At 46.4% G+C, this 1153433-nt stretch overlaps 2 protein-coding genes across 3 annotated transcripts; both read left to right on the plus strand.

Moving 5' to 3' along the window:
* Nucleotides 1–21775: 21775 nt before the first annotated feature.
* ASTL (astacin like metalloendopeptidase) lies at nt 21776–974044 on the plus strand. Of its 2 annotated transcripts, XM_069619099.1 has the most exons (13): nt 21776–22132; nt 138780–138887; nt 144143–144198; nt 145588–145678; nt 341268–341385; nt 344839–345020; nt 532914–532995; nt 642016–642164; nt 767052–768273; nt 824693–824889; nt 930599–930727; nt 968621–968754; nt 973888–974044. In XM_069619099.1, the coding sequence occupies exons 1-13, from the start codon at nt 22090–22092 to the stop codon at nt 973963–973965; spliced, it is 2589 nt and encodes an 862-aa protein (XP_069475200.1). In that variant the 5' UTR covers nt 21776–22089; the 3' UTR covers nt 973966–974044. The 2 variants fall into 2 exon arrangements, with proteins under 2 accessions (XP_069475200.1, XP_069475201.1); XM_069619100.1 differs by lacking the exon at nt 344839–345020 and having other exon boundaries at nt 21837–22132.
* Nucleotides 974045–1149185: 175141 nt separating this feature from the next.
* Nucleotides 1149186–1152760, plus strand: ADRA2B (adrenoceptor alpha 2B). The gene has a single exon (XM_069619101.1). The coding sequence runs from the start codon at nt 1150482–1150484 to the stop codon at nt 1152216–1152218; it is 1737 nt and encodes a 578-aa protein (XP_069475202.1). The 5' UTR covers nt 1149186–1150481; the 3' UTR covers nt 1152219–1152760.
* Nucleotides 1152761–1153433: the final 673 nt, after the last annotated feature.

A 1153433-nucleotide genomic window follows, 5' to 3' on the forward strand; every position in this document is an offset into this window, starting at 1 on the left:
CTCTCTTTAGGATAGGGACTGAGAGGCCTTTATCCAACCCCTTTTCTTTTTAATAAAGATGTCTGATGTTGAAAATACTACCACTTTATATCAGCCTATCATTTCTGACTCCTCACATATGGCTCAGTTTAACTAATTTCGTCCATTTTGGGGTTCAGAAATATATGTTTTCGTCTCTTATGGGTTAGCATTTAGGGCTATATATCCTTCTAGAATGTTTGGAGGAATACTCATATTGGTAGTTTTGTTGCAATGGCCCGTTCTAGATGGAATTGTCATTATCCTAACTCGGAAGACCCTCTTTTGTGGGAAAATGTTAATACTGAGCTTCAGTTTCATCCATCTGGGAAGTATAATAAGAAGCAAGTTAAGTCTAGCCCTCTGTTTCTTCTGCCTTGTTTCTTTCAACATTAATTGGTTTGACTCTGTTTAGCTCAGAATTCTTGTAAAGGATCACCCTAGGTCCCAGTGCCCTTCCAGGATGGGGATGCTTTTCTCTTACACCCTGCTTTTTGTTTGCTTGTCCATGTCCATCTAGAATCTATATGGTGCCTTTTCTCATCTTAGTAATTACAAGTGGATATGAGTGGTACCTGTTAGGACAGTTTTTCTGAAGTCCAACTAAGGGCTAAGTTAAACCATACAACCAAGACAGCACAAATCTCCACTCTTAGTATAAGGCTGTACCACCTGAGTATTTGGCAGCATAGACAGAGCAGCCAGGCTTATTTTAGGAGGGAGAGCGGTCTGTAGGAAAGTACATAGAACCCATAGCATACACATGGTTCAACAGAACACTTACGCCCAGAAGTATTATGAAAAAATAAAGGTTTATTAAAGATACAAATAGGCCACGGCAACTCTTGGTGGGTAATTACTTTGTCATAGAGCCATGAACACCATATAAAAACTCAGCACAATGCTTGAAGGTACACAGACAAAAGCATAGACCTTGTTCAGAATCACTAACAGTATTTCTAGGCAGGTCTTACCTAATCATATACATTTAGAATAGAACACACCTATTCAGCGGCAGTAAAACCAGACGTTACTCTCAGATTACTTTACATTAAGTCAAGGGTCGTAGACCCTGTCAGTCATGCAGTGACACTCAGTTAAGGAATCACTTAGTAAACCAACCCTGTTACCAGGATACTTTTCTGAATAGTGGAACACAAATTCATGGAACAGTATAAACCTATAACTCCATTCAGGATAACTCTCAGTTATACTAGGTGGGAAAGACCCAATGTTGTAATCAACTATTACAGGTGCTTTTCAGATCAGTGGGAGACAGATTGAGGTAAGCAATAACTCTCTAACTTATTTTAGGATGGCACAAGGCAGACCAAGGTTAGTAAAAGCCACAATACATGTATTAAGAATTGTACACATCTATTAAAAGCTAAGTAAAACCTAAGGCAGACTTATTCAAAACAGGCTATACATCAAGTTAGGGGAAGCAAGACCCATTTGGGGAACGTATACATTAATTTCCTAACAGAAATAATAAAGAAATAGTAAAGTGAAGCCAGGCAAGTAATATTCACCTTATGGAAATCCTAGATAGAGCTGCCTACCTGCAAATTCAACACTATCTGGAAACCAATAAAGTCCTAGGACAAGCCAGTCATCAAAAATCTTTGTACTCAATTTGCCAACTTCAGCACAGATAGCCTGCAGATCCCAGTCTCTGCATCTGTGAAGACTACATTGACTCCTCTCTCTCCCTGACATGCCAGGTCAATTCCATTGCTTCATCATTCATGGTGTAAGGTGCTTTATAAATCAATAAATCAATCAATCAGCCGCTTACATAACAAAACTAATCAATGCTGCAAGACCCCTCGTAGCCCCAGTCAACTGACTCACTATTGCCAGAGCTATCATTGGAGCCAGACTGGACTATTGGAATATCCTTTTCGCTGGCACATCACCACATAACATCAACAAACTACAAGTAATCCAGAATAACGCAATCTGCACAGCTCTTAATATCCCCAAAAGAGAGCATATATATGAGGCAAGAAGAAACGTCCACTGGCTTCCATTCAAGGAAAGGATAATTTTCTAAACGTTATACTTGCAGCCGCCTGTCCAACACAGCTCCTTCATATCTGAATCAATGCTTCAAGAAAGTCCAGGCAACCAGACCAATCAGAAGGGCTTACACCCACAGACCCAAGTGGAGATGCCAGTTGCCCTCCTTGGCGGCCCACCAATGGAACTCACTCCCATCTCATCTATGATCTGAACACTCGTATTGGACCTTCAGAAAAAGTTTGAAAACAAGCCTTAGGCACTGTTTGCTCTCAATGCCATCATTCTGGGTTTTATCCTCCCCCCATTCCTCACAATGCTAAGTGTACCTGGTTGTAACAGTGCCTTGATGTCCGAGGGTTATGTGCGCTTAATAAATGCAAAAATAAATGAATAAATATACACTTTTCAGAATGGCCAAACACATTCAAAGGCAAGTAAGAACTTTTGTAACTGCTCATATCTCAGAGTGACAGTTACCAACCCAACACTATTACCAGTAACTTTTAAAAACTTGTCGCATTTACTAGGCATAATGCCGGTACCTTAGAAGTCTTTCCCTATTCTTGGAGCATGAGTGTTCTCAGTAGCAGAAGCTGGTCACTAGTCTCTAGTGGCCAACAAACAGGTCAGGGCAGGCACAGTTCTAGGAAAAGTCAGAGTTCCTAAGGAAAGCGGTTCAAACAAGTAATGTACTTTACAGTTGCATGGGTGAACTGGATGAGAGGACTCCATATCACAAGAATCACCCCAAAAGCTTTACAGGAATCACAAAATGCTTAAGGTATGTAATACCACAGCCACCACAGTATCTCAGCACAGAAGAGTTTGCAGCAGGACGCCTTCAGGATCTGCAGCCAAAAACCTGGTCGATTAATTCCTTGTTGTGAAGACTGAAGACAGGACACAAGAAGGGAATTTGAAGCAGGGATCAACGGAGAAGACTCCAGGCAAGGGTTTCTTCATGGCTGGATGCAGTTCTGTGGTTTTGGCACCTTTTTTCAGGAGCCAGCGGAAGACTGAATATCACCGGTCAGATTTTCTTCGCTAATCTGGTCCAGCACTCTGTTGAGGGGACTTCAAGAACTCAAATCATGTCTCTGGAGGTCCAGCAGGATGCCCCCAAAGGTTCAACAAGATTTGGAATTCAGAAGACTGTGCACTGCACAATGACTCGAGGTCCCAGTGTATTGGGATATTGCAGCCCAGCAAGGTTGCAGCACGTCATGGGAAGGCTCAAAATACAGGTCTTCTTGAGACTAGTGGATTTCACCAGTCTCTGGTTGATTGGAAGAATGGGTTACAGCAGGCTCTGGTTACACAGCAGGCTCACTGGTCACTGGAAATCGCTACAGTCATCTTTTCTTCACCTTCCACTTTGGATTCAGCTCCAGTGGTCGACTTACCAGCAGCTTCCAGGTTCAGAGTATTTAACAGGAACTATAGCACAACTTTTGCATTCTCACCCTGTCTTTTACCGCAAAGGGTGGTCTGGCTGTCCATTCAGGCAAGGTGAAGACAAAGAGCCGCAGAGTTTGGGACTTGTCCCTTGCTTCCCGCTTTCTCAGACACTCTGGAGCCTGGGCAGGGAATCCAAAGGATTTCCGCGAAAGACAAAATGTCCACTGAGGTTGTTCACACCTAGAATGGCAGGGGAAGACCACAGAAACAGCAAGGACACAAGAAATTCAGAAAGAAGAAGGAGCCCACCATTTTAGCAAAATGTAGGCCCTTCTATGCATTACCGAGGCTGAATAACAGCCTGCGAGTAATAAAGACTAAAAGTCATAAAGGTAAAACCCCTGCCACCGACCATTCATGCAAACTCGTAATTATAAGAAAATGTTTTCAGGCAAGTAAGAAAGGGGATACATTGTATCCCCCCCACAGTGTTAGACCAGAAAAGTAACCCTATAATCGAATGATATGTATAGTATGTTGGCCTGAAACCAATCGCATCATGTGACAAACATTGCGACAAAAGAATCGTCAACGTAACCAAAGGGCGTCCATTTTCTATAAATGTCAGCCATTTGCTTTTGTCAAAGCGCTTTGCAAATATATTCTATGCTTCGAACTCGCACTCCTTGCGAGGCCACGGCCTGAATGCTGAAATACTAACACAGACAGGAATGTCAAACTGTGTAGAAATACATTGGTTTTCTCTCACATTAAGTCCTTGAAGGCGAGCAGAAGCTGCATCTAATCAGCAGACCAGGTGCCGGGTTGTCTTACAAACGCTGTAGTAAAGGCAGTTAAAACATGAATTATATTCCTCTAGCGGTGCTCCTTTGCAGAGAATGGTATTTTTTGCTTCAGAACTATCTGACCCTTAGCTCATGACCCAAGTCATACAGATAACGTAGTAAGGAATGTTTCCCTGCTAAGAACACAATATCCTTGCTCAAAAAGAGGTTCATGTTCCCCATAACAGAAAGCTGTCTCTGCTGCCTTTGCTAGAATAACTATGTTTAGGCTGAATGAAGACTTGTCATAATGTGTCATAATTGTCAATCACTGAACCCTAGCCTGTACGACATGTATGTGGGTGGATCGAATTGCCTTCACAAAGATTATGTCTAATGTATATATATTGCTGCTTGAGCGCTGCTCTCTCTCTCTCGCATCTCACAGTGTTTGGGAACATATGTCGTGAGGCGGTGAGACCCGGTCGGCCGACTGAGAATACTTAGAAATAAACCAGACTTGTTTGGAAAATGAACCTGGTGTCTGACGTGTCACTTTAGTATATGGTTATTGTGCCATAGTTTCCATATGCAGTCTTTATGGCCTAGCAAATATGGCACCCAAACAGGGACCCTCCCACTAATGCTCCATCATATACGTTGAAATTGAAGAAGGCAAAAACGAGTCGAGGACGCCGAGCCGGGATCGGAAGGTGTCGGGGAGCGCCTGTAGAAGTGATGAGACTCCTCTGCAGATCTGTACACAGCCGATCCCTGATCGACGAGCAGCGCCCAGAGAGCATCAAGGTGAGGGTCCTGGAACGAGGCAGATTGAGCCAGACACGCAGTCACGACGATTCTTGGTTGCGTCTGTATACGGGCGAATTGCGCCCTGAGTGATGAATTGATTGATCAGGTGAGTCGTGCCCCGATTCTTAAAAGTCCTGATATTGGTTGAGTGTTGCTCTTGCAAGATCAAACGCCAAGGGTAAGAAAAGGGTAAGAATTAACCATGCTAGGAAATGGTCTTCCTGTTTAGTGTTTTTTTCACTGCGGTAGACAATCTTTGGAAACTGGCCAGGTCGCGCCACCTAAGGGTCGCCAGCACATGAAATGTACATAAAGTATGGTATAGGGGCAATATTGTTTAATGTGATTTGGCATAGGAAGACCAGACGGGTATCAGACCTTCAGTGGCCTAATAATGGGAGCTTTGAATTAGCATGTACAGAACACCTAGAATCGGTATTGCTATGCAAGAGGCCCCGACCAGTAGCGTTCGATGTTGTAAGAGACTGGAGGAAGGAAGCTAATCTCCGATTGAGAAGTAGGGAGAAACACGCGCGCAGACATAAAATGAATGCAGAGAAAGCGCTAGAGCATGACCAACATCAGCAGACAGAAGCCATTAGGAATATGGACAGGGCTTTCGAATTAGATGTACAGAAAATATATCCTCAGCAAGACTTGGATACATCAGACGAACGAATAAACAAAATATATTTCCTCCACCGCCTTCAGAACATGAGTTAGCCGCGTTAGCAGGCAGTTCTACAGAGATGGGGCCTGCGCAAGGAAGCATTAGACAGACTCGTAGTACGATTAGGAAAGAAAGGAAAGTACAACTGAAAGAATGGGCCAAAACATATATTGATGATGGCAATGAAGTGACTGTGCAAAGTTCCATATCTGATCATAGAGGCCTTGGTGAACAACAGGTATTGTAAGAATGCATGGGGAATTAGCTTGTGAAAATGTGGAGTGATTTGACCGATACAGTGGTACCGCAAGAGTTGCGCGATTTGGTTGTTCTTTCGAATTTGCAAGATAATGCGACGAAAGTATGAGAGCACGTAGGACGAATATTTGTGTTTAAGCGAGAACTTGATTGATTGCATAGATAATTATTGAAAAAAGATAAACCGCATATGTCAAGCAACGATTTTTGCCACCGTTGAAACCTGTTATTGAAGAAATGCGGATTTGTACGCGAGATGTGCTTAGATGGATTAAGGATGTCGCCATTTCCCCAATTGAAGTGCATGATACATTTAGTCATTATACACCAGACATGGAGAGAAAGGTATTACTGGTTATGGTAGAGTACCTACAAGATGAATGTATGAAGAATAAGATATGTTGTCCCGCTGATTTAATGACGATTTACAAAAGAGCATTTTCGTCTGAAACTGGAACGACTGCTTTTTCACTCGATTTAGCTTTGCTGCTTAATAGACAAACAAATGTAGAATCTCCTAGTTTACAATTACCCATGAGAGCGGTGCCTCCCACGTTTGTCCCAAAAGTAGAAGTTGCTGCCTCTGGAGGAACTCCAGCGCGAACGATAGAAGCTCATTATATCGCCCAGTTTGTACATGTCCCTTTTTCCAGGCAAGAGGTAAATACTATAAAGCAAACGATCCCTGATATTAGGAAAAACACGTCAGGATTCTATAAGGAAATTGAATCTGTTTTTAATTCATCTGTTTTTACATTGAGTGACATTGATTTATTGTTTCACGTGATTCTTCCTGTAGACATATGGAAACAGGTTAGAAATATAAATGACACACCGATGTTAGGTGATACATGGGAGAATTTGACTAGAATGAATAGTGAGAGAAAGGCTGCACAGAAGCCACTGCAGGTAATGTTGGCCTTACCATCGCGAATAGTAGAGAAATTGAAAACTTTGGTGCCCGAGAAAATAATAGTTTGGGATAAATTGACTGCTTGTTTGCAGGACAAAGAGGAAGGAGCGACGGATTATTTTAATCGTTTTGAAGAAGTATTTGCAGATTTTAGTGGTCAAGATCTAAGTACTGAACCTGGAAAGAGATTGTTTGTTGATAAGTTTGTGCAATGGTTATTACTGAAAATCCAAAGTTTAATAATGACATCTGAAAGTGCATGGCAAGCAAAAACACAAAGTGAAGTACACATGGCCCAGTATTATGAGAACAGAGTAAGTTCGGGAAAGGATAAGGAACTGAGGGACAAAGAGAATTTGAAAACAAGAGTACTGTTACAGCAAGTAGCGAACAATAATAGAGGTGGTGGGAATGCACCGTCCAGAGTCCAATTTGCATTAACGTCCAATATGCAAGGGGGTCCAATAGGGATTAATCAATGTGCCTATTTTAGACAAGAAGGCCATTGGCGAGCACAGTGCCCGCATATACAGAATAGAAATGGGACTTTTCCTTGAAGACAGAATAGAGGTCGTCCGGGAATACAAGGACAGAATAGAATCCAAAGAGCGCCACAATTTCAGGATAACCAGGGTAATCAGAATCAGAACCAAAATCAGAATCAACAATGAAACAATACAAATGGTGGGAATGTTTTTGCCAATCAGTCAAATGTATATTACTCTGGTGACTTTACAGATGATGATGTACTGTTCTACTAGGACAGCCCGAGACAGTAGTTGGAACCAGTATCTATTCCCGTAGACCAGAAAGGGCCCTACGTAGAAATGAATGTTGGGAATAGGGAGCACATTTTTTAGTGGACACAGGTGCACAAAAATGTTCAATTGACCATCAACAGGTTCCAGAAATACCACTCTCAGGGCATAAGAATGTCTCAGTAGGGTTCTCAGGTACGCCAGTAATTAGTCCAGTGTCAAAACCAGTACCTATCATACTAGGTCCATTCACAGAGTCTTGCCCATTTCTTTTGCCGAAAAATTGCGGCAAAAATTTGTTGGCATTAAATTTATTGAAGAAATTGAATGTGGTTATTTATTGTTCTCCTGATGGAGTGTATTTGACAATCTCGCCACAAAAGACTCCTGTATCGCAATTTGTATCTAAGCCACTACCGACTGAATTGAGTAAAGTACCGGCTTTTATATGGGCAGTGAACGACAATGATGTTGGTTGTTTGAAAGTAGAGCCAGTAAAGATTGTTTTGAAAGAAGGAATTACATTGCTGCGTATTTCACAATATAAAATTTCGGCTGAGGGAGAAAAAGCCTTGTATCGGATTTGATTAAAAGAAACGTTATTGAAGAAACTTCTGGTAGTACTTGCAATAGTCTGATTCTTCCGGTTTACAAGAAAGGAGGTAATGATATACCTTACCGTTTTATAATTGATTTACGTGGAGTAAATAAGGTGGTTGATCTTCAATTTCCATTAGTCCCAGATGTGACTACAATCTTGACTATGATTCCAGCCTCTGCTTCATATTTTAGTGTGATTGATGTGAAGAATGCATTTTTTAGTATCCCAGTGCATCCGGGTGGCAGATATTTGTTTGCTTTTACTCTAGGAGGACGTTCATTTACATTCACACGAATTCCGCACGGCTATACTGAAAGTCCAAGTATTTATAGTAGAGCTTTGAAGGAACAATTAGATATGCTTGAACTACCGACAGGCTGCGTATTACTACAGTACATAGACGATTTGTTAATTGCAGCAGACACAGAAGAGATTTGTAAAGAAAGTACAGTTGCATTATTGACACATTTAGCAGCACATGGACACAAAGCATCGTTGAAAAAATTCCAGTATTGGATTCAGAAAGGAAGTAGCCTACTTGGGCTACCTCCTTTCGAAGGAGGGAAGAAGATTGACACCAGAAAGAATAGAAAGCATCTCTGATATGCCTATTTCAAATACGCAGAAAGAAGTCAGAGCTTTAATTGGCATGGCTTCATATTGTAGGCAGTAGATCGCTAACTTTTCGATGATCGTGAAACCAATAGTGGCATTGACAAGGAAAGATGTTACCTTACCTTTGCCATGGAACATGGAATGTCAAGAAGCATTTGACCTGCTTAAAGCTGCATTATGTTGGCACGCCAAATTACGATAAGAGTTTTAAGTTATTTGTGCATGAAAATAATGGATGTGCTTTGGCTGTTTTGACCAAGGACACGGGGAGACAAATAGACGATGCGGTTACTTCTCTTCCACTTTGGATCCTGTTGCATGTGATTTGCCGCGTTGCTTGCGAGCAGTTGCTGCAGCCGCTGCGTCAGTAAAACAAACCGAGGGAATGGTTTTAGGTCACGCTTTAACGGTAATGGTACCTCACTCAGAGGATGTTCTTTTAAATAGAACGCAGACGCGACACCTTACATCAGGCAGATTAACAGGTATGAGATAGTTCTATTTGCAGCGCATATTCAAATTAAAAGGTGTTGCGCTGTAAATCTGGCCGAGTTAATGCCCCCTCCAAATGAGAAAAGGAGTGAAAAACAATTCCCCATTGATTGCTTAATGGTTACTGAACAAAAGACAAAGGGAAGAATAGACCTAACTGACACCCCACCGAAAGAGCCAGATGGAGAACTGTTTTGTGACGTTCTTGTTTTAAATTACCAGATGGCACATCAACTGCTGCTTATGCCATCACTACACTGAAAAGTATTATAGAAAGCAAAAGAATCCCATATAACTCAGCACAAACTGCAGAAATAATAGCGTTGACAAGAGCATGTGAAATCTCTGCAAATCTCAATGTGAACATATATACTGACAGTCAGTATGCCTTTGGGGTGGTACACAATTTTGGTCGATTATGGGCTGAAAGGGGTTACCTGACATCACACGGAACCAAAATCCAACATGGCACTTTGATAGTGAAACTATTGTCAGCACTTGCACTTCCCAAGCGATTAGCAATAATGAAATGTGAAGCACATAATAAAGTAACATGTAATGTTGGAAAGGGAAACGCATTTGCAGACAAAATTGTGAAACAAACTGCCACTGATTTACACACATAAATGTATGTCGAAAAATTTGAAGAAGTACCCTGCATGATAGAGAATGGAATTGCAACAGTTAAGGAAATGCAAGCAGAAGCTACTGTAGATGAAATAAAAAAATTGGTCTGAGGGCCCAGCAAAATTAGATTCTGAAGGTTGTTGGGTGGACAAGAAAAATAACAGATGGATGTTACCAAATGCCTATGTGATGGCAATGGTCACTATGACCCACAGTCCAACACACACATCTGCTAAAAAAATTATACAACACCTGGATTCTGTATGGCAGAATTCACACATTAGAAAAACTGCTGAAAGATTGGTTCAGAACTGCATGACTTGTTTACAACATAACATTGGAAAGGGAACAGTGACAACAGTAGGTAGTTTTAGCCCGCCGTCTATGCCATTTGAAGTCATCCATTTTGATTTCACAGAAATGGAGAGGTGTCAAAACTATAAGTATGTTCTCGTGGTGGTTTGTGCTTTCAGTAAATGGGTAGAGGCCTATCCGCTGGAAGACAGTACAGCTATGTCCACAGCTAAAGCCATGCTAAAAGAATACTTTCCCTGTTTTGGTCTACCCCGTGTCATATGGTCAGATAACGGCCCGCACTTTATTGTGGCCGTGATATTGCAAATCTGTGCAGGTCTCCAGATTGATAAACGATTCCATTTGGCCAGACACCCGATGAGTGCCGGTTTAGTAGAACGTCAGAATTGTATCCTGAAAAACAAACTTAGGAAAGTATGTGCGGGGAGCAATTTGAAATGGCCTGATGCACTACCGCTAGCTTTATTGTGCATGCGAACAACTGTACAGGCGGTGACTGGTCTCTCCCCTTATGAAATCTTGATGGGGAGACCAGCAAATGTTTGGAATGCCCCTCGACCGAAACGGTTGAGAGACATAGAGTACCCATTACTTATTGATTACTGTAAACAGTTAACTCAAAACTTGCGTTTGATTCATCAGCAGGTGCAGGAGGCTCTTCCTGTCAGATACACCAGCCCAGGACATTGTCTGCAGCCTGGGGACTGGACACTTGTCAAAGATTTTGAAAGAAAATCTTCACTTGCACTGCGTTGGGCGCGACCCTTCTAGGTGCTAACGGCTACGCAGACTGCCGTCCGAGTTAATGGACGCAAGCATTGGATCCACGCAACACACACAAAAAGAGTTGTGTTTCCTTTGCCATATGAGAAAGAGCTTGATGATCCTGACATCGAAAGAAAGACAGCTGCACTTTATCACAAAGATATCATCGCCAGTTCTCTGTCAGAAGTGCTTCCTAAACCCGAGAAAGGGCCTGGGGAGGTTGCAACGAAGATTGAAAGGCCAAAGGTGCCTCAACTTTGTCCAACTGCTGCCTCATCATCATCACGCAGTGCATCTCAAACTGGCACTGATCTTGCATCTGGAAATAAGAGTGCATTGTTCATCAATCATACTGTACCTGGAGCTGTGAGGTACAATCTACGTGCGCAAAATCGGAAATGATCAGCTTTTGTTTCGCCTTTGTTCCTAGCTCATGGATGACGCTAGGAATGGAGGCCTAGGGTAAAGGAGCGTGTGAGCTGTATCAAGCTGTATCAAATTGAAAGCTCTGACACGCGGTTTCCCGTGCTACCATTGAAAAGTGAAGGACCAATGCAACCTAGCACGGACAATCTGGGGCATATGGTACCGACACTATCAAATTGATACTTGCTCCTGCCTTTTTGGAGCTCTGTGCAAATTCACATCAGCTTGCTATCATCAATAATCAGGCTAGCCTGGACTGGCCTGAACATTTGTTGCTAACGTGTGTTGCTGTGGAGAACTTTCCCCGACGGACACTGAAAAATCTTTGCCTGAGATTACAGATAATGCCTATATTCGCTCCTGCTCCCTCCTGCACCGATGCTGTTGATGATATAGAAATAGAGATTAAGCCTATTGCAAGAAAGACTGGGTTCAGATGGAATAATATGCTAATGATTATGATACCGCTTTGCATTTTTATTATACTAGTCCCAATATTCTGGTATCTAGAAACTGTGTATCCTTTGAACTCTCTATTGACTGCTACCAATGCTCATACTATGAGCAGCCCAGTGCATGTGCTCTCTTATACTCTCTCCTCACAAGAAGTGAAACATAGAAAAGGGTATGACAGTAATACATTGCTACTGATTATGAATATGACCCATGCTATCTTGATAGGTCCAATTGTTGGGTCTGTTCCCATTTACCCCAGCACGGGGAAAGAGGAATGGGTTGGTATGTACATCCATTGCCACTTAATACAGAGTGTTATGCATCATTAAGAGCGTTATTTTTCGGAAAATGGAATGATAGTGTCACTGGTCAATTCGATGGAACAAACATAAATTCATTTGAATTATTGGTATTGGAACCGTTGGGTTGTTCCGTATTTACAAGCAGAAGCAAAATAAACCCGGTAACAACAAGTCCAGTAGATAGGCTCTCTAGGCCTTACAAATCCCTAATCACTTTTAAAATGGCTCCGGTAGGAAATAACGATGCTGTGCCTCCCTCTTGTACATGCATGAACATTGCTGTGCTTGAGCAAGAAGAAAAACCATTATATATAGGAGGTTCTGTCTATTTCATATGTGGAGATCAGGCCTACCCATGGTTACCTAGAACTTGGGAAGGGACCTGTTATTTAGGTATACTTCTGCCTGGTGTATTTCTTTCCAAAACTTCTGAGATAGCAAAACTATCTAGATTTCGGCCACGTCGAGATGATACCGGCAGGGTAGATCGTAGGGGATATAGCGAAATCATTTATACCATTTTGGGGACAAGCAATACATTTGTGGAATATAAGGAAACTGTCTAGGGTGTTAGGAAAAACAATAAATAGAACTACAGATATACTCTATAATATGACATTGGAACAAAAAGCAATCAGATTGATTGCACTTCAAAATAGAATGGTCCTTGATATAATGTTGGCTGATCGTGGAGGAGTATGCAAATTGGTGGGGTCAGCATGCTGTGTATTCGTAAGTGTCTCCTCCCCCACGATATTTGAAGCAATAAAAAAATTGCATGTCCTAAATTCTGAAATTCATGTTCCCACAGGTGGTTGGAGTCTGAATATAATTTCATGGTTCTGGGAACTGCTCCGATCATGGGGATGGAAACTAATTGCAATTCTGGTCATGATATTGGAATCATCATGGTCTGCTGTTGTTGCATACAATGCCTGCCAGTCCTCTGCTCCCAAATTACAAATGAGTGTGTATATGCAATTAGAACGAAACCTCCTCGCATATTAAGTGAAGGTGCACAACACGAAAATGAAATAATCAAAGAATTTATGGCACTTATTATTTCTGATGATAACAGCAGTATGGGTGTTAGGCAGAATCCTGTGCAGTTCCCTTAGGGACCACTACACACAATTAAGACCACAGGTGGTGATACAAGTTTTACCTTTGGTAAAAGCCTGTACTACTATGTCATAGTGGTAGCAGTAGCGGAGCAGCCAGGCTTATCTCAAGAGTATATGAGCAGTAGCAGAGATTACACAAAGGGACCACAATTACTGTGACTCAAGCAAACACTGACTCAAGGTTTCAGGTAGAAAAATATAAGTACATTTATTTTTAAACCATTCGTTATAAACACAACACTTCTATTAAACTTCAATAAAAAAACACACGTTAAATATACTACAACTAACCAATTCACTTTGTACAGTAAGTCTCAAGGTAAGTACCCTGTGTTGGAATGAACCGGTGTTAGGCACAAAAACACGTTACCGCGTATACGATTGCGATCACTTTTTGACAGTTCGGTCTACTAAACAAACGCATATCCGTGGCATGAAATGCTACCGGGGCAAAAACACACTTAGCACCTGAGATACCCAGAGGGAGTTGGAGGCAAAAATCACAGGCAATATTTTGGTTAGGCAGGCAGAATCAAGAAACACTCAAAGGCAGGAGTTCAAAAGTCAAAGGGCCGGAGCCAGGGTCGAAAGACACCGGGGCCAGTTGCCGAAGATCACACGGTCCGACAGTTCACGATTCAACGTAGCCAAAAGTACTTCGATATTGTCAATGTTCGGAAGCAAAAGTTATAAGAAGGAGGGAAGACAAGGGCAAGCCTTGGAAATGAAGAAGAAAGGGATTCACCCAGTTTCCTCAACAGAACACAGTACCTTGTCCCAATGGTGCAGCTGGTGCCCTGGCAGTTGTTCATGTTGGTTTCCCGCAGACCCACGATTCCTGGAGCTTCTTCGAGAAGGAGGACGTCTGAAGGGGGTCTGCACCACACAGGGATGAGGCCGGCAGCAGTGACACGGAATAAAGGTGCACTCCTTGAAAAGAGGAGAGGCTCTTCAGGTGGCTATCCGGACCACTACAGCAGTGTGCAGCGATTTCGACCATGGAAGAGGATCCTCTGGCTGTAGAAGATGAGCTGGTTATCCCCACCAAGCTCAAGGGAAGAAGACTCCAGACTGGATCTTCTCTGAGTCGTTGAAGGGCAGATAGCTCAGGACTGCAGCAGGGCTTCACCGGGACGGGGTAGTTGCAGCAGCCATCGTTCTCTCCACTTCTCTTTAGTTCCTTGTAGTTCCAGTGGCCACTCTCTGACTTCTAACCCAAGAGACCTGCTGTTTATGCGAAAATCCCCCATTCACGCAGCCTGGCTGTCAATCACCCAGCAGGGGGGTTGTCCAGCCCGGACAACTACCCGGGTCAATCATGACAAAGTGCGACTTGGGTTTCCTATGATACCCTGTGCAGGGGGTGACTACACCCCTCCCTCACATTCAGCCCACCTAGACACCCAGGCACCTTGAGGAGGGCTTCTGAGCAGAAGCCAGCCAAAAGACAGTGAACAAAGAAGGCGAACCTAGTTTGTCGCGCAAAGTAAAACACAAGAAGGACTTTAACAAAAAGAAATGGCGAATAAACCCAACTTGAGCCAAACAAAAGACGATTTGGTCAAGCGGGTTTATGTTCGAGGCTAATATAATAGCCAAGAACAGTACCACTTTATCTAATATAATCGCGGTAGAAAAGTTAGGGTAGATACCACTGCCACCAGCCAAGTCTAAATGTTAAAAGAGCGAAACAATGCTCTAGGAGGTACAGATAAAAAGGGATGCGCGTTAACCCTTTCCAGTACTCCATGGAAGATGGGGTGTACTGGATCTGTGGTAGATTGACAAAGTAAAGTTAATGGTAACTTTACCCTTTTCTGGGGGACAGTAGTCGCCTCAGAAATGGAGTCGAGGGAAGTCTCAAAGAGAACCCTGTGCCATGGCACTGAAGGTGCTGTGTGACACACAAAAAAAGGGGGCTACTGAAGTGGTGTACTTCAGAGTCCACAATCACAAAAACAGGTAGAAACACATAGAAAAACCCAGGTAAGAGTGGGGGAAAAGCTCTCACTCTTACCAAGTGGAAAAAAATAAACTCCAGAAGTCCAGCAAAGCTGCTGGGGGACTCACTAGGTGAGGGAAATTAGCCATAAATGAGAATTCTCCCTAACAATGGGTAGTTCGGAATCAGATACATGGTCCGATGAAGACGCGATGTATGGATGATGCTATTGTTTTACGGCCAAAAGGAGGGTTTGTTAGACCAGAAAAGTAACCCTATAATTGAATGATATGTATAGTATGTTGGCCTGAAACCAATCGCATCATGTGACAAACATCGTGACAAAAGAATCATCAACTTAACCAAAGGGCATCCATTTTGTATAAATGTCGGCCATTTGCTTTTTTCCTTTCTGTCAAAATGCTTTGCAAATATATTCTATGCTTCGAACTCACACACAGTGCGAGGCCACGGCCTGAATGCTGAAATACTAACACAGACAGGAATGTCAAACTGTGCAGAAATACATTGTTTTTCTCTCTCACTAAGTCCTTGAAGGCGAGCAGAAGCTGCATCTAATCAGCAGACCAGGTGCCGGGTTGTCTTACAAACGCTGTAGTAAAAGGCAGTTAAAACATGAATTATATTCCTCTAGTGGTGCTCCTTCGCTGAGAATGGTATTTTCGGCTTCAGAACTATCTGACCCTTAGCTCATGACCCAAGTCATACAGATAACGTAGTAAGGAATGTTTCCCTGCTAAGAACACGATATCCTTACTCAAACAGAGCTCCATGTTCCCCATAACAGAAAGCTGTCTCTGCTGCCTTTGCTAGAATAACTATGCTTAGGCTGAATGAAGACTTGTCATAACGTGTCATAATTGTCATAATTGTCAATCACTGAACCCTAGCCTGTAGGACATGTTTGTGGGCGGATTGAATTGCCTTCACACAGATTATGTCTAATGTATATATATTGCTGCTTGAGCGCTGCTCTCTCTCGCATCTGACAGTGTTTGGAAACACACGTCGTGAGGCGGTGAGACCCGGTCGGCCGACAGAATACTTTGAAATAAACCAGATTTGTTTGGAAAACGAACCTTGTGTCTGACGTGTCACTTAAGTATATGGTTATTGTGCCTTAGTTTTCATATGCAGTCTTTATGGCCTAGCAGCAGCACGCCACATAAGGTGGGGTGTGTGGCTCACTATACAAAATGTTAAGGGGATGCAAATCCCTCTTTACTACTTGGGAACAGTAGTTCACCCAAGTATAGGAAAGAGATATTAACAGGGGAGTCCAAAGGGGCAACAAAGCCTAAGCCCAAAAGTTATGGGAAACTATACCTCCAACCATACACTATGGAGGGACATAAAAAGGTCACCCATACAAAAGAGCAAAAGACTAGGTGTGAGGGGAAAAGACTAGTAATTGGGGAGGTTCACTTTGTTCTCATTAAGATGGGGGTCTTAACAAGGAGTATTATTTCATTTTCAAGGATATGGTTGATCATACCTGTGTCTGTTTCTGTAAAGTTCCCACTGGGAACTCCAACGTCTTCACCGAATTAAACTTCCGATAGTAGCGTTATCTTTTAAAGCGAGAAACTGCTATTGTTCTATACAGGTCGATGTATATTTCCCTTGCTAGTGGGCCATGATATTATTACTATTGTTTCCCTCGTAGGTTACCCGAAGGTGCTGCAATTTATGTATAGTTGCTTTAGTTACTTTCTGTAACTTTGATGTCAGGAGAATACAGTTTGGTGTCATCTGTGCCTGTCACACACTGGATTTTCTTTTTTCACTCAGGTGCCAATATACAAACGGACGCCATGGATCTAAAAACTTCTCTTGGCCTATCACGGGTGAACGAGGTGATGGAACGGTCATGCTGAACAGTCTTCATCTTCATATATAACATTGGGCCTCATTACAAGTGTGCCGGTCCGGTAACACCGGTGCTGCTAAGCCTACCGGCACAGTTGTTACCGGACTGGCACACTACGAGTGGCTGCTGTCCCGCCCGACAGGCCTGACCTGGCAGGCGGGACGGCACCCGCTTGCAGTCTTTCACAGAAGCACCAGCACCGCTATTAACAGTGCTGGTGCTTCCGTCATCCCCCATTGGGAATGGGGATTTACATTTTTTCTGGCGTCTTGACTTCCTAGAATGCCGGGGTCATAATCCCCCGGTCATTCCGGGAAGTCAGGTGCTGGAAAAATTCACGAGTCAGGCGGCTGACTTTTATGGAATGGGCCTGGCTGTGATTGGTTGGTACCGGGGCCATGGACCAAAATGATTGTGGAGCTCTATTTTATGTTCTTAAAATTTTATTTTTCTTTGCTGCTGGATGGGTATTTAAAGAAGATAATGCATAACACTTGCCTCTGTGTCTTTAATAGAATCTAAACACCCACTCACGATAGTAAGGGTGATTGGCCACTGTACGCCACAATAGAGCAGTGGGGAATACATGCAGACAGGGGCATGGGAAGGACAGCATGGGGGAATGCGATCATTAGAAGGGAGGGGCAGTCAACTAAGGGCGGCCTTCCGCAACATTGCTCTTATGTTTGCAGTGTTCAGACTTAGAATCATTATTTTACCACTCTGCAACAAAATGGAAAAAAACATCAATTTACCAAGCAGCAATGAAATAAAAGACACTCTTGAAGGCAACATTTAATGACATTTTCCCAATTTACAGTTGCACTGATTTCTATAAAACGACAGACACTAAACAGAACTTTCATTGTGATCAATTTTCAGTGACTTGACAGAAAGCTAAAGCTTTCTCCACCCAGAACTAAAATCGACACAGCGAGAAGCCTCTGACTTTGGGTCAGCTGAGTACCTTGCACTTATAATGTTATGTTTGGTTAAAGGATATTTATACTGTGCACTAACACCACCGGAGTGGTCGCCTGGCGGATCTGAAAAGAAAGGGGGTAGGGTATGTTAGTAGGACTGAGTGAGAAAAGAGTGCAAGAGAGCTGTGACGTGATGTTGGCAGCTTCAGTTTGGTTTACACCATTTGCTAATATTCCCAATTCTGTCTAGATGTGACACTAACTAATCTTCACAAATCTGTCTAAATGTGACGCTTGCTAATCTTCACAATTCTGTCTGGGTGTGACGTATGCTAACCTTCAAAATTCTGTCTGGATGTGACGCAGGCCAATCTTTACAATTCTGTCTGGATGTGCCACAAGCTAATATTCACAATTCTGTCTAGATGTGCCACAAGCTAATATTCACAATTCTATCTAGTAGTGACACAGGCTAATATTCACAATTCTGTCTAGATGAGACACAGGCTAACACAGGCTATTCACACTTCTACCCCATCCATAACTGCCCAAAATGTAAACTGTGGCTGATTAACCCAATTGGCCTGATGCAAAGTACGGTAATCTTGCACATTGAGGCTAGAATCAGAAAGGCTACCTTATCCAAGTGGGGTAAATGCTGACTATGGCTGATAAGCAGCAATTAGGATGAGTGCCTGGGGAGTAGGATATTGGGTAATGAGACGGGTGGGGTAGTTAATGGAGTACAGTAACGGCTGCAGTGGTCGAAGTGAGCGGGAGTGGTCGGGAGCGGTGCTCCTATACTTTTTTTAATTACCTTGTACAGCTCCTATACTTTTATTTTAAAAAGAAAATGTTCCGGAATGGTTTTATTTTAAAATAAAAGTGTAGGAAGAAGTTGAAACCTTCACTTTCAGCGCACTGCACTGAACATTCCCTTAAACAGCAGGTGCAAGTGTTTGGGGGGTGTATTGTGTGTGGGAGGGGTTGTGGCAATGGGGTTTGTGGGGCGCAGGGGCAGGTCAGCAGGGAACATAGTTCCACTACTTCTTTTCATACACTTTGACCACTGAATGGCTGTTCCCCCCCTTACCTACACCACGTTTACCTTATCAGTCGCTGCTGGTTGACGGCTGTAGGCTTCACTGGCTTCACTGGCAAACACGGCCTGGAGCTGCTTCTTCAGGGGCTGCCCTGGAAGCGCCTCTGAAATACAGCTGTTTCAATCACAGGTGTGGCACAGACCAATCAGAATCAAATGGGCAAAGAGACACCTATTTCAGCCAATTGCAAGGGGTAGGGAGGGGAGAGTAAAAAACCCAGAAACAAACTAAAGGACTACACCACCTAAGGCATTGGAACGACCTTGAATGTTTTAATCATCAACATACTAAAATGCATGGTCAAGGAACAAAAATATAAATCCACTTACATCGCTTCTATTGACCTTGAACAGGCATTTGACTCGGTTGACCTCAGGTTACTGTGGAATAAACTGAGAAAATGGGGTTGCCCAAATGACCTGAGAGAGCCCTTGGAGGCACTGCATAGGGGGACAACCCTTAGAATTAGACTGGATAGAAACGGAACCCTCTCGAACAACATTGATTCACAAAACGGTCTGAAACAGGGGTGTCGCCTGGCAGAGTCGCCAGCAGTATTCTGCCTTTTCATTTCTGACATGTATGAAGCTTTTAATGATACAAGAAGCTTTCCACCAAAGATTGCGGGGACCTCGGTGGACAGGTTGTTGTTTGCAGATGATCTTTTATTGCTGGACCAAATGGTGATAGGTCTCCAGCGACAGCTGACAGCACTAGAAACATACACAAAGGACAATGGTCTAAGAATCAACCCCAAAAAGTCGAAAATCCTGGTACTAGGGACCAACAACATCGTCAAGAAGTCCTTGGTAGGGGAGGTTGTCCCTGTAGTCTCATCTATGATTTATCTTGGGATTTCATTAAACAACAGTATCAACGATGGTCCGGGCGTGGAGAGGCTAAGAAGCAAAGTTAAGAATCTGGCATCGCAAGCGCTCTTGATCAACCAACATTACTGCTCATTTTCCTGTCGTCCATTGATTGATTTCTACAAATTAAAAGTATCACCTATTTTGACCTATGCCGCAGAGGCTAACTTTTTTTTGGCTCCCGAAGTCTGGCGGCTGCTAGAAGGCCTGTTCTGGAAAAGAGTTTTGAGGCTTCCAACTTCTTTACCCATTGAATGTGTGAGGAAAGAACTGGGGCTAACCTCCCTCTACACTGGTATGGTTTGGAAATCTCTGACCCTATACAGCAAATGCCTTCTGCCCCCGGAAAGAAGTGGCTTCCTGCCCATTAATGAAGCGCTGTCCACTAAACAGGTTACTGTCTTAAATACTTGGCAGAAAACTTGCAAGGGCGTCCTGGACAACATTGCCTAATCAGTAAAGCTGTTAGAGGCGAACCCATCCAAGGTGAAGAAAAAACTTCTCGACTGGGACTGGATCTCGACCCAGGAAAAGCTCCATTCCTTTAAGTCCTTGTCCTTGGTACGGGAAGACCTTTATTGCAGAGGTATAGTGCTTCCCTATTTAGACAGATTCCCTTCTCCTAAAGAAAGGTGCCAATTCCTGAGATTTCGCCTGAACCTCTACCCGACAAGAGAAGTTATGGGAAGAAGGACTAAGGGATGATCGGACCCTGTTATGTCGTTGTTGTGGTCAGGAGACTGAAACGCTATACCATTTGATAATGAATTGCACCTCTTTAACACTTCTTAGAGACAAATGGTTGGCAAAACATTTTGAGAATTTTAAACTTACTCCGCCACTAGAGAGGTGTTTTTTTTTAAAGATGGGTAGGAAAAGTTTCCTTGACTTTGGCACTTTTGAACTTTGTGAGAGAATTTTTTTTAACTTTGGACACTTAGTTTTTTGATGATCTGTGAAAGTAATTTTGCATATAGTGGTCCAGCGCCTTTGTTTTTCTGTAGTGCTTTGTCTGAATATCGGGAATTGTTGTTCTTTTTTCACTTTTTCTCCCCTCCCAGAGTTGGTTTATGTCTTTTTTTCTCTTTTTTTCCGTACTATTGACTTTTTTTTCTTTTTACATGTTTGCATTTAAAGTTTTACTATGGAAACTAATTGATGCAATAAAAAATAAAATATTTTTTTTAAAAAAAGGACTACACCACAGAGGCTGCATACCCTAGATGCAGACCAGCTCAGAAAACAGGGTGGGGTCAATAAAAACACAAAATAAACCCCACAGAAAACCACAAGCTAGGCAGAAAACAATTGCAAAAAAACACTAATCCCTCCACAAAGGCACCTAAAACAGGACAAACATTGATTGAAATCACTGTAAAACTACTAATAAAAATTAATTCTACAGGATTGCTAGTTTGGATCACCACGTCAGTCAATTGGTACTGGACGTTGTATATGACCCATTTTCGCCCCACTTGTCTCCTCTGCCACGCCTCCACGCTCACCTACACGTTTTTTTCGACCTGTAGACTATTGGCGCAACACTTCGGCCATTTCCAGGGCACTGCTGACATCGCGTGGCGTAAAGTGGTAAATTCAGACAGCGCTTGTTAGCAGCCACGGCTGCAAGAAGTGTGGATGATATTTTAATACCCGCATTCTCAAAAAGCTGGGTTGGCGCCGCCTGCTGGGGAGCTCAGAAATCCTGGTAGCGGACCGGGAATATACACTGATTGGTGCCAGCTGGGCCTCCTTGCACCTCACGCAGGAGACTGCTTCTGCGACCCACGCTTAGTGCACTGCTTGAAAGGCGTTCCCGAGCTCGGATGGTTTTTTTGCCACTGCACTTTGTGGGGTGCATGTCTTTGCTTTTCGGGTGTGCACCGTGTGCAGCTTCAGCTCCTGGGGTGAACTGACTTCTGCGTTGTTAGCCTCTCGCGGAGGGCCCTTGGTGGCAAATTTGCTCCTGTATTTGGTAGCCGAGTCTGCAGCCCGATTCCTCGATGTTTTGGGACTCGTTCGCCACTCTTCTCCTGGTCGCTGCAGGTAAGCGGCAGGCGATGACTGTTTCTTTGACCCTTTCCCAAGGCGGTTTGGATGTGCAGGTTCGAGTTTTTCAGTCAATGTGTTGATAATTATTTGTATCTGGCCATAAACCAATTAACCCATGTTTAAAAATAATAATAATTTAACCGCATGCAGGTTTCTGAAACCAGAAAATCAATTTAAAAAAAAAAAAAAAGTGGCCAGAAAGCTCTAGTTTTATTTAAAAGGGCCTCGGTCCACACCCAATACTACGGATTTGTGTCTCCGAGTTTTTCGTTGTAAGTACGGGCTTACAAGGTCTAACTTTTTAAACTATTGATGGCCAAATGAGGAGCGCCCGAAGTGCAGGCCTAACATGGAATTGTGGCACCGTTTTTTTGTCAAAGTGGACCATATTGAACAGCTACTTCACTGCGCAGCTAGTAGATGTCACGTGTTCATTCTTTATAATGCACGTTTTGCTAAAGATCTTAACAGAAAACAATGTGAGTTCCACTTTAGATGTTTTTGACAAAAAGAAGCGTGCGTTTTAAAGCACTTTCCTAAACGTAAACGGTGGGTTGCTATCGCGGGCATTTGACACGTTGTCATTTTAAACGTGTAGTTTGCACCACGGCCGTTTTCGTGTTTTTTAATTGCATGTGTGTTGTTAATTGGGGGCTAGGGAGTGGTGGGTGCCTGGGAGAGGTGGTGGGCATGGGCTAGACAGGTGTTTGGTGAGCCATGATTGTCACAGTTCGCAGGGGAACTTCTCTTCTTCAAAAAATCCACGTATCTGAACAAATCCGTGCCCACTGAACCACAAGTTGGTGATTATGGGAAACTTTGTGCGCTATAGAACTTGCGCCGCCACCACCCTTCCAGAAATCCTTCCAACGATAGGTAGCAGCAGGGGAGTTGCTAGGTCTGGAAAAGACCCGGGGCTAAGCTGAAGTCGGAACTGTTGGGACTGGGGGCTAGCTAGTCTTTTGGCTGTAGCTCCTGAGATTCTATCCGGGGCTACAACCAAAAGATCAGGGGCTATAGCCCCCCCCCCCCTAGCAACGCCCCTGGGTAGCAGGTCAGGAGGCCCTGCACCCGTTTTAAATACCGTGCCAGGAGATACAACGAACATCAGTGTTTCTGTGCTAGTGAACAGCCTGTCAGACGTCATGTGTCAAAGACCCATCGGAACTACTATTCCATGCATGTGCACTACTGCCTTTTTCCTGGCTCTTCCATTATGATTCTGAGTACTGTACAAATTTTCCAGGATACTGCCAATAATAACTATCCCCCCCCCCCTCAGTAGCGTGAGAAGGGGATTTAGATTCTATTAAAGACATGGAGGCGAGTATTATGCATTACAATCTTTACTCTGAAACCACAGCAGCAAAGAAAAAACTTTTACAAACAAAAAAGTTTGAAAAAGTTCCACGCATGTTGGTCCAGTTTTAGAATCCCACAAGATGCAGGTGGTGTTACCTTTTTATTGGATTAACTGAAAATATTATACAGAGTTGGAACAAAGCATTTGCTTTCGAAGTTCCTGCACCATCTGACGAAGAAGTCTGTGGGACTTCGAAAGCGAATTATTTGTTCCAATTCTGCATATTATTTTCAGTTAGTCCAATAAAAAGCTATCAAATCCTGCATCCTGTGTGATTTTTACTTTTTTATTCAAAGTAAAGCAGGCCCGGTAAGGATTGCTGATACTCTGTAGTAGCCTCGCTACGAAGTTTTGGGCCCAAACCATTAAAATATTGCAGATTTTTGAAATGCATAATAAATGAACCTAACTTAAATTATTTTCCAAACTAAACCATAGTAGCTTTGTGAGATCTGCCAGCTCTGTCCAAATCGGACAGCTATCTCAGTAGGAATCCAGAATTCTAATTTCCAGGATACACAGGGCAGAATTAAACTTTTGGGGTACTGCAGTCTCATTTTATGAAATCCTTACTCTTTTTGCATTTTCCCTCTTTATTGTTTGGTGTCAAATGTATTGTGGTATTCAGATGGACTTCTTTTGAAGTCCTCCTGCCACCATGCCCTTTTCACATTAAGGCATAAGGCATAGAGTTCCAGAGGGGCCTCCTATTTTGCCATCGGGTGATTGAGTCAATCTTCATCGGTTTTAGCGGTTAGGCTGGTGGCAGCTCATTTTGTTTTGGATTCACTGGATTTACTGCATTGGCAGCCAAATATACCTTTTATGTTAGCCATTGAGATACTAAAGTCCCACTCTCTGCCATTTTGTTTTAGAGGCATCCTTTGCTCAGGGAAACCACGAGGCAGGCGTTAACATGGCAGTTGTGCTCATGTGGGCTCTTTGTGAGCCCAAGATGACAGCCTCACTGGGCATGCCACCGCTCTTCCTTTTGTTTTAAATCCCCTAATGGGATTGGAGGGCTGGCAGAAGCCAGCCCCTGGGAGTGAATGAATATATAGGGGATACGCTGTCCTGTACTCTGTGCTGCTGCATTTTTTTGGACGGTGAGCAGATCATCTTAGCTGCTTGAGGATTTTTGGCAGTTTCCCACCATTGCTGCGTTTGTAGGCTCTCTTCTGGCCAAACTGGCTGGATGCAGTGTTCTGGGCATAGCTTCAGTTTGGGGGGTTTGACTGCTAGGTGTCCTTCCTGCGTTTTCCTCACCCTGCTAGTGGTCCTCCTCTGCTGGGGCCAGTCCTGTGATCGTTTTACTGTCTCTTCCTGCCAGGTTGTGCGCTTTGAGTTTGAAAGCTACCGCTGCCTGAAAAGGTGTTGAACTGTTAACACCCTGCCAGATTTGCTTGTATGGGTCGTCACCACCGTTGTCTTGCTGTAGGGGCTATGTTTGCTGATGTGCCATCAACACTATCCTGCTGAGCTGCGGGTCTCTGCTATGAGCAAGTTCCTCGTGGAACTACCTTTGTTGCTCATTTCACTGCTGGATGGTGGGCCCCACTCCTGGAAAAGACGATTCCTCTTTTTTTGTGGGCAGTTGGGGTCATCGTTGGCTTGGGGTGGCAATCTGAGTGACTGGATCCTTCATTTCGCCATTTGAAAAGAAACCTTTAATCTTCTGGGAACCAGCTTTCTGGAAGCAATCGTTGTAAGTGCCGCTCTCCGGGTCCTGGGTTGGCAGGTTCATCATCACACTCGCCCTCTGGGTTTTTCTGGTTGTTGGGGGTCGGCAGGTCTTCTACTACGTTCACCCTTTGCTTGACTTTGGGGGCTGAATCCTGTCTGCTTTTCTGCTCATGGGGCTCGAACCTTCTATTGGATTTCCTCTTCTGGGTCCCCACTGGTGTTTTCTAGGGTCACTGCATTCTTCTGGGTACATATGAGAAGGAACTGGAACTTAGTTTTTAATCACAACTTCCGATCAGCCTACATAGTTTGTCTTGCTGTTTTCTTAGGCCACATTGTTCAACTTTGTACGCCTACAAGCGATACTGCAAGGTGCCTACCTAGAATGGCATTTTTCTTGGGTTCCTAGTACCCCTCCAAGCCCTGGCGGTTGAGACTGTCTCCAATTTCCTAAGCATTTTTAAAGCTATGTATTGCACTCCTAACTAGTGTCTATGCACGTTGTATCAATGTTTGTTGCTTTTGTTTCCCTCCTTGGTGTTTAATATACACTTCTGGTTTCAGGGACATCTTGAACTTTGGTACCCCTCTGGGCTATGTTGGACATTGTGTTCCCCTATTCGTTACACCCACATGTTAGAAGTGTGTTAGGTGCATGTGGATTATTTATACTACTTGGGTTATAATGTAGCGGGACCCCTTTGCTAAATTCTGTTTGGTTCCCTTGGATCCTGAACATGATGGGGATTACTGAATGTAATCTTGTCTATGGGTCTGGAAGACTCTGCTTGGCAGTCTATATGCGTTGTCCTCCACCAGGTATTGGGCAAACAGTGAGTTGGGCCTGGACTGGTCTCTTCTCTGCTAGTCTTCTGTGTAACCTGAGGACTTATGTTTCCTCTTCTAAATATTGTAATTCTGACCTTGGAAATAGCGTATATATTTTCAGTATGCCAGTGTGGTGTATTCTTTTGTGGTGTCTGTTGGAATGAATTGTACCTCCCTGCCAACCCCTTCCTCCCTCCTAAAGTTAAGCCTGCTCTGTTACAGCTGCAGTTGGAGAGTCTGCTCTTTCCTTTTGAGTGACACCCTGTTCTACCATTAGGTTCGATGATTACACAGTCCTCACAAGAGAGTTGGGCAAAAATCTCCCTAACGTGCATATATCTTTGCAGTAGGCACACTAACCCACTGATGTATTCCACCATAATTTGTGTCCTGGGGCCTGCATTATAAACGCAGATCTCTGAAGCACATCATTAACTGAATGAGATCTAGGTTTCAGCAGGGGCACTCCCAGAAGGTTTATAAGCCACATTGCTGTCTGCAAGGATTACGCTACATAAACATCCGCGTATTCATAGGCTGATGTCTCCGGCAGGCTGAGAAATCAGGAAATGTATGAACTGCCCGATGTCTCCGACAGGCTGGTGGGGCTGAGGCTGTGTCAGTAACATGTCAGGCCTGGGACAGGGAGAGCCTGTATAAAGGTGCTGGATAGGAGCAGAATGTAGTGAAGTCCCCCCCCCCCCGATCCCCCGCCCCTACCATCCTGCAATGCATTCTTTCCGCATTGGCAGTGTGCATCAGAACTGGTCAGCAGGCTAAGAAAGAAGTTCTGAAACGGCCTGTTCAGTCCTTTTTTATATTCTGCTGAGATGGGCAATTGCGTGCTTCTACTGTGCCATTGAAAAGACACCAGCACTTCTACAAAGGACGTGTACTATCCTGTGTAGGTACATGACTTTGCTGCTGTCGAATACTGGTACTGTTCGTTTGTATAGCAGCCCATCTGAGGGGTGCTTGTAAACTACAGTGGTTTATCTCCTAAAATTTCGTCTACATTTCCACAGATGATCGGGGGATTTAAATATCCTGCGTAATTGACTGGGCTGACCATAAGACTGCATGTTGGTTTTAAAATCAAATTTCCCTACGAATTAACTCCTTGTGCCTCTTCAACGTCCCATAAGTTACACATTATTGTGGACCACATTGTTGAACAATTATGTTTGAAAAAAAGTTATCAGATGTTCCACAACAATATGCCATTTAAAAACTCTGGTATTAGGGTTTCCTCCTCACAAGAAGGAGGAGAATCCTGCGTCCCTCCCATCAGAGCCAGCACCTCTCCCGGGTCTTCATCTCCTCCCCCATGATCCTCCCTCCTGACACCACCTCCAGGGTCCGGATAGGGTAGCGGCTGACTTTCCCTGGCCATGCAGGAGGAGACCGACACAGAGAAATCAGTGATGAGGACTCTGCAGGATTCATCACAGTGCTTGGATGACATCCTGGTTTGCTCCAAAACCTCTTCTCAGTACATCGGGGATATCGAGGAAGTCCTGGGAAGTCTGCAGAGCCAGCAACTATTAGTCAAACCAGAAAAATGTCTATTTGATGTCGACGTGCTCTATCTAGGGTTTTGCTTGCCCACTAAATGAGTCTGCATGGATCCATGTGAGATTGAAGCTATCATCTAATGGCCAGAACCCCCATCACCAAGGAAGTTCAACACTTCTGGGGCTCACCAATTCCTACTGCCAATGTATCCCACTTTTCTTCTTTGGTGCTCCCTCACCTCTCCACTCGAAAGTAAAATTGCTTTTCAGAGCTTAAAGCCCACCTTTACTATTGGGCTGATCTTAAGACAACCTGATCATGACAAACTATTTATGGTCGAATGCTGATGCTTCTGACTGTGCCATAGGAGCTGTTCTCAAACCCAGGGAAGGGGATCACTTGGACCACCCAGTGGCATAATATTTGTGCAAGCTATTGGATTACGAGAGGAATTATTTGGTTACAGAAAAGGAACTTTTAGCCCTTAAGTGTAAGGAATGGAGTCTGCATTAATTGGGGCCAAACACACATTTGAGGTTCATTCTGATCATCGTAACCTCCAGGTTCTGCAACAAGCAGAATGAACCAACACCCTCCAAGCCCATTGGGCTTTTTTCTTTGCTCGGCAGACTTTTATTTTGTCGCATGCATCCCTGGGACTGAAAAAGTAGTGGCTGATGACCTTTCATGATGGGACTTGCCAGTTCAGTATGAAGTGACACGACCTGGAAAGGTATTGGAAGGAAAGTGTTTTGTCTACCTAGTTAAAACCTTCTTCCCAAAGTTTGGACCGCTCAAGAATGAGAGTTAGGAAATTTGGAAGGTTATGTTCTTCAACGATGTCAAGGTCTACTGTTCAAAGGAACATGTCTTTTTTTTTAATATAACTAGAGCATCCCTTCAACAACAGGTTTTCTCTGTGCCATGATTCCCCAATGGTAGGATATTCCCCACGCAGGACCTTATATATACTAAAGGGAGATCAGCCCTCCTCATAGGAGAACTGGGACGAAAACCATCTATGGCACAAAAGGGGGTTTGATCCCATTGGAAATTGTTCAGTAAATAATTTGACCACTTATTCACATTCTCCTCAAATGTGTTAATTCAGGCAATCAAGAACAATTATTTCTTCAAATAATGTATACAGCATTATCAATTTTAATTTAAAACCCATTTTAAATGCATATAAGAAATATCAGACCCATCACATCAAAAAACATGACCTAGTGAACAGTGGTCGAAGTGTACAAAAAGAAGTAGTGAAACTATGTTCCCTGCCTGTCTGCCCCCACTCCCCACAAACCCCATTGCCACGTCCCCTCCCACACACAATACACCCTCCCAAACAATTGAACCTGCTGTTTAAGGGAACGTTATGTGCAGCGCACCGAAGTGCAAGTTGCAGCTTCTTCCTACACTTTTATTTTATGACGAAACTGTTCAGAACGGTTTCTTTTTAAAATTAAAAGTATAGGAGCTGTACAACTTAATTTAAAAGAGTAGAGGAGCAACGTTCCCAACCGCTTCCGCTCACTTCGACCACTGGGCAGTTCTGGTCACCGGGTGGCAGCGGACTGGTAATTCTGATCACTGGATACTAGGTCAAGAGGATGGCATGCAGTTAAGGGTATCAGGATGCTTACCAAAACACCACAGCTTTCCCCTTTTTAATGGTAATTTTAGTGGGATTTCATAATTTGGGCCGTGCTGGGATAGGATCAGCAAGGCTTGGGTTTTGCAGTGGGCCCTGGAGTAGTCAGCAATGCTTTGGCCTTGGGCTCTGGAATCTGGATGGATGGAACGTCCGGAAGAGTGTCTGTATAGAGAATTGTCAGGGACTCTTATGCATAGTGACATCATCAAAGTATATGACTGGGGCAGGCTTAACTAAATGCGCCTCTAACAACGGGATTGGACAAGGGTGACAGTCTCCGCCTCGCTCTCAGCTGGTTGGATTTCAGAAAAATTATGTCAGATTTATGATGTGAATTTTACAATGTCCAAAAACCTCCCACAGTTTAACTAAAATCTTATTTTGCCACAAACATACATTTATACAATAGCAATCTCTTAGCAAATTATATACACATGTTACATATTTTGTGCAGCACACTGCAGTCCAATCCTCCAGTCCGTAAGACCTTGTTTCACCCTTCGACCAGTTTTCACGCTTTTCAATGGGATTTATATTACTCAAAATTCTATACATTTATACATGGGTGTGGATTATCATAAGGGATTTATGTACAAAAATTTGCATTTCCAACATGGATGCTTTTCTTGTAATCCGCCATATTTGGCCATTTCTGTCCCCAAGGTGTCAGTGAATTCTACCATGTCTTAAAAGAAAGTCCAAAAATGTACTTTTACACTGCGAAAATTCTACATTTTTACAAAGTCTTGCTGCAGAGATGAGTCTTTAAAGTTTATTTATGAAATAGTCTTTGGAAACAAATGGCAGTCCTTTGTCACTGGGTCTTTTTTTTTCTTTCCATCAACTGCTACCAAATGTAATTTCCTTCAAAGCAAGGTCGGGGTTTCTCAGCTTGATTGAAGGTTTTATTGCCCCTTCACACTTCCTTAGCCTAGATTCTTTCCAACCTAGTAATTATCATTTAGGTGTTAGTGCCTGCTGAGAGTTTATGGTGTGGCTCCCTACCTTAGGGGGAAGCTTATAGCTCTGCCATCTTGAACAACTGGTTTTTGAGATCTTGCAAATTCAGCCCATGTGTTTTAAAAACTTTATTTTCTAATTATTGGTCCTGAATTAAAACAAACCTGTGGAATAAAATAGCCCCTGTGTGCATTATCACCAACCCAACCCCTTCACATTGCTAGGTAATGCATGCTTTCATTCATCAATTTACTTTTTAAATGAGCCATTTTTTTCTTTAGTTTGCAAAAGGCCCATTTTTACATGTTTGATGAAAAGCTAGCATTTCTTTCTTTAAATTCGGTTTGGCAGCTCCATCAGATTCCCACACGGTCTTTGCAGCCATAGTCATTTTCTTGAAAGCAGGAGTTTTGTCTGAAGCACCGATATATTGAAGCTGACCTGGCTCAGATAGTTAGTCTCTTTGAACTGCTGAGCTTTGGATACTTGTGGAAATAAATAAATGTGTGTTCCCGTGCGAGTAAAGAGTGAAGTTCCTGGTTGATTTCCCTCAGAGTTGGTTTGACAGTGCCTGTCATTCAGGAATTGTGCATGGTTTTGCTGAGGCACAATAAAATATCCTGGGCATGGCAGGGCCTTTTTAATCACAGCAGTTTAAGAAAGAACAGATGGAATTAGTGAAAGCAGCATTTATAAAGGGTGAAAAAGTTTCATTTTGATGTGGAATTTTGGATTTTCAGCAAAGCCGTGCTGCCTTTTTTACTTTATTCCATTTATATGTTTCAGAACACACTGGCACGCTCCTTCAGTGTGTCCCCTTGTTCCATCCTGCCTGAAGTGTGCTTGGCAGGACGGTGCAGCCATCTTTTTGTTGCTGCAAAAATGCAGTTTTGTGGTCCTGGTGCACACAGGAGCCAGCACAGCCATTTGCTGTTTTCTGCAGACAGGCAGCTTGGTGATGTGGTGAAATACTGTTGCGTGGGTCAATATATCCCACAATTCCTAAAGGAAGGACACAATTGTACTTAAAATAAGTAAAACTACAATAAAAGAAATATAAGTGAGTTTGAGAAATCAGTGAGCAAAATATTGGATGTACTTTTTTTGCCAAGTGGCTTACAGCCGTACCAGGGATGTTCTCCCTTTTTTGAATCTGAGCGTTTCAGTGCAAGACTCAGTTTGTGTTCTCCATCTAATTCAACCTTGGGTCACTTGTCAGAAATGGTGCCGAAAGAGGCCATGTGCCCATTTTGTCTATGGGAAATAGAATCCATGATGTAGTTTTTTAATGTTCAGTCCAAAATGAACAGATCCATAAGAGATCTTCAGTCCCTGTGCTGATGAATGCTGGCATCTGTGTATTGCTGGCAGGCACATGGACTCCATTGGCAAGTACTGGGAAAGAGCCCATTGAGAGCCAGTAAGAATCTGGCCACGCCCTACCCCTGTTTTGGCCAGGTCTAGTTTAAGCCAATGATTACTTATCCGTTTACTATTGGATGTAAGGCAAGCACAGACACACTAACGTCTTACTCCCGTCCATGCCTCTGCTACACAGACTACGAAATACCTCCCCAAGGCTTCGGCTTTTAACAGCCTTACTACATGCCTAATCGTAGCCAAAGTAGACAACCCCTCAAATGAGCTCTCCTCAATGCAAGTTCTCTGGTGGCTCATGCCATCGACATAGCCGACTTAATCATAGAAGACAGCCTGGACTTCCTCGCCATAACGGAATCCTGGCTACATGATGCTGCAGGACCCGCACTTACGCTAGCCGTCCCAGAAGGATATACCATCTCCAGACAAGACAGAGATGGTTCCCGAGGCGGTGGAATAGCTATCATATCCAGAGAGAGCCTATCTATGAGAATAGCCACTCCCCAAAATTTGCATCTTGCGAATCCCTTTCTATTAAACTACCGTTAAATAACTCCCAATCACTTAGCATGCATGTAATATACAGACCTCCTGGGCCATTGGAACATTTGAGGAGGACCTGCATAATATACTTGCCAGTAATCTCAAACCTACCTCTCAAGTATTACCTCTATCTCTCCCCTATAATAGACTGACCACTCCCTCGTGTCCTTGACTCTATCCACCACGAGACCCATAATCCTAGCTCCACAAGTAGCGCCACCCTGTCTAACCAGAATGAAAAAGAATATCACAGTGGATACTGTGATTCCTAATATTCTACCTACCCTAAATTCTGTGCCAGACAACCTCAACCCAAGTACCTTGGTGCAGGAATACAATAACATTATGCTCTCTACACTGGACAAAGTTGCCCCTCTCAAACTGAGACCAAGTATAGCCAAAGCACAGCTTAATAAGTGGTTCACTCCACAATTAAAGGACCTGCGACTATTAAAAAGAAAATGTGAAACCGCCTGGCGGCTTTGCCCTTCCAATGAGAATAAAAAGAAGCTAAATTCCACTGCATCACACTACAAAAATGAAATCTGCCAGGCAAAACGAAACTCTTATAATGAACGTATTGCCAATTCTAATTCTAGCATGAAATAATTATTTACAATAGTCTCCTATCTCCACACCCGACATCTGTATCAAAAATAAGACATGGTGTTCAGAGATCCAACAAGCCCTAACTAATAAAATAAATGCTCTACAAACCAAAATTAAAAATAAGAAAGACGCCCTGAACCTACCTCAACCAACTAACTCTCCTACGATGAATAAAATAATTCCTGCTCAAAATTCTGTTTCACCAAAACCTCTATCCTAGAAGTGGAAAAAACCATCCTTTCACTTAAACCTTCCAACTGTAAAGGAGATGTCTGCCCAGCTCACATCATAAAAGATGCCGTGAGAGACCTCTCCCCATTCATCTCCAAACTGATCAACACCTCATTTGCCTCTGGCACCGTCCCAGTCAATCTTAAACAATCCTGGGTTCTCCCTCTTCTAAATAAGCAAACTTTAGACCCACTTATCGCCACCAACTACCGCCCCATTACAACGGTACCATTTTTACTAAATTCTGGACAATTTTGCTTACCTGCAGATTCAAAAACACCTGGAACTGCATAAACTCTTAGGGGTCAGACAATCAGAATTCCGCCTGCTACATGGGACGGAAACCGCACTGATAAATTTGAAAACCTAAATCGACGAGTTGAGAGACCAGGGGACGACGGCACTACTGCTGCTACTTGATCTCTCAGCTGCATTCGACTTTGTGGACCATAAGGTCCTCTGTAGGCACCTTGACTCAGCAGCCCATTTCTCCATAGGTGCTGTCAAGTGGATAGAATCATTCCTGAGCGACAGAACCATCAGAGTATTCTCCCCATCAGCAGCTGCTGATCCAACCCCAATCGTGTGCGGGGTCCCCCAGGGCTCATGATTGTCTCCAACTCTGTACAACATATTCACCAAACCATTGTTCGATGATTTGGACTTTCTGGGTGTAACCTACACTAATTACGCAGATGACACTCAGATTCTCCTCCCACTTTCCGGGGACCATGGCAAGGACTTGGCGTTGGTGAATAGGATTTACTTCATCATTCAGGCATGGATGGCCACACACGGCCTATGCTTGAATGATGACAAGACCGAATTGATGATCCGCGGTACCTCCTCCACCATCTCTAAACTAGGTCATGAATGCGCTTCTTTCATCATTGATGGCAACAATACCACAGTCTCTAAGGAGATAAAAACCCTTGCTTTCTACCTGGACGCCACAATGTCTTTCAATAAACAACTGAAATCTCTGGCTTCCACTACAGCCTACACGTGTAAGCTCATCAGAGCTTGTAAACCCTTCCTATCAAATGATAGCTGCATTATATTGGCCAGAGCATTAATTCTCTCCAGATTAGACTACTGTAATGCTCTCTACAGTAGTGCCAACAAAGCCAGTATCCAAAAACCTCAAAGATTACAAAACAACACCCTCAGAGCCGCACTTGGCATTAACAAGAGTGCACACGACTGCAATCAGACGCCAATATAAATGGTTATCCACCCATAACAAAATACAACTAAAAATTGCCTCCCTAACACACAAAGCATTACACAATGCTGCACCTAGCTACCTAATTAACAAATTGTCTAGAAGAACTTCCTGTAGACCTACCAGAACTGTCAATACTAACTGCCTTTTGGTACCAAGATTCAAATCCTCCAAGATTGGCGGCAATAGCTTCCCTGTGAAGGCCGCTAAACTCTGGAACTCCCTGCCACACGAGCTGAGAGCTGACCTACCCTACCCTACGAACAAATTACTCATGTTCTTTTGGAAGAATTATTCTTTATTTATTTTTCACACTTCAGAAAGAACCTCATTACCCACCTTAATCTGACTGAAAACTAGTTTCAACTGAAACTACCGCACGCTTGCACTGTCTGCCTCCTAAGTTTGTAAACCATTGCATACGTTTGTACACTAAGATGTAAATAATTCCGTCCTTTTTTTGAAATTTTACTACTTGTATATTGTACATTGTTATGTAAGCCTTGCATAACCTTGCTGCGCCCTGTTACCTCCGGGTTTGGTGCGCTTTATAAATTCAATGAACCAACAAACAAACATACAGAATAGTATCTGGGTGTCATCCATGTGGGAATAAAACAGAACAACATATTTGTGTATAAGGGTGGCCAGGGAGGAGACGTAGCTATTGGAGTGTGGGGGGAGAGGATGGAACCCTACAGTACCCCACAGTTGAGCAGATATGAGGAGATGGGAGCTATAATAACAACTTTGTTGTGGTCTAACATGAAGGATCCAGATAAGCATTGTGATGAAGTCCAGTGACTGTTCCTTGGGGTCATGATTAGGGTGGCCAAACACCATGCAGCAACACGGGCGGACTGCCCCTAGCCCCACCTAAATGGTGTGTCCTCAACCCTACAAGACGCACGCTCACCTTAAGAAATACAGGTTTTCAAGTCCTTGCAAAAATATAATGTGCTCCACATCACAAACCAGACGGACTAAAACACATTGGTGCAATACCACAAACCAATTGAATGAAAATTGGTACACTTTCATAGAGCATCACCAAATTCTTAATGGCTAATGAGGGAATTACCATCATAGTACTCACAGCCCATGGCAACACATCATGTAACTAAAACACAGCCACAAGTGTGTAATATGAAAATGGTCATCTCATTCAAAGCATATAAAAAAAAGACACTGAAAACAAGCCACACCCATTATCTAAAACGGGTAATCCTTCCATCCATCGGCCGACACTCACTCACACTCCACCCCTGCAAAACTTTGCTTAATAACATTTGATCTGACTGATGTGCCGTTAATCCGTTAAAAAGCCCCTGTACACAAGGGAATAGACTCACAACTACATGTACGCTGTAGGTCCATACTGTATCAGTTGGCACAGAAAAACCACTGAGTCTTTGAGACAGTTGGAGTGTTTATTAAAATGTTGTGGGCCTTAGAACCATCTCTCTCTCATCTCCTGTTGAAATTTCCTCCCTAATCCAGGCATCCATCCCTGGGTAGTGCTACCGACCGTAACCCCTATTCTCTCATTCTAAGCATGGCTCCCTTAATGCAGGCTATCCATACTCCCTACAGGACTTTGTAGCTTTCCCTACTCTAACCAAAGCTTAGTGTTCTAATGAGTTTAATTATTTTGGATTGTTAGATGTACTTTCTCTGTGTAACTCTCATTACCCCAATCATACGTAATCCCCTTCTCTCCTCTATGCTTACCGCTCCTCCCTCCAATCATCTGTCGATTTTGATGTTTCAATCCACCAACCTCTCCCCTTCCACCCATTGGTGTTGCTTCTCCTTCCACACGGCTTCACTACTCCTCCTCCCACTACTTCTCTCTTCCTTCTCTCTTTACCACTCCTGCGCCCCACCACCCACGGATCTATGTGATCACTGCGCCGCCCATAACTGCGACGGACGAAATGCCGATGCCAGTTACGGCGCGGCGCAGTGATCATATAGATCACTGTGCCCGCTTCCCCCGCCTGCTTTTCCCTTCCTACCCTCCACCCCCACACCCCAATTTACCTTTCACAGCAGCACACTTCTGTGTGTGCCGCCTGCACCCTGCTATCCCTGCGGCATCAGCTCCTCCCACTAACGTGGGTTAGAGCTGATGCCGCAGGGTGATTTCCTTTTTGTTTTTCTTTTTTTTTCTTTCGTGTCCCCTGCTTACCAAAATGGTAAACGGGGGACACCCCGCAACCCCCGACTCCCGTTACGGCGCCCAAGCAGAGTGGGGGACACCCCCGCTGTGCTTGGGCGCAGTAAATGCCGCCCTCATTTTGTGCGCCCCCAAAGTCGCAGTAACTGCGGGGGCGCACAAATGAGGGCAACATTCTTGTATGATTTCCCCACCCACTGTACCAGCATACCTTTCTTTCACTTCAGACACTCCTTATGCTAACTATACCTTTTTAACTCCCTTAACATACACACCCACAAAAGAACCCTTGCACTCACTAATCCATCACGCTTCCAACAATAGCCTCCATGCTGCACTACTTCCTCCTTCCGATCCCTTGGTCGTCTTTCTCAACCCTCACCCAAGCAAACCACAACTTCCTGCTTCCTGTTCGCTCATATGTTCCCTCCATGTTGGGGATTGGTTCTCTGCCCCTAGCCAATCCTGACCCATCTTCCCACGTCTGAATACGTCTGTGTGTCTCTCTGTGTGTCTCATAAATGGCGAGCTAAGCCCAGCCAGCGTTGTCTGCACAGGACTGCTGCTGAATAATTGCATAGTACAGAGTTCATTGAGCAGAGTTCATTGAGCAAGTTCAATGGGGTAGGCTTGCCGTTTGCCTTCCCCAAGGTAAGCATTCCAAAAGTGGGAGGTCTTGGGGGCCCTTGTGTGAGTCTCTGATGGTCTTTTGCCTTTTCCCTGGGAGCGCTTCTCGCTTCCACTCAAGAGTTTGCGCCAATGCAAAAGAATGTGCTTCAATTGTGAGAGGGTCAGGGTCATGACCCTGTCAGGTGGTTGGGGGGGGTAAGGAGAAGGTTCCTTCCTGACTCAGATAGGCAGCCTACCAGGGTGTGTGGCAGTCCCACCCCAGAGGTAGTGTGAAGGGGCACGGGGCACTCCCGAGTGTACATTTTTTTGTGAATTATGGATATCGGTCTCTCCCATAATGCCAGTTGGCCTCTTTTTGGGCCAGAGTTCTCGTTTGATTTTTCAGAACTACAATTCCCTGAATGCAACTGGGTGCAACCAAGAAAACCCAGAATGTAACCAGGGAAATGGGATTGATACTGTAAATGGAACGGACTAGGATTGTTCCTGCTCAAAAGCAATGAGCTGCCTACCACTTGCCTTACCAATCCCAGACGGACCCCAGGGGGATGGTAGGGCAATAGAAAATAAACTTCTAGTCATAAGAGACTGCAGGGGAGATGCTGAAAATCTCCTTAAACCGAGTTGAAAACAAAAGTTGCCTGCACATGAGGACAATTGGCAAACATGCATTCTGAGCACATGGCTGCCAGCCTACAAATGGAGATTAAAAAAGGGGGTAGGGGCTAAAAGGCACTTTTTAAAACCTTACAGCAAAGTCCCAACCCCCATGGATAGTTTAGATATTGGCCATGGGAAGTGTCAGACCAATGGGAGCTGGGAAGAGTGTTTGCTGCCTAGGCTTTCCTTGCTCACTCTACCACCTTCATAGAGGAGACTCAATGTTGTTCGGGTACGGTCAGGTGGACCAAGAGACCAGGCGGAGGGCAGATGGTAACGTAGAGTACTGTGGTAAGGTTTAGTGAGAGTGCAGGTGATGATTTTTGTGTGTGATACGAATTGTGTGTACTTTAGTGAGAGTGTGTAATAGGTGAGTGAGAGTTTGTGAAAGGTGGTAGGAGGAATAGTTGGCAAAGCACAGGCAGATGGCATGTAAGGTTAGGAGATGGAGGAGGATGGAAGAGGGGCCCTGGTAACATTGGGCAGTCAACATGCACCAAACGTATCACTTGGAGAGTCCCTGAGGGAGATGAACAAGGCCACAGCTTTAAGGTTTCCCTGCCAAGTTTTGAAAGATCAAGTCTATAGGGGTTACCAGGCTGTAGGGTATGTTTGGGACATCCTGAGGGTTAAGGATGCTTGGGTTTGGGTGGAGGAGGGAGCTCCTAGGCTCTCTATACCAGCCATTTAACATTTTTGTAAGGCACCTTAAGTATACCAACTGTGTGGATTTCTGGGGCCATCTGTGACACAATATTTAAGTTTTGCAAACTGACAAAAGATCCCAACTAACAGTCATCACACCAGCACCTACCCCTACCCCTCACATTAACTCAGGTTTCACATTAAAAAAAAGTCACCATTCCCGAAGTCCTCAAAATCATTGCGTTTCTTAAATCATCTAACTGTAAGGGCGAAAGCTGCCCAGCCCTGATTATAAAGGATGCAGCTAGAGACCTTGTCCCATTCATTACTAAACTTGTAAACTCCTCCTTCACTAACAGCTCTGTCCCTAGTAACCTTAAACAGTCTTGGGTTCTACCACTATTAAAAAAACAGACCCTTGATCCGGCCATACCCACTAACTACTGACCAATTACGACAGTCACCTTTCTACTGAAAATTTTGGACAGAATAGCCTACTTGCAAATACAAGATTACCTTGAAGCCCACAAATTACTTGGCACCCGACAATCTGGCTTCACACCCCAGCACGGAACAGAAACTGCACTTGTCGACCTTAAAAGCCAGATCGATGAATTAAAAGACAAAGGAAAGATGGCCATCCTACTTCTACTCGACCTCTCGGCGGCTTTCGATCTGGTGGATCACTCCATACTTTTCAACCACCTATCCTCAGCGGTCCAGTTCTGCAGTCGCCTGGATCCAATCTTTCCTTGCTAACAGAACTATGCGCGTGTTCTCACCAGCAGCTGCTCACCCCATCCCCTGCAGAGTCCCTCAAGGATCCTGCGTCTCGCCCACTTTGTATAACATCTTTACAAAGCCACTATTTGACAAACTATGCGGATGACACCCAGATACTCCTACCCCTCTCAGGAACCTATGACATAGACGTTGCGCATATTAACAAAGTCTTCATCATCATTCAGGCTTGGATGGCCACACATGGCCTCTGCCTGAATGATAAGAGAGAATTACTCCTAGTCGGATCATCCAACAACTTTCACAAACTAAGTCATCATTACACAAATATCCTCATCGATGAGAACAGTATACCCATTGCCAAACATGTAAAAACTTTAGGTTTCTACTTCGATGCCCAGTCCAACCTAACTAAGCAGATTAACATGACCTCATCGGCCACAGCCTACACAGGCAAGCAGATCAGAGCCTGTAGACCTTTTCTATCCCCCACCAGCTGCCCTACGCTGGCGAGAGCGCTTATACAATCTAAACTGGATTATTGCAACAGCCTTTATCTAGGAGCGAACAAAACCATCCTAAATGAACTCCAGATTATGCAAAATAACGCGCTCAGAGCAGCACTAAATATTCCCAAAAGAGAGCACATATCAGAAACCAGAAAACACTACAGGTGGCTCCCCATACATGACAAAATTGTCCTAAAAACTATCTGCCTAACTCACAAAGTGCTTAACTACCAAGTCCCCCCCATCTCAGAGACAAGTTCACTTGGAAGGTATCCAAAAGAATCACTAGATCATCCAACATACCATGTCTGGCAGTGCCCAGATATAATCTAAAAGAGCCGGAGGCTCCAGCTTCCCGGTATTAGCCGCCCAGCTCTGGAACACTCTTCCTCAGAATATTCAGGCTATTGAAACCTTTAACAAATTCAGGAGCCATGTCATCACATGGATACTCAACAAAACATAAAAGTTTCTGTTACCACTAACCGTGAGATGATCTGTACAACTAGCATGTGTCATCCATCCTATACTACTGCCATGACCTATGTATAATATGCACAATGTCTATGTATATATGTACCATTGTAATTTTTTTCTGTGAATGCTATACTGTGCCATGTAACCATCACCATCCTCTAGCGCCCAATTACCTCCGGGTCAGGTGCGCGATATAAATAAAATAAACAAACAAAGCAAATACCCATATGCTGTTCTTCTGTGAGCATCATTCATGCCACCACTTCAAAGCACACAGCACTGCTGATTCAGACCTATGCATCAGCAAGGAAAAGAAGCAAACAAAACATGTTGGTGTACAAACATATTAATGTACGTGCATTTGCAGAAGCCTATGGCTTTCTGTAAGTTGTCCATTTACAAACTTTAAATTGACACAATGTGAGAAACCTAGGGGTATTCTCCCATTAAGACCCGAGAGAGCCCTCGATTCAGGTGGACACGGGAGGGCCATCTCTCTGGATCCCAACCCTGGGGGTGGACGAGCGAGGAAGGATCACCTGGGTAGAAAATGTCCAGCTCTACTTGGTGAGTTGTCCTCATTACTAATCAAAAGATCGAACTTGTGTAAGGCTTCTCTTGGTTCATCATGCAGGGGTAGAGACTCTTCCAGCAAGATGACATTCAATGTATACCTTTTATTAGTAAGTTGTCTATAATTTTATTGTAGCACAATTGTTATCACTTTGTGGTGGATACCATATTGGGGGGTAGTGGGCCACTGTAGTGAGAATTTCAATGACCGTGATGCGGGATCAGTTATTGGCTGTGGAATCGCCTTAAAATCATAAATTAAACTTTCGATCTGGAAGGGGATAACAAAAATAGTCGATTGATGTTCTCCTTGATTCTAAAAAGGTGCATTTTCCCAGCTGATCAGAGGGCATCCGGCCATTAACCATAAGCCACCCCCAATCGTGTGCATATTTTAATAGAACCAACTAGGGGTGTACCGAAATTCGGCTTCGAGTAATTATACGGCCGAATTTCCAGCTGAAATTAGCTATTCGGCTGAATAATTAATTAATTAATTATTACTCAAAGCCGAAGTGCCACCACAGCAAACAAGCTATATATAATAGGTACAGACAGACGCGAACAGAGGCCCACAATCGGGCGCGAGTAAACACACGTACAGCCACTGAATTACGATGCAGGGCTGAGAGCGGAAGGCGGGTGATGCAGGAAGCCCCAGGGAGGCTGGAGAGGTGCACAGACAAATTAATCATCACTGTTAATAGCCCCAGCATTTACATCGGTTGTATACGAATTGTTCGTTTTACAACTGCTCGAATGACAATTGACCTTTTCACAATTGACTGAATTGTGATGGTCAATTGTACCATATATGTGGGGGGAAACCCCTCACCCAACGCCAAACCCTCCAAAACCCATATATATATATATATATATATATATATATATATATATATATATATATATATATATATATATATATATATATATATATATTCGTTCAATTGTGACCCTTTAAATTCGGTCAATTGTTCATTCGAACAATTGTAAACAAACAATTTGGGTAATACCTTTTTACATCTGAGTGGGATCAAGGGGCAGGGGGCTTCAATAGCACAGAGCTGACCTCTCCTGCAGGTCCCAATCGCAGTGTTTTTGGTGAACAGAGGAGAGGGGCTACTGGGCGCATCAATGGGTGATGTAAGCAGCGCCAGAGTAGCTGCTTGGCACTTGCGCCCTATTGACAGGTCACAGCCGGCAGATCCTGTTTTCTGCTAATGAGGCAGCTTCCCCTATTAAACCACACCCGAGCTTCCCAGCAGTGCCTGCCAAAAGGAATCGGAGAGGCCTTTATCTCCGCCCGCATAAGCATAAGTGGTTAAGAAAGCACGTGTTATATTCTGGACTCTGGTGGGAGCGCAGCGTTTTGGAATTCAGTTTGCATTTTAGATTGATAATATAAAAAAGAGACAATTTTTGTGAAACGGCCGAGCGGGACAGTATGACTGCATATGAAATCGTGTAACTAAGTAAACATTGCTTAATTTGCAATTAAGCAGCGTTTGTGATCATGGAAAGAAAAAAATAAAGCCGCTTCAGGTTAAAGTAAATCGAGGTTTGCCTGGCGAAGAATGTGGTTGGGGAAGTGTGCAAGTGTCTATTTAAAAGGTTCTCCTTCTGTAAAACAGTACGAACCTGGGGGCCTTGTGCAATGCTTTTCAACCAAAGCAGTTGCATAATATGATCGGCTTTTCGTTTGGGAAGCAGTGACATGCCCTGCTAAGCTCTCGTTGGGAGGAATGGACTGCTTACAGTAAACAGTCAGCGTGGGGCCTGGTGAGCTTACTCCTAAATGTGCATCTGGACAAAGAGTTCCTAATGGAGATCGGTCCATCTGATTAAGAGTGGGGAGGTAACCTCCTTTTTGTTACAGTCCAAGGGGACTGGCTGCCAATTGCTGCCGGGTGTCTTTGAAAAGATGCATGGAGGCAAGCCCGCAGGCCTGCCTCAGTCAGCACTTAAGAAGGTGTCAGGAGTCGTATGTTTGTATTGTATTTGTATTTATTGATTTATAAATCGCCTTACACCAAAGTGCTGTTCACTGCTGTTGTGGGGTTGCTTTGTTCCCTCTCTGAGATACTGTAAGATATCCCTTCATTTAGGGGACCTGGTGCAAAAACGCATACAAATAATACATTGTTTGCACTAAGACAATGTATTCCCTTGTGTTAGTATTGTACAAAATGGCACTTGCACCGGTGCAAACGTTTTGCAATTTGGAGAATGTTTGGTATTGACATAGGTCTGTTGCCTGCTGGTGCACTTGTGTTTGCAAAACATATAGGTGGACAGCCCACATTTAGTGGAAAAAACTGTATCTTCCTACCTTTCAAATATACCTTACTCTCCAGTGCTTTAAGTGATATTGGAAATGGGGCCTCTGAGTAACAAAGGAACATCTATTTATAGGGTCCTAAGAATTTTGTGATGTGCCATAAGAAGTAACTAAGGAATCTTTTATTTATTGTGCATTTGTTAGCTATTCTATGATCTATTTATAAGCATGTCCTTCACTGAAGGACTGTTAAAACGAGCATTGGCAAAGCCAACAGTTTTGGCTTGTTATGCATATCTTGACACATTTCTAGTAGTAACCTACTATTTGGTAACTATTTGGTTTTGGCTGAATAGTTTCATTCGGTATTCGGCCGAATAGTAAATTTACTATTCGGTACACCCCTAGAACCAATCCACCATTGTCGATACGTGCAGCTTACAAAATCAGGGAAACCACATTGTCTGTATTTTGATGAGGATGTCATCACTCCTTTCCCTGAGGTAGCCTCTCCCTGTGTGGACTGGGGCAGCAGCCACCACCTGATCCAGACCCTGGCTGTGGCTATATGAGGGTGGACCATCTCGGGGGGAGGCGATCGTCAGGGGATGACATTATTGGAGAAGTCACATGCCCTCCATTCCCTTTTAGGGATGGTTCCTCCATTCCTCATGCCCTAATGGCATATTGTAACACTCTTCCTCCACCTCTTACTAGATCTACATTGAATATTCCCCAACACCCCACAAAGAACAGTTTATTAACAACTGGGATGAGGGAGAGGCAGGGAGCAGTAATGATCACTCACAATAAAATCCATAATAGTCTTCCTTCACGGTATACAAGGAACAACCTGGTAAAAACTGAGATGAGAGAGAATGGAGCATCGAAGATGACGACTGGTAAATCATTGCAACAGTCCAGTCTTTGGAAACTATGTAATCATGGCGGGAAATTTAAAATGGCTACAGCTGACGGGCAGAAGAGGAGAGATCTGTAGACGCTGGGCTGCACCATGACCTGTGCCGATGCAGAGCACCATGCTGAGGAAACGCACCATGGCAAATGGTGTGGAGGCGAGTCCGAACAGCGGAGAGAGAAACCTGAGCGCAGATGATTTGCCGCCTGGGAACACATGGCAGCAGAAATCACGCACTGCAGAAAAGGAGACGGCAAAGGCACAGCGCCTAACTGGACGCATGCTGAGCCAGGAAGTTGAAGGGAACCGAGTTGAAGGAACCCAAGAAGCAACTGGTAAGCCCAGGAGAAACAGATGGGTTACAGGGTTGTCTGAAAGCATGTGCCGCTACATAAAAATAAAGTGAGAGATGCCAAGTGAAGGGAACTGAAGCAAAGGAACGCGAGGAGCAACTGATAAGCCCAGGGAGGACAGATTGGTTACTTGGTTGCTTGAAAGCATGTACCGTTCCATAAGAATTGAGCATAAGAATTGAGCGAGAGATGCAAAGAGAAGCCAATGAAGAAGTTTATTTGTGTAGCATACCATAAATGCCATATTACATCATACATGCCATATCATAAACCACAGCCTAGTTATTGAAGCCATATCTCAGGGGAGAAAGCAAAGAGAATGTTCTTGGCAAAGGGGCAAAGATCCCTTTTGGTGAAAGTGGAAACGAAAATTAAAACCAATACGAAACAAGGTTTGATAAGCCAACGATGGGCCGGTCTCACTGCATTGGTTAAAATGTAAAAAAAAAAGTCCTGGCAGGAGATTACACCAGGCAAACGTGTGTGTGTGTGTGTGTGTGTGTGTGTGTTTGTGTGTGCACAAGCTACAATAAAATGATAATCTCAAGGAAGATCCATGGCCTTGAAATTGTGAGCTATTGTAAATAAGCAAGAAGAGCCTGCAGGGGAATATGCCAGGTGACCTGCAAGTTTGGGACTTGCATCCAAGTTGTAATGTAATAAAAGGAGAATCCCTAGGAAGATGTATACCCTTAGGATTTTAAATCATGTTGAAGGTGGAGAGTAACCTGGGGAAAGGAGCGATTTCCCAGAGTACTCTGAAAGCGCCAAGAGGAGGGATGGATCGTCTTGGATTCAAAGATCTTGACTATTGTATGTTGGAACTTTCAATACTAGTAAAAGGAATCTGGGGAAGGGAGCCATTCCCTGGAACTGTGAACATTGTCAATTGGGAACCTTTTATTTTAATTTATACCATTTGTGTTGGATTTGAACGTTTGTGCACTTTTGCGAATCGGAGACGATGTCCTTTGCAACTTAGAATTCGTTTTAGAGTGTGATGCCAGAATATGATTTTGGACACAGGACATCATTTTGCTTGGACATCTTGACAAAAGACAGAACCCTTTGTTTTTTTTGGTTGCGGTAGGAAACGGCCTCCTGTATTGGGGATTGAGGCATTTTTCCAAACACGTTTTGTTTCATTAAACGTTTATAACCAAAAACCATGAGTCCTCTGTGTCTGGGTCTCATTTATTTGTCTTGATCAGAAATGTCAAGGCACGCATAAGTCCCCCCATCCGCCTCTTCTTATTTTTTTAATTAAAATCACGATGACTCATAATCAAGGGAGCCATAGTTAAGTGAGCATCTCTTTATCAAACAATAACATTGTCTAACAATTCAAAATAAAATGTATCCTATTTGGCCTAAAGTGAAAGGTTCCAATTCATTATCAGCAGTTTCGAGTTTCCAGACATGGATGGTTTCAGCATTTGTAAATCATGTTTGTTTCATAGTACCAAGACGTTGGTAAGCCATTCTAAAGAAACCACTGTGCATAGTCCCTGCATTTCTAACTTGGCTGCATAACAAATGGGGTGTCGCCTTCCAAATGCATAGTATCAATTTACCACTTTCCCTGCAAATGAATCACGTTTGCTAAGCAACAACACAAAATATTTGATTTTTCTGTCCCGGCCCAAACACGGTCCAAGTAAAAAAATAAAATAAAAAAAGAGGCATTAGAGTTCAAATTGGCATCTTCTTAATTGAAAATGGGAGGCAAAAAATGGCCCAGGTGATGATTTGGGGTTAAGCGCTAGTTTGGTGTTTCGAATCCTTCAGAATATTAACTTAGTCAAGAACTATAGCGATTGTGAGGCCTCATTTTCTCCTTCAGTAAGAACAGTGTGACAATGAGTCGGTGCGCGAAGAACATACTTGCTTAAAAGGAGTTTACTTAAAACCTCTTCAGTGACAGTATGGCTGTAGGAAAAGTGCTCCTTGTGGTGCTAGTTATAACAATCTAGTGGTAAAGTTGTGATACCTCTCTCTATTTCGACACACCAAATTAGAGTTTAAAATATAGCAAACAGTCGGTTGGTTGGTAAAAAAGCTGTGCAATAACCTTCCACAGATTTACTTGTGGGCCCAACCCAAAGTGATGCATCTCACCATCTGTACCAATTGAGGATTCTCCAAGCGACCCAAATAGATTGGAGCAATTACAGTGTCTAATTTTGTTTCTAAGGTTAGTTTCCAATTTGGATCCACTAAGTGAAGGAACCTGAGACAAAACCCCAACTAGTGTCTCAAGGGATGGGTGGGAATTAGGGGACAATTCATGCAGTAATCTGGATTCTTATTTGCAGACTTAGGCCAGGAGAGAAAATCCTGGTTATCTGTAGATGCGTTTCTCTCACTATTTTGTGTTGAGGTGCTTCTGTTTGGCCTCTCACTGATTCTGACGTAGTTAAGTACTTTACTTTATTAATAGTTAATGAACCTTTTGGTGCACTAGAAGGAGGAAGGACCCGTAGTTTAGACATAATGGGAGATGAAATACTGCAATTTGAAGTTTTGGATGCATTGCACCTTTTGCTAAAAGCTGTTCAATCACTGAAACCTTGTTGGAGAGACAACTCGGCATTGAAATCTCAAGGGCCAAAGATTTTACGTTGATGGTCTCTAGTTGTAGACCACCTATCATTAACAGATTTTAGGCAGAGTAAATACGGATTTTCCTCACTGCCCAATTGCAAATATTTTGGGGAAATTTACTACCAAGACCAGTTGTAGCCCTACTGCCTTTCAGTGTTGAGACTTGATCTTTGGGAATGAGTTTGGGGTTTACTGGATCCAACGAATTAGTGCTGTTAGGGGGAGGACAAAAGACTCTTAACTTAATGGGTGTTTCACTGTATTTATTGGAGCCTTAACCTCCCTCTTAGGTTCTCTTAAAGTATTGTGACAAATCCTACGTATCCCCCACTAAACCCCTGCCTAAAATTTGCTCCCAGGTGGTCAGGGAAAGGCAGATGCTTCCCGACCTTGGGGGTGATGTACTGTGGGAGGATCACCTGGGGGGAGACAATGCCCAGGGTGGTGAGGAGATTCTGTGGGATGAGACGCAGTATTTGTCCATTAAAAGGGTGAAGCTTTTAAAGTTGCCAAAATAGGTAAAGGCATATTGTCATTATGGTGTATCTGAACCACATATAAGATATGAGGCTCTGGGCACAAAGGCCATAAAACATTAACACACCTTAACAAAAGAAAAACCATTCAAGTTACTTCAGGATACAAATCCTCCCTACTCCCGAAGGTATAATGGAAAGGAATTTAGAAATATTGCCTTAAATAAACTGTCTTCCTCTGTAACCACAAATTCTAATGGGTCCTCCATAATTGACTTTAAGGAAAATAAATCTACCCTTAAAAGCAATAATTTACTCAAAATAAATGATTGTGTTGTTGACTACAAGTTACATAATCCCAAAAGTACTGGGACGAGAAAGAGGGCTGAAGAGGCATGCTGTAGGAGTTGTCAAGCAATTAAGCCTTCTAGCACACACCTGAGGGAAGATGAGAGGTTTAAGAGGCCCCCTCAGATGCAGGCAACTGGAAGGAGCTGGAACTGTGGCTGGAGTGTATGTAGTAGTAGCAGCAGAAGGAAGAAGACACTGTGCTGGCAATCCAGGCAGAAGTGGGAGAAACCAAGGGATTTCATCTGCTTTTTCTGTGAGGGTCTTGTTACCCCAACACTGCATTTAGGAAGGCTGCCTTTTCCCATGTGAGACTAGTTGCTGAGATTGAGCAGCAAGAAGCGTGTCGGAGACCGTGGCGAGCAGCTGATGTGAAGCCGTGGGTCTCAGGAGTGCGAGAGGCTTCTTATTTGAGTGGCTGGACCGGAAACTCCTTCAGCGAGGAAGGGTGTAGGTCCCAAATGAAGTTGTGAAACAAGCAAAGAAAGGAACACAGAAGCCAGTGAGTTAAACCTGGCATTCTGATTCCTTGCGCGGGCACTACCAGCAATGGTACTGTAAGGAAGGCATGGTATTGAAGTAAAAACCGACACAAGTGATGACAATACAAGGGTGTTTATTGAACTGTATAATGGGTGAGATAAACTTACCGCCTGGGTCGTAATGATGTGCAATGTCAAGAAGAAAGCTAAGGGAAGTGAATCCCACATTGTTCAGTCGCCCACACATTCTTTGTTCATATAATGTTTCCATTTGCAACCTTGGGCTCAGCACAGTCCCGTTTACTGTCCGCTCTCAGAAGTACAGCCAAGGACAAGGGTGCGACAAAGTGAAAGAGGTCATCCGAGTGAAGGCAAGAGCCTGCAATGTTCTCTGACAGGCAGAGTGGTAACAAGGAGAAGCAGGAGTTCACTGGGGAAACACAAGAGATGAGGAACTTGTCCCATTACTTATGAAGATTTTCTTACTGTAAACATATGTAATTGGAACTGTATAAAGCTGAGAAAGAGGGGACTGGGTAAACCTGACTTAAAAGCCTATGAAGTTTCCAAGTCAAAACATAATAACATAGGGAAGCTATTATGTGAGCAAGAAGCTGCAACGACAAGTGCAGAAAGTGGTGAGAAAGAGAGAATCCCTAAGCGGGGGACATGGAAATGGGAAAGAAACCCCAGCCAAGCTGAGAGAGCCTGGATCAATAAACTGTGCGAGTCCTAAAAATCCCAACCAACAAAAGTCTACTGAGGAAGGTTAGCGTAAATACGTCGCTAAAAGGATTATCAAACTCCAGGTTGTGAAGGAATTACAAGTGTTAATGATGGAAGTAAAGAGCGACTATCACTGAAGTCCCTACGAGATAATCCAAAAGACATTGATACAAAGAGGCTCTTGGAAAGACTTGTACATCAGGAGAATCGAGTCCATCTCCTGAATATCGTTTAGGTTTAGTTTCTTGGGGGTAGGGTCAGGATAGAACTAGGTTTGGATGAAGGACTTTTCTTCCTTTGGGACTTCCTGACGACAGACACGCACCTTTGTATTCCTTTAGACAGGTCGGACGACCCCTTTTAAAATGGAGAGAACTAGGGTTTTTCTCTGATCATTTTAATGTAAGTAATTTAGAAATGTCCTCAAAGAGTCTGACTCCTTCTTCCAAGGCACCAAAACACATTAGCAATAATCCAAAGAGGAGGGTGAGGTAAGGTTTAAATAAACGTTGGCATTCACAAATTTCATAGCCCTCAACTTATTATGGGTAACCTTAAATGTTGAGAGTAAATAGATGGTCTCAAAGAGAAATCCCTGCTGAACATAAATTGTAAACCAACAACATTTTGCCTGTTTCACTGCATTTTATCAGGGGTGGAGTGGGGTAGAGAGGGCGCTAGAGAGCCACCGAAGATGGCTACTTCCTGAGTGAGCTCAGTGCGGCTCTAATGAATCCTGCGACAGCGCCGCTCCTGTGGTAGACAGATAATCCCAATCCTCTGCTGTGTACATCCACAGTGTCCTGTTGATTAATTTGAGACCAATCTCATCTCTGACACTCGATCACAGCCTGAGATACAAACTTTTGAATCCGAGGCCTGCAGTCCGACGGACAACGTGTGAGAGACCTCCTGGGGACTCGGGCCGTCAGACGAGGCGAGCACCTGGCAAAAACAGTCATCCGGAGCGTGCACTGTGCCGCTCAAGAAGGCGGGTGGACGTGTGCGTTTCGGCACTCGCGAGACGCGGTGGTCTCCGTCCATGCAGCAGCCTGGTGCGGGACCAGCAGTGCAACAGCCCGGGGCGCCGGGGCTCCGTAGCAGTCCAGGTAGGAGAGCGATGTGGTGTGTACGGCCGGCGGCGCGGCGGCTGGGTGGGCCCGCTTCCCCGCCCCGGGCAAACCTCCTGCGGGCTCGGATCCTGACGCAGAGACGCCAAGGCAAGGGAGCGGTCCCTCGCGAGGTCTCCAGACGAGACGTGCCCATCTCCCCCGAGCCCTTCCTGGCGGCATACAGTCGGCGAGGTCCCCCCGGGCCAACGAGCTCTGAACTCTAGCAACAAAAGCACCGAAGTCACTGCCGCTGTACATTGGACTTCTCACGACAACGAGCTCCGTGGAGGCGGGGGGTTGAGGCAGCGGGCGCCGTGGCGTGGGCCAGGCAGGCAGCACGCGGGAAGGCCCACGCTCCAGGCCGCCTACCAACGGCTTGAGTCAGGACACGCAATTCTGCAAAATCACCCCCAGCGTCAATCGGACTCACTGCAACTCTAGCGAGACCCGACCGGGTCATCAAGCAACAGAAAAGTCGACATACCCCAGCTACACGAAACCTGGGGACAATTGGGCAACAGACAGCCTGAAATCGGCTTGCCTCGAACAAAGCCGCACCTCGTAGACGCACAGTTGGGAACTGAAAACCTACTCAAGCACTCCATCCTTCGTCACACAAACTCAGTACCCATGCTGCTCTGATAACCGAAACACGCACTGTTGCCCACTGGCGCTGCTGGAGAGGAGAAAAACAGGTTCAGCCGGAGGCCCCCCCAAGAGGCGCGAAGCACAGAAGGTATTGCCTAATTCAAGTAAAGACACGAGGCTCTCCCTTATCCGCTAAGACCATAGGAAACCCAGGCTAGCCGTGGGACATAAAAAGGCTGCGCCCTACCTGCCGTACACATCCTGCAACGTCCACTGAACAAACTGTACATGCCCCTCGACAAAAGGAACTAAACGCCACTGTCGTCTGGGTCCAACCAGGTGCTGTCATTGATCAGAACAAACAAAACCTAGCTTTCTCCCATGAGCCTCTCCCAAAGCCATCATGGGGAAAACAGATAAGACTCAAACTGAATTTTGAAACTAGCTCCTTGAACAAACCCACAACCAACAGCAGACCTGAATCCCCATACGCTGGATGCGGCGCTAATGGAGGTACAGACCCCACAATCGGATATCTGAGAGATCCTGATGGACCTAAAAGCCGGCATTAGTGGCCTGGGAAGCAAGTTGGACACCTTGTCGACGAAGGTAGATGAACTCCAACACAGACTCGACAAGCAGGCAGATAGACTCGACACCGTTGAACAGCGCGTGTCCGACTTGGACGACGGGACGGCGGCACTGACCTCCCGAGTTTCCGCGCTCCGAACACAGATGAAGGCAGTATGCGCTAAAAATTAAGATTTAGAGGGCCGCTCCCGAAGGAACAACATCAGGATCATCGGAGTAAGAGAGCAACAACTTCCGGGTAAAATGGAAGATCATGTTGAACAGATGTGCATAGCACTCTTCGGAAGAGAAATGCTGTCTCAGCTTTTCGTGGTAGAAAGAGCGCACAGAATCCCGAACACCAGACCAGTGCCAGGTCCAAACCCCCGACCGATTATAGCCAAGCTATTAAACTACAAAGACCGGGATGCGATACTCGAGGCAGCCAGAGACAAAGGGAAGCTCCAGTACGACGGCAACCCCATTCAGCTCTTACCAGACTTTTCCCAGGCAGTACAGTCACAGAGGAGGTTGTACATAACAGTCAAGCGGTGCCTGCAGGATAATCATATCCTTTATTCTATGTTGTACCCAGCGAAACTCCGTATTCAACATGAAGGGAGGGCACACTTCTTCAATACCACCGAGGAGGCCAGCGACTATTTGGACCGGGCCGGCTGCAGGCACTGCGGGAACAATCCGAGACCTCGACGTGAAGATCGAGTGAGAAGAGACCCTCCGTAACCCAGGACTCTAACAATAAGTGGATGATGTCAGCACCCTTCCGTTCTCATTCATGCTAATTACCACAGGAACAAAACCCTGTTGTCAAAGGGAGCCCGGTACCCTCTTGGCGGGCTACTAGCGCCCCTAGCGCAGCAATGTTTACAGTTCTGGTTCTAAAGGAGGGATTTTCGCGGGCCAGTTGGGGGTTGCCCACACTAGGGAGAGAATCGAGTTCTACGCGTCCGCCTTACTCGCCCCACTCTCATTTAACAGCAAGTATGATGCACTCCATTGATGCCCCAGAAGCCAGGCCCTTCAGTCACTTATTCAGTTCAAGATATCAGTCTCACCTTCACATCCTGACGAGTAAGAACCTACCTGGCCACCTGAATGGCAGTAACAACGTTTAAAATCGCCACCTGGAACATTCGGGGTGGTAATCAACCGGCAAAGAAGAGGAGAATCTTCCAGTATCTCCGTAGACATAAGATCAACATCGCCATACTTCAAGAAACCCATCTCCCGCCAGCGTCGGAACTGCAGTGGGCCAAATCCTGGGGATGCCACAGGTACTTCTCGTCGTATTCGTCCTTTGCCAGAGGGGTTGCAATCCTCATTGACAGGAAGTCAAACTTCAGTCTCATCGAGTCGCGGAAAGACACTGAGGGAAGGGCCCTGCTGGTAAGGGGGATAATCGCAGGGAAGGAAGTGGTGATTGACCTGACAATTTCAACTGGCTGATGTCCCAACTTGGCAGGATCAACGCTGAAACCATCATATGGGGAGCTGACCTCAACACGCCAATCAACCCCAAACTCGACAAATCCCATAACACAACCAGGAACCTGTCTAGAGCCAGCATTCAAGTTCGAGAAATATGCAGAGCGTTTGATCTATCTGACACCTGGCGACATCATAACCGCAATGCGAGAGACTTCACATTTTATTCACCTGTTCACAACACTAGCTCCAGGATAGATTACATATGGCATCCACTCACTGTCCGTTCTCCTAGGGAACGAGTCAAATTCTACCTCGCACGTTCTCTGACCACTCGATGGTCACACTCCCTGGCAGGCGCAACAGTTCCCGGACTAAACTGGAGATTCAAGCATGGCTCGCTTTCAGACGCCGTCTTCGCAGATGAATTGCGTCAAGAAATAACCTTCATGCTTTGTACGTGGTATATGCCTTGCTAAAGAAAACAGTATTTTAAAGCGGATCCGTAAAGAACTCTCCGACAGCGAGCGTTGGTTGAAGGAACTAGAGACGAAAACCACCACAGCATCAAACCCTCAAATTCGGGCAGAGCTGAAAGAAGAGCTTCGGAAATTCAGGGAAACCGCCGAAAGGGAACTAAAATTCCTCGGCCGCAAGCATCAGATCCGACAATATGGAGAGGGCCAGAAGCCAGGTGCACTGCTTGCCCGATTACTATCGATAGACCGCACCCCAACCCGCGTGAAATGCATTAAAGACACACATGGACAGCTGGTATACTCGGAAGGAGACATCGCCAACGCATTCCGAGATTTCTATCAGAACCTGTACAGCTCCAGAGGTAACTCGGACCCTGACTCTTTTTACAAGAATATCTCAATGACCCTGAGCTGTACTCGGTGGAGGCAGCCCTGCGAGAGCCATTGAACGTACCAATAACAGCTGAGGAAATAATAATGGCAATAAAATCCCTCCCGAGCTCCAAAGCGCCGGGACCAGACAGTCTCATTCGGGAGTTTTACAAGGCCAACGCGGCCATCTTGGCTCCTCTCCTGCTACGAGTCTATGAAGAATCTATTGAGCGCGGTTGCCTTTCCTCCACACTACGTGAAGCTGTTAGGGAGAATTCTCTCTTTAGGCTGAATTTCCTAACCTAGTGAGTCCCCCAGCAGCTTTGCTGGATTTCTTTTTTTTTTTTTTTTCCCTCCTGCCAAGAGTGAGTCTTTTTTTTTCTCCCACTCTTGGACATGATTCATGGTATTCCTTTGATTGGTAATGTGTTTTATGGGCTATGGGGTCCTTTACTCCATAGGGTCTCATGTGTTTTTTTTTTTCCTATGTGTGTTACACAGCACCCTCCGTGCAGTAACACAGGGGTGTCATAGTGGCACCCCACCATAGATTCCATACCCTGGGACTGACGGTGTCCAGACATTTGGTCGACCTAAAACTGGTCGAATGACATTTGGCCGACGCAATTTGGTCAAACTAAATGGTCGAATTTTTTTTTTTAATTATATATTTATTTTTCGTTTTTTACAAAAATGGGTTTTTAGAAAAAAAAGGCCCCCCCCCCCCAAAAAAAAAGGTGAAAATTAAAAAATTCGACCATTTGGTTTTCGACCAAATTGGTTCGACCATTTGTCTGGTCGACCAATTTTTTTTCGACCAAATGTCTGGTAAGCCGGGACTGACTACTGTCTCCCAGGGCATGTAAAGTCACCATTGGCTTTACTAGTCCCAAATTTGTAACAGAAACCAGTACACACAATCATATTGTGGACGTACTGGTTGGGGCAATTCGTTTGCCCCGGGGTCTGTTAGTCGAGGGGGCACGTCTCCATCCCCCCTGATTGAGTTTTGGCTGGTGGCAGTGGAAACTACTTTTTATATTCGACCGCGAATATTTTCCTATGGGATTTTCCCATTGTTCGAGGCTACCAAATTTTAATTATTTAATTCTCATAGCCTCGAACATACCGCCGGTTTATTTAATGGTGTTTGTGTTCTCTTCTGTGACTCCAACCCAAGTCGAGCCCTTTGTTCCACTCTTTGGCGGGCTTCTCCACAGAAGCCTCCAAAAGTGGTTCCACTCTGTCTGGGTACCACAGGGGATGTGGGAGGGGGTTTAGACACCCTGGACCGAGTTCCCTAGGTAACTCAGGTCGCACTCTTGTGTGATTGGCCCTTAGCATGTTTGATTGACAGCTTGGCTGAGTGAATGGGGGTATGCTGCATAAAAGCAGGGCTTTGGGGACTGAAACTTCAGAAGTTGCCACAGGACCCGAGAATCCGACGAGGGAGAAGCTGAGCCGACATAACACGACGACGCCACTGGTGGAGCCCTGCAGAACCGACTCACCACTTCCCGACGACAGAGAAGATCTCCCGGCTTCTTCCCCTGACTGGTGGGCACAACCAGTTTTCCTTTCTTTCTTCGCACCCCAGCCCAGTTTGTGGTCGAACTGCCCATGCCAAGCACCCCGGCAGCCGGATAGCCACTCACCAGTGAATCACGAACCACCTGACCGCTCCTTGTACCTGAGAAACTCTGCGGCTGGTTTTTTCCCTGGCAGTGCAACGGACTCCTGTCTTCCTCCACGACGAGATCCTCTCTTCCCCCGGCCGAAGCACCGACTTGCACCCGCTGCCAGGAACAACTGCCCCTCTGGAGCGTTCTCACCACTTTAAGGTACTGTGTCCGCCAGGCCTCCCTTTCTAAAGATTGCTACAAGGTAATAATATCTCCTTAACCTTCTGGACTGGGCTGGCCGCCTTGACCCTCTAACTGGTCCCTTTCTGTGGTCCAACTCCTTTTTGAACCTTTACAAGACCTTTGTGCACTGCAACCGTGTGACCTTGGACACATTTCGTTTGGATCCTCCGAAGGTGGATCCGGCCTCTTGAACTCTAACTTCACGGTTTTACTTTGCCTTCCTCCCTCGTTGTGTTCTTGAAAAAGCGTTGTGATCTGTTTCACTTTGTTCTCTGCTTTTCCCTCCCTTTTAAAAACGAACTATTAGAGGGCCATCTACGTTAAGCGCTCACCGCTGTCTGAAAATAAGTGGTGCTTTACTTAAGACTTGTCTAATATTCTTTTAAGGGAGTGTATATCTTTTAGTGACCGTGTTTGGGAATTGCTCATTATTAGTGCCTGTGTGTTTTTTTTTTCTAGATGTGGTTTTTAATAAATAATTATATCTCTTTTACACCAAGCCCTGGTCAGTGTTTACTTGTTCTATTGTGTGCTCCTGACCTATTGTGAATACTCTGTATACTGCCTAACTCTTCTTGAGGGAAGTCTGACTGCTCAGCCACAGCTACCAAGTGAATCTGTGTAGTACAGACTGCTACCAAGTGGGTTTACTGCCAAACACCTGTAGTCCTAAATATTTTGCAGTGGTCCCAGAGGGAACTGCACAGGCTTCTGCCTAAAAGAAACCAACATAATAGTGTTACATAAAGCCGGCAAACCTGCTGATGAATGTGCGTCATACAGGCCGATTTATTTGATCAACCTGGACAATAAAATCCTCGCAAAAATTCTTGCATCACGGCTTCTCCCCCTCATGCCAGCTCTAGCAATCGGAGATCAAGCAGGATTTATCCTGGGACGCAGCACCACCTATGGCATCAGACGGCTGTTCGGCGTCATAGAGGCCCTAGACCCGACACAGCAGGCAAATAGCAGTGCTCCTCGACGCCGAGAAGACATTTGACTCTGTGGAATGGCCTTTTATGATGGCAACGCTTAGACAAATGGGGCTTTGGCAACTTCTTCATTAAGTTAGTGTCCCTGTTATAGAATGACCCACGATCATATGTCACACTTGGAAACACTAGGTCCTTGAGCATATCACCGGAACGAGACCGGGATGCCCACTTTCCGCTCTAATCTTCGCCCTTATTATGGAACCTTTGGCTTTGTGACTACGCGAATTCCAAATACATAGGGGTCTTAAACTAGGTCCACATAAATTGTCTCCCTTTATGCTGATGTCATATTGTTTATCGGCAACCCCCAAGAGAACCTTAACCCGGTAATGCGCGAAGTAATAAGGTTCGGTCAAATGTCAGGTCTAAAAATTAACCACTCCTCCAAATCTGTGTTTTTTCCCCTGACCCCAAACACAGTGGAATTTGTAGACGATCATGGTTTTAAATGGGAGAGCTTGAAGGTGCGCTACCTAGATATATATATGTCTCGCAATCACCACGAAATACATAAAGATAACTGTCACTGCGCTCAATTCCATTCAAGACCAAATACATAGGTGGAAAACGCTCGCGCTAACGCTTTGGGGCAGGGCCTCTCTGACGAAGATGGTCATCCTTCCTAAGCTTCTGTATTTGTTCACAAATATTCCGCTACTCCTCCCCAAATCCTTTCTCCTGAAAGTTAAAGCTGCAGTCTTGGAACTGCTATGGGCAGGCAAACCTGCGCGTGTAGCGTATAACACTAGTTCTACCAACGTCGAAGGGTGGTCTAGCTCTCCCAGATATAGAAAAATTACTGTCACAAACACCTCAGGGGCTACAACGCATGTTGGAGAAGTTGGGGACCTATGCCTGCAAAAACGGCCTGAGTATTAATGTGAGTAAATCCCAGGTATTAACATGTAAACCTTCGATAACTAGTAAGAGGTTTCAAGTCAATCACAAATGGTCAATCCAAGACATAACGTTGGAAAAAGTCTCAGAGTATAAATATCTGGGAACCCTAATCATGGATAGTCAACGTAAGGGTGACGATTGTGCAAGGTCTCTGCGGAAGTTATCGCAGCTGATCTCACAGACCAGAATAATAATTAAAAAGTATGGGAAATTCACGTTAAAACATGCACTTGACTTTTATAAGATGAACGTGTCCCCGATCTTGTTGTATGGGGTGGAAGGAATGGTACTAAATAAATCTCACCCATGGAACGCTCTTGAATCCAAATATTGGAAAGAGACTTTATCAGTACCAAAGGGAGTTCCGATTGCACTGATTAGGTACGAGCTGGGCCTGTTGTCCCTCCACGCACAGGCAAGTTGGAGACAATGTCGTTATTGCGAAAATGCTTATTGGGGGTCAACACGAGTACCATCTTAGAAGTGTTAGCCTCTGCCCTGCTGAAATTAAGAATTAAATTTGCGAGAGAATGGCTCAATTGTGTGTTAAATTGTCTGGCCAAGGCGGAGGTATCACTTACTGCTGAATCCGGACCGGGCTAAAAGAAAGATATATTACGTAGACTGGGCTGAGACGCTTGCTACCTGCAACCTTTTATAAAGACTTTGATATCTGGTCTTTTGGCATAAAACCTTATGGGAGAATGGCATTGTACCTGGTAAAATGTCCATCACCTGAGACCAGGGCTGAATTTCTAAGGTTCAGACTTAATCTGTGGGGCACGCGTGAGGTATTGGCCCAGCGTAAAGTCATAACTGCAGCACAGAACTACTGAAGATATTGCTTAGATACTTCACAAAAGGAAACCCGTCAGCATCTTTTAATTGACTGCCCGGCTTTAAGGGAGGTCCGGAATAGATGCTTTCTTAATATTCTCACTTTTCACATTCATACCTCAAGTGAGAGTAGATGGCAAATAATATTTTCATCTTCAAGAGAAAGTGTCCAAATTGCAGTGGTACAATTCTTTAGAGTGATTCTCCCGAAAGTTGAAGCCACAGGGGGTCAAACTGACATAATCCTTCCTTAGACTCACAAGTCATAAAGTCTGCTGTGAAATAGGATGTTGGTCCCATTTTAGGAGGTTTGAGTGAATTTTATGTTAAGAGGATTGTTTGGACCCTAATATTCCTTTGGCCTAATGGAGCGGGAATAGTTTAAATTGTTAGGGGGAAAACATTTTTACCGGTTCTTTTATATTTGTTATGCAATTTGGATTTATTTGTTGTTTTAGGAAAACTTTTGTGTTGTATGAATTGTGTAATTGTTGTACAAATGGTGATAACATATTTGAAAAGTTGTTATGCAACTAAAACAAAAAAAAAAAAAATTAAAAAAAATATAGAAAAATATTATTGGGCAGCCCAGGCGCATTTTTTAAGCTACTGGTACATGTCCCACTTCGTTCGCCCACATGTGCAGGTGGAACGAGCTCTTGCCTCACCCGACTTGCTCAGTGCCGTTATCATAAGTCAAATCCCAGTCCCGTACAACACACTAAATACGGTCCTATCCACATACACAATCTGGAAAAGGATGGCTGTTAAATACGGCATGACCGTAAGATATTCCCCGCTACTACCAATCAGATTAATTCCTGGCATCCCGCTCACAAATGAAAGTATTCTTAATATGGGCCGATAAGATCAATATCCACTCCTTGGGCGATCTATTCCCAGTGGGCACCTTCCTAACCCCACAAATGGCCAAGGACGGGGGCGGCAACACCTCCCTAGACACCCTCCTTTACTTTAGACTACGCCACACCCTACATAGAATGTTTCCCACATTTCCTGAACAACCCCCTATATGGGATCTGTTACATAACACCATCCAGGCGCAGGGAGAAGGGAGGTTGGTTTCACTGCTCTACAAATCCCTTGTGGCGGACACCGCGTCACCTAATGCTAAAACACAGCAGAAATGGGAGTCAGCCACCCAGGAGTCAATAAACGCTGAAGACTGGTCCTATAGCCTACGCCAAACTCAAAAAGTCGCGGTGAATACACGATATAAACTAATACACTTCAACTTTGTGCACCAAACATACTATACCCCTGCAAAAAAGCATCGGCATCACCCAGAAGCATCAGCCCAGTGTGAAAGATGGGCGGCGGCACACGCAGATTTTTTTCATCTAGCCTGGGAATGTCCAGGAATTCGACGTTTTCTGGGTTTCAGTTTTACAAATCACTGCTGACATTATAGGGGAACAGGTGGCTCTGCTGCCATTGGCAGCCCTTCTTGGCCTCACTAAATACCTACAACCCACTTCCCGTAAACTAGCGGCCCATCTTTTGGTGTTGGCCCAGAGACGAATCGCCATGACATGGAGCAGAGGGCCCCTGCCCAAAATCGAAGACTGGAAAAAAGACATAACATATTGTCAAGATGTGGAGAGTGAATTTATTAGAACCCTACCATTACATGCTCGCCCCCCAGTCATCTGGGGGCCTTATATTGCATATTTGCTAAACTGTACAGAATCATCTGATGCCGAGAGCAACTGAACTTGGCATAGAGCTTTGGAACTGAGGGCTATTACATACTCATGACTTCAATCTGATGGGCATTAAGCAAAGAATGTACTGATATTAGTTGCTGTGGATGATGGGGGAGGGAGTGGCTATACAGACTAACCCAGGCGTGGGGAATGTTGTATGATTTTTTTTTTTTTTTTTTTTTTTTTTTTTGTGTCCTGTCTCCTCCTCCTCCTTCCTTCCCTTCCCCTCCTTTCCTGTTGTCTTAACAATGCACCATGTTGGTGCAATTGTTTTTTGTTGGTATGAAAATCTCAAAAATAAAGTTTAAAAAAAAAGTGGTGGAGTGGGGTATGGGCACATATCATTGTTTTTAAGAATGCTGAGGAGCGAGTATGGGGGCTTGGCCCAATAATTATTTTCCTGCCAAAAAAGTGAAATGGCCACCGCAATGATGTGACCTAGATTGATTGTTACTGATTCGTTACCTATTATTACAGTGCTGCATTTTCAAAATAGCATAATCACCCAAGATTCCATATGGAATATAGAGTGAATGCAATCCTCAGACCTAGACCAAGGTAGACCTAGATCAACAGGTGCAGTCACTGATGTTCCGACTATATGGATTGTAGGAATATTTTGTTTTTCCCTGCATTTAAATACTTGGCTCACTAAGGTGTGGCATACCGGTCTCATGTCCCTGATTTATACAATCCACAATTCTGGGCAAGGATAGTGTGTGGTATTCAGAAATCAAAATGTATTTAAAAGGGTAATGGCCGGAGACCGCCAGGGGGCACAGAGCATGCAAGTCGTGTGAGACTCGCGCTCCTCCTGCCTCGCGGGGCCTAGTGGGCCTTTTCAATCCCCAGCTGGGATTTTCGCATTGAAACCAGGGAGGACCAGCACCTGGGGCGATCTCCCCCGCTGAAGCCCCTGATCAAGGGCCCGGATTCAGCACCGTGGGAGGCCAAAGGGCCAGCCCCCCTGAAGACCGCCAAAGGCGACGAGCTACCAGTGGACTGGCGACGAGCGGGGCCCCACACGCACACCATCTGGCCGCACTGCCGCCTCCCCCTCCTGAGACCGGGGCGCGACTCGGACAGTGGGTGGCCCCCCTACACGCACGGTACATGCCAGGAGACCCGGAGCGGGAGGCGAGGCCCCGGTGCCCGTGGCCCTTGGCGAGTGTCGTAGCAGGACAAGTGCTGCCCGTCGAAGGCCCACGGGGGCCCGGCGACAGAGGGAGCGACACCCCCCCCCCCCCATGTACGAGGGTGCTCAGAAGACGTCGGGCGGAGAGGGAGTCCCCGCCAACCCGTGCACAGCCCTGTGGGCCCCCCCGCAGAGTACTCGTGGGGATGTCGACATTTCGATTCGTCGATCGCTGGGACGCCCCGCACTCCAGAACAGATCCCTCACCCAAGATACAGCCTGGTCCCCATGCCTACGCTCCAAGGACTTGAGACTACGGGACACCCGTCCCCTCAAGCCTAACCCGGGGCGAGGCGGCCCCACGAGACACCGCTTCGTGGCCACCCCAGCGGGAGGAGGAATACGGGCTCTGAGGCCCAGCCTCCCTAAGTACACGGAGGAGGTGAGGAGACGGAGGTGTGAAGGGGACATTTGAGGAAACTGTGGTGCCCCCCCCCACCCCCCTGGCCTCCTGGGGCACCTTCCTGGGACACAACCCCCCCCCCCTTCCCAAAAACAGGCAGAAAAGAAAAGTAACGGAGCAGGGCGGCTCAAGCTCCGCCAGCGGCGCCGCCTTCCTCCCTGCCACCACAGCAGAGGCCCCCAAAACGAAGTGGGCCTAAGCCCTAAAACCTGAGGGCCCCGTAGGCCTTCCTCGGCACCAAGTCGAGGCCTACATACCCGACGCCCCGTCTCCATAGAACCTGACCACCACACGCTGAGAGCACCACGGGCTGGCCTCGTAGATGCATCGCACCATAGGTTACCAATGAAGAGCGACACCCTGGAGAGGCCCTTGACCACTCGGGCAATCCTTTCCCTCCAACGCTTTCGCCGTCCACATACAGCTTCAGCCTCGAGAGAGGATCGCAGTGCCACCATGCCTTCAGGCAGCGACCCGCACCTCACACCATTAACGAAGGAGGGCCTCAAGGACATCCTTCAGGAAATTAAGGCCATTCGCACCGACATACAAGCCTCTATAGTGGAACTCAGGGGAAGAGTGGAAACTTTGGAAGAAAAAATGGATGGAATGGAAAATAACCACCTCCAAACAGACCTGTTGGACATGAAATATGAGGCGAGATTAACAGACCTTGAAATGAGAGATGAGGACATAACTTTGAAGATGGATGATTTGGAAAATAGGGAACGCCGAAATAACCTGCGTATAATGGGCGTCACCCAGCAAAGAGGGGAGACAGCGGCCGATGTGGGAAGGAAGGTTCAAGGACTGAATAACCAACTCTTTGCCTTGGAGGGGTGGGGGGGGGAGGTCCAGCTGGAGGGGGCGGAGGAGGGGCCCCGAGGTCTATAGTGGTACGCTTCCTTCGGTACAGAGAAAAAATTGAGGTCCTGGAGAAGGCAAAAAGGCTCGAGAGCTTCATCTTTGAAGGGGACACAATTAGGATCTACCAAGATCTCTCGACCCTCACGCTCACCCGCAGGAGGGATTGTCGCCCGCTCACTCAGTGGCTCACCAGCCAGGACATAAGATCTAGATGGTCGCTCCCGTTCGCCCTCTCTTTTGAGCAAGCTGGTGTAGGCTACAGGGTGATCAGCGGCAAGGAAGCCACACAAGTCCTCAAGAGCGACTCCCCGGAGGGAGGGAACGAAGGAGGTACACAAATGGAGCTTGATCCCGGGAGACAACTTGAGGGCCCTTAGTCCACGAAGAAGACACAGGGCAGGAGAAAATACAGAAAACCAAACACCCCCACGTCGGAAGCTGGGGAAGACCAGGTGAACAATGACTTTTGATCGGAAAATACAGGGACACCCGTTTTGCAATCCCGGCCGGGGACACAGAGTTCATCGAGAATCCCACGAGGTACGGACACTCTCTCACCCAGGTGGCTTGCCCGTTGGCAGGCGTCTTGATTTGGGAAGGGAGGGGGCAGGGAGGAAGGAAGGGTGAGGTAGTTAGAGGCCCGCGGGCCCAGACCGAACCAAGCTCAACAAGGGAACATGACAATCTCCTCATGACTGGGGAAAAGATGAATGCAAGGCATAGAACTAATGACACAGAATGAGAGGAAGGGCCGGGTCGAGTCCCTCAGAATAGGCTCCCTCAACGTCAAGGGGCTGAACCCCCCCCCCCCCTCCCCCCGACAAAGCCCTCACTTCTGGGGCGGGAAATGAAAAATGCGAGAACCAATATCCTTTTTGTCCAGGAAACTAGACCGGTGAGGGGGGAAGAGAGGGCGATCCCGGGATCCCACGTGGGCCAGACCTTCTGGGCATCCGGCCAGGTTAAGAAGGGGGGTGTCGGAATTATTCTGCATAGGAATCATAAACTGACAGAGGTATCCCGATGGGAGCGGGAAGACGGGAGAGCCATGGTAGTGTCGGGCAACTTGCACAACTCGAAAATCACCCTAGCAGCCATATATTGCCCCAACGTAGGGCAGTTGGGATTCATCCAAGAAGCCCTTGTGGAGGTGTTGACTAGAGCGGAAGGGCTCCTCCTCTTGGGGGGGGGGGGGGGGGGATCTCAACATGTGGGCTGACAGGGAGTTGGACCATAGTGGTGAGGCTGTCCCACCAGGTGGCGGGGGGGGCACGACCTTATGGAGGGCTTCGGGACCTAATGTGGGAGAAGGGTCTGGTGGATATATGGAGAGAGCTCCACCCAACGGAGAGGGCATACACCTTCTACTCAGCCGCCCACGGTACGAGAACCAGGATTGATTACCTCCTTTACGAGACACCAGCACATGAGCAGAATAGAGGCCTCAGAGATCCGCCCAGTCAGCTGGTCAGACCACGACCTCGTCTGGTCTGACATTAGCATCTAAGGGCCTAAAACCTAGGAACTCTCTGTGGAGATGTAATGACTGCATCCTAAGGGATGTGGTCTTTAAAGAGGAGATGATAGAGGCGATTAGAGAATACTTCGAACTAAATGATACTGGAGAAGTTGACCAAGGGATAGTGTGGGAGGCGGCGAAGGCAACCTGGAGGGGCAGGCTGATTAGCGAGGGGGCCTCTAAAAAAAGGGAGAGGATGCTTGTGGCTCATAGACTTAGGTCAGAGATCCTTATACTGGAAAGGTCCGAAGGGAAGGGGGAGGAGGAGAGGGCGAGAGACTTGGGCATTGCAAGAGGGAAAAGGCAGGACCTGAGGGAATTAGAGATGGGCAGGATTGTGGCAGGACTCCAACACTTACGCCAAAGATACTACTAAAAAGGAGACAAGGCAGATGCTATGTTAGAGGCTAAACTCTGTGGCCAACGGGCAGAGAGGTGGGTGTCCAGAGTTGTGTGTGGGGAAGAAGAGGAAACTTCAAAGCCCGAAGGCATAGCCGAGAGCTTTGCCGGCTTCTATGAAACCCTGTATGGGAGCGACCGGGGGGGGCAGAGAAGGAAATGCTTGACGCATACCTCGGTGGGGTCGCCCTCCCCACCATGCGAGCCCCAGAGGCGGAGGCCCTGGACGCCCCAATAACAGAGGAGGAGGTACTCAAGGCAATATCAGGCCTCAAGCTTGGAAGGGTCCCGGGGGAGGATGGGTACACGGTGGGCTTCTACAAGGCATTCTCGGACCACCTAGCAGGATTCCTGGCAAGATTATTCTCCAACATCATGGCCACAGGGAGGGCACCCCCATCATTTGGTAAAGCATTGATCACCGTGATCCCAAAGAAGGGGAAGGACCCAGCAGACTGTCGGTCCTACAGACCAATCTCTCTCCTTAATGTAGATGCGAAGCTGTTTACCAGGATTATTGCCACGAGGATAGATGACCACATGCCGGAGCTGATCCACTCGGACCAGGTGGGCTTTATACAGGGGAGGCAGGGGGCTGATACCCTTCGCAAGACCCTCCACGTCATGAGGGAGGCGGCACGGAAGGGTAATAACCCGCTTCTGGTGTCCAACAACGCTGAAAAAAGGCTTTCGACCGGGTGGACTGGGGATTCCTGCACGGGGTTTTGGAGAAACTAGGCTTCGGGGTGGGGATTAGACAGGCCATTAAAGCCATATACATGGCCCCTTCTGCCAGAGTCAGTCGGCGGCCACCTGTCACGTACTTTCGCCCTACCGAGAGGGACAAGACGGGGCTGTCCCCTCTCCCCACTCCTGTTCGCAATGACCATGGAGATTTTGGCGGAAAGCATCAGAGGCTCCCAGATGGTGAGAGGTATAGAATAGGAGGCCGGATGTTCAAACTGTGCCTTTACGCAGATGACATTTTGCTACACTTGAGGGAACCTACGAGATTGGTCCCGGCCACCCTGCAGGTTATAGAACAATTTGGCCGCTTCTCGAGCTTCAGGGTAAACGTTAGCAAGTCCATGGTCTTCCCTTTTGCTCCTGATGTAGAGAGAAACCTAGCCGAATTGATCCCACTGGGCCTCCAGGTCTGCCCCGAGGGTATAAAGTATTTGGGGATCAATATAGTAAGACCAAACGAAGACTTGAGCCAGGCAAACTACCCCCCTCTGTTCGACAAACTCTTCAGAGACATGGAGGGCTGGGCGAAGGGACACATCTCCTGGATGGGAAGAATTAATGCTATAAAAATGAACCTTCTACCCAGGGTGTTATAAGTCTTCCAGATGCTCCCCTTGGAGGCCCCAGAATCTTACCTTAGCGAAGCCAAAAGACAAATAACTAAATTTATATGGCAGGGCCGGAGACCCAGAATAGGATACGAGACCCTCGCACTCCCCAAGGATAGAGGGGGCTTAGCCCTCCCAGACCAGCGAACATACCATAGAGCAGCTCATCTTGGGCCCTGGCCCCACACCTTAGGGAGGACCCCAATAAACAATGGGTTTTTCTTAAAAATTCCTACCTACATACACCCAGTCAGCATGGGGGAATGGCTATGGGTCCCCCTGAAAAAACTACCCAAAAGAATCGGGGTCAACCCCATCCTTGGGAGTATGTGGAAAGCACTTGCAGGAAAGGGAATCGGAGAAAAGGTGATCACCTGGACCTCGCCCCTGAGCCATATCTGGTCCACACCAGTTCTTGAGCAAATCCCAGGCCACGAACACTACCAGCCCTGGTTCGAGGCTGGTCTGGCCAGAGCCGGTCAGCTGGTGCGAAGGACTCCTTCATTTCTATACAGGAACGTGAGGAGGCCTTGGGAATTGGCACCCTCTCCCCACTCTTATATCTACGTCTCAAGTGTGTCCTAATGAAACCCAAACTAAAGCCCTGCAAACAAAGAAAGCTCACCCCGGTTGAAAAAATCCTAAACTCACACGTAGAAATGAAAGGACTCATCTCCCTCCTCTACGGAACCCTTATGATTCCTCGGGAGGGAACGACCAAAAGCCTCAGAAGGAAATGGGAGAGGGACCTGGGTTGTGGAGTGGGGGACGGGCTATGGGGGCGTATTTGCAGCAGGGCGTTTAAGACATCCATCTCCTGCCAATATAAAACGCATGCTGTCAAACTCCTTCATAGATGGCAGTACGACCCGATCACCCTATCAAGGATGTTCCCGGACATTGACCCAGAGTGCTGACACGGATGTGGGGGAAAAAGCCGACTACTGGCATATGTGGTGGTCGTGCACAAAGGTTCAAGCCTTCTGGTCTGAGGTCCTGAGCTGGTTAAGGGAGGCGGGATAATGTCCTGATAATGCTTGGCCTTCAGCTGAGGGATGAGTGTTGGGAGAAACTTCCTGACCTGACGCACTCGTTGCTCCTGGCAGCTCGAGCAGCTCGGGCTAGGACATGGAAAACGACCGGCCTTCCCACGAAAAGTGAGTGGGTAGCTGTGGCTAAGGATAGCTGTGGCTAAGGATATCTACTTCATGGAAAGACTCACAGCGGCTACGCAGGGCTCGAGCGCCCAGATACAGATGGACTGGCTACAATTTATGGAGGCTTTCGGCCACACAGAGGAAACGCCCTGAGATTCACGGGGTCTCATGACCCGGCCTGAAACCATCCGTAGCATGTAACACTATGCCTTAGTTCTGGAGGAGTCGGTTTAACCACATACGGCCATTAGCCCGGTAAGAGTTGTTCCAGGAGAAGAGTTACGGACGTTCCGTCCCATACCTTGAACTAAGGGGTTTGGGGGAATTGGGGGGGGGGGGGGAATTTCAAGGGATGTATAGTTGGATTGTAAAGTTATGATGGGCATTCGCCCAAAAGTTGACACGCTGTAGAATCCTCTTGTTACTATTAAATGCCAATAAAATTTGATTTAAAAAAAAAAAAAGGCTAATGGCCAGATTTACATCATGGAGATTAATACAGTGTTATAATGAAACCAATATTCATACCAAAAAACCGAATGGCCTGCTTATATGAAGCTCACTATTCTCAGTCCATACACACATTCATTCAAACAGTCTACAAATATATATATTGTATTCTAAAAAAATACTAGACTTAACATTTCTATTTTACATTTGCTTCAGTCTAAGTTAGAACTTGGAATTATGTCCCTAAAATCCCTTTTACTGACGAAGGGAGCGATCCTATATCTTAAGATGCATGCTGAATGGCCATGCACATCTGTTGTTGACCACCCTGGGCAGAGAACAATCTAGACAAAGGTTTAAATACCCCCCCTCAGTAAGGGCATGGATAGTCTGTTCCCCGACATAGGTTGGTATCAAATTTGGGGAGATGACCTTGTTAACATAAGTGTCTCCCTTGGTAACTTAGTAGATCTTTGGGATTGGAATGAGAATATGTTGCATTTAGAGTCATTCAAAGTTACGCTTTTATCTCCGATATCCTGTACTTGTTCAAAAGGGCTCAACCTTATCTGAATATATGCCCCTCGCCCCTTCTTCGTATTAATTATCTGCCATTACTTTAATTGGTGCAGCATGTGAAGTGCCTGTGAAGGATCGTTTTTGCTGTGTCTGTGGTAATAAAGATCACCCGGAGATGGCTAAACATGTCCTGAGTGCCCCCGTTTAGGTAATGTATACATGTTGCATTTAGGCAGATCTTTTGTAACATCTGTTTATTAAAGATTTATCATATACATAAACCGTGGCGTACCACTTATTGCTTCTGAAATTTCTTCCTGAGATGAAACCCATCATTTCATTTCAAACCACCCCCAGATCCCCCCCTCCAGCCTTGAAGAGTGGGTGTAGCCTGTTCCAGAGTCGGTTACCATCGCAAGGCAGGATGCCATTGCACAAAGTGTCGTTGATTCAGTGTTCTAGTCCAGCTTGTCCCCGCATTTAGGCAGATTTGTTCACTGTTTGGATACCACCAAGGATCGTTATTTTTGGAAACAAGTTATTAACTCTAATAAAAAGGGCCTCCAGATTGCTTTGTATAGAATCTGGAAGGAGGTAGAAAGGTGTATATCTGTGACAGAATAAAAACAGAGGCATCTTCTTTTTGATCAATTATGAACTGTCGCTATGCGATCGGTGATCTAATAGATGATAAACTACAATTGATATGGCGGTCTCCTTTTTTAATTGGTATGGCTACGTTTTAAATGTTTTGGAATGTTTTAGGAAGATGAATTGGGAAGATGAATAAGTAATTTATTTGGAGTAGTTTAATTTAATTGATATATAAGATGGAGGACTAACAAACGCATTATGAATTGAGGGTAATTTGGACTCTGAAGCATCAATTGATCAATGTAATAATTACATTTGGCTGCCTATGTCTAATTTATATACATTGTTTTTGTCTAATTTATATGCACTGTTCTTCTTCTTTGCCTTATCTATTGTACTATTTCTTTTTCATGTGTAAAGTTTTTTTTCCTAAACTGAATAAAAAACGAGCTTCAGTCTAAACACCAACTTTTTCAATTATGCCATTCCAACATGAGGCAAGTGTCTATAAAACATTTGATTTGCTAGAATTGTTTTGGAGTGTGGGGTTGTGATTGTATTGGCTATGCGTAGGCCATTTCAATGTAGACTGTGGTCCGCTTGCATTTGTCTCCTGTAGATTTGAATTCAAAGTAATGCTCTTGGAGGGGGGAGAGGGATAGGGGGAGGGAGGGAAGGGGAGTCAGAGGGGGAGGGAGAGCTGACAGAAGATGGTGATTTCCCCATATACAGCCAGCCAGTGAGAGAAGCGCACCAGTTCCTGTGGAGGAGCAGTACTTGAAAGCACTATGTGGAGGCAGCTGATGAAAGCCTGGACCCTGAACTTTCAAGTCTCAGCTGTTGCATTCCATTCGCTCCAGGTTTTAGTCCATAATTCTCCTTACTCCCTTACCTTCTTGCTCTAACTGTCTTATCCTGCCTGTTTTCTGACTCTATTGGAGCCCTTTGCTACTTATCCTGTGACCAAACGTCAAGCAGGGTGGATCTCAATACCTACCTTGGCCTTTCATCCAATCTAGAGGTGTTTCCTTCCCAAGAGCAGGCTTTCCTCTCATGCTGGCTGCTGCTTCCAGAGGTCCACTATCACAGCTGCTTCATTCTTGTCACCAGGGTGCCTTTATAGAGAGAATGGCCTTGTCCGCTCCGCTCTTACTCCAAACGTCTGGTCTAGGTAAGATCAGTCCCTGACAGACTGCAACAAGAGCAGATGGAGCAAGCCCATGATTTGACTGCTGTGGCCCAGTCACTCACTACCAAGTTACTGGCCTTGCGCTTAAAAAATGCAAGCTTGTGGGGTGGAGCCAAGTGCCACACAGGACACAAATGATGGGAGCTCTGTGACCAGCCCGGGAGTAACAGGGCCACCACCAAACTGCGTCCCATGGTCCAGACTCTGGCGGGGGGGGGGGGCGAAGTTGTGGCCCGACCGCACTGATTCCTTCAGCTTTCGGTTTCTGACCCGCGATGCACAAGCCCCTCGGCTGGAGTCTGCCTACCTTGACATACGATGGCACCCGAGGCCTGGAGCCCAGACTCCTCTGGCAATGGATGCTCTCGCAGGGTTATTGGTCTCTCTCCCCGAGGAGAGCGTTTTGCTTTTTGAGGTGCAAGGGGGAAACAAAGAACCTGCACAGAACCTGCACACAGGGCACAATTTGTGGGCTTTTGCCATCTTGGGAACAATGCTTGTTGCTGTCCTCAGTCAAGACGAAGCTTGAGGTGCAACTTCCCTGGCTGGAGGCCCTAATTTATGATGATGTCCCAGAAGTTGGCCAAGGGCGTCAAGAGTGGGGATGTTGGGTTCACCCAAAGAGAATTATAAATTATTTGAATGCATGATTTGGGCGAATTTCAGCCGTTTGAAAATTCTGAACAGCTGAAAAGTTGGACCAAACCACGCATTCGGTGCTGGGGGTTTTGGGGGTATCCCCCGCACTCTTGCTCACTATATTGTGTGCAGTCATCCCAAAACAAAGGAAAGGACCCTGCAGCGCCTATTCCCAATCAGGGAAGTGAAAGGGAACGTGCGTCGTGGGGACTAGCAAGTCGGAGGCAAGATAAGTAGAGTGGTGGGGCACGTGGACAGGGGTGTGGGTGTGGGCAGGGGTTTGGCCAAGGCAGAAATGTAAAGGGGAGAAAAGACTGAAGGTTATTTCGAAAAAATATACTTCAGTCTTTTCTCCCTCTAACATTTCTAACTCAGTCTTTCAACCCCAATCAGGGATGTTCTGGTACTAATGCACAACCAGGAGGGAGCCAAAAGAACCAAACTCTGTCGACGCCCAGGTCAACGCGAAAGCTGAGACAGGTCGTGATAAGACAATTCCTGCCTCTAGAACCAATCTCCTATTAATGTTGGTGGAAATCAAGAAGAAGGAAATCCAGGCCTTCGTAAGCGAATTGGCTCAAAGTGGTTGAGATTAACAAATGGGTGCAGTCCACTGAATCGCATATTGACAACCTGGAAAATGGTGCTTGTAAGTCCTTCCTATGAGCTCTCACTTAACCAACTGTCAAGCCTGAATCACATGTTCAGCTACAGCTGTGGTAGAAGCACTCCGAAAGAAGATCCAGGTGGAACAATATGCGTCTAAGGGGGGAGGTTTGGGGGGGGGGTTAGTCCCCGACTCAGAAACAGGATGCTGACCTGAAATCGTATGTTCTAGAACTCTTTAGGTCTCTTTTGCAATGGCTGGATGATCAAAACTTTGAACTTCACCGTACTCGCCAGGTGTACTCCTGAGTCCAGGTTCATAACTGTGGACCCCTGATTTGCGGACCAGGGTGCATTACTTTCATATTTTGGAGGAGATCATGACTGCCTCTATAGCGGCTCCGGATCTGGAGTTTCGCAGTTCCAGGATAATGTTCCTACAAGATCTGGCTCCGTCCACTTTGGCCAAGGGTGGACTCTTCGGGACTTCACACTTTGGCTATGGGACAAAGGCCTGAAATATTGCTGAGGCTTCCCATGTGCCATCATCTGCTCCCTTAATATGGAAAGGAAGCCATTTATGATGCAAGAGGTGACTATCATGAACCCTTATACATGTCTCCCTCGAATTCGACCACAACGGGGACCAGCGTGGTGATTGCCCATCCTGGGCTGCCACTTAGTCCAAAGTCCTTAGGTCAAGGGGCCGCAGGGCACTGGTTGTCCCTAACGCTCCATCTCGGGCCACCATACTCTAGCTTGCTGATTGGCTCAACTTTCTGAGCCCCAAAGCCCCTTTTGTCTTGTTGGTCCGATTCCTCCTGACCACATGTCTGTATGCCTGCCTGGTTTCTGGCCCGTTCAGGGACCTATTACTGATCAGGAGTCCCCCTTTCTCCTTCACTCTACCCTTTCGGTCATTGCTTAGCTGAAGTAGTTTATCTCTGTTAATGTGGCCTTGCCGATCTCCCTCTCGGAATACTGGGTCCACGTGACCGAGGCAGAAAAACTTACTATAGCAACTCTCAACACGCAGGGCCTGAATTCTCCTGTTAAGAGGAGGTCTTTGTTGGGCAGACTCCAGACATCCTGTGTGGATTTGATTATGATTCAAGAAACCCACCTGATTCCGCAGAACAGAATCGGGTTGAAAAGCAGGTAATTTTCAAAATGATACTTTGTCTCCGCTTTGAGAGTGTGCCAATCTTGATAGGAAAAGATACCCCTTTTTTAAAAAAAGGACTTCCTGAATCACCCTGATGAACGAGTCCTCCCCCGAAAAGGGTCACTCTGGCTTCCTTGTACCTCCTAAATAATGATCAACACAGGTCTCCGAAGTCTCTACTTCCCATCCTGTGGCTTTCGTGGAGGGCAAACTGATAATTGGCATGGATTTCAATCTGATTCCAAATCCCATGCTGGCCAAGGCACTCACCTACACCTCATCAACCCCCATCCGCCAATGGCTGTAGGAACGATCCTGCTTTGCTGAATGTTCTGCGTGTGTTGGCACTGGTGGATGTCTAGAGGCTTCTCCACAGGATGATAGGAGTACTCCTTCTGTTCCAATGTCCATAAAGGCTTCTCCCAGAGTGACCTCTTCACCCTTTCATCTAACTAGTTTCCCTATGTCTATGTATTTGTATTTTAATTCCATTTATGTAGAGCTTTACGCCAAATTGATTCACAAAGTTATTATGGTACAACATAAAAGAAAATGACAAAACTTAAAGGAAATAATATTATGACGAAAGCAAATGATGATTGAGGTGAGAGTAGGACAAGAGAGCACGAAGAGAAAGGGGAGCCGTGTTCCAATGAAGAGGTGCGAGTAAAGAACAAGAGCAAAAGCGAGAAGAGGCACAGTGAGGAGGAATAGATTCAGAGCAAAAAGAGCGATTAGAAAGAAATAAGTGAGGATAGATGCAGAGGAGCAAGACTGAAAGGATTTGAAGACCATACAAAGGAAGTTGAAGAGCAGGCCAGAATGGAAAGTGACCGACTGCGGATTGGTCACTCATAGATCGAAAAATTAGTGTACAACTATACAGGACTCATAAATTGATATTGCAAGGAAAATTGCTCCTTACCTATATGCAAATGTACACCAGTTACTAACACGCACCAGTCTGTCCTGCTTTGCTCTTGTTGCAGAATTCCCTGGATGGGGAACAAAATTGTTTATCTTTTTGTAATTAATGCAAATGTACCTCTGCTGTTTTTGGTAAAGAATTTTACCACTCAAGCGATGTTACGCAGAGATTTGGTCTAAAATTTATTATCACTATCTAGTTAATTTGTTTTTTTGGTTACTTTATTTCTTTGCTTACTGAACAGGTCTGAGACTTATGCTCTATTGTTGCCTGTACCTTTTTGCTTTCCCAATTTGATTTTGGCTTTTACTGTTTTGATAAAGAAAATGGAGTGCAATAATAATTAAATAAAACTGTACCTTAATAGAGTGGGCTCTCTTAAATAACATGGATCATACCCATACAATACAATTTACATTGTCTTGTCCACACCTCCCCAGGGGGTTCTAGATTACATCACTAGGATTAATCATTGGTGAAATGTTGTATACACCAAGTTTAATATAACTAACTACATACAGAAGTTATAGTATGTCTCAACTAGTCGGCTACCCCTCCTTGTGACGAACAGAGTGGAAAGTAAGCCAGTGAATTTATTATTTTTTAATTTTTTATTTGATTTAGTTGAAATTACAACTTTACAAATATTCATCAGTAAAAAGGAGAAAAAACACATGTATCAATAGACACTAAGTTTACATGTTTTCTTATTGTTCATTGTGCAATTATTACTTCTTGTTCATTGTGCGATCATTTCTTAAAAACAAGAGATCAGGAAGATCCTTATGGCAAAGTATAAAAGCATTTTCCATTTTCCCCTCAAAATATGCTTATAGTATGTTTCATTTTAGAGCAGTGAGAGACTTTCCTTCAAAAGGAAAAGCGGCATCAAGGATTTGTATTGTTGCAATCCTTACAGATCTTTTTCTAGAACCAAACATTTCAGCCCATATTTCATCATAAGAGCGATCTGCATATTTCTGAGTCAAGCATTTATCAAGTTTAGTTTGTTGTAAGATAAAGGCTTTACAGTGCATTATAATGTGACCAAGTGTTTAAATGGAGGATAGGTCTTTGCAGAAATGACAGAAACTCAGTTCCTTGGTAACAAGTCCACGTCTTAGCAAAACTTGATTGACCGGCCAAAGATTAAGACAAAACCTTAGAATTTTTAGTCTCAAATATGGTGATGGCCATCTAACAAGGTAATCTGCCATGCTGCGGAATTGTTTGTGACCAAAGAGAGTTCTGTTAAAGTCCTTTAATTCAAGGCTTCTTTCTTGCGTGAAAGACAATCAGCTTGGTAAAGTTTGATCTTTGCACGATTCGGATTGGTAACAAGTAGATCAATCGAGATATTTGCCTCTTCAAGGGCATTTGAGTTGCGTGTTCTCCATTTTAAGGGAAACGTCTGAGACAAGGTCAGCAAATAATTGGCTAGAATGGCTAGACTGTCTCGATTAGATGTGCCCATAATACATTTCCTTAATAGGGTACACATTTTCCAAGTGACTTGGACATGTATTGACAATAACCCAGTTTACATTTTAAGAGCATATTCGGAGTGCTTTGTGGAAGCCCAAGTATGCTCTTCCAAAATTTAGCTTCTAGGACATTCCAGAATTTGGAGGTTCTGGCTAACAAAGATTGTAACCCGTATGTAATAACGGGTAGCACTTTTTGCTGGTAAAAGCTCATAATCGGAGTGCAAGTAAATTTACCGAATTTTGCATGAATGATTTTAGCTTGGGAAATGAGCCTGGTTAATTTAAGTCGAATTGTTAATTCAAGCGATTTTTCTGAAATGGAATTTTTAAAGTGTAGCCCCAAATATTTATATTCAGATGCAACTTGTAATGTGTTATTACATATCAGCGATTGGCATTTATTTTGAGTTGATACTTTGGGCTTGCCAAGAATAACAATTTAAGTTTTGTTTTGGTTCACAGTGAGATTTACTGAGGCATACCGGCCAAGCACATTGAGCAAAGTTTGGAGTCCAGATGGAGTTTGGGAAATCAAGACTCGATCATCCGCATAGAGGAGTCATGCAATAGCTTGATTTCCGAGCTTTGGGGGATCAGATTAACAGCTGCAAATTCATCAGCTATATCCAGTAGAAATAAGTTGAACAGGGTTGAAGCAAGTATTCAGCCTTGCTTCAATCCTCTAGCAGTCTTGTACGTATGTATTTGAGTGTCACAGGCTCCCAATTTTTATCAGTTCTTTAGGACAGCCATAATTCACCAATTTCCTCAAAAGCAAAATGCGATCTACAGAATCAAACGCCATGCGAGTCCACGAATGGTACATATAGTGGTTGCTTCCGCGTAGCATAAGAGGATTTAATGGCATTGAGGATTGTTCGGTTAATACTAGTAGCAAGACCTGCCACAAACCCAGTTTGAAACGGGTCTCTTCGTTTGTGTAGGAGAGATCAGGTGTTTAAGTCTCACAGGACTAGTCTGCAGAAGATGTTTCCAGAGACATCCAAAAGCGCTATAGGACGATAGCTCATTGGGTTTTGCCTATTTCCTTTTTTGTGAATTGGAACAATGATAGAGTGGGTCCAAGATTTCGGAATTTCTTGATAACGGATGATTTGTCGAAATAGTGAATATAAAATAGGAACCCATAGATCAATGTTCTTCTTTAATACAGCATTTGAAAGTCCATCCGGACCTGGGGCTCTGGACATGCTAGCTGTGTTAATAAAGTAATAAATGTCGTCCTCATCAAATTTAAGATCAAAGGAAGTAGAGCATGTCCAGGGTCCCGGGTGAAGTTGGAGAAGCATACAGAGAAGTAAAATGGAGTGACCAGTCATTTTCTGACACCCAATTTATGTGCGAAGAGAGTTGAGTCGCATTGGTGACAGAGTTGAGTAATTGCCAAATTTGCGCTGTGTTTTTACCTTGGATCTGATAGAGCATGGTTTCTCCATCTTTTTGGTATTTTGTGGATTTGTATTCCAATAGCCAGTTTCTATAAGCAGTTTTGATGGATCTTAATGCAGCAATTTTCAGAGCTGGTAATACATTTCGAACTTGCTTTTCTGTTTTTTAAACTGAGCCTTCCTGATACGGACTGCATTGTCAGATACTTGTGGTATATTCAGGTTAACATTCTGCTTGGAGGCATATAGTTGCATTAGATCGAAAGGAGCCACATTATTTACTTTAGCAGGTGCACTAATTGTATCTTCATAAGTCTTTAAATGGTCACGATAGCATAGTAAAGACTGGTTTGACCATTTTAGCTTATTTAGAGAATTGTTAATTTCGAACACGCCTTAAGTGAGTGTCTCTTCGCAGCTGGAGCAAGAAACAACACCATTTTAAGAGTTAGCGGGCGATGGTCACTATGTTCAGATGGTTTAACCGCGAAATCGGTGGTATGTTCAAAAAGGCCTCTTGAGACAAAAATAAAGTCAATAGTGGCTGACTGTTTTTGTCTAGATCAGGTTGGAAGCTTGATAAGGATAGGTCATGTCGACAAGTGAGTGTCAAAGGATGTCTATTTTCTGCTTTAGCCAAGATCTTCTTAGAGGATGGTGTGCTCTGTTTGCGAGGCGAGTTGCCCAATGGGGCATCTACGCGAATGTCTGGATATTGTAAGCTTGATTGATTTTTACCAGACTTTTTGTTTGGTGGAGACCCAAGATGCGATTTAGTATTGAGCATCCACAGGCGAGCAATGGAATCTTTAATTTCATCCAGATCTGTTTGCGAGAGGGAGTTGTTAGAGATGCAAGCCTGAGCTGGGCTCTCCACAGCATTAGGTACCGACTCAGCAAAGGAGACTTGCTTCGCAGTGATATTTTGAGTATCTCTGGGAAACAGCTTTGGTAGTAATTCAGAGGAGGAAACAATGGTGGATTTAGCTGGGCCATTGGTTATAATGGGAAACATTAGGGGTTCAAATTTTCGAGTTTCAAGGTACAGATCAATTTCGTGTCTTAAGGTTTGCCTTGATACTACAGCATCTTTGGAAGGTTCAGTGTTGTCACCTCCAGAATCACGAGAAGGCATTGATGTAGTTTCAAAGATACACTCACAGATTTACTATGTTTGGGTGGGAGATGACTTTCGGCCAGTTCAATCAATTCATCTAGCGGAGGGTGATCTAATATTACTCTTGGGGAGGGGCAAGACTCCAGATGCTTACTTTTTTGAGATTGGCTAGAGCAAGATATTTTTTAGTTATGAGGCTCGAGGCCACTATCGATCTGCTATTAGCCCGTGTTAAGTTGTTAATGAATTGTTTGGTGGAGGATGAGATCACCAGCTTCGAAGCTTTCACATTTTTTGATATTTTCTTTTTTGTGCTGGCTGTTGACACTATTTTTTGGAGTTTGTCTTTCCTGCAGCCTGGTTTGCATCTCTTAAATCAAAAACGGAGTATGTCGATTTGGACGCTTGATCCACATTTTAAAAAATGTCTGTTTGATTTGACTGGCGATTATTAGATGGAGCCATATAAGAGGAGGTAGACGCAATTTTTTCCATTATAATGCCTGCAACAAAAGGGATGGCTGTCTCTGTATTATGTGTGTGAGTAGTTGGAGATAAATGCTGATGTGTTTGTGAATCCGGAATAATTTCTACAATTTGGCAGTCTGGATCCTCAAGTGTTTGAGTGAACACATTTACATATGTCGCATTATCTTTCATTTTTGGAAGTTGTTTCTGGGCCAGAGACTGGGCTATTTCTTTTTGTAGGTTGACTACATTATTTAATTTTGTGTTGGTATCACCACATAAATGGTTAACACTGATTGACAGTTTCATTTGATCGGATTTGAGTGAGTCAAAATTGTCAGACACTTCAGTGTGCTATCAACCGAATCAAATAGCTTAGCAAGGGCCATAAGGGCGATGTTCATTACCTCAAGCGTCAAATGAGAGCTTTTATGTGAATGAGAAGTTTTTGCCGGGATCGCTGGATCATCGCGTGTTCTCCGAGGAGTCGGAGGGATGTAGGACACGTCCAGCACTGATTTTACAGTCAGAGCGCCGGAACATATCAGGTGATTGAGAAAGGTTAGAGCCATCTGTCCTGGCCGAGAAACACGAGTTATTGGTGTCAAGTTCAATTACAGCCTCTTTAGAGGTTTCAAGCATTACGGGAACCACTGAGCGTGGTACCCCCGATGGTGCATTTCGTAAAAGCATGCTGTCTGTCAGAGAGAGAGACATTTTGGATGTCTTAGAATTTTCTTCCGGGTGTGTGTCAATATTCGAAATGGGCAAAGCACAGTCATCCATGCACATATCAGGGTTCAAAGCAATAGTGCCATTATTTGTGGCGACTTGAGACGCATCAATAAAGGCCAAGGCTGCTGAGACGGCATTATTCACAATGCCAAAACCATATTTTCGAATGTCCACATTGTCCTTGGGAGCCATTTTTGTCTTGTCCTTAGATTTAGATTTGGTTTGGGAGGAACACTGTATGGGGGTTGAACACAGGTTGGCTGCTGTGCTTTCTGCAGGACAATCCTCCTGTAGCGACTGGGATTCGGTCATGATCCGTTGCCGTATGTTAGAAGGCATGGCTGTCGTAAGGCGATAAGGACCGCTTGGTTTGAAAACCATGAGATCAAAAGGGAACGGAGTGCCGCCAAGTAATAAGTCAGTCACAAACTCAGTGTTTTCTAACCTTAGCACGAGAGGAACAAAGGCAGCTTTCTGGGTCCCGTTGAGCCCCAAACGCCGCGGCAAAGCGGGGCTCAACGGGACTCGCTCGGGTGCACGCGCGTGGTGTGCACGGTTTTCTCCTTTTAAGCACCTGCCTCCTGAGCGATACCAGAGAGCCTAAACAAAGGTAAACAGAGTATGAGTGGAGGAGCTCAGTTAGTAAAATAAAAATGAATGCAGTTTCTTTGGTTCTCAGGTTCACCTGCTGGTAAACGTAGTCACAAGTCCACAGGGTTGAAGCAGAGCGTCACGGCAAAGCGGGACTCAACGGGACTCGCTCGGGTGCGTGCGCGGGTGATTATTCTTAAATTGTGTAATGCGCTGAAAACCTCAAGGCACCAAAGTGAAAGACAAAAAGCATGATTGAAAATCAAATGATGAATATAGCAGAGGTTGGAATAGGGGAAAATACTAACAAAAGTGCAGCGTCTTAAGTCTCTTCTTAAAGGTAGGTAACTATGCTATCAGTCTTAATTCAAGGAGGTGCTAGAGAAGGGCAAATAGATTCTCGAAGATAGAAGAGATGGTGGATGGAAGAGTTGTAGATGGAGCAGAGAGAAGCAAGATGGGGAAGCCGGAATGCCAAGAAGAAGAGTGGACTTGTAGAAGAAGCGAGAAAAAACAAGGGAGAAGACCAGTCGTTTCGTAGCAGAAAAGAGAGACACTGTCTAGCTTTCGGGAGGTTGAAAAGATGAAATCAACGTGAAAGTGCAGAGATATGAAAAGGTAAGGGAGGAATCAATGTATGCACCAAGATTGCGAGTGGAGGATAAAATGGAGAGTTGGGAGAAAACAAGATGAATTCAGGAGGAACCAGAGGATGTGGGAAAGAGAACCTCAGCCTTGGAAGAGTTAAGATAAAGGAAATGGTGCAAAATCCTAGACTAGATGGTAAGAAGGCAGGATGAGTCTCGTGAATAGCAGGTGTGAAAGAAGAGAAAGAAAGAAAAAGCTGTCCACTTAGAAATGGTGGTATAGACCAAATGAGGTGGTACTAGAGGAAAGTGGATTGTATACAAAGAAAAGGGAAGGGGACCAAGACAGAACCCTGAGATATACACCATGTTGAAGGGGGAAGGTAGTGTGACTCCAGCCCAAGAAAAATAATCTGTATGATTACAGAGATAGGAGAGAAATAAGTCAAGAATTACGTTTTTGGAACCAAGAGGAGCAAGTGATGTGAGTAAACCAGAGTGGTCGACAGTATCCAAGGCTGCTGACAGATCTAGAAGTACCAGGAGAAAACAATGTTTGGTATAACAAGCCAACAGAAGTGAGTTAGTGACAGAAAGGAGTGCGGTCTAGGTAGAGTGACACGGGCAAAAGCCAGATTGGAAGCGAGGAAGGAGAGAGTGGAGATCAAGGTAGGTCTAGACCAGCGAATACACAATTTGCAGAAGAAGATCTCTTGTGCCCTTCGAATGGATTGTGTTTGCCAACGTATTCCACATCTTTGGCATGTAATGTCCACATCTGTGTTACATTGGACATTTTTCAGCAGAGGGCGTCCTGCGTCGATGATGTCGGACTGATGTCCCTCGAAGGCCTCAGTCGAGGGCGACGGCACCGGATGTTATAAATAGGATGCACGGCGCACGTAGCCTCGGTTCTGTTTTTTTCCACAAATGTGTTTGCTTCGGAGACTTGGAGTGCTTTGTGTATTCCTCGTGAATGTCTTCTTCTTTGAACCCTCCGAATCCGCAGTCTGACTTGCCGGGACTGCAAGTCTAAGATGTCGCTTACGGACTGGCATAGCATTTGTTTGTGGTGTCTGGGAGAGATTCATGACACCGACGACTGTTCCAAATGCCAGTCGCTGATGGCTAAGCGTAAGGGGAAGTTACAGGCAGGTAGGGGTTCTAAACCCAGTAAGTCCCGTAAAGCTGCTAAGGGGGATGTCCATCGACTATTCGAGGGGCGACTCTCCTGGTTGGAAGGAGTCCCGGGGATCTCGTGGTTCCTGCCATTCGTTTTCCTCGTCTCTGCATTCTCGGAAGTGCCGTCGCCGGTCGCCTTCCCCCGTCCTCCTCGGAGGATGGTGCCGCGAGGAAAGAGTCCTTGACTCCAGAGGAATGGGCAGCCTTCACGGAGCAGATGCTGGTGATTTTTCAATCGCAGGGCACAGTTCGTCCACGCCTTTGGAAGAAGCCGGCAAGGAACGGTCTTGGTCCGTGACTCGTGCGCCTTCGGGATCGGGTCCTCGGCGCCATTCTCATCGGGAACCTTCGAGGTCCCGTTTGGACAAGGTTCAGGTTGATCACCAGAGACGTGCTGCTTCCAGATCTCGGTCTTCGTCCACGGCAAACATCAAAAATCTGGTAGGGGCTCGAGGTCGGTGTCTACTCGGTCTGCGCTGTGTCCTTCAGATACGGATGTCTAAGCTTTACCTTCACACCAGCCCTCGGTGCTGTCGGCGCCTTTGTCGAGGCCAAAGCCGTCCGTGCCCTCGATGCCTTTGGGGCCTTTTGGCCAAAATTTGCCAATGGAGGTCCTGGTACTGTGGATCCTCCAAGGAAGGGTAATTCCTAGTCTGTGAGGCCTGTTATGGATTCCAGTCCCTCTTCTGTCCCGAGGCAGGGGTTCTTTCTCCTCTGGATGATATCTATGAGAATGAAGAGGGGTCAGATTTGGAATTTGACACTGAGCCTGATGTAGCTCCTGTCTGGTCCGGGGACAGTCGGGTGGAAGAGTTATGCCAATCTCTTCATGATGCCAGTGGCTTGGACAATTCTCCTGAGGTGGATTTTGGCAGACCTGAGCCTGGGGCTCATGCTGAGTCATCCTATAGGAGACTGATGGCTAGGGTCACTGAGTATCTTGGTTGGTGTAGTCCTCCGGAAGCTTTTCTTCAGGATGATTTAACTGATATTTTGAATCAGTGTACGTCCTCTGACCCAGTATTACCTTTTCCTTTGATGTTGCAGAAAAGGGTGGCGGCTGCTTGGCAGACACCGGAATCTCTTCCAGCGGTTAACAAGTCGTTAACTAAAAAATACTGCCCTCCAGTAGCGACCCCAGCTACCTTTCCTCTCACCCCACTCCCAAGAGTTTGGTGGTTCAGGCGGCTACGTCCACCTCGAGGCAGGCGGCGTACCCTATCATCCCTCCTGATAGGGATGACAAACGCTTCGATGGTTGGGCACGCAAAGTGTTTTCTGCGGGGAGTATGGCGCTGAAGTCGGCCAACTCCACTTTTGCCTTCGCAAGATTTTCACACACTCTGTGGAATTGTTTCTCTAGTGGCTGAGCATATTCCTGAAGGGGAAGAAAGGGATAGGTTCCTACAAGATGGGAAGGATGCCATGTGTGAATCTCTTCAGTCTGGATTGGACACGGCCGACCGCGTTAGCCGGTCCATGGCTGCGAGTACCGTTATAGGCAGATTTGCAAGGTTGCGGTTGTGCAAGCCTGTCTTTTGAACATGCCCTTTGATGGCACGCATTTGTGTGGCAGCAAGGCTGACGAGAGCCTTGAGAGGGTGCAGACCTCAAAAGCTGCGGCTAAATCTTTGAGCGCAGCTGTGCGTCAACCTCCCCCTTTTCGTCCTAGGGGACAGCAGTGGAGGGGAGGTTCCTTTCCCTACTACTCTTTTGGTAGGATGAAAGGAGCCGCCAGTCAAAGGGGTCAACGTAAAAGTACCTGTGGTGGTCGAGGAAATGGGGGTGCCAAAGCCGCTCAGGCAGCTGCCTCTTTGCCTTCAGGCGCTGCCACAGCCACTCCAAAACTATGAGGCCATGTTCCATTGTTCGCCGGTTGGGGGCAGACTGTCTTAGCATCTCTAAGAATGGCGAGCTATTACTTCGGATGCGTGGGTTCTGGATACAATAGCCCACCGCTACTGCCTTCCCTTCCTAAAGCGGCTTTACGACAATCCACCGGGGAATGTCTCTTAGAAGCTTCTGTATCCACTCCTTGTGGAGGAAATCTTGACCCTGCTGGAGAAAGGCGCTATAGAACTGTTGCCTGTTGCGGAGAGGAACAAGGGATGGTATTCCCCATATTTTTTTGTTTCCAAAGAAAGACCGGGGATTGAGACCCATTTGGACTCGCGTTGGTTGAAGTTCAAGATGGTCACTCTTCTCAAGTCCTCCAGGCCCTTCGACTTCAGGATTGGTTGGTGTCTCTGGGCCTACAGGATGCTTACTTTCATGTGCTGATTCATCCAAAGAACAGAAAGTACCTGAGGTTTGATGCTGGCAGCTCGCACTTTCAATTTCGGATCCTGCCATTTGGATTGACCTCCGCCCGAAGGTCTTCAGCAAGCTAATGATGGTGGTGGCTGCTTATTTCAGGCGAAGGGGAGGGGGGCTTCGCGTCTACCCCTACCTGGACGACTGGATGATCCGAGCAAGGGATAGATCATCTGTCTCACCTGGTGCTCCCTCCACAAGCTGGGCTTCTCCGTCAATTTCACGCAGTCTCATCTGACACATTCCCAACAGCTTCAGTACATCTGTGCTGTGTTGGACATGTCCTTGGGAAAGGTGAGGGCTCATCACATTGTGCAGATGGTGGAAAAATGTCAACATGCCCAGTCTCTCCTGGCTTTTTCGAATTCTTAAGGTTGCTCGGCCTCATGGCATCCTGCAGTGTTCTGGTGCCAGAGGCCGGGCTGAGGATGAGATCCCTGCAATGGGTCCTCAAGATGCAGTGGTCACGATTCGCAGGCCAGATGTCGGATCCCATTCAGATTCCACTCTGTCTCACAGGATATTCTGTGGTGGGCCAGCGAGGGGAACCTGATGAAGGGGGAGCCGTTTTGGCAACTGTGGCCAGAGGTGACTGTAGTGACGGACGCTTCCCTCACAGGATGGGGAGCTCATGCTGACGATTTTGACAGCCAGCGGTTGTTGGTCTCCGTCGGAGTCCAAACTCCACATCAACCTGTTAGAGGGTTCATAGACATAATTTCGAATACAAAATATTCGAAAGTCAAAAAGTCGAAAAAAAACCGTCGAAAAAAAAAATCGAATTTTTTTTTAATGATGTTTTTTTTTCGAAATGGGGGGGTTCCCCCCCAACCCCCCTTTTTTTTTATTTTTACCTATTTTCACAGAAACTAGAGCCCAAAAAAAATATCGAAAAAAAAAACAATTCGACATTTTTTTTTTCGACATTTTTGATTCGACTTTTTTGACTTTCGAAATTATGTTTTCGAAATTATGACTGGACACCCTGTTAGAGCTGTGGGCCATCAGGCTGGCCCTCAAGGCTTTTCTGCCGTCTGTGCGGGGGGGGGGGGGGAGTGTCCTGATCATGACAGACAACGCAAAAACAAAAAAAGTGGGTGGAGTGTAGGGTCACTCCCATTGTGCATAGAGGCAATGCAGCTCTGGTTAGGGGCAATCCAACAGGGAATATCACTCTCGGCAGTACATCTGGCCGGAGAGGAGAATGCGGCGGCGGACGCTCCGAGCAGGCAGAGCGTGATCTCTCATGAGTGGGAGTTGGCTCAGAAAGTCCTTCTGGAGATCTTTTCCCTTTGGGGAACCCCACAAGTGTATCTCTACGCAGCCAGTGCCAACCGGAAGTGCGAGAGATTCTGCTCAAGGGAATTTCCTCCGAGAGGAGCCTTGGGAGACGCCTCAGTTGTGGATTGGTCATTCCCGCTTCTGTACGCGTTTCCTCCAGTCCCCATCATTCTTCAAGTGTTAAGGAGGTTGCAGAGGTTCGGATCGCACATGATCCTCATTGCTCCGGATTGGGCCAGGAGAGCTTGGTAGCCAGACCTTCTAGTAATGTCCATCTGGCCTCCACGCCTTCTTCCCTACTGAGAGGATCTTCTCTTGCACGAGGGGGGAGAGGGGGTTCTGGTTCTCCATCCAGAGGTCAAGACTCTCAACCTTCACGCTTGGTATCTGAAAGGTTGAGATCTAAGGATTGGGACCTCCCGGATGACGTGATGGGTGTTGCTTTCGGCCAGGCGGCCTGCAACCAAATCCCTGTACCGTTGGTGTAGGTTTTGTGACTGGTGCAGAGGACACAATGTCGATCCTTTTCAGTGTTCCATTCCTATGGTTCTGTCTTTCTTGCTTTCTTTGGCCCACAGGGGCCTTCAAGTGGGTACCATTAAAGGTGACCTGGCGGCGCTGTCTATCTTCAAGTGCTCGTCTAAAGAATGTTCTTATTTTAAGATTCCATTGATTTCCCAATTTCTAAAAGGGCTCACTAATGTGTTCCCGCCGTCTCCGTTTCAGGTGCCAGTTTGGGATCTGAATATGGTCTTGAAATTCCTGATGGGTGCTCCTTTTGAATCTTTGCACTCTTGTCCTTTGAGACTCTTGTCTTTCTTTTTTTTAAACTTTTCTTTATTGGCAAGAAGTAGCAGACAGTACAGTGCATATTAAGACAGTGACACACATTTCATATTGTAGCATGGATGATGAAGCATAAGTACTACAGAAGGTCAGATACAATCCCAACAGAGGTACGATACATTAGAGGCGTGCATCACATGGCGAGATCAGCCCCCAGATCAGGAGAAGGAGGGGATGATAGTTCCAAGTCCACCTTACTGTTCAAGTAACTACAAAATTCTGTCCATATATGTTTAGGACGAGCGTTGCTAGGCAGCATGTTGACGTAGTCTTCTTCGCAGGATTGTGTCCAGGTGAGGGCCTTCAGCCACATCTCCAGGGAGGGGTGGGGACCTGCGCTTCCAGCATTGCAGAATGCATTTCTTGGCCACACTCGCCGCCACATTCAAAAACTTAGCTACCCGTTTCGCTTCAGTCCCCTCCCAGAGCCCAAACAGAAGACATGGGTTCAGGGTCTACGCAGAACCCAACAATTTCAGAGAGGGTTTCAAGCACTGCGTTCCAGAACGGGGCCAATGCCCCACAGGACCAGAACATGTGTGCGTGGTCCGCTTCGTTAGATCTGCATCTTTGGCAGGGGTGGGATTGATCCCGGGCAAATTTTCCAATCGCATAGGGGGTGTAATATAGGCGATTGAGCAGCTTGTATTGGATACATCTAATTCTAGAATTGAGAGAGACCTTGTGAGTATGTATGCACATCTTGGACCACATATCATCTGTGATGTCCAATCCCAGATCCCGGCTCCAGGCATCACGAGCAGTGTGGGGGGGATTCACTCGCATGGGCCATCAGCATTTTATACAAGGAGGAGACAATACCCCTGGCACCAGCAGAATTGGCTATGTAGCAGACCTCTGGGGACTCAGGGGGTTCGTTTGGGTATGAGGGCCACATGTCCTGAACTGCCGCTCTAATGCGGAAGTATTGTAGCAGCTCGAGTGGGGATCTGGAGTGCCCAGGCCTCCACGTATCTGGGGTGATGAATTTCCCATCAGGGAACAGGTCGGAGAATGATCTGTATCCCAAGTCCGACCAGTGGCGTATGAGGAGCTTATCCTGTGTGGGGGTGAGGCCTGGGAAAGACCAGAGGGGAAGCCATTTGTAGTACGGGGGGAGCGCGAGCCAGGCGGCAGAATCTGCGGCCATGCCTTAATCGTGGAGGCCACTGGATCAGCTGGAGCTTGCGTTCGGTATGAGTGAAATAGAATCAAGGACATGACATTCACCTCCTCGGTCGCTAGTATTTCAAGTTTGACATGCGGGGGAGGAGTTCCTGGTGGTGCTACCAATATGTAGCGTGCTGGGCCTGAACGGCCGTCCAGTACCGGGTGAGATCAGGTGCACTGAAGCCACCCCTCTCGTAAGGAAGGGTCATGTGCTGCCACTTCCTGCGCATCGCCCCTGAGTGCCAAAGAAAACGGGCAAACTCTGAGTGCAGGCCCGCAAAGTATTGTTTCCCGGGCCAAAGAGGAATGTTGGCGAATACGTACAGAAGTTTAGGGACGATAATCATCTTTATTAGGGACAGTCTCCCTGATAGAGGGGGAGGTTACGCCATCTTGGTGTGGGCGTATTGTGCGGCAGCCCCGTAGTTACCAGACAATAAAGAGGATTTTGAGAGGGACACCTGGACCCCTAAGTATTTGATACCCTCGGGAGCCCATTTGAGAGGGATTTTGCATGCTGGCTGGGAGGTTGCGGGAGTGAGGGGAAAGATTTCTGATTTAGAGTAATTTATGGTGAAGCCCGAGAATGTGCCGATTTTGATAATTTCACACATGATCGGGTCGAGGTGGACCGAGGGGTCTCTGATATATAAAAGCACGTCATCGGCGTACAGTGATAAAATTTCGGAGTATCCCGCAGGCGGATCCTTTTACGACCGTGGTTGTTTCGTACACTATCAGCCATGGGCTCGATGGCCATAGCGAATAACAAGGGGGAGAAGGGGCACCCCTGTCGCGTCCCTCTGTGGAGGCAGAAGGGAGCCGACAGACGAGAATTAACCAGGACTCTGGCCACTGGGTCAGTGTATAGTAGTTTAATGCAGGACATCATATATGGGCCAACCCCCATCTTTCCCAAGACCGCCCACAGATATTGCCACGAAACCATGTTGAACGCTTTTTGGGCGTCTAATGTCACGGCCACCGCGTTGGCTTGGGGATCAATTCTAGAGATGACGTTGAATAGCCGCCGGATGTTTAAGGCAGTGGAGCGGGCGGGAACAAATCCGCTCTGGTCTGGGTGAATCAAGTATTTCATGATAGGGAGGAACCTATTTGCTATGATTTTGGCGAAGATCTTGGTGTCGGTATTGATAAGGGATAGAGGTCTGTAAGAGCCGCACTCATCCGGGGGCTTGCCCGGCTTAGGAAGCACAGTGATGACAGCCTCGCGCAGGGACCGGGGGAGGGTGGAAAGGCGCAGCGACTCCTCCCAAACCTCATGAAGGCGCGGGGCAAGGAGAGCAACATGTTCTTGATAGAACTCGGCGGACAGGCCATCTGGGCCGGGGGCTTCCCCTTAGGGAGGGCCGAAATGACAGCGGTGATCTCTTCAAGAGTGAAGGGAGCATCTAGTTGTTCTTTAGTGGCAAGGGATACAAGGGACTTTGGGATACGGTTCAGAAGGTCGTCCAACTCTCGCGGGCTGTGATCTGGTTGGTGGGCATAGAGGGTTGCATAGAACCCTGCAAAGGTCTCGAGAATGGGCCGGTCAGACCAGTGTCGCACTCCGTCGTTGTCAATGACACAATTAATTCGAGCCCTGCCTCCCTTGGCACGGGCGAGGCGGGCAAGACTACGGCCTGGTCTCTCTCCTTCACTGTACTTTCGGGCCATCCTGGGGCGGGCAAGGTATCTTATCTCGCTGTGGGCGAAGGCCTCGAACGAGTCCAGTTCAGTTCTAATTTGTGCCAGTATGGACGGAGAGGGAGTGGCCGCATATTCGCGCTCTAGCTCCCCAAGCCTGGACTCAGAACGGCGCAGAGAGTTTCTAATATCTTTCAGGACCCCGGCCTCTCTGGAGATGCACATGCCCCTGATGAAAACCTTAAAGGCCTCCCATCTCACCCCGTCCGTTGTGTCATGGCGTTTGTTGCTATCGAAAAACAAGGTGATGTCTGCAAGAATGTCAGCCTTGAAGACTGTCGTGTAGTGCGTCAGATTTGAACCTCCAGTTAGAATGCAGAGGGAGGGCTGGGTGTAGGGAGATGTCCAACGTGATCGGGGAGTGATCGGAGAGTGTGCGAGGGAGAATCTGTGAGGTGAGTGTTTTGCCCATGAGCCCCGCAGAGAGAAGGAAAAGATCAATCCTCGAGTGACTGTCATGGACGGAGGAGTAAAATGTGAACTCTTTTGACATAGGGTGGAGTGCCCGCCAGGCGTCCACCGGTCCACCGGTCCGGCAGTGAGCATGTGTGCATGGAGGCAGCGAGCGGCCCTGGACAATGTTCTGGGTGCAACACCGGGGTCTAGGATCAGGTTCATGTCTCCCCCCCCCCCATATGATGGGAACCCCAACATAGCCAAGGTGGATATCAAGGATGTGATCAAAAAAATCGGGTGCATCCATGCAAGGGGCGTATGTGTTGACCAGCAGGCACTCCGCATTGGCGAGGAAACGGTGTAGTATCACATATCTACCCTGGGTGTCTATGTGGCTGGTGCGAAGGGAGAACTCCAAGGACTTGTGAATCAAGGTGAGGACACCTCTGGATTGTGAGGAGAACGCAGTGTAATATTTGTTAGGGCCCCATGACGGGGCAAGAGAGGATGATAATTGTGCGAGGGCATGGGTTTCCTGTAAGAAAAGAATCTTGACCCCGTGCCTCTGGACGTAGGCGATGACCCTGCGTGCCTTCGTGTAGTTACTGAGCCCTCTGATATTCGAAGACATTAGCCTAATGGCCATTCCGAGACTGTTGTCTTTCAAGACTGTTTTCTTGGTTGCGGTTACATCCACTTGCAGACTGAGTGAATTGCAGGCACTTTCATCTAAGCCACCCTTTACTGTGTTCCTAAGGATAGGGTTGTACTGAGGGTATGGTACTTCCATCCTTTCTACCTAAGGTAGTGTCTGAGTTTCATCAGAGCCAGAAAGTGGTACTTCCTGCTTTCTATCCTCCTCCTCATCCTGGTAAGGAAGAGGAGCGACTCCATAGTTTGTACCCTAGGAGAGCTCTGTGCTTTTATATTCCTAGAATGTCCAGGGTCAGAGTGGATGATCAACTCCTTGTGGGGTATGCTGGACACTGATTGGGCCAGGCTGTTACCAAACAGACCTTGTCCAGGTGGATTATCCTCACCATTACTGAATGTTACAGATTACGGGTAAGGACCCTCTTGAAGGGTTGCAAGCTCATTCCACTAGGGGTGTGGCTACTTCCACAGCCCTGCCGCGGGGAGTTCCTATTAGGAATATTTGTGACGCAGCGACATGGGCTTTTATCCATACCTTTGTCAAACATTACTCCCTGGATATGCTGCATGGTCAAGATATGGCCTTTGGTAAACTGGTTCTTTATTAAGCCACCTGGTTGGGTATTGTACATTATTATTTTCCCTCCTCCATTTTCTGGTACTGCTTTGGGAGTCTGTCAAAGATGTGGAATACATTGGGGGACACAATCCATTCGAAGAACAAGTTACTTACCAACTGGTAACGTTGTTTTGACTGGATGTTTCTCCAACACATTCCACATCACCCTCACAGCCTGCCCCTCTGGAGAATTTCCTATGCTGTTGCAGCTTACGTTCCCTCAATGCTATGTGCAGTCAAGCAGGCATTGTATACAAGCATGTCACACGTTATGGAGGAAAAATCATAAACTGAGGCTACGGGTGCCGTGCGTCCTGTTAATAACATCTGGTGATGTCACCCTTGACGGAGGCCTTCGAGGAACATCGACCCGACGTCATTGACGCAGGATGCCCTCAGCCCCCTTTTCTCGCTAGCCCCTCTCTGCCTCGCCCCTCTGCCTCGCCCCTCTGCCTCGTCCCCTTTTTCTTTCTCTGCCTCGTCCCCTTTTTCTTTCTCTGCCTCGTCCCCTTTTTCTTTCTCTGCCTCGTCCCCTTTTTCTTTCTCTGCCTCGTCCCCTTTTTCTTTCTCTGCCTCGTCCCCTTTTTCTTTCTCTGCCTCGTCCCCTTTTTCTTTCTCTGCCTCGTCCCCTTTTTCTTTCTCTGCCTCGCCCCTTTTTCTTTCTCTGGCTCGCCCAGGCCCCTTGCTCTCGCTTGCCCCCCAAAACTAACATAGAAAAGTCCTGTTTTTGGTTTGTGCATTTTAGTCAAAATCAAATCTTCTTTCCAACTGTAGCAAGTAATGCAGACGACTGTCAGATTGTTCTTCACAGCAAGAACTTACCACTGCAACACATCTCCACCATTGCTGATAAGTCTCTAAAGTAGTTGAGTTGGAGGTAAGGGGTTTATATGGGTGAATTCTGAAAAATTTCAGTTTCTGTACACTTGCTGTCGACCAACATATCGTATTTTCTCAATCCACCTCCCACCCCCGCCACCCAGCAGCACTGAAAACGTGTACCGATTGGGGATGCTAAGAATTTCAACAGCAACCTGTGCTAGTAGCTAGGGCCACACAACATTACTGTTTTCCCAGTTCTGAATGGACTACCCTTATGCACACAGAGAATTTACCTTGGCATGAGCTGCTAAAGTCTGAGGCCCTACGGCCATGCTCTTAAGCATGAGACCAGCAAAGAGGCCTATCCTTGAAAGATGGCACTCGCGCCAGAGGCTTTTGCAGCCACGTGCACAGGGAGACCCTCCACCACCCATCACTCCTAAGGTAGGAGTGGGCCCACTGTCTGTCATTTAAGACTTCCTGTAATTCTTTTTTTCTTTTTCTGAATTGAAGCAAACTGCTGATCCAATACAAGCAGAGACGGGCAATCGCAGACACATGAGTCCAGAAAAGGTATGAGTTATTGTTTTATATTCAACCCATCCATGGGTCCACCCAAAATCACATCCACATTTTCTTACATAGGGTACCCACTTCCTTACCCTATGCATCATCTTGCACTGTGCCCCCACTTCCCATGTTGTCCAGGCAATTCTCCAGAAGGGAAATGAGTGGCAGGATTTCACCGAGGCCTGGGTCATGACTCGTCCTCACATTTGCCTCATCGAACAGCTGAAGTGACTTGCAGACTAGGGAAATCAAGGGCACTGACTCTCAAACTGAGCAGTGCCACCAAATGCCTTGGCTTGCATAGTAGTTCTACGTATTGAAATTGGAGTCCAACTTGTTGCCTGGTATACTCTTCTTCCAGGGTTTCTTGTATTCTCACACTTGTTATTACCTGGAATACTCTCCTGCCAGGACCTCTTGTATTCACGCACTTGTAATTGCCTGGTATACTCTCCTGCCAGGGCTTCTGTTCATATGGGGTCTGTGCCCTCTCCCAAAGTTGCACATCTACTTGGTTTGGTATGTCCTCCGGATATATTATCCTGTCTGAGTTTCCCCTATACTTGCACAGTATATTTGTTGTAAGGGTTTTGCTTGTTTAATTTCCTATTTAACATTAAATTAATTTGCTCTTTCTCTCCGTTGCTTGTGGTGTAATTGCTAGCATTCGGCATGGCCACCAATATGCCTGGGTCCCCACTGTCTCTGGATGGACTCACCGGCTCTTGTTGGTTTTCCTAGATTCTCCCGCAGTCAACTGGAGAAGTGTTTGCTTCCTTCTCGCGACCACTTCCTCTTGGTTTCCTCGTCTCTCACATTTTACACTTGACACATCTGCTTTGTTTCAGGATCTGGTAAGTGAATTGCTGCTCTGCACATGCAAACCCCAGGAGTCTCTTGCCAGCGCCTGGCATTCCTGCAGCATGTCCTTCTCGCACATCAGCTGCTTTCTCCTTCGTTAGTGAGACACCTGGCTCCACCACCCCTGTTTCAGCCTTTCTGTTCCTTGAACCTCTTGGAGAGGTGCAGCTCCCTCCCTTCTTCCAGCAGCAGACTTCCATCTTATTACCATAAACTTCAACAGGCCCTATCCCAGCTGGGTAAGGAAACAACCTCTCCCTGGTTTCCCCCTCCATGAGGGTTTCCCCCTCCATGAGGGAGTTTGCAGTTTCCTTTTGATCTTTTGCACTCTGCTGATGCCCAGGGGTTCCCCTTCTTTCGGAAGGGGGTAGACTGGTCCCCTTCGCTCCTCCAGTGCGTCCCAGCTCCCCATAGGTTGTTGTGGTGCAAGGATTCCCCCTTCCTTCTGTCACAGCTGTCCAAAGCCCTTCTCTCTGCAACATGGGATTCCTCTAGCCAGGTCCTCCAGGGCGGGCCTCTCTCACACTTCCTGAGTCTACCTTACTTTTATATTGGTTCTAGGCAATAGGATTTTGCGGGAAGGACTTGACTGCTCACAGCGATTCTCATGGGGAGTGATCACCATTGCTCCTCTACTCTTTCTCGTCCCAGTACTGGGAAGGTGATCTTCAGTCAGAATACTCCTATTCTTTCTTCTTGCAGTACTTTTGAGGGGAATGGCAGGAGAAGTACAACCCATAAGTCCATTAGGGAGGAGATTGTTCTTGGTTGTAGAAAGGGGGTCTAAGTTCCCTTAATAGGCAGGGATACTGCATCTCACTCAAAGTCAGGATCCTTCACCAGAGGCTGTCTTAAATTATCCCTGCCCCCATTTGCTCCTCCCTCATATAGCACCGCCAAAGTCAAGATCAGGTAGTGCCTGCCATCCCCTGGCCACATGGGGGGGGAAGGTCACAGCTGGGAAAACGGATGACTCTATCGCATTCGTCATAGTGCACATATTTTATGATCATTCTGCAGCAGTTCTGCAAGAAATATGTCTCTTAGAAACTGTCTTGCAAGGTTAGTCACATGCACAAATATGAAATGTGGATTTTCTCACCCTGGTTCAGGGCTGCCGGAACATTGCGGCCACTGTCTGTGATGACAGAGCCAAGTTTGAGAGCATGAACCAAGCCACTCTGATAGGTTTTGTGAAAATATTGGATCCCTTGTGACTAGCAGGACATTGCATGTTGGCATTATTGATTGTAAGAAATGACGGCAGGACGTAGTATGCTTCAGAACCCATTGTCGCAGCTTGCTGTCTGTACAGTGTGTGGCTTTGCACCGGAGCCTAGTGCGCTGTTACCGTGATGCAAGGCAGTGCTCTGCACCCTTGTCTGCATGTCCATGGTGCACATTCTCTGCCTTGGAGTCTTGCAATGGCTTGTGCTGCTCTCCAATGACCTTTTGATGGAGCTCTGAAACTGACATTTGAGAAATAATAATGGCTCTAAATCTTCAACCTTAGTAGCACACACACTGTTAGGACAAAAAAGTCCTACAAAGACTTCATAAAAACCATACCTGAGGCAGTACATAAGCTCCACTCTTAGCATAAGGCAGTACCGCCTGATGATGGGGTGCGTAGCATAGACAGAGCAGCCAGGCTAATCTTAGTAGGGCGAGAGGGCTATAGCTTGGTACAAAGAAATTGTACCATACAAATGGTCCAAAGAAACCCTGAAATGCTATACGTTGTCAAAATAAAGGGTTTATTATTTTTTTATTTTTTATTTATTGATATGGTTGTTTAATAGTTCAACTTTTCAATATTTACAACAAATTTCAATTTACAAATGTCGTGATGCATCATTTATATATTAAAAAGAGGGAAAAAGGTTCAGTGTAACAATTATTTAACAAGTAAAAATGAACAGGTAGGACTCAAATCATTATTTACATTTAAAACAATTCTCATTCAATAGATTAATTATATTGTTAATGCGAAAGCAAGTAATTCTAAAAATGTCATTGCTGCTTAAATGACGGATAGACGTCAACCGCTGAAGATGGAGCACCATTTTTCTTCAGGAGTTAAACCTTTACTGTCTTCAAACAAATGTTGAAGATACAATTTTCTTAAATCGAGCAGCGCTGGGCAATCTACCAAAAGGATCTGGTTAAGACTTTTAATGAATACCAGACATTGTAAATCTCTGAATAGATCAGTGATCCTTGGGGTTTTAAAAAAAGGAAATAATCTTTATCTTCTCTCCTGAAATGACATCGAGAATGTAAGTTTTCCCTTTGCACAAGATCCTCATTTTGCGGAAGTAGCTCTTACCTCGATGAGAGCAAAGGCAGCTATCCTGAATGCATCGAGGGAGCTAGAGTCGCAGGGCTTGCAGGTTTCCATTAATGAGTCAAGGGCCAGTGCCCAGGTTCTCCCTCAGAGCAAAGGGGCAACAAGGTTTGAACATCACAGGGCGGGGGGAACCGCAAATTGGGGGAATCAAACACAAAAAGAAGGGACTCTATAGGTCCCAAGTCTCGGGAGAATTCCCTAACCCTCCTACCGGAAATCCTTTCCCAGGTTCTGCAGAGCTTCGGTGTGGGAACACAGCAGCTTTAGAAGAAAGGGTTTAAATTTAGTGAGTTGGAACACGCGGGGCTCCAGCACTTTTAAAGCCAGGGTTATGAGAGACTGTTTGATTTCAGTGACATTGTACTATTGCAGGAAACCTGGTTGGTAAATCCTATCAATATTGAAAGTTTTACAATGTTTTTTCTTCCAGCCCTTCAAAAAGCAAAAGGGAGACCCTCGGGTGGTCTCCTGATGGCCTTTAATAGCCAAGTAATAAGTGTCACTCCAATCTTCATGAATACCAATGGAATTCAGGCCTGCAGAGTACGTTTAAACTGTGACTCCTTTGATCCAATATGGGTGATCATTAAAATGTATTGGAACCCCGCCTGCTCAGAACTCCATCCATTTCTTATGATTCTGGCTTCTTTGCTGGAAACAATTAATGGATCTTTGGGGGGGGGGGGAACTCTTATTGTGCTAACAGGGGATCTAAATACAGAATGTGTACAGCCAAGGAGAGGCACAGAAAAATCACCTACTCAAAAAAATGGGAACATTTGGTTGAGATTTTTGAAGTCCTGGGTTTTGAGGATGGTGAATGGAAGCTCAGAGGGTGACTTGGGTCCATCCACGACTTGGCACAGAGGGAAATCTTCCTCGGTTTTGGATTATATTTTTTTTTATCTCAGCCCCTCCATTCGAGCCCTTCTATCCTGGCAATAAAGCATGATGAAGGGAGCGACCATTGTAGACTAGAGCCATCCTTTACTGATCTCTCCTCCCTGCCATTAAATCTAGACCAGCAGGCCTTAATAGGACTGAAAGGGAAAATGACTCGTGAAATATCGGGGAGAGGGTGCTAAATTGAATACACAATTGAAAAAGGTACCCAAATTCATATGGGAGACCCAATGTACCCAACAATTTTATCAAATTCATCTGCGCCACCTCATCTCCCAGGGATACAGGGGTAAGAAACTCACAAATACACCTGCATTGTTTTGATGAGGAGACACAGATAAGGAAAAGAGATTTTAGCAAAACCTTCCGCAAATTGAAATCACCCGGGTTAGATGCAGCAAAGTATACGGCAGAAGTAAAAAGTGAAAATATAACTACCAATCGTGGTCATGAAACCATAGAGCCTCTAGATTGCAAAGAAATGGGGAACAGATGTTGAAGCTTTTAAAAGAAAAGACTACTAGAAATATTTGGTAAGTATTTGGCTAGTTAGAATCTGGAGCGAATAGTTCTCTGTGCAACTTAGTTCCGGAGTCTGGGTAGGTGGAGCATCTAACGAAATCTTTAGGGACCCGAAGGATACCCATTTTAGTCTCAGTCCTAGTGTCCCCTGGAAACTTACCTTCAATGAGGAGGTCATTGAAGACGACATACTTAAATCGTCTTCATCTAAGGCGGTTGGCCCAAGCGGTCTCGCCTATCAAATTCTTAAGTGAGCGATATTATGGTCTCACTTGCTTTTTCGTCTCTTCGAAGAGATCCTAATGAACCAAACATTCCCACCCTCTTGGAAGATTGCCTTGGTTATAACTCTTTTCAAGGGAGGTGATCATCGAGCAGCAGCAAATTATCGCCCAATTGCGCTGCTCGACATCGAAAATAAGATCTTTATGAAACTCCTATTAAATTAAATACTGGCTTGGCTGGATGGGCAAATTATTCTGTCTCGTTACCAGACAGGCTTCAGACAGGGCTTATGAACAATCCTGAATGGTCTGGTATTAAACTTGCCAGCGAACAAACCATGGTAAGGGGAGGGGTACTACCATTGTGTGAGGCTTGGGTCGACCTTTCTAAAGGGTTCGACCAGGTCAACAGAACATTGCTTTGGAATAAACTAAGGAGCTGGGGTATGCCTGTCACATTATTAGCAATGCTAATGGAATTGCACAAGAGATACCTCCATAAGGGTTCGCCTAAAAGAACATGGTCACCTGTCGGAGCTTATTTGGGTGGAGAGGGGGGGGGGGGTCAAGCAAGGTTGTCTGGGGGCCCCTGTCTTCTTTAACCTTTTTTCAGCGTACATGGGCATTTTCATGGAATCTTCTGCATTGGCCAGCCCGGACTGAATGGAAGGAAGATCAATTGGCTGGCCTATGCAGACAACATTGTCTTGCTAGATAGAACAGCTATAGGTCTCCAGCGTCTTTCGACCAAGTTGGGCGAATATGCAGGAGCAAACCATCTTTCCATAAATCCCCTCAAATCCAGAATTGTGATCTTCATACATCCGCAGAAGACGATCCACTACTCAAATTGGTTTCTCGAGGGCCAAATGATTCAAATGGTGGAGGATGTGAAATATCTAGGATATTATATCTATGCCTTTCCAGCCCGCCACAAAGTAGAAGAGGATGTGGCCGCAAAGAATTCACAGATTGCTTCACAAATGCTCAAGCTGAACTCCAAATACTGTAGGTTTTCTATCTTGCCGCTGATAACATTCTATCTGGCAAAAGCTGTTCCTATGATTCTGTTCTGGAGGCAAAACCTCTGCTTTTGCCTACAAATTGGAGCGTTGGAGAGGGACAATTATGGAAGAGGACCCTAGGTCTCCCTTCTTGTACCCCAAGTTGGAGCCTCGGATTCAAACTCGGTCTTGAATCTCTAGGATGCATGGCAAACTATAAATTGGTGTCGCTCTACCGGGAGATCATCACTGGGCAAATGACCTCTTATATGGGGATATTAGACACCACTTGGAACAATCCAGATCACCCATGCTGATCGATCACAAAAGCAGAGTGAAGGCGATGTTTGCCAAGGTAGACTTTGAGGTTGAGAACCTTATAACCAATCCGCTAAAGGTTAAGCATGATCTAGAAACTGGCGATTGGATAGAAACCATCGCAAAAGTAAGAGTCATCCTTAACCCTTCAAGTGCCATGGGTTTTTTCCCCCCAGTGCCCAGGCCTTTTCTGGTAGTTTCGGTATGTCGCCATTCAATGCCTTGTAACTTTTTTGTTACATGAGATAGATATATTGGCCAAACTTGGCTCCTTTCTTTCCCCCAGATGTAGGCGGTCGTAACGGCACCCAGGAATCCTAGGTTTCTGTAGGGGGGTGTCACCAAGACGCACAGCCCTTCACAACATCTATGCCACTATCCAAGCTTGGATGGCAATCAATGGCCTGTGTCTTAACGGGGAGAAGACCGAAATCCTCATCCTTGGCCTCCCTAACACAATAACCAAGCTAAGCCCCCAATACGCTAACTTCAACATAGACAACACTACTATCCCTGTATCATCCTCTGTCAAGACTCTAGGTGTTCACATTGACGCTAATCTATCAATGAACAAACAAGTTAGCGCCATAGCCTCTGCATCTGCCTTCAGCACCAAACTCATCAATGCCATTAAACCCTACCTATCCATACCCAACTGCCTTTCCATAGCTAGAGCAACTATAGGAGCCAAACTGGACTATTGCAATGCTCTCTTAGCTGGCACCTCGGCCAAGAACATTCAAAGACTGAAAACTACACAAAACAATGCAATCAGAGCCGCTATGAGCATGCCTAGAGGAGACCATATATCCCACGCCAGACGTGAAGCACGTTGGCTCCAGGTCAAAGACCGTATCACTCTGAAAATCCTTACCATCACTCACAGATGTATACACAAAACTGCCCCAACATACCTATCTGAAGCACTATCCAGGACCACATCCACACGCCCCACCAGAGCTCAGTACACCAACCAACTACACATACCACACATAAAGAGAGCTACAGCTGGAGGTCTAGGCTTCTCTTACATTGCACCAAAACTATGGAACTCTCTCCCAGCCACCCTTAGAGCTGAACATTCCATCTGTCTTCTGCAACAACCTCAAGGCCACGTTCCTCAACTAGCAGTGCCATCTCCCCTCCTGCCATCCTTATTGTAATATAATACAAATGTATACATTTACTGTAACCTGTGCATATGCTACCAATGACTATATAACCATTCTGTACCCTGTGTATGTGTGTGTGTGTATATATATATATATATATATATATATATATATATATATATATTGCTAATGACTATGTAACTAAGATTTGTACCGTAACAAGTGCCACGATGTCCTCGGACTGTTGCAGGCTGAATAAATACGAATAAAACAAAGAGAAAATAACCATAAAGGGCGAAAATTGTGTGTTTTTTCAAAAATGCCAATAAAATGATGTACAGAGAAGCCTGTGGTTTTTTCCTTGTAAGAGCTAGGAAAAAAATGTTTGCTGTGCTGAGTTCCCCAATTTCCTGGCTTTCAAGAACAGTCTGAGTGGAAACCAAACAAAAAATTATTTTGATATGGTTTGTTAGGCAGAAACCTGTGCAGTTCCCTTAGGGACCACTGCAAAAAGTTTAGGACTACAGGAGTTAGCAGTAAACCCAATTGGTAGCAGTCTGCACCACCCAGATTTACCTGGTAGCTGTGGCTGAGCAGTCAGACTTCTCTCAAGAAGAGTTAGGCAGTATACAGCGCATACACAATAGGGCAGGTAAACACAGTAGAACAAGCAAACACTGACCAGAGCTTTGGTATAAAAGATATATAATTATTTAAAAACACATCTATGAAAACACACTGGCACTAATATCAAGCAAGTTCAAAAACATTCACCAAAGTATATACACTCCCTTAAAAGAATATTAGACAAGTCTTAAGTAAAGCACCACTTATTTCCACACAGCGGTGAGCGCTTAACGCAGATGGCACTCTAATAATTCGGTTTAAAAGGGAGAGAAAGTCAGAGCATAAATTGAAACAGATCCCAACACTTTCAAAAGAACACAGCAAGAGAGGAAGGCAGAATCAAACCGCGAAGTTAGAGTTCAGAAAGCCGGATCCACTTTAAGAGGATCAGAACGAAATGTGTCCAAGGTCACACGGTTGAAAAGTGCACAAAAGTCTCAAAGGTTCAGAAAGAAGTTGGACCAAAGGAAAGGGACCAGTTAGATGGTCAAGAGGCCAGCCCAGTCTAGAAGGTTAAGGACTTACTCCTTGTAGCAATCTATAGAAAGGGAGGCCAGGCGGACACACTACCTTGAAATGGTGAGAACACTCCAGCGGGGGCAGTTATTCTGGCAGCGGTTGCGAGTCGGTGCTTCGTCCGGCAGAAGAGAAGATCTTGTCGGGGAGGAAAGCAGGAGGTCGTTGTGCTGCCAGGGAAGAAACCAGCCGCAGGGTTTCTCGATTCAAAGGAGCGGTCCTTTCTTTCGCGGTTCAGTGGTAAGTGGCCATCCGGTTGCCGGAGTGCTTGGCACGGGCAATTCGACCACTAGACGTCCTGGTAGGCAAAAAGGAAAGCGAACTGGTTGTCCCCACCAGCTCAAGAGGAAGAGACTCTCCGGCAAGAAGATCTGTCGTCGGGACGTGGTGAGACGGTTCAGCAGGGCTCCACCGGTGGGGTCGTCGTTGCAGGTCGGCTCAGCTTCTCCCTCTTCGGATTCTCAGGTCCTGTGGCGACTTCTGAAGTTTCCAGTCCCAAAAGCCCTGCTTTTATGCAAGAAACCCCCATTCATTCAGCTTAGCTGTCAATCAAACATGCTAAGTGGTGAGCTGGCCGGCTCACCACTTGGGCCAATCACACGAGTGCGACTTGAGTTGCCGCGGCAACTCAGTCCAGGGTGCCTAAACCCCCCTCCCACACCCCCTCTTGTACCCAGACAGAAGCCCGCCAAAAAGTGGAACAAAGGGCTCGACTTGGGTTGGAGTCACAGAAGAGAACACAAACGCCATTTTAGAATCGAGTTCGGGCAAAAAATACCAACCGGCGAATTAATATTAAATAAATAACCCGGCGGTATGTTCGAGGCTAGAGGAATTAAATAATTAAAGTTGGTAGCCTCGAACAATGGGAAAATCCCATAGAGATATATTCGCGGTCGAATATAAAAAGTGGTATCCACTGCCACCAGCCAAAACTCGATCAGGGGGGATGGAGACGTGCCCCCTCGAATAACAGACCCCGGGGCAATCAAATTGCCCCGGCCAGTACGTCCACAATATGATGGTTTGTACTGGTTTCTGTTCGAAATTTAGGACTAGTAAAGCCAATGGTGACTTTACATGCCCTGGGAGACGGTAGTCAGTCCCAGGGTATGGAGTCTATGGTGGGGTGTCACTATGACACCCCTGTGTCACTGCACTGAGGGTGCTGTGTAACACACATAGTAAAAACACATGAGACCCTATGGAGTGAAAGACCCCATAGCCCATAAAACACATTAACAGTCAAAGAACCCCTCAAATCATGTCCAAGAGTGTGAGGAAAAGCATCTCACTCTTGGCAGGAGAAAAAAACAAACTCCAGTAATCCAGCAAAGCTGCTGGGGGACTCACTATGTTAGGAAATTCAGCCTAAAAAGCGAATTCTCCCTAACATGGTTATCAACCGTTTTGTGAGAGGTAGGCGATTTTGGCCATTTTTTGGCAATTGGACATGCATGGACAGAATGGAAGAAAAGGGTAGGAAAGCCGAATTGGAGGACAGAAAGGCATACATTTCTGAAAAGTAGACACAATTCCAAGTTTAGGAAGAGGTGATTTGCGCAGGTCGGGCAACAACTAGGTAGGGGAAAATGCCATAGTTTGGGGGAAAAGCGGGAAAATGACTGAAAAAAAGGTATCTGGTGGACATGGTTGGCTTGGTACGGCAATGGCTTTTATGAATTTTGAGAAAAACAATGCTCTGCTACATTCCCCGACTCTTGCAGTTAGAAAGGCACACTTTTTTTAGTGTTTCACAAAACCAGCAATACCACAAGCCAAACACTGAGCCATGGTACACAGGAGTTTTATGCTTATGGCCTGAACAGACATATTTAGCATGTGTAAATCAGGAAAACCAATGTGGTGAGGAACAGCAAGCATCAATTTTTTTGAAAGGGCTCAGGCAGACCTTTTCAAGGGTAGGTGACTTGTGCAGGTTACAAAAGCGTATGGCAGCTAAAGCAGCGACTAAATGTGGGTCACATTTGGGAAATGAAAGGGTTGTGTGACAAAGGGCACAAGCAAATGGGTCAAAACGTTATGAAAACCACACAACAAATGTCATACCTTCCTGCGTTCCCACATGTGCTCCGATGAAAACGGTACCTCGTGTGGTGCACCTACCTGGGCGCCAGGGGGAAAGCCGAACACACCCCTAACCCCAAGTCTTTTCCGACATCTGACTTTCACGATTTTTCCAGATGGGCACACCATACAGATATGGGCCTCGGGTGCCCAAGCCACCAAGGAAAACAGGGAACCCCATGCATTTCCGAAAAGAGGACACCCATGGAAATCCACAGAGGTCTGACTTGAGCAAATCGGCCCAGAATTTATTACCCAGAAACCCCATCAAAGTCCGAAATGTGGCAAATAAACGCATTTTCCACACATTTCACTCGGCTCACCCACCGAGACACGCCGCCAACACATGGCCTACCATCCCGCGTTCCCACAGGTGTCCCGATGAAAACGGTACCTCACATGTGTGGGTGCACCTACCTGGGCACCGAGAGGAAAGCCTAAAACACTGGTAACCCCAACTCTTTTCGCACAGCAGGATTTTGACTAATGTGCACACCATACAGATTTGGGCCTAGGGTGTCCAAGCCACCAAGGAAAACTCGGAACACCATGCATTTCTGAAAAGAGGACACCCGTGGGAATGCACAGAGGTCTGACTTGTGCGAAGCGGCCAAGAATTTATTAACCACAATCCCTGACAAAGTGTAATATTTGGTGGGGGAGGAAAACACAATTTTCACTTTGTCGGGGATTCTGGATAATAAATTCTGGCCAGCTTCGCGCAAGTCAGACCTCTGTGTATTCCCACGGGTGTCTTCTTTTCAGAAATGCATGGGGTTCCCTGTTTTCCTTGGTGGCTTGGACACCCTAGGCCCAAATCTGTAGGGTGTACGCATGAGCAGAATTCCTGAAATGATGCTGTGCCAAAAGACTTGGGGTTACCTGTGTTTTAGGCTTTACCCTTGGTGCCCAGGTAGGTACACCCACACATGTGAGGTACCGTTTTCATTGGGACACCTGTGGGAACGCGGTACGGTAGGCCATGTGGTGTTGGCGCCGTGTTTCGGTGGGCGAGCAGAGTGAAATGTCTGAAAATTGTGGGGTTTTTTTACCCCCAAATTTGGAATTTTCCAGGGACTCTGGGTAATAAATTCTGGGCCGCTTTGTGCAAGTCAGACCTCTGTGCATTCCCACGGGTGTCCTCTTTTGGGAAATGCATGGGGTTCCCTGTTTTCCTTGCTGGTTTCGTCACCTTAGGCCCAAATCTGAAGGTTGCCCACATGAACAAAATGTGCTGTGCCGAAAGGCTTGGGGTTACCAGTGGGTTACCCTTTTCCTTTTGTGCCCGGTAGGTGCACCCACACCTGTGAGGTACCATGTTCGTGGGCAATCTATCCACTCAGTTTTACTATCTGGTACACGATTCGATATTTTTGATAAAGAGGGTATCTTCAGTATTCCATATTTTGGGGCACGACTCCTAACTATGCGTACATACATCATAGAGTTGTTCATAATATTTGACCCAGCATGACTCTTGTACAGCATTCACTTGGAGGGGCAGTTGGTTAGTTAAGTACTATTCAAAGTTGCCCAGGTTTGGCCACTATTCTTTGAAACAATATTGTTCAACATGTGTTCACCATCTAGCTGGTGAAATCTAGCTCGCTGGGCTTAACACCAATATGTCATCTTAAGTTGACACATCTTACTTATTTTTAAGGGTGAATCATAATAAGCAGCTGCTGTAATATCAGGGAGTCCCTGTAATAGCTGCTGTAATATCGGCTCATAGTTGTGTTTTTTTGGCAATCTGCTCGGGGTCAAACGCATGATTATGCATATAGCATGGTTTTAATTTATTCGATGGCTGCAGTTTAAATAGACTCATTATGGCCACATATCGGCCTTCCAAGTCAGCTATATCCGAGTCAAGCTTTACATTTTGGGTACACCTATATTTGTCAAACTTTGCTAAGGTTTCATCAGTCCATCTGAATCTATTCATACCTCCTGTTAGGAGCTTCTTGGTTCGATAAAATTGTACATTATTTATTATCTGCCATTTCCAAGTACATGCTAGCAGGTCATGCTCAAGTTGTTCAATTACCTCAAAGTGTAGAATATCATTTAACATATCATTTGGCTAAAAAGAAAATCTATAGTGGATGTCTATGTACCACACCTCCAAGTTGCCTTAGGTGGGATTCACCTTTCATTGGTCCATTCAACATTAAAATGTGCCTCTTTCATCAGGTCTATTCAATTTCTTCGCAGAATCTGTAAAATCTGCCTTTTTATCAGTTATACATTTTATATTCAGGTCTCCTGCAATCACTATACCAATAATGGAAGGTTCATTGTTTATTAGATCTAACATCTGCATATACTTAATGACACTTTGTAACGTCTTCTTTCACAAAGATACTGTTACCACACTAACTTCTTTAGCAAGTAAGTACTTTTACACTTGTTATACTTTCAAGACAGAATCCTTTTCTTATCGAGTCCTTACCTAGTCTATTGTATGAGTTCTCTCAGAGGCAAAAGAGGGACCCTGCTGGTCTAGGTGCCAACTATGGGCAGGTTGAGATAGGGTTCAGTTGTAGGAAAGTCAAAGTTCCAGAGGATATCTCCTCAATAAGTAAGTATTAGCAGTGCCTTTCATTAGGAGGATCTTTTCTAAACAGGAAGAGGAACCTGTGACATATCTTGGAAGATTAAGATCTGAGTACCTTATCAGGACTTAAGAAGAGAAGTCAAAACATTAACTAAAAGGCACAAAAGTAACAATTGGGCATTCTTCTGTTTGTTTGTAAAAATTGTAATCAATTAAATGAAAAAAAGTATTAGCTTCAGGGTTAAACTGTTCAGGGACTTCACAAAAGGCTCTCCATGTGCGTTCCAGCATTGTGCCTGAGCAAGTCGTATGGGCAGACTCCCAACCCCATGAATCACCCATTCAGCCTCACAGGATGCACACCAGACTTAACATAAGTATTACCCTAGCCCACCCAGTACCTTGGGAGAAAAGAGCTTTGGAGTGGATGCCTTCAGGATGCAGCATCACAGGACCGGCTCCTTGGATTCTTCGTCTGGAGACGAAACAACTGGACACTGGATGGGAACTTGCAGCAGCAGTCGCCAGAGGAGGCTTCCAATTAAGGTTTCTTCATGGATTCCTATGGCTCTGGGGATTTGGTGCCTTTTCACAGCAGCCAGATGAAGAATGAATATCGCCAGTTGGATTCTCTTCACTCTCTCGGTCCTGCACTCTGTTGAGGGGACTTTATCGAATCGTGTCTCTGGAGGTCCAGCAGGACTCCACCAAAGTTTTAGCCAATTCAGACTTCAGAAGAGCATGCACTGCACTCGGGCTTGAGGTCCCAGGGTATTAGCAGTGTGCATTCCAGCAAGGTTGCAGCATGTCTTGGGATGGCTCAAAATACAGGTCATCTTGAGACTGGTGGATCTAACTAGCCTCTGGGTAGGAGTGATCGTATTCGGGACCCTCCGGTCGATTGGAAGGAAGGGTTGCATCGGACTGTGGTTACACAGCAGGCTCTCTGTTCGCTGGAGAACGCCACAGGTGTCCTTTCTTCCTCTTCGGTTTCAACTCCAGTGGTGGACTTGTCAGCAGCTTCCAGGTTCAGAGTATCTATCAGGAACTACAGCACTGCTTCTGCTCTCTCTCTGCTGTTTACAGTTTGGGACGAGCTGGCAGGCCAATCGGGGCAGCCAGCCCACCACTGGGAGTTGGTTCCTTTCAAGCAAGGTGTAAGAGACAAAGGGCTGCAGAGTTTTGCACTCCTCCCTCGCTTCCTGCCTTCACAGATACTTTGGAGTCTAGGCGGTTAATAAAAATGATTTGCGCCGAAGACAAAGCTTCCACTGAGGTTGTTCCCACCTAGAATGGCAGGGAAAGACCACAGAAACAAAAATTACACTTAAGAATGCTGTAAATTATGGAACCCACCTTTCTAGCAGAATGGTGTCCCTTCTGTGTATTACCGAGGATGAATTAACAGCCTGCGAGTAAGACTAAAAAGTCACAAAGGTAAAACCACTGCCACCAGCCACTCAAACTTGCAATTGTAACAAAAATGCTACCGGTAAGTAAGCAAGGGGATGCATTGTATTTCTTCCCCCCACGCCCCCCAAGCACTCCACATAAGGTGGAGTGTGCTGGCTCACTATATAAAATTCAAAGGGGGATGAAAATCCCTCTTTACCCCTTGGGAACAGTAGTTTACCGAAGTACCTTTAAGAGAAATTAACAAGGAAGCCCAAAGGGGCAACCCCGCCTAAACCCAAAAGTTATAGGAAACTATAACTCCAACCATACACTAAGGTGAGACATAAAAAGGTCACCCATAAAAAGAGTAAAAAAACTAGGTCAGAGGGAGAAAAAGATTACCATTCGCCTAGCGACAAGTAGAAATAATAACCAAGCCCAAGCTAAAAGTTCTGGGGTTGACACAGGTCAGGAAGTTTGATCTCAAATATGAAAATGTTACCTGACACAAGCCATTCGTTTTTGGAAGCTATGGCTCTCAAAAGAGAAGGACAACAGATCCACAGTAAGTATCTTTGCTATCACTATCGAATTTCTGGTCAATGGTGGTGTGTGGTGTTGCAAGCATTGCTTTTCCAAAGACTAATTTAGTGGCGACTGGCACACGTTTCCTGTTCTCCTGAGCCTTGTAGTTGGCGTGGTACTCTCCCTTGTTTGCTTCTGAACTTAGCAGCCCAGAAGTGCTGTTTCTGTTCTTGCCTACTTGACTCCATACCCACTTGGGCCATCTGGCATGATGTACCCGGGAGGATAGCTTGGGGGCAACGTGCTCACCTTGGAAGCAAGACGACATGGAACAACACAGGGTCGATCCCCGTGTCCACACTTAGAAACCTCTGGGTATTAAGCGTGTTATAAATAACCTATATATCATACCCAGATGTGACTCCCAACTTGCCCCAGCTCATTTTTTGCACAAGGAGAAATCAGCAGTATTGCTTCTTGCTTTGTCAACAGTGCAGTAGTTCCACGCTGCTGCTGTTCTTGAATGGGATGGCAGTCTACATTCGCTTTGAGGGCTGTGGACGGGGTTTGTGATTGGTGCCAGGTAAGATAAGGTAAGGTAAGGTGCAGACTTGCTTTTGTGACTATGGTTGAGGCAGGTTCCTTGTAAACCTACCAAAACCGTAATGCATTAAGGACTGTTTATTGCCTATTGGCGTGGGTGGTTTGCTGCAAAGGTTAGCAAATTCTGATCAAAGTTTTTTTTCGTATTTCACAATCCCAGAATAGTTCCCACACCAGGTCTGAGTTCTCTTCCACGGTGCATGCAGAGTCCCATCACTGTCTTTTTGGCAAGCTCCATGGGCTGACCTCTGTTCCCGCACTGTTTCTCATGGCACACCACCACTCGGCAGTGCCACTGGCAGAACCTGTGATGGCCCAGAGGAGTCGGCTGCAGCAACCAATGGGTTGATTATATGTTCAAAAGCAAATGCAGCTGAACTCTGGTGCCTCTTGGAGCGATGGTGTTTGCTTTTGCTCTGTGAAAAAGCAACATATAAACAATACTGGCACATCGAGGGATCCTGTCATGTGCCCTATACTGTTTAGGTAAGATGACGTAGGAATGCAGACACAATTCATTGCATGTGCAAACATGAGATATAACAATACAAGCAGACCCTGTTCCACTGCATCTATTTCCGTGCAAGGTATTTTAAGTTCTGCCCCCAAATGCATATCCATATTAATTAGTGAAACAATAATTCAGCTTGTTCCCTCCCTTGCAATATGCTGCTCCATCAGAGGTCTTGAAGTGACTGGGGAGTGTATATAAATGCAACCATTCCTAAGTGGTCTGTAAAGGTTCCCATTAAGGCTTGAGTAAACAAATAAAATTGCAAAGTTCACTTTTTTTCTTGTCGCCCCATTGCAATTGACTCAATTAGTGAAACGTGGTGCACGAAGAGGGGAGCGTGAACTATCCAAACAGGCCATTGGATGCATAAAACTGGTGGAAGAGGTGCATATATTTGCATAGTCTGAAACAGACGAGAGTCAGAGAAGACTTTAACTTCCATGTAGCATACAGAAGTAAATTAGAATTCAAATGTTCCTGCTCTTCCTTTAGGAAATTGTGCCCAACCTTTCAGAAGAGTATCGTTGTGGGATATGTTGGTGTATAGCGAAGTTAAATCAAAGTAGCCAAGATAGGCTTTTCATCAAAAAGGCTGCTTTGGTTTATTTTTTCAGTAATCGATTGGAAATGATTGGGATCATCAATTATTGGTAGTTCCTGGACAATAGGCTGGTGAAGCCGGTCGACAAAAGATATTCTCTCTGTGGCTTTGTCGTTGGCAGAGATGATTGGCCTGCCAGCATTGTTTGTCTTATGAACATTTGGCATCCTATTAAAACCTTCCACGTCTTGGTCTGGGATGAACAAGTATTTCTGCTATTGTGTCTTCATTGAGATTAGGTCTGCTGTATTTCATGATCACTTTATTGCCGACTTGATTCAAGTCATCCGTGTGATCTGTTTTCAGAGGTTTGTGGGCGGTGTCAACCCTTGGTGGTGGTTATTATTGTATTGAGACAGTACATAGCTTCGAGAAACGGAGCACTTGGTCGTAGCGGGAAGTACACAATGAGGGAAGTAGAGATGCAACTGGGGATAGGGAGGGCGGGCAATTAGGCGGCAAGGGATCTACAAGCAAACTGGAGGAACAAGGGGGGGGCAGAGATTGTGCAGTCTTAGGTTATTTTGTTTAAAATATAAAGCCCAGACCTAGCTCGAGAGCCAGTCCAGAGGGTGGGTGCATGACTGGTGAAGGATTGTTTGCGGGTCCTCTGCTCACGAGTTGTGATTCAAGCCGGTTGATCAATTTTGCTGCGTGAGAATCGTGTACCACCAGATATGTTTCAGGAAGTTTAGGCGGAAGGTTAGGTGGAGGGAGTGCAGGGTGTGTCGGCCTGGGTGATAATAGGGAGCCATTCCTTGAAGAGAAGGGGGCTCCTTCAAGAAATGTGAAAGCAAAGAGGCGTGTCTTGTGTGGAAGTGAAGGACATTTCAGTCTGGGGTCCTAGTCCGAGAAGACATGGCTTCTGGTTCTTTCCTTCCCCCACCTGCAGACTTAAAGACTAAAGATGTTCTTATTTCTGGTGGATCATAGGCCTCCAGAGATGCTGAGCTTCTCGGTGAGGTAGCACAGGTGACTTGAAGGCCACAGGCTCGTAGATGATGCAGCAGGATTTGAAGGTGATGCATGCTTGCAGTAGGAGCCAGTTCAGTTTGTTGAGGCTTGGGGTGAAGTGGTCATAATTGTGGAATCTTTTGAGTCATGCTGCAGCATGTGTGACACATTTATCTCAGGGGTGCCAGGAAGAGTGCTGGAAGGCTTTCGAGAAGGGAATTGAGACCATTTGGTAGGAGAGGACCAAGTCTTTGACCGCAGATCTGAAGTTGTTTGTCGGAATGAATGGCTTTTTTCCACCAGAGGAACAATTGTCTCCAAGCAGTTTTTGCCTTCCTTGCCATTTGCTCCTTGAAGGGAGACATATCTGTTGTAGAACCCAAGAAACATGGCACAGTGGGCCAACTGGGGTGTGAAGGACATTAAGTTCATATTGGGGAGCCAGATCTGGATGTCAGAAAGTCAGGCGGTGTTGTTGGTCAGCAATAGGAATTTGGTTTTAAAGAGCTTGAACTTCAGGTAAGCATTGGAAATCCAGGACTGGATCAATATAAGGCAGGCCTTGAGCCTGTGGATGTCTTCGATGGGGAATGTCTTGAGGTTGACACACGTCATCCGCGTATTTGTGGATGTGGCTGTTGTGTGGTGCTAGGAGGATTCCGAGTGGTTCCATGTAAAGGTTGAAAATTAAAGGATGGACCCTTGCACGGCTCCACAGATGATGGGTAGAATTGGTGATTTTATTTAATCCATTTGACCAAATTGGTGGTAGTTAGCAAGCTAGGATTTGAACCAGCAGAGCACCTTCTCACTGATTCCCATGCAGTGATGTAGAATGTTGTGAGGAATCTGAGGGCATCCTCCCTTCTTTCCCCAACATATCCTGCTCCCAGGTGGCCAGGGAAAGGCCATTGCTTTCTGATCCTGATCCTGACCCTGGACGTGGATATGAGAGGGAGGTTCACCTGGGTGGAGTAGATTTGGCGAGTGAGGCATGAGGCACCCGTGGGTGAAACATGGTATCCCCCATTTCCCTTTTCCAATGAGCTTAATATTCCCCCGCCTTGGTAGGGTATTATTAATACCTTCCTTATTTTTCTAGATAACCTTCTCTCAACATACACCACTTACGTACTGAGACGAGGAGGCCACCTTTGAAACAGAAGAAATACTCGAATAAGTGGTTTAGTTGGTCTCCTTATCATGGAGCTGGGAACTTTAAAACTGGCTCAGCTGAGAGGTATCTGGGGAAGCACACAAGTTTGAAGGAGAGTTCCAGGGCAGAATCTGTGGTGGCGAGAAGGCCCCTTCACGAGACATTGGGAGGTTTATGCAGTGTGATCCAGTCCAGCGAGCGAGAGGTGCTCATTGAGAGTCTGAGGCAGAGCGGAAAAAGCAGTGTGGCACAGAGCAAAGGTAATGGGAGCATTGGAGAGGCTCCCGAACGCTCATCCATGCAGAACCACTAAATGCAGCGGACCAGAGCTCCACAGTAAGCAGCGAGGAAGCTGTGGAGAACGCAGAGCACCAGAGGGAACCAAAGCAGGCAGACTCTGAACGGAGAGGAGTCTCCAGAAAGCCGGCAAAAGAATAAATCCAACCATAAGGAAGCCGCTGAGTCCGCTTGGGTGAAAAGGGGGCACTGGACTCTGTGGATGGTCTGTTGTGAGGCCAAAGACATTTGGTTTTGAATATCTGAATTGAATATAAGGAAAACATGAATGGAAAGCAAGAATTGTCAAGATTCAAATAAGCCAGCATTACTAAGAATCAAATAAGCTAACATTGGTAAAAGTTCAAGAGTCCAGCATTGCCAAGAGAACTAAAATATTAGCAGAACCGGTATGCAAGAGAATACGTTTCCTAGCAGGAGTGTGTACTGGGAAGCTTATGATGGATTGTGCAACCTGAACTTTAATGGCAACAGTGTTTCCTAGCAGAAGAGTGTACTGGGAAGCCTATGTTGATTTTTTTGCAAGTGAAAGCTACTGGAAAAGTGAATGGTAACAAAATCTATGATACTAAAGCTTCAAAGGCAGTTGAAAGGATAAATGAGTCAAGCCTTCTTGGGAAGCTGAAACTGTGGCAAGAAACCTATGAAACAGAACCAATTAAGGTGTATCGGTTGCATGCCCGATAATGGGGTGTGGGGGGTATGGACAGTGTGGTCGACGACTGCACCTAGACTGTACACCCACCTAAGGAAAAGCCACACAGTGATTGAATAAAGAAAGCCTATGTGAACTGAGATTGCTAATCTGAACTTTAGAAAGTGGTGACAAGTAACCAAACTCAGAGAGCTGGGGAAACATCCCAGGGAACTGTCTTATGTTGGAACATTAACTATCCCGAGGAATTGTGGTGTTTTGAAACCTTGGAAGATTTGAAAGGCAGGGGAAGGGAACACCTTTGTGGTAAAGTGAAATATTTGAATCTTGGGGAAGGGCAAACCCTTTTCCACTTCAGAGCTGGAAGAAGCTCTCAACTATTATTTGGAAACTTCTTATTTGATGTTGACATTCCTACACATTCTATTCAGTTAGATGTAAGTGCAAGTATCGGTTTTGGACACAGACAGACATTTGCTTTGGACTTCCTGACACAGACTATCATACGTTTAATTTAGTGGGAAATCCCACCTTAGTTTAGGACAAGTTGAGCATTTTTCACAACCCTCTTTTTAGTTAATAAAGGTTTGTACTTCAAACTTCTATCTCATTGTATGTGTCTCATTCATGATGCCTTCAGTGTTTACTGGCTTACTGATCTAGGAAGGGAAGATGACTGACAGGGATATATTAGTTAAGGTTGTCTGTTTCAGTGTTGGCTTGTTGTGAAGCTGGAGGTTTTGTCCAGTCTTGAGGATCGAGGGGAAGGTGTCTTGAATGAGGGAGCTGTAGAGCATTGCCAGTTAAGGCTGGAGTGCCACAGTCAGAAGGGTCTTGAATATGAAGGCAGGAAGAATGTTGTCCGCATGTGATGGGGTCTTGAAGGATACTAGGGCGGCAGTCCGGTCCTCCATGGTGATTGTCTTGAAAGTTGTTCATGCAGTGGTGGTTTTGTGAGGTGGGATGTGTGGTGCGCTGATACTAAGGCGGCTGTCTGTATGCTAGTGGATCATGAGGTTGTAGGTGGATATTTCGATGCAGTATGGTAAGGGTGTCTCAGGCAGAGGCTTAATTCAGTGCTTGATGGCATTGAAGAGGGTTCTACTTTCATTTGTGGCCTCGGTTATTGTGTTGGGATTGTAGTTGGCCTTGGCTGTGGTTAGAAGTAATCTGCTGCATGTAGCATAGATTTCCTTGAGCAGGGTGAGGTCTGATATTCTGCAGGATTGTCACCAAGTAGTTTCTTGTTTTCTGATGATTCTTTTGTTGAGGTTGAGTTTTTGAGCATACCATGGTACAGAAGATTTATGGCTTGATGGTGTGTGTCACTGGGGCACAGAGGTTAATGTTGGATTGCAAGAGTGGTTTTGAGTTCTTTGAGCCAGAATCCTGGTTTGTCTGAGGTAGATAATTCCACGTGAGGTGTAGGTCGACCAGGTGTCGGTGAAAGCTTCCACTGAAAGTTCTTGAATGATCTGAAGGCATGATTTCCGATGTGTGTGCTTGACTGGTGTGGTGTGACTAATGTCAAAGGGGTTTGCCAGAGGGTCCAACAAGTCGAGTAGAATTGGCGAGCTTGACTTGAATTCCACTTCTCTTGATTTCAACCTCCTGCCTTAAAGGCGAGCAACTCTTATTCAAGACGAAGATCACAAAATCCTTTGAAAAAAATGGAAAGCTCTCAAGGTTTTTAATGTTTGTCTGCTTGACTTATCTGGGGTCTCTGCTCGGAGAAAAGTCCCATTCCAAATCTAAAATGTAGCTATAGTCAAGTACAACTGCGTGATTCTGTAGGTTTTTTTTGTGTCTCTACTTCTTATTCTATACATTTTACATTGTGTACCATGCTGCTCTTTCAGGCTTTACATCTAATTCTGGGAGGAAAAGGTTCTGTCTCAGGATATTTGCATGTGCATATTGACAACAAATAGATCAATTTTAGCTTAGACACTGTTGTAAGAATAGCAAGCTAGTATATTATAAAAGGGATTTATTAAATGATAATCATGGTTTTGATAACCTGCCTAATCAACATAAACAAAATACATCTTAGGTTGATTCACTTTCCAAAAGATATCCAATCCTCATGAATTCCTTTACAATACAAATAGTATACAATGGTTTGCAATTGTTTGTTATTCTTTTAAAACATGTGTGTCTGTGTTTGAAATACAAAAGTGTGGTGTGAACAAAATATGCGGTCATGTATTGTTCGCACAATTAATGTGTAGATCTGAACTGAATCTTGCCTAGTGTATTGGTCTCAATCAAGAATGAAATGTAGGTCTCTCTTGGTATGTCTGTAATGTAAACCTTTGCGACTTCAAACTAACATGCTTGATATTGCTCCTTCTATCTCCAGACTCAGTGTATTGTGTAATCACAAAGAGAATGATATTCAAGTAGAACATTTTAAAATGCTCCCTTGCATTCTCACTAGGAACTTTTCAAAATGCCTTTCCTGGTACCTGTTTGAATAATGTTAATTATTAATTTAATTGCAACAGCACACGTGTGCTTCTAAAAAGATCATTCTAAAGAATTACTTTCTGTGTTGGCTTAGCTTGATCATACCCATGCCTTCAGTTGCTGGCAGCTGGCATTGTTTTTCTTGGATGTTTCAGCTCTCTAGATCATCTGGGCATCTCTGTATTTATCCGACGATGTGGGGCAGCACATCTCCCCTCTTAGGTTTGTTCAGCTTAAGAGGAGCATCAGATCTTCTGTCCTCTTTGTATACTGTTTTTGGGGTTCATTAAATGAGTATTACATTACCTCATCTTTTTAAGGACCAATTAAATGTAATCTCAAGTGCTAATTGATGAGTTAACATTCCCTCACTGGGCAGTAACTGGGCAGTAACACATTTGCCACATCTTGTCTTCTTGATGCCTGCATAATCGGGTCTTAATAGGGTCTTCTATTACCTCATGAGACTGTTGATGTTATTCCAGTGTCATGTCTCCTGCTAGTTATCGTATTTGCTAAAACCTTTCCTACACTAATTGGAACCTTGCCCTTCCCTTATTTATGTAGCTACTCCTCATAGTCCACCTTGCTTGGCCTAATTGGTCCATGAGATTAGAGAAGGGACTTTCCAAATTTGGTATTTCCTGGCTGTGCATCATAAAATTGCAAAATAACCTTTTGGATCTTCTAATTAATCAAAGTAAAATTATGGCTTTGCATTTGTCTGTTAAGGCCTTTCTCTGTAAATCAAACCTTAATATATGTATTGTGGGGTGGCATGTTGATTGACAAAGACTTACATCAACAACATAAATTTGGTTGGGGGAGTTGGAGGAAATCCATATTCCCCCTACCTTTGAGTGGGTTCCCTGCCTCAACAAAACTAGCTAATGAAATTGTCTGTCAGAATGTCCAAAGTAAAGTTTGCCGTCCTGTGTCCAAATCCTAACCTATCCCTCACAAGCTAAACTTGATATAAGGTGTAAAGGGAAATGTCTTTTGGCTGCCGACCTGCAGGCTAGCTTTGTAGTTCAAAACAAAGGCTCCAAAAAGGTGTAGGAACACAAACCAGAGTTACACAAGACTCGAGCGGTTGGTGCTCTTTCCCCAGAGTCTTTCCAGCTTTACACAAAGTGATTTCTGTATCTTCAGTGGTCAAGGTAGATATTTCTCTTGGTAGGCCTGACTCCTAGGCCCTGCGACAAAGAAGAATGGCCTGGACACTTTCACCAAGCCGTGGAGAGGGTCCCAGAACCTTTGTGAGCAGACCCAGCTCCCAAGGACTGCAACAAGGAAGAATAGACTGGTTCTCTTTCCCAAGCCGTGCTGGGTTTTCTTGACCCCTTTTCTCAGTACACTCTTCTTGGTCCACTCTCCTGACAAGTAGGGTACTCAACGATCTTGTTCCGACGGTCTTCTCTCTCTGACTTTACTCCCAGCCACAGCCTTGGTTTAGTCTCCTGCCAAGGTCTCAAGTGTCACTTGTGCACATCAACTTTGTACTCCTCTGTACTGTTATTTTGGGTGCACTTCCCCGTTGTGGGTCCCAGTCCCCCTTCAGTTGGTCAATTCCACAGTTCTCTTTATCTGGTTTTACTTCCACCCACAGCCTTGGTTTATTTCCCTGCCAAGGTCTGTGCGGACTATTTGTGAATGCAAAGTTTGGATTCCTTCTTTTTACAGTTGGGGATATATTTCCCCCTCATGGGTCCCAGAACCTTGTTGGCAGACTTGCCCATTTCAGAGCCAGTTACAGTGCCTAGGAGGCTGAACCCGTATGCTCCACCCGGTCTGTAGCTGCTCCCCTGTCTTTTTCACCTTTTGGGGTCCCATAACCTCTATTTATTTAGCTCCCTTGTGGGTGTGTGTCCCAGACTCGTAGTCCACCCAGATGTTGGCTTGGTTTACTTTTCTGCCAAGAGTCCCAGACCCTCTTAATAGTTCCTTCCAGGAGGTTGCAGGTGCCCCAGGACCACCCCTTCCATCTGCATATCTTTTTGCTTGGTCTGCGATGGTCTCGGGTAGTCATCGTGGCCTGCTGACTGCAGCTGGGCTTCCTGCTCTACTCCTGTTCCTTCTCTCTGGCCAGCTGCTTTGTTGAGGCAGTACAAAGCTCCACTCTTAGTATGAGGCTATACCACCTGAGAATATTTGGTAGCGCAGACGGAGCAGCCAGGCTTATCTTAGGAAGGAGAGAGGGCTGTAGCTTGGTACAAAGAAATTGTAGCATCCATATGGTCCAAAGAGAAACAAACACTATGTATTGTAAAATAAATGGTTTATTTAAATACAAGTAGGCCAAAATAAATCTTGGGAAAGGTAAGTACTATCACATATCATAAAAAACAATTATAAAAACCAACTCCATACTTTTGGCATACAAACCAAAGTATAACCTTATTTAGATTACAATCAGCAGTCAAGGTGAGTGAAACCTATAACATGTTCAGAATGGCATTAAGCTATTCTTGGGGATTAAAACCACACTTGTTAGACATTTAGAATACCATAAGTAATTCAAGGGCAGCAGACCCTATTGGTCAGAATATATAGTGTTATACAGTTACAGAATCACCACCCTGATCTTGCAAGTTACACAGGTGGGCTCCCCACATCTGTTATCGCACTTAAACAGGATCACATTATAAGACCACGAATAAGACAAAGGCTTAAGGAGAACCCATAATCTTAGAAAATAAATAATAATAAGGGTCCTAAGGAGTAGTGTTTCCCTTTATGCACAGTAGTCCGAAAGGAACGCTCGTCCTTATAGACTGGAGTACATGGGTAGGAATCAATGTATTAATTAAATCCTAATACATCAGTGGATAGAATAACCTAATAATAACACATAGTAACTAAAAGGACCAATAAAAACGTAGAGGTCTCATAGGAGTTAACAGTGCAAAATGGATGTACCTTCATAAAATAGATAATAAAAAGCACTTGAAAATATATACAACAGAAAAACAATACCTTGCTTATAAAAAATGAACATGTTTTAGCCTGAGTTTTGATAGAGACACTGTACAATGAACTAGTGTGGGAATTCTCTTGGTATATGGGATTACGCAGGGAGTGATTGCAAAGGCGGGTCTAGGCTGACTATGAAGTAAATCTCATTGCAGATCTATGTTGAAAAAAAAAAGTTGCATTATTTTAGTGGGGTAATTTTGTGTTGTATCTTCCCCTATTAACCATCTGTTGGCCTATCTGTCTGTTCGGTGCGATGTTTCAGCATCAGTCTATTACTGGACTATTGCCTTCTTCAGGACCATATTCAATTTTTTTGGGGGTGGGGGGACACTGCATGGAAACATAATCTAGGATTTGTATGTTTCTTAGAGATGAATGTGATTCAATGTATTACCAGAGAGTTGGAACAGCTAGAATGAAGAGTCATACTAACCTCTGGTGCTACTTGACTGAGGTGAGGGGGGGGGGTCATATGCATGGGCCTCGCCATGTGTCTGGTAAGAGTGGGCATTCAAATCTACTTCTGGGCATTCCTGCATGTAAAGCAAAGAGATAGAATATATGCTTATGTATTTGTCTACCTGCAGGAAAAAGATCTCTGTATCTAGGCTAACAATAGCCTGGTATATGGTAGGGGCTCGCGCCCTGTGTTGGCGTTTCCTACCCGTAAGTAAGTCTTCAATACAAAGTTGTAAGGTGCAGTTCCCCAGGAGGAACAATGTCTTGTGGATGGGAATGGTCACTCTGTAGAGAAAATATGTGATGGATATTGCTAAATTAAAGTCACCGGCATTCAGCATGCTTATGGTACTGATGTGCAAATATATACATATATATGTGCAAGAGGTACATGTGTTCTCACTGGTTAATCTACAATCACGTGCCCACACATGGAAAGAACTCTGTGCAGCTGCCAGTCGAATTCTCTTACCTGCAGATGTATATTGACCTTCAAAACGTGCGCTAGTCCCAGACGGATTTGAATGGGTTAGCTCTGTTGTAAAAGACCATTACTAGAAGTCCCTGCTCGAGGGGACTCAGTCTGCCTCTCCCGCTGCTAAAGTGGTGTCTTGCATACAAGGCTGTGGAGGAGACAAATATGGTTGAAGTACAGGTTGTCAAATCAAATTCTTTAATGTGATATAGTATGAAAATAAATTCAAACTTTACACATATATTAATAAACATAAACAAAAAAAATCATACATATATATATAAAATCATACACATAAAATCAACACATCTAAAAATCACTATTAATAACATCTGAGGCAGAATGCAAATGAAATAAGAGAAAATGTGCGTCTAAATAGAAGAGAGATAGATATGGTCACTGGAGACCTTCATATTATTAATTACATGCTTTTAAATGGCTTTGCCGGGTTTGCAGACACCCTCAAGTTACTACGTAGAGATCAATGTTAAAGTTCACTCAATTTTCCACTTCATGTTCTATCTGTTGCCAGACATTGTATAGGGCTATGAATAAATGCATGTTCGATGTGTTGGTACAGTACTGCCAGAATCTGAATTTGGGTATATAAAGCAGATCATGCACAAATTCACCCAAAAAATTAACAATAGTCTTCTTGAGTGCTCTGCATTGTGTTAATACATGTCTAGCGGTCTCTAGGCACACAGGAGATTTACATATTCGGCAAGTTCGCTCTGCTGCAGGTATATTTTCCCTTGCTCCTATTTTAGTCAAAGTAGGCAGTTGTTCCAGTCTAAATAGAATAATGAAACGGCGGAGTCTTCTAGTTGGGCAGAGAAAAAGATAGTCCTGTGGTTTCATGAACTTATATACTCTGTAGTTCACAAAATAATAAGATTTAAGGGAGTCTAGATGGGCAAAGTTCTCTAGCCAGTCCCAATGGTCCACCTTTTTCCCCAGTGCATTTAGTATTTCTTTAGTCACACTTGTCCTTCTCTGCGTCCAGCCAATTTCGTTTAGAAATTTTCCCATATCTTTATACAGGCATGAGGTGGTGAGTTTTTTGCTTAGTTCCTGGTGTAGGGCCGTTAGTAGGGGATTTGGGAAGCCACTTGTCATTTTCAGGTAGAACCCAGTTCTTTTTTTCAACACCATAGCCTTAAGTGACGGAAGGCCCAGCTCCAATCTTATCAGGGCCATTGGCACTCCCTGGGGAAGCCCCAACATACGCCGCCAGAACTTTCCCTCTAGCACTTGTAGCCACGCCAGATTTACCGTCAGCAGTGATTCCAGGCCATAAATAACCATGTGGGCAAAAACTTGCATGTAGAGGTGGCGAGTTCCCCATAGAGTAAAGCCCCCTTGTTTGTTGGTGAAAGATGCAATGAGTGCAATCACTTGAAGGGCCCTGGTGTTACGGCCCTGTTTACAGAGCGCATAATCTCCTAGGGGCTCTATTTCTACTCCCAGGTAGCGATAGGAAGGGGCGTACAAAATTATCTGTTTATGTATTATTAGATTCACACGGGTAACTCTTTTCTTAGTGAATCTTAATACGTTGGTCTTCTGCAGATTGATGGTCAGGCCATTGGTTTTAGCATATTCCCAAAGGACATGTGCAGAACGCCTGAGGCCACCAATGGTGTTATCAAGGACCACCAAATCATCTGCATACGCCAAGACTGCACACGTCACCTCGCCTAGTTTTGGTGGACAATTATTAGCCTTCGCAAGTGTTGCCGGGATGTCGTGTACATATAGGTTATAGACGAGAGGGGCTGTGACACAACCCTGTTTCACCCCTCTATTTTGGATCACATTTTGGGTTGCCTGCCCCTCCTGATTGAGTCGGAGGCTTACCGATGTGTCTCGGTGAAGCAGTCCAAGATAATATAACAGACCTGTGGGACAGCCCAGTGCTTCCAATTTATTCCAAAGCCTCGCTCTAGGGATTGAATCAAAAGCGGCCTTGAAGTCTATGAACAATGCGTACATTGGGGGCTGCTTCTTACTAAGTGCTCTCGTACGCAGTACGTCCATTACAAAAAGGTTATGTGAAGTCGAAAATTCCCTCCTGAAACCGCATTGAAATCTGCTGAGTATTTGTTTATCTTCCACCCACTTTTGCATTTCGCTAAGTAGGAGGGAGGCAAACAATTTCCCGGACACATCCAGCATGGATAGTCTATAATTACTAGGATCTGTACGGTTGCCTTTTTTATACACCGGGATCAAAATAGCCTTTTGCCAAGATTGTGGAATTTCCCCCCGTGCAAATACCTTATTAAAAAGTACAGAGAAGAACTCTGCCCAAAAAGACGAGTTACTTTTTACTACCACATTCGCTAGCCCGTTGGGTCCGGGGGCTCTGGAAGATTTAAGGGTAACAATTTTGTTAAGTATTACCCCAGGTGAAACATCAAAGGGTTGAATGATCGGCGGTTTCCCCATAGGCCGGCTAACCGACCCCTCTAATTCCATATTACGGTTTTGAAGAAATTGCTCCCATACTTTCTTACTTATTGGGTTAGCGACTAAGCCTTTGGCCTTAGTTCTATTTTCATTTAAGAGTGCCCAGATGCTTCGGGAGTTTCTGGAGCAGATTGTTTCAATGAGTCGCCGATAGCAGCCGTTCCTCTCCGCTGATTTGATGCTCTTCACCTCCGACCTGTATCGATTTTTAATTGATCTTAGTTTCTGTTGGTATAGGGTTTCAGAGAGATTCTGACCTTTTATGCTACGTATCGTTCTTCTCAGTCCTCTCTTGGCATCTCTAATTTTCCCGTTATATGGGAGAGGTTAATTTCCTTCTTTCATAACATATCTCTTTTTGGTTGCTGCGTGATGGCCTGAAAAACCTGATATCCACTCTTCTATTTCATTAGCAGACATATCCAGGAAATCCCTTCCGCTCTCTTCTGTATCCCACTTTAGCGCTTCTGATGCCGCTTTAACATTCTTCTCAGACCAAATAATTCTGTTTCCTGCACCATTGGTTGCGATACTTCCGATGTTGAGCTTGGGAGTGTCCGGTATCGAGTCCTAAATGAGCATAATATTGCCGCATGGTCACTCCAGCTGTTGGGCTTTACCCACATGTCAGCCACTCTAGTTTGCATCCGGGGGCACATAAATATATAGTCCAATGTACTCCGTGATGATCCATTGGACCAAGTGTGCTTCCCCGGCCTATCTCCCATGGTGCGACCGTTGATCATAGCCAGGTCCCAAGCATCAAATAATTGCAACCACCCTAGGCCTTCCTTTTCTCTCTTTCCATGGGTCATCCTACATCTAGCGCTGAGATCTGGATTAGTGGAAATAGTAGTTACATCTTCCATGTGACCATTAAAATCCCCCGCTATCATGACTGCAGCATTATTTGGTCCCATTGCCCAGGTGGACAGTAAGTCCGCTATAGCCTCTTGAAGATCGTCTTACACCTGCGCCGGGGGGATTGTAGAGGTTGATAAGCAGGAGCTTACCACTTCCCTTGTCTTGAGGGTAAGCTACCTCTACGGCCAACAATTGGTCCTCAGCTCGGCATTGAATTTTGCGTGACAGCATGTAGTTTGCAATCCCCGTAAGTAAGCCGCCAAACGGGCGTCCTTTGCTTCCCCGGTGTGCCGGTGATTGGTGTATAACATAACCATCAAAGAAGAGGGGTTCCCGGGCCCAGGTCTCTTGTAGGCATATAAAGCTATGCTGGAATAGAAGATCTGCCGATCCCTCTGCCCTGAGTAGATGGGAGAAGCCTCTGCAATTCCAAGATATTAATGATAGGCTTCAATGCTTGTGCACCAGCTGCGGCAGTGTCTCCAATAGGGACTTGATTGCTTGTTGTACTTCAGCCAGGAGAGGGTTTTCCCCTACCATCCAGCAGGAGTCTTTTTCCAGGTTCGGAGTTATATCTGGGATTTCAGGAATTGCTGTGAGATCTTTCTCCTGCAGGTCCACATCAATAGCGATGTCCACAGCTTTCAGCTCTTCCTCATGTTTTCTGAGTAGTTGGGCGGTGTTCAGGAACACGCAGTGTAGAGCAGAGACATTAGGATTAGGGCCCGATAGTGGCTCAACAAATAGGAAATCCTCTGATTTTAATACTCGGAGTTGAGGGATATGATATAACCTGGTCAGTAGCTCCGATCGTGCCAGCCAGGAGTGGTTATCCCTTGGGTATAGGTTCTTTATAAGGCAGATGCGATTCGTATGGTTAATCTGAGTATCCTTCGTTTTCTCTGGCAATATAGGTTCTGATGATTCTCTTAATGACCGTCTCTCGTATGAGGTATCATGTTGAGTTATTATACTTGCTTCACATTTCAGAGATCTCCCCGGTAGTGAGATCGAGGTTCTCCTCATTTTGCTTCACTTTGGGTTTCAACCAATCCGCGAGGGGGCCTTTTTTCTCTGCCATTCGAACCGCCGCTCTCCTCATCCTTTTCTGGGCTTTTTTAGAGCGAGTCTCCCTCGCCGGGCCACTTCTCCCCGAAAGCGGCAGAGAACCTGTTGTAGGGGGGCAATTTATATGAGCCTTTTTTGCCAGTCTCCGTTGTTTCCGTGTGAGGGGGCCCCGAGGACTATGGTTCTGCTCCCGCTCTGCTTCCTCGATGAGTACCTCTTCAATCGAGATACTAGTCTCCAGTTCCTCCTGTGCCACACTTTCCTCTCTCTCATCTGCCTTATCTTCCATCTCCTTGGCAATTTGAAGGGCTTCTGCTAACTTTTCTTCCGTATCCTCTTTTGGTAAGTTCTTCAATTCCAATGCTAATGAGATGGCGTTGGAATTCTCCAGGATGCGACCCGTCATCTGAAGCAGGATTTTTAGAGCAAATTGGAGGGCACCCACGGACGTTTGCAGCTCAGCTAATTGAATAGAGCCAGATATAGATCCCATATCCCCCATCGTCTCATTGTCTGGCTCATCTTCCATTGAAGCCACTGCAAGATTCGGGGAGATGGATAGACGCTCGCGGTGACCTGTCGCGTTATATTCCCCCACTGCAGGATTCCCGCTATTATCTTTCAGGGTCGGTGAGCCACTTGGAGTAGTCTGTGGGGTATAAGATTGCATTTCTCTTTGTATTGTCAAACACAAGTCCAAGAGGGATTTATTGTCAATATCGTCAAACTTAGAAGAATTGATAGAATGACTGACCCTAGGCACTTGCGCCAGCCCCTCACTCTGCACAGGCTCTTCATCAATTGTAGTGGAGTTTATCTCAGGTGGTGGATTCACCGGAAAAAACTTAGTGATGGCACCTTGTGCTACCGGGAGTTCATATTTGGCGTTCTTCCTTCGTTTGCCCCCTTTTTTATTGGGCTCCTTGGACTCTTTCTGAGTTTGTGTCTTATTATTCCTCAGATTATATATAGAGTGTGGCGCTCTCTTCCCCCGCTGCATCATGATTATTCTGGCGCCTTAATGTGCTTGAGGAATTCGTGGGGTCTGCCAATTACAGATAGCTGCACAATTTATTGCAAATAAAAAACTCACTCGTGGCCTTTCCCCTTGCAGAATATAGACTCACATCAATGCCCAGCAAGCCATATAGCATTAGTGAGGTCTCCACAATCTTGAGGCTGCTCCGTTTTTATCCCACAGGCAGCTCAGTCAATGGGCTGCCCTAGCAACAGGCACATAGATCTATGCCCAGCAAGCCCTGTTCAAAGACCCCTTCTTCCACCAGGCCCAGTGACCCCTTCACTTACGTGTACCCTCGTAAGCCGCTGGACTTGATGTTGTCCAACGCTGTCCTTCTATTACACTGCCTCCGAAAATGGGGGCTGCCTCCACACACTCGGGATTCCGCTCCCAATGCAGAGTGCCGTGTGCCGTGTGTGCTTGAGTCTTCCTTCCGCTTTATTCCCGCGGGCCCCTCGTCCAGATACAGCGGGTGCCGCGGGTACCGCAGGGAAAAATCCCCACAGTCCGCACCCTCCGCACAGTCCGCACGGTTACCAAAGGTAACCCGCCGTACTCACGGACCACTCCCCGTCTCTCTCTTCGCGCTCGCCTCGCCTCGTTAGTTTGAGGAAAGGACCCGCACGTTCTGCTCACGCTCGTGTCAAGCCGCACCTCCTCCTCTGCGTCTACGTCTCTGAGGCCGCTTCCGACACTCCTCAATCAGTACAGGTTGTGCCTTAGTAGAACTGAAGGGTACACATAGTGTACTGGCAGTGTAACAGTATAGTCTGAGTTAATACGCTGTTCTTACCAGGAGGTGATTAACTTGCCTGCCGAACTGTGCTGTATCCAGTGGCACTGGCGTCTCAATATCGGAAAACCGTGCGCGGCGTCCCAGCGTCTATATATGCAGCTGTTAGAAGCGAATGCCAGGTGGTTCCATGGTAGCTTTGTGGGGGCCCGGGATGTGCCCTCCTCTCTGAGTGGTGCCCCGTGCGCTTAGCATGATGGCCTCATGGCGCCTATGCTCTGGCAGCTGTGTGAGGGGTGTGTCTTTGGAGGTTAGTTGCTAGGAGCCCTGAACTGATGTAGCTGGGCATATAAGAGGGAGGTGGCTGGAGTTACGAGAGGTACCCAGTCATCCTGTATTGTTGCCTGGCACACTCTGTGTCTCCAGGAATATCCTTCAATGACGGTCCAGGACGTGTATGATCTTTTCAGAGGCGCCTCGGTTCCGTAAGTTATAACTGGGACAAACTTTTGCTTGTAATAAATTATCGGGACCAAAGAGAACTTACAATACTTGGCCTTAATTAGACGGGCCTGCGACACTGCTGTTACCTTTTGTTTTACACAATGATCATCAGCATTGGAATTCGAATTGTGTGACAAAGGTGCCTAGGTATATGTATGATGACACGGTTTCCAAGGTTGTACGTTGTAAGGGCCATTGATGGGCATCACATCGCTGCTTTCTAGTACCAAATTGGATTACCTTGGTTTTCGCTATGTCTATATTTATGCAATTTTCCATAGTATAATGGTCTAAAGCTTTCAATAAGACGTAGAGGCCATTCGCAGTCTTTGAAAGTAACACCATGTCATCTGCATATAACAAATGTTTAATTTTGATATCATTGATTTTCCGAGAATCTGTGATTATTGAAGCAAATTTCTGTCCTACGTCTGAAATGAAAAAATTAAATGTGGCTGATACCAGTAAACAGCCCTGTTAAGGCCACGTGCAGTCTCTGTTGGTTCCGATAATAAGCCTTAATTGTTCAGTCTGATCTGTATGGTGGTACCTGTAATAAACCAGGGGCAGCTTTTATCCATGAGTTTTTTTATATATTAGCTCACGGGGATTGCGTCAAACGCCATGCGAAAGTCAACGAATGCCATGTGTAATGTTTGGTGTTGTTGACGGGCGTGATGGATGATTGAGTTTAGAGTGATGACATTTACTGCGGTACCTAAACCAGGTAAAAATCCTGTTTTAAATGGGTCCCGCAATTCACTCGAGTCAAGTCATGAGTTAAATTGTTTTAAGACAAGGCGGGCAAAGATTTTGCCCGGACAGTCAAGAAGGGGCGATAGGGCAATAGGCTGTAGGAAAAATTGGAAGAATGATTGAACGCCTCCATGAATCAGTTATTTCGCCCACATCGAAGATGTTGTTTAAAGATTTCAAAGAGGATGGATGTCCATTCATGGGGGTGATATTTTAACATATTATGTAGACCGTCCGGGCCAATCGCTCTTGAGCGACTAAGATTTTTTATGCAGTCTAATATGTCTGCATATTCTAGCCGAAAAACATGAGATGAAATTATGTTCAAGGTTCCCCATGAGAAGTCCGGAAAAGGGAACGATAGAGCAGTCTAAAGTGCTCACACCATTTGTCATTTGAGACCGCAGAAGTAAGTACAGCAGACTGCACAAAGGGTGGCCACATTAAGGCAGTTCCAAATGCCACTAGTTGATTTAGTGATCATCTGCCTCAACATTGCCTCACCATCTTTCTAATATTGCAGGCACTTCTGACCTTTCAGCCAGTGTCTATATCTGGCTTTCAGGTGCCTTTTTAATGCTGGTCTGTTGAGGGCTGGCTCGTCTCTTAGATTACGTATGTCCTGCCTTAGCTTTGTCTTTCTTTGCTGAAGTTCGTAACTATGTAAGTGCTTATGTCTGATGCTAGAGTCGGGCATTTTTATTTGCTTGAAAATTTGCATCATATTGACATAGCATTTGGAGGCATTAGGTGACGATGCTCTATAAGAATCAATCAGATTGTGTTTGAAGTGATTCAGTGTCATCTGGTTCCATCGTAAGCGGGTGCCACTATTATTCACTTGGAAGGAATGTAAGTAAGTGCTTTTATTTAACAGCTGTTGTTCGGCTGGGAAATCAAAATGCATAATAAGCTTGTTATGATCACTCACAGATGATGGTATCACGTTCATGGACTGCACCTTTGATGAACCTTTCTTGTTTATATAGATATAATCTGATTGCCTGCCGCATACCACAAGACCAGGTTGTACGTGCAGGCACATCACCGGACACAGTATTATTCACCATAACAAACCCCCTTTCTCGCATGATGTTACACCACATTCGTTCTTCGGGCCTATACCTGCCATTGGCAGTTGGTAAAATATGCAGGTTTAGGTCACAGAGAATGATGGACCACATGATGCTAGAATCAGCAATTATTTTAGCCAGATAAGTTAGATGCATAAAAAACGTTTCATCTCTTAGATTCTGTCTGCTCCAATATATATTGATGACCGCTAAGCTCGGCATGCCTTGAGTTAATTTCACTGCTTGGAAATATGGGGATAAGGAGGGATATTGCACAGCATTAAAACAGCTGTCATGCTTGACAGCTAGAAGTAGGCCGTCAGAGGGACGCCCCATAGATTTTTTAACAGCAAAAGAGGACATGATTTTATGCGAGGCGCAGATTGGGGTAGTCATGAGCCACGTTTCCTGCAAAACTATAATGTCAAATCGGTGCAAATCACTTGTGGCTGAGTTTATAAAATGAGTGTGGCCTCTAGTATTCCAACACAGAAGAGTGACAGCATCTTTTCGAGAGATGAGTTATGATTTGACCCCATACTCTTGGATTCCCGACGCTATGGATACCTGGTGAGGAGTTATTCTTGGAGAAGTGTCATTCTGTTGTGACTGATATGCCATTATTTGAGCTTTTTCTGCTTTGTGAGTGTTTGGGTTAATATCTTGGGACAAAACAAATCCCAAATCAAATAATGGCATTCTCGCCTGCCAAAGCGTATTGAACACTAGACCTGAGCGTATGTATATCTTGACTTCTGATAAGTCATTTTGATTGACAAACTCTACGAATTCAATATCGGTGGTGGATAGATCTTTTAGGGTTGCAACATCAGTACAAATGTTCAATATGCTTGTTCTATTGAGAACATATGTTGGGAATGGTGCAGCACGACACTTCATATAAATGAATAAAATGGTGGTTTACCGGTGGTACACAGACTTTGGTGAGTCATGGATAACTTTTGTGTGTGTCACAAGTCGTGGGTGTATTCATTGTAAGACTCAGCTGTTCGTTTGCCATCTTGAGAGTTTGGAGAAGCATGTTTGTCTCAGGGAATGCAGCTGATTGTTTTAGGGTCCTGATTGATAGATTTAAATTCGGAGAGATAAGAATCGATGGAAGACCTAATATACCCTCTTAGATCTTGTGTCGAAGTTGTAAATTGAGGGACGGGCTCTACGTGCATATCGCATGTCATTGCAGAATTCAATGGAGGACTCGCTTGAGTCTGTAGATGTTTTAGGGAATCAGTTATAGAAGGTTGCACATGTTCTATGTGGTTGTCAATAGAAGTCCAAGCAGTTATAATGTGTGGGATCGTTTCAACAACAGGTTTGTCAATCTGGTTCATGGGTAACCTCGTAGTTGTATTCAATATGCCTTGAGTGGCTTCTGTTTGAGGTGGGAAGATTGATTGTGATGTCGGGGGAGAGTGTAGGGTGTAAGCATTAATGGAAGCTCTTATTTCTTCTCGAAGTTGCGAGATGATTGATTCAACATGAATCCTCGGATCTGGCTGAGATGTTGAAGATGTTAAAGGCATGGTACCGGCTGGGACGTGAGAATCGGCCTCGTAACCATCCCAACACTGGACTTAGATGGGATCATGGATAAGAATGGAATATTTGAGTCAGTAGTCTGTTTTGATAAGGTTACTAGGTCATCAAGTGGTTTGTATGGTATTACCAATGGAATCACATTAGTGAGGGCTTCAGAAGTTGATGACACAAGGTTTTTCCAATCGGGAAGGGATTTTGATGAACTTTCGTAAATTATACTTTGATTTTGGGTAGAATTTCTTTCTTTATTTAGTCGCTTTTTTCATTCTTTTCCAGTCTTTCCTCGAGGGATGAGAGGTACACGGTTTAGACGATAATGTGGGTACGGATGATGTGAATAGTTCGAAGATATTAGCAGGGTCTTTGGAATGCAGTTTGGGGTCCGAGGTCAGACCAGGCTCAATCGATGATTGTATTACATCATCGGTAGCGAGCTGGAGTAGCGCTGGATGGCAAACATCAGTTGAGTCTAATGAAATGATAGGCTGTATAATTTCGACCATTGGAAGTTTCATGGTTTGATGTGGCCTATTGTCATTTATGGGGTTAGTAAGGTCTGTGGCCATTGGATTGTTGGAGTCTTTAGGAATAGTGTCGGTATGATTTTCATATACAACAGTAGAGTCCCTGCTGAGATGTTGTTCTAAGAGCATGGATTGATGGGTCACTTTGTTATCCAATGCCTTTTACAATTTCGCTATGGTTAATAATGCAGTGTTCATTGCACTCGGTGTGTTGTTCAAAGCTGGCGCCTCTGGGAATGAGAAGCGCTTGTCCTGGGCCCTTTGTATAAAGAATTCTGATGTTTGATAGACTTCTCGAAATCTTGTGCACCAAGGAGTGGGCGCTATAAAAGATGGTGATTCATTTACAATTTCATTGTGGGATTTATCCGACATTGCTGATACTACAGAGTTAAGATGAGTGGATTGGGGAGAGGAGTTTTTAGCAGGTATGATGATGGTGGTATTGTGAGAGATCTTCCTGTAATTGTATCAAATCACCAATATTTGAACAAATATATAACACATCAGACGCGGGACAAGGAGAGTTGTTAGACAAATTCATAAATTCTAAGGCATCCTCATCCACTTCACCCATTACACATAGTTGCTCGTAGGCTTGGTGTAATTTCACTTGGGCTCCCACCGAGCACTGTACGGGTTCCATGATTATGTCCGGGGTTGGTATGGTCTGCAGGACGCTATTGGTATGTGTAACAATAGCTGAGTTACCTATTTGAGTGGAAGAATAGGAAGAATAACTGATTGGTTTCATGTGAGCATCGGCTTGCAGTTCCCCTGTGAGGCAGGCGGATTCTAAAGTTGTGTCAGTGACCTCTTCGGGGCAACAAGTACTCACTATGCTCTCGGGGCTGGGACAATTTGTCTCGACTCCGGAAGGAGGACGGAGGCCCTCTGATCGAGTGGACGTATGAGCGGCAGCCACCCTAAAATTAGGGTCGGCCGTTGAGGGTGGTAACTGTGATCCCCCACCAACGTCCATAAATGATGGAGCCAATATGCCGTTGTCCGTCAACGCCATTACATGCGAGACAGTCAGTGATTCGCTTGCTAGGGTGTCATGGTTTCGATGGTGACGTAAATGAGATGTGAGAGACATAGAACGTTGTAACTTTGTGCCATTAGGAATGGCAAAAGGTAGAACTGATTGTTTTAGGAAGGGACGGGCTGCCGCACTGGGCTGTCCCAAAATGATTCCCGGCATGCCGGTTTTCAAAGTGTATTTGCGGGCAACCATTATATTTACACAAAAGAGAAAATGGCATTTTGTTGGTAATACTCACACGGTGTTGATTATGGCCCCGCCTGTGAAGGGGTGCTACCTTTGCTGTGCGCTAGTTCGCTAGACAGCAAGCCAGCACCACACTTAGCACCGCACTTCACCACTGCGCGCGCATGCTCGTGAAGTAGGATACTGGGAAGGGGGCGGGCACAAGCCTCAGTTGCATCCGTCCAATCACGTCGCGCAAAAGTCCGTTGTTACAGGAAACGTAGTTTGAGCAAGATAGTCCAAGTCACGTAGGTAGAACAGTGTAGAGTGGCGGGACAGCAAGACAGCACCACACTTAGCGCCACACTTCACTACAGGATGCAGTTATGAAATTCCCAAAATTATTTTAGAGGTGAAGGAAATAAAATACTGAACCTGGGCAAAATATCTGGATCCAAACCGATGCAGCGAGTGACAAAGTAATCACAAATCCAAAATTAGAAATTTCTCGAACAAATAAATCCATTGTTGAACATAAGATATTTTTTTACTGCTTGCCGTTCTCGGGTAGTTTAAGAGATCGCTCTGTGACCTGTGATGAATCTAGCAACATCGTCACCGATTCCCTGCAGGGAAGCTACTCTTACATGGGCAGGGAAAGGCAGAAGCTACCTGACTCTGAGGTTGGCTATCTGTGGGAGAACCACGCAGGGGAGGACAAACTCTAGGGAGACAGAAACATGCTAAATCCGAATAATCCTTCAGCTGTAGTTCTTGATGACACCCATGTACCTTTGCAACATTCCCGTTTGACTTATTGTGATATAGATGGAGAATTCCTGTTTTTTTATGGCCAAGATTTACCTCCCCTTGCCCTCTTGTATAGTACTGGGAAGAGAGATGGAGTAATGAGGATGACTGGAAGCGGTAAGCCAATGCTGTCTTCTAGTCTTTGGAAAATGCTAACCAATGCCGGGACATTTAAAACCGACACAGCTGAACAAAAACAGTTAGAGAGAGGGAGACTGCTGCTGAATCCAACTTGTTCTGATACTGGTTGGGACACCAGAGGCAAGCAGACTGCAGGATGTAGCATGGAGGCAGACGAGAACGGCATGCAGAGAAACCGTGCCGAGAGAAGTTTGCCGCATTATTGCCATGGGCATCTGGAGCCGTCAAAAGCAGAGGAAGGCAAAGCGGGAACCAAGCGGCTAACAGGATGGACTCCCAGTCGGCGGGCTGAGAGCAAAACGGATGGTGAGACACAAGGAGCGCCGAAGCCGCCAGTGAAGACCGGTAAGGCCAGTGAGAGCGAATGGGACATTGGGGCGCTTCAGGGCGAATGATGCATACCATTGTCAGCGCGAGAGAGCCTAATTAAAGGAACTGGAGTAGTTCATACAAACACAAACCTTGTTATTGGGTCGGTGACCCAATACTTGAAAAGCATTATTTTCTGGATGCAAGAGTGAATGGAGAACGGAAAAGCTCTGGCAGGATAGTGAACCAGGAAAACGGTGAGTCTGGAACTCGCACCCATGAGAGGACATAACAATCCCTGGCAGGAAAGTAAACAAGGGGTAAAAACTCTGTCCTGAAATTGTGGACTAGTGATGACCAATATAAAAAGGGAAGAATCATACCCCTTTTAAGGATAAGTCACAAAGTTGTGAACCTGGAAGGAGAGTACACCAGAGGTGGAAAAAGGATCAAAGCTCAGGGGTCGAAACCCCTCCTTGAAATTGTGAAACAGTGACCATTAATGGAAAAAAGGAAGAACCATACCCGTTTAAGGATAACTGGGATTCAAAGAGTGAGAGACTGAAACGTTCAAAAGAACTGTGTGCTTGAGGGAGAATCGAGAAAAGAGTCGCCCCCGCCCCTTGAAATGGTGAAGTAAAACATTGCATGAAAGGAGAAACGCAGGGGGAAGAGTCTCTCCCCCTCTCCCACCCCCCTGTGAAGCAGTGGAACATTGACTCATTGAGGAAGTACTGGATAGATAGCGGAAGACCAGAAGGAGCATTGGGGTATAGGAGGACCCCTTTTCCTGGTGGAACTTGATTTCTTTTCTTTTGTGCACCTTGGAACTTTGTTTTAGAACTTTGAAAGAAAGCGATGAGTTTAGCTTACAGAGATTCCTGTGTTGCACACTATATTAAGTTAAGCATGTAAGGGTCAGTTTAAGGTTTTTGGACACCGGACAGAGGACGCTTTTTGGTTGAACATCCCGACACAGGTGGCCCTTAGTTTTGTTGAGGCAGGGAAACCCCTCGTATAGTTAGGGCAAAGTAGGATATTCACAGTGCTTAATTTAAAAAAAGGTGTATGTGCTTGTGGCCAGGCACTTCTAGATGTATTAATCTAATTGACACCTATAAAATAAATGCCTTTTGAGATTCAACTGAAATGTTTTTTAAGCACAAACACAATAGACCGATTGCCCTTCGTTCGACTCCCACGTATGCCTTTCTTGACCAAACTTGCATGATCAAAATGTTCTACATTAACAAAATAAACGTGTGGCTGTGGGGAGGGGAAAGGGTGCCAAACAATCTTTGTAGGTAGAGGAAGTCAAGAATGTGGATTTTCTTTTTTTTTTTTTTTTTACACACTCGTTATCGTGTTCTGCGCACACAGCTGTACACGTGGCACTGATGTCCGTTTCTGTTGGGAGTGAGGGGGTGTGGGTGGCGGCAAGGGGTTTCCTAAGATTTGCACAACTCGGGGAGTTCAATGGTCGTGCCCCCTTTTTGATATGCATTTTTATTCAGACCGCAAAGACCACAATAGGACAATACATAGAACATCTTTGATCCTAGACAATTTGTACAGTTCATACAGAACCCTTGGTGTACCATGGGATTACAACTAATTAATGATTGCATAGCTCAATTTTAAAAAAGCAGAAAAACATTATTTTTTTAAAAATAGTAAACCTTAATATAATCAACATACAGCTTAATTCGCCGTCCAATATTCCCCAAAGGGGAGTAAATTTCATAGCCATTTCTTACAATTCTCTATTGCTTTTAAAACACAAAAAAACTCTTGGCTCCTGGATTCTCCTCCTTGTATTAATGTTAGACTTCACTACAAGAAATGCGTTATAACACTGAAGAGCAGTTCAGAGTTGAAGAAATGCCTTTCCTGTAATGAACTCTTTGTAATGAGAATCTGGCAAACACCTTAGTATTAAACACATGTTGTAAAGAATTGCTCGACAGTGTATTTTTACAGAGGGAAAACGAGGACCCATTTTTATTTTCTTTTTTAAGACGGTTGTACAGGTCTTGCTGTTCTACGGTTCAAATGGTGATTTTTTTTAAAAAAATGTTTAATTTTTATTTAATTTTCGAAAACGAAATATACATGAGCGTGCCCCTCTGTCTACAAAGCAATGTATATCTTTAGCTTGGTGTGGTGGTGCCTAAGTGTCAATCTTCCAGTGTGGGATCCCTTGCAGTTGTTGACAACCTGTCGTTGCTAAGCATGTTGATTTGAGCACAAGCTACTCCTAGATGCATTATGCAAAAGGGGCGAGAGATTACATTGCAACCAATGTTGTTCATATTTACTACCTGGGATAATCCAAAAGCTGATGTAACAACACTGATACCTGAAGTCAGCAAAATACCTCATTCGGCTAATTTCTCATGCCATGCCTGTGTAAAAGGAGAATGTGCGAACCTGTGTCGGGAGAATTGGCTTCTTGCCACCTCCATTTTCCCACCTAGTGCACAGGGTGTCCCCAAATAAGCATGTAAACAATTCGGGGATGACTATAGTGAGTTATGACTACAGTGAGTTCGCTGTGCTGTATGTGCAAACTATGGGTGCCTGTGTTGTACCGAACTCTGGGGTAGGTCTTGAGCACTACTTTGGGTGGTTAACCAATAAGAGGGCCAACCCTTCCCTTTACACCAACGATGTAATGAGTTTGGTCTTCACTTTTGGTAAGGCCTGTTGGTAAAATACAGACACCTCCCATTAATTTTGTAACGGAACTAAACTCCTCTAAAGTAGCGACACTGCTATAATCTTTACGTTTTGTTCATATTGTTCTATTAGGCAAACGTGTACATTTCTAATCTGAATGTAATCCTGATGTTTGTGATGAGAGAAGTCCTTGTAGTTTTTACACCAAAACATGTTCTTAAGAGTTATGATAAATTCCTATAACAGTTGTTGGCTATAGCAGGCATTACCATTGTTAATTTATTTTATGTTGCTCTGTCTATGTCTTTAGGCTTATAACGCGCCGTAAGCCCGCGAGCATCAGGGCGCGGGGAAAGCAGAGATGTTAAATTCACGCATGGAGACTTTAAGATTTCAAAGTGTCTCCACTGCACTGATAATATTGTAGTGATGCTTCAAGGCTATTGGAAAAGAGAGGTTTTCAGGGCCTTCTTGAAGCTGAGATAATTTCCTTCTTCTCTCAGGATCGCCGGTAACCCATTCCAATATTTTGCCGCCTTTACAGGGAAAGATCTTCCCCTACCTGTTGCCCTTTTGGCCTCTGGCATATTTAATAAACCTGTGTCTGCTGATCTTAGGAATCTTTGGGGCACATACATGGAGAATTGTTTTTTAAAGTAGGCCAGTGCCTCCCCGAATAGACATCTATGGACTATCGTCATCACCTTAAACTTGACTGTCCTCTATTTTAAGCCAATGCAATTCTTTTCTGCCTTCTGATATGTGGTCTGTGTTTTTTTCTTTCTAATGATGCAAACTGCATCATTTTGCATTACTTGGCATTTTGTTAACTCCCTCTTTGAGGCTCCCAATAGCAATGTATTTCCGTAATCCAAATGAGACAGCAAAATTGCTCTAGCAATGGTAGCCAAATTTGTCTTGTTAATGAAGGGTCTAATTGCTCTCAGAAGACGCAGGTGGTACGTGTTGTTTTTGTACAGGTAGTTTGTTACAATGAGAGTTTCCTCTCGTGTGTCTTCCCTGCAGTGGTGATGTCAGTGGAATGTGGTGAGGTCCCTGTTCTGAGAGTGTTGTGATATGACTGGTGTTCCATGGGGGACAGTTGGAGATAGAGAGCTGGCTGGCAAGGATGTGCCGGTGTTTCCTGCTGTGTATGTAACTAATAAACCCTTATAACTTACCTGCTGGCTCAGGTGTGTTGATGACGGGTCCACTTTGTTACACTGGCGACGAGGATGGGATTCTGTCGTGGCGGGGACAGCAGCTGATCAGGACACCGCCCTCCAAGTGTCCACATCCTGGGAAGCAGTCCAGCTGTGCAGCTCTGGAGGTCCGGACCGGAGTTGCACCCCAGCAGGCCGGGTGGTGCTGGAGCGAATTGGAGGCTCCTTTGTAGTTGGAGCCTGGTCCTGGTAATGAAGGAGGTACCGGGGGACTTTGGCATCGCGCCCTGTGGATTGGTACCAAAGCTGTCTGAAGCGGAGGTCTGTGAGGTTCAGAGTGCCTCCGGGTCCAGCGGTTGGTGCGCGTGACCCCTGTGGGAGAGCCCTGTGAGCACCGAGGGCAGCAACTTTTGGCTGGCGTTGTCTCCCCACATGGTTCGTGTCTGGGGTTGTTGCAGGTGGGCAGTGTTGGACATTGCCCAGAGTCTGGTATTGCTGGACCAAGGAGGACGGCTGTAAGAAGCAGATCCTTTATGGCAGTGTGTGTGGACTACCTGTTGGCTGCCGTGGAATGTGCTGGGAAGCAGGTTTGCGGGTGCCGGGTATTGGCATCTAATGCCCGGCATTCGATCAGCAGGAGAACTGAACTGAACTGTGCCTTGTTTTTGAAGTGATGACGTTTTTTTCTCATCGCGGAACGTTCCCGTGCGGAGTACTGGAGCGCATGGGGATTCCAGAATGCACTGCCTGCGCAGTACGCAGGCGACGTGACTACAGCGTTGTTCCTGACAGCCTTGTTTCTGATTCCGGAAGTCGGTCAGAACTTCTAGTGTCCGCGGCCAATACGGATCGCATTGCTTTATATGGGGAGCGAATGAGTGAAGAGCGCCTTGTCTCTGTGGAATCCTGTGCGTTTGTAGAAGACAACAACATGGATTTCCTTCCACGAAAGTGCGGCGCTGGAAGGTCTCTGCAGGATACTTGTCCACCTGGCGGCGGAGAGGACTTTCTTCAGTCCGGGTGGCACTGTGTGGGCTGCGGAAAGAGGATGTTCTGGTCAAAGTAGGACGTTTCCATTGATGCTGGAACATATTAGTAGTAAGGCCAGTGGGTTGTTGTCTCGTGTACTGATTGTGGCCTGCTCATTGTTAACTCATTGTCATGTGTTGGGCCAGTATGGTGAGAATGTACATGTTGTGGCCTCGTAAGAGTTATGCTACAGTTGTTTTACAGTTTGTTTTAAACTGCTTTTGTGCTTAACATGGTTTTCTTGCAGGTGGGACTGGTCAGATCTGGGGACGGGGGTCGTACTTTTACCCCTTTTTGCTTGTAATTAATTTGGTTCCGTATTACGGCTTAATTGCTGGAACTTGTGGGAGGGGAGTGTCCGTGCCTTTCGGATTTGCCCACCTTTGCTACTTTCGTTGCTGACATTCCATGGATTATCGGAAAAAAAATGCAAGAATGTTATTGTAGCATTGGGATTTTAATTGCTATGTGTTTGGGACGGGCAGTTTTCAATTGGATTAGTACTTTACAATGTTGGTGTGTCCTTAAATTGAATTAAGGGAGGGAGAAGTGTTCTAATGAGGGTTTCCTCTCGTGTCTTCCCTGCAGCGGTGATGTCAGTGGAATGTGGTGAAGTCACTGTTCTGAGAGTGTTGTGATATGACTGGTGTTCCATGGGGGACAGTTGGAGATAGAGAGCTGGCTGGCAAGGATGTGCCAGTGTTTCCTGCTGTGTATGTAACTAATAAACCCTTATAACTTACCTGCTGGCTCAGGTGTGTTGATGATGGGTCCACTTTGTTACATAGTTAACCTGTGCTCTGGAGCCTAAAGAGGCTTCCACCATCATACCCAGAGTTTTTACCTTAGATACTACTGGTATGATGGCTTCTTTAATGTGGAAAGCCTTGTATTGGGCGTTCAGCTTGGACCTAGCCTGTTTTGATCCAAACACCATTCATTCAGTTTTTCTGTTTAGGCACATCCAGTGTGTCTGCATCCAGGTGTCAATGATATTATATATTTCTTCTATTTTCGCGCTGTCCACTGCATAGTCTCCTGTCAGTTCGAAGATCAGTTGCCTGTCATCGGCGTAGTTGGTGAAAAACACGCTGATGTTTTCTAGCAGGAAGCAGAGACTTCTTATATAAAGATTAAAGAGTAGAGGAGACAGGCTAGCTCCTTGAGGGGCTCCAAATAGTATAGGGGTAGCTTCTGAGGTTTTCACCCCAGTGTATTCTCGCCTTCCTATCCTTCAGGAAGGATGCTAACCAGGCCAGTGCTGTTGGCGATCACCCCACTAATTTATCTAATGCTGATTGAAGTAACTTGTGGTCTACCAGGTCAAACGCAGCGCTAAGGTGCAGCAGCATGAGTAACCCGGGTTTGGCTTTCTCTATCAGCTCCAGCATGTGAGTCTGTAAATCCAGCATGGCTGACTCTGTGCTGTGAGCCGCCCTGAAACCTGATTGTTGTACATGTAATACACCTTCAATTTGCACATATTTTTGTAGCTGATTAGCTATTTTATCTAAGATTTTCAAAATAAAATTAGTGTTCGTAATAGGGCGGAGATTGCTAGGATCCTTGGATCCAAACCTGCCTTCTTTACTAACGGGGTTATCGTAACAATTTTTTATAACATCTGGTACTGATCCCTCAGAGAAGGAAGAATTGACTAACCTAGTCAGGATAGGTGCGCAAAGTTCTTTATGATCCAGAATGATCTTAGTTGGAAGGATGTTTTCGGCACAGGAGGTGGGTTTCATTTTGGACATCACCTTACATAGATCTTCCTAGGAAACAGCTGAGAAATTAAATCTCTCCCTCTCGTTAACAGTGGGATTTTCTCCCGGGAGGGTCTCTATGCTGGTGGTGTCTTTAGCTAATATGGTGTTAGTCCTAGCTTTTAATATTTTAGCAGCGAAACCCTCCTGTACCCTGTCAGTCTTCCTTTGAGGGAATATGTGGAGGAGAGAGAATCTTTGGGTTTTCCAAGTCCTAGAGTATTTCAAAGAGATTGCTAGTCGAGTTTGGGGCTGCCTCTATTTCTTATAATAATTAGACTTTGCTTCTTTGACTGCCTTTCTATACACATGATACTTTTCCAATCCTCCCTACTTTCCTGGGTTTGGTTCTTTTACTTGGTAAAGTTTATCGGTATGCTCATTGTACCAATGGCCATTCTTTTTGTTTTTCCTTATCAACTTTCTTTTTAATGGTGCATACTTCTCTATCATTGCCTGCATATGATGGGTGTATTTGTTAAGCTGTGTGTCCCGTGATCGGGTAGTACCTGGGCTTCTGGACGACGTCCGAGCTGGAGAGGCCAGACTGGCAATCAGGATCCGCCGGTTGATTGTGGGACACAAGGTAGCAGCTCCTGCCCAACCCTGATGGAACAGGGATAGAGAGGAACCACCCCCCAACGCCACAGTCTCTTCTTCCCTGTGGATTTACGTGGCGCCAAGACAGTCAGCACTGACAGGGACGGGGGTGCTGAAGATGGTCAATCCAAGGACCTCAGTAGCTGAAGGAGTCCTTAGGCTCTGGTGGTGAGAGGACCAGCACAGTCCAATATGCCTAAGGTAGCGTCAGGTGGCAGGAAAATACTGAAGCAGTAGAAGCAAAAAACACCTGGTAATGGCAGTTCAGTCGTGTTCCGGGAAGAACAGGTAATGCAACTCAGATGGGTGGTTGGCTCAGGAGAGCAAGGCCAAAGGGGTAAGGCAGGGCTGGTTCCCAGCGCGATAGTCAATAAGGGAGACCCAGGGGAGAACCAGAGGAACCACAGGGATGGCACTCCTAGGGAAAGGAGAGACCCCGGAGGAGACGGGGAACACCAAGGAAGGGAGGCAAGCAGAACCCACAGATCCAGCAAGGTAAGGCTAGGAACAGGAAAAAAGCTGGAACCAAGGAAGCGGGCAAGAGCTAGGAACGAGCGTAACTACGGCGAGTCAGGAACGAATCACGTTAAAACGCGATCCGTTCCTGTGCTCGTCCGCTATTTATGGTCCTCGGCATGAAACCGAGGCTTGAGGCGCGGGCTGGCCCGCGCATGCGCAGGGCCCTGCTGGTGACGGAAACGAGGCTAGACACGCAAGCTGCCGGTCTCGTGTCCCGCAGTGCATGCGCGCGCCCGGAAGCAAAACGGGAGGGCAAGTGCGGACGTCGGGAGACTAGTCTCCCGGCAAATCGAAATCTAGGATAAACCCACCAGGACTGGCAGCATCCCGCTGTCCTCTAGGTGGGTCCCTAACAGTATTTCAGTAGCATATGTTCGCAGTCATCATTGACTGAAATGGATTCGAGGATCTGTTGGAGGCATGGTTTTAGTTGCTCTGCTCCAATGTCTTTAAAGTTCCTGCTCAAAATGTTCACATGTGGGTTTTCTAACTGCTTAGAAGGGGCAGTTAGGAATGTCTCTAGAGTCACCAGACTATGGTCAGACCATATAAATGGCGCTGTCATTACCTGTGCTGATTGTAAATTGTTAGTGCAGATCCAGTCCAACTGGTTTCCCTGCAGGGTGGTGGGTTCGTTATTTATTATTTGGAAATCCAGATTATTCATGGCACTTTCCAGGGCCATGGCCTCTTTATCATCGGGATTCCCTTTCCACCTATTCATATCCCCCACTAATGGGGTCGATGAGTTGTCGGAGATCAATTTGCTTATTTGCAAGGCTACCTCATTTTCGAAATCCGATGTCCATGAAGGAGGTCTGTATATCACAATGATATTCAAACAATCATTAGGTTTGTGAGTTAACTTTAATTGGATAGTATCACACCCTGTACATTCAAAATTTGCTTTAAAGAGATGCAGGGCTTCTTTGGCTATGACTGCTACTCCTCTGCCCTGACCATGGTCTCTATTTATATTATATAGTATGTATCCCTCTGTGACTGCATTTATACCTACAGGACCAATGGGGTCTTTTAATCATGTTTCGGTGATGCACATAATGTCCAGATCCCTCTCAATAATTCGGTCATGGACACCATGTGCATGCTTATTTAGAGAGCGTTAAGGGGCAATCCAGCCCGGCATCTAACATTACTGTTCTTTATACATCAGTTGTTGGTCATAGCAGCTGTTTGTATTGTCTAGCGCATAACGCATGGTGTTCAGCTGACTCCCACTGTTCTTTAGGTTCTCTAATAGGTTCCTGCAGAGGATGGCCATTCACTAGACCTACTCCATTGCGGGATGCGGAGACTGACCAGCCAGACGTAGATGTGATCCTGCACATCAACAGGGGTATGTTTATTGTGTTCTGTTTTATTTTCCATCATTGAAGGTCTGCGTGGGTACAGTGTGTGTGTTTGTGAAATGGGTCTCTCGCATGTAGTGAGGCTGGAGCATGGTATCTTGTGCAGTGTCTCTTTGGGAGTTAGTGGAGACATGGCAAGTTATTGAAGCGGGCAGTGTGAGGAACTGGAATGTCACCTTCCCACCCGTGCACAGTCAATGTGAAACTTATGTAGCAGTGCCCCACCAGTACAATAGACGCCTAACATTATGTGAGCTTCTTCTTTTAGCATTGTTATAATACCCAAACACTATCCTCTTCTTTCAGGGCATTTTCTGCGATATAGCCCCCACTAGTGTGAGCATCCTTGTGCACAGCCAGGCGCGTAATAGAGGACCTCAGCTTGTGTGAGGTCCTCCTCCACTTCCCCACGCCTCCTCTCAATGCCCTCCCCCACGGTGTACTGTTGATGTGTGCCCCCTTCCAGAAGTGGCCATCGGGTCTAGAGATGTCCGATGTGTGCTTTCATCTGGAGTGCAATCTCGGTATTGCGGGACCCAACGAGTTTGAGCTTTCTCCATTCTTGCCATCTCTGTGCCATAGGCAAATTGTGCTTCCTCCTGCATGGCACCGTGGAGCTATATAACTCTGGCAGTGCAAGCATCTTGCAGTTGTGCCTTCATCGTTTTTATAGGATACAGAGTGTTTACATTTCTCCTAACAGTGAAGTGTCGGTTTATTAGGCACCTAGAAGTGATGTATTCGTGATGTGCTTGTGCTATAAAATTCCAGTGGGTGGATGGGAGAGTTTCAATGGGGTGGGGGGCAGTGCGTGTTTGTGTGCGCATTTTTTACAGCATGGGCAACGATGCTTGGCTTTTGTGATGGGGGAAATGTGTTATTTGGGGTCTGGGGGCTGCTGTGCTTTTTTGTGGAGTTAAGGCGGTTACTATGCGTTTAGTCAGTCGAACAGTCTCGCTTGATCCAAACAAATCTTCAGAAATGAACTAACCACTGAAAGAATGCGTGCTAATCTCACCCACAAACCTAGAATGTTGGCCTTGCAATCACCAAACGCACTATAATGTATTCATTAATTTATGTTTGAGTGGTGTGGCGGGTCGGAAGGAGTCGGGCACACTATGGACAAGTCTTTCTTTTTAATAAAATGATGAAGAAAAGGCCCATCTCCCAAGAGGGGATTTCACTACCTGACTAACTAAAGGTGCTTGTCCGTCGTCGTCAAAGCAAAATGTCCTCCGTCTAAACCGAACGTTATCTGAACCTACGACTAATCTGAACTACACCAAATGGCCCAAAAGAATGTCTTTCTTCTTCTGGTCGCTTCCCTTGAGGTCTTCTCTCCTGCGGCTTTATTTCAGGGTTTTTATTTGGCCTCTGATGTATTGTCTGTATGCAAAATGTCTCTGTTTGAAAATATTTTAGGAGGATCTTCTTTGACACTCTCTTGGATTTGTAGTCGTGAGCTGGTGTAGCTTCTCCCAAAAATTCATGGGTCTTTTACTCTCCTTAATGTTAAGCTTATAATGATTCTCCTTGAAATGCTGTCTCGCACTTTCCCGTGGTTTTTATATTTCTCACTTTCTTGAGCTCAACCTTTCTGGTGTTTTGTGCGACTTTATCCAACTCGGGAATTCCCCTCTCCTCGGTTCTCTCTACTAGATTGTTTCTTGTATTTGTTTCACTTGCCAGTCTTTATTCACAACACTTATTTTATTTATCTGTTTCTAACGCGCCAAATCCCACGGGCCTCAGGGCGCGGATAAAGGTCTTGGGTCACATAGCAATGTAGTCAGGAAAGATTAGGCTGATTTAACATTGAGAAGAGAATAGTTGTCATGGTTTTTTAAAGGTAAATTGATTTATTTTGCATTGTCGACCTGTAGGTAGTTTCTTCCATGTGATAGCTGCTCTCAAAGAGTAAAAACTTTCTTTCCCCTTGACTCTGAGATTTGGGGCATTGCAGATGCATAGTGTCTTTTGATCTACTGTTCCGAATTGATGTTTGGATGTTGATGCTCGTTTTGAGGTAGCTAGGTGCATTACCAGACATTTGTGTGTCAAGATTTTGGTTATAAACTCTAATCTTATTTCCACAGGAAGCCAATGGATGTCTCTCCTAAGCTGCGAGATATGGTCATATTTTGACACACATTTTTTACTACTCACAGCGTCGTTTTGTAAGATCTGTAACCTCTTAATACAGCCTTTACTTGCTCCGCCAAGTAGTGCATTACAGTAGTCTTATCTTGATAGGACCAATGCCCTTACTAGTGTAGCACAATTCACTGTAGAACTGAAAGGTTTTATCAGGCTTGTTAGCCTGAGGTAGCAGTGAACGCTCTTAGTCACACTAGCAACCTGACCATCTGCCTTAAGTGATGCCTCAATAGTAACCCCTAATGTTTTTACTTGGTTGACTACTTCATTTTCATGATGGTCAATATATAATTTTTTTGTATGCTGTTCCAAAAATCAGAAGTTCTGTCTTCTGACCGTTTAAACCGAGACCATTGTCCATCATCCAGATACAAATATTTTCGTATACGGACGTGATCATGCATGCATCTTTTTTTGGATACTTCCAGTTAGTCTAAACAAGAGCTGGGTATTGTCAGCGTAATTAGTAAAATATAGACCCATCGACTCCAATATTGATCACATGGGGATCTGCAGAAAACATTAAACCATGCAGAGGATAGGCAAGCTCCCTGTGGAACTCCACATGTGGTCTGTTATGTGCCTGAGGACACATTTTGCCAAGTAATTTTAGATTTCCTGTTACTTAGAAAAGATTGGAACCATTTTACAGAATCGGGAGAGCACTTTCCATTTTCGTTTATAAGTTTTGCATGATCTACAAGATCAAATGCCGCTGGGAGATATAAAAGCATCAGTAGGACGGCTTTACCGTCATCTACTATCTCTAGCATTTCCGATTGTAGGTCTACCATAGCGGTTTCAGTCCTAAAACCAGACTGCTGACTATGTAGAATGTTAGATTTTTCAATATGATGTTGGAACTGACCGGCTGCAATCTTATCAACTATCTTTAGTAAAAATGGTGGATTCGTGATAGGACTGTAGTTGGAGAACACTGTGGGATCAAGGTTGGGTTTTTTCAACAGTGGTGTGACTGACGCTTTTCAAGAGGTCTGGTACATAATTGTGCATGGAAGAGGCATTTATAAAAACAAGTTAAAACGGCGCAAAGATCTCCAGGTGTTGTAAAACAATCTTAGAAGGTAAAATGTCCCTTTGACAAGAAGTAGGATGCATCTTTTTCAAGGTTTTAATCAAAGAGTATGTAGTTAAAGGTTCAAAAGAAAAAGGAGAATTGGTAAAAGTTTTAGGTTGAGTAGTAAAATTTTGGGCGTCACAAGTGTTGTGTATCTCTCTTGTGGAGTATATAGAATATTGTGCAGTGTGTACTTTGTGCAGGCTTTTTGTACTGCTTCGCAGTCTGCGTTAGTTGTGTTAAACTGTTGTTTTTGGGCCTGTGGTTTTTCTAAAGTTTTAACAATCTCAAACAGTTTTTTTATGTCGTTAGTTGGATTCGTAATTTGAACGTCATAGAAGTCTTTTTTGGCTTGGAACGTTTGCAGTCGGTAGATTTTTCTAGGATTTTCCATTTCTCTTTGTCTGCTGGAAATTGAGTTTTCATCCATGCTCGTTCTGCTTTTGTCTTTTCTCGTTTCAAGGAGGTAAGTTGTGGTGTGTACCATTTTTGTTTTCTTTTATTCTGACTTTCTTCTCGGTTAGCGGTGCCACTTGATGATCAGTTTGCTTAGGTTATTAGGATATTTTGAAACTAATGTGGTTGGTGTATCTAGATCTGATGTAGAGGTCATGAACTCCTCGATAAATGTCTGTATTTTCTCAGATGAGATTCTTGAAGTTCCTTCTCTTAGCTAGTTGTATTTTGTTGGATTTCTGAGGTTTCTTTATAGGAAGGGTTAATTCAAAGGTTACCATATGGTGGTCTGTTGTTTACCCCAATCTTCCACACAGTTCTTAAAACTTTTCCCCTCCTTCCTAGGGTGCACGTTTCCACTTTACTTTAGTTTCCCATGCAGCTTTAACCATCACGTTATTTAACTGTTTCTCATTTTGTTTCTCATCTTTCCAGTTATGCTGGTATATTGTTCAAATGTTGCCCTTGTGGCTTTGAGTTTCTCTCATAACTGTTTGCCCCGGCAGCCTCCCTCTTCTCCTGTTCCCACAGTACCTTTGGTTGTCATGGGGAACCTCGCAGGGATCGGCACTCGCACGGGTAATCGACTTTGATTTCTGGCTTCTCCAGCTTTGCATGTGTTCCGCGCTTGGCTTCTCTTCAGGATACTGCCATCTACAAATGCTGGCAGATGGGAGCTGACAGCATTCCCAGCTGAAATGGTCTTGGCATTGTCCGACACGCACCTGGCCCACCACGGTACGGCTGTGGTAACACCAGCACGTTCCACGGGCCTTCTATTTCCTTCTCTACATCGGGCCTCCTGTTGTCTGCTTCGCCGGGCCTCCGGCTTCTTGAGCTTGCGTACTCTTTCTGAATTGTCACGGCTCTGAGGCTTCGTTCTGGTCTGCCTCCCCTAGGGGTGATTACGTCAGGAGGCTTCCCCTGTGTACCATACACTCTCCTCCTTAGTAATCCACTCATCTCACTTGTGTAAAATGCTCTTCTTAAAGGGAGATCCCCTTTTCCTTTGGATGGCTTGTTTGGGTTCAGCATTGCCTGGAGCCAAATAGGAGTACACAGTATTCTTCATGGCAGGCAGTCCCATATAGGCAAATAGGGTTATTGGTCTAGGGAGTTCCTTGTGCGAATGAGTCTTTGCCCCCTAAGGGGGAGTCACTCCCAGTGAGGCCCCACTTGCCCAGACCCCTAGGCTAGGGAGAGTCTTGCAGAGTGGGGATCACCTTCCTATCCTCAGAGGGGGTTGCTCTCCTCTGTGTGTGTGTGTGTGTGTGTGTGTGTGTGTGTGTGTGTGTGTGTGTGTGGCGTGGGAGTTGGTGTCAAAGGTTTTTGTGTCTAGGGGTGTAGTGATCATTGTGTTGAGGTGGTGTAGTGTGTGGCATTGTTAGGCGACTGGTGAGATGTGCATTTTATGAAGTTATGGCAATTTATGTATTTCTTGGGATGCTGGTGTGCATCTTTTAATCGGGAGGATCACACAATAGTTGCTAATATACATAATGGCCTGTCTCGCACCCACCCTCTATTGTCTTTTCATTGCATTTTTAGAGCTATTATCTGCTTCGGAGAGGAGTCTGTTACTGGAGGGGGACATCCTAAGGCCGGTGAGTGATGGGTCCACAACGAGTGGAGTGGGGTTTCCTTTTTTGCTAAAAGGTGAAAGGGTGAGTGGGAGCATCTCTAGATAATTAGGGGGCAGGCACTGTAGGCTGAGTAGTCAGTGAACAGGAAGTACTAAATTGCTAGGAGTAACTTCAACACATCTGAATATGCCCAAAGGTTTTACACAGGTTTGTCTGTGAATGTTATGAAGACTACCACATGGATTGCCTCTGTATATGCTTTAGGCAGAACCAAGTGAGGACACGAGTCTGGTCACATTTCTGCTTGTGTCATGATCTGCACATAGGCTGTGGGTTACTACTGAGAGAAACATAACTGTACCACATTGTCTGAATATTCTTCAGAGATTTATACAGAGCCAATTGTGAGTACTGTCAATCATGGTTTGAGCCAGTCCCTTCTCAGATCATAGATTAAAGGGCACAGCTTGAGGAGCTAGGAGGTCACATTTAGAGCAGTGCCTGTGTGTTTACTTATAAACACTACCACCTCATCCATGAGGGGCCTGAAGTGGCAGCCAACCTTTATTTTGAATAAAACAAGTCATGAGGAACTTCATACATAGGCCTTAGCCCACATGGACCTCCTCTGCTGCATACTAGAATGCCCTGGGGATAGGGGCTTGCAACGGGTGTTATATCCTGTAAAAGGTTAAATGAAAAGATGAGACCCCATGAACAGCTTATTCTTGGATGTGGTTGGCCCCTTGTAGTCTTCCATAGATCCTTTGTGATACTCCTCATCTTCATTCACTGCTATTGGTGTTCTTTGTTTGATCTAGGTCCTCCTCATTTTCTCACTCTTTGATATATGGGTTTCCTGGCCCAAAAAACGGAGGTTCCTTCTCATCACTTTCGTTGTTGTTGGTTCTCCAATTACTGTGTTTGTCATTGTTACTCTTTACTTCTGTTATTGTTCTTTGAACCTTAGGATCCAGCCCCCTTACTGTCTACATTGACTATTTTCTGTATTTTCAATGTTTGTCCTTTTCTACATACCCTTCGTACATGATACTCTTAGCCCTCTTTCGCCTTTGTTCACGTTCCCTGTACCATAGGTTCTCATTGTGTCTCTTAGAACAGTGTCCTGTAACATAATGCACAGGATCCCCCACATTGCCTTTCACTCTTGTTGATGTTCCCTGAATCTTAGGACCTCTGTCCTCCTGTATTTATGTTACTGTTCCCAATTTTTTCCAACATGGGGTCAGTTGCCCTCATCCTCTGGTGTTGTCCCCTACCCGTTGATCGATATCTGTTGCTGATTATCCCTTGGCCCTTGGAGGAGGGGTCATCAATGTCTGCCTTTGCTACTGTTTCTTCATGCTTCTCTGAATCCGGATTCTCATGGCTGTACTCCAATTCTCCTAGAGCCGCCTCCGCACTTTTGCAATGAAAGATCCAAAATGGCCAAAGATAAATGGCTTTGTTACAGTGCCATACTCCCTGTCTGAGTCGTACGGTAAGAAAGATGTTTTTATATACCTTTGTTTACCTATGTTGACCATGTCATCCTGCTTTATATCCTCTTCATCATTTTGGGGTGGATTCTGATGTCAAATGTTATCAGGTGAAAGGTGAAACACAGCTATCACATTTTCAGATTAAATCGGGCAACCGAAAAGTGAAACTAGATGGAACGAGGGAGCAAGTGAGTTCTGTTGAACGTTGAGCAAACCTATGAATATCCATGCATTGTGACCTTTGGGGAGGGTGGTGCCTCCCTGAGGTCTTCAGAAATGCTTTTTATTTCTACCACCACATCTTGGTCTCATGCAAACGTGAGCATATTTCATCGAAGCAATAAAAACTGTGCCTTTCTGCTAGACGTTCCCTTCTGCTTTTGACCAGACCATAGGGTGAAGGTTGACCTTTCGCTTCCGCTGCATCATGGACCAACTTGCCTCAACATTGCGATTGTGTCTTGGAATCTAGCAGATGGAGGTGAGTAAGGCTTGGGGTTGGAAGAGTGTGAAGTGAAAATCCAAGGAGAAATAACAACGCAAAAGGGGTTAATAGGGTCATCACCCATGTAATATGAAGATGGGAAATGGAATAAATGGAGAAGCATATTTTTCTCTTCCTCCACTCCCAGGGAAAATGATCTGTCAGCTAATGCAGCAGTGCGGTGCAATGCCTCCAAGAGAAAACAAAAAGAAAAAGCATACATAGGTATTGCAGAAAGATACAGATGTGGGAGCAGGTGGGGCAGCTGTGCCAGGAGCGCCACTCACATTTCAGGGACTGTAGTTTGATTTTGGTTAGAGCCAGTGGTATAATGCAAAAATGCTGGGTGCCCCCTAGAAGTCCTGCTGGGGGACCTCTCCAAGCTCCATGAAGGGCATGCTGTGCCATAGACTCCCAGGTCAGCTTTGGCCACCATGCATGCGCAGTGCTTATGTTTGTTTGATATTTATTAGGCCCACCAGACCCGAAGGTATCGAGGTGCAGGCATTAAGAAGTCATACTTAGTACTTAGATACTTACATACTTAGCTTAGTACAAAGTTACATAGTTACAAAGTTAACAGGGGTGGTGGAGAGACAATTAAAATAACTGTTATACACATATTACATGCATATACACATAGTATATGTACAGGCAATAACAGTGGTTGAAAATATAATCTCATATATAGTAAATGTACAGTGGGTCACAAGTATGGTCTGGTCATGCTGACTTATTTAGGATGGTTCGCGATGAGCCATATAATCAAATTTTGCCTAAATTTAACGAAGGCTTGGTCCATCCTGAGTGAACTCGGTAAGGAATTCCACAGTTGAGCAGCTTTAACTGGGAAGCTAGTACCCCCAATAGTGGATAGTTTAAAGCGAGGCATCTGGAGGCAGTTGAAGTTTGCTGATCTCAATGGTCTACTGGAAGATTTTCTAGAAAATCTTGCTATTAGGTATCATGGTGCTTTATTATTGAGGCATATTTATAGGTCAGGGATGCTGTTTTTAGTCTAATTATCTCCAGAGTGGATAGCCATTTGTGCTTTCTTCTAGTGTAAGAGATGTGTTCTTTCCTAGAGATGCTAAGTGCAGCTCTCAGGGCATTGTTTTGGAGAATCTGTATTTTATTAGTAATGTATTTATTGGCTCCAATGTATAGTGCGTTGCAATAATCTAGTTTGGAAATAATTAGAGCTCTCGGTAAGATCATACAGCTGTTAGATGTGAGGAATTGTTTACCGGCTCTGATTAATTTGCATGTGTATGCTGCAGAGGAGGCTAAGGAAGGTGGAGTCTATGTAAAAACCAAAAGTTTTTACTTCCTTGGCAACCTTGATGAGGTTCCCGTCTATGATAAAAGATGAGTATTCTGTGCTACGTCTAGTAAGAAGTGGTGTAGAACCCAGGATGAGAAGTTCAGTTTTGTCATCATTCAGACAGAGGCCATGCATGGACATCCATGCCTGAACTATGCTGAAGATTCTGTTCACCAATGCTAAATCCGAGCTATAGCCCCTGTAAGTGGAAGGAGGATCTGGGTATCATCTGCATAGTTGCATAGTTTGTGTAGGTGATACCCAGATGGTCCAGATCATCAAACGGGGGCTTGATGAAAATATTATACAGGGTTGGAGAGACACAGGAGCCTTGGGGCACCCTGCAAATGATGGGGTCCACAGCTGCAGATGGCAAGAAGACCCTCATAATTTGGTTGCTGAGGAAAGATTGTATCCACGCTATAGCCTCGCTGGAAAAGTGGGCAGCTGAATCCAAGTGGCTACATAAAACATTGATACACTAGATCGAAAGCCGCCGACAGGTCCAGGAGGAGTAGTGCAAGTTTGCCATTGTCTCTTAGTTGGTCTATTTGGGCTGTTTCTGTACCGTGTAATGGCCGGAAACCAGATTGGCGGCAGGCTAGTAATTGGTTAAGTTCTAGAAAGTTCTGGATTTGGATATAGGCAACCTTATGTAGGGTCTTCAACAAAAATGGTACAGTAGTGATAGGCCTTTAGTTTGTCGGGATAGAGGGATCTAGTGTTTGCTTCTTAAGGAGTGAGAGTACCCAAGATTCCTTAAGGTTACCAGGTATTGTGCCAGTTGTAAAAGAACTATTGATAAGTTTGGTAATGAATGGTGCTAGGTCCCTAGCGGCATCCTTGCTGAGTTGTGCAGGACATTGATCACCCTTACAGTTAGAAGGTTTGAGACCCAGTATAACTTTCTTGACCTCTATAATAGACTTTAGTAAAAATGGAACTGAATGGTGTGTTTGTTTTTAGGCAATGCCCTATTGTTGGAGGGTATCACAGGAGTTAGTGATGCTTTCTTTATTGCTATTTTGCTTTGTAGGTCAGCAACTTTGTTGGCAAGCGCATGCTGGATATCAGCGCAGCATATTTTATCTTTGATGCAGTTATCATGGGATATGATGGTCGTTTGTAACTCTTTTAGAGTAGTGAAAAGCTCTTTTGTGCTAGAATTCGCTTGTGTGATTCTGTTATGTTTCTTGTTTGGCCAGGAGAATATCCTTCTTGTATTGGGAAGAGATATTGATTAGCTTTAGTTTATTTTCCGTGGTGGGATGAAGTTGCCAGGCGTTTTCACATTTCCTTTTGTCTAGTCTTGGTTTTTTTTAGCTGAGGAGTAAACCAGTTATTCAGGTGACTTTTAGGTTTGCTGTTTCTAAGTTTTTGTTGGGCAATAATGTCCAGGGTTTTGTTCATAATTTGTTATATTCTTCAACTAGAAGGCTAGGATCCAAGTTATCAGGTAATGAATTGAGGGTGGGCTAGATACGAGGTAGTAGATTGTTTACTGTGATATTTTTCTTGTTTCTAGTGAGTGTGGGAGGTGCTGGGGTGACTGAGGAGCGGATCTTTTAGTTGCTAATGTAAAGGATATCAGGTGATGGTCCGTCCAAATTTGAGGTGAGATGGAAGTGATGGAGGCATTGCAATTATGATCGGCAACCCAGTCGAGAGTTCTCCCTTTGTTGTGGGTGGATTGGTTCACACTCTGGGTGAAGGCAAGTTCTGTCAGTCTATTAGATGTGGCAGTAGCATGTTGGTTGTTAGTATTGTTAAAGCATATATTAAGGTCTCCTAGTAGTAGAGTTTGGGATGTATCCTTTAGGTGTTCAGATACGATCATTGAGAGGTCTTCAATGAAAGTATTGATAGGGCCAGCGGGTCTATATATAAGGTGGATATTTATGTTTGCGAATTAGCTGTAGGGAGTTTTATTGATATAACTTCACATGATTTGATAGTAGACGTGGGTGCTATTCTGCTAGAGATTTGCTTTGGCTATGATAGCTAGTCCTCCGCCTCGAGCTTCGCATCGATCAGCTCTAAGGATAGTGTAATCATTTGGTACTGCTAAGGTTAGTGCTGGGCCTGCTGCCTCGTGAAGCCAGGATTCTGTAACTGCAATGAAATCAAAGTCTTCTGTTAAAATTACTTCGGCTATTTCTGTGGCATGAGCAACTAAAGACCTAGCATTTATTAAGGCTCTTTTAAGGTTAGATAGGGGCTTATGTGGAGCAGGTGTAGTAGAGCTGGTAGGAATCGCTAGATGGGTCCTGTTTCTTGATGAGTTAGGCTTATTATTACTACTTTTAGTAGTAGGGCTAGATTTGGGAGAGAGGTTCAGAGATTTTTCTTTGGTTAACAGAAGTCTCAAATCTAATGGGTGGGTCAAATATTGTGGGTAATCGTGCTCAGAGTCTGAGCAAGATTTCATAAGCAAGCTTATGATCATGAAGCTTCCGGGGAATGTAACGCTGCACTAGATGAAATGCACCTTTTCGAATCAAACTGTACATCTTTCACCTAGCATAGAAACGAGGGTGGGTGGTGCCTGGCCCCTGACGCCTGATGATCCAGCAAACGCTGTGCACAGCCAATAATATCCTTATGCACATGCCAGTGGCGGAGGCAGATTTTGTTGCCGGGGGATGCGGGGTGTAAGAAGGTATGGTATCAACAGCAAGACAGACAAGTGACACAGTTGAAGGGTGTTTATTGAACTTCAACAATGGTGTGATAAAGGCATATCTAGCCCTAAATATACAGATGGGAGCAAGCTACGACCATCAAATAATAATGAAGTCTTAGTGGAGTCTCGCCAAAGTAAAAAGGCCTATAACATAAAAACTTATTTACAATCCTTACTTCTAAATACAAAATAGTGTGGGGGGTATGTTCATGAAAAAGAAATGTGTTCACAAAATATGTTCGCATGTTCAGGCGGTTGGCCTCCCTTCCCCACGTTTCCAGCACGGAACACGGCGGTTCAGTCGAGCAGAGCACACACTCCGGCTTCTTCAGAACGAGGATACAGTTCTGTTACCAGAATTAGGGCCTTCTATACCCAAGACTCTTTACTTCAAAATCTATTGATTCAGAGGACCTGATTTACCCAAAAAGAATGTCCTTTCCTCTTATTCATACTCCATTCTTGTGATTCACCCTGGATGTCCCTCAGCTGTGCTCAGATCCCTTTTCTATAACAATTGATACTGTGGATCCCCCTCTTCTGGGCTCAGAACCCCCTTTTCACAATGTTAAGAGAATATTCGTTCTCGGGTGACTAACGGTTCACCCTGGACCTCCCTGACCCGGGCTCAGATCCTTCCTCTTTCACAATTGGTCTCCCTCAGCTGGGCTTGGACCAATTTCAGTTCGCATTAAACTATCAAAGACTTTCGCATGTGCACAGGTTTAGCTTGAGCCGTTGCAGGACCACTTCGATCTCCAGTTTACCTTTTCCAAATTGCCAACCCGTTGACCTTCAAATGAGCACCCACGTGGCGGCGGACCACTCATCAGTATCTTTCTTGGCTTCCAAAAGTTAAGTCACTTCTCTGGTTTTCAATTATATTCATGTTGCTCATTACATACTTTTCACACACGGTTCTCTTTAGGTTTCTTCATACAATGTTACCGCTTGCAACCTTGGTTCTAACACAGGCTGGTCTGGTATCAGTCTGTTATGTTATTGAATTTTCTAAACCGCGAACGTTCGCCCATGGGTATCTTGGCACTAAGAGAGAAACAACTCCATGAAGAGGAACATAAAAGAGAGACTGGGAGGGGCCACTTTCAGAAAAGATGTGTTTTCATCGCTTTCCTGAAGGCAAGATTTTGGAATTGGATCTTTTTTTTATGGAAGATAGTAATTCATTCCATACAGTAGCAGCAGCTACAGAAAAAGCCATGCCTCCTATCCATGCTCACCGGTAAGGCGGCACAATAAAGTCTGCAGTTGTAGAATGCAGCTGGCGAGTAGGAGCATAGCGCGCAAATTTAACTTGCAAAAACACTGCTCCCAAATTGTGCACATCCCTATGAACAATACACATGGCTTTAAACCCGATACGTTGTTTTACAGGCAGCCAATGAAGGGACTGTAGAACTGGAGAAATGGAGCTCCATAAGGGGAGCCTGTAGCCACCCTCTCAGCCAGGTTTTGTAAATGCTGCAGTCTCTGAATAAGACCCTTCGGTTGAGCCAAATCTAAATAATTACAATAGTGCAGACGTGATAGTATAAGAGCTTCTACCACCGGTGGACGAAGAGGCTCAGGAATCAAAGGGAGTACTTTCTTCAGGACTCTGAGCTGAAAGTGGCCAGCTTGACAAACGGCCTTGATTTGACTCACCATAGAAAGAGAAGCCGATAATGTTACACTTGGGGAGGTTACCAAAAGAAATGGGCCAGAAAGAAGACACCCAGAGTGAAGGATCAGGGGGACACCCCACCACCAAGACCTCCGCCCTGTCTCCGTTCAGTTTGAGCCAGTTGTCATTCATCCACTTACCAGCATCTTCGCAGGCACAACACCAACTCAGTCTGTTCTAGATCTAGACGTATCGGGATCGGAGCATCGTCGCCATACGACTAACACCTGACACCGAAGGAACGGATGAGACAGACAACTGCCCAAATGTAGATGTTAAAAAGGATCGGAGACGGGGAGGAACCCTGCGGTACTCACCAGCTCGGAGGGCAGGGAGTGCATAGAAAAGGTGGCATAGAGAGAGTCTGAGTGCGATACGCCAGGAACAAGGTGAATCATGCTAGTACTTGGCCAGATATGCCCATCTGGGCAAGGCGAGACAACAGGATGAGGTGGTCGACTGTGTCGAAGGCTGCTGATGGATCTAGCAGAATCGGGGCCCCCACCCCACCTGAGTCCACCAGTCTGGCCATATCGTCCTGGAACGAGAGCAGAACACACTCATTTCCTAAAGCTGGACTGTGCAGTGTCGAGAAGAGGGGATGATTCTGTAAAGGGGATACCAGGGACTCCCAACAGTTTAGCAAGAAAAAGGAGGAGAGAAATAGGCCGAAAGTTAGCAATAACAGTGGGGTGAAGTGATTGCTTCTTTAAGAGAGCAATCACTCTAGCAGCTTTCAGCTCAGATGGAATTAGCCCAGATTGGAAGGAATTATTAATTGCTGCAGTGATTTCCGCTAAAAGATTAGGGGTGATCGTTTTCATAATGGCTCTAGGGATGGCATCAGACGGGGATCAAGATTTGATCTTATGAATAGCTGCTAGAACAGCTTCTTCGGAAAAAATAGGAAAAAATTGACCATTTAGAGGGTTCAGTGAGCTCTGCCGTTATATTGAAGGCATCATTCTTAATGTCCACCGTAATGGAAACAGCATCTGCAATATTTTGGTGGATTCTGCTGATTTTTGGTGATGGAAAAAATGTGAGAGATCATCACACAGCTGTTGTGTCGGTCTGACACTTATGGTCAGGTTTTCAGAAGATGAAAGGACTTTGACAGCAGTAAATGGGGCCTTAGGTTTACAAAGAGCTGTTTCAATTTTCTCAAAAATATAGTGTGTCTTGGCTGACTTTGCCAGCTAACAGCTTATTCTATAGCTGTTAGCTAGCAACTAAATAATAATTTAAGGTCGTAAGTTTTATGCCAGCTGCGCTCAGCCTGTCTTAAGTTTCTGTCTTTTGACTTTAAGAGAGGCCGAATACCAGGGCTCAGAGGGTAGCCTGCGTGGTAGTATAAGTTTAAGTGGGGCAACCTTATCTGCCACCTCCTGAATAGATTGAGCTAATACAGATAGAGAGTTACAGGAGGACATGTTGCATTTGGCTGCTACCTGGGAGATCAAGCCTTGTATGTCGACAGAACGCCATGAGCAGACCCAGATTTTAGGCACTGTAGACTTGGCGCATGGAGCAGGTCCGTTGATCTTACATGTTGTTAAAAAATGATCAGACCATACTACATGCTCAATTAATTGCAATGACAAAGTTATCATTCACAAAAATCTGGTCCAATATATATTATCTAAATTGTGAGTAGGAGTAGATACGATTTGGTTCATATCGGGATCACTTACACTATCGAAGAGAGAATTCAAAGCTGTAGGCCTAGATGGGTTAGATTTTAAATTAAAATCCGCTAAAACTGCCAGAATGGTATGTCTCATCTGTAAGTCAGCTACCAAGTCCGTCAGGAGTTCCCCAGTGGACCGGGGGGGCAGGAGATGGCATGAGCATGTTGGAGACAAGATGCATTTGACCAGACAAGCTTCGATGTCAAGGCCATGTTGGAAACTTAATTGGTTGATCATAAATTCTCACCTATAGATAATTGCAATACTGCCCCCCCCTGTCAAGGGGGAGGGCTATCGAGATGCACAATACAATAGTTGGGTGGAATAGCCTGTACCAGGGACGGTGCTGGCCTGGGAACAACCAAGTTTCCGTCGGGCAGAGCACGAACGGGCAGCGTTCCGAGATCAAATGATGTATTTCGGCAGCATGCGCCGGTAGAGAACGGATGTTTTGTAACATTGTTAGGAGGCAGAGATATGATGTCATCAATGGGAGCCGTGCTATCAGTATCTGGCATCCTGCTAAATGGCACATGATTCCATCCGTACAGTATGATAGTATGACATGGTGAAAGCGCCATCAGCTGGTCCCTCGATAGGCCTCCCTCCAACCCTGCTTCAGCACGGAAGGGCACAGACTGGCTTGCTTTAAGCCCACATTTGGCACGCTGACGCCGCGTCCGCTGTGCGGGATGCTCTATATGGCACATAAATGCTGAGGCCGAACGAAAATGCGGTGGAAACCCCGCCTACTGTAGACAGACAGAGGACTAACCTCGAACTCTGCTTCAGCCTCTAATGAATTGGATGTCTCGGAGCAATCAACACCGACCGCGATGCAGCAGTATAGTAAAATGACACCGGATCAATTCATGTTCAGTTCAAGTATAAAAAAATCACATTTAGTCAGCATATTTAAGTCTTCCACTGTGCTGTCTTTACTGGCGCTGCTTTGTTGTAGGAACCAAGGACAGTACCACAGCAGCAATCGTTCCTCCCCGCCTTGGTTATAGATGCGGGAGAGCCCGGGGTACCTCCGACACACAATTCAGGTTTGTTCAGCTTTAGTCCCTGGTCTTAGGTTTCTTATTTTCCAAGGTTCACAAAAGTTGGAAACGGTCAAGGGCACTTCCCTCCTTGTAACCCTCTCTGGTCTTTCTCCTTGTATTAAACTGCGATCTTGGAACTGCTGCTTTCTCGTGCATTTTGCCTTGCTCTGAGTGCGCTTTCGCGCTCCTCCTTTTATCTGTGTGGGGAAGTGTGATTAAGTCAGGTCTGTGTAAAAAGTAATTGCCTGACCTTGCCTGACCATTGCATTGGGACATGTCAGGTATACGGCTCTGGTGTTAATCCGTTTTTGCTCATGGTGAGCTGTCTGTGAGAAAGCGTTTGTGTCGGGAAAGGGGGTGGGGTTGCGTTGCTAAGTATCCAACCTGGTAGGATGGGGAAAAAGGTGTTATAGGGAAGAGGATATCAGTGTCCCACTCCCCAAAGACCGGGTGATCCTCCCGCACTGGTCAACCCCTAGGAACTGGATCCAAAAGCGGTGGAAGTGTCCTGGCCATCTGGATGACAGATATCCGGGTACTAGCGGGTGAGACACCTTCAGGTTTCTGACAGCGGTAGTACGAGTAGCTTCCGAGGGCAGACTGGCATTGCAACAAATTCAAGATCCAAGGTTAGTGGAGGGGCATTAATCTCTCACAAATTAGTGTGAATGACTAGCGTACAGAGAGAGCAGTGTGTAATGTTGGGATGTTTGGGGGTTTTCAACACCGAAACACTTAAGAAATCTGGTAAATTAGTTCATTTTGCAGCAAATATTTGGCAATGGTGGGGTAAAACGCCACAGTTTATAAATGACTCTCTAGGGTAACACATGAACAAATTCAGTAGATGTCATTTCACCAACAGTCACAGGAGCATCTTACAAAACGTTCATGGTGCGTGTCCACAGTATATGCTAGCATTCCCATTTAACGTTCTTTTTATGCCACTGTGCCCATGGTCTATGCAAACATTGCCACTGTAAATCACTTCATGAAGCTGTGCCTATTATACATGCCAACATACTCCTTCTTAATTATCAGATGCGTGGGTGGTCCCACGCAGGCGCTTCCCCATCCTAAAGGATAATGTGCACCAGACCCACCAATCATTACTTAGCTCACATAAACTCACCACTCCTCCCACCTCCCAGTCTGCCTCACAAAATCCAACATCACACTGTTCCTTCTCCTGCCTCTCACCCCGTCACCTCCCAGCAAAGCCTTCCCACTCAGCTCAGCCACACCCAGCGCAGACAACGGAACCCTCATTAATTCTCTCTCTCCTCAACATGTCTCTCACCTAAGCAGAAAATGTCCCACAGTCTCAGGCACCCCACACACCACACAATCCCTCGACTCACGCTTCCCTACTCGAAAAAGACAGTCATTCAGCCTCACATGTCCTATCTTCAACCGATTCAGCATCACCTCCTCCTCCCCCCCTCCTCCATTCCAGGCACCCTGCATCCACCTTCACCGACACTTTCCCACGAACACCGAACATCCACCTGCCCTTCACCCCACTCTCCCACCTCTCCTGCCACTCTTCCATGACCCGTCTCACCACCACAGCATTTACCTCAACCACACTCAAAGGCAGCCTCACATCAATTGCTCCCCTTCTCATACCCTCACCCGCCGCCCGATCCACCAACTCATTACCCAAAATGACACTGTGACTGGGAACCCATGCCAACTCCAAATCCATTCCCCCATGCACGCATCGATCAATCTTCCTCCTGATGTCCATAATCACATCCTTCTTATCACCATCCCCTGCCACAATCGCCTGCAACCCACTTAATGAATCTGAAAACATCACCACCTTCTCTAACCCCAACTGGCACACCCTATCAATCGCCAATGCAATCGCCACCAACTCAGCCGTACAACTCACACACTCACTAAATTGAGACCCTGGGTCACTCAGCATGGTCCAGATGGACTTGTTGGTCTACTGTAAATCTATTTCTGCGGCTCAGTTTATAAATACATGGATGCTTTTATATAGAGGTTTATTTTTCTATCTGTAAATAAATCCCCTATGAGAAAATGTGTGGGGGATAAACGGCCTAATAGCTTCGGGCTGCTTTGCATAAAATCGAAGAGCATTTTGGGAAAATAAGAATGACTACACATTTTTATATTTAAGAAATGTGTGTGGTAGTGATTCAAGCATGAAACCCTTTTGAGCATTTAATGTACACTGAGCCTGATGCAGATTTCATTTGTCTCAACACTCATCTTAATAGTAAAATGTCTACAAATTATCGGACATGGATACACCTTTGGACAGCCTTAGCTTTTGGGTGTGAAGATTGAGCTGCAATGCTTGTTCAGAGAACTAATCCTCATTCCCTGACTGTGGTGTGCTTGGAATACTGTTATGACCTTTCTAGTAGGTAGTGGGCGAGTCTGCAGTCCTCCGTTCGATTCCTCTGAATACATTTAGTTGCAGTGTACTTGGAGTGTAGTTGAAAAGAGTTAATTGGTATTTTGTCGTCTGCAAACAAAACCAAAATAAACCTCAAATAACTGCACCTGAAATCCGATGATGGGGAAACACGAATAAATATAGTTCTACAAAATCAATAAGCAACTCGACACATGAAATATTAATTACAGTAAACATTGATATGACTAAGTCACTAAATCACAAAAGGATAACAGATGAAGATGGGCATTGGAAGAATTGAGATAAATTTCTTATAGGAATCTAAATCTCTCTACATTGGAGTCAATGTAGAGAGAATCCAGAATCGCAGCATATGAACTGATAGTTTTGTATCCTTATGCATTGCATGGTTTTGATGGCCATGAAATGCATATCAAACCATTGTTTTTGCAATGCAATGGATTGCTAAATAATAGTGTAATGTAGAGTATCTTTTTAATTAACTGGGTACATTTCTGCAATAATGTTCCAAATTCCTCCTTTAACGGTTTATAATGTGCAGCATTCAAACATTCTCGAATGCCCAAAAGAAACTTTACATTGCTAAAATGTTTTTTTTATTGGAAAGCTTAGCTTTAAACAATTTCTAATGCGTCCTAAAGAGCTTGTGTGCAATAAATACATTTCATTGGTATAATAAGACGGCCAAGAAGCTGGCATTATGGGCCAAATCTCCTCCCACTAAGTTTGTGATGGATTGGATTGTAGATTTTGTGACGTTTTGTCATGCCATGGACGCCTCCATGTACATCTCCCATGCAGCACACTTTTCTGCCAGCCTGGTGCCCCCATTTTAGGGTTCTGCCTACTCCATCCTGCTGCCGGGGCTGGCACATGTCCTGAACCGCCCTAAACTTGCTTGTCTCTTCTATGGTTTCCTGTCCTTCATTGTGCTTCTTCTGGTCTTACTCTCCTTGCATTCTCTTCTGCCCTAGCGCTCCTGGTTTTTCAAATTTGCTTTTAATCAGGTCTTTAGCTCTACAGACTTCTCTGTAAAAAATCATCGACTTGTCGTCCTGCTGTCAAGGGCAACATTTGTCCTTGTCAGTTGGTTGATTGTCTTTGGACTTTGTGCTGAATTAAGTCTTCTTCTCTGCTTCTCCTGAACTCGTTGATGCTGCCCGTGGGAGTCTTGCTTAATCCATCGATATCCCCAGGAAAGACTTTTCCTCTATTGTGTTTAGCATTGCATTAAAATATTTTTTAAGTTAACCATTTTACTGTGATCAAACTGATATAAACAATACTTACAATGACCATATAAGAACATATATAAGAACATATATATATCATATATATACAGGTCATGAAATGAAGGTATTTGACATGACACTTTGCAAACACTCTTAAAGATAATGGTTCAAAATGTAATAACAAAAAAGTTAATAAAATGTAACGCCTCATAAAAACTATTAACTCAAACCTTTATAATGGATTTATAGTACTACGCATCAGTTATAGCTATGAGATATGTACCATTAAAATACAATGCAATGTGCAATTAAAATATGTATATCTTAAATATCAGCAAAAAGTGAAAGGAAACCTGATTGCATATAACAAGGCAAACAAAAACAGGGGAGGGAAAATAAAAATAGGGGAAGGGAGATGGGAAAGAATATAGTTTACGGTAAATGATATCAAGCAAGCAGGGAGAATCCCACTGATAACAGCCTTATTGAACTAGATTAGATCATTAATAAACATAAGCCACTTCATTTCCCATTTCTTCATAAGATTAGCTGATGTAGCAAGACAATTTTCCAGTCTATGTACATTACAAATGGCATTACATCACATTCGAATACTAATGTTTTGAAGTTGCTTCCAATTTGCAGTAATCGTTGGAATAGCAATTGACACAAAAAGATGAAAAATAATTCAAAAGGCTTTATCAGCAGAAATGTCCAATGCAAGACAACCCAGAAAAAGTTTTTCATATGTAACGGGGAGCCTAATCTTGAATATGGATTCCAATTGTTTCCAGACCTGACCCAAAATAATCTAACAAATCAATGGTACCCTCAGTTTCTAAAAAGTACCAACCACTATTATCATTAATGAGTTTAGGGCCCTATGAAGAAGGAGGGGAGGGGACAGGGTTAAATTAGCTGAAACGGATAAGTGTCATTCTACCCTAGTTAAAGGGACCATACATTCCCATTCCACACTGTGTAACAATCAGATTTCCTATTAATTTCCAAGGACCACTTATCCAGGATCTATCCGTGTTCAGAATTGAATAAATCATTGGGGCCTTAATCCAAAATAGATTGATACATAAATGATTAATAAATTGAGAGGAACACATCAGAACAAATTGGTATGCAAATGAAATACCTTTTTGTTAGTGAGGTTTCCAAACAATGGCTTTCCCAGTCTTCTTGTCACGCCTCTGCCTCCTGCTTGAAGGGACGCTGCCCAATGCTGACTGCACCATTGCCGCCTCTATCACCCATGAACTCCCCAGCTCCCTTCTTTGGAGCATAGCCATCGCTCTCCACCACCATGGTGGTGTGGTCACATGATGCTGAGCATAATTACCTGCAGCCGGTATGACCTCACGGGTGGTCCTCTAGTAACTAGTCTTCTGCTTGAAGGGATGGTGCCCGAGGGCCCCAACACGTTCGCTGCCTCTGCGAACCAGGATCTCCCCTGCTCCCTTCCTACTTTGTAGCCCCACTGCCACGCTCTTCCACTGCAGCATGGTCACGTGACTGATCGTGTGCTACCTACTGCTCTTATTTACTCTTCTCTTAAGGGTGTTCTCTCCCTGGGCATCCATCAAAGGGTCCCTGTTGCCCCTGTTCACGCCTGCATGTGCCTTATCTTGCGACTTCACTTTTGTTTTCTCCATCTAACTTCATCTAGCCTCTCTTCTATTACACTTCTTAACTATTTCTATTTTAATCTCTCACTTCCTATTATAGTTCTGCCTCATGACCTTATCACTTTTTTCCTATTCGATCCTCCTTCTCCCCCTCTAATATTCCCTACTTCTTTCCATCTCCTCCACTAATCCAATGCAATTTCCAATCCCTACCCACTTTATCAGAAGACCGCCTGCGCTTTACCAGAATGTAGCTACACTTATCTATCCTACCATTTCTTCCTCTCCTCTATCTGGAGTTTCTATATGTCTCTGGAAAGCCAGCTCTATATTTAATTTGCTCTTTTTCTGCTGCAATGTACTTTTTCTCTGTTTTATGGAAACTTGGATTACCCAGTCTAATGCATCCTATGCTGCCTCCCTCTGTTCTTCCCTTACTAAATTTTCTCACTCCCTTCATCGCTGTGGCAAAGGTGGCAGTGCTGGTTTTCTTTAATTTAAGGAGTGGGAAGAAAGGGTTTAGTGTGGGTTAGTAGGGTGAGGTGAGGTGGGTAGGAGTGCTACCAAAGGAACAGAGGTAGACGGAGAGGAGGAATGCAGAGGTGGGGTCTGTTGAGTGTGAGCGAGAGTGGAGAAGTAGGAGATGCTAGTGAGTGGTAGCAGAGGTAGTAGAATTGGTTGGCAGTGGTGGGAGAGTAGTGGTTGGAAGAAGAGATGGTAGTAACCATCACACTAGTGAAGTGGTAGAATTGGTAGTAAGGAGAATAGTTAGTGGAGCAGAAGTAGCATTGGTAGAGAGATAGTGATAGGAAAACAGTGAGGTAGTGTTAGGTGGAGTAGCAAGAACGCAAGAGGTAGAGGTAGTGAGTGGAGAAGGGAAAAAAGTCAGTCAAAGGAGGGGGATAACATCTAAGGGTGGAGGTAGGAAGGCATAGTGTAATATCAGAAGGACAGTAGCAAGGAGGGGGAGGAGAGCAACTTGAGATACCTCTGCGCTCTGAAACACTTGTGTATGTATGAGTGCGATAAAAAATAAAATATCAATTCAATACCATACCAGTGTAGAAGGACAAGGTGAGGATGGGCATGCTTTGTGAGAGGTTCCAACTGAGAGGCGAAGGCACCGTCCCCTAAACCTCAAAAACACTAAGCGGGTCAGGCAAGGGAAAGTTAGAAGACCCCTAGGGTGTCGGCAAGCCATTGCATGAGGGAAATCCCTACAGCTTGAGACGGGGCACTCGGTGGTAGAACTAACCAAAGTTATGTATGCCTGGGCTAGGGTGGGGGTAACCGAAGAGACACTAGAGGGAGGGACGGCTCTAGCGCCACAATCCCTGATAACCCATTGTCTCTACCTTTTAGACTTTTGATGAATCACCAAAGCCCATCATATTTGTGGAACCCCAAATAAACCACCTTAGAAGACAGCCCCTTGTCTGCATGATTTTTAGTGATGCTCAAACTCATCTTTCTCAACTGATCAAGCTGCCAGTACCCTAAATCTCCGTACTACCCTATATTCTTTTTTCCCCTCATTAGCCTTTTTTACCTTTTTCTCGCAAACCACCTCAACCTTGGCTTTCTTCTATTTTTAATTTTAGACCAGTCTCTTTAAAGCTTCACATTGTTGGACTCCATTTCTCTCACTGACCCTCCCTCACTGACCCTCCCTTCATTCTTCCAAAGGCACCTTCTTGCTTAACGCAAAAAAATGCATTTTCTTTACCCTCACTCTTACCTTCTCTCGCAATACAAAGCTGTCTTTTTCAAATGTTCAATAGCATCTCATCACCTTGCCTACTGACCCTTCCCTACTTTCCCCTCTCTTCCAGTGATTTCTTTGCCATGTTAATTTCTTCATACTTCTTCCTTTTACCACACCCTCCCCCGCTTTGTATATCTAGTGCTCATCCTTCTCCCTTACTCAGAAATGGCTTTTTTCAGATCTCCACTCCACCCTATCGCTTCTCCTCTTGATCCTGCCCCCTCCTCATTGATTACTTAGTTTATCCTCACCTCATTCCTTACTAAACCATGTCTCCGCTCTCTCCCTCTCCCCACCCTTCCCCCTCTGGCCCCTCCCCCTCTTTCTTTCTCTTTCCCTTTCTTTCTTTGTCTTTCTCTCCCTCTTTCTCTCTCCCTCTCTCTCTTTCACTCTCTCCGGCTCTTCTTCTCCCTCTCCCCCTCTTCCCATTGTCTCCACCTTAACCTCGCCAAAACTGATTTTTTTTATTTTCTGCCTCATCCATTCATCCACCTGTTCCCAACGTACTTGCATTTTTTTGCGGGTAAAAACATGGAGTGTGATTGCTTGAGTATGAAAGTAGATTGATCAAATTTAAAATTGAGAAATGTAACTGCACCACTAGATTTAGTGTTTTTAATTTGCTTGGGCAAATTCAAGTTTTTATTTCCCTATACCCAAAGCAATTTGACCAATATGGATCAATTATTTTAAAGAGAGAATCCGCAAAAGTGGGTTGGGGTAGAAGGTAAAGCACAAATAGTACAACGGGGAAATCCTCCTTTTAATCGCCTCTAAACGGCACTACCAAGTTAAATGCAATGGGGATCATGATCTAATGAGAGTTTTGAGCCTAGAAAAGAAGTACGAAAAGTTCTGCTTAATGATTTCTCGTATTGATGACTCCATGTCATACCTGAATTAAGAAAATCTTGTTTAAGGCCGTATGGATTTAAGGGGATCTCAGATTTTGCTACATTTAACTTGTAACCAGAAGCGAAAGAAAAGAGTAGTTGAATCAAAAAGGCTCTGGAGATTTCTATCAAGATTTTTCTAGAAAATTAGAATATCTGCAAATGCTGCAAGTTTGATCTCAAAATCCTTATATTTAATACCCAAAATGTATAATTTCAAGACATAAATTAGTTGTAAAAAATTGATCCGCAGACTTTGATAATTAAAATTATCATGATTAGCAAACATGCGTATTTGATTAGCGATGTTGTACTAATATTTCTAATGCCACCTGAAGTTTTTTGTACCCAAGACATAAAATGAGCAATATAGCATTTTTGTGTACCTCTGAAGTAAGACCTTTGTGAGTTGAGTTTCTGCAAAATGTTTAGGTTATTTGCATGAATGGACACATAATTAGATACAATATAAAAGGCTCTGAAAACAGTTTCACTGCAAGGCTCTGTGCAACTGGGTGCTATTGGTGTTGCATAGGACAGTCCTGAATAGTTGCCCTATCATTTGCTGTGTAGAGAGATGTTCAGAATTTCCCTAAATCAAAAGGTTCATACTATTAAAAGGAAAGTCATCGGTGGAGTCTAGGTACATAGTATGGTGTTGTAGCAGGCAGGTTAATTGTCAACTTCAGGTGTACAAGAAGTCCCTTGCCCGTCATTGTCAGCAACTATTTTTTTTAAAACATATTTTTATAGTTTTTTCACCCTTAAAAAACGTGCATTTTAGCTGAGTAACATCCCTCAAGCCCCCCATCTCCCCTCCTCCCCCCAACTCCCGGAAGAATTGCCCGATGTTGCTTTAGTTCTCGGGAATGTCTATGAACTGTATATGTTCCGATATTGTGCGGGCCCCATTGTTCCATATAGTCTGATTGTAGATATTCCAACCCCCGCCCCATTCCTTCATGAAAGATTCGTTTGAGCCTTGTAAGATATGTGTAATCTTTTCCATGGTCATTTGTGACCAGACCTTCTGCAGCCATGCGTATAGTAGAGGTGGATCTTGCTTTTTCCAGTTTTGGGCAATTGTTGCCCATGCCGCTATGACCAGGCCCATAAACCTCCTCCATTGTACCCTACTATAATTCTTGGCCTGTTGATCTTTCATTCCACAGAGCCACACTTTCTCCCCCAGCTGTTCCACCTCTGGGAACATCTTTTTCATCTCTGCCTTTACTTCAGACCAAAAACCTTTTAACCACTTGGCAGTCCCACCATATGTGCTTCCACGTACCTGCCTCTGAGCATCCCCTCCAGCAGCGATCGGAGGATTCCAGATACATAGCGCGGAGCCTTTCGGGTGTGTAGTGCCATTGGGTAACTATTTTTAATCGCATTTCCCTAGTTTGCACAGCCTGGGTCAGTTTTGGTATGCTAGTCCACAACTCCACCCACTGCTGTTTTGGAATCTCTTCCCCAAGTGTTCTCCCCCATCTGATCATGTAGGCCCATTTGACTTCTTCATCCTGTGTATTGATAATTATAGAGAGAGGAAACTAACTTCTTGGATCCGGAGTTGGTTAGTAGGTACCATTCGAATGGAGTTAAGTCCCTTGTAGCTGCTTGAAAGACCTCTGGTGTCGCCGGCCAATGTTTGAGCTGTTCATGTTTGTGCCTGTCCACCTCTGTCAGTGCAACATGATTTTACATTCCTTGAATGATCTTATTTCTTTGTCCTGGAACATTTCCCCAATTTTCTTGTACCCTGTGCCTTCCCATTTCTCAAAGGCCCCACGCTCCAAACCTGGCGGGAATTGGGGTTTCCGACAAATGGGTGTGAAGGGAGTTGCTACTGTGGTCATCACGCCTTTCTGCGTTTCATCGTCCCATGCTTCCAGTGTGGTTTTCATGATCTTGCTGATGCGGAGATTTGGGTGTCTATGTACGAGTTTCCATAGAACATCCTGTAATGGAGTTCTGGCGACCGCCCTATCTTGAGTTACCCATATTGTTTGTTGATCTTCCCCGAGGCATTCCTTCAGTACCCATAATTGTGCCGCTTGGTAATATTTTCGGAATTGTGGAAGGGACATTCCCCCCGCTCTGATAGGTGCCGTGAGGGTGGCTCTGGCGACCCTTGGGGGTTTCCTCTTCCAGATATAGGACGAGATTGCTTTAGACAGTGCCTTGAAGAATGAACCTGGGACTGTTATTGGGAGAGCGTGAAAGTAGTAACCGGGGGTGTATATTCATTTTCACCAATTGGATTCTACCCCACCATGAGACCATTAGCGGGCACCATCGTTCCAAATCCCTCTTCACTCGCTCCAGGAGTGGAGGATAATTTCCCTTTTTTATATAGCAAGTCCACTTTGTGTCTGAGTGTTATACCCAGTAATTTGATACCCTCATTTGCAATTTTTAAGCCTAGAGATGCTGCCTCCCTTTCCAGTGCCCCTCTCTCACCAGCTAAATACAGTATCTCCGATTTTTTTTTTTTTTTTTTTTTTTTTTTTTTTTTTTTTTCCCTGTTTATTTTTAGGCCAGACATCGCCCCGAAAGCCTCCAATTCTTTTAAGATTTGCAGAAGGGTCCTCCCGGGTCTTCTAGGGCCAACACGTCATCTGCATAGGCTATTACTTTGTGTTGTCTGCCTGCCATCTTGATTTCCCCCTTACCTGAGTGGATTCCCTGATTCTAATTAGTAGTGGCTCCAGAAAAATGGCATAAAGGAGGGGGGAAAGAGGGCATCCCTGTTTGGTTCCCCTTGTTATCCTTACCCTGTCTGTGACATCACCGTCTATTGCTATTCTTATTGATGGGGAGTTGTAATTGGCTCTAACCATGTTTATGTAGTGTTCTCCCAATCCCATGTGCTTCAGTGTTTTAAAAAGTATAGACCACTCAACCCGGTTTGTATTTGTTTTATTTATATAGCACAGGCCAGGCCCAAGGGGAACCAGGCGCATATCTTAGTAGAGCAGTTACATTGTATTTACAAGTAAGGGAGCAGTAGATTACGTATCATCACAATAATCCCGACAAATTGAAACAAGTAAACAGTAGACGTTACAAATCAGGCATCGATCATCAATGCAAGAAGGGTCCCAGGTGGCCCGTTCAGTAAAGAGTTGTTAGTAGGAAGTAACTAACCAAAGCTTGATTTTGTGTTTGAATTGGTTGAATGAAGGCAGGGTTCTGATCAGGACTGGTACGGTGTTCCAGAGCTTGGCTGCCAAGACAGGGAAGCTGGCGCCTCCAGCAGATTGAAGCTTGAATCTAGGGATCGCAAGACCTTGGTTTTGTGCAGATCTGAGTGCTCGTGCTGGTGTATATTGAGTGAAGCGCGAGGCTAGGTATGAGGGAGCCTGGTGGTTGACGCATTTTTAGGTGAGGGCCAGTGCTTTCAGGGAGATACTTTGGGGGACTGAGAGCCAGCTGAGGTTCTTCCTGGTTTCTGAAATGTGGGAAGATCTGGGGATTTTGAGGACTGCGCTAATGGCATTATTTTGGGTCGTCTGGAGTTTATTAAGATTACCCTGGTACAATGCATTGCAGTAGTCCAGTTTGGACATGACCAAGGTCCTGGCCAGGGTGATGCAGTTCTGGGCCGTGAGGAAAGGGCGGCAGGCAGAGATCAATTTGCAAGTGTAAGCAGACGCGGAGGCCACTGCATTGGTTTGTCTAGTCCGTGTCAAGGAGGCGTCCAAGTATATACCCAGAGTTTTGGTGTCTTTGGATACTTTAATCAGATTGCCATCAATGTTGAAGGAACCGAACAGGTGGCTTAGTTTATTAAGTCTCTGTTGTGTGCCTAAGATGAGAAGCTCAGTCTTGTCATCATTGAGGCACAGTTCATGCTGGGCCATCCAAGCCTGTATGACGAGGTAAATGTCATTAAGGGCTTTGGAATCTGCAATGTAGTCACCAGTGATGGGAATGAGTATCTGGGTGTCATCAGCGTAGTTGGTGTAGGTGACACCCAGATAGTCAAGCACGTCAAATAAAGGTTTGGTGAAGACATTGTAGAGAGTGGGGGAAACACAAGAACCCTGCGGGAATCCACAAGGGACTGGTGTGGGTTCGGCCGATGCAGTCGGAGAAAAAACTCTCGTGCCTATTGTCAAGGAATGACCTGATCCAGTTGGATGCATTGTCAGAGAAGTGGGCCGCTGACTTCAGATGCCTGCATAGTATTTGGTGATTGACCAAATCAAAGGTAGTTGAAAGATCCAGTAATAGTAGAAGGGCCAATTTACCGTTGTCTTTAAGGTCATCAATTTGAGTTTTGAGATCAAGTAAAGCTGTTTCAGTCCCGTGCTTAGGTCTGAAGCCAGATTGTCTTGAGTCAAGGAGGTTATTGGTTTCTAAGTAGTTCTGAATCTGCAAGTAAGCTGCTCTGTCAAGTATTTTAAGTAGGAACGGTATGGTGGTAATAGGTCTATAGTTAGTTGGTATTTCGGGGTCTAATTTGGTTTTTTTTTTAGGAGGGGGATAACCCACGCGTCCTGTAAGTTGTTAGGTACCGTGCCCGTTAGGAATGAGGAGTTAATGAAGGCGGTTTTAAAGGGAGCAAGGTCATGTGCTGCTTCCTTGATGATAGGTGCTGGGCAGGAGTCACCTTGGCAGTTAGGTTTTAGATTGCAAATGATGTTTTCAACCTCAAGAGTGGTGAGTGGGGTGAAGCTAAAAGGGGTGTGAGTAAATGAGGCCGTCGGAGTATCGGAAGGTTTGGTGGGGGGGTTGGTAAGTAAGGTATTTTGTTTGGCGTTAATTTTAGATTGCAATGTAGTAATTTTGGTGAGGAGGGCGTTTTGGATGTTATTGCACCATTTACTATCTTTAGTGCAAGTGTCAGGCGCAGGGGATGGTGATTCCAATTCTTTAAGGATTTTAAATAATTCCTTGGTGTTGGATTCCGCTTGAGTGATGCAATGGTTATAGGACTCCTTTTTGGCTTGTAGAATCGCTTCTTTGTAGTTATGGGTAGTAATGATGAGGCGATCTTTGTTAGAGTCACATGGGTGACTCTTCCAAAGTGATTCAGCCTTACGTTTTTCTTTGCGTAGAATTCTTAGTTGTGGTGTGAACCAAGAGTTCAGGTGGGCCTGTTTGGCTTTCCGTAGTTTGAGTGGTGCTATATTGTCAATGGCTTTAAGCAGTGTTTGTTTGAAGATGCCTACTAGAACTGTGGGGTCGTTATGTTGGGATACGCATTTGTTCAGGATGGGAAGGATGAGAGGGAGGAGTTTATCCTTAGTGATGTCTTTTTTGTTTCTAGTGGGAATGGCTGGAGCTATGGTAGGAGCAGTGTGGGGGTTGGTCGCTGGTAGGTGGAAGATAATGTGATGGTCGGACCAGGCGCAAGCGTGGTTGGAGCGAATGGATGTGTTGCAGTTAAGGTCAGTCATCCAATCGAGCGTCCTGCCCTTAATATGGGTGGGTTCGTTAATGCGCTGTTGGAAGCCTAAGTTAGCTAATGTGGTAGCTACTTCAGAGGCCAGGTGATCCTTAGTGTCGAGAAGGCCCAGGTTGAGGTCACCTAGAAGCAATACCTTCGAGTTGGGTTTGGTATTGACGGTCAGAATGGCCGTGATCTCATCTAAGAAAGAGCTAAGTGGTCCTGGAGGTCTGTAGATAAGGTGGATGGTGGCAGTGTTAGTTGGAGATAGGGTGAGTTTCACAGAGAGGGATTCTGCGGAACTGAGCTCAGTGTTGGGGATGGTTCTAAGTGTAATGTTATTTCTGTGTATAAATGCGACTCCACCTCCTTTAGATGTAGTTTGGCGGTCCGGTCTAGTGATAGAGTAACCGATGGGGATGGCGAAGGCAAGGAGTGGGCCAGAGGCAGCGTGTAGCCAGGTTTCCGTAATGGCTATGAAGTCGAGGTTTTGAGTGGTGATAAGGTCGGAGATGTCCAACGCGTGGGCCGTGATAGATCTGGCATTGATGAGGGCGCCCTTGAGTTCTCTGGCAGAGAAGGTACAAGGGGTTGGGGGTGTATTCTGTTTAGTGGAGGTGTTGAGTGTGTGCTGGGTGCTCGCGGCGCAAGGGGCACGCGGCAATCTGGATCCCAGTCTGAGATTCCTGACTTGGAGCGTGCACGGTTGATTGGGTGTAGGTTTGGTGGCAAAATGTTGGAGCCATAGGGCAGGGTCATTAAGGTATGGGCTGCTAAGGGGCATAGTGGGAGAGAGTGGGGTGGTGTGACAGTAGTTAGTCTTAGCAGTACTGGGAGTAGGGGGGCAGAGCAATGTGGCAATCGTGAACCCTACGATAGTGGCAAGAGTTGGGTGGCTGACAGATGGCAGTGGCCGTATATCGTGAGCCAGGTGTCCTGACCGTGCCATGAGCAATCAATGACTCAATGCCGAGGTTCAGTTAGTCTAGCAAGGCAAGGTAGGTACATGAGCAAATGCAATCAGTGATTCAATGCAGAGGTGCAGCTAGTCTGGCAAGGCAATATAGGTACATGAGCAAATGCAAACAGTGACTCAATGCAGAGGTTCAGCTAGTCTGGCAAGGTAGGTACATGAGCAAATGCTGGGTGCTTTGTTGTTTGAGAGTCCTGCAATTGCCCTCTTCACTTCTTCTACACTAATCCGGGTCTCCAGTGCCAGTTTGTCTTCCACAGATATTTTTGGAACGGGGAGGGATTGTAGGAACCTGTCTTGGTTGCCTTCATCTGGGCCTTCCGTAGCATACAACTTTTGGTAGAATGCCTGAAAGACCTCCCCTACATCCTTGGTGCTCGTTTGTGTCTCTCCTTGTGCATTTTTGATGTTTATGATGGTCATTGATTTTTGTTTTGCGCAGAATTGTCTTGCTAGGTATCTGTCTGCCTTATTGGCTTTGATGTAGTATCGTTGTTTAAGATAGAGGAGGGATTTCTCTGCCTTTTTATTACGCAACATTTCCAGTTGCCCATGCACATGTCTCAAAGCTTTGCTGAGACTTCAGGTGGGGAGAGTCATTAGTTCCTCTCGGATGTCCGTTACTTTCTTTTCCAGTTCTTTCCCAGCCGTGCCTCTGCTTGTCCTTAGAGGCTTTCAGTGCTATCCTATGTCCCCGGATCACCGCTTTGAAAGCTTCCCATACAGTTCCTAGAGGGACATCACTTGTATCGTTTTGTGTAAAATATTCTATGATTTTGTCCCGTATTGCTTCTCCCATTACCGGGTCTAAGAGAAGATCTTGTGGTAGCCTCCACCTCCAGAGTCCTCCCCGCTTCCCTGGGGTCTGCACTTCCAACCATAGCGGGGCATGATCGGACATCGCTACGAGTCCTATTTCCATTCCTTGAATTTTGACCATCAGCCCCACCGACACACAGAAATAGTCAATTCTCGACATTGTGTTATGTACATGCGAGCAATATGTGAATCCACTGTTTTGGCCCTTCAATTCCCTCCTTACATCACATAGCACCATCTGGTCCATATTTTGCCTTGAGATGATTGGACGGTGTCCCCTGACCATGGGGTCCCCCCCCGTGCTCCGATCTAATTGTGGTTGCCAGGCAAAATTTAGATATCCCCCCAGTATTACCTCTCCTTTTGCAAAACCCTCGAGCTTCCCCATCGTGTCCCGCAAAAAGCCCTCTTGTCACGTGTTTGGTGCATATATCGTTGCCAGGGTGAGACGGCTACCGTCTAGCATAAAGTTGGCAGACGCAAACCTCCCTTCCTTATCTGTTAGCTCATCAAGGAGTGCTGCGTCCGCTCCCCCTTCTATTGCTATCAGCACCAAAGCCCTTCTATCCATGACATTAGATTGTGCCCATATCTTGTACCCTCTGATATATACTTTATTTTTATCCTGGGCTCTTATGTGTGTTTCTTGAAGCAGCAGGATGTCCTCCTTCTCACTCTTGAGCATGCTCTCTAACTTTTTCCTCTTCACAGGAGAGTTCAGGCCCCCCCTTACATTATATGTTAAAATTCTAAGTTTTCCCCATCTCATTTAGCCTGGATTAGATGTCCTAAAATCCCGAGTGCTGTGAGCCCTTCTTTCTTCCGGATTACCCTCCCCCACTCCCTGTCCCCCCCCCCCCAAACTAGGAACTTTGAACCAACTATGATCCCGAGGAGGGCCCGGGTACCTAAGGATGCTAGGGCATTGAGCCCATCGCTCCCTGCCCTCAGTGAACTCGGGATAAACTCTGCAAGGAATCCTAAGCCCTGCATCTTCCTCAGACCTTACTATGTACCCGTTCCTCGTCGCCTGCCGGAACGCTGGGTATTGCATTCTCCGAACTGCCTTCATTGTTCACCTCTCCAGTCTCCTGTAGTTAGATTCTGTCCCCTGCGACTCCCTCTTGCCTGTACTTCCCCTCTACTCGCTTGTTGTCGTCTTGGAGTGTCCCCTTCCATTTTATTTCTTTTGTCATACCTCTTCCCATCCTCTCTGCCTCTTGTGAAATTCCCCCCTTGCCCTGCTGCCCCTGCTTTTTGCCCCCTCTACTTGTAGGTCCATAATGTGGAGCCCTTCTTCACAGGTTGTCACTCTTCTTTGTTTGCCTTCCCACTCGAACAGCAGACCAAATGGGAACGTCCATTTGTACCTTTTTTCCTTCGCCACCAGCTCCTTTATCAGTGGGGCCATCTCTCTCCTTTTTAGTAATGTCACTGAAGCCAGGTCCTGGTATAGCTGAATGTCTACCCCGTTCATCCTTATGTGGTCTACCTGCCTCGCCGTCCTAAAGATTTGTTCTTTTTGCAGGGTACGAGGAGAGGGCTACCAGCACATCTCTATGATTTTCCCCGTGGGCGCCAGTTCTTTTTGGGCCCACTCTGTGCACTCTGTCGATCCCAATGGAATCCACTTCTTGCGCCTCTGTCTCTGAACACTTCCTGGACTGCATTTTTAAGATCCTTATCCTGACCCGACTCTGGCATATTCTTGTTACGGATATTAGATCTGCGGGATCGGTTTTCAAGATCCTCGCATTGGATCTTTAAGGTGTGGGTCAGCTGCACCAGGTGTTTCCGCGTCTCGCTGTTTTGCAGTGCTTCTTCTGCGTTTTGAACAATTCTCTCGAGCGTGTCTTCCTTTCTTCCAGTTTGGCCATGTCTAACTTCAGTTCTTGGACCACCTGGTTCATGTCATTCCTCATCGTGGCAAATTGGTCCTGCACCGTTGACATAAACTTGTCTTGCAGTTCCACAAACCATGTGTACATGTCCTCCCTTGAAGGAGGAAGGTTGCACGTGTTGGGGGGGGGGGGGGGGTGTATTGTCACCTGTGGGGTCTTCCAGTGTCCTTCCCCTGGTGTTTACCGGGGTATTGGACGACCACATTTGGAGCAAGTTCGCGTCTTGTTTGTTAGATTGTGTTTGATTGGTTTGAGCCCCTTTTCCCCTTTGCCTTTGACATAGCCGCAGTGTCGAGGTCCCCCATCTCTGTGATGCCCTTGGATTATTGTCTTGGTTGCCCTCCTCCAGCTGTGATGGGGGGGGGACTGTGGTGGGGCAGGCCTTCATGCCTTCAGTGGTTGTGGAGAGGGTACAGTCTTGCCTGCCCCTTGAAAGCGCTGGGCCTGCGGATCAAACCTGGGGGCTGCGGTTCTGGGGCCTTGATGGTGGATTTTGGGGGTCGGGGGGGGGGGGGGGGAAGAGTCTCTCCCCAGGTATGGCTGAAGGCTTTTTGTATTTATTTGGGGGGGGGGTGTCACCCGCCGGATAGTTTCCCCTTAGCCTTCTCTGCGGAGGGAGGGGCAGCAGGGGAAGAGCAGCTTAACTGACTCGAGATCGAAGCTCCGCTTCCTCCACCTACGGCGCTGCAAGCTTCCCAGGCTCAGTCAGCTGGCTGCCGTAGCGGCCGCAGGATCTCCGCAGCCAAGGGGGGGAGATGGGCTGCTCCTCGTGGGTGGGTGCCAATCTGTGCTCACCGCGCTGCTTGGGCTTCCTCCTCCGCTCCCTGTCGCTTCTCTCAGCGGCGCGGCTCCAGGTACAATCCTCGGAGGGGCGCCCTTGTCAAGGCGCTTCGTGTCTCCTCAGTTCTCTCCACGCTGCTTGGGCTTCCTCCTCCGCTCCCTGTCGCTTCTCTCAGTGGCACGGCTCCAGGTACAATCCTCGGAGGGGCGCCCTTGTCAAGGCGCTTCGTGTCTCCTCAGTTCTCTCCGCGGGGACGTTTTCCCCTCTCCTCAGCGCCGGTGGCCTTTGCAGGTAATTGGCTGGTTATATTGATAAATTTACATTCGGATCATCAGCTTAATGAGGTGCTTTACTGTGGCCCGGCAGGAACGAGACTCAGACGCGTCTCCCTGCTCCGGCGGCCATCTTGGAATCAACTGTTTTTAATATAACATTAAATACCACTTTCAGAGCCAGGCGGGAGCGTTAACGGCCCTGAAGACCAAGTCAGGTAAACCCAAGCACAGCATTCCAGCACAGTGCACCCAGAAAATCAATATTTTTCCCAGTCTGCACACCCAACCACCATCTGGGGTGCTGATCCTTTTTGTTTGTTTTCATGTGAACCAGGCTTTGCGGAATTCAAGGTTCTGTTAAAAAGACATTACACATAGGTACATTTGTAATTCACTATTTCCAGGACCTGGAGGATCGCATTTCAGTGGGCAGGAGGGCCAAGGTGATGCACTACAGTTAATACTCAGCCTAATACTCAGCCTGGGACACTGCATCACAGGTCAAGGTGAAGGCTGGTGTAATGAATCCAACAATGTCATCACTTCTTTCTCTGACGTATCCTTCCCTCGCTAGTGTGAGGCGGATGCTTTCTGATCCAACCCCTGAGGGCGGCTATTTGAGGGAAGATCGCATAGAAGGTGATCCTCTAGGAGAGGGCACTGCATCATTGGAAGAATACTCATACCCCCATTTCCTTTTGAGGATATTCCTTATCTTCCCCAGGCCCTGATGGCCTATTGTAGTAATCTCCCTCAACCTATTCCACCTCCAATACTCCCCCACGTGACCTAGGGAACAATATATCCACGGCTGGAGCAAGCATGAGGTAGGGTGCGGTAATGATTAACCCCACTAAGGGCCAACATCCGCTTCCCCAAAATCGCATGTTAAACATGCTTGGTAATATCAACATGAACCTTTGTGACTTTAAAGCTATTGAACTTCTAAAACCAAACCTTTGCAGTAATACCAACGTTTCTGTCCATAAGTATAGAAAGGAACAGCAGAATCTTAATTGGATACCAAGTACTGACTACCATTCCCATAAGCACCATACTGGGACGAGGAAGAGGGGGTCGAGCAGTGCAAAACAAGGAGGGCCACTCGCACAGCGGGCACTCTAGTTCTTATACACATGTGCACAGGAGATTTAAAGACCAAAGGCAAAGTCTTCGAGGCTGCTGTTGTTTGGGAGAAGTTGTCTCGCCTTTCTGCAAGGCTTGTGGAGCTGGGAAGCACCAACCGGTGTGGCAGAGCCGAGCAGCTTAAAAAAATGGCTGAGGAGGAGGGGAGGGGCACTACTAAGTTCCAAGCGGTAAGTCTAATGTACTTCCAAGTAACTAAGAAAAAATTTAAGTATTCCAAATAGTGACATGTAGGTATGTTTCAGGTGCACAGGGACTGAATATGTCTCAAGACCACCAGAGACAAAACAAAATAATAAACAAACACAGAACCTATCATATGTGGACAGGTAGGCCCTAAAGTCCCTAGAGCCGAGCAGCTTGCCAGCAAGGGAGCAGTGAAATGCTGCGAGGACAGGGTGTGCCACAGACCCGCCAGGAGCCAGTGGAAGACTCCTGGGCATTTGGCAACTAAAAGCAGTGTTTTACTTGGAGCTGGGTCAAGACTGGTGTGCTGCGGCAAAGCCACAGGAGACAGCAGAACAATGTGAGAGCAGTCCAGAGTGGAATGCAGGAGGTACACTTTTGCCACGTAAGGGCGAATGGGACTGAGGACCCCAAACGGAGCCGATGGGTCTACTCGAGAATAGTGGGGAAACCAGGGCGTTTTGGCGACCGCACTAAGTACGAACTATAATGATTAAAGTTGTAGTTGGTTAGTTATCTGGGTCGGGACTCGGTCTACTGCGCACCTTATTTATGAAGTAATTGTAAGTTAGCCTGCAGCCTGACTCCTGGTTTGTCTGGGGACCAACTCTGGGGTTCCCAATTGGCTGAATGAGTAGGTGAGATGGCAAACCTGTGGATGTTAGGCGCTGGGAGGATTCAATAGTCCAAGGATTTAGCTGATTTGCTAGTGGTTTCGGTTCATCATCAGGTCAGAAAAGTCATGTTGGTGTCTAAAAATTGTCGCTTTATTATTGGTTTCAAAATACACCAGAGCATCTAAAAACATTCATATGGCAGATAATGCCAGTTGTTCAACATAGGTGAGTGCACACAGCCGACGCGCGTTTCAGGGCTGTGAGTAGTGCATGTGGTTGAGTGGTTTATAGTGCAGTGAATGACGCAGTGACATTGTTGTGGACCACAGTTTGATTGGCAAAATTTGAACATAGAAGCATGATCATGAAAGGTCACATGATAATTGTATGGTATGCAGGCAAAATTTATAACGAGGCAGATAAAGGAGCAAAGTTGGTTAAGTTGGAGAGTGGTGAGGGTGAGGTGATTTATAGAAGGCAGATAATGTGTTACAGTAGTTCGTAATCATATTCAAATTATTGCATATTAATAATTGATTCAGCAGTAAGCAATCATACATAGAAACCAAACAAGCAAGGTACCAAGAAGGAGAGAGAATGTTAGTCAGTTGGTAGGGGGAGCCATTTAAGAATATTAGGGCAACGAGTTAGAGTGAAAGGGTGGTGTGGTTTACCCAATTGAGTAGCGATTAGGCTCTTGATAGAGCTGAAGGCTGGTCCTCCCGGGTCAGGGTGCCAGTAAGGCTAGATAGCCAATTCTGGGGAGAATAAGGAGAAGGACTTGAGTCTATGGGCCGAGATGGTGGTGTGAGAGAGCACCTGTGTAGGGGGCGCAGGTGTCTAGGGGGTGGAAGGCGGAGGATGAGTTGAACGGTAGGATGCCTGGAGGACGGAAAAGTGGGGCTGATAAGCCGTGGATTAGGGACGGAGAGGCTCAATGAGCCATTACACTTGATGACGTGGTTGCCAGGTGTGCAGCCCATGGATGAGGCTAATGCGTGAGTGACGAATGTAAAAGCGGGCCTGAGAGGCGGTGTGACTCCGGGTCCTGGTGAGGAACCAAGTGCTGGCTTCGGGGGTGCCCGCATGCGATGCGGTGCAGTGTTCCGATGCGATTCTGAAAGGAAGAAGGGCGGGATGTGTCAGATCGTGATCCTTGAGGAAGGGGAGGAGTGGGTGAGGAGGTGAACCTGTGTAGGGGGTAGCGGAGGCCTGTGTAAGGTAGCTCACAAAGGCCAAGTGGCACTGCTGGCGAAGGAGCGGGTGGTGCAAGAGGGAAGGGAGGTCCAGTGGACACGAGCGAGGGGACTCAGTAAAAGGGGTAGTGGCATCGCGCTGGTGCGGCGGGCATCAGTCAAAGCCCGGACTTACCTAGTGCTGCATCGGCTTAGGAGCGCCGTGGATCCTGTGTCACTTGGCTGTGAGGACTTCCTGATTAAATAAAAGGCTCGTTACGATTGGTAGTCGTGGGGAGCCTGCTGATTGGGAGCTGCAAGAGGGATCCTGATTGGTTGACCTGCAATTGCATGCTAGCAGGGGAACCCAGTGATTTCTGATGCATGACGGTGTAAAGGGGTGATTCCCTAGTTTAGAACGGGGCAGAAAGTGGATTAATGAGTTCAGGTGCAGAGCTGCTGCAAGGAACCTGATAGCTGATCAAAAGTTCAGAAAAATAAAATAAGGACACTGCCACATGGGTATCTGTAGCAGGGGCCGGTAGGTGTGGTGGAAAAGCAAAAATGGAGACGGAAAGGAGGGAGATGTGGTGTTGCAGGGCAGTAGTACGTTAGCTGGATCAGGGAATCCAGGCCCCCATGGGGTGTTTATATATAGCTGATCCGGTGAGGCTAACATGTGGTGAAAAAGCCCCCAACCCCCGGAGGGAGGGTGGTATGGGGAGCCTACCCCCTAATAGGGGCCCTGAGATTGGCTGGTACGAAGGTGATCCAGTCTAAGAGTGGGGAGGGAGGAATTAACCCATGTTGAATGGCTACGTGGGTGGGTGTGTAAGAGTCAGAGTACTTCAGGAAGGGCCAGGAAGGCAAAACTAAGTGCTATATTGGTAATGCGAAGGGCCCAATAACCCATGAGGTAAAAATGGGGGACACAAGCAATGACATATACCTGAATTGGAACAGCCCCAATCGATTTGGGAGGGGTGCAGGCGAGATGCCAAGGGGGCGCAAGGCGCCAATTTGTGAGGATGAATGGGGGCTGGAGAGAGGTCACATGGTGTACAGCATCCCATGGGGGATGATCATGTAGAGGATGGCGAAGGGCCAGACCTGTGGTGGAGACATTAAGTACAGGTCGTGAAATGAGGCCCGGGTGGACCTGTTTAGAAAGCCCAGTTATATTCACAAGAAAACATGGAAATCATGATCACTATTTAGACCGTTGGTGATGGTTCTGTATTTGCATGTTAGCCGAGCCTCTTTTTGTCGAAGCAGTAGTTCTGTCGCCTCCCCTTGCGTGCGTTGGTATTGATTCCAATCCCACGAAGGTGATGTTTTCCTTGTTATCCAGCTGGTGGTGTTCTTGCCAATGGACGGCCAGTGGGTATTTGCTTTCTTGAGAGTGCAGGGAGCTGAGGTGTTCCCTGAATCTGGTTCTGAGTTCTTTCTTGGTACTTACGATGTATTTTCGATTGCATACACATGTAATAGTATAGATTGCATATTTGGATTTGCAATTAATATATTGTTTAATTACATATGTATTAGTTTCGCTAAATTGGACATTCTTAGTAGTTGTGGCAAATTTACAAATGGAGCACATTGCTCATTTATAAAAACCTACTGGTTTATTGCTCTTGAGCCAGTTGTCGTTAGTATAGGGATCAGTTCCATAAAGGATGGGCTTAGCATGGTTTTAAGTATTCTGGCCATGGTTTAGGTCATACTGGGTTGGTCAGGTATCCATGCGCTGATGTCTTCATCAATTGATAGGATATGCCAATGTTTCTTCAAGATCCTCTGTACTTTGTTGCTGTCACTGCAGTATTGAGTGATATATCTTGGTTGGTTGTCATTCAATGTTGGACCTCTGGTATGTTCCTTGGGGGTCAGTAGGGTGCAACGTTCTCTTTTTTTTTTTTGCCATTGCTTCAGCTGCTTTTATCACTTGTTCAGGGTAGCCCCTCTGAGAAACGTTTGGTGAGGACTGTGCATTCATCTCTGTAAGCAGGCAGAGTGCTACAGTTCCTTTTAGCTCGTAGGAATTCTCCTTTTGGGATATTGTTAATGACTGATTTTTTTTGTGGCAACTGGATGCGTGTAATACTGAGTTCACTTCTGTAGGTTTCCTGTAGGTTGTTGTGAGTTCAGTTCCTACTGGCCTGATGGTAATGTCCAAAAAATCAATGGAGGTGTTACTTGAGATTCCTGTTAGTTCGATGCCAAAGTTGTTTTTGTTCAGGTATTGTTTGAATGATTCAAGATGTTCTATAGTTCCGCACCAAATCATCAGGGTGTCATCTATATAGCGCATCCAGGTGTGAATCTGTTTGTAGAAGTCGTTGTTGGCAAAGGCGTGCACCTGTTCAAAGTGATGCATAAATAGGTTGGCCATTGATGGCGCATAGGTAGCCCCCATGGCAATGCCTTTGGTTTGTCTGTAGTATTGCTGGTTGAATAGAAAGACAGTGTTGGTTAGTGAAAATTCCAAAAGTTCTTTGGTAAGTTGCAAGTGTGGCCAAAAAGAGGCTGATGCTTTTGAAAAAGCAAATTCTATGGCTTTGAGTGCTAGTTTGTGGTCTATGGAAGTATAGAGAGCTTTGACGTCCAGGGTTACTAAAAAGATGTCTGTTTTCCACTTGATATTTTGTAAGACCAAGAGGGTGCGCATGGTGTCACGCAAGAAGGTAGGTATCTTGGGTACTTCTGGAGCTAGGACGTTATTGATGTATTGGTTAAGCGGCTCTGTTATCCATCCCATTCCACTCAATATGGGTCGCCTTCTGGTATGGTGTCGAATTCTTTGTGTATCTTTGGGAGAAAATATATGGTTGGCATCCTGGGATCTCCTAGGTGAAGATATTTCCTTTCCTCGTCAGATAGGAGTCCACTTTTGTGCCATTTGGTCAACAGGATGTTGACTTGTGTTAGGATTTCCTTGGTAGGGTTGATATTGATAATGCCATAGTATCCCTATGTGGTGAGATGGATGAGGGCCATTTGTATGTAATCTCCTCTGTCCATGATGACCACATTGCCACCTTTGTCGGCTTCCTTGATTATGATTTGGTGATTCTCTTGTAGTTCTTTCAGTGCCAGTCTCTCGTGATTGGTAATGTTGTCTGTTCCTTTCAGGTGTTTGCATCTCCTCTGGTCTTCCAATGCCTGGAGGTCACGTGTGATTGCCTGGCTAAAGATTTCAATTGCATTCTCACCTTGTAGGTTTGGAGTAAATTTGGATTTGGGCTTCATTTCAGGTATTTTCAAGTTTCTTTCTTCAATGTCCAGTTCTTGCAAGGTCTGGTGCATGGTCTGTTTCCTTGTTCGGTGGTTGTTCAAGAGTAGTTAGGTTTGTGTGTTCCAGGTGTTCCATGTCTATGGTACTCAATGGTACTGGTATGGTCCTAGTAGGCTTCCATTTGATTTGTTTGGCACATTTTTTTTTGAGTTTCCTGGTATATTTAAAAAGGTCTATCTGTGCATTCACATATTTGGAGTTATTGGCTGGAGCGAATGAGAGACCTTTATTCAGGATTTCAATGTCATGATCCGAAAGGATATGCTTGGAAAGGTTGGTTACTAGGTGCGTTGTCTTGGTGCTGTCTGTTGTGTTTTGGATCTTGTCAATCTGATAGCACTTTCTTGTTCTTCTTGCGTATTTCTTGGTGCCCGCTCTTGTGCCTCTCTTGGTTCTAATCTTGGTGGTATGTTGCCCTTGGTAGAGTCTAAAAAACAAACCTGCTTTTTTTGTTGTTGTTGTTGGGGGGCGCGTGATCCTTTTTTTATAACGTCTAATCTCATCAATAATCTCAGTACCGTTCTCCTTTAGGGTAGTCTGCCCCAGGTGGGTAGTAAGTGATTGTGCGCAGCGCGCCATATTGAAACTTCTCACTGCTTAAATACTGACTGTTGAATAAGTTTAATTTGTTCTTTAAACTGTGTGCCTTTGTAACTGCAACTCGCACCAGAAATAGAAGCTAAACCCCATGAGGAAGGAAGCACTTGTATTGTATCGGAAATTGTTTTTGTCTATCTGCATACGTTCTGAAATCTGACTGGAAGCCAGCACCTCAGCAAAACACTTATCGCTGCGTGGCTATTGCTTGAATAATTCAGCTCTTTGTCTCTGCTGATCTGAAGTGTTCTGTTATAGAACAGACTTCAAGACATTGCAGACGTTATTTCCTGCTTTTTTTTAGTGCATCTCGGCAGATTAACCGACGCAGGCATCACCGAGGAACTACAGTTCCCAGAATCCTCCAACGTCGCCTTAAGGAAACGTCAGGTGCTTCAGCGACGAAGCCGGTCTACGTCGGTCCACGGCGTACCACGGCATACAGCAAGAAACGCTGCTGGAAAATAAACACAGCCATTCCCATCTAAAACTCGGGTATCGGTTACCCAAATCTTTATGATTTACTGTCCCAAGCCACCATATTACAACAAGGGTTGGTCCAAGACTTTCTCAGACACAGGCCAGATCCACCCGTACAACCTGTAATACAGAATACAAGCACACCACCTAAACCAGACCCCTACATATAATAGCAGCCCAGGAGACAGCAGCAGAATATACTAACCTCAAAATCGCATTACTTAACACCAGGTCAATGCCCAAACATGCACAAGAGATCCACGACTACATTGTAGATGAGAAACTAGACATTTTATGCCCGACAGAAACATGGCTACAAGAACCTGTAGGACCCACTATAGGTACTGCAATACCAACTAACTACAACATATACTCAAGAAACAGAGAATCGGGCAAGGGCGGAGGTGTGGCGATAATCGCTAGAAATTCTCTCAAACTCTTTTCCACCCCTATTCAGTGCACAGGATGCAAAGTCATTCACCTCAAACTGACCCCTACTCAAAACAACTATCAACATGATTGTTATATACAGACCCCCATCCCTTACATCTGAGTTTAACGACAAGATTATAACCATTTTAAATAACCTCAAATCATCCAACACGGACACCATACTGATGGGTGACCTAAACAGATGGAGGGGTAATCAAAAAGACCAGCAAGCTATAACCCTTGAAGAGGACCTAGAGAATAGCGCTTTTACCATCATCAACAAGGGTCCCACGGCACCCACAGGGAACCAGCTCGACTGGATTGTCACAAATAGCCCCAATGTAAGCGTACTCGGAACTTATCCCTTTCATCTGGTCAGACCATTTCAAAATTGAAATATCCCTGACAATCAACTTCAAAAAGGTAAAACCTGACAATACACCTAAATCAGTTCTTGACAGGAATCTGAAAAAAATCACGTGCAGTATGCTTTCGGAGGAAATGCATAAAATCATGACTGACAATAAAGATGAGGATTCATGCGAATATATAATTTCGATGTACAATCAAGGCATGAAAAAATTACTTGATCTCCAAGCCCCTCTAAAAAACAAGAAAGTCAGACCTAATTCCAGTCACCAAAAATGGTTCAACTCAGAAGCTATTGAGCTCAAGAAAGACAAAAGGAACCTTGAAAGGAAATGGCTAAAAGAACCCACTGAAATAAACAAAATAAACTGTAAGAATGCCGACCGCATTTATAAATCCAAACTTAAAGATCTGAAGAAAAATTATTACGACAACATCAGCAGCGCGGCTAACTCCACAGGAAAACTTTTTCAAATTCTCAAATCCATAAACAAACCCATAACACTCACTCCACCTTTCCAGCCTACCGAATCAGATTGTGAGAAGGTCCAAACTGCATTTCCAATAAAATCACTAAAGCCACAGAGACCATTATCAACTGCCAGACCACGAATATCCCAACTAAGATCAATCCAACAGAAAATAAGAATGAGTCAGAAAATCCTAAATTCCAATTTAGGCCCATCACACTAGACGAAATGAAAAAAATACTCTCTAACATGAGATGCACCTCGTGCTCAGAAAATATACGATCACCTAAACTCATCTTAGACAATCCCGATATTTTCGCTCCTTTCTTCAGAAGAATGGTGAATGCCTCTTTTAGGGATCAAACAGTACCTACCATCATTAAAACGGTCACGGTCACTCCCTTACCCAAGAAACCTGATCTAAACCAACAAGACCAAGCTAATCTCAGACCCATAACAAACTGCAATTTTCTGTTGAAAATCTTGGACAAAACAGCTACTGAACAACTTCAAAACTATGTGGATGAAAACAATCTATTACACCCACAAAAGTCCGGATTTAGGTCCAGTCATAGTACCGAGTCTGCTTTGTTAGATCTTCAAACCGAAATGTTATCCATCCTGGACAAAGGTAAATCAGGTCTGCTCATTTTATTGGACCTCTCGGCAGCCTTTGATCTGCTAGATCACACAAAACTCTGAGAAGCCCTCAAACTCAGGAAATTGCTCACCAGGAGCAACTGAGTGGATAACCTCATTTCGAAGGGATTGTGTCCTCCGACGTATTCCTTATCTTAGATATCTCTTTCCAGCTTTGCTGGCCTCGGAAATTTTTTCTCTAGAGGGCGCTGCGCGTCGACGTCCGCCGAGTCGATGTGCCTCGACAGCCGCCGTATCGACGTCATCCTGCCTATAAAGGCCGCACGCAGCGTCCGCTGCTCAGTTCAGTTTTTCCGCGCTTACTCAGTGCCTCGGAATATCGTTGCTCAGTTTCGTAGAGAATTATTCCTATTTCCTCGAGATATTCGATCCATACTCGATGACTTCCTCGTCTGAACCGACGACCCCTCGGTCCGGCTTTAAAAAATGCCGAGACTGTGGAAAAAAGATGTCGCTGACTGACCCTCAGTTTGTCTGTGGTGTTTGGGAGCTGAACACCATTGTTCGGAGTGCGAGGACTGTATGTCCATGACAGCTACGGCCCTGAAGGAGCGTAGGGGGAAGCTGGAAAAAGGTAAGACTTCTAAAGCTGCTTCTTCCTCGACGAAGTCGAGATATTCGTCTCCTCGTCACCATTCACGCTCCAGGTCTCGAAGCGGGTCCCATCACTCCTCGAGATCGAAGCACTCGAAGAGGAGATGTCGAAGATCCCCTTCTTCGTCCTCCTCTTCCTCTGTTTCACCTAAGAGAATCCCTTGCCCCACGAAACATAGTTCCCGGGCTGAATGGGAGGAATTCCGAAAAAATATGATGAGCGTCTTCGAGAAAGTGGCCTCGACCCCCTCGAAGACTGCCGAGAGCGATGCTCTGGTCGAAAGACCCGAAGGTCCAAAACGCCGCGAGTCGCAGTACCCGGCGAAGGAAGCTTCTCGAGCGCGTCACAAACCCTCGAGTAAAGCAAAGACCTCGAATCCTTCTTCGAAGGTTCTGTCGACGAAGGTTCCGCCGAGGTCGGAGTCTTCGACGCCGTTGTCGAAGGGACCTTCAAAAATCGGGTCTGTCGACTCGACGCCATCCTCAACACCGGCGTCGACGCCAAGAAAAGTCACGGTTGCGGCGCACCCAGTGGCTATTCCCAGGTCTTCGATGACGATGTTGTCGAGATTGTCGACATCCACAAGTAGAATTCCAATTCTATCGAGGACCTCGAGGCCTCCGCCTTTGTTTTCGACGCCACGTTCGAAGCCGTCGACGACATCGACGTTTTCGAGGCCGATTACAAGTTTGGCACCCTCTGCCTTGGAGATGGGTTTCACACCCTTTGTGAGTTCGGACCAATTGAGAACAATGTCTTCAATTATGGAAGAGGGAGAACTATCTGACCAAGAAGAGACATTTGAGTTGCAGGGATCTGCAACCCCAGTTCAAGAGGAGTTATCCTCAGAGGAACGCAGATCAAAGGAACTCCATGATTCCTTACATGAGGCAAGTGGTTTAGACACTTCCCCAGAGGTGGAGTTCGCTAGGCCAGACCCGGGGGAGCATGCTGAAACCCCTTATAGAGCCTTAATGGCCAGGATCACAGAATTTATGGGGTGGTCAACACCTTCACAGGCTTTCCAACAGGATGAACTCGCGGATATTCTTGATAAAGGTCCACAGGAGGATCCTGTAGTACCTTTTCATAAAGCTCTTCAAAGGAAAATCATGACGAACTGGGAAACCCCAGATGCCGTCCCGGCAGTAAATAAAAAACTGTCTACTAAATACAGGGTATCTTCTGCAGACCCAGAGTTTTTGTCCAAACACCCATCCCCAGAAAGTCTGGTGGTACAGGCAGCATCTTCTACTGACATCAAGACTGCTTACCCTACCATCCCACAAGACAGGGATGATACAAAATATGATGCTATGGCTAAGAAAGTCTTTTCAGCATGTAGCATGGCGTTAAAATCTATTAATGCTACTTGCACCCTTGCTAGATTTAGCCATACACTTTGGGAGTGTGCTTCTACAGCGGCTGACTGCATCCCGGAGGGAGAAGAAAGGGAGGCGTTCCTAAATATCATAAAGGACGGTAAAGACCCTATGTGCGAATCCCTCCAGATGGGCATTGATTCGGCTGACAGTATCAGCAGAGCAATGGTGGCAAGTACAACAACCAGGAGATTTGCTTGGTTGAGAAAGTCTGGTTTTGCCCCAGATGTGCAAGCCAGGCTCTTGAACATGCCATTTGATGGCTCTTCTTTGTTTGGGAAAAAGGCGGATGACCGTTTAGAAAAACTGCAAACATCAAAGGCAGCAGCAAAATCCCTAGGCGCTGCAATCCGTCAGACACCTTTTCGTCCCACAGGAACCTCTGCGAGAGGCAAGTCCTTTCGCTTCTACTCCGCATTCGGAAGAGGTAGAGGACGACCGGCTCAAAGGGGACAAAGAAGAACTACCCGAGGTGGACGGGGTAGATATTCAAAAGCCGCAGCAACACCATCTGCCTCTTTACCATCTGCATCAGCCGCCCCAAAACCACTCTGAGGACTTCCCTCACAAGACACCTGTAGGAGGCAGGTTAACTCAACATCTGGCGGAATGGCAGGCTATCACGTCAGATGCTTGGGCATTGGAGACAGTTGCACAAGGTTACTGCCTGCCTCTCCTACGCATACCTCAGAGTCATCCACCGGGGATCAGCTCTCAAAAAGCTCCAGATCCGCTCCTCTTGCAGGAAATTTTAGACCTGCTAGAGAAAGGTGCCATAGAACCGGTACCTGTAGCGGAGAGGAACAAGGGCTGGTACACTCCTTACTTTCTCATTCCAAAGAAAGACGGAGGACTGAGACCCATCTTGGACTTGCGAGAATTGAACAAATTGCTCAGGAAAGACAAATTCAAGATGGTAACTCTTTCTCAGATCTTTCAGGCCCTTCAGTTCCAGGACTGGTTGGTATCTCTGGACCTTCAGGACGCTTATTTAGATGTGCCAATCCATCTCACACACAGGAAATACCCGAGGTTCGCAATTGGCAACTCTCATTATCAATTTCGAGTGCTGCCATTTGGGTTGACCTCCGCCCCGAGGGTCTTCACCAAGTTAATGTCGGTAGTGGCTGCAAGTCTAAGGAGGGAAGGGATTCACGTCTACCCCTACCTGGACGATTGGTTGATCAGAGCTGTATCTTCGGAACAAGCTCAGATCCAGCTAGATCATGTTTGCCACTCCCTTCACAGACTGGGCTTCTCCCTCAATTTAAAGAAGTCACAAATGATACCATCTCAGAGACTCCAGTTCATCGGAGCGATCCTGGACACGTCCCTGGGAAAAGCCTCGCCACCAGAGGTGAGGGCTCAAGATATTCTACAGATGGTTACCAAGTTTCAAAATGCCCAACGTCTCCCAGCCTTCGACTTTTTGAGGTTGCTAGGCCTCATGGCATCCTGCATTTTCCTAGTGCCAGAGGCTCGCCTGAGAATGAGATCCCTCCAGTGGGCACTGAGAACTCCGTGGTCACAATTCTCAGGGAGAATGACAGATCTTCAGGTTCCCGACAGGGTGGCTCAAGACCTTCAGTGGTGGGCCTGTCAGGAGAACATTTTGAAAGGAGTGCAGTTTTGGCAACCCTGGCCGGAGATAATGGTAGTCACGAATGCCTCACTCACGGGGTGGGGAGCCCACGCCAACGACTTGACCATCAGCGGTTGTTGGTCTCCATCGGAGTCCAGACTACATATGAACCTGTTAGAGCTGAGGGCCATCAGACTTGCGCTGAAGGCTTTTCTGCCATCTGTACAAGGAAAGAATGTCCTGATAATGACGGACAACACAGTGGCCATGCATTACCTCAACAAAAGAGGAGGCGTAGGATCACTACCTCTGTGCAGAGAGGCGATGCAGCTCTGGTTTTGGGCAATCCAAGAAGGAATCTCTCTATCGGCAGCTCACCTAGCCGGAGAGAAGAACTTGACAGCGGACGCTCTGAGCAGGCAGAGCAGTCTCCCACGAGTGGGAACTAGCTCAGGAAGTCCTTCAAGAGATCTTCGCCCTTTGGGGAACCCCTCAGGTGGATCTGTTCGCTATCAGTGTCAACAGGAAGTGCGATCTGTTCTGTTCAAGGGAATTTCCCCCGAGAGGAGCTCTGGGAGACGCGTTGATAGTGGACTGGGAGTTTCCGCTTCTGTACGCGTTTCCACAGGTCCCTGTTATTCCTCAAATGATCAGGAGGTTGAGAAGATTCTGGAAAACCATGATCCTAATTGCCCCGGATTGGGCCAGGAGAACGTGGTACCCGGACCTTCTAGATTTGTCCATCTGCCCTCCAATTCGACTTCCACTCAGAGAGAATCTGCTCTCACAGAAGGAAGGTCAGGTTCTCCATCCAGACATCAAAACCTTCACGCTTGGCTTCTGAAAGGCTGAGGTACAAGGATTGGGACCTCCCTGATGATGATATGGAGGTGTTGCTTTCAGCAAGAAGGCCAGCAACAAAATCTTTATACCGCTGCCGTTGGAACAGATTTTGCAGCTGGTTTAGAGAAAAGAATATCGATCCCTTTTCATGTGGTACACCAATGGTTTTGTCCTTCCTACTTTATTTAGAGAATTCAGGCCTTCAAGTTGGCACCATCAAGGGCTATCTCGCAGCGCTATCCATATTTAAGCGCACTGCGGAAGAACCATCCTATTTCAAGTTACCCTTGGTAATACAGTTTCTAAAGGGGTTAACTAACGTGTATCCCCCAAGACCATTCCAGGTTGCCCTATGGGATTTAAACTTAGTCCTAACTTTCCTGATGGGCACACCTTTCGAACCACTCCACTCTTATTCGTTAAGATTTCTTACCCTTAAGACTGTTTTATTAGTAGCACTTACATCTGCTAGAAGGGTGAGCGAGTTACAAGCTCTTTCTTGTAAACCCCCTCATACAATCTTTCACAAAGACAAAGTTGTTCTGCAAGTGAAGCCTAACTTCGTCCCAAAGGTGGTTTCTGAATTTCATATCACTCAAAAGATTACCCTTCCATCTTTCTATCCTCCTCCCCATCCGGGGAAAGAGGAAGAGAGGTTACACAGGCTGGACCCAAGAAGGGCTTTAAGTTTTTACATTAGTAGACTGGCTAGGATAAGACAAGCAGACCAGCTGTTTGTAGGCTACGCAGGTCACAAGCTGGGGTTACCAATAACTAAGCAGACCATTTCCAGATGGATCATTTTAGCCATTTTGGAAGTTATAAACTGGCAGGAAAAGAGCCCCCTCAAAATCTTAGGGCTCATTCGACCAGAGGTATCGCAGCTTCATCGGCCCACAAAAGAGGAGTGCCAGTTAGAGACATATGTGCGGCTGCCACATGGTTGTCCGTCCATACCTTTACACGGTTTTACAACTTGGATTCCTCCTCCAGTCAAGAGACTAGGTTTGGAAGGGCAGTATTGCACTCTATTCATCAATAAGAGGAAGCATGAAGTCAGTACTCCCACCTCCAATAACAGAATACTGCTATGGGAGCCTATCTAAGATAAGGAATACGTCGGAGGACACAATCCCTTCGAAGAACAAGTTACTTCTTACCTTGTAACGTTCTTTCGATGGGATGTTCCTCCGACGTATTCCTCATCGACCCTCCCATCCATCCCTGCAGTACTACTTCCCTTGTTGTTGCAGCTTACGCTCCTTCAGGGTGATTAGTCTAGTCCAGAAAGAATTATTGTGGGCTACAAAACGGAACTGAGCAACGGACGCTGCGCGCGGCCTTTATAGGCAGGATGACGTCGACGTCGATACGGCGGCTGTCGAGAGACATCGACTAGGCGGACGTCGACGTGCAGCGCCCTCTAGAGAAAAAATTTCCGAGGCCAGCAAAGCTGGAAAGAGATATCTAAGATAAGGAATGCGTCGGAGGAACATCCCATCGAAAGAACGTTACAAGGTAAGAAGTAACTTGTTCTTCTACAAAATAGGCAATCTAGGATCGTCTGGGGAAATAAAGCATCAAACACAAAACCGGTGGACTGTGGAGTTCCACAAGGTGCCAGCTTCTCCCCTCTGCTTTTCAATCTTTACATGCGCTGCCTCTGCACCATGTTATCCCAATTGGGTATATTTTTTACGAACTTTGCCGACGATACCCAATTAGTTTTCGAACTTAGCAGGGATCACAAAATGGACAGCGACAAACTCTCATCCTTATACAACACTATTGAGTGTTGGATGAAAGAAAATTGGATGTGTCTAACTGGCTCCAAGACCGAGCTCATGATCTTCGGATCCTCACAGGCCAGAAAGAAACTGAGTCCACTTTATTCTTCATTCTGTATTAAAAAAACTCAAATTCCCATATCAGAAAAAGTGAAAACTCTAGGAGTATATCTTCAAGCCTCTCTAGGAGCTGAGGCACATACAGCCTATTTAAAGAAAAATTGCCAATACCACCAAATTCTCCTGAAAATAATTAGACCTCTGCTTGATCAAAAAAACAGCACCACCATCGCCAGAGCAACAATTTTATCTAGACTGGACTATGGAAACTCCCTACTACTAGGAGCAAGCAATAAATGTTTGAAACGATGTCAGGTAATTCAAAACAATGCCATCAGGACTACCTCAAGCAGATCTAGGAGGGAACATATCACTGGAGACAGGAAAGCTCCTCATTGGTTGGCCATGGAAGAGAGAATTATCTTCAAATCACTCGTCATGCTCCGTCGCTGCCTTTATGGCAAAGCCCGGGATTATCTCAAACCATTCAAGTGGCATGAGACATCTAGGTGCCTCAGATCTTCCAACATAGGCCTACTGCAAACTACCACAACAAAAAAGCAACACGGCCTAGGCAAGGCTTTCCCGACCATAAGCATCAAAAAATGAAACGAACTACCTACCTCACTGAAGCTCGAATCCAACTACATTCAATTCAGGAAGAAACTGAAAACACTACTATTCAAATAAATCCTGGAATCGGGTTAACTTGATCACTACGAATAAGGATCCATTTCACACTTTGTCCTGTTTGAAAATCTGTTGTCCTGTCTATTCGTAAGCGCTCCGATGCCTGCGGGCTTTAGCGCTATACAAACAAATAAATAAATCAAGGAAATTGTAGCCTATGAAGGTCGACCCATATTGAGTGGAATGGGATGGATAACAGAGCCGCTTAACCAATACATCAATAACGTCCTAGCTCCAGAAGTACCCAAGATACCTACCTTCTTGAGTGACACCATGCACACCCTCTTGGTCTTACAAAATATCAAGTGGAAAACAGACATCTTTTTAGTAACCCTGGACGTCAAAGCTCTCTATACTTCCATAGACCACAAACTAGCACTCAAAGCCATAGAATTTGCTTTTTCAAAAGCATCAGCCTCTTTTTGGCCACACTTGGAACTTACCAAAGAACTTTTGGAATTTTCACTAACCAACACTGTCTTTCTATTCAACCAGCAATACTACAGACAAACCAAAGGCATTGCCATGGGGGCTACCTATGCGCCATCAATGGCCAACCTATTTATGCATCACTATGAACAGGTGCACGCCTTTGCCAACAACGACTTCTACAAACAGATTCACACCTGGATGCGCTATATAGATGACATCCTGATGATTTGGTGCGGAACTATAGAACAACTTGAATCATTCAAACAATACCTGAACAAAAACAACTTTGGCATCGAACTAACAGGAATCTCAAGTAACACCTCCATTTGATTTTTTTTTTTGTGGACATTACCATCAGGCCAGTAGGAACTGAACTCACAACAACCACCTACAGGAAACCTACGGAAGTGAACTCGGTATTACACGCATCCAGTTGCCACAAAAAATCAGTCATTAACAATATCCCAAAAAGAGAATTCCTACAAGCTAAAAGGAACTGTAGCACTCTGCCTGCTTACGGAGATGAATGCACGGTCCTCACCAAACGTTTCACGGAGAGGGGCTACCCTGAACAAGCGATAAAAGCAGCTGAAGCAATTGCAAACAAAAGAGAACGTTGCACCCTACTGACCCCAAGGAACATACCAGAGGTCCAACATTGAATGACAACCAACCAAGATATATCACTCAATACTGCAGTGACAGCAACAAAGTACAGAGGATCTTGAAGAAACATTGGCATATCCTATCAATTGATGAAGACATCAGAGCATGGATACCTGACCAACCCAGTATGACCTAAACCATGGCCAGAACACTTAAAACCATGCTAAACCCATCCTTTATGGAACTGATCCCTAATACTAACGACAACTGGCTCAAGAGCAATAAACCAGTAGGTTTTTATAAATGTGGAATGTGCTCCATGTGTAAATTTGCCACAACTACTAAGAATGTCAAATTTAGCGAAACCAATACACATGTAATTAAACAATATATTAATTGCAAATCCAAATATGTAATCTATACTATATGTGTATGCAATCGAAAATACATCGGAAGTACCAAGAGAACTCAGAACCAGATTCAGGGAACACCTCAGCTCCCTGCACTCTCAAGAAAGCAAATGCCCACTGGCCGTTCACTGGCAAGAACACCACCAGCTGGATAACAAGGAAAACATCACCTTCGTGGGATCGGAATCAATACAAACGCACGCAAGGGGAGGCGACAGAGAACTACTGCTTCGACAAAAAGAGGCTCGGCTAATAACTATCGCCAACGGTCTAAATAGTGATCATGATTTCCATGTTTACTTGTGAATATAACTGGGCTTTCTAAACATGTCCACCCGGGCCTCATTTCACGACCTGTACTTAATGTCTCCACCACAGGTCTGGCCCTTCGCCATTCTCCTCTACGTGATCATCCCCCGCGGGATGCTGTACACCATGTGACCTTCTCTCTCCAGCCCCCATTCATCCTCACAAATTGCCGCCTTGCGCTCCCTTGACTTCTCGCCCGCACCCCTCCCAAATCGATTGGGGCTGTTCCAATTCAGGTATATGTAGTTGCTTGCGCCCCCCATTTTTACCTCATGGGTTATTGGGCCCTTCGCATTACCAATATAGAACTTTGTTTTGCCTTCCTGAAGTACTCAGACTCTTACACACCCACCCACGTAGCCATTCAACACGGGTTAATTCCTCCCTCCCCACTCTTAGACTGGATCACCTTCGTACCAGCCAAACTCAGGGCCCCTATTAGGGGGTAGGCTCCCCATACCACCCTCCCTCCGTGGGTTGGGGGCTTTTTCAACACGTTAGCCTCACCGGATCAGCTGTATATAAACACCCCATGGGGGCCTGAATTCCCTGATCCAGCGAATTTACTACCGCCCTGCAACAACACATCTCCCTCCTTTCTGACTCCATTTTTGCTTTTCCACCACACCTACCGGCCCCTGTTAGATACCCATGTGGCAGTGTCCTTATTTTATTTTTCTGCACTTTTGATCAGCTATCTAGTTCCTTGCAGCCGCTCTGCACCTGAGCTCATTAATCCACTTTCTGCCCCGTTCTAAACTAAGGAATCACCCCTTTACACCGTCATGCATCAGAAATCACTGGGTTCCCCTGCTAGCATGCAATTGCAGGTCAACCAATCAGGATCCCTCTAGCAGCTCCCAATCAGCAGGCTCCCCACGACTACCAATCGGAACAAGCCTTTTATTTAATCAGGAAGTCCTCAGTCTTCCTCACGCACTGCCAAGTGACACAGGATCCACGGCGCTCCTAAGCCAATGCGGCACTAGGTAAGTCCAGGCTTTGACTGATGCATGCCGCACCAGCGCGATGCCACTACCCCTTTTACTGAGTCCCCTCGCTCGTGTCCACTGGACCTCCCTTCCCTCTTGCACCACCCGCTCCTTCGCCAGCAGTGCCACTTGGCCTTTGCAAGCTACCTTACACAGGCCTCCGCTACCCCCTACACGGGTTCACCTCCTCACCCACTCCTCCCCTTCCTCAAGGATCACGATCCGACACATCCCGCCCTTCTTCCCTGCCGAATCGCATCGGAACACTGCACCGCATCGCATGCGGGCAATCCCGACGCCAGCACTTGGTTCCTCACCAGGACCCGGGGTCACACCGCCTCTCGGGCCCGCTTTTACATTCGTCACTCACGCATTAGTCTCATCCATGGGCTGCACACCTGGCAACCACATCAAGTGTAATGGCTCATTGAGCCTCTCCGTCCCGAATCCACGGCTTATCAGCCCCACTTTTCCGTCCTCCAGGCATCCTACCGTTCAACCCAACCTCCGCCTTCCACCCCTTAGACGCCTGCGCCCCCTACACAGGTGCTCTCTCACACCACCATCTCGGCCCATAGACTCAAGTCCTTCTCCTTATTCTCCCCAGAAATGGCTATCCAGCCTTACTGGCACCCTGAGCCGGTAGGACCAGCCTTCAGCTATATCAAGAGCCTAATCTCGACTCAATTGGGTAAGCCACACCACCCGTTCACTCTAACTCATTGCCCTAATATTCTTAAATGGCTCCCCCTACCAACTGACTAACATTCTCTCTCCTTCTCTCCCTTGGTACCTTGCTCGTTTGGTTTCTATGTATGATTGCTTACTGCTGAATCGATTATTAATATGCAATAATTTGAATATGATTACAAACTACTGTAACACATTACCTGCCTTCTATAAATCACCTCACCCTCACTATCACCACTCTACAACTTAACCAACTCTGCTCCTTTATCTGCCTTGTTATAAATTTTGGCTGCATACCATACAATTATCATGTGACCTTTCATGATCATGCTTCTGTGTTCAAATTTTGCCAATCAAACTGTGGTCCACAACAATGTCACTGCGTCATTCACTGAACTATAAACCACTCAACCACATGCACTACTCACAGCCCTGAAAAAGAATTAGGTCGAAACGTGCGTCGGCTGTGTGCACTCGCCTATGTTGAGCAACTGGCATTATCTGCCACATGAATGTTTTTAGATGCTCTGGTGTATTTTGAAACCAATAATAAAGCGACAATTTTTAGACACCAACATGACTTTTCTGACCTGATGATGAACCGAAACCACTAGCAAATCAGCTAAATCCTTGGACTATTGAATCCTCCCAGCGCCTAACATCATCCACAGGTTTGACATCTCACCTATTATGATTATAGCCACAGAAGGAGATTGAAAACCAAGAAGGACACAAAGAACTGTTCTACAAGAAGTCATAAAAATAATTGAATATATTGTGAATATAAGAAGTCCTGGCTGGAGAGTAAACGAGGCAATCACCGGTGCATAAGAGGTCCTGGCAGGGGAGTATACCAGGCATTTGTAAAGCTATAAGAAGTCACTAGAAAAGACATAGACTTGTGTTTATGAGACAAGAAGGAACTTTTAAAAGAAGTGGAACTAAAAGGCTGAGCAGCTTTGTAAATAACAGTACTGTTGTGGGCCAGGAAATGCACAAAGAACAGTTAGAGAAAGAATCCTTTGTATTGAGGGAGAATCCAGTGGAAGGGAGCCATCCTCTGGAACCAAGCCTCTTCGACCTTGGAAAACTGGTTTTGGAGCTTTCCATTTTCCTTTATAAACTTTTGCAATAACCTAATGTTAAAGACATTTCCCTTTTCACCTTCTAGTTTAGTTTATAGTGTGAGGGTCAGAATAGAACTTGGCCACAAGGACTGTTTTGATTTTGACATCCTGACAGACCGATCCATAGTTTTTGTTTTTGGTAGGGAAATACCTCTTAGAGCTGGGTCACAGAGGCATTTTCCCAACTCTTTTGTTTTCAGTAAAGCTCTTTAACCTAAAACATTGCTAGCTTGTGTTCGAGTTTCATTCCTGGCTCTTCACACTGGGCCGAGGCGCAGCATGAAATGTGGACCGTTAATTGTGGATTCCGCTTGTGTTCCCAGCCTCCTGATTTGCCAGTACTGTCCACTAAGTGCTAATATATAATGCAATCATAATCGTAGAGCAAAGCAAGCTTTGGAGACTAACTATAGTGTATTGTATGCAGTAGGTCCATAGAAGTACAGACTGTGTGTAAGCTTTGTGTATTCATTATATAAGATGAAATGAAGTATGAGACTAAGCCGAGTGGATGATGTAGAAGGCATAAAGCTGAGCAAACTAGGTGGAATATTGTAGTTTAAAGACATCTCATTTTAAGGGTAGCTGATATAACTCAACAGCGTGTCGAGATAGAATGTCATTGAGTTTGGGATCAGCTCATGTACATTTTCAAAAGTGTTTACTCGTCAATATGAAGGACCTTAACCTACAAAATGAAACCTAGTGACGCTACCAAATTTAGATACACTATCCTAAACTTTACTGAAAATCAAAGACAATATATTTTGTGTTTTTGTATTTTATTTGTGTTTTGTAAAGCACCTTAAGCCAAGGTGCTGTACAGAGAACAATGAATGGTACAATATAATGGATAAACACAAAATTCAGAAAACAATCGGTCAAGGATGTTGCAGCAAATCCACAAAATAAAGAATAGACAGAAATAGAACGAAGCGAGCAGGGAAGAGCATTCCAATAAAGAAATAGAAATACTGTTCTTATGCATCATGTAACAACTTACATGGAATTGCAGGACTGCCTTTAAAAAAATAAAATATAACAAATACTGTTCTTTGCCAAACAGAGAAACAGAATGTTAACTTAATAAAAGTATCACCCTGATTACTTCGGGGTTGCAATTATTTGAAAAATAAAGAACTTTCGTGGCTAACACTCCCACACAAGCCTTTGTCACTTAAGACTGGAGGAAATTATTACTGTTGCACTCTCTCTCCATTAGACCCTTTGAACATGCAGCACACAGAATTGGGTAGCAGGAGCCCCAAGGGCAAGAGAGGAATGCAGGATGAGCTGTTTTCTTTGGACAAGGTAATTTACATCTCCAGATATGCCACAAGAGTCAATTTGATTAGCATATCTACAGAATTGCATAGCAAATTGCTATGCAACACTGCTTATTTTATCCTGTGAATTACATCGTATTAGTTCTTTAAACTGTTCCATAAGATGTGAGATTGGGAGGGGGGGGGGGGGGTTTGGCGGCGGATTCCCTCCCTGATAATCCTAGATAAGGAAAATGAGCTGGACAATTGAGCATTTATAAAAATAGAAGTTTTAGAGTTGGAATGTGAAAGCTTACTTAATCAAATAAATTGAGACCCAAATCCATGCAATTGTAACATCTCAAATAGTCCCATTCCAACCAGTCCAATGCTTTTTAAACATTAAAGACGAAGGTACCAAAACTATCAGATTGCATGGCAATAATGCTGAGAATGCCCAGGAAGACTCTAGAATTGACAGAGGTAGATGACCCTTAAAAAACCTGTCTTGTTGACCTAAACCTATCTGGAAAAAAAAGGTGTACATTCTATTTGCAATGGCTTTAGAAAAGATTTTGCAGTTTAAATTGAGGGTTTAGGTTTCACGTCTTTTGGAAGCTCAGTCTTTATCAGATTTAGGAAAGGGTATAAGCTTTGCCTCTGGAAACAAACCCTCAGATTTGCCATCATCGATTTTAGAAGCTACGATATCAAGAAAATGTGGAAAAAACATTTTATCTACCTTTCATAAACAGAGTAACATAAAAATCTTACAGTATTTAGAACAATGTAAACATTATAAATAAAAATATTGTCTTGAGAATTAAGATGAATAGGTAACACTAGCAGCAATAAAAATACAAAAGGGGCGACATCTAAAAGGAAAGGAAGACGAACAATAAACTAACTTGGAACATCATCTCATGAAGTAAACAGTTAATGAAGAAAGTGGCAAAAATATACAGCCACAAAGACCCAACCTAAGAAGGAATTGAACAGAGAGACGAGAGTCAAAAAGTAGCTGACTACCAATGTCATAGCCCACTCTATATTGACACTAATATTTCAGTATCTAAGGGCCAAAACTGATAAGGAGGCAAGCGGTTCCATTAATGTGCCAAGTGTTTTAAGTCAAGTCGCTTGAAGTAGATTACACTAGAATTCCTAAAGGTAGTGATATTTCCATTTATTCCATTTTGCATGAGCAGATGAAGGGCCCGATTCATGGAAGTGTGTTATAATGGCGCAATCCCATAGGAAAACGTTCCATGAATCCGGCGCATGCTGTTTAAAATCCATAGGTTCTTCAAATGTGGAGGTATGACCTTAAAGGGTTACCTTTAAAAGAGAATGGCTGGACAATGCCATAGCGAGCATTAGCCGTTTCAAAGCAGGACGAAAAGCAAGACCTTTCTTTCACTGTATAGCACTGGCTTTTGATATATCTTGTGTAATGTAGACTTTTTTATACCCATTCCAAAGTGGTTATTAGGATGCTTGTACTTTGTTCTTTATCGGCTGCAGCCGAATATTCAAGTGAAGTGAAGTGAAGATCAACATGCTAGACCCTTGTTTTCTACCTGTGGATGACATTTCTGGACCCACTCTGAGCTCTTTGGATCGTAAGACCAGTAGTCTTAGGCAAGGTTAGGAGTTTTAACAACAAAGTTTCTTAAAAAAAATATATTGATGTTTCACAAACCAGGCAAAGATCCAATAAACCCCGCATCATACAGACCAATCTCCCTAATCAATCTAGATGCAAAAATATATACGAAAATCCTGGCAACAAGGTTATCCCCGCTCCTCCCTAAACTGATAAGCGGGGATCAATCAGGCTTTATCCCCGGCAGGCAAACCCACGATAACACTAGGAGGCAAGCCCACCTGGTCGAAAAAATAGGGATAACCCACACCCCAGCGATACTTCTGTCAGTAGACGCTGAGAAGGCTTTTGATAGTGGAGTGGTCAATACTGTTTAGGGTTCTGGAATCCATGGGGTTTGGGGAACAATTTATCGCGAGCATTAGAGCAAACTACAACTCCCCATCTAGCAGAATAGTCATTAATGGCAAGCTTACTGGCAAGGTGACGATAACGAGAGGAACGAAACAGGGTTGCCCCCTATCACCACTATTGTACGCTCTTTTCCTAGAACCCCTCCTAATTAAAATACGGGAGTCAATACACATCAAAGGGATAGAAATGGCAGGTCAGCAACACAAAGTAATTGCGTATGCGGACGATATGTTAATAACCTTAGAGGACCCTGAATCCACATTATCAGCTACAGTTAGAGAATTAGAAAACTATGGGACCATCTCGGGTCTAAAAATTAATAGAAAGAAATCAGAGATCCTCATCCTGGCAGGGGATAGAACGAACATAGAAAGGGAAGCAAAAATACTGGACCTCAAGGTAGTACAGGAAGGTATAAAATATCTGGGAATAATTGTACCTCCAAAAATAGAACAATTCTATGGGGAAAACTACCCGTCGCTAATTACAAAAATCCGAAGGGAATTAAATAGATGGAATCCACTACAGATATCCTGGTGGGGCAGAATACAATCAGTCAAGATGACCATCCTCCCAAAGGTACTATATTATTTTCAGGCTCTCCCGGTGGGTGTCCCAGACACGTTCTTCAAAACCTTAACAAAATTGGTATCGTCCTTTATATGGAAAGGAAAAACGCCGAGAATAGCCAGGATGGTCCTCACGGCCCCAACCAGAGAAGGAGGAATGGCGCTCCCCCATTTTAGAAAATACTACCAGGCAGCACAGCTTAAAGTTTTGAGGGAGTGGGTGGGGGAGAATCCCCAACAGATATGGGCCAAACAAGACAGAGCAGTAGCGAGGACCCCACTGGTAGAACTCCTCTGGAAACAGAGGCAGCACAGGCACGAAAATTTAAGATTAAGCGAAATCATGAAAACCACGCTGGAAGCATGGGATAGTCAAACAAGAAAAGGCACAATGACCACGGCGATGGGACCCTTTACACCCATCTGTAGAAATCCACTATTTCCACCGGGGATGGAACAAGGGGCATATGACAGCTGGGAGAAGGTGGGCATTACTAAAATAGGCGAGATGTTTGAGGACAAGGAAATCATCTCCCTAGAGTCGTGCTTGGCAGGTAGGAGAATCCCCAAAAGCGATAGATATAGATATGAACAGCTAAAGCACTGGCTTAACTCACCGATAATCACCGAGGCAGCAACCAGGGACCTTACAGGGTTCGAATCATACATCACATCCAACACGGGGGGAAAAAAAGTGGGTATCAACTTTATACAAATACATAAACTCACAAGGGGAAAGCATTAAATGGTCATACAGAATAAAATGGGGCAGAACATTGAGGGAGGAGCCAACGGATAAACAATGGGAAGACCTATGGAAGCAGATCCCCAGAATGACCCGATCGGCACAAACTAGAGAGATGTGGGTCAAAGTTATGACACAGTGGCACTACACTCCAGAGAGGCTCCATTCAATGTACCCAAACACACCCAATCACTGCTGGAGAGGATGTGAGAAGCGGGAACATGGAGACACATATGGTGGGACTGTAAAGGCATTAGACCCTTTTGGGAAGAAGTGAAAAATGAGATGGGCAAAATATTCCCGGATGTGGGGTTGATGGGGGATGAGGTGTGGCTCTGTGGAATTAGAGACGATACAGCGAGGCAATACAGCAAAACGCAATGGAGAACTTTCATGGGACTACTTATAGCAGCATGGACCACCATTGCACAGAACTGGAAAAACAAAAATACCCCACTGACCTACACCTGGCTTCAGAAAGTATGGGCCCATATAACAATGGAGAAAATTACTCACAAACTTCAAGGAACAGGAGACCAATTTGTAAGAGAATGGGAAGGGACCCTGCAATACCTCCAGTCAGACTTTATGGAGCAATGGTGCCCCCATAACATAAAAGTCTCAGTCATATTCAACGCATAACAGGAACCCGGGACAAAATGACTCCATCCGACCCGAGGGGAGGGAGGGGGGAGGGGGAAGGGAAAGTTATAAGTTTCAATGTTATCTTCTTTATGTAATATCGATGTAAAACTAATAAATGCAAGTTTTAAAAAAAATATATATATATTGGGTCATCCCTCTCTACTACCTCCAAAATCCGAAAAATCCACAGACCACTATTTATTGTTTATGGTTAAAAGAAACCTTTACAAATTACCTAACAAGAACATAAAAACTTTTCAGATCGAAATGTAAATGCATATAGCTCAAAAACATCCACATTAAACCCAAAACACACAATTGACAATATAAAAATACACCCGTAACACCAATATACAAAACACCATCTCATAAAACAGAATACATCTCAAAAGTATAACATCAATATTTCATTATCAATAACCCATTAAAACCACTTAAAGAAAAAGAAAGAAAGAGATAAACAGTGAAGATTGAAATCCATCATCCGCAGACCTCATGGTCAATGGTTATGAAATTCTAGACCCAATAACATCATTCGTATGAAGTCTAGATCACAAAAGCAAAAGTACAAATTCAGCTGATATACTCTACCAATTCACGGTCCTCATCAATAAAATTCTTGACTTTTCAATCAGTTTTTCTTCAATGATTAGCAGAAAATGTGTTAAACTTAGAATAAGAGTTTGACTCCTTCCCCACATACGTCTTTGCCAAAGCGTCTCTCTACTCATACTTAAGTCTGAGTAAAGATATTCGCCAAGTAAATGTTTCCTTTCAGATTCAATATACAGACAATACACAGTAAGATGTTTCAAGGTTTCAATAGTCATATTAGTTTTGCAGAATCTACATTTCCCTCTGTTTGACTTGTTTTTTATACTGATTCCACGACATCAGTTTCTCATTTGTGAGTAGCTGATTCAAGCGAAATCGCAATTAAGATTTCCTAGCTACTTTGCATGGGAAAATTTCCTGGTACTTTGGATGAAAACCCCACAGACGACTATACCTACGTGGATTTTAACATTTTTAGGGCTGTTTCAAGCTGTATAACTTTATTGGCAATGTCCTCAGCATTACTAATCCTTCTATCCATGTCATCTAGCCTGTGTTCCAAGGAAGACCATCTGTCATCATTTTGCTGTAATTTAGTATAAGTAACCTCCATAAAATGTTTGAGAGCTCTTAAATCTGTAAATATAGATTGCATTGTGCGATCTGAAGCAGGATTCTTTGGAGAGTCCCTTTTGGACCTTTTAAGAGCACACATCTGACATAAATTCCCATTTGTGTGTCCATATTATAACCTATCTAGCCCCTAGACACCTGGACATGCCACACACGGATGATGGGACTAACCAGCAAGACACTTGTAAACCACAATGTTATGGTAATATTTAGCTGGAAAGGGATTTATATGTACCTAGCCATCAGTAAAAAGGTACTGGCTAGAACAATATACAACCCAGTTATATCATTAATAAAACAAATGGCAGCCAAGGATAAGGATCAAGAGCACAGAGTGAGCTGTTCAGCTCGGCGCCGAGCTGAACAGCTCACGCTGTGTTCCCAGGGCTCACCAAATCACCACAACTTCAGTGCCCTTCCTTTTTCCTCCAGGCCCATGAAAATATCTGCAGAGTTGGAGCCAGCCATTTAGGTGCACATCACACATGTTCCCACACCATGACGCCCCCGTAAGTAATTTTTCTTCTTTGCGTATCAACTTGGGGAAGTGACAATTACCATTTCTTCTGTTCTATTCGAAAGCATGTGGGGGCAGGGAAGTCTGTGGGCGGCAGTGCTTTAAATTGGCCGGTCCTACCCAGCCCTCAGTACCTGAACTTCTTATTTTTTAGTATTTGAGTACCTGCACTTCGCAATGCCTGAACGAGAGTGCCGGTACTCCACTATGGGGCGAGGTGAAAATGAAAGCTTTTAATTTCACTTTATTGCAAATGAAAGGACTAAGCTTTTGCAGCCTTTGCAGTTGAAAGCAGCACTCCCTCCTCTTTCCACCACCTGCAGTGCCCTTAACGTCTCCTTCAGAGCCCACTGTGCAGAACAAAAGGAGAGACAAACATGCATCTGTTTCGCTAAGTGGGCTTCACCTGTTACCATTGATGTCCTTTAATAGAGCAGGGATAGATTTGGAAAGCCTGGGAAATTACTTTAAATTGTTTCTTTGTTATTAGCAGTGCCTAGTCTAATATGTAAACACTTAACTAATTTGAATTGTGATGGAATGTTTTTGACTGAAAACACACACACAGCTTCAATTACCTTCCGAATTTCTTATTAGCAAATGAAAGCGAGCTATACTAAAACTCACCTTCTAAAGCTTAGTTTACAGCTATGACATGTGCTTGTTTGATATGCAAAAAATAATCTCATTGAATATAGATATTCAAACTTTCTTAACTCAATGCATATTAACTGGAAGTATGTGTGGAAGGATCTCAGATACACTGCTTTACCAAAGTGTGTGATCCATGGCACATTAATCTCACTGGGCATTGCCTGCAAACAGGGTGTGCCTAAAGGGGACCCTGTGCTCAAGGTGCTGCGCCGAAAGCGCTGTGCCAGAATCCCCGGCTTTGTAGCTTGGTGAGTACCTGCACTTATGTTTCCTTTTAAAGCATTGGTTGGAGGCTAGATGAATAAACTCTTTAAATAGAGTTACATGGCTGAAGTATAGATTGTTGGGCACAATTAGTAAAGGCATTATGATTTGATGGTAGTAAGAGCCTATAGTTATCCTCAGTCTAATGGGAAGATCAAATTTAAGGTGTGGATGTTTAACGCTTTGAAAAATGCAACCTGAAGAAAGACTGTTAAAGACAAATGTCAGTTATTTAAGACATTCCAGCACTTTAACTTGTGGTGAATCTTTATTTTAGGGTTATTACATAACACAATCATTTTACTCGCTTCATTACCAATAGGAATGTTTGATTACATTCATGTGAGGCCTCTTTAGTAAGTCTAATTATAAAATAACAATTTATGTGGTAAGTATTCTTTCGGGTTATAACCGCAGAGGAAGGAGATGGGATTCGCTCAACTTGTAACTATACAGGGAGAGGTAAATTTGGAGGATTCAGAGAACTAATAAACTCCCGATCTAACAAGGAAGGCCTTATGATGGAGAGAAGAATTGGTTACTGTTGCATTATCAAACAGTTCACGGGCCCCAAGTCTGCACTTTTTATTGTCCCATATAAATTTGAAGACCAGTGGATCAACTAACTTAAAGCTTTTAGGGAATGATAACCTTTATATACAATAACTTCAGTGCTAACATATACTTATGACTAGGTCACTCCCCAACACTCAGTACACCTCAAAAATATCAAGAAGGATGTAATAGTGATGATTCTTTGAACTAGTTCTCTACAGTTTGAACATTTCAGTTACTATATTACTTATTTGTTGCCCTATAAAACATTTGAAGTATTTAAATGTGTTGTACATAGAGGCCAACCTTTACAGTTTTTCACTGTTCAATAACTGTCTAGCATGTGTGTTTGTTTATATTTATATTTCAATGTTTATTTACTAGTGTTTTGAATACACCTGTGGTGCATTTTTCTTTTCTTTTTCTTCATAAAATGTTTGTCAATGATATGCAGATCCTGTTGTTTCCCTGATATAGGAACCACTTGAACAGGGAAATAAAAATATAATGCAGAATTGAGCCCGCAACTTTCTGAAATTGGCTAAATTAAAAAGCTAAAGCTCACTCAACGTGTTTTTTGCTCTCCTTTCAATTAATGCAAACGAGCTAAATCACATAGCTCTACACATACTAAGCATGCAAAATGTTGTAATCTTTACAGAAAATGTATATGTAAAGTAACAAAAATCTTTGTGGTAGGATACCACACCTTTGTTTCAATAACATATACTTGGCAGCCTCTAACGTACCCCACCAGGTCATGTAGAGGGGTGACCGTCATTGTATTGCATCTTTAGATAACATGGCTGCACAAACAAGGGGAACCAATTTCTTGAAAGGATCTGCAAACAAGACTCGCAAATATGTTGTCTGCCTGCCGAGCATAACTGGTATCTTTTTTTTGTAAAATAGCTTTATTCACCTTTTACACATTAACACCAATACCATCCTTAATTGCATCAATTGGCATATCATTTCTATACAAAAATAAAATGCAAAAAAAGTCAACCATCCTCCCAACTCAACCTAAACATTAACACCTACCCACCCAAACCTAACTCCAGGTCATGTATACAATACACACAATTCTACAAAACTGTAGTTTTATCTATCACACTAGTGTCCATCTGAACTGTTCCACCCTAATGTTGATCAACAGTCCGCATACCAGACGCATCTTCATTGGGGGCTTACATCAAAAGGGTACAACAGTCCATCCAACAATATTTTCCATTCTGTTTGACAATACTGTATTGTCATACATGGATTCAATTCTGATCAACATTGCCAATTCTGCTCTTGCCCACTTCAGTAGGTGAAACGAGAACCAGTCTAATATTTTAAGTCCTTTAGGGCTATATCATGACACGGCTATGCGACTATTGGCCAATATTAGGACTAGGTCAACAATTGTATTTAGTTGTTTCACTGCTTTACTTCTGGGTTATGCCACAGTAGGAACATAAATGGTGCCCATTATATCAGTGTTGCTCCCATGTCCTGAACTCTGATCAATATGGCAATTGGAAATTGCTGCAGTCTCCATATCATATGAAGGAAGAAGGCTTCTGCCTCACCACATCTCGGGCAATTTATATCCTTAATCCGATTTGTTGTAAAATATTATGGGTGAATGAGATCTGTCCTGTTTGTTTAGTGATTATGCAGACACTGATGGGTGGCTATAAATAATATTTACAAACACTCTAATTGAGTTTCTAGAGTCTAATGTACACATCAGGATGTAATCCGAGTAGCCAGATCACTTGAACTGTTTCTCTATAATTATAGTTTTGACACAAACAGATTGACTTAATTGTACATGAATGTGGTTCGAGAGTCTGAGAGAGCAAGAGTACCAGAGAGACCGACCCTGCTGAACCCTTTATGAAGGGAAAATTGATCTGAGCAAGAGCCTTAAATTAATAAACTAGCAGTTGTGCTAACATATAAAACTTTAACCATATTAATAAAGGGGCTTTTGAAATCAAATATCTCCATGGTTCTGAAAAGAAATGTTCCACCATATTTTATTAAAAAGCTTTGTATGTGTCGAGACAAAATAAGCTCATGGGAATGTTAGTCGACTTAGCATGTGAAACCACATAGCAAACTTGTATTATCTGAAAATCTCCCTTTGTATTCTGATTGGCCCCAGTGGATAATGGTATTAATAACTTTAGAAAGATGAGTCGCTTGTACATATCAATTTTTCTCCCTCAGTAGCAATGCTCATCTTTGTGAACAATTCTAGCAATAAAAAACAAAAACAATTTAATATGACTAATGTGACTGGGCATAGAACTGCAGATGTGGAGTGCCCCTCATCAAGGTAAGTTGTCGAAATCATGAACACAAAGCAATAGAAAAACAAAGCCTAGGCTCCCTTTATTTCTGCATTCCTGTAGTCGTCTAAAAATGAAAAAACTGTTTGTAGTCAACGTGTGCTTATGCTTGGTTTTCATTCAAAGATATGTACCATGGTGCTTGCTTACTCTTTTATGACATAATGAAGATACTTAAAGTTGGATGATGCTTTTTCAAATCAATCATACTGCTTAAGCACAATGTAAAAATAGTTATAAATGCACATAGTTGTGGGAATTATTAAATGGATATAGTAAGTACTTTGGCATACTCTGTACAAAACAGTGACTGGAATCACCATTCCAAGATGGTGGCCAATATTCTGGAAGTTCTTTTCCATTCTGTTTTTGACAGGGCAGCATGAAAATAAATAAATAAGCTGAATGCGCTGGGAGAGATATGCAGCCAATCTCATTGCAGCCAAGGGCACGTTTCATCTGGACTGAGGTCATGTTGCTGACGAATAGAGTACTATAAATCTTACAAGTTTGGTTCAAGAGTGAAATTGGCCTAGATCTGGAAACCAGTTAAACATCCTTATCTTGTTTAGGAATAAGAATCTGTGCATCGTATAAGGAGACACTAATTTGCACATTATTTGAGAATAAATTGAGTAAAAGATATAGTTATGGCAAAAGGTGTAATGATACATTTTATGAAAATCACAAGGAAAAACCTCTGGCCCAGTTGCCGGATTAGATGCAAAAGAGTTCAATACATCTAGTATTTCAGATATTCTAATACATAGACTCTGTTTAGGGCTGACAGATACTTTTGCAAGATTCGATGCATTCATTGATCAGCCGCTCATCTATCAAAATGGTAGTAAATCTCCACAAATTGATTCATAAAGGCCTTCATAAGTTACTGATGAGCCATACAAGCTTTTAAGTGGCTATTTCTGCTCGATTTTCCTTAGTGCAAAGATAATTTGCCATCCCATTGCCACTGAAGTAACACTTTTACCTTTAATTAGCAATATAGTATCCAATTATTTGACAGTGATGAATGACTATATTCATACCTAAACTTCTGCAAGTTAAATACATGCACATGAGATGTCTTGCAAAGCCTCTCGGAACCTGCTGTCCTTCTCCAATTTGACAATTCTAACATTAGTAACTTTAATGTTATGATCCATAGTTGAAAGGACTCCACCCCTTAGGTCTGTTTAGGGAATGATGTTTGATCTACATCATTAAGACTGCAATAGTCTTCCATAACATTTACAAGCATTGGCCTATTCTCAGTTGAGAGACCCCAAAGTTCAGCCTCCATGTAGTCCTCCTCCCACCTGACTTTTCAGAACCTTGATCTGAACGGAAATCATTGCATGATGACATAATGTAATTTCATTTGTACATCTAGATATAGCTTCTCATACATCTCTATCTATTAAAAGTGTGTCCTCTTTTTCTATAGGATGCTCCAATCTCCAATGGCCAATAAATCTTGTACTGTTAATAAAGGATCAAAGAGGGCTCTGGGCCATAGGTCTGTCCTCTGTAAAACTGATCCATAATAAGGTTAAAATCTCCACCAAAATGTATGGGCTACCTACCAACACACTTTCAGCCAAAACCTTCTTCCAGAAAAGTGCATCAGTAGCTGTGGGAGCATAGATCAGACCCTCACAATCTTAATTGATGCAAAACCTGGATTTGAAGCAACTTGGCATAAAATAGCAATCCTACCGTTTTCCATTTTGAGGCCAAGGTAAATGAGAATCAATGTAAGAATCTAGATTAGGGCACTAGAATGCAGAGACTGCTGCTCTGATCAATAGATGTTTATAAGTGGACCCTGCTCCGTGTTAAGGGGTTGAAGAGAGGCGGTACCCTTCCGTCTCAAGTTAGGTTTGAACAGTAGTGAGGGGGAGAACCCTAATCAATCATGTGGGCCATTTTATCGACCATATTTCTTATCAGGTCCGGTCTTTGCGTCAGGCAGGCTCTAGGGGGCGCTGCATCAGCAGTCCACAGTGCCAGTGCAAGAATACAGGTGTAACACGTTTGTTTCCGAACATTATAAAAATGAATATGCCTGTTAATTTTTATAATGTTCGGAAACAAACGTGTTACACCTGTATTCTACCACTGGCACTGCTGCAGGCTGTGGTCTTGGCCAGGGCAGGTTCTAGTCCCTTTGGTGCCCAGGGCGAAACACCAGGAATGCGCCCCCCCCGCACCCCATCCCATGCGCCACCCCACCGCACCCCATGCTCCACTACCGCTGAACCGCGCGCACCACTCCCACTGCACCCGGCGCACCACTCCCACCGCACCCCGCGCGCCATTCCCAAACTACACCGTTGAGGAACTCCTACCCAAAGTCAAACAGTCCGTCACACAAGGAATGAATTGTCATTTGCAACTGTGGGCCACCTTTTCACTGGTGCCCAAGACAATTTTATGCCCCAGTCCCACTTAGGCTGCAGATAATGAGGACTGAGCACACCAAGAGACCATGAATATGGCATAGGATGCAGTATATACAACCAACAAAGAACACAAGATGCTGAAGGGGGTTTGGAGGCAACCTAAGCCAAAAGGGCAATGACAAGGAGACACCTGAACCCAATAAACAATCACTTTAACATTCTTTGAATGGGAATCAAGTGTATGCTTTGATACAGTAAAGTCTTGACTGTTGTAAGGATACATGGACCAGGATTATTTATTTATTCATGCAATGTTTGTCGGGTACCTGCATATTTATTTATGCAATGTGCGTCGGATACAGGTACCCAACAAACATTGCATAAATAAACCGGTTCGTGGCTTAAAGAATATTTACTCAGCAACACTGGTCAAAACTATTATCCGCATAGTGAAGTAACTCCTCACCAGTGCCATGGAAGTGGTTTAAAGTGTAATTGATATATAGTTTGGAAAAGAAGCGGCTTTAAAGAAATAGCGCCGCTTTAAACTATTTTGGCCATTTTCTGGGCTTGCAAGGACGCACCATGGGCCCAAACGGGTCTCCGTTTGTACCGTGTCGGGGCCCACTGTGCGTCCTACTCCCCACTGCACCTCTGCTCCCATCTCCATGCCAGCACGAAACCATTTAGTGACTAATGGGCCACCATTAGCAGTTTCCTGCTGGCATTGTGAAGAAAGGGGCTGGTCTTAGCTGCAGGGGAACCTAAAGTGTTTTTATTGGTGTGTTTATGCCCCCCACCCCAAGTGTCGTGAAAGTGGTCAGAGGGAGCCTCTGACTTCTGTAATGTCACGTAGTACTTTTGTACTATGTGACATTACAGTCGGAAGGAGCAGCACCTGACCTGCGGAACTTTCCCCAGATCAATGCACCACCCCACAAACTGGGGAATTCCATCCCCTCCAGAGGCTCCAGGGACCGGGGCAATTGCACCCCGGGCAGTTGCCCGCCTCGCCTGGGCCAAGAAACTGTCCTGGCCTCGGCCCTCAGGCAGGAGAGGGCAATTGGCAAATAAATTAGCAACATTTGTTGCTTTATTACCTCCCCCCAGCCCCGGGTGGCGCTGGTGCCGCTGGCGCCATCCAGGCCCATGGGCGCACGTGCGGTGTGCCCTCCTCCAGGCTATGGGCGCGCACTGACACTGAAGTGTGGATCGATTGGTAGTGGCTGGTGTTGTCGGCCCCTGCCATTACAGAAAAGAGGAGCGATTGGGTCACTAAATCCTGAAGTTGTTCCCATCACAAGCACACACTGCCAAGCAGCAGCAGAATTAGCAAATACAAACAGTTGCCGCATCCTGCCCTCACTGATTGGGCCTTGTTTCAGGAAATCCGGCAGTAACTACAGCCTGCCGAGGCAAGCACACTTCTTTCCTCCTGCTCCCGTTCTCGCAGGTGAGGCCTATTGCTGCATAGGTGTTTTATTTATTTTAAAATGGTATTGCGGAGATGACTGGGCCAACCTCTGGAGGCCACAAAGCTAGACACTTTTGTCAAGGCTCAGGTAGTCATGAAAAAGGAAGCGAGCACTGGTGGTGGATTCTCCTCAGGAGATCAAAATCGGTCTTCCTGGTGGTTTTTCAGTTTTAGATGATTAACTCCACCCCACCATTCCAGCATTCTATCTGTTGCCAAAGGTACATAAGAACAGTGAAAAACCACCAGGAAGACCGATTGTGTCTGCAATAGATTCCATTCTTGAACCCATGTCCATATATGTAGATTGGTTTCTAAGACCGTGGGTGTTGAAAATGAAATCCTACATTAAAGACACTACTAGCATGATCAATACTTTGGAAAATATACAAATTGAAAACGGTGATATCTTGGTCACGCTTGATGTAGTAGCCCTGTATACTAGTATTCCACAAGCAGAATGTCTTCAAATTCTAGAACAATATCTCAACCTACGGAATATAAACAACAAGACTGTGCCCACCGCCTTCATCCTTGAATGCGCAAGGCTGGCTCTCACGGAAAACTACTTCCTATATGAGGATATTTTTTACAACCAAAAACATGGAACAAGTATGGGTGCAACATTTGCACCAGATATAGCCAACCTATACATGGACTACGTGGAAAACAATTCTATCTACCACAGCGACAAACCTTATACCACCAACATCAAAGCCTGGCACAGATATATAGATGACTGCTTCATGATATGGAGAGGCTCGGTGACACTCCTAGCAGAATTCCATCAATGGCTAAACCAATGCAACTGCAACATCAGCTTTACAATGGCCCATAGTATGAAAGTGATCCCCTTTCTAGATCTAGAAATTAGAACACAAAATGACGGCACGTTAATTACCAATCTGTTCAGAAAGGAAACCGATAAAAACACCCTGCTGGAATATCAAAGCTTTCATCCAGCCAGTTTAAAAGCGAATCTACCCATCGGCCAATTCCTGAGAGTCAGGAGAAATTGCACCCGTCTGGAAGATTACGAAACACATGGTAAACAATTAAAACAACGACTCAAACAAAGAGGATATCCCAAAAAACAAATAAATGTGGCATACAAATGGGCAAAAAATCAAAACCGAGAGATGGGTCTTCACCCGGCTAAAAGTAAAACAATGGAAAAAATGACCTGTGACAACTTTCAGTCCAATAAGTCATCATGTACGTAAATTAGTACTGAAAAACTGGCACATTATAAAAACGGAAGATTTTTCACCAGCACCACCGAGATTTGCCTTAAAAAGACAAAACTTAAGAGACAACCTTGTACACACATATCCTAAAGAAAACAAAAAAATTGACACACAAAGAACACTGTGGAATCTACCAGCTGTCACCGGACACTTTAGATGTGGCAATTGTTCAGTCTGCCCCTAACCAAAAATTTGAAAAACATCACATTAAATGGTAAACCTTGGCTTTTCAAAACATTTACAAATTGTTGTTCTCAATGGGTTGTGTATGCCAGCCAGTGTCCATGCCAATTATTGTATATTGGCAAAACCAAAAGACAAATAAAAATCAGAATCGGAGAACATAGAGGTAACATCAGAAATCAAAACCCCAACAAACCTCTGGTGGCTCACTACATGCAGTGTAAACACAAACCAAACGAAATGTTTTGGTTCATAATTCAAACAATCCAAGCATCAAAAAGAGGAGGAGACAGAGATTTGGTTCTTCGCAAATGCGAACAAAAATGGATTTTCAATTTAGACACTGTCAAACACGGCTTAAATTCAGCAGTCGAGTGGGGAATGGTTACACCACACTTATTTTCAGGGTGGTTTCTTAAAAAGGGTAAAATTTACTAGGGTATCATACCCGCAACGCATTTGAAAAACTAGTTACGTTATAAGCAAGTTTTCAAACAAACAAGTTGTGCTAACGAACACCGTCCCAAGATGGTGGATTTGGAAGCAATTCAGCAACTATTGGATCGCTGCATTATGCCTTCTATAATAAAGACAGACACAGAAGTTCACCAACTCCACTCCAAGATGGTGGTATTGGGATTGAGTTGGAAATCAACAGATCTAAGGAAGCAGGCCTCAGGAGACGCCGCCTCTATAATACGACATCACGCAAGTTCGCGATCACATGATCGTTTTAAAACATAACCGCGGTCATTTCGCGGCACCTTCGATTTACTCGGATTTGGAAGGCGAAGCGCAGAGGATTCATAACTACGCCCGTCCACTTGAATCAGAAAAATGAGGAAAAACAGGTAAACAAACGAAATCGCTGTATGTGCAACCTTCACATTTAGAAGAAAAACCCGAAAGAGGGAAACAATGCATATTATGCGGACATTTGTTGTTGAAAGGCAGGACTAACAAAAATAGCAAAACATGCACGCTAACTATTGACCTAGCATGCATGGCAAATAGAAAAATTAAAAGTTTGTGTCTGATTGCATCCATAGGTGGATGTCGACACAGCATTAAAGCTGCTGAACGAAGGGCAAGAGAACGGCTCTGTCAAGAAAACGGCACACTAAAACGTGCATGAAACAACTGGGAAGAGGTAGGCTAATACCAGAATCGTTGATTTTAAAAGCAGGTTACTAAACTACAAGGTTCTAAACATATTGTACAAATGCCTGCTTCCATCCCATGGGTCCCATGCATTAAAACATTTCAGCAAGAAGAAAAGCCTTTTTCTACAAAAGGGAAACAGATCCAAAAGCAACCGAGTGGATTATTTACTCCAATCTAAAAACAAGTAATCGGGAATTAACCGCCTGAAGAAAATTGATAGACTTTAGTCTAACCAACAATAAGACCAAAAGGTCAGTGAAACTCTTTGTATACAGGAACTAAAACAGTCCTAAGACATATGAACGTTGCCTAAGAAAGTTATTTTTAACATGTCTGTTTTTAAAACATTACTTTTGACAATCCATTATAATTTTATGAATTTATTTTTTGTTTTATAGTCTCCCATTGAAATTTGACAAACGGACTGGAGCCTATGAATGTATCGTCATCCCATTAAAACAACATTTTGTCCTGAAGAGGGCTCTTAATAACAACAGCGGAACATCAGGGAAGGTGTTCACGAGACTGTTTAGCCGAAACATATGTAGACATCCCACTGACACCCTAAATAACGTTGTCTTTCTACAAATAACATCTGCTTAAACTGTCATCTGTATTTAGTTTGCTCCTTTGTCAAAAATTCTGGCATTAATATCGTACTTGTATATTGATAATATGATTGTCACTTACTAACCCTAGCCACCACTGGCATTAATTCTGAAGCATCGAGAATTGGGTTTCTTTAACTTGTATGTCACAAATTCTTAATTTTTCTAAAAATAGTGGTAATGCCTTGTGGAAAGCATATACCACATTATGTATTGAACTTAATTGTTGATTAAAATGTGTTTTTATACATACTTCTCTGGCACGACAAATTTTTGTCAATACATATGATACATGGGTAAAGATTTCTATCCTTTTGTTGAGTTTCTATCTGACCACCTTATTAGGTAGACTAAGAGAGAGGTAATTGAGCATTCCCTTCATTGTGTAACACATTATAAGTAGTCCCAATAGTGCTCAATCCCCCTATAACAAAAACTCCTGGGACTTACCCCTTTTTTTTTTCTCCCATGACTAGCTAACGCCACATTAATCAAAGCCAGGTTTCTAAAGAATGGTTCAAGTGTTGGGGAATCACCTGCTTTTTTTTTTCCCCCCCGTTGTGTGACCAACCAGTGCGCAAAAGGTGTTTCAGAGCGTGGGGCTCGTGATGCCACCCATTTCTGCATTTGATACACCAGCAGCTAAACACACCCTGGGGAGGCAGCTCCTTCTGCATAGTCCATTTCTCTCCCAAGCTCGGGACAATGTTCTTTACCATAATGGAGAATGTGCAAAAGCGCAGGGCTGCAAGGCTGGGGGATGAGGGTGGAGGGCAAAGTGCACTACGCTTAGGGTACACTGCAGATGCTTCCCCTAATACCTGCAGTACTCCAAGTCCCTTGAACTGAAATGCATCTATACACTGCACAATGTGCAAGGGCTGCTGTTATTCAAGCAGCACGCGACTAGTAATTTGCAAAAAGTAAACTTAACGAGTCCCAAGAAAAGGTTGCCTTCCACCCTTTAAGAATTTGATTGTTTTTGTTTTTATGTTGGGATGGTAGACATTGTTTTTCTTTGCGATCTTACAGTTTCATGGTGCTGTCGGGAGCTAAAATGAGTGATCACGAAGGAAACATTTAAGAATTTCGAGAGTTCACGAGCATGAGCGAAACATACCCCAATACTCAAACTGCCATTTCTCTGCCGCGGTAATGCACTGCAGTGTTTCAATGTAAAGTCCACATTGTAATGTCATAATTTTAGAACGCCACCTCTCCAACATTAACATTGGGAGATGTGTTGAATTGTACATGCATGTCAACTCTCTGCATATGCTTAAAGTAGACTTTACCACTCACATGGAGTAGTGATATTGTTTACCTGTGTCCCTCCTAAATATATTTAACTTCCCGTGAAATATTTAATTCAATACATATTGCATAAATGCATGTATTTTAATGCTGAGATAGACAGGCTTGTACAGCTATCGATGGGTATGTTGCTGGTGCTTGTTCTTGGAGGTTCGAGTAACACTGTTCAAAACCAGTTCAAGATCAGTTCATCACCTTTTAAGAGTGGCTAAATGTTTGAGGTCATACGAATGACATTGATGTAGATCTGAAATTGGCGATTCTCTGACCTGAGTCACAGCAGCAAACTGGTCATTGTTACTAAAAATGAAGAGCACAAGCAGACTAACATAACCAGGCCTGTTCGGGTTCGAACCTCTTATTGCTGTTTTCTGAGGTTCATGAAATTCAGCAGATGTCAGCATTGACAATTTTATTAACTCATAGTCCCCACTCCTGCTGCTCAGCCCATGACACATGCATGAGATCACAGCTCGGGGGAAGGGGGACGCCAACGATGCTTCCCGCCTGGGGTGTAATCTGTTGTAAGACCGGCCCTGTTTCTTATTTGCATCCTTATAGAGCAGTGTTTAATAGCATAATTTTCCCCAACAGGTGAAGGGTTCACACATCCAATGATGGAAGTTACTAAAACACAGGAAATTCTTTCAGGATGTAATCATCTGTTGCCCATGTAGGTATTCCCAATTTCAGGCTATAGACATCGCCACATATGGCATCCAATAATTTGGATCCGCATTAATTAAAGTTTGCACCAATGTAACATACTCGCCTGCTGCCCCTGTGTCCCCCTTCCTAGGTTGACTCACCGCTTGTTGCCGACTTGGAAGTTCTGCATTGCTCTTGCTTGCCACCTCCACGTCCCAGTACATAACTGTATTTTATTGGGAAATGATTAATGGGAAAAGTAGGGAAGGGATTGACAACCTATAGAGGCTCTGGTGAAAGGGAAATGGGGGGGAGACCATGTCCCACCCAAGGATGCATCATCTCCAGTCCCCAAGTCTCCACCACCCAGGTAGTCCTCCCTCACATATCCAGCCCCAGGGTCAAGATCCAATAGCGATGGCCTTTCCCTAGCTACCTGAGTGGAAGTTATATTGGGGAAAGAATTGAGGACGCCCTCAGATTCCTCACAGCACTGCAAGGAAGACATGGTATCAACAGTAAGACGGACACAAGTGACCACAGTTCAAGGGTGTTTATTGAACTTTCACAAGGGTGTGATAAACGCCTATCTAAGCCTAAATCTACAGATTGGAGCAAGCTACGACCATCAAAATAATAATAATGCAGTCCTAGTGGAGTCTTGTCAAAATAAAAAGGACATATACAAAAAAAAATCTATTGCCGTCACTACTAATTTACAAACAATGTTGGGTGATGTTCACAAAATGTTAAGTCAGAATGTTCGGGCCTTTGGCCTCCCTTTCCCATGTTTTCAGCACGGGGCAAGGCGGGTCACTCGAGCAAAGCGCACACTCTGGCTTCTGCGGCACGAGGATACAGTTCGGTTTTCACAGTTCAGGACCTTGTGTGTCCAAGTCTCTTTACTTCTTGCAAGTCTCTTGACTGGGCCTTATGTACAAAAGAGAAATAACACGCAAACATTATTTTCCTTTTTCCGTGTTCCATTTGAATGTTCACCCTGGTCCCCCTCCTGGATCACCCTCCTCCGGGCTCAGATCCCTTTCACTCACTCATTTAGTCTCCCTCAGCCGGGCTCGGACCAAGTGTGATGTACATTAAACTACCGAAGACTTTTGAATGTGCACAGGGTTTGGCTTAACCCGCTGCATGACCACTTCGATCTTAATATTCCTTTTTCTCACATCAGTTGTATACCTAACGGAGACTTTCGAATGAGAGCCAATGCTGCGCCGGGCCACTCTGTGTATTGTATCTCTTCTTGGCCTCCCAAAGTTCAATTACAATGTTTGGCTACTGCTTTTGGTTTCCAATTATTTGCGTTGCTCCTTACAAACACATCACACACTGTTCACTTTACACAATGTTGCCGTTTGCAACCTTGGTTCAGTAGACAAGCTAGTTCGATATCAGTCTGTCAGACTCACCGGCTGTACTGTCCTTTCTGATGCTGCTTTGTTGTAAGAGCCAAGGACCTTACCACAGCGGCAATCACTCCGCCCTGCCTTGGTTATCGATGCGGGAGAGCCCCGGGTACCTCCGATACACTGTACAGGTTTGATCAGCCTTAATTCCTGGTCTTAGGTTTCTCACTTTCCAAGGCTCACGAAAGTAACGGTCCTTAAAGGTCATGGGTACGTCTCTCCTTGCAACCCTCTCCGGTCTTGCCGTCTTTCTCCTTGTATTAAACTGCCATCTTGGAACTGCTGTTTCCTCGTGTGTCTCGCCTCGTTCAGAGTGTGCTTTCGTGCTCAGCCTTTTTTCCATGTGGGAAAGTGTGATGGAAATCAGGTGTGTAATGATCCGTAATTGCCTGACCTTGCCTGACTGTGGTGTTGGGACATATCTGATATACAGCTCTGGTATTATTCTGTTGTCAATCACGGTGAACTGTCTGTGAGAAGGTGTTCGGGGAAAAGGGGGGAAGGGGGGGGTTGAGTTCCAAGGTATCCTACCTGGTAGGATGAGGAAAAGGTGTCGCAGGTAAGGGGATACTGCGTTTCACCCTCCAGTGTCCGACTTACATACACTCCTCAAGACCCCTCATCCAGGTGATCCTCCGGCACTGGTCCACCCCCAGGAACTGGATCCAAAAACGATGGACGTGTCCAGGTCACCTGTATGATGGATCCCCGGGGACTAGCAGGTGAGACACCTTTAGGTTTCTCACAGCACCCACTGTAAGCACAGCTTCTTGGCACCTCCAAAGCAAAATGGTGGGGGATGAAGGACATGAGAACTTGTGGTATGATTTATTTGTTTTTGTATTTATATATTAGTCTCATGCATCTGATGGCACAAGGTAAGATGCTTGTCCAATACCACTCTTAAGATGAACAATAAGGGAAGCAACCTCCCGGTCTGCCATATCATAAGTAGTTCAATATTACAAGCCAATTGGCACTATCCAGCATGTTCAGGGAAGCCTCATCAGAAATGTCCCATTTGAAAAACAGAAAATGAAAAACAAAGACCACTGCAAACCAGATGACCACGTCCTCAAATCTGGAGAATGAGGCAACCAACATTATTACTTAAATTGTACATGAAAAGGTGACGCCTAGCTCACAAAGGCAAATTCTATCCATAGGAGATTAAAAATAAAATGCAGAATCAGTTATGAAAGCCTGTGCAGGCATTTTCATAGGGCAGATTGCATGTAGTCCTTCCAAACGAGCGAATGGGTTAAGGCGATGCATTCCTGTAAAAGCAGCTCAGATTTGGAATGGATTACCGATGAATTTAAAACAAGAGGAAAACTACATTACTTTCAGGAAAACATTGAAACCAGGCATTTTCAAATAGGCAAACAGTATTTGATTTAGCAATCTGATGTCCTGTCAAACTTTGTATGTCTGTGTCTAAATGTGAGTGCCTTGATGCCCGCAGGCTTTGGCGCGATATAAATTAATAAAATAAGATAGGCATATTCTGACCTATAAAAGCAACAAAAACATTGGGGCTATGAAATGACTTGGAGGCATCATCTTTAAAAAAAAACATTCTCATAGTCCATGATCTTTAAATCCACACTAGTTAGTTTTTTCATGATAGCCATGAATAAATAACATTTATTTCCATTAATTAGGTTATGTAAGGGTGCAGAAGTAAATTTCAGACACGAAGGTGACATAGTTTTGGTTATACCCTTTTATTAATCAGTAAAAGGGTTGGATAAATGACCTCTGTCCCCAACGCTAAGAGCAGGTGTCCCCGCCTGAAAGAAATCTAAGGAAAACGTCAGGATGTCAAATAGTCACTCTCATGTCCAAAAACCCTACTTCTGACCCTAACGCTAATAACTTTAATTTAATGTGCAAGGATCCTATATTCAAAACTAAAGTGCTGACAGTTCTTGCCAACAGAAAGTTCCCAATGTCTTGAGTTCTCAATAAACAAAGCAAATGTTCCTTTTCCACAAAGTTAATATTTCAATGACCAGTGATTAGCTCCTTTCCCCTGGATTCCTTCTTGTTCCACTTAACAAGTTAGGAGCTTGTCTCCTCCTTATGTGGTTTCCTGTATTTTCAAAAGGTAAACACATTATTCACTCTGACCAGAGGACTTCTCTCCATTTCCCTCGGCTTTCCCTAGCTTCACCTTCTTTTTAGACTTTCAAATGGGTCCGGGTCCCAGACTTGCACTGAGGCATTATACCAGCTTGGTCCACTCTCCACAGGTGCCTCCCGTGCCTGTCTGTTTCTCTTCGGGTCCTAGCCCCTCTTATTCTCTGGCTTTCATATGGGTGCATGTCCCAGACTCGCAATGCAGTTTCACAATAGCTATATTTATTTCCGGAATGTTTCTTTTCTCTCCTGGTCCCAGACCCTCTTATCTTGTGTTCTGTAGTTGTTCCCCCGATTCCTCCCGGAACTATAGCACCTCTCGGTCTGCCCGCGTACCTGTTTGTGTGGTTTGTGTCTTCCGAGTGGTGGTGCTCCGTTGTGAGGGTGTGGCAGCATTCAGGTGTTTTCTCTGGACAGTGGCAGCTCCTCCGGTTACTGTTTCTTTCTCGGGCTGTGGTTTCAGTTTCCAGCAGCTTGCGGGTTTCTTCCCTCAACTGCGGTTGCTCCGCTGGTCACTGCTTCCTTCTCGAGCTACGGTTTTGGTATCCAGCAGCTTCCCAGACTTTGGGATGCCCAGAGGGTTTCTTGTGCACCGGTCAGCATAGTCCCTACTTTCTGGTCTAACTTCATTCTCCCATGTGCCTCCGTCCACAGCGGCTCATGGTGCGCCTCCCTACTCGTCGGGACCGCGTCTCCCGGGTTTCTTCCTCAGAGGATGGCTCTCTCCATGTTGGTTTCTCTCTATTTTGTATCACCTTTCACCAGTCAAGTGCCGTGAGAGGCGAGACCATTCACTCCAGTTCTCTAGAGGGATCTTTGTACTTCGGGTCATCATCTTCACAGTAGTTGCATTGGAACTATATGGAAAGCAAATGGAATTCTCTGGTGCCTTAGTCGGGTCTAACATATTAGGTTGGCTGATTTATAACAAAAGATATTGGGACTGGAGGGAATTAGGGGAGAGGTTTTTGGCTTTGGAAAAGAGGGAGGATGTACTAAAGTTGATGTATACAGAGTTCTCAAGGGATGGCCGTCCCTAATCCCATAAGGGGCTTCCCCTCCTATGCAATCTTCCGCCTGTGGACCATGCCTAGGGGGACTGTTGTCCTGTGGATGCACTGCCCTGGCCCCATGGGAAAGGTCCCCCGGTAATGGCGAAGGGATGACATTCTCACATCCGTCAGTTAGGAATCGCCCCGTACGTTGCAGATTTATCAATAGGTTTTTATATATTAAAACTTTAAACAGTTATTGGTCTCTGCTTCTGTTGATTTAGCTTATTTATTGCTGCCATTTTATGAGCCTTATCATTTTCAAACGGATGTGAGCAGATCTATTCAAAAGAGATGGAATCGTTTTCTCTAGAGAGGTTCTGTAGTCCTCCCCATTGATGATGATAGTAAATTAACTACACGTGCCTGGAATTGTTCTCAAGTTCAAGTAGTTTTTGTTTTTTTATGGGTTCAACCAAAGTGCAGGTTGGTTCCAAGCATCGACTATGTCCTTAATGTCACTTACTCTAAGTGTCAGAGCCCCCCCTACTAAGGTTAACCATTTCTCTTTTTAGTTGAGTCACATCTGTTTCAATGAGATCCATTTTCTCTCGAAAGCTTTTTTGACAACAGCTGATAAAGTACATGACTTTCAACGTCTGCCGGCTTAATTATGGCTTGTTAACCTGTGCAGTTTTAACTTCTGCATTATTTTCTGCCATAAAACTACTTCACAATTGATCTGAAGCCTGTGCTGAATGGGCCGAGTTGTAAATATAGTACTCCTACGTCCCGTCCCCTTTCCTCCATACTTATGGGACATCTCTCCGTCCTGTGGGATGGGACCGGAGCACTTTGTAAAAAGCATCCAAATTTTTTTCAAAAATGTGTCCAACCCTCTTTCCTGTGCGGGGCCCGGCACGCGGCCGTAACCCTCCCCCCCCCACCTTGGCTCCGCATCACCCATCAGTCCTTTTCTCCGCACGATCGGGGCCGGACGCACTTGCATCCTCAGAAGTTTTTCTTCTGTTTTTCCCCTCTCTGGCTCTCGCTAGCGTTCGTTTACTAGTCTGTCAATGTCTTTTAAACTAGATTTTCCAGTCTGTTCATCGTGTCACTGTCGCTTCGCGAGGGCGGATCCCCATCCTCTTTGTTTAAAGTGTTTGGGTCCGGAACACCGTTGGGACTCCTGTTTTTACTGTGACTCCCTTTCGGTCCGGGCTCTTCAACGTCGGTTGGAGCGGTGGGGGGTGGTGTTCGGTCGGACTCCTCCTTCGCATTTTCAAGCGTTCATCGACGAGAAGAAAAAACGCCCGGTAAGTTCTTTGATTTTCAGAGCACCCCGGCCGGGGGATACCTTCCCGGATTCCTCTCGAGCCGCGAGGGGCATTGATCGCTCTGTTACCGGGGTTCGCCCTGAGGTGCCTGTCGGGCCTAATAATTCTACCAGAGTTTTCTCAGAGGGTCTCCGTAAGGGGCCTGTGTTCACCGGAGTACACTCCGAGGCCCCTCCTGTGGGGGCTGTGTGTAGACCCAGTTCTACTGAGTCGTGGGGTACCGGAGCTTGCTCTGAGTCCGCTCTTTCGGCTTCCCTCAAAAACAAAACCAGGGTATGCCCCGAGGTCTTGGCTGGGCTTGAGGTTACCGAATGCATGTTCGAGGCCCGTGCCGATAAGGCTTCTACCGGGCCTAGGTCCGAGGTTCCTCGTACCGAGGCTAAGGCTACCAACAGTTCTGAGGGGCCGGGCAAGGCCCTGTGGGTGACAGCGCACCGTTCCCGCTCTTGTGGTGACACCAGATTTGTTGAGGGGGCAAAGAAGGTTTCTTCTTTTACCGGCAGTGCCGAGGCTCTTCCTTCGAAGGCTCAGTTGACGGTTGGTATGTCGCAGAAACATTCCAGGCCTCATAGTACCGGCTCTGCCGAGGTTCCTTACGTTAAGGCTAAAATTAAGACCCCTGATCCATCGACGGGGACCCCTGCCTCACTTCCTCACGTGCCGCAGTTCCCCTCAGATGAGGACAAAATGGCGCCCGTTCCCGCCACGACCACTGCGGCCATTTTAGGTACTACCCCTACAACTATGCCATCGGCCCCTGGTGTAGGGTTCGGTCCTTCGGGTGAACCGAAGGTCCCTTGTGTGCATCCTTACCGGCCAGTTTTTGATTGGTACGCCCGGATGCCTCTTCCGCACAATGTTTCGTTGCCCGCAGGGGCGGCTCCCTTGATTTATGTGGATACATCGGCGGAGGGGCCGGTGTGGCACTCTGTCCCCGGTTTTGTCCACCTCATGAGAGGCCTTCTCAGGTTCCGAAACAATCTCCTGAGGACGCCTTTTCAGTAAGTTTCAAGCGCTTATGCGCACCGACCCCATGAGGGAATATTTCAAGGGGCTTTTCAAGGAGATATGTCCACCCGCGCCTCCGGCTCCAACCGTCCCGTCGGTGGTTCAGCCGGCACCTCCCTTGCCCGTGGTGCCTCCCCCTGCGCTTCCGCCTGTGCCACCATTGTCCCCAGTGGACAAGGCAGTGCCTGACTCGGCTCAGCAGGAGCCAGGCCTGTCAGATGACCCTCAAGGCGATCAAGACAACAAGGACCTGCACCGCTCTACCAGAGCTTTCCATGACCGGGTACTGGACATGATGAGCTTCTTGGATGTTCTGGTGCCCGAGGAGGGCGTGCTTTCTGGGGCGTTCACCTTGTCTCCTTCGGAGCGTACCGGCCTGTTCTTGCAGAAGGATGTTCTGGCCGAGGTCTGAAGAGTTTGGGAAAAGCCACACTCGGGAATTTTTGTAAATAAAAAGATTGTGATGGCGAGGTACAGGCTACATTCCTTTGGAAGAAGTGGCCTTGTCGTCATGTCCGCCTCCCTCCTCCACAGTGGTGGCTGCGGCCACGTTGCAATCCAGACCTGCAGCTTCCTCCTCCGCGACGGCAACTCAGGTCTTGGGAAAGGAGGACAAGCTCCTGGACTCCCTAGGGAGGAAAATCTTTGCCAATTCGGCCTTGCAGCTCTGGCAGGCCAATGCAGAATTGATTTTGGCGGGAGCTAACATGCAGATGTGGAGAGCTCTGTCGGAGTTTGAGGAGCATATCCCGGTCGAGAAGCTGGAGTATTTCAGAGGAGGCCTTTCCAATGCCAGGGTCTTGGCCCAGGATCTCCTGGAGGCTGCGGCTCATCACGTAGACACCTCGGCTCGGGGTCTGATATTAGGGGTTGATACCTCGCGGCAAGCATGGCTGCATGCCACTAAGTTCTCGAAAGAGGTGCAAGACAAGGTCCTGGGCCTTCCATTTGATGGTAAGGAACTTTTTCACTCTTCTACTGATGTAGAGCTCACCAAAACCAAAGACAGCACTCAGACGGCTAAATCTTTGTCTGTTCTGGTTAAACCTCCCTTCAAGACTCAAAGGCCGTTGTCGCAAGGTCGACCTTCCTCTGGTTTTAGGGGCTTCCTCGACCGCAAAAATCACAGAGTGGATACTCCTGCGGGGAATAACCGCCGTAGAAAACAGGGTACGTGGTATTTCTCCCGCTCCTCAGCCTCCTCATCAGGTTCAGGTGGCACCACCACCGATAAACCTGCCAAATGAGGGTTTTCCGTGCTCGCACGAGACCCCGGTGGGAGGACGCATTGCGTCTCATTGGGAGGCGTGACAGATGGGTCTTGTCAGTTGCTCGAGCGGGCTTCCGCTTACCTTTACCCCCTACCCCACCCCTCAACCCTCCTTTTCAGCTGTCAGGCTCACCCTCCCTCAAGGCCGAGGTTCAGAAACTTCTGCTCCTCAGAGCTGTGGAACCCGTTCCCCTTGGGGAGCGAGGGGTGGGCTTCTACTCCAGGCTGTTGACGGTGCCCAAACCCAACCAGGCTGGCCTGCGCACCATCCTAGACCTTTTCCTAGTTCAATCTTTCCCTACCCCAAGAGGAATTCAAGATGATCACGCCCGGCCAAATTCGCTCCTCTTTGCAGGCGGGCGATGGGCTCAGTGTGGTGGATCTTCAGGATGCGTACATGCATATCCTGATTTGGCACCCACACAGAAGATATCTCTGTTTCTCTCTGGGAGAGGAGCACTTCCAGTTTCGGGTGCTTCCTTTTGGCCTCAGTTCGTCGCTGCGTATCTTCACGAAGATGTCGGTGATCGCGGCCCATCTTCGTCTCCAGGGTATCCATGTGTATCCCTATTTGGACGTTGGCAGCCGTGGGCAACCTCCAGTCTCTCCTTCAGCTCCTGTTCCATCTTGGGCTGTCGGTGAACTGGCGGAAATCCTCCATGACAGTCTCACAGGACCTGACTTTCCTGGGTTTTCGTTGGAACACGATAGACTGCTGTGTGTATCTGACCGGGGACAGAATGGCTGATCTGTTGGCCACGTGTCAGATGTTTACGCAGTCGGAGAGCATGTCGGCCTGGTGGTTCCAGAGGCTTCTGGGCCTCATGGCCCCGTGTGTGCTGGCTCTTCCTCTTGCTTGTCTCAAAATGAGGCGGACCCAGATGGCTCTTCGGAGTTCCTGGCGTCAGGCTGTGGACACGGATTCCAAACTGATAATGATTCCATGAGAGTGGACCTGGACAGGTGGTCTTCTCTCAGCAACCTGTCAGTGGGTGTCGGGTTCCAGGACCCAAGCCCCATGGTGACGATCACAACAGACTCCTCCCTTTTCGGGTGGGGCACGACGTTAGATCTTCAGGTTTCGGACCTCTGGTCACCTCAGGACAAGCTCCTGCACATAAATCAATTGGAGCTTCTGGAGATTTTTCTGGCGCTCAAGGCGTTCAGACCTCTAATTGTCAACAAGGTGGTCCGCATAAGAACGGAAAATGTGGTGTCAATGTACTACATAAACAAGCAGGGGGGGGACGAAGGCTCCCCCTCTCGTGGATCTGGCCATTCAGATTTGGGAGTGGGCCGTGCTTCATGGGGTCTGGCTGCTTGCAGTGCACATCCCGGGCCGGCTGAATGTCACCGCGGATGCCCTCAGCCGGCACAGTGGCCAGCTACGAGTGGGAATTCAAGGTGGAGATCCTATCATGGATTTTCTGGCGTTGGGGCACACCAGAGGTGGACCTCTTCGCCACGGCGATGAACAAGAAGCTTCCTCAGTAATGCTCCAGAGGGGGGCTGGGAGCCTTCTCTCTGGGGGACGCACTCGAGATCCCATGGCACAACATGAGAGCTTACGCCTTCCCGCCTCTTCCTCTGGTTCATGGAACAATTTGGAAGTTGAAAAGTTCTGTCAACTGTTCTCTTCTACTGATAGCTCCGTGGTGGCCTGCCAGGTTTTGGTTCTCAGAACTTCAACACCTGTCGGCGTGTCCGCCGATCAGGTTACCAGTAACTCCCGATCTTCTTCACCAAGGGGAACAGCAGATGTGGCACCCCACCCCACAATCGCTCCACTTGGCGGCATGGTGCCTGAGTTCACGGCGCTAGAGCCTTTGGGTTTGTCTGCGGATAACATGCGCATTATCTAGGCAGCCAGGAAACCCTCGACCAGATCCCAATACAAGAGTAAATGGCTCAGGTTCTGAGGACCCGAGGGTGGCGACGATTGACACGGTGCTGTCCTTTGTCTCCTCTCTAGCAGAGTCAGGGGTTCATGTCTTGTCCTGCAGGACTTATCTCTCGGCGATTTACGCCTACCTCTCTACAGACCGGTATTCTTATTTGTTAACTAACCCGGTAGTGAAGAGACATTTTGCTGGTTTGACACGCATCTACCCTCCAGTTCGTACTCTGCACCCGCCCTGGGACTTAAACGTAGTCCTGACGGCGCTGTGCCATAAACCTTTCGAGCCAATGGCTACGGTTCACCTCAAGTACGTGTCCTGGAAAGTGTCCTTTCTGGTCGCCGTTACGTCAGCGAGGAGAGTGAGTGAGCTCCAGGCATTGTCGGTGGAGCATCCTTTCCTGGTTTTTCACAAGGGCAAGGTAGTCCTTCGGACGAACCCAGCTTTCCTACCAAAGGTAGTGACCGAGTTCCATCTGAATTAGTCGATTTCCCTTCCGGTCTTTTTTTCCGAACCCTGCCTCGGAGGCGGAAATGGTTCTACACTGCCTGGATGTCCGAAGAGCTCTTAAATTCTACCTGGACAGGACTGCCGAGCTTCGGAGCTCTTCCCAACTGTTTGTGACCTTCGGTAAACCCCAGGGCAGGCTGGTGTCTTAGGCATCCATTTCCAGACGGATTGCTGCCTGTATCACGGAATCTTTCACCGTCCAAGAGCTGAAACCACCTAAGGGTATTCACGTGCATCAGGTGCGGGGCAAGGCAGCTGCGGTTGCTTTTCAGAAGTATGTTCCCTGGGAGTCCATCGCTAGAGCTGCTACCTGGGCCTCCCCATCTGCTTTCTGTAAGCATTACTGCCTCGATATGAGCGCTAGGGCCGACGCTCAGTTCGGCCAGGCTGTGCTGAAGAACCTGTTTCAGTAAGGGGTATTTCCATCCACCCATAGTTCCTGTAAGGAGTGCTTGGGAATCTCCCATAAGTATGGAGGAAAGGGGACGGGACGTGGAGTATTACCAGGTTACTCACTGTAATGACCACCTTACTCCTAGTCCATAGTCCCCTTTCCTCCATACGCCCGCCGTCCCCTCTAATAAGGTTCCTCTGTTATTGCTAATGGGTCTTGGACCCTGCGATAGAAAAGGACTGATGGGCGATGCGCGGGGCGGAGCCAAGGTGGGCGGGGTTACAGCCGCGTGCCGGGCCCCGTGCAGGAAACAGAGGAGGGACACATTTTTGAAAATGTTGGTAATTATCTACGGATGGTTTGATCCACCCACTAAAAAATGTTATAGGAATTGTACATTTATTCATCCTTCGTTCAATCTTGAATAATTTGAATCATGATCCAGTCTTTGAGAGTATAATGGCTCATTTTACTGCATATGCTCCATTGATATTATATATGATCCTTTGTTCTGCTTATTGTTCAAATTTATACTATCATTTTCAAAACCTAATGCGAAGTGACGTCATCACAATAACAAGTGACATGCTCCTTGTCAAGACTTATTGAAACACAGTAAAATGAAGTGTCCTCAATGTACAGCTATATTATGCCATAAATACATTTCAATATACACTAAATCTAGCAAAGAAAAGACACTGTTGAAAAGCAAACATATGCCTAATTACATAGAAGTCATTGTGTATTTTACAATTTCTGAGACATCCCAATCATCAGTATTATAAAGTGCTGGTCTAGAATGCCAGAGACTGCTGTGGTTCTATATATCGGAAAACACATGCAGATTAATGGCATAGCCTACATCATTACTGATAATATATCACTGAATGTTAAGGCAACTGTTGTGTCTTTTAAAATCACTTGCCACCAAAACTTGTACTTAACCGTTCACTGATAATGCAGTAATAGAATATTCTTGCGCAAATTTCACTTAGAAAATTCTAAAATGCATTGGCTTTCTTCAGCAATCCATGTATATAGCGTGGGTTCCTCTGGCAATCCACTAAATCGACACCATATCCCGAATAGTTTTAATGCACCACTCCCATAACTTCCAGATCACTTGTAAACTATGGATTTTGAGAAAATACTATTGCATGTGTGTTCCATTATTTTACCTGACTTCTTCAAGGTAAACGAAAAATGGTTCAACTTGCATCTCTTGGAAAGTCCTGTGGTCTGTTCTATGACTAGTCCAAAAGCAACTTGTGATAGAATAGACGAACTACAATAATTAGTGTGGACACATGTAGATCTGATTAGCGACTGACAAAAAAGAGTTAACTAACAAAGGCCCCATTATCAAAACTGTACAGTCTACAATAGTTCAAAGGGAATGCTCGGTTGCACTCTAGATAAATGTATACGTACACCTGGATGAATTTCATAGTTTGGTTTTTGAGATTTGACATACTCTGGCACAATGAGTCAATGACTCAATGTTTTGGTGGCAGGGTCTAAAAAAACTGGTTCAGTTTATTTTAATGATGTAGGGACTTTTTACTAGTGAGTGGCACCAGCAGTGGTGTTGGTGAATTCTTCATTTGCAAAGCATTTTTGAGTGACAAGGGGTTTGCTGTGCATTATTAGTTCCTGTCCATCACGAATGAAGTCTGTTGTAACACTGCTAAACCGAAGGTTGTCTCCACAGTCCTTTGACAGCCAAGTGCAGGAAATGGATAAGTGTCATTCTTATCTTACCAACCACCCCCAAGCCTGCTTAGTGACTGGTAAAAGGGCATCCCTGGTTGGGGTGGGGAAACTGATAATCCCTTCCGGAAAGTACTGCTCGCACAAATTATACAAGGATGTAGGAATACCGTGAGCCATGCCCAAGCCCTTTGGCAGCAATAACATGTAGTTTCAGTCACATAAATATCCTAATCTGTTGCTATATCAGTCAGTTGTCTGCAGTCTGGACTGTCACTGGGTTTGGTGAGGCCTGGGGCAAAAATTATGGCGAGACCCCCTTTTATTTTTTGGACTGGGCCAGCAGCATAATGAAACGAACGCAAAAACTCTCCTTTTGAGCTTTTGTGGAGGGCATAGATATGTTAATGAGGCCCATTGGGCAACGCTGGACTAAGTTTAAAATCTTGCTGTCGGTTCATCACACTAGCCATCAAAAAGCTTTGTAACGTAAATCTGGAGAGTGAACACACTGGAAATCTCTCAAAGATCATACCCTAGTCGCCCATGATATTTCAATTTACAGCAGTCTCTTGGTTCATGAACCAGCATTATAAGCCACATTTCCTTTACAATTCCCCCCTGCCAGAAGCCTTACACGTTTCACTGGTGTTTTATTAACTTTCATTTATGGGCTATGTTCTATGATAAGTCAGCAGCAGGAGACTGGCACAGAGGCATGATTCTACAACTTTTATTCAACGGAAAAAGACCAAATCGTTCCCTAAATCTGTGATCCTAAGCCCTACCCTATACCACAGAAAAGGAAAATTTGTGCTCGTCAAGATGTCGAATATCAATGCAGTCTTCCGCCCGGAATACTATTTGAACATAGTTTCTTTCCCTACCTCTCAAAAGGAAAACCCAAAAGAAAACCACCAAAGCATACTGTTGGGCTAATTGCCAAATTTACAGGAATGGTGGTTAGCTTCTGACCCCACCCTTTTGTCTCTTTACTATACGCCCTAGCCTATCATAATCCCAAGTATACAGTTTGTGAATTTCGTCTGTCTTGTTCCCCCCAATCCGGGTTGTTTCCTCCCCACTCTGCGGCTCCACTCCTTCCCACTCCCCACCCCATGGTTTCTCTCTTCTCTACCCACTTGGGGGAAGTGGGGGGGGGGGAGATTTTTTTTAATCCCCCTCTCTCCACTCTGGTATGTTTGTCCTCCCCACCACATCCCCCAACCAAGGAGTGTCTTTCTTCCCGCTCTATTTGTTTCCTCAATCCGGGGCTTCTCTTTCTCCCCACTCTATGGTTCTTCTAGCTTCTTTTGCAGCTCGCATCCCATTCCTCAGGAGCCACTCTGTACCTGTCTGTGCTAATCAGGAGGGGCATGTAGACAGCCCAACCTCCCTCCCTCCCTCTCTCTCACTGTGTAGACGCTTGCGTGACTCATCTGGACTCTGCTCTGGCTAGCTGTCCTCTGGCTTCTGCGGCACTCTCTTGGTGCATGCTGGAGAAACTGATTGCCATGTCTGGCCTTTTCTTTCTGACCACATCTGTGTGCATTGCAGCTCAGTTAAACACTGCAGGCTTCTCCAAGATGCTCTCCTGATTGGTGCTTCAAATGACATTCTTCCTGGAGGCTGGTCTTCTCGTCTCACTGCCGTCTTCCATAGGGATTTGGTAAAGTTTGGGTGAGAAGCCGAACCAGCCATTATTGAAGGGGTTATAGGGTTACAAAATACCTTGGCTCCTGCTTAGTGTTAGTCTCTGGGCGAAAGTGATGTTGACATGAATCCCTCTCTGGGGTTTTCCTGTCCTCTAAGGGTCGTCTCCTCTAGAGGGATCCCACTTCCCCTTTTCCCTAGGGGGGTATTAAGCATATCAGGCTCACCTCCATAGTCCCAAAGGAGGTGGCTACCCTGGGGGGAGGTGAAGATGATCTCAGCTGTATCTTTGCCAACTGTGACAGATCTGAGGAGAAGTGTTTGTCTACACAGGTCGGGCAGACTGGATGCCCTAGACATAGAGCTTCCTATCTGAAGTCAACTTGTTTGTTGACATGTATTTATTCATTGATTTATTAGGCACCCACTGGGAGCTCAGCTTCTTGGCGCCTGGAAAGCAAAAGGGTGGGGGATGCAGGACATCAGAACTTGTAGTCGAAAATGTGATTTATTTGTTTGTGTTTTTTTGCCTCATGCATCTGATGGGAGAAGGTAAAAAAAATATCAAAAACCACTCCCAATGTTTTTGCTGAAGCAGGCAGAGGGTGCCGTACTCCTAGCAATGGGAAGTGTGGGAGGGATGGAGGAACCAAAGCAAATATCAGCTTTAGATGCATTTAGACAATCAATCCTCAATTCCTGGATTTTAGCAAACATGAGGATATGCAATGTTGGTGCACAGCCAAGTTTAAAATCAATCTAGGAATCGCGTATATTCGTTTTGTAAAGTGTCCGAAAATGTGGAGCTGCTAAACATTAAAATGCCAGGGAGAGCGGCTACCACCCTGATGCTGCAACTGAAGATGGTAGGTTTAGAGGGGTAGAGTCCAGAACCAGCTTGGAATGCCCAGTCTGCCAGTAAGGATGCTGTTTTTTAGGTGGTTAGATAATGTGGAATGGTTAACTGTCAAAAGTCAAAATCCACCAAGTGATCTAAGAGGATGGGAATGTCAGCGTTTGTGATGTTTGGGGTCTTTAGGCTCCCATCCCTTATGTAGAGAATAGCGGACCCTGTACCTCTCATTGGTCTGAACCCCAACTGTTGGTTTTGTAGGAGACTGTTGGATTCCGATAGCTCAAATTGCTGCTGAGTTGCACCTTTTTTGAGAATACTACCAATTTTTGGGGTATTGGCTTTAGCTGGTAGGTATCCAGGATGTTAGCGGTTGGCTTTTTTTAGTAGAGGCAAGATAAATCTTGACGGTCATCTTGAGACAAGGAACTGTTCACCTGGGATGTTCGTTCCAGAGGTATGAAGGCATTGTACTAAGTTTTTGCTAGGCAGGAGTGGGGATGTTCTGAGAAGGCAATCATGCATTTGACCATATGGATAAGATCATATTGTGACACTGATTTGAAAGTAGTGAAAAGGGCCTCCGTTTGGTTCCAAGCTGGGGGTGGGCAGGGACCTGGTTAGACAGATAGTGTCACCTGTTCAGCCAATCTTGGTTGGTAATTCTTTGCATTATGGTCCTTGTTGTCCTACTTTTATGAGGGAAAATAACACAAAATTATAACACGATTTAAAATGAGCCAAGAGCCAGGATATGCAGTATATCACATAGAATGTGCTGTGTGTGTTTAAGAAATTGTCAATTATTGAGGAGTGATGCTCAGTGAAAACAGTGAGCAGTAATCGGTCCACATTACTAGGTTCGTTGGACTTAGCATTTTCTCCTAAGCAACTGCTTTGCATGGGGATCACCAAGGTGTGGCATTATAGAAAACTTACTAACGTCAATCAAGTGAATTTATTCCAAGGCATCATGTACACCGCATACCCAGTATAGAGCTGGCATTGTCTTTTTTGCACTCTCATCCTCAGACTTCACTACTAGAGCCCAACCATTGCCCCATATCAAACAACCACTATGTTGGTGACCCCATACAGAGGGGCTGGGGCGACCATGAGCAGCTTAGTTTATTATTGTGAGGAAATCGCTGCCGAGTGTACGACTCGGTTACTGGGTCTCATTTTGAATATAAATTACTTGTGCATCAAAGCGTTCATCCCATGGGGCATCCGTGCAGTGAATCATCTGCACACGGGGCAAAATCTTTTTCTTCATGCTCTGAATACTGGATGAGTACACCTTCAAAGATGGCTGCATCACCTAGTGCACACAAGTCTTCCTCATCTTGGCAGCCTGGCCCCCTCTACCATTGTCTGCCTCACTGTTTATGGGCCAATCGGAGGCACCGGGAGGCAGGAGCCGGCCTCTACATCAAAGGCCCTGTCTGGGCCTGACTGGAATTGGCTTGCCCCCTACTCTATTAGATGCAAAGATTGTGCCATCCTGCTGGAAACTTCGAACACTCTCCCTTGGACTGCTTCCTTCTGCCTTAAGGGGAGTGCTGCTGATGCTCCATTTGCCTGCCTAAGCTATCCTTCGCACGGTATCTGTACCATTCCTGACTTTCTGACTGATGTACCTCAGCTGGCACTTCTCCCCCCTATACCTCTGGTCAAATGTTATTTTGATTGTCTTGGCCTCATTAGCTCTGTTATTATTTGTTCCATCCACTCTGTACTGCAGTGCTGTGTCTTAAAATGATTGCACCTAGGTGTGCTCAGATCCTGCGTTTGTGAGTTTTGCTTTTAAAATCGAATTTAGGTGTGCTCACATCTTGCATTTGTGACTGTTGCTTTTAAAATTTATTTTAGGTGTCCTTAGATCCTGGATTTGTTACTGTTGCTTTTAAAATTGAATTTGTGTGCTTGCATCCTGCATTGCTTTCACTGTTATTGTTTTTTTTTTTTAAACTTCTTTTTATTATTCAGCGTGGCAGCAAAACACAGGCGAACAGCATGAGGCGTTACAACATGAATACCGTATACATAATGTAGGTGCACAGAGGTTATTTCACATAATATCACAATCAATGGGTACAATCACAGCATGGATTGGGGAACAGAAGCCCGCGACAGGGGTGAGGACCTGGGCAGGCGGGGGGAAGAGGGCGGGGTGGGGAGGTATCCGGTGTCGCGATTAGATCGGACATATAAGAGCGGAACTTAAGCCATACATTTCTGGGTCTGGAGTGGGCAGGTTGTATATGGGACCAGGCTTCCTCAGTGTCCGAGGCCCAAGTAACAGCCCTCAGCCATTGAGCGTGAGTGGGAGGCGAGGGGCGAAGCCAACAAAGCAGGATGGAGCGCACCGCCAGCAGGAGGCAAAGGCCGGCTAATTTTTGGGAATCACGGGAAAGGCCGGGGAGATCATGAAAGACACATACCAACGGGGAAGGAACTGTTATTCTTAACATCCACTTGCCCACATAGTCAGAACTGTGCACTGCAGCACCCCTCCTCCCCTTTTTATCTCTCTGCCTCTCGCATCTTTCCTCTTGCTTTGAGATGGCACTCTCCTATCTACTCCAACTGCTACACTATCACCTATCCACCCTCGCTCACATAATCTGGTCGGAAAATGCATAAAAAAGACATCCTTGCTGCAAACCCTGCCCTCCCAATTGCAGATACCTATGTCCAGAGAAGTATTTACTGACATCCTTGTCTCTTTCCCATCTCCAGACCTATGGACTTCTCATCTATACTCCCCCCCCAACCCCCTCCTTAACTCTTCCCCTCGACGGGCTGCTTCTCATCTCACTGCATCATTAATGTCTACCAGACTAGCACTATCCTTGTTCAAGGCCCTCAGGCCAACCTCCTTCTCTTTGATCAGATCCTGCCGTCTCTCAAATTCCTTCCTTATCCTGCCACTCGCCCTACCCTCCCCCCTGTGCTCCGCCAACTCTGACTGAAGTATCACGCCCCTGTACTCCACCTCAAAAACTTTCAAAGGCAGCAATTGTCTCCATCTGGCAGCCCTCAACGCACGCTCAACCAACAAAAACTCTGACATCTGCCTTCTTGACGTCACCAACCTTGACATTCACTCACTGAAACTTGATTCAATCCCAGCTCATTCACTTCCTTTGACTCTTACCCGACGGCTTTAAGATCGCCTCGACCTCACCGGGCTGGCAGTGGGGTTGCCTTAATCTTCTCTGAGTGGATTCCTTTTTCTATCCTACCCACTCAGCTCTTTGTACTTTGAGAGCCAAGTTTGCAAAAGGCTCCCTCCTCCACCCTGACCATTGCTACCATTTACTGGCCTCCAGGCGCGCTTACTCGGTTTCTCCGAGTGGGCTGATTTCTCTTCCTCCATACTCAACCACCTCCAACCTGATGCTCCTGGGTGACTTTAACATCCAATTAGACTGCCCATGCACAGCATCCACCCTCTTCATTGACCTCTGCACCTCTCCATCCCCTTCTTCCTTTTGGTCCAACCCACTCTGCCAGACCTACCCTGGATGCCATCATCCACTCCGACCAACCTCTCATCTCCTCTGTTCACCCCTCTTTCTTGGTCCTACCCCTCTCTTGTCTCCTCCGACCTGGGTTCCTGTGGCCCTGTGACCACTCCTCCAAAAGCCCTGCAAGCCTCACACACAACCAACGGTCCGATGAAACTAGTGTCAGTTGCTGCCTTCACATCCACCTTCATAACCCCTTGTCCACCCACCTCAGACTCTACCTCTGCTCTTAGCAACCTCTATCCTTCCGTTACCAACACCTGCAATCTGCCTCGCAAAACACCTGGTATGACTCTGAACTTGCAGACCGAAAACCTAAATGCAGGGCTGCAGAACGGAAGTGGCAAACCTCAGGTTCACCCTCTGACAAACTTGCCTGCTCCAAAGGCATTACAGACTATATCTGTGCCAAATAAAGGGCCCACATTCAGGCATGAGTATCTGGAGCATCCAACAACACAGCTGAACTCTTCAAAATCTGCAGGGAACTTGCCAACCCATCCACAGTATCCTCTGCCCCTAATACTTCCCAGGCCTTTTGCCATGCAATCGCCACTCACTTCACCTCCAAAACCCAGGACATGCTAAACAACCTTGCCCACACTTCTCCAACCCATACCTCCCCCTTGCCTCCCTACTCCACTCGCCCTCCTTCGATTCTGTCTCTCTGGAAGAGGTCACCAGAGATGCCAACTCCACGAAGGTCTTTTCCAAAGACCTTTGCTCACCCAGAACCATCAAGGACAGCATTTCCTCTGTCGCCAATGCTGTCGCTGATCTTGCTACTGGTTCTTTTCCATCCTCCCTCAAGCACTCCCTTGTGTGCCCCCTCTTTCAAAAACCGTCAGTAGACCTTTCTGCCGAGCCAACTATTGCCCTATCTCAATCACCTAATTCCTGGAAACACTGCTTGAGAAGGTGGCCCTGCCCCAACTTAACTTTCACACTGAACCTGTTGGCGGTCTTCACAACCATCAGTCTGGATTGCGAGCATCCAGAGGCATGGAAACTGCTCTTCTGAACACCGGTGAAGAATTGCTTGCATCCCTTGATTCCGACTTGCCTGCTGTCCTCATGCTCCCTGATCTCTATTCTGCATTTGACATAGTGAACCACTCCATCCTCATGAAAAGGCTCCATGACACCCTTGGTATCTCGGAGCGGGCACTGGACTGGCTGACCTCCTTCCTAACTGACCACTCTTCCAAAGTTATACTGGGCACCTTCTCCTACCCTACTTCCTTCTCCACCTGTGGAGTCCCCCAGGGTTCCATTCTTTCACCATGGCTCTTTAACATCTACCTTACTCTGCTGGCACACCTCATTTCCTCTTCCTGCCCCAATTTCCAGTTCTATGCTGATGACGCACAACTCTTCTTCAAACTTCCTACATACTTCCTTACACCCTCCATCGTCCCTGGCTGTGTCTCAACCATCCAGGCCTGGTGTACATCTAATGATCTCTGCCTCAATGCCAGCAAAACAGAGGTACTTCTTATTGAGACACCTGCACCCGACATCTTCCTTTCACTCTGGCCTTCTTCCATGGGCTCTCCCCTACCACGTCTCGGAAACAAGAAACCTCTTCTCTTCGACTCCTCTCTCTCCTGCCTCCCTCAAACTCAGGACATTGCCAAGAAGTCCCACTTTCAGCTTTTCTTTCTGAAAGGAATTCTACCTTTCCTCACCTTCCCCCAGAGACTCAATGTTAGCTGGGCTCTGGTTCTCTAGGCTTGACCATTGCAATATCCTCCTCCTTAATCTACCTTTGTGCACTCTGCAACCCCTTCAGCCAATCCAGAATAGGGCAGCAAGACTTATCCTTGACCTCAAGCACAGGGACCACATCTCTCCTGCCCTACAAAGTCTTCACCTGCTCCTAGTCGCAGCACAGATTAAATTCAAATCCCTCTGCATCATCCACAAGGCTGTCTGGAGCTGTGAACTACTCTATCTGCAACTCTTTCTGACTAAATATTCCCCCTCTAGACACCTGCGCTCCTCTGGCACCACCTCCCTGTGTGTAAAGCGGTTTGCCAAATGGAGGGCAGGTGGTCGATTGCTTTCCTCAGCGGGCTTCCTACTTTGGAACGGCCTCCCTATTCGTCTTGAGCAGGACCCCATTAAGTTCCAGAAAGCCTTGTTGGGGTAGTTTTTACCAGGTATACAATTGGATGGCTGTGGGGTCCGCCTGACTCTCAAGGGCCCAACTCCCTTCCCCAGGACTCGGCCAACAGCAAGTTAGAACTGCGGTTTATTGCAAAAACCAGCAGGGATCATACAAGACAATAAAGATTCTCTGGTACTTCTCAGTCTCCATAGCGTGCACTCCCTTATTGTAAAAGTATTGCATCATAACCTGGGCTTTCCCCGAAAAACCTATCACCACAGAGGAATGGGTATCGTAAGTGCTATTACCTATGGAGGTACCCTATAGAGGTTATTCTACTGGCCCTTGCATGTCAGGTGGCTGGCCTATTCCATCCCCAAGAAACTATCTATTACATTGTGGCAGAGTAATGGGCTTACCATTGGTTCTTGCACCCTGCCATTCACCCCTGATTTTCTATGCTATGATTGGTTAGAGTGGATTCCCCCCCCCACCCCAAAACTCCCTCCCCCCAGCAGGCCAGGGACTCTATTCGGGTCTCAGCCCTCTATGCACCTCTTCAAGGTGACGTTAACGATTGTGTCTGTATTGTAACTTGAATTGTACCACTGTTGCCTATGAGAGTGTGTTCCGACGTTTGCAATACTTGTTGCTTTCTTCGTCTGGCTTTGCTGGGACCGGCTCTGCTTTCCCATCACAGCTGAATGCCCATTGTCTCGTCTGGCTGCATCACGTGCTTAGGGACCACAAAATCAGACTCTCAAGTTTGCATTTAGGAGGATTTATTCAGTTTCTCTGCAGCTACTTCCCTTTGGAGATTGGAATTTGACTTTGTATCTCTGACCCTGGCTGTGAACCTGCTTTGGGCTCCATGCAGCCTGAATCGGCTCTGCTTGTCTCGGGCTCTGTGACTTTGAGGCCTTCTGTAATGTTCCTTAAACTTCATAATATGATTTCTATATGCTCTTATTATGCTAGGTAACCTATAGGTTAGTCACAGTTGGTCCTACCAGGTTCCATATATACTCCTGTAGTCCCATAGGGTTATTCGCTTTAAGCATCTGTAAACTTGCTCGGGATCTCGTTTGCCTTGCGTTTCTGCTTTACTGCATTTGGCTAATGAGCGAAAATAATGAAGGCTTTGACAGTATGTATATGTATCCGTCCTCTGGCTGTATCCATCCTCTGTGTAAGCATGTTGTTTGTGTATGCGAGTGTGTCTGTGTAATGCGGTGCAGGACTGCGATTGTGCATCAGGACTAACGCTGCTACATTGTGGTGTCACTAATGACATTGGCATTGTGGCTTCTTGGTGCTTAATCGAGACTGTCCATCAGGATGTTCCCAGCCACGACCTCCGTGGTCTTCCCCTATACCTGTGAAGACATGTACTTGATTCAGTCTGTATGGCTGTATACCGTTCTGTGTATTTGTCAATCATTGGTGCACTTGGGCTTCGTCCAAAATAAGATGGGTGGCTGAAAGCATTTGACTCTTCATCCTGTCATGAATCTGGAGGTGTGAAGGGGCATTCTCGGGACCCTCTCTTCAGCCTTAAGATCTTCTTCTTTACCTCTTCCTTCCCTCTCCCCCTTGATAATTGTTCAGTAGCTTGACTGATGTGCAGGGCCCTTATGCATCATCGGGGCCCTGACCTCCCGCATTTTATCATCCCAGCTGCTGTATATCCTCTGCACTTGCCTTGGCTCACCCTCCACCAATGGAGGTTGCACTTACCTTCTTCGTAGCACTTTACCTACTGCTCTGCATGAGCACCACTGCCCCTATCCCATACCCCTCTCCCCGCTGCACTTGCACGTTCTGAACGCTCACAAGGCATAGTAGGTTAGTCTTCCCCTACTGTCTCTTCTTATACTTTTGTATTAATTGTTTAACATTGTTGTAATTAAATTGTCTATCATCCCCTGTGCCATCCCTGTTGCCCGATGGGCACTTTGAAATAGTATTTTATTCCTGTATAAGCGCAAAAACAAGTGAACAATGAGTAGTGTCCAAATGAATTTGTTTTATTTGTTATATATATTTCGAATGGATTGTGTCCTCCAACGTATTCCACATCTTTGACACAGCTGTGCACTTGGAAACTTTTTCAGCAGAGGGCGTCCTGCGTCAATGACGTCAGGTCGATGTCCCTCGAAGGCCTCCATCAAGGGTGATGTCACTGGATGTTATAAATAGGACACACGGCGCCCGTAGCCTCAGTTCCGTTTTTTCCACAAACGTTGTTGCTTTGAGAACTCAGTGCACCTCGTGTATTTCTTTGAAGATAGCTTCCTCTTCGACCTCTCCGACTGCGCAGTCTGGCTTCAAGACCTGCCGGGACTGCAAGTCTAAAATGTCGATCACCGACCTGCATCGCATTTGTTTGTGGTGCTTGGGCGAGAGTCACGACACAATGACTGTTCCAAATGCCAGTCGCTGACTGCTAAGGCCTTGCAGGAACGTAAGGGGAAGCTTCAGGTAGGTAGGGGTTCCAAACCTAGTAAGGCTCGTAAGTCCAAGTGCAAGGGTATGCCCACCGACGAGTCGAGGGTGACTCTCTGCATCAGAAGGAATCCCGGTGGTCTTGGTCCCGGAGTGGTTCCCGCCATTCGTCGTCCTTGTCTCAGCATTCTAGGAAGCCCTGTCACCGGTCACCTTCCCCATCCTCCTCAGAAGATGGCATCACGAGGAAAGTGGCTTGCCCGACTAAGTCCTCGACCCCGGAGGAATGGGCTGCTTTTTGGGAGCAGATGTTGGCAATTTTCCAATCGCAGGGCACAGTTCCGTCCACGCCTTCTGACGAAGCCGGCATGGAACTGTCTCAATCCGTGGGCCGCACCCCTTCGGGCTCGGGTCCACGGCACGATCCTCATCGGGAACCTTAGAGGTCCCGTTCGGACAAGGCTCAGGATGGTCGCAAGAGACGTGCTTCTAGGTCTCGGTCCTTGTCCCCAGCGAGACCGCAGAAACCTGCGCCGTGTCTGTCTTTTTCATATCAGCCTACAGCGCCCTCAACGCCGAAATCATCGGTGCCCTCGATGACTTCAAGGCCTTTTGGCCGAAGTTTTACCATCAGAGATCCCTACTGCTGTAGATGCTCGTAGGAAGGCTACTGCCAAGTCTGTAAGGCCTCTTATGGACTCCAGGCCCTTGGCTGTTCCGAGTCAGGACTTTTTCCTCCCTCTGGATGACATCTGAGGAGGAGGAGTGGTCAGATTTTGAGCTTGAGCCTGATGGGGCTCCTGTTTTTTCAGGGGATAGCCAACTGGAAGAGTTGAGAAAGACTCTTCATGACGCCACTGGCCTGGACACTTGGCAGGCCTGAGTCTGGGGCTCATGCTGAGTCATCCTACAGGTGACTTATGGCTTGGGTCTTGGAGTATCTGGGCTGGTCCAGTCCTCCTGAAGATTTTGTTCAAGATGATCTCGGACATTTTAGATCAGGGTCCGTCCTCTGACCCGGTGTTACCTTTTCACCTTACCTTACAGAAAAGAGTGGCGGCTGCTTAGCAGTCACTGGAATCTCTTCCGGCTGTCAACAAATCATTAACCAAGAAATACCACCCATCCGGTAAAGACCCCAGCTACTTGTCCACTCACCCCACTCCCGAGAATGAGGTGGTTCAGGCGGCTATGGCCACCTCGAGGCAGGCGGCGTACCCTACCATACCTCCTGATGGGGACAACAACCGCTTCGACGGTTGGACCGCAAGGTGTTTTCTGCGGGGAGTATGGCGCTGAAGTCGGCCAACTCCACATGTGCCTTAGCAAGATTCTCACACACTGTGTGGAATTGTTTCTCTTGCGGCTGAGCATATTCCCTAGGGGGGAAGAAAGGGATGGGTTCCTGGCTCTCGTGCAAGATGGCAAGGATGCCATGTGTGAATCCCTTCAGACGGGTTTGGACATGACCGACAGTGTTAGCCGGTCCATGGCTGCAAACGCTGTTATACGCAGATTTGCATGGTTGCGGAAGTCGGGTTTTGCTCCGAACGTGCAAGCCCGTCTTTTGAACATGCCCTTTGATGGCGTGCATTTGTTTGGCAGCAAGGCTGACGAAAGCTTTGAGAGGTTGCAGACTTCAAAGGCTGCGGCAAAATCTTTAAGCGCAGCCGTGCATCAACCTCCGCCTTTTTGTCCTTGGGGACAGCAGTGGAGGGGAGGTTCTTTTCGTTACGACTCCTCCTTTGTTAGAACGAGAGGAGACACCAGTCAAAGGGGTCGGCGTAAAAGTATCTGTGGTGGTCGGGGAAATAGAGGTGCCAAAGCCACTCACGCAGCTGCCTCTTTGCCTTCAGGCACTGTCGCAGCTGCCCCTAAACAGTCCTGAGTCCATGTTCGATGGTTCGCCAGTTGGGGGCAGGCTGTCTCATCATCTCGAAGAGTGGCGAGCCATTACTTTGGATGCGTGGGTTCTGGATATAATTGCCCATGGCTACTGCCTTCTCTTCCGAAAGCGGCCTCACGACAATCCACCGGGGAATCTCTTTGAAGCTTCCAGATCCGCTCCTTGTGCAGGAGATGTTGACCCTGCTAGAGAAAGGCGCTATAGAACTGGTGCCTATAGCAGAGAGGAACAAGAAATGGTATTCCCCTTATTTTTTGATGCCAAAGAAAAACTGGGGATTGAGACCCATCCTCGACTTGCGTTGGTTGAACAAACGTCTGTGGAAGGACAAGTTCAAGATGGCACTCTTTCTCAAGTCTTCCAGGCCCTTCAACTTCAGGATTGGTTGGTGTCCCTGGACCTACAGGATGCTTACTTTCTTGTGCCGATTAATCCCAAGCACAGAAAGTACCTGAGGTTTGCGGCTAGCGACTCGCACTTTCAGTTTCGGGTCCTGCCATTCGGAATTGACCTCCGCCTGATGGTCTTCACCAAGCTAATGGTGGTGGTGGCAGCGTATCTCAGGCGAGGGGGGGGGGGGAAATTCACATCTACCCCTACCTGGATGACTGGCTGATCCGTGCACACTCTCCGGAGCAAGCATTGGCTCACTTCGGTCTCACCTACCGCTCCCTCCACAGGCTGGGCTTCTCCCTCAATTTCAAGAAGTCACATCTGACACCTTCCCAACAGCTCCATTACATCGGGGCTGTGTTGGACACGTCCTTGGAAGTGCTCGCCTCCCAAGTTGAGGGGTCATCACATTGTGCCGATGGTGGACAGGTTTCAACGTGCCCAGAGTCTCCTGGCTTTCGAATCCTTAAGGTTGCTTGGCCTCATTGGCCTCATGGCATCCTGCATTTTTCTGGTGCCAGAGGCCAGGCTGAGGATGAGATCCCTGCAATGGGTCCTCAAGATGCAGTGGTCACAGTTCTAAGGCAAGATGTCGGATCCTGTTCAGATTCCACTCTTGGTCTCCCAGGATCTTCTTTGGTGGGCCAATGAAGGGAACCTGATGAAGGGGGAGTCATTTTGGCAACCATGGCCGGAGGTGACTGTAGTGACGGATGCTTCCCTCACAGGATGGGTCGCTCATGCCAATGCGTTGACCGCCAGCGGTCGGTCTCTGTCGGAGTCCAAACTCCACATCAACCTGTTAGTGCTGAGGGCCATCAGGCTAGCCCTGAAGGCTTTTCTGACGTCTGTGCGGTGAAAGTGTGTCCTGATCCTGACGGACAACACAGTGGCCATGCATTACATGAACAAAAAAAGGGGGGTAGGGTCACTACCTTTTGGGCGGAGAGGCAGTGTTGCTCTGGTTCTGGGCCATCCAGCAGGGAATTTTGCTCTCGGCAGTTCATCTGGCCAGATAGGAAATTCGGCGGCAGACGCTCTGAGCAGGCAGAGCACGATCTCTCACGAGTGGGACCTAGCTCAGGAACACCTTCTGGAGATCTTGGCCCTTTAGGGAACCCCCACAAGTGGATCTCTTCACCACCGGTGCCAACCGGAAGTGAGTGATTCTGCTCAAGGGAATTTCCTCCGGTCCCCGTCATTCCTCAAGTGTTAGAGGTTACGGAGGTTCGGATCCTGCATGATCCTCATTGCTCCGGATTGGGCCAAGAGAGCATGGTACCTAGACCTTCTAGAAATGTCCATTTACCCTCCACGCCATCTTCCCTACCGAGAGGATCCGCTCTCGCGAGACTGAGTTCAGTATCTCCATCCAGAGGCCAGGACTCTCAACCTTCACGCTTGATATCTGAAAGTTTGAGATATAAGGATTGAGACCTCCCGGATGATGTGATGGAGGTGTTGCTTTCGCCCAGAAGGCCAGCAACAAAATCCCTGTACCGTTGCCGGCATAAGTTTTGCGACTGGTGCAGAGGACAAAATGTTGATACTTTTCAGTGTTCCATTCCTATGGTTTTGTCTTACTTTCTTTGGCCCACAGGAGCCTTCGTGTTGGTACCATTAAAGGTTACCTGGCGGGGCTGTCTATATTTAAATGCTCGTCTGAAGAATGTTCTTACTTTAAGATTACTTTGATTTCTCAATTTCTTAAAGGACTGACTAATGTGTTCCCGCCGCCCCCTTTTCAGGTGCCGGTTTGGGATTTGAATTTGGTTTTGAAATTTCTAATGGCTGCTCCATTTGAACCTTTGCAATCTTGTCCTTTTGAGATTGTCCTTCAAGACCGTATTCTTGGTTGGGGTTACTTCCGCTTGCAGAGTGAATGAATTGCATGCACTTTCATCTAAGCCGCCCTTTACTATATTCCACAAGGACAGGTTTGTAATACAGTTACGTCCTTCCTTTCTACCTAAGGTGGTATCTGAATTTCATTTCAGCCAGAAAGTGGTTCTTTCTTCCTTTTTATCCTCCTCCTCATCCTGGTAAGGAAGAGGAGAGACTCCATAGGTTGGATCCTAGGAGAGCTCTGAACTTTTACATTTCTAGGATGTTCAGGGTCAGAGTGGATGATCAACTCTTTGTGGGATATGCTGGACACCGATTGGGACAGGCTGTTACCAAACAAACCTTGTCCAGGTGAATTATCCTCCCCATTACGGAGTGTTACCGATTGGCGGGTAAGGACCCTCCTGAAGGGTTGCGAGCTCATTCCACTAGGGGCGTGGCTACTTCCACCGCCCTCCAACAGGGAGTTCCTATTAGGAATATTTGTAATGCAGCCACATTGGCTTCCATCCACACCCTGGATACGACCCTCTAGCTATGGATAGCCTTTGGTAAGGCGGTTCTTTATTGCGCTATCTGATTGGATATTCTAAATTCTTTTCCCTACTCCATTTTTTCTGGTACTGCTTTGGGAGTACATTGGAGGACACAATCCATTAGAAGAAAGTAACTTGTCAACTGGTAACTTTCTTTCGATTGGATGTTCCTCCAACGTATTCCACGTCACCCTCCCAGCCTGCCCCTCTGGAGTATTTCCTATGCGATTGCAGCTTACGTTTCTGCAAGGCTATGTGCAGTCCTGCAGGCATTGGCTTGGTGCCATACGTTTTGAGGGAAAAAACATAAACTGAGGCTACGGGCGCCGTGCGTCCTATTTATAACATCCGGTGATGTCGCCCTCGGCAGAGGCCTTCGAGGTACATCGACCCGACATCATCGACTCAGGACGCCCTCTGCCGAAAAAGTTTCAGAAGTGCACAGCTGTGGACATTACACGTCAAAGATGTGGAATACGTTCGAGGAACATCCACGAAAGAACGTTACCAGTTGGTAAGTAACTTGTTCTTCTCAAACATGTTTGTATTTCCCTTGATAGCTGTGCTAAAGGGAGTTGTTGACTAACCTGCACTTTCCGTTCTGATCAATGTAATTCATTTGATGCATGTTGATTGGGGATAGTTGATTCCACTTCTATTTGAAATAGTTTTCATATGTTGTTTTCGGAACTCCAGTTCTGGCTGCAGGTGTACAGCTTTTGGGGTTTTATGACATTGGCTACTCAAAGGCATTATCTAGGGAACTGAAATGTTCGATTGGGTCTTTGTCCAGGGCATTGTAGTGATTTGATTTTCTGTGTGGGTGACTATAAAGAGTTTTGAGGCTCTCAAAGTCTCAGGAAAAGACAATTGTGTTACTTTTGGAGCAGCGCGTCAAAGACCCCTTCCCTTTATTACTGCCATAGGTAGAAGGCACTTGGGGTGTATGTTCTTATCTGCAAGTGCTCCCCTGAATGTTGTTCCATGAACAACAAAGAGTTGCCCCAATTAACCAGAATGATTGTTTATTGAATTTATTATGGGTATTAATCGAACACAGACCTAGCTCCAAGAAGCGGTGGAGCCCTGAAGTACAGAAGTTAACGACATTGTACATTAGGGGGCAATGTTAGAGCAGGGCTGTTTCACATTCCAGTTAAGCAACATGATCAGTAATAGATGTGAGGAGTCCTACATTAATTTTTGGCAGGTTCCCTTTAATTGAAATTGCACCCACATTCGAGGACAAAAGATTGCTAATTCCCTGACTATCCCATGTTAAAAGTTAGTTCTTGTTAGTTTGCATGCATGCATTCCTTAGTACATGTTGTTGATTCTTGGTCTCTCCCAAGGTGTTATTTGGACTGTCACTAATTGTTTGCCCTCCCTTGGTTGGGATAGTATCCTCTTCCTTGCTAGTTTTCTTCTTGTTGCACTTCCTCATCTTCTGCTTTGTATTTTCTTTTTAGTGTCTCTTAATAGTTTAGACATTGATACATTTCCTCCCCACACCCCATCATTTGTTTTTTCAATACGTCTTCTGCCTTCCTACAATTACATAGATTCTTCATTGATAACTGTACCATCCTGCCACCTTCCCATTACATCTAGACTCATTAACCATGTTTCCACTAGGCCCCCCCCCCATATCAATATCTTATTTATGGTTCCATCATCTTGATCCATATACAGGGATTTCCCTAGGGCACAATAATTCTCCTCTGAACCTTGGTGAATAGAAACGATTTTAAAATATATTTTCCAATGGTCCTTTACCTTAAGATCGTTTAGAAGAATCTTATGTAATTTCTATTTTCACGATTATTCTCAAACAAGTGAAACCAGGACGGCAGGACCATATCGAGAGCATGCAAGGAAGTGGGGGCAGGAGGGGGCAAGTTCTCATTTGAATTGGATTCTTCTGAATTAAACCCATCTCTAAGAAATGCGCTTTTGTTCAGAGAGCCTTCCCCAGGCTCTTTTTGTTCTAAAAACAAAGCACACACCTTTAAGTAACTGGTGCTCCCATTGGTTTCTTGCTGATTCAGTTCCTCCACCTCAGAATTCTCTGCAGCAACTCTTCTGTCTCCTTTTGTATGTTCAAACACACCTAGAAAATGGGCTATCTTTTGAGCCTTTCGTCTGCTCATGTTGGTTGCCCACCAGGCTACAAGGACACTCAACATTCTGCGGCATCCAGTGGTGCCCGCAGCCTCAGCAGTGTGAAGGGGGAAGGGCAGAACCAGGTGGGGGCCCCTAAAAGACACCAGAGTAACTACCTACTTTCCCCCCTCTCATCTCAACCAGATAGTGTTACCATGCCCAACGACTGCAGCAGCGAAATTAGTTTTCTGCTCAGTACCAGCTCCACCCCTCTCTAGGAGCGCATGCCATTGATGTCCACAATCTCCTTCTGGAACATCGCCTTCTCATCCTAGCCATTACAGAATCCTGGCTGCATAATGCATCAGGCCCACTTCTCTCCTTAGCCATCCCGCCTAACTATACTATCTTTAGGACGGATTGCCTTAACGCCATAGGAGGTGGGGTAGCCCTCATAGCAAAATCCTTCCCACAGATCAGGTCCTCACCCATTTCCTCCACTTCAGGGTTCAAAATGCTGCTACTCAAGCTTTCTACTCACACACAGAGATCACATACAACCTTCTACTACACTCTCGCCAGCCAAATGGACTTAACTGCGCTCTCCTGATCACACCACTCATGAATCCCACTACCAAATGTATCATCCTGGGTGATTTCAATCTTGGTTGCAAAGATGCCTCAGACCCCAAAGCCACTGCACTTGCACTAAATGACCTGAACTTCACCCAACTAATTGATTCACCTACCCACTGATTGATTCACCTACCCACATCAAGGGATGAACGCTGGATTGGATTCTTGCAGCCAACGTTTCCATTGATATCACACCCTTTATCGGGATCCCCTGGGCAGACCACTTCCTTATCCACTTTAACTTACCCCTCGACTCTCATAAAACCTTTTCTCCAGCTCCAAGCCCAGTACTAGGCTGTAACACCTGTAAACTGACACACAAGGAACTGAAGCCTACTTCGTCCAACATGAACCCCCAAGAACTAGCGAACCACTACCACGTCTGCCTCCTCCACACTATGGATCTGCATGCACCAATCCAAGCCTAAGTTCACAAACCACACATGCCAAACAACTCTTGGTTCTCTGAGGAACTTGTCACCTTACACAGGAACAAAAGAGCACTTGAATATCTTTGTAGAAAGCACCCTTCTCCAAGCCACCGCAAATCTTTTGACACTGCCATCCACTCCTACAAGAAAGTGATTGTCCCCGCTAAAGCCACCTCCTACACTGAAAGGATCTACAAGGCGGGTTCCAACACTAAAGAGCTATTTACTATTCTGAGAGAACTGGTGGCACCGCTACCCATTACTACCACGATCCGCACTGACAAAGCTTGGTGTACTACAATACAAGATGCCCTTTCCTCCAAAATTAAGACACACATCGGAAAAATCATTGCTAAAAAAGCATTGCTCGCAGCCAAAGCACCCATGCAGACCACTGCTAACCACTCTGCCGTGACCCCTCCCTTCAAGTTCAACCATGTTGCACAAGATCACATTTTGGCTCCCATCTTATCTCTAAAACCCTCCAACTGCAAAGGTGACGCGTGCCCCGCTCACATTGTCAAGCTCTGCGCACCTACTTTGCCAACGCCTCCTTACTGACCTGTGAGGTACCCTTCGCTATCAAATCAGCCTAGATCACCCCACTCCTCAAAAAACCCTCCCTGGACCCCTCCATCCCCACTAACTATCACCCCATTACGACAGGTCCTTTTCTACTAAAAATACTTGACCAACTAGCTTACACACAAGTCCAACAATTCCTAGAGCAAAATCATATGCTCGGCACTAGACAATCGGGATTCCGCCCGGAACATAGCATGGAAACGGCCCTTCTTAATCTGAAAATTCACAAGGACAAAATCTGTGACGCGGGCAATCTTGCTATCCTCCTCCTAGTAGACCTGTTCGCTGCAATTGACCTAGTGGACCACGACACCCTCTGCAATCACCTTAGTCATCGCTTCCACTCCTCAACAGGAGCCACCTCACGGATCAAGTCTTCCCTCTGTGAACGTACAACCAGAGTATTCATCGGTGAGAACGCAACTGACCCCATCCCTGCTCCACAAGGCTCTTGCCTTTCTCCTACACTGTACAAGACATGCACCAAGCTACTGTTCGTCCTCCTAGACTTACCGGGGAATCATCTACACCAACTGTACAGATATCGAAATACTCCTCCCCATCACAGGTGACTACCGCCGGGACACTGCCACAATCAATATCTATAGCACCATACAAAACTGAATGGCTACTCACAACCTGTCTTAATGACGATAAGACAGAGCTCTTCATGTTGGGCTCCCCCTATCACCTAAAAGAACCTTAACTCCTCATTCCTCACATTCTGCATCAATGGATTGATCATCCCAGTTCATAAACGGGTCAAAGCGCTGGGCGTTCACCTTGAAGCTGATTTAACTATTACAAGGCACATTAACGCTCTAGCATCCTCCACCGCCAACACATCCAGGATCATCTCGCTAAGTAGGCAGTTCCTGTACCTGATTAACTGCCTCACTCTCGCAAGAGCTCTTATACTCTCTAGACTTACTCCAACGTGCTACTGATGGGCACTTCGGCATCTAACCGGGCCAAATATGAACTTCTGCAGAATAAAGTCCTACGCGCCACCCTTGTTCTTCAGTGATTAGACGCAAAGTCCACTGGTTAGAGGATTGACTTTAAAACACAGACTATAGCATATCTGCATTTACAATGAAGCACCCTATTACCTCAACAACAGTATCACCAAGAAACTCCCAGATCAAGCATCACTCTACTCACTCCTTGCTTTAAGAACAAAAGAGCTGGAGGGGTCTGCTTTCTTGTCACTGCCCCAACACTCTGGAACTCTCTACCGGCCAACACTAGAAATTAACTATCCTATCTGCATTTAAAAAGCTTGCGAAAAACCTGGCTGTTTGACAAATCTGATTAATCCTACTTGTTACCGTATGCCACTGTCTCTTGTACCAAATGCTGTGATAGACATGTGTCTGGGCGTTACCAAAATGTTATTGAATTGTTTATATACTGATGGAGAGAATACTTTATTTATAAATGGCAATGTATTTGCAAACTGGGCCAGAAATGTACTTGCAGCATGCCGACTGGATACAAACAAGATCACCTGAGAAAATGCGAAGTGACCCAAAATGCACATTTGCAGTGTCTCATTTTGTATTCTATTTATTTATTTATTTATTGCTATACAAGTGACCAGAGGAGGAAACAAGGGGGAGCAAATTGCTCAGTCTCGGGTTAGGTGCAGAGTGGGTTGCCATAGGTATTGGAGAGAGGCCATTCCTTGAAAAGAAGGGTCTTGTGCCCCATCCCAAAATGTAAAAGTGAGGGGGCACATCTGGTGTTTCCAGGGAGGATGTTCCAGCATCTGGGATGTAGACGGAGAAGGCCTGTATTATGGTTCTTTCATTCCTACACTGGTGGAATTAAAGTCTGAACATGTCCTTTCTTGAGATTTATTTTGTGAATGTGTGTGGGGACGGTGCTATGAGTGATGAGTGGGTGTGCGCAACGCGTCTGTCTGGCGGCGAGGGACTGCAGAATGCACGTGATCGATGGTGAAACTGTTAGCTTATAGTGTTTGTGCAACAAAATCCAATTTGCTATGTTGGCAATTTTGGAATAGATTGTGGCTGCATCTTCCTCAACGTAATTTACAGTGACAATAAACGTCTAGATTGTTTGCGCAGCTTCAGAAGTTATTTAGTGACCATAATCGCATACTGTGGCCACAAAATCAAAGCTATTTGCACTAGGAATGCTGGAATTTGTTATGGACACTGCTTCATGAAATGGTTTTACCCTGGCAATGCTGGGATATACCATGGATGCAGTTGCATTAAAACGACTTACAATGGCAATATGACTTTTAACCAATTTTTCTATTTTTCCATTTCAGCAGATGTAAAAAAAAATATTCTCGTAACACCTTATGTCCCCTACATTACTTGGGGCTCTCTTGATATGCTTGCTCACTTGTGCTAATTTGTGGACAATGTTAATGCTGCTGCACTAAAGTGATAAGCATGCCGCCACTGTCTTTAAATTGTTTACAATGCCAGGGCCCCCGCAGGAGCCCCACAATCCCCCCAACCCCCAAACCCACCCCCTACTGCCATGATCTTAATAATGGAACAGCCTTGCATAGTGGCGGCTGGAACATTTGGGTGGCAAGTGCCAGGCGCTGCCACTCTTGTTTCTAAGTTAGGTGTAAGATTTGATTCAAAACTTTAAATCTTTCACATAGTGCTGTGCACATCTTTTAAGTCATGAAATATGACTTTAAACATTTCAAGTTATGATATTTCATAGAGAGCTCAAGGATGACCTAAGAAAAAACTCATGTGGTCTCCCCACCAAGAGATGGGGGAGTAAGCACTTTGTTTAAATGTAAGAAATACACACCAATGCAGTCACTAGTCCTGAAACTATTCAGTTGGGGTGCAGTACTGGTGCAGTAATTGCAGACAAAAGGGATAGACATTGTCTTAATCTGATTTTATTGCAGGGAATCCCGTCACCCAGTGTAATCGCGCCCCAGGGAGGACTGCACTAAACCAGAAAACTACAGTCAAGGGTTAAATGTAAGCCTAAAAAGATCAGTTCTGACCCCTCTGCTGAGTTCCTTGGCACAGGGGAATAATAATAATAATCTATACATGGGGGCAATGTAATTCCCTGTGTCCCCACACACACTAGCCATTCCCAAGGTCTCTACAAGTGGCTCAGAATCCATTTAGTCTTTTGACTGGTATCCATCTCGAGCCAGTCTAGCTGGTAAGTCTGTGTGTTTGGGGTGGGGGAAAAAGAGAGGTGCTAGAGTGTTGGTGTTTTATGTTTTAATCAATCTCTTCTCCAACTCTCATATGCCACAATAATGTAATGCAGGTGAAGATTTATTTATTTGATTTCATTTCGTTTTAAGTAATACAGGCGGGGGTGGTGTTGCACGGCTGCAAAATGGCGCATTCCTGAGAGCACCCCGACGGAAGGCTCGCACATCCTGTTAAAATATTCTCCCTCTTCAGTGTTTCTACACGAAGCAAACCGATCCCTTGCAACCCGAAGCCTTGCTGCGCCAGGTGTACCTAGTCTCTAGTCAGGAGGCAGCTGTCGCGTGGGGCGACCCAGTGGGTCCTTCCATAGTCACAAGGCACTCTTGTGCCTGGTGGCCTATACTGATGCTGAGTGCCCAAAAACCTATGCATTGCGCATTGGGGAGCTATCCTTTGCCTGTCGGAGGCTTGCTGTACTTTGCCCTGGGCTTCGTGCCGTGCCTGGGTCTGCGACTGGTGAGGTGCCTCTACTTTGCTCACTTCGTGGAGATGGCAGGTATCGGGCTGAGCTGACAGCTGGATCAGTAGCACCCTGACCAGTCTCCCGCGTTAGCTGGTGCTGCCACTGGTGGTGGTTGACAGCCCCGCTGTGACCCGTGATGTCAATGCTGTGGCGAGAAATGCCCATCGTCCAGGACAAATTGCAGCAGTGAGACCTTCCCACTAGACATTTGCAGACAGCGGGTGCGGGGGCAGCGAGATGGCCCTGTCTGCTGCATATTCTACCCCTGGCTGTTGTGCGGCAGGGTTGAATTCATACTGCGGGTGGGGGACTCCAGTCATACTGAGCTGTGCTGCGCACTCTGCTGGGAGGTAACCACAAGCATCGCTTCTGTATGGACACTAAATCGATTGCGATCCTCCTGGTACTGTTGTGCTGATAACACAATTGCGTGGAGTGCCACGAGGGTGCGACGCATGATGGAGCGGTCTTGAGGGTCCCTGCCCTAAAGCTGTGCTCCTCTTTTGTCGTCGGTCTAGGGGCCTGCCATGCTACTACGCGGGGTGCACCTTCAGTGCAACACAGATGTGCCCTCTCAAAATTGTGGCTGAATCCTCCTCGCTGCTGGAAATAAACATGATCTCAGGTGAGATTGATCTGGGGATGGTGAGCCCCCTGTACATGTGGCCCCTTCCTGTTGTGTGGGTCTGCAGATCTTCCTTCAGGGATACACTTGCTTAGTGACCTCACTGCAACACAAACCCCAAGAGGATTGATACAGGCTTCAAGGTGAGCTGGGTCTGGCTCCCTGCCTGGTGCAGCGGATCAAGCTGGAAGAAAAGGAGCGGTGATCTCCTGAGAGGATATTGTTCCTGCCCCATCTCTTATTTATCCCCTAAAGGCCCAAAATGATGTCCAGTATGGTCACTGCCAAGAAACAAGCCAAGATGGACTAGTTTGCTAGAGCGGACCATCCCTCGCAGGTGTCCCTTTCCCCGGGCCCATCTCAGCTCGATGTCACCACCCTCAACTATACACTATTGCGATTAAAAAAGCAGCACGGATAACCTTGTGGAGAAGATGGATGCCCTACCTGTAGGTCGACGTCAGAGATGTGCTGCTTAAAGCTGCCGCAGAGAAAGACGATCTGCATTGGGCCTCCGTGACAATTATTCTCTTTCCTGATTTTAGCCCACAGTTACAGGAGCAAAGGAAAACCTTTCAGGTGATGAAGAACATCCTGAGGGAAGGCGGTCAGATATGCAATGTTATTCCTGGTCAAATTGAGAGTGATGCACAATGGTAAAGTCATGTTTCTTACATCCCCTGAGTTTCCTGAATGTTTTGCCTCTGGACTACCTAAGACTGGGTGCTCTCCACGTCGATCGACTCGCTGATTCCCGCTCTGTACTTGTTATGATGAAGATGTGTGGCGATCCACCGGTTGCAGGTTCCTGATTTGGAGGTGCAGTGTTCCGGTGGCTGCTTCCTAACCCATGGAAAGTGAATGTTCTGACTGTGCATTCTGTTACTAGGCGCCAGTGAAGCTGACTGCGGCTCCCTGTTTCCGCAGTAACTGTGGGTGTTGAAGTGTGTTGTGGTGTTTTGTTTGGTTGGTTGGGGGGGTGGGTGGTGTCCGGTGTCAGGGAGGGGGCTGCTGTCGGTATGTTTGTGTTTCTGGCATGGGTGAGATAAGGGATGTTTTGATGTATTTGAAGACCGCACTGATTCTTGCACCTTCTTTCGACTTGAATACCACCAAAAATCCCTTTCCTTGTGGCCGTTGCTGCAGTCTAGGGGTGGTCTGTTGGGTTCCTAACAACTATAGATTAAGGCAGTATATTGCTGATGCTGGCAGTGGATAGTCCGACAGTTGAGCGTATCACATTGATGACCTGGTACATATGGGGGTTCAGCAACAAAATTTAGATTGATCATGAACCATGTGAAAAAACATTGGCGAATGTACTGTTTTTTGCACGAGACCAATCTGGCCAGGGACGACAGGCTTCCTGATGTCCCAGGGTGGGGGGGGATACATGGGTATGGCTCCTCCTCCCACTCCAGAGGGATGGCTACGTATATTCAATGGTCTTTTGACTTCTGGCTCCATGAACAAATTGGCGACGAGCTATATCTTTCTGGCAGGGGAATGCAGGGAGCTACAGGTCCTTCTTAGCAATATTTATGCTCCGAATCTTGACTCCCCCGATAATTTTTTTTTATTTCCATCCATGTGCCAACTATCTCCATACATTCTCAACTTATGAGGTCACTTGGGTGGGGGATTTCAGCGTCGCTCTGTCCTTGGATCTGGATCGGTCCTTTACCACCCAACACGTGCTGCCTAGAGCTGCTGCCAGTTGGGGTGCTATAGCTGAATATCATGGGTTGATTGATGCATGGCGATTCAGGAACCCCACATTTTGGGAATATTCCTTTTACTCTGGGGTGCATGGCAGCTCATCCAGAATAGAATAGGTTGGACCACTCCTGGGTGGTAGTCTGGGTAACGTTTAACGTTTCTTATTAGAAGGTGCTGTTTTTCCGAGGAGGGAGGTGTTCTCAAAGTGCGTCATAGATCTATGGCATTGCTTGAAGATATTAAAGATCTGGAAAAGCAGCAGTAGAGAAGAGCGGTTCCTCAGGGACCCAGTTGTGGTTGCTGCATATGGGGAAGGTGACCAACCCAGCTACATGTTAGCATGGGTGATTAGATGTGGACGACAACATAGATCTATACTAGAGATTGAGAGCCCCACAGGGACACAAATCGGAGACTTTACAGGGATTCATTCAGTTATTTGCGATTTCCATGATCGCTTATATTCCTCTCAAACTCTGAGCACGGCTCCATCACACAGTATCTGGGTAGGGTGGCCATGGGATGGCTAGATCTTGTGCAGGCGCATAAGTTAAACAAGTGATACTCTCTCTCTACCCCCAAAGGTAAAGCCCCAGGGCAGGATGGGATAATGGTGGAAATGTACAAGGATAATGCTGACCTGCTCGTACCTCATTTACGTAATCTTTGAGTTTGCATTGGCATCTGGAGTGCTACTCAAATCTACTAGAACTGCCCTGGTAACAGTGCTGCTGAATCCCAAGAAGAATCCCTGGTGGTGTGCCTTGTACAAACAAGTGTGCCTAATCAACACAGATAGCAGTTACTGGCACTGATGCCACATTTCCCGTCTTTGGTCCTCCCTAACCAAGCAGGTTTCGTCCCTGGGAGGTCCACCCAAAACAATATACAGCACCTGTTCACCCCCTTATGCATAACGTAGACCTTGAGGTCCTGATTATCATAGTCGCTCTGGAGACCAAAAAGGCCTTTGACACAGTTGAGTGGCCCTTTCTCTTCAAGGTTTTGAGGCGATCTGGATTGGGACTGACGCTCCTTCATTGGGTTTGGCTGCTCTATGCTGCGCCCAGAGGTGCAGTTCTTACTCACCAGGTGTGTCAGACTACATCATGCCCAAACCGTGTGCCAGACAGGGATTTCCCCTATTTTCCATCCTCTTTGCCCTCGCAGTTGAACCATTAGCCTGCTGTTTTAGGGCCTACCATGCCCATAGAGGGTTTACAATCTATTCTCGTGTCTCAACCATCTCTCTAAATGCAGATGACATGCTTTTGTATGTTAAAAATCCCAACCGCAACCTCCAACGCTGGTGCAGGAGATTTGCTGCTTTGTTTAGCTCTCCGAACTAAAGATCAATTGGTCATCAATCCCGGAGTGCAACAAGCATATGTTGGGGATGACTTCAGATGGTGCCCTCAGGGTTTTCGTTATTTGGGAATACTGATTGCGACGACCACGTCAGGGCTTTATGTTGTGAACTATGAATCTGCAATTGAGCAGATGGAAAATAAGGTGGAAGCATGAATCCTTCTCCCCTTATCACAGGCCACTTGGATTTCTCTTGCTAAAATGGTGGTTCTCCTGAAATTACTGTATATATTACATAACGTACTGATCTCCCCCCGCGGACCCCACGCTAACTTCTGGTCACGCTTGAGACGTTTGATGGTGCGATAAGTGTGGGCAGACAAACAGGCTAGAATATTGTAGGACACACTGACCCAACCATATGAAAAGGGGGGCTTGGAATACCCCGACATTTATGCATACTATCTGGCTGTGCAATTACAATACTCCGTTTGGTGGTGGTCTTCTTCCCTGGATCTTCCACACATCATGTTGGAAAGGGCGGCAACCTACACGAAGGATTTAAGGGGTCTGCTGTAGGGAGGATAGACTCTTGGGAGGAGGTTGTAAATTCAACCCATGGAATCCACATTTAGGATATGGGACTGTGTGAGGAGATTGGTGGGGAACGGAAAGCTTTATACCCCAGGGTTTTCCATGTTCGGAGTGTGGACATTACCTTTGAAAAGATATTTCAAATTCACTTTGAGAAGCTGTGTATGTATACACTGGGAGATCTCATACAAGATAGTAAATTTGTCACATGGGATATTCTTAAGGGTAGAGGTGAGTGGACGGCTTTGAGAATGTTGCTATATTTCATACTGTGGGAAGTGGTGCAGGCTAGGTGGCCGAGCTATCCTAATGTCCCTTCTGTCCCCTCTGTCTCCTACCTGGTCCAGTTTATTACTGAACCTCTGAGATACACCAAACGTGTGTCCTCACTGTATAGGATCATTAAGCAGCAGACAATTGACAAGCAGATAACATTCCTGGCTAGGTGGGGGACCACGTTGGGGAGGGAACTATGACTCGCAATGGAAATCTATATTTATGCAGTCGAGTAAGCTATCCTTGAATGCCTGTTTCCGATTAACCCACATCAAATTGTTACACCAGGTTTACTACCACCTGCCTGGATTCGTAGGTATTACCTTGATGGATCTGCTCAATGCCGTAGGTGTTTTTATGACTCTGCTGATTTCCTTCATGTGGTCTGGGATTGTCCACAGATACATCCGTTGTGGTACCAGATTGGTGTGGCCATGGCCCAGATGCTGCATAGTGTGCAAAACCAGACGGTGTCTCACCCACTAGTCCCCGGCATCTGTCACCCAGGTATCCAGGAAACGGCCATCACTTTTGGATCCAGTTCCTGGGGGGTGGTCCAGTGCGGGAGGATCACCTGGGTGAGAGGTCTTCAGGGACTGGGACATCGGATTGTGAGACGCAGTATCCCCTTCCCTATAACTCCTTTACCCCATCCTACCAGGTAGGATATTTAGGAAATCTACCCCCCCCTTTTTACAACATGAACACTTTCTCACAGACAGCCTGCTATGAGAGAAAACCGACCGACACCAGAGAAGTATACCTGATGTGTCCCAATGCAATGGTCAGGCAAGGTCTGGCCATTACTGACCATCACACACCTAACTTCTATTAAGCTTCTCTACACGGATAACAGGCGGAGCACGAGAGCACACTCTGAGCGAGGCAAAGTACACACGGAAATGGCCGTTTCGAGACGGAAGCTGAACGAGCGAGGAAAGACGGCTAAATAGGAGATTGCAAGGAGGGATTCCCCTGACCTTTTCGACAAGGAACAGTTACTTTCCAGAAACCTCGCTAATGGAAAGCATAAGACCAGGAAACTAGGCTGAAGAATCCTGCATTATGTGTCGGAGATACCTGGGGTCCTCCCGCGTCAATCAAGGTGGGGATAATCGCCAGAAGCTGTGGTACCGTCCTTGGCTCCAAGAACAAAGTAGCGTCCGTGAAATCAACACAGCCGGTGAGTTGGGACGACGATTCAAGACCAGTCTGTGTTGAAGCCAAGGTTGCAAGCAGCTGCAACTAACATTTTTAAAACCCGTGTGGTAAGAGACGCAAGTGAAGTTGAACTGCAGATGAGTGACACTGGTCCGGCACCGCATGATTGTTCAATCGAATGTCTCTGTAAGGTAGCCAGCTGAGAAGTGGCAACAGTGAAAGTAATAAAAAGGTTTTATCAAGAAGAAAACAAGTAGTTGTCAATCGAAGTGGTCTTGCGACAGGTCAAGCAAAATCAGGCGCAGTTGAAAGTCTTCGCTTTTGATGAAGTAGAGAAAGTTTGGAAAAGTAGATAAAATTGGTCTGAGCCCGGCCGAGGAGAACCCGGGGTGAACAGTAAATCACCTCAGAAGTTGTATATGTGAAATCCTAAGAAGAAAGGAACTTTAACGTTTTGTCGTGTTACATGGGGCCCTCTGAAATAACAGACTTTGAATAGCAAAGAGACTTTGGCACAGAAGGCACTAATGTTGAAGTTTAGAACTGCATCCTCGTGCTAGAGAAGTGAGAGTGTGTGCTAAGTTAGAGTGTGCCGCCTTGTCCCGTGTTGAAAACGTGGGGAAGGGAAGCCAACGGCTTGAATATCCTGACATATCATTTCTTGAACACTTTTCTTTTGCATAACATTGTTTCCCACACTATTTGTATTTGGAAGTAAGGATTGGCAATAAGTTTATTAGTATAGGCCCTTTTATTTTGACAGGCTCGACTAGGACTGCGTTATTAATATTTGATGGTCTTAGCTTGCTCCCATCTTTAGATTTAGGATTAGATGGGCATTTTTCAAACCCAATTGAAGTTCAATAAACACCCTCGAACTGTGATCTCTTGTCTGTTTTACTGTTTGATACAATGCCATCCTTACAATAGTCAGACACAACTCCCCCCAGAGCTGTGGTTAGTGTCACTAGTTGTAACGGGGTCCCGTGCTGAGAAATGCCTGTTGGGCATAGCGTCTATTGTGGCATGACATTGATTGCTAGAGCTTGGGGGAAGCACAGAGCACCATGTTTTCAGTAATGGTTGAACTGTATGAATATATGTGAGAATCGCGAGACACAAAATGCGTTAACTTTACCAAGTAGGAGCAGACCATTGGACTATTGGCGTCCCTTATGAGTCTACATGGCCCTGGATGGTTCCATGTAATGTCCCTGCAAAAATGTTGCCTGGCAAAAAAGTCACCAAAAAATGGCAGTTTTTTGCAGGGACATTTTTACATTGAAACTGCGGGGTCACCCCTGCAACTCTCCCTCCCCTTGACCCCATATATAATGTCGCCACTGTAAGGAAGGCATGATATCAAAGTAATACAGACACAAGTGACCACAGTTCAAGGGTGTTTATTGAACTTTATCAAGTATGTGATAAACGCCTATCTAAAGCTAAATCTAAAGATGGGAGCAAGCTACGACCATCGAGTAATAACGCAGTCCTTGTGGAGTCTTGTCAAAATAAAAAAATAAAAATGCCTATACTAAAAATATCTATTGCCAATCCTTACTGCTAATTTGCAAATATTGTGGGGTAATTTTCATGAAAAAAAAAGTCAGGACGTTTAGGCCTTGGGCCTCCCTTCCTCACGTTTTCAGCACACCACAAGGCAGTTCACTCGAGCATAGCTCGCTCTTGGGCTTCTTTGGCACGAGGACAGAGTTCCATTACCAACATCAGGGCCTCTGTCCCAACGTCTCTTAAGTTATCAAAGTCTCTTGATTCAGAGGACCTGATGTACCAAAACAACAAAGTTCCTTTATAAATATTGAAGTCAGGTGATTCACTCTTCACCCTGGATCACCCTGAGCCGGGATCAGATCCCTTTTCTACCACAATCTTTAGTTTGAATCCCCCTCTTCCGGGTTCAGATCCTCTTCTACAATGCTTATAGAATATCTTTTCTCAGGTGACTCACGGTTCACCCCGGATCCCCCTCAGCCGGGCTCAGATGCTTTTTCCTTTTTCCACAATTAGTCTCCCTCAGCTGGGCCCGGTCCAATTACAGTTTGTATTAGCTATCAAAGACTTTTGAATGTGCACAGGGTTTGGCTTGACCTGTTGCAGGACCACTTAGATTTCACAGTAACATTTTTACATTCTCAGTTGTCTACTAAATGGAGACCTTCGAATGAGCATCCACGTGGTGCCGGACCACTCTGTATATGGCATCTACCTTGGTTTCAAAAGTTCAGGTACTCCTTGGATATTCAATTATATTTGCGTTGCTCATCACATACACCTTGCACTCTGTACTTTGCAGATTTCTTCATACCATGTTGCAGCTTGCAACTTTGGTTCTAATACAGACTGGTCTATCAGTCTCCCAGACTCTCCGGCTGTGCTGACTTTACTGGAGCGGCTTTGTTGTAGGAGCCAAGGACAGTACCACAGCAGCAATTGCTCCTCCCTGTCTTGGCTATCAATGCATGAGAGCTACGGATACCTTCGACGCACAATCACCTTTCTTCAGCTTTAATTCCTGGTCTTATGTTTCTTATCCTCGAGGGCTCGTGAAAGTAGCAGTTTTTTACCTCTCAAAAGCCATGGGAAATTCCCTCCTTGCAACCCTTTCTGGTCTTGCCATCTTTCTCCTCGTATTAAACTGCCATCTTGGAACTGCTGCTTCTTCGTGTTTTTTGCCTTGCCCAGAGTGTGCTTTCGTGCTCCACCTTTTATCCGAGTGGGGAAGTGTGATGGAAGTCGGGTGTGTGTAATTATCAGTAATTGCCTGACTCTGACCCTTGTGTTGGGACATGTCAGGTAAATGGCTCGGGTGTTGGTCTGTTTTCTCTCACAGTGAGCTATCTGTGAAAAAGTGTTTGTCGGGAAAGGGGGGGGCGGTTAAGTTGCTAGGTATCCTAGGGAGGGGAAAAGGTGTTATTGGGGAGGGGATATCGCATCTCACCCTTCAGTGTCCCACTTCCACTCTCTGAGGACCCCTCATCCAGGTGAACCTCCTGCACTGGTGCACTGGATCACCCACAGGAACTGTATGCAAAAGTGATTAACGTGTCATGGCCACCTGGATGACAGATCCCTGGGGACCAGCGGGTGAGACACCTTCAGGTGTCTCACACCACAACCTTTTCCCGGCGACATGTATGGCGACCATTGGGTATAATATTACTGGATACCCCCTGGATGCCAAGGTCACAGACAAAGACGCCCTGCCTAATTTCTGTATGGCCTTAGCAGGCTATATTGTCAAAGGTGTACTCTTTGAGATGCATGCATGGGGGGATTGCCTTCAGGACTGTTGGGGGGGTGGGGGGGAGTTGGGACAATGTTCTCTCTTATGGTGTGGTTCGTCTACTGACTGGTTCGGTGGAGGTGACAATTTTTTGTCACTTATTTTGAATTGGATGTGCTTTTTGACTGTCTAGCGGTGCTGTTTTGTCTTTTTTGCGGGGCAATTTGGGGTGGAAGCGTGTTTGTCATTTTGTTTATTGGTTTTTAATGAAAAACAATGTTTTTTAAAAACAAATTTCAAGTAATACATAAGTAGCACAACTGTAACAATGCTCCGTGGGTGAGGCAAGATATAAAGCCAACCACAGCTATCATGCAAAGGTAAATATTCAGTATATCATAGATCATTGCACACTAGTATTCTATAGCAGATCATTCTAATGCACCAGAGATTCATTTTTCCATGAAAACCTTCATCTTAATTGATTTTATACATAAATAAAAACATATAACTTGCATAGATTGAGAAACCTGAAGGTGTCACCCACTAGTCCCTGGAGATCTGTCGTCCAGGTCGCCAGGACACAGCCATCGCTATTGGATCCAGTTCATGGGGGTGGACCCGTGGGGGGAGGATCACCTGGATGAGGGGTCTTCTGGGAGTGGAAGTTGGACTCCAAAGGTTGAGATGCAGAACCCCCTTCCTTGTAACACCTTTTCCCCATCCTACCCGGTAGGATATTTAGAAGCTCCAACTCCCCCCATTTTCCACCACAAACACTTACTTACACCGTAACAGACAATGGACTAACACTAGAACACACGGATCAGGCAGTGTCAGGCAATTGACAATAACCATGCACACCTGACAGCCCTTTACCTTCCCCACAGGGATAAATGGTGGAGCACGAGGGCACACTACGAGCAAGGTGGAACGCACAAGGAGACAGCTACACTAAACCGGCAGTTGAAACGGAGGAGAAAGGAAGGACGGCGAAGAGGAACTGCCCTTGCACTTTTCAACTCCTTTTCAAAGCCTCTGAGAGGGATATCATGAGACCGGGAGCTGACTTGTGGAGGAACAGATGTCAACGGTGCACAGTGGCCTCCCGCATTGAAAGCACAAGCGGGGATGCATGCTGGCTACTGTGGTACCGTCCTTGACTCCAGAGGCAAGACAAGCAAACAGGTTCAACACAGCCGGTGAGTTGGAGGAAGCTGATAGCAAACAGACATGTGTTGATCCCAAGGTTGCAAGAGGCTTGTGTGTGTTTGAACTTTTGCGAAAGCCTGGAGAAGGGCCAGCTGCAGAGTGATCTGGCGTTGCAGGAGTGCCCAGTCGAAGGACTCTCGCTGGTCCCTTTTGGTTTTGTGTTGAAAACTGCAAGTACCAGAAGACACTAGGAAAGGGTGGCATGAGATGTCAGTGGTTTTACAAGGGTCACGTCAAATCCCTTGTACAATCGCAAGTCTTTGACCCATTGCCGAGAGAAAGGTAGGGTAAGGGAACCCTGCTTTCTGATAAGGTTGTGAACTGTGGAATAAGGCAAGTGTGAAGCCGGCAGAGGGATGCCGAAAGAAAGCTAGGAGAAGGGAATCCACACTTTATGATGAAAATGAGCAAATTATGAAATGTGTTAGAAATTCATGAACTGTGTTAAAGAAGGCCGTAGTGAACCCGACCGAGGGAGGCCTACTTTGCAAGGAGGATTCGAGCCCAGCGGAGGGAGATCCTAGGGGCAAAGAGCAATTGCCCAGGTGCAAGACCACCAAAGGAACCTTTTCTTTGTTTATTTGTTGTTTTGAACCAGCAGGCCTTCCAAGTCAAATGAGATTTTGAGATAAGAGTCTTAGTCCCTGACGGTTCAGGTATCGTTGAACTGGAATTGAGCCTTGTGGTGGAGGGTCCACGAGGGTGTGCTGTGCTCAGTTCTGCCTTGTCCCGTGCTTGAAACGTGGGGAAGGGAGACCCAGCCATACCATGCTGACTTATCATTTTGAGAACACTGATTTCTTTTTTTGTTGAACATTGTCCCACACTCCTTTTGTAACTTAGTGGTAAGGATTGGCAATATTTTTTTTTTTTTAGTATAGGCCTTTTTTATTTGACAAGACGCTACTAGGACTGCCTTATTGTTTGATGGTCGTAGCTTGCTTCCATCTTAGCTTTAAGTTTAGATAGGCGTTTTTCTCACCCATGCATATAGTTTACCCTTGAACTGTGATCACGTGTCTGTCTTTGCTGTTGCCACCATCAGTTCCTTACAATAGGCACCACCAGACAGCACGCCTACTTACATATGCAATAATTATACATTAACGTCATTTTGTATCTTATTTTTCAATCGTCAGATCGGAGGATAATAGTACATTTAACTCCCTCTGCAGACCTTCATAATCAAATTGTCACCCATATAGTTAATTGACTGATGCCCACATATCCAAATAGAAGTCTGTTTTTTTTATACATCAAATTTAATCTGGATTTGATAAAGTGAAGGTCTGTAATCCAATCCTCTACTTTTGTCCTTGCTTTTCAGACCTTCAAGGTCTGTTTTCTTACCATTACCAAGGCTTTATTGATCCAACTACTTTGGCCTTTGTCAAAGACTGATACTTTCATGTTTGATCCATCTGCACTATACCTGGAAGAACAGCTGCTAAGCAGGCTGTGGGGACCTTAGAATAGATACAGGAATCATAATTCAGAACTGCAATAGAGCGATATGACGTGCAAGGGGTGGGGTCCTTATCCGGCTTGCCAAACGGCGAGAGCAAGGATTCAACCATAGTGGGCGTAGTTACCGCTGTATCAGTAAAGCTGTTCAAAAGAGAGACTAATTGGGAGGCAAGAAGGTCTATACATTTCTTATTTGGAAAAAAAAGCCAAAGAACCATTTGGCCCTGGGGCCTTATTGTTAGGAAGGGACCGTATAACCCGGGTCAATTCCTCCTATATGATCAGATTCTCTAGTATCTGCCGATCTTCCGCGTAGATGGGAGATAAGTTGGCCTCTAATGAACCTTTCCTGGCTCTCCTCATCCCACCCATCAGCACTAAAGAGATTTATAATACTCCTCCAGAATATGCATTTTAGAGTCCATCTTTCAAGTGCCCTGCATTGTCCTGCAGCTTAGTAATAGCGTTTTTGGTCTCTTGGGACTTCCATTTGTATGCCAGGAGAACTGAGGCCCTGTTAGAGGTGCTAAAATAAAATGTTTGGTCTGGAGTAGTTTGTGCAATATATCTGCTGCCCATAGAGCTTTGATCTCAGCTCTGGCTTCCTGAAGCTGCCTGTAGACCCTACAAGCCCTTCCCCTTTTGTATAAAGTCTCTATTTCCATCACACGCCTCCATTTCTTTCTGTTGGGCCGCTAGAAGTAGTTTTCTAGTGGAGGCCAAACTAATAAGCTCTCCGCGCAGTGTGGGCTTCAGTGCATCCCAGATGGTTGAAATTGGCAGTTACCCAGTAAGGTTGCCCTGAAAATGCAAGACTATGCATTCAGAAATAGCGGTGCAACAGGTCATTTATCTTCCATAGGAAGCCCTCCTGGTGCCATTATATCCATCTGGAGCGTCACTGGGACATGGCCAGAAACCACTTTCAAGCCAAAAGGGGTATGAGATACTTTTGGAATTGGGGAGCGCGGGACCCCAAAAAGAATTCAAGCAGGGAGTGACTGTGGTGTACACGGGGGAGGTGAGTATAAACCCTCTTGAGGGTGTTGCAAACTCTAGATGGCCACCAATAGTAAGTAGTCAATGGCTTGCTTAAGTGATTCAGACCTAGTTGTATCCGCCCCACCCACCGAGCCAGACCTGTCCAGCCTGCTGTCATGTACTACAGTAAAATCCCTCCACCCCACGATAAGTTTGCCCACCTGGAATCGAGCAATGTGCGGGGGCGTTTGATCGTAAAATGCATCTTGTGAGAGGTTGGGACCATAAACCGAGAAAAAAGTAAGGTCTACATCCCCCATCCGAACATGCAAGCCCAAATATCGTCCCTGTGGATCATTCCGTGATTTCACCACTGCAACATTTAGAGTGAGCAAAATGAATAGCAATGTCTGCCCGTTTAGTTGGGGAAGATGAAAATATTGGTGAGGGAACCATTTAGAGCAAAGCCTTGGCCAATCTACCCTCAGTAGATGCGTTTCCTGTAGCCGGATGGCTTTCAATTCTATAAGTTTAGCCAGCACGCTCTTTCTCTTCCTGGGGGATTGAAACCCCTGTACATTTAGTGAAATCACTCTAAGATCACCCATTCACCCAGTTGTTCCACAACTCCTCTTCTGAACTCCAAACCAAGAAACGACTCCCCCTCGTCGACAGCCCCTGCTCCATATGAACCATCTGAACAAAAGGGAGCCACATAGAACAAACCCCAGCATAGTAGTGATAAAAAAACATAAAAATCAAAGACAGAAAAACACTATCACGTACTAGACTTACATCGGGTCACCAATGAACCCAAGGAGGGTGGGGTACTGCTGTTACCCTGCCCCTGTGTACATGAAGGCAAAGAGATAAAGCAGCTTCACGAGCGCCCCCAAACAAAACCAACTAAGAAGTATCAACAGTAAAACAGCCTCCAACCAGTAGACCCTAAACAACGGAGGGAAGATTAGATGCAAATCAAATCGTCACAACCAGTCATGTTGGACCCTCCGAGATCCCACTCCTTTCTAGTCTGTCCATAGGGCGCCTTTTATGCTCCCTGTGTCTACTCTTTCTAGAGCGCACCTTGTACCGAGGGATGTCATGTTAGGACTCCTCTGAGAGTTGTAGCTCTGCAAGAGGGATCTTTAACACCTCCAACGCTGCGGCCAATGAAGTACATTTGTGCTGGACTCCCTGATTAGCTAAACATAATATGAAGGGAGTACCCCGCTCTGTACTGAACTCCTTTCTGCAACAGCCATTGATTAAGCGGCTTCATCTGACAGTGCCTCTGAAACAGGTCCTGAAATATTTGCAGTTCAACACCCCTGAATGTAATGCTACTCTAAATCCTGGCTTTTTGAAAAATTAGTTCCTTGGCACGGAAGAAGTGCATTCTGGATAGCACATCCGGAAGGAGATTATTGTGCCGCTGAAAGTTTGAATTCACTCTGTGGGTCCAGTCTAGAGTCAAATCTACTTGATCCATTTCTCCCAGGATACTGCATGAGAGATCACTCACATATGCCGCCAGATCTCGGTTTTTCTGTTGGATCCCATGAATCAGGGATTATTTCTTCGGGAACCGATCTCGGTATCCTCTAGCTGCTCATCTGTAACTGCTTTATGCCACTCCAACGCTGCCACTCGCGCTAATGTTGGTCCTGGGAGTTGACCTAATCACAGAAGGCGGTCTCAAGATAACTCAAACGATGCTCTGCCTGTTGAACATTGTGACAACTCCTGGAATGATCACTTTATTTCTTGCAAAGTGGGCGCCATCTCCTTTTGAATTCACTGCAAGAGCTGCGCAATATCCCCTTTGGTAGCTAGCTGTGAGTCCTGGTCCCATGCAGGGGGTACATCCATACCCACCAGCCCGGATGTGGCCGGCTTGGATGATTGTAGCAAGTCCTTAATAGAGGCAGCAGACTTCTCTTTAGATTTGACTGACTGATTTCATGGTCGAATGAGCCTTGTTCAACGCCTCCCAAGCTTGCCTCGTGGTGCCTAGCTCCCCACGCCTCAAGTATAAGCACCAAGCCAGGGAAGGGATGGGCAGCGAAACCAGTATCGGCCCGTTGGCCCTCTGAAATCCTGATTGTGCCCCACAAAGGTAATTTAATTCTGGGTGGATAGGCAGTCCAAGAGTGAGAACTGCAGGGGCCTAACAGTGCACAGCCTCCCAGCTGAGTATACAGAACAGTGTCCGCTCACAGCACAATCTATAGGATGAGTGGACCAATTGTTCACCATGCAAGTGGCACCAGAGGCAAAGTGCCAGCCAGGATTTACAAATGGAATTAACTAAGGGGTCATCCCACTCACATGACCTGCATAAAGCTTGCCATGCAGATAAAATCAGGAGCAAACCTCCCAATGTGTCTGAACCTGCAGTACTCCACGATGACAGAACAGTGCCCAGAGCCCCCTCATGCTTGTATACAGTCATGGTGCGCCGTGACTTCGTGTAGATTTTGAAGATTTAGTGAGGGCATTGGGTGCAAGCAGTACTGCTACTCTTGTGCTGTCTGTGGGTGCAGCAGTGCCACCTGAACCAGGTGTACAATGTACACCAGACATAGGCAGTATTGCTGTTGTCCTATATATACACCTTGCAGAGTTAGTATTGCTGCTCTCACAATGTACTGCTTCTTCCAAACTATTTGCACACCAGGCGCAGGAGCTACCATCACTGGCACCCTGTGCACCTGGTGCAGTTAGTACCGTTGCTGCCTCTCTCTCCGTACAGAAGTTGCAGGCAATGGCGCTAGTGAGGGCGGCCTGAGTCCAACAGTTGCTGCACTCCACTGCAGGGGCCGTGGTATGAGACCCTCTGCTCCACCTTGCATCAGCACGCAAGCAGATCTCCTAGGGAGCTGCATGCAGACAGAACCTCCCTTGCTCCACAGTCATCTGCTGCTTGCGTATACCGCATCCATTCCCGGGAGGCTGCCTCTTCCTCCACCTGGTCTTTAAAAGGTTGGCACAAACAGGTCCACCGGCACCCGCAGCTTGCTCCGATACCTCACAGAAAGGATCACGGCTGGATGCCACCAAGGTGAGTTTGCTGTCCTCGCTGGTGATAAGGGAGATACCGCCATCTTGGGCTTCCCGCTCTCAGCGGGAAGCACCGAGACCCCGGCCGCAGCCATTACCCCACCACCAGATGTTACTGGAATTTTACTGCACTCTCTCCAGGGTCCACTGGATCGGGGCCCGATGTCTTGGGGGTCTAAAATGTCTGCAGGACAACACAAAGCTGCGTAGTGCTTGGCAGGACTGAGAATCCTGCGGGTCCTAGGACTCCATCAGCTGCCACGCCCCCTACTTTGAACCATTTTAATGGAGCAGGGTCAAAACCCCATTTTACCTGATGTAAATTCCAAAAATGCCCAAATAACCCTATCAAATGCTTTTTCCGCATCTACAATGTTAACCCAGTGTTTTCCTGCTATTTAATCCTGGTATGTCAATTAGGGTCCTTGTGTTATCGTACCCATATCTGTCAGATAAAACCTGTTTCTGATTTGAATATCATCACCTATGCAATTCTCTAGCCGATTTGCAAATATATTACAAAATATATTAATGTGAACAATCAGTTGTAATAACGGATGGTTGTTCTTGCATCCCGTGCAATCTGGTCTGTTAGGAATCGGCATTAGCAGTTCCTCCTTCATAGTGGGACATACCTCATCTCAAATGTAATTATATAACTTACATTAAATAGGAGCTAGGTGTGTAGAAAAAACAGATACAATTCCATTTTTAGCCCATCCAGGCATGGTCATTTTCCAATATTTAGTTGGCCAATGGCAGTATTTACTTCATCTAGTGACACTTGCCTGACCCATACCTTTGTTCTCAATACTAAGACTCGCAATGGAACTCTTTCCCAAAAGAAATATGAATCTGAATTTGTGGATTGGATCTCTTCTGAGAATGATTCCTAAAATATTCAGATAGTCATTTGCTGCTTTCATCCACTACATTTGTAGTCGTATGTTAAAGTATTCCCTTTAATTTTCTATTCAGTAATTTGCCTACTTTATCCTCATTCCCCCAGAATGCCTGAGTTCACTTTAATTTCTAGGTGCCCCTTAAGTCTTTTTTGCTTCGTTTCTATTCTTATCCCTTCCCAATTATTCATTTATTCTGCGTTTTCTGCAGATTGTTTAGGAAATTACAGTTGAGTCAATGCCTTTTTAACATTACATGTGCAACTAATAGATTTGCTCATTATAACTGCCTTGAAACTGTGCCATGCCATACTATGTACTTGTCGTACCTTCCTTTTCCCAGACGTAACACTCTGTCCCTCGCCAGAGCCTCTGTAAGATCAGTGTCCTTTAAAAATTCCAGTTTGAGCCGCCATCTCATAATTCCTGTCTTTTATATGCAATTCTTCTGTAACAGAAGGTATGTACAGTCCAATATTCCTCTCGTCTGTATTTCAAACGATATCACACTGTCAATAAGTGTATCTAAAATCCTAATATAATCCAACCTAGATTGCGAATCATGAACCAGTGAATAAAGGGTATATTCACTTTCCTTTGGGTATCTAATTATACAAATGGCGAATTGTGGTGTTTGGAGTAGTTTACTGTGGGGGATACCCTGCCTCAGTCTGTCTACCGTGTTTCTACCTGTGCATCACGCCAGAACAACTGTATAAAAAGCTAATCGCCGCACAGAGGGAAGAGTGGTGCTTGGAGTGGTTTACAGTGATAAACAATTACACGGCCAACGTAGGCCTTTAACTGTAAACGGCTAATTCAGTGACTCTGAGCAGGGGAAAAGGTGTTCTGTATAAAAGAGTGTATGGCTACAATATTTGGACTCTGTAGTCTTTCAAAACACTCTATGACCTTACGAGAACAAATGTTGGAAATGGCAAAGGAGTTACCATTACCCCCGCCGGCAAACATTGTAACCAAACCCAGTATAGACCTATCACTACTGTCCAGTTTATGCTCAAAATATTAGATCAAGCAGCCTACCTTCAGATCCAGGAATACCTCGAAGTCAACAATCTTCTTGGTTTAAGATAATCTGGTTTCCGCCCTAGGTATGGGACTGAAACGGCTCTGATTGACAAAAGACAATGTGAAATTAGCTTTGCTCTTACTACTTTCTCTCCGCTGCTTTTGATTTGGTCAATCACCAAATCCTGTGCCAGCACCTCACATCAGCTGGCCACTTCTCTGATTCTGCCACTGCTTGGAGGATTAGTTCCTTCTTAAACAATAGATCCATGCAGGTTTTTTCCCCTTCAGCTGCCGCAGACCCTGCTCCCCTTCATTGTGGTGTCCCTCAGGGCTCGTGTGTGTCCCCTACACTGTGCAATGTTTTTACCAAACCACTCCTTGATGTTCGTGACTATCTGGGTGTCTCATACACTAATTATGCCGATGACACCCAGATACTCATCCCCATCACGGGTGATTATACAGTGGACACGAAATCCTTGAACGACGTTTACATGGTCATTCAGTCTTGGATGGCCCAACATGAACTTTGCCTCAATGATGACAAGACGGAACTCCTCATTCTGGGTTCCACTCAACGTCTTAATAAACTAGACCAAGCCTTCAAGTCTTTCATCATTGACGGCAATGTCATCAAGGTCTCCAAGGATACAAAAACGCTCGGAATGTATCTAGACTCCACACTATCACTGACCAGACAAACTAATGCAGTCAGGTCTGCGTCGGCCTACACATGTAAATTGATCACAGCCTGCAGACCATTTCTGTCCACCCTTGACTGCATCATACTGGCCAGAACTCTTACCATGTCTAAAATAGACTATTGCAGTGCCCTCTATCTAGGGACGAGCCAGTCCAACATTAACAAACTACAAACCCAGAACAATGCTATTCAAGCGGCTTTAAACATCCAGAGAAACCAACACATCTCAAGACCACAGAAGCAACCTTCATTGGCTGGCTGTCAAGCACAGAATCTCTGAAAGCTCTTGCCCTGACGCACAAGTGCCTGGCTAACAAGGCCCCATCCTACCTTGCCAATTGCCTTACACTCCACACAACCTTTGAGAGCAGCCCAAACTTACACTCTCTCCCTTCCTAGATTCAAACTACAAAAAGCAGGTGGGGCGAGCTTTCCTGTCCTGGCTACCAAGTTATGGAATTCCCTCCCTAATGACATTAGAACAGAGCCATCATTCTACTCTTTTAAGAACAAAACCAAATCATGGCTCATCGCACAAAACTAATATACCTCTTGTGCTACGTCTGACATGGCCTTGCGGCCCGAGCTTTGAGTAACTCACCATACTGCCTCACTTGTCCTATTGTATTTACTGCCCGGTACCAAACTTATGTTGTCAACATTCGCCCTGTTCTTAATTTTACCTCACCTTATTGCTATCTAGTTCATACCAATATGTGTCTGTAAATTGGCTGAGCCTTGTTCTGCTCCTTACTGTATGTAACTGTAATTTTTAATCCACAAGATTACACGCCCAGTTGCCCGGTGCGCTTTATAAATAAATAAAATACAAAATACAAATAGTACGCGAATATCCTAACACGCCTGGAACTGAAATAGATTTGATGCCGGAGGAGGGAACTGACCAAGTCTGATGCAAAACTGAATGAAGCAAGAAACCGCAAAGCTGGGCAAGCCTTGACAGGACAAGTATCTCCCTCATTGTCTGAAGAGGAATTGAGGAGAGCCGCGGAAAGGCAGGAGGAGGGAGCTGCGCATGGCAGTGCTTTCTCGCCCTCTTTCTGTTCGGAAGAAGACGTCTGAGAAAGGCAGGATGATTCAAGTACTTTGTATGTCTCTACGCCTCGACCTGCCTCAAGACAAAGCTCCTTTTGTCCCCAATACCACCAGACAGTGTAAAGTGACTGCCCTGACAACTTTGAACCATGTGATATCAACTTTTACAGCATTATACGAAGACATAAAAGCAGAGGTGAGATAACATACAATTGTCTTGGGAGTAATCAAGACAAACTGGATTGAGCAACCTTGTTGGTTTTATGGGTGCTTTGCCACCAACTCATATTCCCAAAAGCTCAGACTTGTCACAAGCTGTGTTCATGTGGAAAAATGGTACTACAGAGACTGATGAACAATGCACAGCCTTTTAGTAGTAAAAGACTATGCGGACCGGGTGGGTCTGTAGCCTTGCATTCATGTAGTTCAAATATGATAAGTGAAACGGAGACTACGGACTTGACATTGATAGCTGAGGCGGTTGAGGATCCAAATTACTGTGGTGGGGGGGTAAGAAGGTGTCTGAGAAAAAGAAAAATATTGGATCGCCTGGGGAAAAAATAAAAATATGAGTAGGAAAAAATTATCTGAAGCTTCTTCTCGTAATATTTTGAGAAATGTAACTATCCCGAGGACTTGGCGGCTAATAAACAAAGGAAAACGCCCAAAGAAAAAGGAGAGCAGGTGGGTGCTCCCACTATCGTCATTGACAATTTCAAGGGGATTGGGTCCTCCGACGTATTCCAGATCTATGACATGTAATCACCACAGCTGTGCTGCTTCGGAAACTTTTGTCTGCGTCCTGCGTCGATGACGTCGATGCGCCGTCGTCTAGGACCTCCTCCGACGTCCAACGTCATCCGATGTGATAAGTAGGACGCACGACGCCCGTAGCCTCCGTTCCGTTTTTTCCGCGAACGTGTTGCTTCGTGAATCTCGGTTAACGCCTCGACTCTTTGGAGTTCTGTTCTTCTCGGTTCTTCGAACCTGTTAGTTTTTGTGAAATCCTTTGTGTGAAGATGTCTTCTACTTCGTCTTCGACCCTGCGTCTGGGCTTCAAGAAGTGCGGGGAGTGTGGGTCCAAGATGTCGGTGATGGACTCGCACGACGCCTGGCTCTGGTGCCTCGGGGAGGCCCACGACACGGATGACTGTATCGACTGCCAGTCGCTCACGTCCAAAGCCTTACGCGAACGTAAGAAGTTGTTGTCGGTAGGTCGGGTGTCCAAGCCCCGGAAGTCAAAGTCTGCGGGGCTTTCGACTGATGATTCGAGAGGTGACTCTCCGCGTCATCGTCGGAAGTCTCGTGGGTCTCCTTCTAGGAGTTGGTCTCGCCACTCCTCAGCCTCTTCGAGGCATTCTCGGAAGCGCCGACACCGGTCGTCTTCCAGGTCCTCTTTGGAGGACTCTGCCCGGCACGTCGCTTACCCCACCAGCCGTGCGACGCCGTAGGAATGGGCTTCCTTCGGGAAGAAAATGCTGGCGATTCTTGAGTCGCAGGGTACTAAGCCGTCCACGCCCCCGAGTGGGGTCGGTCATGAGAGGTCGAGAGACACCGCTCGCAAGATTGGTCGGCACGAGTCACGGCAGAGGTCCCGTTCGGACAAGGGAACTCGTTCTCGACGTACCCGTTCCAGGTCCCGGTCCTCGACGCGTTTGAGACCGAGTGCACCTGTGATGTCTTCGAAGAAGACATCGACGTCCGAGACGTCGAGGGCGTCGACAGGCTTTCTCGAGGCTCCGGCTCTGAGGAAGTCGTCGAAGCCGTCGACGCTCAGGTCGTCGAAGGACACGCTCGGAGCTCCGGCTTCGAGGACTGTGTCGACGCCGCCGATGCTGGCGGCGCTGCATCTGACGTCGACGCCGATTTACTCGACGTCGACACCGATCCTCTCGACGCCAATGCCTGTTCTCTCGACGCCGGCGTCGATTCACTCGACGCCTTTCGAGGCCGGGGTGTTGGAGTACCCCGTGGCACGGGGGAGCCCCCTAGGAAGGCTCTGGTTAAGAGCAAGCACTCTCGGGTGCCTTCTTTTCGCCACCTGGAATATATTTCAGAGGCGGATGAGGATTCTGATGGCCTGGTTCCTAGTCAGGTTCCAGATGAAATTGTCTCGAGCCATAGTCAGTTTGACGATTTGAGGCAGTCACTGCATGATGCCAGTGGACTGGACACCTCTCCGGAGGTGGAGTTTTGTAGGCCTGAGCCTGGCTCTCATGCCGATTCCTTGTACCGGCGCCTTATGGCTAGGGTTTCTGAGTACTTGGGATGGTCTGCTCCCCCAGGGGAGTTTGTGCAGGATGATCTAACGGACATCCTTGATGTTGGTCCCCCAACTGACCCGGTACTGCCGTTCCATATGGCTTTACAGAGAAGGGTGGCGGCGGCTTGGACTGCTCCGGAGAGTCTCCCGGCGGTGGGCAGGTCCTTGTCGCGAAAATACCATCCAGCCAGTAGCAACCCCTGCTACTTGACCAGGCACCCCACTCCGGAGAGTTTGGTGGTGCAGGTGGCCACGGCCCCGGCAAAGCAGGCGTCGTACCCTACCATCCCTCCTGATAGGGACGACAAATGTTTTGATGGCTGGGCGAAGAAAGTGTTTTCTTCTGGTGGTATGGCGCTTCAGGCGGCCAACTCCATTTGTGCCTCGTCTCGTTTCACACACACTCTGTGGAACTGTGTTGCGTTAGCGGCTGAACATATTCCCGAAGGGGAGGAACGGGATGGTTTCCTTGCTATGGTCCAGGATGGTAAGGATGCCGTGTGAGTCCGTTCAGTCGGGTTTGGACTTGGCTGAATGCGTCAGCAGGTCCATGGCGGCGAGCCCCGTGATACGCAGGTTTGCGTGGTTGCGGAAGTCGGGGTTTGCTCCAGATGAGCAGTCCCGGCTCCTCAACATGCCCTTTGACGGTGAGCACCTTTTTGGCAGTAAGGCTGACGAGAGCCTTGAGAGGTTGCAGACCTCAAAAGCTGCAGCAAAGTCGTTGGGCGCTGCAGTTCGCCAACCTCCACCTTTTCGTCCTAGGGGACAGCAATGGAGGGGTGGTTCCTTTCGCTATTACTCGTCCTTCAGTAAAGCGAGAGGAGCTGGCAGTCAAAGAGGCCAACGCAGGGGTACCAGAGGTGGACGACAGGGTACCCGTGGTGCCAAGGCCGCTCGGGCAGTTGCCTCTTTGCCCTCAGGTAACGCCGCAGCCGCTACCACTCAGTCGTGAGGCCATGCCCCATGGTTCGCCGGTTGGGTGAAGGCTGGCGCAGCATCTTGTAGAGTGGCGTGCCATTACTTCAGATGTGTGGGTTCTGGAGATCATAACCCACGGCTACTGTCTTCCCTTTTGGCACAGGCCTCACGACAATCCACCGGGGAACCTCTCTTTGCAGAGTCCGGATCCGCTCCTTGCGCAGGAAATTCAAGCCCTGCTGGAGAAAGGCGCCATAGAACTGGTGCCTGTAGCGGAGAGGAACAAGGGATGGTATTCCCCTTATTTTTTGATTTAGAAGAAAGACGGGGGATTGAGACCCATCATGGACTTGCGCGGTTTGAACAAACTCCTCAGGAAGGACAAGTTCAAGATGGTTACTCTCTCTCAAGTCCTCCAGGCCCTTCAGCTTCAGGATTGGTTGGTGTCACTCGACTTCAAGGATGCTTACTTCATGTGCCGATCCATCCCAAGCACAAGAAGTACCTGAGGTTCGCGGTTGACGACTCGCACTTTGTTTCGGGTCCTGCCGTTCGGATTGACCTCCGCCCCGAGGGTTTTCACCAAGCTCATGGTGGTGGTGGCAGCGCATCTCAGGCAAGGGGGGGATTCACGTCTACCCCTACCTGGACGATTGGTTGATCAGGGGGAGCTCTCCCGAGCAAGTCCTGGATCATCTGTCCGTCACCTGCCACTCCCTTCACAGGCTGGGCTTCTCCCTCAATTTAAAGAAGTCCCATTTGACGCCAACACAGCAGCTCCAGTACATCGGAGCAGTGCTCGACACTTCCCTGGGGCAGTGTTTTCCTCCCCAGGTGAGGGCTCTTCACATTCAGCAGATGGTGCACAAGTTTCAGCATGCCCAGACGCTCCCAGCGTTCGAGTTCTTGAGGTTGCTCGGCCTCATGGCATCCTGCATTCTTCTGGTGCCAGAGGCTCGCCTGCGGATGAGATCTTTGCAGTGGGCACTCAAGACGCAATGGTCGCAGTCCTCCGGCAGGATGTCGGACCTGGTTCAGGTGCCGCCCTCGGTCGCCCGGGACCTTATGTGGTGGGCCGTCGAAGGCAACTTGATGAAGGGGGCTCCATTTTGGCTTCCCCGGCCGGAGGTGACGATCGTGACGGATGCATCCCTCCCGGGATGGGGAGCTCATGCCAACGGGCTGACAGTCAGCGGTCATTGGTCTCCGTCGGAGTCCAGACTCCATATCAATCTGTTGGAGCTGAGGGCCGTCAGGCTAGCCCTGAAGGCTTTTCTGCCGACTGTGCGAGGAAAGAGTGTCCTGACCCTGACGGACAACACAGTGGCCAGGCACTACCTCAACAAAAAGGGGGGGGGGGGGGCAGGGTCACTTCCTCTGTGCAGGGAGGCGATGCAGCTCGAGTTCTGGGCCATCCAGCAGGAAGTTTCGATCTCGGCAGTTCATCTGGCCGGAGACGAAAACGTGACGGCGGACGCTCTGAGCAGGCAGAGCGCGATCTCTCACGAGTGGGAGTTGGCTCAGGAGATTCTCCTGGAGATCTTCGCCCTTTGGGGGACCCCTCAAGTGGATCTCTTTGCCTCCAGTGTCAACCGGAAGTGCGAAAGGTTTTGCTCGTGGGAATTTCCTCCAAAAGGAGCCTTAGGAGACGCGTTCGTGGTGGAGTGGTCATTCCCGCTGCTGTACGCGTTTCCTCCAGTCCCCGTCATCCCGCAAGTGCTGCAGAGGTTACGGAAGTTCGGTTCCCGGATGATCCTCATTGCTCCAGCGTGGGCTCAGAGGACGTGGTACCCGGACCTTCTCTACTTGTCCATCAGCCCTCCACGTCGTCTTCCCTACCGAGACGATCTGCTCTCATGGGAGGGGGGTCAGGTTCTCCATCCAGAGGTCAGATCCCTCAACCTTCACGCTTGGCTTCTGAAAGGGTGAGGTAGAAGGATTGGGACCTCCCTGAAGACGTGATGGAGGTGTTGCTTTCGGCCCGAAGGCCAGCAACAAAGTCTCTGTACCGTTGGCGGAAGTTCTGCGACTGGTGCAGAGTTCAGAATGTGGATCCTTTTGCATGTGACATCCCCATGGTTCTGTCTTTTTTACTTTCTTTGGCGCACAGGGGCTTGCATGTGGGTACCATTAAAGGTTACCTGGCGGCGCTGTCCATCTTTAAGCGCTCGTCTGAAGAGTGTTCTTACTTTAAAATCCCTTTTTAATTTCACAGTTTCTGAAAGGGCTCACTAATGTGTTCCCTCCGTCACCTTTCCTGGTGCCAGGTTGGGATTTAAACCTTGTTCTTAAGTTTCTTATGGGTGCTCCGTTTGAGCCTTTACATTCTTGCCCTTTAAGGCTGTTAACTCTGAAAACTGTGTTTTTAGTTGCGGTTACTTCCGCTCGCAGAGTGTGAGTTACAGGCACTTTCAGTTAAGCCACCCTTCACTGTATTTCACAAGGACAGGGTTGTCCTTAGCGTTCGTCCTTCTTTTCTTCCGAAGGTAGTGACGGAATTTCATTTGGCCCAGAAGGTTGTTCTTCCGGCATTCTATCCTCCTCCGCATCCTGGTAAGGAAGAGGAGAGGCTCCATAGGCTTGATCCTAAGAGAGCTTTAAGCTTTTATGTTTCACGCATGTCCCGGGTCAGAGTGGACGATCAACTCTTTATTGGTTACGCTGGAAAGCGTTTGGGGCAAGCTGTGAAGAAACGGACTTTGTCTCGCTGGATTATTTTGGCCATCTCGGAGTGTTACCGCTTGGCGGGTAAGGACCCACAGGCTGGCTTGCGGGCCCATTCTACTAGGGGTATGGCTGCATCTACTGCCCTGCAGAGGGGTGTTCCTATTCGCAACATCTGTGACGCTGCCACCTGGGCTTCTGTGCATACATTTGTACGTCACTATTCCCTCGATTCCATCAGAGGACAGGATCTGGTCTTTGGCAAGGCGGTCCTTTGCTCTGCTATTCGATTGGCTATTCTAAATTTTGATTCTAAATTCTTTCCCTCCTCCTTGCTCTGGTACTGCTTTGGGAGTCTGTCATAGATATGGAATACGTCGGAGGACCCAATCCCCTCGAAGAACAAGTTACTTTCTTACCTGGTAACGTTCTTTCGATGGGATGGTCCGACAACGTATTCCATATTGCTCCCGCCCTGCCTTCCCCGCTGCAGAATTTCTTTTGCAATTGCAGCTTACGTTCCGCAAGGCTTTGTGTCTGACTGGCAGTTGACTAATGTCTCATGTTCTGGGGGGAAAAAACTACAACTGAGGCTACGGGCGTCGTGCGTCCTACTTATCACATCGGATGACGTTGGACGTCGGAGGAGGTCCTCGATGACGGTGCATCGACGTCATCGACGCAGACGCCGAAAAGTTTCCGAAGCAGCACAGCTGTGGTGATTACATGTCATAGGTATGGAATACGTCGGAGGACCCAATCCCCTCGAAAGAACGTTACCAGGTAAGAAAGTAACTTGTTCTTCTCGGACGAGGAGGAGTTGCTTCCCAAGACGTATCCGGATGTATGTCATGGATAGGTGGGCGCGAATATGGCAGCGTCTTCTGAGCTCAGCTCCCCCTCGGAAGTGCTCATGATATGTTCCTCGTATACCCAGTGTGATGGAGTATTCAGTGAGGGAGTGTCTCCGGAGCTGCAAGTGAATGTCGGCCAAACCGGGCCTGGGGCAGGTTAACTGGTGAAAGAAGTTCACTCATGTCACATGCAGTATAATGCACCCCATAATGGAGTGATGCAGAAGCCTCTGGTGAAAGTTTGCATTAAATGGCCGGTAGCGGGGCCCTCTTCATTCTTAGGTGCCAAATCTATTTTACCTGAAATTCAATGTGGCAGCTCTTGCAGTGCGTGGAGTAAGGGTAGTAGTAACTGTCATAGGGTGAGGGGGTTTGATGAGGGCGGTCCCTCAGTGCTTCTAAATGGGACCCATCTATCTTCCCCTCTCACGTCGAATAAATTGGTTTAGTACAATGCTTCACTGCCCAGCAAAATCCAATCTAGTTATAACGGACACAAATGCAGTGCTATATATCCATGAGAAGTTATGTGCAAGAGGAATTTCCTCTCTTAAAGGATATCTGGAATCTGGTCCCAGCTGTACACTAAGAACATTTTCTGTCGTGAAAGGGGCAAAGGGCAGAGAAGCAAGTAATCCCCCAAGAAGGACAGCTCAGGAAAAGGAGAACAAGAAGAAAAACACAAATTATACCAGACCACAACAGTTGGACATAACAAGGAAACCACTTTTTAAAATTTCCTTTGAAAGCATTTTTTACATTTGTGGTCAACTTATATTAAATCGATTGGGGGTTATCGTTGTTTTCACAAATTGTAAATTTCAGGATTTCTATGTGGGATATTGATGACGTAGAATTTATGGATCCACAGAGAACTGATTAGGTGGTGCTTTGTTTTGAATCCAGAGTTGTTTATGAATTGTTGTTGCAGGAATTAATAACTTTAAGACACAGTGGGTTCTTCATGACTCCTCTGGAATCTGGGTTGGCACCCGTTAGAGTTAGAAAGGATTGCAATTTTTTTAATGAACACTGGAAACTCGACCACCCTCACTTTCAAGAATTATAACGTAAGTATGAAAAGGCGTGTTGATTTTGATAATAAGAAGACAGGATATGGAAATTTGCATCATGAATGGTCTTGGGTGGCTTCTTCGTTAAATACCCGTCACCTCCCAGGGGTTTCCAATAGAAGGCTTTAGCATCAACTCATCTTAATCTAGCTAGTGTCCTGGAACTCCAGGGGTCATGCCCACCTGTTCTCAAACCCTGAGGTGAGGCTCATGTTACGAAACTTGGAACTGATTTGTATTCAGGAGACCTGACTGATGGAAACCCCATTGTGGGACGCTTATTCAGTAGTATCCCAAGTCGCGACAAAAGGCCTAAAAGGGAGACCTAAAGGGAGTATCATTACTATGTTGAAATCCGAGTGTGGTTTTGTTGATGTCAAGAAATACGACGACAGGGAAGGATTGTTGGAAACGGAATAGGGGTGTCCCCGAACAGGGTGTTCTATTTTATTTTCTAATTAGCAATATTTACTGGCATGAAGGGATTTGTCAACTGGAAATCTTTTTGGATACCTTAGTGAAATTTATAATGGGATGGACGAAGAAGCATGCTAATGATCACGTGATTGTGCTCGGCAACCTTAATTCCACTTGCATTCAGATAGAAGATAGTACAATGAGCAGTGCCTCCTTGATATTTAACAAGTCCATTACTAGTTGCCCGGACAATTTGAATGGAAGTAAATGGCAAATCTGCTTCAATAACTTGGGTCTGTTGGGTGTCCTGACCCACGTTTGGACTATTATGCTGCAACAGTTGGTCCTGTGGGCTTAGAAAATCCAAGATGGCCGAAAAAGCCCACATTGCACCAGAATCCAGGAAAACCGCGCAGTTTTGGCGCACCCCAAAATGTTCCCCTGACCTGCCACCCACCAGTGCGAGCGTGATGGGCCAGGAATGCCATGGGTGAAATGTGTGCCAAAGGAAAAACAGCAGTGCCGGTTAGCTCAGAAAGTGCTTTGAAATCACCTTTGTTTCTCTGAAATGCAAACTAAAAATGCCTATTTTAAACATTGCAAGATATTAAAAAATCTCAATGAACACCAGCAGACATTTGGCAAAAGGTAGACTTGTGTGCATACACAATCTGGAAAGAGAAAGAGCCCAAAATAATGTTCATAATGAAACTGGCTGAGCTGTGGATGTCAGCAGCTGAAGTGAAATTGGACTTAAAGCCACTAAAATCGAAATGTTTAAAAGAAATGAGTGACCTACTGTGGAGTGTCACATAGTTTGCAACTGTTAAATGTCATAGTTTTGAACTTGGAATCTGCATTCTAGCTGCATGTGTAAAAATTGTAAGTTTGTTTTGAATGAAGAAAAACTGGGAACAAAAGTGACATTTAGCTGAAGCCTAGCTTAAAGAGATTGAATTCTGCCTGGCAACTACCCCCGACAGGAGTTGAAACTTGCTCAGCCACTCTTCCCAGGCCTGGCCTGCATTCTCCTGCCCTCACCAAAGGGAGATGACACCTCTCTGATTGGATTAGGGAAGGAGCACCTAGGACTGGAGGGAAACTGAACAATGAGCCTTCCTTGGCTCAGGCAAATGTTAAATTAGGGGGGGTCATAAATGGCTTCCTCTTGAGAAAAACGGGGAGGGGCAGTGCCTCTGTGAGCAACTTAAGTTGGAGGAAGTGGACAAACCAGAAATTCCACCATGTGCTTTGGGAAACCACACCCCTCTGGGCCAGAGCATAATTTTAAAAAGATGGATAATTCATACTACGCACTTGTCAATTATATAATTAATATCATTATTCTTGTGATTTTTCTGTGCACATTTGAAGAGGTGTTAGAGCTCTGTACCATGTTCTGAGGCAAAACCCCATGAATTATGGAGATTGCACACACAGGGTTCACGCTAGGAAAATGAAAATTTACTGGAATATGTGTAGAAAGGCAGTGTACATCTGTCATTTTTGGTAAAAATCCAATATTGGTAGACCAACCAAAAAGCGCAAAATGTTGTCATTTCTTAATCCAAGCTCTTAGAAACATCAGAGTTGGAACAGAGACCTACCCGAAGTAATATGATATATACATGTAATGTCAACCACTTGTGTATTTGGGGAAATAGGTTTAGTTATGAAAATGATTTTCTAAGGTAAAAGCAAAGGGGAGTGTTCTTTCTGTATGCCATAAAGATGACACCTGATGACTCACTGCTCCCTTCTCAAATCAGGTCAAAGAGAAATCCTTGACCTATTAAATCATGAGTGGGGTAGGCACAGAAAGTTAGCATCCACACCCAATTTCAAAAGACATACAAAGAGCCACTGGAAGCCAGACGGGGACATTCATTTTTCCAACCTTCAACTGAATTCGTGCGCAGCACTCTGACGGAGAACTCCAGAATCCAGAACTTCACTCCAGAACTTAAAGCAGAGAGGCCCGGACCACCAGCTAAATCCTTTTTCAGCAGGCCTTCAGAATCCAGCAATCCAACCAAACTATTCTACAGCCGGGCGAGCTGTTGGATTCTTTCCAAGAACTTTTGCCAGAACCGGTAGCAGACCCATAAAGCAGTGCTGTATCCAGAGAGACCAGACCCAGATCGCTGTGAGCAGAACCAGAGATCCAGACCAGACCCGCAGAGCAGAGCTGACCCAGATAGCTGTGACTTCAGAACCAACCGCCTGGAGTCCAGTCCCAACCTGACCAGACCCTGACACACTATTTCAAATTCATAGTGTGAGTACTCAGCCAGAACTGTGCAAAACCAATCTCTTAGCTTAAAATAATCTGATTCAAAACATTTGAACCTGTCCAGAACTGCATCATAGGAATCGTGTATCCCTTCTCCGATTTTAAACCTGTAAAAGTGTAATTTTGCCATTTTGAATCATTTCATTTCTGAAAATATACCTTCACGAAATCGTCTGTATCTCTTGAATCGTTTGTGCTAGAAGCGAGATTTAACTTACATTTTAAAGCTAAGATTCTAGGCTTTCAACAAACCCAGAACCAACTTTCTATTCATTATACTTTTTCCGTAATCGCGCTTGACGCACTCGGAAAAAGTGCCGCGATTTGGCTCAAATTTCTTCACTTGTCAAAATAGCAGCTTCTTGCTTTCCTTTGCTGAAATTCGTTTGCAACCTGACAATCATTCATAGAGCATTGCTAAAGTGATCCTGAACTAATTTAAAGTAGCTATCACCCATCCTGAATCTCTTGTAGGGAATTAAAAACCATTTTTAGCATATTTTACTTCATTGCCACCACATTTAAAAGGATTTTGCCTGTGTTTTAAAATCATCCTTGTGATCTAAGCTTGCTAGGGGGGAACTGAACTACATTTGATTGTATTCCTGACAACTGTGTGCTCTCCCTTCCATCTTATATTGCATAGGGGGGGAGTGAATTGCCACCAGGGGAAAAGTGAACATATTATCTCTTGTGAAACCCTACCAGTTATTTCTGTACTGCATTCTTTCCATCATTGTTTTTCCTTGAAACCATAAAAGCATTGTTACCTTTTCATCCCTATACTAACTCTTAGATAATTAAATCAGTGTGCTAGTGTAACATCACCCAGTGTTGATCAGTCATATTCATAAGTGTGATATCAAATATTAATTTATTATAAAAGTGTAATATATATATTGTTTAATTTTTCCAATAAATCTTTTAAATTGCAAAACAAACCTACTTCTTGGCTCAGTGAGGTCAGTGGGATTCAAAGAGAGGGGCGTTATATAAGGGTTTATCATCCAGAGTATAACTTGTCATAAAAATATATAAATAAGGGCTTCCCTTGGGCGTCCCAGACGAGGCACTGACTTAGTGGGATTGCTGAATTGAAGTCATTTAACAGGTCTTTATTACCTAAATGGGGTTGTCCTCCCCACTTGGAATAGAGGCTCACAAAGCTCAACTCTGGACTATAATTTTGTAGACTATTTTATTCTGTGGAAATGTAAATGTTTTGAGATCCCCTGTAATAATTGGAGTCACCATAGCATGTTAAGGTGTTTATTTGCTTGTGAGCAGTTTCCAGGGAGCATGTACTGTGAGGAGAGTGTGTCCACCAACGTAGCAATAAAAATAATTTTATGGAAACAGGGTAACATTGAGCAGATTAATCATATTGGGGGGAGTGTGGTGTGGTGTGGTGTTATAGAGTTATAATGGGAAGTTGCTCACATGTGAACACGATGACGTTGGCCATTTTATTAGATTCCATTACTCTATTGCCAGGGGGTTCAAATAAGACGAAAGGACACAAGCACCCAGTTTATAAGAAGTCTCACGGGTATGATGAGGCCTTGGCAAGGCAGAAAAGGGAAACCAGGGACAGCATCAGAGCCATTAATATGACAAAAATCTATGATGCAGCCAATTTAGTGAGAATTAAAAAGATTAGGCAGAAATATAGAAATTGGGTGAAAAATCATGGGGCCCAATTGCTTGAAACAGATGCAGAGGAAATGCTGGATTGTTGGAAATAGGATTCTAGATCTTTTTGGTTGCTGGTGAATGGCCATGGTAAGGGAAGTGGTGAGCAAGCTATTAATGCTGTGGCAGAAGTAGACTGGGTGAAGTACCTCCAAGAATGATATGCAGATTCTAAACCCAAACCTTAGTAGGCGGCTGGCAGTAAAATGGAGCAAACCAGTTTGAAGTGTTCTGTTGTCTGGCATGGCTGATGTGTATAAGATAATTATGGGAGCTAGCAATTTGAGAGCCCCAGGTCCAAACCAGACTTCCAATCGACTTCTTAAAGGAGTATACAAAGTATGGGCAGGAATTTAATAAATGCTCTTTGATGATTTCTTGAACACTATCTTTCCTACCTCTTGGCAGACAGCTTACATTATTCCTATATATAACAATGTCTGTACATTTATCTGACCCCAAATATTATCGCCTTATTTCAATACTCTATTCTGATGGCAACATTTTTGCAAGTCTGATCCTGAAACATTTACAAAGTTGAGCGTATGATAAAGGCTTGATAAAGAAAAACCAAACTGGGTTTCGCAAGCTCCATGATACGAACCTAAATGGGTTTATTTTGGGATGTTATCAGCATTTTATAGTGAAAGGAAAATATGTTGTTATACCTTTGGGAGCCATTGATTTGTCATAAGTTTTTAACAGTGTTGATATCTCAACTATAGGAAAAACGGTTGTATTGGGGAATCCCTGCAGGTTTATTAAAGCTCATTATTAAACTGCATGATGGTTCAACAGACTTGGACAGGGGTGCATTTTGGCCCCATACTTTTTTAGTTCATTGCTGATGCGGGTAGGACTTTAAAACCATCAGATTTTGTTACCCCTAAACTCAGAAACCTATCGGTATGTTGGTTGGCTTATGCCAATGACTTCTTGCTGATTGTACGGCCAAAGGGTTGCAATGATCATTGACTGCTTTTGGAGTCTTTGCCAGTGAAAATGGTCTAAAGCTGAACCCCTGGAAAACTAAGATACTGTCACTATTGAAAAGGAAAAGTAAAGTAATATTATGTTGGCTGTTAAATTACTCAAATCTGAGTAGGGTAAATTCTCTAGTTTTTTTGGGCTTTCCTATTAATGGCACTCTTTATAAAGCACATATTAGCCATTTGAGAGGGAAAGCGGAAGCTTTCATATGCATTAAGAGTCACTATTCCTAATTTTAGCTTATCCCCTTAAGTACTTTGAGGGGAAACTAGGTCCTAAACTCTTGCATTGCATTGAGTTGTGGAAAGATTTGGCACTGGATTATTTAATTGTGCTAGGTGTTATCTGGCGTAGGGTGCTTGGTGTCCTGAACGTTGTTCCAATTGCAGCTATAAGACACAAAGTGGGGCCATATTCTCAGAAAGTTAAAGGTCAGGGCGCATCCTGCTATTATATCGGAAATATTTGGAATCCCCAGATAATACATTATACCGTGACATCTGTGCCATTGTGGAGAATAGAGTAGTTCCAACCTTGGTGGAATATGAAGAACGTTGTTCTGCTGGGTAATGGTTTTCTAAAGATGACCTGCTGAATGATCCAACTAGGGTAAAAGGTTCTGTGCTCAAACAGGATTGGTGTAACAATTTACAACTAATGCGTGGTTACACTAGCTCGAGCCACCTACAGGATTATTTCCCATTATTTAGAAACCTTTCCCTGTGCAAGAATCAGGAGGGACTGTCTCTGCTTTTGTTGGAACCAAGACGCAAGCTTGTACAGGAGCCTTGGCCAGAATGTAGATTTTGCAAGCCAAAGTAAACTGGTTGAAACCCTTGAGCATTTATTGGTTGAGCGTCCTAGTTTTAGGACGCAGAAATATCAGTATTTGAAGACTTTTTTTTTTTTTTTTTTACTCTTGAAACAGTATTAATTGAGTCGTTTTGGTAAAAATGTGTACTTAGTTACCCAACATTGATTGTTATCAGTGTTGAACATTTTTAATAGTCTACAATAAGTTAATCGTGTGTTTTTAATATTGTTGGGTACTACTTGCCTGGGAGCTTTAATGCTGTTATGAATGATGTTCATGATTTGTTTGTGAATATTCTGAATGAAATATGTATTTTTATCTATAGTGGTTTTATCTGTTTGATGATTTTTATTAATTGTATACCCTTGTAATTTTTTATCGATTGTAGCTTGAATACCTTTTTAAACCATAAAAGGAATTATCCAAATGTCAGCCGAAAAATTCTCATCCTATTTATTTTATTTTTTTTATTTTGAGAGTTCTTTAATAGCTTCCTCCTCTTTGTATCTACAATCTGATGAGCAGTCTATTGTGGGATTTTATTGACCAGGCCTTTCTTGATCACATGTCCATCGGACCATCAACTCTTCATCCTCTCGTACATTCGGAGCACAAATCAGGGGGCTGCTTAGGTATAGGTGTGTGTACAACCATTGTTTCTGGGGACAACTTGCATATACCAGATGAGATCTTCTAAGATGCCATTAGATTATCTTTCTATTCAAGCGAAAGATTACTTGTGATCGTGGATGTTTTAATTGTTTTTATTTTTGCGAAATGAAAGGTTTTTGTATAAACCAAACACTAAAATAAAAATGTGCTGTGAGGACTGCTGGGAGGACACACTTCTGTGCAGGCAAGTGGACACCAGGAGAGCACAAACTGCAGTTGTGCAAGCTCCCAGCGACCTGCTCACTGGCTTAATATAGTGGCTTTAGAGTAATGTAATGTCGGGCTGGCAACATGTGAAAGGTGTGTCAAATCTGAGGATGCCGTCCCTTCTCCCCTTTAGAGTAATGTAAGGTCCTTAACTAGTTGGTTTGGCGGGCTGGCAACATGTGAAAGGTGTGACAAATCTGAGGATGTCGTCACTTCTCCCCTAGGGGGAGACCTTTCCCATGAGGCCAAGGTGATGCATCTGCAGTACAATAGTCCCCCTGGGGGTGGTGCACCGAGGAGGATCACATGGGGAAGCAATCCCCCTATGGGATTGGGGAGGATCATCAACAGAGAAAGCGCTATCATGCCCCTTTTAATACTTCCAACCCATTCTCCAACAATGAATCATGCTTCCCCCTTACTAGATAGAACTGATATGTTTTGTTGATAACTCTGGTCCACCTAACTTACATGACCACACTGAAAATTCAGGAAAGACACAATATCATGTATATAGCTTTAAGGCTGGTACTGGGATGAAGAAGATGGCCACAAATCCAAGGATCACTCATGAGAAGCAGAACGAGCAGTCTAGCTTTTGGATGCCAGTGATTGGCCCAAAGCAGTACATCAATCCCACACAGGAGTTTCAGAGGGGTTCAAGCTCAGGCTCAAACCGAACTGCACGAGAGTGAGAGGGGGAGAGGGCCATCTCCCAAAGAGGAATAGTGGGAGTTGTGCATGGAAGCAGCTGGCGCAAGCCGGAGGACCCCATGAAGCGCGGAAGAGTCGGACCACACAACAGGAGCTGCTGCAGACCCGCTCGATGTGCAAACCCTACTGGAGCCTTCAGAAGGGATGCAGCTGCCTGGGATCCGCCAGTACAGCCGAGAAGGAAGTAAACAAGTATGCAGGTTGCCCGATGGCTGTAAGAGGTCAGCGGAAGCAACTGGCGAGTGTCGGGGTCCCACATTACACTGTCAGGTTTCCATATTACACTTCACGATTTAAACATTCTAACTGGATGTTTAGGAGTAGTGATCTGTAGTAATCTTGGCTGGTAGCTGGGAATAAGTATTGCTTCTGGTGGTTATGATTTGGGTATATGAAATTCTTCCTTAATGTTTCTGCCAGGAAGCCATTGTTTCCCCAGGGCAAGCTGGAGGCACAGCTTAGCAGCATTGATTGGCTGGGGCAGGTGGTGAGGTAGTTTGGATTTATTTTAAGAGTTCTAAACTGCCTTTCATTCTAGTTACCAAAGAAGCAGGTCGCAGTTTCGATAATTCCAGTAATTTAAGTAAATAATAAGTAAAATCTGAAGAAGAATCTGAGTGAACCCAAAGACAACTACAGAGAAGCAAGAGTCAAATATTCAAGCAGTTACAGATGAAGAAAGCTAAGTCCAATCAATCCAAGTTGTTTAAACGTTTAATTTGATTATAGGAGTTAAGAGTAGAAGTTTATTGAACTCTTTCAAGCATTGAATTGTATAGATTGCTTGTTATACTTCTAATAAGGAAATGATATACGTTTAAAGCAATTAATAGTAAGCAGTCTGCTTCGCGCTGTTTGAAAAAGCAGTTTGTTTCTGCGTTTGGGCTTTGCTGAGTAATGTACTAATAAGGCGTGGAGACGGATGCTGCTGTGTAAATACTAATCTTTTAGAGTAAGCTGTTCTTCAGTTTCCTTCATTCGGGTTGTACGCATAGCTCGTCGGCCTTCACATTAAAGGAAAGGACTCTAGGACATAAGCGTATGGGCCGCGCGTCCCTTACTGTGAGAGGATTTTAATCATATGGCAAACGGCTGTTACGCGGCGAGCTGACGGCGAACGTTGAAGGGGATTAATTTTGTTAAAATAGTTTAAAGTTAAGAAGTTAAATGTCAGCGCGGACCCGCGCAATGTAGTGTACTCATCTTAACGCAATAAAACAGCGCAAATTCACACAGTTGTACTTTTGAACTCAATTTAATTGAACCAAGGCAAGAAAACAGGTTCCAGTGCAAAGGTGTATACACTTTCATAAGAGGATAAAACAAAAGACTAAGGTTTAGCTGTAAGTGTGTAACATGCATATCCTTCAAGAAAAACACAAGAGGAAATATTTGTTCAGTCACCAATGTGAAGACTCCATTAGATTTAAATACATAAATAAGATATCATTTTGAGACTTTACAGGCTTCTTAATGACTGCTAAGCCACCAATCTGAAGACTTGAGGAGAACCAAAAGAGACTTTTAAATAATTTTACTGCAATAGTCCAGTTAAGCAAAAGCCTATGAACACTAAAAGCATAGGCTGCAGGTAATTAAGGGAAGTGGGTGGCAATAGGAAATCAGACTTAATGAGAGTAAGAGACAGAGCAGATAGTAATGTGTTGTGATTCCTTTCCAGGTCTAAACAGAATTACACAGTCCAAGAAGGAAGCAGGAGGGAAGGAGACGAGGGTGTTGCAGAAGATCTGCGTTTGTTTTATTTTCCACTTCCCCTTTCCCCTTGGGTTTGCCAGGGGGGGGGGGCTTGCTTGCCCTACTCTACTGAGGAATTGCCTATCTAGTCTAAAGGCACAAAGTCTAAAGTCTAATGTGGGTAAACTGGCCCTCACTCTTACAACAAACATTCAAGAAAATTATAAAAAATAAGACCATAACCAATATTGAACAGTATTTGGATGACCTTCACCTACCCTCAGTATAATCCTTTTCCCAGGATTTAGTCTGCTTCAAAATGTTCAAAGGAAAAGAACCAATGCTTATCAGTTCCAAGTCAAAACAAAAGTTCATCAAACAAAAATCTACTGGTAACACTCCTCTGCTTTTGGTTGCAAATATCCTCTTTCAATTCCTTCCCTAAAAAAGCACCAATGGTAGTACTGGTTATCTTCAAAATTATTTTTCACAGTTCAAAAGAATAATTGCTTTTAAGACTTCTCCAGCTACAACTTTGCAATAGGTTCAAAATTCTGCAGCACGTTTGGTATATTTGTCCGGATGCTTCTCTTTGGGTTGCTGCTTTCTTTTAACAACCACTCGTGTACTGTTATTGCTATAAGAACAGTCAGATTTGTTCTATAGAATACTACTACTTCAAACCACTAATGTGACATCTGCTGACGACTTTATATACCACCACAGTTTTGATACTCGTAACACTTGTTAGAATTGGAGACTGGAGAGCTCACCTGAGGTTTGGGTTGAGGAGATGGAGGTGAAGTAGCAGTCTTTAATGTTTTCTTTTGGTTCTAGAATCTTGAAGGCACGGACGAGACTCTCCTGAAGCCACCCTTCCCGCGTATCGGAGCACTGACCGGATGAACCTGGGAGGAACCTGCTAAGTGTATCATGAGAAAAAACCCTGCAGCCTGGGCAGTCTCCTGATTGCAGGATAGGTTTCAAGGAGCAACCGGCAGGATCAACAGACTCCCAGAGGAACAAGAAAGAAAGAAAGAAAGGAAGGAACAGGAGTCAAGGGACGATGGGGAACCAGACTGACCGCACAGAAGTCAGAGCTTGTTGACGAAAGGATGGTGAAAAAAAGGCCAGGGGGAACATGGAAGGCAGGTTCCAGGAACAAAGGAAGTCAATGGGAGGCAGGGGTTAGAACGAGCGCTGAGCCAAGAGACCGTTTTAGCATTGAGACCCGAAGAGTGAGAAGCCTGCGCGGATTGCATACAGTGAAAACCGGAAACTAACTGGCAGCTGGAAGCCAAAACACTAGAGCAGCACACACTAGAGCTGGGTGCAGCGCTGCAAGATGCCATCTTAGAGGGGGCTGGGCAACGCCGCAACCCAGGTGACAAACACCAAGTAGACCACAATGGCCAGGTATTGCGGATCTTGGCAGTATGTCTCCTGCGATACCAGAGTCCTCACGTTTGCCTAGGTGATTTGATTTTGACATTTCTAACGCGCGTACCCCACAGGGTCCAAACAGAACTGCATCTAGGTGCAGATGTAATTTTAGTAGTCAAACATAGTTTGTTAAACTGTGGCTCAATATCTGAAGAGGTGATGGAATGGTTATATAAAGAGAAGTTTTTAATCGCTTTCTAAACATGGGAAGCGACTCAATCCGTCGCAGTTTCAGTGGTAGGCTATTCCAGGATCTAGGACCAAATGACGAGAAACTTCTTTCGCCCCATGTGGATGTCTTGATAAGAGGGACTACCAAAAGGTTCTGTCCCATAAATCGAAGTGATCGAGTTGGGTGATTTTATAATTTTCGTCAAGTAGGCTGGTGCTAGTCTATGAATGCACTTAAAGACCATGCACAACACTTTAAATAATATCCTCTGCTTTACTGGAAGCCAATGAAGGCTTCTCCGATGTTGCAAAACAGTTGACCTTCTTGACAAATTGAAGATCAGCCTGCTTGCTGGATTCTGTGCAGCAGGCAATCTCTGTGATTGACATTTTTGGACCCCATGAGGAGGGCATTGCAGTAATGTAATTTTGAATTTGTAAGTACACCAACCACCATTGAGCAGTCCTTCTCTTCAATAAGCGGCAGCAGGGGCTTAATCAATTTGAGTTAATGGACAGCCTTGACCATCTGGTTAATCTTTAGATTGCAGTCCATACTCGACTGCCAGATACAGTCACGATTATTTACTTTGGTGAAGGTGGTGAAACCGTCGCAGGAGCAAGGGAGCATTGATGTGACCCAGTGGCTCCCTCGTTCTCTCACTGGGAGGATACCCCTTCCATTCCACCGAATAGTAGAGGCGGCCCGCCGATATATGGAATCACAAATCCGGGACACCTCGTATTCCAACTGAAGATCCAGAGACAGAATTGGAGGTAGAACAGGGCGTGAAAAGGATCCTGAAGCTATGTATGGTTTCAATGGAGAGGTGTGGAACTCTGGATGGATCATTTCCAGGTTGCAGGTAGGGATAAACTATAGGCCACAGGATTAATCACCTGTCTGATGGAAAAGGGGCCATAGAATTGAGGAGAACATTTGGTCGGGCATAAATATTTTGGCAGGTATTTAGGGGCGAGCCATATGAAATTCCCCACAGAATATTGTGGTCCTTGCTTCTTTTTCCTGTCAGCAAAGCGCTTCGTAGCTTACTCCTATGTCCCGTCCCCATTCCTCCATACTGCATGGGCGCCCCTTCCAAGTGACTGGAGACGTAACCTTTTTCACCAGAAAAAACCTTCTTTCCCTTTAAATTTAGAGGCGCGCAGCCCAGGGAGCACGTGCCGCCCCGACTCCATCCCCTGGTGCCACACCCCAGTCCCCTTTTCCACGTCGACTGGAACAGGCCAAATTCACCAGCGCTCCTGGGTTTGGCTTCGGCCATGTAATTCCAGGTGCAGATGCTTCTTCTTTGTCTTTTTTTGTCTATCATTCAGGTACTCGGTCCTCAGGCGTCCTGCTCCTCTCTGGCGCATGTCGACTTCCACAGGGTTCAGCAGGTGTCCATCCTGCAACAGGCTCTTCCCAACTTCAGATCCCCACGCCCTCTGCCTAAGTTGCCTTGGCCCAGACCACGGTTGGCAAGCTTGTACCGCGTGCGACACACTGTCATCGAAAGTGCTGAATAAGACTAGCCAGGTGGAAGGAGCCCTTCCAGAAGTCTCCTCCAGAGGACCTCAAAAACTTTGTGAAACATTGAGCCAGTGTGATGATTCTCCTGCCCCTCACGTCCCCAGCCCTCCAAGATGTCAGGCTGGAGCCAGGCCACGATCACCTACATGGCCCTCAAAGGCCTCTCCATCCCTCAAAGACCCACTTGGAGTCAGACTTGGCGCTTGTGGCACCAGACTCACTCACTCCCATAGAATAACATTGGGGATTGGACTTGTAGTGCATTGATGGGGACAAGATGGATGCCCCCACATATTTCGGTTCCCAGAACTGCATGAGCAGTCTAGTCTTTTGGGTGTGGTTCAGCCCAGAGATACCTGGGATACCCAGAGACTATTTAAGCCACGCCCAGGCTGAGAAACATGCTTTGTGTTTTCTGCACCTGCAGCGTGACACTCGCCGTGTTCGGATCGGTCTCCAATAGGTCTGCATCTTTCTTCTGCGCTCAGATCCTGCAAGAACAAGAACACTGTTAGGAACAGCCTTACCTTGCGGCGCTTCTGCCCATCATTCATCGCTTCTTCTGTTCTTCAGGCATCTTCGACGGTGTCATTCCCATCCCGGCACGCTGCTTCCTAGGGAAAAGAACAGAAAAAAGGCATTAGTAAGCATTCAGCAAATCTTCGCTTATTTTTAAAGACTGTATGAGCTTCAAACGCTTACCTGAATCCCAGACGCTCTGGGGGAAGTCTGTCTCCGGAACTTCCCATCCATCTGCAAGAGAGAAAAGACACTCCAGGTTAGCGTGGAAACATCTAGAGGCGCCGCATACCGAGCTTACTCGCCGCATTTCTTTTTCATAACCGGCATCCATGCTGAAAACGTCGCAGCACCTAAAAGACACAGGAAAAGAACTCTGTTCAATACAAATACGAAAGGGTCGCATCGCGCTCTCACTCGCCTTCAGCGTTACTCATCTCAGCAGCACATCGCCATCCCTGGACGCCGGCCATCATCTAAGGAAGGAAAGGAATGAAGTTAGAGAACTGTTCAAAAGACTCATACTTACCTGTCAGACTCTTGCCAGTGAAGTAACTAGGCAGCAACGAGCCCGCACCAATCAACGCGCCCCTGCGCTGAAAGCAGGGCGGAGAGCACACTTTCCAAGAAAACAAGGCCCAGTCTCCAGTCGAGTAGACTCCAGGGAAGGGTTTGGGGTCGTAAGAGGTCAGAACAGGCTGAGTGACGTCCCCGCGGATACCAGGTGAGTGTTACAGCCAGGCCCAAGGTAGGGCCGCTATTTTCCATCGCACCCCGCAAAGCAGATGTCTTCACCAAGGACTCTTCCGCGCGGGAGGGACCGGTCAGGTCCTTGTACCAGCATGTGCACCGAGGCTGCTGCAGCCACCGGCGTTCGGGCCGAGGGATCCTTGGATCCTCCTGGTGTTACTGTTGAGGGACCGGAAGGTTCTTGTACCGGATTGTCATCCGAGGGCCTCCGCCCTTGTATCAGCAATATAGCCGAGGGTCTATGCCCTAACACCAGCAATACGTCCGAGGGGGGGGTTGCCTAAACGCAGCTCTACCGACCCCCGGGTCGAGGGTGTCAGACCTACCGTGCCTAGGCCAGAGGAGCAGGGTAGGCCTTGTGATCCACACACAAGTCCTGGATGAGGCTTGGCCGAGCAACACGTTGCAGGCACGTGGCAGGCAGCTCGATAAGATGGCTGCCGTGCCAGACGGAGGCACTCGTCCAACGTCATTCCAGGTGTTTGGTGAAGAACAAGTGTTGAGGTGGGACTGGCCTCAACCAGGTACATGGCCTACAGCCTATCCTTCTTATGCGCAGGGAAGCTTCCCACTGCGTCCATACGGGCAGGGTATGCAGTGGCTCTAGCAGCCACCAGCTACTCCGTCAGTACCCCTAACCCCCCTCAGACCAGTGAAGATGGTTTCTTCGAGAGGTTCCTCTGGCTCATGAAGTCACCTTCGATTGGGGGGGGTTTATCCTCAAGGATGCCATCAGGGAAGTCCTCCCGACTATGCTAGCGGCACCACAAGCGCCTCCACCTGCACCCCCGGTGCAGCTGCTGGTCCCGGCTCCCCAGCCGACGCATCAGGCGGTTCCGTACCAGCCTCCTCAGCCCCCGGCTGCGGTCCCGATGCCCCAGCCTCTGGCTCCAGCTACTCCTCCACCTCTGCAGGATCCCCCTGATCTGTAGGACACGAATGACGAGGAGGATCCAGACACGCCATCCTCAGCCAGGGCCTTCCACAAGCGTCTTGCTGGGCTGGTGGAATACCTGGGCCTCCCCCATTCTGAGGTCGAGCAGCCGGCAGAGGGGCTCCTGGCTGAAGTCCTCACGTGATGCCCCTGTGCAAAGACAGGGTTCCTCTGCCGAACGATGTAGTCGCCCTGGCCAAGAAGGGTTGGCTTAAACCCCACTCGGCCCAGCTGGTCAATCAACGCCTGGACGCTAAGTACAGGCAGATGGAGGGGGATACACTCTTGCTCTCAGCCCATCCTCAACCACACTCCTTGGTGATCGCTGTGGCCTCACTATACTGTGTTAGGCAGAATTTCATGCAGTACCCTTTGGGAACACTACACACAATTAAGACTACAGGTGCAAGCACATTCTCACCTTTGGTACAAGCCTGTACTACAGTTATGTGGTAGCAGTGGCTGAGCAGCCAGACTTATCTCAAGAGGGATGTGAGCAGTACAAGATGTTACACAAAGTACTTGCAATCACAGTTCAAACAACACTTACTCATGGTTTCTTGGTAAAGTAATATACATTTATTTACACATTTAGTAAGAAAAACATTCCACTAGTAATAAGCAGCTCAATATCACACTATAATACACTACATTACACAACCAATAAGTTTCTGAACAAGTTAAGCTGCCCTGAAGTGGTAGCAAAATGGCACTTCAGTAACTTTCAAAAGGAGTAGAAGGACAAAGTTTATAAGAATTAAAGCACAATTACTTTCGGAGGCAGGGCAAACAGTTTCAGTTCACTACAAGAGGCAATTCAATTTGATAGGCCTGGGCCAAAGTCAATGGTTCAGTGTCTTGGATAGCATAGCACAGTTCTGGTAGTAAGTCTTTGCCAATGTTCTTCGAAGTAGTTTGCTAGAAAAAGTTATATGTTGGATTAGGAGTGAACAAGACTCCAAAGTTGGGAAAGTTTCACAAACTTTCACTGCGGCAGAAAGGATTTCTACACCGCGTTTGCACAGTACCTTATTGACGAAGAAAAGCTGTAGCTGAGGCAGTTGTTCCTGGCAGTTCCTGCAGATCTCGCTGTTCCTGAGCTTCAGTCGTGGGGACAAGGAGGACGTCGGGAGGTTGCTGCACTGCCCAGGGAAGAAGCCACAAGCTTGGCAAAACATCGGTTTTAAAGTGCGAGTGCCTTAAAGTCCACAAACTGGTATCCTTCTCACTGGCTATCTGGTTTTCAACAGCACTCTGATGAAAATTCGACCAGTATGGAGACAGTGTCCAGGTGGCTTGTGAGTTGGTTGTTCCCACCAGCTCAAGGGAAGAAGTAGTCCTTGAAGGGGCTTCTCTGTCGAGGGAGTTTCAGGCAATTCAGACCTGCAGCAGAGATTCACCTGGCAAACCAACGGTCCAGCAGTTGCAGCAGTTGTCTTCCCTCAGCTCCTCTTCGGTTCTTTCGTTGCAATGGTCGACTCTGCCTTCCAAGTCCCAGAGACCTGCTTTTAAACAGTTTTCTCCCATTCATTCCAGCCTAGCTGTCACTCACTCAGCAGGGTCGCTGTCCTTGCTAGACAGTCAGCCAGCCAATCACGCCAGAGTGAATTCAGGTCTCCTAGGAGACTAAGCACAGGGAGTTTCGGGCACCTCCCTCACATCCTGTCCACCCCAGACACGCGGGCGCCAGAGGAGGGCTTCAGCACTGAAGCCCGCCAAAGGCCATCGAACAAAGGGACCAAACCTGGTTTGGCGTGCAGAGCCAAACACTAGAAGGACTTTTCCTAAAAGAAATGGTGAAAAAAAGATGACAAGTCTGTTTTTACAGAGGGGTTTTGGATGCCATAGTGAAAAAAACATGGCTGACCCGATTTTTAGCTACCGGTGTTCTCGTCAGGAATAATCATGGTAGTTCGTTCTAAAACCACTGCCACCCGCCATTTCAAGAGGAAAGGGTAACATTTGACTGTTACATGAGTGTTTAGACACATGGCATGCTAGACAACCCCTCCAGCACTCAATAGGAAGATAGTGTGTGCTTGGTCTATAAATTTAAAAAGACTAGCAAAGTCAATTTAACTTTACATGCTCTGGGAGACAGTAGTCAATCCTAGAGAAGGTATTTAAACCTTGGTAAGTCTGAAAGACATCCCTGTGCCACTGCACTGAAGGTGCTGTGTGAGATGATGCCTATGGAGTTGTGTAAAACACATACCCAAAGAACATAAAAGTAAAACGCACATCAAAATACATGAGTGGGGGAAAAAAGGCGCACACTCTTTCCAGGTGAAAATTACAATCCTAGAAATCCAGCAAAGTTGCTGGGGGTCTCAAAAGGTAAGGGAAATTAGCACATTTATGAGAATTCTCCCCAACATACTCCAGGCCTCTCGGAACTCACTATGCAGAGCCAATGGGCTGGCAGAGGCCAAGCTGGTGGCGCATGACCTCATGGAATCCACCGTGACCCATACCGACACCTATGGCAGTGCCATCTGTATCGTCATGGACATGAGAAGGACAGCCTGGCTCCGGGCCACGAAATTCAACCCGAACGTCCAGGAACGCATATAAGATCTACCGTTCGAGGGAGCGGGGGGGGGGGACCTCTTCCACTCCACCACGGACGAAGAGCTGGACAAGAAGAAAAACGGCTCACAAACGGCCAAGTCTTTATCCATCTTGACAAAGACCGTGCCCAAGTCGTACACCCAGTGACAGCAGCGCTCCGACAGGGGGCGTATATATGAATGGTTCTACGCCTTCCAGGAACGGAGATCCAGGCTGCTGGACTGCTCACTGTCTCAGAACCGGCGCAAAGCAACAAAAAGGGGGGAGGGGTAAGGGCTTTTTCCAGTCCCCCCCCTCCTCTGCGACAGCCTCTGAGTGAAAGAAGGCATGACATGCCCCTTCGGGTCCACGTGTTGCTCTCCATGCACATTTCTGGTGCTAGAATGTTGCAGACTCCTGGATCCTCTCCACAGTATCCATGGGGTACTGCCTCCCTATCCCAGCCTCTCCTCCTACCTCCCCTCCCACAGGTCTGGACAGCAACTCTTTTGGCAGAGATCCAGTCACTCGTAGAGAGCCAGGCAGTGGAGGAAGTCCCAGCCCCCCAGCGAGTCTTACTCCAAGATTTTCACCATTCAGAAAAAGAACCAGGAGGGCCTGAGAGTTGTGTTGGACCTTTCCACCCTCAACCGCTCCTTACCCCTACACAATTCAAGATGTTAACGCCAGCTTTTATAGCGGAGACATTGTGCAAGGGAGACTGGATGTGCTCCCTGGATCTGAAGGACACTTACCTATACGTCCCGATTTTGCAGCCCCATTGTTTTTTCCTACGGTTCAGGATCATGGGCTATTATTTTCAATACAAGGTCCTTCCTTATGGCCTCCACTCGGCCCACAGGCTAATGAATACGGTGGCTGTCTTCCTGAGAGCGCAAGGCCTCCACATCTACCCATACCTCGACGACTGGCTCAACATGGCTACATCTCCGGAAGCGGTTCACCGCTCTTCCCAGGCCCTTATGAACACACTGCATGATCTGGGCTTCTCGCTCAATCTCAAGAAGTCACAGCTGCAGCCCACGCAGACTGACACTCTTGGGCCTCATCTGAGACACGTGCTCCGAGAAGGTATTTCCGTCGGAGGACAAGATCTCGGCCATCAAGAGGGCCACCGCCCACTTCCTCAGCAGGGAGGTGACCTCGGCTTGGTGGTACCAGCATCTCCTGAGTCTCTTGGCGGCAGTCCTATTTGCCGTCCCACACACGAGACTGAGGATGAGGAGGATTCAGCTGCGCTTTGCGGACTCATTGAACCAGGAGCGGGCTCTCAATCCGAGATGATCAACGTTCCTCCATCTCTCCACCCGGACCTAACATGGTGGTCCAGGGACTGCAACCTACGGATGGGTAGGCCCTTTCGGCCACCCACCTCGAAGGCCACCATCGCCAGACTCCTCGCTCGAGGGCTAGGGAGCCACCCTGGATGATCTCTCAGTCCACGGCACCTGGACTCGACAGGAGCAGGAATACCGCATCAATTGGTTAGAGCTGAACGCCATCTGGCTAGCGCTCAGAGCATTCCTACCACTTCTCGGGGGCAAGGATTTCCTCATCCAGACAGACAACTCGACCAGCATGTACTACCTCAACAAGCAGGGAAGCACCAGATCACCTCCTCTGTGCAGACTAGCAATCCGCATGTGGGAGTGGGCCCTGTTAAAAATCTACCTCACGACAGTCCACCTCCCGGGGTAAGCCAACTTGGAGGCGGACCAGCACAGCAAGTTAGGAGCAGACAATTACGAGTGACTGCTAAATGACCTCGTCATTCAGGAGATTTTCATCAGGTGGGTCTTCCCCAGGTGGATCTCTTTGCCACCTGGCACAACAAGAAGTGCCTTCAGTTCGTCTCGTGGCAGGGACAGGGCCCCAGCTTCCTGGGCGATGCATTTCGGTTTCAGTGGAACGGCATGAAGGCGTACGCCTTCCCGCCCACTCCATTGATTCACAGAGTGATCTGCAAGATCAAGGAGTCTCGACAAATCTGCATCTTTCTAATAGCTCCATGGTGGCTAGCCAGGCCAGGGTTTTCGGAGCTGGTCCGCCTGTCGGAGATGCCTCCAATTCACCTTCTGACAGGCACAGCACATCTTCTGTTGCAGCAGGGTCATCAACCCTGCGCCACAGAATAGCCCTCACAGCGTGGTACCTGAGCAGGTAAAGCTGCAGCACCTCAGCCTCTCACAGGCTAATGTGGAAATCATAAAGGGTGCAAGGGGCAAGGCTACCAGGGCCCAGTATAAAAGTAAATGGACCAGGTTCTGCCACTGGGCAGACTCCAAGGAAATCGACCTCCCTGGCATGTACTTTGGACGACGTGCTCTCCTTCTCGGCACACCTCACCCACTCTGGTGTGCAGGTGGACACCTGTCGTAAATACCTCGCAGCCATCGGGGCTTACAGGAACTCGGAAGAGGGGAATCTTCTCCTCCTCCAATCCTATCATCAAACATTTGACGGGGCTCGCAAGGCTCTACCCGCCCGTCAATTGGCTGCACCCCGTGTGGGACCTGAACATAGTCTTGGGCGCCCTCGCACACAAACCGTTGGAGCCAATGGCGTCCGCAGGCATCAGGCTGGTCCCGACCAAAACTGACTTAATAGTCGGCCTCACCTCGGCTCGTAGAGTCAGCAAAATACAGGTGCTGGTAGCCTCTGAACCATATACTACCTTTCACAGGGACAAAGTAGTCCTGCAGACACACCCTACATTTCTGTCCTAGGTGCGGTCTGCTTGAACAAGGAAATGGTCTTTCCTACGTTCTTTGCCGATCGCAAGGACGAAGCAGAGAGTGCCCTGAAGTTTTACTTGGACAGGACCAAGGGCTTCCGCAAATCTGACGTCTTGTTTGTCACTTTCGAATGCTCAAGGCCAGGCTATCGGGCCTCAAAGGCCTCCATATCCTGCTGGATGGTCTCGGCCATCAAGGAAGCGTACGAGGGCCAGCACAAACCGCTTCCGGCCAACATGCACGCCCACACAATCAGGGACAAGGCAACGTCCATCGCATTCCAGTGCCATGTCCCTTGGCAAGTCATAAGCAGGGCCGCCCCTTGGGCCACCCCCTTGGCTTTCTGCGAGCCCACCCCCTTGGCTTTCTGCAAGCATTACTGTTTGGATGCCGGCTCCAGATCTGATACGGCTTTCAGGCAGGCAGTTCTCAGGAACCTGTTTGCTTGAGGAGGGTCTCCTCTCCACCCTGTGGTACATTCAGTTGTAATCGCCCATGCAGTATGGAGGAAAGGAGATGGGACGTAAGAGTAATTATAAGTTACTCACCGTAGTGATTAACATACTTAGTCCCCTTTCCTCCATACATCCCACTAACCGCCCCCCTAATAATGCTGGTGTCATTAGGCAATGTTAAATCTATTGTCGATGCGTCAGTGGGGACTGGGGTGTGGTGGCGGAGTCAGGGCGGCGCGTGCTCCTGGGCCATGCCACATGGCACCTCTAGATTTAAAGGGGACAACGATTTTTTCTAGTGAAAAAGGTTCTGTCTCCCGTCCCTTGGAAGAGACATCCATGCAGTATGGAGGAAAGGGACTGAGTACATTAAACACTACGGTGAGTAACTTATGTTTGTGCAATTTCCAGATGTGTCTTGGTGGCCTTGTGTAGCATGCAGAGATCAGCAATCCATTGATCTACAGATGGAACAAAGGAATTACTGAGAACAACTGAGGGAAACATAGTGGGATGAAAACCATATGAGCAATGGAATGGAGAAGTATTGAGTGCAGAATGAATAGAGTTGTTATAGGAGAACTCAGCTATGGGTAACAGACCTTGCCAGTCCTCATGTACCTGTGAGGAGAAGCATCAGAGGTATTGCTTTAGGGTTTGATTAATCCTTTCAGTGACCCCTGTTGGTCTGTGGATGGTACCCCGAAGACATTGCTCTTTGTATACCCAATTGTTTACATCGTTGACTCGAGGATTTGGACACATTAAATTCCTCTGTCTCAGATTATAGTCATTGGGAGCCCATGTAGATGCAAGACTTCAGTAAGAAACACTGTTGCAATCTGGAAAGCTGTGGTAGTTTGGCCAGAGACGAGAAATGCGACATTCTGGAAAATAAACCAATAGTGACCATGATCATCGTACAACCCCGCAGTGGGGGAAGGTCTACAATGAAATCTGTAGCAATGGTTTAACATGGTCTGTCGGGGAGTCCTGGCTGCTGTAGGAGGCCCACTGGTTTCCATGAGAGTTCTTATTTTGGGCATAGATGTTGCATGAGGAGACGTACTCCTTTACATCAGTAACCATAGTAGGCCACCAGAGTTGCCGCCAGAGTGTGTGCAAGGTAGTCCTGATGCCTCTATGCCCTCCAGGCAGTGAGTCAAGGCAGAGCTGTAAAGTCACATCTTGGGTCTTTTTAGTGGGGAGGAACAATAAACCTTCCCGAAAGAGATAACCATCCCTTTTTGCCTAACACTGGTGTTGAAGTGAAGGAGACGCTAGTATTCCACGTGTATCATCCTTTACTATGTGTAGGAATTGGTCTAAGTGACTGTTAGGGAGAATTCTCTGTTTAGGCTGAATTTCCCTACCTAGTGAGTCCCCCAGCAGCTTTGCTGGATTTCTGGGGTTTCTTTTTTTCTCCTGCCAAGAGTGAGACTCTTTTACCCTCACTCTTGGACATGTTGAAGTGTGTTTTCTTGGTTAAACCTTGTGTTGAATGGGCTATGGGGTCTTTTACTCCATAGGGCCTCATGTACTTTTGTGATGTGGGTTACACAGCACCCTCTGTGCCGTGACCCAGGGGTGTCCTAGGGACTCCCCAACATAGACTCCATACCCTGGGACTGACTACTGTCTCCCAGGGCATGTAAAGTCACCAAAGACTTTGCTAGTCTTGAATCCTGAACAGAACCAGTACAAACCATCATATTGTGGACGTACTGGCTGGGGCAATTCAATTGCCCCAGGGTCTGTTAGTCGAGGGGGCACGTCTCCGTCCCCCCTGATCGAGTTTTGGCTGGTGGCAGTGGAAACTACTTTTTATATTCGACCGCGAATATTTTCCTATGGGATTTCCCATTGTTTTAGGCTAACACATTTAATTATTTATTTACGGTAGCCTTAAACATACCGCCGGTTTATATATTTATTATTATAACTCCGGTTGGGACTTTTTGCCAAAACTTGATCCTAAAATGGCGTTGGCGTTCGCCTCTGTAACTCTGACCCAAAGTGGAGCCCTTTGTTCCACTTTTGGCGGGCTTCTCCACAGAAGCCCTCCAAAGTGGTGCCACTCTGTCTGGGGTACTTAGGAGGGGTGGAGGGGGATTTAGGCACCCTGGACTGAGTTACCTTGGTAACTCAAGTCGCACTCCGTCCTGATTGGCCCAAGTGGTGAGCCGGCCGGCTCACCACTTAGCATGTTTGAGTGACAGCTAGGCTGGGTGAATGGGGGTTTGCTGCATAAAAGCAGGGCTTTGGGGACTGGAACTTCAGAAGTCGCCACAGGACCAAGAATCCGACGAGGGAAGAGCTGAGCCGACCTGCTTCGACGACACCACCCGGTGGAGCCCTGCTGAACCGTCTCACCACTTTTCCCGACGACCGAGGAGAACTCTTAACGGAGTGGCTCCTTCCCTTGACTGGTGGGGACAACCAGTTTTCACCTTCTTTTCGCTTCTCGAGGTATCCCGTGGCCGCCTTGCCCGTGCCAAGCACCCCGGCAACCGGAATACCACATTTTTACCCCTAACCGCGAAAGTCGGTACAACCCTTTAACCGGAGGACTCCGCGGTTGGTTTCTTCCCGGGCAGTGCAACGACCTTCTTCTTCTGCTCTTCAGCGAGAACTTCTTCTCCCCTGACCGACGTCGAGCCTTGCTGCCACTGCCTGGAACAACTGCCACCGCTGGAGGACCCTTTCCGCTTAAGGTACCGTGTTCCGCCTGGCTTCCCTTGCCACCGACTGTACGGGGTAGATTTAGCCCCCGGCTTTCGAACCTGGGAGTGCCTGGGACACCCTGGCTAAACTTTCTAAGCCACTCTAAACTCTTTCTAACTCTTTGCAAGACTTTGAATCCCTAATAACAGTGTGATCTTGGGCACATTTTTTCGCTCCGGCTACTCTAAGAGTGGGCCCTGCCTAGTGACTTTTGCTCACCTGTGACTTGGTACTTCTTTGAGCCTATTGCAAGTGTACTGGACCTTAGAGTGGTGTGTTTAACCTAATTCTGCTCCTTCTCCCTTCTTTTTACCTACTAGAGTGTCATCTAACGTTAAGCGCTCACCTCTGTTTGAATTATGTGGTGTTAACCTAGAGTTGTCTAGATAGGAATAAGGATTGGGACTGCTTTCCATATAACTGTGTTTAGAGTGTTTTACTATATTTTTGCTAGAGTGTTTTCAACTTATATGTTCTAGAAAATAAATAACTATATACTTTTGAAACCAAGCTCTGGTCAGTGTTTGCTTGTGCTATTGTGTCTGAGTACATATTGTGTATACTTTGCATACTGCCTAACTCTTCTTGAGGGAAGTCTGACTGCTCAGCCACAGCTACCAGGTAAATCTGGGTGGTGCGGACTGCTACCAAGTGGGTTTACTGCTATACCTGTGGTCTTAAATCTTTTGCAGTGTTCCCCAAGGGAACTGCACAGGTTTCTGCCTAACACTGGTGTACAGCGGTGGGATTTGTATTGAGTATACATTTTATTGTGCTTTGAATACCTTAGTGCAACTAACCACAAAGCTTAGCACTGTAAAAGTAATCCCCTAACATGTCAGTTATAGAAAGCTATAGTCAAGAGTCCCTTGCAGCCAAAACTGCTGACTGTTTAAGAGTGCTCTGTAAACATAAGGATCTCCTGACTAAGGGAAAGAAAATGGAGCTGATTGAAAGATTGTTAGCTAACCAAAGTCTGGGTGATGGTTCAGAGGAACCTACCACTCCAGCAACTGTAGATGACAGTATTGAAGTTAACATGGAGCAAAATGTTGATGATTCTGAGGAAGAGTCAGAAGAGGAGGGTGAGGCTGTTGTAACTGTCCCCCCTAGGCCTCTGCCTGCTCTACCTGATGTACCTATTGGACCTTTACCAGGTCCCACATTTAGTCCTCAGTACTTTGAACTGGAGAAAATGAAACTAGAATTGGAGTATAAGAAACTTAATGCTCAAACTGACAAAGAACTAAGGCTAAGGGAAATGGAGCTCAAGTATGACTTGGAAATGAAGAAATTATCTGTTGAGAATGTTTCTCTCTCTGGCTCCTCTAGAAGTTCCAGTCCTAAAAGACCCCGGATGCCTAAAGAATTGATTGGTATGTATGAGCCTAAGTTGGATGTGTTGGATTGGTTGTCTCTGTTTGAATATAATCATGGGCTCCAGAACATCACAGGAAATGACTTACTCACCTGGTTGTTCTCTAGGCTTCCCCCTGTTGCAACTGATGTGGTAATGGAGATGGGGGAGGAGGATAGGAAGGACTATGAATGTGTGAAACTAGCTTTGATAGCTAGGTTTGGGAAGACCCCTTCCCAGTATCTTAAGAGGTTTAGGAGCCTCAAAAAGCATGATGGTACCCCTTGGGCTACCTGGGTGAGTGAATGTTTGAAAAACTTAGAGGGATGGATTAAGGGTTACAAGGTGAACACTTATGAAGGTATGAAGAATTTGTTTATGTTGGAGACTATTTATGATGCCTGCTCTCCTGAGCTCAGACAACACTTGGCTGATTCCAGGGAATTAGATTCCCGGAAACTAGCTAAGGCTGCTGACTTGTGGGTTGCCAACAGGGCCACTCACAAGGATTCTGGGGTCACTCAGAAGAAGGATGGGGAGAAACAGCCTAAAAAGGACTCCAAGGAGAATTCTAATACTACAAATTCCAAAGAGGGCCCCAAACAAAACTATAAGGGTAAGCCACAAGGGAAACCAAATCAGGCTAGTGTACCTCCTGGTCCCAGACCAGAAGGAGGTCAGAACAAGCCCCCATTCCAGCGAGCCTTTGGCTCATGCTTTGTTTGTAAGGCTACTGACCATGTGAAAGGAGATCCCAGATGTAAGGGTAAACCTTCAGGGGTCCAGCTTGCCTCCTTAGCCTTCGCTCCAGAAGAGGAAGTACATATGGCAAGTGGAAACTTTCTATTACTAGCTGATGAACCCACTGGAGTCTCAGCTAGTGTTTCTTTAGTCTCTCTGGGGTTGTGGGAACAACAGAATTTAGATGTCTATAACTCTATCCCAGATAATACTAAAGAGTATTATAAGGACAGTGTCCAGGTGAATGGTCAGGAGACTCCTGCCATTAGGGACACTGGAGCCAGCATAACTGTGGTGGATGAATCATTTTTCAAGGCAGAGGATGTTGCTAAGGCACCCAAATGCCTCACCAAGTTAGCTGGTGGGCCTGTGCAGATGTGTCCCCAGTCACCAGTTCTCATCCAATGTAATGATATGGCTGTAAAAATACCTGTCAGTGTACAATGTGAAGTGCCAGGTAGGGTTCTGTTGGGTAATGACCTCAAAGCTCTTGGAGTTGTATCACATACCCCCAGACCCCCTAGCAAAAGGTTACAGGAGCTCACAAAACCTGCAAGAGAGAAAACCCTGAGAGGGTTATCTCAGGAGATGATGACAGAAATCACTCCTCTCCCACTGGAGCAACTTACTGCAGTAACAACCAGATCAGGAGCAAAGGGGCAACCCAAGACTCCTAGGAAAAAGCCAGCAGCAAGCACTCCAGTGCTTCCAACAAGGACTTCCCCTAGGTTGTCCAAAGTTACACCTGTAACTCCACCTCCAGCTGAGGCTGAGAGGGAGGTACAACCCTGTGTGGTTGAGCTAGACTCTGAGGAAGAGCTAGAAGGAGGCCCCAACCTTATTGGAGATTTGGACCCTGAGGACCATCCTGAGCTGCAGTCTTTACTGGCAGAAGGTGGGCCTAGCAGGGCAGCTTTTCGTAAGGGGCAAAGAGAATGTCCAACTCTGGAAGGTCTCCGCCACCAGGCAGCTTCTCAGGCTGATGGGCAAGAGCCTGGGAAGTATAGGTTACACTGGGAAGATGGCCTCTTCTACAGTGAACCGACTGAGTCTGAACCTGGAGACTACAAACGCCTTGTAGTCCCACAAGAGAACAGACAACAGTTCTTACAACTAGCCCATGAGATACCTTTGGCTGGTCACTTGAGTTTCAAGAAGACCAAGGAAAGGCTCTCACTCTACTTTTATTGGCCAAAGATGGGGGCTGAAGTAGATAGATATTGTAAGAGCTGCCATACCTGCCAGACTTCTGGTAAGGTTGGTTCCAAGAATGTGGCACCTTTAGTGCCTCTCCCAGTTGTGGGAGTCCCATTTGAGAGGGTAGGGATTGACATTGTTGGTCCCCTTGATCCTCCAACCTCCTCAGGCAACAGGTTTATCCTTGTTGTAGTAGACCATGCTACTAGGTACCCTGAGGCAATTCCTATGAGGACTGTTACAGCTCCGGCTGTGGCTAAGGCCCTCCTTGGTATTTTTACCAGGGTTGGGTTTCCTAAGGAGGTAATCTCTGACAGGGGGTCAAACTTTATGTCCCACTACATGAAAGCCATGTGGAAAACCTGTGGAGTTACTTACAAGTTCTCAACCGCCTACCACCCACAGACAAACGGGTTGGTTGAAAGGTTTAACAGAACCATGAAGAGCATGATAGGTGCTTTAGAAGAACCCCTTAAGAAAAAGTGGGACCTTCTACTGCCGTGCCTTCTCTTTGCTTATAGAGAAGTCCCTCAGGAGGGAGTAGGTTATTCTCCCTTTGAGCTTCTCTATGGCCATCCAGTCAGAGGCCCTTTGGCCCTGATTAAGGAGGGATTGGAAGGTGCTCCTCCCCTCAAGCCAGTCAGAGTGACTGACTATGTGATAGGTCTCCGGAGGAGAATGTCACACATGATGGCAGAAGCAAGTGACAACTTGAAAGCTGGTCAAGCTCTGGTCAAACATTGGCACGACCAGAAGGCTAACATGGTTGAATTTACTCAAGACCAGCTAGTTCTAGTTATGCTCCCAACAAGGCAGAGGGCCTTGCAAGACAAATGGATGGGACCCTTCAAGATTGTGGGAAAACTTGGAGAGGTCAACTATCTGGTGGATCTGGGCAGACCCAGGGAAGCTCCTAGAGTCTTCCACACCAACCGACTAAAAGCATACATCTCCAGGCCTGATGTAGGAGCCTTGCTTCTAGCTTCAGCTGCAGAGGAAGAAGAGAGTGAATCTCTCCCTGATCTCCTCAGAGGTGTGCCTTTAGATGAAAAAGTTGAAGGAGTCAACCTCTCTTCAGACCTGACACCTGAGCAACAAGAGGAGTGCAAATCTATGTTAAATCAGTTTGCCTCCCTGTTCTCACTGTCACCAGGCTTGACCCCTTGGGGCCAGCATGAGATACTCACTGGTGACTGTCTGCCAGTCAAAAGCAGAGGATACAGAATGTCAGAACATATCAGAGCCCACATCAAAGGAGAGGTCAAGAAGATGCTTGATCTCGGGGTAATAGAGCCCTCTACTAGTCCATGGTCTAGCCCAGTGGTGTTAGTACCAAAGGCAGGATCCAAAGACTTGAGATTCTGCGTGGACTATAGAGCTCTAAATGCAGTCACCAAGACTGATGCCCACCCTTTGCCCAGGACAGATGAGTTGGTGGATAAACTTGGTGCAGCCAAGTACCTCAGCACATTTGACCTGACGTCAGGCTATTGGCAAATAGCCCTGACAGACCATGCCAAGGAGAAAACTGCATTTTCAACCCCAGTTGGCTTGTACCAGTTTAAGGTCATGCCTTTTGGACTAAAAAATGCACCTGCCACATTCCAAAGGATGGTGAACCAAGTTCTGGCTGGGATGGAAGATTTCTGCATGGCATACTTGGATGACATTGCAGTCTTCAGCCACTCCTGGGAAGAACATGTGAACCACCTAGGACATGTGTTGCAGGCTCTGAAAAAGGCCCATTTGACAATCAAAGCCAGTAAGTGCCAGATTGGTCAAAGTAAAGTGGTCTACCTTGGACATGAGGTAGGAGGTGGAGAAATAAGGCCTTTGCCCAGCAAGATTGAAGCTGTGCAAAATTGGACAACACCAACTACTCAAACCCAAGTGAGAGCTTTTCTAGGCCTCACTGGATATTACAGGAATTTCATTGAGAACTATGGGACCATAGCTTCTCCACTGAATGTAATCTCCTCTCCCAAATTCCCTAAAAAGGTAAAATGGAATGAGGAGTGCAATCAGGCCTTTGAAAAACTGAAGAGAGCTCTTTGCCAAGCTCCAGTACTGAGAGCTCCTGACTACCACCAACCTTTCATTGTACAAACTGATGCTTCCAATGTAGGTATAGGTGCAGTTCTAAGCCAACTGGATGAGAAGGGTAGGGAGCACCCCATTTGCTTCATCAGTAGGAAACTGAAGGATCCTGAGACAAGGTGGGCAACTATCGAAAGAGAATGCTTTGCTATTGTGTGGGCACTGAAGAAGTTTAGGCCATACTTGTATGGTTCTACTTTTGTTATTCAGACTGACCACCAACCCTTGAGATGGTTAATGCAAATGAAAGGGGAAAATCCAAAACTATTGAGATGGTCAATCTGCCTGCAAGGGTTTGATTTCACCATTGAGCACAGGTCAGGGTGTCACCATCAAAATGCTGATGGACTCTCTAGGATGTATATCATCGACTAGAGGTATGAGGTTCATCCAGGAGTGGATTAAATCCTCCTGTCCCTTAGTCTGGGGGGGGCGAGTGTTAGGGAGAATTCTCTGTTTAGGCTGAATTTCCCTACCTAGTGAGTCCCCCAGCAGCTTTGCTGGATTTCTGGGGTTTCTTTTTTTCTCCTGCCAAGAGTGAGACTCTTTTACCCTCACTCTTGGACATGTTGAAGTGTGTTTTCTTGGTTAAACCTTGTGTTGAATGGGCTATGGGGTCTTTTACTCCATAGGGCCTCATGTACTTTTGTGATGTGGGTTACACAGCACCCTCTGTGCCGTGACCCAGGGGTGTCCTAGGGACTCCCCAACATAGACTCCATACCCTGGGACTGACTACTGTCTCCCAGGGCATGTAAAGTCACCAAAGACTTTGTAAGTCTTGAATCCTGAACAGAACCAGTACAAACCATCATATTGTGGACGTACTGGCTGGGGCAATTCAATTGCCCCAGGGTCTGTTAGTCGAGGGGGCACGTCTCCGTCCCCCCTGATCGAGTTTTGGCTGGTGGCAGTGGAAACTACTTTTTATATTCGACCGCGAATATTTTCCTATGGGATTTCCCATTGTTTTAGGCTAACACATTTATTTATTTACGGTAGCCTTAAACATACCGCCGGTTTATATATTTATTATTATAACTCCGGTTGGGACTTTTTGCCAAAACTTGATCCTAAAATGGCGTTGGCGTTCGCCTCTGTAACTCTGACCCAAAGTGGAGCCCTTTGTTCCACTTTTGGCGGGCTTCTCCACAGAAGCCCTCCAAAGTGGTGCCACTCTGTCTGGGGTACTTAGGAGGGGTGGAGGGGGATTTAGGCACCCTGGACTGAGTTACCTTGGTAACTCAAGTCGCACTCCGTCCTGATTGGCCCAAGTGGTGAGCCGGCCGGCTCACCACTTAGCATGTTTGAGTGACAGCTAGGCTGGGTGAATGGGGGTTTGCTGCATAAAAGCAGGGCTTTGGGGACTGGAACTTCAGAAGTCGCCACAGGACCAAGAATCCGACGAGGGAAGAGCTGAGCCGACCTGCTTCGACGACACCACCCGGTGGAGCCCTGCTGAACCGTCTCACCACTTTTCCCGACGACCGAGGAGAACTCTTAAAGGAGTGGCTCCTTCCCTTGACTGGTGGGGACAACCAGTTTTCACCTTCTTTTCGCTTCTCGAGGTATCCCGTGGCCGCCTTGCCCGTGCCAAGCACCCCGGCAACCGGAATACCACATTTTTACCCCTAACCGCGAAAGTCGGTACAACCCTTTAACCGGAGGACTCCGCGGTTGGTTTCTTCCCGGGCAGTGCAACGACCTTCTTCTGCTCTTCAGCGAGAACTTCTTCTCCCCTGACCGACGTCGAGCCTTGCTGCCACTGCCTGGAACAACTGCCACCGCTGGAGGACCCTTTCCACTTAAGGTACCGTGTTCCGCCTGGCTTCCCTTGCCACCGACTGTACGGGGTAGATTTAGCCCCCGGCTTTCGAACCTGGGAGTGCCTGGGACACCCTGGCTAAACTTTCTAAGCCACTCTAAACTCTTTCTAACTCTTTGCAAGACTTTGAATCCCTAATAACAGTGTGATCTTGGGCACATTTTTTCGCTCCGGCTACTCTAAGAGTGGGCCCTGCCTAGTGACTTTTGCTCACCTGTGACTTGGTACTTCTTTGAGCCTATTGCAAGTGTACTGGACCTTAGAGTGGTGTGTTTAACCTAATTCTGCTCCTTCTCCCTTCTTTTTACCTACTAGAGTGTCATCTAACGTTAAGCGCTCACCTCTGTTTGAATTATGTGGTGTTAACCTAGAGTTGTCTAGATAGGAATAAGGATTGGGACTGCTTTCCATATAACTGTGTTTAGAGTGTTTTACTATATTTTTGCTAGAGTGTTTTCAACTTATATGTTCTAGAAAATAAATAACTATATACTTTTGAAACCAAGCTCTGGTCAGTGTTTGCTTGTGCTATTGTGTCTGAGTACATATTGTGTATACTTTGCATACTGCCTAACTCTTCTTGAGGGAAGTCTGACTGCTCAGCCACAGCTACCAGGTAAATCTGGGTGGTGCGGACTGCTACCAAGTGGGTTTACTGCTATACCTGTGGTCTTAAATCTTTTGCAGTGTTCCCCAAGGGAACTGCACAGGTTTCTGCCTAACAGTGACAGATAACAACTTTGTCTTGAAATAGGTGAGGGGGAACAGAAATCCAAGGCGTGCAATGATCCGTTCGTCTAGATAAAGCGTCTGCCAAGCAATTAGAGGATCTGGGGATGTATGGGGCTGTGAATTGGTATTGTGCAAAAACGTATGCCCATCTTGCTTGCCTACTATTCCTACACTCCAGTGACTGAAGGACACGCAAATTCTGATGATCAGTTCAGATAGTTGCTGGAAACAAGGCACCTAACAATAGGTGACTCCACTGCAGGAATGCTTGGTCGTTACCTCTTTTTCCAGGGCTGTATGGTTCCTTGTAGCGGGACTAAGATTTTTGGATAGGTACGCCATTGGATGTTCCAAATCATCAACTTGCTGTTGTTTAAGGACTGCTCCTAAGGCTGCTTCTGAAGCATCTGTTTCAACTAGAAACTGTTTGGTAGTGTCTGGCTGTGACAATATAGGGGCTGATGTAAACTGACTTTTGAGCTGTTGAAAGGCTTCGTCTTGTTCCTTAGCCCAAACAAAAGGAATGTCCCTATTTAAGAGATAATTAATAGGTATCATCAGATGGGAAAATCCTGGAATACATTTCTGTAAAAATGGACCATTCCTGTGTGGCCATTCCACGATTGCCAGCACCTTTTGGGATTTCATGGAAATTCCAGATGGGATCAGTAAGTCCTCGAGGCATTGTATCTCTGTCTGGTTGACTGCCATTTTTCAGATTTTTGCCAATAATTGATGTTGCCGAAGTCAGGACTTGAATGATCATCCTTATGGGAGGAATATACCAAGATATCGTCTAAATATATTATAACGGTTTGGAAGATAAGGTCAGAAAATACCCGATCCATAATCCTATGGAAGACTACAGGGGCATTCATCAACCCGAAAGGCATCACTAGATATTCAAAGTTACCAAACAGGGTTCTGAATGCCGTCTTCCCCTCATCCCCAGCCTGGATACGAACAAGATGGTAGGCTCCTCTAAGGTACAGTTTGGAAAATATTACTGCAGCTTGTACAACTTCCAGAATTTCTGTGATAAGCGGCAAGGGATATTTGTCCTTTATAGTAACTTGATTGAGTCCTCAATAATCTAGGCATGGGCGGAGCTTTGAGGTGTCTTTTTTGGGTGCAAACAAACAATAAAGCTCCAGTCAGTGATTTAGACGGTCGAATAAGACCATTTCTTTGGTTCAAGTCGAGGTACTCACGAAGGGCTGCTCTGTCTGGTGTGGAACGGATAAACAACCTGCCAAAAGGTACAATGGCATTTTGAATAGTTTATATGGCACAAGCCTCTGGTCGATGAGGTGGAAGGATCTTTTCTTGGGATGAAGAGAAGACATCAATTAACTCTATATAGTCTTCTGGAATCCTTTGTACATGAGCCAATGAATTTTGATTCTGGGATTCCCTGGGTCCAATGATACTAATAATGGCCTCCTATGAATTCTGCAGTCAGTGAGTAGTGCAAAACTCAGAACCAAGGAAAAGGGTTCCCACCGCCCAATTTATATACACTGGTTGTGGCGGTGCAACCACGGAACTCCTAGGACCACTGGATAGTGTGTTTCCCTGATGATATTGAAATGGAGAAGGTCAGAATGACAGTCAATCCGCATTCCTATGTGTTTGGTGGTCTGTTATGGGACCCGAGGACAAAGGCTGACCATCGATACCTTCTACTGTTTGCTTGGTGGGCTTGGTTTATCGTGGTATCTTGTGTTTTTGAGCCCATTCATCATCCATAAATGGTTCCATTGCTCCGCATCAACTAAAGACTGGATGGGTTCTGTCTCGGGTAGGAAAATGAAAATGTTGAGCATCCCTAGTGAGGATCTGTCCGGAACCTGGGTGGTTTGAATACTAGAGCTATAGGATGCCTCCCATGTCCTGGCTCCATTCTGGAACGGGGGGTAGTGTTTCCCGATCTCCGAGGTGGAGCGACGGGACAGTTCCGGAGCAAGTAATTAAGCGAAACTTAGTACAGGCACAGACCCTTTCCATTTGCCTGTTCCCCTCTTTCTTTGAGAGTGGTCCTCACAGGTTGCCTAGTTGCATGGGTTCAGCGTTGGGTGCACCAGAGACTCCTGGGGTGGCTATAGGAGAAGACAGAAGAGGTGATAAAGGGAATCCTGGGACCAACACCCTTGTTTTGTTTTTCTTCTTTCTAAATTCCTCTCCTGGGAACGAAAGTCTATATTTAGTGCCATATCAAGAACGGCTTAAAAACATGTGGAATCCGTCCTAATTTGTCCTTAACGTCCTCATGTAAACCTCTGCGGAACAAAGTGAAACAAGCCTCCTGGGCCAAGTCAGCTTCCTTGGCCAACTGTTTGAATTTGGTTACATAGGTAAGCATGTCCTGGTTACCCTTTTGGAAGTACAACAGTTTTTCTTGTACTATGAAGGCAATATCTGGGCGATCAAACGTGGCCCTGAAGGCTGTCGCGAATCCGGCATTATTAGCCAAAGAGAATTCGAAGAAGAAACTAGAGGTTTGGCCCATGTTGAGGCATTACTGAGCAAATGGGGTATCAGAAACCCCACCTTTGCCCGGTCTGAGGCATATAAATGGGTTTTAAAGGTCAATTAAATCATGCATGTATTCAAAAAAGGGTGTAGTTTGCTTGGAGTGCCATCGTATTTCTCAATCACTGCATCCCTGGTTAGCACCAGTTGGCACAGTGCAGCTTTTTCGGCTTTTAAATTATGGACTTTGGAATTTAATTCCTGCATAACCCTCATGAACTCCTGTACTTGCTCCATCTCGTGTGTATCTGGGTGCCGTTTCAAACTGTCAGCATTAGAGACTGGAGAGCTCACCTTAGGTGTGGGCTGAGGAGACGGCGGAGAAGTGGCAGTCTTTCAGGGTTTTCGTTTGGTTCTAGAATCTTGAAGGTACGGACGAGACTCTCCTGAAGCCAACCTGCCCATTTTTCAGAGCACTGACAGGATGACCCCGGGAGAAACCCGCCAAGTGTTTCAGGAGAAAAAACCCTCCAACTGAAGGGGGGGCGGGGGGAGAGACTTGATGTCCGAAGTGGATGTTGCAATGGTAAAAGTTGGCTCCAATGTACTCATAGTCCAATGGAAATGTGTGTAGGAGTAGTGCACCGGATGGATGGGGTAGCACTTCGAAGATAATCTGGGCAGTCTCCTGACTGCAGGATAGGTTTCAAGGAGTGAACAGCAGGATCAGCAGACTCCCAGAGGAACAAGGAAGGGAGGAACAAGAGGCAGATAAGGATGGGGAACAAGACTGCACACACAGAAGGAAGAGCTTAGTGACAAAAGGATGGAATGACACAGCCAGGGGGAATCCAGAAGGCAGGTTCCAGGAATTAATTTTTCAAATCAAGAGTGTCACCTATCCGTAAATTGCTTTAGTAGTGCCCCTCCTCTATTTAAGTGAGGCACAATCTTATTCGTTCCTTGTCCTTGCTTCTAACGTCGGACAATTGAGGGCAAGGAAACTATTAATGGGCTTATCAAACTTCTATATACTCATTTTACCGGAGTCAAAAAAATTAAAGCAAATTCAGCCAAACATACAATTGTGTGTTTTTATATATAAACAGAAAAACAAGGCAGAAAAAAATCAAACCGGTAAAATGTATAGTGCAACAACAATTATTCACAATGGCACATACATGGAGTGTAGACAAAATATCACATTCATCTTCTGATGCTCAATTCCTAGTCAGAAACCCTAATTAGTTACAGTAACATATTTACAGTAACATATAGAAAGAAAGGTAAAGTAAAAATCCACATTCGTCTTGTGGAGGATCTCCTAGATCATCTCAGATGTAACATGTTGTGTGACTTAATTATTTCTGGAAGCGAAAACCAAAACAATTTTGAATTTTCACAGATGCTTCTAAGCTACATATATTCCCACAGTCACTGTCCTCCTAATTTTAATAATCTATGGAGTCTGGGTCTTGGACTTACAAGATATCTTTGTTTGCCTACGTGTCAAAAGTCAAAGTTTCACACTATATAGAAAAGAGGGCAATTCGACCATATTTATCTTCAATATTGCTTATAGTGTGTTCACGTTTCGGTGGGTTATGTATAAATGTTCTAAAACCACCTTCTTCAGGGCGTCCAGTTGATAGACCCTGTTTAAAGTATAAGAGAAAAAGAAGTGTGAGTGGTCATCAATTTAGAATGCTATTAATTCAGCATATATATTACTTAATAATTTTTGCTCAAGTTACCGGCTGTATTTCAAAAATGTTGGTGACCAAATCCCAAGGTCCTTGGACTGATCAGAGTTGAGAGGCAGTACTCTATTGTGCTTTTTCTCAAAATAGGGTTGGGGATCTTGCATCCTCCTTTGTTGCACCCATCTGTTAGGGCGGTGCTAAAGTGGTGAAAACATAGAAAAAGGAAGAAGATATAAAGGACTTGATGGTTTGTTTAATTGGTTCCCGACATGTCTGTACACGTTGGAAAATCATAAGGGATTGATATATATATATATATATATATATATATATATATATATATCGCCTCTATTCCAGGTCCCAGGTTGTCGGATGGTATTCTCCTGTGACTTGTAGTTTCAACCCGGCTTTTTTTGTGTGGGGAACCTCTTCTTTGTGTAGATCATCTTGATTCGTGCGCCATATCTGTGTGTATAAACAAGTTTTCAGTGGGTGGGTAACCCTCAGGTAGTCTCAGACATGGGGGTAGTCTAAAGCGTATGAGTGAAATTATCCTGGGATAGACAATACGGTGCGATTCTTTTTCTTAAATTTTTTATATATATATATATATATATATATATTGCACCATTTGGGGCCATGAGCGTCCAGGACCATTTATTTGGCAAAGTACCACAGGTTGTGTGTATCCTGGCTCACCCTTGCAGTGTCCCACGTGTTTTGAAGTGACGCATGCTGGGAAGAGTATGCCGGTCCCCTTCACCCCCGTTCATGGCAGGGCAAGTGGCCCAACGCGGCCGAGCCCTAACTGGGTGTGCATTGCTTTGAAGTGCACTAGTGTGCATCTCGAGTTAGGAATATGGTATTTGGCTCACCTCCGATAATAATGGCCATACACTTGCTTGTGTAGGCGCGGCTCCCATGCTCTTCGTCCCCGTCCTCCGTCTTCAGTGTGTCTTTGCTTGGCGTGTTGCTTCCGGGGATGCGGAATGGTGGTTATGGATATCGTGTCACCCGGTGCAGAGCCCATTGGTTTATCGAAGTCATGCGGAATGACGTAGTCGGGGCTGCATCGTCATGGGCTGCTTCTGCATTGTCAAGGAAACTGACTATGCTTTTCGTCCCGTAGCTACGTGGCTGACTCTGAGGTCTGGAAAGCAACGTAATTATGTGTAGTCTCGAGCTGGGAGGGGGCTCAAAGATTTAGCGAGCGCTGTGTCCCAAGTATTTGGAGCACGAATGGTGGAGCGGATGATCACGACCGTGGGAAGCGTGGTATCGTATATTGAACAGATCATGTGTATGCGCCATACGGGGGGGGGGGGTCAAGGGAACACTATATGCTTGCTTGTACTGTCCGTGTTGTAATGTCTAATGATACTTGTTCTAATGGGATATTGAACGAACTGGTGTTAGGTAGGGTATTTTAGGAGCCTATCTTGTTGTATAAAAGAGGGATGGAACATCCTGAGTATTAATTAGCTAGAATATTCTGGCATGATCAAAAAGTGCAATGTAAACCTACATTTACTGCAGTCGGGATCGCCATCATCCAGCCGAGTAATTTAGTCATCAAAAATTATGAATAAGAATAGTATATTCAATTGTTCCATAGCTATAGATCTGTGGACAAAAAATGGCACAGGATTGGTTGTATATCCCTACCATCTGTTGGACCAATGTGGGGCCCTCTGTGTAGGGGCATGCTGCATGTGTGTGGGTCAGTGAATGGTCGGTTGGAAGCATTCATTGAGACCGTGATGGTACGTGTCCAGGCGGTGTATCCATCTGGATTCTGTATATTAGGCTCTTAGATAAATCCGGTCCTCCTTTTACTTTCTCCAAGACCCACCATATTAGATCATTTGGGGAGTGTCTGGCTTCCAGATAGTGTCACCAAAGGAGCTGTTAGGTTCTTGCATCTTATCCGGGATTGGTGTTCTGGTATTCTCAGATTCCCTGCCCGAGTTGTCTGGCCCACATATATGAGGCCACATGGACACTGCATGCAGTAGACCACATTTTCACTTTTACAGTTCGTGATGTCTCGCAGGAACCATTCGCGTTGGGCTATTTTGAATGATTTGAGTTTAGTGGTGAATTTACAAGCCACACAATTGCCACATGGATAATGCCCTTGCATGGGTCGCAGCGTTCTTTGTGCCTGGTGTCTCAAGTCTGGTTGGAAGAGAGAATGCACCAAGGCTTCTTTAATATTCTTGCCCCGTTTGTATGCAAAGCGGGGTGGTGGGTCATCCGGTAGATTCAGTCTGGCTATGTGCCAATGTTTCCGAAATCGCTTTTTTCATCTGGGATATGTGTGTTCCGTGGGATTACACATGTCAGGTGTTCCTCTCCTTCGTTGTTTGTTGTGTTTAGGGGTTGTAGCAAGACGTCCCTATTGATGTTCAGGGCTCTTTTTGCCGCTTGATCTAGTAGTGATTTTGGATAACCCCGGGTTCTTAGTCTGGTGGAGAGGTCTTTAAAGTGTTTCTTGAAATCCTCTTTTGACGTGCAGTTCCACCGTATTCTTAAAAATTGTCCATGTGGTAAGTTGGCTTTGGTGTGCCTTGGATGTTCGCAATACTTTATTATACCATACCAGCAATCTGTGGGTTTGCGATGCAGGTCACATTCTAGGGTTCCATCTTTGTGTCTAATGATCAGATCCAGAAATGGGATTTGGTTGATACTGTGTTCTATTGTGAACTGGATGTCCGGATTGCATGTATTGAGCCATTGCCAGAATTATAACAGGTGAGTGAGTTCTCCCGTCCATATGAAGATGACGTCGATGTATCTGTACCAGGAACTAGCCTGGTCATGCCACTGATTCGTCTGGGATAACACGTATTCTTCAAAGTTCACCATGTATAATATCGCCATACTGGGGGCAAAAGCAGCCCCCTTGATGTGTAGGTAAATTTGGCCATCGAAGGTGAAGACGTTTTTTCGTAATGCTATAGACAATTCTTCCAAAATGAAATTGGTAGGTACCCTTTGCTGTAGGGGGGTTCTTCGTAAGCCATTTGCGTACGCATTCTATACCCGCGTCTTGCGAGATGTTAGAATACAATGCTTTGATGTCCATAGTAACTAGGATCTGTGTTTGTGGGTCAATGGCTTTCCCCTCCATGATGGTAATGGTGTGTCTTGTCACTTAGATACGTGGTTGTTTGCATACTCGGGGGTTGTAGAAAAGTATCTACAAATGTACACAGTGGCTCCAAAATGGAGCCATATCCTGACACTATTAGTCGGCCCGGTGGGTTTGTAGGGTCTTTATGGATTTTGGGTAACGCATAGAAACAGGGAGTACGACCCCCTTTCCTTATTAGGAATTCTGCTTCTTTTTGGGTTATCCACTCCCGTTGTATTGCAAAATCGACCTTTTCCGCGATCTCTTGTTCCAGACTTTTGGTGGGCTTGGTGCGGAGAATAGAGGAACATTCTCTGTCGTCCAGTATCGCAAGTGTCATTTTTTTGTATTGGGGTATGGACATAATGACTATTGCACCTCCCTTATCTGCTGGTTTTATTATTATGCCTTTGTTGTTCTGGAGTTGACAGGGCTTGCTTTTCCTTCCAAGTGAGGTTGTACTTCAATTTCATCTTTCTGGTTTTCAATTTCTCTAGGTCTTTAAGGAGGCATTTTTCAAAAGTTAAGAGTTCCGATGGCACTTGGTTGTCTGTTGGGGTAAAGTTTGATGGTTTATGTAGACCTGTGTCTAACGTTACTTCTTGTGAGTCTTGCTCGTGTTCTCTGAAAAAGGTACGGAGCCTGACTTATCGTAGGAAAGTGCATGTCTCCATCTCTAAATCATACCAATCGGTCTGTTTGACCGGGACAAATGTTAATCCTTTATTTAAGACAGAGTTTTGTGCTTCAGTGAGCTCAATTTTGGCCAGGTTAAACACTGGTGTCGTTAATGTTTCAGAAGGAGGTGTTAATACCTCGGTCTCCTCCGGCGTGGTTGGGTCTGCCTCCTCTGGGTGGGGGGGCCCCACTGTCGGTTTCCCCATTGTTGGTTGCCGAAACCACCACCTCCTAAAAAAGGAAAAAAATGAGGTGGTGGATAAGGGTAGTTTGGCTGAGGTTCATTTGCCTGTTTTAGTAGATCATCCGATGATGGCCCATTACTTGAGCCTGAAAAGTTGACCCCGATTTTTCTGTGTTCTTGACGTGGATGTACCTGGTGAGCCTCCCTAGTTGGAGTTAGGGACGTAGTTGTCTGCGATATAAGGGTAAACGACTTCCAATTGGAAGTCTTTTATATCTTTTTGAGGTTTTTTGGTTTTTCTGGCTAGGGTGGCAGTCTTAAAGTCCTCAAATTGTTTCTTAAGATCGACTAGTATGTTTTTAGCATCTATGATCGTGGTGTTTTCTTGAAATTTCATCTCTTCTATGTCCAATTCTTGTTGCATCTGGTTGCTCCTTCTCTGTGCTGTCGTGATCGTCGATACCATGAGGTCACGGCTGCATTTCGTGGCGATGAAGCTAAAATTGGTTACATGTTTATCGTCCAAAAATAGACAAGGGGTGTTTCTTACGACAAGCCCTGTTGGTATAATGCTAGCCCTCAAGTATTCTCGTAAGAAATGAGCATGTAATTCTGTGTGGAATGTTTTCTTTTTTAAACGTAAAATGTTATCTCCAGTATTTGTTGAGCTTGTTGGAGAGTTATTGCCTGCTGAGTCAAAAAAAGCAGGTCCTGATAGGATATCCTGAATTTGTTTTTCAGTAAAGCTTAATGCCTCAAAAGGGTGATCTTACATATGTCTCTGCCGCTATTCGTGTCTATGTCTTGCCTCAGAGAACTGTGTCGTCCTTTCCGGGTTTGTCCAGGGAAAATATTTCCCTAGGGAGAGTCCAAAGAAAGTTTTGTTGGACTGGTTTAAATGGGATCCAGGAATTAAGTCAACGGGAGGCAGGGGTTAGAATGAGCAGTGAACTAAGAGAAATTCTTTGCGTTCAGATGCGAATAGCGAGAAGCCTGCGCGGAGTGCCTACCGTGAAAACCGGAAGTGGAAACGAATCGGCAGCTGGAACCCAAAACACTAGAGTGGCACATACTAGAGCTGCATGCAGGGCTGCAAGACGCCATCTTAGCGGGGGCCGGGCCATACCGCAACCCAGATGACCAACCCCTAGTAGACGACAATGACCAGAGATTGCAAATCTTGACACCACTGCTTTGTACTTCTTTATTATCACGCAAATCTGACAAGACACTTCAACCTCCTCAGGTAGGCAAAGCACTCATCCCTTAATGACTTTCTACAAGGGGGCAGCCTCTTTGCCTCTTCCATCTGACGGCTATAAAAATATAACTACAACTATTGAATATTTTAGAATCAGTAGGCAAGTATTGACCAGACACTTCAACCTCTTCAGGTAGGCAAAGCACTCTTCCTTTTGTTGAATTCCTAAAAAGGGGCAGCCTCTTCTATCTGTCCACTGCCCTAAGGATAGACTGCTTCTGCACACAAGACTTACTTCCTTTCAGCTTCAGCAGTCTTCAGCATTATAGGTTAACAAGCACCCAACTCCGCTTCCCAGATTTCTCACACCTTTTCTGCCCAAGTAATTACCTAGAAGTCGTAGCACCACTCTTTCAGCTTCAGTTAACAATGCCACACTTATTATTGAGGCCACTGGGCTGATAGCAACTTCACAGATTAGGTGGATGGGTTTAACCAAGACTTGCTTCACTGTGCAAAGGGATCGCCTCTTGGCTTGGGTAATGCATGTTCTTCTCTTCATTAGGTTAACTTCTTGAAATAATAAAGGTCAATTCAGGATAATACAAGATTCAGTTTTCAAAGTTAAAACATAGACACGCGCAACCACTCTTAAGGTAGATTTCTAACCTTGAACTGTTGAAGGTAATTGATATATGATGTGATAGTTTATTTATATAGCGCCTATACACAATGTGTTTCAAAACTCTTCAAAGCAAGGGATGGAAAAAGGGAAAATACAATGACATTCGTACAGGCCATGAACAGTAAGGATGTGAAATTAACTATCATACTCAGCCTGACGACATTTCAGATAGTGCAAGTGCTAAGACATAGATAAGGAAGGGAAGGGAAGGGAAGGGGAGAGTGGGAAAGAAATGGAAACAGACAGGTGACTACTGTACTAGGCCTGATGACACTTCCAGTAGAGCCAGAGAAAACCAAAAAGTGAGGGGGGAGAGGGGTGCAGAAAGGCAGGGGAGGAACAAAACAAGCGGCTATCATACAAGGCCTGACAACATTTCAGATCGTGCTGGGGGACTGGGGGGGGTACAAGCAAGGGGAAGGGGGAGGAAACAGACGAGGTTGTTATCATACTAGGTCCAGGGACAATTCTGAGAGCAAGTGCATAGAAGAAAGTTAGGGGAGGAGATAGGAAAAGGGAGAGGAAGAGAGAACCAAGAACCGAGAGTAAGTAGTCAAAAAGAGTGGAGAAGCAAGAGGGGAGAGGGAATACAATTGCAGAAGTAAGTAGTAAAACATAATGTTCCAAGCCAGGATACGAGATAAAGATGGGAATCATCGTTTTTGTGAGAAAATCCTTTGTGTGAAGATGTCTTCTACTTTGTCTTCGACCGGGCTTTAAGAAGTGCGGGGAGTGTGGGTCCAAGATGTCGGTGACTGACTCGCACGACGCCTGCCTCTGGTGCCTCGGGGAGGCCCAAGACACGGATGACTGTATCGACTGCCAGTCGCTCACGTCCAAAGCCTTACGGGAACGTAAGAAGAACTTGTCGGTAGGCCGGGTGTCGAAGCCCCGGAAGTCGAAGTCTGCGGGGCTTTCGACGGATGATTCGAGAGGTGACTCTCCGCGTCATCTTCGGAAGTCTCGTGGGTCTCCTTCTAGGAGTCGGTCTCGCCACTCCTCGGCCTCTTCGAGGCATTCTCAGAAGCGCCGACAGCGGTAGTCTTCCAGGTCCTCTTGTGAGGACTCTGCCCGGCACGTCGCTTACCCCACCAGCCGTGCGACGCCAGAGGAATGGGCTTCCTTCGGGAAGAAAATGCTGGCGATTCTCGAGTCGCAGGGTACTAAGCCGTCCGCGCCCCCGAGTGAGGTCGGCCATGAGAGGTCTAGAGACACCGCTCGCAAGAGTGGTCGGCACGAGTCACGGGAGAGGTCCCGTTCGGACAAGGGGACTCGTTCTCGACGTACCCGTTCCAGGGCCCGGTCCTCGATGCGTTCGAGACCGTGTGCCCCTGTGATTTCTTCGAGGAAGACATCGGCGCCTGAGGCGTCAAGGGCGTGGACAGGCTTTCTCGAGGCTCCGGCTCCGAGGAAGTCGTTGAAGCCGTTGACGCTCAGGTCGTCGAAGGACACGCTCGGAGCTCGGGCTTCGAGGACTGTGTCGACGCCGTCGATGCTGGTGGCGCTGCATCTGATGTTGTCGCCGATGACGCCGATCCTCTCGGCGCTGATGCCTGTTCTCTCGACGCCGGCGCCGATTCACTCGACGCCTTTCAAGGCCGGGGTGTCGGAGGTACCCCGTGGCACGGGGGAACCTCCTAGGAAGGCTCTGGTTAAGAGCAAGCATTCGCGGGTGCCTTCTTTTCACCACCTGGAATATATTTCGCAGGTGGATGAGGATTCTGATGGCCTGGTTCCTAGTCCGGTTCCAAATGAGATGGTCTCGGGCCATAGCCAATTTGACGATTTGAGGCAGTCACTGCATGATGCCAGTGGACTGGACACCTCTCCGGAGGCAGAGTTTTGTAGGCCTGAGCCTGGCTTTCATGCCGAGTCCTTGTACCGGCGCCTTATGGCTAGGGTCTCCAAGTACTTGGGATGGTCTGCTCCCCCAGGGGAGTTTGTGCAGGATGATCTCACGGACACCCTTGATGTTGGTCCCCCAACTGACCCAGTACTGCCGTTTCATATGGCTCTACAGAGAAGGGTGGCGGCGGCTTGGACTGCTCCGGAGAGTGTCCCGGCGGTGGGCAGGTCCTTGTCGCGAAAATACCATCCAGCCAGTAGCAACCCCTGCTACTTGACCAGGCACCCCACTCCGGAGGGTTTGGTGGTACAGGCGGCCACGGCCCCGGCAAAGCAGGCGTCGTACCCTACCATCCCTCCTGATAGGGACGACAAACGTTTTGATGGCTGGGCGAAGAAAGTGTTTTCTTCAGGTGGTATGGCAGTTCAGGCGGCCAACTCCATTTGTGCCTTGTCTCGTTTCACACACACACACTGTGGAACTGTGTTGCGTTAGCGGCTGAACATATTCCCGAAGGGGACGAACGGGATGGTTACCTTGCTATGGTCCAGGATGGTACGGATGCCATGTGTGAGTCCGTTCAGTCGGGTTTGGACATGGCTGAATGCGTCAGCAGGTCCATGGCGACGAGCACCGTGATACACAGGTTTGCGTGGTTGCGGAAGTCGGGGTTTGCTCCTGATGTGCAGTCCCGGCTCCTCAACATGCCCTTTGACGATGAACACCTTTTTGGCAGCAAGGCTGACGAGAGCTTTGAGAGGTTGTAGACCTCCAAAGCTGCAGCAAAGTCGTTGGGCGCTGCAGTTCGCCAACCTCTGCCTTTTCGTCCTAGGGGACAGCAATGGAGGGGTTGTTCCTTTCGCTATTACTCGTCCTTCATAAAGCGAGAGGAGCTGGCAGTCAAAGAGGCCAACGCAGGGGTATCAGAGGTGGACGACAGGGTACCCGTGGTGCCAAGGCCGCTCGGGCAGTTGCCTCTTTGCCCTCAGGTAACGCTGCAGCCGCTACCACTCAGTCATGAGGCCATGTCCCATGGTTCGCCAGTTGGGGGGAAGGCTGGCGCAGCATCTAGTAGAGTGGCGTGCCATTACTTTAGATGTGTGGGTTCTGGAGATCATAACCAACGGCTACTGTCTTCCCTTTCGGCAGAGGCCTCACAACAATCCACCAGGGAACCTCTTTGCAGAGTCCGGATCCGCTCCTTGCGCAGGAAATTCAAGCCCTGCTGGAGAAAGGCGCCATAGAACTGGTGCCTGTAGCGGAGAGGAACAAGGGATGGTATTCCCCTTATTTTTTGATTTAGAAGAAAGACGGGGGATTGAGACCCATCATGGACTTGCGCGGTTTGAACAAACTCCTCAGGAAGGACAAGTTCAAGATGGTTACTCTCAAGTCCTCCAGGCCCTTCAGCTTCAGGACTGGTTGGTGTCTCTCGACCTCAACGATGCTTCCATGTGCCGATCCATCCCAAGCACAAGAAGTACCTGAGGTTCGCGGTTGGCGACTCGCACTTTCAGTTTCGGGTCCTGCCGTTCGGATTGACCTCCGCCCCGAGGGTTTTCACCAAGCTCATGGTGGTGGTGGCAGCGCATCTCAGGCAAGGGGGGATTCACGTCTACCCCTACCTGGACGATTGGTTGATCAGGGGGAGCTCTCCCGAGCAAGTCCTGGTTCATCTGTCCATCACCTGCCACTCCCTTCACAGGCTGGGCTTCTCCCTCAATTTAAAGAAGTCCCATTTGACGCCAACACAGCAGCTCCAGTACATCGGAGCAGTGCTAGACACTTCCCTGGGGCAGTGTTTTTCCTCCCCAGGTGAGGGCTCTTCACATTCAGCAGATGGTGCACAAGTTTCAGCATGCCCAGATGCTCCCAGCGTTCGAGTTCTTGAGGTTGCTCGGCCTCATGGCATCCTTCATTCTTCTGGTGCCAGAGGCTTGCCTGCAGATGAGATCTTTGCAGTCGGCACTCAAGATGCAATGTTCGCAGTCCTCCGGCAGGATGTCGGACCCGGTTCAGGTGCCGCCCTCAGTCGCCCAGGACCTTCTGTGGTGGGCCGTCGAAGGCAACTTGATGAAGGGGGCTCCATTTTGGCTTCCCTGGCCGGAGGTGACGATCGTGATGGATGCATACCTCACGGGATGGGGAGCTCATGCCAACGAGCTGACAGTCAGCGGTCGTTGGTCTCCGTCGGAGTCCCGACTCCATATCAATCTGTTGGAGCTGAGGGCCATCAGGCTAGCCCTGAAGGCTTTTCTGCCGACTGTGCAAGGAAAGAATGTCCTGATCCTGACGGACAACACAGTGGCCATGCACTACCTCAACAAAAAGGGGGGGGGGCAGGGTCACTTCCTCTGTGCAGGGAGGCGATGCAGCTCGAGTTCTGGGCCATCCAGCAGGAAGTTTCGATCTCGGCAGTTCATCTGGCCGGAGACGAAAACGTGACAGCGGACGCTTTGAGCAGGCAGAGTACCATCTCTCACGAGTGGGAGTTGGCTCAGGAGATTCTCCTGGAGATCTTCGGCCTTTGGGGGACCCCTCAAGTGGATCTCTTTGCCTCCAGTGTCAACCGCAAGTGCGAGAGGTTCTGCTTGCGGGAATTTCCTCCAAAAGGATCCTTAGGAGACGCGTTCGTGGTGGAGTGGTCATTCCCGCTACTGCTGTACGCGTTTCCTCCAGTCCCCGTCATCCCCCAAGTGCTGCAGAGGTTACGGAAGTTCGGTTCCCGGATGATCCTCATTGCTCCGGCGTGGGCTCGGAGGACGTGGTACCCGGACCTTCTCGACTTGTCCATCTGTCCTCCACGTCGTCTTCCCTACCGAGACGATCTGCTCTCACGGGAGGGGGGGGTCAGGTTCTCCATCCGGAGGTCAGATCCCTCAACCTTCACGCTTGGCTTCTGAAAGGTTGAGGTATAAGGATTGGGACCTCCCTGGAGGTGTTGCTCTCGGCCCGACGGCCAGCAACAAAGTCTCTGTACCATTGGCGTAAATTCTGCGACTGGTGCAGAGTTCTGAATGTGGATCCTTTTGCATGTGGCATCCCCATGGTTCTGTCCTTTTTACTTTCTTTGGCCCAGAAGGGGCTTGCAAGTGGGTACCATTAAAGGTTACCTGGAGGCGCTGTCCATCTTTAAGCGCTCGTCTGAAGAGTGTTCCTACTTTAAAATCCCTTTAATTTTACAGTTTCTTAAAGGGCTCACTAATGTGTTCCCTCCGTCGCCTTTCCTGGTGCCCGGTTGGGATTTAAACCTTGTTCTTAAGTTTCTTATGGGTGCTCCGTTTGAGCCTTTACATTCTTGCCCTTTGAGGCTGTTAACTCTGAAAATTGTGTTTTTAGTTGCGGTTACTTCCGCTCGCAGAGTGAGTGAATTACAGGCACTTTCAGTTAAGCCACCCTTCACTGTTTTCCATAAGGACAGGGTTGTCCTTAGAGATCGTCCTTCTTTTCTTCCGAAAGTAGTGACGGAATTTCATTTGGCCCAGAAGGTTGTTCTTCCGGCATTATATCATCCTCCGCTTCCTGGTAAGGAAGAGGAGAGGCTCCATAGGCTTGATCCTAGGGGAGCTTTAAGCGTTTCTGTTTCACGCATGTCCCGGGTCCGAGTGGACGATCAACTCTTTATTGGTTACGCTGGAAAGCGTTTGGGACAAGCTGTGACGAAACCGACTTTGTCTCGCTGGACTATTTTGGCTATCTCGGAGTGTTACCGCTTGGCGGGTAAGGACCCTCCGGCTGGCTTGCGGGCCCATTCTACCAGGGGTATGGCTGCATCTACTGCCCTGCAGAGGGGTGTTCCTATTCGCCACATCTGTGATGCAGCCACCTGGGCTTCAGTACATACATTTGTACGTCACTATTCCCTCGATTCCATCCGAGGACAGGATCTGGCCTTTGGCAAGGCGGTCCTTTGCTCTGCTATTTGGCAATTCTAAATTTTGATTCTAAATTCTTTCCCTCCTCCTTGCTCTGGTACTGCTTTGGGAATCTGTCATAGATATGGAATAGGTCGGAGAACCCAATCCCCTCGAAGAACAAGTTACTTTCTTACCTGGTAACGTTCTTTCGATGGGATGGTCCGACGACGTATTCCATATCGCTCCCTCCCTACCTTCCCCGCTGCAGAATTTCTTTTTCGATTGCAGCTTACGTTCCGCAAGGCTTTGTGTCTGACTGGCAGTAGACTAATGTGTCACGTTCTGGGGGAAAAATATAGAACTGAGGCTACGGGCGTCGTGCATCCTATTTATCACATCGGATGACGTCGGACGTCGGAGGAGGTCCACGACGACGGCGCATCGACGTCATCGACGCAGGACGCAGACGCCGAAAAAAGTTTCCGAAGCAGCACAGCTGTGGTGATTACCTGTCATAGATATGGAATACGTCGTCGGACCACCTCCATCCAGTGTAATGATGTCGGGGGGGGGGTGGCTTCCCCTGCGCATCAGGGTTCTCCTCCTTTCTCTACAGCAGTTATGTATGCATCTCACATTAAAGAGACATCTTCCTTTTCTGGTGCCATTAGGTTTCGTCTTGAATTGCCTTCAGCCAAAGATAAGGATGCCACATTCTGAGGCTCATCAGGTAGTCCCATCTGTGCAATTACATTTGTTGGTGTAAGGAGTTCCTCAAAGGAAGAAGAGTCCTTGTCCCCAAAGGGTGGTTCTCTCCCAATAACTTTTAATTGAAATTAGAGACTGGCTGATCAGTGCTGAAGAAATGCTGATCACTGTGATCACCTTGGAATTCTGTACATGGCAGTGCCAAAATCCATTTCGTCCTTTACAGAAAAAAATGTAAATTTAAATACTTCAACTGTTGCCTCATTGATGCTAAAGACATGCAGAAAAATGCAGAGGAAATTCAGAGCTGTACACATGTAAAAAGAGTGCGTTTACCACATCCAAGAGAAATGAGCATGTGATGACATGTATTCAGAGCTTTACAACCTCACAGAACAATTTAAGGATGTTATCACTGGTGCTATGTTCCTGGATCTCCACTTGTGTATTACAAACCTGTCTTATGTTTTAATATGTTGCATATGTTTTAATTTTAAGCAAAATAATTTGAAATGTAGGGTAGAACCGAAATCTCAGTTAAAAGGCTAGTGCCTTTGCCATGTTTTCACTTCACTTTGAATAATGCTGTGATTTATTTAAAGCTTGAAAGGAACATTGCCGAACATCTTGCTGATGTAACTTGGCGTAAATCAAAACTGTCTGCGAATGTCCCTTTATAAAGCCTAACCCCAGTTCAGGAATTCACATCACAAGACACAGGCCACATAGAATATTGGAATCTATCGTGTACAAACCACTTCTGAAATCCCAGCTCCTAAAAATTGTCATATGGCTGGAATAATGGATAAACTTCAAAGAGACCTGTCACTTATATCACACTCTAGGGGCCTCATTACAAGTCTGGCGGTAGCCGTGCCAGAAAAACCGTCAGGCTGCCGCCAGATCCATAATACCATTCCGCCTCCGTGATTGCCGGAATCACCCGGGTATTACAACCCTGGTGACCTGATAATTCCGGAGGTGGAATCCTGTAAATCCCCATTCCCATGGAGTCCGATAGGACTCCATGGGATGGGGACCTTGGAAACACTGGTTCCGTCTGACAGAGCCAGTGTTTCCATGTCCGCCTGCAGGTGGGTGGTGTTAATCCCACCAGGTCAGACCTGGTGGGAGTTACACGTCCCACCTGCAGGACTCTGAATCAGCCGGTCTGGAAACAACGGTGGCAGCGGTTTTACCACCACCGTTGGTGCCGGACCGGCATGGTCATAAAGAGGCCCTTGGACCCTCCTAAAATCCATTATGTAAAGGACACATGACTGTTATCTGGTATTCTGTGCAGAGCAAAAGAAACCCAACCTTAATGTGTATTCATATCAGGAAGGAGATTGTGATGGTGATGTGTCAACAGTGACCTCGATTGACGGGAGCCAGTATCTCTTTGCTTGCAAATTGACGGAAAAGTTATTTGTATGCCTTTGAAATATAAATATAATTGTTTAAAAAATCATATCTTGTGAAAGCAGGGTCCTATTAACGTGGGACCAGTTGCAAATTGAAGATAGAACATGTTTTAACCCATATGCTTGGGGTGTTGTAGAATGATTTGGAGCTAAATGGGGGGAAACGCTCATCTCAAGATATGTAACACATATGTAACGCACAATGATACTGATTTTATTAATCTTGCACATTTACATCGAAAGTTATGTCCCAAAAAGAAAATTGCCATTTTACGTTAGGAGGTAGTTTACCACTCTGCTTGAGGACATGGACCTGGTGTAAACCACACCTAGTAGCAAGGCTTTGGAGGAGTCAAGGATATATAATAGCACACATCCAAAAAAGAGGGGAATTTATTAATATGGGGAGATGAACGTTGAAGATGTTCTTGATACAACTGGAGAAAATGGCCAAGGAGAAGATGACCGAATCATCCGGATGACTGATCCCCATGCAGACCAGAGACCAAAGCCAGCCATTGAGAGGGATGATCAGCCCAGGTTTTAAATTGGTTTTAAGACCGACATCTGAAAAGAGAGCTTGCTGATGGACTACTTGCAGACTGATTGGGTCCCTGCTAATTCTGCAGAAATGAAAAGTCACATTTAAAAATAAGTAGAACCCTGAGCTAATCCCAGACTGTCCCTATATTATCCATAATGAAGCCCCAGGAATCAAAGGTGCTGGGAATCAAGGAAAATGTTAATTTGTCAAAGACACAGGCATAGTGTTTGGTATAATGCCCTGTATGCCCAATTTACATTGAATACTCGGCGAGGCGTCTTTTACTTAAATCCCAATGCATGTTGTATTGAGGCACAATTTAAAACTAAATACCTTTTGGTGCAACACAAATGCAGTCTATTTTTCTAAACTTAAGCACCATTCAATAGAATCCTCGACTCATGCCGGTGTAGACTCACAGAGGCCATATTGTAAATTGTCATGATTATGGACCTGGCAGGCCTCGGCACTACAACTCCTTCCTTCTCTACCATATGCAATCACCAGGTTGCACACACTTCACCCCCATCAGTACCCATAACATGAGTAGGTAAAAAGGAGGCTGGACTACCCTAATGTATTGCTGGTGCCTCTGCAAGTTATTCACCCAGTGAAATGAGAGAAACAAGAACTTTCCAAGATAATCGCCACGTTCTCATGTAGCCAGATTTCCAAGATGGCCACTGAGGGATCCACAGAGGAGAATTGGGGAACTCGCTCTAGAATTTCAAGGAGGCTCTCACTATATAAACCACACTCTTGTGCTTTCACCTCTCTTTGTGTTTCATCTGTTCTATGCAGCTGAATGCTTATCACAAGCTCAGGGTCTACTTTCTCCGATGCCCTGGAGCACCTGCACAGGAATGGAAAAGGGCATGATTAAAGATGTAAACCACGTTACGAGTCAAAGAAATCAGTTTTGCAGCATCAGCAATTCTTACTAAGGCCTCAGGAAGTGCTTAGGCCCACGGCCGATCCGCTGCAACAGGAGTTTTTTCTGACATCTCCACTACACCGCGTCAGGAACGCCTGTGTGGACCTGGAAGAGGTGGAAAAGATGAGGACATTAGTCAACAAGTAGGAAATTAAATGAAAGGAAAGAACAAAGCAAGAAAGGACACTGCAGGAACATAACCAGTAGCAAGCAAGAAAACAAAAGAGCAAAGCAAGAGAGAACGCTACAAAAAGTAATAGAAACATTAAAGACAGAAGGAAATGCAAAGAATCCACCTCCAGCACCTGCCAATCCGCAGCTGGTCTGGGCAACCACATACCAGTGAAGTAACGGGCAATGGGTGCATCAACAGTTCACCTACCTCCTTCTCAAAACCCAGGTGTGTCCAGCCTTCCCGGGGAGGGGGAACATTAGAAGCCTAGGGGGAACTGGGTTTGGGAACATCTTGTGAGAGCAATGTTTTGGTTTTGTATTGCGATTCATCCTTTGCTGGTCCCAACACGGCTCAACGCATCTGCCCGAGGGGTATTGTTATCAACCAACATCTCATCCCTTCCTCCCCAAGTTCGGTGGTGCGTTACAGCATAACACTGCACAAGCTTTGGGTGGTAAGTGGTGTGGGTTATACAGCAGAGAATCCAGGTGCTTCTGCAGAGTTCCGAGGTAAGCGTTAGATCATGACACACTATCGTCTAATGTGATAAGTGGGTGTTCCGTACCTAGTCATAAATCAGATATTTGCGCACCCAAAATTAGCAAAGCAAATTCATTGTATTCATAGAAAATCGTGCAATGTGATTAAATCCCTGCAGTCCCTTATCTTGAAATACACAAGCAGACGTGTAATGTGACAGGCAAGGGTGCTGTAAAATGTTATTTACAACAAATGTGTATTCACAACACCACATGGATATAGGGGAATTAAGTTGTATGAATATGTTTGCAAAAATTGCTTGTTAATGAACTTTTCTCCGATACCGTTCTTGTTACGATAATGGAGAAAATAGTGTTTTGAGATAAAGGCCTTCGCTGTCCGAAAAGCATCAATGTTCTAATTGAATTAAATTGTGTTGCCTAAGTGTAGAAACAATCATAGGAGTGTATTTAAATGCATAGTACTTGGAGTGTTTTTTTATATATATAAATAGAGCCATGTACATTTTAAGTTGCATCTCCAGACCAAACTTAAGTTGAAGGAAAATTCAATAGGAATAGATTGAAAGCACCACAGACATACACGCACACACACATACACATACATGTATATTTAAAGCTGCACACAAGTATTTAAAGGGACAGTCTCATACTCGCATATACATTAAGTTATCTACACATTTTCAGAGAAAGCTGCACAAACATTCTGAAAAGAAGACGCACCCATGTTCAGAGAAGAGTGCACTAATTCTGAGAACATTATTTTTCTAATTCAAACCTGTAGGAGTCGGTTGTAATCTGTTCTAGTCTACATTTAAATGATTTGTGCACAGCCAATACATTCACAACCCCACACTTGTGTAGAGGAATCAAGTTGAACGAATATATGTTTTTAAATGTTTGTTCAAGTAATTTATTTTCCGATTCCATACTTGTTTTGATACTGGAGAAAATCGAGTGTTTGAGATAAATGCCTACACTGGGGGCTGCTTTGACACATTGGGCCTGATTCACAGAAGCAATTTACAATTGCACAATCCCATTGAAAAATGCCCTGTGAATCAGGCCCATTATAGCTATAACCTAATGGTGATTTCCTTGGTAAAGCTATAGACCACCTTGGTTTAAATGTTATGTTCATTCTTTAAATGCATACAAATTGTGTGGTGGGACCGTAAATCAGGGGGCATTAAATCAGTCGTGCCCCCTAGCAGAACCTATAAATAAATCAATACAATCATTTTTCTACAAATCTAGCTGGGCCAAGCTACTGAAGGGTCATTATTTGGATAAGGCAATTTGTGTATACTTTGACACTTTGGGCGTTCAGCGACTAGGAAAAGGATAATCGCAAACGCTAGACCTTGTAGACTGTAAAATAATCCTACATTTTACTGAATACGCAATTATGTATTCACGGTGGAACGCTCTAAAGCTCTGTGTAGTAATGTAGTGCTTCCTCATTACAAGTACTTTTAGGCTCTATCCTGAACTATGATTAAATGACTATGCTGTAAAAGCATAGTATACTCCTACATCTGTGAACACCTAATTACAAAGCATTCACTTAGGTCTACTTTCGACTGGACTATAGCGCTTGGAGATTAATGAAACATAAGACAAATACTTTTTCTACTGTTTGGTAAACCCTCTGTGCATTGCTAGTCTGAGTCATGCTTATATTACATATGTTAATATTATGGGGTCTTGTACCATATGCAAGAACACAGTCCAATGTTCCTGTAAGAGTGTTCATGCAAATGTTCAGTTAGTGGTCAAAATGCCATTTAAGTGACACTTAACACATTCTCAGTTTGTAGTCCATAAATGGTGTGAAGTACTCCAATTACCTTAACATTAGATTCCCTGGATCTGAACTTAGTCCAATTACTGTTTTTATAGTGTAGAAATCCATTTGGCAAATTGGGAGGTCTGCATTTTACTGAATATTGCGAATGATGACCAAGCTTTTGAATCTGTTGAATGTAGTGAAGCAAAATGTGCATTCCCATTTACTTATGAGAGCGGTTTCAGTTTATATTTAATTTGGATTAATTTAAACAGCAGAAGTGTAGATTGGTCATTTTCCAATTGGCTAGCTGTTTACTTCTATCTGAGATAGAATGGTATAAATATTGAAACATCTTTGCACAGGCAAAGCGAAGTGAACACAAGCCACATTGAAATATGTTCTGCTGATGAAGCCTGGGTTGTCACTGCAATGCCTCTGGGATAGCTGTTCCTTGTTGGCCATTGATGAGAACCACCCATGTTAACGGCAGATGCTGGATAGGCAGTTGTCCTCATTTTTCGATCATGTGGGCATGTAGATGGAGTCTTTGCTAGCAGGCTTCTTTTTCCACTGGTGGATGAATAGCCGAGTGTAGGTTATTGAAGTATGAAATGTTACGAGCTTATCAGGCAAACTTGACAGACCATGACTGACAGTGATTGACAGAAAAGATTATTTAGTTTACATATCATTAACTGTTGTTAAATATTGTTTAAGCCAATTGCTGTACCATTCACATACATTTTTAGATCTGCATACTCTTTAAGAATACATGAGTTAATATTAACCCATGCTAGATGTTGACACGTGTATAATAATTAGTTCATTTTAACCACCTGTACGACTAGAAGCTCATTTATTTTAAACAATGCTAGTTTATGAAGGATGCATTTTAGTTAACGGAATAGACAAGATATTGTAAACAATTGGAACCTTTGATTCGAGGGGATTGGGTCCTCCGACGTATTCCATATCTATGACAGTAATCACCACAGCTGTGCTGATTACTGTCATAGATATGGAATACGTCGTCGGACCATTCCATCGAAAGAACGTTACCAGGTAAGAGAGTAACTTGTTCTTCTATTTAATTTATGAGTTGAGTATTGGGATCACCCCGTATAGTGATTATTTTGTGGAGAGATCATTTTAAAGATGTTTTAATGAAGGAGTGTCTATGTTTTTATAAATTGATGAAGATACAAAATGGTGTTTACAATTTTAAATGCCAAGTAAATTAACTTTTTTTAAATGATTCCTGCTCTATAAGATGATGTATTATTCATGTTTTCCTTTAAAAAAAGAAATACATGAATAATACGCACATGCCTCTTCTGCGAATAAATGCATGCTCAGAATATTTATGAATCTCGTACCCTTAATCTTATTTTTTTTTTTGCCATTGCACCTAATTTGACACCCTAAAGGGGTTGATGGTTCTAAATCCTTGAAAAACTTAGAACTTTAGCAACTAAAACTCTGGAGAATAAATGTGCGATCTAAAATGGATATTAGTGTGTAAAATCACCTTAACGCTGAAACGTTTTATAAACCACCTTTGAGAACTGGGCTGAAGTAGATTTTTTTATTTTTTAGTTTACAAAAACTGACACTTGATGGTTGCCAAGAGTGTACCTGATTGAGAATATTAGGTCTGAGGTTGGTCTAGTTTTATTTTTAACACATGCAAAAACACGTGCAACCTCATTATGTGAACATTCAATGGGCTAGAAAAAGTACATTACTGTCAATAATGGAGATGAAATGAATAACATCAATAAAATTGCCTGTTCAAACATTGGGCATGTGTTGGACATTTTTTACAAAGGTTCAAAATAGATATTCTGTTAGCGGAACCTTTCCCATTACCTAATTTTCAATACAAAACACTTTTACAGTTTGGCTGAATTGGATAATGAAAACTACTATTGTTCATTTTTGCATAAGACACAATCCTAAGAATATATTGAAGAACTATGCAGCTATTGGGACCATACTTTTTATAAAGATCAATTTCCCTCAAAAATCGCAGTTGTTTTCATGCAATTTACATTACTTTTATTTGGAACGGATAGGTTTTAGAATGTTGGATTTAGCATAAGGATTTGGCTAAGATTTTAGATCTGTTTAAACATTTGTTTAATGTGTCGGTGTTGGTATGAGACAGTATGTATTTGAGTAGATTAGTTGAAAATAGTCAAGGTAAATAGAGTATTTTTCATTAAAATGTTTGGTCAGATCAGGGAGGGACTTTACTGAATTCTTTCAGGATTAAATGGTGTGACAATAGAAGAGCGCTTAAATTCAGTTAATCCCATAGAACATGAGATCTAGGGAATTAATGTACTAGCTTAGAATGCTTTGCTCACTTGGGAACAAATCAAACTGGTACGGTTGGGACGTTAAACGGGTGTAGAAATTATGATTGTAAAATAAGTCGTAGTAAGAATGGACATTTTATACTGATGTGATTTGTTAGTAACTGATTTTACAGCTTTTCAATTAAGTGTTGCTGTAAAGCCATAACGTATGAGAAAAACAAACTGCAGAGGACGAGATTCCTCATCCTCCGCACTGCTTACTTCTGGGAGGGCAGATTTCACCCCTAACCCGCCTGCAGCACTGGTGTCCCCGATCCCCAGGCTGTGAAGGGGAAGAACACCTGTTTCATGCCTGGGGGTTGGGGTGCAGCCGTTCTGATGTCAACGCACACTAAGTGTGCCAACACCATCAGGAAATTAAATTAACATGCTGAAGCCAAAAGGCTTTAGCATGTAAACTTCGCAGTCACACATTGCTTGCTGCCAGGGCATTTTTTGCCCAATTTCCTTGAGTGAGGGCTTGTTGGAGAGGGGTGAGCCCTTACTCAAGGAGATTTCTGATCATTGATCACTAGATCACCAGCAAATTAATTTTGGGGGTGGAGGGGGCCCCCGCCAGGACAAAAAGCCACCAACCAACACAAAAAGGCACCATGTTTTTTCTTTGGGGCCCCAAGGAAGGCAAAAAAACAGCGCACTTTGAAAGGAGGCACACTTTGGGGCATCAGGGGGCTGGCCCTGTGCCTGTGGGGGCAGCTCTTTTAGGAATACCCCAAGGAGGGGCAGTTACTTTCTGCTTCCCTGGGGGTCAAAACTGAGGGTCTGGTCCAATTGTGCCACCCCAGGAAAGCAGAAGGGAGTCCTAGGCCACCAGGGAAATGGGGCATCCCCCGGGCAAACATCCCCCAACCTAAAAAAAAAAATAAGGTGGCACAATGTTTTGCCTTCTTTGGGCAGTAAAGTGGTGCTGTTTTACATGGATTTGTCCCCAAGGAAGGCAAAGCAACATTCCACTACATTGTTGGTGGCAAACATGAGTCCATCGGGGGGTGGCCCAGTGCCTGGGGGCCAGCCTTCTCAGGAATCCTCCCACAGAGGGGCAGATCCTTTCAGCTTCAATGGGGGGGGGGGCAAAATTGAGGACATGGCCCCATTTTTCTACCCCAGGGAAGAAGAAAAGGGCATTAGGCCACCAGGGAAAGGATGTTGGGTGTGGGGAACTGTTTGGTTTGTTGCTCGTCACAGCACCTCCGGCCCTCCTGGATCTGTGGTTGAACCACATTGGTGCTTTTCTGCCTGGTGTGCAATGGGTACCCCTGGCCATCTTAGAGCTCTGGCCGGGCTGCGTTACAGCTTTTCCCTCTGGGTAGGGGTGGTGACCCTGCCAGGGCTCCCTGGCACCGCTGCCTGGCTTGCCGACTGTCGATGCTCATGGGAGACAGGCACCCAAGGCTGGGGCAAGCACCCTGGACGTCCTAGCGCTCTGGCCAGGCTGCATTACAGCTTTTCCCTCCGGGGAGGGACGGGGACCCCGGTCGCACCATGATTGCTGCTGAGCTGGGGGATGGTCAACACATGTGCGAGGCAGACACCCAAGGCTGGGGGCAGCACCCCGGCCAGGCTGCATTATAGCTTTTCCCTCTGGGGAGGGGTAGGGGACCCTGCCGGGGCTCCCTGGCACCGCTGCCTGGCTTGCCGACTGTCAAACGCACATGGGAGACAGGCGCCCAATGCTCGGAGCAGCACTCTCTGCCGTCCTAGAGCTCTGGCCGGGCTGTTACAGCTTTTCCCTTGTGGGAGGGACAGGCACCCCATTGGGTCGCCCCATGATATGATATATTTATAACATTTGCATTTATTGTGGTTTTGTATAGCGCTTTTAACCAAAGCGCTTTACAGAAAACAATTTGCAGTACATATAATAAGCAATGTAAATTGATGTTCATAAACAGCGAGTAAATGGGAACAATTAGCAGAGAACAATTAGCAATACATAAGATAGGCAGTCTAAATCGATGATCAGAATCGGCCAGTAACGATTAAACAGACGACTGAAGTAGGTGCATTTTTAAAGAAGAGCGGAACGACGAATAGGAATTAATGGATTGGAGAGGGAGAACGGTCCAGTGAAGAGGAGCAAGAAGTTGGAAGGATCGTAAAAGGGATTGTGCACAAGGGGCGGGTGGAACAGTAAGTAGAAAGTGATTAGCAGAGCGAAGAGACCGAGAGGGACAATAGAAGGGGAGGAGAGATGCAAGATAGTTATGGGCGATACCGTAGAGAGATTTGAAGACGAGACAAAGGAAGTTGTACTTGAGTTGAGAGTGAAAAGAAAGCCAACCCATTGAGGTAAGGGATGAGGAGATTGAGTCCTGACCGAGAATGGATGGAAGAATGATAGATTGATTTGAGACAAGCAAGACGTGAGGAAGGAAGACCAAAGAGAACAGAGAAGTAGAAAAGTCGAGAGAAGATTAAGGAAGATACTAGAAGCTTTTTGGCGTGGAAAGTAAGAAAAGGGCAAATTTTGCGTATATTGTAGGGATGAAATCGGCAGGCATGGGAAGTAAGAGATGTGGTGAGCAAAGGAAAGATTAGTGTCAAAGTGGAGACCAAGATTGCAGGCAGAATGGGAGATAGTGATATAGGAGGGAGGAAAGAAAATGGAAGGCGGAGGAGATGGAGGTGGGAGGACATTAGCAGGAAAAAATAGAACTTCTGTTTTCTCAGCATTCAGAGTAAGAAATTGCGAGGCCATCCAGGATTTGATGGCAGTGAGGCAGGATGAGAGTGTGTGATGGATGTCGGGGGTGAAGGATGAGAAAGAAAAAGCTTAGTGTCATCAGCATAGAAGTGGTGTGAGATTCCAAAGGATGATATGATGGGAGCAAGAAGGGAGGTGTACATAGAGTAAACGGAAGGACCAAGAACGGAGCCTTGGGTGACGCCGTGGGCGAGAGGAAAGGAAGAAGAGGTGCTACCGCCCCAAGGGACGGCAAAGGTGTGGTTAGATAAATAGGATATGAACCAGGCAAGAACAGAACCACAGAAGCTAAAGGAAGAGAGCGAGTCAAGTAACAAAGAGTGGGGGGGGCGCTGTTGCGCACAAGAGAAGATGGCCACTCATGTGTGTGCTCCGGCGATGACTAGGGCCGCGATGCCCATATAAGCATTTCCAGCGACCGGTTCTGCGAATAAAGAACACGAATCGAACCCCAATCCCCAAGGATCAAAATGGCGAAATTATAAGGACGCCGGTTGCAGACATAGCGAGTAACGGCGCCATCCAAATCCCGCGGGCTGCGGGTAGCAAAGCCTGGAAACGTGCTGAGACCTGAGGGGAGGAGCCCGGTGAGAGAACGCGAGCGGAGGCAGGAAGACAAACGGCCCGCTGATATCCAGACACAGAGCGGGCGCTCCAGTCCTCGTAGAGCACCTGCAGCCCCCCACCCCACGACACTGGGAGGAGCGGGCCGAGCTGGGTCCCCGACTGCGCCGAGAGAGGAAGGCGTAGACCACGCGGCCATCGGAACCACGGATGTAGCTTTGCGGGCCCTAGACGGGCACAAAACAGATAAGTGGCGTGAGGCGGAACTGAAAGGGAGCGCGGCTGAGCGTGAAATTTGGGCCGCAAGCAAGAACGAGGTCTCCCTGCCCCCCCTCTCCCTGAGGAATACTAACGGCGAGGGACTTGGATGAGAATCCCAGCCCCGTGTCAGGGCTGTGCGTCGGAAGTGAAGCCCCCACAGGGGGCAGCAGGGACGGCTCCGGAGCCCCATAAAAACACACATTGGACAGGAAGGACGTCGAAGCTGGCCCTCTGCACCAACCCCTGGCACATAAGTGAAATAACACATGGCCATACAGCGAAATCAATACAGGAGAACTGCATGATCCCAGTGAACCAAGACCAGCTGTGTGCTTTCCTAGTCAAGCAACCGACATATGAGACCAAGTGCCACGGAAGAAGCCAAATAGTAAAGGCGGCTGCATCCTGTGGATGCTGGGGACCACAAAGGGAGGAAGGTGGAGTATATAGGCAGTTAGCTGGCACACCACTCCGTGGGAGCACAGGGGGTAACTCGCCGAAGACGGGGACACTTCGGATAAGCCTCTTAACACCCCCGTGATAAACAACCCACGCTTGAGATCAACTTAAGCTCCAACTACAATAAAGGCACCGAAACACAGACCGCCCCCCCCCCCCCAGTGGGGATTGATGTGAACTGCTGGGAACAGAACAGAGAAGATGTAAACACAACCACCAGAGAGCGGGCTTGTACTGTCCAGCTGCAGGCGCTACACGATGGAAGTCTGAATCATACCTCGCACCACCCTATCATAGAGAAAGCTAATAGGCACATAACGAGCCCAGCTAGTTGGAGAACCAACCAGAACATAAACAATGCCCAAGAGCTTTGGACACAAGAAAGGTAAAGGGGCCATTGATAAGTATATGACACTAATACAGAAAGAGAAGGAGGTCGAGATGGAGGAAGGAACATTACCACAAGATCAACAGGCACCAACGGCCGCGATGATGGACCCCCAGGAGGTCTTCCTCGCCATGCAGCAGGGTTTCCCAGCCCTCAATGACCACCTGAACGGAATAACTGCAAACATGGCGTCCATCAAAACGAAACTAGACAAGACAACATCACGCATGACGGAAGCAGAAACTAGAATATCGGGCACTGAAGATGCCCTTGAAGCCCTGAAAAGCAGTCTCTACGATGGCAATAGAGCTAGGGACGGTGAAATCCAAATGCGAAGACTTGGAAGCGAGGTCACGACGCAATAACATCCGTATTGTTCCGGAAGAAGCAATGAAAGGCTCCATGGAAAAGGCAGTGGAGAACCTGCTGCGTACCCTTCTGGGAGACCCGGGATGGTCCCAGATGTTCATCATTGAACGTGCTCGTAGGTTGTTGGCCCTGAAACCAGGAGCTTACCCTAACCAATCGTAGCCAGGGTGATGAACTATAGGGACAGGGACTTAATCTTGAAAACGGCAAGGGAGAAACAGGAGCTCAGATGGGAAGCCGTCATATACGGATCTTCCCGGACTTCACTCTGGCGGTACAGCAAGAACGAAAACTCTTCAATGGGGTCAAAAAATTATTACGGGAACGCCAGATCCAGTATGCTATGCTATACCCAGCGAGACTTAAAATCCAATATCAGAACAAGATCCATTTCTTCACTTTTCCTGAGGAGGCAGCAAACTTTGTCGAGACGCATATCCCTACCCCACCCGGGCAACCTGGTGTGGAGGGGACTGAATAATCTTCATAGTCATGCAATAACAAACATGTTATAAAATGTATATTCAGAAGTGACGGCTCCCCTATGGGCACCCCTCTCAGGGGATAAATGTTTCGTCCTGCGAGTTACGATATAATGAGATGCCCTCCACAGGTGTCAATATGTGAGAGACAACAAATTGAACCGGTCCACTCTAAATAAGACCCAAAAGGGCATGGGCACTGGGAATCGCTGCAGGCCCCCCTGTAGCAAGTGCACATTGATGAAGGGAGGGAGGAGATGGGATCCACAAAACACGGTTAAAGTTATGGGAACTGTGAGGGAGGGGGGGAAGAGGGTGAGTTGGGAATGTTTGGGGGGGAGTTATGAAAGGGAAGGCAGAAAAACTAAAAGCACACAGGTAATGCACACCAGGAACATCAGGAATACAGTAACAATATACTTGCAGACACAAAAAAGAAAAGGGTAGTTGCACTCTCTCTTTTATGTGCCAACTTGAACGAAGAAAACTCCACTCAATTGGAATATAGAATACATTTCTGTATCGGTGAGGTTAAGTGCCCTTTGTGATGCCACGTGTTTCAACGGACTACGCCGTCTTTTTCAAATCAGGGCTAATTGGTTGAAAAATAATACAATACAAAGAATAAATAAAAAAGTTGAAGTCCAAAAAGAACAATTCAAAAGAATCAATGTGTCAAGTGTAGCACAGACAGAGGGTGGGAAATGGGAAGGATTAATTGGGATGAACAGTGTGCCATTAAGCATCAAAGCAGAAATTGAAACATTGTGTAATGCCATTCAATAAACAAATTGAGACAAAAGCGGGATAGGAATGGAAATTTAATTTAACATGTTTAAAATTAGTGCTCTTATTTTCAATCTTATTTTATCCATCCAGAACATTAACGTCCAGGATAAACGTTCTTCAGACGGAATTATATTTGTTTTGTATTTTGGTGACATTTCTTATCTTCACTTCACAAATACCTTGAATACACGTTATGTAATTGTATTAATCTGAAAGCAAGATCACACGTAATCGTGGACAATAGGCGGTATGTTTACACAACACTAAAAGATGGCGCTCATATTAGTAACTAACAAACGACCATTGCGGTTGCTGTGACAACCACACCAACACCTTTTTAAAGCCGCCATTTTGGATTCTTTGGCGAACGCGGACAGAATCATACGGAGGTGTTAATGCGGTACTGCAGAGGTAAGACCTGCTTAAGGGATTTTCTCGCTGCCCCAGTTCGCACGGCATGGGAGAAGACCGATCTAATGAACACACGTAGCACAAGGAGATATAGAAGCACACTCTCTAGGCAGCTCTTTGTTAAATTGAATGGTACAACTACTTAACCAGACACCCGGAATCTTTTACTCTCTCGTTTGCTAGGAGCACGAAAGATGTGCTTTGTTCTTGTATTTACAAATCGACACAATCGAACAGAGATACTTTATCATATTAAAAGATAAACATGATGCATTTACCGGTCAATTACACTCTATATGAACGTAACCATACCTTTTAAGAACACCAACTAGACAACCATAAGCTAACAGATGTGCCAATACAGAATATAATAACCCTAATTTTGTTTGGCAGGCTGGGATTGATCCCGTGAATCTTTTTGTTAAGCTGAAAAGCAACGTTCCAAATTAAGCAATTTATAATATTGGGTAAGATTCATTTATTCCGAAAAAACGATCTTCTATTTAATTTGCATACTCAAGTTTTCAGAGACAAATGAACTCGTGGCATTTTATTTGTTTTTTCTTTCCAACCAAACCCTTTTCCATTCCTATCCCGCTTTTCTCAATTTGTTTATTAAATGGCATTGCGTAATGTTTTAATTTCTGCTTTGATGCTTAATGGCACACTGTTCATCCCAATTAATCCTTCCCATTTCCCACCCTCTCTGTCTGTGCTACACTTGACACATTGATTCTTTTGAATTGTTCTTTTTGGACTTCAACTTTTTTATTTATTCTTTGTATTGTATTATTTTTTAACCAATTAGCCCTGATTTGAAAAAGACGGCGTAGTCTGTTGAAACACGTGGCATCACAAGGGCACTTACCCTCACCGATACAGAAATGTATTCTATATTCCAATTGAGTGGAGTTTTCTTTGTTCAAGTTGGCGCATGAAAGAGAGAGTGCAACTACCCTTTTCTTTTTTGATTTACAAAGCCGAGTGGAGGAACCACATTTTCTCCGCTGTTGCGCAACTTATGGGACACAAAATATCTCTGCAATAGATCATAGGGCGCTGAGGTCTATTTTGATAAGTGTCCCTTGGAGAAAGGTTCCTCGTCAGGATTTACTTGCAGACACATGTGTACGAGTGCTTCATGGTGTTTTGGTGATTTCCTGGTGGCAAATATGTCAAATTGTGGGTTTTTAAAATGTATTTATTTTGTACCTACATATTGGACTTTGCGGGCCATGTGGGTAATAAATTGTTGAGCCATTCATGCAAGTGAGTCCTCGTTGTATTACTACAGGTGTATTCTTTTCAGAAATGCATGGGGTTTCCTGTTTTCCTGGGTGTGTGCGACACCGGAGGTCCAAATCAGTGGGTTGTCCACAAGGCCAAATACAGTACAAATTTGGTCTTCCCAGCACGTTTGGTGTAACAGTGGTTTAGCCTTTTCCCTTTGCGCCCAGGTCAGTGCACCCGCACATGTGAGGTACCGTTTTCATCCGGACACATGTGGCAAGGTAGAACATGTGTTGCCTGGGTATTTCAATCGTTACCTGGTGGCAAATGTCTCAAAATTGAGTTTTTTTTCCCCCCATACATTTGGACTTTACCAGGATTGTGGCTAATGCATTTTAGGCTGATTCACGCAAGTCAGACCTCTTTGGATTCCCACGTGTGTCTTATTTTCAGAAATGCATAGGGTTCCATGTTTTCCTTGTTGGCTGCGACACCCCCGGCTCAAATCTGTGGATTGGCCACAAAGCCAATTTAGTCTTCCGCAGGGCGTTTGATGTACCAGTGGTTTAGCCGGTTCCCTTTACGCCTAGTCGGTGCACCCCCACATGTGAGGTACCATTTTTATCGGGATACCTGTGGGAAGGTAGACATTTGTTGTTTTCTCTTGGTTGTGAGAACACTTTCATACATTTCCTATTGCGGTTTGTTACACAACCCTTTTATTTCCCAAATGTGGCCTACATTTAGTCACAGCTTTAGGCACTGCATGCTTTTGTAACCTGCGCAAGTCACCTATCCTTCAAAAGGTCTGCCTGTGCTCTTTCAAAAAATGTATGCTTGCCATTCTTCACCATTCATTTTTGTTATTTTCAAATGCAAAGTACTTCTGTTTATGCCGTCGGCATAAAAATCCTCTGTACCATGGCTCAGTTTTTGGCCCGTGGTATTGCATGTTTTGTGAAACATGAAAATTGTGTGATTTCCTAACTAGAGTCGTCTGTGGAATGCAGCGGTGCATTGCTTTTCTCAATATTCAGAGAAGCCATTATCTTGCAAGTGCAAACATGTCCAGCACATAATACTCTTCCCTGTTTTTTTCATGTTTTCCAAAACTATGGGAATTTTAGGTACGTAGTTGTTGCCTGATCCGAGCAAATGACCCCTTCCTGAACTTGGAATTTTGTCTACTTTTCAGAAATGTCTGCCTTTCTGTGTTCTCATTGAGCCTTCCTACCCTCCTCTTCCATTCCGTGCAAGCAAACCTCTTCTTTTTTTTTTTTTAAGGGAAAAATCACCTACCTCTCACAAAATTGATGGTAAACTTTATGAAAAAATATTTTCTTTTTGTTTCCACTCATCCTGTTCCTGGAAGCTTGGAAATTGGCAAATTCGTAACTGCAAACCTTTTGTTCCTAGCTCTTAAGGGGAAAAAACACAGGCTTCTTTGTACATCATTTTCTGAAAAAACACACCGTTTTGTCACTTTTTTGTAATATTCTCACAGCCCCTTACAGCAAACCACACCTCTTTGGTGGCATTTTAACCACCTACACGTGAGAAGAAAAGGGTGCAAATCTGGTTGGAATCTCATTTATAACAAAAAAAGTTACAAGGGATTGAATGCTGACATACCGAAATGTCCAAAAAAAGGGCTCGGTACTTGGAGGGAAAACCCCCAGCAGTTAAAGGGTTAAAGTATTGCAATGTTTCATGTGTTCTCCTATGGAACTGCTGGTAAATTCTATGGCTTTTGCAATATATAATTCTACCCACAAATTGAGGTGTACAAGCACAATTTCAAGCCATTTTTTAAACTTGGGGGTGGGGGGGGGGGAGAAACACTATCTCCTCACTGAGCCCCTGACCCGATTGGGTTTGAGCCTGCAAGCTCTATTACCACCAAATCGAGAACCATGTGATTCACACTCGGTGCTTTCACAATTGGCCAGGCCACCACAGCCCTCGCCATTCTCCCCCTCCCTATGTACACCCACATCCGGCTCCTATACTTTCTAGTTGTCCCTCGCTCCCCTCTCTTTCCTCCTTTACTCTTCCACATCCCACTTTCTGGCTCGGTTTCTGTAAATGTTCTGTTCCGGTTTCTTTCACTCCTATCCTCTACATTCACTCTCATTTGTTTTCCTGCAGATAATGCCACAAAGAATCTTGTGCTGGAAGCATTTGCAGATTTTGGGGCCTCCACCTGCATTCGATTTGTTGAGCGCAAGAGCCAAAAGGATTACATCTCAATCGTACCTCTGCTTGGGTGAGGAAGTGGTCAAGTTCTTTCTGCACCAGATTTGCCCATTCTACTGCTTTTTATGTTTTTCTTGGCGGATATGTTCCTAGTGGTGCTAATTCAAAATCTTACAATGTCCATTTTGTGGGCCCCAATTTCTTCTGTGCCGCTAGGCTCCTTCTTAGCCATATGCCCCATCTCTCTACACCTAAGAAGTGTTAGGAGGTGTTGTCCTCCTGGTAGTGCTGTCTTTCATGCTCTGCACATGTGGTGTTCCTTACAAACCTTGAAAACAAAACATCCACAATCATTCATTAATACAGTGAAAAAGGATTCAATTTATTCATAGTATTTTTTTTTTTAAAACTGTTAGAATCTATTATTTCTAAATACATGACATATAGTCTCTACATACCATAAGTACTAGTGACGCAAAAAAAAAAAAAACATCCTTTAGTGACAGGAATTCAAAGCAGATACTGATGTAGTAAAAAACACCTTCAGGATAGAAACTCAATATACAATTTCACTGGTGTAAGATCTACTGTGATCCAAATGTTATTCTAATACAAACGGGTACTAGATCTCGCCCTCAACACGTTTCGGTTCACCGTTTTCATCTGGAACCTTCTTCACGAGGGGATGGTAAGGGATCACTTTGACTTTCAGGTAGATCTTAGATCTATTCTGTTGCACCACGCTGTGTGCGTTAAAAAATTGATGGCTGTTGATAAAAGATAAAAAGAAAGGTTTCAGCTCGATTTGCTTAATAACCTGACTGCAAAAACTCTACAACAGGCTGGGGTAAGGAGGGAAGCCTTACCTCGCCTTTGAGTGGGAGTAGTCTACACAGGTAACCTGGAATAGTCAATATTCCGTGGGTTACACTGGAGTCCACACTGGACGAAGTAATCTAAAGAATACATATAAATTGAACTATCAGTGCAGCCTCTTGCGGAGTCAGTGGTTAAAGTGTCCTCTAGATGGGCCGGTCATGCCTTGACCGTTATCTGTAAAAAATAACAGACAGCAGTCCCGTAGTACTACAGGTGATCGATAGTGACCCATCCAAATACTGACAATGCATCGTGTTCGGCACTCCTCCAAATTGAGCACCTACTCGGAACATGCTTTAATGTTACTTTACTAGCATTTTAGTAGACTTGGCTCACAAGCCAGGCTAATTTCTAATTTGTCCGCCGTGTTATTGAAAGACGGAGGTCCTCTTACCTGCTGCATGAAAATCGCAGTATTGAGCACAGGCTTATAATTAGGTCCGCTCCGACCCGCAAAAAAAGGGTCTCTCCCCTCTGGCAAAGTAGTCGCTCGCAACCGGTATCTCGTCCCTTATTTAAATTCTTATTAAAAGCCATTTCCGGTCAAACACTGGAAAAGGCTGAAAAGGCGCCAGCCAAAATATGGCAGCCATGTTGGAATGGACCAGCCCGTGGTGTCCACACCCATCTACCCTTGTTAAAACTAAGCCTCGTTTATATGATTTAATACTACATGTACCTTACAGGTCTGGCTGTCCAGTTCAGTCTTTTATTTTACCAGAAAACAGCCGGTGTTTTTGACCAGAAATGGCTGTTGGTAATAAGAATTTAAATAAGGGACAAGTAGACGGTTGCGAGTGACACTTTGCTGGAGGGGAGAGACCCTTTCTTTGCGAGTCGGAGCGGACCCAATTAATAAGCCTGTGCTCAATTCTGCAATTTGCACCCAGCAGGTTAAAGGACATCTGTCTTTCAATAACGCGGCGGACAAATTAGAAATTAGCCTGGCTTGTGAGCCGACTCTACTAAAATAATAGTAAAGTAACATTAAAGCATGTTATGAGTAGGTGCTCAATTTGGAGGAGTGCCAAACATGATGCATTGTCATTATTTGGATGTGTTAATATCGATCACCTGTAGTAATACGGGACTGCTGTCTGTTATTCTTTACAGATAACGGTCAAGGCATGACCCGTCCATCTAGAGGGCTCTTTAACCTCTGATTCTGGGAGAGGCTGTACTAATAGTTAGGTTTAGTATTTCTACACCGAGAGAACGGTAAGCCTCCTTAAGGTTTTATGATGGTTGACATTATGACTAGAGAGCACTCTGTTGTGGGATCATTTTCACCACAATAATTGATTGATGTTTTTCCATCTGACAGACATTACGTTGTTCCGATGAGCAAGACTAGATCAGAATCTAGATTCACTAGGAGAAGATTTAACAACCTAAAAGGCCAGAGTCAACAAATGATGAGTCGAGATTAGGTAAGCAGTAGTTGATCTGTATTTGTAATGATTTTTAAATGGAGAGCAGGGTGAATCTCGATACCAGTTTGACTATGTAGTCTGATACAATTTATATGTATCTCCAGATTACTTAGTCCAGTGTGGACTCAAGTCTAACCCAAGGAATATTGACTATTCCAGGTTACCTGTGTAGACTAGTCCCACTCAAAGGCGAGGTAAGGCTTCCCGCCTTACCCTAGCCAATTGCAGACTTTTTGCTGCCGGGTAATTAAGCAAGTCGAGCTGAAACATGTCTTTTTATCTTTTATCAACAGTCATCCATTTTTTAACGCACATAGCGTGGTGCAACAGAATAAATCATCTAAGATCTACATGAGAGTATAAATGACCCCTTACTATCCTCCTAAGAAGGTTCCAGATGAAAACAGTGAACCGAAACATGTTGAGGGCGAGCTCTAGTAACTGTATTAGAATAACATTTGAATCATAGTAGATCTTACACCAGTGAAATAGTATATCCTAAAGGTGTTTTTTGCTACAATGGTATCTGCTTTGAATTCCTGTCACTAAAGGATATACGTTTTTTTTTGTGTCACTAGTACTTTATTTTAAATTTCTTTTATGATGTGTAGAGACTGTCATGTATTTAGAAATTATTGATTCTAACATTGTTTTAAAAATAAATTCTATGAATAAATTGAAACCTTTTTTACTGTATTAATGAATGATTGTGGATGTTTGTTTTGAATGTATCCCATTCCCAAAGTAAGGTAGAGATTCCTATCCTATCCATTCTATAGTGGTCTTTGGGCTTCCCTTTATCATAGATGCATTCCTGACAAACCAGCATGCTGCTTTGAGATTCTGGATTATAACCCTAAACGTAGCATGAATTGGTGGTTGTATGTCTGATAGTTTGTATTTTTTGGTCAAACTATTTTGTTTCAAATTTTGTTTTTTTAAATGATAGAACGTGGGGGAGGAGGGAAGCATCCTCCCCTGACCCCCATGTACCCCCCAAAAACAGATTATGTAACCCCCAACGTGCTATCTTCATTTTCTGGCCAAAAATTGAGCAGAAAGATGTGTACTAAAATAGTTTGACCAAAAATAATTTGATCAATAGACCTACTTCCGAATGAGTGCTCCACATGTTTAGGGGCTCTGATTTTGAAGTTGATACAAATGTTCTGGCACTGATCAGTCCCTTTTTTTTCTTCTTTCTGATCCAGCTGTTACTCCAATATTGGACGAGTTGGTGGCATGCAGATACTCTCTTTGAGCCAGAAATGTTTCAGTGTGGGGAAGGGGCCAGTACTGCATGAACTTATGCACGTCCTGGGTTTCTGGCACGAGCATTCAAGAGCTGACCGTGGGCGATACATTGACATTATCTGGTCAGAGATTATGAATGGTGCGTACCAATTGACTTGAGGGTGAATTTGAGTTCTCGTTGTGGCATTGAAACCTTCTTTGGAGAGGGGATGTGCTGTGGTTGGTCTTAGATTAGAGCTATCTGTGGGAAGACTATTGGCGGAGTGGATCAGCAGGGGAATTGCCAGAGGTTATAGTAAACTGGGTATGGGTAAGATGTGAGGGCAGGGTTCTTGATTGTTTCTGCAGCTGTTCCAAATTCATGTTGGGTCAGTATCATTGTGGGGTAGCTGTGCATTGAGTGGACTGATTGAGTGAGCAACCCAAATTCCTATTAATGGTTAAGTGGGTTTATGGGCTCTTATTTTTCCTCACAATTTGACTTCAATAAAGGAAAATGTCATTGCTTGGTTTCTCTTTCCTGGTCACATTTGGTGTCTGTTCTTGACTTCATAGCTGCCCCTGCTTGTGGACCACATTTCCTAGAATGTGTATTGTTTTAGCTTGTTGGGTTAAACCGGTGTTAAGGTGTTTCTGCATTACATGAGTTTCCCTCCTAAAGATGTGGGATATTTGAGGCCACTCGTAAGATCATTTATTGTTCCTGACTAACAAATTGTGGACCTGGCAGTTCCTTCCTTTATGTATGTATGATCTGTTTTTGAATAGTACAATACAATTCACGTATACAAAAATGAATACGAAAATCAATCCTGTAAATGGGTAGCATAACATAAGAATCACTGAGATCAGTCACAATTGTCATGAATACATGGTAATGCTCTTCATGTGTACAAAGATGCAGAGCCCTCCTTACGAAAGTATTTGTGATAGACAAAACCCAGGGTTAATTACAAGTTATTATAAAATATAAAATGTCTTTGTTTCCTGACATTAGAACATTTCAAAATATGTACCAAATAAAAGGGCTGCAACTGGGCATATTGCGGGCATACAAACTTAAAATGTATATTGGGTTCGTCCTTGTCTGAGCAGAATGGACAACACCTTTTATGACTGAAATTGCAGTTCTTCCAAGTAGATATGCATAAAACAGTGGAGATGCCCTTGAATACCTTTTGGTTGAGATGACTAGGTAGTCTACAATCTTCAGACTTGGGGCAGCATCAAACTCCCTAAGCCCTCTTGCAGTAACCCATAACTTCGAGTTTGGGTGTTTGACCACTGTTTTGGAATATCCAAAGTTAATGGGGCATGAAGAGGTGGCTTGAACCGCGGCGAAATATTTTAAAACATGGTTACACCAAGGGATCTTTCGGTTTGTGGGGCAGGAGGAAAGAATCCAAAATTAAATTTGAGACTAAAGCTTATTAGAGAGAGTTGAAAGCCACATCTTAAGCTGTGCTCTGTACCATGATTGAAACATTGGTGAGATGCCCCGTTTACTATACTTTATAACCCGGGGCACAGATTGGCAAGCTCAATAGCCCAAGGAGGAAATAGTTTTCGATTATAATTTAGAAGGGCCTTCGAAGCCCAAGAGCTCTGCTTCAAATATCCCATCGCCTTGACTCCTGCCTCATAAATATTCATAATCATCTGGATAGGATGACGTTTAAAAGCTTTAGCAAATTTGTTAACTATGCCCACATTTTGAGTCTTCTTTTTGGCAGTCGTACACGTGTTCAAAATCCTCACCGGGTTTTTTTTGGAAAGGTCACTCCCAAATAAGAGAAGGAGTCTTTCATGTATAATTTCACTTGGCTCAGCAGTATAAATGAAGCGCTTTTAGTGGTTTTCTTGGTGCTGAAACTAACGCTCACTGATTCAATGGCATTCACTTAAGTCGAATGAAGCAATAAACGTATCTAGTAATCAACTTTTGTAGGGATAGGGGGGTTCTGGCAATAAAGTCAACATCATTCTCATAGGCCCGGACCAGTATTTTTTCTTGTGCCAAAAACAAGTACATCCACTGGGCCCGGCAGGAGTACGTTTTCTAGGCGGTTTGTATATAATGAAAACGGAGGCGCCATAACGCACCCCTGTTTGGATCCACCGGGTGCGTTTCCTACGTGCCCAATTTGTTTCCGCAACCCAATTAACATTGTGATGTGCCATAAGCACCTTTTAACAGGTATTCCGGCAGACCCTGCTATCACAGTACCCTGCACAGTTTTGACCTATTAATTAAGCCAAAAACTGTGGAGAAATCTGTGAACACCACAAAGATTGTTTTTTGCTTGATGTAATAAGAATTTACTAGGATCAAATAAAGATTTAGGACCTGATTTGCAGTGCCCAAACCATCCCTGAAGACAAGTTGGGCATCCGATAAAAAGTTATTGGACTCAACCCATTCAGTTAGATGGAACAATAAGGTGTAAGCTAGTAATTAATACAAACTATCTAAGAGGGAGATGGGGGCGATAAGCGGTGGTAAGAGCAGATTTGCCTTTTTTGTAAATTGGTGATAATAGTGCATCACTCAAAGATGAGGTGTATGTTTGAAATCAACATTGTGTTAAATAGAAAGTACGGGATGACAGCCTAAAGATGTGGGTCATAGTTAAATAAATCGGTGGGTAGCCCACCCAGGCCTGAACTTTACCTGATCTTTGAAGCAGCTGGATTGCCTTCGATATATAAGTCCATGATAAGGTCATGCTGGGATTGGATGGTATATCCTGAATTGTTTACCAGTTCAAGATTTCCCAAAGAGGTGGAGCATCCCTTATCCCAGGAGGAGAGGAGGCCTATGGATAGCTTCCATATAGTTCCTTACCCAAACATCAGCCATGATGGTACTGGCTGGTTCAAAGCAAACACTCTGGGGGGGGGGAATCAGCCGGTGTTCACCAGTTCCCAAAGTGTTTGACTATCCTTTGCCTGGGAGGCATCCTGAAGCTTATCCCAGACATTTGTTTTCTTCTTCTGATGCCTACCCTCTGTCAAGACTGACTTCACCATAATAGAAAAGACCATCAAATCACAAGGATCTATCTTCTCAGGCAACTTGCCTTATTATTTATCTGATTTTTGATTTGCGTTTTTAGCTTGGCTGTAACTGGATTCTCAGTGTACTTCCTCTACTGAAAGATTACTTTGTCAGCCTTTTCTTTAGCTTTAGCTGCAAATGACTCTTTGGCGAGTTCTTTAGCTAGAATGTATTCCTTGCTTCAGTCTGACTGAATTAATCAGACCCTAGGCAGCAGCACCTTTCCTGTCCTTTCAATCCAGACAAGCAATCCTTATAAACATTGGCCATGGTTCACCTGCCAGTATGATATATAATATGGCCTTTATAACACGCCCGTACACAAGTGTTTTCTAGGTGCGACAAGACAAGGAGGTGGAAAAAAGAGTGAGGACAAAACAACGATCGTCCTAGGCTTTGTCATTCAGATCTCTCAAAGCGCGCAGGCAGGGGAGAAGTGCAAAGGGGTAGGGGAAGTGCAGATAATCGGGAAGTGCAGCCAACGGGTGGCTCATAAGTGTAGAGAGAGGGGCCTGTAGGGTTACAGATACAGACCACAAGTGCCGGGGGAGCCAAGAGGCAGTGCAAGGTGCAACTGGACAGACAGGGACCTGGGCCCAAGTTCAGAGGATGGCCAGGTGACCAGTGCGTGAAACAGACGGGCCATCAGCAGGGGAGAGGAAGAGGGGAAGGTCTTGAGTTGCTTCCGGAATCAGAGATGGTTCTGCTAATGTTTGAGAGGGGCAAGTCTGTTCCAGATGGAGGCACCAGCCAAAGAAAGAGACATGCCCCCCAACTGTCTGCTTTGGAAAAGCGACTGACCCTCAGAGTTGGAGGTGGATGAGCGGAGAGCTTGAGATGGGAGATACTTGGATAGAGAGAGTTGGAGGTTACCATAGTCCCATGCCCCACAAAGCCTTGTGGACAATGCAGAGGTTCTTAAACTTGATCCTTGCTGCCACTGGGAGCCAAAGAAGAGATTGCAGAGCTGGAGAAATACGATCCCTGTGAGTCTTGCAGTCCTGTTCTGGATTAGTTGTAGACTATGGAGAGTAGAGGCAGTAAGATTTAGAAAGAGGTTGTTGCAGTAGTCTAGTCTAGAGAGGACTAGCGCTCTGGAGACAGTGAGCTTCTGGGGGAAGTGAGGAAAGGAAGAATACCTCTGAGGAGGTGCAGCTGATAGTTTGTCGTCTTAGAGACGTCGGAGATGAGAGGAGAGAAGGAGAGGGTGGAGTTGAAGATGACTCCAAGGTTCTAAGCCTCACACGTAGGAGCGGGAAGAGGACCCAGAGTGGGTGGCCCGAGAGAAGAAAGGAGGGAACTGATGTTCCAATGAGGAGGATCTCCGTCTTACTGGCATTAAGGCAGAGATCATTGGTGGCACACCACTCCTGTATAGCAGAAAGTCAGGAATGAGAGAAGGAGAAGCGAGTGACCGAGGGGAGCCTGAAAGAGAGATGGGTGTCATCTGCATAACACTGAAAGTTGGAGCAGCGATGCGGTGGGCAAGAGGTGCCAGGTATTGTTTCAACAGCCAGGGAGAGAGGTTAGACCCATGGGGAGCGCCACAGTATGAAAGAGAGAGAGAAGAGAGGACGGAACCCAGGTGGACCAGTAATTTTGTAAAGCAGATCTAACATGCAATCTCAGATCCCAATTCCTGCACACCCTACTGATTTGAATCCATGCACTGTAAAAAGGGACACCATGGACCCGACAAGCAAGCATGTAGTTGCTACCCCAATGTCAGACATGCTGCAGACTGCCACCAGGCCAACCCTTGCCGCCTCTTTCTGGATCATACAAAAAGCCTTGCTGTGTAGCAGATGTGAGGTGCAAATAACAAGGGGGGTCGTAAGAGTCCCTCTGCCAGACATTAGTCCTGGTTTACGAGAGCCTTACCCAGAGTCTTTAGCTCACTATCGTTCACAGAGGAGAAATATCCAAAACATATCGGTCTTTGTCAAGCGCCGAAATGCTAGGCAATTATCCTCTGAACAAGAGTGCGAACAGCAACCCCAGACACGTGTTTCGGTCTGGTTGGACCTTATCAGTAGAGTGTTGCTGTGCCTCTCTAATAATAGTGAGCTGCTATAAGGTGTCAGAAATATGAGGCAGACAACCTTGTAAAGGTTTTTCATAAGATACAATTTTATTAACTCAAATTGGGGTTTGACAAAAGGGAAATATATATGCAAAGGAAAATCGGTCTTAGAAAATAATCACTTTTCACTTCACTTTTATAATCTTGTATTTGGCATTCAAGCCATAAAAGAACATCCCCACATTATACATCATTACATATCAATACATTGATTACAAATTCATATATCAAAAAGAAATAACATTCAATGCATCCACATTCTAAAAAAAATCATTCTAAAATCTGATAAGACAATGACTCAAGGGGATTCCGCTTGCATATCATATAATTTAAAGCGTGCAATCCCCCAAAAGAACAAATAAAAAAATCATCAGTAATCCTATAAAAAAGGGTCGGCAACATCTTTCCATGTTTCATTAGCCCCAACATTTAATTTGTAGGACCTGACAAGACATGGACTCCTGAGGAGAAGAGTGACCAATAATGGGTCATAAAATGGAAAGCTCATGGCCTCCCTAACTTTAAATGGAGGGTCATCACTTTACGACCAGAACAACATCTCACACCTTAATCCTCAACAACCAGGCCCTGTATATACATTGCGATACTTTATAAACCCTTCCTGGATCGTCTGTTTTACATAACTCCAAGGCTTCAATTACTTTGTGTACATCAGCTTGTCTCAGTAACGAATTTAGGTATAACTTTCTCAGTCCCTGGGTAGCAGAGCAGAAAAACATAATGTATAACAGATTCCTCACTTGCGCTACACAGGGGGCACTCACTCGTATTTTCTGGCCTCCATGAAGCGGTGAATTTTGCCACATTCAATTAGCCCAATCTAAAATTAATAAAAAGTGCACGTGCAAGCAGAGGGTTAATCCAGTCCATACATTTTTCAAACCCAAAATCTGATTTGGCTAAGACATAGTCGGGTGCAGACTTTAGGTTCCTGCATGCTATAACCATACTTCCTCTATATAATTCCTCCCATATCTTTGCCGTTATACATTTAGTTTCATATTCAACTGGGGTTGGCTCCATGCTTCCTGCTCATTTAGATCAGAGAGGCTTTTTCTGACATGCGCCGGGCATGGCAATTTCATCGCTCCCTCCAGGCTCATCAGGTTGATCATATTCGCCCTGTAAGAATCAAGTTCAGGAGTCCCCCAAAGCCGGAGCCAATAGAAAATTGGTTTGGCTGCAGCAATTGCATCAATTGGGCATACGTCCAGTTCGAGATGCAACAACCCTTTAGGCATAGATAAAGGGAGACGCAATAGTCTCTTGAGAAACTTTATTTTCCACCGTTCTCTGTGACTTCCGGCCTACAAACTCCCATAGTTCTGCGCTGAATAGGGCAGCTGCTGTGGCCTGCTTCTTATATAAATCGAGGGCAGGAGAAACCGCACCCCTGCCATGATCGTTGAGAAAAGCATGGGTGACGCCACTTTACCTTTTGTAGCGTGACTGTGGCTTGGCAATTTGACTTAACCAGTTGCCACTATCAGAAAAGCGTGTGCCCAGGTAATCATAATGCCTTACTTGTTCTAGTAGCGTCCCCCCTGCACTAATGCCAAGGTTCACTATTGTACCAAAGCTGGGCCTAAAGACCATTGTTTTTGTTTTCTCTGTGTTCAAAGACAGTTTTAGCTCCTCAAATTTTTCCAAGAAAGCTGACAATTACTGTTTTAATCCCTCGGTGGTGGTTGACAAAATCACAGCATGATCAGATTGCGCAGCTTTGGCGGGTCCTTGCCATCGGCCAGCAACTGTTTTACCACTTCCTGTATATATCTGCAAAACGAGGAGCCGGGGCAGCCCTGCTTTACTCCTTTTGGTGACATCAAATGTGTCAGTGACCTCACCCCCGAGGCCCACTTTGACTTCTGCCTTATTCTCTTTGTAAAGGGATTTGATGGCCCTCAATAATCCCTCTCTGGCAGTCCTCTTTTCCATAAGATTTCCCATAGATTTCGTGGGACGCAGTCGAAAGCCGTCCTAAGGTCCACAAAAGTGGCATAAAGTCTCATCTCCCTAAGGACGGTATATTTTTTAATTATATTATAGCGGTGGTAGCTCTGATCTACTGTGCCCTACCCCCTCTGGAAGCCTTCCTGAGGCATGCTCATAATCTGATTTTCTGAGTTCCATGCCTGTACTTGCACTAATAGTACCTTTGCAAAAATGTTACCTGCACTATTTAACAAGGAAATTGGGTGATAGTTTGAGGGCACTCCTCCCCCCCACCCCCCCTTCTTGTAAATGGGCACAATTTCTGCCATCCGCTATGAATCGGGGACAGAATCAATAATAACGCATGCTTCAAAGAGCTTCCAGAGGATCAGGGCCCAAATAGCTGGTTCTTATTTGTATAGGTCTATCGGCACATGTCGGGGCCTGCCTCCTTCCCAGCCTTTTGTAACTTTATGGCAATTGCCACATCGTTGATGCTAAATGGTCCCTCGGGATCCTCTCAGATGGCCGTGGTAGCCCTTAAAGGTTCATCCTTCCTCTCTCCCCCATAGCGACATGAAATGGTCCATACATGTCTCTGCAGTTATACTACACTGGATCTCTACATTTCCTCTCAACCCAGCATCCAGAATGTAACATAGTACCTCGAGTCAAGTGCAGCGGCCAGAGACTCCATTTTGTACCTACAGTAAAGATCCTTTTTAAACTGGACCATTGATTTATATACAGACCTTTTTTTTCCTGGAGTTGTGCTTGATCTGTTGCCTTACCCTTTACAAGTGCTCTTAGCATCTCTTGTTTTGCTGTCTAATAGTCCTGGTCATACCATTCAACCCTTGATGAGGCTTTTCGTTTTGTCTGCTAATGCTGGTTACAAATGGGACCATTCCTGTGACCACTTCCCCAAAAGTTCTCATCACCTCGGGAGCTTCCACATCATTCAGGCAGATCTTCTCGAGGGGAGGGATAATGTTATCATAAAGGTGTGGTCTGAAGTCCCCCTCGTTCAGTTTCACCCATTTAACGGCCCTGCGGCCATGACCGGTGACGGAAATGACCTGGTTCGTACATCCCTATCTTGTGATGGTAGAATGGGGCACTTGCATTCAGGGGTTAATACTAACGGCTTATTATCACTTTCAAATGTTTCCAAAACCTTGAAGTTATTTATTTTAGACCATACATCGACTGACACAAATATGTAATCAATTAGCGTAGAGCCCATTGGCCCTACATGTGTTATGTTTGCCAAGTGATCATTAGTGAAGCGCCCATTACATGCTCTTGTGTCCATCTCGAATGGTACCCTAAAAGTGTTGGCTAGTCTATGGGTTTTCTTAGGATGCGAGGCTCTTACCAGCAGAATATCCCATGCCTCATCTTGGCCATCCCATATACCTTCCAGGTCAACCCAGCTGCATGTTAAAATCCCCTGCTACGATTTTGGGTCCACCGCCCCCTGACCTCCATTTAGTGTATCCAGTTCATGAAGACCAACCAGGATATTAGGCCTGTTATACACATTCAAATTTGAGATTTCCTGCCCCAACGGGGTCCTTACAATCAGGAATTGAAGGTCTACTAAATGGCAGGCACGAGGGTCTATCTTCCAGTTTAGTTCTACATCCACCCAAATTAACAGTCCACCATGGGGGCGGCCTCTCTGGCCTTTAGTAGCGGGGATATAATGGGTCTGATAACCTTGCATGTCCACCAGTCTTGTGGCCCAGGTTTCCTGCAGAAGCACCAACTGAATTCCCTAATGAAGGAAATCTAGCTAGGGGAAACTATATTCCATGATAACATTCTTAGTGGCCTGCTTTTGCTTGCTTCCCTGGTGTTTGCTCGTGGTCATTCGACGTCTTCCAGTCCCTCACCCCCAATGGGGGCACCCATTGGGTGGGTACACCGCCTACCAGCCTCTTCACTATGTCCAGACCCCCACCAGTAGAGCTATAGTCGCCTTATTGGTTACTATGTTTGACATGCTTGTTTGGATACTACCCAGGCTAAGATTAAGTTATAAAAAATTGCTGGGAACATACCAGTATCCCTACGCCCCTGGGAGGTATTCCCTGCAGGTCTATACCTAATATTCCCTCCACAAGAACCCACAAATTCAGCTGTACATCAATGCAGTCGAACCTGGTGTTCGGCAATGGGCCTCGCGCACAATCAATATTTTTCCTAATGACCGATAGAGCCCCCTCACCTCCCTGAAATGCATACTTATTTTTTAGGCCCTCAACGTCCGCAAATACACCTGTTGACAAACGAGACACATTTGTTAAATAGATCAGCGGCAGTCCAGAACTTTCAAGCCCCTGTCTCCCGTCATAACATCGAGTTACTCATATCTGCCCTCCCAAGGGCTGTAAATTGGACCCTGATAAGGGGACCTAAACCCCCCCCTCGACGCCTAATGATAGGGCCATACCACCAGTCTGGATAACTAGGATCTTTGTGCTGATTCTGTAAGTCATGCACATGTGAACGCCAGATAGGTATATGCCCCTCAAAGGGCATTCTAGCTACTCCACCATTCCCAGGGACGCTCATTGTCTGGCCCACTGGTGCACGGTTGCTGCCACCATTATTCTCCCTTGTGTAGAGGAGCAGGTGAATGCAGTCTACCTCCCATATGTTGGAAACATGAGATTATGCCTCCATTGTGCCAATTCCGCAGCGAATATTCAAAAGAAGATACCCACCGAGAAAACCCTATCTGATGTATTCGAAGACACGATCATTTGAGGAAGGAACTCCCTGAAGGAATATCAGAAGGGGAGAAAGAGGAGCTGGTGACGTCACAAGAGATAATCTGAGAAGACTGGTTGAAGAGAATGCATGGATTTTATAGAAACTGATGACGAGGTTAAGAATCTAGTAAACTTGTACGTGAAGAAAATTACATATGTAGGATGCACTGAACGAAAGACAAGCCGTTCAGTAACTGTACAGATGCTGTAACGCAAGTACACTAAGTAATCTTAGAAGCTGGCTATGTGTAGTGAATAGACTGCAGGTAGAGCTGCCATTGTATAGAAACATCAGTGTCATCAATTTAGTAAGCCCGGACCCACGGAGAGGAAAGAACTGTGGCGCAGCAAAGAATGAGCTGAGATTGTGGATAGGAATGGCGAGGCTGTCTGGCCTGGTACCAAAGCTGAAGTGGCCAAGGCCGGTTATCTATTCTTGAAGGTAGTGGACGTGGGAAGCTGAATCATCCCTTGTTAAGGTGCAAAGAAAGAACACCAAGTGTGCCAAGTTGTATTCATTTAAATGCTGCAAAATTGACCAAATTGTGGTCTATCACGTGAACCAAGGATGGAAGTAGAGTTGGGCTTGGAGTCCCAGAACGACGATAGTGCGTGCCCGCACTCCCTTATATTCCCAGAGACAAGAAAACTCTGCAAGGCCAAGTTCAAAGACCATCTGCATGGCAGAAGGCTTGAGTGATGAGACACATTGGGCTAATTGGGTGGGGAGGTGAAGTCAAGTCCACCTCCTGGGACCTGGGTATGAGTTTACGTGCTGCTAAGTGAATCGAATGTTCCAGATATGGCAAGAGCATGCCTACCAAGTGTAGAGGGCTGTATAATGAAGGGCCGTATAGTTTGAGAGCCGATGAAATACTGTGTACTTAATAGTGCTGAAGATGACCCATTTTAGAGGTAGGCATAAGTTGTCCACCAGACAGTAGATATCCAATCACAATCCCGTCCTTTTATAGAAAGTATAGATGTTCCCCTTGAGTCTATCGCAACCCCTCATAGCTTTTTCTCATTTGCCATGTTTTATGATGTCACGTATGACAATTTGTTTGTATAAAAATGTGTTTTTATGCAAAATTCATGGATAGAACTGAGCAAACGTCTGTTGATGTCCGTTGTAACTCCCTGTTTTAGATGATAATTGATATAAAACAGTAAACTTTGCCATCTTCCTGAATTGGTTAGATTATTTGGTATCTGAGTTCTTCTGCACCCCATCCATTGCATGCATGTTATCCAAAGGGCTCTAAGCTCACTTGTGCCTCCCATTTCGTGCTGGTTTTGGTCTACCCCCAATTTATGCCCCTCAGTGTTTAGGGGGGCATACTAGAAAATGAGAGGTCCCTGCTTTAGTTGCAGTCTGCAAAACCCTGGGCTTTTCTGTTAGCTATTTCCATCAATCCCTTGAGATCCTTCAAGTGACCCAGGAGGGGGCCCATATGCCCGTCAAACATAGCTGACATTTCCTCCTTGAGGTAGGAGATGCTTTTACTAACCATACTGGCTAATTCACTTACTTGGTTACCTTCAAGCCCTCCCCTAATGTCTGTCTGGGAACCCATGTCCCGGGACCCCAGCAATGACCCCCCCCTTTAGTCTTCAGTGCTGCCATTCTACAGTAGGCGCCCCTTATAGGCTTGCTTTTGTTGCCGCAGGATCCTCTCTCCACACCCTCCCAAGCGCCCACCTCCTGCCCCATCCTCCCCATATCTTGGCTCAGTGGGACATGAGTCTCTATTATGTTAGCCCCTGCAGCATGCTTGTTAACCCTCTTGTCTGTGGTTAGGGGGGGGGGTTAGGAAGGATATAAAATGGTCCTCTTTGACTGACTGTTTAGCCACCGCCCGCAATCCCTTGGCAGGGGAGTTATCACAAACAGAAATCACATCATCTTGTCCACTGTATACACAATTGGAAGCAGAACCCTGGGAGCATTAACACCCCCATCTCGTTAGTTCCTGTGGAGCCTTCAAGTGAATCAATAGTCTTAGCTGGACCATCTATATCATATCAAAAACCTTGATTTCTGATATCAACTGGTTTACATCATTAATTGGTTTAAATAATTTATAGATCTTGCTCTGCCTCCCCCTCCAACCCCCAAAGTATTGTAGTCTCGGCCTTCCTTTTTCCCGTCTTGTTTTAAAAGTAAACTGGTTTTAAAAAGAAAATCTCTTAAAACCAACTCTTAAAGCAATTAAAAAACAATTAAAATTCAATGTGAGTTAAGAAATGTGGGTAAAAATACACAGTACACAACTACACACTCAACCCGTCTTCTCCGATTACAGTACGTTAATCGGGAAAACCGGTGACGGAGCAAGGCACGCCCGATGGGTAAAGGGGCTGCCATATTCAGTCTCCCCTTCCTCACTCCCAGCACTGAGGATAATAAAGAATCAATGTGGCTGAGTCAGCTCTCCTTCCCAAATTGGACAGCAAGGAGTAAGGTGGTTACTGTAGACAGGATGGCGCACGCTGGCTCAGTTTCTCCAAACAAAGGCAGTTCAAAACATGGATTGAGGCCCATCAGGCTCTAATTCAACAAAAAGTTTACAGTTCAATACAAAGTGCACGTAGGTCTCCCTCTGTCAGGCTAGGATCTTTTAATCATTGGGTAAGGGGTTCCCTTACTCAAGCTTAATTCACCTTCTTTAAGCGTTCCCTTTCCCTAACTTTATCACACTTTTGGTCTCCCTCAATCGGGCTCAGACCTTTTCCTGATGTCGAAGCTTTTCGAATGTGCGAGGCTTTTATTATAGACCTCTGCAGAACCACTTCGCCTTTCCCTTCAGCTCACACTCTTGTTATCCGCGCCAGTGTCTCTTGGTCTGGGTAGATCAATATCAGATGCACAAGTTCAACATTCGCCTTTTTCTTCCCCTTTTCCCCGGGGTTAATCTTGATTATTATGCCTTTTTTAAAGTTCGCCTCCCCAACTCTGTCGTTCACCCGGAAGGGTCGCTGGCGCCCTTGAAACACAATGCAGTCTTCTTGTATGCGATTTGGTCTTCTCCATGTATCTTTCACAGCTCTTTGGAGGCAAAGACCCCCTGCAGGGAACTCCTGGGTTTATCTACCCTTTTCTCTAATCCCTTTGTCTGTCGCTCTCCTCCCGTCTGTTTGCCTTTTCCCCAGAAGTTCTGCTCATTCTCGAGTTCTGCTTTGCTCAGCGTGTGCCTTTATGTTCTGCCTTTTATCCGTGTGGGGAGAGCTAATAGGTATCAGATGTAGGTGATTAAAGTCAAGTGCCTGACTTTGCCTGACCCGATTAGCGGGACATGTCCAATGAGATATTTACCGGTTAGCCTCGTTATTCTCAGTCTCCCTTGGCCCAGTGTTTGTGTAGAAAGGGGGAAGGGAGTTGGGACATTGGAGAATCCTATAAAATAGGATGTGTCATGGGTATGGGAAAGGGGGAATACCACATCTCACCATCAGTCGTCTCACCCCCCACTCTCCGAAGACCCCTCACCCAGGTGTTCCTTTGTACTGGTCCACCCCCAGGGTCTGGATCTAAACGTGATGGCCGTGCCCTGGCCACAGAGAGACAGATTCCCGGGACTAGTAGGTGAGACACCCTTTGGTTTCACACTCATGCAATGCAGGTTATGCTCCTCTCCTCTTGAACACTTTCTATCAGGAGGGCAGCTTTCCCGCTGCTCTGGTCTTCCCTCCTCCTCCTATTTTAACCAAGTGCAGATAATGCTTGCTTCTCACATTCGCTCTTCCTTGGTTTAGACCATGCTTATTTAGGTCAGTTCCAATTATTGCTTCATTATCACTCTGGCAATAGGGTTTCGTAGTGATAGAGAACCTGCACCCCCCCTGGGATCCAGCCCTTTGTGCAAAGTAAATCACTCCTACTTACCTTCCCACACAAGTAAGGTTTATGACGCAAGATGAGCTCAGTCTGGAAGAAAGCCAATCACACAGAATATATGATGCTTGCATTTATTATCTACAGTGTCTAATGAGAACTAAGCAGCAATTTACAATAATATGGAAATAGAAAGTGCAAGCTGTATAATGCCAATTGTCAATCACAGATGAATATGCAATTATTTTGTCTTACGCTCCTAATAAAATGTAGATGAAGGTACGATCAGATCACACCCGGGACCCTCGCCGCTACAGGTGCCCGGCACTCCTCGAGAGAGGAAGCGAGGACTGGCCAAGCCCCCACAGTCCTACACCAGAGCGGGGGTGTGATGCTAGGAGTCTCGGCCCAGATAGTGCACAGCTGGTCGTCCAGGCACTGTTCCTCTTGGTACGCGCGTCTCACCAACAGCCCAGGATGAGTCCCTACCTCACTGGTCCAAGTATAGTTCTCTTATTAGGGGCTGCACGTCAATCATCATGACGTTTCAGCTCTTCGAGAAGCTTCTAGACTCACCCTTCCGGGCAGTAAACATGTTTTCGCTTGGAAAGTTACAAGACTGGAAACAGCCAGTCTTGGCTCCCAGGCTTCGTGCACTGTGTTTTGGGAAGATCTGACATTCTTGCCTTATCAGTGCACCTGACTCGCAGAGCGAAGATGAGCAAAGCTGTGCAAAGCTCTGCCTGGTTCCCAAGGGCTGCGTAGAGCCTCTTGCAAATGCTAGATGGTTTATGTCTTCAGAAAAGGCCTTCGCAATTAACCCCTTACAAGCATGCAGGCTCACCCAGTTCGAGAGGCCTGGTTGATGTCAGCATTTTCCTCCACGCTTCGGATAGGCTCTAATACACACAAGATAGCTCAGTGGGTTAGTGCAAGTGCAAGTTACTGCAAGCGCCTAGAAGCTTATCACGACAGGTTTATAAACAACTTGCTTCATAATTGCCCTCTCTTGGCTTTGGCAATCTAGGTTCTTATTGACTTGCTTTATTATTGCTCTTTCTTGACTTGGGGAATTATTCTGGCCTTGGTAAATACAATGACATCTTTCTTGTCTGTTCCCAAAGTTCTTATTATTCAGCCACCTTAGCTTCGTATCAGTTTGATTTTCAAAGTGAGTATAATTCTGCCACCTCACTTTGTTTTATATCAGTTCGATATTCAAAAGGATTAAGCCAGGTCAGCGGGCGATCACGGAGTGTTCTGGGGTCACACAACACTAGTGAACTCATTGGGTACAGCATATGTGTCCGCTCTCTCCACTGCCTCCTGGTCTTCTGCTTCCTCTACTTTACTCGGTAGGGTAAGCTGCTTCGTTCTACTTCCCGGGGCCCACCAGGTTGGGAAAGGAGCTCTCCTCGGACCCAGGACACTCTGGTGCTCGCCTGCCATCGGAGTCAACTTCGAATGGGGAAGCTTTGCAACTTAAGGCTTTCCACTGCACAACCTCTGCATTCAAGGTCTTTGAAGGTAGAGGCCCTCTTAGGACCGGCATACGCTTGACAAACAATGGTGGCTCCTGCGTCTCTGTTCTCCTTCAGCTGCTACTGCAACATGGAATTACTACACTCACTCCACCTTCCATTACTGTTCTCTCTGGCCTGCACCTAAGGGGGCTTTTTATACCTCCCAGTCTCCCTCGGGTGTGGGTCATTAACACTATTAAGCTGCAACTTGAAGTGCCTCTGCTGCCCTCTTCTTCGTCTCAGTACTTTGGCCATTGTGGGACTTGAAGTCCCCAATGTTCAAATTACTCTTTTCAATGGTAATGTTGTTTCAAAATTTAACAACCTCATTTCTATCTTAAATTACATCTTCTAAATGATGATTATAAGGAATTAATTAGTTCTGCTTTACATGAGATTTAGAATGTTCAGAATCTAATATGTTATGGTTTTGAGATTTGCATATAACATTCCCCTGTGAATCCAAGGAGCCTTTTCAATCGTAAATGAGGGTGACTTTGTTGAGGGGGGAGAGGGGGCTTACTCACAATTAATGATTGTCAGCTTACACCCCCGTCGGTATAATTAGCTTTAGGAAAGAAATCCTCTCCACGACAGCAAACCATTACATATTTTGGCATCACTGACATTTCTTCCTCTGAGGAAGACAAATACAGCGTCTCGCACAGCAGAGTCCTCCTGTCTCTCTAGGGCCCTTTTCCTCCCAGGTGATGCTGAATACCAGCCCTCAGGATCAGGTAGCGGCTGCCTTCCCCTGACCACCTGAGAGAGGAGACTTTAGGTAGGGTCTTTGTGTGGACTCCGCAGGATTTATCACACTCCATTCTCACTAGGTAAGAAGGGATTAGAGGAGCATTGAGGCCAACCTGGGTCAGCTCAGGTTTATTAGGGACCAGTGACCCATTTCCTATTAAGAGCGGTACAACGTCCTTTCATTGCGGGATGTTTTTTTGGAGGGTTTTTTACTGAGATTTTTTTTTTGGAGGGTGGGGGGTTGGAAAAATATATGAGTGTGGTTGTTCGGGAATATATAAGAAATTAAAGGGGATGGGGGATTAGGGAGGATCCCTCCAAAAAATAAAAAATTCAATTCGTTTTTTCATTAAAAAATCCACAGTAAAAGTCAGCGAAAAAACATCCTGCGATGAAATGACATGGAACCTTAAGAGCATGTGGTCTCCTCCTATCTGCTGCTGCTGACACTTCCATAGGCTCTTTCCTCCAGGTTTACAGGCAAAAAGTGACTCAATGCTGGACTCCTCGCTGTGTAGCTTCAGTATCTTATGGCCTCTGGTCCAGCTCCCAGTGTCCATTCCACATGCTTGCACCCTAATCACTTACCTGATGTTTGGGTAGAGGATATTGTTATCCGAAGTGCCTCTTCTCCATAGACATCACTGGACAACATGGTGGTTGCACATCTTCGGTTATCTGTGCTCATGAACTACTTCACTGACTATACTGGCTGCAGCTGAAGGGGATTGTTTAATTTTATTGTTTTTAAAATGCAAACCTAGCTTGAGATCAGCAGAGCACTGTGCATGGTTTGAGTAACCCAATGTTTGGGCTGGTTTCTTTTAACAGAAGCACAGTATTGTGAGTTGCTTTGGGATTAGTTATCGGTGAGGTGTTACTGAAAAAGCCACATGTTGAAAGATTTGGAAAATTGTGGAGGCATTCCGAGACGATACCGGGGCCAAATTCCAGAGGGTGGATGACAAGAGGGTGATTGTTTGTGGGTCTTCTCTTTGTGGACGAGTTGTGATTTGGGTGCTAAGTGAACAAATCGATTACTGAAAATCGATGTGTTAAAAGACCAATTTAGAAAGGCCACTGTTAGCAGTCATTCTAAATCGGACCGTCAGCCCCTGCAACACACACAAGTGAACCCAGGGTCTGGCGGGCACAGCGGAACCAAGAGGAGTCATCGCAGTAGACAGAGGTGAGTGTGTAGGTGCCTGTATGTTGGTGTTTGTGTGTAAAAGGAATGAGAAGGGGAGGAGGTAAATGTTTGTGTGTGTGTGTGTGTGTGTGTGTGTGTGTGTATAGAGGGTGATTGAGTGTATATGCCTGTGGTGAGAGGAGGCAGTGGGGGGTATAAAGGAGGAAAGGGCTTATGGGGGTCAAACCCCCACACCCCCAATTCATGAAATTTAGGCCTTTTGAGGGCCACACATAAACAACTGCGATAAATCGGTATTTTTCTATTTTTTCAGCCTTCAAAAAGTGGAAAATTGACATAGAACCGTCATTTTTAGCAGGTTGGTCTATTTGCTGGGCAAGGACTATGTGCCAACAGCTATATCTCACTTTGCCAGTTATGCTGGTGTGTAACTTGTGACTACTTTGTAGATGATACATTCAGTCTTGAGCAATATCCTGACATGAAGAGGAATCCAATGTAGTTTGCATAGGATGGAGTGATTCAGCCAAATTTCCATGCACCGATAAAAAGATGTGCTGCAGCATGGTGGACTGCTTTTAGGCGAGCCAACTGAACAGTGGAGTCCTGTCAGAAGGTGCGAGATAACAAGGGTCTGCTCTACGGTCCAGAAGTCTTGTGACTGGATGAAGGGGTTGGTTTTGCAAAGTGTGGAGATTTGGATCCATGCCATTTGGGGCTTCTTGACAATATGTTTTGGGAAGGACATGCTTCGGTCAATGGTGAAGCCCAAGGATTATGCTGATTACGAGCGCTGCAGATCTAATTCTAGTCGCATACATCATTGACGCATTATTGGACGAGTTGTTTAGCGGGAGGACCCATAATGACGAATTCGGTCTTGGAGTGGCTTTGAGGTAAGCAGTCCAGGACTAGATGATGGCTAGTGTGAGACAGACATGGTATCAAGAGAGACAGACTTAAATGCCAAGTTTTAAAACCTTTATTATCAAACTGTGGGGTTGGTGTAATGCCTATCTGGCCCTAACTCTAAGGGTTATTTTCCCTCAACTGATGTTTCTAAGGGCCGTCGATGTCCGTAAGTCCAAAACCAAACTTTGTCTGTGTTCAAACCTATACTTGCCCTCACTCTTAAACCATGTGTGAAAGGGGGGTCTTCTTAAAGGAAAAATGGTGATTCAAAAGAAAATGTAAACCACAGTTGGTTTCAGGTAGTCTTACCAAAAGGTGTAGTTCTGCCAGATGCCCTTGGAATCTTCCACGTAGGGCTCTTGCAACAAATCAATAAAGTTCACAAGGTCTCTGGGTCTCTTGGGGTTCCCTTTGGAAAGCTTTGATCCTTCCAGTTGCAAACAAAAATACAGTTCCTGTTAGGCCTATCAGGGTTCCCTTCCCCATTCTGGGCCTCTCTTCACAAAGTTCAACAATGTCTTTAGTGGGCCTCTTGGGGTTCCCTTGTCCAAGTCTAGGCCCCTCTGGTTTCACACAAACAAAAGGTTCCTCTTGTCAGGATGTACTTTTCACTGTACAGTTCTTTTATGGGGGTAGTATCAGACTTTTGAGAACGCTGGGTTCTTTGCTCCTCCCAGGCGCAACCACTTTGACCTCTAGCCCCCGCTTTCTTCTTTGGCACCTTTTCCTCTTCTCTGCCTCTTTCACTCTGTCCTTTCTTTACTTTGTTGTGTGCCCTGAATACCTTCTTTTCCTGTTGTGCACACTTGCACCTTCTTGCCACCTTTCAGTGCCTCTTGCACACTTGTCTTTACTTTCCATCCTGCTCCCTTGCACTCTGTTGCCTGTGGGTCTCTTGCACCCTTTTCTCATGTTCTGGTTACTTTCACCCTCTCTTCATTGTCCATTTCCTTTTTAATGTGTCTTTGCTGTCTCTCTCTCTGTTTTGGGCTGCTTGTGCCCCTCTCCTTATTTTCGGGTCTCTCGCACCCCCTCTTAGCTGCTTTTGCACCTCCAGCACACCTGCTCTGTCTTTCTCTGCTTCCGTGCCTCTAGAGCACCTTTTACTTACTTTGCGCTTTCTTTCTCTTGGTGCTTTCCAGCTTTCCCCTGCTTCGCTTTTGCCTTTACTCTTTCTCGCTTTGATTTGCTTTCATCCCGCTTTCGCTCACCAGGCTTTTCTTTTCCCAGTGCTCCTGCTCCAGCCACCAGCACGCTATGGAGTTAAACCCAGCTTCACGAAACTCGTCAGCAGTAGCGCGGCTCCTGTGATCCGGTCAAATCAGTCCAAATGGGTATGGGTCGTGGTCAGGGTCTCACCCACCTGCCCCTCAGACATCCCTGGGACCCGCACACATCCCAGGGGAACAAGCACTGGCCTAAACAAGGCCAATAGACTGCCTTTCGTCTGACTCCGGCTCCCTAGAGACATGGCTCCCTCGCCACGCTGCAGCCCTTCACACACATTAGGCCAGTGTCTCAGCGTACTGCACTTCACCGGTCTTCCTCTGTTCTGTACCCAGCCTGCTGATCCTTGGCCTTCTAGTTCCATCCAGCAACCCCAGCTAGCTCAATGACCCTGACTGTATTACTCTTTATATGTTGCAGGTGAGAGTCAATTGGGGCCAGGTGTACACAGTGGGGGGGGGGGCTTGGAGTACCTGACCTTGCCTGACTCTATTAACAGGACAATTCAAAGGCGTTAGATGGGAAGCCTCACTGTGTATCCCTATGGTGTTGGAAATGGGAAGGGGGAGACGGGGCAAGATGAACATTGATATTGAGGCACCATATAAGTATAAGATGGGTGATGGAGGAAAGAGGGGAGTCCCCTGGCCCAGTCCAGTCTGTGTATGCCTGGGGTGATTTCCTTTCTCTCTGGCCTAGGCCAGGGGAAGATAAGTAGGTGTTTAAAGTTCAGCGCTGAGATACATGAGGGTTTGTAGCACTATATAAATGTGAAATTAAAAATAAAGTTAAAACTATGCGTTCGTCTTATCTGATCCTCCTCCTTGTCTGTTTTTGTTATACTGCAACACTTCCACCTCCTTCTTGGATTAGGGACCGTGGTACCTAAATACCCCACGAAGGCTTCTGGGACTTCCTCCTCCTTGCCTGCTGTTCCGTTGGAATACCGCGCCTAACCTGGGGTGCTCTCATGAGAACAACCCTGGGCTCCCCTGCCCAGGTGGTCCTCCCTCAATTGTCCACCCCCAGGGTTGGGATCGGAACGCCATGGCCCACCCCTGGCCACCTGAATAGAGGATACTCAGAGTCTAAATGTGGGAATACCCAAGGTTTCTCATACTAGGTAATCTCAGAGACGGCTGATGTCCTGTGGGCTTTTTTCTCTCATGTACAATTGAGTATCGTCTGCATATTGTGTGGCTATATTGGGATCTTTGAGGAGTGTGCCCAGATGCTCCATTTGAGGGTTAAAAAGGATCTGATGGGTGGTGGAACCTTGGGGACTCTACTGGAGGCTGGGGGTCAGTTGCAATGCAATATGTTTAATGGGATGGCGTGATGTCTGCCCGAGGTGAACAAATTCAGGCCTGTGCCAGAATATCCCATCCAGTCGGCGAGGAGGGGAAAGGTGGATGCCGTGTCAATGGGGTCGAATTCAGCAGAAAGATCAAGGACGGCGAGGTGGCACCACCTGGATGTTGACTGTCTCAATGCCAAACCTGTTGACACTACACATAGTTTATAATGTATAGTTGTTCGATTCTGGCACGTAGTTGTGCGACTTCTACCTTTTTCCAAGATTTTGCAGCTCAACGGGAGGTTCATAATGGGCTGGTAGTTATTTTGTATTAATACTTATTTGAAAAGAGACCTCATGTAGACTGAACTACGTCCTGGCGCATAACTCTCAGTACTAGCCCCATGGATGTATAGATTAACAAAACAGATAAGTCTTCAAGGATTTAAGGAAAACCAAATCATTATCGATCTTCCTGAGATTCAAGGGTAAATCATGCCATAGGCTAGCTGCTACCACCACAGAAGAACTTGTATTATCCTCGGTCTTAAATGTAACTTTTGAAATCTCAAAATATAGCAGATTTTCTGACTGTAGGTATCGGCATGTCTTGTATGGGCAAATCTTAACTTGCATGTACGCTGGGGCCATGCAATCCGAAGATTTAAAAACCATACATAAAATCTTCAATTTAATTCTGCAGTTGACAGGGAGCCAGAGCAAAGAACCTCAAGCAGTGGGCACAGACGAAAGCCTAGGAAGGCTTCAAGCCAACTGAAGAGCCGCATTCTGCAATCTTTGCAGATTTGAGCTGATAATCCCCATATACAGGACATTACAGTAATCCAGTCTGCAGTTAATTAAGGTTCCAGTGACTGTTTTGGCATGCTTCTTCAGATAAGGGAGAACGTGATTCATGAGACATAGTTTATAAAAATGCAATTTTAGTAACTTCTCCAATATGATAATTTCAATCCTGATTAGTTTGCAAGTAGACTCATACATTTTTTAAGTTCAATGTGATCTCATAAGGGACGGTGCAGTGTACAGTTATTTGGCTTTGTGAAGATTGTGTTTAGAACCCAGAAGAACCATTGGATTTCTCTGTGTTCAACTGGAACCTGTTATGTTGTATCCAACTCTCTACCTCTGCCAGACAGGTGGTAATGGTGTCAATCTTGCTCCGGGTTCTGTACTATAAAGTAGACCTGTTTATCATAGGCATACGATTGATGCATTAAACCTTATTCGGAAATTGGCGATAGTGGGCGCATGTGTATATTGAAAAGATTTGAGTGACAATGGAGAAGCCTGAGGGACACCAGTAGAAATTCTTAGTACTAGCTATTCTTGGCGTAACATATGCCGTTCTAGCATATCTTGAAGGTCAATATCAGTCGGTAATTCATAGGGTCACTTATGCCCCCCTTCTTAAATATCGTAATTACCACCGGGCGTAGGTCCCTGTGACTTATTAAGGGTCATTGCAAGTGCTAAACCTATCAGATGGAATCACAGGTATGTATAAGAACAGTATCTAAGTTCCATCGAACACATGGGCCTCTATGATGTGTCTTGGAAGACACATAATTGTCAACCTTGTTCCATTGCAGAGTCCCCGTGATGGCATAAGATTGTGTAGTAGTATAATTACAGCACCTACTTTCAATTTTAGCTTCTGAGAAGGCATTTGTCAGCTCATGTGGAGGCATTTGTCCTGCAGCATTTTGCTCTGTTTAAATGATAGCTGTTGTTGAAGTGGGTGCACTTTGCCATTTGGACAGCAGAGGACAACCCAACACTGATAAATTGCATCAGCGGAGTATGGAAACATACCTAAGTGTGTGTGTGTGTGTTTGTATGTATGTGTATATATATTTTATTGAATAAACCATGCGCAACACCTGGTTGCTAGTTCGCAATTACCTCACCACTTCATCACAACAAGTTATCCATACACTGAAAGTATTTGAAATGCCCCATGTGACAGGATATACAACATAGAAAGGAGACTGACTGGCTAACTGGCTTTGTATCGGCCATCTTGGAATGGGTCAGTTTGTTTGATATTAAATATCAATAGTCCTCCTATGCTTACATTGTGCAATAATTGTTATTGCCCCACTTTCATTATGGGGGCCCATTTCATGTGTGAAAAATCATGCACTTTTTCAAGTGTGTAATGCCAATATTAAAGTGCATAGTGCATCTAAGATTTTTTGGTCACTTGTATATATTGCATGATTTTGACAAGTTTGTTGAGGGCAATACTCAATACTGATGCACATCGTTCTATCAGAGTTAATGTATGTACAACGGATAGCATCAAATAACCAATTCAAAGGACCCTTTTAAGATGTATGTCTATCAATCCATTTAAATATTCTAATCTAATCTATCGTATAGTTCATGTGTATATATATCGGTATATTTTAATATAAACATCACGTACCACCCCGCAATTCCCTGCTGTAGATAGTCGTATTGCATGCTTCTTCCTGGCTCGGTCTACCGTAAAATACATAATAATAGCAGAGTTAAAATGCATAGTGCATATTTATATTCCTATATCTGAATACCCCCTATTTTAAAGTGCATAGTACTTAGATTGTTAAAATTCTTAATACCTATTCAGGCCGGCCTGCTGTTGTGGATAATTTGTTCATCCGACTCAGGTCTAAAAATCAACGTTATAGACCGAGCTTTAAATTTGTCATGTCTAGGAAGAAAATCAATTTCTAATTGACTACTAAAAAGTGTGTTTTGTTAATATTCGGCTAAAGGTTGGTTCTGATGTTTAGATCACTGGTACCTGATGAACCTACATAAATATGCAAAATAAAATCGGTATATACTAATCATGGAGTTTAGGTATAAAAGTCTCCACTGCCAAAAGTACATTAGCAAAGCCACCCTTTCTCCAAAACGTATCGCATGACTCACCATTAAAAAACAAAGGATCACCCCAAGTGTATTTATCAAAAAAAGGAGACCACAATGAGTGTCTCCAAATTGATTCAAGCAACAACTTCCTCAATTGTATCCATATGGATAACGGACATACCATCAAGGTTATGAAGAAAGAAGAAAAAAGGGGAAGAAGGAAGAAAGGGAGAGAAAGGGGGAATGAAGAGAGAGGATGAGAGAGTTGGAAGGTATAAAGTGGAATTGTAAAACAAGAAAATTGGCAGAGAAAGGACCCTAAAGGGTGCAGCGCATGGATGGCAAGTTTGGGTGCTTGCTGGTGGGCTGCGGATGAGAGCGATAGTGGGAACCTGCCAAATTACCCACAGAGTAAAAGATAAGGGAAGACTGGGTTTGCTCTCACACTACACAATATCAAATAGCGACCGTGCAACTGCAAGTTATTGGGAGCCCACGTATTACTTTTCAATTCTATTTAAGGTTCAATACCTGCACGAGATTTGCAGATTGACCAAGATTAAGCCTCAGTAGAAGAGCATGAAGCTCGAAACACGTGTCAGGCTGCAACGTTGTTGATTAAAATCACTCAATATAATCAGCAAATTGTGCTTTCTATTTGATATTGTGTGCGCAGTGTGAGAGCAAACCCAGTCTTCCCATAAAGTGGAATTGGTGTGGATTATATTGTGTAGAGGCATAGACATTTTTCATCAAGATGAGATATAAGGTGTATAAAGTCTCACAGTGAGAAAAGTGATGAAAAGGTGGAGGACTAAGAGAATACCAGATGAAAAGGGAAAAGAAGATTAACATTGTTTCAAATTACTGTCCCAAGAATGTGTACATTTCTTGGTCCATATTGTGACCAATTGGATATTTTGTTTCAAAGTCCAAAATACAACATGTCTCTTTCTGACAGACTTTATTTTCCAGATCCTCTCCTCTTGGTTCCTTGTTGATTTTATACATACCAAAAAAGTAGAAACTCTGCATGTTGTTTTCATGATGATCACTGAACTTCTTGGCCATTGGGTAGTTTGGGTCTTGATGTCAAATGGCCCTCACGTGTTGCTGAATTTGTATCTTCAGCTTGCATTTGGTGCTGCCTATATACCATTTCTGGCAGGCACACCCCAATGCATACATTACGTATTCGGTTTCACACGTGATTGTAACCATGATCTTGATTGTATTACCCAAAATTGGGTGTTCATAAATTGCAGTTTTTCGCATATCTGCAAATATTACATCTTGTGCATTTGTGAAAACCCGTTCGAGGGGATTGGGTCCTCTGACGTATTCCATATCTATGACGGGTAATCACCACAGCTGTGCTGCTTCAGAACTTTTTTTTCTGCTCTTGCGTCGATGACGTCGATGCGCCGTCGTCGAGGACCTCCTCCGACGTCATCCGATGTGATAAGTAGGACGCACGACGCCTGTAGCCTCAGTTCCGTTTTTTCCGCGAATGTGTTGCTTTGTGAATCTCGGTTACGCCTCGACTCTTTGGAGTTCTGTTCTTCTCGGTTTTTCGAACCTGTTAGTTTTTGTGTGAAAATCCTTCGTAAGAAGATGTCTTCTACTTCGTCTTCGACCCCGCATCCGGCCTTCAAGAAGTGCGGGGAGTGTGGGTCCAAGATGTCGGTGACGGACTCGCACGATGCCTGCCTCTGGTGCCTCGTGGAGGCCCACGACACGGATGACTGTATCGACTGCCAGTCGCTCACGTCCAAAGCCTTACGGGAATGTAAGAAGAAGTTGTCGGTAGGTCGGGTGTCCAAGCCCTGGAAGTCGAAGTCTGCGGGGCTTTCGACGGATGATTCGAGAGGTGACTCTCCGCGTCATCGTCGGAAGTCTCGTGGGTCTCCTTCTAGGAGTCGGTCTCGTCACTCCTCGGTCTCTTCGAGGCATTCTCAGAAGCACCGACGGCGGTCGTCTTCCAGGTCCTCTTCTGAGGACTCTGCCCGGCATGTCGCTTACCCCACCAGCCGTGCGACGCCGGAGAAATGGGCTTCCTTCGGGAGGAAAATGCTGGCGATTCTCGAGTCACAGGGTACTAAGCCGTCCGCACCCCCGAGTGGGGTCGGCCGTGAGAGGTCGAGAGACACCGCTCACAAGAGTGGTTGGCACGAGTCACGGGAGAGGTCCCGTTCGGACAAGGGGACTCGTTCTCGACGTACCCGTTCCAGGTCCCGGTCCTCGACTCGTTCGAGACCGTGTGCACCTGTGATGTCTTCGAGGAAGACATCGACGCCTGAGGCGTCAAGGGCATCCACAGGCGTTCTCGAGGCTCCGGCTCCGAGGAAGTCGTCGAAGCCGTCGACGCTCAGGTCATCGAAGGACACGCTCGGAGCTCCGGCTTCGAGGACTGTGTCGACGCCGTCGATGCTGGCGGCGCTGCATCTGACGTCAACGCCGATTTACTCGACATAGACGCCAATCCTCTCGGCGCCGGTTGTCTCGGCGCCGGTTCTCTCGACGCTGGCGCCGATTCAATCGACGCCCTCGACGCCTTTCGGGGCCGGGGTGTCGGAGGTACCCCGTGGCACGGGGGAACCCCCTAGAAAGGCTCTAGTTAAGAGTAAGCACTCTCGGGTGCCTTCTTTTCACCACCTGGATTATATTTCGGAGGTGGATGAGGATTCTGATGGCCTGGTTCCTAGTCAGGTTCCAAATGAGATGGTCTCGGGCCATAGTCAACTTGATGATTTGAGGCAGTCACTGCATGATACCAGTGGACTGGACACCTCTCCGGAGGTGGAGTTTTGTAGGCCTGAGCCTGGCTCTCATGCCGATTCCTCGTACCAGCGCCTTATGGCTAGGGTCTCCGAGTACTTGGGATGGTCTGCTCCCCCAGGGGAGTTTGTGCAGGATGATCTCACGGACATCCTTGATGCTGGTCCCCCAACCGACCCGGTACTGCCGTTTCATATGGCTCTACAGAGAAGGGTGACGGCGGCTTAGACTGCTCCCGGCGGTAGGCAGGTCCTTGTCGCGAAAATACCGTCCAGCCAGTAGCAACCCCTGCTACTTGACCAGGCACCCCACTCCGGAGAGTTTGGTGGTGCAGGCGGCCACGGCCCCGGCAAAGCAGGCGTCGTACCCTACCATCCCTCCTGATAGGGACGACAAACGTTTTGATGGCTGGGCGAAGAAAGTGTTTTCTTCTGGTGGTATGGCGCTTCAGGCGGCCAACTCCATATGTGCCTTGTCTCATTTCACACACACTCTGTGGAACTGTGTTGCGTTAGCGGCTGAACATATTCCCGAAGGGGAGGAACGGGATGGTTTACTTGCTATGGTCCAGGATGGTAAGGATGCCATGTGAGTCCGTTCAGTCGGGTTTGGACATGGCTGAATGCGTCAGCAGGTCCATGGCGGTGAGCACCGTGATACGCAGGTTTGCGTGGTTGCGGAAGTCGGGGTTTGCTCCTGATGTGCAGTCCCAGCTCCTCAACATGCCCTTTGACGGTGAACACCTTTTTGGCAGCAAGGCTGACGAGAGCCTTGAGAGGTTGCAGACCTCCAAAGCTGCAGCGAAGTCGTTGGCCGCTGCAGTTCGCCAACCTCTGCCTTTTCGTCCTAGGGGACAGCAATGGAGGGGTGGTTCCTTTCGCTATTACTCGTCCTTCAGTAAAGCGAGAGGAGCTAGCAGTCGAAGAGGCCAACGCAGGGATACCAGAGGTGGACGACAGGGTACCCGTGGTGCCAAGGCCGCTCGGGCAGTTGCCTCTTTGCCCTCAGGCAACGCCGCAGCCGCTATCACTCAGTCATGAGGCCAGGTCCCATGTTCCGCCGGTTGGGGGAAGGCTGGCGCAGTATCTTGTGGAGTGGCGTGCCATTACTTCAGATGTGTGGGTTCTGGAGATCATAACCCACGATTACTGTCTTCCCTTTCGGCAGAGGCCTCACGACAATCCACCAGGGAACCTCTTTGAAGAGTCTGGATCCGCTCCTTGCGCAGGAAATTCAAGCCCTGCTGGAGAAAGGTGCCATAGAACTGGTGCCTGTAGCGGAGAGGAACAAGGGATGGTATTCCCCTTATTTTTTGATTTCGAAGAAAGACTGGGGATTGAGACCCATCATGGACTTGCGCGGTTTGAACAAACTCCTCAGGAAGGACAAGTTCAAGATGGTTACTCTCTCTCAAGTCCTCCAGGCCCTTCAGCTTCAGGACTGGTTGGTGTCTCTCGACCTCAAAGATGCTTACTTCCATGTGCCGATCCATCCCAAGCACAAGAAGTACCTGAGGTTCGCGGTTGGCGACTCGCACTTTGTTTCGGGTCCTGCCGTTCGGATTGACCTCCGCCCGAGGGTTTTCACCAAGCTCATGGTGGTGGTGGCAGCGCATCTCAGGCAAGGGGGGATTCACGTCTACCCCTACCTGGACGATTGGTTGATCAGGGGGAGCTCTCCCGAGCAAGTCCTGGATCATCTGTCCGTTACCTGCCACTCCCTTCACAGGCTGGGCTTCTCCCTCAACTTAAAGAAGTCCCATTTGACGCCAACACAGCGGCTCCAGTACATCGGAGCAGTGCTCGACACTTCCCTGGGGCAGTGTTTTCCTCCCCAGGTGAGGGCTCTTCACATTCAGCAGATGGTGCACAAGTTTCAGCATGCCCAGACGCTCCCAGCGTTCGGGTTCTTGAGGTTGCTCGGCCTCATGGCATCCTGCATTCTTCTGGTGCCAGAGGCTCGCCTGCGGATGAGATCTTTGCAGTGGGCACTTAAGATGCAATGGTTGCAGTCCTCCGGCAGGATGTCGGACCCGGTTCAGGTGCCGCCCTCGGTCGCCCAGGACCTTCTGCGGTGGGCCGTCGAAGGCAACTTGATGAAGGGGGCTCCGTTTTGGCTTCCCTGGCCGGAGGTGACGATCGTGACGGATGCATCCCTCACGGGATGGGGAGCTCATGCCAACGAGCTGACAGTCCGCGGTCGTTGGTCTCCGTCGGAGTCCAGACTCCATATCAATCTGTTGGAGCTGAGGGCCGTCAGGCTAGCCCTGTGCGAGGAAAGAATGTCCTGATCCTGACGGACAACACAGTGGCCATGCACTACCTCAACAAAAAGGGGGGGGGGGGCAGGGTCACTTCCTCTGTTCAGGGAGGCGATGCAGCTCGAGTTCTGGACCATCCAGCAGGAAGTTTTGATCTCGCCAGTTCATCTGGCCGGAGACGAAAACGTGACGGCGGACGCTCTGAGCAGGCAGAGCACGATCTCTCACGAGTGGGAGTTGGCTCAGGAGATTCTTCCGGAGATCTTCGCCCTTTGGGGGACCCCTCAAGTGGATTTCTTCGCCTCCACTGTCAACCGGAAGTGCGAGAGGTTCTGCTTGCGGGAATTTCCTCCAAAAGGAGCCTTAGGAGACGCGTTCTTGGTGGAGTGGTCATTCCCACTGCTGTACGCGTTTCCTCCCGTCCCCGTCATCCCGCAAGTGCTGCAGAGGTTACAGAAGTTCGGTTCCCGGATGATCCTCATTGCTCCGGCGTGGGCTCAGAGGACGTGGTACCCGGACCTTCTCGACTTGTCCATCTGCCCTCCACGTCGTCTTCCCTACCAAGACGATCTGCTCTCACGGGAGGGGGGTCAGGTTCTCCATCCAGAGGTCAGATCCCTCAACCTTCACGCTTGGCTTCTGAAAGGTTGAGGTATAAGGATTGGGACCTCCCTGAAGACGTGATGGCGGTGTTGCTCTCGGCGCGACGGCCTGCAACAAAGTCTCTGTACCGTTGCCGTTGGCGAAAGTTCTGCGACTGGTGCAGAGTTCAGAATGTGGATCCTTTTGCATGGGACATCCCCATGGTTCTGTCCTTTTTACTTTCTTTGGCCCACAGGGGCTTGCAAGTGGGTACCATTAAAGGTTACCTGGCGGCCTTGTCCATCTTTAAGCGCTCGTCTGAAGAGTGTTCCTACTTTAAAATCCCTTTAATTTCGCAGTTTCTGAAAGGGCTCACTAATGTGTTCCCTCTGTCACCTTTCCTGGTGCCCGGTTTGGATTTAAACCTTGTTCTTAAGTTTCTTATGGGTGCTCCGTTTGAGCCTTTACATTCTTGCCCTTTGAGGATGTTAACTCTGAAAACTGTTTTTAGTTGCGGTTACTTCCGCTCGCAGAGTGAGTGAGTTACAGGCACTTTCAGTTAAGCCACCCTTCACTGTATTTCGCAAGGACGGGGTTGTCCTTAGAGTTCGTCCTTCTTTTCTTCCAAAGGTGGTTTCGGAATTTCATTTGGCCCAGAAGGTTGTTCTTCCGGCATTCTATCCTCCTCTGCATCCTGGTAAGGAAGAGGAGAGGCTCCATAGGCTTGATCCTAGGAGAGCTTTAAGCTTTTATGTTTCACGCATGTCCCGGGTCAGAGTGGACGATCAACTCTTTATTGGTTACGCTGGAAAGCGTTTGGGGCAAGCTGTGACGAAACAGACTTTGTCTCGCTGGATTATTTTGGCCATCTCGAAGTGTTACCGCTTGGCGGGTAAGGACCCACCGGCTGGCTTGCGGGTCCAGTCTACCAGGGGTATGGCTGCATCTATTGCCCTGCAGAGGGGTGTTCCTATTCGCAACATCTGTGATGCAGCCACCTGGGCTTCAGTACATACATTTGTACGCCACTATTCCCTCGATTCCATCCGAGGACAGGATCTGGCCTTTGGCAAGGCGGTCCTTTGCTCTGCTATTTGATTGGCAATTCTAAATTTTAATTCTAAATTCTTTCCCTCCTCCTTGCTCTGGTACTGCTTTGGGAGTCTGTCGTAGATATGGAATACGTCAGAGGACCCAATCCCCTCGAAGAACAAGTTACTTTCTTACCTGGTAACGTTCTTTCGATGGGATGGTCCGACGACGTATTCCATATCGCTCCCTCCCTACCTTCCCCGCTGCAGAATTTCTTATGCGATTGCAGCTTACGTTCCGCAAGGCTTGGTGTCTGACTGGCAGTGGACTAATGTCACACTTTTTCTGGGGGAAAAAACTACAACTGAGGCTACGTGCGTCCTACTTATCACATCGGATGACGTCGGAGGAGGTCCTCGACGACGCCGCATCGACGTCATCGACACAGGACGCAGACGCCGAAAAAAGTTTCCGAAGCAGCACAGCTGTGGTGATTACCGGTCATAGATATGGAATACATCGTCGGACCATCCCATCGAAAGAACGTTACCAGGTAAGAAAGTAACTTCTTCATCACTGTGTTGTAAGCCACATCTCTTTTGTTGATGTTTCATCATTCCTCATAAAACTTTGAACCAGGGTATCCTTCAGGGAACAATTGTGTCTAAGACTTATTTCTGGATACAATTTCAGATTTCTTGCAAGGTCTTTGTCTGCTAGTAAAATCTTCCAATGTCTGCGAAGTATACGTATGATTTCCGATGTCTCATTGTCAAAGGTCAAAATGAATCGCGTATCTTTCTCCATCTGTGTTCTGGCTTTTGTATGGGATCCTGTAAGGAGGCTGGATCTCTCCTGTTTTCTAGTTTTTATGTAAGCTTTCTCAATGACTTTTTTCGGGCAACAGTGATTAAGAAACCCCTTTGCTGCAATCTTGCTATCTAAATCATATGCCTTCAAAGTGGAACTATTTCGTCTGATCCTTATGAATTCTCCATACGGTTTCCTCCAGATCAAAGTCTTTGAATGGCTGCTAGTTGCATGCAAGGGTGTGTTTGTTCCAGTCGGTTTCCTGTGAAGTTCTGTTGTCAATGTTTGATCCACAATTCTAATATTCACATCCAAAAAGGTTAAGTACAGCTGTGTGTTTTCCTGAATCTAAGATTGTGCTTGTTGCCATTGAGAAGTTTTACAAACTCGACCCAACCCTTCTCTGATCCCTTTCAGATTATAAAAAGATCATCAATGTATCCTAGCCAATGTACGACGTTCTCAGTTAGCATGCGATTTTGGTCAGACCACACATTGGAAGCTTCCCATTACTCCCATTGTAAGATTCGCATAGGATGGAGCGAAGGTTGTGCCCATCGCAGTGCCTTGCACTTGTCTGAAAAATTCATTATTAAAAATAAACATTATTGGTTAGGCATAAATCGATAATTTCCAAGATCTGTGTATGTTCCAAATGATTGAGTGATCTCATATTCAAAAATTTCTCACATGCCTTCTTGCCATATTCGTGCCCAATGGATGTGTACAGTGACACCACGTCCATTGTTGCCATAATGTATTTCGATTCCCAGGACATATTCTCGATATGTTTAAAAAAAAATCTGTAGTGTCTTTGAGGTACGATGGGAGGGTGGACACAAAGGGAAAAAGCACCTTGTCTATATATTTAAACATACTTTCCAAGACCAAGCCCATCGATGAAACTATTCGTCTCCCCTGTGGTTTCTATGTCTTTATGCACCATGGGGAGAAAATAAATTGTGGGTATAACTGAGTTAGATGTTGAAAGAAACTTGCAATTGTCTTCAGTGAGGATGCCTTTGCTTACTCCCACTTCGTTAGGGAATTCTTGACCTCGTCTTCCAGCTCTTCGATAGGATTATTTCCAATTCTTTCATAACCTTTTTTGTCATTCAGCTGTTTATATGCCCCCTTGATGTAATCATCTTTATTCATAAGGACTATATTTCGTCCTTTATCCGAGGGCTTAATGACACAATTAGTGAGGGTTTGTAATTCTTTCAAGGCCATCCTGTCCTTTGACAAATTGTCTTTAAATCTTGGTTTCTTGACCCTTTGATACTATTTCAGATCCTCGATCTAAAGGGTTTGAAATGCTTTGATGTTGCCCAAATTAGCCATTGGATTAAACTTAGATTTTAGTTTGAGCTTACTCTTTGTAGTCCAGCCTGTCCTTGTATTTAGATCCTCGAGGTCTATCGTATTCTCCTCTTGATCTTTGTCGGGCTCAATCTCTTTTTCTAAAGTAGCCAAATCTGTTAATGCTTCTAGATAATTGATGGTTAGATCCGTTTTGCCTCCTTTAGTTATCTTTTTGGTGGTGATTTAGTTTGTTGCAAAGAATTGTTTCAGATGCAGTTTCCGCACAAAGTGTTTAAAGTCAATGCGGGTCTGAAAATAATTAAAAGGTGCAGCTGGGCAAAAATTCAGACCAAGATTTAAAACCCTTTCTTGATGGCTGGTTAGGGTATGGTTTGACAGATTGATTTTTTGACCTTCATCTTTTACTGTGTCATCTACTTTCCAGAGCGTAGCAATCTGTCCGGGATGTTGTTTGTGGCATTGGTTACCCCTGTGCCTCCTCCTCATTTTGCCCGCCCTCCTCTGCTTCTTCACCGATTTTGATTCCCCCCTCTTGACAGTTTTTTTTTTTGCCATCTTGGCGCAAAAGTCTCATTTTTTCTAAAAAAATGTAAACGTATGATTGGCTCGTCGTTCTCACTTGCTGTGGCATCCGACTCAGATGCTGAAGATTCTGTATTACACTCCTTTTCATTTTCTTCCATAGGTATAAGTGGTTTGTTGGCAGAAGTTTTTAATTGTTTGAATCTACGAGCAAACGTGTAGACACTGCCTCTCTCATAGTCCTCCTTATCGCGCAAAAGTTTGCGCTGTTTTCATTGTTTTATTTCGTCCTCGTAACTCATGAGATTTTTCTCCATATTTTTCTTCAATTTTTTCCCTCCTCACTTTCAGGCACCTCTGCCAGTCTCTTCTCAACATCATCGATCCTCTCCAATATATTCTTCCTATCGGCTCCCGCATATTTTAACAAGAGCTGCAGAAAGGTATTCGAGCAAGTGTTTGTTGCATCGCTCCATTCGTTGAACATTTCGGGGTCTTGTTCCTCCAAGGACGGAATAGTCCGAATTTTAAGACCTCATGGGATTCTCTCTACTTCCATGTAGTTGTTCAGTGAGTGCTCCTTGCACCATTTGCTCACTTCTTTTTTGGGAGTTTTTCCATTTCCTTTAGGAGTCCAATCTCACTGTTGCTCTCTACTACTTTGCTGCTGCTTGGTGCCATTTTTCTTTGTTTCAATATTTTGTTAAAACGAGGCAGCCTGTGCCTTTCTCGTTGCTTCTTTGTTGGCCTTGGAGCTGGCTATTGCTGCGCAGGGAAAAGATTTTGGTTCCTGGTCTGCCCACACTGTATTAGAGCATTCACTTTCAAATCATAATGATTTGTTCAATGTTTAAGTTTTCATGAGCAGGAAGTCAATTCGCACCTAATAGTATGTTGCGCAAGTTGTGGGTGACAAAGGATTGCATGCTTTAATATTGCATGAAACTTCAATGCTGTAAATGTCAGAAAGGTGGTCGCGGCCGACACTCACCCGGCTTCGTCTCCCCGACTAACAAAACAGCCGTCTCCACTCCACTCTGCCGTGCCATGTGTCACCGCGGCTCTGCTTGCCAGCAATAGTCAGCAATACGTTCAGGGCAATCCGAGCTGCAGCGGAACTTTTCTTTCTCCAGTGTGAAAAAACTGCACGCTCTGCTGTCCAAACTTACACTGGTGCACTCTCTACGCTGTCATGTTGCAACGTTCAGGTATATTTCTAGACTGTTGTTCCTACAGTCAAAGTGAGAGGCACTCACCCATTCTTCACAAATTTTCCAGGAAACAGTATTTGTAGAAATGTTTCTTTTTATTGAACTAACCATGCGCAACACCTGGCTGCTAGTAAATTCCACACATATTGTGGTGCTCCCACGACGTATGGTTCAAAATCGATGCGTTTCACAGTTACCTCACCGCTTGATCACAACAAGTGATCATACACTGAATACATTTGAAATGCCCCATGTGACAGGATATACAACATAGAAAGGAGACTGAGTGGCTAACTGGCTTTGTATCGTCCATCTTGGAATGGGTCTGTTTGTTTGGTTTAAATATCAATAGTCATCCTAAACTCACATTGTACAATAATTGTTAGTGCCCCACTTTCGTTGTGGGGGCCCAATTCATGTGTGAAAAATCATGCCATTTTTTACGTGCGTAATGCCAATATTAAAGTGCCTAGTGCTAGCAATTCACTTAAAGTGCCTAGTTCATCCGAAATTTCCCTGGTCCCTTATGATCACAGGGGCTCCTTCCATGTGCAAAATTCAGCAATTTTAAAGTGCAAAATTCCAACATCAAAGTGCATAGTGCTAACAGTTCACTTAAATATATATATCAAAAAACCTTTGTACCAAGTACGGAGAGCGGAATGCACTCCTGAGAGCAGCTGGGGATCAGGTGTCCTTTCAGCAAAAAGAGGTCATCACTGCAAATCCAGGTCACAGAAAATGTCTTTATTAATAAATGTGCCTTGGAGAAAAAGAAACCTAGTAAAATAACAACGCGTTTCGTGGTATTCCAACCACTTGATCACGTAATTATGGGAAACACAGATGATGGACAACATTATGTACCCTGACAACTCTATAGTTACATTTGGAATGTCAACATATACAAAGCAATTCATGGCTTGACTATGCGGTCGGCCATGTTTGAATAAGATGCCTTTTGATTCAAGCATATGTTAAAAGCATTGCATCTCTCAAAGCTTGCATTCGGTCTGGCAAAGGCCGCTGCCGCTAATGGAGTTCTGCTTCCTAAGATTGATAGTGTGCTGACATGAAACACAAGGGAGTTGTAAAACCGTCATAAAATAGTCAGTGTAATTTGTAGGCTGCTTTTAAAACGTAGCCTTGCAGTATGCAATTGTGAAGCAGGTTTAGACACAAGTGGCCATTAGTGTAAAGATCTGCTGGATCGAATTGCCAGCTCTTCATTGTCACTGCTCTCATAAAGTCAGCTGTTTAAAATACAACCTACACTGGGCATAGTGCATATCCTCCATGTTTAGCACGGCAGTCTCCACTACCCCCAATGCATGAGCAATTCATTACCAATTATCCATGGAATCAAGCATTCAAATTGCTGTAAAATGACATCTGGGAGGAAACGATTGCAAAGGGAAAGTGCAAATACGCAAAACATAAATATAAGAACCGTGCAAAATAAGCATAAAGTAGCAATTCTAAAGTGCATAGTGCTCTCCATCCATGCATGCATCTCCTTAATCCATAAGTATGTGCATCCCATATCTGTGAGTAACCATATTGATTGCAATCTAGTAAGATGCAGATGAAAGTGTATCTGTTTCCTAACGGTATTATATTACAAGAGAAATTGTATTTTTTATATATACAAATACCTCAAAAGCAGGCATATACCCCACAGATACGTGGATGCATGCAAGGGCTGCTAGATGTTAAAATCTCTCAATAGTAAAGTGCATATATATACACACTAAAAAAAAACATTGTTAAAGGGACGTTATGGCTAAGTTGCGCTACTAAAAACCTATCAAATTCAGTGAAAAAAGTTGTTAAAGGGACATTATGGTTACAAGTAAAACCGAAAAAACACTGAAATTCGCCAGCTATGGTAAGCTAAGCATCCATAACTCACGCCACCACCGTGCACTGCTAAGACTAATACCCATGACATCAAAGATGCCATCACAAATGTCATTCATGCCATCAATGATGACATCACATGTCTGGCTACCCTTTCTTTGGAGTTCACGAACATATCTAGGGCAGGTGGTTTTCTTCAGTGACCGGAAGTAAAAATGCAAAAGGTGCTATGTTTGTAGACCTTACTCATCTCATATGTACTTGCACTACTCTCATTAGAACTAGCTTGCATCATAAAATACATATACATTGGGGAAGAAGCAGTCTTGAGACACAGCAATCATGTCTGTGCATGAACTGAAGTACTTGGGTCACGAACACTTTCTGGTAACGCTGCTGGTTTCTTGCTTAATTTTCCCTGTATATGCTCATATTTTGTATGCATTGTGGTCTTCGTTTTGTGTGTAGTAGTTCAATTATGAAGTAAGGGAGGCATTGTTATGTACTTATTACATGTGTCACAGTGCACAAAACTATGAAACAAAAGGATTTGTTGTTACTATCCAACATAGTGAGGTTTTGAATACTGCAGCTCTATGGCGCATGATGCACAGAATGCCTACATTTGTATAGTACGTTCGTTCATGTACTGGAATGAAGTCAGTAACACAATGGTGTTTATAGCAAAGTATCACCTAATGAACTATTTGGCGCATGATACTTCTTCCAATGATGGACATTTTTCTGTCAACATTATAGTGACAATCCCTTGTAGAGGCTATGCATAAACTAAATGCACATGTTATGTCATCAGTGATGTCATGAATGACATTTTTGATGTCATCTTTGATGCCATGGGTATTAGTCTTAGCAGTGCACGGTGGTGGCGTGAGTTATGGTTGCTTAGCTTACCAAAACTGGCGAATTTCAGGGGGTTTTTGGTTTTACTTGTAACCATATTGTCCCTTTAACAATGTTTTTTCACTTAATTTGATAGGTGTTTAGTAGCGCAACTTAACCATAACGTCCCTTTAACAATGTTTTTTGTTACTGAATTTCATAGGTTTTTAGTAGAGTACAGTGACGGGAACATTGCTTTAGCATAGTGTTGGCAGTAAAGGTAATATGTTTGTAGTATCGCACCTTCACCATAACGTCCCCTTAAAAAGGTTGTCAGTGATGGCTTGTCTGCTGTTCTCATGAACTTGTGGAAAGCCCAAATTCCCCTGTGTATGCATCCATGTGTGCTACCACCCCCCCTTCCCTTGCCTAATAGTGTCGGTGTATCTGACAAATGAAAGGTGTGCATGTTAAGTGTTGGTCCAATTGTGCATGGTGTTTCTTTTTGTGTTAACATAGCATGGTGGTTCTGTACCGCAAATTAGTAGCCGAGATAGCTGCAGGTAAGCAACGTGGAGGTTTCCTATGCAGACTGCACCTGGCTGGCGTATCTGGAGGCCCAATGCAGGTATCCATAGGACTGCAGTACTGGCTGCAAGTGTGGAAGCACCATGAATTGCTTGTTGGAGCGCACGTTTATCCGTTGTACAACTATGACCATGCCTAGGGCATCCTCTGTGTGCTGGTAAGAACGGCCCAGTCGCCAGCCCTACGGATTCATACGGTAGGCTATGACATTTCAAGTACTCTGCATGACTACGTGGGTTGCTCTGCAAACCTACCAATTTGTCCCCGCACCACGCCTGCATGAGGCCCACTTGAAAACGGGTAACGGCAATGTCGAGTGTACGCTGGGCGTGCTAAATGTCACAATAGTTTGATGTGCTGCTTGCCTTTCTATGACCCGTGAAACAGACACACCGTGTCTGCACTGAGCACTGTGCCGGAAAGTGTGAAGGGTTCGCCTGCGGTTCATACAGTTGGAGATAATGTTTGACTGCAGGTATGACAGTTTGTAGTGAGTCTGCAAAATGGCAAAGCTGTTGCGGCTTGGTCGCCAACATAGTAGTGCATGTTTGTAACAGAAGTACGTAAACAGCACATTCTTCAGAGAGCAAACAATATTACTGTTGCTTAAAATAGTAGAGTAGCTGCATGGGTCGCGCTTAAGAATTAGCTTCCTCCTGTACGTATAGAAGCTGCGTTTCTCCTTGTTGTAAGCATTCTTCTATTTCATAAATCAGTCATGTCCGCACATCCTAGTTCTACGGCTAATGGCATACTATGAAGTGTCCGTACCGCATGTGGCGAGAACAGCAATGCAAGCATAAGGGACCAGTGGGCGGGGTAATTTCATGTACAGCATTCTCCACAAAGGCTACGGCCCACCACAGGGAAGGCACCAGAGCTTTCCAACACCCTTGTAGACCATATGCTGCGCTAAGGACCCTTACCTTCCAATGGGCATTGTACTGTGCATGTACTGCTACCCGGTACTCTACAGAGGGAAGTTACTTTGAAGTGCTTGGGGATACTCCATCCGGAGCATGTCAATGAGTGGTGTCTATTGAAGTGAGGGCCACCCAACATTTTCCGCTCTCTGCACATCCCCTATGGTATCCCTGTAGGTGCTGGCCCTACCATGCTGGCCCTTGCCTTTCGTTCCTTCGGTGGCGTGTGTTATAAGACCAAAAGAAATATAAATGTACTTGAAAAGGAAAAAAGGTAAGTAAACAAAGCTTCTTTCAGAGTTCAATAATGGAAGTGGCAACGAAGGGAGGCAGGGCGCCGCGCATCATATACCCTCCACAGATTGTGCACTAAATAAAAGTAGCTGGGTACTATGGAAAACACTGCAATGGAATCTTGTACATATGCCTCGCTGTTGAAAGATTGTTTTGCGTGTGACAGTGTGTTTTCAAGACCTGAAGTGCTCAACACCTACCACAAACATTCTTCCTATACTTTGTTTAGCTGATTGCAGTCCCTGTCAGCTTTGTTTTCCTATTTCGGCGATATCAATTAGTGTGCCAAAAAGATTAATATGTTTACCTAGATTCTGCACCCTAAGTGCTTATATTGCGACTGCAGCAATATTCTGAATCAATTTTCTTTTTGAAAAAACACTTTTGTGGTTTGCTCTTCTGATAGAAACAATATAGATAACACATTAATTGTTGTTCCATTAATAATATTTCTTCTTTGCATTAATTATCATGCACCTCTGATTTTCGTTCAGCTGTTTGTCAATTTCCAAATGTTCACATTTGTTTCTCTGTTCACATTTGTTACTCTCAACACGTGTTTCCCCACGGTATATGTCCGTGGTTCTTCAGGAGAGATACTAAGAGAGTGAAAAGATGAAAATAAAATAGTGTTCAGAAGTAAGTCCGAGATAAATGGTAGAAGTAATAGGGTGGGAGAATAACCTAGTCAGGTTATGTGGCCTGTCTAATACTCACCTAAATTTCAATTATTTTTGTTGTAAACTTTCTTCTCTCTGAATTCTCATATATCTTTTATCATTATTTCTCATTTTTTCTTGTTTTCAGAAATATTCCAATTGTTTTTATTTGAAAACCCAAAGATTTAAACCAAAAATATGGATCGTACAAGAAGTCTGTAAGCTTGCTTATCAGGAATGTCATTCTTTTTAAGAGGCTTCTACTTTTTTCCCCAAAGAATGAAATGAAGTAATAAGGCAGGGGAACCAGGGCTTCTAGCATCTCCCTCCCCTTAAATCAAATGAGAGAGAGTGCCAGAAGGAACACTTCCTAGCTCCTTTCTAAAAGAATTACCTTCAGATTCTGTTTTCCTTTGGTTCGATTGCCTTCAGGACGCCAGGATCTGCGCTGACGGATTATCTGACTTTCTTTTTTCTTTAAAAGCTTTCGTTGCGTTCAAAGGCTGATTGCTGTTACTATCTCATAGATATTGTGCCGCAACCTCCCCTTTATGTGTGAGGAAGAGGGATTGGTAATTAAGGTGATCTGCATGTGTGGTTTATAACAAGAAAGAGAATTATATTGAATGAAGGGTATGTTTTAAGATGAGAAAAGTATATAAGATTGATGGGGGGATAGTATAAATTTTGAAGGGTAAGATAAGAAAGGAAGAGAAAAAAGAATCCATATATAATAACATCAATTAATTGCACTTAAGTATATTGGCAAAAAATAACTAAGTTATTTGAACCCACAGTGTTGGTAGCAGTTCAGAGTGCAACATTCATAAGATGAATCAATGTATCGCTCTAATCATAAACAATATAAATATACAATATGAAAATTAAATCATAATTGAACAAAAATTGGATATTTATAGCCAGTTGGCCATCTAATTTTCCAAGTTCAGGCCAGAGTGACACGTGTCCAGAGTACATATCCATTTTGCTTCTCTCCTTCTTAACAGGAGTTTGCTGTTTCCTCCTCTCTCCGGTGTGTCAACTCTTTCTAGGCCCAGAAATTAGATTTTTTTTTTTATTTAAAAAGGTTGGTGTTATTGATTGAAGTGTATTGACATTGGATATCTTGTGTCATTGTTTTTGATGGCTCTTAAATGTTCTTGAAATCTGATATTTAATGATTGGATGGTACTTCCGACGTATCTTTTCCCACAGTTACAAGTGATTGCATAAATTACATATTTTGTATTACAGTTAATGTACTGTTTGATTTTTTGAAATCTTCTATTTGGCAACATAATTTCTTTTATTCCATACAGATTGCACAATTTCCACAACTGTGGGTTCCTGTTAGTGCCGGCACTTGAAATTGGCTGAGAGTTTCAGTTCTATCTTCTTTTATGTGGCTAGGACTGATTTTTTTTGTTTCACTGTAGGAGCTCTTCGGTAGATTATCCTTGGTTTGACTTCTATATTTTGTTTTATTGTTTCATCACTTTGTAAGATGTTCCAATGCTTTGTCAGAACCTTCTTAAGGACAAATGCTTCACTATTGTAAGTCGTAATAAAGTCTACCTTTGTCTGTGTATTTCTAATTTTTGGTCAATCTTTTATCAGCTGTTATTGGTATTTTTTTTAGCTTTTCTTATTGCTCTTTCCGCTTCTTCTGTTTTGTAGCCTCTTTATGAACTTTTCTTTGAGATTTGATACATGTTCATCAAATTTGTCTTTTGAACTACAATTCCGTTTTGTTCTTAATATTTCACCATAGGGTATGCTCTTAATTATATGCCTCACATGGTTGCTTTCCGCATGAAGAACCTTTTTACTGCAGTAGGTTTAATAAACAGATCAGTCAGTTTTTTTTTCTCCATCTGTATAGATTTCTAAATCCAAAAACTCAATACTCTCTGGACTGATTTTATCTGTGAATTTTATGTTATAGTTATTTTTATTTAGGTATCCGATATAGTCTTCCAATATCTTTTTGTCTCCATTCCAAATCATTAATATATCGTCGCTGTAACGACCCCAAAATGCTAAGTGTTGCCACGCATGATTAATCTCAAAGTGTCCCATGAACAGGTTGGCGTAAGAGGGCGCAGATTTTGCCCCCATCAACCTTGATTTCAAAAAGAATTCTGTTTCCCTTTTAGGTGCTCTATAATGGTGTAAAGAGACACCACATCAAGAGTCACAAAAACAAAGTTTCTTTCCCATGGTATTTCTTTCTTACCATGGGAAAGAAACTTTGTTTCTGTGACTCTTGATGTGGGGTCTCTTTACACCAGTATAGAGCACCTAAAAGGGATAGAAACAACAGAATTATTTTGAAATCAAGGTCGATTTCGTTTCTGCAACAAAATAAAATGATTTTGGAAATGTTACATTTTGCATTAACTAACAACATTTTCATGTTCAACAAAACCATCTACCAACAAGAGCAAGGTACTGCGATGGGGGCAAAATTTGCTCCCCCTTACGCCAACCTGTTCATGGGACACTTTGAGATTAATAATGCGGAAAAATGTTGGGTGGCCCTCACTTCAATAGACACCACTCATTGACATGCTCTGGATGGAGTATCCCCAAGCACTTCAAGGTAACTTCCCTCTGTAGAGTACCGGGTAGCAGTACATGCACAGTACAATGCCCTTTGGAAGGTAAGGGTCCTTAGCGCAGCATATGGTCTACAAGGGTGTTGTAAAGCTCTGGTGCCTTACAGGAGTGTCCCTGTTGTGGGCCGTATCCTTTGTGGAGAATGCTGTACATGACATTACCCTACATTGCATTTTTGGCAGGGTAGTACCCTGCCCACTGGTCCCTTATGCTTGCTCAAAAAGAAAATATTCTTCCTATACATCCAAAAAGGGCAGCAATACAATTTATGCAGGGCGTGCAAAATTGGAAATGCAGTAATGTTAATACAAACGCTATTTGTGGGGAAAATCTTCATGCTGTGAAACGTCAGATTCCTATTTGTAAAGTACGACATTGGCACAAGTTGTAAAAAGGCACAAATAGACTTCTTCTCAATGTACTACGCTTTCTCCATTTCCTGACCAAATGAAAAATAATGCGGCGACATGGGTGTCTGCGTAGTGGCATAACAATGTATGCAGGAGATCGCAAACACTCATGACCTGGCCAAGTGCCTCCTTCAGCACAAACGGTGCTAAAAATTGTTACATGTGCTGCAATTTTCCCTTCACAATGAAGAACAATAATATGGTCCTGATTGCACGTCACCCAGACAAACCAAAATCAATCACTTCATTGTAGATACTCCATACAATTACAAATCCACATGATCCAATCCACAATGACCTGCCACTACACATTGTCTTCCATTCACTGTCAATCAATGTATTTACAACTCCCCCACAAAGCATACACTGTGGCTTGTGCAACACAGAACCATAAGCTCACACTCTGTGGTACACAGTGTACTTGTCGAGCAAAATACAGTCTGTGCGTGCCATCCACACTCAGAAACCTTATTGACCAATCCTGTCTCCTCCACAGACTCAATGCTATGGCTGCCATCTGCAAAAGGGGCGTATGTCACATGTACAACCCTGCAACTGCTGCGATGTTCGCAGACTTTTCGAGTTCTGCACGCGCGGGAAAGGGGGAATACATTTCAACCAGGGTAGGGGACCTCGCAGTAGTGGCTCCCTCCAAGAGCCTTTTTAAAAAAATATATATATTTTTTTAGAGGTGCTGCCTTAGAAACACCAATTTTCGCGAATGATTTTTTTGTTAAGTATTTTTCTGTCTTGAGCTTGAGCTCACATGCTTACAGTAATGTCTTCAGTGCAGCCTGTATATTGGAAAACCAAAATATAATTGCCACTGCTCGACAAAGAAATTCCATTAGCATTGAAAAGGTGTACGTATCGAGAATCATTGTTGTCGTTATCACAGAAGAACATCCCAGCAGTACTCCAGAAGTTGCACATGCTTTGGTTGATTAGAACCCTTCTGACCTCTGGCTGGTGAAAACAATTATTGGAATAGTCCCATACTATTCGTGGTGGGATACATGAGAAAAGCACCTTGGCAGTGGGAAAAATGTGCTTCACTGCTTTTATCAACTTCTTGAATTGACGGTACACACGGGAACAAGGCATGGAACCCAAATGGAACGCTCCATAATGTACGACCACAGCATACACAGTTGCCAAAGTGCCCATTCGTCGACATTCTCTAAAGAGACCGCCGAAAATGCGCACATCGCCACAGCACCGCAAAGCGTCCACTGCTTCCAAGACGAAATCACAATGAAAACCTTTTTCAACAGCATACTGGAACAGATCTTTCACAAACTCATCACCGACTACCAACACAATGCGTCTGTCCATCTCTCTGCCACCCTCACTGCACAGAGTAATGGAACAAAATGTTGTCGCCCTTTCCTGTGATGCACACCCAGAGCACCTGATTGGACAAATCCCACAGTCCCATTCCCATTGGACAGCATGATGAGAAGAGCACAATATGGCACGTGCGCTTTCCCAAAAACCGCTATGGTCGTGCCCCAGCAACGCAGGAGTAGTCCTTCTTCCCTTTCCACTACTGTTGCTCCACCACTACCTCATTGGCTACTATTCAATAGTGACACACGCATCCACCAATCGCATCCAAGCCGCCATCATGCAACCGTGTCACTCCTATACAACACTTCACTTGTGCCGTTACACATTCACAGTGCAAGTGTCGTGCCTTTCCAAGGCACGTCCCCTACAAAGTTCAGTGAAAGTATGCACAAGTTCTCCATTCGCATACATCCACATGCCCACCCACAATATGGCACGTGTAATCCTGACAGTACTGCGGAATCTGCTACCTTTTCCTGATATTTAGGGGTGGGATTGGGGCGGGGGAAGCAATTTCAAGCAGGGTAGGGGATTGGATCTTGCAGTGTGGCTGTGAAAATGTTTCCTTTGTTTGTTTTTTTTTTTTGTTAAGTGCGTGGGAGCAACTTTTTTTTCCTTTTTATACCCATTTCTATAACCATTTCTGTTTGCCTCAAATGCAATTTCTGCGAAACCATTGGATATTTTGCGACCTCATCATCTCATAGTGGGTGGCGAACATCCGAGCAGTCTGCATAAATTTGCACATTCTTCTGTTTACAACAAACGTTACGACCTGTGGCTGTGGACAAATTACAACGGCATGGTTCCATAATCCTCTGGTGTTATGCATGATTAGACGACCATGGCAGTAGAAAAAATCTGCATCACTGCGTTCAGCAACCTCTTCAGGTAACAGATTAAATGTCCACATGACATGTAACCCAAATGTAGACTTCCATAGTGACAGAGGCCACATATCTGCAAAGGCGAACCATTCCGCCAAAACTGCACTCATACTGACAGCCCCAGAGAGGGTCCACTCCTTCCAACCCAAAATTACCAGCAACGCCACTTTGCACACAACACCTGTGCAAATGGCACACAAAGGTATCACCGACGATGAGCACTGTGCGTCTCTCCATCTCTACCAACCTCACGACGCAGTAGTGGCCAGCAAAGATACCGGCCCTTCCTATCAACCACAACCTAAACACGTGATTGCCTAATTCGCACAGTTCTATTTCTATCCCCATCATGCTCATAATGGCAGGATGTGGCATGTGTGCATTCTCAGCTACAGTGAGGGCCACACCCCCCTAAATGAGGCACAATACTTTTGCCCTTTCCACTGGCATTTTTCCACCACTCCCTCATTCGGTGCTGTGAAAGTTTCACTCATGCATGCACCAACCACATAACAAAAGCTATGCATTGCACACTAGCATTTCTGTACACCATTCCATATTTACCCTTCAATACTCTCAATACACGTCGCTTTGCTTCCACCTCCACCAGAACCTTCTGCTAAACCATCCACGATTTCAGCATCCACAAAGATTGTGAGCGGCACCCAGCACACATTTGGCATGCACATCAGTCTAGACCTGCCCACATCCAGCACAGCACTATGGATCCATGCATGCAACCATGTGCGCAGCTAACATTATCCACAAATGTAACATACGCAGCGGCACTTCCACCCAACTCTCCCACATCATAACAGTCATCCACCAAAAAATATCAGTTAGTAGAATCCACAAACATACCACAGCTTCAGCCACCCCACCCCCTTCCATTCACAAACTATTGTGTCACTGCCAACCTACCCACACCATCTTCACAACATAGGGTGTACTACAACAAATCTGCACATATCACAGTAATCAAGCACATATAAGCTGCACTTGACCCATACGCTCTTCCATACTCTCATTATGCAAACACTTCACCCTGTGGCCACACTGCACAACTTCTCACTGCACCATCTCCAGCCATACACCAAATACTGTAGCATATTCCAACTATCACCTCAACCATGGAACAAACAATACACACTTTTTACTCCCTTCTGCTGCTGTTGCACAATGCTCCACAACCATTCTCCAAAGATCACCACCCTCTAACTGATGCAGAGTAAAAAAGGCATTACTGCCGTGGGTGTGCTCAAGCCCTAGGCTTTTGAGTGCATGGCCCAGGGCCCAGGTATCATATTCTTTGGGATGTACATTTCAGTCCTTTGCAACAAAACTATTGGTCGGATTTCCACCAAACACACAAAAGCATGCTTTCTGACCCAAGCCCTGGTTCCTACTGCAAATCTGGTGCAAATCCGTCCAGCCGTTCGGCCTGTAGCCATGCGCAAAGTTTTTCCCCATTCAGTCTATGGAAGAAAACAAAAATGTGGGACCCCCCTATAACTTTGTCCCCCATGCACAAAACCTCACCCAACGTGGTGAAATAATTCAGAGCCAGCCATATACTTTTTTTTTTGCAAAGTTTGGTGACGATTCCTCTAGGGAGAGCAAAGTTATAAGCCACCGAAAAAGTGCTCTTACTATGTGTTTAGCAACTTAATCAGTAGCGGGCGTGTAGTTATGGTTAAGTTGCTAAACTCATATGAAGAGCACTTTTTCGGCGGCTTATAACTTCGCTCCCCCTGGATGAATCCTTGTGAGTGTCAGTGTGTAGGGGTGGCGAGGCTGTGGTATGTTTGTGTATTCTGCTAAGTGAGACACGTTTTTGTGAATGGGTGTTTTATGGTGTGGGGGGAGTTGGGTGGAAGTACGTATGTTACGTTTGTGCATAATGTTAGGTGCCCACATGTTTGCTTGCTTGGATGTATAGTTTTGTGGAGGGTGTGGAAAAGGCTGCAATGGTGTGTCCATGGCCAAAGGTGTGCTGGGTGAATCTTAGGATCTTTGTGGATGCTGCAATTATTTAGCAGAGGTTTCTGGTGGAGGTGCTTTGCAATCAATTGTAACGTGTACTAAGAGTGTTTAACAGTAAATATGGAGTGGTGTATAGAAATTACAGTGTGAAATGCAGAGGTTTTGTATGCGATTGCGGCATGCGTGTTTGAAAATTTGAGAGCACCCAATGAGGGAGTGCTGCAAAATGTTACCTTGCAATGGAAAGAAGTATTGTGTGAGCTGTACTGGGCCGCAGCATTCATTGTAGATGGGAAAGCGTATGCGCACATCCTGCCATTATGAGCAGGGTGGAAAGGCAAATGGAATTGTTGGAAATAGGCCAATAGATATGATTTGTAACGCGCCTATACACAAGTGTTTATAGGAGTTATAGGAGTTTAGGGCGTGGTTGACAGGAAGAGGCGGTACCATTTTGTCCCAATACTGTGTCGTGAGGGTGGTCGAGATGGAGAGATGCACAGTGCTTATCATTGGTGGTACCTTTGTGCGCCATCTGTACAGATGTTATGTGCAAAAAGGCATTGCTGGTAATTTCGGGTTGAAAGGATTGGACGCTTTTTGGGCCTGTCAAGGTGACTGCAGTTTCGGCGTGATGGTTCTCCTGTGCAGATATGGGGTGTCCATCATGAACGTTGACTTTGTTGTGCAGAACTATGGAAGTCTACATTTGGTTTACATGTGTGGATGATTAATCAGTCACCTGAAGAGGTTGCTGACCGCAGTGATGTGTATTTTTCCTACTCCCAAAGTCCTTTTCTGATGCATAACGCCAAGAGGAGTATGGGTCCATGACGGTGTAATTTGTCCCCAGCCAGAGGTCGGAAGGTGTGCTATAAACAGAATTATGCATGAGTTTATGCAGACTGCTGGCATTTTCTCCTCCCACTATGAGATCGCAAAATATGCAGTGGCTCCATAGAAATGGCATTTATTTGAGCACCTTTAAAAATGCTGTTTTCTTTTACAATGTGCAAGAAGCATTGACCAGAATGGGGTAAAAGTGGCAGGAGAGGCAAACAAACGCACGCATATAAATAGAAAATCCAAAACTGCTTGCTCGCACGCACATCAACAAAAAAAAAAATGTTCCCTTACCGAGTTTGATATTCTTTATCCCCCCACCCCCACTCACCATCATCATGGGTGGCTATGTGGATGTGTGCGGATGGAGAAATTGTGCAGACTTTTATTGAACTTTGTAGTGGACATGCTTTGGAATGGTACGAACCTTGTACTGTAACTGTGTAGCGGCACATTTAAAGTGTTGTACAGGAGTGACAGTGTTGGGTGATGGCAGCTTCGATGCGATTGGTGTATGCGTGTGCACGAATTTACGCGCAACCCAATGAAAAAGAGCTGCAGAGAAGATGGTGCATAGGGAAGGAGGACTGTCCATCTTTACATGGGTGCGGCCCTCGCCCTACTTTGGGAGGCACACGTGCCAAAATCTGCCCTTTACACCACCTTGCCCAATTGCCATGGCACTGTGGGGATTAGCCAATCGGGTAGTGTGGGTGTGGTTAACTGGAAGGGAAGGTGAAACTCTTCTACATTATACTCTGCGTACTGAGGGTGGCTGACGTGGTGAAACGCATTGTGTTGACTGTAGGTGATCCCTTTGTCATAGATCGGCACAACTATGCCCTGCTAAGACACTTTGATGGCAATTTTGGTTTGGAAGGAGTGGAATTTCGGCGATATGAATGCACTTTGCAAAGACCTTGCCAGTTTTCCAGTAGTAGATGTTATCGTCCTCCATTACGGTGGCATGCATATGGGTTAACTGGCTTGCTTAGATTTGTTACGTAGACTGAGGAGATTGCTAGATGTCATGAGGACGGTTTTCCCCACCATCAAGGTGCTTTTCTCAACCATAATACCATGAAGAGTATGGCCCCCCTGCTCATGGATGTTCCGAGCCAGACACAGGAAGGTGTCTCAGCAACAGAAGCAGGTCTACTTTTTTGTCAGCTCGTGGAATGCTCTTCTGCAACAACAACCTCATTAGTTGTGGAAATGCAGTTTTCCCAAGAAAATGGCATTTTGTTGTCACCCATTGGCGATGCAGTTTGTTTGCTTGTCTACAGGATGCGGTGAAGAGTTTATGGTACTAATGTGAGCATAAGAAAACACAAAAGCTAATAAAACCGAAAAAAGTTTCTGTAGAAGCATCTAAGCAACAAAAAAACAGGATCTTTTAAGAGTCGCCCCTTACCACGAAGTCCCCCTACCCTGGTTACAAGTTATTCCCGCACGCAGCAGAAAAGCCACATCCAGGGATTTTGCGGGTGGCAGCCATGAAAATGGAACTGTGGGGATTGTCCAATCAGATGCTTAGGGTGTGTGGCAATAGGAAGCGGGACTCCTGCTTTTCCTTCGGGCACGTGCCACATTCGGCGCTTCTCACCATGCTGGCCTATGGAAATGGGACTGTAGCGATTGTCATATCGGGTGGTGTTCAGTGTGCATCACAGGGAAACATGCCAATAGGAAAAAGGACTCATCCTGCTTTACTGGGGCGCGGTACTTACAGAAAGGCACGTGCCACATTCTACACTTCTCGGCACTCTGGCCAATGGAAATGGGGCAATCAGGTGCTCTGGGTGTGCGTCACAGGAAAGGGCGGCATTCACCTTTTCAATTACTTTGTGTACTGCGGCTGGCAAACCTGGCAAGATGCACAGTTTTTGTCATGGGTGATGGCTTTGTGGAAGATCTGTACGTGTATGCCTTCGAAGAAGACTTGTCTGGCCATTTCGGTTTGGAGGGAGTGGACGCTTTGTGGTGTGGTGTTGAATTGTGCTGTTTTGGCAGACTGCTTGTAGAATGTTGACGTGTGGCCTCTTCGGCAACTATACATTTTGTGATCGTTCACTTTGGAGCCTTCTTTTTGGGTTGCATGCCTTTTTCCTGTGTGTTTAGTCAACTGAAGATCCTGTTGAAAGCAGTGCAGCACATTTTTCCTACTGCCAAGGTGCTTTTCTCATGTATACCCCAGAGAATAGTGTGGAAGTATTCCAATGATTTGTGTCGCCAGCCAGAGGTCGGAAGGTGTCTAATCAACAGAAGCATGTGACTTCTTGAGTGATGCTGGGAGGTTCTCTTGTGAGAATGAGAACATTGGTTCACAATACATACACCTTTTCATGGCAAATGGCATGTCTTTGTCACACAGTGGCAATGAAATGTTTCACAATCTGCAAACTGCACTAAAGACCCTATTGTAAGAATGTGAGCTGACGTTGAAAACGCACATTTATGTATCAAAATCGCAAAATATTTGTTTCTAGGGAAGCACCTTTAAAAATGTTTTTTAAAAAACTAAAAACCCCAAAGGCTTTTTTATTTAAGAGCTACCACAACGAAGGACGTCCGCTCCCCTGTTTGAAACTTATTCCCCCACTCCTGCACACGCTCAGCACGAAAAGTCTGCGAATATCACGATAGTTGTAGGGTGGCACGTGTTACATACGCCCCTTTTGAAGATGGCCATAGAATTGGACCTGCAGAGGCTACGGAATTGGGCAATAAAGTTGGTGGGTGTGGTGTGTACGGACAGACTGTGCTACACAGTGTATTTGTCAACAGAAATGCAGAGGGTGCGGTTATGGCTGTGTGTCACGCGGCACAGTGTGCAGGTTTTAGGGGATTCAGCCATACATTGACTGAAAGTGAATGGAAAACACTGTGCAGTGGCTACTCATTTTGCAATCTATAATGTGGATGTGTAGTGCTATGGAGTACCTACAATGAAGTGCCTGATTTTAGTTTTTCAGTGAGACTCTTTGCTGACACGCAATCATGCCGACATTCTTGTTGTTCATTGTAGAGGGAAAATTGCACAACATGTTACACAAGTTTCAGAACCGTTTGCGATGAAGGAGGCACTTGGCCAGTTCATGGGTTTGTTTCTGATGCCTTGCATACGTTTTTATCGCATTATGCAGCCACCGATGTGGCAGTGTCATTTCCTTTTTGGTCCGTGAATGCAGACAGCGTGGTACATTGCAAAGAAGTGTATTTGTGCCTTTGTTCTACATGTGCCTATGGCATACTTTACCCATGGGAATATGACGTTTGACAGCACTAATACTTTTCCCCAGCTATAACGTTCATTTTACTATGCCTGCCATCCCGATTTCTACACACCCCATCTAAAGTGGTTTGGTGCCCTTCTTGAAAGTAGTGATTTTTTTTTTGTAGTACGTGTTGCTCACTGACTCTTGAAAACACTCTGCAGTACGTACAGAAACCTCTTTGTACAGCGACCCCCTTTCTACCACACTGCCACGCCTCCCGCCCTGCATGCGTGCATTGACAATTCAGTTGTTGATCTGTGAAAGGTGCTTTCTTTATTTACCTTTTTTCCTTTCCCAGTAAATTTTCATTTATTATGTTGTTCACACAGGCACACGCCACAGATGGAACAGCAGGAAAGGTCAGGTGCAAAAGGGGCAGCACCTGTATGGATACTATAGGGGACATGCCGGGAGACGGAATTATTGGGTGGCCCTCGCCTACATAGGCGGCAGTCATTACGTGCAGCAGTAAGCCATTTATTTTGTGCGACCTATGCAGCTACATCGCTTTTGTAACCACCACTAAGATTGTTTGCTCTCTCTATATTCTGCCGTTTCCTTACTTGCCTTTACATGCACTAGTATGTGCGTGAGGAAGGGGCACCAGCTTTGCCATTTTGCAGACTTACTATAAACTGTCCCACCTGCAGTTACATGTTTTCTTCAACTGTACGACCGGCAGGCGCCTCTTGATACTTTGTCACACTGCTGAGTGCAGACAAAATGTATCTGTTTCACGGGTCGGCAGCAGTTCTTTAAAAGCGGTAGCCTACTGCATGAATCCGTAGGACTGGCGACAGGGGCGGTGTAACCAGCATACAGTGGATGCCCTATGCATGGGCCTAGGTGTGTAACGGAAACACGTACGCTTCCACAACTACTTAAAAGTGCATTCGAAGATGCGGACATGCGATACTTGCAGTGTTATTGCACATACGCCAACCAGGTGCAGTCCCCCTAGGAAATGTCCATATTGCTCATCTGTAGTCATCTCGGCCAGTAGTGTGCGGCACAGATTTATCATGCACTGTTAATACAAAAAGAGAGCCTACTGTCACTAAACAACACTTACTATGTACATCTGTAATTGCTACGATGCACCAACAGTATTTGGTAAAGTAAGGGGTAGCGCAAATGGATACATACACCACAAAATGTGCCCTGTCTACACGTTTGTCATGAGGGCAGCCAAGGAATCGGTAACAAACCATTGTTAACAAACAGGACGTTATGGTTCTGTTGCCGTACCAAATACCTATCCTCTTTACAGAAAACGCTATGCTAAAGGAACATTCTGCTTACAGTGCCCTACTGAAAGCCTATGAAATTCACTAACGCAAACATTGTTAAAGGGACGTTATGGTTAGGTTGCACTAGCAAACACTGATGAAATTCAATGGAAAAATGTTGTTACTGGGACGTGCTGGTTACAGGTAAAACCGGAAAAGAAACGAAATTCGACAGTAATGGTAAGCTAAGCAACCATAACTTGTGCCACTAGTGTACACTGTAAGGACTAACACCCATGACATCAAAGATGCCATCACAAATCTCATTCATGACATCACTGAATTTCATAGGTTTTTGCTAGTGCAACTTAACCATAACGTCCCTTTAACAATGTTTTTGTTAGTGATCTATTTTTATTTCTGAGGCTTGTGGAATCTGCTTAGATCACATGCTGTGCATAGGCCGACATCTAGTGGAAGCTGCGGAGTATTACAGTTTGTTTTTCGAAACTCGAAAATGGGTGTCGACACAGGGCGTGCCAGTAATACTATCCCTAGTGTGACGTCCACTGTACCCATGATCCCTCACACGTCTAGGACCCTCCGATTGGTTTTTTTCCACCATACTGGTCGGAAGCATCCCACAGAGTTCCCTGGCTTTAGCCATAATTTTGCAAAATATCATAATATTTCCCCATTTTCTCCATCCCAACGTTGAGTCACCGAAGTTCGACGCCGGCCCAGAGAACAATACAACCATCGAGAGCTGCACAACGGACTTTGGGCCTCGGAATGCCACTGGCTTCGGCCCGGGCCTTGGAAGGCCTCTGGACTCGGCCCTGCAAGTAGGGAGAGTGGGGGGGTGGTACATACTCTACTATATATCTACACACACTAGCCCGCTGCCACAGGGTGCGTATGGAGGGTACCCCTTTCCAATTTTTCCTCAAGTGCAACCGCAAGTACCCTTGGGTTGACGGACACGCCACCTGTAACCTCTGCTTGCCGAGGGACCACCACGAGGTGAACTGCAGAGCGTGTAGTTGGTTTAAGCCGAAGACTCTAAAGGACCGTTCAATCAAACTTTGGGCCCACCACGCCAGGCAACGAGAGGCCATGTAAGCGGAGGGCGCCTTCAGTGATGGCAGCGACGCCGTGCTATCGTACGGTGAGGGCAACGTGGCATCGAGAGACAGCCAAGCGCAAGTCCCTGACCTCGGAAGGTTGTCCGGCAGGGCAGCTAAAGGGAACACCCCCGGCGACACGAGCGCTAACCACACCACTTCCACTAAATACTCGAAGTCCAACCGAGACTCAACACGTGTGTCGAGTTCCCGGAACGAGGCACACAGAGAACGGTCCACCGAATCAGTGTCCTCTGGGCGTTCTCGATCAAGATCGCCGCATGACACCAGGCAACCATCCACTGTTGCCAGGAGTGCCTCGCTCACTAAAGTAAGAGGTTCGATCATCGGAAGACAAAGCTGACCACCATCCCCAGGCCGCACTCCAGGAGTCGGCGTCAGCAGACCGCGTGACGGTTACTCCCGTGTCCCGACCTCCAGGAAAGGGACACTACCCCCGAATCTCGACGCCAGTGTCCCGACCTCCAGGAAAGGAACACTACCCCCGAATCTCGACGCCAGACGTCGAAAAGCTCTGAAAAGGTGAAAACACCCACTGGGAGGAGGGAAAGCAGCAGCAGAAACATTCTCAGCCTTCATCTGCACCACAACATAAAGACAGGTCACAGTCTTCTGTAAAAATATCCAAGACCCCTGCACAATGCCATAGGTCCAGGCAGGATATAGCAGGGACACCCTCCCAGGAAAGGGTAAACCCCAGCTCTAAAGAATGGTCAAGTGAGGATATAGACAGTTAGGTCTAGAATGGCATCCCTAGCAGACTTCTATGCCAAGAATCCAGAGCACTTCCTCTCCTATACCCCTGATGGGGCTACTCCCTCAGGGTCTAGGGACCCGCAACCCCCTGGTAAGAAACCTCGACTTGAGGCGCCAATGCAAAGTCAGTCTTCTGACCCTTTCTACGTACAGCCATACTCTCAGTATGATGAGGATCCATTAGATGTAGATTCAGAATTGGCCACGTTGGACTACCAAACTGGGATGGATTACTATGGGGATGACGAGGACCAAGAGGAGGATGAGGATGACCCAGGAGCCTACAGAGTAGACTCCCCAGTAGGCAAAGAATCTTTGGTTACCGACTCTCCTGTCGACAACCAACCTCTCTTAAATGAGGTTTTGTCTAGAGCGGCAGAACACATCCGCATAGATACTCAGGGAGCACAGGAGGAGAGGGACTTTGCCGAGGAACTAGTGGGAGAAAAGAGACCTGTTGCCCAGGCCATCCCTATTCTCAAGTCTATACAAAGGAGAATAGATCCTTCCCTTCTCAATCCCAACCTCACCAGGGCAGTAAACCCCAGGATCGAAAAACTGTTCAAGGCAGCCCAGTCAGACCCGCGGTACATAAGGGGGCAACTGACACCTGACTCCCTGGTAGTGACTAATACCCGAAAGAGGGCGGGAACACCAAGGAGAGCAAAAAGATCTATGGGTTGGGAAGGAAGGTAGCCTCCACTTCCGCCTACCAGGCAAGGATTGCCAACTCCACCACCCTGCTGGCGAGTTACAACTGCCACCAGTGGGAAGAAGTTGGGGCACTCATCGACTCTGCACCGGAACCTTTAAAAAGCCAGCTGGCACAGGTTGCGTCGGAGGGAAGAGCTGTGTCCGGTTGCATCCTTAAAGCAACCTTTGATGCCGCGGATAACGCCGGCAGGCTGATAGCAGAGAGCACTGTTATCAAATGGCATGCTTGGATAAGACAATATGAGTTTAAACTCAAACACAAGCATTCTTGATAGACAAACCGGTGGAGCCTGATCTACTGTTTGGTAAGGCGGTAGAGGACGCATTAAAAAATGCCAAAGATGAGTATGAGACTTTCGAATCCCTGGGCCAGTTAACCAACAAACCTCCTAATCAAAGAGGGAATGGCAATTTTCATCTCCCACGCGGCCAAAATTCACAAAGATGCTCCAACTATTCCCAGGGGCAGGGTGCACCATGGAATAACAAACAGCAGTCTACCCAAAATTATGGTAGGGGTTACAAAAGGGTACGCGGTAAGGGTAGAGGCAGCCCCAATAAAGGTGGCGGCAAGCTTCCCGCAAAGCAGTGACATTCGTTCAGGGTCCCTTCTCACGCATCCCCAGCAGGGGGACGCATTTCCAACTTCGCCCAAGCTTGGGAAGGGATCACATCAGACAGATGGGTGCTGTCCACAGTGTCCGCAGTATACTGCATAGAACTGTTAGAGCGTTCCCAAAACCACCCTCCACGTCAAAAGGTCATTCCTTAGACCACTAGAAGAGATCGCCAGTCTTCTAGCAAAGGACGCGATAGAACTCTTCCCGGGACACCAGGCAAACAAGGGTATTTATTCAACTTACTTCCTTGTGCCAAAAAAAGATTTGACAATGCGCCCAGTATTGGATTTACGGCCTGCAAACAAGTATGTCAAGCCCCAAAAAATTCGCATGACTACTCTCCAAGAGGTAATCCCCCTCCTAAAAAAGGGGATTACATGGCAACATTGGACATGAAAGATGCCTATTTTCAGATTTCCATGTTCCCAGCGCACAGAAGATTCTTGCGCTTCAAGGTGGACAGTCGGCACAACCAGTTCTAGGTACTGCCCTTCGGTATAGCCTCGGCTCCAAGGGTATTCACCAAAGTACTGGTGGTGGCGGTGGCACACCTACGCAGGGAGGCAATCCCAGTGTACCCTTACCTGGACGACTGGCTCATCACGGGGGAGACCCCAGTAATTTGCAGATCAAACATTCAGAGAACTATCGACCTCCTCTTCGAATTGGGTTTCTCCATAAACGATGAAGTCAAGTCTGGTGCCAAGCACCTCCAAACAGTTCCTAGGAGCTGTACTCAACACACAAGAGGGGGTTGGCCTTTCCATCAGAGGAAATAATTTGGAATCTACTGCTGCAAATTCCGCTATATCACGCCGGTCACCAGATAACAGTGCGCAAAGTGATGCGTTTGCTGGGCATGATGGCGTCATGTATTTACCTGGTCCCCCACGCGCGCCTGCGCATGCGTCCCATGCAAGAATGGTTGGCAAAACAGTGGTCTCAGGCAAATGGTCCGTGGGATGATCTAGTGGTTGTTTAGCCAACACTTGTACAAAGTCTTCACTGGTGGACAAGAGAAAACCTGTCAAAGGGGAAACCCTTTTACGATCCCGAGATACAGGCTGTAGTCACAACAGACACATCCCTGTCAGGGTGGGGAGCACACCACCTCCACCACACAGCTCAGGGTCTCTGGTCTCACTCAGTGGCCAAGAATCATATCAATCTGCTAGAGGTTCTGGCAGTATTCAGAGCGCTTCAAGCGTCCGAGCCCACCTGTTGAACATGTCAGTGCAGATCCTGACAGACAGCACAACAGCAATGTTTTACCTGAACAAGCGGGGAGGGACTCGTTTGCCAAATCTGTCCAAGCTTGCCTAGAAAATTTGGATATGGGCACTCAGACGGAACATCTACCTGTCATCTCAACATGTTCCAGGGGATCTCAATTCTCTGGCGGACGCTTTGAGCAGATATCCCCTCCCAGAAGAACACAAATGGTGTCTACACAGAGAAATCGTAGAAGATGTCTTCTCTCAGTGGGGTTTCCCCACTATAGACCTATTCGCCACAAGCGAAAACAGACAGTGCCCAGGATTCGCATGCAGGTTCCCCCAACCAGACTCCCAGGGGAACGCCCTATGGATGAACTGGTCAGGGATGTTTGCGTACGCTTTTCCACCAACCCCTCATCAGGAAGGCGGTCAACAAGATGCACAGGGAATCGATGACGCTCGTCCTAGTTGCTCCCATGTGGGCGAGCCAACCGTGGTTCCCACACTTATGCAGACTAGCGGTGTGCGAACCCATCAAACTCCCGTGCTGGTACAACCTACTGTCCCAGCACCGAGGTCAGACAGTCTATCCTCAACCCAACTCAATGAACCTGGCAGCATGGCTCCTGAGGTCATAGAGTTCGGACATCTCAATTTACCTCAGCGATGTATGGACATCCTAAAAGAATCTAGGAAGCCTAACACGAGGCACTGCTACTTTGACAAATGGAAAAGATTTGTTATCTGGTGCTAGAATAAGCACATCAACCCAGTTGATTGCACTCCATCCACTATTGTCACCTACATGCTCCACCTGGTGGACGCAGGGTTGGTATTTAATTCACTGAAGGTACACCTGGCAGCTCTGTCAGCATACACCACCTCCATAACTAGGTCTTGTGGTGGAAAGTACCAGTGGTTAAAGCCTTCATGGAAGGAGTAAAGAGACTTCACCCTCCAATTTCTAACCCACCACCAGGATGGGACCTTAATGTGGTGCTATCTAAACTCATGGGCCCCCCCTTTGGAGTCCATGCATAAAAGCAGTCTCAAACACCTGACTTATAAGACTGCCTTCTTAGTAGCCATTACATCTATAAGAAGGGTCAGTGAAATTCAGGCTCTGTCAGTGCAGGATCCTTTCTTTACTGTTCATAAAGATAAACTGGTTTTACGTACACACCCTAGGTTCTCACCTAAGTTTATTTCTGAATTCCACGTTGACCAGTCCATTGAGCTTCTGGCTTTCTTCCAAGACCCCCAAAGCTCGGCTGAGGTGAAACTACACACCCTAGATGTGCGTCAGGCGGTCCTATACTAGGTAAACAAAACCAGACAGCTAAGGAAAACAGACCAACTGTCTCCGTAGCTACAGGCAGAGAGGGAGATCGCGTCTCTAAAGGTGCCATCTCTAAGTGGATTATAAATTTTATCCAGCCTTTCTGCAAAAAACCCTGCCTTTCACGCCAAGAGCCCACTCTACGAGAGGCATTGGGGCCACTCTGGCTTTCATTGCAAATGTACCCCTTGACACCATTTGCAAAGCAGCTACTTGGAGCTCTATTCACACTTTTACTCAGCACTACTGCATTGACACCCATTCCAAGACAGATACAAAAGTGGGACAAGCGGTTCTAAGACATTTATTTGCTCATGACCCTTCTCACATCCCACCTCCTCCTTCTAACACTGCTCGCTAATCTATGCACAGCATGTGATCTAAGCAGATTCCACAAGCCTCAGAAGGGATACATTACTCACCGTAATCGTATTTCTGATGTTTGTATCTGCTTAGATTCACATGCGACCCACCGTTCCTCCCCTCTGAGAGAAGGCGCATGGATGCTTGTAGTTTTATCCTTCTATCTATCTGCTTGGATAATCTGTACTCGCGCTACTCCTCATGCTACCTCATGTCAGAAAAAATACAATCTGAGGGTCCTAGACGTGTGAGGGATCATGGGTACAGTGGACGTCACACTAGGGATAGTATTACTGGCACGCCCTGTGCCGACGCCCATTTTCGAGTTTCGAAAAACAAACTATAATACTCTGAAGCTTCCACTAGATGTCGGCCTATGCACAGCATGTAAATCTAAGCAGATGCAAGCATCAGAAATAAGATTACGGTGAGTAATGTATCCCATATCTATAGAGAGAGAGAGAGAGATTGCAAATGTATATGGGCCCAGTTTAACCTGCTGAGTCCATCCTTTAAGAAAAGATTGAACCCATTGGGAGAAAGACCTGGGAACCCCCATCACGGAGGAGGAGTGGGGACAAATTTGGAAAAGGGCTCAAAGCATCCAAATGCACCACAATCAAGGAAACCTCATATAAACTACACACAAGATGGTACCTAACGCCACACAGACTGAACGAAATGAACCCAGCCTACCTCCCCAACTGTTGGAGACAATGTGGCAACAGAGGGGACCTATACCACATGTGGTGGACCTGCCCTAAAGCTGAAATATACTGGAAAGAAATACTGGGACACACAAGAGAAATCACTGGGAGACAACTCCCTTACGACCCAAAGGTAATTCTGTTAGGCGCCGCAGTGGAAGGCATCTACGCAGAGACAGGTAACAACGCAGCTCTGATCACGCAACTACTAACCGCGGCAAAAACAACCCTGGCCCAAGGATGGAAAAACTCAAAGCCCAATGGTCGCGTGCTGGTGGGTCAAAATATGGCACAAACTGGCAATGGAAAAGGTAGGGGCCATAAAAGACAACAAGTACTTGAAATTCAGAGAAGTGTGGGACCCATTCATAGACTACGTCACAGACAGGGAAGCCTACTTCCACAGACCTAACCTGCTGAGAACGATCCTGAACTAAGGCCCCCGGTAAGACGGAACCTCAAAGGGGCCCACAGCAACCACTAACTCAGGCAAACCATGCCCAAATCGCAATTGCACAAGCTAACTGAGTAGGACACGGAACCAGACCAGTTGGAGGGGGAGGGAAGCTTGAAAGGGGACATGTTACTACAGACAAAAAGAGGGCGGGGGGGGGGGAGTTATAAAAGTTGAAACTCATGGACTTCCTACAGACTTGGAAAAGAGAAATGGGGGGAGGGAAAGGGTAGAAGTTTAATGGAAAATTTCTGTATGTTACCTCCCACATATAAGCTTGTAACTTGAGTCCATGAGATGAAAATAAAGTTGGTAAAAAAAAAAGATTGAACCCATTTTAATGTATTTTCTGGCACACACATGGTATGTGATGGGCGATCTACACAGTGGTCCATGATATTCTTCTTGAACATTGCACATAGGTGAAGCATAAACATGTTTACAAAACCATTGTCTGCATTCAACAAAATGTTGTCCCAAACTGTTAATAGTGCTGACTCAGTGTTGTGATGGGGATGAAAACCTGATTGACTATCTAGTAAAGAATGGGTCTCGAAGCCTTGTAATTGTGTAGTCACCACCTGCTATAGCACCTTTTGAGGCCCATGACGGGACAACTAAAGGCATATAATTCTTAAATAATGTCGGATCAAATGAAGGCTTCTTAACCAGTGGTGAGGTTATGGATTCTTTAAGCAGATCCGGGACACAAAAACTGATTTCGAGGGGATTGGGTCCTCCGACGTATTCCATATCTATGATGGGTAATGTCCACAGCTATGCTGCTTTGGAAAATCTTTGGCGCCTGCGTCGATGCGCCGTCCCCGAGGACCTCCTCCGATGCTCCACGTCACCCGATGTGACAAGTAGGACGCACGACGCCCATAGCCTCAGTTCCGTTTTTTCCGCGAACGTGTTCGCTTCATGAATCTCGGTACGCTTCGACTCGTTGAAGTTTGCTGTTTTCAATTCTCGGTTCGTTGAACCTGTTCGGTTTGTTGTGAAAACCTGTTTGTTGCGATGTCTTTCTCATCTTCCACCCCGCGTCCGGGCTTCAAGAACTGCGGAGACTGTGGATCCAAGATGTCGGTCACGGACTCGCACGACGCCTGCCTCTGGTGCCTCGGGGAGGCCCACGATACGGACGACTGTGTCGACTGCCAGTCGCTCACGCAAAGGCCTTGTGTGAACGCAAAAAGAAGCTGTCGGTAGGCCGGCTGTCTAAGCCCCGGATGTCGGGGTCTGCGGGGCTTTTGACGGGTGACTCGAGGGGTGACTCTCCGCGTCATCTTCGGAAGTCCAGTGGGTCTCCTTCCAGGAGTCGGTCTCGCCACTCCTCCGCCTCTTTGAGGCATTCCCGGAAGCGCCGGCATAGGTCGCCTTCCCCGTCCTCTTCTGAGGACTCCGCCCGTCATCGGGTCGCTTATCCCTCCATGCAAGCGACACCGGAGGAATGGGCTTCCTTCGGGAAGCAGATGCTAGCGATTCTTGAATCGCAGGGCACTGGTCCGTCCATGCCTCAGAGTGGGGTCGGTCGGCACCGGTCGAGACACCACCCGTACGCCTTTGGGCTCGGGTGGTCGGCACGGTTTCCGGGAGAGGTCCCGCTCGGACAAGGGTAGCCGTTCTCGCCATGCACGTTCCAGGTCCCGGTCCTTGACACGCTCGAGACCGCGTGATCCTGTGCCGTCTTCGAAGGAGACGTCAACGCCTGTGGCGCCGAGGTCGTCGACTAATTCTCTCGAGGCTCTGCCTCAGAGGGGGTCGTCGACGCCGTCAGTGCCTAGGTCGTCGAGAGACACGCTCGGGGATTCGAGGCCTGTGTCGACGCCGCTGATGCTGGCGGCGCTGCAGCTGACGTCGACGCCGATTCGCTCGGCGCCGACTCGTTCGGCGCCCTCAACGCCTTTCGAGGCGGTGGTGTCGGAGGGGCCCCGTGGCACAGGGTTTGCCCCTAGAAAGGCTATGGCTAAGGTCAGGCACTGCTTTGGTCCACAGAAGTCTTCCTCTCCCCACCTGGAGTACATTTCAGAGGGTGATGAAGGCTCTGATGGGGGCTTGGTTCCGGTTACGGTTCCAGATGACCTTATCTCGGGCCATAGCCAGTTTGATGATCTGCAGCAGTCGCTGCATGATGCCAGTGGACTGGACACCTCTCCGGAGGTGGAGTTTTGTAGGCCGGAGCCTGGCACTCATGCCGAATCTTCATATCGGTGCCTTATGTCTCGGGTCATCGAGTACATGGGTTGGTCAGCTCCCCCAGGGGAGTTCGTTCAGGATGATCACATGGACATCCTTGATCTCGATCCCCCCCACTGACCCGGTTTTGCCTTTTCATATGGCTCTGCAGAGAAGGGTGGCAGCGGCTTGGACTGCTCCGTAGAGTCTCCCGGCAGTGGGCAAGTCTTTGTCGCGAAAATACCGTCCAGCCAGTAGCGACCCCTGCTACTCGTCTAGGCACCCTACTCTGGAGAGTTTGGTGGTGCAGGCGGCTACGGCCCTGGCAAAGCAGGCGTCGTATCCTACCATCCCTCCAGATAGGGACGACAAACGTTTTGACGGCTGGGCGAAGAAAGTGTTTTCTTCAGGGGGTATGGCGCTTCAGGCGGCCAACTCCATATGTGCCTTGTCTCGGTTCACACACACTCTGTGGAACTGTGTTGCATTAGCGGCTGAACATATTCCCGAAGGGGACGAACGGGATGGTTTCCTTGCTATGGTTCAGGATGGCAAGGATGCTATGTGTGAGGCCGTTCAGTCGGGTTTGGACTTGGCGGATTGTGTCAGCCGGTTCATGGCGGCGAGCACCGTAATGCGCAGGTTTGCGTGGTTGCGTAAGTCTGGGTTCTCTCCTGATGTGCAGTCCCGGCTCCTCAACATGCCCTTTGACGGTGAACACCTTTTTGGCAGCAAGGCTAACGAGAGCCTTGAGAGGTTGCAGACCTCCAAAGCTGCAGCGAAGTCGTTGGGCGCTGCAGTTCGCCAACCTCCGCCTTTTCGTCCTAGGGGACTGCAATGGAGGGGAGGTTCCTTTTGCTATTACTCGTCCTTCAGTAAAGCGAGGGGAGCTAGCAGTCAAAGAGGCCATCGTAAGAGTGCCAGAGGTGGAAATAAAGGTACTCGAGGTGCCAAGGCCGCTCGGGCAGTTGCCTCTTTACCCGCAAGGAAACGCCGCAGCCGCTAACACTCAGTCAAGTGGCCAGTTCCCATGGTTCGCTCATTGGGGGAAGGCTGGCGCAGCATCTTGTAGAGTGGCAAGCCATTACTTCGGATGTGTGGGTTCTGGAGATCATAACCCACGGCTGCTGTCTTCCTTTTCGGCAGACGACGGATGCCTGTAGCGGAGAGGAACAAGGGATGGTATTCCCCTTATTTTTTGATTTCAAAGAAAGACAGGGGATTGAGACCCATCATGGAGTTGCGCGGTTTGAACAAACTCCTCAGGAAGGACAAGTTCAAGATGGTGACTCTTTCTCAAGTCCTCCACAGGCCCTTCAACTTCAGGACTGGTTGGTGTTTCTCGACCTCAAGGATGCTTACTTCCATGTGCCGATCCATCCTAAGCACAAGAAGTACCTGAAGTTCGCGGTTGGCGATTCGCACTTTCAGTTTCGGGTCCTGCCGTTGGGATTGACCTCCGCCCCGAGGGTTTTCACCAAGCTCATGGTGGTGGTGGCAGCGCATCTCAGGAAAGGGGGATTCACGTCTACCCCTACCTGGACGATTGGTTGATCAGGGGGAGCTCTCCAGAGCAAGTCCTGGATCATCTGTCTGTCACCTGCCACTCCCTTCACAGGCTGGGCTTCTCCATCAATTTAAAGAAGTCCCATTTGACACCAACGCAGCGGCTCCAGTACATCGGAGCAGTGCTCGACACGTCCCTGGGGCAGTGTTTTCCTCCTCAGGTGAGGGCTCATGGCATCCTGCATTCTTCTGGTGCCAGAGGCTCGTCTGCGGATGAGATCTTTGCAGTGGGCACTCAAGCTCCAGTGGTCTGTCCTCCGGCAGGCTGTCGGACCCTGTTCAGGTGCTGTCCTCGGTAGCCCGGGACCTTCTGTGCTGGGCCGTCGAGGGCAATCTGATGAAGGGGGCCCCATTTTGGCTGACCTGGCCGGAGGTGACGATCGTGACGGACGCATCCCTCACGGGATGGGGAGCTCATGCCAACGAGTTGACAGTCAACGGTCGTTGGTCTCCGTCGGAGTCCAGACTCCATATCAATCTGTTGGAGCTGAGGGCCGTCAGGCTAGCCCTGAAGGCTTTTCTGCCGACTGTGCGTGGAAAGAGTGTCCTGATTCTGACGGACAACACGGTGGCCATGCACTACCTCAACAAAAAGGGGGGGGGGGGCAGGGTCACTTCCGCTGTGCTGGGAGGCGATGCAGCTCGAGTTCTGGGCCATCCAGCAGGAAGTTTCAATCTCAGCGGTTCATCTGGCCGGAGACAACGAGACGGCAGACGCTCTGAGCAGGCAGAGCACAATCTCTCACGAGTGGGAGTTGGATCAGGAGATTCTCCTGGAGATCTTCGCCCTTTGGGGGACCCCTGAAGTGGATCTCTTCGCCTCCAGTGTCAACCGGAAGTGCAAAAGGTTTTGCTCGTGGGAATTTCCTCCAAAAGGAGCCTTAGGAGACACGTTCGTGGTGGAGTGGTCGTTCCCTCTGCTGTTTGCGTTTTCTCCAGTCCCCACCATCCCGCAAGTGCTGCGGAGGTTCGGTTCCCGGATGATCCTCATTGCTCCGGCGTGGGCCCGGAGGACGTGGTATCCGGACCTTCTAGACTTGTCCATCTGCCCTCCACGTCGTCTTCCCTACCGAGACGATCTGCTCTCATGGGAGGGGGGTCAGGTTCTCCATCCAGAGGTCAGATCCCTCAATCTTCACGCTTTGCTTCTGAAAGGTTGAGGTATAAGGATTGGGACCTCCCTGAAGGCGTGATGGAGGTGTTGCTCTCGGCCAGGCGGCCGGCAACAAAGTCTCTGTACCGTTGCCTTTGGAGAAAGTTCTGCGACTGGTGCAGAGTTCAGAATGTGGATCCTTTTGAATGTGACGGTTTTGTATTTTTTGCTTTCTTTGGCCCACAGGGGCTTGCAAGTGGGGACCATTAAAGGTTACCTGGCGGCGCTGTCCATATTTAAGCGCTCGTCTGAAGAGTGTTCCTATTTTAAGATTCCTTTAGTTTCTTATGGGTGCTCCGTTTGAGCCTTTACATTCTTGCCCTTTGAGGCTGTTGACTCTGAAAACTGTGTTTGGTTGCGGTTACTTCCGCTCGCAGAGAGAGTGAGTTACAGGCACTTTCAGTTAAGCCGCCCTTCACTGTGTTTCATAAGGACAGGGTTGTCCTTAGAATTCGTCCTTCTTTTCTTCCGAAGGTGGTTTCGGAATTTCATTTGAGCCAGAAGGTTGTTCTTCCGGCGTTCTATCCTCCTCCACGTCCTGGTAAGGAAGAGGAGAGGCTCCATAGGCTTGATCCTAGGAGAGAGTTGAGCTTTTATATTTCGCGCATGTCCCGGGTCAGAGTGGACGATCAACTTTTCATTGGTTATGCTGGAAAGCGTTTGGGACAAGCTGTGACGAAACAGACTTTGTCTCGCTGGATTATTTTGGCCATCTCGGAGTGTTACCGCTTGGCGGGTAAGGACCCGCTGGCTTGCGGGCCCATTCTACCAGGGGTATGGCTGCATCTACTGCCCTGCAGAGGGGTGTTCCTATTCGCAACATCTGTGATGCAGCCACCTGGGCTTCTGTACATACATTTATACGTCACTATTCCCTCGATTCCATCCGGGGACAGGATCTGGCCTTTGGCAAGGCGGTCCTTTGCTCTGCTATTTGATTGGCAATTCTAAATTTTGGTTCTAAATTCTTTCCCTCCTCCTTGCTCTGGTACTGCTTTGGGAGTCTGTCATAGATATGGAATACGTCGGAGGATCCAATCCCCTCGAAGAACAAGTTACTTTCTTACCTGGTAACATTCTTTCGATGGGATGGTCCGACGACGTATTCCATATCATTCCCTCCCTGCCTTCCCCGCTGCAGAATTTCTTTTGTGATTGCAGCTTGCGTTCCGCAAGGCCTTGTGTGTCTGACTGGCAGAAAACTGGTGGCACACGTTCTGGGAAAAAACTAGAACTGAGGCTATGGGCGTCGTGCGTCCTACTTATCACATCGGGTGACGTCGGCCGTCGGAGGAGGTCCTCGGGGACGGCGCATCGATGTCATGGACGCAGGCGCCAAAGATTTTCCGAAGCAGCACAGCTGTGGACATTACCTGTCATAGATATGGAATACGTTGTCGACCATCCCATCGAAAGAACGTTACCAGGTAAGAAAGTAACTTCATCTAAAACAAGGCCTCGAGTTTAGGCCAAAGTGTTGAGGGTATGTTTGGCATTGCGTCGGCTCCATAAGTCAGCGTAGGTACCACCTTCATCTTATAAAAATCCAGGACCGGAATCGGGGAGAAGCGGCCAAATTTCTAATCAATCGCCTTCCCTTGTGCCGCCAGTTTTTTCTCTTAAAGAATCATGCATGGCTGTCTTGTGCTTTGAGCTGTCTAGTATTACCCCAAGGTACCTGAACTCTTGCACCTTTTCTACAGGTTTGCCGGCCAGCCCCAATAAGATCATTTTATTTTTTTCTTAGTAGTTGCTGACAGGATCATGAATTTAGTGGTTTTTTTCATTTATCTCCAGGTTGTTGTTTGAGATGTACCCCTGTAGATTGTTCATTTGTCGCTGCCGGACAATTGGGGTGTGGTCAAGAAGAATTAGATGGTCTGCATACAAGAGGCAGGGTTTTGCCCATTTTTGGCGGAAATTAACGGACCGTTGTACCTGAGTCTCTGATGTCCCCTTTGAAGGCTAAGACTACCGCCGGTGCCAGCGGGCAACCCTGCTTCATTCCTCGTGACATAGGTATCTCGAAAGAGAGGAGCCCTTGGTGGTTTAGTCAACTCTCATGCTTGTGTCAGTGTAGAGGGCTTTGATCTGGTCCAAGAGTGGTGGTGGCCAGTTCCAGGCCTCTAGCTTCGCCCAGAGGCAAGACCTGTCCCCCGATCAAAGGCCCGGGTAAGGTCGATGAAGGTGATGAAGAGCCTTGGGCCCCCTTCCAAAACTTTGCTCTTCAGGGTGCTTATCAAGATTTTTGCTGCTGTTTATAAGTCTTTCTTGAAACCGGTTTGGAGGTAACCGTTGCACAGAGCGTTTTTGGCCCGTTCTTTGAAGTCTCAGAGGAGCAAAGTGCCGAATACCTTCCAGATGGTATCGAGCAAGGCGATCGGCCGATAGTTTGTCGGGTCGCTCTTGTTTCCCTTTTTAAAGATCGGAACCACTATAGCGGATTTCCACGACGGGGGGGGGGGGGGTCGACTTCAATTCCGAAAGATTTTGCCCAGGATGTTCACCCATTTCGACGGGATGGCTTTAAGGTCCACGTTTTTAAGTCCGTCCGGACCTGGGGCTCTTGAGTTCTTCAGTTTGTTGATTAGAATAGTTATTTTGCTGTGTGGCACCGTGGCAAGATTGACAGTGTGTGCTTGTGCGCAGTGACTGTGCTATCTCTCCTTCTGGCCCCCCTTTCCATCTAAGTGCTGCGGCGCGGCGAGGTGCGGGTGAGGACGGCCGCCGTGAGCCGGAGGAAGAAGAGGCGGTCCCGCTTTATCGGACTTGCTACTGGTAATGCTCACGAGCGGCTCAGCACCTGAGGGAGGCGGTCAGGTCGGTCTTCGGTCCTGTAAGTAAAGCCTCGCTGCCGCGTAACGCAACATTGCTGTGGCTATTGGTGAATATACCGCGATATAGTGACTGTGCACCGTGAGCGGCGAAGGTGTGCAGTGATTGCTGGCGAACCTGGCCATCAATTAGTGGAGGCGCCTTGAACCGATTTCTGGTGCACTTCCATCAAGCTTTTAGGGGGAATTTCCGGGTGTACCCAAGAGTTGGTGGTGCTAAAGTGTGAATCGGATACCTCTTTGATCGCAGCTTGCTACCTCTTTCTGATTTTAGTAGTGGGGGTGGCCTACCTGATTGTAATAAAAGCGAACACATCGGGTGCACCAGTCACCACTGTCATCTATACCGTCTGTGACCTTCTCCCTATAAATTTGCTGGATTGGGGAGACTTTAATGGCAACCTAAGCCATTGATTTCAAAGGAGTCAGGGGGGGGGGGATTTTCCCATTAACTACGTAATTGGATTAATTTAGCCTGTGGGCTCCAGAATACTGTGGATGGCTCCCTCTAAAAAAATCTGCCATATCCAAATACAATCTAAGGAAGAAACATCAGGAACCAGCTATGATGCCCATAATGGAAGAATCCAAAAATAAGAGTAACAAAGGCAAGAAGGCAATTCCCATAGACCAAGGAAAGATTACAGGCTTTTTTCCTTTAAATTTACCAGTCGATGTCAATTCTACAGCCCTCGAGACACCTTTGGAACCAGCGATCAACACTTCTAATCTTGGTAGTTCGATTAATTTTGAAGATATCGACAATAATTCCCTATTGGACTTATGCTTAAACATACAGAGGGGCATGACTCCTCAGACAGTAGTCCCCTCGGAGAACACTGATCTTCCTGTGACAGAGAGTCAGACCAAAGTCAGTGATAAAATATTCCATCAAGCTGTGACACTGGAGAGACTATCTACATCACCTAACCTAGTCATAGATACATCCTTGGACAGGGAAACAGAGAAGGCCAGCAGGAATTACCCTGACTTGCCAGAAATTGCTGAATTACAAGCTTCTGTGGCATCCCTGCAGTTTGCACTAAAAATATTATTGCAGATGTCGGGACGCATATTGGCAAATACAAATACATTGATGAGTGTCAATGAGCAGAGACGGAATCTGGTTGAAGAGGCAGATGGTAACTTATCCGAAGCCATCTTAATAGCAAATGAATTGCATGAATGCCAACTCCCTGATCCCAATATTGCTATAACAGCAAATACACCCTCTACTCGCAAGCAGCATAGAGTGGCTAAGCAAGCAACTGGTGGGGTTAGATCAAGTAGCCACGGATCTCCCACATCAGTGACGGATAACCCTACCCATCGCTCTAAAAAAGCAAAAAAAAGAGCCGCCCGGACGAAGAAACGAAGGACTATAGGAAATGGCCGCTTAACGAGTTGGCTGATTGCAGAGAACGTAGAAGCCCCTGACGGGGCAATGGAACTCGAAAATTCAATAACTGAAACCATACCTGATGACGATGTTATCACAGAGAAGGCACTTAAGATAGCGAGTGAACAAGGTAGTCCCCACAATTCAGCTTTTATTGATACAGATACTATAAAAGAGAACGATGTAGTATGGGGAAATCGCACTTGCATTATCAAAAATTTATATCAAACTGACAAAAGCGCCTGGCTCTCACGTTCTGAATTCTTGAAGAGACTGTTCTCTGTTCCTCAATTGAGAGTATTGCAATCAGAAGACTTTCAATTTCTTGAGCCCTTGACAGGATCATATCCTAAGGTTTCAGCTCTGCATTGTAAATTCATATCTACTGCCCAATTATTAAGGACATATAAAAAAGAATTGAAAACAGTAGACATTGAGGTTGATGCTGAACTGAAATACAATGAGCCCGGTTGTCCAAAGACTGAAAATGTTACTGACAGTCTAGCAAATGCCTGTCCCAATTTGCAAATTGGAAAAAAGATGGACAAGATCGAGATCCAATCTGTATTGAAATGGTTGACGGAGGCTTTATCTAAGGTTGAATATGACCACTGAAAATTAACGCTGGCATCATGGAATTGCAGGGGTTTTTCCCATCTCTTAAATGAAGCGGGTTCAATTGCCCAATTATCTCGCTACAACTGTATTTGTCTACAAGAAACATTTGCAATGAACCCCTTATTTTTGGATGGGTATAAGGGATACCAGGTTTATGCTAAACGAGGTGTAAGAGGACGGCCCTTTGGGGAGCTATGGATTGGTGTCGCTAATTGGCTAGGGTCAACGAGGATTGATGGGAGGCAAGATGATCAAATGGTGGCCGTCGAGATAGTATATAAAGACAGGAAGCCTATTGCAAAGTATTTGGTTGTGTGTTTATACAATCCACCGGGGGCAGCATGTCGAGAGTCCCTACAGGAAGCGTTACATGAGCTATTAGCCAGCTGGTCAACCATTGAAGGGAATGTAGATATCTGTGTAGTTGGAGACTTTAACACCCATATGTCGGGGGGAGAATGGAAAACGGCCAACCCAAAGCTGTATGAAAAATGTGTTATGGAACATAATAAAATAGAGGGTGAAGGTCTAGATTGGGAGCACTTTTTCTATAACTGGGACTTTGCGATGGTAAACGGCCGCACTAAAAGTGATCATCCTGGCAGACATACATGGAGTAATGGCTCCGTGAGCAGTACCCTGGATTATATTTTTGTTTCATCTAGTATGATGCTCCATGTGGACGATATGATAGTAATTCCAAACAATTGGAGTGACCATGCTATTATGGCATGTTTTTTTGACTTCCATGTAGCACATACTCAGTTGAGTTATATAGGTGACCTAAAAGTTAATCATGCCGGGACATGTATTCGATGGTCAGATAAGAATGTGTTACGTGCTGACGAAGCCATACATAAAAACTGCTATCCCAATCTGGAAGAATTTAAGAGGATGTCCATTAATGGAGTCGAGAATTGGATCCACCTGTTCTCTGACAAGTATGCTTCTACTCCGGCTAGAACTATGATAAGTGAACAGGAAAAATTGCCCACTTACGATAGATTCATCCGTGATGCTAAAAGAACTTTGAGGGCTCAATTAAGAAGAGCTAAACTCTCTAGCTCAACCTGGAACAATTATAATATTATTTCTAAGAAATTGAAGAATAAATACAGGGCCATTATTAAGGCAAAAAAAAGCTCTGACAGAAATAAATCCTGGCAAAGGTTAGTACAGACTATCTGCGCTCGTAAAACTCGAAGCATATGGGCACTTCTTAATGAAGCCAGAGGGAACAAAACTCGGCAAATAGTTAATCCCATTTCCAGTGATGAATGGACCAGGTTCCTGGAAATTCGCAATCTAGTGCGCAGAAACGTGGAGACAATCCCACTGGGCAATATACCAACTGAGCCCACGATAGATATCTCCTATGATTCCATTCTTACTACAATTAAACTGCTGAAATCTTCCAGGGCACCTGGACCAAACGGGCTGGCTAACGTCGTAATTAAGAGTAACCTGGACTTCTGGGCCACTCTAATGAATATACTTTTCTCGAAGATTCTGAGGGAAGGGAAAGTCCCTTGCTCTTGGCAATCGGCCATCTTAATACCTATATATAAAAAAGGCAATCGAATGGACCCCAACAATTATAGATTACTTTCTATGCTGGATAGCACAAGTAAAATATTCGCCTCTCTCTTACTGAAAAAACTTCAGCTTTGGGTTGAGCGGGCTAATATCCTATGTAAATTCCAATGTGGCTTTAGGCAAGATTATTCTACTTCCCATAATCTTTTGGTTATGGACTATATGCGTACTAGAGCCCTACAAAGTGGACAACCTCCCCTATATGCACTATATATAGATTTTAAAGCAGCATTTGATTCCATTCCCCGAGAAAAACTCTGGCTGAAGCTACAAAAACTCGGTTGCCCAGATGACCTATTATACTACCTTAGACTTTTACATCAGAATACCAAGGTGAAACTAAAATTAGATCACAGAGGCCATATGTCGAATGAAGTTGAACAGAATAGAGGGGTTAAACAGGGATGTGTGACTGCCCCCTTAGTATTTAACATATACGTACACGACATCCCTGCGATTATTGCCCTGGTAAAGAACTGCCCACCTAGTATTGGCAAACCCCCTGCTCTGTGCTTGCATATGCTGATGATTTGGTGATCTTAGATCACACAATCAGTGGCCTACGTAGATCAGCCACAGCCCTCTGGGATTACTCTGAACAAAATGGGCTTACTATCAATGTTGAGAAAACACACGTGATGAGATACACAAGTAAGAGATCCGCTCGTGTCTCGCTCCGCATCGATAGTGTCGTAATCTCTTATGTGCCGGAATATAAATATCTGGGGATAGAATTCGAACCCAGAGGTGACTATTATATATGTAAACGCAACCGAAAAATAAGAGCAGCACAAATTACGGCTCTATTTAAAAATTTTACAACTAAACAGGGTGGTTTTACCTTATGGGGTACTCGGCATCTTTATATACAAGTATTAGCGCCCATGATGATATATGGCCTGGAATCCCTGACTAAGATGGACTTAAATTGGCTACAAATCATTGAGGGAAAGTTTTGGAGAAAGATACTGGGACTTCCGGCATGTATCCCTATGTCTCTGCTAAGACTAGAGCTGGGACTAATATCATTAAAAGCACAGATACTAAGGAAGAGAGCCGGGATTTACCTAAAAATGATGAATGATACGGGCAATGCCCTATTAACGGCATTTGCCCTGAGTAATAATGAAGATCATACCATTAGTGAATTTAAAAAACAAATGGAACAATTGCTCAGTGAAATCTGTTGGAAACAACGTGAAGGGATCTACACGGAGGCTATGCAGGCTTGCATGGGGAGACGGGTAGAGCTTTGGGACTGGCTTGAGAACTACGAACATCTTCGTAAATTAAAAAGGTATTCATTTGTGCAAAACAGGTTATTTACGTTTAAGAAACCACAGAAATATCTGATGATCTGTCCGTCCCATAGGCTCAGAAGGTTCATATTATTACTGAGAATAGCATACCTCCCCACAATGACGACCAAGGGTGTAATAGATAAGATCCCCAGAGAACAACGCTATTGCCGTCTCTGTAAGAACCAGGAAATCCTCGAGACAGCCAAGCATGTCCTCACTGAATGCCAGGTTATGAATGATGATATAAAATTTTACTTGGGAAAGTATGTACACAATTGGGAAACCATAGGGAGCATGTTGTTTTGGAACTACTGTGTTAACACTAATAGTATATGTTTGCTAATCGCATTATACTCTATTTGGCTGAGAGTGGAAGACAAACTGGACATATCTATATGAGGAAAGTTAGTCTTCGGCTAGACCCGGGTTTCATAGGGAAATGGAGTCTGTTTTAAAGAGGCCAGACCCTACTATTTAATATGTTATGTTTACTTGATTAGAAAGCACATTACGTGTATCTTAAATTGTTAATAACATAAGAGACAATGAAGGAACTATACTCGAGTATAATCGTACTGTATTGACCTATTTGTAGATTCTTAAAACATTTTTTTTTATATTGTTGTGGATAATGTTTAATCTTTTTATTGCATTATATTGTATGTTATTAAAATGTATATGTGTAAAGTTTATTATTTAAACTAAAACACATTAAAGATATTATTAGTTATTTTTTCTGTGTCGTCGAAACATACCCAGTTCTAAGGTTCCAAGCGAGGTTTCACCGTGAGCGAGTTGGTTGAGTTTTGGAATAAGGTCTTGAAAAACCGTACCCATGTCGCTTCTCCAATGTTGGTAACAATGGAGGACTCTCATGCTGGAAAGGTCGACTTCAGTAAGGACCGAAATTCTCAGCTGTTGTGGCCACTTAAGGCCCTCAGTATATTTTCGGCATCTTGTTGATATAAAGCAGAGTGGTGGTTTTTTAAGCCACGCTTTGTATACACGAGTGGCCACCGTGGCTGCGAGTACTGCCGAAGGAGTCCACGACACATTTGGTTTCTGCTTTAATTTTCTTAGTTATTTTCATTTAGTAACCAAGGTTTTGTCATACACGTTTTCTTTGATGCCGGGGCACGCTTTTTGTGTGATGATTGTTTATAGGTCGTCAGCACGGGTAGGTAGTCGATCTGCATTTCTATTTGTGTGGTCCTGGACTAGGTATTTAGACATCGGGTCTCTTATTGATGTTGCTGACATTTTAAGTCTCGTGCATTGGTTGTTGACTGCCAGCTGGTGGTGAGAGTTGGCGAATGGAGTCAATTTGGTGGGCCAAGAAGTTGTAAGAACGCTGTGGTCACATGCGTGAGTGCGTATTACTTCAAATGATGTCATGACTTGAAGTAACGGAGTCGAAGCAAAAATGTAGTCGATAGTAACTCGTGAGGCTTTGTGTTCCCACGTAGGCAGGCGGTTGATGTCAGGAAATGCCTCGTCTAGGTTGTGAAGTTCACAGGAGGTCATCCACTTCGTCCATGCAACACCTCTCTGAGCTGCCGCCAAGACTGTTGGCAGAGAGGTAAGCTGGTTAGATTGAACAGAGGTGGTCGCATTGATGTCTCTACAAATAAAAAAATAGGCCATCACGTGGACCATGATTGCCTCGTCTATAGCTTGTTCTATCATATCATTTCTAGATGGAGACGAGCGTCGATCACTGCAGGGTTCCAGTATGTGTTAGCAACGATGATTGATGATGTGGTATCTGAAGGTCTGATGGAGTCTGTAGGTGTCCGTTTTGCTTTAACCATGAGTAAGGATTGGTTGTTAATGAGCGTCGCTTCCATAGAGATTCCACTTCCATGGTGACAAGCTGTCAAGATGCCAGAGGATGGGGGCCCAAGGGCCCCATTTTTGCTGGAGACAGGGTGATTTTGTAACCGTATAGCGTTGGGGATTGTCAGTCAGGTCTCCAGTAGACACAGTATGTCGTAGTCGCCCAACTTTGTCACCGGGAGTGGCCCCTCGTGTTCCATGAGCCCAGCCTTATAGAGTTCTTGTACACTTTGCCCTTTACGATGGCTTGTTGGCTGTGCCCAGGGTCTGGGCATTGCTATTTTTTTTCTGGATTGCTAGGGTCTACGGGAGCCAGGGCCATAGACTTTGTGTGGCAGAGGCATTGGTTGGTGTCTCCAAAGTGACTTGTTTTTCAGGCACTTTTTGCATTGTCGTCCTTGTGATGTAAGAGCAGGTACTAGGATGTTTATTTTTGTTAGGTTCACAGGTATTTGTCCTATCTGGCACTGGATGTCTGGGTATGTTGTCTCTTTGCTCCTTGTCTAACACTTGTGTGTGGCTCTACTCACGACTAACCTATAGATTCGAAGAGGAGATGACAACAGAGTGGTTTGTGGTGTCTTTGTTTTGGAATTGCAACAACCTCCTAGTCTCACGTCAGAGGTGGAGGTGGTCAGGGCTTTGTCTCGCCGAGGCAGAGGAATTGGCTTGCGACAGTTGTCTTGTGACTTGTGAGGTCATAGCCCATTCTTAGCAATGCCTTTGTTTCCTCTTTTAGCAACATTTTTTATTGTTTTTGAGGTGATGTACAGGTGGGCTACAGATTTGTGATGTCTCTGGCTAGGATCAACAATAAGTAGATCTAGCTATTTAATCCGACGCAGGTTTGGGATGAAGCTAAATAACCTTGGCACTGAACTACGATTGAGGATAACTTCGTCATCATTACCTGGAATTTGTTTCAACTTAAGGATCCATTTGGTTTCGTCCTGCTTCTTAGCCACCTTGTTTTAGATGTTTGTTCTGGATGTGTAGTGCTCTCTTTCGTTTCTATTGGCGATGGATGAGTGTTTTGTAGGAGCTCTCTAAAAGTTGAGGCTCTTATTGTTGTTTTTGCTGGAACTGGTTTTCTTTGAGCCACTGGTGTGTTCCTGTCTACCATCTGGGGTAAGATTTTGGGGGCCCGTTTACTGTTTGTCAGAGATCGAGTATTCGTGTTTTGAGGCGCTAGAGTTGAGGGAGAGTTGTTCCACGTTGCCCTTTGGAATAGCTTTTTACATCGGTCCTCCAAGGTATTGAAGCTGGGTTCTGCTCCCTCCACCTCGCTGACTGGAGTTAGGTTGCGAAGACAAATGGAAGTATCCAAAAGCGATGTAGGTTCTTTTGCTGATTTCTCTTCAGAAGACGTGAGGATGTTCAGATGTTGACTGATATTCATCAGGACTTCACTCTCGGAATTGTCAATTGTCTTCGGTGAGGTGGCAGGGGACATTGTTTTATCGTTTGACCAGGTTGGCTCTACACAGGCCTCTTGAGGGAAGTTTTGCAGCCATGAAGACAGATCGAGAGGAATCTTTAGTGGTTACGTTGATAGGGCCAAGCAAAGGTCGAATGTACAGACCGACCGACTCCAGGAGCTTTTTTTTATTGGGCCCCGATGTTGTTGCTGGTTTTTTGTTCGCGTTCACTTTGGTGGTTCTAAAGGCGGGCTTCTCTTTGGTGTTGTGTAAAACAGTTTGCAGTGGATGGTCCTCGCCTCTGTTGTTTCTCAGTGGGACCGTCATGGGAGTCGCCGCTGGTTTATGCGACTGGTCTATGTTTGTGTCATTCGGGGTGCTTAACACTGGTTGTCAACTGTAAGGTCAATCGTTGTCAGTGTTTGAGTACCAGTGGCCTTTGTTGTTGCCTCTGAGGTGGCCGAGACCAGTGGCGCTAAAGGGGCCGTTGATGCGAGGATGACTTTGTCCCTTTCTCTTCCCTCGCCATGATGTAAGACTCAAGAAAAATGAGTTTGCTGTACATCATGGCTTGTATGGATGTGTGATCTTTTAAGGTGTTGCTGACATCTTCATATAACTTATTGAAGGGGGCAAGTGCTATCGTGACAGCCGACATTATGGAGAGGATATCTGTTTTCTTTGTCGGAGTCTCCACCAGCGTCGGGTCTGTAGGGCAAAGGGGTCTTCCTTTCAGCGGCGTGTCGGTCCAAAGGGGCTGCCGCAGTGGACGCTGTGGGTCACTGGGTCTGTGAGAGTCCAAAGAGTTTCTTCGAGTTGAGGCCAAATTCAAAGGGCCACGTAAAAGTTGAACTGAGGGATCTATCTCGAGGCTGTCATTCTCTTGTCCTAGGCTTCCAGGGTTCTGAGGAGTTTCTTTAAGAGGCATTTCGTTAGTGCTTGTCACTTACCTCGGAGGCGCTTCTCTTGGTAGAACCAAGGCGTCTACTCAAGGTCTCAGGCTTGCTTGATGGGCATATTGAGGCTCCGAGTCCTCTTTTGCTTCTTGGTCAGGGTTAAGGTCACTGAAGTTTGGTCCTGGTTTCCAGGGGTAGCCACTTCGGGCGCCTCTGTAGGAGGTACGTCGTTTATGCCAATGACCTGCCCGCCTGAGGGGAAGTCAGGCGTCAGTGCTGCAGAAGGAACCCCTTCGTTGATTGGTAAGCTGGGCAAGGTATTAACTGTTTCCCTCTCGACGGAGTCTGCAGATATGGTGGGTGTCTGCGTAAAGGGTCAGGTGTCTAAGGGCAATGTTAGCGAACATGGAGTAGAACCGCCCTCAATCCTGCGGGATTTTGTTAAGGGGAGGCATTCTTTAATTGCCTCTAAAATTCCTGCATCTGAAAGTTCACTCAGACAGGATTTCTTGACGTTCGGTCTGATTTGAAAAAAGTCCTTAAGGCGGTTACCCCGCTCAGGGGGCTTGGTGCCCTTTGTTGTTCTTGCAGATGTTGTAATGGACCTCCCTCTGAGAGGAAGGGTTTTGATGATCGGATACCCTGCTGTTGTTTTTTCTTTCCGTGACCCTTGGAGGGGCCACTGCGTCTTGTTGTAATCACTAGCGTCCGGGCAATGTCCTTGTTTCTTTGGCACAAAACACATCCCAAATGGAAAAAAAGACAGTGGCAAGGCAGCTGGATCCCCCCACCATGGGGCTTTCCAGCATTGGGTTTCCTTGAAGGTTCGAGTTGTCACGATGCACCAGCACCTTCACGGTTAATGTTGCTCAAGATGAGCGCTCCGCGCCTCCAGTGGGTGGAGCCATCAGTAGCTGTTCCTGGGGCTGCTGTGCTTGCAGTACCCCGTTGTCAGCAGCACGTCGAGGACCATCGCGGCTTAATAGGAGTCCTCTCCCGGACGCAAGGCCTCTCTGCAGGGGGATCGCCTCTGCTCCTCATTTGGCCCCCTGTCCAGAAACAAGCCAGCGCCGCAGCTCCAAGCAGAGTCAAAGCCCACCCTGGCCCTGCCTGTGGCATCACACGAGGGCTCCCCTTCGGGAGCCGCCGGAGAGTAAGCAGGTCCGGGTAGCCTGGAGCGGGTGGGCTCGGACAGTCAGAAGTAGAAGCGGAATAGACTGCCGGAGACTGGAGGGAGGACAGCGTGGCAAAAGGACTCCTGTCAATGTTTGGCGACGGGTTTAGGCTCTCGGCTGACTGCAGGTCAGGTGAATTGGTGTTATGTGGCAATTAACATTCTAAGAGTTTACCTCTGGCTGTAGTTATCAACCGCTCTCCTTTCTTGGAAGTTGATATCTTCGGGTCATCTGACAAAGTGCACTCAGCAGTAGGGCGGAGGCGCAAACGCCTCAAACGGCAGCAGTCATCTTCGTCTTGGAGGGAGCTAGGATGGAGTGCTGTCCTGTCAGTCCTGCCAGTTATGACTGCAGGACTGCCACTCTACGTCCGCTCCGCGGTCTGGAAGGGCTTTTGTGTGGGTCCTCCCACACACAGTAGAAAGCACAAAGACTCTCAGGTGGCCAGGAAAGAAATAATAGACTGCAGGACTGCCACTCTACGTCCGCTCTCAAGAAAGCTCTCATCTGTTTTGGTGGTGTGAGCCGAAGTGTTTTGAACTGCCCCTACTTTGGAGATCTGGGGTTGAATGGCTCAGTGCCCACTGGGATAAACTAGAAGGTGTCCCACCCGCTAGTCCCCGAGGACATGTCATCCAGGTAGCTAGGACACGGCCATCGCTTTTGGATCCAGTGCCTGGGGGTGGAACAGTGCGGGAGGATCACCTGGGTGAGGGGTCCTCGGATAGGGGCTGTGGGATACCGGATGGTGAGAGGCGGTATCCCTCTCTTCTCCAGCATTGGATCTTTCATGGATTCACATGCTTAGAATATTCCCCGTCGACAGACTGGGAACCCTCGGTAAGCTTATAATACTTTTGTGTCCTATCTACGTCGTTTTGGGCCGTGCACACACGCCCCACTAGGACGTACTAGGACGTACCGGTATAAATGCCCCGCCCCCGCGGCTCCCTTCAGATTTCAACTGTCTCCAAAGTAGTGGGAGCACCTCGTGTAGTCTACTATTTTGTTTAGGTTGCGCTGTTGCTACGTGCGGGTTGAAGGTGTACGAGGGGGACGAACATATGGACTGCATATACTGTCTCCACCCTCATCATTCGGCAGACAAGTGCGACATATGTAAGGGCTTCTCCCAGAAGACTCTTAAAGATCGGAGTCGAAGACTTGTGGCTTGGTTGAACGACGGAGCGGGGGCATACCTGCCTTCGGAGGTGGGCTCCCTGCGCAGCGCGACCTCAGTGTCAAAATTTTCAGGGGCCCTGTGCCGCTCAACATTGTCGGAACCCCTGGTGAAGAAATAGCGACCGGCGGAGAAAGTATCATCGGAAGGCCATTCCATGGACTCTTCGTCGAAGAAGGCCTTGTCATCCTCCTCTTCAACGAGGAAAGACAGAAAAGAAAAATCTAAATCCTCCTCGAGCGATCGTCCTAGATCGGCCTCGGGTTGAGATGCAGAAAAACGCAGGTCGAGTTCAGAAAAGGCGGGAACGTCTCATAGGCCTGCACAACGACCACCGCCGTCGACGGTAGGGCAGTCGTCGATTACTTCTCTGCCGCTGATGCAGTTGGCCTCAACCGTTCCTGGACCGCAGACGACGACGTCGATGACGGAGCAGACTATCGCTTCGTCGACGGAGATCCCGCAAGGGGCCTGGCGTCCAGAGGTATACAACCCAATTTTGCCAGACACTTCTGCAGCAAGAGCCTTGTTGGTGTCCTCGGGAGACGAGGATGTGAGAATAGCTGGCCCTGCAGACCTAGGGTTACAAGGGGTTAACAGGCCTTTCTCCGGGAGCATTCCGGGTTCTACCCCTCTGCTCAATCCGCAGTCACTTTTGTCATTGGAAGTCTTATCCACGTTGCAAACGTTGCTGAAGACACTGGATGACGGACTACCTCGAACAACTCCGGCTAGGTCGGTCATCGACGACCCGGGCCCATCTCGTCGACCACCGCCGTCAACCCCCGCGGCAGTGCCATCGGATGCAAACCTCTCGGCTCCACGCCGCGAGGAAGGGGAGCTGATGGATTCGGACTCGGACAGCAGAGCCTCGTCAGTTGTCTCCCTCTTCCCCTCCAGGGATCCAACCTGGGAGTCCGAAGCAGAATTGGAAACCCTGAGAAGCCCGGCTCAGCCGTCTTCCCCCAGACGACATTGGGTCATTTCACACCATGATGGCCAGGGCTTGTACAGAATTCAGGCTGGCCCAGGAAGAAGAGAAAAAGGACTGTTTTCTGTTCGACCACATGGGGAAAAGAAGGTCGGTGTTTTCAGTACCCATCCTGGATCATGTGTGGAAAGAAGGATTGCAGACCATGCGCCACCCTTTCTCGGAACCAGCGATAAAGGGTCATCTAGAGAAAAAATGTAAGGCCCTGGACTCTACTCCCAAGTGCCTTTCCTCCCAACCAACTCCTGACTCAGTGGTATCGGCGTCGGCGAGGAAGGCGAGGGCCCAGCACAAGTGCACGACCCCACCGGAAAGTGATGCCAGACGGCAGGATGCTTTCGGCAAAAAAGTGCTGTCGGTAGGTGCTACCACAGTGAAAGCGGCTAATTATCTAGCCATAGTTGCCAGATAAGACATGGAGATGTGGCACCGGCTGGCTCCTATACTGGAACACCTTCCGGATGAACATAGCAAAGCAACTATGCTGCTGGTCAGGGAAGGTGAAGAGGCTTCCAATCATGCCATAAACATCGCAGTGGACCTCGTGGAGTCGGGGTTTAAGCATGTGAATAACGGTGTGGTTCTCCGACGGCAGGCATGGCTAAAATGCACCAACTTCTGACCAGAGGTGCGGTACAAGGTACTGGATATGTCTTTTGAAGGAGACCTCTTCGGCGAGAAGGTGGACGAAGCCCTGAAGGGCATGAAAAAGGACTCTGACACGGCGCGTTCCTTGGGGGCCCTCCAGAGTGGTCGGAGTTTCCAGTCTTTTCGTCCCTTCAGGGTAGGATCGGGAAATTCCAGATTCTCGGCATCGAGGGACAGATCCTTCAATAGGCCAGCATACCCCTCCCAGGGATACAGACAGACTTTGCAAGCGGCTAAACGTCGCCGGGACTACCAGGCCCCCAAGAAGAGAGCAGGTTACTCGTCGACGAGGGATAAGCAGACCAAGGACCAGCAATGACGGGCATCGGAACGTTCTGGGGGGCAGAGTATCATGTTACATCAACGAATGGGAGCAAATAACAGATCAATGGGTATTGGACACTGTAAGATACGGACATTCCCTGCAATTCAAAAGCAACCCTCCGCACATTCCACCGGCGTTTGTAGCTCAATCTCATCTGAGCGTGTTGCTGCTGGAAGTACCACTTAGGCTACAAAAAGGGGCTATAGAATTGGTTCTGTCGTCACAAAAGGGTCAAGGGGTTAATTCCCAATACTTTGTGGTGAAAAAGCCAAACGGAAAGTGTCAGCCCATCCTAGACCTGCGCGAGCTAAACAAATCGTTGAAAAACAAAGTTCAAGATGCTCACGCTCCAAGAAGTGATCCGGTCAGTTCAAGAAGATGATTTTCTGGCGTCTCTGGACCTGCATGACGCGTACTTCCACATACCGATGTGTCGTCGACACAAGAAGTTCCTAAGGTTTGTGGTAGGGCGGACTCACTACCAGTTCACAGTACTTCCCTTTAGACTGAAATCTTCTCCCAGAACGTTCACAAAATGTTTGGCCCCGGTGGCAGCCTGGCTGAAAAGGCAAGGCCATCATGTATACCCGTATCTCGACGACTGGTTGGTGAGGGGGTTCCTCCCCTATGTTGACGCACAGAAGTCGGCAGGCCACCATGAACCTCTTACAACGGCTGGAGTTTGCGATAAACTTTGAGAAATCCTTGTTGACACCGTCAAGAAGCTTGGTGTTCCTAGGCGCACAGTTCGAGACCCAGGCAGGGTTAGTGAGGCCATCCCCCGACAGGATCACCAAACTCAGTCGATTGGCAGGTCAATTGAAAATCAATACCAGACTGTCAGTGAGAAAATATACGTCGATCCTGGGTGCTATGGCGTCCTGCATTCCTCTGGTGGGCAACTGCCGCCTGTTCATGAGGCCATGCAACAGTTTCTGGCGGACCGATGGACGCAGGCTCAAGGCCTCTGGTCAGACAAACTGGACGACGAGCTCCTACTAGCTCTTCAGTGGTGGAAAAGCATCCAGAATCTATCCAAAGTAGTACCCCTACAGGAGCCGGAGTTTCGGTTAACCATAGTGACGGACGCGTCCCTAACTGGCTGGGGGGCACACATGGGCACTCTGCAAACACAAGGCCGTTGGTCTCAGAGGGAATCTCTCCTGCACATCAACGTTCTGGAACTGAGAGCAGTGCGCTGGGCCCTGAGGGCGTTCCTGCCTCACATCAGAGGGTCCACGGTGAGAGTTTTGACAGACAACACCACAGCGATGTTTTACTTGAGGAAGCAAGGCGGCACACGATCCAGAACCCTTTCCATCGAGGCTCAGAAGGTGTGGCACTGGGCTCTGAAACACGATATATCCATCGTAGCTCATCAGCTTCCAGGAGTAGGGAACGAACAGGCGGACTCGCTCAGCAGAAATATGGACCGGATTCACGAGTGGGAAATATACACCGGTCAATTGTCGAAGGTCTTCGAGAAATGGGGGCTGCCTCCGCTGGATCTCTTCGCCACGAAGAGGAACAGGAAGTGCGAGATGTATGCCAGCAGGTGGCCACAGGAGGGTTCGCTAGGGGAAGCTTTCTCCTTCCCGTGGACGGACAAGTTCCTCTACTCCTTCCCTCCGTTTCCTCTGATACGGAGAACTCTGCAGTGGATACGCAGGTACAGGTGCCGAGTCATCCTGGTGGCACCGTGTTGGCCAAGGCAGCCGCGCTTTTCCAACCTGCTTCACCTGTCAGCAGATCATCCGATAAGGTTCTCAACCTCCTGTCCCGGGACGAGGGAACAGTGTGGCATCACAATCCAGACAGTCTCAATCTCACAGCTTGGCTCCTGACTTTTCAGAATTTGGTGCCTTGAACATTTCCTCGGACTGTCGGAGGATCTTACAAGCTGCGTGAGCCCCTTCCATCAACAAGTCCTACAGGTGTAAGTGGAGAAGATTCTGTGTGTGGTGTCAAGGACAGACGGGAGTGCAACCTCTGAGGGTTACTCCGGAACAGCTTCTTCCGTATCTGCTACACCTAGCAAAAAGCGGATTGTCCTTTTCATCATTAAAGGTTCACCTGGCGACCATCTCTAGGTTCACAAGAAGAAGGAAGTCCTCTCCCTTGTTTAGCGACAGCTTAGTGAAACACTTCATGAGAGGTTTGTTCCGGACATTCCCTCCGGTTAAACGTTTTCCACCTACGTGGAGCCTGAATATAGTGCTAGCAGGGTTAATGAAACCACCCTTTGAGCCAATGGCCACATCGTCGATGAAGTTCTTGTCATGGAAAGTGGCTTTTCTAATAGCTATAACATCAGCTAGACGGATCTCGGAGTTGCAAGCGTTGGTCATAGACCCTCCATACCTAAGATTTTTCAAGGACAGTGATTCTGTCAAGTCCTCGTTTGATCCCAAAAGTTCCTACAACTTATCATAAGCACTCACCCATTGACCTGCCCACCTTCTTCGCGACCCCCTCATCGGCTGCGGAAAAGGTCCTACATACCTTAGATGTCAAGAGAGCTCTAAAATGTTACCTTCATCGAACTCAACAACTTCGATCTACGCAGCAACTCTTCGTTGCATATGGCCATTCGGCAAAAGGGAAGGCAATTTCAAAACAGGGACTGGCCCGATGGGTCTCGTCGACGATTGCCTTCTGTCATTCAAAAGCGGGAAAACCGCTACAAGGACGTCCGAGAGCTCATTCAACCAGGGCGACTTCGTCGACGGCGTTGTGGTCCGGGGTACTACTGACAGACATTTGCCAGGCGGCAGCATGGTCAGTGCCTCACACATTTACCCGCCACTACTGCCTCGAACGACAGCATGCGGACGAAATACAAATGGGAAGAGCAGTCTTGTGACATCGATTTCAATAAGGTAAGCCCTTTTTCAAGAAGGGTCTATGCTGATTTGGACATATATATGCATGGAGATATATATATAAATATATAAATGTATGTTTATGTATACTGTTATAGCTTTATATGGATATTGTTCTGTGCAGTTACTATGGCACACTTTAAATTCGAATCTTATGTAAGTGTGGTTCGCTATACGCAGGATTGGGTGGGTGCCGGATTGCATTCACACCGCCTCCTTTTTTCAGGATCACTGCTGTGCATTCTATTCTAAGCATGTGAATCCATGAAAGATCCAATGCTGGAGAAGGGAATAGTTTCTTACCTGTAACTCCATTTCTCCAGCATTGGTATCTTTCATGGATTCACATGCGCCCGCCGGCCTCCCCTAAATGCAATCGTCTTGTAGTTCTTGGTTTCACCCCATTCTGCTTTGGAGGGGTCGAAATCTGAAGGGAGCCGCGGCGGCGGGGCATTTATACCGCTACGTACTACTGGGGCTAGCGTGCGAGGCCCAAAACAACGTAGATAGGACACAAAAGTGTCAAAAGTTTTCCTATGGGAAACAGCTTTATAAGCTTACCTAGGGTTCCCAGTCTGTCGACGGGGAATATTCTAAGCATGTGAATCCATGAAAGATACCAATGCTGGAGAAATGGAGTTACAGGTAAGAAACTATTCCCTTCCCTGTAACACCTTTATCTCATCCGACTGAGATATTTAGAAATTCGACCCCCGCCCCTTTTCCTGCATGTACACTTTCTCACGGCCAGCCTGCTCTGGGAGACAACGGACTCTCACCCAAGCAGTGTACATGACATCTCCCAATACTATGATCAGGTAAGGTCAGGCAATTATCGACAATCACTTACACCTGACTCACATTACACTTCCCCACATGGATAAAAGGCATAGCACAAGAGCACACTCTGAGCGAGTCAAAAAACAAATGTACAGCAATTCGAGTTGTCAGTTGAATGATGGGAGAAAGACGGACAGGCACGAGAAAGTTGTGAGAGGGACATCACCCTTGACCTCATTGACGGGAAGCTGTTAATTTCAAGAAACCTTCAAGGCCGGAAACGTAAGACCAGGCAACAACGCTAAAGAATCCAGCTTTGTGTGTCAGAGATATTGAGGGTCCTCCTGCGTAACTGACCAAGACTGGGAGGAGCAGCAGATGCCACTGTATTGTCATTGGCTCCAAGAACCAAGAAGTGACCAAGAACAATACAGCCGGTGAGTTGGAGAGACTGGTCTGTGTTGAAGTCAAGGATGCAAGCAGCAACATTGTAAAGTGAACGCTGGAAGGAACATTGTTAACCCCGTGCGATATGAAAGTCGCAAAGTGAAGCTAAATTGCTGGTGAATATTTAAACATTAGAAGAAAAGAAACAATACCATTTTACAGAGTGGTCTGACACTGAGTGTGCTCAATCAAAGGTCTCTCTATGCTATCTTGGCGAAAGGAAACGAAAGCAGAAGATACATGTGAAGTGTAAATAGTGTTAAGTGAATCGAAGTGGTCCTGCGACGGTTTAAGCAAAACACATTGCACATTCGAAAGTGTTTGATTCTGGTATCAAAAGGGGATATGAGCCCAGATGAGGGGATCCATGGTCCAAGCCAGAACGAGGGAGACCAAGTTGTGAATATTGGGGGAGGGAGAGGGAGAAGGGATCCGAGCCCGAAAGAGGGGGTTCCATGGTGCGAGCCCGAAATAGGGAGACCAAACTGTGAACATTGTAGAACAGGGATGGTCCGAGCATGAAGGAGGTAGACCAGTCTTGAAAGTGAAACCTTGACAAAGGAAAGGAACCTTTTGTGTTTTTGTTTGATGCGTCAGGCCCTCTGCATTAAGAGACTGTCATTGCGAGAGAGATTTTGGTGGAAGGCCCTGATGCCTATGTGTTGAACTGTTACCTCGTGGCCAAGAAGCTAGAATGTGGGCAAAGCCCGCACGTGCCACCTTGCCCCGTGCTGAAAACATGGGTTGGGGAAGGGAAGAAAACTGCTCAAATCCTGACGTATCATTTCTTCAACACTTTTCTTCTGCGTACATTGTTATCCCACACCATTTTGTATTTCGAAGTAAGGATTGACAATAGTTTTATTAGTATATGCCCTTTTATTTTGACAGATTCCACCAGGACTGCCTTATTATTATTTGACGGTCATAGCTTGCTCCCATCCTTAGATTTAGGTTTAGATGGGCGTTTTACTAACCCATTGAAGTTAAAAAAACACCCTTGAACTGTGATCACTTGTCTGTCTTCACTGTTTGATACCATGCCTTTCTTACACCACATAATAACTGAGATATTGTGCCAGCCTTCTTGTAAAGCACATTTGCTTGGTTTGGCAGGGAGGTTGGCTCCCTTTAGAGTAGGACAAGCAGCTCATAGATGTTTCATGTGAGTAGTTAACTGAGGGCTATTATTGACACTGGTGTCCAGGTATGTTCCTTAATATACGCTATGTTGTAGCAGCTTATCTATAAAAAGCTGAAATGTGGTTGGTGCCGCATGTAATCCAAAGGGTAGTGTTAAAAATTATTGTGGAAGTCCTTTTGGGTTTGAAATGGTTGTCTTCTTGTCTTGTCAAGATGAAGAGAACCTGCTAATAGCCTTTGATGAAATCCAGTCTAGCCTTTGAATCAATTAAAGGAAGGCAAAGAACATGATCAGCCAGAAATCAGTTACCTTTCCAAAGGCTACACATTGTCTCAAACTTCCATCCATATAGTTTGGGTATTAAACCTATTGGTGAGAACCATTCTCTATATGACTTCAATAACTAACATCTCCAACATGTGTCCTTCTTCCTGATTATAGCTGGTTTTGGAGCCTCCAGGAGCTGTTGCAGTTTTCATGTGGCTACCTTTTAATTGGGGTTTGCATATGGGATGATGGATGCTTTGAACATACCCTAGTTTCTCTATGAGTGTTGTAACATGATACATCGCTTACTGATCTGATTGACCTAATCAGTAGTTTAAATCTCCTGTTGAACCAATCACCCACTTGTTGATCTATTATGTTGCAGTGTGCTACTGCATTGGTGCACTTTCAGTGTGCATATGTGGTGAAATGTAGAAACATCCCCCTTCCTGGCAACACCTGGCAATGGCACCTGCCCTATCTCCTGTGCCCCCCCCTCCCCACCCCATGCGCCACGTCCCTTCTACTTTAAGGGCTTGTCCCCGATCAGGCAACTGGAAGCAGCAGTGGACACCAACTGAAAAGGTGAATGGAACAACATACCCATCCTTCAACCACACCCACCATGTGCTGCAAGCAGTGCTGCAGCAAGTTCCTAGTTTCCATTATTTGGCAAGAGTACTAGGACTTTTCGACCTACTTCGGGGGTTGGGAGTTTGCAGTTTGTTTTTTCTTGTCATGAAATGTCTGTTTCACTTGAGGACCTTTCTTTCTCTATTAGTAGCACTGGTCAGATCTGTTTCACATCGGCTCAAAATGTGACATCTGCTAGAGAAACACTGCCACATTTTGACTTGGTGTTTCATGTTTTTCCCACCATTCTCTCAACAGGTCTAGTACATCTTTGGGGTTTATTCCATATACCATTTCAAACAGCGAGGACACAGTAGAGGCTTGTGGTGTTTCTCTTACAGTGAACAAAACTCTGGGCCCCTAATTCAAATGTGTCTTGTATCGATCAAGCATTTTCTTTTTGTTGTTTTATTGAACCTCCTGTGGTAGTCCAAATGAGGATGAGAAAAATAGATGTATTTAAGTCTTGCATTATTCTGTACATTCTGTTCCTCAGTCAAATCTTATTCAGCAACCCTACCCGAGTAAAGCATGGGATTTATACCTGCAGGCATTCCTCATGGTACTTTGAGGCATAATCCAGGATCTCCAAGATGTATCGGAATCCCCTCTTGTATGGTTGTAATGGACCCATAATGTTCATTGCAATTCTTTAAAAACTAGCCTATGTCATTGTGAGCAGTTGTAATGGGGTGCCGCAACATCTTTGTCGCTGGTTTTCTGATGGCACAGGTTTGACACGAACTCTTGAACTATTTTTTTTATCATTTCAGATTGCAAACTGTTTCATTAGCAACTCATTACTCAGTGTCTCCACCAGTATGTCCTTCTCTTAGAGGGTTAATTGTCATTTTTTCTCTATCTGTATTCAAAGTCTTTTTCTCCAGTTTGACTTAAGTTCTACTAGTTGCTTGTCAGTTTCTCAACACCAAGTTCCAGGCACTTTTCAGAGATTTCAGGAGGTTCTTAAGCCCTCCCCGCTTGGGTGCCTGGTAGTAGGAATACATATTTCAGCAGTGCAGCTTGATACTTCATCCTCCAGCTCCAGACGATGACTACATCTTAGAACTCTTCTCCTTCTAGTCCCAAATCTGTATTTGGATTAGTAGGGCATTTTCTTTGGTTTGTCTCTGCCGCCTCATTGGCCTAAGTGAGGCTGGGCCCACAGTCCTTATCATGCTATGTGTTTTTAACTCTGTCAAATGGGTTTGGAAGTTCTGGTGCTAATAGCAAGCTGGCAATATGGAACTATTTTCATGTTGGTGGTTCCAGTGCATCAGCAAGCTGAGATGAAACCATGTGGAGGGGAAATGCTGCTATTGTAGTAGATCTTCACTAATGCTTGATGTCTGTTTCAGGTTGATTTATTGCATATGACCTGAAGCATTAATCCGAATATACAACACTTAGCTTTAGCCAATATTTTGTGATGAGGTGTATCAGAGGAATCCTTGTAGAACTTTGCACAGCCTAGCACAAAAGGATGCAGTGTAGAAAGGTAGACATAGAAACTAACATATTCCATCCTATTACATTTGGTTTGTTGAGTTCCTCTTTTTACAGTGAGATGCTGCATGATGGATGTGGGCAGGCTGCATGGGATGTCAATGCATTGTAGTGAGCAAGTGTGGGTGCACTTGGTTAGTGGTCTAGAGCTTAATGTACACAGTGCTTTTACTGATTGAAGGAAGGATGCTGCATGGGGTGCCCAACCCAGCAAGAATACTCTGACTTCATTACCTATAAGACAACCAGAGCTTGCATACATGCCTACCTAGCTGCAAAATACTGAAGCTCAGGTGGGCTGTGCCCCTCCTTAAACCAGGCCATCGCTAGGCTTGAGATAAAAATGAACACACACGGATAAAAAACAGGAAATGTGCATTCTCTTGCTCCTGTGTACTGGAGCACCATGCCAGTGGCTGTCCATACTGCAGAAACCCTTTCATAGTCCAGGAAAGAACTCAATAACTGCTACTCTATAACTGCTACAAACATACACATTGGTGAACTTGGCTATACTCACTGAAAGTCGATTCAATTATGTACATAGCTTAAGACTAGACAATCGTGCTGATAACTGTTTATACATAGGTGATCTATGTCGCATTATACATCTTGAACTTAGATATAAATCTATCTAGTCCATATCTACATATCTCATAGTCACATATTTGCTTAGCTGAACCGGTGTCAACATATCTGAAGTCTGTTACTATATTTGCTCCATACATTCATTCCGCCCAGACCACTTTCCTAGACACTGACCCACTGTACCTTACACCCCACACCATGCACCTGATACTGCCCAACTTAGTACACTTGTGCATCTCACTCACATTAGCTAAATTCTTTACAATGTCTTCCTCAGGAGACATATCAAACACCTTCAAAAACCACCTTCCACTTCCTAAACCAATCAACCTTCAGTATACTCTTTCACACCAAACCTCACCTTGCAACACAGTTCTCAGAAATGTTAGACTACGGGCACGATTACCTAGAATCTTCGACCCACTCATCAGATATGAGGCTAACACCCACCGAACAAAAACTACCCCGGATGCGACACCTAAATTGAACCTCTGTAATCGCAACAGCCAGAATAACCCACAGGCTAAAAAATGTAGAATTACCAGCCATCCAACAGGCCCATCCACGCAAGCTAAATCTATACCTAAACTCAATGGCGCTCTAATAAATGCCAGATCACTAGCTGCCCACGCTATAGAAATATCCGAAGTTATCTCCACCGAAGACTATGATTTCTTAGCGATTACTGAATCTTGGCTCCATGAAGCATCAGGCCCAGCATTGTCCTTAGCTGTTCCAAACAATTACACAATCCTCAGAGTGGATAGACGCGAAGCTAGAGGTGGCGGCCTAGCCATCATTGCCAAAACTAAGCTTGGCATGAGACTTACCCCTTCACCGATTGTGGATTCCTGTGAAATACTGTCTATTAAAATACCCACAGCCAACTCCCAAACACTGAACATTCATCTGATATATAGAACCCCTGGTCCCATCAAGACCTTTATAGAAGACCTATCCTCTATACTCTCAGAAAACCTAAGTTACATCCCAGACATTACTGCTTGGCGACCTTAATATTGGTTTCAACAACATTAATGACCAGCAAGCCACAGCAGCATCTAATATTCTGGCAGAACTGGGCTTCACCCAAAGAGTGAATGAGCCAACCCACAACCAAGGGAGAATTTTAGACTGGGTTGCCGACCACAATTGCAACATCTCCTCCCTAACCAGTTCAAGCCAAATCTGGACAGACCACCACCTGATATCTTTTGCAGTAGATACTAAAACTCCCACCCCACAAAAACTCTTTGCGCCACCCATACTTACAAGAAACAAAAAAAAATGACAGTAGACAAATTACTCCCTGGTATCTTGCCTACCCTCAACGCCCTACCTGCTAATTCAGATCCTAATCTGCTAGTTGAAGAATATAACAAAATTATGATTGAAACTCTTGATAACATCGCCCCTTTAAAACTCAGAAATAGTGAACCTCACACTCACCTGAACAATTGGTTCACCCCCCACCTAAAAAACCTCAGAACTGAAAAAAGAAAATGTGATAATACCTGGAAGCTTTACCCTACTCCAGAAAACAAACTGAAACTAACCAATCTCTCATCCCAATATAAGAAAGAGATCCTATTGGCAAAACAAGAGACCTATAATGATAGAATCACACAAGCCAAATCCAGCATGAAAGAGCTGTTCTCCATACTCGGAGAACTTGAGAACCCTATAACAGCCCAAGATAATTGTGTCAAAGACAAAACATTGTGCTCTGACATTCAGCATGCGCTAGCAAATAAAGTCCTAAACCTCTAAAAGAAAATAGAAGTAAAGAAAGAGTCACTAGCCACTACCTCATTGCCTAAAATTATGGCACCGTCCAAAACTAAACCCCATACCCAATTTCACTTCTCTAAAGTCTCCACAATTGAGGTTGAGAAAGTAATACTGGGACTCAAACCTTCCAATTGCAAAGGTGATTTATGTCCAGCTCAACTGATTAAAGATGCCGCTAGGGACCTAGCACCTTTTATCACTAAGCTGATCAATGCCTCCATCACCACTGGCACTATTCCCAGCAACCTTAAGGAATCATGGGTACTCCCACTCCTTAAAAAGCAAACCTTAGACCCGGCTATACCTACCAACTATAGACCGATTACTACTGTGCCATTCTTGCTGAAGATTCTGGACAAGGTGGCATACATCCAAATCCAGAACTTCCTAGAATCCAACCAACTATTAGGCTCTCGCCAATCTGGCTTCCGTCCCCTACATGTCACTGAAACCGCACTTATTGATCTTAAAACCCAAATAGATAAACTAAGAGACAATGGAAAACCTGCACTACTTCTCCTCCTAGACCTATCTGCGGCATTTGACCTAGTGGATCACAAAGTCTTATGTAACCACTTGGACTCAGCAGCCCACTTCTCCAATGAGGCTATAGCGTGGATTCAATCATTTCTCAGCGACCGTACCATGAGGGTCTTCTCACCTTCTGCAGCTGCTGACCCCATTCCCATCACTTGTGGAGTGCCACAGGGCTCATGTGTTCCTCCAACATTATATAATATTTTCACTAAACCCTTGTTTGATGACTTGGACCATCTGGGTATCACCTACACTAATTATGCAGATGATACCCAGATCCTCATCCCACTCACCGGGGACTACAGTGAGGACTTAGTTATGGTGAACAGAATCTACAGCATCGTTCAGGCATGGATGGCCACCCATGGTCTCTGCCTGAACGATGATAAAACTGAGCTGCTCATCTTGGGCACTACTCCACTTCTCAACAAACTAGGAGCGAGCTACTCTTCTTTCATCATTGATGAGAACCTTATCCAAGTAGCCAAGGAAGTAAAAACATTGGGCATTTACTTAGACTCCACCCTATCATTCACCAAACAGGTAAACACTCTAGCCTCATCAACAGTTTATACATGTAAACTTATTAGAGCAGGTAAACAATTCTTATCCCTGAACAGTTGCATGACCTTAGCCAGAGCTTTGATTATTTCAAAACTAGACTATTGCAACGCCCTCTAGGTTGGAGCGACCAAATCCACCATCAACAAAATACAGATTCAGCAAAACAATGCTCTTCGAGCTGCACTGAATATCCCTAAGAGAGAACATATCTCTGAAACTAGAAGGACGCACAAATGGCTCTCCAGCTATGAGAAAATTAGACTTAAAACCGCTTCCCTCACATACAAAAGTCTAAATAACAAAGCACCACAATACCTAGCAAACAGATTCTCTAGAACAGCATCTTCCAGAGTAACCAGACTAGCTAATACCAATTGCCTCCAGGTACCGTGATTCAAACTCTCCACTATTGGAGGCTCCCGTTTCCCTGTCAAAGCGTCCCAACTGTGGAACAAGCTACCTACGCCACTGAGAATGGAACAATCCTTTTCCAAATTCAGGCATAACGTGATCAGCTGGTTAATAGAATCAAATGATAAATGAATGCACAAATCTGTTTTGGATGTATATACTGCTGAACCTGCTCAATTGCTACTCCTATATTGCTAATTTATACTGTCATACTGCTTAATCCTTGCTCACAACTAACACTATGTAAATTGCAACTTGCACCAAGCTGTACGTTTTCTTATGCCTTTGCGCCCTTATACTCTCGGGTCCGGTGCGCATAATAAATACTAAACAAACAAACGAGACCTTACTCTTCAGTCAATACCAAGGTGAGATCTAGTTGCCTTGCTTCCTGCCTTTACAGCTGTCTGACAGCACTCAAATTGGCATATTTTTTCCTCTTCTGCTTTTCATTCATTGTTTCTTGTAGTTGGTGTTTGATTTGGCCCTGGTGGTCGTTTAGTTGATTTCTTTGTCTTAGCGGTGGCTTTTCAGAGCACCTAGCTTCTTCCAGTTAGGATTCTAGTCTTTGACTGTTCTTATAAAAAGATTGGTTTTGAGTGTTTTTACAAAGAGGTCATCCTGCTGGGATCGGATTGTCAGTTGTAGAGAGCCGAGTAGTGACTATTAAAAATGCATTTCTTCCATAGAATCCATGAATGTACAATAAACTAATGTGTATGCCACAGAAGAAAGTGTCCAATGCATATTGTGCCTCAACTGTAACGCTCACCTGATTCTCGCAGAGGCGCCGGTCTTGACTGGGCGACTACCGTATCTTCAAAGGTGATGTGTAGCACCCGGTTGGCTCTTTGGGCTGGACCTCTGTGCACTGTATGCCTGACGTGTAGAGTAAGATGTCTGCAGATAGAAAATATGGGGTTAATGAACTGGGGTTATTGGGGTGTCCCTATCTCTTTCCTCTTCACCTCTCCTGTAGACCCCCAAAGGTTAACGCTCTCACCTTAGGTAAGTGAATGCCGAGCTCTCCATCTGCCTCAGGGCAGGGTGCTGTAACCAGTTTCTTCACTGGATAGGTAGCGCAGGCCTCTTGACTTCAGAGGACTGCTGTCCGTCGTTTACTGCACGAACGGTAAGTTTCGAGTCATTCAAATGTCTTTAAAGTCTTTAGTAATGATGTCTCTTGTTTTGCAGGGTTCCGGCGATGGCGGATGACGGGCTGAAGTGAGTTGAAGATGGAGCCCGTGTGATGAATAGAAGCGCCTGGAAGCACGTAAGTAAGCGCTTGTTGCCTGCTTCACTATGCGCTCTAACTGTCTTTTTATTTTGCAGGTACGAGTTCGGAGCGGCTGCAGGGTGCCGGAATACCCACTGGATTAGATGTGGAAAGGAGTAATGGCACGTGAGTATTAAAGTTCCCCAATGTCTTTAAACGCACCTTGTTTTGTCTTTCAGATGCCGGAATGCAGTGTGAAGACCTCCGGAGCGTGCGAAGAGTTGGTAAACTTTTGTCTTTCAGATGCCGGAATGCTAACCTGTTCTTTCTTGTCTTTATAGGTGTTGCTGAAGACTGGATTCAGGATGGTAAGCCTTTGCCTTTCAGATGCCGGAATGCTAACCTGTTCTTTCTTGTCTTTATAGGTGTTGCTGAAGACTGGATTCAGGATGGTAAGCCTTTTTCCTTAGGCCCAGGACCGGATGCAGAAGACACGATGAGCGTTCTGCTGCAGAGGTTGCAGAATAACGCAAAGCAAGATTCATCCACCGGGTGTGGTTTAAATAGCCTCCTGTAGTGCTTAGGTGTCTCCTTCCACAGCCACGCCCAAGTAAGAAAAGAGTTCCTGGTAAGAAAAGAGTTCCTGCCTTCCAGAAGAGTTCCAGTGTTCTGAATCTAGGGAGTGGCTCCAGCCCCACCCAACAGGAAAAGTAGTTCCAAACATAAGAGGATCAGAGGCTCAACTGGCAGGCAAGTAAGCAGCATGGTCTGCTGAAGGTAAGTCCACCCAAGCATTATGAGCCCGGCGCTTCCAGCGCTGGGACTGGGCATATTTATGAGCCTGGTGCCACTGGCGCCAGGACTGGGTCCAAAAGGTCCCAATTGGGACTGGTTGGCACTCGGAACCTGGGTTATGGATCTGCTTCCAAGGGAGTTGGGAAAACCCTGACCTTTTGGAAGCAGAGATCATGACATCAACAGAAAAAATGGCCAGCATTATTCCGTTGCCTGGACAAATTACCCCAATTTAAAAGATGTATAGAGCCCATCACTTTTCCTGCGTTGAGGGATTAACATTGAAATTCTGGTGGTTAACAACAATTCTGATCCTATATTAAAACCGAGGGTGGTGGGGAGGTTGGGGGTGTGAGAAAGATGATCCTGCTTCCTGCATGTAGGATTCAAGGAATGTAATGGAAATTGTGGTATCAACTGTGAGGGGTCAGAAATGAGAGTTGGACACTAGGTAGTCATAATCTCAAGTATAGACATTTATTGAAACAAAATGAGTTGAGAAACTGTCTAACTGGCCCTATTCTAAGAAGAATGTCCCTACCTAAAAATTAAAACTAAGGATCTGTCTGTCAGGACGTTCGTAACTGAAAAGCTGTCCTTGTGTCCAAAACTTCCTATCCTGACTCTCACACTAAAACAAAACAAAGGGCACAAGGAAATGTCTTTTTCTGGATGTTAGAAAAAGTGTTCAAAACCAAAGTGTAATAATGACTCCAACAAAAATGTTCTCCAAGGTAAGGATCCTTGGATCCATGGGGTGGTTCCCTTTTCCTAGTTTCTTGAATGGGATGTAGAAAGTGCCACTTCATTTAAATTACTTTGTTTCTATACTGAACTCACAACGTTCTTGTTTAAATCACAAGTTTTGCAAGAGTCTTTCTGTAAGATCTCCTTTAACTCTGCAGATTTCCTGCTGTACTCCCCTGCCAGGGATCTCCATTCAATCTCATCCACCTGGTATACTCACCTGCTAGGGTTTCTCTTATAGTTCCTTTCAGATCCCCAGGTATACTCTCCTGCCATGAATCTTTACATTGCATGCTGAACATGCCTGGCAGGACTTCTCTTAATTGATTTTACAGTTCTTTGGTTATACAAAATGGCCTATATCGTGAAGTACTTGGTATATTTGCCTACGGTAGCATTTGCTCAAACCTCTCCTCCACAATGGCATCTCGTGAACCTATATTGGATTGGGGTCTGTCTTGGTACTGTGCCTTGTCTGCATACATTCTTTCTATTGGGTATTGCAATAATACTTTATCTTGCCTGCATTCCAATATTCTTCTTATGCTTTTTCCATCATTAAGACTCATATTTATCAAATGCGGGATGGGGTCTTTTTGGAATGTCCCGGGGTCCCCAGCTGCTTTAGGTGGACTCATCGGTCTCTTCCTGAATCTCCGATTATGTCCACGCCTTTGTTGTACAGCTTCTTGGTTCGCTTTTCACCCTGGGTTCATAGGTCTCCCCAGCGTTCTGTGCAGCTCCACTGTCACACGCTGGCTTCCTCTCTCATTCTGAATGGATGAACGCTGCTTTCACGAGCGACCTACACTCAGGAACTTATGCATAGCTCCTCTAGTCACCACGGCTTTTTCTGCAAGTCTGCGGTGTTAGGCAGAATCATACGCAGTAGCCTTTGGGAACACCACACACAATTAAGACTACAAGTGACAGTACAAATTCACCTTTGGGACAAGACTGTACTACACAGTAAAGTGGTAGTGATGGCTTAGCAGCCAGACTTCTCCCAAGAGTAAAGTGAGCCGTACCAATAGTTAAACAAAAGACAGCAATTACTAGGGTTCAAACAAACACGGACTCAAGGTTTCTGAATAAAAGAATATACATTTATTTAAACATCAGTTATAAAACATTTCACTATTATCAAGCAGTTGAAAAATCACAATCTTAATACACTACACCACACCCAATAGATTCTGGACAAGTTAAGCTCAAAATGAAGTGTGAGCAAAATGGCACTCCAGTAATTTAAAAGGGAGGGAAAGACAAAGTTAGACAGAAATTGAGCAGCACCAACAAGTAAGTAGTGCAATCTAGAAAAAGTAACTACAGTGAGGAAATCAAATCAAGAGGCCAGGGCCAAGTCAGTGGACCAAAGTCTTTGCAGAGGACCACACAGTTCAGAGTAGTTTGCGGTTAAGTCTTTTGTACAAGAGTTCAGAACGAAGTTGGTCGGACGAAAAGTTACTTTAAAGAATTGAGTCGGACAAGCCCTCGGATTGGCAAAGAGTTAAAACACTTTTACCGTGGCCGGACAGAACAAACGACTGGATTTGAACAGTACTTTTAAATGGAGAAGAAGGCAGTAGCTGAGGCAGATGTTTCTGGCAGGTCCTGCAGGCTCACGGTTCCTGAAGTGACTGTCGGACTGACACGAAGTAGGAAGACTGGAGGGTCCTGCACTGCCCAGGGAAGAAACCAGCAGCGGAGCAAAACAACAAATAAAAGGTGCACTCCTTAAAACCCAAGCAGGGTCTGATCCTCATGGCTATCCGGTTTACTGTAGCTGTGCACAGCAAATTCGAACAGAGGGAGGGAGGGAGGCCTGGCTTGCAGTTTGGCGAACTGGTTGTTCCCACCAGCTCAAGAGGAGAAGATTCCTTGCAGATCTTCCCTATCGTCAAAGTTTGAAGATTCGGATCCGCAGCAGGGCTTCACCGTGAGGTTCAGTTGTGGTAGAGGTCCTCTTCTGTCAGCTTCTATTAGGTTTCTCTCGAGCCAGTGGCGACTCTGCCTTCTCAGACTCAGAGACCTGCTTTTATGCAGTTTTCCCCCATTTACACAGCCTGGCTGTCAATCGCACAGCAGGATGGCTTTCTCGGCCGGACAGTCACCACAGCCAGTCACACAGTGTGACATGGGTCTCCAAGGAGACTGTGTGCAGGGAGTCTCAAACCCCTCCCTCACATCCTGTCCCCCTACAGACATTCAGGCGCCGAAGGATGGCTTCTGTGCAGAAGCCCGCCATAGGTCAGTGAACAAAGGAACCAAACTTGGTTTGGCTCGCAGAGTAAAACACAAAGACTTTTACAAAAAGAAATGGCGAATAAACCCAGCCGGAACCAAATAAAAGTAAATATGGTCAAGCGGGTTTAAGTTCGAGGCTGCTAAGATGGCCTAAAACAATACCAAGGCTATTCAAAATAACCGCGGTAGGAAAAATAGGGTAGATACCACTGCCACCAGCCAAATCTTAATGAAAAGGGAATGAAATAATGTCCCATGAGAAAAAGACAAAAAGGGATAACTATGAACCCTTTCCAGAACTGTATGTAAGATAGTTTTGTAATGGGTCTGTGGATTTAAAAAGACTAAGTCAATGGCAATTTTACATGTTCCGGGAGACAGTAGTCCGTCCCAGAAAATGGAGTTCAGAGTGGGAAGTCTGAAAAAGACAACCCTGTGTCACTGCACTAAAGGCTCTGTGTAACACACAGTAAAAAGATGATGCCTATGGAGTAGATGAGGTTCCAGAGTCTATGAACACAAACAATGTTAAACACAAACAGCAAAACACATGTAAGAGTGGGAAAAAAGGCTCAGTCTTACCAGGTGAAAAAAAAAAATCCTAGAAATCCAGCAAAGCTGCTGAGGGGCTCAGTAAGTAAGGGAAATTAGCTATTTTGGAGAATTCTCCCTAACATGCGGCATACTTCTTCTGTCCCAGTAAGCTTTTGTGTGTCACACGTTCGCAAGTCTCTGCCTGGAGTGTACCATCCTCTCCTACACTGCTGCTCGACTTCTGAGTGCAGATACCATATTTAAATGCACACAATGTAGGCTTTGAAAGACAACTAGCCTGCGCATTGTACTTTGGCCACTGGTCACTCTGCACAAACTCTCTCATCCTCCTCTTCGTCTCAATACCTGAGTGATTATGGGAGTTGGAGCACATGGATATTATTGGGCTTCTACTTTTCAATTGTTTTTACTCAGGATGTTTATAACACAGCATATTAGAAATAAAAGGTGGCATGTGTAGGTTGTAGGTGTTTTAGTTAAAGGTAGGGGCCTGACTTAAATGCTTTGAGGACAAGGTTTCTTGATTCCCTCTAAAAGAGGGAGTGTTAAATGACAATATGCCATTGATGTGTTGGGTGTCAGTCTTCGTTACGGAAAAGGGGATGATACTGTACTTCATTCAATGAAGTCATAACATCTCCCCGGCAGTAGTCTCCTCCCATGTTAATCTCCCTCATAAAGCTGCCGCCAGGGTCAGGATCAAGTAGCGGCTGCCTTTACCTGGCCACATAGGAGGCGAAATTCTGGGGAGTCAGTGATGACTCCACTGGATTCATCACACAACCTGTTACTGCTCATATCATTACTGCGCATATGTAAATACTTTTTTTTTTATTTTACAATTAATGCATGCAAAAATATTGATGGGGTGGGGTTAGGGTACTCGTTAAAGTGGATGGATGTGAAGGGTGAGAGGTGCAAGGGGTAGACCCCTGCATCTCTTTTTGCATAAATTAATTGCTAAAAATGCTGTATTTGCACATTTGCAGTAACGTATGCGATATTATCACGTAGGTCCGAAGTTGTGACCTATGCGCAAGCTATTTGTGTATTCACACCTGTATATAGCCATAGAGAAAGAGTTTTGTCCTCCAATACATACTGTCTGTCAAGTAATCAAACCAGTATGGGTTACTGTCAAGTAATCAAACCAGTAAAGGTCAAACGGGTGCTTTACATGATTGGTGCTATACGGAGGAGAAATATCATGGTTTTGAATCCGTGGTTCATCTTCGATTAGAGCGCACACAATTAGGTACTATGGTGCCTTATTTGAAGATCTTTCTGAGCCCGAGGGGACGGTCTGATTTCATACAATACAGATGGAATTTACTCCCCTCTACGGAAATCCTTCTGAGGTGTAAGGAAATTGACCCTGAGGAAGCGTATTCACAATTTGGAATTAGAAACTTTAAAGCATTTATTAATCTTTTGCCCCAAACTGCAATCAATTTGTGTTTTGTATTTTAATTCACATTCGCATAACTTGACCTAATCAAGAATGATCATTTTTGGCTGACATGTACCCCCAACTCCATGACTCTGGCAATCCTTGTTTTTTAAACAACCTGAAGTTGGATGTTGTGGATGGTAAAATGTATTGAGTTTTTAAATGTGTATGTTCTTAAATGTTTATGATAACTTCTACTTTAGATGTATGAAATCCACACTTCTATGGCTATTGCAGTTTTTTTTGTTTCTAAATTAGCTGAATCTAGAGTATGTGGGTGCATATTAGTAATACGTTTTTAGATTGTGCATTTTTTTAACTTCTGTGTATTGATGCCTTGGCTTTATGGAATGAGTTTTAACTTTTCTTTTTTCGATTATGATAAGAATGTGATTTCTGTATCTTGTACTGCTAAGGTTGAAATTTTTTTTTTTAACTTTAGTTTTTATTGGCATTTTGAAAATCAAAAAACAGAAAAAGAGGTATTGCAGTACCCCCGATTCCCCCCCCCCCCCCTTGTCCAAACCCAACAAAACAACAGTAAGGAGACCAAACTTTCACATCTTTTTCTAGTTCTTTAGAGCATCGCGACATGTGACCAACTCCATTGCGGCTTGAGGCCGATGTTGTCCCGGGCCGTGAGGACCCCCTGCTGGGAGCTATCTTTCTCGGTGGCGACCCCGCCCCGACTGTCAGGGGGTACGATCTCAGAACTAATGTACATCCCATCCCCATGTCTGCTGGACCCCATACCAGTCAGCGAGGAATGAGCACAAGTCCTTGTTTACCAGGGCGGTCAGTTTGTCCATCAAAAACATATTAAGTTTTTTCGTCCAATCTTCTTTGGAAGGGGTTTCCGGGCTCTTCCACCTCTGGGCTAGGGCCACTCTGCCCGCTCTCAACATAGTTTCCCACATCCTTGGGTACCGGTGTATTTCCGCATCCTCCGGGGGGAGGCCCAGCAGCATGGTCAACGGGCTGAGGGGCAGAGGGACCTCCGTTACCTCCGCTATCCAGTCTCTCACTGATTCCCAGTAGGTCTGCACCTTCGGACATAGCCACCAAATGTGACCTCTAGGCCCTATCTGGCCACAGCCTCTCAGGCATTCTGGTGATACCCCTGCAAACATTTTCGAGAGTTTTGCCGGGTCCCTGTGCCACCCCTGCAGGATCTTAGTTATGTTCCATATCCGCAGTGAAAAGATTGCCATGAAACGATATCTTAAAAATACGAGCCCAGGCATCCCCTGATATCTCCTCCCCCGCCAGATCATTCCAAAATCCCCGGAAGCCCCTCCTAACCTGAAGGTCATGGGTGTTTAGGACAGTGTATATACTGGAGACCGCTCCCTTTCTGGAGGTTGCTAAGTCAAGGAGTTTCTCGAAGGGAGTTCGTTGTCTCTGCAAATTTGGGCCCCATGCAGGATCGTTGAGGATACCCTTAAGACGTAGGTATTAAAAAATGGAGAGGTTACCACCTCCCAGTCCCTCCCGGAGGTCCTCGTAGCTCAAGAATTCACCCTCCCTGAACAGCTGGCCCGCCCATTCCAGTCCCGCATCGGACCAACACTGGGATTGTCCGAACCCTCTACTGCCCAGTTTCAGGGGGGGCCCCCCCACAAGGAGGTCATGGGGGACGGCCAGGAGGAAAGGTGGGCTGTTCGGGGGCACTCCCTCCAGACGTCCCAGAGAACGCCCAGGGTTGGGTGAGATAGTACTTGTTTCGGTATGGATTTGCGAGGGGCCCACAGGAGATCGCGGACTTTAAGGGGGTGGACATCCATGTCCTCCAAGTATGACCAATATGTTTGCAAGTCTTCCTTCATATGTTCTAGGAGGACCAGCAATTGTGCTGCGTGATAGTACAATTGGAAATCTGGGAATTCAAATCCCCCTCCTCTCTTGGAAGCGTTAGGGTGGCCCTGCCAATCTGTGGGGTTTTCCCCTGCCAAATGAAATCTCGGACCCCCTTGTGCAAATCTATGAAGGTTTGAGCGGGTACCCGGGTAGGGAGGGCTGTAAAGAGGTACAAAAGCCGGTGCAGAATGTTCATTTTAACTGCTGTCATTCGGCCATACCACGAGAGGATCATTCCTCCCCATCTCCTCAAGTCGGAGGCTATCTCGGACAGCATGGGCTCGTAATTGGAAGCCCCCAGTTTTGATAAGTCCCTAGTGAGGAGGACACCCAGGTATTTTATGGTGTTCTTGCCCACAGCTATCCCGTGAAACCTGGTCAGGGGGTCTAGTACTGGGTCCACAAGGCGCATCGGGAGGACAGACTTAGCGGTGTTGATTTTCAGGCCTGAGAAACGCCCAAATGAGCTGACCAGGGACAAGAGGGGGGGAAGCGAAGAGCCCGGGTCCACCAGGTATGCCAGGATGTCAGCGGCAAACAGGGAGAGTTTGAATTCCACTTCTCCCCTTCTTATGCCCCTGATGTCTGGGTGGGACCTGACCGCTATGGCCAAGGCCTCCATTATGAGGACATATATTAGGGGGCAGCCCTGTCTAGTCCCTCGGGTGAGGGGGAAAGATTCTGACAGCACTCCATTCACCTGGACTCTTGCGGTGGGGGCTCTATAGAGGGCAGCAACCCAGTTCAGGATGTGCGTCCCAAAGCCCATTCGTTGGAGGAGGATCATGTATCTCCACTCTACTCTGTCGAAAGCTTTTTCCGAGTCCTGGGACAGTATGCATGCTTCGAGATTTGAGTTTTGGGCGAAATGTACCAAGTCTATCATTTTGCGGATATTATCCGATCCCTGTCTGCCCCTAATGAACCCCACCTGGTCCCCATGGACTAACTTCTGCATTATCCCCTCCATTCGCCTACCCACCACCTTGGCCAAGATTTTGACATCGATGTTGAGCAATGATATGGGTCGGTAGGATGAGCATTCCCTCGGGTCTTTACCTTCCTTGGGGAGGACCACTATAATGGCACCCATCATGGAATCAGGGAGGGTGCCCCCTTCCAAAACCATGTTGAAGACCCTCCTAGGGAGACAGGGAGGACGGAACCTCTTATAAAAATAGACCGAGAAGCCATCTTCCCCCGGGGAGGTCCCCACCTTCATCCCGCTGATCGCCTTCTCCACCTCCTCCTCGGTCACCCGACCCTCCAGCCCCTCTGCCAGTTCCCGTGAAAGGGACAGTATCTGTATGGACCCGAGAAAATCCTCAATTTGGGCATCGCCGCCGTCCTATTCGGAGGCGTATAGTGATTCGTAGTATTGGCGGAAGGCTTTGCTTATGTGGGGGTGTCACAGCCTAGTGTTCCCCTGCTATCCCTCACCTCCCTCACCATCCTGCTTCCTAACCTCCCTCAATTTCCAGGCCAGGATCTTGTCCGCTCTGTCCCCCTTCTCGTAATATTTCTGTTTAACCATTTGGAGGTTCCTCTCCGTTTTGTGGAGGAGAAGATCCTTCAATTGGAGCCTACAGTCCTCCAGGGCGGCCACGCGGTCTCGCTCCAGGGTCCGTGCCGAGGAGCTCCCCAGTTGGAGATGAGCTATTTTTTCCCCTCAAAATCCTCTCCTGGGTTTCCCTTTCCCTCTTCTGTCGGGAACCTATTTTTATGAGCACTCCTCTTAGGGTCGCCTTAAAGGCGTCCCAGAGGGTGTGCGTCCCCACCTCCCCGTTGTCATTGAGCTCGAAGAACTCGAACGGCATCCAGGACAGTTTGGGCATGTACCTCGTCCCTCAGGATGGCGTCGTTGCATCTCCAACGTCCCCTCCGTTCTCTACACCAGTCCCCCGCCAGGGTGACCCTAACCAAGTCGTGGTCCGACCAGGGGATGGGGTCTATCCTGTAACCCGCTATGTGAGGTCGGAGTACCACGTCCACGAGGATATAGTCTATCCTTGAGAAGGCTTTGTGGGCGGAGGAATAGTACAAGAAAGAGGGAGTCCCTGCCCGGGGGGTAGGTAGTGTATCCGCCAGGTTCAGGTCTTCATTTACCCTCTGAAAGCAACCTGCCGAGGCGTCTCCAGCGGGTCTGGGGTTTGGTGGACCCACCCGTTTATCTCTGGAGGGTCTAGGACCATATTGAAGTCGCCTCCCACCACCAATGGGCCCTGGACAAAGGTTTTCAGCCTTTCCCCCACTCCCTCCCAGAATTGGGCCTGGCTCTCGTTTGGGGCATATACTACTGCCAAGGTTATGGGTGATCCCTGTAGGGAGCCTCGTACGAAGAGGAAGCGGCCTTCGGGGGGTCCCTCAGGACGGAGTCTTTTTCGAAAGCCAACCCTCTGGCGATCAGAATTGCAACCCCTCTTTTCTTTCCTTTTTGGGATGCATGGAAAACCTCCTCGATTCCGCCTCCCCGCAACCTGGGCTCCCTCCCCCTCGCCCAGTGTGTTTCCTGCACGAAAAGTAGATCTAGCTTCGCCCTCCTAAACTCCCTGCTGATTAGGGATCTTTTCGTGGGAGTGTTCAAGCCCCGTACGTTTAGGGTTCCCACCCCCAGGGCCGGTCGGTCATCAGCCATAATCGCCGTCACCTTTAACGCTCACCTGGCTCCCACGGAGGCGCTGGTCTAGTCTGGGTTGCTGTGGCCTCTTCAAGCGTGATGCGCAGAACTCGGACCACCGATTGAACAGGACCCCCAAATCTTGCTTGTCTGGCCCGTAGGAATATCCTTCTGCAGATGAGAAAAGGGGATTAACTGTCTGCAGAATAGTGTGCTTGCTCCCCCCTTTCCCCCTTCGTTCTTCTCGGACTTCCTCCAAAACCCCCGGTTTAAGCTCACTTTATGGTTTGGAAGGATGAACTCTCAATCCTGCTTCTGGTGCAGGGGCGCGCGTTCGTCCAGTTACTTCACTGGTTTTCAGAATGGCGCTGGCAAAATCCACTTGACTTTTCAGAGCGATACACCGTAAGTATGAAGATTCAAAAGTTCAAGTGTGAGCCTCTTTTTATGTTGTCTTCCTAACCTGTGATCTGTCGATGGTAAAATCAGGTGAGTTAGTGATGAGGGCGACCCCTCTAAATGTCTTTATAATTCCCCAGTAATGTCTTTTGTCCTTTCCCCATAGGGGCCGGGGTGCGGTACCTGCCAAAGAAGCGGCGCCGACCCGAAATGTGGAATGGTTCACCAAGAAAAGCCGGTAAGTATTATGGCTGAAAATTCGGTTTTCCTCCTGTGTTCCCTCTGCTCACCTTTTGTCTCTTCTTCTCTCCCCTAGGTGCAGAGATGTGGCGACCGGTGCTGACAACAGCGATGGAGCCGGGAGATGTCTCGAGGACAGGTGAGTGAAGCACGGCGCTGCAGCAAGCAACGCAATGCTTTTAAATGATAGTCTTTATTCAAGAATGCTGGCGTGAAGATTCCGGATGCAGGTAAGAAGTTTGAATAAGTTCTTGGATTTCACCTTTCTCTTCTCTTCTTTCCTTACAGGTGTTCCAGGTTCGAGACGGGCGTGGCTGGAGTCCAGGTGCAGGAGCAGACACGGTGAGCGTTCAGCTGCTGGGATGCAGAACAACGCGAAGCACGTGTGGCTGTCCGGGCGTGGCTTAAATAGCCTTGGAAGAAGTCCCAGGTAAGTATTCTTCCACAGCCCCACCCAAGTAACAAAATAGTCCCTTCAGTAAAATAGTCCCTCCTAAGCCTCATTTGGCTTGGGTCTTCATGCAGCATGGTCTGCATCAGGTGAGTATGCAGCATGGTCTGCATCAGGTAAGTGCACCAAACCCTTTCCTTTATGAGCCTGGCGCCTATGGCGCCAAGGCTGATGTCCAACATGAGCCTGGCGCCAGGACAGAGTGCAAAGAGCCCCTATAAGGGGCCGCTGGGCTTTTACCCGGGGGCATGATGCCTGCTCCCAGGGGTGCTGGGCCTGGCCTGGTGCGCCGGGGGGGTAGGCATCATGACATCACCTTTCCCCTTGGCCACTGATGTCGCATGGTCGCTCCCACCCTGCTTACTGTGTTTTTTTGTTTGGGCCTCTTTAAAACGTTTTCCCATTTTACCCCTCAACAATTTTCCCGCCCTAAAACCCCCAACTTGTAAACAAACCCCCAACCCCCTCCCCGGCGTCCAGCCATGTAGTTCTTCCATTCCTGGATTATTGGCTGGACCACCAGCCGGATCCCCCCGGCCAGGCTTCACTTACAAATCTCGTTAACGTGAGCCCCCTGCCCCCTCACCCCCCATCTCAACTCTCCCCCAAACCTCTCCGTTTGGGCACTCTCCTGGATACTACCCTCGGTTCCCTCAGTTGTGTTTTCCCCCTTTAAGCCCCCATGTACTTGCAGTTCGAGGGGGTGCAGTGAGCAGAGCGACCCCAGGGTCCTCCTGCTTTTCGATCTCTGTGATCTGCATGGGGTCGCAGGTGTCACCCCTCTGAGTCGGCACGGTCGTCCTCCATTGGTGCTGGTGGTGTGTTCAGTTTCTTGAACTTTCTCGTGCTGGTTTTTCTCCTTCTGCAGTTGGGCTGCCCGGGGGTGCACCTGCTGATGCCCTCCGGACCCACTGGTCCCCTCCGGGGGGTGGGTGCTTCCACATCGTCTTGAATAGCACCCTTAATGTCTTCTTCCGTTACCAGCATCGTGCGTTGGCCTTGGTATTCAAAGGACAGAGAGAAGGGATATCCCCATCTGTATCGGATGCCCTTCTCTTTCAGTTGTTGTGTCAGGGGGCGGCACATCCTTCGTTTAGCTAGGGTATAAGCTGAGAGGTCTTGAAAAATGGCGATTTGTGCGCCGTTATAAGTTATTGCCCCCGCCTTCCTCGCCGCCTCCTGAACTTTAGCTTTCTCCGTGTAATAGTGGAAACGAGCTAGAACCGATCTGGGGCTCCCCGATCTTCCCCCGGCCCTGTGCACCCTGTCGAACATGAGTTTCGTCATTTCCTCGGCAAACAGGAGGGTGATGATGTCTCTCACCACTCGGGTTAGCTCCCTCTCCGTCTCGCCCTCCGTCTCCGGGATCCCAAAGAACCTTAGATTGTTTCGCCTTTACGTATTTTCATAGTCGTTCATAATCCTGGTTCTCCCTTCGTCCCTCTTTTCCAGAGCAACAGGCCGTGTATCGAATTGGATTTCCTGAGATGTAGAGGACGATTGATAATTTTCCACTTGTAGGACTCTGTCCTCAATTTTGTCTACCCTTTGGTCCAGTTTCTCGAACTTCTGGGCAATGTCGGATCTCATTTCTCTAATCTCCTGGAGGATGGAGGCAAAGCCCCTCTCCATCGCCGCCGCGGATTGGTCCTTGGATTCAGCGTGGGCCATGGTTCCGGAGGTAGTGGGGACCTCGGTGGAGTTCTGTTTCTTGGAAACGAAACGTTTGTAGGGCCTTCTTCCAGCTCATGGGATGTTGCTGATCCCCTGCCGTGGGGTCCGCTGCAGTCCGAGGGGCCTTTGGGGAGAGCACCGTGCCGTCCCGGGACCAGTCCGTAGTGCGTCGCTCCGATGGGGATTGTAGGCAATGGATTGTCACCTGCGGGGTGTGGGGTAGTCCTTCAGGCGGGCACTCGCCCCGCCAGCTGAGGACGGGGGCCTCTCACCTGGTTCGCGGGCCGCTTGCGTGATCAGGGTGGGCCTGGGGTCCAATGATATGAGGGACGCCAAAGGTGTGTTCCAATGCCCTTGAGCAGCATGGTCGTGGGGTCTCCCTTCAGGTCTGAATTGTTCAACGACTCCCAGCTGCGTGGTGCGTCGTGGCCCTGTGGGCCCCTGGAGCTGTGCTGCGCTGACCTGAGCCTGCGGTATTGCGGATGTCTCCGGGGTGTGGGCTTTAGCCCTTATGAATGGTGGGCCAGCCCCGCAGGCGGGCACTCGCCCTGCTTTGCCAAGAGCGGGGGCCTCTCACCTGGACTGCCGGTCCACTGTTTCCCCCTGGGGCGGTGTCCCCGGGGACCTCCTTTGTCCAGCGGGTTCTCGCTCCAGGGCGCGGCCCTGGGGGTCTACCCCTGCGGTGCCCACAGTCGTGGGGGGTCTGCGCCGTCCGCACTCTGGCTGGGGGCCACTATTGTGACCCAGGGTGGGGAGATCCGGCTGGCGTGGATGGTGGATGACTCGGTTCTCGTGGGGGGAGCGACTCAGCCCCCCACCCGAGTCGAAGCGTCGCTGGAGATCGTCCTCACCTGGGCCTCCTCTGGCGGGGCCTGGCCTCCCGCGCCGTCTCCACAGGCCCGCACCGCCTTGCCGCAGTATCCGGAGCAGCGCCGGGAAGGAGTCTGTCTCCCCCCTCTGAGGACGGGGGGAGGTCGCTGCTGGGGCCCGCACGGGGAACGCCGTCCCCCCGACACTCGCCTTTCACCTCCTGGGCCCGGGGGAGGACCCGGCTCCTCTCCTTGGCTCCCGAGACACGGAGGGATCCTCGTTTCCTGCGCCGACGGACGCGACGCTGTCCCAGTTGCGCTCCGGCACTCGTGGTTCTCCGGTTCCGCTTGGCGCTGGAGGACCGTCTCTTCGAGCGGGGGCGTCCCTGGGGGGTCGCCAGCTCCCGCCGCTCGTTACACTTGTTGGGGGGGACTTGGGGGCGGGGGGGCTCAATCCCCTGGATGGGCCCAGCTTCGGCGGGAGCTCCGCAATCAGGCTGCCATTGCCTGTGCGCCCCCTGGTGGCCTCATCTGAAATAATTATTTTAACCAACACACAATAAAACACTTTAAAAAGAAAAAAGAAATCGGTATGCCTGGAGAAAGACCTGATTCCTGAGAACATTGTGGAAAGTGCTGCCACTGTCTGGTGGCATCACAATATCAGTAATGCTATGCACAACTACATGTGAGGGGAATATGGTGTGGACGCATAATTGGAAGTCCAAAATATGACGGAGCCACAAGCCACATGTTGTCAATCCAAATTGCGAACTCTGAAGAAAAGTTTGTAGGTTTGACAAATGTACTGGGTATATCCAGTGGGCATAATGGAACTGGGGAAGGCATGAGTGGAAGATTGGACAACTCCCCTTCTTCCACCGCCCATATGCCTTAAGAGAAACTGGTTTATAAACGAATTTCCATGGCAGACCTATAGAAAAGCCTAGGGGTTAAGTCTTGTTTTGAAAAAGGGATACTCTACTAAGTTGGTCCCCCCCATCTCTAGGAAAATCTTGCTCGAGTTCTAATTACTGCAGTTCTTATAATATATATAGGAATATAGAAAAGTACCTTTTTTTTCTAGATCTTTTGATCGGTTGTTGAACACCAGTAAGCAAATGGCCTTGTCCATACTCCATGTCACATACAACCATTCATAAGGATGCAGTCTCCACCCCCCACACTCCCTGTGAACTAGAAAGTCAATACCAAGAGACACGCATGTTGCCCAACTGTATTGGAGGGTTGGGGGGTGGCAGGTGGGAAGGAGGCTGAAAAAGCTAAACGTTGGAAGAAAAGGCATAGAACACCACAGGAGGAAGGAAGAAAAGGCTGGGAAAATAGAGTGGAAAGTAGGGAAAGCCTAGAACAGAACAAATAGCAAGAATGAGAAGGAAATAAAAGGGGTAGGGTAAACCTATAGAGCGGAAATTGGTGAACAAACGGAGCATTATAACCCCTTGAAATCTTCACAAACCATTCTGTTTGTTCAACTACCATTTTTGCAAATGCAGCAACCAGGAGAAAAAATTGGTCATGATGATGGAAAATCTCACAGAGGGGCATTATTAATTAATGAGCTTCTATACTGTGCCGATTACCACTGTAGTGGTCTTAAAGTGCATATCCGTGTCTCACATTATAGGGTGTATCATGTCCCCACCCATGGATCGCTAAGCGTGGTCCAACAGCGTGGCGGCATTCCGATGCTGAAATTCAGCATCGGAACGCCACTGCACTGTTGGACTAAGCTCACTGCTACAATACCAGGACCCAAAAAGGGAACACTAAATGTTTCCCGGGATGCTCTATTGTGAGCACCCCTGGTTGGAAGCTAAATGTCAATCTTCTGCCTTAGGACTGCCACGTGAGGGGAATCCTAATATGAGGGTGGGGCCTCCTGAAAACAGCCGAAACATGCTGAAACAGAATAAGAAGACAGCACACGAGTACGGTGCCAGTCTAAAAAAGCCCTGATGAAAGTCGGTCAATGACTTCATCACTGACACCGGTAGGCTTTACTCTGTGCCCTGGCAAGTGCAAATGAAACACCAGGATCTTTAAGCCAGGATACAGATTGATCCTCCCACGAACCAAGTGAGAGGACCACGATATTTTTTACACTGGGAATGGAGTCCAAGAAATTATAACCACTCCTGTTCCGAGAGTACAGGAGAATCTACAGAGCAATCTCGGTCCATTCATTCACTTTTTAATTGTGTTTATAGCAAGATGCACACTACCGTTCTCTCGCAGAACTATTTCTTGTTTAAAAGTCTTAATTCCATAGAAATCGAATAAAGGTAGTCTGTTTCACTTGGAAAGCAGTCAATACACATGGGAAAAGGGCAAGAAAAACAAAACCAAAAATACTGGTGGATCTATAACTTACTACAAACTAACTCACCTTAAGCTATTATGAAACATCAAACAAAATAAAAAAAAGACATTGTTGGAACCACAACACCCCTTCACGGATTAGTCAAAAGCGAGATCAGAATGTGTGTCACATTAATGCAAACATCAAGACATAATATGTGTAACAAAAGGTACAATAGAGTCGGAAACCCCTGTTTACAATTTAAAACAATAATCATTGTGTACAGTACAAGAATAGGTGTTCTAATATACACAAGATGTTTCTCACAAAAACATACTCTTACTACCAGCTTTATACTACGTTTCATACCAAGAAGTAATTTACATGAGAAGTGCAAACAAGCTCACGTACAACAGCAATGCACAAATTCACCTTATTAACACATAACCCACCCTTTAGTTATGGATTGTGGTGTGGTAAAGGTTCCAGGGGTTGTAGACTTGCATCATAGACAGTAACCTTAACTTTTAACTAAATAAATCATTAATGTTTCCCACTGAGATAGATATAAATGCTCTTAAGTAAGTCTATGCATTGGGAAAGGAGCACTTCTGTATTTTATCTTAGCGCCTGACAGAGCAGCTAAGATTCTTCATGGGGAAATTAAACATCTCTAGCTGACGCTTGCACCTAAAGAAGTGACTAATATTGCAATCATTCCATCCTCTCATTCATATTTTGAGATGGTTTTGGTCGTTTTGACCGAATCTAATGGTTCGCATGATGGAGTAATGTCGTTCGCACCACCACACCCTTGGTACCCTAAACCCAAAGGTCATGCCAGCAGAAAGTATCGCCTCTCACCCATTTGTGCTCCAGGCACAGTGTGTCACTCACCTACACACACGGGGCCTATTCAGCACACACTACCTCCCAAGAACTTACTGAACATTGAAGAGTCCAAACAAATAAAAAGGCGAATCCTAGAATTAATAACCTTAAAAGTAACCTATACCTTGTGGTAACTATGAACCCAATCATTCAAGACAACATTGTTCCTGTGGCTGAAGAGCTCCTGAGAAGACATATCCTTACTGACTTAAAGACCAAACTACGACCTTCGACATTTAAATAAAAAAAATTAGGAACCACAGGAGGGCCACCACAAGCCTAAATCTATTATTCACTGGATTGAAATCTCTTAAACCCAACAAGGGGCACGGCAACCCATACTGCTCTAATTTTACACAGTTTGGCCCAGTCTACCATTTACCTACACTAGCACCCTGTGGGAGATGTCTGCAATCTTTGGCTCTCCAGGTGTTTTGGACTGCAACTCCCATTGGCCCTTGACAGCATAGTCAATGGTGAGGGATCATAGCAGTTGCAGTCCAGAACATATGGAGAGCCAATGGTTGCAGACATGTGCCCTATGGCTAAACAAAACAGAAGATCATTGAATTTTGGTGACTCATTACTGAGATACTGCATAAGCTCATTGGCAAATTGCTAAAGGCTGGTGCCACTTCAACAGCACCACCAGCTGTTGCATAAGAGCCTGTGTGCCCTTTCTTGTGGCCATGAAGCAAGTTATCATGTACTCTTTAACATGTTGCAGGAAGCCATATTGTCTTATTCTCTGCACTAAACATATAGAAATATGAATGCACCTTCCAGTGCCACAGAGACTCTATAAAAAGCCGTTGCATTCCTGCACACGTGGCAAGCACAAGGGTATTACCAATAATCTCCTCAGGATAGTTGTATAGTGTATTGTGGTGTTTATTGGGGCAATCTAAAAATGTGACACCAGTGCCCATTAAGTAAGGTTCCACCTGAAAGAGAGATTTGCCATTTTTGTTCCTCTAATTCATTGTGCTGTACACATGTGGGTTTGTATCCCAGATGTATGTGATTTCTTCGAAAATATTTCACCTAATGGAGATTTCTTTTTATTGTTTAATAGTTGTTTTATTTATGAGATTGATTACAGCCTGAATAACAGCAGATGTAACATCAAATACATATTGAAGTAAATATTAGCAGGCAGTAGAACAATAAAAGAGGAAAAAACAGTAATCATTTTAGAACGATTAACAATGTATACTAGATTAACCATAGTCTGAAATATGTTTAAAAAAGAACAGAATATTTTGCGTACCGACTTAACAGGGGGAAACAAATACAAGGAAGACAGACAAGAGAACACAGGGTAAAAGGGGAGGGGAGGAAGTATATGTGCTAGTATACATTTAATAATAAGACCATGGAAATACATTCTAAGCAATAATGGTTGGAAAGCAGAGATGTTTGAGCCATCGGTGGAAGCATTGAAGTTGTCAAGATAATGTATGAAGAATGACCATTTAGCGTTGTATTTGGGGGTAGTACCTTGCAATCTGGCCATGCAGTGCTCCGTTCTGTGAATGACAGATATTATTTCACCAACCTCTGCTACTTAGGGAATGAGTATTTTTCCAATTAGCAGTTATAAGTTTAAGAGCAATAATTATGACTAAATCATACAAATTTCCTCTTGCAGTTTGCATTCTATGACTGTGCATTGCAAGGCTGCCTAAAACAATATTCAAAAAAGAAAGAGGCATGTCGAATTTAAAGATTAAATTAAGATACTTCCAGACGTCCTGCCAAAAAGAAAAAACAAAAGAGCATTTAAAAAACATATGTTCATATGAGGCAAGGGCAGAACCACAGGACCAACCTTCATCACTGAGCCCCTTCTTAGATTTGGAGAGTTTAGCAGCAGGAATGAACGCCCTGTGAATGAAAAATAGGTAGTGTTGCGTAATGTTAGCCGGAACTGAAATGTTATTGATTCTTGAGAAGATTAGGGAACAAGTATGTTTGTTTAGGGATGTACCAAGATCATTTTCTTAAGCTCGACAAACTGACGTTGCTAAAGATTTAGCGTTGAGAGCTGTATAATATGCTGGAGGCATTGAGGGTGGATGATGTTAATAGCAGCATTCTTAGGGCGTTCGGCGAGAGGATGTTGTTGGAAAAATGGTGACAGCATGCAGTCAAGCGTTGACCAATTCATTATGAAACTTGATATCGGAGGCCACCAGGGGGCGCAGGCAATATGGCTGCCTGATCTGTTAGCTCCCCGAATGGCCCCGGGAGAATCGTGGAGTTCGTTGTGAAAATGGAGCATTCGCTTCCCCATTCTTGAAGAAACAGTTGTGGGAAGCCCTCAGGACCCAGGCGACACCTCTTTGAGGCTCCAGGGTGCCGCACAGCGGGAGATATTCAGTTAGGAGCGTTTGCGCTTCCCCTCCCCCCTCCAAAGCCGGCGTCGCGGGCCGCTCGGCAGAGCAGAGCCACCCACCTCCCCAAGGCGGGCTGGCCTGGAATGGCAATCAGCGGACCGGCCATACGCTGCACTCGCAAACGCAGACGAGCTGGGAATCGGAGTGCCTGAGGTAACGCGTCCCGCTCGCCGGCCCGGGGCGGCCCCACACGTGTGAGAGATACTGCACGGTGGAGCGGCTGGAGAGGAACTTGGACGCGGACCACGAGGAGCGCTGCTGAACCCACCACACACCCTCCAGACCCCCCCATGGCGACCCCAGCAATCGGTCCGGGCCGTCGCGGGAGCGCGCCCCGGCCCCTCTTCCTCCCCCCCACCTCGGGCCACCACACTCAGCACCGGCTGGTCCCCGGGGGAAGCCCACCCGGACCGGCACGGCTCTCCAGGAACCCGCGAGAAGACCCACATAGACACAGACCAGCACGAGAGAACACCGGGGCCCTCCTGACCACCCATAGCCCCCAGCAGAGCTTGTCACAACAGGGTAAGTGGTACCCCACTACACAGCAACGAGGGGCACGTTAATCCTGCCCCCTCGTGGGGCTGGGCCGACGCGGGAGCGCGCCCGAGCTCCTCCCTGACAATCCAGTGCTTACCACGGAACCGGCCACCAAGAGGTTCTAGACATAGGGGTGTAATTGCGTGGGGGACGCCCCCTCCTGCACTCCCCCACAGAGCTTGCCACAACGGGGTAGGTGGCACCTCGCAACTCAGCATCGAGGGGCACGTTGGTCCGGGGCGGCCCTCCGTGGGACCGGGCCGACGCAGGAGCACGCTTGGGCCTCCCCCAACACATCGGTGCCCATCTCAGAACCGGCGATCAGGACACCTGAGATATAGGGGCACAATTGCTTGGGGACCACCCCCCCTTCCACAAGACCTGGGACTCCCTCCTCGAGAAACTCTCAGATATAGTTTCCCGAGCCCACGGCTGGATCAGGACAGGGGACGGGAAGCTGGGTAACGGGGGGGGGGGTCACGGGAACCTGCCCACCAAGCAGCACCGCACCACTGTGACCCAGGTAACTGCTAAGCACACTGCCACTCCCAGAAGGTACCACCAAAGACACCCGAAACCGGTGGATATCTGAAGAGGGTAACACCATATGAGCTGGAAAGGAACCCTAGCGAAAAACCACTTTACCCCAGGGGCTCCGAAGATGGAGACAGGCACCTCTGCCGCCTCTGCCCCAGACATGAACACCATGTAAAACAATTTCCAGACGATTCTAGATGAAATCAGGGGCAAGAGGACAGACATGGGTGCTAAACTGGCAGACCTCACCGCCAACGTCTCCACACTTGAAGACCGAATGGAGGGAGTAGAGAATAACCAGGCATCTACAGACCTACTAGAGACACAAATGGAGATGCGGTTCAGAGATATGCAGAGACGGGAGGACGAGCTTCGCCTCAAGGTATACGACATGGAAAACCGGGAACGGGGAAGCAACCTGTGGATCTTTGGCCTGACAGAAGCGGAGGACGAGACCCAGGCCAGTCTAGAGAACAAAGTGCAGGAAATCATCAGAATAGTCTTGGGAACCGACTCTGGGGAAACCGTTCTAATCGACAGGGTCCATAGAGCTGGCAGAGGAGGGAGAGGCCTGCGATCGGTTCTGGCAAAGTTCCACTACTACAGAGACAAGGCAAGGATACTGGAGAGAGCGAGAACCTTAAGAGACCTAAAATACAACAACTCAAACGTGGCAATCTACCAGGACCTGTCCGCACTCACGCTACAACTGCGGAAAAAATGTGGGGCAATCACCAGGTGGCTACAGGAGAAGGGAGTCAGATACCGTTGGGGTCACCCCTTCTATCTGGCGTTCGAATGGCAGGGTGAGAAATACAAACTTGTGACCGAGGACGATATTCGGAGAACCGCGGAAGAGCTGGATGGGGACCCCTCAAACCCATCGGGGTCACGCACGGGGTCGGACAGAGACCCTGCCCAGGGCCTGCGAGGTCCAGATCCAAGTCAAGGAAAGCATAAAGTGAAAGGCACCCACAAATTTCAGAAAACCAGACACCCCTCGAGGAGCCGAGATGAACCCATTTGATCACAGAGGGAGGCCGGGGGAATGAGATAGAGGAAAAAATGATGGTGATTGTTCAGAATGTGGTTGCTTTTGTGGCCCAGGGGGACTCCCCTTTGTGCAGGGTAAACATACGCCACTACAGGATGTTGCCACAGTTGGCGAAGTTTTGGTTTAAATGATATAATGGAAAAAGTTTAAAATTCGCCCCACAAAGGGTTGGAGGGGTGCGGATCCATCCGGAGGTAACCCGCGATGGTTATCCGATCTGGGGTGATCCCCTTCGGTCCTGTATTGAAAGTCAAGGTACAAGCAGTCCCATGGTTTCTTTAGAAGCGGTTTTTGTTGTTGGATGGGAGGGAGGGGAGACTCAAAAGAAAGGTCCCATGAAGCGACCTAACACCCAACGGGTAAGGGAGACAGGGGCCGGGGCGGAGGGAGGAGGGACAGGGGAGATATTCATACCATACCATGGAACGGGGGCTTGATCACAAGATTAACACAAGGGGTACTTACTTTGACTCTACAGGGCATGGGCTGCAATGATCATGGTTGAGGGACGGGTTGGCACACTCAACGTCAAGGGTCTTAACTCACAGAATAAACGATCTCTCACAAGTAATATGTTCCGCAAACAAAAATTGCTAATCCTCTTCCTACAAGAAACACACTATAGGAGGGGGGCCGAGTCAACAATAAGGGGAAAAGAAATTGGCAGTAACTTCTGGGCTTCACACAAGTCATCAAAGAAGGAAGGAGTGGGGATCCTCCTTAGCAAATCACTTCACCTTACAGATATTGAGACGAAAAGGGGCTTCAGGGGCAGATTTCTGGGGATCAAGGGACTATTCCAAGGCACACGGATTACTTTGGCCACCCTGTATGCACCAAACGCCGGCCAAACCAAATTCATTCATAAAATCCTCAAGGTCATGGACGAATGGGCCACGATCCTGGAGGGGGGACTTTCACCTCATTCAAGACCCCCAACTAGACTGGTGGTCCGCCAAGGGGACATGACCGAAGGCCCCCGCTAAAGATAACCTAGCCATGGGTGACCTGCGGCGGGAATACTGTTGGGTAGACGTGTGGCGAAAAATGCTGGCAGACCCCAGGGGGCTACACGTTCCCCCCCCCCCCACCACCAGACATACACCAGGATTGACCTACTACTGATATCGGAGGAGGGCGGAGGGGAGGTCAGTGGCCCCACGGTCGAACCAATAACCTGGTCAGACCACAAACTTCTAGTCAGGGGATGGTGTTTACAAGATGTCCCCAAATCATACAGGTGGCGCTGCAACAACACTCTCATAAGGGACCAGGTGTTCAGGGAATTCCTACGGATGGAAATTGAAGCCTTCTTTGAAACAAACGATAGGGGAGAGGTCCCCATGGCTACCGTCTGGGAGGCAGCAAAGGCAACCTTTAGGGGTCTCCTTATTGCGGAGGGCTCACGTAAGAAACGAGAGAGAGCCCTAATAGAATCCAAACTCCGAGACGACCTAAGGGCCTTGAGGGCACAGCTCACCAAAGACACCGTAGACCGTGAAAGCCTCCTCAGCGAAATGAGAGATAAAAGACAGGCCCTACACACGACTCTAATTGGAGAGGTAGTCAAGAAAATGAGATACACTAAAAAACGATACTATGAAAGGGGAGACAAGGTTGGAACACTATTAGCACATAGGCTTAGAGGTAACAGAGCTGACAGGCGGATAGAGAAGGTTAGAGATGGATTGGGTACAGTCCATTCGACAGCCAAACATATAGTCACGTCCTTTGCGGGCTTCTACGAAACGCTCTATACCGCACAAGAGGGAGAACCACTAGAAGGCATCCATAGCTATCTTAAAAACCACCCCCTACCCAAGCTTACAGACCTAGAGAGGGAGACTTTGGAAAGGGAAATAACGGAAGAAGTGGAGGAGGCCATTAAAAAATTGAAATTCGGTAAGACCCCCGGGGACGATGGCTATACAGCCGACTTCTACAAACATTATCAACCGGTACTGACACCACCACTTGCCAAACTCTTCAACCAGATTAAAACCCCAAAAACTATCCCACCAACATTCCTACATGCCCTGATTACGGTAATCCCCAAACCTGGCAGGGACCCGACGGAATGTGGCTCATACAGGCCCATTTCGCTCCTTAACACAGATGTGAAGATCTTTACGAGGATCCTAGCGACACGCCTAGAAAACTACCTCCCTAAACTGATACATCCAGATCAAGTCGGCTTTGTGATGAATAGACAGGGGGCTGACAGCATGCGCAAGACGCTGCATATACTGAGCTCAAAAAAAGTTAAAACCGAGGGCGCCCTTCTCTTGTCGCTGGACGCGGAGAAGGCATTTGATAGGGTGAGCTGGGCCTTCATGGAGGGTGTCTTGTCGTCCCTGGGGATGGGACCAAAGTGGCGGGGTTGGTTGTTAGCGCTCTACTCCAACCCTACAGCAAAAGTGGTAGTGAATGGGTATGAATCGGAAGCCCTCCCATTGGGAAGAGGTACTAGACAAGGGTGCCCACTGTCCCCCCTTGTTTACGCCCTTGTAATGGAGCCCTGGGCTATAGCAATCAGGAGCAACGACAAGATCCAAGGCATCAGGATGGGGGAAACCGACCACAAAATAACCTCATTCGCAGATGACGTACTACTATACCTCTCCAACCCATCCCAATCAGTCCCAGAAGTGCTGCACAGCCTAGAACAATACGGGACCCTGGTGGGCTATAAGGTAAATTTAGATAAATCAATCGCATTCTCAGTAGGTCGCCTCAACGAGGTAGAGAAGCAGTACATTGAAATCCTCCCATTTCGTAAGCAACCCAAGGGGTTCTGCCATCTGGGGATCCAGATACCATCGGACCTAGCAGATCTTTTTAGAGCAAATTATCCCCCCCTCTGGTCGGCAATCAAGCATGACCTCAAACGCTGGGCAAAATCCGGTCTCTCATGGATGGCACGCCTCAACTCCATTAAGATGGTGATCCTCCCTAAATTTCTGTATCTCTTCCAGATGCTCCCGACTCAAATACCAAAGTCATTCCTTCTAGAGATCAAACGGGCCCTCCTCCATTACCTCTGGGGGGGGGGGAATCCCATAGAATCACATATGACACTCCAATACGACCCAAAGACGAGGGTGGAGTCAACTTCCCAGACCTGGACACATACTACAAGGCATCACAGCTCCGAATTCTGGTGGATCACTTGACGATGGGCCAGAAAAAGCAGTGGGTAGGACTAGATAACCTGCCCTTCTCCCCACTCACACTGGATGAATGGTTGTGGGTCCCTAAGGCCAGTATCCCCAAAACAATTCTGAGACACCAGGTCCTGGGGGTCTTGTGGTCCATATGGAAGGAAGGGGGTTACCTTAGATGGCTCACAACATGGCCCTCACCCCTGAGCTGCATCTGGGCTCCTCCACTCTGGGAAGGGATCAACGAGCCACTGGCGTTTCAGCAATGGTACGAAGCGGGACTCTGTACAGCTGGGCAGCTCTGGTGGGAGGGGGTGTTCATATCATTGGGGGACTTGAAGGAAGCCCTGGATCTTCCCAACCTCTCCCCCTTTCACTACCTACAACTTAAGGGGGCCTTGACCGAAAGCAGATGGGGTGACACGCTTAGACGAGACCTAACGGACTTTGAGAAGTTCCTCATCACACACAAGGGAACCAGAGGGGTGATATCACGACTCTATAGCTTTCTGCTACTCTCTGTCCCGCGGGACCCTACGCCTGCCCAGCTCCAATGGGAGAGGGACCTGGGTGCACCCATTGCCGAAAAAAGGTGGCTCAAGATATGTAGACGGGCCAACCACTCCACGACTGCACCCCAATACCGCCACCAGGCTCTTAAGCTAATCCATAGATGGCATTACCTCCCACAGAGGATAGCCAGAATGAGAAAGGGATACAACCCACACTGCTGGAAATGTCATGCTGAAAATGGAGACTATATACATATGTGGTGGAAGTGTCGGGTGGTACAAACTTACTGGAATGAGGTTCTGTCCTGGATAAAGGAGGTGGATGGGATGGAGAGGACCTTATCCCCCTGGCTGATGTTGTTTGGCATTGAAGTGGAAGGGGGTCCGAAGGTTAAACATGACCATATGCTACAGGTGATGTTGGTAGACGCCAGAAGTTGCTGGGACCAAAGGTGGAAGTCGCCCCAACCCCCTGGGGAGAAGGAATGGGTATCAAAAACACGGGCAATATGACATGGAATTTTTGACCCACCTGCTCGATGAATCCAAGTCAAACATAGAGTCCCTATGGCTTCCCTTTTTTGACAAATATGGGAAAGCACCATAAGACATCCACCTCACCTGAACTGTGAAGATATAGCCCAGACCGGGAACAGCCCCCTGGACGCGTGGGCCCTGACGCGTTGAGTCATCCACACCCATCCTGATTTCGCCCTATGCCCGTGTCTCACCTTTCTCAGACACCGAAGTAGACTCTATTGTTATTACTGCTCTCTGAACCATGGTATGGGAGAGGGAGGGGGAGGGAGGGAGGAAGGGAGGAAGGGAGGGAAAGGCTGGAATAGGGTGTATTACACATTTTTCTTTTTTCATCTGTAATGTACACTTTGCTAAATTCAAGCTTGCATTATTTGTTATGAAAATGAAAACCTTAATAAAAACTAAATTTTCAAAAAAAACTTTATCTGTATTTGGAATGGAAAATAAACGCCTAAGCTGCTGAAATGGTAAAATGATGGGACCATTGATTTATTGAATGAATCTTAAACCTTTTGATATCCATGATTTGCGACTTAAAGATCCATAATTAATAACAATATTTTTGTTATGCCAAAGCAACTGAGACAAATATTTATTAGTTTTATTATGGGGAAAAGACCTTCAAAGCAGTGGTGGTAGATTTGATTGGATCAGAAATAGCTAAAGAGGAGTAATTAAACCTATATAAGAGAGCAGCTGGATCATACAGGAAAACCATATTATCCTCCAATTCATCGCAATTGTTTAATTAGGAAGGACATCTGATATAGTTTGTAGTCTGGGTATTTGACTCTACCTTTATCATATGGAGCTTTTAATTTGGTTAAAGCAATCCTTTTACATTTGCCTTGACCCCATAGAAAATTAAGTAATAAGGAATTGATAGGTTTAAAAAAAAGACAGAGGAACATTAGAATGTCTGAATCAGTGAAGTAATGAGAGCATCACTGTAGTTATGGAATAAGACAACGAGAAAATACATTTTGAGAATTGACCCAGCCCCCTTTCTGCCAATACGTGGGAATCCGGAATTCCAACCAGAAATGGAGAAGGGTACGTTCCAAAAATGTGACGAGGCCGACTGCACAAAGATAGGGGATATGTTCAATGTCCAACAGATTAGATCCTTTGCAGAATGTCGAACTACTCGGCCTCTCAGAAAAGGACAAGTACACATACGACCAGTTACACCACTGACTATCCACCCCGCGGATCACACAGGCGGCAACCAGGGCTCTAACTCCATTTGAGACGTACATAATGACACATTCAGGATCGAAGGTTTGTCTCAGCCACATACAAATTCCTCAGCGTGCCAACAGAAGACGTCAAGTGGCAATATATGAATAGATGGGGAAACAACGCTCGGGAAAGCAGTGATGAAATCGCAATGGGAATATGTCTGGCACATCATCCCCAAATGGTTGAGAGCTATACAGATAAGGGAATCATGGACAAAAATGTTGATCTAATGGCACTACACTTCAGAAAGGCTACATACTATGTACCACACCACCCAGAATAAATGCTGGAGAGGATGTGACGCAGCAGGTAACTGGAGACACATCTGGTGGGACTGCCCGATATTACTTCAATTCTGGACAGATATAAAGACCCACATGCAAGCGATGTTCAAAGGCACAGAAAATGTGAACGAAGATGTATGGATGTGTGGTATGTGGCAGCCCAGGGACAGAGCACTGACAAAAACCCAGAAAAGGAACTTTATGGGGCTCCAAACAGCGGCCTGGGTAGCACAGAAATGGAAGCCAAAAACACCTCCATCCAATCTGAATTGGCTCCAGAGAGTCTGGTCCCACATGGCGATGGAGCGCATCACTTATAGCATCCATGGGGAACGCAAAAGCTTTCTTACAGACTGGGTAACGGCACTGGAATATATGCAGAGTGATTATATTGTACTGTGGTGCCCACACAAAATGCGCATTTTGGACATGTTCAGATAAACTAAAAGAAGTTGGTGATTCCTCACTCATGGACAGGAGAACAATTACACCGGTGGGGAAGCGGGGGGAGGGAAGGGGAGGGAAAGGGCATGGGACCGAGGTTAAAGTCCCATTGTTGATGTTTAAGAAAAATGTAGTAACAAATGAAAAAAAAGAAAGAGGGAGCAAAACTGGAAGAAGTTGACGATAATATAAGATTATAGGAGATAACATTATTTTTATTGTGTCCAGTCTACCCCACCAGGATAAGTACAGGGGGCACCATTTAGGTGTGAGATTTTTAAGTTTGTTGAGTAATATGTGCAAATTCAGTTTAATTGTGTCATGTATCGTGGGTGCAAAATTGATGCCCAGATATTTAATAGTCTTTGCACCATTTTAAGCCGAAAGAATCTAACTCCTGCTTAAGGCAATATGAGTTAAGAGGAAGTATTTCAGATTTTTCTTTAAGTTTATACCCTGAAACTAGACTAAATTGGTGAAGCATATCAAGCAGCTGTGAAAGGTGATGCTCGGGATTCTTGATAAATATAAGTCCGTCGTCAGCATATGCAGCAATTTGACAATGTGTGGAACCCCTTTCTATTCCTTGTAAATCTTTATTACCTCTAATAAGTTCAAGTAAAGGTTCCAACGCAAGGATGTTTAAGAACGGAGAAAGGAACACCCCTGCCTCGTTCCTCTCAGTAGAGGGAAGAAGGCGGATGATTGGCCATTCATACAAATAGATGATTTGGGACGGGAATAAATCAATTTAACTAAGGAGATACATTTTTCGCCACAACCATACCAGTGGAGAGATTGGAACATAAAATCCCAACTAACCCAGTCGAATGCCTTTTGTGCATCGAGGGCAATAGCCGCATATCCCTGTCTATCCTTTTTGCTCTTGGAGACAATGTGAGTGACGTCCAGGAATAGTCTAGCTTTGGAGGAGATATTATGACCTTTAAAATATCCAACTTGTTCAGATTTTATCAAAGCAGGAAGGGAGGATTCAATTTTATTGGCTAGAATTTTAGCAAAAACTTTGCATTCCACGTTAAAGAGCGATATGGGGTGGTAATTACTAGGGTTGGAAGGGTCCTTATCAGGTTTAGGGAATAGTATGAGCAGAACCTCAGCAAAAGAACCAGAAGATGATTTGTTTGATGCAAAGAAAGAGAATAAGGGCAAGCGTTTAGGAGCAAGAGAATGGGCAAGAGTTAAAAAATTCCACAGAAAAACCACCCAGACCTGGGGCTTTATTTCTTCCCAAATTCCTTATAGCTTGTATCATGTCCGAAGTTGTAATATCTTTGTCTAGATGGGAAAGATCAATCCGTAGATAAGATCTATCCATTTTATTAAGTAAGAATTTGATCTTATCAATGGGTATTGGGGAGTCGGGAGTGTATAGGTTTTCATAGAATTCTTTAAAGCAGTTAAGAATATCCTTGGGGTGTTCAAATTCCTTGCCCGAAGAGTCTTTTATATGAGAAACTTGTGACCTTTCCTTCTTTGTTTTAAGATGAGGCAAGCGACCTGCCTGCCTTGTTAGTGGTTTGATACATTTTAGTTTTGTATTTAAGTATGGTAACGGCAGCAAAATCAGTTATTTCCTTATTGATCAGACAAAGTAGTGATATCACATGATGTAAATTTGCAGAATTAGGGTTTTGATAGTAACAGTGTTTTAAGGATGTTAATTGAGAATATAAATCCTCAAGGTGTTTTTTACACCTTTTTTTCCTTCCCGAGAATGCCATGATATGGCCCCTAAGAGCAGCTTTGAATGAATCCCAATTATTAACAATGCTAGTATCTTCATCTATATTCTGTTCATAATATTGTTGTAAAAAGGTTTGGGCTGAGGTAATGAATTGTTTATCCTAGAGTAAATAATTATTGAACTTCCACCTAGAAGTAGGTTGACTGATATCATTGAATATAAGGGATGTACTAATAGGGGCATGGTCAGAGATGAGTATATTAGAAATGGTGGAGTCAACTATTGTACGAGTGAGGGTTTTAGAAGTGAAAATATAATCAAGACGGGAAAATGTATTGTGCGGAAGTGAATAAAATGTATAGTCAAGTTGTGAGGGGTGTGAAAGTCTGCATGAGTCAATTAAACCAGATTCAGAAATGCAACCTAAAAAAGATTTGAGACTTAGATGTTTTAAATATGCAGTTGGATTTTCTATCTAAAAACGGTTCCATAACTTGATTCGTGTCACCACACATAACTAGGTTAACAAAATTGTTTGTAAGAATGATTTTTTTGATAGAGGTCCAACATGCGGGATCAGGATGCGTAGGACCATAGACATTTAAAATAGAAACAATATTGATTAGTAGTTTGACCCAAGCCCAGCGACCATTAGTCAACATCTTGATCTAAAATTTTAAAGGACAATTTCTCACCTAGCAGTATAGCAACACCATTTTTTTGGCAACAGGAGGGCTTGCAATAACCTCTTTAACCCGTGAGGATTTAAATTTCTTAGCTTCGATAGATGATGGATGTGTTTCTTGTAAGCATACTACAGAGGGTTTAAAGTTATTTAAATGAGAGAATTTTGCACCTCTTGATGGGATTATTGCATCCCTTAATGTTCCAAGTCACACATTTAAATGTCATTTAAAAGGATGTTTATCAGTATATGAAGCATTGCCTAAGACTAATTAATTTATTAGTACAGAAGCTAACAACATAATGCAGTGACCAAGATTTGGGGGAGGGACACATAAGGGAGACGCAGAGGGTAACGGAAAACGGGAAGGAAGGCCGAAAATTAGGTGATATCAACATAGATGAACAAACATGGAGATGTATGTAGAGCCAGAACAATAGAGATCCAACATTAAGACCTTTACCAAATCGGCCAGGGAGCTGGGAAAAAAGGAAGAAAAATGTAATGGGAGCTGGAGGCACCTAGCGGGCTGTCAAAAAGCAGCAGGAGACAGCACTCGGCGAAAGAAGGGCACCACATCAGCACCAATCTCAAAATTCAAAAAGAATAGATCTATGAACGGCATGTAGCAAAGAACAAAATGAGGCAAAGCATGGGAAAAACACTCAACAAGAAAACTTATGATCCAGCTGAGGTCGAAGGGTTCACAGGGGATGATGTGTCCATATTCTCAGTTTTGATGGTGCGAATGAAAACTTTCAGATCAGCAGGATCGTCAAAAACTGCAGTGTCCATTGTGTGTGACAATAAATGAGCATGGATGATATAAACCGTACCTGATATTAAGTTGTTTCAATGCAGGACAATAGGTCAAATTCCTTCCTATGTAGCACAGTACTTTTGGCAACATCCTGGGAGATGTATAGTTTGCTTCCAAGCCAGAACAAATCCTTTTTTTCTTTTACAGATGCCATAATGCTTAGAAGTTGCGTAAATTCAAGTAGATAAAAAATGAGTGTACGAGGAGGAGAACGAGATGATCCTACATTAGTGTGTTGCCCCACCCTGTGAGCTCATTGTATGTTGAAAGAGGTGTCGGAGGGCAAGTGAAGAATAGCAGGTAGTAGCTTTTATAGAAAAGTAATTGGGTCAGAACCCTTGCATCCTTTCGGTAAACCACATATATGTAGGTTATTGCGTCTACTCCTGTTTTCTAAGTCCTCGTTGTGTCTTTGGAGGGCTTTAACTGATTTCTCCAGCTGAGCCATCCTGTGGGATACATCTTTAGCAATCCTTACTCTCCTCTCCACCTCTTCCATCCGCTCTTCAAAACCTTTCCATTGATCATCAAGGTGTTGTAGCTTTTGATTTGTAGTCTCAATTAAGGGTCGCAAAGCTCTCATTTCTGATGGAATTGCTTCTAAAGCAGGGTCAGATGAGTGTACTGGTGGTGGTGAGTCACTCTTGGGCCTTTTCAAGTTTGTTGAGGAAGGCGTAGTCTTTTGTAACTCGTGTGGTTTTCTGGTTGTTTTTATTAGAATCCATTGCACCTTATGACAGAAGTCAGTATGATAGTTGGGAATACAGTTGATCAAAATATTATCTGGTATCTTGAAGTAACTGCAGATCGCCAAAATGTTCAGTAAACTTTTGGTGCTTGGTGCCAGATATGTTAATATTGAGGTACTAGACTCATTGTTGTAGCATATAAATTGAATTCTTTTCTGTATAGCGTGGCACTGAGTATTGAATGCACCAACAGTGTGGGCAAGTACTTAGTGCACTGGAGCATAAACCGCTGCCAATATGAACATGAAATGAAGAGTGTACTTGAGGTGACTTTAGATGAGAAAGCACATGAAAGATTGACTGAGCATGAGATTTTTACTACTTTTCATTGTTGCCAGCAATTCAACATAAAAGTGGATTCAACAGCTTTAGCAAAGATACTTACAATATAGCTGTTATAGTTGAGGGAGCCAGTACTTGCCTTAAAAGTAGTGGTAGCGCGAGTACCAGACTGTTTTATTGCACTTTGGTCCTATGTTTATAAAAGATGTAACTGCTTTCTCATAGATGTGCATACAAAGGTTTCACCAGTGTTCCAGTAAACTCCTCATTCAAAATTTTGAAGAAAAAGAAAACAAAACAGAGCAGCAGTGTCTGAGAAACAAAAAAATTGTATTTCTTACTGCACTTGTAGCAAAGAACAGACAGTGGTGCTGTTAAAATGAAAGCCGCAAAGGCCGCAGCACACGAGTTACCATAGAAGGCTCACCGGAATTCTCCTCATGAAGGCGGCGCATCAGGAGCCAGCAGACGACCACACGGAGAACACGCTGCGTGGGCTCCAGAAAAGGAAAACAAGTCATTCTTCCACAAGCAGCGATGTCCGGAAATGCAGGGCTTTGTGAGCAGAGGTATGTGGAAGGAATAAGAAAACGAAACCATCAGGAAAAATGCCTTTAGTGTGAATGAGACAGAGCGAAGGATCAGGCAGCCATCTTTCGCGCGCGAAACCAAGCCCCCGCTAATGGAGAGTTCACCAAATCCATTTCACAGAAAAACGAAACCTACTTTTTACCTTTTCTACTTTTTTTTATTTATAATGCAGGGTTAGTCTCCCCTTGCCCCTCCCTACCTTAATTTATACCCTTACCCCACACCCCACCTATTATGCATTACACATATACCATTTCCCCAACCATTTTCAGTGAAATAAATTCAGTGAAATCTTTATTAGGTGAAATGGTATTCAAAGAAATCTACGGTAACGTTGTATCCCATCCTCTTTGTCACTGTTGCCACCTAACTGACGTCTGATAGTTCCCTTGTTTAGCGAACCAGAAGAAGGACTCAGACCAACGACTGACATGTTTCAGTGGTGTTTATTAAAAATAAAAAATAAACTCCTAGCTTGCCCCATCTCTGAGGGAAGTTCCCTACCTCGAAACTAAAACAAATGGTGATCATCAAAAGAAAACAGTTTGTGTCCAGAATCCTATCCAACTAATCTGGCCATACAACTTTGGAAAACTTGGCTAAAAAAGAGAGGCCGGAGGAAAGGCCTCAATCTTCGTCTTCTGCCTGGCACAATCACTTGGATGGTTTGTCATTCACTTTAAGTTCGGCAATATGATTAAACAGTTCACAAATTTCTTGCAGACTTTGCTGGTCAAAGGAAAATATCCTCCGTATGGTTCCCTCATCCTCTTGAAAACAAGGGTTTTTCTCAGAAGCACTCCTGATTTCTTTTTAACACGGTTCTCTTCATAACCGTTTTGTGGCTCTTGGGCTCCCCGGAGTTCTACGGCCCTCTGGCAGACACGCTTTCTCTCAATTAACGTAATTCACAAAGGGTACTTGCCCACCCAGGTTTCTCAGGGTCCCGTAACCTTGTTGGCTTTCCCAGCCCTGATTCAAAGAGTTTGTACTGCTTTCATTCTGATTCACATGGGGCGATTTCCCGCTTGGATTTCCAAGGTCCGGTAACCTTGTTGGCTTTGCCAGCCTTGATTCAAAGTGTTCGTACCTCTCTGTGGGAGTGTTCACTTCCCTGTTCCTGCTGGTCTCTGCAGCGAATATCCTTTGGGTATAGAGCTCAGGGATCTGGGCTAACCCCAGCGATCTGGTCTCGGCATCGGATACCGGGACTCGGGCCCCATGGATTACCTGTGATCATGTCACCAGAGGTAATTGGCGGTTCTCTGTCTCCACCTCTTCCCTCGACCTTGGCTTCTTGCTCGGATAGGATGCCAGCCTTCCAGCGTCCGGCTAGCATTGGTCTCACTCTACATGCTAGCGCATGCTCCACGCTTCAGCGTGGCTTCACCCCTCCAAAACGTCTCCACTGCAGAAGCTTGCCTCTGCGTAGGGATCACTCCGCTCCCTGCTTGGGCGTTTTCTCCCTATGTAACCGTTCCTTCTGGATTTATGTACATCATCACGCATAAGAAGGGTGTTTCCTTCTTCGTTGACTGGTGCTCAGATGAAACCCAGCCTTCTCTGAAGTCAATGGGGCTGGAAGGGATGGCACTGGTTGATGGAGTCTAAACAGAAGTAAAATGCTTTTCCAAGTCCCATGCAGGCAGACAATGTATTCCGGACTGGGCGGTGCTTATCGTACTGGGAGTTCTCGTCTTCGAGATGGGAGTCACTCCCAGTGAGGTCCTACTTGCCCAGAAACCCAGGGAAGGTCTTGTCTAGCGGGCTCCCCTCCCTAGCTTCAAAGGGGCTGGCCCCCCTCCGCGGACGAATTGACCAGATTCGTCAAACTTGTCAGTGAAGTGTGAGCCTCTTGTTAAAAAAGTTTAATTTCCTCAGTTCTACACTACTTAAAAGGTACATGATTTATCCTGCAATTTTGAGGATAGTAGTGGAGGATAGATTGCATTCTTTTACTGAGAGCAAATTGGCAGAGACTTTTCTAACAGACCTGGATCTGGACCCGATGGAAGGTACTTCTTCAGGTTTGGAGCCTAAGGAAAGACTGAGGAGGAAGAAAGGAAGACCTGATTCACATTAGAAAGTGCTCCTGTACAGTGGCCCTGTTGATTGTTATCCTTTTTTAAAATTTACTTCTGCAACTGTTTACATTGAAAAAAATGGCCGCCGCCACCTATCCTCCGTTAATTGCAACTAAAGATAAACCATGACTGCCTGAGCTTTCCGTGTTACTTTATTGAGGAAAGCACCTTTTTGATTTTCTCACGTTACGTGAGATGTAACGGGGAGGGAGCGTCTACTTCCTGATTCCAAGCCCTCTTCGCTTTCCGTGAGCGGCCGGGGCGGCAAACATGGTATGGATTGCAACAAGGTCATTCTGCGAGTCTGCGCCGTCTGAGCGGCAATCGCAGGCTTTGTTGTGTTCAATCACCTGCAGGTAACGCTCATTGCAGCTTAGAGACTTCGATACTGATCGCGTTCTCAGCTTCGTTCAGGCGTGTGGAGCGTGCCGTTTTTGGTCCGCTCCTCTGGAACTTGGGGGTATGCTGAATGACGCCATTGCCTCGATTAACTCTATGCTCGGAAGGTGTGCCGCATGCTTCCCTGCCTACTGCCGGTGCTGGCTTCAGTTATGGAGTCTCCATTGCCCACATTTCCCGTTTTTGTTAATTAACAAAGGTACTGCATCTTATTGTGTCTGTTGTGAAACTACCTATGCGTGTTTATTGCATATCTGATGTGGGAGCTCCCTTCCTAGGCCCTTCTCTGGGTCTGCAGACTCACACAAATCTATGAACCATCTGAAATTGTCTGCATTGAAGGCCTTCCCTCCTTCCCTTCAACCTGACATTCTTGGCGATTAAACAAAGGTTTTCATGATTACCATCTAACGGGACATGATACTCATGAAAGGCTGCCCGTGAATCTGTCTGGTCTGCGTAAGCCTGGTTGATCGAGTACTGTAAACCTGTAGTAGTGGACTACTTGCAGTCACCTTCAGCATGGGATTGGAACCGGGGTGAGCACCCTGTTCTGCTGGCGCTGTGCACTATTTACGAATGAGAGTGCAGGTTATTATGTGTAGCACATATTTACCAGTGGGCGGGACGCCAACGGGGCTGTAGATACCCATTCTGGACCTATTGCAAGTGTTCTACATCTGACCTTGTAACCTTGTTTTGCCAGTACAAGCAGAGCAATATTGGCTGTTATTTCAAGGTTGTGTGGAATCCAGTTTCCTATCCTCACGCCAGGTCACATTGGGATTTAGTAATCCATGCTCAGCACACCAGACTGTCTTCCCATTTTAATAACATTCACTTTGTGGACTGTGATGGGTCTTGCTGCGGGAGGTTGGCAAGAGTTGCTGCATGGACTTTGGGACATTGGGCCAGTAATGAAAGTCAGGGATTGTTACGGTCTGGAGCTATTTCTGAAAAAAATATATATATTTTTTTTGAGGACGCAAACATTAGTTGTGACTTGTTATTCCCGCACACGTGTTCTACTGTCTGGAACTCCGGCATTCAGGCAAGAACAGTTTTGGAATGTGTTTCTTGACTCTTGATGTGTTCGCAGTAGTGGGTGTTCCGCACTGTACATACATGTCCCCTTTCTGGTGTAATTACCACTGTTGTATACTCTGCTGGGCAGACTTCGTCCACTTGGCTGCAGTGCTTTTATGACAATTGACATTTATATGGGCTTGGGTGGACATTGATATGTATTAGGGGAAGGGAAGATATCATGACTTTATACTGTCGTTACTCCTGTGTTAGGTAGTGGAACTGTCTGCAGACATGACACTGATGTGTGACTTTGTCATGAGGTCATTTGTAGAAATTTCATCTGGTTCAATTTCAATGCTTTTTGGGGTTGGCTATGTGTTTGCAGTTGCTGTTTTTTTTTTTTATTGACCTTGCCAGGGTGGTGGGTTTGTGTGTGAGAGGGGAGTGGTGTGTGTTGGTTGCTTCATGTGTAAGGGGGGGGGATTAGCCTTTTATATTCTTATGCATTGGTGGTTTCCATGGTCGCATGACATGTCCTCATTAGTTCATGTTATTATATGTTTAGCTCTATGGGTCTTCTTTGGATTTGACCTAAGGTGGTGAGATTATTATATGCGTGCTGTATCTGCTTACATTTAGTTTTGACATTATAAGTTAGTCAGGGGGGTTCTCAGTCTATGCTATCTATGTTTGACTGGTGGGTCTGATGAATGAATGCGGAAAATTGATGTGCAAGGGGTGCAGTTGTGGCGGGCATGGGCACTATGTACTGGTCCTTGCCTATACTTGAACATTGAAAATTGTTGTAATGCATTTAAATATTGTAGTGCTTGTCTCATTTTGCATATGGGGTTAGGGGTGAACTTCACTGATTTTATTTCAGGGAAGGTAGATTGGGGGGGGTTCTATTTCAATAGGAATTTGGCGTGTTAGTGGATGGGTTAGCATGGGCCTTGAGATTATTGGTCTATGGGGTTTTGTATATTTTTTTGTGTTTAATGTTCTGAGAGGCGGATGATTCGGGTTGGGTTTAGGTGACATTTGTGTTGATAAGTTAGATGGTTGGTTGTGGGGTGAATCGTATGGTTGTGATTGACGTGAAGCATTGCATGTTGGATATATTTGGTGAGCAGATATTTACTTGCTATGGACATGAATTATTAGTGGAGATAAGGGATTTGCATGGTTCATATTAATATCATAGGGATGATATCATTGTAATATATATAAGTTTTGGGCATAGAGTTTCGTTTCTGGTGGGTATGGTTCAGAATATTGTACTTGTTGTTTCTATTTATGCGTATTTTAAGTCTGCTGTTTTCCAGACTGAAATTTTATGCAATACTTTTGCTTTCTTTGTTGGTTCGTGTGTCTTTGTTGTTGTGGTTTTTTTTTCGTTTTTTTTTCTTTGGAGCCCTGCTTTTGGCCTCGTTGGTTACTGCATACACTGTTCTGACCTGTATTGAGAAGTTATGGTTGCGCTGACTTTTGTCTCATGGAATGTTAAGGGGATCGGAAATGTTGTGAAAAGACGCAAGGTTTTGGCGAGATTGTGGAGAAGTAGAACTGATGTGGTTTTCCTTCAAGAGACCCATCTTGATGAACAAACTGAACAATACTTGGCCAATTCGAGATATACTAAGGTTGTCTCTAATTGCTATGATTCTAGATCTAGGGGGGGTGAGTATATTGTTTAGGAAAGGCCTAATGGTTACGATTGAAAAGACGGTTGCGGATGAAGAAGGTAGGATCATGTTGCTTGATATCCTCCTTGATGGGGAAAAAATTGACGATTGGTTCAGTTTATGCACCGTGCTCGCCAGCAGTATCTTTTCTTAATTAGGCTTTTTGCTGGATGGTATGGAAGGTGAATCGTTTGTGTTGGGTGTTGACTTTAATCTAGTGATGAATAGTGGGTTGGATCGGAAATCGGAATGTAGATATTATAATGAGAAGCTTAGTGAGGAATTGAAGGCGTTCGTGTTTAAGTACAATCTTATAGACATATGGAGGGAACTTCGTCATGATGAGTTGTTCTCCTTTCATTCACCTGTCCATGATTCTTTCTCCAGATTTGATTATTTCTTTATTAGTGATACCTTGAGTAGTCGGACAGTGTCGACGAATATACTGGAAAGGGGTATTTCTGATCATGCTTTATTGGACCTGCAATTAATTTTGGACAATGTACGTGCCAAATCAAGAAGATGGAGAATGCAAGCCAGTGCACTGAAGGATGATGTGGTTACAGTGGGTTTAGATGCATTTATTGGACATTACTTTGTGGAAAATATTGGCTCGGCTGATATTAAGTCTGTTTGGGATTGTTTTAAGGCAGTCTTGTGGGGAGAACTGATGAGTAGGTCTGCCCACATGAAGAAGAATAATCAGAAGTTGATCAGTGATCTAGAGGCAGAGATCAATGACTTGGAGGGTTTGTGCTACTGATAGTTCCATTTCGAATAAGCTAAAATTGCATAAATTAGAAGCGGAATTGAGGACTCATGCTCAAAACCTAGCAAATAAAAGTTTTATTCGAGGCAGAAATTTTGGGAATCAGGGGATCTTAATGGCAAACTGTTGGCTTACAAGCTTAAGGGGTTGGTGTCAGATTCCTGTGTCTCTTCTATTCAAACGGAGGGTGGCATCACATTACATAGGAATGGGGACATTTCTGGATATTTTAAGGATTTTTATTAGTCACTGTATAGGGAAGATATTGACCTTACTGTTGAAAGATTGGAGGCATTTTTTGCGAAAATTCACTCTCCAAGCTGGCTCTAGAGAAGCAGACTTTACTTGACTCTGCAATTGAGGTTGCTGAAGTTAGTGTGGCTATTTCACAAATGAAAGAGGGGAAATCGCCGGGTCCTGACGGTATTGTCTCGGAATTTTATAAAAAATGTGATGTTCAGTTGGCACCTATTTTGTGTGACCTTTTTAATGAGTTTATAACATCGGGAATGATGTGTGATTCGATGAGGCGTTGATTGTGGTGATCCCGAAGCCTAATAAGGATCACACTAGGTGTGGGAATTACAGACCTATTTCAATGTTGCATGTGGATCTTAAAATTTTCACTAAAATTTGGGCTAACAGGCTGAGATTGTATGTGGGGGATCTGGTAGATGGGTCCCAGGTGGGTTTCATTCCAAGGCGTTATGGTTATGATAATATCAGAACTGTGTTAAATGTGGTTGGTGAGCGTTTTGGGAAAGATACGAATTAAGTCATTGGGTTTTTTGATGCTGAAAAAGCCTTTGATGCGGTTAACTAGAAGTTTCTGGAATTCACTTTACTGAAAATGGGCTTTGGCCCAATTTTCATGAAAATTGTGAAGTGTATTCATAGAGATGTTAGAGCCCGAGTGTTGGTTAATGGGGTAATTTCAGACTCATTTCAGTTGAGGGGCACGAGACAAGGCTGTCCGTTGTCACCTTTTTTGTACGATTTGGCGTTAGAACCACTTGCTACTTATATTAGATAATGTGAGACTATTGCAAGAATTATGGTTGGGAAAGTTGAAGTTAAAGTTTTATCTTATGCTGCTGATATGCTTATGTTGTCGAATCCTGAAGTATGTCGGGACGTGATGAAGGCGATGTTTCAAGAAGTGGGTGACTTATCAGGGCATAAGGTGAATTGGGATAAAACTGAGGTGTACCCCTTGTCTGGCCAATGTGAGTGTAATGTTTTACGTTCTTGGAACTGTAAGTGGTCACCAGGGGGTGTTAAGTATTTAGGGATTCATATTAATGGGGATTTAAAGAAATTGCTACAATTTTATTTGGATCTGGTAACTGCGAATTTGTCACTATTGATTAAAAGATGGGAGAGATTGACATTGAATCTGTGGGCAAAGATCAATGCGATTAAAATGGTTCTTTTGCCAAAGATCTTATATGTTCTCCAGTCCATCCCGTTGTTATTTAAAAAAACAGCTATTCAAAGTTCAAAAAAGAAGATGGGTGAGGCGCGCACTCCCGGTCCTGGTCAATTAAACCTGTTGCAAAAAGTAAGTAGCTGGGTCACATCCCAAAATGGACAAATATCCACAGGGTTAGATCCCTTCTGCTGCAAATCAGGTACTCAGTATTAACAGGGTTAGATCCCTTGTTGCAAATCAGGTACTCAGTATTAACGAGGTTAGATCCCTCAGCTGCAGTTCTGTGGTCTGTAGTTGTTCTCCTCCTAGCGCTTTCTTATCTCAAAAATAACCCTCAGGGAGGCTGTTGAGCAGCTGTGTCTAATTAGACTCAAAGGATTCTGGTAGCTGTAGTGAACGTTTTTTTCTGTTTAGGTGACCAGCAACCGAAAAAGATCAAGAACTAGCTAGTTATGTAGAACGCCAGGATCTTTCTTGGAAGAAAGACTACCAGGAGAGCTATTTTGTCTGGTAACCTGGCCCAGACATTTCACCCCACACCCCCTGGCTTAAACTACTCACGGAGACAGGGCACCCCTATTGGGAAAGACGCACAAGGGTGAGGGTCAGAATCCAACCACCATAATTTGCCCTGGGCCAAGCCCTAACTGTGCCTTTGTTGAAATTATTTCTAGTATAGTCGTACAGAGAGAAGTCTGGTAATCCAAAGATTCTGGACAGAGGACTTTCCTGTTGGTAACGGACAACCTGACAAGCATCCTTTTATATGTTTTGTTAGAGTAGGGCCAAGAATCTGACAGTTGTAGACAGTAACTGTTTTTTGTGTGATCCATAATAAAGAAAGTTCAATTACAACGCCACCTTGCCCATCTCCTGATTCTGATCTACCACAGAATATAAGTGAAAAACCTGCTGCCTGGAGAAAGGAAAAAACGGTTGGGGTACCCTTTGTGAATGATGGCTGGCTTACAGCTGTATAATCATGCCAATGCCTGGTTGATCTGGTCCTCTGACCTGCCCCATATGTTAATGGTGCAGGGTCCAGTATTTGAATCTATGCTTAAAGCACAGGATTCTCATACTGCACTACTGCAAAGCGCTCAGTAGTGCTGTTGCCCGATGCAAAACCTGCACACTGATGCTGTTGTCTGGTTTGCTTAACTGCTCACTGCCTCTGCAGGTACTCGTGGCCTCAATAAGGTTTACCAAGTCCAGTTCCTCAGACGCTACAGGTTTAGTGCATTTGTAGTCACTAACACTGAAACCTCAAACTGTAGTGAAGAATTGGAGGTGATCAGCTGTCTGAGGACAATATGGAATGTGAATCTCCAAACCCGGATCAACTATATTCTTAGGTGATCCCCTCCAGAAGCCTGAGCTGTATGTCCAGTCTTTGTTTCTCCTCAGAATACCATTGGCTCATGCTCAAAAACTATGGTGTGGGCAACACCACCTGCTTCCTCCAAGTGGGGACATCCTAAAATGGTGTTAATGTGTTAATACCCTAAAATAATAATTTTACAAAATGACATTCACACTAATACATATTTTCCCACATGCCTCATGAGTATGTTACATTAAGACTATTTTTATTAGAACACTGTGAATAGACGCTACGACCATGAGGTTTCTAGGCGCTCAACTGAACAAAGATGGGGATAAGAATGATCAATGACATTCAAATATCTATATTTTTCGTTTCTGTCTAACTCAGTCGCTTCTGCCCGGGTATCCGGAGGTAGGTTGTTCCATAAGTTGGCACCCAATGCTGTGCTGGAACATCCTGATGCCCTGGATTTATTACACCTAGGAATTTCCAGCTTTAGACTGAGATGATCTTAACAGTCTGTTGGTACATTGCAAGGCTAAACACCCATTTCATGTAGGTGGGGACATGTCATAAATGGTGCTCTGCGTAAGGGCCAATAATGTAAACGTAAACCTAGCTTGTATACAGAGCCAATGAACTTTATGGGTGCCCTTCATAGAGGCAATTGAACTAGTCTTATTTGGCCCCTATAATAGCCCAGGAAAGAAAGGCACAGTCATCTTCTGATATCGGAGGCCTTGTTTGTTTTAAAATCATGTTTTATTATATTGTATTTCCTGCCTGTAACCGATGCACAAGGAGGAAGATTGTGCTTTTTGTAAAGAGATGCTGCCTCACACGCTGAAGGATCGGCATAGGTGGCTGAAAGAGTGGCTACAGGCCAAGGCCTCTACTCTGGGTGGGTCCCAGGAGCATGCCTGATCCAAGAAAGCTAAGCAGGCCTCTAAGGCTTTTGAGGGCGCCCCCCACTGCGGGGGTCCAACAAAAGGCTAAGCACTGAGAGTCCACTGCCACCGATCAGGATCTTTGTCCAAGAGGAAATCTGACCATCCGGGCAAACTCAAGGTGGTTCCGGAGATTGCCAAGGAGAAGTCCAAGTTCAGCCTGCCCTTGCTGGAGAAGGCAAAAGGGGACAAAGGCTCCGACTAGCCCGCTAAGGAGAAGGCCAAACAGGACAAAGCGCCTGGATCGACTACAAAGACCAAGCAGAACAAGGGACCGGTCCTGACCGTCAATGCCCAGGTACACCCGACGAAGACCCTGCATTCCATCGAAGTAGTGGTGGCGTTCCTTTTGAAGGGCGTGGAGGCGGACCCGCAGGGTGCACTTCCGAAGGCTAGAGTATTCCCCCCCCCACCCCTCCACTTGAAGGGAGGATATGTTCCAGCCCATCCAGAAGACCCCGGAGAAGATGATGCTGGTAATCTCCCCATGACCGTCCCCTCTGGAAACGAAGAAAGGACGGGGGATGCAGAGGTTCTCCAGGGCATGGATATCTCCTGAGAGGAGGAGCTCACTTATCGTCAGACAATCCAGGAGGTCAATGAGGATGAGGGGAACGTTGGATATGCGCCCTACGATGAGGGCACTGACGAAGGGATGATGAGGGGGACAACCACGAGAATACAGTCGATGAAGGCGACGGAGAGCCCCAGGACGATGGGGGCCTTGACCCGCTCCTTACGCCCTGGCCTCCTACATGCCCACTACCTCAACTACCCCCTAGAGACTTCTCAGCGGACATTCTCTGTACTCTACACACTCTGGTATTCGAGATTCAGAGGGGGATGCTGGTTATCCCCCCCCCATCCTGCCTGCGGCCACACCCGCAGCTCCGGTGCCGGCCGAACTGCTGGAGATGGGGGAACCACTGGCTAGGAGGAGGAAGATGCACCCTTTGCCTCCTTGCCATCCTTCACTACCGTCTGTCCCTCCGAGAGATGAGTCGGAGCCTGACACGGCGACAACTACGGGCATGGACGACGACGGCAGGAGTGGGCACCTCCTGTCGTCTCCGCCCAGGTCGTCCCCTCCAGACGAGATTGGGTCTTTAATGCCATGATCTCCAGGGTGTCGGAGCTGTTCCAACTCACGCCAGAGGAGAAGGAGGGATTCCTATACCAAAGACGTGAAGCGAAGAGGAAAACCATCCATTCGGTCCCCCTCTTGGATGATATTTGGGACAAAGGATTAGTGCTCATGAAGAACCCTTCTACGGATCTGGCGAAGAGGGACCGCCTGGAGAAAAAGTACAGGGTACTGGACTCTGCACCCAAGTGCTTGTGGGCCCAACCGTCACTTGACTCAGTGGTCTCGGCAGTGGCCAGGAAGAAGTCTTCAGGCTCTACGTCTTCGGATGCATCCACCCCTGCCGACAACAAGGGGCAGAAGTGGGATGCGATGGGTAGGCGAGTGATCTATTCTGCTGCAATGACTATTAAGGCCTCCAACGCCCTCGCTATTGTGGTGCGTTATGACCGGGAGCTGTGGTTCAAGCTCGCCCCTCTGCTGGATTTCCTTCCAAAGATAAGTGGGCAGATCTTCAGGAAGGTGAAGTGGCGTCGGACCATGCCATCACGGTGGCCACAGACATCGCGGACGCAAGATTCCGCCAGATGGGTAACAGCGTTTGCCTTCGCCACCGTGGTTGGCTCAAGGCCACCAACTTTCATCAGGAGGTCCAGGCCAGGGTTTTGAACATGCCCTTTGATGGCGACAATCTCTTCGGGAAAGCTGTGGATGAGTCGCTACCGGCCATTAAGGCGGACATAGAGACGGCACGTGCCCTAGGCCTTCTACAGCAACGACGGCCGTCCTTTCGACCGTCCTTTTGGTCATCAGGAGGCAGGTCTACCCGGTCCTCAAAGGGCTTCGGCGGAGGAGCTTCTGCTAACTGTCAACCTTCCTGTTCCTCGGCCAAGGAGAACTGTGGCTGCTCCAAGAATTTCAGAGGATACCATCGTCGTCCGGGACCTCCAAGCAGGAATGAACCGGCCGTGACGTCGGGCCCCCACCTGTTATGCTCACTTGGCTCCCACAGAGGCATCGATCGGAACTGGACAGCTGCTGCCTCCACCAATGTGATGTGTAGGGCCGAGATGACGGACTGGACTGGCCCACCTAGCTTCGTTTGCTTGGCCCGTAGGAATATTCTTCTGCAAATGGAGAAAGGGAATTAACCACCCGTGGAGTTGAGCGTAAATCCCCCCACCTCCGCTCTTCTCCCCACAGATCACCTTTGATGTCCCCTCTTATAGTCTCACCTGATGGTTTGAAAAGATGAGCTCTCCATCCTGCTTTGAGCGCAGGGGCGCGTTGATAACCAGTTGCTTCACTGGCTCAAAGGAATTGGTGAGTTCCAGAACAATATTGACTCCGAGATTCCCGGCAAGACGCCGTAAGTATAAAGTTCGTAAGAGTTCAAATGCCCGACTTTCACTCTTGTCCGATTCCTTGCAGGTTGCAGCTTGACCCTAATGAAGAGTTCCTCGTGGCAACCGGTAGTATTCTGGTAAGGATTTGTATTTTCCAACACAGTTCGATAAAATAATGTCAATATGTAACCTGTTGCTTTGTCCCTTAGGGCGCTGAGAGAAAGTATGACGTCTCTGGGAATAATACCTCCGGCGGTAAAATCAGGTAAGTCTATTGTGGGCAGGAGGGTTCCCCTTGTTAGTCCCTTTGTTTCACCTTGCTGTCCTTTTGTTTCCCCTTAGGGGCTGGGGTTTGGCGAAGATGCAGTGGAAGCTGTGCTGACCCGTGAAGAGGAATAGTGCCCCCAGTGGTAAAATCAGTTAAGTCTATGGGGTGGTAACTAATATTCCTCTGTGTATTCCCTTGGCTCACCTTGCTGTTCTTGTCCTCTCCTTAGGTGCCGGAGTGCCGGTGGGAACATGCAGGAGGATGCGGTGGAATGTGAAGATGCTGCGAAGGCCGGTGAGTTGAGCGCGGCGCTGCAGCAGGCGAGGCGCCGCGCATAAAATAACTTCTTTCTTCCAGCTCGAAGGCGCGATGGATCGGGAATTCAGGTAACCATCAAAGGTATTGCTCTTGTTCTAACCTTTTCTCCTTCTTTCTCCCTTTTTCTAGGAGCTCTGGATTCGAGGTGGGCGTGGCAGAAGGCTGGATGCAGACTTGCAGGCACAGTGAGCGTTACGCTGCTGGATGCAGAATAACGCGAAGCGTGTGCTGCTCTTCGGGCGTGGTTTAAATAGCCTCCAAAGTAGTCCCAGGTAAGTATTCCTCCCCAGCCCCGCCCGAGTAAAAAAATAGTCCCTAAGTAAAGTAGTCCCTTCCAAGCCTCCTTTGGCTTGGAGCTCTTGCAGCATGGTCTGCATCAGGTAAGTTTGCAGCATGGTCTGCATCAGGTAAGTTTTAATCTATGAGCCTGGCGCCATAGGTGCCAGGACTGGACCCAAATAGCCCCTAGCAGGGGTTGTTGGGCTTGCTTAGGATAACTTGATGCCTGGTTCCAGGGTTGCTGGACTTGTATGGGTCCCCGGGGGTAGGCATTATGACACCCGTGCACACCGGCTGCCAAACTTCGTCAGCACATGGCAGTCCATCTCCACTGACCGATTGGTGCTGGATGCTCTTGCCGACGGACACACTCTAAAATTCCATCAAAAGTGCCCGCGGATACCACCACTGGCCCAGCAGGAAAACCACATACCTCAGCTGCTACTGGTGGTCCGGACCATGTTAAAGAAATGGGTGATAGAGTTGGTCCCACAACGGCTCCGGGGCTCTGGAGTGTACTCAAGATACTTCCTCGTACAAAAGAAGACTGGGGCTGGAGGCCCATTCTCGACCTGCGACAACTAAACAAATTCATAAAGTCCCAGAAGTTCTGCATGGTCACTCTTCAACACATGCTCAGACAACTGGAAGAGGGAGACTTTGTCATCACTAGACCTGGAGGATGCGTACTTCCGCATCCCCATTCACAAGGGTCACCGCAAGATCCTGTGCGTCGTTGTTCAATGGGCACATTACCAGTTTAAGGCCTTTCCCTTTGAGCTGAAGTAGACATCCTGAGTCTTCACAAAGTGCCTGGCGCCAGTGGCGGCCCACCTGTGACTGCAAGGGATTCACGTCTACTTCTACCTGGACAACTGGCTCATCTGTACCAGATTGAGGGAAGTCACCGTCGACCACATAGCGAGGACCATTCGCCTGCTGATGGATCTGGGGTTCTCAGTGAACTATGCAAAGTCCTGCTTGACTTCTTCGCAGGATACGCTGTTCATGGGATCCCGACTCAACAGGGTGTCGTGCCTGAGTTCACCGTTGGAGGAAAGGATAGCGGCCATCTTGGGCAAGATGCAAAGGCTGTTGGCACTGAAGGTCACCACAGTGAGGACCATCAAGTCTCTGCTCGGCATGATGCCGTCCTGCATCGATCTCATCCGGCTCTGCAGACTGCAGATGCGCCCACTGCAGGAGTTCCTCCACGACTGTTGGATACAAGTGTCGGGAAGCTTCAAGGACAAGATCACATTCAACAAGAGCTTCTGTCTAGCGATAAGGTGGTGGGGAGTGTGCTCTCATCTGTCCGGAGAAGTGGATTTCTAGACCCCACCACACCAGGAGACCGTCACAAGGGACCCTTCCCTGGAAGGATGGGGAGCTCACACTGGAAGTCTTCACGCCAGAGGCCTGTGGCTGCCGGAGGAGAAGACTTTGCACATCAACGTGCTTGAGCTTCTGGCGGTGTTTTGGGCCCTCCAGTCCTTCCCTCCATCCCTGAAGGGCAAGGTGGTGTGGGTTTTCACAGACAATACCACCACATTGTTTTACATTAGGAAGCAGGGGGGCACCAGATCCCCGGCGCACTCCAAAGAGGCGCAGGACCTATGGATATTCCTCATTCTGTTTCATCTGGCAGGAGTAAAGAAAACCGTTGCCGACTTCCTCAGCAGGGAGCTATGCTCTTGCCACGAGTGGGAGCTTCGGCAGGACCAAGTGAACCACCTGTTCCACTGATGGGGCAATCCCCAAATCAATCTGTTTGCCATGGCGATGAACACCATGTGCCGGAGGTTCACCAGCAGGTTTCCCAAGCTGGGGAGCATGGGGGACGCATTCTCATTCCCCTTGGATGGCCCATTTCTGTATGTGTTCCCTCTGTTGCTGTTGCTTTTTCGACTCATCAATCAACTCACAGTCCCAGTGCAGGATGATCCTCGTCGCACCAGTGTGGCTGAGGCAGATCTGGTACCTTCTCAGCATCCCCTCCAGTCAAGCTTCCAGTGGTCGCAGATCTTCTCGGCAGGGAAGGGGGCGCAATCCTGCACCACGTCCCAGGATTGCTGAACCTGAAGGCCTGGCTCCTGCAGCATTAGAGTTCAGGGGTTGCAATCTCCCAGCGGACTGCAAGGAGGTGGTGCTTGCCAAGGTCAGGGCATTGCCTACTCTAAAATGCTACAGACATAAATAGAAGAGGTTTGCCATTTGGTGCTGTGCATAGAAGATCAACCCTTTACGGATCACGGCTCTGCAGGTTCTACCATATTTGCTGTCGTTGGCCAAGGCGGGACTGGCCCATGCCTCCAAGGTTCATCTAGCGGCCATCACCCGCTACCAGATCTCCGGAGCAGTCGTTATGGTCACACTGTCTGGTTAAGGAGTTTGTCAAAGGACTGTTCTGTTCCCACCGGTGAAGGCTCCAGCCCCGGCGTGGGAACTAATGTGGTCCTGACTAGGCTCATGGTCACTCCATTCGAACCTATGCAGACTGTTCCACTGATGTTCTTGTCGTGGAAGACCGCGTTCCTCGTGGCCATCACTTCTGCACGACGAGTGGGTGATATTCAGGCCCTGTCCTGCAAGCCACCTTATTTGACTTTTCACGACACGAGGATGGTGCTACGGATGTACCCCTCCTTCATGCCCAAGGTGCCGTCGGTCTTTCATCTTAACAAGCCCCTGGTGTTACCTGTGTTTTTTTCCGACGCCTTCGTCGCCAGCTGAAAGGACTTTGCACTTGCTGGATGTGGCTAAAGCGCTTAAGTTCTATGTGGACCGCACAAAGAGTTTCTGGAAGACATTGCAACTTTTTGTGAACTTTGGCCCTGTGAACCATGGGAAGGCCCTCTCCAATGCTTCCATTTCCAGGTGGTTCTCCGGCTGCATCACCCATTGCCACTGGTTGGCAAACCCACCGTTGCCTGAGCGTCCGAGAGCCCATTCGAGCAGAGCGATCGCTGCTACTACGGCGTTCCTGTCTGGTGGGCCCCTGCTGGACAGCTGCAGGGCTGCTATGTGGAGGTCGACGCACACCTTCACGAAATTCTACTGCTTCGACTGAGATTCCAGAGTTGGCCAAGCAGTGCTGCGCAACCTGTTCGCCTGAAGGTGAGGAAGAGGTAAGAGATGCTTATGGTGAGCCTTGCCACCTCCCGTGGTTGTGCATGTGTGTACTGCTATGTATTCTTTATTCTTGAGCATGTGAATCCATGCCAGACCCCATGCTGGAGAAGGAACAAGTTACTTACCTGTAACTACTGTTCTCCAGCATGGGTCTGGCATGGACTCACATCCTAACCTTCCCTCCTGCCCCTATGCATCTCTTCTCTTGGTCCTACTGCCACTTTACGTGCTACCAAATCTGAAGATTGCTGCCAGAGGAAGGGCTTAGGTAGAGGGCAGTCATTGGGTGCGGGCGTATGACCCTGAGCTCAGTGATTGGTTGTTTGGAAATACAGTTCAGAAATGAAACTGAAACAGATTTTTTTCTGTTACTGTGGATTCCCAGCCTGACAACGGGGAATATTCATGAGCATGTGAATCCATGCTGGAGAACAGTTACAGGTAAGTAATTTGATCCTTATCCTTCTTGATAACCTGAAACTACTTGAGGGACTGAAATACTGGTACTGATGCTTCTGATTTTAGTGCTGACATTTGATTGTATTGATTGCACCATTCAGCGCAAAACAAAGTTTTATTTTTTGCTTGTGTAAGAATTTAAAAAGGGCCTTTGCTGAATTAGGAGAACTTGTTATTTTCTCATACAAAAAGTGGTTTTGCCTAAATAATAGCTGATTTGATTTTGGCTTGCAAGCACTTCAAATGTAGGCAGTTTACCTGATTGGAATTTCTTTTCCATGTGTGCTCCATTCATCTGACCTCCCTTTTCATTTAGCCCAATGACTTACTGAACCATTTGTATCAAAATGCTTGCTTTCAATAACTTTATTTTTAATGGGTGCAATCTCATCTATAATTTTAAAGATATTATAAACTTGCACTAGATTCCCTACCTCCATGTCCACTAAAGGTGCAGCGAGTACTTGCATGCTAGAAAAAAGAGGATTAAGCACCTCTGCGCTCAATTTACTATCGTCTCTGTACTGGATGACCAGTTTATCATTTGTAATCCAAGGTGCACAATAGCATTACAGTGGTGTAGTAAAGGATATAATAGTATGTCAGTGGACCGTCATTCATTTGAATGTTATGGGCAAACACCCAATCCAGGAAACGTCCCTTAACGTGAGTATGCTCCATATCCACGACTGGGAGCACAACAGCACAGCTTGAATATAGTATTATTTAACCTGAAAATGGACAGGCATGTACGCCGTCAGGAATAAATATACTGCTCTAAAGTTAGTACTTCTAAGTTCTTACCTGGCAAAATGTTACCCTGCCCTTAGGTTTTCATGTAATCAGCCCTGTTGTCAGAGGTGGATGTTACACATACGCAAACATCTCTGTTTTAAAGTTGACAGTACACTGCAACAGAGGGATCTGATCCTTCTGGTTGGTGTTTCATGGGCCCCTTCTTCACAGAAGCCTTTCCTTTGCATTGAGGCTGTCGAATTGCGATATCCCAGGTGAATTTATAACTGTCCCTAAGTACCGGCGAGAGAGTTATGGTTTGTACAGTCATTGAAATAACAGGTGGGACAGGAAGCTGCAGCGCCGGACCCTGGATGGCCTAAAGGGGAAAGGGGTCAGTGGGTAATCTATAGTACAAAACACCTCATTAGCAAGTTACCAAATGCCACCTACTTAGTGCAGAGGAATAGTAGCACATTGTTGGAAAGAACCCCGGACCCAGGGAGATGTAAAGAGCCTTTGCCGAACGGCACGAGGGGCGCATCTGATGATATATTTTGCAGTTCCAGTGATAAGTAAATCCCACCAAGGTTGAAGAAGAACACGTGCCCAGAAAGTCAACTTTCCAACAAGGTTAATAAATCCAATAAACTTGGTTTAAAAGTCCCAATAATCGAGAAAAGGTCCAAAACTGCCAAAACATAGGGTAATCCGAGCACAATCCATAAGAGAAAAAGCCAGAGGTCACAAATGTCATAAAAAGGTAATCCAGATAAGCAGGAGCACAGAAAACTAAACGCCGCTAGCAGGAACGCTGAGAAGCGCTGTTGCCAGGTATTTTGATACTTGTGGCTTCCTGGTTCCTGTTGTCACTTGACACATACAGGTCACGTGAGGGTTCCGCTGAGATTGATGCTGGTGCCTCGGTCATAGCTCTCAACTCACCCGCTTTTGGCGGGTGTCACCCGCCTTGCAAAGGGCTGACTCACCCGCCAAGTCTCCTGCACGCCCATTCATTTCAATGGACGTCTCACCCGCCAGAAACAAAATCGGGTGATTTCACCCGCCTTTGCGAGACAAATGGTTGAGAGCTATGGCCTCGGTGGTACAATGTCTTTGAGGCGCCATGGCAACCTCCATTCACATCGCAGGAAGCACTGCGTGAGTTGTCCCCTGGAGGAACAGAAAGAAGGCGTCTGGCTGCAGAGTGGTGGCGTGGCATCACCAACACATGTCCCGGCCACCTCCACTCATGCTCCGGGAAGTGCTGTGTGAGCTGGTATCTGGAGGAAAGGGAGGAACGTCCCCGGACCCAGAGCGACGGGGAGTGCGCAACAGAGCCACATACTCCATTCCTGCTAGAATCTACAGAGAAGGTATCTAAGGTGTTAGCGTGTAATGAGGTAAAAACGCTGGGCCACTATTGGAATGCCTTAGCTGTCTCTTACTTGGGTCACCAGTCATACTTCCAGATGGAAAAAGGGGTGTTGGGGCTTATCTGAGATGAGGCAATGGATCATTGTTGGGATTATGTCAAACTAACCGATGGTGGAAGTTCGGTAAATCTGTGCCATAACTGATTTTTGGTAATCCTCATATGATGGCAGCCTCCATGGGGATAGTTTCCCTATTAATGCATGTATTTTGAACTTTTCCGCCCTGGCAGCATTTGGTGGGGGAACACTATCCGCTCTCAGATAACTGCTTGCTCCCATATTCCACACCTGGTCCCGATTTTTCTATCCCCTGCCTTGAGCTTTTGAAAAAACAACTCCACTGTGGTTTATTCATTAGGCTATGCCTCTTCACCTTCTCCCTGCCTCAAACCATGTTTCACTTCGGTGAGCTTCGAGCAAGCTTGAGAAGTGTGTCCATATTCCCCACAGTCCTAATCCATGAGAAGAGATGTTATTTTGGTAGGGGTTGTGATGAGCTTCATGGATTGCATTTTCCCTCCTCATGTGGGTGTAACAGAGAAAGGTTTACTAGGCTCTGCAGGGCGGGGTCAAGAAACAAAAATCTGCTACAAGCTGAGGCCACAGCTGGGATATGATGTTCCCTACTTCTTGACATCCCTGAGTGAGAATTTGAGCAGTGGTGGCTGGTGGTCTAGGAGCATATGTATCCTCCCCTCTCTAACTCCTGTTTATTCTGACAGATCGTAGTGCTACCTGCATATATGTATTAGGATATTAGACTAATGTCTAAGATCTTTGTTTTACCTTGTCAAATGACACAAAATCAACGTGCACATAGTGTAAAATTGCATTGTCGCCACGTATTAGAGCAATAGCTTCCTTTATTATTATTATGGGGCAGCTCACACCCAGTTTCACTCGTGAGCCAAATTTTGCATTGTGAATCAAGTGTTTTTTATTTTTCTGTTGAAAGATTTTGTTGAGAAAAAATGATGAGTCAGAAGTTGATAATTGGAAAATATTCAGCCGACCACAACATACAATGTGGAGTCCACGGGTTTCACTTTATGAAGTAAACAATGACTTCATAATAAATGACTGTACATCATATTTGCTCCATAGGTAAAGGCAAAATAAATGCAGCCCAGTTCATTTTATTTTCTTCCCATTACCTACTTGAGAGTCCTCTTTTGAGATAATCTGCCTTACTCCAAAAACACCAATAATATCAGGTGGTGCAACCTATTTCCACACGTTGTAGGATCCCTGTGGGGCCACCCATTTCCATTACCTATTTTTGGTCCCAGACATTAAAACTGGCTGCCACCAGTATGTATGAAAAGCAAGTGTAAATGTCATACATCTGATACCAAAGGTGCAAACCGGTCATAATATCTACCCTGTGCGTACCTATGAGGTGTGCAAAACATTAAGGTCTCAGACTAGACACTGAAAATCTCCCAATTTGTTATGCTAGTACGATAAACATTTAAACTATCCATTGGAGCCTAGGAGTACAGCAGGTTTACAAGCTCATGCCCCTATTTCCACCACTGTGGCTCAATCCAAAGTCACTTAACAAACAAAAAAAACAGCATTCATCAAGTCATGTCTTCCTAGAATATGAGTATCAAAGCACTCACTAAGTCCCTCATTCTGGCCTAAAATATGAACTAGCCTCCTCAGTTGATTTGCTTCATTATTCTAGGAGCCACACAATGACAGGGGTCCTTGTATTGTAGTTTGGTCTACCGCCTACCCCAATTTAGGGGACTTTGGAGCTAAGGACTTCAAAGAAAAACCCTTTAGTTTAGGGACATTTATCAACCCTTCCCTCACCCGAAATAGATGTCTTGTCTCTCACTCTCTGGTCCCCTTTTTCCCTCGCATAGAATCTGTTCCTCGGTCTCTGCACTTTTCTGTCCAAGTCCTCAGTCATTGGTCAAGTTCGCTGTCAGTCATGCAGCCACTTGGATGCAGTGACTGCCTTCCAGCATTTTTGGGGACACCCTCTGCCATGTCCTGCCAGCCACCGCTCACCGCAGTTCAGTCCAGCCAGTGAACAGCATAACCTCACAAACGGGTGCAGCTGTACTGAAAGCTTAGTCCCTTCTGTCGCGGGCAGCTTTTTACCCTATCCACTGACGCTTAAACCGGAAATGTTTTCGGCTAAAATGAAATGGTGGCTGCACTTAGGCCCTCTGATACTCACTAGAGGTCTGAATGGCTGCTTTCAGACTATACGAACAAGCAGACCACGTTTTGTAGTTGGGAGCCAAAAGGTTTGTAAATTGCTTGCATACTATGGTAGCCTTCACTTCCTCCAAATTGTCTGTTCTGACCATTTGTTGACAGTCCTTAATACAATTGGAAGGGTTTCATGGAATTTCCACTGCTTTTCAATGGTCTCCAAGTTTTTGGCAATGGTATTCTGGGTCTGGCCTGGTCTCTACAATGCACCTTTTGTTTATATCCGCAAATTTCAGGATCTCTGAAAATCATCCTAAAACTCCACGGTTAATAACTGGGCCACATAATTTAATTAACTGTCTTTGAGACACCCTGCCGTGGCAAGAACAGGTGCCCGTGTCCTCTCCTGTAATCTAAACGTCCGGCAGGATCGCTCAGGGACAAAGTTCTCGCCTTGGAAGCAAGACAACGTGGGGCAGCACAGTTTCAATCCCCGGGTCCACGCTTAGAAACACCTGGGTATTAAGCATGTTATAAATAACCAATTACACTAATGTCAGAGGGGTGTGGTTGTGGTGGGTCAGGTTAATCATGATTGCCTTTAGCTGTGTTCTCTGCACTAATCTGATTTTTAAAAATCTGTTAAACAAGTTTTCTAATGTCCCTTTTCATAGTATTCTTCTCTTTCCACACTCACTGTCCCAGATCTTACACTGTATTTGTTGTAGGTGCCAGGGATATGGGGCCCTCTGTCTTTGGTAACGTCTTCTGATAGAACTGGTGAATCTCTGTCCAGGGATAAAGAGGTGGAGGTTTATCTAGAGACTATGAAATTTGGAAGTGGGGCGGTCCATATTTCTTTTAACTTCCATTTGTCAGGAAAGTGAGTGTAGGGCGTCTGACTCTCATCTGACTTACCAAGATGTCCCTCTGAATCATCAAGCTCCTTATGATCCGATTCCTCTAGATTCTGATGTCCCCTCCTCACAGGAAGTTTAGGGAAAGGACAGGCTGGATTCTGTGCAATGCAATGCTCACACTTCAGAGTCTGCATCTGGTGTAACATCCTGAATCGGTCACAAAACCGAAGTGTAGGGTTCTGGGTCCACGTTATGTTTAGGTCTGAAACCTGTGAGTGTATCAGGAACAAATTGAGGAGTCAATGGGACCTAATTCCCATGCTTTTTGAACCCCCAAGGTGAGTGTCAATAGGTCTCGCCTTGCTCTTTAATCTAGGATTTTTTTGATAAGGCATGGTGATCCTCGTGGGCCATGTTGCATTGATTCTACTCCTGACACCACTTCTGATAATGGGAGATCTGCAGAAAATTTGTGACATTTAGAATGTAGTTCAACACTTTTGTTTTGATGAGACGCCAAGGCGGGGTTGAATGAACGCCTATTGGGTAGATTAATCTTTCAAAGCACAAACCAGGATTGGCGCTCTCAGACAGGAATGGCTCAATAAAAGGAAATGGTATCCATATTTGGTAAAACAATAGGTGCTCCACAGTTTATAAGATCCTAGCTGAAGAACGACACCTTTGTTTGACCTTCTGGCTTTATTGTTCTACAAGGTATGGGAAGGACTGTACACCTATAGGATGTTGGGGCTCTATTTCTAATAAAGAGTGAATAACTATGCTATAAGTGTTGGGTTGGATGAATTGATTTAATCAAAGGACCCATCTAAATGGTGTCCTAGTTTGAGTGAATCAATCCAAGGTATATAGCATCCTGGACAATCCTTAGTTTCCCATTCAAGGGATAAAGTTCCCTGGGTTTCGATACTGCCACCCTCTAGCTGTGGGTTGCCTTCCCAGGCTCCTTGGTATGTCTGTACACACCTACCAGCAAGCACGTATTGATCCTCTTACCTTTGGGGATATCTTACCTGCTAGAGTCGTCACCTCTCACCCCTAGGACCTTCTTGCCCTGGTATTAGCTTGACAGAAAGTATCCCCCTTTCTTTTGGCAGGGTTGTTCTCAAGCTGAAGTTATCACCCACAAACCAGGAGTAGCCCTCCAGTGTGGTGGCACTTCAGCTGCCTTGACATTCTTTATTGCAGGCAAATATTCTGTTAGTCCCTCCAAACTCATAAGACTCTGCCTCAACTGAACTCCAGGGTTGCCTGTGACAAGAGCAGTAACCAAGTTCATGGTTTTGTCATAGTTGATATATTCTGTCTTTGCCCTTGTACTTCTATCAGCCAGGGAGAGATGTTCACTATACATCAAGGGGTAGCTCTATATTCTGTCTCTCAGCTTTTTGTCTCAGCTTTGAGACCAGATTGCTTTGTTTGAGACATGCCCTGTAGATTGATGTAGGTGCTTTGCAGCTCCCACCCTCTACCACCACCATGTAGCATATGGTTCTGGGTACATAGCCTAGGAAGGCATACTTTCCTAGGTTGCAGAGTCCCCTCCTGACCATGAGGTGGAGCAAGGGACCTGACTTCATCAGGATTGACCATTGATTTGGTGGGTTTCATCACTCAGGTCTTTAACAATACATTGGAAACGCACTAATTTTAATGTTAAGGCCCCAGATATACAAAGCAGCTAGCCCCTTAAACAGGGTGGGTCTTTTTTTTTTTTTAATTGATTCATTTGATTTAATAAAATGCCCCACCCTGGTTAAGGGGTTAAACCAGTTTTGATTCTTTGTATATTTGGGGCCTTAACATTAAAATGAGTGGGCTTCCTATGTTTGGAGGACTTAGTCTCCAGCTCCGAATAACAAGGTACCATTAACATAAATGGTATGTTTGTAAAGCACACATTCAACCACATATTTCTTGGCACTGAATGAAATATTTGTCTTCCCAACTCAATGGGGATGATGTTCTCAACCTTAGAAGGATGACCGGCTGAGTGAACCTGCCAGGATGCCAGCCTGTGTGAGGGTGTAGAAGACGACAGTGGTCTTTAAGCACTCCCTCGCAGAAAACTTGGATTAGTCTCTTTAACTCCTTGCAGGAAGATGAACAACTCATAGCCTTACTTGGTTTTCATTTAACACTCTGATGATGGATATCTTTTCCAGGGTTCTCTGTCTTTCTTGTATGTCTCTCTACTGGTTTCCATATCACAATGAGGGCATTGTTTCCCAAAGCTCTCAGACTTTCTAATGACGTTTGTTGTGCCACAGCGATGAGGGAGCCAACTCCAGATGCCCTCTGATTCAACAGAGGTATTTGGTGAATCCCTGTGATGAGGGAGATGGCTCCCATTTCACTCTGCTTGATCAGTGGTATTGGATAAACCACTGAAACGAGGGAGAGGACTCTGGATGCGCTCTGCTTGAGCAGTGGCATTGGATTGGCCACTGTGATGGGGTAGATGGCTCTTGATGCACTCTGTTTGAGTTAGGCCTCTTCCTGGACCCCACCTGGTCTTCCCACCATTCTGGTTACCTGCCGTATTTGGGGGACACAGCTCCGCTTCTTCACAGGGTCACAGAGGCCTCTCCTCCTTACTTCCTACGTGGCCGTCTGATAGTCTGTGTAGTTTCTGGACTCAATGGTCCACCTTTCTGCAGTCACATCACCACCAATTCAGTCTGTTCATTGCTGTCTCCCAGGACGCTCCCGCAACATCGTGTTCTTGTCTCCCTCCTGGAGAGACACACCTGCTTCAGCTGCACCGTTCCAAGTTTCTGCAGTGAGATCTCCTTAGTCCGTTCTTGCTTTCTACTTTCTACTGTTGACTCCGCCCTGGTGTAACGTCCGCACCAGCTTAAAGTCCTTTTGGCACTCTTCATGCCTCGAGTAGTGGCCTCACCTCCTTAACCTCATAAGAAAGGGTTTCCTTCTGGGGAGAAGTGACGAGACCTGGTGAATTGTCACATGCCCTTCCTCTAATGGTTTCGTCTTCCCCCCATCTCCCGCCAAGGGAAATCGAGATAGAAAGTCAACATTCCCCTGTTATTTGCTTTTTCTATTCTCAACGCTGAAACAAAAAGTTTGGAGGTCTAAGAACCAACGCATTATCCAGGGGTTTGTATCCTTTCTTAAGCTAAGCCATGTTGGAAGAGAATGGACCATCACTAATTAGAATGTATGACCAGTAAGATAATATCGTTAAAATCCTACAGCACGTTTGATGGCAAGGGCCTCCAGTTCAATGGTAGTGTAGTTTCTCTCGAGAGGAGGGATGCTTGGGGACGGGGGAGTAACTTTCTGCTTGTATACAAAACCGGATGTTCTATGCCATCATATTCCTGGGAAAGCACAGCCCCCAAACCGACCTTGGATGCATCGATCTGTAGTGTAAATTCTTTGTTGAAATTAGGGACTTTCAACACTGGCTCACTACAGACAATGGGCCTCATTACGAGTCCGGTGGTAGCCGTGCTGGAAAAACCTGCAGGCTGCCGCCAGACCCGAAATACCATTCCGCCTCTATGATTGCCGGTATCACTGGGGTATTACAACCCCGGCGACCCAGTAATTCCAGAGGCGGAATTCCGCAAAATCCCCATTCCCATGTAGTCTCATAGGACTCCATGGGGATGGGAACAATGGAAGCACTGGTTCCGTCTACGACGGAGCCAGTGTTTCCATTTCTGCCTGCAGGCGGGTGGCGTTACTCCTGCCAGATCTGCAGGTGGGAGATGTCTGAACTCTGAATCAGCTGGTCAACAACGGTGGCGGCGGATTTATTGCCACTGTTTCCGGACCGGCAGAGTCATAATGAGGCCCAATGTGTTTTAAATCATCAAAGCTGGCCTGATCTTGTTTCTGCCAATGCAATTTTTGGGGTTCTGCATTTTTCAACTTATCGGTTAAGTAGGTTGTTATAGCCGAATAGTTGGGGATAAATCTTCTATAATATCCTGTGGGCCCCAAAAATGCCAGATCTCGTCATTTTCGAGTTGGGCATCTCCTGAGCTGCCTTGACCTTTTCAAGTTGGGGTTGTACCAGACAATTCCCCACAACAAACCTGAAGTATGTCACAGCTGGCTGTGCCAAATGTTATTTTCTTGGGTTGACGGTCAAACTGGCTTGTCGAAGGGATTCTGTGACTTCATGTAAATGGAACAAATGTTCCTTCCAGGTTTGACTGTGGATCAATATATTATCAAGGTATGCCCCACAGAAGTGGGAAAAGGGTCGACTACCTTGTCCATCAGTCTTTGAAATGTTGCTGGTGCCCCGTGAAGCCCGAATGGGAAAGATTTTTTTACTGGAATAATCTGAGTAGTAGAGAAAGCTGTCTTCTCCTTGCCGGTGGGATTCATTGGCACCTGCCAATAGCCCTTCATCATATAAAGCATGGAGATAGACAGCCGATCCGAGTCTGACAATCAGATCATGAATCCATGGCATTGGATAATTGTCAAACTGGGATACAGCATTCAGTTTTCTGAAGTATATACAAAATCTCCACAACTGATCTGGCTTGGAAACCAGGACGATTGGCGAGGACCATGGACTTTCCAATGGTTGTATTTTGTCTGCCTCAAGCATCTTCGCCACCTCCTGAGGGTCACTGCTTTTATTACCTCTGGGATCGTATATAGGGCTTTAGGTTAATTACCTTTCCGGGAGGTGTACAGCTATAGTGTAGGAATCCTTCCAGGCTCACTGCTGGAGACATCTGGGAATTGGTCTAATAAGCCCTGCATGTCTTGTTGTTGGTGATAGGGCAAGTCTGAGGGAACTAGGTCAATTTCGACTGTTTCCTTTGATAATAGTGTGGCCATCAGAATGGAAGAGGTTTCCACTGGGTCCTCCTACCTCTTCAAGAGGTTCACATGATGGATATGGGTGTTGGACTTTCGGTCAGGTTGAGACACCTTATTACATGGACCAGTTCTTTCTAATATTATATATGGTCCATACCATCATGAGTGCATCTTGTGCTTGTGGTGGGCAAAGGTAAAAGTACTTTTTGACCAATAGATAATGATCTATGTACTGCTTTCTGACTATATTGAGCCTTTTGGTTTTCCTGTGCGCATCCCAGATGTTTCTGTACCAAGTCGCGTATAAAAGCCATTTGTTTTTTTAGGCGTTGCGCTGTTTGTGACATGGGAAGAACAGCCTCTTCTCTTTCTTACCAAGTCTCCCGGAGCATGTCAAAAACATCTCCTGGATCATGTCCATAAAGGAGTTCAAAAGGGGAAAAAAACCTAAAGAAGCCTGTGGGATTTCCAAATGGCAAGAACAACCCAGGGCATCATGGTATCCCAGTTATATCCATCCGCTTCCACCAACTTCTTGAACGTTTTTCAATGTTTGGTTAAAACCTTCCACCAAACCATCTGTCTGCAGGTAGTATACGGAAGTGCGGAAATTCTTAATCTGTAGGATGTGTCTAACCTCTGCCATCAACTTGGACAAAAACCATACTGCCCTGATCTGTTAGAATAACTTTTGGAAATCCCGCCCGGGATAAGAAAGGAATCGAAATCCCGCCCGGGATAAGCAAGGAATCAAATGTTTAAGAATTTGTTTGGACGTCATGTTCTTTAAAGGAACAACTTCCTGATACCGGGTAGCATAATCTACGATTACCAGGATGTACTTATTTCTCAGTTTCGAAGGCTCTAATGACCCTGTAATGTCCATCCCAATTCTCGAAAAGGGTACCTCGATGATAGGAAGAAGTTGTAATGGTGCTTGTGGTATTTAATGCACAGCTGTTTTCTGTGACAAAGTTCTTAATGTCTGCATTTACTCCTGGCCAATAAAACCTTTGTATAATCTAGCTTTGTGTATTTGCCATACTGAAATGTCCTGATGTTAAATGCGCATGTACCATCTCTAGAACGGTCCTTCTATGGCTCAGAGGAACCACTGAGTTCTAGATTTCCTTCCTGGTGAAGTGTCCCCTTAGTACAAGAGGCCTTGTTTAGTGGGAAAAAAGACCCTCAGTGATATTCCTTCATCTTCGAAGATTACCTTTTTCAAATGCCTCTCAGAGGATTGGATCGTTAAGCTGTGCGAAAGCCAAATCTGGGATGACATCTGTTTCTTCCCTGGCTGGTTTACTTATTACAGACAGTGTCTCTTCTGGTAGACTTTTGTCGGCCTCGCCAAAACCCCTAATGCCTCTTTCTGTCAGTTCTTGTTCCTGAACCTCTAGGGGTTTGGAAAAGAGCTCACACTCTAGGATTCCATGTTTTGCCGGTCTTCACATGATAGGTCTGTTTCCCATGGTTATGAAGCAGTATTTTTATATCACCCAGATAGTCTGGGTCTATCACCACTGCCATTACATCCAAGCTGTTTCCCCTCGCTAGGCATTGCTTGGATACCCTTTGAGGGGGATAAAATTAATCCAGTAAGGACTAGTTGGCATTCTCCCACCTCTATGGTAACATCCCTACTACTAGGTAAATCGAATTCAATGGATTCAGTGGTGGCATTAGTGTGGCTCGAAGCTTTATTGCTTAGTTTGGAATACTTAAGGGTCCTGCAGTCTAGATCAGTTAGGCCACATCCCACCTCTGACACCATATGTGAGTGTGTAGGAGACTGACGGAGTCATTTTGTGGGCTGTAAACATTTATTGTGTAACTTATGAAAACCTACGTTTCCCTACTTCCAAGGGGCTTGCCCTGCCTCAACCTAGGAAAACCTTAGTGAGCTGTCAGATCTCAGTCAAAAATGAATGTTGTCCGTCCTCTGTCAGAAACCAACTAATCTAACCCTAAGTGAAGTTTGTGTTTCCTTCACCAGGAGAAGGACTCCCTTCTCTTGACTTCTTCAGTCTTCTAGTAGAAGTAACTTCTCCTATGTCCCATCACAAGGGACCAGGGTGATGACTTTCTTCTCCTGGTCCTTCTATAAAAGTTTTCTGCAAAGGGGCCTTACCCCAGTCATAATTCAATAAAAGCCTTTCAGAGACAGTATTGTGCAAACAGCACAGGTTTCATTTTCAGCCAGCTGGGAGCAGTTACATAAGCCATAGTTGGTCATGAAGTAAGGCAACGACTCAAAGCCTGTCCATTTTAAACACGCGTTTATAGAAAATACAGCATTGCACAATAATTTTATGCTAATCTGAACCCTATGTTTCAATGGGGTTTTCATTGGTCATTTTACTTAAAGGTCAAATACATCACTTGATTTCTATTGGACATAAACACTTCCTGAAACATTTGACTTGTATGCTAATCTAGCAAGACTAGGTAGTTTCCCAAATTTTCTAAATCATCATGTGTTGTCACCTTAAAGCTGGACAAAAGCAAGTTTCTTGAAATGACGACTTCAGACCTTGTAGCACACTGTGTTCAAGGCCTAAATAACAGTCTGGTTTTCTATTGGTTAAAGGGGAAGTTTGCTCAGAAATTGTATTGTCCAATCGATGGGACATGATTTTTTAAGCTTACTGTAATCGATCTTTAAAAAATTTCATAAGTGTTTTACTTTAGTTATTCTCACATTCACACATGCGAAAACAACGGGTTGGGTGCCGCCATCTTGTGCTCATCTTATCCATTGATACATCGCCTTAAGTTCAAGTGCCCTTACGGCAAGAATATAGATTGCCTGCCCCTCAAACTGACATCACCAGATGCCTATGCCCCTTTTCACAATGCCAATGCACGTCTCAAGTCAACATCCTCTGTGCGCAATCGATTGATGTGTCTCCATGAAAATGCCAAGTCACCTCGTTCCTCAAAGTGTAAACAAACCCTTTCTGATAACACAACATTTTTTTTTTCATCATGTTGGTGTATTTCATTTTGCGCCTCTGTCTTGTTTCTGCTCTGTTCAGCGATCTTCCTAGTTCGACGCCCTGCGAACAAACAGGTACTTAGAACTCAGTAGTTGCTTTTTATTTAAACCGTTCTTATATTATGTTAATGTTAAAGCTATTTAACTGCGCACCGTCACCAATGGAATTGATCCCCAGGCGCTCAGGCGGATCTGCAAACAAGAAGGCGGGGTGGGGTTAGTCAGGTGAAGAGGGAGTAGGAAAGTGAGAAAGGTGAGATCCTGTTGGCAGCCTCAGTTCGGTTTTCACTGTACGCTGAGCTTGGGTGTGAATTTCGGATCGATGCGAGTACTCATGTGCTGTTGGTGCGACTTGTGTGTTTGCAACAAAAAACAATGTGGTGAAGTGCGTGTGGTTTGCTGTGAGAAGGTGGTTGTGTAGATTTTTGTGTGAGTTAAGTATGAAGAAATTTGAGCTTTTTGATTAGTGGGTTATATGTCTCAATTCTTTGCCAAACCATATTTAAATTGTACTTTTACAATGCTTATTTTTTCCATGTGTGAATGCGAAATTTCATAATTTCAAAGTGTGTGCCTTTTGTTCATGTGTTTGCACTATGGGTCTTGTAATGAGGCCCGATATTTCTTTAAATCACAAACTGTGCTTGTTTCAATGGGCGTTCACATTTGTTATTTTTCAATACTTCAAATGGCGTTTCAAACTAAATAGGTACAGGTATTTAGTTTATTCTAGTAAAAAATGTCTTTCGAGGGGATTGGGTCCTCCAACGTATTCCATATCTTTGACGGTAATCGCCACAGCTGTGCTGATTCAGAAAGTTTCCTGCGTCGATGACGTCGATGCGCCGTCCCCGAGGACCTCCTCCGACGGCCGATGTCACCCGATGAGATAAGTAGGACGCACGACGCCTGTAGCCTCAGTTCCTTTTTTTCCGCAAACGTGTTCACTTTGTGAATCTCGTTACTCCTCGACTCTTTGGAGTTTCTGTTGTATTCTTCTCGGTTCTTTGAACCTGTTCGGTTTTTGTGAAAAGCCTGTTCGTGACAATGTCTACCTCGTCTTCAACCCCGCGTCCGGGCTTCAAGAAATGCAGGGACTGTGGGTCCAAGATGTCAGTAACGGACTCGCACAACGCCTGCCTCTGGTGCCTCTGGGAGGCCCACGACACGGACGACTGTGTCGACTGTCAGTCGCTCACGGCCAAGGCCTTGCAGGAGCGCAAGAAGTTGTCAGTAGGTAGGGTGTCTAAGCCCTGGAAGTCGAGGTCTGTGGGGCTTTCGACGGATGATTTGAGAGGCGACTCTCGGCGTCATCGTCAGAGGTCCAGTGGGTCTCCTTCCAGGAGTCGATCTCGCCACTCCTCTGCCTCGGTGTCCAGTCAAAGGATCTAATATAAAGGATCGAATGACCTTTTGCTCGAATGCAAAAGGAACGGGAAAAAAAAGGGTCGAATTTTTTTTATTTATATATATATATATTTTTTTTTGTTTGGGTTGGTAAAAAAGTTTTTAATAAAGAAAACAGGGGGTTGGGGGGGAACCCCCCCCCATAAAAAAAAGGAATTTACCCTTTTTTTCGGTCCTTTTGACTGTCGATCAAAAGGCATTCGATCCTTTTGTTTTCGACCCTATGACTGGCAACCCTCTGCCTCTTCGAGGCATACCTGGAAGCGCTGGCATCGGTCGCCTTCCCGTCCTCTTCCGAGGACTCCGCCCGTCGGCGGGTCGCTTATCCCACCATGCAAGCGACACCGGAGGAATGGGCTTCCTTCGGGAAGAAGATGTTAGCGATTCTCTAATCGCAGGGCACCGGTTCGTCCGCGCCTCCGAGTGGGGTCGGTCGTGATCGGTCGAGATACACCACTCGCACGCCTTCGGGCACAGTTCGCGGGAGAGGTCCCGCTGGGACTAGGGTAACCGTTCTCGCCATGCCCGTTCCAAGTCTCGGTCCTCGACGTGCTCGAGACCATGTGATCCTCTGCAGTTTTCGAGGAAGACGAGGACGTCTGTGGTGCCGAGGTAGTAGGCTACCTCTCTCGAGGCTCCGCCACTGAGGGGGTCGTCGGCGCCTAGGTCGTCGAAGGACACGCTCGGAGCTCTGGCTTCGAGGCCTGTGTCGACGCTGCCGATGCTGGCAGCGCTGCGGCTGACGTCGACGCCGATTCGCTCGATGCCGATTCTCTCGATGCCGACTCGTTCGGCGCCCTCGCCTCCTTTCGGGGCGGTGGAGTCAGAGGGGCCCCGTGGCAAGGGGGTAGGCCCTAGAAAGGCTCTGGCTAAGGTCAGGCATAGCTTTGGTGCCCAGGTGTCTTCCTCTCACCGCCTGGAGTAAATTTCAGAGGGTGATGAGGGCTCCAATGAGGGCTTGGTTCCGGTTACGGTGCCAGATGAGCTTCTCTTGAGCCATAGCCAATTTTATGACCTGAGGCAGTCGCTGCATGATGCCAGTAGACGGACACCTCTCCGGAGGTGGAGTTTTGTAGGCCTGAGTCTGGCACTCATGTCGATTATTCGTACCGGCGCCTTATGTCTCGGGTCACTGAGTACTTGGGATGGTCGGCTCCCCCAGGGGAGTTTGTTCAGGATGATCTCACGGACATCCTCGATCTTGGTCCCCCCACTGACCCGGTACTGCGTTTCATATGGCTGTGCAGAGAAGGGTGGCGGCGGCTTGGACTGCTCCGGAGAGTCTCCCGGCAGTGGGCAAGTCTTTATCGTGAAAATACCGTCCAGCCAGTAGCGACCCCTGCTACTTGTCCAGGCACCCCACTCAGGAGAGTTTGGTGGTGCAGGCGGCTACGGCCCCGGCAAAGCAGGCGTTGTATCGTACCATCCCTCCGGATAGGGACGACAAACGTTTTGATGGCTGGGCAAAGAAAGTGTTTTCTTCAGGGAGTATGGCGCTTCAGGCGGCCAACTCCGTATGTGCCTTGTCTCGTTTCGCACACACTCTGTGGAATTGTGTTGCAATAGCGGGAGAACATATTCCCAAAGGGGACGAACGGAATGGTTTCCTTGCTATGGTTCAGGATGGCAAGGATGCCATGTGTGAGGCCATTCAGTCTGGTTTGGACCTGGCAGATTGTGTCAGCCGGTCCATGGCGGCGAGCACTTTAATACGCAGGTTTGCGTGGTTGTGGAAGTCAGGGTTCGCTCCTGATGTGCAGTCCCAGCTCCTTAATATGCCCTTTGACGGTGAACATCTTTTTGGCAGCAAGGCTGACGAGAGCCTTGAGAGGTTGCAGACCTCCAAAGCTGTAGCGAAGTCGTTGGGCGCTGCAGTTCGACAACCTCTGCCTTTTGGTCCTAGGGGACAACAATGGAGGGGAGGTTCCTTTCGCTATTACTCGTCCTTAAGTAAAGCGAGAGGAGCTGTCAGTCACAGAGGCCACCGTAAGAGTCCCAGTGGTGGAAAACGGGATACTCGAGGTGCCAAGGCCGCTCGGGCAGTTGCCTCTTTGCCCTCAGGCAACGCCGCAGCCGCTACCACTCAGTCATGAGGCCAGGTCCCATGGTTCGCCGGTTGGGGGAAGGCTGGCGCAGCATCTTGTAGAGTGGCGTGCCATTACTTCAGATGTGTGGGTTCTGGAGATCATAACCCACGGCTACTGTCTTCCCTTTCGCAGGAGGCCTCACGACAATCCACCTGGGAACCTCTTTGAAGAGTCCGGATCCGCTCCTTGTGCACGAAATTCAAGCCCTGCTAGAGAAAGGCTCCGTAGAACTTGGGCCTGTAGCGGAGAGGAACAAGGGATGGTATTCCCCTTATTTTTTGATTTCGAAGAAAGACGGGGGATTGAGACCCATCATGGACTTGCGCGGTTTGATCAAACTCCTCAGGAAGGACAAGTTCAAGATGGTAACTCTCTCTAAAGTCCTCCAGGCCCTTCAACTTCAGGACTGGTTGGTGTCTCTCGACCTCAAGGACGCTTACTTCCATGTGCCGATCCATCCCAAGCACAAGAAGTACCTGAGGTTCGCGGTTGGCGACTCGCACTTTCAGTTTCAGGTCCTGCCGTTCGGATTGACCTCCGCCCCGAGGGTTTTCACCAAGCTCATGGTGGTGGTGGCAGCGAATCTCAGGAAAGGGGGGATTCACGTCTACCCCTACCTGGTTGATCAGGGGGAGCTCACCCGAGCAAGTCCTGGATCATCTGTCCGTCACCTGCCACTCCCTTCACAAGCTGCTCTTCTCCCTCAATTTAAAGAAGTCCCATTTGACGGCAACACAGCAGCTCCAGTACATCGGAGCAGTGCTCGACACATCCCTGGGGCTGTGTTTTCCTCCCCAGGTGAGGGCTCGTCACATTCAGCAGAGGGTGCACAAGTTTCAACTTGCCCAGACGCTCCCGGCGTTTGAGTTCTTGAGGTTGCTCGGCCTCATGGCATCATGCATTCTTCTGGTGCCAGAGGCTCGTCTGCAGATGAGATCTTTGCAGTGGGCACTCAAGATGCAGTGGTCGCACTCTTCCGGCAGGATGTCGGACCCTGTTCAGGTGCCGCCCTCGGTCGCCCAGGACCTTCTGTGGTGGGCCGTCAAAGGCAATCTGATGAAGGGGGCCCCATTTTGGCTGCCCTGGCCGGAGGTGATGATCGTGACGGACGCATCCCTGACGGGATGGGGAGCTCATGCCAACGAGTTGACAGTCAGCGGTCGTTGGTCTCCGTCGGAGTCCTTACTCCATATCAAGCTTTTGGAGCTGAGGGCCGTCAGGCTAGCCCTGAAGGCTTTTCTGCCGACTGTGCAAGGAAAGAGTGTCCTGATTGTAACAGACAACACGGTGGCCATGCACTACCTCAACAAAAGAGGGGGGGGGGCAGAGTCACTTCCTCTGTGCAGGGAGGCGATGCAGCTCGAGTTCTGGGCCATCCAGCAGGAAGTTTCAATCTTGGCTGTTCATCTGGCCGGAGACGACAACGAGACGGTGGACGCTCTGAGCAGGCAGAGCACGATCTCTCACGAGTGGGAGCTGGCTCAGGAGATTCTCCTGGAGATCTTCACCCTTTGAGGGACCCCTCAAGTGGATCTGTTCGCCTCCAGTGTGTTAGGGAGAATTCTCTGGTTAGGCTGAATTTCCTAACCTAGTGAGTCCCCCAGAAGCTTTGCTGGATTTTTGGGGTTTATTTGTTTCTCCTACCAAGAGTGAGACATTTACCCTCACTCTTGGGCATGATTTGAGTGTGTTCCTTTGAATCTAGAGGTGCTTAATGGGCTATGGGGTCTTTTACCCCATAGGGTTTCATGTGTTTTTGTGATGTGTGTTACACAACACCCTCAATGCAGTAACACAGGGGTGTCATAGTGACCCCCCAGTATAGACTCCATACCCTGGGACTGACTACTGTCTCCCAGGGCATGTAAAGTCACCATTGACTTTACTAGTCTTAAATTCTGAACAGAACCAGTACAAACCATCATATTGTGGACGTATTGCCCCGTGGTCTGTTAGCCGAAGGGGCACTTCTCCGTCCCCCCTGATCGAGTATTGGCTGGTGGCAGTGGAAACTACTTTTTATATTCAACCGCGAATATTTCCCTATGGGATTTTCCCATTGTTCGAGGCTACCAACTTTAATTATTTAATTCTCATAGCCTCGAACATACCACCGGTTTATTTAATTAATATTAATTCTCCGGTTGGTATTTTTTGGCAAAACTTGATTCTAAAATGGCGTTTGTGTTCTCTTCTGTGACTCCAACCCAAGTCGAGCCCTTTTTTTCCACTTTTTGGCAGGCTTCTCCACAGAAGCCCTCCAAAGTGGTGCCACTCTGTCTGGGGTACTTAGGAGGGGTGGAGGGGGATTTAGGCACCCTGGACTGAGTTGCCTAGGCAACTCAAGTCGCACTCCATCCTGATAGGCCCAAGTGGTGAGCCGGCCAGCTCACCACTTAGCATGTTTGAGTGACAGCTAGGCTGAGTGAATGGGGTTTTCTGGATAAAAGCAGGGCTTTGAGGACTGGAACTTCGGAAGTCGCCACAGGACCTAAGAATCCGACGAGGGAGAAGCTGAGCCGACCTGCCACGACACCACCACCGGTGGAGGCCTGCTGGACCGTCTCACCACTTTTCCCAACGATAGAGGAGATCTCCCGCCGGAGTGTCTTCTTCCTTTGACTGGTGGGGATAACCAGTTTCACCATCTTTTTGGCCTTCCCGATGTACCTCGTGGCCGCCTTGCCTGTGCCAAGTCCCCGGCAACCGGGGTACCACGCGTTACCGCGAACAAAGGTACCACCTTTAACCGGAAAACCCAGCGGCTGGTTTCTTCCCTGGTAGAGCAACGACCTTCATCTTTCCTCCAAGTCGAGATCTTCTCTTCTCCTGGACGACGACGTGACTTGCACCCACTGCCAGGAACAACTGCCACCGCTGGAGGATCCTTCCCACTTAAGGTACTGTGTCCCGCCTGGTTTCCCTTGCTACCGATTGTACGGGGTAGATTTAGCCCCCGGCTTTCGAACCTGGGTTAGCCTGGGACACCCTGGCTAAACTTTCCTAAAGCCTCTCAACTCTTTTTTTGAACTCTCTGCAAGACTTTCAAAGCCTAGTGTAACTGTGTGATCTTGGGCGCATTTGTGCTCTGCTCTCTCTAAGAGTGGGCCCAGCCTTTGGACTTTGGCTCACCAGTGACTTTTGCTCTTCTGCCTTGCTAACAGTGTTCCTGAATCTTAGAGTGGTGTACCTTTCCATATTCTGTCTTTTTCCCTCCCTTTCTCACAAACTTATTGGAGTGCCATCTAGTTAAGCGGTTACCTCTGTATGAAAATAAGTGGTGTTTTACTGTGACTTATCTGATGAGGAAAAGGGGTGTATATATTACAATAGTAACTGTGTTTAGAATATTTTACAATAAGAGTGCTGGAGTGTTTCAAACAGTGTGTTTTTAAATAAATAATTATATACTTTGATACCAAAGCTCTGGTCAGTGTTTGCTTGTATTGGTGTGTCTGAGTGCCTATTGTGTATACGTTGCATACTGCCTATCTCTTCTTGAGAGAAGTCTGACTGCTCAGCCACAGCTACCAGGTAAATCTGGGTGGTACAGACTGCTACCAAGTGGGTTTACTGCTAACACCTGTAGTCTTAAATCTTTTGCAGTGTTCCCTAAGGGAACTGCACAGGTTTCTGCCTAACAGTGTCAACCGGAAGTGCAAAAGGTTCTGCTCGCAGGAATTTCCTCCAAAAGGAGCCTTAGGAGACGCGTTTGTGGTGGAGTGGTCATTCCCACTGCTGTACGCGTTTCCTCCAGACCCCGTCATCCCGCAAGTTCTGCAGAGGTTACGGAGGTTCGGTTCCCGGACCTTCTCGACTTGTCCATCTGCCCTCCACGTTGTCTTCCCTACCGAGACGATCTGCTCTCACGGGAGGAGGGGTCAGGTTCTCCATCCAGAGGTCAGATCCCTCAACCTTCACGCTTGGCTTCTGAAAGGTTGAGGTATAAGGATTGGGACCTCCATGAAGACGTAATGGAGGAGTTGCTCTCGGCCAGACGGCCGGCAACAAAGTCTCTGTACCGTTGGTGTAAATTCTGCGACTGGTGCAGAGTTAAGAATGTGGATCCTTTTGAGTGTGACATTCCCATGGTTCTATCTTTTTTGCTTTGCTTGGCCCACAGAGGGTACCATTAAAGGTTACCTGGCGGCACTGTCCATATTTAAGCGCTCGTCTGAAGAATGTTCCTATTTTAAGATTCCTTTAATTTGTCAGTTTTTGAAAGGGCTCACTAATGTGTTCCCTCCGTCACCCTTTCTGGTGCCCGGTTGGGATTTGAACATTAAGTTTCTTATGGGGGCTCCGTTTGAGCCTTTGCATTCTTGCCCTTTGAGACTGTTAACTCTGAAAACTGTGTTTTTGGTTGCGGTTACTTCCGCTCGCAGAGAGTGAGTTACAGGCACTTTCAGTTAAGCCACCCTTCACTGTGTTTTATAAGGACAGGGTTGTCCTTAGAGTTCATCCTTCCTTTCTTCCGAAGGGGGTTTCGGAATTTCATTTGGGTCAGAAGGTTGTTCTTCCGGCATTCTATCCTCCTCCGCATCCTGGTAAGGAAGAGGAGAGGCTCCGTAGGCTTGAGCCTAGGAGAGCGTTGAGCTTTTGTATGTCGCGCATGTCCCGGGTCAGAGTGGATGATCAACTCTTCATTGGTTACGCTGGAAAGCGTTTGGGACAAGCTGTGACGAAACAGACTTTGTCTTGTTGGATTATTTTGGCGATCTCCGAGTGTTACCGCTCGGCAGGTAAGGACCCACCGGCTGGCTTGCGGGCCCATTCTACCAGGGGTATGGCTGCATCTATTGCCCTACAGAGGGGTGTTCCTATTCATCACATCTGTGATGCAGCCACCTGGGCTTCTGTACATACTTTTGTACGTCACTACTCCCTCGATTCCATCCGAGGACAGGATCTGGCCTTTGGCAAGGCAGTCCTTTATTCCGCAATTTGATTGGGCATGCTAAATTTGTGTTCTAAATTCTTTTCCCACCTCCTTGCTTTGGTACTGCTTTGGGAGTCTGTCAAAGATATGGAATACATCGGAGGACCCAATCCCCTCGAAGAACAAGTTACTCTCTTACCTGGTAACGTTCTTTCGATGGGATGGTCCGACGACGTATTCCATATCACTCTCTCCCTACCTTCCCCGCTGCAGAATTTCTTATGCGATTGCAGTTTACGTTTCCGCAAGGCCTTGTGTGTCTGACTGGCAGAAGACTGGTGTCTCACGTTCTGGGGGAGAAAACTACAACTGAGGCTACAGCGTCGTGCGTCTTACTTATCACATCGGGTGACGTCGGCCGTCCGAGGAAGTCCTCGGGGACGTCATCGACGCAGGTCGCAGACGCTGAACATTTTCCGAAGCAGCACAGCTGTGGTGATTACTGTCAGAGATATGGAATACGTCGTCGGACCATCGCATCGAAAGAACGTTACCAGGTAAGAGAGTAACTTGTTCTTCTCATTCAAAGGTTGTACAGGCTTTTGGCCCATCGTGCGTTTACATGGTGGATTCATGGAAGGTTGTGATTCCGCATTCAACGAGTAATACTTCCCTGTGTCGTTCGAGCCATTCACGTGAAATTCCCCAATGACTGTGGACAATGCAGGGGATTTTTACACGCGTACCACAATCGCATCAATAGAATTTGTAGTTTGTGCCATCTACATTACCAAAGTAAATTAGTTAATATGCATAGTTAGAATTTTTCAGTCAGTCAACAACACGTCCAATCATCTAAGAGGTTCATGAAAGAAGTTTGGTGTTTTACGTTCGCCTCCTGCCCATCCACACCCTTCCAGTATCAATGGCAGTTCACACCTATGACCGTGCACTCCCAAGGGGGCTGGGTGGATGAGAACACTCAAGGTGCCTAACACCATGTACACCTCCAAGGAATCTTCTGCACTGCGACCATTGTCCAAATGTCCTCCCCAAACCCGGTGTCTCCAGACTCCCCTTTGCAGACCCCGTCCCTGCAATGAACATATGCATGCATCCCTTGAACATTGTTCCGGACCATTTGTGCTCTCCTCACACCCATCCATCCCCCTCCAGTATCGATGGCAGTTCACACGTATGACCATGCGCTCCCTAGGGGGCTGGGTGCATGGGTACGAGGATGTCAAACATTGGCATCAAGGCTTGGTGGGTGTCAACGAACACGTTGCACACTCGCATACAAACCCACTTTTCTAAGCCTTTATAAACACCTTGATAGTTCACTAAGGAACATCTCTGCAATCCACAAGGTAAATTGGCATCGATCTATTTGTTACCAGGCTTGCTCAATCATCTCATCTGTGCGTCCAAGTAAGGGTTGGTCAACTATTTCATTCTGTAGTTTCATCGATCACTGCTCGTAAAGTTTGTATTGCTTTATACCCAATGTACACCGTATTCTCATTTTAATTTCTCAGAGTTCGCCATTATGGAAGGTTTTATGTATTTTTATCTGTGGAATTAGGACATTTCATTGCAGAGCATTGTTTCAGAATGTAATGTTTCGTAGTCCATGTTTTCTTTTGGTTGCTCAGTTTATTGAACGGACTAGTAATATGTTACAATTTGCAGTATAACAATGAGTTATGACTAATTTGATTGCTGTGATAATTCGACAGTCACAGATTTAAAAATAAATGTAAAACAAAGTTTACAAACAAATCTATGTGATTGTTGCTTTGCTCACAGCGATACCTTATTTTTAATAATTATTTATATTTCTTTAACAAATCTTCGACATTTCAAGAATGCCTTCTTGTATCGTTTTTGGATTGCCCTTCTGTGAGCCATGTCAAAACTCCTTGCACAGTCCTGCATGTATTCCCAAAGGATTTAGATTTAATAAGAAAATGGCTTTCCATTGTCCGAGATTGAAAGCGGATCCAAGGATGTCTTGGAAGACAGGAGGGGCAATCGATTCCAGGTCTGCAGCATGCAGTTCTCAGACTATCTTTTTATCTATCTATTTATTTGTTTATATAGCGCCAGAAGCTTGCAAGCATCAGGGCACTACATGAAGATGTAGGGACAAAACACATATAATCACAGGACAAGGCGCTCAGTAAGTCATTGGGGGTATCAGTTTCCTAGGACCGGTTTGTCATTTGAACAAATGTTTTCTTCGGAAATGTGTGTATTTCTGTTCTAGTCTTAAAGAGAAGGGTAGTTTGTTCCACATCATGGCTCCTTTTACATGGAATGCTTTTCCGAGCTTGTTAGCCTTTTTGAATCTGGCAATTTCGATTTGACCTTTTGAGTCCGATCTGAGAGCCCGTTTTGGAACGTTCGTGACCAATTTGCTTTTCAGGTAGGACGGGGCAGTCCCGTGGATGCATCTGTGTGTCAGTGTCATAGCCTTAAAAGCAATTCTTTCCTCAATGGCTAGCCAGTGTAGATTCCTTCTATCCTCACTTAGGTGTTCCTTTTTGGATTTCTTTTTTATAATCCTTACCGCATTATTTTGGATAGTTTGGTATTTGGCGATATGACGCTTATTTGCTCCCAGCATGAGGGCATTGCCGTAATTCAGCCTTGATAGGATGGTGGCTCGGGCTATTGTTGAACAACTGTCTTCACTCGGGTAGGGGCGGATTGATTTGAGGACACAAAAGTGGTATGCGCAGGTCTTATTTAATTGGAGAACATGGGCTTCGGCACTCATGGACGAATCCATATACATTCCTAATGTTTTTACTCTACCACTTTGATTTGGATGTTTATGCAGAAGGATTGATATGAGCTGTTAAGTTTGGCTCTGGCAAGGCTTGGACTGAAAACCAATAGCTCTGTCTTATTTGCATTTATGTTATGTTACTTTGCATTTATAAAGCGCCTTATGTATCATTGGTATGATCTCAAAGCGCTGGTACGTTGAATGCCCTCGGGAAACGTAGTTCAAGTCAGTAGAGAGAGTCCTAAGGTGCGTGGGTGCACCGAATAGGTGTGCAAATGGTGTGGCACTTGCATGATAGCTGCATCTTGGTGGTTAGTGTGGTGGTTGGGAGTTCAGGAATATGTGTTCATCCTGAAGGTTTCACATTCAGACTGATTTCTGGCTGTTAGGCCTGAGGAGACGCTTAGGCTAGCGGTGTGTGTATATGAGAACAGCTATACCGAATGTGTCGTAGTATCGCTGTGTTCTATTTGAGTGGTGGTGTATAGTAGAGAGTAAGCGTGGTAGTGTGCTATGGTGGTTTTCAGTAAGGCAGTTCCAGCCGCTCTATCCGTTCCATCCACTCCATCCGTTCCATCCACTCCACCCGTTCCATTCACTCCATGCACTCTATCCGTTCCATCCACTCCATCCGTTCCATCCACTCCATGCACTCTATCCGTTCCATCCACTCCATGCGCTCTATCCGTTCCATCCACTCCATGCGCTCTATCCGTTCCATCCACTCCATGCGCTCTATCCGTTCCATCCACTCCATGCGCTCTATCCGTTCCATCCACTCCATGCGCTCTATCCGTTCCATCCACTCCATGCGCTCGATCCGTTCCATCCACTCCATGCGCTCGATCCGTTCCATCCACTCCATGCGCTCGATCCGTTCCATCCACTCCATGCGCTCGATCCGTTCCATCCACTCCATGCGCTCGATCCGTTCCATCCACTCCATGCGCTCGATTCGTTCCATGCGCTCTATTGATTCATCTACTACATCTTTTCCATCTACTCAATCCCCTCCATTTGTTCCATCCCCTCCATTTGTTCCATCCCCTCCATTTGTTCCATCCCCTCGTTCTGTTCTGTTCCATCCACTCGTTCTGTTCTGTTCCATCCACTCGTTCTGTTCTGTTCCATCCACTCGTTCTGTTCTGTTCCATCCACTCGTTCTGTTCTGTTCCATCCACTCGTTCTGTTCTGTTCCATCCCCTCCATTTGTTCCATCCCCTCCATTTGTTCCATCCCCTCCATTTGTTCCATCCCCTCCATTTGTTCCATCCCCTCCATTTGTTCCATCCCCTCCATTTGTTCCATCCCCTCGTTCTGTTCTGTTCCATCCACTCGTTCTGTTCTGTTCCATCCACTCGTTCTGTTCTGTTCCATCCACTCGTTCTGTTCTGTTCCATCCACTCGTTCTGTTCTGTTCCATCCACTCGTTCTGTTCTGTTCCATCCACTCGTTCTGTTCTGTTCCATCCACTCGTTCTCTTCTGTTCCATCCACTCGTTCTCTTCTGTTCCATCCACTCGTTCTCTTCTGTTCCATCCACTCGTTCTCTTCTGTTCCATCCACTCGTTCTCTTCTGTTCCATCCACTCGTTCTCTTCTGTTCCATCCACTCGTTCTCTTCTGTTCCATCCACTCGTTCTCTTCTGTTCCATCCACTCGTTCTCTTCTGTTCCATCCACTCGTTCTCTTCTGTTCCATCCACTCGTTCTCTTCTGTTCCATCCACTCGTTCTCTTCTGTTCCATCCACTCGTTCTCTTCTGTTCCATCCACTCGTTCTCTTCTGTTCCATCCACTCGTTCTCTTCTGTTCCATCCACTCGTTCTCTTCTGTTCCATCCACTCGTTCTCTTCTGTTCCATCCACTCGTTCTCTTCTGTTCCATCCACTCGTTCTCTTCTGTTCCATCCACTCGTTCTCTTCTGTTCCATCCACTCGTTCTCTTCTGTTCCATCCACTCGTTCTCTTCTGTTCCATCCACTCGTTCTCTTCTGTTCCATCCACTCGTTCTCTTCTGTTCCATCCACTCGTTCTCTTCTGTTCCATCCACTCGTTCTCTTCTGTTCCATCCACTCGTTCTCTTCTGTTCCATCCACTCGTTCTCTTCTGTTCCATCCACTCGTTCTCTTCTGTTCCATCCACTCGTTCTCTTCTGTTCCATCCACTCGTTCTCTTCTGTTCCATCCACTCGTTCTCTTCTGTTCCATCCACTCGTTCTCTTCTGTTCCATCCACTCCTTCTGTTCTGTTCCATCCACTTCCTCCCTTCCATCCGTTTCATGCATTGCATCCACTGCATCTGTTTCACACATTGCATCCGTTTCGTTCGTTTCATCCACTTCATTCGTTCTGTTCAGTTTATCTGTTTTAATTTACACTGGCTGTTTTAGTTTTCCATTTTTCTCGATCAGGTCTCGATGTTGGATTGTTATTTTTGATTCAGCAACCCTGGGTTACTGTTTATTGTCGCTTTTTATACTGTTTGTGTTAATAGATTTTTAGGGGAAGAGCCACGTTTTCAGTAATTTGCGGAAAGACATAAGGACTTTGGTGAGTCGGATGGAAGTGAGTTCCACAGAGTGGGGGCCAGGGCTGAGAAAGATAATCCACCTAACTGAGTTGGTTTTTGGTGTCACTAGGGGGTGGGCAGAGCTTGAGCTCAGAGTGCGTGGTGGATTGTAGGGTCTTAGTTTGTCCCGAAGATGTTGAGGTCCGGTTTTATGCATTGCTCTGTGCGAGATGCATAAGGTTTTGAAGGTCACCCTTCGGCCAACCGGGAGCCAGTGTAGAATTGTGAGAACTGGGGAGGTGTGATCTCTTGAGAAGTGTTAGTAGCAGTTTCGCTGCAGCATTTTGTGCTCTTTGTAGTTTAGTCAGGTGGTACTCGTGGACTCCTGAGATAGAGGGAGTTAGCATAGTCTAGTCTTGATATTAGTTGGTTGGACCGCGGTGAGTCTGTTGGGAAAGAAGAGGTATGGAAAAATGCACCTAAGAATCTTGAGGTGGTAGTGTCAGGACTTAGAGACGTTGACTTGGTCGGAGAGGGTTAGGTCAGAGTCGAGAGTGCATCCAAGGTTTTTTACTGAGGTTGAGGTTATCAGGGGCGGGGGGGGGGGCGAATTGCCCATGGCAGATGGCCAGGGTAGAGGGTGCGGGAGAAGTTCAGTGTTGCCACACACCATGATTTCAGTTTTTGAGGGGTTTAAAAGGAGGTGGTTTGTGGTCATCCAGTGATCAATGTCAAGGAGGCAGACAGCAAGGTCGCGTTGGCAGCTGGGGTTTGAGTTGAGGTGTTTTAGGATTAGTTGGGTGTCGTCTGCGTAGTTGTAGCACAGGATATTGTGCGAGTGGATTATTTGTGAGAGGGTGGAAATATAGAGGTTGTACACGAGGGCTGATAGGCACGCTCCTTGTGGAACTCCGGTATTGATTGGTCGGCGGCAGAAGTAGAGGAGGAGAGGAGGGTTATTTGGTTCCTATTGTTGAGGAAGGATGCTATCCACTTGAGAGCATTTCCTCGGATTCCTAGGGAGTGGAGGCGGTCAAGGAGGATTGAGTGGTTGATTGTGTCAAAGGCGGCGGATAGGTCAAGAAGGATTAGTGCAGCACATCCCGCAGAGTCTGTAGTGTTTTTAAGGTCATCCCAGATTGAGGTTAGGGTGGTTTTGGTTCCGTGTTTGGGGTCTGAAACCTGATTGAGCGGGGTCTAGGAGATTGTAAGCTTCGACAAAGGCATTTAGTTCAGAGTAAGCGGTTTGGCAAGGAACCTGGTGTTTGAGATGGGTCAGTATTTTTTTGGGTCGTGAGGGTCGAGGGAAGGTTTTTTCTTTTTTAGAAGAGGCTTCACATGAGCAGTTTTGAACGCGTCAGGAAAAATTCCTGAGGAGCGGGAGGCTTTTATGATGATTCTTGCGTGTTCTCCTGCGCAGGTAGATGTGAATATTTCTTTGAGGGTTGAGGCTGGGCAGGGGTCTAGCGGGAGCCGGATGGTTTGCGGGCGGAGAGAAGTTTGAGAAATTGGCCAATTGATATTGGTGTGAAAGAGTCAAAAGTCAGGTGGGTCGCAGTTACAGGTGGTGGGTTGGCAGGTGGGGTGGGTGGATTGTGTGGTGGGTGCAAAAGGGCCAGTTTGTTGATTAGAGTATTTGTTCTTTCAAGAGCAGGGATGTAGAAGAGAGTGAGTCGCAGAGTGATTGAGAGGGGCTCGATTGGGTGGTGGTACATGATGGTTTGATGAATTCAGAGATGATATTGTGGAGTTCTTTGCTGGGGTTTTCACAGTTCAGGATTCAGGAGTTGTAATGGGCTTTTTTTGCTTTCCGGATTTCGGTTTTGTAGTGGCGATGGTGCCGTGCCAAGGTGGATCTGCTCAGGGTGGTTTTGTCTTTCCGCCATTTGCGTTAGAGGGATTTATATAGTAGTTTTGCAGTCTTCAGTTCTGGTGTAAACCATCTAGGAAAAGGACCATGACGAGCGAATGATTTGCATTTGGGGGTGATTAGGATTAATGAGTTATTGAGCCATGAGTCAAAGGCGTTCGAGGTTAAGTGTTCATTGCGTGGGCAGGTAGGGGGATACTGAAGGAGCGCGTCAGCTAGGTCAGGAAGGATTTTTAGTTTCTTCCAGCATTTGCGTAGATTTGGAGGTTCTGGTTCGGGGAGGGGGGGGTGAGCGAATGGTGAAAGAGATAATGAAGTGATCGGACCAGATGATAGGGGCTGGGGGGGGGGTTTAAATGTATCTGGTCATGGGAGCTGAAGGTGGCATCAAGGGTGTATCCTTTATAGTGAGTTGGCCTGTTTATGTGGGTATGGAGGTTAATCGCGTCTAGGCAGTCGACCAGAGTGTGGGTCATAGGCAGTGTCGGACTGGGACAAGAAATATGCCCGGTCACCCAAAAAAAAAGTATCCCACCCTCGCCTCAAAAAAAGTGGCCCACCCCTCGCCTCATTGCCCTGCACCTCTGATGACATCACCGGAAGTGATGTCATTTGACCCCACCCCAAAGTGACATCCCGGGAAGCGATGAAACATGACCTCTCACCTCTTAACAAAACAGAAAGTGGCATCAAATAGCATTGTTCCCAAGTACACTAAATTACTGGGAATCCAAACAAAAAATGTACAATACTGTTGGAACAATGCAAAAATGTCAATCAACCTTGTTTTATTTATCGCCCATAGACATGCAACAATGAACGTAAAACCTCCTCAAAAACTTTCTACCCAAAGTAGAATACATTGAAATGAAAACATTCCAGTGCAAACTAATTTGAGACAACATTTTAATCACTATGTTTTGCAGGATATCACATCAACTCTGTGAGATCTCAGAAGGTTATCGGGTCAAATGTAAAATATAGATGTTTAAAAGTCAGTGTGTTTAGTTTGAAACAAACTTTTACAATCTTAACATTTCAAAAATTTGCATCATGTTATAGCTCGTCATAATTATCTCAGAGATGTTATACACAAGTATAAAAACTGCAAAACAATTATATATACATACATTACATTTGAATTTATATAATTTCACCTTAACATAAAAGATTACTGCACTATCATGTTGCTTCTTGTGCAAATAGCAAATGTGCAATATTTCAGATCAATACAAGGATAAGCATATAAAATGTAGCATATTGTCAATAGTGCAATTTCTTTTTTTTTTTTTTTTTAACTGAAGAGTATTGATAATTCTGCAATTTACCACATTACAATTCAATTGATGAGAGTGACTACATGATACTTAGTTGGTCTGCAACCTACAAATGGTATGGCATACCTTCATACTTTTCGATAGACGAATATACATATTTATACATAACAGCTAATTAAAGCTTTTCAAGTGCCACTAACAATCTGCGATGCTCCATTACAAAGTTCTAATTTACTTGCAACCACGTATAAGACCACAGGTATAACCGCTAGCTGAAACACTACTCCTTTGTCTATAGTTACAGTATTTGTGTTTTTTTATTTCTCTAAAGGTTCTTGATTAATAATTACTAGTAGTCACGTTCACGCGAGAATTAGAGCAGTGTTCGTTCCGGTCATGCATCTCGCCCACAGCCATTCCCTTGATAGTATAGTACTGCCAGGATTGGCTCTAGCAAGAATTACAATTTTTTGTACTTCAACATATTCACAGAATTTAACCAGGTGTTTTAGGGTATCTATCTAGGGAGGCACAAAAACGGCATACTCCGACTCGGTCCCCACTACTATTCAAATGCCAATACATCATTTTTTCATTTGTATAAAATTGGTTAAGTTTAAATCTAAGGTTTGTATCACAGGCCTTCTCTCAAGGAAACCTAGTGAGATATAACTGAGTGCTATTTTGGTTATGAAGCCTGCACTTTCTTTATAGTTGGTATAAGTACTTAGGGTCTCCATAGTATGACACCAATCAAATACATACAATTTCTTTTTGACACATACAGGCCTCAATATAGGATCATCAGTGTTTGACTCTATGGCATTGAGCAAATTTCATTTTTGCATCGTATACCGCCATGGACACTGGATGTGCTTCCTTGAGCATGCTTCGAAGGTCCTCATCTAGGGACTGGATGCGGGGGAAGTACATTCATTTTAGCGTAAGTGTTAAGTAGTCTCCACTTAAATCTAGTAGTCTCCACTTAAATCTAGTAGACAAGGGCAACATGCCTAATTCATGCCGCAATATTGCATTAGGAAGTTAGTTCGCTAATCTCAATACCCGCTTCCTAATGCGCCTTTGAAGTTGGGCAAGAAAGTAGTCTATATTAGCCAGGCACATATCCAAACCGTACAGAATAATTGCTTCAACTTTTAACATGTAAAAGTCAAACAGCGGAATCATAGAAAATGTACAATATTTTCTGTAAACAATTTTCATTTGTGAAATTAAAGGATTGGCTTTGCTATTTAATTTATGTTTCCATATTGCGACTGATTTTATGTCGCACAAATTGTAGCCCAAATATCGGATAGACGCTGCACGTTCCAAGTGGTAGCCCATCAATAGACCATATAAAGGATGTGGTTTTCTTTTTCAGATTATTGAATATTACAATCCTGGATTTACCAGGATTAGAATGAACATTTAGGCCATTTGCATACTGCGCAAAGAGAAGTAACTTCACCTGCAGTCCAAAGGGTGTTCTATCAAATAATAAGATATCAGCAAATGCTAACCAGTGAAGTTTAAGCTTGCTGAGTCTCACAGGAAAACTAACCTTCAAGTCCCATAATTTGTCCATATCACTTAAGGTCAAGTTAAACAGTGTGGACGCTAAATGACATCCCTGCTAAACACCCACATACGTGGGAAAGGGCTTAGTAATGGCTCCCTGTTCATTAACTCTAACCATATAACTAGTGTCGGAATGTAATTTAGAAAGTAAGGACATGATTTGAGAGGAAAACCCAAGACTAGTCATCTTAGCCCATAAAAGACTGCGAATGACGCAGTCGAACGCAGCCAACATGTCAAGTGATACCATGAAAACCGGACCGGTGTTGACCAGTTTGGTCTTTTGTAAGATGTGCGCTAAAATAGTGGCATTTAGGGCTGTCACCATTTGTTTACGGAACCAAACCTGATAACGGGATAGGATGTTATAATTCTTTGACACTCTCCAGTTCACTTAAGGTCAAAATAGCAAAACCTTTGCGGAGATGTCCAACAAAGAAATTGGATGAAAGTTTGCTGGATTATCAGCATATCAGCATATGTAGCATCCTTTTATCATTACGCGACATATAGTGCTTAGGCTTTCATCGTCCTGTTCATCTAAGACCACTCAATCTGCATTATCAGTATCAATTACCTCTTTCTGTTGATTCATAAGCTCAATCAAGGCAGTGGGACTATCCAGGTGATCACATACTGAGAACATCTCTATGGCAGCTTCCATGATTTGAATGCTTCCATTGGATGAATTGGATGTTTCAGGCAATTTTGAACTCATCATTTGTCTTTCTAATTTACCAATTTTAGCTGGATTAGAGTACATTAAACCATATGTCCCCCTCGATTCATCGCCCTCTCGGCCTGAATGTGAGGGGGCTGAGTCCTTGAGAGCCTGTGCGTATGATTTGTTAGAAAACCTATCCAAATCTACATGACTAGAGGTCTGAGTTAAGCTAACACTTACAACAGGTCCCGTGGTTTGAGATGCAGTTGCTCTCAATGATACTTTGTTAGAGATATTTTTTGCTGTACCTAGAGCCAGAATGGTTTCCTGTGCGCACATAAAGCCTTCAAGCTTGGTTCAATTTGGTCAGAATGTCCGCCATTGATGCTTTTACATCCCTTAACTCATAATGAGTCATATCATAGCTCTTGCCCAACAGGTTTAGGATTTGTGTTAAAGCAGGGAATGCATATTCAGTGTTGTTTAAATCATGGTAGATAAGAGAATCAACCACTGCTGCATTCAAGTGAGGTTCATGACATTTAAGTAGTGTCTGCTTGGCACTTGTGTGGTCATGAATGTCTTGATGTTCGCGTATATGGCTACATTCATCCTTTGTTTCATTCATAATATTTGATTTAAGGGAACTTGCTCTAGGGATGAATGCTTTAGTGAAATTCGGCATAGTGAGGGGAGTGTTAACTGTCGCACAGTCTTGTCTATACCTTTTATTGTAAATGTGAACTTCATCAAAACCACCTATGGGTGCAACAACTGGAGTAGACGGCCCAAGAGATAGGTGCATTATTTTACCCAATTTAGCCATTACTGGTGGGGCTAGCATTGAATCATCAGATATTGATTTGCCACACAAGTCAGCAGGATTCAAAAGTAACTCAGAATTATTCCAATTTTCCATACCTAAAGGTACTGTGAACTCCAAATCGTGAGCCTCTTGAATGGCAAAAGAGTGAGTGCTGTGTTTTGCATTAAACGGATTGTGAATTTGCGCATGTTCATGCACTCATTGTTTTGTGCATTGGGTGATACGCTTATGATGCACTAAGCAATCATTTTTTACTCGCGTTACAGTGTAGGGCCAACAATGCAATCACTGACATGCAAAAAGAGCCAGCAGCTTAATATATGCTAATGTTGCTAGGGAATTCAATAGAGTTACATCTAATTTACACCTATTCAGTGTGCATCCACTAGGACCAAATAGTGTGGTGTTAGTACCACAGGTTCATTAGGTACAAAAACATTACAGATGTCATGTGCTTACCTAGGATGCAGCATAAAAGTCAATACAACTCGTCTCTCAACCTCGCTAGAAGTTGCTGGTAGTCCTCTATATTTAAATTAAGTCAGATGTTCTTACCTCAAACAGTTAAGTTACGCAGGCGTCTGTGCCGCCAAACACAAACGCATGTAGGGGATTTATCGTAATGAACTATATCACTGCGCACTGACCGCTCAGCCAAACAGCCATCATCTTGGCGATCGACTGCGCAATTCAGCGTACGCGCTGATGCTCGCAGTGCTCAGCTGATAAAGGCGCCTGGGAAATAGGGCCGGGGCCGCAGCTCTGAAATGGAGAAAAATAGCAGTTAAATATCTATGGATATTATAAAAGTGTCTGTAAGATAACTACAAAAGGCTAGAGGCATCCATATGCAGAGTGAAATTCGGATGCCATATAAAAGATCGTACCAAGAGAAAGTCCTCAATTTAAATCCTTGGTAAGCGTTGTCCTCCAGCAAACAGCGATCACCTTGGCGATCGGCTTTGCTGGCTTTATACATTGTAAACTTTGTTTTTTCAGCTTGGCCTGATAGAAGTCCACTGTTTTAAAGAATATAAAGAAAACAAGGGTAAAGAACAAACCTGTTTAAGAGAAGCTTTTAAGCAGATATTTTGCTGATATTACGTTTCTAGTTGTTAAATCATATCTTCTGTATGTGAGCTATAAATTGAGCATGTTTTTATTTCAATCTGTTGGAGGCCCAGGAGGAAGAGGAGCAAAAAGACTCAGACAAAAACAGAAACTAATGATGTTGCGTGCCAAACAGATCACTATGCAGCAATTGCTTTTTGAGGCACAGCATGGTCCAGTCAAGATTCAGTCGTAATGCAGATGTCCAGTGGCCGGAATATGAATGTAATCTCACTAGCAAGCCATGGAAAGTAACCACGGATAATTGCTACGAATCACTGCAACATTGCAAAACATTGCCTAGATGAAACTGAAGAGACAGAAGATATATCGGAAATGTTTGCAGACCCAATGACCCAATCAACACCCTCTAAAAAATGCCCACCGACGAAGCATTCAATTATGCCTGTTTCTCCAATTCATGCAGAAATATCTCAGCCGGAAATAACTGAAGCATCTCTGCAATTTATTGACGAATCTGCTCATCATCTCAACTTCAGTATTCCTACTTTGGGGGACTTGTACACCACCATCGAATTGCAAACCACAGTACTGCAGGACGATTGGCTTTTAAAGGAACAAAAATGCATTGTATTTGGCTGCTGCCTGCTAGAGATTATGCAAATGATTAAATGTGATTGTAAATTACATAGGAGGATATGTAGGGAGCCATTTGTGAATTTTACTTGTGTAGTCAAAGGCACCAACCTGAAAATCCAGGCCAGCTGTGTCCACAACCATAACACATTTTCATGGCCAGCACAACCTGTGCTTGGAAAAGTGCCTGCTGGAAATGTATTTTGTTCATCTGCTTTGCTGTTCAGTGAATCAGCATTCAGTAAAATTTCAAGTTTCTGTCAACTTGAATTCCTTGCTAAAACACAGCACTACAAATATCAGAACGATTTCCTGTTCCCCCGCTATTAGCCATGCCTGGAAACACAGATATCAATTGACAGTGCACTCGCTAGCAAAAGGGTAATGCTTGCTGGCGACAGACAGTGCGACAGTCCAGGATTTTCCGCTAAATACACTTTCAAGACATGGAAAGTAAGAAAATGGTTTGTTTGGTCATCGTGCAGGTGTCTGAATGTACATCGTCTGTTGCCATGGAAAACATGCTTTCATTAAATCAATCGAATTTCTGTAATCCAGAGCAATGCAAGTAGACTAGATAGCCACTGATGAGCACGCTGGAATAGCAAAGGCCATGCAAGACCAGTTCCCACACATACAGCATCAATCTGATATATGGCATGTTGCAAAATCAATTCCTAAAAATAATACAACTGCTGGTAAAATGTTTTTTTAACCCTTTTTTAAAGTGGTCTATCGACAACCATCTCAAAAACTTGTAATGAATCTGTAGAAATTCTATTTCAAAATTGGCGTTCATTGATGCACCATTGTTCCAACATACACTCTTGAAGAGAAAACAAACATTTCCACGAATGTGGACATAGACCTTTTACTAAGGAGCAGGAGCGTAAGAAGTGGTGGTTGGTGTCGGGTTCCCCTCCTCACGCAGCACTGGAGAAAACTGTGTACGACAAATGCTTTCAAAAGACCTGAAGGGATTCGCCAAATTTTGGCGATTGAGGTGTTCCATAATATGTGCATAAAATACAGGCCAAAAAGGTAGCATTTTGGCATAAAGGGTATGGAGGCCAGAACAAAACTTGCTGTACTTGCGCACAACGAGAACGTTGAGAGGGAACAAGAAATAACTGCAGGAACTTTTGGGATGCTTTGTTACCAAATGGTGTTTTCAAAACAAAGCAAACAGTGGGTGGCCAAGACAATATTCCAGGAAATGGATTTTGAATTTGTGAAAGGTCTAACATTAACTCTGCTAGCCATGCATATGCATGCGTGGAATGGCTCCAGAGTTTGTTTCCAGGGCCCGGAATAGGCCACACACCATTGCAAAAGAGGCTTGTCCTCCAAAACAAACTTATTGAGAGGTTGACTTCCAGATTTAAATGATTTGTAGCTGTCTTCACAAATTTTCAATATGTTACCCAATGTTTCGACACTGTATTGATTAAAAAAATAATGTAATGGTAGAGCACTTATATCATATTGCACATTTTAAACAAACTACCTTACCGTCATTGATGAGGGTAGCTTTTGACTCCAATTTCTTTTGATATATTTGCCTATATCCTCCGGAGTCAGGCCCCCATCAAAAAAGAGGGTTCCTTGCCCTTACTTTACACTTCTATGGTAGAGTACTTGTAATGTTAATGTTCAATAATGTATTTTTATTTATTTTTGGCCATGTAATCCTGTTAAATATGCATACATGGTTTCATTTTACCCTTCCTGTCTTTATATTGCTTTTCCTCTGTCATTGTATATGTATTAAAACCTTAAAATGTAAATGTGATTATTTGAAGTATGTGCCTTTTATTTCAAAATCATGGAAAGGTTTTTGGGGATTAAAATTCTTGAGACATATGCTTTTCGGTTCTCTAAATCTTTTTGTCACTCCCTCTCTGGATATATGGACTCTGCCCTCTCTTGTTTCTCTTTGTTGCCCATTAATAATAGCACCAGATGCAAAGTACTATCAGAATGGGCCCCTCTGGTGGACCCTCACCCCCTGCAACCCATGTAGTCCCTGGCACTTGCGCGCACATGGCCTAGCCCCTGTTGCCGTCTCTCCCCGCTCCACCCTTCCACCTGCACGCTCGCCTCTTTACTTTGAACTTCTATTCCCACACTAGCACTGTGCATTTAGCCAACTGGCACTCACCTACACCTCCTCCTCGCACTTCTTACTAATGCACTTGGACTATCCAAATTTCAAATGGACTAGTAGATAGGACTGCTATTGTTTTCTTTCTCCCTTGTCCTGAAACCCCCTGCCAACTTGTCGATCTTGTGGATCCTTGAAAAGCCATTAGTTGTATAGGCACATTACAAACATCCCAAATAATAAATGAAAATAAATACAATTCAAACAAGGATCGACAGAACAGTAACCATTAGTTGCGTGGTTGATATTAATCAAGCAATCTTACCAGGCAGAAGTGGTAGGGGTGCTACTGTTTGTACGGATTAGCCCAACTGCATTTGCCTACATAGCTCGTCGGCCCTTTGCTTGCAAGTCACCACCCGCCATTGTCCTGGTTTGGTTGACATGTACATGGTAGATCACATATATTTACCACTCGTTTTACGTGATACACGAGAAGAAGTTGTGGTTGTGCACTTGATGGTAATTGTATCTATGGGGACCACCCACAAACTGAGCTAAAGAAACTCAGTGCACTTGAGTTTTTGTACAGACATATGACCCATTGTTCTAAATTTTGATGCATATTCCAATCATTGAAGCATACGTAACCACGTGTAATGTCATCAGTGGATATGGCGATGCAGAGGGAATACGTATGACCAATACATTATTTTTTTTTATCTGTACGAAGTGGAGGTGCGTTCCTCGAGTAAACGTTTTCTGAAATGGCCATGGAAAGTGGTGAAAAGGTTGGCATCCCAGATGCGCATATTCATAATATAATCAAACAAAGGCCTATGTTCCTAATTGCCTCATTGGGACACCCCTGCCCTCTTTTCCTGCTACCCTCTGCCCACCATCTTTGGGCACTCGACCCCAACCATCTTGTAAGGCACAAAACCTTGGGGCCATCTTCGACTCAACTCTCCCTCACCCCACACATCATGGACCCTACCAAGAAGTCCCACTTCCAGCTCCACCTATCATAGGCATTCTTCCTTTTCTCACCTTCCCCCAGAAGCTCATGTCTCCAGAGCTCTGGCCCCCTCCAGGCTGGACTACTGCAACAGCCTCTTTCTCAATTTCCCTCTTTACTCCCTTCGCCCCCTCAAGCTAATCCAGAATAGGGCTGGAAGCCTTATTCTTGTCCTCAAGCCCAGGTATCGCATCTGTCCAGCCCTAACATCTCTGCACTTCCTTCTGGTGGCTGCAAGGATCGAATTCAAGACCACCTTCATCATCCATAAGGCCCTCTTTCGCTTTCACATCATCCGTTATTTGCGTCACCGCTAATCACCCCACTGCGACTGGTGGCCTGATGATCATGTTGTCACAGGATCCCAGGACCATCCTCCCAGTCAATACCAGCACCCCTCCACCCCGCCCCACTTCACTGTCCTGTGGTCCCTGCTTGACGGCTCACATACCACCCTTGAGAACCGTCTGTACTAGCAATGAGCCCAAGGTTCTCCTCCTTGGCTCCCCTTAGCACTTCCCTCCCGGACCCTCCTCCAGCACTTGTCCACCCCTCTGCTCCTCCTTCCATCCCCTTCACCAGCACCTTTCCACAGTGCAATTGCACGGGCAAATGCCACAAGGCCTAGTAGGACAACGACAGTATGTTACTTTTTTGCCATTGTTATTTCCCATGTTCTGTTCCCATCGAGCATTGTGGCACTTTGAAACACAATTCTAAAGCGCCTTACAAATGCTCAATAAAATAAAAAACAAGATCAATACACACACCACATTGAATTCCCGGCTAGCAGAAATGGTCCCTTCAAGTGTGATAAAAGGCTGGAGGCGCAATAGTTTTAAAGCCTCAACTCGTGGTGCGTGTGGCTACTTGACATGAGAATAAACACATGGGAGACATGTGTAGTGTGAGCACGGAATCTCACCCAGTATCACCTGATGGTACACAGGGCTGCTTCAGTCGCACAAGTGAGCATGACCGGACATGCAGGAATTACAGTAAGAGGCGTACAATATATGCCAGAAATGTAGGTAGATTACAAAGGAATCTAGGGTGGAACAGGGACTTAGTAATGAAGGTCTGTAGGTTTATAGGAGATTAGGCGCAGTGTTATGCTTTGGGCCATGAAAGAATGCAGGACGAGCAAGAAGGGGGTATGGATCTCCTATTCTAACAGCACAGAGATAGCCCTATAGGTAACAGCAATACATAATTTTCTGGTGTTATCGCTCCCTGTTGAGGCACATATTATAAATCTGTTTTTAACTGTCCTTCGTTTTCTGAACCATGTGTCAGAAGCAAGGTCTTGTCCTGTATCTTTTTTTGTGGCATTCTTTCTCCAAAACGTAACCTACGCCTTGCTTGCTTAGATCACTGAAATACAGGCTGGCATTATTTGTCCTTGAATGAAATGCACTAATAGTTCTAAGGACACAATGTGTCGAATAGTCATAGAAAATTGATAACATTGACTATATTGGAAGTGGACATACGAAACTTCAGTTTCTGTTTATGGGATCTGTTGTTCGGATCGGTTGTTCTGCTTGACATCGAGAGAATGGAACACCCTGAAGTTATGCAAGCATAACTTTACATATTTGGGAGATTGAAAATGACATGTGTGCTGTGCGCTTGATGACCAACTATGTGACAGACTAATGTACTTTTGTTGCCAAAAAGAATGCACATTGTACGTTGAATATTTATGCTGCACATTATAATCCCCTCCCCCCGCCCCCCCCAAGTGTTGCGACTGCGATTTCTTGTGCCTTTTGCAATCATATATTGTGTGCAGAGTTGTGGGTTGTTGGGTGACCTTTATTGTGGTGATGACTCCCCCAACACCTGCACCCAAAACCTGTGCTCAGGCTAATGTCCACACCGCTTTGTCCTGTGGCATATCCCGTTGTGCAGCCACCATCGCACACCTGGGCACCATCAAGGCGGAGAGGAGAGCCTCTTCCCTGTGCCCTTGGGCTCCCTGGGCCCCGGGGGCTATTTGTTTGCTTGCTACTCTTTCCACTTCAGTTATAATGCCCTCTGTCTGTGGTTCAACCTAAGACGTTACTATCTCTGTCTTTAGATTTCGGTAGGGGCTGCTATAGGAAACAGGTACACCTGGGTCTGCCTCCCATTCAGTGGTCTGACTACTTCTGTGCACTTCCCTGCTCATTGTGGTGTGACCTACTCCCCCGTATTGACATCTGTGTTCATTCCGTGTGGTGTGTGTGTTGCTCATCGTTTTCGTTTGGTACTGAATTATAACGAAACATATTTTAATGTGTATATTTGATTATAAAACGGGTACTGAAATATATTCTTTTATTCTTAACATAGCTATATTTTACCATTCTGTGCATGCCATAGTTTTCAGCTCCTGTCTGACTCTCCAATCAACAATGGACGATAATCATCAACGCGGCATTATGTTGGACGATCGCCAGGGACCAATCTGTCCTTTAGCGGTAGCAGCAATAAGGAGCAACCTGTCTGCGATTATGATGTGAAAATGAGCTGATGTGAAGGTGTTGCGTTTGAAAGTCAAACGACTCCTTATCTTCTGACTAACGGAACAGCATGTGGGTTCAATAAACATTTGCGATGTAACATAACGTCACAAGGAACATAGAAGGAATGAAACACAGAGATTAATCAATCGCTGAACGCGATCAACATTTCATGAGGCACTTATAAAACATTCAAAGCATGCTATTTTCGCTAGCTATAACTTCTATTGGCTAACATTATAATTTTTTGTTGGACATAATCTTCTACTTTGAGTGTTATGTGATAAATAAAAGTACTTGTTACATTGCAGACTATTGTTACTTTCTTCAAAATAAATATTTTTTTCTCCTCTTTATCAAAATAAAGAAATGTTTCACGCTGTGAGAGGATATGTGCATTTATCTTCCTGGTTCTGCGTTGGGTAACGTTAGGGATTAGGTGATGATAGGGTATGTTTGGCCACGCTGGCCACTAACGGCATGAAAATAGGGGGAGCATATCTTTTGGACAAGTGATGTCAGTTTGAGCGGCAGACTATCTATATTCTTGCCGCAAGGACACTTGAACTTGGGGTGATGTATCAACAGATAGGATTAGCATAAAATGGCAGCCCCCAAATCATTCTTTTTACATGTATAAATGTGAGGAAAACTAAGTTAAGATGCATAGGAAATGTTTTTAAGATCAATTACAATATGCTTAAAAAAACATGCCCAATCGATTGGGACAATCACATTTCTGAGTGAACTTCCCCTTTAATTTCCCCATCTTCTCTTTTCTGACTGTAAGCCAGTTTTGTGTAATGAGTCACACCACTGAAAATCACATTCCAGATAGATCCTATGCAGATACTTTTCTATGTTTTCGCTTAAATCTGCTACCTACTAAATCCCAAAAGGCACTTTATGCCGAAGATCTGGCTCTGTCGACTGAATGTAGATTCTGTAAACTTGTGAATCATCCTGAGACTAGACTCCCAATGCACTCTGCTTGGACAGTGTTCCTGGATTGGCTACTGCGACGAGGGATATGACTCCCGATGCAGTCTGAGTTGGACCTCTTCCATGAACCCTCATGGTCTTCCTGCTGTTCCCGTTACTCGCGGTATCTTGAAAACGCAGCCCTGATTCTTCACAGGGTTGCATGTGCCTCGCCTCTGCCTTCTTGCTTCCTGCACGGCCCCGTAGCAGGCTGGTGCTCTCAGCGTAGCTTCAGGACCCGCCGGTCCACCTTTCTGCAATCATGCCACCACCAAGTGAGTTGGTTCCATGCCAGCTCACAGTACGCTCCAGCAATGTTCTGTTCTTCTTGTCCCCTTCATGGAGAGATGCACCTGCTTTAGTTGCAGCATTCCAAGTTTGAGCTTTCAGGGACTAGTTTGCGTACTCCTGGCTTCTGCAGTTAGATCCCCTTAATCGGTTCTTGCTTTCTACTTTATACTGTTGAATCCTCCCTGATGTAACGTGAACACCATCTTGGAAAGTCTCTTTGGCACTCTTCATGCCTCCAGTGAGCCACCTTGTTACAGTACTTGACAGACTTTGCATATGGTTATTCCATATGCTTCTCATCATGTTCTTCATCCCAGTATGTTTCATTTCAGTCATGGCTTTACAATAACACATGGTTCCACCATTAATGGAGGGAGACAATGGTGACCAGAAGGGTAGGGGTTTATGCGACAGGGTTTAGGAGGCTTTTATCCAGGTCGATGTCCTTACCCCCCGAAGGAGAGTCCCTCCCTATGAGGTCCTTGCGCATATTACCCCTAGAGGGACTATTGGGTAGAGTCTTCACCTCCCTAGCCTCATAGGAAAGTGCTCCCCTCTGGGGAGAAGTGATGAGACCTGGTGAATCGTCACACCTGTGACCGTGCGGCCAAACACTGATCACTGTAGTGGATGCACTAGTCCACTGAGCCGCAGGTATGTCTGTATTAACAATGAAATCTTCAGACCCAAGAGGTAATCTGGAGACTTCCCTAGCACTGCAGGAGTCTGGAGATACAGTATAAATTTGATCACTCGGTTTACTCCGTATGACGGATCTGGACGATTGGTCCCTTCCCCCAAATGGGAGCCATCCCCTTTGAGGCTAGGGAGTTGAGCCCGCTTTGCTTGACCCTCCCTAGGAGTATGGGCTAGTGGGACCTCACTGGGAGTGACTCTCCTCTTGGGGACAATGACTCTGAATCCAGCATGGAACTCCCTGTCCAAAGCACTATTTCTGCATATATGGGTGTCGGAAAAAATTGTTGCATTCCCTGTTACATCTACAATGCACAAAGTTTCTTCATTTAGTCTATTGCCTTCAGGAAATGGTGAACCTCGCATGAGGGCCATGATCAAGGATGATGGACATCATTTAATTGATCCTAATGATTTAGAACGAACTGTGAATGGAGGAGGTGCTCCCCCCGCTGGGAGGAGAGAAAGTGCTATGCAGAGGTGAGCCGTTGGAGCACCAATGTCTTGGAGGGGTGGAGCCACATCGAGCTGTGGAGCCAGCAGTAACATGCTGAGCAAGAGGCCCACTAGCTGGGGGCTGGAAGAATGGCAGCATGACCGAGCAAGAGGCTGCGGTCAAGGGGAAGGAGAAGGATAGAAAGCCAACCGTCTTTGTGGGTGGCCTGACCACTGAGGAGCAGTGGTGGGCCTGGTGCCCAGCAACCAATGCTGAGAACCAAAAGAAGAGAGGAGCCAGAGGTCCCGAGCTCCTGTCAGCAATTGCTGTTCCCGCTGCGAGAGGTATAGACGTGAAAAGATACGCTGTGACTGTGTGGAGGCAAGCAAGACATACAACTGCGGGTTCCCAGGAGGCACGAAATTGGCACGGGTACAAAATACAAAGTGAATGTGAAGGACACCCTGCCCCATTAACACAGAGAAAAAGGGTTACAAACGGCATGAGTCAAGGGTGGAACAGCCACCAAACGTATGAAAGGTTAGAAAACTAAACGGGCACCCGGCCCCACTAAATCAATATGAGCACTGTAATCTTTAAGCGTTCACACTCGATCTGGTGGGCCAGATCGTGTGTGATCGGCCTGGGCACGAGTTAAAGGCCTGAGCAAAGGGAGGCAGTTTAATAAGGGTTTGCAGGCCGATAACACCCGATCTGGCATGGAGGAGAGTATGTTAACTCTATTTGCACCCTGGGTTGCCAATCCCGTAACCCGGGGTGCTGCAAGCAGTGTTTTTTGTTTGAATGAATGGGACACCGTGCAGCGTCCTGTTCATTCAAACAAAATACTGTACTAAGATGGCCACCACAGAGATGGATGGTGGGGCTCCTTATGGATCCCCTTTTCCATTTCTGTGGTGGCCTGGAGGGGAGCAGGGCGGCAGCAGGGGTGCTGCAGAAACAAAAGCTAAGTAGGGCAGTGGGAGGAATTAAAAAGAAAATGATGGGAAGGGGAGGGTGGGGGCAAGATGGTGGTGCAGGGTATGGGCAGCAGCCAGCAGGCTGCTTGGAATGCAGGCTGAGATTAGTTTCAGCCCACGTTCCGAGCAACCTGATTGGTTGGCTCCCCCACCCTGGGTGCTTATAGGCTAGAAAAGCATACAAAAGTATGAGGTGAAGAAAATGAGACGGGCACAACAGCCCCAAAAATGATAGTGGAAAAGATGGAGACTGTGTATACGAGCCAAAAGAACCTCAAAGTATCAGAAGCAGAGACACGGCATATGTTGAAACAGAGTGAAAGGAAGATGAAAGCTCAGTAACTCTGACGGCAAAGTGCATGAAATCCTGGGAGGCTGTATTCCCCGAATGGGCAGAATCCCTAAGCAAAGCTTGTACTGAGAAATACGAGAGCTACCGGACTTTGGGGAGTCGCTACGCTACGACGATGGGAAAGGAAGTCGAATGTCAAGACATCCTGATGGGATTAGAACATTTAAGAAAACCAGAAAAGGTTTCCTTATCAAAAGGAGAGAGAAACCCAGACTGCCGATATTAGTTAATTCTCTGAAAGGATTTGATATTCAAGCTGTGATGTTCATTTGCAAGCACTGTTCGACTGAGAATATGTCGAACACATGTGTGCCAGGTAGAAGTCTGTACCAAGGCCATTATACAAGCCTCCCTTTTCTTTTAGTTAGATCTTTTTGTAAAGTGCTATGGCCAGTTATGCACTTAGGATTCGGACAGAAGACTTTTGTTTGGACTTTACGTGCACCCTTAGTTTTCCTTTTGTTAGGTAGGGAACTTCCATTGTACCAATAAGGCAAGTTAGGAGTTTTCTTTTGAATTGAAATAAAACTCTTTTTGAACATGTCACTAAGTTGTCCAACGCCGCCTTCTGGTTCATTACACCTGTTAATCTACAAGACAAGCAACGGAATGTGTGCCACCAATTTTCAACCACCTAGCCTGCGTTGATGCTCGGGCCCTGGCCCATACATTGTACTGAGGAGTTGTATTAATCTGACTGACAGCTGGTGCTCTAATCATGCAAAGGACGTCTTAAAAGCCATTCCAGAAGTTGACTTTGCTAGAAGTGCTGCTGTTATTGTTGTTGTGCCAAACCTGAGGCTGTCTATTGGCATCCTAGATTGGTCTTCTCTCCCCCACAGTGGAGCCCAGCCGAATGAAAGATTTAGTTCCTTATAAACTATTGGATCTACGTTTTGAAATTCATGTCCATTCCACTAAATAAAGCAGAAGTTTCCCTACTCTTGAACTCATTGGAACACCTTTCTCTACGTCTAAAGGATCTTTGCTTGTTGCCGTGGTCCAAGGTTGCTTTGAGAAAACTGTGAGCCTGATGTTGACAACCAGAAGTGAAATCTCCTTTTGAAGCTCTATTTCTGTGACACTGGGAAGGTTGCTTTAATCACTGTTGTGATCTTTGATTTCAGGTCCATGAATTGTCTTTCCATTAGTGCACTTAGCAATAGGATCTTATATTACTTAAACCAATCTTTGTCTGAACATGCTTAGTTTCTCAGTACGGTGGTACTGTTATAGTGCATCTTGCCCAACATACAGTTCAGAGAGCCTCTTACTGGGAGTGGACCATATCACTGGGCATAAGGGAGTTTGAATAGTACACTTAAGGGACCAGCTAATCTTTCACAAGGTTAACAGCCGACCACCTCCAGTGTGCTAACCCAATGTTTTGACATCACTTTCTACCAGTTTGGCTTCCTTAGAAGCATATATACTTTCATGCCCCAAGCAAGATGGTGGGGTCATTCTGAGTTTGCTGTGTTCCCTACATCAACCGCAGTTCACATGTTCCCCTTTCACTTAATGCTAGACAAACCTAATAGGCATGCTCTAGTGTGGGGGCCATTTTACATGGGTTTGGCAGTAGTGACTTTGTCTACCCTAAGTTCTATCACTTTATTGATCTTGGCATTGGATGCAAAAAGGTGTTCTCTCCTGTTAAGGACTCTATAAGGATCTAACCAACATTTAGAAAGGGGTTTGTAAGCAAACACGTCCAGAAATACAGTAAAGATCAGGAAACCCACTTTTAATGGTTTGTCTTAACTGCCTATTTGTGAATACCCTTCAGTGAAAGCAGTAAGAGGTATATGAATGGACCTGATGAGTATTTTTCTTCGCCTTACCTAGAGAGGAGGAGTAGTAGTCCGTTGTCATCCACCGACTCTACATTATGCATGCCTGTTTCTGTTTTTCACTAAAGTGTGTGTTTACTTTCAGGCTATTTGAGAGACTTCTGTATGTACAACACGACTAACCTGATTGTGTCCTACGACTTGCTGTCCATCCTGCACTACTCCAGGTAAGATCTGTCGTGACTCTTTATGGGTCAGATGGGGTTTCAGGTAATCTGCCCTCCCCCCCCCTCTCCCCCAAGTCTCATTGCAAGATATGATTTTTTCATCTGTTTTATCTTCCCATGTTCTTTGATTTCTTTAGCAGTATTAGAAGCAACATACTCTTGTATTTGTGTGTGTATTTTTAAAGCACGGATATTAGCTCAAAGTGATCTTGATGATATAGAAGGTACCAACTGATGTCAAAAAGCTTGGAAATGCAGTCTATAGTCATGGAAACCGCAAGTTCCTTAATCATTTTCAAAACCTCTTGTGATTGTTTTAATGTCTTATGTACAGGAAGAATGTCAGGCAGCAAATTGCTGCCTATCTATAGTTAGGACTAGGGTCTGAAACCTTTGGTTCTCCATAGATTTTGGACTGCAACTCCCACCTGCCTTAGGACACATAGCCAAAGGTGAGGAATTATGGGAATTGTAGTTAAAAACATCTGGAGATCCACAGGTTGCAGACCCCTGTGGCCTGGCCTGTGATGCCATTCACCTTTGTGCCAGGGAGACTTGTACTCCCTTTCCCATGATATGTGTGTTATATATATGTCATTTGTGCTTCCTATGCTGGGTCTCTTTTGTATATATGGGAAGCACTCAGCCTCCCTGAGTGTCACTATAAATTGCCCTTCTTTTGTTGCCTTTAGAGGGGCACTGATGTTCTGAAAAGGTTTTGAGATCTTTAAAGGCCTTAACTGAAGATCTTTGTTTAAGACATATGCTGGATTCACAATAGGTTTATTTACAGCGATCTCCTCTTTTCTTATGTTCCGACTTTCCCTGCTAATCGAACAATTTTAAGACTTGGTTTAGGATAAGAGTTCGTTATTTTTGTGAATATCCCATAAGAAGACAGGAGCTGTAAATCCAGAGGCCATGTATGTATAGAAGACTTCTCCAAATTCAAAACAGGCACGCTAGAAACAATTTTATTCAATTGATCAGGTATGAATAAAATTTTAGGCACCACAGCAATAGTACAGCTTGTTTTAGAGTTATCTATTCAATACCTTTCAATCTGTTCGCTTCGTCAAACTTTGTTTTAACTAAAGAATTTTGCAGAATTTGTGAATCTGTTTCTTTCTATAAAAGGGTCTTTATTATTCGCTGTCTGAAGCACTGAAGTTGGTCTCTGATTTATTAACAAGGAGGCTCTCCTGTTCTCCTTTTCCTTTATAAGGGGCTCAAGAGTATTTCTCAAAAAGGTTGTAATCCTTTCCAAGCTTTTATCTTCATTTTCCTTTAAAGCAGTAATGAAGCCTTAAATGAAGATGGTTTTAGAATGTAGCATAGCTAGAAGCGTGTTTTGATACCGAATTTGTTCCGCCATCCCTTCATACAGCTTCATAAAAGGAGCCATAGTTAGAGAAATGGATGTAATCATATTAGCACCTATAATAGAAACAATGGTGGCTTGCTTCTCTATCTCAGAGGCTGCAAAGTCTAAAAGTAGATCATCTGTTTTCTGGATATTTTTAGAAACATTTAGGTCTTCGGAACAGGATGTCATCCGTCTACGTTTGGAAGCCTGAGTAGGCCGGCTATGCCCCTGTCCGCAGTTTACGTTTGATGCAGCCAAAGCATTTGCTTTATCCAAATCCTTTTTCTGTAATTTGTTGTCAGGTTGACTTATAGACTGTACTTTCTACCCAGATTCCGGCAACCTCCCCTGCTGAGTAGTGCCCAAACTGGCTGCACCTTCAATGGGTATTTGTGCAGGTTTGTCTATTTCCTGTATATGGATAGGATTCGGCACAGATTGAATAGATGTCTTCCTCGGGCGTCACTTCTTCCTACTATTGGAGACACAATAATGTCTGTTGTGAAATCAAAAGTAATTTTGATCAAAATTAAAATGTGTGTCCTGCATCATTGTCACTTCTGGAGCTTAGAGACAACTTTATCCAAGGATAAATAAAGTTTCCTTTGAAGGAGGCAAACTAGGTTTTAACCCTCTTGGCTTCCATATTGACACTCCTACAGAAGGGCATGACTGTTTATTTGATTTGTTGTGTTTTAACAAACCAAACAAATAAGGTTTAGAGGAATTGGATGTTATTCCCCTGGGCTCCTTTTCTTGATATTCCCCACTGCCTTCTACCGGGCCATGATTGGAAACTTCAACGTGCGATGTGCTGGAGTCCAACTTGCACAAGTGCTCAGATGAAAGAGCCACCGAAACTTTCTTAATTATGAATTTTTTAATAGTGTTTCCACTTGAAGACGGTAGGAGCTCATTAGCAGGGAAGGGCTCCAAGATGTTACGGGGCGAGAGGTTTTGCTAGAACCTCGACCCGTATGTCAAGCGGGCATGAATTATGTGCTTCTTGGAGGTGCAATATAACTGAATCAAGCAGTGTCTCTTGTGACATATTGCATTTTTCAGTGGGCCGGTCACTCATGTCCTCTAGTGCTACCGGACCCAGATTGATGATCAGCATTTGATGTAAAAGCAGTCCCCTCCCCTTTCCTGTTCCAACCATAATCTGAGTGAAGCTCGTGGATCAACAGGTGCAGAAGAAAAGACACTCCAGTCTCCACAATTGAGAAATAAAGGATACTATGTAGATTGCAGCAATGGAAGTCTCTCATAGAATAGGTCCAACTGACCGTTACCGCACAGAGAAGGAAAGTATTTTAGTAAAGAACGGTCCTGCCCCTCCCCTCCCCTGCTCACTGCAGGTCTTTGGTATTACAGCACCCTTTGAAGCATGCAGACTAACACAAAGGCCAGTACGTTACTTATTTTACGCAGTGTTCTTCCTCACGATCAATGATCAACAGGACCAATAGTCCAATCGGATCTCTGACCACCAACCCACCAAAACACTCGGCCGCACTCTACGTCGTTCCACTTGCTGGAGGATTCTTTATGCCACTCAGTAGTGGAGATGAAAAGAGGACTGCTTCTGGTTCTCGCCATCGGGCACTTCCAGACGTGGAAATGCTTATCACAGTTCACAATAGTGTTACCCAAGCTCAGCCGGATAGTTGCTCAGGAAACAAAGCGGCTGTGGACACCAAAACACCCAGCCTCACTAAGGGACGATTTATGTCTGAATAGAGAAAATGTTCTGAGGCTCTTCAGTAGCATTTCTGCCTTGACGCAAATTCAATCAAAGGACATTGATTTTATTGAATTTCCCAATAAACAAAAGAAAGACAGGGTGTTCTTATACCTGTATGCTAACAAGATTAAATATATACTCATGGGAGAACTTCAACAACTAGCCCTTAGGGGATTCTCTATCCAAGATGTAGATAGATGTTCATATGAAAGCTCTAACGAACATGCTGTGTCAAGAAAACATTTGCTGAAAGGCCCCATTGGGCTAAAGTCCTCTGTTCCCATGAGAAATGAATCTGTCTTCATTAAAAACTTGAGACTTGTGGTTGAAAATCCACAACTTATAAATATGACTTATTATTCTCGAAAGGGTGATTCGTCAAAGCAACAAAATGATTCATGAAGATTTCTGGAGCTTTGGCACAAAAATCCTAATGCCCAAAGAGCGAAGATAGTGAATGCTGAAAGGATATCGTTCTTATGTCTTGGAACACCAGGGGCTTCAGACATTTATTAGGGGAAGGTAGCAGGCATTTTGAGTTTATAGACCTTGTGTGTCTCCAGGCGACATGGTTGAGGGAAATTACAACCCTTAATGGCTTTACACCATATCTAAATTCAGCCATTAAAGGTAAAAATAGTTGTCCAAAGGCGGGCCTACTCTTCCTACTGAATGTTGATTTTAGCCTTAAGGTAGTCTGGACAAGAAACGTTTCTCATTTAATACAAATTGTGTTGCTGGAAAAATAAATCCCTGATGATACTGGTCATGGTGATTGGTTAATCTGTAACCTTTACTGGAATTCAAACTCGGACATGGCCAAGAAATGAATTGATCAAGTGATGGATGAAATAGATGAATTAAGAGCCAACAGGTTGAATTTAAAAATTATAATATGTGGTGATCTTAATATACATTTCTTTGGGAAAGATCGATATTGGTGGAAAAGGCTTCACCGAACATGGACAAAGCCACCCTTAAGAAGTTGAAATGGAGAAAGGAACTTATCTCCAGAAGCATCGAGATTCTAAATGGCTGTACATTTGGTGATATTCTAGCTAGTGAAATGTGGAAAAGGAGACCGGAGAGGCAGACTCTTGATAACATTTTTCATCAGGAAATCAAAAGTCGTACGTAAAATCCCTAGTTGTCAAATCAACAGACTTTAATGATCACAATCCCTTGATGTTAGTAATGGCGGGTCCTGGTAAGAATTCAGATCAGCCCAGGCCAAGTAACATAACAGTATTACCTGGCAGAAATTGTATTAGACTTACAGCAACAAATATAATGGCTTTAAGAGCGGATCTGGATTACCCTCATTTCCTCTGCTGGTTTGCAGAGAAAAACAACATGGGGGGGGGGGGGAAATGGGATTCCGCCATAAACATCAATTCGATTCTGTGGTTTTTGAAAGAAAAAAGAAATTGAACCAACTAAAAAGAGCTTGTTATAAAACGCCATCTAGCAACTCTGGTGAAGCCTTTAAAAAGGCAATACAAAATCACAAAAAAAATGCCTGAAATCTTAAACATTTTATAATCCAAAAGGATGCAGAGTATATGCTTCAATTAATAACTACTAGAAACACAGGCAGATGTGGAGGATTTATAATTCTCTGAAGGCCCCACAGCTATCTCTGCAGGCCAAACCCCATTTCAGTAGCTGATTGGACTTCTCACTTTGGCAATCTCTTTTCAAATAAAGATAAAATCACCACTGGTATTGACCTTAACTCTGTGAAAAGTAATCCTTGGATTTTTGATACAAGTAGAGAAAAGATTCTGTGCTTGATTAAATTTGCAATTTCTTTAAGTGCGGATGGCCCAGATGGGCTAACTAATATGACTCTGAAAAAGAAATCCAGAGGAATGGGCATCCTTCATGTTCGACTTGTTCGAAATCATAAAGCTGTGCAAGGAAATACCGGCTTCGTGGAGGTCTTCTATTATAGTACCCATTTTCAAGAAGGGGGATAGGTCCCTACCAGGGAATTATAGGCCTCTCGCTCTTCTTGGTGTTATGTGAAAGATATTTTCAGCCATAGTGTTGAAGCAATTAACACATTGGCTGTAAGTTACTAAACATCGTGACCCGTGGCAATCTGGTTTTGAAAGAGGTGTTGGAACAGCGTTAAACTTGTTTCTCAAACCTACAGAAATTGAGAGCTGTACAGAAAAACAGTAAGAAACTATATGTAGCATCAGTAGACCTATCTAGGGCTTTTGATTCAGTAAATCGCTTAACTCTTTGGAATGCATTGTGAGCTTGCGGCTGCCCTAATGACATTTTGGAAGCCATAATGAGCCTTCACACTGGGATGACCGTGTGTATAAGACTGAATAAAGCAGGAGATTTAACTGATCCAATTATGACCCTAACTGGCTTAAAAGAAGGCTGCTGATTAGCACCAGCTATTTTTAACCTGTATATTTCAGATATTGAAGATTCTTTTGTAGACATATGATGTTTCCCTCCAATTATATCAGGAATACAGGTTAATAGATTGCTATATGTGGATGATCTAATCATAATGGATGAAACTCCTATAGGATTGCAGTGTCAATTGGATGCATTAACCAAATTCCTAGCTGCAAATGACCTGAAGATAAATCCTTCAAAATCGAGTACTTATTTTTTGTAGAAAATCGGGAATGAAAGGGAAATTAAGTTGGTGGTTCATTGAAGGATCACAGATACCTGTGATAACTGAAATAATAATTGACAGTATTGCAGATACCCATCATGCAATGGAGTTAAAGAGGAAAACCAAATGTTTGGTTGTGTAGGCTAAGGTTATTAAACGCTTCTGCAAATTTACATTTATTCCCATTATTACCTTCTACCGCACAAAAGTATCTCCAATATTGACATATGGCTCTGAAAGCTCCTTATCTCTTCATTGGGAAATCTGGAATGAACTGGATGGAACATTTTGGAGATATGTTTTAACATTACCTAAATTCATGCCAGTTGCTATTATTAGAAGAGAGTTGGGCCGATCTTCTTTGTATGTACAAACAGTTTGGAAGAGCCTCTCCTATCGAACATTTTTGGTTCCGCCAATTGATGGAGGGTTTATATTACTTAACCAAGCAATTCATTCAGAAGGTGATCGATTTTTGAAGGAATGGTGTTCAAATGTACTGCAGTTCTGAGGAATATTGGCAGGAGTAAGAGTGTCTAATAGAAAATTCAGAGAATGTTAAAATAAAAGCCCTATTCGATCGAGATTGGATTGACACACAAGATGCTGTATGTAAATATAAGTTACATGGTAAACACTGCAATGAAAGTAAAAGACGAGGGACTATGTTAATCTATCTTCAAAAATTCCCATCTGATTCTGCTCGTAATCAATTTTTGAGAATACGGTTGAACTTGTTACCAACGAAGGAGCTGCTGGAGGCCAGGAAACCAACCAAAGGCCAGTAGGGATTATCGATGTAGACTATGCTTTTACCCACATGAGTCGCTTTTACATCTCATCATGAACTGCTGAGGATTGGAGGATGCTAGAGCAAATTTGATGAAAAGATTTTTTGTAAAAAATATGACGTTAACAGAGTTAGAAATCTGTTCTTATTTATTAGGGACCAGAGTTTCAGTGACTTTTGCTCTGCTGGAGTTTTAATTATTTTTACTAAAATAGAAAATAGTTACTTTCTAAAGCTTTGCTAATTATGGAAATGTTGGACTATTCTGCCTTGGTGCTTTTTTACTCAATTGTATTCAAGTGTGTGTTCTTTCTTCTTTTTTTTCATTTGTATGTGGTTTTTTTATCTTTACTGTTTTTTCTTTTTAATATGGAAATGTATAGCTCAAAGGTTTCAATTCGAAACTAGATGCTAATAAAAAAATATATATATTTTTTTTGTTAGCATCTAGTTTCGAATTGAAACCTTTGAGCTATACATTTCCATATTAAAAAGAAAAAACATGTTAAAAATATATAATATGAATCTTGTACTAAATTTGCTTTCACTGCTGTGGGGGGGGGGGCATACGTTGCTGTACCTATTCTGTGTGCATGGCATTCATGTAAGAATTCTGGTTCTACTGGACTTTTTGAAGATGTTTGTAGTGCTGGCTGTGTTGTACTGGTTTGCGTGAGGGAGACCTACACAAATTACCATTGGACCATGCTGTACCTGTTCTGTTCGTGAGGGAGGTTTTCATTGCTGCTAGCTCCATAACTAGACACAATCCTCTCATCCTCTGGGTGGAGCCTTTCTATGAGACTGTTTTTTTCTGCTGGTTGTGCTACCTGTGGTGCCAGATAACCTTGTGCTTGCTCTCCTTATGCCTTATGACAGTCATCTGACACGCTAAGCCAAAGTTACTGTAGGGCTCTATTGAAGGGGCCACTCAGATATCATTGTCTCAGGCTCCTTAAAATGTAATGGTAATGGTGAGGTCTCTTAAGTTATAAGCGCCTCAGTGAGCGTCCTTCAGATGTGAAGCGTCTTCATCATGCAATCTCAGACTTTAGGGTATAGTTCACTCCCTGTGAGAAACACAAAGGTGTCTCCCTAGCTAGGCCCCGCGGATCTGTCATCCAGGTGGCCAGGACACAGCCATCGCTATTGAATCCAGTTCCTGTGGGTGGACCAGTGAGGGAGGATCACCTGGATGGGGGGGTCATTGGGAAGGGGACACCGACAGGCGAGACACAGTAGCCCTCTCTTTCTTTCAACACCTTTTCCCCATCCTACCATGTAGTACATTCCAAAACACTGCCCCCCTTTCTTCCCACAAAAACACTTTCGCACAACATGAAAGACAGCAGACAAATACCAGGGTCAGGCAAAGTCAGGCAATAGACCTGAATCACGCACACCTGACGGCCCTTCCCTACAGGGATAAAAGATGGAGCACAAGACGAGCGAGGCAGACCGCACAACGAGAAAGCTATCTAGACCCGGCAGCTTAAAAGGAGGACAAAGGCGGCAAATATCGAGAGGCTTGCAAGGAGAGAGACGACCTTGCCCTTTTTGACTCAGACCCCATTAACCTCTGCAGAGGTAATCGTAAGACCGTCGACAATAGCCCAAGTGTCTTGCAGCAGATATCCACAGTACACAGAGCGTGCCTATGCTGATAAGCTGGAGCGAGAGAAACTCGTGGTACCGGGCTTGACTTCAGATCCAAGGAAAGCTAAGCGGTTCATCACAGCTGGTGAGTCGAAGGGAGAACCGATAAGAACCGGGCTGTGTTGAATGAAAGTTGCAAATTGGCATATGGAGAAGAGTGTAAAAGTGTTAGGGGAAGATCAGCGGCAGAGAGAACCGGTATGACTACAGATACCAGAAGGCCGTAGGAGAGCTGTCAATCTAGGTCAAAGTGGTCATACACGAGGTCTAGCAAAATCCCTGTACAATCGAAAGTCTTTGACAAACTGTTCAGAAAGCAAGGGAAGCGAATCCCACATGGTGAAAAGTTAGTACATGAACTGTTTATCGGTAAAGTCAGTGAGTGAACCCGACGGAGGGAAACCTGTTTAAAAAGACATTAAGATTTTTGAAAGCAAGTTGTATTGCAAGACAAGGGGAAGGAAAATGTCCCCCTTGTCATTTGGGATGCAAGCCCAGCTGAAGGGAGATCCAGGGGTGGAAAGCTGGAAAGCTATCACCTATAGTTCACTGAGAAGGGAACTGGTTTGTGAATTTGCTGAAAGTGATATTGTGAAGATTATGCTCCCGGAAGAGGGTGGGACCCAGGGGTGAAGGCGTCACCCAAAGTCTATGTGAAGCAGAACTTTGTGTTTGTTTGTTGGATGCATCAGGCCTCAAAGGAAAGCGACTTCTATTCAAAAGAGATTTTAACATTGAAGAACCTGATAGCTGGAACGGAACTGTCAGCTCGTGCTGGAAAGGCTCGAGCATGTGCTGTGCTCTGTACCATGCTAAAAACGTGGGGAAGGGGGACCTCAAGGCAATTACATCCTGACATATTTGAAAACTGTTTCATTTACTTTGATACCCTATCCCACACTTTCTGTAGTTGGTTGTAAGGAATTGGCAATCGTTTTTTTTTTTTATAGTATAGCCCCTTTTTATTTTGACACAAAGCCACTAGGAATGCCTTATTTTTCATTGTGATGGTCTATTCTTGCTCCCATCTTAGATTTAGAGTTAGGTTAGGCGTTTTTCCATCCCACATTTCTAGTTCAATAAACACACTTGAACTGTGATCACTTACTGTTGCCACCATGAGTTCCTTACAGCCCGCAAAGATTTTAGAGTGTTGGTCAAGCCCTTCAAATGTCAGGATATGTATCTGAATGTGAGAATTGATCAGGACCTCTTCAGATCTTTGGCAGGGCCACTATATGTAAGGATGTCCGGAAAGATCCCTTCAACTTGTGTGTGCTGTTCTCAGACATAAGTGTCTCAATCATGTCCACTCAGATCTGAGGATGTCTGGCAAGACCTCTGACAAGAGGGCTTGAGTCAGGATCTGTCAGATTTTAAGGTTGTTATGGAGAATGCTCATAAATATGCAAATTCCCTTTACTTTAGAGACCCCCAGCAACTTTGCTGAATTTTGAGGACTTGATTTTTTTTACCTGGAAAGAGTGAGCCTTTTTTCCCTCTGTTTCATGTATTTTGATGTGTGTTTTTCGCTTGTGTTCTTTGATTATGGAGTTTTAGATAACTCCATAGGCATCCTCTTCATGTGTTACACAGCACCCTCAGTGCAGTGACACGGGTGTCTTTTAGACTTACCAAAGGTTTAAATATCTTCTCTGGGATAAACTACTGTTTCCCAGAGAATGTAAAGTGAAATTGACTTTACTAGTCTTTCCAAATTCCCAGACCCAGCACACACCATCTCACAATGGAGTGCTGGAGGGATTACATAATATCTCTTGTGTCTAAATACTCATGTAGCAGTCAAATGTGACCCTTTCCTATTGAAAAGGCTGGTGGCAGTGGTTTTACAATGAACTACCATGCTTTTTCCCAACCGCGAACAACGGTAGCTTAAAATCAAGATGGCGCCGTAAGCCCCTTTGTTTAAACATGTCCCTGTCTTCTTTTTTCGCCGTTTCTTTTTGGAAAGGTCCTTCTAGTGTTTCTCTGCTCGCCAAACCAGGTTTGGTCCCTTTGTTCGTGTGCCTTTGGTGGGCTTCAGAACTGAAGACCGCCTCTGGTGTCGGAGTGTCTGGGGTGGGAAGGAAGTGAGGGAGGTGCACGAAACTCCCTGTGCTTCGTCTCCTAGGAGACCCAAATGCACTCTGGCATGATTGGCTGGCTGACAGTCCAGCAAGGACAGCCACCCTGCTGGGTGAGTGACAGCTAGGCTGGAATGAAAGGGAGAAAACTGTTTAAAAGGCGAGTCTCTTGGACTGGAAAGTCGGGTCGACCCCTGGAACAAAAGAACTGACGAAGAGCTAGAAAGAGGACTACTCCTGGACCATTGGTTTGCCCAGTGAAGCTTTGCTCCAGGTCCGAATTCCCAAGTTCATCTTGACAGAAAAGCCCCTTCAAGGATGACGTTGGTGGGACCAATCAACTCGTAAGCCACCTGGATACCATTCTCAAGGCTTGTTAGGATTAACCAGGGAGAGGGATACCACCTTGTGTGCTTGAAGCTACAGCTACTGTAACTGAAGTGACTCCATCTTGTTTGCTTTTTTGACGATCCCGCGCAGTGCAGGAGTCCCCTGACGTCCTCCATCTTGGCCCCACGATTGAGGCTCAGGAACCGTGAGATCTGCAGGACCTGCCAGGAACCAACATCTTGAGCTGCATTTTGTTCTTCATATTAAGGTACTGTGCCAACCCGATTGAGAGAACGCCACTCTTGCAGTGAAAGTTCGTGAAACTTTCCCAATTTACAGGCTTGATCAGCTTGTGACCCGACATGATTCTTTTTTGCCTAAACTACTTCTGAGAACTTTTGCAAAGACTTTACCGTTTGATACCAGAACTGCTCTTTCCTATCCTGAACACTAGCCCATTGACTTTGGCCTGGCCTATTGACTTGCATTGAACTCCTCTGGTGAACTGAAACGATTTGCACTGTCTAACAGGTATATGTGATCTATTCTACTTACTCTGGCCTTTTTGCTCACTTCTAAGTAACTGAACTGTCATTTGGCTCCTATTTCAGGGGAGCTCAAACTCTCTCAAAATCTCTTGTACTGAAGTGTATTGGTATATAATAATAATAAGTTGTCTTCTGCTAGTGAAATGTTTTCTATATGATTGTGTAATAAATTAATAAGTTTTACCCAGAAACCTTGAGTATAAGTGTTTACTTGAACCACTGTGATTGAAATTCCTCTGTGTAACCACATTCACTCTTGAGATAACCCTGGCTGCTCACCTCGCTACCAAAATCTGTGTAGTACAGACTTATATCAAAGGTTGGTTGGACTAACAGCTGTAGTCCTAATTGTGTGTAGTGGTCCCAGAGGGTACTGCATGGAATTCTGCCTAACAAAGGTGTTTGTTGGGATTGATAAAATATGAAGATAATGCTTTGAGCTGCTCAAACACGGTATTTTCACAGCTAGGCACCATTTGATGCAAAGGTATCATTAAGGGACCCTCAGATGTGAATATGAAATGGATCAAAATACATTTCCGATCACAAAGTAAAAACCTTTTTAATGTATATCTTATTAGCAGTCAAAGACCAATCCAGCAGTAAAGGGGATTACTGCTATGCGAGAGTACTGTGGCGAGATGGAGTAAGGAGGCTGACAAGGTGGTATATTTTTGGCTATAGACTTTTACTGTCGAAATAAAGCTTATGAATTGAAAAAGAGAACATTATTTGCCTCCCTATTTCTAGAGGGGGTTTCCCTACCTCAACACAGAATAATCAGGTGCTCGTCAGGAAGTAAGTCAATACTGTCCTCTCTCCAAACCAACTACTCTATTCCTACCACTAATACATAAGAAGTGAAGGGTTCAAGCCAGTCTTGAGCTGACTTAACAATTGCACCCGGGAAAGAGCCATTGACCAATCAGGTGGCTGGAACAGCGGGCGAGAATATACATTCTCTGCACGCTGTTAAAGCCACCCAAGGCCCTTTCCTGGGTGGAACAATTTTTTTATGTGGGCAGGCAACGGGGAGCCTCTCCCTGTTGCCTCATATCCCCCAACCAAACAAAACCTCTCCCACTAACCCCTTCCTTCCTCCCCACTTACCTGCAGGACTGATGTGCGACACCTCCCACTCCGTTCACCACCATAGAAATGGAACAGGGACTTAATCCCCTTTTCTTATGGTGTCCGACAACTTTTTTGTTGTATCCCTTCAGATATTGGTCTTTCCCTGTTTTAAGGAAGAAAGTAAACCAGAGGAAACTGAGCGAGGTAACTTAGACTTTGGAAAGGCTGATGAAATCCCTATCACTGAGACGGAGGGAAGAACTACTATCCATCCTTCCCAATCTATCCTTTGCCCAGGAAAATGATCCAGCACTCAGAGGCTTTTCTAGAATTGATTCCCGAGGGGGGAAGGACTAGAAAAGGGGAACCTCTTTACCTTCCTGAAACGGGGATTACTATATAGAAAGGAAACCTCCAGAGAATGCCTAGTAAAACTCAGTAATCCCCAAAACCCATTGCAAGATCGTGCTAGAGATTGCACATTCTCATTTGACAGAGGGACATTTAGGACAATCTAAAACCCAAGCTCACATTAGTGGGAAAATCTACTGGCCAGGTAATCCATGCTTACATAAAGAACTTCATTCAGACATGTGAACTAAGACAGAAAACCAGCACACACACAAAACCAGCACACATGTTCCCTTACCTGCTAAACCCCTTAGCAATAATAGAAAACCCTTTCTCCCGAATTGGAAGGGATATCATTAAACTGTTGGAAATCTCTAGACTGGGTAACAAATATGTTCTCGTAATCATTGATTATGCTACCAGGTACCCAGAGGCTTTCTCCATGTAGAACAGTACAACCAAGCAAATCCTAAAACGCCTACTAGCGTTCTTTTCTTGGGTTGGTTTCCACAAGGAAAATTCTAACTGATCAGGGATCCAATTTTAGGAGTAAACTCATCTGTGAAGTCAAGGAATTATTACACATTACCACCTTAAGAACCTCAGTTTACCATGCCCAAACAGACGGATTGGTAGAGAGATTTAACAAAACCCTTAAAATGATTTTGAGAAAATTGGTAGATAAGGATGGGAAGGACTGGGATTTCATGATACCTTGGTCTCTATTTGCAGTAGGAAAGACCCCTCGGGCATCCACTGGATTCTCTCCTTTTGAACTACGTTACGGTAGAGAAACAAGAGATGTCTTAGACATGCTCCGGGAGACCTGGTAAGAAAGAGATGAGGCACCTATTCCCCTCTCACAAACAGCTACCTGATTCCAAGAGCACATGAAACTCGTTCGGAATCTAGTGCACACTTGCATGTAAAAATCTCAAGCCCAACAGAACTCCACCTATGACAAGAAGGTGAATTTAAGATCCTTTTCGGTAGGGCAAAAGGTATTAGTCCTCTTACCTACCTCTTAAAATAAACTCATCTCAAAGTGCCATGGGCCATATTAGGTACTAGAGCAAACGGGGACCTGTACCTATAAAATAGCCCAACCTGATAGGAAGCAACGTAATCTTGTAAAGGAGGGGAAAGGAAATCCTTTCGCTACCACTGCCTCAATATTGTCTTGTCTAGTACCGGAGGAGATGGACAATGCTGAGATTAATAAGGAGGGAGATGCAGGATAAGGGGAGCATGCTGATGCTATAGATTGGATAGGTAAAGGAGCTAGAAGAAGGAACAAGATAGAGGGTGCAAAATAAGCATGGTTGTCTATACTCCAGTATAACAGGACAGGTAGAGAGAAAGCATGTGGATTGTATGAGCGCACAGAGCACAAACAGGAGGTGTAGAAGCCCTTGAATTCATCACCTATCAACGTAGATGCCCAGGGCAGAGACACCCCTTTGCAGAGGCGTCCAAGAAGATGGGAATATGACATTGCAGTGGTGCGCCTGGATCCTTTTCTTGCTGGTGAGCGGGCGGCAGGGAGGGCCAGATGGGGGCAGCTCCAGCCCCACGGGCATCGGCTCCTGCTCAGCACTGGGGCAAAGTTGTGGCCAACGCCCACAAACAGTCATGGCAGTCCTGGAATGATTGTGGTCACAGAGCCAGTCACGTGACCGTGTAGTGGCACGGCTGGTTCCTTTCCTTGCAGGTGAGCGGGCAGCTGGGAGGGCCAGATGATGGGGGCCTTAAGCAGCTCCGTGGAAGTGGTATCAGACCGTGTTTCTCTGTGCTCCTAATAGAATCTGGTATCACTATGCTCACTCGCAAAAATCGGTAATGGTCTTACAGAGCGTACTGGCCCTAATGGAAATAGGCCTAGCACTACACACTGTGAATAATGTTATTTGATCTTACGACCCTTACTGTCCCTGTTGGAATTGGGCCTTACTGATTTAACTGGGAATGATATCTGACCTTACTGTGCTTGCAGTACCGAATAGAAGCAGTCTTATCAGTGATGGTTCAGAGTATAAATATATTTTTTCTTCATATGGTGATGTGATGAATTCGATAATGTCATCACGCCTTTCCCAGAGGTAGCCTCTCCTCATATGTGCAGGGGACGGCAGCCACTACCTAACCCTGACCCTATGGGTGCCTATTTGAGGGATGACCACATGGGGTGGGGGGGCGGCCTTTGGGGGGGTGAAGTGACATCATTGGATGAGACATGGTATCGCCCATTCCCTTTTAGGGATGCCCCTTCAGCACCTCATGCCCTCAAGGTATATTGTGGCAGTAAATCTCAATATTCTCCAACACCTACTCCTAGCACTTTGAAACATTGTGCCTCATTACGACCCAGGCGGTAAGTTACCGCCTGGGTCGTACCTTTACCGCCATGGCGTAAACTATGTTTACGCCATGGTGGTTGGCGGATTTACCGCCCCATTCCAAGGTGAGTGGGGCGGTAAATCCCCATTTCCCATTTACCCTTCCCCATTCTTGCCCCATAGGGCATAATGGGAGTGGGGAAGGAGATAATTACGCCACCGTAAATTACGGTGCTGTAATTATCTCCAAGGTCCCTTAGCGCCATGGATTTTAACGCCTGCAAAAAGCAGGCCTTAAACTCACCATGGCGCTAAGGGGCCTTGTAATCAGGCGTTAAGCGTCGGCGCCGTTTACGGCGCCGTAAACCCCTTAACGCCTGACTCGTAATGAGGCCCATTATGTAGTTTCATCAGTAGCCAAGACTAACACGAGGAAGAGAGCAACAAGAATAAAGATTGCTCAACTAGACTGGAGTGAGCGGTCTAGCCGATTGGCTCCAAACGACTCCCTTCAGTAACGCAGGAGTTCAAAGAAGAAGCGACAGAGAAATGCTGGCTAGATGCTGCTGGGAAAGCCCAGCTGTCAGGTGGACACGCAAGTGTGGAGGCGAGGCAGAGGCGTGGCAGAGAGAGAAGACGAGGTGACGTCTGGACCAGAGACTCATTCCCACCAGCAGAAGATGCCGAAGCGGGACTTGAGGCAAAAGGAGCTTTGTGCCTGCATGGGAAGGTGGAGCATTGGGAGACACGCCACCCGAAATAGAGAGAGCGCGGAAGCCACAAAGGACCAAGCTGGGTCATAGAAGCTATGGCAGCTGTCCTAAAGCGGGTGAGCCCACAGTGAAATGTCCGGGACCCAGCCGGGGGGGGCTGGAGAAGGCATTCCTGGTCCCTAACTGAAATGGGAGGCACATTTTCTACGGCTTACATCCTGAACCAAACTGATTTATAAAGTCCCAATATTTGGGGACATGCAAATGCACCAGTGATGAGAGGAACGTCAGGGAACAAAATATGCCCTAGATTCGGGGAAGGGAGTAATTTCCCCCTGGAGTGAATTGCAACACCAAGAGGAGGGGGGGGGGTTACCCTCTTGGGCTACAAAGTGCTTGTTTTTCTTTCTTTTGAACTTTTGTTTTGGTGGAGAGAACCTTGGGAAAGAAGCCATTCCCCGGAACTGTGAATATTATCCATTTGGAACTTTTGTTAGAGTTCTACCTTTTTGTTGAACTTCAAGCCAGAGACAATACCCTTGGAGTTTCTTTTAGAATGTGAGGGCTAGGATAGGATTTCGGACACAGGACATTTGTCCTTTGGACTTCTTGACACAGGACATACCCTTAGTTTTTGGTTGAGGTAGGGAAATGCCTCCTAGATTAGGGACAGTGAGGCATTTTCCAACTCCTCTATCATTTCAATAAATGTTTATAGCAATCATCATGAGTCCTCTGTGTCCATGTCTCATTTGTGGTTCCTCTCAGTGAGAACTGCCGATGCTGGTGTCCTAGGAACATGTGGTGCGCAGCGTAGAAGCACCAAACTTTTTGGTGGGAAGGAACATCCACTATAATGCAGGTGCAAACTATTGAAACAAAAATGTCATCAAATTCATCCCCCTTAAGACGAAAACGTATAACTAAGAAAGATTAACATGTGCAGCAGTGGATAATAGGCTCCAATATGACCCGTTTTAGAAGAAGACCTACTTACAGAAGCGGACCGTCCTGAAGAATGCGACTGAATGTTTTGTGTTGCAGAAACCGTAGGACTAAAAAGTAGGAATATCCTTTATTTAGTTGTGATACCCTTAAAGAAAACACAGAATTCAATTCCCTTTTAATTTGAAATACTTATTTAGATGTGGGAAGAATAAAGTGAGTTAGAAAGTCCCCACCTACAAGTATTTCCTGTTTTACAAATATATTTGACAGCTGATGGTTTCAGTCAGTGTAGATGGTCCTTTTTCACAAACAAATTTAAAATTTGCTTGTGATAAAACATCTTTTGAAAAAGAAAATGAAGACTGGATCCAGTCAAGGATTTTTTCAGAATGTTTGCTTTCCCTTTTAGATAGGTGGCACACCACTGTCACCTAGGGCTAGCCTTTTAACCAATAGGGAACGCTGAGTGTTTTCTGTGGGGAAACATAGTGACTGGAAGCACCAAATCTCATTATTTTATTGTTCATTTATAATGTGCTTTATACCAGCGAGTGTTTTCCAAGCGCGGGATCGGGACTCAAACCTGTATTGCGTCAATGTTGTCTTGCGTCCAAGACAATGTGTTGCCTCTGAACTATCCTTCGTCCCTATTAAAATGGTTATTTCTATTCTATGCGCTGAAATGGTCATTTTGAGTATAAGAATCATTTCACGCTACTTGAACATTTTCTGTTTTATTAATGCTGGTATCTGGCTAGGCTATAAGCCACTCAGTGCATGCAAAAACGTGGTTCCTGGAAGGCCTGTGCATTAACATGGCAGAATGGCTCCTGTCCAGGGGATATTAAGCCTTACTATGCTAGCTGGGCATATTTATACCAAACCTTATTGGAGTTATTGGCCTCTGTCGAGGCTTCTTGTGCTTACTGACCGTAATGGGATATGGCCCTGCTCTTCTACCCAGACTTAATGAAGGCATTATTTATTGTGCAAAGTGGGCATACAAAAATGTAGCACTGCAGTCTGTTGTGATTAACTTTGCATGCACCTTGTGCAAGTGACTAGAGTCTTGAAATGGAATGCAGGGCTTAGAATGTTTATCTATGAGTGTGTTCCAGGTTTCTCAGTTTCAAGGATGTAAGCCCTGAGAGAGGATGCTGGTGGGTGTCCTATATCCCCTTTTACTTACCTGACTCTAAGAAATGTATTTGATGTACCTGAACTTAAGTAAATAAGTTAACAGTTCACTGGAGTGTCAGTCATTTATGGCCAGACCCTGAATTCAACACTGGCGACGAGGATGAAGCTGGCTGTGCTGGGGGACAGCACCAAAGGGAGACACCCACCGCCCCCCTAAGAGGTGATCCTCTCTCAGGTAAGAGCGATGGAAGGCTGTGAGGTGCTGCAGGCGCAGTGATCGCAATCGCGGCCCAGACAGAGGTGCTACAGAGGCAGAGGCGCAAGAAAGGCCCAGACAGAGGCGCTGCGAAGGCACTGGAATCAGAGAGCAGCCATGGCTGTCAAGAGGTGCTGCAGAGGCAGTGGAGCGCTGTTATGTGCAATGAGGCGCTGCAGAGGCAGTGAGGTGCTGCATGAGGCAGTGAAGGAGCGCTGCTTGAGGCAGTAAAGAGGTGCTGCGAGGGCAGTGAGACGCTGCAGAGGCAGTGAGGTGCTTCATGAGGCAGTGAACAGGTGCAGTGAAATGATGCTGCAAGGGCAGTGAGGCGCTGCAAGATGCAGTGAAGAGTCGCTGCATATGGGGTGCTGCAGAGGCAGCAAGGCACTGTATGGCAGTGAGGTGCAGTGAGGGGCTGCAACAGGCAGTAAAGATGTGCTGCATGAGGCAGTGAAGAGGTCCTGCGAGGGCAGTGAGGCACTGCATGGGGCAGTGAAGGAGCGCTGCATGAGGCAGTGAAGAGGTGCTGCGAGGACAGTGAGGCGCTGCAACAGGCAGTGAAGAGGCACTGCAGAGGCAGCGAGGTGCTGCTTGAGGCAGTGAACAGGTGCTGCTTGAGGCAGTGAAGTGATGCTGCAAGGGCAGTGAGGTGCTGCAAGATGCAGTGAAGAGTCGCTGCATAAGGGGTGCTGCAGAGGCAGCAAGGCGCTGTATGGCACAGTGAGGTGCTGCAAATGTGAAGAGGCGCTGCAGATGTGAAGAGATGCTTTGCTGAAGTGTAGCGCTTTGCTGAAGTGAAGAGGCACTTTAGTAAGGGCAAGTGAGCCCCTATGTGATGTGCTGCAGTGTGCAGTGAAGCGCTGCAAGAGGCTGTCAAGAGGCGCTGCAGAGTAAAAGTAATTGGACAGGAGGTCCAAGGGAGCTGCTTAAAAGTGCCAGTGGAAAGTCAAGAGGTCCATTGGTTAGGAATGGCAGAGGCTGGAGTGTCAAGGAAGCGCTACAGGGAGCTGTGAGGAGCTGCAGTCGACTGGAGCTCAGTGTAGCGCTACAGGCGCTGTGAGGAGCTGAAAATTGAAGTGACTTTGGTTAAAGTTTAAATGAGAAAATGCTGTGTCAGGGAGTCATGTAGATGAACATTGCGGCGGTTGATGGGAGAAAGGTGCAATGGAAGTACCTTTGTTATGTGGCTGTATTACAGAAGGGGCTGTCGGAAATCCACGGCTATGAGTTGGGCATGTTCCGGAAAAGTTTGTTGGAGCTGGGAGCTCCGCTCTCATGGGTGTCTCAACCTGAATGATGACGTCATTCAGAATACAGGGGTTGATGGCGATGACTACAGCGGAGCGAAGGCGTCACTAGTATCAGCGTTTGCTTCTTTGGAACATTGAAGTGAGGATCTGTAAAGGAAAAGAAAAAGGAACCCAGGTTATGTGTCGAGTCGTCATGACGTGGCATCTGCATGTGATTAAGTTCTGTTCTTCGATACGTGCCGAGGCGAAACGCCTTGCTGGGCCAGATGATGCTGTTTTGTTAGGGCAAAAAGGAGCCGGAAGAGAGGAATGTCGTGGAGCACTAGCAGTTGTGGCTAGCAATGAGGAGGAAGCCAGTGAAGGTATTGGGGAAAGTTTAAGTTAGTGACTTGTGTCCGTGTTGGTACTGCATTTCCACAAGAATGACAGCTGGGGCGGTGATCTCCATTCCTGAAGATTTTTGCTGCAGATGCCAACGGATACGTTTCATGGAAAGGGGGTGCACAATTTCATTTTGATGGAAATGTTGTTGCTCCATTGATGTTTGGAGTTAACAACCAATAATGCATATCTGTGATGATGAGGCCTATTAATGTTTTCTTAATTGGTGGTTGGATGTCTGTTTTGGGAACCTCAAGTAACCTACCAGGAGGGTGATGTATGGTTTATCACTATCTGGTGGAAGGTTCTAGTGTTCATTGTGGTTGGGCCACACTTCAAGTTTGGTGAGTCATGCTATTGCCATATGGGTGAAATTCGCTAAAGAAGTTCAATACATGTGTTTGAGTAACTTAACCATGCATTTCTCCACAGGATCTTAACATTAAGACTCTGCAGGCTTAAAGTATGGTATCGTGATGCGATGTTTGTTATTTTAAACCATTTTTAAATCTCAATTCGTCATTTTGGTATGTGTGGTGTAGAGCATGGTGCGGGACTCATACTTGAGTTTTGCAGGGGCTGACATGTACTGTCTAAGGTTGGGGACTAGTGGTCCTTAGTTGTGCTGTGACACAAATTTGGTGGGACATGGCTCCTGAGTAGCTGGCTGTGGTAGCACAGTTTTGTGGTGAACTAGGTAGTTCCTGGTTATGTGGTGCCTTTGTATTTGGCATATGTGGTCAGACATGTGTGCAGACATTTGTGTGAGTCTGGCTGTGCATGATCCAATGTTCAAAGTAGATATGCATGACTATGTATCCTAACCTAACAATTATGTCCACAGGTACACTCCAAGATCAACTCTGCAAGTTTAAGCTATGGACTCTAATCTGGCGTTTTTGTTTTACTGTTAACCATGTTTATACTAAATACGTTGTTATGGGTGTTGTGGAGTAGAATTGTGTGTGGGTTCAGTGTGGGTTCAGTGTGCAAGTCTGAGTGGATAGCATAGCATTGTGTTGGATCAAAGGGTGCAATTTACGTGCTCTCTTCATGGTTTAAGTCAAGCTGTTTGACAAATTGGTGTCAAGGTTGTGTGGTACCAGTGGTGCCAACGTGACTGACTTAATCTCAGTGGGTGTATGATAGGGCACAATTGGTGTTCTCTCATGTAGTGAGGTCGAGTTGTGTGAGGTAATGGTGTCTAGTTTGGTGTGTTAGTGGCGCCAATGTGACTAGAACTTATTCTCAGTGGGTGTGTTAGGCTAAGTGCTATAATCTTTATGCAAGTTCATGCAAATGGATTTCTGGTGGAGTGTTGTGGGTTTGATGTTGGTTGAGTTTGGGGTTGACATTGGTTGGGGGCTAGCTCCCTGTTTTGAAGTTTGGTGGTATTGGCCTGCCACTTGGCGGTTGCTCGGTTCAGTATATTCAGTACAATGATTGCTAGTAGGAATGTTGTGTCTAACAAGTTTTCTTCCACAGGTGACTTTAAAGTTTAAAAGTGCCGATTTCACATGGAGATAAAACGTTTTGACAGCATGCAATTGGTTAGGTTACGATAGGAATTAGGTGTCATGATAGGTCTATAGTATCGGAATTTTGAGCAGGAGTGCAAGAGGCCATAGCAGTAAGTTTTGAAAATGGAGTGCAAGCTGGCCACAGTTATATGTTGTGGCCTTTATCAGGGATGCATTTAGCGAAATGGATGTTTGTGAGTTTAACGCTAAAAAAAATGTTTAGCTGTTCCATGTAGGTAGATTAATATGTTCTCTCCACAGGTGGACTTTAAAGCTTAAAAGTTGGTGCACTATTTACTTTTTGCTTTGACACACGTGTGATGTTGGATGAGTTTCAAAACATGTGTTTTGGTTCTTTAACTCTACATTTTCCCACAGGCACATTATCAGTATGGGCCCTGTAGGCTTGAAGTTTGGACATTGATGGGGCATGTCTTTTACTTGGTTACCAAGTTCAATGCTCAATTGGCCTATATAGTATGTGTGTGGGGAATGGTGATTGTTGACTCAGGTGCAATGTCAATGTTGTAGTGTTTATCTCTTGCAAGAACAGTGTGGTTTTAAATTCAGCTAGAACAATGTGATATATACGGCAATGCAAATGTAAAACTACTTACTGGTGATGTAGCAGGAGTAGGGAGTGGTGCTGTGCATGGATTTTAGATCTAAGTGTATGAGGTGTAGCTTTAGTGGATGCGGTGTGAAGGGAGTGAGATGAGATATTAGTGTCATGAGTTGATTATTTCTTCATTACAGTTATTAAGTTGATAAAAGTGTTCATCATTAGCTGTTCCATGTAGGTAGATTAATATGTTCTCTCCACAGGTGGACTTTTAATTTTATTCCACAGGTGGACATTAATGTTAATAGATTTTTGAAGTGGTGACAAGGTCTAAACTTTTTGGAGTTGTTTTTGGTTATTGTGGAATGCTTTCTTTAATCTTTTGTTTTTCAGGTGGGACTTTACTGGACTAATTTTTTTGTTGAAATATTGATCTTGTCACTCAAATTTTACTGCTGTTGTTTTTGTCCCTATAGGGGGAAGATGTGTTGTGATTAACTTTGCATGCACCTTGTGCAAGTGACTAGAGTCTTGAAATGGAATGCAGGGCTTAGAATGTTTATCTATGAGTGTGTTCCAGGTTTCTCAGTTTCAAGGATGTGAGCCCTGAGAGAGGATGCTGGTGGGTGTCCTATGTCCCCTTTTACTTACCTGACTCTAAGAAATGTATTTGATGTACCTGAACTTAAGTAAATAAGTTAACAGTTCACTGGAGTGTCAGTCATTTATGGCCGGACCCTGAATTCAACACAGTCCTAACTGTCATAATGGAATCTGCCACTGCAAACCTAATTGGCATAATGGAACTTGGGAGTGGTATTCAACCTCACATTATGCAATCTGACACATAAGCTCCTGCCTAGATAAATGCCAGGCACGTATAGTCATTCTAGTCCTTTTTTGCATTCTGGAACTTGCAGTTTTGCATTTCTATTTATAAATGCAGGGGCTACAAGTTCAGAAGGACAAGAACAAAGCAAGACAAGATGGGCGACGCCTGCTTGCCACGGCTCACATTGAGAGCTTGGCCCGAATCTGTTCTGGCTGTTATCATTTGGCATATTGGAATCTACCATTGCTGTGCAATCGGGGATAATGTTAATGTTAAAGGACATTTGTACCGCGTACTATCACCACCGGAGTGGTCCCTTGGCGTTCTGGCGGCTCTGAAACAGGAGGGGAGGTTGAGTTAGTGGGAGGAAGCAGGAAAAGTGCACGAGAGCAGTGATGTGCTGTTGGCGGCCTCAGCCCGGTGGGTCCGTTGGCTGGGCATGGGGTGTTTGCAGCCGGTAGTCGTCGTGTACTGTTGTGCAAGGCTATGTGTAATTTTGTTTTGTTGTTGCAGTGTAGTGAAGTTTGTGCGGTTTGTTGTGCTGTAGGTTCTGGTTGTGTTTGGTTTGTAGTTTGAGAGGTGTATGCAACAGGGGAAATTGTTAGTCGGGGTTGGTTAGTTTGCGTCTCTGTCCTGAATTGAAGCGCTCGGCTTGCGTTGTCTCCCCTGTTGCGGCTCTGTCCTGATCTGGGTCTGACTGGCATACAGGTTCCTTACTCCTCTAGCTCCCGCCTCTAACATGCTCTCTCATAGCTCCCCTTATCTTCCATTCATACTCCTGTGGCCATTGCACCTGCCAATGACAACCTCTCAGGTAGTGGGGTGATTGTCAATAGCTCGATAATTCCACACCCATGTGGTACTTGGCGGTAAATAATTAACGGGCGGGCGAAAGTGTTGGTGGGATTGTCTGGGGTAGTTGACTCAGTCTCTGTGCGTATCGCCTGTGTTCCGGTCTAGCCGGTGTCACCCGTCCAGGTGCGGTGGGCGTTACTCTGAGAGGAAATGGTTGGGTACTTGATAGACACGTGTTGCGATGTAAGGTACATCTCATAAATTTGAGATGTCATGATGGTTGGTGCGTGGAACATACCCAAGTATGTTGCAACCTCTCTCCCCCCCCTCAGCAGTTTCTTTATCAAGTCTACTTAAGATGGCCATGTTGGAGAAAACGTACCTGGGGCCCATTCTTGCTCATTCTGCACGAACGGTGAGGGTGATTTGTGCAAGTTAGTAGCAATATATTTTGGCCCATTAAATATAGGTGTAGGGACATACTTCTCTAACACTGTAGTAAATGCCTACTTCTTTGGGTTTTTGTCATGGTTTACGTCTCAGGTGAGCTAAGGAGCCTTCTTCCCTGAAGATCAGCCAGAGAAGACTGAAACTAGGACTCCCTGGCCAACCGATGGGGCAAAAGGGTGTAACATGCTGGAGTGCCGCCAAGTCCAGGTAGCTGTAAACAAAAGAAGAAAGCAGTGGTGTAACAACACGCTCAAATACCAGGATTGCCAACCCCGCCCTTTAATGCCGCCTACTTCTGGAGAGCTTGCAGGGCAGGGCGGCCAAAAGTAGGAGGATGAAGGCGAATCCGAATAGGGAAAGGGTTACTGTACCTGGGTAGAATGAGGGCATGACTAGAGGGAAGGTTCTCCCGGGCGGCACAAGGTTGCAACTAAAGGGGAGGGAAGTAAGGGATCAGGGTTCAAGGTACAAGGTGCCAAATCCAAGTAGGAAGTCCAGAAACGGTTCCAAAGTCTGAATCCAAAATACCATCACCTCTCTGGCTCTCAGGTTGCACCTTCTTACTGGATCACTGTCCCACCTCTGCCAAAAGCTGTTCCCTTCCCCGTCATGGCATCTCTGCAGCTCTGCACTTTGGCAACCCTTTGCAACTGTGATGATGAAATAAATTGCTGTCTAACGGTGACTGATAATCATGCCAAATTACAAAAATTAGATCCCCCCCCTCCCACCTGGGCAACCTGTAAAATAAAGATATAGCACAAGCCCAGTCCATATATTGCTCAATAGTCTTATTCTCTCCTATAATGTTTCTAACCCCCCAATGTACCTGGTGGAGCAGAGTTCTTCGAAGAAGCGTTGATGGATCCTTCTTGAGTGACTCCCTTTAAAGCAGGATTCACGGATCGTTGAGAGGCGTCGAAGAAGGTGAACTTGGTGTCGACGAGAAGTTCGAGGGTGCCGAGGCCACGGCATTGATCCAGGCAGTGCTCCTTGGTGACGTCCTGCGAGGATGAGGTGTGCGGGGCACCTCGGTGATTGATTGTTCAGGTCCACAAAGAGTTTCTGAAGAACTGTAGACCGACAAGGGCGTCGAGTCGTCGAAGTCTTAGTGGTCTCTGGGTGGCGGGACACCCACTGGCAGATTCTCCTCGGCACGTCGGCATCCTCGACTTTCTCTGGCGGGAGTAAGTGGTTGTCGGTGCGGACAAGGGAGTCCTTTGATTCAACAGTCTTAGGCAAAGGAGCGGGCGGCTCCGGTCATCAGAGAAACGGCGTCAAGCGGTCCCCTCTTCTGGGGCAACATGGCTTTGACGGGCCACCAGCGGTTACGGCGATACTCCGAACCCTGGGCAACGGCAATGGACTTCGGCGGCGATGTCCGGGTGCTTCACTTTGTTCTCCTCGGCGGTCCCATCTCGGGTCGGCAGCCTTTCGAGGGTCTGACTTCCAGGGAACTTTGGCAAAGGTTAGCGGTGCTCGATGGTCCCTCGGAGCACGGGAAGGGGGTGCCTTACCAGGTCCTCTCTCGGATCAGTGGTTGACGAATTCGGCAGCTTTCAGAACGGGTCGAAGCAAATGCAGCAGCAAGTCTTCTTCCAGCTGGATGTCGAGGATCCGCAGTTCCAGTTACTCTTCAAGTGTGGACACAGCTTCTGAACAATTTCCAGTGGTGAGAGGTCCCCAGGGCAGAAAACAATACAGAACACAATGAAAAAGGACTACAGGACAAGGACAGGGAGGCCCTGTCCCTCCAATGCATTTCCAGCATCACACCGTCTCCGATTTGTTTTCAGGAGGGAAGGGTGTTCACAGAATGTAGTTATAGACCATGGGACTCAACTTTCCTCCTGGGAGATGGAGAGCTTCTATGGTAGGTGTGGTATGCAGCATATTTAAACTTCTGTGTATCATCCCTCCAACAATGGGCAGGTAGAGAGATTCAAGAGAGTTCTTAAAGAGGCATTAGAAACCACCCTCAGTGAGGGAGAACAGTGGGAGCTGGCAGTCCAACAGATGCTGCAGAGTTACCGCAACACAGCACAAACTACAGCAGGTTAGTACCATTTGAGGCTATGAGGGGCAAAATTCCGAGCATGAAATTGAAGCCCGGTGGCTGTTTGGAAGGTGCAGGGGTTCACTGAAAGGTGAGAGCGAGAAGGTGGTGAGGAAACAAGTTGCTATGAAGGAGATATGCGATCGTCACAAAGATGTACAAGACAGTGGAGTATAAATTAGGAGTTGGGTTCCAATCAAATTACCATACTCTGTCCTAGGAAACTGAACATTTTCTTCCTCCCTGTGGGTAGACGTGCAGGGTTCCTCTGTTGGAATGAATGATGGTAGAGTTTGGAACATGGTGAGGTTGGTGATAGTTATTGGTTCAGTTGTTCATGAAAGTGTTAGAGGAGGGGAGTAAGGTCCAGGTGCCCCAATTGCCCGTGAGGAGTCAGTGGGAAGGAGAGCGAAGCATAACCAGAGGGCTGTGTCGATGTCGCACAGGTTCTTCTACTGCGGTCTCCCTGGATCATCAGTTTAAAGTATTTTATTCATAACACTGAGGGAAAACTGCAGCTGTGACAGCAGCCTCCACCAACTCCCTTCTCAGGAGCTCTACTTCAGCAGCCTTCCAATCTGGCACTTCAGTACAATAATGTCTATTGGTACCCAGCATAGGTGTGGTTCCGGCCTCCCAACCAATGAGGAAGCTCAGAACGGGTGCTTTACCACATGGTAACGTCCCCGCTCTGAGCCGCCTCTGAGCTGGGGGCTGCCATCTTCCCCTGCGGTGTCTCAAGTAAGTGCTCCTCTGCGTCCCCATCCTCCCCAACTCGCGCACCCCCTTTGACATATGTTTAACCCCCACCCATCTTACCTGCCACTGCCGTGTCCCTTGCCTGTGCCGGGAACAGTAGTATTCCCGGCACGTCCCTGACACGCAAATTGCCACCATGGATCAGTGAGAAGGGAACTAAATCTAGTCCCTTCTCCCTGGCCTATGGCAGCCATCTTTTTTGTATTTTCTTTAAAAGTTGAGAAAAGGCAAACGGTTGCGTACCTTACCATAACTGGCAAATTTCTAGGGTTTTTTGGTTTTACCTGTAACCATACTCCTACTACATTACCTAGAATTACCATATACATATTACTACTGTGGTGGTTGTGCCCAGTGCACATGTTCTTGGGGCCATGGCCTGCGGCCATGCCTCCAGAATGTGGCCACTGACCACAACCATCACAATACAATTAACTAAATAACAAATACGTACCATACACCGTCAAGTAATACAACTAGCCCTGACCCCCCCCCCTTCAATCCAAATGATGTCAGTGGACGGTGAAATTGATAGCGGACTTGGCAGCATTTCCAAACCCTTTTTTCACCTATAAAAACAGCTCTACATTACCTTCATTCCCCTTCCTTACCGTTTATATGCCCTCTTCCAGCCATAAAATAACCCCAAATGTCTTTCCCAAGCTGTCCGTTCACGGCACGGTCTGCAATCTACTGCAGTGTCCACAGACAGCTAAGACACCTGCCCGGCCTTTTTCAACCTACAAAAACAGCCCCATATGATATTTTTCCCACTCCCCCACCAATCCCAGACCCTCTTTCCACCAACAAATGACACAAAATATGTTTTCCAGACTTTTCCTACACTGTGCTGTCAGCAGTCAGCTGTGACCTGTCCGTGGATCCAACATGGAGGGCATTTCCAAAAATATGACGTACCTCACACTCATCACCATCCAATCAGCATGTGCCTCCGATGTCCGCGGACCTCATGCCGCCCTCTGGGCCAATCAGAGGCCGGTCGACAGACCAAACAAGGAAGTGAGTCCGCAGACGAAACCCAAATAGCACTAATTTTATTACATCCAAGTGTCGCCAAGTGTGCTGTTTGGCGTTTGGACTGGACTCTGATGGGACCCTGTGTTTAACTAGGACTTTCCTATCTGCAAAAGGCTGTATGCACAAGAGGGAGCCCTTTCTTTTTCTATGCGGCGAAACGCTGCCTTCTGGACTTGTGCTTAAGGACTACAAAAACAACAATGCACGGCGTGTCAGACACACCCCCTTCATCAAGCCATTCCCAGAAACCTCTATAAAACCTGCGTGCGCATCCAAGTTTCGCCAAGTGTGCTGTTTGGCGTTTGGACCGGACTCTGATGAGACCCTGTGTTTAACTAGGACTTTCCGATCTGCAAAAGGCTGTATGCGCAAGAGGAAGCCCTTTCTTTTTCTATGTGGCGAAACGCTGCCTTCTGGACTTGTGCTTACGGACTACAAAAACAGTAATTATTTTTACAAGCAAATAAGTGTGTTACGTGACTGTGGGCTGGGCTGGGTTCCAGTGAGCTCATAGTAAGTCTGGGCTGGGCTGGTGATTCCTCCCTGGCTATTACAACCCGCCTGCAAGCCCTTCAGAATTCAAACACCTCGCCTCTGACAAGTTTTCTTTTCTTTCTTTCTCTACCTAGATGCACGGCGTGTCATAGACACACCCCCTTCATCAAGCCATTCCCAGAAACCTCTATAAAACCTGCATGCACGCGCATCCTGCACGCGCATCCAAGTGTCACCAAGTGTGCTGTTTGACTGTTCGGGTGGGCGGGTGAGGCACGGTGAGTGGGCTAAATAACTTGGGTAAATACAGTCATTAACAACTTTTTCATTTATTTTTCTACTGGCGCGTGATTATCCTTTCTCAGAGTGCCATTAATTTTAAAGTGTGAGCCTTTTTTTTTCTGTTTTCCCTCGTTTTTGTTTTTGTTTTTTTCCCATTCACTGAACTCGTAGAATCCCCCCTCCCTGTTTTGCTCCCAGCCCTCCCCCAGATATAGTTACTGCCTGAACTCAGAGGTGTGGGCTTTTGGGTGGCTGTGTGGAGGTGAGGTGCTGGTTAATGGGAAAAGTGTGTTTCCTGTAATTTTCCGACATGGCCACAGTCTTAAGAAATGGGAAATTCCAAAAAACCCTAACACTGATCCATCAAATGAGGGCCAACGCTCCCCTGTATTAAATAACGGAAATAATATGGCCAAACTCAAGGCTGAGAGGGAGATAGGATGTGATACAAATGAACAAAAAGAGAGCTTTATGGATGTGAGTCGGGAGGTGGGGGTAGACAATGACCTTTTGGGGAATGTGGCAGTGAATAATCACATAAAAACAGGCATTATACAGGAAGTGGACTATCTCACATAATCGCACAGGTACATGCAAGGGACAGGGGAAATGTGTCAGAGGATGAGTATGACAAATCTACTCCAGTGGGTTTATCGTTTGACTCACAAGTTCCCATTCAGACAAGTTTCTTGAGTATTCGAGAGACTCCGCCTGAACAACCGTCTGTGGAGCAACTGGTTGAGTCGGAGGACACAAAACTGGATGTATCAATGATGTCACAAACTGTGAAATTAGAACTGAGCAAACGTGTAATGCTCTCAAGAGGACCCTCCGCCCCTGTCAACGCAGCGCGTAATGGTGTTGACAAGGTTCATCTCTTTAATACCCTTCCTCGAATACAGACCCTAACTCCACACAGAATATTCTCTGCCAATGCGAAATTCCCTCTCCCCTCAGCATTATTTTTTTCTGAGGACATATAGTTCTATAGTTTAGCAGTAGCAACAACTAAATCAACAATGACTGATTTTGCTTCTGCAAACAGTCTAAAAACATGTGACGAAGGGGAAAAACAAATTCGTACAGTAATGAAGGAACTCTACCAAAAAATGAATAAAGTAGAACAGGGAGTATCTACTCTGATTCAGTCCTCTTCCCTCAAAACAACTGGCGGGGAGGGTGAAAAGAACGTGGTGACACTAAAATCCCCTCCTGATCCTCCAGACAGCCCATCAGTCTTAACAGATCTTCTGGAAAAGTCCAAAGATGTAAACAACTCACTTGCGGGCTCTCAAAATACAGAAGATGCATCAATGCAAGAATGGGAGGGCTATTCGCTTTCAAGATGCCAAAAACGATTGGCCCTGAAAGCAAAAAAAAAGGCAGCTAAAGAAAAATCAATTTCCGGACAAGGTACAAATAAAAACCAAAGAATGCAAAGTCCTGACAAACGAGGTGGCACTGTCGGACTTGATACAGCTTAATGAAGAAAGTCGAAATTGCTTTGCAGGTGCACAATGTAAGCCCTGTCCCAAACCCTCCGAGTCCAGTCTTGGATAATAAAAAAAATAAAAAATCATAAATATAAGACCCCTACATGTTCATATCTATGATCCTATGGTAAGGGCGAAAAAAAATGACACTAATCGACAAATCGGAGCAATCCAAAAATCCAACCAACAACAGGATATAAAGTTGGCAATCAGGTCTATTAAACAAGCAAAAAAAAAATGGTTGAAACGCCACAGGATGTATATGCTGGAGAAAGACAACACAGCAATGCTAACGGCGCTAAGGGATCCATCTGCCCGCCTTTTCTGGACATTAATTAACTCGTTGGAAAAAACACAGGTTATGCAACAAACTGTGTGTGTACAAGAGGATGTCTGGGCCACTCATTTCTCCACCTTGTATGAAGGAAAGTTCGCTATGACCAATAGCCTTGAAACAACTAAAATGGGAAACTGGCTATGTAACTTCGATGTCGAAGACCTAGAAAAACAGATTAAGGCTTCTAATACCTCTCGAGCTGCAGGCCCGAACGGGCTTTCTAATAGTACTCTCAAGAGAAACCCAGAACTGTTGGCTAAGGCTCTTTATATATTATTCTCTGACATCATGCTGACAGGCACCATTCCTTCCTCCTGGAGGATCTCCTATATTGTCCCGATATATAAAAAAGGGGACAGAAGATGCCCATATAATTACCGTCCGATATATATCATGCATGCAGATGCAAAAGTATTTGCAGGAATAGTCCTTCTGAAAATCGAGGAATGGATGGTAGAAAATAGGATACTTTGCGTGCAGCAATTTGGTTTCCGAAAAGGGATGGGCACCGAAATAGGGGGCTTAATCTTTACTCTTTTTTTGGAAAAAGCGTGTAAGAAAGTCGCCACCCCCATATATTTAGCCTCAATCGATCTTTCCCTTGCGTTTGACAAGGTGGATCGGGTAAGACTGTGGTCCAAGTTGGCTTTAATGGGTATTCCTTCTGGACTCCTTACCATACTCATCAATTTACATGAAGACTCTTCCATTCAAATTCGATTAAACCTTTCAGGGGATCTGTCACAGCCAATACAAACAGGTAATGGTTTACAACAGGCATGCCTGTTTTGTCCCACTCTCTGTAACCTATACATAAGAGATGTGGATGGGCCCATAACCGCAGCATCGCTCGTGACACAGAGGATAGAGGGTGGGAAAATACCTTGGACAACCTATGCTGACAATATACTTTTGATTGATTCTACCCCTGTGGGTCTCCAGCGGAAACTGCTGGTGTTTTTAAAATACGTGGATAACAATGGCCTGTCTATTAATGGGAAAGAATCAGTTGTAATTACACTAACTAATCGGAAAAAACTCCCCACTTTCAGATGGAAGATAGAGGGATGCCCATTGCTTAAAGTCAGATGACTTTGTTATCTGGGCTTTCCTATCTTCAGTGGCTCTACTGTCCACATGTATTGGAATTACTACCTTGATAAAGCAGACAAACTGATTTATCAAATGCAAAAGGTTGCTACTAAATATTGTAAGTATTCAGTGACCCCGGTAATCAAGTTTTACAGTCTTAAAGTCTTACCTAAATTACTATATGGTTTTGAAATCTTACCATTTCCGACACACTGGCAGCTAAATTGGAATCCAAAATCTGGCAGAAAATACTGTACTGTCTACCGAAGGGAGTTCCAATGTCAGCTATCCGCTTCGAGCTGGGTATTCTGTCACTAGACAATAAAATCAAGTTGAAAAGGCTAAACCTTTATCGGAATTTAATCATTGCTAAAGAAAACACCTTCTATGCACTGATGGGTTGTAGACTGAGAACCGGTTCTTTGACTTCGTAGTGGTTGTTGAACCTTCAAACAGATTGTTTGAATTGTCTTGATTCAGTCTGTCTAATACTGGAGACTTTGATCCTTAACCCCCTGAGAGTTCAGGAAAAACTTCAATCCTTGGATTGGATACAGTCTTTGGAAAGGGTGGAGGCCTCCAGGGTCTACTATCAGATCATTTATGAAGGAAAAAAAATGGGTACACCGGAGTCCTATCTAATTAAATTCCCTGACCCTAAAATGAGGGCCGCTCATATGAGATTCCGTTTCAATGTTTTGCCGACAGGGGAAATCTTAGAAATCCACTCAGGTACTACACAGAGAATCACCTGTCGTTTTTGCCACAGTAAAGATGTACCTGAAACATTGAAGCATTTGTTGTTAAACTGTCAGGCACTGGTAATCCTTGCAATCTTTGGTAAATTTGTTCATGATCCGTCCAGAGTAGACATTGAAGATCTTTGGTGGAGTATGCTTTATGGTAAACTGAATGCACTGAATTTGGCTACTGTGAAATTCTTGGCTGACGTCTGTAATTTGCCTGTAGCCAAATAATTTCTACAATTGAACAAATGTAAAAAGGAAAACTTGCTTGAAGAGATAATTTCTATAGGTATGTTTGTAAATGTTCATATATTTTAGATAGGAATGGTAGAACATCAGCTCGGATGTATATTTTTGTGTTGGAAATAGGGTTTTTAACCGATCTGGAATCTTTTTGTAGAAAAAATGTATTTTGTGTTCTTTTGTAAAGGTTTATATTCTGTAAACCAAACACAAATAAACATTTTTTTTAAAAACTAATTTTATTTTACCTTTATTTACTTGACAGATGTACAAAACGTTTACAAAAGCACGATTTTGGGGCTTAGCTGCCGCTCCTGCCGCAAATTTGGTTAAAATCCATCCAGCGGTTTGGGCTGTAGGCGCGAGCAACATTTTTTTTCCATTGCATCTATGGGAAAATCCACACATTTTGGGACCGTCCTAAAACTTTGCTTCCCCTTGACGAAACCTCACCAAACAGGGCAGGATCAATCTGATTGGGTCATATATTTTTTTTTTGCAAAGTTTCGTGAGAATTGGTCCAGGGGGGACGAAGTTATAAGCCACCCACAAAGTGCTTTGCCTGTGGGTTGTGCAACAAACCATAACTATAGGGCCGCTACCACAGGCCCTGCAATATTATATGGTGGTGCTATATGCCCTATAGTTAAGGTCAAACTTATCCATAGGAAATACACAAATTCTATGTTTAATAACTTTTGATCTGTAGGACGAATAAGCACAACATTTGATATTCCTATTCTGGGTTGTGGGATCCCCAGAACTGGAAAATATAATGGAAATCCATTTTATCAGCCCTACAGATAAGGGGTCTTTTGGCCGTTTTTAATCTGTAAAAATTGACAAATTCTCCCCCAAAAAATAGCGAGTAAAAATACCCCCGACAAAAAATAGGAAACCTAAACATAAATCTATTCCCCCTGCTTTCACCCACAAAGCTCCATGGATATGTTTGAATCAGTAGTGCATGTAGTATGACTGGAAGAGACACTATTACTTCCTGATCAAAGGAAGTAAACATGTATATTTTAATGTACATGAATAACTAGGTGCAAAGAAATAATTATTACAAAAACAATTCTGCTTTCCAGTTAAATCCCATGTTTACCAGCTTATAAAAAACTCCCATTGGTAAATGGCCATACATTTTTACTCCCTAAAAATCATTTTACTCCCACTTTAAAAAAGGGGGGGGGGAGTAAAATGCTCCAGCATCCAAATCTTATCTGTAGCACCGCGTATTATGGTTCAAGAGATATATTCTGGATTGTGGGTCCTTTGGCTAGACAGAAGAAGACTTAGTACTGCACTAGGCACAAACCCGATTTCAACACTGTATACCGTAAATTGAACAGACCACACAATATACCATCATGCAGGCTCACAATCTATACTTTTATATAAAAAAGGTAGATCTGTTAACAAGATGATCGTTTTTCTATTTGCATTAGTCATAGGTAAGAAAATAAAACATGTCTGAAATGTAAAATGAAACACATTCCAAAATCAAGAAGCAAAACATAAAATCGACCATGCATGTTGAGAAGCGAGAAAACAGAAAACAAAATATGAAATTTTACACTGACAGTTTTCTTTTGATTCTAGAAACCCTAATTAGCACTCATTGATGTGTGTACCATGGAATAACATCCTTAGCTTCTTTCTCTCGGTTTACTATTTGTAGATTGGGAATTAAGTTATCACACACCCTGGTGAGCACTTAAATTGGTTTTTGAAAGCAAATAAACTTCAGAACCAGCCTCCACTCTAATTTACCCGTTGCCCCTTAACTAAGGTCAGATTAGGCTGAGATTAGAGATAATGGACTCTGTTGTATAGCAGAATTATTCCCCCAAAACCAATTTTTATTTGTGACTTCCTTGATCCCCGTCTACCATGGAGATAGGAGCTATGCCTTCTCAGTCTGTTTGACCTGTCCAAATCACCCCTTGCAAGACATTCCATTTAATTTGAAACCTATGAATACTCCCCTTGATACCCTTGTACAGCCAGCCCTTTGGCCTGCAAATAGTTTCAGTGCCTTACTCAGCACTAGGCCACAGCCCCCACTGTTCAGCCCAGGCCTCTGCGGAACACTGCCTTGGAATTCTGACATGTAGCCAGCCAGCCAGATATTGCCTTGCTCACAGTCCTCCTTCAAGGCCCAAGCAAGAATTGGCAAGATGCCTTTATGTTCAAAAGCACAGCCACAAACGACAGCTCAGCTTTCTCACGTTGATGATCTTTTTCCAAAATATAGAAAACACAGTCCAGGCCTTGCTCGCAATCAGTGGTTGAGATATCTCAGCCATGTTTTAAAGCCCATGCAAAAAGTCAGAATAGATTAATGGCTGGTAGACAACGATATCTTGTCATGGGCTTATCTACCGCAGGACGTATTCAGATCACTCACCAATACAACTAACACTGCAAATCCCCGGTAGTTAGGTGTACAGACTTCCATGGAGATTCAAGCCGGCAGCCCTGCGGGACCTGGTCTATAAGAACACGATGATGCAGCAAATACAAGAATACTTTGAAATAAAGGCAAATTCAGTTACCAATCAGGCTACTTTATGGCAAGCATTTAAGGTATGCATCAGAGGTAACTCAATATCCACGGAATGTGGAATCCTTAAAGATATCAGGGGTAGATTGGAGCGTTTAGAGTCACAAATAAACGCACTACAAGCTCAATACGCACGTACCCCATCGACTCAGCTCAGAAATAAAGACTAAACTAGATGAATACATTGAGGCCGCGGATCAAGAGATCCGATACTTCGACAGACCTACTACAGCGCACCGATACAGGGAGGGTGAACGCCCATGGAGTCTATTGGCCAGGGCAGTAAGAGGGGAAAGAGGTCCATCAACCATGCCATGCATATACATGCCGGACGGCACGGTGACCACTGAACGTAGCAAGGTGGAAGAGACATTCTACAAAAAACTGTACTCTCCTCAGTGCAACGTCACCGATGAGATTCAACATTATCTCTCTCAGATTCCGACGACACTCCTGGCCGACACCACAAGGGACTCATTAGAAAGCTCGATCAAAGAGACTGAAATAATGGAGGCGATCAAAGCACTTCCTATCAGGAAAGCCCCAGGAACAGATGGCCTTGGGGCAGAATTCTATAAAGAGTTCAGTCAGGTGCTAACCCCTAGATTACACGCAGTATGGGAGGAAGCCTTAGACAAGGGAGAGCTCCCTGAAACCACTAGGGAGGCAGTGATTACACTACTCAACCGGGGAAATACCCAGAAGATTGCGGCTCGTATAGGCCGTTGTCCTTGATAAAATGGATGTGAAGATTTTCGCAAAAATTCTAGCTACCAGATTCACACCACTGATGCCCTATATGATACATGAAGACCAGGCAGGGTTCATCAATGGCAGATCCACAGCAATGAATATTAGAAAATGCCACAACATTTTGGCCACAGTCCCTCCCGAAACTCAAGGGATAGCGTTATCTCTAGATATGCGAAAAGCATTCGGCACTGTCTCATGGCCCTTTCTATTTGGAGTACTGCGGAACTATGGGTTTGGCCCTAATTTTATATAATGGATACAAATATTATATGCATGTCCCCACGCCAAGATTAGAGTTAACGGAAACTTAACAGACAAGCTAGAACTACGGGGAGGCACCCGACAGGGCTGCCCATTATCACCTTTACTGTTTGCCCTAATAATAGAACCCCAGGCAGATATACTTGGGTCATGTTACAGCTCTTATGGTCTATCTCTAGATGGCAACCCACAAATTGTAACTCTATATGCCGATGATATCCTATTGTATCTTAAGAATCCAGATCGCTCACTGGGCAGGGTCCTGGCTGAGGTTGAGAGATTTGGAGAATACTCAGGCCTGCGACTAAACCCCTACAAAGTTGTTCCCACTGACGGAAAATACAACGCAACCTAAAGAGTTATATGGTCTCATCTGGAGTCCGACACACATACTGCACCTAGGTGCATACATCGCCAGAACACCCAACTATCCCGAGCCCTGAACTATAGTGCATTGGCTGACACATTATGCACTAAGATAAAACGCTGGAGCGCCCTACCCATTTTAATGATGGGAAGAATAGCAGTAATCAAAATGGTAATACTACCGAAACTATTCTACCTATTCAGCACAGTACCGGTTTGGCCAGGGCGTGCCCTGTTCACAAAAATGAACAGCCCCTGCATCGAGTTTGTTTGGGGAGAACATCCTAGACTGAGCTGGAAAACATTAACAGATACGTTCCCGGGGGGTGAGGGGTTGATGGCTCTGGAACTGGAATTATATTATCTTGCGGCACAGGCACACCACGCCACCCAGTGGGCCACACTTTTTCTCAACCCAGGGACCCCACCTCCTGCGCAGAGAGAACGGGAGGCAATTACATTGCTGCACAAGTTGACTAGACCAACCCCCAAGCACTATAACACCATAGATCCCGCAAAGGTAACAACCACGGCATGGGCTAAAATAGCAGATGGATATGGCACGGACAGGCTATACCACCCGAGCATACCAATCTGGGGGGACCCCCAATCACCTTTCACCTTAGATGAGGAATTAGCTATGCATTGGAGTGCTAGGGGCATTGCTCAATGGGGACAGGTATTTTCAGAAAAATGCTTCGTCCAATGGGATGATATAAAAGATGTAGTGGGAAACACAAACAAACATAAACAACAATATATGCTTGTCAGAAACGCCATACAAAAGGAATGCCCCACATTCCCAAATGAACCAGAGATAAATATGGGGCTTGGATACATGTTTACCGGGGCGACACAGAAAATCACAGCTTCAGCATTGTATAAAGTTATAGTGCAGACACGCCCAGCAATTACACACACTGCAAGGAGCAAATGGGAAATGATCTGGGACAAAAAATAGAGGATCTGGAATGGCCCCAAATCTGTGCGCTAACTAAACAGATTTTGTGCAATTCTAGATATAAACAAATTCATTATAAAATAGTACACAGGACCCATTATACCCACGCAAAACTCAAACGGATTTATCCGGACACCCCGGGAACATGCCCGAGATGTAATAAAGAAGACGCTAATATATACCACATACTCTGGGCATGCATAAAGCTGAAAGATTACTGGGCTAAGGGGTGTGAGGCACTTGACGAGATGGCAGACCAGCCGGTGGAATGGTCCCCCCGGATATGTCTGCTAGGGGTGGTGGAGAAACTGAATCCAACATGGAGAAAATTGTTAAATCTGAGCCTTTTAATAGCCAAAAGGGCAATATTAATGAAGTGGAAAAATGCAATCCCGCCAACCAGGGTGGATTGGGACAGAGATATGGTATGAACAAACAACACAGAAGAACTATATATAGACTCTGAGCTGTCCCCATCCAAACCTAGGAATATATGGGCAAGATGCAAACAATATTTGTCCGATAAGGCCGAAAACGCAGATTCTGAGTGAGAATAATTGTATATGATGTAATGTAATGAAGTAATGTGAAACAGACCTATGCATGTGCTAACCCTGTGTGTAATAATAAAGTTTTTTTAAAAAAAAGTCCATGCAAAAAATCTTGCCTTCCAGCTCAATCGATTATACGCCTTCTCAGAACCCAGCCCAGAACATATAGATTCTGCACATTTCTATCCACTTCTCTGGTGATGTCACTTCCTTCAATCCATTCTTTTGTGTCACTCTACATTTTAAGACGTGACAGAGCCTTTGAGAAAAATCCAATTCTTTCTCAGTTCACCCATCTCGTATAATTTTCCAGCTCAGCGTTCAATGACCTTTGAACAGCTTTTGGCTAACCCGATAATGTAACACAATTTCTTCCTTCCTCTTTTCCACCCATAACAATAAACCTTTGATAAACTCTAATCTTCACACTGCAGCCTCACAGACACCCAGCCTGCAAATGCATTTTGCACTCCTCTAACCATTTTAACTGGCAAGCTACACCAAATGTTTTTGAATGCTGTAATGTCAAGCCACACATCTAACCCCTACATTAGAGGTTTGGTTCAAAATCACCCCTTTCAGTTCCTAATCCTACAGTCACGCGCCCTCCCCGTTAGTAAACCATTTTAGTTGATTCATGTTAGCTACCCATGCAATACATGACGGAGAACTCGGCATATGCATCACTATTAGGATATGTCTAAATCAATGGCTCACAACGTCCCTACATATGTGCCATGAAGCTTTTTTATTTCTGGTATGAGTAGGGCTGGTTTGAGGCCAGGGGGCATGTGGGCAGGCTAAGACAGGATGATGTGTGAAGGTTTCGGACTTGAGGAGGTTGTAGTTTTGTATCTTTTTTAAATCATTTTTCTGAGGTCAAGAATTGCCATGAAAAGCTACCGAAATGATTTTTTGTAAAACTCTTTTCTGATTAAATACAAATAAAACATTTTAAAAAAATTATCTTAAAATGTGTGGTATGGTATTTGGGGCTGAAGGTGTTTGCAGGGTTTGACTGTGCTAATTAGGCTTATATTTACTTAATTAGGGGATACAAAAGTGATCAATGCATAAATGGACAAAGCCAATGCTTTTTGACTATATTCTTTGTTGTGACTGGACAAGCTGTTCACATAAATTATGTGGAGATCTCGAATCATACCTGATGTCAGGCAAGGAGATATCTACATGATTGTACCTCCGTCTTTGTCAAAGTACCTCACTAACTTCAACTCACTCTTCCTCGTTGCAGTACATGTCACTTATAATGCCATTTCAGATGTAATGAAGGTGCTTACGAGCTGCACAATGCAGGCCTCATAGTCAAGGTGGCAAAGTTTCCAGCACCTTCCGAATTTCAGGGGGTTTGCGCCATTAAATTGGCACCTTGATGTCACTCCAACTAAGGTTTATTCACTGAATGTTATCATTTTTTTGTTTTGCATCATACTTTTTCACCTTAACAGAGTTTCAACTAAAGTTCTGTCACTGAAATATATATATCTATCTCACAAATCAGTTATGGTTGACTTAAAAAGCCTTGAAAAACCCTTTCAACTGATATGTGAAGGTAGCATAGTCCATTTGAGCCAAGTCAAACATTCCACAACGCCACCTAGTAGCCATCATTGGAAGTTCACCTCCAGTTCTAAGCAATATCGACAAGGCATTGCGGTTATGCAAATTAGCTCAAATGTAACCCTTTTTCTACAGGAAAGGGTCTGTTTTATAGGGCAGTGCTACTTCATACATAGCTTAATCAACCCACGACAGACATTTTGCAAGGCTGTCGGGACAACTACATACCTGGTTTCACCCTTATTGGGGACCATCAGTGCTATGCATATCCACAATACCTTGCTGATATGGCCCAGAATGGAGTTGACCTTCCACAAAGACAATAATAACCTACTGCACCATATTGACCTGGACAATGTGAGACCTGCAACAGTCCTCTGATTTTATAAATCCTTGCTGCTTAGGGAAAACACAGGTCTTTATTTCATTTCTAAATATAACTGTATCTGTAGTTTGGAGATATTTTGACTGACGAGCAGCAGAATTATGATTAGAACACCTATTGCTATTCAAAATTTAGCATAAAGAGATGTGATTTTGTAAAAGGATGTTTGTGTCGAAAAATAGTGATATTCAAGCAAGCAGGTTTTTTTCGTTTTTGTAGACAGGATGCTTGTGATAGAGTAAGTTTGATAAAGTTTGAGACCAACTTTTATTTATTTAAATAAATTTAAGTTTTGATCAAGTCACCTTTTTTATGCCCAGAATCGATTGTGGGGTGTAACTGAATACAATGGGGCTTTAGATCAGGGGTTCCCACTTATTGAAGATGCCAAACATTATCCAAAACATATCATGCAAAATATAACATAGACCGTAAAAACAAACAAAACAATTGTAAAGCTGAATACTTTATTAGATAGTACTTTATTGTTAACATTGGACCACCCCATGTGCACTCTGTTGTCAGTTGTCGGTAATTACTTAAATTTTTCCCAGCAGAATTACTGTCATGATGCGCGCTCCCAGGGAGCCGATTCAAGCCCTGCGTCCCCGAAAGCGGACATCCAGTCCCCAAGGTAGGACCCAGCAACCCCATATAGGGGCCCTTTGGACAGTGTCCTGGCTCCATAGGCGCCAGGCTCATTATGGGAGTGCTTGGGTGCACTTACCTGATGCAGACCATGCTGCAGGATCTCGGCCTCCTTGAGGCCTGAAAGGAACTACTTTACCTGTGGGACTAATTTACCATCCGGGCGTGGTCGGGGAAGGATACATACCTGATTGGAGGAAGGATACATACCTGGAACTTCTTCCAAGGCGATTTAAACCCCACCCGAATAGCCACACGTGCTTCACGTTGTTCTGCATCTAGCAGCTGGACTCTCACCGTGTCTGCTCCTGCATCCTGATTTCTGCCACGCCTGCCAGCATCCTGGATCACCTGCAAAGGAAGAGAAGAAGAGAACAGAAGAAGGAAAAGTCCTTACCTGCTAAAATCCGCATCCCGCAGACATCTCGCCGACAATCCTGAAAAGGAAGACTTTTATTTAAAAGCTCATTGCGTCGATCGCTGCAGCGCCGCATTCCACTCACCTTTTCAGGGCGCCTCCATGTTCAGCAGCGATCATCCGGATTCGCAGTCACGCCCCAGCGCCTAGGGAGAAAAAGACCAGAACAAAAGGTGAGAGAGAAGGGAATAAGGAAAGCTAAATGTCCATGTTAAGACTCACCAGTTGATTCATTCTCTCTTCATTTCGGGTCCGCGCCGCATTCTGGCATTTCCGGACCCCGGCCCCTAAGGGGAAAAAAAGACATCAGCGTTAATGAGCGAATGAAAAGACATTACCAAAAAACGCTCATTAAAGACTTACATGATTCCTACAAGGATTTAACCTCTCATCTCGGGTCGGTGCCTGTTCCCTGGCATTCCGTACCCCGGCCCCTATGGGGAAAAAGACACTAGCATTAGTACATTAATGCATGGACACAAGGGGAACCTCTTATCAAAAAACTTACCTGGAAGCCAAGCAAGTTTGGTTCTCACCAATCCGAAAATCCAGTGAAGTAACTGGATACCAACGCGCCCCTGCATCAGAAGCAGGATGGAGAGCTCGTCCTTCCAGACCCTAAGGTGAGACGCTACGAGGAATCACAGAAGGGTTTCGAGGAGGGTGAGAGGGGAAAGTGGGAGTCCCTATTTTCACCTACAGAAGGATACTTCTGCGGGCCAGACAAGTCAGATTTGGGGGCCCGGTCCAGTCCGTCTTCCGAACCCTGCGCATCACCTTAGGAGAGGTCACAGCAGCGCGAACCAGGCCAGCGCCTCCGTGGGAGTCAGGTGAGCGTTACAATTACTGTTACCTGCATAAGTAGAGGAATTACCGATTCCGACAGCAGATTTACAGCTGAATGGAACTAGCAATATGCTGCTAGTGGGAAGCTATCTTTAAAAATTCAATACATTTGAAATCCCCCACTTTGTGTAGCCATCCATACCCCATGCAGACAGGAGGAAAGATGCCAGGAGACAAGGCGATGGGCAAGGTACCAGAAATGCAGGCCAGCAAGTGCAAATTTAGTGAGGTGAAACTGCAAGTGTTAGCTGAGGACGTGGTGGCCAATGCTGAGAAGCTGATGGCCAGCGATGTAAGACTACCATACAAAGGTAAAACACCATCTGGCACGACATCAGGGATAAGATGTTGGTGGTGCACACAGTGCAGAATGATACTGAAGACTGCAGAATATGCTGGAATGACTTGAAGTCACATGTGCCAACTCTGCTTGACAACCTATGCCAAGAAACAGCCACAGGAAGATGAACTTTGGAGCCTTTACACCTCACACCCTGGGTAGAGAAAGTTGCCAGTATCAAAGACATGGGTATCAAAGACATGGCTTGCATAGAAGAAGTTGGAACAGCAGACTGGAGATGGCAGTTGAGTTTACCCAGGTGAGAATAAATGAGGGCACAGTGTACATATGAGGACAAAACGCATGAGTGTCATATGTGCAGCTGCAGGCTACACAGAAGACAAAAAAATGTGGTTGTCCAATACGCTGCAGTGGGTGAAAATGGCAGTACACTCAGCCCCTCCTAGAATGTGCCCACAAAAATTGCATGATGAAAGCCCACAAAGAATTCTGTGGTATACCAACGACTGCAATGTAGAAATCCTGCCAAAAAACTGGATCCCCTCACAGGTAAACACTTCCAAAACACCAATGTATTGTCATGGGCCCTAAAATGGAGAGAACTGAAATACTGCCACTCTAATTTCAGAAATGATGTGGTCCATTTTGAGTGGTAGTCATGGCAACCAAGTGTCAGACTGACCACAGTAAAACTATAGTATTGCTTGCAAACATGGAAAGATACCCTATAGAAAGAAGGGAGATTGTGGTACATTTTCCACAGGAATCGTCTAGTGAACACATGACACATTGAACAAAAGCACACATCCACCTAACATGGATCAATGGAATGGCTCCATGCCCCTAAGTGAGTGTCACCACCAGTGGCGGCTGGTGAGTTTGAAAGCTGGTGGGGCGTAAATTTCCCAGGGCGAATTTAGTAGCCAGTGCGCTCAGCACGTGAGTAAGGGAAGTGCGGGGGGGTTCACCCCCTGCGAAATCTTTGGAAAAATGGCCTACAAAATGTGCAATTTACTGTCCAAAAAACCCACAGAAATATGAAAAAAGCACTTGGTTTTACATATTAATGGTGGTACACTATTCTTACGTGTACAAGTGTGATGGTGTATTTTACAGCAGGTTCTATTGAGAATAGCTGGTACTATGGTTTAGGCATAAAGAAATTCATTATATAGTCAGTTATGATGGAAACATATGTTTGTCATGCTGTTACTGGCATTCACATGCGTTCATCCTCTTACTAAGGTGGGATTTTAGGCATTTTCTGAAAAGGGGAAACTAAGGTAAAATATTACTTTAGCTTTTAACCACTTAATTAATGCGACATTTGTCCTACCTCTAATGGCGCAAATATCAAACTGGTGCAGAGGCGGGGGTGGTGATATGGGGGGGCCTTTGCCACATCTCTTCTGTTGTCTAAAGTCTTTACATCTGCACTGAAAACACGCTGCACATTTATCACCGGCCGGGGAAGTAAAATGCATCCCCTTGGCCCCCATGGCGGCAGAATATGTAGGCTTTTTCCCATCAGTGCTCCCCAAAAGATGTTTGTGTTTGACAGATTTTCCTCCGTGAACAAAAACAGAAATAATCAGTTGGAAGTGGTGTATGGAAACGTTGCTGCAACCTCTCGTCGCATCCAAGCAAAATCCATTTACTTAGCACTGCTCACCCCGCTCTATTAAAAACAAATCCATTTTTATCAGCTTTGCACCGTTGTAACATTTATAGTCAAACAGATTCACAGTTTTACACCCAGTAAAACGTCAATATTGGCTTAATGGCTACATTAACAGTTGGCCTGAGTTTTCAATAAAAAAAATAGTATTTAGTTTAGGCCTTGTTTTTTGCAATCCATAAAGGTTGTCCTGTTATCAAACAGCACATTTAGCACAGAGTTTTATGGCATGTCCTGTAGAAATGGAGTGCTGTGTACACATGGAGAACTTTGGGGGGCAAGTGACTTAAATGCCTATCTAGAAGCTTGTAACTGGAGTAACTGGAAATCATTAAGCCTGGACTTCAAATCAAACATTGCAATCTAATGAGAACTACAGCAGATTACAGATGAACCCATATCCATTCATCCTATGATTAAATAGGAGGGGACACTGCAAAGAACCTTTGTGGATCCCACAAACAGAATCCGCCATGAACTGACACACTGTGGGGAGTAAAAAGGAATTCATCTAAACAAAAAAGGTCTCTGCACTCTGGTGACAAACCATGAATTAAAAGGAAATTAACAGGGTGTTAGGAAATTCTCTATTTTACAGGGCTGCGCCATTTTATACATGGTGTTATTAATCAGACAGCTCTCAAAGATGCAGACAACCACATGCATGTCACCAATTTTCTGGAGCAAAAAAAGCATGATTCTTTTTAGCTAGTTTTCAAACACACAATTCATTGTTCAGCAGCTCATGAATGTGGTGACATGTGTGGGTTGTTAGCTGGAAATCCATATTCTACTCTCACATTTCAAGTTATAGTAGAATGTTTTTATGGTTTTCTAAACCCACATTAGCAATGATGGTGTTTAGAGGCTAGAGCATTGGGGTATGTTCAGCAATCACAGTCAGACTATACCCCAATGAGAGAAACACATATGTGGTTGTCCCGTCCATATCCTTAATGCTAGCGGTGTTCGGTGCTAGCGGTGTTCATTAATCTACATTAATGCTAGCGGTGTTCACTTTAAAGAGAAGCACACTAGTGCAGGATTTTGAAAGTAAGGATACACACTAGCAAAGTTAACACAATGAGATTTCTTAGAAATCTCATTGTGTTAACTTTGCTAGCGTTTTTTTAAAGAGATAATGCAAGTATATACGTCATGTTCAATCATCCTTCTCTTTAAGAGAAGGATGATTGAACTTTGAACATGACTCCAAACTAAACACGTTTTATTTTGGCAGGCATACTTGCATTTTCATGAAGCGGAAACGCATCTCGAGTGAGGTGAGGTGTAAAAACGAGGATGCGGTGCCAGCCGCGGCCTGGAACCACTCCCCGCATCATGCTAGATACTAGGCCTCAGGCAATGCGAGTTATTGTTTTTCTCATTCGTCGGCAGAACCACTAACCAACCTGTAAATGTTCGAATCGAGAGTGCAAAAGAGTGTGTGTTTCCTTAGCTGTTTTAACCAATGCCGGCGTACCACCCATCACGCCTTTTCATACAACAATATTTCTAAATTAACACAGGACTGCCTGCGATGCCGATGCAGACCGCAGACTGAACAACCTGTCCCGGTTTAAGCGGCAAGCTTTGCTGGAGGGAAAGCGGAGGACCGCGGCGGAGTAGTGGTCACCCGCTCTGCCAGCCGGGCTGCAAACCGAGGTGCTGACATAGCCTGTCGGCAAGCAGAGGGCTGCAAAGGCTGGGAGGCTGAGGGTCGCGCCTGGCCACCAGCCGTGCCGGGCCTCTCACTCGCGCTGCCAGGGGCAGGGCTCTCCCTGGTGACTTGTGCCATTTTTTGTCAAAAAATGCCGAAAATATAAAACGGCACATTTTGGAGATTCTAGTATGTGGGCAGCAGCAGCACGCCTGCCTGGGCCTTGTGGATCGGTCCGTGGCCCAAGGCCCAGTTGACGTTGGGCCATGGCACGGACCGGTCCGGGGGTAAAGAAAGGCCCAGCCAGGCGGCCCCCGCCTTGGTGGTAGCGGGCGGCCCGCAGCGCTACCACCAAGCCCCGGCCCCCGGGGAGTGGGACAAAAGGCCCCAAGTTGACAGCAGTCAGCAACACTGAAGACGTGTAGGCCCTGGCCTACACGTCTTTCAGTGTTGCTGACTGGGCCTGGGCCGTGGGCGCACAGTGTTACTCCCCGGGCCCAAACATGCAGATTAGAAACAACACAAGTTAAACAACATCTGGGTACTTACCGCAGCGCTTGCACCTTCAAGCAAGCTCGTGGTGTGGTGGACCAGGCCGTCTCTGCTGGGCTGGTGGCAGTCGCGTCGAGTGGTCGTCAGACTCGTCCTCAAAGAATCAGGGACTGGAGAGACGTGTGAAGGTGGCGCAGGCGCCCGCACACACCCTGCACCAGTGATCTGAGATACAGCAATGTCATTGGCTGTTTGCCAGCCAATGCAAGGGTTGTCATTGGCTGGCAAACAGCCAATGACATTACTGTATCCATGCGTGCAGGGGAGGGACTCGAGGAATTTCATTTCCTTAGTGCGCTGTTTGCGCACATGATTTTATTGGCGGGGCCACCCCTGAAGCGCCCTGCCAGCCTGCTAAATTAAAGGGGCTTACGTAGAGTGCGTGGAGCTACGAGCTCCACGCACTCTACGATTGAAGAAAGAAGAGTAAATTGGGAAGCGCCCCGCTGTGGAAAGCCGGGCCCGGCCCTATACACATGAATCCTCATGATGATGACATTGTTGGCTTGCCACAGCGCCCCCGCGCTGTTGGTAAAGGAAATGCATCATCTCCTAGAAGCTAAAAGAGATTCAATCAGAGAAGTTCTCTGATTGAATCTCTTTTAGCTTCTCTCTTTATTTTCTGGGGGGGCGGCGCCCGGCCGCCCTAGGATAGCAGCCGCCACTGGTGGTCACGTGCAATCATGGGAGCCATTGCTCCACGTAGGCCATGACCTCTCACCTCAATGTAATTGGTTTCATCCAACAACATACCATCACATGAAGTCAGCGGGGCATATGAGCCTTCAGCATTTTGGACCCATACAAATGGCAGCAACCCTTCATGACTGATGTAGTATTGAAACAACCCCAGAGAGCCGTACTGGTTCCAATATATATGATGGCAAAGTGAACTCTGGGATGGCAGTTGAATGCTACCATCATGAATGACATCCTAAATCTTCATTTTGAAGTACATCTTGAAGCCATTAATTTTTTACGGACAAAATTACTGTAACCCCAACAAAAATAACGGTCAGGCTATGTGCATTATAGCACCAAAACCTACTGCAAGTTCGCCCAGAAAATGCTTCACAAGTCGCTTACTAAGTGACTTTTTGCTGTGGAGAGATGCTGCTCAACACTGCTGCTGCTTTATTTTGCCCGTATGGATGCAACATTGGCAACTTTAAACTGTGTGGTACGGACATTTGGGGATTTTTCAACAATTGTTTGTTAGCTTTAGCTAACATACATTTATCTCGGTTTGTTGTAGGGCGGTTCCTTCCTGTGTGATCCCGCCTTTAGTTTGAGCCAGCCTACATTACGTTGGTGAACACGCTTCAGCGCGCGCTTCACAAGCCGCTTACAAAGTGGCTGTTTGTTAGCAAATTACACAGCTTTCACCTTTTATGCATATTTACTAGAGTATTATAATTGAGTATTTGGATAGCAAACCGCTCTCGATTTGTTTATTAATCATTCCCTGAATCTATTAAGCTGGACATAGTAATTGTCTACACCTACGTTTCAGTAAAGAAGCGACCTATCTCTGATTGTTGCTCATGTGCATAGTTATAAATACCCTAAAATCATCTATGCCTGAGCACAAGTGCCCCGTGATTGTGGATTCTAAAAGAAAACAAATGGGCAGCACGCCACATAGACGTGCCAATTAAACAAAGCAAGCTAGTATACACGCCTGCTCTAAACAAAAGAGAAAATCGGGAAACGTACAACAATTATTATTCAAGCCGACAGGTGCCTCTCAGTCATATCACCACGGCGGTGTTACCCTTCTTATTGGCTTCTGACAAGCTAGCATCAGTGTTGGATCTGTCGTCCCATGTCAATGTCTCGGACGCCACCTTGTTTAAAGAATGTAAACCCCCTCTACCTATCACACCAAGGGCCCCTAATCCGAAAGGATCCCTTGATGCTATTCGTGACATTGAGGAGAAGGGTAATGTTGCTGTGGCCTCACACCTGCCAGCTTGTACTCTTCCCACTGAGGTGCTACTGCTGGCTCCCTCGGATCAAGGTGCCCGTCCAACTTCTGTAACGACCTCCCTTAGCCGGGGAATGAACATGCTATCATCAAATTGAATTCCAACTCCTACTTCATTGTAGATGGCAGCGATCGGGAAACTGCTTTTCATTTGCCTGAAGTGTCCTACATCTACTCAGAGGATACTTTTGTTGTAGCGTCCTCATATATCGCCCTAACTCCCAGACATTCAGCACCCCCAGTGCCCTGTTCCCCCACTCCACAACCTAATATTTCCTCTCCAATTTTAATTGAGACTACTTTGAGCTTAGCAATATCATCGCTTTTTAAACTTTTTGAAAGCATAGACACTAAGTTGACATTGCAGGCTAAACAAATAGTTGTTGTTCTTGTCATTTAGTCAATTTATCTATCTGCTTTCTGTGCAAACCAGGAGTACAAAAACGAGGTTGCAAAAATTGCTGCTGCCGCAATGCAAAGTGTCTCAAGTAAAGTTGATTTGCTTCCTGCGAATAGTTTGAACACACTTCCCTCTTTTCCACAAGTAATATGAGGAATGCAGTTCTTTGCCGAAAACAAATGAGGTTACTATTGGCCCTATTCCACCAGCCAACCCCCCGAATGATGCTACGGTACCCTCTCCTTCACCGCTGAAACAAACATACACTATTTTTACAACGAGAGATCCCAAAAAAACTGATAAGACAAAAAAGAATAAGCCGATGAATCTGGAGAAAAAATCTAAAAATCGCATTCGCTCTCAGATCTCCTCTTTGGCTACCAAGTCATTCATTTGAGTGATCCAGTTACTGAGAAAAAAGGTCACCAAGGCAGCTAAAGCTGTCCAATTAAAATATTCACAAATGGCACTAGTCAAAAAAGATAAAGAAGTAATGCCTCTTAAATTGCCAATGTCCTATGCCCCTTGGAATGAACTGGTTGCTGTGGTAGAAAAGGAGCAAATTGCCTCGACCAATCTGAAAAAAGGACACGATCCTCCCTCCGCCTAGGGCTAATTATGAGGATGAAGCAAATTTGAGCCATACGCGCTTTGAAATATGAAAAGAGATTGACCTTTATATGTCTGCACATCATACTAACTCGTTACCCAACTCCACTAATTCTGTGAATCCAATGAAGAATGATAATTTGATAGCTTCCACCTCACCCCAGGCGATTGAATTCCGACTCAAATCAGTTGAATTAGTGAACCCGGCTGTCATCATTGATTTTACACTAAAAATTGCAGACTCAAGCCAGTCGAACCCAACACTTGCACAACCACCCCTCGAACATGCCATACGAAGAGCTGTTGAACAATATATGTCTGACTATTACTCTAACGCACAAACGCTCCCATTATGCCATGATGAGCACAGGGGCAAGCAGTTCTCAGAAAGCACGCGGAAGATGACCATCGAGGAACTCCCGTCAGTGCCTGAATTACAGACAGACCATACTGAGTTATTGTGTGAATCTGCCTTACGTCATCCAAAGGCACAAGTAGTCAGCTAATCATTACCCAAAATGGATGCAGCCAGACATCTCCTGCATTCATTAATCATTAGATGTAGAGAGCCTCCGCATACAAAATATGATCTTAATCGAGGTAGTATCTTGGTACTTTTCGCAGATACCCTCTCGCTTGAAGATATCGAATCTTCTGACATCGACCAGGTGGAATTTCTGTATGAAACAGATCTATCTGTTGCCAGGATTTGGTTACGATCTACAGTCATTCTTAACACCTTATGGGCAGCACAGTTAGACTTATACAAATTAGGATTTGAATTGCTGATTGACAACATAAGATCTGATAACCAAGGCTTTGCCTCTAGTACCTTGACTAGTGGCCAAAGTACGGTGGGACCTAAAATGAATGACGCTCCCCAAAATAGTGCAATTCAAAACCAACCCTGATGTAAATGCTCGTGTACAAAGGCATAACTAAAACCCTCTGCCTCCACTATGCCCATTTCACTTTTAAGCTGGAATACGAGTGGGCACAGACATCTACTTTTGGGCTCTTCCGGTGGTCTAGCTGACTAGGACGTAATTCTTTTTCAAGAGACCTGGTTATTGGAATGCCCATCCTGGGATAACCACTACATCATTCTAAATCCAGCGATTAGCTACGGAAAGGGTCATGCCTTTTGATTGCTTTAAAAACCACCCCTATATCATTCCTGACACTCATTATGCTCAATCTGTATATGCAACAAGTCCAGTTTAAGATTAACCAAACCAACTACTCCAATATTAATGTGTATTGGAACCCGGCTGCAATAACATTGGACTTATTTTTCAGAGAACTTGAATTTCGAGGGGATTGGGTCCTCCGACGTAATCTATATCTATGACAGGTAATGTCCACAGCTGTGCTGCTTCGGAAAATCTTCGGCGTCTGCGTCCTGCGTCGATGACGTCGATGCGCCGTCCTCGAGGACCTCCTCCGACAGCCGACGACACCCGATGTGATGAGTAGGACGCACGATGCCCGTAGCCTCAGTTCCGTTTTTTCGGCGAACTTGTTAGCTTCGAGAATCTCGGTACGCCTCGACTCTTTGGAGTTTGCTGTATTCTTCTTCGGTTCGTTGAACCTGTTCAGTATTTGTGAAAACCTGTTTGTGACGATGTCTACTTCATGTTCAACCCCGCGTCCAGGTTTCAAGAAATGCGAGGACTGTGGGTCCAAGATGTCGGTTACGGACTCGCACGACGCCTGCCTCTGGTGCCTCGGGGAGGCCCACGATACGGACGACTGTGTCAACTGCCAGTCGCTCACAGCCAAGGCCTTGCGGGAGCGCAAGAAGAAGCTGTTGGTAGGTCGGGTGTCTAAGCCCCGGAAGTCGAGGTCTACGGGGCTTTCGACGGATGACTCGAGAGGCGACTCTGTGTCATCGTAGGAAGTCCAGTGGGTCTCCTTCCAGGAGTCGGTCTCGCCACTCCTGCGCCTCTTCGAGGCATTCCCGGAAGCGCCGGCATCGGTCGGCTTCCCCGTCCTCTTCCGAGGACTCTGCCCGTCGGCGAGTCACTTATCCCACCATGCAAGCGACACCGGAGGAATGGGCTTCCTTCGGGAAACAGATGTTGGCGATTCTTGAATCGCAGGGCACGGGTCTGTCCGCGCCTCCGAGTGGGGTCGGTCGGCACCGGTCGAGAGACACCACTCGTACGCCTTCGGGCTCTGGTGGTCGGCACGGCTCGTGGGAAAGGTCCCGCTCGGACAAGGGTAGCCGTTCTCGCCATGCCCGTTCCAGGTCCTCGACGCGCTCGAGACCGCGTGATCCTGTGCCGTCTTCGTGGAAGACGTCGACTCCTGTGACGCCGAGGTTGTAGACGATTTCTCTCGAGGCTCCGCATCCAAGGGGGTCGTTAATGCTGTCGGTGCCTAGGTCTTCGAGAGACACGCTCTGAGCTCCGGCTTCGAGGCCTGTGTCGATGCCATTGATGCTGGCGGCGCTGCAGCTGACATTGACGCTGATTCGCTCGATGCCGATTCTCTCGATGCGGGCGCCGACTCGTTCGCCGCCCTCGATGCCTTTCGAGGCGGTGGTGTCAGAGGGGCCCCGTGGCACGGGGTTGGCCCCTAGGAAGGCTCTGGCTAAGATCCGGCATAGCTTTGGTCCCCAGGTGTCTTCCTCTCACCACCTGGAGTACATTTCAGAGGGTGATGAAGGCTCTGATGAAGGCTTGGTTCCGGTTACGGTACCAGATGAACTTCTCTCGGGCCATAGCCAGTTTGATGACCTGAGGTAGTCACTGCATGATGCCAGTGGACTGGACACCTCTCCGGAGGTGGAGTTTTGTAGGCCTGAGCCTGGCACTCATGCCGATTCTTCATACCGGCGCCTTATGTCTCGGGTCAGCGAGTACTTGGGATGGTCGGCTCCCCCAGGGGAGTTCGTTCAGGATGATCTCACGGACATCCTTGATCTTGGTCCCCCCACTGACCCGGTACTGCCGTTTCATATGGCTCTGCAGAGAAGGGTGGCGGCGGCTTGGACTGCTCCGGAGAGTCTCCCGGCAGTGGGCAAGTCTTTGTCGCAAAAATACCGTCCAGCCAGTAGGGACCCCTGCTAATTGTCCAGGCACCCCACTCCGGAGAGTTTGGTGGTGCAGGCGGCTACGGCCCCGGCAAAGCAGGCGTCGTATCCTACCATCCCTCTGGATAGGGACGACAAACGTTTTGACGGCTGGGCGAAGAAAGTGTTTTCTTCAGGGGGTATGGTGCTTCAGGTGGCCAACTCCATATCTGCCTTGTCTCGTTTCACACACACTTTGGAACTGTTCCATTAGCGGCTGAACATATTCCCGAAGGGGATGGTTTATTTGCTATGGTTCAGGATGGCAAGGATGCCATGTGTGAGGCCGTTCAGTCGGGTTTGGACATGGCTGATTGTGTCAGCCGGTCCATGGTGGCGAGCATCGTAATACGCAGGTTTGTGTGGTTGCGGAAGTCTGGGTTCGCTCCTGATGTGCTGTCCCGGCTCCTCAACATGCCCTTTGACGGTGAACATCTTTTTGGCAGCAAGGCTGACGAGAGCCTTGAGAGGTTGCAGACCTCCAAAGCTGCAGCAAAGTCGTTGGGCTCTGTAGTTCGACATACTCCGCCTTTTCATCCTAGGGGACAACAATGGAGGGGAGGTTCCTTTTGCTATTACTCGTCCTTCAGTAAAGCAAGAGGAGCGGTCAGTCAAAGAGGCCACCATAAGAGTGGCAGAGGTCGAAAACAAGGTACTCTAGGTGCCAAGACTGCTCGGGCAGTTGCCTCTTTGCCCTCAGGCAACGCCGCAGCCGCTACCACTCAGTCATGAGGCCAGGTCCCATGGTTCGCCGGTTGGGGGAAGGCTGGCACAGCATCTTGTAGAGTGACGTGCCATTACTTCAAATGTGTTGGTTCTGGAGATCATAACCCACGGCTACTGTCTTCCTTTTCAGCAGACGCCTCACGACAATCCACCTGGGAACCTCTTTGAAGATTCCGGATCCACTCCTGCTGGAGAAAGGCGCCATAGAACTGGTGCCTGTAGCGGAGAGGAACAAGGGATGGTATTCCACTTTATTTTTTGATTTTGAAGTAAGACGGAGGATTGAGACCCATCATGGACTTGCTCGGTTTGAAAAAACTCCTCAGGAAGGACAAGTTCAAGATGGTTACTCTCTCTCAAGTCCTCCAGGCCCTTTAACTTCAGGATTGGTTGGTGTCTCTCGACCTCAAGGACGCTTACTTCCATGTGCCGATCCATCCCAAGCACAAGTACCGAGGTTCGCGGTTGGCGACTCGCACTTTAAGTTTCAGGTCCTGCCGTTCGGATTGACCTCCGCCCCGAGGGTTTTCACCAAGCTCATGGTGGTGGTGGCAGCGCATCTCAGGAAAGGGGGATTCACATCTACCCCTACCTGGACGATTGGTTGATCAGGGGGAGCTCTCCCGAGCAAGTCCTGGATCATCTGTCCGTCACCTGCCACTCCCTTCACAAGCTGGGCTTCTCCCTCAATTTAAAGAAGTCCCATTTGACGCCAACACAGCGGCTCCAGTACATCGGAGCAGTGCTCGACACATCCCTGGGGCTGTGTTTTCCTCCCCAGGTGAGGGCTCTTCACATTTAGCAGATGGTGCACAAGTTTCAACTTGCCCAGGCTCTCCCAGCGTGCGAGTTCTTGAGACTGCTCGGCCTCATGGCATCCTGCATTCTTCTGGTGCCAGAGGCCAGGTTGCGGATGAGATCTTTGCAATGGGCACTCAAGCTCCAGTGGTCTCAGTCCTCCGGCAGGTTGTCCGACCCTGTTCAGGTGCTGCCCTTGGTCGCCCAGGACCTACTGTGGCGGGCCGTTGAAGGCAATCTGATGAAGGGGGGCCCCATTTTGGCTGCTCGTGATGATCGTGATGGACGCATCCCTCACAGGATGGGGAGCTCATGCCAACGAGTTGACAGTCAGCGGTCGTTGGTCTCCGTCGGAGTCCAGACTCCATATCAAACTGTTGGAACTGAGGGCCGTCAGGCTAGCCCTGAAGGCTTTTCTGCCGACTGTGCGAGGAAAGAGTGTCCTGATTCTAACGGACAACACAGTGGCCATGCAATACCCAACAAAAAGGGGGGGGCAGGGTCACTTCCTCTGTGCAGGGAGGCGATGCAGCTCGAGTTCTGGGGCATCCAGCAGGAGGTTTCGATCTCGGCTGTTCATCTGGCCAGAGACGACAACGAGACGGCGGACGCTCTGAGCAGGCAGAGCGCAATCTCTCATGAGTGGGAACTGGCTCAGGAGATTCTCCTGGAGATCTTTGCCCTTTGGGGGACCCTTCAAGTGGATCTCTTCACCTCCAGTGTCAAACGGAAGTGCGAAAGGTTCTGCTTGCGGGAATTTCCTCCAAAAGGAGCCTTAGGAGACGCGTTCGTGGTGGAGTGGTCATTCCCAGTGCTGTATGCGTTTCCTCCAGTCCCTGTCATCCCGCAAGTACTGCGGAGGTTACGGAGGTTAGCTTCCCGGATGATCCTCATTGCTCCGGCGTGGGCCCGGAGGACGTGGTACCCGGACCTTCTCGACTTGTCCATCTGCCCTCCACGTCGTCTTCCCTACCGAGACGATCTGCTGTCACGGGAGGGGGGGTCAGGTTCTCCATCCAGAGGTCAGATCCCTCAACCTTCACGCTTGGCTTCTGAAAGGTTGAGGTATAAGGATTGGAACCTCCCTGAAGATGTGATGGAGGTGTTGCTCTCAGCCAGGCGGCCGGCAACAAAGTCTCTGTACCGTTGCCGTTGGAGAAAGTTATGCGACTGGTGCAGAGTTAAGAATGTGGATCCTTTTGAGTGTGACATTCCCATGGTTCTGTCTTTTTTGCTTTCCTTGGCTCACAGGGGCTTGCAAGTGGGGACCATTAAAGTTTACCTGGCGGCGCTGTCCATATTTAAGAGCTCGTCTGAAGAATATTCCTATTTTAAGATTCCTTTAATTTCTCTGTTTTTGAAAGGGCTCACAAATGTGTTCTCTCCGTCTCCTTTTCTGGTGCCCGGTTGGGATTTGAACCTTGTTCTTAGGTTTTTTATGGGTGCTCCGTTTGAGCCTTTGCATTCTTGCCCTTTGAGACTGTTAACTCTGAAAACTGTGTTTTTGGTTGCGGTTACTTCCGCTCGCAGAGTGAGTGAGTTACAGGCACTTTCAGTTAAGCCACCCTCACTGTGTTTCATAAGGACAGGGTTGTCCTTGGAGTTCGTCCTTCCTTTCTTCCAAAGGTGGTTTCGGAATTTCATTTGAGCCAGAAGGTTGTTCTTCCAGCGTTCTATCCTCCACATCCTGGTAAGGAAGAGGAGAGGCTCCATAGGCTTGATCCTAGGAGAACGTTGAGCTTTTATATTTCGCGCATGTCCCGGGTCAGAGTGGATGATCAACTTTTCATTGGTTACGCTGGAAAGCGTTTGGGACAAGCTGTGACGAAACAGACTTTGTCTCGTTGGATTATTTTAGCTATCTCCGAGTGTTACCGCTTGGCGGTTAAGGACCCTCCGGCTGGCTTGCGGACCCATGCTCCCAGAGGAGTGGCTGCATCTATTGCCCTGCAGAGGGGTGTTCCTATTCGTCACATCTGTGAGGCAGCCACCTGGGCTTCAGTACATACTTTTGTAAGTCACTACTCCCTCGATTCCATCCGAGGGCAGGATCTGGCCTTTGGCAAGGCAGTCCTTTATTCCGCAATTTGATTGGGCATGCTAAATTTGTGTTCTAAATTCTTTTCCCACCCCCTTGCTTGGTACTGCTTCGGGAGTCTGTCATAGATATGGAATACGTCGGAGGACCCAATACCCTCGAAGAACAAGTTACTTTCTTACCTGGTAACGTTCTTTCGATGGGATGGTCTGATGACGTATTCCATATTGCTCCCTCCCTACCTTCCCCGCTGCAGAATTTCTTTTGCGATTGCAGCTTGCGCTCCGCAAGGCCTTGTGTGTCTGACTGGCAGAAAACTGGTGTCACACGTTGTGGACATTACCTGTCATAGATATGGAATACGTCGTCGGACCATCCCATCGAAAGAACGTTACCAGGTAAGAAAGTAACTTGTTCGTCTATGGCAGAGAATACTCAAATCTAGCTTGTTCCCTTAAGTTATACTAGCGTGTGATTTTAAATTTACATTGCTTAGATAATTGCAATGCTCACAACAACATTAAGCTGAGGCACTGGAACAGTTTTGTTGACTCAAAGAATCTGGTTATGGTCAATGGGACTACCCTCAATGACTCCCCGCCGCATCACACATGGAAAACCATTGATTTCATTTATGTCAACAGAGAACTGTTTGCCTCTATAGCTCATTTTCAAGTATTACCGACCATAGAGAGTGATCACGAAATGTTGAACCTTCAATGGCACATTAATGCAATTGCTCTGAAATAATCAATACCAGAATGTCCGGTACGGTGTTGGTAAACAGTGCCCAGAATAGATTACGTTGGTCAGAACACAACCTAATCCAATTTGGTATCCTGCTGAAAGACTCAACCTTAAACAATCCAGACTCTGATCAATAACGAATTTGAATACAGCAATCTGTTGCAATTGTTAAGCACTGGCACCAAAACAAAAAAATGGCATGCAACTAAGAATACATTTGATTCTGCTATCCAGAATAAGAAAACCGCGTTTAGAAGAGATTAAAAACTGGCCTATTACTTCCTACTGAGTCCAGATGGCATAACCTAAAATTGATAAAAGCAAGACATATGAATTGGAAAAGAGCCTATAGAGCTACTTTGTGTCAAAGAGAAGGCAAATTCATGTTAAAGCAAATATGCTCCAAAAATACCTCTCAAATTTGGGCACTAATTAGTAAAACCAACAACAATTCGGAAGGTTTAATGCAAACTAATGACGTTTCCACCATTCAATGGATTGCTAATTTTTCCAAATTATATGCAAAATCGGATTCCAACTCGTTGTTTTGTTTTGCCCAATTAGAGGGGAGCTTTGGCATAACATTCTCTGTCGAAGATATCATCTATTACATTCATAAAGCCAGCCGTTCGAGGGCCCCTGGCCCTGACGTTCTCTCTAATCTGATGCTCAAACAGTTCCCCAAATTGTGGGACTCTATTCTCTTTGATCTTTTCTTTCAAGTTGTTACTGCTCAAAAAAGTCTTGGTGCCATTCTGTCTTTATCCCGGTATTCAAGAAGGGTGATTGGCACAATGCAGCTAATTGCAGGCCAATCGCCCTTCTCGATACCCCGGGCAAGATTTTTGCATCTTTGATTTTGACAGTTTTGCAATATTGGATCAAATCTAAAAACATGCAAGACAGATTCCAAACCGTATTTGTTGCGGGCAAAGGCACGACAATTAATATTGCAACCATTACTGCCATTAAATCACTGTCATCAACAAAAACAGCCATTATTATTGGCTTTGGTTGACTTCAGAGAAGCCTTTGATTCCATTGACAGGGCTTTAATGCTGCCGGAATTGGTTAAGATGGGTTGTCCACCTTCGTTGGTCAAACTGATCGCTCTACTCCACTCGGACAGCTCCATTCACATTAGACTTGCCCTTGATGGACAAATTACAATGGCATTCCTCACATATCGTAGGCCTCAAACAGGGGTGCAACCTGACCTCTACAATTTTTAACCTATTTATTTTAGATATGGGAGAAAAATATGTTAATATTAATTCTGATGCCCCCAAGTTAGAAACACACCAGATTGCATGGGTTCTTTAGGCAGATTACCTTATTTTACTTTCTAAAACACAAGGTGGACTGCAAAGACTCATCAGAGACTTATCAATCTACTTTCAAGAGAATGCCATGGCTATTAATTTAGCTAAGACCCAAGTTATGGAATGCTTTAAATCCAAGACTGAGGCACATAATTTGTTTGGTCATTTCACAAAGAACGCATTTTAACTACCTCATGTTACAAATACCTAGGGTTCATGATCAATAACTGCAAGAACGATGCACCCTATGTTGACGATCTTAAAATGAACTGCATACTTTAATCTCACAAGCCAAAGTGATACTGTACAGATTTTGCAAATGTACTTGTACCCCTGTTCTAACGTTTTATTCTCTGAAGGTGATACCTATTATCCCCTATGGCTCATAATCTAGAGTCCCTAAATATCCTTTTTGGGACAGAATGGAGGGCACGTATTTAAATTACCCAACTCTGTGCCATTTGAATTAGGAGCTCTATCATTGGATATCCTGTATGCTTGGAAATTTTGTTCGCTACTAAGAAAATGTATGATCTAATTGCACTTTCAGGACATTTTGTATATTTTAGCTAGGCATTTGTAACAATCTGTTCAACAATTTCCAACAAAATGGAGAAATTTCTTGATAAACCTTCTCATTGATGCTGACATCACAATTGAACACTTAATTAACAATCCGAGGTGGGCCCAGCTCAAACCATACCAATGAGATTGGATCCATACAATAGAACAGTGCCATTCTTACAAAGATTGGGATGTGGCTCACTTCGGGCACAAAAGATTCAGATCGTTGGAGCCATATTTATTTAAATATCCCTCTGCCAAGTTTAGGCACCACTTGAAGAGGTTTCATCTGAACCTATGGCCGACGAGCGAGATTTTATGTAGATGAGACGTTTTGGCGAATCATGAGAATATTTGTCGTTTTTGTAAATTGACCGAACAACCTGAAACCCTAAAACATATTGTTGCTTTTTGTACTAGAGTTTATACTCAACGTTGGAACTATTTTGGTCATCAATTTAACACTATGAGAAGTATTTGGTGCCAGACAGATGACTATAAGAATAGTCACTATTGGATTTTTATTGGAGTTAGGACTGAATGATGCGGAAGAACAAGCGGTATTATATCAGTTGACATGTGCTGATGAGGTTATCAGCTAATTTTGTGACATTGTGCATTTTTATATGTAATTTGTAAATGATGGTTCTAAAATTAGAAGGTTGATTCATCAGCCAATCAATAAACAAAAAAAATAAGAAATCCCATTTGATGGCTCTTTGGGATTTTGATGATGTAAATCACACTAACTCCATATCTCAAATATAGCCTTTATCTTAGGCTGTGAAATTGAGTAAGTGAAATTGGCATCATCAAAGTGCCTTTGATGCAACCAGAAAGTTTTTCTGTGGACATCTCAGGTGGTTGAGCATCCCTGTCCTAATAACTGAAGTAGGGAGCATCCACTTCCAGTGAAATGCATAATCAAGCCATCATATCATTCAATTCTAGAGACATGTCACAGCATCTTGTACCAGATGCATGTGGAAGAGCCAATAGATTGCATTGTTGAACTTAATGTGAACAGCCACCTGGCATGCCACTGGGCACTGCTCTTTTTACCTAAACAGGTTTCCAAAGCATCCAGGCAGTTTAAGAAAGCAGCATTGCAGTTGGACCTTCACTGGCTAATGCCACAAGTGAGGCTCAGCAAACAACTGCCAGAAAAAGTGTCTCATCCACCAATGCTGTTCAAAGTCTGGCAACCCACAAAACACCAGACAAAAAAAACTTTATTCACCAGGAAAGCGGTTTCCATGACATCAGCCAGCACTACAACTGCTGCATCAGCAGTGCACACTACCACCAATGCCGGTAAGGGAACAGGCACTCATGAGACTGCACCGGTCACCAGCATCATTGCCAGCACACTGGTGGGTGCATCCTTGGGGGATGACTTGCCTGAACATGACCATCTTCCCAGCACTGAACACCCTGCCTCTGCCTCTTTGTTCCTCAGTTGCTCGGGGTCCACTGTGACATCCCCATATAGACACAGATATTTTCACAGAGGGGGAAGAGACTGAAGCTGATTGGGATGACGGAAGTGGCATATACTTCCTAGGTAACACTTGCTACCCTATTCACCCACCAGATCAGCTACCACAAGAAACAGGGATGCCATACGGGAAATGCTCACAAGGATGGAGCAATAGAAGCAATGAATGGTGAAGATCATAGACCTCCATGCATGCCCAAGCACTCTGAATCTCACCAGGTGGCAAGGCAACTTGGCCAACATTGGAGACACCTCACTGATGCCACTGCTACCAAATCTGTGGTTGGCCAGAGAGTACGAGAACTTACAGACCATATCTGCAGGCAATAAATCCATCCAGCATGCTCTGCTGATGACACTGCAGCACATCTGTGGACTTGGCTCCATTAGCTCACCTTCTGCCACTCCAACAGAGGGATCCCTTGCAGGAAGTCTAAGACACAAGTCTGAAAGCACTGCCATGCATGTACCAAAGTCTCCCTCTGGACGAGGGAAGCACATCAAGGAGTAAAGAAACCGTCTTGGGACATTGAGTTCTGCGTTAGGGTGGAGGGTGGAGGTGTCCCAGATTTAATACTTGGAGGTTGCATCACAAGTAAAAATCTGTTAGTCTTTTGAGTTGTCCTACATTTTACTACAGCGATTTCTCTGTTTACATTATGCAGTGTGTGTGTTATTTTGGAAAAAAAATGTCAGTTGCGGATGCTGAATGCACCCATCCCTTCCTTCTGCACCACCTTCCTGTGCTGGTGTGCCAGCCCATGTCTTGTCACCCTCTTCCTCCAAGTCTTTCTGTGCCACATCCTCCTCAGCAGGCAATGGAACATTGTTCTTGATGCACATATTATGCAGCATCACATACAAGATAATTACAATTCTAACCATATGGAGACTATACATAAGTGCCCCTCAGGTCACCTTACAGTCGGTGGAGGGACACATTGCGCTTTATGCACACCCTGGTGCTTGTGTGTGCCTTGTTGGAGGCAATCTGCTGTGGCTTATCAGGGTTCCTTATCAGGGCCAATGCACCCAATGGGAATGGATACGTATTGGTCCCTGCCCCCTGCAGCTCGGGATCTGGCGCTAATAGCACCAGACCGAGTTGCGGTAACACAATTTGTGGTGGGCGGTATCCTGGCGGATGTACGACAGGATACAGCCCAAGTTGTGATGAGGCCCTATGTCATTTGCACATAAGTAATGGTCATACCTCCCCATCCTGACTAAGCGGTGCATGCTTTTCACTTCCATGCAGTTGTTTGAGTACACTCTAGTGTCATCGGGTTGCGTTTCCCTTGCAATTGACAATGCACAATGACTTGTTCCCATCCTATTCTGCAGAATTTGTACGTAACCCCAGATTCTGCATTCCCCTATTGTTCCTGCACATCCCAAGGGGCACTTGGCATATTGCTGCCTTTCTATTTGCAATTGTGGTGTATTTGATCTGTTCCTATGGCAGTATTAAATGGGATATTGTATGTCTCTGGACAGTTGTGTGCTACTGGGATAGGTGGGGTGCTTACCTTTCTGCTTCCATGGGTGGCCTCCTTGGCCCTTCATCAGATCTGAGGGGTGGCAGTGTGTGCACTCTACCACTAATATATATTTTCCGTTATGGTGTCCAACGTATTCTGAGAATTGTGATCAATTTACTCCGACTGCTTAAGTGTTGAGTGAGCATGTCATAGGGTGTTTGCAAGGCCATGTGGATCATGACACGGAATACTTTGTGCTACATGTAGAGGGAGGATATTTGGCATCCCACCCCTTTCACTTCTACATTCACTTTGTGGATACATGCCCAGGATCTAAATGTGCAGTCCTCTGTGGGTCTCCGGTTACACAGGCATGATGCTGCTTATGGTGACATGGTGTCATATTTTGAAGCAGGGAAACAAGCACAGAGTGAGGACTATGTTGCATGTGCATTTTAAATTTAGGGAATGGTACTGTCTCCAATTTCGAAACACATGCTCTAATAACTGGGGTGCCACCAACGCCACATGTGTGCAGTCCAGAGTTGCTATTGCATTGGGGTAGTGGGCAGTAGCATCAAATCTGGCTTTTGTGGCATACACTTCTGCAGATGAGATGGTCAAACAGATGTGCTGGTGCTCATGTTTCAGTAGTGCACCCAGCACTTGTCCTGGAACTTTTGAAAATGTTGGTTGTGACAGACCATGCAGCATGCCTGTGGTCTGCTGATTTCTGCCTCTGGCACAAAACTGCTGAACTGATACCAGCTTCAGTAGTAGTGGTATGGTTGTTTGTATATTGATGACACTCTCAATGTCTGGCTGGATAAGGGTGAGGAGGCCTGCAATGGTTTGGCGTTTGAGGCAATAGTGTTATCAACTGCATCTGTCAGCGCCCAGATCGATGGTCTGACTCTGGGAATAGATGCCCTCCTGCCATATGTCTGCATTGGTCCTGGTGGAATTCCATTTACAATTAGAATTAATGTTGCCTTTAGAGAATAGGTGAATTTGTGGTTTTCCACCATAAATATTGTAGCCTGGGATGGGCTTGTTGAGTTGTTTTTTTCAGTTCAGTCCCATGGAGCTGTCTCACATTCTCCTGGACATATTTGCAAATAAAAATCAGTTTTTTCTTCCAAGATGTGCACTCCATTTTTGATTACTTTTACATACTTTTTCTGGATTACCTTGGGGGGACTGCACCTTTACATTGGCTTAATTTCCCCTCCTGGATGTAACTGCGCACATTTTATGGCAGAATTACCCTTTTTTGGCGTTACTTCAGCTGTATTTCCACTTGTAATCCAGTGGAATTGCCATTTGCATTTCTAACACTGCTTCCACTGGTGGAATTAGCACTAGTGCCATTTCTGCCATGTTAAAGCGTTATTTTCGCCTGAGGTAATTACTCCAGTGCTAAACCCCCCCCCCCGTGGAATTAGCACCAATTTTATCTGATGCTTAATTTGGCAGAGCTGTAACAGTGATGTTAATTCCGTTACTACCACTTTTTCCACTTACTGCTGTGCTTGTAATGAGGCCCTTTGTGTATAAAAGCTATTAGTGAAATGTTCACCAACTCCTCATAAAATATACATATGAACCTCCAAGACTGACATGCAACCATATCCAGTGGCTACTTTGGCAGGTTCTTTGTTACTGCCTTCAGTTCCCCCAAGTCATGAGATAATCCCACTTGGCATGGAAGCAGGTGCAGCATGTCCCACAACGCCAAGGCCCACATAGTGGACTTGTGGCCAAGGCAGTAATCACACAACTATACACTGAACAAATCTTTAGATGACTGGATGTATGAATTTTATTAAAGTAGTTTAATCCTAGATGCATCGGATGAAGTGTTTTTTCACAGACCTTTGATTTTATGATGGAAGCTAAAACACCCACAGTGCCCAATGGGTATGGCCTGTAGCAAAATAAAGTAGACCGTTTACCAGTACATGGTCTTTGCTCATTTCATGGGCATCTACTGAAAATAGACTATGGCCATGCCCTTTGATCACTGTGAGATGCCTCTTACAAGAACACTAATGTTTCCATTGCTCATGGGTTGCGAGCATGCTCAGCAGTGGGCAATTTTCATTCAAGGACAAGCTATTAGGCCTTGCACCAGGCACATCCTAGCCCTCCACTCTGTCATTAGGGCAATGGCTGGGAAGAGCGAGAGAAGATGAGAGGTGGGTGAAGCAAAAAGAAAGTTGACATTGTGGAACAACATGGTGGATGAGAATGGTAAAGTTGATAGGAAGTAGAAGAAGAGAACAGATGCATGGCAGAATGGCAAAGAGGCACAGAGGGAAGGAAGAAAAACAAAGGAAAGAAAGGAGAGAAGAGGAAGATGTGGGGAAATAAGAGAGGGAAACTGCCCAGCAGAAGTTTAAAGTTCCTACAACCTGAGAGTAAGAGCGAAGAGAAGTTCACTAAGCAAAGAATGGGGAAGGAGGCAGAAGAAACCTGACAATAATACCCCACAAAGAACAATGAGGAAGGCATTACAAAGGTGTACATGAAGAGGTTACAAAGCCCACCATGAGAAGGGAACATGTGCCAGTTTAGAAGGCAGTGAAAAGTGAATTTCATAAGGAGAAGGGGAGAAATGTCAGCAGGAGACAGGAAAGACATCTGGAGAAAAGGACAGATGGGTCATTAACAAGAGGAAGACAGTAGTCCTCAAGAGAGGACAGGGTATACAATTGATTCTGGGACATCCCTACCACTCCTGATCGCAGAGAAAGAGATTGGCTTGGAAAGAGAAGAAAAGGCACAGCCCCGATGTAAGAGTGTCTTTCCACGACGTCATAGACAGCTGGAGCTAGAGAAAGGCAATGTGTTGAAACCAGGAGAGATTTACAAAATATTCCTTGATGGAAAGAGAGGTGTAAGGCTGCTGGGATTTTGGAATCCACAGCCTCGGAGAGAAGTGGGACTATGTTTAGAGGAAAATGTAGACAACCACTTTTTGATACCAGTGTCAAAACAGAGAAACGCAAAAACGTCTGGGCATATCAAATGTTAAGTGCAACTGCAGTCACAAAGAAACCTGGACCAGAAAGCACTTCCAGAGACTGTAAGAATAAGGAAGCTGTACAAAGGGCTGTTCTGACAGTGCACCCATGAGCACAAGCATTCCACAACCCTTGGAGTTCCAACCAGTTGAGCCCAGCAATAACTGGAGACTCTCTGCACCCTGGGGTCCAACATTTTGGAAATGATTCTGATACCTAACTCCATCAAACGGATACAATACACTATGGGTTGTAGTGCAGGATATATTGTAAATCAAGAAGGATCAACTATTAATATTATATATTATATTTCACAAACCTAGCTTGGGTTCAATTGATGCTGTACAGGTCACATATAAAGCAATTGAATATGAATTATAATGAACACAGTACAATATATGGATGTGTTTTTGCAAAAGATAGCTAGAATCTAGGTTATACCAAGATAGTGTGGCAAGAGCCATGTCTTCAGTTCTACTTAAACTGAAGGAGACTTGGATCAGTCCAGATTGCCACAGGAGCAGCATTCCAGAGGACCAGAGCTGAGCATAAGAAAGACTATGTCCTAGTTTTTTGCTTGCGCGGCAGTCTAGTTTCCAGTCTGGTGATGGCTTACTGTGAGATTACCGATTGCTGCCCAATGTTTTTAGGTTGGCCATCAGGTAAGCTGACGTACTGGCAGTGGTTTCTGTTTTTAATCACATTTTAGATGGCATTGGCACTTAGTGTAATTGGCAGAAGGTGGGGGTGATGTGGCCAAGTTTCCTAAAGCCAGAGATGCAACAAGCTGCAGAGTGATGGGCAACTTTGAGAGGGCAGAGCAGGTGAGAATCCTGGAGCCCTGTGAATTGGGTGTCACTGTCATTGATTTGCAAGATCGGTAGGCCTGCACCACCATTTGGAAGTCCTAGAGTGGGAGGAGGTGCCTGATCTTGCAGAATTGAGAGATCTGTTACCAATCCCTTTTCACAATGCATTGTTAGAAAGAATGATTAATTTCCATAATGAACCTTCACCTCTGAGTGGTTGAGGTGAAGGTTGTACCTGTTAAAGTGAATTTAATTAACACATCTTTGAATGGGTTCCTTCTTTGAGGTGTGAGCCAGGAGTAGACATTTGTTCTTGGTGTGGATACATTTTAAGGAGGCACTTTTCATCCATGTTGAAATAGTTGCAAGACATGAGAAAAGGTAAGCAATATATTGTGGGCTCTTTACCTTTAGATGCCACTGTGTCTCATCTGTGTACTGGTGTATTGTAATGTATGGTCTTGAGGCGGTATGCCCTGAGGTGGCGTGCCCATCCTGTAGGTAACAGCCGCTGCCCCAGTTAAGGGCCCAAGCACAGTAAGGGTCCCTTAACGAGGGTGGTGGGTCATTACCTACAGGGTGGGCCCAGCCACCAAGAGGCATATCACCATTTTGTTTTTGTGTAAAATTTAGTTTACATTAAACTTTTATCACACTTTATCCCTTTAGCTCCATTTCATGACCTTCTTCAAAACAAAAAAAATAATCTTTTCGACCACCTTGCTTCAATGTTCTTAACAACACAAGTCTTTTTCTGTAAGTTCTCTTGCTGCTTCATTGTCCTTGTCTCTTAATATTTTTTCCAGAAAGTTTATACCTGCACACGAGAATCTGGAATTGTGTCCTTGAATAAAATAATCCCATCTATCCTCGGCATTTCTTTGTGTCATTGTGGCCACATGACTTGTCAGCATTTGATTTCTTACTTTTGTTACAGCTCTGCAATTCATGAGAAGATGTGAAGGTGTCTCCTGTTGGTTATTTGTGCAGAATCTGCAGCATCCTTCGATAGTTCCTCTGCCACCAGTTCTGTTTTTATAGTCATTGGTCGGGTAAACTCCTAACCAAATTTTCATTAGTAGACCTCTATGAATATTTGACGGAAATCTTGTCAGGTACACAGGGAGCATTTTTCTCCTCCGATGCTCCACAGCCATATTTTTTGTTTTTTTAGTTTCATTTTGGCTTCTCTTGTAGATATCCAGTCTTGTCTGAACAATTTTTCTTTTACTTTGTTAGTATTTGAGACTAGTTCTTCTGTCGATTCCAAATCTAATAGGACTTGGGTCCATTCCCTTTTCCAATGGTTTAAATAAGTTGAGCTCTTTCCTAAACCTTTCTTTGCTAGGATTTTATAGCCCACAGCTGGACTTCCTTCTAGTATTTTCCTCAGCAGACTTAGTGACTTCCATTTCATGGTGGCCTCTAGTGACTCTAGCCCAAGCTCCGCTCTTATTGCTACTATCGGTGTGTTAGTCGGTAGCCTCAGTATGGGTTTCCAAAACCCACTTTCCAACTTGGACCAGATTTTATGGGAAAGATTCACTCCGGCTTCGCTACCGTAGGTTAGAGATGTTAGTACTTTTTGTACATAGAACAGCATCACGGGCGCCAGGGAGAATTTTCCATATTTCCCATTCACAACTCTGCCTTGCGCACTTAAGTTCTTAACTTTTGCTACCAGAATTTCTTCCCAGTTTTTTTCCACACTTGAATTGTTGATTCCGACTCCCAGATATCTTATTTTGGAGACTCTTTCTAATATATCTCCTCCTATCTTCCATGTGAATTTTTTCATAGTGGCGTTGTTCTTGCCACTTACTGTCATGATCTTTGATTTTTCAACGTTGATGATCAAGTCGTTCTTTACCATGTAATTCTGAAGATTGTTAAGAAGTCACTGTAGTCCGATTCTAGTTTTGTCCATTAGGACTATATCATCGGTGTAGCATATTAACGCCACTTCTTGATCATTTATTTTCAGGCTGAAAGTTCTTATATTAGTTGTTATTTCCGGTAGGTCAGAGAAGTACAGTTTGAACAGCGTGGCGGCGAGCGGACACCCTTGTTTCACGCCCTTCATAATTGTGGTGATGTTCGTCAAGTCTCCTTTTTCGTTCAGCCGGATTTGTGTTGTATTTTGATGAAGAGCTCTTATTGGATTCATCATCTCTGTTGGACAATTTAATGTTTTCAGCTTTTCCCAAAGCTTTCATCTGTTAACCGTGTCAAATGCTTAACTTAAGTCAATAAATGTGAGATGTAATTCCCTTTTTATGTTCTACAGCATTTGTTTTAAGCATTGACAGGATGAAGAGAATTAAATCAGTACTGGTTCGCTTCTTGAATCCTGTTTGTCGTGGGTCTATGTTGCTGTTTATTTCTGCCCACTTAGTCAATTTCTTCTGTAGATGAGATGCAAAGAGCTTTCCAATTGTGGCCAATAGTGAAATTGGTCGATAATTGATCGGCAAGTCTCGTTGGCCCTTTTTATAGATAGGTACTGTTATACTTTTGTTTCAAATGTCGGGAATCTTTCTTTGAGTCTCTATTGTTTTAAACAGTTTGCTTATTATTGCCGCCCATGATTGTGGATCTTTTTTCAGATGGATATTTGTTACCCCATCTGGTCCGGCTGCGGAGGAGTCTTTCAGTTTTTGAATTACAGACTCTATTTCCGCCTCGTCCATCATTGTCGACCAGGCATGCTCGGTAGTTGCCTCAGGAAGGTCCGCGTCTTCTAATCTGGCTGAAAATACTTTGGTGTAATGCTTTATCCAATCTTGTTCAGAAACCCCTCCACACAATCTACTTTGTTGGTTTAATGTACAATTAATTAAGTCCCATGTGTCTCTGGTGTTGGTCTTCTGTAAGGTCTTTAGCATTACCTCCCCTTGTTCTTGTTGCCTCATGTTTCTAAATTCTAATAACCAGTTTTTATATTGGGATTGACTTGTCTTGATCTTTCTCATTCTTTCCTCTGCCGTGTCTTTTTTGTTCTTCTGTTACAATCTCTTATTTCCTTTCTGAGTTATTTCCTTCTTTCAACTAGTTGACTACTATAGCTGTGTTTATTGTACAATGGGGTCATTTTTTAGCCCTGATTTCTTTATTGTAAAGACCTCCAAGAGAGTTTCATAGTTAAGGTGTCCGGACCCAGTGGTATCTGTTTCACTGATGATCCCTTTCAATAATCGAATGTCTTTCTTTGATAACCTTATTCGATTTATCGACGGGTTCAATTCCACATTATGTACTTTAAGTTTTTCTCTTTCTTTACACTGCTCCATGTCGCTTTAAGGATTTTATGATCGCTGTCTTCCTGTTCGATGATTTTGAGGCTTTTTGTTTCTTTTTGTATGATTGAAGATACCCATATGTAGTCAACTGTGGATGATACTTGACCATTTCACCACGTATGGGCTCCCGGAATGTCCCCCGCTGTTTGACCATTTAACATATGCAGGTTAAAGCCTTTTGTCATTTGTATCCATCTGGAGGCGTTTGAATTTCCTAACCTTAACGCATCCTGCTGAGATGTCCCAATTTTGTTTAGGCATTTTATATTGAGGTCTCCACATATGATTATTTGTGTTTGCGCATTGACTTCCAATCTGTCAACTATTGTTTACGTGATTGCTTCTAGAAATTGATCAGTTGTTATACCTGCTGGATTCCAGTAAACATTTAGCACCATAATGGTCGATGTTTCCTCCTGCTCATTGACACTGTTTTCTAGTATTGACCATTGTAAAAAATCTGTCAAGTTGCCTTTATCAGTTAACATCCATCTGCTCCTTTTTCTTATTAGGGTTAGTAACCCCGCTGATGGCATCCCTTCATTTCCTCTTTTCGCAGGATTCATGGATATGTCAAAGTTTCTGCTTGCGGGGAGTTCACTTATCCAGGTCTATTGAAGACAAATTATTGTTAGTGTTTAATAGGGGGTTTTCTTTGTTCAGCTGGTGTTTGAACCCCCTTGTATTCCAGGAGATCATTATTTCCTCATTTGTTGAAACCTTCTTTTTTTGCTATTGGTCGGATCTTTGTCACTAAGGAACTTGCCAGCCATTGCCAATCTTTTTGAAGCTCTACTTCTCTCTTCAAGTTGTCTTTTCTATTTCTTATTTTTTCCTCTCTGAATCTTGAGGCATCTAGTTCTTCATCTGTCAACTTGGAGTTTGAGTTTGCCACAGTTATTCTGAAGTTTTCTTTTTGTTGATTATCTGCCGTTCTATTCAATATTTTGGAAGTCTTTAGCGTCTTTCTCTGATTATGAATGGGTGAGTCGGCTTTCTTAACCTCCCCTTTTTTTTGTTTGAGAATTTCACGAGCTTCGTAGCCGCGTTTTAGCAGCTCTTTCCCGTCTCTTAGAATTAGTTCTTTGTCTGAGTTTGACTTCAGATGTAATACCACTGTGTCTACTCGATTTTCGTCTGTGTACTCGACCACTGCTATATCTTGATTTCTTATTTTTTTTAGTCTTGCCACACAATGAAGTAGAGACATCTCGTTTTTTCGGTTCAGGTTTTTATCCCCGTTTTCTCTGAGCACGTTTTCTATTGATATCTTGTTAAACGAATTGCCCGTTTCTTCTTTTTCTAAATCGTTTGTGTGTCTCCTTTCGTGGACAACGCGCTGACTCGTACAGGGTTGCTTTGGATTCCATATTTTGGTGTTCTTTCTAGAGGGTTCAAGCTTCAATACTGTCTCCTTTTTCAGAGCCGTTATCTTGTTAATTAGTTTTCTTTTTTCGTCCATTGTTAGAAATCCTGGATTTTCTGTGGACTCTTCTTCCTCGTGACCCAAATGCGACATCTCACTGTCGCTTTTCTCTCTTTGTATAGTCCTTGTTGCTTTCTGACTAAATTGAGGTCGCTCATTGTCTTCCGTTGGGTTAGGTAATGAGTTATTAGCTGCCTCTTTGATGAAGGAGGCATCTTCTATCAAGTCTTTTGATCCATTTAAGGACTCAGATTCACCTTCATCCTCGTTGTTTATAATCTTTACCAATCTATCACTTTGTTTCAAGACATCTTGTGGAGGTAGGCCTTTTTGTTCGCTCGTGAGTTGTCTTGCATTATCTGTCTCAAGGTTGATATTCCGGAAGACTGTACGTGCACTTTGTTGGTTACTTTTACCAGTTATTTTAATTTTCAGGTTATTCGATTCTTTTCCCGTCTTTTTTCCTTAGTGATGGTCTCGAGCAAGGACCCTTGGTTTTTTGTGACCCCTGCCCTTGAGCCGGACCAAACACGGGATACAGATCGTCATTGATCGTGCAGATTTTTTTTTTCCGTTTGCTCCCAATTCAATTAGGGAGTCCTCGATATTGTTGCTCGTTTTACTATTTAACAGATCTGATTTTTGATCGTTCATGACCTTTCCCTGTGGATTTGGCTTTTCATCTCCAGATATAGGGCTTGGTTCTTTAGAAATTCCATTGGTGCTTGCATCAGGCCCCTCGCAGATTACATTTTTGTTAACTTTTTTCCGGATTGTAGTCTTCACATTGTGGTGACAAATTTGCGTTTTTTTGGGAAAGATTTCATGCTGAGCTTGTGTATCATTTCTGGCGTCTGTTGTGGCTGTATTAATACACTCTGCGATTGTTCATTACGCTCAGCATTTTCTACAGTTTTCCGCATCCATTTTAGAGACTCTACCATTGCGTTAGTCAGTTGCTCTTTCCCCTGTTTTTCGCCGCTCGCCAGATCGAATAGTCTTGGTTGCCATGTGGCTGAGGTTTCTGCTTCGTGATTTAACCTTCTATTTTTAAAGCTGTGATTTCCTGTGCTGTTAACTTTGTTAGCATCAATGCTAAAAGTGCGTTGTTATCCTTTACATTTTCACTTATCGCCTCATACAATTTCATATACGGGGCCAATGAGATAGTTAGGGCAGCCATAACGGTATTTTGTAATTGGAATCCGATTTCCACTGGCGAGTTGCAGTGGATCGTAGGTGAATCTTTGTTGTGCATACTCGCTTTATCTATTTCTGGTAATTTTTTATTGTTACTAATATTGGATTCTCCATTTGGGCCCATTCTTTGAGGCAAATGGTCCAGTTCGTCTGTTTGTGTAAAGATTGTTTCATGCTGGACCCTTGTGCAGGATCTTTCTCCATCTTTGATGCATACTGTAGGAAGACGGCTCTTGGAGGCAAAAGTTGAATGCAGACATCTTTTGTCTAGTGGTGAAGATATCAATGTGTCTGCGTCGTCTGTATTATATACCAACCAGCCGAAGACCTACTCCCTCAATAGGGCTTTTCCCCAGTTGACTTGGTTGTGAATTTCTGTGGGTTTTTGGTCTAACTCCAAGATCTTTGGGTAAACCTCTTGATGGTGTTTGGCTGTTTTGTAGGCCAGGTATGTATCTTTTTTCAATTGATGAACCCTTTATTGTATTTACTTCCAATGTTTTTATAAATTGTTCCCTCCATTCTTGTTCACCAATCTCTTCTGCTATTGAAATTTCATGACTTTGCCTTTTATCGTTGAATCTTTTCCCTATTAGGGGCGAATGTTGTTTGCTCTTTGCTAATTGACGTAGGCGGTTCACCTGTTTGTGTGGTTCAGTCTCATCATTCTGGGTATTATATCTTTTCTGTGCTCTCTGTTTTAATAAGGACTCCAATTCTATATTCCTTTTCATTTGGGCCTGTATCCGTTAGTGACTTCTTGTTCTTTTTGGTCTTATCATCCTTAACATTCATTCCTGTTATTGACGTTGGAAGAGTAGAGTGATCCCCGCTTGTATCTCGAGAGGATCCTTCTTTTTCTTTCATGTTGTTCCCGATCTCTTGTCTACTTATATTATTTGCTGTCATGATTTTCTCCTTTATCACTTGTTAGCATTAATTCTGATGCATCAGAATAAATTGATTCATCTAGGTCTTCGCCGCATGACTGCTTATTGGTTTCCCCGTGGTTTACACCTTTTTCACTCTTATCGTTGATAGTTCTTTTTTCTTTCCTGTTTTTTTTGGACAAAGTTTGAGTTTCAGGTGATTAACTTTTGTCGTTCTCTCTGTGTAAGGAGTTATCACCGTCATTTCTTTCTAAATTAGAACTTCTTGATGTGGTCTCATTTAGATCAATTATGAAGTCACTTCTATTTTCTTGTTGCGCTTCTACCATCAGACCAATGTCAGTAAGTTTTGCGTCTGTCACATTTAAATGGTCTGGAGTTAAGGCGGCCAACTGGATCAATACCTCTTGGTTTTTGTCTATTTCATTGGCTGTCTGCCTATCCCTTTCTATGTTGTCTGAAGGCGGGGTCATTTTTGAATCCCAAGTGAATTCTGATAATATAGCTATACTTGGTAACACTGAGGAGGCTTGATCTTTGGCTATTTCCACCATGACTTCCTTCCTCCATCCAACCCACCTATCTTTTGTCTCTCGTTATTATCCTGCAGGGGCATCACAGGTGATTTAGGGCTGACAGTTGTCTTCTTTCTTTTAATGATTCTTGGACTTTACCGGGTCTCTCTCGCTGATGTCGGGGGAGTCTGGAGGTCGCTCTTGTTTGGGGCAAGCTGTTAATCCTCCAAGTGTGGTGTTAATGTCAGCATCTTTCGTTGTTGCTGTAGCAGCCATGCTTCCAGGCAGCTCCTTGGACGTCACGTTATGCACTAATTGAGGGAATGAGGTAGAGACGCCGAATCTCCTCTCCACACTTCTCTTGGGGATCGATGTCGCTAGGGCTTGCTCACTACCTGGCGAGCTGTACAAAGGGGGTAGGTCCGAGTATTTGTGGTCGTATTCACCGCACGTGCAGCCTTTGTGTCAATACACGGATACGATCCTGAAATTATGGTGCTTGCGCGCCAAAGCCGCCAAACAGCTTAACAGTCACAAATCCAGCCCTTCTGCCTCAGGGCTTGCGCCGCAAGGGCACAGGGAGTGTGCCTATGAAGGCTGCAGAAAAGTCACGTGAGCACCGTAGCAGATCCCGAGCACGGTGTATTGTTGTGATTAAAGCCCCAGGCGTCCTTTTCACCTGTTCGCTTGTAAGCTCCCTCGAAGCGTGCAGACAAAGTAAAGTTGATGCCCTTTCTCAGCTGCTGCTGTGTAGTCTCTCCTCTCCTTCTGCAATGTACGAGTGTTGACAGAATAACACACTCAAGATGCCGCCACAGCCTAACGGTCACAAATCCAGCCCTTCTGCCTCACCATTAGCTCCTGTCTAGATCTCTACATGGTGCTATTTATTTTTTGAAAATGTGTAAAAAGAAACCAAAATGTACCTATATCTCACCCACCGAGGCTGCACAGTGCCTTCAGCCAGGAAGTCCATTTTCAATGTTGATGACTGATGTCATCAACATTGAAACGGGTCTTGCCTGGCTGAAGACAATGTACGGATATGGCGTTGAGATTAAGGTGAGTTTTGCTTTCATTTTACAAAATAACATAAAAATATTAGCACCTGTATAGGGATCTGATCAGGTGCTATAGGGAAGGGGGAGCGGGGAGCCGGAAAGGGAAGCGCCCGACACTAATGAAAGTGCTCGGAATGCGGGATTTCTTTTGTGAATACACCCAGCATTCTGAGCATTTTCAGTGGCAATGGGCCCCTCCCAGGGTGCTAATGGTTGTTCCATCAGTTCCATATAGAAGATAAAGATGACTGGGGATAGAATGGAACCAAGAGGAACTCCACTGAAGATGTGGTGGCATCTGAATGAGTGAGCCCATATTGGCAGCCTGTTGTCTGCCAGATAGGAAGGAGGTGCACCATTTCAGGGCAGCTCCATTGAAGCCCATCCTGTCTGCAAGCTGAATAGTGTGTGTGTCACCTGAACATTTTTCGACGACTTTGCTGATACATTAGATCTTTGTGGTTTGACGGTGGGTTGCCAGTTCTAGGTCAAGGATGTTTTATTTCAGGAGTGGGCTTATAAACCCTGATTTTACTATATCTGAGGGAGGTGTTGACTATCCTAAGTAGCGCAGAAAGGCTAAGACCTGCACATTTCTAAGCATGATGTCCTGAAGGATGTTGATAGCTTACTAGGTTGGTTTTAAGGATGCAAGTGTGTAGGAGATGTCCTCAATGAGAGGGAAGAAAAGTCAGTCCAGGTTCGAATGACCCATGGGGAGGGCATAGAGACTGCTGCAAGAGAATGTAGGGCTCTCAGTGTGGAGCTGGATGGTATTGATCTTGTTGGTAAAGAACCTATTGGCCTCAGGCGACTCCTAGGATTCTAGTACATCTGTCTAGTGTGGTGTTTAAGCATTTTTGACTGCTGCGATAAGGGCTTTCCTACTGTAAGATGCTACCGTAAGTAAGAAGCCTTGGCTTCAGATGTCAGAATATGCTTTGTGGAATGTAAGGCTTAAGGAATAGAAGGTGCTCTTGTTTATGGGCCTCGTGCCAACATTCACAAGAGCTCTAATTGACCATTTGTTGAGAAAGAGCTCTTAAGTGTGAAAGGGGGTGAATGGTTTAGTTCTGCCAAGGCCCAATCTCTGCAGAGAAAAGGTATATGCCTAAACTCCTTTGTGATGTGGCTAGTGGTTTCTGATACTGAGGATATTTTCTCAGATGTGGGGAAGTTGGACAAACTGTTGAGAAGTGCCTACACTGGAAGGTTTTTGAAGGAGTGATGGAGTGATGTACCACCATGGGGCATTTTTTCAACCCCTTGTGGGCTATCATGGAGTATGAAAAGGAGGAAGAGATGGATGCAGGGTCTGTGCACTCAAGAACAATGGGGTTTATGCAGTTTAGGAGGGGAAGAGGATAAGATGAGACTAAACCCTAATTTTTGTGTGTGCTATTATGCATTGGGGTATGTCCAGTGATTCTACCATGGACAGAAATTCATCTCTGTTCTTTTTGGTTGCTCGATCCAACATAGGTTGAGGTCTCCAAAGAAGATTTTGGTCGTACGTGAGAATGAAGCTGTAGATAGTCTGAAATCTCATCTTGTAAGGTACCACAGCTGTGAGGTGGTCTATAAATGAGATGGTAACTGACTGAGTCCTTGTGTGTTAGAGCAAATTGGCAAGTCAGGAATTTCCACTGATCAAGACTACTGTACCTTCGAGACACTGCCATAGCGCAATGCAAGACAGACCCCAATATTATGGATGATTAGTTCCTAACAATCAGGGAAACTTGCTTGCAGAAAGAAAGAACTGAGGACCGGGATCCCAGGGGAATAAATGAAGGGTGGGGATGCTGTAAGGGCTTTCTTGAGGCTTTGTTGACTCCTGGTGTGTTGGAATTTCATCACAACTACTCTGTCTGTGGAACTGCTCAAGTCCTCTTCGGATACCAACTGTTTTGTGACAGTGCTCCAACTTGATCATGTGCTGAGAGGTCGACCACTCTTCTATGGGTGGCACCTATTTTCACGGTTAGAGCTTTGTAATCTATGTCAGCAACATTTATCAACATCCCTAACTAGACCCATCTGTGATAAGGAGATCAATCAGACTGTGGTCTGCTCTTGCTTGCCCAATTTAAACTTTAAAAATTGACAAAGTCCAAGGTAGATTTTGCCTGCTGCCCCAACCACCTACCTCGGCTTATCTTGGGAACTGGTCCTACCAAAAACACTTTAATGACACTGAAAAGATGTTTAGGTAATTACTTAATTCTGAAATTCCATGGTCATTCCTTGAGCACCCCACCCCCATTAAAGTGTTAGCTGATTAATTCCCGCTTTGAGTAAGACCATTTGTATATAAAGGGTTGGTGGTCTAGCACACAATGGACCTCATTCCAAGTCCGGCGGTAACCAAGCCGGAAAAACCAGCAGGTTGCTGCCAGACTTGGAATTAATTAATGCCTCCGAGATTGCCAGAATTACTGGGGCATTACAGCCCTGGCGGTCTGGTAATTCTGGAGGCAGAATAACGTTCCTCCCCATTCCCATGGTGTCCTACAGGACTCGATGGGGACAATGGAAACACTGGTTCCATCTATGATGGAGCCGGTGTTTCCATTCCCGTCTGCAGGTGGGTGGCGTTACTCCCGCCAGGTCCGACCTGGCGGGAGTGACCCCTCCTGCCTGCAGAACTCATTATCTGCCGGTCCGGAATCAACGGTGGCGGCGGGTTTACCGCCACTGTTGTTTCCAGACTGGCAGGCTTGCAATGATGCCCAATGTATATTTCGAGCTGGCAAACTGTACCTGGAAGTAGTAAAACGTCTTGACTATTTTCAGCATGGTCTGGTGTGTAGACGATCTATTTCCCGCAAAAGCTTGCCACATGTGTTAGTGAGAATTCTCAAAAATGTGTTAATTCCCTCCACCTTAGAGACCCCCAGCAACTTTGCTGGATTTTGAGGACTTGGTTTTTTTACCGGGAGAGAGTGAGACCCTTTTTCCCACTCATGTATTGGTATAACCCAACTCCATAGGCATCATCTTTTACAATTGTGTCACAAAGCACCTTCAGTGCAATGCCACAGGGAAGTCTGCCAGATTTCCCAAGGTTTAAATATCTTCTCAGGGATCAGCTACTTTCCCAGAACAGTAAAGTGAAATTGGCTTTACTTAGCATTGTACTTGCTAGACCCATCACACCCTATCTTACAATAGAGTGCTGGAGAGGTTACTTAGTATCCCCTGTGTCTAAATGCTCATGTAACATTTTGTATGTTAACCTTTCCTCAATTGACTGGCTGGTGGCAGTGGTTTCATTTTGAACTACCTAGGTTTGCATTTACCATGACCGTTCACGGACCCGCTAACGTTAACCGCGGGAGTAATCTTTTTCAAAATGGCATCCAGCCACCCTTGCAAAAATGATGCCCGGTCTTCTTTTTTCGCCAGGTCTTTGTGGAAAGGTCCTTCTAGAAAGTTTATTTGTGCGCCAAACCAGGTTTGGTCTCTTTGCTCATTCCACCTTTGGCAGGGTTTCTGAGAGAGACCCACCTCTGGCGCCCGATTATCTAGGGTAGGCAGGAAGTGAGGGAGGTGCCCGAAACTCCCTATGCTTAGTCGCCTATGTATGTGACCCAAATGCACTCTGTGGTGATTGGCTGGCTGATTGTCCGGCAAGGACAGCCACCCTCCTGGGTGAGTGACAGCTAGGCTGGAATTAATGGTACAGAACTGAATAAAAGGTGAGTCTTTTGGCTAGGAATGCAGAGTCAACCACTGGACGAAGGAACCAAATAAGAGATTGAAGAGGACACCTGCACCTCCTGGACCGTTGGTTTGCTCGGTGAAGCCCTGCTGCAGTGATTACTTGCTAAGTTTGCATCGACAGAGAAGCGCTGCAAGGACGACTTCTCACTTTGTTGGTGGGAGTTGCTGCAGGAAACCGTAGAGCCAGGGAGAGGGACACCAGATTGTGTGCGTTGCTTGTAAGCTGGCCTAAAAGCTTTTGGAAGATCCTCTGGACGCCCACGAAGCAGGACTGACCAAGCCTGACCCTCATCAGTCGAGTGCGGGACCTCAGATGTGAGAAAAGTCCACCTTGACAGCCAGGAACCGCGCTTATTGCTATTTGCTGTACCACAATGAGCCGAAACTCAAAACAGCCACTGAAAGTAAAGTTTGCCGGTTGCCAGTTTTGACAGTAGTGGTGTAGTGCAGGAGTCCCCTGCCATCCTCCCTCTTTTCCCCACGACTGAGGCCCAGGAACAGTGAGATCTGCAGAACTGCACAGGAACAGAAGTCATCAGCTGCATCTTTTCTTCTTTACCAAGGTACTGTAAAACAAGAAGTCTAAGAGAGCCTACCTCTTACTGTATAAGTGCTTGCAACTTCCACAAGTCTAATCGGCTTGTGGCCCTACAATTGATTCTTCTTTTCTTCTAAGACTCCTAAGAGCTCATGCAAAGACTTTTCCATTACTTACCAGAAGTGCTTTTTCCTATCCAAGACTTTTGCCCATTGACTTTTGCTTAGCCTATTGAATTGACGCCTCTTCTAGTGAACTCAAGAAGTATCTGCACTGTTTAAGAATATTTGTGGTCTCTTGTGTTCTAGTAACATTTGCCTTTTACCAACTTTTAAAGAATATTCTGAATACCAACAGTAAGGTATTAATGTCCCCAGCATTCTTGTTACTGAAGTCACCTGTGGGTGTAGGTTGTGTCTGTGGGCCATCCCAAAAGGGCCTTGTCTGATTCAGAAACTCAAAGTGGACAGTATTGAAGTATATTTGTGTGTTACTATTCTATTGCTCCCTTCTGAAGAAGCCTTTATAACTGACTGATAAATTATTAATTGTTTATGCAAGAAACCTTGATTTTAAGAGTTTATTTGAATACCTGTAAATGTGAATCTTTGTAACTCCACTACAACTACCATTTCCCTTCTTGAGATAAGCCTGGCTGCTCAACACGCTACCAATTTTGTGTAGTACAAGCTTATAGCAAAGGTTGGGCTGCGTATACCTGTAGTAATGGTTGTTCGTAGTGTTCCCAGAGGGTACTGCATTCAAACTTTGCCTAACAACATACACTAGAAATATAGTAGCCCTAGTCTATTTTCACGGCAGGCAGTCACACTAGACATATTTCTAGTGTCTGCATGTTGTTTGGCTAGAAAGTCAATGGGCCTCATTATGAGGAAGGCGGTAGGGGGTTAACGGTGCCGGTAGGGCTGCCGGCCCTGTTAACCCCCTACTGCCTCATTACGAGGTCTGCTAGCGGGACCCGCTAAGGACACCTGGTAAAAGCCATTCCGACCTTGGAAGGCCCGGTATTTCCCCATTCAAGGAACCCGGACCGGGTACATCCCCATTCCCATTGAGCCCTATGGGGCTGAAATGGGACTGGGGATGTACTGAGTCCGGGTTCCTTGAATGGGGAAATACCGGGCCCTCCAAGATCGGAATGGCCCGGTATTTCCCCATTCAGGGAACCCGGAATAGGGGTAGCCATGCCACAAAAAGCGGCATGGTTACCTCCAGGGTTGTAATGATGCCCAACGTATTTTCTACTTAGAGTGAACAGGCCTATCCAGGCTAAAATAGCAAGTCTATTTAACCACCACCTTGTAAGTCCACATCAGGCATGAATTGCACCTGTAAACAAGTCCGTCATGTATGAAATAATTAAAAATAAAATGCATCAAAACGCGTATAAAATACGTGTTTAACACGTTACATTTTTAAAATGACAAAACTGAAATATTGGAACACCTTTTTTTTTTTTAGAATGCTTGCCGTCTTCATCCATGTTATCAAATCTCGGGCACAACTTTTTAAAAGCAGAAGCAAGCAAGATTTCATTCTTCACCCATCCCATAAAACAGTATTGATCCTTTTGTACCGATGGGAGAGCGTTCTACTTATCTTGATTGTTTTATATTTAAGAACAGTATTTCTTTCTGAAAGGCAGCTGAAAGGCAGCTGGGATTCCCTGCTGACATCTTCGGCTAGCAATGCTATCTGACGGGGATGACCTGCCCACGTGGAGCAGGTCGCATACACTTTGAGTATTAGCATCCCTGTGGATCCTCCTGGTGTCACTGCAGCAAAGCGGGGTTAAGTCCTAATAGGGCATACTACTTCCTAACGTTCATCCGCTAAATGTAGATTTCATGATCGTCTGGTTTTGCTCTGCTTTTGGCTGATGCTTTGGAAGTACATAACAGGGAGTTAAAACATATAAATGCAGCAATTGAGATGCCGAGGAGGACATCGCCATTTCTACAGTCTGCACCCCAAAACAGAACATCGGACATTCATTCATAAATAACCTGAGAGAAAAGTGACATCAAAATGTTCCTCCCGAACCTTTGTGCCAAATGTGCACGTGTCCCAAAGAAACCGGTTTAAAATGCTTGCAACCTTCCTCCATATTTGAGCCAAATGTTCCTGCACTGAAATGAAACTCGCCATTTGAGCACGAAGTTTGTGCGAACACAAATCGTTAGTTGCAATAACAAATGCGCAATGCAAAACATGGCGCAGTGTATTTTCCATAAATGTAGCTAATTCCAACAAAAGTATAAAACAATCAATTATGCTACATCAAGCAACCTACAGACACACAGCAGCGGAGGGGACCTGTTAGGTTTACACTTTGACATGCACAGGCCCATTTTGTGCTACTTTCCATTATTGCACAATGGAGTGCAAAGAGGGCGTGTGAAAATGGTGGCATATTCGCCTGTATGCGACCCTTTGCACTCCGTTCTGCAGATGGAGTAAATACTGTCCCCTGTTTACGCATGGCAGTAAGCTTTTATAGTGGATTTCTACGGAATGTGGCTGCTTTTTGCTGTTGTGAAATGCAGATGGATGCCACAGGAATCCACATTATTGACCCAAACAAGAAATAGCATGCTGGCCTAAATGCCACACCATATGTATGGCAGAGAGGAAGGGGGAGCAATTTTAATGTATGATCCGCACCTCCTCTCCACCCTACCAAAGAATGAAAATGAGGAAGAACATGCATTCAATGCGTAAAGGTTTTACACATTCATTTTACACATTGAATTCATATTACGCCTGGAGCTAAATGAACTCCACAATATATTTACAGCAGCTGCTGTCACCGAAATGAATTTTCAACTCAAACTGAATCTCATATTTGGGATTCACCAGCCTTGCAAGCTCCCTTAAGCCTCATCTGCACCTCCAAGTCAAGCCCACGCTCTCAAAAATGCATCAAACTCGATCTCCTCCATGTCAAAACAAGATGACTCGTGTCACAGAGACTGTCCACCTTCAACCAAGCAAGATGTCCTTCTACCTGGCACTCACTAACAACACATGTCATGTGTGTATGTCAGTCAAGGTGATAGGCCACCGATTCTCTCCTTGCTAGTAGTCACACATGTGCTTCATTCTCATTTCCAGCCATTCAATATAATCGTCTGCCTCCAATCAACTCAGGGATTTTCCTCTCCATAGTAAGAACTGACCAAAACATTCTCATCTGTGTATGTCATGCACGACATTCAGTAGCTTTCTCTCCTCCCCAGTAGGCATAAAAAGGTGGCACGTTCAGTTACATTGACTGCATGAGACGCCTATTCCCGTTTCCGGCAAAAAATTGGATTTTTTGGAAAGAACAAGCTATCCTACTTCAATTTTCTATCTCTGCCCGAAATGTACTTCAATGTAAAGGCCTGTCTCTACTCACCTGTGCTATTCAAGTCACTAGCAACCTCCTACTTCTTTCTCCACGTGCAAGTCTGGTCATATACTCCAACTGAGTGTGCCCCCTACAGTAAATAGACTCAAGTTCAGCTTGCAAGAACCCCAAATCCGAACCGTGAAGGAAGATGGAGAGAGTGTTTGTTCTGACTGAAGCCCACTATTTCTAGAAGATATGCTGACTATAAACCCCGAAGTGGAGTAGCACATTTCACATTTTCACCATCCTACAGATCGAAATAAGGGCGATGTAAGACACAAAGTGGACTAAACCGCACACTATGAAAGTATGCATATTGCAAATGGTCCATTCATACATAAAATACACATGCAAGTTGTTAACATGAAATAAGTAGAATGGTATATACAATGCCATGCCCATCAAATTTATAATTGCCACATATGAACACAAAGTAATATTAACATAAAAAAATTAACAATAATTCAAAACAATAGCAATTGGTAAGGGAAATTAGCCATTCTGGAGAATTCTCCCCGAGTCCCTCAGCAGCTTTGCTGGATTTTTAGGATTTATTTTTTCACCTGATAAGAGTGAGCGCCTTTTTTCCCACTCTTACATGTGTTATGCTGTGTGTGTTTAACATTTTCTTGTGTTCATAGACTGTGGAGCCTCACCTACTCCATAGGCATCATCTGTTTACTGTGTGTTACACGGCACCTTCAGTGCAGTAACAGTGTTGTCTTTTAGACTTCCCAACTCAGACTCCATTTTCTGGGACTGACTACTGTCTCCCAGAACATGTAAAGTTGCCATTAACTTTTAGTCTTTTAAATGCACAGACCCAGTAGATACAATCCTACATAGAGCACTGGAAAGAGTTAATACTTATTCCTTTTTGTCTGTTTCTCTTGGAGCATGGTTTCGCTCCCTTTTCATCAAGACTTTGCTGGTGGCAGTGGTAACTACCCTATTTTTCCTACCGCGGTTATCTTAAATAACGTTGGTAGTGTTTTAGGCTATCGTGGTAGCCTCGAACTTAAACCCGCTACACCATATACATTTTTATGTGGTTCCGGCTGAGTTTATTCGCCATTTCTTTTTGAAAATGTCTTTCTCATGTTTTAATCCGCACACCAAACCAGGTTTGGTTCCTTTGTTCACCATCTTTTTGCAGGCTTCTACACAGAAGCCCTCCTTGGGCGCCTGAAAGTCTTGGTTGGCAGGATGTGAGGGAGGGGTTTTAGGACCCCTGCCATGGGTTCCCTTGGTAACCCCAAGTCGCACTTCTGTTTGATTGGCTAGGTGACTGTCCCGCCAGGACAGCCACTCTGCTGTGTGATTGACAGCCAGGCTGTGTGAATGGGGGAAACTGCATAAAAAGCAGGTCTCTGGGATTGGAAAGGCAGAGTCGCCACTGGAACAAAAGAACCGACGAGGAGCTGGTGGAAGAGGACCCCTACGACTGAACCGCCCGGTAAAGCCCTGCTGCAGGTCTGATTCTTCAGACTCTAACGACAGAGGAGATCTACCAGGAATCTTCTTCCCCTGAGCTGGTGGGACAAACCAGTTCGCCCAAACTGCAAGCCAGGACTCCCTCCTGTGGTCGAATTTGCTGTACAGAGCTACAGTGAACCGGATAGCCAGGAAGGTCGGACCCTGCTTGGGTTTGAAGGAGCACACCTTTTATTCGTTGCTTTGCTCTGCTGCTGGTTTCTTCCCTGAGCAGTGCAGGACCCTCCAGTCTTCCTACGTCATGTCAGTCCGACAGTCGCTTCAGGAACCGTGAGCCTGCAGGAATTTCCAGGAACATCCGCCTCAGCTACAGCTTCTTCATTTAAAGGTACTGAGCAAATCCGGTTGTTTCGTCCAGCCGCGGTGAAGGTGTGTGAAACCTTTTGCCAATTTGAGGGCTTGTCCTTCTCTACTCTTTAAACTAAACTAACTTTTCTGCCGACCAACTTCGTCCGGTACTCTTGCCAAAGAATTAACCGCAAACTACCCTGAACTGTGTGATCTTGAGCAAAAGACTTTTGTCCTATTGACTTTGGCCCTAAGCCTTTTTTGATTTGATTCCATCACTGCAGTTCCTCTTTCTAGATTGCCCTGCTTACTTACCTGTTGGTACTGCTCAATTTTAGTCTAACTTTGTTTTTCCCTCCCTTTTTAAATTGCTGGAGTGCCATTTTGCTCATACTTGGTTTTGACTTTAACTTGGCCAGAATCTATTGGGAGTGGTGTATTAAGAGTGTGATTTTTCAACTGCTTTACTTTAGTGATATGTTTTACAACTGATGTGTAAATAAATGTATATTCTTTTACTCAGAAACCTTGAGTCAGTGTTCGTTTGAATCATAGTAATTGCTGTCCTTTGTGTAACTATTGATACTGCTCACTTGCTCTTGAGATGAGTCTGGCTGCTCAGCCATTGCTACCACTTTACTGTGTAGTACAGGCTTGTACCAAAGGTGAATTTGTACTGTCTCTTGTAGTCTTAATTGTGTGTGGTGAGGGTACTGCATATAATTCTGCCTAACACTGGTGTACAGCGGTGAGGATCAAGTATAGTGATTACACTTTGGATCAACTAACCACAAGGCTAAATATCACTAAAAAGCAATATAAATCATGTCTGATATGGAAAGCTACAGTCAGGAGACCCTCCTTAGTTAGACTGTGGATTATTTAAAAAATCTGTATAGAGAAAGGAATCTCTCTGTTAAAGGCAAAAAATTTGAATTGATTGAAATGTTGTTAGATAAACAAAGTCTGGACGGTGGGTCTGAAATACCTGACCTCTCAGCAAATGTGGAAAATAATGAGGATGATAATGTGTCTATTATTGACGAGTTAGAGGAAGTAGATGTCTCATAATGTAGGCCCCACTGCTCCCTTACCTACTCAACAACCTCAACCTTTGTCCACTGGGACCCCACCAGGTCCTACACTCAGTCCTGAATTCATTGCTCTAGAAAAGATTAGGCTTGAATTGGAATTCAAACGTTTAAATGCTCAAACTGAACAAAAGCACCAAGAAATTTAGCTCAGAGAAATGGAGTTGAATCATGAACTAGAAATGAAAAGGTTATCTCTTGAAAATGCTTCTCTCCCGGAGTCTTCTAGGTCTTCCAGTCCTAAGAGACCCCATATGCCTAAAGAAATTGTGGGTATGTATGAGGTTAAGCTTGATATTTTGGATTGGTTGGCAATGTTTGAATATATCCATGGGATTCAAGGTCTTCTAGGGAATCTGTTGCTTCCCTGGCTTTTTTCTAGGCTACCCACTGTTGCATCTGATGTTGTGATGGAGTTGGGGGAGGTGGATAGGATGGATTATGAGTGTGTGAAGCTAGCTTTAATTGCTAGATTTGGGAAGAACCCTTCCCAGTACCTTTAAGAGGTTTAGGACCCTCAAAAAGCACGATGGTACCCCTTGGGTACCTGGGTGTGTGACCGTTTGAAAAACTTAGATGGTTGGATTAAGGGTTACAGAGTAAAGACTTATGAAGGTATGACGAATCTAGTTATGTTGGAGTCAATTTATGATGCCTGCTCTCCTGAGCTCAGACAGCACTTGGCTGATTCTAAGGAGATGGATCCAAAAATGTTAGCTAAGGCTACTGACTTGTGGGTTGCCAACAGGGCTACTCACAAGGATTCTGGGGCAACTCAGAAGAAGGATGAGGAAAAGCAGCTTTTTGATTGATATTTTATTTCTATCTCGCTCGTACACAAGTGTTTCAGAGCACGACAAGGCAAGGGAGGGGAACAGGGGAGAACAAAACAGCGATCTTACTAGGCCCAGTGACATTGAGAACGCGTAAGTGCATGGGAGAGGGGGAGGGGAAAAGTGCATGGAAGGGGGGAGCGGTGGAAAGTGCGAAGCAGAGGAGAAACAGATAAATAACAATAAATAAATAATAAAGGCAACAAACAGTGGTAATGCAGCCAGCAATTTGCAAGTGCTAGGTTTTAGGTAGCAGACAGGGTATGAAAGAAAGATAACTAAGAATTCTGATACCTCCAATCCAAACGAGGGCCACAGACAGCACCATAAGGGTAAACCACAGGGAAAACCGAATCAGGCTAGTGCACCTCCTGGACCCAAACCAGATGGAGGTCAGAACAACCCCCATTCATCAAGACATTTGGGAAATGTTATGTTTGTGGGTCAACTGACCATGTGAAAGGGGATCCCAGATGTAAGGGTAAACCTTCAGGAGTCCACACTGTCTCCTTAGCCTTCTCCCCAGAGGAAGAAGTACCTATGGCAAGTGGAAACTTTCACCTACTGGCTGATGAACCCATGAGAGTCTCAGCTAGTGTTTCTTTAGTGTCCCTGGGCTTGTGGGAACAACAGAACATAGATGTCTATAATTCCATCCCAGATAATACAAAAGAGTTTTATAAAGATAGTGTTCTTGTAAATGTACAGGAGACCCCTGCCATCCGAGACACTGGAGCCAGCATAACTGTGGTGGATGAATCATTTTTCAAGGTGGAGGATGTTGCTAAGGCACCCAAATGCCTCACCAAGTTAGCTGGAGGCCCTGTGCAAATGCTTCCCCTGTTACCAGCTCTCCTCCAGTTTAATGATATGACTGTCAAAATACCAGTTAGTGTGCAGAGTGAAGTGCCTGGGAGAGTTCTGCTGGGTAATGACTTGAAAACTCTTGGAGTTGTCTAGTACCCCTAGACCTCCCAGTAAGAGGAGACGGGAGCTCACTAGGCCTGCAAGGGAGAGGACCTTGAGAGGCTCTCCAGAGGAGTTGATGGAGGAAACTATCACTCCCACTCCACAGGAGTTGTTCACTGCTATTTTTGGAAAGAAAGAGGCAAAGGGGAAACCCAAGACCTCAAGGAAAAAGTCAGTCAGCACCCCTGTGCTTCCAACAAGGACATCTCCTAGATTGTCCAAGATAACACCTGTGATCCCTCCACCTGCTGAGGCAGAGTGTGAGGTACAACCTTGTGTGGTTGAGCCAGTTTCTGAAGAGTCAGATCTGGAAGAAGACACTGTTCTGGTTGGAGATCTTAACCCTGTTGACCATCCTGAGCTGCATTCTTTACTGGTAGAAGGTGCACCATACAGGGCAGACTTAAGCAGAGGACAAAGAGTGTGTCCTACTCTCGAGGGTCTTCGATAACAGGCTGCTAACCCACTTGATGGGCAAGAAGTTGGAAAGCATAGGTTAAGCTGGGAAGATGGCCTCGTCTACATTGAACCAATAGAGTCTATCCCTGGGACTGCAAAAAAATTGTAGTGCCCTTTGCTAACAGACTCCAGTTCCTACAGTTGGCCCATGAGATACCTTTGGCTGGTCATTTGAGCTTCAAAAAGACCAAGGAAAGGCTCTCCTTATACTTCTACTGGCCTAAAATGGGTTCAGAAGTTGACAAATTCTAGGAGCTGTCACACTTGCCAAACCTCTGGCAAGAGTGGATGGAGCCAAGAATGTGGCATCCCTGGTGCCTCTCCCAGTGGTGGGAGTTCCTTTTGAAGGGGTGGGCATCGACATTGTTGGTCCCCTTGACCCTCCCACATCTTCAGGGAACAGGTTTATCCTGGTTGTAGTAGACCATGCTACAAGATACCCCAAAGCCATACCTATGAGACCTGTTACGGCTCAGGCTGTGGATAAGTCTCTATTTGGTATTTTCTACCAGAGTAGGTTTTCCTAAGTAAGTGATATCCGACAGGGGATCCAATTTTAGGTCCCACTACATGCAAGCCATGCGGAATAACTGTGGTGTCACTTACAAGTTCTCTACAGCCTACCATCCACAAACAAATGGACTGGTAGAGCGGTTTAATCGTACTATGAAGAGCATGATGGGTGCTTTAGAGGAACCCCTTAAGAGAAAGTGGGACCTTCTAATGCCATGCCTTCTCTTTGCTTATAGAGAAGTCCCTCAGGAGTGAGTTGGTTAGTCCCTTTGAACTTCTCTATGGCCATCCATCAGAGGTCTATTGGCCCTGATCAAGGAGGGGTTGGAGAGGCTTCTTCCCCCAAGCCAGTCGGAGTGACTGACTGTGATAGGTCTCCGGAGGAGAATGTCACACGTGATGGCAGAAGCTAGTGATAACTTAAAAGCAGGTCAGGCTCTGGTCAAACTTTGGCATGACCAGAAGGCCAGCATGTTTGAGTTTACTTAAGACCATCTTGTATTAGTTATGATGCCAACAAGGCAGAGGGCCTTGCAGGACAAATGGATAGGACCCTTCAAGGTTGTGGGCAAACTTGGAGAGGCGAACTATTTGGTGGACTTAGGCAGACGTAAGGAGGCTCCCAGAGTCTTTCACACCAACCGTTTGAAGGCATATGTCTCGAGACCAGAAGTAGGAGCCTTGCTTCTAGCTTCAGCTCAAGAGAAGGAGGGGCGTGAGCCTCTACCTGACCTCCTCAGAGGCCAACCTTTGGATGAGAAAATAGGAGTTAATCTCTCTTCTCAGCTGACTTCTGAGCAACAGGAGGAGTTCAAAATTCTGTTAAATCAGTTTGCCTCCCTGTTTTCACTCTCACCAGGCTTGACCCCTTGGGGGCAGCATGATATTCTCACTGGTGACTGTTTACCTGTGAAAAGCAGAGGTTACAGAAAGTCGGAACATGTGAGATCCCACATCAAAGAAGAGGTCAACAAGATGCTTGATCTCGGGATTATAGAGCCCTCTACCAGTCCATGGTCTAGTCCAGTTGTTCTAGTACCAAAGGCAGGATCCAAGGAGTTGAGATTCTGTGTGGACTATAGAGCTCTAAATGCAGTCACCAAGACTGATGCCCATCCTCTGCCAAGGACAGATGAGCTGGTGGATAGACTTGGTTCAGCCAAGTACCTCGGTACATTTGATCTGACATCAGGCTATTGGCAAATAGCCCTGACAGACCATGCCAAGGAGAAAATTGTATTCGAGGGGATTGGGTCCTCCGACGTATTCCATATCTATGACAGTAATCACCACAGCTGTGCTGCTTCGGAAAACCTTTCTGCGTCCTGCGTCGATGACGTCGATATGCCGCCCTCGAGGACCTCCTCCGACGGCCAATGTCACTGAATGTTATAAGTAGGATGCACGACTCCCGTAGCCACAGTTCCGTTTTTTCTGCGAACGTGTTCGTGTCGGAGATCTCGGCGCGCCTCGACTCTTTGGAGTTCCTGTTCTTTCTCGGTTCTTTGAACCTGTTCGTATTGTGAAGTATATTCTTCGTGAAGCTTCCGCCCCGCGTCCGGGCTTCAAGAAGTGTGGGGACTGCGGGTCCAAGATGTCGGTGACGGACTCGCACGACGCCTGCCTCTGGTGCCTCGGGGAGGCCCACGACACGGATGATTGTGTCGACTGCCAGTCGCTTACGTCCAAGGCCTTGCTGGAACGTAAGAAGAAGCTGTCGGTCAGTAAGGTGTCCAAGCCCCGGAAGGCGAGGTCCACTGGGCTTTCAACGGATGATTTGAGGGGCGACTCTCAGCATCGTAGTCGTAAGTCTAGGGCGTCTTGGTCCCGGAGTGGGTCGCGGCACTCCTCTGCCTCTTCGAGGCACTCCCGGAAGCGCAGTCATCGGTCGTCTTCCCCGTCCTCTTCCGAGGACTCCGCCCGTCGGCGGGTTTCTTATCCCACCAAGCAATCCTCTCCGGAGGAGTGGGCTTCCTTCGGGAAGACAATGTTGGTGATTCTTGTATCGCAGGGCTCCGGTCCGTCCGCGCATCCGAGAGGGGTCGGTAGTGACCATACTGGGGACACCGCTCATATGCCTTCAGGCTCGGGTGGTGGCACGATTTGCGGGAGAGGTCCCACTCGGACAAGGGGAATCGTTCCAGTCATGCCCATTCCAGGTCCCGGTCCTTGACAGGCTCGAGCCCGTGTGCACCTGTGAAGTCTTCGAAGAAGACGTCGACGCCGAGGTCATCGACGGACTCAATCGAGGCTCTGCCTCCTAGGAAGTCGTCAACGCCATCGGCACCCAGGCTGTCGAAGGACATGCTCGGGGCTCCGCCCTCGAGGCCTGTGTCGAAGCCGTTGATGTTGTCGGCGCCGCGCTCAATGTCGACGTCGATTCACTGGACGCCGTTTTGCTCGATGCCTTTCGAGGCTGTGGTGTCAGTCACTGCATGACGCCAGTGGTCTGCACACCTCTCCGGAGGTGGAGTTCTGTAGGCCTGAGCCTGGCACCCATGCCGAGTCATCATACCGGCGCCTTATGTCGAGGGTCACCAACTACTTGGGGTGGTTGGCACCCGTAGTTGATTTTGTGCAGGATGACCTTACGGATATCCTCGATCAAGGTCCACCCACTGACCCGGTACTGCCATTCCATATGGCTCTGCAAAGAAGGGTGGCAGCGGCTTGGACTGCTCCGGGGAGTCTTCCCTGTAGTGGGCAAGTCTTTGCCGTGAAAATACCGCCCAGCCAGTAGTGACCCCTGCTACTTGATCACGCACCCCACTCCGGAGAGTTTGGTGGTGCAGGTTGCTACGGCCCCAGCAAAGCAGGCGTCGTATCCTACCATCCCTCCTGATAGGGAAGACAAGCGTTTGGATGGCTGGGCGATGAAGGTGTTTTCTTCAGGGGGTATGGCTCTTCAGGCTGCCAACTCTGTATGTTCCTTGTCACGTTTAACGCACACTCTGTGGAACTGTGTTTCCTTAGCGGCTGAACATATTCCCGAAGGGGACGAACGGGATGGTTTTCTTGCTATGGTCCAGGATGGTAAGGATGCCATGTGTGAGGCCGTTCAGGTTTGGACATGGCAGATTGCGTCAGCCGGTCCATGGTGGCAAGCACCGTAATACGCAGGTTTGCGTGGTTGCGGAAGTCGGGGTTTGCTCCTGATGTGCATGCCCGGCTCCTCAACATGCCCTTTGATGTCCATCTTTTTGGCAGCAAGGCTGACGAGAGCCTTGAGAGGTTGCTGTCCTTCAAAGCTGCAGCAAAGTCGTTGGGCGCTGCAGTTCGCCAACCTCCACCTTTTCGTCCTAGGGGACAGCGATGGAGGGGAGGTTCCTTTCGTTTTACTCATCCTTTGGTAAAACGAGAGGAGCTGCCAGTCAGAGGGGCCACCGTAGGAGTGCCAGAGGTGGAAAACAGGGTACTCGAGGTGCCAAGGCGCTCGGGCTGTTGCCTCTTTGCCCTCAGGCAACGCCACAGCCGCTTCAGCTCAGTCATGAGGCCATGTCCCATGGTTCGCCGTTTGGGGGAAGGCTGGCGCAGCATCTTGCAGAGTGGCGCGCCATTACTTCAGATATGTGGGTTCTGGAGATCATAACCCACGGCTGCTGTCTTCCTTTCCGGCAGAGGCCTCAAGACAATCTACCGGGGAATCTCTCTTTGAAGAGTCCGGATCTGCTCCTTGCGCAGGAAATTCAATCCCTGCTGGAGAAAGGCGCCATAGAACTGGTGCCTGTAGCGGAGAGGAACAAGGGATGGTATTCCCCTTATTTTTTGATTTCCAAGAAAGACGGGGGATTGAGACCCATCATGGACTTGCGCGGTTTGAACAAACTCCTCAGGAAGGACAAGTTCAAGATGGTTACTCTCTCTGAAGTCCTCCAGGCCCTTCAACTTCAGGACTGGTTGGTGTCTCTCGACCCCAAGGGCGCTTATTTTCATGTGCCGATACATCCAAAGCACAAGAAGTATCTGAGGTTTGCGGTTGGCAACTCGCACGTTCAGTTTCGGTTCCTGCCTTTCGGATTGACCTCCGCCCTGAGGGTTTTCATCAAGCTCATGGGGGATTCACGTCTACCCCTACCTGGACGATTGGTTGATCAGGGCGCGCTCTCCCGAGCAAGTCCTGGATCATCTGTCACTGCCACTCCCTCCACAAGCTGGGCTTCTCCCTCAACTTGAAGTCCCATTTGACACCAACTCAGAGGCTCCAGTACATCGGAGCAGTGCTCGACACGTCCCTGGGGCAGTGTTTTCCTCCCCAGGTGAGGGCTCATCACATTCAGCAGATGGTGCACAAGTTTCAGCTTGCCCAGAGTCTCCCAGCGTTTGAGTTCTTGAGATTGCTGGGCCTCATGGCATCCTGCATTCTTCTGGTGCCGGAGGCCAGGTTGCGGTTGAGTTCTTTGCAATGGGCACTCAAGCTCCAGTGGTCTGTCCTCTGGCCGGATATCAGACCCTGTTCAGGTGCCGTCCTCGGTCGCCCAGGACCTTCTGTGGTGGGCCGTCGAAGACAATCTGAGGAAGGGGGCTCCATTTTGGCTACCGTGGCTGGAGATGACGATCGTGACGGACGCATCCCTCACTGGATGGGGAGCTCATGCCAACGAGTTGACAGTCAGCGGTCGTTGGTCTCCGTCGGAGTCCAGACTCCATATCAATCTGTTGGAGCTGAGGGCCGTCAGGCTAGCCCTGAAGGCTTTTCTGCCGACTGTGCGAGGGGAGAATGTCCTGATCCTGACGGACAACACGGTGGCCATGCACTACCTCAACAAAAAGGGGGGGCAGGGTCACTTCCTCTGTGCAGGGAGGCAATGCAGCTCTGGTTCTGGGCAATCCAGCAGGAAGTTTCGATCTCGGCAGTTCATCTGGCCGGAGATGAAAACGAGACGGCGGACGCTCTGAGCAGGCAGAGCGCGATTTCTCACAAGTGGGAGTTGGCTCAGGAGATTCTCCTGGAGATCTTCACCCTTTGGGGGACCCCTCAAGTGGATCTCTTCACCTCCAGTGTCAACCGGATGTGCGAGAGGTTTTGCTCGCGGGAATTTCCTCCGAAAGGAGCCTTAGGAGACACGTTCGTGGTCGAGTGGTCATTCCCACTGCTGTACGTGTTTCCTCCAGTCCCCGTCATTCCGCAAGTGCTGCGGAGGTTACTGAGGTTCGGTTCCCGGATGATCCTCATTGCTCCGGCGTGGGCCCGGAGGATGTGGTACCCGGACCTTCTCGACTTGTCCATCTGCCCTCCACGTCGTCTTCCCTACCGAGACGATCTGCTCTTACGGGAGGGGGTCAGTTTCTCCATCCAGAGGTCGGATCCCTCAACCTTCACGCTTGGTTTCTGAAAGGTTGAGGTATAAGGATTGGGACCTCCCTGAAGACGTGATGGAGGTGTTGCTCTCGGCCAGACGGCCAGCAACAAAGTCCCTGTACCGTTGCCGTAAGTTCTGCGACTGATGCAGGGTTAAGAATGTGGATCCTTTTTCATGTGACATTCCTGTAATTCTGTCTTTTTTGCTTTCTTTGGCCCACAGGGGCCTGCAAGTGGGTACCGTTAAAGGCTACCTGGTGGCGCTGTCCATATTTAAGCGCTCGTCTGAAGTGTGTTCCTATTTTAATATTCCTTTAATTTCTCAGTTTCTGAAAGGGCTCACTAATGTGTTCCCTCCGTCACCTGTCCAGGTACCCGGTTGGGATTTGAACCTTGTTCTCATGTTTCTGATGGGTGCTCCGTTTGAGCCTTTGCATTCTTGGCCTTTGAGACTGCTAACTCTTAAAACTGTATTTTTGGTTGCGGTCACTTCCGCTCGCAGAGTGGGTGAGTTACAGGCACTTTCAGTTAAGCCACCCTTCACTGTGTTTCATAAGGACAGGGTTGTCCTAGAGTTCGTCCTTCTTTTCTTCCGAAGGTGGTGTTGGAATTTCATTTAGGCCAGAAGGTTGTTATTCCAGCGTTTTATCCTCCTCCACATCCTGGTAAGGAAGAGGAGAGGCTCCTTAGCCTTGATCCTAGGAGAGCGTTAATCTTTTATATTTCACGCATGTCCCGGGTCAGAGTGGACGATCAACTCTTCATTGGTTATGCTGGAAAGCGTTTGGGACAAGCTGTGACGGAACAGACTGTCTCGCTGGATTATTTTGGCTATCTCTGAGTGTTACCGCTTGGCGGGTAAGGACCCACCGGTCGGTTTACGGGCCCATTCTTCCAGGGGTATGGCTGCCTCTACTGCCCTACAGAGGGGTGTTCCTATTCGTAACATCTGTGATGCAGCCACCTGGGCTTCGGTACATACTTTTGTACGTCACTACTCCCTCGATTCCATCCGGGGGCAGGATCTGGCTTTTGGCAAGGCGGTCCTTTACTCCGCGATTTGATTGGGCATTCTAAATTTCTGTTTTCTAAATTCTTTTCCCACCTCCTTGCATTGGTACTGCTTTGGGAGTCTGTCATTGATATGGAATACGTCGGAGGACCCAATCCCCTCGAAGAACAAGTTAATCTCTTACCTGGTAACGTTCTTTCAATGGGATGGTCCGACGACGTATTCCTTATCGCTCCCTCCCTGCCTTCCCCGCTACAGAATTTCTTGTGTGATTGCAGCTTACGTTTCCGCAAGGCTTTGTGTGGTCAGACTGGCAGAAGACTGGTGCCACACGTTCTGGGGAAAAAACTCCAACTGAGGCTACGGGCGTCGTGCGTCCTACTTATAACATCCAGTGACGTCGGCCGTCGGAGGAGGTCCTCGAGGGCGGCGTATCGACGTCATCGACGCAGACGCTAAAAGATTTTCTGACGCAGCACAGCTGTGGTGATTACTGTCATAGATGTGGAATACATCGTCGGACCATCCCATTGAAAGAACGTTACCAGGTAAGAGTAACTTGTTCTTCTCAACCGCAGCAGGCCTCTACCAGTTCCAGGTTATGCCTTTTGGATTAAAGAATGCACCTGCTGCATTCCAGAGGATGGTCAATCAAGTTCTGAATGGGATGGAGGACTTCTGCATGGCATACTTGGATGACATTGCAGTGTTCAGCCTTACATGGAAATATCACATTGATCACTTAGGGTATGTTTTGCAGGCTCTTGAGCAGGCCCATCTGACCATAAAGGCAAACAAATGTCAAATTGGTCAGAGCAAAGTGGTCTACCTTGGTCATGAGGTAGGAGGAGGTGAAATAAGGCAATTGCCTAGCAAAGTACAAGCTGTACAAAATTGGGCCACCCCTACTACTCGAACCCAAGTGAGAGCTTGCCTAGGTCTCACTGGGTACTACAGGAATTTCATAGAGAACTATGGAACCATAGCTTCTCCCTTGAATGTGATCTCCTCTCCGAAATTCCCTAAAAAGGTTAAATGGAATGAGGAGTGCACTCAAGCCTTTGGAAACCTGAAGAAATCCCTTTGTCAAGCTCCAGTACGAACAGCTCTCCTGATTATCACCAACCCTTCATTGTGCAGACAGATGCATCCAATACAGGTATAGGTGCAGTCCTTAGTCAACTGGATGCGAAAGGTAGGGAGCACCCCATTTGCTTCATCAGTAGGAAACTGAAGCAACCAGAAACAAGGTGGACAACCATAGAGCTTGAATGTTTTGCCATTGTCATTACCACCAAAATGCTGATCGTCTCTCTAGGATGTTTTTAAGCAACTAGACGTTATTTCTCAATTTAAAAAAATAACACTATTAGTATCCCGGTACACCGTGACGGGATACTAGTATCAATATAACCCATGCAGTGGGGGCATTACCAGGGCGGGTAATGCCCCAGGCTATCGTTAAAGCCCTCGCTTCACTCAGGCTTCTAAGTGGCCCTGGGCATTACTTAGCCCGGTAATGCTCCCCCACCCTGTATGGGTTATATGGTTTAAATAACTAGGTTTAACACACTCACTTGAAATGTAAATAATCAAGGATCACAATGCAACACCTCCCCATGATTATTTACATTTGAAGTGAATGTGTCCATTTAGTGGACGCTTTTCACAAGTACTGCAGTCTTCCCTCTGTGTAATAAACAAAATAGTTAAAACTTTGATCGATGTCTTGTGCGTGTTGCCTGCAGTTAAGAGAGGACGGTTCGATCTTTTACTACGCCCGGAGAGGATCAGGCCTGACTAAAAGGACAGGGAGTGTAAGTGAGGGTTATACCAGATGGAAGATCCCCCTGCTCAAAGGCCCCCCTTCTACTTGCATCATTGCGTTTTCATTTGCCAGTGCTATTTCTTTTTTTTTTTAACATGTTTATTTTTGTTTGACACACAGGAGAATCATACTTTACAGCAAATAACAACTTTAGCCATTTATCAAGCCCATTAGTCCCCTTACTTTGAGCTAACCCTTCTCCCTCCTCCCTAAAACCCTCAGTCCCCATCCAACTCTTGCCCTTCCGCTCGCTGTATCATGTCCGTGCCCTCGAACCGTAGGGCGTTTGCCACCGCATGTGGCTTGAATGTCAGGGCCGGATAGTTCTGGTCGTAGTCTATCAACGGGGACCATATGTTCATGAAGCGATGGAGGCCTCTGCTTGCCGCTGTAATTTTCTCCGCTATGAAGATGCCCCACAGTTTCAGCCACCACAAGACCATCAGGGGGCCTTCCGGAGATTTCCATGTTCGGGCCACCGTGATCTTAGCTGCTAGGAGTAGTTGAGTTAGGAGGGTAGCCGTTCTGCCAGATCTTGGGTATATGCCCGGGATTGGAGCTCCTAGTAGAATTGATTCTGGCTCCAGAGGCAATGTGATCTTCGTTATGTCCTCTATGGCCATAATGCATTGGGACCAGAAATTTGCGACCACTGGGCAAGACCACCACATATGAATGAATGATCCCGGGATGCCACATTGGTGCCAACATCGGAGGTCTAAGATTGATTGATGTGGTGTAGTCGGAGCGGCGGATAGTACCATCGTAAGAGTAGTTTGTGAGCACACTCCCGATTAGTAATGCAGTAGGAGGAGGATCGGGTAAGAGACCAAATATCTATCCATGTCTGGTCCTCTATTGAATGTCCCAGGTCCGTTTCCCATTGGGCCATGTAGGTTGCTCTGGTAACGAGAGAGTTTGTCTGCAACAGCTTGTAAATCGCCGAGATTCGTCCTTGGTGTGAGGGGTCTGCGAGAGTCAGTTCTGTAGGGTCCAACTCCCGTGTAGCTGCCAGGCGAATTGATGGATGGGAGCACCAATGTCGTAGTTGCGCATATGAGAACCTGTCCGTTTCTGTTAAGCCAAAGGCGCTTTTACATTGTTCAAAGGTGAGTGGCCGATCTCTCTCAAAGAGCTGACCTAAGGAGCTTAGACCTCCCACGATCCAGTTTTTAAAATTCGCGGGGTGGGCTCCTGGTGAAAACATCGGGTTATGAAAAACTAGGGCGGATGGGCCCAGGTCTCTCGGGATGCCCCATGCCTACGTGTCCATTCCCATGCTTTTAAGGTATGCTTGGTGGAGGATAGAATGGCCGGCCATGTTCTCCGTGAGGCGGGAGGCAGATGTAAGAGAAAGCAGAGGGGAAGGGGTAAACGGGATTGTTCGATCTCTGCCCATCTTGGTCGATTCAAGCTAATCGTCCAGGCTTGTGTGCGGGCTAATTGAGCCGCTATCTGATATTTCTGGAGATCCGGGATTCCTAGACCTCCTAGGTTTGGACTGGTCAGCATTGTTTTCAGCGGGATCCTCTATTTTTTTTTTTTTTTACCCCTCCAGATAAAATGTAGCATCTTCCTCTGGAGGCGCTGAAGCAGGGGCCTGGGGATCATGATAGGAAGGGCCGAGCAAGCATAAAGGAGTCGCGGGAGGAGGTTCATCTTACACCCCGCTATGCGGCCCAATAGCGAGATCTCCTGTAAACGCCAGCGATCAAGGTCTTCTTCCAGGGACTTGAATAACGGTTGGAAGTTGGCCCGATAGGTGTCTTCGGGACGGGCTGTGATCTGGACTCCTAGGTAGGGTATCGCCTTTTCAGTCAGTTGGATCGAGCAGTGGGTTCTGAAGGACACTTTTTCTGGGTCTAGTCTCACCCCTAGGGCTGATGATTTCGTGAAGTTTATCGCGAATCCCGACACTCTACCAAAGGAGTGAATTTCCGCCAGGGCGGACACCAACGATTGGGCGGTATCTGTTATGGTCAGCATCACATCATCCACGTAAAACGCTATTTTATGTTGGGTCGGGCCCACTTGCAGGCCTTTGATACTGGGGTTAAGGCAGATTCGTTGGGCCAGGGGTTCCATGACTAGGGCGAAGAGCAGGGGGGGATAGGGGACATCCCTGCCTGGTTCCACATGATGGGGGGGGGGGATCGGGTTAGATAGGAGGCCGTTGACTCGAAGCAGGGTCTTCGGAGCTTGATAGTTCGCCAGGATGAATTTCTGAAATGTGGGGCCAAAGTGAAAGGACTCTAGGGTGAGCTGGAGGAACGACCAGTCCACCTTATCGAAGGCCTTAGCCGCATCCAAAGCCAGCACTGCCAATTTTCGGGAGTCTCGCTGCGCAATTTTGACCAAATTCAGGACTCTGCGAATGTTGTCTGGAACAGATCTGTTCATTATAAAACCCGTTTGATCAGGCTTTATAATGTCTGGGAGCACCTTCGCTAACCGATTAGCCAAGACTTTAGAGTATATGTTAGCGTCTAGGTTCAATAGGGAGATCGGTCTATATGCCATAACATCTCTAGGGTCTTTTCCTGGTTTCAATGCGAGGACTGTAATCGATTCTTGCATCGATGGGGTAATTGTTCCAGAGACGGAGAAGGAGTTAAAAAGGGTCGTCAGAGGGGCTACCAGCTGGGGGCGGAAGATTTTGTAGAAGCGGGTCGAGAACCCGCCCGGGGCCCTTGGTTTGAGGCTCTTGATGGCTTTGTCAACCTCCTCACTTGAGATCGGGGACTCTAGCTCGTCTCTAATCGCAGGGGAGATCTGGGGGAAGTGCTGAGTCTCGGAGGTACGATTGTTGGTCTCCAGGCGATCTCAAGGACGCCGTCAATGTGTCTAAGATGTGCTACTGCAATATGCTGCTTGTCTCCCTCTGCAAATTGGACTCTACCCTGGGGATCACAGAGGCCTAGAATTGCGTTCCTCTTCCTGATCTTTGCCAGCTTTTCCACCAGGAATTTGTTAGCCTTGTTTCCTTTGGCATAGCTTTGTTTCGTTCTAGCTAGGATCTGGGCTGTATCTTCCGCATAGTGTGCTTCCAGCTTCTTTCGGGCTACCTGGAGGGCCTGGTGAGTTCTAGGTGTCCAGTTCTTTGCATTGCATATCGCTTCCGTTTTCTCTACTTCTTCTTGAAGGGCCTGGCGAATTTGCCGCTTCTTTTTATGATAAGCTGCTCCTTGCGAGATCAAGACCCCTCTCACCACTGCCTTCCTTGCGTCCCATGTGGTAGCGGGGGAAGTGTCCTCATTTTTATTTTCTTTAAAGAAATCTTTGATAGCTTTCGATGTCGCGTCCCTCAGAGACATGTCACCCAAAATCGGGTCGTACAGCGACCACTTGCGTTTTGGGAGCGGTTCAGGATCATGGGCTCTCATCGAGAGAATGATTGGGGCGTGATCAGACAGGATCCTAGGGCCAATGATTACATCATCTTTGAAGGCCAACGCTTGGGGAGAAGCCAGCAGCAAGTCGTTACGGGAGTAGGTTCTGTGTACATAGTAGAATGAGTAATCGCGGGTCACTGGATTTAGGACTCTCCAGGTGTCCACCACATCCAAAGTTCGGAATAATTTAAGCAAGGCCGTAGCAATGCTATAGTCTTTATGAGCTGGGGGGGGGTGAGACTTATCCTTGATTGGGTCTGGGGCCCCATTAAAGTACCCTCCAATTATTGTCTGGCCTTCTATAAATTGTCAAGGCTTCTTCTAGTGCCGAGTAGAACTCTTCCTGCTTTTCATTTGGGGCGTAGACCGAAACCAGAGAGTATATACATTTGATCGCTACGAAGCGGCCTTCCGGACAGAGTACGGTGTCTAAGATTTGTGGTCGAAGACCCTTGGCGAAGAGTATTGGTGCCCCACCTTTCTTGGTGCCATTCGATGCCAGAAACTGTAACGGGAATTGTCTGTCGCGGAGCCTGGTGAAGTCCACTGGGATCAGGTGGGTTTCCTGGAGGAATACTACTGAGGCCTCTTCGTTTTGCAACCGCCGTAGCATGGATTTCCTCTTCTGCGGCGCGTTCAAGCCTCTGACGTTGATCGTCAGGAATCTGTTTCCGATGTGGTTGTGGGGTCTCATGCTCTTCCCTCAACAGCTGAGGCGACGTTTGAGGGGAGGGGCGGTTGGTTTCAGGCATCATCTATGGACTTGATAACGATGTAGTTCTCCAGTGGTCGAGTTTTATGATCCCTCCAACGGGAGGGTAAAATTGTCATTTTGGGTGAGGCTGAACATTTCTCGTTAGGCGATCTCCCTGGCCAACCGGGCCTTTTTTGTCCCTTTAGCCAACAGGGCTTGGACCGTCCACCATAACTGAGTTTGTCTCCAAGGGTGGGACGATGGCATACACCTTGGAGTGGGGATATGGACCGCGTGGGTCCCGCAGCATCATTATTAACTTTCATCCCTCATCGGGCAGATGACCTATAAACTGAAGGCTTCATGGGTCCGTTTCATCTACGGCGTGTCTGCGCCTTTGACCAAGCCGGTTGAGACTGCTTCCGGGTAGGCTGGTTCAGGTCGTCAGGAGTGGAGGTCGGACTACGAGAGGGCGAGGTTCCCGGGGAAGCCGGGTGAAGAATAGATTCAGCGTCTTCTAGATGACTTATCGAGCGCTGAGTCCTTGGATATGTAAATTGAAGGGCCATGGGGAATAGCCATCGGTATCGGATCTTCTGGCTCTGGAGAAATAGGGTCAGGGGCTTGAGAGCTCTTCTTTTTTTGTAGGGTCATCAGGGAGAGATCCTGGTAGATCTGGAGCGGGGTGCTCATGAAGGAGAGTTGGTCTTTGGTGCGGCTTATTGCTGAAAGCGGTTCTTTAGTAGTATAAAAATGGACCCTAGTTATCACATCCGGTGGGGAATCAGCATTCACCCCCCGTCTCGGACGTAGTCTATGGGTGCGATCAAGGATCAGTTGGGTCTGGTCCATCTGTGGGAGTAGGGTTTGGAAGAAGTTTCCTATGTATTCTGGGAGGTCTTTATCTTTTATCGACGAAGGCACCCCTCGGATGCGAAGATTGTTCCTTCGACCCCTATTTTCCAGGTCCTCCTGCTTAAATTCTAGCACCTCACTCCTGTTCTGAAGAGCCTGGATCGCTCGTTGCATCTCCATTAGGGTTGCATCATGACTCTGAGTCAAGTCCTCGACCTCACCCAGTCTCTGCTCTGTCTCTGTGACTCGTTGGTCTGTATGTTCAAGTTTCGTGGTGAATTCGGCTATGCATGATCTGAATTCTTCTTTGATGTCTAGCATAAAGGCCTCAATGTCCCCCTTTGTTGCCAACTTTCCCTGCTCCTCTGAGATTTTCTTTGGGGTGAGTTTCAGAGGGTCCGATTTCTTGGTCTTGTCTGTTGCTAACAGCATCGTGGAGATATCAGTGTTTGGTTCCCTTAACGGTCTTCGTCATTGCAGCGGCCTCAGGGCTAGGTATTGGCTGTCCGGAGAGGGGGCCTGTAATGGGCCACTCTGTAAGCTCTTAACTGGCTGAAGAACTGATGACTAGTGAAGAGAGGCGCTTTCACGACAGTCAGCAGGAGCTCCTCCGGGTGAGATCCTTCGTGTTGCTTGTCTGATCTTGGCGACAGGGGAAGACTTAGCGTCTATTGGTGTGGCTTGCTTCCATATGCGGCAGCCTGGAGGGGAGAAAAGTGGGCCGGGGCGCCCCAGGAAGTTGTTGGGCTGGGAGGTCCAACCTGAGCACCATGCAGAGGGTTCGGGCGATCAGGGGGATGGGACAGCTCGGGCCCGCTGTGAAATGGGTGACAGGATGGCCAGGATACGTCACCTCAGCTGGGGTCTCACTGTGAAAAGGACGGGCTCAGGCAGCAGCTATCACTGGGGTGGCCCGAGCAGCAAGGAGTCCCCCCATTCAGAGGCTTCACTGGTGCAGGGGTCTCAAAGTGGCGGCCGGCTGGCGGCACAGTGATCCCTGCCACCTGCTAAGGGGGAAAGTCCAGGGCCCCCCCAGAGTCACTTCGTTGTTGGTCTCCCCCTCTGTCCAGGCAGCTCAGCACAGCAGCAGCCCCTCGAGGACTTGGAGCGGGGCCCACCGGTGTCGAACGCTTACCCCACCAGCAGCATAAGACGAGCCACAGGCGAGGGCTGAGTAACGTGATGTAGGCGCCTACCTGGATCCAGGAGCAGCCACCGGTCTCTCATCCAGGCGTCGGGTGGTTGTTTCTTCCCATGCATCGCGATGGTGCTGTCTCCCTGGGCTTCAGCGCCCTTCCCTGCTTCTTGGCCGCTCCCCGAGTGGCGCGGGACTACGGCGTCTCGAGGCTCAGCCCGACTCAGGTAAGGGAGAGGGCCAGGGCTCTCCAGAGCCGATCTGCCGTCTGCCCTCTCCGCTTCTCTGGCTTCACCGCCTTCTGCTGGGCTCCCGAGGCGCGGGCATGGGGGTCGCCGGGGCCCGGGCACCACCTTGCCTGCTGCAACAGCTCTCGGGCTCAGCCAGCCCCGCCTCCGGCGCGGGCCGAATATCGCTCCGGAAAAGTCCACTGGGACCTCGGAGCGGCTCCCGCCGCGGCGGCCCCACGCAGGGGGTCTCAAAGGAGTCGCCTCCCTGGACTCGCTGCTCCGCTATTCCTCCTGTAGGTCCCCCGGTGGCGGGGGTTCGATGTTCTTCGGGGTCTCGCTCCCGCTTGTGTCAGGTGCGAGAGAGACAGAGAGCCCGCAGCCCTGCTGGTCCGCCAGTCCCTCTCCGATGCTACGAGGACTGTTCATTTGACAGCTCCTCTCTTCAGACAGCCACTCACGCCGCTGGACGGGTGAAGCCTCCTCCGTCGGCCATCTTGAAAGCGGAGCCCCAGGTCAGGAGAGGGGGGCAGCACTACTCTGGCATGTTTCGGGGGTTCAAGAGGAATTAGGAGCCTCATAAAACCATTGTGGGTGCCACTGCCTCTTATGTGCCATAGATGTGAAACTTATTGCTGGATGCCCGCAGTAAGATCAGCTTCACTTCGGATGCCGTGGGACTCGAACGGAGGCCATTAGAGGAGTAGCCACATCGATGGGGATCCAGGCCACGCCCCCCTTGCCAGTGCTATTTCTAAGTATCGTAGAGAAGCTTTCACGTGGATAGGTTTGAAGGAACCTGACAAGATGAGAATGACATGACTGTTATTCAACCCTACCATGTTTCAGTGATCACTTGCCTTTCATGAAATCACAAGCTTTCCCCATAGGATACTCAATCTCTTCTGTTGCACACTACTTTTCACTGTAGTCTGTGCAATGCCCTTTTAGCCCTTCTTTCCTTTCTCCCACATTCAAGACAATGAGTTACTTAATGACAGCAGAAGCAGCAGTGGCACCTTCCACATCTTCCACCAAAGGGTAGGTCAGATGCCCTTTGCTTCTTTCTTTTTTTTTTTTCTTTTTTTTATTTGCTTTTAGTTCATTTACAGAAAAACGAACCTTTGCAAAGATATACAATTCAAATACAAAAAGTTCATTATATCTAGATTTAAAATTCTAATACAAAACAATAATTATCTTTACATATAAAATATAAACAATTCATGTTGACATTTATGCCATACACTTGTGAAAGTCATCATTTACATAGTTCATGAGTAAGCCTCTTTAATTTGATTTCCACTATCACTAATTAAATATGAGGTATTATCAAATTTGTCCACTAAATATTAGTTCAATTTTCAAGACAGTGCAAGTTCCTTTTCAATATGCTTACAAAAGCTACCACTGCATAGATTAAGGCACTAAGCTCCTTGCATCATTCGAGACCATAGGGACTCTAAACAATCTTCATAATCAATATGAACAAAATTCATCAATCGATCAGTCCTAATTCTTTTAAAAAGAGGACAGTAAAGTATAAGGTGCTTCAATGTTTCAAGTGGTGCATTGCAGTCATCAAATCGACACCCCACTACGTCTTTTGTATTATTTATATTCCAATTCTTGGTCCTTTCTCTAGTATGATAGAGATTGAGTCTAAATCGAATATGTTTTCCTAGTAATTTCACAAGAAAATAGTCTAATCAGATCGTCAAATACGTTTTTTAAAAAATACACTGTATTCTTGATATAATTTATAAGTCCTAATTCGATCAATAGTTATATACCAATCTAAATCAAAAAGCTTTTTTTTCACATAGCCAGGGCGATAATATGCATCATGTACTGTGATGTTTGCTTCACTCAAAAGATGTTGCATTTTCATCTGATATTTGCGAAATGAGTCTGGAATGTGTGAGTCTAAATATAACATCTTATTCATGTCTACATATAACGAATTTATAGGTGGGTAATGCATTTTCACATAATTCGAAAGCTGTCTCCATTTCCACCGGGTCGATAATGAAACCAATCCCAATTCGTGTCGAATGATGGCATTGGGTATCGACATCGGTAAGTACATTGCAGCCTTCAACAATGAACTCTGAAGGCAATCTAGCGTAACCGTCAAATCACATAAACAAATGTCAAGTGCATAAAGGATAACCCGCTCGGTCTTCAGTTCCATAAATTCAATTAGTGGTAATAGTGAGAATTTGCAAAACCGTGAAAAAATCTTTTTCATTTGTGAAAGAAGCGGTCTAGTCTTACTCTTTAGAATATCCATCCATGAGTTTACGGAACTCTGAGCCGAGAGATAATACCCTAGATAGATTGAAGTATTAGTACATGTTAACTGAATGTCCATGATATGCCATCTAAAATTGCCTTTTTTCTGTTTTGGTCCAAAATGCATAATAGCAGTTTTTGCCAGATTTGGAGTCAAATTATGTTCATTTGCAAATTCAACAAAGAGTGTTATTTTACTTTGTAACCCCGCCGGAGTTGGGTCAAACAGGATTATGTCATCTGCAAAGGCCATCCACTTCAAAGAAATAGTCCCGACCTTCACAGAGAACATGCTCCTGATTTCCCAATCTTTGTCAAGATCTGATATATAAAGGTTGAACAGGGTTGCTGCTAGATTGCATCCCTGTTTTAGCCCTAATGCTGTTTTTATCGGAACTGTGATGCCTCCATCCGTTGAAACTTTTATTCTATATGATGTATTTGTATGGAGTTTCATAATCCAAAACATCAAAGCACTCGGAATTCCCTTATACAACATTTTCCTCCACAACAGATTGCGGACTACATTGTCAAAAGCTGCACTCATATCTATCATTGCAATGTATACTGGGTTCGAATTCCTGTTCTTTGCTCCAGCTATGGCATGGGCAAGAGTAACTGCATTTAAGGTTGTGCTCATGTTTTTCCTGAAACCAGTTTGGTATTTAGAATATAAGCCTTTTGCTTCAATTATTTTCTCCAGATCTTGTAGAAGTAGAATTGCAAAAATGTTTGCCTCCGTATCGATTAAAGAAATAGGGCGATAATTTTCAGGCAGAGATGGATCTCCCCTTTTAAATATCGGAACTATATTGGCCGTTAGCCAAGATGGTGGAATTTCCCCAGATGCAAAGATGGAATCAAATTTCATAATGACGATTTCTGCCCACATTGCAGGGTCCGCCTTATAAAGACAAGGGGGAAGTCCATCAGGACCTGCAGCCTTAGAATAGGACAGCCGTGAGATTGCCCAGATGATATCACTAAGACTCCACTTTGGCCGTGGTATTTTAACAGTATCTACTGATACACTCATATCAGTCCGAAACTTATTTGGCAGTTGGTATTTAGCAGTAATATACTTTATCCACGTTGGCTCTGAAATACAATTTGGCATAGTTAGTGAAACACTTTTTGAGTCTGCATTTATGGTGCGCCAAATGACGCGAGTGTCATATGACACAATAGCTCGTATTAATGCACAGTTCTCTCATTGTGTCTCGATATACGCGCAAATTTTAAATTGTGTTTATAAAGCGACATAATTTGGCGTCGTTTTTCCAAAGTGTTTCTATTACCTAATTTGCCTTGTTTCAATTTTCTTAAGGATTTATTTTTTTCCCTATTTAATAACTTACATTTTTGATCATAAATGTGAGTATGTTGTACTAAGATTTGATTTTTTCGAAATCTATTCAATACTATTGCAACTATTTCTGAATATGCAGTGCTAGACAGTCTTTTAGAGTTTACGCGGTCCTGCCTCCCTGCTTCCATCGATATCTGTTTGACAATTTGATTGCATATCCCATTATTCCATCTAATGGAATGTTGTGTACGATTAATTTCCACCATTGCCAGTGTACTATTTGCTCCGAGCTGTTGACATTTCAGTTTCAAGGATATAGTTAATTGTGCATGATCACTGATGAAAATATTGTTTATTTCTAGAGGAGCCATAAAAGTAATAAGATTATGAGTGGCATAAATAAAATCTATCATTGATTTATTCTCTCCTCTTTCCCATGTTGTTCTCAAATTAATTTCATTGGTCACTAGGAGATCAAAGTCCCAATCAGTTAAAAGTTCTCTGAACTTGGCTCCTCTCCTAGACGATACATTTGATAACTTGGCAGAGCCTATTTCGTTCGCATTTCTACAATCACAATTAAAATCCCCCCCTAAAATAATCTCATACAACTGATACCTATCAGCAATAAATTCTAAACATGTATCCAAGTCATCAAGCATTTCGTCTAATGTTGTATTCGCAGGATTCCAGTATAAAGAAATCGCAATCAATGAGGAATATCTGCTAAAAGGTGTCTCCAGGCGAATGCCTAATAAACTTGCAGAATCCCAAAGTAATGTGGATTGGAGTTTAAGTGAAGTGTGAATTGCAATTGCTAACCCCCCAGAGGGGCGTCCCTTTAAAGGTTTTTTAGCTAATGAACTAAAAGTGGAGTAACCCGCCATTGTCAAGGATTCAGTTTTCATGGTTTCCTGTATAATAATTATCATAGGTATTTCATCTTTATTTAAATTGTGATGCCAACTCATTAAATTCCCAAATCCACATGAATTCCAAGACATGATTTTAAGGTTTGTGTAGTTGGATGGCTATGTAACAGGTGTTTTAATTGTAGATGAAGAATTAGGATTCAAAATGGCCGAGAGCATAGGCTCCAACCATGTTAGTCCTTTTGATTTGGCAACGGCATTAAGGAGCTCAAATATATCCACATCTGAACCTTCCTTCAATTTCATGGTCGGGACACTCAAATTGCTGCAGTTTTCCTCTGAGGGTCTAGGGGGTTGTAAGAAAACGGCAGCATCCTCCTCCGTCTCAAAAGTAAACAGTGCTAAACCTTCCCTTTTTATATCATCACGACAGAACCAAATTTCATTATAGCCTCTGAACTAAGATAGCATAGGGCTTTATAGTTATTTGATCTGGCCATAGATACCCTAGAAATATCCTCTGAGTTCACCATTCGCAGTTGGGGAATTCTAGAGAATAACGAGAAGATAAATGATCGAATAATATGTCTATCCATCAATTCTGCAGCATTCCCCTCAAACCCAATTATATACTGCCTTGTGACATCTGGTTGTGGGGGTCTCATGTGACTTGAATTTGAGACTGGAATATCCCCCATTCTTCCTCTCAGAGATTGATTTTGTAAGACTGCACTATTAGTAGTTGCTTTGTGATTCTCTAAATGCAGCATTTTACTAGGTGTGTTATGACTTTCATCAGGGTTGAACAAAGTATTGATATTATTAAGACTGTGTAAATCTAATCTACCTTGTGAAGGACCGTGAATGGGTATACATATTTGTGACTGAAGAATACCACCTAAGTCTACATGCGACAAATGATTAGTGTTAAGGGTTTCAGTGAAGCAATTCTTTGATGGATCAACCAATATAGTTTTTTTGTCGATACCATGTACTGTCATTATTGACTTGATCGTATCCAACCCATCAGCTGTTATATTGGTGGTCTCGACAGCCTCTACTTCTGTACTTTTACCCATACCATTTACTTCAGTTATAAACATTTTTTTACTCTGATCACCTTTGTTGTTCATAATTGATTCCCTACACACCATATGCAAACATATTTCGCTATAAGATTTTCTTAATGGCGGATGCGGATCTGCACACCTTGAAACACCATATTGTATGTTATCGGCATTCTTCGTGCAGATTCTTCCTATTGTTGGGAAATAGCTGTTCAAATTAGTTTTGACCTCAGTACCTATTATTAATTTACTTACAGATGTCCCACCTTCTTTCACATCATTTTCTGAGGCCTTCAAGGGAATCTTGTATGTTTGAGCTCTACTAGGGGGTTAAGAATTGAATGCATCATATGAAAAATTCTTCACAAGCTTTATACTACGAGACTTCAAAGTTTGAGTCTTGGAGGGAACTACTGGTTTTATTTCTGAATCGATTTTATTGCTATTTTGGTTCTCTTCCTCTACCAAAGTAATGACTGAAGTCAAGGTATCCTGACTTTCTTTGGACAATTGTTCTACATCGATGTGTTAATCATCAGTTAGTTCTAGCTTTGGAATAGCTCCATTGTCCTTACCTAAATCTCTTGCCTTTTGAACCATTGCTTCCTTCCTTCGCTTAGCATATCTCTTCACAGCGCGCATATGCATTCTTTTTGCTCGACGAGACATAAAAGCAGAAGTCTCATTAGATGCAACATTTTCAAGCTCCATCTTTTTTTTGTTGTTCAATTATTTCAACTAATGTAGATGGGCTATCAGGTAACGGTAAGGATGCCGATACTGACGGATTCCTTTTTAACCGATGAGTTGCGATGGTGTTCAGTATTTCAACTGATGCTTTGATCTCTCTCAGATCATTTTCGCAATTACACTTTACTGGTTCTATTAAGGAAGCATGGTTACTCCATTTTAGGCAGTTTGAACATTTATCAGAACTCCCTATAATTACATCGCTAGATCCTTGTTCACCAATTTTGGACTTAAGAGATCTAAGGGTATCAAGTGCATTAATAAACCCCTCAATTCTGTCCATTTTAGAACATAGATGATATAAAATAGCCTTGGTCTCCCTGAGTTCAAGGTGTGTAAGTTCATGACCCTTGTCAAGGAGATCCAAGATTTTGGTAATCACCGGAAGAGAAGTTGGTGAGTGTTCGCTTCCGTCCTCATTAATACCCACCACCGATTCATCCCGTAAGCACTTACTTTGGGCTTTGATCTGTTCGGGGGAATGAAAAAGTGCATGCTGGGTTCTTCTCAATTGTTTTTCATTTACTACATGGTCATCAATCTTAGTAAATTGCCTACCATTAGGTTCACTAGGATTGCCCATGTTTGTTGTGTTATGTACTAAGGGAGTCATCATGCTGATAGAATGAATAATTTGTGCATCTAGTGCAGCCATTCTCTGCATGGTGGTGTTAAATTGCTCTTTAATGGGGGTACATAAGGCTGATACAATCAGATAATCACTCGTGTTCATATCTACAGGGTCACTTGCTGCATCCTGTGTATGAACATCCATAGACTCAGATGATGCAGCATGAACTTGAGCTAGGTGAGTGTTTTGATTTGAATACTCTGTGTCGGTCAATGGCTCAATCAGAGTACCCCCTGTCAGAGCATCCATTAATAAGGGTTGCTGATATGAAGTGTAGCCTTTACATACCATGGAATCTATACTAGATGTTGTTAGAGCTTTATTAGTAACCTCCGTGCAACGGCCACTCCGCAATCCTTGGGCCATTGTTAATTAAGCTACACTTGGTTAGAATAAAGTGTACACAATAATATTAAAAAAAAATCCTACATTTTTTTTTTCCAAGTTAAGCAACTACACAGAGGACTGCCTCGCCCCCTTGTTCAAACAAACCAACAAACGGACAATAATACTTATCGTGCGCTTCGCAAATGCGAAGCAGGTGTGTGGCAGGTAGATTGGTCCGGAATAAATAACACGTGATGATCCAAAAGCACCTAGGCAGGATCAAAGAGGAAAAACCTCCGCAGTCTCCTGCTAAGCACCAACAGCGCCTAACAGCCGCACAACAGCCAGAGGGCTTATCTCCGGAGGGCTTTACGCCGCAAGGGTGGCTGTGGTCCGTTTAAAAAGCACGAGAAAAGGTCACGTGAGCAGTCACGTGATCTAAGCAGTACCTGCCCCCTCCAGGAAGCAAAGCACAACAAGAGCGTCCCTCGCTCGCAGTGTTGTGCACAATTCTAATTATGTGCCGGTTCCACCAACGTCCAGGTAAGCAGACAGCCAATTTTGCTGTGCCTCAAAGAGTATGAGGGTGATTTGTTGAAAAGAAAATGTTATTTTGTTTGTTGCATGTCATTGCACTTGTTTTTTTATAGATAGGATTTTTGGTATTCTTTTCTTTCGCCAGGTTTGCATTCAGCAGGACCGGAGCTCAAACCATTGTCCCAAAGTACCCAAACAAAAACGCTGCCATCGGTCAAAGGATTGCCCTCAGCGCATCTGATGTCCTGCGGGTGAATAAGTATTACCAGTGTCCGCAAGCAGGATCTCAAGCAGGTAAGCGACACTAGTGCAGAGGGGATGGAGAAGGGGTGTTTTTCAGAAAGATTGTCTGCATTTGGAGCTAATTCTGGGATCCCAAGATGTCCAAGGACGTTCTGCATGCCACATTGCTATGAGTGACATTTTGTGTGTGTCAACAGGGAGCATAACGGGTAGTAAGACATACACTTTTACCTACAATGTCAACCCATTTCAGAGTAGTTTGTTTTCCATGTGCATCTGCAACATGGTGTAGGAGGGTTAGTGATCATCTTTGTGAGTGTCTGAGATGTGCTTAGTCAATTAGCAGAGTTCCTCTGTGTTTGGCAGTGTTGTCCGATTTGAGCATCTCTAACCCCCTTGGTTACCTCATGAGCCAAATCGCAGTAATAGCCTTTCAAAGTTTGTGTGGTGTGAGATCAGAGTATTTAGGTTATTTTGCCATAAAGTCTTTGCAAATTGCAGAGAGGAACACTTCTTGGGGATTTGTTGGCAATCCCAAAGGAGGGGGGGTGGGGTCATTTCTTGCTTTTACTTTGAGCAGATGTGCTGGAGTAGAAATAAGTGGTGATGAACCAAGATGTCCAAATGAAATGGAGGCTTTGTGGTCAGAATAGTTAATTGCCTGGGGTTGTTCAATGGAAAATGGGAGAAAAAAGGAGTAAATCTGGACTAAACTGACTTTTTCATTTCATTGCCATGGCACATGTAAGTTGAGCAACTTTGAAGTGTGCACACATATAGAAGTACCCATTGTTTCCTTACTGTGCATGTGCTAATGGCGACCCAGGAGAAATGTAACCAACACGCCTTATATGCAAGTTGCTCTTTAAATTCTGTTATTCATTTTGTAATGTAGTGCTCATGTGTTATCATTGCTTGGGAAAGCTCAAGTATATGAACGCGTATAAATGAGTTGGAGGACATAACAAATACCAATGCATTCACTGGACCCATCAATTCGTGATTAGGCAGTAGTGTAACAGCATGCGGGAGGTGGAGGGGAGTGGAGCAGAAAATGCCCTAATTGGTAAGAGTAAAACATTATGATCATGTGTTGCTAGGTAAAAACAATGGTGCGAATTCAGGGAAATCAATAAAAGAAAGGTACAACCATGGATAAGTTAACTTTGAAATGTAAAAAGCTAAAACATAACAAAAACCTGGTAAAAGATCATAAGAAAATAGTAAGTGGAAATAGTTTTCATGTCTTGGCAAAATATGGCAACTGATCAATTTGAAGGAACAGCTAAGACAAGTTCAAAATAATCAAATATCAAAGATGACCTGGAAAGTGTACATAGCATATTTTAATGCATATTCTATATACACCATAGTTGTAACCAACGTTATAGAATCGGGCTAGCAATTGATATGAAAGTTAAGCCTATGATCTGGTCAGGTTTTAGCAAGCCTATTCTCAAAGATCATTAAAAAAAACTTTAAAACAACCTAAGCTACTTGAAACAAAGTGCACTTTGTTCTGATTTGTAAAAAGGGGTAACCATGAGGATCCACACATTTATCGGTTGACCGCGTTGTTAGATGTTGCCAGCAAGATCTTTGCCACATATTTCCTACAAGAACTTAACAAGTGGGCCAATAAAATAATAGTTAGCTTACATTTTCAAATTTCTTTAGAAAAGAATGCACACCACACACAATGGTATGACTGTGCATACCCTAAAGCAAAGGGCTCTGAGAAAACCCAATCCTCCCATTAGTCTGTCTGTATTTGACCGAGTTGATAGGGGTTGCTTGTATGTCAGACGAAATCGCAGCAAGCTTGATAAGGAGGTCCTCCAGTGTATCTATCTTCATACAAATGCAGAGGGCCAGAGCCGACAACATAATTAGGGCTGTTTTTCAAAAGAAATGTTAACTAATATAAGGTTAAAGCAAGGTTGCTTGTTAGCCTCGTCTCTTCAAACTCTATTCGATCTGGCTGAATCTCTGCGGTCAGTGAAAAATTATTTGCACACCGGGGAAGGGCCATCAGCCAATATGGTGGCTGGAACAGCCAGTCAAGAATAGCTGCTTCCTGTCGACTGAGGCTCTGCTCCCCCCCCCACCACCAGGTGGTGCCATTTTGGGGAACCTCTCGTTGTTGCCTCCTCACCACCCACCTCTGCCCAAAATCCTCCGATTCCCTTCCCCACTTAACTATGGGACAGGAGCTTTGTGCTCCAGTCCCTGCGCTGCTCCTGTCCGCTGTAGACATGGAAAAGGGACTTAGTCCCTTTTCGATAGGGCGGCTGCCGTCTTTTTATTTTCTTTTTTTCCCACTCAGAAGATGAGCAGCATGAATCTCCTGAGGAAAAAATGTGAAATCCATTTGCACTCAGGATGAACCCCGGGATGCGAATGGCTTTCATGCCCACTGTGGGTGCAGACATGGCCTTTAACGTCCCACAGTCCGGGCCTACCATGGCTCGGGCTGGCGGGCCTTTCAAGGCCATGTTCGCCCCCCACAGCGGGCATTAAAGCCATATTCACCTAACATCTGAGAAACCTGGGTCGACTGGTTGGCTTATGCCGATAATTGAACTCTTCTTGATTAAATGCAAAGCAGACTACACCATAGTTTAATAGCATGGAGTAATTGTTCTACTAAAAACCTTTTAAAAATCAATACAGACTAAACTCTAAATGATTGATAGATTTAGAAATGAAAGCAAGATTCCTTTAGATAGTATTTAAGCAATCACAAGAGGAAGGAACATTAGGGTTTCATTTGAGCAACTCCCCAGCAGAAGGTGTTTAATGAAAATTATTGCATAGAACGCTGTGAGTAGTAGCATCTGAGGTGTACTTATCTTCGTTATAGGGGATTTTCTTTAAGTCCGATGATGAAAGTTTATAACCAAAAAGTCATCCTAACATTACTATATCGTATAGAATCAATAACTGAATCTTTTGTGAATTGGCTCCAACAGATAGAGGGGCAGGTATAGAGGCACTATTGGGTCTCTCCCGGCCCACTACCATCCACACGCTATGTGTTGAACTAAATTTGCCATCGTTGTGTAGACTGGGAATACTGAGACATGTAAGTCTTTTTGTAAAAGTCAGACCGCTAGACTGGGCAAATGCCCTGCTTATTTAAAAGAAGCACTGATTGAGGGTGGTCCTATTTTAGGCCAGTTTTAGATGCACTATCTGAAACTTTTCACATGATTGGCTTTATTCATTTATTTATTCTGTTTCAAAGCACCCACAGGGCAACGCAAAGGGAAATGGGATTGCAGTACAGTTAAAATATACAAACAATCATAAAACACAGTGGTGGGAAGGGACGGCCAAACCTACTGTACCTTGTGAGTATTCAGAATGTGCAAGTTCAGCAAGGAAGAGGGCAGTGGGATAGGTTCTGGAGTGTCTGTACTAGAGGGTGAGCCACAGATGAAGTGCAAGGTATGTTACGTGCTATGTGCCAGGAGCAGAGTTGGATGGAAAAGTGAGTCTCCAGTGCGGAGGATGTGACAAGGCAACAGCTGAGGGTAGACCGAAGCTGGGGAAGATTGGGTCTCAGTGGTCAGGGGCCAAGTGGATGCATAAGGATCCAAGATGCCAATCACAGCAAATGTGAAATTAGCAGATGAGGGAAGAAGGGAAGGAGGAGGAAAATGGGAGCATTGAGGTGCTTTTGGAACTTAACATGGTCCTGCTCAAGATGTAGAGGGAGGAAGCTCGATAGGAGGGATTCAGCTGAGGAAAGCAAGCAACCTCCTCCTCTCTGTTTAGCGAAACACTTTATACACAGGGAGTTGTTGCCAAAGGAGTGTAGAGTAAAGGAAGGAGAGTATTTAGTCAGAGAGATGCAGTTGGTGGGTCCCTGGCCCCAGACAGCCTTGTGGATGATGCAGATGGATTTGAATTTGATCCGTGCAGCAACCGGTAGCCAGTGGAGACTGTTTAGGGCAGGTGAGATGCGGTCCCTGCGCTTAAGCCCAAGGATAAATCTTGCTGCTCTATTCTGGATTAGCTAAAGGGGGTCACAAAGTGGAAGAAGGTAGATTGAGGAGGAGGCTGTCGCAATAGTCAAACCTAGAGCGCACCAGGGCTTGGGAAATGTTGAGCTTCTGGGGGAAAGTGAAAAAAGGGAGAATTCCTTTGAGAAGGAAGAGTTGAAAGTGTGACCTCTTTGCAATGTCCTGAGTGTGAGGGAGAAAGGTGTGAGGAGAGTCAAAGATGACTCCAAGGTTCCTGGCTTCAGAAGGAGCAGGGGGAGAGCCCAAGGTGGGAGGCCAGAGAGTAGGGAAGGATGAGGGGGTCAGGGGTCCCAATCGGAAGGATCTCAGTTTTGCTGGCATTGAGGCAGAGATCGTTGGAAGTGCACCTGGACGGCAAGCAGTCAGGGATGAAGGAAGGTGTGAGTGAGTCAGCAGGAAGTCTGAAAAAGAGTTGATTGTGCTCAGCAGAATACTGGAAGTTGGGGAAGGAGGAGATTAGGAGTGCCAGCTGAGCAAGGTAGATGTTAAAGAGCCAGGGGGAGAGGATAGATCCCTGGGGGACATCACATGTGGAGAAGGAGGTATGAGTCAGAGAAGGTGCCCAAGATGACTTGGGAAGAGCGGTCAGTTAGGAAAGAGGTCAGCCATTCCAGTGCCAGTTCTGAGTTACCAGGGGTATCGTGGAGCCTTTGTATGAGGATGGAATGGCTGGCAGTGTTGAAGGCAGAGGAGAGATCAAGTAGAATGAGGACAGCAGGGGAGTTGGAGTCCAGGAATGCAAGCACGAAGGGGGTGATTGAAATAGGCCAGTAGTTGGATGGACAGGTAGGGTCTTCTGAAGGTTTTTTCAAGAGCGGGCGCATCAGGTAGTGCTTGAGGGAGGAGGGGAAGAACCAGTCTCAAAAGAGTGGTTGCAGAAATCAGTGTGGGGGCAAGAGAGCCAATGTTGTACTTGATGGTTCTGGATGAGCAGAGGGGAACCTGTTTGGAAGAAGTCTTCATAGAGTGGACAACTCTGGTAACTTCTTCAGGTTTGATAGGGGTGAAGGGGGAGAAGGCGGATGGAGGAGGGTGAGTGGCCAAAGGAGGCAAGGGAGTGTGGGATGGATTTAGGAAGTCCTGAGTTTTGGTGGCAAAGCGTGTGGCCAGTGCGTTGCAGAGGGCCCGGGAAGGAAATGCGGAGGAGGAGACTGCAGAAGGTATGGCTAGCTCCTTGAAGATTTTGCCCTTGGAGAAGGTGGCATGCCATTTTGTCAGAGGGTGAACCTGCGATTTGCCACTTCTGTTCCGCTGCTCTGCAGTTTTGTTTCAGGGCTGCAAGTTCAGAGTCATACCAGGCGTTATGCTTAGAGACAGGTTTCAGGCGGAACCTCATGACTGGGGCAAGGATGTCAAGAGAATTGGTAATGGCCGAGGGAAGGTTGCTGAGAGCAGAGTTGGTGGTAGTCTGTGGTAGGGGAGATGAAGGTAAAAGCAAAGGCAGCAGCTGACACTCGTTTCATCGGTCGGATGTACGAGAACAAGGTTGGCAGGGCGTTTGAGGGTGGAGTAGGAGTGTCAATGGGACAGAGGTTGGAGGAGAGGATGCTTTGACCAAGAGTGAGGGGTGACCAGCGGGGGAGCGAGAGAGAGGCCAGAGTGGATGATGGCGTCCAGGGTGTGTCCAGCCGAGTGGGTTGGACCAGAGGGGAGAATGGAGAGGGAAGGTGAGGTGCAGAGGTCAATGGAAAGAGTGGATGCTGCGACACGGGAATCAAATTGGATGTTGAAGTCACCCAAGAGGAGGCTGTTGGAGGTGGTTGAAAGAAGGAGGAGCAGAAATCAGCCCATTCAGAAAGGAACGGGGTGGGTAGTGCCTGGAGGCCAGTAAATGATAGCAATGGCCAGAGTGGAGGAGGGAGAGATGACCAACTTGCAAACAGGCTCTCAAAGGAAGAATGGGGCTGGGTGGGTACAATGGAAGAAGGAACCCACTCAGGATAGATTAAAGCAACCCCAGTGCCGGCACAGTGAGGTTGAGGCTTGGAAATGTCTTAAAGCCTTCAGTGAGGAGGGAGTCAAAAGCAGTAAGTGAGGTGGCATTGAACCAAGTCTCAGTGAAAGCGAGAATGTCATGGTCAGCGTCTTCAAGATGGAAGCAGATGTCAACAGTGTTTGTTGGCTGAGTGGGCATTAAGAGTCGCTAGGTGGAGGCGGTCTCTGCCTTTGAAGGTTTTCTGAGGAGGAGTACAGGGAGGGGCTGTGAGAGGGGTGGGGGAGAGGCCGCAGAAGGAAGTTAATGAGGGAAGGCAAGATCCAGTCAAAGAGAAGGACATTGGGTTGAGGACCCTGAACCAGGATAGTGCCAGTGTGGTAGACATTAAAGATGCAACGTGAGGATGAGAAGCCAACCAAGAGGACTTCCCACTTGGTGCCACTATTAATGGGAGAGGAAGTGAAAGGGGAGAGAGTAGAGATAAGATTGGGAGTCCATAGATCTGGAGAGGGGACAGAGAAAAGGATATCTGTGCAGACTTAAGTGTCTGGGATGGGAAGGGCAGGGTTTGCATGCGGGATCTCGTAGAAAAAAAATAAATTTTTTTTTTTTTTTTTGCTTTTTCATTCCATACTTCGTGAGAGAGGGGGGGTCGGAGATCGAATAGCAGTTAGAGAAGCTAAGAGAGATGGTGAGTGCCATTAGGGTGGCGGAGGGAAGTTGAAAGGAGAAGGGTAACTGCACCGCACAGTTCTGGCCTAATCTGACAGGTGGCCTAGTAGTAATAAGGGAGAACAAAAAGCAATGCAAGTGAGAGCGCAGCATGGAAAAAGCACAAATGGAGTGAAATAGGGGTGCAGTGTGTAAAATTCACACAGCTAGATTCGGTTTCCAATGAAAAGGCACAAATGCAGTGAAATTAGTGTGCAGTATGTAAAATGCACACAGCTAGATTCGATTTCCAATGAAAAGGCACAAATGCAGTGAAAATAGGGTGCAGGATGTAAAATACAAACAGCTAAACCCGGTTTCCAATACGATTGTGCTACAGTGCCTTTTGAACTTTTATGTTAACTTTTGGTGACGTATGGCCATCGCCACCCCCTACTTTTGCACACGCTGCTAACCAAGGTAGAAATTTACTAAGAGAAGCGTTACAATGCCCTCCACCCTGGTGATTTTTGTAATCCACATCACAATTTAAAAAAATACAATTTCTTGATGGATTGGGAGCAATTTAGGAGGGATAATTTCTCTTATGACGGGGTATGGACGACACCATTGTGATTGACGATTGACTCACTGGGAAGTGGAAATCTAGGAAATGATACTTTATCTGGATGTCTGTTAGGTTTGGAGGGATGGTTTTACAGTGAAAGGAGATTATCCTAGGTTACAGTTGGAAAAGCTCATGGAGGAATGGTGCATCATGGATCAAGTTAAACAAGAGATAAATAGCTAGAGTTTACACAACAGTTATAATCATTAAACGTCAACTGTTAGTTAAGACACATTAAGTATTTTAATAAAGACATAAAAAATTTCAAATTAATCAAATATCACTTGATAAAACACTTTAAAAAGGTGACAAACCGTGACCATATAGGTAAGATTAACATCAATGTAAATCTGATCAATAGTATTCCAGAGAGCCTAAAGTTTTTAGTCTCTGGTCTAGTATTGTCCTTATCTAGACAGTTAACATCTCACAGTGGTTGTATAATTAGCCATTGTTATTGTCTTGACATGTTTCTGTTCTTTATCAATTAGTATAGAACTTTCATCAGGAGTATTGTCACTTAAATTAAAAACCCACAAAATATACTTTGAATATATTGAGCCGAAGTTTCTTCTGACTGATTGTGGAACGTGTACACGCTAATTCTGGCGTGTTTTGGGGTAGTTGTAACTGTTGGTAAAAAGACAAGAGAGAGAAAAGCTATTATTGCTATAGTCTCATACAGAGAATTATCTCTAGAGGGGACAAGGAATACCAATTACCTTGTCCAATCTGTCAGAAGCGGGCTTGGTTAAAGCACGATTAGGGCTTCTGTAGATGAAGATTCCCAAGTTTGGGGTATCCACCCTGCAAAAAATTTCAATCAATTTAGAAATATCCTAAGAGGTTGTAAGAAGTAGCCCATGGTGAAAGGGTCACTCTAGTAGTTTTAAAATTTCGAATGTATTAGAAGATCTCCGACGTATAATTAATTACCTGCGGGATACGGCTGGCTGAGAATTACAGATCCTAAAGAGGATCTGGATTGATAGGGCTCACTGTATAGCCGTCATTCTACTTCATTCGGCCATTGGAGCTGTTAGGAAAGGAGAGGGAGTTACTCCTTCATGTCCTAGTAGTTGCAGAGCAAGTAGCATGGCTAAAACTATACCAAATAATCTTAAGTCTTACCGTGCGTAGGTTTAATGAGACCCCGTGTTCGCTAGTATAAGCTGCAAAAAGGCTGGATTTTGTGTCCGAGCTTCCTTTCAGTGAAGCGTCCTGTTTATACCTGGAGGGATAGGCAAGGGGGGGATTTTGTAAAAAAAGTTGATAACGCTAGTCGTTATGCTCGCGTTCGCTGCTAGTTCAAAGTGAATTTCTGGTTGCGCTCGAGCTAGTACTAAAGTTAGTACTAAAGTTCCCCCGACAGCGAAAAGCGAAAAAATGATAGATCTTACCTGATGTTGGTGTCCGGAGGCGTCTTGTCCGTTTAGGATTCTCGCTCCGTCTCTCTGCATTAACTCTCGTATTCTGGAGAGTAGGCGGCCGCCATCTTGAGTGGGGGCTTTTAAATGAACGTTAGACCTTTGTTTATGTTGGTTTCGCGTTAGCTCGGGTTAGATGTCTATGGCTTGTCCTTAGGCACTCTAGGTGTATAAAATACGATGGCTAACCCTGTGGTCCCTATCGTAGTGGTAAATATAGTACAGCACACAGATATTATTAGTCGGAAGACTATTGCAGATAAACATTGCAGTCAGTGAAATTATCACAAGAATATTGAGCTTATAATGTTACTTGGAAGCTATTTACATATGTCGAGAAACAGGTGAAAGGGGCTGGAGCCTAAATGCCCCTTATTATAAAATGGGGTGACTCCTATTCTGATAAGTTGGGTCAATGAGAATTATAGGGTCCATTTATTCGTCGGTTGGAAAATAAAGGCAGTAGGTGGGATGTGTAAAAATAGCGCTTAAATTTAATTCGATTTTACCCCTCTACTGCGTCATGTAATCAGGGCTTGTTTCTTTTTATTAGTATCGGTGCCTGTCATGATGTAGAGAACCGTCCATCTCAGATATTCTCCTGTATGGTTATCGGCAAAATGTTTGACCATTGGGGCTGTAAGTACTGTATTATTAATACAACTCCGGTGTTCTATGATCCGGGTTTTAACCTTTCTGTTGGTTTTCCCTATATATCTTTTCCCACATCGGCACGTGATTATATAGATCACAAATTCTGTATTGCAGTTAGAGAATTTAGTCTGCTGCCATTTTTTGTTCAGGCCTATCTCGACTTCTTTAGATTTAACAGTGTATTTACAGACGCTGCAGTTTCCACATAGATGATGTGTCCAGTCAAATGGTCGAAAATGAAGGACCGAATGACCATTTGATCGACAGTCAAATGGTCGAAGAAAGGTCGATTTATTTTTTTATTCTTTTTTTTATTTTTATTTTTTTTTAATTTATTTATATATATTTTTTAGTTTGGGTTGGTAGAAAAATGTTTTTAATAAAGAAAACAGAGGGTTTGGGGGGGAACCCCCCCATAAAAAAATCGACCATTTTTTTTCGATAATTTTAGTGTCGATCAAAAGGCATTCGATCCTTTTGTTTTCGACCATATGACCTACAACCGGATGATGACCTATAATAGGGTTAAGACCCCAACTTTCAGTGAGTGTTTCACCTTTTCTTAAATTAGTTTTGAGCTTGCTGCTGCTTATGTGATTACCAATGGTCGTGGATTTTCTGTAGGCGAATAGTGGACAGGGTAACTGGATGGTTGAGTTATTAAATATTTTCCAGTGTTTCCGAACTATGTTAGTGATAGTGAGGCTCAAATTGGTGAAAGTGTTCACACTTACAATTCTGTCATCCCTGTTTTTTTTTTACTTTATCTTCTAGAAGGGCTTGACGATTGTCATTATAAACCCTTTTAGCTGCTCGACGTATTCATTTTTTCGGGTATTCCCTTTCTCTGAGTTTGTCTGTCAAGATATTAGCTTCTTTCTCGTAGGCCTCTTTCTGACTACTGTTCCTTTTTAGCCGTAGAAATTGGCCAAATGGTAAATTATCTTTTAAATGTTTGACATGGTGGCTATGATAATGAAGTAGCGAGTTTCTATCGGTGTTCTTAGGGTACGGTTGTACTAAGAGTGCCCGAGTCATGAAAAATGGTGACATCCAAAAAATGTATACTATTTTGGTCGATGGTCATGGTGAACTGCAGTTGGCGGTTCCTCTGGTTTAACCAATTAAGGAAGTCTTCTGCCTCTTGTCTAGCCTTTCCATACCACTATGACATCGTCAATATAGCGTGCCCAAGGCATAAGATTAGCCGTATAGGGATGGTCTATATAGATGTACAATTTCTCGAAACATTCCACATAAAGATTAGCCACACTCTGGACCATAGTGGCTCCCATTGCGGTACCTTCTATCTGTTGATAGTACACTCCTTGAAATCCGAAGAAGTTCTGAGTGAGCCATTTCTAGGCACCACATTATAAAAGAAGTTGGAACTGGTTCTTTATCAGTACGAGTTAGGAGAATTTCTTCGATAGTTTCAATAGTGGCCGCTCGTGGTATATTGGTGTACAGAGAGATTATATCAAAGGTGATCAAAAGATGAGTGGTGTTATCAAATGGTTGATGTTCAAACCTCTTTATGACATCTTTAGTATCCTTTATATAGGATTTTATTAGTACAACATTGTTTTTCAAATAGTGATCCACAAATTTAGATAAGGGTTCTAAGATGGAATTGATCCCTGCCACTATCAGTCGACCCGGGGGATTGAGGAGAGTTTTGTGTACTTTAGGAAGACAGTAGAAGGTAGGTGTGGACGCTTCTTTGTTCACCAGGAATTCGCTCTCTTGTTTACTAATTCAATTTCTTTCTTTGGCCTTAGTAACTTTCCGGTCAATGGCTTCTAGAAGTTTGGCACTCAGATTTTCTTTCAAAAATTTGTAGTATTGGGTGTTGTTCAATTGGCTAAGGCATTCATTGACATAGTTTTCAGTGTCTTGAATAACTATGCTACCGCCCTTGTCGGCTCTTTTAATTGTTATTTTTTCGTTTTTGGCCAGTGCTTTTAGAGCTTCTGTTTCCATTTTACTTAGATTATGGAAACTCTGGGTTTTCTTTTTTTCTAGTGTTTCTATTTCTGCGAGGACTCTTTTTTCAAAGATTCTAGACTCAGCTGAGAAAGTAGAGCTTGGTGGACAAAAGAGAGACGGATTTTTGAGTCCTGTATGGTTCATTTTTTGTGTCGGGCCTGCAATGTTAGTATCATCGGCAAAATATTCTTTGAGATGAATCTTCCGCATCATTTTTTGAAAGTCTAACCGAAACTCGAACGGGTCATGTTGGTTAGAGATCACATATCCCAAGCCTTTATTTAAAACTTGTTCTTCTAGGGCTGTAGGTATATACTGTGATATATTCACTACGAGCGATTCCCGCTCCTTAGTTGGCGTAGGTCGCTGATTTTTTGGCCCCGTGTTGGGCCTTGATATAATAAAATTCCTGGATCTGTTGCCCTGGTTGTTAGGTCCTCTTCTGGGGTTTCCTCTTCCTCGTGTAGGTTGATTACCTGGAGTGGAGTTATCGGAATCATTGCTACTATTACTGGAGCTGAAGGATGTAGGTCGAAATCTCACTCTCCGGTTCTGTTTCATCATGGATCAAGGAAGCAGAAAAGCGACTGGAGACTCAGTTGGATATTGTGTAATTGGAGGGAAAGGGTGGATCTTCTGAAGTGCAGGGTGAACTTCTGCCTTGCTGAACTTGCAAGACAAGCCGAATTCCATAGTCTGAATTTGGCTCCTCACAAGAACTTGCAAGCGCTGTTGGCTACTAAAAATTCCATCTGGGGATAAAGTTCTGAGACCATTTGAAACGGATGAGCCTCTTGAAGAGATTTACCAGGGCAATCTGAGAAATAGGGCCTCATTATAACCTTGGCAGTAGCTGCCGCCAGAGTTGCAATTTTTCCAGCACCCGGCAATGAGAAATTACCGGGTAATTCCAAAATTGCCAGATCTGGTTATTCCTGCATTGCCGATGCATGGCAGTCCCCATTCCCATTGAGCGCCATAACGACGGTGCCGGTGCATCCGACATGCTGCGCTTGGGGATGCCGCTCTGTCTGCCAGGCCAGACCTGGCAGGCTGACGGGCACCTGCGAGCACAGCTCATAGCATGGTGGTCTGGGAACTATGGTACCGGCATGCTTACCAGTACCGTAGTTCCTGGACCTCTACGCTTATAATGAGGCCCATAGACTCTCTAAAGAGGCTTTGTGGCCATATAAAAGGCCAAGCACACTTCCTGTTTCTGTGTGTGTTTGGCTTAATTATTGGGGGCAGAAACGGGGCTGATTCACTAGGGCAAGGCAGGAGAGCTTGTGCATTAGCCAGACGTGTCATTCCCTGTTTGACATTTCATGTCTTATTGAGCGGGTTTTCTCAAGCATCTGTCATTTTTACTGCCCCTTTCAGAAAAGCAGAACACGATGTCCTTGACCGCCTGCGCATATACCCTAATTTCCACGTTCGTCCTAATTACATAGTGAGCAATTTAAAAAAGTGGCGACAGGATGTCAATGTGTCTCTTTTAATGTTGATGCGTCGATAGTGTGCCAACACGTGTTTTGACCCTCACACGGGGTCATCAGGGTGTTACTTGATCCTTATGGCCCTTGCACAATCAAGTGGTGTGTGAAATACAACAGCATATGGCCTCGTTAGAATCAATAAACACCTGTTGTCCGGTAATCTTAACCCCGCAAAAGCAGAAAATTAACTGGAGGAGCCAAGAGACAAAGCAGCTGGATGTCTCGGGTAATATAAGAATAACGCTTATTAGAGCAATTGACAAGGTTTCATGGGCAGATAGTGAAGTTGTAAATGTAATACAGAGAATAGTGTTGAATTGTAGTTAATGCGCCTGTCCTAAAGAGATTGTTTGAAAGACCAAAGCATTGAAGCTGGCTACCTAGCTCACCACAGAACGATAAGTAAGTTATGAACAATCAAGTTAATAGAAAAGTTTGAAAGCCGGAAAAGTAATACCAGAAAACTAATGAATAATCCAAAAAGAATAGTGGCAGGTCTAGCAGAGTACTGTAAAGATGTTATGGAGTGTTGTGTATTCAGGAAAAGGGCTGTAAGGAAATAGTAAGTACATAAAATAGAAATGTATACAGTTGATGGGAAAGATGGATAAAGAAATGTAAGACCAATGTGGGCAAGTGAACATGAAAACGAAAGTGAAAATCTAGTTCTTGTGGAAACTGAAGGACCAACAAATAAGTGATGTTCCAAATAAACAGTCCAATGTAAGAAAGATTATAAAAATACAATCTCAAAATAAATTGTACATTATAATCAGACTTGTACATATCTGATTATAGTGTTCAAAGTTAGAATAGCGGAGCAACAAATGGGAGTTTCATCAATTCTCAATGTGTTTTGTGGAAAATGAAGCCGACGAATAGCTGTAGATATTGGACGATGAAGAAATGATGGACCACACATAACAGCTATGTCTTGGCTATAACAGTAAGGCAGTGAAGCCCGTTTTATGGACACCAACCCTTAAACAGTACTAAAACATTAGCTCTACTAAATGAAAGGCCAGCAATCTTGAGGGTTCTAAACACAAAGGGCATTCACTCGATTGGATTTATGGACTCCGACTGTAACAAGTGTCCAAATACATCGATCTACATTTAGAGTCTTTACAATAATGTTGAACCATATGGAAGATGCTCACGTACTAGGCTACAGCATTCTGCCGGTATTGGATGATGATCTAAAACAAAAAGAATTGGAGAAAGGAAGTCCCCCTGAGCAAATTGGATATTTTAATCAGGAAGATGGGCCATTTAGAGACTCTTTTTTCCAACTCTCAAAGGTGGGTGCACTTTCTTTATTGAAATACCTGGGAGCAAAGACACCTTTTTAATAATTCATATATTTTAGAATGCTCTTTCTGAAGATTAATTTTTTGCAAGAGATGTGATTACTTTGCTTCCCAAGAATTGATTATTTTATAACCCATATTGGACATGCAGAAAAGGTCATAGGGGATGCTCTAAGGGTGGGCTTCTTATTTGGCATGAGAATCAGTTTTTCCCCTTTCCAGATTTAAGAATGTTTAAAATATCACCATCTACTAGAAATTGGGGTTCAGTTTAGGAAAGGGATCTTTGGGAAGGAGAGTGCTTTGTTTCACAAAAACCAGGGAGCTCATATATCCTCAAAGTAACTCTCTATATTAGTAAGTAGTGTATTGATTGAATGGCATGCGCTGAACCCTGCAGGACTTGTACTGATGGGAAGGGATTTTAACGTGAGATGTCCAGATGAATAAGGAAGACAATCAGATGGTGGGTATTCCTACTGCTTTTTTACATGAGAGGCTCCACTAAAGCAGGGAACTTCTGAACACATATTTAGGTAGTTAGGGTTGGGGAATGTTAAATGGAAGTGTTTCTGATGATATACTTGGAAGATATCCTAGATTTGTCCCCCACCATCTGATACTTTTGGACCTACCGGAACTCCTATACTACTGCGAACTATGCCTAGTGTCTCCTCGGCTTCATAGTGGCCTGCCACTTGTATACTCATCTTGACGCAGAGCTGGCGTTGTGCCCTCATCCCACCCGCTTCTCTTTCCCACTCTGTCGCTGGCCCTGTTTGCACCCCATGGGCTCGCCCCTAGCGTTCCTACATCACCTGCAGACTAATATCACCAAACTCCTTTGAGCTATTCTACCCATCTCCTCATATCTTCTGACATCTCCTGAACAAACTGTCCACCTAAAACCACTCCAAATTATCTAAATTGTGCACTAAACTGATGTTGCTTATTACCAAACAGTATCCGCATATTTTGATGTAGTACCCCGTACCATGAGTTGAGGCTTTCCAAATTGTGCGCCAAATTGATGTTGCTTTATCCGCATATTTTGATGTAGTACCCCGTACCATGAGGTGAGGCTTTCCAAATTGTGCGCCAAACTGATGTTGCTTATTACCAAATAGTATCCGCATATTTTGATGTAGTACCCCGTACCATGAGGTGAGGCTGTCCAAATTTTAAACCAAACTTATGTATGCTAGTAACCAATGTAACCGCCCTAAATTGAGACAGTCTATGAAACTTGACTGTAACTTTCTTCACTGTAAGAAACCAATGTAACCACCTGCTTAAGAATAAGCGCCTGGATGCCCTGGGCTTTGTGCGCTAGACAAATGACAAAATAAATAAATTTAATTCATTCTCAAAAAAAATTAATTTCTTGGTGAAAGCAGATTGTTATGACTTTGAACTTTAAAAATTAAATACAAAATAAAAAACGATGTCAAAGATCATCCTTTCCTGTAAGTATTATCACACTCCTTATCAATAAGAAAGAGCTTTCTCAAGGGGCTCCAAGGTGCAGTAAACAGGATTGTCTGGTCTGATGGGAATGTAAAAGCTATTTTTAAATATGTACAACATCTAAATATATTTGAAGGTTAGAAAATAAATGCATGTTAAGCAGTGTAGACTAACAAGTGTATGTGGTTTGGATAAAACTGGTGACAAAATCCTTTGGTAGCATGCGGTTGCACTGTGTCCTTCCCAAGATGACCAGGAGCCAGGTGTAGAAAAGAAAAGACCCTTCATTTTGTTACAGTAACAGGAGAGCTCATCCTTTAAAAATATACTGGACCCCAGACTCTGGTAAAGGGAAGAACTCCACCGGCACACCCTCTCACTCATCTGGCCCCTTTCCACCTGTCCTACATCAAACACTCTGCAGTCCACTTCACACTCTACACTCAGAACTCTTACGACATCACCATTCAGAATGAAAGGAAAGCAGAAAGAACACAACATAACACATACCAGGAAAGAGGGGCACCTCACATGATGATGGGGCGATGAAGTTTTGAGACACAAACCTAAAATTAGAAGGCTTTGAGAAGGGAAATTAAATATGTATTAAAAACAGTGCATATAATACACTGAGCATAGCAGCTTCCAGCCAACAAGTGTTTCGACCTTGTATTTTTTTTCAAGGCTAATCTGGGCTCATACAACATTATTATATTCCTATATCGTGCCTTTTGTACACGCTGCAATGATACGCATGAATATCCAGTCAACGTTGTGGTCCTCTAGGGTCTGCAAATAAAGAGATATCAGGGAGGGTTGTTGAAAGGTCTGTGGTTAGTATTGGTAAATTCATCCTTTATTGTGACTTGTAATGACCTAAATATTCCAAATCCTATCTTACCTAAAAGTTTTTTTGTGGGGATGTATGTTGGTACAACCTCTTCTGTTGGCGACCTTAGATTAGTTATTAAGGCTTTTCAGCCGTGTCGCATCCGTGTGGCAAAGGTTGGAGGAACCAATCCCCTACCTCCTTGGTTAGAAAACAGATCAAAGTGGTCTGCCACTCAAAGATTGCGCCACACAAGTTTTTTCAAAGTCACAAAGCCCTTTATTCTTAGGTAAAGGAATAAAGGGTTTCGTGACTTTGAAAAAACATGTGTGGCGCAATCTTTGAGTGGCAGACCACTTTGATCTGTTACCTATTATTGTAGTGTGCTCTTTAGCATCCGATTGCCAATTTTGTCTTTCATCTACCAGTCTGTGGGGTAAAAACCATAGACCACACTGGTTGTGATATTCTGCACATTCTTTATCTCAGGTAATTTATATGTATATAAAAATGAACATGCAATACCCTTAGCTTACCTCTTTAGTTAATAATTATATATTCCTTTCTTACCGTTTCCATTCTTTTCATTGTAACAACACCACAAAAATAATATGCATTGTATTGTGGGTAATCTAACCCTCCATTTCTGTTAAAAATATTGAGATTAGATAGTTGTCCATAGTCTTAGATCCCTTATTTATGGGGGCTGTTTTTAAAACTTCAGCTCCATAGGCGTACTGTGTGGATTTCTCAATTGCCGCCATTTTGGATACGGAAAAAATACTGTGTGACACATCATGCGTAGTATGCTGGGCGTTACTGCAATGTGCTATGTTTCCAATTCTGGCATCTCTGGTGTGCAAAACAGCTGCTCTGGCTGATGTATAAATGATCGCTCCAGCCACGTGCCTCCCTCTCCCACTTTCTTGTGGTCCAGACATCTTTACACTCACGATTTTCACTTTTCCTTCCTAGCCACAAGTGGTTTGAACTTGTGTTGTACAATCAGTTAATGCTACTGAATGTGGTCGCCTGCCGCCAACCAACTCTAGGATCTGATTGTCGGTCTTCATATTCTTCCCTAAGTATTTACAGTAAGATGGCATACTTGGCTACAGCCACTAAATGGCCATCTGCAGGATTTTCTCCTCCCTACTCGCTAACATGAAATGTCATGTGAGTGTATGCCATACTATTCAGCCACTGGGATTCTCCGCTCCCTAGTACAAGCCACAAAAGTATGGGGCTTCAAATTAAAGTAACTGAATGGTTATCTATTATCTACCTCCAACCAACTCTGGGATTTTCTCATTCATAGTCTTTAACAAGGTCATGTCTGTATAGCTCATACAAGAGGGGGGTCACTGGGATTCCCTACTCCTTAGTAGGAATCACACAAAGATACCACTTCATCCCTGGAATCAGCTACACAACCTGTGCTGCATCGAAGTGTAGCAGCAGTCACTGCAGTGGACAGTCTTTTTTCACTCCCAAAAAAAGTGTGGTGATCTTCGCTTTGCTCCTGGATCGGCTGTAAAAACTGTGCGGCACAAAGCGCAGTCGATGCAGAGCTTTATGGAGTGCAGAGTCCATGCTCCAGGTACTTTTTAATTTGTATTTTATGGAATCTCCCCTGTCTTCACCCCTAATTGTACTGTTAAAATTGCAGAATCGCTGTCAGGCCTATTCTCTATTTCCCATACTGTTTTTCCAAATGTACTTTATGCACTTACTCTGCCTGTGCAAACTATTATAGTCTCAGATTTTCAAGGGCTCTGTGTGACTGTTGTATTTTCCCCGTGTTCCCACCCTCCTTGAGCGCTGTGAAACACTTGTCTGTGTATAGGCGCTATATAAATAAATAATACAATACCATACCATCTGTATATGCAAACCTGTAATTGTGATTTAGATATGTTCCCATTGATAGAATTACACTTGAGTGGCTGTTTAAATATTAATATTAATTTGTTACTGATTTTCATTGTAGAGTACATGCCTTTTGATTATGTTTGAGTCTAGTGGTTTGGTGGATTTAGACTGCTATAGCCTCAGTAGAAAGGCAGGCAAGTGGCCCAATGTTTATCAGAGTCGAATATGGAGGACATAAATGTGGAAATCCCTACCTGTTGGTCAAATACTGGCTGCTTTCACACAGCAAGTGGTGGCTCTACCCCCTGTATTAATCCTGAAATGAACTCCTTACTCATGAATAAGGTAACATATTTTAAAAGACGAGACCCTGACTGTTAGTGAATAATTTAAAGATGGCCAAATTGAAACAAGACAAATAACGCTATCCTTGTCAGTCACTTAATATCTGTTCCTTGTTGAATTATAGTATTTCTACAGCGGAACCAAGGTTCTTACTATGACAAAATGAGTACTGTATGCAGTAGTACAGGGATGTGTAGTACCTAACCCACCTACTCGGCTCCACACTACTTCTACACCAGCAGTAATCCCAATCATAACGGTAAAACGGGCACAGCCTGTTCCTCTATTTTGTTTGGTAACATGGGTTGATTGGAGGCTTTACTCTACAAGAAGGGTGTGAAATGATAATTGTAGCAACCCAAACAATTTAAGTGCAACGGTTCCAAATTAAAAGAATCTCCAATCGGGGTTCTACAAAATTATAGATCATTAATCGACCAATAAAATGCAAACTACACAGGGAACACTAGCAAAACCCACCCATGGAAAGGAAATGCAGAGAATGTAGACTTTTATGAAAGGGCACTCTGGGTAGATGAGCTAGGGTGTTCAGGCAAAGGATGGTAACAATGTCACTGTTAAAGGATATGTCTTTGAAGAACAAGGTATGGAAGGGGAGTGACGTAAAACGGACACTGGTCCCCAACATCATTGAGCCAGACTTTTCACAACATCAAACCAGGAGTGTGGACACTTTCAGCTCTGGTCAGCGTCAGGGTGGGGGCCACTCCCTCAGTCCATAGCCCACCTTCCTTCCTGGCTACTCTAACTCTGCCCCTTCCCATGCCTGCTGACTTTAAAGGCTTTTGTTTTCTGTGCTGCCTTTAAAGCACTGGTTACCAGTAGACCTCCTGGGACAACTTGCTGTTCTTGGGGGAAGATCCTGTGCCGTCGAAGGAAGGTTTGTTTTGGCCTTCCTCAGGGAAATCAGATGCAGCTGCCAAAGGCTCCGTCCTCAACTGGCTCTCTTCTTACATCTCCCACCGCTCTTTTTCCATATCATGGTGCGGTCGTACCTCTTCTACGCTTCCACTGGACTATGGTGTTCCCAAGGCTCTATCCTTGGCCCCTTTCTTTTCTCCCTTTACACCTCGCTTCTCGCACCTATCATCTCCTCTTTCAGCATTTCTCATCACTTCTATGCTGATGACACCCAGCTTTTCCTCTCATTCTCTTCCTTCACTCCGGACCTCCATCTTAAGCTCTCTTCTTGTCTTACTGCCATTAAAAATTGGATGTCATCCCACTTTCTGTCTCTTAATACAGACAAGACTGAAGTCTTATTTTTTCCCTCCAACACTAATCCTCCTCCATCTCCCCCTCCTTCTATTCACTTTCCTCCCACTAATCTTCCTCTCTCTGCCCATGCTCGTAACCTTGGCATTCACTTCGAATCCTCCCTTTCCTTCACCCACCACATCTCTCATCCCGCACATGTCGCTACCACCTTTTCAATATCCGCAAAATACGTTCCTCTCTAACCTTCCACGCCACTAAACTTTTAATATCCTCCCTTCTTTTCTCTCGTCTTTTCTTCTGCTCCTCTCTCCTCTTCGGACTCCCTGCATCTTATCTTGCCCCCCTAAAATCCCTCTTCAACTCTGCCATCCGCACCCTCTGTTTACTTTCACCTAAAGTCTCCTCCTCGCTCTCACAGCTTGGCTGCCTTTCCTTTCATTCCCAACTCAAATTCCACTTCCTCTGTCTCGTCTTTAAATCTCTCCATGAACTTGCTCCCCCTTATCTCTCCTCTCATCTCATTCTATACTCCCTCCCGTTCCCTCAGATCTGCAGATCACTTCCTTCTCCTTGTTCCCCCGTCCCCATGTGCCTTCTCTCATTTTCGCTCCTTTCAGCTCCTTGCCCCCCTCCACTGGAACTCCCTTCCCCTCTCTATCTGCTCCATCCCCACCTATTCCTCCTTTCGCCTCTCCTTAAAATCTCTCCTCCTCCACCCCCCTCCCTGATACTCTGATCCTCCCCCCGCCCTCCCCCCACCCGTCTATTATACTCCTCCGGTCTCTCTATCCCTTCCTTGTCTCTTCTTTATCCCCTCTTTCCCCCCCCTCTTGCCTTCACCTCATCTCACTTCCTCTTCCCCACTCCATTCAACTCTACACCATTTTCCCTCATTTATCTCCGCTTGCAAATTGTTCTAGTTGATGTATTGATGGTGTGACTCATATTTGTATCTGCTTCTACTGCTATTGTATTGTTATAATGTACTGCGCTTTGGCGTAAAGCGCTATATAAATAAAATAAACATAACATAAGATCGGTAACCCCTGACCACTCTGGTCCGATTGGCGCTTGTCACCGTGTCTGTGGTTTTCCTTTGCCCTTCCCAAAATGGTTTCCATTTGTTCCATTCAGCACTCTTGTCTTTTGAATACTGCCTGTCCTATCGGTTTCACTTCCGGTGAATGCTCTCTAATGCCTGCGGAGGGAACTGCTTCTTCGCGTCTCAATGTTAGGCTTAAATCCTAGCTCAGAGCGCTCCCTCCTCGTTTGCTACTTGATCTACTTTGTGGTCACTAGTTCTGAGCCCTTGTATGTTCCCTGTTTGTGCCACCTCTGGGTGCTCCTAGTTTTCCTGCCTGGTTTTCTGTTTTATTATGTCCAACCTGTCTTCCTCTGTGGATCATTTCTCCTTCCTGTTTTCATTTTCCCCTGTATTCGTTGCCTGCTCCTAATTCCTTCTCATTTTCGTACTTCTCCAGCATTGAATCTTTCATGGATTCACATGCTGTGAATATTCCCCGTCGTCGGGCCTATGGAAAACTTTGATACTTCAGTGTCCTATCGACATTCTTTTTGGGTGCTTTAGGCTACACCAATAGGTCGTCTGGTATAAATAGCCCCGCCCCTGCGGCTTCCCTTCAGATTTTAACCTCCAAAGTAGAGTGAACCCGAACCAAGTTTTGCCTGCAGTGGTGGCCGGCGGGCACATTTGAATCCATGAAAGATACCAACGCTGGAGAAATGAAGTTAAAAGGTAAGAAACTACTCCCATCTCCAGCATTGGATCTTTCATGGATTCACATTTCAACCGTCTCTAAACTGTTGGGATTGCCTCGTGTTGCTTTCTGTGTTTTGCATGTGCTTTTTGTATTGGGCCAATATGTCGCTTGTGGCCCCGAAAAAATCTCTTTCGAGGGGATTGGGTCCTCCGACGTATTCCATATCTATGACAGGTAATGTCCACAGCTGTGCTGCTTCGGAAAATCTTTGGCACCTGCGTCGATGACGTAGATGCGCCGTCCCCGAGGACCTCCTTCGACGGTCGACGGTCGACGTCGCCAGATGTGATAAGTAGGACGCACGACGCCCATAGCCTCAGTTCCGTTTTTTCCGCGAACGTGTTAGCTTCCTGAATCTCGGTACGCCTCGACTCGTTGGAGTTTGCTGTTTTCAATTCTCGGTTCGTTGAACCTGTTCGGTTTGTTGTGAAGACCTGTTCGTTGCGATGTCTTTCTCATCTTCAACCCCGCGTCCGGGCTTCAAGAACTGCGGGGACTGTGGGTCCAAGATGTTGGTCACGGACTCGCACAATGCCTACCTCTGGTGCCTCGGGGAGGCCCACGATACGGATGACTGTGTTGACTGCCAGTCGCTCACGGCAAAGGCCTTGCGGGAACGCAAAAAGAAGCTTTCGGTAGGCCGGGTGTCTAAGCCCCGGAAGTCGAGGTCTGCAGGGCTTTCGACGGATGACTCGAGGGGTGACTCTCCGCGTCATCGTCGGAAGTCCAGTGGGTCTCCTTCCAGGAGTCAGTCTCGCCACTCCTCCGCCTCTTCGAGGCATTCCCAGAAGCACTGGCATAGGTCACCTTCCCCGTCATCTTCCGAGGACTCCGCCCGTCGGCGGGTCGCTTATCCCTCCATGCAAGCGACACCGGAGCAATGGGCTTCCTTCGGGAAGCAGATGCTAGCGATTCTTGAATCGCAGGGCACCGGTCCGTCCGCGCCTCCGAGTGGGGTCGGTCGGCACCGGTCGAGAGACACCGCCCGTACGCCTTCGGGCTCGGGTGGTCGGCACGGCTCGCGGGAAAGGTCCCGCTCGGACAAGGGTAGCCATTCTCACCATGCCCGTTCCAGGTCCCGGTCCTCGAAGCGCTCGAGACCATGTGATCCTGTGCTGTCTTCGAAGAAGACATCGACGCCTGTGGCGCGGAGCTCGTCGACGATTTCTCTCGAGGCTCCGCCTCCGCGGGGGTTGTCGACGCCGTCGGCGCCTAGGTCGTTGAGAGACATGCTCGGAGCTCCGGCTTCGAGGCCCGTGTCGATGCCGCCGATGCTGGCGCTGCAGCTGACGTTGACGCTGATTCGCTCAACGTCGACGCCTTTTCTGTCGGCGCCCTCGACGCCTTTCGAGGCGGTGGTGTCGGAGGGGCCCTATGGCACGGGGTTGGCCCCTAGAAAGGCTATGGCTAAGGTCAGGCACTGCTTTGCCACAGAGGTCTTCCTCTCCCCGCCTGGAGTACATTTCAGAGGGTGATGAAGGCTCTGATGGGGGCTTGGTTCCGGTTCCAGATGACCTTATCTCGGGCCATAGTCAGTTTGATGATCTGTGGCAGTCGCTGCATGATGCCAGTGGACTGGACACCTCTCCGGAGGTTGAGTTTTGTAGGCCGGAGCCTGGCACTCATGCCGATTCTTCATATCGGCGCCTTATGTCTCGGGTCACCGAGTACTTGGGTTGGTCAGCTCCCCCAGGGGAGTTCGTTCAGGATGATCTCAGACATCCTTGATATCGGTCCCCCCACTGACCCGCTTTTGCCTTTTCATATGGCCCTGCAGAGAAGGGTGGCGGCGGCTTGGACTGCTCCGGAGAGTCTCCCGGCAGTGGGCAAGTCTTTGTCACGAAAATACCGTCCAGCCAGTAGCGACCCCTGCTACTTGTCTAGGCACCCCACTCCGGAGAGTTTGGTGGTGCAGGCGGCTACGGCCCTGGCAAAGCAGGCGTCGTATCCTACCATCCTTCCAGATAGGGACGACAAACGTTTTGACGGCTGGGCGAAGAAAGTGTTTTCTTCAGGGGGTATGGCGCTTCAGGCGGCCAACTCCATATGTGCCTTGTCTCGTTTCACACACTCTGTGGAACTGTGTTGCATTAGCGGCTGAACATATTCCCGAAGGGGACGAACGGGATGGTTTCCTTGCTATGGTTCCGGATGACAAGGCTGTTCAGTCGGGTTTGGACTTGGCGGATTGGGTCAGCCGGTCCATGGCGGCGACCACCGTAATGCGCAGGTTGGCGTGGTTGCGGAAGTCTGGGTTCGCTCCTGATGTGCAGTCCCGGCGCCTCAACATGCCCTTTGACGGTGAACACCTTTTTGGCAGCAAGGCTGACGAGAGCCTTCAGAGGTTGCAGACCTCCAACGCTGCAGCGAAGTCGTTGGGCGCTGCAGTTCGCCAACCTCTGCCTTTTTGTCCTAGGGGACAGCAATGGAGGAGAGGTTCCTTTCGCTATTACTCGTCCTTCAGTAAAGCGAGGGGAGCTAGCAGTCAAAGAGGCCATCGTAAGAGTGCCAGAGGTGGAAATAAAGGTACTCAAGGTGGCAAGGCCGCTCAGGTAGTTGCCTCTTTACCCTCAGGCAACGCCGCAGCCGCTACCACTCAGTCATGAGGCCAGGTCACATGGTTCGCCGGTTGGGGGGAAGGCTGGCGCAGCATCTTGTAGAGTGGCAAGCCATTACTTCGGATGTGTGGGTTCTGGAGATCATAACCCACGGCTACTGTCTTCCTTTTTCGGCAGAGGCCTCACGACAATCCACCAGGGAACCTCTCTTTGAAGTGTCCGGATCCGCTCCTTGCACAGGAAATTCAAGCCCTGCTGGAGAAAGGCGCCATAGAACTGGTGCCTGTAGCGGAGAGGAACAAGGGATGGTATTCCCCTTATTTTTTGATTTCGAAGAAAGACTCTGGATTGAGACCCATCATGGACTTGCGCGGTTTGAACAAACTCCTCGGGAAGGACAAGTTCAAGATGGTGACTCTTTCTCAAGTCCTCCAGGCCCTTCAACTTCAGGACTGGTTGGTGTCTCTCAACCTCAAGGATGCTTATTTCCATGTGCCGATCCATCCCAAGCACAAGTACCTGAGGTTCGCGGTTGGCGACTCGCACTTTCAGTTTCGGGTCCTGCCGTTCGGATTGACCTCCGCCCCGAGAGTTTTCACCAAGCTCATGGTGGTGGTGGCAGCGCATCTCAGGAAAGGGGGGATTCACGTCTACCCCTACCTGGGTGATTGGTTGATCAGGGGGGAGCTCTCCCGAGCAAGTCCTGGATCATGTCTGTCTGTCACCTGCCACTCCCTTCACAGGCTGGGCTTCTCCCTCAATTTAAAGAAGTCCCATTTGACACCAACCCAGCGGCTCCAGTACATCGGAGCAGTGCTCGACACATCCCTGGGGCAGTGTTTTCCTCCTCAGGTGAGGGCTCTTCACATTCAGCAGATGGTACACAAGTTTGTTTGCCCAGGATCTCCCAGCGTCAGAGTTCTTGAGACTGCTCGGCCTCATGGCATCCTGCATTCTTCTGGTGCCAGAGGCTCGTCTGTGGATGAGATCTTTACAGTGGGCACTCAAGCTCCAGTGGTCTCAGTCCTCCGGCAGGCTGTCGGGCCCTGTTCAGGTGCCGCCCTCGGTGGCCCGGGACCTTCTGTGGTGGGCCGTCGAGGGCAATCTGATGAAGGGGGCCCCATTTTGGCTGCCCTGGCCGGAGGTGACGATCGTGACGAACGCATCCCTCACGGGATGGGGAGCTCATGCCAACGAGTTGACAGTCAACAGTCGTTGGTCTCCATCGGGAGTCCAGACTCCATATAAATCTATGGGAGCTGAGGGTCGTCAGGCTAGCCCTGAAGGCTTTTCTGCCGACTGTGCGCGGAAAGAGTGTCCTGATTCTAACGGACAACACGGTGACCATGCACTACCTCAACAAAAAGGGGGGGCAGGGTCTCTTCCGCTGTGCAGGGAGGCGATGCAGCTCGAATTCTGGGCCATCCAGCAGGAAGTTTCGATCTCGGCTCTTCATCTGGCCGGAGACGACAACGAGAAGGCGGACGCTCTGAGCAGGCAGAGCTCGAGCTCTCACGAGTGGGAGCTTGCTCAGGAGATTCTCCTGGAGATCTTTGCCCTTTGGGGGACCCCTCAAGTGGATCTCTTTGCCTCCAGTGTCAACCGGAAGTGCGAAAGGTTTTGCCCGCGGGAATTTCCTCCAAAAGGAGCCTTAGGAGACGCGTTCGTGGTGGAGTGGTCATTCCCACTGCTGTACGCGTTTCCCCCATTCCCCGTCATCCCGCAAGTGCTGCGGAGGTTACAGAGTTTCGGTTCCCGGATGACCCTCATTACTCTGGCGTGGGCCCAAAGCACGTGGTACCCAGACCTTCTAGACTTGTCCATCTGCCCTCCACGTCGTCTTTCCTACCGAGACGATCTGCTCTCACAGGAGGGGGGGGTCAGGTTCTCCACCCAGAGGTCAGATCCCTCAATCTTCACCCTTGCCTTCTGAAAGGTTGAGGTATAAGGATTGGGACCTCCCTGAAGACGTAATAGAGGTGTTGCTCTCGGCCAACGGCTGGCAACTAAGTGTCTCTACCGTTGCCGTTGGAGAAAGTTCTGCGACTGGTGCAGAGTTAAGAATGTGGATCCTTTTGAATGTGACATTCCCATGCTTCTGTCTTTTTTGCTTTCTTTGGCAAACAGGGGCTTGCAAGTGGGGACCATTAAAGGTTACCTGGCGGCGCTGTCCATATTTAAGCGCTCGTCTGAGGAGTGTTCCTATTTTAAGATTTCTTTAATTTCGCAGTTTTTGAAAGGGCTCACTAATGTGTTCCCTCCGTCACCTTTTCTGGTGCCAGGTTGGGATTTGAACCTTGTTCTTAAGTTTCTAATGGGTGCTCCGTTTGAGCCTTTACATTCTTGCTCTTTGAGGCTGTTGACTCTGAAAACTGTGTTTTTGGTTGCGGTTACTTCCGCTCACAGAGTGAGTTACAGGCACTTTCAGTTAAGCCACCCTTCACTGCGTTTCAGAAGGACAGGGTTGTCCTTAGAGTTCGTACTTCTTTTCTGCCGAAGGTGGTTTCGGAATTTCATTTGAGCCAGAAGGTTGTTCTATCCTCCTCCACATCCTGGTAAGGAAGAGGAGAGGCTCCATAGGCTTGACCCTAGGAGAGTGCTGAGCTTTTATATTTCGCGCATGACCCGGGTCAGAGTGGACGATCAACTTTTCATTGGTTACGCTGGAAAGCGTTTGGGACAAGCTGTGACGAAACAGACTTTGTCTCGTTGGATTATTTTAGCTATCTCCGAGTGTTACCGCTTGGCGGGTAAGGACCCTCCGGCTGGCTTACGGGCCCATTTTACCAGTGGAGTGGCTGCGTCTACTGCCCTGCAGAGGGGAGTTCCTATTCGTCACATCTGTGATGCAGCCACCTGGGCCACATACTTATTTATTTTAAAAATATTTTTTATTTTCAAAATAAAACATTACAAACCAAACTTGCAGCATTATACATTACACACTGTAAACATCAATTAATGCCATGTTACTGCACTGCAAACCCTCCCCCCTCCCCCCAAGAGCTTATCAACCTTACAGTTCTGTGTACGCTTGGTGGGGCCGGGCGTCGCCCCTCTCAGAAGCAGCAGGGTCCATCTCCGTGCCAAACAGTCCCGTAATTAACATTCTCCAAGCCGCCAGGTTGCCCACTTCTTCCTCCCCACAATTACCACACGCTTCCTGCCATACCACCGTTTCATCCTCCGCCCACTTCTGCAGGTCCCGCCACCATATCTCTATTCTTGGCCCATGGCGTTGCTTCCAGCTCATAGCTATCCTTCTCTTAGCAAGTACATACGCCAGGTCTCTCAGTTTCCCGAGATGTTTGGTGTTCCGTGGTCTGGGGAACCCTCCCAGGAGGCAGGCCCAGGCCGTGCCAATGCTTAGCAGAACCCCCTTATCTGCTAATTTCTGTGCCACTTCCCCCCAGAAGCCTTCAATCACTGGGCAGGACCAGAACATATGTGTCATACCTGCGTCTTCTTCATCGCATTTCGGGCATGCTTGTCTACCTGCGCTCGCAAACTTGGCGATTTTCTTCGGGGTCATATATGCTCTGTGCGTGATGTACAGCTGTATTTGCTGCAATCTAGCATTCCTAGACACTTTCTTATGATATCCCATGGCCTGTTCCCACATCCCATCAGTCATCTGTGCCCCCACTTCCGCTTCCCAATTGAGCCTCAAATCCATCAAGTCCTTCCCCACCCGGGTCATCACCACCTCATATAATCTGGAGATCTCATGCCCGCCCTCTGATATATCATATATTGTTCCGATCAATGCGTCCGGATCTTCCGCTAGCACCGTCTCCGGCCAAGTCTTGCGGATGATCTGTACCAGCCTTAGATATGTAACATATTGGCCCACGTGCAGCCCTGTTTCTTCGCCCAGGTCTACAAATTCTCTAATGGCCCCATCCTGCCATATGTCTCCCAATGTGTCCAGCCCAACCGTTTCCCAATATGTCCTGATAATTTTCCTGAGCTGGCTGTCCCCCGTAGTTAGGGCGGCCAGTGGCACATGCGGGGAACACGGGCACGGGTTCTCAATCAACTGACACATTCTGCGCCAAATTCTCCACCCCAACAGCAACATACATGGGCGTCCTTGCAAGTCCGACCTAGGGACCCAGGCGACCTCCTTTAGATAAAACGGGGCGCAGTCCCTCCCAACCAGCCTAGACTCAGGAGTTTCCTCATCAGAGAGCCATTTGGTCATGTATTGCAGCTGGCTGGCCACATAATAGGCCTCAAAGTTCGGCAGCTTGATGCCTCCCCTATCGTAGAAATTTTGCAGTTTCCACAAGGCCACCCTGTTACGGATGCCGTGCCACAGGAAGTCCCTACATACACTATCAAGTTTGACAAAGAACTTCCTGGGTATCAAGTATGGTATATTGCTGAAAAAGTGCAAAAGCCTGGGCAGGACCACCATTTTGAGCATCGCCCCCCGGCCCACCATTGCCAGCGGCAGCTTCTCCCAAAACCGCATACTATCGCGGATTTTCTTTACCGCCGCCTCGGTTTTGTGCAAGTGTTCTTCCTTCACAGCATGATATACATCAATTCCGAGGTAACGGAAAGACTCAGTTGCCCAGGGCACGGGCAACATCGGCAACCGTTCCAGAGGGACCCCAATGAAGCTCCCCAACGGGAACATGCTCGATTTACTGGGATTAACCGCTATGCTGGACAGCTCCGCATACTTTTCCATGACCTCTAAAATGTACTGGAGGTTTTCCTCCGGATACCTCAGGTACAACAACAGGTCGTCAGCATATAGGGATATCAAATGGTTCTCTCCTCCCACCTCGATGCCAACCAAGTCATATTGTTGTCTGAGGTACACCGCCAGGGGCTCCAGGGCTAATATGTACAGCATCGGGGACCAGGGGCATCCCTGTCTGGTGCCTCTGCTAAGTCGCCACCTTTCGGATATCACGGATCCCGTGCGCACCCTGGCCAGTGGCTCGCTGTACAGTAGTTTCACCCACCTCACGTAGCCAGGCCCAAACCCGTACCTCTCCAAGGCCGCCAGCAACCACGGCCTCACTGAATCAAATGCCTTAACTGCATCTAGGGACACCACCACCATCTCTTCATCACTTCTGTTCCCCTCTTCAATCACCCGGTGAAGTCGCCTGTGATTGTGAGTTATGTTTCTGTTGGGGACATAGCCCGTCTGATCCGGGTGTATCAGTTTACTGATGACCCTTCGTAGCCTGTTGGCCAGGACCGCCGTCAGGATCTTGCTGTCCTGGTTCAACATCGACAGTGGCCTATACGATCCACAGCTTTGTCGGGGTTTATTAGGCTTGGGGAGCGGCACTATCAGCGCTTCTCTGAGCGTTTCCGGTAACCGACCCTTCTCGAAAGATTCATTGAACATTTCTAGCATCGGGGGGAGTATCTCTGCCCCATACACTTTATAAAACTCACTCGGGAGTCCGTCCGTGCCCGGAGTCTTACAAGTGGGCAATCCCTTCACTACCTCCTCCAGTTCCTCTAGTGTGATAGGTGCGTCCAGCTCCTCTCTTTCTTCATCACTAATCTTGGGCAGCTCTATGTCTTCCAATGTAGTTCTGATCTCTGCCTGATATTCTCCCCCTTTGTCCTCATACAGTGCTCTATAATAATCAAGGAAGGCTGCATTGACTCCTTCCTGGGTGTCTACCTCCTCTCCGTCCTCTCCAACTATCATTCTGATCGGGGGCCTAGGGGTTTCTCTCTTATATAGCCATGTTAGTAGGCGGCCAGTTTTGTCTCCACCCGCATGCTGCCTCTCAACATATTTCCTATAGTTAAGGTTACAGAGCCTTTCCCAAAGCTCCGAACATCGCTGCTGCAGCGCAAGTACTAGGTCTGCGTCCCCTCCTGCTTCGCTACATTCGCGCTCCAATTGTCTCTCCGCCTTCTCTAGCTCCATCAGAACCCCACCCTGCAGGCCCTTCGACTTAGCAATAGCGTCCCCTCGTAACACAACCTTGAATGCCTCCCAAAGTGTACCAGCCGAATCTACACTGCCCGTGTTAACCTCAAAGTACCGCTGGATCGCCTCCCTAATATCCTCCCTAAAAACCGTGTCCCTAAGCGCCTCCGCACGGAGGCGCCATGTAGGTATCCGTGCACGAGGGCGGCCATACTGCCAGGTCAACACTAAGGGCGAGTGGTCTGACAGGACCCTCGCTTTATATTCAATTTGAGTGGTCGCCATCACCACTTCTGACGTGGCAAAGAAGTAATCCAATCTCGTGTGTAGGCACTGTGGAGCAGAGTAGTGAGAATACTGCGAGGTATCGGGGTATTTCAGTCGCCAAACATCCGCCAGCCCAAAGTCGCCCAGCAGCGTCTGTAATACTCTGGCCGCCGGGGTGGGCCGATCAATCCTATCATCGGATCTATCTGCCCTTCGGTCGAGAACACAGTTAAAGTCCCCTCCCCAAATGATCGCTCCCCCCACGCATGTGCCCAGACGGGTGCATAGGGTCCTGAAGTATGCAGCAGCATTTTGATTGGGGGCGTATGTGTTAATAATACAAACCTCTCTATCCTCAACCAGGGCTCTGAGCATAACCAGCCTGCCCTCCGTGTCCACCTCCTGCCACGTGACTCTGAACGGAACGTGCGTTGCTACCCAGATTAGCACTCCCCTGGCATAGGCAGAGTACGGGGAGCCCACCACCATGCCACTCCACTTTTTCTCAACCAGTTCTAACTTGTGCCGGTTCAGGTGTGTTTCTTGCAATAGTGCAATGTCAATCCTCTGCCTTTTGAGGTACAAAACTTTATTCCTTTTTAAATAACTATTAAGTCCCCTGACATTCCAGGTGACAATCTTAAGGTCTCCCATGGCAAGTGCGTACCTCCCTGCCTCCCATGTAGCAACCCCCAACCGCCCACCTGACACAGATAGAGTTTCGGTCCAGTAACTCCTCATATAAGCTCAAACTCCCTTCAACTATATACACAACTAAACCCCAACTTCCCTCCCCTCCCCCCACCCGTGCCTTCCCCAACATCACACACCCCAACTGCTGCCCAGCTCCATCATCAGAGCTCAGGCACCCCCAAATCTAGCTCCGCAAGCACCAGTCGGCGAACGGAGCCCAGTAGGGTGAGGTCACCCTAACGGCCACCCAACTAAAACTATCGTGGGGTAGAGAGTATCGCCCCGTAGGGCTCCCGATCAGATAAACATTCACAGTGTCTTGACAAAATAGTGCAATCATCTGACCTTCTTTACCGAAGGTGTCACACCGACTATATTCAAGTCCCTCGAGCCACACCATCTTGCGACGCCATTTTACGATTCCCGTATCTCTTCAGAGCCCTTTCTGGGCCGAACTTCCGATTCCTGGGGGCATCCTTGCGCATCGAGCCACCCCATAGCATCCTCCGGGGTTTCAAAAAACAAAGTTTTATGTGCATGGAGGACTTTCAATTTTGCTGGATAGAGTAACATATATTTGTGGCCCGCTTCTCTCAGCCTTCGCTTTACAGACCCGAAGTTCATGCGACTGCGTTGTACAGTCAGAGTATAATCTGGATAAGCCGTGATGTTTGCCGCTCCTCTCGTGATCGTCCCTCCTTTACGGAAGTATTCCAGTATCCTCTCCCGGTCGCGGTAGTTAAGGATTTTAGCGATCACAGGCCTAGGCGGGTTCCCCGGAGGTGGCCTCCTAGTTAGGGCTCTATGTGCTCTTTCTACTGCAAATCCTTGAGATAGGGCCCCTCCAGGTATCTCCTGTAAGAACATGGATTCGATGAAATCCGTAGGGTCACGGCCCTCTATCCCCTCCGGTAGGCCCACGATGCGGATGTTGCAACAGGCTCGTCCCTCAGCCTCCTCCGCTCTGCTCTCCAAGTTGCCAATCCTTTGTGTCAGGGCATGCAAATCGGCCTTATGAGCGGCGCAATCTGCTGTATTCGGGCCAACTTCTTTTTCAAGGGACTCCGTGCGCTCCGCCAGGGCCCTGACATCTTGTCGTAGCAGATTAACGTCCTCCTGGACCTCCCCAACCTTGCGGTCCAGTGCAGTCTTTAATTCAGTAACGGCCAGTTCCAGCTTTGATTCCCAGGCCGCCCTCAGTTCCACAATCGCCGCCAGGATTTCTTGGTTGGTGCACGAGGACGTCGTGCCGCTCCCAGCCAGCGCATCCTTACTTTTGGTAGTGTCCTGGTTCGGGGGAGTTTTAGTGAAATCGTCTAAGGTAGGCTGTTTCACCTTCGGCCGCACCGACCTGTTCGACATGACTCAGGAAATCGATCGGTTGCTAAAATAGCAAGTTTGTGTACAGTGCACCTTCACAGCCAGGCCATCGTTCAACTCGCTCCTATTCGAGTCCCGGGCCCTGGTCGGCCATTTTGAGTCGCCCTTTGTTCGCGGGGTCTTTTAACTCGTAGCCGCCGATCTCCGTCGCCGTTGATCCCATTCTCTCCAGAAGTTCACAATGCGTGGCCAATACCTTCACACACCATCATGTGTATCGTCGGTGGTCAGCGATCCGTCGTACCGCACATATTTGCCCGGATCGTTGCAGGATCTCGGGAGCTCCTCCAGAACGCGTCCTCCTACATGGCTCTCGTAGCCACGCCCCCACCTGGGCCACATACTTTTGTACGTCACTACTCCCTCTATTCCATCAGAGGGCAAGATCTGGCCTTTGGCAAGGCAGTTCTCTATTCCGCAATTTGATTGGGCATGCTAAATTTGTATTCTAAATTCTTTCCCACCTCCTTGCTTGGTACTGCTTTGGGAGTCTGTCATAGATATGGAATACGTCGGAGGACCCAATCCCCTCGAAGAACAAGTTACTTTCTTACCTGGTAACGTTCTTTCGATGGGATGGTCCGACGACGTATCCCATATCGCTCCCTCCTGCCTTCCCCGCTGCAGAATTTCTTTTGCGATTGCAGCTTGCGTTCCGCAAGGCCTTGTGTGTCTGACTGGCAGAAAACTGGTGGCACACGTTCTGGGAAAAAACTATAACTGAGGCTACGGGCGTCGTGCGTCCTACTTATCACATCGGGTGACGTCGGCCGTCGGAGGAGGTCCTCGGGGACGGCGCATCGACGTCATCGACGCAGGACGCAGACGCCAAAGATTTTCCGAAGCAGCACAGCTGTGGACATTACCTGTCATAGATATGGAATATGTCGTCGGACCATCCCATCAAAAGAATGTTACCAGGTAAGAAAGTAACTTGTTCTTAGGCCTTGTGCTACTTGCGGCCTGAAGGTCTTCGAAGGGGATGGTCATACAGACTGTCTCTACTGTCTTTACCCCCACTATTCGCAGATGCTTGCGAGATATGCCAGGGGTTTTCGCAGAAGACTTTGAAAGACCGTAAACCCCAGGCTCATCTGTTGGTTAAATGAGGGCACTTACCCAGCATCAGAAGTGGCTTCGGCCCGGGGGAGCCAGTTTTCGGTGAGGGCAGGGAAGGCCACTGAACATCGACGAGCAGCGTCGGCGCATCCCCACGTGAAGAAGCATCATACAGAGTTGCCTGCGTCGAAGGTGGGGAGAGGTAGCAAGTCTTATACATCCAGGTTGCATCATTCGAAGGGGGCAAATGGTTCCTCGATATCCAAGTCAGAACGGCCTGACAAATCCAAAGGGTTGTGTGGTAGGCCCCACAAGTCAAAGGTGTCGGACAAAGGACCGGCGTAGCTGAAGCATTCTTCCTCGAAGCATTCGTCGTCATCTAAGGATCATCATAGGTCATCGTCCAGCTGGGATTCTTCAAAGCACCGTTCCGGTTCTTTGTCCAGAAAGTCCGGGTCACCGGTGAAGGCTAAGACTGTGGAGGCCGTGGTTCCGACGACGGGGATGGTGCAGTCTGTTTTTTCCATCGTCGATGGTGGTGTCGTCGGCTCCGTCCACGAATGACTGACAGTGGTCCGCTGTTATTGACGCAGATGGAGTCAGAAGGTTTGTTGTCGACGGGTGGGCCGTGTCAGTCGGCCGGCGGGCTTTGAACCCATGCTTCCAGTGGACATTATGCAGTATCCGGCAGCGTATTCCGTTTCCTCAGGGATGGAGGAGGAACATTAGCTGCTTTTTGAACTGTCGGCTCTGGGTCTGCAGAGTGCACGGCCGTCGACGTCGAGTGAGGTAGGGGCAGCGCCGCCCCTTTTACCCATTGGTTAATTCTCAATTCCATACTATCCTTGCAGGTGCTCAACACGCTCCAGTCATGGTTGGGGCAACTGGATGCAAGGCTGCCACCACCTCCGTCTCCATCATTTCTGGTGATGGGAAGTTTGCCTGGTGAGGCCACTAGGAAGTCTCCTCCGGCACGGTTGCCTTTGCCATTGCCGGTGGGTTTGGACCGTCCACGGAGTCATCCTGAAGAGGGGCAATTGCCTGAGTCAGACCCGGAGAGTGCTCCGCTTGATACCCTGTCAACAGTGTCTTTGTCGCCGATGAGGGACGATGCTTGGGACACGGATCCTGAGGTGGAACCGCCCAGTAGCCCGGCACAACCATCTCCGCCGGATGATATTGGGGCGTTCCACGCCATTATGGCGAAGACTTGTCAGGAGTTTGGTCGGGTCCCTGAGGAGGAGCGTAAGGACTGCTTTCCCTTCGACCATATGGGAAAGCGTTGGAAGGCGGTCTTCTCGGTTCAGATTCTCGAACACGTGTGGCAGGAGGGCTTGCGCACGATGCGCCACCCTTTTTCTGAGCCTGCGGTGAAAGGCCGTCTCAAAGAAATTCAAGGCTCCTGAGTCCACCCCCAGATGTCTTGTCACAGCCCAAGTCGGTGGCGGCGGCGAGCCGTAAGGCCAGAAGCCAACCCAAATGTGTCACACCCCCGGACAGCGAAGCCAGGAAGCAGGATGCATTTGGGAAGAAGGTCCTGACGGTAGGGGCTACTACCATAAAAGCTGCGAACTCCTTGGCCCTTATGGCCAGATATGACTGGGAAATGTGGCACATGCTGGCTCCGATTATCGATCATCTCCCGGAGCAGCACTGTAAGGAGGCAATGCTGTTGGTTAGAGAAGGTGAGGCGGCCTCCAACCACAGCAACAATATCGCAGTGGACTTGGCAGAGTCAGGGTTTAAGCAGATCAATAATGGTTTGGTGCTCCGACGGCGGGCCTGGCTGAAGTGTACAGATTTTTGCTCTGAAGTCCAGTACAAGGTTGTCGATATGCCCTGTGAGGGTGAATGCTTGTTTGGGGAGAAGATTGATGAGGCCCTGAAGGGGATGAAAGAGGATACTGAGACGGCAGTCTTTAGGTTCCTTGCAGAGTGGCCAGCTGTTTCGGGGAGCCGCGGGTAAGGCCCGGTTTGCCTCCTCCAGAGATAGTTAAGGGTGCTATGGCTATTCATCACAGGGATATAGGCGCTCGGCCCAGTCAGCGCAGAAGAGCAGAGACTTTCAAGCTCAATGCAAGAAAGGTTTGCAAGCCTCGGGTGCTAAAGGAAGACAGTCAAAGTCCCAACAATGACTGCCATGTGGGCAGTCTGCCGGGAGCAGGGTGGTGACCCGTGGCGAAGAATGGCGACTTATAACATCAGATCGCTGAGTGCTAGACACAGTAAGTCTAGGCCACTCGTTGGAGTTTTGGCGTCCTCCGGTCCCTATTCCGCTGAAGTATGTGATGCAGTCGCATCTTCCAGTTTTGCGATAGGAGGTGGTACTCATGCTAGAAAAAGGGGCGATAGAACAAGTTCCGGTGGCGGAGCGGGGCCAGGGGTTGTACTCCTGGTATTTCGTCATGAAAAAGCTCAACGGCTAGTGGAGGCCTATTCTGGATCTCTGGGCACTTAACAAGAATCTGCAGCGCCTGAAGTTTAAGATGCTCTACACTTCAGGATGTAATCTTTTCGGTGCAACCAGGCAAGTTCCTGGTATCATTGGATCTGCAAGATGAATATTTTCACATCCCAAGGAGGCCGAAACACTGCAGGTTCCTGCGTTTTGTGGTTGGCGAGGATCATTACCACTTCCAGGTCCTTCCATTTGGCCTGAAGTCGTCTCCCAGGACGTTTACAAAGTGTCTGGCTCCAATAGCTGCTTTCCTCCACAGGGAGGGCCATCATGTGTACCCCTACCTGGACGACTGGTTGGTAAGGGGTTGGTCGCCGGAGCGGGCAAGGGAGTCTTTCATGGCGACTATGGGCCTGTTACAATGGCTGGGATTTGCCATCAACTTTGAAAAATCCTGTTTGACGCCGTCCAGGGAATTTGTGTTTCTCAGGGCGCAGTTTCTCACCCAAGACAACCTGGTGAAACCCTCCAACGAGACGGTGGTGAAGTTGCGCGCCTAAGCAGGCGATTGGAGAAGGGGTACGGTGGTCTCGTTCTGAAGCTACATGTCACTGTTGGGGGCCATGGCGTGATATATCCCGCTCCTTCCCAATTGCCGCCTTTTCATGAGACCAGTCCAGGAGTTCCTCGCAGACAGGTGGTCGCAGAGTCGAGGGTTATGGTCGGACAAGCTGGGGTCGCGAGGGATTGGTGGATGCCCTTTGGGTGATGGACTTGCGCGACCAATCGCATGAGGGCTATGCCCCCTGCTGGAACCGGAGTTTCAGTTCACAATCATGGCAGACGCTTCCCAGGCAGGGTGGGGGGGGCACATGTCAACAAGTTGCAGGTACAAGGCCTATGGTCTCGGGAGGAGATGGCATTGTATATCAATGTGCTGAATTTGCGAAAACAGGGGGGCACGCATTCTCGGGTCCTGTCAAAAAAAGCACAGGAGGTTTGGCATTTGGTTCTGGCTCAAGGGATCCATATTTTAGCTTTCTATCTGCCAGGGGTTCTGAATGTTCAGGAAGACGCGCTCAGCAGAGGCGCCAGTCAGCTGCACAAGTGGAGGTTGAAGACGCAGCAGGTGGAAGAAATCTTCCAATGGTGGGGGTCTCCACCGGTAGACTATGACGGAGAACAAAGTGTCTGGAATTTGCCAGCAGAAAGGCTCATCCAGAGTCAATGGGGGACGCATTCTCGGTCCTGTGGACAGACCTCTTAACAAATGCTTCCCCCCTTTCCACTGATTTGGAGGACCATCCATTGGGTGAGAAAGTATTGGTGCAGGGTAATCCTGGTTGTCCCGTTCTGGCTCAGGCAGACGTAGTTTTCGGATCTCCTTCATCTAGCGGTGGACGAGTCGTTTCATCTCAGGGCGGACCAAAATCTTCTGTTTCAGGATGACGGCAGAGTGTGGCACCACGATCTGGTGTCTCTCAGCCTGGCGGTGTGGCTCCTGATCACTGAGTTCGGTCACCTAGGTATCTCTGGAGAGTGCCGCTGGATCTTGGAAGCGGCAAGGGCCCCTGCTACCAATGTATCGTATGGTCTGAAATGGGGGAGATTTTGTGCCTGGTGTGAGGACCATCCAGGGGTGCAGCAGTTGGACGTCTCTCTGGTCCAGGTTCTCCGGTATTTGTTACATCTTGCTAAAGGGGGCCTGGCATTATCATCCATCAAGGTTCATTTGGCAGCGATTTCTAGGTTCACGAGAAGGCGCCATGCTGCTCCTCTGTTTAGTGATCACTTGGTGAAACATTTTTTGAAGGGACTTTTTCGGACGTCCCCGCCACTCCCCCTCCCCGGAGAAGAGGTTTGCACCGGTGTGGAGCCTCAATGTGGTTCTCTCTGCTCTGATGAGACCTCTGTTTGAACCGATGTTGACTGCTTCTTTGAAGTTTCTCTCGTGGAAGGTGGCTTTTTTAGTGGCAATTACCTCGGCCAGACGGGTGTCGGAATTGCAAGCACTGGTCATTGATCTGCCTTATCTGAGATTTCTGAAGGACAAGGTTATCTTGGCTACTAACCCGCACTTTATTCCAAAAGTTCTGTCAGAGCTTCACAACCTGGCTTCTATTGCTTTGCCGGCATTCTTTGCTAATGCGTCCACGCTGGCAGAAAATGCCCTGCATACTCTGGATGGAAAGAGGGTGCTGAAATTTACTCTGAACCGTACCCAAGACTTCTGGAAGTTAAAGCAGCTGTTTGTGGCATTTTGTCCCTCCAACAAGGGGCATTCTATTTCAAAGCAAGGACTTTCCTGGTGGGGTCTCCTCTACAATTCCATTTTGTCACACGAAAGCTGGCAGGCCTTTTGGGGGGCACTCTGAAGGCTCATTCTACGTGGTCCACGGCATCATCGGGTGGCGCTATGATCTGGTGTGCCGCTTGTGGACATTTGTTAGGTGGATTCATGGGCGGTGCCGCTTACCTTCACCAGGCACTGCTGTCTGGGACAGAAACATGTGGAAGATGTGCAGGTGGGACAGGCGGTCCTCCAGCGGCTGTTTCAGTAAGGTAGGCCCCGCAGCAGCTTTGGGGGTTTTTGTTACTTTATTACTTGCTGGTTTGTCTTCTCATGCATGTAAAAGAGTGTTATTGGTTGGTTTGCCTGTGATACACTGCTACACCTTGATCATACAGCTATGTAATCTATTCATCAGCATGTGAATCCATGAAAGATCCAATGCTGGAGATGGGAGTAGTTTCTTACCTTTTAACTCCATTTCTCCAGCGTTGGTATCTTTCATGGATTCACATGCGCCCGCCGGCCACACCTGCAGGCTAAACTTGGTTCGGGGTTCACTCTACTTTGGAGGTTAAAATCTGAATGGAAGCTGTGGGGGCGGGGCTATTTATACCAGACGTCCTATTGGTGTAGCCTAAGTCGCCCAAAAAGAACGTCGATAGGACACTGAAGTGTCGAGGTTTTCCATAGGAAACCATTAAGTTAAAGTTTCCTGAGGTTTCCCAGCCTGACAGGGAATATTCACAGCATGTGAATCCATGAAAGATACCAACGCTGGAGAAATGGAGTTACAGGTAAGAAACTACTCCCTTCCTGTGTGTTTCCTGACACTTCTGCAAGGAGACTATTCTGTGTTCCCTACCCCATATCATCGGAATCCTCTGTATCCGGATACCCCTGCAACCTTGTACTTCTCCTACAGTGAAGCTCAAATGGACGTCGAACTTACTCTGGACCCTTTTTTGTATCAGTTTTGAATCTGCCCCAGCATCTAAAAGACCTGTTTTTTTTTTCCTCGGCTAGAGGGGTTTTTATGAACCGATTTGGCGGTTTCGTCCAGGGTTATCCTGCCAGTATTTTGATTACATGGGCAGGGTGGCTTAGGCTGGGGCACACCCCTATCTACAGTCCAAGAGAAGATCCAAAAAGACCCTGTCTCCAGTTCCATCTCCACAGCAATAATCAAAGGTGAGCCCATTCATTGATCAAACTGACAGCAGCGTCCTAGCCGTTGTTCCACATGACAGTAGTGTAGACAGTCGGACCAGATGCCAAGAGACATCAGGCCTGTAATCGCTGGCCCTGCTCACAGCTGACACTAGTGTGATATCAAATTACGGTGGGTGTATAATTGTGTGCTTTTAGCTGTTGGCATGCCACCCAGACACGGCTTATATTTAAAGATTTACATTCCAAAAGACTAAGATGCACAATTATTCGGTTCATCATCAGAGGTGCAGAAGATTAAAATGCCACCCCTACCTGATGTCACTTTGTGTTCCAGCAGCTGTCATAAATGCACATGTGACCTCCAATGGGTTAGTTGCTAGGGTGTTAAGTTGGATTTCTAAACTCTGACCTGGTGGGCAGAAGTTTAGAAGGCCATCCTAGTTTAGTGGAACAGGGGAACCTTCTGGACAAACCAGACCAATCTACGGTAGCTTGGCAGGCAGTCAATATAAGTCTCAGGAGGGGTGAGGGTCATCAGAAGCTCACAATGCGCGCACAGTAAAACTCCACAAAATACTCTGACAAGTGTACCCACGGGCCTCATGTGACTGGTTTTTGCTCAAGCGCCTCGATGGCCAAGGATTTGCCCGCGCTATACAAATGTGAAAAATAAATAAAAGTAAATATCAAAAAATACATTTATTATAGACCTTATAATTAAACACAAACCACAGTAATAATAAACAGTAACCCCACACGCCTTTCACTGTTTACCATATATACAAATGTGTTTCGCCTAATGTGGATAAGGGGGAGAACACAACCACAACCTGCAACAGAAGAAGTAAGTTAACACAAATATCGCATTAGGCAGTTATTTCGCGTCAATCCCTAATTTATGCAGTCCAGCCCTACGAAGTGGGGAGCCTTATGCTCAAACTTACAGCGGTGCGTTAACGTGCGATCGTGCATAAAAGCAAAATCGGGTCTTCAGGGAGCTCTTGCAGTTAATGAAGGGGTTTGAGGTGATGAAGGACAATGTCCTATAATTCGAGGAGGGTCTACCCTTACAGGTAGAGCGACTTTCCAGTTTCTGGAATAGCTAGGCAGCGTAGGCTAGCACAGCTAAGGTGACTATCTTTTCAGGGATTCTCGTGCTTCAAGAACGATGGCTGTGCCAGGGGGCTACCGGTAAGTGATGCAAGCACTCAACGACCCTCAACAGAATCCAGGCCAAACTTTGCCAGTCTTGTCCAGGTTGCTTGTAGGTTAAACCCTTGCAGTTACACATCGCTCTTGATCTCAGCGGCTGTGGGATGGGACAAGCCTTTTTTCAGCTCTCAAAGATAAGACTGTTCTAGTGAAGGACGTCTGTCGGGACAACAGCGGGGTCAGGGTGCTAAACCTTCCAGCACATCTCTGGCGGTTCCACAGGTCTGGTCTTTCTTTTCAGGATACTTTGCTCTTCTGTATTTCATTGTGAACTTCTGTTGTCAACCTGGAATGGATGAAGTTCCCCTTCTCTTATCCAATTTTCGTTTCGCACTCATCTAAAATAGCCAATGGAAAATCTGATCTCTTGCATTCACACCAGGCATGGGCCAATCATGGCCCACGGTGGTTCCAGTCGGTTTATAGTCATAATGTCGAAAAAAAAATGTCGACAAACAAAAATGTCGAAAAAAAATGTCGAAAATAATGTCGACATCCTATACTTATAATGTAAAAAGTCATTTTTTCGAAAAAAAATGTCGACAAAAAAATGTCACTTAAAACTATCAACACCCCCCCACACCCCCCACCACCACCCTCCCACCCCTCATACTCAACACATTCTAATTATATATTTATTTATTTTTTTCAATAAATAAATAACCAAAAAGAGTATCATTTACTATTGGGGGGGTCCCCCACAACCCCCCCTCACCCAACACCCCCTGGCACCCCCCCACACCCTCCCCAACCACCCTCCCACCCCTCATACTCAACACATTCTAATTATATATTTATTTATTTTTCAATAAATAAATAACCAAAAAGAGTATCATTTACTATTGGGGGGGTCCCCCCCAACCACCCCTCACCCAACACCCCCCTGCCACCCCCCCCACACCCCTCCAACCACCCTCCCACCCCTCATACTCAACACATTCTAATTATATATTTATTTATTCTTAGAATAAATACAAAATTTCGAAAAAATATCGAAAAAATGTCGACATTTTTGTTTGTCGACATTTTTGTTTGTCGACATTTTTGTTTGTCGACATTTTGACTGTCGACATTTTGACTGTCGACATTATGACTGCCCACCGTTCCAGTCATACAGGCATACCAAAGATACTGGCACCGGTAGTGTGGATTGGGGCCAGTCAGTCCCAACCCTCTTCCTGGCACTAGCACACGTGACCTGCAGGGGCACGCAAAAGATGTGGCTTTCACAGTCGGCTGCATGCCCAAATAAGGAATACCTGGGTCACTCGACCCGGGGGATGCAAAGGGACAAAATGGCCAAAGAACAGAACAAAAGATTTTGTGGCACAGCCCTTTCTGGCACTGGCCAGTGTCTTAAGACAAACACGGTAAATGCGTTTTGGTTAAAAAAAAGTTACATTTGTTTAAAAGTAAACTGCTGCCACCAGTTTGTCCTAGGCACACTTGTACAATCACCAAAAAAATCCTTAGAAGGTGGCTAGGGCCATAAAACAAAAGGACCCCTATGCGCTGTACTGTAAGGTACTTGGCACATAGTTAAAAAGTTACCAAGAAATGCCAACTTAGTCAAGACTAAGGGAATCATAGTTTCCCAGTACTAACAGCCTGAAGGAAGTGTCAGTTTCCCCATAACAGATGAGCAAAAGCCCAGAGGAGTGCAGCTGAAGTCTGTGCTCCACTGGAAAGTCAGATTAGGTAAGCCAAATGAAAGCAAAACGTTTGGGGGGTCCATAAATGGAGGGAAAATTGCACCGATGGGAAATCTTTCCCAACAGCGTGCTTGAGCAGAGTTGCTGTAGGATAGTCCTCTAATCCATTAAGAATCACATTGGTGCATACACTGACTAATGTGACTACTGATGACGTTCCTGTGATTGAGGTCTTTGGTGCCGCCAATAAGTCCCTGTAGCAGTTCCGAAGATCGGGGAAATGAAGCTTCTAAAGCCCAAAAGAAGCAAAAGTCACAAAGGAAAAGGGTGGAGAAAATGTGTGTGCATGATTAAAATATAAAGCCCTCAAAGGAAATTTGTGGTCTTCCGAATATTGGTGACAATAAATGATTCTTTCAGATTTACAATCTAGTGAGCCTTGGAGTTTAGCTAACCATCCGAACCACCAAAATAAACCAGAGAAACATGCTTAGGTAAAAAACGAATTAAAGTCAACAGTTTTTGGTGAAGCAGGGACTGGGTAGATCTGAGGAAGAATTCCTGTCTAATTCTAATCTGACATTATTAAAAAAAAGTGTCACAAGACATTTGCACTTCTGATCAAGATGTAGATGCCCGTAAACATATTTAGGCCAATTATTAGTTATTTGTCATCCCTCATGACTATGGAGAAATTCACAGGACCACACACTGATGCATATTATAGTAATGATCTGGAGAGATTGTTTAATGGCTCGCCTCATCAACCAAGTTGGAGCTGGCCTCAAAATCTGCCATGTATATATAGGCCACACTGGGTGCAAAAATGCCCCTATCGCAGTCCCTTTAACCTGCCACTATATATGTCCTTTCCAAAGGTGAGAAAATTCTTAGAGAGCGATCTCTAACAGCTCTAAGACAATATACACCAGAACTTGCTATAGCTGCGTTTTTAAACTATCTTTAATAAACCAAATTGAATCCGGTATTGATATTTTGTACTACATTTTAGGAGCTTCCATTCTGTTTACTGCATCCATTTTTCTTGAATTATAGGAGTTTGTGTAGGGGTTGCCCTCTTCTCTGTTGATATTACTGGAAGCATATAGTCACCATACAGAGGAATTCTGCCCAGGCGTCAATGGAACCCCCGGGAGCAACATATCTCATTTCACCCACATGAGATAGTGGCTCCATGGCCAAGGAGAAAAGCATTGAGGAGAATGGGCAGCCCTAGCGGCTGCCTCTGCCTAGTGAACTACTGAGACTTGCCTGTTAATCTTAAACACTTCTGTGGATCTGTGAACATCCTCACCCAACCTAGAAACTCTGGTCTAGCCCCATTGTGCCCAGTACCACCCAAAGGGACAAGCCCACTGAGTTAAAGAATTTGAGAGTCCAGGGACAGCAACACCAGCTCTGGATTATGGAAGTGCGCCCGAATAGACCAATGCATTAAAGACCCTTCTCTGCTTCTTCTGCATGAACCTACCGGGAACAAATCTGCATTCATCTAGGTGAATCGGCAAAGCAATGCCTCCAGGCAGTCGGTTTGCCAACACTTTGCTAATATTTTTGCCTCACTGTTGAAGAGTGAGATAGGCCTGTAAGAGTCACATGTGTCTAGCAGTTTACTGTTCTAACTACATTTGTTGCCAGTGTTTGATCTAGCAGAATATTACTGTCCTTCGCAATGACCATGTTTATTAAGCAGGTGTAGCGGCGAGATGGTTCCAACGCACTTACGAGGAGACCGGTGTAGGCAGGCACATCAATATACTTTTTACTACGCATACTTGACCCACTTCTTGCCTGTCTCCAACCCATGCTTACCTGAGTTTGGGATAACCTTGATGCACCTCTGTGGGAAATGGACATGGGATGAAAAGGTAAAGGTTAGGATTGGATTTCCCCTTTTTGTATCAAACTATAAAAAAAGCTGCTGCTATATTTGGAGAAATGAAAAAACTAATCGAACACCTAAATAAACCGTACACCAGCATTTTGTTGTCTGCCTTTCCTTTCGTGTGTTAAGCTATTATAACCCTATGCTTCTTCCTTCAGGAATTTAGGGATATCCAATCCTAACCTTTGCTTTTTCGTCTGACGTTACACTTCCCATAGAGGTGTTCCAAGGTGATTTAGAACTCTGGTAAGCAGGAGTTGGAGACACTTAAGATGCAGGTCAAGTTTCTAAAAGTAATATAAGTGCAATAAAAAGTACATTGCTGTGCCTGCCTTCACTTGTCTCTCAGTACGTTTTGTGGAACCTTCTCCACACTACATTTTTGGAGGCACTGCTGAGAGCACCTTTGGTGTGCCTAAACCTACTCTACCTTACATACTTACCTATGTAAACCTACCCCTTTTTTCTTCCCAGGGTTAGTGAAGAGATGGTTGTGTAAGTTTCAATTTTTTGTAAAAGTTATTTTGTGCAAATTTGCGGGTGATTTCTATGTAGTTATAATAATTCTTGGTTTTACTGGAATTGCCACCACAGCTAATATACAGGCACCATCCTCAAGGATTGGCTTCAGGTAGTCAGCTGGACAGAGGGTGAGCGGATTAAACCTGAACATTGCTTCGCAGTAGGTGATGTCACATGGAGTGCACCCTTCCATTGGGTGCTCAAGTGGACACAGTTCCTCACTGGCCAAGTCATGTGCCCGGATAAAGGCCCGGCCTAGTGGGGATCAGTATCCTGGTCTGCTATGGCCCTAAGGAAGTTGACCCTGTGGTATTGCCCTTACCATCCCAGAGGGAGACCAAATAGTGCATTGAAAAAATAGACCGGGTTGAAGACTAGCACACCATTTATTTGTAGCGCCCAAGCCCTGCCTTTCCCAGTGCTTGCCTGGTCATCCCACAGGGTCTGCTGTAGGTGCCACCATAGCTGTATCTGCAAGTACCCCCAGTTCCTCCAGGCCTAGCGTGCACACCAGTTCTACACCAGAGGATAGAGGCACCAGAATGATTGATTGCTTTCACCATGTGGACGCTGTTACACAAGGCCATCCCCACACCATCCGAACATGGTCCCTATATCCACCCGAGATCCTTCTCAGGGGAGAAGCCTACCGTTAGAGGTAAAGAGCAATAGCAGATATGGGGCGGACCAGACAAACCAGTTGATCCACGCCTGGAAAGCTCCAGTGATTACAGGTGGTATCATTGTGAGTCTGCAAGGTCCTGCAATGAGTCATCCGGGCACTCTGGATCACATCCAGAACCCACAGTGAAGGACATAAAGTACTTACTGGATGGAGTCGTTAGACACACTGAGTCAGATGAGGAGTTAATGGTAAAGTACTAAGCCCCCTGACTCCAACAGGGTGAGAGGCTCTCAAATATCTGGCCAGTGTTGAGCCAATTTTGTAACTGGCTTTCCAGCGGAAGGGGGTTGAGCCACACAGCCTGAACCTGGTCAGGCTGCAACAAGTGATGCACAGAACAAGATCACTGCCTCTGATGCTTCTGCAGCTATGACTCAGAAAACAGACCCAGAAACCATCTTCTTTAATGAACTGGTCCAGGAGGAGAGTACCCCGGAAGGAGAGGTGGAGGACCCAGTGTATAGCCTCCCCAGCCAACTGGTGTACCCACTGTAGCGAACCAGAAGCAGGAGACATACTCAGGAATGACATCTTAAATGTGCTTTTACAAAACTAAAGGAAAAATGCCTTGCTCTCCTTATTGCTATGAGGGATTCCCCTACTTGTATAGTAAACTAAGGATGCTTGTCAGTCATAAAAAAGGCAGTCCTCAGGCTGTTATCTATCTGCTACAGGTGTCGAAGAAAGGATTTGTGGAGCAGGAGCTAAAAGCAGCTGTTGGGTATCCGGCATCACCCAGAAAGTAGGAGCTACATTTTAGAAACTGGGAGCTAGTACATAGGGGTTGGAAATGTAACTTCCACATATGTGGCCAATTTTAAATGTATGCCCATTGTATATGGTCCATAGTTTACATGTCTTCTATATGTGTTCTAATGCTCCTACAGACAAATTTCCAAATGCAAAGATTTAGAATCCCATATCTTTGTTTCTGTAGGACCTGTCTGCCTGGGGAGTATAAAGTAGCTCCTAGGGGCTGTTGGCATCAAGCTAACAAGGCTCTACTAGGCTACAGGCAGAAGCTAATTAGCTCCTATCTCTTGGCAATTTTCGAACCGTGCTGTTATCTAGCCCTACCCCTATGCTCAAATGACATAAAATGAGCCCAGGTGATGGCCTTCTCACTCAGGCTTTCTTGGGACAATGTTCAGGGAATATCCAGAAGGATTTCGGATCTCCTGCTAAACTCTTCAGGAAAAGCTGCAAATCTCTCTAACTTAAATGTCTCTAGTCCTTGACATTTTGGACTAATTTACTTAGCCTTTCCCTACCACTTTAGTCACTTTGTCTTCCTTGGCTTTGTCTTGATTCACCTGTTTGATCCCTCCAGGTTCCCTTTCTTTTGGATTTCCCCAAATGTCTCTCTGGGGTTATATTGTGACCCCTGATTGAATCCTCCAGATTCCCTTCTCTTTGGGGTTTCCCAAATGTCTCCCATCTGTCTTGGGCCCTCCAGACCCCTTTTGGCATTTTGTGTTCCTTAAACGTTGTGCTGGTTTCAATGCTCACATATTCATCTCTCTGGTTTCTGAGGCACCCATAACTCTTTCTCTCCGTTTCTGTTTGTGTGGCACCGCTTGCCTGTCTCTGCCCTTGGCAACCCTGGTACCTTCTGTATATCTGGCCGTGCTCCATTGGGGTAGCGTCCCAGTGGGGTTGTGGCCATTCAGCTCCATTCTTGGCCTGTAAGTGTCTGCATCTCGAATACTGCCCAGCATGGCAGGCTCCCCGGTTCTTGTATCCAGCACAGAGGATGCTTTCTTTTGTTCCTTCCTGGTCTCTGAGATGTTTCTTGGATCCTGACCCACCATTGTCACACCACTAAGGAAGACTGTTTTCCTGTCTGTTTCTCATTCTGCTGTGTCACTTTTTCCGAGGCCAGCCTTGTGGCGCTTGTGGCGTATCCACTTCCTCGCTTCTCTCCACACTACTGCAGGCTACACTGTCTAGCCTGGCTCTGACCTGGAGGGCATCAGTACACTCACGACTCGCCTCTGGTAGGATTCTCTTTTCCATTCAGGATTTTTTACATATATATTCACGCTCGAGTATGTCAAGGGGGTGTGTTTGTGTACACCCAGAACTGACTTCAACTGGTCTCCAACATTATCTTGAGCCAATAGACAAGTGATGTCAGTCTTGGTTGCAGGACACAGTCATAACATTAGTTTCTTCTATTCCGATTTAGGCAAAAATTTAGTTTTTTGTAGGGAGTTCCTTAAAGGAAGGGGAGTCACTCCCAGTGAGGTCCCACTTTTCTTGACCCCCAGTGGAGAGCCTTGTTTAGCAGGCTCACCTCCCTCGCCTCAAATTGGGGTGGCTCTGCCCTTGGGATAAGGGACAAATTGCCTAGATTTGTCATACCATATACAGTCTGAAAGTATTACCTGAGACATCCAGTTGCAAAAGACCATTCGGGCAAGGCAGCTGCAGAGGGTGACAGCCAAGCCACCACCTTTAGTGACACCCATGCTACCAGAGGAGGCAAGAGGCTCTATGCCGTCATCCAGGGAGAGGGAAGACCAGCTCTTGCAGCACACTCAAGAGCTACGACCACCCCGAGAGTACCAACAGAGTACCGCACTGCTCCAGCCCTGGCAGTTCTGCCACAGGTGTGGGTAGGAGAGATAAACCTTCTATATGTGCACAAACCCACAGGATTCCATCAGTGTAGCAGAGAGGTTGCAGGCCTTAAACACTCCAGCACGCACAATGGTGGAAAATGCCAATGAGGACAAGGAAGCATAGCATCAGAATCCTCACAATTGCTATACTCCGACCAAAGAAAAACAGAGAACAAGTCTTCACCACCAGACAGGACCAAGGCTGCAGTGAACCCACCAGTGGACAAGTCATCTGGGAACCAGCAGCTGCCCAGACCGGCTAGTCCAACAGAGAGGAAGATCCCCTGTAGTCTCACTACCAGCAAGCACACTACCCGAACACCTTGGGTAGTTCTTGACAGGCTTGTAGAACTACCAGCCACTGTGACAGTTACCATCGCCTAATAACAGGCACAAGCACTACTGGATAGTGGCGCACTAGTAACCGTTCTACATGAAACACCTGGTGCACATTATGTTGCAACGCTTGGCTGGACTGAACGTTCAGCGATGGAGACAACCCCATGCAAATATCTGGGTTACATCCAGGTCAAACTGCAATTCCCACGCAATGTAACTGTAGTTAGCACCACCCATCGACACTTAGGCTCTAGTCTGCAGCAGCTTGAGTGAAGAACCTGCAACACCGGTGGTGATGAGAACCAATTTCTTAATGTGCGGTGCATTGACTACACTATGTCAGAATATGGCTAGACCCCGATAAACCAGCATGTTGTCCATGCACCCTATTGGCCAGCAGACGTACTCGCAGAGATCTGGTTCGGAGCAACGCCTGATGGACCTGTGGCAGACCTATGCACCACCCGGTGCACTATTTCTGGCATAGTAACTCGGCAAGGAGCAGTGCCCAAGGCGTCTGGTGATGTAGGCACCAGAAAATTGGGAACTCCCAAGGGGTTTACATTTAAAGTGGACGACTCTGGTGATGATGGATGACACAGACCTGAAGCCCATCAAGGTACAAGCTATTACTGTGACCAATTGGACCATCCACCTACCAGGATGCACCATCATTGCACAGTTTTACCTGACTGCATCTGCTGCCTCAAGTGTTGACACCAGCCCACCCGAGATGGCACTGGATTCGAAGACCCTGGACTTTGGAGACTCCCCAATCTCGGAAAGTGTCAAGAACCAACTGAGGGAGCAGCTCACCCTGCACGCTGAGGCTTTCTCTACGAGCCCCTTGGACATCGGCAATGCCAACAGAGTAGAACATCGGATCTGTATGGACGATGAGACCCTTCGGAGAGCAGTTGCAATGCCTGGCCCCAGGAGACGTGTAGGATGTATTCCACCACCTGGAAGATATTCTACAGGCATGGATCTTCCAGGAGCCCCTATGCTTCTCCCATTGTCATCACCCGGAAGAATGGGGATGTCGGGATGTACATTGATTATCAATGACTAAACACCTGCACTATTCCGGACCAATACACCATGCCTCAGGTAGACAAGGCATTGAACTGCCTTACAAGGAGTAATTGATTTATGGTCCCTGGACCTGCGGAGTAGGTACTACCAGATCCAATGCATCTGCTGGATTGTGAGAAGAGTGCTTTTATCTGCCTGCTTGGATCTAGAAGTTTGTGAGGATGCCACTTTAGTTCTTCGGTGCACCAGTGACTTTCCAGCACCTCATGGAAAAGACGATTGGGAGCATGAACCTCCAGGAGGTACTTTTGTACCTGGATGATATTGTACTAAGGACGTTCGTGAAGGAACACAACACGAGGGTCATGAAGGTGCTGGATAGACTGCAGGAGCCAAGAGCTAAAGGTCAGTGTGGACAAGTGCCAGATGTGCATCAAATATATCCAACACATCTCCGCAAATGCAATCGGCATGGATCCGTCAAAGATGGACCCCCTCCTCACCTAGCAAATATCTCGGTCCCTGAAGTAGTTGGTTTCTTAGGATTCTGTAACTACTGCTGGTGGATTGTCGTAGGATATGCCAACATTGCTCGACCACTTGTGAACCTCACCAAAGGATCCCTGCCTAGCCAGAAGAGCCAGAGGACTACCATCAACTCTGCAGACCACGTGTACTATTCACAGATGTTCTTTGGTGAGAGGTGGGCTGACCAATGTCAGTAAGCCTTTGAGGGGATCAAGTGGACCCTCACCAAAGCACCTGTCCTGGCCTACGTGGACCCTCAGTTGTTTTACGTCTTCCACAAGGACCAAGTCTGGAAGGATTGGGAGCTTTGCTTTACCAGTATACAGACAGTGAGGTGAGACTGGTCGCTGAGGCCTGTATGTTGCAGAAAGGAACTACCCAGTCCACAAGTTGGAGTTTCTGGCATTGAAGTGGGACATCACAGAAGTTCCAAGATTACCTCTATGGGGCCTCTTTCACAGCAATGACGGATAACCCTCTTATGTATGTTTGGTATGCAAAGCTGGATGCAACCGGACAGCGATGGCTCGCCACATTGTCCACATAAAATGTCTATTTACAGTACCGACCTGGACACACTAACGTTGATGCCTATGGCCTCTCTTGGAGGCCTCCTGCTCAACCGGATGATGTAGCTGGATCCACCTCATGGAAGGAGTTGTCTTCAGCAGGCATCAGAGCTATCTGCCATGCTGCAAGTCAGCAGGAGCCAGACAGAGCCTGGGATTTGGACTGCTTAGGATCCTCAGCTGAGTTGGTACCAGCCGTTTACTGCAACATCACCAGTCTGGAGATATCCAAGCTACCTCATTTGATACCAGTTCAAGCTAGTGAATCATAGCAGTGCTCTGTTCCCGAACACCAGACCACAGGAGTGGATCCCAGTGGTGTCTCTCATAACCTAGAACAGACTGCAATGCTGAGGGAGTGGAAGATGCTTGAGCAGAAAAGGTGGAATCCTATATTAAGTGACAAGGCCTCCTTCCAGGCCCTGTCAAGGGCAAGAAGGAGCACTAGCACAAGATGCCACATGGAGGACATGGCAGGATGCTGTGAAGACACCCCCACTGCTGCATCACGGGCCAACTGCTCTGCTGCAGCGGGAAGCCCACAGAGAGCAGGCGACGGGAAGGACGGTCGCTCCAGTCGGCCCTGCACCGCACCACGTCACCAGGCAGCCATGAGGGGCATGGCTCCAACGGAGAGTCTCTACTGGAGCCCACAAAGGAGGGAGTGGAGCCAGAACTTGAACAACCACCCTGGCAAGGCATTTGACCAAGGCTGCAGTTGTGGCACAGAGCTCCAGCAGACACCGTCTGTTGGAGCCCGCTCTCCAAGGAAAGTGAAATCTCCACTAGCCCACCAGCGATATGTTATATTAAATAAAAGCCTGCAGGAAAGCCATCATAATACCACTAGCCCAGCAGAGAATTGTAAAATAAAACTATTCCTACCCCCAGGCTTAGAAGGGAACAGAAGTTTCCTTTAAGCCATTACAAGGCCTTTGTGAGAAATATGGCATGAAGGGAGTCACATTACAAGCCCTTAATGAGCTAAGCTTCCTTGTCCCATCCCCAATCACATCCCTGGAAGCCAGGTAGGTCATATTACACGGTAAATAACCAATCCTGGGAGGGCTGTGTAATTTAAGAAGGTGTGTGTGTGTGTGTGTGTGTGTGTGTGTGTGAATGGTTTAGTGTGCGTTAGTTGGGTGAGGACAGGAGGCGGATGAGGAAGTCTGAGACCAAAGGAGGAAAGTGTGACAGGAGTGCAGAGGTTATTGGCGAGAGGGGGTCTGTAGAGTGTTTGTGCGTGAGAGTAAGGAGTATGTAAGTTAGCGATAGGAGGTGTAGAAAGGAGGTACTGGTAGTAGGAGTAGTAGAGTAGCCTTTAGAGTGGGGGTAGTAAGTAGTAGTACTAGCCATGAAGAGTGAGACCAGAGAGAGCAGAGGTAGAGTAGTAGTGTTAATAGAAAAGCAATATCAGCAACATGGGGCGAAGCAGGAGTAGGTAGCAAAGGAGGGGGCCAGGAGCAGAAGATACCATCTGAGATGGTAGATATTCAGAAGTAAGAAGAGAGGTAAGATCAAAAGGTGGAGGAAGGAAGGTGAAGTGTGAGACTTCAGTGATAGCAGATGGTTGGGAGGAGAATAACATTGGGACACAGTATATGAGAAGGACAGGTGAAGTTGTGCATGTATGGCGATTAGGTGGTACATTGCGGAAGAAGACAACATCCTCACAACAGCCTTAAAGTACTAAGCCAGCCTAGGTTGGGGACATATAGAAGACCCCAGCCACCATTTTAGGGATAACTGTCATAGACCAAGACAGAGAAAAGATAGTAGAGGTAACCTAATCATTAGTACCAATGTTTAAGGATGCCTGGCTAGGGAGAAGGAAAAGACCGGTGAAGTGTAGAAAGAGGGAGAGGGACAGCCCTAGCATCAAAGACCCCAAGAACCCAGCAGGCACTAAAGATCTTTTTTTTACAACCTAATTGCCACTGTCTGTTGTAAAACAACAATAAACACCCTTGGAACTATATCGGAGAGTCAGAGTGGTTATTGGTGGCGGGTGCCCAGTCACAAAAAGGAAAGACCACTAGAGACCGGCCACTACATCACTTCGTGTTACTGTAGCAATTCCGCTGAGCTGTATTGTATGTCCTCCACGACCAGCATGGACATCTTTGCAGCGACAGAACCTTTGAGTCTGTTTGCGCAAGGTTTTTTTGGCCTAGACTAGTAGCCAATGTGGAGTATTATTGTCAGCACAGCACTGTGCCAGGTTTGTCACTAGGAAAACAGCAGCTTGTCCTACAGCACATCTGCATCACCTGTAGAGCACATGGATGTTGTCTGCATCGACGTCCTAAAGTTGGAGATGGTCAGGCAGGGTGTGCAGAACATCCTGGGATGTGACAGACCAGTTTACTAGCTACGCGCGGGCATTCCCTACCAAATATCGGCGCACTGCCACTGTTGCCCACGTGATGTGGGAGAAATACTTTGTGTACTTTGGTTGGCCGTCCAGGATACATTTCGACCAGGGACCGGATTTTGAGTCAACACATCAAACAGATGCTGGTGCTGGTTTGCATCACAAAGACCTGATGAACTCCATACCACTCTCAGGAAGAGGGTGCTTGACACCGTGAGGCTGGAGGAAAACAGGTGGGGTCAGCATCTGGGTACTCTGACCGATGCTTACAACTGCACCATGCCACCGGGTTAACACCTCACTTCTTGATGGCTGCCTGTAGACCTGTGTTGTGGAATGTCTGCAGGTGAAACAGGCAGTGCAAATTATGCCAGCCATGTGTGAAGCAGCTTAAAAATCAACTACAGCAGGCCTATCCGCTCACCCAGGCTGCCGCGGAGAAGACGGCAGAGGAAAACAAACTCTGCAACAATGCTAGGCCAAGTGTCATGCTCTTAAGCCTGGCAATCGTGTGTTGATCCGCAGCCTGGGAAAGAGGACGCAACAATCTAGGCGACAGGTGGGCGTCTCAACCTTTATCATTGAGCATCAATTGGAAGATCTCTCAAATTTCTTCCAAATCTGAGAGGAAGGACTTCTAAGGAACATCAAAGCCTTGCAGGTGAAATACCTGCTCCCAGTTGGGGATGACATTGAGCCGAACTGGCAGGAATCGACTAGACAGCAGCGACTTTGCACTGAAAAGCCCAAAGAGGAAGACCCTTTGATTGCTCAATTTCCGGAGCATCCTCAAGCTACCCAGCAGAAGGCTATTCGGAAGCCAGTGACGATGCTTATGCCGAGGGCAACCAGTTTGATCGGAAAAAGGATTGTGGCAGACGCCAGACATTTGTGTGGGTCCCGATCACACTCCTAGTGAACTGATCTCCAACCTCAAAGTATTCCTTCCGAGTCTAATCCTGCTCCCATTGCCCCTGCTACACTGGACATGGCTGAGGAATCCTTACCCTGCCCTCCACTGTTGGTTAGGCACCCTGACTTGATACAGCGTATGTCGTGGGGTTGGCGGGGGTAACCCTTGGTGAGGTGCCAGATTTTCTCTGTTGTTTCACCAGGGATGTCGGGCCTGTCATGGAATTGACCTATGATTCACTGGGGATCCAGTGTGAGGTTCCCATTGCCCGGTATTCAGTTTTCTGTTCCTCTTTCTTTAGAGCAAGTTCCTGGGAGTTCATGGGAACTGTGATACGCCTGAGATTTCGGGTACTGGGTGGCAAGCGGTGGCCTGTAGCTCTCAATCAGGATTACAGTATAGATAAAGCCAAGGCTGTCCTCTGGGCCATGGATATTTCAAATTGGGAGAGCATGTAAACCCCACCCCCTGCCCCCTGCGGGCAAGGGAGGAATAAATAGAAGAGAAAGGAAAAAGGGGAATCCCATGCGAGTGAAGCTGTGCAGGGGATTCCTAAAAACAAAACTAACAAGAAGTTATTATTGACTGAACCTCCAATTTTACACCTATTAACGATACCCTGGCCTCCAGTAAAACACCAGCCTCTTTACAAGAGCCTTCTATATGGAAGCAGAAGCAATCTTTTTGTCTGGCGATTAGATGTCTTGTGTGCAAAACCAGCATTAGATGAGCTCAATATGCACTTGCTAAACATTAATTAAAACACTGCAGTAATTGGTCAATTTCACATAAAACACTGAAAACCACCCACAAATTGGGAAAATGAATAGTCTTTAAGGTCAACAGGTACAGAGAAAACATGCAAACCTTGATAAATTCTGGGAAATTAATTGGGCTTTTTTACAAAACACTGCGTTTGTTTTTAACCCATGACTTTCTTTAGAGATGAATTTGAAAAACCTAAAAAAGGCAATTAAATGGGACTGGCATGAGAATTGGGTGGTGGTTACAACTAAGTTGTTTTTAAGAGAATTTTGTAACGTTCCACTACCGGATGGCACTCATGAATATAAACAGCATTTTCCATCCCTAGACACAGGTATATTTATGTAAGGTTTTGGCTTAATCTGCTTGAAACGTTGGGGTTTATGGCCCCCTGGTTGGGGAGTTCTAAAGCCTATTAGACTTTGAAGGCTATATAAAAATGAAATGGAAAACCCAAAACATCTAAATCTATACTGCCTGGCTTTAGTAGAAGCTAGAACTGAGATCTTGGGATAGTTTGCATGATATAAGAACTCAATGAGGATTTTGAACGGTCGTCAGTGAATTTATTGTTAGCAGTTACTAGATTTTCAAAGTCAAAGGTGCTTTATTCGGCAAATTTGCCATCTGCATACACAACATTAAACATTTCTGTGATAGTCCCACACTCGATCTCCATTCCCTGCAAAATGCGATGTCAGAAACACAAGCACCTCGTAAAATCAAATGGATAACACTGTAAATTAAAGACTGTGTCATAACAGTTAAGATTCCTACGAAGCCAGGCATGATGAATAAATTTAGCGGCAAAATACACATTTTAAAATGAGTCGATCGGCATAAAACAGCTGCTTCAGAGGTGGTTTTTACATAGGTTTTCCTAAATAGTGGAACCAAGTAAAGCCTCCACAAGTCCTTGTAACATTCACAAAAAAGCAAAAAATGTACAACACGCTCTGATGCCTTACCACAGACCAGACAAACTTCAGGATTACCATTCCACCATCCTTGGGTGAAGATCGCAACCGGAAGGATGCCAACCCTAAATTTGATGTATAATGCTCGTCAATAGGCGGAAGTTAGTAACTTTCCCCGCCTTGAATTGGCTTTGAGGAAAGGTAATCCAGCACTGATTTCAATTTCAAGCACAAGATGAATAGGCATTCCTGATTCCCCCATTTAGCAAGCCGCTTAACTACACATTTTGCATTGCACGGCATCCTTCATGGGTTGTCCCAGAGGGCTCCCAGACCCACCGACCCCAATTGGTATTTTACAATGCTAGGCTATTGTAAGGAACAACCTCCCGTATAGTTTAGTAGGTCGGAGAGAGCGTCTGGGTATTTTTTCAGGACCATAGAACCCCAGAGTCGCACCCAGTAAAACACTTGTTACCAGGACAAGTGGTGGGTTATCAGTTCAAGACCGCACTCCATTAAAATCGGTACAGATGGGGAACTACATGGCGACCTAAGTAGTTTTTAAAAGAAAAGTGTTCTCAGCCAACCCCAAATTATAACCATTACGATGGCCCCATGTCTCGCCTCCATACAATACAGCTGATGCTACCTGACTTGTATGGACACTAATTGCAGGTGAGATAGATTGCTCGCCATGGAAGGAGGCAAACTTCCTAAGGCCACCACTATTCTTCTCTAAAATTGACTGTGATCTACTGGACTGACCTGCCCATGATCCAGAACCTTATCCCCAAATAATCATAATACAAAACTTGTTCAAGTGCAGCCCCCTCAATCTCAAGGAAGGACGACAAGATTCTTACCCATCTTGGCCTAAATACCATAACCTCGGTCTTGCTCCTGTTGACAGACGGTCCCAAGAGAGAGCATTTGCAAATAAAACACTCTCCAGTCCCTGTTTGATCCCCAAAGGTGACGTAGATAACAGAACTGAGTCATCAGCAAAGAAAAGGGGCGGGCCAGTAACCATCAACGCCAGGTTTCAGAGCATCTAGTACCCCCCCACCCCCCGGCACTCTGCCACCAGGTCCGAGATAATCTATTCTGTTTATACATCAACAAGAAGTGGAGCAAGGACACAGCCTTGCCTCACGTCTCTATCAACAGGAAATTGGCTTGTGGATTCTCCTGCCAGGCCCCATCTCACAGTTGCAGAAATTATCAGAATAGAGCTAGGCAATCGAGGATACCACCTCCCTTTTCAGCAAGACCTGCCACAGCTGGGCCCTGGGGACACTGTTAAAAGCAGGTCTGGAGGTCAATGAAAACCACTAGACACGCATTCTTTTCAGTAGTGTACTTCTGTGGGTTGATTGACAAACGAAAACACTGATCAACAGTGCTCACTCATTTTTTGAAACCCAGCCTGGAGGTGCGAAATGAGGCCCCTTGATGTTACCCAGTCCAGGAGTTGTTGTAATAGGACTTTAGCAAATAGTTTCCCCTATGCGTCGAGTAGCGAGATTGGTCTATAATTACTTGTTTTTTCTCTCCCACCCTTTTCATAGATTGGGATGATCTGCGCACAATGCCATGAATGATGGACCTTATTAAGGCACGCCACTGCTTGGAATAATCTCATTAACACAGTCACCCAGACGTCTGACTCGTCTTTCAAAAAATCAACGGCAATTTTGTCCGGACTGGTGCCTTTTGACTTTTTGTGCTCAGTAGAGCATTCTTTACGGCAGACATGCTGATATTAATACTTGGCCAACTATTGTTGGTTAAGGTCCGGTCAATTTCACCTGGCCTTTCTTTCTGGGGACTTAGTCTCCCTCCTCCTGATAGAGATCACAGAACTGGGTAAACCATTCCTCTTCTGTAATCATACAGTGTAGAATATTATCATAGGGTATGCTTGCGATCCGCAATAATAGCCCAGAAAGTCTTACTGTGTCTATTTGAAGCTGCCTGTTAAGGTTGTCCCACTTGGCTTTAAGGAATTCCGTCTTTTTCTGCTTTACTAAGTTCTTACACCTGCTCCTCTTCTGTTGGAGAATTTCCCTATACATCTTCCCCGAAACCACCAATGTACTGTTTAAGATCTTCCTTGGCGAACTTGCATTCTGAATCAAACCATACAGCCTTCCGTGAGTGACCCTGTTTTTGCGTGGACACTGAGCTGGTAAACCAGGGATTAAGGTCACCAATCAAATCACCGTACTCAACCATAACTTCACCATCTTCAAGGTTATATACGCAAACATTTTCAATAAAATGAAGGGATGAGGAGCATATCAAATGTTTGAGACCCGCTGTTATAATATCGTCCCACTTAAGTTTGTCTCCCATCCCCACTAATTACAATCGGTGCAGTTGGAGTAATACCACCCTGGGTCTTCCCTTCCCATCTCACTTTTACCAGGAGGAGATTATGATCACTATCTGTTTGATGTATTATTTTTTTTTTAACATGTTTATTTTTGTTCGATACACAGAAGGACGTACATTATAACAAGCAATTCTTAGACATTTATCAAGCCCCTTAGTCTTTTGTCTTTCAGCCATCCCTCCACCCTCCTCTCGTTAACTCTTCTTCAGACTTCACCCCATTCTCGTTCCTCGTCTCGCTGTATCAAGTCCAGGCGCTCGGCCGCTAGGGCGTTTACAATCGCCCGCAGCTTAAATGTTAGAGCCGGATAGCTCTCATCATAGTCCACCAGAGGTGACCAAATGTTCATGAAGCGATGAAGCTGGCCCCTACTTGCCGCAGTGATTTTCTCTGCAATAAAAATATCCCACACTTTTAGCCACCACAAGATCATCTGAGGGCCTTCTGGCGATTTCCACATCCGTGCTACCGTGATCTTGGCAGCTAATAGTAGCTGAGTCAGGAGGGCTGCCATCCTACCAGATCTTGAGTACAAGCCTGGGATCGGGGCTCCTAGTAGGATTGATTCTGGTTCCAGAGGCAACATGATCCTTGTTATCTCCGCGATTGCCAGCGTGCATTGGGACCAGAATTTTGCAACCACTGGGCATGACCACCACATATGTATGAATGATCCCTGGAGGCCACATTGGCGCCAACATTGGGGGTCTAGGGATTGGTTAATGCGGTGTAGTCGAAGTGGTGGGTAGTACCATCGTAGGAGCAATTTATGGGCGCACTCTCGATTAGTGATGCAGTATGAAGAGGAGCGGGTGCAAGACCAAATGTCTATCCACGTCTGATCCTCTATTGGATGATCTAGGTCTGTTTCCCATTGTGTCATGTAGGTCGCTCTGGTAGTGAGAGTTCGTCTGCAATAGCTTGTATATCGTCGAGATTCGACCTTTATGCGGGGGGTCTGCGAGTGTCAGCTCCACGGGGTCCAACTCTCGAGTTGCTGCCAGACGGATTGATGGGTGGGAGCACCAGTGTCGTAGCTGAGCATATGAGAATCTGTCCGTTTCCCTTAGGCTGAAGGCGCTCTTACATTGTTCAGAGGCGAGGGGGCAGTTCCCTACAAAAAGCTGGCCCAGGGTGCTGAGACCCCCAGCGATCCAGTTGTTAAAATTTGCGGGGTGGGCTCCTGGTGAAAACGCCGGGTTATCGAAGACTGGAGCAGATGTGCCCAGGTCCCTCGGGATGCCCCTATGTTTGTGTCCATTCCCAGGCTTTTAGGGTGAACTTGGTGGAGGATAGGGTGGCTGGCCATGTTCTCCTTGAGGTGGGGGGCAGGTGTAGGAGGAAGCAGAGGGGGAGGGGTAAGCGGGATTGTTCCATTTCTGTCCATCTTGGTCAATTCGAGCTAATGAACCAGGCTTGCGTGTGGGCCAATTGCGCCGCTATCTGGTATTTCTGTAGATCTGGGACTCCCAGGCCTCCTAGATTCGAACTGGCCAACATTGTTTTCAGTGGGATTCTTGGCTTTTTGCCATTCCATATCAAATGCAGCATTTGTCTCTGGAGACGTTGAAGTGGGGGCTGCGGGATCATAATAGGAAGGGCTGAGCAAGCATACAGGAGATGAGGGAGTAGGTTTATTTTACACGCCGCTATACGGCCCAGAAGTGAGATTTCCTGTGAGCGCCATCGTTCGAGGTCTTCTTCCAAGGACTTAAATAACGGTCGAAAGTTCGCCCGATAGGTGTCTTCCCGGCGGGCTGTGATCTGGACTCCTAGGTATGGAATCGCCTCTTCAGACAGCCGGATCGAGCAAAGGGCCCCGAAGGATGTTTTATCCTCCTGAATTCAGTCTCACCCCTAGGGCAGACGATTTTGTGATGTTTATAGCGAAGCCTGTTGCCTTGCCGGAGCAGTGAATTTCTACCAGGGAGGACCTCAGTGATTGGGCGGTGTCTGTTATGGTCAGCATCACATCATCAGCGTATAACGCTATTTTATGTTGGGTGGGGCCTACCTGGAGGCCTTTAATTCTGGGGTTAAGGCGGATTCGTTGGGCCAAGGGTTCCATAATTAAGGCGAAGAGCAGATGGGATAGAGGACATCCCTGTCTGGTCCCACAGGATAGAGGGATTGGATTAGACAGGTAGCCATTGACTCGGGGCATAGTTTTAGGGGATTGATAATTCGCCAGGATGTATTTCTGAAATGCGGGGCCAAAGTGAAAGGACTCGAGTGAGTCGGAGAAAAGTCCAGTCTACTTTGTCGAAGGCCTTAGTCGCATCTAGAGCCATCACTGCCAATTTTTGAGTCTCGCTGCGTTATCTCAACCAAGTTTAGGACTCTGCGTATGTTGTCCAGGGCCGATCTGTTCATTATAAAGCCGGTCTGGTCCGGGTCGATAATGTCTGGGAGAACCTTCGCCAATCGGTTGGCCAGGACTTTTGAGTATATGTTGGCATCTAGATTTAACAGAGAGATCGGCCTGTATGCCGTGATATCTTTCGGGTCCTTTCCTGGTTTCAGTGCAAGGACTGTGATCGACTCTTGCATCAATGGGGTAGTTCCAGAGCTAGCGAAGGAGTTGAACAGAATTGTCAAGGGGGTCACCAGCTGGGGGCGTAAGATTTTATAGAAGCGGGTTGAGAACCCATCCGGGCCTGAGGCTCTCGGTTTAAGACTCTTGATGACTTTATCCACTTCTTCACATGAGATCGGGGTCTCTAAATCGTCTCTGGTCGCTTGGGATATCTCGGGAAATGCTGCGTCTTGGAGGTAAGCTTGTTGGTCTCGCAGGGATCTAGCGGACGCCGTCATCGTGTCCGTGAGATAGGCCACTGCCATATGCTGCTTATCCTTCTCTGCGAATTGGACTGTACCTTGCGAGTCCCGCAGGTCTAAGATTACGTTTCTCTTCCTTATCCTTGCCAGCTTCTCCACCAGGAATTTATTCGCTTTGCTTCCTTTAGCATAGTAACTTTGTTTAGTTCTGGCTAGCATCTGGGCTGTGCCTTCCGCATAGTGTGCTTCCAGCTTCTTCCGGGCTATCTGGAGGGCCTGGTGGGTTTTAGGCGTCCAGTTCTTTCTCTACTTGAACTTGTAGGTCCTGACAGATTTGATGCTTCTTTCTGTGATAAGCCGCCCCTTGTGAGATCAGGACCCCTCTGACCACCGCCTTCATCGCATCCCATGTATTGGCCGGTGAGGTGTCCTCATTCTTATTTTCGCTAAAGAAGTCTTTGATGGCTTTTGCTGTCACATCTCGTAGTGCCATGTCGCCCAAGATCGGGTCGTAGAGTGACCATTTGCGCTTTGGGGGTGGTTCCGAGTCATGGGCTCTCATCGTTAATGACTGGGGCATGATCAGAAAGGATTCTAGGGCCAATGATTGCATCGTCCGTGAAGGCCAGCGCTTGAGGAGAGGCTAGCAGGAGATCGATGCGCGAGTAGGTTCTGTGCACATAAGAGTAAAATGAGTAGTCATGGGCTTCCGGGTGTAGGACTCTCCACGTATCCACCACATCTAGGGTTCGAAAACATTTGAGCAAGGCTGTCGCCATGCTATAATCTTTGTGAGCCGGGTGGTAAGATTTATCTCTAATTGGGTCTGGGACCCCGTTGAAGTCTCCGCCGATAATAAGTTGCGATAAGGCTTCTTCTAGGGTTGAGTAAAATTCATCCTGTTTTTCGTTCGGGGCATAGACCGAGATCAGAGAATATAATTGGCCAAATAGCCGGCATTTGATCACTACAAATCGGCCTTCCGGGCACAGTAAGGAGTCTAAGATTTCGGGTCGGAGGTCCTTGGCGAACAGTATCGCTGTCCCCCCTTTCCTGGTGCCATTCGATGCTAGAAACTGCAACGGGAATTGTCTGCTAATGAGTCTAGTGAAAACCGCTGGGATCAGATGGGTTTCCTGGAGGAATACCACTGAGGCCTCCTCGTTCTGGATACGTTGTAGGATAGATTTTCTTTTCTGGGGCGCGTTCAGGCCTCTGACATTGATCGTCAGTAATCACACTTTCCGGTGTGGTGGTGGGGACTCCCGCTCTTCGTCGAGTGGGTGGGTCGCTTTTGGAGGGGAGGGAAGGTGTGGGTCAGGCATCATCTGTGGGCTTGATTTCAGTGTCGCTCTCCAGTGGTCGTGTTTTATTTTCTCTCCAACTGGAGGCCAAATTTAACATTTTAGCGGAGGCCAGGGTTTCCTTTCCGGCGAATCCATTGGCCAACAGGGCCAATTCCACCCCAAGAGCCAACAGGGCTAGGGCCATCAACCAGGACTGGGTTTGTCTCCAAGGGTGGGAAGAAGGCATACACCTTGGAGTGGGGGAATGGACCGCGAGGGCCCCGCAGCATTCCTATTGTTTCTCATATTGTAGCAGGCAGAAGCTTCTGAGCTGAGGTTTCTGTAGTGCGGTCTTATTTTCGGCGTCTCTGCGTCTTTGACCAGGCTGGATGAGCCTGTTTCCGAGGAGGCTGGCTTAAATCATCAGGGGTGGAAGTTGGGCTGCGGGAGGGCGAAGATCTCGTAGAAGCTGGGTGGAGGGTAGACTCGGCGTCTTCCAGGCGACTTATCGAGCTCTGAGTTCCTTGGTTGGTGAATTGGAGGGCGTCGGGAATAGCCATCGGTAACGGATCTTCTGGCACTGCAGGAACTGGGTGAGGGGTTTGAGAGCTCTTCTTTTCTGCAAGGTCGTTAGGAAGAGATCTTGGTAGATCTGCAGCGGGGAGCTCATGAAGGACAGTTCGTCTTTGGTGCGGCTGATCGCTGCCAGTGCTTCTTCGGTAGAGTAAAAATGTACCCTAGTTATCACGTCTGGCGGGGGATCCGTGGATACCCCCCGTCTAGGGCGCAGCCTATGGGTTCGGTCAAGAATCAGTTGGGTCTGGTTCATTTGTGGGAGTAGGGTTTGAAAGAAGTTTCCTATATATTCTGGGAGATCTTTATCTGGGACGGATGAGGGCACTCCGCGGATGCGCAGATTACTTCTTCGGGCCCTGTTTTCCAGATCTTCCTGCTTAAATTCCAGCAGGTCATTTCTATTCTGGAGGGTTTGAATCGCTTGCCGGATCTCTATTATGGTAGCATCATGGCTTTGAGTCAAATCCTCGATCTCACCCAGTCTCTGCTCAGCATCTGTGACTGGCTGGTCCATACGTTCTAGTTTTGCAGTGAATTCGGCTATGCAAGATCTGAATTCTTCTTTAATGTCCAGCAAGAAGGCCTGTATATCCCCCTTAGTTGCCAATTGCCCCTGCCCCTCAGAGGACTTCTGCGGAGTTAGTTTCGGGAGGGGTCTGATTTCTTGGGCTTGTCTGTCGCTAGCAGCATCGCGGAGATGTCGGCGGTTTTGGTTCCCTTTACGGCCTTCACCATTGCAGTGATCGCAGAGCCCTGTCTTGGTTGACCAGCTAGGGGCCGTGAAGGGATGATCTGTAGATCCTTCACTTAGGTGGGGATCTGTAGCTCCATAAGGGTGGTGATACAGCGTTAGGGAGCAGGGGCCCCTCTGGGCGAGATCCTTCAGATTTTTTGTGTGGAGTCAGCGACAGCTGGAAAAGTCAGGGGTCTCCAGGGGGGGCAACCTTCAAGTGTGGGTCGTCTAGCAGTAAGGAAAGTGGGCAGGGGTGCCCCAGGAAGTTGTTGGGCCAGAGGATTGACTCGAGCACTGTGTGGCAGACTTGGCTGTTTATAGGGTGGGCCCTCTCAGCACCGCAGCTCTGGGGTTGGCAGGCAGCCAGGCTGGTCTCTCTACCTCGCCAATGTTCCACTGCAGATGGAGCTCCGGGAGTAGCTAGGTCCCAGGGCTAGGGTGGCAGGGGGAGGGGGGACTCTATGCTGCTGCTTCGCCGGCTTTGAGCCCCGAGAGGAGGGAGGGGGGGCCAGTTGCAGGCCCAATGGACCCCTTCTCCCTCCCAGGTGAAAAGGTCTCGGGTCGTTCCGGGTAGTAGGTTTTCAGCCTGACCAGGGAGTTTCGTGCCTCGGCAGTTCTTTAGGGGTCTGGGACGGGGCCCATCAGAACCGCAGCCCCTCTCGATTTGGCGCAGGCGGTAGACATTGGGCGTGAGTCGCGCAATGCCTCAAAAGTGTCTACCTGGGTCCCGGCGAGTCGCGCAGCTCTTTTCACCGCTGTGCTGCCTTTCTCCTCCCGCAAGGCTCGGAGGGCCGGCGCGGATGCCGGAGCCACCAAGGCCAGCTCTCCGCTCATTTGCGTCTGACCCTCCCGGCTCTGTGGCTCCGTCTCGGGCGCGGGACATGTCCCGCTTCATGGAAGGTCGCTGAGTTCTCGGAGGAGCTCCGCCGCCTCTCTCTGATGGTGTGTCGGCTCCGCGTAGGAGGGGAGCGTTGGGATCGCTTCCTTGGGATCCACAGGTACGCCCCACTTCCAGCGCCGCCGGTTCATCCGTTGTGGGGGAACGCCACTCTCCGGGTCACCCGTGCCGCACCCGCTTTTGCTCGGGGCGGGAGTGGGAGGGAGCCCAGAGATCCGCCGATCTGCCAGGTTGACTCCGACTCCACGTGGGTCGAATATTCCGCTCACCCTCTGTTCTTCTTCCGCCCGTCACTCACTGCATCGGGCTGGGGCTGTAGCTGCTGGCGGCCATCTTGAGAGCACAGCCGTGGGCCCAGCGGGGGAACATTAATCTGGAATATTTCAGGGATTCCACGGAGTTCAGCCGCCTCAAAAGCCGGACATGGGTGCCTCAGTCTCTTGTGATTTCAGGGTTAGGAAGTTATAGTCGGATGCCTGCTGCAAGGGCTGTATTTCGCCGGACGCCGCGGGGCTCGCACGGGGCCATTAAAGGAGCAGCCACATCGGTGGCGATCCAGGCCACGCCCCTCCTGTTCGATGTATTATTGAGAATTCTTCAATTTCCTCGCAGTCACCCATCTCCTTCAATACATAATCTATCCTAGATGACTGATCGGGTCCACGAAAAGTGTTTTTTCCCGCCCTATCCTCAAAACGTCTACCATTGCAGGCCTTCAGGTTCAACCATACATGATCCTAGCTGTTTCCAGGGCATGTTTGTGAGTCAGCACGGGAAAGCTAGCTTCCACTGACAGTATCTCCCAGGTCATATCCACATTGTCCCATATTCCCTCTGTTTATTTTTAATGGTTCAAACTGAATGTTGAAGTCTCCTCCAACAATAACGTGGAGATGGCTCGGGAGTCGAGACTCCCAATTGCTACTAGATGGGGAAACGTATTGAAAAGAAGGTATAAACTCCAGATTGATTTTTCTTATGTAGGAAAGACACAATAAGGTTATGTTATGGGGCATTTGTATAGCGCCTTTTTACCATTGGGATGATTTCAAAGTGCTGTGGGTTGAACGCCCTTGGGGACCGTAGTCCAGATCAGTGGAGAGAGCAGTGTAGTTATTAGTGCTTGGGTGCACTCAGTATGTATGCAGCCTGTGCTGATTAAGTGGTGTGTAGCTGTATTCTAGTTCTTGGCATGGTGCAGTGGTTGTGTGAGATCAGTAGAATGTGTGAAGCAAGGCCAATTGGACTTGAGTAGCTGCATTCTTGCGACGGCAGAGTTTGTGAATGGGATTCTGTGCAGGTAGGCCGATTTTATCATGAGGTATAGCTGCGTTCTAAAGACTGTCGAGGTGTTCATGGAGGTGTATAAGTATGTGTGCAGCTAGGCCAAATGAATCAAGGGGTACAGCTGCATTCTACTGTTTGTTGGTGCAGAGGAGATAGTTAGCATATTGGAGTGTTTGTGTGGATTGGACGGAGACCTTGTTCCTGATGACCTTCCAGTGCCTCTCGAGGTGACAGTATCTCCTTTTGAGGTTCAGGCTATTAGGCTATGGTCATTCCTGTGTCTTATTGGGTCTGCAATTGCTTATTGGAGTACAGCTGCATCCCGTTCAGTTCTACCGGTCCAACTACTTAATCCTAGAAATTATGGCTGGTTCTTGTGAGCCCTGCCCAACATCAGCATCTATGCTCATCCCAGTGACTTGTTAGTGGCACCTTCCTGTTGTGTGGTTGCATCCCGTACATACGAGTACTTTGTAGCTATGAAGACTGGTACTCTGTGTACCAGAAGGTCCAGCATCAGGCCAGGCCTTTTTGTTAGTGCTGTGTCTGACTAACAGTTATTGCTCTTGGTCCAGTGTCCAGTTTATTGATAGGTTTCCCCAGCTTTCATTTCATCATATTCTTCCGCTCTTTATTCAGCTTTGGCTTGAAGGTGACAACACACTGATATGCCTTGCTGGTGCTTGCCTCGCCAGTTTAGTTTTCTGATTTCTAGAGCGTGTTCCCTTGAAGGTGGAACTAAAGCTGGAGCATAAGTGCAAATAGATCAAACATTTTGGGGCCCGGGTAATTGATTACAGTGGGTGGTCAGGAATTCCTATCCTAATTTATGGTTTGAATTGTGAGATTGTGCTGCATCAAAGTCCTTTGCGAGAGCTGGGTTTGCTAGATCGCTTATCGGATAGGAGAGCGTTGTGAATAACCGCAAGAGACAAGACCAAGCGCAATAAAGCATCAGAATCCACATGATACTGCACCCCACATGAATGTTGTTCTGGGATAAATTCTCAGATGGATCAGGTTAAGCGTCACATGATCCAAAAACTTTTCATGTCTGTTAGATGATGACAACCAGATCTGGCCCAAATCCTATTGTTTCAATGTAGGTGCTAGAAGGCCCAATGTACGTAGTTCTGCACAATACTTTCCCCGATAAGGATTACCAGAGATGTAAGTGCTAGTAGGCCCTCGGTATCTAGTTCAATAGATTTCCAGATAAGTAAGATTAGCCAGGATAGACCTCTCCTGTACTGATAACCTGATCAAACTCTGTCATGGCGTATTAGTACTCGGGTTACGAGTTTAGGGCAAATGATCAAGATACTAGGAGATTGATATCTCTTGGCCTGAGAGCCTAGTGTATACCTGGTGAAGGAAGGCTGTGATCCAACTCCTTTCATGGCATAAGTATATAAGTGTTATTAGGATTCGGGTTTAAGACTAGCGCAATGGTTTGAAATAGTTGGAGGTAGATCTGGCCTGGCCTGAGAGCATAGTGTATACTGGTTTAGGTCGAAATTACCTAAACAGAAAATGGTCGCATTGACAAAAAGTTCTAAAAATTCTACCACCAAAGGTTCGAACACCAAAAGTTTGAACATTTGGTGGTAGCGTTGGAAAAAAAAAAGGCGGCTGCGGGGGTGTCCCCCACATCGCCCCTATACTTTATGGTATAGTAAGCGGGGGCTGCGGCGACACCCCTGCAGCCTTCCGTTACAAAAGAAAAGAAAAGGACCCTGCAGCGCCGGTTCCCGATCACGGAAGTGAAAGGGAACTGGCGCTGCAGGGAACCCAGCGTGAAGATGAAGTTAAGTGGGGTTTGTTTATGTTGGGGGTGTGGGTGGGGCTGTGCTGAGGGTGTGGATGGGGGTGTTGTGGGTGTGTTGTGTGTGTGTGTGTGAGAATGTATGTGTGCTCGCATGAGAAAGATGCAAACTTTTGATAGTTTGCACCTTTCTCATGTGAACAATTTGCCCGCAGTACTTTCAGCCGTGGGCAAATTACTCGGATTCGTGTATACCTAGTGGAGGACAAAGGACAGACAGGCCCAGTCATAACATAGGGCATAAGTGCTATTATACCAACGGTTTGGAGTTCTGGCTATTAAATTCTAGGCTGGGTAGGGGTAGCACAATCAACCGCAGTGGCTTGTGAGAGCGACAGTGTTTTGCCGAGCATATAGGGGGCCACCCTGTGCATAGCATTGACATTTAATTGATCATTGGAGCTAGTTCCTGTGTCCCAGTTTTCTTACCTGCCCATATTGAAATGGTTACCAAGCCATTTCTTAGCCGTGGTGGCGGGTCTAGTGGTAAGAACTGTCTCTTACTTGATATTAGGAGAAGAGCCCAGTTTTGAGAGCCTTACGGAAGACCATATAGTCTTGGCTATGTCAAATGCACGGACGGAGGCAGTGCGTGCCACAAAGTTGTCGCCTGGGTTGAGCAGGCCGACCCTCCAATCCTGACCAAATTTAAGGCAGGGAGCACTAGGAGGAAAGCAGTGCTCGACATTAGGCATTAGGGTGCGGGTTGGGAGATGAGGCATGATCCTTTTTTTTAATTTTTTTCTTTTTTTTAATGTATTTTGAGGCCCAATTTGTTCAGCGATTGGTGAGAAATGCACAAGATTTTGAATGTGGCCCTACATCCAATTGGGAGCCAATGTAGGGTGCCGAGAGCAGGTGAGATGTGATCCCAGTGTAGGAAGCATGGTTGGTGCCGAATTTTGGACTCTTTGGAGTTTGTCGGTATGCTGATGCACCCAGGTAGAGGGAGTTTGCATAATCAAGTCTGGACATGGCAATGGACATAATTGCAGCCAGTCTACTGGTAAGGGAAGATACGCGTCAGAAGCCGGAGGTGGAAATTGAAGGATTTGGATTCATTGTTGATGTGGTGTGACAGATTTCGGTCCAGGTCCATTGTGGAGCTGAGGTTTTTGACGGTGGTGGTGGGGGTGAGGGCCAAGTGACAGTGGCCAGGAAGTCGGTTGGGGGAACAGAGTTGTTTTGCCACATACCATGATCTTAATTTTTCCTGGGTTCAGAAGGAGATGGTTAGTCGTCATCCAGAGGTCAATGTCAGTGAGACATGCTGCTAGGTTAGGACGAGAATTGATTTAAGAATTCTCAAGATGATTTGTGTCATCAGCATAGTTATAGCAGGTGAGGTTGTGTGAGCAGATGATTCTGGGCAAGAGGGGTCATGTAAAGGTTGAATAGAAGGGGTCAGAGGCAGGCACTTTGGGGTACTCCAGTGTTCACTGGGTGTGGGGTGGAGAGGAAAGGGTGATTTGCTTTCTGTTGGTGAGGAATGAAGCGATTCAGTTGAGCGCTGAATCTCATTTTCCTAGGGAGTGCAGTCTGTCAAGGAGGATCATGTGGTTAACGGTGTCAAGCACTGCTGAGAGATCAAGGAGAACTAGTTGGAGATCAGTGTGGTTTTGGTTCCGTGGTGTGGACGGAACACTGATTTAGCGGGGTCTCTGAGATTTCTGGATTCCAATAAACAGTTGAGCTGTGTGTGAGTACGCAGTGCGATTGATGAGCTTTGCCAAGAATCGGGTGTTGGAAATGGACCTGTAGTTGATGGGTAGGAGCGTGTCTAGGGATGCTTTTTTAAGAAGAGGTTTGGCGTGTGTGGTTTTGAAGGGTTCTGGGAATTTGCCAGAGGTGAGGGAGTCATTAAGGATGGACCTTGGCAGTTCTCCTGCACAAGTGGAGGTGACGATTTCTTTAGGTGAGAGGCGGGTCCAGGGTCAAGTGGAGAGCCGAGGGTCAGCTGTTGGATAGTAATTTGGCAAACTCCTTGCTTGAGATAGGGTTGAAAGAGAAGAACAAAGGGTTCTCGGAGGGCAGGACGGTTGATTCTTGTAAAGCGGGAGTTGGCTGGACGGACAGGTTGAAGAGTTTGGCATTGAGGGTGTTCGTCCTGCCTAGGGCTGTTTTGGGGAAATGTTCAGAGTGGGAGTTGCAGAGCGTCCATGAAGAGGCAGTCAGGGCAGTGTTGTAGGAAGGGTTCAGGAATTCTGTGATGATCCTGTGGAGCTCTTTGCTGCTGCTACGACAGCTCAGGATTATTTTATTGTAGTAGGCTTTTTTGGCCTTTCGGAACTCAGATTTGTAATTTCGGTGATGGTGGGTGAGCACTGATTTGCTTTGCGGGGTTCTGGATGCTCACCATTTGTACTGGAGGGAGCGGTTATGGGTTTTGAGTGCCTTCAGGTGGGGAGGTGAACCATTTGGGAGCAGGTCCTTTGCAGGAAGTAGTGAACTTGGTGGGGGTGAGAAGGAGTGAGTCATTTTCTCAAGAGTCAAAAGGTCTGTGGCCGGGTGTGAGAGGAGGGCCCGTTGCAGCGCTTTGGTCAGGTCAGGTAGTACCTTGACATTGTTGCAGCACTTGTACTGAGATGTAGGGATAGGGGAAGCCTTTGGAGGTGGGGGCGGTGTGAGGAGAGAGAAAGGTATGGCTGTGGGGTCTGTCCAGATGAGGAATTCAGGGATGGACGTGGAAATGAGGTAGGAGGAGCTGCCAGCAGTGTGCATTGGTCCTGTTATATACTGGGTAAGGTTGAGTGCCTCTAGACTATCGACCAGCGGTAAAGTCATGGAGTTGTTGGACACATCGAACCAGATATTGAAATCCCCCCAGTAGGGTGAGTGCAGGGTGATTAATGTGGCCGCTAGCGAGTCGCATAGGCTGTTGGCTAAAAGTCTGTTGTATCTGTGTGGGGGGGCTGTAGATGGGTAGGAAGCTGTGCGAGACAGTGGCCAGAAGAGAGAGTTCAACTAGAATTGATTTGCAGTCAACTGTGCAGGGTTGCGTTTCGGTGAAGGTGATGGAGATGTGTCATTTGTGGAGGACGGCTAATCCGCCTCCTCTAGAGGGTCTGTTGTGGGCGACAAGTGAGTAGTCAGGTGGGAATGCTTTGTGTGTTATTTGAAGTTGTCCGAGAAGCAGGTTTCCGTGATGAAGATGCGATCAGGATTGTCAGAGGTTAGGAGCTCATAGATGCTGTCCATCTTTGGCCACAGAGCAGGCATTGAATAGGAGTCGGGTGGCTTTGTGGAAAGTTGTGGGGCAGTCCTTTCCTGGGTGTCCGGGGATGGCAGGGATGGGTTGGTCAGTGTGGATGGTGGGTTGATGGTGGTGGCAGGGAAAGGGTGGATTAGGTTGGGCACCGTGACTGGTGAGATGGAGTTGGTCGGGGCGGGGATAGTGTTGGTCAGTTCGTAGAAGGTGGCGTGTGGTTTGGGGCCAGGAAGAGAAGGGAGGCGGGCACAGGTATTCGGAAGAGAAGTGGCATGGGATGGGCGGATAGGTTGGTAACCATTGGCTTGAAGGTTTGAAGGGGGTGGTGAGAGGAGCTCGGCTGTTCGGAGGTGTCGGGCTTGGTGCTGTTATGGATTGGTGCCAGGGGTTAGATAAAGAGATGAAAAAAAAATACGCGATACAATTTAACATTTTAATGAAGGATGTAAAGGAATGTGAACCAGCATTTCACATGATAGTATCTATGCATTTTATATTTTTGCATGATATTTATATTATATTGTATATATTGTGTTTTAGGTTACCTGTATAACCAGGTATAACCAAGAAACATGCATTAAATTACAAATATTAGGTATGAAAAACTCTTAATTAAATTTTTTTTGACATTGTTGGAAGATGACTTCAAAAAGCAAAACCAATTCCAGATTAATCCAATTAATACGGACATCTGGGTCAATGGTAATTGTATGCAAAATATTCCTGCGCCTCTTCTCCAGACTTGGATGAACATTTATTATGGAAGTTATACAATCCATGTGAATTGGAGATCTGAATCTCTGGGACTTAAGAGCCAAGCTAATTTGATGCTTAAAGCCCAACCACAATTAAGGGCAAACATTCTGTATGTTTTGTATGGGAAAATAAGTATTTCTCTTCTTGCTATGTGCCCCAAATGCCATGTCATTCCCATTTTTAAATAAATTATTTGTGATGGCCCAAATAATTAGACCGGTAGCGCTCCTTGGTGTAACTGGTAAAATCTTTTCAGCCTTGTGATTTAAAGCGCTTATGGTTTGGGTCGAAGAAAATAATATTTTACATATCTTTTAAACTGGTGTTGGGCATGGGGACCCACATTAAACTTTTATTCTGAATTTGATGAAGCCCCAGGCTGTGTTTTAGACAAATGCACCAAATGATGGGATGTACCTGGACTACACAGCAGTTTCTGATATGGTAGACTGAAGTCGGCTCATCAATGACATATTCCACAAGGTCTTTTGAAGCTATTAATGCTATTGCATACAAATGCAGAAATTAATGTTCTACTAAATACTGAGAGAAATGAAATGATATTTTATTTATGTGGCGCCCGTACACAAGTGTTTCAGAGCACGACCAGGCAAAAATGGAGGGGAACAAGGGTGAGAAAAACAGAAAAAATCTGCGATCTTACTAGGCCCAGTGACATTTAAGAAAGCGCAAGAGCAATTATTTTCAATATATTTGTACTGCCAGGGACATAGAGCAGGGTTGCATGCTCACTCCCTGCTTATGTAACCTCTTATTACAGACCTGTAACGCTCTTAAGGAATGTGAACAACTTTGTATTGGGAAGCTTATGCAGTCACTTATCCTGAAAATGGTTATCAAAACAAGGTGGTTTGGTTGCAGCTAATTTAGAGGGCAGGCCATCATTTAAACACGTGTGGGAGGAGAGATTGGGGATGTCCATCAATGACTCTACATGGGTTCTGTTTTTGGGTCTATCTTTAAGGGGCGTCTCTACACAGCAGCTATGGAACATAATTTTAAAATTCTCCATTCTTGGCATCGGTCTCCTGTCACACTGTCTAAGATGTGTCCCAACGTGTCCCCTATGTGTCCTAGAGCTTGTGCTGGTAGTGCAACTTGGTTCCACATGTGGTGGGAGTGCCCCGTCATTCAGGTCTATTGGGCAGAGTTACTAAGTTGAATTAAGGACATCCTGGGGACGTGTCCCTCCCTCCACCCTCTGGAGATCCTTTTGGGTACCCCCATACCAGAGAGTAATGACTCGCCCTTCTCCAGTGTGGAGGGGGCGATGCTGAGGGCTGGGAGAATGGCCTTGGCTCAGAAATGGAAGTGCCCTCAGGCCCCAACGAAAGCGGAATGGTTTAATAAGCTCTTCACTATTTTTACATACGAGAAGTTAACTGCTATCGCCAATGATTAATATGTCTTCTTTTTTACAGGATTGGACAATTGTAGTATTAAGTGAGGACTGTAAAGCCTTAACGCTCTAATTTTTCTTGAGCTCTGATCAGAGTGTATTAATGCGAGGGGAGAGATCGAACTGTGGATGTATTGCATGTTTCTACTGCTTTTGGGGGACTTTGCCGATATAAAGGGGTTATTGTTTAGCCTTTTCTGGTATATTGCAGTGGCTCTTCCTCTTGTGCACTTTCGTAATTTAGTAAAAATGTTTTCGTTCTGTTGATTCCTCTGTAGCTCATCGGTTGGGGGGGCAGGGGCAGGGTTGGGTAGGGCAGGGGGCGTGGGTTCTTTTTTGTCTGTCAACTTGGTTGTGGTGGTTCAGTCTCTTTTTGATGCTTCTGTTATTGAAAAAGTTTTAATAAATATAAAGTGTAAAAAAAAAAAAGGTGGTTGAAGGTAGGGGGCATATTATCCTTATTAGGGTATTCAGGAGCGCGGACTTAGCTTCAGGAAGCAACAGACTGCTTTACAATCATAGGGGTAAAGAACATGGTGAAAACATGATGAGGGAATCAGAGGAGCAAGGGACCTGGAAGCTAATGGCAGTTTGGTAGCAAGGAATCTACAAACAGTCAGTGGAGGAATAATGAGAAGCAGACCACCAATCGTGGGTAGTGTGGGGAGTGGAGGGGGTGTGGACATAGCTATTAGGGAGGAGCCATTCCTTGAAGGAGGGTCTTGAGCTTCTTCATGAACTTTAAAAGTGAAGGGGCAAATCTGATGTTGACTGGGAGGAGGTTGCAGAGTCTTGGGGTGTAGACAGAGAAGGCCTATCTTCTGGTTCTTTCCTTCCTGCACCGGCAGAGTTAAATCTGCACATGTCCTTACTTCTGGTGGATCATAGGCTTTTGGAGATGCTGAGTGAGGTAGCTTGAGGACTTCAGGGTGACATTCTTATAGATGAAGTATTTGAAGAGGATTTCAAGAAGTTTAGAACCAGGGGTGGACTGGGAACTGAAAGAGGCCCTGGAAATATTTACTGGGGACCAAAAGAGGCCCTGCAAATAATGTTAAAAGTGGCCCCATATGACACATTTTTAGCAAACCCAATGCTTTTCCTATGATAAAATTTAAAAATACCACACAAAAGAGGCCCAGGGTGCAGAGGCCCACCGGGAAATCTCCAGAGTTCCCTATAGACCAGTCCACACCTGCTTAGAACACATTATACTTTAAAAAATGTATTTCCTTCATTATTTTATAAATAGAGCTAAACCATTTAGCCTAAAAATTGAATGGTCTTCTGACCTCCACTACATTTGTGCATTAGTTCGCTTCAGCACCTGCATGGATTCGTTTTCTTTCACTAAATTTCCCAGCGGGCTTGAAGTGATGCAGACTTTTGTGTCATCTGATTGGGCCCCTTAGGCTTATTGGGCCCGCATCAAGTCTGTTGAGCCTGTTGCGCCTGGGGTGACTGGGGCATGTTGCTCTGCTCCCCCCCTATATGGCGGCTCTAGGTTCTGGCTACTGCTCCTGGGTAAGTGACTTTTTTGTAAAAGCTCTTTTATGTTGTTTAAGGACTCTCGTGTCATGAACTACATAACACGTCCCTTTTGGACTTCCTGGTCCTTGTCACAACGCGGCTTGCACTCCATAATACTCCCAACATGGTCGTCCAGCGTAAAACCCCTTTCTCGCTCCACCCGCTGGACGTTACGTATTCTATTAATAGACCACGCCTTCCGCGGCTCCGCGCGTCTCAATGCTATTGCAAAGTAGCAATCCGGCGTGTGTCCCGTAGCTTGCGGTATTGTTTCCTTGTACCTGTCTGTCTACCCGTTCCTTGCCCCTCCCTTTCCTCCTATTTCCTGGACTCGTGTGCTAGTTGCACCTTTCCTAGTTACCCGGATTCCTGGATCCGCGTCCCGTAAACTGAACGCACTCTGGAGTCGGAAGAGACTCGGGCAGCCTTGTTTAAGACCAGTTCTGTCCGCAAGAAGGCAGCGACCAAGGACTCCAGCAAAGAACAGACCTAGGTGAGAAGGGGGGGGGGGGGGGGACTCCTTAACAGTTTGAGACGACACCCGACCGAACTCGATAGCGACATGGAAGCCGCCGTTCAGGACCTGATGCGCCGCATGCAAGAACTATCTACCGAGGTCCAAAATCTAAAGGCGGAAAACGCTGCACTCAAACAATTGGTCCTATTCCGGGATTCGGCCACAAAAGAAAGTGGCCCTCATTAGGACCCTGGCGCTAAGGGGTTTGCGCCAGCGTTAGCTGCGCCGACCCCTTACCGCCAACTACGAGTTCACATAGCGCCATGGTCATTTTTCCGCCCGCTTTTTGCGGGCGTAAAAATCCATGGCGCTATGGGACCTTGGTGTTAATTACGCCACCGTAATTTACGGTGGCGTAATTAACTCCTTCCCCACTCCCATTATACCCTATGGGGCCGAAATGGGAATGGGGAAGGGTAAATGGGTCAATGGGGACTTACCGCCCCGCCGACCTCGGAATGGGGCGGTAAGTCCACCATCCGCCATGGCGTAAACGGACTTTACGCCATGGCCGGAAAGTCCGTCGATGGCGGAAAAAATCCGCCAGGGTCGTAATGAGGGCCAGTGTCTTGTTGGGCGGCATTGTTGACAAATACGATGGGTCGGCAAAAACCCTTTGTGTATTCCTGGATTCATGTTTGGTCCACTTTACATTTAAGCATTATTACTTTTCGACTCCCAGGGCTAAGGTGGGTTTAATATTTTCCCACCTTTCCGGGAATGCCTTAACCTGAGCTACACCCCTCGTTAACTCCGGCGATGCCCTCCTAGATGACTATGATGGGTTCATACAGGCCCTTGAAAACATGTTTGATCGCCCTCAGCAGGTCTATAGTGCCCAGGAACGTCTGTTAGACTTTCAGCAGGGTTCCCAGGATATGCTCACTTATGTGACCCGATTCAAACAATTGGCCAAGGAAGCTGATTGGTCCTCTGAGGCGAGTTTCACCCTGTTCAGGAGAGGACTGAATGATGAGATTAAGGATGAGTTGGCAAGAGTGGCTCAACCAAACTCATTCCAGGCACTAATGGACCTTGCCATGCAAATAGACTTCCGTATCCAGGAAAGAAAGGCTGAAAAGAAGAAAGCCAGGGGAAATTCTTCCAAGGTGTCCTTTGAGCCTGGGTTTGTGTCCGTTCTAACAGTGCTCTCCGTCACACAACCAGAACTCATGCAGATAGGAGCCTTCCGTGGACCCATATCCCCGCAAGAAAGGATGAGGAGGATTCACACGGGGTTGTGTATGTATTGTGCTAAGGACAAACTTTTGGTTAGGGAATGTCCTCTAGCCACTCCTCGGCGTTCGTGAAACGCCAGCTCCCGATCCTAGATGGAGCAGAGCTTCGGGAGGGAGATGTTTGCTCCACATCAATTCCATCCTTGAACTCTCCTGTACAAAACAAATTGGTCATACTACAGGCATTTCTATCACCCTCCAAGAGCAAGACCTATCCCATTTTGACCTTGGTAGACTGCGGAGCTATGGGGATCTGGGGATCTTCATTGATCATGATTGGGTTGCTAGTCATCAGATTCCGTACGAGACACTAAGTACCTTGCAGCCTTTGGGGGCCATCGACAGAAGACCCCTCACTTCAGGGCCCATAAGCCTGCAGACCAAGGTGATCCAGCTCTCAATAAATCATCATCAAGAGCTGATTAGGTTCGACATCATTAAGTCAGCCCACTACCCCATGGTATTGGGTATGCCCTGGTTACAAAAAACACAATCCGTATATCAACTGGACAGCAGGATCACTATTCCTAGGCTCAGAGTTTTGTATGTCTCGCTGTCTATTCCTGGAACCTTCATTAACACCCCCTAAAGAACTGCATAAAGACCAAGAAACACCACTCATGGTTTCCAATATCATACAAGTCCCTGAGGCCTACCAAGGTTACGCTGATGTGTTTTCGACTGTCATAGTCCAGGCCTTAGCCCCACACAGGCTTGAAGACTGCGCAATAGAAACGGAACCCTCAGCAGTGATTCCCTTCGGCAGGATGTTCATCCTTTCTGAACCCGAGAAAAAGGCCCTCAAAGAATACCTGGATACCAACCTTGAAAATGGCACCATAAGACCTTCAAAATCTCCAGCAGGTGCTTTGTTATTCTTTGTTCCCAAAAAGGATACCCAGGAGCTCAGACCCTGCCTCCATTATCGTGGCCTAAATCAATGCACCCTCAAAGACCGATACCCACTACCCTTGATTTTGGATATCCTGGAAGCCGCAAGAGACGCAGTAATATTCACCAAGTTGGATCTCCGGGGTGCTTATCATTTGATCCGTATCCGGGAAGGAGACGAGTGGAAAACCGCCTTTAGAACTGTAACGCTCACCTGATTCCCGTAGAGGCGCCGGTCTTGACTGGGCGTATACCGTATCTTCAAAGGTGATGTGTAACACACGGCTGGCTCTTTGGGCTGGACCTCTGTGCACTGTATGTCTGGCTCGAAGGGTAAGATGTCTGCAGATAGAAAATGTGGGATTAATGAACTGGGTTATTGAATGTCTCTCTCTTCTTCCCTTTCTCTTCTCCTGTAGAACCCCAAAGGTTAACGCTCTCACCTTAGGTAAGTGAACGCCGTGCTCTCCATCTGCCTCGAGGCAGGGTGCTGTAACCAGTTTCTTCACTGGATAAGGGGAGCAGGCCTCTTGACTTCAGAGGACTGCTGTCCGTCGTTTACTGCACGAACGGTAAGTTTCGAGTAATTCTAATGTCTTTAAAGTCTTTAGTAATGATGTCTCTTGTTTTGCAGGGTTCCGGCGATGGCGGATGGCGGGCTGAAGTGAGTTGAAGATGGAGCCCGTGTGATGAATAGAAGCGCCTGGAAGCACGTAAGTAAGCGCTTGTTGCCTGCTTCACGATGCACTCTAACTGTCTTTTTATTTTGCAGGTACAAGTTCGGGGCGGCTGCAGGGTGCCGGAATACCCACTGGGTTAGATGTGGAAAGGAGTAATGGCACGTGAGTATTAAAGTTCCCCAATGTCTTTAAACGCACCTTGTTTTGTCTTTCAGATGCGGGATGCAGCGCCGAAGGCCTCCGGAGCGTGCGAAGAGTTGGTAAGCTTTTGTCTTTCAGATGCCGGAATGCAGTGTGAAGACCTCCGGAGCGCACGAAGAGTAGGTAAGCCTTTGTCTTTCAGATGCCGGAATGCAGCGCGAGGCGTTGGCGACAGCCGATGGACTAGGTAAGTGAAGAGCTGTCACTGAAGACCGTAATGCTAACCTGTTCTTTCTTGTCTTTATAGGTGTTGCTGAAGACTGGATTCAGAATGGTAAGCCTTTTTCCTTAGGCCCAGGATCAGATGCAGAAGACACGATGAGCGTTCTGCTGCTGAGGATGCAGAATAACGCAAAGCAAGATTCATCCATCGGGTGTGGTTTAAATAGCCTCCTGTAGTGCTTAGATGTCTCCTTCCACAGCCACGCCTAAGAAAAGAGTTCCTGCTTTCCAGAAGAGTTCCAGTGTTCTGAATCTAGGGAGTGGCTCCTGCCCCACCCAACCAGGAAAAGTAGTTCCAAACAGAAGAGGATCAGAGACTCAACTGGCAGGCAAGTAAGCAGCATGGTCTGCTGCAGGTAAGTCCACCCAAGCATTATGAGCCCGGCGCTTCCAGCGCTGGGACTGGGCATATTTATGAGCCTGGTGCCACTGGCGCCAGGACTGGGTCCAAAAGGTCCCAATTGGGACTGGTTGGCACTCGGAACCTGGGTTATGGATCTGCTTCCAAGGGAGTTGGGAAAACCCTGACCTTTTGGAAGCAGAGATCATGACAAGAACACCCTTTGGTCATTACAAATACCTGGTCATGCCCTTTGGACTAGCTAATGCCCCGGCAGTCTTCCACCGTTTTATGGATGGGGTGTTCTCTGACATGTTCTTCCTCTTCGTCACTGTATATCTGGATGACATATTGATCTTTTCCAAGGACCCTCAAAAGCATGAAGAACACGTAAAGGCAGTACTACAAAGACTCAGTGAACACCAACTCTTAGCCAAACCCGTAAAATGCTCGTTTCACGTTACCTCTGTTCACTACCTAGGATTTATCCTTAGCCCAGAGGGAATTGGTATGGACCCTTCAAAGGTAAAGGCTATACTGGCATGGCCTGCTCCCACGTCAGTGAAGCAAGTTCAATCCTTCTTGGGGCTTGCCAATTTCTACTGAAAGTTCATATCCACCTTTTCTGAGATTATTCAAACGAGCGTTGCTCTTAAAGAAGGCCATCCCTTTTATCTGGTCCACACAGCGTTTCAGCGTTTGAAGACCGAGTTTACACAAGCTCCTATTTTAGCCCAACCCGACATAAGCCAACCATTTCTAGTGGAAACGGATGCCTCTAATTACGCCATAGGAGCAGTGTTGAAACAGAAATTAGAAGATAAACTGAAACACCCCATTGCTTATCTTTCACAAACCCTGACTCTGAGTGAAACACACTACTCCGTCCTGGAAAAGGAATTGTTAGCCATCCGCCAAGCCTTCACTGAATGGCGGCATCTACTTCTGGGAGCTAGACATCCAGTCCAAGTCCGTACGGACCATCGGAATCTTCAGATTCTACAGTCATTGGAATGTGGAAATAGTCGTCAGGCGCGTTGGGCCTACTTTTTTGCCCAGTACCAGTTCCACATCACTCATGTTCCAGGATCACATAACCTGATTACTGACGCCTTGTCTCGACATCCTGACTACGTAACCACTGAAGATAAGGCATATCCTAAGATGTTTTCTACCCACGATCTTCGTAGCTCAAGCAGTCAACCTCCTGGAAGAAATCCGAGCGCAAACCCAATCCTCTGAGTTATGGAAGGATATCTCAAGGAAAAATCAATGGAATCTAAGAGCCAAGGAAGGATATTTATTCAAGGACAATGCACTGCTAATTCCTACACAGAAATTACAACAGAAAATAATAAATCTCTGTCATGACACACTTTACTCCGGGCATCGTGGCATCACCAATACCCTCTGTCTTATACAGAGACAGTTCTGGTGGCCTAAGATGAAGACTGACGTACAGCAGTACGTCCAAGCTTGCGTTGTCTGTGCTCAAAATAAGCATGATAACAAGAGACCGGCGGGTCTTCTACTGCAACCAACACTGCCAACTAGGCCATGGGAATTCATCGCTACAGACTTCAATGTGGAACTACCACCATCTCGAGGATACACTACTATAATGGTTACCATAGACTTGTTCACTCATATGGCTCATTTTACGCCGCTCAGTAAACTACCATCCTCCTCCGAACTAGCTGTAATCTTTCTGGAACACATATTCCGCCTGCATGGACTTCCTTCCAAGATCATATCTGATAGAAGACCTCAATACGTCTCTCAATTCTGGAAACCTCTGTAGAATTCTGGGAATTCAGCCTGCCCTCTCTTCAGGGTATAACCCCCAAACCAATGGAGCCACAGAGCGTGCAAATCAGACCCTGGAACAGTATCTTCGATGTTTCGCCACCAAGGTCCAGGATGACTGGTCACTCCTGATGCCCGTTGCTGAATTCGCCTACAACGACTCCGAACATTCAGCGCTCAAAACCAGTCCTTTTTGTTGTAGTCAAGGGTTCCATCCATCGGTTTTACCCTCTGTTCTTCCTCATTCTACACCGGTACCTACTGTTGACTCCTGGATGGAAACCCTCATCAACATACACCAGGAGGCCAAGGAATACTTGGAGAAGGCCAGAACACAGACCAAGAGATATGCAGATTCCAAAAGAAGACCAGGCCCCTCTTATGCAGTCGGTGACCAAGTATGGTTGTCATCAAAATTACTACCCCGACATCTACGACCAAACAAATTGGCTCCCCAGTACTATGGTCCATTTCCCATCAAGGAAATTATTAACCCCGTCTCATACCGGATCAAACTACCAGACTCCTGGAAGAAAATTCATCCAGATTTTCATACCTCCTTATTGAAACCCGACATTCCATCCTCCCGGAAATCCTGTAGACGACCTCCTCTGCTGGTCGACAACCAACTGGAATATGGGGTATCCCGGGTTTGCGATTCCATGTATAAACTGGGCCAGCTTCAATACCTGGTTGAATGGAAAGGATACCCTCCTAGTGAAAGAACCTGGGAACCTATTTCTAATATCAAGGCCCCTTGGTTGCTCAGAAGATTTCACCTTATACACCCGGGCAAACCTGGAGGAAAGGGTCTTTGGAAGAGGCATGCTGTCATGAACTACAGAACACGTCCCTTTTGGACTTCCTGGTCCTTGTCACAACAGGGCGTGCACTCCATAATACTCCCAACATGGTCGTCCAGCGTAAAACCCCTTTCTCGCTCCATGTAACGTATTCTATTAATAGACCACGCTTCCGCGGCTCTGCGCGTCTCAATGCTATTGCAAAGTAGCGATCCGACGTATGTCCCGTAGCTCGCGGTATTGTTTCCTTGTACCTGTCTATCTACCCATTCCTTGCCCCTTCCTTTCCTCCTATTTCCTGGACTCGTGTACTAGTTGCACCTTTCCTAGTTCCCCGGATTCCTGGATCCGCGTCCCGGAAACTGAACGCACTCTGGAGTCGGAAAAGACTCGGGCAGCCTTGTTCAAGACCAGGTCCGTCCGCAAGAAGGCAGCAACCAAGGACTCCAGCAAAGAACATACCCAGGTGAGAAGGGGGGGGCTCCTTGACATCTCGTGTAGCCATGGTCGTTACTAAATATCTCAATATGGCTCAAAATGACACCTGTGGATTAGACGTTTGCATTCATTATATGGCTAGGCCTGAATACATGCGCTGGGGTCAGGGAAACTGGTTCTGATAACTTCTAATGGCAAAATGCCCAACATCGATCTGGTATTCATGAGGCTCATGTAAGCACCAACATAGCCTGGCAATCCCCTAAACTGGTTCCTCTCCTTGATTATAAGAGACATTCCATTAGAACTTCAATTCCTTTAATACCCTTCATTCCAGAACCAAAAGGAACCTGGAACCTAAGGGCTAATATTGATAAACCTGCACTACTCAATAAAGACTACCTCATCTCTGGTCCAACAAGGGGAATTAATGATTTTAACGTAGAAGAGCACCCCTCCCCCTAAGGGGGAAAGATGGGATTCCATAAACCAATAAGCATTTTAAATGTGCTCTCATTAGTGCACGCTCAATCCCAGAAGATGCAAAAGAAATTCACTATCTGATATTAGAACTTAATCTCGATCTTCTAGCAATTAGAGAGTCATGGCTTCGAGACTATTCAGAGCCATCCACTGCAGCCATTTTGCCTTTCGGGTATTCTATTATTAATCAGAATAGGACCGAAGATAGATAAGGGGCGCAGGGTTGATCTGATATATCGGGATGTGTTTATAGTTAAAACACACTCGCTACCCATGTTTCATAGGGCTGAGATTCTAAAAATTTCAGTACACCCACATCTATCCTCCAGTATTGATGTAATCATTCTTCATCGTTCTCCGAAATATGATCTGGTTTTTAGGGATAACATTACTAATCTAATTCTTTCTCCATCAAATATCAAGAACCCTTTTCCCCCCTCCTTATTTTGGGATACTTCTATCTTGATTTCTATGGTGCGGAAGATGCCTTAGCACTCCCACTCAGACAAGAATTATTAGCTCTTGGGCTCTCTCATCTCGACTTTCTGCAAACCCATATGATGGGCTGATCACTTGACTTGGTCTTTTTCTTGAACATCATTTTGACACATTCTTCTGCTAGATAGATAGAATGGACAGATAATGCCATCCTCTCTTACCTCCTTAGTGCCTTCTCCAATGGTGGTACAATCAAATAAATGAAAGTGTATCTCCTTTAGGAATAAATGTAGGTTAACGGCTAATGAACTGAATCCTGTATTCCACAATCTGGTAACATTGCCATTTTGGTTAGAATGTACAGAGACGGCTTTGGTAGAATCTTATCATTCTATGATTAAGTCAACCATTGAGAAGATTGCTCCTATGAAAACTAAAGTTATCAAAACAAAATATATGGGGCCTTATTTCGAGTTTGGAGGTAACCATGGTGCTATTTGCGCCATGGCTGCCTCCAAAACCGGTTCCGACTCCGACCTTTTTCAATGGGGACTTACCGGTCTAGTCCGACCTTTGCGGGACCGGTAAGTCCCCATTGAAAAAGGCAATCCCCATTCCCATTTGAGCCCCCTTAATGGGGAATGGGGAGGGAGCTAATAACGGTACCGCGATTTGCGGTACCGTTATTAGCTCTGAAGTCCCTTAACGGGCCCCGTCCATAACGCCTGGTAAAACCAGGAGTTAAGGAAGGGACCCGCTAAGGGACCTCGTAATAGGGCACAAAGGGATTACCGGCACCGAAGTCCTTAATTGTGCCCTGGTATCCCTTTGCGCCCACCTCATAATGCGGCCCACCGTTTAATATAGATGAAGAAGCGATTAAATCAGAAATAAAAAGATTTGAGTGCAAATGGAGATGAAAATCCAAGCCAATCTAATTGCCTCAAATTAAAATGCCTGACGGCAAAATATAAAGTAGCCATCACAGAAGCCAAGAAAAAGGCTTTCACACAAAATATATGTTCTACAGCTAAACTAGATATTACATGAGCTAATAAACAGTTCTTAAATCAGAGACCACCTTCCATTCGAGTGAACGGTATAAGGAGATGCAAGTATATTTTGACACTAAAATCTAAACTATTAGGGACCTCATCTCGGTCTTGTCCTTTCACCTAGATCCTGACGGGATCTCGTCTTTAGATCTGCCCGGTGTTGAAATGACTAACATATCTTCGTCTTCGATTGAATGCCACAATCCCGATGAAATTTCAGCATCCTTCAGCTATTTGAGCGTTCCAGCGCTGGGCATGTCCAATGCAGAATTATCCTCGAGTGACCTTTCAGTGTCAGATAATTAATATCATAACATGCCTAAATCCTACAAATTGTCCAAGTGATCCATGCAATTCTAAATTAATATTTGTGGAGGCGATATCGCCTGCTATCTCAAGTATTATAAACGCATCTTTCAGAACAGCTGTCATCCCAGAGAATTTCAAACTGGCATGGGTGACTCCAATCTTGAAAAAAAAACCTTTTTGGATACAGAGATTTTTTATCAACTATGGGTCCATCTCTAATGTTTCCTTTTTGCTTGAAATCCTAGATTAAGCTGCCAAACGACAACTACAGACAAACTTAGAAAATCAGGCCTTGCTTGGTGACAGTCTGGCCTTTCGACCATGTCAGAGTACCGATTTTCTTTTTTTCTTTGTTATGACATGTTATTGAAAATTATTTTATTGTTTTGGTTTGTTTATAAACCTTTACAAAAAAAAGTACAAAAGAAGTAAATTTTCAATTCAGTACATACAGAACTTTCAACAATAATAAAACAGATTCACATAGCAATATATTTACATATCTAAAAATATAATATCATGAAAATAAAACAAGTTTTCGGAGAGATCACAAAGTGTTTTAAGAAAGCTGTTACCCGTATGATCATAGTACTTGAATTTGGATGCATCATATTGTGCCACGGCCATGCTCTATTCACACAGGCGGTTGAATGTACAAATTTTGCAAAGTATTCAATTTGCTAGGTCATAAGAGCAGGGCAAGCCAATAAAATATGATGGTGTTTCTATAACTTGCTCCTTTTTGCAGAAACGGCACCGTTGCCAACCTTCATCAATCTTTCTTATGTCCCTAATTTGATTGGTTAACATTATGTTCATTCTGCAACGCATACATTCATTTTGACTTATCCTGGAGGGATATTTACACAAATAATTCTCCATTACCAGAAAGAAATTTCACAGATAATAAATCTGTTTATACAGTTTCGAGTTAGACACCATATTTACAGTTCCAGACCAATCATAACCCCTAATAATAAGCTTGATCTTGTTAGGTTTGTTAATCAGGGTGCAACGTACTATTCCCAATTTCTCTAATGGCATTTCCGACTCAACTTGTAGCTTTTGAGTAAAAGGACAGGATGATGCATTACTAGCAATTACATACAAATCGTTTTCCTGACACATTATACATTTTCTCCATAGAAGAAGTCTTCTACCGCTCGCAAATGAGTGTATCGATCGATGTCCAAATTCATATCGAATCACTTCAATCGGTAAACATTTCGGTAGAAAATACAAAATTCCCCTCCATAATCTACATTCCAAGACTTTTAAAAACTCCATTAAATCGGGCAAAAAATGCCAGCCCATAAAGGACCCTGGGCATCACTTTCTTCATATAGAATTCCTTCATAGATTCCATAGTAAATTTCTCAAACCTCATTTGTCTCAAAGCAACATCGATTTTTTAGCATTCAGCTGTATTTTCGTAACAGAGTGTGAACCTGAGAAGCAATAACCTAAATATTTAAATGCATGTTGACATTTTATGTGTTTGCCTTCACAAACCCAGGTGTAGGCTTTCTCAGCCTTGCGTTGCTTACCCATCCAAATGATAACCGTTTTTGACGGGTTAATCTTTAGATGTAGTTGGCAAATGAATTTTTCAAATTCTTTAATAAGGCGCTGCAAACCAACCTTTGTATTGTCCAAAAGTAAGAAATCCTCAGCGTAAGCTAGCCATGAAATGCAAACGTTACTGAGCTTTGGTGTTACCAAACCTTTACTAAGTGCTTTCTCTGCCCCACTTAAATACAAATTGAAAATTGTCGGCCCAAACATGCATCCCTGACGTAGACCATTGAGAATAGGAATCTCTGCTGATAGCCGACCCTCCAAATTTAAACTAATTGCGAGCTTGGTGTCGGTGTAAACAATATCAAGAAGATGGGGTGGCATACCCAATTCTCTCATTTTGTTCGATAGGGTGGGACTATCTACAAAATCAAAGGCCATACTCTGGTCCATTGAGGCAACAAATGTTGATTTTCCACCCTCTCTCATGGCCTGACTTTGTAGACATCATAATATAAGACCGCCGGAGTCTGTCCCACAGTTTTTCTTAAAGCCGATTTGTTTTGTATCAAGTATATGATTTGTCTGGATCCATTCTTGCCATTAGGGCAACATTTTTGGATTCGGTGTCCGAAATAGCTATCAGTCTATAACTTGAAGGGCACATATGTGAGCCTTTCTTAAAAATTGGTAAAACAATCGATGTTCTCCAATGTGAGGGATGCATTTGGTAAGCAACACATCATTAAACAAAACACAATATTCTGTCCCAATATATTGGATTCATTTTCAGCATTTTATTCGAAAGATTATTGCGTCCCTGAGCACCTGAAGTTTTAGATTTGCCAATTAGTGCCCTCACTTTCTCAACCGTGTTGACAATGGACCACAAATGCAAAATATTCACTGGGGGTGTAAACCTTGTTACACCCACTTTGTATATACTAGAAAAGTGAATCATCCACACCTCTTCTGAAATGGGATTTAGGGCCATCTCTTTTTCGTTGGATTCGGTACTGTTGATCAGCTTCCAAAAGTTGGCCAAATTATTGTCCCTTAGTGATTTTAACATCAGTTCACCATCTAATTGAGCAGTTATGCTTTTGTGGCCAACCAGCCAATTTTTGTAATGCTGCTTGATTTTATTTTTTATAGCTTTCAGGGCATCTGGATCATATATCCCCTGTTTGCAGAGTCTCCTTAAGTCTTTCTGCATTAAGGTTTTATTTTTTTGTACCTCTGTCGTTACAATGTCTGTTCCCTTTCTTGTGTCTGTCCACCCTTATATTCTCTAACATAGTAAGAATGGAATTTATGTAAGCTTCAAAATTATTCACTGAGTATCGTTTTATGCGTTGGTACAAGGAAGTCCCATCATACTCCTTGATCATTGTGGAGGTACATTTTTGAATTTGGAATAAGACAATGGGCCTCATTACGAGTCCGGCGGTAACCGCGGCAGTAAAACCGCCTGGTTACCGCCAGGCTCTTATTACCATTCCGCCTCCGTGATTCACGGAATTACCGGGGCATTACAACCCCGGTTTTCCAGGAATCACAGAGGCGGAATGGTGTTAATCCCCATTCCCATCGAGTCCTATGGGACTCGATGGGAATGGGGATCATGGAAACACCGGCAGCATCTCGTAATGCTGCTGGTGTTTCCTCGTCCGCCTGCAGGCAGGCGGTGTTAAAGCCGCCAGGTCAGACCTGGCGGGAACATCACCTCCCGCCTGCAGGAGTTGTGATCGCCCGGCATGGAAAACAACGGTGGCGGCGGGTTTACCGCCACCGTTGTTTCCATACCGGGCGATTTGTAATGAGGCCCAATGTAATTCTGTTCCCTTTATCGTTAACCAGAATTTCTTCAGTGTAGTAACTCTGTCTTGAGAGATGACTCTTACTCTCAATTTCTATACATAGCATAAAATGATCACTAACATCAACTGCTCAAACTTCAAAATTGCAGATAGTATTACTAAGATCCAAAGATAGGAATATGCAATCAAGTACTGATGTCAGACCTCTTCCATGCTATGTATAATGATCGTTTTATACCGGTTCCAAACCTCTAAGTTCACAAAAATGTAACCAAAGATTGCCTCTTAACTTTGGGTTCCCTGCCCTAGGAGTATAAATATTCTTATTCGAAAGAAGAGCATCACCCACAACCCTGTCCACTATACAGTCAGCATTCAGGTCCCCTGCGACAATGACTTGCCCTCCATATTTTCCATTAACCACATGTCAATCTTCTCACCAAAAATGGACAATTCGTTCTCCAGTTGCACATCCGTTGATGTCATCGGATTCCAGTAAATATTAGCTATTAGTAGGGGATACCAGTCATAAACCCCCCTACCATAAACGTGACCACCTGGATTGACTGCTCATTATTCCACCCACCCCCGTTTCTTTGATATTTTCTGAGTTCTTCTCAGCCAAGAGCAACCCACCTTTTGGTCTTCCTTTTGCATCTCTATTTGCACAAATTGCATCAACCACAAAGTTTATCCCAGCACAGCTTTTCACAAACCCAGGTTTCCTGAAGTAGGACAAAATCAAAGTTTGTTAGCCTATCGGTTATACTCTCATTGTTCAATATATGAAAACAGCCCCTCGAGTTCCAACTTACTAGCCGCAGCACTAACCTGCATGCTAAAGTGGTTTACCCAATTGTTTCAAGGTGTTGATGGATTCTCTCAGTGAGCGAGCCAACCATCCCCAGTCCTGATTATCTGCATTGTCTCTGCCAGCATTTCATTAATTTCCCATTTTAGCCTCATATTCAAGGGGATTGGGTCCTCTGACATATTCCATATCTATGACCGTAATCACCACAGCTGTGCTGCTTCGGAAAATCTTTGGCGTCTGCGTCCTGCGTTGATGACGTCGATACGCCGCCTTCGAGGACCTCCTCCGACGTCACTAGATGTTATAAGTAGGACGCACGACGCCCGTAGTCTCAGTTCCGTTTTTTCCGCAAACGTGTTCGCTTCGGAGATCTCGGCGCGCCTTGACTCTTTGGAGTTTCTGTTCTTTCTCGGTTCTTCGAAGTATATTCTTCGTGAAGATGTCTACCTCGTCTTCCACCCCGTGTCCGGGCTTTAAGAAGCGCGGCGACTGTGGGTCCAAGATGTCGGTGACGGACTTGCACGACACCTGCCTCTGGTGCCTCGGGGAGGCCCATGACACGGATGACTGTGTCGACTGCCAGTCGCTCATGTCCAAAGCCTTGCGGGAGCGCAAGACGTTGTTGTTGGTAGGTAAGGTGTCCAAGCCACGGAAGACGAGGTCTGCGGGGCTTTCGACGGATGATTCGAGGGGCAACTCTCCGCATCGTTGTCGGAAGTCCAGTGGGTCTCGGTCCCGGAGTCAGTCCCGCCACTCCTCTGCCTCTTCGAGGAACTCCCGGAAGTGCCGTCATCGGTCGCCTTCCCCGTTCTCATCCGAGGACTCCGCCCGTCGGCGGGTCGCTTATTCCACCAAGCATGAGACGCTGGAGGAATGGGCTTCCTTCAGGAAGAAAATGTTAGCGATTCTCGAATCGCAGGCACTGGTCCGTCCACGCCTCCGAGTGGGGTCGGTCGTGATCAGTCAAGAGACACTGCTCGCACGCCTTCGGGCTCAGGTGGTCGGTACGATTCGCGGGAGAGGTCCCGCTCGGTCAAGGGGAATCGTTCTCGTCATCCCTGGTCCAGGTCCCGGTCCTCGATGCGCTCAAGACCGTGTGCACCTGTGGTGTCTTCAAGGAAGACGTCGACGCCAGGGGCGCCGAGGTCGTCGACTGACTCTTTCGAGGCCCTGCCTCCGAAGAAGTCGACACCATTGGCGCCCAGGCTGTCGAGGGACACGCTCGGGGCTCCGACCTCGAGGCCTTTGTCGACACCATCGATGATGTCGGCGCCACGTTCGACGCCGATTCAATCGACGCCGATTCAATCGACGCCTTTCGAGGCTGTTTCGACAGGGGTACCCAGGGGCTTGGCTGATCCCCCCCCATCCCCCCCATCCCCCCCCCCTAGAAAGGTTCTGGCCAAGGTCAAGCTTGAGTTTATTTCAAAGGTGGATGAGGGCTCTGATGATGGCATGGTTCTGTCTTTTTTGCTTTCTTTGGCCCACGGGGGCTTGCAAGTGGGTATCATTAAAGGTTACCTGGCGGCACTGTGCATATTTAAGCACTCGTCTGGAGTGTTCCTATTTTTAAAATTCCTTTAATTTCTCAGTTTCTGAAAGGGTTCACTAATGTTTTCCCTCTGTCACCTTTCCAGGTGCCCGTTTGGGATTTGAACCTTGTTCTCAAGTTTCTGATGGGTGCTCCATTTAAGTCTTTGCATTCATGCCCTTTGAGACTGTTAACTCTTAAAACTGTATTTTTGGTTGCGGTCACTTCCGCTCGCAGAGTGGGTGAGTTACAGGCACTTTCAGTTAAGCCACCCTTCACTGTGTTTCATAAGGACAGGGTTGTCCTTAGAGTTCGTCCTTCCTTTCTTCCGAAGGTGGTGTCGGAATTTCATTTAGGCCAGAATGTTGTTCTTCCGGCATTTTATCCTCCTCCACATCCTGGTAAGGAAGAGGAGAGGCTCCATAGGCTTGATCTTAGGAGAGCGTTAAGCTTTTATATTTCACGCATGTCCCGTGTCAGAGTGAACGATCAACTCTTCATTGGTTACGCTGGAAAGCGTTTGGGACAAGCTGTGACGAAACAGACTTTGTCTCGCTGGATTATTCTGGCTATTTCTGAGTGTTACCATTTGGTGGGTAAGGACCCACCGGTCGGCTTGCGGGCCCATTCTACCAGGGGTTTGGCTGCCTCTACTGCCCTTCAGAGGGGTGTTCCTATTCGTAACATCTGTGATGCAGCCACCTAGGCTTCGGTCCATACTTTTGTACGTCACTACTCCCTCGATTCCATCCGTGGGCCGGATCTGGCCTTTGGCAAGGTGGTCCTTTACTCTGCAATTTGATTGGGCATTCTAAATTTCTGTTTTTAAATTCTTTTCCCACCTCCTTGCATTGGTACTGCTTTGGGAATCTGTCATAGATATGGAATACGTCGGAGGACCCAATCCCCTCGAAGAACAAGTTTCTCTCTTACCTGGTAACGTTCTTTCGATGGGATGGTCCGACGACGTATTCCATATCGCTCCCTCCCTGCCTTCCCCGCTACAGAATTTCTTATGCGATTGCAGCTAATGTTTCCGCAAGGCTTTGTGTGTCAGACTGGCAGAAGACTGGTGCCACACGTTCTGAGAAAAAACTACAAGTGAGGCTACGGGTGTCTTGCGTCCTACTTATAACATCTAGTGACGTTGGACGTCGGAGGAGGTCCTCGAGGGCGGTGTATCGACGTCATGGACGCAGATGCCGAAGATTTTCCAAAGCAGCACAGCTGTGGTGATTACTGTCATAGATATGGAATACGTTGTCGGACCATCCCATCGAAAGAGTGTTACCAGGTAAGAGAGTAACTTGTTCTTCTGCTTCAACGCCTTTATTATGTCCTGGTTCCTGTGTTCTAGTTGAGGACTCGGGCGTTTTAACGGTAAAGAGATCAAAACCTCTACATTGCAAGCTTTCTGCTTCTTTCAGTAGTAGTGATCTTATCATCTGAGACGGAATGACTAATCTGACATAATCATTTCTAAACCGGTGGATGAAATCAACCAGCATAATATCTGCAGAGGCTATTAGCTTCAACTCTGTTATAGATGACAATAATGAAAGAATAAAGGATCTATTCAATGGTTGCTTCCCCCCTTCATTGAACATCGTATGAGACCTGGCATCTCCGGATATACTGGTTTTCTCAGATTGACTGAGGAATCGTACCATAATTCATTCCTCTCTCCACCCTCTGTAAAATTAACCGGGGCGATCGTCTCTGAAAGGTTGGCTTCCATTCTACGGATCAATTCAGAGCTCTGGCGCACACCATGGATAATTGGTTTATTCACCAAATCATCATAGTCATGATTTTCGCCCATTACCTTCTGAACCATTCTTATCAGAGCGTCTTCGCTCAACCCTCTGCCTACAGTTGATTTGTTCTCTAGGCCTTTCATGTCACTCCTCAACCCCTCTACATTTGATTTATCTGTACTCGTAGCTAACTGAGTTTGACTTTGATTTTCAGCTAACACCTTCCGAACAACATGAAACAATACATCTTCACTCATATGTCTAACAATGGTATTATTGCTTACTAACTCATCCATCTCCTTGTTATTGTCTATTTTTTTTGTAATCGAAACCTGATTTCTGACACCGGTGGCCTCTTCCTCCAAGTTTATTGTGAAAGACGACGACCCAATGACTTTGATTTGAACTTTCTTTGGGACCCAAATATGGTCCTTTCCCTGATTGGTACTATTTTCAATAATTTGCAACTCCTTTCCAGTATCAATTACAGGGTTTTAAAAAATGTCAGATATCATTCAACCCGTTTTCCAACGATTTGAGTTGCAAAACGATACTGGCCGGGTCTCTTCTTTTTCAAAATATTCTCCAACTTATCCTCAGCTTCAAAGTATTCACTCTGAGTGGCTTGATCATTGGAATTGGGTGTATCCATTTGCCCATTTGCCTCTACCGCAGTTGCGTGATCTTTAGCCTGGGAAACAAGGTCCTCTACAGAGGTCATCAAATCTCTCTTTTCCTCTTCATATGTTTGAACATATAGTCTCGCAAGAATTTTCTTGATGATTTGTTGTTCGTATCCATCTTTTTTTGTTTTGTCTGTTTTTGTCAGCCTTTTTATTAGTTTTCAAGCTGTGATCAAAAGGAGACTCCTGGGGATCCAGCCTTGGCCTTTCGGAGTCCTTCAGGCTTTCTGGATTACCAGTATTTTCTACTACCTTGGGCACCAAGGGGACTTTTTCAGTAATGGAATCTGGTATAGTAATCACATCCCCAGGATCGATAACAACTTGGGCGTTATTAACCTTCATATGCATATCCCCCCATGAGCCCCAATTAGATGAGACCATTAGGGCGTTAGCCAGCCTAGAAGGCAACGTTTCAGAATCCTCCACTATTTTATTTGGGGTTTCAGTGTGTTTATGTAGTTCTGCCAGAATTAGTCTGTTGAAAATACTCAACATCATTGACACATCACCATCCAAGCCTCCCCCTGTAGTTTCCTCACCACATAGCCCCAGAGACTGGACAGGATTGATATTGTCTGGAAGAAAGTTAACTGGCGTGTCATTAAAGCATGAGTCTTTACCAAAATCACTTGCAGGATAACTTACAGCGGCAGATAGCTGGTGTTTCGACCTGTCAGCCATTTCACCCATTGGTATCTCTTCCAGAAAAAGGGATTGTGAAGGATCAAGGGTCTCCTCACTACCTCTCAAAGCAGCTGAGCATGCCTGCGCGCACTGCAGTAGCTCCTCCTCCTCTGCTCCTGGCAGAGGAAGGGGGAGCGCCGCCTCCCGCGCAAGACTGGCCCGTCTAGTATTGACGGCTGCAAAGAAGTCCGCCCCCGTCTCCTTCCTCAGCACCAGCATTTTGTTTCGTTTCATTGATCACCCTTTATTGCTTTTTAGTTACTTAAATCAGTCAAGTCAAAAGGTTGTAAATTCAATACCTGTTCAGTAAAAAATAATCACTGAAGGTCGCTAAACCCCCAAACAGCCAAGCATCACACTATGGTAGGTACCAACAGGACAACAGCAAGAGAGAAGACTACCACCTTCTTCAGATACAAAGAACTTAATGAATAAAAAGCCTGTCCTATATAGGTTCAGGAAAAATGATACTTGCTGCCTTAAATCTGCACATACAGCATCAATGAATATTAGGAATCCCAAATAGACCCCCCCTATCCCTCTCACCCTCTCAACCTAACAGCCCAACAGCACCTTACTTCCACCTTACTTCATGCGCGTGCACCGCACGCGAGACCCTCTGCTTTAGTAAGCAGAACGCAGGAAGCGGGGAGGTTGGGGGCATGGCCAGAGCGTGCACAGGATCTACAGTAATGGAAACAAAGGAAGGCCTTGTTAGGTCCTCAATAACTCAGTTCCTTCACTTTGCTCCAGAGCCCAACCCACAAGTGCAGAGCCCAACCCACACACTGCAAGTGAAGAAAACTTCAGAGGTAACGAAAAAAGCTCCCTGTAACCAAGATATTTACTATTGTATGTGTAGTCCAAAATGAGCGAGCAGACCAGCGTTCGTTTCGCTGCAAAAAGAAGCCTGCACTTCCTCTTCTCCTTACAGGGCGCCGACAAATGAAGTCCAAAACACAGTCCTGGGCAGAGTTTCCAGCTCAACAGCACCTTACTTCCACCTTACTTCGTGCGTGTGAAACTATTAAGAACCGTAAAGAACTGCAGCAAATTCAAGAAAGAATTGAAGCGCTCTTTTTCCAAAAAGCCTTCCCAGACCCTTAACAACAAGGCATGTGGGTCTTTGCCAAGGACTGCCTCATCCTGGACCCACCTCTTAGAAGAGGATGAGACTATTCCTACTGCCCCCCGCTTTGTGAGATATTCACTGCTGGGATAAATGAAATGTGTTATTGAAAATAGCCAATGAGGGTCAGGTGGGCTTGTTGAAGTTGCTGGACCTCTCGGTAGCATTCAACACTATAGACCACGACATTCTGCTGAGGCACATGAGTTCTGGCGTTGGTCTTGGACACAGCGACAAGGGGGTTTGTTTTCTTTCGTAAAAAGAATGTCTAGAGTCAACGCCAATAACTTCTTAACATCTGCAGGGTTCATGCCTCTCCCCTATGCTGTTCAATATACATATGAAGCCTCTGCGCGACTTGTTGAACCATAGGGTTGTGTTTTCAAATTTATGCTGTTGGCACACGATCATTTTTAAATTGTCACGTCACTACGAAAATAATTTAGTCCATTTACAGTCCATGTTCTAAGACCTCTCTAAGTGGATGTCTGCTAATTGGCCATGATTGAATCACACAAACTGAGATTCTGCTCATTCCCCCTTGCACAAGCTGTTAAAAGAACTACCTAAATGTTTAGACTTGTCAAAGTCCAACTGTTGGGTGGAAACAGTGCCGAAAGTAAAATCTTTGGGTGTTTATCTTGACTCTTCAAACTACCTTTGGATTCTAAGACACCTACCTCCACTGCTGTCTGCCTCAGACTGTGCCACGATAGGTAGGGTTTTTATAGACACCAAATTGGACTATTGCAACAGCCTCTATCTGGGCATAAACAAACATCAGATCACCCGCCTTCAAAGGCTTCAAAATATGGCTGTCCAGATTGTCTATAATGTTGGCCGTCTAAACCATGTAACCTCTCTGTCAGAAGTTTCACTGACTCCCTATCCAGGCCAGAATTAATTTAAGATCTTAACATTAATCCATGAAACTCAAAATGGTTCGGCCTTCATATGTGAAATGGTTTGCTTGGAATAGTACAGACAGACCGACCACTTGGATCATCACTTCCCTTGTCAATCCAAGTTCCCATATATCAGAAAACCAGGGTGTTTGGGAGGTCCAGTACGGTAATGGTGAGTTAACTGTGGAGTAGCCCGCCCAGGTACATTAATACAATTTCAGACCTGCAACAATTTAGAAACATACTGAAAACCCACCTATTTGAGGGCTAATGTTATGTGGTCTTGTACCGTACACTACTGCCACTTGAATTGTCTCTTGGCGCTCTGGTGGATCTGCAATGGAAGACAGGTTTTGGGGGCAGTTTGTTACTGGGATTGAGAGGGAGAAGAGCAAGAGACCTTTGATGTGCTGTTGGCAGCTTCAGTTCGGAAAAAATGGTCACTGAACGTTGGTGTGTTTTTGGTTGGTAGCTGTCATGTGGTGTTGGGGAATTATTGTACAGGGGTGCTTTGTGTGTGAAGTATAAAGGATCACTCAGTTTACTTGGTCTTGAGTTGTCAATTCAATTTTCAGATCAGCTTTTAACGATTAAGTTTCTTGAAAACATTTTTTGTATAGCTGGATGCTATCACATTCCAATCATTTTGACACATAAATTGTGTAGTCTGGAAACAAAGTTCACCATTTAAAGGGTTAGATCCTACGTGGGATGTGCTTTGTGTGTGCTTGTGTTTTTTTATGTTTGGTATTGTAAAGTGTTTGCAGTTTGTGGTGTGGTAGAGATAGGGTTATGTTTAGTTTGGAATTTGAGGGTAAGTATACAGAATATTAAATGTTTAGTATGGTTAGTTAAGTGCAACACATTTCCTACCCCCAAATGACATCAAAGTGCTGCATACTGATAACTTTCAATAATTCTATCAGGCTTTCTAGGGGGTGAAGCAAATAATCTACATAGTGTTATAATATGATGGTGGTAATGTAGCAGTGGCAGGGTTTAAATTGAGTACAGTAGTGGCTGTGTTCACCACCTGTGCCACCTTACCTTAAATGTAGCTGTAGGGTGCTTTGTCGGTCCTCCATGGGTGAGCAGAGGCAACCAGGGAGATGAACTGCCCAGAAACTCGTCAAACATGTCATACTACGTGGAAAATAAGAAAAATCTACGGGGGGTTGTGATAGACTCAAGGGGAACATCGAAGTTTACTTTCTGTGGGGGATCGGGTTGTTATTGGGTCTCTACAGTCAGGTTGAAAACGTATGCTCACCCCTAGTGCAAGTCATCTGTAACACTTATTAGATACACAGTATATCATTGGCTCTTAACCTATAAGGCCCTTCGTTATATGGCCTTCTATAATTTGTTGGCCCACTCATGCCCTTCTGGAACATTCGGCTCACTAGCAGCACGTAAGCTAGTACCCCAGGTGTCAGTGGGTGGATTTGACCATGTCTCCACACCCAAATTTGCCCAACATCTCATCACCCATGCCTTCTTCCATGCAGATTTCCCTTTGAATTTGGCCTTGCAATGTATTCTCATCCCTGGAAATATATGGGAGTGTGAGCATGTGCTATCTTAAGTCTGGAGCTGCATGCCCAACTTCTATTTCCATCCATAGCCCACGTGACAGGAGAACACAATTCTGCCCATTACCTAGCATTTACTTGTCTTAAATGAATAAAACTTGCCACTCATGGTGTTCTTTCTTTGCACCTTAACAAGGTATGACTCAGCCTCTCACGTTCACTGTTCTTCAAGGATAGATAACCAGTTATTGGCTACTCCAGCCTTTGACACCAGGCCAGACAGCCTTTCTCGGTCCTTCCATGATTCCAGCTGCTTTCTTGCTGCGACACAGCTTTCAGCCATCTTCTCCATGGGCTTGAGCTTACTGAAGTTGCGATACCGATGTTCAGATTCTATATAATGGCGGCACCTCCTGCAGTCTATTCACTAGGTATAGGTGGCTTCTATGATCACTTGCTCTACTTGCATTGCTGCGTCTGTACAGTTATTAAACCGCTTGCACTTTCTGCTGTGCTCTTCACACATGCAATCTTCACTTAGCATATGAAAGTTTACTCAATTCTTTACTTCGTCATTACATTTTATAAGGTCCATACATCCTCTTCTTCAGCCCCTCTTCTCAGTGTGTCACGCTCATCTATTTTGACGTCACCAACGTCTCTTTCCCTCATCTTCATATTCCTTCAGGGACCTCCTCCAAGAGATTACCACCTCTCTGAGGATACATCAAATAGGGGTTTCTTAGGGGATACCTTTTCTCAGACTCTCAGCAGGCTAGTCACAGTCACTGGTGTTAAGCATGGCATGACTTCTGGCTTTCAGTATAAAGGCGTGAAGGGGCAGGACTTCCTTCCGGGACACTCAGCTGCTCCTCTACACTCCCCCTATCTGGTTGATTCATCGACCACTCCTTCATTAATCTCCACATTTTGATTTCTTCTCTTGAAGAAATGCTTCTTCGGGGTCCAAATCTTCACTACACCCTTCAGGGATACTGCTGATTTTACATGTTCATCTACACTCCAGGTCATGTAACTGCACTGTCCATTCGGATTACAATAGATCCATTGTCCCACATACATCTTGTGATTCCTTGGATGCAGGAACTCTGTTCCCGCAGGTGCTAAGATACTGGCCTCCATATGTTTTCTGATATCTTCATCTGTCAACTCCTTGGGTCCAAACCCTGATCATGGTCTTCAGTCCTACTGCCTTCTTCGTTGCCTTCTTGCATGGTGTAATTATTATCTTGATCACACAGAAGCCAAACATTATCAACACTAATACTGCTCCAAGAAACTTGAAGATGTTTGCCATCCATTGTGGAACCCATGAAAAGATCGATGCAAACCAACCTTCATCTGCAATGGCCTCTGTCTCATCTTCCATCTGATGGTGCAGTTACGTCAGCAATGTTATGGCCTCTGTCAAGGTCCCGTTTTCACCATCGTGAGAAGGTATGAACGTGCAACATGAGGGCCCGATTTTGGTGCAAATTCCTCCATACATTGCTGTGATCATATCAAGAACATATCTATTCTCCAGGGTCATCAGTCGTATGGCCCTCAACTCTTCCTTGATGGCATTGAATCCCTTTATGGTGGTGTTGATAGTTATTTTTAACTACTTACCATTTGCCATCATCTGGATCCCTGGCATAAAGATAGTCGTGACTATTGCAGCAGTCTGGCTAAACAACCTGTGCTCATATGGAATAGCATCAAAGGCTTCCGTCTATTTCGCTTAGAAATAGTTCTCCCTCTTAGTTCGATTGAGAAATTCGAGCGCTCTTCTCCTTCTCAAGTGGCCATCTGCTTTTGAAAATTAACCAATGTTCCGGTCACTCTGTGGAATGGCTAATGCTGGAATATGAATGAGACAACAAACAAGTCCCTCCACAGTCCTTGGGTAGCTTCATTTAGGCCCTGGACCCACAAGCCCAATAATAATCCATCAGGACTGCTGTTCCTTCCTTCATGCTTGGTACATAAAAAAATTCAGCCACACTGGTGATTCTCTCCAACTTTCCTTGTCTCATTATTTCTGAAACATAATGACGCACTCTTCAGTGGTAGTATCTGCAATGGTCCTCCTTTATCGTCGACCCATGTCAACCTTCTTGCAATCTTTGGCCGTTGATCCTTGCATTCTTTTTCTGCATTTTCCACAACTGCTTCCCATTGTCCGGTTAATCCTGCTGCTTTGCACACAACTAGTCAATCAACCCATCCTCCATTAGTAAGCACTGTTCCTTTGATTTGTAGTTGACCTCTCTCCAAGCATTCACATATTTCCTTCCCATCTTTATCTTTGCATTGCAGAATCTTGTTTTCTTCCATCTTGATTCCTGCTCCATTTATTCCAGGCTGTTCATATCTTATTACTTGATGCTTTTCGCTTGTCTTTAAATCTTGCACATAATTATCTTCTCTGATTTGTCGCTTTATTCATCACACTATGGATGCTGTTCTGCCTTGGAACTGTCATCTCATGCAAAGTGCGAGATATGTCAGCCAATGGACTCTTTTTGCTGATACTTCTGAGTCTATGAATATTTTAGAGGTTTCCATAGTATAAGGTACTAGGGAACACATGTAGCAAATCTTCTTAGATACTCTCTCTCCCACCTTTCTCATGTGCTGGTATCACATGTTATTACCCAGGTGTACTGTATTGTCTAGATATGCATTTATCCCACAATCATTGTCTTCTGCATTTCTCTTATGTCTCCCATGCACAAAATAAGCGCTTGCACAGTAGTCAAGAAGTATATCAGAAAGAGTTCTCTTTGTGGGGGGACCATAGGAGCCTCTACCTTTAGTGGAAGTAAACAAACCAAGAGTAGTTCATGTAATAGAAATCATAGTAGTCTCTATCTCAACAGGAGCATCAATATAACAACGAATGCTAAACGGGGGAAACAGAAAGACACAAAGTATAGTCGCACATATGTATATCACCAACTAACTTATTAATCCAAACCACTTTTGGCATTCTGGAATTGGTTGGGCTTGCTCATTCTCCAAACATTTCTCATTTTCACTACAATTTGTTTAAGAAAAAAACATTTTTAATCTGGCAACTGCAATACTTACTCTGCTATTGCTACAAGCAGTCTTCTGAATACAGGGACATTCTTAGGATCCTGTAAAAAAGTGTGAATATAAACGTCTCTTCTGACAAGAGCAGGATAAGCTTGAAGGATAAATGCAAAAACAGCAAATATAAGTTTGTGGACAACTACGTCTGCTAAAACCATAGATTCAACCAAACAGATAATCGGTGAGAAACGATTCGCGATACTGTTCCGGTTTCCAGTTTTTTAATTCAAAATTGAGCTCAGGCATGTTTGTAATACATCAATATCATTCTAAAGTTAATTTTTCAAAAGATTCTTGTGACCCTGAGCAAGGGTTTGCACTCCCGCTATAATATCTATAAGGAGTGTCCGAACGAGCCACAGTCCATATGCAAAATCTGCATTTATCAGTTGGTCGCTTTATTGTCCTACTTCTTTGTCATTGATCGAGTCTGCACATGCCGAAATTCTTCTTCTCGTCTTGCTGCTGAATCAACAGCTGGGGGTGGTGCGGTCTCACCGGTGTATAATTTCACGTCTTTTAATTGAATCCAAGCTTGGCTGGCTTGGACTTTTATTGCAGAGGGAGTGACATTTTCAACACAAAAGGGGCCAATAAATGTTGGCTCATGCCACTTCCTAGTGAAGTTTTTAATTAGCACGGTATCGCCAACAAATAGTCTAGGTGCTGATGATAATAATTCAAGAGATCCGGTTGCTGAATGGTCTTCATCGGTGTTCTGAGACCGACCCCCCCCCCTGCCGCTTGAGTTGATCTGAAATGAGAGAGATGCTAGAGGTCATACATGTCAAATAATTGTGAAGCTTGTCACCTAGCAATTTTGCAGTACTCATATTGCTTCTACTCCTCGATGGAGGTGTAAGAGGCATTCTCATTCGCCTCCCTTTTGCTAGTTTGTGGGTTGTGAGGTGGTGGTCCGACCCAGGCTGATTCCTTAGGGCATGTAAATCTAAGAGCAAGCAATATAGCCACCCCTTTTTCAAAGTTAGCTTGAGTTTGGCAATCCTTTCTTTAAGGAGGCCATTGAGTCTATCACATATTCCGTTCGCTTGTGGGTGATAAGCAGAAGAAAACGTGTGCTTAATGCTCAACAATAGTCCTATCTGTTCAAATACTGCTTTGATAAAATGTGGCCCCATAATCAGATCTCAGTACTTCACACACACACCCCATCTTGGAAATACTTAACGTACTAAAACCTTTGCTGCGGAAGTGGCGTCAGGGTGTGTACATGGACCTGCTTTGATCCACCTAGAGAAGGGACACACCACCAGTATCAGATACCTGTATCCATTACACACCTGTAGCATATCAACATAATCGATTTTTAAATGCTGAAAAGGACCATTTGGTCGAGGAATAACTCCTCTAATAATTCTCAGTGTATGCCCAGCAGTAAACTTCTGACACACAATGCAATTCACTACATAGAATGCAATGTGTTCTAACAAATTCGTAATGAACCAGTCTTCCGCAATCTTTGTAGCAAGACTCTCCCTAGTCACATGCGCAGGCTAATGCAGCTGTTCTAGCATGACCTTTAATAATGCTACTAGCATTACTGGCTTTCCAGTGCTATCCTGTCACCATAATGCTTCTGTGGGGGTTAAAGAACACCCCCTTCGTTTCCATAATTCCTGCACTTCCTATGGTGCACTTCCTGGAATCTCCATTAATTGGGTCTCTGGCAAATGACTAAACCCTTCTCCCTTTACCATAGTCGTGGTTACTCCCTTAAACTTGATATATCTGTAGAACATGCAACCCTTTTGGCTTCTGCGGTTTTGTGCTGAAAAGTGAGATGGTAGCCTTATGCTCACTACAACCTCAAATTCTCCATTTGCTTTATGCCTTACTACAGCTGCACCAGAATGCCTTTCTCCACATGTCTGATCAGTTTTTGAAGAACCGTCAAAGAGAATTCCCCCCTGACAAGGCATTTTCTTTCACATGCGATATATCATAATACTCAACATAATTTGCACATTCACGCACATGATCACTCCCTGCCACTGGCTCAGCTACAAATGTGGCAGGATTCACTATTTTACATCAGACAATTTTAATCATTGGATTCAAAATCATTACTTCATAAGCAGGAGCTCTCTGGGATGTCAATGTACCTTTGGGTTTCTCTAAAATGGCAAACAAAGCATGTTCCACAAAAAGCGTCCTAGAGCAGCCCATTGCAATATGTGTAGACTTCTCAACTGCGAACGCGGCGGCTACCAATGACTGTTCGCACACAAAGTGTCCTTTTCATAACTTTATCTAAAATCCCACTGTAATACGCTAGAGGTTTGTACCCCAATGTAGTCCTCTTTGTAAGCACTGCTGTCATAGACTGTCCCATTTGTATGGGAGAATAATAAACAGTCCTCCGCATAATTGGGGATTTCCAAAACAGGAGCTGTGCAAATTGCTTTAAACTCCTTAAATCCTTCCTCCGTTTCCTCAGTCCATTCTATTTTCTCCTTGTTCACCTGTGCTTTCTTTAAAGCCTGCAAAAGGAGTCTTGTGTATGAACTGTAGTCAAACAGCCAGGCTCTAACATAATTCCATAGCCCCAAAAATGTTTGCATCTGTTGCTCTGGTTGCGGTTTTGCAGTTTTCATAATTGCCCCAGCCCTCTCAGGTGTCACCTTTTTTCTCTCGTGCAAAATCACCTTGTGCAACGGGATTGAGAAAAATGCATTTTTCAAATCAATCACTCCGAAATATCGGTCTTCCACTGGGATACTGCATAGTATCGTCTCTTGGTTAGGAACTAAAGGAAACTCTGCCTCTACAATCTGGTTAATCAGTCTTGTATCCTGTATGAATCTCCATGACCCTCCCTTTGATTTTTTTCCAGGATACACCGAAGTATTACACAATGGTCTGATGGCACCAGAATACCTTTTTTCATCAGTGCTGAGAGAGCCTTGAATATACCCTCATCTGCCTCTCAAGACATGGGGTACTGTCTTGCTCAAGGTAAAATTGCCCCTGGCTTCAGCTTTATTTTTACTTGCCCTATTCCCTTCAATAGTCTTATGTCATAAGGGCCTGTAGTCCATAAGACGATGGGCACCTACTCTAAGTTTCATTTAAAAATGCTGGACGCCAGACCACCAGGGGACGCAGAAGGCAGAAGGCAAAAGTAATTTTATGAAAAAAGCAGAAGACCGACATGGGGAAAAAGAGAGGGAGAATGTGTCCTAGAGACTCGGTTGAAGCTAGAAATAACCGAGAGAAAAACGAGGCGCCCCTTCACCACAGCGCTCTAAACATGCGGTGAGAGGCGCCGACGTGAAAGCGGTGAAATGGGACAGTGGTGAGCCCGGATAAATGCAAGACAATCCCCTATGGGCCAGCCGAGACCCCAGAGACACGCTCGCAACACACTCGATTGAAGCTGAGCTGTCAGAGCGGTGGAGACCCGAACCGCACAGCCTGGGGCCCGGAGCAAGGAAGAAAGCTGCAAGTGGGCAAAGGCCAGCTTGCATCATAGTGCGCATCACCCCTTTGAGCTCCTGATGTGAAATGGTGGGGGCTCAGTGGCCAGAGACGAGAGTCCAATGCCCCCTTACCAACAGACGAGTGGAGCCTCAAACGAGATCAGACACTGAGGGGCATAGGAGGAGGACTATCACCACGAGCCAGGGTAGGACTGCAGGAAGGAGAGAGCCCCCCACCATCCGCTGGGTCCCGGACAGCGAGACGCTAAGGCAAAAGGCACAGTACTAACGGTGTAAAGGCACATTACCACCGGGGCCAGCAATAGCCCCCCGACAAGTGGGGAAAGACAGCCCAGAGAAGTGACAAGGCCACAAATAAAAGCTACCAGCTTCCTCTGCTACCCTGGAGCACCCAGAAGAAGAAAAAAAGAAGCAGATAACCAGTGTGTGGCCAGACTCCCAGCGGGGAGGCAGCTTGTGAGAGCCACCTCCCGAGCTGTAACTAAATCCAAGAGGGCCCAGTCAGGGCCCCAACCCAAGAGGAAGAGACCCGGAAACCTAATAAGGGGGGGGGCCCCTCACTGAGAGACCGGTGGAAGACTGACTCCCCGGATTATGCCCGCTGCTAACCTAACCTACCGATCCCTTGGACACATTTGCGGGTACAATCATTATGCACTGGCAATGCCCATCCTCTCTGCCCAATCACTTCACTCTGTGTCTCCTCTTCAAGTTATTAGAATTGACTGAGGTATCCTCTTTTTATCTTTACTCCCTACCTGCAGCCCTATCACACACTTGGACGCACGTGCATCCATTGTGCCCCGCAACTAACGTTCATTATTCCTCCCACCTCACATACACAAAGCCCTAACACTACTGATCAACCTGCAGCACCCCCCTATCTCAGCTATGGCCACCCTTACTCATTCTACCAACCCATACCTTAATTCCCCAGCCCTCTGGTTCGAAAACTTTGCCACCAGACCTATACCCAACCAACCATGTACGGTGCCTGCGAGGAACTTCAGACTTATCTCTAGACTCTCTCGCGCCTCCCACCACCATACAAACTCTATCCGACATACTAACCCTTCAACTCCACCTGTAACAGCTCACACCACCACTCTACCTATACTTATCACGGACACCAACCGCGATGAGAGTACCCCTCCTGCTCCCAAAACCAGAATCAAGGGGGCACTGATTAATGCCAGAACCCTTACTGCACATGCACTAGATATGGCAGATTTGATCATAACACATGACCTTGACTTCATTGCCATCACAGAAACTTGGCTCCACGCTTCCTCAGGTCCGTTACTCTCATTAGCTATTTCTACAGGCTACACCATCATCAGATGCGATTGTAATACCAGCCAAACCAAAGGAGGTGGTATTGCCATCATACATAAAAATTCTATCAACTTCTGCATTTCCCCTGTGCATCAAATCACATCAGCAGAAGTACTATTACATTCAACTTTATCTTTAGGCCCCCTGTGCCCATATCCACTTTTGCCAAAGACCTATCCTGCATTCTTGCCGATAACAAAACTAAATCTCAAATAATTTGTATTAGGAAACTTCAACTTGGGTCTCCAAGACACTAATGATGCCCCAGCCTACGATATCAATAACTTCTTCTCTAATTTAGGCTTTATGCAATATATCAATGAGCCTACACACTCCAAGGGTAAAATCCTGGACTGTATAGCTGACCTAAATTGTGAAATCAATGTGGATTCTAACCAACCATGTGTGTGGACAGACCACCACTTAATAACCTTTAGTATCCCTGCCAGAATTATCAGTACCACTCTAGGCGTTGCACCTGCGATCTCCATAAGAAATAAGCAAGACATAACATGTGAAGAACTACTCCCACCAATCCTCCCAGCTCTCAGTGAACACACTTCCTCTTGCACTGATCCAACTGTCCTGGTAGACCCATTCAATCAGACTATGCTGAAAGCCCTTGAACACATTGCTCCCACTAAATCTAGAAAGCCTAAACCACAGGCTCACCTCAACTCTTGGTTTACACCACAGCCGAGAATCTTGCGCAAAGAAAAACGGAATCTAGAAGCGTGCTGGAAAAGTAATCCCACTGAAACAAATAAAGCAAGCATTACCCTTCCCACTCTGAACTACAAAGAGGCCATACTTCGGGCAAAAAATGACTCCTATAACAAGGGTATCGAACAAGCTAAATCAAATACTAAAGAGCTATTCAGAATACTAAAAGAATTGGAATCCCCTGTCACCCCACCTGACACCTGTACCAAAGACAGTACTTGGTGCGCCAACATTCAAAAGGCGCTTCTTGGGAAAATAGCTACTCTCCAAACTAAAATCAATAACAAAAAAACTGCCTGCAGATTTGACCCGCAACCTAAAATCCCTATGGTCAAAAACACTAATCTCGACTCGCTAAAACCATTCAGCTTTTCACCCCTCTCCATCATTGAAGTTACCAGGGTAACCTATGCCCTGCTCCTATTATTAATGAGGCCTCTCATAATCTAGCTCCTTTCATTACTACTCTCATAAATTCCTCATTTAGCTCTGGGATGGTCCCTGACAACCTGAAGGACGCCTGGGTCATCCCGCTCCTTAAATAAACCATCACTGGATGCAAATATACCAACCAATTACAGGCCCATCACTACGGTGCCATTTTTCCTAAAAAATTTTGATCGAGCTGCCTATTTGCAGATCCAAGATTACTTGGAACCCAACAAACTCCTGGGACTGAGGCAATTTGGGTTCCGTCTGCGGCACGGTACTGAACCTGCCCTTATTGATCTTAAAACACAGATTGAAGACCTAAAAGTTAAGGGTAAACTGGCCCTACTACTTCTACTAGATCTATCTGCTGCGTTTGACCGTGTAAATCACCAAATACTTTGTCACCGCAAACTAGCTGCCCACTTTTCTAACAAAGCAACGGCCTGGAACAGTTCATTCCTGGATAACAGATCCATGAGGGTTTTCTCTTCCTCTGCGGCTGCGGAACCCTCGCCAGTCACATGTGGGTACCACAAGGATCGTGTGTTTCCCCTACACTGTACAACATGTTTACGAAGCCACTATTAGATATCCTGGATTATCTGGGTGTCTCCTACACTAATTATGCAGATGACACCCAGATACTCATCCCCATTACAGGTGATCTCGCTGTTAACTCCATCTACCAAGTCATCCAAGCCTGGATGGCGCAACATGAACTTTATCTGAATTACAAAAAGACAGAGCTTCTCATCCTAGACTCTCACCAAAGACTCAACAAACTAGACCCCTCGTTTAAATCTTTCATCATTGATATCATCATCATCAAGGTTACAAAGGATACTAAAATGTTAGGCATCTATATTGACTCCACCGTCTCTCTTGCTCCGCTGCAGCATACATGTAAGCTCATCACGGCATGCCGTCCATTCCCATCACCAGCCAACTGTACCACACTAGCCAGGACACTGGTTATGTCCAGAATTGACTATTGCAATGCCCTCTATCTTGGTACCAACCTTTGCAATATCAATAAGTTACAGATCATACAAAACAATGCCATTAGAGCTGCACTAAATATCCCCAGGAACCAACACATTTCTGACACCAGACGGAGCTTCTGATGGCTTTCAGTAACACAAAGAATCTCTCTAAAAGCACTCGCTCTAACTCATAAATGCCTCGCCAACCAAACACCCAGCTATCTGGCCAATAGATTCTCTATCCACACTACCAACAGACCCCTCAGAAGTGCCCAGATCAACTGCCTCTCCATACCCCGTTTCAACCTTCAGAGATCTGGCGGGATCAGTTTCTCAGTCATGGCGGGGAACTTTTGGAACTCGCTCCCCAACCCACTTAGAGCAGAACCCTCCTTCCTGGCATTCAAGAGCAAGGCCAAAACCTGGTTGTCTGCCCAAGACCTGCCCTTGATTCAGACCGCTCGCTAGCGACCTCTTATGCTCTTGCCTACGGCATACTCTTGTGTAAATATGTAATTTACTGTCCTTACAATCTGCATATGTATATAATTCTGTAAATGCTCTTGTTTATGCTTATACTCTGTTGTAACCTAAGTGATGCGCCTGGATGCCCTTGGGCCTGGTGCACTATATAAATAAATAAAATACAAATAGCGGAGGAGCCGCCGAGAGGGATAGCGCAAAAGGAGCTCAAGGTGAGAGAAGCTCTAGTCCCTGACTTCCCAAGCAATATAAAGGGGGGAGAAAGATGATGCAGAGGTGAGGGGGCCACAGCTCATACCTAACCAGGACAACCGTAGACCTAGTCTTGCCACAGACAGAGCCAACAGGGCCCACAAATAACGAGCAGCAAGGGGAAAAAATAATAATGAAAAAGAAAAAGAAAAAAAAAGAAAAAGGGCATCCCCCAGCAACAAGAGGTGGGGGGGAGAACTAAAACAAGCATCAAGGGGAGTGAGTGGTGGCGGCTGGGGAGTGAGAGAAAAGACAAGCAAGGACTTAACAATTGGTCCGGGGGAACCAGGCGCCTCCTGAAGGAAGGGTGAAACCAGCCCTAGAGCCCTCAACAGAACCAATAATATGAATACGATCCAGAAGAGTGTGGGTCAATCAAGACAATCCTCAAAGCACCTCACCAGAGAAGAACATAAAGGGATGTGGGGGCCACCTCCTGCCTGGCCGAGAAGCAATCCTCCTAAATAACAAAAAAAGGCATCTATAGGAACCCCCTCGCAAGAGAGCACTTAGACAGACTCTGCACCCCTGAGCCCAGCCTACCATAACAAAACAGAACCCTGGCAAAGGAGAATCCTGGAAAGTGGAACAAAGGCCTCTGGGGAACATCATACCATCAGTGCAAGAGCGCCAGGAGGGGAATCCTACAGAACGCGACCCCCCCCCCCCCCCCTTTGAGAGGAACCTCGACAAGCTACAACAATCCAGAAGAAAAGACCCTCATAAATCAGAGACCCCCACTGGAGGCATCTCCACAATGAGCGCTGCGTCCATGAAGGAGGATCTTGCCGGAATCGTGCCAGCAATCAGGGCGTTGCAATGTGATATTCAAACCTACACATCGGAAATAAGAGGGAAGGTGGAACACATGGAAGGAAAAGTTGAGAACCTGGAACATAACCAGATAGATATGGATTTAGTAGAATTGAAGTTAAATGCCAGAATGCCAGATATAGAACTAAGAGAAGAACTAATGCTAAAAATGGACAATATGGAAAATATGGAAAGGAGGTCAAACCTGTGGATACTTGGATTGGAGGAAAAAGGAGATACATTGCAACAAGTCGAAAGAAAGGTCCAGGACATAATAAACCAACTTTTCAAAGAGAAGGGTGGCAAAAAAGTGCAAATTAAGGGCCCATAGGGGAGGAAGAGCCTTTGGAGGAGGGCCACACTGAATAGTCATGAAATTCCTCCGCTACAAAGAGAAATCAGAAATTGTTAAAGCAAAGCAGAAACAAGACATTGAGTTCCAAGGCTCATAAATAAAAATATTCCAGGACCTGTCAAGCTTCGCGCTGTAAAGAAGAGCATGCAGGCCACTCACCACGTGGCTCACATAGCAGGCTATCAATACAGATGGGGCTATCCCTTCGACCTGACCTTTGAGTTTAAGGGAGAGGACTACAGGATAACCACACCTGAGGAATCAAAACGTGTTCTGAAACTCTTGATAGAGCAAAACGACACCAGAGGCCCCACTGGCCCTCAACGGGCCCTCTCCCCCCTCCCCCGCGAGAGCAACATGTGGAGGAGCTGCCACATAGGCGAAAAAGGAGCAAGATGGGGAGAGAATACGTCAGGCTGAACCCAGCATTGCCAACAAAACCTCCATGAAAAGGTATGGGGGAGGTGGACACTATGAACACAAGACACACACACACTAACCAACACAAGGATCGGTAACATGCTATACACACAAGTGACAAAAACAAGGGATGGGATTAACTGAAGAAGTCCCTAACGAGGGATGAGTTTCAACCCTAGTGGCCCTCGGTTTTAAGAGGGCGTCTCAACCCAATGGACCTGGGACATTCATGACGACTGTGGTTGTTAGTAGGTTCAGTTATACTTACAGTAAACGGGCGGGGGTGAAGAAAGACAAACAGGCGGGCGAAACAAAAAGGGATAATGTGTCAACTAAAACAAAGGGGGGAAAAAGGGGAATGAATGGGCCTAAAAATGGGGCCCAGCATAGGGACGGAAGAGCCCGCTAAAGTACGACCAGTGAGAACAACACTAAAGATGGGCACGCTCAACATCAAGGGGCTTAACTTCCCTACCAAGAGGTCCCTGGTGACAAGGGAATTCGATAGGGCTGCCCTGGATGTCCGCTTAATACAAGAAACTAGGCTCAAATCAGGGGAGGAGAAACCATTGAGGCGGAGAGGGGAGGGACAAACATTCTGCCCGTCTGCAGATCATAAAAGGGGAGTGGGCCTCATACTGTACAAGCGAATCAGATTAAACAACCCAGTAGTGAAGGTATCAATGGAAGGTATACTCCTAGCGGTTCAGGGTGAATGGGAAGCCACTCAGACCACCTTTGCGCCCAATCAAGGTCATGGGGCATTCAACGAGAAAGCCTTGTCCACTATAATGGGAAGTAATAGAGGCCCAGTGGTGATAGGGGAAGATTTTAACACTTGGGCTGATCCACAAATAGATGGGTAGTCATCAGTGGTGGTAACCAAAAGCTACTTCAGGGAGGAAGCCAGAAAGTTCCTAACCACCCTCAACATGGAAGGCCTGGTGGATGTCTGGAGATCTTTTAACCCGGACATGAAGGGATGTACATTCAAGTCAGACGTCCATGATACATTCACGAGAATGTACTATTTATTGGTCAAGAAAGAAACCAGACCTATAATTAATGATTGCGCTATCCGCCCCATAGGCTGGTCGGACCACGATATGGTCACAGCATCGATGGAAATGGAAGGGCTAAACCACCGAGACTCCAGATGGAGGTGCAACGACCTGGAAGGACAAACTCTACGCCCAGCAACTAAAGGCCACAATAGAAGAATATTTTCAGATAAACAATAATGGGGAATTGAACATTACCATGGTATGGGAAGCTGGGAAAGCAGTATGGAAAGGTCATTTGATGAGGTAAGGAGCTAAGCCTAAAAGGGAGTGGAGGCTACAGGAGGACAAATTGAGGGAGGAAATCACAAAGCTCGAGGGGAATCTACATGCCCAAGGGTCCTATCGCAAAGACCACTTAGAAACTCTCATACAAAGGAGGGAGTAGCTTAAAGCACTCGTAAAGGGAGACATAATAAGAAAACTAAAGCTATTAAAGCAAAAATTCTACAAAAAGGGCGATAAAGCGGACAAAATTCTAGCCGCTAGATTGAGAGGTCAAAGAGCAGAAAGATGGGTCGAAGGAGTTAAAACGGAGGAGGGGGGGGTGGGCACAATCCTCAGAGGAAATGGCCAACCAATTTGCCAAATACTATAACAACCTATACACTACAGAGGGAAACTGGCCCGAAAAGGAAATGGGAGAATACATTGTGAGGGCGGGACTCACACACTTAAAGGGCTCAGAGCAGACTCTACTGGATTCTGCCATAACCCCAGAGGAAGTGAAAGCAGCAATAAAGAGGATCCCCAAGGGAGGGGCCTCCGGAGAGGACAGTTATGGAATGGGATTCTGCAAGCACTTTACTGAAACCCTGTCCCCCACCTAGCTAGCCTATTTAATTCTATACGAGAATCTAGCCATTCACCCCCATCATTTTCGGAGGCGCACATAGTAGTAATTCCCAAGGAAGGAAAAGACCCTGCATGCTGTAAATCCTACTGACCGATCTGTTGAACACAGATGCCAAGAGTCCTAGCCAAATATATGGAAGAGATAATGCCTCACCTGATCCACTCTGATCAGGTGGGCTTCATAAAAGGCAGACAAGGAGCGGACGCCATGCGGAAAACCTTGGACATCATGGAGCACTCCAGGCGACTAGGCGGGGACCAAGCGCTTCTCAGCATGGACTCTGAGAAAGCGTTTGATAGGGTGGAGTGGTGCTTCCTATGGGCCAGGAACATGCGCTTCGGAGAACGATTCATATGCGGGATACAGGCTCTGTATAAAGCCCAATAGGGAAAAATGGCAGTGAATAACATAATCGGGGAAGCAAACACAAACAAGGGGATTATGGTGGGTGAAACAGAATACAAACTGGCTATGTTCGCTGATGACATACTACTGTACCTGCAGACCCCCAGACCGCCATACCAAGGGTGCTACAGACAATACAAGAATTTGGCAAATGGGCCGGGCTAAAAGTTAATGTGGAAAAATCAACACTCTTCCCGTACAAGACACCCAACCACTCATGCGCTAGAAATGCGACTTCATCGGGAATACAGACGACATATCAAACCCTAAAATACCTAGGAATCGACAACACGAAAGAGACAAAGGAGTTATACGAGGCAAATCTCCTGCTGCTACTATCAGAAATAGCCAAGGACCTGGAGAGAAGCTAACAATATCCTGGCTGGGCCGTCTGAATGCCATACAAATGGTAGTACTCCCCAAAATGATCTACCATTACCAGATGATTCCAATCGGTATACCACAAACCCACTTCACAGACATGAAAGCCATGATCCTTAAATTTTTATGGCAGGGGAAAAAACAGCGGATAGCCTATAATCCCCTACTCCGACCAAAAGATGAACAGGGCTCCCGGACCTATACTTACTATCGAGCAGCCCAGTTCAGGGCCCTAGTGCCACACCTGAGAGGAGATAAACAAAAACAATGGGTTGCCATCGAAAACCACCTGCTAAGGTCAGTAACACTCGGCGAATGGCTCTGGGCACCAAAGAAGACCTTCTCCAAAAGCGTAATTAATCACTTTGCGATGGGAGTACTCCTGCAGCTATGGTGGAACAAGGGAGACATGAAGGGACTCATGACATGTCCATCCCTGATGAGTTGTATATGGGGCCCCCCCATATCAGAAATGAAATCCAAGATCCTCAGCGCTACCAAAGATGGTATGAGGCAGGGCTGGAAAGAGTGGGACAAGTCATTTTTGCTTTGCTTACTTCATCGACGTGATGATATTATTTTGATTTGCCTCAGCGCCATTCCCAGATGGCCGCCCGGCAACTATAGGCACTACTCCTACTGTGCCTGGACCCTCCTGGACCCGCCTACACTCCCATTGGCCACCCACTGCTACTTCTGGGCCAATAGCAGACCGGGCGGAGTAAGCCGGCTTCTGCTCGAAGGCCTGCTCCAAGGCTGTATTCCTGTCCCAGCCTTTCTTTGCCGTCGGCTGAAAACTCTGCTGGATTCTGGGCCGGGCAATAAACTATACGGTACTGTTCAATTCCGTGCTACAACACTCTCCCTTAGTCCGCTCCCATCTGGTGTCTCAATCCCCCCCTCTAATACTACCTGTCTAAATGCAAGCCCCTCATCCGCCTATACAGCCCTATATTGCATTGCAACAGAATCACATGCACTCGCATGTACCCGATCAACTATCAATAGACTCGTAACCCTACGGCCAGCTCGCCGTGCACTGCAGTCTTCCTGCACCCGTATCTATCTATAATTAAACACACCAACACTGCTGTCTGCCTTCCGAATACTCAATGAATCACTGTGGACTCAGAATGCTACAACGTGTGCCCCAAATGCAGTGCTCACTGATGAAATTACTTTAAACTGTGCCCATATACCGTTTCACAACCCTACGAATGTATACCTATTTTGATCCCGCTAGAATAACAGCTTGATGTATATTTAGCAGTTGTACTCAACGATGCGTTTACCTCGTCACCTGAAAGACTTGGGACCATGCCGTTTCACATAAATGTAGCCACCTGATGCTTACCGCAGACAATGTTGATTCCGCCTAATGTGTGCGCCCTAGCCAAGGTTGACCACATTCATTGTGTGCACACTAGCCAATCTTTCTTGCTTATGCTCATTGTGTGTATTTTAGCCACCGTTGACACTGTTTAATGTGTGCACCTTAGCTACTGCTTATCCGTTCATTGGTGTGCAGCTTAGCTAATGTTGATTCTGTTTAATGTGTGTACCCTAGCCACTGCTGATCCGTACACTATGTGCATCTTACCCAATGCTGATCCCGTTTATCCTGTGCACCTGCAGTCACGCTGCACTTAGTAGCTACCTGCTTTGCCAATTGATTGCTAGCCAATTGCTATTTGACTACTACATTCTGTACCTAGCTGCCCTGCCCTTTGTGTACCACCTAGCTATCTATGCAGTATCTAGTAGCCACCTGCCCTCCTTTTGATTGTCGCATACACAACCCTGATCAGCCTTGCCATTTGATTTCCACAGCCCACTTACGGCCAACAAAATGTATCTACCAGGCATCTACTCGGTACTGCTGAGAGTAATTTTTCACCTCACCAATTCTTCCAGCTCTCCCAGCTTTACCTCTAGCTCGGCCTCCATAGGCACCACTCCATCACCCCCCATTATGCCCTACATCACAACCACTCTGCCCCACCCCTCATTAGCATGTATCCTCTCTGCGAGAAATACCAGACTACGTGCCAGACTACCTAAACTATACGAGCCTCGAGCCAGGGACGCCATCCAGTCTAAACTAACCGCTCCCCAACTATGCATACGATCACTCGCACCAACCCTCCTTTGGAAAGACCCAAGCATAGCCCAACCAATATTACGACCAAGCACAAGGCTCACAACACAGGCTCCATTCCTACCCACACCAAAATTACTGGCCCTAATCAATGCGCGCTCTATAGTAGCCCATGCCACAGACAAAGCAGACCACATTCTAGCAGAAGATCTAGATTTCATAGCTATTACCGAGTCCTGGCTCCATGCAGCCGCAGGCCCAGCCCTCTCGCTAGCCATCCTCGACGACTACATCATCCTCTGAGTGGATAGAACAGAATCTAGAGGTGGTGGCCTGGCCATAATTGCCAAAACACACCTCAACATTAGACTTGACTCCTGCAACCACCTCCCATCATGTGAATCACTCACAGCTAAGCTGCCTACTGCCAATTCCCAAACTATATCCATTCACTTATTCTACAGACCTCCTGGACCCTTAGGTTCTTTCGAGGAAGACCTCACCACCATCCTCACCAATAACCTAAAAATACCTCCCAGAGCCTCCTCCTAGGGGACTTCAACTTAGGCCATAAAGACCCCAAAGACCTCCGGGCCACCCTCATCAACAATACACTGTCAGAACCTAGGCTTCACCCAAAGAGTGTCCACCCCCACCCATAACAAACGGAGAAACCTTGACTGGGTAGCAGACCATAACTGTTCGGCCTCCATCACCGCAAACTCCCCTCAACAATGGTCTGACCACCATCTCCTTTCCTTTGCCCTCAAAGCCTCAAGCTCCATCACCAATAACGTGCTAGCCTACGCCATCCCTACGAGAAGCAAGAAAAATATCACAGTGGAAAAACTGATCCCCCTCATCCTCCCGACTCTAAACCAACTCCCAGCTACCTCCAACCCCCACGACCTCGTAGGTTACAAAAAAATCATGCGCTCGGCCTTACACACTATTGCACCGCTAAAACTAAGAAAATGCAAGCCGAAAAAATACCTGAACTCCTGGTTCTCTACTCACCTTAAAGCTCTTAGATTAGAGAAACGCAAAAAGGAACAAGCCTGGAGACAATCACGCACACACAATAACAAGCTGATTCTCAATAAAATAACTTCCACTTATAAAAAAGAAATTATAGTCGCTAAACAAGAGTCTTACAACCAGAGAATAACACAAGCCAATTCTAGTATCAAAGAATTGTTCACTATCATCAAAGAGCTGGAAACACCTGTCTTAATCACAGACACATGCGTGAAAGACAAACGATGCTGCACCAGTGTCCAAAATGCCCTGTGCAACAAAGTCGCAGGCCTACAAACTAAAATTAACAAGAAAGTATCCATAACTAATTTGAATAACTCCACTAACAATGCCCCGCTGCCCACGCCCCAACACCCTATACCCAACCCACTTACCCGCTTCAGCTTTTCCAAAGTCTCCATTCTAGAAGTGGAAAAAATAATTCTCAGCCTTAAATCATCAAACTGCCAGGGTGACCCTTGCCCTTCACAAATCATTAAAGATGCGGCAAGAGACCTCTCACCGTTCATTACCAAACTCATTAACTCCTCCTTTTCTTCAGGTACCATCCCCAGCAACCTTACAGTCCTGGGTCCTCCCTCTACTTAAAAAAACCTCTCTTGACCCTTCTATACCTACCAATTACAGACCCATTACCACGCCCCATTCTTGCTCAAAATACTAGACAAGACAGCCTACCAACAAATGCAAAAATACCTCGAGCAAAACCATCTCCTGGGTATCCGGCAATCAGGCTTTAGACCCCAACATGTGACAGAAACGACCCTCATCGATCTGAAGGCTCAAATTGACACCCTGAGAGACAATGGGAAAACTGCTTTACTGCTCCTCCTGGACCTCTCTGCAGCTTTCGATCTAGTATATCACAAAATTCTATGCAACCACTTGGATTCAGCTGCCCACTTCTCCCAAGAAGCCATCGGCTGGATCGAGTCATTCCTAAGCAACAGATCTATGCGTGTCTTCTCCACCTCAGCCGCCGCCGACCCCATCCTCATCACATGTGGAGGCCCTCAGGGATCATGTGTCTCCCCCACACTGTACAACGTGTTGACTCTCTCCTTCCACAAACAGGTTAGCTCCATGGCATCCTCTACGGCATACACATGTAAGCTAATAAGAGCAGCCAAACCCTTCCTATCCATCCAGAGTTGCATCACTCTAGCCAGATCCCTTGTACTATCAACACTGGAATACTGCAACGCCCTTTACATAGGAGCCAACAAACAAATTACTAACAAAATCCAGACACTGCAAAACAATGCTCTCAGAGCAGCGTTCTGCATCCCCAAGAGAGAACATATTTCCAACATCAGGAGAACCCATGATAGGCTCACCACTACAGACAAAATCCTGCTCAAAGTAGCCTCCCTAACACACAAATGACTCAACAATATGTATACCTGTAAATTGTATAGCACTGCTTCTATCGCAACTGTTTCAACCAATGTACTCACTAATTACTGCACAGCATTGTAACTAGGCTGAGAACCTTGTTGCTCCTGCGCCCTCTTATCCTCGGGTCTGGCGCGCAATATAAATGAATAAACATAAACATTAAAGCTAATGGATGTGGAACTATCCAAGACTTGCAATCAGGCTGGCAAACCGGACCCGTGGGAGTGTTGTTATTACAACTAAAAGGGGCTCTGCTGACCTCAAAGTGGAAGGAGAAACTCCAGAGAGACCTCACGCCATTTGAGAAAATACTAAGTGAATCCCTCCAAACCAAGGGCCTCATCTCACAGCTGTATACATCCCTGCTAAACGCGAGAGGAAACCGAATTGACGGCCTTAAAAAAAAAAAATGGGAAAAGGACATGGGCCCCATGATGTCGGACCGCCTATGGTCCCAAATCTGCAGATCAGCATACAAAACCTCAATCTCAGCCCAATATAAACTCCACAGAATAAAATTGCTGCACAGGTGGCAGCACAACCCCAAAAGACTCTCCAAAATGTTTGATCAAACAAGCCCCCAATGTTGGAGAGGATGCAGCGCCCAGGCTGACTACTGGCATATGTGGTGGTCATGCCCAAAAGCCCTAGCATATTGGAAAGAGGTGCTGGCCTGGATCAAAAAGGTGGATAGAATTTCCTGAGAGAGCATCCCCAGACTAGTACTATTCGGCTTGGAGAAGCAGGAAGATCGGTGGAAACGGGTCTCCCATATGATACTTCTTGCTACTCGCAGCAAGGGCCTGTATCACCATAAGCTGGAAATTGGAGACCCTCACATCGGAATCAACCTGGGCCAGGAAAGCCAGAGATCTCTATGAAATGGAGAACATCACAGGCGCCCTCCACGAAATAACCCCGAGTAGAGAAATAGAGTGGGCCCCCTTCCTCAAAGCCTACAAATGACTGGAGATGAACTCGGCGAGACCATGCCCCAAAGAAAGGAAAGGAACTGCCCTGATGACGGACACCCAAGACTTGTTCTGTCTCTAAGGGGGGAGAGGGAAGGGGGCGGGAGTTCTAGTTTAAACAAAAAAATAATTTGAAAAATGTTCTTTTTCAAACCCTTGCAATGCAAATACATGTAGTAGACAATTGATATCTGTATGCTAAGAAGATGCTCAATAAAATAAATAAAACATAAAAAAATGCTGGACGCTGCTGCATTATCGACATTCACTTTGGGATTTCCCTTCTCTCTATTCTTATCCAGTATGTAATGCTCATCAAGACCACTACTTCGTCTGTTGGATCGTCTATAAACTTGTCATCAGTAATATCAGTCAGCCTGTACCCTTCTTCAATAACTATTACTGTTCTCCATGGTCTGCCCTCATTGTCCGTTCCTTCGAGCATCGCCATTTCCCTTCGTACTATGGCTGCTTCAAATTCTAGGGGGATAGTCTGTCCCCCCTCTTCGTCCATAGGTATCTGTGGTCTAAATAAGAATGTGTCAGGTATCCTCAGTCCTTCCCACTAAGCCAGGTAGCCATGTCAATATAATGCTGAGCCCATAAAGAAAAACCTCTGGTTCTACTGGTATACCTTGCAGGGCCACTTGCCCTGTGAATGCCAATATAAGTTCTCCCACGTTTAAATAGTGTGTTCCGGGAGTGCAACACACTATACCTTTGTCAGTAAATGAAATCATCATGTTAGGTTTTGTCATCAAATCTCTTCCCAAAATGTTAACTGGCATCTGTCGTGAATACAACAATGGAACAGACATGTCGCACTCTCCTGTAGAGACTGGTAATTAGTCAGTAAAAAGAACTTGACTCCTAGCTCCAGAGAACCCTTGAGCATTCATGGCAATTCCTGACATTGGATATTTTCCCTCTCGTATACATGAACGAGTAGCCCGAGTGTCTACTAGACAAGAAAAAGATTTGCTTCCTATCGTCACTTCAACCCTTGGTTCCTCTTGGGGGTCTGGCGTCACTGATAGTACTCAACACATCAAGTCGCCCTGTGAGCTGTCCTATTGTGGATACATGCATACCCCTCTACCTGTGAAAGGATTTCCTCCCACCACAGTGGCACCTCCTATTCTGGGTGTCAGTAATTGTCCCGTGTTTGCATACCTTTATGCCTGCATGGGGGTGTGTTGCGACTGCCCTTGCGGTGCATTCATTCGCACTTGTTGTGGTTGCTGTGCTGTTGCATTTGCGACGCTTGTGTCTGATACACTGTCTGATCTTGGGCAAACCCTTCCGTAGTTTGTGCGCTATATGGTGGAGGATAAGCTGACCCCCTCTTGAGAATTGACCATTCTGTACATTCCCTTGGTTCCCACATATGGTGCAATGTGTCCCGTCATCCCACAAGTCCAACATATAGGAGGAGCCCGCCTGACTGGTCCACCTTGTTTGAATCCTCCTTGCACATTCTGATTCTCATTCTGTGCATTCTGAAACCCACCTTGATTGTTTTGGAATCCAACCATTCCTCTATAGCCCATGCCTATTTCTTGTGGCATGAACTCATTCCCTCCTAGGTCCATTAGGCTCTGATTATTCACTTGCAGTGTACCCACTGCTTGCTGTATTCCCAACCCTTCTCCGCTTGTCAATACCGCCCCTTCTATGGCATATTTTGACCATTTCTTCTGAACTAATTTGGCTTCCTCAATTTTCCTCGCCTCATCCTTCTTGTTTTTCCCCCCTGCAATAGCCGTCAGTGATGCACTATCGTCAGCTTTATTTCAGCCGATGGCTTCGCTTCTTCATTTGCCTCTGTACTTGCTCGGGCAACCCGTGACATAAAATGTGGTAAAATAATGCCACATTTTTTTCCAATGGCTCCCTCGTTTCAAGAGTCCAATGCTCTTGAATGGCCTGAATGTAAGCAATAGGGTCCTCATCTTTTTTCATCTGTCATAATTGCACCCATATCTGATGTATCTGGATACTGAACCGTGAGAGCTCTCCAAACATCTGCTCTGCAATTATTAAATGGCGCTCCATTGTGCGCTGTGTTCTGTGCTGTCCCATTTGAATAGCCTGCTCTCCTCCATATGTCATCAGCTTTTTCCCCAAGAGTGGCTGCTAGGAGACCATTAATTTCCCCTATAGCCAATGTATTTCCTCCTGTCATTTTTACCAATAAAATCAATTTTTCCACACCCGATGGCAAACTCAGGAGTTTGCATCTTAAATTATCATTATCCATCTGTGGCCATGGAATATACTGTGGCCTTGTGCCCCCTTTTTCCAATAAGGGAAACTGCGTAAACCCTAATACGCAATCAGCTCCCATCGTCTGCCTTTCCATGGTAGGGACAATTGTCCCTGTCCGTCTACTTGTCGGTAATTACCTTAACTTGTTCACACTTAGAATTCTGAACCCTAGCTTGCGTCGCATCTAGATAGAAATGTGAATGTCAGCATGTACCGCACCTAGATGGAATCCCACAATTGCAAGGACAGCAATGCCAACTAACCAACCAACTAACAACTTCACAACAATGCAACAACAAAACAAGCCACACATAGACTTGCACAACAGCACACAATGGCTACCGACCGTAAAACACCCCAAGCCCAGCCAACAGACCCACCGGGCTGAGGCTGCCAACAGCACATCGCTGCTCTCTTGCACTTTTCCAGCTTATTCCCACTAACCCACCCCCGTCTCCTCCCCTTTTCAGAGCCGCCAGGAGACCACTTAGGTGCTGATAGTGCGCGGTACAAATGTCCTTTAACATTTACATTAACATATGGTGGCAATTCTCCTTTCTCACTAGACGATCATGCTCTGGGATATTCTGGTTATGTTATGGGATCTGGCGTCCTTTCCTTAGGTTGCTCTAGATCGGACCATCTTACCTCCTTATGCGCCTGTAGGCTTCCTTCATGGGCACATGCACCTCCTCCCTCTTCGCCACAGAAGGATTTGCTCTCCTCATCTGACATGTCTAATCCCCAACTAGTGTGACTCTGGTCTCCTTCACCCTTATGTAGGTTCAGTCTGCTCAAGGATAAGGCTTTGTGGTCGAGGCTGAACAGATTTTCTCCTTCGTCTCGTTATTGAAATACTAAGGATTGATCTCCCTTCCCTCGGCTAGGCGATTTGTTACTTTCCTTTAAATCTTGATAGGATTTATCGATCCTGTCTCTGATACTTCCCATATCAAAGTTCTCTTCGTTGAGTGCTACTCCAGATGCCCCTGACCTTGCTCCTTTTAACTGAAGGAACTCTTCCATTCTGTCCCATCGTATTGCTGGCTTGGCCCCATTAGCTCTTTTTAATATCAAGCTCCCACTGTCTTCTCTTACGTTCTAACTCATCTACTTCTCTATGCTTTCTTGTCTCCCTTCTAATTCTCTCCTCCTCTTGTCTTTGTTCTTTTCTCCTTACGTCTGCTTTCCTTTCTTCCTCTTCTCTTCGACTCTGTATTCTTGTCTCTTAATTTTTGTGTTTCCTCTTCCTTTCTCGTTTGTCCCTATCTTCTATGGTTCTCTGCCTGTTGTCCCACAGTCTTTCCTCTTCTGCCTGTTCCTGTTTTTTCTCTTGCTTCTCTTGATACATCTTTTCTCGTCACTCTCTGCTCTTTAATTTGTGCTCATCTTCCTTCAATCTTTTTTCTCGTTCCCTGTCTTTTCTATCCTGTTCGTCTTGATCTTCTCTTTGCCTTACTTTCTCGATGCTTTTCCCACCTAGCTTGCGTAATATCCATCCTCCCATCCATTCGTTCTGCACAAGCGTTACCTCGTCAGCTTTATCTTTCTCTCCTTTCCATCTCTTAATCTCTCATTCTATTTCTGTCGATACATTGGATCGCACACTTTTCTCTAACTTGTTTTGTATGATCTTCAAGATCTCTTCTTTTCTCGTACTCTCCTCTGGACTATCGTCACTGCTATAAGTGGGCGTTTCATATACCGGAATACTATGCCCCGTCGCCGCTTTCTGTTCCTTTAAAAGATACAACCCTACTTCTTCCGCGCTAGTGTTTTTCACTTTTGGCGAGGTAAGGGGAGCTGAGGGCTCAACACTTTGCTCCTTACACTGCTTAAGCATCCACTCTTCGGGTGGCGGATCTTCCCTATCTTCCTGATAGATTTTCCAAAGCCCTAAAATAGCTAGCCTTTTCTCCAATGTCTTCCCCAGTGTACTCAGCGTGAATGTTCACGTGTATGTGGTCATGTGCTGCAATACTGCTTTTGACAATGATTCCCCTTGTGGCCACTGCATGAACATCTTATCTGCCTGCCTTTTACCCATTCCGCACTATACTGTTTGAGCTTGGGCATGTGCTTTGGCATGGTCTTCCATAAATTCATCAGAGGAGTGTCCCCCATTGTGACGAGTCTCAATTGATTGTCAATACTTACCAGACTTTATAAAGTACTTTCACCACTTTTAAAACAACAAATAAAAGCGCGCTCCAACAATTGCCGCTCAAACCTCTATTTTTTCAATGATCTCAGTCTACCCCTGGATTGCCTAGATAGTATAACTCCTTGACTTTATCTCAATTCTTTCACAACATATATCACTCCAACTCCTTTTCTTCACACAAATACACAGACAGAGTAGTCGACTTTGCACATAAAAACCACAGTGATCACCCATTTTCCTCTCGCCTCTAATTAATACTCTGATCAGATCTTAGCTCATCTCCTTATGTGAAGCTGTTCACACGTGTTCTAGTGACCCCCGCTGAGACAACCTCTTCTGGACCCTCTTGGGTCAGGCTTCTAGGCGCTATCTCGATCCCTATCTTCACACAATATTTCCTGTTACTCCTGTTACTTTACAATTATCAGAACCCTGTCCCCTTAGTTTGCCATTCCCCTCAATCTACTCACCATTCGCTCATTTCACTCAAGGCACTCGGTATCGTCTCCTCCTCCAGACGACCACTTTGGCCTTCCGTCCGCAAAGCGCCTGTGGAAACCAGCTAGGGATTTCGTCAGAGTGACCCTTCCCACCATCTCGATTCGTCTTGCAAGATTTCTATTCGCACGCTCTCCACAGAAAACCATGCAATCTTCCGGCTAGATGTCGGAGAATGTCCGATCGTCCGAAATACTGGAGTTTAACAGATCGATGGGTCTTAAACCATCCTGTCACTGCTAACACATGAGCTTATGGCCCTTAAATAAGTAGCATATCACGCAATAGATGGGATGCAGAGTAACTCTTACACCAAATAATCAAACCAGCTCAGGAAGAAGGCAAAGTTGTTTTACTGTTTTAATATCAATTATCTAAAACGGGGAGTTAAAACGGACATCGCACAGTAATATCTTTCTCAAAGCATTTCATAGGAAATATTTTTATAGTAAAAACATCATACGTGACATCGTACTACGTGGCAAATAAGAAAAACCTATGGGGGGTTGTGATAGGCTCAAGGGGAACATCTAAGTATACTTTCTATAGGGGATCGGGTTGTGATTGGGTCTCTACAGTCAGGTGGATAACTTATGCCCACGTGGATAACTTATGCCCACCCCTACTGCAAGGCATCTGTGACTCTTATTAGATACATGGTATATAATTGGCTCTCAACCTAGATGGCCCTTCATTATATGGCCTTCTATAATTGGTTGGCACGCTCATGCCCTTCTGGAACATTTGGCTCACTAGCAGCATGTAAGCTAGTACCCCAGGTGTCGGTGGGTGGATTTAACCTTGTCTTCCCCACCCAATTAGCCCAAAATCTCATCACCCATACCTTCTGCCATGCAGATTTGCCTATGAACTTTGCCTTGCAATTTATTCTCATCCCTGGGAATATATGGGAGTGTGAGCATGCGCTATCTTATGTCTGGAGCTGCATACCCAACTTCTATTTCCATCCATAGCCCACGTGACCGGAGACCGCAATTCGGCCCATTTTCTAGCATTTAATTGTCTTAAATGAATACAACTTGGCAGTCATGGTGTTCTTTCTTTGCACCTTAACAAGGGATGACTCAGCCTCTCACATTCACTGTTCTTCAAGGATAGATAACCAGTTCTTGGCTACTGCAGCCTTTGACACCAGACCAGACAGCCTGTCTTGGTCCTTCCACAATTGCAGCTGCTTGCTTGCTGCGACACCGCATTCAGCCATCTTCTCCATGGGCTTGAGCTTACTAAAGTTGATACCGATGTCCAGATTCTATATAATGGCGGCACCGCCTGCATTCTATTCACTACATATAACTAGCTTCTATGATCTACTTGCATTGCTGCATCTGTACAGTTATTAAACGGCTTGCATTTTCTGCTGTGCTCTTCACAAGTGCAATCTTCACTTCACATATGAAAGTTTACTCGATTCTTTACGTCATTACATTCTATAAGATCTATACATTCGCTTCTTCAGCCCCTCTTCTCACGCTCATCTCTTTTGACGTCACCAACTTCTCTTTCTCTCCTCTTCATATTTCTTCAGGGACCTCCTCCAGGAGACTATCAGCTCTCCGGGGATACATCAGATAGGGTTTTCTTAGTGGATACCTTTTCTCGAAGACTCTCCGCGGGCTAGTCAGTTACTGGTGTCAAGCACGGCATGACTTCTGGCTTTCAGCATATAGGCGTGAAGGTGGCAGGACATCCTGCAGGGGCACTCGGCTACCCCTCTACACTAGTGAGTAGGTAGAATGATTTGAGGGTTGTTGGTTGGTTCAAGAATTGTTGTCACCCTCGCGCTCAGTCAGGTTCAAGCACTCCCTACCCACAGGATACACCTGAATACATTACCATGGCCCTCCACAGTTACATCCAGATTCCACACAAAGTTTACCGCATTGGTCATCCTCAGCCATAATGGGAACTTTGTTCCGTCACCTCACATACCATACCCGTTGCTGCTCTTATTCTTTTCTTGCTTCGTGCGCCTGATTGAGATTGCTTTAAAATCATGATGGTAGTAGCGCTTGACCCCTCCATTAAATAGAAATAGCAATAGAAATTATGCAGGTTTGCATCGGGAGCCAGTTCGATGAGGGTCGGGGTGATGTGGTTGAACTTGACAACTCTATTGAGTCAAGCTGTAGTATGCAGTACACATCACAGGGGAGGCAGGGTGGTAGCCGGAAGGCCTTGCAAAAGAGCATGTCACCACCACCACCCAGGTTGGAGAGGAGCAAGGCTTGGACAGCAGATCTGAAGTGGTTTTCTGGGATGAAGGGCTTGTTTTTCCACAGGAGTGAAAGTTGATACCGGGCTGTTTGTGTCTTTCTTGCTATGTGCTACTTGAAGGAGAGGTGTCTGTTGATGTGGAACCCAAGGGACTTTGAGCAGGTGGCCCACTCAGGTGTGATGCCCTTGAGGTTCATAGCAGAGAGCCGGGTCTAATGTCAGGGCGTTTGGGGTTTCACAGGGCATGATCTATTTTAGTGCATGTTTTCTCCTCTTTAGACAATGTGTGTCTGATTCAAGCTCTAACCACAAAAGAAGCCTATAATATATGCTTCATTTGTTCTTCTCACAGCTTCAGACTCTTTAGCCAATCAGCAAGTTTGAAATGTAGAATTGATACCTGCATACTAAGGTTTGGTTGGTAATGTCCTGATAGCCTGAGCACTCTGTCCTCTGAAATGTAAGCAGGTGCACTACATGGAGCCTCTTCCATTTCACTGATGGGATTGTGCCAGGCGAGGGTCGAGTGTGGCTGCCATGCCACAAAAGGAAGCCACGATGTGCAGAGAGTAGAGGCAGGCAGGTCACGGCATGGCAAGGAAGGGGAAAAAGTGGGTCACAAGGGAGGTCCATGGGTGGGTACCTACATAGGTGGCAGCGGGATGAGTTTGAGAGAAATGGAGACACGCACTGCAAGGTGCCAGCAGTCAGGAGTGAATGTGGTCTTATCCTGGCGAACGCAGCCTGCGCTTTACTGCTTCCGATTGGCTGGTGCCATAGACCACGGTGCTAATGCAGGCTTTATCCTCCTGTAAAGGCTGCATTCTATGCTTTCCTTTTTGATGTGTACACATTGGGCTCTGGTTAAGGAGATGGGGACAAGCTGTGGTAGGAATCACTGGGTAAGGCTGCCCACCCTCTCTCTTGCACAAGCTCTAATAGGGTTGGTTCCCTTACCACCTGGCTCTATTCAGTCCTGGGTGACTTTTGCTCTTGTTGGAGGTCCTCTCCTTTGGCTCGGGACCAGTTGGGAGGAGGTCACCTACTATTCAAGAGTTCCCTCTGGTACAGGATCTAATGCTTCAGTAGTTCCTGCCTGCGTTGGGTGTTTGAAAAGAGAGTAATTTCAATCAAAGCCTTGCGCTCTTAATTTTTCCCACGAGGGGGTATTGATATAAATGTCTTCACATTCTGTCATTAGACCCAAGACAACTGCTACATGGACTCAGTCAAAAAAGGGAAGGTTGTTGATTGAGTAAACTAACTCTTATTTCTATCTTCAGATGTTGGCGACCTAGACATGGATCTACCAGCTGTTCCAGACTATACCTGTACAGATGGAAAGGTTAATATCGTGCCTTCAGAAGGACCTCCATATGAAATCACCTTTATTGAAAATGCAGATCTACGTGGACCCACTGTTCAGAGTGCCTTGCCAATTGGGGGACCCTCTGTTCCTTCATCGATGCCTGTAACAATGCCCACTGCATCTACCACCATACTAGCGGAGGAACTTACTGTTACCACCACCATGCCGGAAAAAGTATCTAGCGTTCTTACTGGCATGTCTTTAGAGGGGCTTGTGGTGAGAAACTCTGTTCCCAGTAATTCCTTCAGCAAGATGGCCTTTTTTACTGCCAGGCAAGGGTCCAATGTTACCACTGCCATGGCTATGGTGAAATACATAGCTTCGCAAAGTATGCGGAAAAGTGTGATTTCCCATAAAAGATCTCCACAGGTGCCCACAGTTGGTAATTTTGAACCTCAACTGGCACACACTAATCCTTTTCCATTGTCCTCCTTGGAAGTCCCCATAAGTACTACTATTTATACTCTGGAAGACTCTGTTCATGCAGCTGCAACTGTGGAGAAATTTCCTGTTCTAATGACTGCACCAACACAAGGATTGCTTGCATCATCTGTTGGATTCTCCATCCCCTCAGCCACATTTAAAGAAGGAGCTACAAACTCTGTAGCAGCAAATTCGGATAGCCACAGCATACGACGAAGAGCTGTGGGACAGCATAGTTCTCTGAGACTTCCAAACACTGAGGTCAACAATACTTTAAAAGCTCTTTGGGCATTGGGGGGTACATACTGGCCCCTGGAGGAGCCAATCGCACAGAATCGGAAATGTGTTGAACATTTGAGTCGAAACATGGTGTCAGAATTCAGCACCATTAAAGATCAAGGGCTAAAACATTTCATGGTGTTGGGATCTTGCGTTACAAAGAGGGAAAGTGGCCAGAATAGGAAATTTGGCCATGTCAGGAAGCACCAACGACTGCACTCCTCCCCTCATTGGAAGGACCAGGAGTTCTCATCTGTGAGAGACAAATCTGATCTCTTCAAGGTGTTTCCTCATAAGGAGGATCTTACTACTTCTCTTGAATCCACAAAGCTGCCAGTCTATAAGTTAGCGGCTGCAAGTGTTGCACCAGCAGACCATGTGAGGAAGAGGTCTCCTGTGGTTCAGCGGACTGTACCGCACCACGCACATCCCAGGTAAGCAACATCACACCTTGACTGCCTTCAGCCACATGGTCTCCCTGAATTTTGCTTGTGATTAGCTCTTCGATTGCACCCTTGTGAGATTAACCCCTCGATTGCTGCTTGTGATATTTATTCCTTGATTGCATACTTCTATTGTCTTTCTTGATTCCACCCTGTGATACTTGCCCCATTGACTGCACCCTCATAACATGTGTTTCTTGATTGCCCTCATACTATTAGCTCCTTCATTGCACCCTGGTGATTCTTTTTCTCTTGTGATACTTGCTCCCACATGACATTTACTACTTTCTTGAACCCTAATGAAATTATCTCCTTTGTTTCTGTGCATGAAGTTCCCGCCATATTTTTACCCTCCTGAGATTTGCTTGAATGCATCCCTTTTTGATATTCAGTGCTTATATTTTGCTCCTCGGCTTGACTCTTATGGTAGTTGCTTCTTGATTGTACTCCATGTGTTATTTGCTAATTGATTGCACCCTTGTTATAATCACTCCATTTATGGCACCTTGGCAGATTTGCTCCTTGAATGCACGCACCCTTGTGATATGTGGCCTTAGACTTTGCTCATGTGAAACTTGCTTATGTGATCATACTCCTATGATATTAACTCCTTCCTTGCTGGTTTATGAAATGTGTTCGCTGTATGCTGCTAGGTGACGCGCCCCATGCATCCTCTGGATAGCTGATCTTTGATTCCTTTAATTATCTGCAATTTAATGATATTTGTTTGACTGTTTCCTTGCGTGATGTGCTCCTTGCATGCATCCTCTTGAAATGTGCTGCATGTGTGCTGCTTAAGTGATTCACTGATTTGATCTTTGATTGAACCCTTATGATGTTTGCCCCTGGACCCCTCCTTTTGTGATAGCTTTTCCATTAACTGCAACTGCCGTGTTTGCGGAGTGTGCCTGCAAATTCCTGCTGTTTCTGGCATGCAGTCTGTCCTCCATTGCCATCTGAGGGAGGAGCTGCTGGAAAAAAACACTCAAAAGGGTCACCCCTACGCAGAGCATTGCAGAGTTTACGAGCATGGTTGCTGAAAAAGGGACTTAGAGGCTGTGGCTGATTCTTCCACCCGTGACCGGAAGGTGGTGCCGTCCACGCCTAAAAGGAACATCCAGCCGCTAGTTTCGGCCTTTAAGGGGTCGCGTGAAATGAGTGACCCTTCTCTACGCCCCAATCGCTCAATCCATTCAAGCGTTTTGGCTACTGCTCCTGTAACTTCAGGAGGGGAAGTGGGTGTATACCAGGGGGTGGCCGCGAGATCGAGCTTTGTGCCGGCAGTTGTGGGGGAGGAAATCTTTACCTCGTACTTGCCTCCCCCCAAATAAAACCTTGCTGAACTCTGTACTCCTATCAGGCATCCTGATGGGCAACCCCAGGAGCTGTTCAAATGATCTCGACCTGACCCCGACTATTAAAAAAAAATCTAAATCTGTGGCGGATTCGGGACCCTTGAAAGGACATTTCAAACGCCCAGGAGGTGATCCCACTACAAAATCAACTTTCACTCCCGCGTTGGGGAGAAGAATGACACTGGTGGTGTGTGTGAGGGATGGGGAATTTACCGGACAAAGCCCTCCTACACTCCGTGGAGCTTTCAACCCATGCCCCCTTACTGGCCCTTCCAATGCTCTCCCCGAAGAAGTTCCCGAGTGTGAATTTACCCCTGCTTTATATTTGGGGACGGTCGGGGGGGACCGACCAGTTATGATGACCTCTCAAACCCAGAGCTGGATCCGGATTTTCAGCAAACTCCTCAACGAATGGGAGACTGGGGATCCACGACGCTTGAGGATGGCACGGATCAGACAACCCTTACTGGCCCTGTGCCTGAATTATGTAGGGGTGAGGAAGCTCCATTAATATTGAGCTGTGCCACTCTGTAAAATGGGCAACTTTGCCATCTTGCTACTGTTGGATCTATCCGCAGCTTTTGACTTAGTTGACCACCAAATTCTCACCCAACACCTTTCCGAGGCTTCCGCATTCTCACAGAATGCCACCAATCCTTCTTGTCCGATAGGTCGACTAGGGTCTTCGCACCTGCAGCTGACCCTGTCCCAATCCAATGTGGAGTACCCCAAGGATCCTGTATTTCCCCCACGCTTTATGACATCTTTACCAAGCTCCTCTTTGACCGACTCGATGAACTGGGTGTCACATATACCAATTACATGGACGACACCCAGGTCCTCATCACACTCACTGGGAGCTATGCGAAAGATGCTGCAAAACTTAATGAAATCTAACTTAAAATTCAAGCAAGGATGGCCACCCACAGCCTCTGCTTGAACGACGACAAGACGGAATTGCTCATCGTAGGATCACATGCACGTTTTAACAAACTCGACCCTAGGTACCAATCATTTACCATTGATGGCAATATCATAAAAGTCTCAAAAGAAGTCAAAACACTGGGCGTGTATCTTGATTCCACACTACCGCTCAAAAAAACGAATAAACGCCACTATCTCATCCACGGTCTATACTAATAAACACATTAATGCATGTAGGCCATTTCCTTCAACCACTAGCTGCCTCACACTGTAGAGCATTGATACTGTCCAGATTAGACTACTGCAATACTCTCTTCCTGGGCTCCACGAATCGCAACCTAAACAGACTTCAGGTCTTGCAGAACAATGCCCTTACATGTGCCCTTAACCTTCCTCACAAGGCCCACATCTCTACCTTCAGTAAGGAAGTTCACTGGCTCCCTATCCATGATAGAATCAAACTAAGATTGCTTGTCATCACACACAAATGCCTCTCACTGACTGCCCCATGTTACCTATTGGACAAATTCTCCAGACACAGCTCATCCAGACCCACCAGATCCTTTTGGATACACCAACTGAACATTCCCAAATTCAATCTGAAAAAAGCAGGGGCATCCAGTTTCCCTGTGCTAGCAGGGAAATGCTGGAACACACTTCCCATGATGATCAGGGCCAAAGAGGTGAAAACATGGCTCACATCTCAGTAGGAATACAATACTTACATGCATGTACTGCAATCTGTAACCGGTCCTCATGCTACTGTCATGGGCACAGAGCAAGGATCACAAGCTCCATCACATAAAGGGTCCAGTTGGACCCAGTCCTGGCGCCTTTGGTGCCAGGCTCATGAGAAAGTGTGCTCTGGACACTTTTATTCTGGTGCACATGCCATTTCCTCCTCTGCAGGGCCTCCACGTGCATCCAGGTCGGGCGTGGGAATACATTGGGCTGCACGTGCAGCCGCTTCTGGCAGTGGCAGAGTGGGGCCACAAGGCAGAGCAAAGAGTCGGGGCTGGGACCAGGCTATTTAAGCTTGCCCCGCCTGCATGCAAGCGCTTCGCGTTATTCTGCTTATAGCAGCGTAATGCTCCCTGCAGCGCATTTTACCTGATTCCAGCAATACCATCACCTGAAGCGCATCTTACCTGATTTCAGCAGCAACCGTAGTCTGAGCGCATCCTTACCTGATTCCAGCAGCCAGCGCAGTCGGAGCACATCCTTACCTGATCCCGGTTTCCAACACTCACTCGGGAAGGCCCATCTTCAGCCAGCATCCTTGCGGATCAGGCATCCATCACCCGCAAGCAGATCTTCGGATAGCAGCAGTCCTGTCTGACTTCGCCAGATCATTCCTGCAAGAGAAAAGGACAAACAAGGTAAGAAACAACATAAAGACTTTACGCTAAGGTCATGCGCAACACAATCTTCGCGCTTAACCTTTGAACCAAACTTAACTTATCACCTAATGGGACCTCGTAAAACTCCTCAGGCCTCGATTGAGGCTCGCTCCCAGCACCGGAATTCTGCTGGGCCTCTCATCACCTATTGAGGAGAAGGAAAGACATTACAAGGGATATGGACAATTATCACAGAAAACAGACATTACAAAAGAATACAAACAATCATTGTTGAAGAACACTTACCTTTGAAGTGGCTCAGCCACAGCCGGTCTGGGCTGCCACGCACATAGACCAGTGAAGAAACTAGGTCTATCTAAGGCACCCCTGCAGTGAGAAGCAGGACGGAGAGCTCACCATCATAAATAAACAGGTGAGCCTATATGGGTAGGTGCATGCTCACCACATTCTGGGAAGAAGGGTTCAAGGGGAAACCACAGTCCTATCACAGCATTCTTATAGTCTCTCATATTCTCGCAGGGACAGTACCAACAACCAGCGCAGCCCACAACACAGTAGCAGGGGAAGAAGCCTGACCCAGGGGAGCCAGTTCCAGGGAGGGCTGCAACCATGCCCAAATGTCCCTGCAGCGACCAGGTGAGCGTAACAGCTACCTACTGTATTATCCTTTTATGTATTTCGTATGTGCAACCTTCTGTAACCTATGTTGCTCCTCAAGTCTAATGCCCTAGTTACCCCAGGGTTTGGATGTGCTATATAAATAAAAAACTAAACTAAACCCGAATGACGGTGCCTCCCCTGATTTGATTAGTGAAGTTTGTATGGGTGTGGAAGCCCCTTCAACACTTGTAGTAAGTCCCCCACAAGACACCCCAAGTCTGATCCCTTGTTCAGTCAGCAAGGCCCATGGACGCCTAGAGATGTGTACCTTGAGAGATCTCACAGAAGACAGCTCTGCTGACTCCCGGATGCCAGCCAAACAGAGAAGAAGTGCGTTCCACTCAGAAGAATCTTTGATTCTTCTGTGAGAAATACCAGCTACCCATTCCATGCCTGGCCCTTCAAAGGGATCGCCAAATCAAGAGGAGCTTAAAAGAGTGTCTGGCCGGGGCAACCTTGCTATTAGATGGAATAAGTCCATTGAAGACTGAGTCCGACTCGTTGTCGGACGCCTCAAGTGTCCTTGAAACCAGGCTCCCCTCCCACCAAAGAGCGTCTTGGAATATCCTATTAACCAAACCCCAAACTTTATCTGCTAAAACATCAGAGGGGGCCAGGGGTCCTGACTGGCTGACTCGGCTGCAATCATCTATTCTTTCATCTGTTACTATCGTGCTGAGCCCAGAACTGAAGCTCTACGGGAACCTGAATGACAATTCTAAGGACTTGAATACTTTGATGGCATTAATGTGCACTAAGATTACACATGTGGTGGAGGCTTTCATAACTGCCATTAAGGAAAAAAGCTCCAGAGAAAAAGAGCTGGAAGGTGTGATTCTAAAGACATTGATTAACCTAACCCAAGAAGCCCGGACGGAGATTATCTTTTTAGAAGGCGTTTGAGATATTGTGCAATGTTTACATTGTCCGGAATCTAGCAAGGAAAAGATAACCCAGAACCCCAACGCCCATGCAGCATTGACTCCAACCGTGGCTCAAAATCCATCTACAAGCCAGGTGGATACTCTTGGAAATGTGCCTCTCAAGGAGTTTAGGCCTCAATGTCACCTCGAGATGGTCTTTGTAACTGTCAGGGATGGCCCTCTATTAAGAGTGGCACAGGACACCCAGAAAGGGTTTGGGTGGTTGTGCCAAATAAAGTGGACAGACAAGAACACACACAGCGGCAAGGAAAGAGAACGAAGAGTAGGCAAGAGTAGCAAGGGAAAAGATACAGAATGAATACCCTCTTGGGGTTTATGCAGATATAGGAAAAGAGTATTCCACGAACCTTGGAAATACTCTTGCCTTCTGCACAGTTTGCTATAACGGAGGCCCACGCTGTTTGCTCATGACTTGGAACAGCAGCTCTGGGTGTCTGTAATGTAGAAACGAGACAAGGGAAGGGGCAGAGGTTGACTGATGGGAACCAAGAGTCAAGCTCTGTACAAAAGGGTCTACAAACAGTACAAGAGAAGATACTACAGACAAATCCAGGGAAGGAGGTGATAGCAAACTAGCAGAAGGAAATGAAGGGAAAGTCGTGTAACAGGATAGGATAGCAGAGAACAGTAAGGAACAAGGTTGAGAGCTCAGAGGAGCAGGAAAGCAATGAGTAAGCCCACAGGAGTGGGACTGTAAGGTAGAAAGCCCAGAGGAAAAGGGCTTAGGGCAGCAGAGTAAAGCAGACTGCACGGCAAGGATCCCAAAAAGGGCCAGGCAGTAAGGAGTGAACCCTGAGGGACAGGGCCGCTGAACGTAGAAGGTAGCAGAGGACTGTAGAGGGCTGCTAGGCCGAGAACCCAGCGGAAAAGGTAGGTAGTAGGCAGCGGAGCGTGATAAGCTGCAAAGTAGGAAGGCCCAGAGGACAAGGGCTGTAGGTAGCCAGAGTGAGGTAGGCTGCAGAGCAGGGAGCCCAGAGGACAAGGGCTAAGGCAGCCGGAGTGAGGCAGGCTGCAGAGCAGGGAGCCCAGAAGACAAGGGCTGGAGGCAGCCGGAGTGAGGCAGGCTGCAGAGCAGGGAGCCCAGAGGACAAGGGCTGAGGCTGGAAGGCAGCAGAGCGTGATCGGCTGGAAGGCAGCAGAGCGTGATCGGCTGCAATGTGGAGAGCCCGGCAGGGCAAGGGCGGAGGCTGGAAGGCAGCAGAGCGTGATCGGCTGCAATGTGGAGAGCCCGGCAGGGCAAGGGCGGAGGCTGTAAGGAAGCAGAGCGTGATCGGCTGCAATGTGGAGAGCCCGGCAGGGCAAGGGCGGAGGCTGTAAGGCAGCAGAGCGTGATCGGCTGCAATGTGGAGAGCCCGGCAGGGCAAGGGCGGAGGCTGGAAGGCAGCAGAGCGTGATCAGCTGCAGTGTGGAGAGCCCAGAGGAGCAGGGCTGTGAGGCAGGGAGCCTGGAAGGCTATGGCTGGAGGCAGCAGGGTGGAGCAAGCAACAAGGCAGGGTCCCAGCAGGAGTGAAGGTAAACAGCATACAAGATCCGTAGGAAGACGCAAAAGGTGGAGGAAGGACTCTCATATGCAAGAGGCTGAGCCACTGCAGGCAGCAGCCTTTATACTGCCTAGCCCAGCACAGAGGCAGGCTAATTGGTTGCACCTGGCTAAGCACACCTGCAGGCAATCGGCCACCTCCCTTTCTGTTCCTGGGCTGGTGGAAGCAGGGCAAGTCTCTAGGGCTTCTGGGGGGTGTAGTTCCTTTGATAACCAATAGGAACAGCCAGGAATCGATGCTTGTAGCCAGGTGCATTATGGTATGCGTAGTTTGTTGGAAATAATAATAAAGCACCAAAGTCTCGCAAATGGGAAATAAAGTTCCCAAAGTAAATATAGATGGATCCAAGAGTCTGTTGTAAGTAAATGATAAATATATAGTCCAAATTGAGCGTAAATGGATGCGCCCATGGCGCAGGCATGACAGTAACCCCTATAGAGAGACTGCTTCCAGGAATACCCGAAGGAGGGCCAATACCCTTGACAAAGAAACTGTAATGATCCACCGTCCCTGGAAATTGTGGAATCAATGGAGGAAGCATTGATCCATTTCTGTTTAGGCGGAAGTGCATGCAGCGGTCTAGTGTTTCTGCCTTGAGCTTGATGCGTTTAAATATGTGCTGGAAGGTTCGCTCGTTGCGTTGCAACCCTGCGTTTCTTTTGGGTTAACATGCTATTCGAGTGTACCGTCCTGCCTTCTGCTGCGTCCCTTCATCCCTCTCCTTTGTTACCCTTCCCTGTCCCGCCTCCCTTCTTGTTTGTGTTTCCCGCTGTGTGTGGAGCATTTCCCACCCTCTGCGTTCCTTAGGGAGCGCTCATTGTGCACGCTGTGCTCCAGTGACCACTGTGGAACCGCGGTCTGGCGTAACTCCTTCCATCAGACTCTTCCTTCGGATCGGCTCGTTTGCCCTACCTGGATTGCCTTGGGTAAACTGCTTTCTGGGAGAGAGTTCCTGTTAACTTTAGCTAATTGCATTGCTTACCTCACAGATCCATATAGCTACCAACCACCTGGCTGTTGTATCTCGGAGCCAGAATCTCACTACCCTCACTCACCCAGTGCATGTTGGGAGATGTTGTTTTCTCAGTTTACCTGCACAACCCATCTGTCCGTACTTGGAGTCGTCTGGAGTCCATGTCTTCTACATCAACAGGACAATCCATCCCATTCAGGGTTTTTCAGCAAGGCTAGTCCCTGATTGTGGGGTCGGCTCACTGGGGGTCCCACTGCCGGGCTAATTGCTATTTAGGCAAGGTGGCTTCCAGACGAGCTCATCCTAAGATCCACAAAAGAAAGCTCGACTCTGCCTGGAGAGCGAGAAGAGAGTTATCTATTTAAGGATCCTCTGACAACGTGTCCACAGGTGAGGAGGAGGAAGAGGAGGAGGAGCAGGAGGAGGAGGAGGAGCGTGACAAGAATATTGTACCAGTTTGTTTACAATCAGAGCTTGAGAGAAACATGTAACATCTACAGAACAGTCAATCTTAGATTCTTTGGGAGAGGATTGCTTGTCAATAACAAATCTACCAGAAAACGAGAGAAGAGCAGAGGAATTTATTGATGAAGGGGGAGCTTTGTTGGGCCCGATGCAAGTTTCTGGGTCTCACGCAGTCTCCCAGCCAGTTGAAAAGCCAAACATGTTCCCAATCTTTGATCAAAGCAGAGTAACCCCTTCCTCTGCTACGGTGATACACAAAAAGAAAGACTGGATAAAGAAATATGCAACAATGAAAACGGGAAAGCTTGTGGTTCACAAATTTTTAAAAACGTTTTAAATCTGTCTTGGCCACTGCACTTCCCTGGCAGAGCAAACCCAATGATAGGTTCCGTTTAAACAAAAAAGCCTGCGATGTCCCGGCAAATGACATCACCGTCATAAGCAGCAGTGCAGGAATATCAACTGATTTGGACCCAGTGGAAGATCAGTTAGTGCAACTATCAACTTATGAAATTACAGATGAGGTCATTCATACAAACGTGACGTCTGTAAATGTTGCAGCACTCAATGAAGATAAAGAGAATTCCCAGAAATCTGTCGAACGAACCAACAATAGACCAGTGGAGATAACGCCACTGAGATTACCTAGTGCTTTTCAGACCCTGGAGGAAAGGAAAGCCAGGGTCAGCGGTGCAGCACTTGCCACCGTCAAGCCCCCAGTTGAGATAATGCAGACGTTGATTGAAAACTCAAGGCTAGAGTCCATCAATGCGACAACAAAATGAAAGAATCAAGATGGAAACCCCAGGGGTGCTTATGAAACATCAAAGGACTTGAAAAACACTGCCTCACAACAAAAAACAGAAGTGTGTTGAATTCCTTGGGTCACACGATTGAGCTGGAAAGAATTCTAAAAACGAATGATTGACTCATTTTAAAATATTTAACACTGTGTTTGGTCCACCATGTCCCGAAACTCAGGGTTATCGATACTGAAGATCTTTGGCTTTATAAACAGAAAGGAAACAGATCGAGTGCGGCTTTATATGAAATTAAACCTTCTGATCACATTACTTCTGGATTGCAGAGATGAACTGTGTTCCCTGGGTTTCGAGTTGCGGGACCCCGAGAATGCTTCAGATCAAAGATTCAAGGGTGGTAGCCCCTTGGAAAAAAGACATGAGCTGGAGTCGACGAAGACCAGGGTTTCGTGGAATAGAAGACCTAGCCCGGACAGATACGCCTCTGCAAACTTAGAAGATCTTGAAGAATCATCTTTTATAAGTAAGGTGAACAGACCAAAAGCAGCTCGACCCTCTGATCTAAATCACCTACAAATAACGATCAGAAAAGATGTCTCACTGACAGTCAAAAAAAGTTGCGCTATCATTTAACTGGGTTGCATGTGCCCTGGTTTTGAAGCCTCAGATATAGAGCCAAATCCGGTGACCTATTGGAACCTGGAGGATTGGCTCATGGAATACCAGAGGCTTCGCCCTCCTCTTTTAAAAACTGGACCCTGCGACTGCCAGTCTTGATATACTGTGTTTACAAGAGACTTGGTTATCGGACCTCCCTATGTTAGGGGGGTTCTCAGTTCATCAAAATGAAGCATTGAAAGGAACCCACGGCAGGCTGTCGGCTGGTCTACTAACCATAAGAAAATAAACAAATCTGGAAGTCATTGAATTCTTCAATCCAAATTCTCACATCCAGATCTTGGTCCTATCCTTTGTTGATATTGAGACTAATACGCCGAGACGCATGAAACTTCAATTTATACTGTCATCCAGTCGTAGCAGATTCCAATTTCTTCATTGATGACTTGGATAGAGCTGGTGTACCAATCAAACGCAAAGCCAGCCGTGATCTTCTGTGTGGAATATAGACTACTTAAAATAGAGCAGCCTAGAAGTAAGATGTGAAAGTGAGTGAAAAAATTGCAAAACAAAAAGAACGAATGATTGGCTTCAAACAATGGAACGTGGTGCCTTGAAACACTTGTATAGAGGTGCGTTACAAATGCCATATCATATCATATATATCATATCATAAGGTCTATAATGCTGATTGGCCAAACTCAGGGTGATATCCCGGGGGCCCCGACTGGGAAAAACTGCCTCGTCAGAGCAACACTTAATTACTTCTTTGTTTCGAGTAATATGTGCTCTCACATACAGCAACTTAATGTCTCTCCCACCATTCACAGTGATCATGATCTGATCATGTTAACGATAATGACTGGAAACAGCAAGAAAAAACAAGCTGGACTCAAAAGGTGGAGGTGAAAGGGGGCCGAATTAGACGAAGACTGAAACCTGAGGAGATTCCACAACTAAACGGACACCTTAAGCTGTGGTAGACGAGCAACAAACTAGAGGTACAATACGATTCTATCCTAGTATCATTTAGAGAATAATCTGTTAAGAACTCCAGACCACTTTTTAAACTAGCACACTCTTATAAGGAGGTGGCTGCGCAGAAGTGACAACTACAGTGGGACCTGAGGAATCTCAGGGAATGTCCAGTTCTGAAAAGATACGAGTTGATCAATAAGAGGAAACAATTATAAAAATTGGTTAATTTTGCACAAAATTCAAATGCATCAGAATAACGCAGAAAAAATGCTGAGGGCCCTAAATAAGAAAACTCCTAGAACTTTATGGCAAATTATCAATGAAGAAGGTGCACCTACTCATGCCTTGCAGTCAAACCCAATACCAGAAAACACCTGGGTGACTTACTTCAGGAAGCTGTTTGCTCCATACCGCCAACACAAAGATTTCTCACTGACTACTAAAAGGCATGGATGGATCATCGCATTTGATAGGGAAGAAATTCTAACCCAAATTAAGGTGAGCAGATGCCACACTCCTGGCCCTGACGGTCTGACCAACTTGATATCTGCCCCGAGGACTGGGCTGATTTCTGTGAGTTGCTGTTTAGGAGAATTTTGTAGAGAGGCCAGATCCCACTGTCTTGGAAAACTGCTATAGTGGTGACAATCTTGAAAAAGGGAGATAGAAATGACCCCAAGAACTACCAGCCAATTGTGCTATTAGACGTTCTGGGGAAACTCTTTGCCTCCCTCCTGCTCAACCATCTAAATGAGTGGACCACTGAAGTGGGCTGCTACGATTGTCGACAGATGGGATTCGTCAAGGAAGTTGGATGCAGCCTGAACCTCCTACTAATAAATCTGCTAAAGATGAGAGCAATCGGGATCTACCGAAATATATCTAGCATGTGTCGATTTGGAATACGCCTTTGACAGTATAAATCGAGAGACTCGGTGATCAAAATTGGAAAGCAGAGGTTGCCCAAACACCCTGCTTGCGGCAATAAAAGATCTATATACCGGCACTTCCATGCAAGTCAGAATCGATCAAGCTGGATTGTTGACAAAATCGATATCCACTTTCAAAGGCTTGAAACAGGGCTGCCAGATGGCGCGTGCACTATTCAAATTCTTCATAGAAGACCTGAAAGAAACTTTAAATCAGAGCCGGTCCTGTTCCCTGAGCATAAAAGACAGAGGTGGGCTGGCTAAACTACGCTGACAATTTAGTTTTGCTAGATCTTACGCCAATCGGTCTCCAGCGAAAGCTCGATATCTTACAGGTTCTGGCCGTAGTCTTGCGAGAAATACTTTGGCTGAGATAGATGGGGGCGTTGTCAGAGATGCATTTATGGGTGATAAGAGTTTTGTGGAGAATTCTAGCTTGCACTGGAAGCCAGTGGGCATCTCTTCTGTGTTGAGATATGTGCTCTCTTCTGTGTTGAGATATGTGCTCTCTTCTGTTAATGCCCCGAGCTGCTCTAAGGGCTTTGTTTTGGAGGAGTTGCAGTTTAAGTTCTTTTTGGAGGTGCCTAACAGTAGAATGTTGCAGTAGTCCATCTTTGTTAGGATAAGGGCTCTGGCAAGTGTGAGGCAGTTTTCGCCGGAGAGGAAAGGCCTGCTTAGTGTGATGAATTTGGCTGTATATGATGTGGAGGAGGCAAGTGCACTAATATGCTTACTCCTGGTGAGACTAGTGGCAAGGTTAACTCCTAGAGTTTTGACTTTGTGGAATATAGAAATAGGGGTACCATCTATCACTAAGGATGTGTAGTCGGGGTGGAGTTTGCGGAGTTTGGCTGGGGAGACGACTATGAGGATCTCAGTTTTTTTTCTCCATTGAGACAGAGACTGTTTTTAGACATCCAGTTTTGGATGAGGGAGTAGATTTTGTTAATGCATGCCGTGTCCTGTTCGAGGTTACCTGTAATAGATATAAGTATTTGTGTCATCGGTGAAGTTCGTATAAATTACTCCCATAGCATCTAGTGCCGCGAAGAGTAGTTTTGTGTAGGAATTGTAAAGCGTAGGGGAGAGACAGGATCCTTGCAATACTCCCAAGGGTACTGGGATGTGATCAGCTGCTTCATCACCTAGGGTGACTCTTGAGGTGTGGTCGGAGAGGAAGGATTTTATCCACATAGTGGGTTTCTTGGAGAAGCAAAAATTAGTGGTTAAGGTTTGGCATAGTTTGTCATGGTCGATTAAATCAAAGGCCGCAGAGAGTTCTAGAAGTAGTAAAATGCACAGTTTACCTGAATCCCTGATGGAGTCCATCTGGTTTTTTAGGTCTAGAAGGGCAGTCTCAGTACTGTCTGGGATGGAAACCTGAATGTCTATCTCCTAGCAAGTAGTTCTGTTCTAGGTGGGTTTGTACTTGGGTGTATGCTATTTTGTCAATGATTTTAAGGAGAAATGGCACTGTTGTAATGGGCTTGTAATTCATAGGGATTGCTGGGTCTAAGGAGGGTTTTTTAAGAAGGGGTGTGACCCATGCTACTTTTGATGCTGGTATTTCACTAGAATTAAATGACACATTAACAAATTTGGTAATTATGGGTGCGAGTGTGGAGGCGCAGTCTTTGACTGTTTTAGCAGGGAAGCTGTCGCCTTTGCAGTTTGATGGCTTAAGAGATGGTATTGTTTTAAAGACCTGGTCTTTGGTAACTTGAGCGAAGTGGAATTTGGGTACATCAGACCTTGTAGTTGTACTTAAAGTGTGAGGTGGGTTGGCTGTGAGTTCTAGGAGCTTTTTTTGCGAGGCTATTTTGCTTTGGAGTGTATTCACTTTAGAGGACAGAGCATCCTGAACAGTAGTGCACCAGGCTTTGCTAGTATTGATGGTGCAGGAGGGTAAGATAGGGGATTCTAGTTCTCTGATAATAGTGAATAGTTCTTTGGTATTAGAAGCCACGTTGGAGATGCGTTTGTTAAACGATTCAGCTTTGTGGGAAAGTACACTAAATTTATAGGCTTTGGATAGTTGTTGGAGTTTGATTTGGACTTCAGGGGAGTGATTTTTTTCAGGATAAGTGTTCTAAGGCTCTTTTATTCCTTCTGAGTTCTATGAGTTAATCATTGAACCAGGGGGAACTACGTTTGGGCTCAGGCAGCTTCGTTTTGAGAGGGGCTACTTCTTCTATAGCGGTTTTCAGGCATTGATGGTAATGATCCGAGATGCTAGCTGTGTTAATACTGTTTAGCGGTTTGGCATTTATCAGGTCATAGAGTAATGGATTTAGGTTCTTAGGGGTGAGTTTGCGTGGGTTCCTGACCTATATAGGTTTTGGGCTGCATGTTTTAGCTATTGGGTCAGTATCCAGGTTTGTTAAATTTGATTAGGCAGTGGTCTGTCCATTGCATCTTGAGGATGTCTACTACGGTTACTGCGGTATTGAAAGTGAGTATCCAATCAAGGATTCTGCCTTTTGGAGTGGGTGGGGGCATTCAAAATTTGAGTGAATTGCATCTCTTGGAATGCATTGTGGCAGGCTGTTGCTTTGCTGTCCATGGGGTCACTGCAGCCTAGGTTAAGGTCTCCTAGGAGGATTTACTTGGTTTTGGGTTTGAGAAAGGGTGTAATTAAGAGATGTAGGTATATGTCTGGATTATTTGAGGCACTCGGCGCTCTGTATATTATTAGGAAGTTAATTGTTACTTTAGGGCTGATGGCTAACTTGAGAGAGAGAGGAGTTTGTAGCCTGTAAGCGATTCCATTTTACATTCCCTAAATTGTAGTGAGGTTTTGTAGATGATTGCCACCCCACCACCTATGCCATCTAGGCTTTCTGCTCTTAGGAGGGTATACTCGGAGGGGACGGCTAGTGTGATCTTTGTGCCTGAGGCTGTATGTAGCCATGTTTCGGTGAGCACTAAGAGTCAAGTTTGAATTCTAGTATGCTATTGTGTATATCGATGGCATGGGCCCCAAGGGACCTGACATTTAGTAGGGCTCCCGATAAAGGTTGGCTGGTTTTGGGTGGGCTCGAGGTCTGATTTAAATTGGCCTTACGGAGGGTCGCTGTCATGCTGGGTGAACTTTGTGGGGTCTCATTACTGGTGATGGTCCACTGGGAGCTGATGTCGGGGTTCTCCTGTGTCACACCGGTTAAATAAAACCCACACTCTAAAAGCCATGGAAGCCTTCAACGCTGCCAATAAAATGTACAAAACAGCCATCATTGCCCATAAAGCAAATGCCTTCAATACAAGAATTAGAAATACATCATCGGATTCTAAAGAACTATTCACCATACTTAAGGAGTTAGAGAATCCGATCCCTATCATCAACCCTGTCCAACCAAGTAAAGAATGGTGTATTGTGAATGCCTCGTTCAACTCCAATCTAGTCCCAGTCAGTATTAAAGCGGCTTGGGTCACCCCACTACTAAAAAAAAAAATAAACACTAGATCCACTAGCACCCACGAAATTACCAACCCATAACGACGGTCCCCTTCTTATTTAAAATTGACAAAATTGCCCACAACCAAATTCAAACCCACCTTGAACAAAACAACGTACTAGGACATAGACAATCTGGCTTTAGGCCCAACCACAGTACTGAGACGGCCCTCTTGGACCTGAAAATCCAATTGGACACTATCAGAGACTCAGGCAAACTAGCCACCCTATTGCTATTGGACCTATCAGCAGCATTCGACCTGGTAGACCATGAAAAAGTATGTGACGCACTAAAAAAAGACTTTAACTTCTCAAACAATGCCACTCTTGGGATCAAATCCTTCTTATCGGACCATACATCCAGGGTTACCATCGTAAACTATTCAGCTGACCCGATAGTAGTCCCCATAGGAGTCCCCCAGAGATCCTGCCTCTCCCCCACTCTCTACAATGCATATACCAAACTCCTATTCTCGGCCCTTGATGACATGGGTGTCATCTACACTAACTTTGCAGATGACGCACAGATCCTTATCCCCGTTACAGGTGACTACACCCAAGACACACTCACCATCAACGGAGTATACGCCATCATTCAAAATTGGATGGCCCTAAACAGCCTTTGCCTCAATGACGAGAAAACAGAGGTTCGCATTGTGGGCTCTCAAAGAAGAATAAGCACCCTCCACCTGACTACTCACATATCAACATTGACGGTACACAGATCCCAGTACTCAAGCAAGTCAAAACTCTTGGAGTATATATAGATGCTAACCTCACCATGCACAAACAAATATCAGCCCTCTCCTCCTCCACAGCTAAACTAATTGCACTCAGCTGCCAATTTCTTACTCCCACTAATTGTATTACTTTGGCCAGAGCGCTGATCTTAACGAAACTTGACTATTGCAACATCCTCTTTTTAGGAACACCCAAGACTAATATCAATAAGATCCAATTACTTCAAAACAAAGCCCTTAGAGCGGCTTTAGGCATCAAGAAATCTGAACACACATCCAGTATTAGGAGAGAAAAGCATTGGCTGCCAATTGAAGCCAGAATCATCTTCAAAACACTTAGTGTTGTCCATAAATGCATCACAAACAAAGCACCTAGCTACCTCAACAACGCCATCAAGAAAAAAAAGGCCTGCAGAACACTTAGATCAAATAAATTGGGCCTCCTGGAAGTACCCCAAAACAAATACAGGAGAGCAGGTGGGAGTAGCTTCAAAGTCCTAGCCCCATCGCATTGGAATGCATTACCTATCGGTATTAAAAATGAGGACACCCTACTAGGTTTAAAAAAAGCAGTGAAAATCTGGTTATTCAACAAATATTAACCTCAGTTAGTCCCATTCCACTCGGGCATCAAGATGCACGGACTCTCTGCCCTTTAACTGAACCGAAATACCAATGTACCCCCTATGGTCCACATGATTGTCCAGCGGTCTCTTTTAGACTTTCATCTAGTTTCTTAAAAGAATTGTGACTCACTACGTGAACCAACTGGAAGATAATACAAGAAAGTTGACTATACTGTAACTGTAACATAGCATTAAATGTGTTTATATGACTGTAACTGTAACAATGTATAATAATGCAATATCTCGCCTGTACTTTTCGCCTTGATACCTTAGGGTCTGGGCGAGTAACAAATGTAATAAATAAAATAAATAAATAAACATGTGGTTTAGGCATAGTAGTGGAGTTGGGACACGGAGAGGTGTGCTGATTTTTGATATGGGGGTGTTGTTGATGGGTGACAGCTGAGAGTATGTTTCTTTTAGGTGCAGGGATGGGTCTTGTTTGGGTAATATTGTGTCTAGTTCTAGAGGAGAGGCGCGTGCATCGTGTTCTGCCTAGTAGCGGCAGGGTTTGGATGTAGGGATGTAGTGAGGTTGGGAAGGAATGGTGTGGGGCAGGGCAGGGGATGATGTCTGGGGCAATGTAGCCGGGCCAGGCCTGTATAGAGGAAGATAAATGCACCTTTAGAACAAAATGTATTGTCGATGGACATGACTGCTGGATGACCAGAAGTAGTATTGCAGAGACTGATGTTATTGGCACTGGCGGTGAGAGCTAGGTGAGTTGAAGCACTATGTAGTAGGAGGAGATGACTGATGATAGAGAGGGTTATGTAGCTTGCAGTTGAGACTCTGGGGTGTCGGGTGCCCAAACCTGTTGCTAGGTGGCTCTATGGTCTGAGCGTACACCAACGCAGCGCGAGGCGTGTGTTTGCATTAGGGCGGGCGCTCTGGCGCGGTGCATGGGGTGCTGTAAGGATACAACGTTAGCACAGAGGAGCGTGAGCATATGCTATAAGCAGAGCTATGCGCACTCCACTTAACAGTTAAACAGTTAGGTATGAGTCAAATGTGCAGTAATATGAATGCATGCAGCAATGGTGGCAACAATCCACTCAGCAATAGTTGCTGCAACTAAATTGGTAGTGTTCTGCGGATATTGGTGGGCCTCCTATAATGTTGGTGTCCACGCTCAGCAGGTAGCGTTAATAGATGCATGAGATGGGCATTCAAAAATAGGGCATGATGTCGGATAGATTTACATTGCAGTCATAGCAAAACAGGAATAATACATATCACGGATAAGCAATATTGTAGTTCCATATGAGGAGCATGCGTCAGCGCTGGTGTGCTGCAGACCGTGTCTGAGCTGTAGAGATAAATGCAAAAGAATCGGAGATCATGATTTTGGAAAACCGAAAAAGGAGGAAAAGAAAAACAGAGTTGGAGGCTGAACGAAAATCAGATGAGACCCACCGATAGTGTAAAATACCCCGGAGCTATAATAAGTGCCAGCTCTTGTGATGCCTTACGGGTAGATCATTTAAGGATAAAAGTAAAAACTCTTACAGCGCAAGCAATGGTGATTGGGCACACGTATTGTAAGTTCTCGCTTGTCCCAATCATCAGATTCTACAACCAGAAGGTTGCTCTGGCGCTGGCTTATGCAGCTGAGGTCTGTCTAGTTCTCCCTTGGGAAATCTGGTAGGTCCTAGAAGGTCTCTTGTGGAAAAAAGGTCTTGAGACTTCCTGTGTGTATTCCTAAGGCTGGAATTGGGCATGAAGTGGGTCTCCTATCACTCTATGTACGAGTGGTTTGGAACTCGCTTCTATTTAGAAAGATGAAATTACCAACTTATCCACCCCAATTTAGAGTACTGGTGGTGAAACAACCCAGAAGAAAAGACCTAGTTTTGGCTGTATGGGAGAATCCATGCCAAACTATTCTAGCGAACCTGGGGATGACCACAGAAATGCTGTGTAAAAACCCTTTGTTGGTAAAAAAAGATCTTGAAGGGAGATGAATGGAGTAAAATTGAGTTAAAAAATCAAAGTCAAGAGTGCACACACTTTCTGGATTCTTAACAGCTGCCCCGGACCTGCATTTGTCCTACCTGAAGAAGTTCCCTAGCGTGGGGCAGAGAGACCTACTTCTTAGGTTTCGGTTAAATATCTTGTGCACGAGGGAAACTCTTCGCAGATATGGAAAGGGGGACTTGGATGCCTGCTGCCGCCTCTGTAAAACGGGTCAGGAAACACTTAAACATTTACTTCTTTTCTGCCCAAAATTGAGAACTCTGAGAACGCTCATCCTTTTTGAGCGAATGAAAGGGGAATGTGGGGTGGATGCAGACTCTTGGTGGGAAGCTCTGTATGGTGTGACAAATCCCAAACTTAGCTTGGCTCTTGCAGAAATTTCTGGAAATGGCACTGAAAAGAATAAGTGAATCAGAAGTTTGACTTACCAACCTGCTTCTTATGGAGCCCGCTATATACACTTTTGTGCCTCTCTTCTAGACTAGGCTATGGACCCTGTCTACTTTCTTGGGTTCTATTGGTGTGCACTATTGTATTACTTTTAAATTTCCAAATTTGTTGTGAACAGGATACCATCTGGTTTTTATGTAATTTGTACTTTTACCGGATAGACTGGACTTGTCTTTGGACTGGATGAAAGAAATTGGCAAAGGAATAAATAAACTAAATGCCTAATAAAAATAAAAAATTGACTGCAACTTTACGTTAACGGCTTCTCAGTAACGTCCTCATGAAATTTGCTCCTTGACTGAGTACCAATTAAATGTGCTTCTTGATTGCTGATTGGAATTTGATCCTTGTTTGCACCCTCGTGAGAGTTGCTTTGATTGCGGCGTGTGGTATTAGTTCATTGATTACATCCTCGATTCAGGAATGGTGTGTCTCTAACCATCTCTGCCTGAATGCCGGTAAGACTGAGATCCTTATCATTGGGACCCCTGCTCCCGCTTTCCCTCTTTCAGTCCGGCTGTCCCCCTTGGACCTTCTACATGCACCTTCCTGCAATGCAAAAAATCTTGGTGTCATTTTCAATTCCACCCTCTCCTTCTTTCCTCCCATCACGGACGTCTCTAAGGAGTCCCACTACCAGCCGCACCTCCTTAGAGGTATTCTTCCTTTTCTCACTTTCCCCCAGAAGCTCACTGTCTCCAGAGCCCTCTATTCTGGACTACTGCAAAAACCTCTTTCTAAATCTGCCTGCCTCTACCCTTCGCCCTCTGCAACTAATCCAGAACAGGACTGCAAGTCTCGTCATTGGCATTAAGCCCAGGGATCCAGCCTTGAAATCTCCCCACTGGCTCCCCGTGGCTGCAAGGATCAAGTTCAAGACGTTCTGCATTGTCCACAAGGCTTTCTGGTGCCGGGGGCCACTCCACATCTAACTCTTCCTAAGCACTTTCCTTCTCGAGCCGTCTGCTCATCCACCGCCAACTCTGTGCAGGTCAGACCCTTCTCCAGGCAGAGAGTGGGGGTAGATCTCTCCCGTCAGCTGGTTCCCCCGTCTGGGACAACCTCCCTGCTTCTCTCAAACTTGAGCAGGTACCGGAATGAATGAATGAATCTCTCTCTCTCTCTCTCTCTCTGTCTCTCTCTCAGGTGCATTATAAATTACTTATATCATATCCTGATGAAAGCAACGTGCTTGATTGCACTCTTATGAGATGTGTTGCTTAGTTGATTCCCTCCTTAATTGCACTCCTATTTTATTTAGTTTTGGATTGCCCACCAAATTAATAATTTCAATTTCGAGGGGATTGGGTCCTCCGACGTATTCCATATCTATGACATGTAATCACCACAGCTGTGCTGCTTCGGAAACTTTTTTCTGCGTCCTGCGTCGATGACGTCGATGCGCCGTCGTCGAGGACCTCCTCCGACGTCATCCGATGTGATAAGTAGGACGCACGACGCCCGTAGCCTCAGTTCCGTTTTTTCCGCGAACGTGTTGCTTCGTGAATCTCGATTAACGCCTCAACTCTTTGGAGTTCTCTTCTTCTCGGTTCTTCGAACCTGTTCATTTTTGTGAAAATCCTTCGTGTGAAGATGTTTTTTACTTAGTCTTCGACCCCGCGTCTGGGCTTCAAGAAGTGCGGGGAGTGTGGGTCCAAGATGTCGGTGACGGACTCGCACGACGCCTGCCTCTGGTGCCTCGGGGAGGCCCACGGCACGGATGACTGTATCGACTGCCAGTCGCTCACGTCCAAAGCCTTACGCGAACGTAAGAAGAAGTTGTCGGTAAGTCGGGTGTCCAAGCCCCGGAAGTCGAAGTCTGCGGGGCTTTCGACGGATGATTCGAGGGGTGACTCTCCGCGTCATTGTCGGAAGTCTTGTGGGTCTCCTTCTAGGAGTCGGTCTCGCCACTCCTCAGCCTCTTCGAGGCATTCTCGGAAGCGCCGACACGGTCGTCTTCCAGGTCCTCTTCGGAGGACTCTGCCCGGCACGTCGCTTACCCCACCAGCCGTGCGACGCCGGAGGAATGGGCTTCCTTCGGGAAGAAAATGCTGGCGATTCTCGAGTCGCAGGGTACTAAGCCGTCTGCGCACCCGAGTGGGGTCGGTCGTGAGAGGTCGAGACACACCGCTCGCAAGAGTGGTCGGCACGAGTCACGGGAGAGGTCCCGTTCGGACAAGGAGACTCGTTCTCGACGTACCCGTTCCAGGTCCCGGTCCTTGACGCGTTCGAGACCATGTGCACCTGTGAGGTCTTCGAGGAAGACATCGACGTCTGAGGCGTCGAGGGTGTCGACAGGCTTTCTCAAGGCTCCGGCTCCGAGTAAGTCGTCGAAGGACACGCTCGGGGCTCCGGCTTCGAGGGCTGTGTCGACACCGCCGATGTTGGCGGCGCTGCATCTGACGTCGACGCCGATTTTCTCGGCGCGGATGCCTGTTCTCTCGACGCCGGCGCCGATTCGCTCGACGCCTTTCGTGTCGGAGGTACCCCGTGGCACGGGGGAACCCCCTAGGAAGGCTCTGGTTAAGAGCAAGTACTCTCGGGTGCCTTCTTTTCGCCACCTGGAATATATTTCAGAGGCGGATGAGGATTCTGATGGCCTAGTTCCTAGTCAGGTTCCAGATGAAATTGTCTCGGGCCATAGTCAGTTTGACGATTTGAGGCAGTCACTGCATGATGGCAGTGGACTGGACACCTCTCCGGAGGTGGAGTTTTGTAGGCCTGAGCCTGGCTCTCATGCCGATTCCTCGTACCGGCGCCTTATGGCTTGGGATGGTCTGCTCCCCCAGGGGAGTTTGTGCAGGATGATCTAACGGACATCCTTGATGTTGGTCCCCCAACTGACCCGGTACTGCTGTTCCATATGGCTTTACAGAGAAGGGTGGCGGCGGCTTGGACTGCTCCGGAGAGTCTCCCGGCGGTGGGCAGGTCCTTGTCGCGAAAATACCGTCCAGCCAGTAGCGACCCCTGCTACTTGACCAGGCACCCCACTACGGAGAGTTTGGTGGTGCAGGCGGCCACGGCCCCGGCAAAGCAGGCGTCGTACCCTACCATCCCTCCTGATAGGGACGACAAACGTTTTGATGGCTGGGCGAAGAAAGTGTTTTCTTCAGGTGGTATGGCGCTTCAGGCGGCCAACTCCATTTGTGCCTTGTCTCGTTTCACACACACTCTGTGGAACTGTGTTGCGTTAGCGGCTGAACATATTCCCGAAGGGGACGAACGGGATGGTTTCCTTGCTATGGTCCAGGATGGTAAGGATGCCATGTGTGAGTCCGTTCAGTCGGGTTTGGACTTAGCTGAATGCGTCAGTAGGTCCATGGCGGTGAGAACCGTGATACGCAGGTTTGCGTGGTTGCGGAAGTCGGGGTTTGCTCCTGATGTGCAGTCCCGGCTTCTCAACATGCCCTTTGACGGTGAACACCTTTTTGGCAGCAAGGCTGACGAGAGCCTTGAGAGGTTGCAGACGTCAAAAGCTGCAGCGAAGTCGTTGGGCGCTGCAGTTCACCAACCTCCGCCTTTTCGTCCTAGGGGACAGCAGTGGAGGGGTGGTTCCTTTCGCTATTACTCGTCCTTCAGTAAAGCGAGAGGAGCTGGCAGTCAAAGAGGCCAGTGCAGGGGTACCAGAGGTGGACGACGGGGTACCCGTGGTGCCAAGGCCGCTCGGACAGTTGCCTCTTTGCGGCCATGTCCCATGGTTCGCCGGTTGGGGGAAGGCTGGCGCAGCATCTTGTAGAGTTGCAAGCCATTACTTCAGATGTGTGGGTTCTGGAGATCTTAACCCACGGCTACTGTCTTCCCTTTCGGCACAGGCCTCGCTACAATCCACCGGGGAACCCCTCTTTGCAGAGTCCGGATCCGCTCCTTGCGCAGAAAATTCAAGCCCTGCTGGAGAAAGGCGCCATAGAACTGGTGCCTGTAGCGGAGAGGAACAAGGGATGGTATTCCCCTTATTTTTTGATTTCGAAGAAAGACGGGGGATTGAGACCCATCATGGACTTGCGCGGTTTGAACAAACTCCTCAGGAAGGACAAGTTCAAGATGGTTACTCTCTCTCAAGTCCTCCAGGCCCTTCAGCTTCAGGACTGGTTGGTGTCACGCGACCTCAAGGATGCTTACTTCCATGTGCCGATCCATCCCAAGCACAAGAAGTACCTGAGGTTCGCGGTTGGCGACTCGCACTTTCAGTTTCGGGTCCTGCCGTTCCGATTGACCTCCGCCCCGAGGGTTTTCACCAAGCTCATGGTGGTGGTGGCAGCGCATCTCAGGCAAGGGGGGGATTCACGTCTACCCCTACCTGGACGATTGGTTGATCAGGGGGAAGCTCTCCCGAGCAAGTCCTGGATCATCTGTCCGTCACCTGCCACTCACTTCACAGGCTGGGCTTCTCCCTCAATTTAAAGAAGTCCCATTTGACGCCACCACAGCGGCTCCAGTACATCGGAGCAGTGCTCGACACTTCCCTGGGGCAGTGTTTTCCTCCCCAGGTGAGGGCTCTTCACATTCAGCAGATGGTGCACAAGTTTCAGCATGCCCAGACGCTCCCAGCGTTCGAGTTCTTGAGGTTGCTCGGCCTCATGGCATCCTGCATTCTTCTGGTGCCAGAGGCTCGCCTGCGGATGAGATCTTTGCAGTGGGCACTCAAGACGCAATGGTCGCAGTCATCCGGCAGGATGTCGGACCCGGTTCAGGTGCCGCCCTCGGTCGCCCGGGACCTTCTGTGGTGGGCGGTCAAAGGCAACTTGATGAAGGGGGCTCCATTTTGGCTTCCCTGGCCATAGGTGACGATCGTGACGGATGCATCCCTCCCGGGATGGGGAGCTCATGCCAACGGGCTGACAGTCAGCGGTCGTTGGTCTCCGTCGGAGTCCAGACTCCATATCAATCTGTTGGAGCTGAGGGCCGTCAGGCTAGCCCTGAAGGCTTTTCTGCCGACTGTGCGAGGGGAGAATGTCCTGATCCTGACAGACAACACAGTGGCCATGCACTACCTCAACAAAAAGGGGGGGGCAGGGTCACTTCCTCTGTGCAGAGAGGCGATGCAGCTCGAGTTCTGGGCCATCCAGCAGGAAGTTTCGATCTCGGCAGTTCATCTGGCCGGAGACGAAAACGTGACGGCGGACACTCTGAGCAGGCAGAGCGCGATCTCTCACGAGTGGGAGTTGGCTCAGGAGATTCTCCTGGAGAACTTCGCCCTTTGGGGGACCCCTCAAGTGGATCTCTTCGCCTCCAGTGTCAACCGGAAGTGCGAAAGGTTTTGCTCGCGGGAATTTCCTCCAAAAGGAGCCTCGTTCGTGGTGGAGTGGTCATTCCCGCTGCTGTACGCGTTTCCTCCAGTCCCCGTCATCCCGCAAGTGCTGCGGAGGTCACGGAAGTTCGGTTCCCGGATGATCCTCATTGCTCTGGCGTGGGCTCGGAGGACGTGGTACCCGGACCTTCTCGACTTGTCCATCTGCCCTCCACGTCTTCCCTACCGAGACGATCTGCTCTCACGGGAGGGGGGTCAGGTTCTCCATCCAGAGGTCAGATCCCTCAACCTTCACGCTTGGCTTCTGAAAGGTTGAGGTATAAGGATTGGGACCTCCCTGAAGACGTGATGGAGGTGTTGCTTTCGGCCCAAAGGCCAGCAACAAAGTCTCTGTACCGTTGCCATTGGCGTAAGTTCTGCGACTGGTGCAGAGTTCAGAATGTGGATCCTTTTGCATGTGACATCCCCATGGTTCTGTCCTTTTTACTTTCTTTGGCCCACAGTGGCTTGCAAGTGGGGGTACCATTAAAGGTTACCTGGCGGCGCTGTCCACCTTTAAGCGCTCGTCTGAGGAGTGTTCTTATTTAAAATCCCTTTAATTTCACAGTTTCTGAAAGGGCTCACTAATGTGTTCCCTCCGTCACCTTTCCTGGTGCCCGGTTGGGATTTAAACTTTGTTCTTAAGTTTCTTATGGGTGCTCCGTTTGAGCCTTTACATTCTTGCCCTTTGAGGCTGTTAACTCTGAAAACTGTGTTTTTAGTTGCGGTTACTTCTGCTCGCAGAGTGAGTGAGTTACAGGCACTTCCAGTTAAGCCACCCTTCACTGTATTTCACAAGGACAGGGTTGTCCTTAGAGTTCGTCCTCCTTTTCTTCCGAAGGTAGTTACGGAATTTCATTTGGCCCAGAAGGTTGTTCTTCCGGCATTCTATCCTCCTCCGCATCCTGGTAAGGAAGAGGAGAGGCTCCATAGGCTTGATCCTAGGAGAGCTTTAAGCTTTTATGTTTCACGCATGTCCCGGGTCAGAGTGGACGATCAACTCTTTATTGGTTACGCTGGAAAGCGTTTGGGGCAAGCTGTGACGAAACGGACTTTGTCTCGCTGGATTATTTTGGCCATCTCGGAGTGTTACCGCTTGGCGGGTAAGGACCCACCGGCTGGCTTGCGGGCCCATTCTACCAGGGGTATGGCTGCATCTACTGCCCTGCAGAGGAGTGTTCCTATTCGCAACATCTGTGATGCAGCCACCTGGGCTTCAGTACATACATTTGTACGTCACTATTCCCTCGATTCCATCCGAGGACAGGATCTGGCCTTTGGCAAGGCGGTCCTTTGCTCTGCTATTTGATTGGCTATTCTAAATTTTGATTCTAAATTCTTTCCCTCCTCCTTGCTCTGGTACTGCTTTGGGAGTCTGTCATAGATATGGAATACGTCGGAGGACCCAATCCCTTCGAAGAACAAGTTACTTTCTTACCTGGTAACGTTCTTTCGATGGGATGGTCCGACGACGTATTCCATATCTCTCCCGCCCTGCCTTCTCCGCTGCAGAATTTCTTTTGCGATTGCAGCTTACGTTCCGCAAGGCTTTGTGTCTGACTGGCAGTTGCCTAATGTCACACGTTCTGGGGGAAAAAACTACAACTGAGGCTACGGGCGTCGTGCGTCCTACTTATCACATCGGATGACGTCGGACGAGGTCCTCGACGACGGCGCATCAACATCATCGACGCAGGACGCAGACGCCGAAAAAAGTTTCCGAAGCAGCACAGCTGTGGTGATTACATGTCATAGATATGAAATACGTCGTCGGACCATCCCATCGAAAGAACGTTACCAGGTAAGAAAGTAACTTGTTCTTCTCCCTCAATTCGCTATCATCTGCATATTCCAGAACCGGCAGAGACAGTCAACCCATCCTAGGTACATTGGAGGATGATCTCAGTAGGTGTTCATGTAAGCCATTGAAATACAGAAGTCACACTCCAAGTTCCACTGCAAAAGAACCCCTACAACGACCATTAGCACCACTCCTAACACTAGCCTGTGTTGAGGTATGCAGTCTGGCCAGGAGGCTCACCAGAGCGAGGGTGGGGAGGAGGGGCAGGCAATTCATGGACCTGAGCATGTCACATAACCCAGCTAGATTGGCCCTGTGAAAGCCATGCACAGATCCATGAATGCCAAATAGATAGTTTCTCCTTTATATATAGGGAGTGTGCAATTACTAGATAACTGTTAAGGGACTGCTCGGCCGTACCCAAACCTGGCCGGAATCCCAACTGCACCAGTGCGAGTGCCCCACTACCTGTGACCCACTCCTCTAACCTAGCAAGGATAGCAGAACCCAAAATCTTGAAAAAGGAATCCAATAATGATTTTGGCCTATATGTGGCCCCTACTACTATTAAAATTGCTCCTGGGTGCTTTATTATATTTGCTACTTGGTTCACACCTTATAAAATGTGTTCCTTGATGATGTTTTACAGAATTGACTCCTTGAATGATTTCTACCTCAGACCTGTCTGAGCTCCTATCTGTACCCACAGATATGTCTTAACGAGAGGACAAATGTCTGATGATGGTCAGTGGTCTCTTGAGAATCATGCAGGATGGCCACGTTTCCACAGAAAAGATCTCTTCTCCAGACAGGAGAATGTTCTAGATTGCGTCCCATGGTTAGCTATTCATGAATATTCATGAATTGGGGGTCAGAAGCTGCATACGGTGATAACAGGAATAATTGCTACATAAAGATAATGATCTCCACCCAACCTTGTACTTGCAGTCCCCCAAAGATGAAACCCACTTGGCGTTTTTCTTGGAGCCTTCTTAGAACTACCTGTTTAGCTGGTCCATGATGCTTCACGTGGCTTTTTAGAATATTCACTGAGTTGGTCCGAAAAGAGCCAGCATACACACTGTGGCCCATATACATGGTTCCCACCTTTTGTAGAAGGAATATAAACACTAGATTAAATTATCTACAGGATAGCTGGAATAGCAGAAGGAGACCCTCCGCAGCATAACGATTGTGAGACACGGTTTGTGGCTCACATCTTCCTTGGGACTATGGGAATCCATGAAGTGACGTTTGGTGTGTTGCGTCCTGGTGTTCCTGCCTTGGCAGCCATTTTGAAGTGGGACTGTCCTCTGTAATCAGCGGCAGTCCTTGCAGGAACCCCTGTTGCAGGCACATAACGACGTGTCCATTGAGGCTTCCAGAATCGGCCAGGTAGGAGGTGCGCATGTACCTGTGATGCAGGGATAACCCTGACAAAAAGATATATGCCCCCGGATTGTTGTTTGCAATGAATTCAGTTCTGATTTAAAAAAAAAAAAAAACATGAATACAATTTGGCATGTTATTGAATAGTGTGCTGCTATGGCTGAGCCTGCTGTCTGGTAATTGTTGACAACCCAAGTTTCCATCTGTCAGATTAATCCTTCAACACTTTGTGGCAAATGTCGTACATTCAATTTGTGTGTTTATTGTAGCACTACTTGTGTATAGTGTGTTCACCTTTATTTGGAGACATGTGCCAGAACCAAAGTTAAAATGAATATTGACGAGTCGACGGCCACCATAGTGCAGAAGATAGCTCAGTGTGTTAAGCAGTTTTTCTAAGACTTCATTCACATGCCAGATCACAGTACCAAATCATTGCTAGACAGATTTGTCCTTTTCTCCTTGAGGTTGGGAAACCCGAGTATACAAACTTTGGTGGTAGTCAAAACCTAGTGTGCTATAAAACAATGTGCCTGCCCCAGAAAGTGCTAGTTATGAAAGCTACGATATTGCCAGTCTGCGGTAGGCCTAGATTGTGGTCTCTTCGAATGAAGGTTGTTAAAAAAATATATGTATATTTTAAAAAAGCTAACCATCCCCAATGAATAACACACATGTTCATAAGTCAAGGACATTAAATAGCCATATTCGAGAGAGTAAAACTTGAGAAGCTAATATTTGGATTTTTCCACCAGACAATACTCTGACATTAGACCGATCATCTTAGCTTGCTGCATAGTACTCTGCTGTCTTTGAAAATACTGCATTCTTATCATCTACTTGCATTATTTAGCCAATTTTCTGTTTTCTCTTTTCATGTAGTCTGCTTGAGTGGAAGGGGGTCCTACAAAGGAGAGAGCAATGCCAATGTCACAGAATTCTGGCAAACCTATTTTTAGGTATACTTATTTGACACAAAAAAGACTTAATTTTTAGCCACAATATTCTTCACAGCTTGAACAATCGTCTACAAGGCTGTGTCAAACGGCGACTATAAGCACCCTGTTGCATTGTCCACCATGGCACCGGGTAGAAGTCACCTTGAAGTTGATTTCATATGTTCCGGAAAAGATTCTGGATAATTTTGAGATTGGGCGTGGCCAAAACCCAAGGACAGCTGGTTCTGTGACGATAAACAGGACAGGAGGTTGGAGCAAAGATGGCCCGCTCGGAACAGCTCTGAAAGAAAATTCCAGTTCAATTAAATTTGCTTAACCAAAGCAGTTGGGCATAGTGGGGAGCACGCTGGGAAGCCTTGGTAACCCCCATAGCAGATTATTCATGTGGTGCATTCTGGTGTGGTGAGGGATGAGCAGAGATTCTCACCCGGCACCCTTGGGAGGCTTTATGCACTGCTGCTGACATGTGGAGACTGGCAATCAAGGAAGTTCTGCCCTCCTACTCCTCCCCTCCCGCATTGTGTGGACAGCTGATCTTGCTTCTTGTGGTGGGAGTACAGTGGTTTGTCCGCCGGTGTGCTGAGTGAGCCCCCAGAGGGATGTGCCTGTCAGGGTGCAGAGGTGCCTGGGGTCTATCCAATGCAGAGCACACAGGGAGGCCATGGTGGAGATCCTGCTAAGATGTCAAGATAAAGTAAAATTACCTGCAGTGTATAAACATGGAGTTATGCATTTTAATGACTCCAAGTCCTTTTACCGGGATTTTAGGTTGGAGACACAGAGGAACCGTAAAGCATTTGATGAAGTTTAGAAGGTACTGGGAAGTACGAATATTTTATAGGTTCTCCTACCACACCAGTGAGAGTGCAGATTGAGGTGAATACCAAACGACTGGTTTTCGATAATCCAGAAAATGCTTTGCACTATGTAGATCTTTTAACTTGATCCGTGAATGGGTAATCTGCATAGTTTCCATTTGACTGTGTGAATGATTACATTTTCTTTGGCTACTTTCTTGTTTTATCTCACCCTCACTAAGGTAATTGGTGCACAGGAGTGGTCTGTTTTAGTGGGTTGCCTCTTGCCAACCAGTGCCCTCTATTTGGGGTAGGATATTTGTGGGGCAGATCCCTGCAACCAGTTGGATAATTTGCTTGGGGGTTGGGAGGTATTCTTTCTTCTGTCAAAGCCGCAGAGGGGCTTCGGCTCCTCGTTCGCTGCTGATCCCTCTCCAGATTGTACGCACTAAGTGGATAGCCCAAGACCTAGAAAAGTCACGTAGGAGCTCTGGCTCTCTTTTTTGAGGTTCCTATTCAGCTGGCTTGCATGGGGATCTGATGGTTTAATTTGTGGGTGGTCAGTTGCTTCTCTGGTGTTTCTAGAAAAGAGACCTAACTTGGCCAGCATCTTTGTCACAAGGTAGGGGGTGGTGCAAAGTGGTAATACACATATAAAGACTTGGAATTAGGGAAAACACAGAAAATAGGGCCCTCATAACTGCCATCGTCCCTCGGGGGCTGGGGTAGGACTGTCTCTGGATTCCTCCCTGGTAGGCCTCTCACCACAGGCCAAGGGGGGGTTCCCCACCCCTTCTTGCCAAGTTCAGGTTATTGACCTTGTTACATATATAGGTGGTCGGAGATATTGTTTACATATTTGAATTGTCTTTATCCTTTGAGTGACACATGTATACTGTACCATTCAGTGCATTGAATAAGTATGCATTACTATCTTGGAATGTTAAAAGCATTAATGTGTCGTGAAAAGAGCCATAATAATTGTGTCCACTTGTCACAGAAAGGTCTGAATAATGACGTTAAGAGACCCACCTCACTGTAAGGAAACATCATAAACTAGCTCCCAAATGGGAAAGGCAAGCAATCCGCTCTTATTTTGATCCTCAGCCAGTCGAGTTGCAATAGGGATAAATGCTGCTATTACCTTTTTATTAAATAAAGTGATTGAGGATCCAAATGATCGCTATGTTGGAGCTGTGGGTACCCTGTGTGCTAGACCAATACTGCTGCTCGGCACGTATGCATCTAATATTGACAAGTTGTTCTTTTGCGATTCAATTTACGATTTAATCAAATCGTACCCGGATTATTCACTACTCTGGAGAGGAGGTTTTAATAGTATTTTTGATGGCCAATTAGACACGTCAGGGACTGTGGAACAATCTTTGGTTAATACATCTGGGGCTCTACTACACCACATAGATGCCTTGGGTCCAGGAGATGTATGGCATATTCTGTTACCATGAGGGCACAGTAAGGAAACAGTACACCTCAAGTAACTATATGTGGGATTTGTATATCCACATCCTATGGGGGTCAGGCGAGCTCCCTAAAAGAAAATTTGGATTTTGAAAGTTGAGCGAGCCACATTAAAAAGGACATGTCCGATCTGGGAGAACAGTTGATGGCATGTAAAGCAGATCTTTACAATGCATTGGAAGAGTGTGGGGAAAAGGACTATAAAACCGCCTGCATACCCGAAAAACTCGAAGTAGGCAAAGCAGGATGTACCTTGGCATGGTTAGTGAATAGAGAATAGGGGAACCAAAATTCTTTTCCAAGTGGAGAATGCTGAAGGCTAATTGGCGCGAGATCCTTTTAAAGTTAAGCAGGTATTTACTTCATATTGTAAAATGCTTTATTCAGAGTACATCATGGTCGTGCCTGAACGGGTGTAAAGTTAAAATAGACACCAAAGCGTGGCCCAGAAGAAGGGCAATTGAGTCATGATGTATCTAACATCAAGTCTCTACCTTCACTGAACTTGTGCACAGACCTGAAGCAGTACACGTTGAGAGCAGTGTTTAGTGGCAAGATAAATCCAGCAGCTAGCAGGAGGCTTTTGATAATGGCACAATTAAAGCTACTCCCTCTTACTAAAGGGATGTGATGGTTGAATGCCTCACAAAAATGTCCTTTCAGTATGACGCTTGATGAAGACTTGGGTCATTTCCTACTGATTTGCGCTTACTAGAGTAATGAGCAGAAGAAATGGCTAAAACCAATCTTTCTAAAATGGCGCATCAGGTCATTGTACAAGTTACGTATTTTTTTTTAATTAACTGCGACGATCTATGGTTTTTATATATTGCTGTGTTCAATAATGGAGATTGTTTATCTGAGATTGCATATCAACTAAGGCTTTGGGAATATTGGTTTTACTGTGTGTAGCAACTAAGTGCCAACAGTAACATTTACAATGTTATCATACATTTACAATTCATGTAGTCAAGGCTGCCGTGAGTGTTAGTCTTTGAGTCTCTTGGATTTGTATGTGCATTATGTGCATTAATTTAATTGTTAATGGATTTCATTGTTAATGGAGAAATCCAAAATACAATTTTAAGAAGAATGGCTGTCTGAACCGTTGCATGAAGCTTCTGTCTCAATGTTGGAACCAAATGACATTGCATTGCTAGGTGTCCCGATACAAATATCTGAGATTGAATGAGTGGTAAGTAATATGCACAGGGGCAAGACCCCTGGAAGTGACTGCTTGCCTGCCAAGCTTTATCAGAAGCACATAAATGTATTAACACCCAGGCTCTTTGCAATTTATAATAAAGCTTTTGAGAAAGGATGTCTACCAGAGAGCAAAGGAGAAGCCAGAATAGTTATATTACCCAAATCTGATAAAGAAGCTGACATTTGTCTCGGGAGGATAGCTCAGGGGCAATGTGCTCGCCTTGGAAACAAAAACGACACAGAGCACCACAGGTTTGATCCCCGGGTCCACGCTTGGAAACCTCTGTGTATTAAGCGCGTTATAAATAACCTATCATATCATAAGCTACTAAATGTGATTTATATGGCCTCTGTTGATGATAAATCTAGATAATACAATTCTGGTTAAGAACCTGGATATCGAGACTTGTGTACTATTAGGAAAATAATTCATGCAGATCAGTGCAAATTTGTTCCCCACCAGAATACAATGGCACATATTCCGAGGATATTTTTGATAATAGATGGTATGATTTATTTATTTATTAGCATTTATATAGCACCTAACGGCCCTGAGGCATTGTGGCGGTGTTGCAGAAGGCTTTGCTTAAAACACATGGTACCTAACAATCAAGCAGTATTCAGTCAGTAATACAGATGGGCAGTAGTACGTACAGTTACAGAAATAAGGTAAAGACAGGACAATTTCCAGAGTTGCATGGGAAGCTCAGTTTTTACGTGGCAGGGCTTGAAAGGGGCCCCTAGGGGTCCCTCACGTCTATGGGAACAAGGCAGGTCACTACACATGATAGATTCGCCAGACACAAGGTTGTATTCCCAAAGTTAGGGTTTATTGCAAAGCAAATAGTCTCAGTTGGCCAACTCGGTCTCACGCCCCGCGACGTGTATCTCTAGACCTCGAGGGACGCAAGAGAGCGAATTACGTACATCAGTTACATCTATACAAAATGCATATCATACAATCAGCTGTGACATGTTTAACACCCCCTTTATTGGGTTTCTTTGAACTCGGTTTGATGATGGACACTTTCGACGAATATGACACCTTCAAATTTCTATTCTAGTAACAATATGCAACTTTGCAAGTGCGGAGACATCTTTTCTTTGTTGAACAGAACACAGTGCTTCTGTTCTTGGAAGCAAGCTACATATGGGGGAAGAGTCACATTCCAGACCTTGCTATCTATGAGGTGCTATTCGTGTCCTGGGAGCCGACACGCTCTACAGGGCTCGGAAAAGGGGGGGGCCGTAAGAAGAGCATAATTCAAGCCTTTAGCTGCTTTATTCTAACATATTCTACCATATAACGAGACTGGCTGGCAGCTGTGAAATGATTAAATGCCCTGCGGCTCTGCTTCAAGGCTACATTCGGGAGGGAGCCGGGCAATCCTCCCCGGAGCTGCCTATGTTGTGTTTCAACGAACTCTTATTAGCCTCGCTGCCCTGTGGCCTTGTCCTTTCACGTTCAGACAACAATGTTAACAGTCAAGCAGTGTAAGCAGAAAATGTGCTGCGAAGCAATGTGAACAGAAAGCAATGAGCAATTGAAAGAAAACAAAATGGCGATCCTTGTTACATCAAAATGGCCGTTCATTGGTAAACTCGGAAACCTATATTTCTATTGTTTCGTACATGAGACGGTTGGCCTTCGGCCACCCAAATAGGTTTGCCGTCAATCATGAGAGGTATCCATTTTTCTAGACTGACAGGCTAGTTAAAGAGCTTGGTTTTGAGCGCTCTACGGAATGCTGTGAATGAGGCCTCCTTCCTAAGTGAAGGCGGTAGAGCATTCCAATTCTTGGGGGCCAAGAAAGGGAAGCTTGTGCCCCCGGCTTTGGCTCTATTAAACGTAGGGATTGAGAGCTGATCGGAGTGCTGGGTCCACTTGGGTCTGTTTGACGTGGCGCAGTGAATTCTTTCTGATAGTTAAGGAGGAGCAGAGAGTGAGAAGCCACATTTGTGTGATGGACAGGGTTTTAGAGTATCCGCTCTTTAACTGGGAGTCAGTGGGCGTCAGTTCTGGCTTGGGATATGTGCTCCCTTTTTGGAATGCTTAATGCCGCTCTAAGGGCGTTATTTGGGGTAATTTGCAGTTTTCTAAGGTTTTTGGATGAAGTATCTAGAAGCAGGGCGTTGCAGTAGTCTAACTTGGCCCCAATGGTAGCTCTGGCTATGTTAACAGTTTTTGGAGGAGAGCTACGGTTTTACTGCATTTATGATCTTGGTAGTAAGTGCAGCTAATGAAGAGATGGCGTTGACTTGCTGTGACATGGAGAGGGTGGAGTCCAGGAAGACTCCCAGTGTTTTGACTGCTGTCGAGGCAGTGATTACGGTGTTCTCAATGCTGAAGGAGTTGTATTGACTGTCGAGTTTGCTGAGAATTTCTTTGGGGCCTACCAAGAGGCGTTCTTTTTTGTCCCCCTTGAGGCAGAGACCATTGGCTGCCATCCATGCCTGGATAAGGGCATGTTTCAATGTGTGGCTGCGTCCTGTTCATAGGAACCTGAGAGGGGGAAGAAAACTTGAGTATCATCGGCATAGTTGGTATATGCTATGCTGTGATCGTCTAGGTCATTGAACAGTTGTGGGGTAAAGATGTTGTACAAAGTGGGCGAGGTACAGGAACCCTGGGGGACTCCGCAACGGATGGGAGTAAGGGTGGCACAGGCCTGGTCAGAAAACAACTCTCATAAGTCTTCCTTCGAGGAAGGAGGTGACCCATGATGTGGCTTTCTGGGAGAAATGAGCAGCATCCCGGAGGTGTCTGCAGATGATCTGTGATCTACTAGATCAAAAGCTGCAGACAGATCTAGGAGTAGGAGCAGCGCTGGCTTACCTTTGTCCATAGTGTCCCCAAGCTGGTTTTTAAGGTCGAGTAGGGCAGTCTGAGTACCGTGATGAGGACAGAAACGCCTAGTATGTTATTGCAATCGAGAAAGTGTTGAATTTGTAAATATACAGCTTTGTCTAATATCTTTGGTGAAAAAGGAACGTTAGTTATGGGTCTGTAGTAATTCGTTGAGTCAGGATCAAGGGAGGGCGTACCCACGACTCTTTTAGGGCAGGGGGGATGATACCCGTTGAGAATGAAGCATTGATAAAAGCTGTGAGGAATGGGCTAGAGAATCTGCGCAGTCTTTAATAAGTACAGCGGGGCAGATATCCCCCTTGCATGAGGACGGCTTGATGTGTTTCGTGATGTCTAGGACTTCGGTTTTAGTTACTTCTCTTCATGATAATGGGAGTTGATTTATTTCCTGGAGGGTGTTTATTTTATTCAGCATGGCAGTTTGGATATTGGTGCACCAGGTTTCATCTTTCACGGTTTCCTGCATGTTAGTTGGTGGGGTGGCCAGTTCTTTGAATATTGCAGAGAGTTCTTTAGACTCAGATTTTGCATTAGAGATCCTGGAGTTGTATGAGGAGGATTTAGCTAGAGTGATTGCCTTTTTATAAAGTGTGGCGAGAGTTTTGTAGGCCTGTAAAGTCGAGTCCATGAGGGCAGGTTTACCATTTGGTGAGTGCGGATCGCATGAGGGAGCTAAAATAGAGTAGGTCTTGAGTGAACCATGAGTTGGAGTGTGTTTTAGTGTTAGCTTTTTTTCTCTCTAGAAGGGCAATGGCGTCTACAGCAGTTCTGATGGTGGAGTTGTAGAGTTCTACCAGAGACAGGGGGTCATTGGAGAACAGGGGTTTAAGGGCCGAGGCCTCTGAGAGGAAGGATCCTTTCTTTGGTAAGGAGCCGAGAGGATCTGACCAGAGCAGGGGGTGTGAAGGTATTGGGTTTGATGGTGTTTTTAGTGGGGATGTGAAAGTGTATGAGTTGGTGGTCGGTCCAGGGGAGGGGGGGTATTAGAACTGATATCTATGTTGCAGTTGTGGTCAGCTATCCAATCTAGAATGTAACCTTTTATGTGAGTGGGGTCAATGACTCTTTGGAGAAAGCCCATGTCGTGGAGTGCCTTAGCAAAGGTTTTGCTTTGCTTGTCTTTAGGGTCTTTGAAGCCGAGGTTGAAGTCACCCAGGAGGATGGCTTTGGTGTTATATTTGATGTTGTCTGCTAACTGGTGAAGAAGATTTACTTGAAAGTCTAGTAGGCGGCCAGGGGGGCGATAGTGTCATGATGCCTACCCCCGGGCATCCGGATCTAGTCCATCAGCCCCGGGAGCAGGCATCCAGATACTCATTAAAACCCCAACAGCCCCTTAGGCGCCAGGCTCATCATAGAAATCAGTCCTGGCGCCATAGGCGCCAGGCTCATAGACTTTGCTTACCTTATGCAGACCATGCTGCAAATGAGTCCAAGCCAACGTGAGGCCTGGATTGGGACTATTTTATTGCAGGGAATATTTTTTACTCGAGTGTGGTTCTGGGGAACTTGTTACCTGGGACTACCTTGCAGGCTATTTAAACCACGCCCGAACAGCAGCTCATGCTTAGTGTTATTCTGCATCCAGCAGCGTAACGCTCACCGTGTCTGCAAGTCAGCATCCAGTCTTCTGTCACGCCCGCCTCGAATCCGGAGCTCCTAGACAAAAGGAAAAGAAAGAAGAAGAGGTTAGATCACAGGTTAGATCATGGACATTATTTGATTCCTTACCCGATTCCGGACCCAGCACATCTCCAAGCTTGGAAAGGACATTATTTCAGCACGCGTCGCTTCGCCAGCAGCAGCGCCACGTTATACTCACCAGTCCACCGCATCTTTCAACTCGGCGCTGCCTCCATCATTTTCTTCGTCGAAACCCAGCACATGGGTGCAAAACAAAAGGAATTACAAGGTGAGCCGAGAAAACCGACAAAGACAATCTCTTTGCCACCATAGGCTTACCTGCTTTACCACCGGAGGTATTATCCTTTAATTCGCTGCATCTTTCTATGCCGCACCTATAAAGGGAGAGAAAACAGCAAGTTAAACTCAAGCAACTTTTACCGGACAGTGTTTGGTAATACAGACTCTTACCTGAACGCCATCAGCTGCCTCCAGGCAATATTCTTTTGGACCTAGCTGCAACCTAACGAGGGAATGGAACAAAAGTGAACATCGGACATATTGAACTCTTTGAACTTTATAGACACTGGAGTCAATATTTCTCCGGAACTCCTCCAGTACCTTCAACCCAGTGAAGTAACTGGTATCTACGCGCCGCTGCATGCCATGCAGGATGGAGAGATCATCATTTAAAAACATAAGGTGAGGTTACCAAGAGGGGATATCAGAGGTGATTAGTGGGGAGAAAGAGAACAGTTGGTGGGGGCCATCACTAAAGTCCACGGGTGTCTAAATCCCTTTCTCCACTTGCAGGAGAATACTTCTACGAGTCCAGCAGACAAGATTAGGCGGGCCAGTCCCGTCTGTCATCTCTTCACTACGCATCATGTTGGTGGAGACTGCAGCTGTCCGGGTCCGATCGACGCCCCTGTGGGAACCAGGTGAGCGTAACAGAACACGAAGCCTATCTACAAATCCCCACCCGGGCGTAATGGAGACCTCAGAAACCGACCAACTAGCCCAATTGTTAGGAGAACCTAGGGCAGAAGTGCACTCCGCGCGCCAAGAAACTAATGCCCTCAGGAGAGAACTGATTGTATCAAAGGAGCACACTGATGATCTTGCCAGTCAACTGCTGCAAAACCAAGCCGGGCAAACACCACTACCTGGACTTGGGGGGAATTCAACCCCCGTTTCATCGAGCAGCCCTGTGCAAGTGGTTCTACCAGGGAGCATTTCTTTAGCTTCACCCGAACGCTTTGCTGGGGACCCGAAAAGGTTCGCCGTGTTCATGAACCAATGCCGCTTGCACTTTTTATGCAGACCGGGAGCTTTACAAACGACCAAGCCAAAGTAGCCTTTGTACTGTCATACCTTAGTGGCAGCGCAGCGGATTGGTCAATTCCATTAGTCAACCAGGATGACCCTCTTCTTCGGGATTTTCAGGGTTTTCAATTGGGCATGGAAAGACTATTTGCCAGACATTCACAGGGACAGGCCCTGAATAACGAACTTCTATCCCTACGACAAGGAAACCAGGACCTGCTAACTTATATCGCAACCTTCAATAGGTTGGTGGTGGAAACCGGATGGCCAGAGGTAAAGCAAATTACATTATTTCAACGTGGATTTCGTGGTGAACTCAAAGATGTTTTGGCCCAAGTTGTGAACCCACCTCTGGATTGCGCAGAATATATAGACTTAGTGGTTCAGCTAGACCACCGACTTCAGAATACAAAAACTGATCGAGCTAAGTTCGAGAATCGGGTATTGGTTAAACCCAATGTTACTCCCAAAGGAACAGATGCATCAGAACCAATGCAGATCGGGGGGGGTTAAGGGACCCTTAACTCAAAAAGAAAGAGAAAGGAGACAGATGCAGTTGTCTGTACTGTGAGGCCTCAGGACATTTTCTACGGGATTGCCCTATAAAACCATCCAAGAAAGTAGTTGGAGTTGCTGATAGAAATCAAACAGAGCCTGATTCGGGAAACGACCACGCCCGACAAGCATAGAGGTCCGCTTCCGGAGCTTAAAGAAGGACACTCGGACCTCGCACCTAATCATACCAATGGTCCTTATTGATCCAAGGCAGCCATCACGTATGCACGCAGTTAGGGCATACATTGATAGCTGGGCCGTAGGAAACTATGTGGACCACGAATTGGCTTCTAGGATGAATCTACCTCTCTGCAAAAAGACCACTTCGGATGTTATCACCACAGTCGAAGGAACTGAAATTGCCTTTGGGCCTGTAACTCATTCCACCACAGAGATGACACTGTTGGGTCAAGATGGGCATCGAGAGACTATTGTGTTTGACTTAATCAAAGCCCCGCAGTTCCAAATAATACTGGGGATACCTTGGTTGGAAACACATAATCCTTGTATTGATTGGCGAGAGAAGAGAGTAACCTTCCCGGAGTGTGCACACACCTGTTACCTGGAAAAAACCTTGCACAAAAGCCTGGCCACAGTCGCTAATCCAGTTATGCAGTTACCTCAGGAATATCAAGAATTCCAGGATGTTTTCCAAAAAGATTAGGCAAACACCTTACCACCTCATAGATCATATGATTGTCAAATCGACCTCATACCCGGTGCACAACCTCCATGCAGTAGAATCTATGCCCTTACGGAACCCGAAAACCGTCACCTATGACAATACTTGGACCAATACCTTGCTAATGGCTTCATTCGTCCATCTAAGTACCCTGCATCTTCAGCTTTATTCTTCGTGCCCAAAAAGGAAAGTGACCTCAGAACGTGCATAGACTACCACGCATTAAACCAGAGCACGGTGAAGAACCGATATCCATTGCCGCCGATCCCCGAACTACCAGACCAAGTAAAGGATGCTTGCATCTACACTAAATTAGTTCTCCAAGGGGCATATCATCTGGTACGTGTAAAGAAGGGCGACAAATGGAAGACCGCTTTTCGCACCAAGTACAGATTATTCGAATATCAGGTGATGCCCTTTGGGTTGTGCAATGCACCAGCAGCCTTCCATTATTTTATGAACAATGTCCTTCGTGAACTCATTGACGTCTGTGTTGTCGTATACATAGACGATATTCCAGTGTACTCCTCCTCAGAATCAGACCATGTTAAGCACGTTTGTGCAGTCCTTGAGAAACTACGCCAGCACAAGTTATATGCAAAATTGGAAACATTTGTTTTTCATGCTACAGAAGTTGAATTCCTTGGATTTATCCTGACTCCTGAATTCCTTGGATTTATCCTGACTCCAAAAGGAGTCTGAATGGACTCTCGAAAGGTAGACTCAATTCTCAAGTGGCCATCACCCAGTTCAGGTAAAGGGGTGCAAAGCATGCTTGGATTTGCTAATTTCTACCGCAGATTTATTCCTGACTTCTCATGTTGTACACCCATCACAGCACTTTTGTGAAAAAACAACGCTTCTTGTGGACCGAAGAGGCTGAAAAAGCCTTCCAAGAACTGAAATTGAAATTCACGGCGGCACCTGTCTTAAAGCATCCTCACCCTGAGCTCCCATACCTAGTTGAAACTGATGCATCCAGTTTAGCCATGGGAGCTGTCCTGTCCCAGAAGGATCCGGAAACCGGTCAACTTCATCCAGTAGCATTTTGGTCCAGAAAATTCTCAGCCCCCGAATTAAACTATGCGGTTACCGATAGAGTTGTTTGCCATCAAATCCGCCTTCAAAGCTTGGCGGCTTTAGCCATCAAATCCGCCTTCAAGGCTTGGCGGCTTTAGCCATTAAATCGGCCTTCAAGGCTTGGCGGCATTATCTTCTCTGTGCCAGGCATACCATTACTGTAATCACCGATCACAGGAACTTGCAGTATTTAAAAACAGCCAAGGCCCAATCATCGCGTCAACTTCGATGGGCCTTATTCCTTGCCGAATTCGATTTCGTGATCACTTATCGACCAGGTTGTAAGAATGGTAAGGCAGACGCTTTATCCCGAATTGGGATAGGAGAAGCATATTCGAACCCGGAACCGGTGCCCATAATTCCTGAACAAAGAATTCTTGGGATAACTACTCTACAGACCTTAGAAGATATTCATTTAAAGATCCAACAACTTTTCGATTCAGCAGCCCTGCAGGACTGGGTTAAAAAGGGCCCAGATTATTCAGTTGTCAATGACCTACCTTACTATCAAGGGCGTCTATTTCTACCACACAAGGAACTACAAGAACAAGTCATCTCCAATTAGCATGAAGCTCTGATAGAAGGGCACCCAGGTATTGCAAAAACTGAAGCTAAAATTAAAAGACAATTCTGGTGGCCCACCTGGTGAAAAGATGTAAAGTCATTTGTACTGTCTTGTGGCATCTGCGCCCAGAACAAAAGTCAAAAGAAGAAACCAGTTGGTCTTTTACAACCTTTAGATATTCCACCCACACCATGGGACACTTTGTCTTTAGACTTTATTACAGATCTACCACCATGTAATGGATTCAACACCATTCTAGTTATTGTGGATCTTTTTTCCATGATGGCCCACTTTATTCCTTTAAAAGGTCTACCTTCTGCTTCAATCTTGGCCAAGGAATTTCTCGAAAATGTTGTTCGAATACATGGATTTCCTTCCGTATTGATCTCTGACCGAGGTAGTCAGTTCATTTCGCAATTTTGGCAGAAGTGTTGTCAATTGCCACAAATCGACGTAAGGTTATCAACCAGTCACCATCCCCAAACCGATGGTCAGACGGAGAGAACAAACCAGACTCTTGAACAATACCTAGGTTGTATGCTCCACCAAACCGAAAGTAATTGGAAGGACATTTTATGGATTTCTGACTACGCATACAATAACTCTGTACATTCAGGAACCGGACAAAGCCCCTTTTGTACGATATATGGACATCATCCTCGAACCTCAGAACTCGATTCGCCCCAGCATTTAGAAATGCCGGCAGTAACTCTTCTGCATTCTACTATTACATGAGCTTTTAAAGAGGCAATAAAACATTTGAAACAAGCAAAAGAGCAATACAAGAAAAATGCTGATCAACATAGAAGTGAGACCCCACCATATCGAATCGGAGACCAGGTTTGGCTAGCTACAAGACATATACCTCTGAAAGGAACTCTGACTTTTAATCCTAGATATTTGGGACCTTACACCATTAAGGCCATTATCAACCCGGTGGCCGTCAAATTAGAATTACCATCTAATGTGCAGATTCATCCTGTCTTTCATGTTTCACTTCTAAAACCAGTTCAACCCGGGACAAGATTAACCAAACCACCTGACCCCATCCTAATAGATGGAGAACCTGAATTCGAGGTAAAAAACATCCTGGACTCTAAAATGGTTAAATCAAGACTTTTTTAGTTAATCGACTGGAAGGGTTACGGAACATAAGAAAGGTCATGGGAACCTAGTGACCACGTTCATGCTCCTCGACTGGTGAAAAAATTCCATCGGGACTTCCCAGACAAGCCAGGGCCAAGGGGAAGAACAACTTTAGGAGGGGCCTTGGGGTGGAGTGCTGTCATGATGCCTACCCCCGGGCATCCGGATCGAGTCCATCAGCCCTGGGAGCAGGCATCCAGATACTCATTAAAACCCCAACGGCCCCGGCTGGGGACTGTTTGGATTCAGTCCTGGCGCCTTAGGCGCCAGGCTCATAGACTTTACTTACCTTATGCAGACCATGCTGCAAATGAGTCCACGCCAACGTGAGGCGTGGATGGGACTATTTTATTACAGGGACTATTTTTTTACTCGGGTGTGGTTCTGGGGAACTTCTTACCTGGGACTACTTTGCAGCCTATTTAAACCACGCCCAAACAGCAGTTTATGCTTCGTGTTATTCTACATCCAGCAGCGTAACGCTCACCGTGTCTGCAAGTCAGCATCCAGTCTTCTGCCACGCCCGCCTCAAATCCGGAGCTCCTAGACAAAAGGAAAAGAAAGGAGAAGAGGTTAGATCACGGACATTATTTGATTCCTTACCCGATTCCGGAACCAGCACATCTCCAAGCCTGGAAAGGACATTATTTCAGCACGCGTTGCTTCGCCAGCAGCAGCGGCACGTTATACTCACCAGTCCACCGCATATTTCAACTCGGCGCTGCCTCCATAATTTTCTTCGTCGAAACCCAGCACCTGGGGGGAAAACAAAAGGAATAACAAGGTGAGCCGAGAAAACCGACAAAGACAATCTCATTGCCACCATAGGCTTACCTGCTTTACCACCGGAGTTATTATCCTTTAATTCGCTGCATCTTTCTATGCCGCACATATAAAGGGAGAGAAAACAGCAAGTTAAACTCATGCAACTTTTACCGGACAGTGTTTGGTAATACAGAATCTTACCTGAACGCCATCAGCTGCCTCCAGGCAATATTCTTTTGGACCCAGCTGCAACCTAACGAGGGAATGGAACAAGAGTGAACATCGGACATATTGAACTCTTTGAACTTTATAGACACTGGAGTCAATATTCCTCTGGAACTCCTCCAGTACCTTCAAACCAGTGAAGTAACTGGTATCTACGCGCCCCTGCATGCCATCATTTAAAAACATAAGGTGAGGTTACCAAGAGGGGTTATCGGAGGTGATTAGTGGGGAGAATGAGAACAGTTGGGGGGGGGGGGGGGGGCATCACTAAAGTCCACGGGTGTCTAAATCCCTTTCTCCACTTGCAGGAGAATACTTCTACGAGTCCAGCAGACCAGATTAGGCAGGCCAGTCCTGACTGTCATCTCTTCACTACGCATCACGTTGGTGGAGACCGCAGCTGTCCGGGTCCAATCGACGCCCCTGTGGGAACCAGGTGAGCGTACCAGATAGATAATGGGGAGGGAGATAGTATTATTCGGTGAGAAGGCGAGTTTCGGAGCTAGTGCATCTGAGTTGTCATCTGAGGAGGAATTTACTTGTCGGATAGCAAACAAGTCTTTAGTGATGAGGGCCACACTGTCACAATCTCTATCTATGACCACCTCAGAGGCAACAGCCCCCTGACAGCAGTGAGGCTACACCACCCCCAAAAGACTCCAAGGGCCTTAAAGACCCATCAGCAGAGGACATGGAGTCAGTCCTGGCGCCTTTGGCGCCAGGCTCATTATTCAGAATGAAGCAAGCACCGCTTGGGACCTTAATCCAACATGGAGGTCCTTATTTGAACTCAGCCCCAAGAACTGAACTTGGCAGTCTAGTGTTTTGGGTGTGGTCGATCTTCAGGTGTGGCTGGCTATATAAGCCACGCCCAAACTGGGATTCACGCTTCACGTTATTCTGCACTCCTGCAGCGTAACGCTTACTGTGTCCAGCTCCAGCTCATCAGCTTCTTCCGGCGGCTTACATCTGGAGTCGTCAACCTTGATCCCATCGGGAACCTGCAAGAACAAGGACCGCATTAAAGGAAGCTTACCTGTGATACTCCCATCCGCACTTCCATCGGTGCTCGGCAGTCTCGCCATCTCCGGAGCTCTTCGCAGCCTGCAAGAACAAGAACAGCATTACCAAAGGGAGCTTACCTGTGAGGGGCAGTTCCACGTTCATCCGCACCTCCATCAGCGCTCGATGGTTTCGCCATCTCCGGAGTGCTCCGCAACCTGCAAAATAAAAGGACAACAGATTAATAACCCACACTCAGCGAGCAACGATTTCCGCATTGCGCCACGATTCCTGCAAAGGTGAGAAACTAAAAACACCAAAGTTCACTCGCCTGAATAACCGGTCATTGGTTTAACTTCACTCTGGATCGTCTGCGCACTGCATCCTGAAAAAGGCGAGAAAGAAAGAAAGGCAGGTTAGCAACTAAATCACATTGAGCGGCGCAGCGCTTCGTGCTAAACCACTTCCGCATTATTCATCCGGCACAGCAGCTCCGCATTCAATAACTCTGCTGCATTCAATAACTCCTGTGGAAGACAGAAAGAGACTTTAAGCAACATCAAAAAGACAGGAAACGAAGAAAAGACAGGCGAAGGAACAGAACTAAAAGACTTACCTGAACTCTATAAGCAGATTAACCGAGTCAGTGTCAGAGCCGGACTGGACCCGACACAAGGGGCACCGGACCAGTGAAGTAACTAGGCCCTCTGAAAGCCCCCAACTACCACGTGCCTCTGTGCAGACACGCAGGACGGGGGGCTCAACATAGAAGAAACCAAGGTGAGGCAGAACCTCCAAGGGAAGGGGTTTGGTCAGTGGGAGTTGGGGGTCTCCATCACAGACTCGGTACCTAACCTCCATTCTCCTGTCATAGGACCTGTCCACCATCCAACATACAAACAAGCAGAAGAGGTCCAGGACAGTGCACAGCCTCTCATCCGGTGTCGTGTGGCGCCGGTTGGTTATCACGTGAGCGTAACACACACCACCTCCTTTGTTGGATGTTCTGTCCTTGTAGAGTATGGTGTAACCTGGTGGGAGGGCTAGACTGATGGAGGGTCCTGAGGCCTCATGCAGCCAAGTTTCGGTGATGGCGAGAAGATCAAGATCCAGGTGATGCGTAGGTCTCGAATTTCGGTGGCATGTGCTGGGAGTGATCGTACATTAATAAGGGTGCATTTGAGTTGGGTGGTGGGGGCCGTGGGTATGTTTTAGGTCTTGATGGGGCATGGTATATTGGTAGCCTTGTTGGTGCTTAGCGGAGCTGTAGGCTTGTGTGTAGGTGGGAGCACGGGTCTTGGAGTTACTTCCTTGGGTTTGGCAATGGTAGTCGTATGACCAGACCGGGCTCCTAGTAGTTGGTTTCTCAGGTGGGTGGGCCTGGTCGTGAGATGTACTGGTGGGGTTCTGGACACCCATGCACCTTAGTTGGTTTGATGCTTGGCAGGTGTGAAAAGTGGTCTGGAGCAGTTGGTGTCAAGCTGTGTGTGGCATGTACGGTACAGAAAAAGGAGGGCAGGAAAGGCGTATGGGATATCTTTTTCTGTTCGGCAACTTGTGATGCATCTTAAAGAGCGAGTGGAAGCTGGCTAGGCAATAGCTGCCAGTGAGGAGATGATCAGTGTAGAGAGAAGGGGGGGCAGGTGCTGGGTGGACTTATGCACTGGACAGACTGATGATTCAGGCAAGCAGGTCAGCGTATATTGGACAGCCAACTCTAAGGTGGCTAACAAGGTATAATAACACCAGACATTGAGCCAGAATTACATCTGCGATAATACACGGTAATGGCAATACAATCACTTATCATTTAGTACAACAGAGTACGTGGGTCGTATGACACGTGGGTAGGCGTATGCATAGTAGGGCATGTGGCGTGTGGGCAGGTTAGAAGTGGCTACACAAAGTAGTTACGTGTTAGGCACGGTTGTCATGCACTGAGCGTACAGAGGCTAAGCACACTGAGGCGACCGATTGGCTACGCCGGTGTGCGGGCAAAATGTTAAAGTCCCAAACCAGGGGCAGAGGGCTTGTAGGGAGCCACTGAGCAGGCAATTGCAGTAGATGATGCATGGTAACAAAATGAGTCCCTGGTCGGAGGGGGATCACTAGAGTAGTAGTGTTAGTACTTAGTCAGGTTGGAGGAGCAAAGTTCCTGGCTGAAGGCATGAACGGCCTGGACAGGCACAGACGGGCCCTTTAGCTGCGGCCCTTCGGCTGCGTTACTGGCTTCCGCCTACCGGCTTAGCCAATGGGTTTTGGCTGGTGCGGGGCCCAATCAGAGAAGTGTGAAGAACAAGCGAAGATGCACCTACAGGGGTGTGAGTAATGGTGCGGCCATTTGGAGTGTGCCGATCTCGCTATGAAGCGTGGTATGCATGGTGCTCTTTGTGCAGTGGGCGTTGTTAGCCGCGGATGACGGCTAAGAAATAACGGGGGAGCCAGCGTCGGTTTTGCATAACCTTTTTTATTAACTTCTTTTCAGCAACCCCTGCGCTTCTCCCCACTCTCTCCTCTAAACGTCACTTCCCGCGTGACGCTTTCCCCCGCCGTGTCCTTCCCTTAAGGGGACAGTACACGGTAACAACACCCCCGGACAAATGTCCTTGCAACTATAACATTGAATTGTCCTTTTATCAACAGCTTCGAATGTTCATTAACTTTCAACACTCCTCCACTAACCTTGGAGGTTTCTTGATTGTTCTTTGGGGTCGTCCTCGCAACTCTTGACGGTAGTCACCATCAACCTCTGGTGCGAGACTTGGTTGACGAAGAGCTTGTGACTTGAGGGGGACCCACTCTTCATCCCGAGTGTCACCTTCTTCTGGGTCTGGATCAATGGGCGGCAGCACTTCTTCCGCTCCTTTCACAGCATGCTTGAATAGTGAGCTGTTCCTCGTCACTTCTTTACCTTTGTGTGCTGCAGTGACCATTGTCCCCTTCACAGCTATGACTTGGAGTGGCTCTGTTAAGAATAGAGGGTCTGTCTTCTTGCGCACGGTTTGTTGCACCCAAACCTCATCTCCTATCTGGAAGTCTTTTGGTTGCGTTCTCCTTCTCTGATCAGTCTGTTCACGTGCCTTTTCTTTCCTTGCTTCATCCCGTCGGGCAACTTCTGGGTCTGGTTTTGGCCTCAGCGCCGGGTTGTTTACGACCCTGGTTCTGACTCTGTGCTTCACCATGAGCTCCGCTGGGGTCTTGTTGGTGGCTTCATGGGGCATGTTCCGATAGTCCCTCGGCATTCTGCATAACGCTTGATGGGGGTCACACCCTTCAAGGTGTGCTATTTGCATGGTCTTCTTGATTGAGGCCAAGAATCTTTCGGCCATGCCATTTGCCTGCGGCCTTCTGGTGTCGAAACCCCATATGTTTAGCAAATACGCCAAATTCATGGCCACTGAACGGTGGTCTGTTGTCCGACTTTATCATGTCAGGGATCCCCCACTCGCTGATGACTTCATCAAATGTTGCTGCCACATGTGCAAACGCTGTGGATTTCACTCGCTTCACTATGGGAAAGCGGGCGTGTTCATCAATTAGAAGCAATATGTAATCTCCAGCTTCTGTTGGGCCGTAGAAATCTGTTGCGACTCGTTCCCACGGGTGGTCCGGAATCGTTGTTGCCCTTAGAGGGAGTGGTGGCTCTGGTCTGGCAGTGCATTGGCATGCTATGCAATTGCGTACCCACCGGTCAACCATGTCATCCATGAACGGGAACCACACGTGGCATCGCAGCAGTCTTAGTATTTTCTGTTCCTCTGTGACCTTTGTGAGCTGTTTTGATGACTTCAGCTCGCAGTGTGTTTGGAACAACTATTTTGCACCCTCTTAGTAGAATGACCATCTTGCACCGCTAGTTCCGTGTGTACTCTTGCCAGTCTCTTGAGCTTGTCTCGACTGGCTCCAGGATGTGTCTGGACCGCTCTTCTGAAGTCTTTCCACTTGTAGTTGCGTGTCAGACTGATGGCTAGGGCGATCGATGGGTCTGCCGCTGAGGCTGCTGCTACAGTTTCAATGGAGATGGCCGGGGTTATGGCTTTTGCGGTGATGAGGCTGATGTATTCTGCGTCTCCAATCCTCTGGGCTGGGATGCCAACAGGGTGTCGGGACAGATAATCTGCCGGGTTGTTCTCACCTCCCGGTCTGTGGATGATTTCGAAGTTCTATTCTTGCAGGCGTATTCCCCACCGCTCAATCCTCGGGGGCATCTTTGTTCTGGGGTTGCCAAACAGGAATAGGAGTGCCTGGTGGTCCGTGATGAGTGTAAACTTTTTGCTGATGACAAAGTGGTGGAAATGTTTGCAGGCCCAGACGGCTGGCAGGCTCTCTTTTTCTGCTTGGGAGTAGGCTGATTCTGGGGGAGCCAAAGCTCTGCTGGCGTAGGCGACCACGTGCTGTGCGTGTGTGTCCTGGCCATTGGTTTGGGCGAGGATCACACCCAAATCCACAGGGCTGGCCTCAACCACGATTTCATTGTGCCATCCGGGTCAAAGTACGCCAGTTTCCTGGCTTCCGCCAATGAGTGTTTGATGTCGTCGAATGCTCCTTGGCATTCCTCCGTCCAGTGGAATGGGACATCCTTCTGCAGCAGGCGTCTCAAAGGTTCTGTAATGGTTGCCAATTGCGGAATGTAGCGAGCACAGTACCCCGGTATGCCCAGGAACGATCTGATGTCTGCTGCTTGGTTGAGTTTGTCCAGGTGGAGAATGGTCGCAACTTTGTCAGGGTCAGGGGTCATCCCGTCAGCCGAGAAGATGTGGCTGAAAAACTTGAGTTTGGCTTTACCGAACCGACATTACGTTGAGGGTCAGACCCGCTTTTTGCAGTGCACCACAGGTGGCTCTTAGCGCCTCATCATGTTCACGCCGAGTCTTCCCAAAGACGAGGATATCGTCACTATAATTTAATGTCTCTTTGATGGGTCTAATGATTTGCCGAATCGTTTCGTGGAAAATTTCGGCGGCGGATGATATCCCAAAGGTGAGTCTTTTGTATCGAAATAGCCCTCCATAGGACGTAAAAGTGGTGATTTGCCGCGAGTCCGGGTGGAGAACTAACTGGTGGTACCCTTGATTGAGGTCCAGCTTCAAAAACAGGACTGCCTTGTTTAGCTGAACTATCATGTCCTCAATTTTTGGACCCGGATGCCGTTCCCGTTGTATGGCAGTGTTGGCCACCCTCATGTGTTAGGGAGAATTCTCTGTTTAGGCTGAATTTCCCTACCTAGTGAGTCCCCCAGCAGCTTTGCTGGATTTCTGGGGTTTCTTTTTTCTCCTGCCAAGAGTGAGACTCTTTTACCCTCACTCTTGGGCATGTTTGAAGTGTGTTTTCTTGGTTAAACCTTGTGTTGGATGGGCTATGGGGTCTTTTACTCCATAGGGCCTCATGTATTTTTTTGATGTGGGTTACACAGCACCCTCTGTGCAGTAACCCAGGGGTGTCCTAGGGACTCCCCAACATAGACTCCATACCCTGGGACTGACTACTGTCTCCCAGGGCATGTAAAGTCACCAAAGACTTTACTAGTCTTAAATCCTGAACAGAACCAGTACAAACCATCATATTGTGGACGTACTGGCTGGGGCAATTCGATTGCCCCAGGGTCTGTTAGTCGAAGGGGCACGTCTCCGCCCCCCCTGATCGAGTTTTGGCTGGTGGCAGTGGAAACTACTTTTTATATTCAACCGCGAATATTTTCCTATGGGATTTCCCATTGTTTTAGGCTAACACATTTAATTATTTATTTACGGTAGCCTCAAACACACCGCCGGTTTATATATTTATTATTATAACTCCGGTTGGGATTTTTTGCCAAAACTTGATTCTAAAATGGCGTTGGCGTTCGCCTCTGTAACTCTGACCCAAAGTGGAGCCCTTTGTTCCACTTTTGGCGGGCTTCTCCACAGAAGCCCTCCAAAGTGGTGCCACTCTGTCTCGGGTACTTAGGAGGGGTGGAGGGGGATTTAGGCACCCTGGACTGAGTTACCTTGGTAACTCAAGTCGCACTCCGTCCTGATTGGCCCAAGTGGTGAGCCGGCCGGCTCACCACTTAGCATGTTTGAGTGACAGCTAGGCTGGGTGAATGGGGGTTTGCTGCATAAAAGCAGGGCTTTGGGGACTGGAACTTTAGAAGTCGCCACAGGACCAAGAATCCGACGAGGGAAGAGCTGAGCCGACCTGCTATGACGACACCACCCGGTGGAGCCCTGCTGAACCGTCTCACCACTTTTCCCAACGACCGAGGAGAACTCTTAACGGAGTGGCTCCTTCCCTTGACTGGTGGGGACAACCAGTTTTCACCTTCTTTCCGCTTCTTCGAGGTATCTCGTGGCCGCCTTGCCCGTGCCAAGCACCCCGGCAACCGGAATACCACACTTTTACCACATCCGCGAAAGTCGGTACAACCCTTTAACCGGAGGACTCCGCGGCTGGTTTCTTCCCGGGCAGTGCAACGACCTTCGTCTTCTGCTCTTCAGCGAGAACAACTTCTTCCCTGACCGACGTCGAGCCTTGCTGCCACTGCCTGGAACAACTGCCACCGCTGGAGGATCCTTCCCGTTTAAGGTACCGTGTTCCGCCTGGCTTCCCTTGCCACCGACTGTACGGGGTAGTTTTAGCCCCCGGCTTTCGAACCTGGGAGTGCCTGGGACACTCTGGCTAAACTTTCTAAGCCTCTCTAAACTCTGTCTGAACTCTTTTGCAAGACTCTGAATCCCTAATAACTGTGTGATCTTGGGCACATTTTCACTCTGTCTGCTCTAAGAGTGGGCCCTGCCTAGTGACTTTTGCTCACCTGTGACTTTGTGCTTCTTTGAGCCTACTGAAAGTGTTCTTGACCTTAGAGTGGTGTGTTTATCCTAATTCTGCTCTTTTTCCCTCCCTTCTTTGAACCACTAGAGTGTCATCTAACGTTAAGCACTCACCTCTGTTTGAATTATGTGGTGTTAACCAAGAGTTGTCTAGTTAGGAATAAGGGTTGGGACTGCTTTCCATATAACTGTGTTTGAAGTGTTTTACTATATATTGCTAGAGTGTTTTCAACTTATGTGTTCTTAAAATAAATAACTATATACTTTTGAAACCAAGCTCTGGTCAGTGTTTGCTTGTACTATTGTGTTTGAGTACCTATTGTGTATACTTTGCATACTGCCTAACTCTTCTTGAGGGAAGTCTGACTGCTCAGCCACAGCTACCAGGTAAATCTGGGTGGTGCGGACTACTACCAAGTGGGTTTACTGCTATACCTGTAGTCTTAAATCTTTTGCAGTGTTCCCTAAGGGAACTGCACAGGTTTCTGCCTAACATCATGTCCACACACAACCTGAGCCGTCCATCCTCTTTCGGTACAATTACAAGGGGAGACACCCATGGAGTGGGTCCAGTGGCCGGTTCAATAATGTCATCACTCAGGAGTTGATGTAGTTCTTTCGAGACGGCTTCTTGTAGATGAAATCCTACCTTCCGTGGGTGTTGTGGCACCGGGTGAATTTCTGGGTCAATGTGTAGCTTGATGGGCGGGCCATTCAGTTTGCCCAGGCCACGGCAAATGTCCGGAAATTCCTTTGATGTCCTCTTTTGTGAGGATAACGGGCTTGGGAGCTCCTTGATCTATGTGGCAAATTTGAGCTTGTGGTGTTTGTGGTTCGGCTGAGTTGATGAGATCACCTTTGTGGACCATTATGTTTATCAGGCCCAGCTGTGCCGCTGTTTTGTAGCTTAATAAGCATCACCCTTTTGTTGGGCTCCTAATAACATGGATTATGGTAGTCGTGGCTTTGCCACCAAATGTGAGGTGTCTTTTGAATGATCCAACGCAGCATAGGTGCGTCAGCGCCCCATTGGTATATCTTAGATGCGGTCTGAGTTAGCAAGGGCTTGTAAAGTAGCTGTTGGAATTCCTTTTCACACATGTTAACTGTTGCTCCAGAGTCAAGTAGGAAGCAGAGTTGTTGGTTGCAGATCTCGACTTGTAACTTGGGTGCTTCCCGCGCTACTTCATCTATTATGAGGTTAACGAATTCATCGTGGTTGTGTGAGTCATATTGGTTGCCCTCATAATCTGCGTAGAATTGAGGTGCTGTGTACGACATTTGCCTGGTCGGAGGTGGTCCGTCGTACTCGTCTTGTATGTGTGGTTCTGGTTCCAATGTCTCGTATTGCCGATATTTGTCTTCGGGATATACTGCCTCCACCACCCTGACGTATCTTCGTGGTCCTTGTTGGTAAGGGCAGGTTTGGTATGGCTGACTTGGTCGTTGGATTGACCTGAATGGGGGATTGCTGGGGGAGCCATGGGCAAAGGTCTCCCTTCTCTGCATACTATTTGAAAATGACCTTCCCTACCACAATTTCCGCATTTCTGCGTGAGGGAATGTGCCTGCGTGCGGGAATGTCATCCCACATCTGTAGCATTGCCTCTGCATTCTTGGGGTCGCTGTGGCACCGTACCCTCCCGTCCTTTCGTTGTACTTGTTGTTGGTCCCTTGGACCACTGCGATGTCACCCTTGTCTTGTTTGGCGGCGGCGGTGCTGGACATGTGCGTTGCTTGTTTATCCACTCTCTCTCGTATTCGCGCCATCTCACTCACCTCTTCAATAGTGATGGGTTTTTTGAGTAGTTGTTTCTTCAAAGCAGGCGAGACACATCCCTCAATCACTCTTAGTCGGATGGCTTCGTCTAGTGAGAAGGCGTCAAACTGACAATGCGCACCCTTTATCCTGAGTCTCGTAATGAACTAGTCAACAGTTTCTTCCATGCGTTGCGTGCACTGATTGAAAATGTACCTTTCATAATCCCTGTTGGGGGCAATCACAAGTCTTTTGTTTAGAGCTGTTATGAGGCTTGCAAAATCAGTGAGTTCTGCTGGGGGGGATTGTCTTAATCAATGTTTTATCTCATTCCCAGCCGTGTTGATGAACATGCTGCGCAGTCGTGGGGATGTTTCTTCTCCCGCAGCGTCAATAAAATTGTTAAAATCTTCAAGCCATTCAACCCACCTTACCCCTTTATCAGCTTGAGGAGTCATGGAGAACTGGGGGCGGCATGCGCCATGCCGTGGCCGTGGATCTGGTGACTGGTGCAGCTGGTGGCTTGCTTTGGTCCGCTTGAGTAGCTGACGTGCTGGCTGTCGTGCTCATATTGGTGTCGTGCAATTTCGGTGTGTATGTTCTCAGTCACTGTTGTGGGCCTCTAGGGTAGATCTCCTGCGGGTGGTAATGCTCTTTGCGGGAGGCGTGCTGGCAGCTTAGTGGACCTTTGGGCCTGGTAGTGGATGTGGCCTCCTTTCAGCCACTGTGTTCCTTGTGGAATGTGGAGCCGTAGGTGTAGGAAGAAGGATTCTAGAAAAGGTGGAATATAAAAATGTTATTTTTTTTTTTGGGGCCCCCTATCGGACTGGGGGGGCCCGCTGTCTTTGCGCGGCTTCTGGGAGGCACTGGAAACAGGAGAAGCCGAGCAGCGAGCTCGCTGCATGCACACGTGCTCTGCCAGCACGCAGGACTGCCGGAGTGGCTGGGGAGGGCCTCTGGATGATGGGCCGTGCCCTGGTGGATTCGCCCGTGAGCACAAGGACGACGACGGGATCACCGTCTATCAGCTGCGGGCACGTAGTGGGATCACTCGTGCTCCGCAAGGAGGACCGCTGGCTGGACGAAGCTCATCGCCAGTTGTTAGCCGCGGTTGACGGCTAAGAAATAACGGAGGAGCCAGCGTCTGTTTTGCATAACCTTCTTTATTAACTTCTTTTCAGCAACCCCCGCGCTTCTCCCCACTCCCTCCTCTAAACGTCACTTCCCGTGTGATGCTTTCCCACGCCGTGTCCTTCCTTTAAGGGGACAGTACACGGTAACAGGCGTCTATGCTTCTGATGGTGCTCGTTACAGGGGTAATGGAACTAGTTGTCTGGTGCAGCTGATAGATGCTGCTGGAGTGAACGTGGCTCAGAGGCCTATCTTGCTGCAAACAACGTCAGGGCTAACACAGCCTTTCCAAAATTGCGGCGAGGGGTGGGTACATCGGTGTTGCTGCAGGGTGCTGGGTCCAGGGTGCGAGAGGACTTCAGCCCTCTCACAGACAGCCGAAACGAAGTACAATGGGCACCAGCAGGCACAGACAGGCCCTTTTGCTGCGGCCTTTCGGCTGCATTACCGGCTTCCGCCTACCGGCTTAGCCAATGGGTTTTGGCTGGTGCGGGCCGTATCGGGTAACGGTGAAGAACACGCGAAGATGCACCTACAGGGGAGCAAGTAATGGTGTGGCCAATTTCGAGTGTGCCGATCTTGCCGTGAAATGTGGTATGCACGGTGCTCTTTGTGCAGTGTGCGCGATGCTTCTGATGGCACTTGTTACAGGGGTAATGGATGCACGCAGGGGCCTGTGGACAATTTGCTTGGATGCACACGCATTTTCGTTGGCATTGAATGGTTATATTTGGCTGAAGCATTAAAATGGTTTAGCATCCAAGGTCCTTTTCTTAGATGGGTCACCTTATCGCACAAGGGCCCAATAGCTAGTGTCAAAGCAAACCAGAATATTTTGCCTAGCTCGAAAATAAGCAATGAAATAAGACACGGATGCCCCTTTTCAACACTCCATCACTCCCATGATTAAACCCTTAGTAAGCCTGATTGGGAAGAAATTCCAAGAAATGGGGTTTCAGATAGGATTCCTATCACATGTTCTACCACTAAGCACCAATAACATTGTATTATAAGTGAGGAACCTTGTAATATCATTCCTTGCAATCCTTGTAGAGATTGAGGAATTTGGGCTTGTTCAGGGTTAAGTATATGTTGTTTTAAATCAATACTATATCCTATTCCAGTGGGCTCCACGATTACTCCAAGCAATCTTCCTGTTCAGTTAAGTTTGCCCCTTTTCGTTATCCTGGAATTATACATGGTGCAAATATGCATTTCGTAGAAAGGGAGAACCTAGACCACCTCTTAAATTGGCTTGAAAACATTATAGCAAGATGGCGGAAATTCCCAAAGCTATTGCTGGGTCGTAGTTCCTTACCCAAATTGATTGCCATCCAGTGCTTTCTCAGTTTTGCAGGCCAGGCCTATGGTGATGTCTAACACAATGTCTTTAAGGTGCTGAATCGTCTCACTCTTTAATTACGCTTGCGCTGAGGCTCACCTAAGATTACTTTGGATGCACTGAAGCTCCCACACTAAAACAGAGTAGTAGAGGCCCCAGACTTTGAAACATACTGCAAGGTTGCACAACTACGTAATGTTATTCCGTGGTTAGACAATGCAAAAGGTTTTGGTAACAAAGCTCATTGCAGATTTGCGATCTTCCTTCCAATTCCTAAATGTACCCCTTTTAGGTTGGGGCGATAAACAACTTTTTCCTCTACATGTCTCTGCACTTCTGAATATTTCAATACAGTGAAATTCCAGAGAAATGTACCAGCTGAATACCCTCTTGTGGAAGAATGTTTCTTTACCGAACTACTTCAACTGCAAGAGGCGACAATTCTATGAAGATGGCAGGTTTTGCAAACCAAAGAATGTGTAGAGAAATGGCAACTGGATTCAAAGTAATTTTATAGAGTATGAATAAATTAATGCAAAGTTCTGACGTGCCTGGTTTGGTTTTGTACAAGACCCAGAAATGCATATTGTAAATGGAACTTTACATGATTTTGTGTATGAGGGAAGCAAGCTCTCAGCACTATACAAGATCTGTTTTGTTCCAAGTCAAACTGCATTAGGGAGAGCAGATGGGAGAGCACGTGGCAGATGGGAAAGGGATTTGGATGAGTCAATTGAGGACAAGCAGTGAGCCACAAAAATGTTTCATCTGAAAACATTATCCAGAAATGAGATTCAGCCTTATTGCTTACAAATGTCTACAGCAGGCTTATAGGACCCGAGCTGGATTGCACAAATCCAATCCTAATGGATCTGGTGCATGTCCTAAATGTGACTTAGGCCCGCAAATATTTTTTTCTACATATGTGGTGGGGCTGCACTTTTGGGAAATTTTGGGAAGCTGATGTGCAACAGCTCCAGGAGAATGGCTATCAAACCCATCTATAAAGCTGTGTTTATTTGGTATAATCCCTACTAGGAATCCTGGGAAATTAACTTTCCTAATGTATCAGTCGTGGCTTCGTTTTGGCAAAAGGAGAAATAGCTATGCAATGGAAATCCACAAAGGAGTTGAAGATTATTAGATGGTATGCTGATATGAGAAAATGGGTGGGGAGGCTTCATGGGACTTGCAAATCTGGAAGGAGGAATAGGAGGAGGGTGATGAAGCATACTGTATTTGGGGCATATTTTTATTGGATTGTGACCGAGATTCTGATCACTGTTTGTCATGCTTGTACTACCTCAACAATTTGGGCTGCTAATGGAATATATAGGTTATTGGCCAGCTCGTGGGATGTTTGAAGATGATTATGTGCACGTTTTTCAATAACTATTGTTTATAATGTTGTTTTTTCCCCAGTTGCTGTACTGATGAAGAGAACAGGGAGGCAATCTTTCTTAATCAGTGGCCTGCTGTTACTGAAAGTTTTAGCATTTCCGGCTGGTTAATAAAAAGATGCAAATAGAAAAAAACACCTGGAGCCTCCCCTCCAACCCCACAACACACACCCCACATCACCTAACCTAACTCGCAATGTTATGAACACACAGAGAGCGGGTCCTTGAGCACCTTAGTTCTGCATGTTGCCTCTCCCTCTCTTCCCACAAATGCCAACAATTCACTTTATTGCAGTACCTAGCACTGAAATCCCATCCAAATGGCAGATGCCACACTATACTATACAAAAGCCAGATAAATTACATCATTGTTGTTGTGCTCCAGGCTTGGCCGATCCACTGGCTAGGCCTTCAGCATGTTTGAGGGATCTGACTCTGAAATACTGGTTACTTACAGAAGAACTAGGAAACTCGCCGGGGAGAGGCTGCTGCCAGTACCTCCAAGGTTGTTCTGTAACTTTGAAGATGGTTTATGTGGATGGAAGCTGAAGCAGAATGCTCACTCACAACGGATATGCAGGAAGGAACGCTTGATCTTTGGAGGACCTGAAAGAGACAGAGATCACCCAAGAATCAATGACTCCTTTCCTGCAGGTACGCTATGCGGTACTCTTCTTTCTTGCATTCCTCCTTTTTTCTTTCTATTTGCTTCTTTCTCTTTGTCTACATTGCTTACTCATTCCCTCTGTCTTGCCTCTTTTTCGTTCTCTCACGTGTTGCTGTTCACAGAACATGTAGCTCCATTCCTTGCACGGCTTAGTTGCCCACCATGTAACCTTTTTCATTCTATTTCCACCGTCATTCCCAGCTGCTCTCCTTTTGGCGTAACTATTCCTTCTCATTAGTGTAATTTCCTTCTATTTCTCACCAGTCTCAATGTAATTTTATTAATTTATTTTCATCATGAATATATCAAATGGCCTGTATTGTTTTACCTTTACTTTCAGGCAAGGTCATTATTCCAAATTGTCAGAATGTTTTGATTTATTGCATTGATCTTCTCTGTACAATAATAATTTCAAATTACACTGTGCATAGATTAAAGAAACAAAAAAATACAAGACTGGGAGAAGGAAGAAGAAACAAGGGGAGTTGAGCAGGAAGTGTTGAGACCTAAATGAATAGGTAGTGAAATAAATGCTCGATTGAGGGAAACGCAGAAGAAAGCGGTCTGAAGACCAATCAAATCCAATTTGATTATATTAATCCATGATCCTGAAGTGTAACAGTTCTTTGTTTCCCACGTGTTTTTAGAATGACTTGTAATTTTTCAGAACATGGGCCCGTCTGTATCACTCACCTAGGAAGGGTGATTGGAGAGGGGTAGATGTTAGGGCCTGGGTTTCTTTTCGGTGGAAAAAGTAGTCTATTTTGTAAATCTTTAAGACATACAGATTACTTAAAGAGCCTTAAGTGAGGGCTGGACCAACCACGGTTGTTACAACCATTGTGCCTCCACGAAATTGTCGCGGAGTGAAAAAGGGTAACCCGATCAATGTTCCTGAGTTTCAATCATCGCTGCAGATGGGATAACTACTGTGCAAACCTCACTAATGGGGGCTCCTGGAGGTGGGTCAGAAGGGAACTGGGGACATCGGTGTACCATTGGTGATCAAATGGGCTATGACAAGCCAATGCAAAATTATTGTAGCAAATGAAACAGATTCATAATGAGACTAAATACACAAGACTAGCCGTAGACCCCATGCAAACATTGCTGACACTACGAATTGCCAGTCAGAACTTAGTTTTAGTCACACTGAATTTGAAGAATACAAAGCAAAATACGTATAAATATTATACAGAATGGCAGAATAAAATAAAAGGTAAATGCAAATGATATACACCAAGCCAGAATAATAGCAGCTTACTCTGACATGTATGAGATGCTATGAAAGTAGTATTTACATAGTTCAATGGAGAAAGCTTTTAAGTTGGGTTGACTATTACACAGGTGGAATAATTGCAGACAGTTAAAAATATGTATGAAGGGTCAACAAACTCTTAAAATGAAATAATACGCCCTTTAACTTCACACACAAGATCATTTTTAAAACTGCAGCACTCAGTATTGCATCAAAACGGTCACTAGGTGATACTGTTAACTATGCAGTGCTTGGTATATTTTCACACAATAAAAACACAGCTTCAAAATATATGTACCCAAAAGTAGCTATGCTGAGGAACTGATTAACTTCATACTCATCATGAGCGGGGAATAAGCGGACCCACACATTTATCACCTCTTTTTATTCCTCTACAACTTAAGTGCTGAAGATCATCAAATGGGGATTGCTTTCAATAGCTTCACTTATTTACGCTATCTTTTAGAGCCATATGGGAGTAACCTGAACAGTACTTAAAGGGGACTACTAGCTGTGTCAAGGGCTATGTTACTGTGGGCATGATCATCCATGGGTTTACATAGGGCTTTTATGGCAGGTGGGAGTGAAGCTCTACTACAGGCCCTCCCGCCGAGTGGGGAAGAACCTTACCAGGCCCCTAGTGCGCAGGAGATCATCCTTTATTTCTTCTGGTCTTCGGACCATGCAGCTCTCAAGGGTTCAAGGGGTTTTGGAGTTCTGAGCCGAGGAAAGTTCCAGTCAATGACCATTGAAACTCATTGTAGCCCATTCATAGACATGGGCTGTACAGCTAGTTCAAAGTACATTATAACCACATGGTTTCTCATTCTTTTAATGTGAAAACAGCTATTTTTGCAAACCCAAATGGTTCCTTTGCTACCTGCTCTGAGGGCAGGCCTTGCGTGACTGCAGTTTCAGGCTGTACTAGCAGCGCTGTATGTCGAGCCTGCCAGAGTCTGGGGGCTCCCAGCTTACTGTCTGTGTTGCAGATGCTTTTTTCTCATACCATTTGTATTTTGCAGGGGCCTACCCATAGTATTTGCTTTTGGTTTGCGCCACTTACTTCATAAACTGTTTTGTCTCACTTCCATTGCTGTTAACAGAAATCATGCCACCACTTTTGCCCCCCTCCTGAAAGTGATGACTGTGAAGGATTACGGCCATCTCTCTGAAGTCTTTGGTCAATGACTGTTCCATTGTCAACATGGGGATTCTCTTTCTCACAGTGGTATACCTAGGATGGAAGAAAGCACGTGGTTTGGCATATTGATCTGGATCTATGCTGATCCATAGTCTTCATGAATTTCACATTTACAAATGTGCATTTTCTCTACACTTTCCTGTAGTGGGGGCTTGTGGGTGCCACCCGATTTATTCACTTTCCCTCTCCCTCAAACGACAATGCAGTACAGTTAACCCTTTATCACCCTGTTATTTGGGCACGTTTTATCGACAAATAGCATTTTTGCTAAAATGTACTAAAATGCAAATACGTAACTGTCTAAGGATGGTTTGCATTTGGGTAGAGGATGCAGGGCAGCGAACGATGCATACAACACAATAGGCATTTTCAGGTTATTTGCTTTGATCAGGATAGAGGGGGAGGGTTTAAATGTACTCCTGTGTAGGATGGCTTCTCCTTGGGTTAAACAACAAAGCCTCTGTGTGTAGTCAAATCTCAGTGTTCCATGAAGTCGCTGGTCCACAAACACCTCAATGCAGGGATCCATTTCCAGGATTTATTGTGCCTTCTCTATTAATAAATCTTGAGAGGTGATGGATTTCCGAGTGTCCTCCCACGTTGTCCTTGGCTTGTTTTTCCAAGAGTCTGACCATCTGAGATTTTTTTTACAGGTTGGCTCAGCTTGCCTTCTTCACTTCTCTTTCTTGATGTGCTGACTTGCGTCCCAATACTGTGGCCTAGATTACTTCCTTGATGAACCCTAACAGTCTGGTACCTACGGGTACCTTTCCTGCACCTCTTTCTCACCTCTGATCTCTGTCCTACTTTCACTTTGTCATACCCCTTAACATCTTCCCCTCAGACTCCTCAGTATTAGTGCAGATCTGCGCTTATCTAACCTTCCCCTGGTTGCCTACTCGAACCTTCATTTGACTAGTTTTATCCCCCTCAACTCTTCTTTTAACCTCCTAATACACATCTTCTCTTCTCCTTTGTTGTCCCCTCTAACAACCTCCTTAACACACTCCTCCACCTGTCTGCCAATTGCACCTCAATTGTCATCTGTTCTCGTTCCCTGTTCCTCCTCTTCTTTTAACCACACAACTCCATCGGTTCACCTTTAGCAACTGCTTAATCTACACCATCGCCTCATTTTTAACCATGATACTTTTCTCCACCTCCAACCTCCTTTTGTGCTTTTGGGCCATCTTTCTCCAGCCTTCTTCCTTGTGCTTCTAACTCCAACACACCACCTCCACCTTCAAGCTCTGACTTTGAACCTTGTCAGCTCTGAACTATTCTCTTTCCCTGTGTTGCTGGAATTTTTCTCATATAGTTTGAGCTCAAGGTGCAACATTTCTTTCTGATTATCTAGAGGGATTGGGTGACCTGTCCAAGCATGCTCAGTCATTGGGGTGCTTTGTAGTTCTGATCCCTGGGAGGAAGCTTTCAATGGGCCAGCAGCCATCTTGAATATCTTTCCAAAATGTTCTCACTGGTGGATGGGCTGCAGAAGCAGTGTTTCTCCCTACCTGTTTCTGTAACAATCCTCCCTTTTGGTGAATTGTCTCTCTCTCTGGGTCCAGGCGGTCAGTCTTTGAACTTCCCTTGAGTGCTTGGAAGACTGTAAACATTTTCTCCTGCATGTGGTTTGCTTCTCACTTTTGATTTTACTGCAGGGAGTGGTTGCAGGGGATTCCTTCTCCTTCGTGATTGCAGTGGTGAGGGAGTCCTGAGCTTTCTTCTCCACAGTAGTCGCTGTAGTGTGGGAAAGAAGTGGAGTTCTTGCTAGGTGTTCCTCATGACGGTCTTCTTTTGGAAGTAGAAAGCACTTCTGTGGGGCACTCTGGTCCGTCCCATAGTCTACTTGCCTTCAAATCTGTAAGTTTGTTTTTGTTGTCCGGTCCAGGTTTTCCTCCTGTAGAGGCTAGTGAATGGGTGATACAGTTCTTCTTATGGTCCGTTAGCCGTGTCTGGATACCTTTTGGGCTTGGATCATGGTTTCTCCCAACCCTCCTGACCTTAGGGACTTGACTTAGGTTTTTCCATAGTCCTCTTCTACCCTGACGATACTGGACTCTCAAGCACCAAAGAGAATTTTGGGAGGTGCAATTTATATGTTGGATTTCTAAAAATGGGTGGGATGAAACTGCGTGGGAACAGCAAAATTCAAACCCGCTGCCGTCTTTGTATTATTTTTCGGTCATTAATTCACATAGTCTTACTTGCCATTGCCTTCTCAGACCACATAATCTTAAACCCACAACCTTATCTCCTTTGAAGCCCATAAAAACCCTGGGCCCCCATGTGGCTTATTAACAGACCCTTCCTTCACCCTGCCATGCAAGAACCTACGTGCCTTTAAGAAAATTGCCTCTTGTATCTACAATTCAATCAACCATAGAAACTCTGAAAAAATAGTTTTGCATCTTGCTCTCCTCTGCGATATTATCACAGCCGGTCTATGCGGCTCGACCTCATCCACCTATTGCAACCGAGGTCATCTAGCTCTCTGAACCAGTGAAAAAACCTATTCCTGCGAATCCAGGAACTCTGCGGCCTATTAAAAATATCAGCAGATAAAAATACTCTGCAATGTCTCGATGTACTCACAACAAACCCCATATTTCCCAATGCCCTGAATGGGTCTGCAATTTAAACCATTGTTGAATTCCCACATGTGTCTTATCCATGTATCTACATTGTATCCATGCCACTGCTATTCATGTTGCTGCCCACTGTGACTCAAATTTTTTTTCCATCTAAAGCAAAAAGTAACCCTAATTTCAATTCTTCTAACTATATTGAACACACATTTAGTTGCAACATTACATCTAACCCAACCACACCATAGCCCAGTACAATCCATGCAGTGTCGGGACTCAAAACATCCACTCCCACATTCCTTTCTTTAGATAATTTATGAACTTCCAAATTCATTACTTGCTCCTTGACAGAACTACCTTTGTGGACCCAAACCTTACAGACATACTGCATGCCCTTTCCACTTCGAGCATATTTCTCGTGTGTACAAGACAAAAACAACCACCCACCGTTTTTCCCACAATCTACCCAACGCTCCACATAACTATCTGGATCGGGTGGAGGACAAAAAACAACACCTGGAGGCCCACTCAACTCTCACTCAGTCTGCATGTCTATATGGTTTTAAAAGGCAGTGGCACTACCTGTGGACAGCGTGACCAACATAATAGCTGTTTGAGGTAAATTAGCAGAACAGCATCTTAAAAGTACTTGGCAGGAACAGAACAGGTAGAAAAACAAAAAGTGGCATCAATATCTTCACAATCGGACTCGGCTATGATGGAACGCAGGCAAAGAATGAATTGAACCAAGTGTCATTGGTTCCACCCTCTCTCTTAATGGTCTCACTCAGATTATGCAGGAATTTGCGCAGGGCCCTCATCTCCTCACGTATGGCATTAAATGCAGTCTCTGTATGATTAACCAATTGAATGAATTCATACTGGCTGACCTGGAACGATCTAGCGTTGACAATGGCTTGGACACCCAGCGCCAGAAGAGAGGCGAAGACCTTTTCTGTCCTACTAAAAGGTCTGAAGTGCTCAGGTACCTTCTTTAATGCTTCTGACGAAGCCGATGAGACAATTGCTACTAGTAGATTGTCTCCAAAGTTCAGCCTTTTTATGTCCTTCAACAGTTTCAAGTCCAGGTGCACCCAACGAGGAAGGGGATACAGGGGTCACAAAGGTAGCTTGAGACGGCACTTTAAAAACTACCAAATGGCTTTTGGAGACGACTAGGACTGGAGAATGTAAGTTAGCAATACTGCACACACTCTTCCAGGCCGGGGGAAGTTGAAGCTAAGCTAAGGTTCTGCAGACCCAGTAGTAAGTGAGGATGGCAGAGGTTCCACCGGCCAAGTCTTCTGGTATAGTTAGTATTTAGTCCGAACTGGTATGATGCCATTGCCCCTAAAACACAAGGAAAAATGTGTAAGTAACTGAATCTTAAACAGGTCTTCGTTGTGGCTTCAGGCATGTCAATTTCTTTTCTTTTTTTTTTACATATACATTCCATATCTCTCAACAATTTGCATTAATGTTCTCAGCTTGTTGTTCAATAAAATTCTCATTCCTCCCACTTTACTGCTCCTCGCTCCCATTGTTGCGTAAAAAAACAAAACCATATAATCAACTGGGATCGCAGTCTACATCTTATATCTTCATGCTCCTTTTTCTCTTTTTCCACACATTCATGTTCTATTGGTATGATAGTAGCCTAAACAGTTTGTCCCTGAAATAAGCCCTGCACTCTGCACAAAGATTGGTGCACCACAAATTGTAATATTTGTGGAGACAATTCATCGGGAATAAAACTTCTTGGGATACAGAAGCATAGGGAATGAGCAAACGGACATAGCATGGGTCTGCCGCCTTTTCCTTCACCACCCTCGTTATATGCCAACCACAGATTATCGGGAGCAAAGCCATGTCCATTCACCATCTGGTCCAAACCCACCTCTACAGTACGCGGCACACCGCATTGGAGGGAGGACCTGGAATAATGTGACTAAACCTACTGCTCCTTACAGGAATGGTGAGGATACCTAAACAGATGAACTTGCATATCATTTTTCCACAATCATAAAGACATTAATTTAAATGGCTTCGCCCTATAACCGTAGTCACCGGAATACTTAAACTAAGGGAGAGGCGTTTATGGTTTGGACACTGATGAGAATATATAATGATTGGATCACTAAACCCAACAAATTAAGAAGGTTTAAACATTCACCATAATACAGCAAATGTGTTAGTGACAATTGATTCAGATCGTATACTGTAACACGGCAATCTTGCTATTATAAATTGTGTACAGAAAAGCCCAATCTTGAGAAAGAGCTAAGGTTGAAATATGTGTTGGCGCATGGGCGATGTAAGGTTACAAAAACAGTGATTACTAGATATTTTGTGATTTAGAACAAGGAGTAACTATTGCTGTATATTATTTATGATGGACAATAGGAGTTTGTGCACACTACTGAGACTATAACAAAACAATGGGAATCTTGTGACTCAAACAAATGACATCCGAGAATTGTATATCTTACTCTGCGATGATCAACAGGGAATCAATTGAAATAGTGATTGGTATATGACAACCCTACACCGTGAATATAATAATGAGGTAAGAGCTTTGTGATTAAAAGAGTGTGGTACCAGTACCTCAATTATTCTGGTGTCATTAGGATCATCTAAACTTGATAATATAACCTATACTGTGGGAGTTGTTACAATATTGAGGCTGTTGCGCATGGTGTATTGTGCAATGAAACATGTTCCAGGTATATGAGAGGTTTGCACGCATATGCCTATCACTGATTACTATGATGTACAATTATAATCTGCCCCCAGCTAATACAAACAAAATACATATTCATTACCTTCAATAATGCACAACATAAAGACAGCATATGCTCATAATGTGATAACAAAATTATTGTACCTGTTATCCATAAATCTCCCTCCATGTTCTTAAAGTATGACTGAAAAAATACTTCTAGTATGTTTTTTTTTTTTAAACTGCTATACCTGCAATATTTCTTCAATGTCTTCCTTCACATTCATGTGCTGAAAAATGTGATTGATCCTAATGCCACCCTATATACAGTTCTAGGAGTGAGAGTGAGTACTGTACCTGTGCTTCACTTTTATTTTATTTTTGGTTTTCCAAATAAAAACCCGTAGGGGACATTGCATATTTTATTAAACCCAGAATGTACTGTGCGTGTCTCATATGCAAGATCTGTATGTACCAAACCATGTATTTTGCACGAAATGCCACTCTTCTCCCCCATTCTCATAGCAACATAATGGTCTGCTATATGCCCCCATTGGTTACCTTTGACACTACCTTACTCTTGATATAATCACACCTGGCGTCAATTTAATCTTAACTTGTTTTTAAAAGTCCTGCATTATGGAGATTATTTATCCAGACGTGTGCTGACACTTCCAAGAGGCCTTCCTGCTGTTGCTGTGTCATTGTTTGTGCTAAAAAGCATTGTATCAGAAGTACTGCTGGATATTCAATAGAGCTAAATATGAAACTCCATTCATTCGCGCTGGTTGGAAATACTGCTGTGAGCAAGCAGAGACACTTTTAGGCTCTGGGTTACATCCCTGCACACCTAGGCCTATGTCCAACAGTGGTGTTCTGCTCTGTCCCTGGAGTACATTAATCCTACTGAGAAGGATGTAGTGGGTAGCTTTTTGCATGCGAGAGAGGAGTTAATTGAAGGGGAAACTAACATGTGGGAATTCAACAATGGTTTAAATTGCAGACACATTCAGTGCATTGGGAAATATGGGGTATAACCTGTTCAGAAATGAAAGGAAAACCTGAGACATTGCTGGCCAAAACATGCAATGCAACACCGAACAAAACTAAACAGAACACAAAAGTAACAGACTAAACAGAGCTTACCAGTAGGTGTGCAGAAACTGAACAGCATTTAACGCAATTCCGCAATCTTGAGCATTTTGATGGTTGATCAGATATAAAATAATACAATAAAATTGTGTGGAAATGGATTTAGATAGTAGAGGGGGTCTACTGCCCAAAAAAGGTTCACATATCTCATACCTTTACATTTTTTTTTATTTATAGAAAATCACAGGGAAAACAATGCATTTTTGGCACAAAAACGCTTACAGAATGGACCATTGATAACAGAACAGAAGACTTTGGTCCTTTACAATGGGTTGAGAGAATATGACTTGAAGACCAGTTGGTGCAGGGAAAGGTGCAAACATAAACCAGGTATGAGGGGAGGACAGAATGGAATAGGAATGGGATGATGGAGAACGTTTTCAGTTAAGGATGGAGTGCTGATGGAAAAGTCCTGTAGGGTTTTCCATGAAGGGTATGGAGAGAGGAACAACTGGGTGATGCAGTAGCGTAATGTGCTAGTAAACGGGTTCTTCAGAAAGGAGAGCTTTGAGGTTGGATTTAAATAGTGGTAGAGTTGGAGCAGTACAGCGAGGAAGAGGAAGAGCATTCCGAGCAGGAGAGCGAGGAGAGGGAGCACGGAAACGAGATGGAGCATGGGGGGGCAGAGGATGCAAAGGTTGTAAAGAGTGCGGACTGCAAAGTTGAGGACTTTGCTCAGAGGTGAAAAAGCATAGTTGGGAAGGCCATAGAGGAGACTGGTCACAGTAGTTAGATCTAGAAAGGACCAAGGAGGAGATTAGCTGTTCAGCAGTATTGAAAGGAAGATGATGAAGGATTTATCTGATATTGAGGAGGTGGCTACACTGGCATATTTGGAGATGAAGAGCGAGATGTTGTGATGGGTCAAAGATGACACCAAGGTTATGAGTGGAAGTAGAGCAAGGAAGGTTGTCAAGAGAGAAGAATAGGAGGAGAGCGAGATATCGCCTGTTTGGCTGGGAAGTAGAGAACTTCAGTCTTAGTGGAATTGAGCATGAGCGAGTGAGAAAACATCCAAGATTTGATGGCGGAGAGACAGTTTGAAATTTCTGACAACTGCTCTTCGCATACGGAGTGAAAGGAGAAGAATATGTGGTTGTCATCAATGAAGAGTTGATAGGAGAAGCAGTAAGTGGCGATCAGGGCGCCAAGAGCTGAACTATAGTCCTCAAAGTTGGACTTTGCAATATTCCATGAGAAGTACAAGATCATCCTCAAACTATGCATCCTGAACACCAGGTGTGTCTACATCCTCAACTAGGTACACAGAAGGAGATGTTCATATGTTTCAAGTGGTAAACATTGCAGATGTTAATGGACTAAGAAACAAGCTTTGTAGCCAATATGTATCAGGAACTAATACCCTCCACCTCTTTCAGTGCTTCTGGATCCTCCAATAACTGTGCATTATGAAGCCATGGACGTTACTAGTAGCCATAAGCCAGGAGATATAGTGCACACAGAACACATTACGGAAGGTTTCATTTGTGGTGGGAAAAGTCATCTTAAATTTGAAGGACCAAGTTATTTACTGGTTTAATTTATTTGGGTCTTGTAACAAGCTACATGCTGAAGAGTTGCTTATGAGTGTTAAGATCGAAAGGATGGTGGAGGGGGAAGAAAGGGAGAAATGGGAAAACAAAAGATGCAGCAAAAAGACACAGGATCATTATGTATCATTCACAATATTTGGTAAACATGCCTTCCTGATAACCAGATTCTTTTTAGGGTCTATTGACCTAATTAAAGTCAATTTAGTACTGAAAGGATAATTTTGTATTACAAAATGCCTATGTTCTCATGGAATTAACGTTTCAAGGGTTTAAACCGGTTCAATTTGTTATATGCTGCCTCTCAATTAGCAGTTTGAATGCTTATTGCTTTGCCATGGACAACAAAAACAGGGTCCTGACTGAGACAAGATGGATAAGTGAACAAGACTGGATGGCCACTCTCCCCATCCTTCAGTAATTTAATTATGGAAACCATTAAAGTGGCAATCAGAAAAAAACTCAGATACCGGGTATAAAGTAGAGACATGGAAGGCAAGGTCCAAATGTTAACAAATAATGGGCTTTGGACCGTCAGAAACCTGCTGCTTTCCATGCCAATTTGGAGAATATGGCAATTTCTTTGTATTTTATTGAAAGTTTGATTTAGCTTTTTCGACATACACCTTCACAACTCAGTAACATAGTACAATAAATATGCAATAATGTATTGAGGATTTGTTAGGCGCCTATACAATAGAATTGTTTCAAGGCACCACAAGGCTAAGTGGGGAGGGAACAAGGGGAATTAATAGCATTGGCAAAACACAAATACACATTTGTGGTCCTACTAGGCCTTGTGGCATTCAGATGTGCAAGTGCAGTGAAGAGAAATGCAAGAAATGGGGGTGGGGGGAGGGCAAGAAATGGACAAGTGTTGGTGGGTGCCTGGGAGGGAAGTACCAATGGGAGCCAAGGAGGAGGCCTCAGGTTAAGTGCTAGGACAAATCCCAAGGGTGGGGGATGAACAGCCGCCAAGCAGGGGCCTGCAGGGGGCAGTGCAGTGGGGTAAGGGACAGTGCTGGTGTCGACTGGGTAGAGGACCTGGTAACCTGTGAGATTCATGAGGACCAGACCACCGGTCTCGCCGGCAGTGGGATAGTTAGCAAGGTAGGGTGAGGGGGAAAGAGGTCAAGAAGAGCAGAGCTTTGAGAAGTTTCCAGAACTTCAGGACGTTTGGTTCAAGTCTGAAAGGGGCAGGGAGTCTGTTCCAAAGGGAGGCACCAACCCGAAGAGAGAGACCTGCCCCCCACTCTCTGCTTGGAGAAATGTTTGACAATGGCATTAGAGGAGCGGAGAGCTCTAGCAGGGTAGTATTTAGGGAGGGAAAGCTGGAGATAGCGTGGTCCCAAGCCCCAGAAAGGCTTGTGGATGATGCAGAGCATCATGAATTTGATCCTCGCGGCCAAAGGGAGCCAGTGGAGAGATTTTAGGGCTGGAGACATACAGTTCCCTAGGCTTGGGGCCAAGGAGAAATCTTGCAGCCCTATTCTGGATTGGCTGAAGGGGGCGTAGGGAGGAGAGGGGGTGATCGTGGAAGAGGCTGTTGCAGTATTCCAGCCTAGATAGAACCAGGGCACCAGAGACATTGAGCTTCCGGGGGGGAAGGTGAGGGAAGGGAGAATGCCTCTGAGGAGGTGACCAAGAGCAGTGAATACAATTCATGAGTCAGAAAGGAGAGGGAGAAGAAGAGATCTAAGGCGAGTCTGGAAGACGCAGAGCAATGTAGAATACTGGATACATTGTGACAATGAATTCCAGTGCTCAGGAGCTAAGACTGAAAAGTGCCATCCTTGAAAGTTGTGAACAAAGATTGATGCAACAACGTGCGGCTGTTATGTGGTGGGGAGCATTCAAATACTTAGGCACACTCGTCCCTGAAAACAAAATAACCTAGGTAAAGTGGTTTTCGAGATGGAACAGTGCCTGGACAAATGACAGTTTAAGCTTTCGGGTAGTACTGAATAGCATGGAAAGGACGATAGTACCTCAGATTTTGTAAATCCTGAATAACATTTGCGAGCGGGGCAAAAATGCTCGCTATGGCACCATGCTAAAAAGGTTTTTGTGGCACCCCACATCCATGTCGTAACCCTCAGACAAGACACAAGACAGCAAGAGATAAAGGAGGTATTGAGTTCCTGTGTACTAAGGAATATCCTCACGCTTTCTTCTTAAACCAAGTGAAACAGATCTTGGTGAAATATCTTCACGAAAATGCCCAAATGGGTGTAACTGGAGAAATATGATGGAACGGTTTCTCTACAACTGCATCTACTTGGGAAACTTCTCTCATCATTGCAAGAATGCTAAAAATGATGAAAGTGCTAATTAAGATATTCAAACAAATGTTTTCTCAAAATGCAGAGTGATCACAACCAGTTACCTAACTCCCCTATTTGGATCTCTCCAGCAATTACAATCCACTTTGAGAAGGTGTGGTGGGAGTCTTGCATCTTAAGACATGTTTGATTTCCCCCAAGCCATCAAAGAAAGGGTGGTCCGCTGCTTCAAAAGGCTGGCCTGCATCTTTGGACTACATCGATCAGAAATGTGGAATTCTCCATCTCTTTAAGCGAGTAATGAATCATTGATGATGCAATATTCTATTCAAATGGAGTCAGTGAGCCTCAAAACGATATTATCGACAGTCTGTTCTGGTAAGGGGAAGTTGTGGCAGATCAAAAAGGACATGAGCCCCAAGAAAGAACAGTCTCTCTAAATGTAAGAGAGACTGGGAATGTTAACTGAAAATAGAGCTCAGCAAAAATTAATGTGTACATATATTGGTTGATTCCCAATGCATTAGTCCCGACTTTCAAACAACAAATATTGCTGAGGATGTGCCAGTCTCCCCAAAGGAAGCACTTAATGAAAATGATGACAGATAAAGTGCAGGATTGCTTGAGATGTGGTTGTCCATATGCAACACTAACCCATCTGTTAGTCATCGGTGAAAAGCTAAGTGGGTGGTGGGACTAACTCATAGAAAGAAAGGCTCTAACATTTAGCCTGGACATTACTCTCTCAGAACAGAAAATCACTCTGAAAGATCTGCTCAGACTTTTAGCCTTTCTGAACAGATTAAACAAAATTTGGCCCAAACAATGCCTAATAGTGGCAACAAAATTAGCCCTGCATCATTGGAAGGCTAAAACCGTGCTGAATGTTGATGCATGGAAAATGGAGATCTAAAAACTTACCTCAATGGAAAAAAATGTCATTTCGACTACGTGATCAGGAAGAACTCTACGATCCTATCTGGCATCCGTTCATGGAAGTATATGCATGACAATTCTGTTCTGAAACATTGCTTTAGTTGAACTATACATTTATGTGATACAATGCAAACTTATATTCTTGTGCGACTGAATCCTCAGGACTGTAATAAGAGTTTATACAAGTTTACTCCGATTCCTCTGATTCGCTTGGACACATATGCACTCGCCCTTGTTTGACTCCGAGTGTAGTTTGAGCAATGGATGATAAAGGTTTATTAAAATAAAATAGCTGAGAATGTGAATTATGCTCTAAACCTTGACAGTAACACTGTGCTGAGAGATCAAAATTAATCTTTTGAGGCATGACTAAATAAGGAGGATTATAATAGCAGTACTTTGTTCTATTCAAACTTGGGGAAGACCAAGGAGGGAAACCAGAGAGAGACATTGCATGTTGAACCATGATGAAAAAGTCTACCGAATATTTGTAAAACAAGCTGAATGAACAGATGAAAGGTAATGAACATGCATTGAATTATTGATAGTATGAACAGAAGACAAGAACCGATACCCACTGTTGAATATAAATAAGCATTTGCAAGGAAATGTCCACAAGTCCGTGCAGGAGGTTAAACCAGGCAAAGTCAAGTGTTGAAACCACATGCAAGCAAATCCTGGCAGGAGAGTACACCAGGCAAAGCGACTTATATGAAAAGCAATGAAAGAGACTATATCCAACACCTGACAGGAGAGTACACTGGGCATATTCCAGATTGTGTGATGAACTGGTGTAGAAAGAAAGCCTAAGGAAGAATCACACACATGAGACGTTGAGCTGTTGTAAATCTGGAAAGAACCTGGCAGGTGACCTGCAAGTCTAGTACCCGCACCCAATTTGTGAAACCGTAAAAGGAGAATTCTAAGGAGCCCTCGTACCCATAGGATTGTAACCTACTTTTGATTGTGAAGAGAAACCTCTGGAAGGAAGCCATTTCCCTAGGAGTGGATTGCAGTATCCAAAGGGGAGAGTTATCCTTTTGAACTTTAAGAAACGTGACTATTCTTAATTTGAACTTTTTAGTAGTGGTAAAAGAAACATGGGGTAGGGAGCCATCTCCTAGACCTGTAAACATTGGGTAATTGGAACGTTTTAGTTTGGATTTATACCTTTTTATGTGTTGCATTAGAACATGTACACACTTTTGAAAGCAAGAGACAATATCCCTTTCTCCTTAGTTAGTTTTAGAGTATGAGGGCCTGAATAGGATTTCTGACACAGGATGTATTCTTACTTTGGGACATCTTGACAAAGGACAGACCCCTTAGCTTTGGTTGAGGTAAGGAAACACCTCCTAGATTAGGGATAGTGAGGCATTTTCCACCCCTCTATTCATTTATTAAATGTTTGCAAACAAAACTATGGGCCTTATTACGGGTCCGGTGGTAACTGTGCGGGTGCTACTGGCAGGTTGCCGCCAGACCTGTAAATATTTACCAGCGCCTGACTTCCCGTTACCACCAGGAGATTACAACTCCAGCGGCCCAGAAAATCGGGCGGCGGCAAATTTTAAGTCCTCATTCTGGGGACCACGGAAGCACCGGCACCGTTGACTGTGCCGGTGCTTCCGTGACGGGTCAGCCTACCATGGGCGCTGTGCCTGGCAAGGTCAGACCTGTTGGGCGGCGGCTCCGGCAGGCAAACTGTAGTTTGCTGGTCTGGAAACAATGGTGCCGTAAGCTTACCGCCACCGTTGTTTCTGGACTGGCAAACTTAGAATGAGGCCCAATGAGTCCTCTATGTCCACGTCTGATTTCTGTCTCCTAACAAAGCAGACTGCACTTGGCTTCCTCATTGTGTCCTCTGCGTCTCCTTTCAACTTCCCAGGTTGGATTGTCATCCATGCTTGTAGGCTGTACGCTTGTTTAGTTTTTGTGTTTCTCAGGACCACTCCCCCGCATATGTCTATACTGTTCCTGTATCTTCTCTGTGCCATTCTTCATGGCTCCCGGGGTCCACCTCATCTCAGTACTGGCCTTGCTGGTGATCTTCATGCTTTGGGTTGTCTTTTTTTCCGTATTCATACTTGAGTTAGACATCCTATCTGTATTATCAGTAATCTTTTTAAAAGTCACTGGTATAATGTCACGTTAACAAATAGAAGTCCTATCGGGGGGGGGGGGGACTGGTGGAAAGTTGGCAACGGTCTTGAGAGGGTTAGGTTTGGGGTGATGTGCCGACTTTTACCCAGGTTGTCGTCCCTGTCCCCAGGATGGGATCCCCTCCCCATGCGGTCCTCCCACATTGAACCACCCCTAGGGGGGAATATTGGGTAGCGGCCTCACCTCAATAGCCTTGTGGAAAAGCATCCCCCACCCCCTGGGGAAGACGTGATGACACCTAGTAAATCATCACACATACCTCTTGGTTATCAGATAATACATGGTGGGGTGATTTAAAGAAGCAAAAAAAAAAACAAAGAACATATTCAGGCAATGACTACAACACTATCAGAATTTTTGCCAGAGGTTAAAATGATGGCTCTTTAAATTACAGGGCTGAATGCATGATCCAGTGGTGTTTCAGATGTGACAATTCAGGATGGAACGCTACTAGATAAATCAGCTGCAGCCTTTGCATGCCACCGGCCGCAGTTGAAAGATTTTGAAATACAAAAAGGAGGTAAAATCAAAACAAATGAAGAAATTAAGTGGACTTTGAGTGTTCACACCGCAAAATATATAGAACTTGATTGTCAAAAGCTTCTACAGAACTCTAAAAATGGCCAACACAATACTCTGAAAATCCACTTGTAGACACACCCCTGTCTTCACTCACATAGGGTTCTCGACTGCCAGCTACTTCTCACTTAGAACAGTTTTTGTTGGAAAACCCTGTTTCCTGTCGCCCACGGTCCCATTCTCAGAAAACCGCAACATCCTATGCTCACCACACATCCTTTCAGTTACGTTGGGGGTTACCATGAAAACGTTGGTAATCTGCCATAGTCTACGACGCACGCCGCGACTGAGGTATCGCACTCGGTGTCGTCATGTGACTTGCTCCATTAAAGCTCTGCCCTAGCAGTGTGACGGTGCTTCCAATTGCTTTCCAGTAGCTACTTTGTACCTTGTGCCCATTGTTTCCATGCTTTCTTGTGTATCGACCTTGTGCCTGTTCTATCGGACTTGCCTTGCCTATTCCCTGGTCTAGTTCTTGAATTCCCTGGTCTTCAATTCTGTTTTGTTTCACGGACTCTGCAGCCTCTCGTCTTGTGCCACGATACCTGCAGCCCGCCGACTCAGACTTCTAGTAACGATTGCCTACGTCTTCCCTCTGTTCATGAAATCGTCTGCACGTTGCCGACCTCACCTTCCTTCTGGACTGCTAGTTTTCCTGTCCCTCTCGCCAGCCACCAGTACCCTATTCATCACGGATAAAGCACACAGACTAGAGACTACCTCTTGTGCTTTGTATTACCATTTCTAGGCTTCCTTGTGCCGTTGTGAATGGGTGGACTCTGGTTGGATTGTTTGGACTTTTTCTTTCTAGGCGTCCTCATGCCGGTGGGTTAATTCCCTCTTGATCTACGTACTGCATGGAAGACTACCTACTACCTACACCTGTTGGTAAGATTCATCTCAGAATTGTTGTACTCCTCCCTATCATTGTTAGTGTTACCCAACTTACCTGGGTTTATCCGTTACAGGGGGAACACCACTTCCATGGTAACTCAGGGCTCCACTTGTATCACAACCAATCATCGAAATAACCAGGTTAGATTCCATTGGATTTCCATTTTCACTCACTTATACAGTACTCTGGCTTGTATTGATTCTGTGCCTTTTTCCTTTCTGCAGCCAGTGCTGTCCAGTGTGCGTCCTCCACATCTTTTGATTAATAGATCCCTCTGGTGGTACATTTAAGCACACCAGAGGGGTACATGGGTAGGAAGAATTCTTCTCCTACACTACGTGGTCAACTGCCAGACCCAGGACACCAATACCCTTCTTGGTCCGGTTGGGGCGCAATTTGACAAGTTTATGCTGAGATATTTAAATAGAATTATAATAATTATAATTGGTTATTTAGAATGCGCTCAATACTCACAGGTTTCTAAGCACGGACCCGGGGATCGAACCTGTGTTGCTTCACGTCTAGTTTCCAAGGAAAGTGCGTTGCCCCTGAGCTATCCTCCCGGGACACATAGTACAAAATAGAGCGTGCATTTCATCCCTGCCTGTAGTGGCCTCAGGTACAATGTGCCAGTTGTGATTGTGGACTTAAAGATGTGAAGAAATTGTCTGACCGGCCTAATCCTAGGACAGTGGAGAATATGGTTGTAGATCTTTAGTGAGAAACTATAATTTTTGCGTTGCTTACCATGGGAGGTTTTTTAGATTGCAATCTCTTCCCCTACTATTTGTTTTCAGTTGGCTTGAACCGTCCACCTGTTGGGAGGTCAAGCAATGACACACAAGACTCCCGTTAAGTGGGGTTTAATAAGTGGTATATTTAGTATTGAGTCCAGGAGGGGGTAGACAAATGTCTATAGGAAACTAGGGAAATATCTACAAATAATAAGGATGTTCCTAATGAGTGTCAGGGATGGGTCAATGCAAGGTGCAATATTTCAGTCTTTTTACCACGTACCTTTGCACTCATGTCAAGAAATCGGACTACCATAGACCGCATCTGAAGCCCGCTCTCTGCAATGTGCACTGGTGATAGGGAGCACCAGGAAGTCTTTGCAGCGGGAGTGGGCTTCAGACACCGTATTTGTGGGGGATTAGACCAAGCTAATGCATGCAATCTTGCCCATACGTCTAGTCCAAGCAGAAATGAGATAAGGCTAAAAATGTACTCATGCCTAGGCGCAAAGCCTATTTTCTTTTCCAGCGATTGCTATAACATGTACAGCTAATGAAATCCATGTATACTTGATACAAACTGCATGACGAAATTGCTTACCAATATGGACATTGGGTATTTACATTTTCATTTATATATTTTTTCTCTCCTTTCTCTTTGTGTTTGTTTTTCCACCACCCTTCCAGCCTTTCCTGTTTACCAAAAGGAGTTGCTAATAAGCACTATAACTAAAAAAGCAATGTAAATATTGTATGAATACACTACTACCGTTACACCCTGAAGACGGCCTAGTCGGGTTGAAACATGTGTTGGCATGACGTAGTTTTCTTTAAGATCAATGAGATAATTCCGCAGCTGCATTTGTGTATTATTTCAAGGTTGAGATGTTGTACAGTTACTGAAAAGACATTCACTTATTTTCAGTTGAGACCATGCACAGTCACTAGGAAACTTATGTTATATCTACACACCGACTAAGCAGTGTTTTGCTCAAACTTGTATGAATTTAATACTTACATGATCAGAATTTTATGAGTTGAACATCATTTTTCCAATTGTGGTTTTCACCAGACAGGTGCCTGAATGCTAATACAAAAACTTTAGTTAATCACTTTTTGGCACTTTTTGGCTCCAAGTTGGAATTATTTCAATCAAATTAAACCCATACTCCAATATGGAAAGATTAGTTGGTTTATCTGAACGCAGTCTGTCGGGTTAGCACCTTTTACACATTTTCGTTACTTTTACAGGTGATAGTGGAAAATCACCAGGCTGCAGCTACTTACCCTACATATTAGGCATTACTTTACTTTAGCAGTGCACATTTGCGAATATTGGGCCGTGTTTCCACAAAGTTCAGACCCTTATAATAACTATGCTGGTCATTGTATGAATTGGTGGCATATTGTTGCCTATTTGGGGGCTCTGGCTGGATCAGAGCTAACAAATGTATTCATATCCCTAGGCCGCCTCCCTCCCCTCTGTGCCATTCCTGATGTCTACTACTTTCTTTTAGGAGAGTTGGAGTTACTTAATCTGTGACACCATTAGCTAGGTTTCAGTAGCCTCTTTCTATCTTACTGCCTGCTCAGGAAAATGCTGCATGGTTAACACAACTTCAGTTAAATTCTTTCCTTCCCAACCTATGAGTACTGTGAAGAACTCGAGGGCGTCCTTCCACTCCACCCTCCCGCACACAACTGTTACAATGCTCTGACTTGATCAAGATTGGGGTAGAGTCTGATTGGCCGATCAGGGAATTTGAGCGATGTCATTAACTCTGGTCTGCAGCCCAGTCGCTTTTCACACATCTACAAATGCAGAGCCTGGGTCATTTCAAAGCCCTGCAATGGACCCAGACTAACTCGGAGACGAAGTGCAGACCAGAAGACAGCACAGACCACAAACCAAAACGCTAGGCCCTGAAGACCCTCGAATATGGAAACTAAGACACAATCACCATATACTTAGTGATACGACAGGCACAAGGTTCGATTTTCCTAGTACTATGGTTTATTACAAAACAAAAATGCTCAGTCGGCCGACTGGGTCTAACGTCTTGCAACGTGTGTCACCCAGACCTCGTGAGACGCAAGAGAGCGAACATCATCCAAACAGTTACATATATACAAAATAACAGCCTTCAAGGCACATTGAAACCACCCATAATGTATCTTCTTGAGCTAGGGTTCGGTGATTGACAATTATGACAAATGAGACATTATGACAAGTTTCATATACTTCGCAACTGCTGCAGACAGTTCTTTTTTATTAGGAACACAAAGCACTTGTTCATCTAGGATATCATGTTCGCGATAAAGACACATTCCAAAGCACGTTATCTACCAGTTTCTATTTGTGAACTAGGGGTCAGCCTGTTCTAAGGAATATCCGCGAAGGAGGACCGCTATAAAAGTATAATTCATGCTTTAACTGCCTATTGCTACAGCTTCAATGAGACAGGCCGGCACCTGGTATGTTGATTAAATGCCGTTTCTGCTTGCTCTCAAGGACTTAGTGAGGGATGAAAGAAAATTATTTCTGTACTGCTTGGCATTCCTGTCTGGGTCAATCTATCAACAAGCATGCCTCGTACCGTGTATGAGCTTTCAGAGCATTGTACATTTTGCAAAAGTGTTTGAGAGAAAAGGATAAGAAAACAAGATGGCTAATGTTAGACAAAATGGACGCCCTATGGTTATACTGACAAATCAGTATTCGTGGTGTTGGTTAGGTGATGCGATTGGTTTACGGCCAACACAATATACCTTCTATACTTAGGGTCGTTTTCTAGATTTACATACCCTCCTTTTGGCCGTAAGCCAAGAGCATCATCCATACATCTCGTCTTCACCTGTCCATGTATCTAATTCCGAACCATGCATGCTACCGTAATCATCATCTTCAATATTAATTGACATGAATTCCTTCATTGTTTCCATTTTGTTATTTACATTCTTATTCAACCTGGGAGTTCCTTTTTCTGTCATTACATGTACACATTCATTTGTTATCTCAGAGCAAAAGATTGGTAGACAGTGTATGCAACAACAGCAGAACATGAGGATTCCGAGTAATGTTACTGCAATTGCAATTAGTTTCCATCACCATGAACGCAGCAGTTCTCAGAACCATGAAGTTATATTCAGATTCCAACTGCCTGTCGGCGTATGAATGTCAGAACTCAGAATGTGCAATTTCCTAATTGCTTCAAAAATCGTAGGAGAGGAGTTACTTACAAATACAATACTCAGCATGCTGACCCCACGATTTTGCACACACCTCCACGATCGTCCAAATTTATATCAAGAGCCATCCTATTCTGAAGTGTCATTAACCTCACTGCCCTCTCTTCTAATGTCATATTATATAACATATCAGTCGTTCCGTTTATCGTTTTTTCTAACACCCTTGACAGTTTTCTTATATTCCATGAATTGCTTGTCCCCAGAATGGTATAAATGATTTTGCTATATCCTCTGCAATTAATCCTGTATCATCTCGCCGTGGCCTGGATCTGGATAATTTAGATATGTCTGACGTTTTGGAAAGGAATACACCGGGAAAAAGGATCCCTAATTAACATGTACCTCTCCAATTTCTAGGTAACCAGGGATAAGCTTGTTCCCCACATATAAAATAAACAGGATCGCCTACATATATTGGTTCTTCTTCTTTCTCATTTACCGCAATATTCATGCATCTAGTGAATGTTCCTACTGAATAAGAGCCTCTTTTCCGTAAGCAGAATGGGACAGTACGTGGACTGTAATTAATAGTATTCGAGGGGGGCACAATGTCCTTGTTCCCTACTGGTTTCATGTGGAAAGTGATTACAGATGATTTATAGGGCACATAGTCTATCTACTGGTCTTGCCACGGGTTTTATTATTCTTGCCCTATTACATATGGAACAACCTACTGGTTCCATTACCACCCTTTCAAACTCATCTGTTTGTCCCATCCAGTTGACCCGTATCACTCTTATTCCATTTCCCAAAGAATAGGGCACTTAATGACACAAAACATGCCGTATTAAGAGGTAATGGCTGTACGTACCAACCCATTCCTTTTCCACCATGCTGGGGTAAATGGGAGCAGACCCAACAATTTGTTCTATTGAGGATAGTGTGAGTCATGTTCATAATCAAAAGCAATGTGTTATTATCATACCCTCTTCTGTGTGTCTCCTTTTTTTTTTTACCAACTTTATTTTCTTCTCATGGAGTCTTACTTACAAGCATTCAGGTAAGGAACAGTATACTTCAACCTTAATATTGTTCTTGTCCCTCTTTTCCCCCAGTCCGTTTTCAAATTTGTAGTACGTCCATGAGTTTTAACATTTATAACTCCCCCGCCCCCTCTTCTCTCGAACTTCAGTATATTTCCCCTTTCACCCCCCCCCCCCCCCCGATGAAAAACAAACACAAAAACAACAAAGCTGGGATGGTTCTGCATCCGTCCACCGTTGGGCAGTTTTGTTAGAGTCCGGGCCTTGACTGCCTCTGTTGACTGGAGGCCTGGGCCCCCTCATGTTTCCTCCTTGTCAAGGGCCTTAGTTCAAGATTGATCTCAGCAGGTTAGGTCTATGAAAGTGAGCTTCCCTGTCTGTGACAGTCTATGAATGGGTCCCACACCGCCCTGAATTTCAGATATTTGTTATCCTTTAGGGCCCCTACTTTCTCCATCGCCAGGATGTGCCATATCTTGACCCACCAACATGCGACTATTGGGCCTTCGGGGTTCTTCATCCCTGGGCCAGAGTTATTCTTGCCGCGTTTAGTAGTTGAGTAATCAGGGTAGCGTTGTTGCCCGTCTCTGCATAGACGTCTTCGACTGCGGTCCCCAGGAGTATTACCTTTGGCTCGTGTGGGAGTTGTTTCCCCGTGATCTCTCTTATGTGCCCCAGTATCTCTTTCTAATATATTTCAGCCTTGGGGCAGGTCCACCACGTGTGGTAAAGATCCCCTCGATTGCCGCATTGTCTCCAGCAGCTAGGAGGGTAGGCTGGATTCATTTTGTTTAACCTGTGTGGGGTTAGGTACCATCTTGTGAATAGTTTATATGATGTCTCTTTGATCGTGGTGCATTTGGAGGATTTCTGGGCCCTTTTCCAGATCTGGCCCCATTAATCTTCCGTGCTAGGGGTCCCCAGATCCCTCTCCCAGTTATCCCTGTAAGATATTCGGTCCTCCATTCGCGCCTTGTCTAGGAGCTTATATATCCTCGTTATTGCTTTATGGGTCTGGCCTTCCTGCAGTGTGAGCTCGAGACCTATGGGAGTCCTAGTGGCCGCTTTCTTCACCCCTCCCTGGGAGATCCAATGCCTGATTTGAATATACTTAAATCTCTCCCTTTCTCCTATGCTGAATTTCTGTTTGCATTCTTCAAATTGTAATGGGGACCCTTCGTGGTAGAGATCTTTGAGGAAGGTCGGGTGTGTCTGCCCCCAGCTTGCCCAGAAACTATCCTGTTTACCCGGGGTGAAGTCTTGGTTGTGTGCCACCAGTGTGAAGGGCCCCAACCCAGGGGCTATGTGGTGTTTTCTGAGTGCTGTGTCCCATGCTTTTAGTGAGGAATGGGTAGAGTCCAGTAGGTGGCCCTCTGCTCCTCTGGTCCCCGGCCGTAGAGCGTGTAGTGTCCCAATCGGGATATTAGTTTCTCCCTGTTCTATTCCCACCCATCCCTTGTGGGGGGTGTCTCCCATCCATTTCAGCATGGGGGCTATCCATGATGCCAGTGCGTATCTTTCGATGTCGGGGAGTCCCAGCCCTCCCAGTAGGGGTGGTCTAGTCAGGATTTTTTTCTGTATTCTTGGCTTCTTTCTGTTCCATACGAAGGTCAGCATGTCCTTCTGTAACTTTCTACATGTTTTGAGGGGGATCTCTATCGGGAGAGAGCTAATTGTGTACAAGAGGCGAGGCAGGAGAGTCATCTTGAGTGCGGTTATATGCGTAAACCATGAGAGTTCTTGGGCTTCCCATCTCAAAAGGTCCTCCTTTAGTTGTTTGCACAGAGGGACTATATTCTCCCCATATAGGTGTTTATATTCACATGTTAGTTGGACTCCTAAGTAGTCTATCACCTTGGTTTTACCAGGTCAGTGGGTGCTGGGCTGACATTCTTTGGGGTATCGTTTCTTCTTCAGTTATGTTAAGGGCTTTAGATTTTGTGAAGTTAATGGTGAACCCTGACGCTTTAGCAAATTCCTGGAGTCTTCCCAGGGCCTTGGGTAGTGACTTGGCGGTGTCGCATATGAACAGTAGGATATCATCCACGTATAGGGCTACTTTATGTTCTACCCCTCCTGCTAGTACTCCTTTTATTTCCCGGTCCTGTCTTATAGTTTGTGCCACTGGCTCCATAGGCATTGCGAATATGAGGGGGGTTAGTGGGCATCCTTGCCGTGTACCTCTACGGATTTGTATGTTCGTGGTGGATCTGCCATTGATTATGAATGTGGTGGAGGGAAGTCTATAATTTGCAAGGACCATCTTTGCAAAGGTGGGGTCACAACTGTATTTTTTAAGGGTTAGCTCCAGGTATGCCCAGTCTATGCTGTCGAATGCCCTGTGTGCGTCCAGAGCCTCTATGGAGAATTTTTGTTTTGTTCCCTACTTCTATAATGTCCACCGCCCGTCTAATGTTGTCCTGTGTGTCTCTCCCTATGATGAATCCCGCTTGGTCTTCGTGGATTATTTGGGGTAGAACCATCGCTAGCCTGTTTGCTAGGATCTTTGCATATAGTTTGGCATCGCTATTGAGTAGGGATATTGGTCTGTAACTTGTGCAGTCTGTGGGGTCTTTTCCCGGCTTCAAGATGAGGACTGTGGTTGATCTACCCATGTCTGGCGAGATTATCCCGGTTTCCCTAATGTAGTTGAAAAGGTTAGTTAGCGGCCCCAGTAACTGGTTCCTGAAGGTTTTGTAATGCCCATTCCCGAATCAGTCTGGCCCAGGTGTTTTATTATGTGGGAGGTGCGTTATGGCGTCGCTTATTTCTTCGGTTGTTATGGGGGCCTGGAGATTTAAATTATCTTCTACCATTATCTGGGGAGGGTTATTTTGGCCATGTAATCTAGTTGGAACTGCTGGGACAGGTCCTCTTTCCCAAGGAGTTCTCGGTGGAACTCTTCCATGATATTTAGCTTTGCCTCTTCCGATGTGCTTGTCCCCCCCTTTAGGATTCTTGAGGCTGGCAATATAGTTTCGTGTTTTTTGTTTGAGTTTAGCTGCTAGGAATTTATTGGGCTTGCCGCTGTGTGCGTAATAGGATTGTTTAGTGCTTAGAATGGATTGTGCGGTGTCATCTGCCATGTGGGTTTCTAGTTGGGCTCTCACTTTCCGAAGGTTCCTCACTGTTTTGGGTGTTTGTTTGGCCTTGTGTTGTGTTTCCGCCTCCTTCAGTTCTAGTTCCAGTTTTTGTTTGAGTAGCTTCCTTTCCCGTGTGTTTGCTGTGGTTTGTGATATGAATTCCCCCCTCATGACTGCTTTTCCTGCGTCCCAGATCACCCCCCAGTTTGTTTCCCCGTTAGCGTTGTCTCAAATAGTTATCCAGCACTGTTTCCATATGGGCTCTAAGGGCTATGTCTCCGAGTATGATTTTGTTCAGTTTCCAGGTTCTGTGGGGGCAGGGTGTCTCTTTCATGGGGGCCATTTTTAGGATAACTGGGGCATGGTCTGTGGGGTATTGTACCCCTATTTGCACCTCTTCTACTTGTGGGATGAGGGTGGGCGAGATCGGGATCCTGTCAATCCTCGAGTAGCCCCTGTGTACTGGCGAGTAGTGGGTGTATTCCCTTTCTGTGCTATGAAAAAACCTCCACGACTCTATTACCTCTAGGTCCCTGAACAGTTTACCTAGTGCTTGTCTGTTCCTGCCATCATGGGGGGGAGGGTTTTCTTGAACGGTAAATTGGCATTAAGTAGAATTTAAAGGAGAAAATGAAAAACAGATTGACTACCCCTCTCTTTTAGTCTTGTATGGATCTTAAGTGAGAGTTAAAGGCCACCTAACTGCGTCATTGGTTAGGAAGTCGCTGGTGGAGAAAAATTGCACTGAACGCTGCAACTTGTAACAAAAGTTCTATCTCTTTAATGATTATAAAACATCTTAAAAAACATTTCTAAATGGATTCTCAATCATATCATTCATTCTACATTCATCTCATCTAACAGGGGAGTTCTAAAGTGGAAAAAAGTCTTTGGTGGCATAACATTTTAGTCAGAGTATGCATTTTTGACATGGGGAAAAAAACATTGGATTTTCCTTAAACAGTCAACATATGTTTCGGCCCGTTATAATATACCACTTTTGTCAGCAGTGGTCACTAGAATAAGTATAGGGCCATCTTCAGGACACCAATTGCTTTGTGGTTGATCAATCCTGTGCCCCTTTAGTACACACACACACACATATGTCCACATCTTGTATTTGTGTGACTAGGATTCTTTCTTGACTGCACTGCGATTGTCTCGCTGTCTGGGCTTGTTATACTCAAACCTCCTCTCAAAGGTAACTTGAGTTAACCTCTGCGGTGTTGACACAGTTTGGCATCAGCTGTTTGTGCATCGGAGGTCCTTATTGCTATTGCTGAATACTGCCAGGTTCCTTTTGATGGATTAGTATGAACCAGAAGGCCATAAATGGGTTTGTTTCCTTATAATGCGCAAAACGTGCGCTGGGAAGAGGACTTGTCTCCGTCAACGGGCAGCAATATCAGCATTGGTGCAGGAGGGAGCAGGAGTTAGTATAGGCAATGGGCCTCATTACACGGTAGGCGGTGAAACATGGCGTTATTAGCGCCATGGTTCATACCGGTAAAATACCGGCACCGCCTTGGTGGGAAGGGGAATTACTGCCCCATTCCAAGGTTGGCGGGGCGGTAATTCCCCCTTCCACCATTGCCCTTCCCCATTCCCATTTTTGCCCCAAAGGGCTCTATGGGAATGGGGAAGGCGCTAATTACGGTACCGCAAATTGCGGTACCGTAATTAGCTACACTGGTCCCTTTGTGAGTTGGTTTTTAACAGCTGCAAAAAGCTGGCGTTAAATTCCCCAACCCGCAAAGGGACCTCATAGTAAGGCGGTAAGGATTTACCGGTGCCGGTAAAATACCAGTACCGGTAAACCCTTACCGCTTACCGTGTAATGAGGCCCATTGTCTGCAATGTCTATTGCGGCAATGTTCGTCATAAAGAATTTATTCACAGCAGCACACGTTGGGTAGCAAAGTGTTCAAAGAGCAGCAAAGTGTTCAAAATAGCAGCAGAGCGTTCAGATCAATTCTGTTTAGCCTGCTTGATAAATAAGCAGCAAGCTTATGTGATTCTGCACAGCGCTCCAAAACGATGGAGCAAGCATCAGTTGTGTTGGTACCATATGCCTCCCCTCTTGTCTCCACAGGCTCACATTGGTCATTCACTTTCTAAAGGTAGCACTGAGAAGCCGCGTTCCAGAGCTTTCAATTTGATGCAGATTGATACAGCTCCCACGCTCCACTTTCCTAGGCCTCCGACTCCCAATTCATCAGTGTTTGGAACGGAGGCCAGACAAACACGCAGATCAGGTCACTTCCTGTTTTGAGAACATAGATTGTGCCTTATTGCTCCAGGTACTGTGATATCTATGAATAATGCGTTTTTGTTTCCAGAGGCAAGCTTCGTGTCAGCCTGCGATGCAATAAGTGATGATGCAGCAGCTGTAGGATGAGGCTGGGGCACCTTTTTCCCTTCGATCCTGGCTGCAATCTCCCCAGGCCCTTTCTCAAGTTTAGGAGACACTTCTGGCAGAGTACTGGCGATGGTGTCTTTGCGATCGAGTGCAGCTGTTTCACTTTCGCCGTCCGGATCAGGCAGTTCCTTTAGAGGGAATGGAATTCTTTTCGTGTGCGTAGCATGGACCCACGCCTTGCGACCATCCACTCTGACTGCAGTCTGTGTTACCAGGAGGACCTGATGGGGGCCCTTCCACCTTGGTGCGAGTGAAGATTTTCGTTCAAAATTCTTAGTCAGCACCCAGTCTCGTGGCTGCAGACAATGCCCTGTGCCGGTATAGCTGACAGGAAGAGCCTCCTGCACCTGCTGATGAATCAAATGCAATTTCTGAGTTAACAGTTTACAATAATTGCTGAGCAAGGTGTATTCTGTTTCACGTAGACGCTTAGGCTGCGGAGCGCTCCATACATTTGCTGGTCTCCCCATCACAATCTCATATGGGGAGAGTCCAGACTTTGCCTGTACAGACGTTCTCATGCATAGCAAGGCTAATGGTAATGCATCAGGCCACTTCAACTGACTCCCTGAGCATACTTTGCTAAGTTTATTCTTCAAAATACCATTCTGGCGTTCCACAAGGCCGGCACTCATCGGGTGTCTGGCCCAGTGGAATCTTTTGTCGGTTTTAAGGCCTGCACAAATCTGTAATATCACGGCGGCAACAAAATGCGGGCTGTTCTCTGACCATATAACACGTGGCAAACCAAACCGAGAAAAGTACTCTTTTAGCATCACCTTCGCTGTGCTCATTGCCGTGCAATCTTTAAGCGGATAGGCCTCCACCCATTTACTAAATGCACAGACCACCACAAGGACGTACTTGAGATTGTTACACCTTTCCATTTCTATAAAATCAAAATGGATCACTTCAAATGGCATGGGGGGGGGGGGCAAAACTACCTACGGGAGTTGTGGTTCCTTTTCCAATGTTATGTTGCAAACAGGTCATGCAGTTTTGGACTAGTCTCTCAGCATTTTTCCTAATGTGTGGGTTCTGCCATCCTGTGTCTAGATGCTGGATCATTTTCTTAGCACATACATGTGTAGGGCTATGGGCCATAGTGACCATCGCTGTTACATAGGCATTGGGCAACATCAATTTTTTACTCATTTTGTCCACCCAGCAACCCTCTGTCTAATTCTGCTGTACCCTATGACCAGGCTTTTTTCATCTGCAGTTGCTTCTGCTTGCATCTCTAACTGTGAAAACTCAATTTTCTACCATGCATAGGGTACCTCTATTGATCTTTTAATCCACATTTTCGTATGCAAATCAGTGGCAGTTTGTTTTGCAATTTTGTCTGCAAATGCATTTCCTTTTCCCACGTTATAGGTTACCTTTTTATGCGCTTCACACTTCATTATTGCTAATCGTTTAGGGAGTGCAAGAGCAGACAACAATCTTACTATCAAAGTGCCATGTTGGATCTTTGTTCCATGTGATGTTTGGAACCCCCTCTCAGCCCAGAGTTGGACAAAATTGTGTACCACCCCAAACGCGTACTGACTGTCAGTATATAGGTTTACATTTAGGTTTTCAGAAATTTCACATGCTCTGGTTAACACTATTATCTCTGCAGCCTGTGCTGAATTGTATGGTATCGTTTTGCTCTCAACGATACATTTTAGTGTCGTGATGGCATATGCAGCAGTTGATGTACCATCAGGTAATTTGAAACAAGAACCGTCGCAAAACAGTTCTCCATCTGGCTCTTTCTGTGGTGCATCCGTTAGATCAATTCTTCCTTTCGTTTCTTGTTCAGTAATCATTATACAATCATGGGGGAATTCTTTTTCAACCGTCTTTTCATTGGGAGGAGGCATTACCTCGGCCGGATTCAATGCGCAACACATCATAATTTGAATATGCGGTGCAAATAGAACTATTTCATATCTCGTCAGCCTGGCTGATGTGAGGTGTTGCGTCTGCGTTCTATTTAAAAGAACGTCTACTGCGTGAGGCACCATTATGGTTAAAGCGTGACCCAAAACCATCCCCTCGGTTTGTTTTACTGATGCAGCAGCCACAGCAACAGCTTGCAAACAGCGCGGCAAAGCGCATGCAACAGGATCCAGCGCGGAAGAAAAATGACTGCATGGTCTATTTCTTCCTCCTTGTTCCTGGGTCAAAACCGCCAAAGCACAACCATTGTTCTCATGCACAAATAACTTAAAATTCTTCTCATAATTTAGTGTGCCCAAAACTGGAGCTGAGCACAATGCAGCTTTGAGCAGATCAAATGCTTTTTGCAATTTCATGCTCCATGGCAAAGGCAAAGCAACATCCTTCTTTGTTAATGCCACCATTGGTTTCCCAATCCACTGCCTACAATATGAAGCCATGCCTATTATAGCTCTGACTTCCTTCTGTGTTTTTGGAATAGGCATACCAGAGATGCTTTCTATTCTTTCTGGTGTCAATCTTCTTCCTTCCTTCGAAAGTAGGTAGCCCAAATAGGCCACCTCCTTTCGACAATACTGGAATTTTTTCAATGAAGCTTTGTGCCAATGTGCTGCTAAATGTGTCAAGAATGTAACGGTACTCTTTGCAAATGTCTTCTGTGTCTGCGGCAATTAGTAAGTCATCAATGTACTGCAATAATACACAACCGGTTTGTAGCTCTAGCGTGTCCAGTTGTTCTTTTAATGCCCAACTATAAATACTCGGGCTTTCAGTATAACCTTGTGGAATTCGTGTGAATGTAAATGAACGTCCTCCTAGAGTAAAAGCAAATTAATATCTGCTGTCTTGATGCACTGGAATGCTGAAAAACGCATTCTACAAGTCTACAACACTAAAATACGATGCAGATGGTGGAATCATAGTTACAATGGTAGTCACATCTGGGATTAATGGAAATTGGGGATCCACTACTTTATTCAATCAGCGCAAATCAATTATGAATCGATACGGTATCTCATTACCTCCTTTTTTATAAACTGTAAGAATTGGGCTATTGCAAGTACTACCCGAAATCTCTTCAATTACGTCTCGTTTAATTAAATCAGAAACAATGCTTTTCAATGCTTTCTCCCCTTCCACCGAGATCTTATATTGTTGAATACGTGGTAATGAAATCCCTTCTTTCAACACAATTTTCACTGGCTCTATTTTTAAACAGCCAACATCGTTATCATTCATTGCCCATATACATGTTGGTACTCTACTCAGTTCTGTCGGTAATGGTTTGGACAAAAATTGTGATACTGGAGCTTTTTGTGGTGATATCGTCAAAAACACTCCATCAGGAGAACACTGAATAACTGCACTCAATTTTTTCAACAAATTTAAACCCAATACATTTTTGCTGCAGTTTTGTGTCAAGAGAAATGGGCAAGACTCAGTGAATGGACCAAGTGTTCTAGGTACTGACTGTGACTCTCGACTAATTACTAGTGTACCTTCAAACCCTACTGAGACATTATTTTGCCCTGACAGTGGTATATCTGGAACCAGATGGTGGTCAATTGAACATTCCTGTGCACCTGTGTCCACTAGAAAAGTGTGCTCCCTATTCCCAACCTTCATTTCTACGTAGGGTCCTTTCTCGTCTACGGGAATAGATACTGGTTCCAACCCCTGTCTTGGGCTGTCCTAGTAAAATAATACCTCATTGGATGTAAAGTCGCTGGAGTAGTATGCATTGGCCTGGTTATCGAAAACATTTCCATCTCACGTACTATTCTGCTGCTGGTTCTGGTTGTGACTACCACCCTGGTGGTTCTGGCTTTGTGGCGTCCTCACATTTCTGTTCTGTCCTTGTGTTCCCGGACGACCTCGATTCTGTCTTCTTGGGAAATTCCCATTCCGGTTCTGTATCTGCGGGCACTGTGCTCGCCAATGGCCTTCTTGTCTACAATAGGCACATCGATTACGTCCAATTGGACCCCCATGCATGTTGGAGAAATTAGATCTTGTTTGTGCGTTCCCACTACCTCTGTTATTGTTTGCTGCTTGTTGCATCAATACCCTGGTTTTCAAATTCCCTTTGTCCCTTATTTCTTTCTCCTTCTCTGCATTTACTCTATTCTCATAGTATTGGGCCATGTGTAACACTTCACTCTGTGATTTTGCTTGCCATGCACTCTCAGATGTCATTAAATTTTGAATTTTTGGTAACGACCCATGTACATACTTAACAAACAACCTCTTTCCTGGCTCAGTACTCAAATCTTGACCACTGAAATTTGCAAATACTACTTCAAATCTATTAAAGTAATCTGTTGCAACTTCATCTTTACCCTGCACACAAGCCGTTAATTTGTCCCATTCAATCCTTCTCTCGGGTACCAAGATTTTCAATTTCTGTACTATCCGCGCTGGTAGGGCCAACATAACCGATGGTGGTTTCTCGTCAGCTTTTCTGTCCTTATCACTTATAATCAAATGTTGCCATGTATCACCCAGAATATCAATGTCATGTATTCCTAATCTGTTTCCATATGTCTACAGGAAGAATCAGGGGAAATAGGTCAATATCACTCATTGTAAAAACAGACGAATTCAAAACTGACTTAATTTCCTTATAAAATCCTGCAGAATTTTTCCTAAAATCATGGATCGTTTGCTTTATATTATTTACCTCCTGTCTTGAAAACGGGACATGCACGAACTGTGCAGTATACTGGGCTTCTATCACCTGCGCCGGATTTCCATTAGCGGCAGCAATCTCTACTTTCGGGACAAACGTCTGGGCAGTTCTTTCATGGGCAATTGCAAACTAGGTGTTTCCTCAGCTGTTTGTTTGCTAAGCAATAGAGCTAAATCGAGAGAGAGCAGCCTTCCCAGTTTCAGGCAAGAATGCTCTTTTGTATATTGTCATTAAATCGGGGGGCATCATAACTTTTTCCTCAAACACTCATCTTGCAAATACTCAACCATTACCTGCAATACCTTCCTTTGCATTTCTAATGTATATTCACTAAACATATCATGCACCTGCATTGGGGTAATGGTGACATCTGTAATCCATCTAAGCGCCTCTCCCGTACACATTTTCATCTCTTCAGTAACAGGTTTTAACAGCGGCAAAAATCGTTGCTGGACATATGACACTACCTGCTGTTTTCTTCTCTTTATTTCTTCAGTCAATTGCTCAAGCTCACTTTTAAACACAAATAGCCAGCCTATATGTTCCGCTATCTCTGACGCACTATTCTGCATGCGGGAAAAAACATTTAGATCCCGCACCTCCTGTTCTGCCAATGTACCAGTCAATCTTTTCCATTCCTCTACCAGATACTCCCCCTTGCATTCCAACAGTACCTGCTGTTCATTGTGCTTCTTATAAACATACATGGAACTCTGCACGGACCCCTCAACTTTGCCTTCAATATACATCTCAGCCCATTCTTTCAGCTGCTCTTTCCTCTCTCTGCTAACCATACTACGTGTTACTCTGGTGCTTCCTTTCAGTGCAGGCCCCACCTCTCTGAAACTATCTCCTGCGGCAGCTGCTAACTCATGCTCTGTCGGCAATGAAGGAAATTGTGTCGCGTGTACAGCGGGGGGCTGGTGCCGACGGAACAGGAGTAGGGGGTGGCAACGGGGGTGAAGGCGGAGGAGCAATAGGCAGAGGTGCAATTGGATCAGTACTACCTCGAGGATGTTCATTTCTACGTTCATTCAGAATTTTATTTATTAGCGCATGTGATGTGTGCAAATCTTGTTGTGGATATATTTTTTGTACACCTATTTGAAATGCCCTATCCATTCTTCTTAGATCCTCAGTTATTTTAAGCTTGTCAAGCTCTAGCGCTTTCTCTGTTCGACCTGTGGCTACGTGCATGTTTCTCCCTACTTTTCAGGCGGAGATTAGCTTCCTTCCTCCAATCTCTCACGACATCGAACGCCGCTGGGCATGCTTTCTTGCATAGCAATACTGATTCTAAGTGTTCTATACGTGCCGATTCAAAACTCCCATCATTAGGCCACTGCAAGTCTTCTACATGTCTGGTCTGCTTATGCCAAATTGCGGTAAACATTATTGCCCCTATTACATACTTCACATACATTTCAAACGCTGGCAACCCTACGGGTGGCACAACCTGGCCAGTTTCCAAAGATTGTCTACCGCAGTGGAAAAATCCCACTAGACAGGAAGACAATTTCCCAGGCATAATTGATCTTTTACTTGTACCTTACCCTGGGCATTTGACCTTCAAGAGCAACACTCAATCAATATCCGGGCGATTAAAAATCGGGGCACGACTCACCTGATCAATCAATTTGTCACTCAAGACGCAATTCGTCCGTATACAGACGCAACCAAGAATCGTTGTGACTGCGTATCTGGCTCAATCTGCCTCATTTTGGGACCCTCCCCTCGATGCTCTCTGGACACTGCTCGTCGATCAGGGATCGGCTGTGTACAGATCTGCAAAGGAGTCTCATCACTTTCACAGGGGCGCCACAAACAACTTTCGATCCCGGCTCGACGGCCTCGTCCTCGATTCGTTATCGCCTTCTTCAACTCTATATATACGATGGAGCAAAAGGGGGAGGGTCCCTATTCAGGCACCATTTTTTGCTACGCCCTGAAGACCCTCGCATATGGAAACTAAGGCACAATCACCATATACTTAGTGATACGACAGACACGAGGTTCGATTTTCCAAGTACTATGGTTTATTGCAAAACAAAAATGCTCAGTCGGCCGACTGGGTCTAACGTCTCGCAACGTGTGTCACCCAGACCTTGTGAGACGCAAGAGAGCGAACATCATCCAAACAGTTACATATATACCAAATAACAGCCTTCAAGGCCACATTGGAACTGCCCATAATGTATCTTCTTGAGCTAGGGTTCGGTGATTGACAAATATGACCCATTATGACAAGTTTCTTATACTTTGCAACTACTGCAGACAGTTCTTTGTTATTAGGAACACAAAGCACTTGTTCATCTAGGATATCATGTTCGCGAGAAAGACACATTCCAAAGCACGTAATCTACCAGTTTCTTTTTGTGAACTAGGGGTCAGCCTGTTCTAAGGAAGATCTGCGAAGGAGGACTGCTAAAAATGTAAAATTCATGCTTTAACTGCCCATTGTTATAGCTTCAGTGAGACAGGCTGACACCTGGTCTGTTGATTAAATGCCGTTTCTGCTTGCTCTCAAGGACTTGGTGAGAGAGGAAAACAATGTATTTCTGTACTGCTTGGCATTCCTGTCTGGGTCAATCTATCAACAAGCATGCTGTGGTCTCGTACCGTGTATGAGCTTTCAGAGCATTGTACATTTTGCAAACGCGTTTGGGAGAAAAGGATAAGAAAACAAGATGGCGAATGTAACACAAAATGGAAGCCCTATAGTTATACTGACAAATCTGTATTCGTGGTGTTGGTTAGGTGATGCGATTGGTTTACGGCCAACACAATATACCTTCTATACTTTGTTAGGGTCGTTTTCTAGATTTACAAAAACCAGGATCAGCCTTGATGCAGCCCACAGCTCAAAAATAAACAAGCCACCTTTGGAATCCAGCCCTGCCTGGACCCTAATCCTCCTGTAGATCAGTTGCCCATCCCATAGCAGCCCACCCCTACCCCATAGCACTGCCCAAAACTCAGCTCAGTCTAGCCCAACTTGGAGTCCAGTTGAGCACAAAGCCCTGATAACATCTACTCCCTAGGCCCAGCCAAAATCTCAGGTTGACCTGCCCATCCTTTTTCATAGCCCAGCCCAGCCCCTTTAGGATAATATTTCTTGGTATTCCACACAGTAATCCTGCCACTGAGGCTAGCTATCCGTTTGGTAGAAAGTCAACTTTTTACCTGCTGGAGTCCTCTGTACTGTTTGCTGAGATGTCTTTTGTTATGCTCTGCCTTAAGAGTTCTTATGACTCCCAATGCAGAGTCCCAAAGGTCTCTCCTAGTGTTCCATAGGGGGTACTCCCTCTCGGTCAGTCATGTGGCTTAGTTGGTGTTAGCTTTTCCTTTTGGTAATATGGCATAGACTTTGTTTAAAAATATTACCTTGCTGAGTTCTGTTTTAACCCCCTTCTCTATTGATAAATTGGAAGTCGCTTTTGTTTGCCTCACAGAGCTGGGAGGTCACATATATTGATATTGATATTTTATTTGTATTGCGCTCGTACACAAGTGTTTCAGAGCGCGACAAGGCAAGGGAGGGGAACAAGGGAGAACAAAAACAGCAATCTTACTAGACCCAGTTTCGTTGAGAATGCGCAAGTGCATAGGAGAGGGAAAAAGGGAAAGTGCAAGGGGGGGGGGAGTGGTAGAAAGTGCTGGACAAAAGGAAATACAAATAAATACATAAATACAACATAAATAAATAATAAAAGCAGCAAACAGTGGAAGTGCAGCCAGCAAGAGGCAAGTGCTAGGTTGAAGGCAGAGGGTGTGTCTGATAAGTGCAGAAAAACAAAGGGGGTTGGGGAGTACTGTAGGCTAACAGATACAGACCCCAGTACAAGGGATTGCCAGGAGGTAGTGCGGGTGGGTGGCAAGGTGAACAGGTACCTGGGCCCGAAAGTCAGAGGATGACCAGGTGGACAATGCCGGGACAGAACAGATCAACAGGGGAGAGAAGGCAGAGGCAAATAGGAAGTTCTTGAGGTGCTTCCGGAAACGGAGATGGTTCTTCTCAAGTTTGAGTGGCAGGGAGGCTGTTCCAGAGGGAGGCCTCAGCCGAAGACGGAGATCTACCCCCAGCTTGTTTCTTTGAAAAACGACTGACCCTGAGGCAGTTGGAGGTGGAGGAGCAAAGAGCTCGGGAAGGAAGGTATTTGTAGAGGGACAGCTGAAGGTATTTTGGACCCAGGGCCCAGAAATCCTTGTGGACAATGCAAAGGGTTTTGAATTTAATCCTTGCAGCCACTGGGAGCCAATGGAGAGATTTCAGGACTGGAGAGATACGATGCAAGGGCTTGAGGCCAAGGACAAGTCTTGCAGCCTCTTCTGGATACGTTGCAAAGGGCGAAAGAAGGCGGCTCACAGAAATCCTGGGGCTGCCATTTTGGCATGCCGGGGGCAGTGTAGAAGGGCTGTTTCACATGCAGTAAAAACACACAATTAATTGCTAGAAAAGCAGTTTGAAACACAATGGAGATTTCAGGGCGCGCGTGTGAGTGTAGAGCGAATTAAAATGAAAAAATCTAATTTTCGAGTGGGACGCTGAACCGGCGTCCAGATGAATACAGCTAATCACAGGCTTACCCTGTATCAGCTGTTTAGGAAGCCACAGATGAAGATTCAGCCAATGTCACGCTGCGGAGCGAGGCACGTCCGTAGTTGAAGATGCAGTGGAGAAGAATGACACAAATGTCCCTCTTTGTGTATATGGGAGAAATTGACAATGTGTAGTCGCACTGGACTGCAGCCAACCGAAAACCAGTTCTGACTGGCCTATTCAGAGGCCTGTCTGGGATAGTTTGGAGTGTGTGTGTGTTTGTGTAATTGGGTGCTGTTTACTCACTGCCACCCATGGGTGATAAAAGCAGACCCCTTATCCACTCACCTTGTCTACTGCTACAACACAGAACCTGCAACTCCTGAAAGGCCTACTGCTCGAGGAAGGACTGAAGCTCTACACCAGCACACATTGATCCTCCACTGATTCAGACCGCAAAGCTCTGTGTCCTGTGACAAATCAAGTGTATTCTTCCCTTCTCCCTGAGGGGGAACCTCCATCTTTGAGGCTAGGGAGGTGAGGCTGCTCTGTAAGACCCTTCCTAGGGTTCTGGGCAAGTGGGCCCTCACTGGGAGAGACTCCCCTTTAGGGGACAAGGACTCCCTTTCCTGTGAGGAACTCACTAGGCCACACACCATAGCAGCATATATGGGACTACCTATTGTGAAGAGTAATGTGATCTCTGTATATTTGGCTGAAGGCAATGCTGAAACAAACCAATTTGGAAAAGGAAAAGATGATGTCTCTTTCATATAGGCTCCTGGTGTCTAAACAGTGAGAATTTCCAGAAAGTTAAAAGAGCAGTGAACTTGGAACCGCAGCAGTCCACGAGACCACGAATATCTACCAATCATGGGTCCGATCCCACAGATGGAAACTTTATCAACAGGATGCTGAATCTATTCTCAAGGATATCTGTGGCAACAATGCCAGGGACTTTTGGTCCCTTTTGAAAACTACTTCACCAGTAAATAGAGATGCAATTCTGAATAGCCTCTTGGATCAACTACTTCAAAACCCTTTTCCAACTCCCCCCGTGTTTGCCTCCTATGAGACCGATGGCTTCACTGGCTGAAGGGGAGATCCACCCGCATTATACTGTTTCTGAATGGGTGAAATTTGACGACCAAGAGAAAATTTCCGAGCTATTAAAAAAATTGAAAAACTCGAGGGCATCAGGACCAGATGGCATCACCAATTTGGATCTTAAGACTTACCTCGAAGAATGGTCTAAGTTTATAAGATCTGTTTTCATCAGAGGCACTGAGTCGCAGTCTATTCCACCTTCATGGTCATCTGCCATCGTGGTGCCGATCTATAAGAAAGGGAATACCACTGACCCTTCAAATCATCGCCCGATCGCATTGTTAGACCCCATTGGGAAGGTTTTCGGCTCTATGCTCTTGAAGAAATTTCGAAACTGGGCTATTCAAGCACCCTGCAATGACCACTTCCAATCGGGATTCAAGAAGAACATAGGCACATCTATAAACATTCTCCTGCTTAGCACTCTGAACAGCAAGGTGATGGAGGGCAGCCCAAGGCTGTTTGCCACATTTATTGATCTATCCCAGGCTTTTGATCGGGGCGATGGAGCAAGTCTATGGGAAAAGCTTCAAACCTGGGAGTGTCCAAGTGATATTCTGGAGCCTATAAAAGCACTACACACAAATACCAACATTAGAGTGTGCCTGAACCAACAAGGAATTCTGTCATCAATCATTCCAACGCAAAGAGGAGTGAAGCAAGGATGTCCCTTGGCTCTGGCTCTTTTCATGTCCTATATATGGGACTATAAGTGTACAGAAGAGTCTGTCAGATAATTTCCACCGAAGCTAGCCCAAACAAAAGTCAGCAGACTATTATACACTGACGATTTCATTCCATTTGATCAAACCCCCATTGGGCTGCAGCGCCAGCTGGATAACTTCTACAAGTACACAACGGAAAACAACTTAGAAATTAACATTGATAAAACCAAAATTTTGATTCTGGAGCAGTCAGCCAAGAAACTTGAAAAATTAAAATGGTCCATGAACAACACTGATGTCGACAAGGTGGAAAAGTTTAAATACCTTGGTGTTTTATTGGACAGTTCAAAAAAAGAAGCCGCCATGCAAGATTCTCTATCAAAAACCAGGAAAATGGCAACACAAGGAAAGGCGATCGACAGAAAATTCGGACGTTTTTCCTCTAGCCCAGTATTCAACTTTTACAAGTTGAAGGTCGTCCCTGCGATCAAATATGGAGCTGAAGCAATGCTGGACCTACCTAAAACGATATGGCCCAGACTTGAGGCCCACTTTTGGCGGACAGTGCTGGGTTTGCCAAATTCGACATCGGCACCTCTGATCAGACACAAACTGAGCCTGCTTTCCTTACAAGGTACACTAAATTGTAATTCACTGATGCTTTATAGGAAATGTGTAATCCCGAACAGTACTTTTCTTCATAACTTGATCCACAGAGAAATCAGAGACTCAAACTGCAAAATGTTAACACAAATTGAGAGAAGACAAAATAGCCCTCCTGAAAACAGTTGAGTGTGTGGAAGAGGATCTGATCCACAACCCTGTAAGTGATAAAAAAAGGTAAAGGAGCTGGATTGGATTGACACACTATCTTCGGCAAGTAACAGCAAACTTGCGTCCCATTTACCTAAAAACACGAAAAAAACAGAATGAACTCCAGAGCTATATCAAAAAGTTCCCCAGCAGACCAGCGCGAAATTTCATATTAAGGATCAGGCTGAACCTCTTTGATACCAACAAAATTCGGGCAATTCGTGGCCTCTCGGCAACCAACAATTGCAGAATATGTAAGGTGAGCAACGAAAAAGAGACTATTCGCCATCTTCTTTTGTCTTGTCCAGGTACGTGATTAGGACCTCATATATGCAACATTTCTTCATACACTCCGTAATGGCAAACGAAGGAATCTGGTGGTCAAGGATGATCTACTAAAACAACCCTACCTGGCAAACAGCTACCTTTTTAAAATTCTTCAACAAATAATGGCAATGCTGACAAACATATCGACACCGCCTACACAAGTTGCAGTGGTCCTGTAAACTGAGTCTGACTGTTTAAAGATCTAATGGAAAAGATCCTTAGTAGAAAAATAAAAGCAGAAACGTAGAAAGGACATTTGCTGAGGATGTTGTAAAAAAAATCAAATTTATGATTAAAATCAACAATAAAAAATGTAAAGAAAGTTTCTTTAAGGAGAAATATACATTTAACTGAGATGAATGGAGTAACGAGAGAGAGTGTTGTATGCGGGGAAGCTCCCTGACAGAATCATGCCTGGGAGAGGCGGAGCAGAGAAGAGCCCAGGACTTTTGAGGAAGCGAACTCAAGAAATCCTGTAACAGGTAGCACGCTGGGACCATCACAGCGAGAGTGTGAGCAGCTCCCTATCACCATTACCGGTACTGGAAATAACGCCATCACCGGAACAGGAAATGTACCGGCGGCCATTACAAAAACACAATCCATTGCAATCCTCAGTGCACAGGAGTGCGAGTGAAAAACTGAGCAGCTGCCAACACCCAGAGACGTGTCTGCAAGGCAACCTGCAGTCCGTCAATGCAAGCCAAGGTTCAGTGATCCTGAACTCAACATGCTTGTTGACACCCTGGTTGAGCACTCCGATGAGGTGCTCTGCATCAATCTGCAGCGCCAAACGCAAATCCGTAAGGAGGCAATGTGGGAGGAGGTTGCCCGTAAAGTTTCGACAGTGGGCACAACATCCTGGACTGTGCGAGACTGCAAGAATAGGTGGGACGACTTGCGTCTCTGTGTGCGCATGCCTCCTGGCCGCACAGCGCAGCCAGAGCATGGCCACAGGAGGGGGACCACCATCCCCTATCAAACTGCAGGCGTGGGAGGAAATGTGCAGTACCATCCTGCACATGGAGGCGATAGAGGGAGTTGGAGAGGCGGAGGCGGGAGATGTGACATCCGATGATGCCGGTGAGTCCCCCGTAAGCCCAAAGTCACATCACACACCTTGTAGCCCCAATGCAAATGGCTAGGTCAATATGTCAAGTTTGTGGAACCTTATCCCTGCTACCATTCCACCCACCGTCACCCCTGTTGCACACATGCACAATATACTTGCCTGCAACCCGAAAACAAACACCACTGACACATCCCACATGTCCACTGTATCGACCACGCAAGTAGCATCTGCATGCACACACACACATCACCCAGACAATGCCCAACTGCTGTCGTCACTGCCGTGCTATCACATGCCCAAAGCCACGTCATAAGATGCACACATCAATGACACGTGGCACACTTGTCACACCCGTCATGTCCCTTCACGCTGAATCACCATCAACACAGCAGTCCCAAGTGAAACGCATTCGTTTCACAATCAAACACATGTCGCACAGCTCGTGTGGCATGGCCATAAAACCTAAAACTGTAAACACCACTACCCCAGTCAACCGACCACACCATGGCCGCACACCAAACATGTACCCACACTGCATCCCCCACCCATGCATGTGTGCACCATGCCATGCCCTACACCATGTCCTTGTAATGCACATGATTCTGAAAGTACTAGCATTGATGTCTGCCTGATGGATCCACACCCATCACTGATGCCCTGCCTCATTGTCCCCCACAGGCACAACATCTTACAATAACTGGGAAGAGGCAACCATATCCCAAGCCAGGAAGCCAGCACATCCACCACCAGATCGGAGCGTGCTACAACACCTTTGGGCCACCCCCCGCCAGCAGGAGGCACCTGCAGCCAAGCTGCCCCACCAGCAGGATGAACCTGTTTCCCAGCCCTTCCTCCTCCCCCCAGCAGTATGAAGCTGTTTCCCCGGCACCCCCCAGCCGTATGAACCGGCGCCACTTGCACAAGGGTTTGGAGCCGAAAACATTGTGGAGGGCAGTGTGCACGACATACACAGCGACCCTAACTATGGGGATGGTGCTGATTTCAGGCCCATGGGCCCTCCGAGCCCACCACCCATACCACAACCTGACCAAGTAATGTACATGACATTGAGGGGCACCTCACCAGGATGGAGGAACAGCAGCAGGCAATGCACGCAATGGTGCAGCAATACGTTGCTGAGGCACAACTCACGCGCCATATGATGTAGGACACCGCAGGAATGCTGGGTAGAGTCACAGAGGGGGTGTACCACCTGGCGAGGCGTATGTGGGCGGGCAATGGTACCATCTCATCCCTGGTGGAGTCAATCAACATGTTGGTTCAGGCAATTGCCGAACAATGCCACATCACCACGCCACTGGCCCCATCCCCGAGCACAACACCCTCATGCAGCCCTGTGCATAATTCCCAGCGGCTCAGCCCGGCAGAGGGACACCCCCCCCCCTCCTACTAAAAGGGGGCGTAAATAGGTAAAGGTTCTTGTGCGTGTGGGGAGGGAGTAGTTTGGGAGGGGGTGTTGAGATAGTTGGGGAGGGGGTGTGGGGTCAGTATTACGGGATTGTAGTGGTAGGCAATGACAATCACATTTGTACATGGTTATTCATGTCACAATACACCTGGTGTTTCAAAAAAACCTCACTGGACATTGCTTATTCAGTGTGAGTGCATTTATTCATGTACAGTGTCCAGTGCCCAGTGTGATCCATGTCCCGTGCCGTGTATGAAATAGTTCATAAAAAGTAGTGTTGAATTAATTCTTGCTGTGTGGCACGTCCATCATTGCCATTGTGGCGCTGTGCATTATACCCAGGCTCATCATCCTCAGCTTCTGGTGGCAGCATGTCCATGTCAGGGGGCAGAGGGACGTTGTGCCAGATGCACATCATGTGCAACATTGCACATACCAGCCCAATTTTGCCCACCTTCTCTGGGCCGTAAATGAGGGCTCCCCCAGATCTGCTGAGGCAGTAGAACCTAGCCTTCAACAGGCCAAATGCCTGCTCAATGGTGCATCAAGTGTGTACATGTGCACGGTTGTATGCCTCTTTGTGCCTGTTGTGGGGTTGTCTGATGGGGGTCATGAGCCATGCCATCAGGGGATACCCGGCATCACCTGCACGGGAGCAAGGGAAAAGGTACATGTTATTTTTGTGGTCATTCCATGTTGGCACAGGCTGTACAGTGTTTAGTTGAGAAGACTACCATCCACAGGGAATTATTACTTTACATGGAATAGGTTATTTCCTATGTACCCCTAAGAGAACCTAGGCCAGATGCATGTGGGGGGTGGGTTTTGTGCAGTTGCTGTCACATGGACCATTCACTGTCAACCTGCCCTCTGACTAATTCCTTACAACTGACACCAATGGATGTAAATGTCATTAATGTGTTACCAATGAAAGTGGACTGTGCCTATACAGTGGGACTTAAGACATTCACATGATTCAAATGTGTTATTTAGTGGTATTCACGGTATGCAGTCTACATCTACAGGACTTCATGGACACATCTAAATCGTAACACATGACCAGGTCAAATATTGATTGGTAGTAACATTACGGCTGGGTGGGTCTTTTCATGGATGATTGAAGCTTAATTGGGTGAGGCCGCCGGGTCTCAATAGTGTATTGGTGCTAGTTAAGGATTGTTGCATTTAGCAAATTTGGAGTGAATGCCTTCTACTTGAGGGTGTCCCTTAAGGAGACATGACAAGTGTACTGACCAGCGGTGTACCTGTGTAATGTATGTGCAGTCACAAATCTTTTGAGTGCGCTAGATAGTTTTATCTCTGGCTGACCATCATGACTTATGTATTTACTTTACTGTGTTTTTGAATGTCATTCGTTGTCACTAATGTGTGGTGCATTCAGGTACATGTGGTTTGAGTTTTCTGCAGGCCCAAATACACCTATGCAGTTAACTGCCCCCACTCCACAATGCAACACTCCTCATGGCCTTGTGGTTAGACACACCCAGCAGCCAGGTTGCGTAAACTGTTAACCGCCCACCCACCACCCCACTTCAACACTACTGATGGCCTTGTTGTTAGACTCACCCAGCAGCCAGGTACGAAGTCCAGCGTGTCATCCCATTTAGCGAGGCAGCGTGGAGTTGCGCAGCACCATGGAGTCATGTGTGTAGCCAGGGAATCTTGCACAGCAATGTGTGATTATTTTGCGGGCATCGCACACCATCTGTACCTTTTAGGGAATGATACAGCTTCCTGTTGCAGTACACTACCTCCACAGCATACTGGACAACCAGCTCCACATGTGTGCAGTTGACAGCACCTATTACATTAGGCATGCCTGCAAGTGCATGTAATGCTATTTTTGCTGCTTTCCCCTCCTCCACAGTCCGTGGTAAGCTGATGTGGTCGCGTACGTGGGACAGGAGTGCATCTAGCACCTGGGAGAGCACACATGAGAAACAGGGTTGGGAGATTCCATGCAGCTGCCTCATTGTGTGCTGATACGTGCCTGTGGCAAGGAAGTGTAGCACAGACACTACCCTCAGAAAGAGGGTGATGGCTATCTGGATATTTTTTAGGCTCACCAGGTCATCATGTATCAGGTCCACTATAGTGGTGATGGTGTCCCTGTCCAACCGGTACAGGGTGTGGATCTGAACTGGGTTGAGATTGAATGGGGTGACCCTTAGGAGAGGGATTTGTGGCTGCCTGCGGGTACAACCGGCTGCACATCGAGTATCTGCTGGGCTATGATGGCCCTCCTTCTCCTCATGCGCCTCTGCTGCGTCCTCCGCCTCACTGCCTCCTCAATGAGTAGCTCTGCAGGCATGTCCTCCAGCTCCAGTACTGCTAGTGCTAATGGTAGATAGCATTGTGGATTTGAAATGGGTGTGGGGTGTAAGAGTGGTCCTTTTGTGCTGTGCCACCGACCATGGGCTCCACCTGTGCCGATTGTGAGTCCTTTGGCAGGTTTCTGCACACCAGAATCCTCTTAATGACTTCGCCGCGATGCCTGTGTTTCCGGCATCATTGTACACATTCTTACCGGCATGTACATGCCGGTGGTTGCATGTCCATGCACCTCTTAAGGTGGACTTATGCCATGCCGGTATCACTGGCACGGATGTCGTGTGTCAACGCTGATACCAGCAATGGTGTTGCCGGGAAGGCGGATCCCTGCTATGCCGGTAACACCGGCATCGTGACTCTGACTACACACGTCCGAAAAAGATTGCCTATACGGAAATAACGGCAAAGCTATTTCCAGACCAGCATACTATTAATGAGGCCCATAGACTGGAAACAAATACCATGCGAGGAAGTAAAAGTGCTCTGAGTTTAAAGTGGAGAAAGCCCAATATAAAATACTGTAATGAGGTATGCGAAAAGACAGCAAAGTGAACAAGATAAAGACAGTTCTAGAGAGAGGACACAGGAAAGGAGAATTATCAAATTGGATTATGTTCCGCCCAATCTAGGAAAGCCTGGGTTAAAAGATTGTGAAAGATCTACAAGTGTAGACAAGATTGTGGGAAAGTATCTCAAGGAGAATTATCACAAGTATATCAGTAAAGAGACCATAAGACCTAAGAGCATTGTGGAAGAGCTACAAGACCTTCTCAAGGAGATTTCCAGAGTCTATTCTATAAGATTGTATTCAGAAACATGGAGTGAAAGAGAGACTTTTGAAACACCAGAAGATTAAAGAAGGCCAGGGGAAGAAAGACATTCTGTTGACCTCATTTGAGTTGGTTATGTTAGTGGTAGGGTCAGGTAGAGTTAGGTTTGGACTAAGGACATTTTATTTTGGGACTTCCTGTTTAGGCTGAATTTCCTAACCTAGTGAGTCCCCCAGCAGCTTTGCTGGATTTTTGGGGTTTATTTTTTTCTCCTGCCAAGAGTGGGACTCTTTTACCCTCACTCTTGGGCATGATTTGAGTGTGTTTCTTTGAATCTAGATGTGTTTAATGGGCTATGGGGTCTTTTACTCCATAGGGCTTCATGTGTTTTTGTGATGTGTGTTACACAGCACCCTCCGTGCAGTAACACAGGGGTGTCATAGTGACACCCCACCATAGACTCCATACCCTGGGACTGACTACTGTCTCCCAGGGCATGTAAAGTCACCATTGGCTTTACTAGTCCCAAATTCTGAACAGAACCAGTACAAACCATCATATTGTGGACGTACTGGTTGGGGCAATTCGATTGCCCCGGGGTCTGTTAGTCGAGGGGGCACGTCTCCGTCCCCCCTGATCGAGTTTTGGCTGGTGGCAGTGGAAACTACTTTTTATATTCGACCGCAAATATTTTCCTATGGGATTTTCCTATTGTTCGAGGCTACCAACTTTAATTATTTAATTCTCATAGCCTCGAACATACCGCCGGCTTATTTAATTAATATTAATTCTCCGGTTGGTATTTTTTGCCAAGACTCAATTCTAAAATGGCGTTTGTTCTCTTCTGTGACTCCAACACAAGTCGAGCCCTTTGTTCCACTTTTTGGCGGGCTTCTCCACAGAAGCCTCCAAAGGTGGTGCCACTCTGTCTGGGTACTACAGGGGGTGTAGGAGGGGCTTTAGGCACCCTGGACTGAGTTACCTTGGTAACTCAAGTCGCACTCTTGTGTTATTGGCCCAAGTGGTGATCCGGCTGGCTCACCACTTAGCATGTTTGAGTGACAGCTAGGCTGAGTGAATGGGGGTTTTCTGCATAAAAGCAGTGCTTTGGGGACTGGAACTTCAGAAGTCGCCACAGGACCTGAGAATCCGACGAGGAAGAAGCTGAGCCGACCTACCATGACAACACCACCGGTGGAGCCCTGCAGAACCGACTCGCCACTTCCCGACGACAGAGAAGATCTCCCGGCTGGAGAGGCTTCTTCCCCTGACTGGTGGGCACAACCAGTTTACCTTTCTTTCTTCGCACCCCAGCCCGGTTTGTGGTCGAACTGCCCCTGCCAAGCACCCCGGCAGCCGGATAGCCACACACCACTGAACCGCGAATCACCGGACCGCTCCTTGTGCCTGAGAAACTCCGCGGCTGGTTTCTTCCCTGGCATTGCAACAGACTCCTGTCTTCCTCTATGACGAGATCCTCTCTTCCCCCGGACGAAGCACTGACTTGCATCTGCTGCCAGGAACAACTGCCCCCGCTGGAGCGTTCTCACCACGTTAAGGTACCGTGTCCACCAGGCCTCCCTTTCTAAAGATTGCTACAAGGTAATAATAACCCCTTAACCTTCTGGACTGGGTTGGCCGCCTTGACCCTCTAACTGGTCCCTCTCCTTGGTCCAACTCCTTTTTGAACCTTTACAAGACTTTGGTGCACTGCAACCGTATGACCTTGGACACATTTCGTTTGGATCCGCTAAAAGTGGGTCCGGCCTCTTGAACTCTAACTTCAGTTTTACTTTGCCTTCCTCTCTTGTTATGTTCTGGTAAAAGTGTTGGGATCTGTTCAACTTGTTCTCTGCTCTTCTCTCACTTTTTAAAACAAACTATTAGAGTGCCATCTACGTTAAGCGCTCACCGCTGTCTGAAAATAAGTGGAGCTTTACTTAAGACTTGTCTAATATTCTTTTAAGGGAGTGTATATCTTTTAGTGACCGTGTTTTTGAATTGCTTACTATTAGTGCCTGTGTGTTTTTTCTAGATGTGGTTTTAAATAAATAATTATATCTCTTTTACACCAAGCCCTGGTCAGTGTTTACTTGTTCTACTGTGTTCTCTTGACCTATTGTGAATACTCTGTATACTGCCTAACTCTTCTTGAGGGAAGTCTGACTGCTCAGCCACAGCCACCAAGTGAATCGGTGTGGTACAGACTGCTACCAAGTGGGTTTACTGCCAAACACCTGTAGTCCTAAATCTTTTGCAGTGGTCCCAGAGGGAACTGCACAGGTTTCTGCCTAACAGGCGGGTACCACAAAGTTGGCAAGGAGCATGTCTTTTCCCAATATTTAAAAAGGGAAACTGTGACCTCCACAAAATGATCAGCCAATTTCATTATTGGAATCACTTGGGAATGTCTTCAGCAAGAGGATTCAGCAAATGTTGGCGGAATGGTGTAAAACCAATAGGCTACTTTCTCCTATGCAAGCAGGGTTATTGGAAGGTATTGGCACCATTGACCGATCCATAGGTTGTTACTAGTTCTGTATAAATGTTATCCTGCTGAAAAGACAGCTGATTTATATGGCCTTTATAAATTTCCAGGGTCTGTCCAGATGTGGGTCCCATTCCTGCTGGGCCAAGAGACCCAAGCTACTCCTGACTGATGAAGCCCAACAAGGCTGAAACATGCTTGTGGTCTTGTGCAGAAGGGATGTGACCAAGCCTGATTTGCATATGGTCTTTTGTAATGGCTTGCCAAATGAAGAACAATGTTCTGGTGGATTGCCCAGAGCAATGCCAGAGGTTAGGATTCATTCCAAATCTTCCATAAATCAACTCTTTTGTTTTGCGTAAGTCACCCCAAGTGGGACGGGTATGCCCAGACGTGGGGGCCTGTACCTGCTGGGCCTAGAGACCCAAGTTATTCCTCGCTGAAGAGGCCCAAAAAGGTTGAAACATGTTTGGGGATTGTGAGAAACCTGCAGGTATCTCCCTACCTAGTCCCCGGGGATCTGTCATCCAGGTGACCAGGACATGACCATCATTGTTGGATCCAGTTCCTGGGGTTGGACCAGCGAGGGAGGATCACCTGAATGGTGGGTCCTTGGGGAGGGACGCAATATCCCCTTCTTTCAACAGCTTTTCCCCATCTTACCAGGTAGGACGTTTAAAAACACGACGCCCCGCCCCCCTTTCCGATACGAAAACTTTCACACAAATGAGAATGACTAACTCCAGACCCGTTTACCTGACGTGTCCCAATACAAGGGTCAAGAAAAGTCAGGCAATTGACCAGAATCACGCATACCCAACGGCCCTTTCCCTTCCCCACAGGGATAAAAAGGTGGAGCACGAGAGCACAGTACGAGCGGGGCAGACCGCACAACGAGACAGCTAATCCAGTCCGGCAATTCAAGAGGCTGAGAAAGGTGGCGAGCATCGAAGGGGTCACGAGGAGAGAAACGACCTTGCCATTTCCAATCCAGACCCACAGAACCTCCTGGCAAAGAAGTGTATGACAATGGACAATAGCTGATGTGTGTAGCGGCAGATGTCAATGGTACACAGAGCCTGCCTATGCAGATGAGCAGGACAGAGAGAGACGCCTGCTACCGTGGTACCATCTTTGACTCACGATGCTAAAGAAGCCAAGCAGTTCATCACAGTGGGTGAGTCGAGGGGAGAGCTGATAAGGAGACCGAACTGTGTTGAATTAGAGTTGCAAAGTGGCTAAAGAAGGGAAGTTCAAAGAACATTTAACATTATGGGAAAATCCAGCTGCAAGAGGGGTCCAGCACCACTTGGGTGCTCACTCGAGAGAGACTGGTGAATCCTGCACTTTTGGAACTATCGATACCAGAAGGCCTTGGGAAGGCTGTAAAGGAACGCTTGGTCTTGCAAAATCCTCTGTATGTTCGAAAGACTTTGGGCGACAGGTCATTAAGAAAGGCATGATTGATGAAGTTGGCAAGAGTGAATCCAGAAAAGGGATGCTGATATAAAGGGGCAAGTCCCGGAGAACTGTATGTTGACAGAAGTGAACCCGATCGTGGGAGGTCCAAAGTGAACTGTTCAGCAAAAGTGGCACGAGTGAACACGAAGAAGGGATGCCGATAAAGAGAGGCAAAGTCTAAAGTCCCAAGAAACGGTGTGTTGACAAAGGTGAACCTGGCAGAGGGATGTCCACAGGAGCTGTTTAAAAAGACATTAAGATTTGTGCAGGAGAGGAAAGCCATAGTGAACCAGGCAGAGGTAGGCTGAGATTTAAGAGGGGTCTGCGTCCGGAATAGGGGGACCCAAGGGTGAGAAATCAACACCACAAGTACACAAAGGGAACTAAACCTTTCTTTTGTTATCGTTGAGACATCAGGCCCTCCAAGGCAAGAGACTTTTGAAAGTAAAGAGACTTGTCCCTTGAAAGCCCGATAGCTGAAACGGAACTGTTAACTCATGCTGGGAAGGCTTGAGTGTGTGCTGCGCTAAGGGGGCCCGCCTTATCCTGTGCACAAAACGTGGGGATGAGAGACCCATGTCAATCACATCCTGACATATTATTTGTGAACACTTCTTTCTTTTGAAAACCCTATCCCACACTTTCTATATTTAGTTGTAAGGATTTGGCAATCGTTTTTTTTTTTTTTATTTAGGCCATTTATTTTGACAAGACTCCACAAGGACTGCCTTATTTTCATTTGATGGTCGAATCTTGCTCCCATCTTAGATTTAGGTTGGGCTTTTTCACCCTGCATTTACAGTTTAATAAACACCCTTGAACTGTGATCACTTGTCTCTCTCTTTACTGTTGCCACCATGAGTTCCTTACAGGATGCTTGTGCAGAAGAGATGTGACTGAGCATTTCGGACTGGACTGCCCCTTTTGGGGTTTGACCAAGCCTCATTTGCATATGGTCGTTCCCCCTTTGTAATGGCTTAGCAGGCAAAGAACGAATGTCTGCAGGGTGGCCCAGAGCAAGGCCAGAGGTTATGATTAATTACAAACTTTCGAGCCATCACCTCTTTTGTTTTGCTTTATAGACCTCCAAACAGCCTTTGATTTGTGACCAAAGTTGTGGAAAGTCTTGGAAGTGCTGCCAATCCTGGACAAGATCATTTCTCTGATTAAGCTCTTGTTTTCTGGCAGTTATGAAGTCATTATAGGAGGGCAAAGGCGGGGCTATACAGCACCTTTTGAAATCAGCGTGGGGGTAAAACATGTGTGTATTGGCCCCCATGATGTTTTCCTTCTATACTAATGGCTTGATATTGTTATGAGCCTAGATGCTGATGCACCCAAGATGTGCAGACTCAAGATAGCAGTCCTCTTTGCAGATGACACGATTTTGATTTCCAAAACCTGTAGAGGACTGCAGAGGTTAATAATGTTCTTTGCTGATGCTGCTAAAGACAGAGGCCTGAAACTGAATACCACTAAGACCAAGGTGATGGTCTGTCAGCCACCAAGGTCAAGAAGGGTACTTCAAGCTGTATTTATAGCCGATGGGAATATTATAGAAACTGTATAATCATTTGACTATCTGGGCTTAAGAATAGATAAGTTAATGAGCTTGGAATTCGCAAGTGGAAAAGAGCAGTAACATCCTAGCTCCAAGAAGGAAGCAGTTCTTAAATTCTCCAATCAGCATGGATGAAGGGTTAACTCCAGTGCTTTTGAGGTGTACAGGGCACAAGCAGCAATCACGTTGGCTTATGGGGCAGAGCTTTGGGTGCGCTGCAAATTGAACATACTAGAAATGAAACAAAAGAATATCTTTGAGGTGGTTTGGAACTTCCTCTTAGCTGTCCGTTGCTGGCGACTAGAATGGGGTTATGGTATAAAGGGATTATTCATATATTAAGATTAAAACCCCCTGTTTAGTGGGTCGGATTATGGAAAAATTAGGAGTTGAAACCATACTGCCTGATTTTACAGTGCAAGAGATTTCCTTGCTTAATATATAATGGAGCTATGTCATTAACAATTTGGCTACCCGAATTATGGGACAATCTCCGCTGCTACGGCCAACATTTTAGGTACATAGTGAAAGGTGTATAAGGCTAGGGCACGTCATAAATCCTGTGAGCAAGAGGTTGGTGCTCTATAGAGTACACAGAGTTCAAATGTATATTTAATTTGGAAACTATGTCGATAGCCTGGAGGTCGAGGAAATAGGCCCCCTATTGAGATTAAGGCTTGGGATACTTCCCCTTTTAAGCCTATGCTTCAAATTGGTGTCAGAAACCAAAGGGTGTCTGACCTGCTAGTCCTCAGGGATCTATCTCTCAGATGGCTAGGGCACGGCCATCGCCTTTGGATCCAGACCCTGGGGGTGAACCAGTGCGGGAGGATCACTTGGGCGAGGGGTCTTCAGGGAGTGGGGGTGAGGCAACCGATAGTGGGATGCAGTATTCCACCCTTTCCAGTACCCATGCCCCATCCTATTTTATAGTATTCTCCAATGTCCCAACTCCATCCCACCGCCCCCCTTTCTGCACAAATACTAGGCAGAGGACAAGGGTGACTGAGTATAGAGGCTAACCCTTACATATCTCAATGCACATGTCTTGCTAATCGGGTCACACAAAGTCAGGCACTTGACTTTAATCACATACATCTGATACCCATTAGCTCTCCCCACATGGATAAAAGGCGGAAACATAGAGATGCACTCAGAGCAAGGTGGAACACGAGAAAGAGAAGATCTTCCGGGCCGAGGGCAAACCCACTGGAGCAGAACGACCGATCGAGGGATGAAAGAAAAGGGTAGGGAAACCCAGGAGATCCCTGCCAGAGCTTGTTGCCTCTGAAGAGCCATGAAAGATGTGCAGAGAAGGCCAAATCCCAAACAAGAAGACTGCATTGTATTTCTTACGGGTGAACGACTGAGTAGAGGAGGCGAAGCCAAGCCTGTGGTATTAACCTTGACTCATGAATTAAAGCCGCAAAGACAAGAAAGGAATGTACACAGCCTGCGAGTTAGCAAACAACATGAAAGGCCAGTGTGTGTTAAGGAGAGTGTGAGCTGAAGAGAAAGTCAAAGTGGTCCTGCAGTGGTCTATAGTAAAAGCCTTGTACAGTCGAAAGTCTTCGACATCCGTGAAAGGTCTGAGCCCGACTGAGGGAGACCGGAAGTGTGAGAAGTTGGGTAAAGGGAACCCTTAATGAATGTGAATAAAGCTTTGGGAAGAGAACCCCTGCTAGTGCTGTGATTGCATGGTCCGAGCCCGGCTGAGGAGTATCTACGTGAGATGTTGCCTTGAGAGGTCCAGACCCGATAGAGGGAGGCCTCCGTGAACAACTGTTGAACTGTGAAAGAACGTTTGTAAACTGAAATAAGAGACTCTAATGTGAAAGGCCAAGCGGGCCTCGTTCCATGTTTTTAACTGCCATGTTTTGGAAACCTGAGCCAGAGTGTCTCATCCTGTTTACAGATTTCTGCCTTAATCCGTGCTGTCCAACGTGGGAAGGAGAGCTGACTCAGCCACATTGATTCTTTAACACTGACTTTCCTTTGCATACATATTCGCCTTTACACACTTTTTGCATAAGAGATAGGGCAGGCATTAGTTTTTGTTAGTATAGACCATTTTGATTTGATTTGACATAGACTGACTAGGACTGTATTTTCATTATTATTTGATGGTAGAGACGATTCCCATCTTAACTATAGGGCCATGTAGGAGTTTCTCCAAACCCCAAAAAGATTAAGGTTTTGAAACTTGTAACTCTTATCGGTGTCATACTTGATACCATGCATCCCTTACAGTGGGCAGTTTGCTGGCCCACGAAATGCCAATTCTGTCTTAAATCGGACTATACAGTATCCCATTTTCTATTGTCGTGCTCCTTGTATAAAACATTAAGAGCAAAATGGCTAAAACCCATCTTCAAGGCAAGAGGATTCGGGATTGTGAAAGACCTAGTACTCTTTTGTAAGGTGGCAGAAACCATGTAGAATTAAAACACATAGCCCCATATCTAGTGGCAGCCTGGCAAAAGAGGAGAATGCTTAGTGGCAAAATATATTTAATGGTGTTTTTACTGCATGCAAAAAGATTATTTTAATTTATACAAGCTATAATCTTGACTTGGCAAATATTTTGGAAACACTGTAATGCACAAGCAACCCCTGGCATATAAACATTGACACTTTTACTAACTTCACCTTTTGGGAATTTTTGAAATATCTGGTCGCCAAAGTTTATGGTTGTGCATTAAGTATTATACAGCTATTGGAAATAATGGTGTAATTTTAGTATTCATGCACTTGGACTTTTGACCCCTAGTTTCTACTTCAGGGAGATAACAATAGATCTACAACCCGTTGCTCAAATAAGCAACTGTATTTCATGTGCGCGAATATTGTAAACATATTTTAGCTTAATGAATACTTCTACATTTGGAATGTGTATTTTACTGATTGCATATTAGGGAATCAAGGACATAGCGGACCAATGAAAATTGATATATTTTCATTTTATAAGTTATTGATAATTGTCTTGGATTATAGTATGTAATTTTGTTGGAATTGATTGTACACGGTTTAATGTCAAGAAGGCGATTTTAATCTATTCAATTATTGTGAGAAACCTGAGGGTCTTCCCACTCCTAGACCACCTTGGATCCTATGCGGAGGAGGCCAGGGAACGGCCATGGCTTTTGGATCCTGACCCTGGGCGCGCAGAAGCGAGGTTCAATCACCTGGGTGGAGTTTACTTGGGGGCTAGGAGTGGGATGAAATCAGGCGTGACATGGTAGCCCCCTTTTCCTAATGACAACAAACCTAACCCTCCCCTGACCTTTATGGATTATTGCAAATCCGCTCCCTTCAGTTCAACATGTGGGACACTTGGCAGTACTGGGAAGAGGCAACTGAGAATAATGAACACCATACACACACACACACACCACTTTGGTACTGGGACAAAGAAGATGCGTGCAAAGTGGTGTGAAGGCCAGGCATGTCTTCCTAATCGGGGTCAGGCAAGGTTGATTGAGAGAACACACCTGCAACCTTTTTTAGTGAGTTGCAGGTGTATAAAAGGAGGGGGAAAGGCAATAAGGCGAGCAGCATGGAGGCCTGTGTAAGCAGCAGCATGGAGGCCTGTGTAAGCAGCAGCATGGAGGCCTGTGTAAGCAGCAGCAGGGAAACCAGTGTGACAGATAGAACCTTGTTGGAAGAGAAGTGAGCCATGAGAAGTTCTGAGGTGCACAGCACACCAAGACGCTGATGACTGCAGGGAGATGTGACCTGATACAGCCCAGCGTGGGAGCAAGCGCTCCGTGAAGCGGACTGGCAGCAGGAAAGGGAGCCGGGTGGAAAGGCTGCCCTTTTCCCTTTCAACTAAGGTGCTTGTTCCCCATTGCCGAGAGGCCGTACCCAGGGTATCTGAGCAGCAGAGGTTGGACCCCAAGCAGTAGAGGCTGCAGATTGTGTGCTCCACACTGCGAGGGCAGCTTCATGAGGCCATCGAGTTTCTGTACAATAAACTCAGTGCGTGAAGCGTGAGTGATTGAACATTCTATTTGGCTAAAATATTTTATAGCCAACAGCAGAGTGGTCCTGTGCATTACGAAGGCACATTTTCAAAGGACTCCGCTCCTAGCCTTTTTCCATTGTTGAGCTTGGAAGAACTGGAAATACTTTGTATCAGAATGGTCGCATCTCTTAGAGTGGAACGGTTTCAAAAGTCTTAATGAAACAAGTGTGTGTGTCTAATTAATACCCAGAGAGCACCGAATTGAATATGAACGTAATCAGTTTTTTAAAAAAAATCAGATTTTATTAGCATTTTTGTCATAACACAATTTAACAATAACTTCATATTTACTCTACCTGATTACATTTCTCCGCCCCCCTACCCACCCTTTGTCATGGATCCTTCAAATGTGAATGTCCTCAGAGATCAGGCACATTGAGGTGTCCCTTTGTCCAAAATCAAAATGCCTCTACTGTGCACGCTAGAACCTTGAGCCCATGATTCGATCATCTCCCTCCTATCCCCCCAACCAGCAGTTCGTCCCAGTCTTTCTGGCCCCTCCAGAAACCCCCACCGTACAGACCCTCATATCACCTCCTACCCACCCTGTCAGGTCAGCTGCCCGTAATTTTCAAAAAACGGAAGCCAGTGCCCCTCAATGTTGGACCGAGATTCATTTATGAGGTGGGTCAGATACTCCATATCATATATCGGGCAGACATTGGTGTTCCATTCCTTTTCCCCTGGCATTTGTGGAATTTCCACCTCTGGGCTAGGCAACACCTAGCCACCACCATCATCACCTGAAACATGTGACCTTGTGCTGCTTCGGCCTCCCCCTGTACACTCACACCAAACAGAACAAGCCATGATGAGAGTTCCCTCTGGATCCTGTCTACCTCTTTTATCCATGACAGGGCTTCTCCCCAATATGTCTGCACCGTTGGGCATTTCCACCACATGTGTACCAAATCTCCCTTTCAGTACGGCATTTCCAACAGTTTGGGCTGTAACCCTCCCTCATTCGAGTTATGCACGTTCGAGGGTAATGCCATCTGTGGAGCAATTTCAGTGCCTGGTGTCGGTACTGGAGTGACGTGGTAGAGAGGTTAGCCTGCTTGCACATTTTAGCCCACCTTACGTCATCAATATCACCACCTAGGTCCTGTCCCCACTTTGTTCTTGCAGAGGGCGGTTCCCTCTGGCTGCCAGGAGGAGCTGTTTTTAGAGCCTAGATATCAGACCCTTGGATCCCTTTTTGGAAATCAGAAACTTTTTCGAAATCCTTCAGCTCCCTTTTGAGGTTCTCTCCCCATCTTTCCTCCTTTAGTTGTAGATAGCGAAAAGGCGATAGTTTGTCCAAAGCCAGAGCCTCCTCCAATCCATGTAGCGATATAAAGGCTTCCGCGTCCCACATCTGACCCACCCTGCTGAGTCCGGCTTCATACCATTGTTGGAACGCTTGTGGCTCCTCAATCCCGTCTCTAAGAGGGGGAGCCCACATGCAGCTTTGGGGCGAGTGCCATGATGTAACCCACCTATTTTCACCATTCTCTTTCCAGACGGACCAAAGGACCCCCAGCACAGGTTGTCTCGGGACTCTCCCTGGGATGCGGGCTTTGGGGACCCAGAGCCACTCGTCTAACATGACCGGGAAGAGTGCCTGTCCTTTGCCACCCACTGTTTCCCTGTCCCTGGTGTAAAGTGGTCTACTAGAATTCGTAGCTGGGATGCTTTATAGTACAATTCCATATCGTGAAGGCCCACTCCTCCCTCCTGCTTTGGTCTTATCAGGGTGTCATATGAGATCCTATGTGTTTTCCCCACCCAGAGGTATCGCAGCAGAGTTCACCTCACCTCCGGAAAAAATTACTTAGGTACTGGTGTTGGAAGTATTTGGAACAAGAACAGGAACTTTGGGAGAACCACCATTTTTATTGATTTAAGGCGCCCCATCCACGAGAACCCCAGTCCAGCCCACCTCTCAATGTCCCTCTTTACTGCTGACCAAAGGGGGAGGAAGTTACCAGCAAATAGGTCTTCAGGGTTCTGTGTGACCTGAATCCCCAAATAATGGAACGCATCTCTCTGTATCTTGAAGGGTAGTCCCGCCACAAATTCTCCCTCAGTGTCCGATAGTGTCCCTGCTATTAATGCCACACATTTCCCCAAATTGACCTTGAAACCTGACATTGTCCCATAATACTCCAAGCTGCGCAGCACATGTGGTATGGATTGAGATTCGGCCACATAGAGGAGTGCGTCGTCTGCAAACAGGTTTATCTTAGTGCGCTTCCCCTACCATAATGCCTCTGATCCCTGCGTTTTCCCTGACCAATGCCGCCCATAGCTCCATAACCAGCGCGTAAATGAGCAGGGATAGGGGCACCCCTGTCGTGTACCTCTCCCCAATGGGAACGGTCCAGACTCCCTTTCATTTACCACTACCCTCGCCACTGGTTTGGAGTAAAGGGCTGATATCAAGCCCATCCACCTCCGTCCTATCCCCATGGACAAGAAAACTTCCTCCTTAAATGCCCAGCTTAACCTATCGAAAGCCTTCTCTGCATCTCGAGACAGTAGGAGCGCCCCTTCCTCTCGTACCATTCTTGAGCTCAGCACATGAAGAGTCTTTCGCATGCTGTCTGCCCCTGTCTATTTAGCACAAATCCCACCTGGTCTGGGTGGATCAGTCGCGGAAGGTGTGTCTCCAACCGCGTCGCCAGAATCCTGTCGAAGATCTTGGCATCTACGTTTAAGAGGGAGATAGGCCTGTAGGAGGCACATAGGGGTATTCTGTCTCGCCCCTGTATCTGATTAAACAACTTGGCCATGGGTTTCAGCAGCGAGGACTGATACTGCTTATAGAAGTCGGCCGTGAAGCCGTCTTCCCCTGGGACCTTTCCTGTCTTTAAATTTTTAATAGCCTCCCCGACCTCCTCTCGAGTTATCGTTCCTTCCAGGCCCTCCAATTCCTCCTCAGCGAGCTTAGGGTGGTTCTGCCCTGCCAAGTAGCACTGCATGTCTTCTACATTCCCCATTCTGCTTGGTGTAAAATTCTTGATAGTAATTTGAAAAGCATTCCGAGACCTCACTCCCACCCGTCTGTCTCCTCCCACCCATATCACGAATGTCTGTAAACCTCTTATCTGCCCGAGAGCCTCTTGCCCTGTGCGCCAGTAGGGTCCCCACCTTATCTCCCCCCTCGTACTATCTTTGCCATGTGTACCTCATCCTCTTGACCACTTCCCTAATTAGGACTGTGTGCAGTGCTGTCTCTTCTTCCTCATTTCAGCTAGGAGAGCCTCCCTGTCCACCCCCCTCCGGGTGAGTTGCGTCCGCAATGCTCTCAATTCTTTGCTGAGGTTGTTCGCAATCGGCACCCTTTCGCGGTTCTTACGAGAGCCCTCTGCAATGAGCATGTGCCGGAAGGTAGCCTTCGCTGCCTCCCACACCATTGTGAGGTCGGTTTCCCCAGTATCATTCGTCTCGAAGTAGGCCCTTATTTCCTCCCTCAAAAACTCCCTGAACACTTGATCTCTCAGCAGAGTGTCATTACATCAGCATCTACTATTCCTCTGGGCCCTGGGGAGCCTCCACTCCGTCACCATGGGCTCATGGTCCGACCATGTGATGAAATCCACAGTTGGCACCCCAACCTCCCCTCCTCTGATACCAGAAGGAGGTCTATTCTCGTATATGACTGATGCGGGGGAGAAAAGAATGTGTATCCCCGGGGCCCGGCCATGACCTGCGCCATACATCAATCCAGCAGTACTCTTGTAAAAGGTTGCATAAGGCTAGATTATCCTTAGTTGCCCCCCCCGATCCCCTTCGCCGACCACCAATCCAGATGGGGGTCCATATCAGGTTAAAGTCCCCACCCAGAACCATGGCTCCCTCCGCCCATTCATCCATCGCGTTGAACACCTGACGCATGAATTAGATCTGGCCTACATTGGGCGCGTAGAGAATAGCCAGCGTGACCCGTATCCCCTCACATGTTCCCTTTATTTCCCAAAACCTACCGCCAAAGCCTCTTTTGATCACAATGTCTGTAAACTGGAGGGATTTACCCAGGAGTATACCAACCCCTTCTTTTTTGGATGATTTATGGGAAGCCCAGAAGTTTGTACCTATTTCTTTCCCCTTGATGGGCAACTCCATCCCCTGTCGGTAGTGTGTTTCTTGCAAGAAGAGGGCCTCCAGGTTTTATTTGCGGAACTTGTTGCTCATGAGGGATCATTTATTTTGGGAGTTTAGGCCCTTGACGTTCAGCGTGCAAACCCGTCCCTCAACCATCACCTCTTCGGTGCACCCCTTGAACTCCAGATGCCCGGTCGGCCGTGGGTCCGCCCTTAGAGTAAGGATCCATGACATTGACCAGACCCACCTCCCGCTCACTTCCTCCCCTTCCCTCCACTCCTCCCCATCCATCCCTGTTGAGGCGTCAGTCTCCATTTCCCAGGAAAACTGGGTTCCGTAGACGAACCACCAGGGGCTTGTCCCCTGCCTCGGGTTATTAGTATAGCAGGGTTTTAACTCCTTCACCCCTTAATCAGACCTTGAATATTCAATGTGTCCTACTTTACTCTGGGTAGGATCCACGCATCTTCCCCCCAGAATCCCCCCTCCCCTCGTATCAAACCAGCTCAAGGAACCCCTCAGCGGGTCCAGTAAACCACAACAATAATAACCCCACAAACAGTGCTTCACCAGCCCCAACCGCGTAAGTGCAAACCAAGAGAACCCAATACACCGATACACTGACCAACCGTGGCTATACGTTAGACCAATTTACTCCCACTGCAGCCATCCGGGCGCCCGAGAGCACAACAGAGTGTGTGCAAGTGTGCTGCTCATTTGCGGAGGGACTTCTCACTTCAGGTGCCCCCCGAAGGCGGCCGGGGGGGGGGTGTTTAGTTTTCTGGAATTTTCAAGTTCCTTTCACCCTATGTTTCTCCCTGGCTGAGTCTGGGCCTCTAGGACCCCCTGTGGGATCCATGTCGTCGTCGCCACATTTAGCTGAGGGGCCTGGGTGGCCACCCACCAAGTCCTCTGTGACCTTCTGGATGTCCTCTTAGGCCACAAGATGATGCCTCTTCCCCTGCCACTCGAAGGCCAAATAAAATGGGTGTCCCCAGCGGTATCAGACTCCCTTTTCTTGCAGCCATTTAGTGAGGGTCCCACATTTTCTCCTAATCAGCAATGTAAGGGCAGAGAGTTCCTCAAAAATGGCCACTCTAGAGTCCCCTTATTGTATTTCCCGGAGACCCTTCGCCTTCTCCAATATCCTGGCTTTGTCTCTGTAGTAGTGCAGGCGTGCCAGCACCGAACGAGGGCCTTTTGCGCCCCCCTCTGGCCCGGTGGACTCTGTCCATCATGATCCCCTCTCCAGCGTCTGCCCCAAGGGAAATCCGTATTATGTCCTGCACTTTACCTTCCAGACTGAGTGGGGTCTCGCCCTCTGCTTCCGCCAGAGCAAGAAATCGTAGATTTCTCCTCTCACGGTTCTCCATGTCCTCTACGTTGAGGCAGGGCTCCTCCTCCAGGCGTTGCACCTCCAGGAATCTAGCCTCCATCTGTGTCTCTAGGAGGCCCGTGGACATTTGATTGGTTTTGACACCTTCCATATGATCCTCCAGCGGGGATACTTTAGCCGTGAGGTCTGCAATCTTGGACCTCATGTCCGTCCTTATCCCCCTTATCTCCTCGAGGATAGTCTGGATGTTGTTTTGGATGGAGCTCATTTCCGCAGAGGTCCCAGGGGGGCCTCCAGTCTCCATCCCAGTGTCCTCTGCCTGGAACTGGTACTCACCCCCCCGTCACTCCTCCGCCCACCTGATGGGCGTAGTGCAGAACTGCTGAGGTGCAGGTCCGTCTCAGAGGGCCAGGTTCAGCGATTGCAAGCATTGATTCGTATCGTTTGAGGGGAGGCTTGGCTTGAATGGAGCTGGCCTGCCACCCCAGGAAGCCCTCCACTGCGGGTGTTCTTTCTATGGGGTGGATCGCCACTGGTCCCTCATCCCTCAAGAAGTGTTGGGGGGGTTACCTGCAGCCTCCCCGTAGTGTGCTCCTCATGGGGGGGGGGGCTGTTCCTTGGTCTAAATCACGCAAGCCTGCCCCCTCAACATGCATAGGGTGAGTGTTTTTATGTACGTCAGCCACCTGAAGACTCTTGGAGTGGGTACCCTTATGGTGTATCTCCCACGTAGCCCTGTGGATGTTGTACGGCACTGCCGTGAATCCGGAATGTCCTTCCGGGCCTTGATCTGGTGGCCACCCCCGCTATTCACCGCCTCTGTGGGGGCACTCGCCACCTCCCTGCAGCACCTATGAGCTGACCTCCTGGTTCACTGCGGTTCCTTAATCCGGAGCCTCTGGGCATCGGATGGGGCTAGATCTGGTCTCGGGTTTGTGTCTCCTGTCTCCCTCACTGCTCTTCATTCAGTTCCAGTGGTCAAAGTGAGCGGGAGCGGTCGGGAGCAGTGCTCCTCTACTTTTCTAAATGACCATTTACAGCTCCTATACTTTTTATTTTAAAAAGAAACCGTTCTGGAATGGTTTCGCTTTAAAATAAAAGTGTAGAAAGAAGTTGAAACTTGCACTTTCAGTGCACTGCACTGAACGTTCCCTTAAACAGCAGGTGCAAGTGTCTGGGTGTGTGTATTGTGTGTGCGAGGGGATGTGATGAAGGGGTTTGTGGGGAGTGGGTGCAGGCATGCAGGGAACATAGTTCCACTACTTCTTTTCGTACACTTCGACCACTGTTCAGTTCACCTTGCAGGGTGCTTTCCGGAGGGAGAAGGGTGTTGGTTCTACTTTTGAACCCCTCTGCCTGCGTTGCCGCTTCTTACCCTTCCCGCCGTGTCCTCCCGGGGATGCTGGTGCACCAGGTCCCGAGGCTCTACCCCCTCAGTGCTGGCTGCTAAGTCTCTTGGCCTGGGGCCCCTTGGAAATGATAAGGTCCCCAGTGTCTCCAGTTTGGCCCCCTGAGAGAGGAGGGGGATGTCCCACGCCTCTCTGGTCACCTTTAGTGCAGCTCCTGATTGTGTCCTCCCAGCCTGCGGTGAAATGGGCGCGCTCCCGCATCCGCCCCTGCAGGGAAGGCCTGGGAGAGCCCGGGGGTTCCTCCGGTGGTGCTATAGGGCCCGTGTGAGTATCCCTATGCCAGTGGCCCTGCGTGGGCGAAGCCTTCCATAGGCCTGAGGGGTGGCAGCTCGGGTGCCTCTATTCCCAGTGATGGGTCCACCTCTGGGCCACCGCTGTTCCGTGCTTCTTCTGCCACTTTCAGGCTGGAGGCGCTGCTGTTGGGGGCTGTTCCCACATAGTCTATGTGGTCTCGCTGGGGGACTGGGGCGCCCACTGCATCCTGGCTGCTCTCTCTATCAAGGGGCCCTTGACCGGGCCTGCTGCGCACCTATCGTCTTTCCCAGGGAGTGCCTGTAGGTGGCTTTGCCTCGGGTCTGCTCTTTCAGTGGCTCGGGCGGGGTAGTCACCCTGGAGGAGGCGGCCAGCCTCCCGCTGCAGACAGTCTCCCGCAGCTTCCCCCAGCACAATGAGGCACAGCCGGAGTCGCCCGCTGTGGACCGCTGTATCTGCAGCGCAGTCTGCTGTCTCCTGTTGCTCCGTAGGGCTGGGACCCAGCAGGCTGAGGCTCACATTCTGCTGCCTGCGACACATGCGAGCGAGGGGGGGAGGATGGCCCTAATGCCCAGGCCGCCTCGTCCGTCAATGGGGGCACCTCTGCCCTACTGCAGCGTGTTTCTATGCCAGCACCCCGGCCTTCACGACGCCGCAGCACTCGTTGTGTGGGCCACTGCCGTCTCGCCGCCTCTGGCCGGGGATCTTGCAGCACAGCCTGCTTTCGTCTTCCACACACTGTGTCAGCTGGGGGAGGGGCAGCCTCAAGGCCACAGTAGGATTTCTAGGTCTAGGGGGCACTGTGCAGTGTCGGGAGTGCACCCCCAGTTAGGTCCTGGGTTCCGCAGGTGGTGTGTTCACCTCAGCTATGAGGTGGACCCCTCTCTCCGCATGAACTCATGAAATTTCCTGGGGCTAGGGACAGATCTAACAGCTCAGGCAGCCATCTTGCCTGTGCCACCTGGTGGCCAGAACATAACATGGTAGCGGCAGAGTAGCGGTCTCAGGCAAGGGACTGCAAGCTACTCTCTAATTCCTGTTCCAGACAGTCTGTCTTCAGTGTTTTATTGCCAGAGACCAGTCAAAACCTCCATTCAACCGCGGAGCGACTGCGGAGTAGCGACAGAGTAGCAGTCTCAGGCAGCAGTCTATGGCAGCCATGGACGCCGAGGACGCTACTCTGCTCTGCTCAGCCCAGCGGGCCAAGACGATGGCCCTCATCAGAGGAGCTCGCGTTCACATACACGAGCTGAAGTCAAGAAGAAACGGCCCCCCGGCATCCAAAAGATGGACTCTTTTCACCTAATCTCGGTTGATTCTACCAGCTGAGAATTTATATGCCCAGGGGAGCTGCCGGTCCAAGACCACGCTACAGTGGCTCCCACGAACCGTGGGGGTGCCGGTCCGAAGATCAGCAAGACCCAGGGATCGATTTTCGTCAAGGCTCGTTATGACCCCACAGCAGCTCTGGGAACCCAGTCTACACTGCCCAGCCTTGACTCGGAGGACGAGCGGTTCGAAGACAGAAACCCTAAATCGTCCGCCCGCCCAAACATGGCCGTGACGAACCATGACTCACCTGTGGCCGGATGAGACAGTTTTGCATCGCCTCACGCGTCCTGCAGCGGCTCCCCAGCGTCCGGCGCCTCCCCGCCATCTGCGGTCAATTCACGCGGAGAGGGGAGGGTGTTAGGGAGAATTCTCTGTTTAGGCTGAATTTCCTAACCTAGTGAGTCCCCCAGCAGCTTTGCTGGATTTCTGGAGTTTGTTTTTTTCTCCTGCCAAGAGTGAGACTCTTTTTCTCCCACTCTTGGACATGATTTATGGTGTTCCTTTGACTGTTAATGTGTTTTATGGGCTATGGGGTCCTTTACTCCATAGGGTCTCGTGTTTTTTTACTATGTGTGTTACACAGCACCCTCCGTGCAGTGACAAAGGGGTGTCATAGTGACACCCCACCATAGACTCCACACCCTGGGACTGACTACTGTCTCCCAGGGCATGTAAAGTCACCATTGGCTTTACTAGTCCCAAATTATGAACAGAAACCAGTACAAACTATCATATTGTGGACGTACTGGTCGGGGCAATTCAATTGCCCCGGGGTCTGTTAGTCGAGGGGGCACGTCTCCGTCCCCCCTGATCGAGTTTTGGCTGGTGGCAGTGGATACTACTTTTTATATTCGACCGCGAATCTATCCCTATGGGATTTTCCCATTGTTCGAGGCTACCAACTTTAATTATTTAATTCTCATAGCCTCGAACATACCGCCGGTTTATTTATTTAATATTAATTCGCCGGTTGGTATTTTTTGCCAGGACTCGATTCTAAAATGGCGTTTGTGTTCTCTTCTGTGACTCCAACCCAAGTCGAGCCCTTTGTTCCACTTTTTGGCGGGCTTCTCCACAGAAGCCTCCAAAAGTGGTGCCACTCTGTCTGGGTACCACAGGGGGTGTGGGAGGGGGTTTAGGCACCCTGGACTGAGTTACCTTGGTAACTCAAGTCGCACTCTTGTGTGATTGGACCAAGTGGTGAGCCGGCCGGCTCACCACTTAGCATGTTTGATTGACAGCTAGGCTGAGTGAATGGGGGTGTGCTGCATAAAAGCAGGGCTTTGGGGACTGGAACTTCAGAAGTCGACACAGGACCTGAGAATCCGACGAGGGAGAAGCTGAGCCGACCTACCACGACGACACCACCGGTGGAGCCCTGCAGAACCGACTCGCCACTTCCCGACGACAGAGAAGATCTCCCGGCTGGAGAGGCTTCTTCCCCTGACTGGTGGGCAGAACCTTCTTTTCCTCGCATCCCAGGACGTCTTGTGGTCGAATTGCCCGTGCCAAGCACCCCAGCAACCGGATAGCCACTTACCACTGGACCGCGAATAAAAGGACCGCTCCTTTTACCTGAGAACTCCGCGGCTGGTTTCTTCCCTGGCAGTGCAACGGACTCCTGTCTTCCTCCCCGACGAGATCCTCTCTTCCCCCGGACGAAGCACCGACTTGCATCCGCTGCCAGGAACAACTGTCCCCGCTGGAGTATTCTCACCACTTTAAGGTACCGTGTCCGCCAGGCCTCCCTTTTCAAAGATTGCTACAAGGTAATAATAATCCCTTAACCTTCTGGACTGGGCTGGCCACCTTGACCATCTAACTGGTCCCTTTCTTTTGGTCCAACTCTTTCTGAACCTTTTCAAGACTTTTGTGCACTTCAACCGTGTGACCTTGGACACATTTTGTTCTGATCCTCTTAAAGTGGATCCGGCCTTCTGAACTCTAACTTCACGGTTTTACTTTGCCTTCCTCTCTTGTTGTGTTCTTGTGAAAGTGTTGGGGATCTGTTTCAAATTATACTCTGCTTTACTCTCCCTTTTAAAAACAAATTATTAGAGTGCCATCTGCGTTAAGCGCTCACCGCTGTCTGAAAATAAGTGGGGCTTTACTTAAGACTTGTCTAATATTCTTTTAAGGGAGTGTATATCTTTTAGTGACCGTATTTTTGAACTGCTAAACATTAGTGCCTGTGTGTTTTACTAGATGTGGTTTTAAATAAATAATTATATCTCTTTTCCACCAAGCTCTGGTCAGTGTTTACTTGTTCTACTGTGTTCTTTTGACCTATTGTGAATACTCTGTATACTGCCTAACTCTTCTTGAGGGAAGTCTGACTGCTCAGCCACAGGTACCAAGTGAATCTGTGTGGTACAGACTGCTACCAAGTGGGTTTACTGCCAAACACCTGTAGTCTTAAATCTTTTGCAGTGGTCCCAGAGGGAACTGCAAAGGTTTCTGCCTAACGGAGGGGCCGGCTCGAGAGAGCGGGCGGTGGAGCGGGAAGCTGACACGGAACGAGTGCCGGCTGACGCAGCAGTGCTCCCCCTGGAGGGGTCTAACTAGACAGTTTTGCATCTCCTCACGCGTCCTGCAGCGGCTCCCCAGCGTCTGGAGGGGTCTCATGGCCTAGGACCCGGGTCGGACGAGGCAGGAGCCCCAACGTTTGATGCCCAAGAGGGCACCATAGCGGCCGAGCAGACCAACACACAGCCGGTCAACAACCTAGCTGTGAGCAATCGGGGAGCCTCGCACACAGGAGGTTTGGCCTCAAGACAATCTTTAAGGGTGGACGTGGAAATCCACCCATTGCCTCTCTATGAACGCCCGTCAATTCTGCAACTGGACACCAAAAAGGATATGACACCAGCTACGAACATCGATCCAGACCCAATTGAGGAGGGGGAGAATCTGGATGACCTGAGGCTCCCTGCAGATTCCTCCCCAACAAGAGTGCCCACTGCAAATATAGAGGAAGGGTCGTGCCCTAAAAAATCGAAAACAACCTTAAAAAATAAAAAAAACTTGCCCAGCTCAGTCTGGTGGACAATTCGCCCATCCTAGTAGGATCATAAGAAACAAAGGTGACGAACCCAACATTGCGAAAAAACAGCAAGAAAAACGTACAATAAGGCGAATTTTGAAACCTACGGAAAACAAAAAACTAACGGAAAACAACACTTCCTCATCACAAACCTTGACAGATTTCTTTGGGAAGCGTTGCAAAAAGAATTACGAAAACATCTGTGAAATAAGTGACAGATGTTGGAAGTAGTATTCAGTTCTGAGATTCCCTTGGTGGGAAAAAACAATGAAATAATGGGAAGTACCTTCCCCACCCCAGAGGGCCAAAAAGCCCTAATACAAAAGGACTTTGTTAGTCCATCTGAAGTGACCGATGGAACACAGTTAACTCCAAGGAATACAGCCAAACAAATTTGAGGCGCAACCCTGATAACACCACTAGTCGACTTGAACAGGTCTTCCAGTCTGGAAATTCCATATACTGTTATGGAGAAAAAGCAAAAGGAGCAACATGCGGAAGATGAAATCACCAAGGAACCTAAAGAAAAGGAAAAAGCTGCCACCTTGACCATTACTCCAGCTTGTCTAAGACCAGCAAAAAAAGACAAACGCATACCAACGGCATCTACTCCACTTAAGAATAGAAGACGAAGTGACCTCTCTGAATCTACCACTGCAGAATCACCTAAAAAAAACTTGACCTTCTGACAATTATGTCAGCAGTTACTGTTGCCTTGGCGCCTTTTACAAAATTGTATGAGGCCATAAACGACACATTAAAAGACCACAGCACTATATCTGCAATGATGCACTCCAAGTTGCTTTACTTGGAGGGCTACATTGCAGCTGTAGAAAAAGAAAAATCAAGAGATCACCGCAGTTTACATCGGTCAGCGTTCATAGACGAACCATCATCTGTACTTCCAACTGCCACTAACGAGGTGTGGTGTCTGAGCATGGAGTCTAAACTTAACCAACCAGCCTCTAGACTAACTGTTGGATCAGAAAAGCCCACAAACAAGCCAAACTCTGCCTCTCAACCTGTTGTCAAAACGTCTAAGACCATCAGCATGCCCTCGAGTAATGCCGAAGTGAAGGGCAGCGGCCGCAGTGTGCATGGGGGGGAAGAACCTCCATAACTGTGTATGTGAAAATAACGACTCAGTACTCCTGATTGATTCTGAGAAACATCCTGGGAAGGGCAAGGAGCCAGCGACAAACAAAGACTTTTCGATCTTTGCAGACTGCAAAACAATTAACACGCTCACACCCAGTATTGAGAAACAACTGGTCTTCTGTCTATCAGTCCCGGAAAAGAGCGTGTCCCCCAAAGCTGGCAGGAAGATGGATCAAAATGGGGGACCAACAGTAGCCACAAACTCAAGTAGCTCAACCCCCAATCAAATAGAGAAAGGCTCGACACCTATCTGCATTGATTTAATGGAGACATCTAGTTCTTCAAATACTTCAAAATCCACCGAAGACCTCCTGATGAAGCCCTAGAAAACCTGAGCCAACACGGTGAGGAAACCCCTTCGGCTACCACCGATGAGATCTCGCCGAAAGTGAAGCAGGACGAGCAAAAGCTTGAACCCCAGAGGACCACCCAAGATGGCGGCTCATCTGTGAGCTCCCCGTGGGCTCAGAATTAATACTGATAAATCGCTGCAATCCTGTCATTTCGGCAAGAATTCCTGACAACTGCAAATTGCTGGGAACCTCTCGAGCAGTTTATGCCCAAAATCGCAAGAGTTGCTCGGAGGGCACTACGGTGGCCTGTGTTGGATTGAGCCTGTGGAGCCGAGACCCACACCCTCCCCCACCACCTGGGGATCGCCGGGGATCGCTGTGGCAGAATCTCGGCGCGCGGGTGCTGGCGGGCCCACGCACCCAGCAAGGAACACCCGCGTCAAGGGACCGGGTGCGGGGCGCGGGTCTAGTCTGCGGCGCCGCGGCAATCCCGAAGCTGCGAGGTGGTGGAGGAGTAAGCCGGCGGACTCCACGGCCGGCGCTGGCGAGGGCCGCTCGCCGAAGGTGAGGGGTGCGGGGGGGCGTCAGAGACATCCTTGACATTTACGGGGGTGGACAGAGCCGTCGGAGCGTGGCGGTCGCGCAGCAGGAAGGCGGGTCAGGGTGGCCTCCCCGTGGTGCTCCGCCACACTTGCATGTACACCGGCATCTGGACGCGGCGCAGGGGGGAAAAGCTAAGATCGCGTGGCTCTCTCCTACCCTGAACAAAGCTGCTCGCGGGGCACCCGTCGACCGGGTCAGGACCTCGCATCTAAACTGCAGCTGGCGTTGTCCCCCTGAGGTTGTCCCCTGATAATCGGCCCGGATTCTCCGCTCAACCACGGCGAATTGGAAGTTGATAGCGGCAGATTGACATCCGCAAGACCCTCCTGGAACTCAAATCGGGGATTGGGAGTCTGGACAGCAAAATGGACACGCTGTCGTCCAAGGTTGATCTTCTTCAGCACCGCCTAGATAAACATAAAGATAGACTGGACAGCGCTGAACAGAGAATCTTGGACCTGGACTACAAGGCCGCTTCACTAACTACGAGAGTCGCTGCTCTTGAAAACCAAATGAAAACAGTCATGGCGAAGAATGAGGATTTAGAAGGGCGCTCCCGTCGAAACAACATAAGAGAGTTGGGAATGCGGGAAAAAGCATCTCCCAACAAAATGGAAGACCACATGGAGACAATGTGTAGAGACCCACAGTAGTTTATTTGGCGACACAGCGCTTTCCCAATTATTTGTAGTCGAAAGGGCTCACAGGATCCCGAGTTCCAGGCCGGTCACCGGGGCACCCCCGCGCCCGATTATAGTCAAGCTGCTGAATTATAAGGATCGAGACACCATCCTGAGGCTGGCGAGGGAGAAAGGGAAGCTTCAATATGATGGAGACACAATACAATTCTTCCCCAACTTCTCCCCAGCAGTTCAAGCCCAAAGAAGATCCTTTATGGTGGTTAAACATCGACTGCGGGAAAACCAAATCACTTATTCAATGTTTTTCCCGGCAAAACTCTGCATCCAGTTTGAAGGTAAAGCCCACTTCTTCAATTCATCCGAAGAGACCACCCTATTTCGAGACGGACATTGTAGAGCTGCAAATGGTGGTCGGGAATTTGCCCGAAAGGAGCAAACCGAAAGAAATTCATCATGACTCAAAAAGCGTTGTAATAAAAGGCAGATGATCAACATTTAAAAGTCAGGATTTAACACATCAAAGGAAAAGGAGCACCTTCCCGTGGGGGGTCGCTGGCGCCCCATGCACAGCAGCAATATGTTTACTTCGGGGGGGAGACCTAACGGACAAGTTGGGGGTTGTCCGTGCGAGGTACTGTTGGACAATGTTGTTAAGGTTGCGCACCGGCTGATCCCGGCTCGACTCTTTTCCCTATGCCGCGAGCTGCACCCATTTTAGCAAAAATACACGCTTCTACAGACAGACTGCGTACCCACCACATGCCACCCCAGTGCCGCTCCCAGCCCATGCATTGTGAACAACGATACCTCCCGTCTGCTTCAAGGTAGCAACGTGGAACATTAGGAGTGGCAACATCCCCGCAAAAACAAGGAAAATCCTGCAGTTTCTCAAACGTCACAAGGTGGACGTGGCAATGATCCAGGAAACGCATCTTACCCCACAAAAAGAACGTTCCTGGGCCCGCAACTGGGGTTGCCACCGCTACTTCTCATCCTACTCGTACGCTAGGGGAGTGGCCACCCTCATTAACCCCAAAGTTGGCTTCCGCATGAAGAAAGTGGAAAAAGGCAGCAAGGGCAGAGGCCTCCTGGTGCAGGGTGCTATAGCCGGGAAAGATGCCACGTTCATAAACTCATACGGCCCCAATGTAGATGGAGCAAATACTTTCGATTGGGTCTTTTCTCGACTCTCACAGTGCGGTCCAACAACCATCATCTGGGGTGGCGACCTTAACACTCACCTAGACCCGCAAAAAGATAAATCGCAGACCACCACCATACAAGCATCCAAGGCGAGCCTTCAATTGCAGGAGATCAGCAAAGCATTCAACCTGGGTGATATATGGAGGCGCCAAAATTGGGAGAATCGCGAGTATACTTTCCATTCCAAAGTTCACCATTCTGATTCACGCATAGACTACCTGCTTGACTCTGCGCAAAGCGCATTCCAATGGGATGGCTGTCAGATCCTCCCAAAAACATTTTCAGACCAAGCCACAGTGACACTCGAATGTAACCTCCCCAATACAAAACCTACGGCACCTCACTGGCACTTTAAACTAGGCGCGCTGTCTGACCAAACATTCGCAGCCGAGCTGCGCGAGGAGATCATTGCCTTCGTAGACACCAACCAGGGCCCAGTCTCCTCGGCAGGGATGCTGTGGGAAGTGTTTAAATGCTACAGAAGAGGAGTGTGCATCGCTAAAGAAAATGTAATCCTAAAGACAATACGTCGTGAGTTAACGATCAGCGAAGAGCGTCTGAAAGTCCTGGAACAACAGAACACGGTTGCTTCTTCCCGCCACACCGAGGTCACCAGATTCTCCAATATGGGGAGGGGCAACGTCCTGGGGCGCTCTTAGCCCACTTAATCGCCGCTGACAGAAAACCCACTCTGGTAGAAAGAATCTGCACCTCTCAGGGGACACTAGTTCACACAGAGCCAGAAATAACAGACACCTTTCGCACTTTCTACCAAAACCTATACAATTCGCAATACGCAAACGACTCTGAACACCTACACAACTATTCAACAGACACTGAGCTATACTGGGTGGAGCACGAATTACGCGAACCACTAAATGACTCCATCATGCTGGAAGAGATCCTTGAAGCGATAAAGAGCCTGCCCAACACCAAAGCTCCCGGGCCTGACGGCCTAACTGGAGAATTTTATAAATCTTTCGCCCCATTGGTAGCCCCCTCCTGCTGAAAGTTTACGAAGAGGCAACTGAGAAAGGTATTCTCCCACATCCTAAGGGAAGCAAATGTAATTTTACTGCATAAAAAAGACAAACCGCCCGAGGAATGTGGTTCTTACAGGCCAATTTCCCTAATAAACCTAGATAATAAAATATTCTCCAAGATTCTGTCCTCCAGGTTAATCTCTCTGAAGCCAGCACTGATCCTTGCCGACCAAGCCGGTTTTGCACCCAGACGAAACACCACATTCGGCATCAGGAGAATGTTCGGAGCCATCGCAGCAGTAGAGCCCACACAACAGGCAGTGGTGGTCCTCTTAGACACCGAGAAGGCCTTCGACTCTATCGAATGGCTCTTCATGTTTGCAGTTCTCGGGCAGCACGGTCTGGGAAACTAGTTTATAAAGCTAGTGGCCTTACTATACAATAAACCCCAATCCACCATTATTTTAGGCTCTTCGAAATCTGCGCCTGTCTATCTCCAACGCGGGACTAGACAAGGGTGCCCTCTGTCGGCACTAATAATCGCACTCATGATGGAACCACTGGCCTCCAGCCTGCGCTCCCGGCATCTCCACAGAGGACTCTCTATAGGCCCCCACAAAGTAGTTATCTCCCTCTACGCCGATGACGTAATGCAATTCATCCAAAACCCCATTGAAAATCTAAATCCAATAATGCAAGAGATAATTAAATTCAGTCGAGTCTCTGGCCTAAAAATCAACCACTCCAAATCGATAATCTTTCCTCTAACACAGTGGACTAGTGAATTCGCAGACGAATTTGATTTTAAGTAGGAATATGCCCACTTACGCTACCTAGGGATTCTCTTGTCTCTAACCCACCGAGATATCTTGCAGGATAATTATGAAATCACATTTAAATCTCTTCAGGAGAGGGTGGCCAGATCGAAATCTCTCCCATTGACGCTTTGTGGTAGAGTATCCCTGGTGAAGATGATAATCCTGCCTAAACACCTTTACCTGTTCACCAACATACCACTCTTGCTCCCTCAGCACTTCCTGGGGAAACTAAAGAGCCTCATTCTAGAGCTGGTCTGGGCCGGCAAACCAGCAAGAGTGGCTTATTGATTCTCATACCACCAATTACTAGGGGCGGACTCGCACTTCCCGACTTAGAACGGTATTACTGGGCCGCACAAGCACACTTCCTCAGCCATTGGTATTCCACTCAGTTTATCAGACCCCACGTACAAATAGAGCGGGCTCTGGCATTGCCTAATCTATTGAGAGCAGTGATCATTAGTCAACAGCGGTAATCGCATACCACATTAAATGGGGTGCTCACCACATATGCAATATGGAAGAAAATTGCCCAAAAATAGAGAGTAATAGTCAGATACTCTCCGCTACTACCCATTAGGTTTATTACAGGGGTACCTCTAACGAATGATGAGGTGTTCCTCCAATGGGCGGACAATACACAAATTCAATCACTTGGCAACCTTTTTGTTGATGGGCCATTCTTATCGCCCCAACAGGCCAAGGAGAGGGATAGCACTTCGTCTCTAGATGTATTCATATATTTCAGACTGCGTTACGCTTTACAGGGTATCTTCCCACCCTTCCCACAGCAACCTCCAACATGGTCACTGCTCCACGATACCAGACAAGCACAGGGGCAGGGTAGGCTGGTATCCTCAATATATGAATCCCTCCTAACAGACACGGCTCCCGTAAGCACGCACACGAAAGCCCGCTGGGAAAAAGCATTGCAAACGCCCATCCCTGATGAAGAATGGTCATACATACTCCACCAAACTCAGGGTAGCGCTGAACTCGAGGTTCAAACTTATACATTTTCACTAGCTACCTCAGTCTTATTACACCCCAGCCAAGAAGAGCAAGCACAATCCACACTCTGAGGCAAAATGCGAAAGGTGTGGTTACCCAGCAGCAGACTTCTTTCATCTGGCCTGGAGTTGCCTGGAACTGTCCAAATTCTGCTCGCAAGTCACACAGGAGGTAGAGGCGATTATTGGTGAAGGGCTAACACCCATTCCCGCAGTTGCACTGCTGGGACTGGCTAAACATCTATCTCCTGCAGTGAGGAGTCTAGCAAATATTTTACTGGTCCTGGCATGCAGAAGGGTGGCCATGGCTTGGGGTCGGGGCTCTCCTCCCTCTTTCGTGAAGTGGCAGAAAGACGTGCTTTACTGTTGGGACATGGAGACTGAGTTTATTAAAACGCTGCCCTTGCACGCACGTCCTCCAGACATTTGGGGTCCAAATGTAACATTTGATTTCCAAAAGTGATTCCTCACCCGCCTCATCCCCAGGTTGAACTTCTGGTTGGGCACTAATGGGCAGACGGTATGAGAGAAGCTCTGGGAGCGAACATCGCCTGTCATTAAAGTATATTGCAGGGACATGGTGTCGCGGTGGGTGGGGGGGAGGCGGGATGGGGGTGGATTGGTTGTTACGGTGCACGTTACTCGTTTCACGGTTGGGCAGAGAGAGTTTTCAACTTGCAACTGCGTTCTTTCTTTGTCCTTTGCTTTCTATATGTGAAAACTTAAAGTTTAAAAAAAAAAAGCTTGAACCCCAACCAGATGCAGATGCAACTTGTATAGGAGATGAACCCCTCTTCCTGTCACTGGATGATCGTTGCAAGAAGATAGCCCGAATCGCTAAATGGGGTACAGATCAGACGCTCCTGAAGGAAAATAACAAACCCAGTGAAGGCTCACAAACGCATTACCAATCCAAAGCAATAAACTCCCCTAACTGTAGCCCACAGATAAAACCAAATGACATTAAAGAGAAACGGGAGCAGGCTCGTGAACGGCAGAAAAAAGTCTCTTGGAGAGAAGATGGTAGAGAGAACAAAGGATCGACTAGGTTTGAAAAGGGAACACGAGGAAGTGGCGTCTCACCCAAATTCAGATCCCACTTAACAAAGAGAGGAAACCCTGCATTCAAACTGGAACAAATATACAACAGCCAAGAATATGTTATCCTTAACAGAAGAACCGTGATGGAATTGCTACACAGCATTCCCAAACTTAGATCTGTAGAATCTAGCGACCTGCAAATAGTAGAGCCAATTCACGAAGGACGTCTGGCTACCACCTACTTATACATCACCTCCCGGTCTGTTAAACAGAAACTACGTGATTCCTTGAACCATCTGTTAAAGTTGGGATGCGACTTAAGAGAACTTGATAACGACAGATACACACAATACGAGGAACCGCAGAAGACAAGTTCAAGGAAAACAAAAGAAAATACCAAGCCCACCAGATCTCCACAGGCCGATACTCAGAATAATTTTTATGAGCAGCGTCACAATGCAAAACATCTAGCACCACTGACGGAGACGGCAGGTTTCCCGCATATGGCGAGAAGTTACTCAGCTCCAACAGGAAAATCAGAAAGATTACCATCCACCTCGGAAAAACATAAAGAACGACAAGAGGAGGTGGACAAGAAAAACGAACAAACTCCTTGTGGCCCTCTAACATCTATTAAAAGAACTTGCACGCAGAACATCCCAAAAGACCAAAATCACAACGTGGACAAGGAAAAACTCAATCCCTTACAAAACCTTTGGGCTTGGCTTCCGAAAGCCTTGGCTCTTAAAAAAAAAAAAAAATAGCAATCCAAGCCCGTCCAGAAACACGCCAAAGAAACTACGCGTTCCCCAACTAACTTTACTATTAAGCTAGGCTCTTGGAATACATAAGGGTTTGCACATCTGCCGGGATACGTAAACCTGGCGTCCTTTGACATCTTGTGTCTTCAGGAAACATGGGTCACAACCAAGCCTGTTCTGGACAGGTTCGAAATGGCTTTTGCCCCGGCCAAAAAATGGCCAAAAGGGAGACCGTCTTCGGGTCTGTTAACTGCGATCAGAATTGGGAAGGAGATGAAACTGATCAAATTCCTGACAGTGTCTGTCTTTATGTTAACAGTCCAAGTGAAATGGAATTACTGGAACGAAATTTTGAACAACACAGTGTCTATATCAGCGATAATTATAAATGTCTATTGGAATCCAGATGCCATTTGAACTCAAGACTTCCTGGACATGATGGAAAAAGAAATCGACAGTGCCTACATCGATCACTCGGAACCTCACCTGTATGTCTGTGGAGACCTGAACGCAGTCTGCGCCAAGAAATCCACTGGGCCTTCTGGAACTGAGGCCGAATTGCGTGGCAAAAAATTGACTTTGCTGACGAACTCCAAAGATCTTGTCAACCTGGATACTACATTCACCAATACAAAACGCATCCCAACATGGGAAGGACGCGCCACGTCGGCCACTATAGATGTCTATGTTTCATCTTCCCTGCTGTCGATCATTGCGTCCTTCTGCATTGTTAAAACCAAGGCAAGTGACCACAACTTACTATGCACAACATGGCCAGACACTTCATTTGAAAAAACAACGTTCACCTCAAAGGTGGAGGCTAACCCGAAAGGTAACAGTCTATCATTTAGCCGAAATAACGTCATCTCTCTGACAAATACGCCCTGCTAGGGTCACTGGAAGATGCCCACATCCTACCTGACTATGGCATACTGCTCAACATCTTTAAGAAACCAAGATCGAAAGGTGTAACACATCAACAAACCAGTTCACAATTGCGATCAAACTTTGATTACCCGACGACGCCTACTCAGAAAAGTAAAGAGAACATTTGTGAGAGACAGTTCTGCTGTAAACAAACAAGCACTGATCCTCGAGACGAGGAATTATAAGTCCTGGCTAAAACACCACCGCCACTCCCTGTATCAAAGAGAGTCGGAGGAAATGTTGAGACTTGTGTGTGGTAAAAACCCCCACGAATTTTGGGCCCTGATCAACTCGATTGAACAAACCACTACTGACTCTCTAATCAATGGCATTGGTGAAGACACCTGGATCTTGCACTTCAAAACTCTCTTTCACGATTCCTCTGCGTTGCCCACCACTATACAGGACCTAAGTACATCGCCCTGGGTTGAGCTCCACGATTATGAAGATATCGTAGAAATCTTGAAAAAACTGAAAAACTCAAGGGCTCCCGGCCCGGACGGCCTGAGAAACGTACACCTACCTGAAAGAGCATCCTGAGGCTTGGGCAGGGTTCATTAGCGAAGTGTTCCAAAGAGTAACAACAGCGAAGGTATTACCTGAGTCTGGCCCAACACAGTAGTGGGCCCATTGCACTCTTAAATGTTATCGGCAAAGTTTATGGATCATTGCTCCTCCGCCACTTTCAAAGGTGGGCACGTGGGGCTCCCTGTAATGATCCGTTTCAATCCGGCTTTCAAAAGAACGTGGGGACAACCATCAACATCCTAACACTGAGCATCTTAAAAAGCAAGTCTCTAGCGGGGGACCTCAAACCTATATGGCTTTCATCGACCTAAGCCAAGCGTTTGACCAAGTGGGCAGAACAAGACTATGGGAGAAGCTAAGGTCTTGGAACTGCCCAGCGGCGATATTACAACCTCTAATAGCACTCCATATGGATACTAGAATCCAAATGCGCATTGACCACCAAGGTTCCTTAACTGAAGAAATTACGACAAACCGGGGGGGTCAAGCAAGGCTGCCCACTGGCTCCTGCACTTTTCCTGAGCTTCATAGGCTACTACAAGGAAACGGAGCAAAAGGCTAGAGCCTTCCCGCCTCAACTTGGAAATAAAAAAATCTCGAGAATTCTGTACGCGGACGATATCATCCTAGTCGACCAAACAGCTATAGGGCTACAGAGACAGCTTACCAACTTTGCCGAATACATTTCAGAAAACGGCCTTGAAATTAACAAGCCAAAAACCAAAATTCTATTCTTTGGAAAGGGGAGAGAAAAAGCGATACTTTTGCATGGTTCATGGAGGGAGAAGGCATTGAGAAGGTTGCCGAATTCAAATACTTGGGCATTATGGTTGACAACTCGCAACATTAAAATGCAATGCAAAAACATCTGCAGGCGAAAACAAAGAGCCTAACCTCTCAGGCAAAAGCGATAGATAATAAATTGTTGCTTCTCTCTAACACCCATCGTGGACTATTACAAAGCTAAGGTTGTTCCCACACTTGTCTATGGTGCTGAAGCTATGCCAGGGCTACCTAAAAAAAAAACCTGGCTTAAACTGGAAAGCTACTACTGGAGGGAAGTTCTGAACTTACCCAGCTCCATGCCGATGGTCTTAATGAGACGAGAACTGAGCCAGCTCTCACTTCTATCGATAGTGGAAAGAAACACCATGATGCTGTTTAGGAAGCTTCAGTTGGAAAATCGCCCAGAGTTACTAGAAGCCGTAAACAAGGAGGCAGAGGGAGGTCGATGCACAGTCCTAAATCAATGGTATAAAGAACAAGAAGCTAAACTGGAATTAATTCAATGCTCCAAAAAAGAGCTAATGGAGAGCCCTATGAAAATCCACAAAAGACTAAATGAACTTGATTGGATTACCACCTTGTACCAGGCTGCATCTTACAAACTGGTCTCACACAAACCACAAACTCCATGTGCTTCAACCATTTGTGGAAAAATATCCTAAACGGAAGATGAGGAGCACTTTTTTAAGATCCCGCCTTAATCTACTGCACATCAACGAAATTCTGAAGATTCGTGGCATGGCACACTCAAATAAATGCAGATTCTGTAAAGATCCAGCTGTAGTCGAAACAACAAGACATCTTCTGCTATCATGCCCAGGAGTGGAATCTATCAGAAAACCGTATCTGAAGCCTGTTCTAGCTGCAGCTCACATTTTGATGAGATCATCTGGTGGTCGAGGCTAATTGGGGGTGGACGAACAATTTGGGTTACGGCCACAGTGAACATTTTCGATGCAATTCTCTCAACGTGAGACAGAAAAGAATTAGTCAACAGACTAGGAATCTGATAGACAAGATAATGCAACACAAAATCTTTTAAAAACCCTTGGGTTAAATAAATAAATAAATAATTTTGCAGAAAATATTTCATGTTGGCTTTAGCAGTGAAAGGAACTGTGTAACCATTACGACTCACTGCATTTTGAAACAACTGAACTTTCCAGATTAAATCAATCACAGAATGCTAGGAAATAAATCCCATTAATTATATGCAATCCTTGGAATAACTTTATTATTATATGGAAGGTTTTAAAGCAATGCTGAATGATTGCAATATTGCATACCGTAGGCTTTACTCTGTCAGGGGTATCCATTTCAGATAACCTCTTAAGCGAAAGCCTTAACATCACTGGTCACTTAGTATTTTTAAGTCCTTGTCCAAACAGCAAGTCCACTCTGCACTTAGTAAACTCCAATACGGGATACACCATTTTGAGCGTGGTGATGGTGTACACCTTTTGCATGAAGGACTGAATTACACGTTTGCTTTCTATAAAGACAAGTTACGTTTGTCTCATTCTCCACCTGGATACACCTATTCAAGAAAGGGATTTTACTGGTGCTTATTTCAAATGTACTATGCTGCTTTTTGGATGTCATACAGTGCTTCAGAAGGTTCTGATCACCATGTCTGTTAGTATACACATTGTCAGGGTATTCGAGCCATAATACAAAGCCTCAACCATCGACATACAACTTCATAGAAGGCCCACGTTAGCAAAACCTGAGCTCATCGCTGTTTACTGTGTTATGGCTTCATGTAACGCTTCACACGATATTTCAGGTAACGTGATCAACATTGCTCATGAATTAAATAAATACAGCAGGCAGTTGCTTCACTGCTACACATGCAACATATGGTCTTGGATGAATGATACTGTGCTGTGGGTTGGACTAAAGATTAGGCCTTTAGCCTGGAGGAGCGCCAGGGTGCATCCACTTTCTGCACTGGCCGCTCTGTGATTCTCTGAGCGCATGCGCACTGTCCCTTTCATTTTGTCGAGCGACTTGGTACTACTCCACCACAAAGTCTTTATACTTAACCAGTCTTTACCCTTCGCGCAGGGGACGATTCTCATTTGGCGATTTTATCAATAATGCTGACTGCGCTCCCTCTGAACTTTCTGGCTTGTATCGACATGTCCCATTCACCTTGCAAGTCTCTCACATTACTCCTGATGTCTCCTGTTGCAGCCGCCTCTTTAATATCCTCCGGTCTCCGTCTGTTCTCTCCTGCTCCTTGTAGACTTCTTGCTCCCATCTCTTGTTCTCTCATGGACTCTTCTCTTGACTCAGTAGCCGTCTCCTGAATAACGCAAATCTTTTACCATCTTGGGTGCATACATGATTAGTGCCTTTTTGCACCACTTCTACGGGTTGACTGTACCTGGATTCTGTTATTTGATCCTTGTGTGGCAACTTTGTTTTCACCATGTCACCATCATTTACCTCAATCCTCAGTGTGTGTTCTTTTTGAATTTGCCACACCATGTCCTTCATGTTGGTGTCATTGTGCCTCACTTTGGATAGCCATGGGGATACCAGAGTGGAGGTGGCCCTCCTTCCTATCAACATGTGAAAGGGAGACACATTAGTGGTGGCATTGGTAATGAGACAGTGGGCCACTACTGCTTGTTTAACCCTTTGGAGGGGTCCATACCCGAAGACACAGCCAAGTGCAGGGCCCCTTTAATAAACCTATTGGTCCATTCTGTTGGCTTGGGGATGATGGAGCCTTGCTTTTAGTTGTTTGATATTATGGTCTTTTAAAAATGTTTACATTTCTCTTGATACTAGCTGGACTCCGTTGTTGGTCACTCTTTCTGTCAGCAGACCTTCCCTCTGAAAAACTGCATTTAGCACTTCTATAACTGTGGCGATGTTGGGCACAAATTCTGCCTCTACCGACTTGGATAGGTAGTCTATCATTACCACTACATACCTGTGGTCGGCTTACATTGCTTTGAGTGGTCCAATGAAATTGAGGCAGATCTTGTGCCACACCCCTTCTGGAATCTCAGTGGGGATTAATGGTGCTTACCGTACTTTGAGTCTCATCACTTTTGATGCATTCATGGCATTTTTCCATAATTACTCTGTCTTGGTCCATGCAGGACCACCAGTATGACTCCCAGACTCTGCATCTGGTCATATTACCCCCAAATGTCCTGAGCTGTTCTGCACAGAATCACTTTTCTCATTCCCAAGGGCAGTATCACTTGATCCCCCTCTCATTAGCAACCAGTCAGCTTTGTACATCGCGTTGCTTACTTTCCATTATGGCCTCAACCCTTCAGGAATGGTTCTTTCACTGGGCCACCCATTTGGGGCTCATTCAGTTACTCTTCCCAAAGTTGCGTCTTTGGTTGACTCTTGGTTGACTCTCCTGCCAATGTTTTTCACTCAATTCACTGCTTTTTAAATCACCCACCAATGCCACCACGCATGCATGGTTGCTGACTCTGTGCTTTCTGGTAGATGCGACATGTGGTCTGTTTGTGCGTTCTCCCACCCATGTTGTGTGCATTATCTCCTTGGTATATTCTTGGAGTTTGGCTGCTATGTGTGCCAGCCTAGGAGGGGACGTCTTAGTGCCTCCAGGGCTTGACATGTGAATCAGTGGTTTATGGTCCATGACCAAATGGAACTTGGTGCCCCACACGTAAATCCTGAAATAATCCACTGCCGATGCACAGACTAGCATTTCTTTTTCTACAGAGGAATAGTTTTTTTTTCTGCTTCAAACAGTGCTTTAGATGCAAATGACACTATATACTCTGTCGCCTTTCCTTTGAATCAGAGTGGCTCCTAGTCCATATGCACTACCATCTGTGGTTATGTAGGTTTCCCATAGCGAGTTGAACGGTTTCAAGCATGGGGAATTTACTATTCTCTTTGTGACTTCCTCAAATGCATCTTTTTACCCCGGTCGCCAGTCATGTTCTGCTCCTTTCTTCAGGAGTCCTCTGCGCTGGGGTACATTTTGCAAAGTACTCTGCCAGCCCTAGAAAGGACCTTGGTTCTTCTCTTGAGGTCGGGCTGGTGCTTTAGCTATGGCTTGTAGGATATTCTTCTTGGGACTGATACCTTTGTGATATTTTATACATCAGGTTTTCCACCACACTCTTTGAGCTTGCACTATCTCGAGCATACTCCTGCCTCCTGAAGTCTCAAAAGTACCTTCCTCAGGACCACATCATGAGACTCTGCATCTTCCGCATAGATAAGGATGTCGTCTTGAAAATAAGACACTTTACTTATATTGCGCTGCACTGAGTCCATCATCCAAAGAAACGCCAAAGTGGCTGAAGACAACCTAAACGGCATGCAGGTTAATTGGTAGGTGCCAAACGGGGTGATGAAAGCGTTTAGTGGTCATGACTCTTTATGTAAGCTTATCTGAGGGTACACATCTTGCATATCTAATTTTGAAAAGAACTTGGCTTCCTTCATCTTGAGTATTAGTTCATTTATGCAGGGAAGCAGGTAACTGTCCATCATTACTTCCATGTTTAGACTGCGCAGGCGATGTGCACCCTGATGTCGTTTGACTGTTATTTCTTGCTTAGGCATTCGGAGGACTCCAATGTTTCGATGGTGCCTTCACTAACCAATATCATGAGTTGGGCCTGCAGAGCACTTCTTGTGGTTGCGGACACGGGCCTCACCTTGTGCTTGACCGGGACTGCATTTTGTCTCAGAAGAATTTTGTGTACATAGTTCTTGATTTTTCCTGGTATCTTGTAAAATAATGTGGGAAATTCACCTCTCGGGACACCAACGCTCATCCTGATCTGATTGAGAGTACTTGATCCTCGGTGCTGGGATCCAGCCTAATGTTCAGTTTGCAAAACAAGGGGTTTTCTGGGAATCTCTCTACCAGCACGAACACAGCCCATTGACCTGTTCTTGGGTGGATGTCCCCTGTGAGAGAGACTACCAAGACTGTAGCTCACTGTCCCTTTCACAGAGAAGAAATGTCCATGTATATCAGTCTTTGTCCTGCCCAGGGGCAGTCCAGCACCGAAATACTAGGCAATTCTCCTCTGGACAAGAGTACCAACAGCAACCCCATACACGTGTTTCAGCTTTGTTGGGCATCATCAGTGAGGTGGAGCTGTGCCTCTCTAAGAACAGTGAGCGGTTTGGCCTGCTCATCCCACCCCAATACTGCCCTACCCTCTTCGGAAGAATATTCTCTGGTCGTAGTCAGTCTGACTTTAAACTCAATGACTGCATTGATGTAGCCCAATAGCTTCAATAAGACTCCTCCAAATGCAGTGGGCCTGTTTTAGGTCTTTCTTACTTCCACTTTGTCCTGTCCCACCATGTCCTTGTACATTTGAATGGAGAGGATTTTTAAATATGACCCAGTCAGCCATCACCCTCGTTTCATTACCATACACCTTAAATACAGTGTGTTTTCCCTTCTCACTCTTGAACTGTTCTGTAGGCCTATCTTCCTCGAATGCATCATTGCCACTCATGTCCATATCACCAATGTAGGTATCTTTCTTTCTCCACCATTTGCAGGCTATCATGGTATGTCCATACCTCCTGCACTTTGAGCATTCTTTACTCCTAGCAGGATATTCTTTGTCATTGGACAAGTGACATGTGCTGTCAATTCTGTGGCATGTCAGGGATTCTTTCTTCCCTCCCCTTTCATCTTTGCTCTCATACCTGAGTTTGTTCTCTTGGAACTTTCCAATGTACCGCATGGACGTCGGCGGCCTGCGTGGTTCCTAACATTTCTTTGCTCCTGCACATGGTCGCTTCCTCTGCTCTGGCTATCTGAAGTGCTTTATCCAATTGCAATTCCTTTTCGAGTATGACCTTGTCCTGCACGTTTCATTAGTTGGTATTCATCGCCAACACGTCACATATCATATTCTCCCCAAACGCGCACAGTGCAGCACTCCATCAATCTGGTGATCTAGTCATCCACCGGTTCCGTGCTCTCCTGCTTTCTAGTGTAAAACCTTAATTGATGGAGCACGGTATTCTCCCTAGTGGAAAATCTTTTAACTATCCTCAGAAAAGCCTGTTTAAAATAGTCATTGTCCTCCCCATCGACCAGTTCAGGCTTGAAGCCGGTGAATATCCTTTGGCCTTCTACCCCCATGGCATTGAGTAACATGGCCTTCTTACTTGCAGCAGCATATTCTGTGCCACCCATGGCCTCTTGATACATAGTAAACAAAGGTTCCCATTGTGGCCATGGAATCGCATGCCTACCTGGGTACTGCAGAAATGCTGGGGGAGACATCACACCTTTCATTGCGGAGAAGGTGGGTTGTCGCCTTGATCCTAGTCACAAATTCTGTTATAGCTTCATGTAACACTTCACTCGATATTTCAGGTAACTTGTTTAATACGGCACATTAATTAAATAAATGCAGCATCCAGATGTTTCACTGCTTCACCTGTAACATATGGCCCTGGATAAATGATACTGTACTGTAGGTTGGACTAAGGATTAGGCCTTTAGCCTGGAAGAGCGCCAGGGTGCATCCACTTGCTGCACCTGCCGCTCTGTCAATGTTTCTCTGCGCGCACTGGGTTTGCACATGCCCACTGTCCCTCTCACGAGGCAATGGCAGGTGCTGTGTCTTGTGAGAGCGCGTCCTCACACCTAGTGTGTCGCGCAATCATGGAGCAGAAGTTGTTTTGAAATTAAATGCATGTTTAATAAATACAACTAACCAAACTATATATAACCTTTAGACAATACCTTAAGTGGCACTGGAAAATGAGCTGGGGTTCATCAAGGGGGAGTTACCTAACGGCAGGGGTCACCTCTGGCTCGTTAGGCCCTGCCTGCTTGACAAGTCCTAGCTTAATGGGCTACAGGCATCCCTTTGTAGAGATCAGCATCCTCTTCCCCATGTTGGAGAGGGTGCTGATCTCTGCATTCATTTACTAATGGCTTGCCTGGCATTGGACAGCGCCTCGCCTTTTCATCCTTAAAAGCGACGCTGCCCTTCGCCAGGCATCATGCCTGGGGAGAAACAGCAGCACCATAAAGGCTGAAAAGGTGAAAGCCTGAAGCGCCTGCAAAGGCGTGGGAGCTTCAGGCTTTAGAAGACAAGGCCTCTACTTCCAGCAGCCACACCTTTTCTTCGATAATGATGGCGCCGGCACACGGGCATCTCTTGATTGAAGGGATGCTTCGCAGGTTCCAGTGATAGGGGAGTTTTCCAAAAGTCCACTTTATGTAAGACTTCATAAAACTATTCCTATGGCATACAGGTCCCCAACTCTTAGTATAAGCTTGTACTACTCAAGGAACCTTGGTAGAGTGGCAGAGCAGTCAGGCTTATCATAGGAGGAAGATGTGAGCTGTGTAGCTAAGTACAATGAACCCAATTAGCACAGTAGTCCAAAGAAACACACCAATAAAGTTATATTAAAATATATATTTATTATATTCACAAATGGAATGTCCTAAAATACTTAGATCGCTTAACCAACACACATCAGATTGCTTATAAATTCTTTCCAAAGGCCACTGCTTATTTAGTAGTTTCTCGAGGTACAGTTATTAGTTTGGCATTTATGAAAGTTCTAAGGTATTATTGGTAGGACCGCGCACACGCGTTAAGACAAAGATATATGGTAATTGTATGTAGTTAGCAAAATCACATAAGATGAAGTCTTTTAGGAAGAAAAAAGGCTAGTTAGTCATACAGTAGCAGAGCTTCAGATTCTAGAGGGGTTTTCTCAGCAAACTATAAAGCTTTTAAAGTCTGATCCCTAACCTTATGCAAAAGTCAGTCCAGAGAGGGCTCAAAGTCTTATGAAGCAGCAGTACAGCAAAGGTATCTGTGGATACTTTCAGTCTCTAGGATGAGATGCTACAAGAGTTAACACAACAATGGAGACCCTGTTAAAGGACTCTCAAAAAGGAACACAATCCGACAGGTTGGGTCAGAGGTAAGAGTGGACACCTTTTGCACTCCAACACTCTGGAGGCACTTCTTGGTTTAAGGTAAGAAATACCTTTTCAGGCCACAGTACTTTAGCTTAGAAGAAATCTTTGTGGCTGGATTCTCCTCTGTGTAGCAGTGACTGACCCGGTCTCCGGATTCCTCTGTCTGGTGTCGGCAGCAGTCTCGACAGAGGACCCTTGGCACGGATTTCTTCAGCTTCTTTGGTCAGTCTGCAGCTTTTGCTCCTTTTTCTCAGCACCAACAAAGGACACTATTCGTCCGCTCAAACTTCTTTGATTCCTGCAGTCCTTCACTCTGGTGAGGGGACTTGGATGAGTCAGATATTGTCTTTGGAGGTTCACCTGGAACTCAGCAAAGACTTGAAAGGATTCAGCCTCTCAAAGACTATGCACTGCAATTGGGCCGAACGTCTCTTGGTATTCGCGGTCTGCAGCTCTGGCAAGGTACAGCACCTCCGGAGATGGCTCAGATTGTAGTTTGTCTTAGGGCTGGCTGGTCCGAGAAGCCAAAGGGAAGGAGTCGTCCTCTTCGGAGCTCCTCTATTGAGTAGAAATCGAGGTCTGGACAGCAGTGGTCGCTTGATGGTGATGCAAAGGGTCAGGCATCTCAGGTCATCTTATTCGGTTACTTCAGTTTCCAGTGGTCGACGTGTCGGTAGCTTCCAGGTTTGGAGTATTTATCAGGGACTACAGCACAACTTCTGCAATCTCTCCTTGCAGTTTACAGAAAGGGTTGGCTGTCCAATCAGGACAGCCAGCCCACCACTGGGAGTTGGTTTATTTTATGCAAGGTAAAAGACAAAGGGCTGCAGAGCTTTGAACTCCTCCCACACTTCATGCATTTTCAGACGCTCTGGAGCCTGGGCGTGGAATACAAAGGATTCCTGCCAAAGACAAAACATCCACTGAGGTCATTTCTGCTTAGAATGGCAGGAGAAGACCTAAGAAACAACAAGCACACAAGAAATTGGGGAAAAAAGAAGCCCACCATTTTAGCAGGATGGTGGCCTTTCAGTGCATTACCAAGGCTGATTTAACAGCGTGCGAGTAATAAGACAAAAAAGTCACTAAGGTAAAACCACTTTCACCAGCCATTCATGTAAACTTGCAATTGTAACAAAAATGTTACCAGGTAAGTAGGAAAGGGGATACGTTGTATCCCCCTCAGCTGTCAGGCAAATGGCGGGGCATGCTTGGGGCATGTTGTGGGCATCATTTGTGGCTGCAGCCACCAGACCAAACTGTGTCCTCCCCCACTGGCTGCCTCGTGGTTACCTGTGATACTAAAATCAAGAACCTGTGCCAACCGTGTGGGAGGGTCGTTTCCATTCAGCTTCTGTGGTTCGGGAGCACGTGTTGATACTCCTCCCTTGCTAGTTTGTGACATAATGATCCACCCCCATACAGGTGTTTTCTCACCACCCGAGCCAAATGGACCCGACAACTCCCCCTTTAGCCGAGGTACTGAAGGACCTGCAAAAGATTGAGGTAGAGTTAGCACAAGCTAGGCAGGAGACTACTGCTTTAAAGGCACAGGTGCAGGGTTTAGTGGCACAAGGAACACCTTTACAGTTAGCCAGTTCGGCTTCCTCAAATGGATCAGCCAGACGACCTCCCACTGTAGTTGTGCAACCACCCAGTAATGTGCCGTTAGCTCCTCCAGAGAGATTTGCCAGCGACCCCTAGAAATATTTGACTTTCTTGACACAATGCCGGTTACTTTTGTTGTGCAAACCTGCAGCTTTCGAAAGTACGCAGGAGCAGACAGCTTTCGTTATTTCCTATTTAATGGGGGATTCAGCCGCTTGGGCTATGCGGTTAGTACAAAAGGATGATCCTATGCTGTATGACTGGGTCCCCATTTTGGCAGAATTTGGGAGGCTTTTTGATGGATAAGTGCCATTGGCTCAGGATAAGGAACTGTTGGCTTTGCGACGGGGAGTATGTGATTTGGTAACCTACGTAACCCGATTAGTGATTGAGACAGATTAGCCTAAAGTGTAACAGATGGTGCAATTCTATCAGGTTTCACAAGAAGAATTAAAGGATGCCATTTCAAAGGTAGAACCACAGCACACTACGTACACTGCTATGATTTATCTGGCTTTATGTTTGGATCATCACATGAATGAACGAAAAGGGGAGAATAAAAGGCCAGAAGTGCTACCTTTTCCACGTCTGGATAGGGGCAGAGGGCCAAGACTGTTGGAGGGAAAACCCATGTAGATTGGGAGTGTGGCCCTTTGTCGACGGAGGAGTAGGAGAACAGAAAGGCAAATAATCTGTGTTTGTATTGTAGTCAGTATGGACACTTTATTAGAACTTGACCCAACACTCCCCGGAAAAGTTTAGGAATTGAGAAGGGCAAGATTGAGGCAGGAAAAGGACTGGCTCGAACCTAGTGAGAACATAGGTGTCGGGCCAAATTGAATGTAAGTTCCCTAGTTTAGTGGCGAATACTATGCAGGGTAAGACCCCACATTTGTGTATATTCGTGACATTGTTTTTTGCATTGACAAAACAAGTGGTGTCAGTAATGGTGGACTCGGAGGTTGGGGGGGGAACACCGGTAACTTTATTGATATAGCACTAGCAGAGAAGTTGGGACTTCCATTAAAGGAAAAACAAAGAGCAGAGGGGGTACAATCAGTTGATGGGTCTCCCTCAGTTTCAGGGTAAATTACTCGACAGTCAGTCATTGAGGATGGTATGTGGGTCGGGACATCGAGAGAAAATACATTTAACTTGATTGGTGGCACCTCGGTTTGGGCTCAGTCTGGGTATGCCATGGCTGGTTAAGCACAACCCAGTGATCAATTTGGCTGAGCAGGTAGTGTCCTTTGATCCTCATTGTTGTAGATCTCAGGTGTCGGACATGGGGGGTCCAGCCACTAACTTGGCAGAGAGTAACCGAGTATCCCAAATGGTGGGAGCGGTAGAGGGAATGCTTCCACCACAAAGTTGAAAAGTATGCATCAGTATTTGATAAGGGGAAGGCAGAGAAATTGCCTCCTCGCCAAATGTATGATTGTGTAATGGAGTTGGAACCAGGTGCTCGGCTATCATGCAGTAGGATTTATGCACTTACGGAGGCAGAGAACCAACATTTGAAAGAATATGTTGGCAAAGGGATTTATTCTACATTCTACATCTACAGTATTGTCTCCCATAGTTTTGTACCTAAAAAAGGAAAGGACGCTCAGAACGTGTATTGATTATCGCGTCCTGCACAGGATTATGATAAAAAAATGTTTCCCGTTACCACTAATTGATGCAGCAGTAATTTACACTAAATTGGATTTATTTGGCGATTACCACTTGATCAGAGTCAAGAAAGGAAATGAGTGGAAGACTACTTTCAGGACAAAGTTTGGACTCTTGGAATATTTATTCATGCTGGCTTGTGCAATGCACCCTCATCCTTTCAGCATTTTATGCAGGAGGTGTTGCAGGACAATATTGACGTTTTTGTCATTGTGTACATTGTGGAAATTTTGATTTATTCTGACTCTGAAGAACATCATGAGGGGCATGTGAACGCAGTGTTGCAAAGATTGCAGGAATACCAGTTCTGTGCTAAACTGGCGACATTTGTATTTCATACGACTAGGGTGGAGTTTTTGGGCTTCATTTTAACACCAGTTGGCATAATCATGCATAGCAAGCAGGGGAAAGTGGTGGTGGACTGGCCCTCACCCCATCACATTTTTCTCCATCCCAGACAAGGAACTATTGGCCATCATGGTGGCATTTCTGGAGTGGAGACATTATTTGTTGGGAGCACAACATCAGGTGACAGTGGTAAGAGACCATAAGAATTTGCAATACTTAAAACGGCTCAGACATTAAGTCCAAGACAACTAAGATGGTCTCAGTATTTTAATGAATTCGATTTTGTGGTAACGTACTGACCCGGGAGAAAGACTGGTAAAGCGGATGAGTTGACCTGGCAGCAGCATCTAGAAACTGCTGTGCCTGAGGTTAGGGCCATTATCCCCCAAAGAAGAGTATTGGGGCAGTAACAGAGCATTTGTTGGGCCAAGTACGCAAGAGAGAGAAAGAGTTGCAGTTATGGGTCGCAGGACATGCCTCTCAGACTACTCGAGAAGGGCTTCCTCGTCACTCAGGACGACTGTATCTACCCACCAGGGAATTGCAGAAGACGGCTCTGTATTGGTGTCACACATCACCTTTGGCAGGGCATTCCGTGGAGCAAAAACAAATACATCCTGGGAAAATATTTTTGGTGGCTAGCAATTAATAAACATATGCACATCTATATTCAAGAATGTGAAACTTGTATGTGGAATAAGGCAGACCATTCCTAAAGAATGGGATTGTTACAAACCTTGCCGACACCCAAGGTTCCATGGACTCATGTCTCTATGGATTTCATCACAGACCTTCCACCAACTAAAAAATATGACACCATTCTGGTTTTAGTAGATTATTTTCCCAAGCATGCTCATTTCATTCCTTGTAAGGGGATTCCTAAGGCAAGTCAATTGGCTGAGTTATTCTTGCAACATATTGTGCGATTACATGGTCTTCCGAAAAGTGTTGTATCAGATCGGGCCCACAGTTTACTTCTAGATTTTGGCGTGCCTTCTGCGGTATGTTGGGAATCGGTTGTGCACTGTCGACATTTTATCACCCACGGACAAACGGGTAGTCTGAAAGGGTCAACCAGATGTTGGAGCAGTATATTTGAGGGATGGTATGTCCTCATGGGGACGGGCCTTATGGCTGGCAGAATTCATATACAACACTGAGCATGCATCGTTGGGAAATGATTTATGTTGGGGGCTATGATAGAACGTTGCTGAGCCGCGAACCAGGTGCAAGGAAGTGCACGTGTGGCGTGGTGATTAACACAATGCACAGATGCAGGCTCAGGAGTTGAACTTTGGAACAGTTCCCTGTTGGTAATTTGCAAATTTGTCTGGTGCATGAACGCTTGTAGTAAGAGAACAGGTGGAAAACTGAACTTGGAGGGAACTCCGTAGGAACTGTTTGTTTGTGTTCCATTTCGCGCTTAGCCAAAAAGGCAATGAGTCTTGTTTTTTCATGTTTGTTCATTATAACACCATGCTCTAATGTTTATTTCATTACGCCATCATGTTTTCTGTTTACCATTATTTCCACAATTAATGAGCTATACATGACTCTGAGTTCTAGTGAACTCTTAAAGGCATCAGATGTCAATGTGGAGACAGCATTTATGACTTAAGCTAATGTTTTGGAAGTATTGGGGTTTTCAGGATTAGGATTTCAGGTGTAGGAATATAGAGAGTGCGCTATATTGTACTAGTAGTAGGTTGGGCAGGACTTTAGGTTGCCAGGTTTTTTCAGGTATGTTTCCCAAACTCCCTACCTATCCAATCTTGCCTCCCTAATCCTCTCCACGGTTTTCCCTCATTCCCCCTCCCTATCCACAACTTCTCCCTAATCCTTCTCCCCCACACCCCCCACTGGCTGCCCCGTGGTTAGCTGTAATACTAAAATCAGGAACCCGTGCCAACCACAGGGTAGGGTCCATTCCGTTTGTCTTCTGTGGTTCAGGAGCGTGTGTTGATACTCCTCCCTTGCTTTGTGACACCAGCACTGCACAGAAGGTGGGGTGTGCTGGCTCACTATATAAAATGTAAAGGGGATGACAATTTCTTTAACCTTTTGGAAACAGCAGTTCACCCAAGTATATCAAAGATAAATTAACAGGGAAGCCCAAAGGGGTAACCCAGCTTAAGCCCAAAAGTTATAGGAAACTATAACTCCAACCATACACTATGGAGAGACATAAAAAGGTCACACACAAAAATAGTAGACTAGGTGAGAGGGGGAAAAAGATTCCCCTTCACCTACTGACAAGGGAAAATAATCACTAAGTCCAAGCAAAATGTTCTGGAGTTGACACAGGTCAGGACGATTTATCACAAATATGAAAATCTTACCCAACACCTGGCGCCACCATTATGGATTAAAGGCATTTTTGTCTGAAGCCCGAAGCTCTCGCACATGGGTAAGTGCTTCAGGCTTTAGAAGAAAAATCTTGTCCTCTATCTGCCGGGGCACGGCCCCAACTAACCTTGGCACACTTAAAGCCCTGCCTTTTGGACCTGTGACAATTCTTGAACCCATCCAAAGGCCTGGAGGAGGAGTCTGCGGCCAGCTACAACTATCAAGGGGTTTTGGCCAGAGCCATGGGCTACCCAGCGATGGTCCATGGTGGGATTTACACGGTCCCCTTGTCTACTAGAGAGCGTACTGGTTGCGATCTCCCTTAAAGAAATGAGCTGATTGTGTTTGGGGAGGGAATCTGGAGTGGAGCTATTTGTTGAGAAGACGGACATTTTTTTGTTAGCAAAAGTCACTATTTAGTGCAGGAGAACAAGAAAAATCTTGTCCTCTATCTGCCGGGGCACGGCCCCAGCTAACCTTGGCACACTTAAAGCCCTGCCTTTTGGACCTGTGACAATTCTTGAACCCATCCAAAGGCCTGGAGGAGGAGTCTGCGGCCAGCTACAACTATCAAGGGGTTTTGGCCAGAGCCATGGGCTACCCAGCGATGGTCCATGGTGGGATTTACACGGTCCCCTTGTCTACTAGAGAGCGTACTGGTTGCGATCTCCCTTAAAGAAATGAGCTGATTGTGTTTGGGGAGGGAATCTGGAGTGGAGCTATTTGTTGAGAAGACGGACATTTTTTTGTTAGCAAAAGTCACTATTTAGTGCAGGAGAACAAGAAAAATCTTGTCCTCTATCTGCCGGGGCACGGCCCCAGCTAACCTTGGCACACTTAAAGCCCTGCCTTTTGGACCTGTGACAATTCTTGAACCCATCCAAAGGCCTGGAGGAGGAGTCTGCGGCCAGCTACAACTATCAAGGGCTTTTGGCCAGAGCCATGGGCTACCCAGCGATGGTCCATGGTGGGATTTACACGGTCCCCTTGTCTACTAGAGAGCGTACTGGTTGCGATCTCCCTTAAAGAAATGAGCTGATTGTGTTTGGGGAGGGAATCTGGAGTGGAGCTATTTGTTGAGAAGACGGACATTTTTTTGTTAGCAAAAGTCACTATTTAGTGCAGGAGAACATTAAATGGTTTGAAGTATCAAAGGTGCACCGGCAATACAAAGACCTTTCAATGTTAAAAAATATAGCTCCTCGTATGAAGATACTTCTAGCGTGAATATGATTCGTCGCCGAAATGTTCACTGATTATCTGCGTAATGAGATCCAACATTCCAATGCTGCGTTTTTGGTATAAATTCCGTGTGTCGTGGAATTATACTGCCCTCCAGTGGACATTCTTAGATCAGTAGCGGTCAATACAATGCTGCAATACAATCTCTCTAATAGTTAAATGATGGCTAGATAAAGTATCTCAAACTAAGATGCTCACACATAACAAGGCCGTTTATGCACGTTAAAAGCTTCCCCCTAAATTACATTAAAAAGTTATATTGCAATCATAATCCAGCCAAGAGGGACACACTTGTATTCACCAGTCACTACATACCAGAGGGAAAGTTATATCAAAGACCCCTAGGTAGAGAGGTCGCTCCAAAGGAAACGCGCGTCCAGAGTTAGTATGCAAGCGTTCCACAGAATTCATTACATGTTTCCTAACCCTTAGTTACATTAGTAAATGCCTACAAATGGATATAGATACTAGTCCACATATTCAGGTGCCCTCTCCAGATCAGAGCCTAAGTTGGCACTTTTGAAATTTTGGATAAAAAAAATGAATAGATTTGTTTGGGAAAATGATACTACATTAAATTATTGGGCCCTGATTTTTAAACACCCATTCAGTGTGCGTTTCAACAAGTCCGTCTCAGTAGGACTCTTATTCAGTTTTGTGTTACCCGCAGGATCTTTTAGGGGTGTCCCGAATAGTAGGTTCTTCTGTAGCTAAATACGGAGCTGAATAGTTGGCTTTTGAATAAAGTTATGCAGACAAGAAAAACACTGTGTAAATTAAATACACACTTTAAAACATGTATATCAGTTCTTAATTGCATGTCTTTCTTTGTTGTCTATGGAAGATGTTTGTGTCAACCATGCACATTAGTACTCGGAGCGGATTATGTTTAATAAAACAAATGCACCAATTCCTGTGTTTGCAAGCCTTACCTCGCGGTAAGCCTGCGCGTCTCCTCGCCAGTCGTCAGTGTTTTTTTCTTCCTTCAGGCCACCATGGAAGGGAGAAGGGACTATACATAGTCCCTTCACCATTTCCATGGCACCATTTTCTTTGTTTACTTTTTTCCATTCACGTGAATGGCCGACATGGAAAGGGAGAAGGGACTATGTGTAGTTCCTTTTCCCCTTACATGGTGGATATTTTCTTTGTTTACTATGGCCACCACAGAAAGAGAAAACAGACTACATTTTCCTGGCCGTGGTGGCCATATTTGTAACCTTTTCTTTTTTTGGCTGCAAAACACAACGTGCCTTGCAGCCGAAAAAAAACCCCACCATTAGTACCACAGTCTAACGGGCCGGGGTACTAATTGTAAGGTAATGCCTCGGGGCCTTCGTTAAGGCCTTCACTACGCTCTGGCCTGTAACTTATGCAGTAATGGCCCACAGGCTCGAGGCTTATTGCTTAAATAACAACACAGTTGGTATTTTTGTGCATTCATAGGTGTTGCTTGTTGGTCAGGGCCCAAGTAACTAAGACTGGCCCAAAGGTACAATATGCATGTATGCAATCACTGTTAGTGGAGACTAAAGTGTGTCTACTTGTACTTTCAAATTATCCCTTTGGGCATGCCTATCTTTATCCTTCTGACTCCAGCAAGGCACTGAAACACAAAAGGAGTGATTACATCAATTAGCCCACTGCTGAAGTGCTACTGAACACAAACATTTGGGATGCTAAAGCCATGTTTTCTCCCTGTGGTACTTAGTGGGGGTGAGGCATTTGAAAAATGTTTTTCATTAATAGATTGTATTTTATTCTTTCTTTTTGTGGCATAGTAAGACACCAGACAAAATATATAGGTTATGCTGAGTCCTCCATGGTTTTCAGCGGACCCTATAGGGAACGGACAGTGTGGAATGTGCATGTTTGTTTTATTTATTTGCTTCACTTGTATATCAATTTGGTCCAATGTTTCTAAATTTTAAAATTGTATCTCCTTGTTGCTAGTATAAAAATATCCCTCTTTTTTAGTCTCTAATATGTGAGGAATATTTCTGCTGTTAGACTGGGGCATTTTGGTTACAGTAAATGTAGTCCCGTTCTTTTGTAACATCTATCACTTTTACTCAATGCAAAGGGACTCATTGTGGCCACGGGTGGACTGGGAACCAAAAGAGGCACTGGATATAATTTTCACAGTGGCTCCAAATTACACTTTTTAAGCAAGTCAAAACCTTTTCCTATGAGAAAATGTGGAAATAAAATGGGTTACCACACAAAAGATGCCCAGGGTACAGAGGCCTACTGGGAAATCTCCATAGTTCCCTATAGTCCACCCCACCCCTGATGTTGGCAACATGATAAAGTTGGAGGGCAGGAATTGGAACCTAGGTTTTGATATTACAAACACATCCCTGCCGCAGGCACACTTCCCACTGAGCCATCTTACTTGCTTCATAACCTTTACCTGCAGGCTGAATACAGTTCTTTGCTGCAGGTACACTACCCCTTAGCTCTTTAACTCAGGGTTTGAAAGGTACTGAGATCTCTGCAACTGCTATATTAATCCACTTCATTATATTATTTGGATTGGGAATTAGTGGGATTGGAACCTGTAACATTCAGATTTCGCACACAGGTCAACAGCAAATTAATCAGTCCCTAGAGAAAATAACATTCGAGGGGAATGGGTCCTCCTCCGTATTCCATATCTATGACAGTAATCGCCACAGCTGTGCTGCTTCGGAAAATCTTTCTGCGTCGATGAGGTCGATACCCTGCCCTCGAGGACCTACTCCGACGGCCGACGTCACTGGATGTTATAAGCAGGACGCACGATGCCCGTAGCCTCAGTTCTGTTTTTTCCGTAAACGTGTTCGCTTGGGAGATCTCAGCGTGCCTCAACTCTTTGGAGTTTCTGTTCTTTATCGGTTCTTCGAACCTGTTTGTTTGTTAAGTTATCCTTCGGGATGTCTACCTCGTCTTCCACAAAATAATAATGAACAGAAATCAAGTCAGCGGGAAATAGGAGTTCACCTTAAAGACCTAGTCCTACAATTGTGGAAATGGACACAGTACTGCCGGTCATAAAGCAGATCACCATACAACAATTAATATACACTAAAAAATGACATATTTATTGAATTTCATTTAGATTTATTTCAATGTGTTAAAACACATAATTAAATAGCTTACAAAAACCTGTGCAATGCATAAGGTTATATCATATAATTTAAGAAAATAAAGTGCATACTGTGGTAAAGTGCTAATGCCAATTGTAAACCTCAGAAAAATATACATATATATCAACAGGAAATAAATCAATCTGAATAAATTCCCACAAATGAAAAGAACAGGAGTGACTGGGGGGTATCCATGGGTGAATGAAGGGGATCACTCAACCGGGGAAGCCCACAGAGACTCGGGGATGATTCAAATGTGCAAACTGCAAATGGATGTCAATGGCACATTCTTAAACAATATAAAGAAATCAAAATAAACTCAATTATAATGATAATCAAACAAGAGGACCAATTGAACAAAAACTCAAAACCAGAGTAAAAACACATCTAAAAGACATATACATAAAAGTACAAAAAAATGTATATACAAATTATGGATGCTGTGTGTCAACTACTGCGATGTCATGCAAAAAAAACAATCAAACGAGCATGGCATCATAAAGGATAAAGTAGTTTCGATGGAAGAAGTGCATCTTGCAGGAAGGTGCAGATGGAATCCATCTTCATCAGGACAGAGCGTTCCCATAAATTCAATCTTTTCTGAGTTGTTAAACTGCATCATAATGAACGTACTCAGGTTAAGAAAAACATTCGCATCATGATCTCTACCCTATCTGGGGCTGGTCTCGGGATCCTGTCGAAGAGTCCAGGAAATAACAGCTCAGCCACGCCAAAATAAGATCTCATAAAAATCAGATCTCCGTATTTGGTCAATTGTACTAATGTTCAACAACTCGCAATGCCAGCAACTCTCTCAAACATGGTTACCTCGTTTTCCACCCCGCGTCCGGGCTTTAAGAAGTGTGGGGACTGTGGGTCCAAGATGTAGGTGACAGACTTGCACAACGCCTGCCTCTGGTGCCCCGGGGAGGCCCATGACACGGATGATTGTGTCGACTACCAGTCGCTTACGTCCAAAGCCTTGCAGGAGCGCAAGAAGAAACTGTCGGTAGTTAAGGTGTCCAAACCACGGAAGTGGAGGTATGTGGGGCTTTCGATGGACGATTCGAGGGGCGACTCTCTGCATCGTCGTCGAAGTCCAGTGGGTCTCAGTCCCGGAGTAGGTCCCGCCACTCCTCTGCCTCTTTGAGGCACTCCCGGAAGCGCCATCATCGGTCGCCTTCCCAGTCCTCATCCGAGGACTCTGCCCGTCGGCGGGTCGCTTATCCCACCAAGCATGCAACGCCGGAGGAATGGGCTTCCTTCGGTAAGAAAATGCTAGCGATTCTCAAATCGCAGGGCACTGGTACGTGCGCGCCTCCGAGTGGGGTCTGTCGTGATCGGTCGAGAGACACCGCTCGTACGCCTTCGGACTCGGGTGGTCGGCACGATTTGCAGGAAAGGTCCCGCTCGGACAAGGGGAATTGTTCTCGTCATGCCCATTCCAGGTCCCGGGCCTCGACGCGCTCGAGACCGTGTGCATCTGTGGTGTCTTTGAGGAAGACGTCGACGCCTGTGGCGCCGAGGTCGTCGACGGACTCTTTCGAGGTTCGCCTCTGAAGAAGTCGTCGACGCCATCGGCGCCCAGGCTGTCGAGGGACACACTCGGGGCTCCGCCCTCGAGGCCTTTGTCGACGCCGTCGATGCTGTCGGCGCCGCGTTCGACGCCGATTCGCTCGACGCCTTTCTAGGCTGTTTCGACTGGGGTACCCCGGGGCGCGGTGGAACCCCCCTAGAAAGGCTCTGGCCAAGGTCAAGCATGGCTTTGTTCGCCATTCTGTGCCTTCTTCCCGCCATCTTGAATACATTTCAGAGATGGATGAGGGCTCTGATGATGGCATGGTTCCTGATACAGTGCCAGATGAGATTCTCTCGGGCCATAGCCAAATTGATGACCTGCGTCAGCCCCTGCACGACGCCAGTGGTCTGGACACCTCTACGGAGGTGGAGTTTTGTAGGCCTGAGCCTGGCACGCATGCCGACTCCTCGTACCGGCGCCTTATGTCTAGGGTCACAGAGTACTTGGGGTGGGCTGCTCCCCCAGGGGGTTTTCTTCAGGATGACCTTACGGATATCCTCGACCAAGGTCCACCAACTGACCCGGTACTGCCGTTCCATATGGCTCTACAGAGGAGGGTGGTGGCGGCTTGGACTGCTCTGGAGAGTCTCCCGGCAGTGGGCAAGTCTTTGCCGCGAAAATACCGCCCAGCCAGTAGCAACCCCTACTACTTGACCAAGCACCCCACTCCGGAGAGTTTGGTGGTGCAGGCGGCTACGGCCCCAGCAAAGCAGGCGTCGTATCCTACCATCCCTCCTGATGGGGACGACAAGCGTTTTGATGGTTGGGTGAAGAAAGTGTTTTCTTCAGGGGTTATGGCGCTTCAGCCGGCCAACTCCGTGTGTGCCTTGTCTCATTTCCTGTACACTCTGTGGAACTGTTTCTCCTTAGCGGCTGAACATATTCCCGAAGGGGACGAACGGGATGGTTTCCTTGCTATGGTCCAGGATGGCAAGGATGCCATGTGTGAGGCCATTCAGTCGGATTTGGACATGGCAGATTGCGTAATACGCAGGTTTGCGTGGTTGCGGAAGTCGGGGTTTGCTCCTGATGTGCAGGCCCAGCTCCTCAACATGCCCTTTGACGGGGAACATCTTTTTGGCAGCAAGGCTGACGAGAGCCTTGAGAGGTTGCAGACCTCTAAAGCTGCAGCGAAGTCGTTGGGTGCTGCAGTTCGACAACCTCTGCCTTTTCGTCCTAGGGGACAGCAATGGAGGGGAGGTTCCTTTCGTTATTACTCATCCTTTGGTAAAGCGAGAGGAGCTGCAAGTCAAAGGGGCCACCGTAGGAGTGCCAGAGATGGAAAACAAGGTACTCGAGGTGCCAAGGCCACTCGGGCAGTTGCCTCTTTGCCCTCAGGCAATGCCGTAGCCGCTTCAGCTCAGTCATGAGGCCATGTCCCATGGTTCGCCGGTTGGGGGAAGGCTGGCGCAGCATCTTGTAGAGGGGAGGGCCATTACTTCAGATGTGTGGGTTCTGGAGATCATAGCCCACGGCTACTGTCTTCCTTTCTGGCAGAGGCCTCGCGACAATCCCCCGGGGAATCTCTCTTTGAAGAGTCCCGATCTGCTCCTTGTGCAGGAAATTCAATCCCTACTGGAGAAAGGCGCCATAGAACTGGTGCCTGTAGCGGAGTGGAACAAGGGATGGTATTCCCCTTATATTTTGATTTCCAAGAAAGACGGGGATTGAGACCCATCATGGACTTGCGCGGTTTGAACAAACTCCTCAGGAAGGACAAGTTCAAGATGGTTACTCTCTCTCAAGTCCTCCAGGCCCTTCAACTTCAGGACTGGTTGGTGTCTCTCGACCTCAAGGACACTTATTTTCATGTGCTGATCCATCCAAAGCACAAGATGTACCTGAGGTTCGCGGTTGGCAACTCGCACTTTCAGTTTCGGGTCTTGCCCTTCGGATTGACCTCCGCCCCGAGGGTCTTCACCAAGCTCATGGTTGTGGTGGCAGCGCATCTCAGGAAAGGGGGGGATTCACGTCTACCCCTACCTGGACGATTGGTTGATCAGGGCGTGCTCTCCTGAGCAAGTCCTGGAGCATCTGTCGGTCACCTGCCACTCCCTCCACAAGCTGGGCTTCTCCCTCAACTTAAAGAAGTCCCACTTGACACCAATTCAGAGGCTTCAGTACATCGGAGCAGTGCTCGACACGTCCCTGGGGCAGTGTTTTCCTCCCCAGGTGAGGGCTCATCACATTCAGCAGATGGTGCACAAGTTTCAGCTTGCCCAGAGTCTCCCAGCATTTGAGTTCTTGAGATTGCTCGGCCTCATGGCATCCTGCATTCTTCTGGTGCCAGAGGCCAGGTTGCGGATGAGATCTTTGCAATGGGCACTCAAGCTCCAGTGGTCTCAGTCCTCTGGCAGGATGTCGGACCCTGTTCAGGTGCCGTCCTCGGTGGCCAAGGCCTTCTGTGGTGGGCCGTCGAAGGCAATCTGATGGAAGGGGGCTCCGTTTTGGCTACCCTGGCCAGAGGTGACGATCGTGACAGACGCATCCCTCATGGGATGGGCAGCTCATGCCAACGAGTTGACAGTCAGCGTCGTTGGTCTCCGTCGGAGTCTAGACTCCATATCAATCTGTTGGAGCTGAGGGCCGTCAGGCTTGCCTTGAAGGCTCTTCTGCCGACTGTGCGAGGAAAGAATGTCCTGAATCTGATGGACAACATAGTGGCCATGCACTACCTCAACAAAAGGGGGGGGGGCAGGGTCACTTCCTCTGTGCAGGGAGGCGATGCAGCACTGGTTCTGGGCAATCCAGCAGGAAGTTTCGATCTCGGCAGTTCATCGGGCCAGAGACGAAAACGAGACGGTCGACGCTCTGAGCAGGCAGATCGCGATCTCTCATGAGTGGGAGTTGGCTCAGGAGATTCTCCTGGAGATCTTCGGCCTTTGTGGGACCCCTCAAGTGGATCTCTTCGCCTCCAGTGTGAACCGGAAGTGCGAAAGGTTCTGCTCGTGGGAATTTCCTCTGGAGCCTTAGGAGACGCGTTTGTGGTGGAGTGGTCTTACCCACTGCTGTACGCGTTTCCTGCAGTCCCTGTCATCCCGCAAGTGCTGCGGAGGTTACGAATGTTTGGTTCCCGGATGATCCTCATTGATCCGGCGTGGGCCCGGAGGACGTGGTACCCGGACCTTCTCGACTTGTCCATCTGCCCTCCACGTCGTCTTCCCTACCGAGACGATCTGCTCTCAAGGGAGGGGGGTCGGGTTCTCCATCCAGAGGTCGGATCCTTCAACCTTCACGTTTGGTTTCTGAAAGGTTGAGGTATAAGGATTGGGACCTCCCTGAAGACGTGATGGAGGTGTTGCTTTCGGCCAGAAGGCCCGCAACTAAGTCCCTGTGCCGTTGGTGAAAGTTCTGCGACTGGTGCAGGGTTATGAATGTGGATCCTTTTGCGTGTGACATTCCTGTGGTTCTGTCTTTTTTTTCTTTCTTTAGCCCACAGGGGCTTGCAAGTGGGTACGGTTAAAGGTTACCTGGCGGCGCTGTCCATATTTAAGCGCTTGTCTGAAGAGTGTTCTTATTTTAAAATTCCTTTAATTTCTCCGTTTCAAAAAGGGCTCACTAATGTGTTCCCTCTGTCACCTTTCCAGGTGCCCGGTTGGGATTTGAACCTTGTCCTCAAGTTTCTGATGGGTGCTCCATTTGAGCCTTTGCATTCTTGCCCTTTGAGACTGTTAACTCTTAAAACTGTATTTTTGGTTGCGGTCACGTCCGCTCGCAGAGTGAGTGAGTTACAGGCACTTTCAGTTAAGCCACCCTTTACTGTATTTCATAAGGACAGGGTTGCCCTTAGAGTTCGTCCTTCCTTTCTTCCGAAGGTGGTGTCGGAATTTCATTTAGGCCAGAAGGTTGTTCTTCCGGCATTTCATCCTCTTCCACATCCTGGTAAGGAAGAGGAGAGGCTCCATAGGCTCGATCCTAGGAGAGCGTTAAGCTTTTATGTTTCACGCATGTCCCGGGTCAGAGTGGACGATCAACTCTTCATTGGTTACGCTGGTAAGCGTTTTGGAACAAGCTGTGACTAAGCAGACTTTGTTTCGCTGGATTATTCTGGCTATTTTGTTACTGCTTGGTGGGTATGGATCCACCGGTCGGCTTGCGGGCCCATTCGACCACTGGTGTGGCTACCTCTACTGCCCTACAGACGGGTGTTCCTATTCGTAACATCTGTGATGCAGCCACCTGGGCTTCGGTCCATACTTTTGTACGTCACTACTCCCTCGATTCCATTCATGGGCAGGATCTGGCCTTTGGCAAGGCGGTCCTTTGCTCTGCAATTTGATTGGGCATTCTAAATTTCTTTTGCTAAATTCTTTTCCCTCCTTCTTGCATTGGTACTGCTTTGGGAGTCTGTCATAGATATGGAATACGTCGGAGGACCCAATCCACTCGAAGAACAAGTTACTCTCTTACCTGGTAATGTTCTTTCGATGGGATGGTCCGACGACGTATTCCATATCGCTAACTCCCTGCCTTCCCCGCTACAGAATTTCTTATGCGATTGCAGCTTATGTTTCCGCAAGGCTTTGTGTGGTCAGACTGGCAGAAGACTGGTGCCACACGTTCTGGGCGAAAAAAGTACAACTGAGGTTACGGGCGTCGTGCGTCCTACTTATAACATCCAGTGACGTCGGCCGTTGGAGGAGGTCCTCGAGGGCAGCGTATCGACGTAATCGACGCAGGACGCAGACGCCGAAAGATTTTCCGATGCAGCACAGCTGTGGCGATTACTGTCATAGATATGGAATATGTCGTCGGACCATCCCATCGAAAGAATGTTACCAGGTAAAAGAGTAACTTGTTCTTTTTCATTAGCAACATCCTAAATTACTGTTCCAGCTCAATGGTTTTCAACTGTAAAATAGAGTTGAGATTAGAGATTCACCTAATGAGATTTCACCGAAAATGGTAGGGGAAATAATATATGTGTAATGCATAATAGGAGGTGTGTGGGTTAAGGGCATAAGTTAGAGAGGGATGGGGGGGTGTCTCCCCGCATTAAAAAAAAGTAGAAAAAGTAAAAAGTAGATTTTGTTTTTTGGTGACATGAATTCCGTGAAATCTCCATTAGGTGAATTCTTTTCGAAGAAATCTCATACATCCTCACCAGCAAGCCGCCAGATGAAAGTCTGTCCAGCACATGAAGGGTAGGAACTTTGCATATTCACTCCCCTGCGACAAATGTGTCAATCATGTTTTATTGCCTTACTTTACTCCACCCCATTGTATAATGGGAATTGCAGTCGAAAAAGTATATGGAAAATGACTTGTTTTACCATGGTAAGTGAAAGTATATTTCAGGTGGGCAGCATGCACTATAAAAGCACAACGTTTGGCATGATCTTGCTTCGTTTCTGCAGAACTTTGGCCTATACTAGACCCACACTAATGCAATTATGGTTGCAATTCTGCTTCTTTAAACGTTTAGGGGTCATCTGTACTGTAAGTTTGAACAGGTATGGTTGCCAACTTTTGAAGATTACCACTGGGCAGAGCCCCCCCCAAACCCTCCTAAACCGCGCTCAGTGTGCAGACAATAAACTGACTGGTGCCTAATCCCTCACACTAGGTGAACACTACAGCACATTTTTCAGAATGAATTGGGAAAAGGCTGTCGGCCTTACTGCCATCTCTGAATATGCATAATTTCAACAACATTCACTAAAACTGCTGAGCTACATTTGGAGATCTCTGCTTTAGGACGCCTCACTCCGTTCCCAAAGAATCCAGCTCGGATTTGAATCCTTGGTACTGCTAAAAATAATAGTCCTAAATCCAACCACTCTCAAAATGAAATTCTGAAGGTTGGATTGGATTCAAACTATAAGGAAGTGCAAAGAGCACAAGTTTAGTTCCAATGTCATGCTGGATTCGAAAGAATTTAACTTGCCGGCATATTTGATTAATTTCCCCATGCTCGTTGGAGGTTGTACTTTCTAAGGGTTCTAGTAAATCTTCTTCACACAAATGACATTTTAGGAGCGAATTGAAATCCATCAGCATTTGCTTCTCGAATGTATTAATTTTAGTCAGGCCAGGCATCTGTTTTAGGACGCCTTCTTGCTGGATTTGGAGCCTGCTCTCCAGACGAACTGCGGCATAAATCTCTTGACGGTGCAGAATTATGTAGGAAGCTGGCTCTAGTAAGATTTGTTAAAATACTGTTCCACTCACATTTATTTTGACCCGAAAATATTTGTTAGTGTGTTATGATTTAAGCTTTTTCTTTTAAAAGATTGTGATTAAATATTTGTATTCGCAATGTCTTATATTCATGAATGTATGGTTATATCCAATACGATTCAATTCATGTAATTGTTTTCCTTTAAACTTGTTTATTTAATTGTTTTATTCTTCTGTAATTTTTCATTGTGAAAAGCTCATTGTTTGAGCGAAAACACAAATAAATAAAAAAAAAACTGCCTTAAGAACTGTGCATCTAATGTACATAACCTCCAAGCAATTCATGTTTGATTTCCAGCACATCGACACTGCATATATGGTTAGACACAACTATGAGGTGTCATTTTTACAGGGGCAAAGTGTGGTTTGGGCCGCGTTGTTAAATAACTATTGGGACAGTTCCCCTTTTGCCCCCTTTATCTCTCTAACTCTGTGAGCATGGACCCATCATTCTGGAGATGGCGCTGACGCATTGATTGATGTTTACTGTCTGTGGAGTTGCACAGTTTAAAGACAAATCTGATTTCTTAAAATGTACTGATGTAGAACGTTAGTAGTTTACTGTTTTGCGGAATTATACAAAATGGAGTTGGATTACACAAATAACAGAAGCACATATTTTACAAAAGGATCTGGATGCTTTCCAGAATGGGAGGTGAGAAGCACATTAGTTCTAGGCCAAGTACAGAATCCAAGCAAGAAACCAAACCAGGGGACACTGCAGGGTTCTTGCCCGGGAAAAGCAGAGCGTGCTAATAGAAGGTGGAACAGGAAGGGATAGTGTTAAACAGACATTTTATAAGGTTAGTAGGGGTTTACGCTAGAGGAGCCTGCGTTTTAGCAGCGAGCGAGGCCTTAGTCAGTTAGAAGTGAGTTTTGTGTTCAGTGACCTGAAAAGGGATATGCGAAGAACAGAAGCTGTGAGAGACTTGATCGCTTACAGAAAATTTGCTGAACAATTCTGTGGTTGTTTCCATGAAAATATGTCTAGGTGGAACCATCTAGAACTCAACAGCACACTGTAATAGCCGATACTCCTCACAAGTGATAACCAACAATATGGACCCTACCACCTGTTTACCAACGCCTGACAAGGATCCTTTACAACACCCTACGCGTTTCGGGACAATGTCCCATCTTCAGGGGTTCACCCTTGCCAAGTTCCTATACCAAAAGTAAAAATTATCGTGTCCCAGTAAGAATGGGAAGCACAAACGCCTTTGAAATCGGGGGTGTTGCTAGGTCTGTAAAAGATCCGGGGCTATGCTAATTTTGAGACTCTCTGGACTGGGGGCTAGCTAGCCTTTTTGGTTGTAACCCCTGAGCTTCTATCCGGGGCTACAACCAAAAGACCTGGGGCTAAAGTCCCCTAAGCCCCGCCCCCCCAGCAATGCCTCTGTTTGAAAAATCATTGCTTTCCCCCTAGTAACAGGTCCCGCACAATTTAACAGCACAGTGTACTGACCTCAATCAGCGAATCCTCAATAACGGTCTTAACGGTGACATTAGGCTGGCCATCCTGGTCGAAATCCCGATGGTTCAAACCCTTTGCAGGTCAGAAGGGAACTCCAGATCCTCCTCTTCAGGTAATAACTTGGGGTCCCCTAGTATCTGCCACTACTGGATATGGACACCACCCCTGTAATATGGGATATTAAAGCTACTGTGAACCACCCTCTTCCACCAACGTCTGTTAACCCCAGATTATTTGTACACCCCGCCACTGCTTTCTAGGAGGGTTGCCATTTAAAAGCCCAAATACAAATAAGTGTCTAGCCTATTAAAACAGGGAAAAAGACATGGAGGGGAGAGCAGGAAGCTTTGTGTAGGCTCAAACTCCTGAAGTGTAGAGTAAGTCACAGAAGCTAAAAACCTAGATTGCAAACGTAAGGCAGGCTGGCCATCACAGGCCTCCCAATCCAGAAGAATTGGAGAGTAATTCAAAGTAAAAGATGACCTGCCGAGGAGCCTCAAACCCGCACACAGCCTTTATGTAGTTCCAAATGTTCTCCTAGACTTTCCTTCCAAGCACAGCAATGACAGCCAGGCGTCTTTTTGCTCCCAAAGTTGAAACCTACCTGACCTGTATAGCTATCAAACCCAGTTAGTGCAATGGTTGTAGGGCAATAGTCAACCAGCCCCTATTCGGTGGGCCAAGTGTCTCCATTGACCTCTCTGGCCAAAGATCTTGATGATTTTCTTGAATATGCTTTGTTGTATGAGGGGCATCACTCTCAAACCGGAAGTGTGGTATGTGGTGTATTAAAATATCCCCATAAGACATAACATGACGTTGTTGCAGGTACATCACAATTCCTTTCACATCTGGTAACTCTGGTGTAGGCCATTTTGACAAAGGGACTTTAGAGTACCACAACTGATTCAAAGGATTCTGTCTTTTTGTAATAGGATGCTACGTTTCTCTGAAGACTTCCTCTGATGGGCATGCAGATGGACAAAGGGCTTCGCTGGTCAGTCCACTCCTGAGAGGAATTTGGTGTCTCTCATTCTGGCACAAATTGCATGGATCCAACACAGGTAGGTTATCCCATCTGTTCAGGTGTTGGGTTATGTTGTGCACATATACTTAGGGGTGCTTCGAAGCTGGTCACCAGTGGGATGTTGAGGGGGAGATGGTAGGATCAAGGGGAAAAGGCAAAACTGAGAGAGAATTCAAAATATCTACCTTAATGTTAATGATCTTCATCTCACAGACCCCATCTTTTGAAACCGCTTCAGGCTCAGGGTGGGCCCAGAAAACTGTAATATGCTAATGGTACAGCTTCTGATCGGGTCTGTCCTGGGCACCACTGGTGCCGGAAGTGACATAGCTGGTGTATGCATATGGAGCTGAATGTGTCGCCACCCTCATATCCTAGTTGCACCCAATTTCCCATTCAAAGAAGGTCCAATGAGAGCTGCTGAAGCTTTCTTAGTGTGCTGGAATAGTAGCCATCCGAAAGATGGTCTTCAGAGTGAAGAGCCATGGGGGATAGGGGGAAATGCACAGGCTTGAAGGAGCCTCCATCAAGAAAGCTAACCTGTTCAAGTTTCACTGCTGCCACCGCCCCCAGGAGCCAACATTCTACCCCGTAGTTACCCTGCAGTAAGGTGTTGGAGGCATAACAATGTGATACACCCCTTATCTGTAGGGCTGGGTGGGAGGGAGTATCAGCCACTTTTACTCCCTAAAATAGGCAAATGCTACCAAAAAATAAAACATTTCTGTTTCCCAATTAAAACATTTTTACTCGCGGGCCTGGTGCGCTTTATAAATACATTTAAAAAAAATACAAATACAAATATAAAATACTCCCATTAATTGGACTTACTCCCTAAAAACTCATTTTGCTCCCAACTTAAAAGAAAATAGTCAGTAAATCACTCCCATTTCAAAATCTTCTCTCTAGCCCTGCTTCCACCCATGGGACCCACCCCGAGGAGAGGCTGTAGTCTACACCCCCCCATTACCCTCCCTCGCCATGCTACCCAACAGCTGGCAAGGCTGGTGCATTGAACTCTTCTCCCACAGCAAGTGACCTTCCGGCACTGCTGGAAGGAGATGCCTCCAGTCACTGCTACGGCGCCATCCCGACTGTCTCTTCTCAAGCCGTTATCACAGTAACAATGCGCGGGAAAATATCACTCCCCTTTCGCGATTTTCCCCAAACACGGGAGTCAGCATTCCACAGGTTTACCAGCAGAGTTCTACCACATCAGTTAAAGGAGAGTTCCGGGACTTTTTTTTTATTGTCCCTACGGGTCGGCCATGTGTTTGTAAGCATAAATCGGTAGATCGTAGGAAACTTTCCTATGGACCTTACCCGACTTTTCGCCCCTTATCGCACTCGAAATCAGCCTCCATTTTGTGATAATCCTATCATTCCGCCGCATCGACCTGGCTCACCTGCCTTTGCGGCACTAAATCAAATCCCCCGCCCCTGAGCCTGACATCAGCAGACGCGTACTGCCCATTTCAAGCACGTCTCGTGTCAACAATCGCTGCGCCTCAGCTATTGACGTGTTGCCATGGAAATGGCAGGACGCCTCTTTCCCCAATAAGTATAAACAGACCGTTTCACAACATACAGCAGCAGATTTTCGATTCCATTCCTCTCTCTGTGTTACTTTGAGTATTCTGTGACTCGTTTCAGTGCTCTGGTCAGCTACCTTCGCCGCTTGTAGCCCGTGTGAACAGATACCAGTACCACCGCTATAAATTATTTTACTATCTTTACCGCACAATGGCCACAATAATGCCGTATATGTACGAGCCCGAGTACACCGAGGAAGAACTACTGGAAAGGCAAGCACGCGAAAACGATGGGGATTCGGACGGCAGTTGGGAGGACCAGTCAACGGATGAAGAGCCTGGACCATGTCGCATGGACGGCGTCTCCACCTGGTGCACGTGCAATCGGTGCGAGCTAATGCCAACTGAGGAGGAGAACTGCTGCTGCCGTGAAAATTCCGGGTGCTTGGCCTACATTTCGGAAAGCGAGCAAAGTCAGCAGGAAGGCGAGCAAAGTCCGCAATGCATCACCGAGCTGCCAGAGTTCAGGGAAGCCTGCCTCTCACGGACAGTGTTGAGGATGATGATGGTGCTTATGCACGAACTTCGTGGCACTGTTCGTCCGCGTAATCCGAGTAACGAGTAAGTATACTCTGTTTGTGATGTCAGTGATGCCACCACTATTTCATGGTCGTCTCCCACATATAAAATTACATTTACATATCATTGGAACGCATGTAAATTGGTTCCATATAGTGCATTTTCTAGATATAATTTTTTTCTAAGAAAAATGACATGTGTTACCTGAATCGACATTGATAAGAAAGTTTGGTCAGTTTAATACAGTTTGCATCTTTTTTTTTCACAGGTGGTACAGGCTGGTGGCCTATCGTTGCTTCACTTGGTGGCTTCACGGGAGGCTCGGACACCGCGTTCGGAGAGTAATACCTGCCTGTGCGGTACTTGCCATTAGACAACATTTCCCCAGTGACAGTGGACAATACCGCGGATTTTCCCTCGATGTGCTGCAACCTCAACTTTACAATGTGTAATGTTTATTATTTATGTTTAATTAAAATCTAAAATAAAGCCCAACATATATTTTAACAATGGTTGTTTTGATTTTTTAAATGAATCTAGTGTATATTCTCCTGGGAGGGTGAGGTATTTATAAACTCACCCCCCTGCCTTCCATGTAGTAGATCCTGCAGCCATCCTCTTACATTCAGTTAGATGGCCTCTCCTTGGTGAGGCCCTGCGGCAAACGGGTCTTGTCTGCACGACCACCGCCCCGATCCACCCCCCGCCTTATCAAAGGCAGTTCGCACCGGGGTACTTGAGCTGCTGGCAAGTGGAGCTGTCAGGGAGCGATAAAGGCCAAGAGGTGCCAAAGACCATGTACACTTCAAAGTGGTCTATAGAGCATGGGTTTGTTGTTCCCATGTCTACCTCCAGACCCCGTGTCTCCTGCCAAGCATCCCCCTCACGCTGGACGGCCCCCTGCAATCCACATAAGTGTGTCTCCATTCACGAGTCTTCCTGTGTCTTGTCTGCACGACCACCGCCCCGATCCACCCCCCGCCCTATCAAAGGCAGTTCGCACCGGGGTACTTGAGCTGCTGGCAAGTGGAGCTGTCAGGGAGCGATAAAGGCCAAGAGGTGCCAAAGACCATGTACACTTCAAAGTGGTCTATAGAGCATGGGTTTGTTGTTCCCATGTCTACCTCCAGACCCCGTGTCTCCTGCCAAGCATCCCCCTCACGCTGGACGGCCCCCTGCAATCCACATAAGTGTGTCTCCATTCACGAGTCTTCCTGTGTCTTGTCTGCACGACCACCGCCCCGATCCACCCCCCGCCCTATCAAAGGCAGTTCGCACCGGGGTACTTGAGCTGCTGGCAAGTGGAGCTGTCAGGGAGCGATAAAGGCCAAGAGGTGCCAAAGACCATGTACACTTCAAAGTGGTCTATAGAGCATGGGTTTGTTGTTCCCATGTCTACCTCCAGACCCCGTGTCTCCTGCCAAGCATCCCCCTCACGCTGGACGGCCCCCTGCAATCCACATAAGTGTGTCTCCATTCACGAGTCTTCCTGTGTCTTGTCTGCACGACCACCGCCCCGATCCACCCCCCGCCCTATCAAAGGCAGTTCGCACCGGGGTACTTGAGCTGCTGGCAAGTGGAGCTGTCAGGGAGCGATAAAGGCCAAGAGGTGCCAAAGACCATGTACACTTCAAAGTGGTCTATAGAGCATGGGTTTGTTGTTCCCATGTCTACCTCCAGACCCCGTGTCTCCTGCCAAGCATCCCCCTCACGCTGGACGGCCCCCTGCAATCCACATAAGTGTGTCTCCATTCACGAGTCTTCCTGTGTCTTGTCTGCACGACCACCGCCCCGATCCACCCCCCGCCCTATCAAAGGCAGTTCGCACCGGGGTACTTGAGCTGCTGGCAAGTGGAGCTGTCAGGGAGCGATAAAGGCCAAGAGGTGCCAAAGACCATGTACACTTCAAAGTGGTCTATAGAGCATGGGTTTGTTGTTCCCATGTCTACCTCCAGACCCCGTGTCTCCTGCCAAGCATCCCCCTCACGCTGGACGGCCCCCTGCAATCCACATAATGCCACGACATATACACGTCATTCATTCACAAACACACCCCTGGTTCGAATTCTTTATAACCCACCTCATATTTCTAATGAGAACTTCTTTGCGCTTTGCTAGTCAACCCGTGAAGGTGCTGGTTATCTGCTCTTCGTCTCTGTGAACTTCCGTGACCACTTTGAGCAAACTCGTCAGTTTGCAACCTGTGAACTGCTCCCTGTTCTACGACAAGAAACTACTCTGATCCCTGCATCTAACTGTTTGTTCGTCAAGGTAAGTCCATGTACCATAATCATTTTGCGTCCAATTTTTTAATTTATATCTATTTGCTAGTAGTCATCAAATTGCATCCATGTTTTCTTTTCGTTCACGACAGTACATGCAAGGAACTAGTCACATGTTCTGAGTTTAGTCAAATTACTTTTTCTATTTTTTGAAAGTTATTGAAATACTTATCCGCATGTGAATAACGTGTATAGTTCCAAGAACCAAAACGGACCTTGCATTGAACCTTTTATGTGTCATTTACTGTTTTAACACATTGGTATTCATAGAGAATTGTTGATCTTTACTTTTCAGAACTTTCCATAATGCCTGCCTGTTCCATTGGCGGTTGCCCTTCGAAGACCCATAACAAATCTGAAGGTACTATAATGCATGTTTTCCCTAAGACAATAGATCAGATAAGAGGATGGGTCCGATATTGCGGATATCCAGCCTCTGAGCTAGAAAGTAGAGTCCTAGAAGTCTTTGCGGACAAGAGGGGTGATCGATACCGCATCTGCAGCAGGCACTTTAGCCCAGACATGTACTCCACATCATTGCTAATAAAGAAGAAAACACCGCGAGCGAGGCGAAAATTGCTCTCAACCGCTATTCCCACTCTATTCGTCCACATGCCTCCACTGGTGAGTCAAGTTTACGGATCTAGTTCTCGGCCTTGCGGTAGTGTGTAGCAGTAGCTAACAATAATTTCCCCATTTATGTATCCACTCAATATGAAGGCGGAAGATTCTCCATCCGTGTCGTTATTGCAGTCATCAGCCACTTCAAGCGCCTATCGGGTAATCTTACTTAGCTATTCTGACACTGACTTGTTTTAGGCATGTAAATCAATAGTTTTAATTGATCGTGTAATTATTTTACCTAATGGTACACCCTTGTACTCGTCCTCTAGTCTTTGTTTTCAGTTATAATTATTGTTATCCAAAATAATGCAAGTACTGTCTTTCAGGGAGATGCTGAGGAGTCCAACGCATTGACGACAACCGTAGATGTCACTCAGATGCTCGAGGTACGTTTCCGGACAGTTCCATCGATGGAGATCATCAGATCTTGCATTCTTGTAGCGTGATTGTTACACACAATGTTTCTTTCGTTTTTAGCCATTGATATGTCCTTCTGTCGTCGCCCTCCTATTTGTCTTCTTTTTTCAATATTGTGTTCATTACTAATGAAAGTCCTATGTTTCAGGGAGTCGATGGAGCATTAGTCCAAGTAGAAGGGGGAGCATGCAGTTACGGGTCGGCGCAACAGCTTGCAGAAGTGTGCACCGCAGTTACATCGTCCCTTGATGTTCTTATGCATTTCGAGGTATGGATACTGACAGTTCGATCAAGCGAAATCATATGACGTGATTACATCCGCTATACTTCCTTCTTTATTAACGCAAGTACTATGTTTCAGGGAGATGACGGAGCTTCTTCTACAAGAACATCACCCCTAGTAGTTGATGCAGATCTCTGGGTGGTGACACTTCCAACGATCGAGCAAATCGAATCATATTTACATATCCATTATTTATTTTAGACAACTGATCATTTGTGCAGGTCTATTTAGATGAGCCGTTGACGCCTGCTCAAAGTTTATGTTCTTTTTAACAAAATAGAAAAGCATACTAATGCAATTACTGTGTTTCAGGGAGTTGCTGAAGCGTCATCTTCAATAATATCATCAATGGAAGTCTATGCGGAGCCCGAGGTATGGATCTTGACAGTTCAATCTAACTAGATCAACAATGCGTGAACTATTGTCGTTTGAATGTTCTACACAATGCGTTCATTCGTGTTTTGCTATTGAGATGTACGTATGGGTATTGGTCCCCAAGTACATTTTGTGTTTTCAATATTATTATACATACTAATGAAAGTTCTATGTTTCAGGGAGTCGATGGAGCCTCAGTGAGTGATGGATGTGCTTATCATGAAAATATAGTCGTTGCAGCGCGAGAGGAAGTGGAGACATGCACACACGAGTCGGAGCAACAGCGTCCAGATGTTGAAGTTCGAGGCAAGAAAGTTTCAAAGAAAAGAAAGCAAAAGAAGGTTAGTGTCCTGTTCACTATATTATGTTGTCTTTCACTGTCAATAGTTCAATACTGTAAGTTGTGTTTAAACTGAACATCCCTTTTCTAATCTGTCCTCTAGTTGCGAGTGGGTGTAAGAACTAAATCTACACAGACAGTGAAGCGAACGAGAGATGTTGCTTGTCAAACCTTTTGGCAGGGACTTGAGACTGGAGATGCATCGTGCCAATGGGAAGAATATGAAGTGATTGACAACGGAGCTATACCACCACCAGCCATTGATAGTGAATGTCCTCCTGGTAGTTTGGATGCAGTCGGAGATCAATTCACAGAATCCACACCCGCAAAAAATAAGAGCGCGCGAAAGTTGAAGACATTGTTTTTTTCTCCCATCTCCGGACAAGGAACAGATGTTGCAATGGAAGAGAATGACGTGGACGACAATGAAACACCATCAATATCACTCAGCATAGCGGAAGACGATATCAGAGATTGTACCTTTCATGCGAGTGACATGTCCTCAACGTTACAGGCCGAACCAGCTGGGATGCAGAGTGAAAGTATAAGGAAAGAGGCCAAATTCATTGTATTCGATAGCTGTTTGATGGATATTATTATGATGATGAAATGTGGGCATTCGGTTGGTGGGGAAGTATGTGGGGAGCCATTGATTAATGTGACTCGTGCAATTCGAGGCACTAACCTTAAAATACATGCCACCTGTACACAATATCATCCGTTCGCATGGTCTGCACAACCCATGCTGGGGCAACTGCCAGCAGGCAATCTACTTTGTGCAGCGGCCGCACTTTTTAGTGGTTCAAGTTTTAAAAAGTTACAGTATTTCTTTCAGTTTGTGGGAATCCATTTCATTGCGAAAAGTCAGTTCTACAAATACCAAACCGATTATCTATTTCCAGCCATCAGCGAAGCTTGGAGAATGGAAAAAATGTCAATGGAAAGTACATTCGCGGGCAAACGCTTCAGGCTAGCCGGTGATGGACAGTGCGACAGCCCAGGATTTTCAGCCAAGTACTGCACCTACCACTTTCAGGACATGGAAAGTAAGAAAATTGTGAGTTCGGTGGTCGTGCAGGTGTCACAAAGTACATCCTCAGTGGCCATGGAGAAAGTTGGCTTTGTAGCATCATTGCAAGAACTACAATCGCGGGGAATGGTGATCGACCTGATAGCCACGGACAGACACGTTTCAATTGCCAAGACAATGAGAGAACAGTACAAAAATATAAATCACCAATTTGACGTTTGGCATCTTGCAAAATCAATCAATAAAAAATTGTCTGCTGCAGGTAAAAAAAAAGAATTGCAAGGTATTTCACAGTGGTCCAAGTCAATCAGCAACCATCTTTGGTGGAGCTCAAAAACATGTGAAGGGTCGTTGGAAATTCTACTGGAAAAATGGCGGTCAGTAATGTTGCACTGTAGCAACGTACATCGATGGTCGACAAATGAGCATTTCCACAAATGTGAACATGGCCATTTGTCCACAGAGGAGGCACGGAAGAAGAAGTGGTTGATTCCTTCATCACCCACTCACAAAGCCATTGAAAAGATTGTATTTGATAAAACTATAACAAAAGCTTTGAGGGGACTCACGGAATTCTGCCACACAGGAGATTTGGAGGTGTTCCACAATATGTGCCTCAAGTACAGGCCCAAAAGATTGCATTTTGGCATGGAAGGCATGATAAATCGGACTCTTTTAGCGGTCTTGGCACATAACCATAATGTTGGCCGTCAACAAAGTAGGACGACCGGAACTTTAGGGACGCTTCGCTACAATAAGGCCTTCACTAAAAGAAGTAAACAATGGGTGATCAAACCAGTGTTTGAGGATATGCAATATGAGTTTATTGAGAGACTTATCGTAGATGTCCTCGATAGGCACATACATGGAGTGGTGAACGAACCTATGCAGGGGACAACTGCATTGCCACCCAACATTGCCTCTGTTCCATGTCCACCTAAAGCAGAGCTCATTGAGAAATACACATCACGGTTTAAATGATTGTAATTTGATTGTCTGTTCTCTCGAGTCTCCTCATGTTGCAGGCCCATTGCAATTAAACCAAACAGTAATATAAATCATTTTTACAAAAATTATAGAATGTTTCCGTATTGCAAAAACATGGCCGACCCATAGGGACAATAAAAAAAAAGGCACGCAGACAAGATGTCCCTAAAACTAACTGCAGCTAACTAGAAATGTGTGCTCGCTCAAAGTGAAGGTCAGCTGCTTTGATGTTTTGCTCGGGTGGCGGAACGGCCCACGACCCAATATAAGGTTCTATTGTGATTTGACCTTGACAGGCCGGGACCATCCTGAAAGACTAAGAAAAGATAATGAATAAAATTTCAGAAACGAAACGATGAGCCACGTTCATTAGAAGAAGTAACGTCGGCAAAGAAGGAGTGGTGTTTCGGGTCTGCCCTACACAGAGACACAATGGAAAATGCAAATATAATGTAAGTAACTTTTGATGAGTTTATACCGCAATTTCATTACTATACAGTGGCTTTAAAGACGGGTTCAGTTGTACTTGTTCGTTCTATGTGGCATATTGTTTTCTACCGCGCACTATCTTGAGGAGAAACATCTGCTTTTACTGAAGCACCTCAAAACCTTCCTCTTTGCTTCTGCTTTCTCTCTCCCTCTCCCCTGCTACAACTGGTCCACTGTCTGCGACCTCAGTCCTGGGCCCTTCCACTCTCCACCTGCACTCCCCCCCCCCTCCATGCCTCGCCACGCCTTTAAACACTTGTGTACACCCAGTAGCGCTGTCCTCGCTATGAAATGAATAATTTTAATAAGGATCTGATGGTGAGACTAATTTCATTTTTTATGTTTTTAGGTACATCATTCACTACTGTCTGTGTCACGAGTACCAGACACCGGCGGACGGCTTCTACAGCCGCCAGTTGCTTCTCCGCGTGAACAACGTTACCACCCTGACCATTTTATGGGACGATCGCCAAGTACAAGTATGCCCTTACGCGGTACTAACGGTTAGATGCAACATACCTACCATTGTGGTGGCCTAGTGCCTCGTTGTTGGAACAGCCATGCGATTATCAGTGCGACAGAAGAGCTTATTTTTATCGTAAACCAACACCCTGTGTACTGCACACGAACATCGCTTCCCTCAAGACGAACTAATTTGGATCGAGAGCAAAGAAAAATGCAAATCGCTGAATATTCTCTAAACATTTGATGTCCAATAAACGTACTTTGCCAAATGTACAATCTTGCCGTTTGCTTTTAAACCACGGTTTCACATTCCGAATTGTGGTGCTGTATTGTGAGATGCTCTAAGACCCTGTGTACAGCAAAGGACCATCGCGTTCCTCAATACGAACTTTTTGGAACATGAGCAAATAAAAATGCAAATCGCTGAATATTCTCTAAACATTTGATGTCAAATAAATGTACTTTACCACATTTACAATCTTGCGGTTTGATTTCAAAGTACAGTTTCATATTCCGAATTGTGGTGCGCTGTATTGTGAGCTGATCTGTGTTGATTTCCGGGGTCTGTGTGGAGTCGCGTAGAAGACGCCTGGGCGCGTTTGCCTACGCAGCACAGTCACGTCACGGATAGAGGCGGGGAATATGAATGTTTTGATAAAGTCTGTTTCAGGGGCGGGGGATTTGATTTAGTGCCGCAAAGGCAGGTGAGCCAGGTCGATGCGGCGGAATGATAGGATTATCACAAAATGGAGGCTGATTTCGAGTGCGATAAGGGGCGAAAAGTCGGGTAAGGTCCATAGGAAAGTTTCCTACGATCTACCGATTTATGCTTACAAACACATGGCCGACCCGTAGGGACAATAAAAAAAAAGTCCCGGAACTCTCCTTTAAGGAGAGCCACGTCTCCTGACATCTGCACATGTTCCTGACGCAACGTGACAATAAGCCTATTTAATAATGTAGTAATACTTCTCCAAGACATGAGCCCACGCCTCCAGACTTTCTTGGATACATTTGCTTTTAATCTGCTCCTTCCTGTGACTAACGTTCCCAGCACCCCACCCCAGCTCTTTTTTTTTTTTTTTGGTCGATCCTCACCAGGGGAATAAAGCCATAGCACTAGACGAGGGTTGCCCATGTCCACAGTGACACTAACTTGCATCCTCTACAGTGCGCATGACAAGCGGTGAACCTTAAACTAAGCGCCTTGATCACAACTTCCAGCTTGCACCAGTAGGTAGGGTAACCCCCATAAGCGCCCTCCCCCTAGTCCCTCCGAGACTGAACTTCACAATTACTACCGCCTATATTTCCCCCCCCTTGGTTGTGCTAATCACACTAAATCTTCACAAAGGTCAATTGCACACAATCTTTAAGCTTTATACCCCATCTCAGCTTAAACATATCCTTGTCATGGTTTGACATATGGAAAAGAGGAGGTCCCAGGGTATTGGGCCCTCCAGTATATGAGAGTGAATTAACATTCCAAGTGAAGACCACTTTACTCTTTTAAAAAGTGTGTTGCCTATCTTTATTAGATGGGTTCTCTTGTTTTTACCTTCCACCTTGATCCTGGGGTGCTGCACCCCAAATACAGGCAACAACTAGAGGTAGGCTGTCTTCCTCTGCCTTGTGGGCTGGAATGGAAGGACTCGTACATCAGTGAGCACTGGGGTTTGCAGGAGAACACAGCACCTCAACTTGAATTTAGTTACATTGGGCCTCATTCCAAGTGTGGCGGGCCGGGAACAAGTTGTTTCCGGACCACTACACTACGAGTCTGCCTCCAGGGGCCATTATGCCAGGCAGGGTCAGACTTGCCAGGCGCAATAGCCCCTGCAGGCAGACTTTTCACAGTAGCACCAACACCGTTGGCAACAGTGCTGGTGCTTCCGTCTCCCTACACCCATGGAGTCCTATGGGACTCCGCAGGAATGGGGAGTTACCGAATCTGCCGCCTGCCTTCCGGCGCTACCGGGTCTTGTAATGTTCCGGTGGCACCAGGAAGTCAGGCAGTGGATTCATTGTTTCTGGGTTACCGCCGATTTACCGCTGACCTCGGAATGAGGCCCATAGTCTAATATGTAATTAATAAAAACAAATAGCATGTTTGACGCCCCCTGCTGCCCGGTGCCCTAAACAGCTTAGTTTGCCTAGTGCTTGCACTGGCCCGGAGTACCACTGATTGTATATGCATTCTTAAAGTCTTGGATTACACGCCTAACTATGAAGAATGCCTGGTTATGATGCATTACTGCAAAGTGTTACTGTATCTATTTTCCGAGGAGTGTAATGAGACTTGGTGGCGTAAACCTAATGTGTCGTGACTTTTGGTCGCCTATTTGTATTCTAAAAGTAATGACCCCTTTTTCCTTCCTTACTGTGCAGTGTGCATTTGTATTTTTTATAAGTCTGTCGTAGAGGTGTAGGAATAGCGTGACTATTTTCAGTGTTGGCATTTTGGGTCCTGTTCATGACTTAAATTAGTGTGTATTTTAAATGTCTAGAGTTCCATTTTTTTCCCAGCCCTTAGCCTATATGTACTGTCTATCGCCAGCTAGTGAACATATATTTTAGTGTTAGGAGTGGATTAGGTATTGACTGGCCATTACTGGTTTTTACATGCATTGTGTTTTTAATAGGTGTTATATATTGCATATTGTACATGCTCGAGATTTTCACTTTGTAATATTGCATATTTTTTGGTATACCATATATTGTGTGGAACAACTGTACTTCACTACCTCGTCCCTCTCGAGTTAAGCCAGACTGCTCAGCTACAACTTTAGAAAGTCTGGTCTTTCCTTTTGGTGAGAAACTGTTTCACCTTCAAGTTAGAATATTACCCAGCCCTCGCCAGAGGGCTCTGGAAATATCTCCCGAACAATATGTCTGTTTAGCTCAGAAGACATGTCCAGTAAAGGTCTAGTTCTCCCGTGGTAGGGTCTGAATCATACACACCCTGTATGTTTGATCCATAGTACTCTGCTCGTACCCTACATCACCAATTTAAGTGCAGACATGCTGGGTCTCCTCATCAAAAACCTTCATAAAGTGGGAGAAGACCAGTTGCCTTTCGATGTTGAACAGGGGAGAAATTTCTTTAGGACCCAATGAACAAGAATAGCATCTCTCTAGGCCCGAAGATGGGGCTATTTCTGGCACCGGTGGCAAATCATAAAAGGAGTTTTGTGAAAACAAGATTGGTGTTGCACCTCTTAAACTATTTCTGCAGAATTGCATCTTTTATAGATTCACAAGCTATTTGAATATTCCCGGTTGTTGGGTTGGGAATCTGCAGGAACATTAAGCAGGTTCAAAGAAAATTGAAGACTGCATTCACTTTAGTATTCTGTTAGTGTTTTGAGTCATTTACTCTTCAGCCAATAGGCAGTGTCTCCCTTAGGTCCTCCCCTGGAGGCCATATTCAGATTCTTTATTGCAGTCCCGGGTGAGTCCCAGTTTGCCCAGAGTCTCTGTGTGTGTAACACTGTGAGGAGCTGCAGCGACTTGTGAGTCCCTTTTCTGCCTTTACTAGTGGATTTGCATAAAGACTGCATTGCCGCGCGGAGCGCGGCGCGGAGTCCCGGCTGAGTCCCAGTTTGCCCAGTTCGCCCGAGTGCGTCCGAGGGCCGGGACCAACTTTATATTCAAGGGCCGATGGCTGCAATGCAGAAGGCCCCTGCGTCGGGGGGGCCTCAGACACGTCATAAGACTTTGCTACAGCGTCGGATGCTTAATCCATGGACTCATCTGACAAACAATGCAGTGGTCGGCCAGAAGACACAAGGTAAGCCGGCTACTTGCTCGAAGGAGGCCCCCTCAGCACTTGCGAATCCTTCGGCAGCGCCTGTCCAATTGATACAAACAACTGCACAGGTCCATCATGACGTTGCCTCTTTGGTTGAAAGCTGTGCGGTCAATGTCATCGATGCAGCGGCGTCTGCAAGCACTAGTCTGGACCACAATAGGCTTAGTGTGACTACACATAAGCCCTTGGTAAAACCACTATCTATGCTTTCTCTTGCTGACCTTGTGCCGATGCCACTCCCGCTGCTGAAGTCGCCGTCAACAGAGCATGTGTTATCAAAAGTGGCCCCAGCCACGCATTCTCATCCTTTCAAAATGTTTTCGCCATTTGATTTGACGGATGCAGAAATAATAAGTGCGATTTCTGCCACACAGGAAAAGCTCAATGTAAATGAGAGCCCGCCGGTTCGAGCGCACACTTCAACTATGCAACAAAAGACTACTGGACACGCTGTCCTTCCAATACAGAAGATCGCTAACTCCATGGGAGGCCGCTCTTCGACTGACTCTGTCCCTAGTGCTGCAAGCACTGGAGTTTTCAGTGTCCCTAGTGAACATCAGGAAAGTGGAACGGCCTCGCTGGAGCAATCTGAGGTGTCTCCAGAAAGTTTAGTGCCATGCCTAATAAACAAAGAAGGTGTCGGTCACTCTGAACTCAAGCTCAATGCCCCCTTAATTTCACAAAAGTCAACTCTGACGACACGGGTTGGTAGTGCTTCGAGCAAAGCCCCTGAAGGGCTAAAAATGACCGATGAAGACTTGAATCTAACGTCTTCTAGCGATTCCTGCACCACTTCAACACGGTCCCCTAATGATAAGCTTGCTTGCGCAATCGCCCAAAACAAGATAGCACAAGATACTTCTTTGCTGCAGCTTTCGATCAATGACCGTCTGAAGTGCAGTGCCAGTCCGTCCTGCCCGCCGCAGAAAAAGCAGGTGCTCTTGTCTTCCATGAGGTCAGCGACGCCATCACTAAAATCACGACTGGAACTCTCTGGAGCGCAGGACCAAGGGTTAGTTCGTCACTCTTTAGGAACGGTGAACATATCTGAAGACAACAGCACCACAAAAAGGCACAACGCAACTGATATCCTGCTAAAAAAGAATGCCCCATCAATAGCGCCAGCTACTCCTGCAAAAAGCACAACTTCTGTGAATGAGTCCTCACTTAATCAAACTCCGGGCAAAGACTTTTTGAAAACACCGACCTCAAAAATAAACTTGTCTGCAGGTGCAGCCATTCAACTACACAATAATGTTCTTGCTGCATCATCTCAAGCGATGATTCCGTTCGTAAAGCTCTACGAGACCTTAAACGAGACTATAAGAGACCAAGGCGCTCTCATTCTGAATCTTTCGACGAAATTGGATCAAATAGAGTCTTTTACCAAGCTTATCCAACTTGATGTTCAAGCTGGTAAAGACACAAGTTCATTCTGGCAATCTCGTCTTAATGATCTAGTGACCTCTGTTAAAGTCAGGTTATAGTCCTAACCGGCCCAAATCCGATGAACAATGTTTCGCCCCATTACAAAATTCTGAGCAAGGGTCCAGGCCTACGATGCAGACTATCGAACAATTGGTCACAACTACAGGCCAAACGGTTGGTGCAACACATAAATCGACGAGCTGTCACAGCGCCAAACCATTGTCTGTGGTCTGTGATGCTAATTCATCTGATTGCGTCCTCCTACATGTCTCCTCTGACATAGACACCCCAATAGGTGCCGCAATGGTACCCTCAGCTGATGCTACTCAGGCACACAAAGCAACAACACAAGCTCTTTCTCAGGATGGTGCGCCGTCCACATTTGGCATCTTTGTAGGCACGGCAAAATCTTTTGCACCGAATGGTACGGCCAAGTTGAAGGAGAAAGTGAAGCCCACCAAAACGACGTCTACAACCAAGAAAACAAAATTAGCAACTCATGCTGCAACAAAGAGCTTTATAAGAAACCTGTCGACTCCACCAAGGCCGGGGCTGTTCAAGCGCCCATCGAATGGAGCAAAGGTGCCCCCCTCATCACAGCATACTGAACCATCTTTATCTCTGAACCACGGTGTCAAGCGTAGACGTTTAAATTCGAGTGACAGCACGATAGCCAGTATGGTGGCAGCTGACGTTCATGATTTGTGTGACATTACTATATATTCCCATCGTAGCGACGAGGAGTCATTGCAACACTCTATTGAAGAACAGCCACTGGATTTAAATCTGCCTATGAAATTTGACAATAGAAGACCAAGCTGCCCGCCCTCAGAGTGGCAAGCAGTCCAAGGGCGCCGTGCCTCCACTATGAAAAAGGAAGTTTTGCCTTCAAAGGTTATTTCTTCAAAACTGAACCCAAAATTCACATCTAATCAACGTAGCAAACAGCGCTGCTCCCCACCGAGGTCACAGGAGCAGCTGCTGCACCGCACAAAGGATAACAGATGTAAGTTGAGACTGTAAAACATACTTAAGGATGACAATGATTTGAATCTCAACCGTGCAAATGTTCTGCGGTTATTTAAGCATATTCCACCTCTTCGACTGATTGAATCAGATGACATTAAAATAGTCGAGTATGTGACAGAAAGCGCCTCTGATGCTGTGCTCCTTCATATTGATGCCGTTGGGGTACGTAACACTCTTCTCAAGGCAGCTGAAGATTTTCTGTTATTCGGCTTTGACATCTCAGTTGAACCAGACGTGGCCAGGAGAAGCTCAAATCCGGTGCAGATAACTTCTGGTCCAAAATCGAAAAAACAAACAGTTGTGACATCTGTTCGCCACAGCATGACTTCTGAAATACGTCAAGACGACTCTCGTCGGTCCGAGAAACAGCTGGGGCGGCAGAGACTGCCGAAGCAGGAACAGCCATGATTGGATCCGCAGGAATCAATCTGCTCGATCCTTTCATGGAACACTCGTGGCTCTCAACATTTGTTTCGGGACTTTGACATCCCATTGGACGATGTGTTTGTAATTTGTCTGCAGGAGACCTGGTTAGTTGATGCGCCAATCAGAGATGGCTTCAATATTTTTATTAATCCTGCAATACAAAATACTCAGGGCCGACCCTCGGCAGGCCTCTTGACAATGGTTCGAATCTCACGAGTATGGTCTACTCCTATCTGTCGTAATCCTAATCCCTACGTCCAAGGTTTAATTATGCAAGCATGTTCAGATACTTTAAATACAATTGCAACTCTGTTGATCATAAATTGTTACTGGAATCCGGCCAAAATAAATGTCAGAGTTCACCACAACAATCAGCTGTCTAATGGAAGAGACAGCCATGCAACATAATAACTTAAGCATTATATGCTGTGGTGACCTCAATGGCTCGTGGTTTAATTACGATCTCCCCAATCAAGTTTACAGCCAGATTCCATATGTAGACTTAGGCGAGAAAGAACAACGTTGGTCAGATATTATGGAGACGTTTGACTGCGTTTTGTTGAACGGCAATGTGCGTGGCGATATTCCAGCTCAGGCCACTTGGCATCGTGAATCCACGCACAGTATAATTGATTATTTCTGGGTGTCTAGTAACCTGGGGTCAAAGATTCTGACACTGCATTCACTGACAACGACTAAGAGCGATCATTCGCTGTTGAAAGTGAAATGTCTTCTGGCGGTGTCTGATACTTTGTCCCCATACCCAGCAGCAGTCGAAGTAAATATGGGTGGAAATCGATTGAGACTGAGCGTAAATGAGATCCGTGCTCTAACGGTTAATCTAAGTGATTTGACTGACGATGTGGAATACACTCCACTGCTACAGAATCATATCACCTCGATCAAAGACAGCGCTCAGCAATATAAGCTGCACACCCACCCTTTTAGTAAATTGCTGGATGCTAATAAGAAAGTTCTAAGAAAAGACGTCCGTAAAATAAAAATGCAAAAAAATGTATCACCCAAGACAATGTTGGAGAAAGTGAAGGCCAGACGAGCTATCTATAGAAACTGGTTGAAATCCCACAAAGCGATTGTAGAACAGGATTCCGCCGAGATTATGATGAAACTGATGGTTACTAAGAACACACGCGACATCTGGCGAATATTAAATAAGGGCCCCTTCAACGGTTCCAATTCTACGCAGAACACAATTTCAGGGGATACCTGGTGTAAACACTTTGGGTCAGTGTTCAATAGCGAGCTGAAGGTTCCTAAATGGAAATCAGTGGCTAGATTGGGTCCCTGGGATGTCCAGATGTCGCTGTCAGACATCATTGACGCTATTAAGGCATTAAAAAATTCTCATGCTGCTGGTCCGGATATGATAAGTAACGTCAGATTAAAAAAAAAATCCAGAGATCTGGGCACCTTTCATTGAGTGTTTGTTCCACAAAATCGCAAAATCCAAGTGCTTGCCTAAATCGTGGCTAACAGCAATTGTAATTCCAATTCATAAGAAAGGCTGTTGGGACGCACCTGAAAATTATCGTCCTATTGCCCTATTAGACACTATTGGAAAACTCTTTGGTTCCAATTTGAGATGTAAATTGGTGAGTTGGGCTAAAAAGGCGGGAATCCTTGACATCCGGCAAACTGGATTTTCAAAGGGTACAGGTGTGGAAGTCAACCTTTCGATTTTGACAGCTTTGAAATATCATGCATTACAGAGTAAAACCAAATTGCATTTAGCCTTTATAGACATGAGGCAAGCTTTTGATGGAGTCAACCGGCAGATGCTATGGGCCAAACTAATGAAATGGAAATGTCCCATGGCCCTTCTCAACCCAATAATGGCACTACATACGGAGACCTCTTTTAGAGTATGCCTTAACAAACAAGGCATATTATCTGACAGCATTCCAACGACAAGGGGTGTTAAGCAAGGCTGTCCATTGGCCGCGGATTTATTCAAACTATTTTTGGCAGATCTCCCACTATTCTTGGAGCAAGCACACTGTTTCCCTCCACGTCTAAACGGAGCTCCAGTTCGGTATATTGCGTATGCTGACGATCTTGTTCTGATTGACAGAACACAAATCGGCCTTCAACGTCTGCTAAATTGCCTGCATGAATACATAGTTGCAAATGAATTGGCCATTAACACAGACAAAACTAAAATTGTGTCGATAGGTTCATTAATGAGTAGAAGAGATCGTGCATTTAAATGGGCGGTAGGTGGTCAACAGTTAACGTCTGTTAATTCGATTCGCTATCTAGGCATCGAATTCAACAGTTCAATCGGGGAAGTCCAATGGCTAAATACGCTGAAACTGAAAGCAGTAAGACTGGCACTACAAGCGGCCCTGATTAATAAAAACTTTGGTAAATTTTCATTATCGCCGGTGATAATGTTCTACCGTCAAAAGGTTGTTCCTATTCTAACGTTTGGTGCAGAGGCGGGATGGAACATCAGTGAACAAAATTGGAATACTGTAGAGGGTCTTTTTTGGAAACGGGTTTTTAATCTCCGAAATTGTATTCCAATCATTGCAATACGCCACGAACTTTCGTTAAATTCCCTTTTCTCAAATGTGGTTTGGAAGTCCATCTCACTTTGGCGTAAGATGAGAGAAGTAGGTGGTGCGCCAGCATATAGAATATTTACCGCCCCCGACGATTCGAAAATTAGTAACTTGTTGGCACAATCGAGCTCAAGAGTGCAAGAGTGGATTGTAGCAGCCGACATTAATTACTTCGACCTGTTCTCACGCCCAAAAGTGGCAAAAAGAAAATTTGAATCCTGGGCATGGATCATAAATGTGGAAAGATACTCAAATCTTGATCTTTCCAATAAGTTAGTTAATGTTAAAAAAAAATTAAACTGTCAACAACCTTACCTCCTGCAGTGCTACAATCGCCATTATCGAGAACAATTTCTTCGTTTCCGCTTAAATACGTTGACTACGAAAGAAATTCTTTTCCAAAGAAGGCAGCCTGCTATAAACAACAATCTATGCCGTTTCTGTGAGGAATCGGTTGAATCATTGAAACACCTGATTATAAGCTGTCCAGCAATTGCTAATTTACGTTCTGTCCACCTAGGCGAATATGCCCCGCTAAATGATGATATGACCACCTGGTGGTGCCTGATATCCTCAGGCCAAAACATCAAACATGTCTGTGCGGTTGTAAATCTCATGAACGCTCTCTTGAGATGTCCCCCGTAATCAAGAGGGCCGCTAGGTTGATGCTCAAAGTGTGTAACTGTTTAACTGATAAGTCGACTGTTTAATTGACTTTGTCTGTCTGTTTGCTTGACTATTAAGTGCCTTATATGTTACGATGTTGCGTAGAAGAACTTTGTGGAAAGCATATTAAGACATAATGATGATGTTGATAACAATAATATGTATTGGAAGTTTAGACGATTTGAAACAAAAGTCTTCTTTTCTTACTTCCACCTTGGTGTTGGAGGGAGAAAGGAGAAGAAACTGTAGCTTTTCAATAAAATAAAAAAAAAAAAATTGCATGTTTAAAGTTGGAAGTCCACTCCAAAGTTCTCACTTTATTCAACATTTTCTTCAAGAATCTTTATCACTCAGCTTTACTTTTCATATCGTTTGAAAACTGCAATAGTATTGTGGAGGTTAGAGGTTCCTGTACTAATTCGGTGCTCCCCTATACAGGGTATAAGCTCATCTGTGTTCCTTCATGCGTGGGCCCAGTTAAGTGCCCCTTCTTACCCTCACCATAATTGACTCTGAGGCCAAAAACAGCCTTTTCAAGACTTGTTCCACATTTAAACTTAATAGCCATGTAAAGGATAGACATCAAGAATATCTCTATTGCCAGATCATAATCTGGATTCATGCTTTATCTGCCATTCCTTCTTTACTAGGATAGGCACAGGAGACCTGCGGCTTGGCTAGTTGATGGTTTTGTGGCCTTGAAAAGGCACTGCACTTCATTATGTCCCAGCAGGCCAAATTCCCTCTGTCAAGCGTCGGATTACATAAGGAGAGTTCCTGTGAGGAAGGGGTGCAGAAAGGTGATTTACCCTTGCTCTAACAGACCCTGCTTAGTCTGTCCTACCTGACAAAGCCTCTTTGTTGCATAAACCGTCCACCTTGTAGACCGATTCTTTCATAACAGCCTATAAAATCATTGACAGGCATGTCTGAGCATCACCACTCCAAAAGCATAGACGACTACGATACCTTTTGTAGACTTAGTCATCAATGACGAGCGCTAAAACTTCCACGTCTCCATTGATGGCCTTGTCGATGATCATCAAATCAGTCTTTCTCAACAGTCCCGTTGACTACCTCATCAGCTAACATAATGTTGACGACATCGTCTACACCCCCACACATGGCTCCTGCACTACTGAAGTCATCAGAGGTCTAAACAACCCCTATTCACGCTGCAGCATTGTGCCCCACCCACTTTGTCAGTGCCTTCAATTATTTCTTCAGAGGACATTTCAGAGCACACCATTGATACCGACTTTGGGGGCTTAGAAGGGTGTATTCCGAAGAGGAGGAGTTACCTGGACAGCCCCTCCCTTCACCAATGCGTACAGCTCCAGCACCACTTCAGATGGACCTGCCAGGCCCCTCAAAGTCACGACCTGAAGCGCATTATCTATCTGTGGACATTTTATCCACCTTCCAAACCATCGTTTCCGAGCTCCAGACAGGGGTCCCCTTTTATTTCTCCACTGGAACATAGAACTGCTATGTCATACCAGTCCTTGCCTCACCACCGTCATCAGTGCTCACCTCTACCAGAGGACCGTCAGCCTCTAGATGTCCCCTCAGACATTGATTCCCCGGCCTAGGGCTATACATCCGAATATTGCTTCTACGCATTCCTCCTGCATGCATGAGTTTGGTGATTTCGTATTTTTATTGGCCTAAGTGCTTTAAAAAGTAATCTAACCATAGCTGTACAATACAATTCACATCAAATGACAGGGAAATAAGATATAGAGTGTAGAGACAGCGGGAGAAGATTCCAGCGCTTGGTAGAGTGAAAAGGAGGGAAAATGAGAAGAAGCACAGGGAGGAGGGGATGAGGAGGGGACAATTGGAAGGGTGACTGGGAGCAGAGAGCCCGCGGCAGAGAGTAAGAGAGTAAAAAGAAACCAAAGAAGACCAATAAGGAGGGGCTGAATCATAGACACTTAAATACAAGACAAAGGAAATTAAAAAGCAGACGAGTTTCAAAAGATGGCCAACACAAAGAGAATAAGGCAACAGAGATGGAACCACAAGGGGTTAAGCTACATAGAGTGCAAACTGAAAAGTGGTAGATGGAATGAAAAGCCTTGTGCCCACTGATAGCCAGAGAAGCGTCCGCCAAGAGATTGACTTCTGGATGAGATTTCCGTTCCACCATGATTAAAGAGGTGAAGAGGTTCAACCTCGTCCCCACTAGACAAATGAAGGGAAGGGTTCCTTTACCAGTGAAGGGGGGAAAATATACAGAAGGCCGTGGTGTCCATTCCAACCCTGGATGGCATCTGGGAAGATTGGATTCCGGAAAAGGAAGGCAGGCAGCTTGATGCTTTCGGTATTTACCTCGGCCATCCACTCTAATTCAGAGGATGCAGCTTCTGCAAAATGCTGCAGCTAGGCTGGCCTTGGGAGCTCACCGTCTAACCAACTCTCAGGATCATTTCCGGAGCTGCACTGGCTGCCTGTTAGTAGTTGTGTCAAATTTAAGACTCTCTGCACCATTCACTGTGCCTATCACTGTGTTGGTGCAGAATATCTTCGAAACAAGCTGATCCCCTATGTCCCCACAAACAATTTTATTTTAGTTTTATTTTTTGCATTTTTAAAGCGCTCACACAGCCCGCGGGCATCGAGGCGCTATTACAGGAATTGTTTGTTTTTTAGTTACGTAATTGTCTTTTTTTTTTTCTTAGTTGCATATTTATAACACGCTTAAATACTCAGAAGTTTCTAAGCGCGGTCCCAGGGATCGAAGCTGTGTTGCTTCGTGTCGTTTTGCTTCCAAGGTGAACACGTTTCCACTGAGCTATCCTCCTGGCAATTTGAGGTCAGCCTCTGAGAGGCTTTTGATAGTCCCACATGTTCGTCTTGCAAGAGCAGGAGATCGAGCTTTCTCGACTTTAACACCCACCTGGTGCAGTTCCGGGAGATAAATGATCACCTAACTTTCCAGAAAGCTTTGAAAATGTATCTCTTTTTTATTTCGATGTGCTTATGAAGTTTCTCTGTTAACTCTTTTTTCGAGGGGATTGGGTCCTCCGTCGTATTCCATATTGCTGACAGCGGGGACCCAATCCCCTCGAAGAACGTTACCAGGTAAGAAAGTAACTTGTTCTTTGAGGGGATTGGGTCCTCCGACGTATTCCATATCTATTCCATATCGCTGTCAGCGATATGGAATACGTCGTCGGACCATCCCATTGAAAGAACGTTACCAGGTAAGAAAGTAACTTGTTCTTTTTCCTGGTCACTTGCTGTTCTACTAGCGCCTATATGCCTCGGCGCCTTAGTTTATCGCTTTACAAATTCGGTTACATTACATACAAGAGAATTTCCATGGCTGCAACCACGATGAAATCTGGTAACTCGCTCTCCATCCTAGCCATATATCACCAGGAACTCTGGCTCACGAACATTGCCATCCTGGAGTTTCACCCTGACAAGAAACCAGCTTTTGCGATGCTTGGAGAGGGTGAATCACTGTTGGTTGATTTTGCTGAGCTGGGATTCCACTAAATGGGCAACCACTCAGTCCTGCGATGCCACAGTTGGCAGAAGGTTACAAATGTTAGACCCATTGTACAGGCGAAGGGTATTTATATATAACCTTTGACGGAGGGACCTTTTTGGCAAAAAGGTGGATGGTACTATGCAGGCCATTATAATGAACAAAGACACAGCCCGGTTTCTTTTCAGTCCTTTCAAGCAAAGTATCACCAGACGAGCAGAAATGACCACTCATTGTACCGCTCCTGGTCGTAAAGAGGGACATCGTACACCTCGGGGCGGTGTACAAGCTCGATCACAAACTTAGTGACGCCAACAGGTGTTGCGGATCTTAACCTAAAGATCATTCAAACAAGCAGGTTTGACAGGTAACCAGTGATTACGATGCAAAAAGAGAGAATGCAGGAAGGAGTAAAAAACGAATTTCAAAAATAGAGGGTAAAAAACGTTAGGATGAAAGAATAACAAAATATAGGCAATAATGCAGTATTATATCTTTGAAATATAATGGCAAAAAAAGGGTGCAGCTTTAAAAAGAAAAGATATGATGGCTTAAGGGAGGCTTCAGGGGTCGGTGAGAGAAGGGGTTAGGAGGGTATCCCCCATTGAAAGGTACTTTTTAGGTGAAGTGTAGGAAGAATTAATGTTAGGATAGGTAAAAGAAAATTAACGACTAGAAATATTTGTAGAAAAGGAGTCTCATTAGAGTAAAAACCACTAGATGGCACTGTGAGACCATAGAAGGTAAATGTATGTAGAAAATAGGTGTGTTGAAAAATGACCCGCAATATTTTTTTCAACTTCATTAGCAGCTCGTTAACAAGTCCTCTCAGGATTTTTTCATATAACCGTTTGACTCCTGCAGTGCCGCCCATCCATTTCAGTACAGCAGTGGGAGGGCGATGGTCTTCGTTCCAGCATCATTGGAACAAAATAATGCACAAATGGGTGCTTTTGTTAGTGGATCATGGCCACACCATTTAATTCATTCAAAGGCCCCCTACAACTCTGCCCCTTGCCGGTAAATCAGTGAAAACATCTTCATGCATTCCAGCTAGAAGTGGTTTCGCTCCTGTTCAAAGGTGCTATAGAGTGAGTCCCTCGCTCCCAGTTGAATTATGGTATATACTCACATTATTTCGTGGTATGGGAAAAGTCAAATCGGTGGAGAGCTATGCTCGACCTATGATACTTCATCAAATTCCTCTGTGGTCACACTACAAAACCTTCTCCGCTAGCTGCCCAAAGAAGACTTCCCATCATCCCTGTACATGGAGGATACCTATTTCCATGTTCCCATTCACCACCAACATCGCAAATTCCTGCGATTCATTGTGGCAGCTTGCCACTTTCAAGGCGGAGCATGCAGCAGTTCCAAGATGGCAGTTTAATAAAAAACGGAAGACGGCAAGACTGAAGAGGATTGCAAGGAGGGAATTGCCCTTGACCTTTTCCCTGAAAGACTGTATCTTTCATGAGTCTTGGAGAATAGGAATGTAAAACCTGGAATCAAAGTTGAAGAATCCTGCATTGTCTGTCGGAGGTGCCCGGGGCTCTCCCATGTCGATAGTCAAGGTGGGGAGAATCGTTTGCTGCTGAGGTACTGTCCTTGGCTCCTACAACAAAGCAGCACCAGTGAAGTCAGCACAGCCGTTGAGTTGGGGAGACTGATAACTGACTGGTCTGTGTAGAAACCAAGGTTGCAAGCGGCAACATTGTATAAAGAAAATTGAAGAGAATAGGTATCCAACAGAAAGGTGACTAATGTTAAATCGAGGAATTGTGAAATCAAAGTGGTGCTGCAACGGGTCAAACCAAACCCTGTGCACTTTCGAAAGTCTTCGATAAGTAAATTGAAATTGGTCCAAGCCCGGCTGCGGGAGACCAATTGTGTTAAAAAGGGATATGAGCCTGGCTGAAGGGGAATCCAGGGTTAACCGCGAGTCACCCGAAAAAGAATATCCTACGAACATTGTGTTTAAAGGGATCTGAGCCCGGATGTGGGGGATCCAAGGTGATGAACATTGTACTTAAGGGATCTGAGCCCGGCTGTGGGGTAACTGGGGTGAATAGTGAATTGCTTGAAGTGAATGCTTGTGAAAATCTAAAGAGGAAAATAACATTGTTTATTTGGTTGAATCAGGCCCTCTGAGTGAAGAGCCTTTGAGAAGTGAGGAGCCTTGTGCACATATAGTATAGGCCCTTTTATTTTGACTGCTGATAACAGCCTTAGCCACATACAGAAGGGTACCCAAAAACACCCTATAAAAGGAGCACTACTAAATGTCAGGTCCCTTGTCGCAGATGTCATATTGACCAACGACTTTGACTTCCTTGCCATGACAGAAACCTGGCATGATGCAGCTGGCCCATCTCTAACTTTAGCTATCCCCGACAACTATTCCATCCTCAGAGTTTACAGACCCAATGCTCGAGGAGGAGGAACAGCCATCATCTTCGAATCTACCCTAGACATGAGACTAGCCACATCTTCTCCTCTGGCATCCTGTGAACTCCTCTCAGTCAAGCTCCAAACGTCTCCTAAAATTACTATCACTATCCACCTAATATATAGGCCTCCAGGTCCACCTGGATCTTTTGAAGAAGACATTACGTCGCTTATAACTGAGAATACCAAACCCATGGCGCAAAACATTATCCTGGGTCACTTAAACCTTGGCTATAATGACCCTAATGACCTATCCGCCACCTCCCTAGCAATGCACTATCAGAACAAAGTTTCATACAAATAAGTACCCAACCCACTCATGAGAAGGGCAGGATAATTGAGTGGGTAGCAGACCTCAACTGCAATATTACCCTAAAAGACTCCTCACCACTCGTGTGGACTGAAAATCACCTCCTATCCCTAGAAATCAATGTCAACAACCTAGAGCCAAAGAAGCCCTTTATTGCAGCACCTTGTCTGACCAGGAACAAATGCAACATCACAGCTGAGGCTATAATACCTTTGGTAGGCCCCATACTCAATGCACTACCTGCCACAAATGACTTGAATCTGTTCAACACTTACAATGACTCCATGACCAAAGCTATAGACCCCGTTGCCCCGCTACAACTACGCGAAGGTAAACCCAGTGCACATCTGAACTCCTGGTTCACTCCTGAACTTAAACTACTACGTACAGAAAAAAGAAGACTTGAGACATTCTGGAAAATGACTCCCTCTCCAGAAAATAAAGTTAACCTAACCAACATCACGCCACATATAAAAGTGAGATATTCCGTGCCAAAAAAGGAAACCTTCAACGTCAGAATAAACCAGCAGGATCTAGCACCAGAGAATTATGTAACATTTTAAAGGAATTAGAAAACCCTAATCCTCCTGCAGATACCTTGGTGAACTAGCATTCAAAATGCTCTCTTCTCTCTAACAAAACCACATGGCTCCAGACCAAAATAGCTGACAAACGGCTCCAACTTACCTCTGGCAACCTCACCAGTCCAATCTTGCCCTCGACCGCACACCTTAACTCGGTTTTCAAATTCAACAATGTATCCATACCTGAGGTACAACAAATCCTAGCATCACTGAAACCATCTAACTGTAAAGGTGACAGTTGCCCAGCTCAGATCACAAATGATGCAGCCAGAGATTTAGCCCCTTTTATTACCAAATTAATAAACTCTTCATTCGCCAGCAATTTAGTCCCAAGTAACCTGAAACAATCTTGGGTTCTCCCATTACTCAAGAAACCTACATTAGATCCGTCTGTACCCACTAATTATAGACCGATCACCACAGTCCCTTTCATACTGAAAATCTTAGATAGAGTTGCATACTTGTAAATTCAAGACTATCTAGAGACAAACTAGGAACTCGTCAATCTGGCTTTAGACCCCAACATGAAACAGAAACTGCCCTTGTTGACCTTAAAAGCCAGATTGACAAACTAAAAGACAAAGGCAGCGTTGCCATCCTACTTCTTTAAGACTTATCAGCAGCCTTTGATCTGGTTGACCATAAAATCTTATGCGACCACCTGTCATCGGCAGCACACATCTCCAACTCGGCCATCACGTGGATTCAATCTTTCCTCGCGAACAGAACAATGCGTATCTTCACAGCCGCGGGCGATCCGATCCCCATCACCTGCCTGTGTCCCACAAGGCTCCTGCATATCGCCCACTTTGCACAATATATTTTTACAAAGCCCCTATTCGACAAACTGCACCGTCTGGGTATCAACTACACCAATTATGCAGATGACACCCAGATACTCCTAACATTATCAGGCACCTACGACACAGATGTTTGCCAGATTAAGAAAGTCTACACAATCATTCAAGCATGGATGACCACACACGGCCTCTGCCTGATTGATGACAAGACTGAGCTGTTCCTAGTCGGCTCACACCACAACCTCCTGAAACTTAGTTCCAACTACAGTAGCATCCCCATTGATGGTAACAACATACCTATTGCCAAAGATGTAAAAACCTTTGGTTTCTACCTCAATGCCAATCTAACCAAACGTGTAAATCTGACTGTCTCAACCACTGCCTAAACTGGCAAGTTGATCAGGGCATGCAAACCTCTAATGCCTTCCAATAGTTGCCTCACATTGGCCAGAACACTTACACAGTCTAAATTGGACTACTGCAATGGCCTAGACTTAAGCGCCAACAAATCCATAATCCACAAACTACAGGTTCTGCTAAACAATGCGCTCCGAGCTGCATTAAACATCCTGTTCACTCAAGCTAAGCCATCATCCTCCTCCCGGCTTGCATATAAGTGCATATGCATGGACTTTTGTACTGCTTTATTATCTATTCAAACAGCATATGCATATCTATGGAAGATGCCAATGCTGGAGAACAGGAATTACAGGTAACGTATTCCTTCCGGTACAGCTGGCCTCCAATTCTCAGGATCAAGCAATGGCTCATTGCTTTGCTTTGATGTAGACTTGTCATAGAATGAAGGGAGGGGGCGGGGGAGTGAGAGCCAAGCCTTATGGTGCATGATAAATGCACAGGCATCCTGCTCCCGGACATCCATATGATGCATGTCTTGGCATAATGCTGGTGCCAACCATAGCACTGATGCAGATTTGAACTGCATTACATTTTTATCTACAAGAACTGAATCAGAGCTTTCCCCATCGGGAACATGGCCACACTCCTTTTCATGGAGCGTTGCCATGACGCTGCATAGCACGCGCTTGATTGGTGGCTAACGCTCCATCTTTCTTGGCCTACCGGGAGCTGGCAGGCGTGCGTCGGCCCCAGCACGAAGGCCCACACAAAGGCCCCTGTCTGGCCTTTTGACTTCTTTTCCTCCTGCTTCCACCGTGGGTGGTGGTCAAACTCCCCTTCTTGCAACATCCTTGGACTTCTGAGGCCTGCGGAGCACTAATTCTGCAGGTTAGCAATCTGGGCTGAAAACGTGCACTAAAGGTGATTATAATTCTCACAACATCCACTGGCAGATGACCGCCTGCTTTTTACTGGGCATTCATTTATTGTGCGGGAATTCACAACCCACATGTGCCGCTTCATCTACATTAACTGAATCAAAGTTTTCCCCATCTGAAGATGGCCACACTCTTTCATCGAGCGTTGCCATAACGCTGCATAGTATGCACTTAATTGGCGAACGCTCCATCTTTCTTGGCATACCAGGAGCCAGCAGTCGTGGGCCGACCCCCCCAGCACGAAGGCCCACAGAAAGGCAGCTGTCTGGCCCTGTCTGGAGCCCCCCCCATGCTCCAGGTCCTGCGACTTGTCCCCAGCCACGCTCCTCCAATAATAAACTGGCAGTGACCATGAAAAATCTGCTTAAGGACCAGTAAGCACCCCCCAGATCGCTCTGTCCTGGACTATATCCCTATATCCCTCCCCTACACCCTCTGACCTTGGCTGCTGGGTTTAATCATGCCTCCCTTCCTCTCTAGCTTGACAGCAAACTGTAATTTCTGTACCACTTGATAAACTGTAATTTCGAATGGATTGTGTCCTCCAATGTATTCCTCATCTACGACATGTAATGTCCTCAGCTGTGCTGTTTCGGAAATTTTTTTGGCAGAGGGTGTCCTTGCGTCGATGTCGTCGGGTCGATGGCCCTCGAAGGAATCCGTCGAGGGTGATGTCATCGGATGTTATAAGTAGCAGGCACGGCGCCCGTAGCCTCAGTTCTGTTTTTTCCGCAAACATGTTTGCTTCGGGAACTCGTCGCGCCTTGTTTCTTCCAATTCCTTCCTTATGGGACGCCTAATGCTCCAGAATGTCTTATTGACGAGGACAGTCAGATTGAGGGTCTGCATTAGTCCTTGCCTGATGCCAGTGGCCTCAACACATCTCCTGAGATGGAGTTTGGTAAACCTGAGCTGATGAGCATGCTGAATCTTTTTTATAGGAGACTGATGTTGAGTACCTGGGTTGGTCCGGGCCTCAGCTTGAGTATGATCAAGATGACCTTACTGACATCTTGGATCAGGTTGGGTCCACTAACCCTCTGTTGCCATTTCATTTGGCTTTACAAAAAAGGGTGGCTGCTACTTGGACTTCCCCGGAGTCTGTACCGGCAGTTAACAAGTCTTTGTCAAAGAAATACCACCCATCCAGTAGCGACCCCGGCTACCTGTCCACACACCCCACTCCCGAGAGTTTGGTGGTTCAGGTGGCTATGGCCACCTCGAAGCAGGCAGTGTACCCTACCGTCCCTCCGGATAGGGACGATAAACACACAGATGGATGGGCACGAAAGGTATTTTCAGCTGGGCGTATGGCCCTGGAATCGGCCACCTCCAACTGTGCCATAGCAACATTTTCCCACACTCTGTGCAATTGTATTTCGCTTGCGGCTGAGCATATTCCTGAAGGGGAGGAAAGGGAGGGTTTTCTAGCTATTGTGAAGGATGGCAAGGATGCCCTGTGTGAATACCTTCAATCTGGGTTGGACACTGGGATAATGTCGCCAGGTCCATGGCTACGAGCACCGTGATGCACAGATTTGCGTGCTTGCGGAAGTCCGATTTTGCACCTGATGTGCAGGCCTGTCTTCTCAACGTGCCCTTTGATGGGTCACATCTTTTTGGCAGCAGGTCTGACGAGAGCCTTGAGAAGTTGCAGACCTCCAAGTCAGCTGCCAAATCTTTGGGCACAGCTGTCAGACAACCTCTGCCTTTCGTCCTAGGGGACAACAATGGAGGGGTGGTTCCTTTCGCTATCACTCCTCATTTGGAAAGGCGAGGGGGGGTGCCCAGTCAAAGGGGCCTACGTAGAGGCACTTGTGGTGGACAAGTTAGAGGTGTCAAAGCCGCTCAGGCATCTGCGTCTTTGCCATCAGGCACTGCCGCTCCTAAGCAGCTCTGAGGCCATGACTCATTGTTCTCCGGTGGGCGGCAGGCTGTCGCAGCATCTCAGAGTGGCGAACCATTACTTCAGATGCGTGAGCTCTGGATACAATCACCCACGGTTACTGCCTCCCTTTTCTCCAATGGCCTCAAGACAATCCACTGGGGAAACACTCTTTGAAGGTTCCGGATCCGCTCCTGTTGCAGGAGATTTTAGCCCTGCTGGAGAAAGGCGCAATAGAACCAGTGTCTGTGGCGGAGTGGAACAAGGGTTGGTATTACCCTTATTTTTTGATACCCAAGAAGGACGGAGGACCGAGACCCATCTTGGACTTATGATACTTGAACAAGTTCCACAGGAAGGACAAGTTCAAGATGGTCACTCTTTCTCATATCCTCCAGGCCCTCCAACTTCAGGATTGGTTGTTGTCATTGGACCTGCAGGATGCTTATTTTCATGTGCCTATCCATCTCAAGCACAGAATAAACCCCAGGTTCGCAGTTGGTGGATCCCACTATCCGTTTCGGGACCTGCCTTTCGGGCTCACCTCTGCCCGAGGGTCTTCACCAAACTCATGGTGGTGTTGGCGGCAGCACATCTCAGGAGAGGGGGGGATTCACGGTTACCCCTACCTGGACTATTGGCTGATCAGGGTGCGTTCTCCAGAACAAGCCTTGGATCATCTCAGTCACCTGCCACTCCCTTCACAAGCTGGGCTTCTCCCTCAACTTCAAGAAGTCACATTTGACACCATCCCAACAGCTCCAGTACATAGGGGCCGTTTTGAACACTTCCTTGGGGATGTGCTTGCCACCCCAAGGTGAGGGCTCATCACATTCTTTAGATGGTCACAAAATTTCAACAAGCCCAGAGTCTTCCGGCTTTCGAATTCTTAAGGTTGCTCGGCCTATTGGCATTCTGTATTTCTCTGGTGCCCGAGGCCCGCTTGAGAATGAGATCCCTTCAGTGGGCTCTAAGGATTCAGTGGTCCCAGTTCTCGGACAGGATGTCGGATCACCTTCATGTTCCATTCTCTGTCTCACAGGAGCTTCTGTGGTGGGCCAACGAGAAACCTCTCATGAAAGGGGATCCTTTTTGGCAGCCATGGGCGGATGTCACGGTAGTGACGGACGCTTCCTTGACAGGGTGGGGAGCTCATGCCGACTATCTATCCATCAGTGGTCATTGGTCTCCATCGGAGTCCAGACTTCACATCAATCTTTTGGAGCTGAGCGCCATCAGGCTACCGCTGAAGGCTTTCCTGCCGTCTGTGTCGGGGAAGAATGTCCTGATCATGAGGGACAACACGGTGGTGATGCATTACAAGACAGGTGGTGTAGGGTCCCTACCTCTGTGCAGGGAGGCAATGCAGTTCTGGTTCTGGGCAATAAGCAAGGGTATGTCCCTTTTGGTGATTCATCTGGCCGGCACGGAGAACATGACAGCAGATGCTCTGAGCAGGCATGTGTGGGAGCTAGCTCAGGAAGTCCTTCGGGAGATCTTCACCCTTTGGGGAACCCCGAAGGTGGACCTGTTCGCAACCGGTGCCAACCGGAAGTGCGAAAGGTACTGCTCAAGGAAATTTCCTCCGAGAGGAGCTCTAGGAGATGTGTTTGTCGTGGAGTGGCTCTTCCCGCTACTGTACGCGTTTCCTCCGATCCCCATCACCCCTCAAGTTCTCAGGAGGTTGCGACGGTTCAGGACCCACATGAGCCTCATTGCTCCGGATTGGGCCAGCAGAGTGTGGTACCCGGACCCTCTAGGCATGTCCATCTGTCCTCCAATGAGTCTTCCCCAATGAGAGGATCTTCTCCTGCGAGAGGAAGGTCTGGTTCTCCATCCAGAGGTCAAGACTCTCAACCTTCACGTATGGTCTCTGAGAGGTTGTGATATAGGGATTGGGATCTCCCGGATGACGTGATGGAGGTGTTGCTTTAGACTAGGCGGTCCGCAACAAAGTCCCTGTACTGTTGGTGTAAGTTTCGCAACTGGAGCAGAAGAAAGAATGTGGATCCTTTTTAGGGTTTGATTCTGGAGATTCTCTCCTTCTTGGTTTCTTTAGCCCACAGGGGTCTTCAAGTGGGCACCATTAAAGGTTATTTGCTAGCACCCTCTTTTAAGCACTCATCAGAACAATGTTCTTATTTTAAAATTCCACTGATCACTCAGTTTTTGAAAGGGCTCACAAATGTGTTTCCGCCATCACCGCTTGTATTGTTCTAAGATTTCTGATGGGTGCTCTGTTTGAAACCTTGTACTCTTGCCCTTTAAGGTTGTTGACACTTAAAACTGTTTTCTTAGTTGCAGTTACATCTACTAGAAGAGTGAGCGAGTTGCAGGCACTTTCTTCTAAGCCACCCTTTACTTTGTTCCACAAGGACAGAGTTATATTGAGAGTATGTCCGTTCTTTCTACCTAAGGTTGTGTCAGAATTTCATTTGAGTCAGACGCTGATACTCCCCGCTATCTATCCTCCTCCTCATCCTAGTAAGGAAGAAGAACGGCTCCATAGGTTGGATCCTAGAAGAGCCTGGAGCTTTTATCTCTCCAGGATGGCCAAAATCAAAAATCAGAGTAAACTTCCAGCTCTTTGTGGGGTATTCTGGACACCGTTTAGGACAGCTGTTTCTAAACAGACCTTGTCTAGGTGGATTATCCTCACTATTTCAGAATGCTACTGGTTAGCTGGTAAGGACCCTCCTGAAGGTTTGCGGGCTAATTCCACCAGGGGCATTGCTACTTCGACAGCCCTCCAGAAGGGGGTGCCGGTGAAAAATATCTGTGACGCTGCAACGTGGTCTTCTATACACACGTTTGATAAGCATTACTCCCTGGATACTTCCCATGCTCAGGATGTTGCCTTTGGTAAGGCAGTACTTTACTTAGCCATTTAATTGGATATGTCTACATTCTTTTCCCTCCGCCAATCATCATTACTGCTTTGGAAGTCTGTCATAGATGAGGAATCCATTGAAGGACACAATCCATTTGAAGAACAAGTTACTTACCAAACTGGTAACGTTCGTTCGACTGGATGTTCCTCCAACGTATTCCTCATCGCCCTCCCAGCCTGCCCTTCTAAAGAATTTCCCATGCCTTTACAGCTTATGTCCTGCAAGGATAAGCGCAGTAAATGCTGTTTTCTGGGCATGTGTGCCACACGTTGTGAGGGGTGAAAAACATGAACTGAGGCTACGGGCGCCGTGCATGCTACCTACAACATCCGATGATGTCTCCCTCAACGGAGGCCTTTGAGGGACATCGACCCGACACAAGGACACTCTCTGCCGAAAGACATTCCGAAGCAGCACAGCTGTGGACATTACATGTCCTAGATGAGGAATACGTTGGAGGAACATCCAGTCGAAAGAACGTGACATTACATGTCCTAGATGAGGAATACGTTGGAGGAACATCCAGTCGAAAGAACGTGACCAGTTTGGTAAGTAACTTGTTCTTCTGCACCACTTGATATGTGTATCTGCAGTGCTTCAAACTCGCACATTGATAGTTTTCTGCTGCTTTTTAGTGCCTTGCTCAAAATTCGAATTTAGGCGTGCTTTTAAAATCGGTACATTGATTGTCTTCCTTTGCACACCTTCTTCTGTGCCTGCACGGCTGCTAGGCTACTTGGTGAGTTCCTGTGCATTGTGCAGCTCCCCTGTGTGTCTCTCGCTCTCTCCTCTGCTACACCCATGGCACTCTCTATCTCCCCTATCTATTCCAACTGCTACCCTATTACCCATCCTTCCTCTCTCATGAAGTCTGGCAGAACGAAAGCTGAAGAAAGTGCTCATGGACTCCGACCCAGGCCATCCTATTGCTGACACCTACCTCAATGCTATTTCCAGGCAGACTATTACTGACATCTTCTTTTCTGCCCCCTCACCTGACCTAAGGACACCCATCAGGTCTCCATTCTTTCCCCTTTCTCCCCCTCGCCTATTAATGGTGGCACTAGGTGGGACGTACTCCTGCCATACTTCGCATCCTCTAGGTGAAACTTTAATGTCTATCACATTGGCACTATCATTGCCCAAGGTTCTCAACCTACTGTTCTCCTTCTCGACCAGCACATGCCCTCTCTCATAAACTTCCTCCCTTCTCCTGCCGCTCCTTCCTCCTTTCCTCTTACCTCTCCCCCACCACCCATGGAAGTACCATGCCCCGCTAAGCCCTGTCGGAAAACCTTCAAAGGTGGTAACCTGCTTCACTTAGCTACTCTGAATGCTTGCTCTGCTGTCAAACACTCCTCTTACATGTGTCTCCTTCTTGAAGACTTTGATCTAGATGTCCTCACTCTTACCAAGTTGTCGTTCAATGCCAGCTCTGTCACTGCTCTTGACACACTCCTTCCTGAGGGCTACAAAATCTTCTCCAAACCCAGACCCAACTGGCCCATAGGTGGAGTGGCCCAGTTTCCCACAGTGGATCTCAGCTTCCATCATACCTACTCAGTCCTACTTCTCTTTTTAATGCCTCATCTGTTGGCTTGGGGTCTTGAGTACTTTCTCACCCTCGCCACTACTTTACAGGCCCCCTGGCCCTATCTCTCGCCTCCTTTCTGAATGGGCCGACCTTGCCTCCTCCCTCTCAACCTCTTCTTCCAAACACCTCCTCCTTGGGGACTTCAATATCCACCACGACTCCCTCGAATCATCCACCTAACAGTTTTGTGCCCTCTGTGACACCCTCTCTCTCACCATCCTTCCAGCCCCACACGCTCAGCTGGACACACTCTGGATGCCCTGATCTCTGGTGACATCCCTATCTCCTGGTCTAACCACTCTCTCCTCTCCTCTAGCCTGGGGACTCTTGGCCCTCTATCAAGCCCCTCCCCCAGCACTGGCATCCTCCTTTGCCATAGTCCGACAGACGAAGTGAGTGTCAGTAACTGCTTTTTCTTCCACCTTCATCCCCCTTCCCACCCCCACCTCTGATTCTCCCACTGACTCTGTCCTTACTAACCTGCACCTCTCCATCTCTAACACCCTTGACATCTGCCCCTGTCATGAGGATCTGCCTAAAACCTGCCTCCAAGAATAACGGCTGGTATGACTCTGATCTCACATCTCTGAAACGCAAGTGCAGAGTTGCTGAACATAAGTGGCAGACCTTGGGTTTATCCTCTGACAAACTGGCCTGCTGCCTGCGCCAAAGGCAATATTGTTTCTCTATCTGCTCCAAGAAGCGGGCCCACATCCAAGCCTGCATCCCTGAAGCCACTAATAACACGGCTCAGATTTTTAAACTCTTCAAGGAACTTGCCATTCAAGCTGCAGTCTACACCTCTGTCCTTCCTTCCCAGGCTCTCTGCACTGCTTCAGCCTCATATTTTACATCAACAACTCGGGACATCGTGTCCTGGGTCTCCTCCAGCCCCAACTTCACTCCTGCACCTGCTTCCCTGCCTCCCCGCCTTCTACCCCCTGCACTCTCCTCCATTCTGCCCATAGCACCGCACAAGATCTCTAAAGTTGTCAGCTCTATGAAGGTATCCTCCAAACAGGTGCTCCCCTACTCTTCTAGAACCATTAAGGACAACATCTCCTCTCTCACCGACTTCTCCAGCCCCTCCTTCACCACTGGCTCTTTCCCTCTATCCCTCAAGCACTCCCTTGTGCACCCTCTCTTAAAAATGTAATCTGCTCACCCCTCCTGCCTGCTAACTATCACCTTATCTCCACTACCCACTTCTAGGGTAAACTCTTGGAGAAGCTTGTCCTCCCCCCAACTGATCCTTTACACTGAACTTGTTGGTTACCTTGACGACCATCAATCTAGATTCAGGGCATCCAGAGGCACGGAAACTGATCTACTGAACACCTGTGAAGTCATGCTTGCAAACCCCGACTCTCCTGCTGTTCTTATTGTCCTTGACCTCTCCCCTGCCTTTGACGGGCAACCATTCTAGCCTCATAAATCGACTGTGATACCCTCAGCATCACTGACCTGGCACTGATTGGCTGACCTCTTTCCTCACTCATCGCCCTTCCCAGCTGCAACTGGGCACTTTCTCGTCTACCGCCATGGCTCTTCAACATCGTTCTCAACCCTCTAGCTCACCTGATCTCCTCCTTCTCTCCTCATTTCCAGTGTAATGCTCATGACACGCAGCTTTCCTTCAATCTTCCCTCTACTACCTCCTCTTCCTTCTCTCTCATCCCCGATTGTCTGCAATTCAGGCATGGTGTGCAGCTAATGATCTCTGTCTTAATGCCAGTAAGACAGCAATGCTTCTCATTGGGACACCTGCACTCTTCCTGTGAGGCCAAAAACCTCAGGCAGGATTATCTTCAACACAGCGCTCTCAGTCACCGCTCGCATCATGGACCTTACCAAGAAAGCCCACTTCCAGCTTCACTTCCTCGGAGGCACTCTCCCTTTCCTCAGCTTCCCCCAGAACTTCAATGTCTCCAGAGCTTTGGTCCTCTCTAGGCTGGACTATTGAAACAGTCTTTCTCAGTCTCCCTCTTTCCTCCCTACGTCCTCTCCAGCTAATCCAGAATAGGGCTGCAAGACTTATCCTTGACTTCAAGCCCAGGGACTGTATCTCTCCAGTCCTAAAATCTCTCCACTAGCTCCTGGTGGCTGCAAGGATCAAATTACAGACCCTCTGTATCATCCACAACGCTTTCTGGGGCCTGGGAACACGCTATCTCCAACTTTCCATCTCTAAATACTCCCCTGCAAGAGTCCTCTGCTCCTCTAACTCTAACCCTATGATTGTCAAACGATTCTCCAAGCAGAGAGTGGGGGCAGGTCTCTCTCCTCTGCTGGTGGCTCCCTTTGGAACAGCCTCCGTGCCCCTCTCAGACTTGAGCCGGACCTCCTTAAATTCTGGAAACTGCTCAAAACTCTGTTTTTCTGTACCTCTTTCCTTCCCTGATAATCTCCCCACTGCCTCTGTAACTGGTGGCCTGGTTCTCATGAATCTCACAGGATTCCAGGCTCTTCTACCCAGTCCATAGCAGCACCCTGCACTCCCCCACACTGCACTGCCCCTACGGGCCCCTGCTTGGCGGCTCTAAATCGCACCCTTGGTGAGTCGCCTGCACTAGCAGTTAGGATGAGGCCTCCTCCATGGCTCCCTCGGCACTTCCCTCCCAGGGCCCCCCCACCAGCACTTGTCCATTCCTTGCCCTCCCTCCCATCCCTATATCCTGCACGTTTCTTCACTGCACTTGCACGTTCGAATACCATAAGGCCTAGAAGGACCACAATTGTATACTGTTCTGCCAATGTTTTTCGCTCCCCTGTTCCCTTCCCATTTAGCCTTGTGGCACATTGAAACGCAGTTCTGTTGTACAAGCGCCTAACACATGCTCAATAAAATAAACCAACCACCATCCGCTGCATTTAAACCTGGCCTAAGCCTAAACATGTGGTCTATAAAAAGGTGGAAAATTCCTGAAGCCTAATGTGTGTTGCATCGAAAAAGGAGCTGCAGTACATCAATAGAAAGGTTGTCACTAGATTGCTGAAAGGGAAACAACATGCGAAATGATAGATCTCCCGACCTAGTTGGTGGAACCAGCGAGTGCGAGAAGGAGCACTCTGGATCACAGAGCTCATTCAGGCATCTATCAAATCTGCAGAGAGTGAAGGAATTAGGCGCTTCTGCCATTAAAGACTTGATGGTCCATGAACGGGGAGCCCAATGCAAAGCATGGTGGTGTGGGGGTGATCTTGTCCCGATGACAGAGGCCACAGAGACTTCACCAGTGACTGAAGCAGTTTTGTTAATCTCTTCGTCCGCAGGTTCATTAAACATGTATCTTCATGTTGTGGCTCCTCCAGAAGTATGGCACTGGGTTTTGCATTTACAAAAGAGATCCCACTGGGTGTATAAAGAAGTCCCTCTCTTGGAGAAGCAAAATGAAGATGTGTTCCAGGTAAGAAGAGTGATGGAAGTGTAGATCCTGGTTCTAGGTATTGCCAGTTTTGTAGGGAAGTGAGGATGAATTGCTAATCCATAATTTCAAAGCGACTTTGTTTTACCTTAGATCAGGGGTGTCCAACTCCAAGCCTGGAGAGTTGGAAACATGTCGGATTTTCAGGAAACCCCTCATTAATTTTCGTAAAATGAATTTGCATGCAATGATTCTAAATATATGCACATTTTTCTCAGAGTATTGATGGATATCCTGAACACCTGCTAGGTTTCCGGCACTGGAGGCCTGGAGATGGACAGCCCTGTCATAGATCATCCTTTTCAATTATATCACGGATTATGTGAATGGTTTCTTTTCCATTTATTCTAAGCAAATCCCTTCTCTGGCACAGTATTGGAAAACAAGACTCTCACATTGAAGATGGGCCCACCAACTCAGTGAATAGCCAGAGATGTTCATGCTGCAAGCTACGTTCGTGCTCAGACTTGGCCTTTGCTAGAATTTGAAATACCCTAGCAGAGAGAGTTTACCGAGTGCCCAGACAGACCCCATTCTCTCTTGTGACCCACATCAGTTCATGAGGGGCATACACACAGCCATCATTAGCAACCATCTTATGCGCAGTGTTCCTGCTCATCTAGAATGGAGGGCATCCACAGTGGGCCCTCAATTTATTGCCAGCCTTACAGGGGCCCAGCCACTCATATCCCCAATGAAACAGAAGGTGAGATCCCCAGAGAGGGAGGGAGGACTTCTAGGCAAAATGTTGACAAATAGTGGTCTGAGTTCTTGGAGGGGTTGTCAAGCTCTGCCTTCAATGTGATTACAACAGTCTCCACTGATTTTATCTCTGAATATTCACTGGTAAGAAATCACTAAACACTAATAAAATTGGTTTGTGGAAGGTGATATAGATTTAACAGGGTTGGCAGTGGGGATGGGAGTTTAAAGAGGGGGGTGCTACCTTTCTAGGTGCTGCTTAAAGGTTTGTTCTAGAGGCAGTAAAAAAGACCCCCATTTGCTTGGCTGCGCACCCTACCTATGAAGTCCTTCCATGTGGTTGTCTTCTGCATGAAGCCAGTTACTGTGTAATTTAACAGAAACCTTTTGAGGGGTTCATTGATATACTGAGGAACACAGGACACCTTTCCCCTTTTCTTGTTGATTGATGCACTACTCTTGAAAGTAGTGCGTCTGCAGTCTTCGATCTTCCCCCCCGAATTGTCTTTACTTTCTCTTCTGTGCGATCTGCAGTATACTGCACTGACAGGGTGCGATAGGAGGGACTGTGCTGGGGTTTCTGCATTCCTTACCAAAAGGATTGATTTTCTGTAACAGCCGTACTCCCGTGGAGTCTCAATCCATGAGCCGTCCATTTACAGGTTCATATTTCTTTCTTTTGTTTTTTTTAGGTTTCTAGACAAAATTCTATTCTTTGCCTCTTTAGCTACCTAGCTCACGTTCAGGTCCATGCTGACTTATTGACTGTGGTGGCAGGCAATCCCCATTCTTCAGTGCCCACAGCCTGCATTAATGCCATCTGAGCGAAGAATTCAAGGGCAATTAAGCTGCTGGTAACGTCGACAACCACAGTCAATCAGGCACCGCGTGAGGGTGTCATGTCAGGCTTGAGATACATGTTTGCACACCAAATGCATTGCAATCAGACATGAAAGGCAGCACCCAATATTTTGAATGTTAAACCTTTACAAAGACGACCACCAAGAGAAAAGGTGGTGGGCACTGGAGGAGTGAAGAATCCTTTTCATTTTAAATGCAGATCAGGATTCACCAGAGGAGAGAGCGCACCCAGCACCAACCCTGATACAGGGTGTCAAGGGTGGTGGGGGGGAGGGGTGGGGATTTGCACTCATCCAAATCATGCATGGTAGTGTCTGGAATGCACAATGAGCGGCACAGGGGAGAGGCAGGAAAGCAGCCGGAGACATTGTTGGATACATGTGGGCCTTCTGATTCTGGAGATTCTGATGAATATCAGCAGCCATGTACCCCACATTTCAAGGATCCCAATTATCTCAGGTGCACCTAACTTTCTGCTCTGTGCTAAAACCTCCTCAGACAATTTTGACAGGATTGAGTAAGTTAATGACGTAGAATGTTTTGGAGGTGACTCTTGTTGGGGAGTAAAAAGGGACAGTCCTCCTTAAAACCAGGGACTACCTTAAGGAGGAGAGGAAGGACTTGGGCACTGGGATGAGGGAGGAAGAGGAGGGGCCACCAGGGCCTAAAAACAGAAGTGGAGAGGGGATCAAAGAGAAGAGTCGCATATATATTGGCGCATCGTGATTTTTATGCATGGAATGAAACGTGAGCCAATGATGGGAGTGCTGTTCATTCCTGTGTAAGACCAGACCAAACAACTGGTGACGAAGGGGAAACTGCCTTGCGTGCACAGGAACAGAGCGAGGGGCTGCTCCGCCCCGCAATGACTGCTGATCCCGGCCACAGAAAGGAGAAAAGGGCAATCGGCTCATGCATAGGCGGACAGTGTGCAGTAATGATTGCTGATCCTGGCTGCAAAACAAAGAATGAGGAAAGGGCAATCCGCCCATGTGAAGGAGGGCAGTCCGCTATGTACTGACTGCCGATCCTGGACACAGCAAAGAGGAAAGGGCAATCCACTCATGTGACGGTGGGCAGTCCACCCTGTGATGCCTGCCAATCACAGCCTTACAAAAGTGGACAGGGCTATCGGGATATGTGAATGTGGGTGGTCCGCCCGGTAAAAACTGCTGATCCAGCCACAGATATAGGAAGAAAGGGAAACCCGCTCTTAGGTAGAAGGGCAATCCTGCTGTAAGAACAGCTGATCCCAGACAAGACAGGGAAGGAAGGGCAATCTGCCCATAGAGGAGAGGGTGGTCCGCCCAGTGAAGTTTGCCGACCCCAGAAAGGGCAACCAGCCTGGAGGAAAAAGAGCTGCCCGCCCAGTTGAGTGAGCCGTTCCGGCCGCACCCAAGAAGATAGGGCAATCTGTCCTCCATGAGACTTGAGCCTATTAAGGGCACTGAAGTAAAGGGTCTCTGCCCTCTGAATATAAGGACACAGCAGTCCAACACAAAAGACGCTGTAACAAGGGATGACGGGCAATCTGCCCAGTGGAGCAAAAGAGGATAAACGCTCACAGCAACTAAAGAGAACGAGCCAGCCACTCCCGCCAGTTCCTGGCGCCCACAGGCAAAGGATGAAGCCCAAGATACAGAGAGACCGGACTCCATCCATTGGAGTAATGGAGGGGGCATTGCCAAGGGGCAACCCGAGACACCGTGAAGACAAAAGGGGGGGGCAGTAGCTGGCAAAGTGAGATCGCAAGGCAGAGGATACTGCTGCCATCCATTAGGTGACAAGATGATGGCCCGCCAGAAAAGGGAATGCAAGCAGGACGTCATGACGGCGAACGAGGAAGAGGTCCAAGCCCTAAAGAGAAAATACTCTGCGGTAATGAAAGTAATTCAACAAACCGAGAAGAGGGTGGTACACTTAAAGAATGTCAACAGAAGAGATGTAGAGCAAACCGAGAGGAGCATGGGGAAGAGAGATGGCAAGATGAGATTACAAGAGGACCTGCTAATTGCACAAAGAACAAGGAAGGCTACAAGGGCCAGAAAGCGGGAAATAAAAAAGATGAGCATACAGAAGATGGAGGACACAGTAAGGACAGGAAGAAAGAGAGTGAACGGGAAATCACGCAAGTGGACAAACTGAAGGATGAGTGGAAGACCACAAGGAAATGAAGGGTAAGGAAGAACGATGTACCGAAAGGGAAAGGGAACACCAGGAAAGGGGAGACATTGGCAAGGAGACGTCGTCGGGAGGAGATAACGGACAGTGACAAGATTCCCAAGGGGCACAGTGAGTGGGCACATGTGTTTAGAATGTTGACCGAAGAGACCCTGAAGGAGGAGGTTTTTCCAGAAAGGGACCCTGAGGGGGCACGCAGTCTTTAAGACAGAATGCAAGATCGAGAACAGCTGACGAGATCAAGACACCCACCAGAAAGAAGAGGAGACAGATCCCACGTGAAAAGGGACAGTCCTCCTTAAAACAAGAGCCTACCTTGAGGAGAGGAAGGACATGGGCACGGGGATGAGGGAAGAAGTGGAGGGGACACCAGGGCCCGGGAACAGAAGTGGAGAGGGGATTAAAGAGAAGAGTCGCACATACCTTGGCTCCTGGGGATTTCTATGCATGGGAAATAACAAAAACGTGAGCGAATGACAGAGTGCTGTTCATTCCTGTGTAAGACAAGACAAAACTACTATGATAATTCAGCCCGAGGCCCTTCTTGATTCTCTGGGCTCGTCTACTTTTGATTGTTTGGAAAGTTAATCACTTTCCGAAAGCTGAAAATTGCCACCCCCAGTATAATGACCAGGCATTTGTTTACATCGACATGCCATGGAGAAATGCTCATAGTTCATGATCTTAGAAAGCAGTGGGAGTGGCAAGTGAATTGATCCTTACTACAAATAGCATGTTAAGCAGTTATGATGTAGTCTGCTAGGTGTGTGTATCTATTGCATGAAGCGCGGGCAGTGGATAGAGCAGGTTATATTTCAGGTGGTGCGTCTGCATGATATTCACGTGTTACAGTTTGTGTCTCTGCCACTCTTATTAATCCTGTTCCTTTGACTCATGAATGCTTTGACCCAGTGGCAATGTTCCATGGCGGATGCCGTATATTCTCAGGTGAATATGGGCCCATTGGGCATCCCTTTGCAGTCAACTTCTAGGTGCACAATGGCCAGTAGAGACCTGAGAAACCAGGAACCTCTCAAGCACGCTGCCCCTGCCCCCGCTCCATTTTGAATGGAGAGGCTGTTGCCTTCTTTTCCTCGCTACCTAAGGCATTGCTATAAGACAATTTTTCCCACACATTGCAACCACTTGTGTACACACAAATACATAGTCTTACGAATTGACTTGGGCAACTTTCCATCTTTGGGGGCGGGCCAGGGCTACCCTCGATTCCCCTCCACACATTCAACACCTATCCCCAATTATCCCTGCAATTGAGGCAGCTGTTGAGATTGCTTGGTGTTGCGATGTTCCAGGCTGGGTCTTGTGGGCCCCCCTCTGTTGACTGATGGTCTTTGCCTTGTGGTTTTGCAGGTGAAGCTGGAGAGTGCGGCAGGCTTGGCTCCGGGTAGCTGGATCGACATTGATGACCTTCTTCTTTGGCGGTGCTAGCATTTGGAATCTCTGAACCGCTTGGAATATGAATCAAAGTCTGGTTTCTAAAGTATTCAATAAATATTTCCAAACTGTTTTGCATTTTTGTCAATCGCGGGTACAAGGGAACCTTTAAATGGGTGTTTGGGGGATCTGGGGGAGTTTAGCAGGATTGGTGTGAGGCTTCCTACCTGCATCTATGAGAGTAGTCAATGGTGCAGGGCAAAATGAGATGTGCAACAAAAAAAGAAACCATTTTTATCAGAAAATGAACGTAAGAACCCAGCACATTTTGCGTTTATAGTTAAATGGATGATGTGATCCGGATAAACCAGAGTAAATGTTTGTATTCTAAATACCAAATGACCACATATAGTGTAAAAAACGCGAGGCCAGATTAACAGGGAAAGCAAAATCTCAGTGGTTTGTTGACTAGGACTAAATGTGTGATTGAGGTGGGGGCATACATTCTAGCTCCATGAAACACATGAGGGGCTGGGCCAGTCTACATGAATCCTGGAAAACCCTGACACATCTAATCCTGTAAATTACAACTAGCGATGGTTTTGTAAACCTTTCATTTGTATTAAGCTTAACAATTAAATTGCACATTGCCAGCTATGTTTGAGTGTTGGCCTGCTTGGACTTTTAGGGTACTGAAGAACTCCAACTGTGGGTACACTATATTCAAAATGAATCCAGAGTTTCCGCTGAGAAACAACATGCATCCAACCAGTTACGGTCTTGTTTGATATCAAGTGAACCGTATTGGAGGATTATGGTTTTGAAATGTAGAGCCTGTACTGGGTGGGGCCTTTGGTCCCTTGTGTAAGGGAGTTATGCAAGTCATTTTTAATTTTAGCTGTTGGGTAGAGCTTGAACACCACATATAAACCAAAACTATTGCATTGGAATACAGCTAGGAGGGAGACGACGTGAGGATGGACTCACAGCTTCTGGGTGGTGTTTGGTTATTTACCCACCCTTTGGTTCCCCATGTCCAGGCTAATTCCTATGGCCATTCCCGCCTATTACCTACCCCTCCCTGCCTAAAACACATTCTCCTGGGATCTCTTTGAGCTAGCTTTTTCAAGCAGTAACATCAAAGTTTGACTTGTTTTTTTCTAAGCAGTCTGCTGAGAGTTAATGACTGAATTGCAGCCGTAAACGTACTACTGGAATAATAAAAAATGTCTTATCCACGGGAGTCTTTGGCCACCAGATTTAAATCTGTTATTTGCAGTGATGTGCTGTTAAAAACAAGCATTGACGAAGCCATCCGTGTTGGCTTCTGTATATGAATAAAATGGGCATTTAGCAGTTACTGCCATCATATGCCAAAGTAATCACACCATTTCCCGGCTGTTGCCTTCTTATGGCTAGGTAGTACCATTATGGCAGTGCCTGGCAACTGCCTTTCCCATGCCTATGCAAAAACTAGAACGATTGGCTTTGCCAATGCTTGTTCACTGTTTTTGATAGATATACATGTGATCAACATCCCCATTTATATACATTCTGGCCCTTTTCTTGCACATTTGACCATTTGTCATATTCCCTTGTGGAACCCTGGCTTTCTTCTGTGTCTACTGATGGTCACCATTCAAAATGCTGTGTTGACGTCATTATCTATTTACTTTGTGAGATGCAGTTCGTTTTGATGCCGTTGTTGAATTTTGTCAAATTAAAGCTGAACTTATATCCTGGATAAACCAGTGAAGTACAATTAACTGAAATGGCTGACTCTACATTAATCCCATCCTTTTGCTTATCAGACAAGCTCACTGAAATAAGCCACATCCTTACCCTCATTTAATTACAGCACCAGTCCTATTTTGGGTCATTATCTAAACATCAGGCTATTTTTCTGCTTTCATCTTAACACGATTGTTGATTAGGCTGGTGAGAGTCATTAAGGATCTGACGTGCAGAGTACTTTGTTGCGTCTGATCCAGGCCACGTAATTTCCAGTGGCGCAGACGATGATTCTGCCTGTCCGATGCAGACCACCCTCAGCTGCACTCTGCATAAAGCTGCTCTGTTTTTACTGGACATTACTATTTTTTATTTTTATGTCTTCCAATTTGTTAAACCTGTTGCACCTCATTCTGCCTTAACATTGGTCGCTCAAAGCCCCTCTTTCCTTATGTAGCCCCCTGAAGCTGTGTACGTTTTTCCCTTGGTAGACTGTCATTTTAGTGCAGATGTATGCAATCCATGAATCCAACAGTACCGCATAAATTATTTATTGGGTGATAACAGTTCTACTCTGACGGGCCTACAGGAAACTGGCGATATTTTCCCAGTAGGCCTCCATATCAAGCGTCTCTTTAGTGTGGGCTGTAGGGGTGCAGAAGGAGGAGACTGACACACAGGTGGCATGACTATTGGCATAAAGTTTTATTATACAATAAATAAAGCGAAAACCTACCTCTCCCTAATGCTAAGAGGGGTGTCCATACCTTAACTAAAATACGAAGGATTGATATGATATTTATAACGCACAGAGATCCCACTAGTCCAAGTGTCATTCATATTGCGCAAGTGCGGGGGAAGGGGAAACGTGCGGATTGGGAGGCGGGGGGGCAGTGCAGTACATGGGGTAATAAAATAAATAAAACAATAAGAGAAGTAGGGCCAGCTGGTGGTAAGTGCAGACATCAGGTGTAAAGTGCTGGTGGGGGACTGAAGGTATACAGAAAAACAGTCCCCAAGTGTGGGAGTTGCCAGGGAGGCAGTGGAGGTGTCTAACTGGTGGGGGAGGGGATCTTGGCGCGAAATCAGAGGGTGGCCTGGTAACCAGTGCAGATTCAGTCAGGAATTCAGCAGGGGAGAGGAGGACCGAAAGCAGAAGCAAAGAGGAAGGTTTTGAGGTGCTTCCAGTACCGGAGATGGTTCTCCCCAAGTATCAGGGAGACAGAGGCTGTTCCAGAGGGAGGCCCCAGCCAAGGAAAGCGATCTACCACCAACTCGTTGCTTGGAAAAGCGACTGACCCTGAGAGAGTTGGAGGCGGATGAGCCAAGAGCTCGAGAAGGAAGATATTTAGGAAGAGAGATTTGAAGGTATTGAGGCCACAGGCTCCAGAAGGCCTTGTGGACAATGGAGAGGGTTATAACATAATCCTTGCAGCCACTGGGAGCCAGTGCAGAGATTTTAGTCCTGGATAAATACGATCCCTGGGCCTGAGGCCAAGGACAAGTCTCGCAGTCCTGTTCTGGATGAGTTGCAGTGGGGGGAAGAGTAGAAGCAGGCAGATTGAGAAAGAGGCCGCTTCAGTTGTCCAGTCTAGAGCAAACCAGAGCTCTAGAGACACCGAGCTTCTGGGGGAAGGAGAGGAAGGGAAGAATACCTCTTAGGAGGTGCAGCTGGTAGTGTGACTTCTTTGAAACATCAGAGATGTGAGGAGAGAAGGAGACTGTGGAATCGAAGATGAACCAGAGGTTTTTAGCCGCGCAAGTGGGAGCAGGAAGAGGGCCAAGAGGGGCTGGCCAGAGAGTGACAGGAAAGGAGGGAGCGGGTGTGCCGATGAGGAGAATCTCTGTCTTACTGGCATTCAGGCAGAGATCATTGGCGGCACACCACTCCTGAATGGCAGACAGTCAGAGATGAGAAACGGAGAAGAGGTGTCCGAAAGTAACCTGAAAATGAGCTGAGTGTCATCCACATAGCACTGAAAGTTGGGGCAGAGAGTGGCAATGCGGTAGGTGAGAAATGCCAGGTATTGGTTGAACAGCCTGGGAGAGAGGTTAGACCCCTGGGAGAACACAACAGGTAGCGATAGAGGAGCGGAAGGACCCAAGTCGATCAGAGAGGAAAGAAGTCAGCCATGCCAGGGCCTGACCGGTGATGCCCAGTTTATTACAGAGACGGTTGAGCAGGATGGCATGGTTGACCATGTCAAAGGTAGAAGAGAGATCAAGCAAGATGAGGACACAGGGGGTGTTGGAATTAAGGTTTGAGAGCAGTTCTTCACGGATGTTCAGGAGAGCAGTTTCCGTGCTTCTGGCAGCTCTGAAGCCAGACTGATGGTCAGGAAGGCCAGGATGTCCATGTAAATCGAACGTACACTGTCCTGTGTCACAAACCTATTTATATCTTTTATACATTTATCTATACTAATGAAGTATTGGATCTTCTTAGGTCCAGAAGAATTCCTTGCTTCGAGGGGATTGGGTCCTCCGACGTATTCCATATCTGACAGTAATCGCCACAGCTGTGCTGCTTCGGAAAATCTTTCGGTGTCTGTGTCCTGCATCGATGGCGTCGATACGCCGCCCTCGAGGACCTCCTCTGACGGCCAACGTCACTGGATGTTATAAGTAGGACGCACGACGCCCGTAGCCTCAGTTCCGTTTTTTCTGCGAACGTGTTCACTTCGGGAATCTCTTGGAGTTTGTTGTTTCTCGGTTCTTCGAACCTGTTCGTTTTATGAAGTTTCTTCTTCGTGGAGGATGTCTACCTCGTCTTCCACCCCGCGTCCGGGATTTAAGAAGTGCAGGGACTGTGGGTCCAAGATGTCGGTTACGGACTCGCATGACGCCTGCCTCTGGTGCCTCGGGGAGGCCCATGACACGGATGACTGTGTCGACTGCCTGTCGCTCACGTCTAAAGCCTTGCGGGAGCACAAGAAGAAGTTATCGGTAGGTCAGGTGTCTAAGCCACGGAAGTCTAGGTCTGCGGGGCTTTCGACAGATGATTCGAGAGGAGACTCTCCGCGTCATCATCAGAAGTCCAGTGGTTCTTGGTCCCGGAGTCGGTCCCGCCACTCCTCTGCCTCTTCGAGGCACTCCCGGAAGCACCGTCATCGGTCGCCTTCCCTGTCCTCTTCCGAGGACTCTGCTTGTCGGCGGGTCGCTTACCCTACCAAGCAGGCGACGCCGGAGGAATGGGCTTCCTTCGGGAAGAAATGTTAGCGATTCTCGAATCACAGGGCACCGGTCCGTCCGTGCCTCCGAGTGGGTTCGGTCGTGATCGGTTGAGAGACACCGCTTGCACACCTTCGGGCTCGGGTGGTCGGCATGATTCGCGGGAGAGGTCCCGCTCGGACAAGGAGAATCGTTCTGGTCATGCCCGGTCCCGGTCTTCAACGCGCTCAAGACCGTGTGAACCTGTGATGTCTTCGAGGAAGACGTCGACGCCGGTAGCGCCGAGGTAGTCTACGGACTCTTTCGAGGCCCCGCCTCCAAAGAAGTTGTCGGTGCCAACGGCGCCCAGGCTGTCGAAGGACACGCTCGGGGCTTCGGCCTCGAGGCCTGTGTCAACGGCATCGATGCTGTCAGCGCCGTGTTCGCCATCGACACCGATTCACTCGATGCCCTCGACGCCTTTCGAGGCTGTGTCGACGGGGGTGCCCTGAGGCTCGGTGGAACCCCCAGAAAGGCTCTGGCCAGGGTCAAACATGGCTTTGGTTCACATTCTGTGCCTTCTTACCGCCATCTTGAGTTTATTTCAGAGGTGGATGAGGGCTCTGATGATGGCATGGTTCCTAATATGGTGCCAGATGAGATTCTCTCGGGCCATAGCCAATTTGAGGACCCCTGCACGATGCTAGTGGGCTGGACACCTCTCCGGAGGTGGAGTTTTGTAGGCCTGAGCCTGGCACTCATGCCGACTCCTCGTACCAGCGCCTTATGTTGAGGGTCACTGAGTACTTGGGATGGTCTGCTCCCCCGGGGGAGTTTCTTGAGGATTACCTTATGGATATCCTCGACCTACGTCCACCAACTGACCCGGTACTGCTGTTTCATATGGCTCTACAGAGGAGAGTGGCGGCGGCTTGGACTGCTCCGGAGAGTCTCCCGGCAGTGGGCAAGTCTTTGCCATGAAAATACCGCCCAGCCAGTAGCTACCCCTGCTACTTGTCCAAGCACCCCACTCCGGAGAGTTTGGTGGTGCAGGCGGCTACGGCCCCGGCAAAGCAGGCGTCGTATCCTACCATCCCTCCTGATAGGGACGACAAGCGGTTTGACGGCTGGGCGAAGAAAGTGTTTTCTTCAGGGGTATGGCGCTTCAGACGGCCAACTCTGTATGTGTCTTGTCACGTTTCACGCACAGTGTGTGGAAGTGTTTCCTTAGCGGCTGAACATATTCCCGAAGGGGACGAACGGGATGGTTTCCTTGCCATGGTTCAGGATGGCAAGGATGCCATGTGTGAGGCCGTTCAGTCGGGTTTGGACATGGCAGATTGTATCAGCCGGTCCATGGCGGCGAGCACCGTGATACGTAGCTTTACGGTGTTGCGGAAGTCGGGGTTTGCTCCTGATGTGCAGGCCCGGCTCCTCAACATGCCGTTTGACGGGGAACATCTTTTTGGCAGCAAGGCTGACGAGAGCCTTGAGCGGTTGCAGACCTCAAAAGCTGCAGCAAAGTCGTTGGGCGCTGCAGTTCGACAACCTCTGCCTTTTCGTCCTAGGGGACAGCAATGGAGGGGAGGTTCCTTTCGTTAATACTCATCCTTTGGTAAAGCGAGAGGAGCTGCCAGTCAAAGGGGCCACTGTAGGAGTGCCAGAGGTGGAAAACAAGGTACTCGAGGTGCCAAGGCCGCTCGGGCTGTTGCCTATTTGCCCTCAGGCAACGCCGCAGCCGCTTCAGGTCAGTCATGAGGCCATGTCCCATGGTTCGCCGGTTGGGGGAAGGCTGGCGCAGCATCTTGCAGAGTGGCGCGCCATTACTTCAGATGTGTGGGTTCTGGAAATCATAACCCACGGCTACTGTCTTCCTTTCCGGCAGAGGCCTCCAGACAATCCGCCGGGGAATCTCTTTGAAGAGTCCGGATCCGCTCCTTGCGCAGGAAATCCAATCCCTGCTGGAGAAAGGCGCCATAGAACTGGTGCCTGTAGTGGAGAGGAACAAGGAATGGTATTTCCTATATTTTTTGATTTCCAAGAAAGACGGGGGATTGAGACCCATCATGGACTTGCGCGGTTTGAACAAACTCCCCAGGAAGGACAAGTTAAAGATGGTTACTCACTCTCAAGTCCTCCAGGCCCTTCAACTTCAGGAGTGGTTGGTATCTCTCGACCTCAAGGACGCTTATCATCCAAAGCACAAGAAGTACCTGAGGTTCACGGTTGGTGACTCGCACTTTCAGTTTCGGGTCCTGCCGTTCGGATTGACCTCCACCCCAAGGGTCTTCACCAAGCTCATGGTAGCGGTGGCAGCGCACCTCAGGAAAGTGGGGATTCACGTCTACCCCTACCTGGACGATTGGTTGATCAGGGCGCGCTCTCACGAGCAAGTCCTGGATCATCTGTCAGTCACCTGCCACTCCCTCCACAAGCTGGGCTTCTCCCTCAACTTAAAGAAGTCCCATTTGACAGCAACTCGGAGGCTTCAGTACATTGGAGCAGTGCTCGACACGTCCCTGGGGCAGTGTTTTCCTCCACATTCACCAGATGGTGCACAAGTTTCAGCTTGCCCAGAGTGCCCCAGCGTTCGTGTTCTTGAGATTGCTCTGCCTCATGGCATCCTGCATTCTTCTGGTGCCGGAGGCCAGGTTGCAGATGAGATCTTTGCTATGGGCACTCAAGCTCCAGCGGTCTCAGTCCTCTGGCAGGATCTTATCTCAAGAGTATATGAGCAGTAGCAGAGATTACACAAAGGGACCACAATTACTGTGACTCAAGCAAACACTAACTCAAGGTTTCAGGTGGAAAAATATAAGTACATTTATTTTTAAACCATTTTTTGTAAACACAACACTTCTATTAGATTAAAACCACACGAAAAATATACAACTAACCAATTAACTTTGTACAGTAAGTCTCAAGTTAAGTACCCTGTCTTTGAATGGACCGGAGTCAGGAAGAGAACATGTTACCGCGAACACGGTTGTGATCACTTTTTGACAGTTCGATCTAAATCTAAATGCGTATCCTTGACATGAAATGCTACGGGGCAAAAACACACTTGGCACCTGAGATACCCAGAGGGAGTTGGAGGCAAAAATCACAGGCAATACTTCGGTTAGGCAGACAGAATCCAGAAACACTAGGAGACAGGAGTTCAAGAGTCAAAGGGCCGGAGCCAGGGTTAAGTGACACCGGGGACCTGTTGCCGAAGATCAGTCAGACAGTTCACGATTCAACGTAGCCAAGAGTACTTCGATATTGTCAATGTTTGGAAGCAAAAGTTATAAGAAGGAGGGAAGACAAGGGCAAGCCTTGAAGATGAAGAAAAGGGGTTCACCCTGTTTCCTCAAGCAGCACACACTACCTTATTCCAATGGTGCAGCTGGAGCCCTGGCAGTTGTTCCTGTTGGTGTCCCACAGACCCACGGTTCCTGAAGCTTCGAGGTGAAGGAGGACATCTGAAGGGGGTCTGCACCACACAGGGATGAAGCCGGCAGCAGAGACAATGAATAAAAGGTGCGCTCCTTAAAACTAGGAGAGGTTCTTCAGGTGGCTATCCGGACCACTACAGCAGTGTGCAGCGATTTCGACCACGAAGGCGACCTCTGGCTGAAGATGAGCTGGTTATCCCCACCAGGCTCAAGGGAAGAAGACTCCGGACTGGATCTCCTCCAGTCGTCGAAGGGTAGATAGCTCAGGACTGCAGCAGGGCTTCACTGGGCGGGGTAGTTGCAGCAGTCGTTCTCTTCGCTTCTCTTTGGTTCCTTATAGTCCAAGAGACATGCCTTTTATGCGCAAACCCCCCATTCATACAGCCTGGCTGTCAATCAACCAGCAGGGGGGATGTCCAGCTGGGACAACCACCTCAGCCAATCATGGCAAAGTGTGACTTGGGTTTCCTAGGATACCCTGTGCAGGGGTTGACTACACCCCTCCCTCACATTCAGCCCACCTAGACACCCAGGCACCTGGTGGAGGGCTTCTGGGCAGAAGCCCGCCAAAAGATGGTGAACAAAGAAGGCGAACCTAGTTTGCCGTGCAAAGTAAAACACAAGAAGGACTTAAACAAAAAGAAATGGCGAAAAAAACCCAACGAGAGCCAAAAGAAAGCGGGTTTATGTTCGAGGCTAATACAATAGTCTAAAACAATACCACGTTTATCTAATATAATCGCGGTAGAAAAGTTAGGGTAGATACCACTGCCATCAGCCAAGTCTAAATGTTAAGATCGAAACTATGCTCTAGGAGGTACAGATAAAATGGGACACGAAGGAACCCTTTCCAGTACTCAATGGAAGATGGGGTGTACTGGATCTGTGGTAGATTGACTAGGTAAAGTTAATGGTAACTTTACCCTTTTCTGGGGGACTGTAGTCAGCCTCAGAAATGGAGTCGGGAGGGAAGTCTCAAATTCAACCCTGTGCCACGGCACTGAAGGTGCTGTGTGACACACAAAAGAAGGGGGCTACTGAAGTGGTGTACTTCAGAGTCCACAATCACAAAAACGGAGAAATATACCTGGCAAAACATAGGTAAGAGTGGGGGAAAAGCTCACACTCTTACCAAGTGGAAAAAAATAAACTCCAGAAGTCCAGCAAAGCTGCTGGGGCGACTCACTAGGTGAAGGAAATTAGCCATCAATGAGAATTCTCACTAACAGCCTCCCTTCTCCAGGTATCTTGCTTCACAGTTCACAATACTAGGGGGAATGACTCCCTTCCCCTGGTCTCTTTCCATGTTATATACAATTTACCCACCATAGACTTGGTTTCCAGTTTTGTGGGAGTGGGTCCCAGTCTCGTAAGATTCTTTGCTGGCAGTGTGGCAGATCTGCTTCACAAACCTGCAAGTTACTGTGACTACGAAGCTTTCTGATGACCTCTCCTTCTTGCGGGTCCCATATCCATACTGCTTTACGTATTATCTTCCCACAGTCTTTTTCCTAGGCTATTTTATTAGTTCTTCCCAGGGTAACTGCAGCCTTCTTATTCGGACCATTAGCCTCTCCTGTCCCCACCAGGCAGCCCGTGTTGGCCCCTACCATAAGGGAGCATTGCTGTGGGCTCCGGTTGGTCCTTGGGCTCGCTTTTGGCCCTGCCATGCCTTCCGCCGACTTTGTTCCAAATACGGTGGCTGCGCAGCTGCAGGGTCCCTCTGGACTGCTCTACTGATGCTGACCAAGTGGCCCCCCTTTCTCTGTCAGGCAAGTCAGCTGCTTTCCGGAAGGGATAAGGGTCTTCCTGCTTCCGATCCTTGGGATACGCTTTGCCTTCTCGCATTGCGTCCCGGTCTGCCTTGCTTTTCGAAGGGATTGGTTCTTCCGACGTATTCCACATCTATGACAGATAATCACCACAGCTGTGCTGCTCCGGAAAGTTTTCTGCGTCGATGACGTAGATACGCTGTCCTCGAGGGCCTCTGTCGAGCCGACGTCACCGGATGTTATAAGTAGGACGCACTACGCCCGTAGCCTTAGCTCTGTTTTTTCTGTGAACGTGTTCGCTTCGGAGATCTCGGCGTGCCTCGGTTCTTCTGATTCTATCGGTTCTTCGAACTTGGTTTGTGATATTAAGATCATGTCGTCTTCTTCTTCTTCTACCCCGCGGTCGGGATTCAAGAAGTGTCGGGACTGTGGTTCCAAGATGTCACTTACGGACCTGCACGACGTCTGCCTCTGGTGCCTTGGCGAGGACCACGCCACCGATGACTGTGACGAATGCCAGTCTTTGACATCAAAGGCCTTGTGGGAGTGAAAGAAGCTGCTGTCGGTAGGTAGGGTTTCCAAGCCCCGAAAGTCGAAATCTGCTGGACTTTCGACCGACGATTCGAGGGGTGACTCCCTGCATCGTCGGCGTAAATCCAGGGGGTCTCGGTCCCAGAGTGGTTCCCGCCATTCCTCTGCCTCTTCGAGGCACTCGCGGAAGCTCCGTCACCGGTCGCCTTCCTCGTCCAAGGACTCCACCAGACGGCGGGTAGCTTGTCCTACCAAGCATTCCTCGCCTGCGGAATGGGGCGCATTTCGCAAGGAAATGATGGTGATTTTCGAGTCGCAGGGCTCTGTTCCGTCCGCGTCTTCGAGAGAGCCGGCAAGGAACGTACTAGGGCCACCGTTTGCACACCTTTGGGCTTGGGCGGTCAGCGCGATCACCGGGAACCTTCGAGGTCCCGGTCAGACAAGGTGGATCGCTCTAGCCATGCCTGCTCCAGGTCCTGGTCCTCAACGCCTTCGAGACGGGTAGAACCTGTGAGGTCTTCTAAAAAAAACATCGACGCCATCAGTGCCATGTCCGTCGAGGGACTCTCTCAAGGCTCCGCCTCCAAGGAAGTCATCAATGCCATCGGCGCCGAGGCCGTCGAAGGACACGCTTGGAGCACCACCCTCGAGGCCTGTGTCGATGCCATTGGCGCCATGCCCGACGCCGATTTCGTCGAAGACCTCAATGCCTTTTGTGGAGGCTGTACCGGAGGAGACTCGGAGGAAGGCCCTGAAGACGTCAGGGAGGCCTGTCTTTGATCCTTTTTCTGTGCCCTCATCCAGGGACTTATTCCAGCCTCTGGATTATATCTCTGAGGTGGATGAGGAGTCTGAGGAAGGTGTGGTTCCTCCATGAGGTTCCTGACCACTTGTTATCTGGTCATAGCCAGTTGGAAGACCTGCATCAGTCTTTGCACAACGCCAGTGGTCTTGATACCTCCCCGGAGGTTGAGTTTGGCAGGCCTGAGCCTGGTACGCATGCTGAATCTTCGTACAGGCGCCTCATGTCGAGGGTGACACAATACTTTGGGTGGTCTGCGCCACCAGTGGATTTTCTGCAGGATGACCTGACAGATATCCTTGACCAAGTTCCACCCACTGACCCGGTGGTGCCATTTCATATGGCTTTACAGAGAAGAGTGGCAGCGGCTTGGACTGCTGCGGAGAGTCTCCCGGCAGTGAGCAAGTCATTACCGAAAAAATACTGTCCAGCCAGTAGCGACCCCAGCTACTTGACTATGCACCCCACTCCGGAGAGTTTGGTGGTGCAGGCGGCTAAGGCCCCAGCAAAACGGGCGTCGTACCCTACCATCCCTCCTGATGGGGACAACAAAGTTTTGATGGCTGGGCGAAGAAAGTGTTTTCTTCAGGGGGGTATGGCTTTACAGGCAGCCAACTCTGTGTGTGCCTTAGCACATTTCACTCACACTCTGTGGAATTGTGTCTCTTTGGCGGCTGAACATATTTCTGAAGGGTAGGAACGGGATGGTTTTCTTGCCCTCATTCAGGATGACAAGGATGCCATGTGTGAATCCATTCAGTCGGGTTTGGACGTGGCAGACTGTGTCAGCCGGTCCATGGCGGTGTGCACTGTGATGAGCACATTTGCGTCATTGGGGAAGTCGGGGTTTGCTCCTGACGTACAAGCCCGGCTTCTCAACATGCCCTTTGATGGTGAACATCTTTTTGGCAGTAAGGCTGACGAGAGCATGAGAGGTTGCAGACCTCCAAAGCTGCAGCAAAGTCGTTGAGGGCTGCAGTTTGTCAACCTCTGCCTTTTCGTCCTAGGGGACAGCAATGGAGGGGCGGTTCCTTTCGATTCTACTCTTCCTTTAGTAGATTGAGGGGAGCTGCAAATCAAAGGGGCCACTGAAGGAGTACCAGAGGTGGAAAACGAGGTACTCGAGGTGCCAAGGCCGCTCGGGCAGTTGCCTCTTTGCCCTCAGACACTGCCGCAGCCGCTTCAGCTCAGACAAGAGGCCATGTCCCATGGTTCGCCGGTTGGGGGGAAGGCTGGCGCAGCATCTTGTAGAATGGCGTGCCATTACTTAAGATGTGTGGGTTCTGGAGATCATAGCCCATGGCTACTGTCTTCCGGCAGAGGCCTTGCAACAATCCACCAGGGAATCTCTTTGAAGAGTGCGGATCCGCTCCTTGCGCAGGAAATTCAATCCCTGCTGGAGAAAGGCGCCATAGAACTGGTGCCTGTAGCGGAGAGGAACAAGGGATGGTATTCCCCTTATTTTTTTATCCCAAAAAAGACGGGGATTGAGACCCATCATGGACTTGCGTGGTTTGAACATGCTCCTCAGGAAGAACAAGTTCAAGATGGGTACTCTCTCTCAAGTCCTCCAGGCCCTTCAACTTCAGGACTGGTTGGTGTCTCTCGACCTCAAGGATGCTTACTTTCATGTGCCGATTCATCCCAAGCACAAGAAGTACCTGAGGTTCACGGTTGGCAACTTGCATTTTCAGTTTCGGGTCCTGCTGTTCGGATTGACCTCGCCCCGAGGGTCTTCACCAAGCTCATGATGGTGATGGCAGCATATCTCAGGAAAGGGGGGGATTCACGTCCACCCCTACCTGGATGATTGGTTGATCAGGGCGCGCTCTCCTGAGCAAGTCTTGGATCATCTGTCAGTCACCTGCCACTTCCTTCACAAGCTGGGCTTCTCCCTCAACCTAAAGAAGTCCCACTTGACACCTACCCAGCGGCTCCAGTACATCGGAGCAGTGCTCGACGCATCTCTGCGGCAGTGTTTGCCTCCCCAGGTGAGGGCTCATCACATTCTGCAGATGGTGCACAAGTTTCAAATTGCCCAGAGTCTCCCGGCGTTCGGGTTCTTGAGGTTGCGCGGCCTCATGGCATCCTGCATTCTTCTGGTGCCAGAGGCCAGGTTGCGGATGAGATCTCTGCAATGGGCTCTCAAGCTCCAGTGGTCGCAGTCCTACAGCAGGATGTCGGACCCTGTTCTGGTGCCACCCTCGGCCGCCCAGGATCTTCTGTGATGGGCCGTCAAAGGCAATCTGATGAAGGGGGCTTCATTTTGGCTACCCTGGCTGGAGGTGACGATCATGACGGACGCATCCCTCACGGGATGGGGAGCTCATGGCAACGAGTTGTCAGCGGTCGTTGGTCTCCGTTGGAGTCCAGACTCCATATCAATCAGTTGGCGCTGAGGGCCGTCAGGCTAGCCCTGAAGGCTTTTCTGCCGTCTGTGCGAGGGAAGAATGTCCTGATTCTGATGGACAATACAGTGGCCATGCACTACCTCAACAAAAAGGGGGGGGGGAAGAGAGGGTCCCTCCCGCTGTGCAGAGCTGCGATGCAGCTCTGGTTCTGGGCCATCCAGCAGGAAATTTCGATCTCTGCAGTTCATCTGGCCGGAGATGAAAACATGGCGGTGGATGCTCTGAGCAGGCAGAGCACGGTCTCTCATGAGTGGGAGCTGGCTCAAGAGATTCTCTTGGAGATCTTCAGCCTCTGGGGGACCCCACAAGGGGATCTCTTTGCCACCAGTATCAACCGGAAGTACGAAAGATTCTGCTCGTGGGAATTTCCTCCAAGAGGAGCATTAGGGAACGCGTTCGTAGTGGAGTGGGCCTTCCCACTGCTGTACGCGTTTCCTCCAGTCCCTGTCATTCCGCAAGTGCGGCAGAGGTTACGGAGGTTCGGTTCCCAAATGATCCTCATAGCTCCGGCATTGGCCAGGAGAACGTGGTACCCGGACCTTCTCAACCTGTCCATCTGCCCTCCACGCCGGCTTCCCTATCGAGACGATCTGCTCTCATGGGACGGGGGTCAGGTTCTCCATCCAGAGGTCAAGTCCCTCAACCTTCATGCTTGGCTTCAGAAAGGTTGAGGTATAAGGATTGGGACCTCCCTGAAAACGTGATGGAGGTGTTGCTTTCGGCCAGAAGGCCCGCAACAAAGTCCCTGTGCCGTTGCCATTGGAAAAAGTTCTGCGACTGGATCCTTTTTCATGTGCCATTCCTGTGGTTCTATCTTTTTTGCTTTCATTAGCCCACAAGGGGCTGCAAGTGGGTACCATTAAAGGTTACCTGGCGGCACTGTCCATATTTAAGCGCTCGTCGGTGGAGTGTTCTTATTTTAAGATTCCTTTGGTTTCCCAGTTTCTCAAAGGGCTCACTAATGTGTTCCCACCGTCACCTTTCCAGGTGCCCGGTTGGGATTTGAACCTGGTTCTAAAATTCTTCATGGGAGCTCCGTTTGAGCCTTTACATTCTTGCCCTTTGAGACTGTTGACCTTTAAGGCTGTATTTTTAGTTGCGGTTACTTATGCTCGCAGAGTGAGTGAGTTTCAGGCACTATCCGCTAAGCCACCCTTCATGCTGTTCCATAAGGACAGGGTTGTCCTTAGGGTTCGTCTTCTTTTCTTCCGAAAGTTGTGTCGGAATTTCATTTAAGCCAGAAGGTTATTCTTCCGGTGTTCTATCCTCCTCCGCACCCTGGTAAGGAAGAGGAGAGGCATAAATACATTTGCGGGTTGCCCCACACGACGGTGATAAACCCTCCTACCAAGTGGGGATATACTCAATATTTAATCAAAAAGAAGGGACATATTTATTTAACACAACATGTTTGCCCTCAGCAATCTGAAACCCGATCACACAGTCTATCTAACCAAATGCAAGTTGCGTCACGTACAATAAATGTCATGTATCCAGTATTAAAATATCATATTTAATTCATTTGCTAAACAGCACAAATATCAAAAAACATTCACTAAAAAAATGCATTACATCACATACAAAATATACAATGTTATAAAAGTGGTCATTATTCCACACATATTCAAATTATACACTCATTTAAACATTCTAAACAGTAGCTAATTCAATTGTTCTTATTTCCTACTGTGTATAACAACTTAGCCCAACTTATATAAGTTTCTGTCCTGGATGTTTATTATTAACTGGACATTCTTCAGGGGCGACAAATTGACTTGTGCTTCTTGTAGACTTCTCTCTATGGTTCCAATTTCTAGAGCTGAGGATACATACAATATAAAAACAAATTATTACCTTGGCATAATAGGTTTTTTTTAACTTCACCCAGCCAGTCCTAATCACCATTAGGATACATCAAGTATATATTCTATAAGATACTAGTGCTTAAAACTTGTAATCTCTTTCATGTAGTACAAGTTTATTTAGACAATCACAATTTTGTCCTTCACTATACACAGTGTTTGGGAGGGATATAGAGCCTATCACAACACATTCTTTGTTGTACTCATCAAATCATAATGGCAATTGATGAATGATCAAATCAGAGAATACACACATCTATTCTCAAAACTCAGAACGTTCCTCATACAATCTAACTGGGGTAACACCTCACCTCCATTCCAATAATGATTTTCCTGTCTTGTGGGCAAAGTCCATAAGCCAGCCTCCAAACCAGATCAAATATGCAGTTAGTATTCTGTCAAAAAATAGGACACCCTGTAAGTTCTCAGAATGCAGAAAAACGGGCCGAAACAACAAATAGCAGCCAAAAAGAAATAAAATAAAAGGAAACAAATGGGAAAGATCATACCTTTTGTAAAAAAGTACTATTATAGGGTCTGTAGTCTTGTCAATAATTTTCCTGAGCCCCAATGTTTTTTTATTTCATAGTAATCCGTGGCAAGGGTCTTCCCTAGAAAGAGGATGTAATAAATACCATCACTCACTTTTAGCAAGTAAATACATCAAAGGTAAAAATCCTGATAAAGCACCCCATCAATTCCCCAAATCTAGGTCCCCCAGCTTACCATTAGTAGCGCTCCAGCCGTAAACCATCCGCAAAGTATTATTATTCTGCTGCTGATCTGCTCGCGAGCGCGAGCTTCTCTATTTATTGAGAGCGCCGCGGTCGTACGCCCACTGATGACGTCATCGCGAAAAAACGTGACGCGATGACGTCATCGCGTGCAGTACAAAGCCGCGCCGACGCCAAAACCAGTGTAGCTACCCCAGCAACCCGTGAGTAAAGCCACTGCAGGAGCAAGAATAATACCCAAGCACTCATCCGGGCTCATCCATATGTTGAAAACAATAGGAGAAGGAAAAAATAAAAACATATCTCTCCATTAATGTCGGGGCCCTACGGGGTGCAGATAGTTAATCACCATCCAAATATCCAGAAACAGTCCAACTACAGTATGTAACAGTCTCTGCATGAGCTAAAAGATGGATTATTTAGGGCAAAGGCACAATGGAAGAGGAGAGGCTCCATATTTTGGATCCTAGGAGAGCGTTAAGTTTCTACATCTCACGCATGTCCCGGGTCAGAGTGGATGATCAGCTCTTTATAGGATACGCTGGAAGGCGTTTGGGACAAGCTGTTACTAAACAGACTTTGTCTAGATGGATTATCTTGACAATTTCTGAATGTTACCGCTTAGCGGGTAAGGACCCCTCTGGTAGTCTTACGGGCCCATTCTACTAGGGGTGTGGCTGCCTCTACTGCCCTGCACAGCGGTGTTCCCATTTGCGAAGCAGCCACATGGGCCTCTGTCCATACTTTTGTCAAACACTACTCCCTGGATTCTATCCATGGGCAGGATTTGGCCTTTGGTAAGGCAGTCCTCTATTCTGCAATTTGATTGGGTATTCTAAAATGCAACATTTTTTTCCCACCTCCATACGTTGGTACTGCTTGGGGAGTCTGTCATAGATGTGGAATACGTCGGAGGAACAAGTTACTTTCCTACCTGGTAACGTTCTTTCGATCGGATGTTCTGACGACGTATTCCACATCGCTCCCTCCCTAACTGCCCCGTTACAGAATTTCTTATGCGATTGCAGCTTTCCTTTCCGCAAGGCTTTCTGTAGTCATTCTGGCAGAAGATTGGCACCACACGTTCTGGGGGAAAAAACTACAACTGAGGCTACGGGCGTCGTGCAGACAGAGGCCCTCGAGGACAGTGTATCGACGTCATCGACCCAGGACGCAGATGCCTAAAATTTGCAGAATCAGCACAACTGTGGTGATTATCTGTCATAGATGTGGAATACGTTGTCGGAACATCCCATCGAAAGAGCGTTAGCAGGTAAAGTAACTTGTTCTTCTCTGCCGCACCACAGACTTGCATCTTCTCCAAGGAGGGCTGAACTTTTCTTCCTGTCTTCCCTCTTCTATTGTGAATGTTTCAATCCATAGAAATTCAGGAACCACTAGAAGGTTGACTAGTTGTTCCAGGAGTGTTCTTTATGCTTTTGCATTGCCACCTCGTCTCAGTACCTGCCCTGCAGTCCTAAATTGGGTAGACTAGTCTCTTCCTCATCCTAGACTTTACACAAATACTCCTCCCTTGGGTTGACCAAATTCTTCCTTCTCCTAGTACTTGCGCGTTTGGCCACCTGACACATTTACATGGGGTTGCAAGGGTGGGGTAAGTGGGGGGGAATTGAAGCAGAGAATATCGTGTTCTCCTTGGATAGTAATCCCTGCTCCCATGGGGGCGGGGGAGTTCGTCCCATGAGATCCTCCCACTGAGTACTACCCCCAGGGGAACTATCTGGTAGCAGCCTCACCTTGGCCTCATGGGAAGGGGCACCTCCTAGGGTTGAAGCAACAACATCCAAGGATTTGTGTCAGTACTCTGATTTTCTGTTCCTCTAAACCTCTCTACCAGTCTCCCACACCCCCTTCCTTTCAATCTTAACTCATTCCCTGCATCCCTTTGAAGTAAATAGTTTGTTTCCAGTATCTTATTACTCTCAAGGTTTTATGGTTGTTTTTTTTAATGGGTAATCACTTTTTAGGAACACATTCATTATGTGGAGCCATTTATCAGTTTAGGGAGGCGGTGGGCTCTAGCTTTGAACACTCCTGCGCTAAGCTCTATTTGTTAATCACGAGAATCCTCCATCCCGCACCGGTGCCGCCGACACTGCAATACAGTCACAGGCCAATCGAGGACCCAAGTCTGGGACCTGCCACAACCACTGCAACCCAAAAGGGTGCTCGAGCTGGGGCAACATCCCCACATCCTAAACACAATTCTTGCTTTGATAAAGGCCCCTCTGGGTCGAAACACGCCTCGGCTGACCATCACAAGACTAAGAGTCTTCACTGTAATAAAATACATTTTTAACAGAACGAAAATGCACTGTGTGAGAATCATTTCATATACTGAATTTCCAAATTAACATTTTGCGAGGTAACTAGAATTGTCTCCATTTATCACAGTTCTCAATGGTCTTGCTCCTCAGTACCATTCTGATTGCATCTCCGTTTACTCCTATCGTTTCCCCCCTATCCTCGGCACTAAACCTCACTGTCCCATACCCTCCCTGTGCCTCCTCTCGCTTATGTTCTTTCTCCCTACTCGCCCCACTCCACTGGAACCCACTGCCCCAAACAATCAAAGCCAATCCAAGTGTGGATCTCTTCAAAGCTCGGCTTAAACTGCACTTATTTGCTAAAGAGGAATCTCCTCTTCCCTTTCCCCATCCTCCCTATCTGACCCCACCACTCCCTCCAGTGATGCTTAATAATGTAATTTTGCATATTTCAATTGTACTCCTCTTTAGTTTGAAGCACTTGCCCCCTTAGGCTAATGTTACCTTTGTAAGTCACTAGATTTCTTCTATCTTTTTTCAGTATACACAAACTTCAGAAAACCCTCTTGACACCTGTGTGTTCACACTGATATGCCGAGACGGCTATGCCGGTTTCTGAATCAGTTCAATCGTGTGTCATAAAATACAACTCCATCAGAAATCAGCATTACATGTGGTCAAGTTATAATGTAAAAGTCCATGCCTAAAATGAGAGGAACCAGATGTAACACAAATGTTCTGCCAATGCATTTCGGACTCTGTCCGTCATCAGGGCAAATCTATTGTAAGAAGCAAAGATTTCCAAAACAACCATGCAGTGATGCACCACACAAATCCTAATAACATGTACTGGAAAAATTACCCTGCTGGTGGCAGCATTGCAATAATAAATTCATATGCAAGAATGGCAGCCAGAAACCTCACACGTTATGGGTTTCCCCTCTTGTACTTCATGTGGGTTTCCCGTGTGCCATTGATGCTGAATACCAGCCCGGCTCTGTATTCCTCTTTAATCTCCTTGCTGTGTGAGGGATGAAAGTGACTGCAAGTCATACGAGTTGTGGTCTGTGTCTGTTTTTTGCCTGGAGGGAGAGATTGTCCTGTGACCTTTTCTGGACCACCAGCTCCTGCGCATGCCAGACAATGAGTCCAGGGCCGTGGCAGCTGCGCCGGCAAGGTCTCTTGTGTGGCTGCTCCGCCCCATGTTTTCTCTAGAATAGTGAGCTCTGGCTCACGCACACAAATGTTCATTGATATAGCAGCTGGTTCCGATGCAAAAATAGACGCCTAGCTACTCTTTAGTGTGTTTGATAAAGGTTCTCATTAACTGGAAGTCGTTACATTATTTGCTGTATCACCTACACACTTAACCGATTCTAAACTGCTAATATGTTTAATCTTATTTATCATTTCCACCCACCCCCTTTAACAACCCACCCATGTTTCTGAACAGACCTAACCCCAGACTTCGGGTTCACATAAAGTCCGAAAATCCTTTCTCCGCGTTCTGGTTACATTTTGCCCTACTCTCCACCTTCAATTCTATCCTAGCCCACCAAACCACCTATGTATGTCCTTCCTTCCAGGGTCCTCGCTGTGTCCTATCAGTTACCCATGCCCCGGTTCCACAAATGACACGGGTGACCTTATGCCGGCACCTGCCCGCAAATGACACCAGTGACTACCTTGCAGTCCCACATTCTAACTTGTAAACCGTGACCTATTGAGCTGTACATATTCCACTTTCACTCCTGCCACTGAGTTCATCTATGTATTTTGCTGTCACCCAGAAAAACCTTCTGCAGTTGGGTTCATATCTGACCCACCTTCTGCTGATTGCTCCCCCAGCTCTCGCTCCCCCATGTGCCTCCTGCTACCTATCCATTTAGAACGTAAAACTCCATAAAGTTGAGAATGATGGTCTTAGTCACTCGGAAAGACAGGTTTACTCCTTTTTTAACATCTGCCAGAGGACCACCAGATGTTTTTAAAATATGATATATTTGTGGTCCTATCTTCTTTACATAACATTGTAACCTCCCGTTTCTGTCTGGGACACAGCTTGGGGAAGTACACCCCAAATTGTTAGCAAGAGGAATACAGAGCTTGTGTGTACAACAGACACTCCGGGACCTTGGCGGGTGAGTAAAGCAAGGCCCTGGGTGGAAGTGAATCCAGAGAAAGAGAGTTATGAATACAGGTGCCCGACATGGCAGTAGAGCACGCCAAGAGGCGGGGTTATGAGAATGAAGTATGAAACCCTCAGCCAGGCTTGGCAAAGACCATTGTTCATTGTTGCAGGATTTGGGAGTCAGGTTGATCAAGGAAAGATAAAGACTTGTCGCAACTGTTAAAGACCTAGATACAAAGCTGGGCAGATTCTGGGGAAAGGGAAACTTTTGTTTGTTTTGCAACAACTTTTTGGAACTTTTGTTTTGAACTGCAAAGCTGGGCTGTAGGTCAACAGCCAAGAGACATTTCCCCTTTTCACCTTACGTTTGGCGGTCCGCTCCCCAAAACAACACTGCTGCAACAACAGTCAGCCTTCCTCTGTACTCACTTTCCTATAATCCTTCATCACCTCCCTACTCTTAGCCTTAAATTCCTTTGCTGCTCTCTTGTCCCCTGGAGAAGGTGGGAGGATTTGGCAATCATGCCCGCAAACTTCATCTACCCTTCAAGCTTTGCTCTCACCTCCCAAGCTAATAACTGTTGCCTCCTTCCTCTCTGCTAATGACTCACTACTTTTCTTCTAAATTGTCAAATTTGTAACTCACAGCCCTCTTCTCTATCCTCCCTCACCTCTTTGGTTCACCACATCTACCACTACCCTCCACATCAGACTACTTATCCACTGCCTCTCCTGACAAATAACCATCCAACCTTCAGAGGGCCAACCCATCTTGCACCCGTTTGCTCATTAAGCGGTCAATGATTTAGTACCAGAAACCTTCCCCATATCTCTCTGAGCTCCCTAACTCTGCTCTCCAAAGGACTCTTCACTGCCTACTTCAAATCTGCAACTGTCATACCCACTTTGAAGAAACCCTCAGCAAGCTCAAACATCCTGGCAAACAATCAGCTGGTTTCTCTTCTACCCCATTTTTCAAGGTGTTTGAGCAGTTGTTCTTGACCCAGCTCACTAAGTACCTTCAAGATCCACTCCAATCTGGCTTCCCAAGTAAGCATGTCACAAGACTGCACTTGTGCAGGTCTCCAACTTTCTCTCTGACGATCTGAAGCTCACCACGCCAAACTCTTGTTTACATTTATCCTATTGGACCCCTCTTCTGCTTTCAATGTTATCAACCACCTCTCTCGCCTTCTCACTCTCCATGGGTTTCGCAAATTTGCTCTAACCTTGATTGATGCCCATCTGGAAGGTAACTTCTTTAAAATGTCTTAGAACTCACAAATCTTGGATTCACAACCCTCTCCCTGTCGGCATCCTGTTAGGCAGAATCCTGTGCAGTGCCCTTAGGGACCACTACACACAATTAAGACCACAGGTGGCAATACAAGTTTACCTTTGGTACAAGCCTGTACTACTAAGTTATAGTGGTAGCAGTAGCAGAGCAGCCAGGCTTATCTCATGAGTATATGAGCAGTAGCAGAGATTACACAAAGGGACCACAATTACTGTGACTCAAGCAAATACTGACTCAAGGTTTCAGGTAAAAAATAGAAGTACATTTATTTTTAAACCATCAGTTCTAAACACAACACCTCTATTAAACTTTAAACAAAACCACACGTTAAATATACTACAACTAACCAATTCACTTTGAACAGTATGTCTCAAGGTAAGTACCCTGTGTTTGAATGAACCGGTGTTATGAACAAAACACGATACCGCGGATATGGTTGTGATCACTTTTTGACAGTTCGGTCTAATCAATAAACACGTATTCGTGACATGAAATGCTACCGGGGCCAAAGCACACTTAGCACCTGAGATACCCAGAGGGAGTTGGAGGCAAAAATCGCAAGCAATATTTAGGTTAGGCAGACAGTATCGAGAAACACGAGTTCAAAAGTCAAAGGGTCGGAGCCAGGTTTCAGTGACGCTGGAGACCTGTGCTGAACTGAAGATCACACCGTTACAGTTCACGATTCAGCGTAACCCAAAAGTACTTGGATATTGTCAATGTTCGGAAGCAAAAGTTATAAGGAGGGAAGACAAGGACGAGCCTGGAGTATTAAGAAAAGGGATTCACCCAGTTTTCTCGAGTAGAACACAGTACCTTCTTTCCACGATGCAGCTGGTTCCCTGGCAGTTGTTCCTGTTGGTTTCCCGCAGACCCACGATTCCTGGAGCTTCGTTGTGAAGGAGGACGTCTGAAGGGGGTCTGCACCACACAGGGATGAAGCCGGCAGTAGCGACAGCGAAAAAAGGTGTGCTCCTTTAAAACAGGAGAGGCTCAGCAGGTGGCTATCCGGACCACTACAGCAGTGTGCAGTGATTTCGACCACAGCAGAGATCTCTGGCTGAAGATGATGAGCTGGTTATCCCCACCAGGCTCAAGGAAAGACTACTCCGGACTGGATCTCCTCTTAGTTGTCGAAGGGTAGATAGCTCAGGACTGCAGCAGGGCTTCACCAGGACGGGGTAGTTGCAGCAGCTGTTGTTCTCTCCGCTTCTCTTTGGTTCCTTGTAGCGCCAGAGGCGACTCTGACTTCTAGCCCAAGAGACATGCCTTTTATGCGCAAAACCCCCATTCACACAGCCTGGCTGTCAATCACCTAGCAGGGGGTTGTCCAGCCAGGACAACCAACTCAGCCAATCATGGCAAAGTGTGACTTGGGTTTCCTAGGATACCCTGTGCAGGGGGTGACTACGCCCTTTCCCCACATTCAGACTACCTAGACACCCAGGCGCCAAGAGGAGGGCTTCTCTGCAGAAGCCCGCCAAAAGACGGTGAACAAAGAAGGCAAACCTAATTTGCCTTGCAAAGTAAAACACAAGAAGGACTTTAACAAAAAGAAATGGCGAATAAACCCAACCGGAGCCAAAAGAAAGACGATTTGGTCAAGCGGGTTTATGTTCGAGGCTAATATAATAGCCAAGAACAGTACCACGTTTATCTAATATGATTGCGGTAGAAAGGTTAGGGTAGATACGACTGCCACCAGCCAAGTCTAAATGTTAAGAGCAAAACAATGCTCAGGGAGGTACAGACAGAAAAGGGGTACAGGTTAGCCCTTTCCAGTACTCCATGTAAGATGGGGTGTACTAGGTCTGTGGTAAAAATGACTATGTAAAGTAAATGGCAACTTTACCTTTCTCTGGGGGACAGTAGTCAGCCCCAGCGAAATGGAGTCAGAGGGAAGTCTTAAAGACAACCCTGGGTTACTACACTAAAGGTGCTGTGTAACCCGTACAAGAACAGTGGCACCTGGAGTGGTGTGCTCCAGTGCCCAAGATCACACAATGAGTAAAAACACATAGGCCAAAACACATGTAAGAGTGGAAAAAGGATGTACACTCTTACCAGGTGGAAAAATAAACTCCAGAAATCCAGCAAAGCTGCTGGGGGACTCACTAGGTGAGGGAAATTAGCCCCAGAAGGAGAATTCTCCCTTACACTCGCCCCCCCAGACTAAGGGACAGGAGGATTTAATCTACTCCTGGATGGATCTCATACCTCTAGTCAGTTACAAACATCCTAGAGAGACCATTAGCGTTTTGGTGGTGACTTCCTGCTCTGTGCTCAATGGAAAAATCAAATCCTTGCAGGCAGATTGACCATCTGAGTCATTTTGGGTTTTCCTCTTTCATTTGCATCAGCCATCTCAAGGGTTGGTGCTCAGTCTGAATGATGAAGGTAGATCCATACAAGTATGGTCTAAACCTCTTCAGTGACCACACAATAGCAAAGCAGTCTTTCTATTGTTGCCCACCTTGTTTCAGGATCCTTTAACTTCCTGCTGATGAAACAAATGGGATGTTCCCTACCTTTCTCATCCAGTTGACTAAGGACGGCCCTATACCTACAATTGAAGCATCAGTTTGTACAATGAAGGGTTGGTGGTAGTGTTACGCTCACCTGGCTCCCACAGGGGCGTCGGTCGGACCCGGACAGCTGCGGTCTCCACCCACTTGATGCGTAGTGCAGCGATGACTGACTGGATCTGCCCTCCTAATCTTGCCTGCTTAACCCGTAGAAGTATTCTCCTGCAAGTGGAGAGATGGATTTAGCCACTCTGGATTCAAGTGATGGCACCCCCACAGTCCTCCCCAACTAATCACCTCCGAAATGCCCTTGCGGCAATCTCGCCTTATATTCTTGAAAGATTAGCTCTCCATCCTGCGTGGATTTGCAGGGGTGCGTTGATTCCAGTTAATTCACTGGTTTGAAGGTTCGGGAGAGATCCGGAGAGTATTGACTGAGGTTCCTGGTGAGGACCAGTAAGCATTAAGTTCATAGAGTTCAATATGTCCGATGTGCACTCTTGTTCCCCCCCCCTTCCTTTCTTGTCTTGCAGCTGGCTCGTAAATGTTGCACGAGGAAAACGTGTTTTGTCTCTTTACAGATGCAGCATGTGAAAATATGGAGAGTCTCAAAAGGATGCCTCCGGTGGTAAATCAGGTAAGTCTATGGTGCTAAGAGTTATATTTGTTGGTTCCCTCAGCTCACCTTGTGGTTTTCTTTTGTCTCCTAGGTGCCGATGTTCGGTGAAGAAATGATGGAGGCAGCGCCGACTCGAAGGATGCTGTGCAGACTGGTGAGTATGGCGCTGCAGCTGGATGTGCGGCGCGTGCAGAAATGATGATCTTTACAGGTCCGGGGAGACGAGATGGATCCAGAATCAGGTGTGGAATAGAAAGAAGTTCGTTTTCTAACCTTGTCCCTTTCTTTCCTCTTTGTTTTAGGAGCTCTGGATTCGAGGCGGGCGTGGCAGAAGACTGGATGCAGGCTGCAGGCACATTGAGTGTTGCACTGCTGGATGCAGAATAACGCAAAGCGTGTTGCTGGTCGGGTGTGGTTTAAATAGCTTCAAAAGTAGTCCCAGGTAAGAAGTCCCTAGAACCACACCCGAGTAAAAAATAGTCCCTGTAGAAAAATAGTCACTTTCAAGCTTCATGTTGGATTGGAGTCATTTGCAGCATGGTCTACCTGAGGTAAGTAATGACTATGAGCCTGGCGCCTTAGGCGCCAGGACTGATTCCTACTATGAGCCTGGTGCCTAAGGCGCCAGGACTGAACCCAGATAGCCCCTAGCCGGGGCTGCTGATGTTTTACTAAATGTCTAGATGCCTGCTCCCGGGGCTGATGGGCTTGGTCCGGATGCCTGGGGGTAGGCATCATGACAGGTAGTCAGGTGCTCTTAGGACTGGAGCTTGACAAAGGGCTTTCTTTAGACCTTCAAATGCTTGATTGCACTCCTCATTCCACCTGACTTTTTTAGGAAATTTGGGAGAGGACATGACATTCAAGGCAGAAGCTATGGTCCCATAGTTCTCTATGAAGTTCCTGTAATACCCAGTGAGACCTAAAAAGGCTCTCACTTGGGTTTGAGTAGTAGGGGTGGCCCTGTTTTGTACAGCTTGTACTTTGCTAGGCAATGGCCGTATTTCACCCCCTCCTACCTCATGCCCAAGGTAGACCACTGAACTCTGACCAATTTGACATTTGCTTGCTTTTATGGTCAGATGGGCCTGTTCCAGAGCCTGCAATACATAACCTAGGTGTTCAATGTTTTTTCCATGTAGGGCTGAACACTGCAATGTCATCCAAGTATGCCATGCAGAAGTCCTCCATCCCATTCAGAACTTGATTGACCATCCTCTGAAATGTAGCAGGTGCATTCTTTAATCCAAAAGGCATCGCCTTGAATTGGTAGAGGCTGGCTGGAGTGGAGAACGCAGTTTTCTCCTTGGCATGGTCTGTCAGGACTATTTGCCAATAGCCTGACGTTAGGTCAAATGTGCTGAGGTGCTTGGCTGCACCAAGTTTATCCACCAGCTCATCTGTCCTAGGCAAAGGATTGGCATCAGTTGTGGTGACTGCATTTAGAGCTCTATAGTCCACGCAGAATCTCAACTCCTTGGATCCTGCCTTTGTACAAGCACAACTGGGCTAGACCATCGGCTAGTAGAGGGCTCTATAACCCTGAGTTCAAGCATCTTGTTGACCTCATTCGTTATGTGGGATCTGATATTGTCTGACATTCTGTAACCCCTGCTTTTGACAGGCAAACAGTCACCAGTGTGGATGTCATGCTGGCCCCAAGGGGTCAAGCCTGGTGAAAGTGAGAGCAGGGAGGCAAACTGATTTAACAGTAACTTGCACTCATCCTGCTTGTCAGATGTGAGACTGGAAGAGAGATTAACTCCTTCCACTTGCTCATCTAAAGGTAAGCCTCTGAGGCGGTCAGGCAGAGGTTCACTCTCCTCCGCCTCCTGAGCTGAAGCTAGAAACAGAGCTCCTATGTCAGGTCTAGAGGCCTAAGCCTTGAAACGGTTGGTGTGAAAGACTCTGGGAGCTTCCTTAGGGTTGCCTAAGTCCACCAGATGGAGAGGTCCCACAACCTTGAAGGGTCCTATCCATTTGTCCTGCAAGGCCCCCTGCCTTGTTGGGACCATAACAAGAACAAGCTGGTCTTGAGTAAACTCAACCATGTTAGCCTTCTGGTCATGCCAATGCTTGACCAGAGCTTGTCCAGCCCTCAAGTTATCACTTGCCTCTGCCATCATGTGTGACATTCTTCTCCGGAGACCTATCACATAGTCAGTCACTCTGACTGGCTTGGGGGAAGGAGCACTCTCCAACCCCTCCTTAATCAGGGCCAATGGACCTCTGACTGGGTGGCCATAGAGAAGTTCGAAGGGACTAAATCCTACTCCCTCCTGAGGGACTTCTCTATAGGCAAAGAGAAAGCATGGCCGTAGAAGGTCCCACTTTCTTCTAAGGGGTTCTTCTAAAGCACCTATCATGCTCTTCATAGTTCTGTTAAACCTCTCTACCAGTCCATTGGTTTGGGGGTGGTAGGCAGTTGAGAACTTGTAGGTAACTCCACAGGTTTTCCACATGGTTTGCATGTAGTGGGACATAAAATTTGATCCCCTGTCAGATATCACATCCTTAGGAAAACCTACTCTGGTAAAAATACCAGTAGGGCCTTAGCCGGAGCCGTAACAGTCCTCATAGGTATGGCTTCCGGAAAATCTAGTGGCATGGTCCACTACAACCAGGATAAACCTGTTGCCTGAAGATGTGGGAGGGTCAAGAGGACCAACAATGTCAATCCCCACCCTCTCAAAAGGGACTCCCACCACTGGGAGGGGCACTAAGGGTGCCACATTCTTGGACCCACTCTTGCCAGAGGTTTGGCAAGTGTGGCAACTTCTGCAGAATTTGTCTCTACTTCTGTACCCATCTTAGGCCAGTAGACGTGCAGAGATTGCCTTTCCTTGGTCGTCTTAAAACTTAAGTGACCAGCCAAAGGTACCTCATGGGCTAACTGCAGAAACTGGAGTTGGTTCACTAGAGGTACTACCAGTCTTTTGTAGTCTCCAGGGGTTGACTCATTTGGTTCACTGTAGAAGAGTGTCATGATCTCTGCTTCCAAAAGATCAGGACTTGCCCGACTCCCTTGGAAGCAGACCCATAACCCCGGTTCCGAGTGCCAGCCAGTCCCAATTGGGACCTTTTGGACCCTGTCCTGGCGCCAGTGGCACCAGGCTCATAAAGATGCCCAGTCCCAGCGCTGGAAGCGCCGGGCTCATAATGCTTGGGTGGACTTACCTGCAGCAGACCATGCTGCTTACTTACCTGCCAGTTGAACTCCTGATCCTCTTCTGTTTGGGACTACTTTTCCTGTTGGGTGGGGCAGGAGCCACTCCCTAGGTTCAGAACACTGGAACTCTTCTGGAAAGCAGGAACTCTTTTCTTACCTAGGCGTGGCTGTGGAAGGAGACACCTAAGCACTACAGGAGGCTATTTAAACCACACCCGATGGATGAATCTTGCTTTGCGTTATTCTGCATTCTCTGCAGCAGAACGCTCATAGGGTCTTCTGCTTCTGATCCTGGGCCTATGGGAACAAAGGCTTACCATCCTGGAATCCAGTCTTCAGCAGCACCTGTAAAGACAAAGAAAGAACAGGTCAGCACTACGGTCTTCAGTGGCAGCGCATCTCTTACCTGGTCCATCGGCTGTCACCAACGCCTCGCGCTGCATTCTGGCATCTGAAAGACAAAGGCTTACCTACTCTTCGCATGCTCCGGAGGTCTTCGCACTGCATTCCGGCATCTGAAAGACAAAAGCTTACCAGCTCTTCCACGCTCCGGAGGCCTTTGGCGCTGCATCCCGCATCTGAAAGACAAAAGGTGCGTTTAAAGACATTGGGCAACTTTATTACTCACGTGCCATTACTCCTTCCCACGCCGAATCCAGTGGGTATTCCAGCACCCTTCAGCTTCTCTAAAGCTCCGAACTTGTACCTGCAAGATAAAAGGGACAGTTAGTGCGCATCGTGAAGCAGGCTACAAGCGCTTACTTACGTGCTTCCAGGCGCTTCTATTCCTCACGCGGGTTCGATCCTCAACTCTCATCAGCCCGCCATCCGCCATCGCCGGAACCCTGCAAAACAAGAGATATCATTACAAAAGACTTTTAAGACATTTGAAGTGCCCAGAACTTACCGTTCGTGCAGTTAACAACGGACAGCAGTCCTCTGAGGTCAAGAGGCCTGCACCCTTATCCAGTGAAGAAACTGGTTACGGCACCCTGCCCCGAGGCAGATGGAGAGCTCGGCGTTCACTTACCTAAGGTGAGGGTGTTAACCTTTGGGGTTCTACAGGAGAAGAGAAAGGGAAGAGGAGAGAGGCACCCAATAACCCCAGTTCATTAATCCCATATTTTCTATCTGCAGACATCTTACTCTTCGAGTCAGACATACAGTGCACAGAGGTCCAGCCCAAAGAGCCAACCGTGTGTTACACATCACCTTTGAAGATACGGCATTCACCCAGTCAAGACCGGCGCCTCTGCGGGAATCAGGTGAGCGTTACAAGAGGCCATTTTCCCAGTGCAACCTATACTTCCCAGGCTCAGTCCCATTGAGCTGAGAAGTGGCCTGTTCGCGAAGACCTTCCAAGGTAGAACGCTCTCTTTGTCCCTTGCTGAAATCCTCCCTGTTGGGTCCACCTTCTGCCAGTAAAGACTGCAGCTCAGGATGGTCAACAGGGACAAGATCTCCTACCAAGGTAAGATCCTCTTCTAGATCTGATTCCTCAGTATCTAGTTTGACCATAAAGTGTTGAACCTCACACTCCGCCTCAGCTGGTGTGGGAGTCACAGGTGCGACTTTGGACAGTATCGGAGATGTCCTCCTGGGCACAGGAGTGCTTGCTGGTTTCTTGCTGGCAGACTTGGGTTTCCCTTTTGTCTTTTCTTGCCCTGCAATGGCAGTAAGTAAGTCCTGTGGACTTGGGGTGATAGCTTCCTCTATCATGTCCCAAGGAGAGCCTCTTAAGGTTCTCTCCCTTGCAGAACTTGTGAGCTCCTGCTTCCTTCTGCTGGTGGGCCTGGGGGTAGTAGACACAACTCCAAGAGTTTTAAGGTCATTACCCAACAGGACCCTCCCAGGTATGTTATTTTGCACACTTACAGGTATCCTGACAGTCATGTAATTATACTGGATGAGAGCTAGTAACTGGGGTACCATTTGCACAGGGCCTCCAGCTAACTTGGTTAGGTTAGGTGTTTGGGTACCTTAGCAACATCCTCCACCTTGAAAAAACATTCATCAACCACAGTTTTTTTTTTTTTTTATTAGATTTTTATTGATTTTTCAACTCAAACAACAATGCAAACCAAACAGCAGTGCAATGAACAATATTCCAATAAACATTTAACCATTAGTGCGCACTACTCCCCTGATCCCTCCCCCCGCGAGCCATTTTCCATGTCTTGTTCCGCTTCTGTTGCACATGAGCGAGCATCGTCATCATCTGGATCTCCCGAAACCCCTGTCCCGAATATGCGGGATATCAATGTCTTCCATGCCATCAAAGAGCCCAATTCCTCCTCCCAGGACATACAACTCGCCTCCTGCCACACCGCTGTCTCAGCCTCCGCCCATTTCTGTAGGTCATTCCACCACACCTCAACCCGTGGCTTGCTACATTTTTTCCAGCCCATGGCTATTCGTCGTTTGGCCAGCACATACGCTAAGTCTTTCAGTTTGCTTACATGTTTCTGCTGCCGAGGTCTGGGAAACCCACCCAGAAGGCATGCCCAGGCGGTGTCTATGGCAAGCGTGACCCCTCTCTCTCTCAGCTTGCGCGCCACCTCCCTCCAGAACCCCTCCATCACTGGGCACGCCCAAAACATATGCGTCATGTCCGCATTTTCTTCGTCGCATTTGGGGCACGCCTGTCTGCCTGCATTCCGAAATTTGGATATCCTCAGAGGGGTCATGTACGCTCTGTGCGTGACGTACAGTTGTATTTGCTGCAGTCTGGCATTTCGAGACACTTTCCTGTGGTACCCCAAGGCCCGTTCCCACGTCCCATCTCCCATTTCGATCCCCACCTCGCTCTCCCATTCCAATCGTAGGCTTGTCAGTTCCTTTCGACATCACCATCTCATACAGCCTAGAAATTTCATGTCCCCCTTCCGTTGTATCGTATATCCCTGCCATCGTAACCTCCGAATCATCTGCCATGGTATTCTCAGGCCACAGTTCCCGAATTTTCTTCCCCAATCTGTGGTATGTAACATATTGGCCTTCGTGCAATCCAGTCTCCTCGCTAAGTTCTACAAACCCCTTAATGGCACCCTCCTGCCACACATCGCCCAATGTCACCAACCCCACCGATTCCCAGTAGGTCCTAATAATACCCCTCAGCTGTCCATCCACCCCCGCCAGGGCAACCAGTGGAATTTGCGGAGAACACGGAAGTGGGTCACCCATCATTGTACATGCCCGTCTCCACACCTTCCACCCCAGCTTCACCATCGCCGGGTACCTTCTCGTGACAGCCTCGGGCAACCAAATGACCTCCTTTAGGAATAATGGGGCACAATCTTGCCCGAATAGTCTGAGTTCTGGGGTCTCTTCATCGGACAGCCATTTAGACACAAACTGTAGTTGGCTCGCTATGTAATACGCCTCAAAGTTTGGGAGTTTGACTCCCCCCTTTTCATGAAAGTTCTGTAACTTCCAGAGCGCTACTCTGTTACGAGTACCATGCCACAGAAACTCTCTGCAAACCCCATTTATTTTAGTGAAAAAGCCCTTAGGGATCATGTATGGGATGTTGCTAAAGTAATGTAGCAGCCTAGGCAGAACTACCATCTTAATCATCGCCCCACGCCCCATCATCGCTAGGGGCAACTTCTGCCAAAAGCTCATACATGCGCGTATCTTCTCAACAGCCATCTCCGTGTTGCGCTTGTGTTCTTCCTCCACCGTGTGGTAGATATCTATTCCCAGGTAACGGAATGTATTGACTGACCAGGGCACCTGGAGCACCGGCAGCCGCTCCGTGGGAACACCCCTATAGCAGCCCAACGGGAAAATGTACGATTTCTGGGGGTTGACCGCTATGCCCGACAACCTCGCATATCTCCCCATCACGTCCAGGATACATTGTAAATTCTCCTCCGGATGACTCAAGTACAATAACAAGTCATCCGCATACAGGGATATCAGATGGTTTTCTCCCCCCACCTCAATGCCCACGATATCATACTGCTGCCGCAGGTACAGTGCCAAAGGCTCCAGGGCCAAGATATACAACATCGGGGACCAAGGACACCCCTGTCTAGTGCCTCTACTAAGCTGCCATCTCTCGGATATAATCATGCCCGTCCGAACTCTAGCCAGCGGAGCGCTGTACAGCAGCTCCGCCCATCTAATATATCCTGGTCCCAGTCCGTATTCTCTCAAGGCCGCCAGCAGCCACTTCCAATTAACCGAGTCAAAGGCTTTAACAGCGTCCAACGACACTATCGCCATTTCCCCATCACTGTTAGATCCCATTTCAATCACCCGGTGGAGTCGTCTATGGTTTTGGGCAATGTTCCTCCCCGGGACATATCCCTTTTGGTCCGGGTGTACCAGTTTGCCTATCACCCTCCGCAGTCTGTTGGCCAGGACAGCCGTTAGTATTTTGCTGTCCTGATTCTGCATAGATATTGGTCTGTACGACCCACAACTATGCCCGGGTTTATTAGGCTTAGGGAGCGGTATAATAATCGCTTCCCTGAGCGATTCCGGCAGCCTCCCCTTCTCGAACGCCTCATTAAGCATATCAAGCATCGGGGGGAGTACTTCCGCTCCAAAAGTTTTATAAAATTCACTGGGCAGGCCGTCCGTTCCTGGGGTCTTGCTAGTGGGTAGCTGCCGGACGACCGCCTCCAACTCCCCTAGTGTTATTGGGGCATCTAGTTCCTCTCTCTCCTCCGTGCTTATCCTGGGCAGCCCGATATCTTGCAGGGTCTCCAACATTTCCTCCCGGTCGCCGCCGCCCGGATCCCCATACAATGCTTTATAGTAATTTACGAATTCCTCATTGACACCCTCCTGGGTATCTATCTGCTCCCCATCTTCTCTAATTATTGTCCTAATCGGGGGACTTGGGGTTTCTCTTTTATATAACCATGCCAAAAGACGACCCGTTTTATCTCCTCCCGCATGTTGCCTCTCAGTATACTTTTTGTAATTTAGATTACAGAGCCTCCCCCAATGTTCTGTACACTGCTGCTGCAGTTTAAGCACCAGCTCGTTATCTATATGCTCGCTCTTCAGCGCCTTTTCCAGCTCTCTCTCCGCCTTCTGTAAATCGACCAGGGCCCCGTTCTGCAAACCTTTCGATTTAGCAATCGCCACCCCTCGTACCACAACCTTAAAGGCCTCCCACAGAGTTCCCGCCGAGTCAACGCTGCCAGTGTTGGTATCGAAATAGCTAACTATTTCCTCCCGCATGTCTTCCCTAAAAGCCTGGTCTTTAAGCGCCTCTGCGCGCAGGCGCCACGTCGGGATCCGCGCTCTGGGGCGGCCATATTGCCATCCCACCACCATAGGCGAGTGGTCCGAGAGGACCCTCGCTTTATATTCCGCACTAGACACATCCACCAAGACGTCCGACGTGGCAAAAATATAGTCTAGCCTAGTGTGCAACCGCTGCGGGGCCGAGTAATGCGAGTACTGTCTCTCATTGGGGTGCTTGGTCCTCCACACGTCATCGAGCTCAAAGTCCCGCAGCAGCGTCCGCAGCGCCCGGGCTGCCGGGGCGGGCCTAATCACCTTATCGTCGGATCTGTCCATCCCCGGGTTCAACACACAGTTAAAATCCCCTCCCCAGAACACCGCACTCCCCACACACCAGCTCAAGTTGGTACTCATGGTCCGGAAGTACTCTGCCGTGCCCTGGTTCGGGGCATACGTGTTCACTACACACATCTCTCTGTTCTCGACTACCCCTCTCACCATAGCCAGACGCCCATCAGTATCCACAAGTTCCTGCTGCAGTTGAAACGGGACATGCGGCGCCACCCAGATCAGCACGCCTCTAGCATAAGCTGAGTACGCGGATCCTACCACCGTTCCACCCCACTTTTTCTTCACCAGCTCTAGTTTGTCTCGGGTCAAATGCGTCTCTTGCAGTAATGCGACGTCTATCTTTTGTCGCCTCAAGTACAACATAACTTTGTTCCGTTTAAGATAGCTATTGAGGCCCCTGACGTTCCATGTCAACAATTTTAGCTCCCCCATGATGTACTGATATCTTGCACTCTCCCCCCCGACCATCCCCGCTCGTTCATGCTATCCAGAAGTCTCATCCAAAATCTTCCCTCAGGGCTCGCGATCCCATTCAAACCTCCCAACACTATGTACACCCCAACTACCCCCACACCCCCCATTCCCCCTGCCCGTCCCCTCCCCCCCAACTCCCTCCCCAACTGTTGCCCAGCTCCTTCCCGGGAACTCAGGCCCCCCCACATCTAGTTCCGGCTGTTACACACAGAGCCCAGTAGGGTAAAGTCGCCCTAGCGGCCACTTAACTAAGAAATACTAAACGGGGGTGAATGGACCAGCCCCGAAAGGCTCCCATGTATGACAACAATTACAGTGCAAACAGTGCATTTAACATCCAGTTCCAAGCCCGGCCTCCCCAGGCCACAGCAATAACTATAGTCAAATCCCATAGTCTCCGGCAACCCCCTCTCTCGTCGTAGAGCACTTATCTCTCATTGCCACCTTCATCCGCCTGGACCTCCGACTCCTGGGGGCTGCCCTGCATGTCCAGCCAACCCATGGCTTCCTCCGGTGACTCAAAAAACAGGGATCTATTATTGTGGATCACCTTTAATTTGGCCGGGTAGAGGAGCATATATTTCTTCCCTGCCTCTCTCAGTCTTCTCTTGACCGCCCCGAAGTTCATCCGACTCCTCTGCACCATCATGGTGTAGTCTGGGTAGGCCGTTATAGTGGCCTCCCCCCTTTTGATGGTTCCTCCTTTACGAAAATGCTCTAAAATCCTTTCCCGGTCACGGTAGTTCAGGATTTTGGCTATCATTGGCCTGGGCGGACCGCCCGGTGGAGGCCTCCTAGCCAATGCTCTATGTGCTCGCTCCACCGCAAAACCCTGCGACAGCGCACCCCCGGTGATCTCTTGGAGCAACATATTTTCAATGAAGTCCGTGGGGTTATGACCCTCCAATCCTTCCGGGATGCCCACAACACGGATATTGTTCCTTCGGGCGCGCCCCTCCGCTTCTTCGGCCCTGTTCTCCAAGTTGCGTACTTTCTGTTCCAAAATATGCAGGTCGGCCTTGTGTGAGGCACAATCTGCCGTGTTGGCGCTGCCCTCCTTTTCCAGGCTCTCTGTGCGCTCCGATAGGGCCTTCACATCCTGTCGAAGCAGGTTCACCTCCTCCCGAACTTCTCCGACTTTGAGGTCGAGCGCTGTTTTCAGGTCCGCCACCACCATTTCAAGCTTGGCCTCCCAAGCGCTTTTCAAGTCCGCTTTCAGTTCAGCGAGAGCAGCTAGCACGTCCTGATTTGGGCTAGCCGCGGCCATGGGTGGCTTCTCCTTGGTCCGAACACTCTCTGGGCCCGTCGGTGTCTTGGTAAACTCGTCCAATGTGGGCTGCTTTACTCTCTGTCTGACGGCCTTATTCGCCATTCCACAGCCACTGTATGCCGTGGGCCCGTACACGCGACCCCGTCGTAGGATCAGCCACTATCCGAGTGTCCCCCAAAGGTCAGGGCCAAAGCACGTGGTCCGTTACACCGGTCAGCTCAGGCGGGTCCTAGTGCCGACCGCCGCCGACCGTTTCCCAGGCCCACGTTGGGTCATCGGTGCCCACAGAGACGCGCCGACGCTCTCCCAAAGGCTTATCTTTATCTCCACGGCCTGCACCGCCCACGTCGCCGCCGATCACCGCGAGGGTGTACCTTTCAACGCGTTTGTGTCCCCTCCATTGTCCGGTGTGGCCGCCATTTTCTCTCCGTCCGGTCCGCGACTCCAGGAACTTTGATGGTATTTATCTACCGTTGCCGGGCTTGTGGAGGTTTCAGCTCTTCAATAGTTGTGCAGCTCACATTCATGGACGGGTACTCTCGTTTCTGGCCTGCGGGAGTTAGTGCCAATGCACTATTGCACAGGATGAATGTAGGATCTCCGGGAGCTCTCCCAAGAGCGCGTCCTCTCACATGGCTTCCAAGCCACGCCCCTTCATCAACCACAGTTATGCTGGCTCCAGTGTCTCTGATGGCAGGGATCTCCTGACCATTCACAAGAACACTATCTTTGTAATACTCTTTAGTATTATCTGGGATTGAGTTGTAGATATCGAAGTTCTGTTGTTCCCAAAAACCCCAGGACACTAAAGAAACACTAGCTGAGACTCTCATGGGGTCATCAGCTAGTAGCTGAAAGTTTCCACTCGTCATAGGTACTTCATCCACCTGGGAGAAGGCTAAGGAGACCGTGTTGATCCCTGAAGGTTTGCCCTTACACTTGGGATCTCCTTTCACATGGCCAGGCAATCCACAAACAAAGCATTTCCCAAATGCTCTCTGGAATGGGGGCTTCTTCTGACCTCCATCTGGTGTGGAACCAGATGGGAAACTAGCCTGATTCGGCAGTTTGTGCATCAGTACGTTTTACTTCTAATTCAACTCACATTTTCTCAAGTGCAATAAATTCAGGAGTAAGTGTAGGACCTGTGGGGGTCCCTGTGGACAGAGGTGGTGGACAGAGGTTGTGCATTCTGAGCAGGCAAAGGAGTTGTAGGTTTCCCTAGCAAGGACTAATCTACTTCTTCTAAATTAACACTCCCAGAATCAGAAACATCAGAATCCACATTGGCTGGAGTGGTAGGCCCTTCTGACCCACTCTCCAGACTTTTCCCCATTAACTTTGCAACCAGTTCAGATTTCTTTCCTTTACCAGAGAGATTCTTATCCCTACACGTGGTTCTAAGACCTTCAGCAGTATAGAGTAGAAGAGACTCTTCAGTGTAGTTTTCCATACTTGACATGATTTCTCAGTTAAATAGATTTAGTGGTGTTAGCCTTGTGGTTAGTTGAACCCAAGCAACAGCAGTACTCCAAGTGTAATCACTCTACTTCCAAATCCTCACCGCTGTACACCAGTGTTAGGCAGAATCCTGTGCAGTGCCCTTAGGGACCACTACACACAATTAAGACCACAGGTGGCAATACAAGTTTAGCTTTGGTACAAGCCTGTACTACTAAGTTATAGTGGTAGCAGTAGCAGAGCAGCCAGGTTTATCTCAAGAGTATATGAGCAGTAGCAGAGATTACACAAAGGAACCACAATTACTGTGACTCAAGCAAACACTGACTCAAGGTTTCAGGTAAAAAATATAAGTACATTTATTTTTAAACCATCAGTTATAAACACAACACCTCTATTAAACTTTAAACAAAACCACATGTTAAATATACTACAACTAAGTGGTGTGAGAGTGGGCAGTCTGAGGCAGTCTACAGTCTTTCCTCTGTGGACACTAGTCTTGGCGCCATTTTCTACAAAGTCTCCAAGCAGGAGCGGAGTGGTGTGAGAGTGGACAGTCTAATGGCGGCTGGGGCAGATGGCGGAGATTCTCTGGACTTGAGACTCAATACATCTGGAGGTGAAGATGAGCCTCACATTCTGCGGAGTGCCCGCGCCGACAGTACCTCCACACTCTTTATCATCCTCTCTCCCCAACAACGTACTTTCTATACTACAATCAAGTAATCTATCTAGTGCAGGCTCCTTAAAACGGCCAGGAGGAAAACTGCAAAACATGCCATCAAAGATCGGCTAAACTAGCCGCACAACAACATACTGTGAAAATAAATCAACTTGCACAAAAACAAAAACTCTTACCTGCGGCTGGTTTGAGCCTACGTCCGGATCTATCTTGCCAGGGGAGGTCGCCATCAGAAGGAATCAAATGGTGGGGACCTGTGAACCCGTGTTGGAAGCCGGCTGCCATCGGAAAAACAGTGGAGCCGCGGCTCCTTTGTCCCAGTCCCTCCTTGTGGAAGACACAGAGGATCCGTCTCTTGAAGGAGTGGGGCCTCCTCCTGTGTTGGAAGCTGTGAGGGGCTGTGGGCTGGCATCGTGGGCTCCGACACAGTGACTGCGGACAAGCGCGGCCAGCCGGAGGAACTGAGCTGCATGGAAGTGTCCCCACGGCAGCATTCCTTTGATGTAGACGGCTGCCTCGGGAAAATCAGCAGAGCCGCTGCGCCTTTGTCCCAGCCCCTCCTGGGGTGGAAGACACGGAGGAACCGTCCCCCGAAGGAGGGGGGGGCCACCCTTGTCGGAAGCTGTGGGGGGCCGCGGCCTGGCATCGCGGGCTCCGGTACAGGCATTGTGGACCAGCATGCCCCGCCAGAAGAGCAGAGCTGCGGGGGCCAGCTCCAGGATCAGCATTCTCAGGATCAAACCAGAGACTCTGGGGCGGCGAGGTGCTTAAACTCGTTGCCTCCAAGCACAGCCGCCCCACAGCACCATCTGGTGGCTACAGTCGATACTACAACGCCTCTCTTTTAACATTACAAAGGCACAGATCCATAACGCATCGGTACTGCCATCAGCCGAAAGTGAAGAAATGGAACAGACTGGAGTAAGTAAAGCACAGGTTCCTGAGGGGGATCTTAAGATCTCAGTATGTCCTCGTGAGTCTAACACAACTTCACCTGCAACAACTCTTTCCCCCTCGACCCCCTTACAGCCTCAGATCTCTGCAAGCGAACCTTTAAAGTCCACAGATCTGAGAGAGGGCAACAGACAAGGGGTACATAATCGCCATTTACATGGAATCCCATTTAGGTTGATCACAAAAGAATGTGAGCTACCTTCGACCAACAAGCTATCAACAGCAAAAAAGCCCACAAAATCAATTATTATGACAACTCCATCTGCAAGTTCGCGGTTGGAAAATTGAACATTATTCCAAAGACAAGCAAAAAAAAAACAACAAACTGGTCCTGGGGAAATCTCGGACGCAGATTTGCTGGAAGCGCTTCTTGAACCTTTACTTACAGCATCAGACGGCCACCAGAAGAACATCCCATGCAGTGGGGTCCAAGTACCCCCACAACAACAAAAAGAGCAAGCTAAAGAACTTCCTAATCCTGCGTCAGCAGTCTTACCAACCATTGCTGAAATACAAGAAAATCAGCCAGGGGCAATTCCACCTTCATCACCCTCGCCATCTCAAAATGAGCCCTCTATTGAAGACTTAAATCCTCTTAGGTCCGACCAGATAATTCAATCTCCACTGGGAAGCCCGAAATCTAATTCCCAGTTAGACTTTACAAGCCTGCCTACCGCTCTATCAGGCCCATTGCATAAAAACGATTTTAACCCACAAGACAACGAAATCCTATCGCCTCAAACTTGTGAGAAAAGAAATTTGGCGACCACGCCCACTGACTTGGCAGACCAAGCTAGTATTGGCGCTCAAGGGACAGACAAAAGGAAGGAGGTGGTGTCGGAATCCCAGGAGGGTCTTTTCCCTCGGACGGCCACCCCGCAACACAAAACCCAGCAAATCCTGCGGCTATGGCCGCCTTCCTCACCAACAAGATCTTCAGCTAATAGGAGACTAAGCTATACATCTTATAGCATCCCAAAGGATACCCCATCTAAAAAGGCAGACTTCATGTACATCGTGTCCGCCGCAACTATTGCACTGGCACCCTTCTGTAAGTTATATGAGGCGATTAATGATCCTTTAAAAGATCATGCATCCATCTTCGCAATGATGAATTCAAAGCTCATATACCTAGAAGGCTACATCAATGCCCTGGAGAGACGGAAAAATGATCCAGCAGGCATCTCCCACATGTACCAATCTGAGTTTATGGAATCCTCAACTGACGCAAGAAAAAGTAACAAGGTCGGCCCAAAGGTGGACGCAAGCTCGCAAATAACAGTGCGAGGCATCTCACGTGGACTGTGGGACAAGGCCAAAAACTGGTTGCAGCAACTTGGCAGGCCTTTACAGCTTATCGCTAACTAGACCCGATTCTACGCTTAACAAGCTTGGAGATAACGATGTGATGTGTTTAGATGACATGCCCCTGCATAAAGATCACACAAGAACAAGACCAAATCAGGGAAAAACCTCTAAACCAATGGCCCCAAGGGTGACTTTCGACTCAAGCTTGGACATGAGAAACAAACAACAACCGTCTTCCTCACAAGTATGCCTTAAAATGGCACCTTTGTTCAAGCCAACTCCTGGGATTCGTCAACCCGAACAGCGATTGGAGGAGATTCTACCTCAGAAAAATCCAAGCTTGGGGGGGAAGAACATAGATCCAACAAACTGCTCAAATATTCACTAATTACCAGAAGCTGCTCCTCAGTCGCCAAAATCGGTTAACGATTTCCTCAATCACAAATATTTGATGGATTTAAGCCAACATCTAGATGCCAGCATCGACAGCTAACAGTAAGGAGAGAACCTTCGCTCACCCAGTGTGACACCCCTCCAACAGACCGTCATCAGAGACCTCTCAAGCTTCACCTCCTTGAATGATCGCTTCAAAGTCTTACAGAGCAATAAAGGGGCCCACAGCAACAAGCCTATTGAAGAGTTCACACAACACAATCTTCACTTGGATTCACCTCTCCGACGCCCACAACCGAAATATGCTTCGAGAGTCCACACCATCAAAATCAGAATTACCGGACAAACTAAGGACAACAAGCAGCCGCAGCGGAGAACCCGCCACCAGGACAACAATCAACAAGTGAGGGCGACATATAACTCATCAACAGAAGAAGTCTTATCAAGAGCACTACAGGCAGAGGTTCAGTCCCTCTTTCAAAATACAACAACGGACTGGCAACCAAAAATACTTATTAAATACACGTACTGTGATGAGTTTGATACACAGTATTTCAACTTTAAGAAACCTCAAATCAGAAGATCTTAAAACGGTAGAACCTTCCCACGAGGGTCAAAAGGCCTCTTGTCTTTTCTATATAACATCAGAGTGACCACTTTTCTGTCAGAAGAATCGGATGTACTATACAAACAAGACTTTGATTTAACCTTGTTCAGGCCAACTAAAACTGATCTTGATGTCATAATGGATTGTGCTATGGAATCCACACATACAACTGAACAACACCATCCCACTAGATCAAGAGAAGATCTCCTTTCAAGTCTGTCATTAGTCCACAGGCCTGACACTGTTCAATCATCACCTCATGGGAAAGATGTTCCCCCTCGTCCAATAACCAGTATAAAATCTAGCATACCACTAGAGGAGGATCACAAGGCGACCCAGGTCAGACCAAACCTTAAGTCTCCAACATGGTCCTGGTTACCGAAAGCTTTGTCTACTCGGCTACATAAATAGCCACCATCACATACCAATACTGACAGAGCACCAACTACTCTCCCTGGCGAGTTGGAACACAAGAGGGTTCCTACATTTAACAATCCCTGGCAACATCAACTTAGGGGAATATGACATTTTATGCCTTCAAGAAGTTTGGCTAAAATCTAAACCAACACTGTATGGATATGAGATTGCTTTTTCAGAAGCACTAGCAGGAAATAAAGGAAGGCCCTCTTCAGGACTAATGATTGCGGTCCGGATGGGTACGGGACTAGAAATAGTCAAGATCATCCTGAAGTCCCCCTTCGTCCTGGCGGTACTAATCTCTTGGGTGCGTAAAGAGACCGGGGAAGAGCATTACACGCACACCTACTTGTTGGTGATGTCCATTTATTGGAATCATAAAACAATCCAAAAGACCTCACTGTTCGACATAGTATCATCTACACTAGACTCTGTATACCTGGATCAAGGGGCCTGTGAGGTCAATGTTTGCAGAGATCTGAACATCAAATGTCAGATGGCTGGCTCTGAATCTACGGGTCACTCACAGTACAAACCCTGCAAACAAGGAACAGCTTGGCTGAAATTGATGACTGCAAGACAAGTTTTTAATACAGCGACTATACTTCCTGATTCCAAGAATTTACCAACATGGAAGCGGGGCTCGACTCACTCAACTATAGACTATATTTTTGCATCTGAATTTCTCCTAGCTCGGCTGACAGAATTCAGTGTTCATCAGTCAGCCCAAAGTGATCACAATCTTCTGGCTATCAAATGGACTTCTACAAAACCACTATCAGCCCACTATCCGGGAAGAATCGAACCGGAAGGTAAAGGCAACCGGGTGAGGGTCACCCGGGCAAACATTCGAGTGATCACAACTTCATATGGAAGCAGTGTATCTGATTTGGAGGTCGACTACAGACCACTTTTGGAACCTTACAGACCTATGATGAAATGCTCACAGCTGCAAAATTCAGAGCTATCGCACCATTCACATAATTTCGACACCCTCCTGGTGGCACAGCGAAATACACTTCGTAGAGCAAAAAGAATTGCCGCAAGAAATAATACGGCTTTCAACAGAACCTACGCAATTGAGGCAACGAGATCCTACAAAAGTGGGTTACATTCTCATTGTCTAACATTATATCAAAAAGACTCTGAAGCTATGCTAGAACAAATTCAGAAATGCAATTCTACAGAGTTTTGGAGACTGATCAATCCATGGGCCAAAGAGGCAGACAACGATGCTAAACAGCATCCCGGAAGCAACATGGATTGGGTTCTGTTCAACACTGTTCAGCTCTCCAGATTCTTCTGTTGTGCCTCCTCTATCGCCGGCAATTGAACCTTGGGTCGATATTTGTGACAAAACAAATCTTGCGCATAATATACAAGCTAAAGAAATCAAGGGCTCCCGGGCCCGACAGCCTCTCTAACGAAAACTTAAAATCTGCGCCTTAAAATTGGACAAATTTGCTGAGTCTGATTTTCCAAAAATGCACAACTTACAGCACAATACCGCCTTCTTGGACTTCAGCGGTAATCATCCCCATATTCAAAAAAGGAAGAAAAGACGACCCTAGGAACTTCCACCCAGTGGCTCTGCTTGATGTCATAGGGAAGGTCTACGGATCCCTATTGTTGGAACACTTCAACTCATGGGCAGAAAATGCACCCTGTAATGACCCTCTTCAATCTGGGTTCAAAAAGGGATTTGGAACCAGCATCAACATCTTCATTCTCAGTATGCTGAAAGCAAAAGCCCCGGAAGCAAATCGGAATCTGTATCTGGCGTTTATAGATCTTACCCAGGCTTTTGATTTAGTCAATCGAAGGAAACTCTGGGGAAAACTCACCAACTGGGATTGCCCACCAGAGATCTTGAACCCAATTAAAGCTCTACATGCTTCCACTACGGTCCAGGTGCGACTGAATACAAGTGGTCTTCTTTCGGCAGTTATACCAACCAACCGAGGGGTCAAACAGGGTTGTCCTCTTGCCCCGGCCCTTTTCCTTTCATACTTTGGGGATTACAAAGAAACTACAACCTTGACACAAGCTTTCCCCCCAGAATTGGGCAAGGAGAAGATTCCAAGACTCTTGTATGCGGACAATCTCATTCAACTTGATCAGACTCCAATTGGCCTACAACGCCAGCTGACTTCACTGACTGAATACACAGCTGCCAACGATCTAGAAGTGAATAAACAAAAAACAAGATCATGGTGTTCAAAAAAAGCCTCAAAAAGAAGAACATCAACTCATGGTTTCTGGCTGGGAAAAAAATCGAACAAGTGGTAGAATTATAATATCTTGGGGTTCTCATAGACTCCACAGCTAAAGATTCAGCAATGCAACATCTTTCCGCAAAAATGAAAACTCTCATTTCACAAGCAAAAATCCTGGACAGAAAATATAGCCGCTTCTCTCTGATGCCCCTACTCAAATTCTATTGGGGCAAAGTTATTCCAACTATCACTTACGGAGCAGACGCCATGCCATCTCTTCCCAACTCTCTGTGGTCCAGACTAGAGTATTTTCTGGTGTTCAGTTTTGAATCTACCGACTTCCACTCCGCTAGTCTTGATAAGACGTGAACTCTCTCATCTCTAGAGTCAATAGTAACAAGGGCCTCTGTTATGCTATACCGGAAGATTAAAGATCCCTCTTTCCTGACAATCTTTTCCATGGTACAGGCTGAGATGAATGCAGGTAAAAGCAAACTGCTGACCAAATGGGAGTCAATGTGTACACTACAGCTTGACATCTGCGGCAGCTCCATGGAAGAGTTACTAGGTAATCCAACAAAAACCAAAACTCGCATAGAAGAAATGGACTGGACAAGTACACTGGAAAAAGCTTCTGCGTACAAACTGACTAGTCACCTACCTCCAACATGTAGAAAACTAAATGCAGTCCAACAGTTTTTGATAAAACATCCATATGGAAAAACCCAGAACACTCTCCTGCGTGCTAGGTTGAACTTATTACCTACGAACGAAATCTTACATATAAGAGGACTCTCCGCAACCAATATCTGCCGCTTCTGTAATGACACTCAACAAAGCAAAACATTACGGCACCTTCTTCTTCTGTGTCCAGGAACAGCTAAGCACAGATCGCTGAACCTGCTTCACCATTTAGAGAAAGCTTATTTGACTGATGAAGCACTTTGGTGGGACTGCTAAATAGGGGGCCTTAGACCTTCATGGACAATAGCAGCCACCAAAAACCTAATTTTCCAACACACTGTTCCGGAGTTTCGGCAGAGTGGATCCACTCGATACTATTTACGGGGGGTGACACCGCTTGGTTGTGAGGCGGATTTGCCGGGCACTGGTTGAGCGCGATTTCATCTCCCGCTTCTTCTCCTTTCTGCTAATAAGCAGAGTGTTGAAACTATTGATTTTTTCTGCTGCTTCTTTTTTTTCGATATGATTTTAACTTCAATGCTACATTGTGTAATATTTTGTCATGATTTTAAGAAACTGAAGTTTTCTTTCATCTTCTTGTAAAAATCCTTTCAGCAATCAATCGTTCTGCCACTTAACCTAGCCAAACGTGCTTGCATCCTTCGTCCAGTCGCCCCTGCTGTGCCCCCAGCAGTTTGTAAGCCCAGTGTCACAAAAAACTATTCTTATAGTTTTGGTACTGATTACCGAGGACAAATTCGTATCAATCCCAACAAAAACCTAATTGCCGTATCCCTTCTCGTTTACATGTTCCACACCCTGCCCTACCTCATATTTGACACACCAACTCGCCTCCTCTTGCCATTTTTACATTCTGCGCCCCTGTCAAGTTTTCCGTTTCTTAACTTCTCCGCACACATCTCGGGTACCCTTGCACTCATCCAGTCTCATCTAAACAATTTCAACTCTTTTTCCTGGGACTTTACGCATTTTTTCATTGGCTTTGGATTCTTCAAAATGATGCTGCTCACTTAGTAGTTGGCCTCCGCTAGACTAGCAATATATTCGCTTACCTTGCCACACTTCTCTGGGTCCTGTTAAGCAAGGGGTGAGTCCAAAGCCCCTTGCATGAGCTACTGTTGCCTTTTCAATGGCAGCCCTTGTTTCCTGTATTTCCTCCCCCTAACCCCTATGACCCTCGTAAATGCCTCTGGTTCTCAGGCATCGACCTTCCTTTCTATCACCTGCTTCCTCCGTTCTCTGTTCTGACTGCCCAACTCTCTGGAACACTTTGCCTGCCAGCAAGGAACCACTAGGTGGCGTTTCAAGAGTTTCATAGACAGCTGCAGCTATAGAAATTGCCCCACTTTGCAGAAATCCATGCCCTTCCTCTTTGTATGTCCCTTTAGTGGATTTCGCAGTGAGCTGCAGAGCTCTTAAATAGCCAGCTTCTAACAAAATCGGGACCCCCTCACAGGCAACATCTCCACCCATGTGCCAACACATAGAAACTGTATCAGCTGCACAGTTTGCTGCTCTGGCATAGGGTTAACACTGCAAAAAAAATGTCCTCAACCACAGAACCCACAAATGTTTCATAGACTGTAACACCACCACTACACACTCAGTATCCACAGTGGAAGGTACTCTCCTGCTAGTGCGTCTCCTCCTACCGCACAGCCACCAGTTCCAGGAAATGTCTCCAATCAGTACCTTGACCACTGTCTACACACCATTGTCCTCCTCAAAATATTCCAAAGCCTTTGTGACCAATGAAAAAGCACTGTGGAAGATCCAAATATGCTTCCACAGTGCTTTTTCATTGGTCACAGTGTCCGGCCATTAGATACAGACAGGTATTCTTCTTGATGGACTGGTAGCCTATGATGAGGCTGGTCTGTGCCTCTCATGGCTAATGCCATATTCTTGCATAACACTTTATCAGGTCCCCCAATCTTGCAAGCGAAATTAAGATTGCCCATCAGTTGCTGCATCTGTTTCAGCTTCATCTTTCAGCTGTCAACCAAACCCTGCAGCTTTTTGGACGGGAATCCCCGAGGCAAATTGACAATCTGGCAATAACCGTGGTCTCATCCTCCAACAGGAGAAAATTGTGCAGTTAGTGCAACGTTTGCTGTTAGAAAGGCCAAGTTTAGAGATGGCCCGAACTCATTGCACATGATATTGAGCACCCCATTGTCAATACTTTGATCACAAATACGTCACCACCAAATGGTATTCCTAGCATATAGAGATCTGGCTGTTGCAGCAGAAAACTGAACGCAGCCATAATGCCATATTTGGCCATTTCTGCTCCCTTCTTGCATGCCCGAAACTTCTGTCTTGTGAATATTGCAGTAAAACACCGTGCACTCCCCCTTGTCACCAGTCATTCACTGATGTCCCTTCCAGCTGTGACAAGTGTTGAGTGAGACTAGATTCCCCTTTGTCCATCTTGGGGACAATACCCAGGAGTAAAATTATTAGTTTACTGAGAATATTAACCAGTGTCTCTTGGCCCGTAACAAATCTAGCTTGTTCTGAGCTGATGGAAAGGTTTCTCATGTGTCATAGACGGTGATCTGGTGAAATGTTTTGTTTCATTGTACACCAGGGCAGGGGGGTCAACATGATTGTGTCGTTGCCTGGTTTGGGCAAGGACTAAGTGTGGCTTCAGACAAAGACCCCGTTACCATCCCAGACTGCTGGACTGAGTTAAAGAAGTTAAGCTTTATATAATGGGCTGTGAGATCATGCAGTCCCTGGTCTCTGTTAGCCTTCACGTTGAAAATCTCTGTCAATACATCCTCATGTTTGAGATTTGGGTAACCTTGGGCATATGCACCCACATCTATGGGACATATTGAAGACCCACCTGCCACAGATACACAATCAACCGTGTATCCTGCCAGCTTCTCAACTAGCTCCTCCTCAAGAACTCCCTGCAGGTTCAGCATCATTCTGAAACTAAAGTTATGGAGCTGCCTCACAACAAGTGAGGGGGGAGGGCAGGTGTGTATGGCGATTCCATTTTGGCCTGTGGATGCATGCACTGTGGGGGACGGATCTGGGGACCTTTGGGGGCATTTGGGTTGGTCATCTGGGAGAAAATGGCATGGATTCTGGTCCCTGCCCCAATCCTTTGACGAATACCGCACATTCCCCGAGTGGTGTTGCTCAATGGGCAAAAAGCCCACCAGGGTCTTCGAAGTGCAGGAGCCGAGTTAGTGAGGTTTGAGATGACACTTTTCCTGCCAACGAAAATACAAAGGAGGATGATGTGATGCCCTACGGTTTTGTTATCTTTTGCAGCCAATTTGCTGAGCCTAATGTTTGTGCTTCCCCTAATCCTCAGCTATGGTAATAAGTGGAGTCACCAGATTGCTCTATCCCCTCATCTGCCAAATCCTAGATAATTATTGTACACACTGCATCTGTTTGAGAGACAGGAGGGGGGAGAGACCGAAACAATGTAATATTGGAACAGTGAGAAAGTGAAATGGCAGTTGTCTGCAGAGGCCAGGGGTTGGAGTTTTGGGAAGAGACCAGGCTGTTTTGACACATACAGCTTTTTCGTGCTTTGCTAAGATTTCTAATGCTTTGTTAACCCTTGGCATGCCCTTATCATGCCTTGCTAGGCCAGGTTATGCTTGCTATATGTGACTAGATTGTGTGTACTCCTCGCTGACCTGGTCAACGTTCTACTTTCTATTGTATACGATTCTGCTCTCAGGTGCCCCACTGTGATACCTTCCACTGGCACTTGATCCCTTGTGCCCCACTGTAATTTTGCTCCTGCATCCTACTACAACCTCCCCCTCAAAGGCTTTGCTCCCTAGTGTCATCCTGTGTTCTGGCTCTATGGTTCCCAATACATTTAATACCCTACTGGGTTTTTGCTCCCCTGTGCCCAATGTACTTTGCCTGATTGTCTCCTAGATTTCACTTCTTGACCTCGTAGCATGCAGAATTATTCCTATGGTCCCCACTAGGACTCCGCCTTCTCTGGAATATCTAATCCGAACATCAATTGAGAACTAGTCTGACCCACTGTCTACTTGATACCCTTGCTGCATGATCCCTATGGCTCCGCTCCTCCCTTTCTACTTGGTACTCACTGCTGCATGATCTCTATGGGTCCGCTCCTCCCTCTCTACTTGTCAGCCCTTGCTGCAGGATCCCTTTTTTTCCGCTCCTCCCTCTGTACTTGGTACGCATTGCTGCATGATCCCTATGGCTTCTGCTCCTCCCTCTTTACTTGGCAACCATTGCTGCACGCTCTCTATGGCTTCCGCTCCTCTTTCTTTACTTGTTAACGCTTGCTGCATGATCCCTATGGCTTCCGCTCCTCCCTCTCTACTCTGTACCCATTGCTGCATGATCCATATAACTTCTGCTCCGCCTTCTCTACTTGGTGCCAATTGCTGCATTCTCCCTTTGACTTCCGCTCCTCCCTCTCTACTTGGCACCCACTACTACATGTTCTCTATGGCTTCAACTCCTCCTCGCTACTTGGTACCCCTTTCTGCATGCTCTTTATGGCTTCCTCTCCTCCCTCACCACTACTACATGTTCTCTATGGCTTCCACTCCTACCTCTCTACTAGGTACCCCTTTCTGCATGCTCTGTATGGCTTCTGCTCCTCCCTCTCTACTTGGCACCCACTACTACATGTTCTCTATGGCTTCAACTCCTCCTCGCTACTTGGTACCCCTTTCTGCATGCTCTGTATGGCTTCCTCTCCTCCCTCGCCACTACAACATGTTCTCTATGGCTTCCACTCCTACCTCTCTACTTAGTACCCCTTTCTGCATGCTCTGTATGGCTTCCGCTCCTCCCTCTCTACTTGGCACCCACTACTACATGTTCTCTATGGCTTCCTTTCCTCCCTCTCTACTTGGCAACCATTGCTGCATGCTCTGTATGGCTTCTGCCCCTCCCTCTCTACTTGGTGCCAATTGCTGCATTCTCCCTTTGGCTTCCGCTCCTCCCTCTCTACTTGGCACCCACTACTACATGTTCTCTATGGCTTCCACTCCTACCTCTCTACTTGGTACCCCTTTCTGCATGCTCTGTATGGCTTCCGCTCCTCCCTCTCTACTTGGCACCCACTACTACATGTTCTCTATGGCTTCCACTCCTACCTCTCTACTAGGTACCCCTTTCTGCATGCTCTGTATGGCTTCTGCTCCTCCCTCTCTACTTGGCACCCTCTACTGCATGTTCTCTATGGCTTCAACTCCTCCTCGCTACTTGGTACCCCTTTCTGCATGCTTTGTATAGCTTCCTCTCCTCCCTCGCCACTACAACATGTTCTCTATGGCTTCCACTCCTACCTCTCTACTTGGTACCCCTTTCTGCATGCTCTGTATGGCTTCCGCTCCTCCCTCTCTACTTGGCACCCACTACTACATGTTCTCTATGGCTTCCTTTCCTCCCTCTCTACTTGGCAACCATTGCTGCATGCTCTGTATGGCTTCTGCCCCTCCCTCTCTACTTGGTGCCAATTGCTGCATTCTCCCTTTGGCTTCCGCTCCTCCCTCTCTACTTGGCACCCACTACTACATGTTCTCTATGGCTTCCACTCCTACCTCTCTACTTGGTACCCCTTTCTGCATGCTCTGTATGGCTTCCGCTCCTCCCTCTCTACTTGGCACCCACTACTACATGTTCTCTATGGCTTCCACTCCTACCTCTCTACTTGGTACCCCTTTCTGCATGCTCTGTATGGCTTCCGCTCCTCCCTCTCTACTTGGCACCCACTACTACATGTTCTCTATGGCTTCCACTCCTACCTCTCTACTTGGTACCCCTTTCTGCATGCTCTGTATGGCTTCCTCTCCTCCCTCGCCACAACTACATGTTCTCTATGGCTTCCACTCCTACCTCTCTACTTGGTACCCCTTTCTGCATGCTCTGTATGGCTTCCGCTCCTCCCTCTCTACTTGGCACCCACTACTACATGTTCTCTATGGCTTCCACTCCTACCTCTCTACTTGGTACCCCTTTCTGCATGCTCTGTATGGCTTCCTCTCCTCCCTCGCCACAACTACATGTTCTCTATGGCTTCCTTTCCTCCCTCTCTACTTGGCAACCATTGCTGTATGCTCTGTATGGCTTCTGCTCCTCCCTCTCTACTTGGTGCCAATTGCTGCATTCTCCCTTTGGCTTCCGCTCCTCCCTCTCTACTTGGCACCCACTACTACATGTTCTCTATGGCTTCAACTCCTCCTCGCTACTTGGTACCCCTTTCTGCATGCTCTATATGGCTTCCTCTCCTCCCTCGCCACAACTACATGTTCTCTATGGCTTCCACTCCTACCTCTCTACTTGGTAACCCTTTCTGCATGCTCTGTATGGCTTCCGCGCCTCCCTCTCTACTTGGCACCCACTACTACATGTTCTCTATGGCTTCCACTCCTCCCTCTCTACTTGGCAACCATTGCTGCATGCTCTGTATGGCTTCTGCTCCTCCCTCTCTACTTGGTGCCAATTGCTGCATTCTCCCTTTGGCTTCCGCTCCTCCCTCTCTACTTGGCACCCACTAATACATGTTCTCTATGGCTCCATTCCTCCCTCTCTACTTGGCACCCACTGCTGCATGTTCCCTATGGCCTCTGCTCCTCCCTCTCTACTTGGTACTGTGAGGGGTCAGAAATGAGAGCTGGACATAAGGTTGTCATGTTTTGCCAAAGAGATTTATTAAATGAAAAAGGGTTGGGAAAATGCCTCTCTGACCCTATGCTATAGCGGAATTTCCCTACATATAAATCAAAACTAATGATCTGTGTGTGTCAGGATGTCAATAACTGAAATGCCATTCTTGTGTTCAAAACGTCCTATCCTCACCCTCACAATACATACAAAAAAATAAAAATGTTTAAAGAAAATATCTTCAACTTGAAACTGGCAAAAAGTGTTCACTACTGAAGTAAGAATAATTCCAACAAAAATGTTCTCTAAGGTGGAAGCCCTTGGTTCCAGAGGGAGGATCCCTTCCCCTGGATTCTTAAGTAGAGTAAAACAGTTTATTTCACTAGTAGTTCCTTTTTTCCAGCTTTGCTTGACGGTTCATGTTTAGACAATTACTGATGTGACTGTCTTTCTTTAATGCAACTTTCTCCTTGATTTCCAAAAAAGCACCATCTTCCTTTTATTCAAATGTCTTTCATTCCAACACATTCCAACAACAAACACCAATCTTTCCTTGGTTTGGCCAACAAAGTGATTCTGTAACATTCCTGGGTTTTGCAAGTTGCCTGGTATACTCTCCTACCAGGTGCCCTTGATGCAATGCCCGCTGCCTGGTATACTCTCCTGCCAGGGCACTTTCTGCAACGTCAACTACTGGGTGTACTGGCCTGCCAGGACTTCACTTTCTGAATTCCCTTGCCTGGTATACTCCCCTGCCAGGACTTTTATCTATGTCTCTCGGTTGCCTGGTGTCTTGCTTGCCAGGACATCTCATGCGCTTTATAGTTCAGTGTTACCAATACTGTATCTATAGTTTTGACCCACATTTGCACTTTAGGTATTTATGGTTCATTGGAGTTTGTACTTTGCCTTTCTGATTTCAAACATGTCTTCAAACAATTCCTCAATGGTATTAGGTTCAAACTGCTGTTGGCGGAATGCTCCAGAGTCCCCACTGACTTCGGGTAGACTCACCGGCTTTCTCCAGCATCTCTGGTCCTGTTTGCGCTTCTGTGGTGTTACTTTCACCCGCTTTCCAACTTGGAGGGTGTAGACGATCTGCCAGCTTCCCTTGCTGCTCCGCGGACACACACCTTCTTTCCTGCAGCTCCCGGAATTGAGAATGCCACCTTCTTGGCTTGCCGAATGCCATGGGCCTTTCTGGCATCTCCCAGCTTCTCCACACCACCTCTCTCTAGTATGGTGTCTCTGCCTCTAATGCGGCTGCTGCCTCTAATGCGGCTGCTGCCTCTGCTCTGCCACACCAGTATGTGATCTTTGCGTGTCTGAGCTTGGGGACTGGAGCCAACATCTCCTCCTGCACTGTCTCCTCGAATACTATGCTTGCCAGGTTTAAATGTCCAGCACACAGATGCTTTACAAAAACAACTAGACTTCACCTTAGGTTTCAGACTCCTGGTATTTCGTTCAAACTCCTGCATCCTCCTTGTCTCAGTACATGGAGAATTCTGGGTTTTGAAGTCCACAGGAGTTATTGAAAAGTTGTTCTTACTGATTTCACAAAAAGGTACTTTTAGGAAAAAAAATGTTAGCTTTGCATGTGTTTGTGTCATAGTTATAATTATAATTGTTCTTTCATAACATGCTTAAGACGCAAGACCAGTTTCTAAGCGCAAGACAGGGATTGGAACCTATGCTGCTATGCCTTGTCTTGCTTCCAAGACAAACGTGTTGCCCCTGAGCTATCCTCCCAGCCGTTAGGCAGGAAGAAGGGGGAACAAGCAATTGGCAGTATGCCATGAGGGTCTTTGGTATTGGGGAGTCTTCCTCATGGAAATGGGTTTTAGGAATAAAAGGGTCTTCTTCATGGGAAAGGTGGAGATACCACGTCTCGTCCAATGAAGTCATGACATCTCCCTGGTAGTTGCCTCCTCCCATGTGATCCTCCCGCCATAAAGCCGCCCCAGGATCAGGTAATGCCTGCTGTCCTTTGGCTGCATGGGAGGAGGTCACCGCCGGGGAATCTGTGATGACTCGGAGTCATCACAGTACCCAATGTTACATGCTCCTTTCGGCTTCTGCTCCTCCCTCTCTACTTGGCACCCACTGCTACATGCACCCTATGACTTCCACTCCTCCCTCTCTATTTGGCACCCATTGCTGCATGCTCTCTATGGCTTCCACTCCTCCCAATGCTCCTCCCCTCTCATCCAGGAGGAGATAATGCCAGAGACACTAGCCCACTCTAGGGTGCCCCAGGATATATCCTTGCAAGTATCTTACCCAAACGTGAACCCTACTAAGACGTCATCCAAAGGGGACCCCATACCAAGACTTCAGCATGCCCACACCAGATGTATGCTCAGAGTTGCCCACCGGGCTCTTCACTAACCTCCCTGCACTAACTTGCTGTAACTATAAGCTCAAACATTAAGCACATACCAACTAAGCCACTCTTACACAGAAATGGAATAATATGTATTTGTTCATACTGGATTCATAAGGCGCCACCTGTGAATCTGTCACTCCAATGCGCTAGGATAACCCTCCCAACATACATGAAACAGAATGCTTCACCTCTTTATTAGCTTACACCTCAATGTCCTGGCCAATGCATCCTAGTACCAAAGGCAAATATGGCACCCCAGTGAACTCATGCCTCTGTGTTCTCATCACATGACACTTAGTACAGACCTGCACACAGCGCTATGGTTACTTCCCGTGTGCGTGCATCAACACAAGGCTAACACCATCATCCATTGTCCCACTTTCACCACTAACCTGACTAATGCTGTTCTTTTTCAGAACTGCCAGAGTAACTAACTGGAGATCATGCAAATGGCATTTGTGCACGGAGTAATTTTCAATAACTCCTCTCATCCCGCGGAGCGGCCGTGGAGTAGCAGTCTCTGCAGTCTATGGCAGCAAGGGCAGCAAAAGGGGAAAAGCGGAAAGGACATCGTTCTCCCCGCCTCCGTCACACTGACTCTGCAGACCGACTCAACCCAGCCAGAGGCAAAGGGCCGCTGCCTACGGAGTTCTAAAAAAAAGTATGGCATCCCTGGCGATACATCCTTCTCCCCCGGGTCGGGAGGCGGGGCTTTCCGCGGTGAGGCAGGTTCCCCACGTAACCATCGAACTTGGACTGCTCCCGACGGTGGAAGACCCGGAGACTCCCAGCAGAACTAGCCAGCTTCTCCCGACACAGCTCCCACCTCCTGCCGGCAGCCTCTCGCTGTTTGAGGCGGGTACGGCGTCGCCCCCCGGAGGAGAGGAAATGCCGTCTGTCCAAGCTGAGGAGGCGAATGCGGGAGGGGAGGGGAGTGAAGGGGACTCTGCATTGTCTGCACCATCTGTACAGTTTGAACCGTTTGATCTACTGCCACCCGTGAGTGCGACTTCTGAGCCAGCGCCTTCCCCCCTCCCGCTTATTACTCTTCTCTCTTCAAGGGAGGGGTTGAAAGACTTGGGTGCGGAGGGGGCGCCTATGGCCCTGGTAAGTGCTGGGAATAGCGCTCTGGGACCGGTAAACAGAACTGTGGTCCCCATCCTGCACCACCCCCGCCCACAGTCGTTGGAGGAGCTGGCAGTGGTGGGCCTGTCTCCTTCAGGATTGTTGGAGGCGGAGGATCTGCAGGCAGTAGCTGACGAGTGGCTGTCAACCGAGCCTGTTCTGTCTGCCGTCATCCCGAGAGACCAGTTGCCAGGCATCAACGTTAAATCCAAATATGTTTCTGCAAATCACTTCCACCAAAAGAAAAAGGGGGCGCCGGCACGTAGAAAACGATGTGCCCATCTTCGACAAAAAACCTGGTCTTAAAGCACAGCCGACCACACGCCTAAGACTCTCAAACCCGTCTGTAAGGCCTCAGAAATCTCCCCTGAAGGGGGACATGACGACACTGCCGACACCTAACAACAAGTTCTTTGCAAACTTTCTAAAAAAAGAAACCAACTGTCCCAGAAGAACTTTCAGATGCCGAGATTCTGAAAGTAGTCTCAGATCAAACTCTTTTGACTAAGAACCCTGGGGGGCCCCCTGGCGTGGGACCAGCATTTTCGACAGACCCTGCACGAGGCTTAACTACTTGCACAGTGCCGGACGCCAGAGTCAGATGGCCCTTTGGCTCACCGCGACCCGGCTCCTCGCCTTTGCCAAGACAGCCCGCCTCCACCACCTGGGACGAGGAGGTGGATAGTACATTGCAGATTCCGAGGCATCCTGTGGCGCTCATGAAGGCCTCTCTAAACTCAGTATTGCAAGCTGGGAGGTCGCCTGCCCCCCCCTCCTGCCTTCGTGGCCATGCCGCCTTCATCCGACTGCATCAAGGCACCTGGCTTCTCGGCTATCTTCGGCGGATGCTCTCAACAGATCGAGTGCCATCCCCCTGAACTGCTCTTACGAGTATGGGGGCCTTACACGAAAGAACCTGGACTCGTCGACATTACACAGGTCCCCTCTTCCTTAGGGGAGACCGCGGCGGCACAGCCGGGAGGGATTAAGGACCCTTCCCCAATCCCAGCATTTTTAGCCTCTGATATTAGGGGAACCCAAAGGTCGAGCAGGGGCCCTGCCCCATCGGCACCTGACAGCCCCGCTATTCGAGGAGCCCCAGTGCGGGCCCAGAGCTTTGGTTCCCAAACTCCAGCCAGCCGCACGAGAACTCGACGCTCCAGTGAGTTACCAGGTAACCCTTCTAAAGATTCCCCGGGAAAGAAGACAGACTTAAGGCTAATTATGTCCACGGTAACACTGGCTCTCGCTCTGTTCTGTAAATTGTACGAGTTTATAAATGACTCTTTGAAAGATCACACTTCCATTTCAGCAATGATGAACAGCCGTCTGATCTTCTTGGAAGGATACATAAAGGCACTAAGCAACAGAATGGAAAAGCGCCAGGCAGACGAGGAGCCGGTGCAAGCTCAGACCTTTGCATCGAAAGACAGAGGTTTGCTCTCCACTGCATCAATGCGAGCCCCAGTCCTCGATTCTAGCTCCCAGACCCCTCATTTGTGGTTGACCCCCCCTTTCAAAGGGTCAAATGAAAAGTTTGGGTCAGGGTCCATAGGCCTGGGCAATGCCGGGAGCAAAGCCAAGACAGCAGTCGCAAACCCAAATGGCGCCACCAACACTGAAGTTATTCTCATTCTACCTGACCGCGAGCCGATTCAAGATCCCAAAGAAAGGGCAAAAGTACCTGCAAACAATGAATTCACTATCTTTGAAAACCAGAAAACAAACAACAATCTAGCCTCTTCAAAATCTAGTCTGACTAGAGAGGTTATCGCCACAAAAGAAGGGGGACCCCGCATCTGGACGGAGAAACCCGTGCACACCGCATCATCGGTAATGACTGCCCGGCAGGAAAATCCCAACCGGGAGGGTGGGGGGGGGGGTGAAGTGAACGCCTCGGGTAGCGCCCCCGTAGCTAAGGCGGTCGAACCGAAGGTGGAGGAGGATTTACTCAACCTTAGTGTTTACCCGCTATCCGACGACTACGAGGATAGCAGTCAGTCTCTGCACATGGAAGAGGAGATCTCACCCTTTCAGACCTTAGAAAATCGTTGCAAGAAGCTCATCAAGAAGCCTTTTTGGGGACTGGCGCCTACTAGGTGCCCTCCCCATGAACACGCAAAATACATAAACATAAACGCGAGTGAAGGCCACTCGAGCCTAGTCCATTCTCCACCCAGAGGGAGGGCCGAGAGAACCGCCTTCTGAAGCACTCCCTTGTGCACCCCCTTCTTAAGAAACCCTCTTCCGACCCCTCCTGCCCAGCTAACTATCGCCCAATCTCTATCACTCCCTTCCTGGGCAAGCTCCTGGAGAAACTGGCCATCTCCCAGCTTAATCTCCATGCTGAATCTGTTGGTAGTCTTCATGACCATCAGTCAGGCTTCAGAGCTGCCAGAAGCACGGAAACTGCTCTCCTGAACATCCGTGAGGACCTGCTCTCTAACCTTGACTCTAACACCCCTTGTGTTCTCATTTTGCTCGACCTCTCTTCTGCCTTTGACACTGTCAACCACACCATCCTGCTCAACCGTCTCCGTGATAACCTGGGTATCACTGGTCAGGCTCTGGTGTGGCTGACCTCCTTCCTCTCCAATCGACCCTCCCAGGTCCAACTGGGTTCCTTCCTCTCTGACATCTTTTTCTCTACCTGTGGTGTCCCCCAGGGATCTAACCTCTCCCCCTGGCTGTTCAAACAGTATCTGACTCTTCTTGCTTACCACATCGCTGCTCTCTGTCCCAACTTTCAGCACTACGCAGATGATACCCAGCTCATTTTCAGGCTACCCTCGGCCTCCTCTTCCCCCTTCCTCATCTCCGACTGTCTCTCTGCTATCCAGGAATGGTGTGCCGCCAACGACCTCTGCCTTAATGCCAGTAAGACTGAGATTCTACTTATCGGCACACCCACTCCCTCCTCCCCTGCAGCTCTCTGGCCGGCCTCCCTTGGCCCTCTTCCTGCGCCTACCTGCAAGACAAAAAACCTTGGTCATCTTCGACTCCACACTCTCTCTCCTCACATCTGACGTCTCTAAGAAGTCACACTACCAGCTGCACCTCCTCAGAGGTATCCTTCCATTCCTCTCCTTCCCCCAGAAGCTCACTGTCTCCAGAGCCCTGGTTCTCTCGAAGCTGGACTACTGTAACAGCCTCTATCTAAATCTTCCTGCCTCTACTCTCCGCCCTTTGCAACTCATCCAGAACAGGACTGCGAGACTTGTCCTTGGCCTCAAGCCCAGGGACCGTATCTCTCCAGGACTGAAATCACTACACTGGCTGCGAGGATTAAGTTCAAAACCCTCTGCATTGTCCACAAGGCCTTCTGGGGCCTTGGGCCAAAATACCTTCAACTCTCTCTTTCGAAATATCTTCCTTCTTGAGCTCTTCGCTCATCCACCTCCAACTACCTCAGGTTCAGCCGCTTCTCCAAGCAATGAGATGGGGGTAGATCTCTCTCCGCAGCAGGGGCCTCCCTCTGGAACAGCCTTCCTGCCTCCCTGAAACTTGAGGAGAACCATCTCTGGTTCCGGAAGCACCTCAAAACCTTCCTCTTTGCTTCCACTTTCTCTCCCTCTCTCCCCTGCTAAAATCACTGAACCTGCACTGAATCTGCTACTGGGCCACTCACCGATCTCGGTCCTTGGCCCAACCACTCTTCCCTGCACTGCCTACCTGCACTACGGGACTGTCTCTGTATCCTACATCCCCTTCTCCCGGCACTTACCTTGCACTTGCCACCAGCTGGCCCTATTATTTATCTTGTATTCTACTAACCTTGTACAGCACTTTTCCCCCTCTCCCCTTCCCCTTTTCCCAGTCCCCTCTACCCTTGCACTTGCGCGATCTGAATGACACCTGGCCTAGTAGGATCGTTGTCCGTCTCCCCTTGTCCCCCCCGCCTCGTCACACCTTGAAACACTTGTGTATAGGCGCGTTACAAATGCCATATCATATATCATTTCCCCGGCAACACTCCAACTCAGAGATGGGTCCACGCTACTCGGGCCAAATGGCTATCTGGAGTGTCAAAGCACGCTGAAACCCTCAATATGGAAAATAAGATTAGGTATGGCTCTAGATGAAGCCCAAAGCATGCCTCTCGGAGATCTGCTCTCCGCACCAAAACAGAACGCACTTTTAAGATAGAACAACTGCCGGATAACAAAAAATATGTAATACTAAACCGAGGCTTTGTGCTTCAACTTTTCAAATGTGTGCCGTCGCTCAGACGAGTGGAAACAAAAGACATAATTTTGGTAGAGCCCTTCCACTAAGGTAAAACTGCTAGCGCATCTTTATGTGCCTACTAACTGGGCAAAAACTAGGATCTCCGAGGCGGTTGAAAATTTGTTGAAGTTAGGGTTCGACTTGTTCAAACTAGAAGAGAGTGTGCCTCCCACTTCACCTCGACTAAGCTCTGAGTCGGCCAGGCTCCAAAAATGTTGCCATCCTACGAACTCAAGCAGTAAACCAAAACCGCCTCAGGTGACAACCAAATCGACACGGCCGGAACAGCAAGTTAAAAACAAAGAACCAAACGACCCGGATGGCTCTACACGGGGTCCCACCCCGATATCTCACTCGGCAACAGACACCTATCTTCCCACGCAGGACAAGCCCAGAAATGAAAGTGCGTACAAAGACCTACTGGGAATAGGGAGATTCCCGGTTGGCCCTACGGCAAAAATTCAACGCGCCATTACCCAATCCCTTAAGCCGAAGGACCCTGAACTTCAACAAACCACCAAGCAAGCTCCATTAGCGCAACTATGGGCTTGGATACCGAAGGCCCTCACACTCAACAAGAACAAATAGCAATGCGCAAAGCGCCCCTCTGCACCACTTTCCATTCGATCAATCATTGGGAAAGAAGAGATGTCTCTGGGGTCGTGGAACACTCGGGGCTTTCTGCATCTGACCAAGAAAGGGGATCTAAATCTTGGATGTTTTGATATTGTCTGCTTACAAGAGTTTTGGATGACTGAATGCCCCTTAATGGATGGATATGACATAACGTGCGCCCCAGCAACAAAAGGGATCTTCGGTCGTCCTTCCTCCGGCCTTATAACAGCTATCCGTTTTGGCTGTGGATTACATGAAAGAAAACGCTGAAATCCTCTACATACCTTCTCGCAACGAAGCTAAGCTGGGAACAGCCTTCTGAAGACAAGGGCCCTTCCGCTCAGCTGCCTTTAATTGTCATCAATGTCTATTGGAATCCCGCAGCCATGAGCGATAACTCTTTTATAGCCTTGATCGGACAGTCTATCGACAAAGCTCTTGTGAACTGTCCAGAGGCCCTCTTGATACTATGCGGCGACCTGAACGCCACCTGGCCCCCGCATGATACAAGTTGCGTCCCTTCATCTTCCATATCTCCGAGAAAAGGACGCGGAATCAAGTGGTTGTCTTTGATGTCTTCTAGAGCCTTACTCTGTGCTGGCGACCTATTTTCGAGAGTAAATCGACCACCAACCTGGGAGAAGGGTAACTTCTATGCGGACATTAATCATATTTTTGTAAGCAGACACCTGGCAGCTTTAACTAACTCGTTTGAAGTCCTCAAGTCTACGGCTAGCGATCACAAACTGCTGGCCCTAAAATGGAAGACTCGCTCAACGGATAAATTACATATGCTTGCACAAGTGGAGACCAACAATCAAAAAAATTGTCTCAAATTATCGGTGACTTCCCTCCTGAAGATCACGCATTACTATCAAAAAGAAGGAAACGAGCACTGCCAAAAGCAAGACCCACTATTACCAGACTATCAACCTCTCCTGGTTCCATACATATTGTCAAATAACTAGTCTAGACCCAGTAACAAACCTTTCACTCACGAGTAAAGTAGAGAACTGGTTGAGAAAAGGCATCTAGTTAGGAAAATGAAAAGACAACTGGGCGCATACCCATCGTCAGAAAATCAGGTCAGTTTCAACAGGGCTCAGTTAACTTACAAATCCTGGATCAGGCAGCATCGAACACATTTATACCAACAGGATGCGGAAGCCATGCTGAAGTTGGTATGTGGTCACCACCCTCGAGAATTTTGGTCACTTTTAAGATCTACATCCGCTCCTTCGGAGGAATCGCCAACAAATCCAATTAGCGAGGAAGGCTGGACGAACTTCTACAAAACCCTCTTCCAGACACCCTCGGCGCTAAACCTCTCGGAGACCAACACTCAATTGGAGCCTTGGGTAGACCTGAGTAACGAAGCGGAGATAACTAAAGTTCTTCAAAGACTCAAACCATCGAGAGCTCCCGGTCCGGACGGAATTACCAACCTCGACCTTAAACAAAACCCAAAAGAATGGTCCATGCTCATGAGCGCAAAGAGCCAAAGAACTACCGCCCCATAGCATTGTTGGATACCATCGGTAAAGTTTTTGGAGCGTTACAATTACAACACTTTCAGCGATGGGCAATACAGGCTGCGTGTGCTGACCCGTTCCAAACGGGGTTTACAAAAAATAATGGTACGGCGACAAACATCATGTACCTGAGCGCATTAAAGAGTAAAGTCCTTGGAGGAGGGCCACGTGTCTTTTTGGCTTTTGTTGACCTGGCTCAAGCCTTTGACCAGGTCAATAGTGATTCTGTGGGAAAAATTGAGACGCTGGAACTGTCGCACAGAAATTATCCAACCTATCCGAGCGCTCCACCAAAATACCAAGCTGCGTGTGTGGCTAAATCAAGTTGGCTTACTATCGGCAGAAATCCCAGTGGGAAGAGGAGTGAAACAGGGCTGCCAATTAGCCCCGGCCATCTTTATTGCATACATTGGTGACTTCAAGGATTCTGAATCATCTATTTGCTCTTTCCCCCAGTCTATGGGGGAGCAGAAAACAGGGCTATTATATGCAGATGACCTGATCCTAATGGATATTACCCCGATCGGCCTCCAGCGCCAGTTAGACAACTTGGCTCTCTATACTCGAGCTAATGACCTTACCATTAATGTATCCAAAACCAAGATACTGGTGTTGGAAAAAGCGAAACGGCCAAAAGAAAAACTGTCCTGCTACCTGGAGGGGGTCACATTAGAAAAGGTTTACAACTTCAAATACTTGGGAGTCACCATTGACTGCTCTAGCATTAATGCAACCTTACAGTGCACCCTAATGGACAAAGCAAAAAAACTGGCGGCACAAGCTTGCGCATTGGACAAGAAAGTCAGACGTTTTTCCCTGCTGTCGATGATTCAATTCTACCGTGCAAAGGTGGTCCCGTCTCTCACTTATGCAGCGGAAGCTCTCCCACATACGCCAGCGCACCTGTGGCAGAAGTTGGAGGGTTACTTTTGGCGCACGGTATTAGGCCTGCCAAAATCAACATCCATGCAATTAATTAGAAGAGGGCTAGGTCTCCTCTCTTTGGGAGGGACCACGGAGATAAAAAGCATGATGTTGTACAGGAAAACGCTGCTTTCGGACTGTCCGCATCTATTAGCCATAATTCGATCAGAAACTTTGGGCGCACGTTGCAGCGTGCTAAAATCCTGGGAAGAAGCGTGTAAACTGAAACTGTCGGAAATTCCCTCTTCGGAGGCCGAGCTCATCTGAAACCCGAAAAAAATAAAATAGAAAATGGGTGAGATCGACTGGATCAAAACCCTGGATAATGCAGCAAAGGCAAAATCAGTTCGACATCTTCCCCCCTACCAAAGAAAACTAAACATGGTCCCAAATTACCTGAGTAAGTTTCCTAGCAAATCGGCCAGAAATTTGTTTTTGAGAGCGCGCTTAAATCTTCTGGAAACCAAGGAGATTTTAACACTCAGAGGGCTAAGCAACTCAGACACATGTCGTTTCTGCAAAAACGAAGAAGAGGTTGAAACCATAAGTCACCTGTTACTAAATTGCCCGGGGACAAAGGCAATAGGTGAGAGGTTTTTGCTACGGCACCTTTCGGCATCGTACACTAAGGAAGAGGAATTGTGGTGGGGTCGCTTAATGAGCGGAGAAAGGACTACTTGGACAATCGCCACCACACAGACTCTCAAACACATTTTGTCTTTGTGAATAAAAAATCTGGTTTCTTAATCAATTAAGCCCTCACTGCGACGCAAATTTAGACTGCTTTCTTTCTGCAGCTATGCTCTTCCTTTTCTTTTCTTGGACTGTTCTTCATATAAGTTCTTCTTTCGCAGTTTCTTCTTCTACATTGTTTGTAAAATCATCAAATTGATTAAATCAAATAAATAAATAACCTAACTCATGTGTTCTGCTCATCCAAGCAGGCAGGGTGCACTGCAGCCATACCCAGCAGCTCTTCCAGCCAAATATATGCAGTCTACTGCTCTGGGTTGGTGGAGTCAACATAATATAAAGATAGATAAAAGTCCACAAAAGTCTAGGTTTTGGCCATCTCATCATAGCATGTGATGCTACTATTTTTCAACACTTTAATGTGAGACCTTTGAATGTGTGCCATAGATTAATGTTCAAGTATTCTATAAGCTCTGTTGCTCTTTTCATAGAAGGTGTTTGTTGTAAAAGATTTATTTCAGCCTTGTCGATGAGAAGCTGGCCGCCAACAGTATCTGTTCTATGGTAAATCCTGGTGGTACCAGTGGGTATGTGCCTCAGCTCTAGTTCCCTTAACTCCAGAGTGGACTTACCCCTTTCATACACTAGTTAAAATGGAAGTTGCTGCCACCAATCTCTCTCTCAGAGCTGCTTTGAATGATTCCCATATATTATTTTTAGAGGTGTTTGCAGAGTTAGTGCGCGCAAAAAAGCTTTTCAATAGACTGGGGGGAATAGAGGAGATGTGTTGTACCCCTGAAGACATTATGTGGCAACATCCACCACTTCATCTCTCTAGGTTTTCAGCCAAAGGCTGACTGTGACCGGGCCTGATCAGAGCTGGTAATACTCTTGGGGTAACCTCTGCCATCACCACGAGGAGAGTGTCACTGACACACGTACTGTTTTCAAGCGTAGACTTCATGAACATGCGAAAAATAACGTGCGTTCTTTTGTATCTGGGTGTCTGCCTCCATATATCAGTCAACCCCTCATCTGCAAATTCTGTCAGTAGTTCTGGGGTTGCTACCTTGGAATGCACACCCCTCTCTAGATTAATCCAGCACCCCTAGTGAATGTTGAAAGTAGTTGGATAAGATCCAGGAGAAATTCGACCCATGTTTGGGGCATGGACTGTATGGTATGATAAGGTTATTTATAATGCGCTTAATACCCATACGATTCTAGCGTTGACGCGGGGATCAAACATGTGTTGCTCGGTGTCGTCTTGCTTCCAAGTCGAGCATGTTGCCCCTGAGCTACCCTCCCTCCAAGTCAGTGAGTGACTGCCAGTTGCCCCTAAAATGAAGGCATCACAACTCTTAATATCAAGGAGGGAGTCTTCCACTGCGAAGGTATATAGTCTATTGGTAAGAGTAGCCACTCCAGTTCTTTTGTAGGCTGAGGACCGATAACCTGGCTGAGGACCGATAACCTTAAAAGTGAAGTGTCTATAGCATAACAGTTAGCAATCATTTTTTTGTTTGTTTATATAAAACGCTTTACGTAGTTGCTTGAAAACAAGGTGTTTGAGCAACTGAAAATGGAAGGAAATTAAAAGTGATTTGGGGAGCTGTCCTCTCACTGTAAATGGCGTAACCTTAATTATTGGTGTCAGTTGTTGTAGTGCTTCCTTTAACCATGAACCGTGTGTGAATAGGCTCTGTTGTAGGTGTTTTTGTGTCCCATCCAAGGTTCATCCCAACCAACCCCATTATAGTAGCCCCCAACCTCTAAACATACACAGGAGAAAGTTTTACACCATATGGCTGCCCGGCCAGGCTTCTGAAATATTGACCTCTGAAAATATGAAAATGTGCCCAAAGCTGCATGAAAAAATGTTTGAGAAGAAACCGCCGTCGGGAAGCTCTTTGGCAACAATCTGTTGAGAAACAGATAGTTACAGCACCCCGGGAGTTAAGTAGGTATGATTCCAATGTGAAAATTTGATGTAGCTGAGGAGACAACCAGCTATCCTATGGGGAGTGGCAGCCTTGGTTACCCAGTAACCCACACAGGTGTGGACTGGCTTATAGAGAGCTCTGGAAATTTCCTACTAGGCCTCCGCACCCTTGGACTCCTTTGTGTGGTAACACATTTTATTTCCAAATGTTCCCATAGGAAAAGTGATGGGCTTGCTGAAAATGTGTAATATGGGGCCACTTTTAACATTATTTCCAGAGCCCCTTTTGGTTCCCAGTCCACCCTAAACCCACGCATGGTGGGAAGAACCCTCCAAAACTGAAAAAAGGAGCCATCGACACTGGATAACAGATCAACTAGGACTTGCTATTTCATCTCCTACGACCAACCTCTTCGGAAGTTAACCATGAACTCCAGAAGCAGGTCTTGGATCGGTCTTTGTGTATGTTTTTTTCTCATACAGTAGTTTACCACTGTGCCCCCTATCGAGAGCTCCCGCCTCCCCTCAAAGAAGCCTTTAGTGTAGTTGCTATTTAGGGTGTTCCTCTGCTTCATCTTCTGTGCAGGAGAAATTCCCAAAAACCCAAACCCTTCCTTCGATATGGTATGGAGATGTGTTGCTCTACCTTGCTGTATCTGAAGAAAAGAAAGGACCGATTGTGCCATTGTTTCTCCTTTCTCCTCATATATTAACCTGAGGGCTTGACTTTACTGAAGTGACTGCTGTGAGAGATCCTAGAGCAGCTAACTCCTGCTGGTCATGAAATCCAGGTGGCCTTTGTCACTAGCCGCCACCAGAACCCATCCATACACTGCGTCTGGATGGGTTCTGGTGGATGTGATATGTCTAGCCCTGTGCCCCCTGTCTGTTTCAATGGGTTCCTGATGATCTGGTGGAAAAGGTTCTTTAAACATCGTAGGTGTGAGACCTGGCACATCGCTCATTTCATTAAGGAACTTAAGCCGCAAGTTACCCACTTGGACATCAATTAGGATGTGTGTTGTCTCAATGACTCTATTGGAGCTGTGAAATAGTGCTGTACAGGTCAGTAAGGTGGGCTTCATTAGCATTGATGTTGCCTCCCGGTGATGGATCTCTAAATATCTTGATTTCCTCTGGAGACACATTCCTTTCTTGAGGGTTGCCATTTCTTTTTTCAGGTTGTCCCAACGCAACAACAAATCTTTTGCAAAAGAAACTAGAGGTGGAAAACATATTCGAAGAACATTTGCGTTGCATCATTATTCAGGGCTCTAGCGGCACATTGTGGTCCATAGAGACCCTGTCTGGAATCTTGGTTTGTTTGGTCCCTCTCAGCAGCTCGATGTTGCACCTCTCGTTGGCATGCCTGTCAAAACCATACATTTTCTGGTATATATACTGTTGTGTGTTATTATATGAGAATATAACATTTGTACAGACATTGAATGTTGAACACTATGATAGAATGTGGAAGGAATCTGGGAAATATGGAATGTAGAATGTATGAGGCAGTAAGAAGTTGGAGATTAAAGAATATGTGTTAAACACAGCGGTCTTGGAGATATTGATATTATAATATCTGTATGAATAACAAGGTATAACAATTTGGTGACGAGGGTAAATGGAGCTACGTTTGAAAGAAATGATCAGATGAAAGACAAGACGAAAAAGGAAAACTGATCAAGGTGTACAGTGTTGGGTTATAAAGTGGAAGTATACAGCAAAAGAAAACTGTAAGACGCGCATGACGCAGCCGAAATAACATAGGGATTCGAAGCGTGAAGGACGTTGGGCGATAAGAAAGGCATAAAGTAAATGATAGTTGAAAGAAGTAATTGGAAACAGCATTTTGTTTTTAAAGTAAACAACTGTAATTTACTGAAAGCGCGAGAGGGGCTGAGCGAGACATATGGAGCGCAAACAGCTGACGCACAGACTAACGTTGGTGTAGCACTAGAGAAAAGGACCTAAAACATGAAATAACGTGCTGCCATCTTGGGCATTTTCAAGGAGTTACTAAGGAAACCGAAACATATAAAACGAGGTTCATTGCGAGTGGAACGGAGGCAAGCAAATAAAGGAAATCTGGAAACAGTACACAAACATAACGGAAAGAAAGTGAATAGTGCTAACAAGACGAGCAAAGTGAAGCATTGAAAGTCCATGTAAAGTGACAAAACAAGCAAAGTAAACAGAGCAAAGTGAAGCATTGAAAGTTCAGATAAAGTGAATGAGAAGCATTTGTGCAGTATTAACAAATAAGAGAAATTAAAGTAAAACAAAATAAAATGCAAGATGAAGCACCAACCCGAATTTGAAATTATTTAGGAGGAGAACACAACAAAGAAATAAACTAGATGCTGAATTCTACAAAATAATAGATATATACATTAAAATATCAGTGGAACATTAAATAAAATGTCGTCTGACAATGCAAATGGAGACTCAAGCACAAGTGGAAATCAAGGTGTGTCGGGGATATCAGTACCTATGAATCCAGTCAGTTATTTAAGGCGTCCAAACCGCTTTAGTCCAGAACCTCAAGAGGATCAAGGTCAAAGATGGCAAGGGTGGCTTGATGAATTTGAGCAATTCCTACGAGCAGTTGGAAATCAAAATGCATAAATAAATTGGATATATTTATAAATTTAGTTGGTAAAGAACTGAACAGTGTGGTCAAAACAATACCTCCAGAGGAAAAGATTACCTATCAACTACTAGTAACAGCCATCAGTGGTAGATTGGTGATTCGCCAAACAAGGATTATGGGAGATATATATTCAACCAATGCACACAAGGTCTGAATGAGTCCATTGCGCAATTTGCATTACGATTACAACGAAAGGCAGTATATTGTGACTTTGCAAATTACAATAACGAAGCAATAAGATTAAGAATAATTGAAGGATATGTGTTATCTCAATTCAGGAAACATCTATTAAATAAACCGCTTCCATTAAAACAAGTACTAGAATTGGCCAGAGTTTGAGAGAGTTGATACGCAGGCGGTGAACATAGAAAATCCAAAGAAAGTGGACACCGTTGCTGCTATGGAACAAAAATGTACCATGGCAAAAGAAATATTCCAATGGGTCATTTGGAACAACACTTAGTCAAGATGGCTGGAATAACAATTTTCGTTGGAGTCCAGTGGAAAGACAATGCTACAGATGCGGATCTGAATTCCCACACACAGGTCAGTGTTCTGCTATGGGTCAATGATGTGGACAGGAAAATCATTTTCAGACAATGTGCCGAGAGAGAGTGATGACACCTACATATAGACCTAGTACACAAGTGAATTCAAAGCGTAGGTATGAGGGTCAGAGAAGTTTCAATGCAAGACCATTTCCAGACTTGACGAGATAAAGTGGATTGGCAGGAGTGACTCAACAAGTTCAACAACCAGGATTTGTTAGAGCAATGGATAATCTACAAATGGACATGTCTGAGCAGAGGGGTCTGGAACACAATTTGGCTGTGAAACCATGTCAGCGTCAGAATCGGGAAGAAAAACAAATAGGAGATCCATATGAAAACCCACCAATAGATGAGTATGTGAGCAAAGATGAATATCAATATCGGGTTCATGATAAATATAGTAAAGAATATGTAAGGCTAATATACGACAATGGAGATGATAAAGTAGCCATAAAAGTTACTGTGAACCTAGGTGGACAAGATATACTATTTCTAGTGGACACTGGTGCAACAGTAAATGTAATGAGTGAAAGGGTATATGAAGGGATTTCAGCATTATATCCTTTAAAACCACCAAGAGCATAGATATTTCAATGGGGTTCCAAACAACAATTGTTGTTGAAAGGACAGTTTCAATATGATTTGATTCATAGACATTGAATGTAGAACACTGATAGAATGTGGAAGGAATCTGGGAAATCTGGAATCTAGAATGTATGAGGCAGTAAGTAGATGGAGATGAAAGAATATGATTTAAACACAGCGGTCTCAGAGATATTGATATTATAATTTTGAGAGGATTGGTTCCTCCGAAGTATTCCACATCTATGACAGGTAATCACCACAGTTGTGCTGCTTCGGAAAAATGTTTGCGTCCTGCGTCGATGACATAGATACGCTGTCCTCGAGGGCCTCCGTTGAGCCGACGTCACCGGATGTTATAAGTAGGATGCACGACGCCTGTAGCCTCAGTTCCGTTTTTTTCCACAAACTTGTTCGCTTCGGAGATCTCAGCGCGCCTCGGTTCTTCTGAGAACTTCTATCGGTTCTTCGAACTTGTTTGTTTGTGAAGCTATCATGTCTTCGTCTTCTTCTACCCCGCTGCCAGGTTTCAAGAAGTGTCGGGTCTGCGGTTCCAAGATGTTGCTGACAGACCCACACAACGCCTGCCTCTGGTGCCTCGGTGAGGACCAAGCCACGGATGATTGTGACGATTGCCAGTCGTTGACATTGAAGGCCTTGCGGGAGTGGAAGAAGCTTTCTGTCGGAAGGGTGTCCAAGACCCGAAAGTCAAAATTCGCAGGCCTTTCGACCGACGATTCGAGAGGCGACTCTCCACGTCGTTGGCATAAGTCAAGGGGGGCTCGGTCCCGGAGTGGGTCCTGCCATTCCTCTGCCTCTTCGAGGCACTTGCGGAAGCACCGTCATCGGTCGCCTTCCCCATCCTCATCTGAGTACTCTGCCCGTCGGCGGGTTGCTTGCCCCAACAAGCATTCTTCTCCTGCGGAATGAGATGTATTTTGTACCGAGATGATGACGCCTTTGAAAGAAGCCAGGAGGGAATGTGCTATGGCCGCCGCTCGCACGCTTTCGGGCTCGGGTGGTCGGCACGTTCATCGGGAGCCTTCGAGGTCCCGATCGGACAAGGTGGATTGTTCTAGCCATGCCTGCTCCAGGTACCGGTCCTCGACGCCCTCGAGACCGTCGGAGCCTGTGAGGTCTTCGAAGAAGACATCGACGCTGTCGGCACCATGTCCATCGAGGGACTCTCTCGAGGCTCTGCCTCGAGGAAGTCATCGACGCTGAGGCCATCTAAGGACATGCTCGGGGCACCGCCCTCGAGGCCTGTGTCGAAGCCATCGGCACCGCGCTCGACGTCGACGCCGATTCTGTCAACGCCTTTTGTGGAGGCTTTACCGGAGGTACCCCGTGTGTCGGTGGAAACTCCACGGAAGGCCCTGAAGAAGTCAGTAAGGCCTGTATTTGAGCCTTTTTCTGTGCCCTCTTCCAGGGATTTGTTCCAGCCTCTGGATTATATTTCTTAGGTGGAGGATGGGTCTGAGGAAGGTTTGGTACCTGATGAGGTCCCTGACTACCTGTTATCTGGTCATAGCCAGTTGAAAAACCTGCGTCAGTCTTTGCACGACGCCAGTGGTCTTGATACCTCCCCGGAGGTTTAGTTTGGTAGGCCTGAGCCTGGTACGCATGCTGACTCTTCGTACAGGCACCTCATGTCGAGGGTGACGGAGTACTTGGGGGTGGTCTGCGCCACCAGTAGATTTTCTGCAGGATGACCTGACAGATATCTTGGACCAAGGTCCACCAACTGACCCTGTACTGCCATTCCATATGGCCTTGCAAAGAAGGGTGGCGGCGGCTTGGACTGCTGCGGAGAGTCTCCGGGCAGTGGATAAGTCGTTGCTGAAAAAGTACCGCCCAGCCAATGGCGGCCCCGGCTAATTGTCCATGCACCCTACTCCAGAGAGATTGGTGGAGCAGGTGGCTACGGCCCCAGCAAAACAGGCGTCATACCCTACCATCCCTCCTGATAGGGACGACAAACGTTTTGACGGTTGGGCGAAGAAAGTCTTTTCTTCAGGGGGTATGGCTTTGAAAGCAGCCAACTCCGTGTGCGTCTTAGCACGTTTCACTCTCACTCTGTGGAATTGTGTTTCGTTAGCGGCTGAACATATTCCCGAAGAGGAGGAACGGGATGGCTTTCTTGCCCTTGTACAGGATGTCAAGGATGCCATGTGTGAATCCGTTCAATCGGGTCTGGATGTGGCAGACTGTGTCAGCCGGTCCATGGCGGCAAGCACCGTGATGTGCAGATTTGCGTGATTGCGGAATTCGGGGTTTGCTCCTGATGTACAACCCCGACTTCTCAACATGCCCTATGATGGTGAACATCTTTTTTGTAGCAAGGCTGACGAGAGCCTTGAGAGGTTGCAGACCTCGAAGGCTGCAGCGAAGTCATTGAGCGCTGCAGTCCACCAACCTCCGCCTTTTCGTCCTAGGGGACAGCAATGGAGGGGAGGTTCTTTTCGATACTACTCTACCTTTGGTAGATCGAGGGGAGCTGCAAGTCAAAGTGGCCAACGTAGGAGTACCAGAGGTGGGAAAAAAGGGTGCTCGAGGTGCCAAGGCCGCTCGAGCAGTTGCCTCTTTGCCCTCAGGCACTGCCGCAGCCGCTTCAGCTCAGTCATGAGGCCATGTCCCATGGTTCGCCGGTTGGGGGAAGGCTGGCGCAGCATCTTGTAGAATGGTGTGCCATTACTTCAGATGTGTGGGTTCTGGAGATCATAGCCCACGTCTACTGTCTTCCTTTCTGGCAGAGGCCTCATGACAATCCACCAGGGAATCTCTCTTTGAAGAGTCCGGATCCGCTCCTTGCGCAGGAAATCAAATCCCTGCTGGAGAAAAGCGCCATAGAACTGGTGCCTGTAGCGGAGAGGAACAAGGGATGGTATTCCCCATATTTATTGATCCTGAAGAAAGACTGGGGATTGAGACCCATCATGGACAACATTGTTTGAACAAGCTCCTCAGGAAGGACAAGTTGAAGATGGTTACTCTCTGAAGTCCTCCAGGCCCTTCAACTTCAGGACTGGTTGGTGTCTCTAGACCTCAAGGACGCTTACTTTCCTGTGCTGATTCATCCCAAGCACAAGAAGTACCTGAGGTTTGCGGTTGGCGACTCGCACTTTCTGTTTCGGGTCCTGACGTTCGGATTGACCTCCGCCCTGAGGGTCTTCACCAAGCTCATGGTGGTGGTGGCAGCGTATCTCAGTTAAGGGGGGATTCATGTACCCCTACCTGGACAATTGGTTGCTCAGGGCGCGCCCTCCTGAGCAAGTCCTGGATCATCTGTCAGTCACCTGCCACTCCCTTCACAGGCTGGGCTTCTCCCTCAACTTAAAGAAGTCCCACTTGACACCTACCCAGCGGCTCCAGTACATCGGAGCAGTGCTCGACACGTCCCTGGGGCTGTTTCCCCCACCCCAGGGGAGGGCTCATCACATTCTGCAGATGGTGCACAAGTTTCAACATGCCCAGTGTCACCCGGCATTCGGGTTCTTGAGGTTGCTCGGCCTCATGGCATCCTGCATTCTTCTGGTGCCAGATGCCAGGTTGCGGATGAGATCTCTGCAATGGGCTCTCAAGCTCTAGTGGTCGCAACCCTCTGGCAGGATGTCGGACCCCGTTCAGGTGCCACCCTCGGTTGCCCAGGATCTTCTGTAGTGGGCAGTCGAAGGCAATCTGATGAAGGGGGCTCCATTTTGGCTACCCTGGCCGGAGGTAACGATCGTGTCGGACGCGTCCCTCACAGGATGGGGAGCTCATGCCAACGAGTTGACAGTCAGCAGTCGTTGGTCTCCGCTGGAGTCCAGACTCCATATCAATCTTTTGGAGCTGAGGGCCATCAGGCTAGCCCTGAAGGCTTTTCTGCCGTCCATGCGGGGGAAGAATGTCCTGATTCTGACGGACAACACAGTGGCCATGCACCACCTCAACAAAAAGGGGAGGGGGGGGCAGGGTCTCTCCCTTTGTGCAGAGAGGCGATGGAGCTCTGGGTCTGGGCCATCCAGCAGGAAATTTTGATCTCGGCAGTTCATCTGGCCGGAGACGAAAACGTGGAAGCGGACGCTCTGAGCAGGCAGAGCATGGTCTCTCACAAGTGGGAGCTGGCTCAGGAGATTCTTCTGGAGATCTCTTTGTCACCAGTGCCAACCGGAAGTGCAGAAGATTCTGCTCGCGGGAATATCCTTCAAGAGGAGCCTTAGGGGACGCTTTCATAGTGGAGTGGTCCTTCCCACTGCTGTACGCGTTTCCTCCAGTGCCCGTTATTCCGCAAGTGCTGCGGACGTTACGGAGGTTCGGTTCCCAGATGATCCTCAATGCTCTGGCATGGGACCGGAGAACGTGGTACCCACGCCGTCTTTCCTACCGAGATGATCTGCTCTCATGGGAGGGGGGTCAGATCTCCATCCAGAGATCAAGTCCCTCAACCATCATGCTTGGCTTCTGAACGGTTGAGGTATAAGGATTGGGACCTCCCTGAAGACGTGATGGAGATGTTGCTTTTGACCAGAAGGCCTGCAACAAAGTCCCTGTACCGTTGCCATTGGAGAAAGTTCTGCGACTGGTGCAGAGTTAAGAATGTGGATCCTTTTTCATCTGCCATTCCTGTGGTTGTCTTTTTTCCTTTCATTAGCCCACAAGGGCCTGCAAGTGGGTACCATTAAAGGTTACCTGGTGGCGCTGTCCATATTTAAGCGCTCGTCTGAGGAGTGTTCTTATTTTAAAATTACTTTGACTTCTCAGTTTCTGAAAGGGCTCACTAATGTGTTCCCACCGTCACCTTTCCAGGTGCCCTGTTGGGATTTGAACCTAGTTCTAAAATTCCTAATGGAAGCTCCGTTTGAGCCTTTACATTCTTGTCCTTTGAGACTGTTGACCTTGAAAACTGTATTTTTTGTTTCGGTCACTTCCGCTCGCAGAGTGAGTGAGTTGCAGGCACTTTCTGTTAAGCCACCCTTCACAGTGTTCCATAAGGACAGGGTTGTCCTTAGGGTTCGTCTTCTTTTCTTCCTAAAGTTGTGTCGGAATTTCATTTAAGCCATAAGGTTATTCTTCCGGTGTTCTATCATCCTCCGCATCCTGGTAAGGAAGAGGAGAGGCTCCATAGATTGGATCCTAGGAGAGCGTTAAGTTTCTACATCTCACGCATGTCCCGGGTCAGAGTGGATGATCAGCTCTTTAAAGGCTACGCTGGAAGGCGTTTGGGACAAGCTGTTACTAAACAGACTTTGTCTAGATGGATTATCTTGACAATTTCTGAATTGTACCTCTTGGCGGGTAAGGACCCCTCTGGTAGGCTTACGGGCCCATTCTACTAGGGGTGTGGCTGCCTCTACTGCCCTGGACAGGGGTGTTCCCATTTGTAACATTTGTGAAGCAACCACATGGGCCTCTGTCCATACTTACTACTCCTTGGATTCTATCCATGGGCAAGATCTGGCCTTTGGCAAGGCTGTCCTCTATTCAGCAATTTAATTGGGCATTCTGAAATTCTAAATTCTTTCCCACCTCCTTACGTTGATACTGCTTTGGGAGTCTGTCATAGATGTGGAATACGTCGGAGGAACCAATCCCCTCGAAGAACAAGTTACTTTCTTACCTGGTAACGATCTTTCGATGGGATGTTCCAACGACTTATTCCACATCGTTCCCTCCCAGCCTGCCCCTCTACAGGATTTCTTATGCGATTGCAGCTTCCATTTTCACTAGACTTTCTGTAGTTATACTGGCAGAAGATTGGTGCCACATGTTCTGGGGAAAAAACTACAACTGAGGCTAGGGGCGTTGTGCGTCATACTTATAACATCCGGTGACGTCGGCTCAAAGGAGGCCTTCGAGGACAGCGTATCAATGTCATCGACGCAGGACGCAGACGCCAACAATTTTCCGAAGCAGCACAGCTGTGGTTATTTCTGGTCATAGATGTGGAATACGTCGTCGGAACATCCCATCGAAAGAACGTTACCAGGTAAGACATTAACTTGTTCATCTGTATGAATAATAAGGTATAACATATACCTCTTCCAAATACATGTCTAGTCAACTGCAATGTGAAGGCGTGTGCTGCACTCTGGACCATGTTGTGCATTAGCCTCACTGTCCCCTCATAGCTGTGATGCAGGTGTGCGCAGTTCCAAAGGCCTGTAGTGCCCATGCCAAGAAACCCGCACGCATGGTAATGCCGATTAACAGTTCGTGCCCCTGCCTTGCGTCAATGCCCCTTCTTAAGTATCACGATGATATGTAATGTGTCAACCGAGCTTACTGCTGTCGCACAACAAGCGTCAAACATCACCAGTGCCCAAGACCACTCAGTTCTCATCCGACCTCTCCATGCTCGTCCAGGGGCATGAGATCTTCTGGTAGTGGAATGGACAACCAGTAAAGGGGCCTCCTGCAGCCTCAGAGAATAGGGCACTACAGGGACTCGTGTTAGACATCTTACATTGCTGGAAACTCGCACCAGTGATGTATATCCTTTACAATGGGATTACAAGCAGGGTTTAAAGCCTGCTCTGTCAATGTATTAGAGGCCTCAGTGTGCTGGACCCAGTCATATTAGCCTCCCTCCTCACTCTGCTGCACTTTTTGGGGGCACAGGCTGCACCAGAGCACCAGCCACCCTCTGTCTTCACCACGTCCGTTTCATACCACAAACCCTACATGCAGGGTGCATACACAACTCCCACCCAGCTGGCATAATCCTCAATACCCTTCACTGGGACTGCTGGGCTCGAGAGAGAGAGGCTCCAACCTGAGTCATGTTAAGCAGTTTCTTCAGATGCTCTTGGACGCATCTCAAGGGGCCCAAATTAAGGGCCAAAAGAGACAGCTTCCAGGGTGGGTCGAGGACAGGCATAGGCTCCTCCGCGACCCCCACTCGCAGGTCCCATGAGCAGCCCAGCAGCATCCACATTTGGTCTATCAACTGCTAAATCCATCTTGAATATTTTTTATATATTTTAATATTGGCTCACGCAGATGTTATCTGCTAATCTAATGCTTCCATTTATACTTCCCACCCCGCAATTGCGAGAAAAGAGCAGACCATGAGGTATTCGGAAATCGAAATGTATTTAAATAAATGAAAGCAACTTAAATCCAGTCGGTTTCTAGATTTACCCTGGAGCCCACTACAATATGGTATGTATATAAAACAATTATTTAAACCAAAACTACATTTTACATGTCTATATGAATCTCACTATAATAAGTCAACAAAGGCATCTACTTTCAATCACAACAAACTCCATATAAATGTGCTATATTCTAATAAACGCTAAACATACTAAAATTCTACTTAGCACGGGTTTCTCTATGATAATTACTAATATTTTAATGGAATTTTTCACATTATGCAAATCGGGTTAAAGCATTTGATTTTCTCGGACATCAAGACAAGTATGGGGCTGGAGAAATTGGCATTACTCGCATTCAAAAATTAAAAAAAAAGATCTATGCACCAACTCCCCTGTGTACACAGAAGGTAGTGCATGTATTAGTTATGTAGAGGCCACTTGCCCTATAAACAAGGACCGGCAAACATAGGACTATGTGTTAAGCCATTTACATGCCAAAGGCAACTTTTTCCATTGGCTCATATAAGTTTGCATTGACAAATACTGTCCTCAGGAATCTATATTTTCAGTTCTGAACCCACATGTGCACTATGCTTCCTGCTTGTATGAGTGCAGTTCACTATGACATGTATTGAATTAAATTGATTGTTTTTGTATAGCGCCTATAAAGTGTTTTAAATTGCTTCAAGGAGGGAGGGAACATGGGAAAATACAATTACGTTCTTTGAAATCCTTGAAACAGTTCAGAATGTGAAAAATAACTATCAAATAATAACAGATAGTACAAGTGCTTTGAACAATAAGGGAGAGGTGTAAGTGATTTCAATCCAGCACTCCAACTAAGTCAATGCCTAGTATGGGATGCCCAATGGAAACCCTTATTTATATATTTTTATGTCAAAGTTCGTTTAATTCTGGATGATGTACCCTTATAGAACGCCCCTCTCTTTGAATCCCCCCGACCTCACTGAGCCAAGAAGTAGGTTTGTTTTGCAAATTAAAAGATTTATTTGAAGAATTGAACAATATATATAGATTACACTTTTATAAATATGAATAATATCTGAATATCACACTTATGAATATGAACAATGATCAGTAATGGGTAATATCACCATATCAACAATCTCTTTAATCAGTTAGGAGTAGGAATATTAAAAATAATATATCATAGAATACTTTGTGTGGTTCAAGGAAATGCAATAATAGCAAAGAATGCAACACAGAAATAAAACTTGATACGATTTCAATCAAAAGACAATATGATCACTCTTTCCCCCTGTTATTACTCACTCCCCCCAGTATGTAATATGAAGAGGTGGAATGAGGGCACACAGGTTTCAGGAATATCAATCAACAATGCAGTTCAATCGCAGTTCCCCCCCAGCAAGCTTAGAGAGAACAGGAATGCTTTAAAAACAGGTCAAGAAAGCTTTTGAATGTGATTTGCAGTGAATGGGAAAATGCTAAAAATGATTTTAATTCACTAAATGGGATTCAGGACTAGTGAGAGTTGCTTTGGATTGGTTCAGGTCAACACTAGCAATGATTGTATAATGATTAGCAGATGGAAAAACGAAATTCAGAAGTTGAAAGCAAGAAATAGCTATTTTTACATGAAGTGAAATTTAGCCAAATGCGAAATCGCAGCAACTTTTCCGCATGCGGGAAACGAGATTACGACAAAACTATAAGGCATTTAAATTTCGTCTCTAGGACGTATGGTTCAAAAGTTAGAGGTTTTTGTGAAGGTCGTTTTTTCAGAAACAGAGTCAAGATTTCAAAATGAAAGATTGCGCTCGTCATGAGCACTACTCCCGAGGAGCCAAGACTGGCCCAGCGTCCCCGGAAGCAGGCTCATCATCCACACCCCCGGTTCCTTTGGCGCCAGGCTCATAAGGAACCACAGTGCCGGCGCCATGGGCGCCGGGCTCATATTCTTAAAGTGTGCAGTAGTGATTGGGTGGACTTACCTGTGGCAGACCATGCTGCATACTCACCTAGAACAATCCAAGCTGGGTGAAGTCCCAGCCACTGGCTGGGAGGGACCAATCCTCTGTTACAGGAACTCTTTTCTTACCTGGGTGGGGCTGGAGGAAGAATACTCACCAAAGCACTTCTCCACTATTTAAACCACGCCCGATAGAATTCACGTGCTTCGCGTTATTCTGCAACAGCAGCAGGACGCTCACCGAGTCGGCTCCTGCATTCCAGGTCCAGACACACCCTCAGCTTCTCGAGCAGCAACCTGTGGATGAAGAAAAGGCACAGGAACATCTACTCACCAGAATTCAGCCACAAGAGTCCAGTCTCCGACAACCTGCAAATAAAGACATAAGGTTAGAAAACGGGCAACACGCTCGCAGCTGCGCTCGCTTACCTTATCCATCCGTGATCACACCGGAGTGCACCGCGGCCTTCGCTTCGGCAGCAACCCAGCACCTGGAAGACAAAAGACATTATTAGAGGTGCCCATTTTGAAGTGGCCACAATTCAGTAATACTTACGCGCTTCTTCACGCGCAGCAGAGGCAGCATCGCCCTCAGCATTTCGGCACCTAAAAGGAAGGAAAAAAGACATTATCAGAGGCGCCCATTTGGAAATGGCCACAATTCAGTTATACTTACATGCCACCGCACGTGCAACAGCGGCGGCATCGCCCACAGCATCTCGGCACCTGAATGACAGAAAAGGACATTATAAAAGGGTGCTCCTTCAGAAGCGGCCTCAGATCTTCTATACTAACGAGCCTCTTGCACAGCAGTGGTGGTGTCGCCAACAGCTCCTCGGCACCTGAAGGACTATTACAAGCCACAAAAGGACACTGAGCCTAAACACTGAAATCATCCAGTGACGTAACTGGTTTCCACGCGCCCCTGCACCAGAAGCAGGATGGAGAGCTCGGCTTTACTAAACCAAAGGTGAGAGTTCGTGGAGACAGTCGAGAACCAAGAAGTGGGAAAAGCAGAAGATTGGTGGGAGAACATATCCAACCAGCTTGTAATTACCCCTTTTTCTTCCACCTGCAGAAAACTCACCTTACAAGCCAGACAGTCAGTATTCGGAGGTCCTGCCCAGAGCTTCTTCCGAGCTCTACGCTTCATCATAGTCATAGAAGCAACTGTAGCAGTCAAGTTTGGGTCAGTGCCTCCGTGGGAATCAGGTGAGCGTTACAGCGCTTTAAAGATTCGGAACCAATATGGACTTATATGGGGCTATGAAAGTACAAGATACCCAACGGGACAACCACCAGAACAGGGCGCCTTCCACTCTGATTGTTGTGCACCAGGACACTTGACTTTCTTCAAAAATATCAGTGCACAGATGATTATCGCTACAATTATCACAGGCTATATAATGAGAAGAATTCAGGATGGACACAAGATTCTATAATGCAGTTCTGGACAGGTTGAAATGGATTGAATAGGATTACTTTAAACTAAGAGGTGACTATGGACAGTTCTAGACTAAATACTCACTCCTATGGCTTTAGAATGGAATGGGCCCGTCAAAGATCTGGTCAAGGGTTTGGACTTCACTTGCCGCTGGACAGGATACAGGGCACTTGGACTCTGCTCTCAGCAAGGCACTCTTGTCTGCGCGGCCTCTTGGACTGGATCTGACGGGTTCTGGGTTACAGCTGTGCTCTGCGGGTCTGGATCTTGGTTCTAGCACTGGGTTCTTAGCTAGAATGGCAAAACAGCTCAGCCAGGCTGTTGGATTTTGTGGGGCCCCTTGGAAGTTTAGGGGTTAGAATCAGGTTGCTTAAGATTCTGAATTCCAGCTGAGAAGAGTTCAGCTTTTTGGATTGGGCCTTTCTGCTTCAAAGTTCTAGAGTTTGGATTCTGGATCTGTTTGGAGCCTGGATCTTTCTGCAGGGTGCTTCGCCAAGGAATCAGTTGATGAGTGGAAAGTGCATCTCTGGGTCCTCAACAGTCCCTATTTATCCATTTCCAAAGTGGGTGGGGAGGCTGATTATCTATGCCCAAACCTCTAAGGATCTGATGGGTCAGAGGATTCCCCTCTCCTGATTTGACAAAGGAGCAGTGTGTCAGAGTGACACTGTGTTTATGGCCCAAAGGAAATCCCTCCCCTTTGCGTTTACTTAGAAACTCTATTTTTCCCAAAAAACATATTTCCAAGATACACAAGTTGTTCATAATACATAATTACATGACAGATTGCCTAAGGTACATTTCTGTCAAACTCTCATTTTCCTACAAGCTATGGTTCATAAATGACAACTTTTTCACGCTTTTGGTGGGTTTCTCAATGTTCGTTCTGCACCAATTTTTATACATGCATGCACATCCCATCCGGGCACATTGCTGTCATTTTTCATGTTCCTAACATAAACACCATGGCTACAATATGAATAATTTCCGGGGTTCAGTTTCAGAACATCGCATAGACTCCAGCTTAGTCTTGAACTGTGAGTTAAATTTCCATTTTAACAATCTCTAAGTTTCATATTTTTGTCAGTTCAGTACACTTTGCTATAAGCATTTTGATAAAACATACATTTACTTCCACTTCAATCCACATTTTCAGTCTAGCCTGCCTCTAGAGCTGGGCTGAGTCAGAGGGTCACATGGCTTGCCTTCCTGCCAGAGCAGTTGTGTTCATTCACACCCGAATTAGCATTTTCTATTCAGTTCAAGGAACCCATTGTTTCTTGCTCAGGGCAGCAGAGGAAATCTCTGACTTCTGATTAACATGCCAATGCAAAATCCTGCTTTTGGTGGGAATGAACAGGCTATGAGTTTCTCAGGGGAAGGCGGCCTCTTGGAAGTTTTAACTGAATCGGGTTACCTTCTGGTCAATTGTAACATAGTTCCTTTTTTAACATGAAATCAATGTGTGGCACTCTTATATGGCATTTGATGGAAATCTCTTCTTTGGCATAGTTTGAGATCAATGTTCAACTTTACACATGGTAGGTTTTAAATCACCGGCTTCTGACGGAGTTGAGTAACGGTACTACACCCATTTTTGACAGATTTCTTTCAGCAAGCAATCTTCAATGTGGATTTTACTCTGATAAGTGTACTTCTGTGGACATTGTATTTATGTGGATTCTTGGAGTAGAATGATGTTCAACACCCCACAAGGAGGTTGGGGTCTTTTTGGGTGGTTTGCGAGACATGATTTTTGCAATTTTGACAACCAATAAAAAAGGATTTTTAAAACAGCTCTGTGTTTCTCTTGCAATGATTTTGCTCTGTGGGTAGCCAAGTGATGGGTTTTGGCAGTGGTCTCCTGTGTTACCACTGACATAGGCAAAAGTGGATGGCGGCCTATTTTTCAGATTTTTACTGCGCACTTTCTGGTGATTTCTTAGCGAGCAGCATGCTTTCAGACGGCCATTATGATGTTTCTGCTGCAAGCAATGCACAGTAATGTTGCAGGGCTTGGACTAGTGGGTTGAGACATCCCACAAGCCCCCCTCCTTGCGATTGGCGTTGACCGTCCATCAATGGAAACTCACAAGACTGGGATGTCAGCCTCATCTCTTCCGATTCCACCAATGGCAAAGTTCAGCATCTTTTCCTCCATCGGGGGTTGATCACTCGGTTCTCCTCGCCAGTCCTGATGTGAGTATTGAGCGATACTCCAGGCCCCTCAGATCTTTCCTCCCATTCCCCGGGTAATCCTCCTTGGTTTCTGTCTCCATGGTTTATCTCTCTCTCCTGGCTTCTCTCTCTGCTAGGGTGACAAAGCAAAAACATATTTGTAGACATTTCCCCACCACTATTAATGTAGTGGGGCGGACATATACATTTTGAGAAATCAGGACACATTTTTATTATTGTATTTTATAGACTATATGTGGAATATTTTAGAGTTGGAATTTTATGGATCTGGAGTGGCCCCCTCTGGGGTTCCAGGAGACTCCTCCAGTTGCTGCAGAGTGTGCCTAGGATGGCAACACTTTAGTTGATTTAATATGGACCCACTTATCTTCCCCTTCTGCCAAACTGCCTTTGGGGATGCAGATCTTGTAGGCGACTGGTGAGATTGTCTACAATTTCAACAGGACCCCTCCAGGTAGGCAGATATTTTCGCTGTTTTGCCTGGTTCCTTTGGAAATTGTATAGGTAGACCCAGTCTCCTACATTGTATTCTTTTCTGGTAGTCTTTAAGTCATAGTGGGTCTTCATGCTGTCTGCTGATCTTTCTATATTCCACTGAGCATAGGCAAAAGCATGTTGAAGGTGTTTTCTTAGGTTTTTAACATATTCATGGGTTGTGGAGGCATTGATCAATCTCTGCTCTTGGGTTCTGTGGAGCAGATGCTGGGGAAGCACCATCCTGGGTCCAGTCATCAGCTTAAACAGTGAAATTGTAGTCACAGATGAAGGGGTAGATCTGATGGCTATTAGGTCAAGAGGTAATCGAATATCCCAACTTGGCCCAGAATCTGCCACAAACTTTTTTAATATGCTCACAATTGTTCTATTATATCTCTCTACTGCACCACTAGAGGCTGGCCGGTAAGCAATATGTAGCTTCCTTTTAACCCCAAGTATCTCCCACATCTTTGTCATTACTTCGCTGGTGAAATGGCTACCTCTGTCTGACTCAATCCTGTGGGGTAGTCTAAAACGCGAAAAGATGTGGTTGATCATCAGGGCAGCTCCTGTTTCTGCCTTGCAGTTTGGGGCCGGGAGACATCCCACCCATTTAATAAACAAGCATGTCACGGTCAACATGTACTTGTTCCCCCTAGAGGAGTGAATCACGGGCCCATTGAAATCTACTTGCAAATCTGACCATGGCAGTGTCATCCCCCTCTTTTGGAGAGGCGCACGGTGTGTGAGGGATGTTGGCTGAAATTGTGCACACAAGACACCCCTTCAGGTATTGGTCGAGGTCCTGCCCCATGTGTGGCCAGTATGCGACCTCTCAAGATTTCAAGTGTTGTATAAAACCCCTTATGACTGGCTGTGGCCGCATCATGGGCGTGACTTAACATCAGGCTTCGGAATGAGGTAGGAACCACCCAATGATCATGGCCAGCTAGGGATTTCCTTACCAACAAACCGTCTTGGATTCGAAATATTTTTGGACATTTCATCAACACTCTGAGGTCCTCTTTCCCTATGTAATCGGTATCCGTCAGGGGTAAGTTCTCAGGGTCCTCAATGTGTTGATAAAACTTACCAATTATCTGATCCCCCTCTGAGCCGTAATCAAATCAGCATCTGGGGTCTCCTTACTCCATTGTGCAGTTGAGAGGTCATTGTGAGCATTTGTCTGGGAACTAGTGATAGCAGTGACCTGGATTTCCCCCAACAGGGACTCGATCTCCATTAGATCCCCTTGGGTGGCCCCGGTTTTGGCCAGCTGATCAGCGAAGTCATTTCCAGTTTTGTCTGGTCCCTCTACTTTGGAATGACCCTTGATCTTTTTCCAGTAGATGGTCATCCCATTCGAGGTGACCAGATCATCAATATTTTGAATTAATTTCCCATGTTTCAAGGGTTTGTTATTAGCACATAGCATGCCTGTGGTTTTCCAGTTAACCAGGTGCTCCACGAACCCGTTCCGTACATAATCCGAATCTGTGATTATGACCAGTTCGTGGAGTTGATGTTGGACAGCAGTGAGGATAGCTTGATGCACAGCCATCAACTCTGCCACTTGACTACTTTGGGGACCAATCTTGTACCCAGCGAGGGTTCTGGGATCTCATTCACCCATGCATTCCCTTCGCTGGCCACAAGTTCTTTTTCCCCGATTTTGTCAACATGGTAAGAGCATCCATCCACATAGACAGTGGGCATTCCCTCACACTTGTCTTCTTCAAAGACTTTGTGTGGGGAATTGAGGTATGCCTCCATGTTGTCCTTGATTTTTAGACTCTCGTCCTCTAGACAGTTTTCTCTGGCACAATCATGCAAGTCAGCCAGACCTTGCGCGAGGGGACTCTTCTTGTTTTGGCCATTTTTGACCTCCACAGGAAAGCCTTGCATTGACAGAATCCAGGAAGTAATTCGGGAATTACTCCCATTTCCGGCCCGGATTCTGTCACTTTGGAGATATTGCAGAGGCTGGTGTGGAGTCTCCACTATGATGTGTTCCCACTGGATAAACGGGCGGTAATTCTTCAATGCCCACACCGTTGCCAGGAGTGCCTTCTCACAATCGTTGAGTTTGTCCTCCACAGAGGATAAAGTTTTGCTCGCATAGGAGATTACTTTATTGACTGCTTTTGGTATAATACTGCAGTCAAGCATGTATTAGAGAACCCTGTCTCCAAGAAGAACTCATTGTTTCTGACAGGGCAAACTAGGCAAGGCGCTTGTGAGAGGCTTCTTCTGAGTTGTCTTACTGCCTCGGCTTGTTCTGGACCCCATTCCCACTTGACCTTCAAAAGATGAATCCGGGGTCTGGTGATCTCTGCGTAGCCCTCATTGAACTTTCTACTGTAATTAGTCAGTCCAAGGAGGCTCCTTAGTTCCCACAGAGTTGTGGGGTCTTTCAATTTCTGGAGTGCTTCCACTTTCTTTTCCTGGGGACAGAGACCCTGAGAAGTAATCTCATTCCCCAAGAAATGTACATGGGTTCTACACCACTGTGCCTTTTGAAAGGAAAGTTTTGCTCCGGCGGCCCTCAACTGTGTCAGAACATAACAGATCTCTGCTATGTGCTCCTCCACAGTTGAGCTTTTGATGAGAACATCATCTACATAGGCCAGGTTACCCCTCTCGCCCAGGTCGGGCATGGCCTTATGTAGAAAAATGTTAAACTCATTGACGGAGTTGATGTATCCGAAGGGAGTCTGGGTCCATGTGTACTGCTGGCCCCCAAAGGTAAAAGCCAGCTTGTATTGGTCCTCCTTACTGACAGGTACAGTCCAGTATCCATTTGTCAGGTCTATTGCAGTGAATACCTGTGACCCCTGGATCTGGGCCAGCCCTTGGTCAATGTATTGAAGTGGCCATTGGGAAGTATGGACTCATTTGTTGAGCTCCCTAAGGTCGGCGCAGAGTCGCCACTGGCCGTTGGCTTCAATATCCCCAGCACTGGATTATTGAAGGTGCTGTGGACTGGACGGATTATCCCAAGGTTCTTAATTATTTCCGTGAGGGACTCCATGGATGCTAGAGGCAAGCGATATTGCTTCACAAACACTGGAGTCATGCCAGGGTCCGTGGGAATTGTTGTGTGGATGTCGGTGCGACCACAGTCCTATGAGTCCACGGCAAAGAGATCTTGAAAATCCAAGAAAACTTGTTTCAACTTTTGCTTCTGCTCCAGAGTCTCACAGGCATCAGCTAGGTTGACTCTCTTCAACCATCTGCCTGAAGCCTGGAAAGATGTCATGATGCCTACCCCCGGAGCACCAGGCCAGGCCCAGCACCCCCGGAAGCAGGCATCATGCCCTCGGGTAAAAGCCCAGTGGCCCCTTATAGGGGCTCTTTGGACTCAGTCCTGGCGCCATAGGCGCCAGGCTCATAAAGGGAGGTGTTTTGTGCACTTACCTGATGCAGACCATGCTGCACGCTTCAGGCCTCCCTGAGACCTGAAAGGGACTATTTTTTCATAGGGACTATTTTTTCACTCGGGCGTGGCCAGGGAAGGATACATACCTAGTTGGGGAAGGATACATACCTGGGACGACTTTGGAGGCTATTTAAGCCACGCCCAGACAGCAGCTCATGCTTCGCGTTGTTCTGCTTCCTGCAGCTTAACCCTCACTGTGTTTGCTCCTGCTCCTGGACTCCAGCCACGCCCGCCTCGACCCTGGAAGACCTGCAAGGAAGGAAGAGAAGAGAAAGGTGAAAACCAAGGACTATTTCAAACTTCTTACCTGCATCCGTAATCTTCTCGCCAGCATCCCTGAAGAAAGACTTCCATTTAAAAGCATTGCGTTGCTCGCTGCAGCGCCACGCTTCACTCACCTGTCCTCGAGACATCTCCCGGCTCCATCGCGGCTGTCAGCATCGGACGCCACATCTCTGCACCTAGGGGAGAGAGGAAGAAACAAAAGGTGAGCAGAAGGAACACAGAAAGAAAGCCTGATTAACAGCCATAATACTTACCGGCTTTTCTTCCACATTTCGGGTCGGTGCCGTCCCGTTGGCAGGTACCGTACCCCGGCCCCTATGGGGAAAGGACAAGAGACATTTCTGGGGAATGATAAGGACAATTAGAGGGATCGCCCTCATCACTACTCACCTCGGCAGTTTAATCCCTCGACGCATCGCCTTCATTCTGCACCTAAAATAAAGGACAGATCACAGGTTAGAAAGACAACATAAAGGGGGCCTCACTTGAACTTTGAACTTTCATACTTACGGCGCATCGCTCAGGAAAGTCAAGTGGATTTTTCCAGCGCCATTCTGAAAACCAGTGAAGTAACTGGATGAATGCGCGCCCCTGCACCAGAAGCAGGATGGAGAGTTCATCCTTCCAAACCATAAGGTGAGCTTAAACCGGGGTTTGGAGGAAGTTATAGAGGAACGAAGAGGGAAAGGGGGGAGCTAGCACACTATTCTGCAGACTGTTAATCCCCTTTCTCATCTGCAGAAGGATATTCCTACGGGCCAGGCAAGCACGATTTGGAGGTCCTGTCCAATCGGTGTTCCGGGTCCTGCACATCACGCTAGAAGAGGCCACAGCAATCCAGACTAGACCAGCGCCCCCGTGGGAACCAGGTGAGCGTTACAAAAGACTTCTGGTTTAGCTATCGCAGCGGCCTCCTCTAGCTGGGTGGAGAAGTCCCTGGTCAAAGTGCTGATTTGGACTGGTGGCTTCAGGTGGGAAAGGCAGCCCTCATGGACCTGGAAAATCACCTCATCCCTCCTGAAGTCACAAGTCACATCTTCCTTACCATAAGGGAAGGAAGTGTACACCAGAAAGTTCCCCCCATGCCAGGTAAAGATCCTGTCTGGTGTTGTGTTGTCATCACTGTCACTGTCAAAACAGTCCTTGGGGGTTGGTCCTAACAGTTAATTGACTAAATCAATGGAAAAATGTCGGTCATCAACAGCCATTCCAATAATGGTCCCTGCTGCTAGAGTGATACTCTTTAAGTCACTGTTATCCACCTCTATTGGAATGGCGTCATGTTCTATGTTGACTAGTGGTGTTGGGTTTACCCCCAACCCTTGCTGTTGGAAAGAAGCATTTAGATGAATATAGGCATCAGGGTTTTTCAATTTCTGTCCTCTTAACTTTCACTTCCAGGGAGAATTGTCGGGTCCTTTCTGGGATGTGACTTCCTCTCCAATCTGAATTTCAACTGCATAAGGCAGCAATTGAGCTGACATAAATGCTTTCTCTGGATCATCAAAGCCCATGGGATCATCCGCTAATCGGCACCAAGCTTTGAAGTTTATTAGGTCCAAACTAATGGCTAAGCGATTGAGAACGTCACAGCCTAAGTAAAAGGCGGCAGTGACGTCTCGCACGACCCAACAATTATGGACTATGCTCTTGTTGCCTATGGAGATTTTGAGCATACACCTGCTTGGCAGGAGATGTTTGGAATTGGGTGTTTCCAGATCCATTTCCCATTTGTCTATCAGTCTAAATGTGGGAATGGCTGGATCTTTTGGGAGTTGGCGGAACATGGCTTCGCTGATGAAGCTCTTACCACACACGCTCGGGCGAGAACAGTCCTTCCCTTCACTTAACTGAACAGGGATGAACAACTGCTCTCCAATTTGCTGAATATCAGCCAGGCTCTGAGCTGATTTCACATCTGTCTGGACTATAGGAGTGGGAATGTCTGATTGTGGATTTGTAAAGAATTTCAGAGTGTTTCCTTCCAGTGTGGAATACCACCATAAACTGGAAGGAAGGTTAATTTTCAGAAATGGAGAGGACCCCCATCACCAGTCTGTTGTCCTACTGCTATTACTGCCACATCTGGAATTTGGTTGTTCTGGAAGTGAAATTCTACTTGGTCAGATTTTTGTTCAACCATGTGGCAGGTGCCGTTTAAACTAACATGGTTGACATTCTCTTTTAATTTTATTGGTCGGCTAGTCTGGGTCCAGAGGACCTTGTTTACAGAGTCTATTAGGGGTGACGGCCTTCTCAGGAGGTCGTTCCCTAGCAAACAAGGGGTGCCCTCTGGAGTCACAACTATGACCGGGTGCTTCACCTTGTGTCGCCCAATTTTAATGTCCAAATCCGCAGTCCCCTCGATGGGAATTTCCTTCCTGTCAAAGTTCTGAAGTTATCCAGGAAGAGAGGTGAGAGGAATTAAATTAACTGAATTCAGGAAGGGGGGAGAAATGCCAAAGGCCTTTTTGGACAGAATGGTAGCTTGGGATCCAGTGTCCACCAGTGCCAAAATTGTACCCTGCCCATGTACTTGAACCGGGGCATAGTATCTTCCCTCCTTCTCCGCAAGGGGGCACAGATAATGTACATTTTTGGACAACTGGTGGGTACGTTTCTTAGTTTTGGACATTGAGAGAGAAGAGATTTGGGCAGAATTCTGTGGGAAGCCTAGGGAATCTGCAAAGAAAAGATGGCAACTGGAGATGGGGAAAAAACCTACGGATTCCCACAAAACAGCTTCCTTCCCTTTTTGCTCAGAGTGAGTAACTATAGATGCATATGCACTTTGCCATGTTCACCCCCTAACCAAAAAACGGGCGAATAACCATGTATATACATATTTTAATTTTTATCAAAAAAACACATTACACATAACAAATATTTTCTCTTAAAGGCTCGACGTTATAATCGGAACACATTCTGAAACACGAGTCTATGTGTATATACATTGTCCACCTAAAACAAAGAAGAACACTTCTAATCCTTTCTATGCCTCACTCTAAGGTGTGTGTCTATCTTGGCCACCACTGTTGTTATTGTTGCCCCTCCTAATTTACACAGGCAAGAGACTGTGCCAACACTTCATAAATGTGTTTCTAGGACCAGCTTGAATCACAATCAAAAGAATATAGACATTAATCAATCCACGTTGTATATCCTGCTGGTGCTGTCTTCGGGGCACTTAATCTTTGTTGTATATTCTCTGGTTTGCACGTATATTCTAAAAAACAAACATTTGGTCTAAGAAACATGGTTTTGTGACTTTAAACAAAGCAAATCATACATCAAATCTATATCAACTTCATCTCTATTTACAATCTGAGCAGAGGGATGTATTTCTTCGTGGTCTCATTATTCGCCACTAGCACGCAATTTTCCAACATTTTGCATGTCATAGTCTTTTTGCAAAAAGATCTCATCTAAATCTCTCCGGTACACCAATCGTACCTTCAAATGTGTCTTATCTATTATTATTAAGTCATGCACAATTTTCGTTACCTTTACTGCTTGTGAATAAGTGCTGCATATGAGAGGAATACATCCCTATCTTACATATAAGTTTGTAAAATCAATCATCAAACTCACAAATGTGGGGCACTTAATGAGCGCTTACCTACTACGGATTCTTTACATCATAATCTGCCACAATGGCACTAGCTTCACTTAACGTGCTGACTGTGGAGTCCCTTGTTTCCCTTATGTCTGACAAAGACACTGGCAATGTTGTCTGTATCGCCTCCAACTTTTTCATACTGTGCAGGAGTAAATGCACGTATGAATTTAGAATTTTAGAGAAGCCGCACAAAAACATCACATTCACACGCCCTCTCTTGTATTTAGGCTTACCGGTTATAATTTTCCCACAGTCTCTCTTTTCAACGTATCATATGCGGGAGCCTTCCCGTGCGGCCTTAATTACTGTTGTGACCCTTCTCGTGCCGACGTATTGACGATAGCCTAATGGAACAGAGAGAAGTAGAATTAAATTACTTCTTGCGGTAACAGTGGGCCATTGTTAATGCCGGCGCATGGCTCTTACCTTACGGGAGCTGCGTGCTGGTCTTCGGGCAGCTCGCCATTGTGGCAGATTATGATGTAAAGAATCCGTAGTAGGTAAGCCCTCATTAAGTGCCCCACATTTTTGAGTTTGATGATTGATTTTAGAAACTTACATGTAAGATAGGGATGTATTCCTCTCATATGCAGCACTTATTCACAAGCAGTAAAGGTAACGGAAATTGTGCATGACTTATTAATATTAGATGATAGACACATTGGAAGGTACGATTGGTGTACCAGAGAGATTTAGATGAGATTTTTTTGCAAAAAGACTATGACATGCAAAATGTTGGAAAATTGCGTGCTAGTGGTGAATAATGAGACCACGAAGAAATACATCCCTCTGCTCATATTGTAAATAGAGATGAAGTTGATATAGATTTGATGTATGATTTGCTTTGTTTAAAGTCACAAAACCATGTTTTTTAGACCAAATGTTTGTTTTTTAGAATATTGCAACTATGGCTGTTAACACGTGACGATATACGTGCAAACCAGAGAATATATAACAAAGATTAAGTGCCCTGAAGACAGCACCAGCAGGATATACAACGTGGATTGATTAATGTCTATAGTCTTTTGATTGTGATTCAAGCTGGTCCTAGAAACACATTTGTGAAGTGTTGGCACAGTCTCTTGCCCGTATAAATTAGGAGAGGCAACAATAACAACAGTGGTGGCCAAGATAGACAGACACCTTAGAGTGAGGCATAGAAAGGGTTAGAAGTGTTATTCTTTGTTTCAGGTGGACAATGTATATACACATAGACATGTGTTTCAGAATGTGTTCTGATTATAACGTCGAGCCTTTTTAAGAGAAAATATTTGTTGTGTAATGTATTTTTTTGATAAAAATTAAAATGTATATTTTTGATAAATACATGGTTATTCGCCCGTTTTTTGGTTAGGGGGTGAACATGGCAAAGTGCATATGCATCTATAGTTACTCACTCTGAGCAGAAATGGAAGGAAGCTGTTTTGTGGGAATCGGTAGGTTTTTTGCTTCACTGTCCTCACCCACAAAGCCCCTAAAAAGAGGACTTCTGTAGCTCAAGATAGCTTATAACTGGAGATGGGAGACGTTTTGAGTTCCCCTGGTTCCGGTTCTGGGTTGCCCCCCCCTTTTTGGAGGCAGTCACCAGGATGGATTTGAACCAGGGGATTTTCATGTTGTTGGTTCTGGGATGGGATGATGGGTGGCGCTAGCTCAGACCCCACATCTACCCAGTCTGGATTTTAATCCTTTGAGACCCATTTTTCTTTGGGAGGAGTTCCCCCATCACTGAAGGAGAAGATCCTTTTCCCAGGATACTCTGAGGATCTCTCTCCTTCAAACTGGAAGATCTGTACCTCCTCCACAAAATGGGTCTGTTTGGGTCCTTTGTTTCTCCTACCCCCTCTCTGCTCCTTGCGTGGCAGACTTTCCGGGGCAGGAGATTTTGTTTCTGGTTCCTGGGTTTCCAGCAGCTGTTTGCAAGTGGGGAAGGAAGATTCCTCTAAGGCTTTACACCCCCCTTCCCCTTGTGCCTCCTCCCTGGGAACCGGTGGGTTGTCAGGGTGCTACCCCTGTCATTGTTCTGGAGCACCAGGTCCAATGTTTGAGGCATTATGTGCCGGCATGCCCATCTGAGGGTTCTGTTGGCCCTCAGCATGCAACCCAGATCCTGTGCCATGTTTTGGACGTGGCGCTCTAACTGTGAAACCCGCTCAGGCTGATACGGGGTTCTGTTTTCTCCCTTTGGCTGATCCCGGGAAGGGTAGCTATCCCTTCTCTTGTAATACCCCAGGTTGGGAAGATTTGGGTACCCCTCCACCCTTGGCCTCCCCTCTCCCGGATTAGGTTGGCTGGGCTCAGGAAAATGGGTAAAGAAGGATGGATTATTCTGGGGTTGAAAATTTTGTGGATACCTGGGGAAAAAGTTCTGCCCAGGATTTGGGGAATTTCTGCCCTCCTGGGGGAACTGAGGAGGGAAGTTCCCTGGGTTAGGGGCTGCTTGGTTGGTTCCCCCCCCTTGGGTTGGAGGAGTCCACACATAACCCAGGGTGGGTTTGTTCACCTTTTAGCAGGGACTTAAATAGTCAGGGGAGTGATGGATCCCATTTGGGGGACTACCTCTTTGGCTCCCTGTCTGTGTCTGGCCCGAGGGCCTTCTGGGCTTGGAATTATTCTGCTGTGCAGGCGGGTATTTAGGCCCCCCCATCTCCAAATCCAAAATGGGGGCAACCTTTACCTCTGCCACCTTAGCAGGGGGATTGGTTGTTTTGGGGCTTTTTTGAGTATTCTTGTTGTTTATGGGCTTTTGCATCTCATAGATCCGGGTGGCCTGTTCAATGACCCAGTCTAGTGATCTTTTCTCATGAAAATCTCTCACTAGCTGGGTCATGATGTATTTTGGTAAAGCATGGAAAAAAGTATTAACAAATTCTTTGCTGTTCATGCGCACCCTTCTGGTAGTCTGCGCAAAGGCACGCTTCAACTCCTGCACAAATTCTTGTGGGGCCCGATTCTCCCCACATTGTAAATTGTAGGCTGCCTTGCGAGCCTCTTGGGGATTTCTCTGAACAGAAAAATGCTTCAGGATGGCTGCCCTATATGTGGACCATCTTGAATGATTTTGGTCCTCCAGCCCTGCAAAGAAACTGGAGTATTCTGGGGAGAATGTCCATTTCACATACTGAATGCAGCTACTGCTGTCTTTCAAATGGAAAGTCTCCATCATTTGCTCAAAGAGCTCTAATATTCCCAAACAGAATACTTAGCGTTCTTATAAGGCGTGATGACACTCTTTATTGCCTTAATTTGTTTTAAGGGGTCCTTAAGCAGGGCCCTTTTTGCCTTATTGGTTCGGGTAACCCTGGTCCATTCATCCTCTGACTCAGAGGCACTGCTCCCAGAGGTGCCCGTCTGGTCTTCCAGGTTCTCCTGGATTCTGCGAGCCTGGGAATGGCTGGCAGAATGTGGGTACCTAGTCTCCTTTGTCCTGGGGCGCTCAGAGGAGTCTTCTGATTCCTCCTTGCTCCCAGGATTTGATGGGTACCTCCCCACCACTGTCCTAACTGGGCAGAGGTTTTCAGGATGCCCTTAGTGGGCCTACTCTCCTGGAGTTCCCCACTAAACTTCACAGTACTTGGGTGCCCATACCCAGATGCCCGCCCATACATACCTGGGAGGTGCTGGTCCATGAGTCCCTTACTTCTGACTGGATAGTAATCTGCCATCCCTGTGGCCCTGGGCTCATGTGCGCCAGTGGACATGGGGGAGGCAGAGTCCAGGGACTGGGAGAGATGAAGGCCTCTGGTACTAGGGTTCCTGAGGTTATGCTCGGGTGTTTCCCTTTCCCAGCAAACCTCATCTCTATCAGCCCCTGCTCCCTGTTGCCATGCAAGAATGGTAAGGAATGTCGTTTTGGGTTCGTTTGAAAGCTGAGAATGTTATCTTCAAAATGACATTTAAATCTCGTCTCTGGGACGTATGGTTCAAAAGTTACAAAGTTTTTTGTGAAGGTCAATTTTTCAGAAACAGTCAAGATTTCAATATGAAAGATTGCGCTTTAAAGATTCTGAACCAATATGGATTTATACTAAGGGGCTATGAAAGTACAAGATACCCAACGGCACAACCATCAGAACAGGGCGCCTTCCACTCTGATTGTTGTGCGCCAGGACACTTGACTTTCTTCAAAAATATCAGCGCACAGGTGATTATCGCTACAATTAATACAGGCTATATAATGAGAAGAATTCAGGATGGACACAAGATTCTATAATGCAGTTCTGGACAGGTTGAAATGGATTGAATAGGATTACTTTAAACTAAGAGGTGACTATGGACAGCTCTAGACTAAATACTCACTCCTATGGCTTTAGAATGGAATTGGCCCGTCAAAGATCTGGTCAAGGGTTTGGACTTCACTTGCCACCGGACAGGATTCAGGGTACCTGGACTCTGCTCTCAGCAAGGCACTCTGGTCTGTGCGGCCTCTTGGACTGGATCTGATGGGTTTTGGGTTACAGCTCTGCTCCGCGTGTCTGGATCTTGGTTCTAGCACAGGGTTCTTAGCTAGAATGGCAAAACAGCTCAGCCAGGCTGTCAGATTTTGTGGGGCCCCTTGGAAGTTTAGGGGTTAGAATCAGGTTGCTTAAGATTCTGAAGGACAGCTGAGAAGAGTTCAGCTTTTTGATTGGGCCTTTCTGCTTCATAGTTCTAGAGTCTGGATTCTGGATCTATGTTTGGAGCCTGGATCTTTCTGCAGGGTGCTTCGCCAAGGAATCAGTTGATGAGTGGAAAGTGTCTCTCTGGGTCCTCAACAGTCCCTATTTATCCATTTCCAAAGTGGGTGGGGAGGCTGATTATCTATCCCCAACCCTCTAAGGATCTGATAGGTCAGAGGGTTTCCCCTCTCCTGATTTGAGAAAGGAGCATTGTGTCATGTGTGTCAGAGTGACACTGTGTTTATGGCCCAAAGGAAATCCCTCCCCTTTGCGTTTACTTAGAAACTCTATTTTTCCCAAAAGACATATTTCCAAGATACAGAGGTTGTTCATAATACATAACAACATGACAGATTGCCTAAGGTACATTTCTGTCCTACTCTCATTTTCTTACGAGCTATGGTTCATAAATGACAACTTTTTCGCGCTTTTGGTGGGTTTCTCAATGTTAGTTCTGCACCAATTTTTATACATGCATGCACATCCCATCCCGGGCACATTCCTGTAATTTTTCATGTTCCTAACATAAACACCATGGCTACAATATGAATAATTTCCTTGGTTCAGTCTCAGAACATCGCACAGACTCCAGCTTAGTCTTAAACTGCGAGTGAATTTTCCATTTTAACAACCTCTAAGTTTTATATTTTTGTCAGTTCAGTACACTTTGCTATAAGCATTTTTATAAAACATACATTTACTTCCACTTCAATCCACATTTTTAGTCTGGCCCACCTAGAGCTGGGCTGAGTCAGAGGGTCACATGGCTTGCCTTCCTGCCAGAGCAGTTGTGGTCATTCACTACTGAATTAGTATTTTCTATTCAGTTGAAGGAACCCATTGTTTCTTGCTCAGGGCAGCAGAGGCAATCTCCTCCCCTTCTGATTAACATGCCAATGCGAAATCCTCCTTTTGGTAGGAATGAACAGGGTGTGAGTTTCTCAGGGGAAGAAGGCCTCTTGGAAGTTTTAACTGAATCAGGTTACCTTCTGGTCAATTGTAACATAGTTCCTTGTGAAAACAAATACATTTATAAATTTAAAATAAGCAAACCCATCTTTACTACCAGTCCTTTTTAAACATGAAATCAATGTGTGGCATTCTTATATGGCATTTTGATGGAAATCTCTTCTTTGGCATAGTTTGAGTTCAATGTTCAACTTTACACATGATAGGTTTTAAATCGCTGGCTTCTAATAGAGGTGAGTAACGGTACTACACCCATTTTTGACAGATTTCTTTCAGCAAGCAATCTTCAATGTGGATTTTCCTCTGATAAGTGTACTTCTGTGGACATTGTATTTATGTGGATTCTTGGAGTAGAATGATGTTCAACACCCCACAAGGAGGTTGGGGTCTTTTTGGGTGGTTTGCGAGCCATGATTTTTGCAATTTTGACAACCAATAAAAACAGATTTTTAAAACGGCTCTGTGTTTCTCTTGCAAAGATTTTGCTCTCTGGGTAGCCAAGTGATGGGTTTTGGCAGTGGTCTCCTGTGTTACCACTGACATAGGCAAAAGTGGATGGCGGGCTATTTTTCAGATTTTTACTGCGCACTTTCTGGTGATTTTTTTTAGCGACCAGCATGCTTTCCGGCGGCCATTATGATGTTTCAGCTGCAAGCAATGCACAGTAATGTTGCAGGGCTTGGACTAGTGGTTTGAGACGTCCTACAGAGGCGAGGGAGGAAGAAGGGAGACAAAACTAGCAGTAACATTACTATGCCTGACGGCAATTGTTGCAGTGAAAGAGTGACAAGAGGAGGAGAGGTGGGTGGAGATGAGAGAAGGGGTTAGGAGAGGGACAAAACAAGTGACTATCCATTGAAGGTCAATGACTGATCAAGATAGTGCTGGGGAGGGAGTGGGAGGAGAAAACAAGGAGGGAAAGGGGGAACAAACAAGCTGTTATCAGAGGTCAGGAGGCTGATGAGAGTACGTGCTAAGAAATATTTTAGAGGGAGTGGGTGGGGGGGCAAGACGGCTGCAAAGAAAGGCGAATTACTATGCCTGACGGCAATTGGGGTAGTGCTGGAAATTGACAGAGGGAGGGAAGGAAGGGGAAGGAGGGGAGGATAGGGTGAGGGAGAAAGGAGGAGAAAAGGAGGGGTGGGGCAAGGGGAGTAAAGGCAAGAAAGGGGGAGAGGGGGAAAGAGATCAACACGGGGCAGAGAGTGAGGCAGGGGCAATGGCAAGGGGGACAAGGGGACATTGAAAGGGTCAGGGGGAATATGGAGACACTTTGGGGGGAGCAGGGGGGACATGGGGACAAGTTGGGGGCAGAGGGACCATGGAGACGATGGCGGGGGTTGGGGGGACATGGAGACACAAGGGGTGCCCACACACTCTGGGCAAGGGGGAGAGAGTGGGCGGGCACACCCATGCACTCGGGGCAACAGGGAGAGAGGGGGCACACAGAAGCACTTAGGGCAAAGGGGAGAGTGGGGGGCACATAGACGCACTCGGGGCAAGCAGGAGAGTGGGGGGCACACAGATGCACTTGGGGCAAGGGGGAGAGAGGAGGCACACAGGCACTTGGGAGAGAGGGGGCACACAAATGTACTTGAGGCAAGAGGGAGCGGGTGGGTCACACAGATGCACTCTGGGCAAGGGGAAGAGTGGGGGGTAAAGTGGGGGGGCACACAGAAGCACTCGGGGCAAAGGGGCAGTGGGGGACACACAGATGCACTCGGGGCAAGGGGTCTCTCATTAAACCAGGATTTGTTCTTTCATTATTGGTATGTGTTTGTGTGGCTTTACTTGCACATGAATGGATTCCGTTCTAACCAGAAACATGCACAGTTTTAAAAGGGTCATACAGGTGTGGCTTTCAGTTTCTTTATGTATCTGGGGTGCACTATTCTCCAGTAAAAGATATTTAGTTGAAAATGTCATTCCTCCCTACTACAGATGAGTATGTCTAGGCATCGACAGACTGGATAATGCAGAGGATTTGCACTTCGCACAGTTCTTAATTAGTAGAATTAATTCTTTTAGCATGCATTTTGTCATGCAATTATCTGTACCACTACAAAACACTGCAGCCCATTACTGCGAATCAAACACATTTTTTTAGAGCAAGTGTTTGTGCGTTTCATCTCATAAATAGAAGGGGGTTTGGGGTATTTATATTTGATGAAATGTGCAAAGAATTGAAGAAAAGAAATTCAATGTTTTGGGATTCTCAGTGAAAAATGCGTTCTATTCACCGAGATGCCAAATATCTAGACTATATTGTAGCCTAGACTGGCCGAAATGAAACCACATCTTTGTATTTAATATATAAAAGGAACACACAACAGGGGCGGGGTCTTGAATAGAGGGGCCTGGAGACACTGGGTCTGGAGAGGCCATGAGAACGATGGTCACCGTGCAGAAGAACCATTTTAAAGTGTACATGAAGTTTGGCACCTTGGCCGGTACCATCCTCCCACCCCCCTTGCCAGCGCATGGCCACAGGTGCAAACTCCCATCGATACTGGAGGGGGGGTGGGAGGGCGGGCATGAGGCGCGTGCAAAAGGCCCGGAACACTGCTGAAGGGAGACACACTGATGTGGATTCCAGGGAAGGGGTCTTGAAGAGGGGAGTCTGGAGACACTGGGTCTGGTTAGGTCATGAGAACAATGGTCACTGTGCACAAGAACCCTTTTGAAGTGTACTTGGTGTTTGGCACCTTGGCCGTTCCAACCCACCTAGTATCAGAGTGTGGTATAATGGAGTGGGGATGGATTTATGTGGAGCGTAAAAGGGCACCAACCATTCTTTTATGTCCCTCATAAACGAGTGAACATGTTCTTGATTCACTGAAAAATTAAACAGCTATTTATATATACTCATTTGTATTTTGTTTAGTTTGGTGATGTTGATGGATCAAAATAAACTACAAATTGTATACTTGAGGTTGCAGCACAGTTTGTGAAAATCCCCTATACTGTCCGCCGTCACTGGGGAATTTGGCGCAAATGACTTCAACGAAACAGGCGAGTATTACTCGTAGAACGCGGAATCCAAGCCTCCCATAATGCCACCATGTAAATGAACAGTAGGCCACCAACCTGTACCACCTGTGGAAGAGAAATGTACATACTGTAATTAAATGAACCTGATAAGTGTACAAACCTTATTTGAAAATACACCCTGTATTCTATGGCATAGTTGCCCATAAAAAAGTTACTTCATGGATAAATGATCTTGGGCTTTGAAGTCTCGGCACATTACAAAAGTGAACACCCATTCACTCTATAACGTTTGGGGGCACAGAGAAATCTTGTTTCTTAGTTGAATGTGGCAGACACGTAAGATGAACACACTGCAAATTGAATATATTTCTCCTGCTTTTGGGAAATTAGACTACATTAATTTGTCAGTGATTGATCAAGGTTACGGCAATATAGGAGACAAACCTGCAATGTTAGTCATCTCAGTGTTCAAAATGACATCACATGTAGAGTACACTTACTCATTATTTGGATTGAGAGGGCAAACTGTTGTGCGAAGTTCGTGCATAAGCACCATCATTATCCTCAACACGGACCTTGTGAGGCAGGCTGCCCTGAAGTCATGCAGCTTGGTAACGCATAGCAGCGGTGTGTCTCCTTCTGATATGTAGGCCAAGCATCCAGAGTTTTCTTGGCAGCAGCAGTTCTCCACCTCGGTTGGCATGACCTTGCAGCGATTGCAGGTACACCAGGTGGAAACGTCTTCCATGCGACTAGGCTCAGGCTCATGATCCAGTGATTGATCTTCCCAACTATCGTTTGATTCCCCATCGTTTCTGTATCTTTCTCTTTCCATTACTTCCTCCGTGGAATACTCGGGCTCGTACTGCTAGGGCTGTATTGTTACTATTATATGATATTTTTAAATGAAACGCAAGTAACTATTAAAATCAATAGTAAACTAGTGTATCTCTTCGCAGGGGCTTCATGCAACGAAGATGGCTAAACAGAGCAGAAACAAGTCACAGGCTATCCAAAAAAAAAAGACAGTGAAACGATTGAAAAAACTATTTTCTGATAACGAGGGGTCTGTTTATACTTATTGGGGAAAAGGGCATCCAGCCATTTCCATGGAGACACATCAATAGCTTGCGCACAGAGAACCTTGACAGGAGACGTGCATTGGCATTGTGAAGTGATGTCAGCTTCAGGGGCGGGTGATATGATTTAGTGCCGCGAGGGCACTTGAACTTAGGGCGATGCAGAAACAGATAAGATTAGCACCAGATGGCCGCGCCCGACCTGTTGTTTTTGCATGTGTAAAAGTGAGTAAAACTAAGGTTAAATGCATAGGAATTCTTTTTACGATTGATCACAGTATGCTTAAAGACACATGCCTGAAAGCTCGGGACAGCAACATTTTTGAGCGCACTATGCCTTTAAGTTTCAGCTGTGAAATATAGAGTAACAATGCTGTATAGCAAATGAATATTTGATTTATAGGAGACGGCTTTTGCTTACATATTAATGGTATTGCAAGCTACTCTAATTCAGTGGTCGCCAACACATGTCCCGCAGGCCAAATGCGGCCTCCGATGGCATGATTTATGGCCTTCCACATCTCTGGAGTTTTAAGATGAAATGAAGATTGCTTTTGTTTGCTTTATATATAATCTTGAGAGGGTAAATAAAACATAGACCTTTAAACAGGTTGGAACGTTGTCTTTCTTCATTTTTATTTCTTATAGCTGGAATAGGACCGAAATAGCCAAACTAAAAGATACAAAATATTTCCTTGAAAGCAGTCAGTACTTTAATTGGGGAATTTAAAAGAAACTGTACTGCTTCAATGTGGATTTGGGGACACCAACCACTTCTCTATATTAACAAGCGTTCAATAAGTTAGAAATTACTTGATGTAGTTATGAAACGGCATGACACAATGTTGAGATGGTGCATGTTATTGGTTAAATTAAGCTATAATGTAATGCAATCTTGGTTCATGCCCTTGATCCCCAAATAGAAATAATAAATTGCAGTGATAGTTGAATTGGACAGTATAACAGTACTCCTGGGATGATGCAGTGGAATTTTCCAAGTAAGAATATAATTTGGTATTATACTTAAATCATAGCATGACATAGGATTGTGTCAAGGAGGCTAGATTATTCTTAACTGCATAAAGTAGCACCTTTTGATCGTGGGTAAATAAGAAATACAGGGCTCTTGCATTTGTGGGGAGTATAAGGGAAGCAATCAGCACTTGATAATGTGGAATATTCATTGTAGTGCAGCAGCCTTAGAGTCCTGAGCGCTCCATGCAGAGGAAATGATGAACATTCGTACTGGGAACCAAAGAAATGCATTGTACTGTATCTGTGAGATCTAGGATAAGGAATATATAAGGAAGAGCTCTTTGCTGCTCGTCGCCATCCGCCAAGACCGACCAGCAATCACTGTCTAGAGGTAAAAGGATCCATGCATACCCTCCCATCCTGTTCCTCACAGCTGATTCTAGACGCGATCGGCTACGCGCTCGCACCTTCTATGCCCCACACAGAACTGTTCCACAACCCATAAGCATACGGAAAACTCGCTTACCCTCGAGACCCAATGCCACCTCCAGATTGTCTACCACAGGTACGCTCCCGCGCACCAGATCCCTCTGTACCGCTCTCCAGATGAACTCCCTCCAAGGTCCCCACCCTTCATCCAGCACAGCCATCAGATCTGTATCGAGGGCACCAGACACAAAAACTAGAGCTAAACCTCTTGCACCCCCTAAGGTCAAATCTGAGGTCTACAAATCCGCAACCTTAATGCCTGTGACTCCTGACAATGGGACCCCCACTATTGCCAATTCTTCTACCTCACCAGTTGATTGTATTGATGTACCTGACACTGTTACCATGCCTCTGACCCCTGAAAATGGTACCCCCACTATTGCCAATTCTTCTACCTCACCAGTTGAATGTATTGATGTACCTGCCACTGTTACCATGCCTATGACCCCTGAAAATGGGACCCCCACTATTGCCAATTCTTCTACCCCACCAGTTGAATGTATTGATGTACCTGCCACTGTTACCATGCCTATGATCCCTGAAAATGGGACCCCCACTATTGCCAATTCTTCTACCTCACCAGTTGAATGTATTGATGTACCTGCCACTGTTACCATGCCTATGACCCCTGAAAATGGGACCCCCACTATTGCCAATTCTTCTACCTCACCAGTTGAATGTATTGATGTACCTGCCACTGTTACCATGCCTATGACCCCTGAAAATGGGACCCCCACTATTGCCAATTCTTCTACCTCACCAGTTGAATGTATTGATATGATATGATATGGCATTTGTAACGCGCCTATACACAGGTGTTTCAAGGCGCGACGAGGCAGGGAGGGGAGGAACAAGGGGAGACAGACAACGATCCTACTAGGCCAGGTGTCATTCAGATCGCGCAAGTGCAGGGGTGGGGGAGGGGGAAAAGTGCAAGGGGAAGGGGAGGGGGGAAGTGCAGTACAAGGTAAGTGGCGTAAAGTAATAAATAAATAGGGCCAGCTGGTGGCAAGTGCAAGGTAAGTGCAGAACAAGTGCTGGGAAAGGGGGGGGCTGTAGGGATACAGAGACAGTCCCGCAGTGCAGAGGGGTTCCAGTGCATCAGTGCAAGTGGAGAGTGGCTGGGCCCAGGACCGAGGCCGTTAAGAGTGGTCCAATTGCAGAATCAGTGCAGTTTCAGTGAAGGATATTAGCTGTTCAGCAGGGGAGAGGGAGAGAGAAAGCAGAAGCAAAGAGGAAGGTTTTGAGGTGCTTCCGGAACCGGAGATGGTTCTCCTCAAGTTTCAGGGAGGCAGGAAGGCTGTTCCAGAGGGAGGCCCCTGCCGCGGAGAGAGATCTACCCCCAGCTCGTTGCTTCGAGAAGCGGCTGATCCTGAGGGAGTTGGAGGCGGATGAGCGAAGGGCTCGGGAAGGAAGACGTCTTATTGATGTACCTGCCACTGTTACCATGCCTGTGAGCCTGGACACTACCGCCCCCCACCAGTTTCCACCCCCCCCTCACCCCCCCATCTCAAATGTGCCCCGATTAACGCATGATCCGTCAATGCCCATGCCCTGGACATACATGACCTCATCACCACAAACAACCTAGACATCCTCTTAGTCACCGAAACATGGCTGCATGAAGCCTCAGGCCCGGCGCTCTCCCTTGCACTTCCACCTGGCTCCACCGTCATTAGGCAAGAACGCCCCACCAAAGGTGGTGGAGTAGCAATCATAGCCAAAGACTCAATCAACATCAGAAAAAATGATAAAACTACGAACGACATCAGTGACTACCTCCAACTTAAACTCTCCACCACTGCACCATTACACTCCACCTGGTCTACCGGCCACCCGGCCCCATAGGAGACTTCCAGTCCACTATCACTCACCTTTTGGCAGACAACCTAAAGAAATCTACCAAAGCGATCCTCCTCGGTGATGTCAACCTTGGTCTTAATGACCCCAAGGACACTGCCTCCAAAGCACTCAACTCAGCCCTTGAAACCCTGGGCTTCTCCAACACTGTCACAGACCCTACCCACTCATTGAGCAGGACACTTGACTGGATTGCTCAGCATAACTGCCCTCTAACAATCACTGGCGACTCCCCCACCTCATGGTCTGACCACCACATCATTACCTTCAACATCTCAAGATGACAAAGACAAACTTGACTTCAAAACCCGCTCGAAGGAATACAAAAAAGCCATCATTCAAGCAAAAGCCAAATCATTCGAAGCCAGAATCACCGAAGCCAATTCCAAAACCAAAGAAATGTTCACCATATTCAGGGAACTTGAAACCCCTACACCCCAGAACTTTACTAAAGACGGGGCCTGGTGCGACGGCATCCAAACTGCCATGCGCAACAAACTAGACCTCCTTCAAGCCAAAATCTTGAACTCCAGACTCTCTCTCCCCATCCCTCCCACTCCCGCCCCCCCTCTCTCTAGAGGCCTCCCCCACCTTCACCTTCAAAACCATCCAGGAGAAAGACATCATTACCCTAATGAAAGGCATCAAACCCTCCAACTGCAAAGGAGACCCCTGCCCCGCCACCATTATCAAGGACTGTGCTGAGTCCCTCGCCCCATTTCTCACAGCCTTTGTAAACGCATCCTTCCCTACAGGCATAGTACCCTTCTCCCTCATGGAAGCATGGGTCAGGCCTCTCATAAAGAAACCCACACTTGACCCCACCTCACCCAATAACTACAGACCCATCACCACCGTCCCCTTCCTTCTTAAAATTCTGGACAAAGCAGCCTACCTGCAAGTCGAACACTTCATCGAAGAGAACCAACTCCTAGGCCTGAGACAATCTGGGTTCCGCCCAAAACACGGCACCGAGACCGCCTTATTGGATTTAAAAAACCAGATCGATGATGCCAGAGACCTGGGCAAACCTGTCCTGCTCCTCCTCCTCGATCTCTCTGCTGCGTTTGACCTCGTGTATCACGACGTCTTATGCCACCACCTAACCTTTACTGCAAATTTTTCAGCCCATGCTGGTGCCTGGATCACTTCTTTCCTACAGGGAAGGACCATGCAGGTCTTAGTTGATCTAGCTACGGCATCCCCAACCGTTATGCTGTGTGGGGTCCCACAAGGCTCCTGCCTCTCTCGCACCCTCTACAATATATTCACTCGCCCCCTCTTCCTCATCCTTGACGCCATGGGGATCTCATACACTAATTACGGGGACGACACGCAGATCCTCGTGACCCTGACAGGCGACTATGAGACTGACTCCAAGACCCTCAACACCATCTATAACGCAATCCAAACCTGGATGGCTGCCAACAGCCTCTGTCTCAACTCTGACAAAACTGAACTCCTACTTGTAGGCTCCCCCGACACCCTAAAAAAACTTGACACGCAGTTCTCCCACTTCACCATTGACTCTATCATAATTCCAGTATCTGAGTCAGTGAAAACCCTAGGCGTCTACCTGGACTCCAATCTGTCCATGACCAGACAGGTGAACGCCATTGCCTCCTCAGCTGCCTACCAGGCCAAACTCCTCAATGCAGTTAGACCCTACCTCTCCAGCGACACCTGCACAAACATAGCTAGGGCTATCACTGGATCACGGCTGGACTGCTGCAATGTTCTCTTCCTAGGGAACTCCACAAAAAACCTTGAGAAACTGCAAGTTACTCAAAACAACGCCTTGCGTGCAGCACAAGGCATCTCCAAAAGAGAGCATATATCTACTGCGAGAAGAGCCTCCCACTGGCTACCTATAAAAGAGAGGATCATCTTCAAAACCTTGACCCTCACCCACAAATGCATCCACTCTGCAGCACCAGCCTACCTGGCACAAAGGATCCACCCGGCCATGTACTCAAGACCAACCAGGACCCCCTATACCAACCTACTCACTGTACCCATGGTGAAAAAAGCAAGAGCAGGGGGTACCAGCTTCCCCTACCTTGCGGCTCTACACTGGAATGCCATCCCCACTGCCCTGCGAGCTGAACCTTCTCTGACCACCTTCCGCAAAACCTTGAAAACCACCCTGTTTGCTTGATTCTCTACAGTTTCTCATGTACACCCGCCATATGTATATCTGACCTGTGTACGCCTCCATGCATAATATGTGTTACACCTATGTTCCCAATGCTGTAACTTATGCATAATGTAAGTAAGTTTTTCTGCAAGTAACAGCGCCACAATGCCCTTGGGCTGCCTGCGTGCTATACAAATGTAAAAAAATAAAAATAAATATATTGAGCTCTTGTGTTTGATGGGGAGCAAAGGAAAATCTGCAATGGAATATGTAAGGATGCTGCATTTGTTTCCGAGTATGCTTCCGGAATGGGGTAAAAATCAATTGGCACAGCCGTCCGTTCTAGAGTAGGAATTAATTCCATTGCAGCATTGTGATCTTGGGCAAACCAGCCACCCAGAGCTCCTGTGTTCTAACAAGGGAATTAATTAGTTGGCACTGGGCAGTGGATGTATTATTGCAGTGTAAAGCGGATATTGTGAGCTCCTATACTCAGTGCGCTCTACAAATGCCGATTCATTGTCACCAACAGCATCATTACACTAAAGAGATGTACAGAAAGGAGAGAACATACTTAGGCAAAGAGATGGGTCTTAAGATTATGCTTAAACAGGCCAAAGTCTTGTGACCGATCCATACTGGGAGTGCATTCCAGAGTTTGGGGCCTGAGATGGAAAAGCCCGGCCTCCCACTATTCCCGGATGATAAGACGGTATGTTAAGTAATACTGCACCTGTGGAGCGGAGTGCACACCCTGGACAGTATAACAAAAACTTCTCCTGCAGGGAAACCACCCTTGCCCATTCACTGCCTGATGAATGATGCACAAGGCCTTGTAATGGATGCGATCAGGCACAGGCAGCCAGTGTAGCTCCTGCCATGCTATGGAAACATGACCACGGGGAATGCCCTTAACCAAATGCACAGCTGAGCTCTACAGCACCTGCAGGCGATGCAGTAAATACGCTGGTTGTGAAATGAGGGTTGCATTACAGTAATCAAGGCTGTTGCTACCACTTGCACATGAAGATCGATGGGAATAAAAGGAACCACTTTCCTGAGTTGCTTTAACCAATGGAAGCCCATCCCACAAATGGTATTAATCTGAGGCTCCATGTTCAATGTGGCTGGGATTTGTACACTCTGGTTTGTAGCCACCTCTGCTGGGACGCCTGAAGAGGCCCCAATGCCGATAATCAGAACCTATGTCTTCTCGCCATCAAGCTTGAGCCAATACTCCATTATAAAACATGACACACTACACTGCATGGAGCCGGGTTCCTGCTCCTCCTAACCCACCAGTTCCATGAAACCATTTGGCAAATGGGGTGCAGCTTCTACCATTCCCTGGGCCCTCTGAGTTATTGGGGACTGGCTCATGACCTAAGGGTTATATATTCTGGGTAAGGGCAGGTTGCCTCCTCTGTCTAACTTCAAATTGCCCATAGTTCCCTTTAGCTGTTCTTGCAGCCTTTCTGCAAAATGGAAAAAAGCAGGTTTTGATCTTACGGAGAATGACTTGCCAGCCGCAATATCTAGTTGTGGGAGTCTGGTCAATGGCATTTATGTTTTCATGATGGATGCCAGGAAGGTTGGTTCAGTCTGTGGTAGCATAGCAGGAGAATCCTTGTTTTCTGGTCTTCTGCTTCTTGGATTCCAGTCTAGCAGTTTCTTGGCTCCCGGTGATGCGTTTGCCTCCTGATACATTACATTTTCAGTTAAAGGATAGTTCCGGGACTTTTTTTTTTATTGTCCCTACGGGTCGGCCATGTGTTTGTAAGCATAAATCGGTAGATCGTAGGAAACTTTCCTATGGACCTTACCCGACTTTTCGCCCATTATCGCACTCGAAATCAGCCTCCATTTTGTGATAATCCTATCATTCCGCCGCATCGACCTGGCTCACCTGCCTTTGCGGCACTAAATCAAATCCCCCGCCCCTGAGCCTGACATCAGCAGACGCGTACTGCCCATTTCAAGCACGTCTCGTGTCAACAATCGCTGCGCCTCAGCTATTGACGTGTTGCCATGGAAATGGCAGGACGCCTCTTTCCCCAATAAGTATAAACAGACCGTTTCACAACATACAGCAGCAGATTTTCGATTCCATTCCTCTCTCTGTGTTACTTTGAGTATTCTGTGACTCGTTTCAGTGCTCTGGTCAGCTACCTTCGCCGCTTGTAGCCCGTGTGAACACCTGTACCATCTCTGTAAATTATTTTACTATCTTTACCGCACAATGGCCACAATAATGCCGTATATGTACGAGCCCGAGTACACCGAGGAGGAACTACTGGAAAGGCAAGCACGCGAAAACGATGGGGATTCGGACGGCAGTTGGGAGGACCAGTCAACGGATGAAGAGCCTGGACCATGTCGCATGGACGGCGTCTCCACCTGGTGCACGTGCAATCGGTGCGAGCTAATGCCAACTGAGGAGGAGAACTGCTGCTGCCGTGAAAATTCCGGGTGCTTGGCCTACATTTCGGAAAGCGAGCAAAGTCTGCAGGAAGGCGAGCAAAGTCCGCAATGCATCACCGAGCTGCCAGAGTTCAGGGAAGCCTGCCTCTCACGGACAGTGTTGAGGATGATGATGGTGCTTATGCACGAACTTCGTGGCACTGTTCGTCCGCGTAATCCGAGTAACGAGTAAGTATACTCTGTTTGTGATGTCAGTGATGCCACCACTATTTCATGGTCGTCTCCCACATATAAAATTACATTTACATATCATTCGAACGCATGTAAATTGGTTCCATATAGTGCATTTTCTAGATATAATTTTTTTCTAAGAAATATGACGTGTTACCTGAATCGACATTGATAAGAAAGTTTGGTCAGTTTAAAACAGTTTGCATCTTTTTTTTTCACAGGTGGTACAGGCTGGTGGCCTATCGTTGCTTCACTTGGTGGCTTCATGGGAGGCTCGGACACCGCGTTCGGAGAGTAATACCTGCCTGTGCGGTACTTGCCATTAGACAACATTTCCCCAGTGACAGTGGACAATACCGCGGATTTTACCTCGATATGCTGCAACCTCAACTTTACAATGTGTAATGTTTATTATTTATGTTTAACTAAAATCTAAAATAAAGCCCAACATATATTTTAACAATGGTTGTTTTGATTTTTTAAATGAATCTAGTGTATATTCTCCTGGGAGGGTGAGGTATTTATAAACTCACCCCCCTGCCTTCCATGTAGTAGATCCTGCAGCCATCCTCTTACATTCAGTTAGATGGCCTCTCCTTGGTGAGGCCCTGCGGCAAACGGGTCTTGTCTGCACGACCACCGCCCCGATCCACCCCCCCCGCCCTATCAAAGGCAGTTCGCACCAGGGTACTTGCGCTGCTGGCAAGTGGAGCTGTCAGGGAGCGATAAAGGCCAAGAGGTGCCAAAGATCATGTACACTTCAAAGTGGTCTATAGAGCATGGGTTGTTGTTCCCATGTCTACCTCCAGACCCCGTGTCTCCTGCCAAGCATCCCCCCTCACGCTGGACGCCCCCCTGCAATCCACATAAGTGTGTCTCCATTCACGAGTCTTCCTGTGTCTTGTCTGCACGACCACCGCCCCGATCCACCCCCCCCCCCCGCCCTATCAAAGGCAGTTCGCACCAGGGTACTTGCGCTGCTGGCAAGTGGAGCTGTCAGGGAGCGATAAAGGCCAAGAGGTGCCAAAGACCATGTACACTTCAAAGTGGTCTATAGAGCATGGGTTGTTGTTCCCATGTCTACCTCCAGACCCCGTGTCTCCTGCCAAGCATCCCCCCTCACGCTGGACGCCCCCCTGCAATCCGCATAATGCCACGACATATACACGTCATTCATTCACAAACACACCCCTGTTTCGAATTCTTTATAACCCACTTCATATTTCTAATGAGAACTTCTTTGCGCTTTGCTAGTCAACCCGTGAAGGTGCTGGTTATCTGCTCTTCGTCTCTGTGAACTTCCGTGACCACTTTGAGCAAACTCGTCAGTTTGCAACCTGTGAACTGCTCCCTGTTCTACGACAAGAAACTACTCTGATCCCTGCATCTAACTGTTTGTTCGTCAAGGTAAGGCCATGTACCATAATCATTTTGCGTCCAATTTTTTAATTTATATCTATTTGCTAGTAGTCATCAAATTGCATCCATGTTTTCTTTTCGTTCACGACAGTACATGCAAGGAACTAGTCACATGTTCTGAGTTTAGTCAAATTACTTTTTCTATTTTTTGAAAGTTATTGAAATACTTATCCGCATGTGAATAACGTGTATAGTTCCAAGAACCAAAACGGACCTTGCATTGAACCTTTTATGTGTCATTTAATGTTTTAACACATTGGTATTCATAGAGAATTGTTGATCTTTACTTTTCAGAACTTTCCATAATGCCTGCCTGTTCCATTGGCGGTTGCCCTTCGAAGACTCATAACAAATCTGAAGGTACTATAATGCATGTTTTCCCTAAGACAATAGATCAGATAAGAGAATGGGTCCGATATTGCGGATATCCAGCCTCTGAGCTAGAAAGTAGAGTCCTAGAAGTCTTTGCGGACAAGAGGGGTGATCGATACCGCATCTGCAGCAGGCACTTTAGCCCAGACATGTACTACACATCATTGCTAATAAAGAAGAAAACACCGCGAGCGAGGCGAAAATTGCTCTCAACCGCTATTCCCACTCTATTCGTCCACATCCCTCCACTGGTGAGTCAAGTTTACGTATTTGTCTCTCGGCCTTGCGGTAGTGTGTAGCATTAGCTAACAATAATTTCCCCATTTATGTATCCACTCAATATGAAGGCGGAAGATTCTCCATCCGTGTCGTTATTGCAGTCATCAGCCACTTCAAGCGCCTATCGGGTAATCTTACTTAGCTATTCTGACACTGACTTGTTTTAGGCATGTAAATCAATAGTTTTAATTGATCCAAAATAATGCAAGTACTGTCTTTCAGGGAGATGCTGAGGAGTCCAACGCATTGACGACAACCGTAGATGTCACTCAGATGCTCGAGGTACGTTTCCGGACAGTTCCATCGATGGAGATCATCAGATCTTGCATTCTTGTAGCGTGATTGTTACACACAATGTTTCTTTAGTTTTTAGCCATTGGTATGTCCTTCTGTCGTCGCCCTCCTATGTGTCTTCTTTTTTCAATATTGTGTTCATTACTAATGAAAGTCCTATGTTTCAGGGAGTCGATGGAGCATTAGTCCAAGAAGAAGGGGGAGCATGCAGTTACGGTTCGGCGCAACAGCTTGCAGAAGTGTGCACCGCAGTTACAGCGTCCCTTGATGTTCTTATGCATTTCGAGGTATGGATACTGACAGATCAATCATGCGAGATCAAATGACGTGATTACATCCGCTATACTTCCTTCTTTATTAACGCAAGTACTATGTTTCAGGGAGCTGACGGAGGTTCTTCAACAAGAACATCACCCCTAGTAGTTGATGCAGATCTCTGGGTGGTGACACTTCCAACGATGGAGCAAATCGAATCATATTTAGATATCCATTATTTATTTTAGACAACTGATCATTTGTGCAGGTCTATTTAGATGAGCCGTTGACGCCTGCAGAAAGTTTATGTTCTTTTAAACAAAATAGAAAACCATACTAATGCAATTACTGTGTTTCAGGGAGTTGCTGAAGCGTCATCTTCAATAATATCATCAATGGAAGTCTATGCGGAGCCCGAGGTATGGATCTTGACAGTTCAATCTAACTAGATCAACAATGCGTGAACTATTGTCGTTTGAATGTTCTACACAATGCGTTCATTCGTGTTTTGCTATTGAGATGTACGTATGGGTATTGGTCCCCAAGTACATTTTGTGTTTTCAATATTATTATACATACTAATGAAAGTTCTATGTTTCAGGGAGTCGATGGAGCCTCAGTGAGTGATGGATGTGCTTATCATGAAAATATAGTCGTTGCAGCGCGAGAGGAAGTGGAGACATGCACACACGAGTCGGAGCAACAGCGTCCTGATGTTGAAGTTCGAGGCAAGAAAGTTTCAAAGAAAAGAAAGCAAAAGAAGGTTAGTGTCCTGTTCACTATATTATGTTGTCTTTCACTGTCAATAGTTCAATACTGTAAGTTGTGTTTAAACTGAACATCCCTTTTCTAATCTGTCCTCTAGTTGCGAGTGGGTGTAAGAACTAGATCTACACAGACAGTGAAGCGAACGAGAGATGTTGCTTGTCAAACCTTTTGGCAGGGACTTGAGACTGGAGATGCATCGTGCCAATGGGAAGAATATGAAGTGATTGACAACGGAGCTATACCACCACCAGCCATTGATAGTGAATGTCCTCCTGGTAGTTTGGATGCAGTCGGAGATCAATTCACAGAATCCACACCCGCAAAAAATAAGAGCGCGCGAAAGTTGAAGACATTGTTTTTTTCTCCCATCTCCGGACAAGGAACAGATGTTGCAATGGAAGAGAATGAAGTGGACGACAATGAAACACCATCAATATCACTCAGCATAGCGGAAGACGATATCAGAGATTGTACCTTTCATGCGAGTGACATGTCCTCAACGTTACAGGCCGAACCAGCTGGGATGCAGAGTGACAGTATAAGGAAAGAGGCCAAATTCATTGTATTCGATAGCTGTTTGATGGATATTATTATGATGATGAAATGTGGGCATTGGGTTGGTGGGGAAGTATGTGGGGAGCCATTGATTAATGTGACTCGTGCAATTCGAGGCACTAACCTTAAAATACATGCCACCTGTACACAATATCATCCGTTCGCATGGTCTGCACAACCCATGCTGGGGCAACTGCCAGCAGGCAATCTACTTTGTGCAGCGGCCGCACTTTTTAGTGGTTCAAGTTTTTAAAAGTTACAGTATTTCTTTCAGTTTGTGGGAATCCATTTCATTGCGAAAAGTCAGTTCTACAAATACCAAACCGATTATCTATTTCCAGCCATCAGCGAAGCTTGGAGAATGGAAAAAATGTCAATGGAAAGTACATTCGCGGGCAAACGCTTCAGGCTAGCCGGTGATGGAGAGTGCGACAGCCCAGGATTTTCAGCCAAGTACTGCACCTACCACTTTCAGGACATGGAAAGTAAGAAAATTGTGAGTTCGGTGGTCGTGCAGGTGTCACAAAGTACATCCTCAGTGGCCATGGAGAAAGTTGGCTTTGTAGCATCATTGCAAGAACTACAATCGCGGGGAATGGTGATCGACCTGATAGCCACGGACAGACACGTTTCAATTGCCAAGACAATGAGAGAAGAGTATAAAAATATAAATCACCAATTTGACGTATGGCATCTTGCAAAAACAATCAATAAAAAATTGTCGGCTGCAGGAAAAAAAAAAGATATGCAAGGTATTTCACAGTGGTCCAAGTCAATCAGCAACCATCTTTGGTGGAGCTCAAAAACATGTGAAGGGTCGTTGGAAATTCTACTGGAAAAATGGCGGTCAGTAATGTTGCACTGTAGCAACGTACATCGATGGTCGACAAATGAGCATTTCCACAAATGTGAACATGGCCATTTGTCCACAGAGGAGGCAAGGAAGAAGAAGTGGTTGATTCCTTCATCACCCACTCACAAGGCCATTGAAAAGATTGTATTTGATAAAACTATAACAAGAGATTTGAGGGGACTCACGGAATTCTGCCACACAGGAGATTTGGAGGTGTTCCACAATATGTGCCTAAAGTACAGGCCCAAAAGATTGCATTTTGGCATGGAAGGCATGATAAATCGGACTCTTCTAGCGGTCTTGGCACATAACCATAATGTTGGCCGTCAACAAAGTAGGACGACCGGAACTTTAGGGACGCTTCGCTACAATAAGGCCTTCGCTAAAAGAAGTAAACAATGGGTGATCAAACCAGTGTTTGAGGATATGCAATATGAGTTTATTGAGAGACTTATCGTAGATGTCCTCGATAGGCACATACATGGAGTGGTGAACGAACCTATGCAGGGGACAACTGCATTGCCACCCAACATTGCCTCTGTTCCATGTCCACCTAAAGCAGAGCTCATTGAGAAATACACATCACGGTTTAAATGATTGTAATTTGATTGTCTGTTCTCTCGAGTCTCCTCATGTTGCAGGCCCATTGCAATTAAACCAAACAGTAATATAAATCATTTTTACAAAAATTATAGAATGTTTCCGTATTACAAACACATGGCCGACCCATAGGGACAATAAAAAAAAAGGCACGCAGACAAGATGCCCTTACACTAACTGCAGCTAACTAGAAATGTGTGCTCGCTCAAAGTGAAGGTCAGCTGCTTTGATGTTTTGCTCGGGTGGCGGAACGGCCCACGACCCAGTATAAGGTTCTATTGTGATTTGACCTTGACAGGCCGGGACCATCCTGAAAGACTAAGAAAAGATAATGAATAAAATTTCAGAAACGAAACGATGAGCCACGTTCATTTGAAGAAGTAACGTCGGCAAAGAAGGAGTGGTGTTTCGGGTCTGCCCTACACAGAGACACAATGGAAAATACAAATATAATGTAAGTAACTTTTGATGAGTTTATACCGCAATTTCATTACTATACAGTGGCTTTAAAGACGGGTTCAGTTGTACTTGTTCGTTCTATGTGGCATATTGTTTTCTACCGCGCACTATCTTGAGGAGAAACATCTGCTTTTACTGAAGCACCTCAAAACCTTCCTCTTTGCTTCTGCTTTCTCTCTCCCTCTCCCCTGCTACAACTGGTCCACTGTCTGCGACCTCGGTCCTGGGCCCTTCCACTCTCCACCTGCACTGCCTCCCTGTCAACCCCTGCACTGGGGGACTGTCTCAGTATCCTACAGCCCCCCCTTCCCAGCACTTGTTCTGCACTTACCTTGCACTTGCCACCAGCTGGCCCTATTTATTTATTATTTTATGCTACTTACCTTGTACTCCACTCCCCCCCCCCCCTCCCTGCCTCGCCACGCCTTTAAACACTTGTGTACACCCAGTAGCGCTGTCCTCGCTATGATTTTAATAAGGATCTGATGGTGAGACTAATTTCATTTTTTATGTTTTTAGGTACATCATTCACTACTGTCTGTGTCACGAGTACCGGACACCGGCGGACGGCTTCTACAGCCGCCAGTTGCTTCTCCGCATGAACAACGTTACCACCCTGACCATTTTATGGGACGATCGCCAAGTACAAGTATGCCCTTACGCGGTACTAACGGTTAGATGCAACATACCTACCGTTGTGGTGGCCTAGTGCCTCGTTGTTGGAACAGCCATGCGATTATCAGTGCGACCGAAGAGCTTATTTTTATCGTAAACCAACACCCTGTGTACTGCACACGAACATCGCTTCCCTCAAGACGAACTAATTTGGATCGAGAGCAAAGAAAAATGCAAATCGCTGAATATTCTCTAAACATTTGATGTCCAATAAACGTACTTTGCCAAATGTACAATCTTGCCGTTTGCTTTTAAACCACGGTTTCACATTCCGAATTGTGGCGCTGTATTGTGAGATGCTCTAAGACCCTGTGTACAGCAAAGGACCATCGCGTTCCTCAATACGAACTTTTTGGAACATGAGCAAATAAAAATGCAAATCGCTGAATATTCTCTAAACATTTGATGTCAAATAAATGTACTTTACCACATTTACAATCTTGCGGTTTGATTTCAAAGTACAGTTTCATATTCCGAATTGTGGTGCGCTGTATTGTGAGCTGATCTGTGTTGATTTCCGGGGTCTGTGTGGAGTCGCGTAGAAGACGCCTGGGCGCGTTTGCCTACGCAGCACAGTAACGTCACGGAGAGAGGCGGGGAATATGAATGTTTTGATAATGTCTGTTTCAGGGGCGGGGGATTTGATTTAGTGCCGCAAAGGCAGGTGAGCCAGGTCGATGCGGCGGAATGATAGGATTATCACAAAATGGAGGCTGATTTCGAGTGCGATAATGGGCGAAATGTCGGGTAAGGTCCATAGGAAAGTTTCCTACGATCTACCGATTTATGCTTACAAACACATGGCCGACCCGTAGGGACAATAAAAAAAAAGTCCCGGAACTATCCTTTAAGAATATAGAACAATTCTGAACAATGTCCAAGTTATTGTGATCATGTTTATTCTCGCAACACTGTGCACCCACTGAACCCCTTATCATCCACCCCAAGTAAGCAACAGTTTTGAAAACCAGGTTTTATGGGTATAAATAGTTGCTGGTCAGAAAAATTAAAGCACTAATAAGGTTGGAGAGCAAACGTGATTGGGAAATGTGGCAGACATTGTGAAGTGGAAGCTGTGACAGTCACCTGTGCAGCACCCTTTGAGGCAGTTTGGAGGCCATGGAAAAAATACCTGTGTGTGGAGACCTCTAGTGAAAGTGGTACATGGAGAATCCCCCAAAACTCACCTTCTCATCCTCGGATGGTTTAAAGGTGCAGCAGTTGCTGAAGTTAGGAACTATCCCTCCTGCTATCAGAGGAGAAATGTGCTGTATGAGGAATGAAAAGAGGTTCTAGCATTGTCCGTATGTCAACACCACTACCAGGGTCAAGAAACCCCAGGAAAGGTTTTGCAGACTTTTCATCCCAGTGGGAGATTTGAAATACAGTTTGTCACCCATTCGTGGTTCCATGCCTGGAGCAGGACTCTGCAAACAGCAGCTGTGTAATGCCATTAAAGCTGCTAGTTTCAAGAAAGACTTCCCACAGAAATCAAATGCACACGTCCGCCCCCTCCAAAGAGATTCGAGGGAACATACAACATTATGTGTTATTTCACATCCGAGGGAAGGGCGCTGAACTACGCACCTGATTTTTGTTAGGCAGAGAGGCGAGGGAAGCCTTTTCTGAACTAGCAGTATTAGTGCTGCATGCTAGTTCATTATGTATGCATGCATATGTGCAAGGAGTGTATGTAATTTATGTGTGTGTGTGAATGAGTGTATGATGTATGGAGACCTCGGTGTGCATGTAAATGAGCGAGTGTTTGGTTAATGGTATGTTTAAATGAGTGAGTGGATGTGTAATTGTAAGAGTGCTGAGGTGTAATGCTGGGCCGCTAGCTACCATGTGATACTGGTGGACGCCATCAGCCACGGATTCAACATCAAGAAGTCCATGGGAATCATGTTCCTGGATGTCGCCAAAGCATTCGACCGAGTCTGGCACAAGGGACTGCTGCACAAGATTGTGGGATGTTTTCATCCACGCATCCAAGCCCTACCACATCATTGTGCATTACTGACATGGGAAACATCATAATGGCCGCTGGAAAGCATGCTGCTCGCCAGAGATCATCCAATAATGCGCATTGAAAACCTGACAGGCCACTATCCACTTTTGCCTCTGTCAGTGCTAATACAGGAGGCCATTGCCAGACCCTATCCTTTGGCTGCACACAGAGCAAAATCAGTGCAAAGGAATATAGTGCTGGTCTAAATCTGTTTTAATTGATGTCAAAAATTGCCAAAATCATGGCTCACAGACCCACTTAAAAGGTCCCACCTCCTTGTTGGGGGGTCAACATCATTCTCCCGCAAGAATCTACATGAATCTGAGGTCCACAGAAGTGCACCTTAATTTGAACGAAGTATAATTTGAGGACTGCTTACTGGTGAGGCAGTTGTCAAAAATGGCTGCAATACCGGTGCTTGACACTAACAGGCGCTAGCGATCTAAATTCTGACAGGAGACATGTATTTCAGAAGCTATAAAGCATCCTAAGTTAGCTGAGAATTCAAAAGGCTTGCTGGTCAATGAGAATTCTTAACACCTACTTCCTAGGGCCTACACCAACAGCACAGGATAACACAGGGTCCTGTTGATTAAAAGGGGAGGAGAGTTTCCCTGCAGCCTGGAGGAAAGAGACAATGGATGCCTTCAGCTGAATAGAATATGCTGATTTTGGGTGTAAACTGTCAACACTGCTCTGGGGAAGGCAAGACACATGATCTCTGAGTCAAGCCAAGTTCCTGGGGGCGGGGCAAACAAATGGGTGTACTGAATTGAGAGCAAATGTATGTTTTATTAAATTGCTTATAAAATATTGTATCAAGCTGACACAAATGTACAATTTGGGGATTCTTAATATGAAAAGTTCACTCACAGTTGAAGACGAAGTTGGACGTTGTGGGATGTTCTGAGGCAAAACCCTGGATTTATTAATATTGTAGACACTGTGTTTATGCTAGGACAATGCAAACTTACAGTAATATGCGCAGAGAGGGGGTGTACCTCCGTGGAAGATTTGATGAAAAACCAATATGGCGAAACCCACTAAAAGCGCAAAATGTTGTCATTTCTGAACCCAAGCTCTTAGAAAGATCAGGGTTGAACAGAGACCTGTCTTAATTAATCAAGGCATTGACTTAGTTGGAGTGCTGAATTGAAGTCACTTACAAGATTATTGGCCTAGGATTTCCAAACTACCTGGTGAAGACAATTGCAAGCTACCTGGGAGATCGCACTTTCCATGTCGCCATGCGGTCTGAGATGTCCTCATCCCATCCGAGCAGGCATGCCACAGGGATCGAACCTCAGACCTTTATGGTTCAACATCTTCACCAACCACATCCCGACAGATCTCCACAAGACCGACCTGGTGCTGTATGCAGACAATGTTGCAGTCATTTAGTGAAAAGGAAGTGGCAAAGAACCTGCAAGCTTCATTGGATACCATCTTGACCTGGTACAGCAACTGACGAATAGAGCTGAACACCAGCAAGACAACGCTGTTCACCAGAAAGAAGGTCAAGTAGCACCCGCACATCCGCCTCATCGGGGATACCATCAAATTGGAGAGCAGCAGCCGCTAGCTCGGTGTGACCCTGGACAGCAAACTGAACTGGGGAAGCCATATTGTGAATACTCAGCAGATAGCAACAGGAAAGATGGCAGCACTGTACCCACTCCTGAAGACCAAGTCCATGCCCCTCTGGACAAAGATCAACATCTACAAGGCGATCATCAGACCTACCCTGACGTATGCCACCGCAGCATGGATGACCTACCATGAGCGACACAGGAAGAGTCTTCAGATAGTCCAGAACAAGGCCCTGCGGATATCATAGGGAGCTTCAATCTTCACAAGGATAGCAGACCTTCACAGAGACATGGACATCGAGATGTTGGACGAACATCTAACAAAGCTGAGTAAGAACTTCTGCCAAGGACTGGATCAGAACCCTCTGATCAGAAGACTCACTGCCACCACTGCAAACTCATTTGGCCGCTACCTGCGGCCCATCATGGTGAAGACCCTGTGAAACCAGCCCTACTGTGACAAGTCCCCAGAGACCAAGAAGAATCCTAACCCACGACTACATACTCAACCTGAGAGGATGGAGTAATGAGGCTCAAACCTCTGTATCCAAAAATCACTGCTGATGGATAAAATCTATCAGCAAGAAGACAGACGGCACCATGTTATACTCGGGCCCCACACCAAACAATCCCTGGGTTACAACATAGGGGGTGGAGCCTCTACGTTTGACCCACCCACTTTCTGAAGGGGCCCCTCACATCACCAGTTTGAACCCCCAACCACAATGTAGGTTTTGTTGTTCCTCTGGCAAACAGTGCACGTCAGGGCAAAAGAACCGACATGAAACGTGAGCCGGAGCCACATGGCAATCATACGAAAACTGAAACGTTTTGGTGTTGCATCTTGGGGGTGATGCTGTATCTGGAGATGGTGATGTATCTTTTTATAGAGCTGTATGGGTGGGTTGATATCCTTTCTAGGTGTGATGCTGTATCTGGCAGTGGAGTTATATTTTCGTTTGATGATATATCTGCGGGCAAGGCCGTATCTGAGGATTGAACTATCTCTGGGTATTATGTTTTTTCTGGGTGTGTGTCAAGGAATGCGTCCCTCCCCGGTTGCGTACCTGAAGCAACTGGAACATGGACATCGAACATCCGCGTGCAGCGCTAGGAACCTAGCTGCAGGGAAACTAACCCACTTGCACATGAAGGACGTCAAAATGCCAGATCAGCTGGCCAGCAAGCTCCTCCCAGGCCCGTCAGAGAATACAACCTGTGGGCATCTTCAAGCCTTTGGTTATTAACTCCTTCATGAGAGGCTTGGGCTAAAGGCGGGACATGTCATACAACAGGGTTTCCGCAGGTTCCACTCACTGACGGTTGAGAGGACTTCTTTTGTTGGTTCCGATCTGACAGGGACAAAGGGGGTCTTCTGTTTGTTAAATCCCACCCTCTCCCTACCTTTTCAACATGCTGTTTTTAGTTTGGATTATTCAGTGTCACTTACGACACATATAAATTGAAACTTTTGTATTACAGTACAGATGGGGAGGAATGGCGCATGAGGGGGAGGGGGCACACAGCCTGAAGGTGTTGCTTGGTTATTTGCCCACCCATTGACTGTACATGGCCATGCTAATTCCTATGGCCTTTCCTACAATTTCCAGCCTCTCCCCACCCAAATCACTTTGTCATGAGAAGTCGTTGTGCTTGCTTTAATCAAGCCTTACCATCAAACTGTGGGCTCGAAGAGCCTGACAGTGTTTTTTCAAAGCAGTCTTTTGAAATGTAATGAGTTAATTGGAGTTCTAAACCCACTACCGGTGTAATAAAAATGTCTTACCAGGTCTGCCTTTAGCCATTTCATTTAGAAGCACTCTGTGTGTCCATCACAGAAGTTCTGTTAAAAACAAACATTTGCAAAGCCAACGGTTTTGGCTTGTGTATTAGGCATTTGTCAGGCAATGCTATTAGATGTCCAGGTTCTTGCGCCATTTTGCCCCTGCTACTATCAATGGCCAGTTAATGCAACTAGGGCAGTGCCTGGCAAGTGCCTTCCCAATTGCTACACAAAAGCACAAACTGTTGCCATTGCCAATGCTTGTTTTAGAATGAAACTGCTCATATCTTAACAGTTGTTATACAAGTGTTCTGCCCCCAAGCTCATGCCGAAGCAATGGGAATTATAATAAAAATTGACAAAGCCAATAGGTCTACCTTTGTAAATGTAGTGCCAGCCTGTCCTTCCTGTTGGGAATGTACAGAACGAATCATACTCTCTGCGTGTACAAAGCTAGACCTTTCGGCTTTGCCTATGGTTGTTTTACGACAGTTCTGAGAAAGCCAACTCATGAGCGCTGCTTTTCTTTTAGAAAAACCTGCATCTTCCATTTACTAGAAGATTTTCCACCAGAGGATGGTAGTACCAATTCCAATAATATTCATTATCATAATTGATCTATGTTCGATGCACGTTTGGTGGCCATTGCAAGTCACATAACACGCAGAATGATTGTAGGGATGGCCCTTCGGATGCATTTTAAGCAAGATGGCCGGATAGCGATGTGAAGTCTTCTGAAGCACAGGGCTGCTTGTCCTTCAACCCGAAGCAATAAGGGTTCCTTCCCCTTCTGTTGTGCACAGATGCTTGGCTAACCTGCGAGCCTCTTCCCCCAGTACAGGCTCAGGATCGAAGGGGCATGCAGGGTCCAGTACACACTCCCCTTAGGGTTATGGAAGCGGGCACAGGGCGTCCCTGCGTTTGATTCCTTTTTATATGTTTCCCTGTCTGGGGAGTTTTCCCTTTGGCTTTCATCATTTCATCGCTGTATTCCATTTATCTCGTCCAGGCTGTCACTTCCTTCCACTTACCCCCCACAGTCTGAGAAGCAGACAAGCCGTCTGTGCATCTTGTGCATTTGAAGACGGAACCCATGGGAGGCTTTCCTAATTATAGTGTTTCAAAAATGTGTATTTAAGTGCCATTTAGTTTCCCCGTGTAAACGATGGTCTTTACAGCTTTTTTTGTTCTCTGCACTTCATCTGCCTGATATCCGCCTCCTCCCTTTCCCTCTAGAAACGAGGCAGGCTGCTGCGTTATCAAGGATGATTGTTATGAATGATTGTTGCTGTCTTTGAAAGATCATGTCTGGAGAGCCTCATCTCCATCCCTTTCCCTGCAAGCACTCTAGGCTTTACACTAGCTCTCTGAAGAAGTCTTGGAAGGGAGAAGACCTGGACGTCATTTCATCAAAATGCCAGGGGTAGCGGAAGTGACATCGCATGACCCTTGACCTCTGATGACATCACAGGTAGGGTTATCATTTGACCTCACCCCCAAGTGACATCTTGGAGGGTGATGGCACACGCCCTTTCACCCATTAACACAACAGGAAGTGACATCACATAGCATTGTTCCTCAGAACAGTAAGACAGAAATGATTACAATAGCACTGTAATATGACATTCATTTCATACAAGAATGGATCAACATGTGTAGCATTAATATCTGTGTATAGGCCCATATTACCAAATTACTGTGAATGTAAGCAGACGTCCAACCTAACAAGCTGGACTCTTGTACATCTATATCACTTCACTTGGGCTAAACTGTAAACAGAGAGCGCATCTCGAAGCGCAGACCTCCAGTGCCTGCCAAGTGTCTAGCCACAGACCTAAAGCAGCAACTGACCACAGGTCCAACCGGAAGACAATCGGAGGCTGTACCACTTCATGCTTTTACACTTTGACAATTTGTGCAGGGATTTTCTTGTCAATAGTGCACTTTGAACCATTGCACAGCAACCGAGTCCCGCTAGTTAACCAGAGCCTGAATATCCCCCAACCATTTTCACCACGGACACCCCACCATTCACTGTGAGTCGCTAAGGGCCCTCCGTCAACAGCTTTAAATGTTTGGCATCCACTGCCACCCTCCAATGCCTTGCTCCAACACCTTCATGTTTACACAGTGCCACCCTCCAGCAACTTAAGTCTCCAGCATTCTCCAACACTATCAACCTCAAGCAAACTCGCAACTTAAGTCTCTAGTGCCCTCCTTCAACTCAACATTGTGAGTCTCACTTACCCTCCTCAAACATCTTATCTGTATTCAATGCATTTCAACTCTCTTACAACACATTACGTCTCAAATACTCTATCCCAAATACTGCACTAGTACAGCACCTTAAGTCTACAGTTCCAGCTTCCATGACATTGAGTCTCAAGCACACACCTCAAGCCCAGAACTGTGCCAGTGGTTAAGTAATGATTTGAATCCTTTCAGTCATCACATTTCTGTTTTGCTTATTTGGTAAGCAACCCATTTTTCTTGTTAGATGTGAGATAGAGGGGAAGGATGTGTTTTATTTTACATGTTAAAATGTAAGCAGCAGCAGCAGCTCCATAACATCATCCCTAGAAAAGGGGTTTTGTTTTCTTTGTCCATTTATATGCTACTTAATGCAAGCCTTCCCCAGCTTCTAAGCACTGGAACAGGAACTGAGCCCATGTTGCAGTGCATCCTCTAGTTCCCAAAGCAAGTGCGTTGCCCCGGAGCTATCCATCCAAATATACGTCTTTGCTTGAGTGAGCAACAGAAGGTTTATTTCAAAGGCGGAGGGCAACGCCATGTAAATTATCTCACCTTGCGTCTATCTACAGTGTGCCTGTGATGCAGGTCTGGCAGATCTGGGTCAGGTCACACAGTGCCCAGGCAGGATTGCTGGCAGAAGCCACTGGGGCAAACCCCATCACAGGCCCAGTGGCTCGCTGGATGTGCAAAGTAGACAACGAGAAACACTAATGAGATATGCATTCATGCTGTGCTGTCACTTAGTACTGAAGTCTGCTCTTACCCATTCCCAGCTACCTAGACCTAGCGCTCATATCCTTCCTGTTGATACAGTACTGAGTATGAGCTGCACACACAGCAACCATTCAGGCATTCTTCCCTAATGGACTGCCAGCCTGTTAGTGATGTTGGCTTTGTGGTTTTTCCTGCATCCCTGTTATTTTTCCTGCTAACGAGATCTAGATTCCTGGGGAAAATTCTGTGGCACATTTAGCTGCATTCACAACCGCCTTTTTCTGGTGCAACACAGATATCTGCCCTTGGCACTGCCTCTTTGTCCATTGGCCCGGGGGTAGCAAGAACAGGTCTAGGGGTAGCAGATGGAGAGCCAGGGGTAGCAACTGCTACCCATGGCAACCCCCAAATGACATCCCTGCGTAGTGTGCTGTAGAGATGAGGAACCGCAGGAGATGCTGCAGCAAACTGTGACTCCAAAACTCTAAAGGGCTTTGGGGTTGTCCAGCAAACTGATCTCCAAGGCTAGACCACCACATGTATAACACACTACTCCTCAGCAGGGACTTGCAAGGAACCCTGTCCAAGCGATCAAACCTCCCAGATGGCCCAGATCTACTGCATACAAATAGGGACCTGAAGCAGGAATTTTGTGTTTTAAAAGGTTAGTTGATAGCAGAGGGGTCCATTCAAAACATTTCGAAAGTAAAGACAATTTTCACAATTCAGAAACGGTGAAGTTACACAGGTGATATTATTTCTTATGAGTGTTGCCACTTGCAATTGGCCAGAGCAGAGTGGCATGCCCAGGTGAAGAGAGAACACATGTGACAAGTATCTTTTTGGATGCCATACCGGACACATTTTTTATTTCACAGAAAACATAAATCAACTCCCAAAAATGTGACATTTCTCAAATCCACAATTATTAATAATCCAGCCATAATTTCCAACACTTCAAATGGCAAGTGGTCCAGGCAGACAACGGTTCACCACCCCGCAGAGGTGTTTTATAGTTGTGAGGCCATATCCCCTCCCCACGGTGCCCTTCTCGGGAAGCGTTACTGGGAGGCAGCCCCCTTTTTTTTTACTGGGCCCAGCTGCCACCCGATCCTGTTGCCCCCATCCCCTGCTGAGAGCCTCTGGTAGCCGTGCTTCATTCCAGTTGCGGAGTCATCAAAAAGGGATCTGTGTCCCCATCGTCCTCCCCCACCTGCCATAAGGTTGTAGACCCCCCCAGCTCATGACCACCCCAGCTTGTGACCCCCCACCTCCAACTGTACCAATGTTCTTATCACGGCCAAACAGTTCTGCAATAATAGTTCAATTCTGTGCTGGGATCCTCTGCAGTGGCCTCAATGTCACCTACTTAGCCCTCAGTGGATGCCTCCCTGAAGCCCTGCACCTTGCCCTCACAATCAATCTCAATGCCCGGAAAACAAAGGGAGGTGGTGGGACCCTCCATCTGCTCGGCCACCAGTGCACCCCTGTTTTTTCTGCCACCTCCTGAAATGTCTTAAGTGCCTTAGCACATTAATCTGTGTCCCTTTTCCCCATAAACAGGAAATCATCCAGACAATGGAGAACCTGCACCTCCTTACATTCCTTCTTGGTCACCAATTCCAGAAATGTGATGAATGTCTCAAAGTAAACACAGAAATGCTTTCTCATGGGGTGCTCTTTCTTATCATAATAGAATTTTCCATCCACCGGAAAACCCAGCAAATGATAGTCCTCCGGATGCACCAGCAGTAGCCAGAAGGCGGTATGATAAACCAAAGAGTGTCTCACTGCCCAGTCCCTGGGGAACTGTCATCCAGGTGGCCAGGGCACTGCCATCACCCTTGGATCCTGTTCCTGGTGGGTGGACTAGTGCGTGAGGATCACCTCCCTGGAAAGTGGGAGTGGGGCACCCGGTGGAGGGTGTTGGAGTCCCTGTACCCATTTCCCTGTGGAACACCCTGCTTTCAAGTAGTATCTAGGAACTTTATTTCCCCGCCTCTTTCCGACACACACTCTGCTGCATGGACAAAGCGCTTCAGGGAAAGATAGACTCACACACAACCAGTCTGTTTGACCTGCCCCAACATCAGGGTCAAGCAGGGTCAGGCACTTAACCTTAATGACTCGCATCTGAATCCTGTTATCTTTCCCCAATGGGATAAAAGGCGGAGCATGAGAGCATCCGGAAAGCAAGGCGAGAAGGGAAACCGAAGCGAGCAAGACCAGCAGAACGGAAGGGCAGGAAATCCCGGGAAGGGGACGCGAATATGAAGCAGAGCAGACGGGACCAGGAGCTGAACGAAAGGCTGTGGTCCTATCAGCTGCGAGTTGAAAGTCGCTGCAGAATCCCAAAGGGGCAACTACTTTCTACTCCAGAAGGTCACAGCGGTACCTCCTTCATGTGCAGTGTGAGTACTTGAAAGGAGGCTAGCCGTGTTGGGCCAAAAGCCTTGACTGAAGGCATGGTCTTGATAAACTGTATCAGCCGCTGGGACATGGATCCCGCAGGCTGGAATGCGATTCATGAACTATAGATCCTACAGAAGGAAATGAGTGAAATATCCAATTGGAAGTTACCTTTAACGACAATTAGATTTTATGAGACTGATGATGGGTACTGACTAATTCTTACATGACATGCACCTATTTGGGCATTTATAATTTTTCTTTTAAATTAATGAAAATGGACCCAGGACAATATGGTGTAATTACGGAGAGGTTTATTCATACAAGTACAACCACTTACATCAAAGGTTTTGCCTTCATTTTACATCACGTCCTGAGGAAGGCTGGGCTGTCTCTTTGAATCAAGACCCATTAAGCCGAAACTCAAGTAGATTGAGTCGATATTCTACCCAGATCAATACCCCACATTACCTTTTGGTTGCACGTTGTTTTTTCATAATTCATCACTTTCGTGAATTGCACTTTATTTATAGTGTATTGCCATACTTTGTTGCACATGTATATACAACGGATACTGTTGTACAACTTGAGATGAAATATGAAGGATTAAGAACGATGTATTGTCATAATATTTTACAAAATTATGGATTTCATTCCCAAGCAACAACTGATTATGAGTGGCAGCACTCAGATCTAAGACATAATATCACCTGTGTAACTTGTCTGTGTGTGCTTTTTGAAAGTTGTCTTTAACGTTTTGAATTGGTTTCTCTGCTATATACTAACCTTTTTAAACTCAAAATTCCTGCTGCAGGTACCTATTTGTATGCAGTGGATATAGTGTTTTCTCAATCACTTTTTTCCAGGGGTTACACCCTTGCATGCTCTTATTTTTTGCTCTTGAACTCCTTGTGCTAACTTTTGAGTGTTCTTACTTTCCTTTACTGCATGGTACCCTGGCAAGGCTGCCATCCCTGAGTACACGAATTGGCAGGCTTGTGCACTGAACTGTGCCGCCCCCACCATTCCATTAACTGGAACCCCCATCACCCCTGGACCACAGTAACATCCTGCATAGTATGACAGCAACTCCTGTGATGTGGTGAGTTCAGAACCTTTGGCTTTGTAACACAGGCAACTAACCCTCTGACACCGGCTTCATACCCCTTGGCCTGCCTGTCTCTTGTTGCAGGCCTCGAAAATCATAAATTGTAACAAAAGTGATGTAAACCATCCAGAACATCAGTTCAGTGCAGAAAGGCTGACCATAGGTTTTGCCTGCTGGATGTTTTCGGTATACTTATGAGCTGTTAGCTTTCTTTTGAGAGCCACCAGGCCCTGGAGACTAACGGTCCCTTGGAGCACTACCTACAACCTGGGATTGCCCCACTGTAACACTGGGCCTAACAAAAAGGCTGACACAGGCACTCTCATCGGCGCCAAGCTTTGTAATTGGTTGTAGGTTGGAGTCCTGAAAAAACTACAACCACATCTACAGGTGTTGCAGAGCCCAATTAACAGACCTGGTAGTGTGAAGTGCCACTCTGATATTGCGAAGCCTCCATTGGCTCCCTGTTAGGGCAGATATATCATTGTTCTCCCATTGGCTCTTTATTTTATGCTACGCCGTCACTCCCCCGCAAACCCGAGGACTTCAATCAAGGAGAGGCACCCTGCTTTCTTGGTTGTAGGGCGAAGCCGGCACTGGCGTATTCTGGTTGAGGTGCGGCTTTAATAAACCAAGGCAGTCGTTGAAATCTCACAGATCAAAGAGGAAAAACATGCTGCTTGCAGTGCTGTGCTTCGTGAGGACCGCTGGCCCTTTAACAAACTAAGGGTGGAGACCAGGCGTGGAGTCCTGCAGCAAGTCCAGTCACTCGTCAATCTAGTGACAGGAGGCACGAGACGAGTGACGTGGTGACTATGAAAGGGAGAAAACAGTCCTTTCTCGAAGAATACCGTGAAAATATAACAAATGGGACCATGAAACAACAAAAGATTCACGCGACAAACTGGAATCTACATCCCGGACCAAATCTCTCAGAAGCACGACCATACAGAGCCCGGGACAAAATTCTCCCTGTGCGCTCCCAGTCTTGCAAGGTTTACACCATCCTCCCCCTGTTCACAATCCGGAAGGGGGTAAGTCTTAAAGTTGCTCCACTGAAACTATAAATATCCGGGCCACGTAAACCAACATCACGCCCTCGACGTTTATCCCCCCTGCTGATAATCTAGCAGTAACTCTAACCTTGTATACTGAAACACCTTTATCAGATCAAACTGAAATCCTGCACCCACAAGACTCTGGCAGTGAGCCAAGTCCAATACTGCAACCCCAGGCAAGAAAGTCTCCAGAAATAGGCATGTCGCAGTCGAATAAAATACCAAGCCTCCCTACACAAACACCAGAAGGCGACCAGCTCCCGCCCAATGTTGACCTACAACCGCTTAACAAATATAAGAATGGGGAGAAGCGGGGCCTATCTGAGACCTTGATAAGATCCAATGAAGCAGACTTGAGTGAGAATTTATGCCCGCTGGATTGCCCAGCAGTGCCCTGTTGTAATACTAACCTTAGACATAAACTTAGCAAACTAACACATGAAGTTGCCAGCAACACGACGCAAAGCAATCCTACCAACACAGAGAAAATTAATATTCTTCAAATTAGCCCCGGTAACAACAGTGCTGAGGGTGATGGATTATTTCCTACTTCAGCTAAACTGGGTGAAGGCCCTTGTTGAGTGTTGGAAGTTGCATCATTTAAGGATCTTCCAGACCGTAGGGCCCTGATACCGGCTCCTAATAACAAAAACACGGACCTCAACGAGACCCTTGTGACTTCCAAAATCCCCACAGGTTTGGGCAAGAAATGGAAATGGTTGGGTACACTTCCACAGAAAAAGAGAGAAGTTATAAGCAAACCAATACAGAATCAATATAACAAAATAGATTTTGACCAAAGCAAAGAACCCTTGGATGGAGAAATTCTAGAGATTCTAGCATCTTTTCATACTGGAATCACCCATCCAGAAGGAGAGTGGGACATAGTTGATAGTACGTCAGCAAAAGTCCTGGCCCTGCCCACAAGAGACCTCGAGTCGAATCATCTCCACCTGCTGGCGAACTAACAACACCAAGCGCTACACCAAAACAGAGAATACATATTCTCTCCTTCCAGACAAAGCATAAACCGTTGACTTGAGTGGTCACCACTGAAGAACGTGGATGGTCTCCCAAATGGTTAACTTCACCACCACGGGCTCGACTGATGTTAAATCGGACCCCGTAAATAGGACAAATGGAACCCCAGGATGATCTCACCATAACGTCACCTACCTCCACATGGAAAACAACCGGACTCTCGAGCTCGGAAAGACTAGCAGACTGCTCTGAGATCTACCTGAGGCCAGACAAGAGTAAGCCTGAGTAAAGAAGACTGACCTCCAATCCATTCAGCTAATGTAACAAACCACAGTGGTGAAAAATACAGCCATATCGTCGGAATGGGGAAAATCTTAACCCAAAAAAAAATTGGCAAATCACTACAAGACCACTTTGACCACTTATCAGTCATAACAATTGCAATGGCTCCATTCGTAAATCTCTATGAAGCAATCAACGACACACTGAAAGAACAAACAACATTACTTGCTTTGTTGCACTCCAAGATTTTCTTTATTGAAGGATTCATAGCTGTAAGTAGCCAGCAGAAAACTGGTTCTAACTCGGGGGACTTCCCTCCTAGTGAGCGTAATAGCGTCAGCTCCCAGGAAAAACAAACGCGACCAAAACCTTAGAATTTTCTCTACTTTCTACAGGTGACCAGACCACCTCGGACACTGACACCCGACCCGACAGGGAAGTTCAACAACGAGCTATCACCTCAATTCCACCAGAGATGCAGGAATCAGATCAGGAAATCTTATCCCCTGAGAATGAGTAGAGGGGCTTGTTGGAAAAGCTGAGCCGTGCTACTAACACCTTTCCTCTATTTTCTAAGCCAAAACCTGGAGCGTCGGCGTTAAGCAAGTCCTCAACCCCGGGACCTAAGCCTATAACACTTGGCCAAAAGATCGGAAAGAAACCACAGAAGAAATCCAATCTGTTGTAGCTAGATCGTGGATTCTCTAAAAAAGAATCTAGACTTACTAATAAAAGCCTACTACTGCCTGATAATGGCACAGGGTCTCCTGACACACAAGATGTGGGCATAACGAGAGAAAGCCCAACTATGGAGTTGGAGTCCCCTTTACACATCAATGAAAATGCGTATTAAGACCAGAAAACAGAACCCCAATAGCTCACTAAGTTCTACAGAACTTCCCCCTCTTACTCAAAATAAACCTCTAAAAAAAAAAACACAATTTCTCTGCTATAGGGTCACCATTCCCTCAGGCGGGGATGGAATATTCCGGTGGGCAAGATCAGGATACAGCGGGTGAGGGATCGGCGGTTGAGGAAGTGATTTCTCTTTCAAACCTGTCTATATACTCGATAGACGAGGAATTCGAGGAAAAAATTGAAGCGCAAAACAGTAAAAAGTCAGATAAGAAAGGGGGACGGGTGGGCCCCACCAGGTCACAGGAAAGAAATGAGAAACCGGCTAGCCCTTTCAGGACCTTAGTGGAAAGGAGAGAACTAGCAATTCAAAATCATGTTAAAGAAAAGTCGCCAAAGAAATCATGCAAAACAAGCAACTGGCCTATTGATACCAACGCAATACGGGGGGTTGGAAAATTAGGCATCCGCTAAACAGAGAGAGACAAAGAAAGTGTTGCCTCAGCACGAGTACTTGAGAACCATACTAATATCACCAAGCTTCTTTAAACCTGATGACCACATAAGAAAACAAGACAGATATGCCTCAAGAGCAAGGGCTGTCCCAGAGTCCCTTAAAGTCTGTTTCCACCAGACCAGAGACCTGATTCGCTGTGTACGACTGGAGAGGATATTGGACCTTGGGCGTGAATGTATCCTGAACAGGTACAATATTCTCAAATTTTGCCATTGAGTTCCCCCTCTAAGACAAATAACCTCGGACGACCTATCAATAATAGAATTCCTCACAGAAGACAGCACAGACCCCGTCCTGTTACATCTACGTTAGTCTGTGGTGATAAACCTTTTACTGGAGGCTTCTACAAGCCTCTTGATTCTAGGATTTGATATCCAGGAATATCGAGACCCCCCACCCACCAAAGATGGTGTCCAATGCAAAAGGGTCGCCTGTCAGAACTCGGGTGGCCAAAACTAAAGCATCAGAAGAGGACGCCCAATCGCTAGGCAACGGAATAATTTCTCCCCAGCTCAATAGATGCCCAAAAGGCCCATGGCTGGGAGCACAATGGATGCAGACAAAAGAAAGGGAAAAAACAATGTTGTCAATTAAGATGGATGAGGCAAAACCGGGGAGAAGAACTGTTTTCTGTAAAAGACTGAAACCTCACAGGGCTCAAACTATCAAACAATGACATCAGAGCCCTCAGTGCTAGAAACGCAGGTCTAGCAACTACCAGGCAAGGAATGCAGAAAAAACCTTCTAACCTTAATCTCTTGGAACACAAGAGGCTTTGTCCACCTGACAGAAGAAAGCACAACAAAGTGGACGGAAGCGGATTGCATCTGCCTCCCAGAGGTTTGGCTATCTAGACTTCCGACCCTGGACGCTTTTACATCATTCCTCAGTCCAGCAATTGTGCAGCAGAAGGGTCGCCCCACGGTCGGACTCTTGACGCTGATAAAGACAGGCTCAATTTTCTAGCCGGTGTTTCAACGTATTATGGCACCTTCATCCAACTAACTGTACTGAAGCACCATCTCAACGATCATACTACAGCCCCTTCAGCCAACAAACATCTGGTGCTGATCAATATTTACAGGAATTCAAAGAGCATGGACGTGAAAAATGTTAAAAATCACGAGGAAAGCAGTTGATGAGGCACATAGTTGGGTGTACCCCTTAATTGTACTGTGTGATTACCTAATCTATCAATTGAAGAGGCGAGCAAGGAAAAGAAGGTCAAAGCCTTGAATATCGTAGAGCCAAAATCCCAAAGAGGCCTAATGATATCCTGTGATCTAATCTGTCTTAATGGTGCATTTGAGGAGGGGATGAAGTGCAATCCTACCTGGCACTGAGGTTCTCAATCGTCAGTCATAGACTATAGTTACACCTCTAGAAATCTGATAGGAGCTATTAAAGATCTGGAAGTACAACATACAGACCAAAGTGACCATAACCTACTAAGAGCAGATTGGTATTCAGACAAAAACGTATCGAGGCCCCGATACCACTGCTCTTTGGAGCTGGATAATAGTGACACGGACTCAAATTACAGAAGTCCGAAGTAGCTAAATTGAATTAAACTTTACAAGCTCAGACGACCAACAGAGACGATAAGATATTTACATCCACACTAGACTATACGACCCTCCTCGTCACATACCGGAAAACTAATCAGGGCCCAACCGAAAAACAAAGCCTTCACAGACAAAGCTTTGATCTGCAATTATCGAAGAAAAAGTCGGCCTTAAGAAAAGAAATGAGGCACCTTAAAAAAAAAATTGGACCAACCATACGGGGCAGTTGCAATTGAAAAATTGAAGAAAACCTATAAAAACTGGATCAGATTACACAAGTAAGATCTAATCAGAAGAGAGGCACAAAGAATGCTGAGAACCCGGGGTCAAAACAAAAACACAAGGGATATGTGGACAGCCATCAACCTTACAGGCATCAACCGCAGGTTATCACTAATAAATGGTGTAGCAGAAGAGAGATGGATCAATTTCTTTGAAAACTTATTTTCAGACCCCCAACCCTAACATATACACTCAGGGAAATCATCCTTGGCTCCTGAACTATAGCCATAAGGCCTTAATAACATTAATTCAGAAACTAAAGCCCTTCAGATCCCCGGGCCCTGATGGAATTTCTAATAAAATGCTGAAAGACAACCCAGAAGAATGGGCAGGGGTCTTGGTGGCCGTGATCGTCTTTAGGATTGCGTCTAAGAAAATTCCACCATCTTGAAGGGTGCTATAGTTATTCCGATTTGCAAAACCAGAGATGGAGAAGAACCAGGAAACTATCGTCTGATAGCGTTACTGGATGTCATGGGAAAACTATATGCCACACTTTCAAAAAGGCTGAAAGCGAACTAGGGTCGCAAAGACAATCTGCAATTTGGCTTTGCGAAAGGCCTAGGAACTTCTACTCCATTGTTTCTTCTGTCGCTCCTAAAAAACAAGATGACAAATCTATCCCAAAACTTATTTCTTGCATTTGTAGACTTTTCGAAAGCTTTTGACAGCATTTTGAGATACACGCTATGGGAAAAACTACGAAACTGAACTGTCCAGAAGATCTGTTAGACCAGGTAAGAGGCTTACAGATGAATACATTCGTTAGGGTGCGTCTAAATTTAGCTGTTCTCCTCAGTAACAAAATTACGACATACAGGGGCGTAAAACAGGGATGCCCATTGGCGCGGTATATTTTTTATCTCTTTATCTCAGATCTGGCCACATTTATGAATTCCTGTAAAAGGTTCCATCCAAAAATCAGAGAGATGGAGATTTCACATCTTCTTTATTTAGTCCTAATGGACAGAACCCAAATAGGACTACAAAGACAACTGGCAAGGCTGGAAGCCTACACAAGGCAAAATAACCTAGCAATCCACTCTGCAAAAACAAAGATCATCCAACTCCGAAAACAGAACAAGCAGGGATAATTCTTTTCTTGGTTCATAAACTGTGTTATTAAGTGGCTTCAAAGAGCGTGGGTTATGTGCTGAGTAGAAGTCTTGACAAGACACTGAGGAGTTAATTTCCATGTTCCTTGAGCAGAAAATGTGATACTAAAATCAGGCTTAAGTGTTTCTCCTGCGTTGACACCGTCTGGTGTACTCCGAGGAATCTTCTAGGCCTTTGCAGGCAGAGTGACGGCAAAGAACTAGGTTTGCCAAATCCACCTGCCGTTACCGCTCCTCCTGAAAAAGGTGAATGGTTTTCCGCCAGCATGTCACTTTCATTATGTTATGTTATTGTTATGTTATTTTGTATGTATATAGCGCCTTATGTACCATTGGTATGATCTGAAGGCGCTGGTAGGTTGAATGCCCTTGGGAACCAAAGTTCAAGTCAGTAGAGAGAGTAGAGAGTCAAAGGTGTGTGTGAGCACCGTATATGTGTGCAGCTGGTATGGCATTCGTGTAATAGCTGCTTCTTAGCGGTAGGTGTGGTGGTGAGAGATCAAGAGTATGTCTTTGTTCTGGCAGGATTTATCCAGAACGATTGTGGCTGCGTTAGGCCTGAGGAAAACGCCTGGCTGGGGGGTTGTGTAACCAGCAGTGATTAGTTAGAATGATGGGGAGTATGAGGCAGCTGTTGATATGAGAACAGCTATACCGAATGGTGTCATAGTATCTCTGTGTTCTAGTTGAATGGTGGTGTAAAGAAGAGAGTAAGCGTGGTGATGTGATATGATGGGTTACATGCTCTTTCAAATGTTCCATGCACTCCAAACCATTCCATGTAAGTTGCGCAATTCTATGCGCTCCAATCCGTTCCATGGACTCCGGTCCGCTCCATGCACTCAGTCCACTCCACGCATTCCATTCCGCTCTACGCACTCGAGTCCGCTCTTCGCACTGCGAAGCACTCCATGCAGTCCAATCCGCTCCCTGCACTCCAATCCGTTCTATGCACTTGAATCCGTTCCATGCGTTTGAATCTGTTCCATGTACTCCGATCCGTTCCGTGTATTTCTAAGTTGTTTTATGCACTCAATCCACGTATTTCACCCGTACCATCCACATATTTCCTTGTACTTTTCGCATATTACACCAGTACCTTCCACATACTTCATCCATTCCATCCACATATTTCACCTGTTCCATCCACATACGACACCCGATTCCATCCGCATACGTCATCTGTTCCATCCACATACATCACCCGTACCATCCACATACGTCACCTGTTATGTTCACATATATCCCTCGTTCTATCCACATACGTCACCCATTCCATCCACATACGTCACCCATTCCATCCACATACTTCACCCGTTCCATACGCTCTACGCACTCAATGGCTCTACGTACTCATCCGCTTTACGCACTCATCTGCCCTACACAGTCTGTTATATGGACTCGTCCGCTCAAAGCACTCATTAGTTTTATGCACTCCTCTGCTCTTACGCACTCCTCTGCTCTGGGCACTCCTCCGCTCTGGGCACTCTTACGCTCTGCGCAGCCATCCGCTCCACACACTCATCCTCTCCCCGCACTCATCCGCTCTATGCACATGTTCTTTCCACGCACTCATCTGCTATATGTACTCATCTGCTCTACAAAGTCGTTCGCTCATACGCACTAATCCGCTCTATACACTTGTCCGCTCTATACACTCCTACGCTCTATGCAGTCCTCCGCTCTGCACATTCATCTGCTCTATGCACTCCTGCGTTCTACACACTCCTCCACACTTACGCACTCATCCGCTCTACACACTTGTCCGTTCTGCATACTCATCCGATCTACACTCATCCACTCTGCGCATTCATCTGCTCTATGTACTCCTGCGTTTTACGCACTCCTCCGCACTTACGCACTCATCTACTCCACACACTTGTCCGCTCTACACATTCATCCGCTTACCATACTCATCCGTTCTATACACTCATCCGATCAACACAATCATCTGCTCAGCGCATTCATCTGCTCAGCGCACTCATCCGTTCCATGCGCTTCATCCATTCCAACGATTTCATCCGCTCCATTCACTTTGTTCATTCATCATGCATTATCGATTTAGGCCATGTCACCTTTCGTACGCACTGGATTTGTTCCGTGCTCTCTATCTGTTTCATGCACTACCCCGTCTCATGTACTTGAATCGTCTATTCTGTACTTTCCGTTTATGCCATGCACTCATACAGTCGGTGTCATCAGTCTTTGTACTCATAAGTCTCTTGAATTCATCTTTCCATCCTCTTCTTTTTATTCATTTCCCCCATTTTGTTCATTTTGTCCATTGCACTTATTACATCCATTTCATTAATTTAAACCTCCTTACTGTTTTGTACAATTTATTCTTTTTATCCACTTCACTGCTTTGATCTAGTTTACTCGTTCTATTCTGTTTGTCCTTTTAGTTTACATTGGCGGTTATTAGTTGTCTATTTCTCGCATGGATCTTGATGTATTGTTATTTGTTTTATTGTTATTCAAGATTTAGTAGTTTGTTGGGTTGGTGTCATTGAGATGCTGTTATTCAGTTTGGGTTAGTTTGCGTACGGGTTGGTTTTAGGGGAAGGGCCAAGTTTTCAGAAGTTTGCGGAAAGGCATTAGATCTTCAATTAGGCGGATGTGGGGTGGCAGTGCGTTCCACAGCGTGGGGGCCAAGCAGTGGTCGAAGTGTACAAAAAAAAGTAGTGGAACTATGTTCCCTGCTAGCCTGAACCCACTCCCACAAACCCCATCACCACGCCCCCTCCCACACACAATACAAACCCCCAAACTCTTGCACCTGCTGTGTAAGGGAACATCCAGTGCAGTGCACTGGAAGTGCAAGCTGCAACGTCTTCCTACACTTTTATTTTAAAACAAAACCATTTCGGAACGGTTTCTTTTTAAAATAAAAGTATAGGAGCTGTAAAATATAATTTAAAAAAGTAGAGGAGCACCGCTCCCACTCACTTCGAACACTGGGGCCAAGGCTGAGAATGATGATCCGCCTAGCCTGACTGAGTTTGTTTTAGGTATGACTAGAAGGCAGGCTGAGCTTGATTTAGAGTATGTGGAGGGTGATAGGGTTTTCGCTTGTCTTGAAGATATTGAGGTCCGGTTTTATGCAATGCTCGATGCAAGATGCATAAGGGTTTGAAAGTCACCCTTCGGGCCACTGGAAGCCAGTGCAGAGTTTTAAGGGCTGGCGAGATGTGGTCTCTCGGGCCGAACGCTAGTAGCAGTTTGGCTGCAGCGTTTTGTGCTCTTTCAAGTTTATTCAGTTGGTAAGCGTGGACTCCGAGGTAGAGGCGGTTAGCGTAGTCCAGTCTTGATATAACAATTGATTGAACCGCGGAGAGTCTGTTGGGAAAGGAGAGATATGGAAAGATGCGCCTAAGAGTTTTAAGGTGGTAGTGGCAGGACTTTGATACGTTGTTGACTTGGCGCGAGAGTGTTCGGTCAGAGTCAAGGTGCACCCAAGGTTTTTTACTGAGTTGGAGGGAGTCGGTGAGTTGCCCATGGCAGACGGCCAGGGTAGTGGGCGTGGAAGAAGTTCAGAGTTGCCACATACCATGATTTCAGTTTTGGATGGGTTTAACAAGATGTGACTTTGGGTCATCCAGAGCTCTATATCGAGGAGGCAGGAGGCGAAGTCAGGTCGGCAGTTGAGTTTTGAGTTCAGGAGTTTTAGAATTAGTTGAGTGTCATCAGCGTAGTTGTAACACAGGATGTTGTGTGAACAAATTATTGCTGGGAGGGTGATCAAGTAGAGATTGAACAGGAGGGCAGATAGGCATGCTCCTTGTGGAACTCCCGTGTCGACTGGTCGGACTTGGGAGGAATAGGTGGAGAGTAGCGTTATTTGGCACCTATCTTTGAGGAATGAAGCTATTCATTTGAGAGCGGTTCCACAAATTCCTAGGGAGTGGAGGTGGTCAAGGAGGATTGAGTGATTGATTGTGTCGAAGGCGGCAGATAGGTCAAGAAGGATTAATGCGGCGCATCCCGCGGAGTCTGCCGTGATTTCCCAGATTGAGGTTAGGGTGGTTTCTGTTCCGTGTCTGGCTCTGAAACCTGTTTGTGAGGGGTCTAGGAGATTGTTGGCTTCGACAAAGGCATTTAGTTGGGAGTAGGCAGTTTGGTCAATGAGTTTGGCAAGGAACCTGGTGTTTGAGATGGGGCAGTAGTTTTTGGGCTCGAGAGGGTCGAGGGAAGGTTTTTTTATTAGAGGTTTGACATGAACCGTTTTGAATGCGTCAGGAAAAATACCCGAGGAAAGGGAGTCATTTATGATGGATCTTGTGTGTTCTCCTGCGCAGGTAGAAGAGAACATTTCTTTGAGGGTTGTGGCCGGGCAAGGGTCTAGTGGAGAGCCAGATGGCTTACGGGCAGAGAGAAGTTTGAGAAATTGGTCGGGTGATATTGGACTAAAGGAGTTGAACGTTGGATGTGCAGTGGTCGCAGGAGTTGGGTTGGCTGGTATGAGGGGAGTTTGGTGGTTAGCGCATTTGTTCTTTCGAGAGCCGTGGTGTAAAAGTGGAGAGAGAGTGAGTCACAGAGTGATTGTGAGGGGTTCGGGACAGTGGTAGTGCATGCCGGTTTGGTGAATTCGGTGATGATTTTGTGAAGTTCTTTGTTGGGGTTTTTGCAGTTTAGGATTCGGGAGTTGCAGTGGGCTTTTTTTGCTTTCCGGATTTTGGCCTTGTACTGATGAAGGTGTCGGGCCAAGGCGGCTCTGCTCTCTTGGGTTTGGTCTTTCTGCCATTTGCGTTCTAGGTATTTATATAGTTGTATAGTGGTCTTCAAATCAGGAGTGAACCATCTAGGGCACAGGCCACAGCTTGTTGATGGTTTGCAAGAGGGTGTGAGCCGCATTAGTGAGGTGTTGAGCGATGGCCATGAGTCAAAGGCGTTGGGGGTTAGTTGTTTGAGTTGGCAGGTAGGTGGAGGAGACTGGAGGAGTGCGTCGGTTAGGTCAGGAACGATTATTCGTTTTTTTTCCAGCATTTGCATAGATTCAGAGATTCAGGTTCGAGTACGGGAAGCGGGTCGGGTGAGCGAATTGCAAAAGAAACAATGAAGTGATTGGACCATATGATAGGGGTGGGGGGGTTTAGAAGTATCCGGTTGTGGGAGCTAAAGATGGCATCAAGAGTGTGTCCTTTATAGTGAGTCGGGCCATTTAAGTGGGGTTGGAGGTTAATCTCGTCTAGACCGTCAACCAGGGAGTGTGTCATAGGGTTGGTGGGGATGTCGAGCCATATGTTGATGTGTGAGCTATTGACCTATTCAATCATACCAATCCTATGCATGTGTAAATATGCAATAGATGCCATGATCATCCATATTTATCAACCCGCTAAATGACAGTCACCTACCCAGGCAAATAGACTATAGCCAAGCATTAAACATGACTGCCTCAGTGTTTTACCTAACAAACATCAAGACAACTGCCGTCCGACATAACATCTTAATATCCAGCACTAAACCCACCTCTAACACCAACTGTAGTGGAGCATGCCTCACTCCAGAACAATGGATAAACACATTTGCTTGAAAACCCAGCCCAAACGTACCCTGCCCAACTACCATCAGAAATACTAGATTAGGCTACAGATTCACTAGAAGGCACCCCACGCTCTCACCTAGACTCTCACCAACGCTCTGCAGCAAATCAGAACCAAATAAAACATATACCCCAGACCACCAAAATTCCAGCCATAACACACTACCCAATAATATCAACCCACCCCTATCACAGGCCAATCATACCTCTACTTTGAAAGGCAGCCTCAACAACGCAAGGTCACTAACAGCCCATGCCTTGGACATCAATTACCTCATAGCCAACAACCTCGACCTCCTGGCCATCACAGAGACTTGGCTCCACCCCGCATCAGGTCCCCTCCTATCATTGGCCATCCCAGACCAATACTCACTCATCAGACAAGATATAACATCCTCCAAGGGTGGCGGCGTTGATATCATTGCTAAGTCTTCCTTAGGCATCAGACACCCCCCCAGCCAAACCCTCTGCTCTGCCGAACACCTAGCCTTCAAACTACCACTACCACCCACACAGACCATCTGATCTACAGACCCCGTGGCCCACTCTCCTCCTTCGAAGAAGACCTATCACTGCTGCTCACTAATAAAGCTAAACCTAGCTAACAAACTCTCCTCCCTGGAGACTTTAACTTAGGGCTTCACGACACTAATAACAAAAAAGCTGCAAACATCAGCAAGAGCATAACCGATCTAGGCCTCACACAAAGGCTTGCTCAATCCACACGCAAAAGGCCGACAATTAGACTGGATTGTAGACTGCAATTGCAACATTGCTATCATGTGTAACTACCCTCTCGCATGGACTGACCACAATGCTATCCTCTTCTCCATTCTGAGAGACACTCCCATCCAAGAAAAATCTATAGCCCCCTCGAGACTAGCAAGAAACACAAGAAATATAACAGCGGACAACGTACTGCCACTTTTACAACTGCTCCTACAGGTAAGCGTAGTCTCCGAGCTTAGTGAAGACCCAGCACATTTGGAAAACCTTTACAACACGACCATACTTAACGCCATCAACAACATAGCTCCACAAAAGCTTTGCAAAGCCGAGCCACACGCCCACCTTAATACCTGGTTCACCCCACAATTGAGAACCCTGCGAAAAAACAAAAGAACAGCGGAAGCCAGCTGGAGAAATACCCCATCACCTCATAACAAAGAACATTTTAAATTAGCCTCTACTACCTATAAATCTGCCATTTTTCTTGCCTACTCAGACTCCTACAACGAACACATTCAAAATGCTAAATCCAACACTACAGAATTTGTTAACATTCTCAAAGAATTTGAATCACCCACACCCCCTCCTACAACCTGCCTGAAGGACACCACTTAGTGTCAGAACATCCAATAGGCCTTATCAGACAAAATGGATCTCCTACAAAAAAAGATTGAAAATAAAAAAAGCCACTTTAACTAATAACCTGCCTGCTCCCACCACAACTATACCACACTCTGACCAACATACCCTATTCAAATTTACCCCACTCAGCATTAAAGAAGTAGAAAAAATAATATTCGGTCTCAAACCATCCTGATGTATGGGCGACATTTGACCAGCACCTATCATTAAAGAAACAGCAAAGGAGATCGCCCCATTTGTCACTTCACTTATCAATGCGTCCTTCGAATCCAACACAGTCCCCACAAACCTCAAGGATGCATGGGATATGCCCCTCCTTAAGAAACCATCTCTTGACCCTAACAATCTTTCCAATTAAAGACCTATCACCACCGTACCTTTCCTCCTGAAAATAATAGACAGAGCAGCCTATCTGCAGATCCAACACCACCTGGAAAACAATAATCTGCTAGGGTTATGCCAATCTGACCGACCGAGACATGGCACTGAAACAGCCCTAATAGATCTAGTAACCCAAATCGAAAACATCAAGGACTAGATCTAGTAACCCAAATCGAAAACATAAATCGCTAGATCTATCAGCGGCGTTTGACTTGGGTCGACCATAAAACCCTCTACAGTCATCTCTCCTAAGCAGCCCACTTCTCCAACGAAGCAATCACCTGGATCCGATAATTTCTAAATAACAGAACCACCAGAGTGTTCGCACCGTCGGCTTCTGCACCCCCTCATCTGTCACCTGCGGAGTTCCACAAGGCTCCTGTGTCTCCCCCACACTCTACAACGTATTCACTAAACCTTTTTTTGACAAACTAGACCAACTGGGCATATCTTACACTAACTACGCTGACGATACACAAATCCTCATACACTTATCAGGCAACCATGACTTAGACACACAAAGACTCAATGACATCCATCTTATTATCCAAGTTTGGATGGCACAACATGGACTTTGCCTCAACGACGATAAGACTGAGCTTCTACTTGTGGGTACCCAAGCCAGACTCAACAAACTTTCAACACCTTCACCATTGAGGGCAATAATATCAAAGTCTCTAAGGACGTTAAAACCCTAGGCATGTACATAGACTCCTCCATCTCTCTCGTTAAACAAATTAACGCAACCGCCTCCACAACTGCCTACACATGTAAGCTCATTCACGCATGCAGACCTTTTCTGACTGCAAATTGCATCACCCTGGCCAGGGCGCTCATACTAACCAAACTAGATTACTGCAATGCACTGTACCTATGCACTAGTCAGCATAATCTAAATAAATTACAAATCTATCAAAACAATGCCTTAAGAGCAGCCACCAACTTTCCCAGAAACCTTCATATTTCAGAGCTAAGACGTAGTGTTCATTGGCTCTCTATCCACCAAAGAATCAAACTCAAAACTCTCTCCCTCACACACACTTTTTTCATAATCTAGCTCCCAAATACCTCTGCAACTAATTTGAATTCCAGTCTTCATTAAGACAAACAAGATCTTCAAACTCTAACCTGCTCATCATACCCAAGTTCAAACTCCAAAAGGCAGGTGGCAAAAGCTTCCCAGTCCTAGCAGCCAAAACTTGGAATGCACTACCTCCCAACATCAGGTTAGAACACTCCTTCCATACATTCCGACATGGGGCCAAATCCTGGCTCTGTCTGAACGAAAACGAATCCTCCTCTTCACCAACGTTAATCACTGCTTAAATTAGAGAAAGTCTAGCCCCCAGCTACCTAACTATACTGTATATACCTACTGCTGTGTACATTCTATTCCTGTATATGCCTTTCTAGGACTGTAAATAATGTGTTTGTACTATGTCTATGACTGCATATGATGTGATGTACTACTCCTGTATCTATAATTACTATTATGCCTGTATGTACTTAAGAAAGTGCCCAGTTGCCTCAGGGTTCGGTGCGCTATATAAATAAAATACAATACAATACCAACATTCGCAATTCTGTCTGGGTCTGGCTCAGGCAAATGTCCACAATTCTCTCTAAATGTTGGACTACTTAACATTCACAATCCCATCTAGACCGCCTGTAAGATAACTCCTTGACTTTATGCAAATAAAGCTGCTGTGGCATTAAGATTTCCAACTTTAAAATTGTGTTTGGTTGTTATTTCCAGTAAATGCATCACTGCGGGGTACAGGTGGGGGGGGCCGGAATGGGACAGGGTATGGGAGGAGGGGGAGGCACGGCAATGGGATGCCCCCGCTATGGCGGGCGAATGCGCCGACGCAGGAGGCATGGCGGGTGCCGCTCCTTAGTGGGGGTTGCCCAGCCAACCTCCTCCCCCTCCTCAGAAGCATAGGGCGGGCCAAATGAAGGGAAGGGCCCGCTCCCAGAAATGGGAGGGACCAGCACCGGAAGGGGGACTGAGCAGGGAACCGAGAGAGAGGGAGGGCCTCCTATAAAGGGCCACACGAGAAAGCAATGCTCTCTCTCTCCCTCGGTATCCTGCTACACACGGAGAACCATTATGGTGGAAAGCTATTGGATTCCTGTAGAAGCCACCTGGTTTTCACATATGCTAAAAGTAGGCAGTCTGCATTGTAAATGTCTCTACCAAGCGTAAATTGCAGGAGTAACAAACTATTTATGCTATAAAAAAGCATGCTTACCTGCTTTCACCAGGTTACCACTCGTTTGCACTTCAAAGAGCAAATGTAGAAAGTTGCATGTCAGGGAGCTAAAGTGCACGGAAGTGTAAATATAGATAGTTTCCTCCATGCAATTTACAGTGTTTAGAATATGAGGCCCTGAATTGTTTAATGTTTAAGGCTGAGACTTCCTCGTGTAGCTGATGCCTCGATCGGCATGCCCACCCATGCTGGAACTGCTAATATGTTCTCTTTAAGACATCCAGTCCTTCTTTTGAAAACGCCGTGCACCCGCCTAGACATCCATCCTCCACAGACCTCTGGTGGGATGATGAAAGGAGCAGAACCACAATGTTAAGACCACTGGTAGAAACCGGGGGGGATAGGAAATATGGAAAAAGGCCTTTTTTAACGTGGAAATCGGGTTCTCTCAATTTGTGATCCAAGAAGGTTGCAAGTCTTAACTAGCCGTCTTAATGGGCTTCCATGCCCCCCTCCAACTAAACCACTGCAGCCTAGAGCAGCTGCACCTGGTGAATGTGTAAAATGGGGCGTGAGATAGAGCTGATTTTCCTGAATTGCATGGAGTGATCGCACGTGACATTAACCGGTAAGGTTTTTGGCCAGTGTTTCCCGCATGTATTTATTTATTACATTTGTTGTACACCCAAACCCTGGGGTATCACGGCGTAGTTAATGACATCTTGGCTATCAATCGACATCATTCCAGGTACATACATATTCCACACAGTTACAGCAAAAGATTACATAATGAAACAGTATCAGATGACGATTGCATTTACATATGCTAGCTTTAGAGGTCCAGATTACTTATTTAGATGTTTTGTGGTAGTCCATAATAAGTTTGTATCCTGTCTAGTGGAGCGGGTGGCTAGCTGTTATTGGCTATTATCGGCTGACTATTCCGTATCTAGAATTGGTGGACAGCCAAGCTTTTTTGTCGTTTTTTTGCAATAATCATGCATTTCACAGTAAAAATTTTGCAAACATTGGGTGACTATTTAGAAATTACACCCTGCCCTTCATTTGACCAATGAAACACCCCACTAGATGCCAGGTCACAGACAAAAGTCGATAACATCTTGTAATGGGTGTTGAATGCTGGCTGACCCCAAGATCAAATCAGGAGTCCAGAATGTATGCTAGCATTGCTCTACTTTCAAGCAAGTTATCCCCAAGCCAGGTCTGCACCCCTTCATGCCTTTTGTGTCCGAAGGAAGTAATGAGGCTGATCTCCAAATGACATGCCGGCATTGCAGCTGTAAAACACATTTGCTTGCTGCTAGTGCACACAAAAAGGGTGTGTCTCAACAATATACAGGGTAATTCATAGAATTTCGCACAAAAGTGGTGCACGCGGCTGGTGCACAGTGAGCGCGTGCGAATGTCTGCGCCAGCCGCGTGCGCTAAAATCGATTTCCGCGCTTCATGTATTCATGGATTTTAGCCTCCAAAACCAGCCGTGGCGCAGCGACCCTGCAGCAGCGCCAGTTACGCCCCCAAGAACGCCCTCGCACAAGAAAAAGCCATCAAAATTCCCAATTCAGCGCAAAGGGCTGCGCTAACCCTGGACCAGTTTACAGGGCTGCCAAACAGCAAACGCCAAGCGGGGAACGTGTATTACTGGGGTGCGCGTGAAGTTTCACACGCAAAAGGGCCTGTGCGAGTGGGGTACGTGTATTACTGGGGTTCGCGGGAAGTTTCACACGCGATTTCAGCAGGGTACGTGTATTATGGGGTTCGCAAGGAAACTTTCACGCGCGAAAGGGCCTGTGCGAGTGGGGTACGTGTATTACGGGGGTGCGCGGGAAGTTTCACATGCGATTGGCCTGGGTACATGTATTTCAGGGGTGCGCAGGAAGTTTCACACGCGATTGGCCTGGCTATGTGTATTTCAGGGGTGTGCGGGAAGTTTCACATGCGAAAGGCCCTGTGCGAGTGGGGTATGTGTATTACGGGGGTGCACGGGAAGTTTCACATGCGATTTCAGCAGGGTACGTGTATTACGGGGTTCGCGGGAACTTTCACACGCGAAAGGGCCTGTGCGAGTGGGGTACGTGTATTACGGGGGTGCGCAGGAAGTTTCACACAGGATTGGCCTGGGTACGTGTATTTCAGGGGTGCGCGGGAAGTTTCACACGCGATTGGCCTGGGTACGTGTATTTCAGGGGGACGCGGGAAGTTTCACACGCGATTTCAGCAGGGTACGTGTATTACGGGGTTTGCGGGAACTTTCACACGCAAAACGGCCTGTGCGAGTGGGGTACGTGTATTATGGGGGTGCGTGGGAACTTTCACATGCGATTGGCCTGGGTACGTGAATTTCAGGGGTGTGCGGGAAGTTTCACACGCAATTGGGCTGGGTACGTGTATTACTGGGGTTCGCGGGAAGTTTCACACGCGATTTCAGCAGGGTACGTGTATTACGGGGTTCACGGGAACTTTCACACGCGATTGGAGTAGGGTACATGTATTACTGGGCTGCGCATGCAGTTTCACATGCGATTTTGCTGTCAGAGCGGGGAACGTGTATTTCGGGGGTGCGCGGGAGTCCTACAGGTGAATTGGCAGTGTGGGTCCTCCCAGGTGTCCCCTCTACCCCCTCCATGGCCCCTGAAGGCAGCCCACACCACAGGGAACTACCCTGCACCCCTGGTTATGTCCCGCAGGCAGCCCATCCACCATGGGCATGCCCCCCAGCCAAGCCACATGTCATGTTGCAATATGATCACCAACTCATGTCTCCCAGCACCCCCACCCCCCAGCAGTGAGGGGCACCTACCAGAAAGCCCCCACACATGTCCCCCAGAACCCCCACCCCTCAGCAGTGCAGGGCACCTGCCAGCAGGCCCCCACACATGTCTCCCAGCACCACCCCCCCCCAGCAGTCAGGGGCACCTGCCAGCAGGCCCCCACACATGTCCCCCAGCACCCCCACTCCCCAGCAGTCAGGGGCACCTGCCAGCAGGCCCCCACCCATGTCCCCCTGCACCCCCAGCCCCCAGCAGTCAGGAGCACCTGCCAGCAGACCCCACACATGTCCCCCCCCCAACAGGTCATCACACTCCAGACCCATGCCCCTCATGGACACCCAAATCCCACCCCAGTCCTAACACCCCACATTGAATTCCCAAAGTCATGATAGAAAATACATAACCAGCATGGCCATGAATCAATGTCCCTCAGACCCACGCAATGGTGACACATGACTGTGAAAAGATCAACATTGTGACATGCACAAAACAAAAGAGATAAGCCCACATCAGTAAAGTATTTAATAAATGTGTATTCAATAATTAACCAAATGAATAACAAAAAAAAACACACAATAATGGAAATAATGAAGAAAAAGCTGCATGTCCAAAATATTCAAAAAAAATGTGTGAAAGCAGAATCCAAATCAATCCAAAAGCAAATGGGTCCAAAGAGTCTGTCCGTCCAACCAAATCCAAAGTGTAAAAATAAGTCACATCCATTGATCCATGGTAAAAAAGAAACTTAAATGAAGTGAAATCCAGTGTAGAACTATATACAAAGTGCAAATCCAGGGTCCATGAGCCCAACCATTGAAAGGAAACCTACAAAAACCCTACCTAATGAAGAACTATATACAAAAAGGTGGGACATTGTCCAAGCGCCCCAAATGAAATGAATACCAAAAGGAAACCTAACACTAATTAACTATATACAATGGCAGCGGGCTAGTCCGACGGCTCACTTCCTGATTTCCCGGGCCAGGGCATCATCGAACTCCTGCTCGATGTCCCGGAGGCGGTCCTCTTCTAAGGCCCCGAGAGTTCGAAGGGACGATGACATCCAGACCTCCAGGTCCCTGTGAATTGCGTCGAGGCACTCGGCCCGCCTCAGAGCCCTTTGCATGGAGTTCTCCGCCCTGACCATCGTGAGCCGTGCCTCTTCCGCCCACTGCAGCCCCGCATCTATAGCCTGGCCTAACCGCTGCCACACGGAAGAAACTTCCCGTCCTGGGTCCTCCTGCCCTCCGGCCGATGCCTGCCCCTCCGATGTCGAAGGCCCCGAGCCATCATGGCTCCCACCTTGCTGCTGTGCCTGTGCCCGTGCCCTGGCTCCTGCTGCCTGCACATCCTCCTCCGGCTGGGGTGCAGTTGTTGAGGTGGCCACCCCTGCTGGACGTCCAACTCCCGACTGTGGCAGGGATGTGTCCTCCACCAGCCTGGCCGCACGGTCAGAGGCAGCTCCACAAGGTCCCCAGGTGATACATGGGTGGGAAGATGGCACGGAGGACGACTGGCGCATAGGGGGTTCAGGTGAGGAGGGGGTCTAAGCAAGGTTCAGCAAACGGAATTATCCGGCCTGGGTGACCTGTCTCAGTAGGCTGACGTGGTCAGCGAGCCATTCGAGATGACGTGCAGTCTCCCCATGAAAAGACTGCAGGTCACCTCGCATGTCCCGTTGACACAACGCCACCCCACCCAGGACAGGCTCAACCCGGTCCCGGATAGCCACGTCCGCAGGGAGAGGAAGGCCAGTTGTTGTAAGTGGATCCCCTCCCTGAAAACGGGTCTGGACGTAGGCATCCCTGCTGGTGCGGGATGATGCAGTCACAGGATCGGGGACAGGATTACACACAGGCACCTCCGCGGCGGCCTATGCTGCCTCCTGTCCCTGCCCCTGCACTGTACCACTGGCACCAGTGGAATCCCCACCTCCAGACCCCGTCTCTGTCCCTTGCGTGGCCTCCTCCTCCACCAAACCCCCCACCAACCTGGATGACTCTGTGCCATCTTCCTTTGTCGGACCCTGTGGGGTCTCAGCTGCCCCTTCTGCTGCCGAGGAGTCCAACTCCGACCTCCGCCTCTTGGACCTACCCTCGGCAGCTGCGGCCTGGGACGCGGCACCGGACTCCTCACTCACTGACGAGATCACAACCTGGGAGGGGAGCCGGGCCTTGCGTCTCCGGCTGGTGGTGTGATCCCGGCCGCTGTGCTCCACAGCACCCTCTCCGCCCTCTTCATCAGTTGACGCTGCAGACAGGGAGAGATAGGAGACAGGCATCAGGACACTGTACAATGAACTGATACACACATGCCAGTTGCACATGAGTGGCAGTGTCAAACTTCAGACATGGCATCACAATCCCCAACACACATGGCATGTCAACTCACACACATGAGCAATTCCACAACCATATGGCAACAGCCAGCACCATCCATACACATACAACAGCATGAGCAGCCAAAGGTGAGCCAGACATCACATGAAACACAGGGAGTGCACTAGACATGCACACACGCCACCACACTTACACGCATGTGTACACCTCCACCAACTGTCGCAGTGATGAGATCGGCATCCATGTCACATCTGGCAATCAGTCTTCTACATATCAGTGTCCCAAGAATCCATGTTGCATCACTGTTGCACCCTTGTGAAATACACACACATGCACATGTACACGGTGCAGATACATGCAGCTGGAACCGACATCCATGTGTGACACCACAACCATGCCAACTTACATACACAGTTATTCAAGCATGTGTGCTCACACATCTGCATTTGGCATGCAAGCTTACACACACATGCATCATCCATGTGTCTCACACATGAGAGGACTCGCATGTGTTAGCCTCACGGCCCTGTACATACACATCCATACATGGCCCTACAAAACCACATGTGCAACCTGCACACTACTGGCACACCACCACACGCACAGCTTACAATCAGTATGCATGTACACTTACCGCTCGACTCCAGATGGATCTGCCTCTCAAGGACGTGGAGCGCTGGGGATATGCGTTCCAGGACCCTCATTTGATGTTCCGACAGGTGGCCCGGGTGCCCCTTAGCATCCGCTGCCTTCAAGAGGCGCCGGGCCTTGTTGAGGGTCCTGGACCTGAAGTCCTCCCAGCGCTTCTTGACATGTTGGAATTTTCGGACTGCCACCCCCTCCACGTTGATGGCAGTCACGATGGCCGTCCAGATCCTGGTCCGTCCTTCCTTGTCGGCGCGCGAACTTTCGAAGAGGGCATCATACTGCCCCAGGACTTGCTCCACCAGGACACCAACTTCAGTGGCAGTGAAGCTGGTGGCCCTCTGCCTCTCTGGCTGGGGGTTGCCAGTGGTCTCAGATGGTGGTGTGCCCAACATGGCAACCCCAGAGGCAGGTGTGGGTGGGCAACTGGGTCCTGGGGCTGGGCTGTGGAGCGATGGTATCCCAGTCGGGAGTCTTCAGTTCCAGCAGGGGTGGACACAGCAACTGGACCCCTGCAGATGGCTGATGTGCAGGCACCAAATCGCAGGGCTTGTGGGCAGCAGGCAGTCAGGCAGCAGCAGATGGCAGGTGGTGGCGTGCTCGGGGCTCTTGGGGGCAGGAAAATGGTCTTCAGGGCAGGAGCGTGGTCTTCCGTGTGTTTTTGCGTGGCCAGCTTGATACGGAGTGATTTGGCACGTGAACAAATTGCACGTCAACGTGTAATTCGAGGAAAGGGCCTTAGCGCGTCAGCGCACGCACGTGATTCCATTGGACCAAAGGCCCTTAGCGCGCAGGCGCTTTAGTTACGTTACGCGCACAGGTGTTTCCCTCATAGCACGTGATGACAGAGCACACGTGGAAAAACTGCACGTCTGAGTGTCATCGCATGTAATTGGAGGAAAGCGCCCGCGTACACGAGTATCTGACGTGTACGTGTGGGCCGGTTTAAAAGCTGCGTGTAGGGCGCCATTTCCTTGTACGTGCTTTTCGTGGAGAGCGAGTGGGTGAAATCTGTACTTCTTGTCGGTTCACACGCGATTACTTCACAGCGTTTCTAGTTCGTACTCCCTGTTACCTCTGACAGCTCTCTTCTGATTTTTTGTTGGGCCTGTTTCGTCAGAGTTCACTTCTCCTTTTGTCCTGTCTCCTCACACAGCGTACAATTCTTCTTTTGGCGGGGGTGTTGCCAACGCGCACACGCGCGTATTTTTAATGTTCTTTTTCCAGGCAGACGGTGAGTTCCGCACGTACTTAGCAACTGTGCTTGCCCCGTGTGTCGCGTTCCCCTTCAGAGGTCATTGTAGGCTGCGTGTATTACGCGTATGCTTATTTTTGTGTTTCTGGGTGCCATAGCGTAGTGTGAGTTCATTTTTTCACGCACATGGTCTACGAGGGGTTGCGTGCACGTTTATTTTTGATTTTGGACTGCCTGTGCGTTGTGTGACCCGTCATCTTCCCCCAGGGGTCACAGACAGCCTTGTTAGAGCACTAGGGTATGAATTCCATCTGATATCCTACCCCTTTGACCCCCAATTGCCAGGGACAATAGTTTACTGCAACTCCCATACGCACAACAACATCATGCCATGGCTGGGAGGCGACCAAGCGGTAAGGGAGGCAAAGGTGGCTGATCCTCAAAAGGTGGGCGTGGTGGGCACGGTAGGGGACGTGGCTGGGATTTGCAGGGTGTCCCTATGCCCCCATGTGTGGAGGAACAATCAGGGACACCCATGCCCCCCCCCCATGGTTGAGGGAAACGTGGCTGACACCATCCAAGCTCAGCCCCTGTTGGACCAGCCCATTGTGGCACCTGACCTGGCACAGGATGACTCCCTGGCTGACTTCCAGGTCAGCAAGTCTAGGCCACGTGAGGCGGTGCAAGTTGTCACCAATCCACGTGCATCTGGGGAAGCTATGTCATCTGCTGCCCCAAGTATGCAGGGTTGGGAGGCTGCAGGGGCAGCTGCAGCTCCATCCGCCCCAGCTCTGACTCTCCCAGCCAGGACAGTGTCGGTCCCAGTCCATCAAACTGACATTCCCCCTGCCAACATTACCCAGCAACCAATGCCTGCATCAAAAACTATGGTCATTGTGCATTCCCACACTCCTACTACCCAGTCCACCAGTGATTCTGCCCCTACTGACCAGAACAGCGTAAGCCACTCTGGCTCTGCTCCACGTTTAAAGAAGAGGAAGAAGGGTGCTCTGGCACGACAGGCTGAGACCCCAGACACGGCTACACACTCCGGCACGTCAAGGAAGCCTTGCTTTAATGACGCAGAACTTGATGCACTTGTGCACTATGTGTCGGGCACATAGCCACGAAATGTTGGTGACTGCAGGGTGCAAGACCACACCTGGTCAACGTAAGGCACATTGGCAGACCATCGCCGACCGCATAAGTGCCCTTGGAATTGTGAGGCGCTCAGCTGATGATTGCTACAAGCGGTGGAATGACCTGAAACGCAGAGCAAAGAAGAAGCTGGCCTCAAATCATGCCGCTACTCTGGTGACTGGCGGTGGGTCTCCACAAGAGGACAACAAACTCACTGAACATGAGTCTGTTGCTGGGGCCTTTGTCAAAGAGGAACAGATCCAAGGTGTGGGAGGACTACCTGATTATGAAGCATTGTCCGGTGAGTGCCCATGCATGTGTGTGTAATGCATGTCTATGTTGTTTGGGTGACGGGTTCTGATTGAGTGCCAGGTGAGGGTGTGTGTGCCTGAGTGGTATGGGTCACCCATGTGCTTCATCCAAAACATTCAGCGGCCTTGGATTTGGGTGTGACAGTATCCCTTCTGCCCACATTAGTAATTTGGCTCAACATTACGGCAGTTGCCCTTGAAGTGGCATCTTGCAACAACATTGTTTGTATTTTTCAGTGTTCGTTCAGGCTGATTGTTTCAATTCCCCCACTTTGGCTATGCATTCCTCAGCCCTATTGTCACATTTGTGACATGCTTCTGTCATTGATGAACCCCACATTGGACCACATGTGTTACCTTGTTAGATGAATGATTTGACCATTCAGGCTAATTGAGTATTGGTCTGATCACAGGAATTTTTGGGGCCTGTTTGAATGTGGAACATGATAGTTGTTTCCTGTCATGTTGAAGTGACAAACCATTGATGTATACATCGGCCTGCAATCACTGTATTTATGGACACTGGATGTGTTGCAGTGTGTGGCACATGCCTATTTTGTCACACTATGTAGCATTTTTCATCTCATCATGTCCATCTCACATGGATGGCTGACAGTATTCATTCACTGACATATGGATGTACTTGTGGAATGTACCATGCTATGGTACATGCCATCTGTGTGATGGCATGTATCATGTATGTGTATTGGACATGCCACTCACAGGCCAATGTGTGATGGCAGTGCTACACAGCATGCAGCAGATGTGTTGCTCTTCCATGTAGGTGTCATCAGTGTCTGCCTTTTGGGTCCCCTTCAAACTCAGTGACAGTGCATGCATGGGAGGGTTATAGTCATGTGGGACATGTGTAAATCATGTACTGGTTATGTAGCTTGTCACGCCTATTTGTATGCTATGGTGCTAATGCCTGTTTCCATTTTTTGTCTCATGTTTTTGCAGGGGATGACGCACTTGATGCTGTTGAGGTTGAGGAGATGGTGCAGACCCAGGCACGACCGGGCACCAGTGGGGGACGTGGTGTGGTGGTGGGTGAGAACCCTATCTTGCTGCAGAACATTCTATCGAGGGGTGCCTCTGGGTGCACCTCCCCAGGCCTCTATTCAGGTGCTGATTCGGATGATGAGACTATGTGGCGTCGCAGGTAAGTGTTTTTGGCAGGGATTCTGATCTGTCCAACCCACCTGTACCAGGGGTAGAACCCTCTAAAGGCTTGTCCAACCTTTTTGAATGTGGGGCCGAAACATTCATTTTTTGTCACCCGGAGGGCCGGCGAGCCAAAAGTGAACACCCTGACCCAAAGCAGTATATTCAAAAGCGATGGTGTGTGACCTTTGACACAATAGCTTCACAGGCAGAGCCATGCAGTCCCAAAGATAGCTTTTGGTGTCGGGGGCAGTGATCAAAGGTTAGTTTCTTGTGATTTCGTAAAGTGTGTATGTGTTGATATTTCTCGGAAATAGTGGGGGCGGCCGAGCGTAGCGAGGGAGCTATAACAATCTAGGGAGGGTTGGATTTTTTTTCCAAATATGGGGCTGAAATTGTGCATTTTACAGCAGGAAAAGTGACCAAAAAGCCATACGTTTACAATCCGTTCTAAAGGGGAACATTCCATGTCACTAACAGCACATAAGAACATTGTAGAACACAACACATTTTAATGATCAATGTGTCCACAGTGTAAGACATCACTGACACCGATGTAACACATTGACATGCTGGTTGTGCCCAAAATATGCCTCTGTAGCAACATGTCTATGCTGGCTGTTCCCAATTTAGGCCAGCATTGTCCTCTACAAAGCATGATTGATGCTGCCTGAGCATGTGCAGTGTGCCCAATACATATGCCAGCTTATCTCTGTAATACATAATGTCGGGGGGAATTCTCCCGGGGTCGGCTGGGCCGTCCGCGGACCTCCGGGCAGGGAGGCCCCAACTCCTCCCGCGTATCCCAAAAATGAGTATGAGACACACACAAGAAGCAAGGTGGTTCTGCTGTTTATTGAACAACGGCAGGGATGGGTCTAGGATCGTACGCGTCCGTCCTGACTCTCGAAATTTGTGGGGCTCGCAGGCCCCTTTTTGCCTCAGTATGACGTGCTACTTGCATCACCTGGGAAAGTTAGCAAAAAACCTATCGCCACTCTGGATTGGTTCCTCGAGTGGTAGGGTTAGTATAGCATACGTATAGAGAACGCTGTTAGTGGTTAAGGGTCAGTCAGGTGGTATACTTGGCTTGTCCCTTCTATTAGATACATGATAATTGTTACACGAAGACCCCTGATGATTGGCTAATGTTAATGGCGTCAGTGATGAGTGCCCCATGTTCTGATTGGTCCACTCGCGAGACCCCCAGCCTGGGACCATCGTTGTTCCCAGCTCGCGGAGTACCTGTCATTTGCAACAATATGTAACTATGTGTTTATGCAGACAATGCGTGGATTTGCTCATATGCTTGAGAGCAGACTATTCCCACCGCTGTAGGTGTCCATTGGGACATTTCATTGTTGCAGCCTGTGTCTGAAACATGGGACCTAGGTGACTTCTCCCTCCTGGGTCTGGCACCCTGTCAGGTTCGGCTTGGTCACGTGAGGAGAGACCGTGTTTGAGGCAGAATTCTGCACATCTAATGTTGTATTTTCCACTGTGTGTCTGGCTTAGTTTGCAGGTGTGACCTTGGCTTCGGCTTGTGGCATGCGAGTTGCAACACTGCCCCCTTGGCTGTCGGTTCTCGCTGGGCTCATTCTGCAGGGTCAGCAATTTTACTCTTGTTTGTTCAATGTTCGTGGAGACTCTTGCTTGCGGCCTACTTGGGCCTGGTGCATAGGTGGGGATGTTTAATGCACGGCACTTTAAGTTACGGTATCATATTGCTTCATATCTAGTATCATGTCTTCGTTGCATTTTTCATCACAATGCATGGGTTAGGAGAGGCGTCATCAAGCATTTTAGATGAGTGCTTTGTGCGTCTTGCCTTTCTGCATTTTGAAAAACCTATGTGAAAAATAATAAAGATGCGTGTCAGTGGGTGTGTCCGTCACCTACGTCATAGCACTGAATATGTTCTTCGTGTGGATTGGTGTGGGAGTGTCCAGTGTGCATGGTTGCACGGGTGTTCTGACCGTTGGCTAGGTCGTCATGGCATCTCTAACGACGTGTTTATTTACTGCTGAATGGTTCAGTCGAGTTCATCCATGCCGCAGGTGTCGGCTTGAGCAGGGCAGGCTGATGGGCAGGCTGGTGGGCACATCCGTATGTTCCTGTACCGGGGTATTTGGTCGTCTGGTAAATAGGCAAATTCATCTCATGGCGGGTGTTGGGGTCGCGATCCTCTAGGCCAGGGGCGCGAGGGGTTTGGGGGGAGTCTTTTGTCCCATTCTCCCACTTCAGTCCCCCCTCTGGTCGACTTGTCGACCACAAACATATCTTTTTCCTTATCTCCTCTTACTCTCCATATTTTAGTTACTCCTCCCAGGTGTCCATAGTGGTTGACATGGTCTTCAAATGACCAATACATATATACACACAGCTTCCTCCAGGTGTGCAGTATACCCATTTCCCGATGTAGCTCCTCGGGTTTCTTGGGTTTTCGAGCTTCACGGATGGCGGGTCCAGGTGGTTGGTGATGATCTGTTTGCGCAGTTTTTCTCTTTCTTTTATTATTGTGTCTGTGTGCTGGCCATCATCAGTCGGCATCAAGGGGTGCATACCAACCATTTCGATCATTTTGTCTGTGGTGCGTGCTTTCCGGGATTTCCAGAACCTTATTATGATCAGTGCAGCTCCAACCAGTATTATACATCCAACTATAATCTTCAGTCCGTCCGACAGCCATGATGGCATCCATGACCATAACAATGAAAACCAGCTGTCATCCTTCTTCACTCCTTTACTTTCTTCCATCATTTTGGAGTGCATCTGGGCCAGTTGTGATACTGCTTCAGTGAGTGTAGCATTGTCAGCATCGTTAGCAGGAATAAATGTGCAGCATGATTGTCCTATCTTTGCGCAAACTCCTCCTTCCATTGCTGTAAGGAGATCTAATACGTATCTGTTCTGTAGTGCTACCATCCTCACTGCTCGCAGTTCCTCTTTTATTGCGTTGAATCCATTTACTGTAGAATTAATTGTCATCATCAGCTCCCATCGGGTTATCTGGAGCCATTTTGCGTTTGCGTAAGCTTGTAGTCCCGGATGTATTATTGACGAGAAAAACATTGCTGCTCTGCTGAATAGTCTGTGTTCTGGTGGGATTGAAGTGAGTGCTGTTTCCGACCTTCCCCATAGGTAATTTCCTGTCGGAGGTTCTCCTTGTCTTTTTTTTCTATTCAGGACATTGTTGTTGTTGTTGTTTTCGTTGTCTGACCCCCTCTGAGATTGTACAGACCTCTTCTTCCTCTTGTTTCCTTCATCCATTTTAGGGAAGTTCGCCATGTTCACATGTTTCTGGGGCACCACTAGTGATGGTACATTAATGTGTACCATTGTGCATATACCGTTCCACAGAGGGGGCAGTGTGTGGTATGCCTTGTTTCCGCAGGCCCAGTAGTGGTCCATTAATACTGCTGTTCCTGCTCCCCCCTCTGGTAACTCTAACACGCTGGCACAGTTGGTGTTGTATCCCACATCCACTTCTCCTCTATGTTGGTAGCATAGCTTAGGTGCAGACAGCGGAAGTATGCTCATTGGGTCTTCATCCTTCTTCATCCACGTCAGCATGGGTATGTACTTGCCCCAAATCGTCCAACATCTGTTATTGTGTTCATCAATAGTGGTAATATTTTCTCTTGTTACCATCTTGCTGCCAACCACTCCTATGTCCCATTTGTTGTTCATGTACACCTTCCCTGTTATTGTTACCAGTGGTCTTTCCCAACATCCTTGTGTACCAGGAACTTCAGTGGCGTACCAGTCACATGGTAGGTATTGCAGGGTTACTTTCTTCGTTTCTCCCTTTTCAGGACCACTTGTCATGTATCTGAATGCTTCAGCATGCAAACTGCTCTTATGGTAACTCAAATAAGACTTGAGGAAGTTGTTTTCGTATGGATATGTGTCTTGCGTTTTCCACACCAGTCCACCACTGTCCCTTGAAATCTCCCTCTCGTTTGGAATAGTGCCAGGTATATTATACATTGTGCTGTCTTTTCATCTATTTCTGTGGCAACAAATGTTCGAGAAGCGCTCATGGCGTATGGGATCAATGAGCAGACATAGCAGCTGTCTTCTGTTGTCTGCTTACCTATTTGGGTCATGTGCTGGTACCACATGTTGTTCGAGACGTGTGCTGAATCTGTTATGTAATTATCAATGCCTTTATTATCTGAGTATGTGCTGCGTTTAACTCTATTTCCCTTATGTGGAGGTTTGCTAGTACCACCTGACGTAACACCTGTTGCAGCCGTGGGTGGGGGTACATTTGGTTTGGCTGCAGCCAAAATATTGATAGCATAACTTTTCTGCCATATAGAGGCAGCCAAAAAACCAGTGATCATCAAAACCCCTATCATCTTTATTACAAAAGCTAATCTAACCGGCATTTGCTCTTACCTTGCTGCAGTCCGGCAGCTTATTCTTGCGACGTTAAAGTTGCCCGCCTGAAAATTCTCAATACGCTTGTTATTATTGTTAGTTGTTATCAAGCCCTCCCTATCAAGTAGTCGTTCAGTGCCCAGGCAAAGAGCTGTTCCCACGCCAATCTAAGCGATCTGTCTCTTAGGGCAGGTAAGTGTTGGTGAAGATGGGGCATTGATTGTTCTATGTCCAAGATGAATGCGGTGTAGTAAACACGTATCCTCCTTCTTTTTAGGTACTTTGGCCTTTTTATGTGATATACAAATTGGTGTGATAGGGCTTCAGGGTAATTATCGTCTGAGGGTAGCATCTACTCCTGGGCAATGTACGCTGTTTGATATCTTATTTTCTTAGCAATACAATAATACACTGTACCTGCATGTGCGAGAAAGAAAAAGAAAACATACAAGTGTTTACATGTGTATATGTGCAAAACAATGTCCTTCAATTGGGTGGTGGCTGTAGTGGGTAGGTGGTTTGTGGGCAGAGGGTTTGGGGCTCAACTGGCGGAAGTCTCTTTACTCTTTGATCGTGTGACCATGGGGTGGGCGGTATGGGAATTACCAGTTTCTATTTCAGTACTTGTCTCTGGGTATTCTGGGGGGTGGCAGGGTATGGAGACACTGAGGTCGTCAGCTGTGGTAGACGTCTCTTTCTCCGTAGGTGACGTTGTCGCTGTTCTTCCAATGGCCCTGTCAGTGACGCTAGGGCGGGTCTGGAGTTTGCAGATCTTCACGTCGTGTAGGTGATTCCAAGCACGTTTATCCTGCAACTTTACTGCTCTCGTAGATACCTCCTCTAACAGGTGGGGACCAGTGAAGCGTGGGCTGTTCCACTTTCTATTGAAATTGCGGAGTAGCACGTGGTCACCTTTAGCAATTTTGCACAGTTTTTCCTTTTCCAATTCTTTGTCCGCGTCTTCTTGTCGATAACTCTTAGACCCGCCCCGCGTGCGCTCGAGCTGTTGAGACACAAACACTACACTAGTAATCAAAGAAGACACATATTGGTACATTTCATCACCAAGAACAGTTGCAGTGTTTTCATAGTCTGTGAATGCTCTTGATGTTGGCGTTAGAGGAAGGCGCATTTGACATCCGGTCACCACCTCGTGCGGAGTGAGGTGGTGGTCGGAGCCTGGTCTATTCCTCAGCTCAAATGGAGCTAGCGGAAGGCAATACAACCAACTCTTCTTTGTTGTTTGCTGTATCTTTGCAATTGCCTCCTTCAGTAGGCCATTCAGGCGTTCGCATATACCGTTGGCCTGCGGGTGATATGCAGATGCAAATTTATGCTTGATGTTCAGTAAGGATGTGATGTGCTGGAACATTTCATTAGCGAAATGCAGGCCGTTATCCGACTGCAGTACCTCGCACACTCCCCACCTGGGAAAAACCTCCCTCACTAGAAATTTAGCTGCTCTGAATGCATCTGGATGTGAGCAGGGTCCTGCCTCAATCCACCTGGAGAATGGGCATACCACTACAATCATATACCTATTTCCTTGACATACGTTGATCATATCAACGTAATCAATATGGATGTGCAGGAAGGGTCCCTCTGGCCGGGGTATAGTACCTTTTATCACTTGCAGTGTGTGACCGGCCGTAAACTGTTGACATGTGAGACAATTGCTGATAAAATTTGTCACATGGGAATTTAACTCTGGGCAGAACCAGTCTTCCCTAATTCGTGCTGCAATAACTTCCTTGCCGTATGAGCTGGGTGATGGAGTTGGCTCAGGGCGGTGTTCAATAGTGCCAATGGCATTACCATCTTTCCAGTGTTACCCTGACGCCATAGTGCGTCAGTTGGTGACATTGTACATCCTCTTTTCACCCATATTTCTTTTTCTGCCATTGGTGCAGCCGCTTGTAACTCCATTATCTGTGTGGCTGGGAGATAAGTGTACCCTTCTCTCATCAACATCTCTTTAGCTATCCCCCTCCCTCTCCCTCTCTCTGACTCTGGGGGGTTCCATATCTCACCAAAATAAGCAGCATACTTTGCATGTGCGTCTGCTGCTGCATTTCCTTTTGAGATATGATCTTCTCCATTAGTGTGTGCGAGACATTTGACCAAAGCTAGTTCCTGGGGATCATTTATTACTTCAATTAACTCAGCTAATAAGAGAGCATGTTGCACTGGGGTGCCGTCAGCTCTCCTGAACTCTCTTCTCCTCCATTTTGTTAATCCTGAGTGGACAGTAGACGTGACATATGCGCTATCAGAATATATAGTTACTCTTTTGTCAAAGCTTTCCTTAAACACCAAGATCAGTGCAACCAATTCTGCTGCTTGAGCAGAGTAATGTTGTGGTAATTGTACACATTTCACCGCCACACACACCAATCCCTCTGTCATTTTTACAACTGCTGCCCCAGTTCTCCTTATCCCATCACTCTGGTCTATTGTTGATGACCCATCAATGAACCAGAGCTCTCCTCCATTTAGCGCATCCTCTTCAACTTTTCTAGTACATGAGTACATTTCAGTAGTCTGCGTACAATCATGTGCATAGTCGCCTTCCTCAATAACGTCCGCTATAAACCTTGCAGGATTAACTGTGCTGCATCTAACAATGGATAATTCTGGTCTAGATAAGATGATCTCATAACCTGACGCCCTCTGCGTGGTTAGTGTGGACTTAGGCTTGTTCAATATTGCAAATAGTGCATGCTCCACAAATAGTGTGGTTGGGCACCCCATTGTAATAGATGATGATTTCTCTACCGCGAAGGCCGCTGCGGCGAGACCTTGTTCGCAAGGGAAATGACCTAACATAACAGGATCCAAGTGACCGCTGTAAAATGCTACTGGTTTGTATCCCATGCTTGTATTTTGAGCCAACACTACTTTCATTACTGCTGAGTCGCAATGTGAAAATATAAAGAATTGTCGTTCATAATCTGGGGTGGCCAGTACCGGAGCAGTTGATATTGCGTCTTTTAGTTCATCAAAGGCCTCTTTCATTTCCATTGTCCACCCCAATTTTTTCTCCCCTTTGTAAGCTTCTCTCAATGCTTCAAGTAGGGGTCCTATGTATGAGCTGTAATCAAATACCCATGCTCTACAGTAGTTGCACAATCCAAGGAACTGCTGCAGCTCCCTCACTGTTTGTGGCAATGGCGTTTTTGATATAGCCTGTGCTCTTTGTGGTGCAATCTTTCTTCCGTGTTGGGATATCAGCTGACCAATGTATAATACCTGTTCCTGACAGTACTGTAACTTTTCTTTGTCTACCTTGTAACCCTTTTCAGCCAATATTGTCAGCATCTTCAATGAGTCCTCCCTGCATCTTTTTTCGCTTGTGCTGCAAATTATTATGTCGTCAACATATTGCAACACTGTGCTTTCCAATTCAATGTTTCCCAAGTCCATCTGTATTACTCTGTTGAAAATTGAGGGTGACTCGCAGTACCCTTGTGGCAATCTGGTGTGCTTCCATTTTGTGTTTCTGTACGTGAAGCTTGTCAGATCTTGTGAATCTGGATGCAGGGGTATTGAGAAAAAGGCATTTTTGAGGTCAATCACTGTAAATCGTGATGCCTCTGCTGGAATCCCACACAATATTGTGGCCGGGTTTTCTGCTAAGGGGTATTCTGCTTCCACTATGTTGTTCAAGGGCCTGAGGTCCTGGATGAAACGCCAAGACCCTCCTTTAGCTTTGCGCACTGGATATACGGCTGTGTTACATGGTGATTCTGATGGTACCAATATGCCATTATTTATAAGGGCCGTTATTGTTTCATATATGCCCTCATCTGCCTTTTTTGATAGTGGGTATTGCTTCACTCTAGGGAGTATTGCACCTTTTTTCAATTTTATTCTTACTCCCCCGATACTTTTTATACACCCCACGTCATACGCACTAGTAGTCCACAATGATGTTGGAACTTTTGCCATATCCTCCTCAAAAAAGGGAACTGGGGTGGATGTGGGTGCTTCAAGTGCCATTGCAATTTTCTGTGCCACTTGTTTGTATGTCACTCTTAGCCATATATCTACACTCATCATAAATACCATTTCACCCTCTTCCTTTCCTTCTGAAAAGAGCTCCTCATCTGACACCTGGGTGAGCCTGCATCCCTCAGCTAGTGCTATCACTGCCCTCCATGCTCTGCCCCTGTTTTGGGCATGTACTGCGATGTAATCAGCAGTCGCTATAATGCTCTCCATGCTCACTGAAATCACCTTTCCTTCTGGTTCATTGGCTGGTGTTTCTGGTCTAAACAAATAGGCTGTTGGCCTCCTCCAGGTCTTTCCTTCTATTCCTGGCATCTATGCGAATGCCATGTCTCTTCCGTATTGGAACAGTTCGCCATCTACTGGCTCAGCCCTAATCACTGTCTGTCCACAGTATGCTTGCATAATTTGCCGTGCAGTGAGCATGTTTATTCCAGGAGTGGAACAAATTATGCCGACCTCCGTGAAGGAGATTGTCATATTCAACCTGCTCATTATGTCTCTCCCGAGTATGTTTACTGGTGAGTCCCTTGAATATAAAAGCGGGACGGACATGTCATAATCCCCTATTGATAAGGGGATGTTATCAATAAAGGGAACCAACCCCCTAGCCCCAGAGAATCCTTGTGTGTTCATGGCCTCACCTGACATCTTAAATTTACCTTCCCTTATGCAAGACCGGGTTGCCCCGGTGTCAACAAGAAATGATAATTTTTTGTCACCTATCGTTACCTCTATGCGTGGTTCCTCCGCACTATTAGGTGTTACCGACAGGATGGGACACACCAAGGCCGTCTGTGAGCTGTCCTATTGTGGGTATAATGATTGACCACTTCCTGTGTAAGGGTTGTGTCCCAGGACCGTCACCCTTCCCAGTTGCGTTTGCTGTAGCTGTGTATTGGTAGAGGTTACTTTATGGTCTTGAATTTGAGCGGGTTGCTGTACTTGCTGCACTTGAGGTTGTTGTGTCATCGCTACCTGTTGTTGTGGTAGTGAATATGTCTGTGGCTGTTGTTGTGTTACTAGTTGTTGCTGCACATTTCCCGGGTGCAGTGCCTGCTGTTGTTGGTGGCCCTGCTGTTCCCTTGTAGGCCCTTGTTGTCCCTGTTCTCCCCATGCTGGTGTGCCGGGTCTCATTCTACATGTGCGTGACATGTGTCCCAATAATCCACAAATCCAACATACCGGTGGTTCCCTGGTCTGCCTTGGGAAACTCCCTGAATTGTCCTGGTATACTGGTTGCCCAGTGGGGTAGAAACTTCTGAATCCTCCCCCTTGCTGTTGCGTGTTATAGCCGTATCCCCTCCCCCTCATCATTCCTCCCCTTCCCCTGTTGTAATTATAATATCCAGCTCCTGATGTTGAGTATCCTCCTCCCATGTTAGTCGTGTATTGTGGGGGTGGTGGCAGCTGTTGTGCTACAATCTGTGGTGATTGTATTTGGGAGGGATCTTGTGCAGTCACTACTTGCGTGGGGTTTGGTGTCATTGTTGTAGGTGTAGTTATTAGTGCACCCTCCATCGTGTATTTAGTAAGTTTTTTCTGCACCAATTTAGCCTCTTCCGCTTTTCTATCCTCTTCCTTTTGTTTCATCTTTTCTTGCCATGTCCTACAATGATGTACTATCGTCAGTTGTATTTCTGGCCATGCTTTTGCTTCCATCCCCACTACTTTCTTCAATTGTTTCTGCACTGCTTCTGGGAGCCCTTGTATTAGTATATGATAGAATATTGCTGGTGTTTTGTCCCATTGTTCTCTAGTTTCCATATGCCACTTCTCTTGAATTTCCTGGATATAATCAACAGGATCTTCGTTCTCACGCATCTTGCGTGATGTAATCGCTCCTATGTCTGATGTGTCTGGGTATTGTATCCTCAGCGCTTGCCATAATGCATGTCTGCAGTTTGCGAATGGCGCCCCGTTGTGTGATGTTTGTTATTGTGACCCCGGGGAAGCCTGCTCTCTTCCAGATGTCATCTGCTGCATCCCCCAATATTGATATTAGGAGGCCCTTTACATCTCCTACTGCCAGTTTCTGTCCTGCGGTGTGTTTTTCCATTTCATAGATCCATTTCCCCGCACCTCCACTTAACGATGGGAGCCTGCACTTTATATTTTCCTTGTCTGCATGCTTCCAAGGGACGTATTGTGGTCTAACCCCTCCCCTCTCCAAAAGTGGCATTAGGTTGTGTCCTGTCTGACCCCCTGGGTTCCCCAGAGTCGAGTCCGTATACCCCTCCTCTTCTTCCGTGTCGTCTACATCGTCTGTTGTTTCCATATTTCCCCTGCTCGTAACTGTTTTTCCTCCATCTCTTCCCCTTCTTTTATCATTTCCTTTATTTAATGCAGGCGTGTATATTCATTCTTCCTGCCTGCGTCCAGGGAGATCTCTAAGCCTGCCTGCGTAGGGTGTGTGTTCGTGAGGGGCGGGTGCGGGTGTAGGTGGGCATGTTGCACGGGATGAGTGTGGGGTGGTGGAGCATGTTGGACGGGATGATGAGGGTGTAGCTGCACGTGTCTGCCTTCCCGCCATTCCTTACTCTTCCCCCTCACTTCACCCCAGTTCTTCCTTTCTTCTGCAGGCCCATTTTGATTCCCTGTTAGTCCGGGTGATGTACAATTTATCTAAGCTTTCCCTTTCCCTATTTCTTCCTTCCTTCTCCATTCCTTCTTCTTCCTCACTACAAAAGTCATCCAGGAGCGACAACCCCCAATCTGTCTTTTTCCCCCTAATCGTTACTGTTTTTAAGTCTATTAAATCCGTTCCTCCCGGTTCTTCTTTACCAATTGCTCCCCTTTGTGCTGATGTTGTTGCTACTTCTGTGTCTCTGCGTACATATCTCCTTACTTCACTCTCCCCTCTCCTATCTTCTCTTTCCCCTTCTTTTTTCTCCGCTATATCTCTACCTATTTCCTCTCTTTTCTTTATTAATTCCTCCATTACTTCACTACTCATCTTTTCCAATATCCTTTCCTCATCTCTCTTCCTTTCCCATCTCTCTCTTTCCCGCTCTAATATGCTTTCTATCATCCTCCCTTCTTTGTATTTCTTGGTCGTTTCTGATAGTATTTTCCTCTTCCATATTTCCATTTCTTTTTCTTTCTCTTCTTCCTCTCTTTCCTTGTCGCGCTGTGCTGCTCGGGATAACCTTTCTGCTACTGCCTTTACCCTTTCAGCTTCTCTCTTTCGCTCTTCAGTTTGTTCCCTCATTTTTTCCAACTCATTCTTACTTTCTTTCCTTTCTCGTGCTCTCTCTGCTTCCTCCCTCTCAAGCTGCTTGATCAGGGCATTTTGCTCATTCCTTAATTCTGCTAATCGTACCTCCAAAATCTCTTCTTTTTCTCGTAACAGCTCTTCCTCCTTTCTTTTCCCCCCTTCCCCTTTCATCTCGCTCTTTCTCTCATTATCCTCGTCCATTTTCCTTACTACCTCCTTCTCTTCTCCTGTTAATGAACCTCGTAATTTTAATAATACCTGCGCAGCTACCCACTCATCATGTCCAATTGCTGCGATTTGTTCTTCGCTGGTCCTCCCCTCCCCTGCGGGCATCTTCGTATAAGTTGACCCCGCCGTACTTGTCTGCTCCCCTCCCGTGTGGCCACCTGTAGCTGTATATGGTGGTGGGCTGTATGCCGGGTTCGAGAACCCCTCAGCCGCCCTTAATTGTTCTCTCACTATTTCTCGTAGTTCCGTTAAAGGATATAACCCACCTTCCTCTTTTTTCACTACCTTCGCTAGGGGCATGTCGTCGCCCTGTTCCTTTTTTATTTCTTTTTCGTTTAGGTTGCTACTCTTTTCTCCTCCCTCTTGTCCGTTTCCCGTGCACTGTGTGCCTTCACTCTCTTTTTCCCCATTCTCTTCTTCCTCCTTAATCTTCTTCTCTTCCTTTGTTTCCCCCACAGTGAACATTCCGTTTGGTCCTGGTCGGGACCCCTGGAACATTCTCCATAAGTTAAACACCTCCACGTGGTGTGTCAACTTCTTCCCCTTGTATGTGTTATTTAGATGGGTTAATAGTGAGTGTTGGATGTATGGGTCGAAACTGCCATTAGGCGGCCATGATGTCGTCATTTTGTTGTCCGTCCCCTGTGTCCATTCTATGCTGTATTTGATCAGTTTCTCCCTATGGGGTGACAGTGTTTTACATATATGCTGTAGCGGGGTAGTGAGGGTGTTCCCCCACCCTCCCGATCCTGTCCCGTATGACATAGTAGCACTGAGTTGTTATCCTCCCTCTATATGGTAGCGGTTATCTTGCTAATAATGAACGCTATACAATTTCAGATGTTTTACCTGGCCCCGTAATTTTGGGGACTTGCGATTGTCCGCTAAAAGAGAATAGTAAAATATAGCATTTGCATTTATATATTCTTTTCTCTCTTTTCTTCCTTCCCCTAACACTGTTACGGCCCCCTACGGCCGAGGCGCACATAGCCCCCTGCGGCTGCGTGCCCTGTGTGACGTTCTTATACAGCCGTCCCACTTTATTTCACCCCTCCTCCTCTTTCTTCACTTGTCGTGGCCGGCGTTCTCCGTGCACGGCCACGTCCCTCTCTTCACCTTGCCCCGATCTAATCGTTACCGTTTATCTCCGTCTCCACTCCCTTACCATTATTCTCTACCCCACCACTCTCCAACAATGCCTTGTGCTCGAGATATCCTATGAAAGCCCTAGTGGTGACGTCACCGACCTCTTCCAAAACTACCGTTAAGTTCTTTACATGTTTTTAAACGTTTGAAATAAGTTTGCAATCTACCCCCGTTAACCCCACAGCTGTCCTCTTGTCACACCTGGAACAAGGTAATCAACAATATAATAAGACTGCGCACGCTGCGTCGCCTCGTGTGTGATACGCCCCTTGACAGGAGGGCTTAACCAGCCAATTATCTTCCGTATTAGGCAACCAGCTAGCTACCGCCTACAGGGAAATGTCATCTATCTATCGTGTTTTCTGCTCGATCAATAGGGATCCTCATCTACTCATTGATCAATAATGACCAATTCGTAGGAAACCGCACACACGCCCTTACAGGTGGTCGCGACCTAGGCCAATCAGTGTCTACGAGCGGCCGCACGTGATGTTTTCGTGCTCCGCCCCCTCCTTCTTCGTAACGTAGCGGACTGCTCTCGCACTTGTCCAGCTACCATTCACTTCACCGTCAACACTAATTTATCAAACCTTCGCCGCACACCTGTGTAACACCTCCCACCTCCCGTATTCTATTCCTCCCCCTCCCTCACAATTTCACATTGCTTGTTGGGCGTGGCATACTCACCAAGTTCTCTTCATGCGGGGCCGCTCGACTGCGTGCACCCCTCCAAGCGGCTCGCCACCTCCCCTCGTCTAGACCACGTCTGGACACTCGCCAACCATGGGCGGGATACTTCTTAACCGGCTCCCGAAGGCCAATATCCGGATTGCGCTGTCCGGTCTTCTCGCAGTTCCGCAATGGTCCTGTAGTCCTCAAAAAGGGGGAAGGGGCAGAGGGGGCTGCGCCGCCGGGCCTCCTCGCAACGAGAGCACTCGGAAAAATAAAAATGCGGATCTGAAACAGATCTCAGCAGTGCCTCCAACTTGTCGGGGGGAATTCTCCCGGGGTCGGCTGGGCCGTCTGCGGACCTCCGGGCAGGGAGGCCCCAACTCCTCCCGCGTATCCCAAAAATGCGTATGAGACACACACAAGAAGCAAGGTGGTTCTGCTGTTTATTGAACAACGGCAAGGATGGGTCTAGGATCGTACGCGTCCGTCCTGACTCTCGAAATTCGTGGGGCTCGCAGGCCCCTTTTTGCCTCCAGTATGACGCGCTACTTGCGCCACCTGGGAAAGTTAGCAAAAAACCTATCGCCACTCTGGATTGGTTCCTCGAGTGGTAGGGTTAGTATAGCATACGTATAGAGAACGCTGTTAGTGGTTAAGGGTCAGTCAGGTGGTATACTTGGGTTGTCCCTTCTATTAGATACATGAAAATTGTTACACGAAGACCCCTGATGATTGGCTAGTGTTAATGGCGTCAGTGATGAGTGCCCCATGTTCTGATTGGTCCACTCGCGAGCCCCCCAGCCTGGGACCATCGTTGTTCCCAGCTCGCGGTGTACCTGTCATTTGCAACAATATGTAACTATGTGTTTGTGCAGACAATGCGTGGATTTGCTCATATGCTTGAGAGCAGACTATTCCCACCGCTGTAGGTGCCCATTGGGTCATTTCATTGTTGCAGCCTGAGTCTCAAACATGGGACCTAGGCGACTTCTCCCTCCTGGGTCTGGCACCCTGTCAGGTTTGGCTTGGTCACGTGAGGAGAGACCGTGGTTGAGGCAGAATTCTGCACATCTAATGTTGTATTTTCCACTGTGTGTCTGGCTTAGTTTGCAGGTGTGACCTTGGCTTCGGCGTGTGGCATGCGAGTTGCAACACTGCCCCCTTGGCTGTCGGTTCTCGCTGGGCTCATTCTGCAGGGTCAGCAATTGTACTCTTGTTCGTTCAATGTTCGTGGAGGCTCTTGCTTGCGGCCTACTTGGGCCTGGTGCATAGGTGGGGATGTTTAATGCACGGCACTTTAAGTTACGGTATCATATTGCTTCATATCCAGTATCATGTGTTAGTTGCCTTTTTCATCACAATGCATGGGTTAGGAGAGGCGTCATCAAGCATTTTAGATGAGTGCTTTGTGCGTCTTGCGTTTCTACATTTTGAAAAACCTATGTGAAAAATAATAAAGATGCGCGTCAGTGGGTGTGTCCGTCACCTACGTCATAGCACTGAATATGTTCTTCGTGTGGATTGGTGTGGGAGTGTCCAGTGTGCATGGTTGCACGGGTGTTCTGACCGTTGGCTAGGTCGTCATGGCATCTCTAACGACGTGTTTATTTACTGCTGAATGGTTCAGTCGAGTTCATCCATGCCGCAGGTGTCGGCTTGAGCAGGGCAGGCTGGTGGGCAGGATGGTGGGCACATCCGTATGTTCCTGTACCAGGGTATTTGGTCGTCTGGTAAATAGGCAAATTCATCTCGTGGCGGGTGTCGGGGTCGCGATCCTCTAGGCCATGGGCCCGAGGGGATTGGGGGGGAGTCTTTTGTCCCATTCTCCCATTGTCCTCTACAAAGCATGATTGATGCTGCCTGAGCATGTGCAGTGTGCCCAATACATATGCCAGCTTATCTCTGTAATACACATGCATTACTTCTGTGGTAATGAAAGAAGCATAATCCAATTCCAGGGGGCACCTGAGGCAGTAAAAGTCCTCCGCCACGGCCCGGTTTATTGGTCAGACCCAACATTGCAGAAATAAATTAATTAATCATGTCCACGGACCCGACAAACATTGAACAAATAAATAAATCGGGCAGGGGAGCCGACTTATGAATTTCCCGGGGGGTGCCCAAATATAGGAAGTGACAAACCAGCACTTATATGACCTCATTTGCACGTAATCGCCAACTTGGTGCGAGGGGGGTGGGGGGTGCAGAACAGTGGAAACATTGGCTAGCATGTATTGCATATACTAAAGGGAAGTAAGAAGGAGGTTTAAGCCTTCCAGATGAATTCCAGTAGGCCAATACTGCCTCTACTCCACCCCTCTATAATCATCCAAGTTGTAGTAGCCCTCAAAAGGCAGAGCAACACAACTAGGATAGGAGAACGAAATGCCATCCCATCCTGTGAGTGTGTCAAACCTCAGAGCAAAGACTGTGCGTGTGCCTTGGAGCACAATCTCACTAATTTGGTGCAAATTGCGCAAGTGGGTGCTTGGGAATGCCATGCGTGTGTGTGGGCTGCATACCCCGGATCACTTGCTTACTTCTTCACTGTGAAACTCTGTCCAAGGCAGTACTGTCCCAATGGTGAGAAGTGTCATATTTTCACATTAACTATGCTTAAGCACTTTGGGTTATTGAATAGTGCTGCTACATTCGGAGTAATTCCATCCCTTTAAATATATTAGCTCTTGTATAACCACAACAGTGTTGATTTATTCTGATGATGATGAAGGTGATGTTAGACTTGCTCAATAGTTCTGGTTCTGTATCATTAAATGTACTTCAGAGTCTTGGGAGGATAGCTCAGGGGCAACGTGCTTGCCTTGGAAGCAAGACGACAAGGAGCAACGCAGGTTTGATCCCTCTGGGTATATTATACCTCTACATCTGTGCACCCCTCTTGCGAAGAGGGGTGCACAGAGGGGTGCACAGATGTACAAATACACCCAACCCAAAACGATTTTTAGAAATTGAGGGACAGACTTGCTTTGCATCTGTGCCTCCATTTCTAGAAAACTTTTTGGGTTGGGTGTACCTCTACATCTGTGCACCCCTCTTGCTAAGAGGGGTGCACAGATGTACAAATACACCCAACCCAAAACGATTTTTAGAAATTGAGGGACAGGCTTGCTTTGCATCTGTGTCTCCATTACTAAAAATCGTTTTGGGTTGTGTGTACCTCTACATCCGTGCACACAGATGTAGAAGTATACCCGAACCAAAATGATTTTTAGAAATTGAGGGACAGATGCAAAACAAGAACATCTTGCTTTGCATCCGTCCCACAATTTTTAAACATTGTTTTTTACCCGGCTTCTACCCGGGCCGCCAGAGAGAGACACAGTATGGATGGAACAAAGGGCCATCCATACTGCGTCTCTTCTCTCCGGCCTGGGGGGCTTAGGGGGGCTGGAGCACCTGCATACTCTGCGCCCCTGAAACCGGGCCGTGGCCTGTAACTGCCTCTGGTGCTGGGGGCACCAGAGGCAGTTAGAGACCACGGCCCGGTTTATTTATTTATTTGTTCAATGTTTGTCGGGTCCCTGGACCCGATTAATTAATTTATTTCTGCAGAAATAAATTAATTAATCGGGTCCAGGGACCCGACAAACATTGAACAAATAAATAAATAAACTGGGCCGTGGCAGAGGCAGTAACAGTTCTCCGCCACAGCCTGGTTTACTTATTTATTTGTTCAATGTTTGCCGGGTCCGTGGACCCGATTAATTTATTTATTTCTGCAATGTTGGGTCCGCCCAACATTGCAAAAATAAATAAATTAATCGAGTCCACGGACCCGACAAACATTGAACAAATAAATAAATAAACCAGGCCATGGCCTGTTACTGCCTCTGGTGCCCCCCCCTTTTTAGGGGGCACCAGAGGCAGTAACAGTCCTACACCACGGCCCAGTTTATTTCTTTATCTGTTCAATGTTGTCTGTACAGCCTCGCGGGCCACATGAAATGGCTTGGAGGGCCGCATTGTGGCCCGCGGGCCGTATGTTGGACAACCCTGCTCTATGGGGATGTCAGTGTTGGTAAGTCCGCCTTTGGCGGTTACGGATGCAGGGTCACACTCCACAACATCTGATCCTGTTCCTGGGCCAGCAGATCAGAGGGGGAATGCAGTCCTGCAGCCTCAGGCAGTGCCGGCACAGCAAGGCGCAGATCGCCTTGCCCCAAACAGGTGTAGTGCCCGCCGATGCGGTGGCCGTACACCACCAGGCAATACCGCATGGGAACAATCCATTTACGGTATGGCAACCCAACAGGCAGCATCAGTTGAGATGATGGCTCAAGCAAAGGAGAGGGTGGCCACTTCCATTGTCCCCCCTGACAGGCAGATGGAGCTACTACAGCAGGCAACAGACTCCATTTGCCAATCACACAGGGAGGACATGTTGGCGTCCAACAGGGACAGACGGGTGGCACTGGAGACTCTACGCCAATCGATATCAATAGAGTCCCAGGGCCACAGGGAAGCCCTGAGGGTAGAACTCCATCACCTCAGGGAGACTCTTGTTGACCATGAGGCTTCCACTAACTTGAGGACAGAACAGCAGCTGGAGCGGCTCACACGTTCGCTCTCAGCTGAGATGCAGGCAACTCGGGAGGAGATCCGTGCATCACGTCAGGTGCTGCATGGGGATCTCCACACTATAATCCTCCAAAACGAGACCTTCCACACCCGCATGCTTGCTGCCATGGAGGACCATACCAGGGCTTTGCGTGGGCTGCCTCCCATTGCACCACCACCTCCTGTGGCAGCACCACCTCCTGTGGCAGCAGCAGAGGGTGATGATAGCGACAGCAGCAGTTCTCCCACATTGGCATAGCCGTGCAGGCCACAAGCCCATGGAGGTGTTTTTTCCCCCAACATCCACACAGGTGGGTGTTGGTGCGTACCCTGTCCTCGGGCCTCCTGGGTGACCCCCTCCCCCCCTGGCCCCCACATGGCCATTTTTGATTTTTGATTTTTTTCTTTTTTCTTTTGCAGTGTGTTGCCTTGTGTGGCTCCCGTGGGCATCCACTGTATTCCGGCTGGGCACATGCAGGCTTGTCCTGAGTTTGGGTTAGATGCTTGGGTTCGTGAGAGACACACCCCTCCTGCTTCCCGTTTCCATGGGCTTGCAAAGGGTGTGCCCAAGTGACATTGACTTACACAGTGACATAGGACTCCCATGAACTGTGTGGGCAGTCTGTAGTCAATACTGTGTATACATTCCTAGTGGATATTGTTGTTGAATTGTACACTGCATGGTGTATTGCTATGTGCTTGTGCATCCATGTCTTTCCCCTAATTTGCAGGTTAATTCCTCATGTCTTCACAAGGCCGTCTACTATGGAGATGGAGTTCATGTTGTAAGCAGTGCACTTGGACATTTGCGTGGCAGCAGCACTGTACAGTTGGAAGTGGCCGATGTGCTGGCATGATCAGGTTGTAAGACTACCACTACTTTAATTTAGTACTGTCATGTTTATGCTATGTTTGAGGTTGTGTAGCTGCATTGAATTGTTGGTAAGTATTTGGTCATGTGTGTTGTTAGTTCTACATTACTGGGAGCATATTGTGTGTGGGCAGTTTCCATTGAGGACACTGTACTTTGACACTTGTGTGATGTTTTGGGTATTGCTTTGTTTGCTCTCACATAGCATGACCTGCCATGGTGTGTTGGGTGGTGGTGCTGGGGAGGGGTTGGGTGACATGGCACTGTTGTCATGTATTTTGCAAGGGGGTAATGATTTTTGCAGTATAAAGTGTCTTTTGATGACACACCATTGGTGGTGTTTGTGTAGGTAGGGCACACAATGTAACACTTCCAGGTGACCAATCTCATGCTGGTATGGTTGTGACAGTTGACTGTCCCTTTTGTCATCATCATTGATTGTCAGCTGGCATGTGCCAGGGCTGTGTGCACTCCACAAGTGTGTGATTTTAGGTGAAGTAATTATCCACCAGCTGTGTACGGGCTGCCTCACCCCGTGCCCTTTCCCCTCCCATGTGCAGCGGCCGTGCTTGTGGTTGTGGTTGGGGATGTGGGGGCACCACCATGTCCACCGGCAGGCCCTGGCGTGTTGCAACGTTGTGCAGGACACATGCTGCCACTATGATCCTGCACACTACTGGGGGAGCATATAACAGCTGTCCGCCAGAATAGTCAAGGGAGCGAAAGCGTGACTTAAGCACTCCAAATGTGCGCTCCACTATGCCCCGGGTTGCAATATGGGCTGTGTTGTATCTTACCTCGGGTGGCGTGGTGGGGTTCCGAATTGGCGTCATTATGTGGGTGCTCAGAGGGTAGGCACTGTCCCCTGGGGAGGTGGTGATGGGTATCATTAGTGGGGTTGTGACATTGCTCAGTATCTGACATGCATGCATGTGCTGTGGCATTTATACTCACCGAGCAGCCATGTATCGCCATGCCGCCCAGCTTCTAGGTCCTGGTTTAGGGTTGACATTCTGTAAATGAAACTGTCGTGGGTGGACCCTAGATAGTTGGCATATACTGAGGTGTTGATTCCCTTGGCATCACATACTACCTGGACGTTGATGGAATGCCAGTGCTTGCGTTTTCTGTAGATGTGCTCTGATGCCCTGGGGGGGGCGTAGAGCCACATGGGTGCAGTCAATGGCACCTAGCACTTTGGGGAAGTGTGCCACCCTGTAAAAATCCTGGATGACAGCCTGCCTTTCTGCAGGTGTTCTGGGCAGGGATATGTGCCTGTGGATTGATGGGCGTGCAGTCATGATGGCCAACACCTGGTGTAGGCAGCGTGACTGCGTGGCCTGTGACACCCCCCCCCCCCCCACTATAGCAGTTGTCCGCTGAAATGATCCAGTGGCCAAGAAGTGCAGTGCATTGAGGACCTTCTGCAGGTGGCTGAGTGATTGGGAGCAGATGGTGGGTGATGTGAGGTCATCCTCCCACTCACTGACCAGGTCGAGTATTATGTGAGGTGGAAACATGTACCTCCCATACACCTGGTCATCAGGCATCCCAAAAAGGCTGGTTCTGGGTGTAAAAATTCTGGGCCTGACTATCCTCCTCCTCCTGCGGTATCCCACGTCCACTGCTGCTAGGAACGGTATATTCATCCTGGCGTCTGTGCTTGTTTGTTGTTTGCGCGTACTTTTATGCTGCGCGGGTCCACGTATGCCTGCTTGCTTCTGTCGTACGTGTTTCCGGATTAACGCGTCTTTTTTGGCGCACGCATTAGCCCCGTTTGATTCCATGAATACGTGTTTTGAACGTGCGTGTGGGCGTTCCGCGCACTTGCCTCCTGTACTTCCCCCGTGATGCCCATATTTTCACGAGTTGTTCCCCATTCCGCGTGTCACGCCCCCTGTTCCTCCTACTTTTTTTGTGTGCGCCGCGCTATGTGCGATTTCGCTGTGTGCTTAGCGCACGCTGTTTGGAGACGGGTGCGCAAGCGTGCGCCACGGAGAATTTTGGCGCACATCCTGGAATTTCCTCGTGCACGGACTTCCATGAATCGCTGTGCGTGGGTTTCGATGCGATTTTCGCACTGGCACTGCGATTCGCACACTTTCGCACGCTTGCTCTGAAAATTTCAGCGCACATTAATTCCATGAATCGGCTCCATAAGCTTTGCTGCCACCTTTCGTGCTGCTAGTGCCGAAATCGGATCCTGCAGTCTGTCTTAATATATGCCCAGGCTGACTCCAGTCCTGCATCATGTCACTCGCAGTGCCCACGAACTAAACCTTTGGCCCAGACGCATGCACACACACACTTATTTTTATGAACATACTCACACAGATATTTTTTTAAAGATACCTTTTTTCTTTGTTATGGGGTTGAAAGCCAGGAATGGTTAATTATGTCACACATATAGTAAATCTTGGTATGTCCATTAACTGTCTAATATGTCTCAAAAGATTCAACAATTGGGCACACCCAGAAGAGCCTTTGTGATAAACCAATCTGCTTGTTGTCATCGTTTCTGAAAGGTATGTATCGGGTACAACATTCGCACATCAAACAATCGTCTGTAACACTGGAGTGCTGATATTTTTGAGATGAAAGGGCAACCCCAGCATTTTTTGCCAGGAACGGGACTATACCGAAACTTTGGGGTCAGTGATAGACTAATGGGTCAAATAGTGTCTTTGTCTGTTGCTAGTATATGGTCCATGTCTGTGAGGGATCAGAGAATGCTCTCTAGGGTTTTTAACCACAATCTCTTGTAAGACTGGGTGACACTACAGTTGGTGTGTATTTGAGGTATCGGTGGGCAGTCAGAAGAGAGGTCCCGTGCAACTGAACTGAAACTGTGGGTCCTGATTTTGTGCCATGGCACAGTTTCATCTGAAATAGCATCACTTGACCTCAAATCCTGTGATATGGCATAATAAAGCATAACAGCTTAAGAAAAAATGTTTTTCATGGATATAAACTATTGTGACCTAATGTGATGTTTCCAAAGTGAAAAAGTGTGTCAATAGTTTTGGGTGGTTTGTTGGAAAAGACATGGTAACAATAACCACCTCAAAATAATTCTATCTTCCACCCTAACAGGCAACACATCTCATCACGTGATTCCACGGAAGGAGCAATGTAACGTACACCACCTGAATGCACACTTCTACACTATACTTCCCTATACACTACACTCACCACAGATAGAGCAACACATCTGTCTGCACGCCTCAAACACCACTCGGAGAGGCACCAACCAAAGAAAAAAATGCACAGTAGCAACCTGGAGTGTACCTTCTCCATTGCTCCAGACAACTCACAAAATATCTACAACTTCCACTCTTTGGAAATCCCTCTCTTTTCGGACCTGCACATATCAAGAGTGCAACAAAGCAAACTTGCCCTGCTCCCCCTGATTCTACATTGGTCCCCTACACTGCCTCTTGCAAATCATGGAGCTCAAAGAAATTGTGAAAACAGTAGAAGGTGTGTGATGCAAGCCTACCATAACAAAACATAGCGCTACGTATTCACCAATAGGGTCCAAGCTCTTGGCGGCGCAAGTCATTTCGGTGATTGGCAGCAACAGGGTAGGAAATTAACTTTCGTTCTGCTGCAACCAGTCTGCTACAACTAGAATCTCTGGTGCACCTGACTGGCTGGTGAGACTATGTATCTGCCTGTCAAATGCACAATTCTAGGTGAATGTCTCAAAGATCACACAGAGAGGAGCACAAGGATTGTGGCCCTGAAATCACTCCATTGTAAGCAAGTTTGTTCCAAGTAGTGTGAGCTTGATCACTTCCAAAGAGGCCAATGTTTGCACTTAATTCACAGTGATATGTAATCATTTGTACCCGATCACACACTTTGGTTAAGCACTAAAGTCAGGATTTTAACCCATGGTGCAATTTTGCCACTTGACAACATACTTTCCAAGTTTCACTTTGCACAAATATTTGTTTTACGTTCAAAAACCAAAATAAATACTGTCTTCTAATGATTTCTTGCACACAAATCACATAGTAAAGGGTCCTGAAAACATGGAAATCCCTACGGAAACATGTGAAGGCAAAATAATGCAATTCTGGCATTTGCACATCCTAAATGGAAAAGTACAAGTACCAGAAAGAAAAATAATACAATTCTAAAAATGTCCTATTTTACACAACTGTACCTTTTGCACTTAAATACACACACTAAAAGACATTGGGCTCTATGGCCCCATGGGTATAGTGATTATAGAACATTGGACTAACCACATAAAAGCAAATCCTTGTTTTGTTTGCATTTCAAGCTAGCGGACATAATTCGTATTATGTTGGTAGCAGACACAGCTCTGGCAGGGAGAGGGAAGGGGAAGCGGGCTTTCTAATTTGAAAATATCCCATCACTTTGCCAATTGACTAAACACTCGTGCCTAATAAAGAGGCTGGGGGAGCTGCAGCAATTAATTAAGCGGTTCGCCATTAGCAGGGCGCTTCTCGAAACAAAAGTGTGAAACCGTGCAGCTCGGGAAGATAGAAGGCGCGGAGGGACCCTTTCCCTCCAGTCTGACGGCGAGGGGGGTGGGTAGGAGTCCCGGCCGCTCTTAATGTACCGGTGTTCTGCTCCGTGGAGCCCTGGCTGGGATGGGCGAGCTGCTCCCGCAGCAGATACGCTGCTGCTGTCCGGTTGAGTCGGAATCCGGTCACTGGCCGGGTATAGTTTGATGGGGCTCCTTTAACAGTTGTGTCCGGCTGTAGAGATCTACAGCCGGTGCCTTTCACAGAGCACCCTTTTGTTGCTGTGAGGGAAGCGCGGCGCTAAGCAGTTGCAGTCCCTGGGCAGGTGTGCCCGTGCACACAGGGGGAGTCACCACGCGCGCATCTCCCGAAGCAAGTGGCACAGGAGACCGGGAGGCTTGTGGGCAGGGCGCCCTGCACAGGGGTATATGGCTGCGTCAGGGGTTCCTGTGCACGGCGCAGCATCTGGGGGTGCCGTTTACCGAGAGTAATATACAGCACATGGGGTCACTGTGCACGGGGCAGAAGGGCGTGCACTCGGCATCTGTGGTCTTGATAAGCCAGGGGGTGCATGGAGGCAATTACACACCCTGCTTTCCTTGACACCCATTCCCTTTCCCGTCTACCCCCTCTCTCATCTACGCCTCCCTGCCCCCACCCCCCAGTGCCAGCTCCTTCCTTCACTGTCGCCCTTTCCCCTTGTTCGTGACCCCCCCCGCGCTTTCGCCCACTCTCCCTTAACCTCTTTGGGCCATTTCCGTATCCTGGTTTCTTCGCGCCCCCGCCCTGAGGATCCCTCTTCTGTTCACTTCATACCCCCCACCCCTCTTTCCCTCATCTCCCCTATCCTTTCACTACTTATTTCCTCACCCTTCTGTCTCCCATTCCACTTATCCTATTGAACTCCCTCCTTCCGTTGTCCTCCGATTTTCTCTAACCCCTTTCTCTCACATGTTCTCCAGGCTTTTCTTCTATTCCTATTCCCCTCCCGCCGCTCTCCTTCTCCCCCTCACCGCCCCTCCCCTGGTTGCCTGCTTCTGATGAGGAGGGTGAGGGGGGTGTCATAGAGAGCCGAGGACTCCCTGACATCACAGATCCAGGAAGAGACACTCCTGCTCCTGGTTTAAAAGCAGAAGAGATCCAACTCCCGTCACCAGCAGCCCCGGGCTCTCTCCGGTTCACAGGGCAGCCCCTGCGCCGTGCTGTTCCTGCTTCTCCCGTCACCGCCAGCTGCCCCGCTTCAGCTCAGAGCCCGGGCCTGCCAGCATCACCTGCCCCCGGCAGCAACTTTAGGCGTAGCACGAGCCGGGATGAATACTCCTGGGGCGACGAGATACACCCTCAGAGTGGAAACGGAACGAGACCCCGAGCTGAGTCCACAAGGGGCTGAGAAGATGAAGTTCCTAGATCTGTCAAGACACTGACCCTGCGAACTTAGCAGAAGACCCCCCTCGAGCGGGAAGGAGCTGCCGCGGACTTCCCATCACTGAAAGCAGAAACTGGGCCTGAAAGAGTTCCCTGCACCTGCCCACTGCCCTCCGAGCCGTGAAGAAACTCGGCAGCCTCTCAAATTAGAGACTTCAGCACAGAGGGAGATGGCAGGCACGTTGGGGAAATCCGGAGGCAGGAGAAACGCCGAAGCCTGTAGACCCTCATTATTTATTTTTTTATTTACTTATTTGTAGTGCGCCGGAGCCCGCAGACTTCAGGGCGCAGAAAGGAAAAGAACGGATAAGTGTTAGAAATCGGAAAGGAATTTACTTAGACAAATAAAGCCGCCTTTAGTCGCTTCCTAAAGGTAGTTGGCTTACTCTCAATACACGAAGATTATTCCACGTCCGAGATGCCTGTGTCGGAAAGGACCCGCCCATACCTCTCACCCGTTTGCTATTAGGAACAGCCAGCCTCTAGCGTTGGAGGACCTGCTAGTTCGCTCATGTTTGGATACACTGATAAGATCGGCCTACTCCAAAGGGGGTCGAATGCCCGCTCCCACAATGGTGAGGTGGGACCATTTCAGTCCGGTTCCAGAGCCGAAACCGACTTTGAAGCACCTGGATACCCACCTGGGCACCATTGCCGCATGCACTGACCCAGCCCTGCTCATTTAATGACAAGAAAATGGCACGCAACCGCCTCTTCTGCAAATGTTCTACCGCATCGAATTGGCACCAGTGAGTGACCTCCATCCCAGTTTCTTCCCCACTTTCCTTTGGAAGGACTTTTGTGCTGTCCATTTTAAGACCGCCATGGACAGCACAGACCCCTACTCTGTCCACGGCATGGCGGCCGTCGCAGCCATCATTACCTTCATCATCCTTTTCACCATCTTCGGGAACATCCTCGTCATCATCGCAGTATTGACCAGCAGGTCCTTGAAAGCGCCCCAGAACCTCTTCCTGGTCTCGCTAGCAGCTGCAGACATCCTGGTTGCCACCTTGATAATCCCCTTCTCCTTAGCCAATGAGCTGATGGGCTACTGGCCTTTCGAGAAGACCTGGTGTGAGATCTATCTGGCTCTAGATGTGCTCTTCTGCACCTCGTCCATTGTACACTTGTGCGCCATAAGCCTCGACCGTTACTGGTCTGTCAGCCAAGCTATTGAGTATAACTCAAAGAGGACGCCACGCAGAATCAAGTGCATCATCCTAATAGTGTGGACCATCGCAGCATCCATCTCTTTCCCACCACTTATCTTCAAAGGCAACAAGAAGGAGCTACCAGGAAGTAAGCCCCAATGCAAACTGAATGAGGAGACTTGGTATATCCTGTCTTCCAGCATCGGCTCGTTCTTTGCCCCGTGCGTAATCATGATCCTGGTCTATCTCAGGATCTATCACATTGCGAAGCGCAGGAGCAAGTCCCCAAAGAAGAACAAGTCCAGAAGAGTGTCGGAGGAAGATGCCCCAGGGGGTGCACATCCACAACAGATGCATAGACCATCAATCCAAAACCACAAAGGGTCACCAGACCCCAATGGTAACAGAGGCTCTGTCCAGGGCAAGGAACCACCAAATGCACCCACTATATCTCCAGTGGACAAGGTTACCATTGCCCAACCCTACGGTCACCAAAGCATCATAAAGGATTCAGAACACAGAGACACTTCTTCATCTCATTTAGGCCAGAAGATCGCAGTCCGACCCAGTGCACATGACGGGACCATCCAGAATGAGCAACAACACAGAGTGGTCTTCCCATCTCCATCTGGCGAGCAGACCACAGTTCAACCCAATGGCCATGGAGGCTCCATCCAGACTGAAGATTGGCACAAAGTGCCTTCCACATCACCAACTGACCCACAAACCATGGTTCAGCCCAATGGTCATGGCAGATCCATCCAAGAGGAGAAACAACATAACGCACCATACACCTCACCATCCGGTCAGCAAACAATCGTCCAGACCAACGGAAGCAACCTAACCATGAGAACTGAGCTTCAGACAGTAGAGACAGAGAGAGACCAACCAGGACATGTTGCAGACCAGCAAGCCAAGGAGAGCAGTGTCTGCAGGCACTGTCCCCCCAGGACTCTAGAAACAATTGCCATTGTTGGGGGTGAAGTGGCCCTGGTCAGAGGGGTCCCAAGCCCCAATGTAGCCAAAAGGAAGAGCCACATGAACCGTGAGAAGAGGTTCACCTTTGTGTTGGCTGTGGTGATCGGGGTTTTTGTGCTCTGCTGGTTTCCATTCTTCTTCACCTACAGCCTCGGGGCCGTCTGTCCCAAGCTCTGCCAGGTCCCCAATGCTCTCTTCCAGTTCTTCTTCTGGATCGGCTACTGCAACAGCTCCCTGAACCCCGTCATCTACACCATTTTCAACCAGGATTTCAGGAGGGCCTTCCGCAGAATCCTGTGCAGACAATGGACTGCAACCGCCTGGTGACCCCAGGAGCCACCACGATCTGTGCGTGAGGATACTCTGGGGGTGTCTGCCAGCCGCCCGGGATCCTCACCCTCTGAGGATGCATACTCTGAGGTTGTGGATCCCAGGTGGCTGGTAGAGTACCTGGTGATCCCCAGCAGTGGGTGAGAATGGTGGACTACCTCCTGAGATCTCAACCTCCCCTCCGAGCGATCTCTATGTTCTGGGGTGAGGGTCCAGTACAGAAACTGGACTCCCTGGTGGCACCCATGGCCCCCTTCCCTTTGCGAACACTACAGGAACAGGTACTGTGTAGACATTGAATGGCATGACTGGTGCCCCCGTTGATCCCATTAACTGAATCCTGTACAGGGAACTGGTGACCACTATGCTCTAGACTCTTTAGGAAAAAGGTCCTGTATAGACTGTACACACGGGACAGTCTAGCGACCATCAGTGTACTATTCTCAGGGCGTGAACCAGTTTTGAAATGCCTTTGAAAAGCCTTTTTTTGTGGCCAGACTTGCATCTTTCTATCTTCATTAAACCTTTCGTAAATGTTGTTCCTGATCTCCATCTCCCTTCTGTCAGGTTATTTTTTTGTTTGGGTGGGGTGCTATGTTGTTTCTGGAAGAGCCTGAAATTATGGCGGTATGGGCACTCTCTCTCTCTCTCTCTCTCTTGGTGGTGGGGGGCCTTCAGTCTTTTTTTAGGAACCCCATTTCCTTATGGGTTTCAAGCATGGTTACTGCCTCTCTCTTACTCTCTCCTCCCTCTATTGGCGGTGCTAGGAGTGGAGATGTGGGTGCTGAGGAGCGGTCGTGTGGCTCTTGACTATTTACGGCTGACCTATCCCGCCGTGGTGGAAAGGCAGATCATATCAGTTTACTGTCCTCTCTTTGGTGGTGATTTTGGGGACGGGGGTCTCCTGTCTATTTGGCCCCCTCTCACTCGATGTTGGTAGTGGGGTGTCACATTTGTTTGCAGCAGTATGTGGATGCCGGTGGCAGGATTTGCATATCTGTTTTTGTTCTCGGTCATGGAGGAGGAGTGGACGCGGCATGGAATCTCATGCCTGTTTGCTGCACAGATGGGACAGAACATGTCTGCTTAGTATCCTCTCTCTGTAGTATTTTGGTGCTTGGGGTCGTTTACTTTAACCCATTTTTTTCCTTATGAATATGTTATGTGGCTATCCTGTCCATTTATTTCTGGGCCTACCTTTCCCAGTTTTGG

The sequence above is a fragment of the Ambystoma mexicanum genome, chromosome 10 (assembly GCF_040938575.1).
Source record: "Ambystoma mexicanum isolate Mex_15411 chromosome 10, UKY_AmexF1_1, whole genome shotgun sequence".
Taxonomy (NCBI): Eukaryota; Metazoa; Chordata; class Amphibia; order Caudata; family Ambystomatidae; genus Ambystoma; species Ambystoma mexicanum.

Bases quoted from the DNA above. Each gene is read 5' to 3' on its own strand.
- ASTL (XM_069619099.1), top strand. From the start codon at position 22,090: ATGTTTTGGGACTCGTTCGCCACTCTTCTCCTGGTCGCTGCAG. The intron at 22,133-138,779 runs GTAAGCGGCAGG...ACTGTTCTTTAG, and splicing joins TCTTCTCCTGGTCGCTGCAG to GTTCTCTAATAGGTTCCTGC. The intron at 642,165-767,051 runs GTAAGCGACACT...TTCTATCTTCAG, and splicing joins GCAAGCAGGATCTCAAGCAG to ATGTTGGCGACCTAGACATG.
- ADRA2B (XM_069619101.1), top strand. From the start codon at position 1,150,482: ATGTTCTACCGCATCGAATTGGCACCAGTGAGTGACCTCCATCCCAGT.